Source organism: Trichosurus vulpecula, chromosome 1 (genome assembly GCF_011100635.1).
Source record: "Trichosurus vulpecula isolate mTriVul1 chromosome 1, mTriVul1.pri, whole genome shotgun sequence".
In the NCBI taxonomy this organism is placed as follows: Eukaryota; Metazoa; Chordata; class Mammalia; order Diprotodontia; family Phalangeridae; genus Trichosurus; species Trichosurus vulpecula.
The window spans coordinates 227,002,488-227,875,940 of NC_050573.1; the positions used below are offsets into that span (position 1 = coordinate 227,002,488).

The 873,453-nt window shown below is 37.2% G+C and overlaps 1 protein-coding gene and 1 pseudogene across 2 annotated transcripts; both read left to right on the forward strand.

Annotated features, from left to right (window-relative positions):
* Nucleotides 1-75,113: 75,113 nt before the first annotated feature.
* On the forward strand, nt 75,114-75,937 carry LOC118836196 (annotated as a pseudogene).
* A 236,815-nt stretch (nt 75,938-312,752) lies between these two features.
* Nucleotides 312,753-852,423, forward strand: PIEZO2 (piezo type mechanosensitive ion channel component 2). 2 transcript variants are annotated; one of them, XM_036741022.1, is made up of 56 exons: nt 312,753-312,816; nt 402,666-402,761; nt 540,607-540,732; nt 604,747-604,789; nt 638,454-638,616; nt 664,039-664,249; nt 665,909-666,122; nt 700,970-701,132; nt 703,993-704,112; nt 707,557-707,595; nt 708,667-708,805; nt 710,900-711,048; nt 716,958-717,188; nt 719,448-719,571; nt 720,990-721,273; nt 723,280-723,428; nt 724,341-724,514; nt 727,748-727,789; nt 734,295-734,327; nt 734,694-734,917; nt 736,408-736,568; nt 738,579-738,755; nt 739,372-739,497; nt 740,920-741,120; nt 747,469-747,673; nt 747,822-747,923; nt 749,576-749,741; nt 754,854-755,097; nt 759,774-759,870; nt 761,839-761,998; nt 764,391-764,480; nt 767,767-767,888; nt 769,009-769,080; nt 773,604-773,707; nt 783,277-783,375; nt 786,028-786,142; nt 787,622-787,681; nt 790,898-791,064; nt 791,506-791,672; nt 799,138-799,305; nt 803,079-803,498; nt 805,482-805,740; nt 808,921-809,103; nt 812,282-812,534; nt 815,382-815,514; nt 819,689-819,836; nt 819,936-820,150; nt 823,828-823,986; nt 825,581-825,728; nt 832,909-833,097; nt 833,882-833,974; nt 835,291-835,463; nt 840,551-840,673; nt 841,834-841,913; nt 849,148-849,331; nt 850,715-852,423. In XM_036741022.1, the coding sequence occupies exons 1-56, from the start codon at nt 312,753-312,755 to the stop codon at nt 850,965-850,967; spliced, it is 8,604 nt and encodes a 2,867-aa protein (XP_036596917.1). In that variant the 3' UTR covers nt 850,968-852,423. The 2 variants fall into 2 exon arrangements, with proteins under 2 accessions (XP_036596917.1, XP_036596918.1); XM_036741023.1 differs by lacking the exons at nt 727,748-727,789; nt 734,295-734,327; nt 783,277-783,375; nt 799,138-799,305.
* The last annotated feature ends 21,030 nt before the right edge of the window (nt 852,424-873,453 follow it).

An 873,453-nucleotide genomic window follows, 5' to 3' on the forward strand; every position in this document is an offset into this window, starting at 1 on the left:
AGGGTACCATCATCCTTCCAGTCACCCAGGCCCAATACTAAGTATCATCATTGACTTTACTCTCTCTCATCCCCCATTCCTGATCTATTGCCAAGTCCTGTCAAATTTACTTTTAAAACATCTCATAACTTAGTCAAATTTATAAGAATATAAGTCATTCCCCAATTGATAGGTAGTCAAAGGATATGAATAGGCAATCCTCAGATAAGAAATTAAAGCTATCTATAGCCATATGAAAAAAATGCTCTCAATAACTATTGATTATAGAAGTGCAAATCAAAACAACTCTGAGGCACCACATCACACCTATCAGATTGGCTAACATGACAAAACAGGAAAATGATAAATATTGGAGAAGATGTGGGAAAATTGGAACACTAATGCATTGTTGGTGCAGTTGTGAACTGATCCAACCATTCTAGAGAACAATTTGAAGCTATACCCAAAGGCCTATAAAACTGTGCATACTCTTTAACCAAGCAAAACCACTTCTAGGTCTGTATCCCAAAGAGATCACAAAACAAGAAAGAACCCACATACACATACAAAAATATTTAGCAGCTATTTTTGTGGTGCCAAAGAATTGGAAATCGAGAGGGATATCCATCAATTGGGAATGGCTGAACAAATTGTGATATATGAATGTGATGGAATACTATTGTGCTATAAGAAATGATGAGCAGGCAGACTTCAGAAAAACCTGGAAAGACTTACATGAACTGATGCTGAGTGAAGTGAGCAGAATCAGGAGAACATTGTACAGAGTAACAGCCCCATAATGCCATGACTGACTTTGGTAGACTTAGCTCTTCTCATCTATGCAAGGATCTAAGACAACTCTAAAAGACTCATGATGAAAAATGTTATCTACATCCAGAAAAAGAACTTTGAAGTCTGAAAGCAGATGGAAGCATACCATTTGCTTTCTTTTCCTTTTGTTGTTTTGTTTTGTTTCTTCTTTATTGTGGTTCCTCCCATTAATTCTAATTCTTCTTTACATCATGACTATTGTGAAAATTTGTTTAATATGAATGCATAAGTAGAGCCTATATCAGATTCCATGCCATCTTGGGGAGGGGGAGGAGAGAAAAGTGGAGAAAATTTGAAACTAAAAATCTTATGGAAGTGAATGTTGAAAACTAAAAATAAATAAATAAATAATAAAGTAAACAAATAAAAATAAAAAATACAAAAAAACCCTCAAAATTTTATGGAAATGAATGTTGAAAACTAAAAATACAAATATTAATTATATAAAAATAAAACATATCCATCTTATTCACCCCCTCCTCCCCTTAACACTGATACCACCATGTTTTACAGGCCCTCATCTCCTCATAGTCCAACAGTTTGAACTATTACAGTAGTTTGCTGATTGCTCTGCATGCCACATCTTTCCCCATTCCAGGCCATTCTCCACTTAGCTACAAAAGTTGTTTCCCTAAAGCTCAAGTCTGGCCATGTCATTCACCCTATTCAATAAACTTCAGTGGCTCCCTCTAACCGCAAGGATAAAATACAAAATCCGCTTCATAACCTAGTCCAGCTAAAATTTTCCAGTTGTATTTTTTATTCTTTACTTACCACTAAGTACTTTGCAATACAATGCCACTGGCCTTCTTGGTGTTCTAACATGACACTCCATCTCCTGACTGAGCATTTCTCCACTGGCTGTCTTCATGCCTAGAACTCTTTCCCTCCTCATTTCTGCTTCTTGACCTCCCTGGTTTCCTTTAGGATTCAGATAAAATAACACCTTTTCCTAATTTCCCTTTATGCTAACATCTCTCTGAGTCTACCCTCAATTTGTCTTGTATGTATCTTATTTGTACTTAATTTGCATATTGTTTCCCCCATTAGACAGTGAGCTCCTTGCAGAGGCTCTCTTCTGACTTTCTTTTGATCCTAGTGTTTAGCATGGTGCCTGGCACAGAGTAGGCACTTTATGTTTATTGCCTGACTGATTATCATGAACCAGGCCAATGAGGATGCTATCCAAATTAGAGCTGTCAATGGGAAAATAATTTGTGGTCATTAAATGAATTCATTTCAATTCAACAAGAATTTATTAATGACCTGCTATGTACCATGCACTAAGAGTACAAAGAGACAAAACCAGTATTCCCTGCCCTTACAGATTTTGTATTCTAAAATATGAAACAACACATACATTGATAAGAAAATTCAAAATATCACCTGATAACCAATGGACAAGCCATGTCATACACTGGTATCCTTTAGATGCCAAAAGAAAGTAAATAAGTCCCCCCAAGACACTGGGTAGAAACCCTGTATAGAAGAAAGGGTGGGTCATGATCTAAAAGCTGGAAGGAAATTCATATCCAAAAGATCATAGACCTACTTGAGTACACATGGCAAAAACAAAGAATTTCAGGGAGTGGGAGAGAGCACTAATCTCTGAAGGTGTGGTGGTAAAATGAAGAAGTACCCCACATATGACAGCTCTGCTGAACCTTGAAGGAAACAAGGATTCCAGGATTGCGAAGTGAGGAGGGACAACATTCCAGGGATGAGGGAGAACGTGAGTAAAGGAGCAGTGTGTGTTTGAGATGCAAATTCATCGCATTAGAGTCCAACTATTGTATATTATGGTCAGCTGGTTGGTGCAGTGGATAGGGTGCCAGGCCTGGGGTCAGGATGACTCATTTTCCTGAGTTCAAATCTGGCCTCAGACACTTACTAACTCTGTGACCCTGAGCAACTCATTTCACTCTGTTTTCCTCAGTTTCCTCATCTGCAAAATGAACTTAAGAGGGAATGGCAAACCGTTCTAGCATCTTTTCCAAGCAAAACCCTCAAATGGGGTCACAAAAAGTTGGACATGACTGAAAAGACTCAACGTGATACAAGACACCACATGAAAGCCTGAATTATATGGGCTGTTTCCTCATTTGTAAAATGATGAGACTGGACTAGATGATGTCCCTCCTAGCTCTGTGATCCTTAAGCATTAAATGTTAGATAGACTATGTAATCCATCCTTTCATTTTTACAAATGAGGAAATTGACTTGAGGCCTGAGAAAGTTTTATGAACATGTCCAAGGGCACATAACCAATACGTGGCAGAGCTAAAATTTGAACTTTGGCATTTCGACTCCAAGTACAATATTCTTTTTTTTTCTTCTTTTATTATTTAATATTTTAGTTTTCAGCATTGATTTTCATAAGAGTTTGAATTACAAATTTTCTCCCCATTTCTACCCTCCCCCCCACTCCAAGATGGCATATAGTCTGATTGCCCTATTCCCCAGTCAGCCCTCCCTTCTATCAGCCCACTCCCCCATCCCTTTTTCCCTTACTTTCTTGTATGGCAAGATAGATTTCTATGCCCCATGGCCTGTGTATCTTATTTCCCAGTTGCATGCAAAAACTTTTTTTCGAACATCTGCTTTTAAAACTTTGAGTTCCAAATTCTCTCCCCTCTTCCCTCCCCATCCACCCTCCCTAAGAAGGCAAGCAATTCAGCATAGGTCACACATGTATCATGAGGCAAAACCGTTCCACAGTACTCATGTTGTGAAAGACTAACTATATTTTGCTGCTTCCTATCCTATCCCCCTTTATTCATTTTTTTTCCCTTGACCCTGTCCCTTTTCAAAAGTGTTTGCTTTTGATTACCTCCTCCCCCATCTGCCCTCCCTTCCATCGTCCCACCTTTTTTTATCTTCTTCCCGCTTCTTTCCTGTGGGGTAAGATACCCAATTGAGTGTGTATGTTATTCCCTCCTCAGGTCAAATCTGAAGAGAGCAAGATTCACTCATTCCCCCTCACCTGCCCCTCTTCCCTTCCTACAGAACTGCTTTTTCTTGGCACTTTTATGTGAGATAATTTACCCCATTCTATCTCTCCCTTTCTCCCTCTCTCAATATATTCCTCTCTCATCCCTTAATTTGATTTTTTTTTAGATATCCCTTCACCCTCTGCCCTCTCTCTCTCTCTCTCTCTCTCCATATATATATGTGTGTGTGTGTGTGTGTGTGTGTGTGTGTGTATGTATGTATGCATGTATATTCCCTTCAGCTACCCTAATACTGAGTTCTCATGAATTATACACATCACCTTTCCATGTAGGAATGTAAACAAAACAGTTCAACTTTAGTAAGTCCCTTATGATTTCTCTTTCTTGATTACCTTTTCATGCTTCTCTTGATTCTTGTGTTTGAATGTCAAATTTTCTATTCAGCTCTGGTCTTTTTACTGAGAAAGCTTGACAGTCCTCTATTTTATTGAAAATCCATATTTTTGCCTTGGAACATTATACTCAGTTTTGTTGGGTAGGTGATTCTTGGTTTTAATCCTAGCTCCATTGAGCTCTGAAATATCATATTCCAAGCCCTTTGATCCCTTAATGTAGAAGCCGCTAGATCTTGTATTATCGTGATTGTGTTTCCATAATACTCAAATTATTTCTTTCTGATGCTTGCAGTATTGTCTCCTTGATCTGGGAACTCTGAAATTTGGCTACAATATTCCTAGGAGTTTTCTTTTTGGGATCTTTTTCAGGAGGTGATTGGTGGATTCTTTCAATTTGTATTTTACCCTCTGTCTCTAGAATATCAGGGTAGCTCTCCTTGATAATTTCTTGAAAGATGATATCTAGGCTCTTTTTTTGATCCTGGCCTTCAGGTAGTCCAATAATTTTTAAATTATCTCTTCTGAATCTATTTTCCAGGTCAGTGGTTTTTCCAATAAGATATTTCACATTGTCTTCCACTTTTTCATTCCTTTGGTTCTGTTTTATAATATCTTGATTTCTCGTAAAGTCACTAGCTTCCACTTGCTCCAATTTAATTTTTAAGGTAGTATTTTCTTCAGTGGTCTTTTGGACTTCCATTTGGCTAATTCTGCCTTTCAAGACATTCTTCTCTTCCTTGGCTTTTTGGAGCTCTTTTTGCCATTTGAGTTAGTCTATTTTTTAAGGTGTTATTTTCTTCAGTATTTTGGGGGCTCCTTTAGCAAGTCCTTGACTTGTTTTTCATGGTTTTCTTGCATTCTTCTCATTTCTCTTCCCAATTTTTCCTCTACTTTTCTTACTTGCTTTTCCAAATCCTTTTTGAGCTCTTCCATGGCCTGAGACCAGTTCATGTTTTTCTTGGAGGCTTTTGATGTAGGCTCATTGACTTTGTTGACTTCTTCTGGCTGCATGTTTTGGTCTTCTTTGTCAACAAAGAAAGATTCCAAAATCTGAGTCTGAATCTAAGTCCTTTTGTGTTGCCTGCTCTTGTTCCCAGCCAACTACTTGACCCTTGAGTTTTTCATCAGAGTATGACTGCTTGTAGAGTAAAAAGTACTTTGTCTGAAGCTTGAGGTGCTGCACTGCTGTTTTCATAGCTATTTCTACACAGCAAGCTCTGCCACACCAGTGTTCCTCCTCCCCCAAGAACCTGCACCCTGGACTGCTACTCAGATCCAAGCAGGCTCTGCACTCCCACTGTGACCTGCCACTTAATTCTTCCCACCAGGTGGGCCTGGGGCTGGAAGCAACTACAGCTGTAGTTCTTAGAGTTTCACCACCTCCACTGCCCCCAGGGTGGTGGCCAAACTGCAAACTCCTTTCACTCTGTCCCGAAGATTTTCCCACTAATCTTCTCTGTTTTCTTTGGTGTTTGTGGGTTTAGAAGTCTGGTAACTGCCACAGCTCACTGATTCAGGGCACTGTTCCACCCAGCTCCCAGGCTGGTTGGTCTGGGCGTGGCTCTGCCCCAGCTCCATGTGATAGACCTTACCCAGTGACCATCCAGGCTGTCCTGGGCTGGAGCCCTGCTTCCCTCTGCTATTTTGTGGGTTCTGCAGTTCTAGAATTTGTTCAGAGCCATTTTTGATAGGTGTTTGGAGGGTCCTGGGGGAGAGGTTTAGGCAAGTCCCTGCTTTCCATCCACCATCTTGGCTCCACTGAGGCATTCCCAAGTACAATATTCTTTACTTACTTGAGTAATAAAGTACACTGGATTTTATACCAAGTAATTTAAATGTACACAATCAGTTTTCTAGGAGCTATTATCTAAAGTATATTGTTGTTGTGCCCAATTAAAATAGAGAGAGATGTCCAGATCATGGCTTCTGATGTGATTGTTGCTTCATGAGATTACAGGGAAGATGGACAATGTTTGAAAATTGTCATGATGGAACATGAGCTGAGCACAGAAACCTGCCATTTTCTGATGGCCCTAAGATTGTACACCCAAACGAATTATTCTGATGTTTTCAGTCCTAAGTTGTCATTCACTCTTTCACTCTTTCCAGACCAACTACTGCTTGTTTGTTGTAATGTACTGCTCTTGAATAGTAGGCTCCTTGATACATACTTTGTCTGGAAACTCCCTGTAATGCCTCTTCACGCTCCTCATTTAGTCATGAACTATAACTTTTAGTTTCTGCTCCTGGTTAATTCCCAGCCCTTGGCTCCACGTGACAAATGACCCCCCAAAATGATTCTGAGCTGCTAACTCTTGGATTATCTCCTAGAAGCTCTCTATTATATTGCTGTTGTCTTATACATCATGGGGCCCAAATGAGAATCTAAATCACCATGATTCTGGAGTAAGAATGTGGTTGTGAGAATTTAATGTTTTGATGGATAAGATATTTGAGCAGGTGGCTAAGGACAATGTTACACTGTGGACTTGGAGAGCATCTTAATACAAGAGGTCTAGTGTCTTCCCGAACTACTGTGATAACTTGTCCTACCCTCTCTCTGCCTTGTTAGTGCTCCTGAAAGCTTCTTTACACGGGCTTTTTGCAGGCTGGTGTTTCTGCCACAGCCTGGAATTTTAGATTGTGGTGGGAATGGGTCCTGTCCAAAGTCAACTTTTGACATTGGGAATCTCTCCAGGAGAAATAGGAGAAGCTATGACAATGTTACTGACAAAGGAAAATTCCTGGACTATAACTAAGGAATTCAAGTGGCAGACACAGAAAAAAATATCAAGACACAGAGAAACAAATAGACATTAAGTGATCTTTAAACCCAGCTAGTTTTTTTACTCTGATCAGGTGAGAAATCTTCACTTTCTTGGACTTTTATATATCTATATCTATATCTATATCTATATATATATGTGATGAGAGCTTATTTGATTGTGCACTAAGCTTAGCCACTATCTCAACTCCGTAGACCTCAACACCACCTGTGATAACTACCAGTACTCTATCCCGCAAATTACCCAATATGGTTGGGGGCATTCCTTGAAGGGGCAGATAATTTGATATACAAACATAAATGCGAGGAATAGAAAACTATATTTCAGACCTAGTAAGACCTATTTAAATAGTTCATAATTTATTTAGTGTGTATAAGGTCCCTGCTATTTTCCAGACACTTAAGAATATCATTTTTCATGAGCTGCTGGACCAGGTAGTTATGACCTATGTGAATGACATATTAATATCCTCATGAGAAAATGAGTATAATAATTAGTCTGGACTATGCTACCTGGCCTCTAAGAATACCAGGCCTATACTTCAGGAGAATTTTCAGGAAATTTTCAGGAAATAAATAGAATTCCTGGGACATGTCATAAACTAGCAGGGGTTGTCCTGCTGAGGTGGCAATTGAGCCACCACAGGAAATACCTAGAAAGGAAAAGACCTACAGCAAGGTTAGGGTTTTTGGCAGCTCTTATTACCATTTAAATAGTTTTCCCAAAAGATATCCCTTGTTGACTTCTAGAAAACAGACACTTTCAGTTGGAAAATGCCTTCATGAAACCTAGAGTTATATATATGCCCTCAGTCTTGGCATATCCAATGGTTAACAGCTATTTCAGAGAATCATTTGCCTCCAATATTACTATGAGAACACTTCTTTCAGTTTGAACCATGATCTACCTGCATTTATCATTTAGGATTTCTGCAAGGTAATCCTTCCCCATGGAAATAAGCTATCAATGGGATGTTAAAGGCTGGCCACACTACCTGATATGTCTAATTATTGTTCAAAGTGACCATCTGAATATTAGCTACCTGCCATCAGCCTTCAAGAGGAACCACTGTCAAATTCAATATATAATACTTTATTAGCCAGCTTCATCTTGAAATATATGCCCATTTGCCAGAGATAGTGGGCCTGTGTTCTATTCAGAAAACCATAGTATGGGAGCCAGTCAGGTGTTAAGACCAACACATTATTTTGAGCAAAGAACTTTACAGCAATCCATCCCTGCCTGAATTTCTTTACCATTTACATAGTCCAGCAAAACTGAGACCCTTAAATCCAGTAATGTAACTGTGTTACAGTGTATATCAAACTATAACTCTTGAGAACTTGTAACTCTTTAGAACTGTATCTTTATTAGGACAGTTAGGAGTATATATAGAAAGAGGGCATGGGTATAAGTTGACTTTTATGTGACGATAAAAAAATAAAGGGTGAGAAAAGGATTGTACAGGGAGAAGAAGAAAGGTGAAGGCAGACTCAGGTAAATTACATCACATGAAGAGGCACAAAAGACCTGTTACAGTAGAGGGAAAGAAGGGCTGGTGTGAGCATTGCTGAACCTTATTCTCATTGAGTTTGTTTCAAAGACAGAATAACATGCACACTTAGTTGGTTATAGAAATTTATCTTACCCTACAGGGAAGTAGGAGAGGGAAGAGGAAAGAAAAGGGAGGGGGTGGATAGAAGGGAGGACAAAAGGGAGGGCAAAAGTAGGAGGGGAGAGGAGGAAATAGGGAGGGTGGGGCTGACAAGGGAGGGCAGACTGAGGGTGGTTGTGGTCAGAAGCAAAACACTGGTGAAGAAGTACAGGGTGAAAGGAAAGAGAAAAGTATAAATGGGGAAAATAAGGTAGAGGGAAATACAGAGTTAGTCATCATAACTGTGAATGTGAATTTTCCCCTTTTGTTCTGATTCCTCTTTCACAGCATGACTAATATGGAAATATATTTAATACGATTGTACATGTATAATCTTTATCAGATTTCTTGCTATCTTGGGGAGGGAGAGGGGAGTGAGGGAGGGAGAAAAATTAGGAACTCAAAATCTTATAAAAGCGAATGCTGAAAACTATCTTTACATGTAATTGGGAAAAATACTATTAAGTGGAAAAAAAAAACCATAAGTATCTATGGGTTTATATGCCTACTTTCCTCACTACAAACAATCTTTGTAGGAATAGTTTGCCCATGCCTTGAAGACATCTTTGTAGAATGTATAAGAAGGATACATGTAAGCTATTGCAAATGGGATTCCACAGCAGATTGCATTGTTACAATCTGACAGTTGACTGAGAGATACAGAGAATATAAAATCCCTTTGTGCTTGTTGACTGACTACGAAAAAAATTGATTTTGTACAGAAAAATGTTTATGTATAAACTCTCAGCAATGGGTTTCTCATTCATTCAATAAGCAATTATTATTGTCGCTATTTTGGAGGCAATCAGAGTTCAATGATTTGCCTAGGTTCACACAGCTAGCAAGTGTCTGAGGCTCTATTCAAACTCAGGTCCTGCTGATTTCAGGACTGGTGCTCTCCCCACTGTGCCATCTACCTGCCCCTCAACAAGCAATTATTATTTACTATATGCCAGACACAGTGCTAAGAGAATAGTTCTTGCCTTCAAAGAGCATATATCAAAAATCACTGAAAGTTGCTTGAAGATGTAATGATGATCTTTTATTCAGCACCCTTTTGTTTGTTAACATTAAGGTACTGTCCTGTTATATAAGCATCATAGTTGCGGAAAGGAACAGAAGAATGTCTACGTGTAGGTTGTTGATAAAAATCATTTTTGAAAAGAAACAGTCCATCACATAAACATATTTGAGGGACAAAGCCTATTCTGAGAGGACTGGGAAGAGAATAGTCTTTTTCACACGCAAAAGCCCTGATTGGAGGTGGAGATGACTGCAAAGCATTGTTGTCCAACAGTTCATTTATATTTGATTATTTAAATAATATTGAAGAAACTAATTGAGGATCTACAAATTACAGGGCTTTTGTGGACTGCAGGAAAATGCGTAAATTATCTGTACTTTAGTTATAGACTTGTGGGTTTGAACTTTTCAACCTGAGTTAGAGACAGGTCTTTGCTCTTGAGGAGGCCATGATTTGGAGTATTAGAAGCCAGAGGGAAGACTAGTACAATACAGAACCTAGAAAAGAAGCCAGTAACGGAAGAAGCATGAAGTAAAGGGAGAAGCTATTTACAGAAGAAAAAATACAGAAGTTGACAGTGGCCAAAGGGTAGGCGGGCTTTGCAGCTGATTTAAGGAAATTTGACTGGAGACAAACACTGTAGCTGCTGGAAGCTGGCAGGAAGAAAAGAGAATCCAAGAGCTGATTAGGCCTATTTTCCTTTAGTCCCATCTGTAGCCCAAGAGAGAGAGGAAACCTCTCAAGTCTGTTGGCTTTTATTGTTTTCTACAGATTAAATGAAGAGAAAGGAACTGTGTAGCCAGGATCTGTATTGAGATAATTTTTTTTTGCTGAAATGAACATAAAAATTTTCAACACTCTGATGAGGGAAGCTGTATGCTAAAAGGGCTCAACAGTGCTTCTAGACCAAGCGTATCAAAGAAGCGTGATTGCCAATGATGACCAGAAGGGGAGTAGTTAAAAGAGACGCAATTTTGCCCAGCCTGTGAAACCTGGTTCAGATAGTTCCCAAAATAAATCAAAGTTTACAATCCAGAATCATGCATTATCCTGGGCACACAGGTGTCCCCATTCATTTATCTTTCTACGAACTTTCGGTGTATGTCCCTCCTCTACCCTCACAAACACTGTGTGCATCAGTGTGGGCCAACTTCATCCAGAAGACTCTGAAGTTACAGTCATTCCTGGTTTTGTCTTCTACTGAATAAATGTTATGGTTGTTATTTTGCTTTCTTGTTTAAAGAAGTTTCATGTTTAAGAGTTGATGATGTCAATGTTCCTTATTATCTAAATGGGGCTTCTAAGCTGCAATAGTAAGAACAAAGATAAAGTTCTTAGGAGTTACGTGTATCACCTCTCAGATAGGAATGTAAATAGTTAAAATTTATTGAGAACCTTATGATTACTCTTTCATCTTTACATCTTTTCATCTTTTTCTTGCTTCTTTTGTGTGAGATAATTTACCCCATTCTATCTCTCCCTTTCTCCTTCTCCCAATATATTCCTCTCTCACTCCTTAATTTAATTTTTTAGGTATCATCACTTCATATTCAACTCACTATGTGCTCTCTGTCTATATATAATATATATATATATATATGTATACATATATATGTGTATATATATGTATATGTATATATATATATTCCCTTCAAGTACCTTAATACTGAGAAAGGTCTCATGAGTTACAAATATTATCTTTCCATGTAGAAATGTAAACAAAATGGTTAAACTTTAATAAGTCCCTTATGATTTCTCTTTCCTGTTTACTTTTTCATGTTTCTCTTTATTCTTGTATATGAAAGTCAAATTTTCTTTTCAGCTCTGGTCTTTTCATCAAGAAAGCTTGAAAGTCCTCTATTTTATTGAAAATCCATATTTTGCTTTTGAGTATTATGCTCAGTTTTGCCAGGTTGGTGATTCTTTGTTTCAATCTGTGCTCCTTTGACCTCCTAAATATTATATTCTAAGCCCTTTGATCCCTTAATGTAGAAGCCACTAGATCTTGTGTTATCCTGATTGTGTTTCCAGAATACTCAAATTGTTTCTTTCTGTCTGCTTGCAATATTTTCTCCTTCACCTGGAAACTCGGGAATTTGGCTACAATATTCCTAGGAGTTTTCTTTTTGGGATCTTTTTCAAGAGAGGTGATCAGTGGATTCTTTCAATTTCAATTTTGCCCTCTGGTTCTAGAATATCAGATCAGTTTTCCTTGATAACTTCTTGAAAGATGATGTCTAGGCTCTTTTTTATCATGGCTTTCAGGTAGTCCAATAATTTTTAAATTGTCTCTCCTGGATCTATTCTCCAGGTCAGTGGGTTTTCCCATGAGATATTTCACATTGTCTTCCATTTTTTTCATTCTTTTGGTTCTGTTCTATAATTTCTTGATTTCTCATAAAGTTGCTTGCCTCCACTTGCTCCAATCTAATTTTTAAGGTGATATTTTCTTCAATTGTCTTTGGACCTCCTTTTCCATTTGGCTAATTCTGCCTTTCAAGGCATTCTCCTCCTCCTTGGCTTTTTGGAGCTCTTTTTTCCCTTTGGGTTAGTCTATTTTTGAAGGTGTTATATTCTTCAGTATTTTTTTGGGTCTTCTTTAGCAAGTCATTGACTTGTTTTTCATGATTTTCTTGCATCAGTCTCATTCCTCTTCCCAATTTTTCCTCTGCTTCTCTTACTTGGTTTTCCAAGTCCTTTTTGAGCTCTTCCATGGCCTGAGCCCAATTAATATTTTTCTTGGAGGTGATGTAGGCTCTTTGATTTTGTTGACTTTTTCTGGCTGTATATTTTGATCTTCTTTGTTACCAAAAAAAGATTCTATAGGCTGAGTCCTTTTGTGCTGCCTGCTTATGTTCCCAGGCAACTTGACCCTTGAGCTTTTCATCAGGGTATGACTGCCTTTAGCTTGGAGAGTACTTTGTCCTTTAGGGGTTGTGCACTGCTGTTTTCAGAGCTACTACTACACAACAAGCTCTGCCACACCAGCCCTCCTCCTTTTCCAAGAGCTGCCAACCAGGACTGCAACCCAGATCCAAGCAGGGCAAAGCAAGAGAACCTTGCCTCTGCACCAGCAAAGCAATCACTACACTGCTACTCTGATCTGCCACTTGATTCCTCCCACTGGGTGTGCCTGGGGCTGGAGGCAGCCCCAGCTGGAGCTCTGAAAGCAGCCACAGGACCTTCCTGCTGCTGCTGCCACCTCCACCTCCCCCAGGGTTGGGGTCAAACTGTGCACTTCTCTTATCCAGATCTAGCAGTTTTCCCACAGAACTGCTCAGTTGTCTTTGACATTTGTGGGTTGAGAAGTCTGGTAACTGCCACATCTCAGTGATTCAGGGCCCTAATGCCTGCTCTACCCTACTCCCAGTCTGGCTGGTCCTGGTGTAGCCCATGCTGGGCTGTGCTTCTCTCCCAGCATGGTGTGATAGACCCTTACCAGCGACCATCTGGGCCTTCTTGGGCTGCAGACTTGTTTCTCTCTGTTATTTCATGAGTTCTGTAGCTTTAGAATTTCTTCAAAGCCATTTTTCCAGGTGTTTGGAGTGATTTGGGGGAGAGCTTAAGCAATTCCCTGTTTTTCAGCCACCATCTTGGCTTCACCAGTCTTCCCCTTCCCTTCTTGTAGGGCGAGATAGATTTCTATACCCCATTACCTGAATATCTTATTTTCCAGTTGTATGTAAAAGCATTTTTTTAACATTTGTTTATAGAATTTTGAGTTCCAAATTCTCTCCCTTCTTCCCTTCCCACCCACCCTCCTTGAGAAGGCAAGCAATTCAAAATAGGTTATACATGTATTGTTATGCAAAACACTTCCATAATAGTCATGTGAAAGACTAACTATATTTCCCTCCATTCCATCCTGTCCCCCTTTATTCTGTTTTTTCCTTTGACCCTGTCCCTTTTCAAAAGTGTTTGCTTTTGATTACCTCCTCCCCCAGTCTGCTCTCCCTTGTATCATCACCCTCTCTTACCCCTTCCCCCCTACTCTCCTGTAGGGTAAGATATCCAATTGAGTGTGTATGTTATTCCCTCCCTAAGTCAAATTTGATGAGAGCGAGATTTCACTCATTCCACCTCAACTACCCTGTCTTCACTTCCATTATAACAGCTTTTTTTCTGCTTTTCTTCAGTATTTTTTTGGGTCTCCTTTAGCAAGTCGTTGACTTGTTTTTCATGATTTTCTTGCATCACTTTCATTTCTCTTCCCAATTTTTCCTCTACTTCTCTTACTTGCTTTTCCAAATCCTTTTTGAGTTCTTCCATGGCCTGAGACTAATTCATATTTTTCTTGGAGGCTTTGTTGACTTCTTCTGGCTGTATGTTTTGATCTTCTTTGTCACCAAAGTGAGATTTTATGGTCTGAGTCCTTTTATATTTCCAGCTCATTTTCCCAGCCAATTACTTAACCTTTGAGCTTTTTTGTCAGAGTATGTGACTGCTTTCAGAGTGGAGAGTGCTTTGTCCCAAGCTTCAAGGGTTTTGTGTTGCTGTTTTCAGAGCTACTTCTATTCTAAGGTGGTATGATACTCCTCTCCTGGCCTGTGCTCTGGTCTGTGAGTGCAAGCACTCCTTTCTGCCTTCTAACTACCAGGAAGACTCCCTCTTCATAGTCACCAGAAGCTCTGCCACACCAGCACTCCTTCTCCCCCAAGGAAAGCCAACCAGGACTGTGACCCAGGTCCAAGCAGGGCAATGTGAGAGAATGCTGCCTTAGCACGAGCAAAGAGATCCCTGCACTCCCACTCTGATCAGCTGCCTGATTCCCCTCAGTGTCTGTGGGCATGGAGCTGGAAGCAGCCACCTCTACCACCCTAGGGCTGGGGCTAGACCATGCACTTGTCTGACCCAGGTCCAACAGTTTTCCCACTGACCTGCTAAGTTGTCTTTGGTGTTTGTATATTGAGAAGTCTGGAAACTGTCACAGCTGAGGCCTACTCTGCCCAGTCTACTTAAGCCTTTTCTGTCCTGGTGTGGCTGAAGCTGGCCTGCCTTCTGCTCCCAGTATGGTGTAATAGATCCTTATCAGTGACCATCCAGGCCATCTTGGGCTGGAGACTTACTTCACTCTGTCATTTTGCGGGTTCTGTAGCTCTAGAATTTGTTTAGAGTCATTTTTTACAGGTGTTTGGAGAGATTTGGGGGAGAGCTCAAGCTAGTCCCTGTTTTCAAGCCACCATCTTGGCTCTGCCCCTCTAGCTATTTTCATAATGTTTTCTTCTTCTGAATTTATGTCTTGGTCTTCCCTGTTACTACAGCAGCTTTATTATGGTCACATTATTTTTGTTGTTGTTTTTTCATTTTTCCAACCTATTTCTTAATTTTGAATTTTATGTTAAATTTGAGTTAAATTTTGAGTTAAATTTTGAGTCTCACTGGAAGTAAGAAGATACTGCCTCAAGCTTCAGGCTTTTTCATGCTGCTATTTTTACAGCTAATTCTGGGGGTCTGCAAATTTTTGGTGCTTCCAAAGGGGGTGATCCTAGAAGAGTGTTGCCACTGCTCTCCTGGTCTTCACTTTCTTTACCAGGTAGGGCCCCTGGTCCCCTATACTCACAAGTGCTAGTGTTCTCCAGAGTCCTTGCTCCCTTGTAACTATTCCCCAGTGCTCCTCTTCACCCTGGAACTGTGACCCCAAACTGCTTATGGGTAATAGAGTTGCTAAACAGTGCCAGCTATATCCAATGTCAGCAAAGGGTCCCCTGTAATCTCTTTCTGATCTGTTATTTGACCCCTTTATCATATATGGACCGAGAGCTCCCAAAGTTGCTGCTGTTGCTCAGAATGCAGCTGCTACCAGTGCATGTGTGGGCTCTAAACAGGCTTCTACAATCTCCTGCCAAACTGCTAAGTTTTCTTAGGCCAGAAAAATATCTTACCCTGACCTTTGTTGGCTCTGCCACTCCAAAATTTTATTTGAGGCATTATTTTAAAGTTGTTTTGAAGGGAGTGTTGAGAGAGTTCAGCTTCACCCCGCCCCCCCCCAGTTCCAATGCTTTTTAGCCTTTGTTTTTTATGTTCTATGAGTCTTAACCCTATACTAGCTCTGTCATTCCCTGGTATACAAGCATATTTTTTTCCCTTGCAGGGCTAAGTTTCCTGCTTCCAGAATACCCTCCATGTCTTTAGAAGTTGGGAAATCAAAAATAAACCTTTAGCCTTGAATTCTTTAGTGGGAACCTCTAAACTACCAGTCAAAATTGTCCAGTTTCCTGTTTGTTTGTTGCCAACACCTCATCCAATATTTCTTATTTCTTCCCTCTGGAAGATGCCCCTTGAGCTCTTTCCTGCTGGAAGGCTCTCCAAATAGAAGTACCCAGACATGGTGCTTCAGTTGCTGGTTTTTGGAAGTCTTTTTCTCTCTTTCATGAGGGTACTTAAGAATTTACTCTTAGACATGGTGAAACTTCTTTGCTGGGCTCTTTACAGACCTATGAATCTGTATATGATGGTGGGTTTAGTAGCAAATCTAGGTGTCCTTTATTTCATTCCTTCCAGTCTATTTTCTATGGATATTTTGAGTTAAGGTTCCAGTTTACCTTTAACAGAATTACATATTCTTTCTGTGCTTAAGATAGGAGGAAGAACTGATCCATCTTCTTCTTAATTGTTGTTTTGAAACCATCCCAAATCAATTCTCGAGGGATCTCAAATGAAGAGTGAAAATAGTAATGGGTGCTGAAAGCCCTGTTACCCCTATGTCATAGAAGCAAAACTGAATCGTCAAGTCTCCAACTTGGCCCCTCATCATTCCCCTTATTTTAAAAGGACTTGCAAAAGATTCAGGCATTGGCATAGTATGCTATTATTCCTTTGTTAGCAAATTTCATCATGCTTGTCCATGCTGGTGCCGTTGAGTTGTTTGTCTATAATTTCTATGTGAATAAAAGTTAGGTTCCCTTGCATTTTGAACTGTCTATGATTGTATTGTATATATGTGCTGATATTCCCAAAATACCTGGACATAAATCCTAGGATAAATGATTTAGAGCTAGATGGCCATTAGAGTCCATCTAGACCAGGCACCTCTCTTCACAGCTGTGGAAATCGAAGCATTTTTTTCTTGGCAGTTCTTGATATATTAAAATCTTCACTAATTATCCATTGTATCTTCGCCATATTACTATAATTTTTTCAAAGACTTAAAATAGAAATACTACCTTTCAATGGGTATTAGGAAGAGCAACTGAGCCTGATGCCAATGGTTCATTAATCTAATTACCGTTAACAAATATGTTGCTAAGGTCAATTTGTTGTTGGGCTCAAATCTTGGCACTACTACTCACTACTTGAAAAACCACGAACAAATCCTTTAATCTCTCTCTCAGTCTTGATTTCTTCGCTTATAAAACAGATATGTTTAATTTACTTTGTTCCATCTACTTCACAATGGGACTTAGAGGGTCGGATATGATGATAAATGTAAAGTATTATATAAATGCAGTTGTTATTAGAAGCTGGTATAAGAACTTTAACATATATACATATATAACTAATCTATATTATTTAATATAACTTACATATTTGTATATTTAGTATTGAAGGTTTTTAAAGTAATTTCCTCAGGACACACAGTGAAGTACTTTCACACTTACCACATAACAAAGCAATGACAGAACTAAAATTACAATGAAGTCTTTTGGGATGAGAGACAGGAGACTTTGTTTCTAAAGCCTATCTCTGCTATCAGGCAGTTGTGTTAGCTTGGGGAAGTCATTTAATCTGTCTAGTCCTCAGTTTCTCTTTGTGGGTAATGCAGGGAATCTCTCAAGTCCTTCTATGTCTGAGATTCTATGAATCTTTGTGTTGTACTTTACTATACTATACTTTACTATACTTCTGATTCCCCACGGAATCATTTTGAGGCTTTTTTTTGTTCTTTCTGAAATCCCTGTAACTAGTCACCATTAATCAGGATGACCTATTAATTCAGTTGAAATATATGTTGCCTTGAAAGTAATATATTTGTGATGGACTTGCCTGGGTATGCCCAGGTTGCCTAAAATGAAGTTTTCCTACATACTCTACCATGTTGGTGGGTTTAGCCTTCTTTAATTAGCTGCCTACCCAAAAAGTCTATGTCTAAAACTGGCCAGACATGGACAGTCACTCTCTTTCTTTTACTCTCTCCTCCTAGTCCACAGGGTAAAGACAACAGTTCATTCAGATCATGGGTGCCATGAACTGAACTGGTAAGAGGGTAAAGAGCTTCCTGCCCCTTTTTTTATTCTTAATCCTTGGCTTTGAGGTTTTTGTTTCTGTTCTGTGTCATTTGTCCTCACTTTTAGGTATGCGCAATGATCCACACTTGATCTGCCACCCAGGAGTTGGAGCTATAGTGACCTTGGAGCCAGGATTCTAGGCAGCCAGGCTGCCTACAAGGGAAACCTGGAGAAACCAGAGTACCTGGGACTCAAGCCCAGAGGAGGCTTTGGATTTGGAACTTAGGGTTATGTTATATAAGAATCAAGCCAAGCTATGAAACTAATCTCCTTCCCCTATTACCCTTATGATTCATGGTGCCCATGTGTTGGAGAACTGTGACACTCAGCCTCTGGATGCAGCAGGAAAGGATACAGGAAAGAGTATGACTGTCTCAGTCTGCCAGCTCTAAAGACACAACCTTTCAAACTAGGCAGCCAAACAAAGGAGGCTATGCCCACTCAGGTGTTAGGGAACACAGGGAGCCTTCAGCTTAGGGGATTTGGTCATGCCCAGGCAAGCTCAATACATATATATTTAAAATCTGTTCATCTGGTAGCACACAAGGCACAATCCCAAGTTTTGCCTCATAATAAAAACATAGAGTGGAGCATATTTACCATTGAGGAAAATGAATGTCTTCCTATATCAAACTTTCATTCACAAGTGAATGAAGGAAAACCTTGTTAACAAAATTTGTTGATATATTCCATTTTGAAAAATGGGTTGAGATGGCTAGAAATTGCAGTGGGTCAGACACATGGCACACAGGTGTAGCATTTCTTCTTTCTGGGAGAGGGTCTCAAGAAGTCTAATATCATGCCACATCTTCATCAGCATTGAGACAGAGGGTCATACCATGCTTTTGAAATCTTGTTATTGAAAAGAAAATCTGAAAATGCCACAATGTCTTTAAATAGCAGAAAATCATTAAAAGGGGAGTAAATGTTAATTAGCAGCAAGAGCTGAGGCATTCTACTGACAAACTTCATTGGTTTGGTTATTGGACAGACAAAACAGTACTGAATTATGCTTTTCACAGAAGTATAGATATCATAGAGTAAATATCCTAAAACTCAAAAAGATTTCACCACAAGGATGAATTCAGAACATTTTTGTGATACAAAGCACCATCCTAAGTGAATTCCAGCTTAAAGAACCAATTAGCTTCACCAAGACAGCCATGTCATTGGGCATGGTCCATTATTACTGTAGTTATGGCTCTATTCTCCAAAGTATTCGTCATACTCTAATGAGAAAGAATTAGATACCACCCCTTAGGTTTAATGTATGTCCAGCTGGCTATATATGCATGACTCATTACTTATGTGGGCATGGCACTTTGTGTATGATTTTGGGGATCTCTAGACATAAAAAACAACCTAAGACATAAATAAATATTCCCAAGGGAAACTGGGACAGGGAACTTAAGAAACAGAAGATTATAAGAGAAGAGCCCAACCCTTCTAATTAGAGTGCAGACTCCCTGACTGAATCCAGTCAGGAATACCTAGAAAGGAAGCAAAAGAAGTGCCCTAACCCCTTAGGCCCAGCAGAAGTTTTTGTGGTCAGATTTGAGTTATTATCATAATGGCTGTTCTGAAGGGCCTAACAAAGAAGTTTCTCCCACTCTTCAATATGTATGCATATGTGTGAGAATGAGAATTGGTTTGTTATCATTAGTGGAAATAGTCTTTTATCATTATTGTATAATTAAAATATTTTTGTCCTTGAAAAAGTGAAAAGCTGAGATGGAGCAATCATTATAGTTCTGCCAAAGGGAAGAAACATCCCTCAATCTGGAAAGAGGATCCTCCTGGAAAATCCCATAGAGAGCTAATATTTTTGGGGATAAAAGGACATGATGACAATTTGATCATGGTGATTGGCAGGAGACTGTGAAATAAAGTTACAAAGAATTATAGCTATAAAGCACAGGTCATTGAGGTCATATGGCCATTTGAGTGACATCACTTAGATTCTTATTAAAGTAATTCTATGACTTCATTGAAACAGATACTCCTTTCTCCAGTAGATCACAACCTCATCTCACCTTCTTATTCTGGATATTTCTTTTAAAAATAAATCCCCCTTCCTCTTCCCAGAGAATAATTCTTCATAAGACAAGAAAAATAAAAATTTAAAAAACCCTCAAAATAAAATAGATGCTCATTCATTGGGGAATGGCTAAACAAATTGTGATACCTGAAGGCAATGGAATATTATTGTGCTTTAAGAAATGATGAATTCAGAGAAACACGAACAAACTTACATGAACTATTGGAAGGTGAAGAAAGCAGATGCAGGAAAACAACACATAAAATCATACTAATGTAAGTTGAATAAGTAGCCACAAACCTATTGCAATGGAATATTGTGAAATTTTAAAGAATAAGCTCTCCCTCCAAAAAAAGGATATGAGGTGGCTGCTCCTTCTGCTCCTTTGCAGAGGCTGGGGTTCATGAATATGGAACACTGCCTATAATGTCATTTTCTTTTAAATGTGGTTGCTTTTGCTGTTTTTTTTCTCTTGTTAGTTTCTGAAAAATTCTTTGTTATAAGGGTTGTTCCTAAATGGAATCGGTTCATAAAAATGGGGTTGAATGCAAGATGCAAAGCCAAGTTTGGGTCATTTTATTGAATCCATTCTATGTCATTTTCTTATCCTCTCCAAGATCTGGTGGCATTACTATTTTTTGCCATTTTAAAGTTGAATTCATTTGTATCAGAATGAAATGTGTAAATATTCTTATACATATAAAAATATATATATATACATACACGTATGTATATATACACATGTGTATATATATATATATATATATTTAGTAATGATTTTATTGACTTTTCTGATGGTTCATTTCTCTTTCTTTCAGGTTTCTTTTGGGACTCTTCTGAAATCTGCCTATCCGTTAAACCATACTTATCTGTTCTTCTATAAGTGCATTTTTATGAGAGCTACAGCTTATATAATATTATTTCAATTTTTTTTCAAATTTGAAATTTTCAAATTTCAAATATTATTTCAAGTTCGAATTAATTTGAATAATATTATTCAAAGTTTATTAGATACAGAAGTGACCCTAAGTTCCTTAATGATTCCTAAAGAGCATCTAGTCCAACCATCTTATTTTACAGAGGAAGTCCAACAAAATTAAATGGTCTACCAAAGGTTAGGTAGGGGGTTTTCATGGGACCAAATAAAAGAATAACCAATTGTGTTCTGTTTCTAGTTTCTGAGATTTTACAAATAGTCAATCAGTCAGCAAACACTTATTCAGCACTTATTATCTATATACCAGGCACTGTTAAGCCCCGGACATGAAAATAAAGGCAAAAATCACTCCTCTCATCAAGTACCTCAAATTTTTATGGAGGAGGCAACATGTAAGCAACTATATATTTAAAAGATATATATGGGATAGATGGAAGGTAAATCTCAGGGAAGGCAGTAGCATTAAGGGGGACCTACAAAGGCTTCTTGCAGAAGATGGAATTTTAGCTGAGACTTGAAGGAATCCAGGGAAACCAGGATGAAAAGATGAGGCAAGTATTGGGTAGTGTGGGGGTGTGGAGCAAGTGAAAAATCACAAAGATGAAACATGTGTGAGGAACAGCAAGGAGCCCTGTGTCCCTGGATCACAGGGTATATGGAGGTGAGTAAAGTGTCAGAAGACTGGAAAGCTTCAGTTTGGTTAGCAGAATTTGAACTTTTAGAAGCTAATAAACCAATACGGCTCACCTCCAGTGTCATCAACAACAAACACCGGAGTGTGTGTACTTCTGCTTTGTAAGCATTCAACAGAAAGAACTAAATAGAACTGATCTTTTCATATTAGGAGTTTACAATTCCAGGTAACAATACTTTTGATGAGCCACATAAAACTCATGCTGCACAGTAGCAGTTCGTGGCTACAAAATCCATTGCCGACTGATAATGAGCACCTCCAGGCTTAGCTAGGCTGCTTTTAGACACCATACGGGTTAATACTGGAAGTAATCCCAGTTTCGAAGGATCTATTAGAGCTGACATTTCATCGACATACATTTTGAGATCCCTAGGTCACCTTCTAATATATAGCAACATATAAGGTATTATGTTAATGATGCATTACATTACAGCATACACTTTAGAGTTGAAAAAAGGCATTTGAAATAATCTAATCCAATTTACCACATAGTCCACAGATCTCCTTGAGAGCATCCTTAACAAGAGGTCATCCAGATGTGTTCTAAATTCAATTCAATAGAAGAATGTCTCTATGGATCAAATGTGCTTCCAAAATCTCAAATCCACATGGAAATCCTTATTCTCCTGGATACAGACTTTATTATTTTCACATGAGTTCAGAGAATAAATTCCAGGTCATGATACAGATTGCCGTAGATATAATGTATGTGAAAGGAATACTCACTTTTTGCTGATTGTTTACCAGTAATGGGCTTGCTAACTTGACAGTGATATAAGTCATGAGTTTGAGGTTTAATAACAGAGCATTCCAAATGGGTTGTGTGCATTACTGTCATTCAGAGGATGCTTACAGCAGCTTATAACAGTGGGGAAGTTTTTTTTAATATCTGTAGAATCAAATGAAAACCATGCAGATTTCAGGAATATAAATTTTTTTAAGAGCCACTTACTGAGCCTGTGAGTAGTATTTTCAGCTATCTTGGCTCAAACCTTTTTTCGTTTGTTTTTTTCCTTTCTAATGGTACTGATTTCTATCTATGGGATAACTACTAATCTACCATCTCCCTCCATATGTATCTGCCCCTTGAAGATTTGAGGAGCTGCATAACCCAGGCTTCTTTCTATAAAGAGGTCACCCAATTTAGGTGTAATATTCCTTGTTACTATCAATCAGTTAACAATCATTTAAGTACTATGTGCCAAGTACTGTGCTAAATACTGGGGATACAATGACTAACCTCCCCCCACCAAAACAAAACAACACAACAGCAGCCCAGTTTTTTTATGATCTTCTTTACCCTCTTTTTTAAAAAATTTATTTAATATATTTAGTTTTCAGCATTGATTTTCACAAAAATTTGATTTACAAATTTTTTTCCCCATTTCTACCCTCCCCCCACTCCAAGATGGCGTATATTCTTGTTGCCCCGTTCCCCAGTCAGCCCTCCCATCTATCACCCCACTCCCCTCCCATCCCTCTTTCCCTTCTTCTCTTGTAGGGCAAGATACATTTCTATGCCCCATTGCCTGTGTCTCTTATTTCCTAGTTACATGAAAAAGTTTTTTTTGTTGTTGGTGTTTTTGAACGTCTGTTTTTAAAACTTTGAGTTCCAAATTCTCTCCCCTCTTCCCTCCCCACCCACCCTCCCTAAGAAGGCAAGCAATTCAACATAGGCCACATGCATATCATTATGTAAAACACTTCCACAATACTCATGTTATGAAAGATTAACTATGTTTTGCTCCTTCCTAACCCATCCCCCTTTATTGAATTTTCTCCCTTGACCCTGTCCCTTTTCGAAAATGTTTGTTTTTGATTACCTCCTCCCCCCATCTGCCCTCCCTTCTATCACCCCCCCCCCCTTTTTCATCTTCTTCCTCCTTCTTTCCTGTGGGGTAAGATACCCAATTGAGTGTGTATGGTATTCCCTCCTCAGGTCAAATCTGATGAGAGCAAGATTTACTCATTCCCCCTCACCTGCCCCCTCTTCCCTTCCTGCAGAACCACTTTTTCTTGCCACTTTTATGCGAGATTATTTACTCCATTCTATCTCTCCCTTTCTCCCTCTCTCAATATATTCCTCTCTTATCCCTTAAATTGATTTTATTTTTTTAGATATCATCCCTTCATACTCAACTCACCCTGTGCCCTTTGTGTATACACACACACACACACACACACATACCTACATATATACATATATATGATATATATACCTACATATATACATACATAGACACACATATTTATGTATATGTATACACACACACACACACACACACACACATATATATATATATATGCATATTCCTTTCAGCTACTATGATATTGAGCTCTCATGAATCATACACATCATCTTTCTATGTAGGAATGTAATCAAAACAGTTCAACTTTAGTAAGTCCCTTATGATTTCTCTTTCTTGTTTACCTTTTCATGCTTCTCTTGATTCTTGTGTTTGAAAGTCAAATTTTCTATTCAGCTCTGGTCTTTTCACTGAGAAAGCTTGAAAGTCCTCTATTTTATTGAAAATCTGTATTTTGCCTTGGAGCATGATACTTGGTTTTGCTGGGTAGGTGATTCTGGGTTTTAATCCTAGCTCCATTGACATCCGGAATATCACATTCCAAGCCCTTCGGTCCCTTAATGTGGAAGCTGCCAGATCCTGTGTTATCCTGATTGTTTTTCCACAAAATCCAAATTGTTTCTTTCTGGCTGCTTGCAGTATTTTCTCCTTGACCTGGGAGCTCTGGAATTTGGTGACAATGTCCCTAGGAGTTTTCTTTTTGGGATGTATTTGAGGTGGCGATCTGTGGATTCTTTCAATTTCTATTTTACCCTCTGGCTCTTGAATATCAGGGCAATTCTCCTTGATAATTTCTTGAAAGATGATATCTAGGCTCTTTTTTTTGATCATGGCTTTCAGGTAGTCTGATAATTTTTAAATTATCTCTCATGGATCTATTTTCTAGGTCAGTGGTTTTTCCAATGAGATATTTGACATTGTCTTCCATTTTTTCATTCCTTTGGTTCTGTTTTATAATATCTTGATTTCTCATAAAGTTGCTAGCTTCCACTTGCTCTAATCTAATTTTTAAGGTAGTATTTTCTTCAGTGGTCTTTTGGACCTCCTTTTCCATTTGGCTAATTCTGCCTTTCAAGGCATTCTTCTCCTCATTGGCTTTTTGGAGCTCCTTTGACATTTGAGTTAGTCTATTTTTTAAAGTGTTGTTTTCTTCAATATTTTTTTTCTGTATTTTTTTGGGTCTCCTTCAGCAAGTCATTGACTTGTTTTTCATGGTTTTCTCACATCCTTCTCATTTTTCTTCCCAATTTTTCCTCTACTTCTCTAACTTGCTTTTCCAACTCCTTTTTGAGCTCTTCCATGGCCTGAGACCAGTTCATGTTTTTCTTGGAGGCTTTTGGTGTAGGCTCTTGGACTATGTTGACTTCTTCAGGCCATATGTTCTGGTCTTCTTTGTCACCAAAGAAGGATTCCAAAGTCTGAGAGTGAATCTGGGTGTGTTTTCGCTGCCTGGCCATGTTCCCAGCCAACTTACTTGACCCTTGAGTTTTTCGTCGGGGTATGACTGCTTGTAGAGCAAAGAGTACTTTGTTCCAAGCTTGAGGGGATGTGCCATTGATTTCAGAGCTATTTCTATTCAGCCAGCTCTGCCACACCAGCACTCCTCCTTCCTCAAGAACCACCAACCCGGACCTGATGCAAATCTTAAGCAGGCTCTGCACTCCTGCTCTGATCTGCCACTTAATTCCTCCCACCACGTGGGCCTGGGGCCAGAAGTAGCTGCAGCTGTAGTTTTGTAGCTGCACCTCCCCCACTGCCCCTGGGGCAGTGGCTGAACCTCGAACTTGGTCCCCCGCAGCTTTTTCCACTAACCTTCTCTGTTGTCTTTGGTGTTTGTGGGTTGAGAAGTCTGGTAACTGCCACAGCTCACTGATTCAGGGTGCTAGGGCCTCTCCTGCCTGGCTCCTGGTCTGGTTGGTTCTGCTGCCTCCCACGCTGAGCTCTGGTCCCCTCCACTCCGTGGGCGATAGACCTCATCCAGTGACTATCCAGGCTGTCTTGGGCTGGATCCCTGCTTCCCTCTGCTATTTTGTGGGTTCTGCAGTTCTACAATTTGTTCAGAGCCATTTTTTATAGGTTTTTGGAGGGATGTGTTGGGGAGCTCATGCAAGGCCCTGCTTTCCAGCTGCCATCTTGGCTCCACCCCCGGAAGGACCAATAGCCCAGTTTCTGACCTCAAGGAGCACACATTCTGTTATAACCTGTTCCTTGAGTAGGATGCTCCATCTCCAGTGTCTTTTCATTGGCTATTTCCCATTCCTGGAATACCTTCAGCCCAGTCAAACTGAGACCTGTTAAAGACCTGAGCTTGAAAAAGCCAAGTTCCCCCACTACATCCTGGGCCATCTCCAGTTGTCCTATCTATATCTGGCCACTGGATTCAAAGGACTCAGGAGGAGAAAGTGAAGCTGGTGACTTTACACAGTTGTCCACTCAAATCCAATTCATTTTCAAGTCATGGCTGACACCTTCATCATCACCTTCCTGAAGTCATGGTCCTCTTCAAGAACAAAGAACAAATAGCAGCAAGCAATCCTTTCACCTCCACCTCTACCTCAATATTTATGGTTTCAAGATTTGGCTCATATATCCACTTCTGCAGGGTCCCTTTCTTGATTTCCTCAACTGCTAATTGAGTTCTTAGAATGGGAGCTTCCTTGAGGACAGGCCTATGTTTTTGCCTCTTTTTGTATGCCCAGTACTTAGCACAGAGCCTGAGTCCTTAATAAATGCTAAATGGCTGATTAACTGATATTCTAATGGAGGAGATAAAATATGAAAAAAATCAGTACACAGAAGATAAATACAGAGAAAATAGAAAGTAGTCTTCAAGAGGAAAGTACTGCCAGATGAGGAATCTGAGGCCTAGAGCACTGTCTCTAAACTCTGAAACATGCACTTAAGCTGATGGGCCACAGCTTTATAATGAGTGCCTTGGTTGCAGTTTTCTTTAAAAGGAACTCTTACCACAATCAATTAATCAAACATTTATTAAGCACCTATTATGTTCCAGGCATGGTGCTAAATGCTAGGGATACAAAAAAAGGCAAAACACAGTCCTTGCCCTCAAGGAGCTCATGACTGAATGGGGGAAACATGCAAACAAATATAGCCAAAGATATGTACATGATAAATAGGAAATAAAAGAGGGAAGACACTAGAATTAAGAGGGCTAAGGACCTCAATGCAAAATGTCTATCTAGAAGGCAATGAGGAGCTATTGAAAATTTTTGGATAGAACATTCACAAGGATCAGAGGGATGCAGCAAGTTCCATATGTTTACCATCCCTGGTTTATTGTGGCACTTTAATTTATGATAAAACTACTTCCTTTGAGCCTTAAAGAGTATATCTTGGTTGTGAATACAGCACTGGGGCTTGGAATCAGGAAGATCCATCTTCATGAGTTCAAATCCAGCCTCAGACACTTACTAGCTGCATTACCCTGGCCAAGTCACTTAACCCTGTTTCCTTAGTTTCCTTATCTGTAAAATGAGCTGGAGAAGGAAATGGCAAACAACTCCAGTATCTTTGTCAAGAAAACCCCAAAATGGGTCATGAAGAGTTGGACATGACTGAAAATGACTGAACACCAACAAATGAGTTAATGGACAAATCTAAGTTTACCCTTTCCATGTTTTTCATAAATTAATAAACTTTAATGATATTTGAGATACTTAGAGATCATATAATTCAACCTTCCTCCCTAAAATCTCTTCTACAATAATAGCTCCATTTATATAGGGCTTTATAATTTACAAATCACTTTACATTTCTTATCTCATTTGATTCTGACAGCAACTTGGGAGGTTGGATGCTCCATTCTGCTTATTTTACAGATGAGGAAACTGAGACAGAGATTAACTGACTTGTCCAGGGTCACAGAACTAGTAGGTCTCTAAGGCAGGTTTCAAACCCAGGTTTTCCTAATTCTAAGTTCCAGGCTTTATTCATTATGTCAACTAATTACAATATCTCTGACAAATAGTCATCTTGAACTTGAACAATGTGAACATCTTGAATCAGATTTGAACATTGTCTTGCAATTCAGTAAATATTTATTAAGCACCATGTGCCTGGCATTGTGCAAAGTGCCAAAGTAAGACAGGACTTCTTGCCCTGAAGAGCTTATAATCTAATGGAATAAGAAAACACGCAAAAGGAAGTGGAAAAGGAGAGAAAGTACGTGGGAACACGATGATGGTGAAGTCAAATCCAAGGAGTGGGACTGGTAGGAAATGAAGAGCTGGCTGGGCTTGTGAGCCCTCTTTAAATGAAAGCTTTAGGAGATTTTTTTTGTTCTGCTTCTGAACCCTCCAATCAGAGGGCCAGAAGCTACTGAAGGTACTAATGAGATAGGAGTACCAAAGCTGATGCAGTTTCTGGGATGATGAGTTTCTTTTTAATGATGATGGTAGAGTTGAATCCAATGGATATAGCTAGTGGGAAATGAAAGACTTGCCAGATTGGAATTCTAATTCTTTTTGGTCTGCATGCATATGATGTTTATAATTATTATTCTCTAAAGTTCCTCTCTTCCACTTTGGTAATGTCCTTGAGATGCAGATCACTATCTGCGCTGTGTAGAATATTACAGTTGCAGATGAGCCAGAATTTAGTACAATAAAAAGATAATACGAGATACTTTGTACATCATTTCTGATGATACCCAGCAGGTGTTAAATGATGTAAGTGTGTATGTGTTTCAAACCTGTTGCTCAGGGCCTCCCATACTCTGCATTCATGCTCATGAGAATTGAATCTGATACTGGGGGCTTCTCCTAAGACAGTCATTTAAAAAAAATAAATTTTGACTAATAAGCCAAATTCTGCTTTACACCAGAACTTATTCTGGGGAATCTTCGAATATGTTCCCATCTATGATTCCCTGGGGGGATAGGGAGTAATATTCTATATAACCACTCAAGGTAATAGATATCAAGTAGAAGACAATTTTTATTTCTTCTCCTAGAGAGTGTAGGAGATGTAAAAAGCTCATAGGAACTCATAAATAGATGCAGAAAACACACAAACCATAATAGTTTAATAGCTCCGTTATGAAGGAAACTCAACTTGGGGCTATCAATAAGGTAATCCCTTGACATTCTACTGAAGTTCATCTCTCCTATAGGGTCCTATACTGTATGTCTCAGATGTGTAATGACATTCTGTGCTTTAGACTTCACACATTAAACACTCTTCAGAGCTGCTAGGCAAGCAGCTCCCTTCCAATTAGACCTTCACTGACTGAAAATTCATTGTGATAATGGGGTAAAGCATGATTTAAACCCATGGTTGTTTCTCCAGCTGAGGGGCTGTGACAGCAGTCTTCTACAATCTCCCAAGAGGCATGTTGTTCCAGATGTCAGTGTTTCTAGAAGGTCAGATCACTTAAACTCTTAAATTTGGAGTTACCTTTGAAGCAATGTCTAAGGTTGGACCTTCCAAATAAGTCTTTCTCCTCTCAAAGATGATATTTGATATCGCACTCTCTAGGAACTTAAAATCCTCTTCTAGGCAACTAGATGACACAGTAGAGCGTTAGGCCTGGAGTCAGGAAGACCTGAAGTCAAATCCTACGTCAGAAACTTACCAGTTGTGTGGCCTTGGGCAAGTCACTTAACAGCTTTTTTGCCTCAGTGTCTTCAGCCATAAAATGAGGATAATGATATCACCTGCCTCCCAAGATTGTTGTGACAAACAACGCAACTTAGTGCCTGGCACATAGAAAACACTACATAAATAATGTTATTATTATTCACAGGAAGTTGAGGTTTAGCAACATTGTTCACGAGTTACCCTCTTGGGTCATGCGAGCACTGTGCATGTTTGTGAAGCATGTGCTTCTGTAGGTATCTAATATTATGACAACCACTGAAAATGCTGCTGTCTCCTATACCAAAACATTGCCATCCCTGTGGCTGAAGCAAGAATGGTTAATGGTGTGTCCTTGGGAAGAAGGAACTCTTTTTTGGGGGGACCTTGTGGGCTTAAGTACTCGTAGCTAGTCTTATGCTTCTGTTCCCAAGGAACCAAAAGCTGCTTCTTTCAGAGGCAAAAGAAGGAAAAGCCTCACTCTCACCCAAAATATACTGCAGACCCTAAGGATCTTCCCCTCCCAGAATGATTTTTTTGAGTAGGTAAAAGAGGCCATTTTTGCCTCATTTCTTACCCAGCCTTAATCACTGATTAACTGTTGCCTCAGATAAATTGAGACCTGGGAAACTCCTTAACTTAAAAAGGCCAAGTTCTCCCACTGCATCCAGGGTCATCACCAGTCATCTTGATCTATGTCACACCACTGGACCCAGATGGCTCTGGAGGAGAGAGTGAGTCAGGTGACTTTGCATAGCCCTGCCTCACTTATGTCCAATTCCCTTACAAGTCAAGACATCACCCTCCTGATGTCACTAGTCCTTTTCGAGAACAAAGGGCAAATAATACTGCAGGAGAAAAGCACAAAAGAAAATTCACAAAAAAGGGTTAAAAAGAAAATTAGTTGGAAGTCTGCCAAACAGACAAGTTCTTTTTATAGGATTACACAGAGTAAAGGCTTTCTTGATGAGATTTCAAATTCCTGGGTACCCTAACCAACTGGACTATTTTGAGGAAAGCTCCAGGCACTGAAACTCATCCCCTAGGACAAGCTAAGGATTGGCTACAAACTAACATCATGTTGTTTACTTAGCTTCTGAGGCCTAACCAGGGGCTTCCAAGGTGCCACCCGGTATGCTCATACTCTACAGGGAATTTGATGAGTTCATCAAACTGATGGAGGAACGTCCCTGAGACCCCCTCACATATTTATGGGTTTACAGTGACTAAGATTCTTTCTTGGGCTATAAAAGATAGCTCAAGGCACATCACATTATGAACATAACAAGGGTGATTCCCCCCTCCCCTCATTTGTTCATGTTGAAGATCCTGTGCCACTTTTCCATCCACTCACTTAGTTTAATGAGCTCTTCCTGTGGTTTATCTCCATCAGTGAGGTATTTGATTTCCCACAGATGTCTTGTATCATCTACAAACTTTGAGATTTCATGTACACTCCCTCTCCAACAACATTTATGCACCTTTCAAATATGCCTCATCTCTCAGGGTCTCTGATATTTACACTTATTCATTCACAATTATCAGCACAGAGATCCCTCCAGAGATTGATGCTGATGATGGCTGATTAGAAATTCTTCTTTACTAAAGCAATTAGCCATCAGTCAGGTAGTCAACAAGCTCTTATTATGTACCAGAAACTGTGCTAAATGCTGGGGATACAAAGAAAGGCAAAAGCATGATCCCTGCCCTCAAGGAGGTCACATTCTGATGGGGAAGGGATCATGTAATATCGGTAAGAAATCATGTAAATATCATGGCCAATACCTAGGCACATAAAAGAGATGTACAATTTAAATGGAAAGTAACCTCAAAGAGAATGGGAGTATGCAGGGAGGGGTTGAGAAAGACTACTTGCAGAATATGGGATTTGAGGTGAGTCTTGAAGGAAGCCATAGAAGCTAGGAGGTAGAGGTAAAGAGAGAGAATTCCAGAGATGGAGGCAGTCCAATTCAAAGGAATGGAATTGAGAGATAGTGTGTTGTTCATGAGACATAGTGAGTAGGCCAGTATAACTGGTCAGTACAGTGAATTGAGGAGAGTAAAATATAAGAAGATTGTAAAGGTAGAAAGGGTATAATTGTAAAGGTCTAGGATAAATGTAGATTCCTAGGCTGAAGTGAAACACACACAGATACATACTAGTATACAATGGGGAAGACCTGGCTGGGTAACAATTTGTATTAAAAAAAGATATAGGGGTTATAGCTGTCCCCAGATATGAGGCAATTATAGCCTGCCTGAGTTGAAATGCAGTGGCTGGATCACAATGCAATAATAATCCTGCTGAATTCTATGTTATTCAAATTTCATTTGGAATACCATGGCCAATTCTGGTCACTATTATTTAGGTAAGACATTGCCAAATTAAGGGGAGTAAGGTATAGGAAGACTAGAAAGTATGGGGTGGGGCAGGGCTAGGTTATGAAGGACTTTGAGTGCCAAATTGAGGATTTTATATTTGAAATTGAAAGTGATAGAGAGCCATTGGATTTTATTGAATAGGGGAATGGCATGATTGGACCTTTACTTTAGGAAAATCACTTTGGTGGCTGAATGGAGAGTGGATTAGAGGGGAGAAAGACTTGTGGTAGGAAAATCCATCTGTAGGCTATTACAAAAATGCAAGAAGGAATGGTTGAGGGCCTAAATTAGAGAGGTGGCAGTATCGGGGTACAGAAGGGGGTGTATTCAAGAGATACTACAATGGCAAAATTAACAAGTTTTGGCAACAGATTGATTAGCTGTGGAAGGTGAGAGTTAGTGAAGAATCAAGCATGACATACATGATTATAAGCCTGGGGGAGTGGGAGGATGACGTTTTCCTCAACAGCAATACAGAACTTAGGTGAAGGGAAGGTTTTAGGGGGAAATGACTAGTTCAGTTTTGAACAAATTGTTAGAAAAATCCAAAGTCAAAAACATCAATGCCCCCTAACACATTCTGTTGATAAAAATGGGGTGGTCTATTTAAAGAAGAGCTATGTGGAACAGTGAGTGCTGAGCCTAGAGTTGGGAAGACCTGACTTCTTATCTTGCCTCAGACACTTACTGTCTGTGTGACCCTGGGCAAGTCACTTAACCCTGTTTGCTTCAGTTTCCTAATATGTCAAATGAGCTGGAGACAGTTATGACAAACTAGTCTAGTATCTTTTCCAAGCAAACCTCAAAAGGGTTCAGAAGAGTCAGACATGACTGAAAGTGACTGAACAACAACAAAAGTTCTTAACCAAATTAGCAAAGAAATCAGGAAGAGTGTTTCCTCTGAAGATGATATGCTCAAAAGTTTATTGGGCAGATGAGGAAAGTTAGCAGGAAGGTAACATGTCAAGTGGCACAGATAGTAACTAACATTACAGATACAAACTCAGGTCAGAGGTATCATAGTAGAGTGTACAGAGCATTAGACTTAGAGAAAGAAATATTGGGGTTCGTATCCCACCTCAGATACTGCCTAGCTATGTTACCCATGGCAGTCATTTAACCTCTCTAGAAGGCTATGTCCTTATTGATATGAGGAAAAAATTTGATATGATAACCTCTAGAAGCAGCTAGGTTGTATAGTAGACAAACTATTGGACCCAGAGTCAACAGGACCTGAGTTCTAATCCAATCTCAGACACTTACTAGCTGCGAAATCCTGTCAAGTCACTTAACCTCTATCCATATCAGTTTCCTAATCTGTAAAAAGGAAGTACTAATAGCACCTACCTCCCAAGATTACTGTGAGAATCAAATGAGATAATATCTTTAAAATGCCTGGCAATTAGTAGTTGCCAAATATTTCCTATCCTTACTATTATCATTATTCCCTTTGGTTGTATATCTCTGGCCATGTAAATCCTGGATTTATTTTTCATATGGATGCTAATGTAATCAGTCACATTTCTCAAATACTTTCCTTTTCAATGAAAGAGATAAATTGATTAGAATTAAGGGCATAAGACCTGGGGAAGAATAATGGCTAAAGAAGGAAAATTTAAAGAGGCACACACACAAGATAGATTAGGCCAAAAAAATGCTCTTAAGTCAACTACAGAGCACCCTCATGAGAATAGTTGGGTGCTACAGAAGGTGTTGGGCCTAAAGTCCTTGGAGAAATGTTCCATCTCTCTTAGTTCTGACAAGACAGAAGCAAATGCTATGGAAGCATAAACGATTAATGTGCCATTTGTAAATGCATTTGCAATTATGAGCAAGGCATCAGAATGATGCATTATTAATACCCAACTGAAAAGAATAACAAGAGGCTTTTGTGGTTTATTCAGTAAACTGTGTTTTCACTTGAGTGGAGTATAGTAAATACAAATTGATGATACAGGTAATAGTAATCATGAAACCACAGCACAGGCATACTGACAAAAGGGGCCGATGCCAACCTGCGGGTTGTGTAATGGTGTTTGCTTTCAAAATATGTCTATCTTAACCATTTGCAAATTTTCACAAATCACTGAAACAAGCTTGATTCCTGTAGAGATGATTGAAGCTCCATGATCCACAGACAGAAAGTTATTCATATTTTTCTACCGCGATGCTCTATGATTTCTTTGGTGGAGAAATCTTTCTGTCACTTAAGAGATGGTACTCAAGAGTGTTTGTGGTTAAAAAATCATCACCCTGTGGCTGAACTAGTGGTAAACCTCTTCAAACAGCTAAGTCAGTCCTTGGAAAAGTTGGTCCATTCCTAGGCCTATACCAGAAATCATTCTGTATTGGTAGTAGCTGCTAGACCTTGTGATCCATTTGCCTAGCCTTTGAAGGGAGAGAAGCCAACTTATCTGACCTCAGTTAAATGCATTATTTTTAAAATTTTTACTCACTTGAGACTTTGAAAGTGATGCTATCTAGAAGGCAATGGACAGATTCAATTTCTCCACAGTTTCTCCAGTTATATATCATAAACTCATAGAATTTATCATTGGAAGGGAACACAGAGGTCAGTCATTTAGTCCAAACCATTCCTGAAACATGAATCCGCTCTCCAAATTCCTTGACAGATGGTCACTCAGCCTCTGATTGTAGATACACAGCAACAGAGAACTCATTACCTACATGAGTAGCATATTGCTTAGGACATTTTCACAGAATCTCAGGATCGTAGAACCCCAGAACCAGAAACTTCCTCAGAGGCCATCTTATTGAAATGAACATTTCCTCTACAGAATGGCAACCTGGTGGTCAGACAACTTCTATTTGAAAACTTCCAGTTAAGAGAGTCCTACTACATCTCAAGGCACCCAATTTCACTTTTGGATATTTCTAACGGTTAGAAAGAGTCTCGGTTTCACAAAGCCCCAATTTGCCTTCTGGTAATTTCCACCCATTGTTTCCAGTTCTTCCCTCTGGGACCAACCATAACAAATATAATTCTTTACCACTTGACAGCCCTTCACATATTTGTGGAAAATTATCATATCTCTTTTCAGTCTTTTTTTCCTCCCTCACTGGATTGTAAGCTCCTCAAGGGCAAGTGCTGTTTTCTGCCCTTCTTGTATCCATGTCATTTAGCATAGTGCCTGACACAGTCAGAGCAGGGAATACTTGTCAACTCTTGAGGATAAATAACCTCAATTCCATCAAATGCACTTTGTATGGCATGACTTATGAAGAGTTTGACATTGTAAAGTTTTGGACAAAAAGCTGGAGACTTTAAGGGTACAGGCAGAATTTTAGTTACTGCTACAGGTAAGGACATTGGGAAAGAGAGGCAGCTTTGGAAAGTGGACAGCTGGTTAGGAAGGTGGCATCAGATAATGAGTCTTTGATTTTTGCTCATCGCCCAACTTAGATTTTAAACATGCCATAACTGGAAAGTGGACTCAAGAGCAGGTACAAAAGCATGGCATGGTTTTCTAAGAAGAGGTTCAGGAGTTCTGACATGCAGGAAGAACTCAGGCTATCTAAGTATGCTGAGGACAACAAAACCAGGTCCTGTTCAGCTCTGAGATCCTGGTTGATCAGGCATGGAGAGTTATTGGAATGTTAGATAGGGAATCGGGAGATCTATGTTCAAATCGTGGTCCTGGCACAACTAGCTGTGTGACAGGAAGCAAGTCACATATTCTCTCAAATTCTGAATTTCCTTCTGTGGAATATGAGGTTATGGGACTTACATTCCTTTATTGGGTTTGAGTGTTTTGGAAAAGTGCTTTGCAGAGAGGCATAGCTAAACTTTGGCTCTTGGGGTCAGCAAGCTACAAGAAAGAAACATTTCTTCAAATCAGCTTTGTAATTCATAATGTGAAAAGGATTCAAGAAGTAACTAAAACAAATTTGGTCAAGTGGGAGGGGGGATTAGTTACTACAGTACTAGTTCATAGATGGGTGTTAATAATGATTCGAGCCATCTGGCAGTTTCTTATTTTAATAAATTATTCTTGCTAACTAAGTGCTAGGCTCGATTGTTTCTAAAGAAGTCCATATGTTTCCAACACGGATGTGTGACGAATTTAAAAATTGCACAATCTTTTAAAATCATTTTCTCGGTGTTTCATATGCTCTATATGTAAGTGCCCAAACTAGTTAACAGCTTTGGTCCTTTGAAAATTATTAAAAGAGATTTCTAAATGAGAGTTGTCATGGGTATTATTACCTGACAAAGATGCTGGATTTATGAAGAATTCATCCGTATCATTGCCTATCATATTGCAAACCTTCTTTATTACCACCAAGAGGAATACTACACTATTAAGTTCCTGACACACCCCTACAGCGTGTTGCAGAGGAAAGAGCACTGACTCTGGAGTCAGAAAACCTGGGTTTAAATACTGCCTCTCCTTCTTACTATTTTGGTGAACTTGGGCTAATGTGTTACCTTCCTTGGGCCTGAATTTCCCCATACATGAAGAATGAAGTGTAGGTTGTTCCAGCTCTTGATTTGTGATCCACAATCTATTATATACCTTTAGGTTTAGATCCATTACATAGAGCTGATGACCCCCAAATCTTCCCAAGACTGCCTAGAACTTACAGTTTCTATCGCTTCTCTATTTCTTCATTTTCCATGACCCTCCCGGCTCAGGGGAATTTGGGGAATCAGGAACTCTTATATGAAGAAGTTCAAAGTGATTCAAAGCCAAGAGAGAATCAGGGCTGAAGACTTGCAGTTAATATTGATATGATTTTGACCCCTTTATGAGTTTAATCAGCTTTTGTGAGCTGGCACAAGTATGACACAAGCACTAGTTCTTTGGGAAAATACGTTCTGAGATACAAACAACTAATTTATAATTGAATTTTGCAAGCACAACCTCATGAAGGTTGTATACAACCACCATCACCACCACCACCCCCACCACCATCCCCACCACCACCACTACCACCAAGAATAATGACACTGCCCATTGCTACTGTACTTCAGAGCTAACTCAGATGTCTGCATACATTATCTCATTTGAACCTCACTAAATCAAGTAGGTAGGAAAGGTATCATTGTCTACAACAGAGCATTTTACACTTAGATTTATATGTGCGGGGCCTGGGATGAGGAAGATTCATCTTCGTGAGTTCAAATCTATCCTCAGACTCTTACTAGCTGTGTGACCCTGGGCAATCTTGCTTGCCTCATTTTCCTCATCTGTAAAAAGAGATAAAGAAGGAAATAGCAAACCACTCTAAGTCTCTTTGCCAAGAAAACCCCAAATGACATCCCAAAGAGTTAGACACAACTGAAAAAAGACTGAAACAAAGCCAAAATTGGGCAGCTAAGTGGTGCAGTCGATAGATTACCAGGCCTGGAGTCAGGAAGACCTGAGTTCAAACCTGGCCTCAGACACTTACCAGCTGTGTGATCCTGGGCAAGTCACTTAACCCTGTTTGCTTTAGTTTCCTCCTCTGTAAAATGAACTGGAAAAGAAAATTATGATTTACGCCAGTATCTCTGCCAAGAAAACCCCAAATGAAGTCACAAAGAGACTGAAAACACCTGAAATGGCTGAACAACAACACCATGGATAGATTGGACATTTCGAAATATTTTCTGATCAATGCTCTATAAATTATATTTAATTATAGACAAGTTTGGGAAGAACAGCAAAGAACTCTTGCTCTTTAGTTTGCTATATAAAATTGGCAGTAATTTGAATGCAGAAGACTGTCTACTCCAATTATTTACAGGTCTTCAAAAGTTTGAATTCCAGGCTCAGTTGGCTCCAGAAAGATCTTCTGCCACTGCTTCTTCTGGCAGACCTTCTAAGGGACAACAACCACAACTAAATTCCAACTTTGTTCTGAATCGCAAAATGAATGAATTAATTCCTTTGGAAATGAGAAGTTGCTGATATTTACAAAAATAAATGAAGCTGGTTGTCTTTTTCCCTTGTAAGATGTAGGGTGGCTCAAGATCAAAGCCATAGGAATGCAAAACTATTTTGAAATATTGCATCTAAGAAAGAAGGGAAAAGAATTCCCTTCTTAATAAAGGTAGAATACAGTACCAAGGGTCCTTGAGGAATTGAACAATTTCTTTGATTGAGTTTCCTCATAAGTAGTTTCAGATATTCCATGTAGGCTTTTTGAGAACATTCAGAAGAGTGAAGATTCAGAACTAGAAGGAGTCTTAGAGATTATCTAGCTCTATCTCTTCATTTTACAGGTGAAGAAACAAGGGAGAATAAGTGATATGATAGAAACAAGATTTGAACTCAGTTCTTTTTATTATAAAATCTAAAGGATAAATCCTTTTTCCACTTTACTGCTCTGTCTCTCCTTTCAGGGAAGTTGGTTCCAGGAAAGACTCAAGGTTGTCTTGGGATAAGAACTCATTCCAAGTTCTTATATCTCATTGTCTCTCTAGTCTCTGTCTGTTTCGGTGTCTCTCTCTACTTTCACTCTGTCTCTGTCTCTTTGTCTCTCTGCCTCTGTTTCTGTGACTCTGTCTCTATCTCTTTGTGTCTGTCTGTCTCTGTCTCTTTTTCTATTTCTGTGTCTGTGACTATATCTCCTCTCTGTGTCTCTGTCTCTGTCTCTGTCTCTCTGTCTCTCTCTCTGTCTCTCTCTCTCTCTCTCTCTCTCTCTCTCTCTCTCTCTCTCTCTCTGTCTCTCCTTAGGATCCTCCCAATTTTGCTGCTTTTCTAAATCATCTGTAATGATGTTTGAAAACCTTGCCAAATGTGTGTGTGTGTGTGTGTGTGTGTGTGTGCATGTGTGTGTGTGACACTTTTGCCTTTTCATATTCATTTAGAAAATCTTAAGGTACTTTGCTGTTTGTGTATCTCTTAAAGGGTAGCAAACAAAAAGAGAAGTTGGACTTGGTGGCTTAATTACTCAACAAGCAAATAATTAAGTATTTATTAGGTAACTACTACATGCCAGGTGCTGTGCTAGCTGGGGAATACAAATGCAAAGAATAAGTGAAACAAGCACCAAGTAATGATAGATGGTGATTTTGCAGATTTCGTTTTGACTTAAAATTCATTGCACCACCTAATGATTACATGTTTTAGGATTAAACCCAGATGTACATTTGAAATAGAAAATTGCAGAGAGAAATGCATTGCACGTGTTTAGGCTTGTTAGGAAAGCCATGAAACTTCTGGATGTACAGTGCTATTGTGTTCCACATTTTAAGCATCTTTGTCCCATAATATTGTGGTTGTCATGGATGAAAAGAGACTAAGATACTCACAAGTTTGGAGGGAGGAAAAAAATATTTAATTCCTGAACTTTTGCCCTCTTTGCTCTCTTCTTGGTGATGTGGTCTAAAGGAAAATCTGTATAGGGTGGTATTCAAAGCTAGCATAAAATTCCATAGAGCAAGTGAATCATTCTCCACTGCTCTTTTCTATGTTGAGGCTATAGTGTCTTTGCAGGATGCATATTGCAATGCCCTTAATTGAGGTAAATGAAGTGTGGCCCTGATTCAGGCTTAGGAGGAAAATTGGCCAGGGATGGAGGGAATCTACTAGCCATGACTCTGGCACGAATAATATGGCCTGCTGAATCCTGCCCAGAGGAGTATAGTGATGTCATTTAAAGAGATAGTGTGAGGTCATGAAAATTGTGCTAGACTTATTCCAAGTTCTTGTATTTCAGTTATTGTCTCTCTGGTCTCTGTCTGTTTCAGTGTCTCTCCTTTCTCTATGTCTCTGTCTCTTTGTCTCTCTGCCTCTGTTTCTGTGACTCTGTCTCTATGTCTCTGTCTCTATCTCTCTGTGTCTGTTGGTCTCTGTCTCTCTGTCTCCTTGTCTTTCTGTCTCTGTTTCTGGGTCAGGAGAAATCTAGCTTCAGATGTAAATTCTGGTACTTACTAGTTGCATGTCCCTGTCACTGAAGTGGTCACAGTCAATTAACAAGACACTTATCTCGGTCTCATTTCTTTTTATTTGTAAAAAGGAAAATATAACCCTTGTACTTTCTACCTGGTGGAGTTGTTGTGAGGAAAATACTTTGAAATACACTTTAAAGCCCAATATAAATATGAGTTATTATTATGCCTGACCAGTTTGATTTTTAGCAAAAGAAAAGGTTATATTCAATAAAATAAGCTTCCCCTCCCTCTGCTCTATGGATTTAAGTGGATTTTTAAATTCGTTATTTTGGAATTTGTTAGCTTTAAAGTGTAAATTTCTGGGCTTCGTCTTGTAGTTAGCAAAAATCAAAACGGTGGCCTTGACAACAATAACTGACATTTATATTTTACCTTAAGGATTGTGAAGCACCATACGTTATCTTATTTGATCCTCACAACAACATTAAGAGGGAAATGATAATAATATTCTCATTTTATAGATGAGAAAAATAGATGGAGAGAGGTCTTGTGACTTGCCTAGAGTCACATATTAAGAGTCTAAGGTAGGATTTGAACTCAGATCTTTAGTTTCCAACTACAGCAGTACTCTATGCTGCCACTTTCATTACATTAAGTGCTCTCTCTATTTTTTAAAATTTTTTTAGTGAATCATTATTTATTTACTTAATATGCTTAGTTTTCAGCACTGATTTTCACGAGAGTTTGAATTACAGATTTTCTGTCCATTTCTACCCTCCCCCCCTCCAGGATGGCATATATTCTGATTTCCCCAGTCCCCAGTCAGCCCTAGCTTCTGTCACCCCACTCCCCTCATCTCCTTTTCCCTTACTTTCTTGTAGAGTAAGATAGATTTCCATGCCCCATTGCCTGTATATCTTATTTCCTAGTTGCATGCAAAAGCAACTTTTTTTTTGAACATCTGCTTTTAAAACTTTGAGTTCCAAATTCTCTCTCCTCTTCCCTCCCCACCCACCCTCCTTAAGAAGGCAAGCAATTCAACATTGGCCATGTGTGTATCATTATGCAAAACACTTTCACAATACTCATGTTGTGAAAGACTAACTATATTTTGCTCCTTCCTATCCTATCCCCCTTTATTCAGTTTTCTCCCTTGACTCTGTCCCTTTTCAAAAATGTTTGCTTTTGATTACCTCTTCTCCCTATCTGCCCTCTCTTCTATCCTCCCCCCCTCCCTTTTTTATCTCTTTCTTCCTTCTTTCCTGTGGGATAAGATACCCAGTTGAGTGTGTATGTTATTCCCTTCTCAGGTCAAATCTGATCAGATCAAGATTCACTCATTCCACCTCACCTGCCCCCTCTTCCCTCCCAACAGAACTGCTTTTTCTTGGGACTTTTATGCGAGATAATTTACCCCATTCTATCTCTCCTTTCTCCTTCTCTCAATATATTCCCCTCTCATCTCTTAATTTGATTTTTTTTTAGATATCATCCCTTCATATTCAACTCACCCTGTTTGCTCTGTCTATCTCTCTGTCTCTCTATCTATCTATCTGTATGTATATTCCCTTCAATACCCTAATACTGAGATCTCAAGAATTATACACATCATCTTTTCAAGTAGGAGTGTAAACAAAACAGTTCAACTTTAGTAAGTCCCTTATGATTTCTCTTTCTTGATTACCTTTTCATACTTCTCTTGATTCTTGTGTTTGAAAGTCAAATTTTCTATTCAGCTCTGGTCTTGTCAATGAGAAAGCTTGACAGTCCTGTATTTTATTGAAAATATGTATTTTGCCTTGGAGCATGATATTCAGTTTTGTTGGGTAGGTGATTCTTGGTTTTAATCCTATCTCCATTGACCTCTGGAATATCATATTCCAAACCCTTTGATCCCTTAATGTAGAAGCTGCTAGATCTTGTATTATTTTGATTGTGTTTCCACAATACTCAAATTGTTTCTTTCTGGTTGCTTGCAGTATTTTCTCCTTGGTCTGGGAGAAATGGAATTTGGTGACAATATTCCTAGGAGTTTCCTTTTTGGATCTTTTTGAGGAGGTGATCGGTAGATTCTTTCAATTTCTATTTTACCCTCTGGCTCTAGAGTATCAGGGCAGTTCTCCCTGATAATTTCTTGAAAGATGATATCTAGGCTCTTTTTTGATCATGGCTTTCAGGTAGTCCAATAATTTTAAAATTATCTCTCCTGGATCTATTTTCCAGGTCAGTGGTTTTTCCGATGAGATATTTCATATTGTCTTCCACTTTTTCATTCCTTTGGTTCTGTTTTATAATATCTTGATTTCTCATAAAGTCACTAGCTTCCACTTGCTCCAGTCTCATTTTTAAGGTAGTATTTTCTTCAGTGGTCTTTTGGACCTCCTGTTCCATTTGGCTAATTCTGCCTTTCAAGACATTCTTCTCCTCCTTGGCTTTTTGGAGCTCTTTTGCCATTTGAGTTAGTCTATTTTTTTAAGGTGTTATTTTCTTCAGCATTTTTTTGGGTCTCCTTTAGCAAGTCATTGACTTGTTTTTCATGGTTTTCTCACATCACTCTTATTTCTCTTCCCAATTTTTCCTCTACTTCTCTAACTTGCTTTTCCAAATCCTTTTTGAGCTCTTCCATGGCCTGAGACCAGTTCATGTTTTTCTTGGAGGCTTTTGATGTAGGCTCTTTGACTTTGTTGCCTTCTTCAGGCTGTATGTTTTGGTCTTTTTTTGTCACCAAAGAAGGATTCCAAAGTCTGAGTCTGAATCTGAGCCCTTTTGTGTTGTCTGCTCATGTTCCTAGCCAACTAATTGACCCTTGTGTTTTTCGTGGGGGTATGACTGCTTGTAGAGTAGAGAGTACTTTGTCCCAAGCTTGAGGGGTTACACTGTTGTTTTCAGAGCTATATCTACACAGCAAGCTCTGCCACACCAGCACTCCTCCACCCCCCCCGCCCCCCCCACCACCCAGGAACCGCCAACCTGGACTGCAACTCAGATCTTAAGCAGGCTCTGCACTCTCGTTGTGATCCGCCACTTAATTCCTCCCACCAGGTGGACCTGGGGCTGGAAGCAACTGAAGTTGTAGTTCTGTCCTCAGAGCTGCACCACCTCCACTGCCCCTGGGGTGGTGGCCAAACTGCAAACTCCTTTCACTCTGTCCCTGCAGCTTTTCCCACTAATCTTCTCTGTTGTCTTTGGTGTTTTGGGTTTAGAAGTCTCGTAACTGCCACAGCTCACTGATTTGGGGACCTAGGTCCTGTTCCGCCCAGCTCCTGGTCTGGTTAGTCTGGGCGGGGTTCACACTGGCCCCTGTTCCACTCTGCTCCTAACTCGGTGGGATAGACCTTACCCAGCAACCATCCAGGCTGTCCTGGGCTGGAGCCCAGCTTCACTCTGCTATTCTGTGAGTTTGCAGCTCTAGACTTTGTTCAGAGCCATTTTTTATAGATTTTTGGAGGGACCTGGGCAGGGGGGAACCTCACACAAGTCCCTGCTTTCCAGCTGCCATCTTGGCTCCACCCCTTTCTCCTCAAGTACTCTCTTTAAATGTACATGACTATGCTCCTCTTGAAAGGAGCCTGCAAACATGCTCTGCTTGCCAAAATCATGTCCAGTAGTTTCCCCAATTCACCCCTAAGTCTATGCCAGAGCCACATATCATATACCTTATTTAAAGACTCTATTCCCAGGCTATATCCTGCAAAGGCACTGTACCCTCCAACCAAACCTCAACAGAGAAAGGAGCTTTGTAGAGGGATTCACCTACCCTGTATGATTGTGCAGTAAGTGACTTAAATCTGACTGCCTTAGAGAACTAGGAAAGTATCAGAGGAAAAGGGGGCTCTTTGCCTTCTGGGTGACTGATGAGGAATAGCAAAGGTAGCCTACCCTCAAAAGGAGATGGAGACACCAACAGAGACAGAGAGTCTGAGACAGTGACAGGAAGATAGAAGGAGAAAGAGAGAGAGACAGACAGACAGAGGGAGTTAGAAAAAGAAGAAATATGTATTAAAAATTCTTTTTACCACTGGCTTTGTTATATATTCATTTTGTTGATAAACATTTATTGAATATCTACAATATGCAAAGCACTGTCCTTAGATATTACCTCTCAGGTTGTGGTAAGGATTAAATGAGGTAATATTTGCAAAGCCCTTAGCACAGTGCCTGGCACATAGTAGGCACTTAATAAATGCTTATTTCCTCTCTTCTTTCCTAAAAAAATATAACATATATAGAAAATTATCTTTGGCACTGGTCATGCAGAGATGATAAACAATACAGTCCATTACCTCAGAGAGGGTATAATTTGTGATAATACATGTGCACAAATACATGATTATGTTTAGAATGTGATGAATGTGGAGGAGAAATCAAGCAGAGTTAGAAGAAAAAAGAGTTAGAACTTAAAGAGATGTAGGTCCTTGATTGAGCAATGAAAGGTTTCTTATCCAACCCCTTCATTTACCAATAGGGAAACTAAGGTCCAGAGAAAATAAATGACTTGCCCAAGGTCATACTGGTAGCAAGTGTCAGAGGCAGAATTTGAACATAGGTTTTCTGACCCCAAAGCCATTTTTCTTTCCTTGATGCCATACTGCGTATTTCAAGGAAATCCCCAGGAAGAGATATGAGGGGAGTCTGTTCTAGCCTTTGCAAATGTATAGATAGAAGAGAGCGCAGGACAAAACTGGGGAAGAACTGGCAGTCCAGTTTTATTGGAATACTTGAAAGAGAGTAAATAAAATAAGCCAACAAGATAGATTAGAAACTGGTTATCAGAGCCTTGAATAATAAACCTAGGTATTTGTATTGGATCTTGTTTGTCCTTCATTCTAGAAGAGGCACAATGATGTCAGGAGGGTGATGTCTGGTCTTATAATAGGGAGTCACCAAAGACTTCTGAGCAGGAGCAGTGACATGGTCCCACCTATGCATTAGAATGATTACTCTGATAGCATTCTGAAAGCTTTATTAGAAGCCCTGAGAGACAAGGGTGGGGAAGTCAGAAGCTTTGGCTATGAGATCTTAGAGTATTACAAGTGAGTGGAGAAGAGGGGATAGATATGAGAAATAATATTTGTGAAGTGCTTAGCACAGTGCCTGGTACATCGTAGGTGCTTAATAGATGCTTATTCTTTTCCTGCATTTTCCTAGGCGTTAGAATTTACAGTGAGGACAACTGTTTGGCTATAGGGGGCAAAGGAGAGGAGAGCTCCCTTGAGGAAGGTTTCAGCATAATGAATAGAGGTGCTGAATTTGATGTCAAGAAGATACAAGTTCGACTCCCTGTGTAAACAAGGAAGAGTCAGAGATGATGCTGAAGCTCTGAGCCTGGGTCACTGTAAGGACAGTTAGGTTAGTGACTAGGAGTGGGGGACTATTTGGGAGGGAAGATGCTGAGTTTGGTTTTGGATCTATTGAATTTGAAGTGCTGATTTAGGGGAAAGGGAGGAGGAAATGTCCAGCAGACCTTTGGAGTTGCTAGAAGTAGAAGGACAGATCAGCTCTAGGAGGAGGGAGAGGGGCACTGAGATAAGGCAGGAAAACATTCCAGGTTTAGGGGGCTGACTTGGCAAAAGCTCAGGGCCAAGAAATGGAATATGATGTATGGGAAACCACAAGCATGATGACTTGGCTGGAGCAGAGAGTGAATGAAGCAGAGTAATATGGAATTAGAAAGATAATTTGCCTGGGAAAGGCAGAAGAATTTTGAAATTTGCTTTATTGTTTGTAAGTGCGTTAACCTTGTTATCTCTGGTACTTTCCTCTCTGGAGACACTGTGACAGGATAAAAAGACTTGATACTAATGCTAGGTTAGAGCCAAACTGGGCAGGGCTTTAAATACCAAACTAATGAGTTAGTAGTTGAATCTAAATGGAACCAGTGAAGTTTCTTGAGCAGGGGGAGTGATATGGACAGACTTGTGCTTAAGCAGTATCAATTGGATAGGATGAATTGAGAGAGGGAGAGATAAGACCAGAGGGCCAATTAAGAAGCTTTCACAATAGTCTGGGGAAGACATAACAAGGGTCTGAACTAGTGCGGTGATCATGTTAGTGGTGTGAAGAGGATGGAGGCCAGGGATATTTTGAAGGTAGAATCAACAAGACTGATTGGATTTGTGAGATGATTGAAAGCAAAGAATAAAGAAAGACTCATCCATTTGCAGAGATAATATGTTGAACCCATGGGAGCTCATGAGATCAGTAAGAGAAACTCTAAGAAGAGAAGAGTCTAATATTGTCATAATGATCATTTTAAAAAAAATTAAATTTATTTATTTTTAGTTTTCAACTTTCACTTGTATAAGATTTTGAGTTCCAAATTTTCCCCCCTCCCTCTCTTTCCCCCTCCCCAAACCACATGCAATCTGAGATAGGCTATATATGTACAATTATATTAAACTTATTTCCACACATAATGATTCTTACTGTGACTGGCTTAATATATATAGCATGTGTCCCAAAGCTGGCATATGAGCTGGTGGGCTCACCATGTCTACCTCTCTTTCCATCATTTGAGAGACTATTATCACTCTATTCACCATAAGAGCACACCTAGTTAGCTGGTTACATAAAATCCTCTGGATTTGAAATCCCTTCACAACTTGACTCCTTCTTACTTTTCCAGTCTTCTTCCATTTAATCCCCTTTACATACTCTACAATCCTTGACACTGGCTGTCTTACTGTTCTTCTTTTTCAAGACATTCCATCTCCCTATCCTTAATTTTTCACTGCCTTTCCTCCATGCCCTGCTTCTTGGGAGCCATGATTTGGTACGAGGGCAGTTTCTCTTTCTCTGCTCATGAGTTCATTAACCTCAGGGTCATCGATGATCCTCTCTTCTCTGAAGAAACTGTGGTGGAACAGAGTTCATACTAGCCTTGAAATCAGTTGATTCACATTCAAAGCCCATCGAAGACTTTTAATATCGTGGGGCCTCAGTTTCCTCATCTGTACAATGAAGATAATGATGCTATCACAGTATAGAATTTTTATGAGGAAAGCACAAAGCCAATGTTAGTGCTAGGTTAATGTGTTATTATCATTGTCATTAGCTAATGAATTACTGGGTCTTCCCAGTTTCTTTTGTCCCCCTCATCTTCATTTCCACTGCCACTACATCACACAGCCTCACAAAGGGCTTTATAATAATTATCTAATTTGATCCTTATAACAACTCTATAAGGTAGGTAGTATTATTATTCCCAATTTATAGATGAGGAAACTGAGACAGATAGAGGTAAAGTGACTTTTGCAGGGTCACACAGCTAATAGGCAGGACTGGAACTCAAGTCTTCCTGACTCTATGCCCAGCAGGTCTATCCACTGTGCCACCTAGCTCCTTCATTACCTGATAGTTTGCAAAAGTCTCATGACAGTCAAGTCTTCTAGCACCTCCACTGTTCCCCTCACACCGTACTTCATACTGTTTTCTTACTCGTTCTTACATAAATTTGATCATATGACTTTTCTGACCAAATCTTTAGTGCCTTACCATTGCCTACTGAGTAAAGTCCAGATTCCTTTGTCCCACACTAGAGCTATAACTAGGAATTTTTGCATCTGACAAAAGTACATCACATTGCGCTCAGGTTAAGGTGGTGGTTTTGGTGGGGTGAAGAACACTGACTTATGAAGGAGACAGATACCTCAGGGCACCAGTGAAGTCCCTCCTGGGAAGGCTACCACATACTGGGGGGATGGGGGAAGAAACTCACCTCAGCCTGCCATCTCCTAGCCTCCTGCTTTAATTGTTTGTTTTTGGTAGCTAGGTGCTAAGTCCTGTTTTTTTCACATAGACAATTGTTGCCAGGGCCCCCTAAATTTAATAATCACTAAATATGGCATCCTGAGGCAAAGTCCTGATTACCCCACCTTAGTCCCCAGTCTTGCACAAATTTTGGTGATCTCTCACCACCTCTCTTGGGTTCAATTTTCATCTCTATGCAGATAATTCTCAGATCTATTTATCCAGCCCTATCTTATCTCCCAAACTCTAGTGTTGCATCACCAACAGCCTATGGGACATTTTGAACTGGATGTCCTGTAGACATCTCAAACTCAGCATTTCTAAAGCTGCACTCATGATATTTCCCCCTATTTGCAACCTCTCTGTTACTGTTGAGGTGACCACCATCCTCGCAGTTACCCAAGTTCACAACCTTGCCTCCTATTTGAATTCATCCTTCATATAAACTCTACTGCCTTAGCTTGTCATTTCTGCTTCACCACATTTCTTATACACCTACCAGTATTCACAGTTAACTACCCCAGTGTAGGCCCTCATCACTTCACAACAGGACTATTGCACTAGCCTTTCAGTTGGTTTCCCTGCTTCAAGCCTCTCCCTGACCTAATATTTCTTCCACTCAGCTGCCAAAGTGATTTTCTAAAAGCTCAGGTCTAACCATATCATCCTTCCTACCCCCACTCCCTTAGTCAACAAAGTCCAGTGTCTCCTCTTCCCCTCCAGGATCAAATATAAAATCCTCTGTATGGTTTTTAAATAACTTCACAACCCCTTCATACTTTTCCAGTCTTCTTACACTTAACCCCTTTTGCATACTCTACAATCTATGACACGGGCCACCTGACTGTTCTTCCTACAGGGCATTCCATCTCCCTATTGCTTAATTTTTCATTGGCTTTCCTTCATACCTGAAACCTCTCCTTTCTCATCTCCCACTTGGTTTCCTTAATACTGTGAGAAACATGGTTGTGGGGATCACAAGACTCCCCAGGCAGGATTGGACCCCAAGGAAGGCCCAAGTGATGATCCCTTAGTCTGTGAGGATCACAGGGCTCCCTAGATAGGGTTAGACCCTGAAGAAGGCCCAAGTGATAGCCCCTTAATATGGTTCTGGGGATCACAGGACTCCCTAAATGCTTGTTGGTTGTTGACGTTGTAGGATCTTCTTCAGGTCAATTCCATTGGGTTCAATATTATATTTCTGCTCGTGTGTCCCAATCAGATTAACCTTTAGTAGGGCTTAGAGGGTTTTTGTTTGTTTTTAAAAGCTCCCATTTCTTTAGTATTTCTGAACTTGGTTTCATATCATATCTCTTACCTGTACCTCTTCTCTAGGAAGTACATTACCAATGTACTTAAAACACAGGAGTGTATTGGGTATTCAGGAGGACTAGCACATCTGGTGTGAGGGCTTACTGAGAGGTTTCACCTCTGGGGACACCTTTGGTGTCCACCTGATTCACCCAAATTTCACCTGTGGCTCCAAGAAGCTGTAGTGCAAGCAGCAGCCACACCATGGTAAACCATCTCTCCAGATGGGCTAAATAAGGTTAAGGATAACCAATGGGCCACAAACCTGTTGGTGAGTTTGGGTAACGTGTACCCCAAGGATGTGAAGACTTTCCTTAGAGGAATGGGCAGATAAGAACAATTTGTTCCAACAGCCATGAAGGTGGCTGAAGTAGGAGCTGTGGAGCACTTATAGTTTGGTCAAACATTGATGCCAAGGCCATCTACTGCATCCAGGGCCACCACCAGTTGTCCTGACTTGTGTCTTGGCACTGGACTTAACTCAGGAAGAGAGAGTGAAGCTGAGGACTTTGTGGAACTCTGCCTCACTCAAATCTAATTCACATGTAAATCAAGACATTACCCCATGCTATCATTGGTCATCTTGGAAAAGGAAAGACAAACAACTTAGAACACTTCATCTGAGAAACCATCTGGGACTCTGGGACTTAAGATATAATTTCATATGACCAAAAAAAAATCTATATACAATTGTGACCAAAGGTAAACAATTTGGCAAATTTTAATCGGAAAAAAGGACAGCCTTATTTATATTATGAAGGTTAAGTCATTTTTGAGAGCTTTTATTTTATGTTACTTAGTTCCTTGGAACTCAGGATTGAATTTTTCATGTCTTAACTGTATGTCTGTATGCTTCCAGTCTTTCGTGCTTAAAATAAATTTGCTGAAATGTGTTTTTACTATATGCTAAGCAAACAGTCCATTAAAAAAGCTAGCTGGGCTGGGACAACTGAGCCAAGGATGCGTGTCTCCTCTTTATGATGAAATGTAGATTTCTCTTAAAGGCAAATCTTTAATTTTTAAAAGATGGACTAGTAAATCACTTTAAAATCATGCCCCCTGGTTTAACTTGGGAACCTAAAAGCTCAAGTTCAACAATATTCTCCGGATCTTTGTTTGGCATATTCCCTGGATTGTGAAAGGAATCGGTTTTCTTATGCCCCGAGCTTTCTTTTGCTCAGGATTTATGTCAGACAATTGTTGATGCGCCCTTTCAGTCCTGTTCTGTGAGTCATTTCAGTTGAATGGTCACCAATTTAAGAAGGGAGATGATGGTTGAAACTCTTTATTCCAAAGGTTGTGGGGATCTTTGTTAATTCTCTTCATTGTTTTCACCAATCTAACTTGCCTTTCCTCTTCCCTTTAGCTACATCTTTTCCCCTCTTTGAAGCTGTAGCCAATGCAGGCAGAGAAGAATCAGATGCCTTAGGAAGCCTGAAGGCTTTTTAAATTGGATCACAGAGGGGGTTAATAGGGGTCTTTGAAGGAATAGGAAGGATAGCTGAGCTGTATTGGCCTGAGGGGAAACCTTCAAACTGTAAGAGCTGTACATGCAGGATCCAGGTGGAGAAGGTCTTTTTCTGGATGTATTTGCACAGTACTCAGGCAGTCGTTCTGTATCAGATGATCTATAGTTTTCTGGTTTTGACTGGAGAGGAAAAGGGAATCCATTAAGGACATTGTCTGGGAAGTTGAAGTTGGAGAGAGCTCCGAGGAGGAAAATAATTGACCCAATTACTTTCAAGACATGTTAAGAAATTTAAAGTTTAAAATTGACCCATTGTTTGGTTCATTAGGAGAAAGGTGGGCATATCATTATTATTATTTAGTATCGGCAGTAGTAGTAATAGTAGTAGCAGCAGCACCAGCAGCAACCGCAGCAGCAGCAGCAGTAGTAGTGGTCGTAGTGGTGGTAGTGGTGGTGGTGGCAGCGGCGGCGGCAGTAGTAGTAGTGGTGGTGGGGTGGTGGTGGCAGCGGGGGCGGCAGTAGTAGTAGCAGTGGTGGTGGTGGTGGTGGCGGCTGCGGCGGCAGCAGCAGCAGCAGCGGTGTAGTAATAACTAAGTGGCATAGAGCTCTGGACCTCAGCTCAGGAAGACTGTCAAAATTTCACTTCAAATACAGCCTCAAGTACTTACTAGCTGTGTGACCCTGGGCAAATCATGAGCCCTTGATCTGCTTCAATTTCTTTATCTATAAAATGGGCGCAATGAAAAGTATCTACATGTCAGGGTTGCTGTGAGTATAAAATGAGATATTTGGAAAGCTCTTTGAAAACTTTAAGACACTTATGAATACTAGCTACTTTTACCATCTTCATCTTAATTCACCTCATTATTACTGTCAATATCATCCTGGCCATAATTCTTTGGGAAGGTGCAGATATAAATCCACCACCCGATGGTCTAAGAGAGACAAAGACAAGAGGAAAATGTGACAGTTGGGATATGCACCCACAGCACACACACTTATTAGGCAGCTGGTAGCACAGTGCTGGTCCTGGAGTTCCGAAGTTCTGAGTTCAAATGTAACTTTAGACACTTTGTGACCTAATTAAACTTGGGCAAAAATCCTGTTAGAAACACTGCTGACTTTTTTTTTTTTTTTGCAAATAACGGTTTGTGTGTATTTTAACGGGCAGCGATTACAGAATAACAAATTCCACCAAGCACATAATTGCACTTTTTTGCATTTCATTATCATAAGCCTTGACTAGAACCAGCTGTTAGAGAGAGTATTTACTTGAGATAGAACAGAGTGGCTTGTTCGTAGCAGTCAAGGTCTTGCTGTTCAATAACAGCTATCTTGGAGGCATTCCAGGAAATGGTTTAACTCCATAAATAATGCAATCTTTCTACAATTTCCTCTCCCTCTAGGTTTTGGTCTGTCCCTCAGTATTATTGCACTGCTCTAAATCCTGGTAAATGGCTGGCACTTGGGAGCGGCAGTGTTGGGGCAGAGTGAAAACTATTAACAAACTCTTCAGTACTGCTACATTATACATTGCAAGACTGTTTGGTAAAAAAATCTTATTGATGGAGACAAAGTTCTGTATAGGAAGGTTCTTCTGGCCTGATTAGCTGTTGTAAGTACTTGCCATTCATGTTTCCAGTTCTTTCTGGTTTTTATAGCAATGTATGAAGAAATCCTGATTTTACTCCACTCGTTTGACTTAGTCCTTCTAGGATGACATTTGATTTATATGAGGGGTGAGAACACTGAATTGATTAACCACAATGATGCTTCTTCATCAAGAGCTCACCATGGAATCAGGTTTGAAAATAATTTTTTAAAAGGAATAACAAATAGATTTTCTGTTTCATGTGCAATCATCTTCTTTATTATACTATGTTATGGAAATGCTTGTTTATTCCATAAATTAAAAATAAAATAAACTAAAAAAATAATTTTAATACCAGCAGGGCTAAAAAATCCAACTTATTAAAAAAACATGTCATTGAGAGGAAGGGAATATGTACTTACATAATGCCTACTATGTGCCAGGCACTGGGCTGGGTGCTTTTTACATGTGATCCTTGCAACAACCTTGTGAGGTAGGTTCTATTATTATCCCCATTTTACAGTTGAGAAAACCAAGACAGATAGTGGTAAGGTGACTTACCAAAGTCATACAGCTGGTAAGTGTCTGAGGGCAGATTTGAATTCAAGAATATGAGTTTTCCTAATTCCAGGCCCAGCACTCTATCCATTGCTCCAACTAGAGAGTACAAGGTAAACATCTATGTATAATTGTAGGGAAATGACTATATATTTTTTGCCTTCAAATGCAGATTCTCCCAAATATAGAGTTAAATTGCAATGAGAATGAGAAGGAGATGTGTGATATGGGGGAAGAATGGTAGATCTTAGGTAAAAGGATCTGGTCTCAAATCCTGGCCCTGATACTTAGTTATAGGATCATAGGCAACACTTTATCTCAGCCTCAGTTTCCCTGTCTGTAACATGGGGATAACAACAGCATTTATCCCACAAGTTTGTTGTGAAGATCTAATGAGATCTGTAGAGCATGTTGCAAAGCTTAAAGTCCTGTATAAAGGCTTCTTGTTCTTATGCTTATTGTTGGTTTTGTTCTCCTCTTCCTTCTTTTTCTCTTTCTCATCTTCTTTCTCCTGTCCCCTCCCCCTCTTCTTCACCTCCTCCTACTACCTCTGTGACTTTGGGCAAGTCATTTAACATCCCTTGGGGTTGAGATAGTCAATAAGCATTTTAAGGACCTACTATGTGCCAAGCATTGTGCTAAGAAGCTAAGAAAAACAAACGAAACAATCATTTCCTGCTCTCAAGGAGCAAAGGGTGTGATTTAGGAAATGATATGCAAATGACTATGTATAAGCAAGATATTTTATATACATATCATATATAATAAATTGGAGATAATCAACCGAGGGAAGGATCAAGCCTTAGGGTGTGGATAAAAGAAGGTTGTTGCTTCTGCAAAAAAGCCAAGTTGCTAAACAAGATGGAGCTGCTTTATGAGGCAGCTGGAAAGTATAAAGAAAATGAGGGGAAGGGGGGCAGTGGAATGGGAGATGTAAAGGGGCGGGGCAGAGGATCATGTGGGAAGTTTAGGCATTCTGGATAGGCTGTGAACCTTGTGGTACCCAGCCAATGGAGAAACAGGGGAGAGAAATGCAATCTGGAATAAGGAATAAAAAACTGTGTATTTGTCTCATCTGGTGCACCTACTTGTTAGGCGCCGGTTCTTGTAAGAATGGTAACTAAAAGTCCTCCCTAACTCACCAGTGGCTTCTCAGAGTTTTTGGTAAGATGTTTGTTTCTTATAAAGGGGAAGCAGCAGCAGACGTTTGTAAAATGCTTGGTTTTAGCTGAGACTTAAGGGAACCCAGGGATGCTAGGAGGGACATATGAGGAAAGAGGGAATTCCAGGCATGGGGGGCAACCAGTGAAAATTCCCAGAGTCTGGAGATAGAATATCTTGTGTGAGGAACAGCAAAGAAGTCGGTGTCAATGGATCTCAAAGTATTTTATGGGTGAGATGGGGGGAGGTAAGATATAAGAAGACTGGAAATGTAGAGGAGGTAGGTTATGAAAGGCTTTGAAAGGCAAACAGATGATTTTATATTTGATCCTAAGGATTATAATGTTTATTTTCTTCACCTGTTAAATGAAGGAGTCCGTTTAGACTGGATATCTACAATCATATGCTCCTGTGTTGATTCTTATAACTTTAAATTCCACAATTTAACTTCTTCACTTCAGCCACAGGCAGGGATGGGCACATATTCTATCTCATCATTACCCAGAAGGATTCTACTTCCTCATTTAGAAGCTCTGTATTCCCTTTATCTGACTATAACCTCCTGTCATTCCATCTCCTCCCATGCCTCAGGCCTCATTAATCTATTTTTTTGCCTTCAATACTTTCTCAGACCATTAGCCCTGCTCGGATTTCACTTTCCTCCCTTTCTAATCTCAACCCTACAGCTTCCCATTTCATTTCTTCGTGGTCCTCTGCTCCCCAATTCCTCACCCCTTTGTCCCACCACTGCTCATCGCTCACCAAACCTCACCTCTAGATTATTCCCACCATCTACCTCTTCTGCTCCTACTAATGGACTGCTGATTTGAGTTGGAGGAAGTCGCATGACTTTTCTGCCTGGGTACTTTTAATATAAATGTTACCCAGTTTCACCTGGATCCTCAATAAAATAAGGCAACCTTTTCTTTCCTCCCTAACAGCATTTATATAGCTGAGTACTTTACAAATATTATTTCACAATTGATTCCCTTTCTCACTCCTTACAGATGCTATTCCAAACTTTCTCACCTCTTCGTATTTCCCACATCTCCCACTATCTCTCACTATCATCTGAGGATCTTGCCTCCAAGAAAAGTGAGACCATTGGAACTACTGCCATATTCTCTCATTCTCTTTATCTCTGATCCCCCTGACACCATTTTCTACTCTCCTTCTTTCCCATGTTCTCGGAGAGTGAAATGGCTATTATCTTGACAAGGTTAGCTTAGACACTTATATTTGATCCCATCCCCTCCCATCTCTCCAACAGATTATAGCCTAAATCTTCCCCCCTCCATTGAATCTTTAACTTTTTTCTATCTACTCGTTCCTTCCTTGCTACCTTTAAACTCATTCAATTAAATAAAAAACCTTCATTGCCATCCATTAGTGGATGGTAGACCCTGCCTTCCATTTAAGTACTGTTATAGTTCTCTCTTTTTCAAACTCTTGAAAACTTTTTCTATGCTTCACCTTCACTTCCTATCCTCTTGTTCAGTCTTCAACCCTTGGGAACCCGGCTTCTGGCCTTATTACTCATCTGAAACTGCTCTACAATATCTTGTGCCATATTTGACTCTGTTGACCATCCTTTCCTCCTGGTTACTCTTCCCTCTTTGGGTTTATATGTTACAATTCTTTCTTGGTTCTTTTCCTTTCTATCTTATTATTCCTTCTCTATCTCCTTTTTCTTGCCCGCCATCCCTAACTGGGTATTCACAGCCTCTACACTCTCTTTTGACAGGCTCATGGTTTAATTATGGGTTTAATTGTCATCCTTATGTAGATGACTTTCAGATCTATATAATCAGCTTGATCTCCCCTCTGAACTTTGGACTCATTATCATTAATTGCCTGTTGTGCACTTTCAATTGCATATGATAGAGACATCTTAAACTCAACATGTCCAAACCTGAACTTATCTTTTTCCTGAAATCTTCCCTCTTCCAAAATTTCCTACTTCTGTCCAAGGTACTGCTGTCCAGTCTCCCAGGTTTATAACTGTACTATTAGCCTGGACTTCTTGTTCCTCCCTCCACCTTACATATCCAGTCATTTGCTACATCTTGCCATTGTGCCCCTCATAGCAGTGCTGAAAACATATGAACATTGTCTTATTCCCATAACTTCAATTCATGTTGATGAATAAAGTCATCATGAGGAAGAGCAGTTGTAAAAGGAAAGTAGAAGTGATTCAAGTTGTAACTGGACCAGTAAGCAGAATGCTGAGGGGAACCGAACCAAAGACCACAGGGGTAAGCAAGTTCAAAGGACCACAGAGGAATTGGGGGTCCATAGTAATGTTCCAAGATCAGAGAAGGCCAGGGGACACTTCATCACAGGATCATAAATTTAGAATTGGAAGTAACATTGTAAGTTATCTATTTTAACCCCTTCATTTGTCAGATTAAGAAACTGATACCCCATAGATATTGAGTGACTTGCTTAGAGTTACATTCATAGTAAGTGGTAGAGTTAAGATCCAAACACAGATCCTTTGCCTCCAACTTCAGGGCATTTTCCAGTGTCCCTGGAGAGGGCCGCAGTAGGTATCCATTAAACTATGGCTTATGTCACTCCAGAAGAAAGAATGGCTTAGACCATGCTATTATTTGACTTTGGGTTGGAAGGTAGAGCCCACAATCTAAGAAGGAAGTGACAGGATATGAATGGGTTCTTTATACTTTCTGGGTCCTGGCTACTTTCATTATAATAACTTTCTCAGGAGCATATAACTAATCTATATGTATCTCAGGCAAAACTTGAACCCAAGTCCTCATGGATCTGAGGCTGGATCTCTATTTACTATACCATGCTGACTAACAGAAAAGTGAGAAAGCTGTGAACATTCTTCAATATTACTGAATAGCGCAAAGAGTGGCAGCATGATGTTGAGTGGTTAGGGGCTAAGCAGTCTCATGTTTGCAGTTGACAGCGCACATAGATCTAAATGCACATGCTTCTGATTTTACCCAAAACAAACAAAAAAGCATCATTATTAAAATGATTTATAGTCCTCTTGCATGGGAAATATTAAATGAAGAAGCAAACTAAATAATCTAAATTATTTATGTTTTTATAGTGCTAACGGAAGCCTCTAGCTCTCTCAAGTACATCATTCTATGAGACACTAAAGAAGACTCCTGAAAATGAGGAATCAACTCTTATGTTAACTGAAAACATTAGGCACATGTCTCAATGAAGTTCACGGAAGACATTTAATGTGGTCTTCTTTTTTCTCCAAGTAACCATGTGGTATTAATGGTTTTGCTAATGCACATGTAAACAAATGTCAAGAAGGCTAGTGTGTGTCTTAGAGCTTACTGGCTGATCCTTGGGTCTTTTCTCATCATTGGCAGTTTCCTTGCATTTTTTCCTTCTCTACTTAAAAGCTAAAGCAATTAATACAGGACCACAATGCAACCCACAATGGTAAGAAATCACTTTTCGTATATCTACTTGCATGATGGTATGAGCTTCACTATTCCGAAATGAGTGCCCCCCCCATCTCTAATGCTTACTAGTTGTGTGAACTCGGTCAAGTGACTTAATCTCTCTTGGCTTCAATTTCTCCAACTCTATCTTCTTTTTCTTCCTCTCCCGTCTTATACAACCGCAATTTAGTCCTACAGAAAAACACACCTGTAGGAAAGAAGTTGTGAAGTTTGGTCCTCAGTGTGTCAAACCTGTTCCCCCATCATCATTTATTAACCCTCTTAGAAGATGAGAACCTGGTTTTATTTAGGGCCAACTAGTTGGATCTATGAAAATCTCTCGTCAGAGGCCCAGCTGGAATTGAAAAAGTGAAACGCAATAGTTTGCCCACTATATTCTCCACATTCTTCTTCCATCTAATCAAAAATAAAGCATTACTGAATTTTCACTTACATCTTAATCTTAAGCCCTGCACTTCCTAATATCACCCAATGTTGCCTATATGTGCCTTAGAATAGGTGTTCTTAACCTTTTGTGTGTCATAGACCTCTTTGATAGTTAAGGAAAACCTATGGACGCTTTCTCAGAATGTTTGTTGCCTATTTCATGATTGAAAGAAATAGAAATTTCAGTTAGAGATTAATGAAAATAAAGATATGACTTTTTTTGCTATCCAATTTCATGGACTCCTGGAGAGTCTGTGGGCCCCCGTTTAAAAGCCTCTGAAGGCTTTTAGCCTAAAGGCCTAGGAGAAAGTTTGTAGTGCTTTTTTCACATTCTCAGGAGATTTCCACAGTTTGAAATTTCTAGCGGGTAAGAAGAAGAGCATTTCTTTCATGCTAGGAGGAGCCAGAACAGCTAAATAATCTTTACTTAACAGAGGATCTTATTATGCTCTATGTGGCACATGGGAAATGAATTAGAACTAAGTGCGATTCCAAGCTTAGTTTTGGATTTTCATCTTTCTCCTGCTCATTCCAAAAGAATCACTATTCCTCCCTTCCAAAGCTTCTTAGTCTACTCACTATGTCCCCATGAGGAGAGATGGACCAGTGGTATAAATATAAGAATCCTCCTTATTTGGTCAGTGTAGAAAAAGTCACAGCAAATAGAAGGAAAAAGCTGAAAGCTAGGAGGGGGAAAAAGGAACAGCAATAGCTTTCATGTTATTTTTTTTCTCACCATGTCTCCAAAATTTTCTTTCCTTTAAGAAACAAAAGTCAAACAAGGGATGCTTAACCCTTTGGGCAGGTAGCTATGGAAACCTCACAATGCACAAAATAAAAAATAGGATTACAAAGGAAACCAGTTATACTGAAATGTATATATCTATATATGCATATATGTACACATACATACACACACATATATATGTGTACACACACACATATATACAAACAAACACAAGGTAACAGGACTCAGTTTAAGAACTCCTGACTTTTTAGTGATAAGAGAGGGTCCCACAGAAGAATGTTTCACTGAGGAATATCAATGTTATTTAATGAAGGATGGGGACTTTACAATGGGTAAAATCTTCAGAGTGCATAGAAAACCATTCATCCTGTCTAAGAAGAAGGGGAATCAGAATTCCTGAGGGCAGTTGACACCCAGCAGAATGGGAGGCCATGGATTTAGAGAGATTTCATAGCAAACGGAAAAAAATAATGATCATGGGGAGGGCAAAACATAGTCATGAACTGCACAATTAGGGACATAGGAAAAGTCTTACCATGGGTCACTATTTCCTTTCTATCACCTGCAAGCACTGATATTTTTAAGAGTGAGAAATAACAGCAAGAAAAACTTTTATGAAGAGGGAACTCAAAATACATGCCTTTGAAGCTTTTATTCCATGAGGGACACAAGGAATGAGTACGCAGGCCATGAATCCAAGAATAAAAGTCTAGAATAGACAGAAAGGGAAGATAGATAATGAAAAGAATAAAGAAAAGAAATCCTTTCTAGAAAAAGGTGCGAAAAATGAAATATCCAACAAACAAAACAAGTGGTTGGGGAAGAAAGCAAGGGAGATTTTACTTGACTATTGAGAGAAAAGGAAAAAAAAGGGAAGAATTAGATAACTAGATAAAAATTAAAGAGAATTAAATATTATAAATTAAATTTAATTAATTGAATTTAAATATTAAACTTAAATAATAAATAAAATTAAAATTAAATAATATTAAAATAAATTAAGCAGAACTCTAAAACTGGGAAAGATGAAATGTAGACAGAGACTTGAAAGTGAGGGGAAAAGAGCTAGTGGTAATAAGATTTGTCTTAAAGTAAATTAAGCTAAAATAATAAGGGATAATGATATCTTTAGAATGGAAGAAAGTAGGTAAAATTCATTCCCTTCAAGTAGTCCTCCCATGGCATGACCTCTAGGCCATTCTGGTCACTTTTCTCTGGGTTCTCTCCAGCTTGCCATGCCTTTTAAAAACTGATTCCCAGAAAGGACACTGTATTCCAGATGTAGTCTGACAAGGGTAGGGTGGGACTATGAAACTCTTCCCATATTATGAATGCCATGACTCTCAGTGAAGCCTAAAATCAAATTTTCTTTTTGACATGACTTGATTACCATATCATACTGATAATTTATATACAATTGCAGTCTAGCAGATTCCCCAGATCTTTTCTCTGTATTACACACACTCTCACACACACACACACCCCAATAAAACTCTCTTGCAAATCCCTACATTGTAGGGATTTTCTCATATATAGTCTGAATTTTAGATAGATTTTCTCATTTTTTTCTTCCACTGTTACTATATGGGCTTTATATGGGCTTTAATGTTTTTAGCAACCTGATGAATATATCTCTCAAATAAAAATTATTTCCTAGCATCATTCATTTTCTCCTGTCAGACTTGGGAAATAGAGAATCAGGAAGAGAACAGATTTGGCTGGGTTTATCCAGCAGATAATGTCAGAGGTGGTATTTAGACTCTTAAGTTCTTCCAGTTCATGATTCAGCTCTCTAAGGCAGCTGGGGGACAAAGTTGGGGTAGGGGAAGAACATTGACAGAATTTCCTTAAACTTTATAACTTCTTTTAATCTTTGGCTTACATCTCCATTATCCGCTAGGGGACATAATATTTGAGTTCTTGAAAAGTCATTTTTTTGAAAATGGGTACTTCCTGTTGCTTTGGGCCTTCATTTGAAAAATGTCCACTGTTTCTTTTCTCCATGTGTGTGTGTGTGTGTGTGTGTGTGTGTGTGTGTGTTTCAAATTTATTCAGTATTTATTTTATTACATATAAAACATTTTAATGTTCATTTTTAAAACTTTGCATTCCAAATTATTTCCCTTCCTTCCTCCCCACCCCCCTCATTGAGAAGGCAAGCAAATTGATGTAGGTTATACATGTGTAGTCATGCAAAACATATTTCCATTATTAGTCATGTTGTGAAAGAAAACATAGACCAAAAAAAAAACTCAAGAAAAATAAAGTAAAAAGAAAGTGTGCTTTAATCTGTATTTAGTCACCATCAGTTCTTTCTGGGAATGGATAACATTTTTCATAAGTTCTGCAGAGTTGTCTTGGATCATTGTATTTAATGGCCATTATTTCTGAAAAAAAAGTTAAGACATTTACTTTTTATGAGAAACCTTGTGCTCATCTCAGTTTTCTTCTTCTCCATGTTTCAAGTATCATTAATTTCTTTGCTGTGCAGATTTTTTAAAAAAGCCCTGCTATATCTGGAGTCATTTACTCTTCTCTCCATTTAGAATTTTTTCTTATACAGTGAATCATTTTTTATTTCTATTGAATATTCTGCCAATGTTTAACCTAACTGGACTAAGGATGAATTATAATGTTGCTTGCTTATTATGGTCATTACTTAATAGAGTGACCATGATGAAGATTAAGTGTCAAGATGGCATCTGAGTAGTAAGAATCTTTTTTTTTTTTTACAAAGTGAATTTATTTTACAAACCTTGCAAGATTTGGGCACACCTCCATAATGGAGGAGGCAAGGTAAAAGGGAACGCTGCCTTAATTTATACTCTTAATGAAAAGATTCCCTTCCATCTCTATCCTTTCTCACCATTGGCTGGGAGGTGGGCTTACAATCTAGGTCTGAAAAACTAGACAGAGGACTGGGGCACCAAGGTTGATCCAGTTGGTTCAGGTTTTCCCTACCCGGAACTCAACTGCTAGGGGTGGCTTCTGATAGTCTAGGAGAAGAAATGGGGGTGGGGGGTGGGGAGAGACCTTCCTGGAGCAGTGAGTGGTAAGAATCTTAAGGTTGAGTAACAACTAGATAGAAGTAAGTCTTGCAAATACCATTGATAAAGTATCTTCATTTAACTAGATGTACCTAGCAAATCTTAAATACTCTATGTATGTCAGTATATATTAGTTATTATTATTTACAGCAAAAGACCTGAAAGAAGCTGAAGCTAAGTTTTGTGACCTTCATATTGCAAGAAAGGCAACAGATGAGACTCAGCAGACTAAGTTCATATGTCATTCTGACCATGTAGGTCAACAAGATACTGATTTCATCATCTGTTCTTCCAAGAGGAAGTAATAGTAAGTAAACAGTCTTCTTTTCTCTATAGGGATCTATGAATGTTAAGATGATAAGTGACTGTCTTTGAGGATCTTGATCCTGAAGGGACTTTAGAGTCTATCTAGTCTAAATGCCTCATTTTACTGAAGAGGAAACCAAAATCCAGGGAAGTTAATGACTTTCTCAACCAAAGTCACCCAGGTAGTAAATAATCCAAGTCAGAATGTTAACCAGGGCTGTGTTACAGCTAGATCCTACCTCTTATAGGAAAGCTCATTGTTAAATTTTCACTGTGAGCATTTTTATCTTTAGAAATAAGCAAGCTACAAATCAGGGCTTGATTTATCATTTTGAAGATTGTCTAGACTTAAGAAAAAGTGTTAGTAATGCACATTTGAAAAAATCATCTATAATTCCCCCACCCAAAGAGCTGGTTGTTAAATATTTACCATCAGATTGCTGATTTGAACCCAGGTCCCATTGGGTCAAGAGTCAGTGCTCTTCCTACTGAAGTGCTACCTACTTTTTCTTCCTAACATCTGTCAATAACTATGGTTAGGTTTTTGAGAAGTCCTAATGAAACAAAGGACTACTAGATATGATTGTGCTGTAAAACATGTTATAGATTAAAAATCTGCTACCAAACATACTTTGCAACTGGGAAGGGAGATGGGAGAAGGGTGTATGTTTGTCCTCCCATAGAAGAGGAAAAGTGAAATGTGTATGTAGGGAGGGGAAACGTGGAGCACCAATTTTTCTGATTGCCGATGGACTCTTCTCGTGCTGAATACTTCCTCTAGGTTTGGAGAGAAGACAGTAGGCTCCTGAACTCCTATTAGTAAGGTACAGTTAGAAATGAGCTATAATAATAATAATAGTAATAAAATGAAATCTTGTTTCCTCATTGCAGATAAACTTTTATTATCCTACTCTATCAGTTCTTTGTTTCAATTAACTGTGCAGCCGGAGAAACAAGTTAATGGCTCAGAGAGCTGACAGTCTCCGAGGGGTGATCAATGCTAGAAACCACAGAGAATCACAAATGGTTCTCTCTGGCCTCAAAGAGTTGCACTATTCTGAAAGAAATTTGTTTTAAAATCATATTAAAATCCAAATGGCCAGGGTAATATATTTCCCTCAAAAAGGTGTTTTGGTTACAAGCTTTTATTTTTCTCATTGCCTCCCTCCTTCCAAAACATCTCTTCCCTCCTCCTGCCCAACCAACCAATTGTAACATTCCGGTAATGGACAAAGGATATCTCACTGATTTAAATGATCTAAATTTTTTTGACCTTGTACTTATGTAGTTCAAGTTCATAGACTCCTTATATTTATGCTCTCCCCAACTGAGATACTTAAGTGGTATAGTAGATAGCATGCTGATTATAGAGTCAAGAAGTTGTCGTAGTTGTTTCAGTCATATCCATCTCTTCGAGACCCCATTTGGGGTTTTCTTGGCAAAGATACTGGAGTGTTTTGGCATTCTTTCTCCAGCTCATTTTACAGATGTGGCAATTGAGGCAAACAGGGTTAAGTGATTTGCTCAGTATCTGAGGTCATACTTGAATTCAAGTGTTCCTGACTCCAGGCCCAGTGCTCTATTATACCACCCAGCTGCCCAGGAAGACCTAGTTTGAATTCTGCCTTAGACCTTGGGCAAATATTTTAACCCTTTGTGTTCTTATTTCCTCACATATAAAATGAGAGAGTTGGAGTCGATGGCCTCTAAGGTCTCTTCCAAATATAAACTTATGATTATTCAGATACTACTTTTGTTCATCTTTCCCAGAAGCCAGTCCTATTCTTATACAAGTCCTTTCAATAGCGTCCTTGTCTCACAAATCAAACTTCCAAACTTTGAAGACTTTGTGATCTAATTGATGTAAGTACTCCCTTCAGTGGATGATAATCTGTTCACGTCTGCCCATCCTGTGAGCCACTTGTCTCTGACCTTCCATAATTTCACTATATGAGGACCACCAAATGGACCTGGTAGCCTCCCTTCAGATCTCTTGCATATATTTGCTGGATATTTTAATTATTTTTATTTTTTATGTTTATTCTTATAGATTGTAGGGAAGACAGAACAGCTTTTGTTCCAAAGTGATACTCAAACTTTTTCATGTCCCCAGAATGCTGTTTAATGCACTGGGGAAAGCACCTCATTAATCAACCTCATGAGGGGAAGGGGAATCCAGTCTGGCTACAAAGTGCTCTGTCCTCATATTGATTACCAGTATGAGATTATAGCAATAAATTTTATTTTTCTTAACCTAAAGTATTTTCCTTACTAACCTTATTCCTTCCCACCACAGGCCCCTAGTTATCATTTTGTGTTTAATTGCTTTGAGAAATGATACCATGGTCTCAATAGTCTTAGGACCTCCCTTGAAATGAATCAATAATCTCCTTGCTAGTGACTAGGGACATTCCATGGACTCAGTTCTACAGGAGGAAGAGAGTAGCCTGGATTGCTTTCAAGAAATTGCAAAGCTCCTTTGCTGACCCCAAGGATTAATGAAAGCAAAGGCACACATTTTTATAACTAATGTTCTACAGTTGTTGCTATATGGCAGCAAGACATGGAATACACCTGCTTCTAAAGAATTCAAAAGGAGTATCATACAGAGGTCAAGGCTCATAGTGGATAGGAGCAAGCCTCCCCATGGAACCAATGAGAAGCTCTGAAGGAGAACAAGGATAAAGGACATTGTGTAATAATAGTAAGAAAAGGTGTGGTCGCAGAGCAAGGACAAAGAATAAGAGACAGATAATTGCTGAGTGCCACTGTACCCTAGTGATGTCAAGAGAAAGAATGTAAAGCATCTAACTCATTGCCTGAGTCCCTTATGGCAAATTAGTGGGAGAAGAGATCTAATAGTCAGAATGTACAAGCAGGAATGGATTACAATCTGTAGAGTTGAAGAGACCTCCCATTGATGTGGTCATCATAGTACCATTTGAATTTGAGATAGATGTTTCAGAACTAGAAAAGAGTGCATCCCCCCCACCCATGTATTCTAGTGCCTTTCCTAGGCATTTATGGTTTGGACTAGAGTTGCTACACTCTTGAATATCCCATAAATCAAACAGGGATTTAACTACATAGTAACAGATCTGGGAAGGGTGATTAAAAACTGGCTACAGAAGACTTTAGAATGATGTCAAGTTTAGAGAGAACTAATAGATCCTGTGGAGGAGAAAGCATTCTTTGAATAAGCTATACATGCCATGCTGATAACAGACAGTGTCAGTTCCTTAATTCCACATTGGAGAAACATCCATGGGAATCAGAGACCCCTATGTTGCCATGCTTCACAGAGGGTATTATTTTGCAGGATGTGGGTCTGAGGTTCCACCACTGAGTGAACTGTAAGAGCCAACATATAGCCACGTCATTTCTTGCTTTGCGTGGGTGAGAAAAGAAAGCAGTCATCTTGAATGTTATGAGAATGGAGTGTGTGTGTGTCTGTGTCTGTGTATAGGTGACTCAAAGGAAAAACAACTGTATAACTCTGATCTCAATTAACTATAATAAGGAATTGTATATAACCTAGATCATATGATCTACATGGGATGGTTTTGACATTGTGTGAAGTGCACTTTCTTCTTCTTCCCTTACCCTACCTTTCAAACATGAAATAGAATCTATTAAGAAAGACTTACATTAGATAGGGCTAGTCACTGAGATAAATGATAAGAAGGCAATGTTGTTCAGTTGTTTCAGGCATGTCTGAATCTTCGTGACCCCATTTGTTTTTGTTTTTCTTGGCAAAGATACTGTAGTGCTTTGCCATTTCTTTTTACAGCTCATTTTACAGATGAGGAAACTGAGGCAAACAGGGTTATACAAGATCACACAGCTGGTAAGTATCTAAGACAGGATGTGAACTTAGGTCTTCCTGACTCCAGGCTGGTTGCATTCCACACTGAGCCACTTAGCTGCCCAGAAGAGTGAAATAATTATTTATAAAATTAAATTGAACCATGGCCACAAGCTAATTGGTACATGCAATTCATGTTAACCTACATTCTCTGTGTTCTAACTCTGTGCCAATGAGCTAACAGAAAATGAACTGCTGGAACCATATACTCTTGGCCCCTAGCAGAAAAAAAATGCTTTTGCTAACTTGCAACTTAATGTTATGCTCTCAGCTTTTATGGAGGATCAATACAAGAATTATCCATTTCAATCTTATTTCTGTGTCTTTTGCAAAACTACAGTTGAAGACATTCCAGCATGCTACTCTGTGTCCCTTATATAAAGACCCTCAGCATAAATTCACATCCATGTGTATACACACATTTCATTCTTGACCTTAATTCTAAGGAAAAAAATATATTTTGGAACTACACTTATATGATCTTTGTTAGCAATGGAGAAAAAATACATAACTCAGTGAGTATTTTTCTTTTCATTCCCTTTAGATTCCAGGGTACTGAGAACTAAAGTCAGTGTCCTGTTATGATAATTAGCTTACCTCATGTGCTTGTTAGAATCTTCTCTTGTTATCTTTAAATAGTCTGTTTCTTTATATCCCTAATCACAATATGTTTAACCTTGTAAACTTGTAAATAATATGTTTGACCTCATTAACTGCCCCTTTTTTTGGAGGTAGGTGAGGAATCAAACCCCAGTCAACAAATAATTCACATCCTGACACCTTTCACTCTATCGAACAATCAGTAAGCATTTATTATGTGCCAGGCACTGTGCTAAGTGCTGGGGATAGAAGAAGGGGCAAAAGACAGTCCTTGCCCTCAAGGATTTTACAATCTAATGGGGAAGACAAAATACAAATATGTATGTATATGTATACACATGTGTGTATGTATATGCATATATACATATGTGTAGAATCTATATATAGAATAATTAAGAAATAATTAACAAAGGGAAGGTACTAATATCAAGAAGGATTGGGGAAGGCTTGCTAAACTGATTCTTTTCTTTAAAAATACTTGTTCCTTTGACTCTCCAGAAGTTCTAGGCTTTAATTTTCTCAAAACAAACATTAAGTAAGTTTGGCTAGGAGATTATTTGGATAAACAGTATTGGCATCAGTGATGATGCTTGGATATATTGCTTCCTGTCCTTCTGGTCCCTTGATTCAGGTTTTGGATATTTGCAGTGATGTAAAGCAGTGGGCTGACTAAATCTAGTAACTAAAATCAGCTAAAACAACACATGTCTGTTTTTGTTTCCATTGGATACAGAGTAATGGTTTAACCCAAAACTTGAGCAGGAACCAAACTTATTGGAGCACATCCTTTTTAATTACACACACACACACACACACACACACACACACACACATATGCGTGTGTGTGTGTGTACATATATACATATATCTATATCTATACATACATATATCTATACACATACATACATATACATATACATATATCTATCTATCTATCTATATATATATATATATATAATAAGACAGAGGTACTTGAGTGTTACCACTTCTCTCTACCAACGAACCGAGAAAAAAATGTCAGTGACAATCTTCTCTGCTTGGCTGGAATTGAAATTAAAATGAAAGTTGTGATTTTTGGAACATATTTACAAAAATTTTCAATAAAATATGGAGATAGGTATGCTTCTTGGGAAAACAGATCTCTTCCCACTAAATCACTGATCAAAATAGAGCTTCATATATTTTTGACTAATTGCTCTTTTATTTATGTATCTCACACACACACACACAGACATACACAGACACATTTTTTGAGTAGGAAAAGTTCCAAATCAAGCACTTAACCAAGGCCACTTGGGTCACAAGATCTGTTCAAAGGGCTAATTATGGTTTTCCTTTCTTCTCCCAAATGTATTGTTCAGATGATTCCCACATTTGTGGTGGTGGTGAGGAGACAAGAGAAATCATGCTTGTTCCTGTTGCCCCAACAGATGGTGCCAAACCCTAGAATGAATCATTCTTCAACTGTTGCATTTATATGCGTCTTATTTCCCAATTAAATTGTAAGCCCTTTACAAAGGAAGTACCATATTTTTGTTCACTTTGTAGACAACACCCTCCCTAGATTTTAGGAATCTTGTGGACTTTTAGTAAATATATATGGAAATAGGGGAAATTTAAAAAAAAATATCTGAATGCTATTGGTGGATACTTTTGATAAATAGGGGTTTTTGGTCTGTCTTCAAAAATTCTGAGTAATGTTCTTGCCTTATTTACTACGTTATTGTCTTCAGGACTTAAAAAGTATTTGTTATTTACTTCTGGGAGATCTATGATGCCTAACTTACCTCTGTTTATCCTGACTTCTATGTCAGTTGCTTTGGCTTTTAAAGAATTCAAGACTTGGTTTTACATTATTGCATTTTGCTTCTCTTCTGGCAAATTTTCCCCTACTTCAGTATTTTTTTTTGTTCTAAATCTATTAATCTCTCATTTCTATGGTGAAATTCTATATTCTTGATTTTTTCTATTCTTCTAATTTTTTAAAAAATTCTGCATTGAATATTCTCATCCCTAATCTACATTTATTCCAAATTTTTTCTCTTATGGATTTATTTATCTTTTGAAACATTCTGGATTTTCTACTTGTTATGATATGCTCTAGGAAGCTCACAGGACTCTGTCGTTCACAGGTATCACTGGTTTACTTTTCTTCATATGATATTTGTTAATAGGTCATAATATCCTCTCTGAAGTTTTACATGTTCTTCTGGTTGCAGGATATTCTTTATTGATTTATCTGCTGGTATGCTGGGCTTTTATTGAGGCCTTTTCTCTTTATACTTTGATAACTCATTTTTTGTTATTTTACCTCTCCCCCATCACTTATTTGTTGATAAGCAGATACTGAAAGCGTTAGCCAAATTTCAAGACTTCCCTAGCCTCTTTGTGTTGTAGAATGTAAGGGCTGCCAACTCAGGGTCCTACCCTGAGTAATGTTTTGGGAGACCCTGCTGAATTTTAGTCACTTTCCCTTCAGATATGGTTTAGCCCCCAGAACTGACACCCTTTCTGCCTCTTCCCTTTGCTTTCTTTTTTTCTTTCATGTGGTTGGGTAAAATTATTGTCTTGAATTTCTTAGATGGTGGGTAGGAATGGCAGGAGGTTTTGGGATAGAGTTACTTAAATAGAGGATCCAAGTGCAAACTTCTTCCTTGATGCTGCTCCTGATAGGACATGTGGAGACTGGTGAGGGAGGGTCACTGAGTATACTCTCTTTAGTATTAGTATTATTTTGGTATTAATTCGTAAAGAATTTTTACCTTTTTCAGTATTTTGTTATTTTCTGCAGATTTAGCTATAATTATTCTACATGTGCAATATAACTCCTTTGGGTGAGGCAAAAGAAGGTAGTAAGAGAGTTGAAGAGATTGGGAGAAAGTGATTCATCCCGAATCTTGTTGGTCATATAACTTAGGTATACGGCAGTTGAATGAGGGATGTATTCTGTGAAGAAAAAAAAAATCCCTTTCTGAGAAGGGGGTTTCTTGGTCTTTAATATACTGCAGTGTAGCATTATAACAATTCTGGTGCAAGTAAAAGGTCATATTTATTTATACATAAGTGAAGTCTTTTGTATTTCAAGGCATTGACCATATATTTTTAATGGTTCTCTTTCCCCTTTCTACTACTTTCAACTTGTTGAAAGCACCTTTTTTCCTATAAAAGCCTCCTTGACATTTGATGTTGGAAAGTTGCCTAGAATTAATTAACAACAATTTATCAAATATCTACTAAGTGTAAAACTTCTTGCTGGGTCCTGGGAATATAAGGACCAAAACAAAGTAATGTTTAGAAACATTAAGATGCATATTATAGAGGAAACAGTGTTAGACTGAGGGTGAGGGGATCTTAAGTCTAATCTTGCTTGTGCTATTAACGTGTTGTATAACCTAGGTCAAATCACTTCAAGCCTCTGGGCCTCAGTTTCCTCATTTTCAAAATGAGGAGCTAGACTTTGTGACCTGAAGGGTCTTTCTAGTCCTTAAATTCAGAGATTTTACAGCTCCAGATTTTTGGCAATTTTATTTGTACCTTTTTCTCCCTTTCATATCTCATCTGAATATTTCATTCTTTCTATATGTAGCTGTCATCAGTCTAGTGTATCCAGTTAGTCTTGTAGGAAGCAATTATGACAAATGCCTTGCTATTTCTTGAACTTCTGTGATTTTTTAATACCAGCCTCTTCTCTCTTATACCCCTTATACTTCTATTTCTCTCTGTCTTTATGGTATAATCTATAGTCTCTTAGTGATTTTTTTTCATTTAAAAAGTAAAAATTATCCAAAATTTACCCTATGGAATTAAGAATACATTTAACATAAAATGTCTCCAAGTTTTACATTTCTTAATTTTAGCTGTATCCTTTTTAGTCACAAAACATGTATAGTCTTTCAGCTGTGTTTCTTTGTGTTAATCTATTATTTTAACAAATAAAAGTTCAACTTTCCATGCTTCAAATAAGCCAACTGTTTCTCTATGAGTAGGACATTATCTTACCTCTTTTACAAGGTAAGTTGAATCTTTAGATTTACCTTGAAGTTCATTTTCTTTCCAAAACTGCCCAAATCTCATCTGAAGGTTGCTTCATCATATATCATTTAACAATTATTATTAAAACAAAAATTTTTACTCTACTCCTTTTGGGAATCAAAATCTTTTACAATAGTGGTGATTTCTTATATCTGTTTACAGTTGATATAACTGTTTTTCTTTGCATTAAAAATACGTCTTGGTCCCATACAGCACTAAACTGCTCTTTATGAATGAGCGTATTAAAAGATCAGTACATTACATTATGCTTCTCCAATATTTGTATAGTTCTTTAAGGTTTAAATTTTTTTTCTTCTTATCAGCCCTGTAGCTCCAATCATCCCTTCTATGGGAATGACTATCCAATATATATTTCTAGCCCTGATCTTATTTAAGAGCTCTAGCTCTCAGGCAGCTGGTTACACAGTTGGTAGAATGATGGAACTGGAGTCAGGACGACCTGAGTTCAGATCCAACTGTAGATACGTAGTAGTTGTGTGGCCCTGGTCAAGTCACTTAACCTCTGCTTGCCTCAGTTTCCTGAACTGGAAAGTGTGGATAATCATTGCACCTGCCTTACAGGGTTGTTGTGAGGATCAAGAGATAATTATAAAACTGCTTCAGGCAATGCCCGGTACATAGTGGGCATTGTATAAATGCTGATTCATTTCTCCTTCCCTAGCTCCAACTCCCCACCAAACATCTCCACTTGGATGTCATGTTGACAACTTAAACTCATTATGTTCAAAAAGTCAATTCATTATCTTCCACCCACAAATTTCTGCTCTTCCTGATAATATCTCTAATTTTACTGATGGATACCATTATCCTTCTAGTCACCCATGCTTGGAATTTCAGTCAGCCTTGATATTTTTTTCTCACTCACCTTCCATAGCCAATCAATTGTCAATACTTGTCTATTTCAACTCTGAAATCCCTTTTGAATCTGTCCCCTTTTTCCACTCCCACCAACACTATTCAAATAGGCCTGAATCTCCACTTCCCTGTATCATTGCAATAGCTTCCTAATTTGTATTTCCCTCTCCGTCCACTCTCATTCTATTCCATCATTTACACAGTTGCCAAAGCAATCTTCCTAATATAAACTATTCAAAACCATCCTGCGATTGACCTCTGCCTGCCAAATAATGTATGAACTCCTTATCCTGGCATTCATGGGCCTCTACAGGTTGCTCTCACTCTTCCCATCTTCTTTCAACTCTCCTCTGCATATACCTTATATCTCACCCGAACTGGACTAACTGCCATTCTTCATTCTCATGGCTCTTTCTTTTATCTCTCTGGCCTTTTTTCTCATGTGTGAAATGGACTGTACCTCATCTTTATCCTTCCTTTCCTTCAAGACCCAGTTCGAGCCCCATCTCTTCCCTAAATCTTCCCGACTGAAAGTGATCTCTTCTACATGGAATTTTTTCATATCACATTTTATTAAGTTATCTTTTGGAATCATTTAGCGATTTGTATTAAACTTTTTTGTATCCATGTTTTGTCTTCCTTATTAGATTATAACCTCTTTGGAGATTATAAGCTCTGATCAGAATATGAGTTCCTTGAGAGCACAGACTTGTTTGCCTTTAGTTGTTTCACTAGCATTCACTTAGCATGGTGACTTATATGACATAAGGACTTAGTAAATGCTTATTAATTGACCTTATTTGATCTTGATATTTTACCTGGTTCCTAGCACAGAGTCTTACATTTAATGACTACATTGCTACACGCTTGATGAATTGAACTCTTCTTCTTTTAAATTAATTAATTTATTTTTAGCTTTCAACATTCACTTCCATAAGTTTTACTTTTTCTCCTCCTCCCTCCCCTCCCCCTTCCCCAAGATGGCATGCAATCTGATATAGGTTCTCAATATATATTTCCATTAAACATATTTTCACATTAATCATGTTGTACAGAAGAACTAGCAGGAAAAGGAGGAACCATGAAAAAAAACCAAAAAAGAAAATAGTCTGCTTTGCTCTGCATTCGGACTCCATAGTTCTTTCTCTGAATGTGGATGAAATTTACCCTTATGAGTCCTTTGGAATTGTTTTAGGTCCTTGCATTGCTGAGAAGGGCTAAGTCTATCTAAGTCAGTCATAGAACACTGGCTGTTACTGTACAATGTTCTCCTGGTTCTGCTCACTTCACTCACCATCAGTTCATATAAGTCTTTCCAGGTTTTTCTGAAGTTTGCTGGTTCATCATTTCTTATAGCACAATAGTATTCCATTACATTCATATGCCACAACTTGTTCAGCCATTCCCCAATTGATGGGCATCCTCTCAATTTTCAATTCTTGACCACCACAAAGAGAGCTGCTATAAATATTTTTGTACATGTGGGTCCTTTTCCTATTTAAAAATAATTTATTTTTAATTTTCAATATTCATTTTCACAAGATTTTGAATTCTGAATTTTCTCCCCATCTTTCCCCTACCCCCTACCATGCATTCTGATTACCCCTTCCCCCAATCTGCTCTCCCTTCTATCACACCCCTGCCCTTATCCCCTTGCCTCTTACTGTCTTGTAGGGCAAGATACATTTCTATACCCCATTGCCTGTATATCTTATTTCCCAGTTGCACGTAAAAACAATTTTTAACATTTGTTTTTAAAACTTTGAGTTGAATTGAATTCTTCTTAAGATAGACTGCAAGCTGAGACTGGCTAGGATGCTACTGTTAGTATTTTCTGTTAGTATGTCCAGTGAAAAGCTCATTTCTGTGATCAGCTTCATACTCCTTCCATTCAGATTGTTGGATTTGCTGTACCTGGATTAATTCTACCATGTTCACAATTGTGGTCTCCCCTTCAAAAGGTATTGTTGAATAGCTTCTTGGTCCTGTCTCTTTAATATAGTACTCATGCTTTTTTCTATCAAAATTAGCCCATCTAGTGAGGATCTCTCTTCCTATTACAACACTAAAGAGGATAATGACCTCCCTGTGTTACAGCAAAAAACATCTTTTAAAATGTCTACTTGGGGGCATGAAGGTGAAAGAATTTACTTTTGGTTAGAGCAAGATAATTTTTCACATTTTACCCTGCCTTGAAAGCTTTTTAAAGAAGTCTTGACTTTGCTTTCATGTTGGGTGATGCTGATACACCTATAAGTGAATAATAAAGTGAAATAAAAGTGATCAGAATTGAGACCAGAAAACCTGAATTTGAACAAATGATGCTCCCACCTGTCCATAAAACCAGAAGCCTTTGAAGGATCCTTCCCCCACCATTGGAACTGTCCTGATGATATTATGGTCAACGAAATGAAACAGTTGAGGATAAATCCTCACATCTGTCTCTCAATTATAGTATCACAGTATTTCATTGTTGGAAAAGACCAGGGAAGCCATTTTGACCAACCCACACCACAAAAGAAATCTCCATTATAATGTACCCCCAACATGGTCATCTAGGCTTTCTTTGAAGGCTTCTAATAAAGAGGTGTCCTTCATCTCTTGAAGCAATCCATTCTACTTTTTAATAGATCTTATTGTCAGGAAGATTTTTCCAGATGTCAAGCCTAAATTTTTCCTTTTGCTAACTTTGACTTATTTCTCTGGTGGCAAATAAAAAGGTCTTATTCTCTCTTCCATATGGCAGCCCTTCAGATAGTTGAGGGGAGGTATTATGTACCTCCCTGACTCTTCTCCAAGGATACAAATTCTTGTGTCCTTCACCTGACCTTCACATGACATGAACTAAAGGCCCCTTACCATCTTTGTTGCCTTTATTGGATCTCTTATGGATGTCCTCCCTAAACTATAGAATTGACCAGGGTGGAGTAGAGTGGAATTGTCACATCCATATTCATATGTGTTTTGGCTCTCTGAATGTAGCCCAAGATTGCATTCGTTTTTGTAGATTGTTTCAGCATACTACCGACACAAATTGAGCTTGAAATCTACAGAAATACCCGTGCCGTTTTTAGGTAGGCTGTTATCTCTCATTTCCCTAATCATGTACTTGGGGAATTGTATGTTTTTTAAACCAAAAGTAAGACTTTACATTTATCCTTATTGAATTTCATTTTTACTAGATTTTAACTCGTGCTCTAGCCAAATATTTTTGAATGCTGACTCTATCATGGAATATGTTAAATATTTCTCCCAGTATTGTGTTATCTGCTAATATGACTTCTTTTCATCTATTCCTTTATCCCAATGATTGATAAAAGTGTTAAATAGCATGAGCCAAGTGCAGATTCCTTGGGACTCCCTTGGAGACTTTCTATCAAATTGTCATCCAACCATTAATGACTAATCTTTGAGTCTAGACACCCCTGTAAACTTCCAAATTCATCTTATGGCATTATGGTCTAGACCATATTGCTACATCTCTTTCACAAAAATAATATAAGATATTTTATAAAATGCTTTAATACATTCTACATAAATTATATTGTAAACATTACCCTGGTCCAACAATTTTATGACTCCTTAAAAAAAGAAAATAGGTTTAGTTTTGCATGAGCTATTCTTGATGTAACCTATACTAGTTCCTTGTAATCATCACTTTCTTTTCCAGATGGTCATTATTTCTTTAACGATCTGTTCTAGAATTTTCCAAGGAATCAATTAGTTCATCGACCTTTAGTTTTCAGTCTCTGTGTCCTTATTTCTTATTGAAAATTAGAACATATGTCTTTCTTTTTAAAATTTTATTAGCAGTAACTAAACAATATTTGCCATTGAAGACCAGAAGCTATAGTTCATTTGGGTAAGATGACTTTATCAAAGGTGGCTAAGTGATCTTGGACTATCTCCTTAGTTACCTTGGGTATCAAATCTGTTAGCCATTTTCTTTTTGTCCTTTCCATTATGAGGGTCATTTTCCACAAGGGAGAAAATGGAAGCAAAGTGAGAATTAAGTTCCTCAACCTTCTTTCTATTGTGTTATCATTATTCCATTATTCCAGTATTGTTCCTAGTCGTTTCTTGGCCTGTATACAAATAGCTAACAGGAAAGTAAGGATTCAGTTTAATAATCAAAAAGCTCCTTTTCTGAGGATTCCAGAACCATCCCTGATATGGAGTGCTTTTGAGAAAAAAGTCACTCTCTGTGTTTCTCTGTGTGTGTGTCTCTGAATCTCTCATCTTTCCTTTTACGTCTCTCCCATTGACTACGTTACTAGAAAGTTTGGATCAATACAAGAGAATGGAAACAGCTTGGAATCAACAATAGCCAACAAGCAGTTATTAAATGCTTACTATATGTCATTCATGTTGCTAGGCATTAAGAAAGCAAAGAAAGACTACAACTCAGTCCCTACTTTCAAGAAGCTTACCTTCTAAAGGGGAAGACAACATACTAAAATGTATTTACAAGATATATCTAGTATAGGGTTCTGCTCACCATGGCTGCATTAGGTGGTGGCATCAGGGAGCATGAGGAGCTGGTATTGTTCTGCAGAGGTAGTGGGCAGAGTGATGATTCTGAGCTGACACATAGGATGATACAGCATTGATAAAAGCATACAACAAAGCTGTGGCATCATTTAAGAATGGTGAAATTTCCGAAACTTCAGACAAACAAAAATGTGCTGGACCAAAAAGAAAAAAAATATTAAGAACAGAAACAAGAAAAAAGCCAGCCTTATTGAAACAGTGGACAGTTGGTGATGCTTGTTGTGCAATGTGGTCTGATGATGGCAACATATATCCAGCTACTATTGATCTGAAGAGAGGGATATGTCTTATAGTTTATACTGGCTATGGAAATAAAGAAGAACAGAATTTGTCACATTGTCTTCCAAACAGTGAAGGAGTTCATGATGAAGAACCTATTCATGCAAATTAAAATGAAGGTCAAAGTCAGCATTCAACAGATGAAAGTGAAAAATCCTCCAGATTATGTGGAAGAAAACAGAATCGTATCAGATCCAGAGCTGCTCATTGGAATTCTTATTTCCCTCCTCCACCACCATTTTGTCTTCCAGTGCCAGGGCTAGGCAAGCCTGGACTGAAATTCAGTGGCCCACCACCCTTCCTCACAGGCTGGCCCCCACCATTTCTTTCAGGATCACCGTTGATTCCCCCACCACCTCCCATGTCCCCCTATTCTCCTGAAGATGCTGATGCTATGGGAAGTATGTTAATAGCCTGGTACATGAGTGGCTATCATACTGGTTATTATCTGGGCTTAAAACACCATCAAAAAGAAGGAAGGCACCACCCCTGAATTAAGGAGTACAAATCTCTCCCAAGGAGAGTGGTATTTTATCCTGTCCTGGCTGTGATGAACAAAGTTGGGTATTTTTCCCCCTCTAAGACTTGACTGGAGAGTGCAATCCATTGTGTAATTGTTGAATATGTTTTAATGTACACAGGTTTTTGGTTTCTTAATCAGGAGAGTATATTTAGAAAAAAAGAATGTTTGAATAGTTGAATAAAATAACGAGGATGTGAATGTTGAAAACTCTTAGCAACTTTATTATTGATGTCAATAAAGTTTTACTTTTCCAAAAAATATCTAGTATAAATGGAAGCCAATTTTAGAGGGTGGACACCAGCTGTGTGGTGGAGGGCAGCAGCATAGAGCCTGGGATAGGTCTTTTGAAGAAGGTAGTGAATCCTAAGTTTTGATGGAAGCCAGGGAAACCAGGAGGCAAAGATGATAGGATAACACAAATAGACACAAATTGAGGACATATCCAAGGCAAACGTGGGAAACAGATGCAAGAAGATTGTCAGCCAAGGGAAGCAGTTTTAAGAGCATGCTGTCCAGGGTCAGTCAGGTGGTACAATGGACAGAGAACTGACCCTGGAGTCAAGAGGACTTGAATTCAAACTCAGCCTCAGACACTTACTAGCTGTAGTAAGTGAGCAAGTCAGTTAAGAGGGAGGAGGAAGAGGAGGAGTTTAATGCCCTGTACTAGCAAGAATACTAGCTCAGGACTGAAAAGGGGACCTCTAAGTTCTAAAACAAAGGAATTTGTGAGTTATTTCTTTGCCACATGCATATGTTATAGGTGTGTCTCACTACCATTGTACCTGCAGTTCGAGCATACTCTTCTGATGGTCCTATGTGTGCCTATGAAGAGTGTGCCCTAGGATTTGAGGGGGATTTTTACACCAACTATTTTTGCTATACCTTTTCAATACATCACTTTTCTAAAAGTTAACGGAGCTAATAGGTCAGTTATTGACCCACAGTGATGGGGTTCATGAGTGATACAACTAGAAACTACCTATTTTCCTTAGAGAGAAGCAGTAGCTGCCCTGAGTTGTTTAAATAAAACATTTTATAGATTTTGCTTTAAGAATCTAGAGTCACCTTTATACCATAATGAAGTATTATTGTGAAAAAAGTAACACACAAATAACAGCAATAGAAAGTAGACTATGAAAGTATATTCACATATAGGACATATGGTGGATAGGTCCACTATTAGAAATGGACTATTTTGAATTTCAAAGCTTCTTGGTCATCCATGCCCTTCTATTAGAATATGCATATCTTTTTATAAGAGGTAGACTTACAAAGTACTTTAGCCATTAATATTATTTGGTGGCTACTGAACCAAGAGGCCTATTGAATGGGATACCAGATAATTCCTCGGGTGAAGGAGCACCTGCAAGGAGAGAAGAGTACCCGAAAGGATAACGGAGAAAAAGTCAAGAGCAAACATTCTGTACCTCACAGATTTTGCTTCACAAAATTTACAAAAGTGAGGTTTATCCTTGGAGAATAAAAAAATTATTCTAAGAGACTGTGGAGTAGTTGAGAAATGCAGAATTCTAAAATCTTTGGGGAACTCTTTGAAAAAAGAGAAAAATATCAAGAAAGCCGATAAAGATCCTAAAAGTGAAATATATCTGATTAGATCCAGAGAGATTTTACAATACGAAGAGTTTTCAAAGGGATAAACTATCTATTCATTGAAAAGAAGGAGAGAAAGTAGTAAGAAAGGGACAGGGAGGGTATTGGAAAAGTCCTATTTAAGGGACAATAGCGAGAAGGGAAGGGGAAAAAACAGATACAATTTTAAAAGGGAAAAGCAGGAGAAGATATCTTTCTGTGTATTGGGGACTGTTGAATTTACCTGATAGTAATGGTGAGGCATTTTGAGACTGAAATAAATAGAATTTTAGAAGGCTATAGCAAATAGTCTTTTTCCTTTGGCAAGTTTCATTTGAGATAGGATAGATAAGAATGCAGGAGAGAAAAAACTGCAAAACAATGTAAGGTGTAATAGGGGGGTGTAAAATCATTTCAGCACAAAGTGAAAATCAGAAAACTGGTGCCCAGTGCATTTTTATAATTTCCATTCTCCCTTTCCTTGCCTCAGGATGTGCCTGTGCAAGATAATCAAGCTTTTCCTCTCAGGGTCTTGGTTTCTCATTTGTAAAATGAAAGGAGTGGAATCAATGATCTACAAGATTCCTTCCAGCTCTAAATCTGTGATCCTATAATTTCCTAATCAGAGATGCACAATCATTCATAGACCTCCCTCAGCAGGCCTCATTTGCTAGACATCCAACTTGACTCTTTTGCTCTAATTCAGTCAAAATATGAATAGCAGCTTCTTCCATGCCTCTTGGGGATATTGTGTGGGCGATTTCTTGGTGAAGGGCAGAGTGCTTTTAAAAATAAAATGCTGCTCAGTGAATGAACATCACCATTGTTTTTGTTTAATACTTAGACCGCAAGGAGAGTCGCTCAGACCATCTTTTGGGAGTCATCTGTGAGAGAGCCAGTTGGACACAAAAGCTATTTAAGGGATTGAAAACATTGCAAATTTGAAGGAGAGGAGAAAGAAGTCAGGTCTCACAAGGCCTTCTACAGCCAGTGAGAGTGACTCATAGCTACTTGGAGGAAGGGTATCCTGTATATCACTCAAATGAAAATTGGCCCACAAACTGGAGAAGAGAACACATCACTGACTCATAGGGCCTTGGATCAAATGAACATCTGCCTTTGTTCTCCAACTCATGTTAACCCTTCTTTACCTCATGATACTGAGAGCTGCTTTTAAAAATTCCAGATATTAAAAGGATGTTCTAACCAAAGGTTAATTTATTTGAGTCCTCAGTGCTGACCCTGCTCAGTTTAAAAGGTGATTTGCCAAATGCATATAGCATAAAGAAAATGGGAACAGCCTCTTATTCTCAGAGCTTAAGTTCACAACTTGTTTTTCCCAAGTCCTTATTCCTCTTTGGAGAATGGCTTACTTCCATACCTGTCTTTTACCAGATGGCACAATCACCACTCAGGCCCTGGCTGAACAAAAGCTCCATAAAAGTAGGGTGTCCTTATGTACAGTGCCTCTGAAGAAACCACTAAAGAGTCACAAGATACTTAAATAGTCCAGCACCTTGGTAGTTCAGGAATGAAAGAAAGAGAGAGAAACACAAAGAAAGAAAGAAAGAAGGAAGGAAAGAAAGAAAGAAGGAAGGAAAGAAAGAGGAAGGAAGAAGGAAAGGAAGGAAGGAAGAAAGAAAAAAGAAAGGAAGAAAGAAAGGAAGAAAAAGAAAAAATAAAGACAGGCCTCTTATAATACTTCTTACTGTGGGCCAAGCCTTATGCTAAACTGTGAGAATGGAAATACTACAAAAGGGAAGATAGTCCCTGTCCACACAGAACCTACATTTTAATAGGGGGCAACATCACATACAGGAGATGAGTGGTTAGGGAGGGCTATTTCGGTTTGGAAAGTTGCAAGAATGAAGAGTAGAGCACCATATGGTAGTAAATTGACACACCCTTTCTAGGAGTAATGATATAACCAGAAGGGTAGGTGTGCAAAGGGTACAGGCAGGGTAGCTGGTGAGGAAGTGGCTGGTGTGATCCTCAAATATTCATTTTCACTCACCACATATACACAATAAATTGTTAACTTTTGTTATTTCTACTTTCATAATATCTCCCATATAGGTCTCCTTTCCTCCAGCCATAACCCAAGTTCAGATCATCACCTCTCATTTATATATTACTACAGTAGCCTTTTAATTCATCTCCCTGCCTCAAGTCATTCTCCACACCAATATAATTTCCATCCAGGTGCAAAGGCAATTTTTCTAAAGCATAGTATGAACCCAACACCTCCCCCAGCCCCTACCCCATAACCTCTAATGACCCTCTACTACATTCAAGAACAAATATAACTATTCTATTTGACATTTAGATCCACTTATTACCTGGAAACGTCCCACTTTTCCATTCCTCCTATATTTTACTCCCTCCCATGTACTCTGTGATCTAGCAACACTGGCCCTCACACTCCACTTACTGTCTCTGTCCCTTTGTACTGGCTGTCTTCCATGTCTGGTATACCTTGCCCATTCCTATCTGCCTCTTGGTTTCCTTGACTTCTCTCAAGACTCAGCTCAAGTCCCATCTTCTGAAAGAAAAGCCTTTTTTGGTCCCCCCCGCAACCTTGGCCCCATCTCAGATTATTTTCCATTTATTCTCTCTCTATATAGATATCTTGTATATACATAACTATTTAGACATTGTCTCGCCTATTAGAATGTGAACTCCCTGTGAGCATGAAGCATGTTTTTGCCTTTCTATCCTCAGCATGAGGCTGATGATTTGTGCAACTCTATCACACTTAAATCCAATTCCCATGTAAGTCATCACTCATTCATGATGTCATTAGTCTCCTTCAAAAACCAAAGATCATCAACAACATCAGTTTAGCAGGCTGCCTGGCACATAGTAGGCATTTAATAAATGCTTCTTGACTGAAGGAGTAATGCATGGTTGGAGGATGGGCCCAGAGTAGTAGCAAAATACTTAGAAAGAAAAAAAAAACAGAAGGTAATCAATTTTTTGGTGGCATTGTGGTAGAAGAGGACTCAACCTGAAGTTTGGTCAAAGGATCTAGATTTAAGTCATAATACTACTGTGACTTTGGACAAATAAGCTGACATACATGTCTGGGTCTCAGTTTCCTAATCAACAAAGTACAGATATTCCTACCTACCCTGCCTGACTAATAGGCATATTTTCAGGATACTCCTTTGTAACTCTTCAGATGTTTGAGAAGTATCAATATTATTATTTAGTGATGATTCCTAGAGAGTAGGTTTGAGTAGGTCAATCAAAAAAATTATAGGGCATCTACTAAAAACATGGAATCTTAAATTGCATGGGCCCTAGAAGTTAGTTTGATCCTTCATTTACAGATAAGGTAATCAGAGAAGTTATGTGAGTGTTGATTATGTGCTCTTAGATAAGTAATTTCAAATCTCTGGGCCCTAGTTTTCTCATCTGAAAAGTAACCAGGTTAGAATAGATGTTCTCTAGGTCACTTCTAGTTACAGGGTCCTAAGATCCTAGGATTAATTGCCAAAAGAACTGTATAAAAAATAAGCATGGTGAATTCAGAGGAGTAGAAGAGTATTATGAGCTGGATTGGTATGAGAAAATAATGGGCATTTCTGTGCTCTCTAAGCGGGCATTGAAAAATTGAAAAATCCTCATTACTTACCTTTGTGGCTTTCAACTGACTTGACTTTTACATACATGCAAGCCATGGAACATGGAATTGCATCAAAAGTGTTTACCAAATTATATTTATTAAGTATAAAATAAATGCAAAATATGAATTATGAAATAATTTATTAAAATGATGTTACAAAGTTGCCTTCATTCCTTTTCTCCCCATTTCCCCTTCCTGCATGTTTTGTGCACTTCATAGTTGTCTACCTTGTCTATGTTTTCTTCTGACTGTGCTGGGGCAAAGCTTCATGGGTTGGGCAGCATTGTATTAGGTTATGAATGACAGGAAGTTTGGCTAGGCAGAACAGAAGTTGAAGGTATTTCTGGGCAGTGGAAGTGGTGTAACCTAAGGCAGAGAGACAGGAAAAGGACAGGCTGAATTTGGGAGGGAGTGAGAAGGCCAGTTTGGCTGCAGTGGAAGGTTGGTTTAGGTAATGGTGGGTGATAAGGTTGAAAAGATCACTGTCAGATTTTAAAGCCTTGAACAGCAGGCTAAAGAATGTAAGTGATTGGTAAGCTTGGAAGTTTTTTGAGCAAATAGATGACATTATTAAAGCAATATATTTGGAAGACACTGGGAAGCAGTGAGGAAGTTGATTGAAAGAAAGAACAACAGAGTCATAGAATTTGAGAGATGGAAGAGAGCTCAGAGACCATTTAGTCTAATTCATACATGACAGGAATCCCCATTATAACATATTCAACAAGCAGTCATCCAACTTTTGTTGGATGTTTGTCTTCCAAGATGGGGCAACCCATCACCTTTTGAGGAAGCTTATTCCAGTTTGGTGTAGTTCTCATTGTTAGGAAGTTTTTATTGATATCAAGCCTAAATCTGCCTCTTTGAAATTTCCATTTATGCAGCTTCTGATTTTGTAGTCTGGTTCCAAATAAGAACAAGTCCCCTCTTCATGACAGCCTCTCCCCTTTGCTGACCACTGCTTTTGAATCCTGTTTTATCTGGATTAAACATGAAAGTTCCTTCAAGCTATCTTTTTATGACACTGACTTAAGACACAACCTCATGGGTTGTGCTCCTCTGGGATTCCTCAGCTTATCCATATCCTTCTTTAACGATGGCAACAAGAATTGAAGACTCTATTCCAGATGAGGTCTGATAAGGACAAGATATGGTGGTGTATCACCTCCCTATCCAAGGAAACTTGCTTTCCCTTAACGCAGCCCAAGATAGCATTAGCTTTGTTGGCTTCTACGTCACACTACTGACTCAGAAGGAGCTTGCAGTCCATTATTACCTCAGATCTTTTTCTAACTGGTCATCTTTTACTTTGACGTTGACTTTTTTAAACAATCGATAAAACTTTACATTGATCATTATTGATTTCATCTGATTAGACTCAATTCAGTTCTCTAATTTTTAGAAATTCTTACTTTCTCATCCAGTGTGCTAGCTATGCCGCTAAGGAGTAAAAGGCTAGAGATGGGGACACCAGTGAGTATGACTGCGACTATAGCAGCATGAGCTGTACGTTTTCAGGCTGTTGCAGAATTGGCAGTGCTCTTGCCTTTGTTTAGACAATGATATAAACAAACTCAAAGAATCAAGGAGACAATGGAAACTTTGGGAACAGTTACATGTTACCCATGATTAATGGCAAGCATGGAGGGCAACATAGTAGGAACAGTTACCTGAATGGGTGACAGTCAGTGTCTACCTTGGAAATGAGGTTCTCCAACCTAAGAGATTCCTGATATGCTATTGATACTCTATGCCAGTGATAAAACGAAACATCAAGATTTCATCTAGCTAGTACTGTAAAATGTAACTTTGAAAGCCTTAAGAATTCTGATCAGCTCAGTGATCAACTCTGGTTTCATGGGAAAAATGAGGAAGTGTGTCACCCATCTCTTGACAGAGAGATAGATGATGGACCCAGGGTGCAGGATGAGACATATTTTTGTACACGGAAAAAGCAGAACCTTATTTGCTTGACTATATATATTTGTTGTAAGGATTTATTTATTTTCCTATGGTTGGGGGTTAGAAGAAGAAAAAATTGATTTTTCATTATTTGAAAAAATAAAATATAATTTAAAAAACAAAATCAATTAGAGTTATTTAAAAGAGGAATTGGCTATCTCAGTGGGTAGTGAGTTTACTGTCATTGGAGGTCTTCATACAAAGGTTGGAGAAGCATGTTGGCTGATTTGAATGGGTGACTCTCTTTCAGTTACAAGATGGACTAGATGATCTCCGAGGTCCCTGTGATTCAATGATTTTGTGATTTTGAGTTTTAAAGTGAAAACTAGAGTATTACTTTTGTACATGTTGCATGGGAATTCTTGTTAAGGTATGGTTTAATCTAGATGGATTCCATAGTCTCTTCCAATTATGAGATTTGGGGATCCTGTGGCTGTGATTCTATGAATAAAAGATATGTTTAATCAGAAAAGGTATAGACCAAAAATGGGTTCATGATTTAGGAATAAAGGCTGATACTATAAGCAATTTGGGATAGCACGGGATAGTTTACCTGTCAGATTTATGGGAAAGGGAAGGATTCATGACCCAACAAGAGTGGATCATTTTGATTATGTTAAATTAAAAAGCTTTTGTATAAAAGCCAATGCAACAAAGATTAGGAAGGAAGCAGAAAATTGGGAGAAAATCTTTACAACCAGTGTCTCTGATAAAGACCTGATACCTAAAATATACAGGGAACTGAACCAAAGTTACAGGAATACAAGTCATTCCCCAATTGAGAAATGGTCAAAGCTGTGAAAAGGCAGTTTTCAGAGGAAGAAATTAAAGATATTTATAGTCATATGAAAAAATACTCGAAATCAGTATTGATTAGAGAAATGCAAATCAAAACAACTCTTAGATACTACATCTCTCCTGTCAGATTGGCTGACATGACAGAACAGGAAAATGATAAAAGAGGATGTGGGACAATTGGACCATTGTTACATTGTTGATGGAGTTGTGAACTGATCCAGCCATTCTGGAGAGCAATTTGGAACTATACCCCAAGGGCTATAAAAATGTGCATACCCTTTGACTTAGCAATACCACTTCTAGGGCTATATCCTAAAGGGATTATATGAGTGGGAAAGGGACTCATATGTACAAAAATATTTATAGCGCTCTTTTTGTGGTGGCAAAGAATTGGAAATCAAGGGGGTGGCCATCAATTGGGGAATGACTAAACAAATTGTGGTATATGAATGTAATGAAATACTATTTTGCTATAGGAAATGAGGAGTAGATGGACTTCATTATAAGCTGGAATGACTTATGTGAACTGATGCTGAGTGAGGGGAGCAGAACCAGGAGATCATTATACACAATTACAGACACACAGTATCTGTAAGGACTAACTTTGATAGACTTGACACCTCTCATCAATGCAACGTTCAAAGACAGCTCCAAAAGACCCATGATGGAAAAAGCTATGCACATCCAAAGAAAGAATTATGGAGTCTGAATGCAGATTGAGGCAAACTTTTTCCTATCTTTTTTTTCCTTTTTTAGTTTCATTTCTCCTTTCTCATAATTCATTCCATTGGTTATAATTCTTCTTTTAACTGGTCTATTATGTAAATAAGTTAAATGTGAAAGTATATGTAGAACCTACATTGGATTACATGCCATCTTGGGGTGGAGTGGGGAGGAGAGGGAGGGAGAGAAAAATTTGGAGCCCAAAAACTGGTGAAACTGAGTGTTGTAAACTAAAACTAAAAAATAAATTTATTAATAAAAAAAAGAAAATGTATGGACCAATCAAGCAGCAAGAGTTTGGGAAAAGAGGTGAAAAACTTGAGTTCTGCACTGTTACTCAGGTAATCTAGAAAGACTTAAAATAAGGCTTTTAACACATACCTTTCATGTACTCAGTATATATTTTGTATACACATCATTTGCATGTTGTCTCCCCCACAAGATTCTGAGATACTATTGTTTTTGCCTTTCTTTTTTTTCTCAGCATTTAGCACAGTGGCTAGAATATATGCTTGTTGGATGGTGTCTCTGTGGAGGAAAGACATCAATCAAGTAATAAACGTTTATTAAGTGGCTACTATATGACTAACACTGCACTAAGCACTGGCGATACAAAAGGAGACAAGAGGTAGTCTCTGTTCTCAGGGAGCTTACAATCTAATGGAGGAGACAACATGCAAATAAAATTATACATAACAAGGTATATACAAGATCAATAGAAAACAATTAACAGAGGGAAGACACTAGAATTAAGAGGGTTTGGGGACGGCTTCTTGTGAAGATGGGATTGTAGTTTGGACAGAAAGGAAGCCAAAGCAGACAAGGGAGAACATTCCAGGCATGGAGAAATGCCTGGAACTGAGAGATAGAGTGTCTTATTCATAGAACAGCCAGGAGGCAAGATAAGACATAGACAAGAATTAAGATGGTATGGGAAGATTTTAATCTGTACTATTGGAGAGAATACTCACAGATTATGCATCCATTTTGCTGTCAAAATACAAAAAGATAAACCAAAAGACCTCAGCTACTGTCAAAAACTGCTGGGAAAAACTTCAAAGAAGCCTGGAAGAAATTTTATGTATAGACTAATATCTTATACTATATACCAATATAAGATCCAAATGGATCCACGACTTAAATATAAAAGGTGATACAAAAATTCAGAAGACTGAGGAAGAAATTGCTTTTCAGATCTATTCAAAGGAAAATATTTCATGATCAAACAGTCAGTAAGCACTTATTAAGAACCTACTCTGTGCCAGGCACTGTGCTAAATGCTGGGAATACAAAGAAAGGTTAAAATGCATTCCCTGCTCTCAGGGAGATCGCAGTGTAATGGAGGAAATAACATGAAAACAGCTATGTACAAACAATAGAAATATGTATAGTATAACGGGGGTAATCTCAGAGAGAAGGCATTAAGATTAAGGAGGATCAGGAAAGGTTTCTTTCTCTTAGAAAGTAGGATTTTAACTGGAGCTTCAAGAAATCCAGGGAAGAGGGAATGCAACGGGGAGGAGGGAGAGTTAAAATGCCTGGAGTCTGGAGATTCACGTGTCTTGTTCAAGGAATAGAATGAAGGCTATTGTCACTGAATCACAGTGTATGTGGTGAGAAGTAAGGTGTATGAAGATTGGATAAGTAGAAAGGGGCCAGGTTGTGAAAGACTTTGAATGCCAAACAGAGGATTTTATGTTTAATCCTGTAGGTCAGTGGTGTTAAACTCAAATAGAAATGTGTCCCTTCAGGTCACATATTGACTAAAAAATACAAATTAACATTATGTTATATTGTATTTTTATTTATTTTGTTAAACATTTCCCAATTACATTTTCATCTGGTTCCAGTCCCACTCTACAGTTTTGCTGGAGCTTGCGGCAGGCTGGTAGTGATTTTGAAACCTCTTCTATAGGTAATAAGGAGCTACTGGAGTTTATGAAGTGGGGACTTTCTTTGACATGATCAAGATTCATCATGGTGGGAACATAGGTACTGATGATGATGGCGTGGTGTTTTCCTGCAAGTGGCAATAACATTGTTGTAAGTATCACTCACTCCTTTTGGAAGGCATATAAGCTTGTTGACTAGATTAGTTTTAATTGCAAAACCTATACCAGCTTCACTGAGTTCCCTTTCATTGAGGCCACTCCAGAAAGACCTAGAGACCCTTATCATCAATGTGCCAAAAGAGGACAAGCTTATAATTGTGGGTGACTTTAATGTTAGAGTAGGCTCAGACTACCAGACATGGCAGAGAGTCCTTGGGAGGAATGAAGTTGGAAGGAGCAACATCGATGGTCACTTAGTACTGAAGATTTGCCTAACTCATGACTTTCACATCACCAACACTGACTTCTGTTCACCTAAACACAATAAAAGGGTGTGGATGCACCCTTGTAGCAAACATCGGTATTTAACTGATCGAGTGAGGATGTGGTATAACAGACATAGAACTGTGCTTTAGGAAAGTCACTTTGGAGGCTGGGTGGAGGATAAGCTAGAGAAGAGAAAGATTTGTGATGGGGACACCAATGTTAGTCTACAACCATAGTCCAGGTGTGACTTGATGAGGGTCTAGATCTGGGCAGTGGAAGTGTCAGAGATGAAAAGGAGGCATATATGAGAGATGTTACAAAGGTAAAATTGACAAGACTTGGCAATGGATTGGACTTGGGGAAAGAGAGTGAGGAGTTGAAGATGACAGCTGGATTGTGAGCCTGGGTGTCTGGGAAGATGGTGGTTGCTTTTAATTTGAGTTTCAGAAACAGAGACGTTTTGAGAGATTAGGGCAAGATCAATAGATCATCAGTATAGAGTTGATATTAAAGTCATGGGAACTGATAAAGTCATCAAGTGAAATAGTATAGAGGGGAGAATAGGGGCCCAGAGCAGAGTCCGGGCTGATGCTCATTTTTAGTAGGTGTGACCTAGACAAAGATCCAGCAGAGACTGAGAAAGTGTTGTCAGACAGGTAAGAGGACAACGTGGACAGAAGAGCATCTCAGAAACCTAGAGAGAAGAGGGTATCAAAGAGAAGAGGGTGATTTACAGTGTCTAATACTGGATAGAGGTACAGAAGGATGAACATTTAAGACACACATAAGATTTGGCGAATAACAGATCTTTGGTAACTTTGTAAAGAAGAGTTTTGGTTGAACTTTGAGATCAGAAGCAGACTGTAAACAGTTAAGAAAATAGTGAAGGGAAAGAAAGTGGAAGCATCTATTATAGATGACCTTCCCAGGCAATTTAATCACACAAGGGAGAAGAGATATGTGACGATAGCTAGTGGGCATAGACAAATCAGTGTGGGTTTTTGTGGATGGCAGAGACATGAGCCTATTAGTAAGCGGTAAAGAAGCAGTCCATAGACAATGAGAGATTAAAGATAAGTGAGGAAGTGGGGATGATCGATGGGACAGAAGGGAAACAATATTGATGATCACCAAATTGTAAACCAAAAGAATACTAAAATGAACTTAAACCCTGAATGATTATAATGACCGATCATGGACCCTGAGAACTGATGATGGTGCACATCTCTCTCCAATCAGTAGGCAGGTGGGACACTACAGGCGCAGAATGTTACAAATACTCTCAGAAAAAGTTAATCTGCTAGTTGGTTTTGCATAATAGTTTTTCTTTGTTCCAAGTGGCTACTCATTGCTTAGAGGTATCGCATATTAGAAAAGATCATGAAATTATAAAAAAGTCAATAAACTTTATATTTTTAAGGAAAATATTGACCAGACCTTTTGTTCAGAAGTAAGCTTAACATCACGAGAGCTTCTATCTAGAAAAACATAAATCACCTTGGATGAAGACCCAGAATGAGGCACCTTCAAGTCTACAGCTTTAGGAATATACAAAACTAATTCCATTTGATACTAGATTATAAATGCTGGACTTTCTATTCTTGTTGAGTTTCAGTCAGAGGAAGCTGAGAACTTTTTCATTTAGTATAACTGGCTCACAGGGTTTGTTTTATCTTTGAAAGATAGGTAAAAACTGTCAGATTCACCAATCTTCAAAGCCCCCATGCTAGCACTTGGGACATCTGTTTAGAGCTTGGCCTGCAGATGAAACCCTTGTGCCAGGGTAGATTCTGCCTGGGATGTGATATTAAAAATCCCAGTTCATATTTTATCCATGAATAATGGATAGAAACTCTTTCTTTTACACATCAATAAGCCAACTAATCACCAGATTTCTGCCCCCTCTCCTTGTACTTTTCAAACTTCCAAATTCCACAGCACCATTAATAGGAAAATAACAAAACACATGCCTTCAAGCCAGGTTCATAATGTACGGCCTTGAAAGTTTCAAAACCAAGCTTTCAGGAAAAGCCTTTGTATCTATCTTATGCAGTGCAAACGGTATCATTTACTCCCAGGCCTAACATGCCCATTGCCTGAGCGATAGGACTTCCAAAATAAGCAAACAACAGAATTTCCACAGCACATGTGTAATATCTACAGTAATTAAGAGGTCTTTTCAGAAAGGTTCTGTCTGTAGAATTAAAAGGGGATCTGGGTGGAGATTTTAATATCTGGATGAATTATAATAGTGGGGATATTAGAACCAACAACCTGAAGGGACCTTAGAAATCGTGTAGACTAACTCCATTTGCAGATGAAGAAAATGAAGTCCAAAGACTCACAGATAGAAAATATCTCTTCATGAGTTCAAATCCGGTATCAGACACTGGCTCTATGATCCTGGGCAAATCACTTAACCCTGTTTGACTCACATTCCTCATCTGTAAAATGAGTGGGAGAAGCAAATGGCAAACCACTCCGGTACCTTTGTCAAGAAAACCCCAAGTAGGATGATGAAAAGTTGGACATGACTGAAATGACTCAGCAACAACAAAGGAAAATAGCAGGGATGAGAGTCAAGCTCAAGATCCTCTGAAGCCATGTTTAGGACTCTAAACATCCTGAAACTTAAAATATTCCAATATTAATATCCAACCAACAAATAAACATTTATTAAGAACCTACTTAATGTGGTAGGCTTAGTGATAGACACAGGAGAGAAATACAAAAGAAAAACAATCTCTGCCCTCCAGGAACTTATATTCTCTCAGTGGTGGAAGGAAGTTTACAACATGTCAACAAGAGAATACATACAAAATAAATATATGGCAAATCTTTTGTTTGGGCTTTTTAGAATGCTTTTTTATAGGAGGAACAATTTAAGTAATCAACAAAATTCTCTTGAAAGAGGTAAAACTTTAGCAGAGAATCTTGAACGTGTGCAAGATTTCCAAAGGGGAACATAAGGAGGGAAAACATTTGAGTCAAGGATGGGTTGAAGGGAGATTATTTGTATAAATGGGAGGGAAATGGAATGTCATATGTGGGAAAGAAGTAGTTGGCCATTTTGGTTGGAACATGAAGAACAAAAGGAGATGTAATGTGAAATCAATATGCAAAGAGAGATCAAACCAGATTATAATGGGCTTTGAATGCTAGAGGAGTTTGTAATTTATCCTAGGAGTCATGAGGAGTCCTGGAACTTTCTTGAGCAGAGGAGCAAAATGGTCAGCCCTGTGCTTTGGAAATTTCAATTTAGAAGCTTTATGGAGAGTTGATTGTACAGGGGAAAAACTGAATTCAAGAAACAAATAATTTGGGAGAAGTTTTAGTCATCCAGGTGAAAGTTGAAAAAGATTTTGAAAAGGATGTTTGTTGCGTGGGTAGAGATAATAGGATAAAAATATATGAGAGCAGAGATTGAGAGCTGAAAGGGACTTCAGAGGCCATCTAGTCCAATCTCCTCATTTTATAGATAAGGAAATTGTGGGCCACCAAGTAAAGTGACTTGCCCAAGGTAATTCAGTTATTAAGGGTCAGAGGCAGGTTTTGCACTTTTGACTCCAGAGCATGTTCTCTTTCAGCTCAGTGTGTTGTACAGTATCTGACACATAGTAGACTCTTAATAAATATTTATTGACTGACTTTTTCCGCTCAGCCAGAGGTGCAGGAGGTAGCATTGATAAGTCTTGGCAGCTGCTTTATAATGGGTGGAAATTGCATTGAAGCCAATTTAGACATAAGAGAATCTTGCCTGCTGGTGGAGGTGGGGCATGAATCTGTGATTACGCTAGTAGGGAAAATCCCTTCATTGATGCATATAAGCCACTCATTTGTAGTGATCATGTTGAACAGTTAAATGACTTGCTCTTGGTCACAGAGTTACCATGCATCAAAGTCAAGATTTGAATGTAGAATTTCTTAAAGGCTGTTTCTATCTCTTTACATCTTGCCCCATACTCTATAGGAGGTAAGGAAGAAAATCCTTAAAAATGAAACTTTCCCAAAGCAGAATGGGAACTGTTGTGTTTTCTTTCACTGAAAGTCTTTAAGTAAATGACGATTTTCAACTATGTTTTAGAGCACATTCTTGGCCATGGATAGATTGGACTAGATGGCTATCAAGGTTTTGGAACTCCAACTCTGAGACTCTGTGATTATGGGAGTTTTGTGCTTAAAAGAAAAAAAAATTACCCAGTGACTAGTCTTCTGTACCCCTGGAGTAGCACTTACACTTAAATAAGGTCTGTAAGACTTAAGAAGGAGAGCTATAGTTCATGCTTAAATTGAATCAAACTGGGTTTTGTGGTGCTGTCCTTAGTGGCGGTATTAGGCACCATAAGACTTCAAGATTCTAATATGTGACTGTGTATTGAGAGGATGGGAGACTGGAGTTAATGGCTCTTGAAAGGAAGACCTGTTGGTGACCTGTGTTCAAGGCTGCATTCATTACCCTGTAATCGGTTCTCATAAAGCCAATAAACACAAGCTGACTTTGCAGTGATCTCTTTTCTTTGGCTTCAGCTGTTTTTCCTCTTCCTGAGTTAATATGGTATTGAGGGAGGATTAAAGTTGTCTTACGTTTATTAATTCATCTTGTTATTTATTTATCTAAGACCTTTGACAGGATATCCCAGCTAAGCTGGGCCATTTAGTCACAATGCTTCTGAAAGTCCACAGGCATGCTAAAGCTGAGGAGAAAAAACACTATAAATGGAGTAGTATTTAGAGGGTTTACAGTAGTGAACCCTTGCTTTATAGGTCTACCACATTTTTTGAGAAGTGTCCTTGAGGTTTCCTCCATAAATCTTGGGTGTAAGATTGCACCATAACAGATCTGACTAAGTGGTTACTAATTACCTTTAGGGAAACTTAGCTTATTGTTATATCATCCAATGGGCTGAGAATGTATTGATTAAATAGCTAAAATTTGTTCTTGTTTCCTTAGTGGGGGAATAATTTTTTGAAGAGATAACCGTATTTTTGAGGCCTCATTCAGCTTTGGTTTTTTTTTTTTGTTGTAAGAAGGTAGAGATCATGTGGGTTTTCTCTTGACCTTTGTTGTCAAAGTCAGTGATTGCATACCCTATTTTATTGGGAAGATTGTGGTTTATGGAACTGATTTCAGTGTGATGCCTAAAAGGCATTGCAATGCTGCTATGGCAAATTGAGTGTGGGATGAGAGGAATGAGTTTTTGGTCAGGTTTTTCATGGCAGCTCCCCATTTCTTTAGGTTTTTTTGCAACTTAAGTCTTTTTTTTTTTCCTGGAAGTCAAGCTGAATTATCCTCTAGGTCAGTGGTCTCTAATCTTGGAGTCAAAAGATTTTGAGTACCCATCCCTGAACTATGTATCTCTCTGCCTTAAAAACTCCTCCTCACCCCTCCTAACTTGATATCAAATTTGATCCTGGGGAGGCAAGAGAGAAAAAGTCTAAATAGAAATAGAAAAAGTCTAAAAAGCCTAATAATTAAATTTTGAAAACACAATTTCAGTTGGAAAAGAATGGTGAGAGATTAAAAGTGATATACCAATGTACACAGAACTTGTCAAGTAACAGATTAAAACAACAACCAAATTGTTACAGTTAATCAACCAACATGCATCTGTTAATCACCCACTCTGTACTAAGCACTGTGCTAAGTACTTTTTACAAACATTGTTTCTTTTGATCCTCACAACAACCCTTGGAGGTAGGTGTATTATTATCCCCGTTTTACTCATGATTGAATAGAGGCAGAGAGAGGTTAAGTGACTTGCCCAAGGTCGCACAACTAGTAATTTTGGATTACTGGATTTTGATACCAGCTCCACTGTGCCATATATATGCCACTAACATGGGATTTTATATTATGGATAAGTGTGAAGGCTTATAGTTGGGTTCAAAAATTCAGCTTCATGAGTATAAGATGGTGAAAGCATGGCTAGACAGCAGCTTATTTGAAAAAAGCGTGGATCTTAGTGTTCTTCCTACTTTTTACATGGGCCGATAATGCAACATAGCAGTGAACAGAAGTTCCACTAAGAGAGAGCCTTCATGTCCCGAACAAATTCAGAGATGATAGGCCCAATTTGATTTTTCTTGGTCAAACTAGATCTGGAGTCTCCTGTTCTGTTCTGGAACCTCTGGAAGACAGCAGTCAGGATGATGCACTAAGGGGAGAATACGACCGTGGAAAAATTGAAGAAGTGTGGGGATGAATCTCGAGAAGAAAATAGGGATTCATGTTAGCTGTCTTCAAGTATTTGAAGGGCTGTCTTGTGGAAGAGGGATTAGAGCCTAGAACTGGAAACACTGGACAGTTGGACTTAATATAAGAAAACTCTTCCTGCCAAGGAGAGCTCAAAAATGGAAAGAGAAGCTTTGGAAGGCATAGAGTTCTCCCTCATTAGAGCTTTTCAAGAAAAACTGGATGGCCAATTGTCAGATATGTTGAAGAATGCATATCTCTTCAGGTGTGGGTTGGACCCTATAGCTCTTCCAACCTGGTGATTTTATGAATTTAGTGTGTTATTGGGGCAGCATTCCTTCCCTTAAAAAGGTGGTAGCAGTAATGCATAAAGGTCTCCTAGTGGCCTGCCGGAGCTAATACTCTTACTAATTTACTACTAGGAGTATATGTAGATACTGGGAATATTACAGCCAAATATCCCATTGTTCCCTGACTTTATTTACACTAACTTGATGCCTTAAAAACCTGTTACAAGGTAAGTGTTCATAATGAAATGCCTTCAGGAAAATGTACTCATTCAAAATTTCTTTTATTTGGCTATGGCATTTTCGTGCTTCTGGTACCTTCCTTGCTTAGTGAATACAGTACATTCTGAATTCTTGGGGTCCAGAGGTTAACATGTGTTTTATGTTAAACATTTATGGAAGTATGTGCTCCAATAAAATGAAATTTTAAGCCCCTTAGTGAAAAAGATGAATATTTGAATGAGAGAATTAGGAAAATAAGGGTAAAGAGATTGTTGGCTTGGTGCTATCAAGTATCCAGTCACAAAATTTTTAATTACTTAAAAAAACACAAAGACTTCTTAGTTGAAAACATGTAACAGAAGGCTTCTTTAGTTGTGCCTCCCTTTCGCAGCAAGCTGAGCCATTAAGGTTTCTGTGTGCTGATGATGGTTATTCAGCCTTTTAAAATTGTTAGATCTTGTGGAACTAGTATACAAGACCTACTCAGTTTTTTTTTCGGTTGATTGTATATTTTTCCAAGTTTTGAGGCCTTCCTTTTAGAAATTCAATTTTGCTTAGAAAAATACAAATGCTTCAGTGTTTTTCTATGTGTCTATTTTAACAGAAAAAAAGAATAACATGCTGTAAAGTTAACGGGGAGTAAGATCTTCCCCGCCTATTAAAAGGCTTCACGTGCAGCCCATTAAGGGAAACCTACTTGCTTGTAGGAAGACTTACATACCTTTTGTTAATTTCTAATTAGGCACTGAGCCTAAAGAGTATATATTATGAGAGGTGAGCTTTCGCTTTGTGGGCTCTCTTATGAAAAAGATGTGATTCCCTGGTCAACACTCTGAGTGACCCTATGTTCAGAACTGCCCGACTCCTCAGAGGTAAAGGCTCTCTACTCAGTGGTGGATTGATTTGGGCAGTAGAGCCCTGTCTGTTGGTTTTTTTTTCTCTTCTCTGTATTTCCTGTGCTTGTATTTTATGTGATTAAAAATAAGATTGTTGACCCCTGAAACAGCTTTCTTTACTTAGTAAAGTAGATAAAAGAACCTACAGTAACAGCTGTCCTGGGTATGCCAGTGTGGTTATCCTTACACATAGCAGAACATGATTGGAAAGATGAAGCATTTATGCCTAAAAATCACATCTAACATTTCAGATTAATTTGTATAGGTATGGTAAGATCTAAATTTCTGTCTTATTTGATGAGAAAATTTGGGGCTAATGTCCACTTACCATTTTATAACAATATGTGACATACATACTCAGTGACATACATAGCAGTAACTAATAAATATTTGTTGGAATTGGATTTGTTGAAGTGAACGATATTATCAGTTTTCACCCTCTTTGTAATCATTATCAGGTGATTAAGAGGGATGGTGAGAATATGGGAAAAGCAACTTGAAAGGAAGTGCTGGATTATAAACTTGAGAAATATAAGGTTTACATAAGCTTTACAGATCAAGAGCTAGAAGGGACATTTAGCAAGGGTGTTCTATCTTTAACGATGGAGTCTTGGGAAAAATGTTTTGCAAGTTAAAATCTGCCCTCAGACACTTACTAGCTGTGGGACCCTGGACAAGTCACTTAATCATGTTTGCTTCAGTTTCTTCATCTGTAAAATGAGCTGGAGAAGGAAAAGGCAAACTATTCCATCATCTTTGCAAAGAAAACCTCAAATGGGATCACAAAGAGTTGGGTATGACTGAAATGGCTAAACAACTACATTGTCTCCATCTTTTTTTTCCCCTCACTTTTTTAAAGGGGGGAGGTGAGGCAATCAGGTTTAACCAACTTGCCCAAGGTCACACAGCTGGTAAGTGTTAAGTGTCTGAGGCCTGATTTGAACTCAGGTCCTCCTGACTACACCACCTAGCTGCCCTCCCCCTCACTTTCCTAGGTCTAGAAAATCAAGGAAACAACAAAATGAGCCCTGATTTGTAGCATTTGCCAAATTCTGAGGTATAAATGCTCTCACTGAAAATTTAACAATTCTCTCTCGTGATCTGGCTCTTGCACACCCCTGCACTAAAGGCCATTTAGTCCAACTCTTTAAGGAAACTGAGGCCAGGGAGGTGAAATGACTTGCACCTGATCTCACAGAAAGTCAGAGACAGGACTTGAGCCTAGCTTCTCTGAATCCAAAGCTAGTGTTCTTTTCCATTGTACCACAAGAATTGAATGTGAATGTACGGTGCATGCACAGAGCCAATTTACCATTATATGTGCTAACTAGTCAAACGGACAGACTAATTAGAATCTCAGTACATTCAATCTAAATTTATTAAAGCATACATACAATAACTTTTCAGAATAGACCTACATGCTTAAAACAGTTCAATCACAAAATGGAAGCTTAGGACAAAATGGAACTAGACTAAAATTGACAATTATCTTATTGACATAATAATAAGGGATGAGGTAATAATGATGGACTGTTTTGTTGTTTTTTCTTTGTATTGCTAATCCTTAGCACAGTGGGTGGCACATAGTAGACACTATCAATGTTGATTAATTGGATAGCTGGCTGGCTGGGATATCTGGTCTCTGCCTGAGGTCAGTTAGAGATAGTGAACTAGGGAAGTTTGTGAGTCTCATGAGTATGCAAGACATTTCAGCCTTGGGGCAGGAGTTCCAAAGCTGAGTAGAGTAACAACCCTAGGAAACTTTAGTATCGATTCTGGAGGTGAAATGGGAAGACTGGTCCAAGTGGGAAGTAGAAGGGTGGGAGCCGGGTCCAGAGGTTACCTGATTTGTGCAATAGGGGTCATCTGTAAGTAAAACAGGCTATTTAGCAAGTTGTTCTGGCGAGCTTTCACTGTGGCATTCTACCATACTTTAAGCATCTTGGAAACTAATTTGTTATTTCCCTTAGCTGTTCCTGTCATGTGTGTTCATACTTACTTGCTGACATAAGAGAGTTTATTCTTGGTTCTGAGCTTAGAAGTCAGAGGATCTGAATACTTGTCTGATATTAATCGTTCTTCTGAGACCATCGATGATGATGATGATGGTGATGATGAGCATGATTGGGGTGGTGGTGCTAGTGGTCATGGTGACTCTGATTATTTTGTCCTAACTCGTGATTTCGTCACTTTGGAGAATAGCAATCTCTAGCCTTTCTCCACCAAGGCATAACTTCAGTTTCTTTGTAGCGAACTACTTTAAAGAGTTGTCTAGGTCACTATAAGTTACTTTCCTATATTGTAATTTTTTGGTAGTTTCAGACTCTCTGTGACTCCATTTGGGATTTTCTTGGCAAAGATGTTTTTCCTTTGTTCTCAAAGAGAACCATGACACCAGGACTTGCATGTATCATGACTTGCAAGTGAATTAGATTTAAGTGAGGGAGGGCTGTGCAATGTCACCAGCCTCACTTTCTTCTCCACAGCCATCTGGGTCCAGCGGCAAGATATAGATCAGGACAACTGCAGATAGTCCCCCTTGGCAAAGACATAGGAGTGGTTTGCCATTTCCTTACCCAGCTCATTTTACAGATTAGGAAACTGAGGCAAACAGAATTAAATGACTTGCCCAGGGTTACACAGCTAGTAAGTATCTGAGGCTGGATTTGAACTTAGGTCCTCCTGACTCCAGGACTGGCACTTTATCCACTGCACCACATAACTGCTTCTTTTTGAGTTTGGCACCACTGACCTAGAACATTGAGAAATAAAGTAACTCACCAGGGTCAAGTAGCCAGTAAGGGGGCAGAGGTAGGTTGTAAGTCTAGCTTAAGTCTTCAGAACTCCGAGGATGGCTCTCTTTCTACCCATTTTGCTTCTCATCCTCGTTTTATAGATGAGTAAACTGTGGATTAAGGCAGTTTAAGTGACTTGCCCAAGGATAATATAACTAGTTAGTGATTGAAGAGATTCTCCATCCAGTGTTCTTCCCACTGTACAATGCAGTCTCTGAATAAAACAGATCCTTTATTCTAAGCTTCCTGACAAATTCTCATTATTAAGACAGCCAAAGCTTGCAGTATTAAATAAAACACTTAAAATACCATGGGTACATCTTTAAGAACAAACAGATGAGATAAAAATAAGCAGATTTGCTAGTAACTTATCATTATGTCACATTTGGTTAGGTTTACTAGTCATTCAGGGGAGCTAGGTGGCACAGGGGGTAGAGCACTGGGCCTGGAGTCAGAAAACCTGAGTTCAAATCCGACCTCAGACACTTACTAGCTGTGTGACCCTGGGCAAGCCACTTAACCCTGTTTACCTTAGTTTCCTTATTTGAAAAATGAGGTGGAGAAGCAAATGCTATTTACCAAGAAAACCATAAATGGGGACACTGAGTACTGGACATCACAGAACAACAACAGCTAGTGATTCTCTTCTGCCCATTGTGGACTGGCCAGAAGGTTTATGGCATCCTCAAAGTTGGTCTCAAACCTTTGAAACCACTCTAAGAACTGATCAGAGTTTGTCAGCAGGCCTGGCTCTTTTTTCTATTCTTTGTCAGCTTTCTGAGGCAGGAGGGTACTGAAATACACTCAGATAGAGAAAACCATAATTATTGCTAAACTCTCCAAACATTTTTCCTTTTGTGCCTTCATTAAAATGCCTCATTCCATAATCTCCTTTTACGTCATCTTACATTTTTCTTTAAACACACACACACACACACACACACACACACACAACCACATTATTTAATTGAATAATAATAGCTAGCATTCACATAGCACTTGATGTCTTCCAAAGTACTTTATATGTTTTCTTATGTGAGATCAGATACAAATAAACAAATAAGTTACAGATACAGTGAAGACTCCACAATTTCTTTTACATCTGCTTTAAGACAACGACAAAAGGATCTTTAAAGTTAAAGAACTAGAGTGTACAGAGGCAAAGTGAACCACACCCCTGATTTTAAGCCCATTCCCCATTTCCACTGCACTACATTGATAATACTAAACAGATTCACCTTCCAACCTAGCCTTGCTCTTATGTAGGAGATCATTGTATTGTTTCAAGGAAAACACATCCATTTAGGCTTTCCCAATGATTGAAATCAGTATTGTAAAAGTGACAGGATACTTTTTCAAACAAATGAGTGGCCAGTCATACAGTGATCCACTTCACTCAGATGACTCAGTCTCCACCTTTTACAATTACACTGAAAATTCTACTTGTTCTTCAAAAGAGAAATACCCACATTGATTTTGTATTTACAAAATGCTATAAGACCCTTGGAGAAAAGTACAAAATATATGGAAACTGGTGATAGGATGTAATGAGAGGAAAATGTTTCTTAAAAAATTTCTTTTTACAGATTTAATTGATTTCAGAGAAAAGAATGAATATTTCTAAAATGTTTGGTATATTTTACACATAACAAATTAAAAGGAAAGAGGAAAGGCATTTATATGGTACCTACTATATGCCAGGAACTGTGCTGTGTGCTTTTAAAAAACCAACTAATATTTCATTTGATTTTCTTGACAGTTTTTAAAGGTAGGCACTATTATTATCCCCATTTTATATTTGGGGAACTGAGGCAGAGATTAAGTGACTTGACCAGGTTCACAAGCTAGTGAATGTCCGAGATTGGCTTTGAACTCAAGCCTTTTGGTTTCCAGGTCTAGTGCTCTAGTCTTGTACCACCTAGTTGTCCAGTAACATCCTTCCCTTATTCAGTGATTTCAGTCATGTCTGACTCTTTATGACCCCATTTGAGGCTTTCTTGGCAGAGATACTGAAGTGGTTTCCCATCTCCTTCTCCAGCTCATTTCTACAAATAAGGAACTGAGACAAACAGGGCTAAGGGACTTTCCCAGGGTCACACATCTAGTAAGTGTCTGAGGCCAGATTTGTACTCAGGAAATGAGTCTGCCTTACTCCAGGCGCAGCACGATATCTACTGGACCACCTAGTTGCCCCATGTTGATAATATAGGAGGAAATAAACTGATGGTAATATAGGGGCAACTCCATTTGAATGAATTTTGTTTAATGAATGAAATCTGAATGACTATAAAATAATGAATTTGGAAAACAAATTTCCTTTAAAGCTAAAATAATGACACATGTTATTTTTAATACTGGAAAAAGACGGATCAAAAATGTTACTGAAGCCACTACATTAAATGGTAGTACATTTTAAAGGAACTAGTCATGCTCACCATCTACTTAGTTGTCTAAGACTTAGTGGCTACAAAGTGAACATCTGAAAGTCTTTGCCTTTATCCTTAGCAGAGGTGTCATAAGTCTGGCTCAAGTAGAGTCTAAAATTAGTAGAGAAGAGTAATTTCTGAAGAGATATTTCATATCCAAGTTCCAGAAAATGGGGCATTGAGCAAGAAGTCCAGTAGCCATAAGCTGACTGCTCCTTCAGATAGGATCTGTCAAGTACAGCCAGTTTTTATTCTTTCATCAACCTGTGAATAGCTTCCATTTTTCTAGTTGGTGGTTCAGATAAGGATTAGGACTGTACTTGTGACTGTATTTGGTATAGGTCAGGAAACTCTTTTCATCATTGTAGAGTGGCACTTTCTCTGTAACTTATGGTGTTAGAAGACTGTTTAGAGAGTTGAAAGGTTGAATGACATGCATATACCATATCAGAGGTGAAACTTAAATTGATGTCTTCCTGCCTTCAAAGATAGTTCTCTACGCATTGTGGCACACTGCCGCTCTGTTTGGATGGTGATGGAGTCTTTCTTTCTCTCTTAGAGCTCAGGGGAAAACATTTCCTAATCTGAACTTTTTAAAAAAAATTCTGACTACTGAAAAATTTAACTAGAGTGAGTTCGGTTACATCAGCAATAATTTGATGGTTTTAAGAAAACCATAATTAGTTTCTCTTTTTTAAGTTATTGCGGTCTTAAGTTTATTTCTTTAACTTAAAAATAACTTTTAGTCAAAGTGTTTTAAATAACTTATGGGCTTAACTACAGCTTCAATTAATTTAGGACTTATACCCACAACTCTGAAAAAATTCGATTTTTAAGAAATTGTAAGTATGACTTTCTTTCTTTTCAGATATTAGCATCTGGTTTTAGATGACCTGCAAAATTATATCCAGTGTATAGCTTACAGTAATAAATGCACACCACTGACAATCCAGGGGTATGTTAGAAAAAAAGGGATTTTTTTCTTGTTTGCTTTGTGTAAATTAGTTTTAAAGTACTCCACAGGTCCCCACCATAAATTTTATTTTAAAAGCAAGCTGAGCCATACCAAAGAAACCTCTAATACAATTCCACTCTCATACAACCACTCCCTGACATCCTGCCCAGACTTCTCACCAGTCTTCCTTTGTTCCACCCACTTTGCTTGGGTCAAAATGTAATGTACTCTATAGTTTCAGACAGAAAACAGCAGGAATATCCTTTTCATTGGTCTGAGCCCTACATTAAAATTTACTTAATGTTTAGGCATTTGTTTCAATTTTTGTACAGAAGGCTATCAGAAATAGAAAACAGTTTATTTTAAACTTGGGACAAATGCTAGACTAGAATTCAAAAAAGCACAAGCTGGGGTTGTGCTATAGGTACTATAGGTCAATAGGTCTTCGGGAAAGCCATTCACATTTCAGCAAGTTCTGGGATATGCCCATCAAATCCCAAGTACTGTACTTCTTTGAGGAAAACATTTTTAATCTTCTACTGGCATTTTGAGGATTGACTGATCCATGAGCTAAATTGGACTATTACAGTGGACCTATTTGAAAATAGACTCCTTAAGGGCAAAGGGAAATTATTTCTGTTCTGGCCAGAAACTCAGAGGTCTTCCCCTCACAGACTGATTCTTTTGTGAAGGCAAACTAGGCCATTTTTTGGCCTTAATTCTTACCTAAACTTTAAATACTGAGTGGGCATTGCCTCAGGCAAACTGATACCTTGGAAAGACCTTAGCTTAAAAATGCCAAGGTTTCCCACTGTATCCAGGGTCATATCTGGTCATGTAGACTATTTCTTTACCACTAGTCTCTGATGACTCTGGAAGAGAGAATGAGGCTGATGACTCCACACAGCTCTGCCCCACTTAATTCCAATTCACTTGCAAGTTAAGACATCACCTTTCTAATGTCATTTGGCCTCTTTGAGAATAAAGGACAAACAACCAAAGCTGCAGGGGCAGCTAGGTGGCACAGTGGATAGAGCACTGGGCTTAGAATTAGGAAGACATCTTCCTGACTTCAAATCTGTCCTCAGACACCTACCAGCTCTATGACCCTGGTCAAGTTACTTAAGCCAATTTGCCTCAGTTTCCTCATTTGTGAAAAGAGCTGGAGAAGGAAATGGCAAACCACTCCATTATCTTTGCCAAGGAAACCCCAAATGGAGTCACAAAGAGTTGGACATGACTAAAATGACAACAACAACACTGAAGTTGTAACTGTATACTGTGATACATGGTACTTAGGAATATTTTTCCTTAAAAATATCAGAACGAATAAACAATGATTTTGTTCAACTCAGCATAGAATTATTAAATATCTACTGTATGTATAGTATCATGCAAAGTGTTAGGAAGAATTAAAAATAAGTAAGATAAGCTTTCTGCCTTCAGGGAGCTTATGATCTAGTGGGTAAGCTGTAGCAATACATGGATGAGAATAAAGCAAATGAAAACCTCATCAAGGCATAGAGATGCAATAAAAGTATTGTGCAAGGCACAAGGAAGGAACCATGATTTCAGACTATAGCCCATCATCAGCACACTGCAGCATTTGGCTTCTATGTTCGTTAGGTTTGATTATAGAATGGTAATTTTAATGTCTCATTAAGTTAGGTTGAATAGCATTTTACAAATTCACCTGTTTCCTTTGCAGACATGTGTGTGAGGACTAGGGGGGAGGACTGTATATATCATCAGACAGTGGTTGCCATGTTGATCTGCTTTGCTGAACTTTTTTTCCCTCAGAAATAAAGGTAGCATAATAATAAAAGTTTATAGTAAAAATAAAATTGAACAACATTTTTTAAAATGGAGTTCTACCCGTTCTTCAGTTTTTGGTGAAATGAATAAGCTACACTGAAAAATTTTCCTCTCAGGTTATATCTGAATCAAATTCACTGCCTATTTAATATATTATACTTTTCCTGCCTCTTCCCCTAAGGTCTCACTCTGTTACTTCGCATTTTGCAGAGGTGATCCTGGATTCTTGAAGACTATGCCAGGGGAGGCCAAGCTCTGACAGGTCCTATCAAGCTGAAAAAGCTTCAAGTATGTGGGCCTGCCATAGATTCTGGGCCTGTTATCTAAGGACCGACCTTGCTAAATTCAACCTAGAAAGTTAGCCATCTAGGGATGATTTTTTTTCACTGACTCATGAAGACCAACTACTAAAGTAAAGAGGAGGGATGAGTACCAGTGGAGGGAATGCCCTCATGGCTGAAATCTTGAATCCCTGAAGAGTTTCAAATACAGAAGAGAGTATTTCACTAGAAGGATTTAGGCTATGATTTTATTCTATGACCTGTTTATAGCTTGAAATCCATGTAGTATCTTTCAGCCTACTGGGCCTCATTTCAGAAGTCAGTCCATCATTTCAAAAACAAACAAAAGAAGAAAACCCTGCTTTTCATCTATTCATCACACGTCCCAAGTTGCATCAAAAATTATAACTGTTTTTGGAGTTGTTTGCTGGAGTTGGTAGGACTTTTGATCCTTGGCCCTCTCACATACCTGCCTGACATGTGAACCATGAAAAATCTGGCTTGAGTTTAGTAAATCCTGATGTGAGAAGATTTCTTGGCTTTTTGAGGACTCGTCAGCAATTCCCCAGAACTCAAGGCAATGGCTACTGAGCTTAATTTATACCATTACAGACATGAGTCTGGCTAATGGTTAGTGATACTCTTCTATGGAAAAAATAATAGGATGGAATATAAACTATTAGGGACAATTTTAGATCTGACAGAATGGTAACACAGGGCCAGATGTTTGAAATAAGTGTTTGCAGCATCCTTGAATCCCAGAGTAGAGGAGATGAAAAGGCTAAACTTGAAGCCTCACATTCCTTTTTAAGCTGGGATGCATCTTTTTGATGTACATTCAAAGAACTGTAAGCAATCTCCATGTTCTGGAAACCCAGTTATTCTAAAGTAGCTTGTAGTGTTTCTTAAGGTCCCAAATTCCCTCAGTTTACCCAGAATTCGTTATAGTTTATGAGGTTCTAAATGTCAATTATTGTCAGGACTCTTACTTGGAACTGACAGAGAGGAAACCTCTTGGCCTGACTTCTCAGGTTTCTGAAGCCTGTGCCTTCCCTGAGGACAATTTTTATAGTTCAAACCAATAAAAACAAAAATATAAGCAAAGACACTTTACAAATTCAACTTAAGAGGAAAGTCTCTAAGAGAAGCAAAGTCTAAATTATAGATTAAAAGAAAAGAAATTCAGTTTAATTTTTTTCTTTTTTTTATGAAAATAATTGACACACATTTCATTCTACAGAAAACAAGACATTGTGTAAAAAACTGTGAATATCTTTATACACACACACACATATATATTAGATTTATATATATATATACTATATATATATATATTTATATTTATATATATACATATACACACACACATATATATTAGATTTACCTCGGTGGTGACAAAATTGTCCTGTTCGTGTTTCTGAACTTTTGTTTCCCTCTGTGAAGTTTTAAGAATATTTTACAGTTGCTATTTTCTTTCTTTTTCTTTTTCTGCAACTCTCACTACCAGCATATTTAGCACCATCCAATCCCCAACGGAAGTGCAATTATAGTCATTTTAAATAAACATTCAAATTCAAAGTGGCCTTAGAAAGTTTTTCCAAATGTCGTAAAAGTCTTTGGCGACTTGTTGTCAGAAACAGATAAATATGATTTGCAATTAGCTTATCCACTGCTAAGTTTCTAAAGTGTTCGAAAAAATATTTCTTCACAAATCCTTCCCAGTCATTATGGGACTTACAGGTTTCACAAAAAGAATTATACTATTATGACACAAAGTAATAGTAATATTTGTTACAGATATTATCCCACGCAAGGGGAAGCTCGGGGCTAAAAGTAAAACTCTTCGGGAATAGGAATATGGGGGGAAGGGCAAACAAGGGAGTGGGGGTGACAACCAGGGATATTTCTGGAACCTCAGGTGTGATGCCTTCATGCCAAGGCAGATATTAGGAGGCATATTAGTGATAGCTGTTTGGAGATGTCACCTTCAGTTTTAGCACTCCCATTTTCAGTGTCAGGTCCAGGATATGATATTATCAATAGCTAGCATTCACATAGTGTTTAAGGTTTGGCAAAATGCTTTACAAATGCCATCTCATTTTATCCTCACAACCCTAGGAGTTAGGTACCATTTATTAGTCCCATTTTACAGAGAAGGATGCTGAGTTTAAGTGTCCAGGGTCACAAGGCTAGGATCTGAGGCTAAATTTGGACTCAAGTCTTTCTGAATTGTAGGGCCAGGATTGTATCAATTAAGTCACTTAGATCCCCGAGGGGATCTATCGCACAGGGGCAACAAGCTGAAGCAACAGAAGGTCCTGAGGTGTGTGGAGAGGGCAGAAGTTTGTAGCTCAGATATATCTGGTTAGTTTCTTGTCTCTGACATCCTAAGCAGGGAGATGCTTAGGACTGACTAGCAGAGAACTGGTGGAAACAAACAAGGAACCTGAAAACCTCCAGAAAAGGGCAATAAGAGCGACATGTTTGGTGTGAAGAACAGAGGCAGACTCCCTCAAGTGAGTCTTTAGGTCTCAGGAAGGCCCTTAGGCTCCAGGTTTTGGGACCTCTCACAGTGAGTGAGTTTATGTACAATAGATTGTACATAAACAAGCTTAGTTGCTACTTCACCGATTAGAAATTCCAGATGTACAAAGTAATAAAAATGACAATTCTACTTAATTTGCTTATTCAGTGCCATGCCAATCAAAATAACCAAAGAATTATTTTATAGAACCAGAAAAATAATAATAAAATTCATCTAGAAGAACAAAATACATAATGTATTTCAAGAGAATCAATGAAAAAAGATGTGAAGGAAGGCAGCCTAGCAGTACTAGATTGCAAAGTATATTACAAAGTGCTAATCATGGAAACAGGATGATATAAGTAAATTGGAAGAGCATGGGAAAATGTACCTGTTAGATCTTTGGATAATTGGAAGAGTTTATGACCAGACAAGAGAGGATCATAGGAAGTAAAATGGATAATTTTGATTATGTGAAATTAAAAAATTTTTGCACAAACAAAATCAATGCAGCCAAAATTGTAAGGAAAACAGGAAATTGGGGAAAATTTATAGCAAGTTTTTCTGATAAAGGCCTTATTTCTCATATATTTAGAAAACTGAGTCAACTTTATAAAAATAAGAGCCATTCTGCAGTTGATACATGGTCAAAGGATATGAACAGGCCATTTTCAGAAGAAGATATCAAAGCTATCAATTTCATTGTTATTGAGTCCCTTCAGTCATGTACAATTCTTGGTAGCCTCCTTTCGGTTTTTCTTGTCAAGGATACTAGACTGGTTTGCTGTTTCCTTATCCAACTAATTTTACAGTTGAAGAAACTGAGGCAAACAGGGTTAAGTATCCTGCCCAGGGTCACACAGCTGATCAGTGTCTGAGGCTGAATTTGAACTCATGAAGATGAGTCTTCCTGATCGCAAGCCCAGTGCTCTAACCATTGTGCCACCTAGCTGCCCCAAGCTATCAATAGTCACATGTAAAAATGCTCTAAACCATTATTAGAGAAATACAAATTAAAACAATTTTAAAATACCACTTCACACCTATCAGTTTGGCTCTAACATGACAGAAAAGGAGGATGACAAATTCTGTAGGGGACATGGAAAAATTGGGACACTAATATACTATTGGTGGAGTTGTGAACTAGTCCAACCATTCTGGAGAACAATTTGGAATTACTCTGAAAGTAATATAAAACTGTTCATGCCTTTTGATCTAACAATACCACTACTAAGTCTGTATCACAAAGAGATCAAAGAAGAGGGAAAAGGACATATTTGTACAAAAATATTTCTAGCAGCTCTTTTTGTGGTGGCAAAGAAATGTAAATTGAAGGAATGCCTATCAATTCAAGAATACTGAACAAGTCATGGCATATGATTGTGATGGAATTGATTACGGAAAAATAACAAGAACCTATATGTTCTAAAATATGCATATAGCAGCTCTCTTTTTGGTGGTAAAGAACTAGAAATTTCAGGGATGCCCATCAATTGGGGAATGGCTGAACAAGATGTGGTATATGATTGTGATGGAACACTACTATGATATAAGAAATGATGGGCTCAATGATCTTAGAAAAAACATGGAAAGACTTGCAAAAAATAACGAAGAGCAAAATGAACAGAAGCAAGAGAACATTGTGTAGAGTAACAGCAATATTGCTTTAAGGATAACTTTGAATGAGTAAGTCATTTTGACTATTATAAATACTCAAATTAACTACAAAGAACTTATTAAGGAAGATCCTATTTACATCCAGAGACAGAACAGATAAATAGAAATATGTATGGAATGATTTTGCATATGTATGTATATATATGTGTGTGTACATATATATATGTGTGTGTGTGTGTGTGTGTGTGTGTGTGCGCTTAAATGGTGGCCATCTTTAAGGAGGGCGGAGTAAAGAAAAAAAAGAGTTATATGATAACTTTATTATATATTTAAAAGGAATAGCAAGTTGTATATAGTAGATTTGCAGTTTCTTATGTAATCATCTTTTTTCTATTCTACTGTTATGGAAATACTTTTTTTTATTTCTTAAGTTCAGAATTTTCAAAAAGACCAAAAATACAAAAGAAATGATGAGCAGGATGGTTTCAGCACAATCTGGATAGACTTATATGCACTCATGCAAAGTGAATTCAGCATAACTAGAAAACATCACACATAGTAACCACAATATTGCAAGTATAATCAATTGTAAAAGACTTAACTACTCCTTTCAAGACAATGATCTAAGATAATTCCAAAGGAGCCATGATGAAAAATGCTATCGGCCTTCAGAGAAAGAACTGATGAACTCTGAATGCAGATCTTTTACTTTATTTATTTTCCTCCTCTTTTTGCCTGCATTTTCTTTTACAACATGGTTAATATGAAAATTTGTTTTGCCTTATATCATATATGTAATTGATATTGAATTGTTTGTCTTCTTAAAGAGGAAAGAAGCATGGGAGGGAGGGAGAGAATTTGGAAGTCAAAATTTAAAAAGGAATTTTAATTTTTTACATATAATTGGAAATATTTAATGAAATAAATAAAATATATTTTTAAAAATTCCATACAAACTTAATTAGAATTCGTAATACTGGTACTCAGAATTAAACAGTAAAAGACAGCGCAGTATACCAAACAGTACAATAATATAATAGTTATCAAAGTCCTAATTAGATAAGGTCAAAAGAGGTTTGTTCCAGGGCACCCATCCATATGACTGGGGAATTTTTTTTTCTCACTTGATTCTTACTTTTTGCCTCATGGTTAACCCATGATATGATTTATAACTGCCCCTGGGGAGTCATTCACAAGAAATTGCATTAGTGAGTCTTTCTTAGGAACAACTTTCCTACACCCTGCTCTTCTTTGAGAGTGGAGGTTGGATGCTCCCAGTGAACAGCACTCCTGTGGCCAAAAATCCTCTGGATCATGACTACTATCTCAATCCTCATCTCCACCACTCCTCCAAATGAATTTGCTTCAAGTGAAGTTTGGGTATTTAGATAGATATGCCTCTAATATCTGCATTTATAAGGGTTTGAAAAGCACTTCACATATATTGTCTCCTTTATATTCACAGCAGTCTTATGAAGTAGGTAGTAATGACATTATTTGTTCCTTTTTTATAGATAAGAAAACTGAGGCACCAAGAAGTTGTGACAATTCTATAATAGAACTGGGAGTTAGTTTCACTTTTAAGCTCAACAGTATAACAGATTTCCAACAAGCTAGTATAACCTTAGAGAAAGAATACCGAGAAAGGCATAGGATCCAAGATATAAGTGAATGATATCACCAATCTGTTCTGCCCTAGTCATACCACATCTAAAATGTGATGTTCAATTTAGGGCTCCACTTTTAAGGGAAAACATTGATGAGTTATAATATATCCAAAAAGATAGTCAACAGGATGGTGAAAGACCTCAAGGTCATACTATATTAGGTACATTTGATGGAACTAGGCACTTTGCTTAGAGAAGATCTGGCTAGGCAGGGACACTACAGCAGTTTTCATATATATGAAGGAATGTCACATGGAATAAGGACATATACATGTAAACATATATAAACACATATATCTATATGTCTACATCGATATCTATGTTTCTATATATCTATGTATCTATCTATCTTGTGCTATTATATCAGTGGAGGGAAGAATCAGTAATAAAGGTGGATGTTTCAAAGAGGCAATTTTAGGTCTGATTTATAGAAAATCTTTCCAACGATTGGAGCTATCCCAAAGTAGGCTGCCTCAAGAGTTAATGGGACCCTTCACATTAGAGGCCTCCAATCAAAAGCTTATTATGCTGTGGAGGGAATTTTCGGTCAGATATGAATAGTATAAGATGGCCTCTGAAGCTAGATCTGAGATTCTATGATTGAATGTCTTTCTTAGAATTATCATATTTAAATAATGATATAAATCTAGATTTTATGAGTTAAAACCCACTAAATAGTAGCTACTTTCTCATATGGGACTGAATCTACACATGCTATTAATTCACACATTCCCAGAAAATTTCAAGTTACTTTAGAAGCAAGCAATCATTGTGAATGAACTTTCTAAGTGATAAATTCTGCATCTACAAGCTTACACAAGTAAGGACATTTGCAAAGCGCACTTTGAAAAACAAGTGAGCTTCATATGTCACCTACACTCAAAATTAGAATGGATCTTACATGCCAAATAGTTGATTTGGATGAAGTCCATAGAATAACATTTATTCTAGAAAATAAATGGACGCTCTCAATGATGAAGCTTTTGTTTTGACTTAATACCCTCTACCATTTGCATGCCTTATGGTATATGTCATTGATACTCTGGGAATCAAGTTACTTTGTTATATAGTTGGACATGTCAGAAAAAGTAAATAAACAAGAATTTCAGAAATCAGAGGAATAGAGCATTCATGGGCATTCACAACCTTTCATGACAAAAATACTTCCATTTGTGTCCACTTAACCACAGGCAAACTATTAATACCTACTATTTATATAGTACTGTAAGGTTTTGCAAATCACATTACAAATATTCTCTCATTTGATCCTCACAACAACCCTTAGGTGCCATCGTTATCCCTATTTTTCAGATGAGGAAACTGAGGCAGAGCTCAAGGAAATTGTCCAGGGTCACACAGCTAGTAAGCATCTGATACTGGATTTGAAATTGAGTGTTCCTGGCTCTCCATCCAGCACTCTATCTACTGTGTCACCTAGCTCCCTCAAGTTAAAACTGTTGAGGTTACTCTACCCAGAGTCATATAGGACTAAATGGTATGTCAGTTATAATGTAGTCCCTTCTATTAGGGACCATTTTTTACACATTACCATTGTTAATACTAGAAAACAAAATGACCTCCTTTCCCCTCTTCCTCTCCAGATTATACAGAACAAAGAAAGGGAATTAAGTACAAACATCCAAAACATTGATCTCATGTGATAACATGTGTGTATATATGTGTGTATACACACAAATATGTATGTATATATATGTCTGTCCTAATGGTCTTTTTTTGTTTATATGCATATCTGTCCTAGCAGTCTTTTACCTCTTTTACTAGAAGAAATGGATATTCATGTTTTTTTTCTCAAGGACCTTATCTAAGCACTTATTTGTGCATCACTGGGCATGTCACTTGTCCTCTTTCAGCCTTCATTTCCTAATTTGTAAAATGGGAATGATAATAGCAAGTACCAGTAAGATTGTTGTGAGCATCATATGAGATAAGACATATGAAGAACTTTGCAAGTCTTGAAGCCCTCTATAAATATTAGTTATTATGATTATTATTATCTTTTAATTTATATTCTGTTCTTCTTTTGGTTCTGCTTATTTAAGTTTGGATCAGTTTATATAAATCTCCCTATGTTTCTCTGTATATCCCCATATCCTCATATCCTCATAGCCATGTCTTTCTAGATAATAATATTTCATTTATATCCACACAAATAACCTTTTAAAAAATCTTTGCCCATTTGAATCTTACCCACATTTGTGGTGGAATATGTTGGACCTTTGATTTTGATTTCCTTGGGATATGTGCCCAATAATGAGATCACTGAACTTGAGTATAGACAGTTTAGTTATTTTCCCATCTAATTACAAATGTATAGCCAGATTTGCTCCACCAACCACGTACTAACATACTTGTCTTATCACAACTTCTCCAACGTTGATTATTTCTTGGAGTTTTGTCATCTTTTCTAATACATAGAGTATGAGGGGGGAAAATCTTAATTATTTTAATTTGCATTTTCCTTTTTATTTTCTTATTGTTAACAATTTGGATTTCTTCTTTTGAAAAGTGTTCATTACACTTTATTGATTATCGGTTGGGGAATAGCTCTTCATTTCATGTTTTTGTGTCAAATCTCTATATATTTGGAAAATCAGACTTTTTTAGTGATATTTGATACACATATTTCCCACTCTGCAATTTCTCTTCTTAGTTTATTTCATTAATTTCAATTGTGGTGAAGCTTTTAAAATCTTAACCAAAATTGTCTGTTATATTTTATGTTCCTCTATATTGCTTATTTGGTTAAAAACTCTCTCCTGAGTGATAGTAGTCAAAGATACCCAATTTCAAGCTGTTTTAATATTTTTATTATTTTTGTTGTTCAGTACTTAAGTTGTATCCTACTGTTTGTGACCCTATGGACCCAGCACTCCAGCCCTTTCTATCCTCCACTATCTCCTGAAGTCTGTCCAAGCTCATTCTCATTGCTTCTACTATCTCTCCATCTCATCCTTTGTTGTCCCCTTCTTTTGCCTTCAATATTTTCCAGCATCGATTTATATTTAGTCACATCCATTTTTTTTTGGTTATTGTGGTATGTGGTATATGGTGATAGTCTACAATGAATTTTTATCTAATTGTTTTCTGTTTTTCCCAAGAGCTTTTGTCAAAAAAAAGGTATTCTTTACTAGTAAATTTATATTCTTGAGTTTATCAAATAATGTGCTACTATTTGTGATCGGTTCTTTTGCTTGCCTAATTAATCTGTTCTGCTGGCCTAGGCTTCTGATTTTTTAACCACTAGCAAATATTTTTTATTACTTCTGTTTTATAGAACAATTTGAGGTCTAATTATGTTATGTCCCCTTTATTAGAATTTTCATCCTTATCTCTTGGAAATTCTAGACTTGTTTTTTTTTTCTTCCAAATGAATTTTGTTATTTATTGGTATAGCCCTGTGTGTTAATTAAATTAGGTAGTAACATTATTGTATAAGTAGTGGATATGTCTCCAATCTATCGGTCATATAGGTAAAGCATCTTTTGAGCTGTATTTACATAAATCTTCTTAAGATCTTGGCAGGCAACTCCCAGATATTTTATGCATTCTGTTATTATTCTGAATGGAATCTTGTGATGCCAATCAGTGATTAAAGACCTTTCCCACCCATTCAATAGACCTTGGGTGGGACCAATTAAGGGAATATTGATTAGAAGTTTGTGGGCAGGCCTTTACTTACTAGGCACTAAGTCTCAGGCCCACACCCTTCTGCTGATTGGTTATGAAGCCCTCAGGCCCTAAAAAGAGTATATACACCCAGAAGGTAGCCTTTGAGAACTGAGAAGTTAGAACCGAGAATTCAGAATCCAGTGCAAGGAGATGAAGTAAGAGCTCCAAGATGACAGAGCTGCAGAAAGAGTGCAGAGCAGAGAGTGGAGTGGAAACTGGGGAGCTTCGGAGACCAAAGAAGAGAGGAGGGAGAGAACTCAGGCAAGCAGACAGTTAGGATTTGTGAGTGTTTACAAGGAGGCCCCAGCAGGGAGGAAGCTTACAGGATGACTTGTTTCCTTGCTATAATACTGTGTTATAATGTCCTTGCTGCTATGTTGAGGTGGGCTTACTGGTTCTGGAATATAATTACTACTATATCGAATTGGCACTGTTGGTCTTGGGATTTGATCCTCCGGTATCTAAATAAATGTTATACTTCCTTTGCCTTCTACCTACAGTTTTTCATACTTTTTGATTCTGAAACATACCGGCATGTTCATGGTCATCCTCAAGGTCATGAATCTTGCCTTACTGATACAAATCTCCATCATTTCTTCCTTTTTGTGCTAGCATTTACAGAGAAATGCTGATTTTTTAAATGAAATTGTTTTGTATTCTGCTACATTATTGTTGTTACCAATCATCTCAATTTGTTTTTGGCTAATTCTCTGTGTTTTTTTTAAATGTATCTTTAGTAATTTGAAAATAGGGATAATTTTGTCTCCTCTTTGCTGACTTCCACAGCTTTAATTTTGTCCTTTTGTGTTGATGATGAGCATTTCTAAATGAATTAAAGTAATAGTGGGGAAGAGTTAGAATCCTTGATTTACCCAGTTTGTATTAGGAAAGGTTCTATTGTTGCTTCATTGCAAGCAATACTAGCTCTTAATATCACAGGAAGACCTTTCCATGCTGATGCTTTTTAAGGTTCTTAATATAAAAGAGTGCTATATTTTGTCAAAAGTTCATCTGAATTTATTGAAGTAATCATGTAGTCTTTATTTTTGTTTCTATGGCTATTTTTGTGTAATGTGTTCCTAATATACCCCTGATTAATATTCAAATTGATCAGAGTGAATTAATTTCTGGATAACTTGGTATTGTCTTTTATAAATGATTTTATTTATTTTTAATTGATATCCACTAAAAATAGTTTCAGTTTTGTTTCTCCTTCATTTGTGTGTTAATACCATATTTATCTTATAAAACAAGTTTTGTGGAGTCCTCTCTGTCCTTAATTTTAAGACAATTTTTGTAGTATCACCATTAATTGTGTTTTAAATATTTTGTAGAACTTATTTATAAATCCCTGTGTCCAGGAGATTAATTTTCTCTTTCTAATGGATAGCCAGATTTATTTTTCCTGCTGCAGGGCTGTTTAAGGCCTCTATTTCCTTTTTTGTTAGTTCATGGATTTTATATTTTTGTACCTTCTCATCAACTTATTTTGAATTATGTTTTTCTGGCATATAATTTTATATAGCTATTTCTGATGATTCTTTATGTTCTTTATAATGTGAATTCAACTTGTTCTTTAGTAATTTGTCTTTCCTCTTGATTTTTGTGTATCTGGCCATTTAATGGTTTATTGATCTCGTTAGTCTTCTTTAAAAAAATCATTTGATTTTATTTATAATTTTTAAAGTTTAAAAAAATTAAGTGTATACTTCTGTAATTTTAAATATATCTTCTTTGTGCTGGTTTTAGTGTTACTAATTTGCTTATTTTAGATATTTTTCACTGCATGCTTATTTCATTGATTCTCTATTTTTCTTTCTATTTTATTGTTATATTTTCATGGATATAAATGTTCCTGTGGTGATTATCTTAACTCTATGTCAAATTTTGACATGTTTTCTCACTGTTGTCATTAGTCGTACCATAATTATTTATTTTTTGACTTGCTGATTTTTCAGAATGTCACTACTTCGTTTCCATTTTGGTTTGTAGTTTTTCTCATATTTCTTTTTATTTATTACCATCTTTATTGTTATGAGCCACAAAGGCTTCATTTTTTAAAGTTTTTACATTTCTTCATTATGCTCTAGGACATGATTAATATTTGTTATGATGCTGATGCTAAAAAAACCACAATTTTCCTTTCTTGTTATCATTTAGAAATCAAATAAGATTTTTTCAAAAAATTCAGTAACCTGTATAGTTTCCATACTGTTTATCTCTCTGTGGAATTACCTACCTCTGAGAGGAAATTATAAATGATCTTATTAGATTGTATTGTGATCAATATTTTTTAATAATTTACCCATTTTACTTTTAAAAACTTTTTGCACAGGCTGTCCCCCACACTTGCTACCCCCTCAACTTTTTGTCCCAGCAGTCTTAAATTCCTTCAAAACTTTGCACCAGCCTCACATTCTACATAAAGCCTTTCCTGATCTTCCTGCCCTTGTTACCCCCAAGCTGGTAGGTCTTTACTTTCCCAAATTTCTTTGTATTCATTGTGTGTGTATGTGTGGTATGCACACATATAGATACATCTATGTGTATATACATATACATATATATATTATATGCATATTTATATGTAGATATATTGTTTTCCTTGTTAGAGTATAAACTCCTTGAGGAAAGAGACTTTCTTTTTTGCTTTATATCCCAGGAGCTTAATAGAGTACCTTAGAACAGTGCCTGGCACATTGTAAGTTATTACTAAATGTTTATCAATTGTTTCTTTTATTCTGCTCCCTTATTTTTGCTCTATACATGTCTTATATGTTTTAAATGTGTTTCTTGTACATAGTTATTATTGGGCATATTTTATTGATTCTTTTATTTTTCTCTTTATACTTTATTTTTATTAGAGAATTTAACCCACTTGCAGTTAGGTTTCTAATTGTTAGTTTTTTGTCTTCTTTCATTAAATGTACATACATGTGTGTGTGTGTGTGTGTGTGTGTGTGTGTGTGTGTATGTTTCCTTATATTTTTATTTATTTTTATTTTTATTTATTTTTTTCCTTATATTTTAAGTAAGCATTTTGTCTGCTGTTCTTATTGCTCATACCAATATCAACCTAATACCCTCCTCATAGTTTTTTTCTCTCTCTCATTATCATGCCCAATCCCAAGTCCCTTGAGTTACTTTTAATTATCATACTCTCTCTCTTTTCCAGCTCATTCAACAATGAGGTGCCTAAATCTCACCTCCTCTATCTCTTTTATTATGTGCGTACACACACACACACACACACACACACACATTAATTTGTAATACCCATTTCCAAAAAACTATTTTCATTCTACACCCTTTCTTACTCCTTTCCCATTCTAAGATACTCTAGGATCACTTTCCTGGATATTATCCTGGGCCATCTCCAGTCATTCTGGTGAATATCAGGTCACTGGACCCAGATGGCTCTAGAGGAGAAAGTGAGGCTGGTGCCCTTGCACAGCCCTCTCTCGATCAAATCAAAGTCAACTGCAAGTCATGTCATCATTTCCCTGATGTCATGGTCCTCTTGCAGAACTAAGGACAAACATAGCCTGTGAGTAGCCTCCCCCCCTTCCCCCCCGCCCCCTCTCCTTCTCCTTTTCCCTCTCTCTCCCCCTCCCCTTCCCTCTCCCCTCCCAGCTCTGCCATAGGAAGGTACATTTCAATTGCTGAAGGCTTCCTCCTTAACTTTGGGTTTATTAGTTAGATTTCTTCCTCAAAAACCAAGCCTTGAACCTAATTCACTCTGGAGCTCATAGATTGGACATAGGTCCCTGCCCTCCTTGCACTGAGTGAATGTAAATACTACATAGTAACTGTTTCTCTTTTGGCCAGGAAACCTGAGGTTCTTCCCCTCCCAGTTTGATTTTTTTTGAGTTTTGATTAAAGGGGCCATCCCTTGATTAACTTCTTAAAGAGTCCCATTCACTGAATGGGTGTTATTAGAACCTGGAAAGACTTTAGCCTGAAAGGGCCAGGGTCTCCCAATGTATCCTGAGCCATCTCCTGCTGTCTGGGTGAATATCTGGCCAGTGGACCTAGATGGCTCTGGAGGAGAAAGTGAGGCTGGTGACCTTGCACAGTCCTCCCTCACTCAAATCAGTGTGAACTACAAGTCATGACATCATTTCCCTGATGTCATGGTCCTCTTTGAGAATGAAGGACAAACACAATTCTCAAAAGAGGCAGAGAACCACAGTGGAAAATATTCTGTAATCATAATGTGAGGGTGAGATGGGATGGAGGAGAATTCGGTTTTTATCTTTTCCTTCACTGCCTATCCATTTTGATGTCATTCCATTTTGCCCTTGAATCTACAACTCTTGTTCAACTCTCTCTCATCTGTGTTTCTCTGGACTCATAATCATTTCTCTGCCCCCCGTAGGAGTTAGTACTAAGGGAATCACGAGCCTATCTCACAGAAGTTGATCTCCTAAAGTGACAACCCCTCGAAATAGAGTTTATTGTAAGACCCCTATCTCATACCTATTTTTTCAGATGAGAAAACTGAGGCCCAAAGAGGTTAAATGACTTAAAAAGTTACATTGGTACTTGTTTTTTTGTTAAATGATTACAATTTTATTTGGAAACTTGATTTGCTGTTTTGACTTCCCATTACTAAAGGTGATCTAATAGCGTTAGTTCAAAATTAAAGAAATCTTAGGCATTGCCAGGTAAGATGGAGATATTTGTTTAAGGGTTCCTCTTTGAAATCTTGCTAAGTCTTCTAAAAACTGATCTTGAAAGAAACTTTGACTTAATTCTTTTAAGGTGAGAGTGATGGGAACAGAAGAAAATTTTCCTCTCTTTTTGCATTCAGGCCTCCACTCCTCAGAAAGGTGATCCAGGGGTTTGCCCATAGTGGGAAAGAATGTGGTCTTTCATCCTCCTTGTCTTCTAGAATTTATCTTGTCCTTGAACAGCTCAGCTATCAAACTTCTCATTCTCTCTCTCTCTCTCTCTCTCTCTCTCTCTCTCTGTCTCTCTCTCTGTCTCTGTCTCTCTCTCTTCCCCCCTCCCTTTCTTTCTCTCTCTCTCTCTCCCCCTCCCTCTCTCTCTGTCCCTCTCTCCCCCTCCTTTCCTCCCTCCCTCTTTCTCTCCAGTCTGGATACTCTTCAGCTTCCCTAAGCATTATCTCATCAATCTTATTTTCCTGCCTCCAAGACCTTCATATATTTTATGTAAATTTAATGCTATTTCAGGTTATAGCTAATATATTTTCATATATATATTCTTACTGTCCTTCCCTCTCCCCCTTATCTGATGAACTGGCATTCTGTAAGAATAAATATCCCCACTTTAAGGCAGTGTGGCACAATATTAATCATGCTTGACTTGAGAGTCAGAGGCCCAAGATTCCTAGTTCTAGCTCTGATGCTTGCTGTCTGTGTGACCTTGGGCAAGGGGTCACTTAACCTTCATGGGTCTCAATTTCAGCTTTAAAATGTGGGACTGGATGATATTAAAAGTCTGTTACAGCTTTAAACCTATCACATGATATGATTTCTTCTTCTGGGAATGAAGTTTTAGAAAAATAAGTACATCACTAGAAGACATTATTACTATTGTGATGCTTTTCTCAAAGATGTTACTTCATTTACTTAAATATTGATAACATGATTTATGTACAGACCCATTTATGACACTTGTGTTCTTCGTATGCAAAACCACAACATAACCCGTATTTACATGGAGCTTTCAGGTTTCCTCACAACTCTATGAGGCAAATAATGCAAGTATCATTATCTCCATTTTACAGATGAGGAAATTGGGCCCCAGAGAGGTTAATGGATTGACCCAAGGCCACACACATATCAGAAGTCTACAGGAGACCCTGTGTCTTCTGATTCCAAGTCCAGCATTCCTTGTATTATAAAGTGTTGCTGATGCAGAAAACCGACAACCCAGCTATGTTTTTAGTATGACACTCTTTGGTGTGTATGATAATCCATAGGATCAGATGGTGGTTTCAGTATGGGCATACTCTGAACTTCCTGAGGACAATCAGTCCTTTCACAGATGCTAAAAGTAGCCATCAGCTAGAGGTGACTTTTCATTTCCTTCTTACCTAGGCCTTAATGGACCCAAGGTTTTCAGATGTAAAAGATTCCTTATCCAGTCATCAAACTCACCATCCAGGCCCTTTGGCTAAGTGTTTCCTTCTGCCAAAGCCACAGCTGTACAACCATCTTCTGATTCGAAATCATTGCTGAACTTAAATTCCTTCCGTCTGCCTGGGGAGACAGAGAAACAGATTGTTTTGGCAAGGGTTTGATAAACATAGTTGGTACCACTGAGTAAACACTTCTAAGTTTGTGTTGGCTGTGCAACAGCTTTTTTTTATCACCCTAATTTATTTAGCATCCAAGGAGCAGGGGTTGGTCCTGCTTATTGCAGTCCTTGGATAGCTGAGTCTGAACTCTGGAGAACAGCAGGCTCTAGGATGCCTCTAGAATAGTCCAGCATCCAGATGTGTCACATAAGAGAATGTTGCTTGATTAAGTTGCTGACTAAAATTAACACAGAAATCAAAAGACTTCTAATGATCTAGGGTATGAACTGATATCTAGTTAGAGTTAAGTGTGACTCACGTGTATATAGACCTTAGAGATTGTAAAGCACTTTGCATATTCATGAGGCATGTATAGATTTGACCCTGCTAAACATAGTTTATCTCATTACTTAGTTGTGATTTGGATTTTTAGGGACCTAAGAGAAAGTCTTTTGGCCCTAAATTGCCTGCTTGCATTACATATTCAGCCATGTTAGTCATTTACATCTTATAAAAGGAGGTTATCAGGTCCTTTCTTGCAAACAGGATTTCATAGACTATACTTAGAACTAGAAAGACCTTTAACACGGTAGCACCGGTCTACTTTTCTAGGCATATCATGGTCCCCTCCATGAACTTCCTAGTTCAACTGAATTTGTCTTCCTTCTATTCCTCAATCCATCAATCATGCAAATAAGCTTTATTAAGTTCCTACTATGTACTGGAAACAACATTGTATTTCTCATCTATGTGCATTTACATTGGCTACTTCCCATCTTTAGAATGTGTTCCCTCTTCATCCCTGTCTCTTATAATCTTAATGTCCTTAAATTTCAGCTCAAACACTATTCCTTTTATAGGATGCCTTTCCTGGATGACTTTCCTAGCTCTATTAAATACCAGCTGCAATATATGTGTGTATGGAGATGTAGATGTTTGTGCGTATATATGTATATATCAGTACATACATATTTTCAGTATTTATGTATGTATATATTGTTATATATGTATATACAAACATATAACAGTATGTATACACACATACAAAAATACTATTATATATTGCATATATAGTATATATGTGTTATATATGGTATATCTATTGTGGTATTGTAACAACAATGTTGCTAGCAGCTGCTATGGAGGTGACAGACTAACAGCAAGAGCACACAGGAAGGCTGCTAGCACAAGTTCTTTGATCTGCTTTTCTAAGGAAAGCAACTTTAAGGGGTTAACAATCTCACTTTAAGTAAACATACATATATAATCCATTTAGTTCATGGGAAAAAGTCAGCACCCTGAACCTCAGGAAAAACACAAACAGAAATTACAAGCAGAAATTATATAAATAGAGCAAATAACACAGAAATCAACAGACAGGCCTCTAGCTGTCTGATGAGGACATTACGTACATAGTTACCAGAGAGAGAGGTATCAACATCTAGGTTTTCAAAGCTAGGGAGGGGGGCTCCAACAGCTACCCAGAGTCTCATCTGGCCAAATCACCAATACTCTACCAATAATTGTACCCCCAAAAGCAAAATGCCAGCTTCCAAGCTCATATACCCTGTTCAGGGCCCTGAGGGCTCAGTGCCTACTTAGCAAAAGGGGTGTGGGAAAGATCTTTAATCACTAGCACCACATCATATACATTGTTTCCAATCAATGACTCTTGATTCAAACAAAGGCAATGCTGAGAAGCACTCCAAAACAAAAGACCCCACTTTGCTTGCCATTACATTTGAAAGGCAAGACTCATTAAAGGCACTTGATTGACTTAGCATTCCAAAAGAGAAAACAATAAAAAAAAGAAGTCCTGCCCTGCTTAGCATTACAGGTATATATGTTATACATGTGTGTATACTGTTTTATATAAATGTATTTTATATATATGTGCGCATGTACACATACTTGTACACTGATATATATATATATATATTTAAGTACATACACATGTAACAGTATGTATATTCACACAAACATCTATATAATAGTACATATTTATGTGAGATTGGGGTTCATCTATTTATTAAATGACATCAACCCCTTCCCCTGGAGGAAGAAGAAAGACAAGTAGATAGAAATAGCTAGAATGGCTGATGAATATCCTCGAGTGTAACCCGTGTTTCTAAATTGTTATCTCCTGGTCTAGTCACTTCCAGTGAGTGGAATATTTAAAGGTGTCTGGGTTATGATCATCCTAGGCTGAATCATCTAAGTCCCCTTTTTCTGCCTCAATATAAAATCCCAGTCCCCTAAAATACATAAGTCATATAGTACCTGTTGGTTGCCTGAGACAAAAAATTGACTGGGATTCAGCTAAGTTGAATGGTTTCAGCTCTTTGGTGAGAACAAAGTATAGGTCAGGATGTCAGTGAGATAGGGCATAGGGCATAGGATTCTTATATCTTTCATGTATAAAAATATGCTCGTTTTGTATGTTATTTAAAAAACCATATTATTAGCTTTAGGTAGATGTAATTCTATTCCTTGAAATCACTGAACCTGGCTAACATGGAAGTGTTAGTGCTGCACAGCAGTTTGTGCTGGTTGTGGTCATGTGTGAATATTATAAGATAAAGATTCTGGAACCCTTCCTAAGTTCTGTATTTAGCCATAGGGCTCTGGCTCTATAGCTTGGCAGCTAAGTACTTTTTGTATATGACCCTACCTGTTTTTCAATAGTCTCAGCTCTTCTGGCTGTTTACATCATAGTGTACTAAGTACAGTTATTACAATCTTTTTTCCTTACATGTCGATCTATAATTTTCTGTGAAGCATAAAATTTTCTTGCTACAAGTTTAGCAGGTTCCTTTTCTTACATTTTTGCAAAAAGTTTTACCTCCTGCCTCCCTACCCTACCTACTCCCATAAAGTAATAATGATTTCTGTGAAAATCATTCCTAAGATATTTCTGAGTATCCACTCTGAGCAGATTTCTCATTCTGAGATAATCATCACCTCTCAGGGTATATCTGGCTATACAGGCTGTCCCTAAAGTCTGGACACATAGGCAATGTGGAGTTATTGCATTGAGTTCATGTGAATCTTGCAAAGCACATTAACCTTTGCATCACAAATGATGGAAATCATATTGAAGATGTTATATTTGTTAATATTCCAATTCATTCATTTCATTTCTTGAAAATATACATTTTTGCCTATCTGTCCAGACTTTAGGAACACCCTGTATATCACCTTTAGGCAAATTCTTTTTTTTTTTTTTTTTTTGGGCAGAGGAAGGCATTTTATTACGCTCCCCGGGAGAGCGGGTGCAATGCTCGCGGGAACACTCACTCTGATACAGCTGCAGGAGCAGGGGTAACCATTCCCTCCACTCCTGCTAGAGTCATGGTTAGTTTACAATCTTTGTTTTTTTTACATAGTTTTCCTAGGTTATACAGCTTATATAAATAGGATAATAAGGATACAGAAGCAAAAGTGAAGTTAATTAGATTTTCCTTGTCTTAGTTTAGGATTAAACTATATTCTTTTACTTCCCCTACTTTCCCTTTTTAACATATGCAAATTATACAAGTCAGTAGGCCTGGATTCTTGACCAAGACCAGACCCTAGATAAGCTTGAACTGGTTCAAGTGGGTTTGACCTCTCTAATTCCCTAGACTGCCTTCTCAGAAAGTATGCACATGCATACAAGCCTCTAACCTCTCACCTGACCGACCTTGAGGCCTGGTGTCAGCTAAAGCTGGGGTGGGGGAGGGCAGGGAAGCACACCTTTAGTCCTGTGGAAACAAAACTCCCCCTCCCATTTCTTACAATTTCCCCCTCTTCTTTTATTCAAATTTTTGTTTCCACATTTTTAATATTCCCTTACTCTCTCTCTCATCTGAATTTTTCTCCTTAATCATCACCCCCTTAAATATGAGAAGGATTAATCGACTCATTGGAAAATCAAAGGGGGCAGTCCTCTTTGTAAATACAGATACAGAGACCCAAAAGAAAACGATAATGCAATTGTCCCTTTAAGATTCAAAAGTCTCTTCCCATAAGCTGTCTGGCAGGGAACATCAGTGAATTCTTCTGGTCCTTGGTATTTGTTCCAGCCATCTCCAGCATCTTCTTCTTGCCTTCTTGTAGGAACCAGCTTTCTTTCCATTCTCCTACAAAAGTCACCTTGGCACAATTTTCTAATCCTTATACCCTGATCATTTTTACAAATTCAAAACTGGAACTTTGGCCAATTGCCATGTTTAAGAAATTTTACATCAGCACCCAGTTCCTCATACTTTACATTAACTCCCTACATACTTTACTTAACATACTTTACATTAACATTTCCTCACCAGGAGGATAATATTTCACTAAGGAATTAACAGCAGACTCCAGCACCTACCTAAATACATTAGATAACCAATTCTTAACACAGTACATATATAAAACTTTTAGTCATGCCATGTTTCTTTGATGGCATGTACGAAATAAACCACAAGCCATTCTTCTTTTAACATTACTAACTGTAACAAAGCTTTAGACAAGCATGATATTAACCAAATAACAAAATATTCTCACAAGCCCTTGACCTAATTGTCTCCATACCATTTCCAAGAAAAAAACCTAACTTAACACTAGTTCCAGTCCTAGAGTAATCTAAGATGTTCCATAATCAATTATTTTAATAGATTTACAAAACCTTCTGATTATAGAAATTTGCCACCAAGAGAGTAGGGGCTTAGAGTAAGGAGACCATATTTTCCCCAGCTTCCTGTCAACTCCAGGCAGAGACTGTGTCAAACTGCAAGGTGCATTGAGCCAGGCTTTGTCTGCCAGGTTTCAGTTGAGGCATCAGGTCAAGACGGTCCCACCTCAGCGCATGCTGAACAGTTGCCCCCTCAACTTTGCCAAGAAATCATACCTGCAGCTCATGCCTGCCCTCCCACAGGGCTGCTGCCATCTTGGGTCAGCCTTCCTTGATACTCACACCTGGAGTTAGACTCAGAAAAACAGTCAGTTAACCATCCCGTTAAGTCTTTGAATGACAAGTTCCAATAATTGGTGACTATAAAGTCACATTGCTTCAGGAACATCCTTAAAGCTAGCTCTAAATAGTTTGCCTGCATTTCCTCCCTTGTTCATAAAATCTTCCCATTAAGATCATAAGTTACTGCTCTGACACATTTGCATCAGTTTCTCCTCTATTTCTCTATTCTTCTCTAATTATACCTGATCTGAAAGAATTGAACCATATAATTTTTATCTTTATGTTTTAGATGATGGAATGAATTCAAATCCACATTTAACTTTTTCCATCTACAACTTCTCTCCTAAAGAGACTTACTTTGAAATTCCTTTCCCTAAACTGAAAATGTCTGATTTAGTTCCAGTGATTAATTACACTATTTGTATCAATACCTAATTGCTCTTATATCACTTTAAAACATCTAAGGACCCTATCCCACAAAGATACAATATAACTTTGAATCCCAGCCTTAGTCTATGGGATAATGATTCAATAATATTATCTCATAAAACTTCTTCCCCCCCCCTTTTCGGATTTTTTGCTCCCACACTTCTTATTCACTCCTATTCTCAATTTGTTTGAACATTAATTCACATTCTTCATCATCTTTCCCATCATCTGTTTTTACAATCAACATTTTTACCCTCCCTCCTTCATTAAAATATACCGCCCCCATACCCTGAATGGCAGTTTTGGTAACCAAATGTATAATACAGGGTATACATAGAGGTAACAAGAATAGGCCACATAATGCTAGCAGGAAGACTCCAATAATTTGTTTCCACCAGGAACCCTTGAACCAATCAAACCAAGGATTGAATGGACTGGTCCATGTCTGAACTGCGACATGTGCTAGTTTCCTGATACTATTAGTAATTTTTTTTTACAGCCCATCCATTATCATCTATTTTTATGCGACAACTAGAGAGGTTGAGTTTCCCACAAACACCTCCCTCTTCTGCTAGCAAATAATCAAGAACCAATCTACGTTGCAGTACAGCCTCTCTGGTTTGGGTAGCCTGATCAGCCAGTAGGTCCAATGCCTCGGCAGTCTGGTTGGTAATAATCTCTACTACAGATTTTGAACAATTCTTTGTGGGGGCCACTCATCTCCCCACCCATTGGCATCCCGGGTGACTGTTAGGAAAGTATCTCCCACTTGAACCTCTCACTTGGGGGCATTAGATCGTCATATAGCTGTATTCCCAATTTGTTCCCTTCTTGTCCTGCTAAAAAGAAAAATTCTGGTCTAACCAACCCCACATAGCACACCCCTGTCCAATTTAAAGGGATATGGGTATAGGCCGTATGGCCACAAATCCAATAATGTCCTTTTAGGGCTGGTTGCTCTGTCTTGTGTATTTTGGAAGCATTCCAAAGAAAAAGATAATATTGCTTATCTTGGAACCCCAAGGGCCCTCCTTGGTAAGACCGGGTTCCATTCTTTCAATATTGGCACCTCCACAGCTGCTCTGTCCTTCTCCACTCACACTTTTCTACCCGGGGGCTACTTGTTTTGTTACTTTTACTCCAAAAAGTATCAAAATGTCCAAAACAAAAACCATTATCACATCCCCACTGTCTATAAGGATCCAGGAGTATTCCACTAGTTTCTTTCTGCTTGACACCTTGCTATAGCTACTGAGTGCCAGAAATTCCAACCCATATTACCCTTACTCATAAGCCTTATACCACAAAAGGTCATTAGGTCTGGTATGGAAGAGATCGATTACTAAGGACCCAGGCCAGGTACCCAGGGCCAATTTTCAAATTGTTGTGGACCCCCACAGATCCAACAATTGGTTACATTAAAAGTTCTAGCAATGACTTCTTTCCCTTATGCCTCCCCCCTTATTCTGATGGAAGGAAAAAAATGCCACTGTCCCTGTTATCCCCACTATTCCTAATTTTCAACTAGTGGAATAATCCCTCCATCCTTCATTGAAGCTGGTATATACTGAACGATTAACAAGATAATGGAAACAATATTAATACAAAGTTTATGAGTTCGTTCTCTCCCAGTGTCCCTCTCCCTTCTGGTGTAGAATAATCTTCAAGGGGTCGGAATTGTCCTTAATAGTCCATTCTTGGTATTCCCCCACAGATCCTTTCACCTTGGTGTAGTGAGTCCACCCTTTCTCAGCAGTTCGTATAGCAGTCTCTGTAGTGAGAAGTACCTGGAACGGTCCCTCCCAGCTGGGCTGAAGCTTAGTTTCTTTCCAGGATTTAATCAGCACCCAGTCTCAATAGGTTTGAACTGCAACCAATTAGCTTACAGGTAAAAATTCAGCAGGCCTTCTAAAAATTATACAAAAAGATTTTACAGAACCTTTTTCAAAAGTATTTTACAGCTCTAAAATGGGATGTGCCTCCTTCTTAAAGCAAAATAACCTTTAAACATTGGGATTAATTCAAATTCCCAAAGTGCCATCACCAATTAGTCCATAAACCTCCAGATTAACATACATAAATATATCTTTAGATGATACAGGCTTGAAAATCACACCCCTGTATTTTTCAAAGTATTATAACAACTCAATTCTTTGTTATTACAGAATTTCCAGATATCACAAAATTCCTTAGTCAAAAGGGTGTTGTAATGGGGAGAACACTTAGTTTCTATACATTACATACCCTTTGCCCATAGGAATCCTTCTACCCTGAAAACTTTACACAAGATTGAATATCTAGAAATCCTTGGTCCACTTAACAATTTCTTAACTAAGTACAATTCCTAATCTAACCTCTAGATTACGAGAAATTATTTTAATCACTAATGGTAACATTTTCATTTCTAAGGCCCAATACTCTTAGTATTGTAAGAAAATTTATAAAGCCACATTTCTAACTGTTCACAAGGTATCCTGAATCGACAGGAGGACCCAACAAGGCCTTTGTATAACTACTTGCTTAGGTTATAGCAATTGTCCAACTTCTTAAACCTAATGCAGCCCTAACATAATGTAATAATGCCCTAAACATTATTATGTATGTAAAATTTGAACTACCCATTTCAGTCTAGGTAAATACATTTCTAAACCAAATATGACAGTTTAGAATTACCAAATTTTCATCACATCCTTTAAAAGCACCCAATTCACATATATCAAACTCAGATTAAAATCACAATGGTCTTCTCAAACTTCACAATCTAAGAGAATTTTAGAAATACAGAAACAATAAATTTCAGATGACATCAATTGCACTTCCAGGTCACTACCTATAGGAATTGTTGGTCCTATTACTTCTGATATATATAAAAAAAAATTGAGAGAAAACCTGTTGACCCTTCCAATAGATAGGGGTCCAGTCTAAGATCAGTACCTGGAAATCCTCACCCTTAACTCCCATAACCTTTAGGATTTTTCTCCCAATTTTTACCCCAATGGGTAGTATACAAAGGGAAGTTCTCTCTGTCCCTGTCTACCAAGAATATTATGTCTTCTTTATGATCCCCAAACTTTAGGTTTACTAGGGGTTCTCAGCTGGGTCTAGAGAGAAAGAACCCCAGACCCCAATAGTCTTCTTCCTCAAAAGTGAGGAGGGGAGCTACCTGTTCTTCCTTTCTTAACTCAGGACACTCTCTCTAAAAACATACTTTATTACAATAGTAACAGACTGTCCTACCTGCCCATTTACCCACATCTCTCCTATATCCTGAAGCCCTGTGCCCTTTGAGATTCTCCCTTAAGGATTGTTTATGATCACCTCTTCCTTCTTGCTTCCTCATAATTTCCCTCATAGCATTGGCCATGACCCGAGCTTTCTGTTTCTGTCTTTCATCCTCCCGCCTTACATATACTTTCTGAGCCTCTCAATAATTCACCTATTGGTCTCTCACTCCATCTCTCTCAATTTGTGCAATTTCTTATTTATATCTGGCCATACCCTAGTGACAAAGTTTACTTTTAGCATCCCTTGGGCCACAGCGATGAGGGCACAGTCTCTGGGAACCCCCTTCAATCTGGAATACAGTCTCTAGGAGCCCCCTGGAACTGTCCTTGAATCTTCCAACTAGATCGGGCCTTCCCCTAAGGCCACAAGCCTTACATTATCATTAGGCCCAAATCTCTACCTAGCCTTGCTCTTTATTGTCCAGCTACTTCCCACCCTTGATACTATCAATATCCATGCCTTCAGCTACTTCTAACCCTTAATTCCATTCTCTTGATTGCTGGAGTCTGACCTCATCTCGTCCTCCTTAGACTCTTCCTCAAGACCCTTCCTAAAGCTCTCCTCTAGTCACCCCAGACCACCCCTCAATGCCTCCTACAATCTTTGTGTATATAATCTCCATCTTGCCTCCTTGAAGGTGCTCAGATTCAATCTAGCTCAGCCCAGACTAAGTCTGGCCCACCTGACAGGCATCACAAAGGGGTGGGACCACCCAAGACAACACGTCATGGTGAACCTCCAACAAACCCCATCCCCTCCCTTGGCCGAGAAGGCCCAAGCCGAATTCCTTCGGCAGGACCCAGCGTGTGGGCACCTTGGGGTCTTGAGCACCCCCAGAAACCAATGGTTCACTAACAACCTTCATTTTAATTTAACCTCTTTAACAGTATCCTGAATATCTCCTAATTCTTTCTAGGAACTGAGAAGGAGATTCTTTTTTTTTTTATTTCAAAAGCCTTATATTCTGTGATTTTGGCACAGCTTCCCTTATCCCTTCTATTACCAATTGTCTAAGATCCTGCATATTCCTATGATGTTATTTAATATTGTTATCCCAGCTTGGATCTTCATTTGGGAATTTTCTATCCACAGCTACCACTCCTGGTCCTGGAGGGTGTCCCCTTTCTCATCCCTCCATGGCTGCCTTTCTAATCATACCCTTTTCTTCTCCCATAAACAGGAGGTTGAGTATGGACATTAATTCTGCCTAGTATTAGGAATATTTGCCTGGTCAAACTTATAAAAAAAAGAAAACTTCATTTCATATCATTATTTGCTTTAAGAACCATCCAGTTTTGAATTTGGCACCCTGCTTTCTACAAAATTCATCTTATGCATACTGGCAATTAACAAAATACCTAAGGATTCTAAGGATTTTTGAGGGGAAGGGGCTTGGGCACTTCTCTCAAAAAAAAAACTTTTTGGACTCTTAAGGACCACATGGGCTTGCATATTCCCCCCACTCATTCTTTATACCAAGCTAAAATATTTCTCAGTTTCCCCTTCAGCCTGCTGCTTCTGATAAAAGGGAAAAATCCCTTTCAGTTTTCTAAGGGCTCCTCCCTAGGTGGGGCCTGGCAGCCCCTTGAGGGCAAGGAAGCCTACCTTTCTAAGCACTAACTAATCCTAATTGACACACCCAGTCTTCTAAGATGGAGTGGGGGGGAGGGGGTGGCCAAGAGGAGCACATGGACTGAATACCAGGTGGTCTCAAGCCACCATTCTACAACCCCCCCCTTTTATCTCTACCTTCTATCTCTCTTATTTTCCCAATCTTTACTGAAACTTTACTCTCCATATTTCCAATTTCAATCTTTCTTTCCTTAATCTTGACCCAAATTTCAAATAAATAAATTACATACTCACCCAGCTTTCCTTTTCCCAGCCGCTTTCTTTTTACCTTAAAACTTAAAAATGACCAACAATTTTTAATCACATTCTAAGAGGACCACTAAACCTCTTTAAAGTGGTCATCCAATTTTTCATACAGACCCCTTCACTTCTCCTCTGCAGTTTAAACACTTGCCTGATGTTAGATAGGCTAACTCAGTACAAAATACACAGATTTTTCCTCTAGAATCTAACCAACCCTTAATTCAGAGCCCCCAGCCCTGCCGACTGGCAGTTTCAGCTCTGATTCCTTATCTAACTATTTTAATACCAAAGGTCTCCTAGAATTAAACATTTTTACCTGAACATAGAACAAAAAGGCACAGACAAAACATTGGACAGACATTTCACATGAACAATTTAGAATTTGAATTCAGACTCACTTTCAATATTAAACCAAATCACTTTCCTTGGGTCGACCTGATGAGGGTTTGGGGTGAGAGGTGCTCGACACCCCAAAGTACCGACACGCCGGGTCCTGCCGAAAGAATTCGACTCAAGCCTCCTCAGCCAAGGGAAAGGATAAAGTTTATTAAGAGTTAGCCAAATAAGCCTGCCCCGAGAGATCCCACCCCTTGCGACGCCTGTAAGGAAAAAGGGCCAGACCCATCTGAGCTAGATTGGTTCTGACCACCCTCATGGAGGCAAGATGGAGATTATATACACAAAGGTTGTGGGAGGGATTGAGGGGTGGTCTGGGGTGACCAGAAGAGGGGTCTAGGGAGGGACTTAAGGGCAAGGTCAGACTCCAGGGTGGGGGAAATAGCTGAAGGCTATATGGAAATGACAGACCATGAAGGGCTAGGGTAACAGAGCTAGGGTATAGATATTTTGATCAGGATTAAGGATGGGAAACAGGATTAAGGGTGGGAAACAGCTGGACAATAGAGGACTGGGCAAGGTAGGCATTTGGGCTTAATGATTATAGCCTCAGGCCAAGGCCAGGTCGAGTGGCAAGATTCAAGGAGAGTTCAAGGGTTCAAGGGGTTCCCAGAGACTGTGCCCTCATCAGACCCACGAGTGCTTTTCTTCCACGCACTAGGAGAAATCCATTCTCCCCACTTAGGTGTACTTTCCCTGGGTCGACTTATTGTCTTCCCAGCTGGCCAACATTCTTCCTAATGGGAGGAGGAATGTTAGGAGGATCCTTTCCATCCTCCCCAGGTACCTTTTCTTAGAGCTCTTATTTCCCGTTCTAGGCAAACCTTACTTCTCAACCTAGAACCCCCAGACTTGACAAGGCAGTACTACTACCCGTTTGTTCCTACCTTGCTCAGGTGACCTGACTTGCGCAGTCTCCGGCCGTTCTCTTTGCATTCGTCTGCACACTCTTCTTGTTCAAACAAGGTCTCGGGTTCTTCAGAGCCTCCAGGGGATTTTCAGTTTAAGACAGTGGGACCGCTCTAACAGTGAGCGGGAGCGCTCTTCCCTCTGCCCTATCTTACTCACCCTTCCTGGGGTCTTCAGAATCCTGCGACGAGCCCCCAAATTGTGAGAAACGTGGTTTTGGGGATCACTGGACTTCCTAGGCAGGGCCAAAGTCCTGAAGAAGAACCCTGTGATAATCCCTAGGGAAGGCTGTACAGACCACAGGACTCCCAGAGGAAGACCAAGTGGTAGCCATCCCTTAATCTGTGGGGATCACAGGGCCTCCTAGGGGTCAGCCCCTAAGGAAGACCCAAGTGATGGCCCCTTAGGATGGCAGTAAAATCACAAGGCTCCTGAGACAGGGCCGGAAGTCCCATGTGATGTCCCCTTAAGAAGGCCGTGCAGACCACAGGGTTCCCCAAGGGAATCCAGAGTGGTAGCCCTCTTAACACCGCAGTGGGGATCATAGGACACCCCAAGACAAGATCCAGGAGTAAGCCTGGCGAGCTTCTGCTGCCTGTTGCTTCCCTTCACTTGACCTTAGGAAAACCCATGTGATTTGCCCATTCACACCCAAAGAACTCAGGACCAGAGTGGGCAGAGGAAGGCATTTTATTATGCTCCCCGGGAGAGCGGGTGCAGTGCGGGAACACTCACCTAGGCAAATTCTGAGAGACAGAAAAGCATAAGTTTCTGCCGCTCTCTCTATACTCCTATAATAGAAACCTATATCTAAAGCTATTGAGAGCCTTAAACATGTGCTAAGGCCAAGTTGCCCCAACAACCAATCATGAATGTAGGAAATATCCTTGGTTGTGTTTCCTAGCCAATGAAGACTAAAAAAAAAACTGTCCATGCACTTAAGCATGATTTGACTGACAGATTAGTGGCCTTAAGTATACAAGAAAATTTGAAAAACAGAGGTCTGCGCTGATAAAGAATGATATCAAAGGCAGGACTTTTAAAAACTAATACAAATTGGAACAATCCTACTTTAAAACTCATTGTTGCTGAAAACATTCTTTAACTCTTAGATATTCTATTGGTATCAGAGAAAAAGGGCATAAACTAGAAGATGCTTTATAGACCAGAAAGAACATGCCTTACATCCGGTGAAGTAAACATTAACAGTTTTCAGATACCCAGTATTTACTGTCTGTTTGAGATGTGGTCAACTATCCACCATTTTCCACAATAACTTCTCCCTTTTAATAAATCTCACCAGAATATATGTGGATTCTGTGTCAGGCTTTACTGTCACATATTTCTTATGAAAAGGCTCTGTTTACCTGCTGACTCCATTTAGAGAGAGGTAGTGCTAAATGTGAAGTAAGCAGGGAAGCCTAATTGCATCTTCAGCCCTTTGACAAGGAATCACACATGTCCAGATCTCAGACAGTGAGTTCCTAGACCCTCTGCTTGCCAACTGTGGGGCCCCTCAGTCCTGTGTGGATATTGCTTTCTCTACCTCTTTTAAGTTCTGTCTACTTCAGGGTTTCTGAGCCTCCAATTAAAGCCGAGTTGCTATCTGCCCTCAGACAGCCCAACATCGCTGGGGCTACTCTCACTGGACTTAATCCTTTGGCCTTCAAGTTCCATACCTCTCCAAAGTCAGAACGATAGCTCCTGCCATTCCCAGGATGTTGGGAAGTAGCCCAACCAGAACCAGAGGATTTTAAGGACACTGGAAAAAAAAAACAAACAAAACCAACTATGAGGAGATCCATGCAGCTTTCTGGGATTCATCAACAGAAGTACCTGAAATGGACTTTGAGGCATGACATCTCCCTAAGACAGCTGATCAGAATTTATAAAGATTTTCTAACTCTTGTTAAATAAAATTTTAAGGCAAGGATATGCACCCTCCTAGCAGGAGTAGGGATTAAAAAATCGATCTTAATCTTCGGCTAGGTTAAGAGAGTTGTTAAGAGTGTGTGTGTGTGTGTGTGTGTGTGTGTGTGTGTGTGTGTGTATGTGTATGTGATGGACCTTTTTGGCATTCTGAGGAAGCCTATGTACCCCTTTTCAGAATGTTTATTTCTTATGCACATAATTAAATGATATGCTAAATTTCAATAGGAGGTTATGAAAAACAAAGGTGCAATGTCTTCCCATTCAAAATTTATGGGCCCCTTGAAATATATCTGCACATCCCTTTAAACCCCAGGTTAAGAAATCTTGGCCTAGAAGATATTCTGCCTGGCTCTTTCCATTTAACAGGTTATGGTAGCTCCTACATTCCTCTAATACTAAAGGACTTTCCTGCTTCTGTCATGGAGAGTACATCTTCTATGGATAGCACCTTCAGCTGTGTCCATACAATCCCCCAAATATAACTGCACAGTTTCCAAATAGCTGGGTATTAAGTATAGAGAGCAGATCTCAGAATGTTTTCACTTTAATCCCATTTTAAATTTTTTTCTCTCTTACAACATACCTATGCCTGAATTATTACGCCCCAGTGAAGTACTATCTGTCATGCATGTTTTCCACCTGACATCCCCCTGTTGACAAGTATTTTCTATACAAGTGGATGTCACAGAAAGGTCAAACATCTGCAAAGCCAGTTTCTTATGTCACTGTTACAGCAGGCTTACTTCTTGCTACCCCTAGCATCCTGACACTCCAGGAACATGCAAAGGTCTTTTAGTTATGCCTTCACTCCTCTAAATCTCACCTCCTCCCTTCTCTTACCTCCTTCAGCAGAGATTTCTAAACTATCTCAATCTGGCTTTGTGTTGTTCTGTGCCCACAAAGACTTATGAGCTGTTTGTAGTACTGACCAAGATCTTGTTAAATAAGCATAATGGGAACCACTGTGTGCAAATTACATTCCAATTCTGTTTCAGGTTTCAGCCTCACAAATCTTATGAAGACTTGGCCAGCCCCCTCCCCACTACAAGTGAAGGAAACTGCACATATGTATAGCATGAGTGAAATAAAGTCCACCTTTTGCCAACCATACATTCCAAAAATAATGCCTCTGCTCTCAGAAGGCAAAATGATCAATTGAGGTGACGTTTCAATTAAATTTAGCTTTAAAAAAAACGGTTAAATCTGTATGTTAAAATTAAACATCACAGGAAGTTTCATGTTCTGTTACATATAGGGATTATAATGTTTTCCAAAAACAATATAAGTAATCTGCTCAGTTTAGCCTTTGATTTACTGTCCATGTTAGACTTTTTTTTTATAATAAAGAGGAAACCAAATCCTGTTCAGTGTAGAAATTAAAAAATCAGCTAAATCTCATGTAGTCTAAGCACATAGGAATTAATGTGAATGCTGTTAATCTGGGGATTTATAAAAGGTCAATCAGCAGCCTTTGATGAAGGAGCCAATGCTGTTTGCTGGGTGAGCTCTCTCCCCCTCTCCCCCTCTTCCCCTCTGTACCTCTCCCCCTCTCCCCCTCTCCCCCTCTTCCCCTCTGTACCTCTCCCCCTCTCCCCCTCTCCCCCTCTTCCCCTCTGTACCTCTCTGCCTCTCCCCTCTCCCTCTCAGTACCTTCCCCCCTCTCCCCCTCTGTTCCTCTCCCCACTCCCCGTCTCCCAGTCTCCCCTCTCCCTCTCCCTCTCCCTCCCTCCCTCTCCCTCCCGCCTCCCTTTCCCTCTCCTCCTCTCCCTCTCCCTCTCCCCCTCCCTCCCTACTGCTCTACCTCTCTCTCCCTCCCTTCCTCCTTCCCTTCCTCGCTGGAGCTCAGACACTCAACTCATCTTCTGGGAGAGGAGATCCAGGTCCAACACACACACACACACACACACACACACACACACACACACACACACACGGACACACACAATTAAGAACCCAACCCCCTCCCCAACATGTTTCTCAAGAACGTGCCTGATCTCTGCCCCTAGTATTAAGCCCAAGGATCAGCAGAGCAGTTTCAGGTGTACACACATGCTTTCTATTTTATTCTAGCTTTCTTAAAACAACAATTGGATAGCATTTCTAATTTTGGTATTTTACCACAATTAAATCAGAAGTTCCAGAAAATTAAATGGTAATAATATCTAGTCCTTATATAGTGCTTTTTCTGGTTGGCAAAACACTTTTCAAACATTTCATTTGATCCTCACAAAAACCCTGGGAGCTAGATGCTACCTACCATCATCCTCATTTCATATATGGGGAAACAGGGCAAAGAGAGGTTAAGCAAATTGCCTAGGGTCACAAAGCTAATAAGTCTCTGAGTCTGAATTTGCAAATAGGTATTTCTAACTCCAGGGCTAATGCTCTATATACTGTGCCACATAATTGCCTAATTGAAGTGGACTCCAAAGTTCCTTTCAGTTCCTACTTTCTATTTTTCTTTTATAATATCTTTTATTTGCTAACGTTTTAGACGGTTGTGCATAGATCAGTTTCTTGACTGCTTTTAGTTCTAGGGCTCTAGACTGGGAGTTAGGATAGTTGGCTCTCGTGTCTCAGCTCTGACATTCAATGTATCTTAAACACACCTCTGCAGGCCATAGTGTCATCATTTATAAAATGAGTGAGTTGAACTGGATCAAATTTAAAGTGCTTCCAGCTTTAAATCTATAATCCTGTGTGTATATACTGTGCCCCCAAAGGCTAAACAAAATTGAATTCAGTGTTGTTGCTACCTATCAACCATCTTGAGCAGCTATGTAGCACAGTGGATAGAACACTGGGCTTGGAATTAGGAAGACTCACCTTCATGAGTTCAAATCTGGCCTCAGACACTAACTGCGTGACCCTGGGAAAGCCACTTAATCCTGTTTATCTCAGCTTCCTCATCTGTAAAATGAGCTGGAGAAGTAAATGGCAAACCACATAGTATCTCTGCCAAGAAAACCCCAAATGGAGTCACAAAGAGTTGGATATGACTGAAATGACTTAACAACAATAAGCCAACCATCATAAGTACAGTCCTAATAAGGATAGTGTCTGGACTGTGCTGTTTTGTTTTGAGTATCACATTGTATGATAAGCTAGAGAACATTCAAGGGAGTGCTACCAGGAAAGGGAATAGAGTTTGTACTATATGAAGGTTGAAGAAACTAACGATGTTTCAATTGGAGAATAAAAAAGCTTTCACAGTTACATGATAACTGTCTTCCAGTATCTGAAGGGTTGTCATATGGGAAAAGGATTAAATTTGAATCTCTTGATTTCCATGGGCAAAGCTAGCAACAATGGGTAGAAGTTTCAAGGAGAGAAACGTACACTTGATTATAGGGAAAAAATTTTCTAACAGTGGTTACTATATAACAGTGGAAAGGCAGGAGAAAGTTGGTGGGGAGGAGTTGGGTAGCCTCTGGAATAACTGGTTTCTTCCTTATTGGAGGTGTTTGTGCCAAGAGTGGATGACCACTTGTCAGTTATGTTGTAGAAGAAGTTTATTTTCAATTACAATTTGGATTAGATGGCCATTGAGGTCCCTCTCAACATCACAATTCTATGAATCAGTGACTGGCTTTGCATAAAGTGGCTCAGAGCAGAAGGAATTTTAAGAAGCTGAACTGCTGAGAGAGTATATTTTAGGCATGAGAACAGTGGACAAGTTCACAGGGAAGAGAGATAAAATTATAAGTTCAAGAAAAATCTAGAAGACTGGTTTGTCTCAAACACAGACTACATAAAGAATTGTTATATGAAATGTGTGCAGACTGATTATGGAAAGACAGAAGAAGAGAAAGGAGGGGAAGGGAAGAAAGGAGAGGAGAGGGGAATGAAGAGATTTATGATCCTATGACCTTGGTGTACATCTTTACTCAGCCCCTTATTATCTGTGTGATTCAGGGCAAGTAGTTTTACTTCTCTGGCCCACAATTTCATTAGCTATAAAATTGAAGTGTATATTATATGGCTTCTGACATCACTTTCAGTTCTAAGTATTTGGTACTATGATCAGGGTTTGTGTGTGTGTGTGAGATAGAGATCTCTCTGAAAGGATTAGGGGTAGGGTGAGGATGAAAGCAAAGGTGAGCCTTGGGAAAATGAGTAGAGAGTAGGGTAGAGATATAGAGAGATTTGGATATGTCTGAATGTGGGTAATATACTAGATAAGGAAGCTCAATGAAGAATGATTTCGATTTTCTCAGTAATATTGAAGGCATTGTTATCTGTTGAGAAAGATAGAATTAGGGTAGAAGAGAGAAGAAAAGATGGTCCAATAGCTGTTTCAAGGAAGATAGAATCAATCACAGATGAACAAAAAGATTGCCATAAAGCAGAAAAGAGACAATTGAGGTTAAGTGACATGAATTTGTGGGGGACCTGGTCAACAATTTCCTGATGATGGAAGGAAGGATATGAAAAACTGTATGTGTACATAAATGTGCTATGGTCCTACAAGAACATTGTTAAGACTTGAGCTCAGAGTGAACTTAGGTTTGTGAAGAAAGCTAAGAATAAAGCAATGGGGCTTTTGAAAAAACACCTTGGAGGGGCAAAGAGGATGCTGGAAGGTGGGTGGAGACCAATATTTGGGATGAATGACATGATAAACACTAATACCAGGGAGAAAAAATGCTGTTGAATTAACTTTTTTCATCTGTTTTCTCTGCTGAAGAGAATGATGCTCAGAATGTAAAAGGCAAAGTAAACATGGAAAATAAGGGTATAATATTAACGATAAAAAGAAGATCGTAAGAGCAAAGTGGGCAGCCCTTGATGCATTAGAATCTCATCTAGTCCAGAGCTACATTTTATGGCACTGAAAAATTAGCAGATGTGATTACCGTTATCCTTAGTGATTTTTGAAAGATCATAGAATACAGGATAGATTCTGTAAGACTGAGGAAGAGCAAATGCTCTAATTTTTTTAAAGAGAAGAAAATAGAATCTGCAGACAATAGGCAAGTGAGTTTAGCTTTGGTTTCTGGCAAGTTTCTGAAACATATTCTCAAATGTGTGTTTTCTGAACAACTAAAAAAGGAAACAGTGATCACAAAGAGTCAGCAAAACCTTATCTAGAACAGTTAATGCCGGAACAACCTGATTTCTCTTTTTTTTTGGCAAGGTTGCTAGACTAGTGTGTCAGAGGAACATTGCAGATTTAAGTAAGAGAAACACCACAGCCCATGTCAGTACGCTGACATGCTAATACCTTTATTTGTTCTTTTGTTTCCTCGAATGTAATGTGACTGGAAGAGTTTGAAGCCAAATGGGGAAGACTGATACTAGATGCAGGTTAGACGCATGGAACTAGAAGGGTGAGGAAAGATATTTAGAACAAACAGTGTCCAGTCAAATAGTACAGGTCTCTCTGCTGCTTTATTTCTGTAAGTGGTAGCCATCAGACCTTTGGAGTTGTGTCCATTTCCAGTGAAAGGGTTCTTCAAGGACAGAAAGGTGAATGATATGAAATGACATGTAGTGAAGCTAGAGTCCCTTGCTTATCATACCTTCAGTATTAGGTGCCTTGTCTTACATAGAATTCATGTGTCCTTTTCATATTATTGTCTTTTGTGTCTCTTCTGTTAAATTTTCTTCCATTTCGGTATTTTTTGTGTTTCAAAAATATTTAATTTCTTTACTGTTATTTTACAACTTATGAACAGAATATAATCCTATTTTCTTTCTGTATGGATTCATTTCTCTTTTGAATTATTTTGGAGTTTCTTCCTGTTGTTCTGTGCATTTGAGGGAGTTCATAGGATTCTATTTTCATCAGATAATAGGCCAATTTCCTTCATATTATAACATTTAAGATAGCTTATATTCTCTTCAGTTTTACTTGTTCTTCTTTGTTTTAGCATCTTCTCTGTTGATTTAATTGTTTTGCAGTGGGGTTTTATTGATGTTTTTCTCTTCATACATTTGGTGTTTCAGCTTTTTTCCCAATCATTTCTCATCCATGTTCCTTTGATGGTTCTATAAATTCTATCCCACACAGGTGTGGTTAAGCTAAAGGGTCTTTGCATTAAGAGCATAAAGGGTTTTTCAGCATAAGTCTCTTCCCTGAGCCATCTCTGGAGTCATGATGGGCCTCTGCTGTGTGTCTGTCCCTTTTACCACTCTTGCTACAGCAGACAACATCAGCATTTATCCAGTTCTTCTCTCAGCTCTCATTTCCTTTGCCTAGATGATTGAATCAGCATCTATATCTTCTTGATGGGTGGGAAAAGCCAGAGGGAGTATTCCAGTTGTTCCCGCAGGAGAAGGAGAAGGAAGGTCTTAACCTAGGCATTGTCTGTAGTTAAAAAGTGGATCTTTTTGTTAATGTACTTGATTCCTCTTATGCTACATCTGGCTGGGCAGAATCAGCCTTTGCCATGTCTTGTTGGAAAGGGAAAGGTAGGGGGTTTTTAGGTGGAATTTTACACAAACATCCAAGTGTGCTTTTGCTCCTGTAGTGAACCATTGTGAACTGTAGGAGATGGGCCCTGTGTAAATATTCTAAGTAGTAAAGTCGCTTAGTGCTAAAGAAGCAAATGGCTTAGAATATGATATTCTAGAAGGTAAAGGAGCTAAGATTATAACCGATAATAAGCTACCCAGCAAAATTGAATATAATCTTTCAGTGCAAAAAATACCTATTTAATGAAATAGAGGACTTTAAAGCATTACTTATGAAAAGATCAGAGCTGCATAGAAAATCTGACATTCAAATGCAAGACTCTGGAGAAGCATAAAAAGCTAAATATGAAAAAGAAATTATAAGGGACTCAGTAAGGTTAAATTGTTTACAATCCTTTATGGGAAAATGATATAATAATTCCTAAAAACTTTATGATTATTAGGGAAGTAAAAAGCAGTCTACATAGGACATGGGAGTAAGTTGATTATATTGGGAGGATCTAAAAAAATGAAGGGATGAGGAAGAGAAATGCACTAGGAAGAGGGAGAAGAGAATGGTAGAATGGAGAAAATTATCTCATATAAAAATGCATGCAAGGATGAACTTTTACAGTGGAGGGGAAAGAAAGGGTGGGTGGCAGGCAGTGCCGGAATATCACTTATTAGAATTGGTTCTAAGAGGGAAGAATCTATCTATCTATCTATCTATCTGTCCTCCACCAGTTGGGTATAGAAATTTATCTTACCCAATGAGGAAATAGGATGTGAAGGGGATAAGAAAAAGGGGGAGATGATAAAAGGGAGGGCAGATTAAGGGGGGTAATGGTCAAAAGCAAAATAGACTTTTGAGGAGGGACAGGATAAAAAGAGAAGGAACAAAAGGATGAAAATAGGATGGGGGAAACACAATTACTAATCATAAGTGTGAATGTGAATATGATGAGCTCACCTATAAAACAGAAGTGGTTAGCAGAAGGGATCAGAAACCAAAATTCAACAATATGTTGTTGACAATAGATACACTTGAAATAGGAAACACATACAGAGTTAAAATAATGAAATAGAAAAGGCAGGGTTAGCAATCATTATCTCAGAAAAAGCAAAAGTAGAGCAAACCTAATTAAAAGAGATAATCAAGGAAAGTACATTTTTGTAAAGGGTAACATTGACAATGAAGTCATATCAAAAAATTTTTGGTAAGTTTGATGAATGCCTCATTTCTCAAATATATAGGTGAGTCAAATTTTTAAAAATAAGAGACATTTCCAATCGATAAATTGTCAAAGGATATGAACAGGCAATTTTTATGAGTTCAAAGCTATCTATAGTCATATGGAAAAATGCTCCCAATCATTGTTGATTAGAGAAAGGCAAATTAAAACAACTCTGAGGTACCACCTCACTATTATCAGAAATGACAAATGCTGAAAGGGATAAGAGAAACTAAATACATGAATGAAATCTTAATGGAGTTGTCAATTAGTCCAACCATTCTGGAGAACAATTTAAAAATTTGCCCAAAGGGCTATAAAACTGTACATATCTTTTGACCCAGCAATACTGCTACTAGGTTTGAACCCCAAAGAGATCAAAGAAAAAGGTAAAGAAACTGTATGTACAAAAATAGTTTTAGCAGCTCTTTTTGTGGTGGTAAAGAGTTGGAAATCATGGGGATACTCATCAATTTGGGAATGGTTGAACAAGTTGTGGCACATGATTGTGATGGAATACTATTATGCTGTAACAAATGATGAGGGGGATGGTTTCAGAAAAACCCAGGAAGACCCTTATTAACTGATGCCAAGTAAAGTGAGCACCACCTAGGAGATCATTGCACACAATAACAGCAATGTTGTAATGATATCAGTTGTGAAAATCTTACCTCCTCGGGTCAATACAATGATCCAAGACAATGCCAAAGGACTCATGATGAAAAGTGTTATCCACTTCCAGAGAGAGAGAACTAATGAATTCTGAGCGCAGATTGAAGTATAGTTTTCTCCCTTTACTTTTCTTACTATTTTTTTGTGATATGGCTAATATGGAACAGTGTTTTACATGATTTCACATGTATAATTGATATCAGATTGCTTGCCATTTTGAGAGGGGAGGGATGGAAAAGAGAAAGAATTTGGAACTCAAAAACCTTTTAAAGAAATGTTAAAAATAAGTTAGTAACAATTTTAAAAGAGAAACCTATCCTTCACTAAAAAGACACAAGTTGTTTGGTCTCTCTGAAAAAAAGAGGTAATCTCCACAAAACTATATTTTAAAACAATAACACCAAACAACAGAGGACTGTAGTATTGGCTTAATACATGCCTCAGTGTTCTGCATATTATCTCCCTGCCTCTCCTTTGGACCAGCAATAGGCCTGTATGGTGATATGGAGAGGAGACATCGATCCAATGGTTTTGGTGGCTATAGAGTCAGCAGAAGGCTTGAACTCACAGAAGATGGGGCCAGCTACTCAATCAAGGCCTTTTCTAGCTAGCTAATATATACCATAACCTAGCAGATTATTTCCTTTTCAGCAATTAAACCAGAGCAATACTGAGAACTCATTTTTGACAGGTTTAAGTGTGCCCACAGTGGACAAAGAAAACAATAATAAGTAAGAAAGACAAAAGCAACATAGCAGAGACTGAGGAAATGAGAAATCAGAGAAAAAGAACTGGTGACCTTTATGTAGCGTTTTAAAGGTTTTGTTCATATACTGTTTATTCAGTCAATCAACTACAATATTATTAAGTGCTAACTATATGGGCAGCTAGACAGCACAGTGGATTGAGCACTAGGCCTGAAGGCAGGAAACACTGAGTTCAAATCTTGCCCCAGACACTTACTAGTTGTGTGGCCCTGGGCAAGGCACTGAACTCTGTTTGCCTCAATGTCTTCATCTATAAAATGAGCTGGAGAAGGAAATGGCAAACCACCCCAGTATCTTTGCTACGAAAACTCCAAATAGAGTCTCAAAGGGGTGGACATGACTACAGCAACTAAACACCCACAACAGCTATATGCCAGGCACTGTGATAAATAAGCTCACAGTTATGGACTGAGGGACCTCCAGCTCATGTTTTTATTTTCATTTAAGCCTTACAAAAACCTCATAAGACAGTATGTAATTTACTCTTGGTTAGAAAGCTACTAAGTTCAAATGCAATTTTTACCTCAAACAAAACAATCTCTCTACTCTAATTCCCTAACTTAAAAAACCCCTCATATTAGGAAGAAATACTATTGGGTAAGATAATCACAGAATAAAATTATAGGAGAGAATAAATAATAAGTAAATCTGGACACCAAGAAAAGAAAATAAATTAACCACAAGAACTCTATAAGGTATAATTAAAAAAAGGAAAAGATAAAGAAATTTGAATTTAAATAGAAATACTCAAAAGAATAATTTATGTCTTATGACTGAAGCTGCAAAGCATTAGCAAAGAGGGTACCTGACATAAAGAATAGAAGGAAATTAATTAAAAATTTCAGTGACATAAGAAATACCAAAGCAAAGTCAAAAGACTTGGAAGAACATAGGAGACACCAGCTATCCAAAAAAAAAAACCCTAAGCTGGAAAACATGATTCAGACAGACAAACTGAGAATCATGTGGCTCTTAAAAGATGATATTGAAGCAAAATAAAATAGACAAAAACATGCATGATATATTTTTAAATGCCATAAAAAAATCCCCAGAAATATTAGAGCCATAGGGACAAGGTACAGAGAAATAGTACTTACACGTCACCATCAGAGAGCTTTTGCATCTTTAAATGCACAGGTAGGTTATTTCCAAGCTCCAAAATTTCTAGATCAAAAACAAAAAAAAATACTACAAGCTGCTAGGAAGAGCCCAGATCATATATTGAGGAACTCTAGTAAGCCTCAAAAAGAAAAATATGCCAACTATGAGAAAATAAAGAGAAATGAACTTTTATGTATGAAAAAGCAGAGAAAAAGATGAACCCAAGGGAAGAACAATCCTGCATGGTTGAGCAATTGTGGCAAAAGGAAAAAAAAGGATGTTTAATAGAGTTGATAACTTAAATATCCCTATTGAGGAAACTGGGCAATTTTCAAAAGACAAATGAAGTAAATGAAACTTAAGAACAGTATAAAAAGTTGGAACTTGAAAAGGTTAAGAGGTAATCAAGTACTTAAATTAAGAAAAGGGAGAAGTTATTACTCCTTCAGAGTCCTACCAACTCCAAAGGTTAGGGAATTTTTTTAAAAAAACCGACAAACTATGGGCATGACTGATAAAATATAGCAAGAAACAAAAATGTACTCTAGGAAAGGAGAGGGGAGAAATTTATTTATTGTAATTTTGATGCCACATGCAAAAGTTATTTAGACATAGAGGTAGAAAGGGAATGAGAATCTATTGGACCTCACAATTGTTGAGAACTGGACAAATGGAGGTTAAAAGAAGATTAAAGTGGTAGAAGCACAATAAAGAAAAGAGGGAACTATGTCCGAACAAGAATGGTAGAAGGAGCATCAAGAGGGAGGAATTGAGGCAGGGAGTTGTGGAGGGGATTACCTTAAGTAAAATAAATTATACTTATTGAGTGCTAACATTCTTAAGGTCACGAAGCAATGATTTGGGTTTCAGTAAAGAGAGGAAAAAGAGAGAGGACAGATTGAATTATTCCAGGAATATAAACTGCAGGTACTAAGTGTTTTAATTCTTTTTCTTCCCTTTTATTTTTCTTCTAGAAGGGGTAAAAGGGAAAAGGAGAAGATATAAATTAATTTGGTGGAGGGAAAAACATATTTAACAACCATAATGTGAATGGAATGAACTTGACCATAAAATGAAGGAGGGTAACAGAGGAAAGAGAAAAACATAAAATTGTTTACAAGAAACCTAGATTCAGACAGAATTAAAATGAGATACTGACATGGGATTTATAATTTTCAAAAAAGGCAGGTGTGCTCATCATGATTTTAGTCAAAGATCTTTTTTGTAAGATATGTTCTACCTTTAATTATGCTACGGCATTTACAAAGCATGATGCTACAGAATATTGAAATCTCAACAAATGAAATTATATCAAAATGTAGTCAAATGATAAAAGTGTTCCCATCAGAGAGAAGAAATAAGGTGAAGAGATCTACTTTCTTTTAACCAGATGGGCCATTAATTCTTTCTGAGACAAACAAAATAAAGCCAACATAAGCGTACTCATAGAACCAAAAAGACTGATAGAAATGACATAAACAAGTAGCCTTTCTGGTCACACTTCTAACAGCAATATTCTTTTTTCTGTCCCCATGTTTATACTAAATATACTAGAAAACAGGTTCCAGGAACAGTAGATTTGCTAACTCAAGTGAAACACATCTTTTATTCAGTAATGAACTGCAGTTTAAAACATATTAGTGAATCTCTTACCAAAATATGGAGGTTATTAACCATCTATTTTTAACCCTTACTTGCTTTCAGTGATCAAAATTGACATTTATGTTGATCTCAGCATGCAATGCTTTCTATTTTTTCCCACAAGATAGTGTACTATGAAGCTGGACATTTTTATTTTTATAAAAGTAAACTAGCCTGTTGCTATTTATTTATAAGAAAATAATAGGAAATTTATGCATGTGTACATGTGTGTATATATATTATATATATGCATATATATATACATATATATCTACATACATATATGTGTGTGTGAAAAAGAATCATTTGAAATTTATTTTATTATTTCTGGTACAGAAAGTTGAAAATAAACATAGAAAAGTTTCAATTTTTCATTTACTACATTCAGTTGTCTTTAAATGTTGTAAGCATTAAAGATTAGCTTCTTCTTCCTATGTTAAAAACTTAACAGAAGCAGAAGGAGTCAGTTACTATGGAGCTGACTCAGGCTATATCTCTCCACATAAAATTTTAGTGGGCATCCCATTCAATTCTGGATTCACGTTTTACTCAAGGGAGAAATGCAGCTCAAGTGCCCATCTTGTGTTTACCAACAGATTGGGCAGGAGCAATAAATAAAATAGCAAAGTGTTTAATTGGAATAGCATACAAAAGCAAGAACTCAGAGAAAGTATGCAATAGAATTGTTCTCAGTTCCCCTATACAAATGAGTACAATCTCCCACAGTACACAAATAAATCCCTTGAAAATTCATGTCCCAAAGACTGGAAGGATTTTTCCATTTATGTTATCTCACTTGAATTGTAGGTAAAAAAACAAAACAAATCAAAACAAACAAACAAAAAAAAAAACCAAAAAACAACAAAAAAAACCTTGTGCTTGAATTCTGATTGCACTGTTCCTGTGGCTATCAGATCTTTCTGCATGGCTATTGCCCAGTGAAGTTCTACCTTTTACCTTTGCAGCTCCCATTATGCTAATGATGCCTCTTATTTCTTTGGTTGCTATTGCCATCACTACTGCTGGTTTAGGGAAGTGTCATTGTTCTTTTAGAATAAGTCCATCTTGGTTAACATGGTTTATGGTATCTCATTACATTCTCAAATCTGTTGTTTGCCTAATAATTCTGTCTTAACTGTTCTGCATTGGTAGCTCTAATATTGAGTTGTCCTCATTGGAAAGCTATAAATTCTTAATATTAGCTGAATTAATGAATTATATTTACCTCTTCCCTTCCTCAGGTCCAATCTTCAACAGTCATCACCTCTTGCTGAAGCTGGGGGAAATATCCTATACCGGGGTGGGGAACCTGTGGCCTTGAGGCCTCATATGGCTTTCTAGGTCCTTGGGTGTGGCCTTTTGACTGAGTCCAAGTTTTACGGAACAAATGCTTTTATTAAGGGGATTTGTTCTGTGAAGTTTTAAACTCCTGTTATACATAGCACTCACCTATACACATTTCCCAAAGCTTTAATTACTCTCAATACGATACTAGTAGCACAAGAGGGATGGGCCATAAGTTGGCAGCCTCTACTGTCAAAGTCTTGCTCTGCTTGCAAAATATATGCAACCAAATCATTCATCTTGGCCCTGTTAGTTACTGTGGAAAGTCATTCAATTCACTAGTCTCTTGAGACCAGTATCAGTCATGGGAGTGATTAGAAAGCACAGGTTTCTGATATACTTGACATACATTAGTTCCCCTTCAGTTTTCATGCCTAGATTCTAAAATTGGTTTCCATGCCAAAGCTACCAGTTTTATGGGCGTAAGCATTGGAATAAAGATTAGGTAGGTAAACACTAGGAGGCATTTCTCTCCTAACATGCTTACAAAAATAACCCTTTTTCATAACTGAAGGGGAAGTAAATTCAAAACTTAAAACAGTCCTTGCCCAGAATTACTTGCCAGAAAATTACTTTAGAGAACCTTTAAAAGTTAGAATGGGAAGTAATCCTTTACTTTGCAAATAGCATTATGTTAATTTCCTCTATGGCATTTATGGGATGTAATACAAGTATTCTATTTATACTGTACTCATAGTACATACATTCACTATAGGTCCTTCACTAGCCAGGTCTTTCACAGGTGGTTTTAGTTCAGAAACAGTGGACTTTACAACTATAGGGCTCTGTCTGGTTTGGTGAGCTCACTGTTTTGTGTTCTTCATAGAATCTATAGCCACACAAAAATTAGAAGCACAATGGACTTTGGAAATCATCTAGTCCAACTCCTTCCTTTTATAAACAAGGAAACATACTAATAGAGTAGTTTGTGAAAGGTCAAACAGCAAGTTGACCAATGTATGTGGACTAGAGCCTGTGTTTCCTAATTTCCAGTCTTGGGCACTTTCTACTCTAGCATGCTGCCTATTGCCTATAACATGTAACTCTATGGCTAGCTACTTATTCCAAATTTAAAACAACCAATTCCCATAGTGAGGGTAAATCTAAAGGGGATCACAACTCTATACAGGCTACCTCCTTCTGATGTAACATTTTATACCCCCCCTAAGGAGTTTCCCCTTTCATTGAGTATAATTATGCCTTTCTACAACTTACACCCATTCCTCCTAGTTCATTCAGAAAAGTCCAAGAAAAACAAGTCTAATACTTCTTCCATATGAAGGCCCTTCAGATGTTTGATGCAGAAGCCATGTCATCTCCTGTCCACTGTTTCCATCCCCTCTTCTCTTTCCCTAGCCTAAATATTCTTTCTTCTTTCAGCGAGTTCCCAGCCCTGCTCTGGCCTGATTGTCTTTCTCTGAGTGTGCTCTGGTTTGTCGATTTACTTCCTCAGTGGTTGATGCTCAGAACTACAGATATGGTCTGACCAAGGCAAGGGAAGGACTCTTGTTACCCTCAGTATAGAGGATGTGTCTTGCCACATCATTTTGCTAACATGGATTGGCTTTTGCCTTCTCCTAATCCCTGGGTCCCAGAATCCTATATGGGATTTATATTCATCTTCCTCATAGGCTTTTCACCAGAAGCCATGCGCTGGGGGTTTTTATTCTTTCTTCACTGGAACTTTTGTCTTGACTGATGACTGCTTCTAGTGACCTAATTTTCCATGACTCATTTCATTCACTCCTCCCTAGCCATCTTTTTTGACAATGATGCCAGTGGCCCTTCTATCCAGACCGGAAACCATGCCCTGATTTCATCCTTCTCTGGAAGAGGGCCTTCGGCCCTTCTCTCCTGGTTGGTCAGTACCTCACCTTGTCTACTGTTTCAGCCTTGCTTTGATTTTTTTCCTACTCCTTGGTCTCCTTAACATCCTAACCACTAACCTTGTCACAGTGCCTTCCCTCCATCCTCTCTCATTCTCTAACCACAATCAAATTGACTCTGCCATTGTTATTGAAAAGGGTGTGCAAATGCAGTCTCCTCTATAACCCTACTCACTATCTCTGTTACATTCTGGACCAAAGAAGGGCCCTACCCCATACGTGTCGTTGCTCTTTGAGGACAGATATTGCTTTTTCTTTTGTATTTCTATCCAAAGTGATTAGTATAGTACTTGACATAAGCAAAGCTTAATGACACCCCCCCTCTGTCTCCCCCTCCCTCCCTCTCTATTTTTCTTTCTCCTTTCCTCCATCTGTATCTCTCTGTCTCTTCCTCCCTCTTTCTTTCCCTTGATCTCTCTCTTTCTTTCTTCCCTCTTTCACCCCCGCCAAAATTAAGGGCACAGTTGAGAAGTGCTAACCATTATGATTGTATATCATATATTTTGTGTGTAAATTTTAATCCAATTTCATGTAAATCTGCTTCTGGACAATTGCTCATCATAAGATGTATAGGTCTTTTCAGTTGGGATGAAGGCCCTTTAAATATTCCATTTGTTAAAACAAAGCCCATGGAGGTGACCTAAAAACACAATACCAGGATACCTTGAGAAAGTTGAGCAGGCATACTATTCAAAAGCAGGGCCATGTGAGACAAGGGTAAGGAATCTCAGGTTCCAAGCCAGGTTCACCAGCAGGTTCTCTGAGGTTTGGGATTCTAGGCCAAACATCAAGGAAATCAAGGGTGAGGTTTAGTTTGGGCGGGGACCAATGAATTTGTAGTTTGAGATGGAAAAAATAAAGAACATGATAGTTTCACATGGTTTCCACTCCCAAATAAGGTGAGCCTTCAATCTGCAAACCTTCAGCAGCCAACACAAAGAAAGGCCTACACCAAACGTCTGGCCCTCATAATACCCACAAAGCCAGGAAGACACCTGCAAGGGACAGAAAGAACAATATATTATGTGGAGGGGGAGCAGCGTACCAAACTCTTTCCTTTAGAGAGATGCAGAGCCTTTGCTTCACCTTTATATTGGAATCTGATTTTAGCCAAGGAAAAGAGGAGTACTGTGGACACAGAAGCAGACATGTGCAAACCAATGTACACATATACATACACGTGACTTCTTTTCAGTTTCACTTCTGACTTGGGATGTTTATGTCTATCACTTTTGTTTTTTATTGTTTCTCTGTCACTAGTGTTTTCCCTTCCTCCTTCTGCACTACTACACTCTTTGGTACAGCAGAAAGAGTATTGTCTTTGGAGTCAGAGGTCCTGGGTTTAAATTCCACTTTAGATGTACACTGTTTGTGTGACCTTGGGATAATCATTTAAATTTTGTCCTGATCTGTACAATGAAATTGTTGTATTAGATGGCCTTTGAGAACCCTTCCAAATGAAATCTATGGACTCATGCTTTTATCTTCTGTTCTACCCATCCTCCAAATACAATATCACTGATGTCATAAGGCATCCTCTAATCCCACTGATCGGGAGTAAATTTTCTTTCTTTATAATTTGCATTAGCACTTAGTTATAATATCCCATGTTAATGGTGTGCTAGTAAATGTTTAACAACCAGCTCTCATAAAAATGTAGCAAGAACCAGTATTAAGTTTAATCTGCATTATTAAAAAGTTTTTCCATCACTTTTTTAAATCTAGTTAATTGATGAAACAATAAATTGAGCCCTGATATGTAGAATTTCTCAATTTCCAAGATATACTCACACTGATAATTTAACAATTGGCTCTCCAACCCACCTCTGCTTATACAATTATCAGTCTCTACTTTGTATTCATCAATTCAATCAAAAATAATACCTATGGGCAATATATTCAGAGATAGAAAGGAGACAAGTGACAATCACTGCCCTGAAGGAGTTTCCAATTAATTTTTTGAGTTATTTATGTTTAAATTTTATCTTTCTAGATTATAGTCTCTGTGAGTACAGGTATTGTTTCTCCTCATGTTTGTATTATCCTAGTCCTTAAGTGCTCTGCAATGAGGCATTTAGTAAATGTTTGTTAAATAAATGGTTAAAAAAGGAAATCCAAAGTGCCTCAGACTTTATTAGGTGGCAAAGAATCAGACTCAAAGAACATATTAAGGCAGCAGTATGAATTCTCTGCCTGGTAATAAGGGCATTTGCAATCATACAGAGAAAGATTGGACATTTTGCCAAGATATGGTAGGCAACTCTAGTGGTATCTCTGTGTTTATAGTTTTTTTTTTTTCATCCAGCAGCTAATCCCCCATGCTCCTGCTTCCAAGTACTTTGATGCCTATTCAGATTTAAGAAGATGCTGGGCTCTTAGTCAAACTTTGTTAACATGAAAGGAAATGAAGACCCATGTACTCTTGTTTTGTTTTTAAAGGGCACTCACTGTTCCCATTCTGGGGCTTGCAGAGAACATGATTATGTTAGAGCACAGACATCTTCGCGTTCTAACAACGAAAACAAAGATGAGTCCCCTGAAAGGACTGTCGTTTAAATTCAGAGTAAACAGCTTCTTATTCAGAGCAGTTTGAGGTTTCCAGAAGAGCACCTTCAGCCCTAGAATATCTAAATCATAGGTCTGTCTCAGCCATCAAATTCCCCTTTAAGGATATGATCGCTTTCCAATGGCACTATTAAAATATATTTGTGTTTCATAGGATGAAGGCACATTAACATATTAACATAAGGTAAAGTAGCATATCACATAAAGGACACTGGGTTTGGAATCAAATGTCTCAGGCTTGAATCTTTTCCCTATCACTTCTAGTTGTGTAACTGTTGTTGTTCAGTCATGCCAGACTGTTCACAACCCCATAGACCACAGCACACCAGGCCCTTCTATCCTCCACTATTGCTCAGCATCTGTCCGAGTTCATGTTCGTTATTTCCATGGCCCTATCTAGCCACTTCATCCTCAGCTGTCCCCTTCTCCTTTTGCCTTCAATCTTTCCCAACATCAGGTCTTTTCCAATAAGTCCCTTCTTTTCATTATGTGGCCAAAATATTTAAGCTTCAGCTGCAGTAGTTGACCCTCCAGTGAACAGCCTGAATTGGTTTCTTTAAGTATTGACTGAGTTGATCTCCTTACTGTCCAAGGGACTCTCAAAAGTCATCTGCAGCACCACAGTTGGAAAGCATCAATTCTGCAGCATTCAGCTTTTCTTATTGTCTAGCCTTCACAGCCACACATTGTTACTCCAAAAAACATAGCTTTGACTATATGGACCTTTGTCAGCAAGTTGCTGTCTCTGCTTTTTAATATACTATCCTGATTTGCCACAGCTGTCCTTCTGGGGAGCAAGCATCTTTTAATTTCATGGCTGCAGTAACTGTTTGCAGTGATCTTTGAGCCTATTTCTTCTTCTATTTGCCAGGAAGTGATGGACAAGTTGCCAAACTCTTAGTGTTTTTTGTTTGTTTTATGTTAAGCTTCAAACCAGCTTTGACATTCTCCTTTTTCATCCCTACCAAGTGGCTCTTAATTCTTTTTCACTTTCTGCCATCAGAGTGGTATCATTTGCATATCTGAGATTACTGACATTTCCCCTGATAACCTTAATCCTGGCTTTTGATTCATCCAGCCTGGCATTTCACATGATGTACTTTGAATATAAGTTAAACAATGAAGGTGACAATATATAGCCTTGTCCTACTCCTTTTCCAATCATAAGCCAATCAGTTCTTCCATGTTTGATTTTAACTGTTGTTTCCTGACCCATGTACAGGTTCCTCAAGAGACAAGTAAGATGATCTGACACTCCCATATCTTTGATGACTTTTTTGTCATTCACGCTGTCAAAGGCTTTAGTGTAGTCAATTAAGCAGAAGTAGATATTTTCTGGAACTCCCTTTTTCCATAATTCAGCTAAATGTTGGTAATTTGGTTTCTCCTTGCTGCTCTTTGGAATTCTGCACTCAGTTTGGTATATCTTTCTCTTTCTCCTTTATCTTTTGCTTTCTTTCTTTCCTCAGCTGTTTGTAAAACCTCATCAGATGGGCATTTTACTGTCTTTCTCTTCTTTTTCTCTGGAATTTTTGTTGTTGTGTTGCTGCCTCCTGTACAATACTGCAAACTTCTGCTTGCAGTTCTTCAGGCACTCTATCTACACAATCCAATCCTTAAATCTATTCATCACTTCCATTTCATATTCAATAAGGGTTGTTATTTAGGTCATACCTATGTAGTCTGATGATTGCCCCTACTGTCTTCAATTTAAGTGTGAATTTTGCAATAAGAAGCTCATGATGTGAGCCACAGTCAGCTCCAGGTCTTGATGCAACTGACTATAGAGTTTCTCCACCTTCACCTGCAAAGTACATAATCAATTTCATTTCTATATTGACTATCTGGTGATGTCCATGTGTAGAGTTGCCATTTGGGTATTTTTTAAAAAAGAGTTTCCTATAACCAGTGAGTTATCTTGACAAAACTCTATTAGTCTTTCCTCTGTTTTGGGACATTAATTTACTTCTCAGGACCTCAGTTGCCTCTTCTGTGAGTTGAGGGAGTTATCCTAGGTTACCATAAGATCCCTTCTAATTTTGAATTTCTGATCATGTTAAAATGCCTATTATATTTATTAGTCATCACCTCGTGGTTTTATTCTTGGCCATCATGTCTCTAAGGCACTTATCATGTAATATTGTATTTTATATATTTTCTATGTATGTGTCTGAAAGCTACAAAAGGAAAGGGCCTGTGTTTTCTTTAGACTTCATAACACCCCCTCCCCCAATGAGCACCAAGGACAGTGCACTGCATCCAATATTCCCCCAGCAAGTGTTTGTTTAATTAATGTTCTTTGTCATTGATTAACAAGGTTTACAGGAAATGAGAAAATGTTCATTTAAGTTTAAAAAAGAACAACTCTGCTTATTAAGTCCGTTTTATGAGCTGAGCATTATACTGTAAAATAGATGAAATCTAAACTTGTGAAAACTCTTGAGACATTACTATTGATGTATTTTGTCTTTTAAATTTCTTGAAATTAATAACCATTTCTTTCACCTCCTTTCTGCCTCTTCCTTACCTGCTGGGGAAAAAAGAAAGAAAAATAAAACCCTTGTAAGAAATATACATAATCAAGCAAAACAAATTTTGGGCATTAGCCATATTGAAAACTATATGTCTTATTCAGTATCATGAGTCTACCACCTCTCTGTCAGTAGTGTATATAGCATTCTTTTGTTCTTAAATTTAATTTATTTTTAGTTTTCAACATTCATTTCTATAAGATTTTGAGTTCCAAATCTTCTCCCCATCTCTCCCCTACCCCCCCACCTCAAGACGGCATGCATTCTGATTACCCCTTCCCCCAGTCTGCCCTCCCTTCTGTCACCCCACCGTACCTCTTATTCCCTTCCCCCCTACTTTCTTTGTTGGGCAAGGTAGATTTCTATACCCATTGCCTGTATATCTTATTTCCCAGTTGCATGTAAAAACAATTTTTAACATTTGTTTTTAAAACCTTGAGTTCCAGATTCTCTCCCTTTCCCCCTCCCCAACCACATTCATTGAGAAGGCAAGCAATTAAATACAGGTTATACATGTGTAGTTATGCAAAACATTTCCATAATAGTCATATTGTAAAAGACTAACTATATTTCCCTCTATCCTATCCCACCCCCCATTAATTCTATTTTCTCCTTTCACCCAGTCCCTTTTCAAAAGTGTTTGCTTCTGACTACCCCTCCCCCAATATGCCCTCCTTTCTCTCATCCCCCCTCTTATTTCCTTCTTTCCTACTTTCCTGTAGGGTAAGATACTCAATTGAGTGTGTATGTTATTCAAGGGTGGGCAGCATTCTTCATCATTGGTGTTTTGAAATCATTATTAGATTTTGAGTTAAGCAGTGTTGATTTTCAAAATTATTTATGCTTATAAGAATTGTTGTGATATATTATATGCAATTGATATATATGTATATATATGTATATATAAAACAGCAAATGTTATTATTTATTATTGTATAAATTGTTCTCTTGCATCTGCTCACTTCGCTCTGCTTTGGTTTGAGGATTTATAGGTTTCTTTGAAACCACTCACCCTTTACATAATTTTCTTATGTCATAACTGTAATATAATTTTTTCACATGCTATAATTTGTTCAGCTATTCTCCAGTTAATGAGACTCCCTTATTTTTTAGCTTGTTTTCCATTAAAAATATTTTTGTGGTTTCTTTTTCTTTGACCTCTTTGATATTTAAGCCTTGTAGTGGCTTACTGGATCAAAAGTTATGCACAATTGAGTAACTTTTGGGCAACTGATAGAAATAGAAAAGATGAAATAAATTCCTTATAATTAGCACTATACAAAGTAGAATGGGCTTTCTTGGGAGGAATTCCTTCCCCTTCAAATCCCCACACCCCTCAAATGAAGATTTAGTCTAAGTCTGAATGGATGATTATTGCTCTGGGGTATTGTAGAAGGAAGTAATGTTCAAATGCAAATTTATATAGGCAAATTTGGAGGTAATTCCCAGCTCTTATCTTCTGTGATCTCTGACAGTAAAGGGCAAGGCATGGGTGGGAGGCCCCAGTAGGGAGCTCTAGGGCAGTCAAAGAGCACCATTCCTGGCTCCTGGTGAGAGGAAGGAGAATGCTCCAGGAAAAGAGTAGTGCCAAATCAAGTGAAAGAATTAGATTATATGATCTGTAAGATCTCTTCCAATTTTAAATCCTTAGTTTTGCTTGAAACCACTTCTACCACTTATACTCTCTCCCTATTGTACTATCAGTCATATCCCATCAATGTCCTGGCTTTTCTTGAACTACAGAATCATAATTGCTGATCTGGGAGAAACCCCAGAGATCGATCAGTCAACCAACAAGCATTTATCAAGTTCCTGGTATTTGCCAGGCACTGTGGTAGGGGCCAGGGGTAAAAAGACTTAAGTCCCTGCCCACAAGAAACTAATGGTCTTTCATTGGAGACATGTAGATACAAGTGGAATATATATACTAGATACAAGGTAATTTTTAGCGAGAGAGAAAGGCACTACTATTGGAAAGATCAGGAAAGGCTTCATATAAAAGGAGTCAATTGAACTAAATCTTGAAGGATGCTAGGAAATGAAGGTGAGGGGAGAGTGTATTCTATGCAACACATACTGTCATTGCAAATACATGGAGTGAGGGATGAACTGTAATGTAAGAGATACAAAGGTTAATGACTGACCTATAGAATGTGAGAAAGGACTTAATGTGCAAAAATGCTTGAAAGGGAGATTGGGACCAGTTTGTAAGTTTTAAATACCAAACAGAGGAGTATATATTTGATCCCAAAGGTAAAAGGGAGTCATTAGAGTTTATTGAGGGGGAGATTGACACAAGCTTCAGGAAGATCATTTTAGTAGCTCTATGGAAGATGCAGGGCAGAGAGGAGGCTTAAGGTAGGGAGACCAACTAAGAATATTTTAAGAGTATAAGTCAGAGGTTATGAACTAGGTTGCTGGCTGCATGAGAAGATGAGTCAGATACAAGAGATGCCATAAAGGTAGAAATGAAAAAGATTTGACAACTGGCCTTATTTATGGGGTTAGTGAAAGTGAGGAATTATTCTAATTAGAACATCTTGTTGCCAATCAGCCTTCAAACATGTAAATACACATTATAACTCAATTTTCGTCCGGCTTCCATATTGTTTTTTCTTCAATTACTAACATAGAAAATTATTGAGGGCAATACTGGTAGTAGTGCTGAACCTGGGTGACTGGAGTAATTGTTTTTCCTTAACAGAAATTGGAAATTTATAAGCGAGATGGTGGGGGCGGCAGTAGTCATAATGGCTACTATTTTGGACATGCTGAGTTTGTGATTTTCATGGGACATTCATTTCAAAATATCTAACAGTATCATCGTCTTGATTGATCATAGGTTACCAAAGTGGATGATAACATTCCCTGGAGGGGGTGCTGGATTGATCCAGGGGCACTAGTAGCCTTGGGTGCAATTGGGGGTATTGAATAAAAATAAAGGGGCAGTTGAAGGATAAGGAAAGAAGAAAATTTTGAAAAACCATTTGTACATGTTTCATCTGTTGTGTGACAGAGTTAAAGTCACAGTGATTACACTATTTTCCAAATAAACACACAAAATGCAAATTATAATTCTTATAATCAGTTATAATCAGTTATAACATGACTGATCGGTTGCCAAGTCCACCAACAGGTATTAACAAGCGAGCATGTCATGCATTGTTAGGAAGTCCAGCATGAATTCCACAGGAATATGTGCATTAATGTCTTGTTTACAATATAATACTGTAAGGTTACATGACATAATATTGCATCATCAAAATTTCACTGCAGAAAAATCCCACAAATTCACAAAGTTATTAAATTTAAGATGTCATTGTTTTTAGAAAATATTTTGTAGTTTTTGAAATTATGCAAATTTTAAAAAAATTAAAGGATTAAAGAAAATAGATTTCCAGGGGGGCACTTAGTAATTTTTTTTGAAAAGGGGGCAGTAGGCTAATTAAGTTTGGGAACCTCTGATCTAGATGGTATTTCCCTGATAAAAATCCGGACAAGTGGTTGTCTGGCCTTCACTGGTATTCTCCAGTGATGAGGACGAGTCCTCATTCCATATTAAATGTTCTCCAAAAATAACCTTAGAAGTGAGTCCTGAGAAGGTTAGTGAGGTGCAATTAGAAAAAAAAAATCTGTTTTTAAGTGATTCTGATTCATTGAAGGAGAAGCAAAAGAGACAGAATGAGGTCCAATTACAGGGGAAGAAAGCATGTGAGGCAAACCCTACTGTAGGATAACTCTCATCCCACTCTACTCGTGCAGATCAGAACTAGGGGGCTACTTTTCCTTATCCCTTCTCAGATTACAATCTTCTGCCGATGAGAAATACAGAAACACAGTCAGGGAAATGGATGACTGTAAAGTCCACAAATAATCAAATTGGGCCACATTCTTGCTTAGCTCAGTGTGTTTTCTCAAACATAATTGCTGACATCATCCTCACTTTGTTTCCTTCCCCCCACATCAAACTGCCAATTTAATCTTGTTGGGGAAAGAGTAGGTGACTGACAAAGCTCAGTAAATTCCACAGTTATGTCTCCGGGGATGGTGCTGTCTGATTTCCCTGGAAACTGGATAAAGTCCAAGGAATTCAGACAGCATCTCCTCCAAGATAGGCCCTTGAATCAAGAACCAAAAGCTCATTCAAATAGAGCCTCCTACTCCTTTCAGCAATCATGGCTCAGTCTTTTGAAGGCTTAAGGAGGACGCTATCTCCAAATATTAAAGGAGTCTAAGAATGAGAATTAGGCTTGGCTCTAGGTCACAGTGATGTCACTGGCACTCAAATCAAAGAATCTGTAAGCTAGTCCCTGGGCCTAGTTTAGTCCTGGTCTCTGTGAGCACAGTGGAGTAAGCACTGGATTTGGAGCTGAAAGACCTTAGTTCAAATCCCAGTTCTCTCTTTTCCTGTCTATGTGACCTTAGATTAAGTCACGACCTCTCTGGGCTTCAATCTCCTCATCTATAAAATGAGGTAATTGGGCTAGCTTATCCAAATGGGCTTGGGTCCTAAGTTCCATCTCTTCTATGTAAATTCATAATTCTATGATTGTTGGCCTTGTAATTTTGCTAGAAATTTTGCCCAGAGAGGTACTCTTTATTCTGTAGCTTATTTTGAACAAGAGCATGGTGGCATGAGAACTTTGTATTCCATGAAGCTTCATAAGAACAGAAGAGATAGTGGTGTAGTCACAAATTCAGAGAAGACAGTATCCTTGAGAGGTAAAATGGTATAAGGGGTAAGTTGCTCTAATTGGAGACAGGATGACCTGGGGATTTATTAGCATTGTGATGCTGAGCCCCTCATTTAAATACTCTGAGCCTCTCTAAAATGGGGGGATGGGGTCTGGACTCACTGGCCTGTTTACATCTTCCTTCTAGATTTAAATCTTTGATCCTATGCTCATTTCCACTCTCAGGAATATCAGTGTTGATGCTATGTATTCAAGGAATGAAAAGGCATCATGAATGGTGGTAAGTGAGGATATTGTTGAACAAATCCTAAAATTTTAAGAGTATGGGGAAGAGAAGAGGCCCTCTTCAGTAGGATTCTTCATGTTTTTCATTTATTAACAGGCAAAGGAGCTCATTTTGAAATTTCTTATCTGAGGTACGGAATGAAAATGTAAACCCCTGTAAGTAAATAGAATTTAAACATCTGTTTCTCCATAAAATTAAAAAGAAACCTTGCTTATATTTTAATTTTTATTATAATTTTGACATAAAATTTTATGCTATAAAATTTAAATTAAATTTTAAAAATTAGATTAATTATAATTTTTAATTATAACTGTTGATAATGTTGCCATTCCTTTGGAAACTCACCTCCCTAAAACCTCAACATGAGTCCTTGGTTGCTTGCTTACTCTTACCATAGTGGGTCCTTTTCAGTTTGTCTTAAATACTCCAGCCCCAGGAATGCTTTGTCATTTTAAATTTGTCTCCTATGATACCCTGAAGGTTTGGAATGATCCTTGTGCCACTCCTGTACTTCCACTGTCTCTCTTGAGCTTTAATTAGTTTCTTATACCTTCTCATTCTGATCCTCTTTAGAATTTTGCCAAAGAGTTGAATCAGCTGGGCATAGTGCTTAGCAATTTACTAAAAACATTCATATGCACCATTTCATGATATCCTAAAAGCAGTCTTCTCAGAGAGAAAAGGTATGAGACAAGTAGTGGAACAAAAAGAACCCCAGCCTTATCATCAGAAGACCTAAGTGTAAGGTCTTTCTCTGTCTTTTACTAGCTGTGTAACTGGAGGTAAGCCACTTTACCATCATTTAAATAGCAACTTACACTATGTATTGCACAACACTGTTGCAAAGAACTGTGAGTGGCTATATAAATATATATGTGTATGTATGTATGTATGCATGCATGTATATATGAATGTATATGTACGCTGAACATTGCATTGTGTATATATATATATATATATATATACATGTGTGCATAAATATCTATGCATGGGTATATAATGTATGTGTACATATATGTAGATGTTTATACATACCTATGTATCTATGATGTATGTATGAATATATGCATATATGCATGTATATATGTATATACATGCATATATGCATATATTCATACATACATCATAGATACATATATATACATATACATACATACATATATGTATATACATGCATATATGCATATATTCATACATATATACATACATATATGTATATACATGCATATATGCATATATTCATATATACATATACATACATATATGTATATACATGCATATATGCATATATTCATACATACATCATAGATACATAGGTATGTATGTACATAGGTATCTATGATGTATGTATGGATATATGCATATATGCATGTGTATATATATACACATATATACACATATATATGTGTGTGTATATATGTATATATACACACACACATATATATACACACACACACACATATATATATGGATAGATAGATAGATATGTATGTTTGCATGCCTGTATAGTTGGGAAATGATGCCTAGGTGAATGGAACCTCAGAGAGAGGTAGAATCAAGTTTCAAACCCAAGTGTTTTGACTCGAACAAAGTGTTCATTGTTCTTTCCATTATAAAATGGAGTAGGAGATGAGGACAGCAGCTAATCCTCCAGAATTCCCTCTCTTCTTTTTCCAAGAGACTGGGATAAAGCTGTTAAAGACAAGGGGAAAAGTCCAAGAGATATTTAATTGTAGATAAGGGTGACTTTAGGAGGTGTAGTATATGGAAATATGATGATGAATTAGGAGAAAGGAGATCACTGATATGGGAATAATAAACCCCATTGCCTCCAGTATAAGAAACTGTGACAAGGCATGTCTTTCTTCTTGATCACAACTCACAAGTCCCAAACATATAGATGACAAGTCAAGAAAAATGGTAAAAATATAAGGACATTCTTAATAAAATTGTCTGCATACCACGATTAAACTTTGCGAACTCTCAGAGGAAAAGTCATTTGAAAAAATTCATTTTTTAAATTAAGAATATGTCAGCCTAACGGTCCCTGTATCTACTTTTCTCCCATAAGAAATAAATCAAAGAGTCAAAAAGAGATTGAATATTAATACCAGAACCTGACAAATATTGCATAATAACAAACATGGTAATTCACATGCCTATAGTACTTTACAAAGCCCTTTCCTCATAATAATCTGTGAGACAGGAAATGCTAATATTAGTATCACCTCCACTTTACTGATGATGAAATTGATATTCAAAGAGATTTGGTGATTTTCATATGCTTACATAGCTGTTAAATATAATAGCTTAGATTTGAACTCAGATCTCCTGACTCCAAAGCCAGCATGTTTCCTTCTACACTAAATTATCTGGAAACCTATACTGTCACATTACAGAACATTCCCAAAGCACTTCCCTATACCCTTTCTTCCAATCCTCACAGATTCTCTATTATTCTCTCCAGCTTCAAGATAGCTGAGAGTCTTCATGATTATCAACTGTGATAATGCTTAATTGCAGATGTTGCCCCTACTTTTCTAGGAGTAGTGGGCAGACTTTAATTAATCTGAATGGAAAAATGGGGAAGGAACAGGGATAGATTCATGGGAAGTCAAATACCTCTGTGATTTTATTTTGCTATATTTATTTGGCTGATACTTCATAGTCATAAAAGGGAATTCTTATAGGAATTTGCTTGTGGTTGAGTTAATTATTAGTGTCTTCCTGCAAGGCATTGGGAGCAGTAATTTCCCATAATAGAGTCAATTCCCAAAGCATAAATTGGATTTACCAAGGACTTAGGAAGTCTGGACCTTTTGAAGGGAAGCTTTTGACTTCTGGCCTTTTTTCTTCCCCCTTAATCCTTGCTTTCTTTATATGAGGGATCTGACTTGTGATATGAAACCATACTTTTTTCAGACTCCCAGAGATCTTAGTCCAAGCAAGTTGATTGCATAACTATGATTTTAAAAATTAAATTTCCTAGAAAACTGAGAGATAAGGAATATTTTCTTTGCTTTCATAGTATTATCTCTGTTTTGTGTACAGTTTTCAAGATAGGTGGGTTACATTGACTGGGAAATGGCTTAACAAACTGGAGTACGTGAACATAATGGAATAATTCTGGATATAGAAAGATAGGAAACTGTGCAAAATGATGTTCAGTTGTCAGAGAAACAAGATGCAAAATGACAGTAAAGAAAATAAAAAGGGCAAAAAAACCCCACTGGTAGTATCCAATAGCCATCACATTGCATTTGGGCCCCAAACCTCTCACCTAGGTGTCTATAAACCTACAACTCTCTGGATTGGCTTGCTCATTACAACTTGCTCTCACTCAGAGATAGAGCATTACTACATAGTTACCCTCAAGCTGTCTTAGGGTCCTAGGGATGATTCTTTTGAGAGGAAGTAGATTTCCCTATTAACCATTCTAGCCATTTGAGTGGGATATAAAGACACTATGGAACATAATCAAACTATGTTTCTTTCTATTTACATTTCTCCAGTTTTTAATAAATAAAATATCATTAATACATATTTCTCTACAACTTTAAAATTCAAACTATTCACAAACAAGTGAGACACATTTTCCACAAGGTAAGATACACATTTATATCAACATCATAGTTGATTTTCTGTCTAAAACTGCTCAAATACAATCTGAACAATGTCTTACCATATATATATATATATATACACTAAGAGTTTTTATTAAAATAAACTTCTTTTCCTATCCTTTTAGTTATCAAAATGGCCATCTAAAACAGCAGCAATATTTCACATGCTTTAATCACACATAAATCCTTGTTTTCACAGATAAATAATTTTTCCTTCACTAAACTGCTCTATAAGACAAACATTTGTAAGGAACAATGTACTTTTTATTTTGAAATTATAATGACCAAATTTGGCACCAAAGTATAGATGTGAGAATGCATCACCTTTCCTTTTGTGCATATACTATTGGAAATGATTGTTGACTTATTTTACTTATTTTTTTTCTTTTTTTAAAGTTTTGTTACAGGGATGATTTGATACGTAGAGAAGGGGAATGGGGCATATTCAGAAATAATCATGATATTAAACATGTGTCATTAAAAATAGATGATGTGGCAAAGAAGGCCTGATATTTTGTTTTGTTATTGTTTATATTGGGTTTGTTTTGTTTTGTTCTTTTGTTATAGTTTGTACTGGGGATTTTAATGTTTTGTTTTTGTTTGTTCTGGGTTTTGTTATTGTTTTGTTATTGTTTATAGTGGGTTTCCTCATCTTGTACAGGCTACAAATACAGTGATTATTCATGGGCCAGATCCCCCTGCTTATGAGCTCATAAGCTTAACTTGCTTTGTTTTTGCCTAGGTCAGTTCATTCTTCAGAAAGCCTGGTGGCCCTCTCTTCTCAGTATGCAATCTTAATGTAAACACCTATGGCTTTAGCCCTACTGAGGCTCAGAACTTCTGAGCTCAAGGGATACACCAATATTTGCTTCCTCAGTAGCAGGGGTCACAAACATTTCCTTTCATACCTGGTGACTTCTAAGTTTCTTGGCTTTTTATTACAAGTAATTTCTCCATTGGCCATCAGCAGAATATGCCAGATGGTAAATTCTTTTTTCCCCTTTTCTTTATTAAAGCACTAAACATTTTAAAAGCATTACAGCAACTTCTCAGGCAGCTCTACTTTCCCTAATGCTATCTATTTTGTAATAAAGGAGAGCAGTAAAACAAAAAAAAATAAAATGTTATCTAAGTCTAAAAACTTATGTCCCATTTCATGAACCATACTTTACCCTTAGGCACTGAAATCAAGATTGATCATTTCAATAAACATAAGATCATATATTTATAACTGGAAGAGACTTCAGATGTCATTTATTCCAGCCACCTTAGTTTAAAGTTGTACTCTTAGTCTAAGGGAGGTGAAGTGGCTCAGAATTCTGCTGTATTTTTGTGTTGTTTCCTTTTACCTTGTGGTCACTATATAAATAATTCTTCTAGTTCTGTTTACTTTGATATGTGTCAGTTCATTAAAATCTTCTTATGTTTTTATAAAGTATTTGTTTGTCATTTGTTAAGTAAAATAGTATATCACTATATCCAAATATCACAACTGATCCAGTCATCCTCAAATAAAGTAAATTGATGTCCTATTGGCTGCTACAAAAATTGCTACTATTAAAATTTTTGACATAAGACTTTTCCTTTATTACTTTGATCTCTGTGAGATATGTATCTAGTAGTGGTATCATTAAGAATATATTAAGGATATTCTAAAACGTATGTATTAAAATCTATCTGACACACTGGACCAGGTTCAATCTTTTCAATGATAATAATTTTTGATAACTTGTCCTCACACAGAGGAACTTTCCTAGGCGCATTGGAATCAGGCTCTTATTTCTCAAAGGGTCCTCAACTCTCTTGTGAGCACAAAGTTAACAATGACAATAGCCAGAGAATAGTTTAATTTAAGGAATAATGAACCCAGAACGGATTCATATCTAAGGGCTTAGCAAAATAACTGGGAAAGTCACTCCTGGTGAGTCTTTTTTCCTTTTCTATTGGTTTGGTTCAGTTCTAGAAAACACAAGAGTTGAATCACTTAGTTAAATCCCTAAATGCAAATACTTTTCTGGTGACTTTCCTCAGGCTCTGGTGGGTCTGTGTGGTTCTAGCAGATGATAAGAGTTTTTTTGACTACAATATGTATCTCTTGACATGGCACTGGCAGTCAGACTCAGGTCACTGCATGCTAGTCTCATTCCCGTATTCTTTAAGCCCAGTTCTCTATCCTCTGATCTCTTGATGGCTTACTCTTTGCTGGCTCCTCATTATATAAGTTTATCAACTCTAACAACTATGTTGCTAGCAGATACTGTGGCTGTGTAAGACCAACAACAAGAGCACACAGAAGGGCTGCCAACACAAGTTCTTTGGTCTGATTTTTTAAGGAAAGCAACTTTAAGGGGTTAACAATCTCAGTTTAATTAAAAATACATATATCATTCACTTAGTTCAGGGGGAAAAGATCAGCCTCCTGAACTTCAGGGCAAATACAAACAGAAATTACAAATCACATACATTATATAAACAGATCCAATAACACAAACCAGTCTATCCATTGTAATACATAGTTACCAGAGAAGCATCATCATCATCATCATTTGTCTGGGTTATCAAAGCAGTGGTGGGGGGCTTTTTCAATGGCTTGCCTAGAGTCTGCTCACTCTTTCAATGAGCGTACCCCCAAAAGTCAAACGCTAACCTTCCAGTACATATACCCTGTTCAGGACCCTGAGGGCTCCAGGCTCACCATTTAGGGTATGGGAAAGTTAATCAGTAGTACCCCCGTATACATGGTTTCCAATCAATGACTCCTGTCTTAATGCTGAGAAACACTCCAGGGCAAAAAGATTCCACTTAACCTGCCCAGTCAAACAAAGGCCAGACTCATAAAAGGCACTTAAGAGAAGAACTGGCAAAAAAATCCTGTCCTGATTACCGTTACATCAACCCAGAAGCTTCTCTCCAGTGTTTTCTTGTCATATACCTGCCAGTTTCCCTTCCTCCATCTCATTCTCAATTCCCTCCCTTCCAAAACTTAAAGAATTATGTTATATTTACCAAAAATCAGTTTAATTATGGTTCCTGGTAGATAAGCAACTTCAGAGGAAATTTTGAAAAATAAGCAGAAGAAACAAAGGAGAATTAATAATTCCTTCACAAGCCAAGCAACTACTTTTAACAGATGTTACAAGCATTAATAAGATAGTTTTTTTAGACAAGGAGAACATTATAGATACTTTTCACCTTTACCAATGCTAATGAAACAGAGTATCTTTTTTAAAAACTTGGATACATTTAATAAATACATATCAAGGGACTTTAAAACCCCAATTTCAGAGCTGCCAATTATATTTTTAGATCTTTTTACCCCAGAAAATAGCATTCAGAATGTCCTCAGGAGCATACTTGAAGAGGCCTTGAATGACTTTTGATTGTAGAACTCTGAAACAAAACAACAAAAACAACAAAAACCTAAGCTTTGGAGGGAAATATTCAGGCATAGTAGAGGAAGGTTCCAAATCCACATCAACTTCCCCTCTGGTCACACAAGTCCTTTTTTTCTAATTGAAAGAAGCATTTGTGTGGATGTCTCATATTCCTGGACATCAAGCATACCGTTAGTAGCTGACAGAAAACCTGAGCCTTAAAAATGGTAAAAGTTGGGGCAGACTCGAGATGGCGGCTGGAAAGCAGGGACTTGCCTAAAGCTCTCCCCCAGGACCCTCCAAACACCTAAAAAAGGCCTCTGAAAAATTCTAGAACTGCAGAACCCATGAAATAGCAGAGGGAAGCAGGGCTCCAGCCCAGGACAGCCTGGATGGTCTCTGGGTAAGGTCTATTGTGTTTTGCTGGGAGTGGAGTGTAGCAGAGCCCAGCATGGGCTGTGCCTGGACCAACCAGACTGGGAGCGAGCGGAACAGGCTGTAGCACCCTGAATCAATGAGCTGTGGCAGTTACCAGACTTCTCAACCCACAAACACAAAAGACAACAGAGAAGGTTATTGGGACAAACTGCGGGGGTTGAGTGAAAGGAGTTCACAGTTGGCCACCACCCCAGGGACAGTGGAGGTGGGGCAGCTCTGAGGCTGCTTACAGAGCTACTGCTGCAGTTACTTCTGGCCCCAGGCCCACCTGGTGGGAGGAATTAAGTGGTGGATCAGAGCAGGAGTTCAGAGCCTGCTTAGATCTGAGTCATGGTCCGTGTTGGTAGTTCTAGGCAGAGGAGGAGTGCTTGTGTGGCAGAGCTTGCTGTGTAGAAATAGCTCTGAAAACAACAGCACAGCCCCTCAAGCTTGGGACAAAGTACTCAGTACTCTACATGCAGTCATACCCCAATGAAAAGCTCAAGGGTCAAGTAGTTGGCTGGGAACATGAACAGGCAGTGAAAATGGACTCAGATTCAGACTCAGACTTTGGAATCTTTCTTTGGTGACAAAGAAGACCAAAACATACAGCCAGAAGAAGTCAACAAAGTCAAAGAGCCTACATCAAAAGCCTCTGAGAAAAACGTGAACTGGTCTCAGGCCATGAAAGTGCTCAGAAAGGATTTGGAAAAGCAAGTTGGAGAAGTAGAGGAAAAATTGGGAAGAGAAATGAGAGGGACACGAGAAAACCATGAAAAACAAGTCAATGACTTGCTAAAGGAGACTCAAAAAAATATTGAAGAAAATAACACCTTAAAAAATTGACTAACTCAAATGGCAAAAGAGCTCCAAAAACCAATGAGAAGAAGAATGCCTTGAAAGGCAGAATTAGCCAAATGGAAAAGGAGGTCCAAAAGACCACAGAAGAAAATACTACCTTAAAAATTAGATTGGAGCAAGTGGAAGCTAGTGACTTCATGAGAAATCAATATAGTATAAAACGGATCTAAAGGAATGAAAAAATGGAAGACAATGTGAAATATCTCATTGGTAAAACCACTGACCTGGAGAATAGATCCAGGAGAGGATAATTTAAAAATTATTGGACTACCTGAGAGCCATGATTAAAAAATGCCTAGATATCATCTTTCAAAAATTATCAAGGAAAACTGCCCTGATATTCTAGAGCCAGAGGATAAAATAGAAATTGAAAGAATCCACCAATCACCTCCTGCAAAACATCCCAAAAAGAAAACTCCTAGGAATACTGTTGCCAAATTTCAGAGTTCCCAGGTCAATGAGAAAATACTGCAAGCAGCCAGAAAGAAACAATTTGAGTATTGTGGAAACCCAATCAGAATAACCCAAGATCTAGCAGCTTCTACATTAAGGGATCCAAGGGATTGGAATAGGATATTCCAGAGGTCAATGGAACTAGGATTAAAACCAAGAATCACATACCCAGCAAAACTGAGTAACATGCTCCAAGGCAAAGTATGGATTTTCAATAAAATAGAGGACTTTCAAGCTTTCTCAGTGAAAAGACCAGAGCTGACTTTCAAATACAAGAATCAAGAGAAGCATGAGAAGGTAAACAAGAAAGGGAAATCATAAGGGACTAACTAAAGTTGAACTGTTTTGTTTACATTCCTACATGAAAAGATGATGTGTATGATTCATGAGACCTCAGTATTAGGGTAGCTGAAGTGAATATACATACATACACACACACACACACACACACACACACACACACACACACACACACACATATATATATACATACATATATATATATATAGACAGAGGGCACAGGGTGAGTTGAATATGAAAGGATGATATCTAAAAAAGTAAAATCAAATTAAGGGATGAGAGAGGAATATATTGAGAGAGGGAGAAGGGAGAGATAGAATGGGGTAAATTATCTCGCATAAAATTGGTAAGAAAAAGTAGTTTGTTGGAAGGGAAGAGGTGGCAGGTGAGGGGGGATGAATGAATCTTGCTGTCATCAGATTTGACCTGAGGAGGGAATAACATACATATTCAATTGGGTATCTTACCCCACAGGAAAGAAGGAGGAAGGAGATAAAACAGTCGGAATGATAGAAGGGAGGGCAGATGGGGGAGGAGGTAATTAAAAGCAAACACTTTTGAAAAGGGACAGGGTCAAGGGAGAAAATTGAACAAAGGGGGATAGGATAGGAAGGAGCAAAATATAGTTAGTCTTTCATAACATGATTATTGTGGAACTGTTTTGCATATTGATACATGTGTGACCTATGTTGAATTTCTTGCCTTCTTAGGGTGTGTGGGGAGGGAAGAGGGGAGAGAATTTGGAACTCAGAGTTTTAAAAGCAGATGTTCAAAATGGTTTTTTACATGCAACTAAGAAATAAGATATACAGGCAATGGGACATAGAAATCTATCTTATCCTACAAGAAGTAAGGGAAAAGAGGATGGGGGGAGTGGGGTGACAGAAGGGAAGGCTGATTGGGGAATGGGGCAACCAGAATATATGCTGTCTTCGAGTGAGGGGGAGCTTAGAAATGGGGAGAAAATTTTAATTCAAACTCTTGTGGAAATCAATGCTGAAAACTCAAAATATTAAATATATAGATAATAATTTTTAAAAATGGAAAAAGTTCATGTTTCACACCTCATCAGTCTTTTTTTTGGAAATCTAAGTGATAATCAGGCTCTTTGGGATTAATGATGTAGAACCCTGAGAATTTGCCAGTATTGGTACAGAGCTACAAGCACTTAGGGATGCAAACCACAAACCTGGAAGTGAAGACGGAATCCATGTTTTCTTGTAAATCTTCTTTCCTACTCTAATTACGATTGTTTTTTGGAAGGGGAGGATTCTTTAGTTAGTGCATAAAGAAGGGGGTAAACCAAGGCCTTCACAAGCCTCTAAGTTACGTATGCTCCCTACCACATATTCTAAATTCCAGACAAACTAAAAAGATTATTCTCCATTCTTCATTTTCATCCTGCCCTCTTTTTTCTCTGTACCTTTTGTAGCTAAACTCCTTGAGGAAGCTGTCTACAACTGGTACCTCCACTTCCTCTTATTTCTTTATAAACCCTCTGAAATCTAGCTTCCCAATGCATCATTCAACTGAAACCGGGCTATCAAAGTTACCAGTCATTTCTCAATTGCCAATCGCCAAATCTAATGGTTTCTTTTTCATTCATATTTTTCTTGATGATGATGATGATTTTCTCTTCCTAGATATGTCTCTTCCTAAATACTCTCTGCTCAATGGCTTATTACAATTCTGTTATTTCCTGCTTTTCTTTCAGTCTGATCACTCCATGTCACTTCTCTTTGCTGAATGTTTATCTGGGTCAAGTCCAGTGAACATAGTTGCCCCCAGTGCTCTATTTTGTATCACAAGTGGTACTTGAACCAAAGGCTAATATACTCTATTCCACTCTGACTTTGATGGGTTTTTATCAATTTGAATTGACTCTTCTTTCATATTGTGAAAACATTTATCTGTGTTTGCAGCCTTTAGTGTTAAAGCTCATTGCTCTCTTTGTACAGAAATATTTATTATGTTATGTTATGTTACGCTATATCAAACCATACTATAATATACTACAATATACTACATTATGCTATACTGTATGACCCTGTCTTTTTTCTCTGTTTCTGGATACTATAGAACACATTCCACTTGCCATGATAGAAATTCTATAAGGTCTCTTCCATCTCTAAAATGTAATGATTCTAAATGAGGCAGAACTCAGTGGCACTATCTCAGAGTGGCATCACACATGGCTGGAAGTCAGGAGACCTGAGTTCAAGTTCCAAGTTTGTTTTATGCTAAGTGTGTGGCATTAGTCATTACTTGACCTTTCTGTGCTTCTCTGTCTCCTGGTGAGTCTTCTTTCCTTTTCTATTGGTTTGGTTCAGTTCTAGAAAGCACAAGAGTTGAATCACTTAGTGAAATCCCTAAATGCATATAATCACACATCTCCAGATTGTTTTAGTGTACTTTTCTAGTGACTTTGCTCAGGCTCTGGTGGGTCTGTGTGGTTCTAGCAGATGGTAAGAGTTTTTTGACTACAATATGTATCTCTTAACATGGCACTGGAAGTCAGACTCAGGTCACTCCATGCTAGTCTCGTTCCTGTACCTTTTCAGCCCAATTCTCCATCCTCTGGTCTCTTGATGGCTTACTCTTTGCTGGCTTCTCATTATATAAGTTTATCAACTGTAATGATGTGAATTAAATTGGCATGAAAGCTCTTCTAAGAGCCCAAAAATGTAAATGAAAATCATTATTATTAGCAGTGTGGGCATGTGAAGACACAGGAGTACACAGTGGACTAGCTCTCCAGAGCTGGGGGGTTGGGGAGCACTTCAAATGCTGAGAGACAGGATGCTGCAGCTCGTTGGATTGCCAACCAGAATGGAAATGTCCTCTATCATCCCTTTTAATCTGAGAGTCTGAACTTCTTGAACTTTAGTTACTTGGAATTTCCAACTCATCATCAGAAAATTTCATCCCCAGTTGGCTTCTCCCCAAACATAACCTTAGCTGGATAAAAACTGAGTAAACATTAGTAAATCCAGTTCTACTATCTAAATTCATAGGAGTAGATCATTTAACATGCTGATTTAAGAGTACTACTTGGCCAGGGGTGGGAAGAGGGAAAGGGAAGATAATAACAAATCTATGTCTCAAATAACAGAATGTTATAAACAGTTTTTAATGAAAATGTATCTGTATCAGAGACTGATAAAACTGGTTAGGAGAGCAGGCTTGAAAAATGCCTGAGTCAATATGTTTTGTTTCTCTTTTGCATCTTAGCAATGCTCATTTATAGGAATTTAGTGACAATTTTGGAGGTTAAGTGATGGTTGTTTGTGAATGATTTTCTTCCTAAATGTAAAGGAGTATTAAAGCATCCTTTGGGCAGCTCTCCCTCCTTTGGGTAGCAGCTTTTAAAATCTTTCAGCTTCTTCACTTTTCAGTGTCAGTTTCGAGAAGCTAAAGCAAACAGGAGAAAGATGAAAGTTTGGCTTGATCAGTGGGAACCAGGAGGAAAGTGGGAAAAAATGAAGAGATTCTCAAGTTTTTGTCCCCCCAGACTAAATGGGCATTTGTTTATAGGGGGAGAAGGAAAAAGAGGGGAGGAGGAGGACTTGGCCTCTTCTTTGGGTTGGGATTGTAAACACTTCATACAGTCACTTGTTTGAATTAAATATTGTGTGATTCAGGCCTATATAAATAAAAAAGAGAAAGATCAGTTTTTAATTAAAGCATCTTTTTGGAGTCCCTTTGAACAATGGAAGTTTATAAGTTGGCAGCTGCCTTGGAAGTAAGACCAAGAGAAGAGGTTTAAAAATCCAACCTTCTTTCTTGGAAGTGTTTTCTCCAAATTCACAATGTGTGAGTGTAGCCTTCTATAAATTGGAAAGAAACAATTGATTTGAACCAGGTTAAGCTTTTTCATTTTGTTTTTTCCCCTTGGAAAAGCTCTTGGAAAAATTGATGTGGCTTCATATTTCCAACTAGTTGAAATGACCAGATTTCTGACTGACTGACTGTAGTCCAGCTTCCAAGGTAGTTGCTCTTTCTCTAGAGTTATATTTCTTAGTGGACAGTGGTGATTTTTAAAAGCTATACTTCTAGAAACATTTTATAGATCATAGATCTAGGGTCAGAAGAGTTCTCAAATGTCCCATAGTTCATCCACCTCATGTTGAAGATGAGGAAGCTGAGTCCCAGGGAGATTGATTGACTTAACCATATCACACAGGGAGCAAACATCAGAGGCAGGATTTAAACTTGCATCTTCTGAATCCAGAGATACTGCTCTCTTTACTGTTCTCTGCCACCTCCTTCATCAAAGGTCATTGAATTAAACAACCAAATACCAGTCTTTTAAAAAGTAAAGAATATTTTGTTCAGCCAGGCATTCAACAAAGTTATTATATGTAGAGGAATATACATGTAAATTATTTCAGATAACATACATGTAACACTCTCCACCTTCTACTCACGTTAGGTCCCCAAAACATAACTGAACTCTCAGTTTATTGAGGAAAGGATGACATGGTCAGACCTGTATTTCAGGAAAATTACCTTGGCAGGAGCATGAAGGATGGATTGAAGTGTTGAGACAAAAGGTCCAAGTAGGAGGCTAATTGAAAAATCCAGGTGAGAGAAAATAAGGCCTGAAACTAGGGCAGTGACTATGTAAGTGGAGAGAAAGGAGCATATATGAGAGATGCCAAATTTCAAGATTTGGCAACTGCTTGAATATATCTATGTCTATCTATCTATATCTATATATGTATATAATATATATAGACAGACAGACAGAGAGAGAGAGAGAGAAAGGGAGACAGGGACACAGAGATAGACACAAAGAGACAGAGACATATACAGAGAGAGACAGAGAGATAGTAATTAAGTATGACATTAAGATTGTGAACCTGTTTACCTACCTGGTGTCCAGGACAGGAATAAGAAAGTATATAAGAGAAGTGAGTTTTGGGGAAAAAATAAGTTCTATTTTAGGTGTGGAGTTTGAGATGCCAATGAGATTTCCAGTTGTAAATAACCAATAGGCCATTAGTGATGTAGGACAGAAATTTAGAAGAGAGTTGGGTATGATAAATTGATCCAGAATTAATATGTCAAGAGGTAATATGATCTTATGATTGAAATGAGATAATATTTGTAAGCACTTAGTACAGTATCTGGCACATAGTAGGTGTTTAATAAATGCTTATTACCTTTTTCTTCCGTGATGGGAGCTGATGAGATTGCAAATTGTGAGAGTACAGAGAGAAAAAGGTAGGGGACCTAGGAAAGAGCCATTGGGGACACCCAACATTTATGTGGTTATAGAAAAGAGTCAAGGGCTAGACTTAAATGTCAGGAGGAGTTTCTTCAACCTCATGTGCCACAATTTTGAGTGCCTTCATCATCTTGGTGGCCTTTGCATGATCTTGTGCTTGCTAATAATGTGAAGGCATAGAACTGAAAGCAGTATCCTAGGTAGAAGTGGGAAATATGTGGCCTTGAAGTGGTAGGTTCCCCACCCTGTCCTCGGTACTTTGCAATCATCTCACCAGGGAGGAGCAAAGTAGGGCTATACACTCTCTCAATCTGAACATGACACTTGTATTAATGCAACTTAAGTCGAAAACAAAGAAAGAAGAGTATTAACAGATTAAAGAAAACTATAGATCAATATCCATATTTACCATTGATGGAAAAATTTAAATGTAACATTAGCAAAGTGGCTATAGAAACACAAAAGATCAAACACCACAAATAGACTGGATTTATACTAGGAATTCAGGGACACATACACACATGCATGCATGCACACACACATCCCCTTGACAACTGAAATAAATGGACCTTTCTTTAGTATGGTAAGTAGTATCTATCTATAACCAAAAGTCACAATTACAAGTAAGAATGTTTATCATAATATGATGGTTAAAGCAATGGTTTTCATTGTTACCAATACCATTGTATGTAGTGCTAGAAATTCTAACTATATATAGCAACAAAGTGAGAAAAAGAAATGGAATGATTGAGCACAGGCAAAGAGGAAACAAAATTATCACTTTTTCTAGCAGATATCATGGTTTATTTGGAGAGTCCTAGAGAGTCAACTAAAATTAACTGAAATAATTTTCTACTTCAACAAAGTTGCAGGACATAAACTAAAACCACATAATCCATCAGAATTTCTATATATTACAAAAAAAAAGCCTACAAGGAAAAGATGGAAAGAGAAATTCCATTTAAAATAACTATAGAATGTATAAAACACCTTTGAGTTTGCCTAAAACACCACATTCAGAAATTGTATGAATGAATTCTTTATGTATTTTACGAACAAAATTCTTTACCCAAATAAAGACAGACCTAAATAATTAGAAAACTGTTAATTGCACATGGTTAGGCCTAGACAATATAATACAAATTTCAATACTGCTTACATTTACTTATTCATTGCTATAGGAATCAAACTCTAAAGAATTATTTTAGAGAGCTAGAAAAAAATAACAGAACTCATCTGGAGGAACAATAGGTCAAGCATTTTAAGGGAAATAATGAAAAAAGTGGGAAAGAAGGAGGGTCTAGCAATAACAGATCTTAAACCATACTACAAAGTAGCAGTTCTGGAAATGATTTGGTAACTACTTAAGAAATAGAGGTTGATTAGTAAAGCATACCAAAACAGATCTAGTAACCTAGTGATGGACGAACCAAAAGACCTCAGCTATTGGGGTAAGGACTCAGTATTTGACAAAAACTAATGGGGAAATTAGAAAGTAGTCTCTCAGAAATTAAGTTTGGAACAATACCTCATATCATATGCTACAATAAGCCCCAAATGCATATTTGATTAAGACATAAGAAATTGTATCATAAACAAATTAGAGGAGCATGAAAGAAAATTAGCTTTCATGTTTATGAATAGAAGAAGAGTTATTGATGAAATAAGAAATGGAATGGATCACAGAAGATAAAGTGAACAATTTTGATTAAATAAAATTTAAAAAAAATTATTTTGCAGTGAAAATCAATGGAGATAGAATGGAAAGAAGAAACTAGAAAAAAGGTCTCTGTAGCAAGTTTCATTGATTAAAGTCAAATGAAAAAAACTTGATTCAAATTTTCATACTTTAAGAACTGATTCAAATTTTAGGACATAGAGTCACTCCCCAGTTGATAATCAAAGGATAGAATAGGCAGTTGCCACATGATAAAATCCAGGTGTGTAGTCATATAAAAAAGTACTAAGTCACAAAAAGAATTGATAAATGCAAATTAAAGCAATTCTGAGGTACTTCCTCACATTTACCAAAAATGGTATATGATAAAGGTTGTGGAGGGGGGGATGGTTGGTGGAGATGTGAATGGATCCAGTAATTCTTAAATGAAATTGGAAACTATGCCCCAAAGATTACTAACTTGTTTGCATGTTTTGTCCTAGTGATAACAGAAAAGGTCTATATCCCACAGACATTTAAGAAAGAGGGAAAGAACCCTTATATACAAAATATTAATAACAATTCTTTTTGTAGTGGCCAAGAATTGGATATTATTGGGATTTTCATCAATTGGGGAATGGTTGAAAAATTTATCAGTGTAATTGAATATTATTGTTCCAAAATGATTAAAAAGATGGTCTCAAAGAAATCTAGGAAGATTTTGTGAATGGATACAGAATGAAATGAGCAGAAACAGGAACATTTTTACAATAACAGAAACCTTGTGAAGATGAATAATTAAAAAAAACACTCTGTTAAGTATATTGGCCAGTGACAACTTCAGGGAATTGATGATGTTGAGGATGTTGATATGTGAACCCCACCTCTTTGCAGAAAGCTGATAAACTCAGGGTGCAGAATTCAACATTTTTTGACATGGCCAACATGGAAATTTGTTTTGCTTGTCTATGCATATTTGTTACAAAAGATTCCCCCCTACCCAGTTTTGAGGAGTAGGAGAAAGGGAGAAAATGAAAGATTAATTAAAAAATAAAAATAAAGCCTGAGATTATACTACTTGAGGGATAGAGTCCCATGTCAATATTATGCATATTGAAATTACATTTCACACACACACACACACACACACACACACACACACACATATACACGAACAATGGCCTATTCCCCATGGCTTTCCACTGTCTAATTCCAACCAGTGCCTGACTACTTACTATATTCCATTGCACATGCTATATTCTGAAATATTCTAAATTCTGAATCTAGACTACTAACCGTCCATTTTCCTCATTACTCTTTTTTTGGTAGAGGTAGTATGGTACAATAGAAAAAGAAATGGATTTTGTAGTCAGATGATCAGGGTTCAAATGATGTATCTCTATTAACTACCTATATAGTCTTGTGTTAATCATGTAACCTCTCTGGACCTCAGTTTAGTTATTTGTAAAATGAGGGAGTTGCAATGGGTGAAATCTAAGGTTCCTTTTAAGCCCCAAATCTTTGATTTTTGGTTGTCTTGTCCCCTCCCACTTTGGTTTTTTTTAAATGTACCCCATCTCTGGAAAAGACCTCTTTCACATCTCTTTCTATTCAAATCTTTTCTTTTATTGAAGGCTTTCCTTAGGTGCTGCCTCATTAATAAAGTCATCCTTTATAGCCTCAGAGAGAGTTGACTCTCCATAATGGGAAGATGACTAGATTTTTTTACCTCTACAATACAGTTTTCTCTTTCTAATTTGTATAATATTCATTTCTACTGGGTGTTACTAAAGTCTGGACATATAGGCAAAAATGCATAGTTTCAAGAAATGAAATGAAATGAATGAAATTTTCAACAACATTTTATTTAATTGGAATATAAACAAATAACATCTTCAATATGATTTCCATCATTTGTGATGCGAAGGTTGATGCATTTTTGCAAGATTCATATGAACTCGATGCAATAACTCTACTTTGCCATCAATTTTAGCACATTCACTCTTTATGCATTCAATCAAGTATGTTGCATCTGTGATTTTCATTGAGTACACCTTCTCCTTTAGCATACCCCAGAAAAAGAAGTCAAGGGGGATAAGGTCTGTTAATATTCCAAATATTTCAAAATATGCATTTTTCCTATGTGTCCAGATTTTAGGGACACCCTGAATATTTATATCACCTTCTACTAAGATTTAAAGTTCTTTGAGCTTTATAAGATAACTCATTTCTTCATCTTTGTATCCTTAATGCCTTGCACATTTTTCTCTGCCCTCTGCTTTTATTAATGTAAGGAACTCCCACTTTGGACATATTCTTTACAAGTGGAGATCATAACTCCTCCATAACTTATGATCCCACAGATTGCCTGGGGGCATTAAGTAGTTAAATAACTTGCTCATGCTCACAAAGTGAACATATGTCAGAATATCTTAAAGCAAGGTTCAGACAAAGACAGAATGTTGCAGCAACATTCTGGGGCAAACAGCAGGGTTGGGCTATGTAGTACAATCGGTACCATTTGCCTTTCCAAGGAGGGGGGACAATTTTTTGAGAACAGAGAAAATGGAGGAAAATGGGTAGATTAGAAGACGAGTTTTGAGGTGAAAGAGAGGGGAAACAAGGGAATTCATAATGATCTGCCTTGACTTTAATAGTATAGTAGGCAAGAGCATTAGCTGAGAAAGAGGAAGTAAGGGGGAAGTTGGAAGCTTTGGAGAAAAGAAGAAATTCAAGAAGAGCCACATGAAGAATATAATAGGGAGGTATTAATATGGTTTTTAAAATTGTCTTAAAGAAATGAAAGCAAAGTTGAGCTTTGATTGTATAAATTTATAGTTGAACCAACTTTCACACTTTCATGATTTCCTCCATCAGTGGTTAAGAGGTAGGAGTACAGAAGGTGGATAGTGGAGGTGACAGAGTTTGAGGGAACTCTGAAGGATTTAATTCATAGAATTTATGTGCAGAACAAATGAGATAACACATGTAAACTTCTTAGTAAATCTAAAAGCTTTCTTTACAGAGTCTAGATTCCTACAAGATTGGCCTTTTGATTGTTTTGTAAACAAAATATTTCATCTCTATCATCTATGACTTTTCACAGACTCTTCCCCAGGCCTGGAATATACTTAATCCCTTCCATCTCTTAGAATTCCTAGCTTCCTTAAATAATAGCCATCTAGAAACTAGCATTCTCCTCCACCCCACAAAATCATTTTTCATTCACCTTTTTATCTACTTTTTGTGCATACATGCTGTTTTTCCCAATGGAATTTAAGGTCCTTGGAGGTAGGGACTGTTTCATCTTTAACTTTGTATTCCCCATGCCTAGCACAGTACCTGGTACATCGAAGATACTTAATAAATGCATTTTAAATAAATGCATGAAGAGATATAAGAATAAAGATTAAAGCCATGAAGGAGGACTATGAAGTCAAAACAGACTGCATGAGATTACAAGGCTTAAGAAGAGGTTTAGGAGTAGAGTAAAGCAGTAAGAAAGATGAAAAATTGTTTTCTGAGAGTGAGCATTTCAGAGTTGAAAGCATTGATGATGGACCAATTCTGGATGCTATTAAGGTGCAAGTTGAGATCACCACATGGGTGGCTGACATAGACTATAGATAGAGGTCACAAGAGCTGGGAGATTTGATGAACTGGAAGATGAATTTGATGAACTGATGGACTGAGAGGATAAGGTGTTATGAGGATCATCAACATTAATATAGAAGTGGCCAAAGATGATGATCACAGAACTGAATTTTAATTCTGGTTTTACTAATTATTACTTGCACATTCTTGGACAAGTCCTTCCAGCCCTTTGGGCCTTAGTTTCCTCATGTGGAAAATGATGAGATTGAGCTAGATGCTCTCTCAGATCCCTTACAGATCTAAGTCCTGTGATCTTCTGACCTTACTTGATTTAATGTAGTCAAGTAGTCAAGAGAAGGTATTTGAGAAGAAACCTGTTGTTTTCCAGGTTACTTGTCATACACACCAGTAATACCTATTCCTCATTCTGCTTTCAGTTGAGGATGGTATATCTCTCTAATGATTATGAAGTGGTAGGAAGTATTATATCAGAAAAAAAAAAACAAATTTGTTATGTTCCCCTGGCATACGGAACTAATATCAAAACATGTATGAAGTGTGTATATACACATGTATATATACATAAAATATGTGTGTATATATATACACATATATATAAATATATAGATAGATATCTGTCTATCTATGTATCTATGTATCTACATTCTGTTTGCTCTTCATTCTCGAAGAAGAGGACCATGACAGGGAAATGATGACATGACTTGAAGTTGACTTTGATTTGAGTGAGGTAGGACTGATCTATCTACATACATACCTATGTATGTACATATCAGTGGTACAGTGGATAGAATGCCAAGCCTAGAATCAGGAAAACTTAAGTTAAAAGTTGGTCTCAGATATTTACTAGATGTCTGACCCTGGGCAAGTCACTTAACCTTGTTTGCCTCCGTTTCCTCATCTGTAAAATGAGCTGGAGAAGGAAATGGCAAACCACTCCAGTATTTTTGCCAAGAAAATCTGAACAAGGGGTCACAAAGAATCAGACAGGACTGAAAATGACTAAACAACAATATACATATGTGTGTATATCCTCAGTGCAAGTGGTCTAGTCTTTTGACACGAAATTAGGAGGATTGCAGCTCATTAAAATTACTCATCACTTGGCCCCAATATATTTTCTATTGCCTTTCACATAGGACAGGCAACAAGTGTCCTAGTCACATCTTTCCTCCACTATAACTTTCAAAGAACTTAGAGACAAAATGCTTGGCAGGGGCTGGGATATCTGACCCTTATGTCAGGAACATTATTTTGTTATCCCAGGCCAGTGAGAACTCTCCTGTCGTGAGATTGCAAACAAGAAGAAAGAAGCAACTTAATCCCTTGGGAAGAAAAAAAACACTTAAAATGCTTCCAGCAACAGATAGTATTCTCTAGTGAAACTGAATTATTAAAATAATAGGAGTTCTGGGAAATACTATACTGCGAAGTGTGTTAGTTCTGTAGTTTTAAAATTCCTGCCGGGGGGACAACTTTATTTTATCAGTGTATCCTAGCAAACAGCCTAAGATAATTGATGTGAATCAATGGAGGTAAACTAAGGAAAACTAGTGAGAAAGCTGAGTGATAACTATGGAGGCACAGGAAGAAGCCTTGTAGGTTCCTATAATTTTTAGCTTTGGTGCCTAGTTTGCATCAAGGCTGGCTTTAAAGTTTGGGATCCAGGTGATGCAGTTGATAGAGTGCTGGGCTTAGAGTCAAGAAGACCAGGGTTTAAGACTGACCTCAGACACTTATTAGGTGTGTGACCCTGAGCAAATCATTTAAATTATGTTTATCTCAATTTTCTCATCCATAAAATTGGGTTAATAATAGTACCCACCTCACAAGATTGCTGTGTGGATCAAATGAGATAATATGTGTAAAGTGCTTAGCACAGTGCCTGGCACATAGTAAACACTATAAAATATTAGTTGTTGTAATTGTAATTGCTATTCTATGCTCTGGAATAATCTCAACCTCAGGAAATTTCTTGTTTTGTGATGGTGTGACAGGACCCTGAAAAGTGAGTTAGTTCTGAGCATGGCTGGCCCTAGACAAAATCATGAAGCAGGCACTTGGTGCCCAAATCCTATTTACTATCTCTTTTTGACTTCAGCTTTTCCTTCTCCCCTTGCCTAGATCCAAATGTAAATCATTCCAGTTAATTCCAGCTCTGGTGCTAACCAATATCCTGGGTGTAGTCTGGCAGGATCCCAAAGTACAAAATTCTCTGTTGTCAAAGAACATTTAATGATGGGTGATATGATCTTTTCATTAACTTCAATATTTGCATCCCATCAGAGCATTCTAGGATAGAATCCCCCAATCAATTGGTACTTCTTGTACAATATTATATCTATATCTATATCTCTGTGAGTACTCTGCTGTATTTATCCATTACTCTCAAAATCCATTCACTTAGCCTTACCATTTCCTAGTCTCTGTATTCTTCTGCTCTCTCCTTCTACCATATTCCCTGGGGTCCTTATTCTCTTCATCTTAGATCTCTTCCTTCCATACAGTTTCCAACTTGACCACATGGCAACCCGATTCCCTTCAAAAAATTCCACATCACTGCCTAATCTCTTCTACCTAATTTCCTCAGCACTGGATACACAGTTTTAGACATTATTATACACATTGGGTCAGAAGAAGAAAAAGTACTCATCATTATTCATTGCTAGTGTAAGATCACCCTTCTGCTTCCATCCCTCTTGATCTCTTCTTCTTTGGGGTTTATTTAATCTGTGTGCATCATCTCATTCATAACCTTGTCACCATCTACTGGTCTTTAGATCAATCTTCCCAATTTCCTAAGGAGTTCAGTAAATGGTCCAAAGTCAGTAGGCTTCTATAGATTTACCATGATGCTTTCTGCCATGCTTTACCATGTGGCTTTGTCTAGGACTTAGCACTCCTGCCCACCCTCCCCACTTCCCCTCCAACCCCAGGCCATGGGCCTCTGATTGGTGAGAATTCACCATATATAGGTCATTTCATAACTAGATCTCAGCTCTCCAGCTTGCTTCCCACCATGGCCCCAGTTCTCCTTCCTCCCCTTGCCTTTCCTCCTCCAACTACGGGAAAAATAATCAAATCAACATTTCCATTGCTGGAAAGGACTGTAAATCAATGTCCCTAAGGGTATACTCACCATCGCTTTAAGTTTTTAGATCAATCACCCTTTCCTGGCTTCTCCTCCACTATATAGATTATTATAACTGTTTGGAATGTGAGCTCCTTGAGATCAGGAACTATATTGCTTTTTGTGTCTGGATTCTCAAAGCTTAACACAGTGACTGGTATACAGTAAGTGCTTAATAAAAATTCCCTCCATCTATAAATTCATTTCTCTCCAACCAAAATTTTGTTTTTATACTTGGGCACTTTAATGTGAATGTTCATTTGCCAGAAAACACCCTGGTCTTTCAGGTTATCAGTCTTCTCAGCTTCCATGACCTATATCTCCTCTCAATGTTAGCCACCCACTGGGATAACCTAGACATCACTACCATCAATATCACCCAAATCTATACTGCCTCTGTGATTCTGAACTATGAAATTTCTGTTCCTGTTATTCCATCTTTACCTGTTTTATTCCCCCCTTAATCTATTTTTAATCCTCACTGCAATATCTAGTCCATCAACATTCTATGCCCCACTAGTCCACCTCTTGTACTTTGTTATCATTTTCCTCCCTTCTTGGTTTTTATAAAGTTCAGTTTTTCAGTTTAACAAGTTCAACAGTACACTAATTTCTATCATTCTTTCCTTTGATCCATTGTACTATTACCATTGAACCTGATCACCTTGGATTACCTTCCTCTCACTTCCCCACCCTCCATCTGCTGCATATCTACTCTTGTTTGTATGATGGAGGGCCATTTGGAGGAAGATATGCACAGGTCTCCTTGATCTATTACAAATTTTTTATCTCATCATAACTAGTCTCACCATCCTAAGCAAGTGAATTCTTTTAGTCTTTCCTGATTGACTGCCATCCTCCCATAATCAGCTCTTTAAGGATATCTATTTTCTCCTTAATCAAAAAAGGACCCTGGCTCCAACTTTATTGAGAAGATGAGGGCTGTTCAACATGGGCTCCCTTTATATATATGGTTCAAATCTCAAAATCCATTCTCTGAGGAAGAGGTAGTCTTTCATCTGACCAAACCTAACATCTCTACTTGTTTTCTTGATCCTCTCCACTACTGACTGCCTCTGTAAGCTTGCTTCTTTAATCATTCCCCTTTCATTTTCATCTCTACATTCTCTTTATCTACAATTTCTTTTCTTTGCTGTCTGTAAATATGCTTGGGCCATTTCCCAGCTTTATAAACTCTGCCAGCCCCTCAAGCAATGATCCTACCTTTCTTCTCCCATTTCCGGACAAATGTCTTCTCCCTTTCCCAGATAATCATTGATCTCCTATTCCCAGCTACCCAAGACTCTGTCCCAGGACACCTCCTCTCTGTACAATCTCACCTACAATTACTTCCATTCCTTTACTCCCTTCCACATGAAAATATCAGTTGGCACATTTTTTCAACTCTCTCCCCTTTCATATCTACCCTCCTCTCTTCATTTACATGACCTCTTTTTTAGTTCAGTTTCTCATTACCTACTATCTGGACTTTTGCAATCGTCTTCTAATTGGTCTTCTTGGTTCCATTCTCTCCTGTCTCCATGTATCTTCCACACAGCTATCAAATTAATCTTCCTAAAGCTCAGAAATGACTGCATTTTTCCCTCTCAAATATCATAAATTATTCCCTATTGCCTACAGGATAAAATGCAAATACCTCAGCTTGGCATTTAAAGGCCTTCACAATCTGTCTCCAGGTTACCATTCTAGATTTATTTGACATTGCTCCCTTTAGCCAAGCTATGTTCCAGCTCAATCAACCTGTTAGCTGTTTCCAGAACTTCACATTCCATCTCCCATTACTCAGAATTAAATGACTAGTAAATGATGGATCTGGGACTTGAACACCAGTGTTGTGTGCTTGCCAGTCTCTGGTTAGTCCCCTGGTAGTTTAGGTTCAATATTGGAGCAAAATGAGGCAATTGATCATTTGCTAATTAACAGAAACAGATTTATTTAGCCATAGCCGGAAAAGAATATTCGGTAAGGATAGAGACTGACAGCATCTCTTGTTGATTTAGCTGAGTGAAGTGCCCTTGCCCGAGTTGTTCAACATGATCCACCATCAGGGAACATCTGGTGCTCCCAATACCTATGTTGTATTTGTGCAACAATGAAGTGATATCAACAACCTGAACCTTTATTCTCCTGGGCCAACAAAGATTCAAGGATAGTCTCAAAACTTTTGAAGTGTTGCATGCTAGAAACTGCGTGCTAGGAGGGGTTAAGATATTTCCCCATAATGCTACACCCAAAATGTGACTTTTTCTACTATACAATATTGCCTCCTGTGTGCCTTCCTATCATTCATGGGAGACACTGTCTCAGAATCTATTAGAATCCTTCCTTCTCTCTAAGTTTCTACCCAAGAATCACTTCCTTTGGAAACTTTTCCTGATCTAATACCACACCTTTTTCCCAGATGGTAGTCCTATCCCTTAGTTAATCCACAAATTATCCTGTTTTTCTTATCTTAACATATGTTTCTATCCCCTAGGAAAATATAAGTTCCTTGAGGACAGGGAATTCTTTTTTTGTCTTTGTATCTCCAGTTTCTAATGCAGAACCTTTTACTACAATAGGGACTTAAGTAATATTTAGTGTTCTCTAACATAAGCCATTGTTGATCATACACTGTAACTTCTTTATACATGCCTTGCAAGTTTCATTCCGAGATTCAAAGCCACAAAATACCATTGAGAGAATATTTGTTTAAAAGGGAGAGACATAGTGGTATACGTTTTTGGGATAACTGAAAGCATAACACAATTTCCTAATTCTCAGTTTTGTGTCCAGCAGGTATCTGCATGAGACATACACTTAAAAAATAACTCAATTGTCTGACTATATATCACAATCTGGATAATAGGAGTTTTTCATCCACTTTGATAAATAGTTAAAATGAACTATTTCAAATGACTATGATTTTTTGCTATAATTTTATAATGTTTCTAAGTTAGAGGTAATTATGTAAATGCTACCTGCAAATCAGTGGTCTATTTTACTAAGGCAGGAAAATGAACCAAAACACTTTAGAAAGATTTTTAATAAAATGATACAAATAAAAATAGCTTCCTAATTAAAAACCTCAGTTACAATGCTCAGTTAACATTCTAACTGGTCTCTGCCTCAAATTCCTCCCTACTCCAAATCATCTTCCATTTAGTTATCAAAGTGATTTTTCCAAACCTTAAGTATTATATAATTACATTGTATTTCCTTGTTCCATTGAGTTTTAGTGGATCCCTATCATCTCTAGAATCAAATACAAACTCCTCTGACATGGAAAGCTTTTTATAAATTGGCTCCTTCCTACCTTTATAATCTCATCCTTTAATTCCATCTACATACTCTATGATCCAACTGTACTAGTCATCAACTTGTAACTCCTCAAATCCCATAACCTCTCTTCCACTTCCAATCCTTTACATTTGCGACATGTCCCCCATGTTCCACTCCTATTTCTCACCCTTACTTCTTGGTTTTCATGGCTTCTGTCAAAACTTAACTGAAGTCTTACTTTCTGCGGGGGCCCTTTCCTAGTCCATCAAGCTGCTAGAGACATACCTGTTTTTTAACTGTTCTATAAATGTCTTGTATATGTCTATTTATATTTGTATCTCCTACTAGAATGTATGGTCCTTGAAGACAATATTGTTTTTGTCTTTCTTTGTATCACCAATAGTTAGCACTGTGTCTAGCACATAGTAAATGTTTAACATGAATGTTTGCTGGCTAATGAATGAATTCTTCTCCATGAGCACTCACATTAATCAAGACTTGGCTTTCAGAATCACTCTTCTTGTTGAGCTGCTGCTGTAGCTAATTTCAATCTGCTTGGTGTTACTATATCTTGTCATTGACTATGGCACACAGTTAATAGTATTTAAGAAGGAAAAGATCTAATAGTCTACTGGGGTAAGGTTTGTTGATATTTTCTAGCTATTCCCAGACCTAGACTTTGTATGTTGTTTTTCCATTGAATATCTGAAGGCTACAATTTAAAATGTTTATGATAAGTAATAAGACCTCTAAAAACTTTTCAAAATGGAAAAAATCCCCAAGTGGATACCAAACCTGATTTCTTAGTAGACTCTTTATCCAATTAAATCCAATCCAAGTAACATTTATTAGATACTTGCTACGTTCCAGGCACTGTGCTAAGTGCTGGGGATACAATTAGTAAAAGGAAGGACAGTCCTTGTCCTCAAAGACCTTAAAATCTAAACAGGGAGATAGCACACAAAAGGAGGAAGAATGGGGGTGGTGTGAGAACCAGGACACTGTGGGTCACCCAGTATGGGCATCTTGTTCCAAGGATTTCAAAACAGGGCCGCAGATCCAGTGAACCGAGTCCAATTTCTCTCCTCTATAAAGGAAGGCATTGGGAGGAGTTTGGTTCTTTGTCTTCCAGCCCTCCAGTCAGAAGGGAAAGGAGGCTGAGGGAGATCTTGTCAGTTAAGGCTTGAGTTAGCAGCATGGTGGTGAGTTTAGAAGTGGTGAGCTTATCCTAGGAGGGGTGTCTTGTTCCATATTGTTGAAACCAGGTGGGGCAGTAGATGCAGAGTGGAATGAGTTGAGTCCAGTTTTTGTGCCCCCCCCCATAAAGAAACCACAAACTGTTCTTGAGAACCTAATAATGGCAGTAGGCAGTATCCCTTGCACTTGTGGGTTCCTTGGATCATTACCTTGAAGGAAACCACTGATCTCCCATAATGATTTACATTGGGCCTTTACCATGCCCTTATGTATATTATTCAGTATCATAGCAATCTGTGTTGTTATTTTTTCTTATGATCTTAATAAACTGTCAAAGTAGCAGGGAAGAGGGCTTATCTAAATTTTCAGTCTCTCAAAGCACCTCACATAATCTTCTGTATATAATAAGCACCTGATAAGTGTTTGGTAAATTAGCAGTCTGCCAATAAAAATTCTTTTTCCAAGAGGAAAGAGAAATGGTTTACAGTTGTATCTGCTTGTGTGACACTCTGAATAGTAAGGATGGTCTTACTTTACACTGGACCATGGAAACTAATTATCTCCATGAGAGAAGTCTGCAGTTTCAGAAGATCTGCCAGGCACACATTGCTGGAAAGGTGCTTTAGGGAAGAGAGTTACATTGCAGATATTTCTAAAAAATCTACCTTTGCAAGAAATAGCCGTCTCCTCAGCATCCTCCTAAGCAAATGGTAATTGGCATGGTAAATCGATTCAAAAGAAAATGCACAAACAAAACTCTGTGCTTCCCCATTTCAAGAGTACAATGAAATATTAAAATTCATGTAAGGAGGAATTGATGAGTATTTGGATTGATAATAGAGAGGAAGAAGGAAGGGACTGGCGGCAGTCTGGATATGTGGCACATAGCCGCCACTGCTTGGAAAGAGGATTTTAAGCTTTTTGTAAAGTCAAGTAGCAAAATACAGTATCTCCCATCAATGGTGGCATTTTCATGCAGGCTTTCTAATCAGTGCTAACTGCTTCAAGACTGCTAGCCAGTTAATCCTAAGTGGCAATAAATGCTCCATCTGGTCTAGAATGCCTCTGAAAAATTTTGTCTCGGTGGGATCCTGCTATTTTCCTTCTTCCCCTGGCCATTTTGTAACAAGCAAATTTTCACCTAAGTACATTTAAAGGCCTCCTGCTGTACTACTCCCTAACCTTTCATTTACCCATTTTCCCGCAATATTTCACAGGATGTAAAGTTTCCTTGACATAGTAGAAAATAATTTGTTGTTGTTCATTCTTGTTCAACTCTTCATTACTGCATTTGGGGTTTTCTTGGCAAAGATACTAGAAGAGTTGTGATTTCTTTCTGCAGCTCACCCTACAGATGAGGAGCTGAGGCAAATGGGTTTGACCAGGGTTGCAGAGATAGTAAATATCTGAGGCCATATCTAAACTCAAATAGATAAGTGCCCAGCACTCCATCTATTGTACCACCTAGCTGCTCAGCAGAAAAGAATACTGAATTTGAAATTAGGAAACTTGGGTTATAATCTTAGCTATAGTATGCAGCTTTGGGAAAAGCCATGTCATAACTATGAGTTTCTTCATCTATGAAAAGGAGATATAAAACTTTTCTTCCCTTACTCCCAAGATTGTGAATCAAGCACCCTAAGGAGAGGAAGGATGGTCTAATGAAATGAATTAGGAGCCATAGTTGAGCTCCCAGTGCCATCATTTACTGATCATCTGAGTTTGAGCAAATCATTTAACCTCTCTGAGTCTCAGTTTCATCAACTGAAAAAAATCAATGCTATAATAACACGCTACCTATTTCACTGCATTGTTGTGGGAGCAAAACCCATTTGTAAACTATAAAGTGCTTATAAACATTATAGAGGGAGTGAAGAAAAGTTGGGACAAGGACAAGATGGCTGTGAAAATGGAGCTTATGCTTAGCAGTTTGGCTACTTAGGGGTTTTCCAAGACTGGAAAGTCTTGTGTAGCCATGTAGGAATCACCAAAGTAAGAAATCAAAAGGTGACTTTGGGAAAGCTATTTATAAATAGTGTGAAGAAAGAAGAATTAGAATTAGGACAGTGATATTATAGTTCTGAGAAAGTCCCTTATCCCTCTGGTACTCAGTTTCCTTACTTGTAAAGTGAAGAGGTTGGATTAGATGACTTTTAAATTCCCTTCCAGTTTTAAATCTGTGGTCCTCTGATTTAGGTTGGGGTTGGGGGCTTGAATGCTGGAAGAAAGAAGGTTGGTTGTGGTGAGTAAATATAGGAAATCATGTACAGTTTAGCACAGTCTAGAGTATAGAGGTTTTTTCTTTGTATCCCCAGTGCCAGCATATATCCTGGCTGGTGGTAGGCACTTATTAAATGTGCTTTAATTGATTGATTGATGAGATTTCACCACAAAAGGATTGGCAATTTCATCAACTGGGGCAACCAATACAAATCATTTGCACAGTGAGTTGTTCTCTGTGAGTTGTGGCCGAAAAAAATCATGCATAGATGATGAACTTCTAGACATGAACTTTTCTGAGATATGTTCAAACTTCAGAAAACCAGTTCAGGAGTAGGCCCACACTTGAAGCCTCGTCAGTTGGGCAGAAACTCCTCAAGCTTTTTGTTTTGCTGTAATAGCCTTTGAGGATCCAGCTTTACTATAATATTTTCATCCCACAGTGAGGCATCAGAATCAGACAGTGAAGAGAATATGGGAGGTAATCGATAAATATTTATGAATTGGATAGGAAAAGAAGCAGTAGATTTATAGTTAGGAAATTTGTGTTGGAGAGGTCTGGCTCCCAACACATGCTCACTGTTTCGACTATAGACAAGTCTTTTAATGTCTCCAAGTCTATTTCCTCTTCCGTGAAATGGGGGCATTAATATTGGCATTGCCTAAATCATAGAATCTTGTGAGGAAACATCAGCTCTTCTTTCTATGGCACTAAGTTTTACAAAGTTTTACAAAGTACATTCTTCACAATTACCCTTTAAGGTAGGAAGCAAAAGTAGTATTATTTTTAATTTTTCAGATGGGAAAAAGGGGTGCACAGAAATTACTTAGATGACTTACTCAAAGATACTACAGCTAATATATGCTGGGGCTAGGATTTTAATTTATACTTTTAATAATTCAAATTATAGTACTTTTACTACTAGATTATGTTGCTCAGAAAACAGTGTTGTTGATGCTGAAAGATATGACTTGAGAGATGAGCAAATGATGTTTCTGTTGAGATGGAACTAAGTCTTTTCTGCCTTCATGTCACCTATCTCCTGCATGTGGCAAATTATGATAGCTTGGGTATACAGGAGAAAAGAGAGATAATCTCACTGGATATAAGCAAAAACTATTTTCCCAATTGTGAAATTGGTTGCTGCTGTAATAGAAAAGGTGAGGGCAGTATGATATTGTTGAAAGATTTATGGATTTGGAATGAGGAGACTTTGGTCTGACTCTAAGCTCTACTATTTAGTACACATGCAACCTTTGGCAAATAAATAAATCTTTCTGACCATCTATTTCCTTGTCTGTCAAATTACAAGATTTAACAAGATGAGCACTAAGTTCCCTTCCATATATAGATCTTATGAAAACCCATCTTAGTAAATGAACTAAGGAACTTTATTTAGGAAATTATTCACACATTCACTGCATGGTTTTGTGAAAAGGTCCATTCCTAATAATGGACTGGATGGACATTATCTACCATATTGATTCCATACTCCATCTTTCGGTCTAATAATCAAAAGTCACCCTCCACATTTTTCTGTCTTTAAAAGGGTTAAGAAAGAGACACATAGTTTCTATAGATACTTGGGCTTTACAACATGATAGGACCATATTTGGAGGGCTATCTTTTCACATTTTTACAACCTTTATCTCAGGTTTCCTTGTCTCCTAGTCCCTTTAAACCACTGGTAGGTGGGAGCCAGAATCTGCCCCCTTCTTTTTGAGGGAGGATGTTGTAGTAGTCTGAGCTCTGGGACACTATAGCTTGACTTCCTGGAAATGGGCCAGGCCCTACTCTGAAAGAACCATTTGTTAATACCCTCCAGGAGAATGATCCAATAACTAAGGTGGAAAATACCCAACTACCATCCTTAGGATTGTGTTTGTAAAAAGTCAGCTGTTCAATAATAATTGCCCATCTTGTCCATAATGCTGGCAATCAATCAATAAATAAACCTTTATTAAGTGCTAAAAAAGAGACACATAGGATGGCTGAGCAAAGATGGCAGAGTAAAGGCACAGACTCACCTGAGTTCTCCCCCAAACTCCTCCAAATACCTTTGAAAATAACTCTAAACAAATTCTAGAGAAGCAGAACCCACATAAAGACAGAGTGAAACAAGTTTCCAGCCTAAGACAGCCTATCCTGGAAGGCTGACAGGAAATGTCTTTTGGACCTGGGTGAAAGAATAGCTGCACCAGCACAGCCCTGGCCCTAGCAAACCAGGAGCAGGCCTTGGGAATGATTGAATCAGCAGTGGCAGTGGCTGCTTCCAGACCTCTCAGCCCACAGCCGGTAAGGGGGTTGAATATCTTGTCATAAGGAGAAAACAGGGGCCTCTTTGCTAGATCTGAGGCAGGACTCTGTTGCTTTGCCCATACTTGGATCCAAGTTGCAGTCCTGGGTGGTAGTCCCAGGGTGAGGAGCACTAGCATAGCAGAGCTTTTGGCAGCAGTGGAAGGGGGAACCCTCCTCATAGTACCGGGGCAGAAAAGTGTGCTTGTGATCAATCATAGACCAGAGCACAGGCCAGTGGAGGAATAAACACCTCGCCTTGGAAGAACCTTGGAAGAACTGAAAACTTACAGGTCCCTAGAAGTATCTCTGAATATAGCTGCGCAAACCCCCTAAAACATGGGACAGTTTGCCCTCCACCCTGGAACCAGAGTTATACCTCAACAAAGATTTAAAAAGGTCAGGTAACAGGGTGGGAAAATGAACAAACAATGGAAAAAACACTCTGATTATAGAAACTTACTTTGGTGACAAGGAAGATCAAAATACACTCAGAAGAAGATAAAAAAGTCAAAGCTCCTACATCCAAAGCCTCCAAGGAAAATATGAATTGGTCTCAGGCCACGGAAGAGCTCAAAGAGGATTATGAAAATCAAGTAAGAGAAGTAGAGGAAAAATTAGGAAGAGAAATGAGAGTGATGCAAGAAAATCATGAAAAATGAGTCAACAGCTTGTTAAAGGAGACACATACACACACACAAATGAAGAAAATAACACCTTAAAAACAGACTAGGCCAAATGGTGAAAGAGTTCCAAAAAGCCAATAAGGAGAAGGATGTCTAAGAAAGAAGAATTTTCCAAATGGAAAAGGAGGTCCAAAACCTCACTGAAGAAAATAATTCTTTAAAAATTGTAATGGAGCAAATGGAAGCTAATGACTTTATGAGAAATCAAGACATCCTAAAACAAAACCAAAAGAATTACAAAAGAAGACAATGTGAAATATCTCATTGGAAAAACAACTGACCTGGAAAATAGATCCAGGAGAGAAATTTTTAAAAATTATTGGACTACCTGAAAGCCATGACTAAAAAAGGAACCTGGGCATCATTTTTCAAGAAGTCATTAAAGAAAACTGTTCTGATATTCTAGAACCAGAGGGTAAAATAGAAATCGAAAGAATCCACTGATCACCTCCTGAAAGAGATCCCAAAAGGAAAACTCCCGGGAATATTATAGCAAAATTGCAGAGTTCCCAGGTCAAGGAGAACCTATTGCAAGCAGCCAGAAAGAAACAATTCAAGTAACAAACAATCAAGATAACACAAGATTTAGCAGCTTCTACATGAAAGGATCAGAGGGCTTGGCATATGATATTCTGAAAGGCAAAGAAGCTAGGATTAAAACCAAGAATCACATACCCAGCAAAACTAAGTATAAACCATGAGGGGACAAAATGGATATTCAATGAGATAGAGGAATTTCAAGCATTCTTGAGAAAAGACCAGAGCTAAATAGAAAAGTTGACTTTCAAATAAAAGACTCAAGAGAAGCATGAAAAGGTAAACAGGAAAGAGAAATAATAAAGAACTTATTAAAGTTTAACTGTTACATTCCTTCATGGAAAGATGACATTTTTTAACTCATAAGACCTTTCTCAGTATTAGGGTAGCTAGGAGTATATATAGAAAGAAGGCACAGGTGTGAGTTGAATATGAAGGGATGATATCTAAAAATAAGATTAAGGGGTGAGAGAAATGTACTGGGAGAAAGAGAATGGGAAGGATAGAATGGGGTAAATTGTCTCACATAAAAGAAGCAAGAAAAAAGCTTTTACAGTGGAGAGGAAGAGGGGAGAAGTGAGGCGAAGTTAGTGAACCTTATTCTCATCAGAATTGGCTCAAAGAGGAAATAACATACATGCACCATTGGGTATAGAAATCTATCTTACCATGTAGGAAAGTAGGGGGCAAGGGGATAAGAGAAAGTGGGGTGATAGAAGGGAGGGCAGATTGGGGGAGGGGATAGTTAGAAGCAAAATGCTTTTGAGGAGGGACAGGGTGAAAGAGAGAGAATAGAAAAAACAGGAAGGGGAATGGGAATAGAATAGGGGAATAGGAGGGAAATACAATTAGTCTTTCATAACTATGTGCTTTGCATTGACTACACAGGTATAACCCATATCAAATTGCTTGCCTTCTCAATGGGTGCGGAGGCAGCAAGGAAGAGAATTTGGAACTCAAAGTTTTAAAAATGAATGGTAAAATTATTTTTACATGTAACTGGGGGAAAATAAAATGATAAATAATAAAAAAGACACATGCAAACACACCATTTGAAGATGTTGAAGAGGTTGACTCATACTGTAAAATTCATTAGCTGCCTTCTTCCTGGCTAAAGCACCACCAAGTTTGACTAATATGTTCATTCTTCTTGGTAACAGGGAGGACATTGCTTCATGGTAACCCCCCCATATCCCTTATTATGCTCTCCACCATTGATGTATAACCTCTCCTGGTTTCCTGATTTCCCCAATCCACTATGAAATCTCTATCCTGGGTCCATGCCCTTCAACCCCCTCAGGTGAGAGTTATATCTAGAGGTTTCAACTCCTCACCTCCTTAGGTAGAGCAAGTATTTTCAAGCAACAGATCTCCTATGGTACATCTAGTATAAGGTCCTCATCTCCCTTTACATAATAACTGTCTTCATCCATGAGAGCGTTCATCAGTGGAACCCCTTTACACCACCAAAACAAACACTCCTTTTTCCTCCTTACCCATTCCCCTGAAGGCTCTTCTCTTCCTGAGAACATATGTCTCACTCTCTCCTCATTGCTGGCTTTCAATTTGACCTAGCCACATTACATTTCCCCTTTATCCTCCTATTCCCATCTACTCTTTTACAGACTTTCCTATTTTGTAATGAAGCACCACAAAAACAAATTAAAAAAAATTCAACTGTAGGCAGATATCCCCAGGTTCTTTCCATAATATTCCGAGCAGACCTCTACAATGTTAAATCTACCAGACTGCCACCTTTCCGCTGTCTTCTCCTTGTGTCCCTTTAGAAAGAAATCTCTTACCGTTCTCTCTGCTGTCTCTATTGCTGTTATTGTCCTTGTCGGCTGCATTTGTACATTCTTCCTGCACTATTTCTATTGTCTTTGGTGGTCAAGAAACAAATAATCTCTTCAGTTCTGGTTTTCTTTCCAAAAATGTTTCAAATGCCTTTTTATTAGTGAACATCCATCTTTTTTTCTTTTATGATTAAGCCCAGATTTGCAGGGTAGGTCATCCTGAACTGCATTCTGAACTCCATTGTTCTTCAAAACACATTATTGTATTGCCTCCTGTGTTTATTGATGGGTGAGGAATATTCTATTATATGCATTTCATTTCCTTTGAGTTTGAATTGAATTGTTAGATTTAATCACTCTGTGTCTTGGTGTTCTCAGTCTTGCATTTTTTTCTGTAGGTGATGAATGTTTTCTTTCAACTGGTATTTCATTTTCTGTGTTCAGAAGTTCTAGGAAGTTCTCTTGTATTATTTTTATACAATACAGGTTTTTCATCTTGTCATATTCTTCTGGGAAATGTCTTCAAGATCACTATGTTTTTCTTGAATAGTGAGCACATTTTCTTTTACTGTTATTGGGGGGGGGAGCTGGTTTTGTTTTTGCTTCTTTTCCTCTACATTGTCCTTTGCTTCTGTGTATTACATTCCCAATATATTTTTCTCTTGTTTCTTTGATTAGACTTGCCACCACAGATTACAGTTTTTCTATTCTGCCTATTATTTTTGTTGTGTAGTCCATGAATTCTGCTCTCATAATCCTCATTTCTCCTTTGAACCACTCAGTAACAGTGTGCATGTTTTCACATTCCATCGTGTCTTCTGTGTCATCAAGTATTGGATCTTTTTCCTTTGTTTTCCAGTATTTATTCATAGATGCCTGAATTCCTTTATCAAATCTGGAGGCCAGAGTTCCTTCTGTTACTAATATCTTCCCTGTTGACATAATTATCTGCTTGTGGTCAATGTCTTTGAGTTTTCTTCATTATGAGATCTTTAGTAATTTTAATCTTTTTTCTCTCTCTTAATTTTACTGTGTTTCTCATTGACTCCTTCCCTTTTGATGGTGTTTTCCTCGGAGGCTAGATCTCAAACCATCTCAACTTCCTCAGATGCTGTGCCATTCATGATTCACAAGCCTAGGTCTCTGCCCCTCATGAATTTTGGATGAACAGAAGTAGCCCTAAGTGCATATCAAACCCTTTCTTTCATCTTAGTGGAGTGCCACATCACTCCTTTATACATGTTGTGACCTGTTCCATTGTCCTGTCATGCTGTCTCTATTCTTCAGTTCTCTAGCCTCACACTAGTAGTTCAGAGCATTGCCACACTGGTGCTACTGGTGCTTTATTTGCTATAGTTTGGGTCTCTGAGGCTCTGAAAGGAGGGGTGTGGTGTGGTGTTAAACTCAGCTCTATTTCAGGTTTACAGATATATCCTGTCCCCATCCCTCTGTCCTTCTGCTCTCATGTGGCAATATTTTCTACACAGACCATTGCCTGCCATGGTGCTCACTATCTGTCATGGCCTCAGCAAGCTTCTGCTCCTAGAGTGCTGCTGTGGCTTTTGCAACTTTAGAAAGCTTCTTCCCCAGAATTGCTGCCACAGCATTGGCTGTCTATTGTGGCCTGAACAAATTTTGACATCCTGGAACCAAATCACCATGGCACTGTAAAAAGGAAAGGGGGGGGGGGTCAGGCTTTGTTTCAAGCTCTTGTTTTGGTTTCTTGGTGTGTCTAGTGCAGTGTTGCTGCAGGTAATATGAGAGGTGGGAGAGGGCTGCTGAGTTAACTCAGGATAGATGGAAGTTCAGTTTTTTAACTTTCATTTGGATTCCAGATATCCTAGACCAGGGAAACAGCTAAAAAATCTTTATATATTTGGCACATAATTTCTGTTTTAGAGAAGTTTAATGGGTTATAGGGATTAGAGAAAATGACTATTCTGCCATCTTGTTGATAATGAGATAGCTATTTTCTATAGATCTTAAAGGTTTGAAAAATGTTAAACATATGTTACATCATTTGACCTTTCCAGTTAATTTGTGTGGTAGATTGATATTATTATCCATGGTTTTCAGATTAGAATGAGATAAGAAATGTTAAGTAACTTTCCCAGAGTCACTCAGCTACTAAGTTTCTGAGACAGAATTCAAAGTCAGGTCTGTCCTGACTCCATGTCCAACATCCTATCCAGTGGACCATCTAGCTGCCATGTCTTATCATCATAGGACATTAACATGTAGAGTTCCTTAGTGGATCATCTGGTCCAGCCTAAATACTTTTCAGTTGAGGAAGCCAAAGTACATAGAGAGTTGCCTAATGACATCCAGCATGTTAGTAGAAAAGATAAGATTACAACTCAGGTACTTTTTAATAACTTATTTAATTTATAATCCAAATTATTCAAAATGAAATCCAAGAGTAACTAAAAATTTAGTTATTAGTTTGGTTTTTAGTTTATTAACCTAAGAAAAGATGTTTGTTTACTGTTTAGGCTTTAGGTACAAAAAAGGAAAAGTTTTTATTCAATTCAACCCTTATTCCATAATGACATGGCAAAACTCAATTGAGTATAAAACATGCATAGTTATCGAGCCACCAAATGTATAATATGGCATTTTATCACAGAATAAGATGCACCTCATGCTTTCCTTTTAAGATACTCTAAAAATGCTTGGATTTTGGGACAATATGAAATATGAAGCTTTCCCCAATTGACATTGTCAATAAATATCTTTTATTAAAAAATGTACAGATGATGTAGTTCTACCAAACACCAGCAGTGGTTGCATATACAATAGCCACTTTAGATTGGGATTCTAATCCCACCAATAAAGAGCCTTCACACATGCACATAATGTATCTCCCAATACCTATATTTTGTGCCATTTTAAAACTATTTCTTTATAATTGAGACTCACAAAAATATTGAGCAATGAGATGATTACATGTGGACATTGAAGGAAATAGTTCCTTGTTCCATATGGTCAAAGACCCAATCAATATATTAGGTCCTTTAAGTAAGTTCTAGAATTGTGGTATAAGATTCATTCACTTAAACCAGATGAGAGGAAAAGAAAGATATAGCTCAAATCACAGGTCTTCAATGAAAAAACAAGTAAAGGTTTCTATAGGGAATTATAAATCTCAAATAAGAAGTACATCTCTTTCTGAGAGGATGGAGGAGCATGGAGTATTGTATCTGTTCCAGATATAGCAATTTAATAAATATACAGTCTCCTCTATTCTTGTTTTATATTACTTCCAGGTTATGATAGCAATGACATCTAGAGCTGTAAACTAAAGAGAACCATTCAAGGATGAATAATGTTTGGAAAACTCAGCCAAGCTCTGAGAAGTCAATATGCTGCCACCAGGAGATAGGGGAGAAATGCCATGAGATGAGAATATATTACTTTCTGGGGATATTTGAACTCAAAAAACAAACCAATAGATTCTATTTAGATGCTTTATGGGCCCAGAGTCTGGGCTGTCTTTACTTATGGGAACCATTTCCATAGACTAAAAAAATGGATCATCATTTTATCAAACAAAATTACGGCAGCTAAGGTTCTGAAAGTTTGTTTCATAAAAAAGCTCCATGAGAAAAACAGGTAAATCTAATTTAGCAAAGAATTGTTTTCCTTAATCACTCATTTCTATAGAAGTTTAGGATTCTCAAAGTACTGATTGTGAGATGAGCCTTACCTTTTGTGAGGTGAAAAAATTTTTTTTCTCCATTTTACAAATGAGGTAACTGAGACTTTTAGTTGCTTAAGGTCACACAGTTAGCAAATGTCAGAAACAAGATCTGAACCTAGGTCTTCTGCCTTCCAATTCCGTGGCTCTCCTCTATACATTATAAGGCTCTTCATGATTTTTGACATGCTACCATGAGGAAATATAGTACAAAAAGAAGAGCTATAATTTTTTGAGAAGAGTTGGAAAAGAACTTAAGAACATTACTTAAAAAAAAAAACCCTCAGAGTTGAAATTTGCTTGAGTCCATCAGCCAAGTGTCTGTGCTTATGAGGATGTATGATATGACTAACTCTTGTAAACAGTGCTAAACAAAACAAAACAGAATGAACTAAAAGCTTGCCCTTGAATAGCACATCTGTAGCAGAGGTGTGGGAATATATAAATTGTGACTAGGATATAGTAAGTAGTAGAAAGGGTACTGGCTTGGTAGATAAGAGAAAAGGCTTCTAGTCATAGCTCTCTCACTCATTAGCTGTCTGCCCAGTCACTTAACCTCTCTGGGTTTCAATTTCCTCATGTATAAAACAAAGGAATTTGACTAGATAATACCTGATGTCTCTTCTATTTTTAACACACACACACACACACACACACACACACACACACACACACGCACGCACATATAAACATTGAAAGTTCAAGTTAGGTTGTTGCAACACCAACTAGCTTTGGGTAATAAAAGCCAATCCAGGAAGCATCTATTAAACTCTAACAATGTTCAAAGCACATGAGATGAAAATTAATGATTAGGAATCTGGAAATTATTCCTCTAGTAGGTGGCATGAAGATAAGTCTTGAAAAGAATTAGAGGTTCTAAAAGACAGGTGGTAGGGAGGAAAGCGTTCTGAGCATGGAAACAGCCTCTGCAAAGGCACAGAGGTGAGAGATGAAATGCTTTGTTCAAAGAAGGACAAGTAGGCTAGTTGGGTTATCACAGATTCCTTGGGGGGAGTAATACTTGATTAGTTTTTAAAACAGATTAGAGCCAGATTAGAAAAGGCTTTAAATGTGAGGCAGAATTGTTTTTAATTTTATTCTAGTCAATAAGAAGTCACTGAACCTTCTTGATCAGGGGAATTCCAGGGTCGGAGGTATTGATTTGGTTTCTGTGAGAAAGAAAGGTGAAAAAGAGGAGAAACTGAATGCAGTATGCCCAATTAGCAGCCTATTTAAATAGTACAGGTGAGAGGTAATAAAGACCTGAAAAAGTGTCATGGATATGAGCAAGATGAGACAACTGGACTAGGTGATCAGTAATGATATTTTTACCTCTTAATACAATGACCCATTATCCTCAGTTATGCCACCTTTTGATTGCTAGTCATTGGTGAGACTTTCTTTTACTAATTTCAACAAGCACATTAGAAAATTATTAGGTACATAAAAGAAATCAGAGTGGCCCAAGAACTTCAAAGAGAAAGGGATGATTTATTGGCCTTCTATAAGAGAACATAAGCTGGATCTTGAATGAAAAGAATCTAGATATGCAAAAATGGTGGGGGATATTGAATTCCTGGTATGAGGATGGCATAGAAAAGGCACAGAGGCAGGATTCCCTCACTGAGCACCAGGTAGTCCATTTTGACTGGAGTAGAAATTGTTTGAAATGTAGTGCCATGAGACAAATCTGGAAAGGTAGCTAGGTGACAATTTATGAAGAGCCTTCAATAATGGTATATGGATTTTGTGTTTTATATAATTTAAAATGAAAGACAGCTAAATGCTTTTGAGCAAGGGAATGATGTAGTCAGCCCTACATGTTAAGAAGATTACTTGAAAATGACAAGAAAGAAAGCAAGGAGACCATAAAGGAGGCTGATAATCCAGACCAGTATGGATGAGGGCTTGAATGTATTTGAAGGTATATTGTAGTGGCAGAATTAACAGGAATGAAAATTGATTGGTTGGGGATTTGTTGTGAAGAACAAGAAAGAGATGAAGATGACTTGTTTCAAGTCTCAGTGACTAGGGGAATGTTTGTTTTAATACCTTGGCCAGGGACAATAGTGGGCTAAGAACTCTTACCCAAGTCAGCACTTTTCAGTAGATAGTATTGAGTTACCTCCAGCTAAATCGTGCAATAATTCTAAGTTTGGAGTTAGGTGAGAAGTTCATTTTGCACCTTTTGAACTTAAGGTGTTAAAGGAATATCCAGGTGGATATTTCCAGTATACTCAGAAATAGAGTATAGAGGAGCTGTTGCTGATTGAGATATAAATGTGGGATTCATCTGTATAGAAAATAATAAATAAGTATAACTAGTTCGAATTTGCCATAGATGTTGCTTTTAGGTTTAAAAGTACTTTCCATATCATAATACTTCAGTAGAAAATGTAAATATTATTGCACTTTACAGATGAGAAAACCGAAGCTCAGAGATTATGATGATCATAAAACCATTAATTATTACAGCCAAAGTTCATTCCAGATTACCTTATTCCAAGTCCATTCTCTTTCTTGTACAACATGTTATCTTTTAAGCATGAAAATATTGGGAATAGAAAGCATAGATGAGGAAGAGTGGAGGACTAAGGATAGCATTTTGGGGTATGCTCACACTTCTGGACTGGGTGAAGGAAGTGGATCAGTGGATGAAGAAGGATTGATTGACAAAATAGGAAAATGAGAATAGAGTAGTGTCATGAATTTTAGGAAGGAGAGAATAGTCTCAACAGGGGCAAATAAAGCAGAAATATCAAGGATGAGTCTAAAGAATAGGCTACTAAGCTTGGAAATTATAATGCCATATTAACTTTGAATAAAACTCTTTCAATATTGTGGTAGAGGGAGGAACCATAATGTGAGGGATTGAAGAGTGAGAATATATGGTAAGGAAGGTCAAGTAGCAAGTATAGATTGATATCTTGAGAAGTTCAGCAGCGAAGCAGTAGGGATACAGACACATAAACAAGGCAGTCCCATTCTAAACAGGACAATACAAATGGAAAGTTTCAGTTACAAGTCAAATTGAGAGTTCTCATGGTTTTTTGTATTCAGTAGCATTGTAGATGGCAGAGCTTCTTCTTGAATGCAATTTCCACTTCATAAAATCATCATTTTCTGATGTGAAACTATTTGTCAGTTCAAAGATCATTAGTGACAATATTTACTTTTCTAAGTAATTCATGGATGTGGCTGTAGCATAATCAGGAGAAGTTATCAGGCAATAACTCCACTGGAGTTTCTTCCAAGGATGTTAGTTAAGGACACTGAGTTTGAAGCATTGCTATTTCAAAGAGTCTTAGTTTAGGATTATGTACTGTCTCTGTTAGGGTCTGAGAAAAGATGGTGGTCAAGGTAGTTTGCCTTGGAGGTTTGCCTTGCCCTATACAAGTTAGTTCCTGTCTCTCCCTAAGGGGGCCCTTTTACTTCACCTAAGCTGTCTCAAGTGCCCTGTGAGTAGTACTTCTCTCAGCCCCTTTACAGTGTCTATGAAGGCTGGGTTGGAAGCATTTCAAGTGTTCTGGTAGGTACTTCACTCTAAGGGCTCTTATGCTTATCTACCTCTTGGTGGCAGTTGGTCAGCAATTGTTGTTGGGGGTGATAAGGAATGTGGGCCTGTTTTCTGCAATGGTGTCTCTCCTCAATGATGGCTATAAGGGATGCACTGGAAGCAGGTCTGCTGGTTTGGGGAACACTATTATTTGCAGAGCTCTTATGTTCATCATCTCAGGCTGTCTCCATCAAGACCCAAGGGGAAATAGGTTTAAAGGTTGTGATGGTTCATCTTGCATATGCTATCTCCAGTTATCCCCTCAAGATGCCCTGCTGTTTCAGCTAGGCCAACACGTTTGCCTTTTAAATGGCACTTAGTAGGGATGACTGGCTCCCTTTCCACAGGCACATCTCCCTAGATGATGACTATGAGAGCTGGACTGGAAAAAGGGGCTCTGTTTTTGGACAGAAACAAATATCACTATGGGGGTTCAGAGTGAAGGGAAGGTTTGTTGCTGCAGCTATCACTATTGTTATTGTTTTGGAAATTAGAGATATGGTAGTATATTTACAGGCAAAGATGAAAGAGCCCTGAAGTGGAGAACAATTGAAGCTAAGAGAAAGAAGAGTGATTCATGAAGTCATATGAGAGAGTTATGCTCTACACGATGATAGTTATTTACAACACACCAGCCCACTTTGCTACTGAGTAGAATAAAAATGAACTTGGATACTTTTAGAGTCACATCATCAATTCTTTTCAACATATTGCTATGAAACAGGAAAAGGCAGGGATCATATTTTACAATTCACTGATAATATCTTTCAAAAGACAGCACTGGAAAACAGAGATGGTGATATAATTTACCACCATTTCATGGTGCTTCTGTACTAGATCTAGGAATCTGTTTTTACTTTTAACTTTGGAGGCTCGTGAACTGATCTCAGCTCTGTCTTTAGACTACATTGCTGTCAGCTCTCTGGAAAAAAAAAGATGCCATACATATGAAACCTGGTTCTTATTATGCACTGAGGCAGTAACAATAGGAATATTTACATATCTCTCCTATGATTTCTGATTTCCTAATGAAAGGTTGTATCTCCAGTAAGGGGCAGAGCCAAGATGGTGACAGGAAAGCAGGGACTGGCTTAAGCTCTCCCCCAAATCCCTCCAAACACCTGTAAAAATGGCTCTGAACAAATTCTAGAGCTGCAGAACCCACAAAATAGCGGAAGGAAACAGGTCTCCAGCCCAGGAAAGCCTGGATGGTGGCTGGGAAGGGTCTATCACATCATGCTGGGAGCGGAGCACAGAACAGACCAAACACAGAGTCAGCCAGAGCAGGCATTAGGGTCATGAATCACTGATCTATGGCAGTTACCAGATTTTTCAACCCACAAACACCAAAGATCACAGAGCAGGTTAGTGGGAAAACTGCTGGATCTGGGTGAGAACTGTCCAGCCCCAGCCCAGAGGGAGGTGGAGGTGATGCTGTGGTGGCAGCAGCAGCAGAAGGAAGCTCCTGTAGGAGCTTCCAGAGCTCCAGCATCAGCTACTTTTGGAGTCCCTGGCCCCCCAGGTGGGAGGAATCAAATAGCAGATTAGAGCGGGAGTGCAAGGAGCACTTTGCTGGTGCAGAGGTGGAGTTCTCTTGCTTTGCCCTGCTTGGATTTGGGTCATGGTCCTAGTTGGCAGTTCTTGGGGGAGGAGGAGTACTGCTGTGGCAGAGCTTGTGGTGACAGTTGAGTAGAAGTAGCTCTGAAAACAGCAGCACAGCCCCTAAAGCTTGGGACAAAGTACTCTCTGTCCTCTCCACTCTACAAGCAGTCATACCCTGCCAAAAAGCTCAAAGGTCAAGTAGTTGGCTGGGAACATGACCAGGCAGTGCAAAAGGACTCAGACTCAGACTCTAGAATCTTTTTTTGGTGACAAAGAAGATCAAAACATACAGCCAGAAGAAGTCAACAAAGTCGTAGAGCCTACATCAAAAGCCTCCAAGAAAAATATGAATTGGTCTCAGGCCATGGAAGAGCTCAAAAAGGATTTGGAAAAGCAAGTAAAAGATGTAGAGGAAAAATTGAGAAGAGAAGTGAGAGTGATGCAAGAAAATCATGAAAAACAAGTCAAGGACTTGCTAAAGGAGACCCAAAAATATTGAAGAAAATAACACCTTAAAAATAGACTAACTCAAATGGCAAAAGAGTTCCAATATGCAATGAGGAGAAGAATGCCTGGAAAGGCAGAATTACCCAAATGGAAAAGGAGGTCCAAAAGACCAGTGAAGAAAATACTACCTTAAAAATTAGATTGGAGCAAGTGGAAGCTAGTGACTTTATGAGAAATCAAGATATTATAAAACAGAACCAAAGGAATGAAAAAAATGGAAGACAATGTGAAATATCTCATTGAAAAAAAACCACTGACCCAGAAAATAGATCCAGGAGAGATAATTTAAAAATTATTGGACTGCCTGAAAGCCATGATCAAAAAAAGAGCCTAGATATCATCTTTCAAGAAATTATCAAGGAAAACTGCCCTGATATTCTAGAGCCAGAGGGTAAAATAGAAAGTGAAAAAATGCACTGATCGCCTCTTAAAAAGATCTCAAAAAGAAAACTCCTAGGAGTATTGTCACCAATTTCCAGACCTCCCAGATCAAGGAGAAAATACTTCAAGCAGCCAGAAAGAAACAATTTGAGTATTGTGGAAACACAATCAGGATAACCCAAGATCTAGCAGCTTCTACATTAATGGATCAAAGGGCTTGGAATACTATATTCAGGAGGTGAAAGGAGCTAGGATTAAAACCAAGAATCACATACCCAGCAAAACTGAGTATAATGCTCCAAGGCAAAATATGGATTTTTCAAGAAAATAGAGGACTTTCAAGCTTTCTCAGTAAAAAGACCAGAGCTGAAGAGAAAATTTGACTTTCAAATACAAGAATCAACTTACTAAAGTTGAACTGTTTTGTTTATATTCCTACAAGGTAAGATGATGTGTGTAATTCATGAGACCTTTCTCAGTATTAGGGTAGTTGAAGGGAATACACATACATACATACATACAAACATATATATATATATACACACACACATACACACACACACATATATATATGTATATATATATGTATATATATATATATATATATCAACAGAGGGCACAGGGTGAGTTGAATATGAAGGTATGATATCTAAAAAACAAAATAAAATTAAAGGGTGAGAGAGGAATATATTGAGAGAGGGAGAAAGGGAGAGATAGAATGGGGTAAATTATCTCAAGTAAAAGTGGCAAGAAAAAGCAGTTCTGTTGGAAGGGAAGAGGGAGCAGTGAGGGGGAATGGATGAATCTTACTTGCATCATATTTGACTCGAGGAGAGAATAACATTTACACTCAATTGGGTATCTTATCTCACAGGAAAGTAGGGGGAAGGGGATGAGAGAGGGGGATGATAGAAGGGAAGGCAGATCAGGGGAGGAGGTAATTAAAAGCAAACACTTTTGAAAAGGGACAGGGTCAAGGGAGAAAACTGAATAAAGTGGGACAGGATAAGATGGAGGGAAAGTTAGTCTTTCACAACATGAGTATTGTTGAACTGTTTTCCATAATGATACACGTGTCCTATGTTGAATTGCTTGCCTTCTTAGGGAGGTTGGGAGGGAAGCTGGGAGAGAATTTGAAACTCAAAATTCTAAAAGCGGATGCTCAAAATGTTCAAAAAAGAATAATTTTTGCATGCAACTGGGAAATAAGATATATAGGCAAAGGGATATAGAAATCTATCTAGCCCTACAAGAAAGTAAGGGAAGAAGGGATTGGGGAGGGGAGTGGGGTGACAGAAGGGAGGACTGACTGGGGAATGGGGCAACCAGAATATATGCCATCTTGGGGTGGGGCAGGCATGGTAGAAATGGGGAGAAAATTTGTAACTCAAAATCTTGTGGAAATCAATATTGTAAAATAAAATATTACATAATAAAATATGAAACAATTAAAAACAAAGGTTGTATCTCTTGTGAGTGAGAGTTAAATTTTGTGTGTTTGGGCTAATATTAATTGTGATTTCCCTCTATATGAGTATAGTTTGAAGAAGGAAATTTAGGAGAATAACAGATGCAAATTCTCAATTTTGGAAGTATATGTGAATAAAATAAGGATCAGGAAATCTTGAGTTTGAATCCCGTACCAAAAGGTATGTGTCCATATTCCTGGGAAAGTAACATAACCTTTTTCAGCCTTGGTTTCCTCATTTATAAATGGGAATAATAATACTTATAGTACTTAACTTACAGGGTTCTTGTAAGGCAAAAAAAGAGATATTAGAAAATGTTTTGCAAAACTTAGGGAGCTATATAAAAATAATGCCAATATTTTTTCTTTTAAAGTACTTATTATTTATTTCTAACATTATTTTCTTTTCAAATGTTGAGTTCCAGATTCTCTCCCTTCCACCTCTTCTGCACCCACTGAGAAGGTAAGCAATATGATATGAATTATACATGGGAAATCATGAAAAGCATTTCTATATTAATCGTATTGCAAAAATAAAGCAAGCAAGAAAATTACACTTAAATTTGTACTCAGAGTTTATCAGTTCTCTCTCTAGAGGTAGATAATATTTTGTTTCCATCATGAGTCCTTTGGAATTGCCTTGGAGCACTGTATTGATAAGAGTTATCCATTTCTTTCACAGCTGATCATCATTGCAACATTACTCTTGCTATGCACATTTATCTCCTTGGTCTTCTCACTTCACTTTGCATCAGTTCATGTAGGACTTGCCATGTTTTTTTTTCTTCTGAAACTACCCCCATTGTATCTTCTTATACCACAAGAGTACTCTATCACAATCATGTTCCACAACTTGTTGGAGCATTAATGAGCATTCCCCTAATTTCCAATTCTTTGCCATCGTAGAAGAGCTACTGTAAATATTTTTGTCCTTATAGGTCTTTTCTTTCTTTTTCTTTTATCTGCTTGGGTTACAGACTTAATAATAGTATTGTTGGATCAAAGGATGTGCACAGTTTTATAGTTCTTCAGGCACAGTTTCTGATTGTTCTCTAGGATAACTGGACCAGTTCACAACTTCACAAACATTTCATTGATATGCCTAATTTTCCTCTCTCCCTCCAGTACTTGTTATTTTTGATCTGTATGATGTGGTATTTCAGATTTGTTTTAATTTGTTTTTCTCTATCAATAGAGATTTAGAGTGTTTCTTCCAAATGACATAGACAGCTTTGATTTCTTCTTGTGAAAATTGCCTGGTCTTGTCTTTTGACCATTTATCAATTGGAGAATGACTTATTTTTTATAAATTCAACTCAGTTCTCTATATATTTGACAAATGAGGCATTTATCAGAGAAATTTGCCACATTTTGAAAGTACTACTTCATTGTCTATGGCACCTTTTGGTCTAATGTTTTGCTTTTCCTGAGATCATGATTGTCACCCCTGCTCTCTTTACTTCAGCTGAAGTGTAATGGGCTCTGTCCAACCATTCATTTCAACTCTGTATGTGTCTTTCTACGCTAAGTATGTCTCTTGTAAACAACATATTGTTGGATTCTGGTTTCTAATCCATTCTGATATCTACTTCCATTCTCTGGGTTAGCTCATCTTATGCATCCACATTCACAGTTATGATCACACACTATACATTTCCCTCTACCTCCTTTCTTCTGTTTTTTCTTTTTATCTTATCCCTCCTCAAAAGTCTATCTTGCTTAAGATCACTATTTCCCCCAATCTGTCCTCCCCCTTATCATTCCCCTGAATTCTCTTATCCTTCCCTTTAATTCCGTTATTGGTTAAGAAAGATTTCTATACCCAACTGAATATGTGTGTATACATACATACATAAATATATACATACATACATACATACATGGCTTACAATTCTACCTCCTTTGCCTTTTGGAATATATTCCAAGCCCTCTGCTCTTTTAAGGTTGAAGCTGCTGAATCTTGTGTGATCCTGACTGTGGTTCCATGATATTTAAATTATTTCTTTCTAGCTGCTTGCAATATTTTTTCCTTGATCTGGGAACTCTGGTGCTTGCTTATAATATTTTTTGAAGTTTTTATTTTGTCTTTCAAGAGGTGATCAGTGCATTCTTTTGATTTCTATTTTATCCCCTGGATCTAATACATTAAGATAGTTTTCCTTGATAATTTCTTGAAATATGTTGTCTAGGCTCTTTTTTCATCATGACTTTCAAATAGTCCAATAATTCTTAAGCTATTTCTTTATCTATTTTCCAGGCAAATTGTTTTTCCAACTGATGGTTCACTTTTTTCTATTTTTCATTATTTTGACTTTGTTTTATTGTTCCTTGAAACCTCATGGAGTTGTTAGTTTCTGCTTGTCCAATTTTAATTTTTAATGAATATTTTCTTCAATTTTAAGGAGCCACAGAAACAAAAAATGTTGGGAGTAGGTTCCCTCAATCCACCCCAACTTTTCATTATCTTTCAACTCACATATCCAATCTGTTTCCAAGGACTTTCAAATTTGCCTTTTCAATATGGCTGAAATAGACCTCTTCTCTCCTTTGACATTGCCACCACTCTGGTGAAGGCCCTCATCCTATTGTAATAGCCTGTTGATGACTCTGCTTACCTCGGATCTCACCCTATTTCAATCCATTCTCCATTCAGTCACCAAAGTGATTTTCCTAAAGCTCAGTCTGAACATGTCACCTCCCTACTCAATAAACTCCAGTGGTTCTCTATTGCCTACAAGATGAAATATACAATCCTCTGGTTTCAAAGCCCTTCATCACCTAATGCTCTTCTACCTTTCCAGTCATTTCACATCTTACTCCTTATCATATCCTCTTTGACCCAGTGGCACAGGGATACTTCTTGTCCCATGAACGATGCATACTCCATCTCCCAACTCCAAGAATGTTCTCTTGACATCCCCCATGCCTGGAATACTCTCCCTTCTCTTCTCCGCCTGCTGACTTTCCTGGATTTCATTAAGTCCTCAGTAATATCCCATTATGTATAGGAAACGTTCCCCAATCCCTCTTATTTCAAATGTCTTCACTCTCGTGTGTACTTCATATTAATTCCATATATAGCTTTTTAAAAAAAATTTGCCTGTTGTTTCTTCCGTTAGATAGTAAGCTCCTTGAGGGCAAGGACATTTTTTTTTTTACTCTTTGTATCCTTAGAGTTTAGCACAATGCCTGACCTATATTAGGTGTTTAACAAATGTTTATTGATTGACTTACTGAATAGACTTGGGGATGTGACTCTCAGATCTGAGCTCCTTGTGAACAGATGAATACATGAATTAGGTATAAAACAATTTAATGATGCAGCAAAGAAATTAAAAGCCATGTCCCTCTGTTTAGATAATTTCTTCTCAGTATTCTTGTGAAGATCAGATAAGATAATATTTAATGCTTTTCAAGCCTTCAAGTATTGTAGTTCAGCCACTATTTTTTGTTTTGATTTCAGTTTTCAGTAGAGAATAAGATCTTAGTGGGAAGAATTTATGTTTTCTGGTCTTTGTGTCTTCAGTGCTTAACAGTGTATATGGTAGGCACTTAATAAATGCTTTTTGAACTGTTGTTGTTGTTGTTGTCTGACTTTAAGATGACCAAAATGACAGCACAATGCTGGGTTAATATACAGAGAGTCTGGCTGTGGCTGATCATAATAATATGAGCTTAGAGGGGTCTACCACAAGTCAGTCACAAATAGGCTGTATGACCATTTGGGAGGGAGATGTCTAAATTTTTACATGTCACATTTCTTTTGAGTTACCACAATTCTGCTTTGCTCATAGAGCTTAGTGCCTTCTTTAATGCAGGCACGCCCTGCTGTACAATCCTTTTCCAGTATCTCCCATGTCTCCCAATCTATTTCAAAGTTCTTCAGTGAGAGCTTGAGAGTGTCCTTGTATCACTTCTTCTGACCACCATGTGAGCACCGACCTTGTGTGAGTTGTCCACAAACAGTAAAATAGCTTGTTGAAATAAATTGAACTATACCCATCATCCCAAAACAAGGTACTTTGTAACTTTGACACCATGAGATTTTTAGAAGAGAGCAACCTCTTCATTTTCCAAACAAGTAAAATCAAGCCCAAAGACAAGAAGTGAAACTTCCAAGGTCTCATGGCTTGTTATCCACAGAAAAATTAGCATCAAGGCCAGTCGCAAAACCTATGTGCTTTTCAGTACAACACCAAGTACCTCCATACAGATTTCTGTATAATTTAAATATCTGATCATGTTCTATTTTCCTATTTTTAATGCTTTTCAAGCATGATTGCTTTCTAATATTTTCATTCTTCTCTTTATTTCTTTTCAAATGATAGGTTGCTACTGAACCTGAAGAGGTAAATGAGAACAGTTTTATTAATATCTTAAAAGTACAAACTTGTATTTATGAAGTGTTTCAAATATTTTAAAAGGGAGAGTCTCAACACTTTAATTTTTATTGCTACTTGTCTCCAGTTGCTGCCAATTTTCTTTTTGTAAAAAAAAATAAAGTGGCACAAAAGTGTCTTTATGGCCTGAGGCTGGCCAAATTCCTACTTTCTACTGCTGCAGTAAAATCCAACTTTGAACAACTCATATAAATTTTCATATACCTATATTCAATGGTTTCATACAAGTAAACATATAGTCAAGTTTTCAGATGAGATAAAACTGAGGTTCTGTATACTGTGGCACCTATGGCCCACTTCCAAAACAGGTCATTATATTCTGCCATTTTAAAGTTTTTTTTTTTCTGTTGTCTGTATTTATTCTTAATTTCTGTCTCCAATATAGCCCTTTGGTTAGTGAGTCCTGCAAGAATCACACAGAGTTTGTCCTGTAGTGTATTTAATTTTCAGGGAGTTTCATGGCTACACTTCTTCTACCATTGCTTTGAATTTTATCAAAAACCTTTAATCTGTGTCTATCTTATCCAGTCTTTAGTTTTACGTTTCTTGTGGATGGCAATGAGTCTTTTGGTATAAGTAGATGTCTTGTATACAAATAAAAACTTTGCAAATAATGACCAAAACATATTTAAATCTTATATTTGCTCTAATAGATGCCAAGATGTCATAGCTTTTATTTTTCTGAACTTTTAACTAGGCTAAAACTCTAAGATCTTGACAATTATTTTCCCCTCTCTATCTCACCTTCCCTGCTTTGGCCATTTTCCTTCTCTCTTTCAGCATTAATAATAAGCCTATCAGACTTGAAAATTATTTGCTAGAAGTAATTTGTACTGCCAGAATTCTGTTTATTCCACAAACCAATGAAAGGTCCAGTCCATTCCCAGACACTCAATCCATGGAGTCTGCATACAGGAATTTAAATATACATACACATTTGTCAAATGAATATATTGCTAAGTGAATGATTAAAAAAAAATCTCTCAGGCATACAAAAGCATTCTCGTTCAAGCTTTCTCAAAGCGTATAAACCACAAGACCACATCAAATATGCACCCACCCACCAATCTACCTACCATGGGCACACAGCAACAAACTCCAGGTTTTCCCAGGCACATGCCCCTAATTCTACACTTTTCAGTCCTCACACTTTGCTGCTTGCTAACTTGGCTGTTTCATTTCCTGCAGCACCAATAATAGGCTATGTTAAGAAGAAGATAGGGTAACAAGAGTGGTGAGTGTGAAGAGCAAGGTCACACATGGGTTAGAATGGCAGGTAGCCAACATACTCAGATGAATGCTGTTGAGTACTTTGCAGACATGGTGCTGGTTGTGGGAGGAACAGCAGAAACAGCAGCTGAGGGAACCCACAGGAACTTGGGAATGCAACCACAGACATGCACAGCTAAGGTCCAAGCCTTTTTGTTCCTGCTTTACAGATCCAGGCTAGCCAGAACTAAATGACATTATGTAACCGAAAGCTCAGAACTATAGTTCTAGGCTCATGTGGGTAAAATTCAGTCTTGGGGACATCTCATAAATCTCTATGGCCCATTTTATCCTAATCCAGAGTTTGCCCTATGAATATCAGAATTTCACTGGTGTCTTCAAAGGGCTGTCAGTTCCCATTTGGACAATTAGGCCAACTGATCATTGAATAATATAAACAGATTTTATTAACCCTTTCCCCCAAATGTCCAGTAATGGCACTCAACTCTCAAATAATCAAGACAACTTCTTTTCTCTTTCCAGTAGGCCTCTGCCTTTTCCAGAAACATGCAGATTCTTCCTGACATATAATGCTACCCTCAATGCAAATATTAGCAAACGAAAAGAACTCAAGATTACTAGAGATCACTACAGCCTATTCTTACTCCTATGTCAATGGTAGCTCCCCACGCTAACAATATCAGAAAACAATAGGTCCTCTGCTTTGGAGTTTCTAACATCCTTTACCTTAACAAGATCTTTTCTTTCTGCATTATCCATAATGCATCCAGTGTTGGTTACTTAATTCACGTGGATACCTGTGTTAGGAAGTGTCCCTAGAGGGATTGCAAAGATGCATAATCCTCTTCCTAGGGAATTGTGGTTATGTCTTTCAAAAGGCTAAATCCTTCATCATTCATGTGATGAAGCCATGACTGGGTGCTGGGGCCAGAACAGTAAATTCAAAAATAGAAAAATGAAGACTTAGAACGAGGGAAATTTATGTCTTGTTAGGGATTCATCAAGTATTCAAAGCAAAGAGAGATTTATCTGGATCCTGACATGGAATGCCTACTACAAGTATATCAGATATATGGGTCTGGAGAAATTTATGAGTAATTTCTATATAGTAACTGCTCATATTTGCACAAAGGTCATTTTTTCTCACAAAGGTCATTTTTTACAGGAAAGTCTTTGTAAATAAGATAGTACAAGTGTTATTATAATCCCAATTTTAAAATGGAGAAACCGAGACTTCAAAATCTTAAGTGATTTATAATCACTTTGATTTACATGGATGAAATGTAAGCTTTTTGAAGGGAGTAGCTGTTTCAAATTTAACTTTGTATTTCAAGCACCTATCATTATGTCTGGCACATTTTAGGCACTTAAATGCTCTTCTACTTGATATCCTGCATTAGTAAAGAGGTAGAAAGATGAGAGATGAGACTTGAGAACAATTAATAATCTGGTAATACATGTTATCTGGAAAAGACAGTACAGGAATAGGAAGACTATGAAACAAGATGTGAAAGGTAGAGAAAGATTGCAAAAAATCTATAAACATCAGGCTAAGGGTTTGTCATTTATTCCCACAAACAAGAAGAAGCCATGAAAGATTTTTGAGTAGAAGAGAAACATTAGCAACACATGAAAGGAGAATGAATTTGGCAGCTAAGCAAATGACAAATTGGAGGAAGGAATGAATGATGTCAAGGAGACTGATTTCAAAGCCATTAAATACTCTAGGCAAAAGGTAATTAGGACCTAAATTAATGTGAGGCAATATGAGTAGCATGGAAAGTGATTTTACCTGAAAAGGTTGGTGGAGGTAGGAGGTAGAATCTACAGGAATTAACAACTAACTATATATAGGGTTAAGACAGAGGAAAATGATGGCATTTTGAGCCTGGGTGACTGGTAGGTTATTAATACTATCAATCGACAGAAATTGGAATGTATGTGGAAGAGCAACTTTAGGTCAGAGGATGATTTTAGTCTTGGTTTATTGAATTTTGGGTGCTGGCAAAATGTGTATAAAGAGACCAAGATCATCCTCTACATTAATTTGTTGAATAAAATGGTGATACTTGGCTTGGAAAAGAAAGGAATTAAGGGAGTATGATGGCTGTCTTTCAGTGGCTGAAGGGCTGCTTTGTGAAAGGGGGTTAGACTTATTATTTTTAGCTCTAGAGACCAAAAAACATAGGTGTGGCTAAAAAGTTGTTGAGGGGAAAATCTAGGATTGATATATAAGGAAACCTAAAAACTGCTTTATTACTGTCAGTTACTATTTATTATAAGGCATGAGTTGTACTAGGTGACCTCTGAAGACCCTTCCAACTCTGAAATTCTGTGATTCTGGGAACTGATTGATGATGAAAGGTGAGAGAGAGGAGAATCAAAGATAAATCATATATTTATGAAGAATCTTTATGCTGTGCTCCTTTAAGTAGCATAGCAATCATATTTATAATCTATTTGATTTTAAATGTATAATTCCTAAAAGGGTAGTTTTACAAGTCTAAAATGGAGAAAACTCAGGCCTAGATATGTAGATCTGAGATTCATCTATAGAAAGGTAATAATTGAAGTTTTTGTAGCTCATAAGATCATTAGGGAGAGAGTGTATAATGAATGAATAGAAGATATATTTATTCAATGGCCATTTTGTATGTATTTATCTGTGTAAATATTTGTTCCTCCAAGCAGAATGTAAGCTTTTTGAGGAAAGGGGCTATTTGATTTTTACCTTTTTATCCCCAGTACCTACTGTAGTGCCTCGGATATAGTAGGCACTTAACAAATGGTTGTTAAAGTGAATTTAATTGCAATTATGAAAGACATTTCCACAATGATGACATCATAAATATACTAAAGCATGAAGTGTGAACTTCTTTAATTACTGACTAGAACTATATTGTTGTTGTCATCCTTAACCTTAATGTCTTCTAATGCAATCTCCAGGTTAAAAGAAAAATGCTTTTTTCCAATGACTCTTTTACCTTCCTTTTTCTTACTTTAATACAAAAAGTATATTAACCCACCTCAAAGAGAACTAATGACTTATTAGCGGAAATGGGGCTGGTTTACTTAATTTTTCTCATGGCTCTTATTCCTTTAATGTAATGTCTTTCCTTTTACTCTTGAACTTTCTTACTACATGGCATGAAGGATTTTCTTTTACTTTTCTTCCAATATTTTCTTAGAATCTATTCATATCAAAATACTTGATAAAGAGGCTGAAAAAGGCCAAAACTCTAACAGGGGATAGAGTTTACACAAATGGCATTTGCACATGTGCTACATACAGTGAATGATTTTATCTTGACTGGAAGAGTTGGGGTCTCCAAGTACAACGATTTTTCTTCTCTGATTCATTTCTATATGGTTAGAGGAGACATCATAATTTGATATATGGATAGCTATGTTTCTTGTAGAAATTGCTATACATAATGATACTCAAATAATGTCTTTTGTTCTATCAATTCTTGTCCTAAAGGAAGTTATATAGGTAATGTACTACTCTCTTGCTTCAGCTTATGTCCATTTATTTTCTCTCTCAGTAGAATGCAAAACAGCTTGAGGAATATGACTTGCTTTTGGTACAGTCAAATAGTACAACTTTATCCCAAACTAGTTAATTTTTACCTATAGCTATGGAATTTTTATAGAAGTCTATCAATTCACACATAGTTCCACAATAAATATTACTGCGTCAATATTCATGTCTTTTCTCCCCACTTTTCTAAGTTAGAATCCTTAGTTTTTTTCAAAGCTTAGCTCATTTGACATTTCTGAGGAGAGGACTTTCTTAATCTCTTTGAGTTGTTAGTGCCTGCTTCTACCTACACAAATTATTATGTACATACTTATTCATATCGTCACAAGTAGAATGTACACTGCATTTTGTCTTTGCTTCCCCTGTGCCCAGCACAGAATCCTATGCATATTAGCTATTTAAACTGGATTGGAGCAGGTGGAGTTCCTTGAGCAGGTTGATCACTTCTTAAATGTTATAGATTTTATAGCTGGAAGAGATCATCAGGTCCAACCAGCTAATTAAGAAAATATCAAATTTGTGGATAATTTATCCTGGAACAAAATGTATTAACAATCCAGCTAGCAGCTTCTGTGGGGGCATAAGATCCCCCCCCCCACAGCCAGCACCCAGGAGGCTGCCAGCACCCAGGAGGCTGCCGGGATGCTGGGAAAGCACAGGTTCTTTTTATCTGCTTAAACAAGGAAAGCACGGCGAAGGGGTTGACCAGCTTACTTTAATCCAGCATTCAGTTAGCATACAGACGACATTCGTTTAGTTCAGGGGAAAAACTCCAGCATTCAGTTAGCATTCAGTTAGTTCAGGGGAGCATACAAACAAGCATCAAGAGACATACCAAATACAGATTCATTCACGAACTTCAGGGGAAAAAGCCAACACCCTGAGGTTCAGAACATTCATTTAGTTTGGGGGAAATGAACCAGCACCCCGAACCTCAAAACCAAAATACAAACAAATTACAAATATCAACAGACAGACCCAATACAATTCATAGTTACCAACATCTTGGCTCGGCCCGAGAGCAAGGGCTGGCCCAGAGTCACGCTTGCCGCTGCTCCCACACCAACCAGGAAAGGAAAGAGGGCTCTTCAAGCTGTCCTCTCCCCTCTTATAGAGTTTTTGACATCATCAAGCGCCACTTGAATGACCAGGGCCGATTGGTTCTTGAGTTGGCCCCTCCCCCTAGCATAGACTAGGTTAAAACCCAATAGGGCGTGGCTCTGGAGTCAACACCTCTCCTCAGCCAGCCCCATGACTCATCACACAGGAAGTTCTCTGTTCCCAGGCATGGTCGCTGGGCTTCCTGCCCCGGAAGAGAAGCCCCAGCACCCAGCGAGGCTCAATGAGGTAAACTGAGTCACTCAAAGAAAACAAAGGCCACTCTGGCCACACAAAAGAGTTTTGAATATTGTAGCTTTGTGTCATACCCCAATAGATAAGAAGTAAAAAGAAAGACAAACTATTAAAATGATTGTGAAAGAATGTTTTAAATCACTAATAACAAAATAAATACAAATCAAAATAATACACCTCATACCCAGAAAATTTGCAAAGATGACAACAGCTGGGAAAAGTCAATATTGGAGGGATTGTGAAAATACAGGCATATTAATACATTGTTGATGTGAATTAGTGTAACTATTCTGGTAAGCAATTGGGAATTATACAAATAATGGCTAAATAACCATACTTTTTACTTAGAGATTCTACTACTAGGCATATTCTTTGACCAGGTTGTTGACAAAAATAAAAATTCAGGTGGGCATAGCCAAGATGCCAGAATCATGGCAGGAACTCACCTGAACTCCCTCAAATTCTCCTCCAAACAGCTTTAAAGTAATACTTCAATTTGAATTCTGGCATTAAAAACCTTACAACCAAGTGCAGAAGAGCAAAAATATTAAATGCATCCTTTTCAAAGTATATTGCAATAAAAATGACATTCAATAAAGGGTAATAGAAACATTGATTTAAAATAAATTAGAAACTAAATAATCTAATCCTAAAGAATGAGCAAAAGAACAAATCATAGAAATAATAATTTCATTAAAGAGAATGACAACAATGAAACAACATACCGAAACTTATGGTATGCAGCCAAAGAAGTACTTATGGGGAAACATATATATATATATATATATATATATATATATATATATATATATATATATATATATATATACACATACATAACAATTATGTCAATTAAGTAGAGAAAGATTAGATCAATGATTTGGGCAAATAATTTAAAAATTAGAAAAAGAATGTATTATAAATTCACAATTATATACCAAATTGAGAATCCTTAAAATCAAGGGAGAGATGAATAAAATTGAAAGTAAGAAAACCATTGATGTAATAAATGAAACTAGGAGCTGAATTTATATAAAAAACAATAAAATAGATAAATCATTAGTTAATTTGATTTTTTAAAAAGAATTAAAACCAAATTACCAGTATCAAAATAGAAAAGAGTGAATTTACCACCAATGAAGAGAAAATTAAAGCATTCATTAGGAGCTATTTTGCCCTATTATACACCAATAAATCTAAAATCTAAGTAACATAGATGAAAATTTACAAAAATACAAATTGCCAAGATTAACAGAAGAAATAGAATACTTAAATAATAGTATCTTAGAAAAATAAGACATATTGAACAAGCCATAAATGAGTTCCCTTAGAAAAAAATCCTCAGAATTAGGTGGATTCACAAATGGATTCCAACAAACAGTTAAAGAATAATTAATACTTTATCAACTATTTGAAAAAATAGGCAAAGGAGTACTACCAAATTCCTTTTACAACAAAATATGGTGCTAATGCCTAAACCAAGAAGAGCAAAAACAGAGAAAGAAAACTCTAGACCAATTTGCCTAATGAATATTGATGCAAAAATTTTAAATAGAATATAGCAAAGAGTTTACAGAAATATATCATGCACTATGACCAGGAAGGATTTATACCAGAAGTGCAGGGCTGGTTCCATATTAGGAAAACTGTCAGCATAATTGATCAGATCAATAACAAAATCAACAGAAATCATATAATTATCTCAATAGATTCAGAAAAAGCTTTCGACAAAATACACTAATTCCTATATAAAAAAACTAGATAGCATAGGAATAAATTAACTTTTTCCTTAAAATGATGAGAAGTATCTATCTAAAACTATCAGCAAACATTATCTGTAATGGGAATAAGCTAGAAGCCTTCCCAATATAATCAGGAAGAAAGCAAGGATGTCCATTACTGCCACTATTATTCAATATTGTATTAAAAATTCTAGGTATAGCAATAAGAGAAGAAAAAGAAATTGAAGGAATTAAAATGGGCAATGAGGAAACAAGACTATTACTCTTTACAGATGATATACTTAGAGAACCCTAGAGAATCAACTAAAAAACTAGTTGAAATAATTAAAAATTTCAACAAAGTTTCAGGACATAAAATAACTCATAAAAATCACCATCATTTCTACACATTATCAACAAAGTCCAATAGGAAAAGACAGAAAAAGAAAATCCATTTAAAATAACTTCAAATAATATGACGTACTTGAAAGTCTACCCACCAAGATAAATCCAGGAACCATATGAACACAGTTAGAAAATATTTCATACAAATAAAAATTTAAACAACTAGAGACATAGAAATTGCTCATGGGTAGGCTAAGCCAACATAATAAAATAACAATTCTACCTGTTTTTTTTACTTATTCAGTACCACATCAAACTACAAAAAAATTATAGAGCTAGAAAAAATAATTACAAAATTCATATGGAATAACAAAGAGTCAAGAATATCAAGGAAATCAATGAGAAATATCTGAAGGAAGTTGCCCTAAGAGTATAAAACCTCAAGCTGCATTACAAAGAAGTAATCATCAAAACATCCTGGTACTGGCTAAGTAATAGAGTGATGGATAAATGGAATAGATCAGATATACAATACACAGCGGTAAATAACAATAGTAATCTAGTAATTGATAAAGCCAAAGATCCAAGCTTTTGTAACAAAAACTTGCTATTTGATAAAAAAAATATTCTGGAAAAACTGCAAAGTAGTTTGGCAGAAAGTAGGAAGTCAAAATTTAATATTTAAATAAACGTTAAAATTTTTTTACATGTAATTGAGAAAAAGTAAAACAAAATAAAAGACAAAAGCAGAGAAGTTCCATCAATATATTTATATTAGCATTTTTGGGGTAGCAAAGAACTGGAAGAAAGTAGATGCCCATCAATTCAGGAATGAATTTAAAAAATGTGGTATGTGACTGCCCTATAAGAAATGATACAAATTAAAGTAAACAGAAAAAAAGGAAACAATATACAATGACTACAGCAATATAAATGGAAAATCCCAACATAATAATACCACTTACTACCTGTTGAATATGAATTTTGCAAAATTATAAAGAACAAGGTTACGAATGTAAAGATTTAAGCTTTGGGGATAAAAATTCATTATTTGGTAAAAAATGTTGGGAAAGGTCGAAAGTAGTCTGGCAGAAATTGGGCATAGACCTATATCTTACAGCATTTTCAAAAATAAGGTCAAAATTAATACATGACCTAGATATAAAGGGAGATATCACAAGAAAATTATAAGAACATGGAACATATTGCCCAATCAGACTTAAGGATAGGAGAACAATTTATGAATAGTAGATAGAGATAATTATGAAGTGTAAGACAGATAATGTTGATTATATGAAAATAAAAATGTTTTATGCAAATAAAAGCCAATGTAGCCAAGATCAGAAGGAAAGCAGAAAAATTGGAGTGGGGGGAGATTTATAGACAGTTTCTCAGCTAAAAGTCTCATCTCAAATGCACAAAGAACTTTATCAAATTTATAAGAATACAAGTTATTCTCCAACTGATAAATGGTCAAAGGATGTGAATACATAGTTTTTTGATAAAGAAATCAAAACTACATTTAGTCATATGAAAAATTCTAAGTCATTAATGATTAGAGAAATGCAAATTAAAACAACTTTGAGAAGTTTAATACTCATCAGATTGGCTAAAATGATAAAAATGGAAAACAAAAATGTTGAGGGGATGTGGAAAAAATGAGACATGTTTACTCTTTGTGGAATTGTGATTCAACCAATTTGGAAAGTAGTTTGGAATTATGCCCAAAGAATTAAAAAAAAAAACTGTGTATACACTTTGAACTAGCAATACCACCATTAGGTCTGTTTCTCAAGATAATTAGGGGAAAAGGAAATGAACTTATATGTTCTAAGATATTTATAGAATCTGTCTTTGTGGTTACAAAGAACTGGAGATTGAAGGGATACCTGTAAATTGAGGAAAGGCTAAACAAGTTGTGGTATATGATTGTGATGGAATAATACTGGGCTATAAGAAATGTTGAACTGGTTGATTTTAGCAAAAACCATGATAATAATGAAGAGTGAGATGAGCACAACCAAGGCAATGTTGTACACAGTAACATCAATATTGTTCTAAGAACCACTTTGAATGACTAAGTCATTTTGTGCATTATAAATACTCAAACAAACTACAAAGGACCTATGAAGAGAGATGCTGTCTGCCTCCAGAGAAAGAACCGATGAAACACACACACACACACACACACACACACACACATACATTTGTGTTTAATGATAGCCTTCTCTAGAACAGGGTGGGGAGGGAGGAAAAAAATAAAAAGTATAGAGCAGAAAACAAAAGAAAACTTAGAAGCGAGCATAGAAAAGGAGAGTAGCTTTTTAAACAATGTGCAGCACTTGTTACGTAGTTACAGTGTAAAATGGAAATTCATGGTTTTATATTGAATCCTCTTTCTATGTTGTGCTTCATACATGGAAAGGTTCTTTTTTTGTATTTAAATTCCAAATGAATTACCAAAAGAAAAACAAGGTTGACCCTAATGAAGAGACTCAGGAGTTAACTTCTCACTGCTGTTTTAGAGAGGTTGTTGGGTAGAGGAAAATATTACAGAACATTGCATATAATGTTAGATTTTTTTAAAAAGATTTGATGGTTTTTCCTCTTCCTATTTTTCTTGATTGAATTTGTGAGTGTGTGTGTGTGTGTGTGTGTGTGTGTGTGTGTGTGTTTGAGTGAGTGAGTGAGAGAGAGAGAGAGAGAGAGAGAGAGAGAGAGAGAGAGATCAAGGATAGTTTACTGGATTTGGGAGGTGGAGAAATATAGGGGAAAATCTAGGTGATGTGAAAACAAAATATGTTTTAAAACCCTCATTTTTTTTAAGATTGTGTCTCTTTATGGATGAAGAGCTGGCCTAAAAGTCAGAAAAACCTGGTTTCAAATCCAATCTCAGACACATGCCCCAACTGCCATTCTGTTACTCTCTCATTTAACCTTTCAGCCCCCATATCATCCCCTCTGAAACCTTCTAAGAATAAAGGTTGCAGAACAGGTGCAGATTTGCTAAAGGGAGTTTCATCCCTGGTAGTTCCTTGTGCTGAAATTGTATGTCTAGTCCCCACTCCTTCAAAGAATAAAATCCTGCCATGTTTTCCAACATGGCTACCATTTTCTGACCATGAACATTTTTTTGTTTTGTTTTGTTTTTGGTTTTTTATTTATCAAGGCTTTATTTTCTAATTAGATTTTTTATTTTTAGTTTACAACACTTAGTTTTACATATTCTTGAGTTTCAAGTTTTCTTCCCTTCCCTCCCCCCCACCCCAAGATGGCATGCAGTCCAATATAGATTTTACATAAACCTTCACATGAAAATTATTTACACAATAGTCAAGTTGCAAAGAAGAATTATGACCAATGGAATGAATCATGAGAAAAAAGAAACAAAAAAAATAACAAAAACAAAAGAAAAAAAGGAGAGCAAATAGTTTGCCTCAATTTGCATTCAGACTCCATAGTTAACATTTTTATTTTTTACCTGACCAGCTTCTCCTGTCCTTTGAACCTAGAATTTGACATTAAAATGTGATTGTGTCACATTAGCACTTCTTTCCTAAGTTGGTAAGATTCCAGATATTTCCGAAGGAAGGAAAGTTCTCCTTTTTAAAAATGTTACCAAAGTACATATTTCAAAACTCATTTAAATATACATGTAGAGTTTTTAAAAAATACTGTAAGACCCTTAATCTAGAGATGGAAGAAGGTTTAGAAAGTATCTAGTCTAAGACTCTAGTTTTAAAATGTCAAAAAAACTGAGAACGAGAAAGGTAATGTGACACATCCAAAGTCACACAGCTGGTAAGTGACAAAGTCAAGATTTCAGGTCAAAATCCAAAGCTCCTTTCCTCTGACCCATCCTGCAGTTTCTGCTTACTTGGTAACATGTTAATCAAGTTGATCAGTGGCTATTTTGAATTTTTCAGTCTCTGAAAATGTGTATCTGCATGCTTAAAATTAATGGTGAATTTCTACAGAACTAAAATCATCCACTATGGCTTCTGTCCCAGATGACAGCAACAACCCTTACCCTAGATCTTTGCTAATCCCCGATTACTATTAATTAGTCTCATGTTCCACTTTCTCAGGACCCAATTGGTGTCTTGGTTAGCTAATCTTAAAAAAGTTAGAAGTTAATAGGTAATAACAACACAGTCACCTCTTTTTAGTGTCATGTTTGAGTCATGATGATAGTACTTCAGTTCCATAAACAAAAGGAATGAGTATATGAGGATTCTGAGCACCATAAAAGTTGTTGGTGATATAACTTTGACAGGCCTTTCATTGTTGCCTCAGCTGGTTCTGTGCCTTCTAAGTAAATCTTTCCCAATCCCTCTTAATTTTAGTGCCTTCCATTTGTTCATAGTTTCCCATCTATCCTGTATGTAGCTTATTTATATGTAGTTGTTTACATGTTGTCTCCCCCATTAAATTAGGAGCTCATTGAGGGCAGAGACTGTCTTTTGTTTTTCTTTGTATCCCTAACATTTAGCATGGTGCCTGGCACATAGTAAGGGGTTAATAAATGTTTGATGATTTATTTTAGGCAAGCCTCAGAGATTAACCATTAGATTCCATCTGCCATCAGGCATGCCTAGAGAAATAGATCCGCCTACTTCACAGTTCAACAGAGTAAGCTATATTGTTTACCAACTGTGGTTCTATGGAAGGCAAGCTCTCAGAGTAGATTCATCAGAGGCACTAGTTTGGAAAATTGTTCTCATCGCTTACCACCAATCTCTACGAATTGATTCTCCTAAGGAAGGGGAATTATTGAATGATGGAAATATCAGTGGACTTGGTGTCAAAAGAAACTTGGGTTCAAATGCATTATCAGACACTAATTATAAAAGTTAACTGCTCTGACCCTATTTCCCAATTGGAAAAGGGGATGATAATATCTATAGAACCTACCTCCCCAGGTTTGTTATGAAGATCCAACATGATAATATGCAAATCTGAAAGTGCTATAGAAATGTCAGATGTTCTCATTAATATCCCTAACCAATTAACTATTCTTGATAGAGACATCAATGGGACTCCAAGGTGGAACCCTGAGCCAATATCTGCACATACATCCTGCCCAGTGAATGAAGCCCCTGACCTGGCACAAGATACATCAGTTGCCCTTGAAAAGAAAAGAGAAGGCAAATCAGTAATCACCAATTGCAAGCCTAGGAATCAGATTGGTCCAGCAGGCTTGCTACAATACAGGTTTGTAGCAGCATCTCAGAATTGGTGCCCTTCTACAGGAAGGAGCCCTCCCAAAAGGATGATCTCTGGGGGCCTAACAGTTGTCAAAACTGTACCTGGAAGCAATAAATGCTTCAACGCAGCCATGACTACCCTACTTATGACTTAAATAAAATGTCTTCTCATAATCACAGGAAGCTTCTTTTCCTTTATTGAAAATGTCACCGGTCAACAATAGGAATTTAACTAAACTCTAAACAGACACAGGACCTACATCTTTTACCAATTAAATGAACCCTCATTCCCCTCCACCCAACCAAAGACTTGTGAGTGACATAATGCAGAAGAATTGGATAGGCCTGGCTATATTCAGTGGCTGAGAGTCTCATTTCTGGCAAGGTGATACGTCTGAAAGTTAAAATTGCAGCACACACAGCAAGCCTCTTGGTCTGAATATCTTTTGTTTAGATTTTTTGCCTTAGGATGAAAAGGAATAAAAATCTAAGCATCACTTAACTAGCTCCTGGCACTGAAATCTCTAGACCTAGTACAAAAACTGCCTTCAGTGCTGTTATAACTCTGACCTATTGGAATGTCAAATGACATGCAAGCTAATAAGAAAAAGGTGGTATGGATAGGACTTGGCTGCAGGAAGAAAATGAACTTCCCCTCCCACCTTACCTCCAAACCACACTGCATATCTGTAGCAAACAGTCATTACAGGGCCAAGCAGCACTTTGTGAAAGAACTCCTGCTTAATTCAAAATGGAACTGGGAAAGCAAAGATAGGTTCGATCGGTTACTTCACAGCCTTATCCTTCTCTCCTCTCCTAAACCAAATCATGTGTTAAACATCGAGATCAGATAAAATGCCAAATGGGTTAATTTCATTTCTATGGAATATTTCTAGGGAGATTCCCTATAGCATGCCTTGGGTTGTGTAAATATGTCTTGTTAGGACTCAATAAGACTTTTCCGTCTAAGAACCTTCATAAAAAGGAACATGTCTAGCATTGTGAATTTTTTTGACTCCAGTTAACTGACAGCAGCCCATTCCATCAAGCCAGAGCTTCACCAATTTATTCACCAAAGGATCCAGAAAGATGGAAAGTAGAGGGGAAAGGGCCGAATTAAAGAGGTCAAATGAAGTTACTTCCAACTTGTTGCCATTTCCATATTGAAGTACTGAGGGCTGTTCTTATTGGAAATTGGTGATACCCCTCACTCCCTGGTCATCATCATATACTCAAAATATTTATTGATTACCTATATTACTTAAATAATTTCTGATTATTTACTGATACCTCCAATTTGTCCTGCATAGAGCTTGTTTGTATAATTCTTTGCATGTTATCTCCATCATTAGAATGTGAGCTTCTTGAGAGCAATAACTCTTTTGCCTTTCACTGTTTTCCTGGAACTTGGCATAGTGTTTGGCACATAGTAGAATCTTAATAACTGTCAACATAGTCCAAATTAAACAGCAGGGGATTCTGAGAGAGAAAAAAATATTCAACTGGTTTAAATTAGTGATGTCAAACTCAAATGTAAATTGGGGACACTAAACCCTATATAACTATTCCTGTGAGCCACATATTGAATTAGAAAACCACACATGTTTACATGCTTTGTTTTTTTTTTGCTAAAACATCAACACATTAAAATCAAGAGTTACATTTTTATGTAATTTGAGCCTCACAAGGAGTGAGGGTATATGGAGTGTTGTGGGCTGCATGTGGCATATTTGACACTTTTAGTTTTGATGGCCTGATTCCTTGATATTGCTTTAAAAGTGGGGGTAATATTTCCTTTCAAAAGTACTGCATTACATTTTGTTTATAGACCAAACATAGTTTTCCATAAAAATTAGAAGCTATTGATCATCTCTGTCCTAAAAAGAAGCCTTTGACCAAAGGTTTACTATGTTTCTAGAATGTAGGAGAAGCCAGGGGAGAAGCCTCAGAGAATTTGCTTATGTTTATAGATTACTTTAAAACAACTCTGTTGTTTAAACTCTGTGTCTCACATTTTTATGGTGCATTTTTGATCCAGACCCGTGATTCATCAATTCAAGGAACTCAACTGATATAGATGCAACTAATTATTGTAGAGAGTTGCCTAGTCAAGTGATTTATGTGTTAAAGGCAGGGGACTTGAACTAATTCTTTCTGACTCTGAGGCCAGCTCTTTCTTGACTGCACTGTACTGCTTTTCATGCTAGTAACTTCTCTGTGACGAAGCTTAGATAGCCAAGTGTCTTGTCCTAGGCCATATAAATAGTAAGCAACAGGGCTGGAACTTCAACCCTACATCTCCTGATGCTATGTCTCATGCATTTTCCATTATATTTTGCATCACTTGTTATCTTTATGAAAACTCTGTCAGATAGATAGGACAGCTATCATTATCCCCATTCTTTATGTGAAAACCCTAAGGTTCGAAGAAGACAAGTAACTCGCCCAGAGTTACAGTTACTTGGCAAAACCAGGACTTCAACCTGGGTGTCCCAACTCCAAGTTCATTGCTTCCCACTCTACTCTGCTATCTTCCTGATCAATGCTAATTTTTCATGATTCAGTTATTGCTCTCCACCAATACCTCATGGTCTCTATTTTTTCTGTCACTTAGATATGTTTCCTGAGAGAACTAGGGCTTTTGATCATAATTATATTCTCCCTCTTTAAATTTCCATCATCATGATTGTATTATCTTAAGGTTTCCCTTAGCTTCATATCTATTACCCCAATTCCCAAGTGAGTTCAGTGGTCTTCACAGGGGATACATGTATCCATATTTATGTTGATACTATAGAAATTGACTCTTTGGTAGGATAAAGAAGAAACATCCTGCATGATTTCAACCAGTAAGAAATAAATCCTAAGACTGAATTCTTATTTGTATTTTTCTTAGTCCTGCTCACAAAACCAACATAAACAGCTGGCCATATGCCCATAGTTCAGAGTGCCCAGAAGCTGTCTCATCTTTGGGGAAATGTCAAGGCTATACAGTTCCTCCAGTGGCCTGAACACATGGAGTCAATTAATCATGTGGAAGGGCTTGATTTTCTTTGGAGGAATTTGTAGCACTTCTTCAGCAGCCAAATTTCTCATTGGTTTTCAAATGGCTTAGAATTATGAGAACAACCTGGGCCTAACCATCATCAGAGGACTGGGCTCTCCTCACATCTGGATTCCACTTTGATTCACTTTCTATTTCTTGATGTTTCTTGAATCTAAAATGGAGGACATTATAGAGGCCTTTTTCTTTTTCTCCATTTATCCTTTCCTCATAATGAATGTAGAAGCTGGTACCTTTCCCCAAATGTAGAACCATGCTTGGAAGTATTCGTATATAGCACCATTGCTGGGAAATTGATGGTTTGCTTCAAGACCTCATTTTCAAAGTGAAACAACTAGGGGCAGTGTGTTGGTAAGCAAAATGAGCTCTTAGCACTCAGTTCAACCAAGTGCCCTTGAAGAGTTTGGCTTTTGTTTCCTTTGATTAATACAGTGTGTTTCATTGAGTCTTACTAGGTGCTAAGCCCCAGGCCCAAACCCCTATTAGGTGCTAAGCTGACATGGGTGTGAAGCTCCCAGGGTACTAAAGGGAGGTGCTAACTCAAGAGCCAATCATAGGAGCCTGAGTTCTGGTCATTCACATGATGTTTGATGACATCTGAAATGCTATAAGAAGAGAAGATAGAGCCATTTGTGCAGGGCTCTCACTTGTGCTGGTGCGCTGATGCACAGACTCCAGGCAGCTGTAGCTAAGAGCACTCCAGCTCATAAACCAGATGTTGGGACTTTGTTTAACTCTGGTAACTCTGTATTGGGATTTGAATCAGACAAGGTCTGTCTGTCGATATTTGTACTTTGTTTGTATTTTGCTCTGAAGTTCAGGGTGCTGGTTTTTTCCCCTGAACTAAGTGAGTGATATTTGTATGCTGGATTAAAGTAAGCTTGTCAACCCCTTAACGTTGCTTTCCTTAGTGAAGCAGATAAAAAGAACCTGGGCTTTTGCAGTGTGCTGGCAGCCTTCTCATTGTTGGGCTTGTGTTGGTCTTTCACCCCCACAACAGCTGCTAGCCAGACTGTTGAAACAGGCAGTTGATGGAAAAAAGGTATGATTCACCTGAGCTCTCCCAAATTCCTTTCTAAGAGACTTTAATACCTCAAAATAAATCCTGGAGTGGCAGAAGCTACAAAAGGACACAGTGAAGCAATTTTCCAACCCAAGGTAACTTAGAAGGTTGACAAGAAAGGTTTCTCACACCAGGGTGAGAGTGGAGTATAGTCCAGCACAGGCTGCACCGGTGCAATCTGTGCCCCAGCAAACCAGCAGCAGATCTTAGGGGCCACTAAATCAGTAATAGCAGCAGCAGCTTCTGGAGCTCTCCACCCACAGAGGGTAAGTGGGTCACATAATCAGTCAGAAGGAAATTACAGGTGTCCTTTCTCTGGTAGTGGGTTCAGGACTCTCTTGTATTGCCCTACATGGATGTAGGTCTTGGTCCTGGGTGGCAGTCTCAGAGTGAAAAGGAGCATTTGCACACCAGAGCTTGTGACTGCAAGGGAACAGCATCTCTGATCACAGTTCCAGGGTGAAAAAGAGTGCTTGTAGTTGCTCACTGACTGGAGAACAGGCCAGGAAAATAGTAAACACACCTTTCCCTGGATCATACCACCTTGGAAGAACATAAAACATACAGGTCCCCAGAATTACCTGAAGCTTGGGATAGTGGCACCCTCCATGCTGGAAACAGAGTCCTAATTTAGCATAGAGTTAAAAGTGAAGAAATAGGCTGGGAAGTGAACAAACAACAACAGCAGCAAAAGATCCTGGCCATAGAAACTTACTATGATAACAGGGAAGAAAAAAAACCACAATCTCAGAAACAGAAAATAAAGTCAAAATGGTTACATCCAAAGCATCAAAGAAAAATGTGAATTGTCCTCAGGGCACAAAAGAATTCCTGGAAGAGCTCAAAAAACTTTTTAAAAATGAAATAAGAGGAGTAGAGGAAAACTTGGAAAAAGAAATGAGATACAAGAAAATCATGAAAAAGGGTCAACACCTTAGTAAAGGAGAGACAAAAAGTATTGAAGAAAACAATATCTAAAAAAACAGAATGTAAAGGAGGGCAGAGCCAATATGGTGGAGTAAAGCAGGGACTTGCTTGAGTTCTCCCCCAAACCCTTCCAAATACCTGTAAAAAATGACTAAACAAATTCTAGAGCAGCAGAACCCACAAAATGACAGAGTAAAACAAGTTCCTAGCCCAAGACCACCTGGAAGGTTGACAAGAAAGGCCTGTTGTGCCAGGATAGGAGAAGAATGCAGTCCTGTGTGAGCCACACCAGCACAGACAGGGCTGGAGCAGGCTTTGGGGGACTGAATCACTGGTAGCTGTGGTGTTTTCCTGAATTCTCAAACCCAAAACATGAAAAACAACTTAGAAGGTCAGTAGGAAAGGTCTGTCAGACCTAGGTGAGAAAGGATTGTGGTCCAGCTCCAGCCCCAGGGCAACAGTGGTGGCACTGGTGGTGGCATCTATGACAGAGGCTACTTCTGGAGCTCTTGGCCTACAGACAGTGGGGGGATCCAGTGACTGATTAGAGGGGGATTGTAGGGATCTATTTGCTGGTGCCGAGGCAGGATTCTCTTGCTTTGCCCTACTTGGATCTGGGCCACAGTCCTAGGTGGTGTTCCTGGGGTAAGGGGGAGTGCTGGCCTGGTGCAGCTTGTGGCTGTGGTAGAGAGGGAATTCTTCTGACAGGTCCAAGGTACAAAAGAGTGCTTGTGGTCACTCACAGAACAGAGCACAGGCCAGGAGAGAAGTAAACACCCCTTCTTTTGGCCACCTTGTAAGAACTAAAATTTTATAGGTCCCTAGTAATATCTCTGAAAACAGCTGCACAAAACACCTAAAGCTTAAGATAGTACACCCCCCATACTGGAAGCAGAGTCCTACCTTGACAAAGAGTCAAGTGTTTGGCTAGGAAAATGAGCAAACAGTGTAAAAAAAATTCAGACTATAGAAACTTACTGTGGTGACAAGGAAGATCAAAACATACACCCAGAAGAAGACAACAAAGTCAAAGCTTCTACACTCAAAGCCTCTAAGAAAAATATGAATTGGTCTCAGACTATGGAGGAGCTCAAAAAGTATTTGGAAAATCAAGTAAGAGAAGTAAAGGAAAAATTGGGAAGAGAAATGAGAGTGATGCAAGAAGATCATGAGAAATGAGTAAACAGGTTGTTAAAGAAGATCTAAAAAATGCTAAAGAAAATAACACCTTAAAAAATAGACTAACCCAAATGCAAAAGAAGTCCAAAAAGCCAATGAGGAGGAGAATGCCTTAAAAAGCAGAATTGGTCAAATGGAAAAGAAGGTCCAAAAGCTCACTGAAGATAATAATTCCTTAAAAATTAGAATAGAGCAAATGGAAGCTAATGACTTTATGGGAAATCAAGAAGTTATGAAACAGAACCAAAAGAATGAAAAAATAGAAGACAATGTGAAGCAGCTCATTGGACAAATAACTCACATGGAAAATAGATCCAGGAGAGATAATTTAAAAATTATTGGACTACCTAAAAGCCATGATCAAAAAAAAGAGACTAGACATCATCTTTCAAGAAATTATCAAGGAAAACTGCCCTGATATTCTAGAACCAGAGGGTAAAATAGAAATTGAAAGAATCCACTGATCACTTCCTGACATAGATCCCAAAAGGAAAACTCCTAGGAATATTGTAGCCAAATTCCAGAGTTCCCAGGTCAAGTAGAAAATATTGCAGGCAGCCAAAAAGAAAAAATTCAAGTATCGTGGAAATACAATCAGAATAATAAAGATTTAGTGGCTTCTATATTATTGGATCAGAGGGCTTAGAATATGAAATTCCAGAGGTCAAAGGAGTAAAGATTAAAAGCAAGAATCACCTACCCAGCAAAACTGAGTATAATCCTTTAGGGAAAAAATGGGTATTCAATGAAAGAGAGGATTTTCAAGCCTTCTTTTTTTTCTTTCTGTATATTATTATTTTTTTTTCTTTTTTAAGAAACTAATTTAATTTTTAGGTTTCAACATTCATTTCCACAAGATTTTGAGTTCCAGATTTTCTCCCCATCTCTCCCCTCCCCCCACCCCAAGATGGCATGCATCCTGATTACCCCTTTCCCCAGTCTGCCCTCCCTTCTATCACCCCCGTTATCTTATTACCTTCCCTTCTGTTTTCCTGTATGGCAAGGAAGATTTCTACACCCCAATGCCTGCATATCTTATTTCCCAGTTGCCTGTAAAAACAATTTTTAACATTCGTTTTTAAAAGTTTGAGTTCCACATTCTCTCACTTCCTCCATCCCCATCCACCTTCATTGAGGAGGCAAGCAATTTGATATAGGTTATAAATGTGTAGCCATAAAAAACACTTCCATAACAGTCATTTTGTAAAGACTAACTATATTTCCCTCCATCCTATCCAGCCCTCCCATTTATCCTATTCTCTCCTTTGACCCTGTCCCTCCTCAAAAGTATTTGCTTCTGATTACCCCTTCCTCATTTTTGCCCTCCCTTCTATCCCCTTCTCTCCCTAATTTCCTGTAGGTAAGGTAGATTTCCATATCCAGTTGAGTATGTATGTTATTCCCTCCTTATGCCAAATCTGATGAAAGTAAGGTTCACTCATTCTCTCTCACCACCCCATTCTACCCCTCCATTGTAAAAGTTTTTTCCTGCCTCCCTTTTGTGAGATATTTTATCCCATTCTACCTCTCCCTTTCTTCTTCTCCCAGTACATTCCTCTCTCACCCTTTAGTTTTATTTTTAGATATCATCCCTTCATATTCAACTCACCCTATGTCCTTTGTTTGTCTATCTGTCTGTCTATCTATCTATCTATCTATCTATCTATCTATCTATCTATCTATCTATTCCCTCCAACTACGCTAGTACTAAGAAAGGTCTCATGAGTTACAAATATCATCTTTCCATTTAGGAATGTAAAGAGTTCAACCTTAATAAGTTCCTTATGATTTCTCTTCCCTGTTTACCTTTTCATTCTTCTCTTGAGTCTTGCATTTGAAAATCAAATTTTCTATTCAGCTCTGGTCTTTTCATCAAGAATGCTTGAAAGTCCTCTATTTCATTGAATATCCATTTTTCCCTAAAGGATTATATTCAGTTTTGCTGGGTAGGTGATTCTTGCTTTTAATCTTTACTCCTTTGACTTCTGGAATATCATATTCCAAGCCTTCCATTCCCTTAATGTATAATCTGCTAAATATTTATTTTCCTGATTGAATACATAATAATTGAGTTGTTTCTTTCTGGCTGCCTGCAATATTTTCTCCTTGACCTGGGAACTCTGGAATTTGGCTACAATATTCCTAGGAGTTTTCCTTTTGGGATTTCTGTCAGGAAGTGATCAGTGGATTCTTTCAATTTCTATTTTACCCTCTGGTTCTAGAATATCAGGGCAGTTTTCCTTGATAATTTCTTGAAATATGATGTCGTCTCTTTTTTTTGATCATGGCTTTTAGGTAGTCCAGTAATTTTTAAATTATCTCTCCTGGATCTATTTTCCATGTGAGTTATTTGTCCAATGAGCTGCTTCACATTGTCTTCTATTTTTTCATTCTTTTGGTTCTGTTTCATAACTTCTTGATTTCCCATAAAGTCATTAGCTTCCATTTGCTCTATTCTAATTTTTAAGGAATTATTATCTTCAGTGAGCTTTTGGACCTTCTTTTCCATTTGACCAATTCTGCTTTTTAAGGCATTCTCCTCCTCATTGGCTTTTTGGACCTCTTTTGCCATTTGAGTTAGTCTATTTTTTAAGGTGTTATTTTCTTCAGTATTTTTTGGGTCTCCTTTAACAAGCTGTTGACTTGTTTTTCATGGTTTCTCGCATCACTCTCATTTCTCTTCCCAATTTTTCCTTTACTTCTCTCACTTGATTTTCAAAATCCTTTTTGAGCTCTTCAATGGCCCAAGACCAATTCATATTTTTCTTAGAGGCTTTGAGTATAGGAGCTTTGGCTTTGTTGTTTTCTTCTGGGTGTATGTTTTGATCTTCCTTGTCATGAAAGTAAAATTCTATTGTCTGATTTTTTACACTGCTTGCTCATTTTCCCAGCCAAATACTTGACTCTTTAACGTTTTGTTAAGGTAGAACTCTGCTTTCAGTGTAGAGGGTATACTTCAGGCATTTTGTGCAGCTATTTTCAGAGATACTTCTAGGGGCCTGTAAATTTTCAGTTCTTCCAGGGTTGTATGATCAAAGGAAAGTTGTTTATTCTTCTCCTGGTACTCTGGTCTGTGAGTGACCATAAACGCTTTTTTCTGCCCCCAAACTGTGAGGAGGATTCCTTCTTTACTGCCATCTCAAGCTCCAACAGACCAGCACTCCTCTTCACCCCAGGACTGCCACCCAGGACTGTGACCCAGATCCAAGTAAGGCAAAGCAAGGAAATCCTGCCTCAGTAGCAGTAAAGAGATCCCTGCAATCCCCCTCTGATCAGCTGCTCAATCACTCCACCATCTGTGAGCCGAGAGCTCCCGAAGCAGCTGCTGCTGCAGCTGCCACTGCTGCCAACACTTCCATCACCCCAAGGCTGGGTCTGGACTGCACACCTCTTTCACCTAGGTCCAGAGAGACCTTTCCCATGGACCTGCTAAGTTTTCTTTGGCATTCATGGTTTGAGACATCTGGAAACTAGCACAGCTGCCAGTGATTCAGTTCCCTGAGGCCTGCTCTGACCCATTTGTGCTGGTGAGGCCCCTGCTGGACTGTACTCTTCTCCCAGTGCAGGGCAATAGACCTTTCCTGTTGACCTTACAGGTTGTCTTAGGCTTTAAATTGGTTTCACCCTATCATTTTATGAGTTCTGCAGCTCTAGAAATTGTTCAGTCATTTTCGCAGGTATTTGGAGGGGTTTGGGGGAGAGCTCAACTAAGTGGTGCTTTTACTCCACCATCTATGTAAGTAATACATTTTGACCTTTGTTCCCTTTTCACTTATCTTAAGATTTAATCTCAGTTTTAAACCATCTTGGAACTCATGCTGTCTTGAGATTCCACAGGGCTCTGTTTCATCAGACAAAAGTTCAATTTCATTGCTCTTATAGTATTTATTTAGAGAAAATTCTTATATTTTAGATGTTTAATACTCGTCGTTCCCTCTAATATTAGTAGCCAGTTGAATTATCTGCTTTTGCACTAGGTTTTTAATTGTATTTTCTTCCTCTCAAAATCTTTGTTGGTTTTAGCCTTTTGTTTTTCCTAGTCTCCAGTCATGCTCTTCCTGACTCCTCCCTCACTTTAATGGGGAGTATACCACTGTGACAAGACAGCAAAGCTAACTCAACCTCTTCCCATGTTGGCAAATTTACTATCTCCCAGCCCAAGTCCCTGAATTAAGTAACCCGTAAAGGGACACCTCGCATTCTGTGTGGTTTATGGAGGCTGGGAAGAGAGGATTGCTGACTGAACACCTTAAGCTTCCTTAATTGTTATCTGTAAGACTGTTACACTGTTGGGACCCTTGCTCTCTTGTCTTGTCTATTCATTAAGCTATAGTTAATCTAACTCTGCTGAAGAATTTCTCTTTGGGGAAACTTTTGAGAGTTAATGGCAAATGGAAGAAGGAATTAATCTTTCATATTGTTAGTCACATGACTACAGTTTTCCACATTTTTCTTAATGTGTGTTCTTACCACAGGGCTAAGCTATCTTTTTCATCATAATATTTCATAGGCTTTGGATATTTTTTAAACAAATTCAGCTGTTATGGCATTTTAGTTGGCTGCCATAGACTGTTTCATTTGGCCCTATTTCTTCCTATAATGGAGAATCAGCATATGCAAGTCTATTGCTCATTATATAAGTAACTCATAGGAAGAGAGATAATACATATTTTTATTTCTGTCTAATTTAATACTTGCTGAGGGGTAGGATCACTTTGTCCTTTTAGTAACAATTGCTGTTCATGGTCCCTTACCTTTATATATCTCTCCTCCACCTTTGTATATTTTCCTCACTTCCCTTTTCTTCTTTCTTCTCTTTTGTTCTCCTCTTTCTATCTCCCCCCTTTTCTTTTTCTCTCTATCCCTCTCATGTAAGACCATACAAAATCTATTGGTGGATTAGCACCTAGTAAACATCTGAAAATTACTAAGGTAGTTTATTTCTATACATAAAGTATTTTTCAAGTACATGGAAATCTACTAGACAGAATAGAAAATGTCTTGCCTTGCATGTCAGTAGAATAAGCAGAAGTCTAAATATTGTGCCTTTATAAGATGAGTTCTATGAATGGGTTCCTTCCTACAAAATATCTTCCCTATTCTTTCTTGTCTAAAATTATCATATCATTTACTCCTTTGGATTGAGACAAAATGTATGTGTTACATGGGAGTAATAACACATCAAGTCATTATTTAACCATTCCTACCTCATTAATTTGAATTATCTTATAATTTTCATAGAAAGGAGCAGGATTCTGAAGGAGAAAAACAGAGAAACAATAATATTAGACCAATGGGAACAAAAAGAAGTTAAAATTTGGCAACATTAGGTATGTTGTTATAGTAAGGCAGTAGAGATGGCTGGACACAAAGTCATAGTTCAGTTGTCTGATACAAGAGAAGTGGTGACTACAGAATGGTAGGGGGATGGGTTGCTGCAGATAAATTTTGCTTGATTCACAATTTTACCTAGAATTGGCCCAGAGTAACAGAGTAAATGTAGTTGTGGTTACCATATATTGTTTCAGGTTCAAAGGTGCATAAAGCTTAAAAAAAACCTGGATTTGAAAGAACTTAAGAGTGACATGGTAACTATTTTAAATATTAGAATACTTGTCATGTGGAAAACATTTTAGACTTTATTCTTCATGAATCCAGAGAGAAAAACTGGACCAATGAGAAGAAGAAAGAAGGAAATCAGTTTCCACTCTTTATGAAGAGGAACCTCTACCTTTTGGAAATGCCAAACAGCGAGATGGTATACCTTGGTAAACAATGTGTCACTTATCACTCGGTATGCTCAATCCATAGCAGAATGACTATATGTCAGGAATGTTATAGACTGGGTTCATATTTTATTAGAATAAGACTGTATAACCTCTGAGATTCCTCTCTAGCTTCAGAATTTTATGCTTGCATGATTATCCCGAATAAATCAGGCTGCATGCCTTTTGGTTAAACCACCAGTAGTTTTCTTGAATAGAAAATTATAAAGAAAAAGCTTCTTACTTGGGTAATTTATGCAGACAACTCCCTCATTTCTCATCTTCACAAAGCACAAAACACTTGAAAAAACCAGGAAGCCAGATCCTTCACTTGGCCCTTTTGATTTTCTACTTTGTGAGGAAAATTTCACATACTATTCATTTTTATTGCATTTCTGCTTCATGATTTTTAAAGCTTTGTTCTGAATCCACCAATAATGTTTTGCCTGAAGGGTGGTTTTAATGAACAATCTGTTGAATATTTCTTAGCAGCTTATGTTTTTACTGGGAGTTTGAGGCTATCATCTATCCTAAAACAATGTAAACAGCGTATTATAGACAATCACAACGTACTTTCAGTAGCAGAAGATGTATTTGCTGACAACTACATGGAGGGAAAGTATTTTCTATGCTGACTAATAAATGATCCTCTGTCTGTAGAGAGAAGAGTGAAGGAGAATTTGTATTTTAGCATTATAATTGGGAAGCTTATACATATTCACATCAGTCTTTTATTGAGTATCCCAAGAACTAGAAGCATTTGAACTGTTGGAAAGATTACTGGGTCAGAAAGTCTAGATTTGAGGCCAGGATAAATACTTGGTATTTGTCACTTAATATAATCTGTATGTACATACATGTGCATAATTGATATATCTATGTGTGTATACACAGATGTACATATGTGTATATGTATATTCATATATGTGTGCATGTGTATGCAAAAATAACCACAAGGTATTTGGGGATGATGGAGACCAGGAAAAACTTTCATATAGAATGAACACTTCAGATGAGTCTTGAAGAAAACCAGGGACAAGAGAAGGGGAGAAGGAAGTTCATTCCAGATGTAGTATCCAGTAAAAAGGCACAGGGCAAATTGAGCATAAAATATGAAAAATAACAAATAAGGTGGTATGTACCTCATAGGGTTGTTATGAGGAACAATTTGAGGAACATATATCAGTTTGTGTGAATTATTGTCATATTATATAAAAGAAAATAATATATATTATATATGCATATGCTTTTTAATAAATTTATGTACAGGGAAAACCATGTAAAAGCTGAATCATAGGATGCTGCATGTTTCATTGAGCCACCATCATATGTCCTTTGATTACAAGCATTTACTAAAATTTTTTAACATTTTTATTACAAACCTGTCATCAATATACTTACTTTCACTTACATGCACTACCATTTGTTTCTTCAAATAAAATTTATTATTTGTCCTAGTTCAAAAAACAAAAAAGACTTCAAGAAATCATATACCTCTTATGCAGTTTGATTTTTACAAAGTACATATTAACTTTAGAATGACAGTAACAAATTTGTCCCTTTTGTGCCCCTTTGAACTTTTTTGTTATAGTCTCTGTGTTTTGTTTCTTTTTTACTTTTTTGCATTTCTATCACCTGTCCCCCCATCAAAAAGAAACTAAGCATAATCAAGCAAACTGCATCAACACTTTTGCCTTGCAAGATACAATTCTAGTTCATTTCCTTTCTACCATTAGGCAGGTGGCATGCTCAATACCAGTTTTCAGAAGTCCTGATTGGTTATTGCATTGAACAAATTTCTGTAATCTCTCAAAGTTGTATTCCTTTGTTTCTCTACATTATGGTACTCATCATGTTAAGTTTTCTCCTGTTTCTACATTAAGTCATACAAGTCTTCCCAGGTGTTACTAAATTAATCTTATTTATCATTTGTATAGAGTAGTATAATTCAATTACATTCACATACCACAACTTATTCAACCATTCTCCAGTGGATATGTATTCATTTTGTTTCTAATTGTGGAAAAAATATGCTACTACAAATATTTTCATATATGCTCCTCCCCATTATTGGTCTCTTTGGGGTATATGTATGATAATATTATATTTGGGTCAAAGTCTACGTACAATTTAGTGACATCTGGATTCTTGCTCTAAATTGCTTTTTGGAATGATTGGAATTTTCCACAATTTTATTACTCTAGAGGGCCTGCGTAACCCCTAAAACAGTTGTCATTTTTATCACTCTGTTCATCATGAGATAGAATGAGTGGATTTAATTTTTATTTCTCTTATTCTTAGTTATTTGGAGCATTTTCCATATGGTTACTTAGAGTTTACATTTTCTCATTTGAAAACTGTGTGTGGATAACTTGTGACCACATATCTATTGAAAATTGGCTATTTGTATCAGTAACATAATGATATTTGTATCAGTTCAATAGAATATAAGCTCTTGATAGAATGTTGTCCTTAAGAAAGTTTTTATTCTCATCTTTCTGTCCCTAATGCCTAGTACAGTTAGTGACACATGGTAGATATGTCATGAATAATCATTGATTACTTGATTGACTTCTATATAAAAGATGTCTCCAAAATCTTAGTGCAATTTTAAGCTGTTAGAGCCTAAAACAACACTAAGCCATTCTCTATATCTGAGATATCCTAATGTTGGTAGATAAATTTACTAAAAAAAATTTTTCCTGGTTAGTCATTTTCCTTCTAATTCTATTTGCAATGATTTTGACCGGGCAAAAGCTTTTCAAATTTAAGTAATTGAAATTGTCCCTTTTGTCTTCTATGATTACCTCAATCTTTTCCTTAATTAAGAATTTCCCTAGTCATAGATGTAAATGATATCACCTTCCCTTTTCCAATTAAAAAAATATATTACTTACAACTATATCCTTTATCCAATTAGCTTATTGTTGTGATATATGGTCTAAGATGTTGGTATAAAATAACTCCTGCTAGACTTTTTCTCCTAGTTTTTCCATCAGTTTTTGTTGAAATGGAAGTTGCCACCACAGTAATTGGTGCCCTTGGGTTGATGGAACATTATAATAAGATGTTCAAATGTTTCTGAGTTTTGTTTGCTTAATCTTTCCCTGGATCAAATTTTCTGTGTTTTATTTAAATCTAGTACCAAATAGTTTTTATAATTACTGTTTTAAAATATGGCTTAATATTTAGTACTGAATGACATCCTTCATTCCTACTTTTTTCATTTACCTTTTGTTCCTCTAGATAAAATTTGTTGTTTTGCCTAGTTGTATAAAGTTCTTAATTGTTTGACTGGTTTAGAATTTTCTATAAATTAACATTTTAGGTAACATAATTTTATGGTATTGACATAGACCAACCATTAAGTGTTGGCATTTCCCCAATTATTTCAGACTTTATTTCTGTAAACACTTTTCAAGTTATAAGACCTGAATGTGTTTAAACTATGCTAACTTTTAGATATTTTATACCCTTCAAAAGTTAATTTTAGTGGAATTTATTTTTCTACTTTATCTTGCTTGGTGTTGTTAATAGTATATATAGAAGTTGATGACTTTGTCAATTTATATTCTGACCTTTTTATTGAAGTTATTGTTTAAGTTAACATTTTAGTTGAATTTGTAGAATTCTCTAAGTAAACCATCATATCTGCAAATAGTAAGTTTTATTTCTTCTTTGTCTATTTCCTTAATTTCTTTATTTTCTCTAATTGAAATAGCTAGCATTTTAAAAGTTATATAAAATAATAGTAGTGAAACAAAGATCTGTATTTTAATTCTGATCTTATTAGAAAAATCCATAGGATTTTTCTATTATAGATAATACTAATTCTTGATTTTAGATAATTAGCATTGAATATATTAAGGAATGGTGTGTTGTTTTATACCTATGCCTTGTAGTTGTTGTTTTTAAACAGAAACCAACATTGGTGTTGTATTTTATCAAAAGATTTTTAGTCATTTATCAATACAATTAAGCAAATTTTATTGTTTTATTATTAATACTATTTATTATGCTATTGTTTTCTTAAGGTTAAAATAAATCCGACTTCTTGGCATGAATCAAACCTGATCATGATCTTTTGAATTTGTTGCTATTGCCTGTTTGCTAATATTATATTCAATACTTTTTGTAGCAAGATTAGAGATATTAGTTGATAGCTTTCTTTACCTATTTTACATCTGCCTGGATAATTTTAGGACCATTTTGATTTTATAGATGGTGTTTGGTAGTAAGCCTTCTTTCTTTTTGCAAACAATTTATGTAATATGGAGTTACTTTTTCATTGATTTTTTTATAGAATTTATCTATAAATCTTTTATTTTGGGGATTCATTTTTAGCTTCTTTGATTTACTGAAATAAAATGGTTTAAATTCTTGATTTCTTATTTTGTTACTTGAGGAAGTCTATATTCTTATAAATATTCATTATTTCTTCTTAGTAAGCAGTTTTGATGGCTTATAATTTGGCGAAAGTTTCTAACAATTTTCTTAATTTCTACTTCATCTGTGGTTAGTTCTTTTTTCTTATAAATTCAGCTATTTTGCTTTCCCTATCTCTCTTTGTAATCAAGTAATTATTTGTCTGCTATATTAGTCTTTAAAAATAACTCAACTATGAAATAGTTGTTTAATGAAAAAACACTTTACAAGGTACCTTCAAACACGAAGAGGGATTTATCCTAGTCTCTTGACCTCAAGTGTAGTCTAGATTTCAAGAAATGTGATACGTGAGGTATTATGAAGCAATGAAAGCATTATAAGTATAGAGAGAACATTGTTTTTGTTGCTGGAAGAAAATAGAATTTAAAATGAGAAAAGAGTTTCCCAGATTCAGCTGAACCTTTGATCCTTGGTCTATGTTGATTTACATGGCAATCAGGAGCTTTATGGGGAATGAAAATAATGTAGCCACTCTAGTTTCCATTTGACAGTTCTTTCAAGTGGAATCCCTGGAAAAATTTCAACACAGGCATATGCCATCAGACAGGAGGTGACAGGGGTTTTTGTAATCCCAATGCAGGAAGCAGTGACCAAAGTCTAGCAACAGGAATAAAATCCAAAGGATAAACCTAAAACTATTTGTGGGCTTATCTAACTATCTGACTATGAGAAAGGGCATTTCTTCACATATTAAAAGCTTCTGAGGCTGCAAATATGAAGCTATCCAGCTGCTATACTTAAGGCTACATAGTAGTTGAAGACCAGCAAATGGTAGCAGAGAACCAAAATTGCAGTAGCAAAGATGCCTAGCAGAGGGCAGAAGTTGTAGTGGAGCTGTCCAGCAACACTGGAGCTGTCCAGCAGTCAGTGAGTCTGTCAACAAGCATTTAAATTTTTACTATTTCTCTGTCACTGGCCTAAGTTCTTGGCATCAAAAGAGAGGCAAAAAAAAAAAAAAAACAGCCCCTGTTCTCAAAAAAGCTCACAGAGATAGCATGCTGATAACTATGTACATGCAAATGAGTATCAGAAACACCCAGCAGAAAGTAAGGTGACAGAGAGAACCTAGGACCTCATGCTGAGCAGAAAAAGCACATCACCTGAGGACACTAGTGGCTCTGTAGTGCTGGAGGTATGAGTTACCCCACATATATTAATGTTCTGGTCATGAATATCCTACATGTGTCTCACCACGGATATCCCCTGGTTCTGAGCTTTCCTCTTACTATACCGTCCTCCAATGATGGGAGAGTGTACTCGTATTTATGAGGTGAATCATTCTTGTCACCTGTCTTGTTATGCTAGTTAATTTAAATAAATGCCTTTTGCTTTGAACTAATATGCTCTCTGATAGGAGAAATGCTAATTCAGGAGCTCTTGTTATGGGTATATTCTGACCAACCCCCAAAGCATGTCTTGGACCTGGGTTGTAGTCAGGAAGACCTGAGTTCAAATCAGGCCTCAACCATTTCCTAGGTGTGGCATCCTGGGTAGGACACTTAATTCTTCTCTTCCTTATATGTATAATGGAGAAAATAATAGAATCTGCTTCCTGGGGATGTTGAGACAACCAAATGAGATGATATTTGTAAAGTATTTTGTAAACCTTAAAACATAACACAAATAGCAGGTATTATAGTTTATCATAATTGTTATTATTGTCAACCCTCACACTCTAAGGGGTAATATTCCTAGAAAATGTGAATGTCGATACATTGAAATTATGGGAAATAGGTTACTAAATTCCTGTAATCGTGAAAAACTGTAATCTTTCACTACAGATTGCTGAAAATAAACTTTTCCGCCTACTATTATCCATAATGAAACATTAATTTTGATAATATACACTTTTCCTAACACGGTAACTGTGAAATAACCCATAACACACAGTACCAAATAAAATTGGTAACATGTGAAACCTTTTTTCTCACCAGTAATTCCCTAGAATTCTGCAACTATTTGTGCTAACATCTCAAACATACACACACATTGATTTTGAGCAATAGTCACTTTTCATAATACATGAAATCTATAGTACCATAAACACTGAACAGCAAATAAAATTTTAAAAACTAAAACATTTTTAACCCACATCTTACCTTTCACTGTTTTAGATGGTGGTGTGAGAGCATAATACTGTATACTGCTGTATACTGCCCTCTGGAAACCAAGGGAAAGTTTGCTGGGACTTTAGGCCCTGCTGTCAGAAGACACCAAGATTGGTGAGGTCTTGACATCACCTCCAACATGCTGTCCTTCATGGCTGTTGGATGGTATTAGAGATCATACAGGAAGCACTACTTTGAAATAATCTGTCAGCAACAACTGCTTTGTGAGCTGTCTGAGATCCTTAATAAGCAATGAATGCAAGGCGAATGCTTTACTCTACAATAGTAGAGTGAACAAGATCAGTGAAATATATCTTAGGATACCAATTGCTCCACAAACTTGCATGTATCACACCTCTCATTTTTTTTCTCTACTGCACAGTTGACAACATGAAAGTAAAACATTATTAATAAAATCTCATGATTACTTGAAGTCATAAAAGTTGAACATGTGAATGTTGATGACTGACTGCATTATTTCTATCTTTGTATAGTCTCATGCCCCTTAACCTGCCCCTTAACCAGCCATAGTTTCCAGAGTCGGTGGATTAAGCACGTACTCTTCCCTGAGGGGCAGCATGTCATAATGGGGAGAGACCTGGCCTGGGCCTCAGGAAGACCTGGGTTTAGTTGATTCCTCTGACACATACACATGGTATTACACAAGTCATTTGATACTTCAGAGCTATTCTGTATGACTTTATGTTAAAGAGAATTGCCAATCTCAACTGCGTGAGGAGGTCCTTTTTTGGGTAGCTCTCTTTACTAGTAAAATCACACATCCAGTTAAAATACAGAACAAAATTCCCTGCCCATATCAGACAATATTTGGAATATTGTGTTTGGTTCTAAATGCATTATTTTGGGAAGGCCATTAATAAAATGACGTATTTCCCAAAGAGAGCCCACAGAACTTGAGGGGATTTAAAACCAAGATATACAGAGGGGATCAGCTGAATAAGTAAGATATGTTTAACCTAGGGAAGACTCAAAAGGGGGTATATAAAAATTATCTTAAGATATTTGAGGGTTTGCATTTTAGATGAGGGATTAGATTTGTTATACTTGGTCTCAAGGGGTAGAACAAGGAGCAACGGGTAAATAAGGAGAAAAAAAATAAACCAATAAAGCTGGTATGCCTAACCATTGCATTAGAAATATCACAGTGAGTTTCTTAAATGAGTTTATAAGAAAGTCTATATTAGTTACTCACTATGTATCAGACACTATGCTCATTGCTGGTGATACAATTGTAAATACAGATACTGGAGCACCATACTAGAACAGGAGCAGGCCCAGCCTGCTGGCTGTGGTAGTGATCCCCAGGCCTCTCAGCAGAGGACATGAGTCAGTCAGAGTTAGGTGAGACAGAAGCACAGAGTCTGCAGCAGTGGCAGCAGCTACTCCTAGGGTTATCAGCCCACAGCCTAGAGGTTTGAAACTCACCTTGAGCCATGATGACCCAGTAAACTCTAAGAGCTCTCATCCCTCCCTTGAATAACCCAGAAAATATTTCCCTAGGAAAAACCCTGGAATACAGGAGCCAGAAATAGGGGTTCCTAGGGAAGCTAGGGAGATGGACCCCTCTTGTAGTGATGGAAGGAGACCAGTGCAGGAAGTGAGGCATCCCAGCAAGCCCCACCTTAGCCAACCAGTGGGAGTTCCTGAGCCCCAAGGAGGGGGAGCTGGCAATCACCAACACCAGGACCCCAGGCGTGCCTTTGGACAGCCACGGGAATTGGCAGACACCAGCACAGACAGATAACTGAGGCCACCCATGCTATATAGTGCAGCCCTAGGGGAAGAGACTTCCAGCAGCCAGACTACCCCTCCCCCACACCTCATGCTGTAAGCTTCAGTGTAGCTCTGGGGAAACTCAGAAAGACTTCACTAGGCCTCGATCCTTGGCATATACCAGCTAGCTCCAGCTCAGCACCAAGTGAGCTGCACCAGTATATAGCTTCTAGCTGACAAAACCAGAGGCCACAGCACACAAACCCAGTAACCAGGCCCCGACCTCCCAACACAAGAAGCTTGGGGCAGAGCCGCCTGGGCCACAGAAGCAGAGTTCCACTTTAAAAGCCAGGAAAAGTCAACCACCATGAAGAAGCAAACTAGAAAAGTAAAAATGACCATTGAATCATTTTGTGGGGACAGAGAAGATCACAATACAAATTCAGAAGAGGACAGCATTGATACTATATCCACATCTGAAATTTCAAAAGGGAATATGATCTGATCTGAAGCCCAAAAAGTATTCCTGGAAGAGCTCAAAGAAGATTTTAAAAGCCAAATTAGAGAGATAAAAGAAAAGTTACAGAACCTAACAAGAGAAAATGACTCCTTGAAAAGTAAAATTGGCCAAGTGGAAAGAGATATGCAGAAGCTATCTGATGAAAACAATTTGTTAAAAATTAGAATTGGGCATGTAGAATGACTAATGACTCTATGAGGCATCAAGAATCTGTCAAACAAAATCTAAAGAATGAGAAAAATAGGAGAAAATATAAAATATCTCATTGGGAAAAGAACTGACCTAGATCCAGGAGATACAATCTAAAATTTATTGGTCTACCAGAAAGCCATGATGAAAAAAGAGCCTGGACAGTATCTTCCAAGAAACCATCAAAGAAAAGTGCCCTGAGCTTCTAGAACCAGAAGGTAAAATAGTCATTGAAAGAATCCACTGATCTCCCCCTGAAAGAGATCCCAAATTGAAAACTCCAAGGAATATTGTAGCCAAATTCCAGGATTATCAGGTCAAGGAGAAAATACTCCAAGCAGCCAGAAACAAACAATTCAAATATCACAGAACTACAAGACCTTGCAGCTTCTGTATTAAAAGATTAGAGGGATTGGAATATGATATTCCATAAGGAAAAAGAGCTTGAATTAAAACCAAGGATTAACTAGCAAAATTGAGCAAAATCTTTTAGGCAAGAAGATGGACATTCAATGAAATAAGGGAATTGCAGACATTCCTGATGAAAAGGGCAGAGCTCAATGGAAAATTTGATCTTCAAATACAAGACACAAGAGAAGCATAAAAAGGTAAACAGGGGTAAAAGGGGGGGAAAACCTTGTTATTCAACAAGGGCAAATTGTTTGCATCCCTATGTGGAAGGATGATATTGGTTGATCTTGAGAATGGTATAGTTAGTATGACATCTAAAAGGGATATACATAAACAGACAGTGAGGTTATAGATTAACTGATGTTATGATAAAAAAACTTAAAGGATGTAAAGGGATTGTAATGGGAGAAGAGGTAAGGAGGAGGCAGAAAAGGGCAAATTGCATGAAGAGACACATGAAGAGACACAAAAACATTACAGTAGAGGGAAAGAAGAGAGGGAGAAGAGCAGTGTTCGAGCTTCAATCTCTTTGGATTTGGTTCAAGGAGAGAATAGCATACTCTGTTAAGTATAGAAATCAAACTTGCCCTACAGGCAGTAGGAGGGGAGAGGGAAAAGGAAAGGGGGGGTGGTTAGAAGGGAGGGAAGAAGTAGTAAGGGAAAAGGGTAAGATAAAGGGGGTTGCTGACAGGGAGGCAATATTGCGGGAGGCAGTGGTCAAAAGCAACACTTTTGAGGAGGAGAAGGGAGAAGGGATAAATAAAAGCATAAACAGGAAATAGGATGGAAAAAAGACACAGATAGTAATCATAACTGAATGTGAATGGGATGAGCAAAACAGAGGTGGATAGCAGAATGGATTAAAAACCAAAATCCTACAATATGTTGTTTACAAGAAACACATTTGAAACGGGGATACACACAGGGTAAAGGTAAAAGACTGGAGTGGAATATATTATGCTTCAGCTGAAATAAAAAAAAAAAGTAGGGGTAGCAATCCTAATCTCAGACAAAGCAAAAGCAAAGATGGGTCTAATTAAAAGAGAGTAGGAAGGAAACTATAATCTGTTAAAAGGCACCATAGACAATCAAGTAATATCATTACTTAACATATATGCACCAAGTCATATAGCTTACAGATTCTTAGAGGAGAAGGTAAGGGAGTTACAGGAAGAAATAGACAGCAAAATTATAATAATGAGGGATCTCAACTTCTCCCTCTCTGAACTTGATAAATCTAACCTCAAAATAAACAAGAAAGAAGTTAAGGAGGTGAATAGAATTTTAGAAAAGGTAAATATGATAAGATCTCTGGAGAAAACTGAATGGGGATAGAAAGGAATATACCTTTTTCTCAGCAGTTAATGGCACACACATATGTACTAAGGCGTAAAACCTCATCAACCAGTGCAGAAAGGGAGAAATAGTCAATGCATCCTCTTCGGATCATGATGCAATAAAAATTATTTGTAATAAAGGACCATGGAAAGATAGTCTAAAAATTAATTGGAAACTAAATAATCTAATCCTAAAGAATGAGTGGGTGAGACAACAAATCATAGAAACAATCAATAACTTCATTCAAGAGAATGATAATATTGAGACAATATACCAAAACTTATGGGATGAAGCAAAAGCAGTTCTTAGGGCAAGTTTTATATCTCTCAATGCTTGCATTAATAAAATAAGAGAAAAAGGAGATCCATGAATTGGGCATGCAAATGAAAAAAGCTAGAAAAAGAAGAAATTGACAATCCCCAATTAAATGCCAAATTAGAAATACTGAAAACCAAAGGAGAGATTAATAAAATTGAAATCAAGAAACTATTGAATTAATAAATAAAACTAAGAACTGGTTTTATGCAAAAACCAATAAAATTGATAAACATTTGGTCAATTTGATTAAAAAAAGAAAGAAGAAATTAAGAGTATCAAAAATGAGAAGAGTGAATTCACCCCCAATGAAGAAGAAATTAAAACAGTAATTAGAAATTATTTTGCCCAGTTGTATGCCCATAAATTTGATAATCTTAGGGAAATGGATGAATATTTACAGAAATATAAATTGCCCAGATTAACAGAAGAGGAAGTAAAATATCTAAATAACCCCATTTCAGAAAAAGAAATTTAACAGGCCATCAATGTACTCCCTAGGAATAAATCTCCAGATGGATTTACATGTGAATTCTATCAAACGTTTAAAGAGCCATTAATTTCCATAATTTATAGACTATTTGGGACAATAGGCAAAGAATGAGTCCTACCAAATTCTTTTTATGACACAATTATGGTACTAATACCTAAACCAGGAAGAAACAAAACAGAGAAAGAAAATCATAGACCAATTTCCCTAATGAATATAGATGCAAAAATTTTAAGTAAAATATTAGCAAAAAGATTACAGCAACTTATCATGAGAATAATACACTATAACAAGGTAGGATTTATTCTAGGAATGCAAGGCTGGTTCAGTATTAGGAAAACTATCAGTATAATTGATCATATCAACAACGAAACTAGCAGAAACCATATGATTATCTCAATAAATTCAGAAAAAGCTTTTGAGAAAATACAACACCCATTCCTATTAAAAACGGTAGAAAGCATAGGAATAAATGGAGTCTTCCTTAAAATTTTAGCAGTATCTGCCTAAAACCATCAACAAGCATTATATGTAATGGGGATGAGCTAGATGCATTTACAATAATATTGGGGGTGAAACAAGAATGTCCATTAGCACTCCTATTATTCAATTTGGTACTAGAAATGTTAGCTTTAGCAATAGGAGAAGAAAAAGAAATTGAAGGAATTAGAACAAGCAAAGAAAAAACTAAGTTATCATTCTTTGCAGATGATATGATGATTTACTTAGAGAATCCTAGAGAATCAAATGAAAAAACTACTTAAAATAACAAATAACTTTAACAAACTTGCAGGATATAAAATAAACCCACATAAATCCTTGGCATTCCTATGTATTACTAACAAAGCCCAACAGCAAGAGATAGAAAGAGAAATTCCATTTAAAATTACTGCAGGCATTATAAAATATTTGGGAGTCTACCTGCCAAGGTAAACCCAGGACCTATCTGAACACAATTACAAAAAAACTTTTCACACAAATAAAGTCAGATCTAAATAAATGGATGAACATCAATTGCTTGTGTTTAGGGTGAGCCAATATAATAAAAATGATAATTTTACCTAAATTATTTTAGTTATTTAGTGCCATACCAATCAAAGTATCTAAAATTATTTTATAGAGCTGGATAAAATAATAACAAAATTCATCTGGAAGAACAAAAGTTCCAGAATATCAAGGGAATTAATGAAAAGAAATGCTAGGGAAGGTGGCCTAGTGATACATAACTGTAATATAAAGCAGCAATCATCAAAACTACTTGGTACTGGCTAAGAAATAGAGTGGTGGATCAGTGGAATAGGTTAAGTACACAAGACCCAGTAGTCAATGACTGTAGCAATCTACTCTTTGATAAATCCAAAGAATCCAGCTTCTGGGCTAAGAATTCACTATTTCACAAAAAACTTCTGGGAAAATTGAAAAATAGTATGGCAGAAACTGGGCATAGACCAATATCTTACACTATGTACCAAAATAAGGTCAAAATGGGTTCACGATTTAGATATAAAGGCTGATACTATAAGTAGTTTGGGAGAGCAAGGAATAGTTTACCTTTCAGATTTATGGAGAAGAAAAGAATTTATGACTAAACAAGAGATAGAGAGCCTTACAAAATACAAAATGGATAATTTTGATTATGTTAAATTGAAAAGTTTTTGTACAAACAAAGCCAATGGCACAAAGTTTAGGAGGGAAGCAGAAAATTGGGAAATAATTTTTACAACCAGTGTCTGATAAAGGCCTCATTTTTAAAATATACAGTGAACTCAAATTTATAGGAATACAAGTCATTCCCCAATTGATCAAAGGTCAAAGGATATGAATAGGCAGTTTTTAGAGGAAGAAATTAAAGATATCTATAGTCACATGAAAAAATGCTCTAAATCTCTATTGATTAGAGAAATGCAAGTCAAAACAACTCTTAGGTACCACATATGTCCTGTCAGATTGGCTAACATGACAAAACAGAAAAATGGTAAATGCTGGAGAAGATGTGGGAAAATAGGAACACTGTTACATTGTTGGTGGAGTTGTGACCTGATCCAGCCATTCTGGAGAGCAATTTGGAACTATGCCCGTAGGGGTATAAAAATGTGCATACCCTTTGACCCAGCAATACCACTTCTAGGGCTGTATCCCAAAGAGATCACACAAGTGGGAAATGGACCTGTATATAAAAAAATATTTATAGCAGCTCTTTTTGTGGTGGCAAAGAACTGGAAATTGAGGGGATGCCCATCAACTGTGGAATGGCTAAACAAGTTATGGTATATGAGTGTAATGGAATACTATTATGCTATAAGAGACGAGGAGCAGAAGGACTTCATAATAACCTGGAAAGATTTATGTGATCTGATGCTGAGTGAGGGGAACAGAACCATGAGAGCATTATACCTGATTACAGACACACGGTATCTGTGATGGCTAACTTTGGTAGACTTGGTGCTTCTCAGCAATACAAGGTTCTAAGACAACTCCAAAAGACTCATGATGGAAAAAGCTATCCACGTCCAGAGAAAGAATTATGGAGTCTGAATGTTTGAGGCCAACTATTTGCTCTCTTTTTTCCTTCTTTTTTGGTTTTATTTCATCTTTCTCATGATTCATTCCACTGGTTATAATTCTTCTTTACACCTTGACTATTGTGTAAATAAGTTCAATGTGAAGGTATATGTAGAACCTATATTGGATTACATGCCATCTTGGGGGGAGAAGGGTAAGGAAATGGAGGGGGAGAAAATTTGGGGCTCAAAAACTTGTGGAACTGAATGTTGTAAAATAACAATAAAAATCAATTAAGAAATAATTATAAATACAAAAGAAGCCCCTCCCCTCAAGGGGGTTAGATTCTAATGTCAGGAAACTGTTCAGATAGAGGAGAGTTAGCTATGGAAGACTTGTTTTGTTCTAAGCAGGATCAGAATGGTAAAAAAAAAACAAAAGACAAGTAGTTGAAGCTCCCTTTCTAAAAGCAATAGTAATGTTCATTAAATTAGTTTCCAAAAAAGCAACCAGTAACCGTGTGTGTGTATACACACACATACCAACTTTTGTGTATATACATGTATGCATTGAGTATGTACATATACATATAATAGTATACATGCATATGTATATTACACACAGCCATACATATGGTTATGGAATGAATGTGTGGTTTCCACACACACGAATATATACATGGACACATACATATGAATACACACATACACACACACATATATTCACATGCATACTGTTATGGACTAAACCTCTGATTTCATTGGCATGCATACACACATACATAAACACATCTGTATACATTCACACACATATTTATACACATGCAATACACATATGCCTATACATGCTTTCATATCTACATACATATGTATGGAAATAATACACATCTGCATATTGTTATGGCCTGGACCTGTGGTGTCATTGGTACAGGAAATTCCTGGGAAAAGAAATCATTCTTTCAATGCCAGTTGTCACCTTATCTGTGATTTAGTCACATAATTTTCCCTAGAGCGCTTAGGACATAAAGTGATTTGCTCAAGATTGCTCTATAGGTATATGTCAGAGAAAGGATTTGATCCCATGTTTTCCTGGCTTTTAGATTGGTTCTGCCCAGGACACCACATTGTTTTTGAATATACATAGCACACACGTACTACAGGTGTGTACACATACACATATGCCCATATATGCACACAAAAATCCTCTCACACATGTGTTTGTGGAAAGTAGGGAGGAGAGAGGCAGAAAGAGAGGGAGAGAGGGAAACAGAGGCAGAGAGACAAAGAAAGAGAGACAGAAAGATAGATACAGAGAAAGACAGGAAGAGAAACAGAGACAGACAGAAACAGAGAGAATATGACTTTCATTTGAATTGTGTAAGACATGAGGGAGAAAAACAACAACTTTCCAATGAAGAGATCTGTACAAAAGAATTATGGCTTGCATTAGGAGATAGTGAGTTGCCTAGAGTTGGAGGTGTTCAAATGGAAGGTTGATAGTCACTTCTCAGGAATGTTATGGAGAAGGTTCCTGCTCTGGCAAATTTTGGACTCCATAACTTCTGTCATTCCTCACAGCTCTAGACTAATGATTCTCTAATCCAAACTCAGATTCTCTGGCTCTAAACTCCTGTGAACTACTTTGCCCTCAACTCAACTTTACTCCTGTGCAAGTAATTCGATAGTACTGAGATATGGGGCAGCTTGAGAAGTCCACAGTAAATGCTCAAGAGGCACTGTGTTATTTCTAACATGATATATGAATAGTATAACAGATGGGCAGAATGAGAAAGAATTTCAAGCATTCCCAAAGGATTATCTCTTTTGAAGATTTCTAAGTATGTGAGGAGAAAATCTACCCCCGTTTAGAGAATGTGGTAAAATTATATATTTAGTAGATTTGCACATATAAACTGCTCCCAAATTATGATATTTCAAGCTGAAATCTTTTTCATATTTTTGCTATGATGAAAAGCAGGCATTTTAGAAGCCAAAACACTTTGTCATTATAGCCTAGGCTGTGTGAAGCATTTTTGTTTTTAAAACTAAGTTGGGTGGCTCTGCCAACATGCCTTTTGATAGGAAATTTATGTATTATATATATATGTATATATATATATACATATATACATATATATGTATATATACACACACACACACACACACACACACATATATACACACACATACGTACATACATATATATGGGGGTGGGGGTATGTACGTATGTGTGTGCATATTTATAGTCTACATGTGTGTATATATACATACATATATGGGAGTGTATGTATGTGTATGTGTGTATGTGTGTGTACTTATGTATTATCTCTTCTTCCCAGGAAAATACTTTCCAAGTAAAAATGCTGTGATTTTGACCTCGTGATACTTGGTAGATCTGACCTCTGTGTCTCCATGTCCTCTGTCTCTTTTTCTCATGTATATGTGTTTATATGCATGTTTATTTCCATATATGCATAATGGTTGCTAAATTATTAGCTGAGTGTCTTCATAGAGCTATTTTGTCCTTTTGAGTTTCAGTGGGGTACTGAGGTACCATTGTGTTAAAATGATAGAGAATCATCTTCAGATTTCAGTAGAATTCAGACCACCTTCCTTTAATAGGATCAAATATGTGTTTCTTTTAAATAAGGAGAGGAAATTCACATAGAGAAATCAATCCAAGATCTTTTCCCAATTAATTTAGAAAGAGCACCAAACTATCATGTTCTATCTGAAGTAGACAACTATGTGTTGGCTGAAAATTCAAGTATGCCTGACACCGTCACTTGGTATGCATGGATGGGCTTAAAATATGAGCTCTACATCTCTGAAAATTATTTTAGAGGAGTTATTAGTCAATTGCTTTCTGTTTTGTTTATAACTTGTGGCTTTGATAGAATTAAAGAATTGACATTGTCCATGCCTGTAGCAAATTAGCAATCAGTGGTTTGGGGGCACCTTTTTGAAGAAGTGTTTAAGCGCAGAATAGAACAAGAATACCAAGTCAAATTAACACTAGAGAGCCCATATTGTATTTGGCCAGTATACCCAAGAGAAAACCTTTCTTCTTCCCCAAAATGCCAGTGGAATTTGATTGAAAAATCATTTATTATTCTGCTGTCATTCCCAAATTTGCTCAAATGAAGGTACTAAAGCTTTAACTATACTGGGGATTCAAAAGACTATTCCATATTATTTGGAAGAAAGGGAACTTAAGGCACCACCACCATGGTGTCCTGCCATAGGTGCTAGGACATTTGCAGCTCTGTTATATCTCACTATTGTCTTAGCTCTGGATAATTTTTGTTTATGGGATATTGAAAGAAACCACACATAGTGATTTAATTTAATAATGTCTTTGTAGTTATTCTACTTTGGGTAGCTTGAATCTAATGTAAACTAAAATAAGATAATAAGGGTAAAAGAAGGAGCATTGGACTTACAGTTAGATCTCTGTTTGAATACTGGCACTAGTAACTGTTTACAAATGCAAGCAAAAGCACATCACTTCATCTCCCTCAAAGTTTTCTTATTTGCAACTTGATGAAAGTAATTCTTGTATTATCAACTTCACAGGATTGTTATAGATAAAATTTCATGTAAACCTTAAAATGCTAGAAAAAAATGTGAATCTCCATTCTTTTCCCTCTGTGTCTGTCAGTCTGTCTGTGTGTCTCTCTCGTCTTTGTATCCCCATGGAATAAATTGAATAAATATCATTTCATAAATAATCAGGCAAAGTATAAATTATGGAGACAATATTCACCAATTTAATATTGACTATCCACTGAAAAAACCAAGTTGAAGAGGTATTCCCTCTAGATGGTGAAGTCCTTCAGATACCCTTGTTCATATAGAAGATGATGATTGCATGAAATCATGAAAAATAACAGTTTCCTGGAAAATATCTCTAATAACTTAAGAGTTTTACCTAATCATTCACACAGAAAAAACTAAGTGGATGAATAACATCAATTCCCTGGATTGTGATATTCTTTTGGATGGACAATCTATAGAATTTCCTATCTGAGACAACTAATGCAAATGAGCAATGAATTGGACCTAGAATTCACAAGAGGAAGATAAGGGATTATACTGACTTCAGAAAATTATTAAACTGCTTCAAATTCTCTCAGAACCAAAGGCTCATCATTTGAAAACTATCATTTTACCAGGGTTGTTAATGTGACTTCTAGATATGGAACACAATAGTCTTTCAAGAAGACAATGAAGAGGACAGCAGTGAAGTCCATGGTGCATGTGAACATATTAAAACAAATGAGGAGGCGGAGCCAAGATGGCCACATGAAAACAGTGTCTTACCGGAGCTCTCTCACAAGGTCTGTCAGATTCCTATAAAAAAGTGAATTTGAGCAGATTTGGGAGAGTCAGAAACCACAAGCAGTCTGAGTGGGGCAAATCTCCGAGCTGGGAGAGTCTGAAAGGCCGAAGGCACGAATCTGTAGGCTTGGAGAGTGCTCCGCGTGCAGAGCTGTTCCAGAAGCAGTCGGCCAGGAAACCCACGCGGGAGACAGGCTGGGAGAAAGCCAGGCGCCAGAAACGGGCAGAGATCCCCAGTCCTCCCAACACAAGATGGCAGTCTGTGGAAGTGAGAAGAGGCAGCGCAACGCCACCGGCCGTGAAACACTAACTCCTAACGCTTGCAGCCCAGAAACTCAGCTTCTTGAACTTCCGAGAGACATAATGACCAGGTAAATGTCTCTAATCCCTCCCCTCCCCACCCAGAGAATTCCTCGGCGGGGGGGGGGGACGTGGGGGGGGGGAGGGGAAGAACGCTGGAACAGAGGAGAAAGAAGTGGGGCTTCAGTGGTCAAATAGTAGAAGTTCATTAGTCCCAGAGGGGCAGAGCTGGCAGGGGTCAACACCAGGAGCCCAGACGTAATCTTGCTCCCCCAGGGGAAGTGCCAGACACCAGCTCAAACAACAAACAGCTGAGACCATTGCTGAAGAGCAACAGTGCTGGAGAGCACCCACAGGGAGTGAGACATGAGGGAGCCAGACTCCTCCCCCACACCTCAGGAAACTGAAGTCTATAATTCTAGACTCACAATCCCCAGAATAAGAAAGCTGGGACAGAGAGCCCTGAGCCCCAAAGGCAGAAATTTGTTGTAAAGCCAGGAAAAGGCTAACCAACATGAAGAAGAACTCAAAAAAAAATGAGGACTATAGATTATTTTTATGGAGACAGGAATGATCAAAATACCAATTTGGAAGAGAACAGCAATGACACTATAGACATGTCTGATACCTCAAAAGGTAATGTGATCTGATCTCCAGCACAAAAAGCATTGCTGGAATAGCTAAAGGAGGATTTTAAAAACCAAATTAGGGAGCTAAAAGAAGATGAAATCAAGTCCCTAAAGAATAAGATTGGTGAAATGGCTACGGAGATGCAGAATCTAAAGAGAGAAAATGACACCCTGAGAGGCAAAATCAACCAATTGGAAAAGGAGACTCAAAAACAAAATGAAAACACCAACTCATTAAAAATTAGGGTTGAGCAAGTGGAAGCTAATGACTCTATGAGGCACCAAGAAGTAGTAAAACAAAATGTAAAGAATGAAAAAATAGAAAAAAAAATGTGAAATATCTGATTGGGAAAACAACTGACCTGGAAAATAGATCCAGGAGAGACAATTTAAGAGTTATTGGTCTGACGGAAATCCACAATGAAAAAAAGAGCCTTGACAGTATCTTCGAAGAAATTATCAAAGACAACTGCCCAGAGGTCCTAGAACCAGAGGGCAAAATAGTCATTGAAAGAATTCACCGATCACCCTATGAAAGAGATCCCAAACTGAAAACACCAAGAAATATTATAGCCAAATTTCAGAACTATCAACTCAAGGAGAAAATACTGCAAGCAGCCAAAAAGAAGCAATTCAAATATTGTGGAACTACAGTCAGGATCACACAGGATCTCTCAGCTTCCACATTAGGAGAAATTGGAATATGATATTCCGAAGGGCAAAGGAGCTGGGACTACAACCAAGGATCAACTACCCAGCAAAACTAAGCATAATCTTTCAGGCAAGGAGATGGACATTCAATGAAATAAGGGAATTCCAGACCTTTCTGATGAAAAGGCCAGAACTCAATGGAAAATTTGATCTCCAAATACAAAACTCAAGTGAGACATAAAAAGGTAACCTGGGGGAAAAACCCCACAAACCTTATTAACCAATAAGGGCAGATTGTTTACATCTTTATGTGGGATTATATCATCTTATGTATGTTTTATATATATACATATATATGCCAGTCTTGAGAATAGTACAGCTATTATGACAATTGAAAGGGATACACATAGATTGTGAATGCCTGTATAAATTAACTGATGTAAGGATAAAAAACATAAGTAAGAGATGTAAAGTGAGGGCTATGAGAGAAGAGGTAAGGAGGCAGTAGAAAAGGGTAAATTACACCAAATGAAGAGGCACAAAATCATATTATAGTAGAGGGAAAGAAGGGAGGGAGAAGAGCAGCATTTGATCTTTACTGTCATCTGATCTGGTTCAAGAAGGGAATAACATACCCTGACAAGTTTAGAAATCTAACTTGTCCTATGGGAAATAGGAGGGAAATGGGGGGGAAAAAGGGAGGGGGGTGGTCAGAAGGGAGGGGAGAAATAGCAAGTGGGAAACGGTAAGATAAGGGAGGGGAATAAAGAGAGAGGGTAAACTGAGGAAGGCAGTGGTGCAAAACTTTGTTGAGGAGGAGAAGGGGAAAGGGAAAAATAAAAGCATAAACAGGGGGAAATAGGATGGAGAAAAAGACACAGATAGAAATCATAACTGTGAACGTGAATGTGATGAACTCTCCCATAAAACAGAAGTGGATAGCAGAATGGATTAAAAACCATAATCCTACAATATGCTGTTTACAAGAAACACATTTGAAATAGGGGGAGACACACAGGGTAAAGGTAAAAGGGTGGAGAAAAATATATTGCGCCTCAGCTAAAGTAAAAAAAGCAGGTGTAGCAATCCTAATCTCAGACAAAGCAAAAGTAAAGATAGATTTAATTAAAAGAGATAAGGAAGGACATTATATCCTGCTAAAAGGCACCATAAACAATGAAGCAATATCATTGTTTAACATATATGCACCAAGTAGGAAGGCATACAGATTCTTAGAGGAGAGGTTAAGGTAGTTACAGGAAGAAGTAGACAGCAAAACTATAATATTGGGAGACTTCAGCCTCTCCCATTCTGAACTTGATAAATCTAACCTCAAAATAAATAAGAAAGAAGTTAAGGAGGTAAACAGAATTTTAGAAAAGGCAGATATGATAGACCTCTGGAGAAAACTGAATGGGGATAAAAAGGGACATACTTTCTTCTCAGCGGTACATGGCATATACTCAAAAATTGACCATGTACTAGGGCATAAAAACCTCACAATCCAGTGCAGAAAGGCAGAAGTAGTCAAAGCAAACTTTTCAGATCATGATGCAATAAGAATTATTTGTAACAAAGAACCATGGGAAAAAAGCTAAAAATTAATTGGAAACTAAATAATCTGATTCTAAAGAATGAGTGGGCCAAAGAGCAAATCAGAGAAACAATTAATAACTTCATTCAAGAGAATGACAATAATGAAACAACATACCAAAACTTATGAGATGCAGCAAAAGCAGTTCTTAGGGCAACTTTTATATCCCTAAATGCTTACATGAATAAAATAGGGAAAAAGGAGATCAATGATCTGGGCATACAGCTGAAAAAGCTAGAAAAAGAGCAAATTGAAAATCTCCAATTAAATACCAAATTAGAAATACTGAAAATCAAAGGAGAGATTAATAAAATTGAAACCAAGAAAACTATTGAATTAATAAATAAAACAAAGAGCTGGATATATGAAAAAACCAATAAAATTGATAAACCTTTGGTCAATTTGATTAAAAAAGAAAGAAGAAAATCAAATTACCAGTATCAAAAATAAAAAGGGTGAGTTCACCTCTAATGAAGAGGAAATCAAAACAATAATTAGGAATTATTTTGCCCAATTGTATGCCCATAAATTTGACAACCTTAGAGATATGGATGAATATCAACAAAAACATAAACTGCCCAGGTTAACAGAAAAGGAAGTAAAATTTCTAAATAACCCCATATCAGAAAAAGAAATTGAGCATACCATCAATGAACTCCCTAGGAAAAAATCTCCAGGGCCAGATGGTTTTACATGTGAATTCTATCAAACATTCAAAGAACAACTAATTCCAATATTTTGTAGACTATTTGAGAAAATAGGTGAAGAAGGAGTCCTACCAAATTCTTTTTATGACACAAATATGGTACTAATACCCAAACCAGGTAGAGTCAAAACAGAGAAAGAAAATTATAGACCAATTTCTCTAATGAATATTTTAAATAAAATATTAGCAGAAAGATTGCAGCAACTTATCACGAGAATAATACATTATGACCAGGTAGGATTTATTCCAGGAATGCAAGGCTAGTTCAGTATTAGGAAAACTATTAGCATAATTGACCACATCAACAACAAAACTAGCAGAAACCATATGGTCATCTCAATAGATGCAGAAAAAGCCTTTGACAAAATACAACACCCATTCCTATTAAAAACACTAGAAAGCATAGGAATAAATGGAACCTTCCTTAAAATTATAAATAGCATCTACCTAAAACCATCAACAAGCATTATTTGTAATGGGGATAAGCTAGATGCCTTCCCAATAAGATCAAGTGTGAAACAAGGATGTCAATTATCACCCCTACTATTCAATTTGGTACTAGAAACGTTAGCTGTAGCAATAAGAGAAGAAAAAAAATTGAAGGAATTAGAATAGGAAAAGAAGAAACTAAATTATCACTTTTTGCAGATGATATGATTATTTATTTAGAGAATCCCAGTGAATCAATTAAAAAACTACATGAAATAATAAACAACTTTAGCAAAGTTGCAGGATATAAAATAAACCCACATAAATCCTCAGAATTCCTATACATTACTGACAAAGCCCAACAGCAAGAGATAGAAAGAGAAATTGCATTCAAAGTTACTGTAGACACTATAAAATATTTGAGAGTCTATTTGCCAAGACAAACCCAGGGCCTATATGAACATAACTACGAAACACTTTTCACGCGAATAAAGTCAGATCTAAATAAATGGAAAAATATCGGTTGCTCATGGTTAGGCCAAGCTAATATAATAAAAATGACAATTTTACCTAAATTAATCTATCTATTCAGTGCCATACCAATTGAACTACCAAGAAATTATTTTACTGAGCTGGACAAAATAATAACAAAATTCATCTGGAAAAACAAGAGGTCTGGAATATCTAGGGTATTAATGAAAAGAAATGCTAGAGAAGGTGGCCTAGCCATACCAGATATTAAACTGTACTACAGAGCAGCAGTCATCAAAATTACTTGGTACTGGCTAAGAAACAGAGGTGTGGATCAGTGGAACAGGATAGGAATACAAGATGGAGAAGTCAACAACTACAGCAATCTACTCTTTGATAAACCCAAAGAGGCCAGCTTCTGGGCTAATAATTCACTATTTCACAAAAACTGTTGGGAAAATTGAAAAATGGTAGGGCAGAAACTGGGCATAGACCAATATCTTACACCATATACCAAAATAAAGTCAAAATGGGTTCATGATTTAGGAGGAAAGGCTGATACTATAAGTAATTTGGGAGAGCAAGGAATAGTTTACTTATCGGATTTATGGAAAAGAAAAGAATTCATGACCCAACAAGAGATAGAGAGCATTACAAAATGCAAACTGGATAATTTTGATTATGTTAAATTGAAATGTTTTTGTACAAAAAAAGGCAATGCAACAAAAATTAGGAGGGAAGCAGAAAATTGGGAGAAAATCTTTACAACTGGTATGTCTGATAAAGGCCTCATTTCTAAAATATACAGGGAACTGAGCCAAATATATAGGAGTACAAGCCATTTCCCAATTGAGAAATGGTCAAAGGATATGAACAGGCAGTTTTCAGAGGAAGAAATTAAAGCTATCTATAGGCATATGAAAAAATGCTCTGGATCACTACTGATTAGAGAAATGCAAATCAAAACAACTCTTACATACCATATCTCTCCTGTCAGATTGGCTAAAATAAGAAAACAGGAGGATGATAAATGCTGGAGAGGATGTGGGAAAATTGGAACATTGTTACATTGCTGGTGGAGTTGTGAGATGATCCAGCCATTTTGGAGAGTAATTTGGTACTACACCCAAAGGGCCATAGGAATATTCATACCCTTTGACCCAGCAATACCACTTCTAGGGTTGTATCCCAAAGAAATCGCACAAGAGGGAAAGGGACCCATATGTACAAAAATATTTATAGCGGCTCTTTTTGTGGTAGCCAAGAATTGGAAATCAAAGGGATGCCCATCAATTGGGGAATGGCTGAACAAGCTGTGGTATATGAAGGTAATGGAATACTATTGTGCCATAAGAAATGGGGATGATACGGACTTCATAACAACCTGGAAAAACCTACATGGCATAATGCTGAGTGAGCAGAGCAGAGCCAGGAGAACATTGTACACAACCATAGATATATGGACTCCGTGAGGACCAACACTGACAGACTTCGCTCTTCTCAGCAACACAAGGTGCAAGGACAACTCCAGGGGACTCACGATGGAGAATGCTATCTACATCCAGAGAAAGAACTATGAAGTCTGAATGCAGATTGAGGGATACTTCATGCTTGCCTTTTTTTTCTTCTCTTTTGTTTTTTTTGGGGGGGGGGAGTGGTTCTGTTTCTTCTTTCTCATGATTCATTCTATTGGGCATAATTCTTCTCCACAACTTGACTAGTATATAAATTAATTCAATGCGAAGCTATACATGGTGGTTATATGAGATTCCATGCCATCTTGGGGAGGGAGGGGGGAGGGAGGGGAGAAAATCTGGAACTCAAAATTATGTAGAACCGTGTGTTGTAAACTAAAAATAAAAAAAAAGATATAAAAAAACAAATGAGGAATTTTAAAATAGGAAAGATGTCAATAGGGGAATGTATGATGGAAAAAAGATGATGGGCTAGTGACATGATGAGTGTATGGAATGATACACACTTGAATAGTTTAAATGATCAACTGGTATACTCAGGATGCTGGGAGAAATCAAGAAAAGTCTCCTGCACATTAGATTGGCTACTTGGGTCTAATTTATGGGAGATAGGAATCCATGGACAAGTCACAAAGGATCAAAGCATAGTCATCTGCATCGTTGGAGCAAAATCTGACATCCATAAGATCAACTATTCATTTGAGTTTTTAGTATGACCAATATGTTTTATGATTTGACACAAGAAAAGTCACTTAATAAATGCTTTTGAAATTGAATTATTTCTTCTTTAAAGGCTGGTGGTAATATAAAACCCTGCCTATACAGTATGGTACACTGTCCAGAGGCAAAGAGCTAGCATTTTAGGAACCTAAAATGAAGGAGACAGAGAGGAGTGAAGCTTGGGAAGAGAAAAAATTTTAATTGGATCTGTTCTCATTTCTCTTCTCCATATTGCTGGATGTGCCTCCTCCCTAGTACTCACAATTGTTACACTATTGTACTCAGGGTTTCTTGTATATGTCTAGATAGAAACTAAGTATATGTTATTAATATTGTAATTAGCCTTTTTAATGGTTTTGTTTGGCATAAGGGAAGAACTGTAAATATTTTAATAAAGTTTTCCATAGCATGGTAAAAGTGAATAAGGTTATTATATAGTTTAATATAATTGAAATAAACTATTGCTAAAGTTTCTCTGTAATTTTTGCTAAATAAACAAAATATTCTTTAGATAACTGGATGATCATACTGTCACATTCATCTCTCTCTCTCTCTCTCTCTCTCTCTCTCTCTCTCTCTCAAAATTGAATTAAGGGCTCCATAAATCTACCTTTGCTGTTTGTTTGCTGATTCTGCAAAGCTGTTTGTAAACAAATTGGCATAGCTTGAGAAAACATCCTTATTGAACAAAGGTAATATATTTTTTATGTATTGACTTTTGCATGATTCAATTTGTACTAAGTATCCAAGTAACCTTTATAAACTGCCCGGTGAACTTAAAAGCAAGTTTGCATTTTGTGGTTCACTTTTCCTTTACAATGTGGTTTTGAAAGTGATGACCCAGCTTTTTAGGCTCTTAGAATGCAGGCATTTTAGCCAAGTAATGAAAATGAATGGCTTCCAAAAGACTTAGAATCATAATTAAAAATTGGGAAATAGGCTTTTTGGGGAAACACACCTAATTAATTCATTTGAAATGACTTTTCAGTTGTCCTGATGATTAAGTTACAGCAAAGCAAATGGCTTAAACCTTATTTACATGGAAAGACCTTAGATGCTTAATTTTAAAATTTAATAATTTTTAATAAATTTAAAAATAACATTTTCTGTCTATTGTGCATCCTTCATTTGGAAGCATTCAACCCAAATGAATAATTGACATGTTTATAGATACTCAGTGCACCCTTTGTTTGAAATATCACACACACACACACACACATGTGGACATGTCTAAACCAATTCAGATATATCTCTTTCCCACATCTGGAGGATTGTGTTCACTTCCAGGTCCATGTTTTACAAAGGTTTCCTTACTGCCTTGCACATAATGAGTGTCTAATGAATATTTGTTTAATTGAACTGAATCAAAAGGAACAAATAGAATAGACTTGTTAAGATTGGATTAGTCTAGGATCATGAAAGGACTTGAGACTATGTCATATCTGGATCTGTTGCAGATATTTAGTCTGTGGAAAAGAAGATTGGAGGGGAGATTGGGAGCATGAGACATGATCGTTTTCTTGAAATATCTGAAAGATTGTCATGTGAAAGAAGGGAAAGACTTGTGTTTCTTGGCTCCAGAAGCAAACTTAGAAACAATGGATGAAAGTTTCCAAATGACTCATTCTAATATAGAGGAAATTTTTTTCTAACTATCAATCAGCATTTATTAAGTGCCTACTATGTGCAAGGTACTGTGCTAAGTGCAATTAGAGCTTTCCAAAAGTAGAATGTGCTGCCTCAAGGTAGTGGTAAGTTTCCCATTTCTGGCAATCTTCAAGCTAAGCCTGTATGCTGTGTGTATAACATAGTATAATTGAGAGGATTCATGTATAGACCTAGGCTGGACTAGAACTAGATGACTTCTGATGTTCTTTCCAACTCTCATATTCTCTGATTACTTTGTGAGATATATGTTGTGAGAGGGAAGTTCTAAATAGATGTTACTAAATTAAAACTCGTTAATTATTTTCTTCATGATTCATGGGTTTTGGGCCAGGCTTTTATCTACTTTTGAACTAAAGGGGACTTCATGCTGGAATCTGATTTTCCATATTTGTTCATAGTTCAGATAAATTCCTACTTTAATATATTATAGAAAGTTCAGATATTGTGAATGTATGGATTTGTTTTCTTTAACTATACTTATTTAGAGGACAGACTTTTGTTGGTCAAGAAGTTACAGGGTGGGGGTAGTGATAATTATGCCTCAAAAAAAGGAAAAAAGGAATGTCAATGAAATATTTTAAATCTACACAGAAGAGAGCAGAAGGAAGTTCAGAAAGGGAAAATCAGTAAAGTTTTAGAACTATCATGTAAAATTTATTATATTTTTTAAAAGTCCTGTGTAAAAGAAAATTGAAGTTTCATGTACAATACTCCTTTTCTGTTCTTTGTATATGGAATTGACTGTGTTGATTTCGTTGAGTTCATAATAATAATAACTTTTAAAAATGTATTTATTAATTTTAAACTAGGTTTCCCCACCTTGCCCAAGACTAGACATTCAGGGGACAATTGCCAGTCACTCCTTGGCCTAATCTCTTCTAATTAGTACAGGAGCTTTTACCTACTCAACCTGGTGGTCTTCCCTGCTCCCAGGTGCTTAACATATTGTTGCGAGACTTATGGCAAACATCTGATCAGCTCAGACCACTGCAGCTCAGAAATCCCAAGCTAAAGAGATCCACCCACCTTTGTCTCCCCAATAGCTGAGATCACAAGGGCACAACACCATACACAGGTAAAAGACAACTTTAAAAGAATAAGTTACAATCAGTTGGTCTCTTGTTATTCAATTATGGAGAAATATACATATATATATGTATGCATATGTATATATGTATACATATGTGTGTGTTGTGTCTACATATAAAAACACATATATATTGTTTATGTGTGCATATGCTTCTATACACACACAAATATGGAGAAAGGAGAGGGGGTGGGGGAGAGATTATTTTTAGAATTGCTGCCTTCTGAAAATACTGTTAAGTTCTGGTGTTTCTAAACCATCAAAACAGCTTAATAGTCCTTTAGCATTGAAATATAAAGTGATAATTTACTTGGTTATCTACATTTTATCAACTTAAACACTTAAAATTTATATTTTTCCCAGTTTCTACTTAAATTTCTAAAGATTTTTAGACATTAAGTAATGTCACTTACATACATTCCACAATGTGATACTTGTGCTTTGGTGAAAGCAACATCATTACATCATTCATTCATTCAAGATATATTTACTAAGCAATTTATATGGACAAAGACATATATCAATTTTTCATTGCTATCTTTATTAGTGTTTCCCTTTTTATTTTCTGTTATGGTTTATTCAAACTGTGTATGTAATGAGTTGTTGTTTTTGTCCTTCATTTTTGAAGAGGACCAATGACATCATGGGTGAGGTCTTGACTTGTGGGTGAATCAGATTTAAGTGAGGCAGAGTTGCACAAAGTCATCAGCTTCATTCTCTCTTCCAGAGTCACTGAAGTCCAGTGGAAGGACAAAAGTCAAGATCACTTGTGATGGCCTGGGATGCAATGGATGACCTTAGTGTCTTCAATATCTGACTAAGATCTAACTGCTTCACAGTACCTGCTTCAGCCATCTTCATGGGTGTTGGAGCAAATTTTTCTCATCCACCCATTCCATCAGGGTAAGTCTTCACATGCTTGGGGTAAACATCCCCTTAACTCACCAATGGATTTGAGGCCTATTGATTATCTTCAAGCTCCTCTAGCCTCTCTGCCAAGACAGTTTACTTTGGTATGGCCACTGCATATGCTACAGCTTCTTGGAGCAACAGATGAGAGTTGAGTGAAAGGTGGACCCAGAGGTGGATGAGCAGCTCAAAAATGACTTGGTAAGTCCTCACCCCAGATGTTCAGTGCTCTTAGAACACCCCATGCACCGCATGTAATGTGTTACCAAGCCATTCAAAGGTTACCAGTTAATCAATCAACAAATATCTATTGAGAGCCAATTGTGTGCTTTGCCTTTTGCAAGACTTTGGGGGGGGGTGGGGAGTGAAGCATGGTTCCTGCTCACTAGAAGCTAACAATTTAGTACACTTTAATTCATTATATTAAATACAGTGGAATGAACAGCTGGCTCAGCTTAGATCTTTTGTCCGTATCATTTGTCTGACGTTGGAACTAACATCAGAAGTTTGATTCCCAGAATGAGTTTGGACTTGCTAGAGTTCATACGGTTGTGGACCTAAAAAAATAGAATAGGTTGAGTATGATAGAGACCAGAAAATTAATGAATCAACAAGCACTTGTTAATATCCTACTTCATGCTATGCAGTGTGCGAATTACTAGAGATGGAAAGAGAAGAATCAAATACTGACTGCCAACAAGGAATTTATATTCTATCAGGGAAACAACATGTGTATACACATAAACATTAATGTACATATACATATAACAAACATATATGCATGTATGCATATGCACGCATGTGAATATATATGTGTAAAATTTGTACAGAAACCATGTGTTGTATCCATGTATGTATGAAATATATATGTGTGTATAGAAATATAAACAAAATGTTGGGGAAGAAGGCACAAGCAGAACTGATGGATCAGAAAAAAAATCTTCATGGCACTTGATCTGAGTTTTGAAGGAAATAAGGGATTCTAAGCGACAGAGGTAAAGAGGAAGTACATTCCAGTTTGGGGGAATAGACAGGGCCAAGGCATAGAGATAGGAGATAGAATTTCCTGGGTAAGAGATAGCAAGAAGGCTAGATTGTCTTGACCACAGAATGCAGGAAAGGAAGGAATTCAGGCCAGGAAGACAGGTTGTATCTAGGCAGTGATGGGCTTTAAAAGTTAAAGGGGACAGGTAGGTGGCCCAGTGGATACAGCATGGGCCCTGGAGTCAGGAGGACCTAAGTTCAAAGCCAACTTCAGCTATATGACCCTGGACACTTGGCCACAACTGCTTTAAAAAAAGTTAAAGGGATCTTGTATTTGATCCTGGAAGCATTCAGGAGCCATTGTAGTTTATGGATTCAGGGAGTGAAATGGTCAGACTTGCTTTAGCAGCTGTGTGTAAGACAGATTATAGTGTGGAGACATTGGGGCAAAGAGATCAACTAGGAAACTTTTCTAGAAGTCCAGACAAGAGGATATGAGATCTTAAACTTGGCTTGGTGGTTACATTAATAGAGAAGAAAGGAAGATATTATAGGAGGCAGCTATGTGGCACAGTGGATAGAGTGTTGAACTTGCAGTCAGTTAGACCTAAGTTCAAATACTACATCAGACACTTATAAGCTGTGTAGTCCTGGCCAAGTCATTTAACCTCAGCTTCAGTTTCTCCATCTGTAAAATGGGGATGATAATAATAGCACAAATCTCATAAGGTTGGAGTGAATTTGAATTTATTTTGGTCCTACATGATCTCAATATTTGAGATTCTACTTTAAAAGACATATAAACACCATTGACCCTTGCTCCTGTAGAGATTACATGATAGTTTCATATGAATCCAATTTATAGAGAAGCAAGGACAGTCCTAAAGAAGCACGTATGAATAGGTATGTTATAATTTTAATGTTCCAAATTAATAGTTACTCAGTTTTAATACATTAAATAACGTGTTACTCAGTTTTAAGGTAGTAAGCTTAAAAAAGAAAGAAAAATGAGGATGTTGGATGATCTTGCTCTAACATGCTGTGATTTCTGTGATGCAGCATGAGGAACACATTTCATGGTTTTAATGTGCATTTTCCTCCTCTGTTATTTGTCCTTTTTATTCTGAAGAAGAGAGTTCTGAGAAAATTGAAATATCTATTCTATCTAATCTTCTTTTCAAATATCTGCCTTACAGGAGCACCACTTATCCTAGTATGTTCCGTTTCATCTACTTTGATCCATGTCATGACACGTACAGTTAATTAGACTTTACAAATAACTCTCAGATGGTTAGTGCCCCTACATCAGGAAGTCATTAGAAGCTGACCTCTCATCCAGGCGCAGAAAAGGATGAGTCATACACAGCTCTTGCTTTTGACTTGGAAAGGAAACAAGAAGGAGGCAGAGATGTTGGATGATCATTTGCCAATAATGCTGAGTGGAAGTAGGTGCACACAGGGAAATTGAAGGGAAGGGACAGGGAAGGAATGATCAAGGATATATGGTGATATTTTAAAACCAAAGAGTCATAGGTTTGGGATCCACAAAAGGCCTTAGATATCATCTAGTCTAGCTTCCTCATTCACAAATAAGGAAATCAGATGTTAAGTAGGTGAAATAGATTTGCCTACAACTTGGTCTTTGATAAATGTGTGCTGAGGTTATCATGAGACATTACAAACCATCAGTGATTAGTAAATAGTGGGGTTTGGCAGCTAGGTGATACAGTGGAGTCAGGGAGACTCAACTTCCTGAGTTCAAATCTGCCTTCAAATACTGCCTAGCTAGGTGACTCTGGGCAAGTCACTTAACCCTGTTTGCCTCAGTTTCCTTATCTATAAAGTTAACTGGAGAAGGAAATGGCAAACCACTCCAGTATTTTTGCCAAGAAAACCCAAAATAGAGTCACAAAGAGTTGGATATGACTAAAATGACTGAGCAACAACAACAAAGAATCTTCAGAGGATTACAAACTATAAGAGAGAAATCTACCGCATTGCAAAAATGGAAATTGTAGAAAAGAAATGTTCTTTCTACCCCAACAACTAACAGGGCTCTTGGACACTAAGACTCTAAACTGGGTCTTGAATGACTGTCTTCCTCAAGGTCTGACCTCTCCAGACTTCTCGCTTTCATTGCTCCCTATCTAGTGGATGATGGCTCTGTGTTTTATGTAAAACTGGTTTCAGAGACCTTCCCCATGGTCAGATCCTGCTTGTGAGGTGAGATGCACTTTGTGCCTATGTCTTAGACTGAAGTGATGGATATTTGCAGTATGCATGCTAAAAGCCTGAGTAGTTTCTCATAAGCAGTCAGTGACATGAATGAAAGTGGACATTTAGAAGGGAATAAAAATGCCTACTCTGTTTTCATATTCTCTGGATCACTATTCTTTTAAACTTGTCAATATATGTGAATATCGATCATTAGTTATCATGCAAACTTGTACAGTGATCTCCTCTAGTAATTATCGGTGACATGAATAAAAGGTCACATTAGAAGGGAACAAAATACCTAATCTGTTTCCATACTCTCTGGGCCATAGTTCACTTAAATTTGCACAATGGATCTGAAGTTTGAGCAATAATTTTCATGTAAACCTGTGTCCTTCCCTAGCAAATATTCCTAGAATTTAAAGCAGCCTGGGATTTAGGGGCCTGAAGAAGTTACCTGACATTTTATACTTTGACAAAGACTGCTATATAGGACACAGAATACTGGTTTATAAGTCAAGAGTCCAGGTAAATGTCTCTGGGTGCTGTTACATATTTGGAAAAGTTATTAATGAAAATTTTGCTGTTATTATCTCATACAATGCCAATGCTTCTGAGCCCCATCAAGAGGCTATTATTGTTGATGAGTGTTCACTGATCCACCCATAAACTTTCTCCCACTCTCCCTAGAGAGGAGTGGCAGGCACTTGGGAGATACCTGTCAAAGGCCAGGAAGTAGTTGTATGCCATAAAAGAGAGTAAGCTAATTGACCTTTACAGGAATTGACTTTTGCCTCTTTTCCCAATGCTCCAGACAAATGAACCAACTGCTATAGATTTGTCTTCTGTAATAGTTACCCATATCTGACCTATTACTTCACTTCGATGATTTCAGAGGCAGAATCAGCCAGAAATGTCTTCTCCTTTTCTCACCTTCAACCTCCTGATGAGAAAGGAAAGGGAAGAAATCATTGTTCCTCACCTCCCCACCCCCAATATCTGTGACCCACCACTACCCCTAGCAGGTCTATATAGGAAAGGTGGGGAGATGGAAGCCCTATTCTAGTGCTCATTCTTTCTACCATTCTTCTCTCTCTGCCTCCCCTTTCTTTCTGTCTCTTCCCAGCTCTAGCACTGTCACTTGACAATAAGAATGTTCTTGCCAGAGGGCATGGAAATGGAAAGGAAGGAAAAGTGATTAAAAAAAAAAAAGGAAGGAGACAGGAAGGGAGAGAAAGGGAATGGGGAGAGAAAAGAGGAAGGATAGAGAGGAAGGGAAACGAGTACAGGGAAAGAGAGGTAGGAGGATAGGGACGAGGAGGGAAGAGAAAGGAGGAGAAAGGAGAGAGGGGAAAGAGAGGGAAGAGAGTAGAGAAGGGAAAGGAGGGAAAGAAAAAAGAGAAGATGAGGGGAAAGGGAAGGAAAAAGGAAGGAAGAGAATGGAAGGAAAGGAGGGTGAGGAAAGAAAGGGAAGCAAGGAAAAGGGAGGATAAGAGAAGGAAAAGAAAAGAAGAAAGAAAGTGGGAGAGGGAGAGGAAGGAAAAGGAAGTAAGAGAGGAAGGGAAATGGGAAACAGAAGGGAAGGGGCAGGGTAGGGAGGTGCAGGATAAGGGAGGGACTGGAAGGGAGTGACTGATTGGGGAAGAGGCAAGATAGGGACAAGGGAAGAAGAAGGGCATAGCAGGGAAAAAAGGAACAGAAATGGGGGAGAGAAGGGAAGAAAGGGAAGTGGAAGGGAAAGGGAAGGGCAGAGGAGAGCAGAAGAGTGAAAAGCTCATTCTTTCTTCCCATCATGGTGATCCCTGTTGTTCTTCCTTATCCCTACTTCTTACCTTCTGCCCACCTTTTCCCCTAAAGACATCCTTATGACAATATTAAAAGGAAAGCTAGACAAAATGGAAGAGGAAGAGAGAATAGTAGAGGAAAGTGTCAGCTTCATACTAGATATGCTTCTCATTATTAACACACACACACACACACCTACCTGTCCTCATCCCCACCATAGCACAGCTCCTAGCTATCCTTAGTTACCAAACCCCAAAACTAAAACCTGAACTTTCCAGTCATGTTCTGTGGTGCTGATTGCTATCTTACTCAGAGTATCCCTCCAGTTCTTCAACCATCCAAATCCTGTCCCAAGGAGTTTCCCTAAGGGGTTTTGTGTGTGTATGTGTGTGTGTGTGTGTGTGTGTATGTGTGTGTGTGTGTTTGTAAAAGGGACATGATAGGCTGAGATTCCCATCTTCCTGCAGGAACTCTGTTACATAGCAGAAATTTCCAAACTGATTTGATGACAAAGCATTTTTGAGTTTCAAATAAATGCTATTAGGAGCATCTGTGTGGCTCATTGTATAGAACAGTGGCCCTGGAGTCAGAATGACTCGAGTTCAAATGTGACCTCAGACACTTTGACACTTAATAGCTATGTGGCCCTAGGCAAGTCACTTAACCTTGATTTCCTTCATAAAAAGAAAAGAAACAGATGCTATTAATTCTGGGGGAGGAAGGTAAGGGGAAAATGCTTTTTAGACTTGAACAGATTGAACCTAGAGTTTTTTTTAAACTTACCTCTTTAAATTCTAGGTAAAGAAACACTTTTTAAAGTGAATTGTGCATTAAAAATAAGTGTCTTCTCAGTCTTGTTATGCTTTTTGCCTATTCAGAGATAAACTTGGTCATGAAAGTCACAAGGACTAAGATCTTAGTGAAAAAGAAATTGCTTTACTAATATTAATGAAGCTAGTGAAGTGTGGAGCTCAACTAAAAAGTAAAATTAAAACATTTATTTTTAATTTCTGGGTCAAAACTTAAAATGAAGGCAAATGAAGAGAAACAAAAGCTTAACAGGGCAGAAATAATGGTCCTGCTCTATAAGGAAGGACTGCGAGACAGTGGTGGGAATCATAATTTCTCCATTCCCCTGCCTTTGGGAATAAACACTTATGTACTCTCCAAGTCCATATTCTAAATAAGCCTATGTACTGCTAAAATCTTGACAAGTTCATAAATCACCATACTCACTTGCCCTTGCTACCTGTTGAGCTGTCTGGTAGAGGTCAATTCCTTATGTTTGATTTCCTTTCCTGAGGTCCAGATCCCAAAGCACTTCTTTTATTGGCCCCTTCTACCTCTCTGTCAGGAGGCTATTTTCTCCAATCCAGTGATGGCCATGTTATTCCCTTTAGATTGGAATGTTATTACCTCATTTTCCTTTAATCACAGATGATATGTACTCCAAGCCACACATTTCCCAGGTAACACTGCCTTCTCTTGAAGATAGTTGAAGTCTACTGATTTTTTAAAAAGAAACTCTGGCTTTTCTGCATGACAGCCAACCCTGCGTTATGAGTTTATTTAAGTCAGGGATCATGGTTAGCTTTTCATCTTTATGTCCTATGCACCTGGAGTAATGGATGTTAACAAAAGAATGACCAAAAAAGAAAATGGATTGTCACAAATGAGTGTGAAGAGTGATTGGACAGCCTGTGTGCCCCTTTGGTGGCTTCCTAGTGTCAAGAGGGAGGTCTTTAGCACATTGACCAGACCTCCTGTGGCAAATTTGTGGAAGGATGTGAACAACAACCACACACAGTGGGCAGACATAGATGGATTTCAATCTGCACCATGGTAGATAATGTCCTTAGCAATGAAATTACAGATCCATTTGAGAATTAAGTTGTCACCTCCTAACATAGTGCCTCTTTTATAGTTATAGTAGGAATGCAATAAGTACTATACAATTGAATTGAGTTGGTCATGAACAAAGAAAAACATAGATTAGGAGCATCCATTTACCTAGAGAGTACTGCAGCCACACAAATTCTTAGTGGCTCTATATCATTTCTGCCACACTCTGTGTAGACAACAATGCTTCCATGTCTGAAACACTCTCCCTCCCCTTCTCCACCTCCTGGATTCTCTGACTTCTTCTACATCTCATCAAAAATCTTACCTTCTACAAGAAGCCTTTCCCATCACCTCCCCCCTTAATTCTACTGCCTTCTCTTGATTATCTACAAGTCATCCCATGTATTTCTTACTTATATATAGCTGTTTACATGTTGTCTCCATCACTAGATTCTGAGCTGATGATCCCAGGGACTGCTGTCTTTTGCCCTTTTTTTTTCTCCCTGGCACTTAGCAGAGTGTCTTGCACATAGGAGAAGCTTAATAAATGTTTACTTACTGACTGACTGACTGACTGATAATGCTTTTGTTATGGCAACATTAGCTGGATCATGTAACACTTGAGTAGACTGCAGTTTATCTTACCTTTGAGACTTTTTCCTGTCCTTGATGAAATCTAAGAATCACTGTATCTTTTCCATCGTCTTTACAAATCTTTGGCTATACCCCATCAGAGGATTATGCCATAGGTTTGCATAGAGCATAACCTGGGTGCACTGGAATATCTGGGAGTTAACATTACCACTGGTCCTTCCCAAAGGGGCTACCAGCCTTCTGTTTTATGACTACCTATTAATGTTTTTGTATGACTAGGTAGTTAAGTTGCACAGAGGATGGAGTGCTGGGATTGGAGTCAGGAAGACTCAATCAGGCCTCAGACACTTACTAGCTATGTAACCCTGGTCAAGTCACCTAACCCTGTTTGCCTCAGTTTCCTCATCTGTCAAAATGAAGTGGAGAAGAAAAGGGCAAACTATCCCAGTATCTTTGCTAAGAAAACCCCAAGTGCAGTCATGAAGATCCAGACACAAGTGAGCAACAACACCTCTATGCTTGAGTAAAATGAGTTAAATAAACCTTTATATGTTGTTCTTTATATTTTGTTGCCAAATGATATTAATTACGGTGGAATTTCATTTGAAAAACATATTTCAGGTCCAAGACTATTTTAAAAAGCAAATTTTGGAATTTGACCTATTTATAGGTGTAAATTGTCCATACACAGAAATTTCATTACTTAAAATCAAATGAGAGGAAGGACAATTTGAAGTAGTGATAATTCTGAGTTGCAGACTATTCTTCTAAATAAATGCATTTTATTGCTTTTAAATGCTTGCTTCAAACTAATCTAATAACGTGTTGCTCATTGGAATATTGTTAGAAGGTATCTCATTTAATGAATAGATCAGAATGATTTGCAATGAACAAATCAATTATTTGTAGACAAATCGTTATTCTAAAGTATTTAATTGTGCTTACTTCAGAATTTTAAATGTTTGTCCTGTACTATTGCTTTTGTTATGAATTTAGTCTTTCTGTATGTGGGTGGGGGAGGAGAGGAGATTTTGTTAAATTTACTTCTGTAAGCTTCAGCTCAACCCCTATTCAAATTCTTCATCCGCTTTTTTAATTTGAAATTTTTATTTAAATTTATGTTTTTACCCAACCTTCATTTCTGAATAAATCCTTCTACCCCATTCTACTCAATGAGTAATCCCTCCTGACAAAAAGAAAGAAAAAAAGAAAAGAAATATAGTTCAGCAAAGCTAACCAAAAAATCAACCCGATTTGAAAATATATCTACTGTTACATACCCATAGTCACCCATCTCTGTATAGAGGGACAGGGTACATTTAATTATCTCTTCTTTGGTGACAAGCATGGTCATTATAATTACACATTTTAGCTGAATTATTGAGAGTATAATATTCAGCACAAGGAATGTCTGTATTCTGCCCTAGTAAAAATACTTTTGGATTATTGTGTTCAGTACTGGTCCCATATTTTACAAAGGACACTGACAAGTTGGAGAGGGCTAGAAATATTACTTAAGAAACTGAAGGAATTGGGATTTTTGTAGCTGAAACAAAGAATTCATTGGGGTGGAGGGAAGAGGAGTGTGTCATGATAGCCATCTCCAAATATAGGAGGAACTTTCATGTAGAAAATGGTTTAAACTGGTCTAATATGACTATGGGGACCAATGACAATGGGGACTAATAAGTGACGGCTTTCACTTACTATAAGAACTTTCTAACCATTAGAGCCATCCAAAAATTGACTACCCTACCTTTAAGTTAATGGAAGAATTATTAAGTTCCCTGTCTGTTAAAGCTGTTCAAAAAGAACACGGATGACCATAGTTGGGTGGCAGTAAAAAAGGATTCATGCTTTTTGACCTCTGGAGCCTCTTTCATCTCCAGAATTCTCTGATTCTATAACTCTAATAAGGTTTATAGTACATTAAAAATGAGATTTATAAAACAAAGAGCATTAAGGCAGTAAGTATTTATTCCATGAATGGACTACATCAAATGATAGCCAGTTTTTCTGTAGACAAAACCTTATTTGATTTATTTACCTAGATGCAGCATGATTTAGGAGAGTATATGAGTCAGAAAAATTAGGGTTCAAGTTATTCAGGCATTTCAATTATGTCCAATTCTTTGTGATCCCATTTGGGATTTTCTTGACAAAGGTGCTGGAGTGGTTTGCCATTTCCTTCTCCAGCTCATTTTACAGGTGAGGAAACTGAGGGAAACACGGTTACGTGACTTGCCCAGGGTCACACAGCTAATAAGTGTCTGAGGCTGGATTGGAACTCAGGTCTTCCTGACTTCAGGCCAGCATTCTCTCTACTGTGCCACCTAGCTTCCCTAAGGGTTCGAGGACTAGTACTAATATTTTATTGCCTGTGTGACTTGAAATCACTTAGGCTGCCTGAAACCTAGTTTCCACACTTGTAAAGTAACAGAATTTAACTTAGATGACCTTTAATTCCTCTTCCTGATACTAAGACAGTCTTCTGGCCATTTCTTGCCAAGAGAACAACACTTTAAAAAAGCAACAGTTTCCTCAGGTTTCTCCAGATCAGTAGGCATAGATTTCATAGATAACTACTTTGCTTACCATAGGACATATCAGTGGCTGACTGAGGTAGTCATGGGTCCAGGCTTCTGGACTGATAGCAGCCCTGGCATGGCATACAAAGGATGTTCTGATGACATACCCATCCAGCTCATTATCCAGTTGGAAACATTTTTATTTGGCTTTTTAGATTAATTATGTCCTGTCATGATGTTAGTTCCATTTGAAGACCCTCTTTTGTTTTGGACTCTACAAATGCAAGTCATTCTCTGACTTGAAAGGGCATCATTAGAATTACAGAATCTTAGAAGTTTAAAACTGGTTGGGAAGTCCAATCCCTTTCTCTCTGCCCCATCCCATTTTACAGATAATCCAGTCTCAGAGAAGTTTCCTGCCATGCCTAGTGTTGTACCCCCAGTTAACATCAGAGCTGAGACTACATCTCCTGAGACCCAATCCAATGCTACTTCAACTACACTATTTTGTATCTGCTACCAGTAAATTCATTTTAAAAATCTTTCCAATCATTACATAAATATTTGGAGTTTATGAAGTAAGCAAATCAGGAAATTTTTCTATATTTAAAATGGTAGTTACAGATTTAATAGTTTATTAGAGAATGATGTGGTATTCCTTGGCATAAGTGCCCAATTTTGTTATGAATCATTGGAATTCCATCTTATATGAAGCTTATCTTGATTCCTCTGTGTCTGGGGCCTTCAGTTTTGCTGTCATAATTTTGATTTAACTTTCTTAACATTTCCTCTCCTGAGCCAACCAAAACTTTCAAAAGAAACTTTATGATTTTTTTCCATTTTTCTCCCCAAGACATGGAATTTAGGGTCTTAAATTACAACATATCATATCCGATCAATTATATGCTAAAAGAAATCTTGGAATGTTATTATAAATCTCTTGCCATGATTTGGATGAGGATTTTTGTTTAGTTAGGCTTCTTATTGCGGGGGGTGGGGGGGGAGGTTCTGCTTTGTCAGTCTCACCAATGTCGCAGTTAATTGAATATCTTTTTAAATGAACAAATACACAGAAAGATATTCAAAGCCATTCACAGGCAAGTACATTTATTCTCATATTCTCCACTAAGTCCTGATGTGATGTTTCGTTGCCTCTTAAAGGTGGCCCTAGCTAGGATCTAGAAGGTCACTTGAACATACATTCTGGCAGGTCCTGTTCAGCTGTGAACCCATCGAAAATGGGGCTGAAGAAGGACTATGAGTCCATTGGCCAAGAACCATACTTGAAAGATAACTCAGTTCAAAGAAACTTGTCATAGAAAGGTCAGTCACCGAGTGATGAATTTTTCATCAGCAGTAATTCTCAAAATGTGTACATACCAATGAAATCATGGATCTCTCGAGGTATCAATGTAGTCTTATTACATTCCTAAATCAGACCTGCAAGTAAGACTCATTCCTCCTCCGCCACCACCACCACCACCCATTTTGCAGATAAGAAAACAGCAATACAAAGAGGACTAAAGTACCTAAATCTGAGGTAGGACTGGAAGTAGATTTGAAGCCTCTTGGGATCTGTCAGCCAAGGACTCCCTCTGTTGGACTTTGTTATCTTGCTCACTTTAAACCTTTGGGCAACATTTTGTATCTTAAAAGATCCTAATTCTGGTTAATATTAATGACCAAATTTAGCTGTTCTCCATCTTGACTGGAGAGGAAAAAATTGAAAATTGGCTTAAACTGAAATATGAAGGATTTAGATTAGATTCAGGAAAATATTCCCTAATTCTTACAGTTGTTAGGTAATAGAATAAGTTACTGAGAAAAATGATTTCATTTTCTTAGTAGAACAAACTGTTTTAAATAGAATAGATTCTTATCCATCTATATTAGTTTAGTTTTTTTGGCGTGTTGGATGGTATGCAGAGGTGAGGAACCTGCAGCCTTGAAGCCACATGTGACCCTCTAAGTCCTCAAGTGCAGCCCTGTGAGTGAATCCAAACTTCACATAACAAATCCCCTTAATAAAAGTATTTGTTCTGTAAAACTTGGACTCAGTCAAAGGCCGCACCCAAGGGCTTAGGAGGCCACATGGGATTCTTAACCTGGAATCTGTTAAGTTTTAAATATGGCTTTATAGATAGATGATAGATAGATAGACAGATAACTGTATTTCAGTAGGATTGGTTTCCTTTGAATTCCTATGTATTTAAAAACATTATTCAGTAAAAGGGTCCATAGGATTTGCCAGACTGCCAAAGTATGTGTGTGTGTGTGTGCGCGTGTGTGTGCGCGCGTGCATGCACGAAGGAGCAGGGGATGAGTCCATGACACAAAAAAGGTTAAGAATCTCTAGGTTAAATGATCTTGCATTAACTCTGTGATTCAACGCAATTCTATTCATCTTCTATACAAGGCATAAAAAGACAAAAGAAATACAATCCTTTCCCTCAAGGAGTTTATATTCTATTGGGGTTATGATGATTAATTGTTACTAATTAGTGATATCAGTTAATATTTTTCTAGTGTTTGGTGGTCACAGAAGATTTTTCCATGAATTAGCTTATTAAACTACAGGAAATACTAGGATTTTTTGGCTACTACTTTGTTTGTTCCTGTAATGGTGATGCACTTTCCCTCTAATTCATCATTCCAATATTCTCTAGCTAGTTTCACCTTGGGACCAAAGACACCCATTCAGAATATGGCTTGATGAGACTAAAAGTGTAATGTTTGGTCACAGAATAATAATAGAAAGTCTATTATGGTTTATCTGAATCTACCCCACTCCCTAGGAACCTCCTGAATGAGCACACTGTTGGAAACTGAGCTGGAACAAATTACAGACAGTAACTATCCATGCTAAGCATGATAACAGTTATAGCGACAATAGCCATAAAGTGAGTATGTCTCTTTAAAAAAATAACACTTTACAGTTTATAAAATGAATAATACCAAATATATAATTTAGTTTGTTGCGTTGTTATTGCTCAGTCATGTCTGACTCCATGCCTGTCTTTGGGGTTTTCTTGGCAAGGATACTGGAGTGGTTTGCCATTTTCTTCTCCAGCTCATCTTATAGATGAGGAATTGGGACGTATAGGGTTAAATGACTTGGCCAGGGTGACATAGCTAGTAAGTGTCTGAGGCTGGATTTGAACTTATCTTCATGATGTTCACTTCAAGAGTTTGCTGATTTCAAGCTCTGTGCTCTATCCACTTTGCCACCTAGCTGCTCTCTAATCCAATTAGCTGTCCCCAAATATCTCTGAAATAGTTCAAGTATTATTAGCCCCATTTTATAGATGAAAAAACTGAGGCCCTGAGAGGTTAACTGATTTCCTAGGTTCCGTGAGTTCAGAAGTGTAAGATTTTTGATGAGATCTTCTGCTTCCAGTCTAGCACTCTTCCTCCTCCACAGCAATGCCTACCAACATAGACTACAATTAGGCAGGTTTTCAGGGTTTGCGCATGGATGTAGCTGTCCCAGGTTGTGATAAAATTCTCTAAATATCCAGTAGTTCTTTTCATTAAAGTTTAATATTAGTCATTTAATTCAACCAACAAAAATCCCTTAGCATAGAATAGATTGTTATCTGACTTACATTTGCTGCTTTAGCTCGGACATTTTTTGTCCTTCTAAGTCCCTTCTACAAACATGAGACATGACTCTTGGTTTCTTCATTAAAAAAGAAGGAAGGAGCAGGTAGATGGCTTAGTAGACAGAGGACTGGGCTTGGAATCAATGAACATCACAAAGACGAGTTTAAATCTGACCTCAGACACTTACTAGCTGTGTGACTCTGGGCAAGTCACTTAACCCCAATTGCCTCCAAAAGGTGGGGGCTGGGCAGGGAAGGAAGGGAAGGGAAGTAATTTAGCCACCAAAGGTGGGGAGGTAGAAGAGTTTGCTGGGTATAAGCCCCCCCCCCCAATAATGACTGTTAAATGCCTAGAGGAATCGAAGAACAGAATAGCATTCACCTCCAACTTCCCCCACTCTGGCACTGTAGTGAAGGGTCAGTTAAACAAACAAACAACAAAATAATAAGATTAACTAAAAACCTGAGACACTGGGTCAGAATGACCAGAGGACTGGTGTTGGAGTTAAGAAGGCAGAGGTTCAAGCCCTGCCTCTGCAATGTACTAGGGAAGCAAACATCAAATCATAGAATCCAGGTTTAGGAAGAATGCGTGGAGGTCATCTGCAGAACACTCACTCTGTGCCCCCAAGTACCCACTTTAAAGTACAGATAAATGGCTGTTCTTCCGTAAAGGGAGTTTTCACACTGGGAACACCCCTACATTACTAAAATAATATCTTCAGATGAAAAACAACCTCCCCCCCAAACCATGGACTTAGTGTCACTCCAAGGATCATAGAGTAAAAAAAATTCCTCTCTCAGAGAACCAGGTTATTCTATATTCCTGCTAAATACATGAGTGGGAGCTGCTGAGGCCTAGGAAAGTCCCAAGATTAGTGGAAATAAAGCCAGTTTGTTTCCCTCCCTTGGCAGAGAATTTTCCTATATGGGCCAAGAACTTCTAATCAAAGAGCATAGGGCACCCAAGGAATAGCTCTCTCCTACTTTCTCAACCTTGAGCCGAAGCCCCGTCCAGCCTCCTCAGATGAATTAGTATGGCTGTATGGCCAGCCAAGTGACACTGAGGATATGCTATATATACTGACTCCAGGCACTCAGCAGATTTGAATAATATGCTTTGAATAACATTGAGCCCACTTACTTTATACATTTTTGCCTGTTCAGAAGACATTCCAAAGCTTCCTTGTGCTTGACACCTTAGGAGGGGTGGGAGAAGGTTGCTTTGGGATTAAGCAACATATTTTTTCATGAGAAAATCCCAGTTTTGCTATCATATGGGCTGCCTGATGGCTGGGCCTAAGAAGACTGCAGGAAATTTGAGCGGAGGACGATGAAGAAAGAAGAGGAGAGGTATAAACAGAAAAGAAAGATCAAGAAAAAATGTGAACTCTCTTATTGCAATGAGAACCTCAAAGGGACTATGTTCTTCTCTTTTATGTGCTGATATTTATCCATTTCACATTGATTTAATCTAAAAGCTTCCTGGTCATTTCCTTAGATTTTTTTTTTCTCTTCACAGAAGTGAGTAGGGGGAATGTTTTGATGCCGTTTCTCTTGGCAGGGAAATAAACACTTGCCTAATTACCTAGCAATAAAATTATGACATTAAATACTGCAGCTATGTGACTATCAAAGAAAAACATTATGGGCATAGAGAGTTTTCAAATCACAAAATGACAGCAGGATGTTAATAAAATTTTGTCCTGTACCAGCTCAAAGGAGACTTTTCAATCATTTGCCACATAACCATTTTCAACTTCTTGTCATACTATTCAGAAGACATTTTCTTAGTAAGATCAAGACACATAGAAAATATCAACTGTTAAGAACATTTCTGAAATATCCATGCACAAAATAACACAACAAATTGCTGTTAAATTGAAAAAAGATTTTATTTGCATATTTTTAAAAGTCTAAATAGTTGTGGGAAATTTTTTTTCCCTCAGAATTCTCCAAAGAATTCAGCCTTAGCTTACAACCAGACATGTCAAACCAGAATTTTTTTCATAAAGTTATTTACAAATTTCTAATAAATTAAAATAACTTTTAAGCAAGTCAAAAATGTTTATTTGAATCAATAACATCAATTAAAAATATGTTTCGTCTACATTCAGGGATGCACACCGTTATGGAAACTTTCAACAAATGCTATTTTTCCGTACTGCCATGCAAGGCTTTCTATAACCAGCATAGATTTGTGACTGTGGGAGTTCCTTTATGTGGCCAGCATTGTGGAGCAATCAACACCTGAGCACCTACCCTTTGTGGAACATTGTACTTAGACACTCAGATGCAATGGGTAATTCTTGATGTTCTACCTGCCCAGAGAGATCTTACAATGAAAGAATGAGAGAAAATCGGGGAAAAAAAAAGTAAGTGCTGAGCATACTTAAGAACACAAGTAACGGAAGGTATTCATTCATTAAATTTTTAATGTCTTTTATATTAGCTAATTCACTGCTGAGACAGAAGAAATCCGTTGAAGAATATAAGTCACCTGTATAGGCGATATCCTCTGGATGATCCTGTTCGTAGCATCCACATTCATGTGCTTATTGCATCAAACCCCAAAACACTGCATGTCTCCTAAAGGATAAAATCAAACTTTTTAGTCTTGTATGTAAAACCATAATCAGTCTGGTTCTAACCTACTTTTCAAGCTGACACATCATTTTTCCCTTCACAAATTCAACATTTAAGTCAAAAGGGATCACTAATTGTTTTCGGAATTCTATCTGTCATCTCCTATCACCATGCATTCAGCCATCAGTGGCAAGTATTCCCTTCTCATTTCTACAGCTCAGAATCCTGTAATCCAGCACCCCTTGCCTCCTTACTCTTCTTCAAACAAAACTCTCTGTCTCATAACAATGAGTATTTCATTGGCTGTCCTCTATCCGTGTCTAGAACTCACTCCCTCTTCTCCTCTGGCTTCTCTGGCTTCTTTCAAATTTAATCTAAAGTCCTACTTTCTACAAGAAGCCCTTAGCTTAGTCGTCCATAGTCTTGTGCCTTCCCTTTGTTGATTATTTCCAATTTATTATACACAAACACACATAGACACATACACATACACACATATATATGTATGTATATATATATGTATATATATTATGTGTATATGTATATATATATATATATATATATATATACACACAAAGACAGATAGGTAGATAGGTAGGTAGGTAGATAGATAGATAAGTAGATAGATATCTTGTTTGTACGTAGCTGTCTGTGTGTTCTCTCCCCCATTGAAATGTGAGCTCATCAAGAGGAAGGCCTAGTTTTTGCCTTTCTTTGGATGCTTAGCATTTGGCATAGTGCCTGGTTAAGTGTGTAATAAATGCTAGTTGATTGACTTTCAGGTTCAGAAACTTCCTCCTTCAGGAAACTATTCCAGATCTTCTCTACTGAAAGGATTTTCTCCCTTTTAAATTTTCGCAGAGCACTTTGTCTATAACTCTCCCTTGCCACCATCATTTCGTATTCTGTCTTCCTTTCCTACTTATCTGTGTGCATACTATGTCTCCCTTCCCCCATCCCGATGTATATTAGATATGGGCAAAACTGTGCAATTTTAATCTTGGCATTTGTGGTAACTAAAATGGTACCTTGAACATAAAAGTTGCTTAATATATGTTGAACTTAATTGAGTAAGAGAGGTTAAAATGCTATAGGAATTCAGAGAAATCCTTTAGCTTGGAGGATTAAGGAAAGACTAATAGAGGAGGTACATGTGACATAAACCTTGAAGTATGGTTAGGAATTGGGATTGTTGGAGCAGCAGGGAAAGGGCACTTCAAGCTGAAGATCCAATGTGAACAAAGGGTATATAGGTCATGTTTAGGAAATGTCAAGTTGTCCAGTTTGGCTACATCATAGGGGGAGTCAAGTGGATAGTGGGAAGTTAGGCTGGGAAGGCAGGAGCACAGATTTAGTGATGGAAGGAACTTTAATGGTCATTGAATCCATCCCCTCCTTTAAAGATGAGGAAATGGAGGCCCAGGGAGGTTAAATGATTTGACAAAGATCATGCAGAGAGTATCTGAATCAGGATTTGAACCCAAGTCTTCCATACTCTAAGTCAAAGATTTCTTAAACTTTTTCCACTCTCAACCCCTTCAGCATTTCTTAAACTGTGGGTTTAACCCATATGGGGTCTCAACCGACAGTTTAAGAAGCACCTAAACAGACATTCTACTGCCTCAGGAAGTCTAAGGCCGAAATGCTGAGGGCATTGAGTCCCAGGTGATAGAATTTTAACCTTGCTAAGCAATATGAAGCTACTGAAAATGTTTTGAACAAGGGTTCAAGTGATATAAACTGGGCTTTAGGAAGAGACAGAGTTGCATAGTAGATGCAGTACTGGATTTGGAATAAGGAAAATGTGGATTCAAATCCAGCCTTTGACATTTCCCATTTCAAGCAATTTTAACTCCTCTTGCTTCCATTTATTTTTTTTTGTAAAATGGAGATAATATAACCTGTGGAAGCTACCTCACAGAGATGTTGTGAAGCTCAAATGAGAAAATATATTTAAAGTGCTTTATAAGCTTTAAAACAGTTAGATGATTGTGTTGGTAAGCAAAATGGGCTCTTAGCACTTAGTTCAGCAAGTGCCCTTGAAGAGTTTGGCTTGAGTCTTACTAAGTGCTAAGCCCCAGGCCCAAACTCCTATTAGGAGGTGTTAACCTAACCTATGTGGATGTGAACCTCCCAGGGTCCTAAGGGGAGGGCTAACTCAAGAGCCAATCATAGCAACCTAAGTTCTGGTCATTCAGATGATGTTTGATGACATCTGAAGCCCTATAAGAAGAGAGGACAGGGCCATTTGTGCAGGGCTCTCACTCGAGATGGTGTTGATGTGGAGACTCTGGGCAGCTGTAGCTAAGGGCCCTCCAGCTTGTAACCTGGATGCTGAGACTTTGTTAAACTCTGGTAACTATATATTGGGATTTGAATCAGACAAGGTCTGTCTGTTGATGTTTGTACTTTGTATTTTGTTCTGAAGTTCGGGGTGCTGGCTTTTTCCCCTGAACTAAGTGAATGATATTTGTATGCTGAATTAAAGTAAGCTTGTCAACCCCTTCACCTTGCTTTCCTTAGTTAAGCAGATCAAAAGAACCGGTGCTGTTGGTAGCTTTCTGGGTGCTGGCTGTGGGTGGATCTTACACCCCAACAGAAACTGCTAGCCAGATTGTTGAAATAATGGTATAGCGGATAGCGTGCTGGGCCTGGAGTCAGAAAGACCTGAGTTCAAAATCAGCCTTATACATTTACTAGCTGTGTGACCCTGGGCAAGATACTTAACCTCTGTATAACTCAACTGTAAAATGGGGATCATAATAACACCTACTTCCCAGAGTTGTTTTGAGGGTGAAATGAGATAATATTTGTAAAGCACTTAGCACAGTGCTTCGTATACAGTAGATATTTTAATAAATGCTTATTTTCTTCTTTTGGAAATATATGTTATTACTGAGGAAACAGTGTGGAATAGTGGAAAGCATGCTGGATTTAGAGTGAAGAAACCTGGGTTTAAATCTTAATTCTGTCACATACTGCCTATAAGATTCTGAGCAAGTCACTTAAATTTTCTTGGCCTCAGTTTACTCATAGCAAAATAAGCTGTTTTTACTAGGTAGCATTTAATTTCACTGGCATATATTGAGTGCTTAATAAATGCTTGTTTCCTTCCTTTCTCTTTTCCTCCCTCCTTTCTTCCCTTCCTTTCTTCTTCCTTTATTCCTTTCCTTTTTTTCTCCTTTCCTCCTTCTTCTTTCTTTTCCTTCCTCCCTTCCTTCCTTCCTCCCTTCCTCCCTTCTTTTCTTCTCCTTCCTTCCTTCTTACTTCTTTCTTCTCTGCCAGCTCTACATCTATGATCCTGTAAAAATTATTTTAACAGTCACAAATAGGAAAGATATAAAGTGTGAGAGAATCTAGGGTGGGGGATTAGCAACAGGCCATTGTATGCTCTAATCAATCTATTGTGGTATCATAGCTCTAGATTTAAAAGAGATCTGAGCAGCCATCTAGTCCAAGCCCCTCATTTTACAGCATCTCTGGGGCCCAGGGAAGCTAAGATTTGTGTAAAGTCGTATAGGTTGTGTGTCAAAGTCCTTGAATTCAGGTCCTCTGACTCCAGACAGTCTATTTACATTGTGCTTTGATGCTTACCTAGAGATAACGTAAGCCTAAACTAGCATGTTGACAATAGGACTAGACAGAAGGTGTTAGATACATAAAATATTTTTGCAGATAGAAGTGACAGGATCTCAAAGATTGATTGGATTTGGAGCAAGAGGGAGCAAGATTAGACTAAAATGGCAGTCTTTAGGCCTTGTGACAGAGAAAATAGTGGTGCTATTGATAGAATAAGGGAAATTGGGAAGAGGCACAGAGGTGAGGTGTGTGAGGAATACAGAAAGTTCGGTTTTTGAAACATAATGAGTTTGAGGCACTGAGTAGACATGCAGGTGGAGATCTCTAGTTCTGAGGACATAAAGGCCTATATAGTTCAAGAGGACATCATTATACAGTTCAATGAACCCAAAGATATGAGTTATAATTTCATCTTTACAACTATCTATTCAAAAAGGAGTAAATCTTGGGCAAGTCACTTAACCCCAATTGCTCTGCCAAAAAAAGGGGTAAATCACTTATTCTCCCAAGGTTTCAGCTCACTCTTTTGGAAAATGGGGTGGGGGGGGTTGATGGACTAGAGAGAGGCACCTTGTCATAGTAGTTAACAAGATGGACTTAGAATTAAGAAGACATAGTATCAAATCCCACATGAAAATGACTAGTAGTGTTACATTAGGCAAGTCACTTTATCTCTCTAAGACTTAGTGTTCTCATCTGTAAAATAAGGTTGAGTGACAGTATGCTGTAAGTACAGTGGTACCAGAACCAAATAGAAATAGAAGCCATTAAACCACACATAAGGTTACTTACTGGCCATCTATTGACTTAGAAAACCCCATATTAACATTGTGTATGTTTTATTGTATTTTGTTAAATATTTCTTGTTATTATTTAATCAGTTACATGCAACTCTGTGGGACCCTATTAGGACTTTTATGGTAAAGATACTGGAGTTGTTTGCCATTTCCTTCTCCAGCTAATTTTACAAATGAGGAAACTGAGGCAAACAGAGTTAAGTGATTTGCCCAGAGTCACCCAGCTACTAAGTGTCTGAGGCCAGATTTAAACTCAGGTCCTCCTGATCCAGGACCAACAATCCACTTTTACTTGTTTTTGGCCACACTCAAGAGCGTTTCTGACTTGCATGTGGGCCACAGCATGTTTTTGACATCTCTACAGTAGTAGAAAGAGGACCAGTCTTGGAGTCAGGAAAGTCTAGGCTCAAGTTCTACCTCTGACACATACTAGCTTTATGATAATTAGAATTATTTAATTATTTTTATTTATGTCTCAAGACACTATCACAGTGGCTGGCACATTATTAGGTACCTAATATATATTTATTGATTCATGGATTCTCATAGTGCTAGGCAACTCTGTAAGACTATAGGTCATAGAGGAGTTGCCAATATGCATTGTTTGAAAGAGTTCCCACTCAAGGAACTGCCTACACCAATTAAATTAGGGATTTAGTCCCTCTCTATCCCTCCCCCCAAAATGGGTTTAGTAATACCTCTATTATCTGCCCCCAAAGTTGTTACTGTTAAACATTTCTTAAGGCTCATTGGGCTAAGCTATTCTTTTGTCACGCTTAACATGGATCATACCCATGGAGGGAATTTCTCCAGTTTATTTTCTATGTGGAGATTGAGGCAGAAACAATCTCAAGTAGCCAAAGAAGCTCACCAACTGTAACAACAATGCTACTTGCCACTACTGTGGCTATGTGAGACCAATAACACCAGGACACAGGAGGGCTGCTAGTGCAGGTTCTTTGATCTGCTTTTCTAAGGAAAACAACTTTAAGGGGTTTATAATCTCACTTTAATTAAACATACATATATAATTCATTTAGTTCAGGGTAAAAAGTCAGCACCCTGAACTTCAGAGCAAATACAAACAGGAAACAGAGACAGTACAACCAGATCAACATAGAGGTTTCTGTCTGACTATAGCATACCTAGTTACCAGAGAGAGAGAGAAGCATCAACATCTAGGGTTTCAAAACCAGAAGGTCTCCTAAATGGCTATGCAGAGTCTCCACACCAACACTCATCCAATGAGTGTGCCCCCAAAACAAAACGCTTATATATTTCTTCAGGGTCAGAGGGTGTCACAACCATGGGACTCAAACCCATGTGACCTAAGCCTTCAGATGACTTAAGCAGGCCATCAAAGATTCTTGATTCAAAGGACTCAATCGAAGGCACTTGATTGCCTTAGTGCTGAAAAGTGCTCCAAAACAAAAACAAAAGATAACAAAAAGTCCCACTTTGCTTGCCATTACATTTGAAAGGCAAGACTTATCAAAGGTACTTGACTGCCTTAGTGCTGAGAAGCACTCCTAAACAAAGAAAAAAGGGAAAAAGTCCCACCCTGCTTGCCATCACACCAACTCCCCTTCCCCATAACTCTTTATTAGTTTTTGAAGGTACTCTGGTATTAGACAATGGCTCCCTGAGGATTAAACCAATAGAATTTTTTCCATGACTAAAAGGGCAATGATACAGGCAGAAAAGCAAAATGAAGGGAGGAAGAAGGGACATAACAGGGAAGTAGAAAAGGGAATACGCATTTATACAGCACCCACTATGTGCTGGGCACTGTGGTAAGTGGTTTATAAATAGTATCTCAACTTTACAAATATTACCCTCTCAATTACCCTATGAGGTAGGTGCTATCATTAACTCTCTTTTATACTGAGGAAACCAAGGCAAACTGAGCATAAGTGACTTGCCCGGGATCACACAGCTAGCACGTATCAGGTTGGATTTCAACTAAGGTCTTCCTCCCTGCAGGCCAAGTGCTCTATTTCCTGCACTACTTAGCTGCCTCCAAGACCATTTTAGTCCCGTCACCACCATGAGCAGTCAGACTGTAAGGCAGCAAGTAAATATAGCTTTGTGGATGCATGCCTGTACCTCATTTAGGTTCTAGGAAGGTTCAGGAACAGACCAAAGCTGAGTGAAGTCTAGGTTTATGGAAAGCAATGATTTCTGAAGTCCTAGAGCTGGCATTTTCCTGTTCTCTGTGCAGTTGTGACTAGCATATATAGACATCAGACACCAGTTACCCCGAGGTTTCTATATTCATTAGCATAATCACAACTATTGCCTAGTTCCTGAGTGATTTTTTTTTTATGGCTCTAATTTTTTGTTTTTGGAGGGAGGAAGGGCAATTGGGTTTAAGTGACTTACCCAAGGTCACACAGCTAGTAAGTGTCAATCGTCTGAGGCCGGATTTGAACTCAGGTCTTCCTGACTCCAGGGCCGGTGCTCTATTCACTGCACCACCTAGCTGCCCCTCCTGAGTGATTTTTTTTTGTTTACTTAACTCTCCATGGGGAGCTGAGCCAAGAAGTAACTAAGTTTTGTACTTCTTGCTTCTTGGGGAGGTTTAGTCACTATTTGGGGTGAAATAGGGGATCGTGGCCTGAGATGTTTGCAACATTAAGAGTAATCTTCAACTCTTCCCTCTCATCAACCAAACATATCCAGTCATTTGCAAAATCTTGCAGATGCTACCTCTGCTATATCACTCTCATCTACCCTCTTCTTCCCACTTACACCATGATCTTCCCAGTTCAAGCCCTTATTACCTCTTGCCTGGACTATTGTAACAGCTTCCTAATTTATTCCTCACATCTAGCATCTCTCTCTTTTCTAATCCATCCTTCATATAACTAGCAAATTGATATTCCTAAAGCATACATCTGAGTATGTCACTCTTCTATCCCTAGAATATTCAACCTATTTCATCTAAGATAAAGTCAAAATGAGAGAGAGAGAGAGAGAGAGAGAGAGAGAGAGAGAGAGAGAGAGAGAGAGAGAGAGAGAATGAATTTGGGTGCTAACTAGGAAAGTGTAATATCTCTGAAGTCAATTGGAGAGCAGGTTGTCAAGTGTCAGAAATCTTTGGAGATGTCAGTGATGAAGAGTAATTTAAAACCAATAGGTTTGTTGATTTAGGGATCAAGGAAAATCTTTGATACAGTAGCTTCAGTAGAGTGGTGAGTATGAAAACCGGACTGTAAGATATTGGAGAAATAGAGAAAACAGGAATAGGTATGTAGAGGCATTAGAAGAAGACGGATTTTCCCAGTTTTCCAGTGAAGAGAAGGAAGGAGGTAGGATGATGCATATGGGATAGATGAATTAAGGACTCTCTTTTAAGGACTTGAGAGACCTGAGCATTTTGTAAAACAGATGAGGAAAAGCTAATGGATAAGATTAAAGATGCATGAGAAAAAGGGGATAACTGCTAGATCAATGTCTGGGAGGGGAAGAGAGACAACAACAGATCAGAAGAGCATAAAGAGGGATTAGTTTAGTGAGAAATAAGGATACTTCATGTGCTGTAACCTGAAGGAAGGAGGAAAGGACAGGTAATCCTAAGAAGTTTTGAGGAAGCAGATCTTGTTTCTGACCTCAAGCTTCTTCGTTAAGTAGTGTGCTAAGTCATTCAATTCAACAAACCTGTGTTAAACACCTACTGTGTACTAGCCTCTGGTTATAAAATGATTTAAAAAATGAAATAATCCCAATCATCAAGGAGCTTATAATCTACACAGTCATTTGTTTTAAGTGTTGGAGAATAGAATTATGGTTGGTGGTAAGAGGAGAGATTTGGAACAGTTCTTATGAGAATGAGAATATGAGTGGATTAGGATAAAGTAGAGTGACTGCCCAGAAGCAAGGATATTCCAGCTGAAGTCATATAGCATAAATTTTTAAGAGGTCTATTCAGCTCAATCTCATTACTTTCTTTAGGCACAATCAACCATTTTGGAAAATGAATGGGTAGGAGCAGCTAGATGGTGCAGTGGATAGAGCACCAGCCCTTGAGTCAGGAGGACATTTGACACTTATAACCCTGATTGCCTCACAAATCCAAAACAAACAAAAACCCCTCAAAAATGAAAACTAAGAATAGGTAAAGTAAGTGGTATGAGGATTCACAAGTTAACGAATAATGGAAGATCATTGGGGCAAGGAATTCCAGAGTAGTAATTAGTAAAACATTAAAGTGCCAGACATCATGATGGATACAGATGCAAACAAGGCCAGAGTAGAGAATATAGACTGGGAGAACAGGGATGGTTCAAGGGCCCAGAAGTCACAATGAGGGTGAAGTATGAGTTTAATATGAGGGAGACAATGGGAGAGGGGAATGGCCAGAGTGTAGAATTTTTAACACTTCGAATCTTGGAGATTTGAAATAAAAGTAAAATTCTAAAAGATGGTGACATCTTAGGTGTAACTATACCAGTATATGGGTAACAGAAGAATGGAGAAAGAGGTTGTTAGAGGTTAAGAGGTTAAGGAATTGCATGTTTTAATTTTTAAAGAGGACAACATGAATGTTGAAGTTCCCAAGGCTAATTGTCAGTGGATGATTTGGAAAGGAAGACCAAGATCCAGGTGTTAAAATTAAAAAAGAAATTTGGAGTCACCTGGAGGTTTCTTTCGTCCATGTTCCACTGAATATCTCTGTTACATAAAAAACACTTGACATAGCAGAACAAAATACTGCCTTAAAAGTCTTCCAACAAAATGCCTCCTGCACATACGCTAAAATCATAAAGGATTTCTTTATAAATGCAATTGCAGAGATAACTTTAATCAATTGTCTTCTGATAAACCAAGATGTAAAGGTACTTGCCCCTATAATTAAAGAATCTTGCACAGAGTTGAAATGGAACAGGGATTCTCTATAGAAATGGATTCCTCCAGATGCTCTGGCTTGTGGATGATAGTGTGCTGATTGCACCAAGTCCTGGAATTGAACAGTATCCTCAGTAACATGCATAAGCATTCAAAAATGATCATTTTTACAATCTACAACCAAATGGATACACAATACCTATTTTGTTGATTATGACATACAGTTGGATAAGCATTCCACTGAGTTAGTCAGAATCTTTCTCTGAATCCCTCTGTCTCTCTGTCTCTCTCTCTTTCTCTCTCTGTCTCCCTCTGTCTCTCTCTCCTCTCGTCTCCTCCTCTCCCCTCTCCTTTTCTTTCCTCTCCCCTCCCCTCCCCTCCTCTCTCTCCCCACATATCTACCCACATACCTATCCATCTTATCTCTCAGAAGTTAGATAATAAACTGAATCCATAATTAAATAGAAGGAAGAGAGTCAGATGGATTGTATTTGTGAAATTGTTCAGTACTTACAAAGCTCCTGAGCTGCTCTTTGAAACAAGAATCCATCTTTTCATTTCAAATCTAACATCAAATTCCTGTGGAGATGCTATACGATTACAGATCTTGGCATATCACAGATTCCAAAGAATCAAAATCATAAAGGTAACCCAAAAGACAATGGAGAGATACACAGTAGGTATAGGATGGGGTAGAAGTAGCCTGTGCCATATTACTAGTGATGACTTGCAGGTACAAGTGTGGTACAAGAGGTATCACCCAGAACATGTACAACCACAAGAGGAGATTAGTTGTTTAGGCAGTGAGAGTAAGGGATAACAAGTGGAAAGCCCAAGTATTTCTATGTTAGCTATGAATTTTTAAAAGACTGAAAGAATGGCCTTCACAGTATCAGATAAATTCACTGTAGAGGTTTTAGTGGAAGACAGAAATTAATATCATAGGAAAAAACTGTGAATGAGGTACAGTCTGCATTGGTTCACATTGTTTGATGATAAATCCATTAAAGTATTAAGTTCATATAAAAAGCAGTTTGAAACTAAAGCTTTTAATTTAAAAATTTAGTAAATTCAGATTTTTTTCTTTATGCTTAACACATAAATTTATCTTGCCTAGTCTCTACCTTTCCATTTACTTGACAAGTAAGCTATTCTTTCCCATCCCATGGTTTCAGCATAGTCCTAAAAGATTTCCCAGTTAACAGCTGGGATTAGCTCCATTCAAACATTACCTAGTCATCAATATTAAGTTTGGGAAGAGCATTATTCTTATGTAGGGGTGATAACTAGGGATAATGTAACTTCATTCTCCTTCTGATTTCCCTGCTGTCTAACCAGCAGGTGGAGCACCCAGGGGTGCACAGCATTTGGAAATTGAGCAGATCTCATGTTCTATTCCTATCAACTAACACTTGAGACATTAAGAGATAATTTTCCAATATTAGAATTTTTAAAGGATGAGATGAGATTTTGAATTGCTTTTCCTGGACTATCGCAATATAATACATACATACATACATATATATATATATAATATATATATATAATATATATATAATATATATATGTGTGTATGTGTGTGTGTGTTTGTGTGTGTGTGCCTATATGTGTACATGTATGTACGTCTATACATAAGCTTAGGAATGAGTATATGCATATGCACACTGAACATACATATACTGTGCAATGTGTATATATGTGTATACGGATGTGTATATGCATCATATCTCACTTGGACAATTGTAATAGCATCTAAAATGGTCTTCCCTCTCACCAATTTATCCTCTATATAGCTACCATCAGCTCCCAAAGCACATGTGTTACTTTGGTAAGAACTTGACTCAAAAGTTTTCAGTGACTCCCAATCCCTTCTAGGCATCCTAACATGTAAAACCCTCTATAATCAGATTCAATCGTACTTGTCTCGACTTATTTTATATGACTGTCTTTTCTATGCTCTCTATTCCAGCTAAAATGGCCTGCTTGCTGTTACCCTAAATGTGACATTCCATCTGCTACCCACATACCTTTGCACATGTTGTTTTGTCACCCATGCCTGAAATTCACCTCATCCTCACTTCTACCTCTTCAAATCTATAGGCCTCTGAAATGTTCTGATTCTGCTAGTTATTAGTAGTTTCTTTACATGAAATTTTTGAATATTTACTTTTCTGCATATGTATACATACATATATATACATATATGTATATATATACGTATACACACACACACATATGGTATCCCTCAGTAGAATGTAAGTTCCTTGGAGGCAAGGGCTATCTATTTGTGTTGATGTATCCCTAATATCTTGCTAGTGAATTGCATATAATAGGTGCTTAATAGATGCTTTAATTGAAGTGCTATATAAATGACATGACTTTTAAGTTAATGTGGTACAAAATAATGTCCAAAAAAGAGAGTATGTCATTTTAAATCATAAACCAAGTCAATTCCAAGGTCTCCCTAGAGTAATCAGGTAAGTAACTGCATAGCAAGTACAGAAATTCCCTAGTGATGCTGAGGTAGATTGTAACCTTGGACCTTCCAAAAGTCTCAACTCACTCAGATTCCCTAGAATCATAAAGGTTGTTTTAACATGATCCTTTCATGGAACTAAATCTCATACTGACCTAAGCCAACAAAAACTTGGGAATGAGATGACACAAATATTGATATTTCCTCATGTAGCCCTGCAGTTGGGCCTCTTAGTAATTTATAAAATGAGCCAGAAACACCACTGTGTTACAGATAGGGCCCCACCTCTACAGGGCCATGGCTCTTTAATGAGCCCCAGAGCAGCTGCTGGCAAAGACACAAATGCAAACCAAGGGATGGGCTTAATGTATGTGAAATTGAAAAGACTGCTGATAATGCACTGGTCATATTAGCTGTAGTCACATGCATAGTGTTCACTGTCTACAGCATCATCTTTGAAAGTAGAGACTTTTCCAAATAGTAAATTTACAAGGTTCATTATCAGTGCATTATGTTTACTAGAATATTCTGAAAGATTTGTGATCTCAACAATATAAGTATTCTCTGCAGTGATGAAAGTCAAAATCTGTTCACATCTGTTCATCCTGAATGAGTCTTTCCCAGTTACCCTCATAAGTCCATGATAAGAGGTCCACCCAAATTTCTGGGGGATTTTCTTACCCATGGAGTATAAATTCTATCCATGCTTCGCTATTAGCACATGACACACCTATCTTCCTTTTTGCTTATTTATTTGATGTCATCCATTCCTTCAGTTATCTTTCATAAATTCTCATTTGTAGTGCATTGCAAACTTCTAACACCTATCATCATTCTCCCTATTACCATCTAGGTGATGCTTGATTCTTCATAATCTATAACATTTGATGTCTTACAGTTATGCAATAACAGAAGAATTATTTCAAGGAGAGCTTGGAATTATTAAAAAGAACCCTGTAATTTGCCAAAGATGCATTAGGCATAGTACTATAATTTGTTAGAAGGTACAGTAGACCTGGTCCTAGGCCTTAGGCCTGCCTGAACCTAGTCTACTTCCCTAGACATCCAGTTCCTCATCTGCAATGGTTTCTTCTTTTGAGAAAGGAAAATGTTAACTTTAGCACAATGAATGAATTTGTTAAATTTTTTTGCTATGAACAGCAGATATGTACATGTACACTTGCATAAACCTGCAAACATGCACCTGTATATATATATGTATATATATATACATATGTGTGTATATACATATATATGTATATATGTAAACATATACTCTGTAGAAGTTGAGAACCACTACTATTGAAATGTAGAAATCTCAATGGCCTCAAAGGTCCCTTCCAGTTCTTAGATATTATGATTCAATGTTACCTCTTAGTGAAGGAATAAGCTAAAATTTTCCCCTGGCTTCTTTCCTTCCTATCTCACACAAATGATTTGGGGATTAATGAGATAATGTCTGCAAAGCACTCTGAGCTCTTTGGAGAAAGACACTAGATAAATACAAGGTATCATCATTACCATTATCATGTTATCAATAAACTTCATGCTCCAGGAAAAAATTGGTTTAGTCATGACTTCCTTCCTTTCCATCAGCCCCTCATACAATCAGCCTTCTCTTTGTTTTCTATATAGGTCCTTAACTGACTTCCCTAACTGGCTAACTGCTGTTTGTTTGGTTGTTTTCTTACTTTCCCTCTTGAACTAACATGTATTTAACTTATATTATTATTCAGTTGTTTTCAGTCATGTCTGATTCATACAGTTTGGGGTTTTTTGGGTAAAGATACTTGAGTGGTTTTCTATTTCTTTTTCAGCTCATTTTACAGATGAGAAAGCTGAGGCAAACAGGGTTAAGTGACTCCAGGCCCAGCACTCTATCCACTGTGCCCCCTCTCTGTCTATCTATTAACAAGTTTATATTCACTTTGTATTTCTTCTCTACATATTGGCCTTCTCTGATAGAATGCAAGCTTGTCGAATATTGGAACTATTTCGATTTTTGGATTTTGTATCTGCAGTTCTCGCATCGTACCTGGTAAATTACAGGTATTTAATAAGTGCCTATTGATCAGCTGATTATTAAGCACAATTAAAATGACAGAAGAGTAAAGTAGTTATTCTAAATTTACTATATACTTAGCCATGTAACATAGCCTCAAATATATGTTTTCCTTGCCAGAAGTACATATTTCTTTACTTTGAATTAAGTGCTTATATGCGTAAGAACTGTACTTAATGGGAAATGGCTAAACAAGTTGTAGCATATGATTGTGATGGAATACTACTGTGGTGTCAGAAATAGTGAGCAAGATGATTTTTAGAAAAACATGGGAAGACTTGCATGAAATAACGAGGAATGAAATGAGCAGAACCAAGAGAATGTCATATACAGTAACAGCAGTATTGTTCAAAGAACTGTGATAATCTATGTTATTCTGAGTATTTATAAATACTCAAATCAACTACAAAGGACCCATGAAGGAAGATGCTGTCCACCTCCACAGAAAGAAAGGATGAATAGAAGTATGTATAGTATGGTTTCACATCTATGTGTGTAAATGTATAATATATACATCTGATGTCAAATAACGGACTTCTCTAATGAGGGGTGGGAAGGGAGGTAGACAAAAGTGTACTTAAAGCATCGCCTTTAGGAGACTAAGCTCAAAAATTATAGTCTCAATATTTTTTGGGGGGGAGGTTAATAAATGTATAGGATAGATTACATTATAGTTGAGCTTCTATCATGTGCTAAGTTCTATGAAGTCTCCCTATAACAAGTATCCAAAAGACATGGTCCTTGAGTTCTAGTGCTGGCACCAGAAATCTTTCCACCCTGGCTCATATTGCTAAGACAGTGGATAGAGAGTGTAGTTGGTGCTGACATTGCATTATCTCCACATGTGTAAATCATTCTTACTCAATTAAGACGACGGCAAGAAAATCTAAGACAGCAGAAGCAGTAAGGAAGGTAGGTGAGGATGCCAATGTTATGATATGAGTAATAGTGACCAAGTGTTTCCCAAGGCTATGTGCTAGCCATGATGACTTGGTGTGTCACGTTCTGGTAGTAGTACTAACATTCTTTTTTTCGCTCTAGAGTAGTGGTTCTTAATACAAATCTTAATCCAAAATCCTATCCTAGGGATTCCTTGGATAGATTTCAGGGGATTGATGACTTTCAAAGGGAAAAATTATTTTTTTTATTTCAAAATAATTTGGTTTCCTTTATGATTTTCTACATTTTATGTTATGCATTTAAAAACATTATTCTGAGAAAGCATCCAAAGGCTTGAGCAGACTGTCCAAGTAGTTTATGAGATAAAAGACTTTGGAACTTAAGGACCCCTTCCCTAGAAGCTTTTGTGTTCTATACGGCCATAATTGGAGAGAGGGGGACAATCAGCAAGGTCATTGTTTGTTCTATTAGCACTTTAAGCAAAATATCCCCTTACTTGTGTAGCTTTACCTACATGCCAGACAATGCCCTTTAATAAACATAATTTGCTTTTTTGTTTTGTCAGTGTTTTACATGTCATGCTAGGGAGCCAAGTTTAGTAAGCTTTCCTATGCTAACATTTATATTAAATGCAAAAACTGTCATAATGCCTAAATTGATGTTTAATTCACATAGACCCTGAGAAGAGTCATAAAAGGAATAAAAAATATCTTCCACCCCACTTTTGAGCTCTATTGTATGTGTCTTCCTCATCAGGATGAAAGCTCCTTCGAGAACAGAGACTTTTTTTTCTCCCTTGTACAGAATGTCCCAAAAGTCCTACTGTGGATTTATGACAGGATTTTTGGGACACTCTGTATTTGGATCTCTAGCAGTTAGCACAGTGGCTGGCATATAGTAAGGGCTTAATAAATGTTTGCGGCCTTATTGCCTCACCTTGCCACCTGGCTCCTAGAGCCAGGGGCAAAAGGATCCTTTGTGCTTGAGCAGATCAGGAATCAGGCTGAATGGGTTAACTAGTTTGTGTGCCATCTATTGTAAGTGCCGTATATAATAGCATGGGTGTAATTGGCAAAGTGGAATTAATGTTAATTGCTATATATCAGGACTTTCTTTCCCCGGGGAAGAATGAAGGTGGGAGGAGGTGACAGGGAGACATAGTGGGGCTAAAAAATTTGAGAGATCAGTGGCAATTAGCAGGGAAAGAACATGCCTAGAGGCTGAGATCCAAGCTGGTAACAGAAAGTGAGCCTGGGGTCAAAAGCTGTTTACTCATGAATGCTTTAGATTCAAAGTTCTAAGCAAGAAGTTGTGAACTGAGTCAAAGGGTAATAAAAGGTCCAAAGGTGGGGAGACAGGGGGAGGACAAGAAAATATCACAGAAAAATTAAATGTTGGCAATAACAGTACACTAGACCTGCTTGGTCCTGGAAAGGAAGACCCGAGACCAATGGGTAGAAATGAAAGAGAGCCATATTTGGGTCCAATATAAAGAAAAAAACATTATAATAATTAAAGTTGCTCCCCATGAAGAAAGTTATGAGTTTCTCATCACTAGAGCTTGTCAAATGAAGTAAACAACTGTCAGCAATCCTGTAAGGGGGTAGTTAGGATTCACATTTTGCATAGAGGCTGAAACAAATGACTTCTGGGGTCACTTTTAACATTTTAATTCTGTGATTTTATGATTCTAAATGCTATCTACTTTACCCAAAATATGCTTTACAAAATTATCCCATCTGGTACCTTTCTGCTACAAAAATAAATAGAAAACTCCACAAAATAAAAAGAAAGCCCTTTATATTAGAATAGCAATGTGGTTTTTAGGCAATGAGAAAAATCATCCAAGGTGAACAAATGCATTGCCTGTATGTGGGATATCCAGGTGTGGAGTTTACAGCCCTATACATAATGAAATAAAATTTACTAATTACATGTTTTATAGAAAGAAGTTTGCTAAATTTTCCCCTCTGAAAGAACTGGCTCCCTACAAAGAGTATTTTCAAATGTTTAAGCCATGAATTAGTGACTACCTTATAACTATCCTCCCATCCAAATGACTATGCCACAATCATTAACATCTACGTACCAGCTAGGAGCATTTAGAAATTTGGATATCAGAGAAACACATCACTAGCCAAGTTGAAGAGTGATTTCCTACTGATTCATGAAAAAAAAAAAAACAGAGTTCAGGACTGGAACAGTAAGCAAAATTTTTGAGTTATTATCCTTAGCATAATTAGCATTTCTATTGAAGGGAGTGAAAAGATTATGCATAAATTGAAGATATTAAAAAAGCAATCTCATTACTTTTACTATTGCCACAGTGTCATGAAACTTGATATACATTTGCAAATATCTATAGCTAAAAAATCTTGGCACAAAAGGAGATGAATTAAAAGAATTACTATCAGAGTAAGAGGAAAATAGAGTCCTGTTTATAATAAGTATGTATATCAATATTTCAAGAATTCAGGAATTTCATCCATGTGAGTTCTTCTTCAGGTACTTGTTACAACTCTCTCCATACTCCATAAACATCTTAACATATATGTGACCTCCAATATTTGCTGAGACTGAAAAATAAAATTCTTCAAAAAATCCATAATTTACTTCATCAACACTCTAAAGATGAACTTTTTCAAACTTAACAATTTTGGTTTTAAAACATCAATTATACTATCGGTTGTCAAGAGCCCAGAGTCACCACTAAACCATGATGCAGAAATAATTAGAAATTTTATTGTCTGATTCTACATCTCCTTTGAAAACGTGTTGTGTTAGTATCAATACTACAGAAATTATTCTCCAAAAACAAAAAGGAGAAGGAACACACCCTGACAGATCTCTTTTATGAGATAAATATAGATCTAATTTGAGGAAAGGAAAAAGTGTAGGAGAACTATAGATTGATACAATTAATGAATATTAATTTAAAATTTTACATGAAATCCTATCAAAGATCATAATGATTTCTCCAAGAAATCACTCATCATGACAATGTAGGATCTATACCAGTTATATATGTTTCAACATGAGGAAAATAATCAATATAATCAATGATTGTTGCTGATGTTATTCAATAATTTTAGTTGTGGCCAAATCTTTGGGACTTCATTTGAGGTTTCCTTTTCAAAGATACTAGAGTGGTTCACCCTTTACTTTTCCAGATCATTCTACAGATGAGGAAACGGAGACAAACAGGGCTAAGTGACTTTCCCAGGATCATACAGGTGGTATCTGAGGCCATATTTTGACTGAGGAAGATGAGTCCTTCTGACTCCAGGCCCAGCACTCTATCCACCTAACTGCCCTATAATTAATCATATTAAAACTAAAATATATAATATTAATCATATTCATATTAAATAAAATCATAATCATATTTAAAATCAAAGCATCCAAAGCCATAAATATCTTAATGGACATGGAAAAAAGGGCTTTGACAAAGTGCAATACTCATTTATGCTTAAAAAGAAATGTACAATGGATAGACATAGAAGGACCATGTTTAATACTACTAAAAGGTACCTAAAACCAAAAGCAAGTCTCATACATTAGAACCTGTCTCAATAGATATAGGACTTAAAGGAAGAATGCCCACTGTATCCACTATTATTTGGTATAGCTCTGGAAAGGCTAATAGTGATAGGACAAGAGAAAGAAATTAAAGACTTAAAGATTGGCAAAAAGAAGATAAAACTATTCCAATTTGCTGAAAATATTATTTTCTTTAGAAATTCAAGGTAATTAGCAAAGATACTAATTGAGAGAATTAATATCTTCAGTGAAAATATAGGTTATCAAATAAAACCTTAAACATTAATAGCATTTCTGTTTAATAATAACAAAATCCAAGTGACAAAGATTAAAAAGGAAATCCAATTCCAAATAATTACAGAATACATAAAATTTCGGAGCATCAATTTATCAAAACACACAAAATACTCACAGGTTCAATTGAAAGTACTCCTTAAAGAATCAAAGAAGCACCTAAATAGCTGGAGGGATATTCAATTCTCATGGCTGGGCATGTCAATACAGGGTGTCCCAAAAGTCTTAGTGCAATGTTAAGTACCAATACTTCAAGGTACTAAAGATACTTTAAGGTACTAAAACTTAAAACTACACTAAAACTTTTGGGAGTGTATTGGCAATCAAAATGGTTTGAGTGACATGTTTGTGACATCAGAGGCTTTTAGACCATTTTTGTGACAATTTTAGGTCACGTGGGTGAGTCGCAAGTGTGACTCACCTTTGACCCTGAAGAAGATACATAAAACCAGGGGTTGACTTTTTTTTTTTTTTGGAGCTCTGAACTGAAGCAGTAGTGACGGGAGACTCTGAGCCAGCTGTAGTCAAGCTCCCGCCTGAATTCAGATGTTGGTAACCATGACTTGCATTTGGTCTGTTTATAAATGTATGTTTGTAATTTGTTTGTATTTGCTCTGAAGTTCAGGGTGCTGGCTTTTCCCCCTGAGCTAAGTGAATGATATTTGTGTGCTGCATAAAAGTAAGATTGTTAACCCCTTAACGTTGCTTTCCTTAGTAAAGCAAATGAAAAGGACCCAGGCTTGCAGCGTTCTGTGAGCTGGTTGTTGTTGGTTTTATACCCGCACAGCAGCTGCTAGCTGGATTGTTGAAACAGGGACACCCTATATTTTTAAAAAACAGCAATGCTCCCAAATAAATTTACAATTTTAATGATATAGCAATCTAATTATCAGGAGCATGCTTTATTGGAATCAATAAAATAATAATAAAACTCACTTGGCAAAGTAAAACACCTACAGTATCAATGGGAATTGTGAAAAGAGCAGAGACTAAGGGAAAATAACTATGTTAAGAAATGACCGCCTACAAAACCATCTGGTATTGGTTTAAAAATGGAGAGGTAGATCAATGGAACATACTAGAAAAGGGAGGACCAGAAACAATGGAGCTCAATAATTAAGTGTCTGATAAAATGGAACAAAATTACTCAGGAAATAACCAGCCCTTTGGTTAAAACTGCTGTGAAAATTGGAGATCAATATGGCAAAGGTTAGGCTTAAACCAAAAATTTGTGACCAAACTTACAAATAGATTCTAAATGGATAAGTCACTTAGTATTGAAAATCATACTATTGGGGCAGCTAGGTGGCGCAGTGAGTAGAATACCAGCCTTGGAGTCAGGAGGACCTGAGTTCAAATGCAGCCTCAGACACTTGACACATTTATTAGCTGTGTGACCTTGGGCAAGTCATTTAACCCCAATTGCCCTGCCTTCCCCCCTGCAAAAGAAAAATCATACTATTAAAAATTAGAAGAGAAGCAGATCTTATATGTCTCACAAATCTGGGTAAGAAATGATTCTCAAAGGACATAAGCAATTACAGAAAATAAAATAGCTAACTTTGATGATGTGAAACTGAAAAGTTTCTGCACAACACAATTAATGCACCTGAGATAAGAAGGAAAGTGGTCAGATGGGGGAAAGAAAAACTTTGTAGCAATTTTCTCTGACAAGAATTTGATATCCAAGATACATAAACAAATCAATATATCTATATGTGTATCTGTGTCTGTACAAATATAAAACCAAAGGTCATTCCCAATATATAAATGATCAAAACATATGAACAAAAGGTTCTCAAAAGAATTGCAAATTCACTCTTATATGGAAGAATTCTCCAAAGTGTTAATAATAAGAGAAATGTAAGTTGAAACAACCCCAAGGTTTTACCTCACATGCAACAAATTGTCGGAGATGACAAAAGATAGGAATAGACAACATTGGAGGGGCCATGCAAAGATAGGCACACTGGAGCACTATTCATAAAAATGGATCAGTACAATAATTTTAGGAAGCACTTTGAAATTATGTAAATTAAGCGATTAAAATATCCATACCCTTTGACCCAGAGACTTCATTACTAATTTTATACTCCAAGCAGGCCAATTGATAAGAAGAGAGTTTCTGTATACACCAAAATATTCATAGCAGCATTTTTTTTGTGATAAAGAAGAATTGGAAACAAAGTATATTACTATTACCTGGAGAGTAACTAACCAAATGAAAATGGAATGGAATATTAGTGTGCTGAAAGCTATGATGATTGTGATGAATACAAAGAAGCATGGTAAGATTTACATGAACTGATGAAGACCAAAGTAGACAGAACCAAGAAAACAGTAGGTACAATGATTACAATAATATAAACAGAGAGAATGACCACATTTAAAAAAAATAAAAAGTAAGTATTGGAAAATTGTAAAGAACAAGCATGGTTTAAAAGAGGAAATATGAAAAGACACCCCACCCCACCCCACTCCCACCTTGGGAGGTTTACCTGTGTTCTACATCATGCATATTTTCAGACTTTTTGTGTGTTTATCAACGTGTTGATTTTTTTTCTTTTTTTGTCTTCAAAAATACTATTTGTTATTCAGATGGCTCTCTTGGAGGAGATGGAGGAAAGATGCTGGAGGAAATTATGTTGATATTAAAAATCAAGACATCAATAAAAACTCATAAAAAAAGAAAATATATTGTGATTGCATCTCATTGAGCTATTCTTACTTAGCATTATCATATTTGTTTAAAAAACATGTAGCCAAAAGGTGGCACTGCAGCAGCACAGATGCTGCGTCATTTTAGCTGACTGATTAAATTTAGGTTACATAGTTGGAGTTGTAGCTTCTCAATATGTTGTGAAAAAAGACCTAATACTTGGTGCCAAACCAGAAGACATAGCCCTCCACAAGATCTTTTAAGAGTATTCCAAAAGTTCAGCATTATCAGTATTCTAACAGTCATTTAGGAAACCTTACAGAATGAATAAACAAAATTGAAATTTAAAACTATCAATTCACCAATCTTGTGATCAGGTTCTAAGCAGTTAGGGGTGTGTGTGTGTGTGTGTGTGTGTGTGTGTGTGTGTGTGTGTGTGTGTATGTGTGTGTGTGTGTGTGTTTGGCAGATCTCTTTGGAAAAGAGCCACATTTGCTAGCTCTCTCACTCCAACTCTTTACAGAAAACCTTTAGCATGGGTCAAAGTTCTAGAACTGGGACCTCAAAAACTACCTAAGAATAGCCTCTCGTTTTACAGGGGAGGAAAATGAGACTGTGACCTGCCAAAGGTCACACAGTTCTGCCATTATCAGAGATGAGATTTGAACCCAAGTCCTCTGATTTCAGAGTCAGTCAACTTTACACTATACCTCTCTGCCTCCATTAAAAGCACTACACAATTCCTTAGATTCTTAAAGTCTGATCTTTTCTTTCTGTTTAATCCAGAGCCCAACAGATTGTCCACGTACAGTGTCTGACCAAGATAAACATAGCAACAGGCAAGCTCAACAACTTACCCACAGAACTGCAACAGGCCATCTTCTTGCATTTCACCTTTGTTTAAATCATTAGTTAGGCTGAATACTTTTGAGCGATTATGGATTTCCTTTAGGAGGCTCTGCAGTGTTCCAGAGCATGATGTAATCAGTACGATTTCAGTCATAAAGAGAAGCATCTGCTTTATTCTACCACATATAGGAAATCAATTAATTAGTCAGTCAATAAATCACCAAGCAATTATTAAGAATTTTTTATGTGCTCAGCACTGGGGATACACAGCCAAAAAACAAACAGTTCTTGTCCTCAGGAAGCTGAAATTGTATTGGGGGAGACAGGTTGTACCCACATAAATTGGTACAAAATATATAGAAAGTTGGCTGCCTTTATTTTTAAAATCCTTAAAAGCTCTATTTTGCCTATATTTCCATATGTTTAAAGGGCAGATAGAAAAACTCTAAGATAAAAATCTGTCCAGAAGGTTTGGCTGTGAATAATGAATGGGTGTTTTCCATGCTTCACTGTCAACCACCTGTGTGCCTGTGCTGCCCTGGGCAAAATGGTATCCACTGAAAGTAGCAGTTAGCAATTTTAGCAGACTCACCCAGACGTTTTTGCTACCTACTGAGAACAAAGACCAGACAATATTATTACCTACTTGCTCAACACATTTGAAATGGGGGGAGAAATTTTCATGCCTCTTAGACGCATACAGAAAATTTTAAAAAATCTATTCATGAAGACTGGAGTGGTGATGGTGGTGGCAGAGGAGGAGACACTATTTTGTATTTTGTAAATTGAATAATAATCATTTAAACATAGATGTATGCATATATATATGTTTATGGTTATTTAAACATATATGCATATGTGTATAAATATAAATACACATATGCCAACAAATAAATTGCAGGCAAAATTAGTAACAATCTAAGTGTTATACTTTCTTGGCATCTTCTGGATTTAAATATGCTCTTACCACAAAAATCTTACCTTCTATTAGGTGTGTCATGCACATTTTTTCTTCTGAATTCTTTAATCATGTTGCCCTTGTGGTGTGTCTACCAAAACAGACTGTTATTGGAACCTTTCTTATTAATTTGTGGTCTTAGTAAGAGTTTATAGTCACTTGGTAAGTAATCTTACAACTAAGCTGTTTTTGAGTTCTTAGGGAGGCCAGAGACTTTCTGGACTGGCCCAGGTATGACATAACTTCAGAAGTCTTCTCTTTCCCTATTCTGAAGCTCATTACCCTATCTATGTCACAACTGCTAACAGAACCAGACAAGAAGCAGGAAGGAGAAAAGAAATGAAAAAAAGGTAAAACATCATTCTGGGCATCCTTATGTCACCAAACACGGAGGGCATTGTAGATACAAGGAAATTCAGTCTTCAAGGAGTTTACAAATGAATGAAGAAATAGGTTCCTGGCCTTTGGGAAATACAGGGAAGCTTGACAGAAGAGTTGAGACCAACTAGGCATCCTAGGCAGGAGTAAAGGCATGAGTAAAATCTTAGAGGTGAAAATTTGCTTGTAATATTTGCAGAAGAAGTATTTGATTGAAGAAGTGGGTGTGTATAGAGGAGATGTGGGAGATGATATAAGAGGAGTAGGTAAAGGAACCAGAGAGTGGAGAGGTGGCCTGAAAGGAAGACTGATAGTATCTGAATTATTCAAATTCTCCTTTGTGGTCCCAAGTGCAGAGTTATCGGAAAGTTTTAAGAGTCAAGAATGGTTTGGGTCAGTTCTATAACTATTTTGCAAGAGCTGAAGCAGGGCCTGTGTCTATTTAACTGTTTCTACTTTACAGGGTTTCCCTAAAGTCTGGACACATAGGCGAAAATGCATATTTTGAAATATTCGGAATATTAACAGACCTTAGCCACCCTGACTTCTTTATCTGGGTCATGCTAAAGGAGAAGGTGTACTCAATGAAAATCACAGATTCAACACACTTGATTGAATGGATAAAGAGTGAATGTGCTAAAATTGATGGCAATGTGGAGTTACTGCATTGAGTTCATGTGAATCTTGCAAAGTGCATCAACCTTTGCATCACAAATGATGGAAGTCATATTGAAGATGTTATTTGTTAATATTCCAATTAAATAAAATGTTGTTGAAAATTTTATTCATTTCATTTCTCAAAAATATGCATTTTTGCCTATGTGTCCGGGCTTTAGGAACACCCTTTATAATAATGGAGGAACATAATTAGGCTATGGAACCATCATGGGGAAACATGAAAAATATTTATCTTCATACCAGCGTTACTTATAGAAAAAGTTAATTACTACAAGTACAGCAGAGAGGAAGATAGCTAAATTTTCCTAGAGATCTACATGACAGGATAGGGATAGGGACTAGACCTGTGATTTCACTGGTATTGGAACTCCCAGTCGAGGCAATTCTCTTCTCCAATGCAAGGTGTCAGCTTCTCTTTAACTTGAACCAGATCTAGATTTGAGTCTCTCATCTACCTATTTATATCTTGTTTGCACATAGTTATTAACCTATTGTCTCTCCCGTTAGATTGTGAGTTCCTTATGATAGGAGACTATTTTTTTGCCTTACTTTGTATCCCAGTGTCTGGCACTGCATTAATAAATTCTTGTTGATAGACTGACTGACAAATCAGTCAAACGATAGTGAAAGAAAAGGACCAACTACAGATCTGGGTTTGAGGGAGAGAGGGACATAGATATTTTAGATGAAGATAAGATACCACAATAAGTCAATAACTGGCTAAGAACAGATGATACTACAAAAGGCAAGCATAGGAGGTTCTAGAAAATAATCAAGTAGAGTTCTTATTTCTTACCTCTCACCTTCCAGTGGAACTATTATTTTATTAATGTGATATTCTCTTCATCAAAGCAGATCATAACCCAGTCATGGCTTTCTAGCTGTTCATCCTGTGTGTCAATTGTGCATAGGCATAGGGCATCTACCAAAGATTACAGGCACCTATTGAGTTCCTGTGACACTGTGAGGATAAAAATTGGTCATTTGGGCTGGCCATTAATTACCTATTATTTTTGTCAGATGACTAAGCCACCTTTAATTTTAATTATACATTTCTTTTATGACATCTTTTGTATTTCTCCTCCATAATTTCTCTTCCATTTCTCCTCCATAATTCTTTATAGTACACCAAAGCCTGCTCTTATCCACCATGCACATATTAATACTGCCATGATCAGTAGTCTTAAGTTGGAGAGGTGGGCTGGACCTAGCATTTTACTTAAAATTGACTCAGGAACAGATGATAGCATCAACTATGAATGAAAATGCTATATTGAGCTTTATTCAAAGTGCTGTTTTAGGAAATGTGGGAACTAAAAAGAAGCATAAAATATAGACCTTTTTCTTAAGGAAATTGGAATCTAACTGGGAAGACAGAATATGCAGCTGAAAAGAAAATAATAATCAATATAATGATGACTGATAACTAGCATTCATGTAGTGCTTTAATTTTTATAAAGAACTTTACACATGCCATTTCATTTAATCCTAATATCAAACAGTCTTACATTTGGCAAATATCCAATTGAAACTAATGATCCAAAGTTGTACCTGACAGGAAGTAGTGGCCAGGGCAAAATTTTGTTGATGGTCCATGGGAGAATTCGGCAAGAACTTTGGGGCATTTCCACTGTAGACTATTGTGGTAAAAATAATGGGACATAACTTGCCCAGCCAGACTGCAGGGAACAGACTAGGTCATATACAAATGATTAGAATTGGCCTTCAAGGCATAAAGAGATTTCAAGACTTTACAGTAGGATCTTATAAAAAGTAAATTAGTAGAATTTATCCAACCATAAAGTAGACTATTACCCAGAAGCACTCCCATTCCTCTCCTGCTCCAAATGGAAGAAAAACTAAAAAGAATGGAATGTTTGGGGATTATAACTCAAGAATTCACAGCCCTATAGTGACAGTAGTAAAACCACATGGAAAAATATGAATGTGTAGACCTGAAAAAACTGAGTGGGGAGAGTGAGAAAAATACATATTACCTATCCTTCATGACATCCTGCTTAAGTTGGCAGGAGATAAGATATTCTCTAGCCTGGATGCTGCCAGTAAAATTTTGGCAGATTTCACTGGAAGAAGAAAGTGCCAATCTGAATAACCTTCATTACTCCTTGGGGAAGGTATTGTTTATAGAAAGTTATCACTTGGGATAACATCTGCCCTCATGATGTTTCAGAGGAAGATGCGCAGCTCTTGAGCAGATATGAAATTAGATGATAGTCTTGAGAATGGAGAGGATCTTGGTATCCACACTCATGATGTTTTATACAGAAATGTTGAGATGTCATAGTAGATAGTAGCCTTGAGAATGGAGATTAGCGTGACAAAAGAATTGAAAAATACACTTTAATTCAGTTCTTAAACCTAGACTCCTAAACTCTTAATGAGTTAGAAGGGATCTTAAAAATTATTGAGTCCAACTACCTACTCAATTTGAGCATTCCCTCTGTAACAATCTCCTTTTGTTGTTCAGTCATTTCAGTAATGTCCAACTCTCTGTGACCTAATTTGGGGTCTTCTTGGCAAAGATACTGGAGTGATTTGCTATTTCTTCTCCAGCTCATTTTATAGATAAAGAAGCTGAGGGAAGAAGGGTAAAATTACTTGCCCAGGGCCACAAAGCAAGTAAGTGTCTGAGGCTAGATTTAAATTTAGGAAGATGAGTCTTCCTGACTCCAGGCCTGGCACTCTGACCACTGCATCACCTAGCTATCGAAAATAATCCCCAATGATGGTTATTCATGAAGAACTCATTACCCCAACTCATTCAGGGTTTGGAGAACTCTAGTAGCTAGGAAATTGTTCTTTATATTTGAATAATATTTGCTTAGACCTGCAGAGGGAAATAGAGATTTGGACAGAGACTGCATGTGGGGGCTTCTATACTCGTCGTTCTACCATTGGACCAAGCTCAGAAAGGACAAAAACTATACCAAGTCAAATCAGACCTCACAGGACATAAAGAAACTTAAGCCATGTCAGTGTATGCTCACACCTTTAGGAAATACCTATGTGACCCGTCATGTCACTTCTAGCTTGTCTAAGATCCCTTGTAGCTCCATAATATATGAACCTATGGCTTTTAAGCAAATGACAATATGTTTTCAGTGCACCACTAGGGAAGCAGACCAGAACAAGGAATTTCAGTTGGTTAAAAATTGGTAAATACATCACCAGCTTTTTGTTTTGTTTTGTTTTTTTGCTTAGGCTCAGCCAAACCAATGAAAGTTAGTGGAGCTGCAAATAGTAATGATTCTTCTCCTACCACCTGGCCTGAATCTGAGGCTACTTCCATTTTCTTCATATAGACTTTCACATTTAAAGTAAGAATATTTTTGCGTTACATTTTCTAAGGGAGACACAGAATGTAGCAAGCAGCAGGCAAAGTCAGCTCTACTACCACCACCATCGCCACCACCTTGACCACCAACTCACCTCAGATTCTAATGGAGATGGCCCAGGACTCTGAAACCAAGAGCCTTGGGAAGAACAATGCTTCCAGCACATTGTCCTTAACTGTCATTCTGGGAAACAAACCCTGTGGAGATATATCCTGGAAATTGTTCCTCTAGGTACTGCAGCCACAGATACTAAAGACCTAAAAAAGAAAGTTCTTGCCACCAAAGTACTTGCCACTGTCAAATGGCTCAATATCAGAAACTGGTAAGATTTTATTAGTGGAAATAGCATTCTGGAAGAGGCATCATCATCTGTTTTGCCATTGCATCTAAAGGACCATGGGACCTTTCCATCAAACTTATAGCTGAAACCTTCCATATGTGTTGTTCCCCATTAGAATGCTGGATCCCCGAGAGCAGAGAAAATCTTATAATTTTATTTGTATGCCTGTGCTTAGTATGGTACTTAGCACAAAGAAAACATTTATTAAATGCTTTCTTTATTCATTAATTCAAAAGAATGTTTCACCAGTTTATGGAAACCTTAAAAGTATGGTCAGTGTTTTTGTAGGCTGGGAATATACAGACTCCTTCCTGGTCATGAGACCATTGCTCAGCAGGGGAATAAGAAAGATATGAATAAATTTTCCTTTAAAAAACACGAGTAATATATCCTTGATGCCCACACTCAAATTCAACTCTATAACAATGGCTGACACTAGGAAAGACGTTATTACTTTTAATTTTTGTAAATCCTATGAATGTTCTTGAAATCCAGGCTTAGATGATATCCAGGCATTTACTGAGGCAGTTGGTAGCCATCACTGCATAGGAACATTTTTATTATGTCCATATGTGGTGATGGTATAGTATAGTTTCTGTTGAGAATTGTAAGAGAAGACTGGCTAGATCACAATACAGCTTTGCAGAACTAGTCAGAAAATATTTTTATTGAGCTTGGCTATCTGAAAGTATTCCAGGGAGTCAGCTGATAGTGTGCTAATTTAGTTCAGAGTACTGATTTTTAAGAAAAGAAGATAAATGGTTCATTTATTGACTCCACAGCCAACTGAGATTTTTTTTCTATTCTGACCCCCATGGAGAGGCACTGAAATGATTTCAGTTACTGTGGTTCTCTGTTAAAGTCTTACTCCTCTCTATGACTTGTGGTATGGAAATAACTCTAAATTTTTAAAAGTTATGACAGTGGAGTATCTGACCAAATTTGAAAGTCTTCCAGGTTGTACTCAATGAACCCAAGAACCCAGAACCCAAGTACCTAAGAACTAGTCTAGCTCATTTCAGAGAAGCTCACAACCAAACAATTGGCCATCACTTGATGAGTTTTGAGACATGCAAAAAATCATCATAACATCTCTTGAGGATAAGAGAAATTATAGTACGTATGGATAGAGTAATATCAAGGTCATATTAAGCCCTGGAATAGAACAAATGCTTCAGTTTCATGGCCGGATATTAGTAAAGGCATTAAAGAGTGAAAGTTGACTTCTCAATTCTGCCAAGAAAACAGACCAGATTCACTTCAACAAACACTGATTCAAAGTCTAAACCAATGAAATTTCAGATCCTTCCAAGTAACTAAAGTTCTTTTATAGGAGAATCATAGTCTAAAAATAAAGAACTGTTTTGGGCCTACTTGGGGCTGGCATAATGATCCCACTTATAACAGAGCTGGAAGGATCCTTAGAGGTCATCGAATCTAGCTCCTCATTTTACAGATGAGAAAACCAGGGCCCAGAGAAGTTAGATGATTCACACAGGGTCACACAGTAAATATAGCAGATATAGGAGATGAAATTTCTGATTTCTGATTCCAAATATTACATTCTCTACTACGCTAAACTCCTCATTCTGGACTAAGGCATGCTAGGTTTAGTATTGTGGCAGCCTGGCCTCTGATGCAAGGAGAGTTAGCCTCCCTTTTATTATACTCTTCAGTTCATTAAATCTTTTCTGTATTGCCCCAGAGAAAAATTATTTCAAACTTAGGGTTAGGCTAATGCATAGGTTTTTCTCAAAAGAAAAGGTTAAAAAGGCATTTGTTGTACAGTATGAATCAGACATAGTATTTATTTCCTACACACAAAAGGAATGCTCACACAGAACCCTCACATGTATATATTTGATGAAAATGAAATTAAAATGGGATCCAGTACCAATTTCTAACTAGCTTTACAACCTTTTGGGAGGTTGATACCTAAACATATTTAGAACATAAAGCAGTTTGCAGGATTACTGATTGGGTATTTTACATTTGCTCTTAGCTCTGCCTTATCCAAACAACATGTAGGTCATGTTTGCTGGTAAAATGGCTAGACTTGGGCCAGTCTTCTTATCAGTAACTGTCCTCTCCAGGAATGTTGGAGTAATTACTGGGGAATTCTCCCCTTGATATCATTTAGCTCCAACTCAATGGAACCTAGTACCACCAGACATCTCAAACTCACAAGTTCACCTCCAAGCCTGGTCATGTTCATCTAAGAATAGTTATTTCTTCACCTAAGATCAAGCAAATTGAAATAGATAAAACTCAGGCTCAGGCTTATCTGGACAATTTATGTTCTTTAGAGGCCATGTGTACATGGTGGCAAGGAAAGTGGGGTGTGGCATAGGGCAAGCCACCCCTTCCCCAACACCCTTCTAAGGGAATAGCTGTAAACATAAGATTAAAGGCCAAAAAGGAAGAGAGAACTGAGGGTGGCTTTATTCCCTTTTAGACATCTATTTAGTCACTAGCATTTCTGGATCTGTACCTAATAAAGGGACTCTTAGTCACCTTGAAGTATGAGTCTCTTATACATGTGTCACATGTGACTGCAAGCAAGTCCCAAAGCTTCCACATGTTAGACTACCAGGAAAGGCAGAGTTTCTGAGCCTACTTCATGAGATGGCCCTCATTACTCTAGGATTAGGAGCTGGAAGGAATCTTTGATATCATCTAATCCTCTCTTTTAATTTTACAAATGAAGAAAATGAAGCACAAAAATGCTGTTACTTGACCAAAATCGCTGAGGTAGCAAATAACAGCCAGAGTTTGAACTAAAGTGCTCGACTCCAAATCCAGTGTTCTTTTCATTATGCTATGCTTTGGCAGTATATCACAATGCTCACTTACAACAAAATGCAAAATCCCCTTGGGGTAGAAGGCTGAGCTGTAGATTAATAAGACATGAGTAGTTGATTAGGGGACAGTTAGGTGGAGCATTGGATAAAATGCTAGGCCTGGAGTCAGGAAAACTTGAGTTCAAGTCCAGCCTCAGATACATACTAATTTTGTGACTGTGGGCAAGTAATTTAACCCTGTTTGTCTCAGTTTCCTCATCTATAAAATGAGCCAGAGAACAAAATGGCAAACCACTCCAGTACTTTTGCCAAGAAAACCCCAGATGAAGTCATGAGGAGTCAGACATGACTGAAACGAGTGAACAACAGTAACAGTAGCTGATCACAGAGTGAAAATATCATGGGTATGTGATACCCACAGAACCTCAATTACAATGGTGGTGGTCATTGGGCTTCAAAGGGCCCTTTCAGCCTTCTAACAACTCCCTTTATCATCATGAAACACAGTATAGTCGAAAGTAATACCAGGCCCCAACTTTGTTGAATCTCAACTTTGCCCAAGGTCACAAAGGTAGTAACTAGCAAAAGTAAGATTTGAACCATGTTGGACAAGTTTCTATCATGTCATCCCTGTGCTATTTCAAAAGCTTGCTAGTTGGTTTCCCTGCCTCAGATCTCTCCTCATTCTAGTTCATTTTCCACTTACCTTTCAAATTGATTTTACAAAGAGCAAGGTTGACCATGTCCCTCTCCCCCATTCAATCAATTATAGTGGTTCACTATGGTCTCCAAGATAAAATGTAAAAGCTCTTTTCTTGCCTTTTAAAGCTGTCCATAACCTGGCCCCTTCCTTCCTTTCTAATCTTTTTGCTCCTAATACCACCCTACCTCAATAATCTGCAATCCAGTGACACTAGAATCCTTGTTGTTCCTTGCATTAGGCTCCAAGCATTTTCACTTGCTGTCTCTCATGCCTGAAACATTCTCTCTCCTCATCTCTACCACGTATTTTTCCTGGATTCCTTCAAGTCCCAGATAAAATCTCACCTTCTGTTAGAAGCTGCTCTGAATCCCCCATGATGTTATTGACTGCATTCTTCTGATTATTTCCAATATATCCTACATATGTAGTCTTTGTATAGTTGTCTGAATGATGTCTCCATAATTAAAATGTAAGCTCCTTGAGATCAGAGACTGGTTTTATTTGAATCCCAGGTGTTTAGCACAGTGCCTGAAACACAGTAGGTACTTAATAAAGTCTTGTTGTTGACTAAAACAAGGCTCTCTGACTCCAAAATCAAAGCTCTTTCCACTGTATTGTGTTGCTGCCTTTGAAACTAATTCAATTTAGCAAACATTTGCTAAGTGATTACTACATGCAAAACTGTGCTAGGTACTGGGGATACAGAGACAAAAATGAACTCTTCAAGGAAGTCATGTTCTGCTAGATTTGTGGGATCTAGTTCAAATGGCTCTAAATGTATGCTGAATAACCATTAGAATACTTGATATTTATATAGATTTTAAGGTTTGCAAAGTGCCTCACAAAATTTATTTGAAAAAAGATGTAAAATCAAGAAAACAAAGGGTTATTAATATTGTTGTTATTATTAATAAAAATATTGTTAATTATTAAATCACTGCAACAACCTCGACAATGAGCCAAGGGCCATTTTGTGTTTCTCATCCTTTGGTATACCTGTGGTTGAAGATTTTTTTCTAGGTTGACAAATCTATTGACACTCAGAAGATAAGCTCAGAGTATGGAATAGGAAAACAAAAGACTTATGAGAAATTCTATTACTGACAACATTTAAATCAACCCTTTCTCTTGCAAAGATGATGTTGGCCCAGTCTCCACAGAATTAATCCCTCAACCATGGCACACAATATACTGTCAAGAAGATTAGGTTAAGAAATGTCTTAACTTTATCCAGAATCACCCACAGGAGAAAACACACACACACACACACACACACACACACACGTATACACACCTTGGAGAGAAAACATAAAATACCTGTACAACTTACTACCATGTCCTCAGCTAGAAACACTTTGAAATAGAGGATTTCCTCTCATCAGTCCAAATTGTGAAACATGCTGAACCTACCATAAGGTTAAATATCTATAAAGCCTAATAAAGGGAAAACAATTCCTTTTCTACTGAAAATTCATAGGATTGATTAGGATAGAGGCAGGTAAGAATGGAGAAGAGAGGTGTATGTCTGCACAATAAAGTATTTGAAGATTTTCATGTTATTTCAGGGACTTGACCATAAATTCTTGCTCCTTAAACGGTATATTCCCTTATCAGCTGCCTCTCAGGTTCTTGGTTGGCCCTGAACTTGGCCAGCTGGGCAAAGTGGGCATGATGCTGTAATAAGTGGGTGGGTGGAGAGCAGAGAACATCTGTTATAGCTGTATAGAGATCAGGAGGCCTGGGCAAGAAGAGAAGCCGGTCAAACGGAGGCAGGGGAGACCAAGACAGCTTCCTAAGGCAGTCCTAGTTCATAGAGCCAGCTCCACACTCTGTTCTGGAAAGAAAGGTGAAGAGCATTTTCTCATCCTCTCACCACTCAATTACATAGGATGGCTTCCAGAGCCAAGACTCAGCTCCCCAATCCCTGCGCTTTCTGGGCGGGTCGGTCTGATTGGCTAGCAAGCCTGCCCATCACAGAGTAGGGTCTTGGAAAGTTTCATTCAAGGTGGAGAAGTGTGGGGGGAAAGAGCACAATTGGAGTCGTGGATTAGCTTCGAGGGGCAGCGGGCAGCTGCAACAGCAGCATTAGCAGTGGCAGGAGAAACAAGACTAGGAGGAGTCGGGCGGGCTGTTAATTTGGATTGCTTTTTTTATTTTCTTTTCTCTTTTTTTTTTCTTTAAAGGGAATGAAAGCGGACAAATCAAGCAAAAGCCAGACACTGTTAGCTATGTAAATAAGCTCTATTTTTGCCCGCAATCCTGAGATCCCTTTGGACGACCGATTCAAAACAACAACACAATAAATCAACCAATAATGCAAAGCCTATAGTGTCTGGGGATGGTTTTGCTCGGTTGGCTACCAAGGTCTGGGTCTTTCTGGCCAGAGGCTGAAGGCGTTGCGATTGAGGTTTACAGTGCGCTCCGGAGCTCCTCGGAGTGACGGGTCTGGAACAGCGGATTTCTAGAAGGCAGCTGGGCAGCCCCGCGCTCCAGCTCCAGAGACTCCGGACTTGCTTAGGGCAGCGGGGCTGAGTGCTGGGCAAAGAGACCTGCTTGAGGGTGGGTGGGGTAGGGACGGAGGAGAGCGGCAAGGGCAGGCGAGGAAAGCGTGCAGGTTCCGAGCGTTATCTTCCCATCAAAAACGCCCTCCCCTTTTGCGAACAACTCCAAAGAAGAAGGAAAAGAGGAAAGCACTGACTTTTCAGTACCCCTACCTCACCCCCTCAGGAAAACAAAACAAAACAAACGAAAACAACAACCAAGCAAACTCACAGCAACCATACAGCCCTTCAAGATCCAACCCCAGACTCCAAAGGACACCCTGAAGAAACACTGACGGGATTTTAAATGAATTCTTGGACTACTCTCTTGATGTGGGGCGTTTACTGAGGTGTCTGCTGCAGAAAGTCTACTGAGAGAGAGAAGAAAAGAGGAAAAGAAAAGGTTGCGGAGGAAGAGGAGAGGAGAGAGACAGAGAGAGAAAGAGAGAGAGAGAGAGAGAGAGAGAGAGAGAGAGAGAGAGAGAGAGAGAGAGAGAGAGGGAGGATGTTTGACCAAAGGAGATCAGTCTCAGGCAGGACCACCTAGATTGTCATGGGACTGTCCTCGGGGCAGTGACTTAGCCTAGCTTTGTGTTCTTACTGTTGTCGCCGCCTGGATCCCAGGATCCCGTCAGAAGTACCCCCGAAACGATGGCCTCAGAAGTGGTCTGTGGACTGATCTTCAGGCTTCTGCTCCCTATCTGTCTGGCAGTTGGTGAGTAAATCATCCTTGAGCATTGTTAGCGGGCTGGGGCCTAGGAAGAAGTGTGCTGGAGGTGGGGGGTGGGGGGGAAGGTGACATTCACATATTCTTGACCACCACCACCGGTGGTCTTGGAGATAAGAGATTGTGAGTCATATCTGAGGACCTTATTTCGCAAGGGTTGGATTTGGGGAAGCAGCTGTCATTGTTAACATGTCCCCAGCACAGATGTTCTGCAGCTGGGACTTTCCTCTCTTACCTTCCACACTGGCAGAATCCGGGTTCCACTTGACTTTACTTTTTCTTAAACTTTCTGGTTGAGGAGTTTGAACTGCCAAGTTTGATATCTTATGCCTAGGTCTCCTGGAGTCAATTTGCGTTGAATTTATCATAAAAGGTACATTTTATATCATGAAACATAGGCTTCTAGCACACAGAATGGAAATCTAGTAGGGTTAAAGACAGTATTGACCATATTGCCTTGGAGGTTCTTATCCTTTTGCAAAAGCTTCTATATGCCCAGGAATGCCAGGAATGACATCAACAACAACATACAACTTACTTCTCCAAGTTCCCCACAAAATCTGAAAAACCCGAAGCCCCCCAGAGAATGGAAAGTGGAATGTGTATATGCTGTGGATGGGCATCAAGGAATATGGAGTTGTTACATTCTAAACCTTGCATTTGCCCTAAGGGAAGCTGTGTAAATGCAGTAGTACTAAATCTCTGATTATTTCAATATAGATGGTACAACCTCTTAAAGGAAATTAAGCTTCAGCTTTGAAAAAAAAATCCAAGATCCTCCTGTTCTGGGGAGAGCTTCTGTAGGGCATAACACTGTTTTCAATGATACAGTGATGGTGTTGTACTGAATCAAAGCCCCTCCAGTTGTCAACTAATGGTGAGGAGAGATGTGTTTTCTCCTCCAAATTAAAACTCTAATATAGAAAGCCTTTAGGATACTATTGCATTTTAAATAACAAATATTTTCTAATAGAAAGATAGTAGACTTCCTGCACATCATTGTTCTGCCACAGACACAAGAATCAAGATCACATCAGTTCTTTCCAAGTTTTGTTTGTGTTTCAGTAATTTTCCTAAGTAGTGGAATAAAACTCCTGGATGCTTAAAGGCCAGTGATTGGGGTTCATCCCACTATTTGAAGAATTATAAACTTCAATTGCCATGAGCTCTAGGGAGCAGTAAGCATTTTCCTGACAACCCAGGAAATCTCCTAGAAAGCAGGATCCCAGGAACCTCCTGGAATTCTTTAGGAGTCACCAGTTCCTTTTTGCTCTGGGACCATTGATTTTCAGTGCTGAGTCCGTTTCTCCAGATTTCACTTCTGTCTTACAGACAATGAAGCTTTGCTTAGATCTTTTTTGTCTTCTGAACAGTTTTACCAATTACTTTGAGATGATGATGAATGTGATATGGGCTTTGACAATTTTTTTTTCATTTCCTTTTTTCTCTAGAATGGGTGGGAGTGGTGTAGAGGGAGAAGTCAAAGTTTTCAGAATCCAAGGAATTAAGACCTTGCCTTTTTACTTTCTTCTGTTTTGTCACACACACACAGACACACAGACACACAGACACACACACACACACAGACACACACACACACACACACCCCTGGTCCGCATCACATTGTTTTGTATTTTCAACTGTTAGATCTCTGACTCAGGTTTCGTGTGTGTTTACACGTGTATGTGTAGGGGGAAGAGGATGAGGAGATGACCTCTTGGGAAAAGAAGAGGAAATTTACCAAAGGCAGCTTCCACCTTAATTTTCCTCACACTTCTCCCTGATCAGTCTCTTTTTTTCTTTGAGTATTGGAGTATGTTTTATATCCTTTGGGATATATTTGCTCTGGGCTCCTTGCAACAAGGTGGAATTAATTATTTGAGCTACCACCTCTCAGGAAAAACACCTGCTTTGACACTGAATCTGTCAGTGTTCCTCTTCTCTCAAAGTTTTCGCCTTTTCAGGTAAAGAGACGTGAATGAACATTGGCATAGTTAAGGGTCTTCAACAATACGACCTTGTTTTGGGGGCCTAAACGATCCAGAATGTCTATTGGTCATAGTATTGATTATCTGTCCCTGTAGTCCGCATTGCCTGTGGAAACACAGCTAAAGAAACTTTGCATGAAGTAAGGAAAGAGATTCTGGGATAATAGCCCCTGGCATGTTTCAGTGCCACTGAGGAAGGATCCTGCCTGGGAGAAATGCTCTCAACCATCTCCTTCCTCTTCAAGTTCATGTAAATAGGGGCAGTGAACTTGTCCCAGGAGTTAGAATAGACACCGAGTGAGTTTCAGTTCTGTGGCTCTGAGACCTCTGTGGAAAGTACCTTGAGATTTGCAGGCTTGGTAGGTGGGGCGCCTCAGCCTGCAGTTTCCCTTTGCCTCAGTTTCTGGGCTGCTGAGTGGCGTAGAGACATTGCCGGGGGCCGTGGGGAGGGGTATCCCTTGGACAATTCTGAAATCCTGGCCTTACAAGTGAGGCGAAAGCTTGGAAAACTGGAGCTGGTTAATAGAAGTTTCAAAAGAGCCACTCACTCCTTCTCCTTGATCCTCTTCTGGCTTTCCCAGTTTATGCACAGCCCGGCGCTTATGCACAGATGTTTCTGTGCTTGACCCTTCTCCACCCTCCTCCGCTTCCCAATCCTCCACACAACACAGTCGTCCACTACTGCCTCTGACAGGGCAAAGAGTCTTCGGCAGTGCTTCCTTTATCTCCGCGTGAGAGGGGCGGGGCTGGACTGAAGCGGGGGGGGGGGGGTGGTGGTGGGCAACTCTCTCAGCTGAGTCACTGGGAGGCACTCCTACAACCATTTATTTGGGGGTGAGCCGAAGGGGATGGGTAAGAGAGTTGGGCGCCGGAAGATCCTGGAAGAGCGGCGCTCAAGAAGTCTCTGGATCCAGCCTCAATCTCGTAGGTGTGCTACTAAAGTGACTGCTAGATGTCTCGGCAACTCTCATCCTGTCCCTTTGATCAGCATTTGAGCATAATTAAGTCACTAACTCTAAAATTAAACATTCACGCTAATCGTTATGTTCATATGTTGTTGTTATTGTTGGGGATGGAGTGAATTATGCATCCTTCTTATTTTAAGGGCTTAACTTGTACTGGGAGTGGAGCAAGAACAGATTTTCAAGGTTATTGGAGAGATTTTAGTTCCACCTACTCCCGAAGTGCCACTAAATCAAACATTCAGGTTTCCCCTAATATCCTAGGCAGAGATGTTGCAATGATCTGTTTGCTATTAGAATCGATTTTACATTTTAGCCATCTATTTTTACATCTGGGCAAAATAGTCAGCAAAGCCAAATATTTTCAGAACCTATACCAATCTCTCCTTTAAATCAACCTTTCTAATGGATAGTGTTGAAAATTCCTGTAGAAAGAGGTTTTTAATTTTTCCCTTCTAAATAACAAATGAGGAAAAAACCCTGTTATTTTGTTAAGCCTGCTTGAAGACGTCCATGGCCCGCCTTTCCCCTCAGACTTAGGCTTAAGATAAATTTAGGTAAAATCATCTTCCTTATTTCAATGATATGTACCTCTTGATATCTACATGTTGGGTCCAGACCTGCGATTTTTTTAATCAGCTGAAGTCCAAGGAAACAAACTTTCTCTATTAATGCAGATGTGAAAGTGTTCCTCAATTTATAGTCTTGAAGAGATACCAGAGTCACTAGGGCTCTAAGAAATTCCGTAACTCTGCCACTCAGGGTGATGTGACTCTTATGTTTCAGAGGAAAGAGAGGAACCCAGGACTTCCTAACACAGAAAACAGCTAAGTGGTCACACTGCTTTTCTCTCTGAGGCAGAATCACAACGTTATCTCGTTCTTTGCAATTTTACATTTTGGGAGCAAAATATTACTTCTCCATTATAAATGATACACTGTAAGTGCTTTATTATTAAATTTTAGATAGAAAAAATCATCTAAAAGTTAGCTTAACTTAGAATCCTAACTTAGTGTCTTAGAGTCAGAAGAGACCTTAATCTCTTCCATCCATTTCAATTTATACACAAAGAAATTGAGGCTTCAAGAAGAGAAATGATTTGCCCCAGAACAGGTAGCTATTTAGTTAGTGGCAGAACAAAGGCTAGGACTCAGACCTTTCTACTTCCATCTTGGGGGTGGGGGTGGGGAGTGGGGGGAGATTTGTTGTAATCTAAGGGAGGGTGGTTGGGGGGTGGGAGAGACATCAATATGCAAATATGTAAATACCAATATCAGACTTGATAGTTGGATTTCTTTTTTATTATTATTTTGGAGTGGGGGAAGGCAGGGCAATTGGAGTTAAGTGACTTGCCCAAGGTCGTACAACTAGTAAGTGTGTCATGTCTGAGGCCCAATTTGAACTCAGGTCCTCTGGACTCCATGGTCAGTGCCCTACTCACTGTACCACTGTACTACCTGCCCCTATACTTGGATTTCTTGAACAGTTGCAGCCTCCCTCCTCCACTAAAGTTCATATGAACATCAGTTATGTACAGTCTGCCCTTCATATAAAAAGATGATGCTACCGACCCATGTCAGTCTAGCTCATACTCAAAGTTGTTTTTCTTGTGTCTGTGAGGGATTCGTGCTTGTCTGCCTGCATTTACTTGATCCATCATCTTCTTCTGAGACCAATGATGGTGTTGAGCCTCCAGTCAGGAATACCTGAGTTAAATCCATCCTCAAATGCTTACTTCCTGTGTGCACTTAACCTCTGTTAGCCTCAGTTTCCTCAACTCTAAATGTGGATAATAATAGCACCTATTTCCTAGAATTGTTGTGAGGATTAAATGAGATAGCATTTGTAAAAAGTGCTTAGCACAGTGTCTGCCATGTAGTAGGTATTATAAAAGTGCTTATTCCTTCACCCTTCACCCCATCTTATGTAGACCGACTTCTATTTATCTATATATACTTTTTCACCTGAACTATCAATAATACTCTCTTGCTTAATCACCTTCATGACTAAGGACAGTAAGAGAATAGTTCACCTGAGGTCACAGAATACTGATCCAGAGAGGATAGAGCCAATGAAGTGATGTCATTGGTGTTATGATCTAATCAACACAGATGAAATAACAAAAGAATTGTAAGAATAATCAGGTAAAATTAAAAAAAATGTCTATATGTGAATAGCTTTGCAAGTGTAGTAATTTTCTGGAACTTCCTTCAGTTTTAATTAAATTTCTATCTAGGAGCTTGCTTAGAAAAGCCTACTGTTCTTTCTAGGACAACCCATTTTAAAGTATATTTTATACATATTTCAAGTCATTGGAAGAAGGACTTGATATGATTATTCACTAGTATCAAAAGTGTTTCTAATATGCCTTCTTAGGTGTCTCTGTTAAGAATGATCTTGTCTAGATTTACTCACGTGAGATCTTTACGTTAACTTTTTCATTCCCCCTTACTTCTTCCATGTTCATTACAGTAGGGGACACTTGTGATGTCATCAATGTATGGAACTCCTAGCTTCAAAATCCTCTCTATAAATACTGATCTATATCTTCTCTGTAACTTAGAGTCTTAAAAGATGTCTGGGAAAAATGAGGGATTAAGGGACTACTAGCCCATGGTCACATAACTAGTATGTCAGAGATAAGACTTCAATCCATTTCTTCCTAAATGTAAAGTTGATCTCCTCCCCCTCCAGCCATTATAGCACACTGCCCCTCACTCATTTGTGTATATAATTGTTTTCTGTTTTCAAACTTTTAAAATAATAACATTTGGGAACAGCCAAATATTGATTATTTTGTTCCAAAATAGGCCTTATTTTTATCACTTACAGGATCAATTATAAAATCCTCTGTTTGGTGTTCAAAGGCTTTCACCACCTTTGCCCCCAACCCAGACTTTCCAGTCTTCTTACATCTTATTCCTTACACCACCCCACCCCCACATGCTATGAGATCCATTAACACTGGTTCTGGAATAAATTGACATTGTTTATGCCTTCTGCTTTTTTTCTATATATTTGTCTACTTCCTACTCAAATTTCTTTTAAACAAATATGTATTATCAAGTAAAACAAAACAATAAACCAGTCATGTCTCAGAATGTTTCATTATGTACCTCTTTCTTGTTCTTTGTATATTGAAATGATTGTTTTCAAATTATTAAGTTCACAATAAACTGAGAAAAAACTTCAAAAGGTTGACTTCAATTATGTGGACTTGATTTCCAGGTAATCTGAAAGAGGTAAATAAACCAGAATAGTAATTTGGGAGAAAGATTTTGAGGGGGGTACTTTTTACCAGTCAACTCATTTCCATCTTTGCTCTTTTGTCTCTTTATTTCCTTGTGCATAGAATGGTACTGACTTTTGACATGGCATGTCCATAAGATTTCTTTGATGTACTTTCATTCTAGTCTTGGAATGAGCTCATTTTTCTTTTCCATTTTATCCGATATCTTCTTTAACTGTGGGTATCCCACAGGTCCAGATCTGTCCTGTCCTCTTCACTTTTCTTTTTATACTATTTCACTTGGTAGTTTCACCTTTACAGGCATCATTTCTATGCCAATGATTCTCACATCTACTTATCTATCCCTAACCTCTCTGCTAACATCCAGTTTGGCATCTCCAAACTGTTTAATCTTGAACTGGATGTCCTGTAGCCATCTTAAACTTAACATGTCCAACACCAAACTCATTCTCTTTTCCCCTAAACCTTTCCCTGACTTCTATCTTCTCTATTACTGTAAAGGTCAACACCCATTCTCCCAGTCACACAAGTTCATTTAACCTAGGTGTCACACTCAACTACTCACTATCTCTCACCCTGTAAGGGCAAGCAAAGTGGGACTTTTGTTGTCTTTTGTTTTGGAGTGCTTCTCAGCACTAAGACAATCAAGTACCTTTGATTGAGTCTTGCCTTTATAGGAAGGACCATACTCTTTTGCTAATTAGGTCATGAGAGGTGTGAAACATTCTGACCCCAAAGAAGTGTATATAACTCTGAGGTTATCATTTTGTTGGGGGCACATTCATTGAATGAGTGTTGGTGTGAAGACTCTGGGTAGGCTTTAAGGAGCCTCGGACCTTGAAAACCCAGATGGTGGTGCTTCTCTCTCTGGTAACTATGTATGTAATGTCTTGGTCAGATAGCTAGAAACCTTTCTGTTGATTTGTGTTGTTTGCTCTGTTTATATTTTCTCTGTAATTTCTGTTTGTATCTGCTCTGAAATTTTCCCCTGAACTGAGTGAGTGATATTTGTATGTTTAATTAAAGTGAGATTGTAAACCCCTTAAGTTGCTTTCCTTAGAAAAGCAGATAAAAGAACTTGCACTAGCAGCCCCCTGTGTGCCACAGTAGCTGCAAGTAGCATTGTTGTTACACACCTCCATATACATCCTGTTGCCAAGGCCTGTCAAGTTGACCTTTGTAATATCTCTTGAATATTCTTCCTTTTCTCTTCTGATACTGGCACCACGTGGTACCTACTCTCATCTCCTCACACCTGGACTCTCACAGTACTCTACTGGTGTGTTGACTTGCCACAAGCCTCTCCTCAGTTCAATCCATCATCCACCCTGCCACTGCCAGTGATTTTGCTAAAGCTCAAGTTGGATCAGGTCACATCCTTACTCAATAAGCTCCAGTGACTCCCTATCACCTCCAGAATCAAATAGAAAATCATCTATTCAAAGCCCTTCATAACATAGCCCGGATCACACTTTCTAACCTTACACCACCACCCCCATTTACAATCCAGTGATGTTGATCTCTTTGCTACTCCTCAAACAAGACATTCCACCTCTGTCTGGCTCAAGACATTTTCATTGTCTCCTATGCCTGCAATGGTCTTACCTCCCCAGTTAGACCTCCTACTTCCCCTGGCTTCCTTCAGGTCTTAGCTGAAATCCTTAGTTTTTCGGGAAGTATTTCCCAGTCTCTGAATTTAAGTTCCTTTCCTCTGTTGATTGTCTTCTGTTTATCCTCTTTCTATAACTTGCTTATACATGATTGTTTGCCTGTTGTCTCTCCCATTAGATTGTGAAGTTCTTCAAAGTCAGGACTGTCTTTTACCCCTCCTTTTAGTCCCATTGCTTAGCATAGTGCCTGGCACTGAACGGGTGCTTAATGAATACTTATTGACTCCTGTTGAGAAATAACTGTAATTAAGTTTAGGTATCAACAAGAATCTTTATATTATAGACAATAGTAATTTTATTAGTTTGTCATGGGTCCTTTATCTTTTTTTTTAATGTACTGAAGATAAGAGTTAAGGTACAGAATGAGACCTTTTTAAGACTTTTCATGGAGTCCAATAGTGTTTTATGATACTATATTTATAAAATACCCAAATATGGTCACCACTGTGACCCTATATCTTTTATTTGCACCTTGAAAACAGGTACTGTTTATTTTTGTATTTGCATTCCATAGCTTAGTACAATGGTTGGAATATAGTAAGTAATTAATAATTTTTTCATTTATTCATTCAACTGAGTAGAGAATTAATTCAATTAGCCATCCAGTTTCAAAGAAGACACCATATTATCAAATAAAATAATTGAGATTTTGGACAAAGACTCTTCATTTATCATATACTTCACTGTGCCTTCCAGATGTAGGGAGAATGTGAATGAGAGAAGAAAGATAGTTGGAAACAACCTATCTAACCTTTATTGAGTTGTATCATGTTGAGACATGACCCTAAAGACTACCAACTTTCTATCCCTTGACTCTCCCTAATTCTCAATGAACACAGTCTCCTCCTGTACAGTTCTAGCACTGATTGTATTCCCTATATTTGGCATTTCCTAGTTTAATATAACCTCGGGCTACTAATGATTATCTTATCGTGAAATCATCAATGTTTATTAAGCTCGAACTATGGGCAAGGCATTGTGCTGAGAGAGAGAGAGAGAGAGAGAGAGAGAGAGAGAGAGAGAGAACAAGCAGCAAGCAAGCAAATATATACAAAGCAAGCTTCATAAGGATGAGAAGGAAATAATCTGCAGAGGGAAGGTACTAGAATTAAGAGGGGGTAGGGAAGACTGCCTGTAGAAGATGAAGTTCACTGGGACTTAAACGTCACTAGAGAGGTCAGTAGATGGAGAGAAAGAGAGAGAATTTTCTAGGCATGGGTAACAGCCAAAGAAAATGCCTGCTAACAAGAGATGGACTATTTTGTTCTGTTCATGGAATAGCCAGGATGCCAGTAAAATTGGATAGAAGAGCATTTTTATTACTCTTATATTAGTATATTCATTTTAAATACATTTCTCTCCTAAGAAATGGAAATCCTGAAGAAAATTCAATACCTGAAGATTCTTAGACTCATGATCAACAACGAAGCCATGAAAATCACTTTAAGTTGTTTTCTGGGAAGTTCTTAGGTTCGTGAAGACTCTGGATACTATGGGTATTCTGGAATTTCTATAGGGAGTAAAGAGATGATAACAGTCCCTGTGGTTGAGTATTTTTTCAAGAAAATCACTTAGTTGTGGAGTAGGTAATTTCAGTGAGTAGGTAACATAGGATCCTGGTATCACAAAAGCTATAAGGGACCTTAATGACTACTTACCACATCTCCTTGCATATCTATATTGTTGCTTCAACTTTAGATATTAAGTTCATTTGATTTTCTGATCTCTACTATATAACTCCCATTTTAGATGTTGCTTCAAGGTTTAAAAAACAATTTAAGCAGGCATCTAAATGGCACTATGGATGGAGTATTGGCTCTGGATTCAGGAGGACCTGAGTTCCAATGAAGCCTCAGACACTTACTAGTTGTGTGACCCTAGGCAAGTCACTTAACCTGGATTGCCTCTTAAAAAAATAAAGAAAATCATTTTACATATGTACGTATGCTATCATAGTTTCTTGAAAGTTTATTTATCTTTAAAATAAGAGTTAGGAAACTTTCATTACCTATTGCATAGGGTTATGGTACATAAGTCACTATATAAAATGTTATGAGTTAAGTTATTATTGTTATAAAACTAGTAGAAATTAGTAGATATTCTTTTTGGTAGATTAATTCTATTCTCCTAAGAATGTCAAAACCTTACAAATAAGAGTTAACTGTGGCCATTAATTTCTATATGCATATATTTTAAAAGATATATTCATTTCTTTGAAATATTTTTCAAAAGGTCACCAAAATTTGTAGCCCTGCTTGTCTCTTCATAACTCTGAATTTAGATAATGAAATTTTATTGGATCTTTGAATGATGAAAAAAGGTTATTTGTCCTCTGGTCTTTCTCAAGCTTTTTAGGCAGCACACCCCCACCCCCTATCTCTTCCCTATTAGCTCAATTCATTATGCTTTAAGTCAAAATAACTCCCCTTATAGCCTGGAATTGCAAACTAGGACTATTCCCTTTCCTCTCCACCCTTCACAAAATGTAAAAAAAAAAAAAGAAAACAAAAACAAAAACAAAACATCTATTCTCTGACTTATTGCCTTACTCCCTACTTAGGTGTCACCTAGCTAATCCAATAAACCAGTCAATCAGTAAGCACATATTAATTGCCTTCTCTGTGCCAAGAACCATGCTAGGGTAGATGAATACAAAACCAAAAAAAGAAACAGTCTTTGCATTCATAATCCCTACCAATGTGTTAATGGGTATTATTACCTTAACACATTACCTCAATATCAAATAAAAATGTTTTTAACTGATGAATAATCACTGAAAATAGAATATTTTGGGTTGAAATTATTGTATATTGAGTTTTCCCAAAGAAGGATACATCTTAACAAAGACTTTCTGAAAATATCTTAACATAGCATTTCCCAAATTACATTCTTTGGAAACCTGCTATTGAATTTGATATAAATAGCAGTTCCATTGTAATGATATCCTACCCAATGTTAAATATTAAGTTATATATGTATTGAACTACACATTATTGTGTATAATTCCCTATTGGAAAAAGGTAATCTCCTTGTTTTGCTCCAAAATTTCTTCTATGATCCTCCATCCCAATTTCCTTTCCCTATGTCTATCAGGAACAAAAGTTAAAGGTTCTGCTAACATTTAAAATCCAGGAGTTTTCTTTGGCTTTCCAATTATTTTGGAAAACTTTTAACATGAAATGATGACTTTTTAAAAGTTTTGGAAAACTTTTAACATGAAAAAATGTTTTGTATTTCAGAGCTAGTAGTTATTAGGCCAGTTGGGGAGATATTTTATGTTCTATTCAATTTAATAAGCATTTATTAGGGAAATACTGTAAATAGAACCTGGTGCTAGAGAATTAGGAAGGTAAAAAGTTCAGATAAGACATGGTCCCTTGTCCTTATTAAGGTTAAAATTTAGTAGGAGAATAAAAAAGAAAATATCCACAGTGATAATAAGCAGTATTATAAAAATAAATACATTAGGAAGGTACATCACAAAGAATTATGTGAGGTCTTTACCAGCTTGAGAAATTAGGGAAGCCTTCATGAAGCAGTTAGGATTTGAATTGGATTTTAGGGGATGGGGAGGAATTCAGTAAATGAAGCTGGGGAGGGAGAATATTCTAGGTACAGGGAACAATGTTCACAAAGACGGTGAGTCAAGAAAGTGTAAGAATTGTACTGATGACTGAGCAGTCCTACTTTGTTGGCATACAGATAGGTGGAGAAGAGTAACAGGAGAATAAAGCCAGGAAGTTAATTTGATATCAATCTGTGGAAGACCTTGAGTATCAGACAAAGAAGTTTGAATTTTCCTTGTCAGGCAACATTTCAGGCATTTTTCGTTTTTGTTTGAGTCTTTGTGACCCCATTTGGGGTTGTCTTGGCAAGGACGCTAGAGTGATTTTCAGTTTTCTTCTCCAGCTCATTTTACAGATGAGGAACTGAGGCAAATAAGGTTAAGTGACTTGCCCAGGGTCTCACAGCTAGTAAGTGTCTGAGACTAGATTTGAATTCAGTTACTCCTGACTCCAGGGCTGGCACTTTATCCACTGTGCCACCTAGCTGCCCCAGGTGGCAATAGGGAGACACTAAAGATTTCTGAAAAGAGGAGTGACATGACTTGATTGACTTTTCAGAAAGATAAATGTGCAGTGATAGGAAAAATTAACTGAAGGGAAGAGAGAACAGCATTTTGAAGATCTATTAGAAAGTTATTAATTCTAGACAGGGAAATAATGAGAACTTTTATGGGAGTGGTAACAGTAGGCAGCTAGGTGACTCAGTAGATATACTGCAGGGTAGACTAATGTTTGTGAGTTCAAATCCAGCCGCAGACACTTGCTAGCTGTGCGACCCTGAGTAAGTCACTTAACCCTATTTGCCTCAGTTTCCTCATCTGTAAAATGAGCTGGAGAAGGAAATGGCAAACTATTCTAGTATCTTTGCCAAGAAAACCCCAACTGGGGTCCTGAAGACACTGAAATGACTCAAAAATAACAACACCACAGGAGCAGACTGGTAGGTAGGCAGCTCTCTGTTATTCAAAGAAGACCAGTTAATACACTTTGAGTGTGCACTGGAAATCTTCATCTCAGGTCAGCTTCCCTTGGTCCATAGGATATTCCTCAGCCACCTTGCTGCACCCACACCGTGAATATGCTCAAAGGAGGCAAATACATGAATCCTTCAAGTTCTTACTTGGCCCGTCTCCTCTATGGACACTTCCTTGACTACTCTAGCCCTCAATGAGGGCCTCAAGAAAAGGCCCTCCTGGGGCAGCTAGGTGGCAGAGTGAGTAGAGCACTGGCCCTGGAGTCAGGAGGACCTGAGTTCAAATCCGGCCTTAGACATTTGACACACTTACTAGCTGTGTGACCTTGGACAAGTCACTTAACCCCAATTCCCCTGCCTTCCCTCCTCCAAAAAAAAAAAAGAAAGAAAAGGCCCTCCTTCTCTTCAGAACGTCTGCACTATGCATTCTTGTTCAAGGCAGCCAGGTGATGCAATGGATAGAGCATCGGCTCTGGAGTCAGGAAGAACAGAATTCAAATCCATCCTCAGATACTTGCTAGCTGTGTGACCTTGGGCAAGTGAATTACCCCTGTTTGCCTCAGTTCCTCATGTATAAAATTAGCTGGAGAAAGAAATGGCCAATTACTCCAATATTTTGCCAAGAAAACCCCCAAAAGGGGTATTCATCAAAACGCAGTACCCTTATTGCCAGTCACACCTATTGCATCAATGTGAAGTATTCTGACCCCACATTTCTAAATATCCATTATTTGTATAGACACTTGTCAAAAGCACATCTGAAAAGACACATGAAATCTCCAAGTGAGATATGTTAGAAACCCCAAACTTATATAGAATAGAAAAATATCATAGATTTGGAAGCTGGTACACCTCCTAATACTTCTAAAATTTAGAACTGCTGATACCATTGATTATCCTCTTTCCTTTTTCACCTCAACAAAGTACATATATGCCCACCCCCCAAATGTCCTGTTAGGTGCTTCAGTTTCCTTGTTAATAAATCACACAAAGCTCGAGAAGCACATGACACACAGGGAAAGGGCCCCAGGAACATTTAAACTCTGTAGATGTGCTGACTTGCTAAATGTCTCTTGTCTTTTTCTCTGTCTCTTCTAATACCACAATGTTCTACACCAATACTATCAAAAGTCTGATATCAAACATAAGCTTTTCTTTTTTTTTTAATATGCTGACTTTTAGCAACTCCAAACTAGTTGAGGTCCATACGTAATACCCATGGCTATTGCCCACAGCTCATATCTGCTGCATACACAATTCAACTGCCTTACTATCAACTGTTCTGCCATCCTTGATGTGCTAACATTAGCTGCAGCTTTAATAGAGTGGAGGATAATAATTTATAGTGATCTATATACTATCCTGAAATTTCATTCTAGCTAAGTTCAATATTATAAAATACAACATGGTTTTGGTAGTATGATAATCATCTTATTCAATATGTAGTTTTGAGAAATAAAAACAGATCATTGAAAGGTTGCCTTTTGGCAATGCCCTTGAAAGAACATGATTTTTTTAAAGTAGTGAAATCAATACAAATTAATTTATTTTCTGTAACAGTTACACCTACGTAAGAAGATGGTTTTAACCACAGATACAGAAAAAGTGAAAAGGATTTTAATGTTTTAAAAATAGTGATTAGTAATTGGGATTTTCATGGAACTTAATGAGTGGTGCTCTTCAAAGTCATCATCTTACTCAGATTTTACACTATTGTGATGAAATTGTTTTGGAATTTCCTAATGAGTCAGTTAAAGCACCAGTCAGTCTCATCATGGTAAACACTTGATGATTTTCTATATCATTTGGAGTTTAAGGAAGAGACTTCCTGGCTTGGGCTTTGTAGTCCAAATAATCTTTCTTCCACATAACAAAATACAGCCAAATAAGTCAGATTAAGGTGGTACTCATTTGATTGCTTGTAGAAAGAAATATATTCTGCCATCGTATGGATCAGAGAAATACCCAGGCAAAACAGTATATGTTCCATTATTAAACTGTCAAATCTGATAATTAATTGAAAGTAGTCAAGAGGCAAGCTGAAACTCTGCTTTACATTTAAACTTCTCTGTGACCTGGACTTTCTTACTTTTTCAGTCCTCTGTAACAATGTTGCCAGCAGCTGTTGTGGGGGTAAAAGACTGATAACACAAGCACACAGAAGAGCTGCTAGCACAGATTTTTTGATCTGCTTTTCTAAGGAAAGCAACGTTAAGGAGTTAACAATCTTACTTTAATTATACATACGTATAAAATTCACTTAGTTCAGGGGGAAAAGACAGCACCCTGAACTTCAGAGCAAATACAAATAGAAATTACAAGCATACGTTATATGAACAGGGCAAATAACACATAGAAATCAACAGACAGGCCTCTATCTGTTTGAATAAAGAATTACAAAGGTACCAGAGAGAGAGGCACCAACAACTGGGTTTTTAAAGCTGCGGGTATGCCAGCGGGTACCCAGAGTCTCATCTGGCCAAATCATATGACACTCTTCCAGTGAGTGAGAGCCCCAAAACAAAAGACCAACCTCAGATCTTATATACTGTATTTAGGACCCCGAGGACTCAGAGTCTACTTAGCAACATCTAGTTAGTGAAAGGGTGTGGGCCTGCCTCTAATCAGGCCTCCCTTTATTGGCCCCACCTGAGGCTTATTCAATGGGTGGGAAAGATCTTTCACTTACAGATTGCCCTTACATTCCCTTACACTTTACTCTCCTCCAAACACTATGATACAGCTTCATTGGCTTACTTGCTATTCCTCTGTCTTCCAAACATGATACTTTATCTTGACTTTTCCTTGTCTTGGCAATGTCCTCCATACCTGGAATGCTTTGCCCCCTTACCTCTACATTTTAGGGTCCCTTGCCTCCTGTAAGATTCAGTTCAATCTTACCTTCTGTAGGGCATTCTTGATCTCCCTAGCTCTCAGTGCCTTCCCTTCTCATATTACCTTTTGTTTACTACACACACACACAGACACACACACATACATATATACATATATAGATACATACATATATACATGTGTTTGTATATATATAGAGAATATCTACATGTATATATATGTATTGTGTATGTATGTATGTACATACCTAGTTATGTGCATGCCTCGCTCCCATTCTAGGCTCACATATTGCTGAATCTTTGCTTGTAGAATCTTAAGCATGACCTTGTAGGTGTGTGAAATGAGCATAACTGTTTGGTAATTTGAACAAAATATGGCAAGTCCTCAAAGAGATGGGAGTACAAGATATCTCGCTTTTATCCCAAGGAATCTGCGTATGGGTCAAGAAGAAACGGTTATAACAAAACATGAATAAACTAGTTGGTTTAAGATTGTAAAAAGAGTAGGACAAGGCTGTAAACTGTCACCTTATTTATTTAACCTATATGCAGAGTATATCATGTAAAATGCTTGGCAAGATGAATCAACAGCTGGAATTAAGGTTTCTGGGAGAAATATCAACAATCTCAGATATGCAGATTATACCAGTTTGATGGCAGAAAGTGGAGAAGAGTTAAGAAGCCTCTTGATGAGGTAAAAAAGGAGAGTATAAAATCTGGCTTGAAGCTTAACATAAAACAAAAAACTCAAACAACTAAGATCTTGGCAACTGGTCCCATCACTTCTTCACAAATAGAGGGAGAAGAAATAGAAGCAGTGCCAGATTTTATATTCTTGGGCTCAAAGGTCACTGCAGGTGACAACTGCAGCCATGAAATTAAAAGATGTTTCCTCCTTGGAAAGAAATAAGACAAATCTGAATAGCATACTAAAGAACAAAGATATAGCTTTGCCAACAAAAGTCTATATAGTCAAAGCTATGGTTTTTCCAGTAGCAATGTAGTCTGTGAGAGTTGATCTATAAAGAAAGCTGAACAGAATTGATGCTTTAGAAATGTGGTGCTGGAGAAGACTTTTGACAGTCCCTTGGACGGCAAGGAGATCAAGTCAGTCAATACTTGGAGAAATTAATTCAGGATATTCACTGGAAGGTCAAAAAGCAAAGCTGAAGCTTAACTACTTTGGCTACAAATATGGGAGTCAGTGGAAAAGATCCTGATATTGGGAAAGATTGAAGGCTGTAGGGAAAGGGGATGGCAGAGGAGGAAATGGGTAGATAGTATTATGGAAACAATTAACATTAACTTGGACAGATTTTGAGAGATAGTGGAGGATAGAAGGGCCTAACGTGCCCCCTAAACTATGGGGTCACAAAGAGTCAGACATGATTGAATGTGACTGAACAACAACTTTCTCATTAGAATACAAGCTACTTGAAAGCAGGGATTGTTTTTGCATATTTTGTTTTTTGCTCTTCTTTGTATTCCTGGAACTTAGCACAGGGCTTGGCAAATAGTAAGTATTTCATAAATACTTGTGGACTGACTGAAATTATGTTTGTAAGAAATTTTTTTCTCATGTGTGAAGGCTTTGTCGTGTGTTTTGTAAATAGGATATTTTGCTCATTCTGTTTTCTTAAAGAGGTTACACTTGCAATCCAGTATCAGTAAACTATTTCCAACATTTTCTCAAATGTCGATCTGTCCATTATTTTAATAATTTTTATTGTTCTTCCCTGAATTTAACCATTTTTCCCCATGGACCTTTTTGTTAATGGGAACTCTACATGTGCCCTGTAATACAACAAATGCAGTAGTCATCCAAGACTGTTGACTTTTTGTTCCATGATGCAGTGTCTCATTCTGTACTATCTTAAAATAGCATGGAGTTTCATTTACTGCAGTGTTACAGAGGAAATTCATGTCTAATTTATCATTCACTCTTATCTCTTTATCTTTTTTTTTTTTTGCTTTACTGCTTTCTAGGTTTCTTTTCCTATTCTTTCCCAGAAAATGAATCTGACAGTATTTTTTTCATATCTCAGCTCAAACAGCTCAAACTTATAATGTCTACCATTTCATTGTTTGTTAGGTTAAATTTTAGTATTATGTAATTAACTGCTGTATTGGCCTGATTATGGCCTGAAGTTTTCCTCCAAATCCGACTTAAGTAAAAAATGAATGCAGCATTTAATTCATGGTATTTTTCTGACTATGTGGGTATATATATACACACATATATATGTATATATATATATACACACACACACATATGTGTGTGTATATACATAAATATATGTGCATGTATACATAAATATATGTATACATATATGTTATTTTAAAAGAGATTATATTTTAAAGGTGAAGACCTCAAGAGTAACCTATATTTGAACCAATGTGGTAGGAAGATATCATCTTCCCCAACAAAGGCAAGACCAAGAGAATAGGGCACAGCTTTCAAGGTGATGTCAAAGATGAAGCTGTTACTGATTTTGTGATAGTCATCATCAATCAGCCCTTTGATATGCTCTGTGCTTAAGACCTCAGGCAGCTTAAAGCCCAAGGTTTTCTGCAGGTTCACTTGGCACAGAGGAACACTAACACAGAAACAAAAGAAAAATTACTTAAGTAGCCAGACTCAACAGAACCTCATTATTTTGCCTCAGAGGTCTTTCCTGACTTTCTAAATATCCATTCTATAAATACCCTCAGATGTTCAGCCACAATACAATGACTATTTTGGCGACACAAGCTTAGAGGCTTGGGCCATGCCTGCTTTTATTCCACTGTTTATAGGTAGCCTCTGACTTCAAAGGAAACTGAGGGCTATTGACAATAGCTGGTGCCTTTATATACCTATTAAGACTTCTAACCTCCTTGAGCTCATTAACAAATTAGCCAATTGTATTAATATGCCATCCAATTCTCACCTTTCTTCTCATTTTATCTCATCTTGTTTTCTTCATGCCATTTTTAATAATCAATAATTATTTAATTTAATTATTAACATTTACAACAATAAAACAATTTAATAGTAATAAATATCATTCTTAATAATTCTTCGACTTGTATTCATTGTTTCCTCAATCAATTCTTATACTTTATAGTGGGTATTAAGACTTGCATTCAATTCCCATTTAGCAAGCACTTAGCATATGCCTAGTACTACTCTAAGTGCTATGTTAACTACGAAAGAGATATTATTCTCCTTCTGAAACTTAATTTTGATGGAAAAAGAAATATTAAGGGAGGGTGTGATAAGTATGATTCAGGTAAGGAAGAATCACATTTAGACTGCAGTTCTTCCTGGTTTGCACATAATAGAATAAAAAGTTCTTCCTAGGATAAGCCAATCCTGTTAAATCATCATACTGTTTAACTCAATCTGGATACTCAATACCTTCCTAACTCCCTTAGTCCTTTCTCCCTTGTGACTGGAGGGTTGCAGGGTGGAGCACTGGGCAGGGATCTGGACTTTCTAGCTCATTATCCACTTTCCATCTGCAACTTTACTTGGTTTGAACTTGATGGTCACTCTGACCCCCCTTCCCTATAGATCCCCCCTTCCAACTTCCTTTTCTGTGTTCTCTCCCCTCTCCTTCACGATATTGTAAGCTCCTTCAGGACAAGGGCTGTCATTTTTTCTTATTTTTATCCCCAGTGTTTAACACAGTACCTGGCCCACAGTGGGCTCTTAATAAATGTTTATTGAATTGAATTGAAATTGACTTCATGAGTTGAATACTAGTCCATTCATATAAAGTACATTTTAATATCATAATCTTTTATTATAGCCTATTCTCCATTAGCTGCCTCTCTTTGCACCTTTTTCTCTTAATTGTCTATAATTTTATCTTTCTGAAAGATTTTAAACTAATCTTTGGAAATTTCCTTTCTCAATTCAATGCAAATTTCAAGATGCTTTATCACAAATGACTGTAGAATGCCTGTAGTAAAGCAGATTGACTGTCATCCTCAGTATCACAAAGACCTGGGTTCCAGTTCTACCTCTGATACATAATTGTTTCTGTTTGTGTCTTCAGACACCCCTGCCCTTACCCAAGGGTGGTAGTCCTTTGCTCTGTTCATAAAGTCACTGTTAAGTTCATTTCTGGGTATGATGATACTGAGGGATAAGTTGTTCCCTTGCTCAAATGGGCTGGTTCCTTGATGGGCTGTATCAGGCAGGTAATTCTGAAGGACTTGATGCTTACTGAATGCAGTTGTTGCAGCCACTGTGGGATTCTGGTTGCTTGTAGGACCTCTTGTGCCTTTGACCAGTTTGCCAGTCTCATTGGCACTTGGTCACTCCCATTGGTGGGTGACCTCCACTCATCCATCTAAGATCAGGAAAAAAGAAACACAATAGAGGATAAACAGAGGTGCTATGCACTCATGAGCACATACTGCCCAGTTCAGGAGGAGTTCTCCCATTGGGCAACATACAGTAGAGCTTTCCTTGCTAGATACCAGGGAAAAGAGAGAGGGTTCCTCTGTTCAGTCCTCTTGTATGCACACTGTTCTGACTCAGATGCTAATTGAAGGGCTTTCTGTAACAATGGAGTTAAACGGTTGTGTGTGCTCTGAACCTAGAAGGCGGAAGACCTTTCCATCACATTTTTCCAGAAACCGGTTCATCAAACCTACACATACATTGACAGCAAGCAGAGAATATTATGCATTAGGAACTAGGATGTCATTGTCCCATGTCCCCATCACTTGTGTAAAGGCATCAAATACATATAAATAAGAAAAGATCAGCAGTTTACATGTAAAAGAAACAGTGACTGTTGCATATTGTTTAACTTTATGTAGGAAGATAAGGATTCCATTTAATATAGTTGTATTGGAAATCTTTGCTTGTCTATCTTCCTGGAGTCTGGAAATCACTTTTATTTTGGTTCTCCCAAAGTAAAAGTCACTGGAAGTCAATGAATGAGTGAATTGGAAATTGTTCTTTTTCTGCACTACTCTTTTCATGGGATAGTCTGGTCTGTTCATGTGGTCACAGACGAAAAGTCAGCTCTGGCAGAGGCATCCAAATACATCAGAAAAATTGGCCCTGCTCAAAAGAGTATGAGAGACAGTTGTGAGTCCAGAGCCCTAACAGAGTTATGCCTTTGGGCTGGAGAATCCATCTGACATAAAGCCACTTTATGCTGGTTTTCAAGTTTTTTGTTATTTGTTTTTTTCCTTGATAAAAACATAGCTTCATAGACCTAGAAGGATTTGCCCTGAAGCATACCTCTTTATTTAGAAGGAAGTGTGACTCAGTTTCCTCAGATATACTGAGAGAACAATTTGGCAGTTTAATGCCGTGACTGGTTTTTCAGAGCAAGGCACAGTCAAAGCCTCTGCTAAGCAGAGTAAATTACTTATTGAATATGTGAAGGGAATGAACTATTTTCTTCTTTTCAGTTTGATCTGAAAACACCTTGGGGTTGTGATAGAGCATAATCCCTGAAATGCTGCATTCTTAAAGTTAACACTGCTATCAAAGTTTTAAGGATTTGCAAAGCAACAGTATGAATCAGCTAGCCTGACCACTCATTAACTTGGAATTCACTTTGATTCAAAAATAATTTTTGAAATATTGATTATTTTAAGCACTGAGGATCTAAAAATTGAAAAAAAAATAAACAACCCCTACCTTTAAGTAATTTATAATTCTACCGGAGGGCTTTAGTGCAAAGCAGAATGAAACAGAAGGTTATATACAAGTATAGGAACTAAAAATCCAGCCTTCATGAATTTGCTAGTAAAGTCCTATTTAGTGTCCTAAAATCTGATGATCTCAAGTGGTTATAATACACATATGAATAACTGGCTCATTGGAAAATGATCCGGCTAGAGGGAATCGTAAGAGGTAAACTCATCAAGTATTAGAAATGCCATCAGGTGGGAAAGAGATAGATTGAAATTAGTCCTAGGGGAAAAAATAGAATAAATGGAAGCATGCTTCAAAGAGGCGAATATAGGATTGATATTAGGAAAAATTAACTAACAATTAAAATAATGCAAAAGGAGAATGGGCTGCACTGAGAGGGTCCCCCTTCCCCTTTAAAGCTCAGAATAAAGGACCACTTCCTGGGTATATTGTAGAGAGCAATTTTGTTCCGGTATTGGTCAGAATAAATGGACTCTGTGTTTTCCTCAAACTCTGAGTTTCCATGTGAATTAAAAATGCTATGGAATCTATTCACAATATTCATGAAATGTCCTTTCTGATTATGTGTAGGAGATGTAAAGAAGTTCCAAAGAACCCTGGGTTTTTTTTCATGCAATGATTTATAATAGATAATTTTAAAAATAGGGTACTTATGGCTAGTCAATGGCCACATTTTCTCCATGAGTCCAAGCCATTAGACTATGTTATGGCATAACTGTTGCCTGTGATTTTCTTTTAGCCATCTTAATAATGAATATTTAGGCAATGCTGAGTGGTTCATTTGTGCATACAGGTATGTCAAGTGAACTGACTGTGTATGTGGTTATGATGAATTCTACTTTGAGTCAACGCTTTTATTTAAGAGACAACTAGGTGGCACAATGGATAGACCACTGGATTCGGAACCAGGAAAACCTGAGTTTAAATCTTGCCTTATTAGTTGAGTGACCCTAGACAAGACACTTAACCTTTGACTGTCTTAATTTCTTCATCTGTCGAATGGGGATAATAATAGAACCTACCCTCCCATTTGTTGTGAAAATAAAATGAAATATTTGTAAAGCATTTTGAAAACCATAAAGCACTATACCTAGCTATTAGAGCATTTAGAAATATATAATGATTTCTAATGAAATAATTAAAGTAGAATGGAAAATTAACCTTTCAAACCATTAACTTCTTAACAGCCAACAAAGCCCACTTCTATTTTCCAAAAGTTCTAACTTGCAAATCATTCTGTTTTGATATTTGATATTTCAGTGAAATTAAATTCATGTAGCACGACTATTTTATTTTTCAAAATTGTGATATTTTTAATGGACATCCAAAGCAGAGGATTGGAGTAGACAACCTTCATAGTCCCTTCCAGCTCTGAATTACTTTTCCTGTGAGCCAACAAATGACAGTTTGCTAAGTGGCTCATTTGAAACCACAGAACTTAAAAGAAGACAATTTTTAGATGGTTGGCTGACTTGAATCTATTCCTCTAGGATAGCATGGCAGTGATTGCCGTGATAAAAATGAAGGAAGTCAGTTGTCTCAAAATATTTTCTAACATAGTGCTACAATTCAGACAGTTTAAATGATGATTTTATGCACTTTTCATACCTTATTACTGAGTCCTCTTCTGAATGTGATGAGGTCACAATGATTTCCAAATCGTTTTTTGTTACAGAAAAGAAACTTTCAGCAGACAATGTAAATTGATAACATTTTTTTTGAACTTGAACTAGAAAAAATTTAGTTTTTACCATGAGCAAATTCAAAATATGTTGAACCTGCCTGGATTTTTATTCTATTTGTTATGTGTAATCTCTTGAGTCATAAGATTTTTTTCTTTTGATATGAGTAATAAGTAGGCACATTAATTATGTTACCTTCTCCCTTACACATGTTTGCCATTCTTTAGGGGGAATAAGTTTTCCATATGGCAGAGTAATTACTGTAATGCAATATGAACAACCATAGCCCCTGTCCTTAGGGGATGGGACTCATTCTATTAGTAATTATCTTCTATGTTTGTAACTATTTTAGATTCTCCTACAACAAAGTGTGAACTACAACAAAGTGTCTCCTACAACAAAGTGTCATCATCCCATCCTATGCCTGCGATCATAAATGGGAACTTGTTTTGTCAAGAACGTTTTAATGTAGAATCAGGTGTTTAAATCTTTCTGTCTGGGAAAATTAACTTGATCCAATTGATGTGTAACTTTTATTTGCTTAGTTTAGTCATACTTTCCCCAAAAACCCATTCCAGTGGGGTCATTGTGGTGGGATCTCAATACTGGGTTCTCAAAGGCTATGCCACCAAAACCTAAGATTTGGTAGGTGCCATTATACTGGAAAAGCTTGGAATATAGATTCAAGGCTGGACTACATTTTCTCTATAAGAAGTCAGCATAGAGTCCTGTGGAGGGAAATGTTCATCCACAGAAAGCCCATCTCTCTCTCTCTCTCTCTCTCTCTCTCTCTCTCTCTCTCTCTCTCTCTCTTTTTCTCTCTCTCTCTCCCTCCCTCTCTCTCTCTCTCTCTCTCTCTCTCTCTCTCTCTCTCTCTCACACACACACACACACACACACATTGATGACACATACACAAAACACAGGTACATGTGCGATTATAGACACTTAAGAAGCAGTCTATAAAAAAGGTGGTGGTGGTCATATTCTTCATTGGTGGAGAGATGATTGATACTGATGAAATTATGGATCATTGAAGTATATTCATTCATTACTTTGAAAAATCGCAATAATACTTTGAACCCATGTTGTTACTTGCTCCCCCCCACCCCATGCTCCCTCCTTCAGAAACAGAACTCCAGAAGTGAACTCAGCAGTGTTCTTTCTCATTATTTTCATTATGCCATCTGTCCTGGCATATACTATGTGGGGACAAACCCTTCACCCATATAGGTAGCAAAACACCCATCCAGGAGAAGGAATTCTTTGAAAGTCTTTTCATGATATGGGCTTCCAATGTTTGTATTTACCTGTACTCCATGTTTATCTATGATACCAGTCCCAAATTGAGCCCTTGATGTAACCACCACCTCTTTTTACTTGCCATGTATTCTCACACAAATGTGCACCTAATGCATAGTCTCCCCACAAACAATTTCTCTCCTTCTAGGCTGCCTTACTTAGAGCACCCAGGCTGACCTCCAAACCACATATGCCAACATTCTGCCTACCTTCCAATGTTTGTACAAGCAACCCAGGAATTGCAACAATTCACTCCCTTTTGCCACTATCCTCAAAATAATAGAACATAAGGAGAGAATCTTCCCGTGGAATAGTCAATACCTGTGTTTAACTCCCCCTGTCATCCTCCCCCATCTATAGGTTCAGGCACATTTAAAAAAATGAGTGTTTTTTAACTTTAAAAATTCATTTTTAAGGGGCAGAGCCAAGATGGTGGCTGGAAAGCAGGGACTTGTGTGAGCTCCCCCCCCAGGTCCCTCCACAAACCTGTAAAAATGTCTCTGAACAAATTCTAGAGCTGCAGAACCTACAGAATAGCAGAGGGAAGCAGGGCTCCAGCCCAGGACAGCCTAGATGGTCACTGAGTAAGGTCTATCCCACAGAGCTGGGAGCAGAGAGGAGCAGAGCCCAGCATGGGCTGTGCCTGGACCAACCAGACTGGGAGCCGAGCGGAACAGGCTGTAGCACCCTGAATTAGTGAGCTGTGGCAGTTACCAGACATCTCAACCCACACACACCAAAGACAACAGAGAAGGTTAGCGGGAAAAGTTGCGGGGACAGAGTGAAAGGAGTTCAGGTTCGGCCACTGCCTCAGGGCAGTGGAGGTGGTGCAGCTCTGAGGACAGAACTACAGCTGCGGTTGCTTCTGGACCCAGGCCCACCTGGTGGGAGGAATTAGGTGGCTGATCGGAGTGGGAGTGCATAGCCTGCTAAAGTTCTGAGTCTAGTCAGGGTTGGTGGTTCTTGGGGGAGGAGAAGCGCTGGTGTGGCACAGCTTGCTGTGTAGAAATAGCTCTGAAAACAACAGCACAACCCCTCAAGCTTGGGACAAAGTACTCTCTACTCTACAAACAATCATACCCAGATGAAAAACTCAAGGGTCAAGTAGTTGGCTGGGAACATGAACAGGCAGTGAAAACGAACTCAGATTCAGACTCAGACTTTGGAATCTTTCTTTGGTGACAAAGAAGACCAAAACATACAGCCTGAAGAAGTCAACAAAGTCAAAGAGCCTACATCAAAAGTCTCCAAGAAAAACATGAACTGGTCTCAGGCTATGGAAGAGCTCAAAAAGGATTTGGAAAAGCAGGCTAGAGAAGTAGAGGAAAAATTGGGAAGAGAAATGAGAATGATGTGAGAAAACCATGAAAAACAACAAATCAATGACTTGCTGAAGGAGACCCAAAAAAATACTGAAGAAAATAACACCTTAAAAAATAGACTAACTCAAATGGCAAAAGAGCTCCAAAAAACCAATGAGGAGAAGAATGCCTTGAAAGGCAGAATTAGCCAAATGGAAAAGGAGGTCCAAAAGACCACTGAAGAAAATATTACCTTAAAAATTATACTGGACCAAGTGAAAACTAGTGACTTTATGAGAAATCAAGATATTATAAAACAGAACCAAAGGAATGAAAAAAAATTGAAGACAATGTGAAATATCTCATTGGAAAAACCAGTGACCTGGAGAATAGATCCAGGAGGGATAATTTAAAAATTATTGGACTACCTGAAAGCCATGATCAAAAAAAGAGCCTAGATATCATCTTTCAAGAAATTGTCAAGGAGAACTCCCCTGATATTCTAGAGCCAGAGAGTAAAATAGAAATTGAAAGAATCCACCAATCACCTCCTGACAAAGATCCCAAAAAGAAAACTCCTAGGAATATTGTCGCCAAATTCCAGAGCTCCCAGACCAAGGAGAAAATACTACAAGCCGCTAGAAAGAAACAATTTGAGTGTTGTGGAAACACAATCAGAATAACCCAAGATCTGGCAGCTTCTACATTAAGAGATCGAAGGGCTTGGAATATGATATTCCAGAGGTCAATGGAGCTAGGATTAAAACCAAGAATCACCTACCCAGCAAAACTGAGTATCATGCTCTAAGGCAAAGTATGGATTTTCAATAAAATAGAGGACTTTCAAGCTTTCTCAGTGAAAAGACCAGAGCTGAATAGAAAATTTGACTTTCAAACACAAGAATCAAGAGAAGCATGAAAAGGTAATCAAGAAAGAGAATTCATAAGGGACTTACTAAAGTTGAACTGTTTTGTTTATATTCCTATATGGAAAGATAATGTGTATAGTTCATGAGACCTCAGTATTAGGGTAGCTGAAGGGAATATACATACACACACACACACACACACACACACACACACACACACATAGACAGAGGGCACAGGGTGAGTTGAATATGAAGGGATGATATCTAAAAAAAATTAAAATCAAATTAAGGGATGAGAGAGGAATATATTGAGAGAGGGAGAAAGGGAGAGATAGAATGGGGTAAATCATCTCACATAAAAGTGGCAAGAAAAAGCAGTTCTGTTGGGAGGGAAGAGGGGTCAGGTGAAGGGGAATGAGTGAATCTTGCTCTCATTGGATTTGACCTGAGGAGGGAATTAACATACACACTCAATTGGGTATCTTACACCCCACAGGAAAGAAGGAAGAAGGGGATAAAAAAGGGGGGATGATAGAAGGGAGGGCAGACAGGGGGAGGAGGTAATCAAAAGCAAACAATTTTGAAAATGGACAGGGTCAAGGGAGAAAATTAGATAAAGGGGGATAGGATAGGAAGGAGTGAAATATAGTTAGTCTTTCACAACATGATTATTGTGGAAGGGTTTTGCATAATGATACACATGTGGCTTATGTTGAATTGCTTGTCTTCTTAGGAAGGGTGGGTGGGGAGGGAAGAGGGGAGAGAATTTGGAACTCAAAGTTTTAAAAGCAGATGTTCAAAAAAAAAGTTTTTGCATGCAACTAGGAAGTAAGATATACAGGCAATAGGGCATAGAAATCTATCTTGCCCTACAAGAAAGTAAGGGAAAAGGGGATGGGGGGGGAGTGGGGTGACAGAAGGGAGGGCTGACTGGGGAATGGGGCAATCAGAATATATGCCACCTGGGAGTGGGGGGTGAGGGTAGAAATGGGGAGAAAATTTGTAATTCAAACTATTGTGAAAATCAATGCTGAAAACTAAAAATATTAAATAATTAACAAAAGAAAAAAAACAGAGAAAGAAAATTATAGAACAATTTCACTAAAAAAATCATTTTTAATAGAATAAGAGGCAAAATTGTGAGACCTTTTTGTAATATTGAGAAATTACTTAGTTTAATCATTCCTGTTTCTAGGTTGTTTTGCTTGTTTTTATTTTATATTATTTCTCTTATGAAAGATTTTAGCCTTATTTGGCATTTGAATAGGATCCAAAGGTGAAGGGAAATCAATGGTTCCCTGCTATTTTGTTTAATGTACTTATGGTAGTTGGAAGAGTTTGTTCTCATCTTAGGCCAAACGAAAAAGAAAGGGAATAAATAAGACAAATCTCAAGTTCTCTATCTAAACATCTGAATCAATTTTTCAAAAAGAGAAACAATTGTGGAAATGGAGCCAAAAGCAATCTAAGAATTACCATTCACCTTATGCAATAGAAAATGTCCTCAGAAAACACAATTATGGTTTCTGAGTATTGAGCTAATGAATCTTCTTTGGAATTTAGATATTTTGTTATTTCTGGTGGCACAGTAGAATTCTGTTTTCAGACTTGGGTTTCTGACTCCTGACTCTTGAATGGCCCTCTAGTCCTCAGCAGAATGGAAGACATGAGATTGACAGCATGACTCAATGAAGAAATAAGCTGATGATTTTATAAGGATTGAATGGAACTTATGGAATTGTGTTTAAGAGCAGACTTGCCAGACAAATAAAGAAGATTACCTTGTCTCTGGGATAAATTACAATTTTAAGTTTGGCACTTGGGTCTGGGGAATTCTGAGACTGACCTAGAGACATCAAGAATGCTGTGGAAACATGCAACAGTGCCAACTAGTGTCCGAATAGATAGATACATAGTGAGATGGATTGTAAAATAAACTCGACAGAGGTAAAAAGGACTGTCTGCCCAAAGAAAAATACCAAAGTTTATAGGGAATAAATGAAAAATAAAAATGGCTACATGTGTTCTGACGGTGTAGACTTTGGGGAGTCCAACAAGCAAATAAACAGAAAGTTTAGTACTTTTAAGAAAAGTAAATTAAGCCAAGATTTTGATCTTAGGAACATCTTTGAATGCAACCACTGTATCCTTTTGCTTAAAAGAGAGCAATATTTGAACATGAATATCCTTTAAAAATTCAGTATATTGCCAGTAAAGTTCACTGACCTCAGATTTCTGTTCTGGACATGTTGATGTTTTTGGGTAAGATTGACAGTTAAAGAAGAACTTCATTGAATCTCTAGCTTTCCTTTTTTAAGATTTGTAGGTACTTTCAAGTATACATGCCACATTTGAGAAAAATAGTGGTCTGGCATGTAAATGTCCAAAAGCAAATTCTTCACCTGTTTCAAATAGAAATATTTAAATTATGATATTGTAAATGTTCTAAATTTCAATAAGGTAGAGTGGGTGAACATTTAGTTTTCACTTACCTTTCAAGGGATTTGGGATAAAAAAGAAAAGGAAACTTCAAATGGCATATTGCTGTTTAAAGGTCAGCACAATATTGTTTTGTGGCCTTATGGATTTGTTTATTGACAGTGGAAGTCAGGGTTGTGCAGATCTTCAGACCATGATTCATGCTACCCACCATTCCATGATATATGTCCTTTTTTCTCTTCTCTCTCGCTTTTCTTTCTCTCCTCTCTCTTTCCCTTTATCTCACTCTTCTCTCTCTTTCTTCTCTTCTTTTCTCTCTCTCTCAAATAAATAATAAAACACTTTGGTTATAGTTTGTATTTAGAGTTTCTAAGGATTAAAGAGTATGCATGGCAACAGAACAAATATAGTTATAATACAGTCTATTTTAATATTATAATATTTATAAAAACTAATATACATATGTTTCTATAATTAATGTATTTGCATATTGGAGTGTTTTCTGAACTATGTCCTATCAAGAAAAGCTTAATAAAATAATAGGTTATTAACGGTGATGTCAGTCCTGCTGAATCTCTATAAGACTTTGAGGAACTTAGCCTATTATTCAGAGTCAGTGGTACCCCATAGGTATAGATAAGAATCATGGAATCATTGACAGTTAGGCCTGAAAGGGTCCTTAAAGGGCATCTACAAATCCTCCATTTTACAGGTGAGTAAGTTGAGACATTGAGAGGATAAGTGACTTGCTGAAGTAACATATATGTATATATGTACATATATATGTGTGTGTGTGTGTGTATGTGTGTGTGTGTGTATATACATACATCTATATCAATCTATTTATCTCTCTGTCTCTATGAGAGATAGATAGATAGATAGATAGATAGAGGAAGTCAATGCAATTCTGCAAGCTTTGTTTGAATACCTACCATATGCCAGGCAATATGCTGAGAATATAGGGACAAAATGAGCCTCTGTCCTCATGGAACTTATGTAAATCTACAGAATCACTTAAATGGTACTCCCAGAAGGATGGGTTTGGGGCTGAGACTTGACCCTACGTCTTCTCGTTCAGTCCTAGAGTGACCTTGGGAATCTTCTTTCGACCTAGTACATTTCATATTACATTGATGTATAGTTTCTGCTGCTACTAGGAAGAAACTAGGTGTATATATTTGGTTCCTCTTATTATAGTAAAAGGAGTTTATAAACTCATTCATTCCCAAAAGACAAACAAACCAAAAAAATGAAAGGAGGACTCTTAGACTTTCAGAAACATGACCTCTTATGATTCCAACTATTACAGGCATTTCTAATGTCAAGAGAAACCATCTAATTGCTTTCATCATCTGACCTACTGCTAGGCAGGATCTTTGGTCTTGGACATGGACAATGATAGGAATATCACCAAAGGAATATCAATACTTGATATCCATTCTATTAGTACAAGGACAACCCTCCAGTCTTGCCCAGGAATCATTTTTGATTACTATAGCACCTCAATGTGGTGCATTTATAAGCCATGGATTCTACAAAGGGCTCTTAAGCAAGGTATTATTGTTCAGTTGTTTCAGGTGTGTCTAATTCTTCATGACCTTATTTACTCAGCTCCAATATACCTCTCATATAAAATTTTTCCTGATACTTCTGGCTGCCAGTACCTCCAGTGAAGTGAGGGAAATGTAAAGTTGAGGTTATAATGCTAAAGGGTCAGAAGGCATATACAAGATGGGAAATGAGAAATAGGGGAAAAGAGAGAGCTCACAGCAAATGACGTCACTTTTTTCCTGTTAAATATGGTTCTTAGATGAGAGTAGTGGGAAGAGAGTCACAGGACATTTGAAGAGGGATGAAAAGGTTTGGTAGAGCTTTTGTGGAGAATGGGATAGTAAGTGGATAAAGCAGGTATAGATAGATTGCCAAGTAGCAGGGAGGGCCCATTTGAGGTTGTGAAACATACATTTGTAGTAGACCCAGTCAGAACAATATCATGATTTTCTCCACCCTTATTCAGCAGAACATGTCTAGGAGCAAAGAAAGCAGAGAACGGAAGTGATCCAAGGTTGAGGCTTGGCAGGGTATAATCGGTGAAACGACAGGGGAGCTAGGAATTCAAGAAAGGAGAACAGTGTAGAGTTGATTTGGTTAATCAAGTAGTCAAGATGGGGTAAAAAGGAAAGAGGGGCTAGTACATGGTATATGTCCTCAAAGGGAATTGAGGAGTCAAAGGATTAGAGACCGCAATAGGGACAAAGAGTAGGATTTTATAAGGGAAGAAGGAAGAGGTGAAAAGCAAACAGATTATGGTAGGATAAGGGAATTTTAAAATTCTTGAGTGTGGAGATGATACATTTATTGGTTTTGTAAGTATCAAAGATACAACTAGCTTTATGTGTGGCTGAGGTGGGATAGAGGGGTAGGTCATGGGAAGTGAGTACATTAAGGAACTGGGGGGTTAGGGTGTTTGGGGAGGAGTTGATAAGTACGTTGATGTCTATATGAGAGCAAGAGATGGGGAGGAGAGAAAAATTGTGAGCCATGAACTGAACTCAGTGAGGAAGGAATAGGAATGATCTGGAAGCCCATAGACAACAGTCACCAGGATTTTGATTGCGTGGTAGATATGAATTGCATAAACATTAGTGGAAAAGAAGTTACTGAGTGATGAAGGTAGTGAGGCAATTTGAAAGTGACAATGAGGAACAAGCAGTATTGCAACCTCCTCACATCAACTAATGAGACAAAGGAAGTCCAGGTGCATCCAGTACTGGAGAGGGTGGCTGGGGGGAGGGGCGGCATAGAATAGTCATTTTAATTCTTATATGATTTTGCCCTTTAAACATTGTTACTGAATTATGTTATTTTCTTTTTCTAGAATTCATTAAAAACAATTTAAAACTGAAATTTCTTTTAAAAAAATAATGTAAAATGGAAAACTTCATGAGCATATGAATCTATTTGTCTTTATTTCTTGTTGCAAATGATTACAGGTTTAAATGAAATGCCTTTCTTTTTTCTAGAAAGTTGAGTTTTAATAAATTTCTGATCTTAAGTCAACTTCAAAATTAGTCAAAGTACAGTCATATTTTCATCATGGGCTGTTTTCCAGATAACTTTTCTTATTAATTGCCACAAACATAATGTAGCTTGGTCAGAGGTAGACTTTTCAGCTTTCCCTCTCAATATCATCCATTAGTAAAAGTGAAAATTTACATGGGCATGCTAGATGTCTAGGGAAGGATATAGCTGAAAAATATAACTATTCTTTCTGATTTTAATTCTTTGACATCTTTGCTTAGGATGTAAGGTGATAAATTTACTTGTTAAAGCACTATAGATCTTTCAACACATTCATAATTTTTATGACATTTTGCCCATGATGCCTAGAATATAGGACTTTGTAGCAAAGTACAATGAATTTAAGACAGGTAGAAGATTATTAGGCAGTGGTAGGTAGAGGAAAAAAGACTCTCTGGGCTCCCCTTCATGTACTTCCCTTCCTAATATTCTTCTCATTTGCAAAGTAAAAATATAGTTGAGGATCTTATATGTCTACAAAGAGGTGGACAGGAAAAAGTGAAAGGAAGAAAATAAGATGGCACATTTACAATTTGGGGTAGATAAATGACATCAAATCCACAGATTTTTTAGTAGCTTTTATGTGTGAAACACAATACTAGGTCCTTTGGAGGAATATAAAGAGGCATAAAGCCCTCAATGATATGACTCTTGCTAAGCCTATTTCACACTCCTTTTCTTCACGTGCTACATTTCTACCAAATTAAGCCCATTTCTTATTCGCTTATTTTACTTTGACTTCATGCCTCATCTTCCATATCTGGAATTCTTTCTGATGGAAATCCTTATCTTCCTTCAAGGCTCAGCTATATTGCTATGTTTTTTTTATGAGGCTTGCCCTGGATCCTTTAGCTATAAGTCATCTCTTTTATTTTCCCTGAGTCCTTAATACTCATCGAATTCACTGTCCTCTTTTTCAGAGTAAGCACCTGAGGTCTATAGAAGTGAAATGACTTGTTCCAGGTGTGATAATTGTGATTTTTAAAATATATTGCCTGATATTGCAGTTATAAGTGATAGGATTCCAATATGGAGTCACTTAGGCAATGACAGACAGCCTGAATTTTCTACTGTCTTAATTCATTTTGACCCTGTGTCAAATATGTAAGTGATTATAGCTCTTAATTGGAAAAGATTCCTTGTCAACTGCTAAAGCCCTGTGCCAATACACCCATTTCAGGAATCCCTAATTACAAATTCAGACCCTCATCCACTTTCTGGTCCAAGTCAGTAAACTCCCCCCACCTCACCCCATGAATCTGGTATCAATAAGACACTCAGATAATTTTCCCACCATATCTGGGTCTGCTTAGGAAATTCCCCTCCCAGATCTGGCACAGATTACCTGTTTTCACAGAGCCCACCTTTAAGAGTAAAACTTCCCTGCTCAATCCCCCTCTTTGGGAGCATGTACTTCTAACCAAGATCTTTCTCACAGTACATGTCTCCTCCATGTGAGTGACCCTGGCTTTTTTAGTCTCCACATCTCTGTCAGTCTGTGTATAATAGTGTATGGGTGTGTGTATGCTTTTGATTTTGCTATGCATAAAGATCATGTTTGTACTCACTTCCCCAGGACCAATTTTCTGTAAATCCTTGAACCCTGGTTTTGGCTCTAATCTCAGCTACAAGGTCAGGTAAAGCATGGAACCACCCAGATTTCATACCAGTCCCTTTTTAAATTTCTCAGCCCTTTTATCTGGCATCATAGTTATCTCTATATTTTTTTCCTTGCCTACTAAGTTGTTCATAAAGAGAGTGCAAATCTTGATTAGACTTTAATTAGGAAGACATTAATTCACCTCCTACCTTAGACAGCTAGTAGCTGTGTGACCCTTAGCAAGTCATATAATTTCTCTTCGCCCCAGTTTTCTCATCTGCAAAATCAAGATGAAAACAACACCTACTTCACAAGGTAATTGTAATGATCAAAGTAGGGGTAATATATGTAAAATGCTTTACAAATGTAAAAGATTTCTATGCATATTAGATGCTTGTTATTGTTGTTAAATCTTACAATTAATGTATTATTACTATATTATTGTCTTGAATGTGACTGCTTCATTTTGACCTTGCATCATGATTACACCTTGATAATGATTGTGCCTTGCGTGTGGGTAGGTTCTTAAAAAAATATTTAATTGAATATAAGGCACAGCATTACCTTTAAAGAAACATGGAGGCTAGTGGAGGGCAGGATGGGAGGGCCTGTGGATCTGATGGCATATGCATGATAAAACCTCATTACTGATATAGGACAGTAAATGATATGTCAAGTAATAGTATAAATCAGTGGTGTCAAAATCGAATACTGGCATCAAGAGGTGCTGAACTTTTCCAGGCTACAATTGTAAAGGCTGTGAAAACAAGAATGGAGGAAGAGAAAAAAATCAATGGACCAGCTGGAGAGACAGTACAAATGTGTCATTTCGCTTTTCCTTTCCTTTCCTCTTATTTTCTGGTTCTGATGATGGGGCAGCAATCCACTACACCAAACAGAAAGTCAGGCTGCACTCAGAGTCACTAGAGCCCAAACTCTAAGTATTCTGATTGGATGAATTTTGACATTTGCCATGAAGCTTTCTGTGGAATTAGAAGTTCCATGATTGTTGTCAAGGCATTACTAATCCTGTAATGCTCACAATCTGGTGGTGAAGGGAACTGTAACAACAATGTTACTTGCAGCTACCGTGGCTGTGTAAGGCCAATAACACCAGCACACAGGAGGGCTGCTAGCATAGGTTCTTTGATCTGCTTTTCTAAGGAAAGCAACTTTAAGTGGCTAACAGTCTCAGTATAATTAAACCTACATATATCATTCATTTAGTTCAGGGGGAAAAGCCAGCACCCTGAACTTCAGAGCAAATACAAAAAGAAATTACAAGCATACATTATATAAACAGCAAAGTAACACAAGTCAGCAGACAGGATTCTATCTGTCTGTCCAAGCAATAGATAAACAGTTGCCAGAGAAAGAAGCACCAACATCTGGGTTTTCAAAGGGGGTGGGGAGGCTGCTTCAACAGCTTACCCAGAGTCCCTTCACCAATACTCTTTCAGTGAGTGTGCCTCCAAAGGCAAAATGCCAACCTAACAGCTCTTATACCCTATTCAGGGCCCTGATGGCTCAGAGCCTACTTAGCAAAAAGGTGTGGGGCACGGGGCCTTACACCTAGTTAGTGAAAGGGTATGGGCCTGCCTCTAATCAGGCCTCCCTTTGTTGGCCCCACATGAGGCCTATTCAGTGGTCGGGGAAAGATCTTTTACTTACAGATTAACCTTAGGGGAACTCAAAAGGTGGGATGATTTTAGAATATTCCATCTAGAAAGGGAACTAGAGGTCATATATTACAATCCTCTTCACTTTAAAGATGAGCGTTATGTTACTTAGGAAGGTTAGGTGATTTGTGTAAGGTCGGTACATGGGATGAGATAAGAAATTAACTGTCTACCCAGTGGGCTTGTGAAATTTTCATTCTGCAAGAGCAGTGGTTAGTGCTTTCATGGAGTAGATATTTTAGCAGCGGAATTATTAAGATATGGTGAGGGGCATCTCCAGTTGTCCTAATCTATATCTTGCCATTGGACCCAGATGGCTCCAGAGGAGAAAGTGAAGCTGGTGACTTTGCCCAGCCTTCCCTCAATTATACCTGATTTACTTGTAAGTCATGTCATCACCTTCCTGATGTCATGGTCCTTTTCTAGAAAGAAGGATAAATAGTAACAACAACTCAAATAGAATCAGGAGCCACTAACCTATACATAAGGAGCCTTGTGGGCCACATATTGATTTAGAAAACCACATATTAATATTATCTATATTTTATTGTATTTCTATTTATTTTGTTAAATATTTCCCAGTTACAATCGTAATCTGGTACTGGCAACACTTGAGAATGTTGTGGGATGTGGGGGGCCTGCTGACACATTTTTGATACCTCTGGTGTAGATGACAAAAAGATGGCTTTAGCCTTGGAGTATCAAGGAAAGCTATATGGATGAATTGGAGGATAATGGATAGGATTTAGATGGGTGCAGAGGTGAGTGGAGGGTATTTATTGGATGAGGAGACAATGTTTCCGAAGGTAGAAATTCAGGAAGGTGACAGATATGTTAAAGCAAAATAGCAAAAGTTTTCTATAGGATAGCAGGAAAGTGAGGGGAGATACTGCTGGAAAATTAGTTGAAGGTGAGATTGGGGACAATCTTGTTACTTAGATCAAGCAGTTTAAACTTTAATATGTAGACCTTTCTGTATCAGTAAGGCAAGATTCATGACCTTGAGGATGATCATGAACATGCCTGTATGGTTCGGAATCGCAAAGTATGAAAAACTCTCTAGGTAGAAGGCAGAGGAAGTACAGCATTTATTTAGACAACAGAGAATCCAATCCTAAGACCAGCTACTCCAATCTGATATAGCAGTAATTATATTCCAAAGCCAGTAAGCCCACCACAATGTAGCAACAAGGAAATTATAAAACAGTATTTTAGCAAGAAACCAAGTCATCCTGTAATCTTCCCCCCTGCTGGGGCCTTCCTGTAAACAATCACTTACAAATCATAACTCTCCACTCAGCACTCTCTTCTGCAGCTCTGTTGATACTGGCTCTCTCGGTGTCTCCCCTCCAGTGCCCTCTTGATGTATGCTTCTCAATTCTGCTTCCCTTCAGTTCTGCTTCTCTTCAGTTATGTCCCTCTTCAACTCTGGTTCTCTTACATGCTGGGCTCTCCCTGTATACAGTCCTAGCTGGCATGTGATTGGCTAGAACTCAGGTCTCTGATTGGCTGAATTCATGATTGGCTAGAACTCAGTGCACATAACATTGACTCCAGTCTTAGCAATTCTCCATAGGGCCCTGAGGGCATCATGCCCAAATCAGCTTAGTATCTAATAAGTAGAGGCTTTAGGCCTACTTACAAATATATAATGAAGCTTCCTCACCTAGCCCCATGTGAGGCCTACTGAATGGGTGGGGAAGATCTTTGATCACATTAATACTACACCTTCAAAACCACTGGAGGGTTTTGATCAGGAGCGTGTTATATTCTTTTATCTCTTTCAGTGCAAGAATGTTCTATGTGTGTTTTTATTCTTTTGAAAATAAATGACCCTGGGATAGGAGACCAGGAGGAGAGGGGAAAGGCAGAGGGATTTCCTAGCCGCACAAGTATTCTCCAAATATTCCCCTCTTTTATATTCATATCTATGTACAGGGTTGTGAGTCACAGTGATCCAAAAAATTTTTCTTCTTCAGGGCCCTGACCAGGGCCAAAGAATGAGGATCTTAAGAGAAGGTGGTCCTGCTCTGCTCCCAAGTCTTTATGCAATATTTATATTAGGTGGGGAAGCATCCTGATAGTTGTCAAAACACTGGGTAAAGGAGATACCAAACACTACTATATGGCCTGGGTGAGGCCTTGAGATGGTAGCTAAAACCAGAGAACTGTCTTCTGGATAGTAGGAGGTGAGGATACAGCCCCAGGTGCCCCAAGGTTGCTCAGTTTTCCATAATTCTGAAATAACTTTAGTTCCATTGGGTACAACTCTATTCTCCCCAAGATGGGATGGAAGGTTGAGGGTTGAGGGAAACACCAAGGTTACTAGAGGAGGTGGAAGTCATATGGCCAGGCTGAAAGAGGATGTGAGGGAGGAGATATATATATAGGAGAGCACATTGGCAGCCAGAAAAGTGAAGGTTGGACCTGTGGCAAGGAGCTGAATTTCACCACTAGTAGTTGGGATTCCACTACCATCAAACTGAAGTGGAGCTGAGGAGAAATATAAGGAGGATAGTAGGCCCTAATACACCTGAAGAAAAAATGCGATGGTAGGTCATCAGGGTGTCAGGGAGGGGACTGGGCCAGAAGGTTCATGTGTACAGGAGGTAAGGTGAAAGATAAAGGAAACCCCTCCCTGGCATGACTTTCCCATCTGTCAGTTTTCAAGAATCTAAATCCATCAAAAATGATATAATATCTTATTAGAAGACACGAAGCTTTTTTTTCTTTCTTTTTTTTTTTCTTGAAGTAAAGGAGAGATACAAAATGATTCCTAGTATAGGAAACAAAAAAACTTCATTGATGGAGATATGAGGGCAAAGACAAAAAGAAATAAATTATATATATGTATATGTCTGTGTGTATATATATATATATATATATATATATATATACCCACATACACACACATATCCACACACATATGCATACATGCATATACATATATACATATATATATATATATATATATACATGTAATTGAAGCATAATCAGGAACATACTTAGCAGCATATAGAATCATTTCCTCCCCTCCACACACCCATATTTGTCCTTACGTATTTCATATTCTCTTAAATGGCATGGCAGGTTGGTCTACACCATTGCCTCTGCTTTCTCACCTAGTACTCACTTCTCAGTAATTTACAATTTGGCTTCCTTCTGCCTCCCCTCACCTCCTCCACCCTGCCAACGCTTGACAAAATACCTTCTGATCTGTTTCTTACTAAATCTAATAACTTCTCATCTCTCTTCCTTGACCTCAGCATTATTTGACTGTGTTTACCACCCTGTTTTCTTGAATAGTCTTTCTTAAATAGTCTCTCTTCTCTAGGTTTTATGATACTGCTCTGTGATAGTTCTTGTCAAATGATCCTTCTTAATTAACTTTGCATAATTATCAGCCATGCACTGTTGTCTATGGGTGGGCTGTCTCTTCTCCAAGCTGTCCTCCTTACAGCTTCCAAATTGACATCCCTTTTTAAAGGGCTAAAGATAACCCAAAGTGACTGTCAGTCTTCTGCTCAAGAAGCTACATGGTTCCCTTCAACATCTAGGATACAATACAAATTCTCTGTTGACCATTCAAAATAATTCACAGTTTGATTACCGTCTATATTCCCAAGTTATTGTACATTACTTCTGTTCATACACTCAAATTTATAGCCAAATTGACTCAGTGGCTTTTCCAAATGCATCCCACTTCTAGAAAATATGCCCTCCACACTTCTGCATCTGGGAACTCCAGGTTCTCTTCAGGATTCATTTAAAGTACTATGTCCTTCAAGAAGAGTTTTTCATTCCCTCAGTTGTCAGTCTCCCCTCCCCCAAACCTGAAATAACTATTTGTCTGTCTTATTTTTATGTGACGATGTTGTATCTACCTAATAGAATGCAAGCTTTTTGAGGGCAGAGATTGTTTTCATTTCTGTCTTTCTATCTTCAAAACCTAGCCCAAGATCTGGGACAAAGTTGAGTTTGATAATTGCTTGTTGATGGATTAATTGGCTGACTGATTGTTACTAGTGAAGAAGGAAGGCCCTAGGCTGTTGTGGCTAATTTACAAAGTGAACAACCTACTCATAGATAATTGAGCAGTTCCTTTATCTCCCAACATAGCATTCCTGTCATTTCATAAGACAACCAGGAACATATTTAATCAAAACTATGTTCTTTGTTGTCTATGCCTAGAGGCTAGATTTGAATCTGAGGCAATCCTGGGAATATACTCATATGATGCAGTGAGTCTAGGGAATTGAATCCAAGAGATAGAGTTTAACTTGAAGTTCAGTGGAATTTGGGGATCCCTTGTTTTCTCCATCTTTCCCTCATTATTCCCCCAAATGATATATAATGACCTCAACAATCAATGTGTTATTTAGATATAAAACTTAAGTTGAGATATAGAAATGCATATCAAGATAGAATGATCCTATTTTGATTTAAGTGCTTAAGTATTGGCATGACAGATTCCTTAAATGATCTGCTGTTAATTAATCTTATAATAATGGCTCCATAATGACCTTAACTTGACAACAAAGTTGGGTCTATGCATAGAACTACAATGACCATTATGGTGGCCAATTGAGTACAGAACTGGTCAGTTCAGTCAAACAGCTCATTTGCTTGACTTTAAAAAACCACACACACATACTCACATCATCATCATCATCATGACCAACAGGAAGCAATCAGAAAATATCCATACATGCTCTGTAACTAGCGGGGGTGGGGCACATGGAGAGAGCAGGTTAGAGAGAGGGATCCTCTATTATGCATATCCAGAAGCAGGCTTAGTATTGTATGTTCTTGACTGAAATATTGACTGAGCATGCACTAATAAAGCTTCTAAGAAGGTACTGCACTGGGCAATTAACCTCTCTGTATCTCTTAGTTTTCTCACCTGCTAAATGGGATTGATAATAGAGCTCTCCTCACAGGTTTGCTGTAAGGCCCAATCAATATAATATAAGTAAAATGCTTTGCAAATCTTAAAGGGCTAAATAAATTATTTAATAATAATAATAAATAATTATAATGATGATAACACTAGTAGACTCTAGTCAGTGAAGCTGATCAGTAGAGAAGGGGCTACCAAAAGCAATCTTTACTTTTTAGGTTAGAAAATCTCTGATGATCTTTGTCTTTTCCCTTTCAATGTTCATATGAATTTCTTGGTCAATGAGCATTTATTTTTCCTGCTCAACTACTCCCATTTTATTAATACAGACATTTGGTCAATCATTTCTAGTATGATACATTGTCTGAAAATCCTTGGGAAGTAAGTACAGGACTTGAGAATCAAACTCTTGATTTCTGTGGCAAGGTTTAAGCCACTAGGACTCTGCTATGTATCTATAACAACAATGTTGCTAGCAGCTTCTGTGGAGGTGAAAAACCAACAGCAACAACACACAGGAGGGCTGCTAGCACAGATTCTTTAATCTGCTTTTCTAAGGAAAGCAACTTTAAGGGGTTAACATTCTCAGTTTAATTAAACATACATATATCATTCACTTAGTTCAGGGAAAAAGTCAGCATCCTGAACTTCAGAGCAAATACAAACATAAAATACAAACAGATCAACAGACAGGCTTTGTCTGATCAAGACAACACATACATAGTTACCAAAAAGAGAAGCACTAGCATCTGGGTTTTCAAAGCTTGGGGGGGGCGCTGCTTCAATGGCTACCCAGAGTCTCATCACAAACGCTCTTTCAATGAGTGTGCCCACAAAGACAAAATGCTTTATATACACTTCTTCAGGGTCAAAGGATGTCACAACCATGCAACTCAAACCCATGTGACTTCGGCCTTCTTGTGACTTAAGCAGGTCAAAGAATCTTGATACAATCAAAGAAACAAAAGACAACAAAAAGTCTACTTTGCTTGCTATTACATTTGAGAGGCAAGACTCATTAAAGGTATTCGATTACTTTAGCATTTTAAAGAGAAAAAAAAAAGTCCTACCCTAATTACCATAATAGTATCTTAGTGAATCACCCCCTTCCACCGTACCTACTTTAGAGTTCACATTAGACAGTTTACCTCTTCTTTCTTGAAATGGATAAAATTATAAACTCTACAAGGAAATCCCTTTCACCACTAAAAAGGTTTTATTGGTGTGCTTTGGTTTTACATTATAGTTATTTAAGAATGTATCCTGACCTCCCAACCAACCCTAACTACTAAAATTTTTCTTGTAACAAAGCGGAAAAAAACAAGTCAAATCAACCATAATGTCAACCCTCTCTGCTAATGTGTGCAACACTCTATTATCCATAGTCTCCTGTGTCTTCAATGAAAGGGTTTCAAGGTTAGTCGTAATAATCATGCAGTGGATAGTACCAGATCTCAAACTAAAGTGTAAAGCAGTAACCATCAAAACAACCTTTTACTGGCTAGAAAATAGAGTGTTTCATCATTAGCTACACAGTATACAGAAGTAAATGACCACAGGAACCTAGTGCTTGATAAAAAAACCAAAGAGCCAAGCTATTGGTATAAGAACTCATTATTTGACAAAAACTTCTGGGAAAACTAGAAACTAGCCTGGCAGAAACTAGGTATAGATGAACATCTCACACCAAATGGCATGATAAGCTTAAACTAGATATATGATGCGGACATAAAGGGTGATATCACAAGCTGAGGGAAGCATGGAAAAAATAGCTGTCAAATCTATGACTAAGGGAAGAGATCATGGTCAAATGAGAGATAGTGTTATAGGAAATAAAATGGATGATTTTGATTACATAAAAAATTTTAAAATTTTGTGTAAGCAAACCAATGTAGCCAAAATTAGAGGTAAAGCAGGAAACAAAAAATACAGTAATATTCTCTGATAATTTTTTTTTGTCAAATATATAGGGAACTGAGCCAAATGTACAGAAATAAGAGCCACTACCCAATTGATAAATAATCAAAGGATATAAGCAGACAGTTGTCAGAAGAAATCAAAATTATCAATACTCATAAAAATGCTCTAAATCAATAACAATTAGAGAAGAAATACAAATTAAAACAACTCTGAGGTACCATTTCATTCTCATCAGCTTGGCTAAGATGACAAAAAAAAAAGAAAATGACAAATGCATGAAGGGATTTGGAAAAAAATATACTGATGTACTTTTGGTGGAACTGTGAACTGGCCCAAACATTCTGGAGAACAATTTGGAATTATGGGATATAAAACTTTGTAAGCCCTAGGGCAGCTAGGTGGTAGGGTAGATAGAATGCCAGGCTTGGAGTCAGGAAGACTCAGCTTCTTGAGTTTAAGTCATGCCTCAGACACTAGCTGTGTGACCCTGAACAAGTCACTCAACCCTGTTTGCCTCAGTTCCTCATCTATAAAATGAGTTAGAGAAAGAAATGGCAAACTATTTCAGTATCTTTGGCAGGAAAAGAGGATTCAGTGGAATGTATTAGGTACACATTACAGAGAAGTAAATTACCACAGTAACCTAGTGTTTGATAAACCCAAAGATCCAAGTTACTGGGGCAAAAATTCATTATTTCACAAAAGCTACCAGGAAAATGAGAAAGCAGACTGACAGAAACTAGGTATAGATGAATATCTCATACCACATACCAAGATAAGCTCAAAATGGGTATTTGATGCAGACATAAATGGGGTCACAAAGAATTGGACATGACTGAAACAACTGAATAATGACAGATGCTATAAGAAAAGAACCCACATATACAAAAAGATTTATAACAGCTCTTATTGTGGTGACAGAGAATTGGAAATTATGGGGATTTCCATTAATTGGGGAATGACTGAATGAGTCGTGGCATACAATTTTGATGGAGCACTATTGTGCTGTAAGAATTGACAGAGGAGATGGTTTCAGCAAAACCTGGACTTATATGAGCTGATACAAGGTGAAGTGAGCAGAACTAGGAAAACATTGTATATGCTAACAGCAATATTGTGAAGATAATCAACTGTGAAAAACTTAACAACTGTGATCAGTGCAATGATCCATTATAATGCCAAAGGCCTCATGATGAAAAATGTTATCCACCTCTAGAGAGAGAACTGAAGAACTCTAAGTACAGATGGAAGCACATCACTTTTCACTTACTTTATTTTCCTTCCTTTTTTTTTACAACGTAGCTAATGTGGAGATATTTTTACATGACTTCTTGACATCTCAACGGGTAGGAAGAGAGTGGAAGGAGGGAGAGAATTAGGAACTGAGAATAAAAATAAATAATTATACAATAGAGAACTGTCTTTTTAGAAATGTCATTTACATTTGCTTAGTAAGAACAACAAAAAATAGGAAAAAAGTTGGTGGACAGTATTTCTTTGAATTGTGGACAATTGTAGAAACTCCATATAATTTATGCCACTGTCACAATTAACCTAAGTTGGAGCTGGAATGAGATGCCCTGTTTCAAGATGGAAGTAGGAAGCATAAAAAATAAACTTTTATGGTTAATACACCATTTTCATTTTAGGGGGAGCAGGGCTCTACTGATGATTAAAAACAAAAGATCTTTTCAGATGTCTTTAAAATATGACTACTAATTCTAGCAAAATTCAAAATAGTTAAACACAAAAATAAAAACAAAATTGAAAAACAGTACTTGCCATGAAGGGGAGTATATTTTCGTGGGCAAACACATGACTAAACATGTGATATTTTGAGAAAGGAGAAAACACAAATAAGCAAAATGCAGCCCACTAAAACATGGTTTCTTCCTAGACCTTTCATTAGTTCTAATGTGTTTCTAGGAGATATAGGGATAGAGAATGCGATTTCTTTTTTTGTTTGTTTCTTATTCTTTTTCTGACATTTTTTAATTAAGATTTTTTTTTATTTTTAGTTTACAACACTCAGTTCTGCATGTTTTGGAGTTCCAGATATTCTTCCCCTCCCTCTCCTCCCCCCTTCCCCCCCAAGATGGTATGGAATCTGACATATGTTCTACATATACCTTCACATTAAACTTATTTACATAATAGTCAAGTTGCAAAGAAGAATTATGACCAATAGAATGAATCATGAGAAAGAAGAAACAAAATTTATAAAAAGAGGAAAAAAAGAGAGCAAATAGTTTGCCTCAATCAGTATTCAGACTCCATAGTTCTTTCTCTGGATGTGGATGTTGATAGCTCTTTCCATCATGAGTCTTTTGGAGTTGTCTTTGAACCTTGTATTGCTGAGAAGAGCCAAGTCTATCAAGGTTAGTCCTCACAGGATCAATATATCTGTGGGTATGTGCAATGTTCTCCTGGTTCTGCTCTGCTCTGCTCACTCAGCATCATATCACGTAGGTCTTTCCAGGTTCCCCATTTCTTAGTATTCCATTACATTCATATACCACAACTTGTTTAGCCATTCCCCAATTGATGGGCATCCCCTTGATTTCCAATTCTTTGCTATCACAAAAAGAGCTGCTATAAATATTTTTATACATACAGGTCCCTTTCCAACTTGTGTGATCTCTTTGGGATACAGCCCTAGAAGTGGTATTTCTGGGTCAAAGAGTATGCATGTTTTTATAGCCCTTTGGGCATAGTTCCAAATTCCTCTCCAGAATGGCTGGATCAGTTCACAACTCCACCAGCAATGTAACAGTGTTCCAATTTTCCCACACCCTTTCCAACATTTATCATTTTTCTGTTTTGTCATGTTAGCCAATCTGACAGGAGAGATGTGGTACCTAAGAGTTGTTTTGATTTGCATTTCTCTAATCAATAGTGATTTAGAGCATTTTTTCATATGCCTATAGATATCTTTAATTTCTTCCTCTGAAAACTGTCTGTTGATATCCTTTGATCATTTTTCGATTGGGGAATGACTTGTCTTCCTATAAATTTGGCTCAATTCTCTGTATATTTTAGAGATGAGGCCTTTATCAGAGACACTGGTTGTAAAAATCTTCTCCCAATTTTCTGCTTCCCTCCTAATCTTTGTTGTATTGGCATTTTTATACAAAAACTTTTCAATTTAACATAATGAAAGTTATCCATTTTACATTTTCTAATGCTCTCTATCTCTTGTGTCATAAATACTTTCCTTTCCCATAAGCCTGATAGATAAACTATTCCTTGCTCTCCCACATTGCTTATTCCTGAATCATGAACCCATTTTGACTTTATTTTGGTATACAGTGTAAGATATTGGTCTATGCCCAGTTTCTGCCCTAACATTTTCCAATTTTCCCAGAAGTTTTTATGAAATTGTGAATTCATAGCCCAGAATCTGGATTCTTTGGGTTTATCAAAGAGTAGATTGCTATAGTCATTGACTACTGTGTCTTGTGTACCTAACCTATTCCACTGATCCACCACTCTGTTTCTTAGTTAGTACCAAATAGTTTTGATGACTGCTGCTTTATAATACAGTTTAATATCTGGTATGGCTAGGCCACCTTCCCTAGCATTTCTTTTCATTAATTCCCTAGATATTCTGGACCTCTTGTTCTTCCAGATGAATTTTGTTATTATTTTATCCAGCTCTGTAAAGTAATTTTGGTAGTTCAATGGTATGGCACTGAATAAATAAATTAATTTAGGTAAAATTGTCATTTTTATTATATTAGCCTGGCCTAACCACGAGCAACTGATGTTTTTCCACTTACTTAGATCTGACTTTGTGTGAAGAGTATTTTATGATTATGTTCATATAGACCCTGGGTTTGTCTTCGCAGGTAGACTCCCAAATATTTTACAATGTCTACAGTAACTTTAAATGGAATTTCTCTTTCTATCTCTTGCTGTTGGGCTTTGTTAGTAATGTATAGGAATGCCGAGGATTTATGCGGGTTTATTTTGTATCCTGCAACTTTGCTAAAGTCAAGTAGTTTTTTATTTGATTCTCCAGGATTTTCTAAGTAAATCATCATATCATCTGCAAAAAGTGATAATTTAGTTTCTTCTTTGCTATTCTAATTCCTTCAATTTCTTTTTCTTCTTATTGCTAGAGTTAACATTTCTAGTCCCAAATTGAATAATAGGGGTGATAATTGACATCCTTGTTTCACTCCTGATCTTTATTGGGAATGCATCTAGCTTATCTCCATTATATATAATGCTTGTTGATAGTTTCAGGTAGATGCTACTTATCATTTTAAGGAAGGCTCCATTTATTCCTATGCTTTCTAGTGTTTTTAATAGGAATGGGTATTGTATTTTGTCAAAGGCTTTCTCTGCATCCATTGAGATGATCATATGGTTTCTACTAGTTTTGTTTTTGATATAATCATTTATGCTGAGAGTTCCTAATATTGAACCAGAGTTGAATTTCTGGAGTAAATCCTACCTGGTCATAGTGTATTATTCTCATGATAAGTTGCTGTAATCTTTTTGCTAATTTTTTATTTAAAGTTTTTGCATCAATATTCATTAGGGAAGTTAGCCTATACTTTTAAGAATGTAATTTCATTGGTATAGACAACATTAGGATAAGGAAATGCTCCAATAAGCTCCAATTGGGATAAGGAAATTGCTACAAATTGAAGCTGACACTTTCTTGCAATTTATAGACATTAAGAATTACCAGAGGTGCTACACATAGAGTTTAGGACTGGGAATAAGGAATACCCAAGTTCAAATCCTCTCTCAGACACTAACTGGTTGTGTGACCCTGGGTAAGTTGCTCAAAACTCTGTCTGCCTCACTTTCTTCCAATACAAATTATAGATAATTATCACTCCTACATCCCAGAATTAGTGAGAGGATAAAATGAGATATTTGTAAAGTTTGCAAACCTTAAAGTCATATGTAAATGCTTTTATTATTATAATAGTGAGAGATTAAATGACTTGCCTAGCCAGAGTTATATGTGTCCTATTGTTATAGGTGGTATTTAAATCCAAGTCTTCCTGGTTCTGAGACTGGTTCTTTCTTCACTATATTACCAATGCATACATACACACACACGCACACACACACACACACACACACATACACACACACACACACACACACACACCTTTAGTTCTTGCCCTTAAAGTATCTTATGAAAACAAAGGCCATTTAGATGACATTCCATTATTCCATTTGATGATATTTTTATATTACATTGGTTTGCTCACAATGAGCAATTCTGTCCCACCCTCTGTCTTTGGCCAAAGAGGGTGTGTATCATGTTTAAATTTCAAGATGTTCTTAACACACTAATTACACTGCCTTCTAAACTTCTATTCTGTGACAACCTGCAGAAAAATTGTTGAGGTGTATGTTTGGTACATTCTGTATGTGGTGTGTCATAGCAAGTTGTACCAATTGTTTGGCTGTCATCATGTCATCATCATCCAAGATGCTAAAGTTGAAAGTAATAATGGCAGCTGCTGACCTTGTTGCAATTGCAGTTTGCCTCCCATTGTTGTTGTTGTTCAGTTGTTTCAGTCATGTCCTACTCTTTGTGACCCCATTTAAGGTTTTCTTGACAAATGTTTTGGAGTGGTTTGCCATTTCCTTCTCTAACTCATTTTACAGTTGAGAAACTGAGGCAAACAGGGCTAAGGGACTCAGCCCAGTGTCACATGATTCTAAGTGTCTGACAGCAGATTTTATCCGATGAGTCTTCCTGATTCTAACCCCAGTTCTCTAACCACTGAGCTACTTAGCTCCCTGCTTCCACTCCACATAAAAAAGCAGGTGTTGACAGGTGGCAATTCCCTTCCAAGGGAAATGTCTTGCTATGATGGATGATATTTACTTTACTTTTACTTAAAGGTTTTGAATATATTTCTATTTTGAAGTGATGATTAAATTTCTCAGAGATGGTCCTATTCAGAAAATTCATGTTGCATAATCCAGTTACTCAAACTCTCCTTTATGGGAAATAGTGTGATTTATTTCGAAAGAATTATGAATATATAATCATGACCTGTTTTCATGTCCCAATTCTGACACTTTCTAGCTGTATGACCTAGGAAAAGACATTTAACCATTCTCATCTCATGTGTTACCTCATACGTCAAACAAGAGAATACTTTATAAGCCTTCAAATGATATATGAATATGAAGTATTATTCAATTCAATTCAAACAATATTGGTTAAGCTCTTACTAATTCCTAGGCTCCATGAAGGGAACAGTTAAAATAAATAAAGGAAAAATAATAAAGGGATAAAAATGAAATAGTTCCTAAAGAGGCCAATGTGATTGGATGAAAATAAGAATAAAAATAGATAAATGCAAAATCTGTCAGAGAAAATACAACATAGTTCTAGGCGAGGAGGTAGGGAGGGGCAGTAGCAACTGAGAGGCTCAGGAAAGGTCTTGGGGAGGAGGTGATATTTGAGCTGAGTTTTGAACAGACCTGGGGATTCCAAGAGGGGGAGGTAAGGAGGAAAAGCCTTCCATGATAGCCTGTGCAAAGACACAGAAGAAGTTATGCTGAGCTACCTTTTCCCAGGATTGGGGGTTTTCAAAAATGATGATTTCAATCACTTTGGCTTTTGTGACCTAAACTCCACAGCAAATATGATCTGATAAGATCATATGCTCTAAAAATCTGCCTGCATATGTTAAATTTGTTGAATGCTGCCCTGTAAGATTATTCCAAGCACAATGTAAAAAAAAATCCATTCCCTTGCCTGCCTCCAAAATGCAAAGCTTCACTGAAGATTCATTAAAAAACATTTTTACTGGTGAGGATGTGGCCCAAAGTGCTTTTTGCTTAGGTTGGTATTTCAGTGCAATAAATAATGGCAAATGAACATCCTTTGCAACTTGCGGTTTCACTGTTGTTTTGGAATCAAGTTGTCCCAAGTCATTTTGGTTTTCTCCCAAACCCACTCTACCTGCAAATGAAACCAGAACAAGTTAATGCAGAGGAAATCAAGGTATTATATTTCAATATATATTTCAAGGCCCTTTGGATCTAAAAATACTTAATTGGTGATAGTTCCAATTAATAACGATAGGGAAAAAGCTTTGATTTCCCTCCCAGTTGATCTCAATTTTGGTAGTCACAATTAAATTTCACTGCTGGTCACTCACTTGGAAACTATCAAATTTCATATTTATTTGCCTGTATGAAAATTAAATTTATGGAAATTCTTAATGTTTTCTTAACACACGCACACAAATGTTTTCTTTTCATGTTTGAATTTTCAGGCTGACCAACTTAATTTTAATTTCTTCATTCTTGCTGCGTGAGTGGTCACTTCAAAGTGTGGAAAAAGGTCTATATGTAGTATGAACGAAATGGCTCCACTCTCTCAGAGCCAAGGTCACTACATCTTCCTCTTGAAGTTTTGAGGTACTCTGAGGAGTTTGGGGGGGTGTCTCATCACCACCTCCATTAGTTCAAGCCCCTACTTGCTATGTTTCCTCATTCTTAGGAGACCAGTTACCTGCATCCCAATTTCATTTAACCACTTAACATTGGATAACTTTCACAAAAAATGTAGCTATTTCTAAGATGTAGCAAGAACAAAGGACAAACACTCCCCTTGCCCAATAACTAGGAGCAATATTCTCCCCTATACCAATCTGCTCTCTACAGAAAGAAGGCTGATCTTATCTCAGTTCTAACACAATATCAGTCCCACCAAGTGCACATCCAGAGGCAGAATCTCTTCTGGATGAATCCTTGCCTCAGCCATCATTGACCTGTGGTCCAGACTTTGAAGATCACTCCCAAAGGTTACTTCTTGTGACACTGATCTTGTGGTGACTGCATACCTGGACTCTGAAATGAAGAAAGTTTCACTTTCTTTCTACCTCAAAGCCATTGTTCCTCACTGTTGCAAACATGAATTCTGCAACACATTCATTAGCCCTCTGAACCTTTTGAATTTAGAAGACTGAAGGCTCCACTTGTTTAAACAGTCGTCAAGATGCCTCAGGAGTGCTGAGGCCAAGAGGAGGAGGCTGAAGCTTCCAGGCCTTGTTTGAATGACTCTGAAGCCCAAGTACCTCCCCTTCATCTTGTGGTTGGCTAACCTGAGCCAATTACATAACATCTGTATGTGCTCCAGTTTCTTCAATGGACTACCCTTACATGACATCACAACTTTCCTTGAAGTACGCTTCCTAGATTCTTCATGAGGAGAATGCCATCATAGTTGATCTGTATTTGTACTGGACCCCCTCACACAAGAATCTGTTATGTATATCAAGGACAGACAATTGTACATACACATTGAGAGAACGATCTTGGAAAACTAACCTTATTTCTGAATATATTACTTTGAGAAGCACATAAACAAATGTGCTATTTTGTTAACCTATTATATTGGTATTTGTGGTGGTGTTTTAAATTTGATAAAAGCTAATGATTCATCTATTTGTTTTGTGTGTAACTTTACTATAATTTCCAGATACCGATGATTTAATAATGTCTTACAACTTACTCATGTATATCTACATATTTTTCTTGGAAGAAGAGGTGCTATGACACTGATTCTAATATCACAGTAGTCAAATCTTTTCAAAATTTTAGAATGGATAGGGTTATAGATGAATTTCTGTTTAAACTGAAGAAAAACTGTAGATGTAAAGCATGTACATTTTTTTCACTTTAAGCTCTAGTTTCGATGAAACTTTTTTTCTTTTAGGAATCTTTAATTTTCATTTATTCAAAAACACTGTGTTAAAATATTTGAAAGTCAGATTTACTGCAACTGTGTTTTGTTTGAATAACTCTGTATGACAACAAAGGGCAATCTATATATTTTTAAAAAAGATTTATGTATGCCTTATACATCTTATCATCAGAAAAACATCCTTTTTTTCAAATCATAGCATTTAATATAAACTACTTGATGGCAGGTCCTTTGTTTATGCTTTGAGTCTGACTCTGATCTCAGTCATATATCCTGTCTGATCTAGACTTTCTATTTTTAACAGTATAATTTTAATAACATCTTCCTCCTTTCCATAAAAGATCAAGACATAGCACTTAGAATCTATACATGTTTTATTTATTCAGTGAAAAATCAGCTATGTTAATTATAGTAGTAGAACTTGTAATTCATTTCCTGAAAAATAAAATTGGGTACCTTAATGAAAATGTATAGCAGGAAAAATTATGTTAAATGCGCACCAAAAAATTTAAAAAATAAGACCCACACCATTAGAAGTCTTCATCTTTAGGTTTCTGTTGTCTATCTGATGATATCACTAAATGAAGGCTGGACTTGGGATAATTGTGTTGCACTTATTAGATTTGAAGGAACGTCATCAGTGTTTATTAAATAACAATAAAATACTTTAGTGCCTTTTCAATTTCTTTCTTTGTAGCAGCAGTCAGTTCATTCTGGTCACCATTTCCTCATCTGTAAAAGATGGGATTAGACTAGATGATTACTAAACTTCCTTTCAAACTCTAAATCTTTTAATCCTATGATACTATAGTAACATGGTAACCACAGAAATGTGACCTGGCTTTGGAGAAAATCTGTGACTTTTTCCAAGGTAGTGTACCACTCTGGGGTACTTTATAGTAAATGGAAAGATGAAATAATATGCCTTTTTAATACATATTTGTTGTTACAGTTGTTAGTGGAAAACTATCACTGTTTATTTGTGTTTGAAGATTTTTTTTTCTTTAGTATGGTGACTTATAACTCTGCTTTTAGAATTGTGATTTAAAAAAGTTGTGAAATAGGTCATGTTTGGGGAAAATGGCAGTACTATTGTAAAAAAAAAACGTTTAAAAACTAAGAAATAAGTGATATAACTAGTACGTATGACCAACCAAAGAGTAGAACTTGCCAGAATTTTTGCCACATATGCACTTTGTTTCAGACTACAGCTCATGGAGAGGTTGGAAGGAGATACCAAGCCTTTTTGCTCCAATGGATGAGGTACCAAATTTAGGGTCTTAGTCTCTGGAAGTATTTTTTAATCCAATCTTCATAGTCAACTTCCCCACAAAAAAAGGAATCTGAACAATCTTTCCATCCAGTACTTCCTGAAAAGTAGCCATTCTATCGGCTACAACTATGTAAGTCTTGAGGTCTTAAGTCCTGGTGCTTCTAAATAGTTAGCTCCTTAAGTATTCTTAAACTAATATCCTCATGGCATATGTAGTTTTGGATACAATTTTCCTATTGCTCCTCTACATCTGGTAGACCCAGTAGAAAGGGCAGAATGTAGTATCTTTGTGTGGGTATGTGTGTGGACATAGTGACTTCTTCATGGAAGATTTAGTAAGACTCTTACCATGCCAATAATCTGTGTTAGCACTACAGACAAATATTTCCAATGATATCATTAATATGGGTCAATCTTCTTTAATCCAAAAGAAGTTGAATCCTGGACATACATCAGATTGGTCATAAAGACAAACAAACTGATGAAAGTCAGTAGCATGTGGTCTTGAGTTAGAAATGCAGTGCTAGGCTATGTTAGGTAGAGTGACAAAATAAAATAACTATTTATTCATACTAGCATTTTTTCCATGTGGCAAAAAACTGAGGCTTGCCATCTTTTCCAAATAAACAGAGTATGGTTATTACTGGGGAGCACTTTGGGTCTCCTAAATAAGCTAGCCAACACTAACGTCTGAGCCTAGAACATTCTAGAACTTGTGAGGTTTTGGCAAAATGCAATTTACCAGCTAATTTTTTAGCTGAATCTTGCCTGGAGAAAGGATCAATCTAAATGCATTGCTGGTAGTAGTCCAACATGGTTTTATTTTTTGCTTATATCTTGTAACATGATTTTTATGCAGTTATAGAGCTTTATGGTCAAACCTCAAGAAGCTCTACTATTCAATTAGGTAACTACTGATTCAAGCCCCAGTGGCACACATGGGTTTTAGACACTATTTTGTTGATGCTCCCAGACATTCTGCAGACTTAAGGAGAACAGATGGTTGGGCAGTATCTCTATGTGAATATGTGGGCATACATACACACAGTTAGATAGATAGACAGATACAGATATATGTCTATACATATAAATATATACTTGTGGGTGTGTGTGTATTGTATATATATGTGTGTGTTTATATCTAAATATCTATAGCTATAGCTAGCTTATAGCTATGGATACATCAAAAACTGCCCAACAAAGAGGGTGCTAAGTAAATATTCTTCTAGGATCATAGAGTAAGAATCAAAAACAGGGAATGATGAATTTAGTGAGTTCTACATAGGGAAGTTTTGATTTTTGTTTTTTGACAGTAGTAGTCCTTGAATTTTGGAATGAATTTCTGTGAAATATCCTCTGGTGATTTTTAAAGAGAGCACAGATTCTTAACAGCCTGAAATTGTTTAGCTGGGATGAGCTGAAAAGGCTGGAGAATCTCTCAAGTTCCCTTGCAAACCTATGGCATTGGTGCAAGGTTAGGTTTCTCAAAATTGTTAAAGGGGAATGTGGTGGGTTTATTTTTGTTTAAAATGTGTTGACCTGTAAAACCCTTATTTCATAAAAAAAGAGAGTGAAAATGCATAAAGTATTGCCTAATAAAAGAACTCTCTCACGGAGTTAGGTTGGAAGAACTGTAGCCCTTATGTCTAGCCCAGCATATAACATCACTCCTCACAAGCTCAGATATTTTCTCCTTATGTGATCTGCATAATTTACTAAATCTCTCTGGACCTCTGGATCATCATCATTATTATGTATTAATTATACTAGTTATATTAATTATATTAGGTTATATTATATTTATATTGTGTTATATTTTATCATTATGTTATATTATATTGTGTTATGTTATATCATATTGTATTGTATTATGTTATGTTATATTATTTCTATTCTATCATAGTCTATCATATTATATTTATCATGTTATGTTAATCATATCATACTTACATTATATTATATTAATCATATCATATTATAATATTATGTATTATATCATGTAATATATTATATTATAAAATGATGGGACATTTAAAAATGTGGCACCTTGGATTTTCATCTAGCCTTGGAGTCAGGAGAACTTAGGTTTAAGGTCTGCCTCTGACATGTAATTTTTACTCTTCTTGGGGGAAGGCCTTCCTTTCTTGTTAACTTTTTTATTATTGTAAAGGGCAGTGAAGTGCTCTTCCCCCACCAGAATAGGTGGAGAACAGTTTGTTCCGATGGCCATGAAGGCAGCTGAAGCAGGTGCTGTGGAGCACTTAGAGCTCAGGCAGATGTTGAAGGTGCCAAGGTATCCACTTCATCTCCAGAATAGCCAGTCATTTTGACTTTTGTCTTGCCACTGGACTTTGATCACTCTGGAAGAGAGAGTGAGGCTGATGACTTCATGCAACTGTGCCTCACTTAAATCCAATTCATGTACAAGTCAAGACATCAGCCTGTGACATCATTGGTCTTGGAAAACTAAGGATGAACAACAATTACTGTCTAGGGCACTGCAATCTCCCTAGTCACTCAGGATTAACAGAATTCACCTCACCCTGTCACACACATACGCACATCCAATCTGTTGCATGGTCATACCAATTCTACCTTCAGAATATCTCTCATAAAAGCTCCTTTCTCTCCTCAGACACTGCCCCCACCTTAATTCAGGCCAAAATCACCTCATGCCCAGGCAATTACTGTAGCCTACTGGATGGCTTCTCTGCCTCATATCTTTTCCCACTCTAGTCCTTCCTCCATTCAGCTGTCAAATGACTGTCTGTCACCCCTGGCCCCGATTCAGTAAACTCTAATGACTCATTATTTACAGGATCCAAAATGAAAAAATCCTATGTCTCATGTTCAAAGCCCTTAATAACCTGGCCCCATTCTGTTTCCAATCTTCCAACACCTTACTTCCTTCAACATATTCTGTGATGAAGTAACACTGAATTATTTTATATTCCTCTAAAAAGACACTTCATCACCTGACTCATGTGTCTTCCCTGTCTGTTTCCAATGCCTGGCATCATCATCCTCCCTACCTCTATCTACCTTCTGCCCTCCACGTCTTCCTTCAATTCCAACTAAAATCTCACCTTCTACAAGAAATCTTTCCTGATTTCCTTTAATGCCAGTGCCCCAGGCAGCTTTTAAGACAGAAGTTACAAATCAGCTTCTGATCTTCATGAGTGGAGTGGGGGCAAGGAGGGGAATGGAGGCATGGAAGGGATTTTTTAGAGTTGGTGTTTGTCATGCAGATGCTATCAGAGGTCTGGAACAAAAAATAAAAATCTCCAAAGTTCCTTCCAGATCTAAATCCCATACTCCTGTGATTCACTAGGAATTCTACTGAAGTTGATTCTTTCCAAATTCACACCATTATCCCTTCCCTTGAAAATCTGAATAATTGTGCCAGTTTCTCAATATCGTGTTATACTTGAACTCTAACAAAACTAAAAATAACAAAATACTATGTTGCACGTAAGAGTTGTAAAGTGTTTTGTAGATGAATCCTCCATTTGATCTGTGAGTTAAGGAGGGCAAATCTTTTTACCCCTCTCTTTTCAGATATAGAGAATGAGGTTGATAGACTATATGCCATCATAGAAAAAGCTCTTGACTTAGATTTGGGTCACCACACTTAAGTCCTTCATCTCCTATTTATTTTGGGAGTGACTCTCAATAAGTTACATAACCTTTCTGAGACAAAGTTTCTTCATCCGAAAAATGAATATAATCATAGAGATACATAATCTTATCAGATACTACATATCTTCCAAGCTTATAGTGAGGAATGTGTTTTACAAACTATATGTTAATGTATAAATGTAAGTTAAATGTGGAAATGAGTGAGATTTTCAGAAAGTCATATTAAGACAAATATGTACGTGTAAGGACAAATTTCTTAATGATTAGAATAATCAAAAATGGAGTTGTCAAGAGTGTTCTAATCACTGGCAGTCTTTAAGCCTTTAAGTCTTTAAGTCTTTAATGGATGACCATTGCTTTTGAAGAGATTCTTGTTCAGGAAAGGGATGAGCTAGATACCTTTTGAAGGTCCCTTTTAATTCTGTGATCCTGTGATTTTGGGGATTGCCCAAAGTCTCCCAGATAAAAAGTAGCAGCATCATGACTAGACCCTTTTAATCCAAACATTGTACCCTTTCCATGTTACCCTTAAGAGAAATGTATTCGGGGGAGAGTTGTCAAGAACAATTAAATTGATGCTAATAGTTTCATGTACCAGAACCTTGAGGACATAGCCATGTTGCAGGCAAAACCTTCACAAATAATTTCTACTATACCTTTGTTTAGGGAAGAGATTTGCATAAAGGTTTAAATATTTTGAATTATCTTTTCTGCATAAGAATTGTGGTCTTTCTATGGTTTCTGGAGTCAGTTCAAACTGGCTCGAGAACCAAATGTGAAATTTTCAATATGAACATTTATACCTCAGCAATCCAAATGCTACAAATCAGGGCTTGGTTTATTGTTTTGTTGATTATCTAGATTAAGAAATGCAGATTAAACTTTTAAAATGTGTCATTCATATAGTTTTTCAGAAAGCCAGTTGGTAAGTGTGTACCAGCTGTTTGTAATTATAAATTAATTCTCTCCAGAGCCTTTACCTGGAAGCTTTCTTTAAAGTACCATGGTTTTTGTATAGAGCTCTTCACCAAGATAAAGGCAAAGGTTTTAGGTTGTGAAAATACTGTCATTGAGATGACTGGACTGTCTGGGTTATAGAGGAAGTAATTGACATTCTGGGTTTCACAAACCTAGCATGAATTTCTCATTGCTTTTAATCTTTTTGTTTTTGTTTTAATACACAGAACATTATAAAACATTATTCTTTTCTCATATGATCTTTTAATCAACAATTAACTGGTATATAGTTACTGTATCTAGAGAACCCTTTTAATACATATCTGAGGAGACATACAAGCTATTTTTAGAGATTTTGTCTGGATGGGTGCATAATGAGCCAAGGAGATAAATTATATTTTGGAGGTAGCCCCAACAATTAGACTCAGTCTGTATAAGCTCAGAGTGCTTACGGAGAGGGCTGAGCCATAGGTCACACTAGAAATCAACTTAATGGGAGCTAGGAGAAATATAAATCAGAAAAATTGAGTTGGAAGGAACCCCAGAGTGTTTCCATCTCCTCATTTCACAAATGAGGAAACTGAAACCAAGAGAGGATAAATGACTTGCCCCAGACCTGGCACTACTACTTACTAGTTGTGCAACTTGTTAATTTGAGGCAAAGCTGGAGCTGGACCCAGGTCTCCTGACTCCCAGCTCTGTGATTTCTCCCACTGCACCATACCTTTCCTTAAAAGTACTTTAGAGGTAACAGATCCAGTGGGAAGTTTGAAAACAGTTATATCAAATACTGGTTTCTTTGAACTATTTTCTCCATAAATCTTTTTAAAAATTTGTATTTTAAGGGATTTCAAAAAAACATTCTCTAAGTGCTCTGGAAATGGAGGTCTGAGAAATCGCAAAGAGAGTTTAACCCACACTTTCTGATCTTGAACAGAAAGGACTTTTTTGCCTTAATAATCTATATTATCTGTCCATAGTAATCTATTCTTGGGGATAAATACTCTATATTCCATTTTATTTTTTTTTTGAGGTATAGGCTATGTCTATGCATTTGTATTTCAGTTATCTGCATGAATTTGGGTAACAGCAGATTCCATATCCAAGAATTCTCTGAGAGACTTTTTTCTAAATCAGACTTTTTTTTAAACAATTTTTCTTATTTTTCAGAATCCAGAGTCAGTTTGAGTGACTAGAACTTGTAGCTTAAGGCTGGAATTCAGCTCATAACTTAGCATCCATACAATTTAGGTAAGCACATGCTCCTACCTTTGAGCTTAACAGATTTGGGATTTAGTTTGAGTCATTTTTAAGGTACAGTATTTGTTGTGAACCAATTGGCATCCACATGGAATCCAGAAAGGCTTTAACCTTTTGGTGTTTAACCCCTTAGCCCAGTGGTGTCAAACACTCTGCCCAGGAAACACTCCTCAGTACAACCAAAAACAGGTTAAAATGTGATTGAGAAACATTTAACTAAATAAAAAATACAATAAAGCATAGATAACATTACATTTTAAAAATAAGTCAATATTTGGCAGCAAGGATACTTTGCTTTTAGTCCCCCCCATTTCTATGTGAGTTTGACACCTTCAGACTCAGTGTTGGCTTCTTCTTTGTGCTGGTGCTCAGTGGAAGGATATATATATATAAAGAGTTTAGAGCTGCAGTGGAAAGAGGAATTTGTATATATGCTGAGCCTCAAAGGATTTGAATAGACAGAGGGAAGAAGTCTTTCAAAGACTTTTTCATATTGAGTCTAATATTTTTTTAATTTATTTTTAATTTTCAACATTTATCTCCACAAGATTTTGAGTTACAAATCTTCTTCCCATCTCTACCCTCCCATTCCACCCAAAGATGGCATGTATTCTGATTGCCCCTTTCCTCAGTCTGCCCTCCCTTGTATCTCCCCACTCCCCACCCCTTATCCCCTTTCCCCTTACTTTCCTGTAGGGCAAGATAGACTTCTATACCACATTGCCTGTATATCTTATTTCCCAGTTGCATGTAAAAATTATTCTTTTTTGAACATTTGTTTTTAGAACTTTGAGTTCCAAATTCTCTCCCTTCTTCCCTCCCTACCCACCCTCCTTGAGAAGGCAAGCAATTCAACATAGGGTGTACATGTGTTATTATGCAAAATGCTCCCATAATAGTCATGTTGTGAAAGAATCTAATATCTTTTGATGAATTAATTGAAACATGTTCTCACTTAGTCAATGTATCAGAGCTAAGATGGTGGATTGGTTTCAGTCTCACCCTTCATACATAAATAAATATGATAAAATGGAAAAAGGGGAGTCCAAACAAAATGCTACTAGAAATTGGAAGGAACTTATCTTGTTGGCAATGGGGAGGTATTGGTTGAACACGATATCCATAACTACTGCTGGATGATGTCTCAAAAGGTCTGAACAAACTGATGGTATATCAGAAGTGTGTGATGGGACATTTTAACAAAAATACCAATTTTTTTCATTCTCTTTAGTGTTGTATCATGTTATGAAAGTACATTTACATTTGAAAATGAAGCTCTACATAATGAATGACCTAGCCAAAATCCTTGGCTCTGAAATGCACTTAGTTTCTTAGAGCTTTATGCTCATACTTTTAAAGTATTTGTGACTAACATCACTTATTTATTATGTGGAGAATGCAATTACCTATACCACCTGCTAGATAATGTGTATGTTAGAAGTATAGGTTAAAATAGCTTTGATGCAAGAATGAGAAATTGGAATTTATGTATAACAGTTAAGTAATTTATTTTGTACATATTGCTGTTGAGCTGAAATATCTAGTCTAGTCAGAATTTGGGCTACTTTGAATCCAGAAAGGAAATTTCTCTGGAGATTCATGAAGAGATGAAAAAAAAGAGCTCTTTTGGGGGGTAGGATTTAGGTATTTATCTCCTTTGCACCTTCAAAGGAGTTGTTGCTGTGCCTCATGGGTAGGGTACTAATCTTTGCTGAAACAAAACTTGAGACACATGACATGAAAAAGAATATTCCTTTTGCAAAGCCTTATTAAAATATTATTTCTTTTGTTGTATCAATCCCATAAAACCCAAGGTATTTTGTAGATTTAAAGTAATCAGCAAAACCAGGCAGTTTAGCAGTGCAGTTGAAGAAAGGAACAGCTGTTGTCAGTAGCCTAATGAAGGCACCTGTCTTTTCCTACTACCGGTTGCCTGTAGGCAACAGAAGAGACAGCTGGAACCTTTGACTGGTATTCTAGGAAGGCATATTATACTACTACTTGTAGAGCTGATCATCTTTGAAACCTCCCTCCAAAAAAAGAGTCCAAAGAGGGGGTTTAGCCAGGTGAGTCTCTTGACACCAGAGCATTGTATGGTGTGGGTTTTTTTTCTTGAAATTAGAGCTGTACTGTAAAAAAATCATAGGCGAAATAGCCACATGTTTGCTTATGAGAAGGAAAGGGGAAAATCAGGTTATATAATATGTTGAATTAAAACCCCTGTAAGGTCATTTTATTTTAAATGTTTTCATATAAATTTTCATGTAAAGGCACTGGCTATTCCTGGGACTTGTCACTGAATTCTAGGTGTTTTTAGTAAAGAGGGAAATGGGGGAGCATCTCTGGGTATGTGATGAGGAACTGTTTCATATTCCAGGAGGCCCTGGATGACCCAACCTACCCGTTAATTGTCCTTAAAGGAATCCCTTCTAAATTTTATCACTCTTACAAAAATGGAGGAAAAAACACCCTAGTTCTGTAGGGCAAGTGTGTAGGTTATTTCCAGATATGTTTGGAGTTTTTCTTGTCACTGGGAAATTTTTAAAAAGACTTTACACTTAATATAAACTGTAAGTTAACTATATATGTAAACTATATATAAATATAAACTCTAAGGGAACTCTAACACAAATCAAAATTTATACCTGTAAATGAAGGGGTGTATATATGATTAGAACCTTGTGAGATGAATATGGCTTTTTAGGTCCAGTGAGAGTAAAGGCCAAGCTGATGACACTGTTCTAGAAAAAGATATTGAGCAACTGGGTAATAGAGCATCATGGTGAGCCCAATCTCACTCTATAAGAGAAATTCAAATTTATAAAAGAGAATATAGATATTTAATGAAGACTTGGAAGCACATATTCAGTAAATCTCTAGCTCAATTTAAAAAACAAGAAAGATTACTTGTCTAGATGGAGAATATAATTCTTAACAATTATTCCCACATTCACAGGTAAAAGAATACACGTGATTCTCTCATAAATGAATTTCAATACCAAATGTCTTGTCTAGAAATCATGAGTCATTCAAGTGGTGCAGGGAGAGAGAACCAGAGAAGAGATGATTGTTGGGATGTTGCTACATGATATGGTATCAGCTGGCTACAAGCAGTAGAAATAAGAAGGAAACAGTGGCCCTTAGTTTACAATTCCACAGGGCAAAAGGGGGAGAACTGCTATCTATCTTACCATTATCAAAGGTTTAGAGTGGAAAGGCACCATAATTATAGATTTAGAGTTGAAAGGGGCCTCTGCGATTTTCCGGTCCATCCCCCTCATTTTACAGATTAAAAAAAAACGAGGACAAGTCATGACTTTTAAAGGTTACACAATGACAGAAATAGGATTTTTAACTCAGACCCTCTATTCCGTGTAGACATGTACCATGCTACTTCCATTATCTTTCCTTATATCCTCATTAATTTCAGTCTAGTCAAGCATTGAATATAAAAGACCAATAAAAAATCTTTTCCTCTTGCTAGTGTCCTCTGGCCTTTTTCTCAGGTCTTTCTGAAAGGTTAGAAGCAAAATGACACCTTCCATATTTCAACATCTATGGATTTGATTGTCATTCAGAGATGGGTGTTTATGCCTCCTGCTCTGTTAGCAAGAAAAAAAATATTTTTCTCAATCCAGTCACAGAATTCATCAGTGCCTCTTTATGCAAGACTTATTCTTCTGGCTGGAGTTGAGGGTAGGGACACCATACATTAGTAAGCTACTATTCCAAATAGCTGGAAAATCATGAGTTTAAGAACAGGTTTTGCCTTAAATGTTTTGTGTAAGCCTAGGGTCCCCCAAACACTGTATGCTTGAAAAGGGATATGTGCATTCTAACAGTGCTATGTTCCCAATTGCAGAGGGATACGTCATCTCTCTAATTGTGTTGTTTCAGGAAAGACTTGTATTTATCACTGTGCGGATGAAAATTTTCATAGTTGCTGCTATCTTTACTTCTGCAATATGTAATTTGACTAAGTTGAAGTGCTTATGGAATTGTTATTTTGCTTTTCCTGACCTTAGAACATGCATGTACCTGACAGTGTGTATGTTAGATGGGCAGTTAGATGGCCCAGTGGGCAGAGCACTGGGCCTGGAGTCAGGATGACCTGAGTATAAATGCAGCCTCAAACATTTACTATCTGTATGACCCTGGGCAAATCACTTAACCCCATTTCCCTCACATTCCTCATTTATAAAATGAGCTGGAGAAGGAAATATCAAACCACTCCAGTATCTTTTCCAAGAAGACCCCAAATAGGGTCAGAAAGAGTCAGATATGACTGACAAGATTGAACAATGACCATTTTTAATTCTTTAAGATATTTTAAAAGGGGTCAAATAAAAGGAGAAAAATCATGAATGAACCACTTTAATGAAAAAAAAATGTTTATATCGGCAAGAGGCTCAAATGTTTCCTGAGCGAAGGAAATATATTAAGTTGAAAAATAACATTCTTTGCATAATTGTAAGAAATTCTCTTTTTCCCCCTGCCCCTACCCTAATTGAATTCAGGAAACATTTTTTAAGCATCTACTGTGTACAGACGACTGTGTACAAACGACTGTGCTAAATGCTTGAGAGACAGAAAGGTAAGGCATGCCTTCTTTTCTCTTAGAGCTTACAGACTTGTAGAGACTATGTTATGGTACATGTGCATGTAACCCAATGCTTAGAACTGAATACCTAAGTTTACTGTTGCCTTGCTTCAATCTGGAGGCTTTCCACTCCTCTTGATTCATACTCTCACCTGTTTCCCTTGGCAAACTCAGATTTGGGCTTATATTTCCTTATTCTTATTTTCTCCTAGGGGCACCAAAATTTATCTTGAGTCTACAGAAAATGTAAAGGTGTCTTAAACCCCTATGCATGCATTCAGACTAATAAGACAGACTATGATATGGGCTTTATTTAACCAGACCAAATATGTGAAACGGAGGGATACATTACAAGGGCAGAATAGAAGAGATTAGTGGTTGTTGGATGAAATTGACTTGGTTAGCATCTGAGCCAATGAACAGTCCAAAAAAATCCTCCTTCCTTCTCTGATGGGTCTCCAGAGTTATAGGGACCTATGCAGTAAGCTTCATACTGATAAGACTATAAAGCTCCTGAATTTTCTTGAAAGTCAAGAAACTCTTCTTTCCAGTGAACCTCATCATCCCAGGTGTCTATACATTCCTCTAGACTTATAGTACTGACTTGGTTGGAAACCTCTTAAAGGAGAAAAGAATACAGTATGAAAAAGTTTAGAACATCTAATATGAGTGAAGGGCAAAGCCTAGGTTTGCTCTTACAAATCATATCTCTGTTATTGCTCCTTGGCTCTACTTTCTGCTTGGCTCAGGAAATTGGCATGTTCAGGAACTCCTCCTCTCCAGGAGGTTTGGTTCAAGACCATGGAACTCCAGGAATTTGGAACTGCCCTTCTGTGCCTAGAATACTTCTACAATATATCAACCTCGAGTATATACCACCAAATTGCATTGAGGTTGTGTCATCTGAGGGTGACTACTTCCAGAGGTTCAAGGAGGGATAGAGGTACCTACCCTTTGTGTCTGCAATACTAAAACTAAAGTGCAAGACTCCCCATTGATATCATTCACATCGATAGTCAAACAGTACATACAATTGTGTCTTAGAAAATTGATTGACTAAAACAACTCAGTAAGCAAAGGAGTTAAAAAAATCGCCTCCTCACCAACCTGGGGCACACTCTCCCACAAATACATACAGCCTCCATTTAAAGAGTGGGCATTAAAATAGAATGCAAATGTGACTAAGGCAACTCACACTCTTGGCAATATAGAATCCAAGTAGCCTTACTTCATAGAGTCCTCACTCACCTCCCCATGGATGTACCATTTCTGTTGGCTGCATTGCTCAGCAGAATTCCCAGAATCTGTTCCTCTCCATACCTCTTTCTTCTTTTCTGTCAGGGATGCCATTTCATGAAGCAGCTTCTCTCATTTGGTGACTATCTCTGTATCCCTTTTTGACTGGAGTACTTATATAGTTCTCAACTCCTTGCTAAATGTGGTGTTCCTATGAATTGAGTAATTCTACTTCTAAGTAATATGTCTAACGGATGATTGAAGGGAAATAGAAAGAAACCCTGCTCTCTATCCCCCTCTGAGCAATTCGTTCCTTCTCAGATGCCAGATTCTTCCTCCTCTTCTGACTCCTGGCTAGAAACTCCCTAGAACTGAACTCTTCTCTCGAGGACCTACCTACCTAAAAATTCGCAAACATATGTCTAATTTTTGCTTGTCCAGTAAGTTTTTCCCCTTTAATTCCATCAAAGAAGGTGTTCACATATCACAAAGAGATCGGGGGGTGCTTTATAATTAGTTTAATATCTTCTGGTTGCATTCTGAGCCTTCTAGACTTGGGGTTTAATCAAAGGTCAAGTCCGCCACACCTACCCCAAATGTTAAACATTTACTGCACCCAGGAAATCAACCAGAATGTTTTTGGGCAAAAGCCCATAGTCCCAAATTTAAGCTTTCTAGTGGTTTGGGGAGTCTCAAGTATTGTTCTTTCAAGTGTCTCTCCCAGTTTCTTGTACTAAAGAATCTCAGAAAAATCTGTGTGACACAATTTAGAATTAGGAAATTGAAATTCTTCCTCCACATTTCTATATTTTTATGTTTCTCCTCCATTGGAATATTGCTTTCTTGAGGGGAGGGACCTTTAATTTTTTGTGTATGCCTGATACAGTTAGGGCTTAATAAATGCTTGTTGATTGATTATTATAGGATCAATTACTTAAAGTCCCTGGAAATGTGCTGAAATTCTGACTGAATGAATGCCTTGTTAAAGTATAATTTTTGGAAGCTACTGAACAATAAAAGGAGAGGAGGACCACTTGGTTCTTCCCTTCTTATCTGCTGTAGGAAGTTTCAAGAAATAGGAAAAACAAACCTCCTGATTCGTCCTCACATTCTAATTTGTAATGTGCAAGTAAAATCAAAGGAATTCATATTAAGTTTAATAGCTTAACCACAAAATGGGAAGCATCCATTTCTACTATCCCATTTTTGAATTACTGTAGGAGTTTAATTATTAGCATTTGCTTCAGCCATTTAAACATATTTTATTGCTCTTGCTTGGACTAGCCTTTGCCATTAGTCATTAATTCTGAAAAGGAAATATGAGAGATAAAAATGGAAGCATGGCATAGTGTAAAACAATAAGTTTTGAAAATACTGGAACCTAAGTTCTAGGCCAATTTTTGCCTCTAACTGAGGCACCTACGTAGCTTGGTGAATAGAGCACTAGACCCAAAGTCAGGAAGACCTGAGTTCAAATTAGGTTTCAGATCCTAGCTGTGTGAAGCTGGGCAAGTCACTCAAATGCTCTCTGATTCAGTATTGTCATCCATAAAAACGGGATAATGATAGCACCTATCTTCCAGGGTTGTTGTGAAGATAAAATGAAATAACATTTTACAAACTTTAAAGCACTACATAAATACTCATTTTTATTATTAATTATTATCTATTATTAACTTGCTGTGAAACTTTAGGCATGTCACTGAACTTATCTGGATCTCAGTTTGCTAATCTGCAAAACAGGAGTTGAAGTTCCTTCCACCTCTAAAATTCTGTGATGCCAATATGCATTATTCAGTTGTTTTTCTTTGCAAATAACCTGTGTGAGTTGTATACAAATGTTTCTTCTCTGTATCTTCCTGCCATTATGACTGTAAGAATGAATGAATGAAAAATGATTTCGAAAGTGCTATGCATTGAAAAATTGTTCTATGTTTTGGGGACACAAAAAAAGAAGAGCCAGATAGTCCTAGATCACATTCTTTTTGTTTATTTTTTAAAATTTAACTTATTTAATATATTTAGCTTTCAGCATTGATTTTCACAAGAGTTTGAATTACAAATTTTCTCCCCATTTCTACCCTCCCCCCCACTCCAAGATGGCGTATATTCTGGTTGCCCTGTTCCCCAGTCAGCCCTCCCTTCTGTCACCCCACTCCCCTCCCATCCCCTTTTCCCTTCCTTTCTTGTAGGACAAGATAAATTTCTATGTCCCATTGCCTGTGTATCTTATTTCCTAGTTGCATGCAACAACTTTTTTTGTTGTTGTTGTTTTTGAACATCTGTTTGTAAAACTTTGAGTTCCAAATTCTCTCCCCTCTTCCCTTCCCACCCACCCTCCCTAAGAAGTCAAGCAATGTGTATCATAATGTATAACCCTTCCACAATACTCATGTTGTGAAAGACTAACTATATTTTGCTCCTTCTTGCCTATCCCCCTTTATCCAATTTTCTCCCTTGACCCTGTCCCTTTTGGAAAGTGTTTGTTTTTGATTACCTCCTCCCCCATCTGCCCACCCTTCTATCATCCCCCCTTTTTTATCTTCTTCCTCCTTCTTTCCTGTGGGGTAAGATAGCCAATTGAGTGTGTATGGTATTCCCTCCTCAGGTCAAATCTGATGAGAGCAAGATTCACTCATTCCCCCTCACCTGCCTTCTCTTCTCTTCCTACAGAACTGCTTTCTCTTGCCACTTTTATGTGAGATAATTTACCCCATTCTGTCTCTCCCTTTCTCCCTCTCTCAATATATTCCTCTCTCATCCCTTAATTTGATTTTTTTTTAGATATCATCCCTTCATCTTCAACTCACCCTGTGTCCTCTCTCTCTCTCTCTCTCTCTCTCTCTCTCTCTCTGTATATATATATATATATATATACACACACAGATACATATTTACATACACACACACACACACACACACACACATATATATATATGTATATGTATGTGTATATATATATTCCCTTCTGCTACCCTACTACTAAGGTCTCATGAATCAAACACATCATCTTTCCACGTAGGAATGTAAACAAAACAGCTCAACTTAGTAAGTCCCTTGCAATTCCTTTTTCTTGTTCTTTTTCTTGATTACCTTTTCATGCTTCTCTTGATTCTTGTGTTTGAAAGTCACATTTTCTATTCAGCTCTGGTCTTTTCACTGAGAAAGCTTGAAAGTCCTCTATTTTGTTGAAAATCCATATTTTGCCTTGGAGCATGATACTCAGTTTTGCTGGGTAGGTGATTCTTGGTTTTAATCCTAGCTCCATTGACCTCCGGAATATCGTATTCCAAGCCCTTCCATCTTTTAATGTAGAAGCTGCCAGATCTTGGGTTATTCTGATTGTGTTTCCACAATACTCAAATTGTTTCTTTCTGGCTGCTTGCAGTATTTTCTCCTTGATCTGGGAGCTCTGGAATTTGGCGACAATATTCCTAGGAGATTTCTTTCTGGGATCTATTTGAGGAGGCAATCTGTGGATTCTTTCAATTTCTATTTTGCCCTGTGGCTCTAGAATATCAGGGCAGTTCTCCTTGATAATTTCTTGAAAAATGATATCTAGGCTCTTTTTTTGATCATGGCTTTCAGGTAGTCCAATAATTTTTAAATTATCTCTCCTGGATCTATTTTCCAGGTCAGTGGTTTTCCCAATGAGATATTTCACATTGTTTTCCATTTTTTCATTCCTTTGGTTCTGTTTTATAATATCTTGATTTCTCATCAAGTCACTAGCTTCCACTTGCTCCAATCTAATTTTTAAAGTAGTATTTTCTTCAGTGGTCTTTTGGACCTCCTTTTCCATTTGGTTAATTCTGCCTTTCAAGGCATTCTTCTCCTCATTGGCTTTTTGGAGCTCTTTTGCCATTTGAGTTAGTCTACTTTTTAAGATGTTGTTTTCCTCAGTATATTTTTCAGTATTTTTTTGGGTCTCCTTTAGCAAGTCATTGACTTGTTTTTCATGGTTTTCTCACATCCTTCTCATTTCTTTTCCCAATTTTTCCTCTACTTCTCTAACTTGCTTTTCCAAATCCTTTTTGAGTTCTTCCATGGCCTGAGACCAGTTCATGTTTTTTCTTGGAGGCTTTTGTTGTAGGCTCTTTGACTTTGTTGACTTCTTCTGGCTGTATATTTTGGTCTTCTTTGTCACCAAAGAAAGATTCCAAAGTCTGAGACTGAATCTGGGTGTGTTTTCGCTGCCTGGCCATGTTCCCAGCCAACTTACTTGACCCTTGAGTTTTAATTCGGGGTATGACTGCTTGTAGATTAAAGAGTGCTATGTTCCAAGATTGAGGGGATGTGCTGCCACACCAGCACTCCTCCTTCCCCAAGAACCCCCAACCCGGACCGGACTTAGATCTTCAGCAGGCTCTTCACTCCTGCTCTGATCCACCACTTAATTCCTCCCACCAGGTGCTCCTGGGGCCAAAAGCAACTGCAACTGTAGTTCTGTAGCTGCCCCACCTCTGCTGCCCCTGGGGTGGTGGCTGAACCCTGAACTCTATCCCCCTGTCCCCAGCAGCTTTTCCCACTAACCTTCTCTGTTGTCTTTGGTGTTTGTGGGTTGAGAAGTCTGGTAACTGCCACAGCTCACTGATTCAGGGTGCTAGGGCACGCTCCGCCCCTCTCCTGGTCTGGTTGGTCTGTGCCGCCTATGCTGGGCTCTGCTCTGCTCTGCTTCCAGCTCCGTGTGGGATAGACCTTACCCAGAGACCATCCAGGTTGTCCTGGGCTAGAGCCCTGCTTCCCTCTGCTATTTTGTGTGTTCTGCAGTTCTTCCCTGTTGTCTTTGGTGTTTGTGGGTTCAGAAGTCTGGTAACTGCCACAGCTCACTGGTTCGGGGCACTAGGGCCCACTCTGCCCAGGCTGAGCTCTGCTCCCCTCTGCTATTTTGTGGATTCTGCAGTTCTAGAATTGGTTCAGAGCCATTTTTATAGGTATTTGGAGGGACTTGGCGGGGAGCTTATGCTAGGCCCTGCTTTCCAGCTGCCATCTTGGCTCCATCCCCTCACAGGTCACATTCTAATGTAGGAGACAACACATATAAGAGTTTTTAGATGTAAGTCATTTGGAGGACCCTGTGTTACTTAGGATTCAACAGCAAAGTAGGTGATAGTATATCTTTTAAAATATTTCCACTGATAGAAAAATCTCCACTTTTGCTATGGACCCATGTGATAATACCGAGGCAGGTAGCATTTCTACATATGTAGAGAATACTCCTGAATGAGGACCGTATGTACTAGACTGAAAACAGGGCCTATGGTCTGGGGAAAATTGGGATTCTTTGGATTTGTAGGCTGTGAGACCATCTGCATCAGAGTCTGAGGGGAAGTGGATTTGAGGTGGTGATAGTGATGGTGGATTTGAGGTGGTGGTAGTGATTTGACTAATCATGCACATGACCCTTCCTGTCTCTCCCTCAGAGTGCCTTACTGCTAAGTTGGCTTGCTTATTATCCTGTGGGTAGTAATTGGCAGTGATCGCTGCCCCTATGGATGTGTGATAAATAAAGAAATACTATATTTTTGTTAATTATTTGACCTTGATGTAAAAGGGAAGCTCAAGTATAGACTTCAAATAAATCTGAGGGATGTTGTCATTTTTATTCACTCTGTCCTCTTATTCAGAACCTCCTCACCTCTTTGGAATGTAGCTAATCTCAATATATCTATCTTTTTTTTCCTTCCATCTCCCCCACAACCTAAGCAGTCTCAGCAAGCTGCTCCCTTTTCAAGAGAAAAGACATTACTTCTCACTGGTAACTGCATCCATTCTAAATGAATTAAAATTAATTAGCAGTTGGGATCCACTTTGGCAGTGACACTAATTTCAGGGACAAACTTTGATATAGTCCTAGGCAAGACTTATATGCCACCTCCCTGGCCTCTTTGCCACTTATGAACACATTATAGGGGCAATACCTTGAGAGGACACCCCAGCGCTCCTTCTCCCACCAGGCCTGTTTGAAAGCCTATGAACAGTGCCTGGAGTGCTCCTTAGGTACCTTTCAGTCAAACCATCCTTCTGGTATTTTAGTTGACACTTTTTTTAAATGTTTCTAAATTTGTATACTAATGTTTACAGAGAAGAGAGACATTTTTGTGAGAACTAGAAAATTATTTCAGGCCACTTTTATAGACATTCTGTAATTTATGTTTACTAATCAGCTCCTTATCCAGCTCCTGTTTGTCTCAGTTATTAATAGTCTATACATTATAGATAATGAGGAGTAATTTAAATTTTTTAAAAAGAAAAAAATGGGAAATGATTGAATGTTCAGAGGATGTATCTCCCTCCCATCCATACCCCCCTAACCTCCTAGGGTTTTTAGTCTTTTGAATTTCATCTTTTCTCCATGAAGATTAATTCACCACTACTCCTGGAAAATTCCTGGCACACAGTTCAATATTGTAAGACACTTACAGTGTACCTGGACCATCCCCTCATTTGTCATGAAATTACACTCCTTGGATAGGCCTCTCTATATTTTTCACAGTACCTTATAAAAGTAATTGATAATTACTTCAAACTATCACCCTGTGTGGTAAGTAGGAAAGATATCATCTTTCATTTCTAAGCCAAGTTAATGAGCAGAGAACTGTGTGTGTGGGGGATGGGAGTGGGGATGGGAAAAGACAACCTCTTTAGCTGTGTCTACATTAATACACAAACAATTAGAACATTAGGTCAATTCATTCTGGAGGAAAAGTCTGTTTGATTCAGACAATTCACTAGACCTATATTTAACCTTGTTCAGTTTAAAATATTGTAGCTGTACAACTGGAAAAGACCTTTAATATGGTCTAGTCTCACTCCTTCATTGGATAGGTGAGGAAACAGAAACTAAGCATAGGACGCTGTCAGGGACTCGGTAGCCATATATGTCTATGCAGTGCCCATCATTATTTTTAAGATTTAAAGCTGTTCTGGGATTTAAGTACAATACCTTGTTGGGAGAATGTGTTGGATGATTGTGCGAAGCCCACTTCTGAGAAGGCATGTAAAGGAAAGACTCTGAGGAAGATAAGATTCATAGTATGTTCCAAGATGGGCAAACAATGACAAAGACCTCTCCCAGAGTTCCCACTCAGTTGACCATAGGGAACTTTGTTTTTACGTCTGGACTGGAGTTGGGGCAATTTCCATGAAGTGAGCTAGACAAATTTAACCAATGTTAGAGTTTATAATAGTGATGATGTAATACTAATAATAAGTCATATTTACACGTGTTTCCTCAACACAGCCCTGATAAAAATGAGTAAACTGAGGGGCACAGAAGCAAAGCTACTTGCATACAGGCACATAGCTCAGCACTCTGTCCACCGCAGTAGTAAGTCACTGCTGCTTCCTTTCAGATTTCCCAAAAAGGGTGCAGAAAGAATATTTTTGCCCAAATTGGATAGCCTTCCCCAAAATGCCAATTGGCTTCATGGCTACGCCAACCCTACTCTATAGAATATTATCATTGACTTCTTACTGATGACCAAGAAGATAGGAGCTTACTCTAAATAGGTCCTATATTTTAAAGAACTTACTGGATGGTAAATAATGAAAGCCTCATACACACTTAATATTGCAAGCCTTTAGAAGCGAGCTAAGTCCACATGGTATGTGGATGGAATCTGACTTTAGAATGAATAAGTCTTGGGTTTATGTTTTGCCTCTGACACATACTAGTTGTGTGATCATTACCAGAATCATGTTGGCTTCTTACTCTTCATGTTCCCCTTGTCACCTCATTATACTCATGTATACATTTCTCATTGAGGCCTAGCCAATGGGGCAGCTAGGTGGCACAGTTGATAAAGCACTAGGCCTATAAGTCTGAAAGACTCATCTCCCTGTTCAAATCTGGCCTCAGACACTTATTAGTTGTGTGACCTTGGGCAAGTCACTTAGTGGTGTTTGCCTCAGTTTCTTTATCTGTAAAATGAGCTGGAGAAGGAAATGGCACAGCATTCTAGTATCCTTGCCAACAAAACCCCAACTTGGGTCAGAAAGAGTCAGACATGACTGAAAAATAACTCAACAACAGTAATGTTTAATGAAACTTAGACACACTTCTAAATGACATAGCCAGAATCAATGACTCCATGTTACACCCTGCTTTCTAATGGGAGGTCAGCTAGCCACTTTCATGGAAGACATAGGGAGAAAGAGCCCTCCCCCTACATCTTTCCATAAGCTGTAAGAAGTGGAAATCAGTATGAGGAAGTTAAAATGGAAGAAGGGAAAAGGCCTCTCTTCTTATGAATGCATTTTGTCTAAGAAGCCCACCTTGCTTTAAATTATTGATTTTAAGTTGAGGTTCTTAAGAGCTACTGCAAAGAAATTATTCATTTGGTCATCTGCTGGAGCTATAGATCTTACTTTTAGAAGCCAGGATTGAAATGAATATGCTTTTGTTCCAGTGAATATTTTAGGTACTAGGAAGAGATGTATGACTTTCCAAATGAAGTAGTTTAGTTCAATGCTCTTCGTATTTTTTCAGTGTCAAAATTTGTATAATTCTATAGCAATAAAATGTACACTCATTTTTTTCTTTCTTGTATCTAGCATTTAATTAAGAATTTAAAAACCCAATTTTAGTTAAACAGTGATGCCACAAGGGTAACATTTCATTTAGTGGGAAATGATCCCCTATGTCTTGTTTCTGTAGTTTTTCCCTCACAGGAATACTAATCTCACTTCTCTATGCAAATTCATAGTATTGCATTTTTCTTATATTAATGAGCACCGAGCCCCAATTACTCCCCTAAGGAAAGTACAAAAGTGGTATGTTGAAGATTTGCTTTGAAAAAATTTTATTACTTTTTAATTTTATTTTTGCCCTTAACATATCCTACAGATTCGTTAGGCAGCTTGACTAAGTTACTATCTAACTTCTCCTATCCAAAGGATTATATTTTGGGGTTAGGAAATAGTGATTTCACAAAAACTCCCACAGCTTTTGATCAAGTCAGTAAGCACCTATTTCAAACATCAGGCACACTAAGTCACACTCAATGTTTGCAAAATTGAATTGCTAGATTGTGCCCAACTTTAGGGGGACCCCAACTAGTTTCATTTTCAGGACTGGAGTACAAAATCCAATCCAATTCAACAAGCATTTGCTAAGGATCAACCATGTGATTTAGAATACAAGATGAAAAATTACTCAGTCCTTTCTCTCCTAGAGATCATAACTTTCTACATGGATAAAGCTTGTAGATCAATGACTACAATAAAAGTTAGCATACAAGACATCCATAGAAGTTAAACAGAATGGTATAAAAGGCTCATGGAAGGGTGATTCATTTCTAGATATAGGGAATTAGGAGATGTTTCATAGAGAAAATGGCAATGAAATTTGAAGGAAGAGAAGGATTGAAATAAGCAGATAAGTGGCAGGGATAAGGGAGTGGCCATTATACCATTACAAGACTATAGGGTGGTGTGTGCAAAAGCAATGTTTTGTTTGATTTGTCCTCGTTCAGGGAATGGTAGGTAATACAGTTTGCCTAGAACATATGATTCATAAGAGTAGTAGTGTGAAACAAAACTAGAAAGTTAGATTGCAGTCTGAATGTAAAGGGCCTTGCATTTCAACCTAAAGTTTGTATTTGATAAAGTTTTAACTTCATTTTATAGGAATCAAAAGACTTGAAGAAGGGAGCTCTGTGAGAAAATATACATCAGTTTTCAGAATAATTGGACAATAAAGAGACTGGATACACGATCAGTCAGAAGGCAAGGGAGAGATAATGAAAAAAATATGATGGAAAAAAAATGAGTTTGTTGTCTAAACAATATGGAGACACTGAAGGTTTTTCAAGCATTCAATCTGGCAGTCCTGATTTGGCTGTTAGCTTCTCAAAGGTCATAGGGGATTTCTATAGTCCTTGTTCCAGGAAAAGAAAAGACTGTTACAGATGCTCTATAATGGAGAATCAATAAGTCAAGAAAATACTTGGCAATTTAAACTGAGCAAGACACACTGAGAAAATGGATAAAACCTAAAACATTGGGGTTGTTATGTTTACTTCTGTCCTCCTGATACATTCCTATGGAAAGGATCTGGGAAATTACTTTAGGGGCATTTAAGAACTTCAAGTTAAACTGTTTTGTGTACCTCCCCTTCCCTCTAATGAAAAGAGCAATTGGAAAAAAAGTTCTGTGATCATTTGTCATGATCTTATAATCCTATTTGAGATCATAGTGCCTAAGATCAATAGGTATTTTTTCTCAGGGTTTAAAATGGGCTGGATTTCAGCTAACCCTAGATCAGTAAGTGAAGTGAAGGGCTGGGAAATATCTCCTTGGCAGACATCAGGACTGACTTTTTTTTCTTTGTAAACACCACTGTATCTTGTAAGATCCTGTTGTCTCAAATAATATCCTGTGCTCAGAGAAGGATTCTGATTTAGCTTCTTCTGTATGCTGCCTGCAGGCAAGCTAGAATTCGTTAGAGGATATATGCCCGCAGTCAGAGAAATACTTTCAAAACTATTGAGTTATCATCTTGATAAAGCATGCATTCAATTAGAAAGTTCAGTGATGGGGTACATGGGGACTATGTTTCTTTGAACTGAAAAATACCAAACATTTTTTACCAAACCTCAGTTACTAAATATAGGTTATCTTGTCAAAATAGCTAACATTTTAAGGTTTACAAAGCATTTTACATATATTTCATCTGATGCCCAAAGTAGTCCTGTGAAGTAGGGGAATGATATTATCCTCATTTTGTTGATGAAATAAGTGATCCTGAAAGAGGTTACATGACTTGTCCAGGGCCATACAGCTAGTAAGTTGCTGAGGTATGATTCAAACTCGAGTCTTCATGCGTCCAAGTTTATTTGTGTCATCTAAATGCCTCAAAAGCATTTCAGAAGTTCAAACAGTCAAGTTGTAAACATTTGTATTCCTTTTTTAGAGTCCTAGGGCAAGAAGGGATCTTAAATCGTCAATTGAAAAGTGAATGTTCTGAACACCTATGCTATTACTCCTATGTACCCATTGCCTAACTGATAAATACTATGAAACATATAGAAATCAGAAACAGAAGACAAAGTCCCCATTCTCGAAGAATTAAAAATAAAGCTGGGGAGACAATAATAACACAGAGAACAATATTGCATAGTAGAAGATGGAATAAAATTAAGTATAGACTAAGTCAGGGCAGATTTTATGGAAAAGGTAGAACTTGAGATGGTAAAGAATTTGGATAGAACCTGAAGGATGTATAGTCTTGGAGTATGTAGAGGAATAGGAAAAAACCATTCTCATTTGGGAAAGGTGAGATTTCATGCTACTATTGATACTGTAGACCCAGGAAGCACAACCTTTCAAGTATCTCTACAATCTATGATTCTATTTTAAAGGCCCATAGAGAAAGAAAAATTGTGTGTACATACATATATACACACATACTTATACATATGTATATATATTTATATGCATGTGTATACACACACATATGTATAAATATGTATAAATATATATCACATCTGTTCTAATGTCTCACATTCCTTGCTGCCTAGAAATTTTCCTTGATATCTGGTCCTAATTCTTCATGCTGCCTTTTAAGATTGTTTTCTTTAATCTGTCATTATTCAAGAACCCCAAGAAACTTAATTCTGTTGAACAAACTTTCTTATATGCCTGAAAATTATAACCACTTTGCTCTATGGGAAAAAAATGGTATTGTTAAGTCAAAGCCCCATCATCTTTTACTACTATTATCAATGTGATCACACAGTGTGAAAAAAACAGTGATACAACAGAAAGAACCTTTGTCTTGGTACTGGAAGACTCAATACTTATGTAAGTCCCTTTATTGCTTTAAGTCTCAGTTCTTTCATCTGTAAAATGGAAATAATAATAATAATACTTGTTTTACATATTTCATAGAGGTTAGAGGAAGAAAGTTGTTCATAAATCTTATTAAAGTGCATATAAACATAAGAAGTTAAGTCCTTCATTTCCTGGACAAATTCTATAATGCCAATAAGCGATTTTATTTAAATTTAACTTTGCTTGAGTTTTATATTATAAATGTAGTTTGGGTTTGCAAATTAGACAAAAATTAAACCCTCTTGATGCTGCAAGTTTCAGCCTTGTAGTGTGTGTGAGTGTGTGAGAGTGTGTGTGTGTGTGTGTGTGTGTTGGTGATAAACAGTCACACGCATGTCAATGTATATCTGTGAAATGGTCCAAATGGGAATGAGCATATATTTCATCAATGCATTGCACCAACTTTTCTTTTTTTAAGTTTCTCTGATGCCTTTCTTTTCTTATACTATGATTGTCATTTCCCCAAATCTGTTCTTCTTCTCCTTTCATTCCCCCCCCCCCAAAAAATAGAACCCCCTCTCATAACAAAGAAAACCAGGGAAGCAAAATTGTGCGATACAATGGCCTCCTGAGACAGTGCCTGTGACATCCCACACTCGCATTTCTCCATCTTCTCCACCAAGTAGAGAGAAGGATGTTCTATTATCTATTCCCTGGAATTATGATTGGTCAGAGTGTTTCCATTTCAATCGCTGTAGTCATATACATATTATCCTCCTGTTTTACTTTCCTTGTTCTGTAACAGTTCATTTAAGTCTCACCATGTTTCTGAATTCCTCCTCCAGGATTTGTTGTTTCTTATGGTGAAATGATATTCACATGCCAAACCAATATTTATGTATGACAACTTGTTCATCCATTCTTCAAACTATAGCTACGCACTTTGTCTTTAATTTTGTGTGCCACAAAAGTAGTGTTACAATCATTTTGGTGTATATTGGGCCTTTCTTTGTGTTTGGCGTACATGCCCTGGAAAGAGATTACTGCATAAAAAAAAGATCAGTTTAGGATAATATCAATTTTTACAGAATCAGAACACAACAACCACCAAATATATATATATATACACTGTATTTAATATATATATATATATATATACATAATATAATAATCACCAAAGCTCTAATGAACATCATTTAATTATCCCTCAGTTATCCAAAGCACATGTTGTTGTATCATTTCAGTAACGTCCAACTCTTCATGACCCTGTTTGGAGTTTTCTTGGCAAAGATACTAGAATGATTTGCCATTGTCTTCTCTATTTCATTTAACAGATGAGGAACCAAGGTAAATAGGATTAAGTGACTTACCCAGGGTCACACAGCTAGTAGGTGTCTGAGACAGGATTCGAATTCATGAAGAGGAAGGAGTGCTTCCAGACTCTAGGCCCAGCACTCTAGCCACTGCCGCATAGCTGCCCCAAAAGGCACATTAGAATATTTTATATCCTCTTAATTAGACAAACTGGATATAATTGTATTCCAAAACTAGGAACATTTTAGTCAACAATAACTTCTGATTGATACTATACTAGACAATAAATCTGGCGTTGTATTTTGATTTTTCCCTGTAAAATGTGAAAATGGTCTAATGTAGATCTTGTCTAATTAGGGCTTAAAAGATAAAGTTTCTCTAATACTTACACATTTTCTACTCTATCTCTTTTTTCTCTCCCCACCCCACCTCTTGTCAACTTTAAAATTGATGGGTGCTGAAATAAATTTTTAATGGGTAGAGAAATCAGCTATCTTGGAAAATAATTAGTTTCATCCATAGGTAGGTTGTCAGCAGCAGCCATGAAATCCTGAAAAAGAGGTTTTATAGCCCAGTGGAGTCATAGAAAGGGAAAGAGTGGTCAAATATAATGCTGACCTTAATATTAAAAGGAGCTTGAGATAAGGAAAACCCAAAAGACAGGTAAAGCATTAAGTAAACCTTGTATAGCATAAGGGCTGATTGACATCATCCAGGGTTTCAAGAAAAAGTTAAATATAAATGTTCTATTCTTCCCTTTGATTTGCATGGAAGAAACATCTTTTATAGCATGTATAAGAGAATATAGTAGCTCAGAGGTACCTGTGTTGCATGTTGTATAGACGTATGTTGTACTCATGCCCGTGGAGAACATATGTTAGTTTTTTCTCATTCTCACTTACCTTGACTGGCTTCCACAGCAATGGGACCTGAAAACTAAGCTGAGGACCACAAAGCTCCCTTTTCCATCACTTTCTATACTGCTTTTCACCCACCTGGACCTTTCTTATCACGGTGACTGAGACAGGGGCCAAAGCACTACATAAATTTGAATCAATTCTATTTCTCTTAAGTATGGAAAGGCTTTGCCATTTTTGTATTCCTGTATGACTTCCCATAAAAACCTGAATTATTTATTTGCCTGATATTTCTTATAAGAAAAATTGGCTGAAAAAGCTAACATCCATTATCATCACAATGAACATTTCGTGTGTCCACCAACTCTTTGAAAAGTTTTCTTTAAGTCTACAACTGTTTTTGTTTTATAAGCACTTCCTAATCCTACTGTCTTTCTCCTAGTGATTTGCAACTATGACTTCTGTATATGTCTTTCCATAACTTTAAAAGCATGATCACATGAATGTAGCACTTGCAGTATCAATAATTTTCCTAAGTCTAACAATTAGTGGATCACTAACATTTTTTAACCCTGTAAAGGCTCATAAACATACCATTTTCCTTAGGCAACTCCTTATATTCAGATTACCACACACTGATCTCATTCATTGAATCTCATAGTATGACCTCAATCATTTGTATGACAGAAATGAAAGTTTTAAGTTCCCAAATGGAATGAAATTGATTGAAGCTGTTTATATTTAAATTTACTTGGATGGGATTCTAAGAAGAGGGAAAAAACCATCTTCAGAGACATTGTAATTCAGTGATGAGCAGTATCAGGAAATAAAGGTGGGACCAAAACCCAATTTGATTTAACAGGTACCAAATGGGCAATATTTGGCATGATACAATGGAGAGGCAGTATCGAATAGTGAATTCTTGCAGTCAGGAAGACCTGGGTTCAAATCTCATCTCTAACACATACTGGCTATTTGATGTTGGACAATTAGGACCCTTACCTTCTCTCTAAGACTGAATTGCAGCCTGGTTTTCAATCATAGGGTGATAAAAATACAGCTGGAAGATACCTCAGAAGCCATCTAGTCAATCTCCTTTATTGTATAGATGAAGGAACTGAGGCTCAAGGTGGTTATCCAAAGTCAAGCAGATATAATAATCATCATAGGAGAGATTTGAACCCAAGTCCTATAATCAAAGAGACAGTGAACTATCTATCAATCTTCTAGGGTGTTTCTTCACTAGAAGCTCCTAAACCAAAGCAATTACAGGTGAGCACCCCTTCCCCTCCAGAAAACCAAAAAGAAGTATTAGATTTCGTGTTAAAGGCCCAATATCTGTGACAACTCTGAGCCTCAGTTTCTTCATGTGTAAAACAAGATAAACTGGGGGGGAGGGTGGTCATGACCCACAGTTTAAGAGGCACTGAGTGGAAAAGTGTAAGAAGCCCTGGACTAGAACACCTTGAAGGACCCTGCCAGCTCTAAATCTATGATCTTAATGCTCTTGCTAAATAACAGTTAAAGGGGAAAAAAGACCCAGGGGTCAGCAGGGACCAAGGCTGTGTCAATACGCATCAGAACTGTTTTAAAATCTATAATGGTTTTCAAACAACTAGTTTGACATCATTTCTCCATTGAATTCATCATTTGTTTGGTTTTTTTTTTGTATCAAATAAGGCACTGTAATTTGCCTTTTTTAAAGCAACTGAACAAAACAGTAAGCAGTGAGGCAGAAAAACGTGTCACTATTTCTTAACTTCTCTGCCCATAAAACATTCAAACAAATATATACAAAGCAAGCTATAGACAGGATAAATAGGAAATATTTAACAGATGTATTAAGAGAGATTGGGGAAGGCTTCTTGTAGAAAGTGGGATTTTAGTTGGGACTTAAAGGAAGCCAGGAAGGTCAGTAGTCAGAGCAAAGGAGGGAGAGCATTCCAGGCATGTGGGATAAACCGAAAGCCAAGAAATAGAATGTCTTGTTCATGAAACAGCCAGTATGACAGTACATGTCAGGCAGTAGTGAGATTCTAATCATTGAACTAACTTCTTTGAAAGAGGGTATATATACTTTATATTTACTTGTGTACAGGATCTTTTCATTTTTGTCTTTTTATTCCCAGTACCCCGCACAGTACCTTGCCCACAATGGGCACTTCATAAATTAAATTGATAACATCCCTGGTGGTGAAAGGGCTTGGATGTTTTGGATGAAGGAAATACAACAACAAGCATCTTGAAATTTGGAAAGGCCAAGAGATGGGTGAAATGTGGACTCAATCTAGCAGTACTCATTGAAAGAGCAAGATGCCTCACCATTAAGCTAGAAACCTGGTAGAGTGCAAAGATTCCCATTATCTATAAGTTGAAAGAAAGATTCATATTAGGTTTTCTATCAGTGCAGTTTGTAACCCATCAATTGATGAGCTTGCCAGTCCTACTATGTATTCAGGAAGAGTGGTACATGCTTAGGCTAAAACGGTAAAAACCAAAGACTCCCTGCCCTGAAGGAGTTCACATATCCTCATTTTTTGCACAGACTATTTGGAATATTTTGCATTATTTTTCCTATTTAACTTTTTCCCTTATTATTATCATCTGAATGATGCTTTAGGGAAAGAAGTTTTGATGTCCCTAAGGTGCATTTCTCAAGACAAGAGGCCAGAAATTATTTTCCCCTAACTTTTAGGCTGTATTTCTAGGCAAACTTCTGCAAATTTTAACGGGTTCCAGATGAAAGCTGAGGGAAAAAGAAAAAAATACATTTTAGTTACTTCTATGTGAAAAATTAGAAGTGCTCACTGTCCATCCATCATCTGTATTAAGGAAAGCCTAGTGAACTTTTAAAAATAGTAATATAGGCTCACATACAGACTAATCAGAATCTATGTTGCCCTCCCAATCTTGTTTTTCCAATGTACTCTCGCCTATTTAGTTGCTTGAATATAACATTAATTTGATCTACAGTCTTAGATTTTACTGGCTCAGGACTTCTGTGTGCCACTGTTTTTCTATTTGTAGATTTATAGGATGTTAAAAACTGGAGGGGACCTTAGATTATCATCTAATTCAACCCCTGTTTAATTTCCTTTTTTTAAAAAAGAACAAAAACAGGCTTAATTTTAGTTCTTAGACTTCCCTCCTTTTTTAGCTGAAGGAGAAAAAGGAAAACAAATGAGCAAAGTCCAGAAGGGTGTGTCTACTTTCAAATAGTGAACCTTGCAACCTTTTGCTCTCAGTCTAGTGTTCCACTCTTTCTTCATATTTCAGCTTACCTATCAAACCATAGCAAGGGCATCTTAAACATCGCTCATGATAAACACCTAAAATTAGACCCCTAGGAAAAACATTGGAAACCCATTCCGGTTTGTTGCAAAATAAGCATAGGAGGGTTTAGAGAGGTCAAAGAAGTAACAATCTCATTCAATTTATTATTTAAATATTTCCCTTTAAGACCCATTTTAATTAAAAGGACTGTATAAATTTGGTCAATTTCAAGAATATTTTATTAAGTGCCTACCTACTATGTTTCTGGCATTATGCTAGGTATCTGGGATACAAAAACAAAAATTAAAACATTCTTTGTCCTTAAGGACAATATGTTCTTCTGTGGATTTCAATATGTAAAAATATAAATAAGAGTTGATAATTTGAGGATGGGGGGTGCTCTAACAACTGGAGGACTCAAGAAAAGTTTCCTCTAGGAAGTGACTCCTACATTGGGCCTTGAAAGAAGCTAATGATTCTAAAATTCAGAGGAAAAGAAAGTGTGTTCCAGGTGTGGGGGACAGCATGTCCAAAAGCATGGAAGGAGAAGACAAGATGTTGAGCCATCAGGCAATGTTTTATTTTTCTTTCTGTTTGGCTCGCCAGTGTTCATATATATATATATATAGTTCTTAATGGATGCCTTTTAATTCATATATTTATTCCTTAATGTGAAATAAAGTGGGAAAGGTAGACTAGATAGAAATTGTGAATGGCTTTAAATATCAATTTAAATGTTTGTTATTTTATCCTTGGGACAATAGGGCGGGGAGCACTTGATGGGGAGAAATGGAAGTAAATTAAGTAACTTGCCCTAAAGGGACTTAGCTAGGATTTCCTAATTCTCCATTTTGTGCCTGCTTGAGAGTTATTTATGAAGTCCTTTAGCTTCTTATAAGAGTAAATGTGGTATCCATTGAGTAATCACATAATGGAGCAATTCATTGGAAAGTACATGTTAAATCTTTCTATATAGGAGAAGTTAGGTATGCCATGCTGAGGCTTAGCAAAATGTTTTGGAATCTTGAGCATTAAAGTGAAATTCATTTTTCAGAAGAATAAAATTTGAACTTTTGGTTTCAGCTATACCTTTTCTTCCTTGAGTAGATCACACACCGTCAATTGTTCTTTGCTGTAAGGATAATAGCTTAAGTGGAGTCATTTATCCCTGCCTCTTCCTGGATCCCTAAACGCAAAACATTACAAATATTAAGAAAAATAGTTTTTTCGTCAGAGAAACTAGTTTTTTTTTCAATTTTAAACATTGTTCTTGTTACCTTTTTCTTCTTGTCACACACCACTTTATCTTCTCCAGCTTAGAGTATTGCAATACATTCCTTGTGTGACTATTCCAGCTTTAGAATTCAAACTAGGTCTTTCTGATAGCAAGTCTAACCCTCTATCCATTAAGACACATTTCCTCTGATTTTAATACAGCCTTTCGAAGTAACAGCATAGATCTTAATATCTCCCTTTTATTAAAGAGAACATTGAGGTACAGAGACTTATCAAAAATCATACTGCCAAGAAATGGTCAGAACCAGGAGTTGAATCCAGATGTCTTGGCATGCCACTTCTGCCCAATCTATTCATTATTCATATCCAAAATGATTTTTATGTAATTGGGATGGGAAGCAAATTGAAAACATGTCTGGAGAATGATCATCTGCTTGTCAAAGTGGAGAAATTGAGTAGGGAAAGAGAAGGATTAGACAGCCACCAAGGGACCTAGGATGCATGAGTATGTTTTAAAGGACATGCCAGGGACAATTCTTGTGCCTTTCCATACCTGGACTACAATTTGGGTTTGGAAGCACTTCAGAGTGACAGATAAAATGTTAAGTAGGGAGTAAGGTAAAGAAAAGATGTGAAGAAGTATCACTTTCCTTCTTTGTAGTGATGAGAGATAAGTATGAAAGCATGGCATGTATTTTCAGACTCATATGTTTTCATAGCTAATTTTACTTAACTGTTTTTCCCCTTTACTATTTTTTGACATAAGGGGTGACTGACTAGGTATACATATGTGTATGTTTGTATCTTTTGGTTTTATATCACTTTTATTTCCAAATATATTCCCCTAACCTATCCAGAGCATATGTGTGTATACACATATATGTACATATATATGTATATATATGAAATATATATATATGTATATACCCACATATACATACATATACATATAAAAGCAAGGCGAGAGAATGGTGGAGTAGACAGGATGCCGTATTTTGAATCAGGAGACTTGGCTTCAAATCTTGGCTCTATCACTTACTCCTTACGTGACCTTGAAAAAGTGACAACATCTTTAGGTTTTCATTTCCTTGTCTGTAAAAGGAGGCAGTTAGACAAGATGACCTTTACTTCTCCATTCCACCCCCGAATCTGTGGTCCTATGATCACAAGTCCAAAATTAAAGACAATACATAGAAGAGAGAAGTAGAAACTTAATGAGATACACTGCAAGGAAAAGGCTGATTTGAAGGTACTGGATCAATTTTTCTATTGCTTTGGGTGTTGATTTGGAAGCAGAAATCTTCTTGCTATGGCCAATGATCTGTTTCTAATTAGTTTTGTTGCCTCTAGTGGTATAAAACCCAGACCCTTTTAAATGAGCTGGCTTTGCTTTCTGAAAAGGTGTGCCTCTTCTGCCAGCAGTAACAACTGTATCTGGACATGGAGCAGGGTTAGCTCCATATGTTGCTTGACTTAAGCTTGTAAAGATGCTCCCCAGGAAGAAGCCAGGAAGATTGTCAGGAGGAATTTGCCAAGTACTTCAGCTTTGTACTGAAGCCAAAGGACAGTCAATTTGTCGTCTCGTCCCCCCTGCTGACTGAGTGCCTTGTGAGCAACATTTCTGCAACAGAGGGTTTATAATGAGTTCAGCTACAGCTGTTAAATGAAACTGAGAGCAGAACTGAGAACCTCAAAGAAGATTCGTGAACCAGATCACCAGGCCACGTAATCAATTTTTCAGCTGTAGAAGTTGTTCAACAAGATACAACTGTCAAACAGCCTTGTAGGCTGAAGACAGAAGAAATATGACTTCATTACTGCTGGCTGAATTGATTTCTCTTCATGCTAATGCACACATCAGTCCAGAGAGGCTGTTGCCAAGAATAATATGTAATATACTAAAGCCTACAGTAAAAGCTTACAAAAAAAATCTATTTTTCCTAAGTTCTTGAAAGAAGGAAACCATGGCAGGCAGTAAATTAATTCTGTTACTCAAAAGCTATTGCTGTTAGGAAAATATTCCCATAAAGCCAACATGAGCAGCCCTCCTTGGTACCTGCCATTACCATGGCACCCTTTCCCCATGGTTGTCACTGGTTGCTTATGGATAACCAAGCCCTGTGTTTGGGGTGGGGGAGGGAAGGAACACAATGGTTGCTCTGACTTTTGAAAAGGAGAATGTCATTTATTCACAACTCTGTGACCCAGGCCTAGCACAGCAGATTCTCACTGGATTGAATGAGATTCAGGCATGCTGCCATGGAGAACTAAATCTCAAAATCAGGAATCTTATAAAATTCTGGCACTGATAAAATTATCAGTGTAATAAGTGTAGCAAGAGACCTTACTGTCAGTGATGGAGTCAGCATTTCTTCATATGGTTTTTCAGAGAGGAGCAATGCTTTGTTAAACATAAAAATCAAAAAGCAACAAATAAATAATTAATTAGAATGATGGCCATGCCAACCTTTCTTAGGTTTTCATGGTCAAATTGTTCTATCTTGAGAACAGAAGCTCAACTTGAGGTAAGATATAGTGAATTAGAGGGCAAGATAATTATATTTTTTTGATATTTAAGGAAATCTCAAGCAAATTTTTACTGGGCAAAAGGAATTAAAAAGAAATTGAACTTTCTAGATTGATTACTCTTTTATTTTTTGGAGTCAATCAGGATTAAGTGAGTTGCCTAGCATCACCCAACTAGTAAGTGTCTAAGGTCAAATTTGAATTCGGGTTCTCCTGACTTCAGAGTCCATGCTTTTTCTTCTCTGCCACCTAGCTGCCCTTTGATTAATTACTCTTTAAAATACTCTATTTTTCAACCAAGGGGGAAAACACTCACATATTACACAGTTTTGCTAAGTTGCAAAAACGCAGCTTAATTGTAAGTAGTTTTTGTTCTATATTCTGCAGATAGGACAACTATTTGGATAATTATTATGCTCAAAGAAACCAATAGAGCCCCACGGTTCCAAGATAAGCTTAAGGGTTAATGCTTATATAAGGCCTTTTCTGATCTCTCTTCTTCATCTACCACACCCCACCTTTAGCACTCCTTCCCTTGAAATTACTTTGAATTTATCTTTGTACTTACTTATATGTGTACATGTTCTTTCTTTTGATACAATGTAATCTCTTTGAGGACAAGGGTTTTTAGTTTTTAATTTTGTATCCCCACCACCTAGCACCATTTAGCACAGTGCCTCCTGCATAGTAGGTGCACACTGAATACTTGCTCTTCAAGTGATTACTAGTAGAATTAGATGCTCTGTAAGGCAACTACTGTTTAAATTTCAGAGGAAGATCAAGATTTGCAGAGTTGGGTAATATATATTTAAAAGGAAACCTTTACAGATCCAATGCTTTAAAACCCTATTATTCCTTTTTCCAAATCCATCAGGATTATTTTTGGGGTCTCCAGAAAATAATAGAAAATAAGAATCTATCAGACTCATATCCACATTAACTGCTACGTTTATAGACAGCTGTCCTATAAATGATTTATTTTGTGATAAACTGAGAACCACACCTAGAGGAAAAAAAGAGACCACACACATAAAATTTATGAAACCTAATTTGGCTTATTGTTTTTGTTGCCATTAGAGGACTATGAACAAGTTGAAGTAAGATAAAATGCCCAACAGATCTAGCCCTGTTTTCAGTTGTATCTCTCCCAGCTATTTGGTATTTGATATTCTTTTGAAACAAATTAAAGATCTTTTTTCAGATGACACATACCAAATATAAATATGTAAAGAAATTTCTTGGCAACTTAAACAATAGTGAGAAAAGTTGATTTGAACAATTTTTCTTTACAAATTAAAAAAAAATGTAAGGAAACATTTGGGACAGGAACTGTGACCCTCACACATCTATGGTGGGCGTTGAGGTTAGAGGGTAAGGGAAAAGGGAAGAGAAGTATTTGTCTGGCTTCTGTTCTAACAGATCCTGTATGTTTGGGACATTTGAGACTTGAGCGGATGTAACACACAAGACAACATAATGAAGGGAAGAGTACTGCACAAATAGACAATGAAATATATGACTTAGGAGGGCTTTCCTGTGTCTAATTCCAATGACATCCTTTGTTCCTTAATAGGAATCTGTATTAGCTTTTAAAAACATCTTTTTTTCCACTTGATCACTGTAAACGAACAACAGCTGTTTCTTATAGTTATTTTTCACTTGTATCTCAATAAAGATTCTTGGTATACCCTCTAGCAAGTTGAAAATTGGACCAGAATTTTGCACAGTGAGAGGCTTTCTCTTCAAAAAGCAATTGACCTCTCCAGAGTGCACAAGTACAGAATATTTAAAAATACGACACAGAAACACTGAATTGACAGAACTCTTTTATCACTTATTAATGAAGTTGCTCTCTCTAAGTAATGTATATCTACTACTTTGGCAACTGTTAAAATAAACAAAGACCCTTCAGGCTGTTACCAATTTAGATTATGCTCACTCAGAATGCCCTGGGTTGAAATGGAGGCTCTCAACATTTAAGACATTGTATCTCCTGATGTAGCTAATGGAGCTTTGTTTGCTACTGTTGTGGGGATGAAGGAAGTAGGATAAACTTTGCTAAAAGAATAGTTCCAAGAATATTTAACTTTAAAATCTAAAATTATAAAACTGGAAGTATAATGGAAGAAAAATTTTTAAATGTTAAGAAAATGTAAGAGTGATCGTATGGCTGAAATAGAAAAATTATTAAGATCACATTGTAAAAAATTTTTTAAAATACCCTTTTTCCTCCCACTCTTCTTTTTCTTTCCGTCTATATCCTTTTCTCATACTTTACAGATCTATACTTTTCTCACTTTTTTCTCTCCTCCTCACAATTTTTCTTTCATTATTTCCCAATATACTATTAAATTCTAGTGTGTGTGTGTGTGTGTGTGTGTGTGTGTGTGTGTGTGTGTGTGTGTGTTTCTTCTTGGAGTGCTTTTATTCCCAATACTGTTACCAGTGCAAATTAGGTTCCATAGTTAGGAAATTAAATCATACAATGACAGCTCTGAATATTTACTTCAAAAGGTGGAATAGTTGCAGTTTTATAACATGTAACTATATGCAATCACAAAAAGTCCAAATAAACTGTTAGCCGCAAAAGTTGGGAAATTGACAAAAGTAAAGACATTGACAGTGATTATCCCTTTTTGTCAAAGAAGGTAACCTAAAGTGAAGTGCATTTCCTCACAATTCCAAAAACCACAGAAAAATAGCATTTTTTTTAGAAAACCAATTTATAAATTCATTTATAAAACATTAAGGAGGTAGGTGATAGAAAATGATGTATAAACTATTATCTTAGAAAAGAGAGAAAAGCAATTGAGAAGAAAACGAACTTGCAAAGAACTTGGCCTGAGATCCAGCTTAGCTCATCAATCCAAGGATTATTCCAAATTGAAATTGATGGGGGTGGGGGTGGGGGGGAGAGGAAGCAGGAGAGGGAGAGAATAAATCTCAAGTGGAATAGTCCTGCTGTTGCTGTCATAAACATCCCTTTTCATTGGTGAAAATGATCAAACCAGCACATTTAAACTTCGTGGTAATTCAAAAGTGGAGTTGAGGAAAAGGATTGAATCTGACCAAAGAAATCAAGAAAAAGAAATCTGTGCAAAAGATTTATTTTAAAGATAAATTACAAACAGTAAAATTCCAAAGGCATGCAAATGATCAATCAAACCCCCTAAAAAGGTGACTGAGAGGACACTATCTGGTGAACAAGATCAAATAACCCAGCCCTGGTATTCATGTGAGCCATCCACTATGTTAGGTATTCATTCCCTCTTCATCTCTGTCTTCTAGAATCCATATCTTCCTTCAAAGCTCAGTTTAAGTACTACCTCCCCTCTAATTGCTTTCCTTGTTCATTTCCCGTATATGAGAATTAAGTTTTCTCTTCCTAAATCACCACGAATTCCTTTGTATGTGAATATGTTGTGTATTCCAGTAGGATAAAAGCACTTTGGGGTCAGGACCTAATTGGCTTAGACTATTCCCAGAACAATGCTTTGTACATATTTTTGTACATTTAAAATAAATAAATATGGATTGAATTGAATTTCTTTTAACTATACTTTTTTCATAAAAATGGTCTTTAAATGATTGTAAGGCATCTTCCATGAGACCATTTAAGGTAGACCCCATTCTTATAGCTGAACTAATGACAGGCATATAGTATGTCAGATATCCCTAGGTTTTTATTGATTATATAAAAAGTATTTGATATGGTAGAACAAAAAAGAGAAACATTGTATTCAAACAAGGCATCTTCCATGCAGACATTAAGATCATACAAGATTCTTTGACAAATATGACTATAGAAATACCTTTGTCTGATTATCTAGCAAATATTGCCATGAAATCTAAGGTTCATTCCACTCAGAATTTTATATCAGTACATTTAAGACAGAAATCCAAATATTCTCTATTGGTAATGAGGTTGTCCAAATGCTTTTACTTTTTATATGAGAGCATTTTAACTCCATCAAAACCCAAAACACTGTTAAGTTTCCTTGGTGATTTCCCCAACAATGAAAAGAAAATGCTATAACCACTCTCTCTGAGGAAAAAAAAAAGGGATTGCAAAATGGAATGGGGAAGGAATAGGCATTTATTAAGTGCCTACTGTGTGCCAGATACTGTGCTAAGAGATTACAAATATCTCATCTGATAAGAACAAATTCTTACTAGGGCATGCAGATTGTTGTATAGTGTATTTATTTAGTCCATCATTAACCATTTATTGGAAAGGGAATACAGAGTGAAAATGAACTGGCTTAGAACTGAGTAGGAGGATATTGTGTTAATCTCTTTTGGGGAAATTTCATAGTGTTTTCAATGATACCAAGTTGCTCACAATCATAAAAACCTATTCTTCTAACTCCAGTATTGTCTTGTCTTTTAATGACAGAACAACATGCTCTTAAAAAGTAAAAATTACTAGTTATTTGCAGGGAAAAAGAGAGATGCTTGCTAGGTATAAGTAGGCAGGCTTCATGTTGTTCACAACTTGTATAGGAGAAGTGGTACAAAACACATCGTGGAGAACATATATCACAAGTTAAAGTGGAAGGCTATTAATGTAGCTAGAATTACATCCAAAAGATAGACAATTTGAAGTATTCATTGGTACCCCCAAAGATATTAAAATTAGGGCAGGAATTTTTTTTCTGATTTGTCAGTTGAATTGTGTTGTGGAGGACATAAGGAAAGATGTGTACAAAAATTGAGTCAGGTGAAAAGTGTGGGCAGGTTGTGATCTTCATTAGTGAAGGGAGTAAGCACTCTACTGAAATCAGTATCTTTGCCAAGAAAACCACAAATAGGGTCGTAAAGAGTCTGAAATGACTGAACAACAAATTTATTATTTGCTTGTTGTCTCCCCCATTAGACTCCTTGAGGCAGGGACTCTCTTTTGCCTTTCTTTTCATCTCTAGGGCTTAGCAGTGCCTGGCACATAGTTGGTATTTAATAGATGATAGTTACTTTCCTGACATTATTATTATTATTATTATTGTTAGTCTTCCTCCAGGGCTGACATCAAGTGCTATCTCCTATATGAAGCCTTACTTGATCACTTTTCCTATGACCCATATCTCTCAGTTTCTATAGTACTTTTATAGGAATCACATAATTTAGCATTTAATCTTCTCTTGTATTTCTAGCACTGTATATAAGAAATAAACTTTAGTTAATTGAATTAAATTGTCTTACATTGTTTAGCCATCATTTTGTTTTAGTCTTATCCCTACTCCACTCCCAACTCAATTGGAATCTTCCTGAGGGCATACGTGACCTCTTGCAGTTCTTTCCTATTCTCCACTATATAACATACAAGGTAAACTCTAATTCAGTAAATACTTGTCAATTGCTACTACTGTTTAATTAGTGATGCACCTTGAGTGGGTAATAGCTTGCACCATTTACATAAGATCCTGTTGGATTCTCCACTACTTAAGATGGTTTAACTAATACAGTTTTCCTTCTTTCTTCTTTCTAAATGCAGCGTGTGCTTTCCGGTACAATGGGCTTTCATTTGTCTACCTCATCTACCTCTTGCTCATTCCTCTGTTTTCAGAACCCACCAGAACGACAATGCAAGGTAAGATACTTTACAATTCCATTGAAGGCAATAAGGAACATAATGTGATCATTCCTGGCTCAATATCCTAGGTTGGCTTCCTCCAATGAGAGAGATGATGTCTCAGCAGAGCACAGAGCTCTTTAAGGGCCCACTGGGTGCTAGCCATGCCAACAGCTGAGATCAGCAGTGCCAGATGGCTCTTGTTCATGGTGCATGTGTTTGTCACTTACATGGCCATTCTCACCATATAATCTCCCTATTATGCTCCTATTAGCAAGCCTGGCATGCTGCTTGAAATGCTTTGGCTAGTTAAGATTAATTGAAAGCATTGTCAATAAAATGATATTGATGATGTGGCAATATTGGCAGGCACATCGGCCTATTGAATTGAAAATGTTGTCCTGAAGAGGGGATAGTAGATTCCAGAACATGATCAGAGGGTGGTACTCTCAGAATGCACTAGCCCTAGAATCAGAAACTTAGGGGTGGTAGCTACTATTCTGCTGAGTGTCTTGAGTGAACCTCAGCTTATCCACATCTCAGCTTAGCATTATACCAGCTTCTTCCAGTATGCATGTTCTAAAAATAAATTAGTAAAGGCACAGTTTGGGACTGTGCTCAGATTTCTTGGGAGCTACATTTATGAAAAATCTAGATTACCTCTTCTCATCTTAGAAGGAACAAAGCTATTATAAAGATCATTTATTGAAAAGGAAAGATAGCCTATTCAATTGTTAGTCTCACTGAGCCACAGAAGTTTGGACTGTGTGAAGGTCAGATCCAATCATTTTTAGTAACTTGTCCCTTAAGGAGTAAACATTTTAGAGAAGAAGTAATATCCTTAGTTATGCTATAGAACACCACATGATGAATTCTCTTCTCCCTCACCCTTCAACGGGTGGCATTAGACTAACAGCTTGCATTATGATCACTGATTTTAAATTTTCTTTCTAAAAGTGGCAACTGTAGATGCTATATTTATTTTGTATTCAACTATGTTACTTACATGCATTTTATTCAGGAATATGCATAATATTTGGGAATATGTATTGTATGGATGAGAATATGAAAGCCTAAATAAATCATCATTGAATGAATGATACCTACAGTGCATGAAGAAGCATCTCTGGGCTCCCACTTTCAAAGAGCACACCAGCATAGAGGCATTATGACTCTATTTGAAAATGAATCAGTTAAATAAAGTATAGTGACCTTTGTATGGTCAGTATAAAGAAATAGACTTTATGGTAAGGAGAACCTGCCAAAACATACCAGTGTGGTCCTACCCCCATCTCTACAGAAAGCCATAGATACTACTCCAATGACATTCCTGGGGTTCTGATAAAACATGTAATGGGCAAATTGACATTTTGTCGATTGGTCAATATTTTTCTAGATAGATTTAAGCAAGCTGGATGAATGCATAACCTGGGGTTCTTGTTAGAATTTAGTTTGCATATATACCATGGAATTATGGGAGAGTCAGGAATCCTACTGCCTAATTTGCGAATGTTTCCATGCCTTGTGTGTTGACATTGCAAAAGGTATTTCATATTGATAATAATAATACTTGAAGTTTATATAATGATTTCAGACAGATCTATGATTTCACTGGTATAGAGTATCTCTCAGTGACAAAATTCCTCTACCATTGGAGATCACCTCCTACTCTGAAGCTTGTAGTCTTAGGGAGTTGTCTGGGATACTGAGAGGTTGTAACTTGCCCAGTATCTCAGCTATTATATGTGGGTAGAGCTGGGTAAGAGGCTGGCAGGGCACTTGAGCCTCTTGTATTGCTGACTCTGAGGCTAGCTCTCTAAAGTACAGAAAGTACTAGACTACTAGGTCTGGAATCCATGGACACAGGTCAGTAGCCTCAGATCTGATAAATACATCGAGTAAGCTACATCTCAGCTGATTAGTAACAAAAATGCACTTAGTGCAATTTGAGACAGCTGGTGACACATTAGATACAGTACTGAGACAAGTATTAGGAAGGTCTAAGTTCAAATCCAGTCTTAGACACCTATTAGCTGTAAACCTGGGCAAGTCACTTAAATTTCTGTTTGCCTCAATTTCCTCCATTGTAAGATTGGGATAATAATAGCATATATCCCACAGGTTTTTTTCTGTTAGGATAAATGAGTTAATATATATTTTAAGTACTTAGCACAGTGCCTGGTACATAATGGCACAGAGTACCTGGATCAAATACTAAACATATATTCCCCTCCTCCCCGCCTGAGGATACCAGGCCATGTTGTCTCAATTCATTAAGGTTTCCAAAGAGTTTCGCACGTATTATTTCATTTAATCCTCACAACTTCCCTATGCATAAATACTAACAGTATTGTTATCCCCATTTTACAGATGAGGAAAATGAAACTCATAAAGGTTAAGGGATTTGCCCATGTTTAGGTGTCCAGCAAGTGTTAGGCAGGCAGGATTCAACCCTAGGTATCATCTGACTCTAACTCTAACTCACTTTCCTCCCCTCTGCTTCTTCTAGTATCATGTTCCAAGGAAGTAATATTGGGGTCCTCACTACAACACTGGGTTTTGTTTATGGGGAAGAACATTGAGCCAAAGGAAAGTCCTATTTTATCTCCTTCCTCCCTCACTGTGAAAATTCTAGAAAGAGTAACTACTGTCAATGCTTCCACTTCTCATCATTCAAATTCTTGCAGCTTGGCTTATTAACAGAAACTGCTTTCTCCAAGGCAGTTTTTAAGTGGCCAAACTTGATAATCTTTTCTCAGCCCTCTCCTTCTTGACCTGTCTATAACATTTAACACTGTTGATCACCCCTGCCTCCTAGGTAGTCTATTTCCCCTTTCTTCTATAGTATTGTCCTTTCTGGTTTCCTTCTACTTGTCTAACTACTCCTTTGAGGTCATTTTTGCTGGTTCATTGTATTTCTTGCATTCCCCTGAGACTGTCCTTTAAAGCTCTTTTCTCAGCCTTTCTTTTCTCTCTTTACATTCACTTTTAGACATTTAATCTGCACCAATGATTACTTCTATACCAATAGCCTCCAAATCTATGATCCAGCTTCAGGCTGTAGCCTGAGCTCCAACTGCCTAATGGACATTTTCACCTGATGTTACAGTAAAGTCAACATTAGCAAAAACCGAACACATCATCTTACTAAATAGCATCCCCTCAGTTTCCCTACTTCTGATAGCATTACCCTCCACCCCCCAGTCATCATTGATTGAAATCTCAAGTATCTTTGACGCTTTCATCTCTTTTTTATTCTCTACATCCAATTAGTGGCCAAGACCTGTTGATGCTACCTTTGTAAAGTTTCTACATCCATCCCTGTTCATTATTCCTAAGCTAATTCATCACTTCTTTTCTCCTTTCCTGGATAATAACCCCCTAACTGGTCTCTATTCCCCAAGTCATCTTTCCCAGAGATGCCAAAAATAATGACTGCCAAATTTGTGGCTGTCTCTCCTCTATGCAAAAACTTTCAATGGGCTCCCTCTTGCTCATAAGGAAAAAAAATTAGAAGTTCATCCTGGGATTTGAAGATCTGCTCTCTCTAACCTCATTTTCAGCTCCACTTCACACTTCTCTCTTTGTTGCCCACTGTGTTCCAGTGAAACTAGACTACTAATCGTTCCCTAGCCTCATTGACAGAATCATGGAATCTGAGGGATGGAAGGGACTTCAAAGGCTACCTAAATCCAAACAGTACCTGAATAGGAATTCCCTCTATAGTATTCTTCATGTGTGATTATCCAGCCTTTACTAAATGACGTCCAGTGAAGGGGGAACAGACAACTCTACAACCTTACAAGACAATCAGTTATACTTTCGGATTATTATAATTGATGATAATAACCATAATTCATATGATAACATAATAGCAATAAAATAATAGCAAATATTTGTATAATGATTTCAGACTTTTTCCCTTGTACCTAGCCTCACCTTTCTTCCATCACTAAGTTCTGAGGTCCAGAGCCAAGTAGAACAAGTTTAATCCCTGTTCCATATGGCAGCCCTTTGAAAACTTGAAGACGACTGTCATTCCCTCCCCCCAGTCATATGTTTTCCACATTAAAGAACCCCATTTCCTTCAACAGATCATCATATGTTATGGTCTCCAATATCCTCACCTTAATGGCCTTTCTTTTCCACATGCACTACAATTTATGAAAGTCTTTCCTAAAACTTAATGCCTAGAAATGAATAGAATTTGTGATTTCAACAGAGAAAAGTACAATGTTTAGACACAGTTCTTCACTTAATGTAGCCTGAGGTAGAGTTTTTGGCTATTGTGTCACACAAGTTGATTAATATTGAGCTTAAAGTTCACTTGTGAAGTTGATTTTTTGAACCCAAGTATAGGGTTTTGCCTCTGTTCCCCGGCCTCTCAAACTTTACCTCAGTAGATTTAGCCAGTTGTTTTAGCCTGTTGAGATCTTTTTAGACAGTGACTCTTGACATCTAGAAAGTTAGCCATCACTTTTATCTTTGTGCTATCTTTCAAGGAGATGAGCATGCTATGTGTGACAATCCAAATCATTGATAATAATGTAGGAGGGCATAGGACAAAAGATAATCCCCTGGGATGCAATCCAAGTTGACTTTCACCCATTAATCATCCTTCTTTGAGTTTCACATCTACCCAGCTAGGGGATTTTATGTTTCACCAGATTTTAGAAATCAGATTGAATTCTAAGAAGGGAGGAGCCTTCCACTGGTATCACATCTCTCCATCATTTTCACAAATAGATAAAAAATTCTGTTAAATTCTTTTTTGAAATTTAGGTACATTGTTTACAGCAGTCCCCTTACCTAGTAACATTGTTCAAAAATGAATTTGAGATTAATTTGTCATGATCTGTTCTGAACGTGGTTATGTTGATTATTGGTCATTATTTGTCCTTTGATAGTATATTCTGGAATTTTTCAAGAAATCTGTCAGGACCATTAAAAATGTGGCTCTTCTTTTATCCTGTAGCACCACTCCATTCTCTGTGCTTTCTAAAATCCGTAATAGTGATTCAGCATTCATAGTCACTACTTCTTTACCCCAGGACATAGTTAATCCAAGCTTGGTGACTAGATCTTACTGAAGATTAGTACTGTCGTACTGTCTCCTCACTAATCATGGGTTGCTACCCTCTTAATCACTTTTGTTTTATCCTTTCCAATCTAAAGATCATTTTCTTTGGTAGAAAAAAAGAAGCAAAACAACAATTTACTTTTAAACAGAGGGATATTGATTGAAGGGCTCTACCCACCTCCCTTGTAGAAGAAGGGTATCATAGCTTCATGATCTGATTAATGTCTGGAAGAGAGTATATAGCTCATTCATCTTTAATTAGAAATAACAGTTTCTTTCCAGGAAACCTCAGGGGTTTGGGGACCAGAAACTCTGGTTGGAATATCAGACCAATTAGAAAGACAAGATCCTCCTATTCCTAGGCAGGGTGGTTTAACCAAAAAAAAGGTCACGAATACAATTGGCCAGTATGTCTTATTTTTTTTAAAATAATGAACACTTTTACACAAGATCAATTTTTTGAAAAATGTTTTTACTTTGAATTCTTCCTTTTATTTTATTCTGAATTCAGTTAAATGGATACATTTCAAAGTTTCAGAAATGCTTTCCTATGCCACTGTGACAATCCCCATCTGCCACCTTTTTACCAAACTAAGCAGCCCCCTGCTCCCAGTTTCAGCCATCAGAGTTCTATTACTACTGTGCTTTGGCAAGAGCCCATCACTAACAGGCCCACACGTTTATACTGAGGTGCACAAGCATCCTATGTTGCCAGTAAAAACAGAAATGCAAAATAAAATCAAAAATATTAGAGCCAATCTTCCCTATGTAAGCAAATCACCTCAGAGTTAAACTGCCAGTCCATTTTATAACAGAATATTACAAGGACAACATGAAAACAAGAGGCAAATAAATGTATAGATGTTTGCTGTGCCGCCCTTAAAAGTGCTAAAGGTGACAGCTGTGAGCGAAGAAAAGGAAACACTCATGTCCCTTTCACACTTGTATTGTGACACCATGTTGTTTTTACTTTTTCCTGCCTTGTCAGGGCCAAAATAGAGATTGACAATTAATACAAGCAATTGTTTTTTAAACATCTAGAGAGGGGGTCTCAGAACAAATAAATTTGAAAGTTATACTTTGATTTTTGTTTATCTTTTGGGAGATTTTCAAAATTAGACTGAATTCTAAAGAGGTTTTAAAGGTGATATTTTGAAGCATTGCACTGGCTTTGTTTCAGGGCCTGATATCATTTTTGGTGGTGAGGCAGTGCATTATAAAGCAGGCATTTGCTAAGAATTATCCTACTGGCCTGAAGAAGTTAAGTATACAATGCATTTGGGGGACCATAGAGTTGGAGGAGGAGGGAGAGGGAAGAGGAGGGAGAGAAAGAGAGGAGAAGGAGGTTAAAGAGGGAGAAGGAAAGAAAGGAAGGGAGGGAGGGAGGAAAGAATGAAGGAATGGGGTTAGGGTTAGAGGTGAGGGTTAGAGCATGCATTTTAGGGTTAGGGTTAGGATTAGGAAGGAAGAAATGGAAAGGAAGGGAGGGAGGAAGGAAGGAAGGAAGGATGGATGGATGAACAATGCAAAGATGAAGACTATTACATGTAATGTTTTAAGGTTTACAAAGTGATTCCTCACAGTAAATTATTAATGATGAATAATAGGCAAATTATAATTTTTATTTTGTGTACCTGCTAGTCACATAGCCCAATAAGAGAAGACATGAATAGACCTCGGAGAACACTCTTTACCACAGAACCTGAGAGTAACATTATTTAAGAGTCTGAATGGATCTAAAGAGGCCTTCAAGTCCAATTTATCTTTTGTGCCTGGAATCAGTAGTATTTTCATGTACCGTGGGATAGCTCAAAAGTCAAATATGTTAAGCCATTGTATTTTCTCTGACCAGAGAGCTGTCTGTGCTTCTATTAAATATTTAAGTAGAATATACTTTGAGTAATGGTTTTCCTCTTCCCATACAGGTGGGAGGAGTGATTCTTGCAAGAATTTCATCATAGAACTTTAGCATGAATTTTCTCTTCAAATTCTGTGTATAGAATTTGTAGGATAGCTGAAAAGTGTGGACTAAAACATATGGTCATAGAATACTAGAGTTGAGAAACTAGAGATATAACTTCCCACTTGATTCAGAAATTCCTCATTCAACAGCCCTATTGGATCAATAGGAAGCTTCTGATTAAATATGTGTGGTGACAATAAACTCATTGTCTTTTTGAAGTAGCCAGATTTGCTCTTGGACAGCTGTGTTATCACACATATTTAGAGCTGAAAGAGACTTTGGCATTTATCTAGCCTAGCACTTATTTTATAGATGATTGAATTGAGGTCTGGAGAGGCTCTGGGACTTGCACTGTGTTACAATAGAATGACCATTCCTCTAAGAATCAGAGGATTTGAGTATGAGTCCTGGTACTGATGATTGTTGAGTATATGGGAGCATAGAAGAAGCAGCTCATCTCTTGAGAGAATTGTGGAAATTAAGTGAACTACACTGAATCCCTCTTGTTACTCAATTATGACTCTAGCTCAATTCCCTTTCTATTCAATTATGGATCTAGTCCAATTTCTGTTTTGTGAGAAAACTTTGTTCAATTATGGAAATTGTGAGAAAACTTTATTACATTATTTGAACCTAGCTCTGCATGGCTGGGAAACTGGAGTACCTCTACCTGCTGCTTAGAGAAACTCAGGACCTAGGTTATGCTGACTAGAAACCCAGTCAGATGTGAAGACTGATGCAAGGAGTTTTCTCACAGTTATGCATGTTAAGCAGCCCATATGCCTTTTCTGAAAACTGGCCTCGTACTGGTCAATCAGTTACTGTTTCATTGTTCCTTTGATTGAATACAGACACTTGGGGAGGAGTGGGACACTTCTTTTTCTGATTTCATGGAATTGCATCTGTTCACTCTCCCCACTCCCAACTCTTGAAACTAACTCATCCCCATCCTAATTTGGAAAGTCCATCATCTTTCCTCCAATTAGAAATCAGATTATCTAATCCTGTATCCTGGTTTATATCCTGTTAATTGTTTGCTTTTAATTCACTAAAACATTTCTGTCCCCTGTATTCAGGGTCCAGTGCCAAGCTAAGTAGGCCTGGTACCAATTTGTTATGCATTTGTTGTGCATTGCTTAATAAACTGATATGCTTCAATGTTCAAACCTTTGTCTCCTCAGTTATTTCAGACTGTACCCATCAGACTCCCCAAGCCAGTTTTCTTCAAAATGGAGACACCAATATTTGTTATGACCAGTCTCCTGGGGTTCTTAGGAGGAAAATACTATGGAAATTTGTCATTACTTAAAGTTAAACAGTGAATTTGTTATCAGAAAAGCGGCTTAGAACCCCACTATTCTGACTTCTACCAAGTCTTCCTCTCACTCTTCTGCAATTTATAGTCTTAGAGAATGGGCTAGAAAACTGAGTGATTTGCCCAATATACATGCATTTGTATGTGTATGTATGCATGTATTTGCATGACCTTGGGAAAATACTGTGTGTATGTATGTACATATGTGTACATATGTGTGTATGTGTGTATGTATCGCTGAGATGGGACTAGACTAGGATTCCTGGTTTGAAGTTATCTGTCTAATCACTATCCTATGCTGTTTTATGCTTTGCACATAATATTTCATTTTATCTTCACCACAAACTTATAACAGATACCTTTTACAAACAAGAATCTGAGGCTCAAAATTAGGTGATCTATCATTCAAAGTCATAGAACTCATAGCAGCACAACTGATATCCCTTGATTCTACACACAGTGCTCTTTCCACCATTCAGTAGCCCCCTCTGGGTTCCCTTTCTATGTCTAAAGTGTCAGTGTTTTAGCTAATTTTGATAAAAATCTATTGAGCACATACTATGTACCAGGCACCTTGCTAAGTGCTGGGGATACAAAAAGAGACAGTCCCTCCTCAAGGAATGTTACAATCTAATGGGGGAGAGAACATGCAAGCAAATATGTATGAAACAATGTATATATAAGATAAATAGGAAATCGTCACTGGAGGGAAGATTCTAGAATAAAGAGGGGTTAGGAAAGGCTTCCTGAAGAAAGTAGTATTTTAGTTGAGACTTTAAGGATGCCAGGGAGATCAACAGGTAGAGTTGAGGAGAGAGAGTGTTCCAGGCATGGGGAATAGCCAGAGAAAGTGTCCAGGGTTGACAAATGGAGTAGCTAGGCGGCCAGTGTCACTGGGTTGGAAAGTGTGTCGAGGAGTGAAGTGTAAGAAGACTTGAAAGGTAGGAGGGGAATAGGTTATGAAGAGTTTTGAATGCCAAACAGAGCATTCTGTATTTATTCCTACAGGCAATAAAAAGCCACTGGAGGTTACTGAGAGTGTGTGTGTGTGTATGTGTGTGTATGTGTCTCTGTGTGTGAGGATGATGATGATGAGGAGGATGATGTTGAGGATGAGGATGAGTCTTTTGTTTTAGGAAAATCACTTTAGCAGCTGAATGGAGGATGGATTGGAGTGGGGAGAGACTTGAGTCAGGCAGATCCACTGGCAAACTATTGCAGTAGTCCAAGCATGAGGTGATGAGGGCTCATATCGAATGATACCAGTGTCAGAACAGGGTGTATTCCAGAAATGCTGCAAAGGTGAAATTCACAGGCCTTGGCAACAGCTTGGAAATTGGAGGTGGGGGGGGTTGTTGAGAGATAGTGAAGAATCCAGGATGACTCCTAGGTTGAGAACCTGAGAGGATGGTGTTGTCCTCTATGGTAATAGAGAAGGTAGGAGGTAATGAGGGTTTGGGGGAAAGAGAATGAGTTCCCTTTTTGGACATATTGGATTTAAAATGTTTAATAGACACCTAGTTTAAGATGTCTGAAAGGCAATTGGAGATGAAAGATTGGAGGTTAGTAGAGAGATTAGAGCAGGATAAGTAAATTTGAAAATCATCAGTGTAAAGGTGGTAATTAAATTCATGGGAGCTGATGAGATCACCAAGCAAAGCAATAGAGCGACAGATGAGAAGAAAACCCAGGACAGAACCCTGAGGGCCACCTACAGTTAGAGTGTCCCTCAGAAAATACGCCATCATAGAACTGTACACAAAAGAGGAAGCTAGATGGCATGATGGATAGTGAGCTGGATTTTGATGTAATAAAGCTAGTTGACTGACTCAGGAACTGATATCAAGTTCTGCCTTACTAACTGGGTGATTCAGGCCAAGTCACTTAACCTCTCTCAATCTCAGTTTCCTTATCTGTAAATAGGGATGACAATAGCACATACCTCACATGGCTGTTGAGAGAATCAAATAGGATAACATATGCAAAATGCTTGAAAATCTTGAAGTGCCATGTAGGTTCTATTACTATTCCAGATATAGTTCTACCATATAAGAAGATTGGTCTTGGATGGGGATGTGAAACATCAAGCTGGTGAAGAAAAAACACAAGGATATAGGATTGTAGGTGAAAAAGAAAATAGGGGGTAGGGGTAATATTTGAATAAGATTGTGCTGAAATTGTCCCTGGGCTTTGCATATATTTCCAAAGTTTGAGCCAGGATAGATTTGTTAGGCTTGCATTCTGGAGTCCTGGTAACCTTTCTTGACACCCCACTAGGACTATCACATCCTAGGGCCAAGGCCTTAAATCCCAGGTAACCAATCCACTGTGATAGTTTATTAAATGCAACCATCTCCTGAGACAGAAACTCCTAGAATAATAGGCCATGCAATTTTTCTTCTCTGCTTTACTGGAGTCATTCTGAGTGAGCCATTAAAGAAATTTAGACAATTGTTAAAAATGTTTGATGTTTTAACATGCAGCTCTAGACTTTCTCTATTTAAATCTGCAGAGCTACAGAAAGGAAAAATTAATCTCCCCTTGCTGTTTTTTTCTAATGGTTAGAAGTATACTCCATTAAATTTATTAACTAAGGCATAATTAACTCCTGGTGGCTAAAGTATTTCATATTAATTAAGTATTAACTTCTGAAATCGTACAACCTTTTATCTTTAAAGAGTGATGTAAATGAGGTAGCATATTATACAATACTGTTTAGAATCACACATTCTGTTTGGGTGGGAAAGTCAGTATTCAAATTCATGAAATATGAAAAAGCCCCCTAAAACTATGAATGGATTCTATCTGTACCCCCACTAATTAAGTATATTGAAGCCTTTTAACTGGGCTTAAGATTAACCATGGTTTTAGAAAGTTTATTATTTCCCTATGAATGTCTGTATAGGGTTTACCACTAGAAAATTTATCTCTATATGTTCTTAGTCACATTATGATCAAACACAGTACTGACTCTTGTTACTTCTAATGTTAGACTGGAACAAATTAAGACATCAATAGAGAGTCAAGGTGGGCTTTTTTTCCTTTCATGCCTCCATCAAGATCCAACATTAGTTGATGATTAATTATGCTTATGCGATGTTTCCTTGGATTTATTCCATATTCTCTACCAGTATTCTTGGTTATATATTTCCTATTTAGCACAAAAGTGATCACAACAGAAACATACATTTTTACCAGATTGTCAACTATTTTAGACTTTGCTTTGGAGTTTTTCAAAGGGAATGATTTCTTCTATCTCCTTTGCCTTACCCTAAACATAAACCCTCCACAAATAGAATTTGTGGGTTCTCTTGTCTTCTATCTCTACTGAAATTTATCCCAGTTTCATGGGCATTAGTAGTAACAATTTTTCTAAAATATTTTCAGATGTTTCTATAAAAGGGGAATTAATTTGATATTCCACTCCTTCTTATTCTTAGTTAATCATGGCCTGAACCTTATAGCCTATGAGGCTGTATTTTCAACTCTAAGATTTTGTGGTGATAGGGAAGATCATATAGCATCTCGGTTGGGGGGAACTGGAATTGGGAGTTGGTATGAGGCAAGGGATTTGGTGTGCTTGGTGATAATTATGAACTAGTGATAATTATGAACTTTAATTATATAACTTTGGTGATAATTATGACCTGGTGAGCAAGTACTCTTTTTAAATTATATGCCAAAGTTGCCATGGAATATAAAAACATAGAAAGAGATAGTCAACTGTCCAACTTTGGTCGATGAAACATCTGTGGACTATGTCAAAAGTTACATAGAAAATTAACATATCTTCCATTTGTGAAGTTCTTATGTTTTATTAGTTGAACATAAAGAGCTCATTTTTTAAAATTTTTACTCGGGGGAAAAACTCTTATGAGTCACTGAAGGCTCAGAGTGAAGAGAAAAATTAATTTCAGTTTTGTCTACAGAAAAATTCAGAGGGGACTAGTCCTTGTGTATGTGTAGTAGACACTTGGTAAATATTTGTTGGATTAATGTTTAGACATCAAAAAAGAAAATAGTGTTTTAACATTTAAAGCAACCTGTGTCTGGTTTTTGTTAAAACACTTGGTTGGTCTTTATATTATGATTTTTGTGTTTGTGTGTATGTGTGTTCTATTCTTACATCATTAAACTAGAGGCAAAAACCAAGTACAGTCATTGAAGAAATTATTAGATGTGTGCATAGTTATAAATATCAATCTATAGACACAAGGAATTCCAATAAGAAATTAATGTTTTCCAATTTTTGCCTTAGAAAAGTTTTTAAGGAAGTTTTTGTTACAATTATTTTATTACAATTGTTCACTCTTTTTTAGATAGCTACAGAAGTAGTCACTCACTCCATGTTCTTTTTAGTAATCTCTATAGAGTAGTCACCACATAGTGTCCCTCCATAATTGCTTTTTTAAAAATTTCTCCCTTATTTTTAGTTAAATATGTATCACAGTCAAAAGGACAGAGGAAACTTCAATAAACAAAGTTCTCTATTTGAGGGACAATTAGTTCATATCATTATGTAATCAAAGAAATGATTGTAGATGACAAAAAATCAGGTGTCTGGGTATTATGATAAGCTGAGATCAAAAGTAAACTTCCTTTTTTTATTCAAAGGGTCTCCATTACTCCAACTGAGTGAAATTATTTTGCTCTGGCCATCTGACAGCCCCATGATGAAAAAAGTCATTGAGGTAGTTGCTGCAGTCATTACTTTTGGTCTCTTTGGGTGCTGCTCCATGCACATATCCAGAAACAAGTGATTGGCTTTTCTTTGGATCCTAGTTAAACCTTCATTGGAGCATAGACTTAGAGCTGACAGGGATTTTATACGTCATCTGGCCTAAACTTCTGATTCTACAGATAAAAAAAAAACTAGAGTTAGATAAAGTGATTTTCCCACTATAACAGGATAGTAATTAGCATAGCTGGGCTTTGTACGCAAGTCCTATGATACCAAATCCAATGCTTTTTTTCCATTACTCGATGGTTCTGGGCCAGATATTCTTTGGTTTTGCTTTGTTTTTATTTGTTTGTTATTTTATAACATTCTAGCAGCCTGAGAAGAATTTGTATGCTCTGGCTCAATATTTTAAGTTTTGAAGCAGCCCCACCTTTGTATATTTTTATAGCTGAAACATCACAGGATGGAGCAGTTTTACTCCTCAGTAAATCAACCATTTCAATTTTATGGATAGGACATGTATGTAATCCTTTCTCTTTTTTTCTTCCCTAAGCTAATATCAGCTTTTTGTGATGTAATAAAAATAGCATTCACTCAAGCGTCAAGAGATCCAACTTAAGGTAATAACAATGAAAATGATAACATTAATTACTAGTATTTATGTGGCACTTTAAGGTCCGAACAGTGCTTTACTGGGAACACTGAGGTAGATGCTCACTAAATGTTGATTTGGCACATTGAGTCTTTAATCATCCCAGCATAGTGAAGGTATATGTTTGATGATTACTGGTAAATGATAATCCAATAAACATTTTTAAACACCTTCTGTGTACAATGCACTGTGCTAGAGTTGGTGCTAGGTCTGGGAGGGCATCAAAATTTATATTAAACTCTCAGTTTGATATTTAAAAGAACCCTCCTACTTTTCCAGTTTTGTAACACTTTCCTCCCCTCTATATACTCTAAGATGTGGATCTCCTGTTTGGTCATTTTTAAGTTGTGTCCCACTCTTTGTGACCCCACTTGGAGATTTCTTGGTAAAGATACTGGAGTGGTTTGCCATTTCCTTCTCCAGCTCATTTTACAGATGAGGAAACTGAGGCAAACAAGGTGAAGTTACTTGCCCAGAGTCACACAGCTACTAAGTATCTGAGGCTAGATTTGAATTCAGGAAGATGATTCTTCCTGACTTCAGGCCCATCTCTCTATCCACTTCACCACCTTAGCTACCCTGTGGCTCTCCTGACCTATTTGCTATTCCTCACACAGGACACTCCATCTCTCAACTCTGCAATCTCATTGGTTGTTCCCTAAGCCTGGAATTCTTTTCCTCCTCACTTTTGTTGACTAGCTTCCCTGACTTTCTTCAATGATCACCTTAAATCTCATCTTCTGTAGAGGCTTTTCTGAATCCCTCTGAGATTACCTTCCATTTATATTCTTTAAAATATTTTTATGTTCAAAATTATTTGTACATTGTCTCCCCCATCAGAATGTGAGCATTTTGAGGGAAGTAGCCCTGTTTTTGCTTTTCTTTTAATTACTGGTCCTTCAATATGGTAACCACAATGTCTGAAATATGATAACCATTTAATATATTATAATAACTCTTTAAGGTTTAGATAAATTACTCCCTGCTCTCTATGAGTTTATACTCTAAAGGAGGAAAGAACACCTTCACAGACAGGTATAAAATATTACTTAAGTTCTCAAAAGTTATCAAACAAAACAAAGTATTAACACTTAACACTTTAGCACAAATTACTGGATGACTTCTTTAGCAGATAAATGTGACTGGGGGGTGGGGAACTCTTTGAGGTGGGTGGCTGGTATAGAATAAGATGAAGGAGGGTTGAGGGTGTCAGGGATATGCTGACTCTGGCCATTATACTTTGCACACAAGGTTTCAAGTCTTTTTTAGAGGGTTTAGAGCATTCTTATCTAAAGAACTCTTTATTAGCTTTTCCAAGCAATTTCTTCAATAAGCCACCTTTGAAGAATTAATCGATTTTGGTTGGTCGTAAAGGACTACATTTAGTAGTGCAGTGAGAAACATACATGCTAATCAGCCTTCCAAGGGACTTTTAATGCTCAGATGCTTTCTTAGCTATCTTTGCATTGCAAGATGATCTAAATGATCTAAATAATAAATAAATGCTTTGTGATATAATGGAAATTACAAAGAGGTCAGTGAGGTCACTAAGAGAGTGAAAAGAAGAGAAGGAAGGGGAAGTGGGTTATGGTGAAGTAGCTGTAGACAAGTAAAGCCCAACTGAGTATCCTCTTGTAGCTGATAAATGGCATCGCCATCTTTTTTTGATGTGTCAACACCTTGTAGGTATTTCGTTATATGACTGGTTACTGGTAAGCACTCTATGCCCCTAGTTAGAATTAATTATTCATAGCCAGTCTTGTTCACCAGAAGACTTAGGCTATTGGTATATAGATTGTACTGTTTGGCTTTTTGAAAATGAAACTATTAAGCAAGCAAGTCTTTCCCCATGAGTGCAAACTGAGCTGAAGATAGTAACAAGGTGCTGATTTAAATGTATTTTTGTATTTGAATCACAATAACTAATTATGTCACTCAGCCATATGTTGCTCATCAAATATTTATCAAATAGTTCTGTTCTGAAAGCTTTTTATAGGTCCATGAATATAGTTTTGATAAAATGAAGGCTGAACTTTCTGGAGTTATATATGTAATGGGGAAGGAAGATGGTATGTTAATTTTTTAAATATATTTTTGTAAGAAAAATGTTTAGACCCCAGAAATTTATGCTTATGTATTGTCTACTGCAAGATAGACATCACCTTAACACAGAATCCTAAGTGAACATTTACCAATAAATAGGCATGACTGTGTTAGCAAAAACCATACCTACATGGAGTGTTGGGTATATTGAAAGTGGGTGAAATTGTAGTAGTTGGGTATCATTTTACATAAAAAGAAAGTCCCTGGGTAGAGATAAGAGAAAGCAAAAATAAATAGATTATTGAAGTTCAAAGTGGAATACTAACTACATGTAGCCATGAAATTTGTAAAATAATACAAACTAAATCTTAGCCTAGAATCATAAAATTTTAGAGCAGAAAAGGACTTCAAATTCATCACTTTGCCCTATCTCAGAAGATAAGTAAGATTGCTTTGGTTGTACTTGGATGACAGAGGACCTGGGAATACTGGGTACCATAGGTTTTGAGAGGTAGTGTCTTTAGGTTCTGTTTTATAATTTCTTGATTTCTCATAAAGTCACTAGCTTCCATTTGCTCCAATCTAATTTTTGAGGCATTATTTTCTTCAGTGATCTTTTGGATCTCCTTTTCCATTTGGATAATTCTGCTTTTTAAGGCATTCTTTTCCTTATTGGCTTTTTGGACCTCTTTTGCCATTTAAGCAAGTCTATTTTTTAAAGTGTTATTTTCTTCAGTATTTTGGGGGTCTCCTTTAGCAAGATGTTAACTTGTTTTTCATGATTTTCTTGCATCATTCTCATTTCTCTTCCCAATTTTTCCTCTACTTCTCTTACTTTATTTTCCAAATCCTTTTTGAACTCTTCCATGACCTAAGACCAATTCATATTTTTTCTTGGAGGCTTTGGATATAAGAGCCTTGACTTTGTTGACTTCTTCTGGCTATATGTTTTGATCTTCTTTTTCACCAAAGTAAGATTCTATAGTCTGAGTCCTTCTACATTTCCAGCTCATTTTCCCAGCCAATTACTTGACCTTTGAGCTCTTTGTCAGGGTGTGACTGCTTTCAGAGTAGAGAGTGCTCTGTCCCAAGCTTCAGGGGTTTTACACTGCTATTTTCAAAGCTACTTCTATTCTGAGGTGGTATGATACTCCTCTCCTAGCCTGTACTCTGATCTGTGAGTGAAAACACTCCTTACTGCCGTGTAACTACCAGGAGGACTCCCTCTGCCCAGCCACCACAGGCTCTGACACTGCAGCACTCCTCCTTCCCCAAGGACCTCCAACTAGGACTGTGACCCAGATCCAAACAGGGCAAAGGAAGAGAGTGCTGCCTCAATACCAGCAAAGAGATCCCTGCACTCCCGCTTCTGATTTGCTGCCTGATTCTCCTCACTGTCTGTGGGCCTGGAGCTCCAGAAGTACCCACCACTGCTGCTCAAACCACCTCCACCACCCCAGGGCTGGGGCCAGACCACACACCTCTCTCACCCAAGTCCAACAGTTTTCCCATTGACCTGCTACATTTTCTTTAGTGTTTGTGGGTTGAAAAGTCTGGAAACCACCACAGATTTTCATGATTCCATGCCCTGAGGCCTGCTCCACCCATTCTGCTCTGGCCTGGTCTGTCCTAGGGCCACCCATATTGGGCTGTGCTCCGCTCCCAGCATGGCGCAATAGACCCGGTGACCATCCAAGTCATCTTGGGCTGCAGACTTGTTTGATTCTGTCATTTCATGAGTTCTGTAGCTCTAGAGTTTGTTTTGAGTCATTTTTTACAGGTGTTTGGAGGGATTTGGGGAAGAGCTCAAGCAAGTCCCTGTTTTCATACCGCCATCTTGGCTCTGACCAAGGTAGTGTCTTATCATTATAAGTAAAGTAAAGACTTGCCTTGGAGTCAAGAAGTCACAAGATAGAATCCTGCCTCAAAAACTTTCTGTGAGACCTTGGACAAGTGAATTAATCTACTTGGGCTTTAGTTCCTTTAAATCTATTGTGAGGGTATGGAACTGTACAACTGTTCAGATCTAGACCTTCAACCTGTCACTTTCATTTTGTAGATTCAGAAATTGAATCCCAGAGAAATAAACTGATTAATTCGACAACATATATCTAGGATCTTAGGAGAGATTATTTAATAAGTGCAGATAAATATTCTCATCACAATAATTAGATTTCTTCTTGGTTGAAAGATAATATGACAGCCTAGCTCCAGTCTAAATTTTTTTCATTTTTTGAATTAATGAGGTTTCCTGATTTATTTATTCTTCAATTAATGAAAGATAGAGTTTGTTTTCCTGAAGTTTTGACTGAAAAGACTACAAGCAGATGTTGGTTTCAAGTATTTCATAGCACTTACTGTGTGCCAGATACTGCTAAACTCTTTAAAAATGTTTTCATTTTATTCTCAGAACAATCATAGAAGGTAGGCACTATTATTATCCCTGTTTTGCAGTTGAGGAACCTGAGGCAAACAAAGGTTAAGTGACTTCCCCAAAGTTATACAGCTAGTAAGTGTCTGAGGTCACATTTGACCTCAGTTCTTCCTGACTGTAGACTCAGTGCTCTATCCATTCTGTACCTAACTGCTCATGCTACATGCCCATGTTGGCTATATGAAGCCATTTGTATACTGCTGGTAATATCTGGGTAATAAGAGAAGGTACCTACTGCCAGAGCTTAACTTTCTTAACTTGAGTATCCCAGATACTTATAGAGAGATAATGAGAGAAAAGAAGGAGGAAGATGTCCAAACATCCTTTGGATGTTCACATCCAAAGATGTGAAAGTACTTTTAAAAAAGGAGTGGTCAGGGTAGACTAGATACTTCCATTGGGAGTAGGGAAAGAAGAAGACTATATGAGGGATGGATATATACAGAAACTCAGGGCCCTTTACCTGTGAATTTCAGGCATTCTTCTAATCCTTGATTTCTCCTGTCTTGTCTATGAACATGTGTGTGTATATATATATGTATGTATGTATGTATATATGTATGTATATATGTACATATATACATATATATATACACCCACATACATACATATGTAGACACACATACATTTTAAAGAAGCTTTGTGTCCAATTATACTACAAAAGAATATTAGAAGAAATGAAAACAGAAGAAGAAAATGTATTTTGAATGATTAAAAACTTTATTTTTTTACCTTACTATTGGGGCATGTTTAAGTAATCGTTTTCTCCTTCCATCTCTCATCACTCTACTTAAACTCTTCTATGGCTTTATGACTTGGGGTACTTTTATTTATGTATTTTTGAACCTTTCTGGATGGGCAGAGACTTTGTCACTACATTGTTTTCCCAGCACCTCACCTTACACCCTGAACACGCTAAGTGCCTAATAATTTTTTTGCTGAATTGAATTGGTTTTGTTAAATGTCTATTTGAGGCAAACATTTCTAAATTAAATAGTACAATTTCTATCAAAATATTTTTCTCCTTTCTCATTCACTTGTATGAAGAGAGCATGTTAATCAAACAGCTCAATAGGAACATGACTAGTTTCTGCCTCTTATTTGCCAATTAGAAGGCAAAGGTCTGGTAACCACCTCCATATATAGTAAACACATGAGTATGAGACAAATATTTTGATGAAATATTTTGTGAAAGACAGCCAATTTACTATTAAAAATTAAAACACTATTAGCTCTCATTTTTATATGACTTTAATTGCTTGGCTTTGGATCAAGACTAAGGCTCTACATGCATGTGTGTGTAGGTGTGTTTCTCTTCTCTTCCCTTCCCTTCCCCCTTCCCTTCCCCTGTCCCTTCCCTTTCCTTACCCTTTCCTTTCCTCTTCCCCTTCCCATTCCCCTTCCTCCTTCCCTTCCAATTCCCCTTCCCCTTCCCTTTCCCCTTCCCTCCCCTCTCCCCTTTCCTCTTCCTTCCTCCCCTCTTCTCCCCTCCCCCCTCCTTTCTTTTCCTTTCCTTCTTTTAAAACTTGGCTAATATTTCACTTGATGTCATTAGACCTAAGTTCTAATCTTGACTGTGCTGCTTACCTTCGATGAGATCTTGGACAACCCATTTAACTTCTTTATACTTTTGTTTTCTTATATATAGAATAAAGGTTTTGGAGTAGATGATGCCTAAGGTTCTTTAATGCTAGTCACAGCAGCACACTTGAGGACTGCTGCTGTGAATGATTTTAAGAGTCTATCACACAGTATGATGAACTCTCTCCCAAGCATTCTATTTCTGTTAGCATTCTTTTCCATTAGGCCTATTAATGGGTGGGGAAGTTGCGTTAGCATGCGCCTTGAGAGTTCATTATACTGTGCGATTAGACCCTTAAAATTATTCACAGCAGCAGTCCTCAAGTGTGCCATGATTGGCGTTACAGGTTCTTTTCTTTAATACAATCCTATTGCCCTATGAGAAAGTCCTGAATGAGGTTGCCTTGTACTCTGGTTTAGTAAGAACATGCACAACAGTCAAACAAAAATATTTTCCTCTTGCTTGGTTTCTCTATAAATGTGGTTTGTTACTTGATTTCCCTCAGTAGTTAGAAAAAAAATATCATACTGTGTATATGTCTGATCCTTGCCGCAAAGGATGGTCACCATCTTTGGTCTGGAAATTTATTCTCTTTTTAAGGGCCAGTATAGTTCTGGATCTAGAGGATCTTCCTCTGCTATTAATAAAAGAATCTCACTTTTAACACAGCCATATGACACACTAATGGCTCCTTCTCTGAAAATTATCATTCCAGTGGGTAATGACATAGGCATTTCAAAACTCAGTTGGACTGTAAGGAAATGTGACTCATTGCCATATTGTTCATGCTTACATAGAATAGAAACTGAATATGAAGTACTCATCTCCTAAGAAATATTAAAAATTGGTACCTGTATTAGACAACCATCTTTTGTAGATGCCAACCATTCTGGTCACACATGGAAACTCAATCATAGCTATGCATACACCGATGCTCAAGTTCTTGGTGTTTTTAAGATAGTGAAGTTTGGGACCTTTTTCTAGTCAGTTATTGAGGCAGTAACATTTCTTCTTCCCACAGTAGCTAACAAGAAACTTGGCCAAATGACTTGGCCACAGGAGGCTCGGAGGGAACTTTGTGTGCCAAGGGCATACATCATTTGTCCCCAGGCCATGTATAGAGATAAAATGACCCTGACATGACTAAGATGTCAACATTGCCAACATAGTTCTGATGCAGTCTTTCTCTAGGGATGTGAGGGGGTGAGCTGCTGGAATAATGACAAAATTTTTATCCTCTGTGGAATGTTATCTGCTATAAAGGTTTCTAAGTTTTTGCTTAGCATGAACAGGTCTTTTCTCAGATAATTTGGATAAATTCAAAGTTTTAGTTGGGGAGAGTAGCCTCTAGGGAGTAATATCTAGGCCTTAGGTAGACAGTATTTACTAATCTGAACTATATTCCATCTTACCCTGCTTCTTGGTCATATCTGAAAGAATGAAGAGAATATTTAGTTTAACAGTGCCTTCAGATGAATTGGCCATCCAGACGAGTAGAGTTGGCATCTGGGTGGTTATGAGCAAAAATGAGTCCAAGTTTGCCCCACTAAAGTCTTCCTCAACAGGAATTATTTCCAACACTCTTGTCTCCCCAAGTTTCTAACCTCCTTTAGCTAATTCTGTTTGCATTGTATCAGCTCTCTCATGCTGAATATTTCCTCCTGCTTGCCTCCTAACATCTTAGCCCTTAATTTTTATTATCCCGAATTATCATCTTAGATATAAACTTCATCCCATACCAGTTTATTATCCCCAAGCACTCATCCTTCATTCTCCAATTCCATTCTCTCCATTCCATCTTTACTCTTCCCTTTATTAGCCTAAAGACAATTAGGTGTTACAGTGGATAAAGTACTGGGCCTGGAGTCAGGAAGACCTGAGTTCAAATCTAGCCTCAGACACTTACTGTCTATGTGAACCTAGGGAAGTCACTTAACCTCCATCTTCCCTAGCTTCCTCACCTTTAAAAAGGAGATCATAATAGCATATACCTCCCAAAGTTGTTGTGAGATCTTTGTAAGGCATCTGACATAGTGTCTGGCCCATGGTAGGTGCTTAACAAATGCTTGTTTCCTTCTTTGTCTTTTTACTATGCCCCTATATATGCCTATATTTTTTCTGTATTCTTCTTAATCTTTCATCTCTTCCACATATATTCTTTCCACCTCTTTGAATTTTTAACTGAAGCTTGACTTTTTCTGAAAATGCCACATCTCTTTGCAGTCCTTCTACTGCCATTCTTAATTCATAGGGTCAAAAAGAATAGTTAGCATGCCCCCCTTTTTCTCTGCTGCTGCCATCTGCCATCCTTCCATTTTCATCCTTTCAGTTCTGCCAGCAACACTAAGTGACCTCTTTTTCTTTGAAATTCATGACATGCCACTCTTCTCATCCTTTCCTTCTTTTTACACTGACTCCCAGGGCCCTCTTTCAGCTTTCCATCCCATCATATGTTATCTAAAATAACTTTAATTTCTTTGTTGATGATCTTTTTAAGACCCTGGCCTAATAGTTATTTGACCTCATTCAACATTCATTTTAATAATAAATAAGTGTTTATTAAGCACTGTCCATATGTCAGGCACTGGATAAATATCAAATTTATCTCTATATATCATAGAATTGTAGATTTAGAGCTGTAGGAACCTCAGGGACTATATATTTCAACCAACCCTCTCATTTTACAAATGAGAAATCTGAGGCCCAGAGAGGTAAAGAAACTTGTCCCAAATCACCCAATGGTAAGCATTGGAGTTGGGACTTGAATATATATCCTATGACTTGAGAGCCAGTACTCTTTCCTTTGGAAAGCATGAACAGGTCACTTTCCCTTTGTTTCAGTCACCTACTGGTGTGGCCACACCTTGAACCTCACCATGGCTTAGAATTAGTCTACCTCCGCCACCTTGGACTCTGAATTTTTTTTTTCCTATGACTTCCATCCCTTTGGATTTTCCCATAGCATCATCCTATTGAGACTTCTTTTCTCTTGTCTTCTTTATTCTCTCAGTCTGTCTCCCATATTTAGTTTCTGTGGCCTCTCAACTGAAACTTGAGTTACACATTGGAAAAATAGACTTGTCTCCACGTTTATTTGTTGAAGACAGAGTGAATATTTATTAAGTTCTCATTGTGTGTAAGATATGGAAATGCTTCACAGAGTCAGTGGCCCCTTAACTAAGGCTTAAAAGAAAATAAGTATTCTAAAAAGTGGTGTCAACTGGACGGAATGAGCCTCCAACCTGTGGGTGGCTGGAGACGGGAGATACAGGAATCAAACAGAAGTTTAATCTCAAAGTGAGGGAAACGGCTTGCAAGGAAGGATGCACCCCTAGTAGGGGGGACCTGCTTTAGTGTGGGGAGATCTCAATACTTACACCAATAGCTGTGCAGTGAGCTGTAGTCCTGACAATGAGGCGTAATGATAACAATGTAACAAGTTTGATTCATAGCAGGGCTTCATGGTCAGAAACAATTCTGGGATTTTGCTGTGATTGAGATCATTTGCGGGTAGAGTGCAAAGGATTGTTGTTATGCCAAGCTCAGGTCACAGCTTGCTTGTTGGTACTTAGCTCTGGAAAACAGAGTGTCTCCTAATATCTTGATAGTAGAGATGAGGAGCCAGTATGTTTCAAGCTACAGGGTAAGTCTGTGAGAATGCACTAAGGTTAGAGATACCAAGTCAAGTTCAAAGAGCAACTGGTATTCTAGGTCTCCATGACTCAAATCTCTCAACTCCAGTCCATCCTCTACTCAGCTGCAAGATGCTCTTACTAAAGCTTAGGTTTAACCATGTCACCCCTCTCCCCTATTTAATTAACTCCAGTGACTCCCTATTAACTTCAGGATAAACATAAAATCTTTGGTTTGATTTTTAAAGCCCTTCACAAACTTGTCCCTTTCCATTTTTCTTACACTTTGTTATTGTTGTTGTTCAGTCAAGTCTTCGTGACCCCATTTGGGATTTTCTCGGCAAAGATACGGATGTGATTTGCCATTTCCTTTCTCTAGCTCATTTTACAGATGAGGAAATTGAGGCAAACAGGGTTAAGTGACTTATCCAAACTAGTAAGTAAGTGTCTGAGGCCAGATTTGAACTCAAGAAAATGAGTCTTTGGGACTTTAGGCCCTGAACTCTATCCACTGAACCACCTAGCTGCCCAGCTTATATTTTCCTCTATGATCCAACAACAATGGTCTTGCTATTGCCTAAACAAAATATTCAAATTCCTTACTTAATGCCTTTCTACTGTCTGTCCCCCATGTCTAGATTGTTCACCCTTCTCCTCTCCATCTGGCTTCCTTGGCTTCCTCCAAGACTTAATGTAAATCCCACGTTCTCTAAGAGTCCTTTTCCTTTCCCTTCTCTCAACTGCTAGATCCTTCCCTCTGGGATTATCTCCCATTTATACTATATAAATTACCTCCTTTTACACTGTATAAATCTTGAATATACATACTCTATTATCTCCTCCATTAGACTGAGAGGTCCTTGAGAGCAGGGACTATGTTTTTGCATTTCCTTGTATCCCCATTGCTTAGCACAGTCCCTGGCATATAATGAACACTTAACAAATGCTGCTTGATCGATGGATGAAGAGTCCATGAATAAGAGTAATATAAAATTAGCCAGGAAAGTTTAAGTAGATTAAAAGCAGTCTAAAAATGTGTATTTTATCTTACAGGCAATATGGAACCACTGAAAGTTTTGAATGACTTGGAGAATGATATTAACAGATTCACATTCATTAGGTAGCATATTTGAGTGTGACTAGAAACAGGAAGAAAAGTTAGAAGCTACTATTATAGTTCAGGAAAGAAGTAATTATAAGGTTCTTAACCTCTATGACATAGCATTCTCATGTTTCTCCTCCTGCACTTCTGACTATTCCCTTACTGGTTCTTCTTCTATCTCTTGACCCCATAATGTCACAATACTATGTTTCAAAACTCTTCTTTTTCTTTATACTTCCCTCATTAGTGAGAACATCTAGTTTTATTTTTTTAAATTTCAAATATTATCTTTCTAAAGACGATTAGGGATCCTGCTTTCTCTCTTTTACATCAGGCATTCACATTCCATTGCTTGGCTGACCCATTCAGCTTAATGTTCTGGTGAGGCCTTAGATTCAAAATGTCCAAAAATGAACTTATCTTTCCCCCAAAATCTATCCATCTCCAAAAGTCACCATTTTTGTTAATGGCATCAATATTCTCCTACTCATCAAGCCTCAAAACCTCCTTTCTCACTCTTCAATCTAATCTGTTGCCAAGCCTGCCCATGCAACTCTCCATTTCTCTCCGTTCCCTTTTCTTTTTTCACTGGTACTACTTAGTTGACACCCTCATTTTTGTCACTTGTCATTCCCCAAAAATGCTCACAATGAACCTGTTCCCACCACTCTCAATTTGAAACCCAAGCTCACATAGTCAGCTAGGTCCTCGCTGAATGAAAAGAAGAGCCGGGAGAGAGGTTGGCCTCAAGCACAAAGGAAAAGTGTCTTAAGGAGGTCCATTCTTCTTAGAAGAGCCTCCATACTCACATGAGGTCACTATGATTCAGCTCCACAGAGCATATTGTGAGTCCTTGAGTCTGGAGCCTGGATTCAGAGATTCTCATTCCCTGAAACTCTTCATGCTTGACACAATTAGCAAAGTAATAGGAAATAAAATATTGTAATCTCATTGTGCAAAATCGAGGTATACCTGTAACCAGAAATATGCAATTCATTTCTGATCACAAGGCAGAAGGAAAGACAAATGAGGGACATACAGCCTAGACTCCAGACTACAGCAAAAAAAAAGAAGAAAGAAGAAAGAAAGAAAAAAAGAAAATCACCAAAGGAAAGGAACTGAGCTGCTGTGTAAGGATAGACAAAAGCAGATTTTTCAGTCGAGCAGTGTGAATGTCTGCCTCTGGTTTCTGCAGCCCCACAGCTGCCTGAGCCAAGCGATCCTACACGTCCATTCCTGTCTGCTTCCGGATTCATAGCTCTGATCTGATAACTCTCAATGTTGTTGTTCAGTCGTTTAAGTCATATCCAACTCTTTGTGACCCCATTTGGGGTTTTCTTGGCAAAGATAAAAAGAGGTTTGCTATTTCCTTCTCCAGCTCATTTTAGAGATGAGGAAACTGAGGCAAAGAGGGTTAAGTGACCTGCTCAGGCTCACTCAGCTAATAAGTGTCTGAGGCCAGATTTGAACTCAGGAAGATGATTCTTCCTGACTCCAGGCCTGGCACTCTATCCACTATGCCACCTAACCTTAAAACCCTTCAATGGCTGTCTCTTTCCCAATCAAGCAAATTCTATACTCTTTAGCCTGAGTTTAAAAAAAAAAACCTCCATAATCTCATCCCAATTTACCTTTCTAGCCTTATCTCACACTACTTCACTTTACATATGCTTCGCTATAGCTATAATACATTCCTTACCACTCCTCAAACTTGTTCTTGCAAATACTGTCTCCATGTTTGTTTGTTTCTAAAGCATCTATACCAATACCTGGAACTTACCTCTCTTTTCTAAATTTCCATTCTTTGCCAGTTGACATCTCATGTGTCTTTGAAGGAAAGCTTAGTTCATACACCACCTCCATGAAACCTGCCATGATCCCTCATGTGCAAGGGACTTTCTCCTCAGATCACTTGTAAGACTTTGCCATGTCTTCCCTATACAGTGATCACATTTTATTTTGTATTTTTTTAAAATGACTTCTGTTCAGCTAAAGTATAAGTTTCTTGAGGGCAGGGACAATGTCATATTCAATTTTAGATTCCCTTCATTGCCTTGAACATAGTATGAGCTAGTATGAGTCAAATATCCATATAAATGTAAACATATATTCATATATAGTCAATGATTATACATCATACATCTAAGTTTACATGCATTTGCATTTGTTGGTATGCATATATATGAATACCTATCTCAATATATGCATGTATACATAAATAGACCTGGACTTCTTAAAATTGAGTGGGTTCATAGGAAACATAGAAGCAAAATCTTAAATATCCTCTGAGACTTGGAAATAAACCACAACATAACACTTGATGGCTGACAGTTCAGGTGAGTTTCTGGAAATTACAGAACAAAGAATTTTGTGCCTTTACAATAAGTTTGATTATGATAATTTCCAGAGAATTTAATAGTGACATTTTGTGATAAAGTTGACTACTTTGCACAATGTTACATTTCTAGTACAGTGCTGTATGTTCATGGAAAACCTAAAAATTGCCACCTTATATTACTAAATCTAATTTAATAAAAGCAATAATAAATCATGTAATTAATTGATTTTTATTAGTACTCTAAAAAGGACAAATCATGTTTTGCATTACATAGATCCATTAATTGGATCCCAGAAAGCAAGTCAAAAGGGTGATAGAAAATATGTCTATAAAAACTAAAAAAAAAAATTCCTAGAGTCCTTAACGTCAGCTCAGAGGTAGAAAGATTTATATTTAAGAATTGGGTTTCAGAGTTTGTCTCTAAATTCCTCTGATCCTATATGTGCATTTATAATCTCAGTTTCTGATGCAAGCAAAGACTAACAAAAAGCTTCTTCTCCTGGTATGTAAATGTGTCCTTTTAGGAAGTGTAAGAATTCCAGTGATTCTGCTTTAAATCCTTAGTCAACTCTTCTGGATTGTAATTTAGATTTACTTTTTTAAAAATTTGCTTGTTAAAACAGAAATTCTGAAAATATGTAGAAAAGTGAAGACTATGATTGGAAGACATGGCCCAGTAGGTGGTACATGTGATCTTGAAGAAGATTCACAGAGATCTGGGCAATGAATTGGTAAGATCAACAATTCAGAGCTGAAAGAGATTTTAACCATCATCAGGTCAATGGGCCACAAGATCATAAAGACCATAGATTTAGAATTGAAATCACCCAGTATTTTACACCCTCATTTTACAGGTGAGAAAACTGACGCACAGTCTATCATTCTACTAGCAATTATTAAGTTCCTACTATGTGCCAAACACTATGCTAACTGCTGAGGATACAAAGAAAGGCAAAAAAAATAGCAATCAAATGGAGCAAACAACAAGAAAACCACTATGTATAAGTAAGATATATATAGGATGATTTGGAGGTAATCAATAGAGGAAAATGATTAACCTTAGGAGGAATCAGTAAAAGCTTGCTGCAGAAGGTGGGACGTTAGCTGATACTTGAAGGAAGCCAGGGAAGCTGAGAGGTCAGATGACCAAGGAGAGAGTTCCAGGTGTGGGGGAACAAGCAATTAATAAAGGCAAGAAATGGAAAATCTAGTGAAATGAACAGCAAAGAGGCCAATGTCACTGAATTACAGCATGTGTGTGTGTATGTATGTGTGTGCGTGGGTGCACACATGAGTGTGTGGGGGCAGAGTACTATATATAAGAAGACTGAAGAGGTGGTGAGGGGGAAATGTTATAAAATTTGTCAATTGAAAGATTATTAATAACTTTGGAGAGAGCAGTTTTGGTGGAATTATGAAGTCTGACAAAAGACTTTAGAGAGTTGTGAAAAGACTGAAAGAAAAGGAAAGGGAAGCTGCTATTTTAGACAGTCTTCTCATGAATTGGAGTCAGGATACTTGAGGTAGAGGGACCAACCAATAGGCTATTGCAGTGATCTAGGAATAAGGAGATGAGGTTCTATACCAAGGTGGCTGCAATGTCAGTGGGAAAGAGAGGGTGTATATAAAAGGCAGAAAAGAAAGGATTTGTCAGGGAGGCAGGGAAGAGTGAAGACTCGATGATAACACATGGGTTTCAGGCCTTGGAGTTAAGTGACTTCCCCAAAATGACATTGTTAGTAAGTGTTGCAACAATTCAGCTAGCAGCTGTTGTGGGAGTGAAAGACCAACACAAGCCCAACAGCAAGGACACTGCCAGCACAAGTTCTTTTGATCTGCTTTACTAAGGAAAGTAGTGTTAAGGGATTAACGACCTTATTTCAATCCAACATACAAATACCATTCACTTAGTTCAGGGGAAAAAGCCAGCACACTGAACTTCAGAGCAAATACAAACAAATTACAAACATACATTATAAACAGACCAAATATAATTCATAGTTACCAAGAAGGCATCAATGTCTGGAGGGCTCTTAACTACAGCTGCCCAGAGTCTCCACATCAATACTCCTCCAAGAGTGAGAGCCCCCCCAAAATAGCTCTGTTCTCTCTTTTTATACAGTCTTTGGACATCATCAAACTTCATCTGAGTGACCAGAACTTAGGCGCATACTATTGGCTCTGGTCTTAGCAACTGCCCTTAGGGCCCTGGGAGCTTCACACCAACATTGGCTTAGCACCTAGTAATTAGGGGTTTGGGGCTGGGGTTTGGCACCTAGTTAGACAAAATCAAAGAGACTTGATGAATTTATCATTCTAAAACAGTAAAAAAAAAAAAAGTCCCAACTTGATATTACAGTAAGTAGCAGAGGTGAGACTAGAATTCATTTTTTGAATACAGGCTACTGATGTTGTCTACATTATACTTCTTTTCTGTCAGTTAGCAATAAAAACCTGATAGTTCTCTTAGATGGCAGCTCCGATTTCAACCACAGCTACTCTCTTTAAAAAAAAATGTGTCTCATAAAAAACTGTATCTTGTAAAGGATTCTTAGAAATGAGTCTTCTCCTACTGTTCAGTGTTTGCTCACATTAAGAAATCCCATAAAATAAGCATGGCAGAATAGAAAAGAACAAATTTGCTTAAACATGGAATGACCACATAATAAACAATAACTAACAGGCATGGTTTCCTCTATGTCTGATGACTGCTGTAGAAAATCTCACTCACTGTTCTAGGAAAATTAAAATGAAGCAAAAGTTAAAAAAAAAAGGCTAATGTCCATCTGAAGTACAGGATGGCTTCTATCTTGCCATATAAAATAATGTCTTTGTTCAAAAAGCTCACTAGCAGAATTGCTGAGATCATTATTTTCTGTTTTACACAGAAACTTAACAGATTCTAAGCCTGGTCTTTAATTGTTCCTTTTTCATGCCCTGAGATTAAATTTGGGGAAATTGCTGACCCCTGAGTCACATTGCAACATCTATTTTGTGGTTGACAGCTTGTCTCCTTACTCTAAATTCCATGGTATCTTTATTTATTTATTTATTTTAGTGCCACATGAATGTTTAGGCCCCCTTGGCAATTGCTGGGTTGAAATTTGCCTGATGTCAAAGTAGTTTATTTTAACATTGCAACATTTTTTTTTAATCTCAGTGGTACGAGTTTAAGTGCTTTATGTAAGCTTTCACACAAGACTTATGGAGGTGCAGGGAATCTATTTTTCCCATCTCTTCTTTTTGTGAAAAGAGACTTAAAACTATTTCTCTGTCTAAAGAGTTAAAAGCAAACTATCACGTTGTGCTCTGGATTGTGAAGAACTACACTGAGAGCTTAATGCTGAGAGTTCCAGGCCAAGGGCCACCCTCCAGGAATTTTGCATCCACCAGGAGGAGCTCTTGTGTCTCCCCAATGTCAGGCTGCTACATTCTTTCTAGATTTTGCCCAGTAACTCTTTTATTTTCTTTCCTTTTTAAAAATTTTCTTCTGTCGGGCTTGTTTGGGTTCTACTTAAACAAAGTAGTGTGTCGTATTTTGTTTTGTTTTTAAAAAGAAAAGCAAACCAGGGAGCTTAAGTAATTTTTTTTTTCATCTGAGACTGGCCAGGTTTTTGATTGTGGAATATAAGAAGGGTCTTGGGGGGAAAAATCCATGGTGAAGTTGTCCTGGTAAAAATCATCATCCCTGAATAGTGCTCAAATATTTGACTCAGTAAATCATATATCAGAATCAGAAGGTACCACAGATGTCATTTAGCTTAACTCTTATTTTACCAATGAGAAAACAGAAGCCCAATGAAGTTCTAGAGTCTTAAATCTAGAACTAGAAGGAATTGCAGATACCATCTTGTCCAACTTCCTGAAGCCCGTAGAGATTTGATGACTTTCTTGAGGTCATATAGTTAGCATAACAGACAGGATTTCAACTCTGGTCCTCTAGAGCCTGTCTTCTGTCAATTTTATTATGCTGCATTTTTTTCCCATAAAGCATGGCTTTAATGGCTTAGCTAACACTTTTTTTTTCTTTTTAACTTTAAAAATAGCAATGGGGCAGAATAAAAACATTTAGACAACAGAAGTACAAGGTACTTCTGAATAATATCAGAGAATATCTATTTCCTATAAAAGTAAGATATCCCTCAGGCATACATGAAGTTTAAAAAAAACTTTCTGAGCTACAGCAGTTCAGGAATTTTGGCAAAATATCTTTAATTTTGTGACCAATTTGAATTCTGAAACAGAAGTGCATTTAAAAAAACTAACAGTGACCCAGGTATCAAAGTTTACAAATTATGCATTTCATCATCATCTTCATCCACAACAAACATTAGATTGTGATCTCTGTGAGAGCAAGGACTGTCTTTTGTCTTTTTATGCCTAGAACTTAGTATAGTGCCTTGCATATTTAGGTACTTTATAAATACTAATTGATTAATTGACATTCATTGAATGCCTACTATGTATGAGGCATTGGGGATATGCATAAGCACCAAATATCACCTCTGCCCTCAAGAATACATTTTTTTTTGTTTCTTTACTAAATCTGTTGAGGTCCCATAAGCACTGGAATTATAAAATGAAGTTATATGAATTTATACCTATTAAATACAACCTTGTTTCCCAATTGAGAAGTAATCCTCAATACATCTTGATGCCTTGATTTAATTTACTCCTCTTTGGTATTTTTTCCCAGTTGGCAGAATAAAGATAACCATAACAATAGTAGAGAGTACTAACAAAGGCCCCAATTTGTTTGACTACATATAGCATTTGTTTTATTATAAGAATTTGTTAGTGCTCCAATGGGGGTAAACTAAAGTTTTGAAATTTTAAGAATAATATTTTAATTCACTTTTAGAACTGAGGAAGATAAGAAAAATGTCATATTTTATAGCAAATAATGATCAACTGTGCGGTACCCGTAAAAAACAACATTTGAACTATCTTCAGACATACAGCTCTGATGTTGCATTATCATACTACTGAACTCATAGAAACTTAGATCTGCTCGCTGCTAAAGGGAATCACTGGTGAAGAGTGGGATTCAAGACAGATACTTTGTAACAAGGTCAAGGGAAAAGAATATGTATTAAAAGCTGTTGAAACAAATCTGCTGCTTACTTTTATCCTCAACTTTAGCCTCAAAATTGAAACATGCAATAGAAGGCAAATACACAAATTAGACAATTCATCAATTTTGTGTGAGTAACATTCAATTAGGGGAAAAAAAGAGTTGTAGTGTAGTATAACAACATGATACATTTTTTTGTTCATTTCGGTCTCCAGTTATATCCAACTTTTCTTGAATCCATTTAGGTTTTTATTGGCAAAGATACTGGAATGGTTTACCATTTCCTTCTCTGTACATAACATTATACTTGGTATAATAAAATAATGTAATGCATACAAGATATATTATATCCGAGCCTCAGTTTCCTGATATATCAAGTTAGGAGGTTGGACTAGATGATCTCTTCTACTTTCAAATTTAAGATACTATGTGAAGTATATTTATTCGCCTCAGGAGAGCAGGTATGACTTGACAGCTATGTAGGAGTGAGGGTGAGCAGAAGTGAAATGATGGCCTCAACTTTATGAGCATGATGGGAAAAGTTTGGAGAGCATTCAAGTCTAATATAAACTACAGTTATCCCTTCCACATCACAACTTTCCCCATCGTGGTTTTGTCATGGTAGGAATAAAACATTAAATGGGAATTTTGCAAAAGCTACAGATGATACATAAAGGCTATCAGACAACACAGAAAAAGTTTAGAAACTCAGGAATACATAAAACACATGTATAATATTGTATAACATTACCACATTTTTGTTTTTAATACCAAAATAGTTCAAATTTCTTCTTTGGTATGAAGGGAGGGCCAAAAATTTTGTGCAGATTTTCCAGATCACAGGTGGAAGGGATAACTGTATGTGAAAAACCAGTAGGAAAACCTCCCTAAAGATGCCTAGTTTTAGATACTTGAAGTAACTGACATGTTGAATTTATTATATTCTTATAAAGAAAAACAGTCTACATGTAATAGTGCTTTACAGTTTCATATATAGCCTCTTTTCTCTTCTCCTTTGGATACGGAAGTATTCATTTCAGTTCATGTTTGTTAAATTCAAATATTTTCCCATGGAAAATTTTTGAACAAAATCAAGTGATAACTTTGCTCTATAACCATAGTCAAGTAAAACTTCTCGGGCCTATGGAACCTCTCATTAGTCTCAAAAGGAATAAAACCATGGTGCTTGGGTTACATTTTATATAGTAGTCAAGTAATGCTACATAGGAAGATAGCCATTTCTTTATTTCCTGAGAGTATGGATTATTTCATTCTTTGTATCTGTATCTCCAAAGCCTATCATGATGCCTGACAATGGGAGTTGCTTAATAATACTTGTTTATTGATTGATTGGCTTCTGAGGTCCCTTCCTGCTCTAAATTTATGATTCCATGATCACCTAATCCTTTATTGCCTATAGCAGTAATAGTCTTTTGTTATCAGACAGTGATATTACACCATTAACTTGCTCTCTTTAGAACTTAAAAAAAAGAAGAAACTGCTATAAAAATGTGATCCATTTGGTGTTGAATCTTACAGGGAGGTGTCAGCCTAAGTTACTCAACACTGGTTGTGACCTAGCAAGGTTATTTGAAAAGATGAGTTTTTTTGAGAGAGGGTGCTTTAGAAAACAGTTATTGATTCCATGAAAAACAACCATCTTCTCACCTTCTGGGAACTCTACAGTGGTTTCAAAGTCATGATACTCTGTGTACCCTTTTATATCCGTTAGATACATTATATCTATATACATTAGATATTTAAAGAGCTAGAATGAAGAGAATGAAATATACTCTGTGTGCCTTTTTTGGATGGTTGAATAAGGCATTCACATGAAAATGCTTTGTGTAATAAAAGTAATAATGATAATAATTAGCACGCTTTAAAATTGTATAGTAATAATAATGATAATGATAAATGGCATGCTGTAAAATTGTACAGTAATAATAATAATGATAATAATTGACTTGCTTTGTAATTATATAGTAATAGTAATAAGGATGATACAGACACATTTTATAATTGAATAATAGTAATAAAAACTAATATGCTTTATAATAATAATAATGATGTAATTCACTACTGTGTTAAGATTTTCAAAGTGCTGTACATAAAACAGTATATACATATACACTTCTTCATGTGAACTCACAACCCTGTGAGGGTACAGGAGATAACATATCTCTAGTTTACAGATAAAGAAACTAAGGCCCAGAGAGTTGAAGTGGCATGACCATTCTTACATAGCTCTTAAGTGAAGAGCAGTGAGGTATTGTGAAGTGGAGTCAAGTCTGCTATGGTGGGTTGTAGTTGGAGCCTCAAGGCAAGATCGGACAAATTACTGAACCTCTCTGAGACTCAGTTTCCTTATCTCCAAAATCAAGGGGTAGGTATAGATGACCTTTAAGGTTCCTTTCCACTCTAATTCTATAACTAACTTTGAGTTAAAGACAGAATTTAATTCAAGTGTTTCTAACACCCTGTCCTTTCAAGGACAGCTAGATAGAGCACAGTAGATAGAGTGCTGAGCCTAGAGTCAGGAAGCCCCGAGTTTAAATTTGGCCTCAGATACTTCCTAGCTATGTGACCCTGACCAAGTCACTTAACACAGTTTGCCTAAATTTCCTCATCTGTAAAATCAGCTGGAGAAGAAAAAGGCAAACCACTCCAGCATCTTTGCCAAGAAAATGCCCAAAAGGGGTCACTAAGAGTTGGATGTGACTGAAATGACTAAACAACAATCCTTTTTTCATTCTATCCGTTATACCACAAGGCCTCCAAGTAGGTGGCAGAAGAGGATCAGTTATTCAGTTGCCACTCACTTCTCAAGCACTTATATGCCAGGCACTGTACTAATCACTGGAGATACATAGACAAAAGTAAAATAATCCTTGCCCTTAGGGAGCTTATATTCTAGTGGAGGAAAGGAAAAATGTTGGCTTTGACTTTTTGTACCAGATGGTATTTTGAAAAGGCTACCTGAATTTTAGTTTCCAGAGGGAATGATTACTTTTTAATTTTTTGGCTTTAAGTGATAGTTTGGGTCAAGATGGGCAAATACACATTAGGAATATTATTTGCTGTGCTAAACAGTTCAGAGGCTTGTGGCTTCCTTAGCAATGATTTATGATGTACAGAGAGAATTAATATTATGAATACCATGCCAGTAGCTTGTATGGTTTCCTCATTTGTGTTATGTCATGTTGGTGGTGCTAGAAAGAAAAAGTGGTCAGAGAAAATGTGAGATTATTAAAGCACTGGGGCAATGTTTTAAATGTATCCTTACAGGGACTTAGCAGAGGAGAAAGCAGCTGTGATCTCTGTCTCTATGCTCATACAAACATTTAATTCAATTTAACATGAAAAGCAAGGTATATGTGTGTGTGAACATGCACAAACATGACCACACACAGCTGTCTAGTGAATCTTTTCTGTTGAAAGCCTTGTACTCTTCTAGAGAAAGTCAAACCTAGTAAAATTTTATCATCCAAAATTAATGAATTTGTATACTTAACAAGTCAGTAGATAAACATTTATAAAGGATTTACTATGTGACAGGCATGGTGCTAAACACTAGGCATGAAAAGAAAGGGGAAAAGGGAAAATGCTCCCTCAAGGAGCATTCATTCCAAAAAGGTAGACAGTAAGTAAATTACCAAGCACAAAGCAGATGTAAACAGATTCTGTGGAAGGTAGTTTGAAAAGGGATTAGCTTTAGAAGCTGAGGAAATGGTAAAGGCTAGTGGGGGAAAGGTGGCCTCAGAGTTGAAACCTGCTGGAAGGTGGGGCAGAGCCAAGATGGTGACTGGAAAGCAGGGACTTGCCTAAACCTCTCCCCCAGGACCCTCCAAACACCTATAAAAATGGTTCTGAACAAATTCTAGAACTGTAGAACCCACAAAATAGCAGTGGGAAGCAGAGCTCCAGCCCAGGACATCTTGGATGGTCACTGGGTAAGGTCTATCACATGGAACGGGGAGCAGAGCAAAGCCCAGCATGAGCCATGGCTGAACTAACCACACCAGGAGCCAAGCTGAACAGGCCCTAGCACCCTGAATCACTGAGCTGTGGCAGTTACCACACGTCACAACCCACAAACATCAAAGACAGCAGAGAAGATTAGTGGGAAAAACTGCGGGAACAGAGTGAAAGGAGTTTGAGGTTTGGCCACCACCCAGCTCTGAGGACAGAACTACAGCTACAGTTGCTTCCGGCCCCAGGCCAAACTGGTGGGAGGAATTAAGTGGCAGATCAGAGCAAGAGTGAAGAGCCTGCTTTGATCTGAACCACGGTCCAAGTTGGCGGTTCGTGGGGAAGGAGGAGTGCTGGTGTGGCAGAGCTTGCTATGTAGAAATAGCTCTGAAAACAACAGCATAGCCCCTCAAGCTTGGAACAAAGTACTCTCCACTCTACAAGCAGTCATACCCTGACAAAAAGCTCAAGGGTCAAGTAGTTGACTGGGAACATGAACAGGCAGCAAAAACGGATGCAGATTCAGACCCAGACTTTGGAATAATTTTTGTTTTTTGGCAACGAAGAAGACCAAAACATACATCCAGAAGAAGTCAACAAAGTCAAAGAGCCTACAAAAAAAGCCTCCAAGAAAAACATGAACTGGTCTCAGGCCATGGAAGAGCTCAAAAAGGATTTGGAAAAACAAATTAGAGAAGTAGAGGAAAAATTGGGAAGAGAAATGAGAGTGATGCAAGAAAACCATGAAAAAAGTCAATCAATGACTTGCTAAAGGAGACCCAAAAAAATACTGAAGAAAATAACACCTTAAAAATAGACTAATTCAAAAGGCAAAAGAGCTCCAAAAGGCCAATGAGGAGACGAATGCCTTGAAAGGCAGAATTAACCAATTGAAAAGGAGGTCCAAAAGACCACTGAAGAAAATACTACCTTAAAAATTAGATTGGAGCAAGTGGAAGCTAGTGACTTTATGAGAAATCAAGATATTATAAAAATAGAACCAAAGGAATGAAAAAATGGAAGATTGTGAAATATCTTGTTGGAAAAAACCACTGACCTGGAAAATAGATCCCAGAGAGATGATTTAAAAATTATTGGACTACCTGAAAGCCATGATCAAAAAAGAGCCTAGATATCGTCTTTCAAGAAATTATCAAGGAGAACTGCTCTGATACTCTGGAGCCAGAGGGTAAAATAGAAATTGAAAGAATCCACCAATTGCCTCCTGAAAAATCCCAAAAAGAAAACTCCTAGGAATATTGTTGCCAAATTCCAGAGCTCCTGAATCAAGGAGAAAATACTGCAAGTAGCCAGAAAGAAACAATTTGAGAATTTTGGAAATACAGTCAGGATAACACAAGATCTAGCAGCTTCTACGTGAGGGGCTTGGAGTATGATATTCTGGAGGTCAATGGAGCTAGGATTAAAATCAAGAATCACCTACCCAGCAAAACCTAGTATCATACTCCAAGGCAAAATATGGATTTTCAATAGAAAAGAGGACTTTCAAGCTTTCTCAGTGAAAAGACCAGAGCTGAATAGAAAATTTGACTTTCAAACACAAGAATCAAGAGAAGCATGAAAAGGTAAACAAGACCGAGAAATCATAAGGGACTTACTAAAGTGGAAATGTTTTGTTTACATTCCTACTTGGAAAGATGATGTGTATAATTCATGAAAGCTCAGTATTAGGATAGCTGACGGGAATATACATATATATATATACACACACACACATACATATATATACATATATATACACACATATATACATATATACATATATAATATATATACATACACACATATATATATACATGTATATAATATATATACATACATATACATATATACACAGAGGGCACAGGGTGAGTTGAATATGAAGGAATGATATCTAAAATCAATCAAATTAAGGGATGACAGAGGAATATATTGAGAGAGGGAGAAAGGGAGAGATAGAATGGGGTAAATTATCTCACGTAAAAGTGGCAAGAAAAAGCAGTTTGTTGGAAGAGAAGAGGGGTCAGGTGAGGGGGAATGAGTGAATCTTGCTCTCATCGGATTTGACTTGAGGAGGGAATAACATTCTCACTCAGTTGGGTATCTTACCGCACAGGAAAGAAGGAGGAAGGGGATAAAAAAGGGGGGATGATAGAAGGGAGGGCAGACAGGGGGAGGAGGTAATCAAAAGCAAACACTTTTGAAAAAGGACAGGGTCAAGGGAGAAAATTGAATAAAGGGGGATGGATAGGAAAGAGCAAAATATAGTTAGTCTTTCACAACATGAGTACTGTGGAAGGGTTTTGTATAATTATACACATGTGGCTTATGTTGAATTGCTTGCCTTCTTAGGGAGGGTGGGTGGGAAGGGAAGAGGGGAGAGAATTTGGAACTCAAAATTTTAAAAGCAGATGTTCAAAAAAAAAGTTTTTACATGCAACTAGGAAATAATATATACAGGCAATGGGGCATAGAAATCTATCTTGCCCTACAAGAAAGTGAGGGAAAAGGGGATGGGGGGGAGTCGGGTGACAGAAGGGAGGGCTGACTGGGGAACAGGGCAATCAGAATATATGCCATCTTGGAGTGGGGGGCAGGGTAGAAATGGGGAGAAAGTTTGTAATTGAAATTCTTGTGGAAGTCAATGCTGAAAACTAAAAATATTAAATAAATAAATAATAATTAAAAAAAATAAAGAACAACAAAAAAGTATATAAAACTGCAAAAAAAAAAGTATTGTGCTTTAAAGTGGATACTAATCCACAACCACAAAATGCCTTAAAAAAGAAAACAAAACAGAAACCTGCAGGAAGGCAGTGACTTTTAAGGGGCAGAACTAAAGAGGGAAGAGCATTCCAGCTATGCTGTACAATGAATGCAAAGACATAGGAGAAAGGTGGTGGAGTATTATGCTTGAGGAACTGCCAATATGTCAATGAAACTGGGTCATAGGATGTGCAGAGGGGAGTAAAATATGAGAAAGAAAGGACTCAAGTCATGGAGATCTTTAAGTGCCAAACAGAAGACTTTAAATTTAATCATGAAATAAGTGAGGAGACACTTGAGCTCAGTGAACATGGGGTTGATGTGATCAGATTTACGCTTTAGAGAAATCAATATGGTGGCCTTGTGGAGGATGGATTAGAGTAGGGAAAAAATTAAAGCTGGATTAACAGTTAAAAGGCAATCTATAGTCTTGGTAAGAGGTGATGAGAGTGTGAACTAGGGTTGTCACTGGGCAAATAGAGATAAGGAGACATATGAGAAATGTTGGGAAGAGAAAAATGACAAAATTTGGCAATGGATTGGATATGTGGGGTGATTGAGAAAGATATTGAGAGAGGATGACACTGAATTTGCAGACTGGGAAGATGGAGGTATCCCTGAGAGGTACCTTGATAGGGAAATTTAGGAGAGAAGAGGGTTGGAAAGGGGAAAGATAATTAGTTTTGTCAGGACTGTGCTGGGTACTAGGGGCACAGAAGCAAAAAAGGGAAAGGGAACTTAATTTCTTCGTTAAGTAAATAACCAGATAAAACTGAAAAGTGGAAAGAACACTGGACTTTGTGTCTTATGGCATTGGTTTGAGTTTTGGTTGTGACACTTCCTAGATGTGTGACTGTGACCCAGTAAACTACTTTGTGTCCCATCTGCAATAGTTAGGTTAGGAAGGGTCTGCGGCTGGATTAAAATCCAGGTCCTCCTCACTCCAAGTCCAGCATGCTAGCCACAATGCCACTTACATCTACCCTATGAATATAGCTTTATATGCAATATCTCTGTGAGGCATTGCTATAGATACTATTATTCTACTTCATAGCTAAGAAAGCTGAGAGGGTCAGGGAAGGCAAATAATTTACTTTAGGTCATTTATAAACTTATAAATGTAAGAACTGGTGTTGGAAAGCACATCTCAATGAAGTGCTCTCTTCACTAAACCATTGTAGCAAACTTGAGCCACTAAAAAGTTGCAGTTTGTTGAAAACAAAGTTGACACATAGTTTTTGGAAAGGTGACTACCCATCAGTATTGGAGCTGCAGTTTTTTCTGATTAGCAGGCCGAGTCCTATGTGTTTGTTATGATGCCTGAAGGATTTTCACCTAGGAGGAGAGAGGTGATAGGTGAAAGAAAATTATTTGCTTCTGTGTTTATTTGTTTATTACTTGTTTGGAATCAAGTGGGGACAAGGTAGATATAGAAAAAGGAATGCACCACAATGTTGAATTCCCATTATCTTCAGGATGTTACAACTTAGTAAGAGCTAGGCAGGAAAGGCCCACAGTCTTGATCTTTGACATAACTGTATCCAAAGTTTCCCGGGCCCTTTCTCATAATGGGTAGAAGCTACACATGGAGAGTCTTTCAGAGGAGAGACCTGAGAAGTTTTTAAAATGCCTGAAAGTGAAACTTGACTTTGTCTTTAGTTTCTGTATCATACAGTGTTCTATTTTAAGTGATATTATTGAAGCTAAGAATACTAACTTGTAGAGAACATTTTTATATGGAAATTCAAAAGTTAGAATTAGCTCTCCCTATTCTTAGCAGATTTAAAAAAATATTCTAATTTCCATGCATCAGAAATGGGAATCTTCATAATAATAGAAATAGTTTACATTTATATCGCACTTTGTAGACTTCTAAGAACTTTTACATACATCAGTTTATTTGATTCTCAACAATCTTTGATGTATGCAGGATAGATATTATCACTATTTCAGACATCTTAAACTGGATACCAAGCAGATATCTTAAACTGAACATGTCCAAAACCAAACTCATTATTTTTCCCACTAAATCCCTCCCTCCTAATTTCCTTCTTTTCTTTTTTAAAATTTATTTTTAGTTTACAGCATTCAGTCCTACAAGCTTTTGAGTTCCAAATTTTCTCCCCCTCCCTTATTCCCCCCACCTCCCCAAGACAGCATGCAATCTGATATAGGCTCTACATATATATTCACATTAAAAATATTGTCACATTAGTTATGTTGCAAATATAAATGATAACCAATGGAGTGAACCACGAGAAAGAAGAAACAAAACAAAAAAGAGAGAGAGCAAATAGTATACATCAATCTGCATTCAGACTCCATAATTCTTTCTCTGGCTATGGATAGCATTTTCCATCATGAGTCTCTTGAAGTTGTTTTAGATCCTTGCATTACTGAGAAGAGCCATGTCTACCAAAGTCAGTCCATCGCACGTTGTGGCTATAACTGTGTACAATATTCTTCTTATTTTTTTGTACATGTGAATCCATTTCCCATTTGTATGATCTCTTTGGGATACAGCCCTAGAAGTGGTATTGCAGGGTCAAAAGGTATGCACATTTTTATAGCCCTTTGGGCATAGTTCCAAATTGCTCTCCAAAATGGTTGGATCAATTCACAACTCCATCAACTTCCTTATATTTTCAAAGGCAACACCATCCTTCCAGACCCTCAGGCTTGAAATTTATGTGTCATCCTCAACTCCTCACTGTATCTTATCCCCTCATCCAATCTGTTGCCAATGCCTGATGATTTTACCTTTGCAATGTCTCTTGAATATACCACCTTCTCTCCTCTGACACTGCCACTACCTTAGTATAGGTCCTTATCACCTCACACCTGGAATATTGCAATAAACTGCTGGTAAGTTTTCCTTCCTCAATCGTCTCCATTCCAACTCATCCTTGATTCAGCCATCAAAGTGATTTTCCTAAAGCCCCTACTCAATAAACTCCAGGGGCTCCCTATCACTTCCAAGATCAAAACAAAATCTTCTGTTTGTTGTTTAGAGCCCTTCAAAACCTAGCCCCCTTCCTACCTTTCCAGTCTTCTTACACCTTACTTTCTGCCACATACTCTTTGATCCAGTAGCACTAGCTTAGCCTCCTGGCAGTTCCGTGAACAACACACTCCGTCTCTTGGCTCTGGACATTTTCTGTGACTATCCCCTATGCCTGGAAGGCTCTTCTTCTTCATCTCTACCTATTACCTTCCCTGACTTCCTTTAAATCTCAACTAAAATCCTCTCTTCTCCATAAAACCTTTCCCAATCTCTCTTAATTTCAGTGCCTTCTCTCTTTTAATCATTTCTTGTTTATTCTTCCACATTAGATTTTGAGCTCCTTGAAGGCAAGAGCTATCTTTTGCCTCTTTTTGTATCCTCACGGTCTGGTGCACAGTGAGCTTTTAATAAATATTTATTGACTCACTGACCACTTTATAATGGAGGAAACTGAGCCCAAAGTGATTGTGACTTATCTAAGAACATATGTAGTAAATGGTACAACAGAACAAGATCAGGTCTTTTAACTTTTAGTCTAATTTTCTTTCAAATATACTATTATTTCCTCCATCCATGAAGATAATTTGCCTATAGTAATATAAAATTTTATTTAGAGTTTAATTTTTAAGCACAGTTTTTTTCTATTTTTCCTTTCCCCTCCTGGAGTCTTGGGGGTGCTATTCATGTTAGAAGAGCAACATAGAAAGTTTTTTGTTGTTGCTGGCACTCTCTGTAGATGTCTGACTCCCTTTTCATGGTATATGTTTTGAGACTAAAAGCCTAATTCCAGTAAAACACATTTTTGTTTAACATTAAGAATGGGGAAACCACCATGTGTCAAATACTTGCTTCAGAGCATAACTTGTGGCCATGAAGTCAAAAAATCTTGGCAAAATATCATTTTTAAAAGAAATCAATATAGTTTCTATCTTTGACATTAGTTATATTCTAACTAACTATAGATGTAGCTAGTTGGCACAGTGGATAGAGTGCCTCACTTGAAGTCACAAAGACTCTTCTTTGTGAGTTAAGATCTAGTGTCAGATACTTACTAGCTGTGTGACCATGGACAAGTTGCTTTACCCTGTTTTCCCTAGTTTCTTGTCTATAAAATGAGCTAGAGAAGGAAATGGCAAACCTCCCTTGTAGCTTTGCCAGAAAAAAAAACCCAAATGGGGTCATGAAGAATCAGACAGACTGAAATGACTAAAAAATAAACAACAAAAAGCTAATGACACATAAATCATAGATTTAGGATATTTTCACAAAATAAGGATAATTTTCACTCCAAATGGTAGTGAAGGCCACACAAGCTGAAGTGAATTGTTCTACTCTTTCTAGAAGTCTGCTCTTTGGTCCACATGTGGTTTAAAATAAGGATACTTGGATGTCAGAAACTTTTCTTACTTGTGGTATGTGCCAGAAATTGGGTAAAGTGCACTCCCATTTTCCCCCTCCATTGGCTAGGAGGGCAAATCTCTGCCTCTGCTCTATTCTACAGGGTTGTATTGCCTGTGGAGTTTGGATTGAGCCTCATGAAATGGTAGAAAAGAAAATAGTATATTTACTTCATTCAGAGTGGGGAGAATACACATATTTGTCACTCTTTAATAATTGCATGTACTTTTTACATACTGTTTCTTTTGCATTTTACAAAGATAAAAAATCCAAAATGTCCCAGTGTTTTCCCCACTTCTCTCTTTCTACATGATGATGGTAGGATGTTACAAAAGTGAACAGAGGGTAATATGAATGGCACGATTTTCAGATCATCTACAAACATTAATTTAGCTGGTGGAACACCAACTCTGAGATCTTTGTCAAATGATCAATGATCAATACTACTGGAGGAAGTGAATTATATCAATATTGACATTCTCACTATAAATGAAACCAGTAGAAAATTTGTAGTGACTCATAAGAATGATAATTCATTCAACAAAATATCATTAAGTGTCTGGAGAGGCAAATAAAGGTTGAATAAGGTTGAATATGAATAAGAGTTGATCTTATTCATCCAAAGACAAAAAGAATATAATTTCATGGGATATTTTGATCATCTTGTACTTCAATGATTATGAAAAATGAAGAAATCATAATAAAAATTATTGTAGCTCATCATAGTTGATGAAGATGCAGAAAAATTCTACACAGAATTCACAATAAGACCCTCCAAATTAAATAAATACCTTTATACTTGAGTATTTTCTATTAAATGCATCTCAAATTCAACCAATATAAAAAAGAACTCAATCTTCTCCCCCAAATCCATCCTTCTTTACAATGTCATTACTTCCTTCAAGGTTACTACCATCTTTTTGTCATCCAGGCTTGCAACCTGTGTGCCATCATCAACTCTTTACTCTCCCTCTCACCCCAACTATTGGATCAGTTGCCAAGTATCATTAATGCAGCCTCCACAACATCTCTGACATTCATCCCATTCTCTATTTACATTACAACCACTCTAGTCTTGTCTCCTATCATTTCTTACCTGGAATTTTGCTGGAGCCTTGGTCTTCCTGCATCCAGTATCTCCATTCTCCAGCCCATTCTCTACACAGCTGCCTAAATGATATTCCTAAAGTACCATATGGTCATGTCACTTACTTCCCAAAAGTTCAAATCACTCTCTGTTGTGTCTGGTATCAAATGCAAACTCTTCTATTTGGCATTTAAAATGTTTCACTAGCTTTCCAAATTTATTGCATATTACTCTGCTTTGTACTTTTTTTTCTAATCAAACCGGTCCACTTTCTGCTTATTATATGGGACATTCCACCCTCTCTCCATGGCTTTCAGCAGACAATCAACCATATCTTCAATACACTCCTTCCTTAGAATCTTTAGTTCACTTTATAGCTCAGCTAAAGTGCTACCACTTTTCCTAACTTTCTTGAAAATGACACCTGTCCTGATCTCTGATCATCCTAGCCCCTACTGTCCCTTGTAGTGATTTTGTATTTGCCCTCTATAAGTTTGTTCATACATGAATGTGTGTGTGTATGTGTATACACAGGGTACGTTAATAACTACTTAAGGGCCTACTATGTGCCAGGCCCTGCTCTAAGGACTGGGGATGCAGAGAAAGGCAAAATATAATCCCTGGTCACAATCTAATGGGGGAGACAACATGCAAATAACATATGCATATATAGGAATCTAATATGAACATTAATATGAATATATCACCTCTTCTGATAGATGGCAAGTTCTGTGAAGGTAAGAACTATTTGATTTAGTTCTTTGTATGTCCAGTGCTGGGTATGGTGCCCAGTACCTACTAGGTGCTTCATACATGATTGTTTACTGACTGGTGACTTTAGCACAAAAGGGGATATAAGTGACGATGGCAAAAAAATGAGGGGGGGGGAAATATGTATTAGGAGTGAGCAATAATAGAGGACAAAGACTTGTCAGCTACCCAAAAGTTTTGTGACATTTCATTCCGTATATATTCTTCTAGAAATGAATCAGAAGGGACTGGACAACTTGACATGTTGAACACTGAGCAGTATAGCTCAGATTAAACTGATTGCATTTTTTAACAGACAGGAATCTTGGAGTCATTCTTTAATAGTCTCTCCGTATGTAATTAGAATAAAGGTGAAAACAAGCACAAATCTAGAAGAATAAAAATGAGAAAGAGGATATGGTTTGCAATGAAATTAATTCCAGTCTGACCTAGTTCAACACATTATTAATTAGCAGTTGAACAGCAACAATTTATTAAGCACTTGCTATATGTCAGGTTTTATGCTAAGTTCTGGAGATACAAAAGGTAAAAATCTCTGCTCTCAAGGAGCTTGTATTTGAATGTGAGGGACAATATGTGACAACTGTGTACGAACAACAATATGTTCAAAATAAATTAGAGATAAGCAACAGAGAGAAGGCAACAGAGAACTAAGGCGGATCAGGGAAGGTTTCATGGAAAAGATAGAACTTTAACTGGACTTGAAGGAAGCCAGAGGAGCCAGGAGGAGGAAATGAGGAGATAGTGTTCCAGGAATGGGATACAGCAATGAAAATGCCTCGCGTTGGAAAACTGAATTTCTTTTAAGATGAACAGCAAAGAGGCCAATGTGACTTGACTATGGGGGAGGGTGGGGTTGGTCGGTGGTATAAGAAGTAAGAAGACTGGCAAGGAAAAAGTCAGATTATAGGAGGGTTTAAAAGCCAAAAAGATTATTTTATACTTGATCCTGGAGGCGACAGGAAGCCATTGTTTAGATTTAAGCCTGGAGTCAATAGGGAGTTGGTGAGAGAGGTAGCATGTTTAAATTTTCCCTTTGGAAAAGACATTAAGAAAGTGGTCAGATAGGTAGGGAAAAATCAGAAGAGTTCAGTGTCACTAAAACCTAGAGAGAAGAGAATACCAAGGAGAAGATGATCAATAGTGTGAAAGGCTGTAGAGAGGTCAAGAAGGAAAATAGAAAAAAAATAGGGAGAAAAGACACGTAGATTTATTATAACAGTTTCATGCAGAAGTTTAACTGATATAAATAATTAATATATTGAAGAGACCAAAAGCGACTAAAAACTGCCTTAGTCAGCAGAGACTTTAGTTACTTGCCAAATGGGAAGATATGTCAGCCAAGGGCTACAACAGTTTAGAATATAACCTCATTTGTAATATCTTTTAGAGAGGGATGCTAGAAGATTACAAGCAGCATCACCTCATAAAACAAAAGAAGAATCAAAAGGGGAAAATAGTTTAAAGAAAGGTTGGATTGAGAACCAGCAAGACACTGTCATCCTGGAGGCATTTATTAATGAAATTGGAAGGACAAAAAACAGAGGAAAGATGGAAAAGATCCACAAATATTTTTATAACAAATTCTTTTCCCCATCCCAAAGCATTGATCCATAACATTTGAACTCTGCAATTATAGCCCCAAATGTAGTTTTAGAGGAAGTAGAAATAGCAATAAAGAAAATAAAAATGGGATAAGTGGTTTGATTAAACCAAGTATACACAGATGAATTTTGTTTTGGAGCTAACACTTATTTAAGCGTGATGAGGGATCAATGATCAAGGTATTTGAAAAAGTGGGAAATCTATGTACAATGTCTTTATACAATATATCAGACATCATTATTCCCAAAGAAGAGTATTAATAATTAACTTCTAAGCCATATTCCTACTTTCCCAATATATGAATTTTATGATAATAATCTATACATGCCTCAAGGATGTCATTGATAAAGGTATTAGAAGAAAACAGGCAGCCTTTTTTCAGTAGTGTTCCACAGGAGATGAAATATCTTTTAATACATTTTATTGATATCTCCTGTTTCTTACATCATCATGTTTGTGCTAAATATCCTTCTCTCTCCCAGAAAGCCAACCCACATAATAAACAGTATTTTTGAGAGAAAAAGAATATCATCACAACTGATCAATACATTGAAAAAGTTTGAAAACATGTCTAATATGTGACACTTGTGGACCTCCCAGCTTCATGGAGGAGAGAGTTGGGGGAATCCTCTCATATTTCTTCATTCAAATCCTGCTTGATCTTTATAATTCTATTACATTCACTTTTTATTCTTGGTGTGTCATTCTTTCCATTTACATTGTTTGCTATGTCTTTCTTTCCATTTATATTATTGGAGTTACTGAGCATATTGTTTTCTTCATTCTACTCACTTCACATTGCATCAATGCATGTAAATCTTTCTGTACTTCTCTGTATTCACTATACTCATACTTTCTTACAACATAATAATATTCTGTTACACTCATGTACCACAATTTGTTGTTGTTTTTCAGTTGTTTCAGTTGTGTCTGACTTTTCATGACCCCACTTGGGGTTTTCTTTGGAACAATACTGGAGTGGTTTGCCATTTCCTTGTCCAGCTGATTTTACAGATGAGGAAACTGAGTCAAAAAGGGTTAAGTGACTTGCCCAAGATTATCCAGTGAGTAAATGTCTGTGACCAGATTTGAACTCAGGAAGACTAGTCTTCCTGACTTCAGGCCCAGCACTCTACCCACTGTGCCACCTAGCTAAACAAAACAATTTGTTTAGCTGTTCCCCAATTGATGGGCAACATTTTGTTTCTAATTCTTTGCCATTACAGAAAGTGCTGGTATAAATATTGTATTACATATGGGTGAGATCACATCATTATCATCATACAATTGACTAAAAGATATTGAAAATTCAAAATCTGAGTCTGCTTATTGTTTGTTCACTATAAAAATCATTTGATTTAGAAAAACAAAATATTTCTTTAAAAGTGGCTCCAATGAGGTGCCTCCTGTATACATATCAATATTATGCAAGATTTCTTGGAAGATATAACAACAAATACATATCAACTTGATCATTGATACTCTGAACTCTGATCATCGATATCAAGCAAAGCATAAAACGGGGGATGTATACTAACCAAACCTGTCTGTTCTTGTCATGGGAAAAGATATGTAACTTGAGGAAAAGAAGGTTTCTCTATAAATGTCCTCCAAATGATCCAATTTATAGATGACATTGTGATTCCCTCACTAAGCACAAGGATATTGTAGATACTGCTAATTGAAAACTAAAATCACTCAAAGGATTTTGGTTTAACCATCACAAAGCTTGAAGTAAATGGATGAAGAATGCTTAATAGCCAGATGGTGATGTGCAATTAGAATGATAATCTATGGAGCCTATGGAAGTACATGTGTATGTACACATATACATACTATATCCTCTCAGTGCCCTAGACAACTCTCTAAGGTTATATACTTCAGAACAACTATGGACCTATGTTGACAGAGGGTGTGATCCATGGTTGCTCTATGTGTCAATGAAATAACAGCTCCAGCCAAAAACAAATATCAGAGTATAAATGGGCAATGACTTGGGACTAGAAGTAAACAGGAATCTCTGACCTGTCTGGATTGCTTTAGGGAAAATGAACATGTTTTTATGACCACAGGCTTCTCTCTAAAACATCATAGAGAGAGTAAAGTATACAGGAGTAAAGCCTGGTCTTAGTATCAGAAAGAACTGAGTTCAAGTCCTGTGTCTGACACACACTGAGTATGTGATCTTGGTAAGATAGTCACCCTCTCAGAACTCTAGACAACTCTCTTAGATGAAAATTTATAGGCACTGAACTTATCTGTGTTGGTGAAGGGAATTTCTCTCTGAGTAGCTCCCAATACCACAGATCCCATAAAAAAAAGAAAATTCTCCCAGTGATATATGAATGGGAATCATGTCCCACTATGATGCCTAAAGAATATAATTTGAGGATCATCCAAATGAAAATGAAGAGGAACATGAAGAGTTTAGAAGATATTATAAATAATTATGAAAAGAAGTGATATATGAAAGATACCATCAGTGAAATATGAGTAAAAAACATATCCTGGTCGTGTGGTGGAAGTAAGGTATTACTAGTTGACAATATATTCATTCCATAGATATCTTTCCAATATTCAGGGAACTTGACAAGGAAACCCAATACATTGGATGGACTCCCTGTAGCTAACTTATAGGAGGATGTAGTTAAGAATCATGTAGTTTAGGAAATTAGATGATTTATGATACACATCACTGGAGAGAATACCCACAAGGATGAGATCACAGATCCAATGGAAAACAGTTGTCTTTTAATTGATGAAATCTCTGATTTTGTCTAAGTATTTCCTTTCATAAATACAAATTTATAGAACAGCCAAATTAAACCACCCTTGATCATCCTGAGTGACTCATCACTTTTTTCCTATAATTTTTCCACAGAGAATCTACCCCACATTCCAGAGGTCCCCACCTAGGCCTTTTTATTTTTCATGGGTACCAGTACAGTGTCTGGAATGCCCATGTGTTATCCTGCACTCTTGCTATGTGACCAAATTTTTTTTTTCAATTTCTATATTCCCTCCACAACATTCTTTGTGCTAGTTCCTATGTAGAATCTACCATAGGAAACAGGTTATTTGATGGAAGTAACCATTGGTAGAAATATTTCTCTACATTACTGTTTGAGTCATCTCAAACTTAAATTCTTTGGAGAGTATAGTGTTTTCAAATTGATAACTATAAGATTGGTGTACAGTGATAACATTAACATTCACAATGATTATTTGCCAGAGGGCAGTTTCAATCCTTGAAAGCATAGAATCTTATCTCAGATGCGATCCAGCATTTCTTCTTCAATTCAGAGCTCAATTCACTGCTCATGTGTAGTTCTTTTCTAAGCAGTATGTACTGAACACAATTGCCGTATTGCTTAGACAAATGTGGTATAAGAAAAGTAATGCTAGTGTAATAGCCAGAAGACTTGGACTGGAGTCCTCATTCTAAGAACGATTAACTGTGTGATTCTAGCAAAATTACTTAAACTCTCTGAATCTCAGTCTCCGTCACTAAAAATGGCAGTGCTCATACTCACTCTTTTTAACTCATGGAATTATTGTGAAAAAAAATATTTGGTAGACACCAATGTGCCATAGATAAGTGAGGTGGTATCATTACCACATTCAAAATTGCACTTCGAAAACATATATAAACTTCTTAGATGTTTAAATTCATTAAAAAAATATTTCTTTTAGTTCTATTGTGATTCAGATAGAGGTAAGTCTTGAATTTAGCTTCTACAATTGTTAGGATTCTATCCTTTGACTCCATTGCAGTCACTAGGACAGAATCAGTGAATTATTTTTTTCTTGCTCTAAGGTTATCTGTACATATTTTCATGCAAAAGCTGATTTTAGGCCGTTTGACTGAAACACGTTCTTCTTAAGGTGTTGTAGATTACACACTGGATTTGGAACCAGGACATCCATCTCAGACATTTAATTACTATGACTAGTAGCAAGTCTCTCTAAGCTTCATTTTAATCTTTTGCAAGCTGAGGATACTAATACTTATGTTACCTACCTCACAGGAGTTTTTGTGAGTAAAAAATGCCTTGTAAAACTTGTGACACTACAATACTCTAATGGATCTACGACTTCCATGATACAAGTATTCCCTCCAACAATACAGTCAGTCAGTAAGAGACAGCTGTCTGCCTGGTGGGCAGTGGAGTGGCATAGTGGATAATGTCAAGTCTGAAGTCAGGAAGACTACTCTTTGTAAATTCAAATCTGGCCTCAGATACTTACTAGGTATGTGACCTTGGGCAAGTCACTTAACTCTGCCTCGGTTCCCTCATGTGTAAAATGAGCTGGAGAAGGCAATGGCAACCACTCAAATATATTTGCCAAGAAAACCTCAGATGGGGTCGTAAAGAGTCAGATATGACTGAAACCACATAACAGTGATAACAACTAAATCACAAATGCCTTAGAGATCACCTAGACAAAAACTCTCAACTTACAGATGAGGAAATTGAGGCCTATTGATTGGAAAATCATTTGGTCAAAAGCACATAGCTTGTCAGTGGCAAAGCCAGACCTAGAAAGCTTAGTCCTCCTGCTTCTAACTCCACTGCTCTTTCCAGTCATTAAATGAAATAGGTTTACACTTGAATTTCACGTGCATCTTTCTTCATACTCACTAAAGATAATTGACATTTTTGAAGTAAGTCGACAGCTACACTTGAATGAATAAAAATTGCTTATTAATAAAAAGCCAGCTTCTTCATATACATATAAACTTTCACTTCTGTGCTTTCAATGAGTAATAATTTGAGATCTTAGCATGTGGGGTCTGAAAAAATTCCATTCAATTTAATTCAATTGTGCCAGCATTTAATTTGTACCTAGTGTGCTCCAGGCCAATATTAGGCATTAGGAATACAAAGACTAAAATGGTACAGTCCTTGCTCTTAAGGACTTTATCTTCTACTCTGAGAAAATGCCATGTATCCTCATAAGTATAAACAAAAATCTATATGGAGTAAATACAAAGTGAGGTGGGAATGGTGGCAAGTACTAACATCTGAGGGAAAGAGAACATCAGAAACATTTTGCAGGAGATGGCACCTACGGTAAACTATGAAATCAGGTAGGGATTCTATGAGGTAGAGGTGAGGAGGAAAAGCCTTCCAAGCCCCAGTATGGAGGCAAGAGATGGAATATTATGTATCAGGAAGACAAATAGATTGACTGGAGTATAACAGAGACCCAGTTTCTGTCTCTTCAGGGACTGCATGCCCATGGGGCTATGCTTTCTGTTTTTCTCAAAGCCAATGTGTTTCCTTCTAGGTTCTGTAATGAAGTTCATACAACAAGGCAGTTTGGTGATATTTTTACCTCTCTAATATGAGGTTAGACTGGATGACTGATAAGTTTCCTTCTTCCAATTCTAAATTTGTAATCCTGAGATAATAGAATTGAAGTACATATCCATAGCAGGCATCAAAAGCATTTTCAATGAATATAGGAATCTTCTTTATGTCTTTATGGTATCTATGTACAGCAAATTCCAGTTTCTTTCTGACATTCAAGCTTGGCATCAAAATACCAATTATGGTACCTGCAACTAGCACCTAATAGGGCAATTACAAAGTATTTACAGTTCTGAAAATACAGTTAGCTGCTGCTTGGATTCAAGCCAGTCTCCAAAAGTACTTGCAGTTTCTACAGAGATAGCAGAAATAGGCTAACTGTGAGAAAATCATTGTATCTCCAGCTTTCGTGTTCTGTCATATCATTTTTGGAACAACTTTTCCCATAACTTGTCATTTAAACAAAATTTTACTACTGTAAAGGGATTTTGTGTATTTAAAAATTATTTAAAAACTCTTAATTCTGTTTTTAAAACCTCTCAGTTCGATCAACCATTTGGCAAGTCATAAACTGAAATTACAGAATTGAGTTGAAACACAAAATTACATATCAATATCAGTAATGGTCCTGGAGACACACTGCATGACTATTTTTAGTTGATGTCAATGATTTCTCATTTATTTCTAAAGCACAATTGTTAAAACATTTCGCAAATGGGGTATCAAGAGCAAGATCATATTTTAATTCATCCAGTAACCACTTACCTAAACCATTTAGAATGAATTTTCTCAGAAAAAAGATAGCACTCGTAGTTTATGCTGAAAAAAAAATTTAAAAATGAAAACAAGTATGAAAGCTTTTCCAACCTGACATTTAGGACCAGTGCCAGGCACATAGTAGATGCTTTTAATAAGTACTTAATAACAGTGCTCTTGATGCAACTTTAACTATCCTGATAACAAATGGTTTGCCTGACTTTCTCAGGTAAAAGATTAGGGGTAAGCTCCTTGGGAGGTGGGGGGAGGGGGAAGACAGACAGAGACAGAAAGAAAGAGAGGCACAGAGATACACACAAAGAGAAGCAGAGACAAAGAGATAGGGAGGGAGGGAGACAGAGAGAAAGAAAGAGAGACAAAGAGAAATAAAGACACAGAGAAAGAAGGAAGGGAAAGGGAAAGAGAAAAAAGGGAGAGAGAAAGAGAGAAAATTATCAATGTATCCATATTTATTAATTGCTTACCAAGTCTCAGGCCAGTACTGAGTGATAAGATAAACCCTAAATAAGGAGCTTTCATTCTAGTGGAGGAAGAAAACAAATAAAGGAGAATTGAAAAGTGGGTTGGAGATGGTCAGGAAGTGAGGTAGAGATTTGGATGATGGCAAGATGCAGAGAAAGCTCATTTAACAGCACCATTTTTATTGTCAGAATTCATGTTTCCAGAGGGCTGGCAGGGGGAGGAAGAGGTGGTGAAAATAGCTAACAAACAGGTGGCATTGTTTGGAGAGGGCAGGATTGTACGCATTTTTGTGTGATTCTTTCAAATAAATCATATAATGAGCTATTTGGCATTGACTTCAACCTAAGATTTAAATGTTTTAGATTGCGCTGATTGTGCTCATATTGGTTGCAACTTTCCTAGCAGCCTGGGCCTTTTAGACTTTGGGTTTGTGGTATAAAAGGTGTGATAGCTTATCAAGCTCTTTTGTAGATGGTATTTTTGTTGTTCTAACTTGAAAAGTACATTTTAGAAAAACCCAAGTTTTATACCTTAAAACTTCAGCTATTAAAAGGCAGAACTTTCATTAAAGTACTTTCTTACTGAACACCCCCCTCCCTTTTTTTTTTTTTGTTTATTTATTTTTTTTAATGCAATTTATTTATTTAACATATTTGGTTTTCAGCATTGATTTTCACAACAGTTTGGATTACAAATTTTCTCCCCATTTCTGCCCTCCCCCCCCACTCCAAGATGGCGTATATTCTGGTTGCCCTGATCCCCAGTCAGCCCTCCCCTCTATCACCCCCCTCCCCTCTCATCCCCTTTTCCCTTCCTTTCTTGTAGGGCAAGATAAATTTCTACGCCCCATTGCCTGTGTATCTTATTTTTTAGTTGCATACAAAAAATTTTTTTGTTTTTGAACATCTGATTTTAAAACTTTGAGTTCCAAATTCCCTTCCCTCTTCCCTTCCCACCCACCCTCCCTAAGAAGTTGAGCAATTCAACCTAGGCCACACATGTATTATTATGTATAACCCTTCCACAATATTCATGTTGTGAAAGGCTAACTACATTTTGCTCCTTCCCAACCCATCCCGCTTTATTGAATTTTCTTCCTTGACCCTGTCCCCTTTCCAAAGTGTTTGTTTTGATTACCTCCACCCCCATCTGCCCTCCACTCCATCATCCCCCTGCCTTTTATTATTTTTTTTTATCTTCCTCCCTCTTCTTTCCTGTGGGGTAAGATACCCAACTGAGTATGTATGGTATTCCCCCTCAGGCCAAATCTGATGAGAGCAAGGTTCACTCATTCCCCCCTCACCTGCCCACTCCCCTCCTCTCCTAGAACTGCTTCCTCTTGCCACCTTTATGGGAGATAATCCACCCCATTCTATCTCTCCCTATCTCCCTCTCTCAGTAAGTTACTCTCTCATCCCTTAATTTCATTTTATTTCTTTTAGCTATCTTCCCTTCATCCTCAACTCACCCTGTGTCTGCTCTCTCTCTTTTACATATATATATACACATACATACACATACATACATATGCACATAGATACATGCATACATACACATTCACTTATATATATACATAAACATATATATATGCATATATATATATGCATATTCCCTTCAACTACCCTAATACTGAGGTCTCATGAATCATACTCATCATCTTTCCATGTAGGAATGTAAACAAAACAGTTCAACTTTAGTAAGTCCCTTGCAATTTCCGTTTCTTGATTACCTTTTCATGCTTCTCTTGATTCTTGTGTTTGAAAGTCAAATTTTCTATTCAGTTCTGGTCTTTTCACTGAGAAAGCTTGAAAGTCCTCCATTTTATTGAAAGTCCATATTTTGCCTTGGAACATGATACTTAGTTTTGCTGGGTAGGTGATTCTAGGTTTTAATCCTAGCTCCATTGACCTCCGGAATATCGCATTCCAAGCCCTTCAATCTCTTAATGTAGAAGCTGCCAGATCTTGGGTTATTCTGATTGGGTTTCCACAATATTCAAATTGTTTCTTTCTGGCTGCTTGCAGTATTTTCTCCTTGATCTGGGAGCTCTGGAATTTGGCAACAATATTCCTAGGAGATTTCTTTTTGGGATCTATTTGCGGAGGCGATCGATGGATTCTTTCAATTTCTATTTTGCCCTGTGGCTCTAGAATATCAGGGCAGTTCTCCTTGATAATTTCCTGAAAGATGGTATCTAGGCTCTTTTTTTGATCATGGCTTTCAGGTAGTCCAATAATTTTTAAATTATCTCTCCTGGATCTATTTTCCAGGTCAGTGGTTTTTCCAAGGAGATATTTCACATTGTCTTCCATTTTTTCATTCCTCTGGTTCTGTTTTATAATATCCTGATTTCTCATAAAGTCACTAGCTTCCACTTGCTCCAATCTAATTTTTAAAGTAGTATTTTCTTCAGTGGTCTTTTGGACCTCCTTTTCCATTTGGCTAATTCTGCCTTTCAAGGAATTCTTCTCCTCATTGGCTTTTTGGAGCTCTTTTGCCATTTGAGTTAGTCTATTTTGTAAGGTGTTGTTTTCTTCAGTGTATTTTTCAGTATTTTTTTGGGTCTCCTTTAGCAAGTCATTGACTTGTTTTTCATGGTTTTCTCGCATCCTTCTTATTTCTCTTCCCAATTTTTCCTCTACTTCTCTAATTTGCTTTTCCAAATCCTTTTTGAGTTCTTCTATGGTCTGGGGCCAGTTCATGTTTTTCTTGGAGGCTTTGGTTGTAGGCTCTATGACTTTGCTGTCTTCTTTAGGCTGTATGTTTTGGTCTTCTTTGTCACCAAAGAAAGAATCCAAAGTCTGAGACTGAATCTGGGCGCGTTTTCGCGTCCTGGCCATATTCCCAACCAACTAACTTGACCCTTGAGTTTTTTAGTGGGGTATGACTGCTTCTAGATTACAGAGTTCTATGTTCTACGTTTGGGGGGGAGGTGCCAGCTCTGTCAGAGCCGTACTCCTCCTTCCCCAAGGACCCCCAGTCCAGACTGGGCTCAGATCTTCGGCAGGCTGTGCACCCCTGCTGTGATCCGCCACTTAATTCCCCCCACCGGGTGGGCCTGGAGCCTGAAGTAACAACAGCTGTAGCTGCCCCACCTCCGCTGCCCCCGGGGCTGGAAGCCGAACCGCAAACTCCTTCCACTCCCGCCGCTTTTCCCACTAACCTTCTCCGCAGTCTTTGGTGTTTGTGGGTCGAGGGGTCTGGTAACTGCCGCAGCTCACATATTCAGGGCGCTAGGGCCCCGTCCGCCTGGCTTCTGGACTGGATCGTCCACGCCGCTCAGGCTGGGCTCTGCTCCACTCCGTTCCCAGCTCCCAGCTCCCAGCTCCATGTGGAATAGAGCTCACCCAGAGACCATCCGGGCTGTCCTGGGCTGGAGCCCTGCTTCCCTCTGCTGTTCTGTGGGTTCTGCCGTTCTAGAATTGGTTCAGAGCCATTTTTATAGGATTTTGGAGGGACTCGGGTATGGAGCTCACTCTAGTCTGTGCTTACCAGCTGCCATCTTGGCTCCGCCCCCCCCCCTCCCTTTTTAAACTGAAATAAGTGAATTTACTTCTGCTCAAAAATCAAACTTTCAGAGTTATAAAATTGAAATTGGATCACTTGTTTTTAAAATATCTATATTTTAAATATTTGAAATCTATAACTTATAATTGTTCATTATTCATATTAAAAGAAACATAATGTAGGTTGATTTACATAACTCAGGAATTCAGCAGCTTTTATGTAGCATAACATGTACTAAAGATAATATGTATACATCATTTTATTTTGTGCATGTTACTGGTTGATTTACAGCAGCACTCTTTGATATGTTTACAGGGTAATGATCATAATTAAAACTTTTTGCCTTATGTTTTTATTCGCTTGGGTGAAAGTTTCAAAGGGCATCTAACAGTCTAAAAAATGCCTGGTAGGATACAAATGGACTGTAGTTTCCTAAGGCACTTGGTCTTGTCTTATCACCTCTCATATCTCATGGTACCAGGCTTTAATTGTGGGCTGATTCTTTATATCTCATTGTTTAGCTCAGCAAAATTTTATAGTCTTTATTTAGAATTAAACATTAGATCTGTCAGTACATTTAGTGGAATTTGAATCAAGTCCCAAGATCCTACTATTCCAGAAATGGACTTCACATAATAAAATACCCTTTCCCCAAATTTAATTATCCACACACATAATTATCCCTGAATGAAATGTGATTTTTTCCCATAGCCTGCCTCAAGCAATTTATTGAGATGGCAGGGTTTACGTGATATAGCCCACAAGAATGCTGTACCACCCTTCTGACAACATAAGGGTTAATTCTTTATTGCTATCTAGTAGACATCTATTGGAGAATGAAAGAATGTGGCCAAATTTGTATACACTGAGTCACCAATGTCTCTTTGCCATGCTGTGGTGAATCTATGTAAGATTTTATATATTGTCACATCTGTAGGTACATTTATGATGTTTACATAATCACTTTTAGGGAATAAAGTTTAGAATGCCAATGTAGACTATATCCTGATGATCTCTCAAATTCCAAGAGGATTTTGTCTTTGTTTTTGTTTTTGGTGGTATGGAATAACACTCAGGTGTTCCAATAAAGCACCTAATTCAAACCAAGCCTATCTTTTCCACTTCCATTATACCATTACTAATTATTTGATGAGAACAATAAAATAAATCAGTCTACAAAATTTTGAGTGTTAAACACTTATGGCAAGTTAGAATCATCTAACTTGCCATAACTGAAATTTCCAGAGCGTCAAAGCTTGCCACCTTTAATGACATAATGGTAGTTGTTGTTTATATAATGGTTTGTACCCACTATTTCCTTTGAATTTCACAACACTCCTGTGAGATTAGTAGTATGAATAGTTATTACTATGTTCCTTTTACAAGGGGTAAACTGAGGCATAGAGTGGTTAAGCTGCTTTTCCAGAATCACCATGTTATAGTCCTGTAAATGTGACCATATTACAAGTTCTTGGAATCACACAGATAGTTAATTAGAAAGCCAAGACACCTATCCCTGGAGAAAGCAATTTTTCATTATTTTTGGGTTGTTCCTACTGGTCTCCTCATTATTCCTCACATGCAGCATTTCCTGTTTCTTTGGCTTTCCACAAGCTTGCCCAATGCTGGAATGCCTCTGTATATCTACCGCTTAGAATTCCTAGTTTTCTTTCAGGCTCAGTTCAAGCCTTTCTGTGAAACTTTTCTTGACCCCCTGCTCCAGCTATTAGTGCCATTCCTCTCCAAATATCATTGATTTATGATTATATATGTGTGTGTATGTGTGTGTATAAACTCTATCCTTATACATGTATATGTTGTTGCCTTTAGTAGAATATATGGTCTTTGGTGGCAAGGACTTTTTTATTTCTGTTTTTGTGTATCTGGCACCTAGTAAAGTACCTGATACATAGTAGGTGCTTAATAAGCATTTGTTGACTGATAACCTCAAAGCATGGAAGCTGGCATTAATTTGTTATTCCTTATGTCATATATGTATTGTATATTTTATACATATATAATCATATACATGTATGTGTGTACATATTTGCATATATAAATGTTAAAATTATTTGATAACATTCAAATATAACATTATATACTGAACCCATTCTGATCCATATGGTCCATCCTATAGTTCCCAAACTGATCTATCTAAGGAGACATTAGATACAAAATCAAGGCATCCCAAATGTTTTTTTTTAATATTGTCCTTATGTAACTCATGATTTTTTTTTAAAAGTTCAGAGTGGGGAACTTCCTTCAGTAATGTGGCCAACCAGCTAATCTATAACTTGCAGTCTCCTGAAGATGCTTAGGGCACTTAGAGGTTAAATGGCTTGTGGCTGTTTACAATGCTAGTATGTGTTAAAGGTAAGACTTAAACCTACCTCTTCCATACTCCTAAGCCAGCATTATCATTATACCATGTTTCCTTAATCTCCTCCTCCTCATTGTCTTTCTGCTCCTGGTCAGTAGCCTTTAGTTGGCAACCTTGATTTAAGTCTTGCCATGCTTGAATCCATCTTCCTCATAGCTGCCAAAATGATTTTCTTCAATTATAGATTTGACCATGTTTCTGGCGCGTTCAGTAAGCTCATTTGGCTCCCTATCATCTCTAAAAGAAGATATAAACTATTCCATTGATATTTAAAGTTGTCACAAATTGGTCTCAACTAACCCTTCTAGGCTTATTACATATGACTCTATAGTCCTGTAAATGTGACCATATTACAAGTTCTCATTCATAGCAATCAATTTCCAGTCTCTGAACCTTCCATTGGCCAACCATAATGCCTGAAATAACCATTCTCATTACTTCTGCCTCTTATTATAGAAGCCCTACTTGAGATTCCTTCAAGAAAGCTCACATACCCTTTTCTACATGAAACCTTACCTCATCTCCCAACTGCTAATACCCAATCTCCTCTTTTGTAGTTTTTTGAAGAGATATACACATAAACATATTATCTGCCCCTCTCCCACTATAGAATGTAAATTCATTGAGAGCAGAGATTATTTTGCATTTGTGTTTGTATTCCCAGCACCTAACAGTGCCTAGCATACTGTAGACCATTAATAAATCCTGTTGGTTGATTGATGAGTATTTATTTGGTGTGGTGCTATTGAAAACATTGCTCTTATTTTTTAAAGACTCAATGTTTTGTCTATGCAATCATGGATAAGAGTTTCATCTGTGATGATATTCTACTTCTGGGAGAGTTTATTTCTTGAATTCTCATGGAATTTTGAGGTTTATATTTGTAGTATGTGGATTTATCTCTGTTGGTTTATAATCTCATCACCAGAAAATTCATCATCATGGAGATTGCTTCAGCTTTGGTACTCACACCTCATCAGTACTTCCAGTTGCCTCTGCCCTCTGATTGGAGGGCTGAAGGGTAGAGCAAAAAACTCCTCCCAAAATGTCCATTTAAAGCAATATCAAAAGCTCAGCCCCCTCTTCCTTTACCACCAGCTATACTCCCTGAATTTGACTCCACTATCATCATGACTCCATTCCTGTTACCTTCTCTCTATGTTTTAGCTTCCTTTTGAGTGTCGTCTTCCTCCATTAATTATAAGCAACTTGGGGGAAGGTACTATCTTTCTTTTTCTTATTGTATCCCCAGCACTTAATACAGTGTCTGGAACACTGTAGGCACTTAATATATTATGTTACATTACATTACATGACATGGCATGACATGACTTGACATGTCATGTCATGACATAATAATAGTGAACTTCTGTTGTATGATTTTGTCACCTGTGTGTGTGTGTTTCTAAATATTTGGAAGGTGTCCATTGTTGTAATCTATAGTGAGGGGAAATCTTTTAGATATTTCCACGATTCAGGTAAATGACATTGATATTATCCTTTAGTTGTGAATATTTATTAATTATTTCTCTATTTTAACATTTCAAGAGCTATAGAATCACATTATGTTAGAGTTGGAAGGGAGTTCAGTGGTCATCTAGTCCAACCTACACACCAAAATACTACACTACAACATATCTGGTCGCAACATAAGTAGGCCACTCAGCCTTGGCTAAAGAACTCCAACTAGGGGAAAGTCACTAGCTCTAGGTCACAGCCAATTCAACTTTTGAGTGGTGCTAATTATTAAGAAATTTTCTTCTACATCAAGTGCAAATTTGCCTCTTTCCAACTCTCACCTTGCTCCTACTTCGCTGGTCTGAGGATAAGAGAACTAATCTACTGTCTCTTAGGTAAGAAAATCCTTCAAGACTTGAAGACAATAATCACATCACCCTCTGTCTTTTTTTTCTCCAGGGCAAATATCCTGTTTTTTCAATTGTTCCTGATATGACATAGACTCAAGGTGCTTTCCCTTCCTGGTTGCCTCCTTTTCTAGAAGCTCTCCAATTCATCAGCCCTTCTTAAACTGTAATGCCCAGATCTGAACAAAATACTTTACAGACCTGAGGAGAACAGGGTAGACCTCCCTTTTTTCCTGGAAGTTACATTTCTCAATTGTATTAACTTTTGGCTGCCATATCACACTACATGAATTTTGTATATTCCACTTCTCCAAAGTCTGCAGTTATTTTGCCAGGCAACCTGCTATCTATACATGCCCCTACCTATCCTGTTCTTATGAGGTTACTTTTTTTAAACCCATGTATACAACTTTAGGGGAGCTAAGTAGTACAGTGAATGGAGTGACAGGCCTGGAGTCAGGAAGACCTGAGTTTGAATCTGGCCTCAGACACTTACTAGCTGTGTGACCTTGGGCAAGTCACTTAACCCTGTTTGCCTCAGTTTTCTCATCTGTAAAATGAGCTTGAGAAGGAAATGGCAAACCACTCCAGTATCATTGCCAAGAAAACTCCAAATGGGATCACAAAGAGTTCAACACAACTGAAACAAATGAACCAGTATAAACTATTTTCTATTTTGTGGCTGAATTCTCCTATATTGTATGTTATCTATCTATTAAAATCCAATATTCTTGAGAGCACATAGGGACCATCCTGTTTTTCCGTTGGATCCTAAGAACTTAGGATAGCGCTTGATATGTAGTATCTAATAAATGCTTTTTTAATATAAATTTATTTATTTTCAGTTTTTAACATTCACTTTCATAAGATTTTGAATTCCAAATTTTTTCCCCATCTCTCCCCCTCCACCCACCCAGGAAAGCATGCATTTTGATTACCCCTTCCTCCAATCTGCCTTTTCTTCTATTACCCCCTCCCACTTTTCTTATCCCCTTCCCTTCTTTTTTCCTGTAGGGCAAGATAGATTTCTATACTCCATTGCCTGTATATCTTATTTCCAAGTTGCATGTAAAAATAATTTTTAACATTCATTTTTAAAGCCTTGAGTTCAACATTCTCTCCCTTCCTCCCTCCCCACTCACCCTCATTGAGAAAGCAAGCAATTCAATATAGGTTTTAGGTATGTAGTCATGTAAAACACTTCCACAACAGTTATGTTGTGAAAGACTAACTATAATAGCCTCTATCCTGTCCCGCCCTACATTTATTCTATTCTCTCTTTTGACCTGTCCCTCTACAAAAGTGTTTGGTTCTGATTGCTCCTTCCCTCAATCTGCCATCCCTTCTATTATCTCCCCTCTCTTAACCCCTTCCTCCCCGCTTTCCTGTAGGGTAAGATAGATCTCCGTAACCAATTGAGTGTGTATGTTATTGCTTCCTTAAGCCAAATCCAATGAGAGTAAGGCTCACTTATTCCCTTTCATCTACCCACCCTCTTCCCCTCCAATGTAAAAACTCTTTCTTGCCTCTTTTATGTGAGATGGTTTACTACATTTTACCTCTCCCTTTCTCTTTCTCCCAGAACATTCCTCTCAACTCTTAATTTTATTCTATACGTATCATCCCTTCATATTCAGCTCACCTTGTGACCTCTGTCTACATACATACTCACACACACATACACATATGTACACACACATATATACATATACATACATATATACATATACATAGATATGTGTGTATGTGTGTATATGTGTGGATAGATAGATAGATAGATAGATAGATAGATAGATCCCCTCTAACTACCCTAATACTGAGAAAGGTCTCTTGAGTTATAATTACCATCTTTCCATGTAGGAATGTAAACACTTCAACTTTAATAAGTCTCTTATGTCTTCTCTTTCCTGATTACCTCTTCATATTTCTCTTTATTCTTGTAACTGAGAGTCAAATTTTCTATTCAGCTTTTTGTTAAGTGGAGACTATACTGCCCCAAGTTTCAGGGGTTTTGTGCAGCTGTTTTCAGAGATATCTCTAGGGACCTATACATTCTCAGTTCCTCCAAAGTGATATGATCAAAAGAGAGGTGTTTATTCCTCTCCTGGCCTGCACTCTGGTGCATGCACAACCATAAGCACTCTCTTCTGACCTGGAACTTTGAGGAGGGTTCCTTCTCCACAGATGCCACCAGCTCCACCATGCCAGCACTCCTCCTCACTCTAGGACTGCCTCCCAGGACTGTGACCCAAATCAGCTGCTTGGTTCTCCCACCATGTATATACAGAGAGCTCCAGAAGCAACCACACCTATGGCATTGCCTGCTGCTACGCTGGGGCTGGGGCCTGATCATGCTCCCCTCTCACATAGGTTGAGAGAGCTTTCCCTCTGACCTCCAAAGCTGTCTTTGGAGTTTGTTGGTTGAGAAACTTGGAATATGGGTTGAGAAGTCTGGAAACTGCCCTCAGCTGCCAGTGATTTAGTGCCCTGAGGCCTGGTCCAGTCCTGTCAGCATGACCTGTGCTGGGCTGCTCTCTGCTCTGAGCTTGGTGTGATAGACCCTTCCTGTCAGCCTTCCAGATTGTCTCGGGCTGGAAATCTGCTTCCCTCTGTCATTCTGTGGCTTCTGATGCTCTAGAATTTGTTTAGAGTAATTTTTACAAGTGTTTTGGGGGCTTTGGTGGGGAGCTCAATCTGGTCCCTGCTTCTACTTAGCCATCTTGTCTCCACCCTCCCTAATAAATGTTTTAAAAAATAATTTATTCCTCTAAAATTTCATTTTATTAGAGTCTACCCAATACCCTACACTGTCAAGATCCTTTTGAATCTTGTTAATACATTGCTGACCAGTGTATTAGCTATTCTTCCCACCTTGATAGCACCTGAAAATTTAGGGAGCGTGCAATCTATGCTTTTACCCAAGCCATTGATAAAAATGTTAAATAGCAAAAGGCCTACCACCAATCCCTGGAATTCTTCATTGGAGATATCCTGCTGTGTTGACATTGAATCGCTAACAACTCCACTTTTTTTTGGTCTGGCCATCAGACCAGTCTTGACTCCATTGAATTGTATTGTCATTTAATCCTCATCTTAACAACTCAGTGAAAAAGTCCACTAAGTAGATACTTTAATGAGACAGGTATAATGAGCAATTACTACCTCAGTTATATAACATTTAAGTTTTCACAAAATATGTCTTTGGCTTAGTGGATATTGCCTAGGCAAAGTTTATTTTTGTGCAAGTTTATGGCTTTAGGAAAGAGGATTATGTTGGCAAGAATACATTAGTGGTTCAGAAGAGGGTTCATTTTTATAAAATGTAGAAGTTTAGTTTTGGCCATTACTTTAACCTAACTTCTATTTCGTGGTTAGCAAACTGTCACACAGGCATATAATTTTAGCAGCTTTAAAACATCACTCTGCAATTATTGGGCAGTTTGGACAGTGTTTGCCTACCACATACTCCTCTTTTATTCCTATAGCCTTTTTAAAAATATATATATTTTCTTTATTTCATTTAATATTTCTTTATTACAGATAAAACAATTTTAATAATTTTTTTCTAAATTTTGAGTTCTAAATTCCCTCTCTCCCCCTACCCCTGCTTGAGAAGGCAAGCAATTTTATGTCAGTCGTATGTGTAAATTCATGCAACACATTTTTCCATATTAGCTATGTTACAAAAGAAAACAGGGAAAAAATAAAATAAGAAAAAAATGTTTTTTTTAAAAGTATGCTTTCATCTATATTTTGAGATCATCAGTTCTCTTTGTGAAGGTAGATAGCATTTTCATCATGGGTCCTTTGGAATTTTTTTCAGTCAGAATTGATTCTTGATCAGAATAGCTAAATCTTTTATATCTAATCATCCTTACAGTATTTCTGTTTCTGTGTGCAATGTTCTCTTGATTCTGCTCACTTCATTCTGCATGAATTTTTATGTCTTCCCATGTTTTTCTGAAACCATCCGGGTCCTCATTTCTCATAGCACAATAGTACTCCATCAAAATCGTAAGCCACAACTTGTTAAGTCACTCCCCAATTGATGGGTATCCCCATGATTTATTCACCACCCCAGAAAGAGCTGCAATTTCCTTATGTCTTTGGGATATAGACCTAGTAGTGACATGGCTGGGTCAAAAGGAATGCACAGTTTTATAGCTCTTAGAGCATAGTTCCAAATTGTTCTCCAGAATGGCTGGACTACTTCAGAAGTTCACCAACAATGCATTAGTGCGCCAGCTTTTCCGCATCTCTCTCAGTATTTGTCAGTTTCATTTTCATTCCAATCTGACAGCTATGAGGTGGTATAACTCAGAGTTGTTTTAATTTGCACTTCTCTAGTCAGTAGTAACTTAGAGCATTTTTTCATGTGACTGTCTTTGATTTCTTCTTCTGAAAACTGCCCATTCATATCCTTTGACCATTTTTCAACTGGGGAATGCTCAAATTTTTATAAATTTGACTCAGTTCCCTATACCTTTCAGGCATTTATCAGATAAACTTGCTGCAAAAAATTTTCCCCAGTTTCCTATTTTCTTTCTGATTATGTCTGAATTAGTTTTGTTTGAGAAAAAGCTTTTAAATTGCCTATGATCAAAATTATCCACTTTACTTCCTGTCATCTGTTCTATCTCTTGTATGGTCAAAAACTTTTCAGTTATCCATAGACCTGACAGGTATATTTTTTCATGCTATTCTAATTTACTTATGATATTACCCTTTACATCTAAATCAGTTATTTATTTTGACCTTAGCTTGGTATACAGTGTAAGATAATTGGTCTATGCCAAGTTTCTGCCAAACTGCTTTCCGGCTTTCCCAGCAATTTTGTCAAATAATGAGTTCTTGTCCCAAAAGCTTATATATTTGTTTTTTCAAACACTAGATTATGATGATCATTTACTACTATTTAGGTAGCTAGTAGCTAGTAGAGGTAGCTAGATGGCTCAGTAGAGAGAGCACTGGGCCTGGAGTCAGGAAGACCCAAGTTCAACTCCATTCTCAGACACTTACCAACTGTGTGACCCTGGGCAAGTCAAATAATCTCTGTCTGCCTTGGAGGCAGCTAGGTGGCTCAGTGAATAGAGCACTGGGTTTGTAGTCAGCCGAGACCTGAGTTCAAATGTGAACCAAGACAATTATGAGTTGTGTGAACCTGGGAAAGTCACTTAAACTCTGTTTGCCCTGATCTACTGGAAAAAGAGATGGCAAACCCCTTCAGTATCTTTGCCAAGAAAACACCATGGATAGTATTGGTGTGCTATAGTTCATAGAGTCATTAAGCCAGACACAATTGAACAAAAGCAATTGTGTACATAATCTATTACACTGATCTGCCACTCTACTTCTTAGCTGGTACCAGATTGTTTTGATGGTTGCTGCTTTCTAATATAGTTCAAAATCTGTAACTCTAGGCTACCTTCTTTCCCATTTTTATAAATGATTCCCTAGATATCTTGACTCTTTTATTTTCCATATAATTTTTTTGCCTTTTTTTCTAGATGAATAATATGATTCTATGGTAATTTGTTTGGCATGACACTAGATAAGTAAATTAAATTAAATGGAATTGTCATCTTTACTATATTTGCTTGGCCTACCCATGAGCAAATTATGTTTCTCCAATCTTTTAAATGTCTTTATTTGTATGAAAAGTGTTTTGTAATTTTGTTCATATGGCCCCTGCATTTTTCTTGGCAAACAGACTCCCAGGTATTTTGTATTGTCTGCAGTTCCTTTAAATGGAATTTCTCTTTCATTCTCTTTTGCTTTAGGTGGTACATAGAAATGCTAATGATTTATATGGGTCCTATATCCTGCAACTTTACTAAAGTTATGCATTGTTTCAACTAATTTTTAGTTGATTCTCTAAGCATACTATCATATCATCTACAAAGAATGGTAGTTTTGTTTCCTTATTGCTATTTTTATTCCTTTAATTACTTTTTCTTGTCTTATTGCTATAGCTAGCATTTCTAGTACAATATTGAATAATAGTGTTGATAATGGACATCCTTGCTCTATCACTGATCTTATTTGGAAGACTTCAAGTTTATGTTCATTACAGATGATGTTTGCTCTTGGTTTTAAACAGATAATACTCATCATTTTAAGAAAGGCTTCATTGATTCTGATGATTTTTAATGTTTTTAATAGGAATGGGTGTTTTGTTTTTGTCAGTGGCTTTTTCTGAACCTATTGAGATAATCATGTGGTTTTTATTGTTTTGATATTGATATAGTCAATTACACTGACAGTTTTCCTAATATTGAACCAGTCCTGCATTTCTGGTATAAATCCCACCTAGTCATAGTATATGATCTTTGTGACATATTGCTGAAATCTCCTTGCTAATATTTTATTTATTTTTTGCATTGTTGTGCATTAAGGAAATTGGTCTATAGATTTCTTTCTCTGTTTTTGCTCTCCTTGTTTTAGGTATCAATACACTATTTGTGTCATAAAAGGAATTTGGTAGGACTCTTTTACCTATTTTTTCAAATAGTTTATGTTGTATTAAGATTTATTGCTCCTTAAATGTTTGGTAGAATTCTTTTGTGAATCCATCTAGTCCTGGGGATTTTTCTTTGGAAGTTCATTTATGACTTGTTCAATTTATTTTTATAAGATAAAGTTATTTAAGTTCTCCATTTCTTCTTCTGTTAATCTGGGAAGTTTATATTTTTGTAAATATTAATCCAAATCACTGAGATTATCAGTTTTGCTGGCATATAATTAAACAAAATAATTCCTAATAATTTTTTTAATTTCATCTTCTTTCTCTTTCATTTTTGATAGTTTGTCTTTCTTTCTTTAATCAAATTAACCAATGGCTTATTTTATTGTTTTGCATAAAATTAACTCCTATACGTATTAGTTCATTTTTTTAAACTTTCAATTATATTAATCTTTTATTCATTTTTAGGATGTTCATTTTGGTATTTAATTGGAGATTTCTAATTTGCTCTATTTCTAGTTTTTTTTTTAGTTGCATGTCCAATTCATTGATCTGCTTTTTCTCTCTTTTACTCATGGGTGACTTCATACCATTCACATTTAGCGATACAAATTTTCCTCAAAATGTATTTAGCTCCATCCCACAAATTTTAGAATATTGTCACATTATTGTCATTCTCTTTAATGAAGTTATTGGTAGTTTGTGTGATTTGTTCTTTGACCCATTCATTCTTTAGGATTAGATTATTTAGTTAGCAATGAATTTTTAATCTATGCCACTATGGCCTCTTATTAAATGTAATTTTATTGCATTAGGGTCTTAAAAGGATTCATTTAACATTTCTGGTTTTTTCTGCATTTGGTTGAGAGGTTTTATGCCCTGATTTTTGGTCAATTTTTTTGTGAAGGGGTTATATACAAGTGAGAAAAAGTTATAATCTTTGGTGTTCCCATTAATGTTTTCTCCAGAGGTCTATCATATCTAACTTTTCTAAGATTCTATTTATCTCTTTGACTTCTTTCTTATTTATTTTATGATTAGATTTATCTAGCTCTGTGAGGGGCAAGTTGAGCTTCTTCACTAGTATAGTTTTACTGTCTATTTCCTGTTGTGATTCATTTAAATTTTCCTTTAAGAATTTGCTATACCATTTGGTGCATATATATTTACTACTGATATATTTAGTACTGATAATACTTCATTGTCTATGGTGCCTTTTAGCAAGATGTATGTTTCCTTACATATCCCTTTTAATTAGGTCTATTTTTGCTTTTGCTTTGTCTGAGATCATGAATGCTACCCCTGCCTTTTTTTTTTTACTTCAACTGAAGCATGATAGATTCTGTTCCAGCTCTTAATTTTAACACAGCGTGTGCCTCTCTGTTTCAAGTGTATTTCTTACAAACAATATATTATTGGATTTTGGTTTCTAATCCATTCTGTTATCCACTTCCATTTTATCAGTGAGTTCATCCCATTCCCATTCCCAATTATAATTGCTAATTGTGCATTTCCCTCCATCCTATTTTCTTGTGTTTACCCTTCTCTCTTCACTTTTTATCCTGTCCCTCCTCTAAAGTATCTTTTGCTTCTGACCACTGTATTCTTTTATCTGCCCTCTCTCTTATCACTAACACTTTTCCTTACCCCCTCCCCCTCCTATTTCCCTGTTGATTAAGATGGATTTTATTAACAATTGAGTATGGATATACATTTTTCCCTCCTTGAACCAATTCAGATGTGACTGAAGTTCAAGCATTGCTCACCAGCACCACATCCACACAGTATTTTCTCCTCTACTGTAAAAGCTCTTCCTTTCATACTTCCTTTATAGGTAAGATACATTTTTTTTTCCCATTCTTCCTTCTCCTTCACCCTTTTCCAGGCCATCCCTCTTTCTTACCTATTCTTTTTTTAGTCTCATCCCATATAATCAACTCACTGTCACAACCTTTTTTAAAAATGTAGACTTCTCCTAACTGCCCTAATAACGATAAAGTTCTTAGAAGATTCATGTATCATCTTCCCATGTAGAAAGGTAAATAATTTGACCTTATGGAGTCCCTTATGATGTTTCTTTCATATTTACCTTTCTATGCTTCTCTCAAGTCCTATATTTAAAATTTAAATTTTCTATTCAGCTCTGGTCTTTTCATCATGAATGCTTGAAAGTCTTCTATTTCATTACATTTTTTTTCCCTCAAAGGATTATACCCAGTTTTGGTGGATAGATTTTCCTCAGTTGTAATCCCTGCTCTTTTGCCTTCCAAGATATCATCTTCTAATAATATGTCCTTCACTTTTTTTTAACATGGTAGCTGCTAAATATTATACGATTCTGACTGTGGCTCCATGGTATTTGAATGGTTTCTTTCTGACTGCTTGAAGTATTTTCTCTTTAACTTTGGAACTCTGAAATTTGACTATCATATTCCTGGGAGTTTTCATTTTGGGATCTAATTCAGGTGCTGATTGGTGGATCCTTGCAATTTGTATTTTACTCTCTGTTTTTAAGCTATCATGGAAGTTTTCCTTGATAATTTCTTGAAATATGATGTCTAGGGTCTTTCTTTGATCACGGATTTCAGGTAATCTAATAATTCTTAAGTTGCCCCTTCTCAAGCTATTTTCCAGGTCAGTTGTTTTTCCAATGAGATATTTCACATTTTCTTCTATTTTTTTCATTCTTCTGACTTTGTATTATTTCCTTGTGTCTCATTGAATCATTAACTTCCACTTGGCCAATTCTAATTTTTAAAGAATGTTTTCTTAAGAAAGTTTATTTTTTACCTTTTTTCTATTTGGCTAATTCTGCTTTTGAAGATGTTATTTTCTTTAGTATTTTGGTGCTTCTTTTTACCAATCTGTTAATTGTATTTTCATAATTTTTCTTCCTTTTCTTTCATTTCTTAACCCATTCTTTTCCTTTACCACATTTATTTGATTTTAAAAATCATTTTAGCTCTGCCAAAAATTCTTATTGGGCTTATGTCCAATTCACATATTTTTTTCTTGAGGCTTTGCTTATCCCTCTTTTGACTTCATTGTCTTCTTAGTTTGTGTCTTAATCTTCACTGTCACCATGGTAGCTTTTTATGGTCAGGTTCTTTTGTGATTTTTTTTTAATTTTTCTACCTTATTTCTTGATTTTTGAACTTTATGTTAAAAGTTAGTTCTATTTCCAGTGTGTGTAGTGGCAAGGACAAAAAAAGTTTCAGACTTTTTTTGCACTGCAGTTTTCAAAGTTAGTTATGGGGGTCTGGAAGTTTTTGGAGTTTCCAAAGTGGTGTGATCTAGGGAGAGGTGTGATTATTGCTTTCCTGATCCTGCACTCCAGTTCTTACCTAGGAAAGGCCTCTGATTCCTTTGGATGGCAATTGGTCTTCTTCATCAGGGTGTCTGATTACTTTTGACCAAAAGCAGTGTTGTCCCTCAGGACTTCTGCTCCCTCTTGACTAAAACTATTCTTCTCTCTTGAAGTATGACTCAGTGGGTATAGGCAAAATTGGTGCTGCCAAACAACATCTGGTCCTGCCTCTAGCACTAGCAAAGGAGTCTCTGGTAATCACTTTCTGACCAGCTGCCAACTCTCTTTACCATCTCTGGCTTGAGAGCTTCTGAAGCTGCTGCTGCTTTTGTCACCCCCTAGCCTTGCCATTGATATTTCATCACCATGAGCTCTGGGCCAGTTCCCACTCTGTGTCACAGATTTCTCTTTCCAGTCTCCTAAGTTGTCTTCCTTTGGTTGGCTCTGCCAGTACAGAATTTCATTTTATGTATTATTTTAAAGTTGTTTGGAGGGGAACATTGAGAGAGCTCAGCTGAGTGCTTTCTCTGCTCTACCATCTTGACTCCATCTCCAGAAGACCTTCCTGTGGTTTTTCTAAGTTTGCATGCCACCAGTATCTAGAGAAATTATTATTTTCTATTTTCTAAAATGAAGAATATGGTAATATTTCAGTGATTCCAGGGATAGGAAACAAATATTTGTTTTCAAAATGCACAAATAAGAAGTCATTAATTTTGCATATTAAATTGTTCTGATGGGAAATAATTATACCCAAAGTGCCAATTCTGGCCAAGCTAATAGAAACCTCATTACAGGAAATCATTTTGTTAAGATTTTTGCATCATCAAGAGGATTAAAACTTGCCAGCCGTGATAATGATTCTGAAACATTAATGAGGCCCATTCGATCAAAAAGCATGGATGTCCAGGTATAAAAGATATAGAGTTGCTTAAGAATTAAAAGACTCAACCTTTTCATTTTCCCATTTTCTCAACCTTTGCATTTTCATCATATCTCTATTTTTTCTCTCTTAGAAGGAAATAATATTCTGAAGGTCCCTTCTCTGCAAAACAAAACAAAACAAAAAAAAACCTGAATAATGACTAACAGGAATCAAAATATCTGTTCTGTTGTTTCTTACAAATAGGTAGCTCTGTCAGTCAACTGTTAAAAATCAGCCTCAAGGATCCTGCTTTGTCAGACCCATTCCTTGCTATTCATTTGAGAGTAGAAATCCATAATGGGTAATTGCAAGCAAAAGGATAGTACTCCATAGATCCTAAAAAATGAATTCTATTGTGCAGATACCATAGAAACCAGAAAAACAAACAGGGCATTATCTCTAAAGTACAGTTCCTATTCCTGGCATCATTAGATGTGCAATTGTGTGAACTCACACAAGGATCTTTCAGGAAAATGGACATGCATTTGAGGGACACATATTTCTAAATCAAATTATGATGGAAGAAAATAGCATGAAGTAAATGTTTTTAATATTCAACATCAACTTCTATTCAGACTGACAAGCATGAGAATACATTTCTAGTGAAATGGCAGTGGAAACTAATTCCATATGAAGTTGTAACTCTACCATGTATGTGTACATATAGTATACATATGTATGGATATGGGTGTATTTAAATATATTACTAAAGAAGGAAGGATCTTTTGTTCTGTCTCTGAGTTTGTTATTTTGATTGTTTTTTTCCTTTTGTTCCTTCTCTATTTCTCAGTCTTTTTCTCTCTTATTTTAATTTTCATTGTCTGAGCTTTTGCATTGGTAGCTGGGATCAAACACACCTAGAAGAGGTATATATGTATGCATATATGTATATATTCTATCTATATCCTCTTTGCAGGAGATGGGTGTTTAGGGTCAGTGTTTAGAAACTATATGCTTTTTTACTGCAAATTTTGAAATTTTATTTTTTCCAATTATTTAAAAATGATTTTTAACAATTTTTAAAATTTTGAATTCCAAATTATCTCCCTCTCTCTCCCCTCTTCCCACCACCAAGCAATTTGATACAGGTTATACATATACAGTCACACAAAACATATTCCCATATTAGCCATGTTGTGAACAAAAACATAGAACAAAAAAGAAAAAAATAGATGTTATATTCTGTGTTTGTTATAATGTGTTCAAAAACATTTATATTTAAATCATGCCATAACTTTTCAGAATAAGTTTATATGTTCTGTAGACCTATGCTTTATTGTGCATTCATTAGTATAAATGTGCATTTGTGAGAATGCTAGCAGGGTCTGGTCCACTAACATTGTTGCATTGCAATGTCCAACTGCAAATGTTTGCAAGAGTTTTTTTTTTTTTGCTTTTTTTTTGTTTTTTTTTTTTTTAGGGAAGGGGTATTATATGGGAAGAGGAATTAAGAAACACCCTTCCCCAACCTCCCACCACCATAGTAATACATTAGAGAGCATGAGAATGAGGAATGTATTCTTCTAGACTTTGTTTTTCCCCCTATCTTTCAGCGTATTTATTGATACATGACACATTTTATTCCCAGGACAGTGCTGTATCCCTTCAAGCTACCATTTAAATGGTAACAGACTTTAAAATGGTTACATATGTTAATAGTTCAGTTTCAAATTCATCTCTATAACATCATTACCATTTACCTGCTGGGTATAAACTGGAGCCAAGCAAAATAATAATGGATGATTTCCTCTCCCTCCCACCCAGATATATATGACTCAGGGAAACTTAAGACATAGTCTTATAATAAGGAGAAATGTGTGAGTAAACTAAAAGATAATGGAAGAAGAAGGAGAAAGAGAGACAGAGAGACAGACAGAGAGACAGAGACAGAGAGAGAGAAGATGCAAAAGTTGTGGAGGGTAAAAGGCCACTGGAAATTTCCTCCAGGACCAATCAGTGCTGATCACTAATAGCTCCCTATCCCTTAGTTATTTTTGCAGGTGCTAAACTTTTTATTGAAAGAATGATTTCTAAAAGAAATTGAAACAGTATTCCCTGTCAAGATATAATTTTACAATGTGGTTGAAGTTGAGAACATGTGATGCATATTATCTTCCACCTTTAGTCTCAAAGCTTTTTGTTGTTGAAACTTTCAACTTGCCATGAGAAACTTGAGCCTACCTTAGAGAGCAACACAAGAGAATAGCATTGTAGTCTTTGGTTGAATGATTTTACCCTGATTCACTTCTGGCCTGTATCTTAGGGTGAATAAAGTAAAGGAAACTACTTATCATAGGTCAGATGAAGAATGATATAATAAGAACAGGCTGATCCCCCCCCCACAGAAAGACACACACATGATATGTATTGCCATTATCATTTACTAGTAGGCTTAGCTGGTAATATAAAGGTAGGGCTGAAAAGTCAACTTTCACTATTACTCCAGGGGTAACAATCTCAGGTACCCAAACACAGGGTGCTCTACTAAAGCTGATTAATTAATTTGACAGGAAGACCCAGCAAGGGCTGCAATTATTCAGATAACATAATGATTGAACTGACCCTGGCTGAAGAGAAGTGGAGAGGTAAAGTTACAACTGAGAAATACTGAATTACAGAAGTTAGAAGAGTTGGAAGGGACTTTGAGAGGCCATCTGTTCTAGCCTGTACATGACCAAGAACACCCTCTAAAATATCTCAAGCAAGTAAGCATGTGGCCTTTTCTGGAAGAATCAAAATACATATTGTCATAATCAGAGCTATTGTGCACGATTGCTGGGATATCATTTTGATACCTAAACATTAAAAGGCAACATTTTCAATCTATGCAACCATACCAAATAATCATAATTTCTAAGTCACATGGAATGAAAAACTCTCAAAATATAGAGACACGAGAAATTAAAATTATTGAGGGACAGGACCAGGTACTAATCATCCTGTCTGCCCTGAGAGTTGTCCTGAAAATTCTTACAGTGGATTTGTAGAACAGAAACTAATATCTCAGTACTCTTAATCAATTATAAAAAGCAGTTACTTAATTTGCCTATGCAATAGTCCACGGAACACTAAATGTAAAAGAATAATAGGATAGTAAATTGTCCTAAAAGTGTTTGTCTAAAGCCTGTCAAAAAAGAATGAAATGGAATAATAATAACACTATGAAACAAAACACATATGTGCTTGACATTGTAAAAAGGATAATAATAGATGTGGAAGATATTCTAACCAAAACCCAGTTATGAAGCACATAAAGGGCCCATCACCTCAAGGTAGATATAAAAAGATTAATACACCTCATTAAAAAGGAGCAACATAATTGATCAAAGTCCACAGAGTATATGATACTTAAGTTAAAAATTTACAGAAAAGCTTTTGGAACAGAGGTCACTGCCATGAAAATTGTAAAAGCTGGTAGCATTTATGTGCCACTGTATTTGTTTAATGTAACCAAAAATAGTTTACCTCCCAGACAGATCCTAGAAAATGGCTAAAATCCAAGAGGAGAATCAAAAGGCCCTATATAGACAACGTACACATGAACTCAACCAGAAATATGCTGTTGACAAAGAAAATGTTAAGCAGTTGACTCAGTGGATCTGTTTGTAGGAACAGAGGGTTTTATAATGAAAATTCCAGATCAAAGTATTTCTACCAGAAGTCATAGAGGGGTTATCCTTAAGGAGGTCTAATTAATTGATCAATATATATTATGCAAGTAAATAAGAGAAACTGCACAATATACCACTGCAGATTGCAGACACTTAGTACTTACTGAATACCTGCTAAGTTCTAGGGCTAGAATTACAAAGACAAGCATGGTAGCTTTTATCAGCTAATAGATTACAAAGATAGGTCTAAAAATATCCTTGATAATTCAACAAATAAACTATAGATGACCTGGTGCATCATCATAGATGAATTGTCCATAATCTTTTCAGTATATATTATTGATGCAAAAAAATGTTAAACCAAATTTCTAGTAGTTGAATAGATGATGGTATACTAAATGTGTAAAATTTCCTAGATATATGAAATGAAAACCCTCAAAATATAGATACCTAGCATAAGAAACCAAAACTGTGTGAATAAGATGAGGTATACGTCATCCCTGTGAGTCTGTCTACTATTGGAATTATTACCAAAGATGTTGTTAGTAATCCTGTCGTTCTACCTTCACTCAGTCATGGAATATGATTGATCTGTCTATGCCAGGTAGATGTTCTATCACTTTGCTCCTCTATTTATCCCTAAAAGAACTTCTAAGAAAAACTTTTCTTTTGTTATTCTTCATAACCAGCGTCAGTTCATTCTGGACATTAGCTCTCTTGCTACTGTCACAGGACTGTGTAATTTTTTTTATTCATCCTTCATTAGTTGTACTTATATATTTCACATGTCTTTTAAAGATACAAGTTGTTTAATAAATTTCCTTTGTGCATTAATCTCTTTAGAGACCCCCTCCCTCTTCTTCCTTATTGGAGTTGTTTCTATTTGTACCTTCATAACTTCATACTTGAGAGCTTCCCATCCTTATACCAACTTTCCCTATAAAATTTGCACTAAGGAATCTCACCAGTTCTTTGAAATTTAATTTTCTTAAGTCTAGGCTATATGTCAGACTTTAGCTAGCATTTACACATTCTAAAATGGGGTGGTCAATTCTCCACAATATTAGCATTCCTTTTTAGTAGTTGGTTCTTCCTTTTCAGAATTAAATCCAGAATAGTTTATGAATAGATAAAGAAAGAAGGAAAGGGAAAGGGGAAAGGAAAGATATACCCAACTGAATGCAGAATTCCAGAGAATAGCAAGGAGAGATAGGAATATTTTCTTAAATGAGCAATGCAAAGAAATAAAGGAAAATAGAGTGGGAAAGGCAAGAGATCACTTCAAGAAAATTAGAGATATTAGGGAAATCTTTCATGCACAAATGGGCGTGATAAAAGACAAAAAAGTGGTAGGGATTTAACAGAAGTAAAAGTGATTAAGGAGGTGGCAAGAATATGCAGAACTATGCAAAAAAGATCTTAACATTACTGATACCATGATGATGTGGTTACTGATCTAGAAGTCATATACCTGGAGGCAAGTGGGCCTTAGGAAGCCTTACTAATAATAAGGCTAGTGGAGGTGATGGAATTCCAGCTGAGCAGTTGAAAATCCTAAATGATGATGCTGTAAAACTGCTGCATTTAATATGCCAGCAAATTTGGAAAACTCAACAAGGACCATTGCATTGGAAAAGTTCAGTTTATATCCCAGTTCTAAAGAAGGACAATGCCAAAGAATGTTCAAATTACTGAACAATATTGAATCATTTTACATGCCCTCAAGATTCTGTTTAAGATTCTACAAGTTAAGCTTCAGCAATATGAGAACCAAGAATTACAAGAGGTGTGGGCTGGTTTTCAAAGAGGCAGCTGAACCAGAGACCAAATTGCCAACATTCACTGGATTATGGAGAAAGCAAAGGAGTTCCAGAAAAAATCTGCTTCTGTCTCATTGACTACACTCAAGCATAAGTTGTGTGGATCACAACAAAATGTGGCAAGTCCTCAAACAGATGGGAGTACCAAAGCATCTTACTTGTCTCCTGAGGAACCTGTATGCAGGTCAAGAAGCAACAGTTAAAAGTGAAGATGGAACAAATGATTCTAAGAATTCTTTAAAAGAAAAGTGAAGCAATATTTGATTTTCAGTCATTAAGTCATGTCCAGTTCTTCAAGACCCCGTGAACAATAGGATGCCAGGCCCTCCTATCCTCCACTATCTCCTGAAGTCTGACCAAGCTCATGTTTGTTGCTTCCATCACACTTTCTATTTACCTCATCCTCTGCCATTCCCTTTTCTTTTTGCCTTTGATCTTTCCCCACATCACGGTCTTTTACAATGAGTCCTGTCTTATTATCATGTGGCCAAAGTATTTAAGCTTTAGCTTCAGTACTTGACCTTCAAGTGAATAATCTGAATTACTTTAAGTATTGACTGACTTGATCTCCTTGTTGTCCAAGGGACTTTCAGAAGTCTTCTCCAGCACCACAATTTAAAAGCTTTGATTCTGCAGTATAGTCCAATTTTCACAGCAATACTTTTGATCTTCTTTATATGTTGCAATTGCTAGTCACTAAGACATGAGTTCACAAATATATGTAGAAGGTTTATCCCTCTCCCTTTATAGTTTAAAATCCTCTTGATCATATTTTCAAAATTCTAGACAAATCTACTTTTACTTGGTCATCCTTTACCAAGAGCCAATTATTCATATAATTTTAAACTAGTAAATAAATCCCAATCCTGTTCCTATGCTCTATCTTCTTGAACAGATGTTCACTTTCTAATTTGTCCTTTTCTTTTGAGACTTTCTTCAATCAGCAGCAATAATGAATATGCAACCTGTTCTCCTAACATCTTAATCTCTTGTCCAGACATTCAAAACACCCAGCAGGGATGTCTAGGTTCCTTTCGGAGGTATATATTTTTTAATTTTTCCCCTGCTTATCACATCAACAGGACTACATGGCAATTGTCAGGTCTGACATCTCAGAAGGCTCTCTAAGAAAGTCTAACAACACCCCGCCATGCAGAAATAGCTTAATATTTATGGCTTGACTCTAAGTATTCAGTGGTCCTTTATCTTTCCTGTCATTTTTTATCCTCTAATTCTCTGATTGTGATCAGGATTTTCAGCCACCTTTTCAGATGCTTTTTTCTTTTTAATTTTTAATCTAAAATACTTCTTCTGTTCTTTCAAGGAACACTTTATTCTCATTGATAACCTAGAGAAGAGAAAAGCCCTGTCACATTTTCCTCTAGGAGAGAGGACAGTTTATACTTTATACATACATAGTAAAGTTAAAGCACAGATTAACAAGGTCCAAAATGGTTAATGGAAATGAGAGCCAGAGTTCAAGTTGCAATAGTATTGGACAAGCAATATGATATAGAACTAGATCAAGAATTATCTTAGTTCCTAGTTCTATGCTTACTGCTTCCATCCAAATTGTCCAGGAGGCAACATCTGTGTCCATGAAGGATACTAGACAACTTAGCATCAAATCCATTCATTTGGATTCAGCAGAATGCCTCCAGCTGGAAACTGAAAATCCTCAGGATTAGAAAGGGGACATTTTCTCCTCCACCAATAAATTGCTATTGTAGTTGATCCCTTCTAGATATTTTCTCTCCATACCCTCTACCCCTACCAGTCAAGTTAGCCCAATCATATCATAGCCATAAATCTTTGGTCAGGAATCTTGGAGCCTCTCTCCAATATTTTTGAGTAAGCATTGCCTTCAGTGGAAATGAAGGCTTTTATCATCTAAACAGTATATACTCTTGTCATTCTTCCAGCTTGTTTCAAAACTTTGTGCTCATGTCTGCTTACATCTAACATAACCCATATGAACCCTAATAGTTACTAATGGAACATTAGTGTTGCCTTTTGTTTCTGATAGATGGGCATTTAGCTCACTAAAACTGTTATGCCACCTTGCCCATCTGCTCTTCTCATAAGAGCATAAATGGCCTTGAAATTCAGGATCTTTGGTACTACTGACTACCACAAATTAATGACTAACTTACAAAGGAATTATCTTGAATGAATAACAACAATCTAAAAGGATGACTTGGGAAAACTTTGGAAGACAGTTCACTTTTTTTCATCCAGGGAAAGGATATTTATACAAACTTGAGATAAAAATGAATGTCATCAAAGGGAAGTGAACAGTATTACTATTAAGTGAATATGATGAGCATTCATTTTCTGCATTTAAAAGGCTTAGAAAATTATTCCTCTATCTTTTATGGAATATTGGAACTAGAAGGTACCTTAGATGTCCTATCTGAGCTAATTAGAAGGGGACTGGCAAGGATCAACATTTGAATCTTGGGAAAATGAGAGCCTAAGGACAGAGCAAGGGCTGAGCACCTTGGTAACTGGTGGACAGGAGCAAATTATAAGACAGAGCACAAGGTAGATGAGGGTGAAGTCTGGCGATTCAGAGGGGGCAGGTCATAAAGCCTGGGAAAATTGCAGATAACTAGAGGTAAAAAAAATGCTTCACTGCTGAAAGCTGATGCAAGATTAAGGGTGTGGGATGAAAGGAAATATCAATACATGTCAATAATCTAGGACCAGAGAAACCACAATTAAGACTCAAGCACAAGTTTCACTCAGTGAGTTTTGACTCTTGATTGGGTACTTCCGTGTCTGTTAAACTTGCTCTTTTACATTTTCTTTAAGGGACAATGCTGTCAGCTTATAGACTCTAAACATTAGAGATGTCTAATCAAGCCTTCTATATATAAATCCTGTATATAAGGAGACTGATGGCAAGAGTAGCCAAGTTAATTGGCCAGTACCACCACTACATTATCATTCAGCAGGACTGGGTCACAAACTTTCTGGCTCTCAGGCCAGTGCTGATACCAGGATTGCCATTTCCACCTGCTGTAATAGTAAACCCAGGGTAAATATAAGCCAGCCTTATAGGGCTATAGCACTATTGAATTACTAGGAGTTTAGGTAGTCTTCCATTTTACAAGTTCCGAAAACTGATTTTGTTATAATTGTTATTGTTAACCTCTTTTTGTTGTTGTTGTTGTTGGATCAGGCATTGTTTCACAGTAACCAAAAAACTAGAAATGACTTATATTAAAGAATAATATCAGTGTGTTACTTTTGTCATATTTCTGAATAAGGAATGGACTTGTGATTTCTATCATAGAAAAAACTAAATGATGAATAACCACTTTTTATCAATGTAAGTTCACACCTCTGTTGAAACTCATGGTCTGAGAGAATTCACGAGAGATTAACTGACTTGCCGAGGGTCGCAAAACCAGCATGTGTCATGAGGCAGAACTTGAATCCAGGCTTTCTTGGCTCTAAAATGAGCTAAATGCATTAAGTGCTAGTTGAAAGTCAGAAAGAACTTAGTTCAAAACCTACTTCAGATACTTATTCACTGTGTAACTCTAGGCAAGGCACTTAACCTCTCTGTCTCAGTTTCCTCATCTGTAAAAGGTGGATAATAATAGCACTTACCTCCCATGGTATTTTTTGTCTAAGTAGTATTTTTTCCTGATTAAATATCAAGAAAATTTTTAGCATTCACTTTTATAAGACTTTGAGTTCCAAATTTTTCTCCCTCCATCCCCTCTCCTCATCTGAAAATGATCGGAGGTTTGATATAGTTTATACATGTGCTATCGTAAAAAAAAAAATTTCCAGGTTCATTACAATTATGGAAGAAGGAACAGATCTAAAGAAAAAAATGAGAAAGAATAAAGCAAGTGAAAAAATATGCTCTGATCTGCATTCAGAGTCCATTGGTTCTTTATTTAGATATGGATGACATTTTCCTTCATCATTTCTTTGTACTTGTCTTGGACCATTGTGTTGCTGAGAAGAGCTGAGTCTTCCATAGTTGATCATCACACCATGTTGCTGATAATGTGTACAATGCTTTCCAGGTTCTGCTCATTTCATTTTGCATCAGTTTGTACAAGTCTTTCCAGATTTTTCTGAAATTTACCTGTTCATCATTTCTTATTGCCTGATATTTTTCCATTATATTATAAACCACAGTTTGTTCAGCCATTCCCTTATTGATGGGCATCCCCTCAATTTCCAATATTTTGACACAATGAATAGGGCTGCTATAAATATTTTTGCACATGTAGGTCCGTTTCCCTTTTTATGATCTCTTTGCAATACAGACATCGTAGTGATATTACTACACCAAAGGGTACTCACAGTTTGGTTGCCCTTTGGGCATAGCTCCAATTTGCTCTCCAGATCAGTTCACAACTCTACCAACAGTGCATTAGTTACCCAATTTTTCCACATCCTCTACAACATTTATCATTTTCCTTTTTTCTTATCATATTAGCCAATCTGATTGGTGTGAGGTGGTATTTCAGAGTTGTTTTAATTTGTAATTCTCTGATCAAAAGTGATTTAGAGCACTTCTTCATATGCCTATAGATAACTTTGATTTCTTCATCTGAAAACTGCTTGTTCATATCCTTTGACCATTTATCAATTTGGGGAATGGCTTATATTCTCATAAATTTGATAGTTTTCTATATAGTTAAGAAATGAGGCCTCTATTAGAGACACCTGCTATAAAGATTATTTCCCAGCTTTCTGCTTTCCTTCTAATGTGGTTGCATTGGTTTTGTTTGTACAAAAGCTTTTCAATTTAATATAATCAAAATTATCTGTTCTACATTTTGTAATGCTCTCTATCTCTTGTTTGGTAATGAATTTTTTTCTCTCCCCATAAATCTGACAGGTAGATTGTTCCTTGCTCTTCTAATTTGATTGCTTCATTGTTTATGTTACCTTTTAGCAAGATGTAGTTTCCTTCCTTAACTCTTTTAATTGCGTCTATTTTTGCTTTTGCTTTGTCTGAGATCAAGATTGCTACCCTGTTTTGGTTTGGTTTTTGTTTGTTTGTTTTTACTTCAGCTGAAGCATAATAGATTCTGCTCCAATCCCTTACCTTTACTCTGTGTGTGTCTTTCTGCTTCAACTGTGTTTCTTGTAAGCAACATATTGTGGAATTCTGATTTTTGATCCACTCTGTTATCTCTTTCCATTTTATAGGACACTTCATCCCATTCACATTCACAGTTATAGTTACAACCTGTGTATTCCCCTCCATCCTTTTCCTCCTCCTCTTTGTCTTCTCTCTCCTTTCACCCTTTCCGACCTCACCAGTGTTTTGCTTCTGTCTACCAGCTTCCCTGATCTGCCCTCCCTTCTGTCAGCCCCTACCCCACCCCCTTAATCTCCTCCCCTCCTACTTCCCTGTCATGCAAGATATATTTTTATATTCAACTAATTTTGTACATTATTCCGTCTTTGAGTCAATAGTGATGAGGGTAAGATTCAAACAACATCCATTGCCCACCCTCCTATCTTCCCCCACACTATAATAGGTCTTTCTCATCTCTTCATGTGAGATAATTTACCCCATTCTGCCTCTCCTTTCCTTCTTCTCCCATAGTACTCCTCTTTCTCCTCCCTTAATTTTTTATGTCATTCCCTAAAATTCACCTTATACCTGTAACCTGTGTCTATGTATATTCCTTCTATCTGTACTGTTAGTGATACAGTTAAGAGTTACAAGTGTCATCTTCACATGTAGGGATATAAACAATTAAGCTCTATTGAATCCCTTATGTCTTCTTTTCTCTTTTTACCTGTTTAAGCTTGTCTTGGGCCTTGATACTGAAGGCATAATTTTTGGATTAGTTCTGGTCTTCTTATGCAGGCTTGGAATCCTTCTATTTTGTTGAATGACCATTTTTTCCCTTGATGTATTATGCTTAATTTTGCTGGGTAAGTGATTCTTGCTTATAGTCCTAGCTCCTTTGCCCTCTAGAATATCATGTTCCATTACCTCCAATCCTTTAATGTTGCAGCTGCCACTGTAAACCTGTGTGAATCTGATTGTGACTCCTTGATATTTAAATTATTTCTTTCTGAACACTTGTAGTATTTTTTTCCTCTACCTGATAGCCCTGAAATTTGGCTATAATGTTTCTTGGGATTTTTATTTGGGGCTCTCTTTCCTCAGGTGATTGGTGGATTCTTTCTATGCCTGTTTTGCCCTCTGGTTCCAGGGCATCAGGGCAATTTTCTTTAATAATTTCTTGAAAGATGTTGTCCAGGTCCTCCTTTTCATTATGGCCCTCAGGTTGTCCAATGATTCTGGTATTGTCTCCCCTGGATCTATTTTCCAGGTCAATTGTTTTTCCCATAAAGTATTTTACATTTTCATCCATTTTTTTCCATTCTTTAGAATTTGTTTGATTGATTCATGATGTCTCAAAGAGTCATTAGCTTCCACTACCTAATTCTAACTTTTAAGTTGTTGTTTTCCTTAATTAGCTTTTGTACTTTCTTTTCCATTTGGCCAATTGTACTCTTTTTTAGCAATTTATTTTTTAATTAAATAAATTTTTATTTTTAGTTTACAATACACAGTTCCACAAGTTTTTGAGTTCCAAATTTTCTCCTCCTTCCTCTCCTTCCCCCTCCCCCTACAAGGTGGCATGGAATCTGATATACGTTCTGCATATACTTTCGCATTAAACTTATTTACACAATAGTCAAGTTGTAAAGAAGAATTATAACCAATGGAATAAATCGTGAGAAAGAAGAAACAAAACCAAGAAAGAAGAGGAAAAAAAGAGAGAGCAAATAGTTTGCCTCAATCTGCATTTAGATTGTAATTTTTTCTCTGGATGTGGACAGCTCTTTCCATTGTGAGTCCTTTAGAGCTGTCTTTGAATCTTGTATTGCTGAGAGGAGCCAAGTCTTCAAAGTTAGTGATCACAGAAGCAATATGTCTGTGGTTGTGTACAATTTTCTCTTGGTTTTGCTCCCTTCCCTCAGCATCAGATCACGTAGGCCTGTCCTGGTTATTATGAAGTCTGTATGTTCCCTATTTCTTATAACATAATAGTATTACATTACATTCATATACCACAACTTGTTCAGCCATTCCCCAATTGAAGGGCATCCCCTTGATTTCCAGTTCTTTGCTACCACAAAAAGAGCTGCTATAAATATTTTTGTACATATAGGTCTCTTTCCTACCTGTGTGATCTCTTTGGGATACAGCCCCAATCATACTCTTTAAGGAGATATTTTCTTCAGTGAATATTTGTATCTCCTTTTCCATTTGGCCAATTCTATTTTTTAAACAGTTTTCCAAGGTGTTGAGTCTTTTTTTTTCATAAATTTTCTTGCATACTCTCATTTCTTTTCCCAATTTTTCTTCTACTGCTCTTATGTGATTTTTAAGATCCTTTTTGAAGTCTTCTGAGTTCTTTCTGGCATTGAGACCATTTCCCATTTTTCTTTCAGGTTTTGCCCACAGGTATTTTTATATTGTTGTCCTTTTCTGAGTTTGTGTCTTGGCCTTCCCTGTAACCATAAAAACTTTCTATGGTTAGATTCTTTTTTATTGTTGTTGTTCTTTGCTCATTGTTTTTTGGGGGCCTTTTTGCTTTCTTTTAAATTTGAGCTCTGCTCCCAGGGTGGAAGGCGCACTGTCTCTGGCTTCTTGTGCTAGTGGCTGCAGGCTCTGGCTGTTTACCTGGTACTGCCCTGATGTTGCCCTGAGTCCCATGGGAGACCCTTGTACTGTGCTCAGGGGTTGGCGTGGGGTTTCCTGGTGCTTCTGGAGGCTGTAGGGATCTGACAGCTTACCTGGTGCTGAGCTGAGGTCCTAGTGGTGGTATCTGGCATGTGCTGACACCCAGTGGGGTGTTTCTGCACTTCCCTGGGGCTACACTAAAGCATATGGTGGCCTCTGGAAGCTGTCTCTTTGCCTGGGGCTATACTGAAGCTTGGCAGGGCTGGTGCTGGTTGTTGGCTGCCAGTTTGCTTAGGCACCCATAGGGTTCATGTTTACCTGTTTGCCCTGGGCTGTGTTATAGCACAGGGGGATATGGCTGCGGGAACATGCCTGTTGGTCCAGGGATACACTGAAGTATGAGGTGGTTCTCAGAACTGGAGTCTGCCAGTTCGCCTGGCTATGCTAAGATATGTGGGGAGGGAGAGGGGGTCCTGGTGTTCATGTTTACCTGTTCGGCCACACTAGGGTTCAGGATCTTTCACTGGTTTGCTGAGGTGGGGCTTGCTCCTGGCTTGCTAGAATGCTTCCCATCCTGGATTGTGCTCCCCTTTCACCCAAGTAAGACAGACCTTTCCGGCTTCCAAGTTTCTTGGGTTAAAGACTGTTTTGTTTCATCTTTTTGCTGGTTCTACTGTTCCAGGATTTGTTTTAGGGATCTATTTTATGGTTGTTTGGAGGTGAGTATGGCAGAATTACAGCAATTTACCACTTACTCCACCATTTTGGATCCCAGAAGTCAGACCTTCCTATGGTATTTATGAGGATCAAATGAGATTGTATTTATAAAGCACTTCGCAAACCTCAAAGTGCTACATAAATACTAGTTATTATCATTATTGTTGTATTTATTGCTTAATTATAATCTCTTGTGGCTAATGGAAAAAACTCAAAGTCAAATATATTGTTTAAAAGAGACATAAGTTTACATTTTTGAGAATAAAATGAGCACATTTAATCCTTCAAAGAAAAAACTAAGAATTTTTCTACGTGCTTCATTTTCAGTCACCTGAGGTCCATTGAATAGCAAGCTTAACCTATCAGATTGCAAAACCCCTGATGGTTAGAACCATGTCTTTTTTTCATGTTCTGTGATATTTAGCATAGTAGGCTGCATGAATATTTGTTAAAGTAGGAAGAAAAGATACCTTCATTATAATCTTTGGATTTATCTGTAAAAATGTTGACCTCGTGCTGGAAAGGATGTGGGAAAGTTGGAACACTGTTACATTGCTGGTGGATCTGTGACTGATTCAGCCATTCTGGACAACAATTTGGAACTATGCCCAAAGGGCTATAAAAATGTTCATACCCGCTTCCTTCTCTGCACTCCCAACCCCCCGGCGGCCGCGTGCGCGCGCGTGCCCCTCAGCACGGAACCCAAAGGGCGCCTGCGTTCTGGGGACCGAGCGTTCAGTGTCCCCTCCCCCTGCGGGTCTGGACCCGAGCTCGCGGGGCTAGAGCTTTGGTCTCCTAGCGACGCTCGCGAGTCACAACAGCTGTCCTCCAGGCTTGCCTTTGTTTGGGAGTCCTTAAAAAAAAAAAGCCCCAGGGCCTCCCTGGGCGCACTCCATGACCGGGTGCCCCATGACTGAGAAGACAGAGGATAATTTGACCTCCCCCAAGGAAGGAGATGGAAAAGATAATGGTAAAATACCAGATGTTCATTTGCCAGATATAGTAAAGAGAAAAGAAAAAGACAAATATGAAAAAGAAGCTGAAAAAGCAGAGCAGCGTTCAGAAAACACATGTCCCAGGAGACCACATGTTACATATGCCAAATTCATAAGAACTAATGCAAGATTCTATAATGAGCCGGTGAGCTACATAGAACACCTGAATATGGGAGATGAGCAGGAGGATTGGTGGTCACATGAAGAAATACTGAACCATCACTATGTTCCACCTTATGACTCCCAGAGTACCCAAAGAAGTGATTTCAAAATACCAGCATGTCAGTTGGTTTTACCAAACAGATACTGCAGGAAACAAAAGCCTGCTTGTGGCATAGCATCATGGAGCTTTTCTTCAGACAGATACAAAATCATCTAGAGGGCCAATAGTTCCTAGGGGAACACAAGTATTCCAAAGTGCTGCAAGGTCACGCTTAGCAGAACAGTCAAAAACAGAAAGAGGAAACTCAATGACAAGTACAGAGACCTCACCCAGTTTCTGCCAACACCGTTGCCAAAGGTCACCAATTTCTGAATGTCACTTATCAGAAGCAGACGCCAAAGGAGCAACCAAAGCATACCTCACGGCTCCTGGGAAGGAGCAAAAGAGTCCAGGCATTTCTGGGATTGCCGAAGTAAATTTTATCCTTCCCACCAGAGAGGACCCTTTGTATCCACCAATCAAACAGAGTTTTTGAAAAATCAGCAGTTGAATTACCCCTAACAAATAACACAGACTGATACTCCCATTAATTCCTGAAATGGAAAGAATCTAGACTCACTGTACTGAAAACTGTTTGCTTTTCTAGTACCGATAACCAAAAATACTAGTTGACCCCAGCGTATTTTTAGAGAGAACATGATACTCCTTTGACTAAAAAACAACAGTACTCTATTTTGTTTTCTGAAAAACCTATATGCTTCAAGGATGGTAGAAGAATTTGCTGTTTCCTTAAACTACTTTGTTTACATTTTGAGATCAGACATTTTGCATAACACAATGCCACTGAATTTAGAATTAGAACACCTAGCTTAGTGATAATGGCAATATTCCTTGACTTCTCCAGATTTTTCTTGTCTTTAGAAACAGGATAAGAATATTACACTATTCCTCTCACCTCTGAGAGAACACCATGGGGAAAGCACTTTGTAAACTATAAAGTGCTATATAATTATGAGCTGTGATTATTAATAGTTATTTAAATATTAGAAACGATAATGAAATATACCTACTGTTTGCTTCCCGATGGAGAACTGACGGACTCAGAACAAATTGAAGCATATTTTCTTCTTTTTCTTTTTTTTTCTTTTTGACATGGCTAATACAAGAATTGTTTTTTGTATGGCTATACATACCTTGTAACACATATTATTTTTTCTTACCTTCTCAATGGGTGGGGGAAGAGGAAGAGAATTAAAAACTGAAAATACAATAAAATTGAAAATGCATAAATGAAAATCTGTTTTTAAAAGAGAAAAAAAAAATGTTCATACCCTTTGACCCAGCAATAACACTTCTAGGGTTGTATCCCAAAGAGATCACACAAGTGGGAAAAGGACCCATATGTGCAAAAATACTCATAGCAGCTCTTTTTGTGGTAGCAAAGAATTGGAAATCAAAGAGATGTCCATCAATTGGGGAATGGCTGAACAAGTTGTGGTTTATAAATGTAATGGAATACTATTGTGCTATTAGAAATGGGGAAGATACGGACTTCATAATAACCAGGAAAAACCTACATGATATAATGCTGAATGAGCAGAGCAGAACCAGGAGAACATTATACACAACCACAGATATATGGATTCTGTGATGACTAACCCTGATAGACTTGGCTCTTCTCAGCAATACAAAGTTCAAAGACAACTCCAAAGGACTCATGACGGAGAGAACTATCTACATCCAGAAAAAGAAATATGGAGTCTGAATGCAGATTGAGGCACATTGTTTGGTCTCCTATTTTTTTCTTTTGTCCTTTTTTCTCTTTTGTTTTTGTTTTATTTTTTGGTTTTGTTTCTTCTTTCTCGTGATTCATTCCATTGGTCATAATTCTTCTTTACAACTTGACTATTGTGCAAATAAGTTCAATGCGAAGTTATATGTAGAAGATATATTGGAAGGGGCGGAGCCAAGATGGCCACATGAAGGCAGCCTCTTACCGGAGCTCTCTCACAAGGTCTGTCAGATTCCCATAAAAAAGTGAATTTGAGCAGATTTGAGAGAGTCAGAAACCGCGAGCAGTCTGCGTGGGGCAAATTTCCGAGCCGGGAGAGTCTGAAAGGCCAGAGGAACGAACCTGCAGGCTCGGAGAGTGCTCGGTGCGGAGCTGCTCCAGACCAAGGCGGAAGCGGCCGGCCGGGAAATCCACGTGGGAGACGGGGAGGGAGAAAGCTGGGCGCCCGAAACCGGCAGAGATCCCCAGGCCTCCCAACACAGGACGGCAGTCTCTGGGAGCGACGAGAGGCAGCGCAACGCCACCAGCCGCGAAAACACCCAGTCCTGACGCTTGCAAAACCCAGGAACTCGGCCTCTTGAACTTCCGGGAGACTCAATGGCCAGGTAAACGGCTCTAACCCCTCCCCCCCTCACCCAGAGAATTCCTCGGGGAAAAAAAAAAGAGAACTGAAACAGAGGAGAGAGTAGCGGGGCTTCACAGGACAAATACTAGAAACTCATTAGTCCCAGAGGGGAAGAGTCGGCAGGGGGCCAAGCCAGGAGGCCAGACGTAACCTTGCTCCCCCAGGGGAAGCGCCAATCATCAGCTCAAACAACAAACAGCTGAGACCATTGCTGAAAAGCAAGTGCTGGAGAGCACCCACAGGGAGTGAGACGCCAGGGAGCCAGACCCCTCCCCCACACCTCAGGAAACTGAAGGTTATAATTCTAGACTCACAACCCCCAGAATAAGAAAGCTGGGACAGAAAGCCCTGAGACTCACAGATAGAAATTCGTTGTAAAGCCAGCAAAAGGCAAACCAACATGAAGAAGAACACAAAAAAACCGAGGACAATAGATTCTTTTTATGGAGACAGGCAGGATCAAAATATCGACATAGAAGAAGATAGCAATGACACGGTAGATACATCAGATACCTCAAAAGCTAATATGATCTGGTCTCCAGCCCAAAAAGCACTGCTGGAAGAGCTAAAAGAGGATTTTAAAAACCAAATTAGGGAGCTAAAAGAAAATATGGAAAAAATGGAAAAAAGGGAGAAAAAATCCACTGACGAAATCAAGTCCCTAAAGAATAAGATTGGCGAAATGGCTACGGAGATTCAGAATCTAGAGAGAGAAAAGGACACCCTGAAAGGTGAAATCAACCAATTGAAAATGGAGGCTCAAAAGCAAAATGTAAATACTAACTCATTTAAAATTAGACTTGAGCAAGTGGAAGCTAATGAATCTATGAGGCATCAAGAAGTAATAAAACAAAACATAAAGAATGAAAAAATAGAAAAAAATGTGAAATATCTGATTGGCAAAACAACTGACCTGGAAAATAGATCCAGGAGAGACAATTTGAGAGTTATTGGTCTACCGGAAATCCACGATGAAAAAAGGAGCCTTGACAGTATCTTCGAAGAAATTATCAAAGACAACTGCCCAGAGGTCCTAGAACCAGAGGGCAAAATAGTCATTGAAAGAATTCACCGATCACCCCCTGAAAGAGATCCCAAACTGAAAACACCAAGAAATATTATAGCCAAATTTCAGAGCTATAAACTCAAAGAGAAAATACTGCAAGCAGCCAAAAAGAAGCAATTCAAATATCGGGGAACTACAGTCAGGATCACGCAGGATCTCTCAGCTTCCACATTAAAAGACAGGAGAAATTGGAATATGATATTCCGAAGGGCAAAGGAGCTGGGACTACAGCCAAGGATCAACTACCCAGCAAAACTAAGCATAATTTTCCAGGCAAGGCGATGGACATTCAATGAAATAAGGGAATTCCAGACCTTCCTGATGAAAAGGCCAGAACTCAATGGAAAATTTGATCTCCAAATATAAACCTCAAGAGAGACATAAAAAGGTAACCAGGGGGAAAAACCCCACAAACTTCATTAACCAATAAGCTTAGGTTGTTTACATCTTTATGTGGGATTATATCATCTTATGTATGTTTTTTATGTATATATATATATATATACATATACATATATAAGTCATTCTTGTGAATGGTACAACTATTGTGACAAATGAAAGGGATATACATAGGTTGTGAATGCCTGTATAAATTAACTGATGTAAAGATATAAAATATAAATAAAAGATATAAAGGGAGGGCTATGAGGGAAGTGGTAAGGAGGTTGTAGAAAAGGGTAAATTACACCAAAGGAAGTGGAAAAAAAAAACATATTATAGTAGAGGGAAAGAAGGGAGGGAGAAGAGCAGTATTTGAGCTTTACTGTCATCTGATCTAGTTCAAGAAGGGAATAACATACTCTGATAAGTTTAGAAATCTAACTTGTCCTACAGGAAGTGGGAGGGAAAGGGGGGAAAAAGGGAGGGGGGAGGGCAGAGGGAAGAGGAGAAGTAGCAAGTGGGTAACGGTAAGATAAGGGAGGGGAATAAAGAGGGAGGGTTAACTGAGGAAAGCGGCGGTCAAAAGCAAAACTTTGTTGGGGAGGAGAAGGGGAAAGGGAGAAATAAAAGCATAAACAGGGGGAATTAGGATGGAGAAAAAGACACAGATAGAAATCATAACCCTGAACGTGCAGGGAATGAACATTCTCACAAAACAGAAGCAGATAGCAGAATGGATTAAAAACCATAATCCTACAATATGCTGTTTACAAGAAACGCATCTGGAACAGGGGGATACACATAGGGTTAAGGTAAAAGGCTGGAGTAAAATATACTGTGCCTCAGCTAAAGTAAAAAAAGCAGGTGTAGCAATCCTAATCTCAGACAAAGCAAAAGTAAAGATAGATCTAATTAAAAGAGATAAGGAAGGACATTATATCCTGCTAAAAGGCACCATAAACAATGAAGCAATATCATTGCTTAACATATATGCACCAAGTGGTAAGGCATACAGATTCTTAGAGGAGAGATTAAGGGAGTTACAGGAAGAAATAGACAGCAAAACTATAATATTGGGAGACCTCAACCTCCCCCTTTCTGAACTTGATAAATCTAACCTCAAAATAAATAAGAAAAAAGTTAAGGAGGTAAACAGAATTTTAGAAAAGGCACATATGATAGACCTCTGGAGAAAACTGAACGGGGATAAAAAGGAATATACTTTCTTCTCAAAAGTACATGGCACACACTCAAAAATTGACCATGTACTAGGGCATAAAAACCTCACAATCCAGTGCAGAAAAGCAGAAGTAGTCAATGCATCCTTTTCAGATCATGATGCAATAAGAATCATTTTTAATAAAGTACCATGGAAAAATAAGCTAAAAACTAATTGGAAACTAAATAATTTAATTCTAAAGAGTGAGTGGGCCAAAGATCAAATCAGAGAAACAATTAATAATTTCATTCAAGAGAATGACAATAATGAAACAACATACCAAAACTTATGGGATGCAGCAAAAGCAGTTCTTAGTGGAAGTTTTATATCTCTAAATGCCTACATGAATAAAATAGGGAAAGAGGAGATCAATGATCTGGGCATACAGCTGAAAAAGCTAGAAAAAGAGCAAATTGAAAACCCCCAATTAAATACCAAATTAGAAATACTGAAAATCAAAGGAGAGATTAATAAAATTGAAACCAAGAAAACTATTGAATTAATAAATAAAACAAAGAGCTGGTTTTATGAAAAAAACCAATAAAATTGACAAACCTTTGGCCAATTTGATTAAAAAAAAGAAAGAAGAAAATCAAATTACCAGTATCAAAACTGAAAAGGGTGAGGTCACCTCTAATGAAGAGGAAATCAAAACAATAATTAGGAATTATTTTGCCCAACTGTATGCCCATAAATTTGACAACCTTAGAGATATGGATGAATATCTACAAAAACATAAACTGCCCAGACTAACAGAGAAGGAAGTGAAATTTCTTAACGACCCCATATCAGAAAAAGAAATTGAGCAGGCCATCAACGAACTCCCTAGGAAAAAATCTCCAGGGCCAGATGGTTTTACATGTGAATTCTATCAAACATTCAAAGAACAACTAATTCCAATACTTTGTAGACCATTTGGGAAAATAGGTGAAGAAGGAGTCCTACCAAATTCTTTTTATGACACAAATATGGTACTAATACCCAAACCAGGTAGAGTTAAAACAGAGAAAGAAAATTATAGACCAATTTCTCTAATGAATATTGATGCAAAAATTTTAAATAAAATATTAGCAAAAAGATTGCAGCAACTCATTACGAGAATAATACACCATGACCAGGTAGGATTTATTCCAGGAATGCAAGGCTGGTTCAATATTAGGAAAACTATTAGCATAATTGACCATATCAACAACAAAACTAGCAAAAACCATATGATCATCTCAATAGACGCAGAAAAAGCCTTTGACAAAGTACAACACCCATTCCTATTAAAAACACTAGAAAGCATAGGAATAAGGGGAACCTTCCTCAAAATTATAAATAGCATCTACCTAAAACCATCAACAAGCATTATTTGTAATGGGGATAAACTAGATGCATTCCCAATAAGATCAGGAGTGAAACAAGGATGTCCATTATCACCCCTATTATTCAATTTGGTTCTAGAAACATTAGCTGTAGCAATAAGAGAAGAAAAAGAAATTGAAGGAATTAGAATAGGAAAAGAAGAAACTAAATTATCACTTTTTGCAGATGATATGATGATTTATCTAGAGAATCCTAGAGAATCAAGTAAAAAACTACTTGAAATAATAAACAACTTTAGCAAAGTTGCAGGATATAAAATAAATCCTCAGCATTCCTATACATTACTGACAAAGCCCAACAGCAAGAGACAGAAAGAGAAATTACATTCAAAGTTACTGAAGGCACTATAAAATATTTGGGAGTCTATTTGCCAAGACAAACCCAGAGCCTATATGAACATAACTATGAAACACTTTTCACGCGAATAAAATCAGATCTAAATAAATGGAGAAATATCAATTGCTCATGGTTAGGCCGAGCTAATATAATAAAAATGACAATTCTACCTAAATTAATCTGTCTAATCAGTGCCATACCAATCGAACTACCAAAATTTTTTTTTACTGAGCTGGACAAAATAATAACAAAATTCATTTGGAAAAACAAGAGGTCTAGAGTATCTAGGATATTAATGAAAAGACATGCTAGAGATGGTGGTTTAGCCACACCAGATATTAAACTGTACTACACAGCAGCAGTCATCAAAACTGCCTGGTACTGGTTAAGAAACAGGGGTGTGGATCAGTGGAATAGGATAGGTACACAAGTAGGTGAAATCAACAAGTTTAGCAATCTACTCTTTGATAAACCCAAAGAAGCCAGTTTCTGGGCTAATAATTCACTATATCACAAAAACTGTTGGGAAAATTGGAAAATGGTAGGGCAAAAACTGGGCATAGACCAATATCTTACACCATATACCAAAATAAAGTCAAAATGGGTTCATGATTTAGGAGTAAAAGTTGATACTCTAAGTAATTTGGGAAAGCAAGGAATGGTTTACTTATCAGATTTGTGGAAAAGTAAAGAATTCATGACCCAACAAGAGATAGAGAGCATTACAAAATGCAAAATGGATAATTTTGATTATGTCAAATTGAAATGTTTTTGTACAAAAAAAGCCAATGCAACAAGAATTAGGAGGGAAGCAGAAAATTGGGAGAAAATCTTTGCAACTAGTATCTCTGATAAAGGCCTCATCTCTAAAATATACAGGGAGCTAAGCCAAATATATAGGAATACAAGCCATTCCCCAATTGAGAAATGGTCAAAGGATATGAACAGGCAGTTTTCAGAGGAAGAAATTAAAGCTATCTACAGGCATATGGAAAAATGCTCTGGATCGCTGCTGATTAGAGAAATGCAAATCAAAACAACTCTTAGATACCACATCTCTCCTGTCAGATTGGCTAAAATAACAAATCAGGAGAATGATAAATGCTGGAAAGGATGTGGGGAAATTGGAACATTGTTGCATTGCTGGTGGAGTTGCGAGCTGATCCAGCCATTTTGCAGGGCGGTGTGGAACTATGCCCAAAGGACTATAGAAATGTTCATACCCTTTGACCCAGTAATACCACTTCTAGAGTTGTATCCCAAAGAAATCACGCAAGCGGGAAAAGGACCCATATGTACAAGAATATTTATAGCAGCTCTCTTTGTGGTAGCCAAGAATTGGAAAGCAAAGGGATGCCCATCAATTGGGGAATGGCTGAACAAGCTGTGGTATATGAAGGTGATGGAATACTATTGTGCCATAAGAAATGGGGATGATGCAGACTTCATAACAACCTGGAAAAACTTACACGACATAATGCTGAGTGAGCGGAGCAGAGCCAGGAGAACGTTGTGCACAGCCACAGATATGTGGATTCTGTGAGGACCAATCCTGACATACTGTGCTTCTCTCAGCAACCTAAAGGGGCAAGGACAACTCCAGGGGACTCACGATGGAGAATGCTATCTTCATTCAGAGAAAGAACTGCGAAGTTTGAATACAGACTGAGGCACACTACATGCTCGCCTTTTCTGCTTCTCTTTTGTTTTTGTTTTTGGGGTTGTTTTTTTGTTTTTTTTTTGTTTGTTTTTTTTTGTTTTTGGTTCTGTTTCTTCTTTCTCATGATTCATTCCATTGGTCAAAATTCTTCTCCACGACTTGACTAGAGCATAAATTAATTCAATGAGAAGTTATACATGACAGTTATAAGAGACTTCATGCCGTCTTGGGGAGGGAGGGGGGAGGGAGGGGAGAAAAACTGGAACTCAAAACTATGTAGAACCGTGTGTGGTAAACTAAAAATAAATAAAAAAAAAGAAGATATATTGGATTCCATGCCATCTCGGGGAGGGAGGGGGGAGACGGGGAAGAAAATCTGGAACTCAATGTCATGTGGAACTGAGTGTTGTAAATTAAAAACAAAAAAATCTTATTAAAACAATTTAAAAAAAATGTTGAACACCTGGTTTGGGAACTGATAAAGCTGAGTACAGAAGCAGAATTTTCATCTCTTCTTACAATTAAATGTTGGGACTAGAGCCTCTTGCTAGCAAAGTTTTGGCAAATTAAAAGAAATTAGAATGAGCAGGGTAAACACCTGAACATAAGGTCTTTAGGTCATACTTCACTGAGCACACATTCAGCTGATGTGCCATTGTACCTTAACTACTCTATCCTCGTATAATTTTGGTACTCTGGGTCTGACCTACCACTCTAGATCCCTGGAGCAAGTTCCTGGATCTCCTGGGTCAGAAATCCTGAATTTGCCTTCATGCTTGCCCACCAATACATTTTCTCACTATGATTCATCTGCTAAAGAAACCCTGTCTCAATATGAACTGTCCCTCCATGATGGGCAAAGCTATAGACCCATTTCCATTTAACTCAACAAATCCTTGTTAAATGTCTATTATATGTAATATATTGTACTAGATGCTTGGATTCAAAGGCAAGATGAAACTGTCTCTACATTCAAGAAAATTCACTTCCACTGATCCCCATCAGCATATGACAAATAAGAATTTCAGAAAGAAAGGAAGACTTTGGTACATAGATGGAATTGAAGAACTGGACCTAGCTGTCTGATTCATGGGTTCAGATACACAAATGATTGACTCCTGGCAAAGACAGAGGATGTCTTATGAAAATTTGGAAGGATGTATTTAAGATATGCTCATTTGAACAAAAGGGCTTTAAATTGAAATATTTGTGAAGGGAGAAACATATCTCTTTTAAAATAATAAAACTGGATTTACAAATGTTAAGTATGACATAGAAAAAAAAAGAGTAACAAATAAAGGCGAGGTCCACTAATTCCCAATAATGGGGAAGAAGTTTAGAAGAAAATATCTATAGCCTCAGATTTTTTTACTAACATACAGAATACGGGTTATTAATAAACTTATTTTACTGTGTTTTATATGTATCATGGCTATTACTGAGACTCAGAGGGATGATAGTGTTGAGTGGAATATGGGAGTAGAAAGGCAGACCTTTTGTGGCATTCATAGGTCAAAAATTCTAATGTGATATCTGTAAGTTCACTAATTGAAGAATTGTCTTCTATAATGTAGACAACAACCCATCTATGCCAGCCTGCCCTGAGTGACTCTCATCCATATCTTCCTGACATGACTCTAGCACATTGGATGGCTCTCACCACAGGAGGGCCATCCAGTGTCTTGGATGTTTTCCTTCCTTTTTCCTGGCCTCATGAGGGTATGAACAGAGCACTCTGGCAATTCTGTTGGGATTCCTTACTCTTGCAATGTGGCCAGCCAAGCTCCTTTTTTGGTCATAAAATTCCTTGGTGCTACACTTTACTTACATTCACCTTTAGTGTTTCTGATTGGCTATGTTGCAAGGATATTCATCCCTACTATTTACCTTTTCCTATGTGATGATTATCTTTATTTGTTTAGAGACCATGGTACTTTACTTCCCTCTTACACAGCAACACAGGTAAAAGATTTGCAATGGAAAAAAATAGATCTTTACTGTAATTGTGAAACTTGGGGTTAGTAAAAGAAGTACTTTGCAATTCCCAAAGCAAGCCATGCTGATCTCTTATTCTACTCTGGGCCTAGTTCATTGTTCATATGTACCCAGGCAGCTAGGTGGTACATTGAATAAAATACTGGACATGACATCAGGAAGACTTGAGTTTAAATCATGCTTCATATATTTACTATGTGATCGTGGGAAAATCACTTAATCTCTCTCAGCCTCATTTTTTTCATCTGTAAAATGGGGATAATAATAGCATCTACTTTATATTGTTGCGATGAGGATCAAATGAGTTAACATTACTATTTTAAACCTAAAAGTGAATGATAAATCATTATAGAAGATTGTCCATATTATAGTGTAAGCCCAGCTTTTCTTCTTTCCCCCCATCCCCCAACTCCTGCAAGATCTTTAGACTTCCCGGCTTGGAATAAAGAATCAGACATTCCTCTCCAACTGATAAACCTTCAATAAGAATGAACCTCTCAGACATTCCTCTCTGGCTGATAGGCCCAAACAAAGAGTTGAATACACTCCCACTAGCAGACAGATAGGTCTTGAACAAAGGACAGGAAATTCTGAAACTGCTTCTTGAGGACCTAGCCAGTTCTCAAAAACAAAATGATTGACAAGATCTTCCCCTGCCAAGGGGAGTGGCTCCCCTCTCTGGCAGGAAAAATCCTCTCTTTGTTCAGCTCCTTATAAAAGTCTCCATGTGGGAGAGGCTCACTGGAACCTCACCCATGGGGAGGATGCTTCACCTGGGGCTACATTCAGAAGGGACTCACCAAGGTGGCTGTAAAAGATGGGGTTCTCCAGCTTAGGAAAAGCCTTGGTGTAGGTGGTGAACGTATGTATGTTGTGTGTGTGTGTCCTTTGTCGGTGTCTCTGCTTTTGTAGAGAAGAGAGGGATTCCCCAGCTTAGAGAAACCTAGGGCGGGCAGTTTGCCTCTGAACAGGTGATGAATCTATGTTGTTTGTGTCTTTGTCTTTGTTGTGTTAACTGTGTTTGTTAGAGTATTTCCCCTGTCTTTCAATAAAAACCATGTTCTGTCGGGAGTGCGCTTTATTGCCAGTGTGCATCCGAATCTGAATCTAACTTAGCTTAACCGAACAAAAAGGTACAGGAAAATCATATATATGCATATATACACATATATCTATAAACATTAAAACATGCATCCATATATACACATACAGACACACAATATATATGTATGTATAAATATGGGTTTATGCATATGTATGTATAAGCTGTGTCAGTTTTCCATTCAGATGAATATTCAAATATGGACAGCAGATTTTTTTATCCATTTGGTCAACTCTGATAAATAGCATTTATGTAGCATTTTAAATTTTGCAGAGTGTTGTACATGCATTATCTTTATTCAGTACTTATAACAGTCCTGTGAGGCGAATATTGCAGATTGACTCATTAATTCATCTTCCAAGAGATTTTTCAACGTTTCTGAGGCATGATGTAATGAATACAGTGCTAGGAGCATCTGAAGGATCTCAGAATGCACAGAGAATCCTTCACTTCCTTCACTCTATACTGAATCTCCTCTATTAGAGCCAAATCGAAAATGTATTAAGCATTCAGTATGTGCCAATCACTGTGGTAAACTATGCGCATACAAAGAAAGGAAAGCTAGTCTCTCCTTTCAAGGAACTCACAGTTTAATGGGGGGGATAACATGGAAATTCTTACGTATATACAAGATATAGAAAGAATAAATTTAAGATAATCAAGGAAGGAAGGCATTAACATCCAGAGAGAATGAGAATGCTTCTGGTGGAAGGTGGAATTTTAGCTGGGACTTGAGGGAATCCAGGAAATGAAGATAAAGAGGAAAAGAATTCCAGGCATGAAGACAGCTGCAGAAAATGTATGGAGTCTGGAAATGGAGTGTTGTTTTCAAGGAACAACAAGGAGGCAAATGTCACTGGATTGCAGTTTGTGGAGAGAAGTAATGTGGGAGAAGACTGGAAAGGTAGGAGGGGGCAGGGTGATAAAGGGACTTAAAAGGCAAACAGAGGAGTTTATATATGATCTTGGAGGTGATAGGAAGCCATTGGAATTTATGGAATAGAAGATTGATATGGTTGGACCTGAATTTTAACAAGATAAATTTGACAACTTAATAGACGTTCAAAAAATTAAAAAAACAAAACAAATTTGAAAGCCAAGTAGAAAATAAATTTGAAAACTCAGGAGAGACAGTCTATGCTGAAGTATAGAGAGATTTGAGGCAGGTAGACCAAGCATAAGACTATTGCAATAGTTAGGGTCATTATAATAATAAGGGTGATAATGGCCTATACTAGGTGGTAGCAGGGTCAAAGGAGGGAACAGGACATATACAAGAGATTGTAGAGGTAAAGTTGATGGGTCTTGGCAACTGATTTCAATAATAAGAAGTGAGAGTGAAGAGCCGAAGATGACACCTAGTTTGTAAGACTGGATAGTGGTGTTCTGCAAAATTGTAGGAAAGTTAGGAAGAAGAGATGATTTGGGGAAAATAATGAGTTCAGTTTGGGGTATAGTATACTGAGTTTAATATGTTCATGAGATACTAGTTCAAGAGGTTTAATAGGCAGTTGAAGATGTGAGATTGAAGTCAAGAGAGAAGTTAGGACTGGATATCTAGATCTAAGAAACATCAGCCTAGAGGTACAATGGAATCCTTTGGAGCTGATGAGATCACCAAGAGAAATAGTATGAAGAAAGACGAGAAGAGGGTCTAGCTCAGAGGCCCATGATTAGTGGGTGTGGCCTGGGTGAAAATCCAGCAAAGGAGCCTGAGAAAGAGAACCAGGAAAGAGTATCGTCCCAAAAACGTAGAGAGAAGAGACTACCAAGGAGAAGAGAGTGATTAACAGTAGAAAAGGCTGCAGAGGACTCAAGGAACATGAGGACTGGGAAAAAAAGTCATTAATTTTGGCCCTTAAGTGATGATTAGTAGCTTTGAAGATAATTGTCACAGTCACAAATATTTTTGGTGAACATACCTCTCTTAATGCTTGGCCTGATGTTTAACATCAGAGGTAAATAGGTAATTAAATCTCTATTGCCTTTTCCAAGTAATCTTGAATGATCTTGACATAAATATTGGAGAAACATCATTATAATATAGCTTATAGGATTATATTTTGCTTTACCAAGTCAAATGCTTTTTGCGTAATCAATGAATTATAAGCACATTAGGAATTTCTAGTCTCTCATTTCAGTCAGTCATGAGATGGTCATGATATAGTCCATCACTGATTATGTCTGCAAAAATTTGGGTGATCCCTACTAATATACCCATTGAAGATAATGTCAATTCATCTATAAGTGATTCACATAAATACTTTGTATGTATTTGAGAGTTAACTTATTGGCTGGTAGTTATTTATGTTCTCTCAGTTATTTTTTGGGGGGGAGGGCATCAATAAGGGTTGAGACTCCTCCATCAGATTCCTTTTACATAGGTTGCTCAATGTCCTCACACAGTATCATCTCCATCAGGGATCTCTTCTCTATATATATACTTGATCTAATCTAGCTATTATTTTTCCTCTCTCTCTCTGTTCTCTTTAGGACCATTTCTACCACTTGTATAAACACTTCAGAGTTTGTGATACTAGTATCCAAGTGTAGACTGATTCCATTATTCTTGATGGAGAAAACAGTTCTTGATTTTTTAAATATGTACAAATCTTTTCCACTTTTCTTCTAATTGTAGCCCTCTTTCCAGGAGGTTAAGTTTCCAGGTTCATCCTTCATGCCCTTGGGATGACATTGCTTAGATGAATAAATAGCCAAGTTTTCTTAAAAATGCTTTTCTCCTACACTGCTTCTCTATGCTTTATGAAATGATGTTGCTTGTAACCACCCATGATCCTCTGTAAGATTTTATAGATGAGTTTATAATCCAAACTAGTTGTCTTTGGCAACCATCTCTCTCTCTCTCTCTCTGTCTGTTTGACAAGTAGGTCAAATTTTTGCTTACTAAGGTACTTTCTGGACTCTTGGTCTTTTTTGTTGTAATAGCAGTAGCTGTGCGTGAATGTGTGTGTAGTTAAAGTAGCAGTAGCAAAAGCAGCCTCAGCAGCATTGTGTCTCTAAAAATGGTATATACTACCTTGACCTAAAGATAAAAAAATTGTGGGGAGCACTGAGGCCAGAATAAAATAAGGGACACATAGGATGATGTATTTTTAAGAATAAGATACAAGCCAACTGTGAGCAAATAATAGATATAACCAATACTTTCCCAATAAAAATCACAAAACTGACTCAGATGTAAGAGTTAGAAATGACAGAGAATATTAGCCATCTAGATACCTGTTGGAAGTTTTATTTCTCAAAGAGCAGAACATCTGATCAATTGTTGGCATGTCTTGTGATAGTTTTCTCTCTCAGAGGAAGCAGTGAGGACTATTGCTGCTTTGGAATTAATTTTGCAGCTTTCCACACTATGGTCATTTGGGGTCTGAAATGTTCTTTCTTCTGGTATTTGCCTTTCATTCCTTCCTCTAACTCATCAGGTTTCCTGTCACTGGAAGACAATGATGGATTTCCCAGCTTGATTACTTCCTGGCTGTGTGACCAGGAACTGGACATGTCACTGTTCTGGGATTTAGTTGCTTCATCTATAGAATAAAGTGGGGGAACTAGCTCTGTAGTCAAAGGGGCAAAGTTCAAATTTTCTGTCTGCCATTTGCTATATGACCTTGAACAAGTGCCTTAATATTATTAAGCCTCGATTTCCTCATCTGTAAATTGAGGGGGGCACTGAGGTCCCTTTTAGTTCTAATTCTATGGTCTTTTGATCCTAGTATTCTATGGCTAGATGACCTCTAAGGTCTCTCTAGTTCTAACATTCTTTGACTTCTTTTGGAGATCTCATACAAGATAACAAAATGAATAGATAGTAAGTACTCGATAAATATTGACTGATTAATTATTTTTAAACTCCAGCACTGTGGTAATAACAACCACAAAGGAAATTAATAAGTAGCACTTGAATACTTCTTCATGAAGTTTTGTTTTGCAAACTGAAAATAGATATTTTAATAAAAGTCATTTTTAAAATATAGGATCATGGTATTTTTATTGTTGTTCAGTTGTTTTAGTCTTGTCTGACTCTTTGTGATCCCATTTGGAATTTTCTCGGCAAAGGTACTGAAGTTATCTGTCATTTTCTTCTCTAGTTTATTTTACAGATAAGGAAGCTAAGGCAAACAGGCTTAAGTGACTTGTCCAGGGTCACATAGCTAATAAGTGCCTGAGACTATATTTGAACTTAGGAAGATGACTTCCTGACTCTAGGTCATGTATTCTATCCTCTGTGCCACCTAGCTGCCTAGCATGGTATTTTAGTTTTTGTCATTTCATTTATTTAAGGCAGTTTAGTTTATTAACTGTTAGTTCCACAAGTTAGTCCTTTTAAAAAGAATGTTTAAATTTGAATAAAATACAATCTCCTTGATTTTGCTGTCCCACAAGGCTGCAATGCTCCTTTCTCCCCTTCACCTGCTGGATTCCTTGGCTTCCTTCAGGACTAATTTCAAGTTCTACCTTCTGAAGAAGGCCATTCTCAGTCTTCTCCATTGCCCCACCCCCTATTGCTCATGATTTCCCTCAGAGATTCTCTTCCATTAACTTTGCCTATATCCTATACGTACTTAGTTTTTTGTGTTTTCTCCCTCCATTCTGAATGTGAGCTCCTTGTCTCTTCCCTTTTTTCTCTTCACGCACAAGTCAAGACTTCACCCTCGTGATGTCATTGGTCCTCTTCAAGAATGAAGAATGAACAACAACAACAACATTCTCAGCATTTAATACAGTGCCTGGCACATAGGAAGTGCTTGTTAACTACCTCGTTCACTGACAGAGGACAGAGACTATTTTGAAGTTTTGTCCTTGCATCCCCCAGTGCCTAGCACAGTGCTTGGCATATTTAGCACTTAAGGAATTGAATTTTTAAAAAAATCTACATGAATAATCTTTCCTGTGTGTTAAATTCCAAATGTAATGATTTGGGAACTTAAATATTTCTCCTAAAAAGTGCAAACATTGCACCAGTTTGACCTTGGACAAGAAACTGAGCCTCTGAGTACCTTAGTTTCCCTATTTTTGAAATGCTGGGGATGGACTAGATTACCTCTAGATTACCTTCCAAATATCTGATGCTGCGTTCACATGAAACTGTGTTCTCTTGTAGCTGCTTTCTTAAAAGTGTATCAGCTTTTAAAAAAACACCTTTTCTTGTATACTACTTCTCTAAAAATCAAACACTAATTATATTTTTTAAAAATAAAGAAATGTATAAAATAGGAAATTATATCTTTATCAATCACCAGTGGAAATCTATCTATCAATCTATGTGTGTATGTGTACATATACACAGAAATATATGTGCAATGCACATATATGTAATATAAATACATATGTATATAGTCATCCTGTGTATGTTATATCTGACATGAAAAATGTAGAAGGGACAGAAAATAAGAACATATGTCTCATGTAGAAACGCCTTTGCTTATGATTCACTTTTTGGCTCTTCATGACTACACGGAACAAATAGAAGGCAGGGTCTGGCAGGAATCTTCCCCTGGCCCTGTATTCCCATGACTCAAAAGGAAAGCCCAGGATTCTGAGTAATAAACAGAGATGGTCACATGTCAGTTAGTCATTGTAACCTGTAGCAATGTCCTCTTGTGGGAAAAAATATATATATATAAAAGAAGATAACAGAACAAAAAGTCCCTGCTCATGAGCCAACCAGAGATGGGGTTTAGTGGCCGATTAAGCTGTTATTTCCATGCCAGAAAAACAAAATCAGTATGAGAGCTATGACCATCCAGGGGCAAACTAAACATTATTCTTTTAACTTTTGCAGATGGATTGGTACAACTGTCTCAACCTTTTTAATTACTATACCCGGCACAGATCTTCAAATGCAACCCTCTTGGTCCTAGTTCATTAATTTGGTGGATGATGCTGATTAGTAATGTTTTATTGAAAAGCTTATAGAATTGTCAACAACTTTATAGATCCTCAAGTCTAACCCCCCTCCCCAAGCACACACATTCAAAAATGACAGATTGGGAAAATGATGTCTAGAGAGTTTGTGGTTTGACTAAGGTCCTGAAGTTAGTTAATTAGGTAATGCTTCATATCTTGAAAAGACTACTTTTGAATATACCCAAAGGAAAAAAACGTTAAGGCAAACTTAGATCGTATATGAGAGAGCAGGGGAGATGGAAACATTTGCTCCAAGTCAAATCCATTGACTCCCAAAGGAAATGAAGAAAATACCATGCACTAAAGCAATTTCTAGAAAAATGAACTACAGGGAATAAATCTACTTTGGAGAATGAATGGATTCAATGACCTGATGTTTTGACTCATAATTGTTGTTGTTTTTCCCCCCCAATATTTGTAGCTTTCTTTGGTTCAGTATTGGCAAATTGGACTAATATAGTAATGAAAAATAACTCAGCCTCAGTAAATTCCTTACTTGGTCTAGGGTATTATTGACAGCAATATTATGGTGAGTTCATCAGAGCTGCTTACTCCTTGATTTTGATCAATTCATTTACTAGATATTTATTGAGGACCTATCAGAAAAGCAAATGGCAAAATATGCCAGTATCTTTGCCAAGAAAACCTGAAATGGAATCACAAAGAGTCAGATGCAACTGAAATGACTGAACAACAAAAAAGAGTGCCTATTATGTATAAAGCACTGGTCTTGAGAGGGAATACAAAGAAGTAAAAAGCACAGAACCCTAGAGGTAGAAAGGACCCAACAGGTCATCTAGCCCAATGCAGAATTGACTAGGAATCCCCTCTACAACACCCTTGGCAAGTGATCATCCAAAAGCTTCCAATGAAAAAGAATTCGCTACCTTCTGAGGTAGCTCAGTGCATGTTGGAACAAGTTTAATTGTTGGGAAGTCATGGGGTTATTTTTCCCTTATAATGAGCCAAAATCTGCCTCTCTGCACTTCTCCCATCCATTGCTACTAGTTCTGTTCTCTAGAGCCAAGCAAAACAAGTCTAAATCCTCTTCCATATGACAGCCTTTCAAATATTTGAAGATGGTAATCATGTCCCTCCTAATTCTTCTCTTGTCCAAAGTAAACATCCTCAGTTCCATCAACAGATCCTCATATGACATGGTTTCTAGTCTCACCATTCTGCCTGTCTTCCTCTTGACTTGCTCCAGCTTCTCAATATCTTTCTACAATCTAATGTTGAGAACTGAATTCAATATTCCAGATGTGGACTGACTAGGTTACAAAGGGGCTGTATATTCACTTGTTGAGGATGCTATATTTCTATTAATGCAATCTAAGATCACATTAACTGTTATCTCACACTGTTAATGAATATTCAAGTTGTAGTACATTCAAAACCTAAAGTTTTTCTCACATGTACTTTTCAGTTATATCTCCCATATTCTGTACATGATTAAAAAATAAAACATAATGAATGATTTGCTATTTAGTCTAATTAAATCTCATCATATTAGTTTGGACACATGACTGATACAATTTTGTCTCCCAATTCTGTCATACAACATATTAGCCACCCTTCCCAGATCCAAGTCATCTGCAAGTCTGATAATTATGCTGTCAATGTCATCATCCAGGACATTGGTAAAATGTTAAACAGAGCTAGAGCCAAGGACAAATCCCTAGAGTGTTCACTAACAATTTCCCTCTAGGTCCATAAAAGTCACCTAAATGTAGAATTACCCATATTTCTCCATTTTATCCACAGGGATATCACTAGAGATTTTTTTTGAAAGCCTTGCTGAAATGAAGGGATTAAAATTTCTCTGGTATTCTGTCGATCTATCAATCCATCACTATTGTCAAATGAGAAAATGAGGTTAGGCAAGTATTCGATGTTGTCCATGATGATACGCCTATGCCAGTCCAGAGTGATTGCTGATTCTGTTCTTTTAATGATGAAGTGTAGAATTTTTGCCAAGAATTATAAGCAAACTCACTGTCCTATTGTTTGAAGAATCCATCCTCTTCCAATCCTGAAAACTAGGGCAACATTATTCTTTTTTCCCAAACTTACGGCACTTTTTTTCCTTCTTCCCCCCTAGTCATTTTCCCTTAGAAGTCTTCAGTCTATCAGAGGAGATGACTTATACAGCAACAATTACCTGACAAGCTCAGAAAGCTTCAGTGGCTTTCCATTTCTATTAGGCTAAAATACAAACTGCTTAGTCTAGAATTTAAGACCCTCCATAGTATGACTACCAGCCACATTGGACTTCTAATTGGTCTCTTAAATTCAGAACTCCATCCCCTGTCTCTTAGCTCTGGCACAGCCTCCTCTATGAAACCTTCCCTGATTTCCCCAGTTGTTAACGTTCTCTTCTGTCAGTTTTCATTGAACTATATTTGTGGTGAAAATGTTTTACTCCCCAGTAAAAAGTGAGCTCCTTAGGCATAGAAATTGTTTCATTTTTGTCTTTCTTTTGTTCAGTAAACAGGAACAGCGAGAGTACTTTTGCCAGTACTAAGTGCATAACTGTTGTGGAATTGATTTGTCAGAGTTCAACTCTTAACTCCAGTTAATTGTAAAATGGAAATAACAGTCATTTAATTGCCTCTACAGTTGTTGTGGGTGGGGGAGTGCTTTGTAAATTAAAGTGTTATGTAATTGTTAGTTATCTTCATTATAAAAAAAAAGATTTGTTAGAAAGGAATCCTTTGTCTAGGGCAGCTAGGCTGCATGGTAGATTGAGTGCTGGGCCTGGAATCAGGGAGACACATATTCCTAAGTTCAAATCTGACCTCAGACACTTACTAGCTGTGTGACCCTGGGCACATCAATTAATCCTGTTTGCCTTAGTTTTCTCATCTGTAAAGTGAGCTGGAGGACGAAATGACCAACCACTCCAATATTTTTGCCAAGAAAACTCCAAATGGGGTCACAGAGTCAGACAAGACTGAAAATGACTGAACAATCCTTGTCCAATGAAACCTATACCTACTTGAATTCAAGGAAGTACCTTAAACTTTTAAAGGCTCTAAGAATCGAATAAGGTTTAAGAAAGAACTTTTATTCCTATCTTTGAATGTCATTATTGGAATAGGCAAAAAAGTATTCAGAGACAGAGCTACACACAAGAACAGAGTAGATGGTTTGTGTGTATGCTTTTTAAAATAAAAAGTTATTTATTTGCTTTTCAATTGGCCTCTCCGACATCCTTGCTAACCAGACTTCCCTAAGGCAAACTAAACTAAATACCAAATACGTGGACATTATACTGGCTTACTCAAATTATGCATCCAAAAGAATAACTAGGCATTTTCTCCTTAAAAATAAACATGACTACTCTCTGGGGTGTATGTGGGAGTGGGGAAGGTGGCTGGTTATTAGTTCTCATGCAATAAGTAGAAGTGCTAGGATTCAGTCTATCAAAAAGATAAGAAAAAGAAAAAGCTAGTGTGGAAATACAATGTAATGTAGTTGTAAGTCTCAAAGCTTTACCTTGTCTGTCTCCGAGCCATTTCCCACATACCTCCACTCTGTCACACCTCCCCATTTGTGGTTTGCCAGGATTTCCCCTAGAGATGGGTATGCAACCAGAAGCTAGCAGCCAGTCTCCCTCATTGCTCCATTCAAGGCCTTCACTATCAACACTTTCCAACCCCTCCCCATGCTCAAAAAAATATCAGTCTCTCTCCTTATGAGGAGATAGTATATTTAAAATCAAAGAACCTGTATTTGAATCATGACTGTTACTACAATTAGTAGCAAACTGTGTGATCTTAGATAAGTCCCAACCTCTAGGGCATCTTAGCTTCTTCATCCATAAACTGATCAGATGTTCTCTAAGGACCTTTCCAGCCTTAATACTTTTAATTTATGAATATCCAAACTCTGACCTGATTTTCAAGGCCTTCTATAATTGTCCTCATGCTATCTTTTCAATCTTATGATCCACAACCTTTCTACAAGTACTTAGGCTCTGTTCTGGTGAAACAGAATTATTCTCTGCTCTCTAACAAGTTGAAATTAGTCAACAAGTATCTATTAATGCTTACTATGTATGCTTGTTTAATCTGCAATACCTTGCCCTTATATCTGGCTATCAAAATCTAACTTGAGCTTCCTTCCCCAGGCTGTCTGCTCCCGGGTCTCTTTTCCCCAGAGCTCTTTCCTCTCCTGTCTAACTACGCAAAAGTTACCAGCACAAAACCTTATATATTTTTTAATACTGATATTAGGTGTCTAAGTCACAGAATCACATATTCACTTTTTTTCCTGAGGATTGACTACTAGGTGGTGAATCCTTTAGCCATGGGAAATTATGAAACAAAGAAAAATACATAATGATCATAGTTTTGTGTGAGACATGGCAGTGGAGAAAAAGGGAGGAAATGATAAGAAAAATCATACAGTTACTATCTATTAAAATATAGTCAATTTCCACAAAAACCCAGGAAAATGATAAATGTTGGGGATGTGGGAAAATTGGAACACTAATGCATTGTTGGTTGAGTTGTGAACTGATCCAACCATTCTGGAAAACAATTTGCATACCCTTTGACCTAGTAACACCACTACCAGGTCTGTATTCCAAAGAGATAATAACATGTACAAAAATATGTATAGCAGCTCTTTTTGTGGTAGCAAAGAATTGGAAATTGAGGGAATGCCCATCAATTAGGGAATGGCTGGACAAATTATGGTATATGAATATAATGGAATACTACTGCTCTTTAAGAAATGATGAGCAGGCAGATTTCAGAAAAACCTACGTGAACTGATGCTGAGTGAAGTGAGCAAAACCAGGAGAACATTGTACACAGTAACAGCAACATTGTGCAATGACCAAAACTTTGATAGACTTAGTGTTTCTCAGCAATGCAATGATCTGCCATTCTAAGAGACTCATGATGGAAAATGTTATCCACATCCAGAGGAAGAACTATGGAATCTGACTGCAGATTGAAACATACTATTTTTTTGTTTTTTTCTTTCTTGTAGTTTTTCCATTTTGTTCTGATTCTTCTTTCACAACACGACTAATGTGGAAATATGTTTAATAAGCTTGTACATGTATAGCCTATATCAAATCACATGCTATCTTGGGGAGGGAGAGCAGAAGGAGGAAAAATTTGGAACTCAAAATCGTGTAAAAGTGAATTTTGAAAACTATCTTTGCATGTAATTGGAAAACAATAAAATACTATTAAGTGGGGGAAAAGATATAGTCAATTTCATTTCCATGATGCTGCACATGGTATTCATTACCAGAGTCTCTTGACTCATTTTTTAAATTAAATCTATTTGCTTTGATGAACAAAAATCTATTTTATCTTCCTACTTCTTTCCCCACTTAAAAATAAAGGAAAACAAAAACAAAATCATTGTAACAAATATGCATAGTCAAGCACAATTAATTCTAGTATTGGCCATGTTAAAAAAAAAGATGTATCAATCTGCATCCTACATATGTCTTCTCTCTGTCTTGACTTTTTTTTGAAGAAAATATCTATACTATGGAGGCATAGGGCTTGAGTGTAGGCTATAAGCCTCTATCCGCTTTTGCTTCTGGATCCTCTGCCATATTTTTCAACATATTTTTCACTGTTCCAATATATCCACCTTTCTATTGAAGATATTAGGAACTGGATGAAGATCTCATATTTAAAATACCAAGCACTAAGTTAATATTTATATAGATAGGCTAAAAACTGTGTGGTTGCTCTACTATGCCCCATTCATTGCAGAAGTAAGTAAAAGAGGCCCACCCAGAACCAAGGACTATTTTGTATATTTTTCTTTCATGGGTTTCTTTGGCTAAGGAATTTATCACCTAGTAGTCAGACTGCTGGTGAAAAGACTTTCCACACTTAACTAGGCTTGTATCAGAAGAAAGACAGTCTGTTTGTGGGACTACACTCAAAACCTTTTTAGAATGGTAGAACCTACCAGCACTTGTGTTCTGTTACGAAGGCCTCTTAAAAATTTAGGGTCACCTCCATGCCACAATGAGGCATTAGAATAGGACTTACAGAGACAAAAAGAAGATGGGCTAACTCCATGACAAGTGTTAGAGATAACCTTTGCTTTCCAAACATTCCCATAGGGCTTGAATGTAGGCTATAAGCCTCTATCCTCTCTTGCTTCTCATCATTTGATATACACAAAAGGATTTATGATCTCATGATAAAAGTATTCCCTCCAGCTATGCAAACTTCAACCCAAGTGGAGACAGTAGGTGCTGCAGTGAACAGAGCCCTGGACCTGGAGTCAGGAAAACTGCCTTAGACACTTACTAGCTTTGTGACCTTGCACAAGTCATTTAATCTGTTTCTTCCTTAGTTTCCTTAGTTGTAAAATGGAGGTAATAATAACACCTCCCTTACAAGATTGTTTTGAGAATCAAATGGGAATGTTTGGAAAACACCTAGGAACAGTGCCTGGCTCATGAGAAGCACCTATTGAAATCTGTTCCTGTATCTTCCCTTCCCTTTCTATGTTTGCCCAACCTTTGTGATTCTTGTCCATATCCTCTCATAAGATGACCACAGTTTGTCATCCCAACATGCTAGGGCCTTTCCTTACTTTCTCTTGACATTGAGACGATACAAATGGAGGACATGGGCTATCCAAAGATTATGTCTAACCCTTGTCATGAAGTCAGCCCATCTTCTTTTTGTCTCAAATACTGACTCGATGATCCACTCTGCTTTTCCTTTGTAATTCCTTACTTATAAGGTATTGCGGTCTGCTCACATCCACTATCTGCCTTTATATTTGACTTTGGGTGGCTTTTTGTTTCAACTATTTGGAGACTATACTGTTCTAGGCAATATTATTTAGATAATTACACAGCAGTGGAAAACATGCCTTATATGTTTTTCATTAATTGGATATACATAGTTTTCAAAAGAATTCTTTATTTCTATATTCTGCCCTGATCAGTCCACATACTGTGTTCACTTCTTCATGCCATATGTTAAGAAGGACATTGGCACCATGAAGAACACTAAAGGAAACTAAAGAACATTCTGAGGGGACTGGAATCCATACCATACAAAAGCTAACAGGATAAACTGAGAAGGGTATTTTACAACCAATCCCCATTTGGGGTTTTCTTGGCAAAGTTACTGAAGTAGTTTTCCACTGCCTTCTTTGGCTCATTTTACAGATGGGGTAACTGAGGCAAACTGGGTTCAGTGTCTTGCCCAAGGTCACATAGCTAGTAAAGGTTTAAGGCTGGATTTGAATTCAGGAGGATTCATCTTCCTGACTTCAGGCCAAGCACTCTATCTACTGCGATACCTAGCCGCCTCAATTTTTCCATCCCCAATGTCAGAATTTAAAAGTATATAAGATATTTTTTAGTCATATGAATGTATGCATGCATTGTTTGGGGTCAAAATTAGAGAAATACAGAATAGTTTACAAAAAAATGACTGTTTCTTCCCTTCCTTCTGATGGCTTTTTTATGGAATCGATATATATTGACAATACATAGTTGATCAACGTATATTGACCAAAAACCTTATATTCTTGTTAATAGTGATATTGGGGGTCGATGTCCCTTATCCAAGTCACAGAATTATAGAATTGGAGCCTTTTGCCAATTCAGTAAAACAAGTCATAAGGGAAAGGAGGGGAAATGTGGCAAACTATTCTGTAGTTTCATTTATTTTGACCCCAAATAATTGGTAAATCCAATGCTCATGGTGCGCACATGCGCGCGCATGTGTGTGTGTGTGTGTGTGTGTGTGTGTGTGTGTACTGGCTGTCTCACTCTGGGCAAGATACTTAATCTCTCAATTCACTAAGTAACTCTTAAAGAGTTTAAGCTACAGAACATTTGCTCATTCACATTGGTAGCACAGGTTCCCTATCTCAATGAAATCAGAGTCCAAGACCAAAATAAGGATAATGAAGGATCACTGGAGTCCCTTCCATGTACGAGTGTGAAAAAGGCACTGAAGTAGGAGAATGCAAGCTAATAACAGGGACCAAAGAGTAGGCAAGAACAAAGATGTTCTTGAAAAAGAGAAGGAACATCAGCTCATACAGATCCAGATGCCTGTACTAGGTTGCTTCAAGATACAAAGTGCCTATTTATTTATTTACTTATTTGTTTGTTTGTTGCCATGGTAATTACCAATTATTGGGGTAAAATCAGTGAAACTACAAAATAGTTTACAAAAAAAAAACAACCTGGTGGTTCCCTCCCTTCCTATGGCTTGTTTACTGAATTGGCAAGAGGCCCTACTTCAGAGGTTTTCTTTTACATGCAAAGTTTTTTCTCACAGCTCTAATAAATACCACACATATTCCTAAATCTCCCAGCACTGCTTAACTTCAAGTGGAGCCCTATAGCTATGTCTCTCAGAGGAAAAGCCTGGAAAGGATGAGGCCAAGACAGGGGCTCCTTTGATGACTTCTGGGAGCCTTGAGAAGATTCTTTTCCCCAGCATTTATTCTTGTTTACTAAATAAGTTCACGCTTTGTCTTAGTGCACATTTATTTGGCAGTTGAAAGAAGTAGGCACCCCAAACTGCAAAACCTGTCTAATTGACTGCCCTAGGAAATGCCTGCTAGTACTGGAAGTAGTCCAGCAGATCAATTGGTCTGGCTAGTGAAAAGGAAGCTTTTTTTTTTTAATGTCCATGTTGGATATTTGTATTGGACTGTCCTCCGCCAAATTCTGCCCACAGATTGCCATGGAAATGTGCAAGAAAAGCCATTTCATTTGGGCCCTTGAAATAAGACTCGCCAAGTGCAGCCTGCCTCTCATAATTCAGCAAAAAATTTGAAGGGTGTTTTATATAATCTGGTTTTATTTTTAAATTTCACATTGATTTTCTCTTTATTCTGGAAGAACAGCAACAAAAATGAGGCTTTCTCATATATTTAATACTGAGAATTATGCAAGTATTTGCCAAAGTTAGGCTAATTTTTATTTGTGATTCTTGCATTTTTTAAGAATGTAGAATTTCTGTGACAGTGTGTGTGCGTGTGTGCGTGTGTGCATGTGTGTGTGTGTGTGTGTGTGTGTGTTTTGGGGAGTATGGCAAGGGGAGTGATTCTCTAGAGAACTGAGTCATGTGTATCCAAATAATAAGCTGTAAGTTTATGACCTGGTGCAAATGAATCATTATGGTGTGCCTCATTTGTTCCTAATAAATGAAGAATAACCTTTGACTACAGAATGTATGACCTCTTTGAAATCACTGAAATGCCTCTCATCAGATGCCTTGAATATCAACCCACAAACCAATTTTTAAATGTTGTGCTTAAGGTGATTTTTCTCTCATTGATGTTTTCTTCAGTGGGAGGGCCAAAAGTTTCTAAGTATACTGAAAGCCTTGATTCTCGTTCTGCCCCAAGCAGTACTGTATTTAAAGCAATCCATTTTCCTGCAACTCTTTATTAATAAAGTATCGCTCTTCAAACAGAACTCATCATTCCTGCTCCCACTCGTCTAACCTACCATTGTTCCATACTCCCTTGCTGAGAACTCTACTATCTTTTGTTATCCAGGTTTGGTACCTATGCTTTATCCTTTATCCTTCTCTCCTCCTCACTCCTCGGATGCGATCAGTTGCCAAGTTATGTTGATGCTTACTTCACAAAAATGGTCCTCAAAGTTTTTGGTATTAGGACAATTTTTCTCTCTTAAAAATTATTAAGGACCCTGAAGAACTTTTGTTTTTGTGGTTGTACCTAATATTAATGACATTAGAAATTAAAACTGATATTTTAAAATATATTAATTTCAAAATAACAACAAACCTGTTTTATATTAACATTTTATTAATTTATTTTATTAATTTAATTTATTTATTAATATTTTATGAAAACTATTTTCTAAAACAAAAAATTAGTGAAAGTAGCACTGTTTTACATATTTGTGCAAATCTCTAATGTTTGGCTTAATAGAAGACAGCTGATTCTCATATCTTCTTCTGCATTAGATCTTTTACAGTATGTTGATTTGGTTGAAATATATGAAGAAAATCTGGCCACAAAGATATGTAGTTGGAAAAGAGAAAATTAAAGCTAAATAGGCAAATAACTTCTTTGTATTAATATAAAAATAGTTTCCCTCTTGTAGATCCCTTGAAAGTATCTCAGTGACCCCCATACTTTAAGAACAGCTGATCTACCATATCTCTTGCATGTGTCCCCAATTATCCATCCACACAGCCACCATCTTAATTCTTAATTCTCATCGAGTTACTGTAATAATCTCTTAATAACCCAATCCCTCTTTCCAATGGTCCATTCAGCTGCTAAAATAATCGTCCTAAAGCACAAATCTAACCTTTAAACTCCACTTTCAAAAATCTTCAGCATCTCACAAATAGCTCTAGGGTAAAGTAAATACTCTTTTGCCTAGTATTTAAGCCCCAACAAACCAGCTCCTACTCACCTTTCCAGTATACCTCACCCCTAAAAAAAAACAAACAACTTTGCCATTAGGTTTTTTTTGACCAGTGATATGATGGAAGAATCACTTTCTGCAAACTGCTTCCACCTAAAAACCTCAAAAGAAGGGAATTATATGTCACATATGGAGTAAATTACAGCTGATTGCATAAGATAAGAAGACAGAACCCTCTTCTCACCTATCCCCTAACTCCAGTAGAATGTAAACTCCTTATTATATCTCCAGGGCCTACCCCAGGGTAAAGCAAATAGGACAAGCTTAATATATGGTGTTGTTACTATAAATCTAATTAAATTAATTATTCACTACCTGTCAGAAGCTCATTGTACTACTTCAGACCAAAAGGTAAAAAGTAGCACATATAGCAAGAACAGGAAATTATGATTCTCTCATGTTTCACCAATAACACACGGGAGGCATTGGAGTTTTTGGACTCCAGCCTCTTACAGGTTTGCTCTTGATCTGGTCAGGCAGGAAGGACAGGAAGGACAGCTTCAGGGGGGTTAATAATCTTACTTTATTCCAGTCTGTTCTTCTCAAGAGGGAGTTGCTGATAATGGGAACACCAGCTCCTACAGCACTCTTCTTGAAGGGGTGGGCAAGAAGGTGGGGAGGGGCAACTACCCCTATGTCTTGATGAAGTCAGTAAGAGACAGTTACAGTTGTACACTCCCCTATCACCCCTCAATCCTCAATGGGGGCTGCTTGGGGAAGATACATGTATTCCTCTATGCATTACCCAAATCCCAAATGAGTTCCCCCAAGAGTTCCCCTATGGATTCCCCACTCACTCACCAGTGCCCACTTGCTTCATAGGGCAACAGACAAAGAAGGCATCTTGCCAACATTAAGCTCACAGGTTAACTTTAGCAATATTGTCATTCTTCTCAAGCTTGGTAAATATATTATGTCACCCCATATCTCACAGCACAGCCTCAGTAGGACTGCCTATCACTATGATTCTGGGAATTACTGTCTAGGATCCTTGGGGCTATTCTGGGAGTTATTATCCAACACCTGGAAACTAGATATTGCCATGGCCATGGATCCTGAGAAACTAAACTCTAAAAAGGGAAACAAAATCCTCCCTACATCTTGGCAGTACCAATCCCTGTTTGAGAAAATGAAAACTAGAGCATTCTTTAAGAAAATTCCAAGGCCCATTCAGAGGAATGCAGTATGAACAAAATTGACCAGCAGTTGTTCTCACATTTGCAAAAGTTATATTCCCTAGTAAGCCTGTCTTTCTCCTACTTTCTTCCTTCCTTTATTTAACAAAGGTGAGTTTTGCGGTGCTTAAGGGCTAGTGATCAATGGCTCTGCATATGTTTTAAATAAGTTGCAAAAATAAACTTGTACTTCTCTGTTTCTATATCTAAAATAACAAATGATAAAACATATACTATTACAGTCTTCTACTGTCCAAAGCACTGCCTTTCTATCTTTATGGAGCCATAAAGTTAAATTTCACTTTCAAAGTATTAAGAAGCTTTTTGCATTCGAAATAGTAATTTGCTCACAAGCATGCCAATCATTTATGTTGTTGAATCTGGATACAAAACATTGTCAAAAAGCCTTTATACTTCACTACCGAATTAAATTCAAAGTTCCCCCAACCCCTAAACATACACATGCCAATTATTGTATACATATGATCCATATTACCATAGATTTTTCATTAAGTCTAAAAATACAAATCAGTGGCCAGGAACCACCATTACAGGATATCAAAAGTATGTATATGTATATATATACTTTTATATATATATATATATATATATATATATATATATACTTTTATATATGTATATATTATAGTATATTGTGTTTATTATATATAACATATATGTATAACACACGTATATATTATATATGTATATAATATATTATATATGTGTATATATAATATATAGATATACACACTCACACATATAAAATTTTGTTCTGATTTATAATTTCATTGGTATAGGGAATTCCTAGTGAGGAAATGTACTTAATTGTACAGAATTGTGTGGGACACTGAGGCGTCAAATGAAAACTATCAACTTTCCTTAATTTGAGTTTTATGATTTGTAGTATAAATTCATGGTTAGTTACAAAGTAAGTAAACACAAAATACATTTGGATCTGTGACTTAAATATTACTTGGAATTTTTCCTTATGGTATGGTCAATTTAATTATAATGGTAAATATTATAATTTTTGTAGTATAATTGTACTTGAAGTGTAGCTTACTTTGAAATGAGACATAGCATCATAAATGCAGGACCCAGAGACATCCGAGGGGCCATCTAAACTCTCTCATTTTACTGATGAGGGAACTGAGGCAAGTGATGGAGGATAAAATTGTTGTCAGGTCCTCTTGCATAGCGAGGCTTTCGTACAGGGAAACGTCTAGTTAGATGGAAAGTCCCTGGGGTCTGTTAAGAATCGATAGCAAAGCAGGTGGTGTAGCAAACCTGCCTGAGAGTCAATATTCTATTTTCCCTGGCCCTTCTTTCTTAAACTTCAAATGGCCAATTTATTTTTTGAGCATCTAGTTTTCCTGCTTAGGGAAAATGTAGAAAGAAAATACTTATACAAATTTTAAAATGCTCATGATGTTCCAAGTCCGTCTTAACTTAGATTTACTTATTAATCTTCTGCTAAATCTTACTCAAATACCTCCTTGCGGTATGGAGGTGACCGTGGACGCCTGAAGTGTGGTCAACAGACGCCAAGCTTTGGCTCCATACCAAGCTGAGGATGGGTTGGGTAAGTGTAGTTCTGACAAGTGACCGTCTAACTGCCATGCAAGGACCAGTCACTAGAAAACTGACCATCAAGTCTGCGTATATGGAAATGCTATTTATTAAGTGGCTCAAGGCTTTAATTATTTTTATCGATAATAATTATTCCAAATTTGCTTAAGTGTCCTCTAAACCGGACCTGCACAATAGACGGCCCGCCAAAGGATTCCGGGCGACTGTCATGTGACCTGAGCCAACCAACTGTCGTTGTGGGGAGGGGGGAAAATAGTTGCCGAGGGTCACGTGACAGCCGCCCGAAATCCTTTGGCAGGCCGCTTGTAAGCTGGCCTGCTTTAAACTAAGGTTGTGGCCCTATACTTCACTAAAACAATTGAGGTCATTCACTTCTTTTTCTGGGTTACTCATCTCATCTCTTTAAAGAAATTCCTTCCCCCCACCCCCACGACCCCCCATTCCCGTCACCTTCTTCACTCCAGTCTCAGAAGAAAAGGTGACCCTTCTTCTTGTCCAACAAGGATCCTCTCCGTGCTGCTTCCATTCCATTCTCTAGCAAATTGCCCCCGCTCTAGTTTTCAATCTCTTCCTAGCCCTTTTCCTACTAGCCCCTACTAGCCCCTTTCCTGTTATGTAGGAATATATCTGTCTCCTCCACCCAAACACTAAGAAACAAACCCTCACTTTGTCTGATCATCCCCTGTTGGCTATTATTTCTTAGGGCTTTCACCTTGCTAGTCCAAGCTCCTTAGAAAAAGCTATCTACACTAGGTACCTTCACTTCTCTTTTCACTGTCTCTAAACTCCAAAAGCCTGATTTCTGACTTTATCAATTTAAAGGAAATTTCCCTATCCAAAATTGCAATGATCTTCTAATTACTTCTCATTTCCTAGCCCCCCCCCCCTTTTTTTGTATCCCTCTGCAACTTTGAACACTGTTGATCTCCTCCTGAAGCCCTCTCCTCTTTAGGATTTCCTGACACCATTATCCTCCTTGTTCACCTACACGCCTGACCACTTTTAAGTCTCCTTTGTTCCATCTGCATCCGTGTCACATCCATTAATGACTGAGTGTTGCCAAAGGCTCTTTCCTAGCCCCCCCCCTTTTCTCTCTGTCTATTATCTCACTTAATAACCTCATCAGCTCCCCTGAATTCTATGGTCACCTCTATGAAACGATCCACAGATCAATATATCCTGCCTTAATCCCTCTCCTGAACTCCAGTCTTGTATCACCAACTACTATTTGGACATCTTGAATGTCCCATTGACATCTCAAATTCAACATGTCTGGGCAGCCTGTACCCAGAAAGCCAAATCACTTACTACCACCTTCACTACCACTTCCTCTTACACTCAGATGGGGACAGCCCATGACCCTAAACCTAAAAGCTTGAGGATAGCAATTCTTCTGGCATAATGCCTGTGGTTATCATTCTAGTTTATAGAAATGCATACTGACTAGCACCTGCAGATGCTTCAGTAACAGTTACTGAAGACACAGAAGAAAAACAATTTCTTGCCACAAAGTAATCAGCGCTATCAAATGATTGGTTCAACATCAGAGATTGATAAGATTTTGCCAGTGAAAATAATAATAAAAAAGATAAATTATTTGCCTTGCTGCTTCTCCTTAAGAACCATAGTACCTTTCCATCTGACTTGTAAGTAAAACCTTCCATTTGTGTTGTCCTCTCCATTAGAACGTGAAGTCTTTTAGAAGGACTGTCTTACTTTTATATTTGTATCACTTGCACTTAGCACAGTGCTTTGTACATAGTACTTAATAAGCACTTTGTTTTCCATTCATTCATTCATAAGAGCACAATTGGATTGTTCTGACACTCAGAGTGATGTCAACACTTAGAAGTCAGTCAACTTATCTCAACCTCACTTTCCCCCTGGGTTTAATAATAGTTGAATTACCAGCTTATCTGAACCTCATTTTCCCCCTGGGTTTAATAACACTTGGATTACTCATCTCAATGGATCATTGTGAAGGAAATGTTTTATTGAACATAAAGGGTTATATGAATGTGAATTGTTTATCATCATCTGAGCATTTCCTCTAGAAGGTCTCAATTATCTTAAAATTGGGTACTGCAATTATATAGCATGTTTCTTTTCTTTTTCTGATAGGGATATAGCCTACCTTTGTGTGTGCATGCATGTGTGTATATGTGTATATGTATGTGTTTTGTTTCTTTTTCACAAATTTGTGTTCAACCAAGAGACTGAGGGTGCATGATGATAAAGGTCCTTAAGCATTAAAACTTCAAGTTATATCTTAACTATAGATATTGTCAAGTCTGAAACAGATAAATATTCTGAGTTGAGATAGGTTTGAAAGAAACCTTAGACACAATAAGAATTTCTGCTGGCATAGAAATGAAGTCTTGGGTTTAGGCTAATGCCCAGTGGCTGACATGGGTTGTCTGTTTCCTAATCAAAGTAGAGACCTCGAAGAGGGTTCCATCTAGTTCAAAGGGAAAGAAGTGACCCTAGTATTTTTCTGAGCTAGGCTGACTGCAGTGACGAAGCTAAATTTCTAATCCCCTTCAGCCGAAATGAGTTATTTCTCTTACCTTGGGTTAGAAGACTTTATGGTTATTACCCAAGATGGTGTCCAACCGTAAAATTTATTGTTGTCTTTTCATGGTTGAGAATGGAAGGTGATGGGTTGGGTGGCTTCATATTTTAGTTCTTGCCCTAACTGTATCAAGGCCAGAATGAAGAAAAGTCTCTCTGATAATGCCCCAGGTTTAAGGGGACCATTCTTTCCTAAGATCTGGGATTTTACTGCACTCTAGAATGGTTTTTTTTTTTTGAAAAATCTATCCCTATAATTCTTTGGAAAAAACAATCAGCTTCCCACCATTGCTTCAGATATAAGATAGTGGAATTGTTTATCATCTTATGGAAATGCATGAAATAGCATTTGTATAGATAGCATATTAAGGTTTGTAATGTACTTTACAAATACCTCATTTTATCCTCACATAAACCCTGGGAGGTAGATGCTCTTATCACCCTCATTTTACAGATGAGGAAATTGAGGCAGGCAAAGGGTAAGTAAGGAACTGGAGGACTCAGAAAAGGTGCCTTGCCCAAAATCACACAGCATTAAGTGGGAGAGCTAAAAGGTGAACTAAGTCTTCTGGTTTCTAATCCAGTTATGTCTTCAAGTAAAGATCTTAAGGAAACTTATTGAACATATAGAAGGAAATATTTTTCAGGTACTAGCCAGACTTGGTGGCCTTTGAAGTCCCTTCCAAGCCAGAGTCTGTGGTTTTGGAGTATGTATACAGAATATTTGCATTGAACTGAAAATCAGGAGTTTTGCATGATGAGGAATAATAATAATAACGATGATAATGATAATAGATAGCATTTATATAGCGCTTCAGGGTTTGCAAAATACTTAAAGTATATTATCTCATGTGATCCTCATGACAGCTCTATTAAGTAGGTGATATTATTGTCACTATTTTAGCAATGAGGAAAGCGAGGTTCAGAGGTTTGGTGACTTGGCCAGGGTCACAGAGCTAATAATTGTATCAGGCAGGATTAGAACTTAGGTCTTCCTAACTCCAAGTCAGGTATTCTATGTATTAATCTATGTATTGCTCCACCTAATTGCCTCAGTCACTAGTATAATGCTCATAACAGTTAATACAAGCTACGTTTTCAAAAGAATTATTGTGATTAACATACTACCATTCATGTAAGAAATTCAACATAAAATCTATAAAATTCAAAGGGACATGATGTATTGCTGGATATCCTGTGAATTTCTGTGAGGAATTCTTTTTTTCAGGCTTTACTATTTTTTTATTTTTTTTACATTTTTATTTAAAATTTCGAGTTCCAAATTCTATTCATCTCTCCCCTCTCCTCCCCCCCGCCCCACCACAACATGGTAAGCAATCCGATATAGGCTATACATGTGCAGTTATGTAAAACATTTCCATATTAGTCATTTTGTGCAAGAAAACTCAAATAGAAGAAAAGTGAAAGAAAGAAAGTGAAAAATAGTATGCTTTAGTATGCATTCATTCCATATCAGTTCTTTCTCTGGAGGCGGATAGCATGCTTCATTATTAGTCCTTTGGGATCATCTTGAATCATTGTATTACTGAAAGTAGCTAAGTCATTCTCTGTGAGGAATTGTTGAGGCAAGGGAATTGAGTGTGTTAAGTTCCAAGTCTTGTCTGACAAAATGTTTTGAAAATTGTCAGTCAGGAGTTAGAAGTGCCTTGAAGGGTATTGCTATCTGTTGGTGCTGAGGATAAAGTACTATTCTGCTAGCATTTTAAATACAAAATCTTCTAAGAAAAACAGGAAGTCTTGCAAGAAGCTGATCTAAGTAGATATTTAGTTTGAATTACAGCTACTTTTCTGTTTTCATTTCCATATCAAGTTCCTTTAATTTACATATAGCATTTATAATGCTGGCCTTTTCCCAATTGTTTAATGCATTCCAGGCATCTGACTTATCTTTATTCTAACTTTTCTACTCTTTGTATGGCATAGGTTCTAGGTTTAAATGTGAAGGGAAAAAGTGAACAATTATATAGATTCTTTATGTAAGTTGGTAATGTAAGCCCTCAAGTTCAATGTCTTCCTCCAATGCTACAAAATGTATACTCTTCAAACATAAAAGATAGAGATGCTGGCATTGTATATTGGGAGTTTTGTCCTTTTTCTTGGTTGAAGAGAAGCAGGTCTTTGCTTCATTCATTTATTCAGATACTGGAGTCAAAGAAACCTTAGTTCATATCCAGCCTCAGACATTTACTAGTTGTGTGACAATGGGCAAGTTACTTACCCTTTGCCTGCCTCAGTTCCTCAATTGTAAAATGAGAGTTATAAGAGTATCTATCTCCCAGGGTTTATGTGAGGATAAAATGAAATCATATTTGTAAAGCACATTGCAAACCTTAATGTGCTATCTATACAAATTCTATTTCATGCATTCATCAAATATTGATTATGCCATGAAATACATTTTGCCTATAAAGCTCTCAACAGGAAATTTTCAGTCAATGAATTAATCAACAATTTTTTGCTGCTCTGTGTGAGACACTAGAGAACACACTGAATCTCATACCTGCATCAGGAAAATCACTGGAAATGCCCAGTGGTTGATTGTTCTCTGGTTTGTGTTTTTTTGTTTCTTTGTTTGTTTTATGTGCTAGACAGAACCAGTTCTGTGGTATGGTGAATCTAGGTTACTACTTCAGGGCTTTGTAGGGGGCCCCAAGTTTCTGAACTATTGCTTAGACATACAGATGGTTACCAGAGAGGATCATATTTTTTGGCAGCCGGGGTAAGGCTGGTGGGTTTAGTTGACTTGTAAACAACTCTACTATTTCTTTGATGTTTCACATATATCCTAAGCTTTATGTTGCCCATTGGTGATATCTGTTTTCCCTTTTCCATATTCTCCTTAATATCCATTTTAAACTGAATTACCTTTATAAAAATGTTGAGGTTCAGGAATGGCTCATGGTATGATTCACCTTAGTCCCCATAGCCACCAAGAGAGATCTCTCACCCTTGCATATACATCTTTCTTAAAATACACATGAGTTAAGTGACTACATGAAGGCCTGCATGGAATTGAGGCCATTGTATTTTTATATATAGGTTTTTTCTATTGCCTCCTGTAATATTAATGGAATAGGAAGATCTTCCTGCCCATTAATAGGCTTATGTGCCCAGCTGTGATACATTCTGAGTCATAGAGACCATTGTGGCCGGGACTTGCCTAAGGAGGAGCTTGCTTAGGGAGGCTTCTTATAGGAAGGCTTTCACACCTTTTGGTACTAAACTAATTAGGCGCTGAGTCAAGGGTTGTGATGCCTTCTGGCTCTGAGCCTATTAGCCAAAAGTGTACACATACTTCAAGGTGAGATTTTGCTTCTGGGGTTCGATTATGAGAAGAATCTTTTGACTTCCTGGCCAAGGCTGAGTAGCTGTATGTTCAGAACCCTCTGACTGCTCAGATGTAAAGGCTTTCTTGATCCAGTGATGTATGTAAAGTGTATAGCAATATTACTTTGATCAGGCGGTTAAGAGCCTTGCCTGTTGGTCTTTATGCTAATTTCTAGGCTTGTATTTTCTCTGACATTCAGGGAGCTATCTCTTCCCCTGAACTAGTGAATGTAATTAAAGATTGTTGACCCCTTTAAAGTTACTTTCCTTTAAAAGCAGATCTAAGAACCTGTGCTGGCAGGCCATCCTGAGTATGCTAGGGTGCTTGCTGCTACACCTTCTAGGAGAGAATTGGGTTAGATACAGATAGAGGCCATCTAGAAGTGTGGTACTCCAAAGCTTCATTGATAAGTCAGGTTCTCAAAGTCACAATGAATTTTTCCCTAAAAACATTGTTTATAAACAGGAGGTTCCAGGACAATTTGTAAGGTCCAGAGGCAGTACGTTGCAGAAGAAAGAAGGCAGGATTTTGAGCCAAAGGACTTCATTTCAAATCCCAACCTCTTCAAAGTATTACCCACATGATTTTGGGTAAGACATTTAGTCTCTCTGAAATTCAGTTTCCTATCTGCAAAATGATAAGGTTGGATTAAATTACCTTGGGGGTCCCAGCTCTTCCTCTATAATCCTATCATCACTGAAAAGACCCCTAAAAGGTTTGGGGAGATATGCGGTGCTCAACTGCAACAACAAATCACCAGATACCATGCAGGCTCCTGACCTATAAACTAATGATGCAGCACTGATAGGATTGACTCAAGCTTTGGAAGCAGAGGGCGGGCTATGCAGTGCAGAAGTAGGAGGAAAGAGTCATGCAGTTACAGGTAACACTTTGCAGTCCAAAATCACTCTTTAATAGAACAGGAGACGGAGACCCACGGAAATGAAATAGTTTGCCCAAAATAACACAGAAAATTAGTAGTAGGACTCTTGGACCCACTACTCTTTTCATGAAAAGAGGCCGAGTCCTGACAGTAATGTCTGATTGTTTTCCTATATCAGCAAGGTTGTATTCACCCGGGGTCCCCAGGCCCTAACTGTTAAACCCCATGGTGAGCAGTAAGAACAGAATGTAGAGGAGAGGTGTCAAACAGTATTTGACAAAATAAATAAAAATACAATAGAACATATGATGCTAATTTGTGATTTCCTAAGAGGCCTGCAATGATCCTTATGTATGGCTTAGTGGACTCGATTTTATTTAATTTTGATATTACTGATGAAGACAACTAAGCCTGTGGGCATGAAGACATTTTATGGGTTGATAATTCTTGGACCCTGATTGAGCAAGTATTTTGTACCTCTTCTCTGCACACAATTTTTTTCTGACCCTTGAGTCTTAAAACTGCTCTGCAGTAATCTTTTGTGCTGTAAACTTGCTTACATAGACACACATACACACACACACACACACACACAGTCAATCAGAAACACAGAACAAAATGAAACAAGAACACTTCCTTTCTTTCCTTGTCCTGAAATAATGGTTGCTAGTAAAAAGGGTGGTTGGAAAGTAACATAAAACTATAAAGCAGACTAAGGGTACTTGAGAGGGGACTTAAATTCCTGTAGGCTTTCTTGGAAAGGGCTTGCTGTACTTATGAACTGACTCACTCTCAGGCTCATCCTCTGGAAGCCCATTTTTTCTCAGGTGGCTGGGACATTCAATGAATCTCATCAAAAAGAGCAGGATCTCCAGAAAGATATCTTTACTGCTTTACTACCTTCCTGTAGGTATACTCCTTCTGAAAGTTGCAGCTTCTATTCATCCCTCTTCTTTTGTGATTATGGTATGTAACATGGACCACCCTGGCTTCCATGGCCTAAACAGCAAGTATGCTACTCTTCCCTCATTCAGGATTTTCCTCTACCCTTAACAGGACTCAGGTGTGTCTAAGCTTTCTCTTTTTGGCTCCAGGCCCCACTAATGGTGTTCCCTCAATTGGAGGGGGGTTCCCCTACACCCCAGTTCAATTTAGCTGCTAAGAGTCAGATTAGTTTTTACAAAGAAATTTTGACTTGAAATGTTTATTAAAAGACAGAATTCCCCCAACACATGAGGCATAATTCCACTCCACTCATCCCTTTACCACTTCAGTCTCTGGAGAGATGGGAAGGATTAAATTCACCGTTTAGCTCAGTTTCTATAGAGCATAGTCCCAAGTTCTAATTACAAGATCTCCCCATAGGCTTGAGTCATAAGCATCCTGGCTTTGCCTGGCTTCCCTGATGAACTGGCTAGATGCAACATCATGCCTACAATCTTGGCTCCAAGGTCTCCATGGCTCAAACTCCTCAGTCTAGTGAATGTTTCTGTCTGCCTCTGAAACTGGGGACAAGGAATCAGAATAAATAGAAACCTTGGCCCCACTTCTCAAAGTTATAGGGTGGAAAGAGAGAGTGGAGGAAGGTAGCCCCCTTCCCAGTTCCGTTCATGTCAACTTTTCTGTAGATCAATTGTGTAATGATCTTCACCCTCTGGAAAGAGAACCCAGCAAAGAGAGTAGGAGTATCCCACTCTGCCAATTGTAAAAGATTCAGCCTGTTCCAGCTACACAGCCAATAATAAGAGAATGGAGGATGGGAGAGAAACCAGTCCCAGATGCAAGGTGCCTCTGAATTCATAATTAACTTATAAATTATGAAATTGGGTAGGCACACCTGGTTCTTTAGGTACTTACAAAGAAAGACCATGATGGCAGTGGTAAATGAGACTGCAATCACACTTTAATAAGGCACAGATGATGTAGGGGTGCAAGGCACCAAAAGTATAATCAGCAAAATGGGTGAGGTGGGGTACAGAAGTAGATGGTGTGGGGACAGGGATAAGGGGGTGAAGGAAGACAGGTAGTGTGGGAAGAAGATGGGGAAAGTGTTACTCGTGTAACCATGGATTAGAATGGGGAGCACTAGACAGCATGGACAAAATGGATATAGAAGCACCCTTGGGGAAGGGGGTTGGCAGGACTTTGTGGCACCATTTTATAGGGTTTTATGGGGGACAGATTAACTCTTACCCATGTCAACTTGGGGTTAATTCACTAACATATCCAGATCATGTCAAAGTTGTCAGTAAAACTTTAAAGTTAACATGTTAATATCTCAAAGTTATCAGTAACATTTGGTATTCTGCTGGTCCTACTCCTACGACTTTTCTGAGATGTACATGTCATAGGAGCAAAAGGCCCAGACAGGAAGGTCTTCCTGGCTTCCCCTGATTTAGCACATATTACCAGGATGTGATTTATTTTTGTTAATGTATGATACAGTTTGCAAATTACGTTCCTTTCATCTTTGGGACGGTCTGTCTGTATGTGACTTCTAGATTCCTCTTTGCAATCTTTCCTCCTGCTGTTGTTACTGTATACTAGTTACTTATACACTTAATACTGACTAGAAGGGGAAGGGAGCTGGTTGGGGAACCAGAACAAGATACAGTTTTAACATAACCTCTATGATAGAAGATGTGGGCACACACAAAGCAAGTCCCCATTACACACACACACACACACACACATACACACACACACACACACACCCATCTGCTTTCCCCAAAATGCTAACTCTCAAGATAAGTATAAGAAAATATATACTAAGTAAAAACAAGGTAATTTGGGGAAGGACGACACTAGCAGCTATAGAATCAGGAAAGGACTCTTGTAGAAGACGGAGTTTCAGCTTACTTTAAAGATGACTGGGGATTGTAAAAGACTGGTTGTGACTCTGTGGGGAAGCCATTTAAGCTCTGTTGGCCTTAGTCAGTAATACTTGCCCTACCTACTTCATAGTATGAGAAAGTTATTTTTTGAAATTTAAAATCACTCTATAAATGCCCATCGTTATAATAATGTGCAAAGAAGTACAACTGCCAATGTCAAAAGATCTTAAATTCATAACAAATTTAGAACTTCATAAGCAAAGCACATAGTCCCCGACAGAAGCTATGTCATGGGAAGACTTGGGCTGGGACCAAGTCGAATACAGTACAGCGGCCAGCCCCCTTCCCCCACCAACACCCACCAACTGCAGCGTAGACTCTAGAAAAGTTATTCTAAGACCATTCTAGAGGCAATCATTACAATGGCTACATGCCTGTGGTTCAGAAAACATGCTACTACTAATCTAAGTCATGATTAAATTACCTTAAAAATGTTTTGTTTTGTTGTGTTGCGCTTTTTTCTCTGCCATGTGATTTTGATTTCTGCTGAATTCATTTTGGTGCTTGCTACACTTAGGCTACAGAGGAAGATGCTAATGGCAGAGTTGAGGGTGGTAACTAATGAGTCTTGACCAGTTGGAGGAGAAGGGGGGTGTCTGAGACAGGAGGGTAATGCTCACATGGCAAAGGTTAGAACATGAGGAAAGGGGTAAGTACCCCTCCCTTTCATTTTCATCTTCAGCCAAACAAATCTCCAAATATTCTAAACCAATTATGTCATACTCAAATAGAAACAGATACCTGAGAGGCATATATTGATTTAGAAGACAAAAAATTAAAATTACCTATGGTTTATTGCATTTTTGTGTGTCCCGACTGCTGTATTCATGTTGATGCCATTAGAATTAGAAAGTAAGCTCCTTGAGGGCAAGGACATTCTTTTAAAAATTCATTTTTGTCTTTGTGATCATAATGCATAGAAAATTCCTGGAACATATAATATGTTTTTAGTAAATGTTTCTCAATTAATAATCTCTCTCTGTTCCTCCCTCCTTCCCTCCCTCTCTCTCTCTCCTTCTCTCTCTCTCTCCCTCCCCCTCCATCTGTGTATGTGGGTGTGTCTTTCTCTCTCTCTCTGACATTTGAGTGACACAGGGAGTTCTGAAGAAATTTTTCAGGATTTACAGTAGAGGTGTTTTCAGTAATTTGTTAACCAGATTGCTCATAGATCTTCACATTTTAGTCCAACTTCTTCATTTTACAGGTGAAGAAACATCCAGGGAGGTTGTGACTTGCCTGAGGTCCCAAGGTAGTATGTGAGAGGAAGGATCTAAACCCAGGACTTCAGGCTCCAAAACCAGTATTCTCTCTACTGTACCACTCTTCCTCTTTGTTGCCTATCATCTTGGCTGTCATAGAGTCCTAAACAATAAGGTCCAGTTAGTATTACTACTACCAGATATCTGCTAACCAGCATTCCTAGGCATTACTGTAACACCTGTCTTCTGAATTTGGGTATTGAAAAGTCTTTATGTCACTCTTCGATAATTACAAAGATTTTAAATAAGTTTCTGAAGAATGGGAAAAGGATTATTTGTGGTGACTAAACTTACTCAACAATTCTTAAACAGCTTCTAAAAAGTTTAGATGAGAAGGGAAATTTAAGACCAGGGCAAAATTTTGAATGGCTTTTGGTTTCGTTGCCTAAATATATAATTAACTCCTAATAAATCAGTTCCAGGACCCAGAAGAACAAAAAGTACAAATTAAAATTATTTCTACAATTCTTTGGCTGTGGGAAAAGTAATTATACTATTACGGGAACTCTGAACAAGTAGAACCTACTTCATTAAACTGTTCTTCAGACAAAGAAATTTGTTTCACACCATGATTTTCAAATCTTTTCTCTCTTCACATTTCCATGTTATATGTATAGAGTGAAATTGTCACACTCAAAGGCCTCTGCATCCAGCAAAATTACGGAGTGTTATCTAAATCAGAATAAAATGTAATTGAGAAATATTTATCAAAATTAATTTTTAAAAATGAAATAAAACACAGCTAATTTTAAATTGTATTCTTTTAAGTCAATGTGTGTCTCCCTGGGATCTATTTCTGTATGAGTTTGACACCACAGGTGTAGAGTATTTGGAGATTTGTTTGGCTGAAGATGAAAATGAAAGGGAGGGTTCTTGCTTCTTTCCTCGGGTTCTAACCTTTGCCATGTGAACATTACCTTCTTGGTCCAGACACCTTCTTTCTCCTCCAACTGGCCAAGACTTGCTAGTTACCACCCTCAACTCTGCCACCAAAGAAAGATTTTCCTGTACATATGTAGGAGGAGGGGAGATGCAATGGAGAAGTTAGTGCAACTCCTAAAGGACAACAGTGGTAAATGGCTTTTTCCTGAGGAAAAACCTAGGACCTAGATTTACCTGCTTTGTGACATAAAATTAATAAATCAATGTCATTTTTCTCATATCATTCCTGAGACTCAAGTCTTTATCAAGATTTACCAATGATTCACTTTTGCTTATTTACCGAAGCCAATAACTATCCATCTTTTTTTCTAAATTCCCACTCAGGAAGATTTCAGGGCAAACTGTTGAAAAGTTATGATCAGTCACATTTTATCTAGAGTCAGCTTCCATGAATTAAATCAGGAACTATGAACAAACTCAAAGAACAGAAGAACTTTGGATAAAATATCCTCCCCCTTTGATAGATAAAAAGGGAACAAGAGGAAAGTAGCATTTCAACGTGTTTAAGAGCTCTATGTCACTACCTGTTAGATGCCACTCTTGCTCTGGCCTCAGCTGTTCAATCTAGCCTCAGTGGACAAAGTCAAGAGTGGTGACTGTATAGTCCAATTCTGCTCAATGCCAGCCACAGCCAGTCATCTCTCTTTCCTTTTTCCCTCTAGTGGTCATCTCCTGTCTTTGGCTCTTGCTCAGACTTTAATCCAATCGTGCTCAGCCTTTTTTCCCCAAGCCGTTGTATCTTCCACACATGCTCTCAATCTGTTCCAGTTCAGAAGGAAACAACACTATTGGTATTATCCTTCCCAGAAATTAAGTTGGGCATTGGAAACCTCTCCTCTTACAGAGGAATCATTCTCCCAAAATCTTGTCATATGTGCATGTGATCTAATTTCTTAAGAAACTTTATATCTTTTTGAGTTGAAGCTTAACTTAGAAAATATATATGTAGACACAGCTGGATCTGGTTGGAATATAAGGAAAGCATGTTTGGCAGCATTTTGGTGGCATATCTCAAGGGGGGGAAAGTATTGAAAACATTTATGTAGGGGATATGTCATTTCTCATGATATGGCTTTGTCTGACTCAGAACTCATTCCATTGGTTTTAATGAAAGTCTCCTGGGCCACAGCAAAAGGACTCAGACTGCAATGAGTTTTAAACAACACCCATCTGTTTATACTGGGGCCAGAGCCATTCCATGAAATGTCACACGGAGGGCACAACAGTAATTTAACCACAAAAAATTCCTCACACATGTATTTGCTGATGCCAAGTTAATAGATGAGTAATAAAGCCACAGTGTGATGAGAGAAAAGGAGTATAATGGTTAGGGAGCTGACCTCAGAGCCAGGGAGAGCCTGGGTTTGAGTACCAACTTTTATGTTATCCCAGAAAAGTCACTTAAACTCTCAATGCTTTAGTCAATGAAGAGCAAAGTGCTAAACTCTATTGGTAGAAGGAATTTCCTTTGACAGTTCTTTGTTCCAGTGAAATCACATTTTCAGTCCCTGCTGTAATAGTGTTTTCTTAAGTCAGAGATTCTAACATGCTGTGTGTGTGCATGTGTGTGCACATGTGTACATGGATGAGTACATGATGGATTCCATCTGTAGTCTGGTGAAGCCCATGAACTACTCAGGAAAAAAAATGTTTTCAAATAATTTAAAATTTTTAATTAGAAGTTAGTGACGGTAAAGTTAGTAACAGTAAAGATGTTATTTTTTTCCCAGACAAGTTCAGTGCCACTTGAAATCTATTGATGGACCTCAGGCTAAGATCCGCTGTCTAAAAGTCCTATTCTGGTGCCCTATTGAAAAGTGAAGACGATCCTTGATTCAGAAAGACTGCAGTAATGGAGCATAAGCTCTGACAGGCCCTGACTGACCTAGCAAAGTTCTGAATAAAGCCTTAGATAGGGACAGATTGTTTAAGTGCTGTATTGAATATAAGCTCTTATTCTCACATCTTTCAAGAAAGAGGGCTCCAAAAAAGTAGGAGAAACTCCTCGCCATTACCAAGTGATGATGATTTTTTTCTGGCCACATGAACTTAGAAAGATCATGCTACCAAAGTTGGATGGATTAGAATTTCAAATGGTAGAGGGACCATCTATCGATCTATTTATCTGTCTGTCTGTCTTTCTGTCTGTCTGTCAGTCTGTCTATCTATATTTCTATAGATATACATTATATATGTGTGTGTGTGTGTGTGTGTGTGTGTGTGTATAGTTGCTGAGTATTTAGAAAGCAATTTCTTTAAAAATTGATACAGTAAAAAGAGCTTTGGCACTTACTACACCTGCAAACAATTCAACGTATCTTATAAATACTAAGCCAGATACTATTTCTCATTAGAGTTTCTCTAATGATAAAAAGTTTGGTTGATATATTTATTTTTACATCATTTTTAAATAGGTCTCTAGCTCCCGTAAGATTGAACCTTCCCTTATAACAAAGAAGATCAATTAAGAAAAACACCCAATACATTGACAATATCTTAAAATGTACATAACATTCTTTCCTAGAAGTCCCTTGTCTCACTAATATAAAAAAGGAGGTACATTTGAGTATTGGTACTCTAAGATACTATATTTTTTAGTTAGTAAAAGTTGGCTGACTTTTAATGATCTTTTCATTTATATTTTAGCATTTCCCTAAACTTATGAAATCACTTGCTTCTCCCCTCAAATGCTATTATAGTCATATTGGTATGAATTAGGGCATACTGTCCCCAAAAATCTTTATCTTATGTTAATGAAATGAATGAATGAAAAAAAAACCACTTTTATTAAACAATTACTGTGTGCCAAGAACTGTACTAAGCACTGGAGATTAAAATGTGAGACAAATCCTGCATTCAATATGCATTCAAATAAGGGAATCGGTACATATGTGGAGGAATGACTAGACAAGGATATTTAGATTTAGAAGGTTCCAGAAATGGTTATTGGAACCATAGGGGAGTAGATTGGCTCTCATAGATTTGATTGTGGGGGGTGTGAGTTGAAGGATAGAGGAAAGCTTATGGCCTGGATTAGTATGCTCACAGTCTCAGATATACAGGTGACTTTGTTTAAAATACGAAGCAAGGTTAGGGCTGGCTACATGTAGTGGACCATGTGAGGCATTCTTCAATCTAGAACATGCAGGTTTATAGTAGTGTTATTTTTCATATAATACCTATACATGATTTACCCTTCAAAGAGATCAAGTTTTAGGAGTATGATTTATGTGTGGAAATGGTTTATATTGTCACCAAGATGGTTTCATTATCATCATCATTGATATCTTTACTATTAATCACATCAAAAATTAATCTTATTTTATAAGCATATTCAAGCTTTCGTTTATTCATTGCAGAAATTTGGTTTTAGCCATCTCCACTGAAGACTCTTCTAAGTGTATAATGCACACTTTGTCCTGTATAGGCAGAGATTTCAAGTGTTGTTGTTGACTTTGTACTTTTGGAGGTACCTGTATTTTTCTATGTGTAACAAAGTCTTCCTACAAAGCTTTCCTCCAGTGCCTCTCTAGAGGGCAGTGATAATAGACTCTTTTTTTCCAGCTCTAATTCTTTTTATTTTCTTAGTTTTTTCTTCATATTTTTATTATTTAATATTATTAGTTTTCAACATTGATTTCCACAAGATTTTGAGTTACAAATTTTCTCCCCGTTTCTACCCACCCCCACACTCCAAGATGGTATACATTCTGATTGCCCTGTTCCCCAGTCTGCCCTCCCTTCTGTCACCCCACCCCCCCATACCTTTATCCCCCTTTCCCTTACTTTCTTGTGAAGCAAGATAGATTTCTCTACCCCATTGCATGGGTATCTTATTTCCCTGTTGCATGTAAAAACAACTTTTTTTGAGCATTTGTTTTTAGAACTTTGAGTTCCAAATTCTCTCTCTTCTTCCCTTCCCACCCACTGTCCTTGAGAAGGCAAGCAATTCAACCTAGTCCACACATATATCATTATGCAAAACTCTTCCATAATAGTCATACTGTGAAAGACTAACTATATTTCCCTCCATCCTATCCTGTCCCCCTTTATTCAGTTTTCTCCATTGACACTGTCCCTTTTCAAAAGTGTTTTCTTTTGACTACCTCCTCTCCCAATCTGCCCTCCCTTCTATCATCCCCACTCTGTTATCCCCTTCCCCTCACTTTCTTGTGGGGTAAGATACCCAATTGAGTGTGTATGTTATTACTCCCTTAAGTCAAATCTGATGAGAGCAAGATTCACTCATTCTCTTTCACCTGCCCCTTCTTCCCTTCCAATAGAACTGCTTTTTCTTGCCACTTTTATGTGAGATAATTTACCCCATTCTATCTCTCCCTTTCTCCTTCTCCCAATATATTCCTCTCTTACCCCTTAATTTTATTTTTTTATATGATTCTTTCATATTCACCTCACCCTGTGCCCTCTTTATATATATATATGTGTGTGTGTGTGTGTGTGTGTGTGTGTGTGTGTTCCCTTCAATTACCCTAATACTAAGAAAGGTCTTCTGAATTACAAATATCATTTTTCCATGTGAGAATGTAAACAAAACCGTTCAACTTTAATAAGTCCCTTGTGATTTCTCTTTCTTGTTTACCTTTTCATGCTTCTCTTGATTCTTGTATTTGAAAGCCAAATTTTCTCTTCAGCTCTGGTCTTTTCATTGAGAAAGCTTGAAAGTCCTCTATTTTATTGAAAATCCACATTTTGCCTTGGAGTATTATACTCAGTTTTACTGGGTAGGTGATTCTTGGTTTTAATCCTTGCTCCTTTGACCTCCAGAATATTATATTCCAACCCCTTCAATCACTTAATGTAGAAGCTGCTAGATCTTGTGTTATCCTGATTGTGTTTTCATAATACTCAAATTGTTTCTTTCTGGCTGCTTGCAATATTTTCTTCTTGACCTGGGAACTCTGGAATTTAGCTACAACATTCCTAGGAGTTTTCTTTTTGGGATCCTTTTCAAGAGGTGATTGGTGGATTCTTTCAATTTCTATTTTACCCTATGGTTCCAGAATATCGGGGCAGTTTTGCTTGATAACTTCTTGAAAGATGATGTCTAGGCTCTTTTTTTGATCATGGCTTTCAGGTAGTCCAATAATTTTTAAATTATCTCTCCTGCATCTATTTTCCAGGTCAGTGATTTTCCCAATGAGATATTTCACATTGTCTTCCATTTTTTCATTCCTTTGGTTCTGTTTTATAATATCTTGATTTCTCATTTTCCACTTGCTCCAATCTCATTTTTAAGATAGTATTTTCTTCAGTGGTCTTTTGAATCTCCTTTTCCATTTGGCTAATTCTGCCTTTTAAAGCATTCTTCTCCTTATTTGCTTTTTGGAGCTCTTTTGCCATTTGAGTTAGTCTATTTTAAGGTGCTGTTTTCTTCAGTATTTTTTTGGGTCTCCTTTAGCAAGTCATTGACTTGTTTTTCGTGATTTTCTTGCATCACTCTCATTTCTCTTCCCAATTTTTCCTCTGCTTCTCTTACTTGATTTTCCAAATCTTTTTTGAGCTCTTCCGGGGTCTGACACCAATTCATATTTTTCTTGGAGGCTTTTGATGTAGGCTCTTTGACTTTGTCGACTTTTTCTGGCTATGTTTTGATCTTCTTTGTCACCAAAAAAAGATTCTATAGTCTGAGTCTGAGTCTGTTTTCACTGCCTGTTCACGTTCCCAGCCAACTATTAGACCCTTGAGCTTTTTGTCAGGGTATGACTGCTTGTAGTGTAGAGAGTACTTTATCCCAAGCTTTAGGGGCCTTGCACTGCTGTTTTCAGTGCTACTTCTACTCCTGTCACTGCAAGCTCTGCCACACCAGTGCTCATCCTCCCCTAAGAACTGCCAACCAGGACCGTGTCCCAGATCCAAGCAGGGCAAAGCAAGAGAACCCTGGCTCTGCACCAGCAAAGCACTCCTTGCACTCCCGCTCTGATCTGCCACTTGATTCGTCCCACCATGTGGGCCAGGGACTCCAGAAGCAGCTGGCGCTGGAGCTCTGGAAGCAGCCTCAGGAGATGCTGCCACTGCGCCACCTCCACTGCCCCTGGGGCCTGGGGTCAGACCATGCACTTCTCTCACCCCCATCCAGCAGTTTTCCCTTTAGCCTACACCATTGTCTTTGGTGTTTGTGGGTTGAGAAGTCTGGTAACTGCCACAGCTCAGTGATTCATGGCCATAAGACCTGTTATGCCCAACTCCTGGTCTGGTCTGTCCTGGAGAGGCCCATGCTGGACTGCGCTCTTCTCACAGTACAATGTGATAGACTCTTCCCAGTGACCATCCAGGCCATCTTGGGCTGGAGAATTGTTTCCCTTTGTTATTTTGTGGGTTCCATAGCTCTATAATTTGTTCAGAGCCATTTTTACAGGTGTTTGGAGGGATTTGGGGGAGAGCTTAAGCAAGTCCCTGTTTTTAAGCTGCCATCTTGACTCCGCCCCATGATAATGGACTCTTAAAGACTATGGCTGCAGAGTACAACTTCTGTCAAGCCCTATTAAATTGTAAAGGCTTCAAGTAAGGGAATGGTGATAGCCTGTCATCTGAGTCCAGTCTAGTGGCTGGTGGAGGAGCTTGTCAAGGATAGATTGACAAGTAGGTGATGAATTTATGGTTATAGTAATTCATGGAATCACTGTATCCTAGAGCACAAGGGGTGGAGTATAACCAGAGTGACCTTTGTTTTCTTTGAATGACTCAGCTTACCTCATTGAGCCTCGCTGGGCACTGGGGGCTTCTCTTCCGGGGCAGGAAGCCCAGCAACCATGCCTGGGAACAGAGAACTTCCTGTGCGATGAGTCATGGGGCTGGCTGAGGGGAGGTGTTGACTCCAGAGCCACACCCTATTGGGTGTTAACCTAGTCTACGGTAGGGGGAGAGGCCAACTCAAGAACCAATCGGCCCTGGTCATTCAGGCGGTGCTTGATGATGTCAGAAACTCTATAAGAGGGGAGAGGACAGCTTGAAGAGCTCTCTTTCCTTTTCCGGTTGGTGTGGGAGCAGTGGGGAGAGTGACTCTAGGCCAGCCCTTGCTCTCAGGCTGAGCCTAGATGTTGGTAACTATGAATTGTATTGGGTCTGTCTGTTGATATTTGTAATTTGTTTGTATTTAGTTCTGAAGTTCAGGATGGTGGTTTTGTTTTCCCCGAATTAAATGAATGATCTGAACTTCAGGGTGTTGGCTGTTTGTCCCCCTGAACTAGCTGACTGTAATCTGGATTTGGCCTGTCTGTTGATGCTTGCCCATATGCTCCCCTGAACTAACTGAATGCTGGTGTTTTTTCCCCTGAACTAAATGAATGTTGTCTGTATGCTAACTGAATGCTGGATTAAAGTAAGCTGGTCAACCCCTTCACCGTGCTTTCCTTGTTTAAGCAGATAAAAAGAACCTGTGCTTTTCCGGGGTGCCAGCAGCCTCCTGGGTGCATCTTACACCCCCACAGAAGCTGCTAGCCAATTGTTAAAACAATCACTTACTAAAATGTAATATATTTGTCAGTGCAAAGAGCATTCCCGTCCATGGAATCACAGATCTGAAATATTCAGAGATGTATTATTCTCAATATAGGACACCCTTATTCTTCAAAACTGACTCATAAAAATGAGTATAGACTTTTTTAATTAAAAATATTTGGTATATAGATATCACATATACATATTTATATTTGTATAATATAATATGTATACACTGTATACACACATAAACATTTGCATATACAGACATGCAAACACACAAAACCATAAGTTTTTGAAAGTATATAATCAATTAAAATACATATGCTGGATGTCTAAAAATGTTTTGAAATACCTTGTATACTAGCAAAATGTCATTCATTTGAAAAGTAAGAAGAAAAAAGACAATGAAGAAGGTTTATATTGATTAAAATTTTCATTAAAGAAAGAGAATTTTAGGTAATCTGGAATTAGCACTTGTTTGAATATCACTCATATCAGCTATTTAAAAAAATATGTGGCATTAATAGTATTTTGTCCTGCTTAGATGTTATTATCATATGCAGCTGAGACGGGTGAAATTTTGAGCCAAGTATTTGAGGCCCAATTACAAAAATGAATGCAAGTGAAATATAAGATTAAGTTAAAAGTCATAAGTAATGAATTTTTCCTTAAAATATTTCCCCTCAAACTTTTGTGTGTGTGTGTGTGTGTGTGTGTGTGAGAGAGAGAGAGAGAGAGAGAGAGAGAGAGAGAGAGAGAGAGAAAGAGAGAGAGAGAGAGAGAGAGAGAGAGAAAGAGAGAGAGAGAGAATCAACCAACAAGCATTGATTACATGTCTCCTGTGTGCCAGACATTGGCTTAAGTGCTGGGGATAGAAAGACATAAATGAGAAACTATCACTGTGATCAGTTTTGACTAATGTAACCACAGCTATTTCAATTTAGAGCTAATAAAAATAGTGAGCATACTAGAAATTGAGCATGAAAATATCACTTCTTATAACTTCAGCTCTTTCTGAATGGATTATTACAAGCATACTTCTTTGTTGATAACTTTTACCAAGAAATGGGATCTTTCTTAACTAAATTATATCGGCAAATCAGTGTCTTTTTTGTTGGCTAAATGACTAATTTGTAGTATAATTAATTCTATTAGTAAATTGAAGGTTTTTAATTTCAATTAGAATAACTCTGTAGCCTCTTAAAATTTGTATTTTCTTCATAGCAAGACTATGGGGGGCAGATAATGTAACAGAAAAATATTCATATATGAAGATAAATACAAGCAGCTTTATCGTATTCTAAATGTTCTCACAGTTTGCATGTGTCTTGTTTTCCAGGGCATACGGGACGCTTGTTAAAGTCCCTGTGTTTCACCAGTCTATCATTCCTGTTGCTGCATATCATCTTTCACATTACATTAGCTAGCCTGGAGGCTCAACATCGGATCGCACCTAATTATAACTGTGAGTATAGTGGTTGTGTTAATTGCATATATGTGTTGGTTATGTTGCTGTTAATGAAAATCTCTACTTGTTATATTCAGGAATAACTCAATGACTCTTTATCCACAAAATGCTGGGTAAATATATTCTCTTATATTGAACCTTCTTGTTCATAATAGATACCAAAGAATTTAATTGTTTTTAGCAAGATCATATGAGCAAAGTAACAAATTCCCTAATGCTTAGTGATTAAATGCCCACTATGTATAAGGCATAGTCTCAGATGAAAAAAGCAGGTAGTGGTGACATGTAGACAGACTTAGAGCAGGGAGAGAGAACAGTTAGAGGGCTGTTGCAATAAGTTTGTTGTTGTCAAGACCTGAGCTAAGGATGATATTAGCAAATGAGCATATCCAAATTTCTCCTTATTTTAATGAATATGACTAAATAAACTTAAATGAGACAGAAAGGAAAAGCTGAAAAGTCTATATGAAACTGCCTTTTGAGTGACTCCTGGGGTGGTAGGGAAAAACCTCTCAACTTTGCTGTACTGTTAAAGATATGAAGATTAAAAAAAACTATGAAACCTCTATATTCTTGGTCTAACGATTAGATTTTACTTAGCAATGACTTCTAGTTATTTGTGAATTTGTGTTAATACCACATATTTTGAAGCATCTGAATCGGTTTCATCAAAGTCAAAATTCTATGGTAAGTAAATTTCTGTTATACTGGAGCTTAAAGGTCTACTGGTCATAATATACAGAAAACAGCTTTCACCTCAGGTGATATTTTTTATCTCCAAGCCAGACTTTATATTTCTAGTTGGTTCATTCTGACTATAATCTTCTAATCATTTTTAGTCAATCAACAAGCTTTTATTAAGTGTGTTCTATGGCCTAGGCACTGTACTAAGCTGTGGGTTTACAAAGAAATAAAAAATGCAGCCTTTTCCCTCAAGCAGCATGTAGTCTAATGGGAGAGATAATATGTAAATAAATATGTACATGCAAGATAAATACAGAGTAGAAAAAAATTAATCTAAAATTTGTGAGTGAATGGTTAAGGGAAGGCCTCTTGTAGGTCATATTTAAGCTGTTTTTGAAGGAAATTTAGAAGGCAGAATGAGGAAGAAGAGGATACTAGGCAGGCCAGTGTGGCTGGATTGTAGAGTGTGGAGAGGAATAAAGTGTAAAAAGAAGGGACCAGATTTAGAAGGGTGTTAAATTCCAAGAAGAGGATGTTATATTTGATCCTGCAGTTGATAGGGAGTCACTGGAGTTTATTGAGTAAGGGAGTAACATGATCAGACCTGTCCTTTATGAAGATCATTGGCATCTGAGTGGTGGATGAACTGGAGTAGGGTAAAACTTGAGGGATGGAGACCAACCAAAAGCTATTGCAGTAGTCCAGGGGTAAGATGGTAAGAGCTCATACCATAGATGCATCTATGTGAATGTAGAGAAGCAGGGCACATCTGAGACATGGGCTGGGTGCAAGTGAGAATTCAAGAATTACATCAAGGTGGAGAGCCTGGATAACTCAATGGATGGAGGTACCCTCCATAGAAATAGGAAAATTAAGGAAGAGAGGATCTGGGGAAAAGATAATGTGTTCCATTATATACATGTTGAATTGGAATTATCTATGGAACATACAATGTAAGATGTTCATAAGGGGGTTGGTAATATGAGATTGAAGCATAGGAGAGAGGTTAGGGTTGAGTATAGAACCGAGTATCATCAGCATACAGATGACAATTGAACCATAGGAACTGATAAGATCACCAAGCAAAATGGTATAGAGCAATGGTTCTCAACCTGAGTCCATGGACATCTTTCAGGGGTCCTATAACTTGGATGGGAAAAAATGTATTTCAATATAATATGTTTCCTTTGTAATCCTATGTATTTTTATTTGTACATTTAAAAACATTTTTTAAATGCAATTTATTTATTTAACATATTTGGTTTTCAGCATTGATTTTCACAACATTTTGAATTACAAATTTTCTCCCCATTTCTACCCTCCCCCCCACTCCAAGATGGCTTATATTCTGGTTGCCCTGTTCCCCAGTCAGCCCTCCCCTCTATCACCCCCCTCCCCTCTCATCCCCTTTTCCCTTCCTTTCTTGTAGGGCAAGATAAATTTCTACACCCCATTGCCTGTGTATCTTATTTTTTAGTTGCATATAAAAACTTTAACATTTTAAGAAAGGATTATTAGGTTTCACCAGACTGCCAAAGGGGTCCATAACACAAAAACAGTTAAGAACCCTTGGTATAGAGGGAGAAGATAAGGGGACAGAAGGCAGGGCCTTGACAGTGTGTATGTTGCTGTAACAAGGATAAAGAACCAGCAGAAGAGATTTAGTAGTCAGACAAATAAAAGACTAAACAGGAGAGAAGCATCATGAAAAGCTAGAGAGGAAAAAGTATTCAGAAATGTGAATTCAGCTGTGTCAAAGGCTGCCAAATGTTAGTCAATGCACATTTATTAATCTCCTACTATATTCTAGATGCTTTGCTGAGCACTGGAGATACAAAAAAGGCAAAATACTACCCCTGCCCTCAATGGTGTGAAATGCATACCAATCTAGACCTTCAATGTAAAAAGCACATTTATTCCCAGCTTTGACCAAGAATCTATTGCCCCTTTCAATCAATTAAAAATATATGTTTGAATGTCAATAGCAAAAGTGTCAAACAGTTCCATATTTTAAAGAATGAAGTAGTTTTAAACATGTGACTATTGGGAGTTACTTAATGACTAAGAATATTCCAGATATAAGCTTGTCAGGCACTAATCTTAGGGATTTAGAAGTAATTGTAGTGCCACAATAGTTTTTTTTTTAATTTAACAGAAAATCCTTTTTGTATTTTGATTTATTTTCATAGAAGAAAATAATTTTCATTTCTCATAGGTTAAGAACAGCTTAGAATTGGCAACCAGAAAATTAAAAACAAAAGAGACCAAAGTGTCTCTTGAGCTGAGCCACCTGCCCACCTACTTACAAACCTTTTTCAGTCTCATGCAACTTTCAATTTCCCTTTTCTGAATGCCCCACCAACCTACCCTCATCCAAACCAAATAAAAGTATATGACTTTCCTTTGGTTTGCTGAAAATCTAATTCCCTAAGGCCCAAATTATCTCACACCTGAAGGTGTGTTTAGCTAAATGTCTTAGCAGATAAAAGTCTCTTTGAAGTGTAAGTGTTCCTCAGTAAAGGCTAGGCAGTTACTCCAGGTGTTGTAACATCTGTTCCTTGGACAACAGTATAAAAGAAACTAAGCTGTTCTCTCCAAGTGCCTTTTTCTAGACATTTCCTTATATCCTCAATCTCTTCTCCATGGACCTAGAGCTGCTCATTCCTACCCTATCAGTTATATATTTAGGTCCCCAGATAGTGGTTTCTAACAACCACATGAAAGGTCTTTATCAATTGACTTGATTTTTTTATTCGTGAAAGTCTTTTAAAAAAAAGCGAACTTAAGAGGGATAGAATCACTTGTAACTTTCCTTATTTTGCTGGTTTTCTGGACTGAAATTCCCACTTACTTTCCTCCATAAAGGGCTAAATTTAGTGGAGTTCCCATAGGAAATTTTATGGGTTTAAAAGAAGAGATAGGGGGTTTCAGTTTAGTAATGGCCTACAGTTGGACACTGTCTGAATACTTCAGGCATCCCTGATTTTGTTGGTATGGATAGTCTCTCCACAAATACATGGCTTAGAAGATGTTTTGGGGAAGTGTCTATAATGAAAATGAACACCATACTGTGGCCAACCTACTTATGTGTCTCTCTAAAACTTAGCTAGACTGGCCCATGAATGGGCAGACACATGATCTGAGGCAGGAATCATACCTAAAGTCTTTCCCTTCTGCTGGCATGGTCGTGGCATGTCATCTCTACATTATCTTTATTAGGCATCAGAGAAGAATTATTGTGGAGGAGATGGCAATAACAATACTCAAAAATTCATATGTATGAGGTAGTTATCGGTCTATAAGGCACTTTATTAATCTCCTTTGATTGTCACAACAACCCTGTAAAGTATTTAGTATGAATTTCATTATCTCTATTTTACAGATGAGGAGATCAAGTGTTAGGAAGGATAAATGATGTAGGCAGTTTCACGCAACTAATAACTGGCTGAGCCAAAGCTTCAAATCAAGTGACATTTCCACTATACAAAGTTGTCTGATGTGAAAAAGAAGAAGTTTATGTTAATAGTTTACGTTTTGGTAAGGGTTTTTTGGCAGAAATTTTTAAAAAATTGAACTAGTCACTTTGAAAGCTTGTATATGAGTATCCAAAATTCATAAATGCATTCTAAGAAAGCCAGTGACATGTGTAATAGGCTTGGTTCATTGGTTTTAAGAGAAGTTTTTTTTGGTGTTGCATGTAGCCTTTAAAACTAATACATATTTGAATCAGGATAAAAGAAAAGGGCAAACCAGACTTTGCAAACTCATTTGGTCCAAGATTGACACAGACCAGGTTTTCAGCCTACAGCATTTTTTTTTGTGATCATGTTATATAAACCCTTGAAAATCATGTTGGGGTGGGTAATGGAAACCCTGACTATTGGGATTACAGAGTTGCTGACGGCACCTCACTAATATTATTGTTTCTTGTACATTTGGAGTTGAGATTACACTGCTATAGTAGTAAACCCAAACTCAGCTCTTTAATCCTCCAAGTACTGAAGGTTAGACTTTTTTTGGCATCTGCAGAAGTAAAGTAGCAAATCTTAAACTGAAAAGCAAAAACTGTCTAGACAGGCAAGGCAGTGCATTCTGAACCTTTTTTGCCCTATCCAAGACATGGGTAAATCAAAATGAAATAAACCAGACAGGTCAGGTTTTGCAATCATACATTCTATTCCAACCCAAGACCACCAAGTATTGGTTTATATAGGATTTAATTTTGTTTTTTCTAACTGCTTCTCTCCCGCTTTAAAAACTCATATACCTTTAGCCTCATTACAGAAAAAGCTCCCAGCATCCCTCAAGAGTTTCAGATGTGTTTGGGGGACAACAGTAGCATTTAGAAATACTGAGTCATTAGAAAGTCCCATCTATCCCTTGAGTCCTGTGAATATTACCTGGCAGTAGTAAAATAAAAAATGTAAAACCCACCCCATTTAGCTTGTGACTAGACTTGCTGGTTTGTTAAAGGCGTCATTGTGCAGGACTGAAACTTAACACCAGCCCAATCCCCCTCCCCCTCTACTTTTTTTTTTCTTTCTGAAATTGTGCTCATCTAGGAAAGTGAGGAAATAGATGCTGCAGGGGCAAGCTCTGCTAATTCCCTTCCAACATATGTGGTGCTGCCTACTAAAATATTTGTATTCCATCAAAAATATGCTACTCAGGTGAATGTAACCCAGATTTCAATTATGTCATTGCAAATAACATGGAAGCAGGTCATTTGACCCCATGGTAGATATATGGGAAAGATAGAGAGACTTCAGGGTCCATTAGTTTGTTTATTCTGCTTCCACTCAGTTTATTTGTTCACAATAATTTTGCAATTTGGACCTATTAAAAAAGACCATTTATGTTAACTCATCCCATCTCCTCTCCTAATATAGCATTAATTCTTTCATTAAAACATTTTTCCCCAAATGAATTAGGGGGGAAAATTTACTATTAATATTTCTGAGTCAAGTCCAGGGCCAGTAACATCCCTTCCCCCACCTACCACTGTTTCTTTCCCAGGTCTAACCATGGTGCCCGTATTCCATTTTCACTGGGCCATTTCCCCCTTATGACCATTCCCAGTCTCCCAGGAAAACATTATGGACCATATGATGGCCAAAAACTCTATCATCAACTCATGGTGTTTTAATGAGGAACATTAGTGCTAGTCTAGTGTATAGCTATGAGTTAGTACCATTGCAGATGATTTGGGTTGTATAAATTCCAGTGGCAAGCTAATCTATGGCTTCCTATTGTTTTATCATTGGTCTTGGTAATACCTTTAAAATTCCTTGATTTGCTGAATTTTATTCTTGACATTTGAATTGATTTCTCCCAAAATATAGCACTACTAAGAACAGCTATTCTATCCTTTTTGGTATATGCAGGGAGTTTAATATTCTGTCCCTGACTATTCCGCATTCATGCAAGGTCTATTGGAATAGAGCTGCCTTTGGCCAAAAGGTCCATCATAGGTGGAAACCACAGCCTCAGATTTTATTTCTACTTTCATGCTATCAGATGTTATTCTGTTCTTCCAGCTCAGTTGCTGACAGGCTGAGTGACTTAATCTACTTGAAACTCAATTTCCTCATTTGTAAAACAAGAGTAATAATATTTGAACTGCTTATTTCAGATTGATTGTGAGGGCCAAGTGTTTTGTAAATAAAAAATTGTTATATAATTTCAGTTTTTTTTATTCTGCAAATACCATAAACTGTGTCATAGTAGATTGAGACCCAACTTTAAAATCTGGAATAGTAATACTAACCCTAATAGCAATAATAATAGTCTCTAGCATTTATGTAGTTCTTTAAGGTTTGCAAAACTGTTTACATGTTAGCCCTGTGCAATATACCGGCTCGGTATTTTTAGGATCTCTCTAAGATTATAAATTGTAGGCACTGTTCTTCTTTGCATGGCTAGAGGGAGTTTCCTCACTCCTCTGTAGTTCCTTGTAATAATGAAATCACAGGCCTAGTCCCTCTCCCTATCCTATTTTTATTATTGGTAAGGAGGGCAAATTAATTTGTTTGTCCAGATGCACAAGAGGGAGTAACATTAACAAACAGACAAAAGCTCCATTTCCTGGTTGAGCACCTCATTAAAACATCTACTTGGTTGCAAGGTGAAGCATTATCTTTTTCCCTAAAGAAACCATTAATAACTGCTTCTTCTGGGTTTCCATTCTGCACATGGAAGAATAAATCCTGTTTTTCACATTTGTTTGGAAAACAGATGAAAGTGGGCCATGTATATAGCACTCCCTGAGGGATACTTTGTTACTTGGTTGATCCTGCTTAATGAGAAAAGACCAGAAGCTTAAGAAGAAATAATCCAATTTTCACTTTTTGGCACCACTCTGTGAAGAAGTGTGTCTTGAAGGTGTAAAAAAAAAGTCATAAAGAAGACTAAAACCACATTTGTTTTTCATTGTTGAGTATGACTGAAAAATAACAATAATTACGGTTTTACAATCTGTACTATACTTGCAGTTGTTCAAGGGATTAACAACTCAAGGATCTTGACCATCTAATGAAGGTTGTTCCCCCACATAGGAACTAAGATTAGCCATTCTCAAAAAGTGTTAGAAGCTGTGGAAAAAAAATATATATGTGTGTATGTATGTGTATGTATATACATATATATATATGTAAAATGAAAGTTAGATTTAGTGAAATCCACAAAATAAGTCATTCTCCAGCTATACATATATATATGTACACATATATATGTGTGTGTGTGTGTGTGTGTATATATATATATATATATATATATACATTTAGAGAGAGAGAGAGAGAGAGAGAGAGAGAGAGAGAGAGGGGGGATACCTTTTCCTGCTTTTGCTCTTTACTGAGGGGCTTCTCAAGGCAATTAGTTTGTATCTTCCAGCTTAAACTGAGTAGAAAATTGAAACAATTAACCATGTGATTTTAGATCATAATTAATTCAAAAAACCATCTACAAGCAAATATTGTATGCAAAATACTTTTGTAGGTACTGGGGATACAGACAAAAATGAAATAACGCCCACCCCCAAAGAACCTCTAGTCTGCTGGGGAATACAACAATAATGTATAAGTATATTCAAAGTAATACAAATAATTTTAAGACAGCAGTCGTGCCATGACTAAGAAAATTTTTATATAGGATTTTGAGGTTTGCAACATCCATCAAAATATCCAAGTATGTAACAAATAATAAGGCAGTTAAATTTATAAAACTCGTAGAATCGAATAAAGAAGTAAATGTAAAAATGATCACAGCAAGAATTTAAGCTACTATACTTTTAAACTGTGATCAATCTAAGGAAAGTAAATAAGAATAAGAATAATAAATTCAATTTAATAGATATGTCAAAAGCAAAATGGATGAAGCAAGAGATATACTTTTTTTCAAGTGCACATGGACGATTCAGAAAAAAAAATGTTTTACTCTTTCTCATAGTGAAATCCTAGATAAATTGTAAAAGGTTGGAATATTGTGTAGTACTCATAAGAACTGGTATTTGTATAATGTTTTAAAGTTTTCAAAGAACTTTCCTTTTCTCATTTCATCCTCACAATATCCTTGTGAGGTACACGCTACAATCATCCCAGTTTTACAGATAAGGAAATAAAATTGAAAAATGGTAGATGATTTACCCATACAGGTCTCCCTGTCTTCACCCGCTACACCATCTAGAAACATAGATAAAAAGATAATAAAGCTAGACATAAATTGGAGGATGAGTGCACATATAAACAATAAATAATTTTTAGCAATGTCTGGGTGAAATAAAACAGAAGTAGATAATAGATTATCTCTAAATATTATGTATCAAACCAGATAGTGCACACTCAAAGCAGACACAGATTTCTAGTCCTAAATGCCTTCATGAGAAAAAAGTAGAATCTGCATTTAAAGAAATGAGAGGAGCAAGTTAATATAATAAAGGAAAGTATAAATGAGGAATCATTAAGATCAGGATAAGACTTAATAAAATGGAAAGCAAAAGAACAAGTTAAATGATAAAAAGGCTATTTGGACAGAAACAGCAAATTAAAGGACTGGGAGTATATCCTTCTTCATTATATAAGATGACTTCAAATAATTTTTTTAAAATGCAACTATACCCTAAATTGATATATAACTTCACTGCAAAAGCACTAAAAAAACCCAATGGATTACTTTATAAAATTAAAACATTTAAAGACTAACATGAAAAAACCCAAAAAACAAAGTTACTTAGTAGTAGATTCACCTTGTGTCATATTTCAAAATATACTCTAAATTAGTCATTATTTAAAATATCTGTTACAGTTTAAAGAGATTAAAAATGAGGATTGGCAAATAAGAATAGGAAATCCAGAAAAATATATATGTATATACCTACATACACACACACACACACACACACACACACACACACACACACGTCAATATTGCTTTATTCAGAGATTATAAAACATTGTAGAGAATCCTTATTTTTGAAAGTATAGAAATTAGGCAGTACTATGGCAAAAAAGGGCAGGAGGGTGACTAAATCTACATCTCATACCAATACTACAATAAATTTTAATCAGATAAATTGAGCGTGAAAAGCAATTTTTATGAAATTACAATAAATATAAATGTTATATCTATTTCAGTTGAGGAAAGGAACATAATTTCCATAAATAGAGAACGAATGTATTAAATTACTAGGGAAAAATAGATGCATCTGATACAAAGGATATGAAGACACTTTTAATTAAATAAATTGTAAATAAATAAAGGATAAAAATAAGATATTTGCAAAGTGCTCACACAGTACCTGGCATATATAGTAGGTGCTATGTAAATGTTAGTTATTTTTTATTGTTATTATAGAAGCATTTTAAATATTTTCAATTTTTTTAATAATTAGACAAACAACTATTCTACTATCTTGTACCCAATTAAACTGGCAAAAGTAGTTTAAAATGACATAACTCAATGGGAGAGCAACTCCTTGTTTGTTTTTTGTTTTTGTAGAGCTCCCTGGCAATCCATGATAATCATTACAAAACTGGCCATAGGCTTTAGCCTAGTGATCTTACTTTTTCAACTATATCCTAAGGATGTTATCAAAAGGAAAAATATTACTGTAGAGAAATATGCTTATTCATTTGTAATAGTGAAAAACTCAAACTATCCAGTCCTATAATTTAAGAATGCCTTAAAATAATTGTGTGTAACTGATATAGAATATCGCAATAGTATTAAAATAATAGAAAGGACATGAAGAGTAAAAGATTAAAATAAAGAGGAAAAAATTCAAAGAGATAGCAATGAATATGACTATATTAAAAATAAGACCTTTATAAATTCAGGGACATAGAATATTGGGAGAGACCCAAATAAGTTGTTATTGTTGTCATTTGCTAAAGTATATATTCTTTCCCTTTCCAAAAATATAAATAGTTCTAAAGATCTTCATTATTGGGCCTATTGTTTTTTGTTTGTATATCTTGCTATTGTTAATTGTATTATACATGATATACACACATATATACATCTGTTTCTCTGTAGATGTTGATCTATATACACACACACATATAATGAATTTAAAGAGCCAAAAGGTCCATGATATTATTCTCTGCTACTTACTGGCTGTCTGAGTTGGGCAACTCACTTAAGTTTTGTGATCCTCAGCTTATCTTTAAAGTTGCAATGTTAGATACTCTGCCTCTTTTGCAGGGTTGTTGTGAAGACAGAATGAGATTGTATATGTATATTATACTTTAACAATAAAGTTCTATAAACATGTAAAACATCAACAAAATTATTTAATAGAATCATAGAAAGATATTTGTATTTTGATTATATAGTCATCTAATGTTGGCAGTGAGAGATTCCTGCTTAGAGATGATCTTTCCCAATCACTGAATTTAACAGATAAAGGAAGTTATAACAAATGCCTGAATAGAGTAATAGAGTTCAAAACTAATAATTGCAGAGAATACATTTTGTTAAACTCTGGCTTGACATAAATGATAGCTATGAAACTTTGTTTAACATTAAAATTATCTGTTCTAAAACTACTTTCAGTACTTCTGGGATGTGTGTGTGTGTGTGTATATGTGTGTAAGTGTAAACTTCTCTGCTCAAAAATAAATATAGACTGATATCCAAAACAAGGAATTCAAATATGGCCTGAAGTGGAGAAATATAGTCAGGTTCAGCATTTACCTAGACTAGCATAATTTAGTGGCATCAGTTATTAAAATACTTCCTAGTAATAAATATCTCTTTAACTGGCTTACAACAATATCAAAAATTGCACATTAGATAGTCCTTCATTTGGATTAAGATTTCACATCTCCAAGAGTCCCCCATTAAAGTTAAAATATCTCTAAGATAATAATACATTAAACCATTATCACCCATTAGTACTTCAGTGCTATTCATTGATCATATTAGGCAACTATCCAGTAAAGGGAAGGGGCTACAAAGCAGATAAATTTCCATTAGAAGAAAAAAGGAAATCCTATTAAGATGGCATAACTAAGAGTGACTAAGCACAGGTTATGTCACAAATGAGCCAGCATTAGAGTACTGGGCACTTAGAAGTGAGGGCATTGGTTGGTAAGATATTTGTCTGAATGCTTCCCACTCTTCCTTGCTGATGGCTTTGGGCTCATATCTGGGAGAAGAAATCATAGGTGAGGATGAAAAAAAGACTGAAGAAAATGTAGGTAATGGAATTAAAAACCTTCAAATGAAGGATCATTGAGCCATTCCCTTTTGTTTTCACCCACTCAAATACTGAATGTAAAATATATAGGAGTACAGGAAGCTTAAAATGCATTTGGATCAATTTTACTTGCTCAAATACCATTTTCTATAACCTCAGTTTCATGATGCAGCAATTCTCATGTAAATTATTTACAATAAAAGCCTTGAGACCACACCATGTGGTGTGGAAGTAAACTCCCATCTAGAAATTATGGATATCCCTCCTAACAGGGGATAGAATAAAGCTTTGGTTGTGTGTTCTCAAGTCCATAGTATAATGGAAGGATGTTTTAAGTGCAAAAGGAAACACTATTTGTGGTAGATGTAATTATGACGTTTCTGAAAATATTAACTGTACAGTACTGATCATGTACTGCCATGTAAAATGCCAGTATGTTTTCCAGATCTTGTATGATAGCAGTTTCACATGTTTGCCTGCGAACAAAACTTAAGTGTGTTTTGAATTAAGAAGGAATTCTCTTTGATACTATTTAATCATTAAAAACATCTTTTGATGGAAGAAAATTTATGACTAAGTCACTAAAGCTGTCGTTACAGCCTATGTTAAAGCCTATGTTAGAGACATTTTTTAATTTCCTGCTTATTTTCTCGAGGAGGAAATTTCAGAAGGTGAGTGTACAGGGAATCATGGGATTGGAAACAATTGTAATTTTTATTTTAGAGCCCATACAGAGAAACATCAAATTCAGTTTTAAAGGTATTATTTAACTTCAAGTTCTAGGGAAATAAATATATTTTTGTCTGACCTTGTATTACATCCCTGTCTATTGCGATTTCAAATATGTTTTTTTTTGTAAAAGTTTTACATTAGGAAAAACTGCCTACGATTATTTTCTCATGGTTTAATTGTTTTTCAATCATGTCCAACTCTTCATGACCCCATTTGGAGTGTTCTTAGCAAAGATACTAGAAGGTTTGCCATTTCCTTCCCTGACTCATTTTACACATGAGGAACTGAGGTGAACAGGATTAAGTGACTTGCCCAGGGTCATGTATCTAGTAAGCGTCTAAAGCCAGATTTGAAGTTGGGAAGATGAGTCTCCCTGGCTCCAGGCCCAGCGCTTTATCCACTGTTGCTACCCAGGTTTTTAAGTGGAAGTGTCTTTGGTAAAGAGCACAACCTTATTTAATTAAGTGGCTGCTATTTAACAGATACTTCGAATTTAAAGCGATTGGGTTTGAAGTGTGAAACCTAATATTCTATTCTAATATCCATAGAAATAAAGTGAAGGACATTGTTATAGGGTCATGCAGTTGAACTAAAGTTAGAAGAGACTTCAACATCCATCTAACGAAAAATGAAGCCCTGGGAAAGTCAGTGATTTTACTGATGTCATAGAAGTAGAAAATATCAAACGCTAATTTGAACCCTAGTCCTACAATTCTGGAGACAGAACCATGTCTACCATACCATATTGTTACAACTATTTTTCTCTTTAAAATTATGCATTAGCTAAGGTTATCATTCATTTTCTTATCTTTCAACATGGGAATATCATGGTTAGTTTGTCTAAAAAAGATAAGGGGATTTTAATGGATTGTAAGCTCAATCTGAGTCAGTTCTATGATTTTGTAGCCAAGAAAAATAATTACTGCATTCAGAGAAACCTAGCTTACAAGAATGTGGAAGTGATAGTCCCTTTGTACTCTGCTCTCATTAGATCATATCCTGAGTACTGTGTTTCATTCTGGTTGCCACAGTTTTATAATAAGGGCATTGATAAGCTCAATAGCAGCAGGAAGGCAACCTGCAGGGTGAAGAAGCTTGTACCCATGCCATGGGAGGATCATGAAAGTAGTGGGGATGGTTACATGAGGAAGAGAAGACACAGGGGGAGCATGAATTGATGCCTTCAAGCATATGGCAGGAGACTTAGATGTGCTTTGTTTGGCCTCACAAGCAAGACCAGGAGCAATAGGTAGAAATTTCAGAGACAAATGTAGGGTGATTCCTTTTAACAATTCAAGTCTACCAAAATTAGAAAGGGCAACTGCAGGAGATATGGGTTCCTCTCAGTATGAGTCTTCACACAGAGACCAATTGTTGTCTACAGCATAGTAGGGATTCCCTTTGGGCATGGGAAAGACTAGATATTACTGAGATGTCCCTTCCAACTCTGAAATTCTGTGATTCTCTGAGGATAATACTTTGAGGGATCTGTGATATCATGAATGTGTCTACTCTCTCAACCTGAGCCTAACCCATACTCATCCTGTGTAATTCTTATCCGTCTATCTTCATAAATCTTCTATAGAATATTTGCCAAATGTGCTGGTGGATTTATGATAGGTTTTTGTTATTTCATGTAAACCAGTACAACATTCTTGTACTTATCAGCTTCCCTGTACAGCTGACCCCCCTCCTTTTTCCATCATTCATGTTCTTAATGAGGACTTTTATGCCACATCTAGTATGCAAATTATCACTTGCAATATGTCCCAGCTTACTTACAGCTGCCATGCATTTCTTATTAAATGAAAACAATGAAATAGTTTTCCAATACTAAGAATTAAATACAAGAATTATGTTTAAAGGGTTCATATCATATATTCAGTACTGCAGAAAAAAGCCCCAGCTGCCTCAGTTATCAAAATAAGCAACTTAAAGCCCAAACATAAAAGGCATCAGGTCTTATGCTTCCTTAGCTCCCCGTGTTTGCTGATTCAACCATATAGTCAATCCATCCAAATCTTCTTTCACTTAAATGCTAATCAAAATAGATTTAGAACAGCAAAATTGTTAGGACTATCAGTGTTTTCTACCTCCTGATTACCAGTCTTATCCCTAAATATGAGGCCTTTGATTAAGGAAGGTACTTTGCTACCAAAGATTCCTTCCAGTGGAACACAGGCCATTTCAGACACACATGCTATAAGAGTTTTCTTCATCCTTCCTGAGGGTCTTGATGGTTCTGGCCCCTGGAAAAACCTGTCTTAACCATGTTTGTTCTTGTCTCTCATTATTGGCTTGTTTCAAATTCATGCCTCTGTGTTATGGCTAGTTCAATCCTTTACGTAGATCTCAGTCTTTCAAATCTTGTTCTAGGCTACCATCTGTATATCAACTGCCCAGCTCCAAACCCTTGATGTCAGAGACTATCTCTACTTTTTAGATTTATGTCTCCAATTAGCAAGTGCCTTCCCTCTGAGATTAGTTTCCCATTTACTCTGTATATATCTTCTATTTATTTAATTGTTTGCAGGTTGGTCCCCAATACTATTAGAATGTAAGCTTCTTGGGGGTAAGGACCATGTTTCTACCTTTCTTTGAATTCCCTGTGCTTATCATAGTGCCAGATTGAAGTAAATATTTAATAAATGCTTATTGACTGATTAGAGCAGTAAGCTTTTAAGCTCTTAAAAAATGTTGGTTCATTCATTGATTCATTCTTTCATTCATTGATTCAGGCCTATTTTTCTATACAAGTAGCCTACATGGAAAATATTGTATTATCTTAAACTTGTCTCTCCATCATGGCTATTCTTTCTGGGGCTAGAATCAGGCTGCCTTTTCTTTCCTGTTTGAAAACCTCATGGCCCTACTAAAACTAAGGTCCCCTGTCCTGTGTAAGAACTGCTATTTGCTCCAAGCTCCTTTGTATACCTGTGCAGACAGAGAAGTCATGAGCTTAATAAGTCTTCCCATCTTTCCTGGCTTGGGATAATTTCTCTGTCCATTTCTGTAAGTTTTTGTGAATAACATTTACTGAACTATAGGTCAGAAGATCTGAATTTGAGGCCCAATTCCTCTACTTCATATGAATGACAGCCTCTCTGCCTCTTAATTTCCTTAACAAGATAGAAAGATAGATAGATGGATAGAGATAATTAGATATACACATATACACATATACATATATGTAGATTGTATAACAATTTTTTTTAATATTTTGATATGTCTTAATATGCCATTATATTTTTTGTTCATTTGTCTTTGTGTATTTTTTTGCATTTAAGGTAGCCAGGTGATAAACTGGATAGAGTGACAGGCCTGAAGCCAGGCTTGAGTCATATAAAAATGATCAAAGGCTAAATACTTTCACCTTTTCATGAATACCTCATTTACCACCTAATACTCATGCCATTCTTGAAGCTGGTGAAGACCTCAGTATTGTCAGTATGATCCAGATCTTATGAATGTGCCATCATTTTATTTTCATTTTCTTGCTATTTCTCTTTATCTCTAAATCCATTAGGAATAGTTTCTGAATGAGGCTGATAAATTAAGACCTTAACTGTAAAAAATGGAAGTTTTTGAGGAGTACACAGACATAGAAACAAGTCTATTGGCACCTATGATCCCACCTAATCCTCTGAACTTGACAAGGAGATATAATTTTTATTTTAGATTCCAATCAAAATGCAGTATATCACAGGGATGGAAGCTACCTTAAAGAACATTTAAAACACTCTTTTTCAATTTGTAGGGGAAGAAACCTAAATATAGGGAATTGAGATAAATTACCCAAGGTCATGTACCTAAATAGTGTCTGATTTAGGAATAAAATTCTGGTGTCTTTATTTTCAAACCAGTCATCGTTCTGTATGCTATACTGCATAAAGTTAGTATATAATTCCAATGAAAGATAGCTATATATGATGGATTTTACAACTCATTTTTTGCCGCCATCATGAGTTATCTGTCTGTGAACATTTAAAATTATACTCACTTTCTCTCTCTCTCTCACTCTCGCTCTCCCTATCTCATTTATTAACCAATAACATAAAAATACACTGCCATTTTTGTGACTAGAATAAGATGAAATGAAAAGAGGAAATGAAAAGTTGTTTTCTTATTGGTGTCTAATACAACAAAATTGACATGGAAAGTCATCTTTGACTTTTTCCAGATGTTATGGATCTGGGTCAACATTTTGGCACTTTCAGCTTATATACGTCTTTACTGAGCTTCCTCATTTAGACATTTTACAGAGATTAAAGGAATTTTGCCTCTAGCTTTGTAAGTATACTCTAGGGCATTAAACATTCCAAGGTTATGTCAAAGGTTGATTCCTCCTAAGGATACTATTATTTAACTATATGTGGGTAAAAGTCTCTGAGTACTTTTTTAACAACACAGCCTCTTTTTTGCCTTGAGGTTCAGAAGTTGATGTGATGGCTTACGCATTTATAATAAAATCTGGCCATCTAGAAACTTAAAACAATTAGGTTTGGTTTTCTATTTCATGTGATGACTAAAAAAAGGACCTTAGAGATCATTTACTGCCTTCTTTTTTGGATGAGGAAACTGAGGCCCAGAGAGTAGAGGTGATTTGCGGTATCGTTGTTGCTTAGTCATTTCAGTCTTGTCCAAATCTTTGTGACCCTCTTTGGGGTTTTCTTGGCAAATGTACTAGAATGGTTTGCCATTTCTTTCTCCAGCTCATTTTATAGATGAGGAAACGGAGGCAAACAGGGTTAAATGACTTGCTCAGAGGCAGACAAGTAGTAAATATCTGAGGCCAGATTTCAACTCAGGATGAGTTTTCCTGATTCCAAGCCCAGCACTCCATGCACTGTACCACCTAGCTGCTATGTAGTTCTAATTGTCAGGTTGTTTTTACTGACATTGGAACCAAAATCTCTCTTCAATTTCTATTCACTGTTCTTAGTTCTGCCATCTGAGGCCAACTAGAGCAGAAAGAATACCTCTTTTATGTCATTTCCCTTTAAATATATGAAGACTGCTCTCATTCCCCAAATTTTCTCTTTCTCATGCTTACTATTCCCAGTGCCTCATCTAGAATATTTGCTAGCCTATGTTCACATGCTTCAGTATGCCCACAGGCATAAGCAAACATGAGCATGTATACATACACATACACATTTACCACTCTTATGTTGAAATGAAAGAGGCAGTTCAAGTATTATGATTAAAAAGCAACGTTAGTGATATTTTTAAAAGTTTCGGCTATATCTGTCCTTTTCTTTTAAAACTAGACAACTAGAGGTATGAAACATTGCAAGTCTAGTCAGATTGTCTTGCTGTGGCTGTTCATCTTGTTTAACTACTTTTCTTTCTTATGAGGGAAGGCTTATGGGATGTGGGAGGAGGGGACAATTCTGAAATGATTGATGCAAAAATGAAGCAGCAATAAGAAGTTATTTTTTAAAACTACTCTTAAGCTTTCTTCTGTTGTCATCTTTTATATATAGGCTATTCTCTCTTAGATCACATGAATCTTAAAGACCTAGACTAAACCTCATTTTATAAACGAAGCAAGTAAGACCTAGGAGACTCAGTGACCTATTCAAAATCATACAGGAAACTGGTGTCCAGGTTAGGATTTTTACTTAGCTCCTCTGAGGTCAAAGCTAGTACTCTTTCTAGAGTATCACTAAATCCTGTGTGAAGATGGGATGTTATTTAAAGGGTGTAGTAAAAACCCAACCTTCTAAAATTATCTTGGCCCACTCTCCTACAGGTACATGAATTTCAGAAATCCATTTCATTGAATTAATGCATGATTTCCCCAGGACTGACTTCTAAATTCCCTAAAGGATGACATTAAATTCATTAGCAATTATTAGCCCCTCAAGAGACTAAATTTATCGTTTCCTTGACACATGACCCCTGAGTGAAAGTCAATGGAATATAAGCTGTTTATGTCACCCCTTTTAGATTACCTCCATTACTCTCTACGTTGATTCTATCAGAATAAATACAAAAGTACAGTCTGTGCAGAGTTCTAGCTGGAACATGAAACAAATGTCAATTGATATTGAACACCTTACAAGATTTCTTTTATCCTTTGTGCTGACTAGCTTTCAAACTCTTCTGTAGTCAGATAATCAGAGAGTTAGAAGGTACCTTAAAAATTATCCGGTTCAATCCTCTCCACATCATTTTGTAAGTGAGGAATCTGAGGCCAAAAGAGATGCAGGAAATGTTCCAATATTACTTATGTACGTAATGATGGAGCCAGAGCCAGACCTCAAGCCTCCTGGCTTCCTGGTCCAATGCCTTTTTGTACTACAAAGTCAAACACCTCTCTAACAATGTTTTTTTTCCTTCTAGAAAAAAGATAGGTATCCTTTTTAAAAAAAATTCTTATTGTGGTCTATATTCTCAAAGAGTGAAAAAATCAATTATATTTCTTAAGTAAATCAAAAGTAACAATCAAGGGCCAAACATAAGATTCAAAAGTTGATGTTCCATTGCTACATCAGTGCAAATGTTATACTACCATTTATTCCATCTTCAATATTCATTGTCACAAAAATGATGATAGATAGCGTACATTAAAGATATTATATTTAAATAACAGAAGTGGTGCTATTTATAATATTTTAATACTTACTGCAGGATGGATAGAATTAAGGAGGGTTGAGAACAGTGACCCTGAGACTCTATGATCCCACTAGAGAATAGTTCCATGAATTGCCTTGGAAAACCATTAGAAGCATTACTTGAACATAGCAAATTGGCAATGATAGAAAAAGTTCAAAGTCAATGTTGGAGGAATTGGCAGAAGCCTGGCACACTAATATACTGTTTGTAGAGCTGTGATTTGAGCTAACCCTTCTGAAAAGTAATTTGAAGCTATGGTAAGAAAGTTATGAAAATGTCCTTAGTCTTTAACATAGAGACCCCACTGCTGTGTCTCTATCCCAAGGACATCAGTTATGAAATGAATACTTATAGAATATTTACATTTACAGTGATAAAATGAATATGAATATCCATATTTGTAGAAGCACTTTTTGTAATAGTAAATACCTGGAAACAAATAGATGTTCATCTATTGGAGAATGGCTAAACAAATTGTGGTAGCAAAAGGCATATAATGGGACATTTTTATAGAATAAAGATAAGCAGAAGATATGACATTATACAAAGTGAAGAGACAGAATTAGGGGGAAATCTATACAATTTAAATGGAAAAAACAACAGTGAAACAAATTAAACTTAGTACAGTAAAGTTATAACTAGGTCTGAACCTAAAGGAAAGATGAGAATATATCTCACAACCCTCTTTGTAGAGGTGAGGAACTATAGGTATGAAACATTTTTTACAATATCAAATTTGGTTGGTGCCTTAGTTTGGGTGAATTATTTTTAATCATAATTTTAATTCTGTGTTTTAAAGTATGGCTCTCTGGGAAGGTGGAAAAGGCAGGATATATTGGAATACATAGGTCATGTTAAAACAATACATAGCAATATTATAAAAGTGTCCCCCCACAAAAAAAGTAGCTTTAGTGCTTCATGTCAAACTAAAAAATATACTCATAAGATGTTCAATGGTTCAGTTACTCAAACCTGTCTAAAAGAGTATAAAACAGAAGGATAAAAGTTATAGAACAATATCAGAATTTAAGTGTCCATATTCTAATAGCTACAATTTGATATCTCATATTTGCAGGGAAATTTTCTAGTTCCTAACCATTGCAAGAAGGTTTAAACTCCCTCCATAAAATAGACTGAGCAGATTCCTATCATATATGGCCAGGGGATAGAGTTTCCAGTGACTGGGGAGTACTACTACCTCTTTCCCCTCCCTCCAGACTCAACTATGCCCAAGCAACTTCTTTCACCAAGACCCAAGATAATGAATTTAGACCTCAAACTCAATTTAATTTGGGCTAGACTTGTTCATAACCCTTTTCTTTTCAAACTCAAGTGCTTCTCCTCTTCCTCATTGTGTGCTAATCATTCTCTCTTGATCCTTTTCCTAGGCACTAGAAAAGTCACAAAAATTCTAGCAAATATACAGCTCACTCTCATGTAGTTTGCAATCTGCAATGACATAATAAATATAGAAAAACTTAAATTGATCCCCATGATGAGAAGAGGAGCAAAAACAGTAAGAGAAAGAAGGGATAAATACAAAATGCTTTGTGGAGTAAAACTTTGGGTTCTCTAACAACATTATGTAACTTTTTCTTGATTGTGTGTGTGTGTGTGTGTGTTCTTGGTGTCACAAAATAGTATTTCAAGAAATTGTTTAAGTTCATAGCTTTATACATATACATTTTTCAATTGCCTTTTATCAATCTTCATTCTTCATGACCTCTCTGAAGCCTTTCACACTATTGATCATCTTCTCCTCCTTGATACTCTCTTCTCTTTAGGTTTTTGGAATACCAATCTCTTCTGATTTACCTCCTACCATTTCTTGTCAGTCTGCTTTGTGGTGTCCTTTTCCAGATCACATCCTCTAAGGATGGGTGTCCCTCCGGGTTCTCTCCTGTGCCTTCTTCTCCCTCTATACTACCTCACATGGTGATCTCATCTGCCCCTATGGATTTAATTATCATCTTTGTGCTGGTGATTATCAAATCTACTTATCCCACTTTAACTTTTCTGCTGACATCCAATTTCATATTTCCAATTATCTTTCAGATATCTCAAACTGGATGTCCAGTAGAAATCTTAAACCAAACATGTCTAAGGGGGGATGATAGAAGGGAGGGCAGATAGGGAGAGGAGGTAATCAAAAACAAACCCTTTCAAAAAGGGACAGGGTCAAGGGAGAAATTTCAATAAAGGCGGATAGGTTAGGAAGGAGCAATATATAGTTAGTCTTTCACAACATGAGTATTGTGGAAGGGTTATACACAATGATACACATGTGGCCTATGCTGAATTGCTTGCCTTCTTAGGCAGGGTAGGTGGGGAGGGAAGAAGGGAGAGAATTTGGAACTCAAAGTTTTAAAAACAGATGTTCAAAACCAAAAAAAAAAGTTTTTGTATGCAACTAGAAAATAAGATACACAGGCAATAGGGCATAGAAATCTATCTTGCCCTACAAGAAAGGAAGGGAAAAGGGGATGGGAGGGGAGTGGGGTGACAGAAGGGAGAGCTGACTGGGGAACAGGGCAACCAGAATATACACCATCTTGGAGTGGGGGGGAGGGTAGACATGGGGAGAAAATTTGTAATTCTAACTCTTATGAAAATCAATGCTGAAAACTAAATATAATAAATAAATTTTAAAAAAGATACCATAATGCAAAAAAAAGAGATTTGGAAGACCTAACCATCAAAATTAGACATGAGAAAGGACAAATACTGTAAGGCAGGGGTGGCCCTCTAGGTCCCCCCAAAAAAATAATAACTTGCTGATTCTGACACTCAGTTGGAACATTTTTTCTGTCCATAAGAAATGCTTTCTTCATTTCACTTTTTTGCCACTTTGTAGTTCTCTACTTCAACCATTTTTCTTACTAATTTCCGCAGCCTGGCAAAACTGAATAGCTCCATTCACATAAGCAGGATTTTGGTTGACACCAGATTTATTTTAGTCCCTGAGCTCCCAGGCTAGGGAAGGCCATGTTGCTTTCCTATTCTGCCTCCTCTCCTAGCCACATTTTATTACCATCCAAGATCATGAGCTTTATCTCTGCCCCCATAGGGGTTTTCTGTTGAACTTCCTTCAGCTTTATTGTGTGTGGCAGTGCCAAAACCTTCAAAGGTGGCATTCATAAACTGTACTTGTGCATGCTAACCACAGACTGGGGTGAGAAACAGCACTTCACCATTATTTAGTGTTTGCTCTTATCAAATTATATGGTGGGAAGCAGGTTTTGGGGAAATCAAGTTCAACCACTGGTTCCTATTTCAAGGACTAGTACATCTGTTTCTCCTTCTTTACATAGTGCTTAGTAAAGGCACTACTGCTGTTGCTCTCATTTATCGAGTGTACTTTTCATGAAATCTTTGTAAATTTATCATTGCCTTTCAAGGATACCATTGAAGAGTACTCAGCTTCAATGTAAGCTGTAATTCTATGCATGCATATTGATTCATGTATCCAGCATTGTAAATTAATTCCTAGTCAGCATGGAAATAGAGGCTATTATGAATCCTCCTGAAGCAATTAAAAATAAAATTATCTCTAATTTTTCCCTTCAAGCTTTGGTGTATATGATAATGCATCCTTGCTAAAGAAAATGCTCTTTTCAACATTCTCAGATTTTCTGGTTTAGCTGGTTTTAGGTATGGTTTGAATGCTGGCTTGAGGGGACCTTACAGATCATTTTGTCCAATTGTCTTATTTTTCAGGTGAGAAAACGAAATACTAAAAAGTCAAATCCCAAGATCATGTACATAATAATCATCAGAATTAGAATTTCATTTTCTCTTCAGACTCCAAATCCAACATTCTTTCTATGCTGCCCTGTGCAACACTTTTTTTTTAAGGAATGTTGAAGTATCAGAGAAGACTATAAGCATAGGGATCACCTCTCTGTGATCTGGATAAGGGTAGGGAATACATGCCAATCAGTACCCTTTCTTAACTGTTGGTCCAGTTCAAGTCCAAAGGTAATTAGAATCTAAGGTGATTGTTGTTTGCCCTTCATATTTGAAGAGGATCAGTGACATCATGGATGATGTCGACTTATGTGAATCTATTTTCTAGCCCATGGTTGAAAAAATTAGACTCAAAGAAGTAAGGGAGAAAGCAAATGGAAAAAAAGAGAACATTTTGGTTCTTTATAGCTCATATCTTACAGTACTTTAAAAATAAAAGTGCCCATGGATCATTCTACTCAGGATCAAAGTAGGTACTTCCTCCCCACCCCCTACATGGTAATTTGGGATCTTAGCATAAGGATGACAGATGTACTGTATTGTTTATATGAAGGGCAAATGCACAGTAGCCTCACATCTCATATCCTGCATTAGTATTGATTCAAACTCCTGCATCTGGCAGGAACCAAAAGAAATTGTTTCTTATTTCTCATTTTTTCTCATTCAAAAGCCAAAAATTTTGTAAACTATGTAATCACTTCCTGGAAGTAATAAAGCTTAAGTTCTCAGCTCTACTAACAATAAATGAAGTCCTGAAAGATAAAAATCTTAAACTCTGAAAGGTAACTCTCTTCAGTGCTTTGAGCCTGCTAACATCTTTTTTTAAAAAAAATAATTTCTAAGCTATCAAGGAAATTATGTTTATCAGCAAACAGATAGAGAGTTACACTGATATACACACACAAACATACACACACACGCACGCACACACACACATAGTTTCTCAAGTGTATTTGTGTATAGAAAGAATTTAATTTCTGTGGCCCTTTTCATTATAGAGCAGTTTCTCCCAAAATATGTTCAAAAGACATCTGTATGACATGATTCAAATTTTTTTCTGAAAATTCTGATGCTACTGACATTTTCCACTCTAAAATTTGAGATATAAAAGTATTTCAAAATAATTATTTAGGTGTGGCAACTTGGGCAGAAGATAAAAATGAACTTTGGTTTCTCTATTTTTCTTCCAAATTTCTTTGGAGCAAGGAGGGTGGTATTTCACATCACTATGTCCTGCAATCCAGCATTTGTAAGTTTGGTACATATTTTAAGTCTCTAATGTATTCTGGGCCCAAATTAGTTTGGTGAAAACTGAGATAGCTTAATAGATAAATAAATATGTACACATACATACACACACAGAGAGAATGAATTATGGTCTCAATCAAATAAAAATTTGAAGAAATAACACAGACTCTGTAAATTCCTACAAATAAAATCACCTTGGTGCTGGGGTGGTTTAGATATCCATTCAGTATGCTTTTCAGATGATTCTATTCACTTGCTAAATCTAAAAATCTCAACAGAACAATTCATAGCATTTAATTTTTTTTAACTTCACATCTGTCTTTCACTCATTTGCCCCTTCTCTTCCTCACTTTATGCAACATATAAAATCTCATAATGCCATCAAAGTTAATTTTAAAAATATATATACCAAATGATATTAATAATATTCAGCATAACACAAAAATGCTTAAACCACAAAAGATATCTTTATTGGACTAATAAATGAACAGGGAATTATGAACTCATTTCTCATGCTGATACTCTGTTCAGTGGTATTGATCAGCAAAGAAGGGCCTATGAAGGGTGGGGAACCTTCAGCTTTGAGGCCACATGTAGCTCTCTAGGTCTTCAAGTGCAGCCCTTTGACTGAATCCAAACTTCACAGAACAAATCCCCTTAATAAGAGGCCACAGGTTCCCCACCCCTGGAGATGATATTTAAAACAATGAAGCCACTTTATTGTATAGAATTAGGCTATCTGTAAAATATGATTCTGCCTGAGTAGATAGGTGAATTTGAATTTGCTAGAGTTTTAGATCTGGTGAATTACTGGAAGAAAACATCCATGGCGTACAGTGAGTAGTTTCTAGAATGACCCCAACAGCAGCTTTACAGGAATTCACCAAAGCAGTGCTATCTCTGCATTTGGAAGGCAAGAATTAGCAAAATCTTAATGTCTGTTTAATTTTTATACATGTGGTATATATAGGTATGGAAATAAACATTCCTTTTACATTCTCAGTTTTAGTCATTCTGTTGTTGCTATTGGAAGGAGCTGTTTTATTAATCAGTACCTAGGTATGCTTATGCTAAATGGTAGATACAGTTATAAAGTAGTATTTACATACTTGTGTACGTATTTATATGTGTATGTGTGTGTATTGTGTATGTGTGCTATACATAAATATATACACACATACATACATACATACACACATATATATACACACACCCTTGAGGAATAGCTCCTCGAGTTTGGGGTACGAAGTCATTCCCTATTCTGTAGCTAGGCTTACAGTTTGGACCAAGGTTAATCTTATGAGAAACCTGGCCTTAAAGGAGCATCTAGATTCCCTTTTCTTACACTTTTCTGCTTATTGAATGCCATCATTAGAAGGAACCTCAGTAGCCATTCATCTAGTCCAACCTATACCAGGAAAGAAATTCTCTTCTTAAGGATACCCAACAATTGGTCATTCAGCATCTGTCTGAAGGTTTCTAAGGGAGGGCAAGGAATTGATATTACTTCCTGAGGCACCCCATGGCACTTTGGGAAGCTCTAATTGTTAGAAAGTTGTTGGCATTTTTCCCCCATGACATCAGGCATAAATTTGCCTCTTTGCAATTTCTACCCCTTAACTCTTGGTTTGGATATCTGGAGCCAGACATAACACATTGAATATCTCTTCTATATAGCAGCCATTACATAATTGAAAATGGCTTTTATGTTCCCCCCTGAGTTTTCTCTTCTCCAAGCTAAATATCCATAGTCCCTTCAATAGATCTTCATATTATATGGACCTACGTCCTTTCCCCATCCTGATTGCCCTTCTCTGGCCACACTCCAGCTTATCAACACCCTTCCTAACCCATTTAGCCTGGACTGAATGGAATACACCAACTGTCATCTCTCCATGGCAGAGCACAAAAGAGTACAAAAGTCTTTCTCCTGGAAGAACCATTATATCCTTCTCCTGCACTTAATGCAGCACAATATCATATTAATTTCTTTTGAATATCTCCATTGTACTCCTTGCTTCCTACTAAACTTGTAGTCAATATATTAGTATTCCCAGATTTTTTGCAAACAGCTCTCCAACCAAGGTACCCCTATTCTACATTTACAAAGTGAGTTTTTGATCCCCAATACAAGAGTTTACATTTATCCCCATCAAATGTCACATTAGATTCAAATCAGTCTTCTAGTCCATCAAGATTTTTTTGGATCCTCACTTTGTTACGCAGTGCATTAGACAGCCAGCCAAACTTCTTGTCATCTGAAAATCTAAGAACTGTACTCTCTCTACTTTCAACCCAGTCACTGGAGAAAATATTAAACAGAGGGCCAAGATCAATCTTTGTTGGGCACTATGTTAGAGACCTACTTTAAAGCTCTCTTTGCATCATTAACTATTTGTCTTTGATTCCAGCTAATTAATCAGTTCTGAATCTGTCCAACCACATTAATTATCTAGCCCATATCTCTCCACCCATCTGTTCCACTAGAAGAGGAAGAGGGATTTTTTGTTTGTTTACCTGACTTTTGATTTCATTGCAGTAGGGCATCCTGATGAGGAACTTCCTGTATCAATGGAGATCATCACATTCCCTGCAATTTATAGACTTTGAGAGTTGCTTGAGGCATTGAGAAGTTGAGTGACCTGTCCAAGGTTAAATAGCTTGTATGTGTCAGAAGGATGACTGGAACTGAGATCTTCAGTAATCTCAAGCCAGCCAGTTTCCTCCAGTAATTATTTCTATCCTTTCATGAGATTCAGATCAGTAGTAGAACTCTGTTTGGTTAATTTTTTTCACCTTTTGAAGGATGAAATTTCCATTAAGGCAAACAAAGCAGTTATTAACTGTTACGTTCCTCTCACCCACTTCTCTTTGGTACTTTTTTCTCTCTAGGTTTTCCTGACACTTCTCTCTCCTGGTTTTCTTCCTACCTGTCTAGACCATACTTCTGTCTCCTTTGCTGTCATACTTCCTAATAATGGGACTCCCACAGAGCTCTGGCCTGAGCCTTCTCTTCTTCTATACTATTTCATTAGGTGATTATCATCACTATGCTGATGCTTCCTAAATCTTAACTTCTCTGCTGATCTCCTGACTGGAATCTCCAACTGCCTGTTGGGCATTTTAAATTGGATGTTCCATTTGTTGTTGTTAGGTCATTTTCAGTCATGTCCAACTTTTTGTGACCCCATTTGGGGTTTTCTTGGCAAAGATACTGAAGTGGTTAATCATTTCCTTCTCCAGCTTATTCTACAAATGAGGAAACTGAGGCAAACAGGAACAAGTGACTTGCCCAGGGACACATAGCTAATAAGTGTCTCAGGCCAGATCTGAACTCAGGAAGATGAGTCTTCCTAACTCCAGGCCCAGCACTCTACCCACTGTACCACCTAGCTTCCCCATGTTTCACAGACTTCTTAAAATCAACTTGTCATAAATCAAGCTCATTATGTTTTCCCCCAAACCCTATTTTTGTGGAGCTTACCTATATAATCCTCCCAATCCCCTATGCTTGAAACTTAGGGGTCATCCTTGACTACTCATAATCTCTCACCCCCCACCCCGATATCGAATCTGTTGTTTAGGCCTGTCAATTTTACCTTTGCAATATCTGTCATATACTTCTTCCTCTTCTCTGATGCCACCACAACCCTGGTGGTGGTAGTTTAACCCTGGTTAAACAAGATACTTCATCTCTCATCTTGTGCCATTTTCACTGGCTATTCCTCACACCTGGAATACTGTCCTTTATCTCTGCCTTCTGGCTTCCTTGGCTTCCTTTAAGTCCCAGATAAAATCCACCTTTTAACAGGAAGTCTTTCCTACCTGTTCTCCCCAAATTCTATTTACTTCCCTGTGTCATTGCTGAGTTATTTCAGTCATTTCTGACTCCCTGTGACTCCCATCTGGGGTTTTCTTGGAAAAGGCACTGGAGTTATTTGTTATTTCCTTGTCTAGCTCATTTTACATATGAGGAAACTGAGGCAAAGAGGGTTAAGTCACTGGCCCAGGGTGGCACAGCTAGTAAGTGTCACCTAGCTGCTGATTATTTCCAATTTTTCCTATATGTAGATTGTACATAGTTCTTTGCATGTTTTCACTGCCTCTTGACTGTGAGCTACTTCAGTACAGGGACTTTCCTTTATCTTTCTTTGTATCTCCAGCTTTTAGTCCAGGGCCTGAAACTGTTTCCAGGAATTTGAAACCTCAAATTTGGCCTTTTTTTTTATTTGTTTTGCATCATGTGTACAGTGAACCTTTCAATTCTCTTTCTTCCTCTTCTGCATCACAGTCTCCTTTCTCCAACCTACTGACAGATGTATCGTTTCCAACTTGTCACTTCAGATCTTTGTTTTCCCCACTGTAGTTTGCTTACTTTGTTTAGGGACCTTTAATTGTCCTTTATAATTGGGCATGTGGAGTCTTCTGCACCCTTTTCTTACAAAGAAGATTTTTGGAATGTAGGGAAGGCAGACACTTAACTGTGGCATAAATGCAAACATTGGTAACTCAATTCAAGACACAACAAAATTCATCTTTTGCCCAGTGCCTGAAAATCTCGACACTGTTTTTTCAACTACTTCCTAATGTTTACATAATATCTAAATATTTCATTAAGACTTTTACCATGCCTCTAAACTACTTGACTTCTGCACTCAACTTCTTTTCTCTCTACAACTTTACAGCCACAACCTAGTTTCTTTCACTTTTTTCTCTTTTTGTTATTTTCATGAATTGATTGACCTTACCAATGTATTTTACTTGCCAATTTATGGAATATTTTCTTACTTTCCTCATCCATTGCCTGCTCCTTTTCCTTCTCATTAAGTCCTCCTCTTCAGGAGCCTTTACTCCTCCTTCATATTTACCCTTCAGTTGGAGTCCTCTTTCAGATGGAGCCCTTCTCTTCTTTCATCTCAAGTTGTTCTCCTTCAGTTATCTTTAGTGAATTCCTCAAAATCTCTTGCACACAAGCCAGAAGAGGAATTTGGAGGTATATGAAGTTTCTTTCACTTTTTTCTCAATTTCTCCTAAATTACTACAAATCCATCTTCTTCCCCAATTTCTATTTCTAACATTTCTTGACAAGTCAATACCCTTCCAAAGCCAACCTCCTTGTTATTATTCAACTCAAATCCTCTCTTCTGACAATCATTTTCTCACAATCTTCTTTCCTAGGAGTCAAAATTATGACTATTTCTACTTGCTTGCTTAGGAGAACCAAACTAATCTCTATTTCTCAATAGCCCTTGAAATGCATGATGAAAGATATGAGTTTTTCTCTTGTTTAAACTAAACAATTCCATTTCCCTACTAATCTTTATATGGTACAGTCTTGAGGCCCTTCACCACATTGTCACCCTCCAATGTGGTACCCAGAAATGAATAAATACCCCATACGTGGTCTGATCTTTTGACCAATCTATCTTGCTTGAAAGGTGGTAAATTTCTGGTCCCTAAAATTTTTCAGGGGGTTCCTGGATGAGCATTTCTGGACAATATTAAAGAGTGGTTTCTTATTTCAAATAGTGATTGGGCTAAGTGATTTCTTGCATATATATATATATGTGTGTGTGTATATATATATATTTACTATATATGTACACACATTGATATATATCTTATATGTATTTCCTAAATATATTTCATACATTTTGTGTATGTATATTTATATATATTTCTCATAACATATGCTTCCAGGGCTGTGATGATAAATGTTTAACTAGCTTCCTGAGGAAGGGGAGTAGAGTACACAGTTGTTAGTCTAATCTGCATTATTAACATTTTCTCCCTCACCTTCCTAAGTCTAGAAAAACCAACAGAACAATAATTCAAGCCTTGATTTGAAGTATTCACTAATTTCTGAGATGTCAGTGCTCACATTGCAAATTTAATAATTAGCTCTCACAAGCATAATCCTGGTCCCTTCCAACTCTCATTCTGTGATTCTAGATGGATTAAGCTCTCTCCTATCAGAGTTGTGGGAAAGAATATTTCTCTGATTCTTGAAATACAGAATCTACAATCAGAATTATGAAATTAGATATTTTAAATACCCTATTGTCTCAAATATTTAATGGTATTTCATCATAACCTGAGATTATCAGAATCTGATCTTCATTTGAAATCATTCAAGCTTTCATATTCAAATTAGGTCCCCAGCAGCAATACATTTCCATTCTGGTAGTGACCATATAGAAGTTAATTCATACAATGGTAGAATTTGGAGATGTTAGGGACTCTAAAGGTCATCTAGTACAAGTCTCTCACTTTACAGATGAGGAAAATGAGGTTTAGAAAGAGAAATGATATGTCTGAAGTCAACCAATTTACCAGAGATTTGGGATTATGACTCTAAATCTAGTATTATTTTCATTATACTCTGTTCCCTTTAATTGCTTTATTACGTAATGCTTGGATAAGTGGACTACATTTTAGATCCTCTGAGTTTCCTTGCTTAAACTTGCACTGTCACCTATTGGGTAACTGTGCTGAAACCTAGCACATGTGGTTCCCCACCCCCAACTCCTCCATTGCCCTCCATCAATTTTCCTTTTCTTCTTTTTCTTGTGAAAAAACCAGACTAGTCTTACAAATGCAAGCAAAGCAAATGGTCCCTATCATATTGGTAGGAATTTTATTAAATCTTACAAAAGATAAACAAGATTGGAGGCATATGTCTCATACCTCAATTGTATATACCATCGTGAAATTGCCCCATCAGAAAGTAATTTGTTCAGTTGCAACAAAATTTGTCGAAAAGATTGCTAAACTAGGAAACACTTGAGTTTGAATCCCACTTCTGATGCTTACTAGTTGTTTGACTCTTTGTACCTCAATTTCATTATCTGTGAATGGTCATAATGATATACCTGTAGTGCCTTAGAAGGCCATTGGAAAAAATCTAAGGAGATAGTATTAAGTAAAATGCCTTTTAAGGTATTGTTGTTATTATTAAGCTAGAAGAGACTTTAGATGAAGCTCATCTTGTCCAATCTCATCATTATACATGCAGATGGAGAAACTAAAGTCATCAGAGGACAGACCCAAGCTCACAAAACCAGGAAATCTTGATCTTTTGATTTTAATTTAAGTACTCTTTCCATGATGCTATCTTTCTTCTCAAGGAAAGAGAATTAAAAAAAAACTAGTCTCTCTCATCTTTGACAGCTGAAAAGTTTATACTTTGGTATAAACTTAGGTATTTTCTGGTTGTATGACCAGAAGTGATAACATCTGACTCTTTCCTTCCTCTATCCAAGGATCCTGCATGCTGATTGAAATACTTGCTGTAGGTTTGAGACCCAACAAAACTTTGAAAATTTGGTTGCCAACCTCCATATTTCCTTTGGCAAATAGCCAAATAATCAGCACTCAAACTGAAATCTAGGTTAGAATCTGAAGAGACTGTTAAGTGAATGATTATGCAAGAGATAAATGATTTCACCCTGTAGCAGAGAATGATTTTGTTTTGTTTTATGTCAGGATTAATCCAGGTAAGAGCCCAAATATACTTGGGCTTGCCAGGACACTCTGGCTTCTTATGAAGGCTGCCTTCTATGATTTCCTAAGACTTTTTCTCCATTAAAAAAAGAACCAACTATGTTAATAAAGCCATCCCAGTGGATACAGGATAGAGGAGACTTTCCAAAGCAAGCTCCCCTTTATAAATTCAGGGAAGGTTTATGAGCTGTAAAGTTTGCATTATAAAAAAAAAGAACTGAAGCTTTTACAAATTCAAATCCCTGTGGCCAAAGATATTCAGACATAAAGAAAGTAAAGCAAACTTGTTAGGAACCCTCAAGGCTCCTGGGAGGAGAGCTTCCTTACCTCCAGATACTGATAGATAGAAATACCTGAAATAGATAGAGCTGAAGATTAGAATCAGTAACTTTGATTCACCCAATTTGTAAAATAAATGGAATCTTGATTTCTGTACCAAGAGTGCTCAGGTTCTTTTCAAAGGTATCTAGAGATGTCGATCTATGAAGAAAGAATTTTTATTTTTAAATGTAATGTCTAGTTTTCTCTAAAAACACATTGACAAGTGCTCTTACACAGATGATAGATTCATAAGTACTGAATGAGGAACCTTCTTCCAGGTGAGTCCAAGTTGGAAGTTCTGAAAGATTTCAGGGAGAAAAATAATTCAGAAGGCTTTGTTACATGAGCAATGTTGATTATCAGGGTCAAGGCAGAAGTCCCACTGAGCAAAGAAGTGTCTTGGTACTTGAAACGGAACCCAAGCACCAATTATGGAATCAATTCTATTTAATTGGAATCTAAATTAGTTCTAATTATGGCAAATTTTTGTATTGATTAAGCACTGAGTACTGGGAATATAAACACAAAAATAGAAAAATCCCTACCCTTTGCCAGCTTACACCCTATTTTCTGTATAAAAACAAGTCTCATTCCTAGAATCCTAGATCTTAAAGGAAACTTAGAGGCAATTTTGTCCAATCTCCCAGGCAATACAGGCATTCTTTCTACAGTCATGAAAGCTAGTCATTGACTCTCTGTTTAAATAACTCCCAACTGGCCTTCTCTCTGTTCCTCATACTTTTCACTCCAACTCCCATCTCCATGTCTTTACACTGACTTTTCCCAATACCTGGAATGCATTCCTTCCTCACCTAAACCTTATCCAATCTTTCACTTCCTTTAAAACTGAATTCAAGCAACAATTTCTCAAAGCCTTTCCTCATTGCCACCACCCCTTCCCACATGTACTAGCATTCTTTTCCCTTAACTTTTGTTGTTGTTTCAGTTGAGTCTGATGCTTCTTGACCCCATTTGGGGTTTTCTTGGCAAGGATACTGGAGTGGTTTGCTATTTCCTTCTCTGACTCATTTTATAGATGAGGAAACTGAGGCAAATAAGATTAAGTGACTTGCCCAGGGTCACATAGTAAGTGTCTGAGGTCAGACTTGAACTCAGGAATAAGAGTCTTCTGACTCCTGGCCCGATATTTTATCCACTGAGCCACCTAGCTGACCTTTTTCTTTAACTTCCTGCTATTTATGATCTCATATTTATCTTGTGGGGGCAGCTAGGTGGTGCAGGGCCTAGAATGACAAGCTAGGAGAGAGAAGACTCATCTTCCTAACTTCAAATCTGGTCTCAGATACTTACTAGCTGTGTGACCCTGGGCACATCACTTAGTCCTTTTTGCCTTAGTTTTGTCATCTGTAAAATGAGTTGGAGAAGGAAATGTCAAATACTCCTGCATCTTTGCTAAGAAAACCCCCAGATGGGGTCATAAAGAATCAGACATGACTGAAAAATTACTGAATAAGAAAAATTTACCTTGTATTTATTATAGATATTTGCATATGTTATTTCCCGATAGAATAGTTGATAAATGCTCTATGATTAATTGATTGTATTGATAGGGAGCTTATCATCTGAAAGACCAATTTGTGGTTTTGCCTTTCATCTAACACCCAGGTTATCACAAGTAATCCTTAATAAATGCTTTGTTAAATGAAGGGGGAAAAACCATTTTATTGTTGGATAACTCTGATGACTACATTTTATTTCTTATATTCAACCGAAACTGGTCTCCCCACAATTTCCATTTATTGTTCTTCACCTAACCCTTTGGGGGTAACACAAAGAAAATCTGCTCTCTCTTCTACATTGTAGTTCTTCATTTGTTGGTAGATATCATGTTTCATAGTCTTCTCTTCTCCAGTGTGTTTCCCCAGTTCAATCAATTCATAAATACATATTAAATGTCTTCTCTGGGCCAGACTCTGTTTTAGGCAGTGGAGATAAAAACACAAATGCATCGGTTCCTGCATTCAAAGAAATTATATCCAATGAGGGAGGCACATGGAAGCACACCCATGCAAATATAAGATAGTTTGAAGTGGGTACTAGCAGTTGGATGGGGAATTAGGAAAGGCTTTATGTACGAAGTAGCATTTGATGTGAGCTTTGAAGGAAACTAGGAATTCTAAGAGACAGAGATAAAGAGAGAAGGTTTGTCAGATATATGGAATAGCCTTGTTAAGCCATGGAGGCAGGAAATAGGGTATCATTTGTGAGGAAAAGAAAGAAGATTAGATTGATGGAAATGGTGAATGAATGAGGGCAAATAATGTACAATATGGCTTTAAAGGTAGATTGGATTCTGGTAGGCATTGTTAGCAATTAGGAGATTATTTCCCTAATACAGGCAAGAGATGAAGAGGGCTTGAATTAGAGAGGGGGCCATGTGAATGTGAAAATGGAGATGGATATGAGAAATAAATTGGAGTTAGAGCGGACAAAACTTGGCAGCTGATGGGATGAATTAGAGGGATGAGAGAGTGACGAGTTGAGGATGATTCTTAGTTTGCAGACTTTGAGGATTTTAAACAAATGTGGTATCCTTGACAGAACTAGTGACATTCAGAAGATGGATAAATGAAGGGGTAAAGATCATTAGTTCTGCTTTGGACATGTTGAGTTTGAGATGTTCTTGGGACGTGTATTTGGGGATATGACGGGGAGGGAAGAGGAAGGGAGGAGAGAGATGGCAATTGCCTGCATAGAGATAAGGACTGGGAAAGAGTGGAGGTAGAAGGAAAAAAAGAATTCAAGGTAGAGCCATGGGGTACATCCACATATATATAATAGTCTAGTAATAGGATCATAAAGATCATAGATCTGGACCTGAAAGGAACCTCACAGATCTTTGAGTCAATCCAAAGCAATGGCTTGCCCACCACAACACAGCTAGTAAGTGTGTGAGAGGGCTTTGAACTGGTCTTTATTATTCTAAATCCAGGGAAGGAGCTTTCACACAGGTATGAAAAGGACCTAGAGAGACGTCAGTGGCACTGCAACCCAGAGTGCCAAAAAGAGAATCAGTGGCGTCAAATGCTACAAAAGAGCTCAAGAAGGATGGAGATTGAGAAAGGACCATCTAATTTGACAATTAAGAGATCACTGGTAACTCTGAAAAGAGCTGTACTAATTGAGGGATGAAGTCAGAAGCCAGATTGGGAGGGACTGGGAAGCATGTGAGATGAAAAAGTAGGAGTAATGAGTCTAAGTAGTTTTTTTTCTGGGAATTTAGATACAAAATAGAGGAGAGGTATAGAATAGCAGCTCGAGGAAATTTTAGGACCAAGTGAGGTTTTTTTTCCTCTACTAAGGATGGAAGAATCTTAGGTATCTTAGCAAACAGCAGAGAATAAATTTATAGAAAGGGAGTGAAGATTAAAGGGAGGAAGAAGTGTGGGAGCAATCTTCCAAAAGGCAAGAAATGGGATGAGATCAAGGATGTTTGCAAATGGATTGACCTTGGGGAGGAAAATGGCTACCTCTTCATCAGAAACAGGAGAAAAGGTTGAAAAAATGGGAAATGATGGAAAGGGATTTTGAGGTATAGCATAGGGAAGACAAGGGAGCTCACAAAAAATTACCTGTATTTCCTCAGTAATGTATAATGTGACTTTCTCTTCTGAGAGGATTAGGGGAAGATAGGTATAGGAATTTTAAGGAGAGAAGTTCCTTCAAAATCCAAGTAATTGCTTTGAATCTTCAGAGTGTCTTTTGCAAGCCTAAAAGATACTTGAACAAAAAATAAGAAACATCAGAATTTGCAAAACGCATTCCTAACCTAAACTGATCAGTACTTGGCATCAACTTAATAGAAATCTCTTGAGAGCACCCACAGTGAATTGTTAGGGCAGTACTTCCCAGTAATACTGTTTTTCACTAAGAAAGCCAAGAATTGTATGCAGAATGATGCGTTATTGACTTACATCTTATGAGTGGCTAAGCAAGAAGAAGAAGTCATTAAAGAAAATTAGAGCAATTCCATTCATTCACACATTGATTCTACGCAAGTGATAGGTTTACTGCAATGGGGAAATGTGTCACATCCTATCCTTCTTCCAGACCAGAAAGAAGTTGGGTGCAACCAGTGAAGTCTCGAGCTGTTTATACTCCTGGGTCTATTTAGTATTCCCAGTGTGCCTAATGTCCAATTTTACTTCTTGGCTTCTTATCAGATGAGAACTGTATGTTCTCTCAAAGTTATACATAGTCTGGCAGAGAGACATAGGTTATGACAACTCCAATTCCCAATTCAATACAAAATTTTTCACCCACTGAAATGGGTCAGCCTATCTCTTGCCACATATATCTGTCAACTTTTTCTGAAATTTAAGGGTAGTGTTTTTTCTTCTTAAATTATGATCTGTTGTCCTTAAAAGAAAAAGCAAAACAAAACACAAAACAAAAGCCCCTTTGTAAATTGCTTTACTGAAAAAAATTAATCATGTGGGCCATGTAAAACTAGAACATAGGCCTAGGAGTCAGCAGTGTTTCAACCTAATTTAACTTATTTAAGTATACCTTCCTTAGTGGCTTCCTTCCAGAATCATTTATCTATAACTCTTTGTTCATTTCCCTGTTCACCTTTCCTCACTCTTGTTCTGAGGAAATTGCAGTAGTTATTATTTTTAAAGTACTTAGATCATAACAACTTTTATATGAATGCTTAATATTTTTAACTTATAAAAATACTTTACTGGACTCTTATTTGTGGTATTTACTATGAAGGTAAATGAGGTCATGAATGACTTTAATAAGCTGAATTTGTTTAAAATTTTGATAAAAAGCTCACATTATACAATAAACCAACAGTACTTCAGATAACTTGACCAGAACAGTAAAAGATTGTTTACACACACAGCTATATAACAAACAGTAGAGTTTTCAAAAAAAATTTTGTGAGCTTTCTGTATTCTATCCCAGGAAGAGCTTATTTCTACTTTCATAGAAAAAAATGTCTTTTCTTCTATTTAAATAATGAGGTCAAAAACAATATCTTTAGCAGCTGGATTCCATTTTAGATAGAAATCCACCTCATCAGTGACGGAAAAATTCTGTTGACTTGTTTTACTAACAATTGTTATGAGTGAATAATTCTATAATCATTTCTTTTGAGGATAGAGATAGAAAACTTGAAGCCTTTATGGGGTAGAAAGTGAATAATCATGGATATATTTGCTTTGTTATTCTTTAAAGTTGTTTAATAATTCTTTGTAATAAATTACCTGCAAGAATGTCCAATTGTTTTAAAAAGATGTTAAAAACACAGAATCTTCAGAGTTTTCACATGCAGATCCTTAAAAGTTTCCTTTTTTAACCTCATAAATGTTATTTACTACACGTGGAGAACTCAGCAACTCATCTGCATGTGTACGTACATACTAATATAATATTAATATAATATACTAAGAATATGCTATTATAATACTAATAATTACACTATTCCACACTATCCCATACCATATCATACCACTCTATACTATACAAAACTAAACTCTTTTCTATGACAATATATTATGCTAGTACTTAAACAAAACTAAACTATAAAATACTAGATATGTTTACTAAATAAGATTAGACTATAATATACTATACTAATATAATGGTAATAGTTATACTATGCTACGCTATCCCATGCCATTCCATACTATACTATAAATGCTTAGATCTCTACTATACTTACACTATATTACATTAGACTTTACCAGCCTTTAGAGGATATAAATATGTACATGTACTTTATTCAAAGAGATGAAAATAAGCAACTTGGAAGTTTTAGGTTTTCAATAGAATGCCTAGAAATTTCTTGATTATTTAAAACAAATTCTCCTACTTTTCACCATGTCCATAATTGGGAAACAGACTGTCTTAAGTACTTAAGCATAGGGAAATAAAGCTTTATAATAAGCAAATTCATATTTCAACTATTATGCATTTCAGGGGACTATATATTCTAGCCCAGATATCATGAGAATAACTAGTATCTTTGCATTATGTTCAACTAAGGTGCAAGGATCAAATTGACTGGAGATTTAACTTCAATTTTCAGGGGTCAAGGATATGTAAATGTCTGTGTACGAATACCCATATAGCTGTACGTCTAAACTCTCACTTCAAAGTGGACATTTTAGTACTCTCATGAGTATTAGTATTGGAAAGTATTAAAAGTATTGGAAAAAGTAGTAAAACTCAGCCTTAATAATTGAGAAAGTTCTATGTAGCGTATTAAATTCCTACAATATTCTGAGTGACTTTGACATCTCAGAATTTCTTTGATGATTCTCATCCCTATAATTTTCCAATGTCATACCACACTTTTTAACAATATTTCTTGCATTCAATTCTGAATCCCCAAGAGGGCAGTTCGGTGAGATGCTCAAACATACCACATAAACAAGAGTATTTTCTGTGGACCAGATTTATACTGCAGCTGTGGTTAATGCTAGGAGTGTTTACATAAAGGCTGATGCATGGACAGGTTCTCAACAACAGCTGGGGAGACTGCAGTCAGCCAAAACTTCAGTGAAGTGCTGTAAATCTTTTTAGTCAGTGCTGAAATGAACTAAGAATCTTTTTCTCCCATTAGTGCATCTGAATTAAACCATTAAACAGGGATGAAGGTGAAGTACTGTAAAATTTCAGCACAAAAGGAAAGGGAACATTTTAGCTTTTGAGACATTTGCCGAGCCTCACACACACATTGCAGCTTTCATTGCAATGTGCTTCATAGGCTATTTACAAAAATAAAACCTCTCCCTTGAAGTAGAGTGAGAAGGGACCTTTTAGCCAGGAAAATGGAAGAAATATATACCCTGAGGAAGATTTTCACGTATCTCTAAAATTCTCTGACAAAGAGAAACTGTTTCCCTTTTTGAAAGCTGGCTTTAAAAAATCAGAATGTTGGAAAGTGTATTTGTTTTTAAAGAGGGTGGAATAATTGTGGTGCAGGAAACTGATTTATTCAAAATACAATGCCGTAATTTCATTTTTTCCTTTTTTTCCCAACAAAGTAATGATTTTTAAGATACTTAGGACCTGATAAAATGAATTCCTAATGATATTAAAAGACACAATTATGTTGTCATTGTACCTAGTACTTATAAAGTTTTAAAAATATACTACCAAGATGGCATTTGATCCTATGAAGATTCCAAAGACTGAAATACATTGCGAATTATTTTTTCCTCCTTGAATATATTGAATCACTGTATTGTTTTAAAATGGATATTTCTGTCCTAAAGGCAAAATATATCTACAGTACTATTTTATGATAAGCACTGCTTCATTTTTTAGTTGCTTTTAAATGATATACTGAACTAATTATGATTTATACTGGGAAAAAACCTCTACAAACCTTCTTGTTGCTAGTAGACTGATTTAGAATTAGTACACTGGCCAGTGCTTGAGAAAAGATATAAATCTACTATTGCTTAAATTATTTACATTTTAATGGGATATTCTGGGTCTGTAAGAGGTGCTCAATACTGGCATATCAGGCCCTGCTTATTAGCCATTAATTAACTTTCTAGCACTGTCCTTGTAGGTGTTAGATAAATGTTTGTAGAACAGAATTCTTGAATGATCAAACTATATTTAGTCCTTTGAGCTTATAATTACTAGTAATTCAAGTCCAAGTCAGAATCAGAAACAAATATTTTTTAAATGTCCCCTTTTCTCACTTTTCTTTAAAGGGAATTAGGAAATGTTTTTGTTTGTTTTTATCACATGACATTGTGTTATTGAAAGATCACTGGACTAAAGTAAGGGACCTTATGGCTTTGCAATCTGTTTGATGTCAGTAAAGTCACTTTACCTTCATGGGCCTCAGTTTCAGGGTTATTATGAAGATAAAATGAAATAATGCACTTTGCCAACTTGGAGGTTTGTGCTATATATAGTGCTATATAAATGATAATAATAATAATTGTTATTATCATTATTAAACTAGGTGATCTCTTTTAGCTTTTAGCTTCAAACTCATAATTTTTAAAGAGGGATTTTACTGGAATCTTTGGACAGGAATTGTACTTGTTTGGAACTAGTTAGCTTTATACTTAACTAGTACAAAGTTAAGTTGTGTCTAAACTGGGAGTGGGGAACCTACAGCAGCAAGGCCACATGTGGCCCTCTTGGTCCTCAAGTATGGCCCTTTGACTGAATCCAAACTTCACAGAGCACTTGAGGACCTAGAGGGCCACATGTGGCCTCAAAGCCACAGGTTCCCCACCCCTGCCTAAATCCAGGCATTTCTGCCCACTTTGTGTCTGTAGAGTAGTGCTGAATGTAATGTTCAATTTACAACTTCATATACTTTCACTAAGCCAAGGATGGAATCAGAGGAGGAAAGTGAGTTGGAATAAATTTGGGAAGATGTGTTCACATTCAATGATCCCAGGTTGCTTCCTACATCACAACTAATCTTTTTAAGATCAATATTTTCCTGGTGATGCAAGATGACTGTGAATTGTGGAACACTGATACCTCAAAGAAGTCGTATATGAACCAAAATGAATTAGAAAGGCATATCACAGGGAGAGGCTTAAACATACTACCAGAAGAGAATTAGGTGTAGCAATGATGCAAAGTATATCAAGGGCATATATGCCTGGAAAAGAAGGTCTGATGATACATATGTCATAAGAATGAGGAATTATACACAGACAGCCTAACTGTTGAAAGCTCCCAAGGTGTTGGATGGATCCTCTATAGAAAACAGAGAAAAGAATTGTCCTCTCCAGATCCATTTCCCTTCTAAGGGAAATAAATTTGGGACTCAAATCTCATCTAGATAATGGTTAGGCCAAATAGAAGATGAGCTAAAGTCAGCAGAAAAGCTTGTGGGTAGTAGACAATATCAGTCTGGATTCTTTGATATGGCACTATACAAAACTGCAAAGATAAGGAGTATTATGAACTGAATAAGAAAAATTTATTGTCATTTGCTGTTTGTGTGTGTGTGAGGAGGGTGGTAGCATTTATGTAAAATTCAGAATTTAGGATTTACCTACTTTTTTCCTTTAAAGAGAGTTGAAATTGTCATGCATTGTTAAAATGTCTTGAATATATTCCAACAAGTAATATTTGAAAATGACAGTCTGCCAAGAAGTTAGTCAGACATTCTTTTCTGTGCATGTAATGCTCATAATGAGTGTACATATTATATATCAGTAAAGATCATAATTACAAAGAAAAAGTTTGGCTGTGACAACAACTGCATTACATCAAATTCTCTCAAACAGGCCTTATGCAACCTTTAAGATATCATCTCCTTTCCACTCTGATCTCTTGTGATGCCTATTATGCTTTAAACAGACAAGGAAAACTGTTCATATGAATCTCTGCTTCTATCCAATTTCAATTCTCTGCCAATAAATCAGAATCCCTAAGGATGCTTTTTTCAGGGCCATGAACTCTGATCAAACTTTGCACAAATCCCTGTTATGAAAATACTCATCCCTCATGTTGACTCCTAGAGTTGAAAGGCTAACCAGATAACAGAGCTTTGGAAATAAAGCTGTTGTTGGTCACTAGTCCATGGGGAAAACAGATGATGCAAAAGGAAAGACATTCCGGAAGTGTGCTGTTTGCCTTCTTCTACCATGTTTGACCCAGGTGCCCTGGAAGAATATCTTTCCATTAATCCTCATGGCACATGAATGAGAATGAATGAGAGACATGAGTGGGTGAAAAACACATTTGAGTCACATAAAGACAGATTGCATAATTTTGCCATTACATTAAAATTTGATGACATAGAGTTCTTTTGCAACAAAGTAAATGAATAAAGTTTCTGGTTAACAGGGAGTTAGGAAGAAAAGGTTTCTTTCACTGCTTTTTGGAAATATATATAAATTGTATTATGTTGGCATTTTCTTGCCTGTCAATCAAATGTAGTGAACAGAATAGAAACTTTGTTCATTTAGAAACTTTTAATGTCTCAGAGTGATGATGTTGAATACCTATTATCATAATATAGAATTTTATCTGTAAAACCTACAATTCAGAAGGGGCCAAAGATGCCTAGAAAGTCTAATAAAAACTAATGGGATTTTATTAGCTATGTTTGAGAAAGGAAGAAAATTATATATGACAATTCTTCATGGTAATTGGGAAGATGGTGGGTTCAAAATATAATCTATTTGCTTAATTTTAATTCCTGACAAAATTCTAGTACAGATCACTGAAAAAATAATTGATTCCTCTCCAAAGAAATAAGCAGTTATTACAAAGTTCAGCATAGTGGATAGAGAGCAGGACTTAAAGTCATGAAGAAAATTGTTTAAGTTTGACTGCTATACCTTCTTGGGAAAGTCACTTAACCTCTTCATACTGAAAGCTGCCATCACACAGAATAAACTGACAGGCAATTGATAGCAACAGTGGGAACTCAACAGGAGTTCTCTTTATTGTTCTCAACATTTGGTCCAGGGATCCCTGGGAGTCCCCAAGACATTTTAGGGATTCAGGGAATTCAAAATTATTTTTGTAACAATACTAAGATATTTTAATTTCTAATGTGGTTTAATAGCTAGGATCCTAAATAATTTTTAAGAGTGAAAAGGAGTTTTTAGATCATAAGAAAGTTGATTTATTAAAGATTCCTATTTTATTCCAATCAGTGTCAATCCATTTGATATGAGACGGGTAGTGATTATAAGTTCTATATTTATGTGCCCTTGAGCTGTGAGCTGCAGATCACTTGTGTAATCATAGGAAACTAGCTAGAAACCCTCCACTCTTGTTTTTCCTTGTCTAGGTGACCAAGCCCAGTGTGGTAGAGGTGACTCAACTACATGGAAAGTCCCCCAAATTTATTTTTGTACCTCCATACTATTCTCTCTTGTCCAGCATGAGCAGTGTCTATCTTCTGACCACCTTATGACCACCTAGTCAGTGGAGATATTCCTTGCTTCACCCAAATCGTAACTCTGCTAACAGACCATTTTTGCTTATGTCTCATGTCAGCCGGTGGAATTATTCTGTATTTGGTATAGCTGTTCTTGAATGTCTAGATATCTAACACTATAAAAATAGGGCCCTGGAAGGAGGGGGCATCTTAGATCATGAGGAATATCTGAGGTCTACTTCAGTAGAAGGGACCACAGACCCTTTAATAAGGCACCATTGGCTCATAGCTCTGCATCAGTCTCTCTTATTGTGGGTTGAATAATTTTTTTATCACCACAACCAAAAGCTTTGAGAACTACTATGCTACATCAATTAAATCATAGCACCAATTTAAAAAAATACATTCAAGTGGTGGTGTGCAGCAGATAGTTGGTGTCAGGGACTGAATGCATAGATTTTGGAGTCATTTTGTGGAATTGGGTAGGATACATGGTATCTGATGAGATGACTGAGAAAAAAAGTAGAGAAGAAAAGAAAGCTCAGGATATAGCCCAGAAGTACATGGGCTTCATGTAACTTGGAATGTTTGGGGGGGGGGCATTCTGCAGGTATACATTAGACTAAATGATCTCTAAAGTGCTTTTTCCAATTCTGAGATTCTATGATTTAGTGAAACGTGCAGGGTGTTTTTTAAAACGTAATACTCCACTAAGACTTTTGGGACACCTGGTGTATTAATTGCCCACTATATACCAGTCAGTAGGAAAGACACAGCCATGTAAATAAGGCAATGTTTCTATTTTCAAAGAGTTTATGATATAGTAGATTTCCATTGGAAACAAAATTATTATAGGGAGAAAAGCTTGTGGGTACCTTTCCTACTCTTTGATGCTATCTTATAATACATGGAGAAAGCTGGAGGCATAGTGGATATAATATTGAATTTGGACTCAGGAAAATCTAAATTCAAATCCTGCCTCATATTTACAAAATGTGTGACCCTAGCAAGTCACTTAACCTCACTCACCCTCAGTTTCCCTATCCATAAAGTAGGGATGAGAATAATAGTACCTTCCTCCTAGGGCTATTGTGAAGATCGAATAGGATGACATATAGATACAGATATTGATAGATATATAGATACAGATATATGTGTGTACACATATATATGTGTGTATATATACATGTATATATACACGTGTATATATATATATATATATAAAGTACTCTGCAATGCTTAAAGCACTAAATAAATGCTAGCTTTTATTATTACATTGAAAAATCAAAAGTTGACTATTCCTCAACGTAAAATTTATGTTTTATTTTGCAGAGCAAAGGTAGGGGTGACTAATCAGTCTATTAATCGTTAGATAGATAGATAGAGAGAGAGAGAGAGAGAGAGAGAGAGAGAGAGAGAGGGAGAGAGAGAGAGTTAGATAGATTTAGTGTAGAAGTAACATCTTTAGTTGAAATTCCTAACTAGTGGGGAGCAGAGCCAAGATGGCAACCAAGTCCCTCCAAAAACCTATAAAAAATGGCTCTGAAGAAATTCTAGAACTGCAGAACCCACAAAATAGCAGAGGGAAGCAGGGCTCCAGCCCAGGACAGCCTGGATGGTCACTGGATGAGGTCTATTGCACACGGAGCTGGGAGCAGAGGGGAGCAGAGCCCAGCGTCGGTGGGACCAACCAGACCAGGAGCCGGGTGGAACAAACCCTAGTGCCCTGAATCAGTGAGCTCTGGCAGTTAGCAGACTTCTCAACCCACAAACACCAAAGACAACAGAGAAGCACAGCAGAACCCATGAAATAGCAGAGGGAAGCAGCGCTCCAGTCCAGGATAGCCCGGATGGTTACTGGGTAAGGTCTATTGCCTGGATCTGGGAGCAGGGGCAGCAGAGCACAGCATGGGCTGAGCCGGGACGGCCAGACTGGGGGCCGAGCGGAGCGGGCCCTTGCACCCTGAATCAGTGAGCTGTGGCAGTAACCAGACTTCTCAACCCACAAACACCAAAGACAACAGAGGTTAGTGGAAAAAGCTGCGGGAACAGAGTGAAGGAGTTCCAGGTTTGGCCACCACCCCGGGGGCAGCGGGGTCTGTACAGCTACAGAACTATAGCTGCAGTCGCTTCTGGCCCCAGGCCCAACTGGTGGCAGGAATTAAGTGACAGATCAGAGCAGGAGTGCAGAGCCTGCTTAAGATCTGAGCCACGTCAAGGTAGGCGGTTCTTGGAGAAGGAGCAGTGCTGCTGTGGCAGAGCTGGCTGCATAGAAATAGTTCTGAAAACAACAGTGCATCTCCTCAAGCTTGGAACAAAGTACTCTCTACCCTACAAGTAGCCATACCCCTACCAAAAACTCAAGGGTCAAGTAAGTTGGCTGGGAACATGGCCAGGCAGTGAAAACACACTCAGATTCAGTCTCAGACTTTGGAATCTTTCTTTGGTGACAAAGAAGACCAAAACATACAGCCAGAAGAAGTCAACAAAGTCAAAAAGCCTACAGCAAAAGTCTCCCAGAAAAACATGAACAGGTCTCAGGCCATGGAAGAGCTCAAAAAGGATTTGGAAAAGCAAGTTAGAGAAGTAGAGGAAAAATTGGGAAGAGAAATGAGAATGATGCAAGAAAACCATGAAAAACAAGTCAATGACTTGCTAAAGGAGACCCCAAAAAATATGGAAAAAAATACTGAAGAAAACAACACCTTAAAAAATAGATTAACTCAAATGGCAAAAGAGCTCCAAAAAGCCAATGAGGAGAAGAATACCTTGAAAGGCAGAATTAGCCAAATGGAAAAGGAAGTCCAAAAGACCACTGAAGAAAAAACTACCTTAAAAATTAGATTGGAGCAAGTAGAAGCTACTGACTTGATGAGAAATCAAGATATTAAAAACAGAACCAAAAGAATGAAGAAGTGGAAGACAATGTGAAATATCTCATTGGAAAAACCATTGACCTGGAGAATAGATCCAGGAGAGATAATTTAAAAATTATTGGACTACCTGAAAGCCATGATCAAAAAAAGAGCCTAGATATCATCTTTCAAGAAATTATCAAGGAGAATTGTCCTGATATTCTAAGAGCCAGAGGGTACAACAGAAATTGAAAGAATCCACAGATCGCCTCCTCAAATAGATCCCCAAAAGAAAACTCCTAGGAATATTGTCACCATGTTCCAGAGCTCCCAGGTCAAGGAGAAAATACTGCAAGCAGCCAGAAAGAAACAATTTGAGTATTGTGGAAATACAATCAGAATAACACAAGATCTAGCAGCTTCTACCTTAAGGGACCAAAGGGCTTGGAATACGATATTCTGGAGGTCAATGGAGCTAGGATTAAAACCAAGAATGACCTACCCAGCAAAACTGAGTATCATGCTCCAAGGCAAAATATAGATTTTCAATAAAATAGAGGACTTCAAGCTTTCTCAGTGAAAAGACCAGATCTGGATAAAAAATTTGACATTCAAACACAAGAATAAAGAGAAGCGTGAAAAGATAAACAAGAAAAAGAAATCACAAGGGACTTACTAAAGTTGAACAGTTTTGTTTACATTCCTACATGGAAAGATGACGTATATGATTCATGAGACCTCAGTGTTAGGGTAGCTGAAGCGAATATGCATATATGCGTGTGTGTGTGTGTGTATGTATGTATATATGTATGTGTGTGTGTATATATATACATATATATAGAGAGAGTGCACAGGGTGAGTTGAATATGAAGGGATGATATCTAAAAAAATAAAATCAAATTAAGGGATGAGAGAAGAATATATTGAGAGAGGGAGAAAGGGAGAGATAGAATGGGGTAAATTATCTCACATAAAAGTGGCAAGAAAAAGCAGTTTTGTAGCAAGAGAAGAGGGAGCAGGTGAGGGGGAAGGAGTGAATCTTGCTCTCATCGGATTTGACCTGAGAAGGGAATACCATACAGACACAATTGGGTATCTTACCCCACAGGAAAGAAGGAGGAAGAAGATTAAAAAGGGGGGATGATAGAAGGGAGGGCAGATGGGGGAGGAGGTAATGAAAAGCAAACACTTTTGAAAAGGGACAGGGTCAAGGGAGAAAATTCAATAAAGGGGGATAAGTTAGGAAGGAGCAAAATATAGTTAGTCTTTCACAACATGAGTATTGTGGAAGGGTTTTACATAATGATATGCATGTGGCCTATGTTGACTTGCTTGCCTTCTTAGGGAGGGTGGGTGGGGAAGGAAGAGGGGAGAGAATTTGGAAAGTTTTGAAAGTTTTGAAAACAGATGTTCAAAAAAACCAAAAACAAATGTTTTTGCATGCAACTAGTTAATAAGATACACAAGCAATGGGGCATAGAAATTTTTCTTGCCCTACAAGAAAGGAAGGGAAAAGGGGATGGGGGGGGGAGTGGGGTGAAAGAAGGGAGGGCTGACTGGGGAACGGGGCAATCAGAATGTACACCATCTTGGAGTTGGGGGGAGGGTAGAAATGGGGAGAAAATTCATAATTCAAACTCTTGTGAAAATCAATGCTGAAAACTAAATATATTAAATCAATTAAATAATAAATAATAACAAAAGAAGTTCCTAACTTGTGATGAATGTATATGTTTTAATAAAATTTTTCAAAAGGTGGGGGGAGGAGTCTATATATAGTTTCCCACTTGAATTCTGAGATGTTCAGTCCGTTATTTGTTCTCACTTTCAAATTTGCTTATGCAGCAAAGATGGTAAAGCCCAGTAATAAAAATGCTTAATTAGCTTTGGTCCTGAAATACAGGTCTTATAATTTATACAGGAAAATCTCTGTGGATGAGGGAAAGCATAAAGTTAAATACTTATCCTTTCCCATTTGTTCCCTAAGTAAGTTTTTCTTAAAGTACTTTAAATAGACATTATTTCCTTGGAGGCTCCTTTGGATAAATAGATAAAAGGAAAAGAATGAAAAGAAAATTGTCGAAGGTATGTAAACTAATAACATTCATCTCTACTGGAAACAAACCAGTCATTCAAAACAATGCATTTTATTACAATGAAACGCAGCTGAAGGTAACACTTTAAGCCTGGAAAGAAGCTGGTTAAAATATATTGGTGAATTGAGCCTTTATCTAAGACTTAAAATATGATGAGTTGTATAAAAATATACTTCTTTCTTTTTGTGAAATTAACCATAGAATCATAATTTTAATTCTTCTTTTGATGGGAAATCTATACTACCCTCTTCCACACGAACAAAAATTTCTTCAGATATCGATCTGTTAACATGTCAGGGAAAATAGGGCCAAGGTGGGGAAAAAATCAACTCCACAAGTCTAGTGCTTTTGGTTCTCTCCTCTGCCATGGCATTCCTCATTCATTATGTTGCTTACTATTATTTTGATTTTTTAAAATTTTTATAAAATGAAAATGACAGAGGGGGCAGAGCCAAGATGGCAGAGTAAAAGCAGGGGCTTGCTTGAGCTCTCCCCCAAATGCCTCCATATTAATGTCAAAAATTACTCTAAACAAATTCTAGAGCTACAGAACCCACAAAATGACAGAGCTAAACAAGTTGCCAGCCCAAGACAGCCTGGAAAGTCTATGGTAATTTCTATTGCTCGGTGCTGGGAGCAGAATGCAGCCCATTGTGGGCCGCACCACAACAGACTGGGCCAGAGCAGACCAGGTGGAGCACGCCTCAGAGCACTGGATCACTGGCAGCTGTGGTGCTTTCCAGACTTCTTAACCCACAAATGCCAAAGGGAACTTAGCAGGTCAGTGGGAAAACTCTGTTGGACCTGGGTGAAAGAGAACCTGGTCCAGCCCCAGCCACGGGGCAGCAGAAGTGGCTACAGCAACAGTAGCAGTAGCAGCAGCAGCAGTGGCGGCAGCAGCCGCTTCTGGAGCTCCAGGCCCACAGATGATGGGGGGTTCAAGTGGCTGATCAGAGCAGGAATGCAGGTGCTGAGACAGGATTCTCTCGCTTTGCCCTGCTTGCATCTGGGTCAGAGTCCTGGTTAGTGGTCTTGGGTGAGGAGGAGCACTGCTGTGGAAGAGCTTGTGGTGGCTGTGGAGAGGGAGTCCTCCTCGCAGTTCCAAGGCAGAAAAGTGTGCTTGGGGTCACTCAGAGATCAGAGCACAGGCCAGGACAGGAGTAAACACCTCTCCTTGGATCATACCATCTCAGAGAACTGAAAATTTGTAGGTGCCTAGAAGTAGCTCTAAAAAACCAGCTGCACAAAACCCCTGGAGCTTGGGACAGAGCACTCCCTACTCTGTAAGCAGTATCATACTTTGACAAAGAGCTCAAAAGTCAAGTAATTGGCTAGGGAAATGAGCACAGCATAAAACAAAAACAACCTCAGACTATAGAATCTTACTATATGGTGACAAAGAAGATCAAGACACAACTAGAAGAAGATAACAAAGTAAGATCCTACATCAAAAGCCTCCAGGAAAAATATGAATTGTTCACAGGCCATGGAAAAGCTCAAAAAGGACTTTGAAAATCAAGTAAGAGAAGTAGAGGAAAAATTGGGAAAAGAAACAAGAGTGATGCAAAAAAAACATGAATTAGCAGCTTGCTAAAGGAGACCCAAAAAAGTACTAAAGAAAATAACTCCTTAAAAAATAGACTAACCCAAGTGGCAGAAGAGGTCACAAAAGCCAATGAGGACAAGAATGCCTTAAAAAACAGAATGGCCAAATGGAAAAGGCGGTCTAAAAGACCACTGAAGAAAATAATTCCTTAAAAATTAGAATGGAGCAAATGGAAACTAATGACTTTATGAGAAAAGAATATAAAACAGAACCAAAGGAATGAAAAAATGGAAGACTATGAAATATCTCATTGGAAAAACCACTGACCTGGAGAATAAATCCAAGAGAGATAATTTAAAAATTATTTGACTACCTGAAAGCTATGATCAAAAAAACAGCCCTAGACATCATCTTTCAAGAAATTATCAAGGAAAACTGCCCTGATATTCTAGAACCAGAGGGGAAAATAGAAATTAAAAGAATCCACTGATTGCCTCTTGAAAAAGATCCCAAAAGGAAAACTCCTAGGAATATTGTAACCAAATTCCAGAGTTCCCAGGTCAAGGAGAAAATATTGCAAGCATCCAGAAAGAAACAATTTGAGTGTTGTGGAAACACAATCAGGATAACACAAGCTCCAGCACCTTCCACATTAAGGGATCAAAGGGCTTAGAATATGATATTCCAGGGGGCGGCAGAGCCAAGATGGTGGCTGGAAAGCAGGGACCAGCTTGAGCTCCCTGCCGAGTCCCTCCAAAAACCTATAAAAATGGCTCTGAACCAATTCTAGAACTGCAGAACCCACAAAACAGCAGAGGAAAGCAGGGCTCCAGCCCAGGACAGCCTGGATGGTCTCTGGGTGAGGTCTATCCCACACAGAGCTGGGAGCTGGGAGCTAGGAGCTGGGAACAGAGTGGAGCAGAGCCCAGCCTGAGCGGTGTGGACCAACCAGACGTGGAGCTAGGCGGAGGGGGCCCTAGCGCCCTGAATCAGTGAGTTGTGGTAGTTACCAGACTTCTCAACCCACAAACACCAAAGAAAGCGGAGAAGGTTAGTGGGAAAAGCTGCGGGAGTGGAAGGAGTTTGCGGTTCGGCTTCCAACCCCAGGGGCAGCAGAGGTAGGGCAGCTACAGCTGCAGTTACTTCGGGCCCAGGCCCACCTGGTGGGAGGAATTAAGTGGCGGATCAGAGCAGGAGTGCACAGCCTGCTGAAGATCTAAGCCCAGTCTGGGTTGGGGGGTCCTGGGGAAGGAGTAGTGCTGGTGTGACAGAGCTGGCACCTCCCCCCCCAAATGTGAAACATAGAACTCGTTAGTCTACAAGCAGTCATACCCCACTGAAAAACTCAAGGGTCAAGTTAGTTGGTTGGGAATATGGCCAGGCAGCGAAAATGCACCCAGATTCAGTCTCAGATTTTGGATTCCTTCTTTGGTGACAAAGAAGACCAAAACATATAGCCTAAAGAAGACAACAAAGTCATAGAGCCTACAACAAAAGCCTCCAAGAAAAATATGAACTGGTCCCAGGCCGTGGAAGAGCTCAAAAAGGATTTGGAAAAGCAAGTTAGAGAAGTAGAGGAAAAATTGGGAAGAGAAATGAGAAGGATGCGAGAAAACCATGAAAAACAAGTAAATGACTTGCTAAAGGAGACCCAAAAAAATACTGAAAAATACACTGAAGAAAACAACACCTTAAAAAACAGATTAACTCAAATGGCAAAAGAGCTCCAAAAAGCCAATGAGGAGAAGAATGCCTTGAAAGGCAGAATTAGCCGAATGGAAAAGGAGGTCCAAAAGACCACTGAAGAAAATACTACTTTAAAAATTAGGTTGGAGCAAGTGGAAGCTAGTGACTTGATGAGAAATTAAGATATTGTAAAACAGAACCAAAGGAATGAAAAAATGGAAGACAATGTGGAAAATCTCATTGGAAAAACCACTGACCTAGAAAATAGATCCAGGAGAGATAATTTAAAAATTATTGGACTACCTGAAAGCCATGATCAAAAAAAGAGCCTAGATATCATCTTTCAAGAAACTATCAAGGAGAACTGCCCTGATATTCTAGAGCCACAGGGCAAAATAGAAATTGAAAGAATCCATCGATCACCTCCTCAAATAGATCCCAAAAAGAAATCTCCTAGAATATTGTCACCAAATTCCAGAACTCCCAGATCAAGGAGAAAATACTGCAAGCAGCCAGAAAGAAACAATTTGAGTATTGTGAAAACCCAGTCAGAATAACCCAAGATCTGGCAGCTTCTACATTAAGAGATGGAAGGGCTTGGAATATGATATTCCGGAGGTCAATGGAGCTAGGATTAAAACCTAGAATCACCTACCCAGCAAAACTGAGTATCATGCTTCAAGGCAAAATATGGACTTTCAATAAAATGGAGGACTTTCAAGCTTTCTCAGTGAAAAGACCAGAACTGAATAGAAAATTTGACTTTCAAACACAAGAATCAAGAGAAGCATGAAAAGGTAATCAAGAAACCGAAATTGCAAGGGACTTAGTAAAGTTGAACTGTTTTGTTTACATTCCTACATGGAAAGATGATGTGTATGATTCATGAGACCTCAGTATTAGGGTAGCTGAAGGGAATATGCATATATGTATATATATATATATATATGTTTATGTATATATAAGTGTATGTATGTATATATCTATGTGTGTATGTGTGTGTGTGTGTGTATATATATATATATATATATATATATGTAAAAGAGAGAGAGAGCAGACACAGGGTGAGTTGAAGATGAAGGGAAGATATCTAAAAGAAATAAAATCAAATTAAGGAATGAGAGAGCAACGTACTGAGAGAGGGAGATAGGGAGAGAGAGAATGGGGTGGATTATCTCACATAAAGGTGGCAAAAGGAAGCAGTTCTGTGGGAGGAGGGGAGAGGGCAGGTGAGGGGGGAATGAGTGAACCTTGCCCTCATCAGATTTGGCCTGAGGAGGGAATTCCATACATACTCAGTTGGGTATCTTACCCCACAGGAAAGAAGAGGGAGGAAGATAAAAAAGGGGGGGGGGGATGATAGAGGGGAGGGTATATGGGGGTGGAGGTAATCAAAAACAAACACTTTGGAAAGGGAACAGGGTCAAGGGAGAAAATTCAATAAAGCGGGATGGGTTGGGAAGGAGCAAAATATAGTTAGTCTTTCACAACATGAGTATTTTGGAAGGGTTATACATAATGATACACATGTGGCCTATGTTGAATTGCTTGACTTCTTAGGGAGGGTGGGTGAGAAGGGAAGAGGGGAGAGAATTTGGAACTGAAAGTTTTAAAAAACAGATGTTCAAAAACAAAAAAAAAAGTTTTTGCATGCAACTAGAAAATAAATACACAGGCAATGGGGCATAGAAATTTATCTTGCCCTACAAGAAAGGAAGGGAAAAGGGGATGAGAGGGGAGGGGGGTGATAGAGGGGAGGGCTGACTGGGGAACAGGGCAACCAGAATATACGCCATCTTGGAGTGGGGGGGAGGGTAGAAATGGGGAGAAAATTTGTAATTCAAATTCCTGTGAAAATCAATGCTGAAAAGTAAATATGTTAAATAAATAAATTTAAATTAAAAAAAATATGATATTCTGGAGGTCAAAGGAGCTAGGATTTTAAAACAATCAACTACTGAGAAAAACTGAATATAATAATCCAGGGAAAAATATGGATTTTCAATAAAATAGAGGACTTTCAAGCATTCTCAATGAAAAGTCCAGAGCTGAATAGAAAATTTGACTTTCAAATACAAGAATCAAGAGAAGCATAAAAAGATAAACAGGAAAGAGAAATCATAAGGGAATTGTTAAAGTTGAACTGTTTACATTCCTACATGGAAAGATGATATTTGTAATTTATGAGATCCTTCTCAGTTTAATGGTGGTTGAAGTGAAGTTCACTTGACATATATATATATATATATATATATATATATATATATATATATATATATAAAGAGAGAAAGAGAGAGAGGGTGAGTTGAATATGAAGGGATAATATCTAAAAAATAAAATTAAGAAGTGAAAGAGGAATATATTAGGAGAAAGAGAGAGATAGAATGGGTAAATTATCTCACATAAAGAGGCAAGAAAAAGCAGTTATAATGGAAGGGAAGAGGGGCAAGATGAAAGGAAATGAGTGAACCTTACTCTCATCGGATTTGGCTTAAGGAGGGAATGACATACACACTCAATTGAGTATCTTACCCTTGAGGAAAGTAGGGGAGAAGGGGATAAGAGGGGGGATGATAAAAGGGAACACAGATTAGGGGAGGGGGTAGTCAGAAGCAAACACTTTTGAAAAGGGACAGGGTCAAAGGAGAAAATAGAATAAGTTGGAGGTGGGACAAGTGGAGGGAAACATAGTTAGTCTTTCACAACATGACTATTATGGAAGTGTTTTCCATAATGAAACATGTATAACCTATATTGAACTTCTTGCCTTCTCAAGATAGTGGGTGTGGAGGGAAGAAGGGAGAGAATTTGGAACTCAAAGTTTTAAAAAAAGGTAAAAAATTATTTTTACATGCAACTGGGAAATAAGATATACATACAACAGGGTATAGGAATCTATTTTACCCTGCAAGAAAGTATGGGGGAAAGGGATAAGCAGGTGGGGGGAATGATAGAAGGGAGGGCAGACTGGAGAAACAACTAATCAGAATACATGCTATCTTGAGATGGGAGGAGAGGAGAGATGGGGAGAAAATTTGTGACTCAAAATCTCATGGAAATGAATACTGAAAAGTAAAAATAAATAAATTAATCTAAAAAACGAAAATGACAGTTGAACTCAGCACTTCTGTTTCTGTTTGCTAGTTGTTTATTTAATGACTAACGCAATTAAGGGAAAAATTATTTAGAACTAAAAGTCACTGCTGGATGAATTATTTCGTCCACTTGATCATTTCTGGGAGAGGTACTGGGGGCCCATATAGTCTGTGGTGAAGTTGAAAGAATTCTGTCATTTGCTGAGGTCAGAGGGCATGGATTCAACTTTTATTTCTGATGTTCACAACCTTTATGACCTCAGACGAGTCACTTGACCTCCCCAGACCTCAATTTTCTCATTCGCAAAATTACAAGTTTGATTTAGGTGGCTTTTGAGTTCTATTCTAGCTCCTCCTCGTTTTATTCTTTGATCCTGGAAGTCACAAATGAAAGTCACAAATAAAAGCTGTTTTCCTTCCATATGCAAAATGTCATCCCTCTGGAAATGGTATCTTCTACTGCCTTACTGGCTGGTGTTACATATATGAAAAATGGAGTGGACACCACTCTCCTCAAATAGTAAGAGAAAATAAATGATGTCTTGATTGGCAAGGAAGAAATACCTAGAAATAGTTCACTTGATAACTTTAGAATGGTATAATTATAACCTGCCCATTTACTTTAAACCAGCAATTTAAACTAGCCATGCTTTTTATTTCTTTTGGTCTAATTCTGTTCTGCAGACGTACACCCTTTGGGACCTGGAGGAACTGAACAGTAGCTTTGCTCTTTTGGCACAATTAGAGATGACATGATTTCCTGATATTCTTTTCAAGTTAACATCTGCCAGGTTTTTTGTTTTTGTCTTTTTTTAGGGTTAAAATCATAACAATCTGACTGTTAGTAATAATATTTGGCAAGTTCTTCACATAGGATTCAAACTAAAATAAAATGAAAAATACTTCTAAGTTTAGTCTTAATATGCATTCCATTTCTTAAAAGAATATTAGACAAATTTTGGCTCAAAAAAATCTAAAAGGAAAAGAATTACTTCATGTAAACTGGGCCAGCCAAAACAAATCAGGTAACAAAAGAAATAGTGTATTCTTGCCCCTGAAGCTTGGATCTTTGGGTTTGTCAAATAATTATTATGGTCATTTACAATTGTGTTTTGTCTGCCTAATAAATCCCACTGATATAACACACTATTTCTTAGACAATACCAAATTGTTCTGATGATTATCACCTTATAATATCGTTTGAAATCTGATACTGCTAGGCTACCTTCCTCCACTTTTTTGTCATTATTACCTTGATATCCTTGACCTTTTCTTCTTCCAGGTTAATTTTGTAATTTTTTTCTAGCTCCATAAAATAACTGTTTGGTAGTCTGATTGCTATGGCCCTGAATAAGTAAATTAATTTAGGTAGAATTTACTAAAAAAGAGAAACCAAACCTCATCACTGACAATTTTTCATGATATTGTCAGCTTTGTCTCATTCTCTCTCTCTTCTTTCTCTGTCTCTCTCTTTTCCTTCTCTTTCTCTGTCTCTATCTCTTCTCTTCCTCCCTCTTCAGTCTCTCTCTCCCTCCCTCCATCTCTCTCATTCTGTCTCTCTCTTTTATTCCTTTGTTTCCTGTCATCCCATCATATGTAATGAAGGCACTACCTGTAAGTCTTATTCAATAAACATATTAGTCAGGACCCATAAAGAATGCAAGGACTTCATCTCCTGATTTTGAAGAAGATTAAGACCTTGAAACAGAAGTTTTTAAATGTGGAATCCTATGTAAGTACAATGAAAGACTAATTTTATAGGAAGTTGATATTCTATATGACGTGTATAACAAAAGGCAAGTTTGGAAGTTGAAGCTGTGAACTAGAGAAGAAGGTATTCATAATAGAGAACAAATCTACAGGGCTTCTGATGATTCATTGAGATTAGCCTCCAATTGAAGTCCCTTGCTAAATTCTGAGTATTGTTTATTCTGATTTCACAGTATTTAATATCTATCCCAATGGCTGATCACAATCCTATTTTGGGCTTATGTCACCTCTTACCTGGACTATTACAGAAGTTTCCTAGAAATGCACTAAGACGTTTGGAATATCTTTTTATTATACTGACAACTGACAAATGTTTATTTTATTGATCTATTTATATTAATTTAAATCTTCCAAAGAAAAAATTGGTACTTTGCTACCACAGTAGCAGTGGTGTTGTAGCACCAATAAGAGGCATAATAGCCAGCTTCATTTTTCTTCATGTTTGTTTGGAGGAGGACTTTCTGAAGAGCTGTACAAGGTCCTATGGTAGCAGGTTGGCTTGCCCTGTTCTAAACACCTCTATAGTGACAGTCGTTAGTTTTAGCACCTATTCTTGGTTAAATTGCCCACGCCTAAAATGAAGAAGATGATGGTTTCCTGTACTCTCCTTTTGACAGCATCTGTGCATTGTCTTTTTAAATATTGACAAATTGAATTATGTCCAGAGAACAGTGACTAGGATGACAAGAAGGCTGAAGACCATGTGATATAATGATAGCTGACAAGAACAAGGGATTGAGGGGTTGTTAGCCTGGAGAAGAGAAATTTGGTGGGGAAGGAAGGGGAGAGGTATCAATTATTTGAAGGATTGTCGTGTGAAGAGGGATTAAATATATCCTCAGTGGGCTCAAAGGAAGAGAACTAGGAGCACTGGCTAGAAATGGCAAAGAGGCAGATTTCAGTTCAATGCGAGGAAAAAGCTTCCTCAAATCAACAAATTAAACCTAGCTGAAAATGGAAGAGCTACTTACAAAGGTAAGAAAATCCACATAATTGGCACTCCTTGAGCAGAGGATAGATGAATAGCCGTTTGTCAGGAATGTTATAGAAGGGATTCTGAGCAGGAATGTGTTTAAGTAACTGCTGATTCTATTTTCAATTCTGAGATTCTGTGAATCCAAAAAACTCCAAAGGACCTTAGTTTTTCAAAAATGCCTTGCCTCACTCCCTTACAAGGGGCAGGAGTAGGAGTGGAGTCCATGAATATGGAACAGTGAAATACCATCACTTTATTTTGCTATTTTAATTGACTTGCTGATTTTTTCTTCCACTTCAAACAAATTTCTTTGTAATAAGGACTAATATTTTGAGAGAAGAGACAAAGAAATGTAAGGGGAAATATAGGTGATATAAAAAGAGAAGATAGCAATAAAAACTAAACCACACTTTGGAGAGGCAAGAGAGAAAAAGAAACCATTGCTCTTCCATCATAAAATCTGACTCTCCTATTCATATGACAGAGAAGTTCAACATGTGGTAAAAATGTAGCTCCTTTGATTGGTTGTACAAATATTTTTCCTTCAATAATAAAAAATAATAAAAAGACGTTAATACAACTTCTGGCAGAACAGATGTAGGTCCTGAGAAATTTCCAGATGTTTTCAATGAGGACTGTTTAGTGACCAGTGTCATGTGCCAGTCAGCATATTTAACCACCTGGCAACCCCTGGCAATCAACAAAAAAACTTTTATTTTTATAGTGGTAAGCTGGCCATCATCCAACAGTTCCAGGAGGTGTTATTCATTAGCATTTGTTCTGACTTTTTGAAAAGCAGAGAAGAAGTATAGCAGGACATTGAATGAAACCACATTCTGATGGATCCCAATGATGAAGAAATAGTTATGAAACCTGATTATTTAGCTGAAAATTAGTTTCTGATTAATATGTTGCCTAAGTTCACAGTAATGTTAACCAATTATTAGACTCTTTTCTCCTCTGGTGCCTCATTTTGTCAAAGCAGTGACCATGGCTTTTCAAAAGCTGTGTCAGCAAAGCACAAGATTCGGCAGGTTCTATCCATTTGGAAAGGTTTCAAGTATGAGTCAAAAAACAGACTGTGACTGCTGTCTGAGGATCAGCCTGGCAAAGCATTGTAGTGTTGTCACTAGCTAATTAAATCTTTGACCGCAATCAACTTTTAGAGAAAGAAAAGTGTAAAATTGTCCTCAGTCTTGTGCTGGCCCCATTCTAAGGATACACGTGCCACATTCTTCTTCAAGAGGCTTTTGCTGATGCCCTCAACTGTTTATGACCTCTTCCAATCATGTTTATTTTATATGCTGCTGTCTTTTAGTTTTCTTCTAGTTTTCTTCTAACCTGCCTGACTGTGCCTTCTCAATATTCTTTCCAGGATCATCATACATGTCTTTTTTTTTTTGGAGGGGGGAAGGCAGGGCAATTGAGGTTAAGTGACTTGCCCAAGGTCACACAGCTAGTAAGTGTGTCAAGTGTCTGAGACTGGATTTGAACTCAGGTCCTCCTGACTCTGGGGCCGGTGCTCTCTACTCACTGTACCACCTAGCTGCCCCTCATCATCATACATTTCTTGCCACTATGCATGTGTATATAGGGACTAGGACTCTCCTTGGACCTCTCCATTTAAAGCCTGGGGAATAGCTTGTACAACTGCACAAAGGTGGGAGATTGAGACTAGAAAACAAGTCCCATTTGCCTGGAAAGCTAGGAAGCCACTGAAAATTTCTGAACGGGAGAGAATGACATGGTGACAGCTATGCCATAGGAAAATAACATTTGAAATTGTATTAGAAGAGGGGAAATGGGACAAGGCAACCAGTTAATATTATCATAAACTAGGTCACTAGTAATGAGAACTTCAACTATTGTGGTAGAAGTGTGAGTGAAGAGGAGGAAAAATGTTGTAAGATCATAAGGTCATAGATTTTGAGTCTGAAGGGATCTCTGAGGTCTTCCAGTTCAACCCCTTTATTGGAGAAATTAAGGCCCAGAGAAAACGTTGCACAAAGTTAGGCAGGTATTCTGGGAAAAAAAAAGTCAGAATTTGTCCTCCCACTCAATATTAGGCTTTTTTTTTTTACTATATTATACTAATTTTGTAATGCCAATAAATGCAACTGAATGTGAGGGAATGTGTCAATGTATATTGAGGTTACCAGGCTGGATGACTAGCAGGGTGGAGGTTCACTTAAGAAAAAATTAAGCAAATTTAGTGCCAGAAGACTGAGAGGCCAAGAACTCACTCCTTCATTAATACTACGCATTTTTCAGTATTCAAGCTTGTAGGTTAAAATATGCTTAAACTTGGTCAAAATATGTTATGAAAATATTTTAATTTCTAGTCAAAGTATGAATATCCAGACATTCTTAATGTTTAGTGGAGGAAGAAACAGAGCCCATATTCTCATAGAAATATAATAAATACCACCTGGGCAAAAGAAGTAGAACATATAAATGAAAAGATGGGAAACATTTCATAAGCCTTGCATAGGATCATGATATACTAATTATGAGACTCCAACTATCCCAGTATTTGCTGGAGCTCTGTCTCTCAACTAAAAGCAGTAGCTGATAATTTCTTAATTCTTCCTACTGATAATTTCATCCTACATAAAACTTGAAGAAACCATGAAAATAACTGCTATTCTGGGTCTTATTTTTATAAATAAAAAGAATTGGTTTTTGAAATCAAAATAATATGGACCATGAGAAGGAGAGTGACCACACCTCTTAAAATTTGTGATAAAGGAGAGAAAAGCCAAACATAATCAGATTTACACCCTAGATTTTTGGAGAGCATATTTAAAAGGATTCAGGGAATGAATAGATGTACATACGTATATACTTATACATACATACAAATGTGTATGTATATATGTTTGTGTATATATGTATATGTGTGTGTATGTGTATCATTCCATGGACTAAAATCCTGCATGGATGAGATGCTATCAAAAATGAACAACTGGAAACAATTCCAAAGAAAAAGAAAAGAAGTTGTTGGCATAAGCCAATGTAGATGCCTAAAGAACTCACCTAGAAACTTGAAAAGCCATCAAGAAAGAGCAGGCAATGCATTAAGGAACACCAAGTTATGAAATATTTCTGTAAGAAGAATTATAGGGCAATAAAGCTGAGCAATAAAGCTCAGAGTAAGCTGAGACTGGCAGGAAATGTTAAGGATAACAAAAATGGATTTCAATGTTAGAGAAATGAGGAGAATTGAAGAAGGGAATGACTACTGTTCAGTTTAGTTGAAATGATAGCAGGAGATGGACGAAAGGCAGAACTACTAAATGGTTGTTTTGCTTCAGTTTTCTTTGGCAAAAAAAATCTTTTGACTAGAAGAGGCAGGGAAATAGATTTCTAAAAGTTTAATCTCAAGAAAAAGAGAGAGAAAGATTTAAAAAAGAAATACATGCTCTTTTTGAGTTCATGTCCCCAAGGTCATGTGAACTACATCCCAGGGTATTGAAAGAACTGGATGCTGTCATTGCTGAGCCATTAGAAATTATCTTTGAAAGATCCTGGAGAATGGTAGGGATCAGGATCAGAAAATTTTACAAATTTTTTTTTCAAGTTCAAAAAAAGGAAATGGAGTAGAGTGTGCAAATTATAAGCTGATGAGATTGACTTTGATTTCTTACAAAGTTATCAAAAATATTATTAAAGAGATAGTTAAGGAACATTTTGGAAGGGAAGCTATGGCCACAAAGAGCCAGGATGGCTTCATCAAGAATAAATGATTTACTTTTTTGACAGTGTCACTAGACTGTCAGAAAAAGACTATATATTTGGTTTATCTAGATGTCAGAAAAGCATTTGACAAAATCTTTCATGGTATCTTTGTAGACTTGGAGAGAGGTAAACCCGATCATAGTAAGATCAAATGTACTTGGAAATGATTAAATGAGCAGTTCCAAGAGTAGTTATTCATGATTCGATGTCAGTTTAGTAGGAGGGCCATAGGAAAGTAGTTCATGGATCTGTGCTTGGCCCCATACTTTTTAACAGTTTTGTCAGTGACTAAGAATGGCAGACATATTTTCAGGGTTCAGAATTAGGAGATATGATGGATAATAGAGTATCCAAAGAAATCTTGATAGACTACAACATTGGAATAATTCTAATAAGATGAAATTCAATGCAAATAAGTGTAAGTTTTAGACATGTTCAGAAATTCTATTTTGGACATATGGGAGATGTAACTATATGCAGTAGCATTTAAAAAAAACATCCTTGGGGTTTTAGGAAATGGCAACTTCAGTAGAATTAGGATAGATTAGAATTAGTGAGTAAAATTGCAAAGAAGTTTAACATCAAGAAAAATTTCCCCAAAATTAGATCCCTTTAGTGAGGATTCATTCTTCAAGGGAAAAAAAAAAACCTGGATTGCCACTTGTCAGTTATGTTGTAGAGAGAATCCTTATTTAGATATGGGTTAGGTTAATGAAAGTTAACATGGTGTAGCTGTAGTCCAGATAGATTTGGAATGAGGAAGTCTCTATTCAAATACTGTCTCTCAGAGCTGTTAGTTGTGTGTCTACTAGTAAACTTTTCTGATACTCAGCCTCCTCATCTGTGAAATGGTGATAATAATACCTTTCCTATGCAGTTGTAAGGATCAAATGAAAGCTTTTATGTATCATGCTTTACAAAATTTTAAGTACCATCTAAATGGCACTTTTTCTTATTATCTCTGAGGTCATTCATATCATTCTGTAATTCTGTGAATTGTTCTCCAAAGAGAAAATGCCTTAGAAACTAATTGAATCTTCCAGTGTTTCAGTAAGGCAAGATTGAAGACCTTGAAGATGACCATGAACATGCCTGTATAGTTTGGAATTGCAAAGTATGAGTGATTCTCTAGGTAGAAGGCAGGGAAAGTATAACATTTATTTAGACACCAGAGGATCAAATTCCAGAACCAATAACACCAACAGTAGTAATTGTATTCCAAAACCAGAAAATCCACCTCAATGCAACAACAAGGAAATTATAACACAGTATTACAGCAAGGAATCAAGTCATCCTGTAACCTTCTCCCCTGCTGGGGCCTTCCCGTAAACACAAATTCCAACTGTCTGCTTGCCTGAGTTCTCTCCCCACTCTTTGGTCACTGCAGCTAACTGATTTCCACTCTCTGCTCTGCACTCTCTCTGCAATTCTGTCAACTTGGAGTTCTTACTCTTTCTCCTTGGGCTGAATTCTGAATTCTAACCTTAATGGCTACCTTCTGGATATATATACTCTTTTAAGAGCCCTAGGGCTTCACACCCAATCAGTGAAAGAGTGTAGGCCTGTGGCTTAATACTTAGTAAGTAAAGGGTGTAGGCCTGCCTACAAACAAATCTCTAATCAAGTCTCCCTTAACTGGCCCCACCTGAGGCCTACCAAATGGGCAGGAAAGATCTTTAATCACTGACTGGCATCACAGCCAGTAAGAAAAGCTCCAGAACCAGAAGCATAACCCTCCCCAGTTCTCGTATTTTCTTACACCCCCAACCCCTTCATACTCTCCATTTTTTTTTCTGATGAATCATAATACCCAGGAGTCACTGAGTGATTAGAGAGATCAGGAAGATTGGTAGGAGAGACATATCTAAAGAATGAAACAAAGGCAAATTCCCAGTTGATAAAATGATTAGTGCAGAGACATGGTGCTAGTATTATTCCTCTTTGTGTCTCTTCAGGGCCTAGAGTTTTAAACAGTGCACAAGAAATATGGACTCATTTCTTATCTAGCTGTGCCATCTGGGTATATAGAGAGGAAGTGCCAATCTGGTAAAATTATTAAGTAGGTATCTCACTTAATACAATGCAGAAGTCTGTGTGATTTCCTTAATCACATTTCAGCGGTGAAAAGCTACTGAGTCACTATTTCCATCCTTAAACATATAGATTTCTATTACACACTATTTTAACATAAATGTTAATTTTATTGAATTTTGTCATCTCTCAAACCTGAAAATTCATATTAAGAGGAGCTTTAGAAAAATTAATTTTGCCAAATTCTGAGTAGTCATAGAGTCACTTTATATTAATTTTATAAAGAATTAATTTTATCTCCCAATGATGAAAAACACAGTAGATATACATTAAAACATAGCATGCATTCTTGTGTTACAGATTTGGATATACTGCTGATAAGTTCAGTTGTGACATTTTAAGTGCCTTCTTAGCTACATAGCATTCTGTTAGGCTCTAGGATTGTCAAGGCAAAAATAATGAATATTCCTTGCCTTTAAGAAGCTTACATACTACTAGGGGGTTGCAACATGACTATAGATAGCGAATACCAAGTCATGTAAACAACTTCAAATGGGAGAAAGCAGTAGTAATTGAGAGGACGTGAAATCAAGAAAGTCTTAGAATATGGGGAGTTTTCACTGAAGTAAAACTGAAGGAAGATAAAGATTCTACAAGGTGGAGGGTGGGGGAGGGGCAGCCACCTATAAAAAGTCATAGAGATAGGACAATTAATGCTCTTTTAAACATAGCCATTGCTTCTGGAAAACATCTGATTTAGAGTAGTTAACCTAAAAAATGAACATTATCATTACTTAAAATCAGCAAAATAAAGGAGTCCTCACTGCAAGAATTCTATTCCAAAATTGAGGTGCCCTTATATTCTTGAAGGTTATTCCAGCAGATAGCATTCGTAATAATTCCTAAGAAAGCGAAAATTCTTTGAGTATTAGCCCAGAGAAGGCCTTTGTGTTGCATATCTGAGGAGCAATCTAGGTAATTTCGGAAGAGTCCTACATCATCAGAGAACTGGTTATCAGTTAATCAGTTGTTTTGACTACATCCTCTCATGAAAACCATCTCTTAATAAATGGAAGGAGTTGCACTGGTAGAGGAAGTGCCAATATGGAAGAAACTGTGTATACCTGAAGTATTAAAATTACTAAAGTAGTAAAGTAAAATGGATCGTGCTGAGATGTCAAAGAATGCTCCCCAGCTTTCAATTGGCATCAACCATTAAATATATTGCCAGTTACATTAAATTTAAAATTAAAACTTAAGGAATTCAGTTATATAGTTTACAGTTTGCATTTTCAGTGTTTTTATTTTTACAAAATAATATGGATTATGTTACACTGCTTGGATCATAATTAGATCATAGATAATTTTGAAAGTAGCCAACTGCTTTGCATCAGGGAAAATAAAAGTAGAGAGACATAATATGGTAGTGTCTTTTTTACATAATTTTACATCATGTGTCACATTGCATTTTAGAATAAGAAGCTTCTAGTAGAACCTTAAACATTAAATCATTTCCTTTTTTAAGACCACAATATTATTATTACATTATATTAATCTGTTATTCAATCTACAATTATTTTAAAAAGATGCTAAAGTGATTAAAATAGAATTTTTAAATAATTATAACTGTTTCTCTAAGCTTTAGCAACTAACATTGTTACACAAATGGGCAGACTAATTACAGTATCTGTAATAAGGGTTTAATTATCTCTTTATTGAACTAAAAAGCAAAATGAAATGTCCAACATGGATAGGGAAAATAGATGAAAACTGAACATCCGAGGTGTTTAAATCAGTTTTTCTTCTTTTCCTAGGCTCAACATGGGAGAAGACATTTCGTCAGATTGGCTTTGAAAGGTAACCAAAGAATTTATGATATATCCACTTCACAGGTTTAAGAGTGATTCAAGAATTGATTTGATCAATTAGACAAAAATTAAAATCTGTTACATGGGAGCAAAACTTTCTTTTGTAAATGATTTGGGCCACATTTTCTTTCTGCCTCTCTCCTTTCCAATTCCTTTCTTCCTTCCTCCTTTCTTATTCATTTCTTTCTTCCTTCCTTTCTTCCTTCCTTCTTTACTTTCTTTCCCAGTAATCTCAATGGTTGGAGTAACTATCTACATGGGAGTGTATTCCATTAATGTAATTTACCATATGTAGTCTTGGTAAGTTGTCTGAGAAACTGAGCCATTAAGTGACATACCCACGATCTCACAACTAATAAGTGTTTAAGTCAGGACCTGACTTGACTCCAAATATCTTCTAATATCTTATCTTATCTAATAGCTTATATCAAATAGCCACCTCTGAGAGATTAATGGTGATTTACATCCAAACAACAGAAGAAAATAGTGGTTTAATATGATTCACAAAATGGGAGGAGATTGAATGAAGAAATTATTTGTTTAAAGTAAAAGATAAAGCTATTGTAGTTTATTTAAGTTGTTTGATGTTTATTTGCTCATCTCTATAAACTGCAATAATCCTATTAATGCTTACCCTGATCTATCTAACTTACCTCTAGGGGTAACAATTTGAACTCTTTCCATAGTGAAATTAAGAGTATTTTAAATTCCCGAAATATGAATCGTCCATTTCCTCCTTCTTCCATGAATTTTATTCCTGTTGGTTTTTACCTTCTATTCATTTTCACTAAAATCATTCCTCCTCTATATTCATAGATCTTTGTGAAGACCTATTTATTCTAAGATATTCCATATTGAAAAATGAAAAAAAATAGGCTCGTGATATGTGATTTGTATGTGTCCACATGCATTGTCCAAAAGTATAGATGTGCAGCTTAGGGATGGCATGAATGCATGTCTCTAAATTCTGGCCCACCCTCCTCTAAGGGAGTCTATAATTTCTACCTTGAGGAGGACAAAAGAACCTTGGCAGTTGGTCTTTGCCTTGATTATGGGTTTTGAGCTTGACAGAGCTTTCTAACCTCCCCCACCAAAATGAGTATTGCTAGTCTAGGTAAATGAGCCTTGTTTATAACAAATGCTACTTTTCTGGCTCCTAGCCTTTCCTTAGCTTACTCACCAGCTTGGCTCCTTCGCACCTGTCACAGAGCGCAAATAGAGCGTAACCCCAATGATCCAAGAAAGCAGCAAACAGAAAAGTTTAACAGCTTGGAATAAGCCAGAAAGTATTCAAGAGGGAACAAGTCTGCCAGGAGGAAACCAAGAGAGAGGCCTTGATTTCACCCAAGTAGTAGCCCCAAAATTTCTAGGGAGGCAAGCTAGAAATCAGGATTTTGAAGAACTGGCTTCCCCTAAATGTCTGAAGCTTAAGACTTTATGATACATCTCCAAGAGAGTGTCTAGGGCCATGTTGGTTTCTCTTCCTGGCTTTGGCACCAATTCCACCCCTCACAAAGACCCACAGTAGAGCCTCAGCACTCTCTCAGTTTGGAGTCAAATTAGTAGAAGTCATGTCACCCTCCCCAACGTTGGAGCTCCAGGTTTCAGTGGAAGCCCGATTACAATGGCATTAATTACAGTAGTGTCCATAGTCTTTCTCTCTCTTTTCACATTGTTTATTACTGTGAAGGGCACCACCATTCTTTCTCCAGAGAGCTGTGAAAGTTATATTCCTAAAGCACTAACATGATCATGTTATACCCTATGCAGCAAACTCCATTGGCTATTATCCCCAAGGTCAAATATAAACTCCACTGTTTGGCATTTAAATTTCTTCAAAACTTGGCTCCTTTCTCCCCTTCTGGTCCTGCTTGGTGCTCCCTATTCATTTTACCCCATCTTGAAGACTAGCTCAAGTGGCACCTTCTACAAGAACCCTTTCCTCATCCTCTCAACTACTAGGGCCCTCCTTCCCCATACTATCTCATATTCATTTGAATATATTCTTTATGTACATATTTGTGTGTCATTTTGTCCATTAGAATTTGAATTCTTTGAGGGCAAGGACTGTTTTTACTTCTATCTATCTCTAGTAAAGTGTTTGGCATATAGTGGGTACTTAATAAATATAGACATATTGATTGATTGAAATGAAAATTAACAAATATTTTTAAAGTGTATGTTATTTTCTAATGGTGCTTCAAGATTAAATTTAGAAAATATTTTCTTTATGACTAAGAACAAAATAAAACATTGTATTAATAAGAATTAGAATTTATATAGTTCTTTAAGGCTTGTATGGCTCTTTATATGTGTTCTCCTTACAACGACCATGTGAGACAGGTTCTTCTATCATCCTCATTTTACATATGAGGAAGCTGAACCTCAGAGAGGCTAAATGACTTGTCCAGGGCCACACAGCTACTAAATGTCTGAGACAAGAATTAAACTCAGGTCTGCTTTTTCCTTCCTGGTTGGCAGCATTTCCTTAAAGTAGTTCACTTTAACTCTGATCCTAATGCATTCATTTTGCTTTTAATTTAAAGCAACACCAAGCTGCTGAAAAGAGTGAATCTCCTACCAGCAGAGACATTTTTTTTAATTTCATGGTTATTGTTTTATTATGGTAAAGTTGATCTTCATATTGAATTCCTATCCTGTGATTACAGTCTTCAGATCTCGCATGTAATAGATGAAAAGCAGACACCATGTCAATCTTAGCTAAAAGCATCTTTCTACACCAGTATCTATTGAAAAGACAAATTGACCAAACCATGGTTACATCAACAAAGGTAGAGCAAGAGCAATATAATATTTAAACAATTTGCCCTTGCAATTTGATCAGTAACATATTGAAATGATCTCCCCAGAAGCATTTTTAGGGGCCAGTAGTGAAATTCTTTTGTATTGTAATTGGTATAGTTGTAAGAGCAGCTTTAAAAAAATCTGATTCAAAGGGCTAATTGTATTCAATTATTCTTCTGAACCATACTGAAAAGCCTACTTTTTGTGTGTATTGATTCATATGGCCAGGGGCATATGGTAGAAATTACAAATTCTTTAAAATGTGTTCTTTCTCCAGTGGAAATAGAGAACTAATCCCTATACTTCTCATTTACATGGTTTATAAGATACACATGAGCAAATCTCTAGAGAAAAATTCATTAAGGGGCTTTGCTAACATGTTACCAGCCAATGGTTTGGACTGGCTTATTCTTTGTGAATAAGCTGTTTTTCACTGAAATAAGTTACTTTCCAGATCAGTCAGTGGTGAAAATAATAATAACACATACATGTAGTGTTTTATGGTTTACAAAGTGTTTTCTTCAGAACTACCCTATGAGGTAAGTAATACAAATATTATTTTTCCCATTTTACAGATGAGCAAACAAGCTCAGAGAGGCTAAATGGACTGGTCTGTGTTATACAAGTAACATGTGTCATACTTGAGAACGGAACTCAACTTGCTTGATCTCAGCCTCACTTCTTTGTCTCACCTCATTGCCTTCCACATACTATACAATTTTAGAAATTCTTTGTTCATAACTGATATGTTATAAATATCAGTTCTACTATCTATTACTTGTGTGACTGGAAAAGTTACTTAACCTCTGTGGGTCTTAGTTCTTATCTGCATATGAGGGAGTTGAACTAGACAGCCTATGTGTTCTCTTCCATCTCTAAATCTGTGATCATATGATTTCTTTCTGAAAACTGCCATCCTCTCCTTATATGCAGATCTGTCCCATAGCTTGAACTCAAATCCTTTCTGAATACATTTGTTCAGAATTTATATAAATGCCTTCTGTTAGATGGAGGGAAGGAATGATGATGAGAAAGAGAGGCAAAGAAAGAGAGAGAAAGGGAGACAGGTTGAAAGGAGGGGAGACAGAAAGAGGGGAGAACAGACAAGTCTGGAAGAGAAAGTCTGGATAGAGTTTTGAGTTTTCTTATATGTTTCTCAGTTTTATTGCATGGTATGGCTTCTCTTTTCTCTGATGAGCCCTGCTTAAATAGACTTTTTTTCTCTTGTGTTTAGATTAATCCTGGAACATATAGATTGACCCTGGGATAATTTTATCAATGAGTAAAAGAAAATCATAGTTTTGTGGGAAAAGTCTAGGTTGGATTTTAAAATTAAGTAGGTTGTGAGGACATGTATATATTTTTTGCAGCTTCAATTGCAAGAATCATTTCATTTCAACAAATTCTTGTACATGGCACTATTCATCCTTATTATCCTATAAATCTTAGAGAATTGTTTAGGGGACTTAGAGGTTAAGTGATTTGTCTGTGTTAAATACGTCATCTGTGTCAGGGGCACCACTTGAACACAGGCAACTCTCTTAGACTACACACCTAAGATCAGGTGATGTTCTCCTTGGTAAAGAGAGAGCTTTCTCATCAGGAGTATAGAATGCCAGCGAAATCCTAGGTCTGGTTAAAAAGAAAAGGATATTAAAATAAGTCCTTGACATTCTTATAAGCCAAGAAAGAAAAGTAGACTGATGCCTAAGATTTCATTGGAAATGACTCTAACAGATATAGGGCTTAGAAAAGCATTCACAGAAAACATGTACCAGAGCTGAATCATAAAGGAAAATGGTGATTTCTTACAAGAGATGGTGAGGGAGTGCATTCTATGCTTGTGGGATAGATTATGCAAATTCAGGGGCAAGACATGTTCAATGCCATGGATAACAGCTTGTGGAACAGTTTTGCTGCAGTGTAAAATGTGTGAAGGGAAGTATTGTCAAGCAAGGTTAGAAAAAATAGATTGTAGTCAGACTGTGAAAGACTTTAAAACCCAGACTGAGGATTTAGGTAGGGCTTTAAATTTTTCAAAATATTCTCCTGTACAAGGTATCAATTGAATCTCTAAGCCCTTTAAATTGGTGAGTCAATAGTTCAGGGGTTATCAAAGTTTTGCGTATTGTGGGATCATTGGACAATCTGGTGAAGCCTTTGGACGCCTTTTCAGAATCATGTTTTTATATGCATAAAATAAAACACACATTATTACAATGGAAACCGATTACATTGAGATGCAACTATCAAAATATTTTTAAAAACCATGTCACAGATCCCATGTTAAGAAACTATACAATTGGCAGTAACTTGAGACTTTTGAGGAAAGGAATGCTATGGTCAGCTCTGGTTTTTAGGAAGAACATTTTGACAGCTATAAAGAAGGTGGACCACAGAGAAGAGAGACTGAAAGCAGGAAGTTTAATTAAGAAGCTCTTAGTGAGTCTTCATGAGAGATGATAAGCAACTGAATTAGAGTGGTAGCTATGTGAATGAGGCTGAGGAAGAGAGAAAAGTTAAAGAAAAACTTCTTGGAGTATACCCAAATGTCTGTCCTGAGCTCTTTATTCTTTTCCTTCTTTACTATCTTGTTTAGTAATCTCATCAGCTCCCAAAGGTTCAACTATCATCTTTATGTAGTTGATACTTAGATATATTTATCTAATATATTTACCTAATCTCTCCCTCTCTTGACCTCCAATCTTGCATCATAAACTGCCTCTAGTACATCTCAAAATGGATATCCTGTAGACCTCTTAAAATCAACATATCCAAATTTGATCTTTCCCCAACAAACTCTTCACTCTTTCCAATTTCCCTATTACCCTATCCTCTCACTTATCACTATCCTCCCAGTCATTCAGCGTCACAACCTCTTCTTCATCCTTGATTTGTCACTTGCACTCACACTGAATATCCAATCTGTTGCTAAGTATTGTCATTTATGTTTCCATAATTATCTGTCATGTACAAATCCCTCTGGGGATAGCTAGGTGGCACAGTGGATAAAGAGCTGGGCCAAGTCAGGAAAACTGGTTCAAATCTGGTCTCCAATACTAGCTGGCTGTGTGACCCTGGACAAGTCACTTAACCGTGTTCACCTCAGTTCCTCATCTGTACAATGAGCTGGAATATGCCAGTATCTTTAAGAAAACCCCAAATAGGGTCATAAAGAATTGGACATGACTGAAATGAATGAACAACAAAAGCGTAGCCCTCTCTCTATTCCCACAGTTGTTGTCATGCAAAAGTTTTCTTTTGTTTGGTTTCCTTTTGTTTGGTTTCCTTGTCTCAAATCTCTTCTGGCTCCAGTCCATCCTTCTTTCAGTTGCCAAAGTAGTCTTTCTGAAATGCAAGTCTGACCACATCAGCCCTTAAACACTAATCTAACCCATTAAACTCCAAAGGTTTCCTATTCCTTCTAGGATTAAATTTAAAATCTCCTGTGTGGACTTTACAACCCTTCATGACCTGGCCTCCTCCTACCTTTGCAGTTTACTTACTTCCCTCCTCCCTCTGATCTATTTGGGATACAGACCTAGTAGCAATATTCCTAGGTCAAAGGGTATACACAGCTTTATATCCCTTTGGGCACAGTTCTAAATTGCTCTCTAGAATGGTTGGTCTAGTTCACAGCTCCACCACCAGTACATTAGTGTCCCAATTTTTCCTGATCCCTCCCCCCTGACATAGCATTTGTCATTTTCTTTTTCTGTCATCTTAGTCAATCTGATAGTTATGAAGTGGTACATAAGAGTTGTTTTAATTTGCATTTCTCTAGTCAATAGTGATTTCATTTTGAATAATATTTCATTTTTTCTAATTACATATAAATACAATTTAAACATTCATTTTTTAAAAAATTTTGAGTTCCGAATTCTCTCCCTCCCTCCTTCCTCTCTTCTTTCCCCAACACAACAAGCAGTTTGATACAGGTTATACATATATAATTAAGTAAAACATATTTCCATGTTGGTCATGTGAAAAAAACACAGACAAAAAAACCGACCCACTAAAAAAAATTTAAAATAGTTATGCTTCTCTCTACATTCAGACTCCATCACTTTCCCCCCCACCCCCACCCCAGTGGTAGATAGCATTTTTCATCATGAGTCCTTTAGAATTGTCTTGGATCATTGCATTACTACTGAGAATAGTTAAGTCATTCACAGTCGATCATCATATAATATTGCTGTTACTGTATACAGTGGTCTCCTGGATCTGCTCACTTCACTCTGCAGCAGTTCATGTAAACTTTTCCAGGTTTTCCGAAAGCATTCAGCTTATCATTTTTTATAGCACAATAACATTCCATCAAAATCACATAATACAACTTGTCAAGACATCCCCTCCATTTCCAATTCTTTGCCACCACAAAAAGAGCAGCGATAAATATCCTTGTACTTAGCATTTTAAGAAAGGCTCCATTGATTCCTATGCTGGTATCCCACCTGGTCATGGTCAGAGATCTTTGTGATAAATTATTGTAATCTCTTTGCTAGTATGTAATTTAAGATTTTTTTGCATCAATATCCATTAGGGAAATTGGTCTATAGTTTTCTTTCTGTTTTTTGCTCTCCCTGGTTTAGGTATCAAAATCGTATTTGTTTTATAAAAGGAATTTGGTAGGACTCCTTCTTAACCTGTTTTTTTTTTTAAATAGCTCATATAGTATTGGGATTAATTGTGATCTGGGGAGATTTGTAGTCACTGCTTTCCTGGTCTGCACTCTGGTCCTCACTCAGGGAGGGATCCTGATCCTTCGGGATTGAAATTGATAATGATGCTCAGGATCCCTAATCCCTTGATATTAGAAGTGATACTACCCCTCATTCTTCCACTCCCCCTTGACCTAAAGTGCTCCTCCCTGCCCTTGAACTATGGCCTAGAGGTGACTTTAGGTAATGGAGTTTCCGGACAGTTTCTGGTCCTTTGGTCAGTGCTAGCACAGGGATCCCCTGTAGTCTCCCTCTGACCAATTCCAGTACCTCTTATTACCTCTGGATTGGGAGTTTCCAAAGGTGCTGTTGCTTTTGTTTCCACTACCTATTCCTACCACTAGTATTTCATCCATATGGTCTTCAAGCCATCTCTGTGTCACAGATCTCTCTTTCCAAATTCCTAAGTAGTCTTGGGCTGGAAGGAGGTCTTGCTCTGACCTTTTGTTGGTTCTGCCACTCCGGAATTCAATTTAAGGTTTTATATTAAGGTTTTTTTGAGGGGAATGTTGTAAGGGTTCAGTTAGGAGCTTTCTCCCTTCCACCGTCTTGACTCTACAAGTCTGATTTAATTCTACAGAATCAGGAAATACATTGAATGGTATATAAGTATACTTTACAGTCTAAATAACAGGGAAGAGATTTGCAAGGTACCTGAGGGAGGGCAAGATCCAAAAATATTGAGGAAAAAATCATGGACAAAAAAGTAGATGAAATTACCAAGGGAGGGAAGAAAAGAGAAAAGGAACCAAGATTGAACCTTTAAGACCTTGCAATTGTTTCTCCTTTTAAAAAAATAATACCACCTCTAATTTTACAATGATTTGATGTATACTCCTTTTTGAAATATCCTAAAAGCAATGTTTCATTAATTTAAAAAACCATGTTCCTTCAACATTCTTTTTTCTGTTCGTGCTTGATTTGATCTCTTTTACCTCTGGCTTCATATCCTTCAATGCAGTCATGCTCTTTAGCATAGGTTATTGAAGTAATAGAGTCTAAATGCCACCATCCCCCTGTCATGAATGATGAGAATAAATTGTTATAAAAATATTGACAGACTTCTTCCATTTTCCATGTTTTCCTTTTTTCAGTTTTGTTTAAAATTGTTTTTGGTATGATTGACTTATTTGACTCTTTTATAGGTTTCTGCAGATTTTTCTTCCCCCTGCTGTTTTGTTTTTGTTTTCTTTATTGTGGTTGTTGTTGCTATTCTATAAGGAGTTGGTTTTTTTGTGGCCACATTTTTCTATTTGTCAAGGAAAGATCTGTTGCAAAAATTGGTTTCTGTGATTTGGGGTGACGTTTTTGTGGTGACAAATTTATGATACACTATACTGATTGTATCAAGCTGAAAGTACTATAGGGTCACATGAATGAGATCCATACTTAGGAAGTAGTGTTAAAAATGTTCACATGAAAACCTAAATTTTGAGAAGTGTCTTTTGCCCAAATCATGAAAGACAATTAGATGGACATCTCACTGCACTGGTTTAACAGAAAGTTTATCTTGGAAAATGAGTATAGATGAACAATGAAGATGGTCTGGAATTGAATAGGTAGAAGATAGACTGGACTACATTTGTGAATTTGGACAGTACTTTCAAAAATGCAACAGTTCCCTGCCACAAAAATTGACTTATTTACCCACAAATATTTTCCTTATTAGCCTATATGACTGTTACTCAAAGAACACAAGAGTTTCTGAACAGTCAGAATCAATTATGAATGAAAATATAGGAGAGACACTTCTAAGAATAAGGATACTGTTACCAATGATGACTTGTGTTTAACAATAAGTGATATCATCTAGAAAATATATTATCAGAAATGTAAGTGAGCTAGTAATGTAGCAAGAGCCTAAGATAAGAAAGGGGCACCTGGAGTGCCTCTAAGGTGAAGAGCTAAAAACCTTAGAAGGAGACTACCCAGCCATTGGATGGAGCAGTTATGATGGGTTCAAAGGCAGAAACAGACAGAAACTGAACGTAATGGGAAGGTGCAAATGGGCTGGGACCTATACCAAAGGAGTAAATGCCCATATCTGTTGAAATATAATATCCGGGGGTGGGGACCCTGTGGCTTTCAGGCCACATGCCCTTGAGGACCTAGAGGGCCGCATGTGGCCTCAAGGGCGCAGGTTCCCTAATCCTGATATATACCATCTCTCCTACTAAATTACAATTTTTTTAAAGGTATTATTATCCTGATAAGATAACTAGCAAGTGTGAGGCTTAGAGGAGAGATTAAATTACTTGCCAAAGGTCAGAATGTTAATTAGTTATAGAATGACTACTACAACCAAGTCTCCTTACTCACAGCTAGTGCTTTATTTGATGCCTTTATAAGTTATTAAATTTGACAACAGAAGTATAAACATAATTACAGTCAACAACTTCAATATATTATCTCCTTTTTTGGCAATACACATGAGGTTTGGAGCTGAATATCCCATTGGTAACCATTTCTGTTTTAAGATCTCTGATGATCATTACTGCTAATGGTTCTTTGATTCTCAAGCCATTCAATGGCTTGCTGATTTGAAGGTAAAGAATATTCTTTGGACTTCAGCAAGTCTTGGAAAGTGTAGGAACAACAACGAGCTACAGTTGCCAACACCAATATCATGGCATTCTGTTAGATATGACTTTGCTATGTTTTCAGATTTAATCTGTTTTTTTTCTTTTAAAAAGAATTATGCTTGAATCTTAAAGCAATTCAGTTCTTCAAGGCAATTGTAAGAGATATTGATTCATTTCTCACTGTACTCTTCTTTGAAGTTTACCATCATTTTGCTGGCTGGCATTATTCTTCTAAGAAGAAATGTCAGACTCAGCTAAAGCCTCAAAACGTTAGCTTAAGAATTTTAAAACAAAAATTCTCTCTGCTAGATATATGACATAATGTAAATGAAGAACCAGAACCTTTCTTCTTTGCTCCTTGCCCTCACAAAAGATGCCAAGTTTTGACAGAAGGATTAATTCTTAGCAAAAGAAACTTCTAGAGAGAATTTCCTTTTTGAAGTGGAAGAAGGTGAGCTTTGGAACCTGTTTCTGTACTGTATTTATGGGAAGATCCTGTTTAAGAAAACCCTAGTGTTAACCAGGAGATCTACATCTATATATAGTTTTCTTATTTATATATTAATTCCTATAAATCCGATATGGGGACAGCTGAGAGTACCATTAGACTTGCTTTGTGCATAGTATTGCATATGTAACATGTATGCTTTAAAAAGCATCCAAATGGGGTCTACATGTGTTCCGTAGTTATCCTTTCCACATTGGAAAAAAAAATCCTATGGAATGTGTATATGCTCACAAAAAGAAACCAGTAAGAAGGCACAACAAGTTGTTGCTTTCTGGGTGGTCTTCTATACTTTCCCATCTCCAAATATTCATCTGGTAATACTGCCTCACTTGCTTTTATATATTGGAAAGAATACCATACTTGGCTTCAGGAAAGATGACACATAGGTATAAATGACATTGTGACATGCACTAGCTGTGTAACCCTAGACAAGTCACTTTCTGAATTTCATTTCCTTGTCTACAAATTTAGAATAATAATTTCACTACTTTTCTCATTTTAAATTATTTTTATTAAGAATTCATGAGGGGCGGAGCCAAGATGGTAGCTAGAAAGCAGGGACTTGCTTACGCTCTGCCTCAGGTCCCTCCAAACACCTATAAAAAATGGCCCTGAATAAATTATAGAGCTGCAGAACCCATGAAATAACAGAGGGAAGCAGGGCTCCAGCCCAGGTCAGCCTGGATGGTTGCTGGGAAGGGTCTATCCCACAGAACTGGGAGCAGAGTGGAGCAGAGCCCAGCATGGTCCGTGCCAGAACCAACCAGACTGGGAGCCAGGCAGAACATGCCATAGGGCCCTGAATCATTGGGCTGTGGCAGTTACCAGACTTCTCAACCCACAAACACCAAACACAACAGAGAAGGTTAGTGGGAAAAGCTGCTGGGACAGAGTAAAAAGAGTTCACAGTCGGCCAATGCCCCCAGGGGTGGCGAAGGTGGTGCAGCTCTGAGGCTGCTTCCAGAGCTACAGCTGCAGTTGGTTCCAGCCCCAGGCCGACCTGGAGGAGGGAATTAAGCAGTGGATTAGAGCAGGAGTGAAAAGCCTTCTTTGCCCTGCCTGGATCTGGGCCACAATCCTGGTTGTCAGTTCTTGGGGAAAAAAGGAGCGCTGTTATGGCAGAGCTTGCTGTGTAGAAGTAGCTCTGAAAATAACAGTGCAGCCCCTCAGGCTTGGGACAAAGTACTCTTTACTCTACAAGCAGTCATACCCAGACAAAAAAGTTCAAGGGTCAAGTAGTTGGCTGGTAACATGAACAGGTAGCAAAAACGGTCTCAGATTCAGACTCAGACTTTGGAATCTTTTTTTGGTGACAAAGAAGACCAAAACATACAGCCAGAAGACTACCTGAAAGCCATGATAAACAAAAAGTCTAGATAGCATCTTTCAAGAAATTATTGAGGAGAACTGTCCTGATATTCTAGAGCCAGAGGGTAAAATAGAAATCGAAAGAATCCACAGATCGCCTCCTGAAAAAGATTCCAAAAAGAAAACTCCTAGGAATATTGTCACCAAATTCCAGAGCTCCCAGATCAAGGAGAAAATACTGCAAGCAGCCAGAAAGAAACAATTTGAGTATTGTGGAAACATAATCAGGATAACACAAGATCTAGCAGCTTCTACATTAAGGAATCAAAGGGCTTGGAATATGATATTCTGGAGGTCAATGGAGCTAGGATTAAAACCAAGAATCACCTACCCAGAAAAACTGAGTATCATGCTCCAAGGCAAAATATGGATTTTTGATAAAATTGAGGACTTTCAAGCTTTCTCAGTGAAAGACCAGAGCTGAATAGGAAATTTGACTTTCAAACACAAGAACCAAGAGAAGCATGGAGAGGTAAACAAAAAAGAGAAATCATAAGTGACTTAGTAAAGTTGAACTGTTTTGTTTACATTCTTACATGGAAAGATGATGTGTATAATTCATGAGACCTCAGTATTAGGGTAGCTGAAGGGAATATACATACATATATAGACAGAGGGCACAGGGTGAGTTGAATATGAAGAGATGATATCTAAAAAATAAAATCAAATTAAGGGATGAGAGAAGAATATATTGAGAGAGGGAGAAAGGGAGAGATAGAATGGGGTAAATTATCTCACATAAAAGTGGAAAGAAAAAGCAGTTCTGTCGGAAGGGAAGAGGGGTCAGGTAAGGGGGAATGAGTGAATCTTGCTCTCATTGGATTTGACTTGAGGAGGGAATAACATGCACACTCAGTTGGGTATCTTATCCCACAGGAAAGAAGGAGGAGGCAGATAAAAAAGGGGGGATGATAGAAATGAGGGCAGACAGGGGAAGGAGGTATCCAAAAGCAAACACTTTCAAAAAGGGAAAGGGTCAAGGGAGAAAATCGAATAAAGCGGGACAGGATAGGAGGGAGCAAAATATAGTTAGTCTTTCATAACATGAGTATTGTGGAAGGGTTTTATATAATGACATACATGTGGCCTATGTTGAATTGCTTGCCTTCTTAGGGAGGGTAGGTGGGGAGGGAAGAGGGGAGAGTAATGTAATTTATGCCCCGCCTTTTTCAATAAAGCCTTCTTGAGGGCAGAAAGTATCTTTAACTTTGTACCATTTAGTGTAGTGATTGGAAAATAAATGTTTTTTTCTTCCTTTCTTCCTTCTTTGTTTCCATCTTTTCTTTTTTCCTTCCTTTCATCTCTTATCTCTCACTCTCTCCACATTATTGACCCACCTATATCACCTCTAATACTTTTTTTGTTTATATTTATTTTCTTACACCTAGAACATCATTGAAAATTATTACATACCAATTCAAACAAATTCTTTCTTTCTTCATGGAATATAAAGCTCACAGTAGTAAAAGGTGAGAACAGAATTTGAATTTTTTCTTTTCTTTACACTTTTCTCAGTAATAAGGATTTGATTTCTCTCTTTGCTCATCACCCTTTAAATGCACTTTCTTCTATAATATGCATATATTGCACATTCTCATTTAACCTGTAAAATATGTGTGTGTCTGTGTGTGTGTCTGTGTGTATATATATATATATATTCTTATAATTTTTGATTTTAGATTATGTATTGTAGAGTAGCAATCATATGTATTAGAATTCTACAAATAGTTAACTTCAGTTCTTCAGCAATCTGTAATTTTATCTATGTGCGTGTACTTTCCAAAGATGCAGATCATAGACCCTCCGTGAATTAAGAGATGGTTTTATGAGTTTTTGTGACCACACAAAATCTATCATCTAATGAGCCTTTCTGAACTCATCTGACTAGTTTTCAAAGGACATTACCTTGTTTGATACCTTTCCAGTTTGGTTGGGCCTAATAGTACTGGTGATCCATTGAAATGGTCTACAAGAAATCATATCACATTGAGGCAACCAAATAGGACTTTAGTTGAGAGTGTTCATATACACACTTGAGAATTGCTCTTAGCCATAATGACAATTCCTTGATTGGACTGTATATTCCTCACCAAGAAGTTTCAGTTATTCCTCTCTTTACCAATCTTCCATGAAGATACCTTATGTATAGGTTTGGTGTTCCTTTTTCTCTTCTGTCTCACTAATATAATAGTTTTCCAATTAGACTCAGTAATAACTGTTTTGATAAGTAAATTCTTCAAGAATACTTTTGGTAGCGTAATATACATAATTATTGTATACTAGAAGATATTTAGTAAATGTGATTTTAATATGTTTAATATAGTAAGTTGCTTCTATCTTATTAATTGTTTTACGTATGATGAAAGTTTAGATATACTTTCCACTTTCAGCAACTGAAGTGTTTCAGTATGATCTTGCCCTGCTTTTTTTTCTAGAATTGTTTGGTATACTCCTGCTTGAAGGAAAGGAAGCATATTAGATGACCTTTCAATATCCCTGCCAATATTTTGTTGAAAAATTAATTCTGACAGAAGTACCAATAATTCCAGAGATGGTTAAAATATTGTATGTACACATATACACACAGACATATATAATATACACACACACATATATATGTATATATTTATACAAACATAATGTGTATCAAAATGGTAAACAGAAGAGTTATTTAATGGGCTGAAACATATCTCTTCCATCTCTAAGATTCTACAAATGTTCTCTTGCATAGGGTCATGGATTTGAGACTAAACCAAGCACCTCATTTGATAATTGAGACTCAGAGAAGTGATATCATTGACCATTGACACACAGGTAGCAATGGGAGGAGCTGGAATTTAAACCCAGATCCTCTGATTCCAAATTCAGCATGCTTTCCCCTATACTGTGCTGCCTGCAATGTCATATTTTTAGTATTACAAAAACACAACAGGACCTGATTTTATATAAATAAATAAATAAGTATATGTAGGTATTATAAAGATACACACATATTTATACATATATATTCAGTAATCTTAGAGACCTCAGATCATCTACTTCTACTGCTATTCGAAATATGAACCCATCTCCCACATCCCTGACTAGTGGTTAATAACTGACTTTGTGTCTGTCCTTTGTTTTTGTTTTGTTTGTCTTCATGATGCTAAATATTCAAATCGGCCATTTTCTCCCAGTGAATTGACCAGACTGACTGTTTCAGTGTCTTGTAGATACCCGATTGTATAGCTTAAACTCAGACTACAAAAGCCAGTATTATTTATATTTACTTCTTGACCCTCTGATTGAAGTTCTCAACTAGAAAAGCAATTAACTTAGCCTTATTCTTCACAAATATTATAACCTCATTTCTAAAATATTTGGTGATATCCGATTTTTCTTGGAAAAAAATTAACTCTTCATTAAACATCTTAGCTAGAAGAAAAAGAAATCTTATTTGTAACCCCCCTCTTCCCTCTTTAATCTAAAATATTATGATTAATATAAACAGTCTCTAGATAAAAGTATGACAAAGATCATATCCCATAGGGCACAGCACATTCCAGAGTTTAGAAATTGGCTGGCTGACTCTAGTTACCTTGGCACCTTGTCCTGTGAGGTATTAGAGGTATCAGCATGAAAGTTTTAGTTTTTGTTAGTTACCTAAACAAATGAGCTGTAGCACTTAGAAACTTCGAATCTTGGTGTGGACAACATGATGAATAGACTACAGCAAAGTCATGCTGTTTGATTTGTAGGTAAAACACGGGTGTTGAGTCAATAAAAGGGAATATTAGCAAGAAATATGCTTAAAGGCAGATACTTTACTTATTCATAGCTGGTGGGCCCATATTTCTCATTTGCCTTGCTTATTACTCATATTAACTTAAAAAAATAAGACTGAAATCAGCCCTTTCAAAGCCAATTATGAGCATTTACTTCCTATAGTTCAGCCTTTTAAGTGCTATGGCTAGGGACAAAGGCATCTGTGCCTGCAAAGAAACATGAATTATATCAGAATGGTCTACGAGTAACTATTGAGATGTTTTAAGATAAAGTGGGCATTTAGTGGGCATTAGACAAGCTTATGAAACGCAAGTGTTAGAAAAGTGAAGCCTCTTACAATCTTTCCTCTTTCTTGTCTCTAATATGTCCCAGGATGTTACTAATAGTTACAGAAGGCCTCATGAAGATATTAAACAGGTTAAGTAGTTTAAATACTTCTATTGCTAGAATGGAGGCCATGTCTGAATTCATTTCAGATGTTCATTTTCATTTTCTTTTCTTTCTTTTTGTTTTAAATGTCTTCCTGTGTTTGGTACACATTATCTTCCTGTTGTTAAGAGCAGTACATAGAGTTTCTTGCCAGTAGCTATTGTCTACCCCCAAACACCAACCAGTCAAATGGCAATGTGAATTCACACACACATACACACACACACACACACACACACACACACACACACACACACACAAAAACACTGATTAGTTGGTTTGGCCCTGACTGTATTCCTTCACCTCCCTATCACCAAGTAAGGTAATTCTGTTTTTTTTTCCTCTACTACTCTTTTTCAGAGATGCATATGGTCTGGAATGGACTTGATCTGGGATAAATGAAAGATGTACTAGCACCCAGGGTGACATGGCATAGGAATACCACTTTATATCTCTGTTTACTATCTTAAGTTTTGCTTATATGGACCCTCCACTTATAAGTTTAGTTTTTGTCACATTTAGGTAGTATGAGTCAGAGGGCAATTTATTGCTTAATCCTGTGGATATAAAGATTCCTACGGGATCATTTCATTGTATATTAGGAATAACACAAGTTGTAAACAGGCAAAAAGATTAAGAGAAACAGTTGCCTATAAAACTTTTCTAATTGGAAAAAGAATATCACAAGTTTCACGCTAGCCAGTAGTCCAGATGTACAGGGTTGTTGGTGGTTTGTTTTTTCCACTTCCCTTTTTTATTTTCTACGTGTAGTATAAAAAAAGAAGATATAGGTATTATGAGCATTTAAGGTATTAGGAATGCAAAATAAAGTCTTTTTTCTGATTAGTTTGAAAACAGTCATTTCTCTAGAGTAACGAACAAAGGCTAAAGTAGTATCCAACAAAGAAAAAAAAATATTTGTTATGGTTTTTTATACAAAAAGGTCAGGCACTGACCCATCTAAACTTGTGCTCTGAGTATAGTAAGTGCCTAATGATTTTTTTAAAATTGAATTTCAACTGAGGTATTAGGGCATAAATATATATTGATAATTCCTGATCCCAAGAAAATCCCAAGTAAGTTAATTTTGTTAAAGGATGGGAATTGAATCAAGGTTATTTAAAGCACAGGGAGATAACAATGAGATTTAGAGAAAGTGTTCAAATGGTAAGAACACAATCAAGATATAATTAAGATCATGGAATAGTAAGACAAGAAAAGGTATTAAAGATCATCTAGTCCAATTCATTCATTTTATAGAAGAGAAAACTGGTTTCAAAATGTGAATGATTAGTTTAAAGTCACATGACTGAGAATCTCTCTGAGGGTATGACTTAGGTATTCTGTCTACTGCATTGTACCAGTCAACTCTTCCTAATGGCAGTTTTCCCTAACAGCAAGCAAAGTATCTGGAGGGAATGAACTTCATTTGGGGGACTTGCCCAGAAAACTCAAACTATAAAGAGAGATAATATATCATACCTTGGTGGGGCAGAGCCAAGATGGTGGCTGAAAAGCAGGGACTAGTGTAAGCTCCCCGCCGAGTCCCTCCAAAAACCTATAAAAATGGCTCTGAACCAATTCTAGAACTGCAGAACCCACAAAAGAACAGAGGGAAGCAGGGCTTCAGCCCAGGACAGCCTGGATGGTCTCTGGGTGAGGTCTATCCCCCACAGAGCTGGGAGCGGAGGAGCTGGGAGTGGAGCGGAGCAGAGCCCAGCATGGGCGGCGTGGACCAACCAGACCAGGAGCTGGGCAGAGCATGCCCTAGCGCCCTGCGTCAGTGAGCTGCAGCAGTTACCAGACTTTTCAACCCACAAACACCAAAGACAACAGACAAGGTTACTGGGAAAAGCTGCAGGAGTGGAACGAGTTCGCAGTTCGGCTACTGCCCTGGGGGTAGCGGAGGCAGGATGACTACAGAACTACAGCTGCAGTTGCTTCTGGCCCCAGGCCCACCTGGTGGGAGGAATTAAGTGGCAGATCAGAGCAGGAATGCAGAGCCTCCTGAAGATCTATGTCCAGTCTGGGTTGGGGGTTCTTGGGGAAGGAGTAGTGCTGGTGTGTTAGACCTGGCGCAAACCCACAAGCTTGGAACATAGAACTCTTTAGTCTACAAGCAATCATACCCCGCTGAAAAACTCAAGGGTCAAGTTAGTTGGTTGGGAATATGGCCAGGCAGTGAAAACGCACCCAGATTCAGTCTCAAACTTTGGAATCATACTTTGGTGACAAAGAAGACCAAAACATATAGCCAGAAGAAGTCAACAAAGTCAAAGAGCCTACAACAAAAGCCTCCAAGGAAAACATGAACTGGTCTCAGGCCATGGAAGAGCTCAAAAAGGATTTGGAAAAGCAAGTTAGAGAAGTAGAGGAAAAATTGGGAAGAGAAATGAGAAAGATGCGAGAAAACCATGAAAAACAAGTCAATGACTTGCTAAAGGAGACCCCCAAAAATGCTGAAAAATACACTGAAGAAAACAACACCTTAAAAAATAGACTAACTCAAATGGCAAAAGAGCTTCAAAAAGCCAATGAGGAGAAGAATGCCTTGAAAGGCAGAATTAGCCAAATGGAAAGGGAGGTCCAAAAGACCACTGAAGAAAATACTACCCTAAAAATTATATTGGAGCAAGTGGAAGCTAGTGACTTGATGAGAAATCAAGATATTATAAAACAGAACCAAAGGAATGAAAAAATGGAAGACAATGTAAAATATCTCATTGGAAAAACCACTGACCTGGAAAATAGATCCAGGAGAGATAATTTAAAAATTATTGGACTACCTGAAAGCCATGATCAAAAAAAGAGCCTAGATATCATCTTTCAAGAAATTATCAAGGAGAATTGCCCTGATATTCTAGAGTCAGAGGGTAAAATAGAAATTGAAGTATTCATTGCTATTTTCAAATGTTCCTAGGATAAGTTGGCTTTTCTTATAAGGGATTCTTAACTTAATCATAAATAATATTTAATAACTCTTATGTGGTATAATCGGTAGAGTGCCAGACCTGGAGTCAGGAAGACTTGTCTCCCTGAGTTTGAATCTGGCCTTAGACATTTATTATCTCAGTGACCCTGGGCAAGTCACTTACCCCTGTTTGCCTCATTTTCCCCATCTGTAAAATGAGCTGGAGAAGGAAATAGCAAACCACTTTAGTTTCTTTCTTAAGAAAACATCAAATGGAGTCACAAAGAGTCAGATATGTCTGAAAATGACTGAACAACAAGCTTTGAGAGCTTGGATTTTTGAAACCAGAGTGGCAAAAATGTGTTCCTGAATCAAAACTGGGCTAGTTAGGTTTACATTTTCACTTTGATCTTATGATTTCCTCCTGTAGAAATCTCACTAAAAATGAGAACCAGTGAGCAAATAAAGATGTTGGGCTTTTTTTTTCTCTGTAAAAGGAAAACTAAAAAGTATAGAATACAAATATCTCTTTTATCTTTGCCTGATTAGCTTTCCATTTTGGAGTCTTGCTCTTCCTAAAATTTGTCAATATCATGAATAACGAGTAGAATGATTGAGGCATGTAAGTTTTTCGTGTTACGAAATGGATCAGAAAACAGGTAGTTAACTTATCCTGAACATATTTCCCATCTGACCTGGCATCATATAAGCAGTGAAGATGTGGGAGGATGCATTTCTCTTTGCTAATGGAAAATTCTGATCATTTAGTAAATCAACAGGATAAAAAAGTATGAACATTGAATTAGGTAAGTCAGAGAAGCTTCTGAGATGAGTAACAGCTTCAAATGGCATATACCACATGCTATTTATTGATCTGCTTGCCATAAACAGAGAGAAAATTGTTTTTAGTCGGTCATCATGAGAAATGTTTGGGTTTGCACACTTCTCTGTAGTCTGATCTGACTAGTGGAATATATTTCTTTGGAAATCTGCGCAGGTAATCTAATTTCTCATTAGACTGAATGTGATTTAAATAGATTTGCTAATAATTTATACATTCAAACACTAATAGAATGAGATAACATAGTATGGTGAATCGTACACACAACTAGGAATCAGAAAATCCAGCTTAAATAGTTAAATAAGTATCATGAGAAAACTATTTTTAACCTTCTTGAAGGAGAAGGTGCTGGGCTGACATACAAAGTAATAATAATGCCGTACTACTCCACTAACTGATCATCTCTAGGATGTATATCTAGAATTTTTTCTGGAATGCTGAATAATTTGAACCAAGCTTTCCATATACTTCCCTGCTCCCTTAATTGCAAAACAACTGGCTAAGATTATGGGCATAGTTTACAGAAAGGAAACCTTTTATCTCTATGAAAACTATGAAGGAAAACTTTTATCTCCATGAAAAACTAATTGACCTTCAAGAAGATAAAGTCCATGAGTCCATCAGCTAAACATACCAGACCTAGCATGGCTAGTCAAATATAAAAATTACTAATGTAACAGATTCCTCTGGGCCAAATGACACACCCTGTCATAATGTACTAGTTTAAGACCATGATAAGTGGGTAGTAGTTCCCACATACTTACTATCTTACTAACTTTTCTGTGTACAACCAGATTCTGCAAAGACACAAAGAAAGTAATGCTATTGATTTCTCTCCTTTTATTGAAAAAATCCTGAGAAACAGAGAGGAAAAGAGAAAGAAAGCATAAGTTTGAGTTGGACCATATGGCTGCTAAAGACCTTTGTATTTCTAAATTTCAGTCAATATATGAAAAAGAAAGAGAGGAGCTAACTATGAATAGATACGTAAGATCAGATGGTCCTTAGGACAAAATTAGTTGGCATTAAAAAACTGGATTCAAATGTAGGTCTTCTGACTCCCAGGTTATTTCTATTTCTACTACACTACCATCAAACTGAGTTTTAAAGAAAGTGTTAATGGAGGTCAGAAAAGAGGGAGATCCATGAAGAGTGGAGTGATCACAAGGTCATAGGATCGTAGACCTAGAGCCAGAGGAAAGACTTTACCTAGACCTTCAAAGGTGGGTTGGATTTTGATTGACAAATAGAACTTTTTAGGAAAGTGGTAGAAAATGTTAACCAAAGGAATAGAAACAAGAATGAGTAGCTGGAGCAAATGTTTGTGAATAAGAATAGTGAGATGGGGGAATAGAAAGCTTTTGATAGATACATACATACATACATACATAAACAGTACTACTCCTAGATTTCTCTCCCTTCTCCACTGTTCCCCAGGAAGCTCATTATTGGCATAAACTGCAAGATCTCATCAGCCTTGGGATCCCATTAGCCTCCACCTCCTCACTACCTTTTGCCCTCTGATTGAATGGTAGAGCCATGAACTCCAAAACCTCCACATAAGGAGGAAGCTCAGCTCAGAGCATATCCCCCATTTACATCAACACACACACACACCATGCCTCCAGGCCCTTTCAGGTTCCTTTTGTGTGTTTCGATGAATGTTTCCCAATAACATGTCCATAATTCCTTATGCAGTGTTTTTTAACATACCATACCATATTAAAACATGATGTTTTCCCAAGATTTCAATCAAAATAATTCACAGAAGAAAATGCTTCCTCTGAATTCTGTATTGTTAATTTTATCCTTGCCATAAATTTTTCTGTTAAGGAAATCCCCAGGGAGGAGAAGCCAATAAAATAGTTTCTGTCAAGCTACTTCAGTAAAGTGTTTTAAGATTGTTAGGGTTTTTCATTTCCCCCTAATGCTGACATTTTAGAGAGCACTTTTTTAACCCTTTTAGCTGATTTTTTTTTAATTTTGAAAAGTGGCCAATATTTGTAGGTATACTTTTCTTTGTGTGATTGATTTATTCTTGATGTCACTCCGAATTTTTTTCTTTCTTTTGATCATTCTCCCTTTTTATAAATCATCAATTTTTGGTCAAAATTGGAGCCAAGAAATCTAGCCTGATAGTACATGACACTCTTCAGTAGAGAGCCACTTTATTTTTCATTTCATAGTTATTTCTCTAGCTGTTAAAGAGAAGGTGAATCCAGGTCATATTCAAATGTCATTCAAAAATAAAACCCTAAATGAGCAAATATAATTTATTTTCGGGTTAAGGCAGAATTTTATATTCATTTCCATAAAATGTGCCCTCTCTTTTGTGGGCCAGAACTTCTTACCTTTAAGGAATGTCTCTACAAAAAAAAATTGATTGGTTAAAGGTTTTAGGTTCACATTCTACTTGACAAATAATTTCTTTGAATTCTAATGAAAAAAGAGGGGATTTTCTGCCTAGCCAAATCAATATTTAACTTTATATATCCCAACTTGCTCCCCTTTTGAAGATGAGTTAAAAAGCAAGGCCTTACGTGGTTTTCACTTCCCCCACTGGTGGATGCTCACATCTGTACCCTGTAAAGTACATAGCCTATCCAAGAATGACTATGTCTAACTGACACTGAGCCAGTTAAAATATTTTTCCATTAGACATTTAAATGTCCTGAATAGATAATGTGCCAAGTGAAATAGCCTGGCACCTTTTGGAAAGCTCTCTTAACAGGCAAAATTCACTAATCACCAATTTACATGACTTTAAGGAGGGGCGGGGTCTTAATTTTTTGTGTGTGTCATAGACCATTTTTGACAATCTGGTGGAATGTATGGACCACTTTTTAGAGTAATAGTTTATGGCCTATATTATAATTGAAGGTAATACTAAATTTCAGTTAGAGGTTAGTGAAAATAAGGATGTATTTTCCCATTCATATAGACCCTAAGGTAAGAACCCCTGCTTTATAGTAAGAAATCTCTGAGAGAGGGGGTGGGGGTAAGATTGACTTTTTGACAACAGAATCTTGCTGTATCTAGTGCTAAGAATTTCACAATCTTTTTAATAGCCCGTTTTACAAGTGTCAAAATTCATAACTAGTAGTAGTAAATTAAGTCTAAGCTTTTGAATAAGCTTCTAGAACCAATTTAGACACTGTTGCTGAATATGAACATTTTCAGAATGGTACAAGTGTGGCAGGAATACATGATGACAAATTATATAAGGCAAATGTTTTACCCCCTTGGATAACAGAGTTACATGTGGCACTTTTCCCCATGCGAAATTTCATATCCCAAGTGGAAGCAATTGGGTCCATGGAGAGCAAGCAGCGTAGGATACCAAGTTGCCAGGTTAGTAAAGAGTAGATTTCTAGTTTCTCCTCTTATCAAATGGACCTCCAATTTGTCCACTTACGTCCAACCTATGGTTACCTAAGATGCACAGTTTCCACAAAGTCAATTGTTTTTTGGCTCTTCTATTTATGTTTAACAACACCTGCAAAAATAGTTTGCATTCTACAACTGAGAGCTCAGAGATGTATTTTGTGATGCATTCTATGATGCTCAAGATTTATTTTTGTCTGTAATATTGTTACAGACAAAGCCAAGAACCCAAAGATTACTTTGTTTCTGTTAATTTTCCAAAGAACAGGAGATAACCATAGGAAGTCCCATAGGAGTTGGTCATTGAGGCTTTAAGACAGTAGAATCATCTCCCTTCTCATTCTCTATTGTTTCTCATTAAACTGGCATACTTTTCAAAGCTTATGGGTGTCACAAGAGAAAGTCCTTCAAAAAGAGAGTCTTATTCAGTGAATTCAATTTGATGACTCTAAACTATTCAATTTAATGTTTCCCCCACTTCCCTTAAGTAATGTAATTCCCCAAGTTTCCAAAAAGATCTTGTATGTAACTCCTAGTTCAGAAATCAAAACCACTGAAGGGGTTAACCCAAGGCCCCAAAGCAGCTCATTAAAGTTAAATTTCTACTTACTCTCAAAACATATCACAACACTACTCCCATGGAAGAGGCAATAATAGTTCAGATTAATATGGTTCTAGGTTCTTCTCTCAATAATGTTTACTCAATATTGTTTTACCAATCAAGCTACTATCAAAATGGTCACTTACTGAATCATCAAAAATAATTAATAATAGTATTCCTAAAGTCAGTCACTAAATAAATAAGCATTTCTTAAGTGTTTACTAAGTGCCAGGCACTTTTGTACAGAAAGAAAGAAGAGAGGAAGGAAGGTGGGGAAGGAGGGGGGATGGAAGGGAGGGAGGCAGGAAGGAAAGAAGGAATGATGGAAGAAGGAAGGAAGGAAGACAGGAAGGAAGGAAGACCCTGCCCCCAAGTAGTTTTCAATTTAATGGAGGAATGCTGAGGGAAGGGGCAAATACCCATCTGGGATAGGATGTAAGGAAGTGGGCAGGATGAAGTAGTCTGAAGGAGTGAAGCTGGGTGGGAAGCATAGTTGGAAATTTATTTTAGTCCATTAAAGTGACCAAATGTATAACATGCATGGGGACTGCTTCAAGTGGGCACTTCTCTCCTTATTCTTTGAGCTATAGATTCTTCATTTCTTCACATTTTTAGAACTAGAGAGGAATGATAATCAGGAATGATTAGGAATTTTACAGCAACCATTAAAAAAACTATCAAATCTATAAATCTTAGAATCTGAAGCAACCAGATCAAGCTGCCTCTTGCCCAAGTTTTGCACTTTTCTAAGTTGCAAAGGGCTTTTCTACCATTTTATTGTCCTGTTTTAAACCTAGAGTTTTCACTATTTTATCCCTTATGTAATATGGCTCAGAAAGATTGATTTGGACAACATATTCACACAAAATCTCAAAGCTGGAAGGTGCCTCAGAGAGCATCTAATTGAACCTATACTCCAACAGGAGTTTCCTTTACAATATTCCGAACCACTGGTCATCCAGACATGGCATGATACCCACCAATGATAAGAAACTCACTATCTCTTAAGGCAGTTGCAATTGTGAGGAAATTTTTTTTCTTTACATTGACCCTAAATCTTCCTCTCTGTACCTTCCATCTCTTGCTCCAATCTCTAGCTTTTGGAGCCAAACTGAATGAGTCCAATCCCCTTTCCACATGATGACCCTCCAAATGCTTGAAGATAGCTATCGTGTCCCCTGTTTTCTCTTCTCCAGACTAAAAATCCCCACTTCCTTTAACTGATCTTCATGTTTATTTCCACAAAAAGAAACATCATACTATACCACTATCCCCAGCATTCCTTCAGGCAGTATTGACCTTGATGTTCATTTAGAAGGTGATTACAATTCAGCAACTTGTGATTCTCCCGAAGCCTCTCACATTTTTGGGGTGAATAATAGTTCATATAGCCCAGCATTTGTTCAGTGTCTTTATATGTGACTCTGTTCCTGCTACCTATCCTTATTTTCTTTTCAGCTAAATTAATTTTAGTTCACTTTTCTCATGCCATTTAATGCAGGAATTAAAGTAGGAGTCAACGTCTGATATGTCATATTTTATTATCAGCATTGCTCAAGGACCAAGGTTTCTTTTTTCCATGTTGCTCTTGGCATGACCCCACCTCCATCAGATCCCAGTGGCTCCATAGCTAGAGAATGTGAAGCGGGCTTTGTTTTAATGTGGTTAGCCAGGCAGTATGGCTGTTGAGGTCTCTAGTGTTTCAGGATGTGTGCCTAAAGCTGTGGCTTTCTGTTTCATATTTTTGTTGTGATAGTGGTTTCTCCCTTTTCATGAATAAATCACTTGAGGACCCCAAATAGCAGGCAGCAACATGCTCTGGTGTATAGGGCTAGAGGAATTTATCTTTGCAAACACAGGGTGCATATATTAGACAAGGAAAGGTGGTAGAGACAGATGGTGTTGGTTTCCTAGAGCTAAAAAGAATACTTAGAGATCATGAAGTCCAGCCCTCCCTGATAATCACAAGATTTTGAGCCAGAAAAGTTAAGTGATTTTTCTCAAGGGCACACAAGGGCAAATGCTAATGGAGCCAGGATTTGAATTCAAGTCACTTGATTCCAGATATGGTGCAAATTTACATAACAATAATAAAATGATGGGGGCCTCAACAGTCATAGCAGAATTTGGAAGGGAAGAGGGGCTGGGGGGAATCTTAATACTATACTGCAAGATTCATTCCTCCAATTTTTCAAATAGAAATGAACTCCTCAAATTAACCTTCACTTGTACTGAGTAAAGACAGACTCTCCAATCTGGTATGGTTACCATTTAGCCTACTACATCTATAGTAAAATGAGTGTGTTCTAATTTGCAGTAAGGAAAGTTGACAGGAATGGGAAGACTTTCTTCCCTCTCAAAGGAAAGAGGAAAATAAGAAATAGAGTTTAAAACTGGGTGAAGATTCCTCAGCTTCTTATCCATATCTTTTTTTATAGATGATAATAACTATATACCTCAAGATAGTTATAATTTTTACTCTTAAAAAGACTGTCTTAAACAATGATAGACACTTTTCTTTTTTTAATTTATTTAATATATTTAGTTTTCAGCATTGATTTTCACAAGAGTTTAAATTACAAATTTTCTCCCCATTTCTACCCTCCCGCCCACTCCAAGATGGCATATATTCTGGTTGCCCCATTCCCCAGTTAGCCCTCCCTTCTATCATCCCCCCTTTTTTATCTTCTTCTTCCTTCTTTCCTGTGGGGTAAGATACCCAATTGAGTGTGTATGGTATTCCCTCGTCAGGTCAAATCCAATGAGAGCAAGATTCACTCATTCCCCCTTACCTGACCTCTCTTCCCTTCCAACAGAACTGCTTTTGCTTGCCACTTTTATGTGAGATAATTTACCCCATTCTATCTCTCCCTTTCTCCCTCTCTCAATATATTCCTCTCTCATCCCTCAATTTGATTTTATTTTTTAGATATCTCCCTTCATATTCAACTCACCCTATGTCCTCTGTCTATATACATATACACATACATATATACATACACACACACATATATATACATACACACACATACACACACACACACACACACACACACACACACACATATATATATGCATAATCCCTTCAGCTATCCTAATACTGAGGTCTCATGAATCACACACATCAACTTTCCATGTAGGAATGTAAACAAAACAGTTCAACTTTAGTAAGTCTCTTGTGATTTCTTTTTCTTGTTTACCTTTTCATGCTCCTCTTGATTCCTGTGTTTGACAGTCAAATTCTCTATTCAGCTCTGGTCTTTTCACTGAGAAAGCTTGAAAGTCCTCTATTTTATTGAAAATCCATATTTTCCCTTGGAGCATGATACTCAGTTTTGCTGGGTAGGTCATTCTTGGTTTTAATCATAGCTCCATTGACCTCCAGAATATCGTATTCCAAGACTTTGGTCCCTTAAGGTAGAAGCTGCTAGATCTTGTATTATTCTGATTGTGTTTCCACAATACTCAAATTTTTTCTTTCTGGCCGCTTGCAGTATTTTGTCCTTCATCTGGGAGCTCTGGAATTTGGCAATAATATTCCTAGGAGTTTTCTTTTTGGGATTTATTTGAGGAGGCAATTTGTGGATTCTTTCAATTTCTGTTTTACCCTCTGACTCTAGAATATCAGGTCAGTTCTCTTGATAAATTCTTGAAAGATGATATCTAGGCTCTTTTTTTGATCATGGCTTTCAGGTAGTCCAATAATTTTTTAAATTATCTTTCCTGGATCTATTTTCCAGGTCAGTGGTGTTTCCAATGAGATTTTCCACATTGTCTTCCACTTTTTCATTAATTTGGTTCTGTTTTATAATATCTTGATTTCTCATCAAGTCACTAGCTTCCACTTGCTCCAATCTAATTTTTAGGGTAGTATTTTCTTCAGTGGTCTTTTGGACCTCCCTTTCCATTTGGCTAATTCTGCCTTTCAAGGCATTCTTCTCCTCATTGGCTTTTTGAAGCTCTTTTGCCATTTGAGTTAGTCTATTTTTTAAGGTGTTGTTTTCTTCAGAATTTTTTTCCATATTTTTGGGAGTCTCCTTTAGCAAGTCATTGACTTGTTTTTCATGGTTTTCCTGCATCCTTCTCATTTCTCTTCCCAATTTTTCCTCTACTTCTCTAACTTGCTTTTCCAAATCTTTTTTGAGCTCTTCCGTGGCCTGAGACCAGTTCATGTTTTTCTTGGAGGCTTTTGTTGTAGGCTCTTTGACTTTGTTGACTTCTTCTTGCTGTATGTTTTGGTCTTCTTTGTCACCAAAGAAAGATTCCAAAGTCTGAGACTGAATCTGGGTACGTTTTCGCTGCCTGGCCATGTTCCCAGCCAACTTACTTGACCCTTGAGTTTTTCGTCGTGGTATCACTGCTTGTAGAGTAAAGAGTACTTTGTTCCAAGCTTTAGAGGATGTGCCCTTGTTTTCAGAGCTATTTCTATACAGCCAACTCTGCCACACCAGCACTCCTCCTTCCCCAGGAACCACCAACCCGGACCTGACTCAGATCTTAAGCAGGCTCTGCACTCCTGCTCTGATCTGGCCACTTAATTCCTCCCACCAGGTGGGCCTGGGGCCAGAAGCAACTGCACCTGTAGTTCTGTAGCTGTACCACCTCTGCTGCCCCCAGGGTGGTGGCCCAACCGCACTCCCTGCAGCTTTTCCCAGTAACCTTGTCTGTTGTCTTTGGTGTTCGTGGGTTGAGAGGTCTGGTAACTGCCACAGCTCACTGATTCAGGGTGCTAGGGCCTCTTCCGCCCAGCTCCTGGTCTGGTTGGTCCTGCTGCCACCCATGCTGGGCTCCACTGGCCTCCGCTCCCAGCTCCGTGCGCAATAGACCTCACCCAGCGATCATCCAGGCTGTCCTGGGCTGGAGCCCTGCTTCCCTCTGCTGCTTCGTGGGTTCTGCAGTTCCTCTCTGTTGTCTTTGGTGTTTGTGGGTTGAGAAGTCTAGTAACTGCCACAGCTCACTGATTCAGGGCGCTAGGGCCTGTTCTGCCTGGCCCCTGGTCTGATTGGTCCGTGTGGCCCATGATGGGCCCTGCTCCCAGCTCTGTGTGTGATAGACATCACCCAGTGACCATGCAGGCTGTCCTGGGCTGGAGCCCTGCTTCCCTCTGCTATTTTGTGGATTCTGCAGTTCTAGAATTTGTTCAGAGCCATTTTTTATAGGTTTTTGAAGGGACTTGGTGGGGAGCTCCCGCAAGTCCCTGCTTTCCAGCTGCCATCTTGGCTCTGCCCCACCATAGACACTTTTCTAAAGACACTGACTGTTACAAGATAAACCCAATTCATTATTGTTTTCATCTGAACTAGTCTGTCATAAACCATATTAACAACACATGCTTTTCAATATTTCTACCATCAATATTGAAGTGCTCAGGTATATTTTGCATATTTCTTGGAGTTTTGTGTGGGAGAGTGTACCAGTGGACTTTCACGTTATTCCGTCTCATTACAAGTTGCTTAGCTTAGTTCATAACTCATTCAAAATTTCAGTGTGAATAATTTAGTCTTCCTCCCTTTCCAATTTTATGAAACCACTGAGAAAAGAGGCCTTTGGCAGATATCATTATATTGTCATTTAAATATTGCATAGGCAGACAGTTTGGATATTACACAGACTGAACTGGAGACAGTGAATGGAGACAGTCTGTAATTGACTGGGCATCAGAGAATGAGTAAAAAAAATTCTTCCTCTAAAATTAAGAATGAAAAAACCAGGTTGTGAAGTGAACTAGGTCTCTTAGGATTTGTGGTCTAGTATCTTTGGTTGTGGAACCAATATTTTATCTCAATTCATCAATGGAGATGGGAATTGGAAAAGTTCATTCCACTTGCATGACAAGGAAGAATTGTGTAGAGCTCTATAGATGTGTTTCAGTACGCACACACACAGATTGATTGATAGTAGAATTTGTTTTAGTTCTAGTGAAAACCAGCGCTGTTTCTTTTATTTGCCTTTTGCAGTTTACAAAACAAAGTTGTCAAAGACTGAAGAAGATTGTCATTATGGTTATACTCAGAAGCCTCCAGCAGTCTGGGCAGGCAAATCCATTTCCATATGGACCTCTCTGGCTGGTTTTTTTCCTTATGAGCTGGATCACCCTGAACTCTAATGGAAGAGAGTAAGGACAGGGGTTCGTTCCCTCAGGATAAGGGCTCACCCACACTGGATTCTATTTAACAGAAATTAGATCTGCTAGTTGGGTGGAGGCCTGCCCAAAATTGAGGAGCATGTGTCTTGAGAACTAGGAGCAATCTCATTAATCACTCATGCCCTTCAGAGACTGGCTGACCTTAACAGAAATTGGGTCTTTACAGAAAACAGAAGGAAAAAGGGTGGATCATAAGTAATTAATGTAATGATATAATATTAATTTCTCTCAATATGAACATTAGTAGTATGATTATCATTATTATGGGTTACAGTCTGTAAATATGCCCAGGAGGAAGTATCTCAAATCATTAATTCCTCCCACTTTCTTCATACCTCACCCTATAGTTCAAGGATATCATTCCAACAAAGCAAAGATTGTGGGGTTTTCCTTAATAGACCTGTTGCAGCTCTTACATGGGAAAAGTAAAAAGCCAGCTGGGGGTACGATGAGGAAGAGTGGCTTGTTCCAAATGGAAAGGATGATGAAGGGATGGGAAACATTTAACAACTGATTTTGATTTTAAAAGAGAAGGAATCTCATAAATCCAGACACTAATGTGTTGAACGTGAGCTGAAAAAAAAATGAGAATCAAGTCCTGCTACTTAGGATTTTATGTAATAAAGACTAAGGCTTTAATAGGTGTTTAAACAAGTCAGCTCACCACACACTGCTGGGAGAGATGATCTAATTCTGAACCAATTAATTTCACCATGACTTGAATATTAAAAGTAGTTTTCCCTTAGTGGTACACGTGTGTATAATAGATATAATAGACATCAGAGTTGGAGCAAATAGAGTGTCAGTCCTGAAATCAGAAAGACTCATCTTCCAAGTTCAAGTCCAGCTTAAGACATTTATTAAGCTAGCTTGACTCTGGATAAGTCACTTAACCTTGTTTGCCTCAGTTTCCTCATCTGTAAAATGAGCTGGAGAAAGAAACAGCAAAGCATTGCAGTATCTTTGCCAAGAAAACCCTAAAAGGGATCACCAAGAGTCAGGCATGAATGAATGATAAAATGTTAGAGCTGAAATAAATCTTAAGGTCTTTTTAGTCTCCCTCTTTTCCTGTCAAACTGTCTTGCATTTAACTACCTAATATAGTCCCTGACACAACAGTAGGTGCTTAATAAATGTTTATTGATTGATTGTTATCACTATTTGTGTCTTCATGTTTATACTCTATATATGTATTTTTGTACTTGTTATTTTCCTCCATTACTCCTGGAGAATAGGGCTTGTTTCATTCTTTCTATTTGGATTTCCCCCACCCCCACTGTTTCATAGATCACTGTTATTTCTTAAGGTGCAGCAATAAAAATTATAAATGGCATTGCAATTATGGAGGCAGCATTGTTGTTATATAAAGGTGCGGGAATATTTCTCCTTTGTTTGTAATCATTTTGATCATCATTCCTGATGAATTTGGAGGATGCACTTACGGCCACAGGAGTTTATTAGTCTTTGCCTTTAGGAAACAGTTACAATTATTCCTTGATCTCTTTCCTAAGTCTAACATGATCATTTAGAAACTATTACCATACAAATATATTCTGGACTCTTTTTCCCTAGCTATTATTTCCTTTTATTTAAGAAATTTATTTATGCCTTTGGAGGTATCTCCATTAGTCAAAAAGCATTTATTAAGTGCCTACTATGTGCCAAGGACTGTGCTAGATGCTAGTGATGCAAAGACAGACAATGAAACTTTACTCTCTTCCCTTACATTCTATTGGGAGGGAATAACTTGTAATACAACATGTATACATATGTATGTCTGTGTAGATTACTGCATGTGTATGTGTGCACATGATATAAATGCGTAGTTGTGGGATTTGGTTGTTGTAAAAGGTATACTTGAAATGAACCTTAAAGGAAGCTAAGCAATCCATGAGGTGGAGATGAAGAGGGAGGACATTCCAGGCATGAGGAATGATCTGTGCAAAAGCACCTAAAGGGAAGAATAGCCTGCATGGGAAACAGCAAATGGGGCTATTTATCTAGAACATAGAATACATGAAGAATAATGTGTAATAAACCCGGAAAGGTAGGCTGAAGCTAGGAAATTGGACAGAATGTGCCTTAATTTGGCATACTTTATTATTCCATTTACCCAGTGTGAATGCTTCTATATTCAGCACTGAGATGACCTTTAGGCTCCTTCATGTACTTCTTTCTCCTCCCTCACTTCCTTTTGTTTCCTAACTTTCTACTAGTTTTAACTATTTCTTTCCTGATCATTCTGTTGACTAGTTCATTCAAAATACGTATTTTTTTTAAAAAAATTCTACTTTCAATTCCTTTTTATCTTTATCATCCCCCTTTTTTTTTCATTCTGCACATTACTTTGCACTCACAGATCCAGAAAGTGCTGTTGTTAAATTGTTCTGTAAACTATGTTTTAACATTCCAGAGAAAGAATGCTTCTGAATGGTATGACATTGGAGTAATGATAACATTTTAATAATGGATTTTTTTTCTGGTGACTTATAATAACATATATTTTTGTACCTGAACTTTCTCCCTGCTTTTCCTTTTTTCATCTACAATTCATTTTCTGGGGATAGAGGCAAGAACCATTAACCTCAAGTTCCAATCTTTATTGATTTGATTTGGAGATGCTTCTTTTTAATCAGATATTATTTTATTTAAATTAGCAATTGAAGATTAAATTTTCCAGTAAGGAATTTAACATAGTCTCTCTCTCTCTCTCTCTCTCTCTCTCTCTCTCTCTCTCTCTCTCTCTCTCTCTTTTTGCAGAGGGGAAGGCAGGGCAATTGGGATTAAGTGACTTGCCCAAGTTCACACAGCTAGTAACTCTGTCAAGTGTCTGAGGCCGCATTTGAACTCAGGTCCTCCTGACTCCAGAGATAGTGCTCTACTCACTGCACCACCTAGCTGCTCCCGTAGTCTCTCATTTTATGATTGTGGACAAAATGGAGAAAAATGTGCTAGATAGCTACATTGTTAGGCAGATTTGGAACTCATGGAATGGATGGACATACAGAGGAATCATTAATGGGATAATATCATTTTGGAAGGAGATTTCTAGTAGAGTGCCCCAAAGATTGGTCTTAATGACTTAGATGATGGCATAGTTGACTTTCTTGCCAAATTTGCTGATGTCACAGAGCTTGAAAAGTAAAACATCAGATAATTGTGCCAATCTATGTGTTAAGGGTGGGGAAGGGAATAAGCATTTATTAAGCATCTACTATATACCAAGAACTGTTCTAAGTACTTTACAAATATCTCATTTGATCCTCACAACAATCCTGTGAGGTAGGTGCTATTATTATCATTATCATTTTACAGAAAAGGAAACTGAGGCAGACAGTGCTTAAGTAACTTGCCCATGCTCATACAACTAGTAAGTGTCTGAGTTGGATTTGAACTCTGGTCATTCTGGCTTCAAGAATAGAGATCTATGTACACACCATCTAGATGCCTAATGATGGGCAATTGTTTTATTTCCAGGTTTCTAACTACTTGACTTTATGATGATCACATTTTTTCACATTTTAAGATAGTCTACCAAAGAAACATTAAAACAACTAATTTCCCTCTCATTACTTTTTTCCCTTTTTCTGTAGCTTGAAGGGAGCAGATGCTGGCAATGGGATCAGAGTATTTGTGCCAGATATCGGAATGTTCATTGCTAGCTTGACCACATGGCTCGTTTGCAGAAATATTGTACAGAAGCCAATGCCAGAAGATGCAGCCCAGTACAACATGCAGTTTGAAAATGAAGAAATGGTATTCTTCCTTTATGTGTTTCTTTTCACCTTTCCTGATTTTTAAAAATGAAACTTTTGTGAAATTGGGAGAATATGTAGACATCTTTATCAAATGTGATCTAAAATTTTTGTTTGAAATATATCAAATATAGTATTTTAACCAAATTGACCTGGAGCTCTTAGACATTATAAAATCTAATGTTTGTATAGGATTAGGAAAATATAGAGCATTTACTAAGAAAAATGAAATTTCACTTAGGACATAGACACTCCAGTTTTGTGTCCATTATACTTAGAAGTAGGGATATATGACCTCAGCATGTTCTGGTCAGGTTTAAATCACGCAGTTGCTTAGGGAAGTTAGCATTTATACATTTGTCTAAAGAAGAAAATTTATTGGGAAAATACAAAGACTGGGAAAGAACTAAACGACTCATGGAAACTTATATTGCTTCATTAGGAGTTGCTTGATTACCTGATACTTTAAAGGGGTAAGTATTAATTTCATTATTTAGAGCTCTTAATTTTGTTTCTCAACCTTGTAGTCGAACACAGTAGATGTTAGGAGCTATAGGAAAAGCTTCTTGATATTTGGTGAGATAACCTATAAATGCTTTGTTATTACAGGGCTTTAGGGAACGCCTAAAGACAAGTACAGCATAATATAAACATTTGAGTGACTGCATAACTTTAAAAGATTAATTGTCATGACCTATTATCATATGAATTATAAGATTTTACATTTACACATATATGTATGTAAGTGTGTGTGTGTGTGTGTGTGTGTGTGTGTGTGTGTGTGTAAAATAGAAGTAGGAGATCAGTTTAGAGTTGTATATTTTGTATTGCCTTAGAGCCACAAAAGTTTGCAATGCAATTAAATATGACAGGAGTTGGGGCATATGAATCAGGGCTATGATGCAATTTAGGGTTGCTGAGAACCCCAAAATGTACAGGGCAGCATCCACCTGGAATAAATTCACTCACTCAAACCTTCTTCCAGGGAAAAATGACAAGATTTATTGTAAGGTACCACCAATAGAAGCCAATAGAATAGGGAAACTGCAACTTATTGGGGGTTGAGACTGATGATTATATGCAGAAAGGAAGGATCTAGATGGGATTAAGGAGTGGTCAGTATATGCAAATAGTCTGAGGTGTGGGCCAAGAGCTACAGTGAAAGGAATGTCAAGTAAGCTAATTAGGTGGTCTAGGTGGGCTGGGGTGGTCCAATTGCTTTGAACAGAGGTGCCAGTGATCTGGGCTGCTGAAATGTATGGGAAAATTCAGGGACTGGGTTGTTTTCAAAGACATGGTCTTTTCTTTTTAGTTAGAGGAGCAAATTTTCATGAGGGTAAAATATTAATTGTGCTAAATGTTCCTTAGCTTTCGAGGAAGACACTTTCGTGTCATATATACATATACATACACATATTCATATATGTGTGTATGTGAGTGTATATGTGTGTGTGTGTGTGTGCATAATCACACACTGTGGACCAAAGCAGTATATTCTCTTAATTATGCACCAAAAAATAATGTTGAGAAGATGGATTCAAAAATCACAGTGCTTACCCATCTTTCCACTGTTGCATCATGTGTACCCACAGATGAGACTTAGCCACCTTTTTCAATTTAAAAATAGATTTCCATGGACCAATTGCATAGCACATAGTATGTATTTAGTAAACATTTATTGAAAACCGAATAACTTAAAGGATGAAGCAATGTATGCAATTCTTATTAGGGACATTTCTAAGCCAATTACACTGAAAAGAAAATTAAGGTAGACTTTCCCTTCATGAAAAAAAAAGAAATTATTTTGATAAGGCTAGAGATGGGGACCCGATGGTCTGTGGATAGAAAACAAATACATTTGTTTTTATTTTAATTTCAACATTTGTCTAGCAAAGTTATATTGTTGAGCTAGCAGCTCTTCTCCAAAGTGAAAGCATCAGCAGAGTAAAAGGCAATTGTCTCTGTGTGTGTGTGAGGCTGACAAGTCACCTGAAGGGCCAAATGCAAATACACTGGATGGATCTTTACTGCTTTTCTGTTCTTAGGGTTTAAAATGAAATATAATCTATAATGGCTGTCCCCACGCTTTTCAGACATTTATGAGCAAATCTATTTAGGACTATGCCAACTTTAAGGCCCATTTATTTCTAATGGGAAGTAATTTGTTCAATCCATATATATTTCCATCTGAAACTTATGAAGATTGGTGCATTTCCCAGGGATTCAAAAATTCCTCCAAGTCAGGCAGTTGGCGTATGCCCAGATTTTTGCTGAAATAAAGCCAGATTTCATTCTCCATTGCGACTAGATTTTCAGAACATAAAAGATTCAGAAAAATCAGGTCCATTTTTTTTAACCCAGCCAACCAACTGAAACTTATTTAAGGGCATAATTAAGTGAAGTTGCACCTTTGTAGTAAAATGCCAAAGAATGTATTGGCAGATATCCCTCTTGAAAACGTGATAGAGATGGATAATGTAGTGAAGTATGTAGGCTCTATAGCCTCCTCAGGATCTTGTTACTTGAATTCTGCCTCCTCATCGTGGAACTGAGTTACATCTGTCATCCATTCCCCTTCTCTCTACCACTGACCTACATACTAAGACTTCTATGAGTGCCAAAGATTGGGAGCATTCTGGGATGACCCAGAAGAAATTGAACAGCTGGGTCCATTTGAGCAAACTTTGAGTATCTAAATAAAAGGAGTTTTATGCTCACAGGATCTGAAAGGAGTTTACAATTATTCAATAACTATAGAACTTCTCCCAGTTACCAGTCTCACTTGATTTGGCTACTGAGAGGATGTTATTAATCTATGTGTGAATCTATAGTGCATTTATCAAGGATTCTGTACAATATAAACATATGCATACTTTCTTAGAGAAAAGTGTAGGACTTTCTTTTGGGGCAGCCAGGTAATATGTTGAATAGAATGTAGAACCTGGAGTCAACCTAAGTTCAAATCTCTCTGTGTGACCCTGGACAAGTCACTTAACCTTAGTCTGTCTGGGGTTCCTCAATTGTAAAATGGAGGTAATAGTAGTACCTATTTCCCACGGTGCTTGTGAGAATCAAATGAGATGATACTTGTAAGGTACTTGCACTTATTAAATGCTTATTCCCTTCCCCTTTCTCCTTTCCTCCTTTATTTGGCTCTCACTAATCAAATACTATTTTATAAACAGCTGATACAATGGGATCAACTGTTATATTCCTTTTACTACTCATTGAGTTATGTAACTATAAAGATGCAATCTTCCACAGAAAACTGTCAACAATACTTGCTAATTTGCTTTTCAAGTCAAACCTTGTTAGGCCACTTTGAAAAAGATTTTTTACGATGAAGGAAGCAATCATAAAAGTTTTCATCAACCCACTGAAGCTCTGAATCTAACTGAATCTCTGTGAGTGACCTCTTCTCGCATAGGAAGACTACTTGGAGCTCTGAACTGTGCCATTCAGATAAAGCATTTATCACAATTTTCCCTCAAATGCTAAAACAGCATAGGCTGTTCAGCCTCAGCTGGGGACAATTCCTCTGCATAATGCCTAAATTTTTGTTTTCCATATGCTCATACTAATCAGTTTCATGCTGGGATTGTCTGGGGATCTAAACACAGAAACCATGTTTTTTTACTGTTCTCTATACCTAGTTTCACAGCAAAATCTCCAATAAATAAGATATACATTGTACTGCTTTGAAGGGTCATGCCAGATTTTTTTTTGTAGAATATTTATAAGTGACAAAAGAGATTACTTTAGAGAATTCTAGGTAGTATGAACTAGTGAAGAATGAAGTGAGAACAGCCAGAAGAACAATTTATATATGGAAGCAATGTTGCAAAGAAAAACAACTTCGAAAAAATTTTGGTCAGTGCAATGACCAACCATGTCTCCAGAGTGTCTAAGATGATTCATGTTACCTACTTCCTGACAAAGAAGTGATGAACACAAGGTGCAGTGACACACATTTGTGAACACAGCCATTATGTTAAATTGGTTTTGCTTGATTATGCGTATTTTTTCTCTTTTTTGCTCTCTATTTTTTATGAGGAGGGTATGAGGAAAGGTGGTAGCTCCCCCTCAAAAAAAGGAGCACATTGTCATATTTTTTAAAAAATACACGAAAGAAAACAGGAAGTTCAGAAGGAAGCACAAACAAGCAGGACAATTTTGAAAGTAATGTGTAGAATTTATTTTATTCTCTTTTTGTGTTCTGTTCCTTGTGTGGAAGTGCTCTTTTCTAAGTTTAAGTTTGTAATAAAAATTAAAACATTAATTTAAATTTAAAAAAAATTAAATTAAAATATGTAAAAAAATTAAAAATTAAAAAATAATCATGCCCTTTGTCCCAATAATTGCATTGAAAGTTATCAAAAATAATAAGAAAAGATGAGTCTGTTGGAAGGTTTTCATAGAACCATCTTTATTAATTAAGAAAAACTGGATGCAAATTTAATGCCCCAAAACAAAAGAATTTTTTTAAAAGTTACATATGACTATGTAGATATATAAAGCTTCTACATACTCTATGAAACTTTGGATTCTCATTTATTACTTCTGAACCATATTCTCTAACATATTCTAACATTTGCCTATAATTTTCTGATTACTAATATCAAGCAAGGCATAAAATGGAGAACTATGTGCCCACCAAAAATTTTTGCCACTGTCATTGAAATTGTACAGTGTTCATGCCTCCTATAACTCTAGGATCAAGTAGAAACTTCTTTGATATTTAAAGTCCTTCACAACCTAGTCCTAACATATGCTTCTAGATTTATTCCACATTACTCCCTTTCTACACAGTACAATGCAGCCAAACTGGCTTTCTTACTGTTCCTCATACAAACCACCCATTTCCAGCCTTGGTTTTGATTGTTCCCCATGTTTGCCTTGCATTCCTTCCTCACCTGCTCCTCTCAGAATCCCTAACTTCCTTAAAATGATAGCTCATTATCACCTTCGGAAGGAAGTTTTGACCAATTTCCATAACTGCCAGTGCCTTTGCAGCCTAAACTTGTATTTATTTGGTAAATATCTTGCAAATACTAATGATATTGTTGTCTCTCCTGGCAAAATGAATGTAAGCTAAATAAAATCATGAATGGTTTCATTTTTTTTTTTTGTATCATGGTACCTAGCACAGTCATTTGGTCTTTGATTGGACCCTGATTGTCCCAGACTGAATAGGGCCAGAAACTCTGAGGGGCTTCCCCTCCCAGATCAAATTTTTTGTTTGTTTGTTTTTGACTAGGTGAAAGAAGCCATTCTCTATTTCATTTCTTACTTAGTTTTAATCAGTAAAACAGAACTGTTGAAGACTTAGCTTACAAAGGTCAAGGTCTCCCCCTGCATCCAAGGCCATGTCCAGTTTTCCTGATGTATATCTTGCCACAGGACCCAGATGGCTCAGGAAGTGAAAGTGAAGTTGGAGACTCTGCACAGATCCTCCCTCACTTAAATCTAATTCATCTGCATGTCAAGGCATCACCCCCCGCCCCCCCATGTAATAGTACTCTTCAAAAAGGAAAGACAAACAATAACAACCTAGCACAGTGTTGGCACAGAGTAAGCAAGACTAATTTATTGTGTTGATTACTTGAATGTTTGGTTTCCTGATAGTAGGAAAGCATGCATTTTTTTTTCAAATTTAAACAATTGCATTATTACATCTATATTATTAAAAAAGCAAGAGTCAGTATATTTTCATAATTGAATGCCACAGATTTATTCACCCATTTCCCAGAATTTAAAAAAAATATATTTCTTAACTCTCATGGTTTCCAAATCTGTCAAGCATTGTGTAGTTAACACTCCATTATTCACAGCCTGAATTTTCCCAAAAGGGAATGAAGTGGGGAACCCAAAAATTATTTATGCCCAACTTTGAAAAACACTAAATAGGATTCTGAGACAGTTGATTTTATTCCTTTAGTTACATTTGTCTTAAGTTAATATTGGCATTAGTTTGTATTCTGTGAGCTCCTCTGGCTCAGCAACACAGGGAGGCAGTTCAAGAGTTATAGTATAGTGCTGGAAACCTTGTTCTAGATAAAAAATGGGTGGGTATGATCTATAAAATAAGCAATTCATGTATGAATAAGTGGGTGCTGGCTGTAATGAAGATATAAGTAGGAGATAAAGGAAGTATCTTTTTTCTAAAAGCTATATTTGAAAGTTCCAACTTTTCAAACAAGTTTTTCCAGACCAGAAAGGTTAATTCTAAGCATTCTTGAGAAAGAGTAATGTGTTCTGGCATTAATAATTCATTTATTTCAGTGAAGACATGGCAAAATTAATCCCTCATTTTTGCCCAGCAGGATTTATTTTCAAAATCCTCATTGTGATAGTGAAGTAGCAACTAACCCCTGAAGATGTCATGAATCTTCTGTAATCTTTATTGATCACATAATTAGTCTCTATTTTTTGTTATTGGAAAGATATTCATAAATCTGAGGCTTTCGCTTAAAGATCCTCAAGGGATATGGAGACAACCATCATAGTGTTACCCATTATATTGCTTTTGTATTAACTTAAAGTGAATCTCTGCAAGAGAAAATACTCTTTCTTGAATGTCATAAAGGGCCTTCTTTCTACTGGTATATTTGTATGGTTGTTTAATTTTGTTTTTATTTATTTAAGTCATGAATCTCAGTGGGGGGAGGGGGAAGTGACAGCTTAGAAGGTTGCTGAATTATGTCATGTATATGGGTTTTTAACTACTATAATAGAATGGAAAAGATATACTGACAGGATATGGACCCCAAGCAGAGACCTTTTTCCCTTACTCAAAAGAATCTGAGTCCCATTTGCCCAAAGGCCCTAGGAACCCCCCACCTTAAACTCTCCTTGGTTCTTCTCACTTGATCTGGCCTCGGCCTGAGGCCATAAGCCTTTCATTATAGTTAGGCCCAAATCTCTACCTAGCCTAGCACTCTATTACCCAGCTATTTCCCACCCTTGATACTATCAAAATATCTATGCCTAGCCCAGCCCACTATTGTCTGTCATCTCCAGGTAGCCCTCAGCTATTTCCCACCCTTAACCTCATTCCTGGAGTCTGACCTCTAGTCACCCTAGTCCCATCGAGATCCCCCTTAGACCCCTACTCAAGTCTTTCCCTAAACCCCTCCTCTAGTCACCCCAGACTACTTGGACAACCCTAGATCCCTCCCACAATCTTTCTCTATATGTCTCATCTGGCTTTCATAAACGTGCTCAGATTCCTTAAGATTTTAGCCTATGGTATGATCTCTTAAGAGTCTGAACAATATAATGAATCTTTAATAAATTTCGTCTTTTTCTTTGGCTGAGAAGGCTTGAGTAGAATTCATTCAGCAGGACTTGATGCATCGGTATTTTGGGGTCCTGAGCACCCCTAAAACATAGTTCCCTAACCTCATCAATACTACAGGGAGAGGGAATATATATGTAATGAAAACAGTATGCATATTTGTACTTTACTAAGTCTTTCTCAAAACCCTCAGTTTAACTCTCTAAGTCTAGCCAGCAACCTTGCATATTGGAAAGTCTAGCCAGCAACCTTGCAGGTTGTGGGAAAGTTATTGTTGTTTGCCCTTTGTTCTTGAAGAGGACTGTGACATCTGGAAAATGATGCCATGACTTGCAGGTGAATTAGATTTAAGTGAGGCAGGGCTGTGCAAAGTCACCAGCCTCACTTTCTCCTCTGGAGCCATCTGGGTCCAGTGACAAGATATAGATCAGGAGGACTAGAGACAGCCCCCAGGAAAGGATGAATGCCAGCAATGAAGTATTATTGATAAGACAATCCAACCTGCTTGTGTTACTGACTCAGCAGTAGCAATAAAAATAACAATTCAGCAGTTTGGGAATTGCCAACATAGATAAAACTTCCCTATTCTATAAGAAAAAGGTTACTGTATTTATTCAATTTATCCAATAACTCATTCAATAAATACTTATTGAGTACTTATTATGTGTATTTGAAATGGCATAAAAGATTCAGTTAAACACTGTAGTATTTGAAATTGTTAGCTACAGCTTATTAGAATCATTTTAAATGCATTTTCTCACATGAAATTTTGTGCAAAAATTATCCTTGGCCACAGGGGGAAAATGCAGGCCAATAGAAGTTGTAGAGTGGCACATGTTAGTTTAATATAAAGAGGAACTCCCTGATAATTACAGCTGCCCCCAAAATGAAATAGGTTGTCTTAAGAAATAATAAATTTGGTGCTCTTGGAAGTCTTCAAGTGGAGACTGTATGATCACTGAGTTTTATGTAGGGGGAAATTTTGTTTAAAATAGAACCTCTGAGTTCCAATCCAAATTTTAGATCATATAAAATCCTAATAGTGAAGTGTTAATGAAGTAGTGTCACACGAGTAAATTTTCGTTTGAAAAGAAAGGGGAAGGTAATATAAAAACCAAAGAATTAAACCTCTATTGCTATGATGCCACACATTATAAAATTAAAAGGAATGGGAAGTAATTCAGGGACGTTGTCTTTCCTAGAATCCTTCAAATATGTTGTGTAGACAGCTACCTACCTGATTCACTCATAAAGTCTATTCTATTCATAGCACAAGAAGGTTACATCATTTGTCAATGCTGAGTTTCATTTTGGAGCTTCTGTGTTAACCAAGACTGATACAAACATAAAAAAAAAAAATGAAAACAATTCCTCTGCCCTCAGGAACTATCATTTTGTTAGAGGAAAAAACATATATACAGAAAAGTAAATGCAAAATGTATACAAAATAGATATAAAATCATTTCTGCTGGCAGAAGCATTTATTAAATACTTACTAAAGACACTGTGTAAAGAGAGATGGTGATACAAATAAAGGCAAAGACATGAACCCTGGCTTTAAGGAACCACATTTAAAAGGGTAAGACAACCTACAAATACTTATGTATATTTGTGTGTACATCGTGTGTGTGTGTGTGTGTATGTGTGTGTAGGTGTAGTGTAATAGAGGGTAGTGGGAGTGAAAATTAATCTCAGAGAGGGAAGGAGGAGGGAACCAGAGAGTATAGGGAGTGTAAAGAAAGAAGAAAAAACAGCCCAAGATAGGGCCCTAGAGTATAGCGGCACACAGAACATGTGATATACTTAAAAGTAAAATGGGCTAGGGATGGTCTGACAAGTAGGAAGAGAACAGGAGACATCAATTTCATGGAACTGGAATGAACAGAGAGTGACTAGGAGGAGGGAGCAATCAGCAATGTTGAATGCTTCATCAAAGTTAAGAAAGATGAAAATTGAGAAAAGTCCATTGACTGAATTTGGCAATTAAGAGATCATTGTTAACCTACAGTGCCTGCAAAATGCCAACAACTAGACACAGTGCCGAATATGTCGTCTCATTAGAACAGTCAATCAGGGGTAGCATGAAGGCACTGTGTTTTGAAATGAGGTTGGGAAGGGGACACACACATATACACATATACACACATTCACGCACACACACACACACACTCTATATCTATCTCTCTCTCTCTCTCTCTCTCTCTCACTCTCTCTCTCTGCGCAACAGGGATTCAAAGATGGTCAGCTTTCCTTCTTGCTTTCCAGGATGGTACTGTGTCAGTGAAAACCTGCTACAAATATCTATAGAAGACAAACAAACAGCAAAGCTAAAAACCTGAAGTTTTAAGGCATAACCAGTACAAAATAAGATACGTGGGCTGGATTACAGGAAATTGAATTTTCCACAAATTTTCTGGTGATTTGGTATTTTCAAAGGCAGATTCAGATTCAGGTGCTATTTGCTCCAGGCTTTTAGAAACCCTTTCATAGGTTTGTGGCCAAGGAGCGTGTTTGTGACAGAAGGGCAGCTTTTTTTTTTCCTGGTTATACGTTATATTTTTAAGAAGAAATGAAAATCCTGATTTCAACAATTTGTTTTCTGGTGGGTTTTGTATTCCAACAACTTTGTTGGTTCTTTCTGGATAATCATTCTGAATATGATAGCGATTTATATTGAGTTCTGGAAATAACTAGTAGACCGGTTTGACTATAATACAGAGTACATTAAAGGGAATATTATGAAAGAAGTCTTGAAAGGTAGATGGGAAATGTATTGCAGAGAAACTTCAGCCAGGCTGAAGGCTTCGTATCTTATCCTGGAGGCAATAGTGAGTTATTAAAGATTTTTGAATGAAATAACATGGTCAGGTTTGTGTTTGAGGGATGTCAATTTGGCAACAGTATGGAAGAATAGAGAACAGAGAAATGAGAACCAAGGAGACTAATTCACAGCCTATTACAGTTTAAATTCCAAGAGTTGATTTTATTGTGAGCCCAAATGAAGAAAAACAGCATTTCATGAGACACCTGCTAATCTCATCTTGTAGTCTGCTTGATGACCACAAACAGCATACAACTAGGAAGATAATTCTAACTTTTGTAAAGAGTGAAGAAAGCATCAGAAAAACTTCTCTAGAAAAGATATAATTGAGTGTTAAATAACTTTTCCTTTTGTCCACTTCCCATTTTTCAATGTAGATAGTTTGCTTAAACAGGTTGATTTGGAATTACTACGTATTATATATACACACATACATATACATACACACACACACACACACACATACATACCCAAGTGTATAATGGAAAGAAAGACAAAGACATGAACCCTGGCTTTGTCAATCCTGACTTTGAGTCAGGAGGCCTACACTGAAATGTCAGTTCAGAAACTTGCCAATTGTACCTTATACACATAAATGTATAATATATATATATATATATATATATATATATATATATATATATAATGTTCAAACATGTATACATATATAAAATGTACACATTATATAATATGCACATGCATGCACAATCATACATCTGTATACATATACCTACAATATAGACATTGTACATGTGAGTTAATTATTTAGATATCTATGCACCTGCACATATTATATCACTATCATTCCACAATACAGCAAAAACCAACTCAGAAAATGATCTTGTAGAGAACATGGTGACTGAACCAGGGGAGCCAAATTTTCCTAATTATATTTGGATCAGCTCACCCTCTTATATTATAAATAAGTAAATCAAGGATCATATCGAGGTAGTAACTTCCCCAAGGTCACAAAGGTAATGTTAGCAATTCAAATCTATTACCATAGATCCCAAATGCATTCTGCTGTATCATGTCGATAGCAACATGGGGGGTGTAAGTAATACAAGTGTTATTGTCTCCATTTTTCAGCTTGAGAGAAGTTAAATGACGTGTCCACAGTCACACAGTCAGTAATAGAATAGTGACATAAACCCAGGCCTGAAGGAAAATGACAAAGGCTACAAAATGGAACATATTTTTGTGATCAGCAATGTTAGCTGCCGTGATTGAACTTGATCACCTTAGCACCTGATAGGAGAAAGCGATGAGATCAGTTCAGAAAATGAATTCATAGAGTTGCAGCTAAGTATAGAGGAGAATTCTCTACTGGAAATTTTAGAGGTATTTAGGAAACAATTTTCAAGGTCAACAGCTTCGAGTTATATTGATTCTTCACTTTCCCTCGTCCCACGTATCTCATAATTGCCAAGTTTTGTAATTCCATCTCCATGTCTCATGCCTCCCTCTCACTCTCCTCACTCTCAAAGTCACCACTTTAGGCCCTTATTGCCTCATACCTGGACTATCACAGTAGCCTCTTGCAGTCACATATAATTCACTGAAAAATGGAGAATTTTCAAAATCCCTTTATTCATATTGTTTATTGGGTTTAGAAAGTACTTGACATGGTAGAACAAAATATAGCCTTGAAAGTTCTTCTTAGACATGTGTTCATTATGAAACCATGTTAAATACTGGCAAATGCCACTAGGAAGAAACCTTGGTTTAGCATTTTTGGATTTTTGTTTGTTTTTAGTGTCAACATCAAGCATAATATTCTTGGACACCGGCAGAATTCACGACGTGGGTCAAATTCTAGTTCTGTAATTTGCTGCCTGTGTGACCTTGGATATGTTGGAGAACCTCACTGGATCTCAGTATCCTCATTTGTAAAATAAAGGTGTTGGATGAGATGACATCTAAGATCCATTTTAGCCTCAATCTATAAGCCTGAGTCCATAAAGAAAAATAAAAAAGTCTGCCTATTAATTGCTAAATTCTTATACTCATTAATGATGCCATCATACATCACATTAATTCCCAGAACATTACAAGACCCCCAGAGTGGAACTCATAGCAGTGAAAAAGAGATTAGTCTAATCTGGGGATGGGGAACCTGCGGCCTAAAGGTCACATGTGGCCCTCTAGGTCCTCAAGAGTGGCCCTTTGCCTGAATACAAACTTCACAAAACAAATCCCCTTAAGAAAAAGATTTGTTCTGTGAAGTTTGGATTCACTCAAAAGGCAGCACTTGAGGACCCAGAGGGTCACATGTGGCCTTGAGGCCGCAGGTGCCCCACCCCCTGGCTCTAATCATTCACACTGGCAAAACAAGTAGATGAAAAATAGATATCATTCAGACAATGATATGCAGTTGGATGAGAAGCCAAATAAATTAGTTTATCTCAATGTATATCTTCAGCATTGCTGGTGGACAATGAATATGGGCCATAATTTATAAGCAAAAGGAGTCTTGGCTGCATTGAATTTGTAAAATTATGCTGTGCTTTTAATGATTTCAAAACTCCCCACTGCTACAGAATTTACCTCTTTAGCAACAATATTCTGCTGGTAATGCAGTATGACTATGAATCATGGAACACCATGATCTTCAAAGAATTAAAATACAGTATTTCAATGGAAAGAGGTATGGTGGGTGTATGTAAGTTATAGAATGTTATCAATCAAGACTTGTTTCTGAGAAGTGTCATACAAGGTTTGTACATAAAATAGTGTGTAAGGGTAAGGACAAAATTGCCCTCACCCCACTTAGTTCTTATCAAGTGAGAACATATCTCAATTGTTCACAATCTGTGAACAAGTTTTATTACCTCTGTAAGTACAATAGGAAATCTATTTAGATTGACTAGAGACTTAGTGATACTCTGTCTCTAGAGCCTGTAGAAAACCATAGAGCTAGTAGGAATTGCAGATTGGAGAAAGCAGTGAGCCAGGAGAAAGGACTCCAGCTGAACCCCTGAGAAAGAAATAATTGGGAGGGGGTGGAGAATTTCTTGGTCCTCTCCTGCCCTTCGCTACCCCTTTTTGACTAGAGAAGGAACTTATGAATTTCAGAGGATCTAGAGGATATTGGACTTGCTGTCTTCCCATCAGCATCCTAGTAATACCCCCAGAATGTCTGGTAGCAATTATTGCATCAGAAATCAAGGACAGACTAGACACAGATTCAGGAGCCCAGAAGGAAAAAAATGGACCATACCTAAAAGGAAGCATTTTGAAGTCTCCAGCAAATGAACCTCCAAGAGCTATGAGTTACCCCAGATGACTCTGGAGGAGAAAGTGAGGCTGGTGACCTTGCACAGCCCACTCTCACTCAAATCAAAGTCAACTGCAAGACATGTCATCATCTCCCTGATGTCATGGTCTGGTCCTCTTCGAAATCGAAGGACAAACACGACCCCTTAACCATACGTGCTGTCTAAGCTTGAACTTTTTTTCCTCTGAACTCTGGGAGTTATGGGAGAATACATCACAGACTTTTAGGGGAATAGTTTGTATCAACTATTCTTATTATATGACCATAATAAATACTCATTTCAAAAAGGATTTGACTAATTGATATTAAGATATTATCATGGAGGCAAAGTACTTTGATGAGAGTTTAAGGACAATATCATTAGAAAGAAAACTCCCAAACCCCTATGATTATCCCTGAAGGGATATAGTAGCCACATTATAGGAAGCTAACTCTTCAAATGGATAATCTCCAGAAAAAGAGGTGGGAAGGATATAGGCCAAGATAGCAGTGTAGGAGAAAGGAGTACAGCCTTGCTCTTCCCAAAGAGCTCCTGCATCAAAGACCTAAGGAGAACACTAGACCAAGTAATGACTAAGGAGAAAACAGTGAGTCATTTATTTTTTCCAGGATCTGGCCAGTGGTTGTGTCTCTTTGACCCTAGATCAGGGTTGTTGTTTCAACATGGACTTAGGAATGTATCTTAAGTTAGTTGCAGGCCAAACTGGGGCTGAATTCCACAGCAAGACTGGTTGCAGATCTTAATCCTATATGCTTTTCAAGGAGCAGAAACCAGAACCAGCCTGCAAGTCTGTTTCTGCCCCCAACTAGGTTGTTCTTAAGTGTATTTAGGAAGGGACCTGGGGCTAGACATACGTTGACCTGGTTTCCAGGGCAAAGATGGCTGCAGGGATCAGGAATAAGATCCAGCCTACAACTTAGTTGTGTATCAAGCATGGACTTAGGAAGCAATCTGTAGCTCTGGGACAGAGCTTGGATCTGGCCTATTACAGTGTAATGGCCAAAAAGTAGGAACAAAAATGAACAGCCGCTATGTAACTAAATCCTGAGTAATTTCACAGATTCAGCCCTAAACCCATTCTGAAGATTGCAGCTAAATCACCAGGTCATGGAAACTCAATGTAAGGGGCAGGAGGAAAGCACAGTTCTATTACTCTGAACCTGTTGAACCTTCAAGCTAGCTGACAGGGACTGAAGTCAGCAGCAGTCTACTAGAGCTACAAGTATGGGCAATCCCACAGTTGTGTTCCCACATCCAAACTGGAGTTAGGAACTTGCAAAGCTAGGACTAGGAAGACATCAAACAGCTCTGTACACTCAGAAATCTTGCAGGTCCCCAGCCTAAGCCGCTCCCCCCCAGATCCTTGAAGAACATGGCACTCAATCCTAGGAAAGAGAAGCAGCAGGACTCCAGAGAATAACAAAAGAGGACCAAAAAGGACCTGATATTCCTCCCAGAAGTGTATAGAACCTGGTCCTAATAAAAAGTTACAACTTGAGAAGTAAGGCTGGAACAATGAGTAAACAAAAAAGATTCCCACCATAAAGAGTTATTATGAAGTCAATGATGCCCAAGACACAAACCAAGAATAGAAGAATAATTCCAAAGTACCTATAAGCAAAGCTCAGAAGAAAAATTCAGTTTGGCCTCAAGGCCAACTGGAATTCCTAGAAGAAATGAAGGGAAAGTTTTAAGAGTTCTTTTCTTTTCTTTTTCTTTTTTTGAGAATTTAAAATGATGAGGAACACTAGAGGAAAGAACTGGAAAAGAAATGAAAACATTAGAGGAAAAACATGAAAAGATAATAAAAAGCTTAGTACCTTATAAGAGGGCAGCTAAGTGGAGGAGAGAACAGAGTACCAGGACTGGAGTTAGGAACACCTGAATTCAAGTCTGGCCTCATACACTTACTAGCTGTGTGATCATGTACAAGTCACTTAAATCTGCTTCACTTTCCTCATCTGTAAAATGTGCTGGAGAACGAAATCACTCCAATATCTTTGCCAAGAAAACCTCAAAATGGTTTTGAGTCAGATATGACTGAAAAAGACTAAACAACAAACAACAAACCTTATAAGAGGTGGAAAATCTTACCCATTTAAAACTAATCTTGAAAAACAGAATCGACCAAACAGGTGCTACCGATTTAATGGAACAAGAAGAGATTTTTTTTTACATCAAAACACTGACAATAGAAGAAAATGGAAGGTTTACCTGGAAAACAGGGAAATGCATCATTTAAAAGCTGTGACAAAAAAGCCTAGATGCCACATTTAAAGCAATCATGAGAAAGGCAGGAGAGCAAAAATTGAAACAGTCTACTCATCATCTCCTGAAATAAACCCCACATGAAAATTCCCAGGAACATCAAGACCTTCCAAATCAAAGAAAAAAAATACTCTGAATAGACAGAAATAAAGAGTTCAAGCAATAAGGAGCCACAATCAGGATCACACAAGATTGTGTAGCTATCATGGTAATAGAGCATAAAGTTTGAAAAATGTTATTCTAAAAGGTAAAACTTATTAGGCTTACAACCAAGAGTAATTTACACAGAAAAATTAAGTATAATCATACCAGAGGAGGGAAAATGGATCTTTAATGAAACATTCCCTTTTTTTAGCTGATGAAAAAACTAGTATTAATTTTTAAAAATAACTTTTACATCAAACAGCAAAAAAAAAAAGCTATAGAATTTCAGTGCCTTTAAACATATAATAAAAAAGTTAGAAAAGCACGGAGTTAAATGTTCCTATGCTAATCTGGAAATGTCTCAAAACCTCAGTATCCTAAATTTTGTTATATAAAATTTAATTTGAAAAGCTTGACAATACACCTAAGCAGAATAGTTAGTATTTAAATATTAAGAAATCTGGTAAAAATCATTCAAATAATTATTAATAATAATAACTTTTATATAGTATCTACTATGTGCCAGGCATTATGCTAAGTGCTTTACAAATATTATCTCATTAGATTCCTTTGTATGGTGTCTGGTAGATCCCTTTGTGTAAATTCCAGTATTAGTTGCCCCCTCTTTGGACAGGCTAAGGTTCTTGGTTTTCAGAAACTCTTTAAAAGAAAATTGATTTGCCTCATCCAGGTCTCCAAGATTGTCATCATCCTGGATGATGAGGTTCCTGCTTTGGAAGAGTGGGGTAAGACCTGTTCAGCAGGTATGGTTGGACATCCCCACAAAGCTCCTCTTCTCCCCATAAAAGGACTGGCTGTATACTGCCTGGGCCACTATGGTTTCATAACCTCAGCTCTGTCGTCTAATATATCACCAGCTCTGGGCATCTGTTGAAGTCCTTCAATTCTTTGTTGGGCAGAATTTCCTTATATGAAAAATGAGGACAAAGATACCTGTCAGTGGGTTATCTCACAAGGATATTGAGAAAATAATATGCTAGATTATGGAAGGGCTTTGAAAATCATAAAATCCCCTACACACATTAAGTGTTATTACAACTTAGAGACCTGAATAAATTATTTTATTATTGGACTACCTCTGGTAGTTATAACTTATTTCATTTCCTTTACAGTTTAAATTACAGTAAAGATTTCCTATGTCCTCTAGAAACTCATTAGTTAATGAATACCAGTTAGTTCTCTTTACTAAATTTAGCCTATATCATGCTTTATAGATTGTGGTTACAGGTATCAGCCCTCATACTAACTTTTACTTTAATTTTAAAAATTAGACTAAACTGCATTATGATTTTGCTCTGGTACCTTTCCTGAAATATGCCTTCCAATTGGATAATTTTTTTTCTTTAGTTAAAAAAATGTTAATACATCAGATTTACAACTATGTGCAACAACAAACTCAACAAATCAGTATTCTTTCATTCAATTTATTTCTTTTTTTTTCTTTTTGCTTTTGTTCCTACACTGGGTAACACTTAGGATAACTTTAGGTTAACTTTTTATCTTATTCGAGTGAGTCACAATTCTTCTCTGTTCTTTCCATGAGTTCTTATGGTGACCTGAACTTGTCTTGCTAACATAAATGTTAACTTTTGAAAATAGCCACTGAATAAACAGCACATGGCCCTTTAGAAAAATGTTCCCTTTCCTTTCCGGACTACTTTTTTTTACTGATCATAAGTAGGTTTATAGAAATATTTATAGTTTTTTTTTTCAGAACAATTGCCATTGGACTTTGTCCCAATAGGAAATGGGAAATGGATTAAAATGTAGAGTAGTAACTGCCCTCAGGACCCATACACTATCAGGAATTGTTCTTTCATCTTACTTTTATATCTTTTTTATTTTAATATTTTCCCCAATTGCATGTGAAAACAAATTTTAACATTCTTTTTTAAATTTTGATTTTTAATTTATGGAAAAAAATAAAGAAAATCCATAACATAGTACATTAAAAATAGGCAGTTGTACACAACTTGATATTCCTTTCAAATATTGTAACAATAATGTTTCTTGCAGCTGCTGTGGGGGTGTAAGACCAATAACACCAGGACACAAGAGGGCTGCTAGCACTGGTTCTTTGATCTGCTTTTTAAAGGAAAGCAACTTTAAAGGGGTCAACAATCTTACTTTAATCAACCATATATATACCATTCACTTAGTTCAGGGGAAAAGTCATTACCTTGAACTTTAGAGCAAATACAAACAGAAATTACAAGCAGAAATTTTATAAACAGAGCAAATAACACAAATCAGCAGACAGGGCTTCTGTCTGTCCATAGCAATACATACATAGTTACCAGAAAGAGAAGCAGCAACATCTGGCTTTTCAGTCCCAGGGTGGGGCTCCTTAACGACCACCCAGAGTTTCATCTGGCTACATCACACAAACACTCTTCCCATGAGTGAGCCCCAAAGCAAAATGCCAACCTCTGAATATATATACACTTCTTCAGGGTCAGAAGGCATCGCAACCCTCATTACCCAGGCTCATGTGACTCATGCTTCCATATGACTTAAGCAGGTCACATGGGCCTATTAATATTCCAGGCCCTCTGATCCTTTAGTGTAGAAACTGCTAAATTTTGTGTTAGCCTGACTGTGGCTCCATGATACTCAAATTATTTCTTTCTGGCTGCTTGTAATATTTTTTCCTTGACCTGGGAGATCTGGAATTTGTGTGAGAGTTTTTATTTTGGGATCTCTTTCAGGGGGTAACTGGTGGATTCTTTCCATTTCTACTTTACCCTCTGATTCTAGAATATCAGAGCTCTTTGCTTGACAATTTCTTGAAAGATAATGTCTGGGCTTTTTCTTTGGCCATGGCTTTCAGGCACTCCAATAATTCTTAAATTATCTTTCCTGGTCCTATTTTCCAGGTCAGTTGTTTTTCCAATGAGATAGTTCCCATTTTCTTCTATTTTTTTTCATTGTTTTGATTTTGTTTTGTTATTTCTTGATGTCTCATAAAGTCATTAGCTTCCACTTGCCCAATTCTAATTTTTAAGGATTCATTTTCTTCATTGAACTTCTGTACCTCCTTTTCCATTTGGTCACTTCTGCTTTTTAAGGAGTCTTTTTCTTCAGTGAATTTTTATACCTCCTTTTCCATTTGGCCAATTCTGCTTTTCAAGGCATTTTTTTCTTCGTTGGATTTTTGTGCTTCTTTGACCATTTGGCCTATTCTGGTTTTTAAGGTATAAGTTTCTTTAGTATTTTTGTGCCTCTTTACCAAGCAGTTGATTCTTTTTTTCATGATTTTCTTGCATCATTCTCATTTCTCTTCCCAATGTTTCCTCTACCTCTCTTACTTAATTTTTAAAATCTTTTTGAGCTCTTCCATGGCCTGAGACCAATTCATATTTTTCTGTGAGGCTTTGGGTATAGCAATTTTGACTTTGTTGTCTTCTTCTGAGTTTGTGTTTTGAGCTTCCCTGTCACCCTAGTAACTTTCTACAGTTAGGATCTTTTTCTGCTGTTGACTTATTTACCCAGCCTATTTCTTGACTTTTAACTCTATGCTAAAGTGGAGTTCTGTTTCTGGAGTGGGGGTGGGGGGGGACAGGGACGACACCATCCCAAGTTTTAAGTCTTTTGTGCAGCTATTTTCAGAGGTAATTCTGGGGACTGTAAGTTTTCAGTTCTTCCATGGTGGTATGATCTAGGGAGAAGTGTGTTTACTGCTCTCCTGTTCTGTGCTCTGATCTGTGAGAAACCACAAGTTTTCTTTTCCACCTTGGAACTGTGACCAGGCCCCTGCTCCCTTGTGGCTGCAAGCTCTGGTATGCTAATGCTGCTCCTTACCTTGGAACTGAGACCTAGGACTGCAACTCAGATTCAAGTATGAGCAATGCAACACCTCCTCCCAGTACCTCCCAGTAATCTCCTTTTGACCAGCTGTCTCACCCTCTTAATGTTTGTGAGCTGAGAGGTCCAGAAACCGCCAGTGCCACTACTGATTCAGTTACCCCTAAGGCCTACTTCTGGTTTGCTGGCCTGTGGACTGAGCTGGACTGCACTCTACGCTTATCCTGGTGAAATGGACCTTTCTTGCCAACCTTCTAAGTTGTCTTGCACTGAAAAATTGTTTCACCTGTTCCTTTTGTGGGTTTTGCTGCTCCAGAATTTATTTTGAGACAGGAATTATAGTTGTTTGGAGGTGTTTGGGGAAGAGTTCAGGTGAGTCCCTGCCATCTTGGCTCTGCCTCCTTATTTTCATATCTTGATTAAAGCTAACAGACATATGTCATAATATCATAGATTTAGAGCCAGAAGGGGCTTTAAAGGACATCTAACCCTTTCATGAGTAATTAAGTGATAGCTTAATAGGTAATATTTTATAATCAAGGACTTCTGAATAGGCCCTGAATTAAATTATCGAAGTTTGCCTTCTTATTGGGTATAATTGTTGGGTCTTGGGTCATTTCCTCTCAAGTCTTCCTTGTTTGACTTAGTATATAGTGTCTATAACACAGTATGGTACAATGGAAAGAGAAATAGATTTGGTGTAGAAAGACCTAAGTTCAAAACATGGTTCTCCTACTTTACACCCTATGTGCCCTCTGAGCTTCATTTCCTAATCTGTAAATGGAGGGGGGTTAGATGAGATGATTTTTAATGTCCCTTCCAACTGTAGTGATTATGTACTGTACTATTATGAATCCTTATATTTACATGTGAATAGAAATGGACATATAACATCAGCCAAAAGTAAAAACCCTTCCCTCTGTTTTCTACCTTCTTTTCCATTATCTTGTCCTAGAAAGAAATCCTTATTGAGATGTCATTTCAGTTTGAGTAGGGTGGATTTGAGTCAAGGTTGGAATGGTTGTTCTGTTTGGGGATGTCTGTAAAGATTCTGAAGATAATACAGCCTTGCAAAAATAAAAGGAAATAAAGATCTTGGAATATGTGTCATTTAATTTAGGGCAGAAATAAAGGTAAAGCTATCATAGAATATTGGAATTACAAGTGACTTGAACAACCAATCTATGCCTGAACATGAATCTCGTTTACAATATACTCTACAGGTGGCCATCCTGCCTTTACTAGGAAACCCCTAGAGGTGGGGGTGGGGGAGGCAGTAAGAAGGGTACCTTCTGAAGAAGCATCTTCTGGAGTGCTCTGATTAGTAGAAGAAGTTTTTCTCTAAACATCCTTATTGAATCATGTCTGTGGTTTAAGTTAAAAAAAGGGATCCTGCGGTAAAGAAATTGCATTTTCAGAAGAGCTTTGTAGTTTGTAATAGTGACAATCCCATTATTTGAAATGCATAAGATTTTATTTTTATAAAAAAAAAATTTAGACTTTCATGATTACCCTTTGTCTTGTTTCACCAGAAAAGGAAAAATAAATCAAGGAGTTTAGTTTTTATTTGTAATGATGATACATCAGCTTCCTAGAGGAAACAGATTGCAAATGCATTTCAAATCCAACCAAGGCTATTTGTTCTTAAATGCCTTATTGTGAATTGAGAATTTTTCTAATTCTGCAGTGTTTATACTTTACCAGATGAAAAAAAATTGTTTTTAAACTGGGACATTAATAAGCCAGGCCTTAAAATGACTAATGGACATTCTGGCCCTGATCAGGATAGTAGCAACTTATAGAGACAATCTTTTTTCTTTGTCTGTGTTATATCTCAGTTTGTCAGTTTTAAAAGTGTTCTTAAATGAAAACCCCTGGGGTTTTTCAGAGAGAAAAACAACTAAATAGTTTGTTTATAAAATTTGTGGGACCTTTGTCCTGCTGAGGAAAGGTCATGGAAACAAATTTTTATGACCTCACAAATTACTAGATAGGTTTATTTGATTTAATCAGCATCCTTAGGGATTCTCTAATTGCATAATAAAGCATTTATTATGGAGGTTATTTTTTTTTCTAACTGTGGTCTGGGTGGCATTAAAACTGTTATTTCTTTGTCATCTTATTCTAAATCAGCAGCTCTGAATGCCGTGCCAAGCTTCCAGCCAGACAGGGTGGTATTCAAAGATTTACTCCCGTGTACAAAAACAGGCATATAAAGAAATACAAGATTTCACTAGAGAGTGTGACCGAGAATTAACTGTAAAATAAGAGGGTTGAACCTGATGCCTCTAAGATCCCTTCCATCTCTCAAACTACCTAGGAAAAGGCATCTATGGTCAGTGGTACTCCTTTTTCGCTGCCAGTTCACTTCTCAATCCTTTTAAACTAACTTCTGAACACACCACTCTTCTCAAATTGCTCTCTCAAAGGTTACCATTTTTTTAATGCTAAATTCTATGTCTGTTCTCAGTCTTCATCCTTAACCTCTCAGCAGCTATTGGCACAATATGCTCTCCTCCCTTGGCTTCTGTAATTATTCACTTCTGATTCTTCTCTTATCCATTCGAGTCTCCTTTCTGAGTCCATCACCTATATCCTATTTTTTAAATTTGCATGCCCCAGAAATCTCTATCTTGGTATCTCTTCTTTCTCCATTTTATCTTGATGATGTCATTTGCTGCCATGGGTTCAACTATCATCTTTGTCTGATGAGAAGACAGAATGGCACAATGGAAAGAAAGCTGACACTGACGTCCCAGGACCTGGGTTCAAATTTCATCTTTGATTCTTACCATCTGTGCTGCTACTATGTGTGTGATCTTGGGCCTCCATTTCCTATCTGTAAAATGAAGATGTTGGAGGAGCTGGCCTTTGAGGTCTCTTTCATGTCTGTATCTGTGATCCTACATATGTACACATGGAGTCCTAATCCCTCTCATGAACACCTTATCCTGTCTTCAACCTAGACATCTCCTGAATTTCACACCCGTCTCACATTTCAATATCCAAGTTGAATCTTACTTACCAATTAACATGATTCTCCTTCAGACTTAGCTGTTATAGTTGGAGGCGTCATCATTCTTCCAGTTTCCCAGGTTCATAACCACTCATTCTAGATCCTTCTCTTTCCATCTCCTCCCTCTAATATCCAGTAAGTTGCTATGTCCTATTGATTTTACTTCCTCAAAATCTCTAACATCCTTGCCCTTCTCTATAAGGCCACCACTCAGACATATCTTTTTGTATGGACAATTACAATAACTTTATTATTGATGACCCTTCTAGTTTCTTCCTTCTCTAATCTATCCTCCAGCTAACAAAATACTCTTCCTAAAGTGTATGGATCTGACCATATTGTTCCTCTGCTTAAAAATGTTTTTGGTTTCTTATTGATTATATGATTAAAAAAAAACTAATTCTAGTTAAAGGCCTTCAACACAGTATCTCTGATCTACCTTTCCAGCCTTATTTCACAGTATTCTCCCTCTATGTTCTAGACAGGCTGAACTACTAACTATTCTCTGAACTTGATGTTCTATTTCCTTCCTCCATGAATTCCCACAAGTCATCCCACATGCCCTGAATGCACTACCTCCTTATCCCCTGCTCTCAGAATGTTTATCTGCCTTCAAGGCTTAGCACTTTCTTCAAACTTCCCTTCAACATGATCTCCTGCATTAAATCCTCTTCTAATTAGTAGTTTTTCTCTAAACATCTTAATTGAATTATGTCAGAGCTTTAAATTTAAAAAATAATAATTCTAGGAATTGCATAGTAAAGAATTTGTACTTTTCAGAAGAGCTTTGTAGGTAGTGTCTGAGATCAGATTTCAACTAAGGAACAATGTTTCTGACCACCAGCTTGACATTCTACCTAGCTACCCTAACTCAGATAATTAGGTACTTAGGTACACAGGTACTTAGGCACTTAAGTACTTAGACAATTAGCTACTAATGCACTTAGGTACTTAGGTAATCATGTACATAGGTAATTAAATATGTATATAAATAGGTCCATAAATATGTACTTAAATATATGCATAAATATGTACCTAAGAACCTATAAGAATAAATATTAGGGGACATTGGCACATTGGTTCTTCAGCACTTAAGTATTTAGGCAGCTAGGTGGCACAGTGAGTAGAGAGCTGAGCCTGGAGTCAAGAAGACTTGAGTTCTAGTTAAGTACTGTGTTTGCCTTAGTTTCCTCATTTGTAAAATGAGGATAATACTAGCACCTACATCCCAGTGTTGTTATGAGGATCAAATTAGATAATAATTATAAAGTGCCTGGCTCATAGTAAGCATTATATTGTTAGTTATCATCATTCTTACTTAAGAACATAGACACAGGTAATTAGATAAGTATGTACTTAGATAATTAGGTACATAGGTCCTTAAATACTTAAGTACTAAGATATATAATTAATTAGTTATTTAAATACTTATGCACCTACATTTAGGTACTTAGGTAATTAGACACTTTAGGACTGAGGCAATTAGGTATACTTAGATTTCTAGTGTTTAGTTTTGTAATAAATTTATTTTCAAATGTCATCCCTCACTCTCATTCTATGAGCAACCCATCTACTTTCTCTACCCCCCATCCCCACCCCAAACTCCACCTCCACAACCCACCCAAGTCCCACCCCACACCCCACCCAAGAGCATACATTTCTCTGATGACTTTCTTTATATCACATCAATGCATGTTCATGTATTAGAATAACAAAGTGAATGTTTTGATGGCAGATTAGTTCAAAGAGCCTTTAAAAAATTGATTAGGCAGGTTTTACTCCCTGAAGTCTCTCAGTTCTCATCTCAAGAGTATCTTAAATATTAGTCTTTCCAATAAAACTAAAAATGTTATGAAAATATGTTGATGTGAGAACATCACCATACAAAAGATATTCTTTTCTGAGGCATCAAAGAGACTTACTTAGAGCTCTGAGTGGTGGTTTCAAACCTAAACCTTAAAAACCTGTCTTGTTAAAGATACTAAGAAAGATTTCTGTTGTTTTTTGATTAAAAACATCTGATGGGTCCTGAATTTAAAAATATCAAGAAAAATATGTATTGTAGGAATGAATATAGGAGTCTTTCTCCATGATGTTCTTCTTACTTTCTAAAGCATAGTGTAGAAATGTCAGTGCCAGAATAGCACAGTGGTAAGAGACAGACGAGTAATGTTATACTATCTATTTATAAGTCCATGTAGTAACAGGCTGATCATGTTGTTAATCAGACAGTACACAGTCATTCGCCTAGAGGCAGATATCACTGAAATAGAAAACAAAGACCATCTCCATAAAGAAAAGGATTTCCTAAACCCTTTGGATTAAGCCCAAATCTCTATCCTAGTCCAGGAATAGAGCAGATAGAACTTCCCACTACTCTGAAGGCAAAACAAGATTTTTACAAAAAATCAAATCAAAGATGATAGGACATAAGATTTTTAAAAATGGATATTTCCAATCAGCACTTTACTGCTTCAGAAACAACTGTATGTAAAGAGGATTAGGTGTTGTTATTAAATAACAAGGGATTTTATTTTTAAATTATTATTATATATTATTATAAATTATAATTAAATAACTTCAATTTTCATGTTTGCTTCATTGGAAAAGGTAAAAAAAAGAATCAAAAATAATCCTAATGAGTTGTATGGTATTTCTGGATTATTTTGAGAAAAAATATACTCCATATCATCCTCCTATTTTTAAACCATCCCTGTTTACCTGCTCATAGAATACTGAATTCTTGATTGCAGTGTTTTCTGCTTTGCATTTAGGCTGGAGGAGAAAAAGCAGATTCTGAAGAAGCCTTGATATATGAAGAGGATTTAGATGCAGGAGATGCTATTGAAGGAGAATTGGAAGAAAGTACAAAATTAAAAATATTGCGTAGGTTTGCCTCACTTGCTTCCAAATTGAAAGAGTTCATTGGCAATATGATCGCCACTGCTGGAAAAGTTGTTGTGACCATCTTACTTGGTTCAACAGGTTGGTGCTTTTTGTAGTTCCTAAAGAGCTCAGTTGGGTTAAGCATGTAGCAAATGACATTGAGGAATAAAAAAAAAATGTTCAAAACAATAGCCACTTGTCAAACTTGTAGAATGGGAAGAGACCTCAGAGACTCCTTCACTTTACAATTGAAGAAACGGAGGCCCAAGAAGGGTAAACGGCTTGCCCGTAGTCACTCAGGGAGTGAGCCTCAACCATAAGTCCCTTGATTCCAGAACCAGTGTTCTTTCTACTTCATTATGCTACTAAATTACTAACAGGAGTTCTCAGAGAGGTGGTTTCATGATCAAATGTTGGGTGAATTTTTTTCCCACTTAAATTCTATTGTATAGTATAGATGTTATTTGATGCTGGAAAAGTGGCGTGGCCCATTGATAAGATTGTTTCTGCCAACCCTCTCCACTTTTGGATTCCTCCTACTACTGTGCTCCTTCCTTGCAGTCTTTTTTTTCTCCTGATAATGCATTATCATTACAGATAATCTATAAATACAGATCTTATGGCATAGGCAATAAAGATATCCACATCTTATTTGTGACCATATTGTCTTAATCCAACTACTAGTCATAGAGTATTCTCCTTCCTAATTTAGTTTGTAACCTCTCCCCAACTCCCCCCCACTCCCACACGCACACTCCTCCCTTAGCATTTTCTTCTCATTTTGGCCGACTGACTTGGGTGCCTAATGATGATAGTTCTGTCTTCTACACCCCTACTCCTTGTGGGCTTGTTAATCAAAGCATTATAGGAGACTGTGTATCTCTGAACCAGGATCACAGGACCATTTTAGATTATGGAAGCTGGAGCTGTATCAACAGTTTTAAAGGAAAAAGTCTGGGAGAGAAGATATTTCAGTTGCCAAAGAGATGCTGCTCAGTAGATGGATTAAAAAATTATCTCAAACTGAACCATTGAGACAGATTCACAACCCCTGTGGTTTAATTATCTTATATCATAATTCTTTTACTGATAACAGAGGTATGACCACATTTTATAAAGTAGGACAAAACTTTGATATGTTATACATTTCCATGACCTGGTGCATTATTATAAAGATTAGTGAAATCGTAGTTCACCCAGAGAATCAATAGCATCTGTGCATTGCAATAGACCAAATTTTTTATGGGACTATCCCCACTTTGAAATAGATATTTTGCTCATTAAAATAGGGAGATGGATTAGGCAAGTAGATTCCCTAGCTGGAAGCCTATGAAAGCTTGGCCATAACACTTCACCACTGCTAACACTTCTCAGAGCATTTTTCCTTTGATTCTCAGAACATAAAGAGATTTCCGTTTTTTGAACAAGTGTTCAGATTAACTTTTGGTTGACCACCAAAGCAACCTATCAAAAGAGAGATAAGGAGGAAGAAATTGCACATTCTCTCCTAAAAAATTGGGATAGGGATGGCTTGTAGGAGAAGGAATGTACATATAAATGCATAAGTCATTTCAATGATGGTAAATGTATCTGTTTACTGTGCTCAGAAATTAGAAGTAAGATTTGTTTGTATGGTTATTTTCTAGCCTTAGTATTTTCAGTATTTCATGTGTGATGCTCAGTAGTTGTAGTTTGTATTAAAAGAATGCTTTTCTAGTTGCATATCAGTATTTTAGAATTCCATTTCTCCCCCCTCAGGTATGATGTTACCATCTTTGACGTCATCAGTATATTTCTTTGTATTTTTGGGACTATGCACATGGTGGTCCTGGTGCCGGACTTTTGACCCACTGATATTCAGCTGTCTTTGTGTTTTGATGGCCATCTTCTCTGCTGGGCACTTGATTGGACTTTATTTATACCAGTTCCAATTTTTTCAGGAAGCAGTTCCACCTGGAGACTATTATGCAAGGTAAGTGTGTGATTAAAATGTAGACTAGTCTTTGTTTTGGGCTGCTAGACACCAAGTTCTTTTATGGTTATGGCTACTCAACTTAGCACCCCTCCCAAAAGGCTGTAAAATAACCAGGTGAATCAACAACAAAAAAAAATCATAAAAAATTAATGTTATATAAAGTAAGGAAAACCAATCCCAACCCCAGTTCTTAAGTTTTTCACCCCTCAGCTGATTTAATCAATGAAGATCTAGATGAACCTTTCCCAATTAAATAGCCAATCGCTATTTTAAGCAAGATAATGCTCCATAGGGATAGGATGCTTTAAGGACACATTTAAATTAAAATGACTCCCTTTGATGTTGTGTACTTAAGTATTATGTATTTTATAAAAGTGACATAAATGAAGATGCTACAATGTGGATATTGCTCCCCTTTTTTGATTATACATTACTCATTTCTCTTTTAGACATTCAATTTCTGGTTTTGAAATGTGTTGAAAGAATTGAGTTTCTCAGAGCTTACACTTTTAGGAGATGATATACTGTCACTGGAAATGTAAATATTGCCATAAAAGGCAGGGTGTGGGGGTGGGGGGCTGGGGAGGGGTGGTTTTTTATTGTTGTTTGTTTTATAGTAAAGGATCTTTTGTGCCACCTAGAGGCAGTTTGTTGGCAAAACAGAGAAAGGACACCAACTTATTGTGTCCATGGTTAAAAAAAAAACAAAAACAACTTAATACTTATATGACTTAATTCTAACTTTTGATACCGAACTTTAAATTCATGACAATTTAAGTAAATTAAGTAAGAAGAGATCCCTAACAAGCTTTTAGGTAACTACTAAGTAAAGATTTCAAAGTCAGTTTCTTTTTTTAGTGTTAAGATTAAATTTAAAAGAATAAATCTAATATAAAATTGCATTTACTTAAGTTTTCCCACCATGCAAATGTATTGATGTTGGGAGCATTTTTATATTTTAAGCTTTGAGAATTTCATCTACAAGACAATAATTTGTTTCTGATATACCATAAAACTTAATTGGATCATACTATGTGAATTCTGGTGTCAAAGATAAGTGTAAGCTAAAGACTAGCAAAAAATAATCTTAAGGATTTGTTTGGTTTTTTCTTTTGTTTTTGTTTTTTACTTTAACAGAGAATCTTAAAATTGAAAAGAACCTTATTCAATGTCCTAGCCAGGAACATCTGCATTAAACCCAGTTCAGGCTCAGTTCTTACCTTATTCCTATATATAAATAGTAGCCACACAGAGATAGAATTCTTCTTGAAGAAGGAATATAGGCATAATAAAATAAAAGCCAGAGAACAGTGCAAGGAGAGCTAATACTGAACTGCAACTGCTTTTGGTCAAGCAAGGTAGGGATAAATCAGTGGAGAGGGTGGCAAACAAAAGAAGCAAGTCACATGTTGTGAAACAATGTCTAACATGGGAATTTGAGAAGTAGGGTAGGAAGTTGTGTGGATAAACCTGTTCTGGTTGTTTAGTTTTACATGCACCACCTTGATAGGCAAACAAGATATCATTCTGCCAATAAAGGTTCAAATACAATTTAATTTTTCAAAGTCAAGGTTTGATGTACTATTTTATTATACAGGATGTCCCAAAAGTCTTAGTGTAATTTTAAGCTTCAGTAATGTTAAGTGTATAAAAGCTACAAACTTATAAAAATGCCATTTGGAGATTTAATTATTTATATTTATTGTATATTCATTTGCTTTTGCCAATTTTGAAGAATAAATTTTTAATTTTAATTTTAATATAGTGGATCGTTCCGTCATGTATTATATTACAAAAGTTTCTGTATGACACTTCCTCAGGCTGCGTCTTGGCTACCTCAGTCATATCTATCTCCTTTAGGATTTTTCTGGTGGAGGCATGTCAAAACTATCCTGTATGTATCAAAACCTCATTGTTCAGGCTGAGTCCAAAAATTGACTAGAATGATGTATAGCACAAAATTGAAGTTATATTGGATTTTAATAAGAAACATTAGTATTTTAACATTTTAAATAATTAACTTTTTGAATGTTTTTTTTTTGGCATTTTTTGTTGTTCAGTCATGTCTAACTCATCATGACCCCATTTGAGTTTTCTCAGAGTGGTTTGCCATTTCTTTCTCCAGCTCATTTTACAGATGAGTAAACTAAGGCAAACAGGGTTAAATGACTTTCCCAGGGTCACACAGCTAGTAAGTGTCTGAGGCCAGATTTCTGAGGAGCATGAGTCTTCCTGACTTCAGGCCCTGCATTCTGTCTCCTGTACCATTTAGTTGCCCCTTTTTAACATCATTCTTTTGAAGTTTTATAAACTTGAAACTACACTAAGACTTTTAAGATATCCTATACTCTTTTCTATGTCCTAACTGACCTTGTCAAGGATGTAACTACTTTCCAACTCTAGAGTTGAAATAGATGTCTATGTAGATTAAGGAAAAAAAGTTGAAAGGAAAGAAAATAGGCAGAATTCTATAGTTTCTACTATTTAAATCTGTGTCAATTAAAAGCAAGTGAGTAACCAGCAAGCATTTATTAGCACCTAATATGTTCCAGGTACTATGACAGGTGCTGGGGATACAAATACAAAACTGAAACAGTTCCTTGCCCTCAGGGAGCTTACATTCTATGCAAGATATAAAATTGTAAGGAAATAGAAGATACATACAAAAGATATATAAATAAATTTGGTAGGGAAGGGCACTACCAACTAGGAGAATCAGGAAAGACCTTTAATTACCATTACCCCTTACTGCCTTTCCTCCAAAGCTTATCTTGTATGTAAGTATGTACACACACACACATACACACATACACACACACATACACACATACACACGTATTTTGTATACTTACATATATAGTTAGGTGGTAGAGTGGATAGATTTCCAGGCCTGGAGTCAGGAAAACCTGAGTTCAAACCCAGTCTCAGACATTCACTATCTGAGTTACTCTAGGCAAGTCCCTTAATCCTGTTTGCCTCAGTTTCTTCTTCTGTAAAATAAGCTGGAGAAGGAAATGGCAAATCACTCCAGTATATTTGCCAAGAAAACTCCAAAAAGGGTTACAAAAAGTTGGACAAGACTGAAAATGACTAAATGATAACAACAATGACAAAATGTACATATGTATTGTTTCTCTTCACAGGATGTAAGCTCCTTGAGGACAGGTGCTATTTAATTCGATGTCTTTATATGCCTATAACCTTGCAGAGTTCTTTGCATAGTGTAGGTGCTTAATAAATTCTTGTTGAATGATTTATTGAAGTCAGTATCACTAAAGCTGAGCCTTAAAGAGAGCAAGGTAGTGGTTTCAAGAAGTAAAGATCAAAAGGGAGAACATTCCACAGAGAGAGTCTATGGGAATGCATGGAGGCAAGAAATTGAATGTCATGTGATTACAGCAGCAAGTTGGCTCTGTTGGCTGGATTATGAAATAGGTGAGGAGGGAAAGTAATGGGTAATCATCCTAGAAAATTTCAACACTTTACAAAAGACAGTGGAAAAAATGTGGAGCAAGGTGATGACTTTCTCTGTGTATTATCTGCTACTTGGTAATTTTAGTTCCCAATGGTGAGTACTGAGCTATGGTAACTCCTATGTTGTATGACTTCTAGGTAACCTACTCCTAGTTCAAAAGGAATCCACTCAATCTTGCACATACCATTAGACATTGCCTCATTTTCCTTTGCAGGATCCAGACTGAGAAAATGAACACACTTTTGCAGTGTGGCCTGGCCTGGCCTGGCCTTGCCTGGGATTGATTTGGTATGCCTGTCTTGCATTAGGGTGTTCTGAGCTCTAATAAATAGAAACACACAAGAAAGACTAAACTTTTAAAAATCAAGACTGGTTGGCAAAAATTTCACATGAAAGCCATCCAGTGTGGAGAGAAGCATACAGAATGCATATCACTTTAATTTTAAGGGACTATAAACTAACCCACCAAAAGAACATTTTCATTTGACTTTATTGATAAAAGTTAAAGGAAAAATGCCCTTTACCTTTCAGATTACCTTCCATCTACCCTGTAACTATCCTGTATGTTCCTAGTTGTTTTCATGTTTTTTCACTAAACTATATACTACTTGAAGGCAGGACTCATTTCTTTTTCTTTGTATCTTTGGTAATTAGAATAATGCCTAGCACCTCTAAGTAGTTACTAAATACCTAATTACTATCTATTTGCATTTATTTAGTGGAGTTGATCAGTGTGAGTGGTATTGTTTCATTTTCCAAATTATTTATAATATATTTCATTAGTGTTCCTTTAAACAAGTTAAAGTTAAATCAAGTACATATATCCTTTAGAAAATTTGAGTTTAATATTAAATGAATTGATTTGCCTCATGGCATTCTGTAATGATATTACTTTCTGATTTTAATAAGGCAAGCACAACATGACCATTAAAAGAAGGGAGAAGGAGGGAAGGAAGGAAGGAAGGAAGGAAGGAAGGAAGGAAGGAAGGAAGGAAGGAAGGAAGGAAGGAAGGAAGGAAGGAAGGAAGGGAAGGAGAGAAAACCACCCAAATAGAATAAAACCTTTAGAAGTTACAATCATAGAGTAATACAATGTTAGAGCTGGAAATTACTAGAGATAATGTAATCTAACTCCATCATTTAAAGAAATGTAGTCCCACAAAGGTTAAGTGATGCTAAAGCCTGTGCAGTTAATAGCAGAGCCAGGAATAGAATCCGATTCTGGCTAAAAATGGCCAGTTGTTGTGGGCCGGACAGCTCCCTTGTAATTAATGAAAACACTTGCCATGAAGGGAGAAGAACCCTTTCTAACAAAGAACCTCATTTAAGTACTTCCACTCATCAGCTTTACAAAATAAATGAAAACAGCAGACAATATTTCTTTCACTTTTGAGAATCTCTCAAATAAAAAGTGGTTTGCTTGTTGTTGTTGTTTTTGGTGGCTCCGCATATTTCCTTTAGCACTTTTTAAGAGACTAAATTCCAAGCCAGGTAATGGTGGTTACTTCCCTTCAATTGGCCTGACTTACATTTATTGCAGTTGTATATGTGGGAGGGAGGGAGGGAGGGAGGGGAAAGGGTTTCCTCAGTACAACAGATTTATCTCCACAGAGTTCATTGCATTACTGGACATCCATCTTTTTATATCTCTGTATCTTGCAGAGTATAAGCCAGCCAAAGGGCCCCAAGTCTTTTTGTTACATTTTTGTTCAAATGTTTACTTTTTGTTATATTTCAACTTTCTGTTCAAATGCTTTCAACATTTACACATTTCATTGAGTCATTTTGTATTATAGACTAATGTACCTGTTTCTAACAGCCCTAATAAAATTTCACTTGACTTTCTTCTCTTACTCTGATTAATGGTCTTGCTATTTCTACACTTGTAATTGTAAAAAAATTATATTCAAGCCTTTCCCTGTTATTTCAGAGCTCTAATCCCTAGATATATGCACATTTATATTATTTAGATATCATATATACATAAAGAAAGCAATAGGATATTTTCTACAGTAGTATATCAATTAAGTGGGACAATGTAAAATAATTAAGTGTATTGACAGACAATGGAAAATACAATGTAAAATAAGGGAAATTTATGGACACAATAAATCTTATAACTTTTTACATCTTTAAAACACATTGAATATGGAATGTATCTTTTTTACTGTAGTCACTTGTTTTATATAATTTGTCATTGATTTAACAAGATTTTAAGATCTATTCTTTGATTCTTCATCCTCAAACTACGCTTTTATCATAGTGGATTTTAAATATGTCTTTTTATAAGACTAGTTTTGATAATGGCCCATAGGTTTTCAATGGAGCTTAGTACCCAGGCCACTGAAGCATGTTTATTTCCACCTCTAGTATAAATTTCCTAACCTTTCATAACATGGTTAAGGTCATAGTATATTATTCCATCTCTATTTGGAAATTTTTCTAATTTGGAGCAATTCTGCTTCTCAATAAACACATCAGTGCATTTTTCAGAGTCTGAAATTTCTTTGGGGGAGGAGGGCAGAATTTCCAGGCTCCCTAGAAGTAAAAAAATCCTCAAAACATTTTTTAGCAGATACTTTATAAACATCTGAAGGTGCTCAAAACTTACAGTGTTTTCTGGACATCTTCTGATAATGGTTTTTGTATAGTCTTAATGAATAAGTGAATTTCATTAGTAAAATTATTACCTTTTCCTTCTTCAATACTCTAATCTTTGTATTGTCTTGCCAGAGCCATGTATTTTTTTTTCTTAGCATTGATTAGGAGCTGTTATTTCCGGCCTTTTTACTGTTTTTTCAATTTCAAAAAGCCTGTGCCACACAGTAGAGGAATTAAAAGCAACCCTTGGAGTTTTTAGGTTCCCCTAAAGGTCTTCACTTGTTTTATGAGGATTAATTTGGTTATATTGCAGCAGGTTTGTTAGTTCCTGGCATAGTTAGTCTACCTCTGACAGCACTTTCCTTTGCATTTCGGTGGAGCTGATCCTGTCTCATTGTGAGCTTGAATGATCCTTGAAAACACTTGCATTCCCCACACCACAGCCCCTGCAATGTCTCTAACAGTTATTAAAGTATGCCTTTTAAGAGCTACAAATTTTGTTTGTTTCCCTGGAGTAATGCCCATTCTTTAAGGCCACAGAATTAAAAACACATCAAAAGAGACCAAGGAAACTTGTGGGTACTGTATGAAATCTAACTGTCAACTGACAGAAAAAGAACTTAAGGTGGGAAAACCAACTCAACCCAATTTCTCTTGTCAAGATCAGATGTTCGGAGTCAGCCTAGTGTCAAGTATATGTATGTGACCATTACAGTCACAAAATGAAACCATATAAAATTATTGTTTGACCCAACTAATTTGAACAAATCTTAGGCCTTGATTCATGTCAAAGAGGCCAATATCACTTGAAATAAGACTAAACTCCTCGATGTATATTATGAATTCACCACAGAGTATGAGGCTTTTCTGCCTCAGGTAGTTGCCAGTCAGCACAAGGCCTTGCAGAATGTTTCTTTCCCCTCTCACTTATCACAGAGTATGAAAGATTCCTAGCAGAATAGAAGAAAGTAATGAAGGAAGGAAGGAAGGAAGACAGAATAAGAAACCAAGGAGAGAGCAGAGAACAAATACAGTATCAAGAAACAATAACAGACCCATGGACTTCTAATTTTAGAATTAGGAGTAACCCTAGGAAACTATGGCCCAGAGAGGTATTAAATGACTTGGTGGTGCCAGGGTTGAGACTAGAATCAGGGTTTCCTGATAACCAGTCCATTGTTCTTTCTGCCTCCTGCTTATCTTCCCTCTAAACATGTCAGACACTTGATACATGGTAAATAAAAAGACTTATTTTTTTTAAAAGCAGATAATAGGAAAATTTGATTTTCTTATTATGCCAATTTTCTTATTAATATGCCAAATGCTAGGACTGTTTTAATAGTGTGCCTGATAGTACAGGTAAATAATACATTGTAACAAAACTTGGAAATAAAATCATTTGAGGGAGTAATCTATCACATTTCTTTGATCTGATGTCATGCTTTGTATTTAAAGAGGGGATTTTACTTTTTCCAGAAATTTTAGTTCAGGAACAAGTGTCAATAAAAGCAAACTTGAGCCTTTCTATTAGAAGTAACGTAAACATAATTGCTTGCGTAATTATATATAGTAATAGCAGTAATAATAAATGGCAGCCCATTTTTTTTGTTTGGCTTAATTTTAATCAGTTGTTTGTTTTAACATTTAACAAAATCCATCTTTAAACTCCCGTTTCAAAAATTGGGCTTTTCTTACTTGAAATGCTATATCTCCTTCCTTTTCTTATTATCACCCTTTCACACTCCCATAGCTTGAGTTCCTCAAGTATTTTTGTCAGTGCATGAGTAAAAACAAGTCTGGCCCTATGGAATGTGGGAGACATAGTCATAGCCTTCTATAGGGCAATTACTCTATATGCCTCATATTTTTCACCCTCCAGTGTAGCAAGTAGTTCTTGGGAGATGCCTTACAACCCTTGTGTATTCCAATCATAGGAATGGAGTGCGACATCCTACAAATGTTCTTTAATCCAGTTGATGATCCCAAAATGTATGGGGGTGTGGTAGGTCTGTTTTATATGGGTGTGGCATAATCCATTTTCTCACAAGTGTTCAAAATCATTGTTCTTAGTAAATTTACCACAAACTATATCTGATAGCTTCCTTTTAAATTAAGAAATGGTACACTTAGGATTGCCTGACCTAGTAGATTTGCCATGAGATTTATGGTAGCAGTGAAAATGGAGAAGACTCCCAGTTGTTTCCATATGACAAGATCACAGTCTATGCCATACCATTGCATTCCAACAAGACCTTTTAAGAAAATTACTTTAGAAAAGAGCTATTTAACTATTAAAATTTTGATTTAAAAGGATGGTCTCTGAAATATAAGTTTAGATCTTTAGGCATGGTCTTAATTTCAGAAGATGGCAGTAAGATCTCATTAGTTTTCCAGTGAATAATTGTAGATAAGCCAATTTGGCAAATTTATAAGCTACTTTAGAAATAAAAATAATGAAAAGTATTGCCTAGTTTCAGTCCACAGCACATGTTCAAAAGGCTAATGCCAAAAGTGAGATAGTGATAACAAACCTTGTTTCTTTCTCTTCATCTAGACCCCAATACTAGTGAACGAATCCAGGCTCCTCTACTTCTACAAATGGCACCCTAATAAAATCTAATGCCCCTGGAGGTACTCTGACTTTTTATGCCAAGGATGGGGGAAAAGTCTGGCATATGAATTCCTAGTGACTAGCTTAGGTATCCTTATGTGATCATTTACTTAGCATCCAAAATATATGTTTTAACATACGTTGGAGTGGTTGCAATGGGTGGTTCAATTACAACTCTCCCCACCTGCCTCAAGTGATTCTCAGTACTGCTCTGCAACTCTGCAACAATGATTTTTGAATAGCAAGAAAGTATGTCACGTACTTCTAAAGGCAAACAATACATCATGAATAGAAGGCATTCAGTTGTCAAACTATCACATCATTACTGAGAAGTAGAGTGAGGTTATTATTTTAATGGCAAGGTTTTTTTTTTTTGCCAAGATCACATAAGCTTGGTATGATGAGCTCACTTTTTTATCCATTGGTAAAGAAAAAATAGTTAGGGGTGGGGGGGTAAGTAGTGTTCAGGGAATGGATCTTGCCAGAGAAAGAATAAAATATTCCACACCTGACATTCATATGCATTCGTATAATTGGTTATATTCATCCCAAGCCAGTATCCTAATAGTATATCAGGGATAACACTCCTAGACTCTCCATAGCATTCTGGGGCTGTGTTTACACAATGCTGAGCAATTAAATGACCAGGGGAAAAAGTGGGCACACATCCAGATATTCTGTTGATGGGATTGCAAACATCTGAATGATTAGAATTATTTTAGGGAAATTATAAGAATTCTTAATTCTAATTTAATATTATTATCATTATTATTAACACTTTTGATTTGAAATAGTGGCCATTTTATTTTTTTATAGTGGCCATTTTATATGAGCTTTACTAATGAAAACATCTTTATGTTTGCATAAAGAAGTGTTAGAAAGATTGATTCTCTACAGGAACTGAGCCTAAATTCAGCTCCAGAAAAGGCACTTGGGAAATATTAACCTCAACGTTTAATAGAGAGTCAAGTAGCTTGTCACTGTTTAAAACAATTCATTGATACCTATATGGTATCTTTTGTATTTGCTAGCATAACAGTTTCCTTCAAGACATTGCTTAGGTAGCAAGGGCTTTTCTGGATCCCCCGGTCGTTAAGTCTCTCTATCTCATGAAATTTCTGTGCTTTGTGTATATGCTCTTAATTGACTTTTCTGTACACATTTCATACCCTTTTTCACTACAGCATAAGCTCCTTGTGCACAAGGATTATTTTGTTTTATCTCTGTGCCCCAGGGCCTAGGATGGTACTGGGCACATAATATTTTAATAAGTAGTTGGTATTATTGAACTGAACCAAAATGAATGCTAGAGCTTCTAGAAACTTTGAAGATTTGCTGCCAAATTTGACAAAATTACTTCAATCTTTTATCTTTCCCACCCCAGTTTCCTACACAATGACAAAAGCACTATTAAGTTGTCCTAGTTCACTATCAAGAAGCTTATTTGACAAGATCCTGTCTTCAAAAACAGAGGAACTTCCTCTGTGAGCTGAGAAGCTGACCTGTATCACTTGTTAGAGTGTTAATACATGTGGCTTGTTGGAGATCACAATTGAGAGGTGTAACCAACCCTTCTAACAAAAGCAGCCTCATGAATTTCTCACCCTCATATAAAAAGAAAAGAATAAAGTTGGGATAACATAGATACAGGATTTTCTTCAAAGTATTTTAGTGTGAATTTTATTTGATTATTCCATAATTGAGATTTAAGGTTTTAAGAACAGACTTTATGAATTGTTACAGTGTCTTTTTGGATGCATCCTCTTTTTCGTGGTAACAAGCCTTAGGGCTGCAGCTACATTGTCTCAATCTATTATCTCGTATATTGTGTGGAAAAAATACAGTTGGGCTTTTCTGTAATTTTTTAAAAAATAATATTTGTTTTTAGTTTTTAACATTCACATCTATAAAAGTTTGAGTTCTACCCTTTCCCCTCCCTCCCCTCTTCATGCAATCTGATATGGGCTACACATATACAATCGTATTAAACATATTTTCACATTAGTCATGTTGGAAGGAAGAATTAGAACCAAAGGGAAAAACTATGAGAAAGAAAAAAAGAGAGAGAAAATAGCATGCTTCAATCTGCATTCAGACTCCATAGTTCTTTCCCTGGATGTGGATAACTAAATGAGTAATTTTTAAGGAAAATCCAAAAGATTCTAAATGAGGTGAGGCAACAGCGAGGGAGGCAGTTGTGATGTCCTATAATATCACTTGATCAGAAAACCTTGCTCCACTTTCAGCTCTACCATTTGCAATCAATTTGATTCTGGACAAGTCAATGTCAAAGCGTTTACATCTCGTTGTTGTTGAGTCATTTTCAGGCATGTCTGACTTCATGACCCCATTATGGGGTTTTCTTGGCAGAGGTACAGGAGTGGTTTGCCATTTCCTTCTGCAGATGAGAAAACTGAGGCAAACAGGGTTAAGTGACTTGCCCAGAGTCACATATCTAGTAATTATCTGAGGCCAGATTTGAACTCATGAATCTAAGTACTCCTGATTTCAAGATCAGTGCTCTATCTGGTATGCCACCTAGTTGTCCTTACATCTCATAGGATGAGATGAGAACTGTAATAGACTTTAAAAGTCAGCTAGACTAGACTCCTAATTTTACAGATGAAGAAACTAAGGCCCCCAAGAGGATAAATGACTTGCCCAAGGTCATACACATACAAAATATCAGCACTGGGATTTAAACCTTGGTTCTCTCACTCCAAAGTCAGTGCTCATTCCACTTGAGCTTTAATTTCCTCATCTGCAAAATGAGGTATGCTAGATGATCTATACATAATATCTCTTTTAGTTCTAAAATCTTACGATCCTATGATAAAACTGGAAAGTGGGAAAAGTACTTTTAACAGTAAATAGACATGTACATATGTAAAATGATTCTATCCATATTTCTTTCTGTGTCTAAGGGTAGCCATGAGGGAGAGGAAAAAAAGAAATTCACATAATAATTTTGTTGTGTATTTTCATGGAATAGTAAGATGTGCATAATAGAGTTGCAGTTTCACTAGCAATCATCTTTTGCATTATTATGGGAATGCTTGTTTTATTCCATAAATTTGAAATATATTTTTAAAAAGAGTAATAGTAAAATACCAGGAAGAGAAAGAGGTAAGAATCCAGAAACTGTGGCACTGACAGCTAGGGTACTAAGTAAGTGTGATGTATGGTAACACAAAATAAACCATTAGAGGAAAAAAAGGCAAAAAGAATTATTTTTAGGCAAAAAATAAATTTAGATCTTTCTGTGGAAGATAAGAGAGAAAACCAAACTTCACAAATTTTATCTCTATTCCCAAGGCCAAGAGAGATTTGGGCATGCAAGTAGTACAGGGGTTTTGAACTTCGATTCAATTTAAAAGGTGTCAGGTGTATTTGATTTAAACAAATGTGCAGTATAGCTTGGAAAGATTCCCACACAAACAAAAGGAATACCATCCATGTTTGCAGGTGCATCACACAACTCTGTGTGTGTATGTGTGTGTGTGTGTGTGCATGCATGTGTGTTATGAATATGTAGGGAAAGAAGTTTGAATTTAAGTCAATTCACTGTGTGATTCTTTCTATGTATGAACTGTGAAAGATTAATCAAGGGTCGGGAACCTGTAGCCTCAAGGCCACATGTGGCTCTCCAGGTTCTCAGGTGCAGCCCATTGACTGAATCCAAACTTCACAGAACAGATTCCACCTAATAAAAGGATTTGTTCTGTAAAACTTGGACTCAGTCAAAAGTCTGCACCCAAGGACCTAGAAGGCTACATGTGGCTTGGAGACCCCAGGTTCCCCACCCCCGGACTGTTTTATAAACCTTTTTTATGGATTCTCTAAAAATATTTTCTAAGGTACAAATTCCTTAGCCATTGGAAATTTCAGTTCACTTTGAGGTGGCATGTTATAGTGCAAAAGATTTTGTATGTTAATAAAAAGAGGTACCTAAAAGTTTTCATCTGCATTTACACTTGAGTCTGTAGAGCTCAATATTCCTCTCTGATGGTTCCATAAAAGGATGTGGTTATAGGAGGCACAGTTGGTTTTCTTCTGCCACATCAGTCTCACAGGATTTAGGAATATCTCCCTGACACTTTCCTAGCTTCCATTATAATTTATTATGAGTTACTAGTCTATGAATTTATCTAAAATCTTCTCAAACCTTTATGTATTTTCAATTAGAACTACCTAAGTTTTCTTTTCACTATGCAAACTTGAGACAAAATGGTCCAGTGCATGAGTTTTGGAATCAGCAGGTCACTTAACCTGTCTGGCCTCAATTTTTTCATCTCTAAAATTAGGGGGTTAGACTTGATGACCTGAAAGATCCTTTTTAGCTCCAAGTCTATGACCCTATGAAAATTGTAATTTTTCTTTACCTTTAACTACTTTTCTCAAATTATAAAATATTCTCTATTTCTACTATTTTTGGATTTAATGAATCAGTTCACACTCCCTCTTACCATCACCTTCTTGATTTAATGGATTTTGGTAAAATGTGTCTCTTATTCAGCTTGTTTTTCATTATTTCTTACTATGTTTTGATCTAGTATTTTATGGATACTAGTTCATATTTTCTTTTTTTCCATATGTTATTCCAGGTATAAATGTATCATTTTGAGATGTAATATTTTCTGCTCTACTTCCAATAGCTTTTTAGCATCCTTTTTGACAGTAGCATTGCATTGGGCTTATGTTTCCAGACAGATGATTACCCCTTTTTGAAGTCATAATTGATAGGCCTTAGCCTATCATTTTATAAATATAGTTTGGATTGTTAAGTTTCTCCCCTAAATGCATTTATTACTGAATTCTTCCTATTATAATAACTAGAGTTCACTTGGCTACTCCATTTCCATGGTTAATTTGACATGTAGTCATTTTTTCCAGACACCATCTTAGGAAGGAGTGTAAGGGAAAGCCTCTCCTCATTTTAGTTTATTCTCCACTCATCTGTCAGATAAATCTTCCTAAAATCTTACCATTTCCACCCCACCCCACCCCCAACTCAATAAACTCAAGTGGGTCCTTATCACCTCTAGGATTAAATATAAAATTCCTTCACCTCCTGTCCTCCTTACCTTATTCCTCCCACACATTCTGTGAGCCAGACACTGACCTCTTTTTTGTCCTTTGCACAAGACACATCATCTCCAGACTCTAGGTAGTTTCGCTGGCTCTTCCACATGCCTGGAAGACTCTGCTTCTTGGCTTCCCTGGTTCCCTCAAGTTCCACTTAAAATCCCATTTTCTAGGAGAAATCTTTCCCAAACTCCTTTAATGTTAGTACCTTGTCTCCACTGATTATCTCCGATTCAGCCTGTATATAGCTTGTTTGTGTGGAGTTGTTTTTTTTTTAACCAAGTTTTCTCCCTCATTAGACTGTGAGCTCCTTGAGAGTAGGGACTATCTTTTACCTTTCTTTCTATCCTCTGCTTTTAGCACAGGGCCTGGGACACAGCAAGGGCTTAAAATGCTTTTTGAGTGAATGATTATTGAAAGCTATACCAGTATGCTCCTATATTGTACTGCGTATAAGTGCTTTGATTGATTCAAAGAACAGGTCCTGAATTTCATACCTCTGCCTTCTTTAGGATGACACATACCCATAAAAAAGTTAAAAGAGAGCATTATAAAGAGCATATAATTAGGGGGAGGTGGGGCAGTATAACATATTTTAAAAAATACTAGAGGTGTCATTGGAGGACCTGAGTTCAAGTCCAGGCTCTGTCAATTTATAGCCATTTGACCTCTGGCCAGTCACTTAAGCTCTCTGAGCCTCTGTTTCCTCATCTGTGCAATGGTAATAGTATTTGGCCCTAACTGCCATAAAAGATTGCTGTGAGGAAAGCCCTTCATGAATTGTAAAGCTATGTGTTCATTTTTTGGTACCTTCTCAGCTTGATTTAGACTCTGGGAGCATCGTGCTACCTCCAGGATAAGCTCATCACCAGAAATCTCATCCTCATGGAGATGGTTTGAGCTTTGATTCTCAGCACCTTCAGTTGCCTCTTCCTTCTGATTGCAGGGCTGAACCAAAAGAATCCCCCAAAGTCTCTTTCTGCATCCCCTCCCCACAACCCTTTAGGAGGGGCTCAGAATTTTCTAGCCACCTGTATCTTCATTTCCCATCAGTCACTTTCTTGTTTTGGGCTCTATAAAACATCATGCTGCAGCACTAACCTCTGTTAGTAACCACGCCCCCTTTTCAGCTTCCTTTTGTGTATTGTCTCCCCGTCCCTGTTAGATTGGAAGCACTTAGAGCACACAGATTGTCTTTCTTTTTTTCATTTGTATCCCCAGAGCTTAAGTTCTTAATAAGTGTTTATTGGTTATTGACTATAGTGAATCTTTATGATTATTATTAAGTGCTGTTAACTCTGACAACAGAACCACAGAGGTTATGCACTAACTGTTAACTCTGAAAATACCAAAGAGCCTGGGCCTGGGCCCGGTGATTGTACACCAACTGTTAATTCTGAAAAATAAAACAAATTACCAAAGAGCCACAGAGATTATACGCCAATTGTTAACTCTGAAAAATAAAGTAAAATAAAACCAAAGAGCTCACGGAGGTTTAGGTAAAAAACCTTCTTTATTCCACTGGGGGAGGGAAACTAGAAATGTGTGCCAGGGTCTCTTGAAGATCTAGGAGACCCAAGGCAGTGAGGCTAAACCTTGATACATACAGTTGTGGCTAGACAAAGAACCAAGCAGTGAGGTAAAACAGCAACAATGAGGCAAGTTTGCCTTGTGACAAAAAGTCTATTCATAGCAGGGCTTGATGCGGTTCCTGCAGGTGCTTGTCCAAGCTCAGGGACCACCTGGGGCTGGTTTGAGCCAATTCAGTGATTTAGCTACAGCAGAGTTCATCCAGAGGGTGAGAGCAAAGGGTTGTTATTATGCCAAGCTCAGGGTGCAGCTTGCTTGTTGGGCCATAACTCTGGAAAACAAGACATCTCCTAATAGTAGGAAAAGAGAGGAGTGAAAAGAGAGAAGTGGTCCTGGGGGTCCTGGCACTGCCAAAATGAAGTACGCAAACAATTAATGCCAGAAAATTCAGAGGAGGAAGAAGTCAGCGTGAATTAGAGTGGTCAAAGAAAGCTTTATGGAAGAAGTTGAGGTAGATCCAGATGAATGGATAAGATTTCACAGAATGTCAGAATTGGAAAGGTCCTCTGAAATCATATGATCATAGATTGTAGATCTGCTAGGAGCCTCAGAGGTCATCTAGATCCAGCTCCTTATTTTGCATATGAGGAAACTGAAGCACAGAGAGGAGCACCCGCTCTACATCTGTGGCATTTTATTGTTGCCTGCCTTCCATAAACTGGTGATCATTTAAATGTCAGATTCGGGGGGAAACCAGGCTAATCCACATGGTAACATTAACAAGGTTCTTGTGTCTTCAAAATAAAATGGATTTGTAGTTCACACCTATAATTCCTTAGCAAATTTCCTTTCAACTAAACCTTTGAAATTTGTTCAGAGAGTTTCCCTCTCTATCCTCTTATCCTTCCTCTTCTACTCACAGTAGCCATATGTTAGCCAAATATTAATCCTGAGGTTAAAGAAAACCAAACTCTCCAGTTTGGTTACCTGATAAAGCACATTATAACCCATCTTCCTTATACTCAGATATGAATTCCTACAAATTAGCTGTCTATTTCATATTTTGCTCAAAGGTGCTCAAACTATAACATCAAATTGTTTAGCCGCAGAACAAATTCCGTTATTAGTGTTAGAAAAAAAGAATAAAGATTATGTGGCAAATAATATCCTGTCTCAGATGATGAAGCTTTAATGAAGTGGATTTTATGGCTCTTTGTAAGAATGGTTTTATTTTAATTAATAGCTATGCTTCCATTATTTTATATTCTTGTTTATGACTTGCTCCTCACATCTGGGGGCTGAATTGTTTTCTTTACCTTTGGTCTTTGGTTGTTGCCTTGTCATGGCCTTCCTTACACATAAACATGCAGATGGCATTTGCACTTGAGGTTCAAATGTTTAATTTTCTTTCATCAGCAGCTTTCATTGGGAACTAAGTTTCCTTTGAAAATTAAAACATTGGCAGAAAATATGATGAAAGATGTGCCACAATAGGTTTTCCTATATATTTGCAAAAGCTTTGAATGGGAAAGCTTTGATCCTTCTGTGCAAATTGGGATTTAATAGAAATATCAAGTGTACATGCATGCACAGAGGACAAAAATGTGTTGCTTCTTCTGAAACCCATATTCTACAATGATTGTGGCATATCGAGTTGTAAGAGAAATTCCAGGATTAGAAGTGTCCTTACAATGTACAACTTTTGATTTAGTTATCTTAATGCAAACATAAAAATCTGCTGTTCATTTGGACTGACATATGCCTTTTCTCAGCCAGAAAGTAAACTATTACAGAAAATTTAGACTGCATCCAGCCAGGCAATGTTAAATATTTGGAAACATTCAAGATGTTTTGATGTATTTAGACAGCTTTAGAGTTGGAAGCGATTTCAGATGGTCATTTAATGCATCTCCCTGCCTTTAGGAAGCTTCTCACTTAAACTACTCCAGGAAGGTGAGAATCAGTTGTATTCATTCATTCAACGTTTATTAAACGCTTACTCCATGCAAGACAGCAAATACTCTAATGTTCAGCAGCAACTATCTGAAAAAAAAAGTTCTTCTTTGCACATAATATAAGTCTTCATAATCTTCTTTATATCCATTTCTTCTTGTTCTTATCTCTCTGGATAAGCTGCAAAACACCTTAAGGGGACAATCAGGAGGCAGCACATGCCAGTAAAGTCTAACCACACCCCCACCATCTTGACTACCTTTCTCCTGTCAGGTCCAGCCCTGTACCCACTAAGAGGCAGATAAACACAGGCACCCTCAGAGTGGCAGCACCTCCAGGCAACCTATCCTATTTCCAGCCTAGCCCTCATAGCCATCATCCCAGGGAAGCAATTCTTGTGAAGGGCTTAGCTATTCTGATGGATTGCCTCACATAGGGCAGGCAAACTGGGCAGCAGGGCACCTGGAGAGAAAAGAAGAAGGCAGCATGAGCCAAGCATATCAAACCATTACCACCACCACCATCTCCCTTTAGACCCTGATGGAGACAGGCCAGGACCCTAAACTCAAAGCCTTAAGAATAGTAGTGCTTGCAGCCCAGTGCTCTCAGCTGTCATTCTGGGAAACAATACTTGTGAAAATATGACCTGTCAGGTGTTATTAATATTATTAATTATTAATAATATTAATATTTATTAATAATGTGCTATTACTACAGCTACTTAAACAAGAAAAGAAAGCTCTTCCCACCAGTCTTTGGCACTGTCAGATAGTTCAACATAAACCAATATTATTTTATCAATGGAAATGACATTAAGGAAGAGGCATTGTCATATGCTTTGCTGCACCAAGGACTATGTGACCTTTCCATATGACTTGCAGCTTGAAACCTTCCATATGTGTAATTTTCCCCTTTAGAATGTGAACTCCTGAGCAGCAGGGATTGTCATTTCTGTTTGTATCCTCAGCGCTTTGCACACAGCAAATGTTTGATAAATTCTTTATTCACTGATATATTCATTCAAATTCATTTCAATCATTATAATGGTTCATGGATCCTAGCCCATGGCAACTTATAAAAATCATCTTATTTCATCCTTTTATCAACTTTGTAACTTTCCTCTGAACCTTTTCTACAGTCTTCACCCATCCCTCTAATTTTATGGGCTTAAAATGCGAGAATACTCTACCAAAGGTTTCACCAATGTAGTTTACTAATTATTATTAATTTATGGAATAAAATAAACATTTTAATAATCGTATGAATTTAAAAATGATTGCACTTGAAATTGCAAATCTATTATGTACAACATGCTATTCCTTTTAAATATACAATGAAGTTATCATGTAAATTTCTTTTTTTCTTTTTTTTCCTTCCTTCCCTCCCACCCTAGAGATGGCTACCATTAGACACAAATATGTGTGTGTGTATATACACATATATATAAAATATCATTTTATACATATCTATCAGTTCTTTCTCTGGATGTAGATATCTTCTTTCATGTATCCTTCATAGTTAATTTGGGTATTTATTATAATAGGAGAATTATTTTATAATTCCTACATTCTAGAACCAATATCATGGTCTTCAAATAACAGTGCTAATTGTTAACCAATGTACTATCAACTTACTACTTTGCACAAAATAAGGCTTAATAATTTTTTTTACTAATTCACTTTCATACTTTAGGACTTTCAATCTAGCTTTTATTTTTCGTTCTATTATTTGTACAGATTATTTGTTCTGCCTCAATCTACTACCATTCACTCATTTTTATGAACTTCATTCCATCTGAATGCTCCATGAGGGCAAGGGTTATTTTATAAAAACTGCATCTCCCCCCAGTGCCTCACACAGGGCAGGCAAGCTGGGCAGCAGGGCACCTGGAAGGGGAAGAAGAAGGTAGCATGAGCCAGGCATAATTAGGAGCTTAAGGCATTTTTGTTGAATGAACAAACATATTTACATAGATTGTCAGTATGCTTTTCTTATAGTGATCCTGAGTGGCGAATGGGGCAAGTATTATTATCCTATTTTACAAATGAAGAATAAGAGTGTCTGAGAGGTTAGGTGATTTCTTCATGTTAACAGAACTAGTAAGTTTCTCAGGTCAGAGTCAAAACCATGTCTCCTAATTCCAAGATCACATGACTACTAAGTTTCAGAGCCAAGATTTTAAGCTGGTTCTTTGGACTTGTGCTCAGTGATCTTTCCACTAGAACATGTTATTTTGGTGTATTGAATTAAATTATAGAGTCAGTTTAATGGTCATATAAAATATATGGAATCCTATTTATGCTTTAGTAAACAGGTGCAATTACTTTCATGTAATCATTTTCTTATATTAATAGTTTATCAACCTTACACATCTACTTTGCTTTCATCCTAAGCTAAGTTAAGCTGAGACACATTTTTAAAAAAAAGGAATATAGTTTTTGCCCCTGAAAACCATAGTGGTTTTTCCCCTGCAAAAAAGTTTTGTAGGTCAGCATAGGACTTTGGCCTTGAAACAAAATTGGTCACATTAAGGCAATTTAGAATTTTCTCAGTTCTTGTGGGTACTGCTTCGGGGATACAGAAACATGAATAATTGCTGAAACAGGTCACTCATCGAAGGTCCTTACATTCTCTTAACCTATTGGCATCTGCTTGTAAGCTAACGGCTGTTGCTAGCACCGTATATCTTCATCAGCAATTATCATAGAGGTTATAAGTTTTCCTCATTAGTATATGAGTCTTCAGCTCATATTCACTCCCAAGGATTAAGTCTGTATTGTTTCAAATAATTTTATCTGTGCCACTCTTTGGAGACAACTTGAAAGATTGTGACTGGTTTCAAAATGTAGTGGTAAGTTGAATTTACAATAACCTTGCAATTAGACATATGCCTAATGAGTATAGATTTGTGGCTGGTGAAAAGCCTAAACACTACAGCTTTTAGATCATCTATTTTTGACTATTTTAGGCAATTCCCTGAGGCTATAGTGTGCAGAGACAAATGGAGGAAATTTCCTCCTTTACCAATGAAATCCCATGTTGAGCTCTTATTTCGATTTTATAACATCTAATTAACTTATAATGGTTAAAGAAAATGGTAATATTCAACTCTCGGTAGTCTAAATGTGACATCTTATCCAGTGTGCAACATATTATTGGAGAAACTGAATAATATCATTCTTTAAATTTAATTGAAGTAAAGATAGTCTTACACTTGATTCCAAAGATGGACTTCATAAGCACAAGATGGGAGAAGCATGGGTAGATATTAGTTTATCTGAAAAAATACCTGATATTTAGTGCACTACTGGTTTAATATGTATGATATGATACCTAAGAAAATTGCGTTGAGAGATATAGCTTTCAAGAGTAAAGAAGTGAAAGTCCTGCGTTGTTCTTCCCTATTCAGGTTATGTCTGTAATATTGTGTGCAATTCTGGGTATCAGTTTAGGGAGAAGACTGAAAAGTTGGAAAAGATTCAGAGAAAGCCAACTAGAATGGTGAAGGGCCTGGAGTCCACACCATATGAAGATCAATTTGAGGTATCAGAAATCTTTAACCTGAAGAAGAGAAGACTTAGGAGGGACCTAATAGCTGCATTCAAGGATCTGAAGGACTAGCATGGGGAAGAAGAATTAGGCTTGTTCTGCTCTTAGAAACAAAACTAGAGGCAATGGGTAGAATTTAAAAGGAGGCAACTTTAGGTTAGATAGGCTTGATGAGGAACAAATTTAATTCCTATTCCTAGAAACAACCTGACATGTAATGGGTTACCTCAGAAGGTAGTGTGTTTGCTCTCATTGGAGATCTTTAGGCAAATGCTGAATTTGTTGTTGTTCAATTGTTTCAATTGGATCCAACTCTTTGTGATCCCTTTTGGGGGTTTTCTTAGCAAAGATCGTGGAATGGTTTGTCATTTCCTTCTCCAGTTCATTTTACAATTGAAGAAACTGAGGCAAACAGTTAAGTGACTTGCCCAGGGTCACATAGCTGATAAGCGTCTGAGGCTGGATTTGAACTCAGGTCTTCCCATCTCCAGGCCTGGCGCTCTATCCACTGTGCTACCTAGCTGTCAAGTGATAGATGCTGCATTTAAATAAAATCCTAAGACTGCAGCAAAATATCCAACAAAAGATTGATTTACTGTGATTATGTTGGATCTATATCACAAGAAATAAAGTATGCAAAGGTATGTATTAGTATATTCATAAAAAATCCTTTGACTAAATACATTAATTTATATTAACTGCCCTATATATCATAGTCAAAGAAGGATCATTAAAAAAACCGAATGCTAACGTAATATACAATGTGGAAATTCTAGAAGTATTCCCATTTATTACAAAAGTAAAGCAAGGTTAGATGCCCTACTCTCCAACATTATTTGACAAATGCTAGCAATAGCATTATGAGAAGAGAAGAAAAGAAAAGAAAAAATAATGGCAAAGAGGAGGCAAAATTATCTCTTTTTGCAAGCACATGCTAGTTTACTTGGCATATCACAGGACATTGGCAAAAACATCAGAGATAATTAATAGCTTCATCGTGTAGTAGAATATAAAATACATCCACAAAATCATCAGCCTCTCTCTATAATAATAATAATAGTAAATAATAATTACCATATATATGTGTATGTATACACATACAGATACATCCTGCTTACTTTGTGCCAAGCACAAGGCTAATTACTTCGCAAATATCATCTCCTATGATCTTCACAACAACACTGGAAGGTTGGTGCTATTATTATTATTTCCATTTTCCAGCTGAGGAAACTGAGACAAACTGAAGTAAAGTGACTTATTCAGGGTCACAAATTTAGTCAGAGTCTGAGGCCATGCTTGAACTCAGATCTTCCTGACTCCAGGCCCACCACTCTATCCACTGTGTCACCTAGCTGTCTCAATAAGCAAAACAAAGGAAAAATAAGAAGAAGAGAAATTCCATTTAAAATAATAACAAAGTGCATAAAGTGTCTGGGAGTCAATGAACCAAAGCATTCTTGAGACTGAAAAAACACAAAACATTCTTTAAAGGAAATAAAGAATGAGATAATTGTTCATTGTTGGGCTATACCAATGTGATGGTGATACATCTATATTAATTTAAAGAAGACTATAGCAATGAAAGTACAAAAAGGTTACTTTGTAGAACTAGATAAAATTATAACAACATTCATTTATCAGAATAGAGAAAAATAATTTAAAAGTAGGAAAGAGAAAGGAATAGCACTAACAAATCTCAAATTATCTAATGAAGCAGGAATCAAAAAACTATCTGGTATTGGTTAAGCCATTAGAAAAGTAGATAAGTGGAGCTTGGAAGCCCAGATGGCGGCTGGAAAGCAGGCACTCGCTTAAGCTCTCCCCCAAATCCCTCCAAACACTTGTAAAAAAATGGCTCTGAACAAATTCTAGAGCTGCAGAACCCACGAAATAGCAGAGGGCAGCAGGTCTCCAGCCCAGGACAGCCTGGATGGTCCCTGGGAAGGGTCTATCACATGGTGCTGGGAGCAGAGCACAGCCCAGCTGGGCCCTACCAGGACCAACCAGACCAGGAGTCAGGTGGGCAGAGCAGGCCTTAGGGCCATGAATCACTGAGCTGTGGCAATTACCAGACTTCTCAACCCACAAATGCCAAAAACAATGGAGCAGGTTAGTAGGAAAACTGCTGGATCAGGGTGAGAGCAGTCTGGCCCCAGCCCTGGGGGTGGCAGAGGTGATGAAGCAGTGGTGGCAGCAGCAGGAATCTCCTGCAGCTGCTTCCAGAGCTCCAGCTGAGGCTGCTTCTGGCTCCTGGCTCACACTGTGAGAGGAATCAAGCAGCAGATAAGAGTGGGAGTGCAGGGAGCACTTTGCTGCCACAAAGGCAGGGTTCTCTTGCTTTGCCCTGCTTAGATCTGGGTTATGGTCCTGGTTGGTGGTTCTTGGGGGAGGAGGAGTGCTGGTATGGCAGAGCCTGTGGTGACTGTGGAGTAGAAGTAGCTCTGAAAACAGGAGCACAGCCCCTAAAGCTTGGGAAAAAGTACTCTACAAGCAGTCATACCCTCACAAAAAGTTCAAGGGTCAAGTAGTTGGCTGGGAACCTGAACAGGCACCAATAAAGGACTTGAACTATTGAATCTTTTTTTGGTGACAGAAGATCAAAACATACAGCCAGAACAACTCAACAAAGTCAAAGAGCCTACAACAAAAGCCTCCAAGAAAAATATGAATTGGTCTCAGGCCATGGAAGAGCTCAAAAAGGATTTGGAAAATCAAGTAAGAGAAGTAGAGGAAAAATTGGGAAGAGAAATGAGAGGGATGCAAGAAAATCATGAAAAACAAGTCCATGACTTGCTAAAATAGACCCAAAAATACTGAAGAAAATAACACCTTAAGAAATAGACTAACCCAAATGGAAAAAGAGCTCCAAAAAGCCAATGAGGAAAAGAATGCCTTGAAAGGCAGAATTAACCAAATGGAAAAGGAGGTCCAAAAGACCACTGAAGAAAATACCACCTTAAAAATTATATTGGAGCAAGTGGAAGCTAGTGACTTTATAAGAAATCAAGAAATTATAAAACAGAACCCAAGGAATGAAAAAAATGGAAGACAATGTGAAATATCCCATTGGAAAAACCACTGACCTGGAGAATAGATCCAGGAGAGAGAATTTAAAAATTACTGGACTACCTGAAAGCCATGTTCAAAAAAAGAGCCTAGACATCATCTTTCAAGAAATTATGAAGGAAAACTGCCCTGCTATTCTAGAACCAGAGGGGAAAATAGAAATTGAAAGAATCCACTGATTGCCTCTTAAAAAGATCACAAAAAGAAAACTCCTAGGAATATTGTAGACAAATTCCAGAATTCCCAGGTCAAGGAGAAAATATTGCAAGCAGCCAGAAAGAAACAATTTGAGTATTGTGGAAATACAATCAGGATAACACAAGCTTCTACATTAAGGGATTGAAGGGCTTAGAATAAAATATTCTGGAGGTCAAAGGAGCTAGGATTAAAACCAAGAATCACTTACCCAGCAAAACCGAGTGTCATGCTCCAAGGCAAAATACGGATTTTCAATAAAATAGAAGACTTTCAAGCTTTCTCAATGAAAAGACAAGAGCTGAACAAAAAATTTGACTTTCAAATACAAGAATCAAGAGAAGTATGAAAAGGTAAACAAGAAAGAGAAATCATAAGGGACTTATGTTGAACTTTTTTTTTTACATGCCTACATGGAAAGATGATGTGTGTAATTCATGAGACCTTCTCAGTATTAAGGGAGTTGAAGGGAATATATATATACATACACATATATGTGTATATATATAGACAGAGGGCACAGGGTGAGTTGAATATGAAAGGATGACATCTAAAAAATAAAATAAAATTAATGGGTGAGAGAGGAATATATTGAGAGAGGGAGAAAGGGAGAGATAGAATGATGTAAATTATCTCACATGAAAGTGGCAAGAAGAAGCAGTTCTGTTGGAAGGGAAGAGGGGGCAGGTGAGGGGGAATGAGTGAATCTTGCTCTCATTGAATTTGACTTGAGGAGAGAATAACATACACACTCAATTGTGTATCTTACCCCACAGGAAAGTAGGGGGAAGGGGAAAAGGGGGGGATAATAGAAGGAAGGCAGATAGGGAGAGGAGGTAATCAAAGCAAACACTTTTGAAAAGGGACAGGGTCAAGGAAGAAAATTGAATAAAGGAGGACAGGATGGGATGGAGGGAAATATAGTTAGTCTTTCACAACATGATTATTCTGGAAATGTTCTGCAAAAAAAAGAAAAGAAAAGTAGATGTGTGAAACAGAATATATACAGAAACAATGAAACCAAATCATCTGAAAAATAATCTTTTCCATCAAGGACACCCTGTTTGATATGAACTTCTATATAAATAGAATAGCTAAACAGCAAAAAAAAAAAATTAGTATTAAGTAGCTTCTTATGCCAGGACCTTACGATAAGTTCCAAATGGATACTCAGCTTAAATATAAAAACCCATAACATTAAAAAAATGGAGAAAAACATGGCAGTATCTTTCAGAAGTATGGAAAAAGGGAGAATTCTTTTTAAAAATTATTATTTTAATGTAAAGTTTATTGATATCAAAGATTTGTTTAAATATCAGAATTTCTCCTAGTAACCCTACTTTTATATTTTTAGAGACTATCACATGTAGCAAGTAATATTTTCAAGAAAAGCAAAAAGAGAAAGATAGAAAAAATACGCAAAACTTATCAATATGTTGAAAAAGTTTGAAATATGTGTAATTCTTCCTGCCCATGGAACTCTGCAAAGAAGTGGGATAGGGACATCTTATCATATCTCTTCCATGGGGCATTGATTTTTCTTTATAAATTTGAGACATTCATATTTGATTTAAAAATGTCAATAATCACCGGTCTACTACTTTTTTGTTTTTACCAAATATTCAAGCTGAATTTATATATAGACTGAGGGCGTCTATGATAAAAACATGGAATCAGCAAGATTTCACAAATGATAATCTTCATCAGAGTTCATCTTTACAATTACATAGTTGATTGAGAAGGGCAAAGAAAATAAGATTCCACTGCACCTATCATTTATGAATTTTTTACAAAGGTATTTGTTGCAGAAGAGCACCGTGCTGCCTTAAATGCTCTCTCCCAAAAAAGTATCATTGTTAAAAATCATACAAAATTCATTGAAGGATAATACTATGCAATCTTGTTTATTAGCCATCTTATTTTTAAAATCAAGGAAGACATATGCTTTCTAAAAGGTTTTGCCACTGCCATAAAGAAAAACCAATGTAACATCCAATCAAAGAGAAATTCCCTATAAATGATGGAATCCTCCAGATGCCCCACTTTTCAGGTAACATTCTGCTAATTGAATCAATTTGCATTACAGCATCTACTATATTGGCTATATAAATACTCAAAAGACTTCATCCTAACTATTTGCATAGGGGAAAAAGCAGGTGGTACATGCCTATTATTCAGATTGTTTATGCAGGTCAATAAACATCCCATAGAACTAGTCTATCACTATGTATATTTTGGACAGACACTATAGTTAGACAATGAATTGGGTCTAGAATTAAATGGAAAGAAAATAGGAGGAGGGACTGCATTTGAAAAATTTGGAAAAAAAAATTGTGGTAGTAGTAGGGTTTTTTTTGATATTCATTTAAAAAAAATTTTTAGTTCCAAATATTTTTCCTCCTTCCAACTCCTCCCCCACTCATGGGGAACATCTCCATTCTTCCTGATCTATATCTTGCCACTGGACTAGATGGCTCTGAAGGAGAAAGTGAGGCTGGTGACTTTGCAAAGCCCTCCCTCACTTAAATCCAATTCACTTGCATGTCATGGCATCATCTTCCTGATGTCATGGTCCTCTTGGAGAATGCAGGACAAACAACAACAATAACCCACACTCATTGAGAAGGCAAACATAATTGTATAAATTATATATATGAGGTCATGTAAAATGTATTTTCATATTGACCATGTTGCAAAATAAGTAAATAAATAAAAACAAGCAAAATAAAGTGAAAAAAAGTATGCTCCAAGGCACACTCAAAGTTCATCAGCTCTCTCTCTCTCTCAAGGTAAATAGTACTTTTCAGCAAGAGTCCTTTGAAATTGTCTTGAATCATTTTATTGATTTGAGTGCCTAAGTCTTTCACAGCTCATCATTTTTACAATATTGCTTTTAGTGTGTACAGTGGTCTTCTGGTTCTATTCACTTCACTTTGCATCAGTTATATAAGTCTTCTCAGGTTTTTCTAAAACCATCCTGCTTGTCGTTTCTTGTAGCACAGTAGTATTCCATCACAATCATATACCAAAACTTACCCAGCCATTCCCTAATTGATGAGTATCCCTTTAATTTCCAATTCTTTGCCATCACAAAAAGAGCTTCTATAAATATTTTTGTTCATATAGATTCTTTTCCTTTTCCATTGATCTCTTTGGGATATATAACTTGCAGCAGGATTTCCCTTTGGGCATAGTTCCAAAATCTTTCCAGAATGATTGGACCAGTTCACAGTGCACTGAACAGTGCGTTGGTGTCCCTATTTTCCACATCCCCTTCAACATTTGTCCTTTTCCTTTCCTGTCGCGTTAGCCATTTTGATAGATGTGAAGTGGTACCTCAGAGTTGTTTTAATTTGCATTTCTTTAATAAATATTAGTACCCTTTTATATTTGTATCCCTTGGGCTTAGCACAGTGCAAAATATGTAGTAGTAGTAGGCACTTGGTAAATGCTTGCTGATTTATTGAATCATCAGAAAGATGTGTAACCATAAAAGGAGACAGGCTGAAAGGATAAAGGCTGGAATGCTGATATGCTCTACTGGTATCCCATCAATGTCAAGAGATTTAGAGGAAATGCCATAGCAAATTGTGTACAGAAATTTTATGAGATGACATATACTGCAGTTGCATTTTATCAAGAATGGACAGATTACAGTCTGCACTACTGGAGACAATACCCACATCAGTGAAATAACAGATCATCAAAGTACCCAAGAAGATTTTGGCAAAACATTTAATAAAATACCTGCTATGATCTTTTGTGGGGAAAAGTGGAATTAAAGATAATAGTACAAATTTGATATCTACAGAAATAGGTGATTGGCTCAACTTAAGTCATTAATGGTTCATTGTCACTTTGTCAGGAGCACTTAATAAAGTTCTGTACATGGCTCTATGCTGTTTGATATTTTAAATAATGGCTACAATAAGGGCATTGTTGACATGTTCATCAGATTTGCAGATAATACAAAGCTGCACATAACAGCTAACAATAGTAACAATTAACCCTAAAGTCTTATACTTGAGTTCAAAATATGAGGTGTTCACATAAGGAAAGTCAGTATTGAATACCGTAGCATCAATGTTACTAGCAGCTGCTGTGGAGGTGTAAGACCAACAACAAGACCAACAACACCAGCACATAGGAGGGCTTCTAGCACAGGATCTTTGATCTGCTTTTCTAAAGGAAAGCAACTTTAAAGGGGTTAATGATCTTACTTTAATTAAACATACATATATCATTCACTTAATTCAGGGGAAAAAGTCAGCACCCTGAACTTCAGAGAAAATACAAACAGGAATTACAAGCAGGGAAAATAACACAAATCAATAAACAGGGCTTCTAGCTGTCTGACCATTACATACATACATAGTTACCAGAGAGAGAAGCACCAACATCTAGGTTGTCAAAGCCAGCAGGCTCCTTACTGGCTGCCCAGAGTCTCATCTGGCCAAATCACACGAACACTCTTCTGATGAATGAGCTCCAAAGCAAAATGTTAACCTCAGAGTATATATGCACTTCTTCAGGGTCAGCCCACAGAGGGCGTCACAACCATGTGACTCAAACTCATGTGACTTAGGCTTTCTTGTGACTTAAGCAGGTCACCAAAGACACTTGATTCAATCAAAAGTCTTGATTCAAACAAAGGCAATACTCAATCAAAGGCACTTGATTGCCATATTTCTGAGAAGCAATCCAAAAGAAAAAACAGCAAAAAGTCCCACTTTGCTTGCCATTACAAAAACCTTTTGGGGTCTGCCACCAAATCTTTTTTCAGTGATAGGAGAGGAAGATAATGATCTGCTTATAAAGACTACCCGGCTACTTGTTGGGTATGTTGTAGTGTATGTATCCTTAGTGGATTCTTCCTTATGGAGATGCCCTCATTGATAATAGTTCTAATCAGGATCTAGTTCATGATATTAAATTCTACACTAAATTGCCTAAGAAATCCTCTTTCCGTTTTTCTTCCTATCTTGAGACTAATCGTTTTGCTTAATGTTCTAAGGCTTAACTTTAAAAAAGGCAGGAAAAGGGTTGTTCTAGGATGTTTTTCCTTAGGATGATCCTCGTACTTCAGCTTGGAGAGAATTTGTTTTTCAGCCTCACAACAATCTAACAATGATGAGTTAGAATTTGTCACTGGGAAATAACCTGCATTTCAAACCTGCCTGTGGGACATTATCCATTTGAATGGGTAGTAATCCATGGTACTATCCAATTTAAAATGTAAAGTTTTTTAAGTTAATGGAAGTAAATTCTTTCTTTTATCACACAGGATGTACAATAAAGAACATTGAGCTCCAGAGAAGAAAAGACTAAATAAGATTATAGTGTCATTCACTGGTATTATGTATTGCTTCCTAATGACCATGATCCACAACTCCAGGATATAGAGCAGATGTTTTCTGGAGAGAATTCATAGAGTCCTGGGGAAGCAGGTGGAGATTTGTTAGATCTGTCAACGTGTACAAGTAGAAACAAAACTCTGTCAATATTAAATCACTATATGTTGTCGGACGTGATGAGTGCTTCATAAAACAGGAGGAAAGTGCATTGATCAAGTCAAAAGTCACAGTTAAGATGGAAGTATCTTCATAATTAGTCCATTGAGGTCCAGCTGGGCTACAGCTCATTATGAAAATCAGCTGACATTCTAGTCCTTCAAAGGAAGAATAACTAATATAATCTGATGAGAGACATTTTCCTGCTGCTATAAATCACTTGTTGCTCTTTCATCAAAACACACTGAATGAATTCTTTATATTTAATTACCTGAATGGAGTGCAGCTTACACATTACTAAAAATGTTATATATAATTTTGAGGTGACTCTGTGTCTTCCCATGTCTTGTTCTCATTGAATTGCTGTTCTCTTAAGATCTTATTATTATTGTGGAATCTTTTTGTAATCCTTCTAATTCAATTTTATTTAATTTTTAGCTACAAGTCCTCTCCTTCCTACCTCTCTCTTCCCCCATGTAGAAAGTCAGGAAAACAAAACTTGTTACACATATTTATACTCAAGCAAAACAAATTCCCATGTTAGTCATCTCTCTCTCTCTCTCTCTCTCTCTCTCTCTCTCTCTCTCTCTCTCTACATTGTGCTTCATTGTGCACTCTGAGTCCGTCACCTCTCTGTAGCTGGAGATGGGAAACATGTTTCATCATACATTCTCTGGAATTGTGGCTGATTTCTTAAATCTTTCAAAGTTGCTTATCCTTGTGAAATTGTTATTATTGAATATATTGTTTCCTGGTTCTTCTCACCTCATTTTATATCAGTTCATGCAAGCCATCTTAGGTTTCTCAGAAACCAACCCTTTCATTATTTCTTATGGCACAGTAATGTTTCATCACATTCGTATAATATTAGCAGTTCCCTTAGCAGTTCCTCCCTTACTGGGCATACATGCCCTCAGTTTCCAGCTTTGTACCACCTCAAAAAAGAGCTGCTTTAAATATTTTTATGCGTATGGGCCCTTTTCCTCCTTTAAACTCTTTGGTGGCACAGACCTACAAGCAGTGTCAATGGGTCAAAGAGTATACAATTTATTAGGTTTGGGAGCATAGTTCCAAATTGCTTTCTAGAATGTTTAGAACTAGTTCACAGCTACAACAACAATATTAATATACCTGTTTTTCCATAACACCTAAAGCATTTAACATTTTTCTTTTCTATCATGTATGCCAATCTGAGAGGTATGAGGTGGTATGTCAGTTTTAATTTGTGTTTCTCTAATTACTAATGATTTAAAGCAGTTTTCATGTCACTATTGATAACTTGGTTTTCATCCTCTGAATATATCCTAATTGATATTTTCTGACAGTCAATTGAGGGGTGGCTCTTAATCTTATAAATTTGAACCTGTTCCCATGTGTATCTTAGAAATGAGACCTTTATCCAGACAGATGTTTGTGTAATGAGACCTTTATCAAAGAAACTTGCTGCAAAGATTTTCCTAATTATCTGCTTCTCTTCTCATTTTAACCTCATTAATTTTGTTTGTGTAATTTTTAAAAACTTTTATGTAATCAAAATTATCCATTTTACTTCCACTAAACCTCTCTGTCTATGGTTGGTCATGAACTCTTCCCCTATTCATAGATTTGAGTGACAATTTTCTTCCATGTTCCTCTAATTTGTTTATTACATGACCCTTTATGTCTAAATCATGTGCTCATTTGGAGTTTATATTGGTACTCAGTTTAAGATGTTGATCTATGCTTAGTTTTTGCCAAACTACTTTCCAGTTTTCCCAACAGTTTTTGTTGAATAGTGAGTTCTTGCCTCAAATTGGGTTTATCAAACAGTAGGTTACTGCATTCATTTGGTTTTTGTATATTTTGTACCCAATCTTGTTCCACCTATCAGCTTCTATATTTCTTACCCAGTAACAAGTTGTTTTGGTGATTATGGCTTTGTAGTATAATTTGAGATCTTATTCTTCCATTTTTTTCCCCTTTATTTCTCTTGATAATATAGATCTCCCAGTCCTCCATTTGTATTTTGTTATTATTTTTAATAGTTCCATAAAGAAATCTTTGGGTCATTTAATAAGTATGGTACTGAATATGTAAATTTAATTAAGTAGTTTTGTTATTTTTATTTTACTGGCTCAGCCCACTCATGAGCAAGTAATATTTCTTGGATTATTTAAATTGCCCTCATTTGTGTAAATATCTTTGTATTTGTAATTATATAGTTCCTGTTTACATCTTTGCAAGTAGTATCCCAAGCATTTTATACTCTCTGTAATAATTTTAAGTGGAATTTCTCTTTTTATCTATTCCTGCTGAACTTTGATGGCAATACACAGAAATACTGATTGTTTATATGGGTTTATTTTATATCTTTTAACTTTGCTGAAGTTGTTAATTATATCAATTAATTTTTAGTTGATTCTATAGGGTTCTTTAAGGAAACCTTATATCATCTGCAAAAAGTGATCATTTTGTTTCCTTTTTCCTGTCTATGCTTATTCTTCCAATTTTTTTCTTGTCTTACTGCTATAGCTAGCATTTCTAGCACCATATTAAATAGTAATAGTGATAGTAAATAGCCTTGTTTTAGTCCCAATCTTATTGGAAAGGCCTCTTCATTTATCACCATTTTAGATAATAGTGGCTCTAGGTTTTAGATAGACATTACTTATTATGCTAAACCTTGTTTATTCTTTTGCTTTCTGGTGATATTAATATGAATGCATGCTCTCTCTTGTCAAAAGATTTCTCTGGATGATGATATAATCATGGCATTTGTGGTTTTTGTTGTTAATATGACCAATAAAGTTTGTAGTTTTCCTAATATCGAACTTGTTCCTGGTATAAATCTCGACGGATCATCATGTGTCATTCTTGCGCTATGTTATTGTAGTCTCCTTTGTAGTATTTTATTTAGCATTTTTCCATTAATATTAATTAGTGATTGTGGTCAATACTTTTGTTTCTCTGTTTTCACTCTCCTGGGTTCAGGTATTAATGCCTTATTTGAATCATAGAAGGAATTCCATAGAATTTTTTTTTCCTATTTAGAATTAATTGTTTCATAAATGTTTGATAGAATTCACTTGTAAATCCATATAGTCCTCTTTTATTTTCTTTAGGAGTTGATTTATGGCTTGTTCAACTTCTTTTTCTAACATAGAGTTATGTAGATAATCCTTCCTTTTTTGTTAATCTGATCAACTTATGTTTTATTAATATTAAATATTCTAAAAATTATAAATACAATAAATAGGACAAAATAGTGCCTAATAACTCTTTATTTCTTCATTGATTATGAATTCACCATACAGATACAGCTTGGTACATAAATTCATCTTATCCAAAAGAAAATTAGAGAGAAAGAGGTAAGGGGAAAAAGAGGGAAGAAAAAGAGTAGTAAATTAAGGGGGAAAGTAGTCAGAAGCAAAGCAGACTCTTAAAGAGGGGACAAGGGTAAAAGAGAAGGAAAAGACTAAGATAATAGAATAAAAGGAAATACAGTTAGAAATCATAACTATGAAGGTTAATGGTATGAACTCACCTGTAAAAACAGAACAGGATAGCTGAATGGATTAGAAACCAGAATATAACAATATATTGTTAATTTAAAAGAAACATACTTGAAACAGAAAATATACATATAGATTTAAAATAAAAGGCTGGAGAAAAATTTATTACGCTTCAGCTGAAGTAAAAAGGGCAGGGGTGGTGTTATGTTAATGGGAATGGGAAGATCTTTTCCATCTATTAATAGGCCTATGTGACCTTCTTTGAGCCAGAGGCACATGAGCAGGTCACATGGAGCCTATTGTGGGAGGAGCTTGCTGAGTGGGTGGACCAGGAAAGGTGGTGTAGGAAGGGAGACAGAGCAGTCAGAGCTGGGAGAGAGACAGAGAGACAGCAGAGCAGTTAGTGTGAGTGAGAGAGGGAGTAATCTTGCTTAAGGAAGCTTGTTTATGGGGAGGCCCAACAGAGGGAAGACTTGCAGATGGCAGTGCTCTCTGTGTTGGTAATGTGTATAGACTTCTTTATTACTATGATGGATTTGGCTTCCTGGTGTTCGAATAAATGTCTTGGTTTCGTCTTTGAGCTAGAGAGTCTGTTATATCTTGCGATTCAAACTTGTAAATACACTGGCATATTCATAGCAGCCTCTGTGGGTATCACATTGGCAATATAGGTAGCAATCATGATCTCAGACAAAGCAAAAGCAAAAATAGACCAAATTTAAAAACATAAACAGAGAAACCACATTTTGTTAAAATGTATCATAGACAATGAATTAATATCAATATTGAATCTACATGCACTAAATGGCATAGCATCTAAATTCTTAAAGAAAAAGTTAAATGAATTACAGGGGGAAATAAACAGTCAAACAATAATAGTGGGAAAACTCAATTTTCTTCCCTCTCATACCTAGATAAACCTAACTTTAAAATAAAAAAGAAAGAAGTTAAAGAAAGGAATAGAATTTTAGAAAAGTTATGTATAATAGATCTCTGGAGAATACTGAATAGGAATAGAAAGAAGAGTGCCTTTTTCTCAGCTATTTATGGCACCTTCACGAAAATTAATTGTGTATGAGGGAGTAAAAATCTCAAAATATAGAAAAGCAAGGTATTAATGCTGCTTTCTCACCTGTAATACAACAAAAATTACATTCAGTAGAGAGCCTTTGAATCAAAGATGAAAAATTAATTGAAAACAAAATAACCCTAAAGAATGGATGAGTCAAAAAACAAGTTATAGAAACTATCAATAATTTCATTAAAGATAATGAAAACAGTAAGACAACATACCACAACTTGTAAGATGTAGCCAAAGTACTTAGGGGAAATTTTCTATTTCTGAACATTTATATCAATAAATATAAAAAGGGCAGATAAATAAATTAGGCATGCAACTAAAAATACTAGAAAACCATCAAATGAAAAACCCCTAGCTAAATAACAAAATAGAAATTCTGAAAACAAAAGGAAGATTAACAGAACTACAAATAAAAAACCATTGAACTAATAAATAAAACTAGAATAAGTTGCAAAGCTTTGACAGATCCAGATTTTTCAACTACAAGGCAATTATTCTTTTTTTTGTAACAAACTGTATTATTCATAGCTCTAGAGGCTCATAGACAAGAGCTAAGAAATAATTATAATGACATCATATGGTAGTAATGTTAGAAAGCTACATATAATGAACTATATATGCTTCACCGTAAACACACTATTATATTACAAAGTATTTTTTTCTTTTTACAAATGTTTTTCTTTAATTTTTTAAACAGGTTATTTGGCATCACATCAGTAATTCAAACAAACTGTTCAAGCACTTGGAAGATCATAGTACACCCAAAGTTGTCCTGGTATCATCATGCCAACCCCATCCTATTGCTGGTGACATACTATACTCTTGCAACTCTAATTCGACTCTGGCTACAAGAACCCATTGTAAGGGTAAAAAGATTTTTCATGGTCTTGTTGAAAAGTGTCTTTGGTAGGGAATTGTCAGTACCTTTTGGACAGAATCTGTGTTACTCACTAATGCAGTTCAGCAAGTGTTTATCGTGTATCTACTGTGTGCATGATTTGTGGGATACAAAGAGAAAAGTGAAACAAGCCATTGTCCCTGTCCCTTCATCCCCACTAGATGGGAAGATGGCATCTCTACAAGCTCTAAAGAGCTATTTGACACTGTGAGTATTGCCACTTTAGGTATGAAAATAACCAAAAGGAGCACAAATTCTACTACAGCCGTAAAACATATTGCTATATAGATCAAAGTAGAAATGGGAGAAGATTAAAAAACCAGGGCAGGGAGGCCACAGTGTTCAGTAAAGGCCTGCTATAGAAGATAGTACCCAAGATGAGGCTTAAAGGAAGCCAAAGTGTGTTAAGTGGTAGACATGTGGGAAGGTACATTCCAGGAATGGGGAACAGTGTTTGTGAAGGCCCAGAAGTTGAAGATGGAATGTCAGATTTAGGGAACAGCTAATAGGCCACTTTGGTTGGAATGTAGAATGCAAAAAAATGAATGACTAGAAATCAATCTGGAACTATAGGTGTTGGCCAGATTCTAGAGGTCTTTAAATGATAAGTTTATATTTTATAATAGAGATGACATGGTCAAATCTGTGATTTAAAATTTTAACTTGCCAGCTATGTGTGGAAGGTAGATTGGATAAGGAAGCAAGATTAGAAGAGAAATCAGTTAAGAGTCAGTCAATCAACAAGCATTTAGTAAGTGCCAACTATATTCAAGGCAATGGATTAGGTCTTGGAGATACAGAGATAAAAATGATTAGTCCCTGCTCTCAAGGGGTGTACAGAGAGACAGAGCTTGTACATATACATTAGGAATATATACAAAATGAATACAAGTATGTTGAAATGGTCCAGTCAATAAATACTGTGGGTTTGAAACCAGGTAGTGAATCATTCTTTGTACTTGTATCCCCAGTAACTAGCATAGTGCCTGGAATATAGTAAGTGTTTAACAAAAACTTGTTGATTGATTGACCATTTTGAAAGAAGAGAAGGGGGCAGATATAAGAGCTTTCAATCAGTGAAGGGTTCATGGTAGTTTGTTTCCACCACAAATAGTTATTATGACTAGCATTATAAGTCCAAAGACTGAAGCTATCATTTTCAATTCTGATTTTTTTCTCTTTTCTAATTTTTTAAAAATTAACAACCAGAATTAAAAAACAAAAGCAACAGAAAAAAACACCTTGAAGTTGTAATGGCAAAAAAAGCTAAAACTGTTCTGAAGGCTTGTGGGATACATGTCCCCTCACCAATCAGACACCAGCCATCTCTAGTTCCACTGAACCCTAACTGCAACAGAATAAGGAATGTCTAGTGCTTTCCAAATTTCATATTTCCTCCTTGCCTCTTCTTAACTGTTACATCCCTAAGGATGTTGCTAGGGTATTCATTCAAACACAGTCTTTTGACTTCTCTTCATCATTTGCAGGGACATATTAGGATAAGGGCACTCTTTCCTATAACTGTATCGTTTGGTTTGGGGTTCTGGGCTTTTCAACATTCTGGACTAAATTGTCTTATATTTGCAAAGGGACCATTCAGGAACTAAGATACTTGGGGGTACACCTATGGAGGAGTCTTTAACATGTATAGAGAACTTTTCTACAGTGTTCTTTTTTTCCCCTAAAAGTCAATATTGCTAGGTTACTGTTACCAAGGGCAACACACCAAAAATTCAACTCCCATAAGCAGTACTATGCTGAGTTCTTTTTCTTCTTCAACCATCCACAGCCTATCCATCATATAACCTTTTCCAGCTTTACCTATTCAAGACATAAAAGGAGTGTCATCTCTCTTATGGCCTCAAGATCAACTGAAACACACACTCCTCATTTGTAACAAAGGTGATCAAAGAGCAAACATATCAATAATCGGTGATTTCTTAACACTTTCTTTGCACCAATTTTCCCAAGTGATGTCAACAGTAATTGGTACAATAAAGCTAAATCTGTTTCCTCATGTTCTCATGATCCCTGTACTCCTGAGAAGTAGGATTCTTATGTTTTCCCCAGTCCATAGAAGGGAATGAGAGAGCAAGGGGAAATTCCCTGCATTATCTCTAATGGACATTAACAATAACACCCTTATAATGAATAATGATTATTAAAAACTACTTTTTGGAGGAGAATTGTTATTGCCATTCTTGAGTCACATTAGAACCTATTCTAGATGGACCAGAAATAGAAAAGGACCAGGGAAGGGAAGGCATTGAATATTTTCTTCTCATGTACTAATTTCACTAGGTGGAAAAAAGTTTAAATCCAATTGTCACATCAAGACAAATGAGGATCAATATTTTTTTCCTTTGGATTAAAAATGCCCATTTCATGCTAAATGAGCCCTGTATGATTGAACCTTTTGATTTATTTATTTACAGTTTGGAAGACAAGCTAAAGAAGTTAGTGGAGATAGATAGATAGATAGATTAATTCCTACGCTAAATAATAACTGAAAATTTGCTTTCTACTATAGGCTTCAGTACACCTTGAGATACCACAGCTATTATCCTTAATCTACACTAACAATAAAGTATGGAATCCAGTAATGCTCACAAAATGTTTCGGTGCTGATATACTTAGAAATGGCAGTAGAAAATTGTCATCATTGTTAAGAATGACAAAACTTCATTTCTTAACGTGTACATGAAAGATGAAACACAATAGTGAAAGATAAAGAAAAGAAGCTATAGAGTGTCTTGGGGAGACCACTTAGGGAGATATATTGGGAAGCATAGATTACTCTTATGAATTTTTGTGTACTTTAGGTTCAGGATGATGAAACCAATGAAGAAGATAAAGATATGTCTTGCAGTCCCATGCAAATCACTGCAGAAAGAAGGCGAAGTCTGTGGTATGCAACCCACTACCCAACTGATGAGAGAAAAGTAAGCCTTGGAGAAAGAAACTGCCATTTCCCACCTTTATTTTGCCTCTTTTAAGGTATTTTCTTGTTGAATCTGAGTAGTGGTCCTAACACAGGTATAATGACATAGGAGCCCAACTGGCTCACCCACAAAGGCTTTCATGTAGAAATGAATGTAGTTATTATCTTCCTTATAATTATCAAAATGAATGTTCAAAGAAGTGAGAGAGTTAGGTTTCTAACTCTAGAACCAAAGAACAAATCAAAATCCTCATAGCTCCACACCACCATTTACTAACAATGCCAACTCTATGTCAACATACAGAATCCCAGATTCAGAACTGGAAGGGACCTTAGAAATCATCTTGTCCAACAGTCTTTTTTTATTTTCATACAACTAATTAAAACGAAGCTCAAAGAAGCTATTTGACTCGCCTAGTGTCATATAACTATTAAGGACCAAAGACAGGATTTCAATTCAAGTTCTATGACCCTAAACCCATCATTCTTTCCTAAATACCACTTTGTATTTCATTAATTTATTGGACACAAGGCAGAAACTGTGGTTTAAGATATTGGTGCATTATCACCTTCAATAGAAAATGTAAAGAAATCATTTAGTCTTGACTAGTGGAATAAATTTTTAGGAAATAGTTTGACTTCTTTACTGAGCGGGGAATACTACTGTAGGTGAAAAATTATAAAAGAAGTAATAAAAGAATATAGAATTATAAACATATTCTTTATGGAAAATTTATATTTATTTACACACACATCTGTGTTTGAAAAGTGGTAAAATTTTGTTCCTCTGGGGAAAAGGCAGATTGTGTCTAGGTAAATAAAGAGAGATGTGCTTTAGTATGAAAGGCCCAGTTATTTGGGGCCATTTAAATAGCTATGGAACAATTATCAAAAGCCTGACATTTGGTGTCAGACAACTGGATTCAAATTCTGGTTCTGATATTTATTATATTTATGAGCATGGACAAGTCACTTACTTAAATTCTTCTTTTAAATGAAAGTGTTATACTAACTGATTTGACCCTATAAATTAAAGGAACTGTCACAAAACTTAACTAAATAAAGTCTTGATTTAGAAATCAGGAAGTCTCATTTAGAAGATTATGCATAAGTATAACAAAGCTGTATAGATGTACACATATTCATGGGAGCCAGTTATAGCAGCTTCTTTGTTCCTCATAATGATGCATATTAATACATTGCATCATTATTAAATAATCAATATTGTAAATAGTTGCTATAATTTTTGTTTGTTTGTTCAGGCCAGAATCTACTTCCCAACAAGTTGTGAAATTAAGAAAGAAAATTTTTTCCCAACTTATTTTGGATATATAATTCTTGAAAAGACAAGTTCTCTATTAACTATTCACCCAAAGTAGAGCAAGAAATTAGAATTATTTAGAGAGCCCAACTGAATGTGTCAAACAAAACAAGCCAATTCGAAATAACCAGTTTTTTTCATGGAAGGCATTTCCCTATGTTTTCTTTTCTTTTTAAATTTTTAAAAATTTTTTTTAAAAATTATTTAGCATTCAATTTTTTTCTCCCTCCCACCTCTCCCTACCTAATAAGAAAAAAAGAAAGGAAAGAAATTGAGAGACTATATATTTACATAAGCACAGCCAAGCAAAACATATTCCTTAAAAAATACATTTTTCTGCTTAATTAGTCTGTGACCTTACTGTTATGAGTTGGGTAGCATTCTTCCTTATCAGACATCTGGAATCATGATCCATCAGTTGATCAGAGCTCTTAAATCTTTCAAAGTTGTTTGTTTTCGTAATATTGATTCTATGGTATTAATTGTCCTTTTAGTTCTGCTTATTTCACTTTATATCTGTTTGTTCAATTCTTTGAAATAGTCTTTTCCCTCATTTCTCACATCACAAGCATTCAATTATATTCATATACCACAATTTATTTAGCCATTTTCTCCAATTGATGTGCATACTCTTAGTTTCCAGTTCTCTGCCATTAAAAAAGAGCTGCTATAAATATGTATACATACATACACACACACACACATATGTGTACATATATATATATATACATATATATAAAGGACCTTTCTCTTGCTCTCTCTTTTTCAAAAATTTCTTTTCAATATGAGCCTAGCCATGGTAAAACTGGATCAAAGGGTGTGAACTGTTCAGTAAGTCTTAGTACGTAATTACAGATTGCTTTCCAGAATAACAGGACCCATTCACGGGTCTACCAACAATGCATTAATGTACCTGTTTTCCCCAAAACCTTCTAATATTACTCATTTAAGTTTTTGCCATCTTTGCCAATCTGATGGGCATCAGGACTTTATCTGACTACAAAATATATATTTGGCTTTTTCCCAGGAAGAAAGAAGGGGAAGATTTGGGATTAGTAGCCGTTTCACTTTCATTCCTCAGGAGGTCTGGATCAGATCTCCAGCTTTTCAAAGGCAGTCAGTTGTGTTTTAGTCAGGCTACTATTTAGCAATAGGGAAGAGCTGAATTTTTCTATTTCCTTCTACTGTGCCAAAGTGTTCATGTCCCTCTGTCTTTTTACAAATGATTTAAATTACAAGCTTTCACTAGTTGATGAATAAAACATAGGTATGGTAGGTGTTCTCATACCACACTGACCCTGAAGGCATGGGGAAGAAAATTTAGTGTATAAAATTATGCCATTGATGCAGTGATTAGCATGCAAAGCCTAGTCTGCACATAGCAACTAACAACTAATCTAGTTTAAAAATAGTCATTTAACACAAATTGTTAGGAAAACATTTGTGTGTGTTTTGAAGTCTTACAAATTTATTTGTCTGAAAACATTAAAAGCAATATGGATGCCCAGAAAACACTCCAGATCTCTTCATGTCAATCCAGTAACATCTTTTGGATACTCTGATCAAAATCCTGAGGACACCCGTTTCTAATCAACTCAAAATCCTCTAGTCTAATTTCCAGTATTAGAGGATTTTCTTTACCCTAAAATATACTAACCTGTCTTTAGCAAAAATTGTTTTTGAAAAAATTAAGATACCATGACTCTATGATATACCTGCTCTCCTACTTTTCTCCTTTTCCCATAATACCTGTTACCATTACCCCTTCTCCCTCAATCTGACAAGAATTTACAAATTTCTAACATGTTCTATTTTATATTTATGTTCTATACAACAAAGCCCCTGTGTTCTGTGTAACCGTTTGTATAATTCATTTCACTGACAAATAACTGCTAATTTGTACTTAAGATTTAGTGCTAACATTTGGAGCTGTATAGTAGTTATATATCATCTAATTTACAATTCTTTTTTTTCTTTAATAATCTGCATGGTAGTTCTTAATAAGACAATATTCAGTAATGATTGAGAAAATTGTGCATGTATATATTAAATTGTATAGATGCAGAAATATTAATTTATTTAGCCATGCTTTATTAATATGCTCTCCTACATTGCTTTTTTCAGCTGTTGTCCATGACCCAAGATGACTACAAACCATCTGATGTTAGTATGTTAGATTTGTCATTTGTGTATGTGTAAATAAAGGAATGAGTTTGAATTTATCTAATTTTTATGTTAAAATTATATTGTTTTCAAAAATCTTAGAATCATTTTGTCAGCAGAAGATATTCTGGTTGATTCTTGTTAAAACGTATTCAATAATAAATATGAAATCAAAGCAATTCACATCACAAATTGCTTCTGTTTTCATAAAAGGAACCTTTATTATGGTTTTATTTTTCTTTAGCGTATATTATGTATATTCCCATTTGCAGTGATATTTCCCGGTATATCTGGAAATTATAAAAACATGTGTAAGGTAGAGCCTGAAAATTCTGTTGCACCGACATGTAACTATAGATTTGGGGAAAAGATCACTGTTGATGATGGAAAGGCCCTCTCCAACGGCAGCATCAAGAATGGGAAAATCCTGACATAGAGGTGCCAAGAAGTCAGACTATACGCTTACCAATTCCTAGAATTTTTTTAGGCATGAAAGAAGTTTTCAGACCACTGAATTATTTTGGTTTTCTTTTTGGGCCACTTAGGCTCCTCATTTCTCTGATTTTATTTCCACTTGTTTTGGTTGAATTAGCATTCAATTGTTGGATTGAAAACTCAAGTGTAAAAAGGCAAGCTTATCTTTCTACCATAGTACATTCTTTTCTTAAAATACCAAAAAGACACATGATAAAGCTGGAAAACACTGAGAAAGCTGATCTTATATTCCAGAAAAAGGAGGCAAGTAAATAATAACAAAGTTATAAAAGGCCTAAAATCTTTATTTACTTAAAATTTTTCTCAAGCCTACATTAAACTGCTGGTTCAGTAAGTCTAAATTTTCTTTAAGAAAAAAATTAGACCATTCATGCAACATCAAACATCCATACAGAAACTGATTAAATAGTTGTCTAATTTCAAAATATCCAGATATTTCTAGATGTATTTAGAAATATGAAACATTAGCTGAGTTTTTCATCTACTCTTTAAATATCTGATGTTCTGAAGATCAATCTTCAGGAAGAAAATAAATAGTAGTGAATAATATTTCTTTGTCTGAACCTCATTTGATAGGTCCTGTTGGTCACTGTGAATGGCGCTCCTGTTGATTACCATACCATACATCCTACTCTACCCATCGAGAATGGGCCAGCCAAAGCTGACATGTATTCTACACCACAATATAAATGGGAGCCATCTGATGAAACATCAGGTAATGAACTGAGACTCTAGCTTGATGTGGAGAATTCTACATTTTATTTTCTATTTCAAGTTGTCCTTTTAAAAGACTGGTAATTGTTTTTAAGAAAATAAACTCACCCAGCAAAATTGCTGATGAATTTATAACACAGTCTATTGTGTTATCAGATGTTTTGACACACAAGTCCCCTTAAAGGAGTTCTTAATATACCCAAACTCAATGTAGGAATAGTATAATTGCTTCCATGAATTTTATACTTCAAATAGTTTTCCTTTGGGGGTGGGAGGATTCCATTTATCAGAAAGTTGTTTATTGATCCATAATAAATAAATGTATTTATTATGACATATAAAAATAATAAAAGCATGATAGGAGCTGCTTCTTGCTAGACTATTCATACATAGATATTTTCTTAGGATCTTAGATTCTAAGATACTTTAGCAGTCATCTAGCCTAACCCACTCATTTTACAGATAAGGAAACGGAGACCCAGAGAGATTAAATGATTTGCTCAAGGTTACATAAGTAGTGAGTGGAGGAACTCAGGGCTTCCAGACTCTCTAAGTTCAACACTTTAACTACTCTGCCATTTTGCCTTCACCATCACATACTTGACAATCCAGCAAAGGAACCTGAGAAGCAATTATACAGGAAGAGAATCAAGAAAGGGCTAGGAAAAAAACCAAGAGTATCCATGAAGTGAGTGTGGACAGCTGTGTCAAATGCTACAGAGAGGTCCCCAAAATAATGATATGTTTCTTTGGAAAACAGAGGAGTATGGCATACACTTATCCACTGCTTTTCAGGCTTAATTTGTAAACCAAAATAATTACCAATGGAATAAATAAAAATTAAGCCAAAACTTTGGAAAAGAGTCCTTCAGGAAGACTTCTTATGTTACTCCCTCTTGAGGCAGGTAGATGGCACAGTAGATAGATCCAGGGGCCTAGAGTCAGGCAGGACAATAATACACGTTTATTAAGTGCCTACTATATGCCAAGCACTAGGCTAAGCACTGGTGATATAAAGAAAGGCTAAAGACTATCCCTGCCCTCAGGGACTCACAATCTAGTGGTGGAAACAACATGTGAACAATTACATACATATTATATGCAGGATAAGTAGGAAATAATCATCATATGGAAGGTACTAGAATTAAGAGGGATGGGAAAAGCCTTCCTATAGAAGATGGGATTTTACTTGGAATTTGAAGGAAGAAGATCTGAGTTCAAATGTGGCCTCAGACATTTACTAGCTATGTGACTCTGATTTAACTTCTGTTTGCCTCCATGTCCTCATCTACAAAAAAAGAGATAATTATAAAATGTACCTCCCCAGGGTTGTTGTGGGGATCAAATGAGATAATATTTGAATAGCACTTAGTACAGTGCCTAGCACACAGTAGGCATTACTCATGACTTCATGCACACTCAACTTCCTTTAGGCCTACCCTCAGATCTGTTCATTTCGGAATGTCTTTCTATTCCTTTGCTCAGATTGACAATGGTATGAGACATATTGCTTACTATAAAGATTTTTTTTGACTTTTCCTTTACTTCAGACCTCTATTATTCTCTCTTCCTGTTCATTCAAACTGAAGTTTTGCCCTGTCACTACTTACATATATATATATATATATATATATGTATGCGTACACACATATGTATGCACACACACACACATACACATATATATGCATATACCACTCCCTTCCACACACAATTTGTTCTGTCCTAACTTGCTGATATAGCAGTATATTTCAGGGCAGCTAGGTGGCTCACTGAGTAGAGTACCAGCCCTGGAGTCAGGAGGACCTGAGTTCAAATGTGGCCTCAGACCCTTGACACTCTTAGTAGCTATGTGACCTTGGGCAAGTCACTTCACCCCAATTGCCCTACCTTCCCCCCTACAAAAAACAAAACAAAACAAAAAACAAACAGTATATTTCATTAATTATAACAATGCTTTCTAAAGTCTTTGCAAGAAAGATAGTATCTAAGTCACAACTGTGTGCTATATACGAGAGGATGAGGAGATTTTATAGAGTATCAGCAATATTAAAAATACTTCTGTGAATTGATAAGGAAAATATTTTTTTCTCCACAGAAAAGAAAGAAGAAGAAGAAGAAGAGGAAGAGGAAGAAGAAGAAAAAAGGAGCCAAGAGGAAAAGCCAAACGTTAAAGTTCATGCCATGGTCTCTGTGTTCCAGTTTATTATGAAACAGAGTTACATCTGTGCCCTCATCGCCATGATGGTATGTCTAAACTGCTAACATAAGCAAACTAGGGTAGCAGTGCACACAAACTTGTTTGTCCAGGGTGTTAAACTGTCCTTCGATACTTCAGCACAAATATATTTGTCTTCCAAATACCTTGGCAAGATGGTGGCTTGTCATGTTAATTTTTCATCATATTTTTATTTTATAGATTATAAAATCCTCTCATGTCTAGCTGTACCCAGGCAACTTTGAATTATTAATGCACTTCCCCCAATTTAACTCCCGAAACCAGACTGTCCCATTATATTATCTTCAGATGCAGAATGGGCCATTTATCTGAGTGGGTTTCCAAGTGCTCTTTGCTAATAGATGAGCTATTCTTACTCATTTTAGGAGATGTAATCCAACATTTATATTTAAGTTAGGTTAGATTTTATCCAGTCTTTGACCCTGGAACTTTTTGGTAGGTGTGAATTTTAATGACACTGGGTTAAAATACGTATGGTATGTGGTTATGACAGGATGAACCACATCAGTGAGATCCTAGAAGTATCAAAATTTTAAGGGTAGAGCATAGAGCCATCAGTGCCCAAATGATGGAGTGTATCATATTAAGGAGCTGTTACATAAATTATGAGGGGATGCATTAAAATGTAAGCAATTTTGGGGAGGAATATCTGGCTGGATACAATGGTGTAGATGAGGCCATGCCTCCATATACCCCAGTGTGATTTTCAAAATGAAGTATACCTGTGAGGAGAGAGTGTATGGTACTGCTTATATGCCCCCTCTACCCTCCACCTTCATCACTGCAAAAATGTGTGGCCTTAACTGGTAGATAAAGGGAAAAGAGGATACAATTCTCCTCCTTTCTATAGGACGATATTCTGCAGTTTTGAACACACTGGTTAAACCTAAAATTGTTTATATGGACAAAAATAGTCAATTCTAGGTTCCATATTTGGACAAATTCCCTTCAGTGAGGAGAAATGAAAAAATGTCACACCTCAGACAAAAGGAATTGAACTCAGTTTTCCCAAACAGGAAAGAAAGATTGCCAACTGAACAGATAACTACTCATAGCTGTACTTTCTTCTGGTAAATGTTAGTTACAGAGTGTGATGCAAAGAAAAATTCTTTGCTCTCCAGATTGAGCAAAGTTCATTTCTGATTCAAAAATCACATACTTTAATTAAAATTCCATGTCTGCACTCTTCATTATATTTTATTATTCATTTAATAGTTTGGCTGTAACCAAATGCTATAAACAGTTTCAGTGAAATATCTGGATCTCAAATATTTAATTCAATCAAAATGATATTTACCATAATATTTCTTGACATAACAGAGCTCTTATTTCCCTCAAAGATAGCTTAGCTTGGCCATTTTTATATAAAGTAAATACTCTCAAAAGTAGATTAAAATTTGCATTTTGGTATTTGACAGAAAAAGTCTATTTTAAAAATACACTTAACAGAGCAGACTGCCCATTCAGAGTGTGGGTCTTGCCTGGTGCCATTTTGTTGTTTTAACAGAGCCAAAATGTTAATTTTTTTTAAAGTTTCTCTTTTGCACTGAAGATCTCTATTTTATCAGACTTCTTCACAGACAGACTTAGGAGTTTGGAGGAGCCAAGGGTGTCAGAATGATGTATATGTGTTTATGTGTACTTCCAGAATATGAGTATACAAAAATGATCACAAAATTCCCAAACTCAACACAGTAAGCAATTTATTACCACATTTAACAAATTATTACATTTAATGGATTCTTAGACATTTTATCCCTAAAATTAAGGGGGGGGTTGCCACTTCCTCATCTCTCTCTTTCCCTTAGTAAATATGTGTGTGGGTAAGCAATTAGTTTAAATTGGAATGACTGGGTAGAACTTTCCCTGACCCACAAGAGAATGGCAGAATTGTGATTTCCTTTTCTTGTGGTCATTTATTGTGATATATCAAATTAAAAATGATCTAATTTTTATAAACTCTAGAGATGAAAAAATAATATAGTGGAAAAATTAAATGTAGGGACTTGACACTGAAAATACCCAAATACTCACATGGCTCAAGTTCCCTCCAGCGATGCAGATTGCAACTCGTTCATGCCTGTCCCTACCCCTGCAGCTCCTTTTTATATTCTCCCATAAGTTTGCCACAGGAGTTCCACCCAACCTGATGGAGACCTTCTTCACCCTCTAGATATTGTGAAAGTACTAGTGGAGCACAATAACTGCCCACCTATCATTCCTCAATCCTTCCATGTAACTGGTCCAGCTTCTCTTCCTATCGTTCAGTTCACAGATAGCATGTTTTCCTCCTTTTTATCTTTGAATTTCCTCATTGCTTATCTGGTGCAGCCTATTCACACTCATGACCATCTCCATTCTCTTTCTGATATTAAAACAAATCTTTCAAAGACCATCATTGAGTCAATAAGCATTTATTAAGCACTTTGTTATCATTGTTGAGTCATTTCAGTCATATCTGACTCTTTGTGGTCCCTTGTGAGGTTTTCTTGGCAAAAATACTGGAGCGAATTGCCATTTCCTTCTCCAAATGATTTTACAGATGAGGAAACCGAGGCAAATAAAGTTAAGTGACTTTCCCAGAGTTACAGCGCTAGTAAGTGTCTGAGGCTAGACTTGAATTCATGAAGATGAGACTTCCTGACTCCAAGCTACACACTCTATCCACTCTACCACCTAGCTGCCCTTGTTAAGCATTTGCTCTATGCCAGGCACTAAACTTTAAACACTAAATACAGTCTCAGCCTTTAGTGAACTTCCATTCTAATGGACAGCAAATAAACAAAAGCTGTAAAGTAGAGGAAGTGCCATGAAGTTAACTAGTGTGGCCGCGGTAACGTGCATCCTGGAGAGGAATAAAGACGTGACTGGCCCGAACACCATCCTTCGACGGAAGTTCTGGGAGTAGACATTCAATAAGAGAGAAGTAGCAGGGGAAGAGGGCACATCTAGTGTGAATTGCAGGGCTAGAGTGAACTTCCAGAACGAAAAGGTTTCAGGAGAATGGTAGAGAAAGTTGAAAATAACTATTTTAAAAATAATAAATGAATTTTTGTTGATATTTTATAATGCTGTTGTTCAGTTGTTTCATTCTGATTATTTGTGATCCTGTTTGGGGTTTTCTTGGCAAAGATACTGGAGTGATTTGCCATTTCCTTGTCCACCTCATTTTACAGATGAGGAAACTGAGGCAAACAAAGTTAAGTGACTTTCCCAGGGTCATACAACTAGTAAGTGTCTGAGGCCAAATTTTAACTCATGAAGATTAATCTTCCTGAGTCTAGGTTCCACACTCTATTCACTGAGCCACCTAACTGCCATATTTTATAATACTCATGTGCTTTAAACAGCTCTACTATAAATAACACATTGCCATAAAACCAAAGTATGCTTTAGGGAAGCAATGTAGAAAGCCTACAGTAAATGTTTATTTGTTCCAAATTGATTTTATTTGGGAATACTTGCAAGAAAATTGTTTCATAAATTGTTTTGTAATCACAACCTACTCTTTATTACCTGATTTAATGAGAAATAAAGATTATGGTGCCAATTGAAATCTAACTCCCAAACCACTTTGATTAGTACTTTCAATCTCTTCTCCCAGAAAATTCTTTATCAGACATACTGACAAGGAACTAATTTAGGTAAATCAGTTTCTTGAATAATCAAGTGTTGACAAAATCTATAAGTTGATTTATAAAATGTACTAGCATCTAGCTTTGGGAATGATTAACAAATAAAATACTTTCATTCTTTTATTTTTTTTTGAAAGGAATTTGGGAGGCTATTTGCAAATTGCTTCCTCCTCTTGCTTCCTTTCACCTTTCTTTGACTCTATTCTCCACTATATCCTCGTTTAGTCCAGTCTCTGATGATGAGGTTCTTCTTGCCAATGCCCAACCTTCTCCATGTACTCTTGATCCTATTCCTACTTATAATCCCCACCAAATCACCCCACTACCATCCTCCACACTTTCACTTATAGTAGCTCCTTCATTGCTGCCCAGGAATACACCCAAATCTCCCCCATCCTTAAACAACAACCACCATCTCAGTAGATCCTGCCATGCCCACTAGCTATCACCATATATCTCTCTTCCTCTTCTTAGCTTGACTCCTTGAAAAAGGTGTCTGCATTTGATGCCTCCATCTCATCTCATCACATTTTCTTCTAAACCCTATGCCATTTGTCCTCTGACAACATCACTCAGCTGACTGTTCTCTCCAAAATTGCCAGGAATTGCTTGTTTCCAAAATCTAATAGCCTCTTCTAGATATTCATCCTTTCTGACTTCTTGCAGCCTTGGATACTGATGAATACTTTCTCTTCCTGAATACTCTTTCCTCACTGGGTTTTTGGCTTTGCCCTTCCTTGGTTATGCCTCCGCCTATCCTGTTATTTCTCAGCCTCTTTTGCTAGATCTTCATCCATGTCTTACCCAGTAACTATGGATTTCTGCCCCATCTCCAATGGTCTGTCTTGAACCCAGCTTTCATGGATTCAATTATCATCTCTATGCAAATGATTCACAGATCTCTAGCTCTAGCTCTTGTCTCTCTCTCCTGAACTGTAGTACCACATCTTGTTGTTGTTCAGTCATTTTCAGTCATGTCTAACTCTTCATGACCCCATTTGGGGTTTTCTTGGTGAACCTACTGGAGTGTTTTGCCATTTCCTTTTCCAGTTCATTTTATAGATGAGGAAACTGAGGCAAACAGGGTTAAGTGATTTGCCCAGGGTCACGCAGTTAATAAGTGTCTGAGGCTGGATTTGAACTCAGGAAGATGGGTCTTCCTGAGTCCAAGCCAAGCTCTTTATCCACTGTGCCACCTAGTTGCAGTCTCACATCACCAACTGCCTATTTATTGTACATTTCCAACTGGATGTCCGTTAAGTATCTCAAACAAAATCTCCAGAAAAGCGTATTGTCTTATTGTCTTTCCTTCCAAATTGTGAATTGTGAATTACTTTCAAAGGCACCACTGTCGTGCCAATCACTAAGGCTTGCAATCTCAAGCCTAGACTATTACGATTGTCTTCTGATTATTCTCTTTGCCTTAAATCAATCCACATTCCAATCCCATTTCTATCCTCAGTGTTCAGCACAGCATTCAACATATGGTGAGTGCTTAATAGATGCTTGTTGATTGATTGGATGGTAAAATGTATGTCATTTGGACATTGGGATCAAGACATTACTAAAAAGAGGCTTACCTTTGGATTAGCTTTGAGTAATTGAATTCATATGAGTAGATGCCTTACATACAACCTTCACACACATATTATATGTATGCATATTTTTGCATGTGATGTATTTTTATGTACATTTGTGTGTCTATTTAATCCTCATCCATCAAGAGAAATAAAACTCATGTGTATTTTTAGCTAACTCTGAATATATCTTTTATCTCTTGTACTAGTGGTTCTCAAACTGTGGATCACATCATCCAACACATGCACATACACACACACACATACACATACACACACACTCAGAACCACACACACATGCACACAGAGGCTGGCCTCTAATCTGTTAAGAAAAAAGAAGACAGTTTTGGAGGGTAAGAGAGCTTAAGATAGTTTGCGCTAGCTATTCTGAGATGGGATAGAAGTAGAAATGTTTAGAATTGAGGTGGAAGGCTTAAAATGGTGCCCAAGAACTATTTAAAGGGGATAGAGTGTCGTGCTGTACAAAAGCAACTATTATTAAGAACCTTCTTCTTTCTCCTTCAGAGCACCAAATACCAGTATTTGGTGCCGTGCTCTCCCTTCAGCCTCCAAATCACCCTCAATTCAAATGCCATTTAACCAAATCCAGGGTTTTATATTTAAACAGTTTTAATTTTCTAGGGTGAAGGGGTTTAAAAATTCTATTAACCATTATGAATCTACCTTTTTTGTTTTTCCACTGAGGCCTGGAGTATTACATATCATAGCTGGCTGACTTTTGTGCTATTGATTTGGTCTTGCACTCTTTGGATGATTCGCAACAGAAGAAAATACGCAATGATCAGTTCTCCTTTCATGGTTGTTTATGGGAATCTACTACTGACATTACAATACATATGGTCTTTTGACCTTGAGGAAATTAAAGAGGTTCCAGGATTTCTAGAAAAAAAAGCACCAGGGGAACTTGCATCAAAGGTAAGTGGACTAGATAGCAAAGAAACAAGAGGATAGTCACTTCAAAGCAAAAGTTTTAAAGTAATCGTTCAGGTGCTAAATAATCTTTTCAGAAAAAAATTCATCAAAGAAATAGATGGAAGAGTTATTTTAAATAATTCTTGTGTCCCACAATTCATTCTCTTAAACACATAAAATCCTATGAGTGAATATATTCTATTTCCTTAGTTTTGGGGGTCTTTTAAGCAATGATAAAATATATAGCAGAGGTATCAGAAAACTTCATGCCCCTCACAAAACTCCTCACAAAACTGAATGTGGCTGGAACCAGATTAAAACATATTATAAATGTTTAATAAAATAAATAAATAAAATAAATTTAATAAAACAAATAAATAAAAATACAATTAGATGAATAATGTTAATTTGTGGGTTTCTATAAGTCAATAATCAACATCTGAGTTTAACACCACTGGTTTACACTAAAAAATGAGGTGTTTGGAAAGAAAACATGGGTGCGAAAACAAGAAAACAGTAGAAGCTGCTTTGGGTTAAAACATACTGAATCTGTATATGACAGCTAAATAGATGGTGTATATCTGTAAGTTTAATTAACATGTTATAGATGATCAGTGAATATGGATAAAGATATTGTTTTTATACTTTTTCCCTGAAACTTAGCTCACTTTTTTGGAAATAGAATATGCTGTTTTAATGTTTTCTTTCCCCCAGGGATAGATATGTTTTTGCTCATAGATGCTCCATTATCTTCCTAAATTCACTTATATTTGAGTCTTATTTTTTAAATGGAAGATTGATTTCTGAACAATGGACTTTGTGGAGTTCGCTATCTCTTTTGTTAACAGGACAGCATACACTCAGTATGGTACCTATTGTGTGGGTGACAGACTAAAATTCCAGTCATCAGTAATGGCATTGCCTTAAGTTGTTGATGGTACTCCCCCTCCCCACCATCTCTCTGGAGACTCCATACAATGCAATTTGTATATACACAACAATTCCTCACAAGGTCACATATACCCCCAATGAATGATATTTACAAGCCCCAACACAATTTTAGATCTTAAACATAACCATTATTTAAACACAAAATGGAATTTATTATAGACTCTAATATGCTAAAGTCAATGCAAAATAAAATAGATAATAATCAAATATATTAACTTGAATCCCACTCTCCCACCAATATACTTGTATCAATGGTGAAGAGTAGGTACACATCTAGAAACCTGGCAAGGAAAGTTACATGATGGAGGAAAAGTCATGTGCTTAGGGTGACCCACAATTCTGGATTTAATTTTTATGCAATACTAAGACTCTAAGGGTAATTGCACTCCTTTAGGATAAAATAAAGTGCACAGATTTGTGACTGCCATTTTCCTAAGCACTCAGTGACTCTGAGACGTCTAGATTTGCTAGTGTCTCAGATATTTGAGTTTGCTCGGAAGCCTGGCTTCCACATAAGTGGGAATGTTATGTTAAGCTTATGTTTAGTAGGGAAAATAATAAGTAAATATCCCAAAAACTTCCATGGGAAGATTATTAGGCAGATTTACTCTCTCTGAGCACTGACTTCAAGATGAAAAAGGACAGAGACTTCATCAGGAAGGCAGGTCTCATAAGTCATCACAGTATTAATTATAATTTTTCTCCCTAACACTTAAAAATTGGTTATAAAAATGTAGTTGTTCTAGCTCTCATCTGGGATTTTTTTCTTATTTCTTCTTTGGGATGATAATTGAAATAATAATGGGTTTTATTTTCTGTGATGCATTTTCCTTCCTGTCCATAATGGACATTGCAAGATTTAAAAAGAGGAGCCTATTCTTATTTAAAAATAGTAACAATGCCATAATGAGGACAGGAAATCAACCAAGGACAAGCATCTTGAGGGAGAACACTTGTTGAAAAGTTGATTTCCTGCCCAGATGGAAGCAATTTAGAATGTGCAGTCACTGCACAGAGAATGCATCATCATCATTCTTCTTCAGGGTCTCTTACGATACAAGAGTACATTACTGGCACTCACTAAGTGTATGCCGGCATTTTTATGAAAGGGAATCGAAAAACAAACTTCTTTCTGATGAAATAAAATGGATAACTGACTTCACCTCAAATAATATACTCTACTTGGTTTTCTCCCCACCCACCCCCATCATCACCCCTACCTTAGGAGTGAGAAGTTTTAAGAATAGTGGTAGGTCTGTTGCAATATTAGTTACATTTTAATCGGTAAATGAGTTTGCTTTCTGTTTTCAGATTCTTTTCACCATTACTTTCTGGCTGCTACTAAGGCAGCACCTCACAGAGCAAAAAGCACTTCGATTAAAGGAAGCTCTTTTATCTGAGGTCAAAATTGGAAGCCAGGAAGATGAGGAAAAAGGTAAATTGTGTAAACTATCCTTTGCATACTAAAGCGTAAACTCCTTGAGGGCAAAGTCTATTGTCCATATCACATGTCCAACATTAGGTACAGTGCCACATGCATCATTAGCACGTGATAATTGTTTGCTAATTATTTAGAATGGGGGGGTGATAGAGGGGAGGGCTGACTGGGGAGCAGGGCAACCAGAATATATGCCATCTTGGAGTGGGGGGGAGTGTAGAAATGGGGAGAAAATTTGTAATTCAAACTCATGAAAATCAATGCTGAAAACCAAATATGTTAAATAAATAAATTTAAATTTAAAAAAGTGCTATACAATATGGAATCAGCAATGAGTTAGAGAACCAAAAGGTTATTCTGTACTAGACCCATCATCACCCCCTTACCCTCTAATTTTAAACCAGTCTGTTAGTATAAGAAAAGAGATAGAATAATATTTTCTACCTTCTCTGATCACGTCTTCAGTTCCTTTGATGGGTAAGAGGAAATACGTAATCTTTTACAAGAAATGCCGGTACATGTAGCAGGCTGATCGATCTTTTGTTTTTAAGTATTATTCTTTCCTGGGGGAAAACTGATCATTATTAGAGTTTTCCTTTTAGCTCCAGTAATGGAAGCTTTTTTTTCCCAATACCAACAGCAGCTAGGTAGTGCAGCAGAGTATGTTCTAGGCCTGGAGTCAGGAAGACATCTTCAAGAGTTCAAATCTGGCCTTAAACACTTGCTAGCTGTGTGACCCTGGGCACATCACTCAATCCTGTTTGCCTCAGTTTCCTCATCTGTAAAATGAGCTGGAGAAAGCAATGGCAAGCCCCTCCAAAGTCTCTGCTAAGAAAACCCCAAATGGGGTCACAAAGAGTCAGACATGACCAAAACGACTAAACAACAGCAACAAAAACTTACATGTTCACCTTCTGGCTTTCAGGTGAATATTATTAATGTTTCTACAGGATTGTCAGATTAGGTATTTTTTCTTTGATTAAGCAAAAAAAAAAATAAGCAATTCAGCCCAGTAATTGATATGATACTATTTTATTCATGAATCAACCAATTGTTTGACTAGAATTGTAGGATATGGAGCTAGAAGGAATTTTAGAGTTCTTCTGGTTCACCCTCTTTATTTCGTAAATGGGGAAGTAAGGCCCATAGAGGTTACTGACTTGATCAGAGTCACACAGGTAGTCATTGTTAAAGACAGGATTCAAACCCAAGTCTTTTGGCTCTGCTCTGTCACATCAGCTGGATTATCAAAATCGCATATATGATCACTGGTGCTTAAGTTGACTATGACCCAAATGTTAACTTGAGAAAAAAGGTAAAGGGCCCCAGAACAGATTGAAATTGCATTTTATCCAAGTGTAATTACAAACGGGATGTGAGCTAAGAGTAACAACATAAGTTTTCTATTTTGGAAGATGAAGAACTGCAAGACATACAAGTGGAAGGAGAAGCCAAGGAAAAGGAAGAAGATAAAGGAAAGATAAAAAAGCACGAAAGCAAGAAAGAAGAAGATCATGATGAAGAAGATGATGACCAGGACATCATGAAAGTGATGGGAAATTTGGTGATGGCCATGTTCATTAAATATTGGATTTATGTTTGTGGAGGAATGTTCTTCTTTGTCAGCTTTGAGGGTACAATTGTAATGTACAAAATCATCTATATGGTGCTCTTCCTGTTTTGTGTGGCCTTGTACCAGGTATGTTAAAAGGCAAACCATACTCTGTACTTCATATAGATTCTAAGAGATTCATTTGCGTAATTGTCATGTTATTTCAATCTCTAGAATAGATGGATGGTGTGAAGAAGTGGATGAAGAGTATAGAGGTAGATGATAGAGTTCACTTCTGTTAAGCCCTAGACTTTGAAACTATTACTTTGCTTCATCATGGCATGGAGGGGATAATGAGGTTGTATGGACTATGGATGTTGCATAGACTATACAAGCGGAGCAGAAGCTCTTACATATTCTACTAAGCTAAAAAGTCTTTGCATACAACATGGTGATGGACTACGTGTCTGCATCAGAGGATGAACTGAGCTAAGTTCAGAGAATCTTGTCACCAGGTCAGCCATAGGGTGATAAATTTTTCAGCTATTGTAACTTTCAAAGACCATTTACTAAGACATAGAGAGTTGGAATCTATATTGTGAAAGAAGCACTCAAATTCAAAAAACCCCAGATCTTTGAAGCCAACACGTAATATTTAAATAATTATTTAAAGTCAGTTTTTATTTTTAAGACAGTTGTCTACCTAATTTAGCGTTCACCTTTTCCAATGTAAAGTTCACTCTAATAGCACAGATATTCTAAAGTACTAAGTGCTTCCTCTGGGTCATTTATGTTTGGATTTTGGATCCCCGATATGATACTTTTATAATTACATGTTTTGCTTACTAAGCACAGGTTGCATTTCCTCGATTTCATGCCAACCAGTAGTAACTGACATCTAGTCCTTTAAAGTTTGCAAAGCCTCTTATAAACTTCATCTCATTTGAGCTTCCGAATAACCTAAAGAGGTGTCTACAACATCAACGATTAGTCCAGTTTTGTAGGTGAGAAAAATAAGGTTCAGAGGCTAGGTGATTTGCCTAGGTCACAAAGCTATAAGTGTCAGAGAAAGGATATGAACCCAGGTCTAAGTCCAGAAGCAACAATTGAAATAAATTGTAAAAGAAAAATAAGTTGTTATAGTGTATAGAAAACTTACTTCACAGCTATGAAAAAAACTGCGATCAAATCCTGCCTGTGGCATATATTGACTGTATGATTCTAGGCAACTTTTCAGTGCTTTAGGCAACTCTATGACTATATGTTGTGGAGAAAGTACTCCACTAGCATAGTTTCCTTATGTGGGAGTTTTCTATATCAATAAAGGTCCAAGTCCAGGGAAGAGGGTTGGGAAGGGAAAAGCAAAATCCCATTGCGTTGGTATTATATTGGTGCATATATATATATATATATATATATATATATATATATATATATATATATATCATTTCATTAAACTTGTAGAAGGCTTCAAAGAAAAAAAATAAAAGATAATCTGTCATCTCATAAGGTCATAGACTTAGAAAAGGAAGGGACCTTAGAGGCCATCGAATTTGACCCTCCATTTTGCGGATGAGGAAACTGAAGCCCCAGAGGGTTAAGTGACTTGCCCAGAGTGACAGAGGTAGTGAGTTTTGGAGAGGAGTCTTCAAACTCTAGTTAGTGCTTTTCTCATTATAGTGTGCAGTTAGACAACTAAGACAGGAGCCAGTGTAGTATCAAAATACTAGTGCAGCTGATTCACAAGAAAAATCATCAAAATGCAGACAAATATGTACTGACTGTATGAAGAATGAAAAATTATTCAATTGAAATAACCATAATTTTAAAATTTTTTGAAAATTTAGTTGATTTCTCAAATATCAACATTTTTATAAAGCCATATTAATCGAATATCTCAGAGCTTTAAAACCACCTGTCTACAAATAGAAAGAAATCTGATTTCTACACACACACATACATACACACACACGTGCACACACACACACACATACACAAATATCCATACATATTGTGAACAGAACTGATAACCTAATACTACAGTTTTCTCCAAAATATGTCTATAAACCCAGTTTTCCACATTGACTAAACAGATTTAATACATCAATCATCCCACAGCATTTCTTTATTCTTTTGCATTGTCTGATTCCCAGGTCCACTATGAATGGTGGAGGAAGATACTAAAATATTTTTGGATGTCAGTAGTTATTTACACTATGCTGGTGCTTATCTTCATATACACATATCAGTTTGAAAATTTCCCAGGCCTATGGGAGAATATGACAGGATTGAATCAAAAAAAGTGAGTATGTTTAGTTTTCTTTGGGTTACGAGAGTAATGGATATTATCAAGATCTATCTGTATCATTTGAAAGCATTTTTAAATGTTTGTATTAAAAATAAGAAATTTTGGTGACATTTCTGCCTTAATTTTGGAACTAGAAACCAAACTAGAAACAATGATTTTGTGTTAACTAAGCAAATACTGACTTGGTAAAATATTATCTAAGCCAGTTACATTTATACAAGGAAAATTTCCTCATTTATAACTCTCCCCCCAAATTTTTCCTAGTAAAGAATAGAGGCCTGATTCAATATACAGCCTGAAAAAAAGACATTTTTACAAATGTATAGAGAAAAGCCTCCCCTAAGTTTGGGGAGCACTGGACTCAAAACTGCCTCCATAGTCCAAGTGGGGTACATGATGTATCACACAGATACTTCTATGACATGTCTATAAGGTTCTAGGCATTGCTTAGAGGTCAGTGTTTTTGAAAATATACATAAATTGCTGATCCTACCTGAACTTTCCTTTCCTTCACTAGAATTGAGTTTTTAAATCTATAGATAGATAGATAGTTGTAGTGAAGAGGATCAGAGAGATCTATAGAGCAAAACCAATATGGTAATTAGTAGCTAGAAGAATATTTCCAAAGTTGAATATTAAGAAATGATAGGAACTTGTTATAATGATCTACCGTACCTCTTCCCTGTCATATGTAAGAGGGATGATAAATCTAAATGGGGGATTTAATAGCAACATTTTCTGTATCCTTTTCTCCAAGAATTTCAAAATGTGAAATGTAAGTTATATGTGGAATGGCACAGTCATAAATTCATGAACATACATTTGTGTTTATGTATATACAATCTCTGAAAAGTTCTGCAGAGTGCATTTTCGATGACTGAGTGGGATTTTGGCTTTCTTTTCCAGGCTGGAAGATCTTGGTTTGAAGAAGTTTACTATTACAGAGCTATTTACTCGCATATTTATCCCAACTTCCTTCTTGCTGGTGTGTATATTACACCTTCATTATTTCCACGACCGCTTCCTGGAGCTCACAGATCTAAAGTCTATACCTAGCAAAGACGACAACACCATCTACAGGTAAACAAATAAAATGGTTATTTGTCCTTCCTAAGGAAGATTATTTGTCAAGACTATGATTCCATAGTTAACCTAAGCCTTAGATTTTGCATACCCGCCAGCTCAGTCAAAAAAGGAAGAAAAAAAATGAAGAAATATAAAATGTTCGACTGACCTCTTCAGAAATGAATATCAACTAACTTGGTACAAATGTATCGGTAGGTGTTCCAATGTAAAGATCACGTTCACTAGATAATACAGAGAATAATTGTGTAGACAACTACTGTTTTATATATTCTTAGACAGATGTGTTTTTATTGGAGAGTAGCAGTATGGACTCCAGCACACTTTATAATTAACTTTAAAGAATTCTATATAACCTTATTTCTAAACATTTTTTACCTTCTTGATCATATTTTCTGATAAGAATTAAATTCATTTTTCTTTCCCTCAATACACTCCAAATAAGTAGTACAAGTTCAAGTAGTTTAGGATTCTCCCACCAATCTGTCATAATCTACTTATTGATCTTTGAAGCCTTTACTGCTGGATCTCCAGGCCATGGGCCAGCAGTACCTGCTGCTCTCTGAAACTCATGAGGAATCTCTGTAGAAGGAGATTGCGAACATCCCTAAAAAGCACTTTGGAATCTCGTTGCAATTACTACCAAATTAGTATTTATATATTATTGAACAAAGCAAAGGTATCTCTTCAATTAAAGTTGAGGTCCCTAGGACAAATAGTTCAGAATCATACTGGCTGACAGCAAGAAATCATCCTTAGATTTTTGAATTGGCCACAATCTACACATAAAGACTTTACGGTAATTTTTTCAAAAATGTTAATTTACATTTGGTATTTCCTGACAATGCAAGAGCAAAGTACTTATGGCATCAGGGGTGGTTCTGATTATGTGAGATGCTATACGAACTGGGGAGCCATCACTTCACTTCCAGATGCGGAGGTTACATTAAAATAATCAAAATGGGCCTCTTGGACAGCAACTACTGTTGATGAATTCCTAGCAGTATCTTTTTTTCCCCTAAATTCTTTCTGCTTCCCTTCCTTCCCTATTTCTCTTTTAAGAGCACTTATTTAAGCACAGGAGGGATGATTCTGGGAATGGTTATTTTTGTCATGTGTCCTGCCTGTCCCTTTGCAAAACAGGACACAGATGTAGGCTGTACACTACCCAAGAAAGCAGAACTCAAATCCACGACCATGCAGCACGCTGGGCACTGACCTACTAACTGCATGGGCCAGCAGTGGTGTTAATTCTTAGGGCCCATAAGACATGTGGAAAGTCTATTATTTCCACTGAGGTTTCTTTCTTGAAGTGATCACAGCAGTAGTTTCTGTGTGCACAGTGTGGATTCGATTATACAATTTGGACTGCTGCCGTCAAAACCTCTGCTTGTGCCAAGACTCTAGTGCTGCTCTCTCTTCTTCCTGGGTTGGTCCCCTCAGCATCCTTCAAGCCACGGCATGACTATGATGAAAGATGAGCCAAATATTCACTTTTTCATGTGAAAATAGAAACCCATTACTTGTCCTCTTCAAAGCGCTGACAACCCTAACCTCTGGCTTAAAAATCTCTTTGCCATGGAAACACTAAAGTGAGAAACCAGCAAGGGTTACCTCAGGTAGTCAGCAGACTTCTATCAAGAAGGATGATCATTTCTGTTCTTAGGGCCTCGAAGAGTTGGAGATGGATGCAGTATTAATAATAACCAATGACAAGACTAGCATTTTACTATCATAAATAAGTGTAAAAATCCACTACTCAAGTAGCTTAATAGGCTCCACCATTTTGAATTTTCGTTATATAGCAGAGACCTATCTAATTCTTTGCATAATTAATTATAATAATACTGATGGCTAACACTTACTTTGTGCCAGGCACTGTGCTTAGGGCTTTACAATTATCATCTCATTTGCTCCTCACAACAACTGCAGAAGATAGGTGCTCTTATTATCTCCATTTTACAGATTAGAAACTGAGCCAACTGAGGTTTTGACTTGCCCACGGTCCCACAGCTATCAAGTATCTGAGATCAGATTTGAACTCAGGTCTTCCTGTCTCCAGGCTCAGTGTTCTATCCACTGTGCCACCTAAATGCCTCTGGAAGCATTTAAGACTTGTCATTTATTTTTATACCTCCAAATTTATTTATTTTGCCAAAGATTCATGCCAATAAATATATATAAATTTAAAATGGTACTGGCTCAGAGAAGGAAAGTTTTTTGAGAGTTTGGTTTTAACAACTTCTATGATTTTTCTGATTCTGCCTTCGTGGAATACAAGAAGAGTAATTAACAATGACTTCTTTTTTTAAAAAAAGCATGAATTATGATAATGTCTCCACTGCTGTTGGCTATTTTAAAATCCACCTACCTTCTCCCTGTTTTGCATATCATTTTTGTATAGAATATATATGAAAATATATAAAATTCATATTTTTGTGAATAGGCACATTGGCTGCTATATAAAGCAGACTACAGATAGATACATACATATATAGATAGATAGATACAGCTCTTAGAATTGGGCCTGTCTGTATTTCACTGGCTTAGCCAAGATGACATAATTTTTTGAAGGTATATATGACATGTATTTATCTAGACGCACATCTATATGTATGAAATTGTTGTCTACTATCTATCTAGAAGTATCCATCTAGCCACATATCTATCTGTACCCATATATATCTGTATGAAGCTGATGTCATTCATTTTAACATTGGGTGGCCCACATAAGTAAACACACACACATTTTTTTAGATACACTTTCAAAAACTTTAGATGTATGCTTGAGCGTGGTTAACTAATTATTTTTGGTCCAGAGGAAGGAATATTTTACAAGTTTTATTTTCTTTCACAAATATATGATAGAAGTTGAAATCTGAAGAATTTTAATAAAGTATGATTGGGGGAGCCAAAAATAAAAAGAGGCAAATAAAAATTAGGCCTCTTGTTTCTTACCCATTTTGGCTTTAGCTATACTTCGATCTCAGTGTTGCTCCTTTATTATCCTGCCAGCATTTTTACACTGCATGATGGAGAAACTTTCAGAACTGTGTGTTCCATAGTGATAATATTCATAACAATATATCTATCTACCTATCTATCTATTTATATGCCTCTGTAAGACACTCCTTCATTCATTCCTGTTTAATAATTTCCTCTTTTCTCTCTTCAACTTGTTTCCCATTGCCATCGCATGTATTCTTGTGCTTCCGTCTCTCACCTTATAGCCATGCCAAAGTCAATGGTCGTGTATATCTCATAATAAATAGGTGGGTACTTCAATGTTTCCTTTCCTTTTCTAAATACTGTGTCTTGATTTGTTCTCCTCCTTACTTAAGTAAAAGAAAAATTATTTATCTGTACAGTATTAAGGTCTTTTCATGGATGCATTATTTCGCATGAGCTCATTTGTTTGTTGTGCTCTCTGCACATGAATTTGGACACTTTTAATTTAGTCATCACTTGGTTCTTTTCTTTTCTATTTGAAACCATTCCACCATTTAGCCAGTCCTCTTGATACAATTATGTAGTTCAAGGACACATATTTAGTCTTGCATACTTACAGGAGGACATCAGAAATACATGACTAAAACAAGATTACAGACGTATCAGTTTCTTTAAATTTAAGATGCCTTCACTTCCCAAAACATTAGTATCTATTTGGGATGAAAACATTCACTCTCATCCATTTGGGGAAATAATTATAATATATTTGGAATAAGGAGAATCAGGTTTTAATTTATTTGATGAATTTTTATTGAGCACCTACTGAATAGAAGTGATTGTATTAGGTATTATGAGTGTACAAAATCTAATAAGACAGCATCTGTCCTTTCTAAGATTCCCTGATCTTATAATATAGAGGAAGAGTTGACAAATCCACCCAAATTCGATAAAAATATGTAGTAGCCGGTGCCATAAAGGAAGATTTAGCTCATACATATCAGTGCTCAAAGATTTAAAATACTATATTATTTCTATATTAATAATGGAAATCAAAAGCTAATTCAGAGATTAGCATATTGAGAAGAAATACTGGGAGGCAGCTAGGTGGCTCAGTGGATAGAGTGCTCAGCCTGTAGTCAGGAAGACCTGAGTTCAGATCCAACCTTGAACACTTACTAGCTGTGTGACCCTCACATAACCTCTGTTTATCTTAATCCACTGGAGCAGGAAATGGCAAAGCCCTCCATTATCTTTGCCAAGAAAGCCCTATGCACGGCATTGGCATCCACAGGGTCACAAAGAGTTGGACACAACTGAACAACAGAAATCAAGTTGATAAACGCCCGAGAATAGTTTCTTTATAAAATTTTTAAAGCTGGAAAAGACTTTAGTCCAACCCCCAAATCTTACGGAGAATACTAAGTTCACATAGCTAATTAGTTAATGGCAAAACTTAGAATGAATCTTTGGTATCCCAGTTCCCAATCCAGTTTTCATTTTTCCCATCTACCTCACTGTTCATGGTTTTATTATTTTCTTCACATTTAGTTCACAAATGCAAGCTGGTCTTTTATACCCTTGAGCTTAGACTAAATCTTTGGATTAAATCTTAAGTAGTAAGTTATGTGAAAATCGGACTAAGAGTACTAAGTCTCTACTGAGCCATAATAGCTGTTTACAAAGTAAATCCACTAGGTTTTTTGTCCTACATGATTCAAAACAAATTTAACTGATTATTTTCTATATTTTAAATTTAACAAACATTTCGTCATCTCCACCGGAGAAAGAAAGGTTACACAGGTTTTCAGGCCTGTGTAGAGAAAGTATAGTTACTAGACTCCAACGCAGGATTTTCAGTGACCCTGGAAATCTCATCTTTCTGACTGTGTTGCTCCTAATGCACTTATTAGTTGTTCCAGAAAGAGATCCAGGAGGCACAGCATAGAATAAGAATAACTTTCTTCCATAATTTTTTTCCTGTAGAATCCCCCTTAATTGACTTTGTGCTATCAAATGGGCCTTATGGCAGTCATTTCAGATTTGTTTCAAGAACAGGCACCTGTGACCCATTTACCCAAAATCAGGGGGGATTCTGTTGATACTAAGATTTTTAAAAAAAAAAATTACTATACCAAGCAAAATCAACAAGTGTGATCAGATTAATGTTAAGAATTCACAATTCTGTGGCTATGTTTTCAAAACATTTTTTAAGCTCAACATATTATATGTGGGTCAGTTGAAGGAATTGTGGATGTTTAATATGCAGAAGAGAAGACTCCATGGGGCCATATGTTCAAGTATTTGAGAGGCTGTCGTGTGAAACTTTTTAAATAGTCATCTAACTAGTCTTCCTTACTCCAATTTCTGACTTCTACCCCACAGTTTGTAATCCTGTGGTTATATCATTCCTCTACTCAAAAATCTTCAGTTGCTTCCTCATCCTGACATTAAAGACTAACCATAATCTGGATCCAACCTATGTTTCCCAGCTTCTTGTCACACTATTCCCTGTCATGAACCCTTCATCTAGCCAGAGTAGACTGCTGATCATCCCACATGTTCATCCTAGCCTTTCCCATTTTTATGCCTTGGTTTACTCCCAAGCCTAGAATGAATCCCATCTCTCCCTGTTGAAATCCTTCCTTTCCTTCAAGGACTAACTAAAACACCCATTTCCATTATGTACTGTTCCCCAAATTACCCTACTGAAAGTGATCTTTCTTCTCCTAAGATTTTCCATAACACTTTGGGAACTTTCTTTCCTAATAATCACAGTATTCTTTATGCCGTAGTTATCTATAGACATGTCTTATTTCCCCTTATGAGGGTGGAAGAGTTGCCCTTTAGCCTCATGGAAAATGTAGTTCTAAACCAGATAAGATGTGTATCTGTTGCACAGCAACACATCAATTGTAGACTTTCCCTTTTCTGACTCCAGGTTGATCAATTTTTTCATGACAAAGACTGTGTCTTATTTCATACTTGTATCTCAAACACCCAGAACAGTGCCTTCCTTGCACATGGTAGACATTTAATACATTTGTCTAATTGAATTGAATAGTACTTAATAATTAGGGTATCAACTCAACATGCTATATCACAGTGTTTCCACAATTCAGGGATAGAGTCATACCAGCATTGATCTAGATTTGAAAGGGACTTCAGAGGCCATCTGGTCCAATCTTCTTATTTTACAGATGGGGAAACTGAGGTCAAATAAAATTGAGTGGCTTGCCTGAAGTCACCCAGTTAGTAACTTACAGAGGGGAAATTTGAACTCAGGCCTTCTGACTCCCAAACACTGATACTCTTTTCACTGTACCAAGAATTGCAAATGCCATGGGAAATCGTTAATCTGGACTAGCCCTTGTGAAGGTCCATTTGAATCAAAGAAAAGTATGAACTTGAATATTTAAAGGAAGAAATTTTTTAAAATTTCTTCCAATATATGCATTAAATAAGTAGAACTGGCCTAACAAAATACTCTAGAGTAGGACTATATAAGGGAATTATTTTTTTATTATTTGTAATTAGCTTACCAATAAAATGAAAATGGGTCTTTTCAATGTTCTTGGAATCTTAGTCACTTTAAACATTCCACTTGAAATCTTGTTTACAGTGTTAATATGCTTGGCAAACTCTTTCTTCCTAGCATGTTCAAAGGTAAGTTCAACCAAGCTTTGGTTTGAATGATCCACCATTCCAGAAATACATAGGCATAAATTAATGAGGTGATAACTCTGGTAGGATTTTCATTTTATTAAATGGATGTTTTGACATGTAGATGTTAGGAGACAGAATCAGACTTTTTTGACTATGATTCTAAATACTGTCGATCTCTCCTAATATCACCTTATTTAGAAATTTTGTGCTACTAGATACCCAAGCATCTCCTATGCCCCAGCGTAGTTACCATTCTCCTACTTCACAGAACTCCTGCTCCATGTCATGATGAAATAGTTGTTGTGAAAGTGCTTACACAATATTAGACTTTTCAGTTGCAAAAGAATGGAAGGCATATAAGAAAAGGTAGTCAGAAGCATGTTAAAAATTCTGAGAAGTTAGACTCTAATTAACAAATATATGGCCTCATTAGTATAAGAAATGTAAAATAAAACACAGGGAAAAGAAAAGGGAAATCCTTTGTGGGAAAAGATAGACTACAGGTATGGTATGCAGGTCATAGTTGTACTTATGTCATTACTAATTCTCTTAGGATGTCTAAGATGGTGACCTTGAGTTTGTGAGGTAAAAAAACAAATCCCAAATTCCACTTTTGTTCATATTGCAATGAAATGTTTCTTTCTCTATGTGTTTTTGAAATGTTTCCACTCCTCAATGTGAAAAAGAATCATCTTTTTTTGTTCGTTATGTGTGTATTTTGGTATATGTATATGTTCCAAAATAGTCCACATGTAAAAAGCCTGAGGAAGGAAGTTCACTGATATTTTGAATCTGTTTCTGAATAACTGGCAGGATCTACCTCTGCTAGGGTGGCTGCACGGTGGTTGATCAGATTAACCATTTACTGATTGATTTGTTGTCCAGGGTTTGGTACAACAAGGCAAGTCCCCCTCCACTTAAAATGTAAAAGAACTCCAACATAGACACATAAGCAACTAGAGGCAATGAGCGTTTATTAGATTTCTTTATTCTTTTCAGTAATTGAAAAATTAAAATCCCTTTAGTAGGTTCATAAGTGTTTATGCAAGTTTAATAAAGATAGATGGCTTTGGCTTGGACATAGGATAAAGATGTTAGTTGTCTTCTTCTGTTAAGTTTTTAAATTATCTATCAGTTATACTTCTGATATCTATAATTGACCTTCTTCTCTGTGTACATACGTTTCATTAAAGTGGCACATAGTTATATAGACATGGAGCAGCAGAGTGAATATACAAGTCATTCATCCATAGACTGAATTTTATTACATGGAGGCAAAAAATTAGGGCAGCTAGGTAGCACAGTGGATAGATTGCCAGGCCTGGAATCAGGGACTCATCCTCCTGAGTTCAAATCCAGCTTCAGACACTTACTAGCTATGAGACCCTGGGCAAGTCAGTCAATCCTGTTTGCCTCAGTTTCCTCATCTGTAAAATGAGATGGAGAAGTATCTTTGAAGTATCTAGTACCTTTCTAAGAAAACCCCAGATAGGGTCACAAAGAGTAGGACTCAACTGAAAAAATGACTGAATAACAACGAGTGCTTTGGTAGTGTTTTCAAACACTTTCATATTTTTCTGGCAATAATTTTCAGAGATGGGCTTTGTTAACCAGGTAAAAGGCAAGAGAAGATAAGAACTTTCTTCATGACTAGTATTGTCTTTTTGTACAATATATAGCATTTTACATCATATATTTTATATATATATGTGCATATGTATATATGTGCAAACGTATGCATGTTAAATCCAATAAGATTTAGTGATTTGTCCGATGTCACATATGCAATATGTAGCAGGACAGATTCATAATTGGAACCCAGGTCCTCTGACTCCAGGGCCAGTATTCTTTCTATTATGCAATTCTGACTCCCCTGAATGCCCCAGATACACTATCTTTCAGTTTTATGAACTATTGAATCCTTTATTGTTATTGCAAGAAATTGTTTCTAACTTGTAAAAGGAAATGCTGTGCTGGTGTAGTGAATATGACTAGGTATTGCTTGAAGAACAAATATACACAGTTCTATAGAACATGCCCAGTTTAACTTTTGATAAGATACATTATCTAGATGATTGAAAGAACCACTGGTATGGCAGAATGTGGTAGTCCAGCTCAACATTAGATACATTTTCCGAAGGCAAAAACCTACACATAGACACATATACACATGGCAAAGGCAAAATGACTAATAAGAAATGGTCATCATAAATTCCCCCACCAATGTTGAGAGAATATCATTTTTAGTCTTGTCTTCATTGTTTTTAGTTTAACTTTCTACATTCTTGCTCCACTGATCCAGTGTTATGCTTTTGATAGGTTTTTTTTTAAGAATTGGCAACTCTGTCTGTAGTTAGTCTAATAGTTTTTCCAGTAAGATTGTAGTATTTAAAGCAGAAAGGAACCTTAGAGTTCTACTAGTCCAAACTCCTTATTTTAAAAATGAGGAAACCAAGGCAGAGAAATGTGACCTTAAATGAATCACTCAGTCTCACTGGCCCTCCATTTCTTCATTTGTAAAATGAGGGGGGTTGAAATAGATGGCCTCTGTGGTCCTTTCTGCATCTGAATCCTATGATCCTGGTTTGTTGACCAGAAACATAAAATCTATCATCCCTCAATACTCATTCTAACTCATGCACAGAGTTCTCCCTCATTCCCTCTTACTGCTGTCCAAAGTAAAATGTTAAATCACCAAATACCAGAGCTGGACACATTATAGACTTCTTAAAGCTAAAAGCATTTGGCTTCCTCTGTGTAATGCTTTAAGTGAGGATAAAGTGGAATGAGTTTATGCAAAGGTTGACTAAAAGCATACTTCATTTAAAAAGATGAAAACTTATTTGAAATGGGAATGGTATGATTCATGTGAGACAGTTTGCTGCATTACTAAAAAGCATGCTGTGATTATGCCCCTTGGGAGTTTATACATCCTTCTTCACAATGCTGTCCTCCACCGTCCATCTGTGCTTAGTATAGAGGTCTTAATAAATGCATGTCATTAATGCCACGCTGGAACGCATTTGGCATTAGAAAGCTACTGCAGATGGCATACAGGAATGCACTAGTGGATGTTGTGTAGCATGATATGTAATCTCTGACATTCCTTTTAACCCTTCTGTTCTCATCTCCTTTTTTCCTTTCTATTTCAATTACTTTGAGCAGCATCAAGAAAAAATTACCAATCCACCAAAATGAGTAAGTCCCCCTGTGAAGCCATGAAATGCTTGCTCTTACATGATGCCATTTCATGCTTCTACATCCTAAACTCTGACCATTTTGTCCTCTGGGAAAAATGTCAAGTTTGGGTGTTGATAGCACTCATTACTGACTAATCATTAGAACCTGAGTTAGAAAAACTAACTCAACCTAATTTAGTTTGCAGTATGTTTGTAGAAAGCGCTTTAAATAAAAAGAAAGAAAAGAGGTTAACATTCACCAGTTGAAAGGCATTTGTACATACATTAATTTTTGCTTTGGTTTTGTATTCATTTTGCTTGCCCCCACATTCAGATTGCTCGTTATAGCATTTCCTCTGTTGACTTGGCCATTCTCTGCCAACAGACTGGCGAATCCAGAGGGAAGCCTTCCAGACCTCGCCATGATGAATCTAACTGCAAGCATGGAAAAGGAGGCAATGAAGAAACTTGAAGAGGATGGTCAGGAGAAGACAGAAGAGTACTATGAGGAAGAGGAGAAAGGTGGGGATAGAAAAGACAGTGAAGATGAGGAGGAGGAAGATGACGATGGAGAAGAGGAATCTGAGGAAGAAGAAGAAGAAACTTCAGGTAATTTATGCTCAGCTAAGAGCTGATTGACTTCAAAGAAAAAAAAAACTTTTACCCTGGCCACTTTTATTAAAATGAAGTTACTCTAATCTTGACTTTTAAAGTTCAATATTTCTCTGACAGTTTCACTTCTAACTGTGAATAGAAGGTATGCAAGGGGGAAATGTTTAGAAGTTCTCAAGTATCAGTTGTTCCAGGTACACCAAAAGGCAGACCAACCATACTTATCAAATAGATTGAACACAAAAGTCAGAATGTTCCACAGAGCCATTCTGCCATGGTATGTTAAATTACAAGTTATAACCAATGTCCTTTTTTTTTACTGAATTAAATTTATTTTTACTTCTATACAGACAAGGGCAGGTTGGTGGTACAGTGGGTAGAGTCCTGGGCCTACAGTCAGGAAGATTTATCTTTCTAAGTTCAAATCTGGCCTCCGACACTTACTAGCTGTGTGACCCTGCACAACTCATTACTGTTTGCCTCAGTTTCTTCATCTGTAAAATGAGGTGGAGAAGGAAATGGCAAATCACCCCAGCATCTTTGCCAGGAAAACCCCAAATGGGGTCATAAAGAGTCAGACACAACTGAAAAGTGACTGAACAATAGCAGCATATAAACAGGACTGTAGTAGTGCAAAACATTTGCTGCACTAGTATGAGGTCTAGTGAACTTTTTTTAAGTACGCCTCTACAACGCCCATTTCTCAGATGGTATTTGAAAGGGAATTAAGTAAAAACTCTATACAATACTAATTTAATGGACAGATTTATAACTTTGTTATGCTATATTCTCTCAGGGAATTCTTCCAAAATTACTTTCATCTCCTACAACAATATGGCAATCTTTATGGTGGATCTACTAGACCAAACAGTTATGGTCCTTAGATTTAAGCAGGAAAGAATACAGCATTCATTTTGTTTTATTGATTATAATGATTAATAGAAATATGAACTCCACTTTTTGGCATTTAAAGTTCTCAGACATCTGGCTACCATTCTGGTCTAGTCTATTCCACATAGTCTATTCCTTCTTTTACCCACTTTATGTTCAAGCTTAACTGGTCTTTTTTTTTATTCTCTTTTCAAAATCTTCTATCTCCATATTTGGAATGTACTTCCTCCTCTGCCTCTTAGAATCTCTCATTTCCTTCAAATATTAATTTAGGTGCTACTTCCCCACTGGGCTGCTAGTACTTTCTCTCCAGAAATTACTTTGTATACATTTTATTTTATTTGTAACATGCATATTCTTTCCTTCTCCAATACAATCAAAGCCCCTTGAAGTCAGGGACTATTTCAACACCTAGCAAAGTGGCTGTCACATGGTAAGTATTGAAAGCTTGTTGAGAAAAGTCAAAGAATCTGTCCCTATTCATTTTCTACTTATCTTTTCATTGTAAAAGTTAGACTAAGGGTCACTAACTATAGAGCACTAAAGTATAAATCAAAGAATTCTTCATTCTCTCAGGTCAGTTTACTGTTTTGCAGATTTAAGAAACAAATGGCATCTAGTAATTGACCGCCTCACAGTGCTATTCTTAAAATTCTTGGAGTACTTTCACAAGCTGCAGGTTTTCATGTGGTGGATTTTGGAATTACACATCATCAAAATTGTTTCATCATATATCATCTGGGTTACAGTAAAAGAGGCAAGTGCACATTTTGATTCTCGAATTGAGTTTAGATGCTGATGTTCTTGTGTGTCCTACACATTAGTGTATTTCACTGCATAATCATTGCAGATTTATTTAAAATTTTTTTGTGGAAAGATGGGATGTGACCATTATGTGAAGCTTTTTTTAAAAAAATGTGCTGGTATTACTTTAAAATCATTTATTACTAAACTGTCATTGGTACAAGGTTAGGATGCATGGAATACTTGTGAATATACATTAAAATTGAATACTGACAGTGCACATGAGCTGAGAATTCTAGCACCTTACAATGCGTGAGAGATAAATGCATAACCATATGCCATTGGTGAATACATTGCTGCTCTGTTTACCTTTTAAGGAGTGTGATGAACAGAATTATACCATGCGACTATTATGTGATGAAAGGTTATAAATCAATTTGGGGGCTGAAAAAAAAACAGGGCGTGACCATTGTGAAATATGGTATCCCTGTTTATCATGGTCTTCCATAGCATTTGTATTCAATATCTTCCTAATTAAAAAACAATGACCAGAATTGTTGGAACATGTTAATTCTTCCTTTTTATACCAGCAGCTCACCTTCTGGGGAGTACATTGATATTGAGCTGCCCCATGAATTTCTTCATCATTTTTCCTAGTATGAGGGAAGAGTTCTGGCCTAGGAGTTTGGAACACCTTAGTTTAATTCCTCCTTCCAACTCTGGCTAGGCATGCGCTTATGGGCAAATCACTTTATATCTCTGATCATTAGCTACCTCACCTGTAAATGGGAGTGATCTATACTATGCTATATACCAATGTTGTAAGCTAAGCACTTTGTAGACTAAAAGATGCTGTATAAATTTGAGCTTTCATTACAATCATTATCATGATTCTTCCCTTTTTATCAGGACTGTGCTTAATCAGCAAGTTAGGTTGATTAAAAACTAGCTGAATGACCAGACCCAAAGATTCATGGAGCATTGCAGGCCTGAAGAGAAGTTTCTAGCGTAGTTTCTGTCATTTCAGCATTTTTATCAATGACTTAGAAAAGAGGAAGTCAATTGCTGCTCTAATATATTTCATTGTTATAAACGAGCATTTCCTGAGTTCTAACAGTATTCCAGATGCTATACGAAACATAAAATTAGGTAGCATCCTATTGTCTCTTTAATCTTTGTCTTAAGCTGAGGGTAGGCAGGAAATGTTTATATTAAACATAAAAATTTTTAGTTTACAATGTAAAACTGACTTGCAGCATAGTCTGCATGAATCTTAAAAAACATAATTGGTCTATAAGTGATGTGAGAACTGGAACAAAATTGGTGGAATCATACATTGAATAAAGATTCTCTTGAAATTAAAAAAAATAAATTGTTTTGATATAGGACTAAAGTAACTTGCTGTGTTTTCTATTTTCTGGATGTTAAAAAGGGGACCTAGTACTTTTGGTCACATTGAATGTCAGATTTAAGCACTCCTAAAGTATGGCAAACAAAACTACATTGACCATAGCCTCTTACCCCCACTCCCCAAATGCACATACTCTAAAAACAAGAACTCGAAGGTCCAGGTTCTAGAGAAGAGGAAAACATCATTTAGAGGTGGTTTTGACAATCCTACCAATTCCATTGTATTTGTTTTTATCAGTGGTCTCCTGATGAGTAGTGAATGTTCATTCAGATCTATATTGTGCCCCTTTAAGGGACTAGATCATAGAAGGTACTTAATAAATTTTTCATCAGTGATTAAATTAATGTTCAGCATTACTGTCACCATGGCACTTGGTGCTCTGTGCTCAAGACTGGGTATTTGAAAGACGATTTAATGTTGTAACTAAACTCTCAACTAACATTGTATGGATATTCACCTTATGGAACAAGGTATCGTGATCATATGTAAGTCTTAGAATTTCACAAAGGGAACTGTTCAAACTGACAGAACACTAAAAATGTCTCCATTTTTTCCCTATAACTTCTACAACATCTTTCCCTCTCTCTCCATCTTCTGATTTTATGTTCCTAGGTGTCTCTCTTCAACTATGTATTTCTGATTTCCTGGGCTTTTGCTCTGCCCTATGCCCAACTACGCCGTCTGGCTTCAAGCATCTGCACTGTCTGGACATGTGTGATTATTGTCTGCAAGATGTTATACCAGCTTAACACCATTGATCCTGCCAAATTTTCTGTTAATTGTACCTGGGTAAGCCACCCTGAAGGGAAATCTTAACTATACTTTGGGGGAAATTCACTTTGGAGGAAACCATATTTTGGAGGAAGGTTGTGGAAGCATTTCTAAGAAAATTCAATACTCCACATTTTGAAGACAGCTCTTAATTTGTGGGAGCTATAAGAGAATTATACCTTGTTTCTTGGAGTCCCTCACCTACCAGGGATTCTTAAACTTTTTACACTAGCAACCCCTTTTGACACATGCTTTGTGTTCAGAAACAAGGCTACAGTGAAGTTGCCTGATGCAACATGGGCAAGCCTTGTCAGAAACACCTCAGATTCATTATGCAAATTGATTTTTAATTAATTTTTGGTCGTTGCTCATTCAGAAACCTTTTACTGCTGCCAAATTTTTCACAACCCCATGTTGGGCCATGACCCACAGTTTCAGAAATGCTGAATTCCTAGACTACATATAGCTCAACACTCTTCAGAGCTCTTATCTGCCCTACATTATACTCTTGGAAAGATATCTCCTCTTAGATGAATGATATAAATTAATGATGGGAATATAGCTACTCTCCTTCCCTACTTGTCACTAATTGTTTTTCCTAACACTAAGAGATGGTATGCCTCCTTTATTTCAGCCAAATGAAAATCAAACAAATATAAATTTAACATATTTGAACACATCCATGCTCTACAGTGGTCCCATTGATCCATCAGAGTGGGTTGGACTGAGAAAATCTTCTCCATTGCTTGCATACCTCAGGGTAACTGCTTTAACTTCTTTGATTTGATTTGCATCATTGTTGGAATTTTTTCCTTTTTTTGTTAAATTTGTTGGTATGAAATTTGAAATATTACCATGGTCTATAGCAGATATGTTAATATCTCGGTGTAACTCAGCTGATAACCATGGATTACCATTTGCCATTTTGGTTACCTCTGAGTCAAATAGTAGGTTCTCTATAAACTCAGGTTTGGCTTACCCAAAGGCACATGCTTTGTCTTACTGTGGTTCAAAAGCTTAAAAAGTAACATTATTCCTAAGACTCAGAATCAGTCATGACAAAATTAATATACATAATAATATATATTTTAAGTATTGCAACATCTTTTTTATTTTAGACAACATAAGCATTTTTCTCCTTAACAAACAGCATGTTTACAGTGCAATTTAAAAAGGAAAGAAAATCCTATAGCACTTAGACTTAAGTATGTATGTAAATTTTTAAAATAATTTAATGTATTTAAATAATTTGAGATCCTGTTTCTTTAGCACTGTATCTTCTAACTTTTGTTTACATGGCAGACCATGCAAAAGTATCATATTATAGGAAAATCGACTCCGATTGTAGATTTAGTCTGTTCTCTGTAAATAATAGATCTCATGCTTCTCAGCTATCACTAGCTCTATTTGAAGAATTAACAAAATTTCCCCTCCAAATAGTGGATTTCCCTCACCTTTTGTGTCAGGTTAATAAGCTTGACAGTATATACTTTGTTTGAAATGTAGCCTTTCAAACTTTTAGTTCCAGATAATGTTGACCCCAAAATGGTAGTGTATCTATATTATGTCTTGTGTAATATGTTACATTATTTTGATTTTCTAGGTTTGATGATGGACCAGAAGTAGCTTTCTTCTCCCCCTAAGTTCTATCTAATGGCTTGTATCATAGGAATTGGCCTGACCTACTTGGAGAGAATAATTAAATTTCAGTAGTAATAAAACATAGGAAATCATGTATAATGCTATGCCATTTTATAGTATATCTTACTATGTATAAGCAGTGTGCTATTATAGTGGGAAAAGCATTGGTTCTGAAGTCAAGAAGTACCCTTGGTACTTATTAATTGTGTGACCAAAGGCAAGTTACTTAACTTTTCTGAATCTCAGTTTCCCTATTTGTAAAAGTGGATAATCTAGTACCTACCTCACAGGGGAATTATAAGAATCAAATATGATGAGATATATAAAGTGTTTCACAAATCATTAAGTGTTATATAAATATTGGCTATTATTATAATAAACATTGTCATATTTATTATTATACAGCCAGAATATAATCAAGCCCAGGGCATTTTTGTCTTCAGACAGAATGAAATAATATTGTCTATTTTAAAGATATCTTTAAGATTATCGAGGTATAAAATTTTGCCCTCCTCATAACATTTCTTTTCTCACTTTGTAGAATAATCTACTGATGCTAGCTATTCTGGCCTTTGAAGTAACTATTTACCGCCATCAGGAATATTATAGATGTAGAAATAACCTAACAGCACCTGTGTCTAAAACCATTTTTCATGACATTACAAGATTGCACCTGGACAATGGACTCATCAATTGTGCCAAGTATTTCATAAACTACTTTTTCTACAAGTTTGGGTTGGAGGTAAGATCCCCAAGGTCAAACTTTTATTTTTGGTAACTACCTGGTAAACTGTATTTTGTAAGATAAATGAAAATTTAAATTTCTAGCTTTCATGTATGCATGTGGTTTTATTGCCTAGAATGAGATTCTCACTCATACATTTTGGGTTAACATGGGTTTTGACCACAATGTAAGCTTCCCAAGGGCAGTGACTCCTTTTCTCCTTTTATATCCTACATGGTTCCTAGCATAGCACTGAATATAACATAGTATCATATCATACAGTATAATATAACACAAACAATGTAATACAACGCAACATGACACAACACAATACAATAACAGGCATTTCATAAAAACTTGTTAGCGCCACTTGATTCAATCCTACCATTGGCCTTTTATGCCCTATGACTCCACTATAAAACTTGTATGCCTTCTAAGTCCCCTTTACCAGATACTTAAGATTCTTCAAAGATATTTAGGATAGGATCAACAGGAGGGCCTGACCGAGAGTAGTCCACTTCTGAAGGAGTACAATTGATTTTTTTAGCCCTCTTTATTCACTGAGCTAAATACTACAACACACTCCCAATGAGTTAACTTTAGAAATATAATTTTATTTTTTCTTGCCTCTCTTTCCTTTAAACAGTTTCAATTCAATTCAGGAAATTTTTAGTAAGCACCTACTATATATGCAAGTCACCTTCCTAGAGTCTGTAAATATAAAGGTGAAAAATCAACAACCATTTTCTTCAGGGAACTTACAAACTCACGACTTTAAGCTCTAAAGAGATTATCTGAAAATACTACCTTTTCCCAAAACAAAATCTTCCTAGATTTAACCCTTCATGGCAGTGCACAAACTATCCTTGATTTTGGTAGAAGACATTGGCAATTGCCCTGTTGTACAAAGATATATTTTCTGTACTTCTAATTAATGTGTGGAGGAAAATGAAAACGGAAAGGAGAATGTCATTCACACAACTTCAACTAACAAGTATGAAGATTATTTGGTAGTAACACCATGAATGTCAGCACTATAAATATTTCCAATTTGACTACACAGAGTTATAACTAGCAATTTTGCCACCTTTGGCAAATAGCACAAAAAGGCAGCCAGTGCAAGCAGGACTGAATGTGTATTGAAATCAACAGAGAGAGAACTTCTGATGTCAAGATGGCAGAGTAAAGATGAACTCCTCCATAGCCCTCCCAAATTCCCTTCCAAACAACTAGAAAACCACCTCAGAATTGATCCAGGAACAGGGAAGCAGCTTACCAGCCCTGAAGAAAAGGTCTATCTCACTGGGGTAGGAGGGGAGTCAGGTAGTCCAAAAGCAGCAACAACAGTCAGCCTCACAGCAGGGGGCCTGCAGCAGGGCTCCAAGCTTGGAGCAATCTACCAGCAAGACTCTGCCCTCCTGCAAACCAGCAGCCTCCTAAACAAGTGAGCAATCTGTGCAGCACAGTAAGGCTCCACCCCTAGTGACCCTACCCCCAGCACAATGCACCAGGTATGCCTTGACCCTGTTATGGACCAGTAGTGAAGCCCAGCCCCAGGGTTGAGCAACAGCAAGACCTCCCCCTGAGGCCTACCAGCAACAAGATACTTCCTCCAGAGCCAGCCATCAGAATGACTCTGTTACCATAGCAACCCAGTAGCAAAGCCCCACCCTGGAAAAAAAGCAGACAGCTAAACCCCATGCCCAGGGGAAGCCAATAGAGAGGCCCTACCCTTCAGAATAAGCCACAGGGGAAGCCTACCCTACCCTCCAATGAAAGCAAGCAGCTAAGCTCTGAAGCCAAGTGAGAGTCAAAGACACAGAGCCCCAGCACAAAAAGCTTGGGACAGTGCAGGACCAGAGCCCAACTTTCAAATAAAAACACAAGTCATAAAAAGGCAGAAAAAGTGATTGGGGAAAAAAAAAGCTCGACTCTTTTTATTACTATGGTGATATTTATTACTGTGGTGATAGGGAGGATCAAGGCATAAACTTAAAGAGGACACTAGTGTAAAAATGGCTACATATGAAGCCTCAAAAAAATGTAATTTGGTCTCAGGCCCAAAAAGAATTCCTGGAAGACCTTAAAAAGCATTTTCAAAAGCAAATTAGAGAAGTAAAAGAAAAATTGGGAAAAGAAATGAGAGTAATGCAAAAGAATCATGCAAAAAGAGTTAATAGCATGGGAAAAGATATACAAAAAAATTACCAATGGAAATAACTCCCTAAAAAATAGAATTGGCCAAATGGAAAAGGAAGCACAAAAACTCACTGGAGAAAATAATTCCTTAAGAATTAGAGTTGAAGAAGTGGAAACTAATGATTCTATAAAACATCAATCAATATACAATAAAGCACAATAAAAAAAGGGGGGGGAAAAGAAGGAAATGTGAAATTTCTCATTGGAAAAACAACTGACCTAGAAAATAGATCCAGAGTAGATAATGTAAGAATTAATGGACTACCTGAAAGCCATGATAAAAAAAAAGGCTTGGACAACGTCTTTCAAGAAGTTATCAAAGAAAACTGCCCTGATGTATTAGAACCAGAGGGCAAAATAGAAATTGAAAAAATCCACTGATCACCACCTGAAGGAGATCCCAAAATTAAAACTCTCAGGAACATCACAGTCAAATTCCAGAGCTCACAGATTAAGGATAAAATATTGCAAGAAAAAGAAACAATTGAAATATTGTAGAGCTCCAGTCAGGATTTCACAGGATTTGATGGCTTCCACAGTAAAGAACTGGAGCGCTTGCAATATAATATACCAGATGGCAAAGGAGTTAGAATTACAATCAAGAATCACCTACCCAGCAAAATTGAATATCATCTTTTAGGAGGGAAAATAGATATTTAACAAAATAGAAGACTTTCAAGCATTTCAAATTAAAAGACCAGAACTGAATAAAAAATTTTGACCTCCAAATACAAGACTCAAAGGAAATATAAAAAGGTAAAAAAAAAAAGAAACAAGAAAGAGAAAATGTAAGAAATCCAATAAGGTTAAATTGTTTAATATTTCTATATGGCAGGATAATATTTGTAACTCTTAAAAACTTTATTATTATAAGAACAGTTAGAAGGACTATATATATAGAGAGGTGACTTTCATGGGATATTAATCATAAATAACGAGTTAAGAAAGAAAATTGCACTAGAAGAAGGAAGACATTGAATGGGATAAATTGTCTTATATAAAAGAGGCATGAAAGAGCTGTTATAATGGAGGCAAAGACAGCAATGGAAGTGATGGGCAAAGCTTAAACCTTACTGTCATCAAAATTAGCTCAAAGAGTGAATAACATACATACTCATTTGGATATAGAAATCTTTCTTACTCTAGGAAGTAAAAAGTGACAGGGCTAATAGAAATGGGAGGAGAGACTAATAAACGGGAAGTTATTTTGGGAAAGGCAAGGTGATCCAAACACTTGTGAGGGGAGAAAGGGTGGGGTGTAAGAGAGAGAGAGAGGGACAAACAAGCAAAATATTACATGGAGGAAAATATACAGTTATCATAACTATAAATGTGAGTGGGATGAACTCACCCATAAAACTGAAGCAGATAAAAGAATGGATTAAAAACCAGAATCTTACAATATGTTGTTTACAAGAAACGTATCTGAAGCAGAGAGATAGACACAGGGTAAAAGTAAGGAGCTGGAGCAGAATCTATTATGCTTCAACTGAAGCAGACAAAGCAAAAGCAAAAATAGATCTATTTAAAACAGATAAAGAAAGAAACTATATCTTGCTGAAAGGTACCATAGACAATGAAGTCATATCAATACCAAACGTATATGTACCAAATGGTAAAGCATCTAAATTTTTTGAAGGAGAAGTTGAATGAGTTACAGGAGTTAATAGATAACAAAACTGTACTAGTGGGGGACCACAACTTTCCTCTCTCAGAACTAGTTGAATCTAATCAAAAAAATTAACAAGGGAGAGGTTAAGGAGGTGAATAAAATTCTTAAAAAGTTAGATATGAAATATCTCTGGAGAAAATTGAATGGGAATAGAAAAGAACATAACTTTTTCTCAGGTGTACATGGCAACTACACAAAAATGACCATGCATTAGGACACAAAAAACTTCACAATCAAATGCAGAAAAGCAGAAATAGTAAATGCATCCACTTCAGATCATAATATAATAAAAACTACATTCAATAATTAACAATGGGAAGAAAGATTAAAACTAATTGGAAATTAAATAATCTAATCCTAAAAAACAAGAGGTTCAAAGAACAAATCATAGAAATAATCGATAATTTAATTAAAGAAAATGACAACAGTGAGAAAACACACCAAAAGTTACGGGATACAGCCAAAATGATACTTAGGGTAAAATTTATAACTCTAATTACTTACATCAATAAAACAGAGAAAAAGCAGATCAATGAATTGGGCATACAACTAAAAAAACCTAGTAAAAGAACAAATTAAAAATCCCCAATTAAACACCAAATTGGAAATCCTGAAAATCAAAGGGGAGATGAATAAAATTTAAAGAAGAAAACCATTGAACTAACAAATAAAACTAGAAGCTGGTTTATGATAAAAACAAAATAGATAAACCATCGGTTAATTTCTTTTAAAAAAAGAAATAAGAAAACCAAATTACTAGTATCAAAAATGAAAGTGGGGTATTCACCACCAATGAAGAGGAAATTAAGACAGGTTTGAGGAGCTATTTTGCCAAATTTTATGCCAATAAATTCATCAATCTAAATGAAACAGATGAATATTTACAAAAATATAAATTACCCACATTAACAGAAGAAGTAAAATACTTAAATAACCCAATCTTAGAAAAAGAAATTGAAAAAGCCATCAATGAACTTCCTAAGGAAAAAAATCCCCAGGACCAGATGGATTCACAAGTGAATTCTAGTAAATGTTTAAAGAACAATTAATCCCAATATATATAAACTATTTAGAAGAAATAAGCAAAGAAAGGCAAAAAAAATTTCGTTTTGCAACATAGATATGGTGCTCATACCCAAACCAAGAAGAGCTAAAAGAGAGAAAAAAATTGTAAAACAATTGTCCTAATGAATATTGATGCAAACATTTTAAATAAAATACTAGCAAACAGATTACAGCAATATATATATTATATACATGTATATTATATGTATATAATATACACACATATTATATATATAATGTGTGTATATATACATATATACATATATACACACACACACACACACACACACACACACACACACACACATCACAAGGATCATACAGTATGAGCAGGTGGAATTTATACCAGGAATGTAGGACTGGTTCAGTATTGGGAAAACTATCAGCATAATTGACCATGTCAATAACAAAATTAACAGAAATCATATGATTATCTCAATAGATGCAGAAAAAGCTTCTGACAAAATACAGTACCCACTCCTATTACAAACACTAGAGAACATAGGAATAAGTTGCTCATGGGTAGGCTGAACCAATATAAGAAAAATGACAATTCTACCTCCAGAGAAAGAACTGATATTAATTGAATACAGACTGGTGCATGCTATTTTTCACTTTTTTTTTGAGTCTTCATGTACAAAATAACTAATATGGAAATGTTTTATAGAATTGTGCATATATAACCTATATCTGCTCACAGTCTCAGGGAGAGTGGAGGTAATGGAGGGGGGGAAATAGAATTTAGAACTCAAAACTTTAAATAAAAATGTTTTTTTTTAAATTGGGGAAAAAAAATCAGCTGAAAGAGAGCAATACTTGCCCTTTGTGTTATAGACAGGGACCCTGAGAAACTCCAGGGGAAACAAGCCTAGGATACTGAGGTCCCTGTGGGATAGTCCATTAATTAGAAAGAATGAAGGCAGTCTATTTTGTGTGCCCTAAATTTTGGCACCCTGAGGCAAAATCCCAGTACCTCAATCAAAACTCAGAGACTAATAATTTTTAAGCAATTAATATAAGCTGGATCTTGTGCTAGGCCCTGCAGATACAAAAAAAAAGCAAAAGTCATCTTTGCCCTTTAGGAGCTTACACTTTAATGGGGGAGACAACATATATTTTTATGGCAATGTACAATATAAATTCAGAGTAGATGGAAAGTGCCCTTACAGGGGCAGTGGAAGGAATGAGAGGTGACTAAGTAGGAATAGAAAAGGCTTTCTCCAAGTGGCATTTGAACTGAGTCTTACAGGAAGTCAGAGATTCCATAGGAAAGAGAGAAAAGTGGGAATGTAGTACAGATTTTTATAAGATGGCACTCAGTAATGCAAATAATTACTGTCTACTTCCACCCCATTCTGAGTAGCCTTCTGCAAAGCACTCACATGATACCTTCTGCCTTACATGTTCTTGTGTTTCTCATCCTTGCACAGACCTGTTTCCTAATGTCAGTTAATGTAATTGGCCAGCGAATGGATTTTTATGCTATGATTCATGCCTGTTGGTTAATTGCCGTATTATATCGGCGAAGAAGAAAAGCTATTGCAGAGATCTGGCCAAAGTACTGTTGCTTTCTGGCATGCATCATCACATTCCAGTACTTTGTGTGTATTGGCATTCCACCTGCTCCTTGTAGAGGTGAGGAATTCCTTCCTGAAGAGTTATTTGCTTTGATGATAAACTGTTGATGATTCTTGAGCAGAGAATGGGAGAATTGTAACATATTCATTGTAGTGCTCTTTTTTTCTTGCTTCCTTCGCTACTCTCCTCCCAAATTTCTTTGCAGATTATCCATGGAGATATAATGGTGCCAGATTTGACAACAACATCATAAAGTGGTTATACTTCCCAGATTTCATTGTGCGGCCCAACCCAGTTTTTCTTGTCTGTAAGTATTTTAACCCTAAAGCCACATGACCTGAATTGCTAAGTTTTGCTTTTTTATTAGGCATTTATTCTACAACAGCAAACATAGCCTTTAATTGACTCTGCATTTTAATTGACTCTGTCCATTTCACAGAAGCAGATCTCGTTGGTGGCTCTGGGATCTCCAAGAGAAATGTTCTAAAATTAAAACCATTCTTTTGGGTTTTATCCAATGAATGTTTCTAAAAGATCATGGTTTCTACCAACTCTAATGTTTTGTCAAGAAAAGTCTTAGAATCTTTAAAATGCCTGATTACTTGCATAATTAGCCCTTTTCTTTACTTACTCTTTAGAAGACCTCCCAATCCTTTAGAATATAATTTAACAATTAACCATTAATCTCAGTTTAGGCTTTGTAGAGTAGGATTATATAAGTAAATTGCTAGTGTGGCTGACAAGTGAACCTGCTTTACTTAGTCCAAGCAGTTATGTTAACATTTTCTCAAGTGTCTTTCAATAAATATGGTTATGCCTTTTAACATCTCAATCAAATTTTGAGTGACTCCTGTAGCTGACACCAGCAAACAAAAAAAATCTGAAGTAGAAAGGTGATAAGGAGAGAATATTATTCATATAATGGTCTTACAAATTAATCAAAAAAGGGGGAAATTATATAGATAAATATACATATGAATATGTATATATACCTCTATATATATGTGGAGAACATATGAATAAATACTTATGAAGTATGCATAAAATATTTTAATTAATACTTAATAGTTCATTGCGTGATTATTAAAGTCCTAATTAATACAGAAAGCCAACAATGTAAAATCTATATATATGAACCTAAATATGACCTATTACATGCACAGGTTTTGAGCACTTAGTTAACCTTATCTCCCAAAGAGTCATTTCTGGCTTATTCAGAATGTCCAGAGATTTATTGACCTAGAATTCTACTTTTCTCATATGCAAATATGAAATATTTACAAACTAAAGAACTATTCTGCCATAAGAGATAGCTTCCTAGCCACCATAATTCGAAAATAGAATACTTTTTATCATAGGAAATATATTCAAAGTAGCTTTAGATATAGTAGGAACATAGTTGAAGAACATGCCTTGATGCAGTGGAAAGAACACTAGGTTTGTAGTTAGTGGATCTTTGATTCCAAACCAGATCTGTCTCTTTGCTATCCATGTGACTTTGGGCAAATCATATCATTTCTCTGAGTCTTAGTTTCCTTAACTATAGAATTAGAAATTGGACTGGTCAACATCTAAGTCCCCTCCCAACTCTGGCAACATTTATAATCTTTTATTCAGCTGTGACCTGGTCCACATCTAGTGGACTATGCAGGCATGAGTGGGCTGTGATTTGTATCCTTGGAGAGAAATCAAGTCAATGTGATCCCAGATCCATTTAAATATGATCTTATTATTATCACTAAGCCTAAAGAGCCATGACTCGGGAACCTGCCTCACATGTTTTTATAGAAAGATGTTTGCTGAATTCTAAGTAAGCAATTGTTGAGTAGAGTCAATTTACAGATTAGGGATTGTATTACTGAGTACAGACTGCTATCTTTCCCAACTACATACAATGCATTTTTCCATAAATACAAATGAATAACTCACACTTTTACTCTTAAAATGTTATCTTGCCAGATGACTTCATGCTGCTGCTGTGTGCCTCCTTACAGCGGCAAACTTTTGAGGATGAAAACAAAGCTGCTGTACGCATCATGGCTGGGGACAATGTGGAAATCTGTATGAGCCTTGATGCAGCATCTTTTAGCCAACATAACCCTGTGCCAGATTTCATTCACTGCCGGTAAAGATTATTTTAATTCTTTGGGAAGTAACTTTTGGGTATGACTTTTACTATCTTCTTTCTTAAAATTGTGATGTTGACAATATAGTAGGTGAGATAAACTTTACATTGAAGACTAATAGCATTCACTCTGGTTTTTGACATACCTTATGATTACAAACAGAGGCAGCTAGATGGTACAGTGGATAGGGCCTAGAGTCAGGAAGACTCCTCTTTCTGAGTTCAAATCCAGCCTCAGATGTTTACTAGCTTTGTGACCCTGGTCAAATCACTTAACCCTGTTTGCCTCAGTTTCCTTGTTTACAAAATGAAGTGGAAAAGAAAATGGCAAGCCACTCTAGTATCTTTGCCAAGAAAACCCCAAATGGGGTCACAAAGAGTCAGACATGAGTGAAAAACAACTCAACAGCAACAACGACATGATTACAAACAAAAGTGCACTACAGCCAGCTTTAACTGGCTCACGTGAGACTATTTTTAACTTTTCAGTGTGAGAATTTACAGTACGGAAACTGGCAAACTACAAATCAGGGCTTAATTGTTTTGTCGATTGTCTAGACTTAAGAAAGTGATAGAGAAGATGTTAGTAATGCAAATTTAAAAGTGTATCAATGGTACATTTTGGGAGAGAGGTCCAGTTGTTAAACAATTACCAGCACATTGCTAATTAGTAGGTACTTTTCTTGCACTAGGTAACTAAGTCTGCACAAAAGCCCTTTCAGATAGTTTCAATCATGTCTGACTCTTTATGACTATTTGGGGTTTTCTTGGCAAAGATGATTGAGTGGTTTGCCATTTCCTTCTCCAGCTTATTTTACAGATGAGGATACTGAGGCAAATAGGTGTTAAGTGACTCACCCAGGATCACACAGTTAATAAGTGTCTGTGGTTGAATTTGAACTCAGGTCTTCCTGACTCCAGGCCCACAGCTCTATCCATGGTGACACCTAGCTATTCACATCTTACAGGAGACAAAACTGAGTAAAGGAGAGAGAAATAACTCACCCAGATTCATACATGATGTGATACAGATAGACCTCAATAAGGCAAAATGCCTCAGTTACTTCATAGATAAACCTATTTGTTGTAATTCTACCTCTGCCTTGACACATCTATAATCTTCAACTAGTTTCTTAATTTCTTTTGGTATCACTTTTGGTATCACTTTGGTATCACTTTTCCGTCTGCAAAATAAGTGTGCAAATTCTATGTGAGAAGACAGTAGTTAGTCTGACCCTGATCTCTACTACTAGGTATGACCAAACTTCCTCTTGATACTTTTTGATAATACTGTTTCCTCTCTTGAGAAGAGAGACCATTATCTGGGTAGAATTCCTTTTATTGGAATCATTTCATCTAGAATCAAAGCATTCTTGGTATAATGACCTTGGAACTTGCACCTGTGGATATATTTTTTTAGTTACAACAACCCTAAAGAAAACTTTGAACTAGTTTGCAAGTTAAAGGCCCTCCTAACGTAAGTCCTCTTCTCTCTGTGTACCAGTTTCCTTCTATATAGAATGCCAAAATAATACTTGCCCTTACCTACCTTACCGGCTAGTTGTGAAGAAAATACTTGTTAACTTTTAAAGCACTATGTAAATGTGTGATTGCTATAGGAATATACTCTAATGGAGAATGCTGAGTTAAAGTGGTAGACCCCTGAGCAAGAATACTCATGTGCTCAAAGCACGCTACCTCAAAAGAAGCTGACAGAGAAGCAGCAGAAATAAAAATTGGTAGGGCTTACTTGTAGGTTTAAATCTAGACTTGACATTCCTTCTTCAAGGAAAGAAAAACATATAGTTCCATAACTAAATGATTATCTGTATTCCTCAAGAGTTTGGACTGCACAGAAAATAGGCTACACATAAGTCAGCTGATGCTGATACCCCGTGGAATTACTTAGCCTTGTTTAACAACTACCAAACACAGATATGAACTATAAAATGAAAGGTACACAAGTCTTTGTCTTTTTCTGTTTCTGTGTACCTACTTTTCAGTGAATGGCAGTTAAAGTCAAAAGAATAATTCATGCACACACTTAAAGCTGCTTTCCATGGCCCTCTTCAAAATAAGGTGCTTTTCAAATCTACAAGCATTTATTGAGTACTTACAATATGTTAAGCAGGGCAGCTAGGTGGCTCAGTGGATAGAGCCCTGGGCCTGGAGTCAGAAAGACTTCAAATATAATCTCAGACACTTACTAGCTGTGACCCTGAGCATTTCAATTAGAACTACTTCCCTCAGTTTCCTCATCTGCAAAACGAGCTGAGGAGGAAATGGCAAACCCCAAATGGGGTCAGGAAGAGTTGGACATGACTGAAAAGACTAAACAACAACAACAAATTGGTCAAGTATTGTACTAAGTATTAGGAATATAAAACGGGCAAGAAAAAAAGGTCATGGTGTCATGCTCAAGTTCTAATAGGAAGAAAACATGAAAACAACTAATTTTTATACATGATATGTATCATATAAATGGAAGGTAACCTCGGAGGAAGCACTAGTGGTGAAGGGATTGAACTGGAGGAGAACTCTAGCAGGAAGACTTCTCAGAAAAAGTAAGATTTGAACTGAGTCTTGAAGGATGCCAGAGAAGCTGTGAGGTAGAGGAGGAGAACATTCAAGGCATGGAGGAGAGCCACCGATAAGGCACAGATTTAAGAAATGGTGTCTTGAAATATGTGAGGAACAGCAAAGATAAAAGTGTCATCAGATCAAAGATTGTAGAGTACTTGGAGAGTCCTAAAGTTTAAGAAGGGCAGAAAGGTAGGAAAAGATCAGGTTGCAAAGGGTATGAAAACCAGAGGATACAGTTTGGCACTGGACTTTTGCTTTCACTGGTTTAGGGAACTCCCAGGTGAGAAGGCTCTCTCTCCCAATGTGCTGTCTAAGCTGTGTGGGTACACGATAGCCTTGCTTCTCCCCATCCTGAATTGCTGCTGGGCAGCTGAAATATCCTTTTAAAAACACAGTTGGTTTAAATCATTATTTATACAACTGTTTTTGCTTTCCTGTCACTCTACTATTCTAATTGGTTTATCAATTGCCATCGGATTGGTCATGTGATCTTTTAAAAGTACCAAACGGTTGTCAGGTCTTGTAAAAATTTTCTGCTCAGACCGGTAGAAAACACACAGCTGTGTTAAAAAATTAAAGGGCACCTTGCTCTGTAGCATTGCAAGTTAGCATCTGCTTTGCAATTTATAATCTTACAGTCTTAGAGAGTTACTTAAATCACTGAAACTTAAATCTATAAGTAAGCTCTGGCAATTTTAGGGTTATAGAGCCAGTATAAGTTAGAAATGGATCTTGAATAGAGGGTTTCCTACCTTCAAGGCAGCTCTCTGTTTTGACACACTACCTCTCAATAAAATTCTCTGACCCTACCAATTTTCCACTCCCAACCTACAAATTATATCACCTTCCTTGCTCTCGCCATCTCCATCCTTCCCCCTAGGCCTGACAGGAAAGAAATGCTTGCTCCCCTCAAAGCCCCTCATTTTCACAAGCTATTCTCTTCTTCCCTCCTGCTGATTGACTGCATTTTCAGTGTGTTGTTACTGGATGATAATAGTTTAGTGCTATATTTCCCAGTAGTTAGGAATTCAAACCCTCAGCTTGAAGCCGATTGAAGATAGGAATTTCAAGCACAGACCAACTATCTATCTCTTTATAAATGGGGCCTGGCATAATCTGGTGAAGAATATGTGAGGTAGCTGTTTATAGTTCCAGAAGCCAGAGTGGTACCGGGAGAATTTAGGCAAATTCCATATGGAGCCAGAGATGGAAGCCTCTAGCTTCATTCTGTCTGGAGAAATGTAATGGAGTAAGGGTTAAACATGCCTCCCTCTTCCCCCCATTTCCCTTTCAGGAGAGTTCTTTAGAGCACCTATGACTCTCTCAAAAACCAGGCAGACACTAGAGCAAAGAATTAGTAGGACAGCTCCCCAATTTGCCAGAGAAAAGAGGTTTTTCACCCTTTCAAAGGGAACTAGACAAAACTGTCATAGCCATGAAAAAGGAGGCTTTCTCTATCAACTGGGGAATGGTTCAAGAAGTTGTGGCATATGAATGCAAAGGAATACTATTGTGCTATAAGAAATGATGAGCAGGTGGATTTCAGCAAAACCTGAAAAGACTTACATGAACTGATGCTGAGGGAAGTGAGCGAAGGAGAACATTGTGCACAGTAACAGCAACATTATTTGATAACTAAATATGATAGATTTAGCTCTTCTCAGCAACACAAGGATCCAAGAACATTCCAAAAGACTCATGATAGAAAATGCTAACCACATCCAGAGAAAGAAATGTGGATTCTGAATGCATATCAAAGCATACTCTTTTCACTTTTTTGTTGTTTTTTGTTTTTTCTTTCTCTTAGTGTTTCCCTTTTGTTCTGATTCTTCTTTCACAACATGACTAATATGGAAATATATTTAACATGATTGTACATGTATAACCTATATCATATTGCTTGCTGTCTTGGAAAAGGGAAGGAAGTAGGGAAGGAGAAAAAATTGGAACTCAAAGTTTTACAAAAATGAGTGTTGAAAACTATCTGTATATGTAACTGGAAAAATACTATTAAGGGAAAAAAACAAAAAGGAGTCTTTCAAAGACAATTTCAGGCATTTGAAGGTGAATGGAAGTACCATTGCGATTTTTCTGCGCGTTTTTATTAAAACTATGAGCAATTACTCACCTCTACATTTAGCCCCTAGAAGAACTTATACAAACAATAGAAATACATTTTGAGCTAACATTTTCAGATTATCCATCAAAAAAAACTTAAATCGTTCTTTTAGAGACCTACAACCAATGCAAAGAAAGGCACAAGAAGTCACATAAAACATCAATATAAACATCGATCTTATTGTTGCAGATAAGACATCTGAATTGCAGAAGTCCTTCAGTTGCACAGACACTAAAATATCTTAAGACAGGGCAAGAAGGGATTTTGATTATTCGAGCTGACCATAGAATTTCATTGTTTTATGAACACTGATGAAAAATTTGTTCACAGCAACATGCTGAATATGATTTTACTGCCATGTGATAGAACTTCACTGACTATTTTTTCACTGTCCTGTTTTCATTTTACAGGTCTTACTTGGACATGTACAAAGTGGTTATCTTTAGCTATCTCTTCTGGTTCGTTCTTACAATCATCTTCATTACTGGAACCACTAGGATCAGCATATTCTGCATGGGTTATTTGGTGGCCTGTTTCTATTTCCTGCTGTTTGGGGGAGATTTGCTGTTGAAACCCATCAAAAGCATCCTCCGCTATTGGGACTTGCTGATTGCATACAATGTTTTTGTGATTACAATGAAAAATATACTGTCAGTAAGTGGCACTGTTGTAGTTCAGCCCATAACACATTTGTGGTTTAAATGTTAAGAGTAAACAATCCGTTCGGTGGTTATTAAAAGCCCCTTGCTTCATCATATTATTCTCAGAAAAGCCCGAGATCTTGTGGCAGTTTGTTCAGATGCTGCCAATTTGGTGTTCTAATGACTATTTATCCTACTTGTTTTTTTCTTTTCAAGCCAGCCCAAGGTTGTGAAACACATGGAAATGCATTTATAGAAATGAGTTGTGAGGTATTTTTTTTAAAAATATTCACAACTGATACAGCTAAATCTAATGCTATAAATATCCATCTTGTAAAAAAAGATCTTTTTCCCATTTATATTAATATTTCCTTGTCTTCTAGAATGGAAGAGAGTTCCTGAATTTAGCAGTTGTGATTTTTTTTGGCTTATAAATGCCGATCTTTCTTAGAGAACTATGACAGTATTAAATTCTCTTCCCTTATTATGTGATGGAAGCAGTATGAGACAAGCATGAAAACGTGTAAAGATGTTCACACATCATCTTTTGTATGAAAGGAGGGAGAAACAGAAACATAGAAAACAGGGATCAAACCAGGAGCACAAATAGAGTAGGCTCACCCATTAGCATGGTTTGATGGTTTTTCTGATTGATAAATATGCCTCAGTGTTCAAATGGGTAAAATACTAGACTTAAGTTTGAAGGTAAGTGTTATCTTTTGAAGCACTGGAAAATTCAATTACTTCCTGATAGTAATGGGAATGATATAAAGGTACTTTTAAGGCTATAAACATACTATTCAGTTATTTACTTCTCCACATGCTTAAAAATGGTCCTCTAATGGGCTAAAAGGGTTAATACTTCCAACTCAAAAATCAATTGCTATAAGGGAGTAGCTTACTCACATGTCAGTATATAACTGATTGTACATTAAAAAGACCATGATGCAGTGACTGCTGGCTTCTCTCTTGGCTTCCTTTTCTCCAAACTACTTAGGAATGAGCTCACTAGGCAATCTAACTGTAAAACCCATTTGATTTGTTTTTGGCATGTATCTTATTATGTTAATGATAAGGAGATCAAAGTCTGTGTAGCTGTTCATACTTTCCTGCCTAATTTATTTTATGAATAGGCCATAGGAACGTTACTTCCATTATTCTTATCAATAATAAAAATAATGACAATGCATATTAAGCACCATCTTACCACCCAATACATTTATTTAGTGAAGAGAGTGTGTTGGGGGTAAGTGCATGAGAGAAAAAGACAGTAACTAACAGGAAAAGAAAAAGACTGTAGAAAACCATTGCACTTTAAAGGCTTTTAGTGATGTGATAGGGAGGAGCTGCTGCATCTAGGAGCAAAGAAAGCAGACAATCTCACTTAGGCCTCACAGCTGCTTCGAGGAAATCTTGAAAGTAAAGAACATAAAGGGAAAACTACCACATTTTACTAGTCCTGCTAATATAATATATTTTTACTTTTTTCCTACCACCATTCAACTCATCCATGGCTCTGTAGACATGGAATAAGGCCACACAGGACTAAGAACCATTTAGTATTTTGTGTAATTTATGGGTCACCATAACAACAACACAAGAAAAAGTTTATCACTTAGTGAAAAAACCTTCTGGTAAAGAGCCTATTTGTAATTAGGTTGGCAGGTCCTTAAACAACACTCATATAGATTGCCCCTGAGCCTATACATAGTCTAAGCCTTTCAAGTTTGGTGGAAATTTCAAAAATTTGTGCCCCACTAGAATAGCCTTTATGTACTAACTCTGTGTTACCTCTATGCCAAGGTGAAACAATATACTCTTTGGAAGAAGATAAAGTAACTCTTGAGACTCCTTTGAGTTAATATTAAATCATCCATTTCTTATTACTACTAAGATTTATGTTACACAAATGAGATCTTGGTTGAGCTTATTCCTAGAAACTAGGAGATGCTGGTTATGCTGGCACTATTTTGACTCCAATATCTAATATCAACATCTAATATATAGATTTCTAAATTTCCAAACAATTAGAGCTATCCAAAATGGATTGGATTGTCTTATGAGGTAGTGAGTTCTCTACTATAAAAATGTCTTCAAATAGAGACTAGGTGACACTTTATTGCTAGATGTTGTAGAGTGTTTATTAATCGTGTATATGTTTAACTAGATGATCACAAATCCGTTACATCTCTGTTTCTATAAATTCAGTCATGAGTTGTTAGAAGTCTTGGCCTATAGTTAGCATTTTCATTTGAGCTTATTTGAATGTGGTAAACTTTTTTATTATAATTTTAACTTGTTATCAATATGTTGGAAATTTGGTTTCATGAAGGCACAACATTGCCCCCAAATTTGAGAAGAAATGTTTCAGAAATACCCATTCTAGTTGGATACAATTAAGTAAACACCTTCTATGTATCTCTTTCAAAGATGGAGTAAGATTTCTGTTCTCAGCTTGAAATAATAAATTTTCGTGACTAGAAGGGACCACTAAGGTCATCTAGTATAATCAACACCTAGATAAAAATTGTCTCAACAACATATCTACAAAGACATTCAGTGAAGGATGAACCAACCTATTGTCTCTTGTCTGCCCTTTGAAGACAATGAAACATTTGATAAGCCTGTAAATACTTGAACAAAGCTATCATACTCCCACTAGATCTTCTCTAAGCTAAACATCCTAAATTCTTTCAACCAATCCTCCTATGATATGACTTAATGGTATTCACCCTTCTGGCCATCTTCCCCTGAACGCTCTCCAGGTTAACAATGACTTTTCTAAAAAGTGGCACCCAGAACTGAAAACAATACTCAAGGTGTGACTAAGGCAGAGTATAATGGAACCATTATTCCCCTAGTCATAGATTAAAGGATCATAGATTCAGAGCTGGAAGGGAACCAGAAACCTTCTAGTCCATCCCCATAATTTTGTAGATGAGGAAAATGAGATCCGGGAAGATGAAAGGATTTGCCAGATGTCACACAGGCAGGGAGCATCTGAGGGCTGGGGGTGGACAGGAAACACAGGTTTTTGTATGTGTCTTTTGAGTTTTATATGAAGAAAAATTTGTAACAATTAGAGCTGTCCAAAAATGAAATGAAGTGAGATCTCCATTATAACAAGTGTTGGATTCTATGCTTAAAAGCACAGTCTTGGACATTATACTTCTCTTAAAGGAGACTAAAATCACATTCACTTTTTTTATCTGCCATGTTGTGTTTTTTTTTTTATTTAAACAGTATGCTATTGAAATCCTTGAGTCCTTTTTTTTAGTTGAACTGTTGCTTAGCTCTGACACTTCAATCTTGTAAATTAATATATATATATATATGTACATATGTTTTACTGAAATGTGAAACTTGAAATTTAACAAGGATAAATGATATGTATTGGATTCAGTCCAATATCATATAGCCTGTTGACATCTTTTTGTATACTAATCCTACTTTCCACTATAAACTCTCCAAATTTTACATTAATTGAAAGTTTGATAAACATGCCATCTAGGTGGCTCAGTGGATAGAGTGTTAGACCTAGAGTCAGACAGATCTGAGTTCAAATCTGGTCTCAGGCCCCTTAGCACAGATTCCCCAAGGCAGTCCACTGATAATTTCTTTCCAAGTTGATATTGAACCATTAATTATTAGTTTCCCAATATAGCCATTTAACCAGTTCTGAATTCACCTAACTAGACATTAATCCATTGTTGACCTTTTCTATGAAAAATAACATAAGAAACTTTATCAAATGCTTTACTGAAATCTAGATAAACTGATCTACCCCTTATCTACCAGTCTAATATTCCAATTTTTTTCAATGAAATTATTATAATCTGGCATGACTTTTTCATAGATATATAAATAAATACAATGACAGATAATAACAAATCATAAAGGAGAGCTCCAAAGTGTTATGAGAAATTCGAAGAGAGAGAGATCGCTCCCTCCTGAAGGGGATCACAAAAGCCTTTATGGAATAGATGATTGCTGATTTAGGCTCTGAAGGGAGAGGCTTTGACATGATAGTTGAAAGGATGACCAAAATCATAGAACCAGGAAAAAATAAGTGAGAACAGGAAGTAAGAAGTTGTTAAATTTACTAGAACTCAAGACCAGGAAGGGAATGATAATAATAATATGAAAAATACTTAAAATGGACCATTCATTACCCTTGACTATAGAACTCCATAAAGAAACACATTTTATAACTTCTTTTTTATAAACAGATATGTTTGTTTTTCCCTGTGGCAATCAACATGGCTTCTCTTTCTGCACCATAAAAAGGCCTAACCAAATCAGTGTCCTAGGTTTGAGGAAATACATTCTGTTGAGGGAAATGTTTGTCTTGTTTGCTATTTCAAATTCCAACTTAGCCCATCAACAAGTCTATAGACCTTCTTTTCTGCAAAGGTTGAAAAGATATATGTGAATGATAGTCCTTCTTTGGCCTTTATTCCACTCCATGGAGCTGAATCTTTTCAGAAAACAGCTATGCCTCACTCATCATCCCACTTACTACTGCAGAGAGACTGGAGTGGGAGTATCTGCCTCTAATTTAGTAACATATATTATGAACCATAATCAGTTGTGATTCAATTCATGAATGTTCTGGGGATCCTGACCAATAAACATTTGTTACTGGTATATAGAGTCTGTGTATTTATTTTTTTTCCATTTGTTTTACAGATTGGAGCATGTGGTTACATTGAGTCCTTAGTTAAAAACAGTTGTTGGTTCATCCAAGCCTTCAGCTTGGCATGTACTGTCAAAGGCTACAAAATGCGTGAGTATTAAATTATACTGTGGTAAAGAAGGAGTTATGGTGGCAGTAAGAGAGGTGTAGGAGGAATGTCATATTGCTTTATCTGAGAGTTTTGCTGCCCTAACTTGAAAATAATGCGAAGCATCTATTTTTTTTTTTTGAGATGAGGCACCTAGGTTGGAACTGTAGTGACTACTGAGAGGCCCAGTCTTAATATTTATCAGGATAGAAGCTTTAACCTGCTCCATTTTTCCAACTAGGGCCAGTTCGCCTCCCTTTAGGGAGCATAGTGGCCCCCCTGCTGCCAAGGGACTTACCATATTGGTGTCAGACAGCACAAAAAATCTGAGTGAAATAGGAAGAATGTTGATCCTGGAGGACTGAGAGTAGGGCATACTTCTTTTCTGTTAAGACATGGTTAACTTTAAGACTGAAATACTACTCTGTCAATCTCAATTACTGTATTAGTTTCTTCTAACTTTTTTAAGGTAGAGTACAATGAGAGTGTTTATTGGGAAGTGATTCTTATGTAAAAACCAAATACATAATTTTTTAAAGTACTTAAAGTTCTGCAAGTAACAAAAAATTTAACCAGGCACTACCTTTCCCACTCTCACCATATTTAATGACTTTCATTTCTTTTGGGGTTTGACAACAGTGCTCTAGAGAGGAGGCATGACCCCAATGATTCCTTAATCAATCTATGAGAGAATGGGAAGATGAGGCATATCCCATCCCATCCCATCCTCCCCTTTGCTAGCCAAGCCTAGGTCTTCTTTCCATCACAGCTATGCCTACCTTCATCTCTGCCCTTCTTCCTTCCCATGTTCAGGTTCCCAACTTCCCCCTTCTAAGCCCCTTGGGGTAGTTACTGCTTAACAGCTACCCAGGTACCCACAGAAACAGTTGTGTGTATGTCTTTGGGAATTCCACCTCCAGTATGTACACCATATATCCCCCAGAACACTGTGGGAGGCACCCCTTGGAAGCTATATTCAGGATCCAGAATCTCATCTGAATGATTAATCAAAGTTGCACAGTATGAACAAGCATAAATGAATTGTAGTACCCATGGCAACTCTTATCACGTTATCTTTCTCCATCAAAGCCATCCCTCTTTGGAAACTCCCTATTTCTTTCAAGAGCACCACCATCCTTCTGGTCATAGAAGTTGCCCTCTTTGTTGTCATCTTCAATGCATCATTATTCACGTAGAGCTAGTCAGTTGCCAAATTGTCATTTCTACCAGCACAATATCTCTTGGATTTATTGCCTTCTCTCTACTCACAGCCACAACCTGAGTTCAGGCTTTCATCATTTCTTACATAGATTATTGTAATGACCTATTAATTAATTAGCTTCCATCCCTCAAGGATCTCCCAACTCGTCCATCTTCCATATAGCTGCCAAAGTGATTTTTTAAAATGTCAGGTCTTACCATGTCACATTTACATGCCATACTACTCACTAAACTTCAGTGGCTCCCTATTAACTCCAGGATCAAGTACTATGTATCCTATTTCAATTTCTGTTGTAGGTAAGTTTTATAATATTTGTAATTATCAGTACAATAGTACATGCACATAATTTATAATTAAATGAGCGTATACATATTATGAGTATGTGCTACTTTTTATCACTGATAGGGATGCACAATCAAAAAAGATTGGAGGCTCCTGTTCTAGCACAATTTGACCATCATTACCTGGTGATTAAAAGGGAAAGAGAATGATCCATGCCTTCAGATTCAAAAAACCCACTGATGAATTATTGCGGGATAATAAGGCATTTGTACATTATGATAAAAATATAAGAAACTTATTGGTATTACCATTTATACCACAGTTCCTACCTAGCCAGAGAGTATTATTCATTTGCTCTGCTGTGATTTCCCAAGTGTAACTGAGATTATGGCATAAATATTGCCCCTCAAAAAAGACTTTGGGTGTTTTCATTCTAACACAGACTTTCTTTGCTTTCTTGTCATAGCGCTTGATAACAAGGAATGTAAATTGCCCAGTGGTGAGGCCGGGATTATCTGGGACAGTATATGTTTTGCATTCCTTTTGCTACAAAGAAGAGTTTTCATGAGTTACTATTTCCTCCATGTGGTTGCTGACATAAAAGCTTCACAAATCCTGGCATCAAGGTAAATGTCTACATAAAAGCCATCCCTGGTAGTGAAATGTCATCATCTTAGAGATGATAAATAAAGACCATCATTCAACAAGCATTCATTGAGCACCAACTATGTGTCAGGGACCAAGAGAGAGAACACAGGGAAAAAGAAGGAAAAAGACAGAGCTTTAGCAGACACCCACACTTGTTATGTGGGAAGAGGTTGTTGTTCCAGCAAAAGAGACTAAAGAAGAGCAGTCAGCTGAGTTCATGAAAGTCAAGTGAGAGGAGGTTATCCCAGAGGAGAGAGTGCTTGATAGTGTCAGAAGTTGAAGAGAAGTCAAGAAGGATAAGGATGAGTGAGGATGAGGAAATGACCATCGTACTGAATAGTTGAAAGAATTTTGCTAAGTTTGGAAAGGGTAGTTTCAGTCAAGTGATTGGCTGAGAAGCCAGACTGCAAGGGATTGAGAAGGGAGAGTGAGGTGAAATGGAGGCAATCAATATAAACAGCCTTTTCTAGGAGTTTTGCTATGGAAAAGAGATCAGCTATAGGACTATGGCTTGAGGGAATGCCAGGGTCAAGTGAAGATATTTTGATGATGCATATAATAAGTGGCCAGTGAAGGGGTGAGTAGATAAGATGATACTGAGTTAAAGGATGGGATAGAATGATGGAAGGTACAATCTCCCAGGTGAGAGAGAAAGGGACATGATCAAGAACTTTAACTCAGGGGTTGGACTTGGCAAGTATGCTTACCTTTTCACTAGAAACTGGAGCAAAGGAGATGAAAATAAGTAATGGAGAGGTACATAACGTGTGAATTACAGGAGAAGAGGGAACTTGTGATGGATGGCTTGGTCTGTATATTTTGTATTATTAATTATTACATAACATTATGTAGTTTGGTATACTTCATACTTGTACTCTTCCCCATTTTCTCTTTCCTAACTTAATAGTTTTCTTTTTTTTTCTCTTTTTCCATTTTTTTACTATTTTTTTTTCTCCTCAGGCCCTTTCCATTACTTTTCTCAACAATTTCTCCCTCCTGATATGAGAGAGTTGGGGTCAGAAAGACAGAAAGATGAAAGAGACCTATGTGGGATATGTAGTACCTGAAGTATATTTTACAGTATACATAAGATGTGCGCCTTATTGCTCCTACTACCAGACAGAAATACTTCCAGTCTTGTCTTACCTACAACTCCTTCCTTTGGGGCTCTGAGTTAAACATAAGATCACTGATTTAGTACTGGAAGGAACTTCAGCATTCATCAAGCTCAAGCTCCCCATTTTACAGATGAGTAAACTGAGGCCAGTTTACTTCCAGGGCTCACTTGGCTAATAAGAAGTGCCTGAGGTAGGATTCACTTCAAGTCTAGTTCTGCCCACTTTACAAGGGCACTTTTCAGTGCTTTCTGCTTCCTGAGCTCATTATCTAATTTGTTTTTGTGTGTGCCGAACATAGTAGACTGAAGAAAGTTTGGTGAATTAAATCTACCTTGGGATGCAGCTCAGACTGGCTGACTTGAAGCAATGTCTTGAAGTACATTTAGTCCTCTAATAGACGTATATTAGTAAAGGAAGAGCAGGTTCTACCCTCTACCTTTAACCAGTGGTACATCAGTTCAACAAGCTGATGAACTCCCTTTTTACTGTGAAAACTTGTGTTTGTACATCTCCCAATAACAGTAAAATAAGGCTATGTTGGAATATCTACTTTCTTTAAGGCAAGTTTGAAGAGACAAATGGTCTTTTGTGTCATCTAACATCAGTGTGTAGCTCTTAGGAAGTAAAAATTGCTACCTTTATTCTATGCTATATGGATCACTGGGCCTGAAGGCAGGAAGACGTGAGTACAAATCTGGCCTCAGACACTCACTTAGCTGTGTGACCCTGGGCAAGTCAATTAACCTCTGTCTGTCCCAGCTTCCTCAACTGTAAAATGGGGATAATAATTGTACTTACCTCACAAGGTTATTATGAGGATCAAATGAGATACTTGTAAAGTGCTTAGGGTACTGCCTGGCACATAGTAGGTACTTAATAACTGCTTTCCCCTTCTCCTTTCCATGAATAGGCTAACAAGTTGTAAGCAGCCTGCTGACAAAAAGTAGTAGTTTGTGCCCCATTCAGTCAAACAGTCAAAAAGTATTTATTACACACTTACTATTCACTAAGCACTGGGGATAAAAGGAAATCTGTGTATAAAGTAACTTATACTATCTTCTTCTAACCCAGAAGAGCAATTTTAGTAAATTGTTTGAAAACAGATATGACTTGCCAAGAGACTCTAAGATTTCCTTTTTAGACTCATTTCCCCTCTATCTGCAATGGTTTCCAATCCTTCATATTTTTTTTTCATGGAATGGCAAACATAAGGTTCTGATTTATTTTGTATTATTTCTGAATTTCCATTCAGAGGTGCTGAACTTTTCCAGGCTACAATTGTAAAGGCTGTGAAGGCAAGAATGGAGGAAGAGAAAAAATCAATGGACCAGCTGAAGAGACAGTACGGATGCTTCATTTCTCTCTGATGATGGGGTAGCAAAATCCAGTACATCAAAAGGGAGGTCAGGCTGCCCTCAGATCACTAGAGCTCAAACTCTAAGTATCCTGATTGGATGAACTTTGACACTTGCCATGAAGCTTTCTGTGGAATTAGACATTCCATGATTGATGTCAAGGCATTATTAATCCTGTACTGCTCACAATCTGGTGGTGAAGGGAACTCAAAAGGTGGGATGATCTTAGAATGTTAGAGCTGGAAAAGGGATTAGAGGTCATATACAGGGCGTTCCTAAAGTCTGGACACATAGGCAAAAATGCATATATTCAAGAAATGAAATGAATGAAATTTTCAGCAGCACTTTATTTAATTGGAATATTAACAAATAATATCTTCGATATGATTTCCATCATTTGTGATGCAAAGGTTGTTGCACTTTGCAAGATTCATGTGAACTCGATGCAAAACTCCACATTGCCATCAATTTTAGCACATTCACTCTTTATGCGTTCAGTCAAGTGTGTTGCATCTGTGATTTTCATTGAGTACACCTTCTCCTTTAGCATACCCTAGAAAAAGAAGTCAAGGGGGCTAAGGTCTGTTAATATTCCAAATATTTCAAAATATGCATTTTTGCCTATGTGTCCAGACTTTAGGTACGCCCTGTATTACAATCCTCTTCTCTTTAATGATGAGCATTCTGATGCATAGGAAGGCTAGGTGATTTGTATAAGGTAAGTACATGAGACAAGACAAAAAATGAATTGTCTACCCGATGGGGTTGTGAAATTTTGTTCTGCAAGACCACTGGTTAGTGCTTTTATGGGGTAGACTTTTGTATCAACAATCGGCTAGCAGCTCCTGTGGGGGTGTAAGATGCACCCAGGAGGCTGCCGGCACTCCGGAAAAGCACAGGTTCTTTTTATCTGCTTAAACAAGGAAAGCACAGTGAAGGGGTTGACCAGCTTACTTTAATCCAGCATTCAGTTAGCATACTGACAACATTCATTTAGTTCAGGGAAAAAACGCCAGCATTCAGTTAGCATTCAGTTAGTTCAGGGGAGCAAAGAGACAAGCATCAAGAGACATACCAAATACAGATTCATTCAGCTAGTTCAGGGGAACAAACAGCCAGCACCCTGAAGTTCAGAACATTCATTTAGTTCAGAGGATAACAAACCAGCACCCCAACCTCAAAACCAAAATACAAACAAATTACAAATATCAACAGACAGACCCAATACAATTCATAGTTACCAACATCTGGGCTTGGCCCGAGAGCAAGGGCTGGTCCAGAGTCATGCTTGCCGCTGCTCCCACACCAACCGGAAAAGGAAAGAGAACTCTTCAAGCTGTCCTCTCCCCTATTATAGAGTTTTTGACATCATCAAGCACTGCCTGAATGATCAGGGCTGATTGGTTCTTGAGTTGGTCTCTCCCCCTAGCGTAGACTAGGTTAACACCCAATAAGGCATGGCTCTGGAGTCAACACCTCCCCTCAACCAGCCCCATGACTCATCACACAGGAAGTTCTCTGCTCCCAGGCATGGCCCAGCAATGCTCAATGAGATAAACTGAGTCACTCAAAGAAAACAAAGGCCACTCTGGCTACAACTTTTTAGCAGTGGAATCATTAAGATAGGGTGGCGGGGGATGGGGGGCGATCTCCAGTTGTCTTGATCTATGTCTGGCCACTGGACCCAGACAGCTCTGGAGGAGAAAGTGATGCTGGTGACTTTGCATAGCACTGCTTCACTTAAATCCAATTCACTTGTAAGTCATGGCATCACCTTCCTCATGTCATGGTCCTCTCCGACAAAGATGGACAAATAATAACAACACAAAGATATGGCGATATGATATGAAATCATCTGGATAAAATTCATGTATGACTGACAAAAAGATTCTGCTTCACCAGCTTTTCCATCCAGAGTAGGAAAAAGAATGACATGGATCACCAGTAAAATACTCAAGAATCAACCGAAATAGTCCTTAAATAAGAGCATTCTAAGGACAAGGGCCCTTTTTACTCTGACTTCCTTTCCTAGGGCCCTGGGTTAGAGAACCTGCAGCCTCAAGGCCTCATGTGGCCCTCTAGGTCCTCAAGTGTGGCCATTTGGATTTGGTCAAAGGGCCTCATTTGAGGACCTGAAGGGCCACATGTGGCCTCAAGGCTGCAGATTCCCCACCCTTTCCCCTGCTCCCCTTTTTTTTAACATAGCAGATCATTCCATAAAAATCTACTTTCTTGAGATTGATGGTATGTCATGTGAAAGCACTTGAAAAATGATAAAGTACCGTAATATATAAGCAATAGCAGTAGTATTGTTATTTTTGTTATTATTTTATTGCTGCTGTTATTATTATTATTCTATATTATTATCTTTAAAATTGACTTTCACATGTACTAAATTTGGACCGAATTATTTCAGAATGTGTTTTAACTTCAAAGTAAACAGTGTTGCTATCACTCCCCTCAGTGAGAAAAAAAGGCATATCAAACCTTTTCATTTGTTATTGAGATTCTTGAGACAAATTGCCCATTCGTTTTGGGATTCCAGAGCCTGGATAATGTTTAGGGCTTTTAATTCCGTTATGCCCCAACATTCTCTCTAAGATTATAAATTGATGGAGGTGTGCTGATTTGCTTTGGTAGATGGAGTTCTCACGGGGAGTTCTTCTACCAATGAAAACACAGGTCTGCATTCTTCAACACTCATATTATGTGCTCTGAATAGGAAATAATAATGATCCTATATGTAAAGTACTTTGAAAAATTAGGCTGTCCTACAAATATTAGTTATTATTTGATTCTTCTCCTATTTATGTTTGATGAGTTTCATATCAGATAGATTTCAGACAGAAATTATCCTATACCATATCTCCATTTCATAGATAAAGACACTGAGGCTCTGAAATGTTCAATGATTTGCCCATGGTCGTACTACTTAGTGTCAGGTCTTCCTTCTACTTGATCTGACATTGTGTCCACTATGCCATACAACAGGAATCTGGACATAATTAAGGATAAACTGTTTAATTTGGGACATTCTTAGTATCATTTTATTTTCACTTATTATCACCATGATCATCTTTGAATTCCCACAAGTAGGCAATTAATTTCAAAGGTGGTAGAGGGTTCTTTGTGGCTGCCTTGTCACAAGCGCCATGGTATTGAAAAGCCTGTTGATGATTTTTATTGAATTCAGAAACATCACTATCTAAATCAAAGACATTAGTCTTATGGAAACCTACAGATTATAACATGACTAATATTTCCTTTTATTAGAATGGACCGTATCAAAGCCAGGCAACAGAAATACAAAAAGGGGAAGGAGAGAATGCTGAGTTTGACCCAGGAGTCAGGTGAAGGACAGAGTCTTCAAAGAGTGTCTGAAGAGGATGATGAAAGTATGTCAAACCATTTTCTTGCCATTCAACTGCTTTGAAGTTGAATCACATACAATATTTGGAAATCAGTAGGGTTGTGAAGAAAAGGTTTCTCTCAGTCCTATCATTGATAGTATATTTATTTTAGGGCAAATTTATTGTAAAAATTGGATAAGTCAGGATGCTTTGTAGGTGTTCTCTAAAATGCATTTTAAAGCTTTAATGAAGCACTGATTTTAAGCTGTTCATTACTCCAGCTGGGTCAAAACCAATACATTCTTTTTGGGTCAAGAGTCAGTTTGCTTTGAGAAAGACATATATCATTTTAGCTTCTAGACCTTTGGAGGAGAAAGAATCAATTGTCAGAGAACCAATTGATTTGGAAAGAGAAGTAGTAATGTATTCATTTCTGGAATTTCCTCTAGTTTTTGTAAACTCTCTAAAATAAACAAATCATGTACATGTCTTGTGTATTGACACCTAATGTCAGAATCTAAAACTGTGGATAGCTGGTGTTTCCAGTGTAACTTACCATGTGAAATATATTGTTGTAGCTAACTTGATTATAGTTTTGAAATGTACTTTTGTAGGACTTTTCATTTGGCATGGTTTCCAGTTGGGGAGGGATTGAAGTAAAGAAGCACCATATTTGTTTTCTAGATTACAGTTTCCATCAGTCACTAATAAATTAGTATTTTCCAACCGTATATTATCAGTATCTATTATAAGCAAGTTGTCTGGCTATTAGAATTACTATTTTAGAAGAATTTTAACAAACTGGCATGTCTATCTCTTTAAACCTTATTTGTTTTGTTTTAATACTATGGAATATTCATTGGTATATAACATATGGTGAAACGATGATCCCTTCATTTTATTTGTATCTAAATGTGCTAGCTTAAAAAGGACTAGCTGAAAATACAGAGCATTTTAAAATAAATGTTAGCCAATTCCTTCTGGGATTCAGCTGTGACCCCTGATACTTGAACACTTTTCAGAATATGCAGTTTACTTTTCCTGACCCTTTAATGTGTTCTTAAAGTTTAGCTAGATTTGACAATAATGAAGCTGTTAAATCGTGGTGTTCAAAGCTTGTTTTCTCATTTTGTAAGAATTAATATCTGGACATATTTCATTTTAGGAGAAGCAGACAAACAGAAAGCCAAGGGCAAAAAAAAGCAGTGGTGGCGGCCTTGGGTTGATCATGCTTCCAGTAGGTTTTCTCGATCCTCTTACAATTTCATCGATTTTAACCCTTATATCCTTGACCAGAATTTGGGCATTCCCATGACCTGTTTCTTCCATGCATGGTTTAATCCTTGTGACTTGATAGGGGGCCTGCGTGTAGAAACTTACTATTACAAAGGTTCTTGTGCACTTGTGTACAGGTAACTTGTTAGGTATAGGTATTCTGTGGTCATGTACAATGCCTAGTAGAGGGAGCTAAAGCTAAACTAACCAATCCTTGAACACAATTTGTGGGTTATTAAGAGAAGGAAAATAACTATTATCCAATTCTGAGGTCCAGAAGGCTGACCAAGCTTCACTATTATATATCATTTTATCCATGGCACCTAGATTTGGAAACAAACTTATGTTAGAAATGGTCTCTGATACCAAGCAGATATTTGCAAATATTTTATGACCCTCTTTATGAGATGGTAACAGCTTATGACAATGAATCTCTTCCTCCCTTATAAATTTTAGAGTTTTGATTTTATTTGCATTTGAGGGGGTTTTTTGGATTGTTTTGTTTTAACAAATAGCTAAACGTGAAAGTGGGAGAATGAATACAATGCATATTACTTCTTCCCATTTTCTTCTCCTTCTCAAAAATTCCCCAATGCTAGCACTCTAAATTCCATTCCTGGTGTGTATTATGTCCTCTTAGTAGTCTATTGTTCAGTGATGATGAACTGGAACCAGAAATCAGAAAGTCCTTCTGAAAAGCAGAATTCAAGAGTCACACAGAATGTAAAAACTTCGCCTTTAAAAATATGTTATTAGAAAGAAAATCATCTAATAAATACGTTGTTTTAACTAATGCCATTTACCATCTGGCCATATCAGAATGGAAAAACACAATCATTTCTATCTAGGATTTATTCAATCTATTAATATGATGAGTTTCTCCAAACAACTATATGACTTGGCTATCCTGCCATGCCTGAAATTGACTAGAATGAAAAATTTAGTAAATATGATCCATCAGGGCCTATTTCTAAAGCTGCCCCACTACCCAGAAAGGACCTGGGTACTCAGCTTGTATGAAACCAACAAACCCTGCCAAATTGGACTGGAATTGAATTCCACTGAATAATACTACCAAAATCTGGAGTCCATCAGTTTCTCCTTAAGCATATAAAATTGGCCTTAGCCTTTCTTACCTATGACATAATTTCCTAAAACCAACCAGGTACATTTCCTGATACATTTTCAACAAATTATGCAATATTTCAGGACATAGTGTTGGCTAAGCATTACAAAGCTTTAATTCCAATATTCTTTTAAAAAGCCTAATGTTTTGTTGACAAATTCATTTAGCCCTCTGGATAAAGTAAAGTTGCAATTTCCATGTAGTCCCTTATATTGTACATTCTGTGTGACCGTTTTATTTCTGCACTGATGGATATTCATGTCAATTTCTTGAGGTACACTGTATGTCCATTTCTATCAAGTCACAAGTAAACTGTGCCTATCTTTCTGTTTCTAAAGGGCATATTGCTACTTTAGAGAGACTTATCCTTTTTCAAAAAGATTTCTCTTATCATCCATATTATATTGTTACCTGAGGTAAAGTCTCATGCCATTTTAATGTGGTGCTATTTCTTTATTTCATTTAAAAATGGTATTTTGGAAGGAATTGGATAAGGTCTTTGTTAAGCGTCATACTAGTTGTTAGTACATTCAAGATTTTCCAGTACAAAGGTTATTATTGACTTTGGGTTTTCTGATTCATTTTACCCTCATTATATCATGTTCTTGGACACTGGTCTTAAACCAAATGTGCATCGTTACAATACCTTATGGTGCAATAATGCAGAAATTTGTGTGATTCATAGTTTGGAACCTGATGCTAACTGTAATTTTAAAAGCTCCTTGCCAAGTGTTTTTCCTCTCGGTGTCTGCCAAAATACATCAGTAGCATCCTTCTGAGAAAAAGACAAAAAATTAGCATATGATAGGTAGTGGGACTGTACTATTTGGAAGGTACATTATTGAGGTCCACTGTTGTGATGTATTTGGTTACTGGACTTGTCAGTGCAATTTTATGGGTGGTCAATATGAGTGCTTCTGAAATAGCAATGTATAAACCTATTGAAGTTAATAACAACCAGGAGAATACTATTGCCATACTAACAACATGATTAGGAATCATTGAATATCTTAATCTAGGCCTTTAGGTTACTCAAATGTTCCCAGTTCCATATCTGTGTGTACACATAAGGTTGCATTATTGCTGTTCAATCATACCTTCCCTTTCAGTATTTCATATCTCCATATCATTTATGTCCTTCCTAAAGACAGTCAAGCCTGTCTGGCATTGTTCAATACTTGTATTCTTAGAGTTTATAAGTGTCAGGGTTGTGGAGATGTGAATAGTAGGGCTGTAAAGGGATGCATGAAAGGACCCATTGAAGTAATCTTGTCACCCCGTAGTCATGACAGTAGCACCCCACACACTTAAGGGAAAGAAGTATCTGAAATACTCAGTAGAAATCTCACATATTAATGGAATTTTATGCATAAACGGGACCTCAGAAATCATCTAATGCAACTCCTTCATTTTATATATTATGAAATATATATGTATATGCATACACATATACATATTTATAACGATATGTTTGTTCTTAAAGGCAAATGTCACCAAAAATGACTTTTTCCATTTTAATTTGTTTTCTAGACTAGTGACAATTTTAGCAGACCATATAAGATTCTGTTTTCGATTTTGGAGTGGTGGTAGACGTTTGTGATAATGCTACATGCAATTCATAAAATCACTGAAATTGATAATTATCTCTGAAAGAATGTTCCCCTATTGAGTATAATGCAAATAATTTTCTAATAAAATATATCAAAACTCCACATTCATTTGTCCAACAGAGTACAGAAAACATTTTAGGAGGTATGATTGAATAAAATTTAAGCTGTTGTTGATTTTAGAGCCTATAATGAGGGTAAAATGTTGACTCATATATTACTCTGAATTTTTCCCAACCAAACATGTGACATACACCCTATGTAACTCTTCTTGCTAATCTCTAAGTTTACATGAAGGCATAATTTTAATGGTCTTCCCCACTGTCAAATGTAATGCTGTGACTTTGGTTTGTTCTCGCTTATTATTGTCTTCTGTTTGGTTTTGTTTATTTCCCCTTTTCAGGCCTGGGCCTATTGCCCTGGGCCTGTTACCTTACTCAAAACTAAAATAAATTCTTCTGTTCAAGGATATAAGGCCCAGTTCATTCACTCTGCATCTTCATGAATGGAGGCTTCAGATTCTATCTGAAACCATGGGCAAAATTACTTTTATTTATGACTGTTTAGTGATATTCCAGCAATTCATTTCAAACAAGCCAAGGTTTTCCATTACCTCATCCTTTTAAGTCCAAAAGATGAATAAACGAATGACATCACATTGTATAACATAAAAGATGGCCCAGCACTTGAAAGCCTGAATAAAAACCAAAAATCATAGTATATTTTGTGGAAAATGATGGTACAGTTTATGTAACATCAGAAATTTCTATGCTGGGCATCTTCTCTCTGATAAAGCAAAGCTATAATATATTCATCTTAAGTGGATAAAGATTAAATGGATCAAATTCCTCTAAAATGTTTGGATAGACCTTGCAACTTTCTCTGCTACAAACTCCCAACACAGACTGTGTTTACATGCAAGAGTAAAGAATGGACTATAGCAGAGCAAATGTACTCCTTGCTCTTTTTGCTATAGGCCATAATGATCAATATGGATCTCTGCATGACAAAATATAGTTCTCAGATTTCCATAAAGGATATCAGTAGTGAGTCATGCAGATCCCATTTGTCATGCCACAGTCTCTTCTACTAGCTGCATGTAGAAACAGGCATTGTGTTTAGTTTTCTCCTTACCTGCCCATTTCCTCCTCATGGCAATGTGGGTTAAAAAACAACCAAACAACCAATCTGTAATCCTCAATTGTTGCCATACTTGTCATGTCCAATGTGTTCCATGTGCAGAAACCAGGTCTACACAGCAAAAGGTGAAGTGGAAGGTTTCTAATGCCTAGTTTTAGCTCTGAATTATCTGCATTGGCTATTAGGCAGCCAATATCCGTGAGATAATTGCAAATCCTCCACTTCACTTTGGCCTTGTCTATACGACCAAAATAACAAAATCGGGCCACCATCGATGAGTTATTTTGATCATCGTGATGATCGAATTGGATTGCTGCACAGTTGATCTGATTGATTGGTACAGTCTGTGAAGAAGGTTGAAAATACCAGATTGACTTTGCTTTGGCCAATTCGGTTAAGTGGTATAGACATGGCCTTTGTGCTTTAACTTAGTCATAGTGGCACTAAGTGACATTAGCCTGACAGTGAGTTCTGTTCACTTCATTTTTCTTCCTCTACCCTAATGATCCTTTGTTGACTGTATGCTGGTATATCTTTGTGTGTCATTCAGAAAAGAGCCTCTAATATTCCTTATATTTTTCAAGAAATAAGTAAATATTTTGTTTTGCTTAGTGGTCAGGAGTGGAGATTATTATTTATTTGAGACCGATAGTGAAGAGGAAGAAGAAGAGGAAGAAAAAAAAGATGAAGAACCACCAAGAAAGTCAGCATTCCAGGTAAATGTGGGCTAGGGTAAATAACTAAATGGTTTGTAAGTTGAAAGAACTGTTCTGATTGACTGAGCTTGATTGTAGGTCTAAGCTTTTCCAGTCATGACTATGTTTATTATAGCCCCCATAAGTATGTGTTCTGTGTCTGGAATTGGTATTACAAATGAAAGTTTTTGTCAGCTTATTGGTAATTCTACTTGCTTTTAGTTTTGTTACAATCACTTACATGCAGGAATATTTTAGGGGCCCTGTCTTAATTCGCTTGCTTGAAAAGATTTTCGGGGGTTGTTCCAAGATATTTCTGTGACTGAACTTCAGTTTTACTTGTTGAAAAAAGCACATAGGGCCAAGATAGTGGAATGAGGAAGGAACCCTCTGAAGCTGTCCCAAATTCCCTTCCAAATAACTAGAAAACCACCTCAGAATTGATCTAGAAGCAGGGAAGCAGCTTACCAGCCCTGAAGGAAAAACTCTGTCTGTAGCAACAATTCAGCTAGCAGCTGTTGTGAGGGTGGAAGACCAACACAAGCCCAACAACAAGAACACTGCCAGCACAGGTTCTTTTGATTACTTTAATCACACATACAAATATAACTCACTTAGTTCAGGAGGAAAAGCCAGTAACCTCAACTTCAGAGCAAATACAAACAAATTACAAACATACACAATATAAACAGACCAAATCACAATTCATAGTTACCAAAAAGCATCAACAACTGAGTTCACAAGACAGGAGGCTCTTAGAGCGGCTGTCCAGAGTCCCACACCACTCTTCCAATGGCTGAGAGCCCCAAGGGAGAACACCAACTTCTGGGTTTATATATTTTGTTCAGGGTCAAAGACGAGTCACACATGCGACTCACCCACATCACCTAAAAGTGTCACAAACATGCATCTTAAACCTGCATGGTCTAGGCTTTCCCTTGAGGCAAGGAGATCATCAAAAACTCCTGATTTAACTAAAGAAACAAAGGCTGGACTCATCAAGGGCACTTGATTAAATAAGTGCTAAAAGAGAACACAGTAAAAAGGTCCCACTTTAATTAATATTTCACTGTCTTACCGGTATTTGGAGAGGAGCAAGGTCCTAGAGCAGCAACAAGAGCCAGCTCACAGCAGGGGGCCTGCAACAAGGCTCCAAGCCTAGGGCAATGCAATGGTGAGGACCTGCCCTCCTGCAAGCCAGCAGCCCCTTAGGCAAGTAAGCAGTCTATGCAGCACAGCAAGGCCTCACCCCCCCAGTACCAGCAAGACCTTGACCCCATTGTTGACCAATAGTGAAGCCCCACCCATCAGAGAGACCCTGTTTCCATAGCAGCCCAGCAGCAGGGCCCCACCCCTGGGGCAGACCAGCAACAAGATCACTCCTCCAGGGCCAGACACCAGAAAGACTCTGTTACCATAGCAACTCACCAATGAGGCCCCACCCCTGGAGCAGGCCCACAGCTTAACCCCACGCCCGGGAGAGGCCAACAAAGAGGCCCTGTGCCCCTGTACAAGCCAGAAGGGAAGTCTACCCTTCAGAGAAATCAAGCAACTAAGCCTTGTAGCCAAGTGAATGCCAACAGTAAGATCTAGAGCCCCAGCACAAAAATCCTGGGCCAGTGCCAGACCAGAGCTCAACTTTCACATAAAAACACCAAGTCACAAAAAAGGCAGAAATAAATGGGGAAAAAAAAAAAAAAGCTTGACTGTAAAAATACATGGTAACAGGAAGGATCAAAGCATAAACTTAGAAGAGGACAGTAGTGTTAAAATGGCTACATGTAAAGCCTCAAAGAAAAATATAATTTGGTTTCCAGCCCTAAAAGAATTCCTAGAAAAGGTTAAAAAATATTTTTAAAAGCAAATTAGAAAAGTAGAAGAAAAATTGGGAAAAGAAATGAGAGTAATGCAAGAGAATCATGAAAAGAGAGTCAATAGGGTGGGAAAAGATACACAAAAAATTACCAAGGAAAACAACTTCCCAAAAAATAGTATTGGCCAAATGGAAAAAGAAGTACAAAAGCTCACTGAAGAAAATAATTCCTAAAAAATTCGAATTGAACAAGTGGAAACTAATGGCTCTATGAGACATCAAGATACAATAAAACAAAATCATAAAAGTAAAATGTAGAAGAAAATGTGAAATTTCTCATTGGAAAAACAAGTGAGATTAAAAAAAAAACAGGAGAGATAACATATGAATTACTGGACTACCTGAAAGCTATGATCAAAAAAGAAAAATAAAAGCCTTGATATCTTTCAAGAAATTTCAAAGAAAATTGTCCTGATATATTAGAACTAGAGGGCAAAATAAAAATTGAAAGAATCCACTGATTACTGCCTGAAAGAGATCCTAAAATGAAAACTCCAAGGAACATCATAACCAAATTCCAGAGCTCACAGATTAAGGAGAAAGTATTGCAAGCAGCCAAAAAGAATCAATTCAAATATTAAGGAACTATACTCAAGATTGCACTGGATTTGACAGCTTCTACCTTAATAAATTGGAGGGCTTGGAATATGATATGCCAGAAGGCAAAGGAGCTAGGATTACAACTAAGAATCACTTACCCAGAAAAATTGAATATAATCTTTCAGGGGAGAAAATTGATATTTAACAAAATAGAAGACTTTCAAGCATTTCTAATTAAGAAGAGCTGAATAAAAATTTTGACCTCCAAATACAAGACTAAAGGGAAACATAAGAAGGTAAAAAAATTAAAAAATAAAGAGAAAACATAAGAAATTCAGTAAGGTTAAACTGTTTATATTTCTATAAGGTAAGATAATAATTGTAACTCTTAACAACTTTATTATTATAAGAGCAATTAGAAGGAATATATGTAGACAGAGGGTACAGATATAAGGTATCTTTGATGAGATGATACCCCAAAAACAAAATAAAGAGTAAGAAAGGAAATCTCACTGGAAGAAGGAGGGGGAAAATTGAATGGGGTAAATTATCCCACATAAAAGAGGCAGAAAGAATTATTATAATGGAGGGGGAGCTGGGAGGGAGAAGGCAGGCAAAGCTTAACCCTTACTCTCATCAAAATTTACTCAAAGAAGATATAACATACATATTCAGTTGGTTATAGAAATCTCTCTTACCCTATAAGGAAGTAAAAAGGGATGAGGAGGGGGGGGAAGACAGACTAATTAAAAGGAAGATTATATTGGGAAAGGTGATGATCATAAATAAAACACTTGAGAGGAGGGAAAGGAAAGGGTGAGGTTTAAGAGAGAAAGAAGGATAAACAAGCAAAAAAAATAGTATGGAGGGAAATATACAGTTAGTTATCATAACTATAAATGTAAATGGGATTAACTCACCCATAAAACTGAAGCAAAAAATAAAATGGATTAAAATCCAGAATCCTACAATATATTGTATACAAGAAACACATTTGAAGCAGAGAGATACAGGGTAAAAGTAAGGAGATGGAGCAGAATCTACTATGCTTCAGCTGAAGCAAAGAAAACAGCTGTAGTGATCATGATAGCAGACAAAGCAAAAGCAAAAATAGATCTACTTAAAAGAGATAAAGAAAGAAACTATATCTTGCTAAAAAGTACCACAGTGTTATAAGAATTTGGCTAGCAGCTGCTGTGGAGGTGAAAGACCAACACAAGCCCAACAACAAGAAAGCTGCCAATACAGGTTCTTTGATCTGCTTTACTAAGGAAAGTAACGTTAAGGGGTTAGCAATCTTACTTTAATCCAACATATACCTATATCATTCACTTAGTTCAGGGGGAAAAGCCAGCACCCTGAACTTCTGAGCAAAACAAACAAATTATAAGCATACATTACAAACAGACCAAATACAATACATAGTTACCAAGAAATCATCAATATCTGGGTGAGCCCAGAGGCTCTTAGAGTGGCTGCCCAGAGTCCCGCGCCACTCCACTCCTCCAGGAATGAGACCCTCAAGCAATTAGCTCTGTTCTCTCTTTTTATACAGTCTTTGGACATCATCAAATGTCATCTGAACCACCAGAACTTAGGCACCTACTATTACCTCTGGTTTAAGCAATTCCCCTTAGGACCCTGAGGGCTTCATGCCCACAAAGGCTTAGCACCTAGTAATTAGGGGTTTGGGACTGGAGCTTTGCACCTAGTAGTAAAAGGGTGTGGGCTTTGGGTTTAGCACCTAGTAATACTCAATCAAAGAGACTTAATTTATCTTTCTAAAACAGTAAGAAAGTCCCACCTTAGTTACCAATGCACATAGACAATGCATCAATGCAATTTATGCACCAAATGGTATAGGATCTAAATTTTTGAAGAAGTTGAATGAGTTACAAGAGGAAATAGATAATAAAACACAACTAGAGGGGGACCTCAACTTTCCCCTTTCAGAGCTAGATAAATCTAACCAAAAAATTAACAAGGAAGTTAAGGAGGTGAATAAAATTCTGGAAAAATTAGATATAATAGATCTCTGGAGAAAACTGAATAGGAATAGAAAGTATTATACCTTTTTCTCAGCTGTACATGGCACTTACACAAAAATTGATCATGTATTAGGGACATTTAAAATCTCACAATCAAATGTAGAAAAGCAGAAATAGTAAATGCATCCTTTTCAGATCATAATACAATAAAAATTATATTCAACAATGTGCAATGGAAAGAAAGATTACAAATTAATTGGAAATTAAATAATCTAATCCTAAAAAGATTAAAAATTAATTGGAAATTAAATAATCTAATCCTAAAAAAATTTAATCCAAGTGGATCATAGAAACCATCAATAATTTCATTACAGAAAATGACAACAACAAGAAGAAAGAAAATGACAATAGTGAGACAACACACCAAGATTTATGAGATGCAGCCAAAACAGTACTTAATGGAAGATTTATATCTCTAATTGTTTACATCAATGAAACAGGCAAAAAGCAAATCAACGAATTGGCATGCAATTTTAAAAAAAACTAGAAAAAGAACAAATTAAAAATCCTCAACTAAACACCAAATTGGAAATCTTGAAAATCAAAGTGGAGAGTAGTAAAATTAAAAGAAATCCATTGAACTAATAAATGAAACTAGAAGCTGGATTTATGAAAAAAAACAATAAAATAGATAAACCATTGGTTAATTTGATTTAAAAAAGGAAAAAAAGAAAACCAAATTACTAGTATCAAGAAATGAAAGGGGTGAATTCACCACCAATGAAGAGGAAATTAAGCCAATTGTTGGGAGCTATTTGCCAAATTATTTGCCAATAAATTTGTCAATCTAAATGCAATGGATGAATATCTACAAAAATAGAAATTACCCACATTAACAGAAAAAATGAAATACTTAAAATAACTCAATCTTAGAAAGAGAAATTAAATAAGCCATCAATGAATTTCCTAAGAAAAAAATCCCCAGAACAAGATCGATTCACAAGTGAATTCTACCAAACATTTAAAGATCAATCCCAATACTATATAAACTATTTGGGAAAATAGGCTAAGAAGGAGTTCTACCAAATCCTTTACAATACAGATATGGTGCTGATACCCAAACCAAAAAGAGCCAAAAGAGAGAAAGAAAATTATAGACCAATTTCCCTAATAAGTATTGATGCAAACATTTTAAATAAAATACTAACAAGGAGATTACAACAATATATCACAAGGATAACATACCATGACCAAGTGAGATTTATACCAGGAACACAGGACTGGTTCAATAATAGGAAAACTATCAGTATAATTGATCATATCAATAATAAAACCTGTAGAAATCATATGATTATCTCAATAGATACAGAAAATGTCTTTGACAAAATATAGCACTTATTCCTATTAAAAACACTAGAGAACATAGGAATAAATGGAACTTACCTTAAAATGATAAGTAATATTTATCTAAAACCATCAGCAAGCATTATCTGTAATGGATTTAAGCTAGAAGTCTTCCTAGTACAATCAGGGGTTAAGCAAGGATGTCCATTATCAACTGTATCATTTAATATTGTACTAGAAATTTTAGCTATAGCAATAAGAGAGAAAAAAGAAATTAAAGAGATTAGAATAGGCAATGAGGAAACAAAATTATTGTTCTTTGAATATCGTATGATATTTTACTTGGAAAATCCTAGAGACAACAAAAAACTACTTGAAATTATTAACAACTTTAGCAAAGTGGCAGGATACAAAATAAACCCAAGTAAATCATCAGCATATCTATAGTTTACCAGCAAAGTCCAGCAGCAAGAGATAGAAAGACAAATTCCATTTAAAATAACTGTAAACAATATAAAATACTTAGGAAGCTACCTTCCAAGCCAAACCCAGGAACTATATGAATACAACTACAAAACACTTTTCACACAAATAAAGTCAGATCTGAACCATTTGAAAAATATTAATTGGGTAGGCCAAGCCAATAAAATAAAAAATGCCAGTTCTACCTAAATCAATCTATTTATTCAGTGCCATACTGTAACAACAATGCTACTTGCCAACACTATGGCTGTGTAAAACCAATAAACCCAGCACACAGGAGGGCTGCTAGCATAGGTTCTTTGATCTGCCTTTCTAAGGAAAGCAACTTTAAGGGGTTTACAATCTCACTTTAATTAAGCATCCATATATCATTCACTTAGTACAGGGGAAAAAGTCAGGACCCTGAACTTCAGAGAAAACACAAACAGAAATTACAAGCAGAAATTATATAAACAGCAAAACAATACAAACCAACAGACAGGCTTCTATCTGTCTGTCCAAGACATTGCATACATAGTTACCAGGGAGAGAAGCACCAACATCTGGTTTTTCTGAAGACTCCCAATTCAATCAAAGACTCTTGATTGAAACAAAGGCAAGACTTAATGGTACTTGATTGCCTTAATGCTGATAAGCACTACAAAACAAAAGACAACAAAAAGTCCCACTTTACTTGCCATTATATATACACCAATCAAACTATCAAAAATTAATTTATAGAACTAGACAAAATAATAACAAAACTCATCTGTAAGAACAAAAGCTTGAGGATATCAAGGCAATCAATGAAAAGAATGTGAAAGAAAGTGGTCTAGCCATACCAGATCTCAAATTATATTATAAAGTGGAAATTATCAAAGAAAATTGGTACTACCTAAGAAAAGAGTGCTGGATCAGTGGAATAGATTAGGTACAAATTACATTATAGTAAATGATGACAGTAATCTAGTAAATGATAAATCCAAAGAGCCAAGCTTTTAGAACAAAAACTCATTATTTAACAAAAACTGCTGGGAAAACTGGAAAACAGTGTAGCAGAGGCTAGTTATAGACCACATCTCACACCGTATACCAAGATAAGGTCAAAATGGGTACATCATTTACACACAAAGGGTGATACCATAAGCAAATTAAGAGAGCATGGAATAAATTAAGGTAGCATGGAATAGTTTATCTGTCAGATTTATGTATAAGGGAATAATTTAGGACTGCAGAAGACATAGAAAGTATTACAAAATATAAAATAGATAATTTTGATTATATAAAGTTAAAAAGGTTTTACACAAACAAAACTAATGCAATTGAAATTATAAGGAAAGCAGAAAACTGGGGGAAAAATTTGTAACAAATCCCTGATAAAGGCCTTATTTCTCAAATATGTAGAGAACTGAGTCAAATTCATAAAAATACAAGTTGTTCCCCAATTGATAAATGGTCAAAGATTATGAGTTTTCAGATAAAGAAATCAAAGTTATTTTTAGTTATATAAAAATGTTAAATTAGTATCGGTCAGAGAAATGTAAATTAAAACAACTCTGAGGTACCACCTTACATTTATCAGAGTGACTAGTATTACATAAAGGAAAATGTTAGATGTTGGAGAGGATGTGGGAAAACTGGGACACTAATGGAATCTTGATTGAGTTGTGAACTGATCCAATAATTCTGAAGAGCAATTTGGAACTATGTCCAAAGGGCTATAAAAATGTGCATACCCTTTGACCCAGCAAGACCCCTGCTAGGTCTATATCCCAGAGACATCCAAAAAAGTGAAAAGGACCTATTTGTACAAAAATATTTATAACAGCTCTTTTTGTGGTGGTTAAGAATTGGAAATCAAAGGGATGCCCAGCAGCTGGAGAATGGTTCAACAAACTGTGATATGTGATTGTAATGGAATATTATTGTGTTATGAGCAATGACAAATGAGATGATGTCAGAAAAAACTGGAAAGGCTTCCCTGAACTGATGCATAGTGAAGTGAACAGAACCAGGAAAACATTGTACTGTAGCTGAGATATTGTTTGATGAAGAACTATGAATGATTTAGCTATTCTCAGCACTACAATGATCCAAGACAATCCCAAGGGACCAATGATGAAGCATATTATCTGCCTCCAGAGAAAGAACTGATATTGATTGAATATAGACTGAAGCATCCTATTTTTACTTTCTTTCTTTTTTCTTTTATTCAAGTCTTCTTATGTAAAATGACTAATACAGAAACGTTTTACATAATTGCACATGTATAACCTATATCTGATTGCTTACTGTCTCAGGGACAAGGGAGAGGAAGGAAGGAGGAAAGGAGGGAAAGAATTTGGAACTCAAAATTTTAAATAAAAATGTTAAAAAAAAGCACATAAGACAACATCTATTCTTTGGAATTGCCTTAGACAGCTTGAATGAGGCCCTTCTATGACACTGAAAGAGCTAATCATGATGACCCACAAGTCCATAATCATGTGGTTGTCAAGCAAAGTCTCATGTCAAAATCATTTTATCATTTTCAAATAGAGCTCATTTATACATTTATTTTCAGTGATGTATGAACTGACACTTCATATCACCAATGAATATAATTAACAGTAACTTTATTATTCTGCTATGCTGCATTTCCTTTTTAAAGCTGCAATACTGAGGAGCTCTGTCTTCTCTCTATAAGCCGGCCAGATAATAGAGTGGACATTTAAGCACTCTAGTATTGATGAGACTTCATATGTATAATCATAAGAATGTAATACAGTTTTACTTTATAAATTAGCAACACATTTTTTCATGTCACTTGTAATGATAACATTTGTCATTTTACTAGATATGTAGAATATCCTACAATGGGTCAGAAAATGTGATTGGAGAAGTAAGGGCAGTTTAAATCTGCTGACTACATCTTTCTAGTCACTTAAGTTCTTGTCTACCTATCTTCATAAGAAAGAAAAGCAAAGAGCTGAGTTCTAAATAGTCATATGTATGCCTCTTCATGCTTTCTGTATCTTAAAGAGATGCTACATTGTCTCTTTTTGTGTGTGCATGGATAGCTGTTGCGCTAAAGACTAATGACCCATTTTTGTTTATTTTTATTCTAACATGATTTCTAACCATTACATCTCATTTAGCTATGGAAAGAAATGGATTGCCTTGACTATTTTTCATAGATTATATGCATGACATCAAGCATATTTTTTTTATTCCTAACTTATAAATTGAGTACATCTCTGCTAGAACGGTTCTTAACTTTAGCGGTTGTCACTTTTCCCAAAAGTCAACCTAACAATAGAGATAAATTCATACTGAAGTTTTATATTAAAGTACTGGTTTTGTTTTTTTTCTACTAATTATTTTCACTTTGTCCTTCTTTGTAGAGAGCTATTGGGAAGTTTGCATCAGCCATTTTAGCCTTGCCAAAGTCTGTCATTAAACTTCCCAAAACTATTCTTCAGTACTTAATCAGAGCTGCAAAGGTATTTTGATGTTTCACTGACATGTAGTAATACCCTCCTCTTTTTAAGAATTTAGTCAAACATATTCCATTGGCCTGAATCTGCATTTTCCCTTCTCTATAGGTAATGAACTAATAATATTGAAAATTACTTATTGCACTAACATTCCAAAATGAGTTCTCTCAAGTGATATATCTATCATGCATTTTTCTTGTTTTCATGTCAAAACCGGAGACCACCAAGAAATAGAAAGAGAAAATGCAGATATCCATATTTTTCTAGCCTTTTAATAATACTGCATAAGCCACATCTGGCTTGTAGAAGGGTCACATCTGGCTGCATGTGTCAGTTACGAGGCATAGAAAGTATGGTCATCTTTCTCAGAAGCTGGTAAAACTCTGGAGTGTGCTACTAAAGTACAAATTTTTTCCAGACCTTATTTTCTGGCTCGCTAACTTTTTGTTCTCAGTATTCATGAGTCAGACTTCATTTTCCCTTTACTTGCCTTGAATTCATCACATCTTCTCTAAAGGACCAGAGGCTCAGTATAGTACTTCCAAGTCCCCATGACCCATAAATTCAGTGAGACCTTTTTAAAGTGAGCATCAAATATATAATTGATTGATACATCCTAAGCACCAAATGTTAACAAGATCACCTGTGTGGCCCCTTAGTAAACACTCATTCATATTTTGTTACTTAACAACTCCCTTTGAGTGCATGGTCTGATATAAGGCTTGTTTCCCCGTCTCTATAATAGATTATATAATTTCTAGGATTGAGATCTGATCTGAATGTAATAATCTCTATTACAGTTATGATTTTGTGGTTTTAATATTCAAAGTAGTTACTTCAATAGAATTTTTTTTCATTTTTCCCTCACCTTAATTTATAAATCCCTTATCTTATACTGATACTTAAGATTTTATCAATAAATTAAACAGGTTGTAATCAACAAATCAATAGGTATTAAGTACCTACTATGTGACAAACACTGTGCCAGGTGTTGATGATACAAATACATTGAATAAAACAATCCTTACTCACAAACAGTATGAATTCTAATAAATCTTTCCTCACTTCATCGCATATCTTAGTTTCTTCTTACCCAATTCAAGCAGGTACTGAATCTCAACCCAAAGCCCCCATTTTACTTAAATTGAAGGCTCCAGGTTGTACACATGGCAATTAGGTGTCCTACTTTACTAATTCCGTAAGTCTGAAGTGATATGGACTACTTTACTTAAATCGAGAGAAACTTAAAACTATTATCCACATTTTCTTATTTATACCTTGCCCTTTAAACACCAGTTCACTCGTCATTAAAAAGGACAGTTTTAGAACAGAATATTTTCTTGCCTCCTAGGTTTTACATTTGTAATGAAAGCAAATATTACATTCATTCTCTGTCCCTAAGATTCACATTTCTACCACTGAGAAAAAAAGGAAACATTCTCCCTACTAAAACAGTCCTCATATTTACATTCCTGAAGTAGCTAAATTCCCCTTGTACACCTGAACCCCCAATTTAAAATGTTTGCCTATTTTTTCATAACAACAATAGCTATCATTTATAAAATATTTTAAGATTTGCAAAGCACTTTGTGTGTCTTATCTAATTTGATCCTCATGACAAAATTGTTTCATTCATTAGGCATTTCAAAAAAACCACAAAAAACCATTTATGAATCTAAAAGAACATCCACAAACCAAACTCTTTTTTTCTTCTATAATCCAGCTTCCCTGAGACCCAGGTGTATCCATGGGTGCATGAGTGCATGCTTGCTTGGCTTGTGATAGTTGGATATCTGTGGAGACTTGCTTTTCCTACCGCATGCGTTTCTGGCATCCCTAGATAAACACTCAAGATCTGTCGTATCTTGGTATCATTCATGTTACGATGTTAACTATAACTATTTTCAGCTCTTGAATGAGGATTATAAAAGTCAACCAAAATCACTGACTTATGTTTAGACTGTCTTGAAATAACTTATTAACACTGTTAGTTCCTAGTTTATACCTGTTTGACGATGTTGGGGAAAAAGTAATTATATATGCTCATGTATGTTCACGCACATGTACATAATTGTATATAACACTACTGTTTTACTCTAACAAAGACATCTTTCAAGCTGTTGGTAAAATTCAACTATTGTCTGCTGATGGGACTTGTTACAGGTATATAAAATCAATGTTTCCAAAGTAAATGAAAGCACCAGAGATACTTCATTTATCTTTGATATATTGTCCTTTGTAGTGGAGAAAGAAGGGACAGAGAGTGATTACTGGTCAGACTTGTAGTTTTTTGTCTCACTGTAAAACAGAAGAGGCAGAAATATTACGACAAATGGACGGCCTGGTGATGGTCAAGGAGCATGGGAGAAGTGGTGGCATGTACCCTAATTTCACTGCATGCATTTTTGTGGGTTCTTGTGAAACTTGTTCCTCCTTCAACTGTTTTCATATTTGGTTTTATGCTAATGAAAATGGCACAGACAAACTCATCAGGCCTGGTTGGAGGAGCAGGTATTGAGATGTGTTTGGGATTGGAAATATGTGCTCATACCCGCAGATACAAGTGTGTCCCTGTTGATATTCCTAAGTATGGAACACATCACTGTTTACTTTAACCATATTAAAAACCTGAAAAATGAATTATGTTATTCCCTCTAGTTTGTTTATCAGGCCTGGATTACTGATCCTAAAACAGCTCTCCGACAGAGAAGAAAGGAAAAGAAAAGGTCTGCAAGAGAAGAGCAAAAAAGGAGGAGGAAAGGATCTGGGGAGGGTGTGTATGATTCTGTATGATTCTTAGAAATTAATAGTCCTGGTTCTGCCTTCATAAAACACGAAGATAATATGAAGAAGATATAAGATTGATAGAAATGAATATAGAAATGAAATAGAAATGAAAGTCGAGTCCCAAAGTACAAGAGGAGAAAAAACTCCTCCAGTGTTCATCCTCGGCCTTTGGAATAACCTCCACATAGAAAGAAAGCATATAGATTAAGATTACATAAATATTGAGAGGAAAAGAGGAAGGAAGGAAGGAAGGAAGGAAGGAAGGAAGGAAGGAAGGAAGGAAGGGAGGGAGGGAGGGAGGGAGGGAGGAAGAAGGGAAAGGAGAGGAAGAGGAGGTAAGGGGAAGGGAGGGGAGGGGAAGGGAGGGGAAGGAAGGAAAGAGAAGGGGGGGAGGAGAGGAGAGGGGAGGAGAGGAAAGAAAGAAAAATTCATGATGTACAGATATTCTAGCCATCATGCTAAACACCTTTTAAATATTATCTTATTTGACCCTCACAACAACCCTGTGAGGTAGTTGTTATAAATCCCATTTTACAGTTGATGAAACTGAGACAGGCAGAGGTTATATTCCTTGCCCAGGCTCACACAGCTTGCAAGTGTTTGAGACCAGATTTGAATTCAGGTCTTCCTGACTCCAGACTCAGAGATCTTGCCACTATGCCACCTAGCAAAAACTTAAAGGAACCAATTAGTAGCTGGGTTGAAGTCAAAATCAATTCTTCCTATAAGCTCTGCTGTTGTTCTGCCCGATATCCTTCCTGGACCTTGGCAAAATGGATCCTTGGTCACATTTTCCAATTTCATAATCAGACCTATTAAAGACTCAGCTTTGCATACCTCCATATTAAGTGCTATGCAAAAGTTGAGACCAGACAAGACATGGTTTCTATTCTCTAGAAACTTATGCTCATAAGTATAAAGATAGCATAGATGAGGTAGACACTTAATGGAGCTGTAATTCCTAATACATGAGTTAGGGGCAGGTATTTACAAAAAAAGAAGTTACACCCTGATGACAAATATTGTGAATAAAATTCTTAGTAATTATAATAAGATGCAAAGGAAATAAATTATGTCAAAGAATATTCCTGTTTTCAAATACGATCTTTAAATAATTTAACAGAAGAGAAAAAGGAAGTTCATCAAGACATAAGCAGCCTTTCTTCAACAACTCATTCTTTCATTCATAAGTATTTGTTGAATACTTTGTACAAGGCACTGTGCTAAGGATGGTGTGAAATACAAAAAGAATAAGAGGAAGTCTCCTAAATTTCAAAGTGTGAATGGTTATTTTTCTGGTGAAGGGGTAAAGAGAATTTGAATCTGAAAGGTTTTTGAGGTTTCTTGGAATTGTTGATGCATAGAACACACTGGACTTTATGTTAAAATCAACTTTAATACAGAAGAATAGGATTTTGTTCAATTTAAAGTCTTAACTCCACTTTACCTTACATCAATTTGGCAGGTCCTGTGGAATGGGAAGACCGAGAAGAAGAGCCATTAAAAAAGAAATCTGATGGTCCAGGTAAATCAACAATGACAAAAATAACATTTAAATGCGGGCCATGGAGAATGCTATCTTCCACCATCATTACTGGTCAGTTTACATGATGATATTGTCTAAAACTTTTTATTCACTGTTGCTTCCAGAATAATCAGTGACTCATAGTTTTCCCCTGGATAGTCATCACTCCTGTAAAGTATTATTGATTCCTAGAAGTAGACCTTAAATTGACCCTTCTATTACTTGACCAAAAATATGGTTGATCGTAGCTCAGTTTTCTGAGGTATATCAGGAAATGTCCAAAAAAGAAGGTTCTGATGAAGCCACAATATGATACAAATCCTAAATATATAAACAGCTTGTAAAAGGAACAGAGAAAAATGGAAGAATAGGGCAGTATATGAGTGTGAAACTAAAACTGTTCCCCACCCAGGGAAAAGAACATCACTATTCATATTAAATAACTACCCATTTCTGCTAAGTTGTTATTATCTTCTGTATTTTCGCAGTTGCAAAACCCTATGCATATTTTTGGGCAATCCACCAGATTTTTATTTCTTTTTCTTTTGACAAGATATGTACAAACTTTCAAGGGTGGCTGACATCTTCTGACTCCAAACGAGACTGTCTGCCCTAAAAAAATAAAATGTATTTGCTTTTTGGCACCACTCTGCATTGGCACTATGTATTATAGTTGGATTGTACTTTTATATGATGACAATGATAAACTTCTTCCTAATTATATTCCTTTTTGATTGCTTTTAGAAATAATAATAGCATAGCATCTATTATGTTACTTTATTAAACAAAATTGAATGTGTCCCTAGTCCCCAAATGTCTCATAAAATGTAGTTTCAACACTTTAACAGATCAGTAATCTCGTCAGTGTGGGAACTCCTTCCACCAGAACAGATCCCAACCTCTCCTAATCTAATGTGATTCTTGTCCATATCTACTGTGGTGCAGGTCTAGCTCAGGTCCAATGAGTCAAGCTCAGGCTTCCAATACAATGACATACTCATGAACCATAAAATGTGGGCGGAAGGAAGGAAGGAAGGAAGGAAGGAAGGAAGGAAGGAAGGAAGGAAGAAGAAGAATAAAAGGAAGGAAAGAAGAAAGAAAAGGAAGAAAGGAAAAAAGAAAGGGAAGGAAGGGCAGGAGGGAGGGAGGAAAGGAGAGAGAGAGAGGGAGGGAGGGAAGAAGGAAGGAAGGAAGGAAGGAAGGAAGGAAGGAAGGAAGGAAGAAAGAAAGAAAGAAAGAAAGAAAGAAAGAAAGAAAGAAAGAAAGAAAGAAGAAAGAAAGAAGAAAGAAAGAAAGAAAGAAAGAAAGAAAGAAAGAAAGAAAGAAAGGACAAAATGCCTAAGGATAAAAAAGAGTAATTCTGATAGAAGGCTATTCAATTCTGCCTTAGCAACTGGCCATGCTAAATCAGAAGGATGTTCTGAAGGGCAGTGGGACCTCTAAACCTCCTACATCAGTTCCCCATGGGCTGGTGCTTTTATGCCACAGGTGACAAAGAAGGCAAATCAGTGATGATCCTATAAATTGTCTCCTTACCCCATTAAAGGGAAATAAGTCTCAGCCTTTATTTTTTAAAAATTCTTCAGTATTATACCATAAATCCTCAGAAATCTAGAGCTATAAGGAACCTCAAATGCCATATGGTCCAACTCCCTCATTTTACAAATGAGGAAATTGAGCTTAGAGAGGTTAAGTGACTTGTCCAAAGTCACATAGCTAATAAGTGCCAGTGGCAACATTCGAACCTGTGTCCTCTCATTCCAGAGTCAATACTCTTTCTCTTATACTAGAGTATGAGTATTATTCTGAGCATGTTCCTATTTTTGGACTACCAGTGCAGCAATCAGGCTAGCCACCCGTTAAGATTTACTTTTGCTATATAAACAGCCCACTTCCTTTCATCATCATCATCATCATCATCATCATCATCATCATCATCATCACCATCATCATCATCCCCAACATTTGTATAGTGCCCACCATGTGCCAAGAGCTGTGCTAAGCACTTTACAAATATTATCTCATTTTATGCTCACAACAAGTCTGTGAGGTAGGTGCTTTTATTATCCTCATTTTACAGATGAGAAAACTGAGGCAATTAAGGGTTAAGTGACTTGCTCAGGATCACAAAACTAGTCAGTGTCTGAGGCTGCATTTGAACTCGGGTCTCCCTGACTCCAGGCCACAGGCTGTACCGCTGCACCACCTACCTGCACCTACATGAGATGCAATGTCAATACTTGCCTGGGTTTGTGTTCCCATTGATGTGGGTACTCCCGTCAGCTATCACAAGCTATCCTTGTTTTCTCATCCTGTGTGATTGACTTCTAATAAAATCCTAAGAGACGATCTCGCATGTCATAGGTTCCAGTAGAGTTTATTAGGTTGAATCTTATCTTTTTTTGTCTGTTCTAATAGAACTCATAGAATCCTTGGAGCTTTCATAAAGAATTTTGTTGTGGTTCGATCATTTTTCAGTCATATCTGACTCTTCGTTACCCCATTTGAGATTTTCTTGGCAAAGATATTGGAGTGGTTTGCCATTTCCTTCTCCAATTCATTTTACAGATGAGGAAACTGAGGCAGACAAGGTTAAATGACTTGCCCAAGATCACATAGCTAGTAAATGTCTAGGGCCTGATTTGAACTCAGGTCCTCCTGCCTCCAGCATTCTATCCACTACTCCATCTAGCTGCCCATTCATAAAGAGCTAGAAGATACCTAAGAGATCACTTAGTATGGCCCCTTCATTTTATACATAAGGAAACTCAGACCCAGAATAGAGAAGTTATTTTTCCCCATATTACATAGTAGCAGACCAAGCACTCCAATTAACTCCTCCATGTTTTCTACATCCTAGAAAAATTGGACTACTCTCCATCCCCCATTCTTCTCCTGAACTTTCCCATCTCTTTGTCTTTGTCCATCCCATACAGCCCTTCTGGAATGGTCTCCTTTCCTCTCCCTCTAAACTTTCAATATAAAATTTCCTTCTTTCAAGAACCAACTCAAGTTTTAATCTCTCCTTTGCACTTCCCGTATTCATGTGTCAAGGTTATTTCTGCATATACTCCACCTCACCCCAACCCTCTAATTAGTTTGAAAGCTCCCTGACAATAGGCTCTGCATATCCCCAATACCTAGTACAGAGCAATTAATAGATACATTATAGATGTTTATTAGACAACTTAAAACTGTTGTATTTCATCCTCCCAGATAACATCATCAAAAGGATATTCAATATTTTAAAGTTTACCTGGGTCCTGTTTTTGGCATCAGTGGATAGTTTTACAACCTGGCTTAATTCAATTTCAAGGGAGCACATCGATATATCTACAGTACTGAGAATTGAGCGATGCATGTTGACCAGAGAAATTAAAAAGGTAACACTATTGACACCATTCTCTTCTCCTCTTTTCACTCACAAAACTTGAAGACTGAGATGAGTTTCTAAAGAGAGATGGTATGCTATTCTTTTGTCAAGAGAGATCAATGCCATCCTACTTCCTTTAAGCGTACAAGAAGCCATCTCACACTCAGAAATAGAATGAAAAATAGCCATAAGAGGTGTGACTGGAACATAGAGCTGCCCCAACTACAAGTTGGGGTTTGATAGTTTTTCCCATGATTTCATGAATTGTGCCTGGAATGTATCATAGCAAATATGATATATTTGTGTAGAGGAGCAAGTAGTTAAAGCTGAGGACAAGAAACAGGTGGGTGGATATAAGATGTATAGAAGGTACACAACTGAATTCTGAGAAGCAACGAGACTAGGAACTAGAGAAATCTTTCATTTTCTGCTGGTTTCTGCTTTTCTTTAGGGCAACGTTCCAACTCGGGAGAGCATCCATATGTACTATCAAAACCACATTATGAATCTTTCTAGAGAGTCTGGACTGGACACAATTGATGAAAACTCTGGTGCTGTTTCAGACCTGAAAACAGCCCGAAGGATGGATAGCTTAGATTCTCATGACAGTATTTCCAGGTATTCCATTTTTTAAGCAATACTTTTTCTCAATTTATAAGGCCAGAAATCTACATTAGAGCATTTTATGAGAAACTAATTGCATGAAGGGAGGATTAATTGCAAATTTATGAGTGACTTTTCACTATGCTATCCTTGTGCCAATGATAATAGTTGGTCTGTCCTCTTCAGCAAATATCTTAGTCAAATAATTAGAAATATCTGTAAGAATTTGATGTAAATTATATTTTCCTTTAAATTATTCTGTTGAAAGTTTTCTATATCATTGTCTCTTCTTGATGATTCACCCCCAAATAGCATTCTTTCTTGTGAGAAATACATAGTCAAGAAAACAAGTCAACATAATTGGCCTTGTCTGAAAACCTATGGAACATCCACATCCATAGACTTCTACCTCTACCAAGAGGCAGGAGGCATATTTTGTCACCATCAATCCTCTGAGGTCACACTTAAACACTGCATCGTTCAGAGTCCTTGAAAGCTTTCAATGTTATTTTCCTTTACATTACTGACATCTGTATTCATTTCCTAGAAGTAAATGAGAGGCATCAAGCTAAGGATTCCTGATTATGGCAAGGCCTGCCTTTTGAACAATGACTGAACTTCCATGCCATCCGTTTGGAATTAATACAGCATTTTTTGTGATCCTCTTACAGTTTCCTTTCTTCTGAGAAGCATTACAATGATTTCTAATAATGTATTAAAACATTTGGATCCTACCTATGTATGTTTCAATACAAATCTGAAGAATTATCCAGATAATTGAGTTCCCTCCCCACCCCAAAAAAGTTGCTTTTGAGACAAAGGCTATATCTTTCTTCCTAATTATCTGATGTGGCTGTCTTTGTCTTCCTCCACTATCATTTAATATGCTATCTATACACAAATTTTCCATTTTCATATGCAAAACTTTTCTTAGCTAAGAGTATAGAAAAGGTCTTTAGAAAATTTTTTCATTGTACCTATATACATTCAGGCACACATGCACAAGTCTACAGATGTCCTCTTCCCGGAATGCTTAAACACGTTCTGAGGATCTTATGAAAAGAAACAGCTAAAATATTTTATAATCAAAAACAGAGGCATGTGTATATATGTATATTTGTATGTGTATGTATATAGATAAGTACACAAGTATGTCCATGTGTATGTACAGATATACATGTGTATATACCTGTGTGTGTGTGCACAATAATTTTGTTCTGCATATGTGTGTATGTGGATATGTATATGTGTATGTCTGTATATATGTATGTATGTGTGTGGATATATGAATACAGAGATAGAGTCTATGTCTACAATCCTTTCCTGAAAGTAAGCTAGAATATAAGAGAAACAGTAGATTAGAATAACAAAAATAATGCATGATATGACTATAAAATTATCTGACCTAATTTGTGACATTCATAACAGAATAAGAGTGTTGTCCCTTTCAAAGTAACAACTTTGGGAAATTTCACATTTATTTCAGTGATATGGCGCCTGAATAAGTTATTTTTAGAACTCCTCTTTTCCAATTGTCTTCAGAAGTAGTTGGTGGGTCTCATTGCTTTGAAGTCAGTCCCCATTATTCGTTCCAAAAATAGTTTAATCACCTGTATCATGTTTGGCCGTCTCTGGAAATCAAATCCACTCAGGAAAAAATGGTCATTATTGTGGATATTCCAAAAAAGGTTTTACAGTGCTCTGAAAGGAACTCCAAAAAAGATCCAAAAATGTTTTGAACAAAAGCATAATCATTGTAATAAGCAATACTTCTATAAGTGACTACTTTGAAGAATATAGCTCTCATTGGAACATGTAAACTCTGGTGTGGCACTTTTGTTACAAAATCAGTAACATAACTTTGGAGTGAGGGAACCTGAAGTAATAAATACACTATTGGCATTGAAAGAGATGCTTATTGTCCCAAGTACCTCATTTACTTCCAAGACTCACTTGAGCAACAGAGTTGAGCCCATTTCCTCAAAACCAAACCCCAAAGCAATCATTTTAATGTGAAATTGTATTTTGAGCAGGCCAAAACAAGAAATGCTTACTGCCAGAGAGCTATTTGTAGTCATTGCTAGGAAAATCAAATGAGAAACTATATGTAAAGCACTTAGCAAACCTTAAAGTGCTATGTAATGGCAAATTATGTTATCATTATTATTATTATATTATCATTTCTACATTGTCAATTGAAATTTGCATGATCGTATCTATTCTGCTACTTAATAATTATATATTGTTGGTTTTTGGTCTGGTGCTGACATATGCTTTGAAATCCCTTTATAATCAATACAATAGAATGATGATTTGGCAGGGTTTGGTTTATTGCGTTGTTTCGCCTGTATCCCAAAATTTGGGAATAAGGTATAATTGCTTTGAAAAAATCACAATTCATCTCATTTTTCTTCTGCTCATTTAAAAAATGTAGGACATAAATCTTTAACAGTGACTTATCAACATAGTTATATGTTTACTAAAGTTATGAGTTGGGATGTTTTGAGCTACCAAATTAAAGTATTCTCCTGATAGAAAGTACTAACAAAAAGTACAAATTACCTAATTAAAAAGTCTCTTCTCATCTCCTCCTTTATTTCAACACATAAGTATACTCTCCATAAAACATTTTTAGAAATCATTTTTATAGTTAAAATTTGAAAAAAGGCTGGCCAGACGGGTGAAAATGGAGCAATATACATTAGTTACACATATGTGTAGATAGGTGATAGATAGATATAGAGAGATGTACATATAGATATAGATGTAAAATTAGTAAACATGTTAGTATTTTTCGTGTCTCAGCACATCATACCATCAACTTTATTTGATGATCCTTCTGCAGCTTTTTTTGACAGGCTTAGAACAAGAAAAAATCTTTTTTAAGAATTTCATAATTGCTCTAACTGGGTTCTACAGTTTTTGCTCATTATGACCATCTCCCTAAATCAGGATACCAATGTTTGGTTTGACAATTTTCCTGATCGTATCCAATCTCCTTTGTATTTCAGATGTTCTTTGTTGATGATTGTCTTTTAATTACAGGGGGTTATCTGTGAGAAAGAGAGGGTTTGGGGGAAAATGGTATTGCTGATGGTTAACCACCTGAGATTTTGTCAATAAATGCATCTTGGGATAACTGATAATTAGAAGATATAAGAAGCACCAATTCTGTTAACTGTGTACATCTGGCCCTCACCACACATTTCAGGAGTAAGCTGGCATGGAAAGATGTGCCGACATGCCAGGCATGCCAGGAAGATGACTATGTCTAAAGCTAGCATTGTCATTCTTCCAACACTTCAAATTCAAAAAGCCATTCTCATCTGTTGACTAGCTGAGAACAAATTCATTTTCAAATTGATTCCTTTCCCCCATGAATCAAGATGGTTTTTTTCCTTCCATATCTACTGATTTTCTTTTAATTTATCACATTTTTGATGGAGCTATATTTGTATAAATGCCATTTATATCATTTAAAATAGTGTTTTCTTTCTCTGCAGACCTGCCCTATGGCCTTGTTTCTCTATCAAGGCAACATTCTATAAAATCATATATTGGGCAAGAGAATGAGTAGACAGAATATCACAAAATAAAGCAAGCTAAAAATGATGATGATAATAATAATAGATTACACTTTTATAACACTCTGTAAAGGCCTTTCCTCACAGCAATCCTGTGAGGTAAGTAGTATATGCATTCTCATTTTTACAGATAAGGAAATTAAGGCTCAGAGAACTAAAGTGAATTGCCCAAGGTGATAAAATTAGGAAGCAACATCAAACCTAGGTCTGTTAATTCCAAATCCAACACTCTTTCCAATTTGCTGCCAATGGGATAAAGATTAAAAAGAAATTCTACCTAAAACAGAGGTTCTTAATGTAATTGCTGTTAACTTTTTAAAAAAAAATTAATAAGTGTATTTCAGTATCATTGGTTTCCTTCGGTATCTAACGTACTTTATTTTGTATACTTAAAATATTATTCTAAAAAGAGGTCCTCAGGCTTCATGAGACTGCTCTCAGGGAAGCAACATGGTATAGTAGAAAGACTGTGTACAAACAGTTCCGACTGCTCTGAATATTTCTCACCTGTAAAATGTGCATAATAATATCTATATTACTTACCTTTCGTGAATGTTGCAAGGATAAAATAAAAAAATGTACCATAAAGACCCTTGAAAACTTTAGAATTCTACATAAGTGCCAAAATTATTATTGCTGTTATTTTAATTATTTCCTATGTAAATGTTAGAGACTGGCTAATAGTAAGCTTTTTCTTATTTAATATATAAGAAATCAAGAATTTCGCTTAAATATTTGAAATAAAGTAAACACTGAAGTTATTTAGTTTTTTATTCTGATCTAGTAGCTAAACAAATTTCTAGAGATGTCGAATATTGCAAATTAGAGGATAATATTTAAAATCAATGATTACTCTTTTAGTAGAGAATTTCAAAATGAAAACAGGGTCCTATAAAACAGTGTGCTGGAGTTCAGTAACTTTGAAAAAGAAAAGAATTTAATAAGTTCAATCTTTTCATGACTTTTGACACTAATTAGAATTCAGTGTAAGCAATGACCTGTTGTGGAGGGCATGCCAGGAGAGATTGTATATGCTGACATATTGGCTAGTGACTTCATCAACATAGGAACTCCACTGTTCATAGTAGAGGCATGTTCCAATTAGTTTGCTTCCAAAAGTACTTCAGCGTCTGAAATACAGTAATTTCCCTAGAAGATAGTTACCTTGGGACCCTTGAGAATTCTTTGTAGAAATCTATCTTAAAATATCATTAACATTGAATCACTTCAAAGATAGTACTAAGGTCCCATATGTACATCCAGCTTGACTGTGGTGTATTTATAGAGACTTTTATTCTGGATTTCCCAGTAATGGCACTCCATCTCATTTATCATTCGTAGTCTCTAATACTTCCCCCAATCCACACCCCCACTTGAGTAGCATCTATGAGTTTTATTATTGGGATACACGATGGAGCATACTTGAGGGAAGTAAAAAGTCCAGTAATTTGTTTGGACATAAGCGACTTCATTCTAATCTAAGTATGTGAGCTCACTTTATCTTTTACAAACCGCACAGTAACCCTATAAGGTAATAAATGCCAATATTATCTGCATATTAGAAATAAGAAGAATGAGAGCCAAAGAGGTTAAATGATTTCCCGAAATTCACACTTATGGTAAGTTGCAGACCTCAATTCTGGACCCACATCTCCTAACTTTTAATACAGCCCTGTACCTGGGCAGGTAGGTGATCATTGGACAGGGTGGTAGGCCTGAAGTCAGGAAGACATTTTTCTGAGTTCAAATCTAGCCTCTGACACTTACTAGCTGTGTAACCCTGGACAAGTCACTTAACCATGTTTGCTTCTGTTCCTTGTCTATGAAATGAGCTGGATAAGGAAATTGCAAACCACTCCACTATCTTTGTCAAGAAAACTCCAAATGGGGTCACAGAGAGCTAAACACTGCGCCATATCAACTTAGAAACTTTAGAGCACACAAGTAATTTCAAAAAATAAGCCAAAATCAAATAATTCTTTTATAGCCACTTTTGCAATATTTTCTTTTATCACATCAATAGCAGTCATGGGGAAAATGACATTCTTTTCTTCAACTTGAAATATTAGAGACCCTTGTTATGTCACTTTCTGGGACATTAATTCTCCAAGCTATTCATAGTCTTGCTAAGCAAGAGCTCTTTCAGTATTCTTGAGTAAAACTAAACTTAATCATCACAAAGACTTTAACTTTCTGATTGGAGCTAACAATTTATATACAGTGAACCTTAGAGTATAACTATCCCATAATGTTCCCTTTCTGATGCTTGGCCCATGTTAAAGCCACAATGACCCTAGCTTCTGTGGTGAAAGATGTCTTTATTCATAAGATTTTGAGAATCTCTTCAATTACTTCATGATATGAGGGAGTTCTACTTTTTATGACAAACTTTTAGGCCTGCCTTTTTCTTCCATCACTATGTCTGAGCTGGAAACTAAGCCTGAGTCCAGTTCTCACCCATATTCCAGATTTGTGAGATGCATGATGATGGCCCAACTGGAATTATGATATATATGGTACAATATAATCTGGGTAATTTGGAAAATAATTTCTATGAATGGAGCATAACTGTTCATGAGAGCACTCAGAAGGCTTCTAATAGTAGATCTCAGTGTTAAAATTCTTTTGGGTTACAAGTTTCACTGCACCTGTTTTACAGTAGGGCCATAGTGAATATTACACAAGGATTACAAATATTAAGGCCGTTGCCATTCAGAAACCCCTCTTTGCGACAATGCTAGGCCTATACGTACAAGCTGAAAATCTTGTCATCTGAGTCGTTTAACATTCTAGAAACTAGATGGAAATGAGGGGTAAGCGTCCTAGGAGCTTGTGAAATAACATCACCGTATTTGTTATATTCCTTGCTTCCCCGCTCCTTTCTTTTAATACATCTTCATTGAAATAATGTCTTTCTCATAACTCTTATTTGCTTCCTGTCAATCCAGTAGCAACCCCTTCCTGGGTTTGACCTGCCCTCCCTATCATTGTTCCAATCATGAAAGGAGATAAGGGTTTTAACAAATTGATTCTTTTGGTAATGACATGTGTTACAAACCTCTGGAAAGGATGCAAGGAGTGATCGGAAGGAAAAAAAAATAAGCAAAAGGAAAAGTTTTTTAAAAATGGTTCCTGGTGCTGCTGCATTTCTTTCTCTCTAGAATTTTTTTAATTGTACTATTTTCTGATTTATAGACTGTTCATCAGAGTAGCCTCTATGATGACACAGTACATCACATCAAACAGAATAGTTTGAAAATCCATTTTGTTTCTGATCACCTGTAAATATTTCTCTTGATGAATACCTTATAGAAACCACAATTTTTAAAATAACATCAGATTCTAGTACATAAATTCTCAAATGAGTAAGCATATAATATTGCATCAGTAACTAAATGTTACAGCATTTTCAGTAGTTTAGCTTAAGATAAACTTGTTTAGTTTTTTTTTTTTAAATCTGTCTAAAGTTAAACTTATGCAATTTCCAATATATGTATATGACTTGGCAAATCATTTCATTTTCTTGTTCCAGTCAGGGACATCGCTTGTCCCAGGAATAATGAATTCATTCATTTACTAATTCAACAACATTCTCTAATCCATTTCCCAAGTATAATGAATTTATTCAACTAATCCATTCACTAAGTTAATTTATTTAGTGCAATAAATGTGCAATGTTTAAAAATAATAATAAAAGTAACCCAGGAACCATTTACTTCCTGTAAACTTGCTCCAAACAGGTCCTTATCTTCTCTCAGAATCTTTGTTATTGTCATCATTGTGGTGGTGGTTATGTGTTTTGCTGCATGGCGAGTACATTCATTAATTGATCCATGTGTACATTCATTTATCGTTGGTGTTTAACACTGTGTCTTTGTAACTGTTTGCGCTGCTAGCTGCTACACTGAAGCAACCTTGCTGTTCTCAAGGCAGTCCACCCTTGATGATTTAGATGGACGAGAAACTATTCCTAAAACAAGTGAGCGGGCCCGGCCTAGGCTTCGTAAAATGTACAGCATGGATATGTCCTCCTCATCAGCTGACAGTGGCAGTTTAGCATCAAGGTGCTTAACTTGTGCATGCTTCCTTCAGTCATTTTACAACCCTCCTCCTCTTCCTCACCTTCCCTTATTTAGGTCTTTGCTCTCATGTGTGGTTGTTGTTTTGTTTTCTTTTGTTTTAAATTGCGTGTTTAACAAAAAGCATAGGCAACGTCTTTTCTGGGGCTAACATTAGTAGTTCTCAAGATTTGTGAAAAGAATCATTTCTTTGATTTGGTCTGGAATGAATTTCTTTCAAATCTTTATTTTAAAGATTATCTTTTATTTCTGACTAATTCAACTTTTCCTTCCTCTTAAGAAAGGTTAACTGGGAAAGAGGCAGTTTCTCTCATTGATTTAGAGGCTTGTTTAGGCTACAATAGGAAGGGGAAAAGCATCAGGAAAGGGGATAAACATTTTTGTGATTTGCTCATTCAAAGTTAGATAGACATTCAGATATATTCTGGAAAGTTGCCATATTTGGTCAGGATTTAATGGGCCAGGAATAAACCTGTCTATATTCATATGCTTTAGTAATATAAAAGTCAAAGTGTGTTTTATCCTTGTTTCAAAAATAGGATGTTGTAACCTGAGAAGAGATTAATTGACTTCAGTTTTGCATGTCCTTGAACCAGGCTACTTGGTGCAAACTTATTTGGTGATCCAGTCCTGCTGTTTTCTCCCTAATTGAGCTAATTAGTAGTCTTTTTCATGCAAGCTAAAGAAATTGATTGTTTTCCAAAATTCAGCAGACGCTAGAAGTATGAGATGGAATCTAAATACTTAAATTTTAAAATGACCCAAAACAAAAAGAAAAATGGCTTTATTAAGCATGGTGTTGTCAGATTCTTGATTTTTTTTCGTTTTTTTCCTCACAAAGGAATTGTATAATATAGGAATTATTCCATAACATGTTGGCACTTACCAGGCATTTAATAGTCAAGATTCAGCCTAACAGAGTAAAGACCAATCCATCATCTATATTGCCATTCTGACATAGGATCTTTAGGTATTCCTTGGCTCCTCATAACACAAATCCAGGGACATTAGGAATATAGTCATTTACAACAAGGGCCACCAAAAGTTTGATCAAGTCCTGGACTAACTCCTATGACCTGAACTTCCCCCAAAGGATGAATCCATTTCTAATTCCTCCTAGGAATTCTAGTCCAGCCTGAGGTAAGTCTATGAGAGATTCCCATTGGCATGTTCTCCTTAGATACACTGGGGCAGCTGGGCAATGCAATGGATAGAGCACTGGGCTTGGAATTAGTAAGACTCATCTTCATGAGTTCAAATCCAGCCTCAGACACTTGCTACCTGTGTGACCCTGGATAAGTCACTTAACCTTGTTTGCCTCAGTTCCTCATCTGTAAAGTAAGCTGGAGAATAAAATGACAAACCATTCTAATATCTCTTACAAGAAAACCCTAAATGGAGTCATAGAGAGTTGGACACAACTGCAAATTGACAACAAAAAAACCTAGAGACTTTCCATATCACAGAGACCAGGACCAGACCCCATGAGGATATTGAAATCCCAAGTGGACCTCCTGTCATTTCACCCAAGTCTTTTTCATTTTTTAAATTAAGAAATGGGCCAGGGTGGTCTCAGAAGGCCCTATGATAGGCCCAGCCTCTAAGTATACAAGTCAGACTACCATATACATTCAATGGTCTAATAGTTTTCATTTTAGCATTCATCACAACTCAGATTCCCAGGATATTTTTCTCTATCTTCTTTGAAAGAATAGAAGAAAAAGAGGGATACTAAAAAGTATATACCATTTATTGCAGTATCATAACTTATATTTGTTTTAGTATATTGTATCCATAACTAGCCTGCCTTGGGCCTGGAGGGAAAGTTCTCAAAAAAGTTCTCAAAAAAAGGAAAGTAATAATGGCTGTCATTTCTGTAGTACTTTAAGATTTGCAAAGCACTTTCCAAATATCTCATTGGATCATCACAACTCTGGGAGGCAGGTATTATCTCCATTTAACAGAGGAAGAAATTGAGGCAGACAGAGGTTAAGTGATTTGACCAGGGTCACATAGGTAGTAAGCAACTGGGGCCAGATTGAATTCAGGTCTTCCTGACTCTAGGCCTGGCACTCTATCCGTGTGCTATGCCTCCAGCTCCTTAGGCAGGATATAAAAACATGAACAAAAAGAAATCTAAAGAAATCTAGAGACAGGAGCTAGAAGAGGAGAGAAGTAGAAAAGAGCCACAGAAAAGGAAGCCTAGGAGCAAACATCTGAAATAGGGTGAATTGGGCAAGGAAATGAGGAAAGAAATGAATGGTATAGATCAGGAGTAGGGAACCTGCAGCCTCGGGGCCACGTTGGACTTCCAGGTCCTGGTATCCAGCCTTTTGACTGAGTCCAAGTTTTACAGAATAAGTCCTTTTATTAAGGGAATTCGTCCTGTGAAGTTTGGATTCAGTCAGAGGGACACACTTGAGGACCTAGAGGTCCACATGTGGCCTTGAGGCTACAAGTTCCCCACCCTTGGAATAAGTGTTAATAAAGGAGGGGGTAGAGAAGAGAATCAAACTGAACAGCAAATGGCAAGTCTGAATGGAATGCAGTTTTACAAGGCACAGAAACCAAATTGAAGAATCGGTGCCATGTTTTAGGAAAGAAATTAACAAGGTAGCGCTTGTATAGGCAAGGACAACCAGTGTGATATGGGAACTAAAAATCAGGTTTCCACATGCTAGCTAGCTTCAAGTACTTGAAAGGCCTTCACAGAGAAGAGAGATTGGGCTTGTTCCATGTGAACCTGAGGATGAGACAAGGAGATATGGGTGGTAATGAGAGAAAAGCTGGGACAAATTTCAACTCAAGAAGAAGAATCTTCCCACTACATAGAACTGTCAAAAAATAGACTGGGCCTTCCCAGGTGATAAAGTATTTCCTATCACTAGAGATCTGCAAACGGAGTCTGAATGACTGCTTGGGACAGATTCTGTTGAAATGGAGATTCAAGACCGTGAGGTACTTTTCCCACTCTGGTAATTCTATAATTCTATGGATTGGCAGAAGTATAAAAATGGACATCAAATCCAGATGAAGATATATATATATATAATATATATGTATATGTATGTATATATCACATCATATCTATTATATCATATGTGTAATATATTATGTAATATATATGAAGTGATATATATTGTCACACATGCACATGCGCACACACACACACACACACACACACAGAAACTAAGAACCAGAATAGAGAAGTCAAGGAATTTTAGAGTAGTTTGATGATAAGAGAAGTGCACACACCATTTTTTATTTTAGTCTTGATTATCATATGCCTTCATTTTAATTTCCATATGGATCTATACAGGATCATTACATAAGACCCATATCAAAGTATAATTCAGTCAAAATCTTCTAATTAGTACTGGCAAGGTCTCTGCTTTCTGTAAGCTGTGTATTTTTAAATAAATATATGGGTCAATATTATGCCTTGATCCGGAAGTCATTAATTCTTTCTATGTATTATAGGATACTTCAAATGCTTCATTAACAAAATGATGCTCATTTTGCATGAACTACATTCACTCACTAACTTTTGCATTTGGGAGACAGTACTGCTGTGTGCATTTTCTACCATACAGGGCTTACCAGGATGTTGAAGGATTAAAGGTAATAGGGTAATACCCATTTAGGAAAGTGCCTTGCCATTTTTAAGGGTGTTTTAGTATCTTCAAATCAGTAGAATTTTGTGAGCAATCATCATATTAATCCAAAGTATTTTTTGCACCCTCTCTTCTTCCTAACAGTGAGCCCACCCAGTGTACCCTGCTGTATTCTCGCCAGGGGACAACTGAAACCATTGAAGAAGTAGAAGCAGAGCAGGAAGAAGAAGTAGTGGGCCCCCTGCCTGAGCTAAAAGATGAAGAGGACGATGAGTATGATGAGGACTCAGTGGAGGTGGACCTCACCTCAGACGCCGAGTTGCCACAGTATTCCACTGTGGATACTGTGGATACAATGGATACCATGGATGGTGATGTAGAGCCCCCACCTTCCTATAGCAAAGCAGTGAGCTTTGAACGCCTCTCCTTTGGCTCCCACGATGACTCTGATGACAAGAACCATATGGTAGTGAGTCCAGATGACAGCCGGACAGATAAGTCAGAGATAAGCATCCCGCTCCCTTTGACACATGAGCTGACAGCCAGTGAGCTTCTCTTAAACAAGTAAGAACTAAGAAAACATAAAACACCATTTTTTGAGACTTTCCAACAAGTTCACTCTCTAACTTGGCTTCCCTTCCTCACTACCACCACGGGGGAAATCCTAACAGCTAGATATAGGAACACTTTCCCAAGGCCTGCTTCTCTGAATAGAGAATGGGAAATGTCAGTGCTAGGATTTTGCCTTCCAGAGCATTTTTACTTGAAAAGGATCCAGTTTGTCCTGGCCATGCATGTAACAGTTATTCAAGAAATATGCAGTAATAAAAGTAATTAATTTCTGTCTTAGTCCAGCTTTATTTGGAGCAGGTTGCCTCATAGAACTTACAAAACTTTGTTAGAAGACCATTGCAATAGGACATGATCTTGGACTAGTATTCAGAACAAGGTGATTTTGGATTGAGCCTGAAATAGTTTCTATTCAAGGCCTGATATCCAAAAGAAAAGTGAACATCTCAGTCTATCTTCTGTCATTTGGACAAAACACCCAGATGATCAACTGAGTTGGGGGGGGTGGATTTTTTGTTTGCTTTTTCTGAGGTGGGGGGGCATTATTTTGTTTACTGTTCATCTGAATGCATTGTATTATGTAGATACAACTTTAGAATTCCAGTCACTCTAATAGGAGACTTTGGAAATCTGTTCCTAAAAAAATTTTTAAGCATTATTATAAGATAAAGGATAAAATTCTCTTCAGAATTATTGTTCTATCATCTTGAAGAAAAATATTTTGGGAAAACTTGATATTTATGCTGATATCAGATGACTTTTCTTAGCCATGTTGAATGTGAGATAGGTAGAAAAAATATGACTTTTAAAGTTCCTGAATTTTCCTACTGCAGTCCTATAAATTATTCCAATTAGGAACACCAAATTACGTTCTCACAACTATAGGGATGAGTTCCTTCCCCCCCGCCGAATACATGATTTCATTTCTTTCCTAATTTTATTTCATTTATTTCCTAATGAAGAAACTCCTCTGCCAATGTGACTCAGAAACAGTTCTGCAGTTTGTGGTCTTAGGACAATAATTGACTTCTCTGTGGTCACACAGGCAGTATATGTCAGAGACAAGCCTCCAGGGGTGGGGAACCTACAGCCTGGAGGCCACATGTAGCCCTCTAGGTCCTCACGTGTGGCCTTTTAAACAACTGTTTGTGAAGTTTGGATGCAGTTAAAGGGCCATACTTGAGGACCTGGAGGGCCACATGTGGCTTTGTGGACACAGGTTCTCCACCCCGTCTTAAACCCTAGTCTTCTTTTTTTTTTGACAGGGCAATTGGGGTTAAGTGACTTGCCCAAGGTCACACAGCTAGTTCATGTGGCAAGTGTCTGAGGCCGTTTTTGGACTCAGGTCCTCCTGACTCCAGGGCCGGTGCTCTACTCACTGTGCCACCTAGCTCCCCTGACAACCCTAGTCTTCTTGACTCTAAGATTTCCTCTCAGTCCAATAAGACACTGCCAAAGGCATGTTTTCAGTTGGATCTCAATCAACAAACACTTAATCAATGCCCATTATCATCCACACACTGTACTAGGCATTAGGGAGACAAAAAAGTAATGCAATATTTTCCTTTAAGAAGTTAATATTCTACCAGGTTGGGGCAGGGGGGGGGGAGGGAGGGGCGGTGGATACACAGGAGTAAGTACAGAATATGAACAAAATAAATTAGAAGTAATAGGGTGGAAAATAACCAAGAACGTAGAGAATGAGGAAAAGCACCTTGAAGAAGGTGGTAGATGAGCTGAGCTTTGGAAGAAAGAAGGGAGGGAAAGAAAAGAGGAATTAGTTCAGAATAAACAAATGAGATGAAATTGAACCTTTTGTGACTTCATCATCTTACCCTTTCTCCTTTCACAGATTTGTTGAATTCTAAGAGGATTTATAGCTAACTGCCTAGCACAAATTAGAAACATCTGAAAAAACATAAGCTTTTTAAAATAAATTTTTTTTCCTTACAATTTTTGGGGTTATTTCTTTTACAGGATGTTTCATGATGAAGAGCTAGAAGAGTCAGAAAAATTTTATGTTGACCAACCTCGATTCTTGCTCCTATTTTATGCCCTCTACAACACTCTAGTGGCCCGCTCAGAAATGGTCTGTTATTTTGTGATTATCCTCAATCACATGATCTCGGCATCCATGATTACCCTTGTCCTTCCTATCCTTATCTTCCTCTGGGCCATGCTCTCGGTCCCTAGGCCCAGTAGGCGTTTCTGGATGACAGCCATTGTCTATACAGAGGTATGTAAATTCGGCATGTGGTACCCATATACTACTTACAGCTCAATTTTGTTTTATGTGTTAGTAAGTTCCTGAAAAGTTATGTATAAAACAAATATGTGTACAGATGTTCAGGATACAGAACAGATGTGTTATGATAAAACTAAGTAGAAAACCAAAATTCCAAACATCCATAGACATTCATAGATCACTAGGGCCGGAAAGGACTTTAGATATCATCTGTTCCAACTCTCTAATTTTATAGATGAGAAAACTTTGACCTAGAAAAGTTAAGTGATTTGGCCAAGATCTTATAATTCATAAGTAACAAAGCTGATACTACAACTACAAATTCATGATTCCTAATCCAGTGCTCTTTCTACTGTACTTTGCTGACTTCCAATTAAAAATCTGAGGTAGTAGGATTTTTCCTGGAGACCCTAACTTGGTGCTACATCCTGGCCCTACAACAGGCCTGGTGAGCTTACTAGCCTTTGGCTAAAAAAAAAAGTCAGTGCCCCTTGGGAACCAACTTGAAACTCCTTTTTCAACAGACTCTAGACAAGTGGCTCTCAAAGGGTGGTCCAAGGACTCCTAGGGATCATCAAGACCCTTTCAGGGGATCTGCAAAGTCAACTTTATTTTCATAATCATTCTCTTTTCATGTCTAATATGATAAGTATCAAAATATGTAACCCACATAAACAAAAGTTCTTTGGAGGGTCCTCAACAATTTCCAAAAGTATACAGGGGTCTTGAAACCAAAAAGTCTGAGAACCACTGTTCCAGGCTGATCAACAGGGATAGAAACTAAGTATATCAAGCTGAGGCTGTTTATGCTACACAGTCCATCCATCTTTTCCTGTCTCAGCACCAAGAAAAGTAGTTTCACCCACACAGCTAATCAATTTGGGACTAAACTTGTTGCCTGAAGATTAAAATTTCTTTCAAACCTAAATTTCAGAAAACATTGACTCAGTTAGGTCTCTAATTCATCTATTCTGTAACTAGAAATTCTACTATTCACATTTCACTACAGTGAAAATACCCATACTGGAAATCAGTTAATTTTTTTTTGTTAGTGTGATGGATGCACTTGGAGAGAAGAAATCTAAGTTCAAGTCCCAGATGTGACATTTCCTAGTTATGAATTGGGGGGCAGGTGACTTCACCTCTTAGACCTCTATAAAGGGGAGCCCTCAACACAGTTCCATCCATTATATACAAAGCAAAGAGACATGCTTTGGCAAACCAAATAGACCAAATCTTTCAGGCCTAATCGAATTTATCAGATACTAAAAGTCTCAGATTTCCATGAATGCTAAGTAAAAAGGGATGGAAAGAAGACACTATGACATTTACAATTTCCTTTAATCTTTTTGTCTGATTTTCCTTCCTGATTTCTTTAGGTTCTTGATAGATGGACCAATACTGATTTTTATGGTGGACATAGGAATAAATAAGAAAAAGGGGGTGGTCCTTGAAACCAAAAGGTTTGAAGTACATTAATGGTCTTTATTTGCTACTTAAACGACAATTTCCATGCCCAAGATAGGACTAGAGCTTTTACATGTGCTATCCCTCATGCTTGAAAGACTCTCCCAGCATTTATATGTATGGGCGTCCCTCCAACATCTCAAGTGCTACCTCCTCTTTGAAAACTTTCCCGATCACCTCTGTACCCAACTAGCAGTTATCTCTGCCTCCCCAAAAAGGTCACAAGTAGCAGCCTGTTCTAGGCATTTAATTCAATTCTAGATTGTATTACAGTTATTTTTGTAAATATCTCTCCCCATACTAAACTCTGAGCTCCTTGAGTATACAGACTGTATCTTTCAATTTCATCTTTGTGAATCCCACTCCAGATCTAGCATCGTACCTTGCACATAGCAGTGCTTCATCAATATTTGCTGAATTGATCAGAACTGGTGCTTGAGAAAGTTTTTTTTTTCAACAATTCATCATCAAAGTTAAAACAGGTTTCTTAACAGTGTTCAATTTAAGGTAATGAACTGTCCCATATATTTGAGATTTGAGTCACATGAGGAGTTCCTGGGGTGGGGAACCTGCACCTTTGATGCCACGTGTGGCCCTCTAGGTCCTCAAGTGTGGCCCTTTGACCAAATCCAACAGTTGAAGGGCCATACTTGAGGACCTAGAGGGCCACATGTGGCCTCAAGGCCACAGCTCCCCCACCCCTAGAATACCCAGGCTTAATATAAAGGACTGAACTCTTAGTCATCCACAGGCAAGATGGAGAAGTTTGATTTTCAGCTTGTCCCCAAAACTAATTTTAAATTAATTTCAGCTTTTTCTTCTTTTATAACTAGAGAAGCAATACAGAAAAAATCATTTTGCTTTAGTTTCATACATTTTTCAGCTGCTAAACGTAGCTTGAAGAAGGGGAACATAGCAAAAGTGAAGCTTTAGTGAACTATGAGCCCCTAAATCTGCACACAAATGACAGTAAATGATCTGAAATAGTAAATATAGTAAAACCACAAAAACAAATTTTCCTAGCTTCTCAAAACTAGGTAATTACTGTTATGGAACATTCAATCATTGTGGCATTGTGGCAGTGCTAGTTCAAGCTGTATAAATGGATTTGAGGAAGGAAGGAAGGAAGGAAGGAAGGAAGGAAGGAAGGAAGGAAGGAAAGAAGGAAGGAAGGAAAGAAGGAAAAAATAGTTAAACATGAATAACTGAAAGAAGTGGCAGGCACAGTATGATTCTGGGGCCAACTTACTATGTTCATTCATTAGAGAACCATTTGTTCTAATAAAGTGTTATTCTTGCTTTGAAATTGATTTGAGGGGAAGGGGAGAGACTTATGACTTCATCTGGTTTAGAGAGCTCCTGGCATGAAAACTTTGCACTGATTCACATTAACAACTCCTTTGTAACTCACTATCTTAAGAAACTAGAGGTACTGAGAAATTAGGTGAATTCCTCATTGTCACAAAGCTGTTGTGTCTAAGAGGCAAAACTTGAATCTAGGTCTTCCCGAAGCCAAGGCTAGCCTAATAGCCACTACACCACACTACCTTTAAATGAATAGTAAAAATGTTTTTATCTTGCACCGTTCTATTAACTATTACAATCAAAACTATAAGATAATCAGTTCCATTGTAATTATTATTCTGCCATCAATGAAATTTTGAGAATATACCTATCACTTATATTTTTACCATTTCCACATAGGTGGCCATTGTCATCAAATATTTCTTCCAATTTGGGTTCTTTCCCTGGAACAAGAATCTGGATTTCTACAAAGACAAGCCATACCATCCACCAAACATCATTGGGGTGGAGAAAAAAGAGGGTTATGTGCTTTATGATCTTATTCAGCTCCTGGCTCTTTTCTTCCACCGATCAATTTTAAAGGTATGACAAGCAATCAATCAACAAATTCTTCCTAAAGCATGGGTATATTCCCATTAATGCCAGATGGAGGAAATAGGAGAGGCATAAAAGACATAGTGTCTGCCCCTGGCATGTTTATATGGCTCTAGACAAAGAGTAACTTACAAAACTAAAGAAAATCAGAGAACACAAGGCAGCATATAAGCAAGTGTTTAGTTGTGAGAAAAAGATTTATAAATGCAAATGAAGTTCACAAGAAGAGGGAGAGCTCATTGTGGGCTGGAGAAATCAAAGAAAGCTTCATGTAAGAGGAGGAACTTAAGTTGAGGAATGAAAAATGAGTGGGGTTTGCATAATCAAAGAAAACTGGAAAGGGGACTCATTTTAGGAAAACAGCATGGGCAAAAGGCAGTGAAAACAAGAATGAGCATGAAATATACAGACCCTGCACTTGGGCATTTTCCAAATTGTATTCCATTCATTTGTATATCTCCTTTTTTGAAATATTTTTGGAATATCTGGCACAGGAAGGAGACTTCCTTGCCTGGAACAAGGGAGTTGTGATGGAAAGCAGTAGAAGATGGGCAGGACATGGCCAGATTATAATGTACTTTAATCAACAAGAAGAAAAGTTAAATTAGGTGCTATAGACAATGATAAGCCACCACAGGTGGCAGGAAAATGATATGATGTAAGCAGTGTTCTAGGAAAATTAACGTAGCAAGCAGTATGGCATAGTAGTTAGAGGGTGGCCGTAGAGTCAGGAATACCTTGGTTCAAGTCCCTTATGATACATTCTGGCTGTGTGACCCTAGGAAAGTTGCTTCACTACTCAGTAACCAAGGAAACTCTCTAAGACTATAGATTTCAGAAGTTTCCATTCTGAATTAGTCAGTGGTGTTTTCTAAGCAGGAGTTCCCTGTACTGGTGAAATCACAGGTCTAGATTCTACCAACATGAAACTCTTTTGTCATTTCTTATGGTGTAATAATATTCTGTTACATTCATATACCATAATTTGTTCAACTATTCTCTAGCTGTTTAAGGCATAATCTAAGGCACTACCACTACCCTTTAGAGGGTTGAACATATACAGAGTTTGGTATAGAAATATATCAAACTCTTCAGAGAAACAAATGGAAACTGGGGAAAGAAGAGTTAAGAGGTAGGATGATACTAGGGAAAGAAGTCACAAGCAAAGCAATTTTCTGATCCTAAAGAGGGGATTAAAAAAGTGGGGGGAGAAAGGGAAATAATTAGAATGTAATTCATTTGCATAAATATGATATTTATGTTTTAAATCTATAGAATTGAATAATGAATTTGACTTCTATCTAAAAATGTTAAGTTTTCTCCTCAAAAAGGAATTTAATGACTAAACTTGACTATGAAGAAAAAACTTCATCTTTTCACTTCTTTGAAAAGGTTGGGGACTATGCATATACTGGCAGAATGTTGATCTATTGGTTAGGGTTTGGGTTTTTTTTGCTTTTTTTCTTCATTTTTTGTTACGATTTGTTGTTTAGTTGTTTTTCAGTCATATCTGACTCTTTGTGACCCCATTTAGCGTTTTCTTGGCAAAGATGCTGTAGTGTTTGGCATTTCTTTCTCTAGCTCATTGTACAGATGAGTAACTGAGGCAAGCAGGTTTTAGTGACCTCCCAAGGGTCATACGTCTGGGAAGTATCTCAGGCCTGACTTGAATTCAGGAAGATGAATCTTCTTTACTCCAGGCCCTGCACTCTATCCACTGCACCACCTAGATGCACATTCTTTGTTATAAACAGCCCCTTTAAAGTTATCAGTGATCTCCTTATTGGCAAATCAAATGGCCTTTTCTCAGCCCTGGTCCTTCTTGACCTATCTGCAATATTTGACGCTGACGATAGCCTTTACTTCCTGTATATTCTCTCTTTTCTAGGGTTTCGTGATATCGTTCTCTCTCAGTTCTCCTCCTTCCTGTCCAACTGTCAGTCATCCTCAAAACCTCAGTGTCATCCTCAACTCCTCACTCTCATTCACCCCATAGAGCAAATCCATTGTCAAATCTTGTCTTTCAGCTTTCGCACATCTCATATACATCACCTATTTTCCAATCACACAAATACCAACCCAGCTAAGGCCATCATCTCCTCTCATATGAATTATTACAATAATCTGCCAACTGATCCCTCTGGCTTAAGTCTCTCCTCATCCTCCACTCAGTCACCAAGGTGACTTTTTTTTTCAAAAATGTAGGTCTGATCATGCTCCCACCTCCCTTCTCAGTGAGCTCCAGCAGCTCTCTATTATCTCCAGTATTAAATAGTAAGTCCTATGTTTGGCATCAAAAGTTCTTTATACCCAATCACTCACTACCTTTCCAGTCTTGTTCTGTTTTCTTCCCCTCCATGTACTCTATAAGCCAACTACACTGGCTCACTTGAAGTTCCTTGGGTTCAACATTCCATCTTCCATCTCTATGCCTTTGTGTTATATGTGCCCCTTACCTGAAATGTCCTTCCTCCTCACTTCTGCCTCTTAGTTTCCTTGGCTTCCTTCAAGACTCAGCTTAAATCCCATCTTTTAGAGGAGACCTTTCTTGAGCCTCCTTCCTCCAGCACCAATGTCCTCCACTCTCAGATTGCCTTTTATTTCGGTTTCATATACCTTGCTTGCACCTAAGTATTTGCATTTTGTCTTCTTCATTAGAATATAAGCTTCTTGAGGGCAGGAACTATTTTTTTCCTTTCTTTGTATCCCCAGCAGTTGGCATAGTGCCTGGCACATGGTAAGAACCTAATAAATGCTTGTTGACTTTCTAACTGATTAGAAGAAATAGCTTTCTGGGTAGGAGAGAGAGAAAAGATATATTCATAAATTAAGTTGATTTAATAACAACAGTTAATAAACAAATAAAGAGAACACATTTTTAAGAAATGAAAACTAGATCTTGTTTGTCTCCATTAATCTCACTAGGTTTTCTTTTTATTCCTCTACTCATCACTTTCCTATTCTCTCTTATTCTTAGGGGCATTGTGAAATGCTTTTTAGTGCAAAAGGCAAACAAAAGAAATCCATGTTGAAGTTCTTCATTTGATGTTACAATGCCCAGGGAATGATGTTGTTTGTTTTCATCCTTACTGTTCTTTAGTCAGATGGGGTTATTGACCATCCTTCACGCTACCAATATGACTTATTGTTTCCTGTGCTTTTTCAGTGTCACGGTTTATGGGATGAAGATGATACTGTTGACACTGGGACCAATAAAGATGACTCTGATGATGAACTCTCACTAAACACGGGAAGAAGAGATTCCTCTGACTCATTGAAATCTATCAATCTCGCAGCATCAGTGGAATCAGTCCATGTCCACTTCCCAGAGCAACAGGCGGCCATCAGACGAAAGAGCTCTAGCAGCAACTCACACCTGTCCCACAGATCGAGCTTCTCCTCAAACAGGTCCAAGAGAGGTATCTGTCCCACTTATTGGTAACATAAGGCATACTCTTAAAGAGTACACTGGGTGATAACTGCAACTTCTGTTGGAATTTCACTTGGATTTGAAGACTAAAACCTTGTAATAACCAAATTTTAAATTATTTCTGGAAATGAGTTTTGGATTTCTTACCAGCAATGAATAGTATGTAGTGGACAGCATAAATAGTGGACGTCAGTATAGTGATGGAAAACGAGCATATTTAGTCTTTTGTACTTTCAAATGAAGAGCTTAAAATTATTTACAAGTCAACTAATTAATCCTTAGAAGAACCATTAGAAATATAGAGTTGACAAGCCTTGCTTTGTTATTGTATTTTACTTTGATGAAAATAGAGAGTGGACCTTGAAATTAGGAAGAACCCAAGTCTCTCACCTTCAAAGGCAAGTCATTTAATTTCTTCTGGACATATACAATTTTCTAAGACTCTCTCACTCACAGATAAGTTGCTTATCTCCATTGGTAGATGAGTCTTCCTACAGCCCATGATCCTCTCCACCAATGAAATCAAAAATCTAGACAAAAAAAGTCATCAAGCATTTATTGAGTACCTATTATGGCCAAATGGGCACTTAATAAATAATTGTTATCTTAACACAAACCCTGTGCTAAATCTGGCAATAAAAAGAAAGGCAAAACAACCCCAATTCTTATTGTCAAGTACCTCACAGTCTAATAAAGGAAACAATTAGGGGAGACAATTTATGTACAAACCACATATAGATAGGCTAAATTGGGAATATCAGAGGGAAGGCACTAATGGCATGAAAGTAAATTAAGAAAGGTTTCTTGTGGAGACTAGGATTTTTGCTAAGACTTGAAGGAGGTCAGGAGGCAGAGATGAAGAGGAAGAGAATTCCAGGCCTAGGAAATAGGCATTGAAAATATCTGAAGTTGGAAGATGGATTGTCATGTGTGAGGAACAGCAAGGAGGCCAGTGTTACTGTATCATAGAGTAAGTAAAGGGAGGAAAGTGTTAGAAGACTGGCAAGGTAGGAAAGCGCCCAGTTGTGTAGACAGTAGGGAAACAGCAGTAGATAGGGGAAGAGAGAGATTAGTGAGAGAGTGGGGAGATGGGGCAATCTAATGAAGAAGACAGCGTGGAATGGGATCCCTTGTGCATTTAGAGCAGTTTGCCTTCACAAAGAGAAAACCACTTCTTTGTGTAAAGTAGGCATAAAATGCTGGAAGGCAACTGAATGATGAGAGTTGAAGAGGAGGGCTGAAGAGGGAGCTCTTGGCAAAGAGCTTCAATTTTTTTCCACCAAAATGAGGCAAAGTTCCCAGCTGAAAAGATGGAAGAGTTGGGGAGCCATGGGATATTTGAGAAGGGATGAAAAAATGGAAAAGCTGCTTTGGTGAGTGAGATAGTGAATCCACTTTTTTGTTGTTTGGGGGCAGCTATGTGGCACAATGAATAAAGTGCCAGGCCAAAATTAAGAAAACTCATCTTCCTGAGTTCGAATCCTGCCTCAGATACTTACTAGCTGTGTGACCCTGGGCAAGCCACTCAACCCTGTTTGCCTCAGTTTCCACATCTATAAAATGAGCTGAGAAAGGAAATGCAAACCCCTCCAGTATCTTTGCCAAGAAAACCCCAAAGGGGATCACGAGGAGTCAGACAGGACTGAACAATAGCAATCATTTTACAGGGAGCCATGGGATGTTTGAAGAAGGATAAAAATGGAAAAGGAATTTTGGTGAGTGAGATAGTAAATCCGTTAGGAAGGAATAAAAAATATTACCTTGTTGCCATAAGGGCCCTGTTGATATTATGTAATATAAATTTGTAGTGGACAAAATCAGCCAACTTTCATGATTTTTTTCCAGCTTCATTCAGCTGCACATGAATAGGAGCAAAGACAGTAGATGATGGGAGTAATCCAATATGAGTATTAATCCAAACTGAGTATTAATGTAGGGGAGGATCTACAATAGTATAAAGGGTTAAGGGACTCTTTTTTTTAAAAAATTGTTTATTTTGTTATTTTGAACAATTTTTTTTTCATTTGTAAGGATTCTCTCTCTATTGATGAAGATTGCAAACTCTCCCTTCTTATCCTATGTTATTTTTATAGATTAAGAGCCCTAGGATTTAGGCTGCTAGGTGGAAGAAGGTATAGAGATATAGGTACTGGACTTAGAGTCAGAAAGCCATGAATTCAAATCCTATCTCAGGGACTTACCATTTCTATAATCCTAGGCAAGTCACTTAACATCACTCAGCCACTGTTTCCTCATCTTTACAGATGGGGATGATAACAACATCTACCTCATTGGGCTGCTAAGATTTTAAGATCTTCCTAATGTACTGGATACCTCGTTCTTTTTGTGGGCACTAATGTCTCTACAGAGTTCCTGTTTCTTATTCTTCATGCATAATTGGCTCATTATTCATTTTGTTGTAAAGTATGAACATGGGATTTTGTGGGTCTCAGGTACAGTTTAAAGAAACTACAACTCCTGATTCCTATTTCAGTACTGCAAACACTATTTTCTCTTTATGGCTGCTTATGGTATAGATTTCATTAGCATTTGAGAAGCAAAGTGTTAACCATCCTAGCCCGTGAAGTTATATAGTCATAAACCAAATTTAGTATGTAATTATTTTTTAAGGTAAAGGAGTCACAGATTTTGAATTACTCTGTGTTTGAGATACTCTGAAAAGATTTTGAAGGCATCCATGTCTATATACATTATCCCAAAACACTTCTAACTCAGTCTATATGTTCTTGAATACTATCATACAGACTTCATGTGACTATGGTGTTGATGGAAACCCTGGTTCTGACACCATGTTTGTATCCCTCTTTATTTCTAGGCAGCACCAGTACTCGGAACAGTAGTCAAAAAGGCAGCAGCGTACTCAGCATTAAGCAAAAGAGTAAAAGGGAACTGTATATGGAAAAGTTCCAAGAACACCTCATCAAAGCAAAAGCATTCACCATAAAGAAGTGAGTAACTGGAAATGTTTAGTTTATTTATTGTCTCATAGGGCCGGAAACCTAGAGTCAATTACTTTATACAGATATTATGTGGGATGAAAGAAAAACTGCTTCTGTTGCCATGGGTGTAGTCTTTTTAATGGCAGAGTATCATGTGAGAAACACACTGACTTGAACATAGTAGGTATCGGATGAATGCTTGCTGAATTGCATTAAGCAGCCCCACATTTACTACAGCAGACTTTAAAATGAGATGTTCCTATAGACACAGTTAACCTGTGTATTTTATTCCAAGTACCCTGTGAGGAAGGTAGAACATATTATGATCTCCATTTTTCAGGTGAAGAAGGTGACATTCAGGGCAATTAAGGGACTTCCTCACAGCTACCTACCTTATAAGAATCAAAACCAGAAATCAAATCCAGCATTTTTGACCTCAAGACCAATGGGGTCTACATCAATCTTTGCACTATACCTTACCCTTCCCCCACAACCGTGTACTACAGGGTAGGCAGCAAAGCAAACAAGCAATTTTGGAGTCTCAGAAATCAGTATAAACCAGGCATTGAGGTCTAATAGGTACAACAATTTCTCATAGGCTTTTCCCACTATCCAGGCCAGGACTTTGAGTGGCAGCAAGGCAAGGATGTGAGGCAAGAAGCCAAGACTGTGAATACGGCTAGAAGCATAGCTTAGTAACAAATAAGCACAGTCATGTAAAACAAATCCAAACATTTGTCACATACAAAAAACCCACGTGTCATTTTGCACAATGAGTCCATCAACCGTCTCCCAGGAGTTGAGTTTCATGATCCTTGGTCAGTCCATAAGCATATATTAAGTGCCTGCTATGTGCCAGGCATAGTGCTAAGTACTGGGGATACAAAAAGAGGCAAAGGACAGTTCCTGACCTCAAGAAGCTCACAATCTAATAGAGGAGATAATAGACAAATAAATATGTGCAAACAAGCTACATACAGGAGAAATGAGAAATGATTAACACAGGGAAGGTGCTAGAATTAGGAGGGATTGGGAAAAGGCTTCCTGTAGAAGGAGGGATTCTAGTTGAGACTTGAAAGAAGCCAGGAAGCAGAGATAAAGAAGGAAAGAATTCCAGACGTGGGGATTTCTGTAGCCAAAGAAAATGCCAAGCCAAGAGTTAGAATGTCTTACTCAGGAAACAGCAAGGAGGCCAGTGTCATTGGAATGAGAAGAATGTTGTGGGAAGTACAGTGTAAGAAGACTAGAAAGGCCTGGGGCAGGGCTAGGTTATGAAGGGCTTTGAACAACAAACAGAGGACCTTGTACTTGATCCTAGAGGTGATAGGAGCCATCTGTCTATTGAGTTGGGGGATGACAGGGTCAAACCAACACTTCAGGAAGATGGCTTTGGCAGCTGAATGGGGGATGGATTGGAGTAGAGAGAGAGCTGTGGCTATAGTCATGATCATTCGTTGTCTTGTTTTTTAAATTTTTCAAAGTTGGTTTTTTTAGAATTTTATTATTACTCTATTAATTGTTCCCCTAGTTCTTGACCACAAGCCCACAGCTTTTCAGTGGGTTTTAAATCATACTTGTTACCAGACCATTGAAATATCTCTCAAATAATTTTCTTAACTTTGTGTGACACATTGAGTTGTAAGAGGCCCAGTTGTAGTGCACTAGCTCCTCATGGGAATTTCTATAATTTGATAAATTCCAATCCTCAGTACATCAGTATATTTATTAAAGTTTATTATTCCCTCAGCCCCAGTAGAAGAAAAAAATCCTCAAAACCTTTTTTAAGGGTGGATGATTTACCATCTGATGAATATGGCCAGAACTAAGGCTCACCTATAATTTTCCCCAATTCGAATGTAAGCTCCTTGAAGACAGGGACTGTTTTTGCTTTTGTATTTGTATCCCTAGCACTTAGTCCAGTGGTTGGCACATAGCAAGCACTTAATAATTTTTTTCATTCATTCATTCATTCTGATAATAGTTTTGGTATAGTCTTGGCTGAAAAAAATGAGTTTTATCCATAAAGATTATCTTTTAACAATCTCTCCCTCCAACCTCCATGTCCCCGCTACAGGGTGGGGTAGGGGTGGAAGAGAAAGGACAAACTTCAAGAAACCTGGACTGCACTGTCAAGGAATCAATAAAAGCACCTCTAGCTGCCCAGGTTGCTTTGAGAATCTGTTTTGTTTCTGTTTTTTGAGGTTTAAACCATTTTAAGGCCATTTTTGTTAGTTCTTGACTTTGCTTTTTGTTTTTGACTACAGTTTCCTTTGTGCTTTGGTAAAACTGATCCTGTTTAATTTGGGGCTTGGAGGATCCTTTAAATGCTTAATTTCCCTACAATGGTAACTATGGCAATATCTCTAACATTCATTGAAGTATGCTTTTTTAAGAGGTACTCCTTTTTCATGTTTCTTTGAGGTAATAGCCATTCCTTAAAACTGCAGAATTAAATCACAACAAAAACATGTCTGCATGCCAAAACTAATGCTCAATGACAGAGAACTAAATGTGGAGAAATCAGTCCAATCCAGTTGGTTCATTTGTACATTCTGAATCCTCCTAGTGTCCATGGAAGCACAGAAGAGTTAGCAATGCTATCACGAAATAAAGCCTTATCGATATTGTCGATCGTCAAAAGTATTTTACATGCCATTTTATTTGACTATGGGCAAGACATTTAAGTTCTCTTAGTTGCAGACCCCTCATCTATAAAATGAGCCTATATTATTATGCCACGTATCTCACAAAGATGTTGTTAGGAAAGTACATTGTAAACTTTAAATTCTAAAGAAAATGGGGCTTATTAAATGAAAATTAAATTCTTAAGCTTTGTTGTTGTTCAGTCATTTCAGTCATATCTGACTCTCTGTGATTCCATTTGGGTTTTTCTTTGCCACAGTACTGGAGTGGTTTGCCATTTCCTTCTCCAGTTCATTTTACAGATGAGGAAAGTGAGGCAAACAGGGTGAAATTTAAAGTCAAGTCCAATACTGTGTCCACTTCACCATGTAGCTGTCCAATCTCTGGTATTCTTCACCTTTGGAACTTTTCAAATGTGAAGTAGACTGCCTCAAGAGGCAGAGGACTTCCTCTTATTGAAAGTCTCCAATCAAAGATTGAATGATCACTTGCTAAGCAAGTGAGCATTCCTTTGGGGCCTGGATTGGACTATCTGGCTGTTAAGTTTCTTCTTACTCCAAAATTCTGTGGCTCTATGATGAAGCAAATTGATTCCAAATATGAAAATAGCATCGGTGCATACAGTAGATCAGGCAGCTAGGTGGAGCAGTGGATAAAGCGCTTGGCCTGGAGTCAGGAAGATCTGAGTTTAAATCCAGTCTCAGACACTTACTAGCTGTGTGACCCTGGGAAGCTCATTTAACTTCTATTTGCCTCAGTTTCCTCATCTGTAAAACGATCTTGAGAAAGAAATGGAAAACCGCTCCAGATTTTTTTTTACCAATGGGGTCATGAAGAGCCAAACACAACTGAAGTGACTAAACAACAAAGACAGTAGATCAGAGACTAGGCAGACCAACAGGAGGTAATAGATTCTAAATACTGGAAGACAGAGTAAAGGGGATGATCAGGAGAACTAGAGACCATTCAGGAACCATGACAGCTATGGCAGCTAAAACAGCAAATACCTAACATATTTCACTTAAAGACTTGTGACATGCTTTACTCGTATAATTTTCCTCAATCCTCACAGCAACCCAAGGAAATAGGTGCTATTATTATCCCCATTTTAAAGATGAGGAAACTGTGACTAAGAAAGGTCACCTGGGGTCACCTGGCTCATTAATGTCTGAGATTTGATTTTAATTCAGATCTTCCTGACTTCAACTCCAGCTCTCTGTACAGCACTACTGCACCTAACTGCCTAGGTGTTCTTCTGCAAAGGAAACAGAAGAACCAATGTGAGATTCCAGCACCCAGAAAGACCTTGATTAGAGAGGTTTTCTTTTGTCTGATCTGGGGAGCTTTTATATGCTGCGATCAGACCTCAAGCATCACTATTCTGGGGTTTAGAGATGGGAGTCAATGTAAACTCCTGGCTATAGCAGAAAAATAAAAGGCTAAAAGAGGAAGACCTTCTGACACTCACAAGATATAATGGCATGGTTTTACCCATTACAATCTTCTTGACATCAGTGGGAATGTGGTGCTTGCTTTTCAGGACCCTCCAAATATATGTGCCCATCCGACAGTTCTTTTATAACCTCATCCATCCAGACTACAGCGCTGTGACTGATGTGTATGTGCTAATGTTTCTTGCTGACACCGTGGACTTCATCATCATTGTGTTTGGCTTTTGGGCCTTTGGGGTAGGTTTTGCTTATACTTGTTTAGTGTAAGTTTATGTAAAGGGAGTTTCCTTATCAGGAAAATTTCATTTGGATATTGTTTTCATCTGTCTTGCCCAGAAACACTCAGCAGCAGCAGATATCACATCTTCACTTTCAGAGGACCAGGTCCCTGAGGCATTTTTGGTAATGGTGCTCATTCAATTTGGAACCATGGTGGTAGACAGAGCATTATATCTCAGGAAGACTGTATTGGGAAAGGTGATCTTCCAGGTCATTCTTGTGTTTGGAATACACTTCTGGATGTTCTTCATCTTGCCAGGTGTGACTGAGAGGTAAAAAATTTTAATTTTTTTTTCCTCTCTCCCTACATTGTTTGTGTTCCAAGTCACTATAGGCTCTAAAGTGTCTATGATTCTAAATCAAATTGACTTTATTTCAGAACACTTCATCCATAATACATTAGAGTCAGGGACCTCTCTGATTCTATGCCAAGCTGCCAGTCAGCCAAAATCCAGTGTCTTACAATTCTAAACCATGTGTTTGTAACTTGTTGACGTTAAAAATTGATTTTTCCTCCTCTTTTAGATATTGTCATCAAAATTTTAATTCATTGGTGGCTCAAAGCTAAAACATTTATTAATGCTCTTTTAAAATTTGTAGAGATCAGCCAAGATGCCTTTATTCGTGAGTTCCTTCATTCAGTTATTCAGAAACCATCTACTAAGCACTGACTATATGCAAAAAATTGTGTTAGTCATCGTGGGAGACAAAGCTCAGATAGCACATTACCCCCATGCTTATGGAGCTAGTACAGTAATCTAGTAGAAAGGAGTGTACTAGAGGGATCATTAAATAAACAAGTTATTTAAACACCTATTATATGCCAGGCACTGTGCTAGATACTGGGAATATAGGTACAAAGAAAGAAAAACTTCCTTCTTTCAGGGAAAGTGAGAGACAAGTAGTATACTTACATATGTGTGTATATACATACATGTGTATACATACACTTGTGTATGCATGCATGTATATATATCTGTGTACATGTATACACCTGTTGCCCTCCCCAATAATACTTACTGTCTTTCCCATTCATTAGAATATAAATACCTTACAAGTTTACGTGAAAGTATATATAGAGACAGACTGATTAACTGACTTGGTGTTCCACAGATATGTACACATACATACACATATGCGTGTATACAAATGCATATGAATTCTAATATATACACATATACAGCAAGATATATGTCTGTATAATTCATGCACCAAATATATATGCAACAAGTATATTTTATTGTTATTGTTTTACATATGCCAAGTATACATATACACACATATATGTATCAAATATATGTATGTACTTACATGTACACACACAGAGGCAGCTAGATGGCTCAGTAAATAGAGCACTGGGCCTGGAGCCAGGAAGACCTAAATTCAAATCCAGCCTCATACATTCATTAGCTGTGTGACCCTGGGCAAGTCATTTAACCTCTGTTTGCCTAATTCATTGGAGAAGGAAATGCAAACTATTCCAGTATCTTTGTCAAGAAAAGCCCATAAAAATGGGTCAGGAAGAGTGAAACGTGACTGAATGACTAAACAACAACAACGCACATACCAAGTGTGTGTGTATGCACAGGTAACAAATATATACATGCCAAGTATATGTGCATATATAAGAAGTATATATGTGTATAGATTTATATATGCATACGTAAATACATTTATATATGTATATGTATATATGTGTGTGAAACAATTATATGTAATGTTTATGCATGTATGTAAGCATACTCATCGTTGTCTTGTAGTCTCCTCATTTGGCTTCCCTATTGCAAGTAGGAAGTTTCGATCTTTGTACATCTGTGTGTGTGTGTGTGTGTGCGCACGCATGTAGCTAGCATTCATACAATGCTTTAAGGTCTGCAAAGGGCTTTACAAATATTATCTCATTTATTCCTTATAACAACAACTACGCTTGGAGATAGATGCTATTATTAGCGCCATTTTACAGGTGAAGAAACTGAGACAGATAGAAATTCAATGACCTGCCCAGGGTCATATAGCTACTAAATATCTGAGAGAAGATTTGGACTCAGTTCTTCCTGACTCTAGATCTATTGCTCTGTCTATTGTACCACATAGCAGCAAGAGGCGGGGGGGGGGGGGGGGGGGGGTGGAGCTGAGAGAGAGAGAGAGAGAGAGACAGAGACAGAGACAGAGACAGAGAATAATGAGATGAATAACCACAAATACTTCCAAAGTATTTAAATAAAAGTAATTTGGGAGGGAGGGCAATAACAATTGAGGATGAGGAAAGCCTTCATGAAGAAGATGGCGCTTGAGCTGTGTCTCAAAAGAAGAGGACTCCAACAGGTAGAGGTAAAAAAAGGAGTTGAATTCTAGCAGCCAGTGCAAAACCACAGTGATGGGAGATGAAGTGTAGAATGTACAGAACAGAAAGGTCATTGTAGCTGAATAAGGCACAGTCACCAAGAGATGACAAGTAGGTGTATTATTGAGATGCAAAGAGTTGGGTGAGTTCAGAAAAAGAAAGGTTGTTCCTGGTGGGAGAGATCAGGAAAGCCTTCATAGAGGAGATGACATTTGAAATTATCTTTCAAGGAGTCACTGTGGAATGGAAGGCATTTCAGGCATAGGAAAAAATGGTCAAAGGCAGAGAAAAGAATAGACTACTTACTGTATACCCCTTGAAACTTTAGAAGCCACGTTTCGGTGGGCACAAAGTCCAGTTTGGCTAGAATATAAAGTCTATGTAGGGACATAATGATAAAAGGCTAGAAATATAAGTTCATGCTATATTGTGCATGGTCTTAATTGTTGGGCAAAGAAATTTGAATCTTCCTGAATTAAACACTGTAGACCCTTGGGATCCCCCTAAAATTTTTGAGGATAGTAGCATGAATAAATCTATGCAGAACAGGAAAGAATAAATAGGAGAGGATCAGATAGAGGTCTATTAACTGTGATATAATACTTGGAAAAAATATGTGATCACCTTGAATTCATAACCTAATAAACATCTCTTATAAGAGTAAGTTCATACATTCAACAAATATTTTATTGAGTGCCTGCCAGACGCAAAGTATAGTATTAGGTGTTATGGGTGACAGAAAGATAAAGAAGACAAAAACAAGAAATGTATAATCTAGTAAGAACAAACTGCACTAAAGTACTGCCTGTGATAGGAATCTTAAATGGAAAAAAAAAACCTTTTTAAGTTTTCAACCAGGATTAAGGCTTCCACATTAATTAGATTTTTCATTATCCTTCATGGCATTATAGGTTATTATAGATAGAAAACTCTATGAACTTCAGGATAAGAAAGAAAATAATTGCTGCTTGAAATATTTATTGCTGGTAGAATTAGGAAAAACAACCTCTCAGAGCTTAGCCTCCTCTAAATACCATGAGTTGGCTTTTCTCTCCTGATTCTATATCCTATGACCAAAGTTAAATTTTTAAAAATAGTCCTTCCCCTCCTGGCAGATTTACTTTTATAGGCCTGATATGCACAAACACACACGCAAAAATATTACTTACCAAAAAAAAACTTGGAGAGAGGGAGAAAAACTCTTAAATGAAACACATTAGTCACAGAGGAAAATGACCTAAGATCTTGCCCAATCATCATTTCCTGTTTTACTTTTTTACACAATTTATTGCACAGGTTAAAGATTCCACAAAATCCTACATTCATCCAAAGATTGTAAAAACAAAGGATCTTAATGTTTTGTTTGAAACCATATTGTAACTTCATATAATTTTTTTTCCATTCCCAGTGATTACACTAAATTCCACATTGAGAGTTACAGCGTGCATAAATTTTGCAATAACTCCCTGTGGATCCACAGATCTGGAAGACTTTCTAAAAAGGCCTTCTTCAATACTTTGAAAGATCTGTGACTTCCTAATGTTGAGCACCTAGGCCGGTAGAGTGTATCTGCTCCTGCATTTTTCGATATATTTTTCATTCTAGGAAATTCAGCCAGAACCTGGTTGCTCAGCTTTGGTATTTCGTGAAATGTGTTTATTTTGGCCTGTCTGCCTACCAGATTCGCTGTGGCTATCCAACTCGGGTACTGGGAAACTTCCTCACCAAAAGTTATAATTATGTCAACCTCTTCTTATTTCAAGGGTAAGTGTTCTCAATCTTAATCTCAACTTCTTCACAGAAGAGGTTTTCAGGTAAATAGCCTTCTTGGGTATGTGTGGCAGGAGCTCACAACCTAATGATTTTATGATTTTAGAGAAGGCATGACAAGTTAGGTATTTATTTTGTCTTATTTTTGTACATAGCGATCTTATCAATGTGAGTACTACCACCATTGGTACAATTCACAAACCATCTATGCTCGTCCTATATAATCTGTGGCCACGAAATTCTGTAAATTCTCTGTAAAGGATAACTAAGTACTCAATAAAACCTATTGGAGATGTTCTTATCTATGTTGAGTTGGATGTAAGTACATTATCTTAATAAAATGCCCATCTTGTTATTTGCCTTAAGGCCCAGCTTCTGAGGAACAGAATTAGCTGTACTTCAAGGGAGTGTAGAAATGTGAGCTCAATTATCTCTTCTCTTCTTGTGTAATACAAGTCTTTTGGCATCTACTATTGAGGAGCAGTTAATATCCTTTCATAATAAAAATTCTGTGCCTACATCTCATCCTAGTTATAATTTAGGTTCTTGAGAAGGCTTATTTCCAAAGATATTTAGTGCTATTTTTTTTTCATTCCTCAAAGTCACTTCCCCAAAGTACTCTTTCTTTAGTTGATATGTACTACAGGAAATCTGAAAAAGTAAGAAACCTATAAGAATGGCATGACCCCAAGCTCTTTTTAAACAGAAATTGACCATTTATCATGAAAGGATATGGAACAATGCCAATTTAATGGCTAACTTAAGTCAGGGCAAGAGAAGACTCTTAGTATTAAAGCTCATTAATGTCCCATTAATGTCAATTAAGTATCTCCAATCCATATGATTTCCCCTCTAGCACTAGGAAGGATCTGACTCAATGATTGCCAAATGTTGTATGATGAGCAATTAGTAGTACATGTGTTTTTTTTAAATAGCATTCTGCTACAGAGCTCTGTTGATAAATGTGCTATGGAATGGCCTCTGTTGAATAGCTGTGTTTCTTGTTACCCTCCCCTATCTGGTTCAGGAAGTATTGAATCCCTTAACCTTCACTGAAGCTCTCTTCAGAGGTCCTCTTTTATCCCCAACAGATGCTTGCTTGCTATATTCAGCTCCTGATGATACTTCTTGAACACTGAGCAACTTACTTTGTTTAAATACATTTTTTGTCCACTTCTTTACTGGCTACTTGGTTCTGATTCATCCTGTAACAAATGCACCAAATCTCTTACTAACATAAATGAACTCATCCATAAACAAATGAATTGATATCAAATTCTTGGCCAAAGGAGAAATCTGTGGTTATTCAAATGATATGAAGAAGGTCTACTAAAGTTCCTTTTGACTCCAAAAATCCATGAAGGCTCGTGAAAAATGATCGCTCTTGTACCAAACTTTAATAGGATCTTTAAGACAAAAGAATGATCGTTTCCTAAACTGTACTGCATGAAATCTTATTTGCTTTGGTTTAAGTTATCCTGGAATGAGGTTTGAAATTCCAAGGAACTGCTTAAGCTCCTAAATTAAAATAAACTACATAGGAGATTTTTAATCTCTATCTCTCTAACAAATTGTGACTCTTTGTCAGGTTCCGCCTGGTTCCATTTTTGACTGAATTGAGAGCTGTGATGGACTGGGTGTGGACAGACACCACTCTGAGCCTTTCCAGCTGGATCTGTGTAGAAGATATTTATGCTCACATATTCATTCTTAAGTGCTGGCGGGAATCTGAAAAAGTAAGAAATCTCTGAGAATGGCATAATCTCAAACTCTTTTTAAACAGAAACTGACTGTTTACCATGAAAGATATGGAATACTGCCAATTTAATGACTGACTTAAGTTGGAGCAAGAGGAGACAACTAGTATTAAAGTTTGTTAATGTCCCATTGATGTCAATTAAGGACCTCCAATCCATATGAATTGGGAATTCTGGACTGATTCCATATTACCTTTGTCAGAAATAGCCTCCAGATGCTTGATTGCTTTGCCAATTCTGTTCTGAATTTTTTAAAGGGCATAATAGATTCTTACAGGAGGGGGAAATGGTGGAACAGTCTTCAAAATGGTACATTTAGGAGAGGGAGGGAATGCTGTGGCAGGAAAATTAGATCTTGTGTTCTTACTTTATGAGCATCTTATACTAATCCACACTTTGATGTGGGGCAATTTTTTAACCTCCTAGATGGTATATGTTGGTAGAACCACAATAACTACACATATGTTAGTATGGTAAATATGTGTAATTGCTAATTTTTGAGTGTGATGGATATATGATCTCAGCGAAGTAGATACACTCTCTGATTTCCACCAGTGCCCTGCAGTCCCGTGTAACCTTTGTCTATGCTTTGTCATAAATCCTCCACGAAGATCAAAGCCATCCTTTCCTGAGTAGTTGTTGACCGCTTGTTCTCAGATGCTCAGAGGGCGCAAACAAACTAGACAGGGAGAGCTGGTTATTAGTACAAGAGATTTTTAGTATTCAAACACGCAACTAAAGTCAGAGGTATTATAGAATATCTGTTATACAAGGATCTCTGAAGAAACTTCCCATTGGTTTTTGGTTTTGTTTTTTATTCAGGTTTTACATTGTCCTTGAACTTCAGAAATATTTTGAGTATTTATATAAGCGGCTTGGTATTTTCACCAAGGTTTGTGAAGTCATGCTTATGTTGTTTAACACAGAACATAAGATGGCAAGAAATCTACAGCAGAAGTTCAATTAACTGATTGCAAAGCCTTTAAAATCCATTTTGCATATCCGAGCTATGAGGTTCCTGGTGTCAGATCAAGCATTGGTTCCGAAGTCGATTGAACACATAAGAATCTGTTGTAGAAAATGGATTACTGATCACTTCCTAATCAATGACTGATTACTGTAATTATTCTTCACAAGAATAGCCTTATAGACACGGAGCACTGCTTAGTCTTTTTAAATGTACCTAGGGATGATTTGGCAGGCACATGGGAGATTTTAGAATCCTAAGACATCAGAATAAAGTAAAAGTAGTCAGGTTTTCTTTGGATAGTATGTTCTCGATATTATTTTTGTTTTAACGTCTAGAAAAGGGGTCAATTTCTCATTTCAGTTTTTAGATGAAATATTTGGGGGGTAATAAGTCACTCTTTTGCCTATGAACTTCAGAAAAGTTGTAGTTTTGTTAAAATACCGTACCTTTGTCTAAGCTAATTTAGTGTATTTATAAATGGTGAACTCAGTTTCTGAAATTAAACATTTTATTTGCAATTAAAAAACATTTTTAAAAATCCTCCACGATAAGTCCATCCAATGTACTTATTATCTTCCAGATTACGGACCAAAAATTACTAAGAGGCTTTTTCTAAATATGTAATTTTCACTCTGATTTTATTTAAAAAAAAAGAAAAGTATGGGAATGGAGACTGACCAGTATCTGCAACAATAATACCAAACAAATACATAATAAAATATACAATGTCTCTGGGTCTCATCCTGCTGCGAAAAAAGCTAAACAGAACTCTAGCCCCACCTCTGACCCTTATTATTATTAATTTTATACTCTCCGAGGGTAGGGATTGTTTCTGTTTTGTCTTTGCATCCCCAGCACTTGGCACAGCACCTGATACATGATGGTTCTTACTAAATGCTTATTGATTCCTGATGGATTACACAGTTATTACAATGGTAGAAATATTGGATTTTCAGTTTTACGATTTTGTAAATCCTTCTGCCAATATTCTTTTATTTATGGATAATGAATAGGGTAGAAAGAGGGATAGAAAGTGTTACACCTCAGCCCACAATCAACAACTTCTAATTTCTAGGGAAGTAACAAAGAGAGGGTTCATTTGCATCTGATACATTGTGAGCACTGTAACTAAATCTCTCTTGTGTGCGAGCGGCCCGTGTGCTCACTACACACACACACACACACACACACACACACACACACACCTCTCTTTTAAAGCTGTATATCTGCAAATTAGCCCCACTTAAAGTTGGTTACCAGTTTGAATTAGGGCTATTTCTTTTAGTTAACAGAATTTTCTTATAATAAAAAAAGAATTGACCAAATTTTCCCACCACTTTCATTCCTGTGTTTGCCAGAAAATGAGTGATTAAATGACAAATAGGAAAGGAAAAGAAAAAAATCCACACATGATCCTTACATATTAAAATTAAATATAATGAAGGTATTCTATACAGTCAACCTTAGGGTAGGTGATGGGAGGTGCTGAAAATTACCAAGTCAAAATACAGTGTAGTTCAGGAGGGGAAAAAGAAAACACACTAGCAACAATGATGGTATCCTAGCTTTTCCCTTTTCATATGAGAAAAGTCCCATCTCTGATGTGTTAAAGATGCTCTCTGGCTTCCTAGAGATCTAAGGGCAGTGATCAGTAGGCTAGCAAAAATTATTACTCCTGCTCCAAACTCTGCACTTCGGAATCTTGGAGTATTGTAATTGGTTAAATAAGATGAGTAGCATAGGATTGGAGTGCTCTTTTTCCTATTGTTACTTAAGGACCCATAACAAAAGGCCCCAAAATTTTTTTTTCTATGATCCCAGGTACTATGGAGCTGTTAGGGCTTAGGGTATACACAACCATGAATTCACATTTGAGGAGACAGGATTCCCTTTTTGACTGGCTTTTTTGGGTTGCAAAGTGAAAAATTAAAACTCCAAAAGCAATGAAAACCACTTAGGTATATAGGATAATAAAGAATTAATACAGCCACAGTATTTCCAGGGAGTTATTTCTAACCCTAAATTTCTTGGCCAATACCTGGAAATAGCCTTGGGCTGTTTCATCAAGTGTAAAGAGAAAATATTTTCCAGATTGCTGTTTACAGTTGTCCCTTGGGATCGATACTGAGATGCCCTGACACTAGATCAAATATTCTTCCCATTTTGAGCTATATTCCAAGTCTATTCAACCATTTTTTCCCTTTAGATGGCTTTTGGTAGAACTTGCTTATCAGGAACTTCCTCCATAGATATAGATATAAAATATTTATATTATATACTTATATAATATTTAATTAACACATCACATTAACATAATATTTATATAATAAATATATTTATGCAAGTCTTATTTTTACATATTTAAATATTTATATATTTAATATTCCGTTATATTTTCTGTATTTTACTTTAATGTTTAAATCAATAATTTAATTAATTTGTAACATATTCTTATATTTATATATACATTTATGTTTATACATGAATGCATAAGCCTTTTCTGGTCACATAACTTTGGGAAGATTAGAAGTTCAAATTAAATAAGAGAAAGTATAAGTTAATTAAGTTATAAATTATTATTGGGAATGTTCATACACTTGACATGAATTAGATTGAATCCAGACTGAGGAATAACCACAGAAAAACAATATTAATAATATTGACTTTAAAACTTCCATGCATCAGGATGCAATCTGAAATCTTAATCTGCTCCTTTCTGCCATTCCCCACATATTTTTACTCAGTATTTTTTACTTTTTACTCAGTATTGATTAGGCATACTAATATAACTTTTAAGGAAGCATCCTCTAGAAACCCACTTTCAAAATCCCTAGGGTAAGAAGCAATCTCACCACTCTCCAGCTCCTGGTTAACAAGTCAGACAAATGTTCTCCACTTCTATTTCCCAGAGTAACTATTCTCAACTGGGTGGATTTGCCCCTAAGACACCTAAGTTAGCTAGATGCTCCAAGCAACACAGTTGGGTGCTGTCTAACATTTTCTGCAGGTGTCTGGCATGTGTCTCCATCATCCCTGCCAGCCAGACTTCTTGCACCACCTTGGCAACTTGTACACTGCCAGCTCCAATTCATGCATGCCCAAGAGTCAGAGTCCCCATAGATAGAGTGAAAACCAAAAAAATCTGACCTTTAAAGTAAATCTTGACCAGAATTATGACCTATCATAACCCTGACAGTTAAATTGTATATTAGCCGAGTTGGCTTCCATCTCCTTTGGACATAACCAAAAATAAATGGTTTTGCAGTTTGCAAACTAGATGCTAACACCTATTTCATATTGCTCTCTTCTCAATCTATATTCCAGCAAAACTGAACTACTAGCTTGAATTAACTCAAAGAAGCATTGTTAAGTACCCACTAGGTTCAAGTAGCCACTTTGTTAGACACTGGGGATTTAGAGATACATACAACACAGATCTTCTTCTCAAGGAGTTTACACTCTAATTGGAGAAAAAAGACATATCTATCTCTCTATCTATATCTGTACACACACACATACATACATACACACACACACACACACACACACACACACACACACAAAACCTATGGTACAAAGAGCTGTGAAATAAGAACAACAGAGCTCTGTATGAGATGTTTGAGGAAAGAGAAATCACTTTCCGATCATAGAATACTATTGATCTTTAATAAAGAAAGCTTTATGAAGGAATATTTCCTGTGTTGAATATTTTTTAAATTTAATTTTTTTAATTTATGGAATAAAAAAGCATTTCCATAACATAGTATAATTTTTAAAAAGATGATTGCACATGAAACTACAAATCTATTATGTACAACTTGTTATACCTTTTAAATATGTAATAAAGTTATCATGCAAAATTTTTTTTCTTCCCTTCCTCTACCATAGAGATGACTACCATTAGACACAAATATATATATTTGTATATATATACATATATACACACAATTAATATACACACACATATATATGTAAAGTTATTCTATACATAGTAACAGCAATATTGTTTTAAGAATGACTTGAAGCAAATAAATCATTCAGAGTATTATAAATACCCAAATTAATTATAAAGGATACTATCTACATCCAGAAAAAGAACTGTGTTGAATCTTTAAGGGAGGTATGAACTTCTACAGAGAGAGGTGGGGGGCAATCTATTCTAACTTTGGGAAATACCATGAACAAGGGTACAAAGAGTGGAAAGGAAAGAGTGAAAGATAGAGAGTAGTCCAGTTTGGGTTTAACATAAAATATACAAGGGTGAGTAAGTAGTGAAAGATAAGGATGGACAGATGGATTGCGCATGTGCATAAGGGTTATCTGTGGAACAGCTAATTGTATATCACTAGGCTTTTAGGAAAATGCTTTAAAAAACCTTAACGCACTAGAGAGATGCCAATTGTTATCATTTTGTTGCATTAGGGCAACTGGGTGGTATTACTAGACTTGGAGGCAGAAAGACCTGAATTCAAGTCCTTCCTCAGACACCTATTGGCTGTGTGACCCTAGGCAAATCAGAGACTTCTCTTAGTCTTTTTTCTCAGCTGTAAGACAAGGATCATAATAGCACCCACCTGCCAGAGTTTCTGTGAGGATGAAATGACTTAACATTTGTAAAGGGCTTTGTAAACCTTAAAGCACTACATAAATGCTCCTGCTACTTTATTGTTGCTGTTGTTACTTAGTCCTTTAGTCATGTCTGACTCTTCCTGACCCTATGGACCATATCATCCATGAGGTTCTCTTGGCAAAGATACTGGAGCGGTTTGCCCTGTCCTCCAGTGGATTAAGGCACACACGTTACATGACTTGCCCACTGTCATGCAGCTAGTAAGTGTCTGAGGTCAAATTTGAACCATGGTCTTCCTGACTCCAGGCCCAGCACTCTGCCTAATGAGCCAGCAGCAGCAGCAGCAGCATCATTCTTTTTACCTCAGGCCTGTTTAGGCTCAAATGACTGAGAAGTCTTTTATCCTGATGGCTGCCTACCTGAGTCATTGTCCAGTCATCTTAAAGCACAGGGCTCAGGACAATGAGCCTAATTCACCATACTCTTGGGCTTTATGAACAGGAAGCTGAACTTAATAAAGTGCTATATTTCCATTCTTGTTAAACAGCATGAACATCTGTTTCAACAATCCATCTAGCAGCTGTTGTGGGGGTGAAAAACCAACACAAGCCCAACAACAAGAACGCTGCCAGCACGCCCAGGTTCTTTTGATCCGTTTTACTAAGGAAAGCAACGTTAAGGTGTTGACAAGTTTACTTTAATTCAGCATACAAATACCACTCACTTAGTTCAGGGGAAGAAGCCAGCACCCTGAACTTCAGCGCAAATACAAACAAATTACAAACATCGACAGACAGACCAAATACAATTCATAGTTACCAACATCTAGGTTCAGCCCGGGAGCTCATAACGAGGGCTGGCCCAGAGTCACGCTCACCACTGTGGCTGTGGGGAAGAGCTCCAAAAAATAGAAAGCCAACCCCTGGTTTTATATCTTTTTCAGGGTCAAGGGTGAGTCACACATGCGACTCACCCACGTGACCTAGAATCGTCACAAAGAGGTGACTTAAACCCACGTGGTCTAAAAGCCTCTGATGTCCCAAACATGTCACTCAAACCCATGTAAACTAGGCTTTCCCCTGAGGCAAGGAGGTCACCAAGGACTCCCAATCTAATCAAGGAAACAAAGGCCAAACTCTTCAAGGGCACTTGGTTGAACTGAGTGCTAAGAGCCCATTTTGTTTACCGACAGAACATCTTGTATTTTCATTTTGCCCCATGAATGGAAATAGAATGATTCTTTCAAATCCATAGTTAAAAAATAAGAGGAATGTGCAGGAGAAGAATGGGGATAAGAGAGGAAATGTCCTTATTTGTGGATATCCATCTACTTGAGGTAGAGTGGTCTCTCTTGAAGGATCACACTTAGCCAGAAGAGGTTTGATACACCAGAAAATTTTGGCCATTCAATGTCTCTATGGGTCCATTATTAACAAACAAAAACCTATAAAACAGTCTTGGCCAGCAGCTAGAAGTTGGGGATCTGTATTCAAAGGATAGTACTGATTCATAATAATTTTTTATTTTAATAATAATAAATAAATATAATTATTTTCCGAAGCTTTGTACTTGTCACAAACGGTGGAACATTTACCTTGTTGATCTGTTTCTCTTAACAGAGATATCCCCAGCCCCGAGGACAGAAGAAAAAGAAGGTAGTGAAGTATGGCATGGGAGGCATGATCATTGTCCTATTGATTTGTATTGTCTGGTTCCCCCTCCTTTTTATGTCTCTGATCAAGTCTGTTGCTGGAGTCATCAATCAGCCCCTGGATGTCTCCGTCAAGATAACTCTGGGAGGGTATCAGGTAACTGTCCAGTTCAAGAGCAATAACAGCTATATCCTGAACTTCTGTTTCGTGTCATTTCTCTGCATTTTACCCTAGGATGATGGGTTCCATTCATTCTTCACCCAGGAACTAATCCAAGGACTTTAATATGTTTATTTTATACCTCTGTAATCTTATTTAACTTTGGCTTGTCAATACAGCTGTCTCCCAACGAGCACGAACATTGTCTGAATACTCACCACATATTTCCATTGGGCTGGAAATATGCAGAGCAAACGTAAATACATGCGACCGCTTCTGAGCATTCATTGTGTATGCTCATTGGAACCTAGCTATACTTGATGCCAAATGAGGAGCTCAAGAGAATGGGATAGAACTCATACTCTGTAGTGGCATGAGAGGGAAAGGGGACAAGAATAAGCATTTAGCACCTACTATGTTCTAGGCACTGTACTAATGCTTTAGAATTATTATCCCATTTGAACCTCATAACAGCCCTGAGAGGCAGGTGTTATTATAATCTCCATTTTACAGATGAGGAAACTGCGACAGAAGTTAAGTAGCTTGCCCAGGATCACACAGCTAATAAGTGCCCAAGACCAGATTTGAACTCAGGTCTTCCTGACTCCAAAGAGTCATGAGACCCAAGAGAGTAAAGGAATCCCTTCTAGAAATACCTGAAATGTTTATCAGGGTGGATAGTCCCAGAGATTTTAGGGTCTTTGATTGCTTTTCTTTTCACATTACCAGAATGAAGAGTAAGTGGAGGCTAACAATCTCATGCCCTGTTTTTGCCCTCTAGCCTATTTTCACTATGAGTGCTCAACAGAGCCAGTTGAAACTTATGGAGCCACCTTTGTACAAAGCATTTCTAAGGAATTATTCAACAAATACTGTAAGTAAATGCATATATCAATTTCCTATTAAAAATCCAACATGTAAATAACCATAAAGGGAGCTAATGATATTTGTCAATGTTATCAAAGACTTGGGGCGGGAATGCTAAGGGAACAGAGCATGAATAAAATATGGGTCCTTGATAGGAAGTCTTATAGCTTGAGAAGTAAGGCCTTTGTTATGAATGGTGGTCAAGGTTATACTATTTAAATCACCAAACATTTATTGCTTGTGCCTACTATGTGTCAGGCACTGTGCTAGATGCCAAGAATACAGATACGAAGTTGAGCCAGTACCTGTCCTCAAGGACCTTACATTCACATGGAATGTAATTGACCAAAACAGTAAGAGAACAGTGCTTTTAAATACTGTATTTGGTCACTGGGCAATACCACAAAGTAATTAGTGTCATAAAGAACTACTAGTATCAGCTATAAGAAGGCTCATGGCCAGAAAAGTGATGAAACACTCTAGATAAGGGTGATTTTATGAGCTAAACTGGTGGACAAGATGATGTGGGCTGGGATTCAGATTCCAGGGAATGTAAGAATTGACTCCCCAGGAGAGATTCACAGTTGCAGGACATACAGGAATCTGGGGAAATTAACCACTCCTTCTCCAATGAGTATAGTTGGTTTGGGCTTTGATTAATAACAGCTGCATCAGCCACATAGTTTACTCCAGCCCCAATTTCCTGATTATGTAGTATACGGCAGGCCTTACCAGTCTTTATTCAGAAAATTAAAAAGTGGCCCTCAGCCTTGCATCATTTCTTTTATGTCTGCAGTTATGAAGATGCTACAGTTGGGACAGACCACTTTTCTAAATGAACACAAAGCCTCTTCCCCACCAAGGGGGATGTTTTTGTGTCCTTTGGGGTCTAGGTACTGATAAAACTGAGTATTTTATGTGAGGCTATTTCCCATACAGTCAAAAAGTATAGCTAAATTTGTGATCTAAGGACTTTAATACTGTCTTAAGATGAAATCCTCCCTAGCTTGGCCTTGTCCAAGATAACTAGGATAAAGGGGAGGTAAGATTTGAAGGATGTTGATTCCTAAGAAACTTAAACAGAAAAACAACAAAACTTAACATGTGGCTACCTTATCACCAGAGAGATGTGGAGTGTGGTGGGAATAGGATCTCAGAAATACATAGTAAATGACTGCCATATTGATGATTACGGTGTTAGTCATACTGCCATACGACACATCTTCTTAGGAAGCTGTCAGAATTATATACAAAAGCATTCAGAGAAGGATTGTTTTCCATACTCTTTGGGTGGTTAAATGTTCTATCTAATTGTGCTTACAGAATGCTATGCAATTTCTGGAAAATTATCAAAGAGAAGACATAACAATAGTAGAACTGGAAGGAAATTCAAATTCTTTGTGGACCATCAGCCCTCCCAGTAAGCTGAAAATGATAAAAGAACTCAAGGATTTTAATAATAGCTTCTCTCTTGTTTTTTCATGGAGTATTCAGAGGTAGTTACTATATTTCCTTACCTAATTTCCCCTTTTTTTCTCTCATGGGTGAAAGATGGAGGTGGGGTGGGATATGGGAGGAGGAGAAGAATTATATTAACATCTGGATCATAATCCACTGTCTCAGCAACTCATCCATTTTTTAAGATCAGAATCCCCATTGGACAACAGAGGTTCATGCAGAGCAGGGGTTGTTAACCTAAGGTCTATGAGCTTGATTTCTTTTTATATTTCAATAACTGTATTTAAATGGAATTAATTTTCTAACGATCCAATATATTTTATTTTATGCTTAAAAACATCATTGTGAGAAAGCTTTCATAGGCTTCACCAACTGGTCAAAGGAGTCCATGATACAAAAAAAGTTTAGAATTCTGACCTGGAGTTACAAAAACATCAGTAGCAAATTTATTAAATTTATTATCTAGACTCTCTAAATGCTCTCCTTTCCATTAGATCCTTTTCCTTGGATACTTGAAAAATGCCATGTTATACAAATACTAAATATGAGTTTGTGGAAATGAGAGAGAGGGGGAAAATGGAAGATGACTTACAAAACGAATGAAAAGTATATTTCCCTTTTCTTTCAAGTTTCACATTTAGTTCTTAAAGCATCTTTGATCCACAAAAAAGACCTTGTAGTCAGATAGTGCAGTTTCAACTCATTATTTAGCTCTCCCCATAATTGGCAGCCCTAGAAATTCTAGACCAATAGCCCAAGGGAGATAGGAGGGAAACAAATAGATAGTGATATTAAAAGCAGCTAGGCATGTAGGTGACATGAGTAAAGGAGAAAAGTTGACATACCTTTCCACTCCTTACCTGAGTCAATGATGAGCAGTTAGGAGCTCCTTGATTTAATCCCTTTTCTGTTTTGACTGGTAAGAAGTCATTTCCCTAGAGAAGTCTCTGCTAGAAGCTACAGTTGTCCCAAAACAAACAAAAAAGAAGCAGTAGTTAAGAGCAAAGAGGAGGAATAGAATTATATGAACGAAACATATCTCTCGTTTATTTCTTAAATGTATGGGGGGAGGGAGAATAAATTACATATGATAATTGCCATACAACTTTACTAAGGTAACCTATTGAAACATTCTATACCAAGTTATTCTTTTATTTTTCTCATTCCCTGAGCTAGTTAAACCTAGAAAGTCAAGAAATGAATTTTTAAAGAGTACGTGACCTGAGTATTTTGGGAATAATTTAGGGGGTGAAGTCATAAGTACAAAAGAAAGATATGCCATTGTTACCACAGTGCATCAAGCATTCAAGGTGAATACATAGACCAACAATGGGTAACTACTCTGAGGCCCATCCTAACTTTCAAAGGCAACTTCTTAAGAATCTGTTTTGGACTGACTTCAAGTATTGTTCTAAGGATAGACAGAAACTATTATTTGAAAACCAGCCTAGCTAACTACAAAGGAGCTCTGCTACTAGTAGGCTAGCCACAGGCAATAAATTCTTTAACCTTGACAATACCTAAGACAAAGAAAATTAAAAGATGGCCTCAGTCTTGCATAGTTCCTTCTATGTCTGCGGAGATAAAGTAGTAGAAAAGAAGAAAAAGTAATAATATCTACAAATATTAATTTATGAGGTGAAGTCCTCGTCTAGTTGCTGAGTTGGCATAGTTTTAGAACAACTGAACCATTTCAATACTGACATATTCTCACTATTAATAAAACTAAAAGACAGAAATAAGTTGCAGCTAAATGAGTGAATGACTCACAGTTTCTCCACGAAGATACAAATAAAGGGGTGAGCAGTTGGTTTTATCACATGCCTTAAAGCAACAAGACCCATGATTTCATAGAATACTTTGTCACCTTTGCAATGTTCATGATAAATACACACAAAAGACTGTCTTGAAGATAATTGCAACTTAGTGCCATTATCTGATGCCCAAAATGAAGAATTAGAGAAACTCTGTGAATACCTTGATAAGATCTTCCTGTCTAAATGAATATATAACTTGGTGATTGTGGATTTTAGTGCAAACATCAGCTTCCTGGAAGATGACAAAGAATGTTAGAAAACAAGGTTCAGAATTAGAAAACAAAAGAGACTAAGGGCTTATAAACTACTTATACCAATATAGTTTGAATATTTCCTTCAAAAATAATGTTAGAAGGTGCTAAACATGAAAAGTACTAAACAACATCATAAAAAAGGAAACTACTTAATGACAGGAAGTGACTTCTTTGCCATACCAGCTGTTTGTAATGATCAACTAGTTACAACAAAGATAAAAATCAACACAAAACTAGAAGAAATTATGAAGATAAGAAGATATAGTACATAATTATTATGGCTTCAACCTGACCAATTCAAAAAAACTATTGATGCCAAAAATGGAAAATGTGTAAAGAAAAGGCATCAGTATGAAATATCATCATTGCTTCCAGATATTTCATTACTATAAAGCAGTCACTACATTGAGGAAGCCAAAGGTACCCAGAAACTGAACACATACAAGCAGAAAGACATGGCAGCTTAGGGCAACATAATTTTAGAATTTAAAGTCATCTACAAAACATTATAAAGGAAGAGGGTGAAAGACTATGAGCCTAAAATTATAAAGAGTAGTAGAGAGGACATGACTATCCAAAAAGCCAAGAATGAAACTCAATTAAGCCATCCTAAGATAATTGCCAATAGAAGAAAAGCTCCTTGAAAGAAGGAACTATTTCTCAAGTTTTCTTTGTATATCTAGAGAAGTTTAGAAGAGGCACAGTTTTGCAGGGTAGGGGAAAGCTAAAGAGTTCTCTTTTGGACATGTTGAGTTTGACTTGCCTATGGGACATCAAGTTAGAAAAAAATCCAGTGGGCAGCTGGTGATTATAGAACTGGAGTTCAAGAGAGAGAAGGAATGAATATATAATTTTGTTAATCACCTACATAAAGACAGTAATTTAACCCATGGGAACTGATGAGTGAGTGAGAGAGAGAGAGAGAGAGAGAGAGAGAACACAAACAAGAAGGCCCAAGACAGAGCTTTGAGGTACATCCACCATCAGTAAATGTGACATGGATGACACATCAACAAAATGGACTAAGGAGTGGTAAATTAGGTAAAAAACAAACAAACAAACAAACAAACATGAGGGAACAGTGTCCCAAAAGAAGAGGAGAGATAAATAGATTTGGGAGTCATCTTCAAAGAACTAGCTGAACTGAGGGAGCTGTTGTGAAAAACCACAAGAGAAGATGAAGAAAAAGAAGAGAATAAGGTCTAGGACACTTAGGAGATATTCGTAATTAGGAGATACAGCATGACATAATGATCCTGTTAGAGACTGAGAAGCAGTGGTCAGACAGAGAAGAACCAGAAAGGAGATGTTGCTAATATTGAGAAAGGAGGGGATATCCAGGAAAAAAAATGAGATAGTCAACAGTGCCATAGTCTTCAGAGAAGTCAATAAGAATGAAGATTGAAAAAAACTATTAAGAAATAGCAATTAAGAGATCCCTGGTAACCTTGGAGAGAGTAGTTTCAGTGGAATGGTGTGGTTGAACACCAGAGTGCAAGGGGTTAAGCAGTGAGAAGAGAAAGCACAAGAGAGACAGGGAGAAGAGAAAATGTAGATGAAGAGTATGCATAGATTTTTCTGAAGTTTAGCTGTGAAAAGGAGAAAACAGGTATAGAATGATAGCTTCTTATTTTATTAATCGAAGTTGCTCACCAGGTGATAATTACACAATGCATAGCAGTAGGGAGAGTGAGGCTATCATTCTTTACTCACCTATCTCTTCTTGCTCTGACTTCCCTACCATCCTGTCCACATGCAGGCCTAATCTTGTCACTCATCCCTTCTCTTCCTCTTTGAAGCTTAGCCCTGGTCTTAGGTGGGGGAAGAAAAAGGGCAGAACTCTTCTATAAATTATGCTCTTATGGTAACAAGAGCCAGGGCTTACTTCATAAGCAGATGCAGGTGGACCAGATGTCTTATCCAGTGGGCCCCCACATCTGTCTGGGGAGGGAAAAGCAGAAAGGTAGCAGCAACATTTTGTAGGGCTGAGATTTTATGGCAATTTATATGGATGGAAATAGGATGACCCTTCCCACCCCATGTGATGGGTGGTCAAGTGCTCATGCCTAATGCTCTTCCCAACCCATGGGTCAGGCCTAACCCATGTTCCAAGGATGCTCCCAAACTGCTTCTCATTGGAGAAAGAGGAAAAGAAATGTTGCTGCTCTGCTTTCAAACCTGACACTTTCCATTCAAAGATTGGATTCTAATTTCTATACCTTCTTCTCAACTTTGGCTTAGGTGTAATTAGGAGTAATTAAGGTTTAAACAGTGGTCAGGGACTGATTTTCTCAGTCCCTGGTAGAGAAGAATGAATGGCATTTACTGGAAAATGCCCTAGTGTTGATGGTTCTACCTCTCTCCCTCACCTTTTTTTTTTTTGGAGAAAGTATATGTCTCTTCTCACAGCCTAGATAACTAATTAAACAGATTACTAAATACTGCTGTAGATAAGACACTATCCTATATTCTTAGGAAAATACAAGATATCATGTCCTTGCCTTCATGAAGCTTATAATTAGGTGGTATATACCTTAAAGACACCAATGTAGCCCTCGAACTATCCGTTCTCTCTCATTATAGCTGCATGTCCAGCCCACCTCCTCTTCTAGTCAGGCTTGTCCTTGATGGTGTTGACCCCCTGAAATAAACGAAGGTATTTTTATTAGCCAGTTTTAAAAATCCACCCTCTAAAAATTGTTGGATCAAAAACACTTTTTAAAAATCTTAGATCTGACTACCTTCATGCTGACCGAGCTAAAGGAAAATATCACGGAGGAATGCAACAATAAGAAGATCTTTGAATCACTCAGCATTGTTGTCTTCATCTGTAGAACCACTCTAAATGTGTGGTCTACTTGTGGTTTCTTAGTGTAGTCAAAGAGATAAAAGTTAAAAGAGAAAGATGTTACCAGGTAAATATGGTAGAGTCCAACGCAAATTTGGTGAACTGAGTAGGATTGGTAAAGATGAGTTTTGTTTTTGCTTTTTTTAAATTGTCTGCCAAGTTAGTTGATGTTTATACTGACTTTTTATTTGGTTTTGTTTTCATAGAAACCTCAGTCTGGGTGCAAAATCAGAAATAGCATCAGATAAGCTTTCTTTTAACCTTGAAAATGAGACCAGAATTTCTATCGCAAACATGATGTCTGACTCCAAAACAACAGCGACACCAGCGTAAGAACACTTTTCTTTGTAATGCGTTTTTAAATATATATATGTATGTGTAGATATGTATAATATACACGCATATGAACATGCATATATACATGTATATATGTATGTATACATATGCACATATAAACATACATGTGCATATATGTGAATATGTGTATGTGTGTCTGTGTGTATGTATGTGTATATATGTATATGTGTGCATACACACATAGGTATAGATATAGATATAGATATAGATATAGATATAGATATAGATATAGATATAGATATAGATATAGAGTCTTTCCAGCAAATATGTGGACTCTGAGTTGTGGAGATTTGGTAAAGAGGGAAATAAAGTGAAATTCATTCACGACTTCTAACCAAAGTAGACCAGAATCTCAGCTTCCTGTGCTGCTGACCTTATCATACCATCATCTCTGTCCTCCTCAGAGGAGATTTTTCCCCCATCTATTATAAATGTTTTAGGAATAGGAGTCACAATGGCACATTCCTTAGAATTCCTGAGTAATTAAATAATGGCATGAATTGTTGTAATTCTCTCGATTCATTTATACAAAGCCTCTAAGTTTACGTTAGAACACAGCCAGTGAGAGTGAGAGGTTCAAATGACCAAAAGGGACACGTAAAGAGGTCACGTAGGACAGAGGCGAGGGAAATGCAATTGCTGCCCAAACCAGTCTAAAATGTAATTGGGAAATATTTTGCAAAATAAATAAAAATATAATAAAACATAAATAAGATTACATTTTAAAACTAAGTCAATATGTACCCTGTGGGGATCCTTATATACAGCTTCATGGCCCCTGTTTCTATTTTGTTTTATGCTGATATAAGCCATATGTCCACTGCCTTGTTAGTCAGGACCACATATCTATCCTACCCATGACCAGTGGATTAGCAGGGAATTGTATTTGTGTTTGCATTTGAAATTTTAAAATTAGCTTATCCTCACAGCTTATTTGAATTTCTGTCTGGAAATAGTTGGCTTAGTAACACTCAGCTGCTGCTGATGCAGTTTAGTTCCATGGAATCTACTGGAATATTAACCTAGCAATGACGATTTCTACAGAGGGCATAGATGTGTGAACCACTTTCATCTTCTGACTAGCCTCCTTTAGGTGGAATAAAGGCTAAATGTTACCTCCTTTTTTATATAGGACTATAAAAGGGATATATCCATATTACCTCAAAGCTCCTAGTGATGCCAATACAAAACCCATAAAGCAGCTTTTAAAAGGTAAGGATTACATGAGATTTTCACAAGTTGTGACAATATGATATTTGTTTTACAGCTTTGGTACTTAAGTGTTTATAGCCTCTCTCTGACTCTATTGCCCAGTAATTTTCCTTTATCTGGCATCAGAGGCACATAGTCTTTGTCATTTTCCTGAGAATGGAAAGTCTTGACTGCCTAATCTCTACCAATCAGAAAGATGAATTAATTCGCCCACCCATGGAATACTCAGCCTCATTTCCTTTCTCCTATTGCCTCTCTCAGGCCAGTCATTGACTTACTCCACTCATAATGGCTTAAATTATTGATTTTATCAGTTCTGTGCCAATTTCCCTTGGCATTACCTAACAATTAGATAGTAACTACTTTATACAGATCTTAGAGTGACCCTGTGTCCCTTACAATAGAGAGTAAAATTAATTAGCTTCATCATAGAGATTTTTGATGATGGAAGGTCATGGTCCGTTCCACCATCAGTCCCTATACTGTGCCTCCCCCGCCCCAAAACCCAACCTTATCCTATGACCAGGAATTTTTCATAATAATTGCTCATTTACTTGAATGAAGTTCACTTATTCCAAGTCATGATCATCTCCACCACCATCAGCGTAACCACTACCAAATTTGAATGTCCTTCTACGTGGTACTTTGCAAAGCAAGGCAAAGATCTGTCTGGTCCTTTATCTTCATGAACTTTTGAATAAAATATATAATTCATGTCTATATGATGCCAAACAATTCTTCCTTCTCCATAGTTATTAGTTCAAACCTTTTCCATATTCCTCAGTCCCCAGACCTGCCCCTGCCTGTCTCATTCTCAGCAATAGGTCTTACCTCCTACTTGTAATAAAATTAAGACCATTCTAAGTTCTCTCAACTGCATTCCTGTCTTAAAATGTCATCGCAGTAACAACCCTAGTATTTCTTCCCCCATTTTCTCCAGGATAAGCTATTTTTCCTCCCTTCTATGGCCTCCCATTCCCCATATTCTTTATGCTATTCTCTTCCACTTTTTCTAGGATTATGTACCATCAATTAACCTCTTGCTTTTTGCATCTTCAATCTCTGCCTCTCTACTGGCTCCCATTCTTCAAACATGAATAGGTAGGTCCCAATTGTCCAAAAAGAATCTTTTCACTAGAATGTAAGTTCCTTGAGGGCAGGAGCCCTTTCATTTCTTGTCTTTGTATATCCAGCACCTAGAGTAGTGCCTAACATATTTGTTGTCATTCAGTCATTTTTCATTTGTGTTTAACTCTGCATGATCCTTTTTGGGATTTTCTTGGCAAAAATACAGGAGTGATTTGCCACTTCCTTCTCCAGCTCATTTTCCAGATGAGGAAACTGAAGCAAACAGGCTTAAGTGACTTGCCCGGGGTCACACAACTAGTAAGCGTCTGAGGCTAGATTTGAACAAAGGAAGATGAGTCTTCCTGACTTGAAACTTGGCACCCTATATAATATATCATCTAGCTGCCCTGCCTAACATATAATAGACACTTAATAAATACTCGTTAACTGAATGGCTAATTTTCAACCAGGAGGCCTTATTGAGCTACTAATCTGTTTTTCACCTTCCTTTCATTATCCAATTTCTCTTTAAGAAAGAAAAAACCTTTTGATTAACTGTCTTTAATTCTGCTATATTCATTCACTCTTTACTTCCCTGGAATCTGATTTCTGACCCCATTCCTGTACTGAAACTAATGTCCTAAAAGACTTCCTAGTGAGCAAATCCAGTAGCATTTTCCTTAATCTCACTGTTCTTAATCTCTGTAAATTTGACATTATTGATAATACTTTCTGGGAATTTCATTCTTTTATTGATTTCCATGATTTTGTGCCATTCTGACTTTCCTCCTTTATCTTGGACAGTTTCTTCTCTGTTGCTTTGGCAGAATACTCTGTTCTTAACCTTTCACTCCTCTATGTTCACCCTCTTGGGTGAGAAGAGCATTAGTCTAGATATAACGAGGGAAATGGAAGGGAAGGGAATAAAGTGTTTATATAACACCTACTATGTGCCAGGCACTGTGCTATGCACTTTTACAAATATTATTTCATTTGATCCTGAGAACAACCATGTGAGGTAGGTATTAATATTATCTTCATTTTATAGTTGAGTAAACTAAGGTAAACAGAATTAAGTGATTTGCCTAGGGTCACGCAGCTACTAAGTGTTTGAGACCGGATTTGAACTCAGGTCTTTCTGACTACAGGTCCACCACTCTACTCACTGCAACACCAATGGCTCAACAAAGACTAGATTGGAGTCCTAGTTCTGCCATTTATGAGTTGAGTAAGGCTGAGTAAGTTACCTGACTTCCTAGAGCCTCAGTTTTCTTACCTGTAAAATGATAGGACTAGGTAGTGTTCCAGCTCTAATAATCTATGAATACACAAGTCTGTAAACCCCTATGTGGATTAACTTCTCTGCAGAATTCTAAAACAGTATCTCTTCCTGCAAGCTCTCTTCTGAGCTCCAGCTCCACATTCGCAAGAGCACAGTGGATTTTCACCTGCAACTTTAACTTCAACAGATGAGAAACCAAATTGATCATTTTCCTAACAATGAGAGGTATCCATATACCCAATTACATTTTTTTCTGACTTCCTTATTCTGTTACTAATAATAATAATATCATTTTCTCAGTCATTAATAAAAACTCAGTTATCTTTTATTTCATCTATCCATTCAGTCCTATCAATTCTTCCTTTGAAATATTTATTACATCGATATTAGATTTATTACATTGACAATATGGAGGGTACACAGAAGAGAATAATCAGGTAGTGATGGGTCAAAAGACAATACCATACAGGAATTGTTCAAAAGAATTAGGGCTATTTACCCTGGAGAAGAGAGGCTTTGGGGCAAGGGCAGGTACATAATAACTGTCTTTGAGTATTTGGGAGGGTCATAATGTAGGATTACACTGGTTTTACTTGGCCCCAGAAAATAGAACTAGAGGAGCACTGAAATGTTATCTTTTCTCATTTTATATGTTGAAATTTTACCTGTCTTTCAAGGTCAAACTCAAATACCCCTTCCTTCCTGAAGCCATCCCTGATGACTCCAACTAAAAATGATTTGTGCCTTCTCTGCACTCAAGTAGTTTCTTGCTTTTATTACCCATTGAGAGTTAACACTTACCACCTTGTATTGTAAGCATTTGTGTATATCTGAGCTCTTTGAGGACAGAGATTATAATTATTTATCTTTTTATCCCTGAATCCCCACCCCCCCCAGTGCCTAGTGAAGTGCCATAAACATAATAGGGTCACTAAATAATTGTGTCAATAAATGAATGAATCATTCAATTTAGTTGGTCTGTTAATCAATTTTCAAGTCCAATCTCTTGTTTTGAGTCATATGGCTTAAACAACAAGTTAACTGAAATTTCCATTTTGCCTAGCTATCAATTGAACTATTTGGGCTGGCTTTCCCATTAGGAAATCCCTTTTTAAACAAACCAAGAAGATCTATAGTGTCCATGATTCAGATGTTCTGTGATGAATAGAATCTGATTTACAACCTTCCATCATGCCTCATTCAAGCCTGGTATATGCTTTGTGTATGGGCGTGGGGAGGTGGGAGAAGTCACTGAATTAGCAACCAGATCACATCTTAACCTCCACATATGCTGTCTTTTGTTACTTTATTGTCTCATTCATGGCACCCCCAAAAAACATGACAAGTACTCAAACTGTCTTGCCAAGTCCTAAAAGGATACTTTGACTCCCAAACCACACACGCACATTTCCTACTCTCTTCTTTCTAAATTTCTCACTATAAACACATCCATATACACTCCAAGAGCACCCTGAGATCAAAATGGTGGCCTCCCCTTCTACACCATTTTGCTACTTTCTGTCAAGTCAGTCTCCCAAAATAATAGTTGACTGACCTTGGGCCTGAGGCTATTTCCTGATAAATACTTCCTGTAGGATCTTAAACATTTCTTGCTTCACATGGCAGAAGATGAAAAATAAGTCCTCCACAAAGATGCATACCAGAATCTCTTTTTGTTTCCCTTTCCAGCCGTGTAACACTCCAAGATCCTGATAACACCAAGCACTAGTCTCCCAATCTTCTCCCTGGAGACTGGGAGAGGTAATCTGGCTCCTTCCTTTGTCCTCGAGAGAACACATTAGCTCTTACAGAGGTTTGGGTCAGCCAAGATCACCTTGTCTAGTGCCTATCTGTTGGGCCTACCCTCTGTCCTGCCACTAGGTTGAGTAATACTAAGGATCAGTTCAGGTGTTTTTATGTGTTCTTCTGTGTTTTTTGTGTGTTCTTCTTCCTTCCCAAAGGCTGTCCACCCAAGATTGGAGAAATGAATTTTTAAAATGCAGTCCAGTTAGGTCTCTTCTTCACTCACTGGGGATCAAATGAAATAATATTTGTAAAGCACTTAGCCTAGCTCTTGGCATGTAGTAGGTGCTTGTTCCTGATCTTCCCTTCCACTCTTAGCCATGAGACTTTTCTGATACACTACGTTTCATCCTGGATGCTTAAAGCCTTTCCCCTCTGGTGACTTTAACTTTAGCTCTGGTTATCATCGAAGAATCACAGAATCTCAGAATTAAAGGGGAGGATTTCAGGGGCCATGCAGTCCAACCTTTACTTGAACCACATCCCATCAAAAACATTGACAGATGGTTGTCCAGTTGATGCCTAAATGATTTTCATGAGAAAATCATGAGAGGGGTATCATCTTTTCTCCTCTGAGCCCTTATTGAAGAAGAGCATTGCGAAGATTTTCCATTGATCAGTAGTACTACTGGGCTGAGTTCTTTAGCCTCCATGTCAGAAACAGGAGCCTCTATAGGCCCAATAGTACTACTTTCTCTCCCCCTAACTTCCTTATGTTAATGACACTAATCACGTGGGCTCAGAATCTCAAACATATCTTTGATCCTTCCTTCTTTCTCACTCAAGGTATCTGATAACTTGTTAAATCCTATTGATGATAAGACAAAGATTGATTATATGACTCTAAGAACATGATAGTTTTCACTTCCCTCCTCTCATTTTCATTCCCACTGCAACTATTCTTGTTCAGGCCTTCCCTACCTCTCATTTAGACTATTGACAACCTCCTAACTCTTCTATCTGCCTACATTTTATTCCCCCTCTATTCTGTCCTTCACTTTGCTACCTAATCTTCCAAATATATTGCTCGGTTTATGTCACTCTTCTACTCAAAAACCATCAGTGGCTCCTTGTTACCTACCGAATAAAGTCTAGATGTATGATCCTGGCATTCAAGTCTAACTCTTATGTACTTTTCCAGCTTTATCTCATACTTTCCCCCTTACTCTACTGTAACAACAATGTTGCTTGCTGCTACTGTGGCTGTGTAACAACACCAGCACACAGAAGGACTGCCAGCACAGATTCTTTCATCTGCTTTTTCTAAGGAAGTCAACTTTAAGGGGTTAACAATCTTAGTTTAATCAAACATACATATCTAATTCACTTAGTTCAAGGGGAAAAGCCAGCACCCTGAACTTCAGAGCAAATATAAACAGAAATTACAAACAGAAAATATCAACAGATCAAATAACACAAACCAGTAGAAAGGCTTGTAGCTTTCTGTCCAACATCTCAGTACATAGTTACCAGGGAAGCACCAACATCTGGATTTTCAAGCCAGTGGGCTCTTTAACAACAGCTACCCAGAGTCTCGTCTGGTCAAACCACACAACACTCTCCCGGTGAGTGACAGCCCCAAACAAAATGCTAACCTCTGAGTTTATATACCCTGTTCAGGGTCAAAGCGTGTCACAACCATGTGACTCAAACCTATGTGAACTAGGCTTTCTTGTTTCTTAAGCAGGTCATCAAAGACTCCCGGATTTAATCAAAGAAACAAAGGTATTTGGTTACTTCAGCACTCCAAAAGGGAAAACAGTAAAAAGTCCCACCTTAAATACCAAAAATCTACATGTCAAGGATACTGTTTCTCTCAGTCTCTCACTATTAGCTGCCCTGTATGCCTTTTTCCATGTTATCTCCCTCTCATGTAATGGACTAATTGGTCATCTCCAAACTCCATCTTTTTTCTTTAAGGGCCGGTTCAAATACCACACCTCTTCCATGAAAACATCTCTGATGTTCTGCCCCATAGGAAGTGATCTCTCCCTTTTCAAATTTTATCTTAACATTTTTCCTGTATTTATTTCTCTTTTGCATTTATCACTGTCACTTTATTTTTTTTTTAATTTAAATTTATTTTTTTTAGTTTACAACATTCAGTTCCACAAGCTTTTGAGTTTTAAACTTCCCCCCCCTTCCCCCTTCCCAAGATGGCGCGCAATCTGATATAGGCTCTACATATACATTCATATTAAATGTATTTTCACATTAGTCATGTTGTAAAGAATAATTATAACCAATGGAATGAACCATGAGAAAAAAGAAACAAAATAAAACAAAAAAAAAGAGAAAGAGCAAATAGTAGACTTGGATCTATATTCAGGCTCCATAATTCTTTCTCTGGATGTGGATAGCATTTTCCATCATTAGCCTTTTGGAGTTGTCTTAAACCTTGCATTGCTGAGAAGTCATCACAGATGCAGTGTGTCTGTAACTGTGTATAACGTTCTCTGGTTCTGCTTCCCTCACTCAGCATCAGTTCATATAAGTCTTTCCAGGTTTTTTTGAAGTCTTCCTGCTCATCATTTCTTATAGCACAATAGTATTCCATTACATTCATATACCACTTATTCAGTCATTCCCCAATTGACGGTTATTCCCTCAATTTCCAATTCTTGGCCACCGCAAAAAGAGCTGCTATAAATATTTTTGTACTTGTGGGTTCTTTTCCCATTTGTGTGATCTCTTTGTGATACAGCCCTAGAAGTAGCATGACTGGGTCAAAGAGTATGCACATTTTTATAGCCCTTTGGGCATAGTTCTAAATTGCTCTCCAAAATGGTTGGATCAGTTCACAACTCCACCAACAATGCATTAGTGTTCCAATTTTCTCCAGCATTTATAATTATCACTGTCACTTTAACTAGAGTTACTTGTGTTCCATTCTCAAACTTTGAGAATGATATTTGTCACAGCTATCTTTATATCGCCAACATATGGCATAATACCTAACACATAATATAGGTGCCTATTAGATTTTTTTGTATTGAAATGAACAGGATTATTTAAAACTAATTGATGTATGCCAAATTTCTGAGATTCTTGTTTTAACTTAATTGTATTCTTCCTTTCTAGATAATAATTTTAAAGATATCACCATCATTTTGTCCCGAGACAATAGCAGTATAACTGAGAATGAATGGTGGGTTCTTAACCAGCTTGGACACAAGTTACATAACAAAGATACTCAAGGTTTGGAATTGGTGGTATTCAATGACAAAGTTAGCCCTCCCAGTCTTGGATTCCTTGCTGGCTATGGGTAAGGGATAATTTCACCCATGGAAATCTAAAAGTCTACCTTCACGATTTTTAAATTCGGATAACAGAAACATTTTATTTTCATAGTTATAAAATCATAGAGCTAATAGAGACTTCAGAGTCCATGAAATACAGCCTCCTTATTTTATAGATCAAGAGTCTGTGGCACAGAGAAATTTTACCAGTAGTCAAACACTTATTCAGTTACATAGCCAGGACTAGAACCCAAGTCTCTCATTCCTAGTCCAGTAGTCTTTCTACTAAACTATGCTGTGTTTAAATTTATAAAAATGTTTATGCATTTTATCTTCCTAATTAAGATCATCTTCTAGAGTATAAAGCACTAAGCAATTATAATCAATTTTGTCCCATGATTCATTACTTGGGTGTTATCTCTACTTATACCTATGATGCCAGTATACCCAGTATAAATTTTGAAAAATTAAGGTCATAAGCCAATTTTTATAAGTATAATATTCTATATGTGATATTTGACATATGTTATATTTGTTATATGATATCAATAAGCATATGTACACTCATACATTCATGTGTTCAGTCTTTTTTCAGTTGTGTCTGACTCTTCATTACCCCATTTGGGGTTTTCTTAGCAAAGATACTAGAGTAGTTTGCCATTTTCTTCTCCAGCTCATTTTACAGATGAGGAACTAAGGCAAGGAGTTAAGTGACTTGTCCAGGGTCACATAGTAAGTGTCTCAAGCTGGATTTGAATTCAGGAAGATAAGTCTTCCTGACTCCAGGCCACTGGCTGCCCATACATATATACATACATACATACATACGTACATACATACAGTCAAATGGTTTAACTCAGATTTCACTAAATTCTGATTTGGGATTAGAGGTACGAAATTGACAGCTTATTCAAGTAGCGTATAGCTATAGCCTCTGGTTCCCCTTATGTTAACTACAACTTTCCTAAGCTTCATACTCTTCCATTCTACTCCAGCCTTTGGTCAAATGAGATTTCATGACATAACTAACACTATTGACTTTAAAAGATGACCACATTTTCCCCCACCTCAAACTTCTATCTTGGAATTACTACTGAAAGTATGGCTAGCTGTCTACACCCAGAGCTAAGGGTGTGTGTGTGTGTGTGTGTGTGTGTGTGTGTGTGTGTGTGTATGTGTGTGTGTGCGCACCCATTTTCCATACTATAAATATGATCAAGTTCTTTATAGGTTTATAGAGCTGGGTAGTCTAATCTGTGTTCTCTTTAAAGCCTAGGAGGTATAGTGGAGTGAGAATTTTAATTTTTAAATATTTTTATTTTACTGTTATTCTCATCATTTAATGATGTAATTATATATCCATCTCCCATTTCACTTATTTTGAACAATTTTCCTTTTTCTTTTCACAGTATAATGGGACTGTATGCGTCTGTTGTCCTTGTGATTGGGAAGTTTGTCCGTGAATTCTTCAGTGGGATCTCACACTCCATAATGTTTGAAGAGCTTCCAAATGTAGATAGAATTTTGAAATTGTGCACCGACATTTTCTTAGTGAGAGAGACAGGGGAACTGGAACTAGAGGAAGACTTATATGCCAAACTGATATTCCTGTATCGCTCACCAGAGACAATGATCAAATGGACTAGGGAAAAAGACAACTGATGCTGTGAGATGCAAAATGCAAATAAAATTGACATTTAATTTTTTTTAAAAGCACAAAATTCTCAGAAGAACCAAGTGTTTTTTAGGTGGGCATTGGTGGCCTCTCCCAGAATCCACACCGCCTTTCTGACTAAGAGATGATAGTGAAGATTGGTTTTGATGTTTTTAAATTCTGCTTCTATCAAACCACGGGAACTTGATTTATAATGTTGTCAGCAGTGTCTGGCATTGTGGCCAAGCAAAAGAGCCATATTTATGAATTCAGAGAGGACCAAGGGGGAAAGGAACAAAAAGAAAAGCTGCTTCGTGGATGGTTTAACTAGGCCTACAATGGTGACACAGTTTGGGTATGCAAAATCCAGCTTTCCATCGCTAACTGTGAAAAAGCCATGATGGAAAATGAGGAGACCGCCAGCACACAAGCAGTGGGGTATATCAATGTGAGGCTGAGTCTCTTCACCCTACCTGTTTCTGGCAAAACAGCTATTGATGCATTGAGACCTCAAATAGAGAATAAGCCTCATTCTAAGCAAAAAGATAACCTTAGTGATAATCTCTTACTGCCTTATTTTAATTGAAAAAAAATCATATGAAGAAAATTTCCATTAAATATTAATGACTTCTCAGGAAAAAAACAAAAACAACAGTGAAACCCATTTTGCTAAGATCCTGCAGATCGCTAACACCAATGACGACGACTGTTTTATGAGGTTATTTGCTTCACAGTTACTGCTCCTCATTAGACATAGACATACGGTATAAAACAAGGCAGCCCAATTATATAAGGAGCACTTTGACTTTATAAATCTTTAATAACCGAGGTCATAAGCATTTTCCTGCCTTTTCCCCCTCCTTTAACATGCTTCCCACCCCATCCCCATTTTGATGATTTAAGGCAATGGTTTTTCCAGTATATGACATTTTCCTTCCAGTTTTTCAGGTATACCAAAGTGTTTACATATTCCAACTCACATTTTTACATCCAAGACGGGTTTTTTTAAGTTCATAATTATGAAAGAAGTATGTATTTGAGCTTGGGGGAAATAAAATGGCCTTTTTCTTAAATTATTATCATTGGTGATACAACCTCTTCATTAAAGAACAATGTAGCATGAAAATTTATGATTGAAATGTAGTTTTCATTACATGTTAACTTATGGTTTCAAAGAAGAATCATTGAGTAAACTGAGGTATGTGAAAAGGTTATTCTGGGTAGTTTGGATTTGGGAATGACACAGAAATAAAACTCATGTTGTACAGTCATTTTAAAGATACTCATTATTCTACCATTTTGCATGGAATATTTGAAAGGGGTGTGGGGGAAGTGTTTATCCATGACATATACCCAGGAATGAAGAAACCCCAATGGAAATGAAGAATCAGGTCTTTTCCTCTTCGCTGCTGTGTATGAACAATGTAATAGGTTACCACTTAGCAAATATCAAGGTTCTAAACTCTAAAGAGAAAACCATTATAGTGAATATGGAGCTTTAACAGCAGAGTTCAAATAATGTTCAGCGCTTCCAAATAAATATTGCACATTTGTTATTATACTGTGAAAAGTATCACACGTTTGACCCTCCACATGGCATCTTGAAATAAATTGCTTCAAACCACTGTAACAATAAAATTGAATCAGTAAATGGAACCCTCTGGAAGACATTCTGATTTCCCAACAATGGGAAGGATCATCAATGTGTATGTTTCTGATTATGAGTTCTTCGCTGTGAAAAAAAAATCAACCCCATGAATCTTCAGAGGGTAGAGTTCATCTATGTTAGGAAATAATAGTAGCATCACCACTGGATATAAGTATCAGATTGATGTATGGGTATAGCGACTACCTTTGTGGTCTTTTAGGCGCTGCCTAGACCATGGGCAGGGATGACTGCCAACCAAATACTCCAGCCACTTCTGCTCACTCACCCTTCTCTCGAGGCACATCTCATCACTGTCTTGTATCATTGTACTGCTGAGAATAGCTAAGTCATTCACAGCTGATCCTTGTACAATATTGCTCTTACTATATACAATGTTTTCCTGGTTCTGCTCACTTCACTTTGTATTAGTTCATATAAGTCTTCACAGTTTTTTCTGAAGCCATCCTGCTTATCATTTCTCATACCACAGTATTCTATCACAATCATATGCCACAGCTTGTTCAGCCATTCCCCAATTGATGAGTATCCCCTCAATTTCCAATTCTTTGACACCATAAAAAGAGCTGCTGTAAGGTCCTTTTCTTTTTTTCTTTGATTTCTTTGGGATATGGACCTAGTGGTGGTATTGCTGAATCAAAGGGTATGCACAGTTTTATACCCCTTTTGATATAGTTTCAAAATGTTCTCCAGAGTGGATGGATCAGTTCACAACTCCACCAATAATGCATTAGTGTTCCAATTTTTCCACATCCCCTCCAACATTTGTCATTTTCCTTTTCTGTCATATTAGCCAATCTGATAGGTATGAGATGGTGCCTCAGTTGTTTCAATTTTCATTTCCCTAGTCAATAATGATTTAGAGCATTTTTTCATATGACTATAGATAGCTTTGATTTCTTCTTCTGAAAACTGTTGATATCCTTTGACTACCAATTGGGGAGTGACTCAGATTCTTAGCCATTATTATTATTAATGATAATGATAATAATATATTTAGCAGCATTCAACATTCCTTCAAAGGAAACAAAATTTCCAGGCCAGCTGAAAATAAAAAAAATCCCCAAAATAGTTTTAGATCAATATTTTAGAGTCTCATAAAGATGCCCTGATCTTATAGGCTCACATGGATTTCTTCTATTATTGGTTTTGGTGTATCCTTAAATGAAGGGTGATTTTTATCAGCAAAAATGATCTTTTTGGATAAGAAGTTGGTACAATATTCCTATCAATGGTTTGCAGCTGTATTCTCACTCTTCTTCCAACTTCAAGAAGCCTATAACACATAATAAAGACATCAATAATAACCCCTCCAGCTGCCAGGTGTCTCTGAAGCTCTTTGCTTATTTTTTTTGAAGATTAATTAAATTATTTTATAGCAAGAGTTCATCGGTTCTTATTTGTTTTGACAGCATTTTCCTTTGCATTTTGGTGTGACTGATCCTGTTTCATTTCTGGGCTTGAATGATCTTTGAAATACCCCCACTGACAGATAGACGCTGCAGTATCTCTGACAGGCATTGAAACATGATCTTTAAGAACAACAGCTTTTGCATATTCCCTTGGTGTGATATTCATTCTTAAAAACCACAGACGTTAAAACATAGCAAAAGAGAGCAAAGAAACCTGTATATGGGACAAAAATCTAGCAATCAAGTAATAGAGAACTAACTCAATGTGAGGAGACCAGTTCAGTGCATTTCACATGGTCAAGGTCAAATATTCTGAGTCCATCCATTAGTCCAAGTCAGTGTCATTAGAAGTACCATTGTTGTCACAAAATGAAACCCTATCAAAATGATTGCTTGCCCCAAGCCATCTGCACATCATAGCAGCTGCACGATTGCTTGCAGATATTTTGTTATTTCCCTTCCAAATAACACTATCTCTGTAGCATGCTGCTTGTTCAAGTGATGTATAATTCTAGGCAGACTGGTAAAAAATTATTCTTAGAAAGTTGTTCCTTTCTAGATTTTTTCAGCCACACACAGAGGTCCAACTGGACTCAGACCTCTCCTCCCACAACCATTTTGTTTTGTTTTACTTAACCAAAAAAAAAAATGGAATTCGGTCATCCCGATACTGGATATTTGGTGTCTACCTGGTATGAAACATCTTGACATTGTTTATATTGTCTATGCAATTCAATCAGTCCTTTAAATTTAGCTCCTGGGATATACTGAGGTTAAACTGTAAACGAGGCTTCCGTGGTTAGCCAACAGGGCTGTAAAGCAGCTGACTCAGCACAATCATACTATGGGCACCTGTCATTTTCTTTTCTTCGTGAAGATCTTTCTTTACAGCAACCCCAGGAGCCAACCATGTAAGCATTGCTATCCCCATGATACCGTGGAGGAAACTGAGACTTAGGGAGATTAAGTGATTTTGTATCACCCCTAAGTGTGGAGGAGTGGATTCAAGTCTATCTGTTCTGAGTAGAAGACCAGTGCTTTTTCTACCACATCTCTAAAGAGCCATTAACTCCAAGAGTTTGTTTTTAAATTTTAAGTGCTACAAAACTATAATTATTTAATGTTTCTTCTTTAAGGCATCCCCATATCATGGAAACTAAAGACAATACAATCAAAAGACTTCAGGATCTCTATAAACACTGCCTTTTAACTCTTTCTCTCAAAGGAATTCAGTTTCAATCCTACGTGAATTCCCCTTTCAGGAATTTTAAAGAGGGGAAAATACCAAAGGAATGGGGAAAATCTCAGCTGTAAGTATTACCAAAATAATAATAGATAATATTTATTTAGCATTTATGCTTTACAAAGCACTTTTTAAAATTAAAGTTTATTGATGTGTTTTGTTTTTATATTATAAATTATTACAGATTACCCCCACTACATAAGAGGTCTCCTCTAACAAAGTAAACCAATGATTAAAGCTAATAATATAGTGATCTCATCTGAAAATGCATACAACATTTCATACCTATAGCACCATCTTCTCCTCTATATTTTAAAAAAATTAACAAAAACACATTTTTTTCTCCCTCTCACCTTTTAACCCACTGGGGAAAAAAGAGAAGGGAAAAGCAAAATTTTTTGTAATAGATATGTGTAGTCAAGCAAAACAAATTCCCTCAAAGGCTGTATGTATGTACGTGTATATGTATATACACGTATATGTATATATTCACATATACACATGTATGTATATACATGTGTGACAATATAATAAATATTATATATACACATATATAACATAAAATCTGCACCTGAATTCAATCACCTCTTTGTCATGGGTAGCGTTTCATCATCAGTCCTTTGGAATCACTATGGTCATCGTATTGATCGTAGTTCTTACAGCTTTCAAATTTGCTTGTCTTTACACTATTCTTGTCACTGTATAGATTATTCTCCTGACTCTGCTCACTTAATTCTTTATCAGTTGGCAAAAGTCCTCACAATTGTTCATTTTCTGCTTCCTTTGCTCTGCATCAGCTGCTACAAGTCTTTCCATGCCTTTTTGAAATCGTCTATTTCCTCATTTCTTACAGCACAATAGTTACCCATCACACTAGTATACTACCATTTATTCAGCCATTCCTCCACTGAGGAGCAGCCTTTTCATTCCCATTTTTTTTTTTGCTATCACAAAGGCTGCTATAAATATTTTTGTACATGTAAGACCTTTTTCTTCCTTTGTTTTTTTTTTTTTTGTTATCTCTCTTAGGTATAGATAGTTTGGAATCATACATAAAACATTACTAAGCAGTGCATACCCTTTGACCCAGAAATACCACTGCTAGGCCCGTACGTGGAGCAGTTTACATACATTATCTCATTTGAGCCTCAAAACAACTCTGCCGTATACGTACTATTAATATTCTCATTTTACAGGTGAGGAAACTGGGGCTGAAAAAAAATTAAGTGACTTATCCAGGCTCAATACAACTAGTATCTGAGGCCACATTAGAACTCAGGTTTTCCTGACTGCAAGTCCAAGACGACAACAACCACAACCACAATCATAACGTGCTTTAAGATTTGCAATGCAATTCACGTTATCTTATTTGATAACTATAAGGTGCTATTACCCCCAATATACCACAAAAGGTGAAACACCAGAGCTTACTTTGTTCAATGACCTTCTGATTACTAATAACAACAAAGGTGTGACACTAAAAGATGCATACTTACTGGAGGTTTTCCTTCCTGGTAGGAAAGAAGTCCTGCGTAACATCCAGATTGAAGGATTTCCTCCGAATTGTGAGCTCCATCAGATGCTCCTGTTTGCTCACCTGGTTCTGACTACCTTCAGTCCCTAGTCATCGCACCTCTTAAGTGAAATCCACAACCACACAAAAGAGATCGGCCTTACAGTCTGCACAAGATAAAACAAGTGGCTGAAGAAAGCTAATTGTTCAGATGATGGCATGTAGTTTGATGGCCTACCCCAGGGGCGGGGAACCTGCGGCCTCAAGGCACATGTGACTCTCTAGGTCCTCAAGTGCAGCCCTTTGACTGAATCTGTTTGACAAATCTGTTCTGTGAAGTTTGGATTCAGTCAAAGGGCTGCACTTGAGGACTGGGCCACAGGTTCCCCACCCCTGGCCCACCCATAGAACTTGTCCATGAGTACGTATATTTTGCATAGACAGTACAAATGAATAATGAACTAGGCCCGGATTAAAACACGAAGAAGGGATATCCTTTGGGAAATTAACTCCAAGGTTTTCTCTGAAACAAATGCCCATCATTTTATTTTTTTTTAATTTTTGGTTTTTTTGGAGAGGGGAAGGCAAGGGCAATTGGGGTTAAGTGACTTGCCCAAGATCACACAGCTAGTAAGTGTGTCAAGTGTCTGAGGACGGATTTTAACTCAGGTCCTCCTGACTCCAGGGCCACCTAGCTGCCCCTAAGGCCCATCATTTTAACAACAATACTCCCTTGGTGCTGTAGTCTGGTAGTTACTGAGCACCAGAGTTTCCATAGAACTGAATCCGAGGAACACCCAAAGGGCGATGGAGAGGTACATTCCTGAGAGTTTCATTTCCAACCACAACTCATAGAAACATAGATCAAGAAACTGGCAGGTAGGAAGTAAACCTCAGAGACTGTCTACCACCTATTTTGCAGACGAGGAAATGGAGGCCTAAGGAAGTTATGTAAGTGACTTGCCCATAATCACATTAAGTAGTAGGAGCCAAAGGTGGGATTTGAACTCAAATCCTCTGATTCCAGGGTCAATGCTCTTCCCTATTATACTATCATATCACTCTGCCTCCTTCCATACTACAAAACCAAATAGAGGGAGAGAGTTGTTAAAAAAAAAAACTCATCCGTGCAAACAGAGGAGCCATCCATGTGCTCAGTACAATACAGATTACTTCATATATTTGGCACAGGAGAGATTTGGATTCCTCCACTCCCATCACCATTGCCATTATAGAACCCCCAGCTCTCCCTGGAATGTTAGGCTGTAAATCTGGGATGAAGCAGATGTGAAGCTAAGTGGGACGCAGCAAGAAGTAGATGGAAATGGTGGTTTTGCTCTCTTTTTCCAATAAGCATAGCACCCTGATCTGATTTAGACTTTAAGGAAAAGTGGGATGGACCCCAGGTCTCATCCTATTTCCCCCTCACGTCAAACTCTCCCACTCCAATATATCATTCCTATCCTCACCACCTCTCCATATCCAGAAATGTGTAGCTGGTTTCAACTCATCAGGCTATAATGGACATTCCTTACTTTATCCACATGTGTTACTGCTGAAAAGAGTGAAGCAGACCATGAAATATCTAATCTAGAAAACCCCCATAAACTTCAGCTCACATCAACTGAGCACAAACTTCATCCTCAGCCCAGAAAGACAGAGAGGCTTAGTGGATAGAATATTAGAGTTGGGGGCAATAAATGTTCAAATCCTGCCTCGAATATTTACAATAATGACCTAAGCGAGTCATTTAGCCTCTCTGACCCTCTGTAGAATGAGGATAACAACACCTTACAGGGTTGCTGTGCTTTGCTAATCTTAAGGTCCTTTATAATTGGCCAGCTTGTCTGAATTCCTTCCGGATACCTTTCCTAAGGTTTGGCTCATGGTTATTCCCTTGCTCTCACTCTTCCCAGTGTTTGACTCTAATCATCATTGTTTATAGATATGGGCACAGAGTAAGAACTCAATAAATATTTGTAGATTGACAAGCCGTCTTGTTGAACCTCCATTTCATTCTCATATGTATTACATCAAATGTACAGTTATTGTATATTTGTGCTCATTTCTCATTCCCCTCCTTGTTTAAGTTCCATAAGGTCACAGGAAGCAAAATTTGTATGGACTCTAGCACCTAGTTTAGTGATGTTTCATATAGTAGTGCTTAATAATGGTATGTAGTAAATAAGGAAGGAAGGAAAGAAGGAAGGAAGGAAGGAAGGAAGGAAGGAAGGAAGGAAGGAAGGAAGGAAGGAAGGAAGGAAGGAAGGAAGGAAGGAAGGAAGGAAGGAAGGAAAGAGAAAGGAGGAAGGGAAAGAGGGAGGGAGGAAAGGAGAAAGGGAAGGAGGGAAAGAAGGAAGAACATATGATAAAGGGCAGTGAGCAGTACACAGCTGAGAAAAGACAGTTTGGATACAGTGTGCTAGCTGCGGCCCAAGATTCACACAAATACTACTTGGTCCCCAACTGGTTAGATAGTATCCAGAAAATAGAAAAGGGAAAAGTAATTAACAACTATAGAAATTCAGTCAAATTAATAGGTGAGACCTCATCCATGACACAACAATTAGGAAACTGTTCTTCCCTAACCCTTTTCTTCCCTTCTCAATTGCAGCAACATCACAAAATGTTGTCTTCATTGAGTGTTTGTTCTAGGCCAGAAACTGGCAGGAGTGAGTAGAGCCCTGGGAATGGAGTAGAAGTGGGGTGAGAGTGGTGAAGAGGATAGCTTGGTTGAGTCCTAGAGAAAAGTCCCATCTCTGAGGGTAGTGGTGGGAAGGGAACAGCAATCCAACCACAGGTGAAATTACTCCAGGAAAGGAATTGACTGGTCCCTCAGAGACACCTACTTATGTCTCTATGAGTGCTGAGATGTCTAGGAGAGGACATGGTCCTTAAGAAGAATTCAATGGCAATGGAACCAGATGGGGCCAGGTGAGGGCCCTGAAATCATACCGCCCAGCACACTGATACTAGAAGTGGAGCAAAGCAAGAGATAAGGATCTCAAGTCAGGAGAGCACTGCTGCATGCACTAAAGAATCAAACTAGTGGTCTCTGTGAGGTGCAGGGATAGCAGGATCCATGTGGTAATAAAGTGAATGTGAGTTCTGGATTTTGGAGGTATGGAGCAAAGCACAGGTGACCCTACCCTAGTTATTGCTCTGGGACTGAGACCTTCAATGGAAGGGAATAGAAAACCAAAGTCTCTGAAAGGCCTATTGTCTGGAGCAAACCTTTCTGGAACTGAAGGCTTTTATGGGCCTAGAAGCTTCTTGATCCCTTGGAAATGTGACCCACACTCCATCAGGTTCCTAAGAAGGTACACATTTATCCCAGTGTATTGCCTTTCTCTATGGAAGCTTCCTCTGGATTATTTTTTTCATATGAGGGCTAAATTGCAATGAAGTTGTCTAGTGGACTAACATTTAGTTTGAGCTAATATTTCCCACAAACTTATCAGTGTACATTTTAAATTTACCTAGTAATACTGTGTGTATTCCCTTGGTTTCAAGAAGAAGCGTGTGTATGTGTGTGTGTGTGTGTATGTGTGTGTGTGTGTGTGTGAGAGAGAGAGAGAGAGAGAGAGAGAGAGACAGAGAGAGACAGGGAGAGAGACAGAGAGAGACTGAACAATTGATTCGCTTCAATCTGCCCAAATATATTTTTACCAGTCTGAGGATCCCAGGTTCACTATAAACTAGTTTTATTAGAGAATTCCAATGAAGGGTTTCACTAACAAGTCTCATTTTACAGATTAGCAAACAAAATGAAAAAAAAAAAACATTTCTTAAGCATTTACTATGTTCCAAATACTGTGTTAAGTGCTAGGAATGCAAATTGATAATTGAAACAATCCCTGCTTTCAAGGAGCTCATACTCTGATGGAGACAACGGATATAAGAAAGGTCAGCTTCATGGTAAATGGAAGGATCTGGAAGTACAGCAGCAGAGTGGGCCTTAGGATGAATCAGCATGTCAGACAGCCATAGGGACAGGGGTAGGGAGAAGAGAGGAGGTGTCTGGAGGAAGTCCCAGAGGTCTTCCACCTTACTGAAAGGATTGGCAACTTCCTCCCCATCCAAGCAACATAAGGAGTCATGTTCCCCAGAGGGTGAGGGGTGTAGGGGTGGAGACAAGAGTGGACCCATTCACTCACACCAGGAAATGGAGATTCTGGGTTCTCTCCTACAGGGATTTGAATGGGGGGAGGGGTGTCTCTGTCCAGCTAAGTGAGGAGGAGGGGACGGTGGCATTGGCAGGAAACTTGGAGGAGAAAGGAAATTATCCTGCAACTCTTGTTCTACCCCACACCCGGGTGCCCAGAAGGGTTCTAGGCAGCCCAAAGGGTAGGAAGGGTACTCCAAATAGTTGAAATGACTGACCCAAGATCACATTGCCATACTAGTTAGTGGGAGGTCTGGGCTATGAGTTGTAAAGTATAGTGTAAAGGTATAATCAGAAGTCCCAGGTTCAGGTCCCTGCTCCAATCCTAACCAGATACGTATCTTCTGGAAAGTCATTGAATTTCAGCTAGCACATCTTTAAGACTGTAAAAAAATTCATGTTTTACCTATATTTTAAGGCTGTCACAAAAATGTTTTATAATTCATAAATTGATAAATAGTAAGTTGTAATAATGATTAGAATGAAGCTCACTGTTTTCTTTTGTAATGGGAGTTGACTGAGTTTTTGGTGGTTAAGAATTTTTGAAGCCTTGTAAAAGTCAATTTTACAGGCTTCCAAAAACTGAAAACTGTTTAACTATAGCAAGTAGACACACACATTAAACCAGTCCAATTTGCTCTTCTCATATCTGTCCACAAGCTTCCAGGTCCAAAGCATTGCAAGAGCTAGATTTATGCATAGGCAATCGATTAAGCAACAAGTATTTATTAGGCACCTACCAGGCACTGTAAACAGTTGGCAAACGGATAAAGCAGGTATCAGCTTATAGCTCTCCAAATCCCCCCAAATCTTCTACCCTTTAGCTACTCTATACTCCAATCAAAATTACTACTCCCTCCCACCCATTTCCTGGACTCACTCTCCATGATACCTTTGTACTATTCATATACTGAAATTGGGGAGTAGGGGAGTGCATATAGCAATTGTTTCTGTTCTGGCCAGAAACTCTAAGGGTCTTCTCCTCTCTGACTGATTCTTTTGTGAAGGCAAATAGGCCATCTTTTACCTAAGTTCTTATCTAGTTAGTCTTTAACTACTGAATGGGTATTACCTCAGACATGCTGAGATCCGGGAAAGACCTTAGCTTAAAAAGGTCGTGGTCTCCCATTGCATCCTGGGCCATCACCAGTAGTCTTGACCTATGTTTTACCACTGGACTCTAATACCTCTGGAGGAGAGAATGGAGCTGAAGACTTTGCACAGGCCTGCCTCACTTAACTTCACTTGCAAATCAAGACATCACCCTCCTGAAGTCTTTGATCTTCTTTGAGAACGAAAGATAACATCAATACTGAAATGGGACTCTCCTTGTTGCTCTCAACTCTTCCTACTTCATCCTGCCCTAGATGAATTTCTATTTACCCTTTAAAGCCCAACTGAAATGTCACTTCCCCAAGAATCTTTCCTTGGTCTGTTCTTCCAATAATGACTTTTCCTTCCTCACATGTTAATCTTTTTGCATGCACCCGTCATATATTTATTTTGTATTATAATTATTCATGGGAGTGTATCACCTCTACCTGCTAGAATATTAGCTACACAAGGGAAGAGATTCATATCTAAACCTTCTATCTTTCCATTTCCCTACCTGCCTACCACAGTTAACTGCAAAGAGAAGACACTAAAAAATTATTTTATTCAGTTGGTTCATTCATTAAATTCTAATATGGGATAATGCACTTTATCCCGCATTAAAGATAGTTAGCATTTATATAGTGCTTTAAGGTTTGCAAAGTTTATTTCATATGTTATCTCATCTGATCCTGCCAACTGCCCTGTGAGGTCGGTGCTACTCATTCCCATTTTACATTTGAAGAAACTAAAGCTACAAGGTTAAAGATGAAAGTTAGAATGCAAAGCTAAAATTTTGCCTAGGAAAATTAAAACCAATGACTTAAATTTACTCTGAAAAAATGAATAGCAGTTCTTTTCCTGAAGGCCTATCTTAGGAGGTGACAACACATCTGAAGAAGAAAAAGGAAGACCCACAGAAGAGAAATGGGAGGAGAGGCTGTTGAAAGGAGTGGCTGAGTGAATAATATTTGGCCTAAAACTAGCCCTGTCTGCTGTTTAGACCAGCTATGGCAATGGGGCAGCAGAGTTTCATAGTCTTTGTCTGGCCTAAGCTATAGGATATAGACCTCAACTAAGTGTAAAAGAATTTAGTGAGCTTAAACAATTTTTACCAAGAGTTAAAATAAACAAAATCCTCCAAATCCAGGAATACATGCATTTCAAGATGCATAAACACAGAGGTCTGGAGCTGAGCAAAAATAAAAGTAAAACTCACTTTCATCTGTTATTAATTTTTCACAAATCAGTGATTGTTCTCATGGAATTCCAGGCCTCTGTGTTCTTGGTGAGATCTCCATCACAGCATGCTCCTTTCTTGGAAACTTCAAATTTTGTACTTTCACCCATGGAGAAAGCATTTTCCACACTGCTATGAATCTCACACATCCCCAAGAATAGTTACACATACACACATACACGAACACACACACACACACACACACACACACACACACACACACAGAGGCATGCATGCAAACACACAGCTAGCCACAGGAAATTGAGGCTTTTCTTTTCCCCTACATTAGCCTCACTAAGCTGTGTCTCCATGACATTTTAGACAGGTCACCTCCTGCAGCTCAGCCTCTTAGGGAGCAGCCCCAAGCCTGACCTCAGAGGCTGCCAACACATGTGCTGACCCCTCGCACCATGGGCTTCTTAAATCCCTAACAGCACATCAGGGAACAGTGTATTTGTGATATTAAATTATGAATTATGCTGCCTCCTGGCACCTGGACTGATGTAAAATGACAGTGAAATATTAATGAACCTTTGCAGATGACTCCATCTCATCATTCTTTTGCTTTGCCCAGAACTCTGTGGGCCATTACTAAGGACTGGCTTTGGTTCAAATAATGATTGGCTTCTGCCCAATATTGGTCTTGTGATTATAAACACTGCAAACTAAAAAAGTAGGGGAAAAAGATGTTGGTGTAAAAGTGTTTAAAATGAGCCTAGATATTGATCTTTCCAGTAGAGGAGAGTCTGGATGTCTCCCATGAACATTGCTTTGTTGATGGTCATCAACGGGAGAGTGTCACAACCCAGGTACTCCAGGGAATAGGATATGAGCAGCAGCCAAATGATATGAGGAAAACTGAGAGCAGGATAAAGGATTGTCTGGTTGCTGAACTGATTTACTGGCTCCTTCTACACAGTCTTTGTAATTGCTGTGGAGGTTAATGGGGCATGGCATCAGAGGTAGTAGAACTTCTTTAGTTGGAGGAAATTCAGAAGATGATAGGGTGCAGGACCATCTAGGTACACTAATAGACCAACGAATGCAATGAATGGGAATATTCCTGGCATAGATTATTATTAATTATTATAATTATGATAACTCCCTCAAATCCCAACCCATCATCCATGCCATGGATGGGGAGGGGGTGGACAGGGAGGAGAAAGCTGTTGTGATATGATCAAATAGAGGATATAAGATAGTCCTGAGACTATCACAATAGATGGGAAGATCTGGAAGGAGGCCTGAAACCCTAACAAATTAGACTCTGGAGACTGGATTAGTACTCAGATCAGTGCAATAGCACTGCTTCTAAGAATCAAAGAAATAGTCAGGGTGGATTAGAGTTATGGGCCTATGCTAGTCTCCTAGGCTACCCTCTCCTACTTGCAGGGTACTCTTCTTGCCTGAGAAAGACAGAGACAACATTTCATCATCTGCAGGTCTCTATGCCCAGCTTCTTTCTGGTTGTATGGAGTGGAAAACGATGCCACTCCACCCTGCTCCCTCTCTATCTCCTAACCTGACTTAGACCTACCCTGTTAGACAGAGAAAAATGTCATTGCATCATACTCTAGCCATGCCCCCCAACACATACACATACACATACACATACACATACACACACACACACACACACACACACACACACACACACACATACACAATGGTCTTTTGGCCTGGCTTGGTCAGTCCACAAGGAAGAAAAATCATTCTATTAGTTCCACCCTCTAGTCTCCTTATGTGAGCTACCTAAAACTCTGAGAAGACACCACCCTGAGACCAAACTCTAGTGATATTAATAGCCCACCTTTAATTTTCACCTGGTCCTATGCTCCCTATTACAGTCATTCCTAACCCTTGGTTTTCATTATTCAACCCCAATTCTTAGTTGCTTACTGCTGGCTCCCACATGCCCATCTACTTTATACCAACCATTCCAGTGTCCCACTCTAAAGCTATCAACCCTTTCTATTGTGATTTGTGGAGTATTTATCCCATAGGCAATAAACTTGCTTTCGTCTCAAATCTCCTTTCCCACTCTTTCCATCTTCCAGCTCTCACTGATATCTGGCTCCCTCCTGTTGACACAGCCTCCCAAGTCCAACACTGAAATACACTTTTCCTCATTTCCCTGATTGACCTCATGTTTTTCAAAGTTTCTCTCCTTTTGACTTAGTACCCCTTTGATTTTTCATCTGTTATTTCATCTAATCTAAGCTTAGAGATGAAGCTATTTCTTATGATTACCCAACACTGGTTGGCAATTATGTTATGTTATGTTATGTTATGTTATGTTATGTTATGTTATGTTATGTTATGTTATGTTATGTTATGTTTGTTGTGCTATGTTATATGTGAATTATGTTATGACTTGGAACTGAGCCTATCATTCCCCCAAATCTGTATGAAACTACTTTGTATGTAGCTAGTAAGATGTTTTCATTTTTCTTATTTTTCTTATGAAATTGTAGGGGAATATAATGAAAGTACTGTGATATTTTCAGTCCATTTCACACACACAGTCATGACTTGTCCATTTTAATAAATAGCGTCATCTATACAGAAGTATTTAGAGGAGGTAAAGTATTGGTAATTCTTTTTCCCCCAGTACATCTTACTTTATGGCATTAGCATACAAAGAAGCACCATTTACTATAATATCCTCTGTGTCAAGCTGAAAATCATAATGGCAGTTTCAAGTCAGATGGGCCAGGTAAGTCAGTCAATAAGCATTTATTAAGCATCTACTATTTGTCAGGGACTCTGCTAAGCACTATATATACAAAGAAAGCCAAAAACCAGTCTTTCAAGGAGTTCAGAGTTTAATAGGAAAGATATGCAAACAACCATGTAAAACAATACATAAAAGATAAACAACCTGAGGTTAATAAAAAATTGAGGAAATATGAAAATTATATTTTATAACAAAATAGATGAAAAGAAATTTCCTTTTTGTGGTTTCAAAAAGGAGATCAGCATACTTAGACTGGAATTTCAAAAAGCCCTTTTTGAGAATGGCATAAATCCAGTTAATAGACCAAGTAATTGGTCAATTACTCCAAAACTGAAGAAATCAAAAACTCAGCCATTTGCTATAACCATCACAAATTAAAGCACTGTCCCATCATATGTGATAGAAAATATAAAAACATTTCTGGATGTTTACACAATGGTATAGACAATAACTATTTCATAGTAGGAAATCTAGAAGGAAAGGCGGAGCTATTAATCCCTAAGTGTCAAAAGCCACCATGATAGAAGCAACTTGAACATTTATTCTGTCATTGGAAGATTGCAGTAATATTTAACTGGTGCTCACAGTAGAAAATGTGAACCATGTATCATCCAAATGAAAACAACAAAAAAGACATATAGGGAGCAGAATCCAGAAAGCAAGCGTATATCAGAAATTCTAGATTTCCTTAATCAGTGATTCAAGGCTTAAGACAAAAGGTTAAAGCAATACAAACAGCCAAATCAATACAATGAACAAAATAAGTAACTATCAATCAAAAATGTTCCTACAGAGGCTTGAGAAGAAAAAAAATTGGAGGAGAGGAGTAACCCTTGAAGACAGAGGAAATGGAAATCCATAATTATTGGTATAAATTCTTCACAGTGGCACATGAATTGCCAGCTTCCTTTTAGATGCAAGTCTGATTGCAGTTTTCCTAATAGAAGGTATCATAAGTCTACTACCAAAAAATGAGAACACCAGTGGTCTCTTCAAATATGAAACAACTATATATTTAAGTATTGCCTATAAACCATTTACAACTCATATCACTAAAAAATTCTATAAACACAAGATTATAACATGTTAAATATGTGTTTAAAGGTTTGAAAAACACTTGACATACATTGTCTTATTTGATTCTCCCATCAACCCTGTGGGGTGGATTCTATTGTAATCCACAGCACTGAGGCTGAGGTTAAATGACTTGTCTAAGGTCACACTGCTAATAACTGAGGCAACATCCAAACTCAGATCTCCTTGACTTCAAGTCCTGACTTTTTAAAACTATAGAAAAAGACAAATACCCAAAGGCAAAGTCCACAAGTTAGAACCATTCACTGAGGCTCCATTGTATGTCACAAAACAGCTAGATGATGCAGTAGATAGAGCTCTGGGCCTGGAGTCAGGAAGACCTGAGTTCTAATCCACTATATCATTAAGATTCACGACCTCAAGGATAACCATGAACATGCCTGAATGGTTCGGGATTCAAAATATGAAAAACTCTCTATGTAGAAGGCAGAGGAAGTATAACATTTATTTAGACTCCAGAAGATCAAATCTGAGAACCAACACCCCCAATTCTATATAGTAGCAATTATATTCCAAAACCATTAAGCCTACCTCAATGTAGTTACAAGGAAATTATAACACAGTATTATAGGAAGGAACCAAGTCATCCTGTAACCTTCCCCCCTGCTAGGGCCTTCCTGTAAACAATCACTTAACAATCTTAACTCTCTGCTCAGCTCTCTCTTCTGCAGCCCTGCCAATGCTGGTTCTCAATGTCTGCCCTCTTAATGTCTGCTGCCTTACATCTTTCTCTCAGTCCTGCTAGTCTCAGTTCTGTTCCCCTTCAATTCTCTTCTCCTCTTCAATTCTGCTCATGTCCAATTCTGGGCTCTCCTTTTATACAGTCCTAGCCGGCATCTGATTGACTAGAACTCAGGTCTCTGATTGGCTGAATTCATGATTGACTAGAACTCAGTGCACATACCATTGACTCTGGTCTTAGCAACTCCCCTTAGGGTCCAGAGGGCCTCACGGCCACATTGGCTTAGCACCTAATAAGTAGGGGCTTTAGGCCTACTTATAATCAAAGATATAATCAATTTTCCCACCCAGGCCCACCTAAGGCCTATTGAGTGGGTGGGGAAGATCTTAGATCACATTAATACTACATCCACCCTCAGGAACTACCTAGCTCTGTGATCCAGGGAAAGTCATTTAGTCACTCTCTGCCTCTGTTCCTCACCTATAAGATTATAATAATAATAATAATGGTACCTAATTTGCAGGGCTGTTGGATGCTGTTGGATCAAATGAGATAATATTTGTAAAATTTGTAAAATGTCTGGCACATAGTAAGCATTTAATAAATTCTTATTCCCTTCCCCATATGGCTAAAAAGAGATAAGTAACTAATAGATGGTAATAGCAATTAGAGGGCACTTTAAGCTTTCCAGAACTGTTTATATGTTATCCTACTTGATCCCCACGATAATCCAGTGAGGCAGATGCTATTATTGTCCCCACATTTTGGGTGAGGAGAAAAATGGGACTGAAAGAAACTGAGGGACTTGCCTATCTCAACTCATCTTCAAATGAGGGTGAGCTCCTGTTGAAAAACTGGGAGGAATATTGATGTGGTCAATTCCTGTTGAGCTGGCAAATAAGCACTTCCACTGTGCACTTTGCTGGACAAGCAATCACATTGAGCAATTGGGTGAATGAGAGGTTGGTAGTCAGAAAAAAAAAAAAGTTGAATCTCCTCAGGAGGCAGATTTTAAATCTTCAGGCTAAATCTGTTTTTTTTTCTTTTTTTAACTCTTACCCCTGAAGCTATTAAGTGGAATCATTATATTGTGATCACAGCTAAAGTTCTTCTCCTGTATTACTATGCATTTTACATATTTATGTGTCATATCTGAGTATAAGCTCCATGAGGGCAGGTGCAAAATCTCCCCAAGTGCCACAGAGAATGTGCTCTGCACATAATAGGTACATAATAGACATTTACTAAAACGAATGGTAGTTCTGTGTGGATAATTTGTTAGATGGTCATTCAGAAAACACAAAAGAAAAGGTTGTGTCCTCAAATGTTAAGATCCTATGACCCTTGACTACAAGGATCCCTCCTGGGTGAGAAAATGGCCCTTCATTATGCTATGCTGAAGAACTCAAGAGACTTATAACCCAATTTAAAGCAAGACACTCTCCCCCAGAATGTACATTACATGGAAGTCCAGAGGAGAAACAAAAGGAAAGCCACCCAAATAACGCGACACTCCAGAGTTGTACTGCTATGTCACACGTTCTAATTGGCTCTCTGGCCCCCCTCCTTCAAAGCACACACAGCTCAACTATCACACTATACTAACAGCTTAATCCCGGTCCAGAGGTCCATGCTATTACATTTTTGATGTGCTGCCTAGAGGTAGCATTAGAGTCAAAAAGAGTCAGACCTTATTAGGGTTAGTGCTCTTTTCCATCCCACATATCATCTTCCCTTCTTTTCTCTCTGTGGTAACATCCCAGAGCTGAATGGATGAACTGCTCTGAAATCCCTGAAAGATACATGGCTGCTCTTAATGGGGACCTCTGGTAGCTATGTGGGGCTGAACTAGAACTCAGGGTAGGGGCAGAAGAAAGGGAAAGGTGTGAGTCTGTGAAAACCCCTATTGACCTTCTTCCTCATGTCTAAAATCCTCTTGGGTTTCCACAAAGCATAAGGGTTAGAACTTGAATAGTAATAGAATCATGAAATTTGAGATCCAGAAGGGCCATCTTAGTCCAACACATCCATTTGATGTATGAAAATGTACATTAGAATGTACACTCTTTGAGAGTTTAGCATAATGAGTCTCTTAGTAAGTCAGAGGCTATTAACCTCTTTTGTGTTATGGACTCCCCTTGTCAGTCTGGCAAAGGCTATGGACAACTTCCCAGAATAATGTGTTTTTTTTAATAATTGAAGAAAATGCTACATTTCAGTTAGGGGCTAATGAAAATAAAGATGCAATTTCACAGACCCCTGAAATCTATCCATGGTCCCCAGTATGTGGGACCCCAAGTTTGATAGGGCTAATATTTACCAGTGTTTCCCTAATGCAATTTCTTCCCGTCCCTCCTACCATAACAGGGGGGAGGGGAGGAACCTCCTCCTTCTTCCCTGATCCTTAGGGATTAATTTTTCCTAAAAGGAGACAAAGCTATTCTCAGGGTTTAACAGGCTCTGGCTTCTTGAGGCAGCACAGAACTGATGTTCCAAAAAATGAATCTGAGACACCAGGAGAGAGTTAAATTATGTTAGATGTGCTCTGCCCAATAAGGAAGGAATATGTATAATTCCTTTTTAAAACTGTATTTTTTCTTATAAATTCTGTACATTTCATTTCAACAAAAACTCTTTTAAAATTTGTAAATTTGATAGTTGTTGTCAAACTGTGATATAAAACTGAAATAGAAACTGATCCCTGCATGCTTCATATGGATTAAGAAGACCATAAACACTGTCGATGTTTTATAGTATTTTTATTTATTTTGTTAAACATTTCACAATTATATTTTAATCTTGGGTCAGGCTGGCACTCAAATTTTGCCAGCCTCATCGGGGGTGGGGTGGGCAAATTTGACTAGTTAAAGACAAAAAATTCCAACTACCAGCGACTAAGGTCCCTTGGACTGGTAGTTTCCTGAAGACTACTGTCACCAAGTCTCCATGTACTTTATCACATGCTGCCCTGATGACTAAACATATTTTCATATAGAGACAAAGGGGGAGGGGGCACTGCTTCCAGAGAAGGTAAGAACAGCCAGTATCCTTGTTGGGTATCCTTGTTGTGTTTGGTCAAAATAAAACCTCTGTTAACCATTCAAGTGTTTCATTTTGTCCCAACATAGCACTTGAATGAAAAAGGAGTTAAAGGTCTATTTGGACTATATTATTTTTAAGAAGCATATTTAACATGTATTTGAAATATCATAAATACCAAGGGAGAAGGTCTATATAAAAAAAGATGTGGAAATGGTACTGATGCAACACCCAACTGAAGCAGGAAGCAGATAGTGAGTGTCCTGGAGAGAGTACCAATCAAGGTCCATTAACTTTAGAAACAAATATAAACTCCTCTATTTGGCTTTTAAAGTTTTTCACAAGTTGACTTCAACCTACCTCTCCTGTTTTATCAAACAATATTTCCTTCATTCTCTCTATGGGCTAATCAAACTGACCATCTTACTGTGCCCAGAGTATTCCTCCTCCCATCTCCATGAGACTCCATGTACTTACTGGCTGTCTACCATGCCCAGAATTCACTCACTTCTCACCTCTACCTCTTAGAATCCCTAAGGTTTTTCGAAAGCATCCTCAAGGAACTTACATTCTAATAGAAGACGACGATGACATAAAAATCGGGGCTAGAAAGGAGGGGTGGGGGCGGGAAGAAGGTACCTGAGCCTGAGCATTGTGAGGAGGAAAGGGAAGGAAGCAGCAGTGGGGATTCTATTATCATGTAACCTGCCTCTCATTCCAGAGACATTCAATAATGCCTTTCTATGTTTCCCTTGATAGAATGTAGTTCCTGGAAGGCAGGCATTTTTTCATTTATGACTTGGCAGGTATAGTGCATAGTATACAGTAGGTGTTTAATAGAGTCTTATTGATTGACAGGTCAAATAACTTTGCTGAGATCACACAACTAGTGTATGTTAAAAGTAGAATTCAATCAGGATCTTCTCCAAGACTGTCACTCTATCCCTCTGTGTCCAAGATCACACAGAGAATCAGTGCAAATGGTCACTGCCACAGGCATTTCTAAGGGTATGCAATGTCTGCCTTAAAAATAGCCATTTTGAGAATTTGTATGGCCTGACTATGCATATTAATTGCATGAATTTTGCTTTTCCTTCCCTCTTCTTCCCCCAGTGGTAGAGGGAGAGAGGAAGAAAGAAAAAATAGATTTTTATGAATTGAAAAAAAGTAAATTTTTAAAAAAAATAAACATTTTTATTCAAAGAGATAAGAATTATAGCCATTATGCCTAAAGAACTTGTGACTTTCTATAACAAAACAAAAATGTAAGAATGGTTTACTCTTTTAGCTTATGGCTATACAGACTTACATATACATTGCTACCCTATTTACAACTAATTTGCTTTCTCCCTCAGAGTACTTTATTTCCTCCTTCAAACCTGAGCAGTAATAATCCTTAAAAGACAAAAAATATGAGAGACTGAGAGAGAAGTAGGAAAAGAGAGGGAAGGGGATAGGAAGGAAGAGAGGAAGATAGAAAAAGGGAGGGGGGAAGAGAGAGAGGGAAAAGAAAAGGGAGAAAGAAAGAGAGGGAGAGGAGGGGAGGGGAGGAAGATGGAAAGGCAAGAGAATGAAGAGAAGAAGGAAGCGAGAAGATGAGGAAAGAAGAGAGGAGGAGAATGAAGGGGAGAGAGGTTTCTAAAAGAGCGGGATCCCTTTATGGTCGCTTAGTTCCTATGTGTCTCTGAGTCCTGGTTTTTCATTCATATTTCTAGCAGACATCTGAGACATCAGATGTAAATTTGTGCTTGAATGGGGAGTTAAAATGCTCTGGGAAGTAGTTTGCAATTTGTTAACTTGGAGTGTCCTTTCCTCAATGCCTTTATATGATTTTCCCATATGTGAGCCAAAGTTTTCTGACTGCAGTCTGTCTGTCTCTCTGCCTGTCTCTCTGTCTCTCTGCCTGTCTCTCTGTCTCTGTGTCTCACTCTGTCTCTGTGTCTGTCTGTCTGTCTCGCTCTCTCTTTCTTTCTCTCTCTCTCTCTCTCTCTCTCTCTCTCTCTCTCTCTCTCTCTCTCTCTCTCTCTCTCTCTCTCTCTCTATCCCCATAGACCCAAAGGACCTTTTTTAAGCCTTCTTTAGTTATCTTCCTTGTCAGAACAATCCCTCTTTGTTGGATACCACAAGTTCTTTAGTAGCTAATGGCAAAAAAAAAAGAATGACGCTCTCTTAAACTAACAAACTGAATGTCTCTGAAATGAATGGTAGGTTACATGCTAGCAGGATGACCCAAAGATCTTGGGTCTTTTTGGTTTTTGCTTTGTTTTATTTTTGTGCTGAGAACCAGGGTGATGGTCAATCAGAAAAAAAGAATTTTAAAAGAATCATAGTTTTTGAGGGCTGCAAAGATCCTTTCATTATTACTTCCTTCATTTCACAGATGACGAAGCTTAGGTAAAGCATTTTGTCTAACGTCACAGTTCATTAGCAATAAACGGAGGATAGCAAATGGGATCTCCTAACCCACAGGCTATCATTCTCCGTACTTCTTTCTGCTGCCAGGTGTGCCACTAGAGTAAACCCAGAATAACTTTCTCATTTATGTCCAGGACAACTTCTCATTTCTCACCTGGCTGCACTACTTGGGGGATTACTCTGGTTTTTCCACCA

Bases quoted from the DNA above. Each gene is read 5' to 3' on its own strand.
- PIEZO2 (XM_036741022.1), top strand. From the start codon at position 312,753: ATGGCCTCAGAAGTGGTCTGTGGACTGATCTTCAGGCTTCTGCTCCCT. The intron at 719,572-720,989 runs GTAAATTGTGTA...CTATTTTGGAAG, and splicing joins CCAGGAAGATGAGGAAAAAG to ATGAAGAACTGCAAGACATA. The intron at 819,837-819,935 runs GTAGGTTTTGCT...TGTCTTGCCCAG, and splicing joins TTGGCTTTTGGGCCTTTGGG to AAACACTCAGCAGCAGCAGA.